Here is a 986,126-nt window from a genome sequence, read left to right on the forward strand (position 1 = left end):
AACAGCATTATGAGCTACAACTGTGAAACGATTCTCACTTTAGGTGTAGTTATGTTATCACCATTTCAGACCAAGTGTCATTCCATAGAGAATCATTTCTTTGTTTAATAGCTATACATCAGAAGACACATGAATATAGACACAACTCAAAGAATTTTATTTTCCAGTGAACAACACATGACCTGAAACTGGACAACATTATGCCAGAGCTAAAAATGTCTCCAGTTAAAACGATTAATAGGATTAATTATGCAGGATACATGCCTTGAAAAAATTATTTTCCAATGCTAGTTTGTTACCAGTTCTTCTTTCTTCATAACTGAGATAAATAAGAGTGCTTGGTCCACTAAGATCACACATGGTCTTTATTAAAGGCTCCAGTGACTGAAGACAAATAAATGGAAAGCCATGAATAAGTATATGGTATTTTCTTTCACCTACTGTAAGCCTCATTCCACTACATTTATCTATATGTAACTAAGTGCCTTATCAGCCATTTGGAAAAAAATAGGGACCCCTGTATGACTAAATATTACTCCAAAACCATCTCTTTTTTTGTCATTTCCTTTCTGGGCTTTCTGTGGTATAGGATGAATAAGGGGGCCAATGATGGAACAGAAAAATAGACAAGAGGTATGCCTGTGAAGGTGGTTATTATCACGAGACTTGGAAGATGAACTTGACATACTTTGGGCATGAATTGTTAAGTTCCTTTCTATAGCTACCCATGTACTCAGCTCCTTCTATAGCTACTCATGTACTCAACTTGGCCATTATCCTAATATTTATGGCCACACACTAGTAACCCAAATCAACTTTTACCTCTTCATAATAAATGCAGTCAGCAATAAATATGTAGTCAAAAGGGGGTAACAGCTGTGATACATCTTCACCCCTGTCAAGGAAAAATGATGATGATGATTAAGATACCAAAACCACTGCACAAATATTAATTCTGGGTTTCCTGTGGATCATCATTATTCCAATAGAGAGCCAATGCAGGATTCCAAGCAGAGAGGAAGGTGCGAAAGTCAGAGAAAGTATGTCGAGAGCAGTGGGGATCCCCTATCTTTTTGGCCGGGTTCTGCCCCTTTGAGAAATGCAGCTACTTGACCATATAATACACAAACTTACCATTTCAGAACAGCAGCAGATAAGGAACCAGTCACTAAGTGTTTGTTTGTGATTATATTCAGTTCTATGAGTGGTATTATATCTTGAAGATCGGTACACACAACATCTGCACTAAAAAAGACCAACAGTTGATAATTAATCAGATTGAGTTCAAATAGTACACCCTAGGGGGAGGGGAAGAGTGGAGTTTTAATCTATGAATTTGGAAATAATGAGCCAAGAAAGCCAAAAATCTTCAATAACAGTCATACCCTAACACAGAAGCCACCAAACCAACAAGTCCAGTCCCAGCACCAAGTTCGATAGCACGCTTCCCTTTCATCTGACGCTTGTTCAAAAATCCCTCAGTTTCCAGATATTTTTCCAATACTATAGCGGCATCCCATACTACACACCCAACGTCGCCTTCCTCTGCCTGCTTGATGACGAGGGTGCCGTAGATCCCTTCAATTTCACGTTCAAAAGTTTTGTCTAATTTTAAAGACGAATGATGCTCTTCGTCCGCCATTTTGATTTGTATAGTGGTTGGGCATTTCCGCTGACCTGTTTTTGAGCCTTTTTGCGCACATTCGTTTTAAAATAAAAATGTAGGAGGAAAAATGTAATTTAATATAGAATTAAAGAGAATAAATTATTATTCAAAATAAATATGTAAATTCCAACTATTCAACCAAAAAATCAAATAAAGAAAAAAATCAAGACTATAGGCGGAAGTCATTTTACCGGAAGTCTAAGGAATCAGTGATCCATACAGGACATGCGCACACGTGGCAGATTCGAACGAATAAACAAGATGGTGGATGTTGTATCGTAAAACAACCGGTGTTCTTTGGAAAAACTGTAAAATATAGTCACAACACGATGATTGCATTCATCAGAAAAAACTGGTTTCTTGTAGGAATCGTCACAGTAATATGTCTTGCAAGATTTGCGCCTCACATTGGAGCAAAAGGAGGGATTTTAAAGCCCGAATACACCGTCAAATATGGCGCCGTTTCAATCATCTTCTTCAACAGTGGTCTTTCTCTACGAACTGAAGATCTAAAGAATGCAATCACTCAAGTCAAGCTCCATGTATTTGTGCAGACATTCACCTTAGTATTTATTCCGCTACTTATTTCTCAACTGATTAAATTGCTCGCGTTATTGTCGTTGAATGAATGGTTACTGAAGGGATTGTTAGTGGTCAGCTGTATGCCCCCTCCTGTCTCTTCAGCTGTCATCCTCACTAAGGCAGTAGGTGGTAACGATGCAGCAGCTATCTTTAATTCGGCATTTGGAAGCTTCCTTGGGATCTTCGTCACGCCATTTTTACTATTGGTTCTTGTAGGCTCGTCATCGTCAGTGCCCTACAGCTCTATTTTTACCACCTTATCGATGACCGTGGTCGTGCCAATCTTAGTTGGTCAAGTATTCAGATACAACGATAAAGTCAGGAACTGGATGGAAGAAACTAAGCCACCGTTTGGTACCATTGGAAGCTGTGTTCTCCTCCTGATTATCTACACGACATTCTGTGATACATTTTCAAGTGATGTTGGAGACATTGATTCCACTAATTTACTTGCTGTTGTGATAATCATATTTTTAATTCAGTGCTTCTTGCTTTTTCTTACTTTTTACCTTACTTCAATGCCTGAGTCTCCATTCAAGCCAGCAGATACTGTGGCAATAATGTTCTGCTCCACACACAAATCTCTCACACTCGGTATTCCAATGTTGAAGATAGTTTTCCAGGGCTACAAGTATCTTTCTCTCATTTCTATTCCACTTCTCATTTATCATCCTACTCAGATTCTCCTTGGTGGGGTATTGGTACCTGTAGTTAGGAACTGGATGTTGGAAAAACAGGCTGCCCATAAAGATAAATCAACTATCAATGGTGTTTAAAGGGTTGGACAGTTGCTAATAATATTTGTAGTAGTGCGCCGGCTAGTTTTTCCGTAATATATACTCTAGCACTTCCAATAGAGTGCTCACACTAAATCCGTGAAATAAATATTAATTTTTAGCACTAAATAGTGATAATTAAACAATAGAAAACAAAGGATTCTGTATGAAATAGTACTAATTTGTACTATTTAATGTTCACGGTTTTAGTGCATGCACTCTATCTGCAAGTGTAATTAATCTTATATTGATGTTTTTTAGTTGGCAGCTAACAGTCATATTTGTCAGAATTTCATTCATTCATAATTAATTTCATATAATTGTCATAATAAAAAAGTAATTTTAAAAACGAGTTTTTGTATTGTTTGCCGGGAAAACCTGAATTTTCAGACTAGATGTTTGATAGCACCTGATCATTTCTTTAAAGAAATAAATACAATTTTGGATTGTTAACCAAATGTTATACAGATACAAAACTCAAAGTCTTAAAGGACTAAGCAGTACGAAATGAAAAAGAAAAAGGATTTGTAAGGGGGCGGTAACTACAAAAATAGTTATTGTTTGGGTTACCTGTGGTTAGATTTCAGACATTGAGGGATGCGCGCCGAAGATGCGCATTCGTCTGGTAGCAAACATGGCTGCCAGAAGGACAAAGGAAGTAGAAAGGTCTAAGATATTCGGCGAATAATTCTTTATTTAACAATATACGACGAATAATTCAGGACTAAAAGGTCTCTGGATAACCAACAAATCGACTAACGATGGCTGTTCCACCGAGATGGCTCAAGTGCCCCAGAAAAAGCCTCGTTATTGCAGGTGGGTTTGAACGACGAAAAACTTCCAACCAGCTATGTTGTTTTATGTTGTTTTTAAATTTACAAAGGATGATTCTGTTATGTTCTCAAAGTTTTCTGTTTTCAAGTCCTGGTTTATTAAGTCGCACGTCTAAGAATTTCCCATGATTTTTCTTGATTGTGAAACCAGTTCGTCGGCAGACTTCGCAAGCATCTTTTTTTGTAGTCGAAATATCATATTTACTTTGACATCGTCAACTTGTTTCAGATCGTTTTATCGCTTTTAAAACCCCTCTTGGTCCAAGATACGATGAGCAAGTACCTGAAGCTTACAGATTTCAAGTCCCAATGTTGATTTCTTATCTTCAGGCACTAAAGGTACGAAAAATGCTGATTTATCTTGAGTTTGTTGAGGACATTATGTTCAAACTTCTTTTCTTGTTGTGTTTGAGACGTTCGAGAAGCCTGGGGCGACCATGACAAATAACTTTTATTTAAATCGATCCCAAAGATTTCTTCTTCCTTTCGTCGTTTTTATAACAAATCTCAATCCAATGATTGGATATTTACAGTACCTACAAAAGTTTCATGTTTCCTTACTCTTTTTATTCCCTAGAAATTATGTTTGTTGAGTGGGGAGGGGGTTGAGGGGAAGCAAGACGTGTTAAAATTTCACATTTTTTTCTCCTTGTTTTCCTTGATTTTCCTTTGAGTGTCTGTTTTGTTCTTTTCAAAACATGTTAATCCAACTTTTAAATTGTTCAAAAACTTTACCAATTTATTTTTCTTTTTCATTTACTTTGTTTCTCTTCCTTTTGGGGATATGTTTTCTCGTTTTTAATCCATAGTTTTGTTTCTTTACTTTTAGGTTAAAGTGGGTTTGATAATTGATCTTACAAACACCAGTCGATTTTATGACAAGACAGAACTGGAACATTATGGAATAAACCATACTAAGCTTCAATGTAGAGGGTATACTTTATCATCATTTTATAATAAATATGAAATTACTAAAGAAATAGAAAACACACGCTCGTGCTGTATGCAGTTATGAAGCATGCAGGAGTTGGCAGAACACGAGAGAAGCATGACATGTAGCAGAGTGCTTCTCAACACTTCTCAAGTGTTGTGCAAATATAACTGCACACAGCAAGGAAGTTTTTTATTTCTTTTATAAAATACAAATTACAATAACCATTATTATGGATAGGAATGACGCAACTGAAAGTGTGCACACATGCTGTGTGCTCTCATAAAGCACACGCTCCCAGCCAATCAGAACGCAAGATTCAAAACAGTTATTTTATAATCAGATTTATTTCGTACCATGACATATAATCTTTTTCCAACACGGATAAAGATAATATGATCATATAGGATAGGAAATGTGTAAGTTATAAATTTATCTCAAGTTTATTAGATCTGGATTTTATGTTGATTATTTTCAGTCACAGTCTACATTTAAAATGAATCGTCTTTTATTTTAGGCATGCTGAAACTCCTACCCAAGATCAAGTACATCTCTTTATGTCAATTTGTGACCGCTACTGGGACAAACACCCTGGAGAACTCATTGGTACGTAAAACAGAGCTGTAAGGGTGTACCAAACCAAAAGTTGGGAAAAGAGAGGCTTAGGTTATCTGGACAATATAGGATAGTTTTAAGAAGGTGTTTTATTGTATGTCTACAGAATGATATAATTATCATATTTCATGAATGACCTTATTTTATTATTTGTTTAATTTAAAGGTGTCCATTGTACTCACGGATTCAACAGGACTGGTTTCCTGATTATATCATATTTAATAGAAAGACTAGATTGGAGGTAAATTAATGGATATTAAATCAGGGATCAAAATAACAGCTGCTTAATGGCCAGATATGATTATAGGCCACACTGGACTGATCATCATGTGAACAGTCCAGGAGGTCTACCAGTCCATGTGACAAGTCAATGTGACCAATCAATGTGACCAATCAATGTGACCAGTCAGTGACCAGACAATGTGACCAGTCAATGTGACCAGTCAATGTGACCAGTCAATGTGACCAGTCAATGTGACCAGTCAATGTGACCAGTCAATGTGACCAGACAATGTGACCAGTCTATGTGACCAGTCAATGTGACCAGTCAATGTGACCAATCAGCGTGACCAGTCAAGAGGATCAATTGAAGAAGTATCTTGCCAGACAAGTGCCAATAAATTTTGACCAGTCATAGTCCTTTGACCTGTTGTTACTTTGAGCTCAGTAAATGATATTTAAATGTTTTTAGATGATTAATGTAACAGCTGTGAGGTTTTACTTTATGATTCTGAGCTTACGAAATATTTCTTTCAGCCTTGAAGCAGCTGTTGAGTGCTTTAGTAAGGTAAAGTATTCTCATTTTTCCTGAATAAAGTACTTTTCCTAGATGCTTGTATTCTGATGAAGAAATAGAAAAAACTAACCGTTTGCTTAGTGTCCTCTGTATACCTCATTTGGACGTTACTGGTCAAAATTATTTAATTGTTTGCACTCTAAGGTTAGGAGGCCATCACTACAGTATCTTGTAATGCTCCAATTTTGAGATCACAATTGCTTAGGGTTGGCCTCGATTTTGTGCAGAATAACTATGTGTTCTAGTGAAGGTCCGTGGAATTTCAAAGTGTTTGTATTGTTGAAGTTGTGCATTCTTTACTTTACCAATGGTGTTTGTGAATATTATGTTAAATTGATTTGGGGCTAACCCTGAGTAAATGAGACTGCAATCTAGGAACACAGCAGTAATTTGGGATGTGAAAATGGTCTTTAAAAGCACACTGAGGTTTTTCTATTTTCCCTAACAGAGCAGAGTACCTGGAATCTACAAGCAAGATTACTTAGGTGAGCTGTGTAGACGGTATGGTGATGATTCTGATGTGATTCCTGCCCCTGAGCGGCCTGAATGGTGCAACGAAGAAGAAGAGTTGAGTGACAGAGATGAGGATGAGGATGATCAAGATGATGTGGGAAATAATAGAGATCCTAGAAGGAAACGAAGACGTATAAATGGAAGAAATACCAAGGTACAAAGTTATATTATGAATGAGGGTTATATATTTCTGATAGTAATAAATTAATTGTACATGACAGGTTTCTTATATGGTGCTAGTAGTATGTTTGCTAAGTAAGGATAGTCTGAACCATGTTTTTCAAATTTCTGCTGTGTTTTCATTTGAAGGACTGTAAGTTTGTTGAAGGTGTTAATGGAGTTGAAGCTGTACAGTCGCCAAGATACGAAGAGGTTCAAAAGATTTGTGCACATATGATTGGATGGGAAATGTGAGTACTCCTAAACTATCAATAAAATAAAGTATAATAATTTGAAGTCAGCCAATATTTACTCTTGGTATATCAATGTGCTTGAAGGCGGGGCTTTCCTGGCTCACAGCCTGTATCTATGGATACAAAGAACCTGAAGTTCTTACAAGAGAAGGATTACAGAATCAGTTGGAAAGCTGATGGTACAAGGTAAACAACTTATTCTTATATATAATTATATTAAGTAGAATATAATTTTAAATTTAATATGCAAGTTTTACAGTCAAACTAAGAAAACCATGAACACCTAAAATATGTCTGGAATGTTAAACATTGTGTTCTGAGCAATCGTATGTGACTTTTAATTAGAAATAAATTCATTCTTGCATGCTATTGGTCAGAACACAAAGTTATTTCCAGGCATGTTTTAGGTGTTTACAGTATTCTTCATTTGCACGTTATGTCATCGCGGCCATGTTGGTACCATTTAAGAAAAGATTTCTCATTAGCATCCTTTGTTAACGGTACCACAATGGCTGCCATGTTTTTGTCTTTTAAATCTCTTGTAATGCTTACAACCCATCAATTCTTAGTTTGACTGTAATCAAGATCTATCACACATGTATTCTAATAGTCTTTTTTGTTATTTTCTTCATTTTTGTGGCACTGCTTCGCACAACCAGTACCATTATAAATATATGTTATCGATCCATGTCCGTGAGTAAGTAAACTTTACACAGGAATCCCAATACCACTTTTCGTAGCAGTATCAGATGATCAGATGCCAAGTGAAACGATCAATACCTTCTCGTATCTTCTCAAAACTTTTTTACCAGAAACTGAACATTTTGCAAATATACCAAAACATATTAAAGATTCAAACATGAATTCTGTCATGCTCATACCTACATGTATATCTTGTAAAATCCTATCGCAAAATGACTGAAGCTTGAAATAGGTATACTATTTCTGTATGCTTCCACAGTTTTTATCTTCGTATTATTATATACTATTTCAACTAATATGAAACATAAAATGACATCATATCACATCAAAAACTTCTATAAATGGATATCTTCAACAAATTTCTATGAAACTATAAATTCGATTACTAGCAGTGCCACATGCGCTTTATAAGCGTGATTTGTCATAATTAGTGCTGTAAAGGAACAGAAACACCAGCTGATGTTTTACCTTGTTAATTCTGCATCTTTAGATATATGCTGATGATCCTCAAGAAAGAAGAAATCTACCTCATAGACAGAAACTTTGATGTCTTTGCTGCTCCGCAGTTTAAATTTCCACAAAGAAAGAATCCAAAGGAACATGTCTATGACACACTTATTGATGGGGTAGGACATTGAATACAATGAACTAGTGAAAAGCTTTTAATATTACATTTAAGAAAAAAATCCTTCTTAGGGACCATTCATTTTTTATACGCATGGGTGGGGGGGGGGGGGGGGGGGGTTGGGATTTAGGGAAATTGATGAGCTAAATAAGAAAATTTATAAAAACATTTATTCGATTTGAATAGTGATCCACGAAAAAAAAATCAGATAGGGAAGGGGTCATACATTTTGCTAATTTAGCCCATTTTGCTATTTTAGCTCATTTAAACTCAAACACATACACAAACACTACCACTACATTCGATATTCTGTGCATTTTTACAGAGGGAGGAAAACTGGAGTACCCAGAGAGAAAACCCGAACCTTGTGGCAAGGGAGAGAACAACACATTAAACAAACTCAACTCACATCTGCAGTTCAGTTGAGGATTAAACCCATGACCCCAAGCTTGAACTGTACAGTAGTGAGAGACCTATAGCTGTGCATGTCACTCATCATATAATCATTCCATAATCTTAAAAATGCATTGCACTAACCTTGTGGCAAGGGAGAGAACAACACATTAAACAAACTCAACTCACATCTGCAGTTCAGTTGAGGATTAAACCCATGACCCCAAGCTTGAACTGTACAGTAGTGAGAGACCTATAGCTGTGCATGTCACTCATCATATAATCATTCCATAATCTTAAAAATGCATTGCACTAACCTTGTGGCAAGGGAGAGAACAACACAACAAACAAACTCAACTCACATCTGCAGTTCAGTTGAGGATTAAACCCATGACCCCAAGCTTGAACTGTACAGTAGTGAGAGACCTATAGCTGTGCATGTCACTCATCATATAATCATTCCATAATCTTAAAAATGCATTGCACTAATTGACCTATAACATTATGACGTCACAGCTTGTTTACATGGGCAAGAATGATAGGAATTTAGGCAAAATTTTCTTTCGTTCGAGATATTTAGTACAAAATTTATCCGTTATCACCTTTTCCCGTCTAATTAACCATTTTTTATTTTGATTTAATTTGTTTTGCTGCTATTTTGCCCCCTCTGGCGCCATGATCCTTAGCGTTAAAACAATAGATTGTTTTGGTGTGACGTCATAGTTTTATAGGGCAATTAATGGTTTATTGAGTCAACCAACAGCATTTAAATTAACTTGTACAGGAAATGGTGATGGACAAAGAAGGCGAGAAGACTCATCCCAGATATTTAGCCTATGATATTATCAAATTCCAGGTAATTTTGTTATCAATTTATTTTGAGAGGCAAAGCCAACTCAACTGACGTCAGAAATACATTATGCATTTTTGATTTAGAAGCTCTTTGTACATCCTTTTGAGGGATCTGTTGTGGTGGATTGAATTGAATTGAATAGCGCAGCGCGCTGATTCTAAAAATAGCTTAAAGATTCGGACAAACATTGCATTCTGTTTAACTTCTACGAGGATTATACGAACCGATTTTTTAATTTTTACTTAAAGTTACAATGATAACCCATGTAAACTAAGATCAACTGTGATCGGCTGTGAAAGTTATCTGCTGAAAGTAAACTTGTAAGTTTGTTTGTCCGAATTTCGCCTTTGTCTTTGTTTTTATGACGTCACGGCTGCGCTGCGCTATTGAATGAACTTTATTTCAAGAGGGTAACACACGACAGTTATAATTAACAAAAAAATCAAACTCATAACCCAGTGGTCCTCAAAAAAGAATATAATAAAAAAATAAATAATATGTAAAAAAATGAATAAATAAAATAAGATAGATAAATAATAATAATAAATAATTATATAAAAGTGGATTTGTTGCAGGGTCAGGATGTTGGGAAAACTTGTCATGATACCAGGATGTTGTGTATTCATAAAGAAATTGAACAACCAAGAAATGATGCAGTAAGTTGATGCTGGTGATATGTGTTGTCAGAGATCAACATCATCATCATCAGTCCACCCATCCATTCATCCATTCACCAATATGTCCACTTATTCATCCATTCATCAACCCATCTACACTTTTGCCACCTCCATCCACCCATTCATGCATCCATCTATGAACCCTCCCATCAGACCAAACATCCATTCACCAATATGTTTACTTATTCATCCATTCATCAACCTATCCATCCATCCATCTACCCATCTACTCTGTCACTTACCTACCCATCCATCGATCCATGCATCCATGCATCCATGCATCCATCTATCAACCCTCCCATCTATCCACTTACCCACCCACCCACCTATCCATCCATTACCCTAGTGGATTTACCAATTGACTAGTTTCCTAACCTAAGGTACAGCAAGGTCTACTGGACAAGACACAAGAACCATTCAGCATACGAGCCAAGCAGTTCTTTCCAGTTGAAAAGGCAAGATGGGTGAGTAAGGTGTACATCTTAAAATATTCCAGTCATCTATTTTCGGCTCATATCACTGATTTCTATTGATCACAGGTCCTTGAACACTGGGTTACCAAATTGTCTCATGAAAACGATGGTCTAATCTTCAATCCAGCCAATGAGGTGTGTAACAAGATGATAAATAGTTTTATACCTAATGTATTGTTTTGCAACGCATACCCAGTACAACATGAGGCATTGCTGGTCTTGTATGAGTGAAAATTACAATATTTTGCTTTTTAACATTTTAACAACGATTTTCAGCAATCAGTGTCTGTTCCATGCTGTGTATCAAAAACATATTTCAGATTGTCCGATGTAGCAACAGTAACTAGGGAGGTAAAACAATGAATGCGGGATCGGTGTATTGCCCCATGTACCACACCATGTACAACCATTTTTGGCTGATGTGTGTGTGTTTTTTCCCAGTCATATATGGGAGGGAACCAATTAGATGTATTGAAATGGAAACCACATACTCTGAACTCTGTGGACTTTATGCTCCAAATTGTCAAAGACAGACGAGAAGGGTAAGTAAGGATGGATTTCTGTATAATCAGTATTTAAGTTTATAAAATGACCAACGTCTTTCAACTGCTGGAACTTTAAAACGTCAAGTCTGACGGAATGTTTTTTGGGCTTACTTTCAAGGTGCTTGATTCAAGACTGCGGTTACTTATATGTCAGTGGGTTTGAAAGACCTTTTGCACAAATAAAGGTAAGAAAAAGCATTGGAAATATTTAAGGTAGGAAATCGTTAGAGTATCAGTATTCGGCCCTATGTAGGTGTGCCCGTCTGAAACTGGATCCCAACATTTTAATTATATAAACACTATTCCAGCGTGCTGTTCCTCGAATGTCATCAATTATGATTGTGACCGTGCTGTGTGAGTTTTTTCATCTTAAACTTGCCAGACATAGACAGCCCATCGTTATTATGGGCGCAGGCACAAACCTATAAATACTTGCTGCAGTCGTCGCTTACCTTTTTCAGTCTTCTGGCGAATTTTCAGCGCGATTTGAAGCCGTAACTTCGCCAGAGGACTGAACAAGATACAAGCAAAGACTGAAGCAAGTTTTAAAGCAATTTGTTGAGTGTATATATTGAGCAGTTTGTCATATCTTCATCATAGCTCCCATACATTCCCATATACACCATACACAGGAACCTTGTATGGGCTGCCTGTGGGTGGCTCGTAATATACGGCGCATTCTTTTCAGTGGTGGCAATGTCTGCCACTTTTTAAAGGTATTTTCAGGTGTACCGGGAATTTTTACTCTCACACTAGAAGCCGACTTCCCCAGGCGCCATAACTGAGTGTGTAAAGTGGATAAAGTGCGTCTGTTTTAAAGCATTCGTGTGTCATTTGTGTAGGTGACAAGGCAGCTGAAAGTCTGGAATAAAAGAATCATTGAATGTACTTGGGATGGCAAACAGTGGGTTTTCTTGCGCGTCAGAGAGGATAAAAACTTTCCTAACGCTTACAAAACTGCAATGAGTAAGTAAAATAATGCGAGTTTTTAGTTTTTGTTTTGCCAGAAGTCCATAGTCCCTTAGTCCGACCAACTGACATTGATAGTCCGATCATTTTTTAACCCTACCAGATGACAGATTGACGCTCAACTTCCGACCATCTTATAGTCCGACCAAGTAAAGATTGGACCATCTGACAGTCAGACAAACAGACAAACCGATTTTCCAACCAGTATAAACCGACCATCAAATAGACAAGTTATTGATAGACTGAACATTCCATCACTAACTCCCAATTTTAGCTAAAGAATACCGAAAACTAGTTATTATTAACAGTCCTATTAATTTTCTTTATAGGTGTTTGTGAGAGTATTCGAGACCCTGTGACGAAAGACATGCTTCTTGAGGTCATTGAAAAACGCCGATACAACCTACACAAGGAAAACAGAAAACATGATCAAAATCATCCACAGCAACAAAAACCACAACAACAGCATTCACAACCACAACAACTACAACTACAACAACAACAACAACAACAACACGAACAAGCGCAACACACAAACCATCCAACGCAAAGCACCTTATAGAAGTACTACGCTGCTATGGTAACTGTTCTAAGGGTGCCCATCCACACAATAATCGACTACATCAAAGTCTACAAGAGCATCTCATAGAAAATAAACTTTTGTCATGGCAACAAGCACAGGAATTCGTGTTGCCATGGCAACAGCTGTCATGGAGATCAGGCAACATCACGAAGAAACATAGGACCTTCCATAGAGCAACGAAAGAACCAAAAGTGGACATGTTGCCATAGTGACCAGCAACGAAACACGTTAGACCGATTGCCATGACAACTACTATGAAAGTCGACAACTGCTATAACAGTCATAGAGATACCTTGTTGTTATGGAAACTTACTGAAACTGAATTGACGTCACCAAAAAATAGCTTGTACGTCACGAATTAGAAAAGGTACACAAACTAATAATTTATCAATTAGACGCGTAAAATACCAAAAAAAACCCACAATTTATTATAATCTTAGATAGGAAAAATGTATAAATTATAAAATGGCAATATATACACCGTTATTCTTATAGTTAAGAATATATTAAGTGGAGTATATATGAGTATATATTTTAGGATGTAATCCACTCTTTTAGCTTAGTGTTTTTGACAATAGTTGTTAGTTGTTTTGACGAACCTTTACTTGATGATGCCTGTGTATGTGGTATGGACACCTCCGTACTTGCTTCCTACAAAAACCACTGCAATACGTTCACCGACTTTAATTCACCTCCATAATACGGTCACTCGTAGTACACTAACCTCTGTAATACGACCAATCATACTAGGCGGCTGCTAACAACTCGTTTGATATTCTTTGAAGAGGTACTAACGGATTTGCAGTACGAAGACGAAGATTGGCTAACCGTGTTTAATACGGTCGCTTGTAGTACACTAACCTTTGTAATACGACCAATCATACTAGGCTGCCAACAACTCGTTTGATATTCTTTGAAAAGGTTCGACTGGACATACAGTGAAAAAGAAGATGGACTAATCGTATTTACTCCGACAATTCGTATTTATATCGTTTCAGTCATGATCCATTTAGCAAGGCTTCGTTCAATCTAAGGGGTGCTAGCGTCCCTTACGTATACAAAATACAAATACAAAAGACATGACGGCCAGATTGGATGATATAGTAGTAGATCATATTCATTTCTCAATAGATTTTTAGGCCACAATGTTTTTCTATTTTAAGTTGAAAGTATAGATATCACATCCAATAAGCGTTTACTGGGCTACCTGTTTCTTAGCCTGCGTAGCGGCTCTTGGGGAGGGAGGGGGTTGGGGCGAGGAGGCGGAGCGAAGGGGAAGGATCTCCTTTCCTTTCCCTTCGCCCCGCCTCCGCGCCCAAACCCCTTGCCCCAACCCCCCCCCCCCCCCCCAAAGAGCCGCTACGCAGGCTACCTGTTTCTCAACCTGCTAAACGATACGAAATCCTAGCGACTTGTTTAAAATTGTATACCTCGTTTGCCTGCTATCTAATTGCTTGTTTTTTTGTTTCCATGCCAATGTGTCTAGGGAAAAAACACTCAAGAGAGTGAAACGTAAAGCATTAGTAAAATTTGATTGGTCAAGGACGAAAGCCATTTCAGTGTCGCTGTACATGTCAAATATTAGCAAAAACAGGGATTTATTGTATATATATGTATCGATATCCTAGTATTTAATATCATGTATTTGGACAGACTGACAAAAACTCAATGTTTCTTCGAGCTTACGAAGGAAAATGCAGCTGCAAACAACCTTAGTGAATATTGATTATATAAAGTCAAAATCTAGTTTATTAAACTAAGCAAATAAAGAGCGAGAAAACGCGTATCAACCAGGCACGTTTCTGCATTCTATATAAATCCAAAATACACGACGAAAATTTTCCTTCTTCACTCGAATAGCGAGTTGTTTTTGTAATACAGACACGGTACAGTTCCAGGTGCTTTTGAATGGCTTCCCGTCAATGTTATTTGTCATTCAGTTTATCCAATCAAAACGCAGCGTTAAAAATTTCATATCTAGACTAGTTTTGGACTTCTGGCAGCGTATAATACTGGCTCTTCACTTAACTAGCTTATTCGAAATCTTCTCGAGTTGCCGCTATGACGACAACCGCTTTTCGTGTCATCTACGCTTATCTGGTATGTGACGGTTTTATCTAAAAGGAAATTTGCGGGACATTTGCGGAGATTGTAAAAAATGCACCTTTTAGATGAAAAATAAAATGAGCTTTTCAATATTGACCAAGTAGGGTCCTATAGATTTGTTTCAAAAATTAGAAGCATTTGAAACACTTCCTTTGCAATCCAGTAAATATTTATTTTTGCTGGTCAAGTTAAAAACTTTGCTATGGAATCGGCCTTTTTTTCTTTATTTCTTTCTTTAATTTTTGTGTCAGAATTAACAATTTTTCACATCTGTCGTATCTTGTTTATCTTTATTATGAATCAGCATTTCTTTTTCTATCTTTTAAACATGCAAACTTAAGATTTGTATAGCAGGACTACCTTTTTACCGAAGGTAAAAGACCTAATTGTTCTTTAGAACTTCTTACCAATACCGCTGGCGGCCATCTTGAATTTTATTGTTTCAATTTTGATTTTTCTCGCTGAAATTTGTGGCATTTCTTTTGTATTTCCAAGTTAGCCTCGCATTCAAGACAATTTTTAGAAGGGTGTATTTGCTTGTAGTTGGAACAATATGTGAAACACCAAGACTTCAAATTATTTGAAAACATAACGCCGCCACTCTGTTAACGTTTGCCCCCTTGGTATCCCATAATTCAAGATGGCCGCCGTATCAGTAAAAGGTTTATTAAAGAAAAATACTTAACCAGTTAAGTAGATGTTTTTTATTTTGCCTTTAGTCGTAGTCAGTCTAGTTGGCACAATTCACACTGTTATAATAACCTCAAGGACTTCTTAGATAGCTATTTGAGCTTGTATTTTATTAAAGTTGTAAATAAAGTCTTTTTTAAACGCAGCCGAAGGACTTTTTACTTTAATCAGGGAACGAGTGGGTGGATTTTCATTAATTATAAATAAAATAAAATATATTGGTGTGACGCACAAAAGTAGCAGGGGCCGCGGAGCAACCTATAAAGTGGGCGGGGTGGGGGGCTAAGATTGACACTATTTTAATACTTGATAGCTGAATAAAGAAATCTGTCTGTGTCTGTCTGTCTGTCTGTCAAGGGTAAAAAGTTTTTTTGGGGGGGGGGGGGGGGGGGGGGGGCTAAGATTGGAAAATTGGAAAATATAAGAGACTAGTAGGGGAGAAGGGAAAAAGTGTGTGTGGAGGAGGGGGGTGGGGGGAGGGGGGCGTGATCCCTTCCCCGGCCCTTCGGTGGCGAGGAGAGAAACCCACGATACCTGAGCTTCTTAGAAAGTGTGACAAGAAGGTCATGGAATTCCCCACCCCCTCCTCTCTCATATTCTCCGCTCTGTCCCTCTTACTCCACCATGCTTCTCCAATGAAATAAGAAACTATTATATGGGTAAAAAAAACCAATTGCCTGCTGGCTTCAGTAGGCTAGAAAACCTGTGGTGTTCCTTCTTTTTGTTCGAATTATAGTAATTTTGATATATATAAAAGTGAGATTCTTGTGAAAACCATTAGGAGCGAATCAAATTCTTTTCAATCCATTAATTATGCTAAATTTTGCGCTCTTTTATTCAACGCCAAAGATTAGTCGAGTGATTTTCCTCAACCGTGTAAATAGTTAGTAGACTATAATAAAGGTTAGTAGATCTTATTTCCATCGTTTTCGTTCGGTGTTTAATTGACTTTTACGGTATACGCTAACTACTAGAAACTTTTTTATGGTCTGAGGGGAATGAACTCTATAAACTGGAGCTAGAATCGACAATCATGATTGGATTGTTGAAACTGAGAAACTGTTCTTAACTGCCCTCTAGAAAATTTGGAATTTAAAATGGCATTATCAGTTAGACGGTGGAGCTAGTGTCTACGCCCACACTATTCACCACAAGCCGTCTTGTTCCTGTTTATGTTCGTGACAGCGGGTGTACTCTTTGCTCTTCCCGTATTAAATACTACCAACCAGCCATCCATAATCATCACGGAAGCCCTTTTAAGGTTTGACGTAATACCATTGTCTTCGCCTAAGTGCTTTTGCGTGCCAGCTGTCCTCTTTCAGACTATAAAGTGAAAAACAGATATTGCACGTCGAATGAAAAGCGATTAATCATTAATCATGCAGTGCTATCATTAATTCATTCGTCGTAATAAGAATGAAGGACGTACAATAGCTGTACGTTCTCTTTGAGCCAGTTTATCCTAAAGCACGAAAATCCATTCCATCCAATCACAATGGTTTACAGTTTTGGAAGCAGGCAGTTTGAGTTATTTCAACACTGAACTTTTGAAGGGAATTTCATAATTTCGTCTGAGTTAATTTTGGAGTGAAAAAAGAAAACAGGAACGAGAAAGCTAATTGACTCAACGTGACATCTGGTAAGTTGTTACACCCTGTGAAAATTTGACAGTTTTAATCGAATCATTGACTTTACAGTCGTTAATGGGGGGAGGGAGGGGAGTGTAGATGCAGTATGACGATACAGCTGTTAAATTGAACTTTTGGGTTGAGCAGGAAATCTAGGAAACTTTAGCTGGGATGGTTGCAACGAAGGGATAGGGAGGGTCAGTATAAACCAACACCAGTAACGACCCTCCCCCACGTTTCCAAGAAAAGCAAAATCTTTCACCCACGCCTCCTTAAAAACCAACAGGTTCTCGTTAGCTTGAATTATCTTTATCATTATTTAATGCTAAGCTTTTGACTCGTGAGGTATTGAGACGGGACTGAAAATTAAAAAAAGAAGACAATATATTGTAGACAGCCTTACCCTCCCCTCCCCCATAGTTCTAAAATGACTCTTGGTTTGCTGCATGAGTTGATCAGCAGTCGTTCCGTATGTCGAGCCAAAACTAATGTTTACTATTAAAAAAACTGACTGCATCGCTAAATATGTAACGCTAAAATTATTACCATTCGGTTTGAAGGTCTCTTTCCACTATGACGGATCGTAGAAGTACAAGAACTGAACTATCTTACCGGCGTATGTCTTCACCGATGCTGGAAGAAGCCTTCCAAGCTCACGGTCAAAGTGGACATCGCTTCACTAAAAAAACATTCACAAGGCCGACTTACTGCCATCACTGTACTGAAATGCTTTGGGGATTCACTAACCAAGGATATACTTGTGAAGGTAAGCTTACAGGGGAGTTTTATAAGGCTTTCTTCACGAAGTTCTTCGCCGAGAAAACACTTGATAAAGTCGAGGAGATGTTTGATTAGCTTAGCAATATCAGATCACGACTCATAAAAGACTTCAATTTGTCTTTAGATAACCAGCAATTCGGAAATATTTCTCTAATCCTCGGTTTAGAAGGACTGTTGTTTGATTAACTTTGTGTATATGGAATGAGGAAACAGCCTTGAAGCACAGTTCTGAGGAGAAAAAATATTCCCTAGTCGCGTCGTTGCTAAAGATTCCTTACAGTAAACTTAACTCATAACTGAAATATTTTTCTTGGAAACGATAAATAAAGTCATATTCAAATAGAATAAAGTTTAACGTGGTTTATTTAGGTACGAGGAAGTGTAGAACTCAGAATAATGATTGCGCTATTTTAGTCAGTGTTCATTTATTTGTCAAATCAACTAAGTTTATATTCTCGTTTCAACGCGTTTTGATCAAACTAAACTTTATGAAATACCATTAAATAATATTTTTTCTTTCAAATTTTAAAGCAATTATTTCTTCTTTTTATTTGCAACCAAATTTATCAATGAAAAGAATTTAATAATCTGCTATATTACTAGTAATTTTCTTAAATTTTTAATATGTAAACCAGTGTTGAAATGTCCCCTAAGAAGATAATATGTAGCCTATACACAGAGAGCTTTTAAATTATTTTCCCCTCTGCAAGTAAATTAAAAACCCATATTTAATCCCCATTGCACAAGACTGTATCAGCAGACTTGTGCTCAATATATTTTAGTGTTTCCTATTTCTACCTTGACCCATATTGGACATTGTTATCCATAAATGGATTAAATAGATGTGTCTATCAATTATTAGTGATAGTTTGATGTTATCTTTTTGATTTTAATTGAATTAAAGCCCTCTTGGAAAATTCAAAAAATACAACAAAATCATTGTAAATATTTCTTTGTAATACGTGACTCACTACAATGCTTCAGCTATATTTTCAGCTTTTTCCTGTTACAAATTTAAAAACATAATCTTATATTCATATTGGCTGTTTGTAATAATTTATTGGTGGCCTTAATTCAATTATGTTTATTTAGTATTATAAGGAATTTATGGACTCATATTTCTACTTTGAGTCTAGATCCTGCATTATTTTTATCATCCTCCTTATAGCTTCAATGATTACTATGCACCAGTGAATAATATTGTTTTATTTAATAATTAATTTTCCTTTTCATTAATCTGTTGCTTGAATTAATCAGCAAAGTGAAATTTATGAAGACTGTCATTCATACATTTTAAACTCCTTACATTTTCTGTATAATATAATATATATGTGATGTGGTAAAAACTCAAGTCAGTTAAATACTTGAACTAAAAGGTATTATGTATGTTTTTTTAATGAATTATTCAATTTCATTCAAAATATATAAAGTTCTACTTAACATACACCTACTTGCAAGAACGTTGACATACGAATATAGAACATTAGTGATTTAGTGGGATAGGAATTACATTAAAAAACAAAAGAAGATCACTGAAGCTGAACTTTTTCTTTTGTCTTTTAATGTATTCCTTTCTCACTAAATTACTAATGTTCTAATATCGTATGACAATGTTCTTGCAAGTAGGTGTACATATGATTTATCTTTTTGTATTTACTAGTTAGACAAGAGACCTAAAAACTGACTCTTTCATACTAACATTTAGTACTCAAATTTTAAAAAGAAACTGTCATATTTGCCTAAAAAATGATTTGCATTTTCCTTCTAATTTTAGTGACAGTTTGTAACTTGAGTTTTTAATTTTGTATCATTCTCTTGTTATTAATTTCTTTACAGTTTGTAATTTTGTAACCCATGAACGGTGTCTCACCAACGTCATAACAGCATGTGTTTCCATAGCAACGACTTTAGTTAAAGTAAGTTTGGGTTATGAGATTATTGAGTGTTTAATATTTTTAAAAATTATTTGAAGGGTTTTGTTTTTCATTTGTTTATAGGAAGGATGTTTGTACTTAATGTTATCAAAATTATTAAGTAATGACGTAATGACATCAAAAATATTTTTTGAAGTAAAAAGGATGTGTGAAGTGTTTTATAATGTTTTTTTATAACAATTATATATTAACTAAATATAGATGAAAATATGTGGTATTTTATGATTACATTAAAATGGTTGAGTTCCCGCAATTATTTCTAAACGCATAGTATACTGTACCAATGAAAGTTCATATAATTGATTTTATTTTTGTTTTTACAGAACCCTGTAGCACACACTTGGGGAGGTAAATCATTTTATAGAAGAAAATTCTGCAATGTTTGTAGAAAGAGACTTGAAGATTGTGAATCATTTAGGTGCCAAGGTAAGCCTTGATTACTGCTTCCTATAAAGGTGGGATTAGTAGGCACAGTTTTCGCCTACAACTATTGTATACAACACCCTCGCGTCTGTTGTGGGCGAGTCGTAGGTTTGATTTACACGCTACGACTCGAGTTGTAGGATGGTGTGAGCATGTTGTACACGATAGTTGTAGGCGAAAATTGTAACGTCTAAACTGGCCTTAAGGAAACCTGTAGTCACACAAGGGGATGCTTAGATAGGGCCATATAATATAGACCATATTACCTTGGGCCTAATGTTCTCCCATTTCAGAACATGTGTCATTCCCTTGAAAATAAGATTCATTTTTTTTTATGTATCCATATTCAAGTGTCTTAAAGAAAAAGAAGATACTCAATAGAATGACACATGGTCTAATATTAGATTGAAAACTTTACTAGGCCCAAGATCAAGATAGATTACTAAGAGAATGATCAAAAGGTTCAACATACCATTTTAGACCGTGTGCCTATTGAGTTATAAAATAATATTATTGATGTACAGTGTTTCTTCTTCCTTAGTTTGTGAATATTTTGTACACGATACATGCAAAGAATTTGGAATCAGTGACTGTAAATACTCTGCGACATTCATCCCTACATCTAATAAAGTAAGTTTCTTAGGCACACATGTTCTTGGTATAGATTAGGCTTTGCATTATCATGTGATGGCAGCCATGACAGGAGGCAGAAACAATTGAATCTGGTCTAATTTGAGGTTTCCCAGGGGAAAAGACTAATGTTATGCCTCCTGTCATGGCTGCCATCATTAGATGGTGCAAAGACTCTATAAAAGCAATAAAAGTGCCATAGTGAGAAAAATTATGCTGTTAGGATTTTATTTAAAAAATATTCTTCAGCAGGAGCAATTTTTTATTATAATATAAAAAAACCCGTCCTTTTTTCACTAGGGTAGCACTTAATAGCCAGTGGCTAACAAACCTGTGGCCCTCATTCTGTGATCGAATTGGAATTTAGGAGTTGACTTTTGGGGAGGGAGGAAAACCGGAGAACCCGGAAAACCGGACAACCCGGAAAACCGGAGAACCCGGAAAACCGGAGAACCCGGAAAACCCTCGAAGCACAGGAGAGAACCAACAAACAACTCTACTAATAATTATTAATTGTGTTAGTCCACACAGATATTAACCCAAACACATGGTCATCACTGGAGAGAAGGAAACATTGGTTTAGGTGCAAAGTGTGTGTATTGCAAAAGATCATGTGGGACCATGGAGTGCTTGGCTAGTTATAGGTGTAGCTGGTGTGCCCAGATGGTATGCTATCTACCACTCATGTTATTATTTGTTACCATAGCATCCCCAGTTTTAGCTGATGCTAATCTTTCTCAATTTATTTATGAATCATTACCAATGACAATGACACCAGACAGTATGCTACCCATGACTCATGAATGATATAATTATCCGTGACCATAGCAACACAAGTTCTCACCATAATCCATGATGCAAATCAAATGCAAATCTTTCTCAATATTTGTTCTTGAATTGTTGCCATGACAATGGCATCATGCATTATGAGCTCATCACTTTATGGAAACAAACAATTTTACTACCATGTGCACATATTATTTAATGTGCAATAATTATTACAACTAGTGATATTTTGAAGACTTCATTCCTGCCAGTATTCTTATGCCATTACAGTCTGATGTTGATTATCCAAGTTTGTCATAACTTCACCCAATCAGATTTTACTATCCCTATGATTGCACCTCAAAGCCTAGTTCTCACTAGCGATGCAAGCAGTTGCAACTTTATGTTCGCACTATAAAAAGAAGTGACCCAAGTGCAAGGGAAATGAAAGATTTCATTGCCTTGCATTGTAAGAGAAAACCGGTCTTTAAACTTCCAACTAAGAAGCTTGTTGTGTGATTAAATGGCAGGCATTTTCTTTTAATTAATTATATATAAGATATGACATTGGTTTATTAATTTTGACAGGCACACAGTGGATGCTTTGAAATGCTTCCAAAAGAATGTAAATTTGGATATCTGTATAGGCTGTCTCTCCCTCCATTCTGTGTATCGTTACCCAATATTGACCTGTGGGGTCCCTGGAGAAAGTCTAATACAGGGAACTTGCAATCATTACAGGGTAAGTTTTTTTAAATAATTAGGAAAGTTCTGTGTATTATAATCATTGATATGTCTTTGGATTGTTCTCTAATGATAGTTAGAATAAAGCATGCATATAGTGATATATAGTGATACGTCTATGTGGAAACTCTTTATTTAAGAGACACTGTGGGACTGAAATCTTTTTCTGATATTAACTGTATAATAAGCCTCTAAACAGGAGACACCTCAATTTTAAAAGTGCCGATGCCAATAGCAAAGTCCCACAGCTCTGTAGCAAGGGAAAGGGATAGGAGGAGGGCAGCAAACATAGTCACACAATTGCAAAATGAAACTAACCCTAGTAAAATAATCAGAGCAAAATACCAGACCTACATAAATAAATACTAAACTATTTATCTATTTGTTTATTATATTATATAATTTTTTTTAGGTAGCTATGTTGATGAAGATGATGGTATTGTACCAGACCACCCAGCTGCTCAATCAACATTTTCAGCCACCTCAAGTCATTCCTTAGAAGCCAAAGGTAAAGCTATTTTCAATTACGGCTTATGCTTCTCTTGACACTAACTTCTATCATATGATGCTTTATTCACTCCCTGCATGCTGTATTAATGAATGGGACACTGAAACAGGGTGGGGTAGGTAGATCCCTCACCCCCCCCCCCCCCCCACACACACACTTTTTCGTGTCTGTCTGTCTGTCTTTTATGAACAGACAGACAGACAGATTCTATCTTGAGAATTGCACTGATCGGTATAAGTCATTCCTTAGAAATGATGTTATGAAGAAAACCCCCAAGCCATCCCTGAGAAAAGGCTGTGACTTATTCTTAAATAAGTTTTCTCTCAGTGTATCAACTGATAATTCAATCCTTAATTAAATTGTAAGCAAGAACGCCACTGATTTGGGATTTATTCTCTCTTTCCACATAACTAGAAGTAGCTCATTTAGATGTTTATGATGGAAATATTCATTCACCAAAAACTCGTAAAACTATACCTGTGCCAAGAAATGTTCAAGTTGATCACCTTTTGGTGAGTATGATTTCAATCTAAACAGAGTTGCCACTCTCTCTCTTTCATGCTTCATTTACTCCAACTTCTTTTCTTGATTGTGTTTTGTTAGTAAGTAAATTTGTTAAGTCTCATTGTCTCAATCTCATTGTCTCCTTTGATTACTTTTTCATGCATTCTCATTTTCCATCTTTTTTCCTTCGTATTCTCCACATTCCTTTATTAGCTCCTTTCCATTTGCTCTACTTGCTCTCTTAATCTTTTTTCCATTCACTTTCCCTACCCTTTTTCATCTTATCTCATTCACTCTCACACTTTTTTTTTCTAGTCTCTCTCCTATTTATTTTATTCATGAGCTCTTTCTTCTCTTTTTCACATTCCATTTTACTTTCACTTTTACTATTTCCCCTTGAATTCCCTTCCCACTAAATCTTCTTCTTTGATTTAAAAGAGGTTTTGCACAATCACATGTCGGCGCCCATAATACAGCTTGGACTGCCTGTGATTAAATGGTGGATAAATAAAATCCCATTTTCGGGAATTGAATTCATTCTTATATGTAAAACAATTGTATTGTTCCTGCCATCTTACATGGCTTCTATCATGTGACAATGCGAAAACCTTAATTTCAATATCCCTTTTTACACTTTCTTTTCATTCCCTCTCCCTTTCACTTCCAGAATTTCAAATAACTTTTATTGAGATTCACTTGCTCTAATTATTTATTTTTTATCAGAATGAAGCACTGAAGAAATTTTGTATAAATGATGATCCCAATAATTATTATCTAGCTAAAGTAGTAGATCAAAGTAAGTTCAATTTTGGCTTAGCCTCCTATGATAATCTTAATATAATCCTAATTATTATCCTATGATGAAACAGGTTGACCAAAGCTGTTTCCTCGTTGACTTAATTGGAGGGCCATGAATTTCTAACTGTGTGCAGGGCTTAAAATAATGGCTGGACATCAGACAATGTCCGTCCAGAACTGGAACTTGTCCAGTCAAATCGTTGCCTAGCCAGTCATTTTGAATAGTAATGTTGAGCCAGAAATGAGGTGTGACTAAGCTAAAACTAATTTGACTTGTCATCATGACTGGTGACTGTACAGCCGTTATTTTAAGCCTTGGAGTGAGTTTAAAAGTTTACTGCAAATCCTGCAGCCCCCCCTCTATAAAACATACCTTCCCTAATAAATATAATAAAAGGAAGACAGCTACAGACTTTACAAGGACCTTCAAGATTTTAAATACCTACCACATTTTGATGAATAAGTTTTCAACCTTAACTGCTTTGCTTGCTGAATTAATTTTTTGAATAATTGACAGATAATGAACGACCATTAGATCTAGAAGAAATGCCTGTCCAGTTCACTGAGATTGAAAAAAGTCCTTTGATATTCCTAAGGATGAAGGTAACTATACACTGCAATCAGCTTTTCCTTCAACGATAAATATTATCTGAATGTGTAGTTACAAAAATTATCCATACCCCCCTCATGGAGGAATTTTCTTAAGACACCCCCCTACCCCCTGGAAATTCCAATTTTCTTCCACACAAACTCTGTAATTTTTGTTCTTTCTCTGACCCCTCTACTCTTCAGAAATTCCAAATTCCTCTTTGGGGTGGATATGGATGATTATTTTCTGGAACTACACAATGACTGTAATTATTCTTCAGCTATTGCTGGTTTTATTTCCTTGATTCAACCCCCATTTTTTCTCATATATTACATATAATAATCATAAAAAAAGTTCTTAATCTTTGGTCTTATACTGTAACAAATCATTTGTCCTAGAGTGCAGACAGAAGAAAAGGCTACATCAGAATATACTCTGGCTTGCAGATAGAGTAAGTTAGTATAATATAAACAGCTATAACTTGACAACAAGACAAATTATGGTTTTTATCTTACAATCAGTTGGGTCTGTTAGTTGTGAGCATTGGTCTTGGCCAGACCAACTCTCACAGTCTTAAAAAATCTATGTCACTGCTGCCATTGCTCTTAAAACATCTGCAAATCGAAATGGTCAGACCTCTGCCATAATATTATGGCTTGGCTTTGTTGCAGCTGCTAATGCTGGTGCTACTAATAAGGATGATGATGTTGGTGTTGATAATGATTATATACCCTATTTATTATTATTATAGTTATCATCATATATCATTATTATTGTAGTTATATTGCTGTTGTCTAACTTTTAAGTACATGGATGTTTAACATGTGGTAGCCATGTTAACTGGAACAATATAGATTTTTTCCATGTGGCCTCACAGTCAAGTGCTCCAGGATGAGGTTACGTGGGTTTTTATTCAAAAGGGTTTTTATACGAAGGTTTTTATTCTCATGGGAACAACATGGAACCATGTGATAAGGATTAATTGAAGCCATTTATGAATTATTTATTAACATTTTGTGTTGTCATGAATAGTGTGCAATCAACATTCAGAACCCTACCGGTTTCAGCAAGTACCACAGTATTAGAGGTGCTGCAGTTAGCATTACAGAAGTTTGGCATCAGGGTAAGTACACACCCACCTATAGATGAGTTGTGTTCATGTTCAGGATTGGTCTGATTCAATCTGGATTCTTGGGCCTGCAATTATGGTCATATAATTGGAGTTGCTTGCATTTCTTTCCTTGTAAGCACAGGTGCATTGTGCCATTGAATATGCGTTTCAATTTTGCATTAAAAAATGCAAGATTTCTGTGTTAAACGAGCATCACCCATGTATGTTATTACTGTCTATATTGCCTTCTGATTGCACCATTAAAAATTCTCTCTTTGATTAAAAAAATCTGTCAACATTGAGGTATTGTGATGCATTGAAACCCTATTGTGATGCATTGACAATCGTAACTTAGTTTCTTGTTTTGCATCTTGTTAATTAACCATGGCTAATCCTTTGTTTCAGGATGCAAAAGTTGATGATTATGTTTTGACTGAAATGCACCTACATCAAGGAGGTAAGATAGTCTAAGTCTATAGATTTTACATCACTGCTCAATGGGAGCAAGCATGGTGATGGCACAAAGTTGACTGACACATTGAGTGGTCTCAATTTTATCGATTACCAAATATTATTATTATTATTATTATTATTATTTTAGTGGAAGAGAGGTTTATGCAAAGTCATGAGAGCCCTTGGAAATGTCTCATGGATATTCGAAAGGTGAGCATAATATATGGCACCACATTGTCATATCAGCACCATTCTCATATGTATATTGCTATTACAACAATATTATATTTTATTAGCATCATTCTAGCTCTTGGAAATGATATTTTTTGTTCACAACAAAGTGCCCCTGTCAGTTCATGTTGCGTTGCATATATATCACTGTTGTTATACTGTCTGTACGTATACTATCCCATTGTCCCTGCTACCTATTCCATTCCTTTTATGATTTCATTTCCCAGCAACTCCATCCCTTTTGCAGTTGAACTCTCTTAGTTTGTCGCCCTGTCCAAGCTTTCGCATGATCAGTTCCTGTCCCAGCCATCATGGTTGGAGCTCTGGCACCTTTTATTCAATGACTTTCTTTTCTTTTTTTCAATTTAACAGAAATCTATAAGGCAGATGAAATTTGCACGGTTCTACCTCCGTCGCAAGCTGGAGCCACGTGTTAGTAGTTGTTTGTGTGTTGGTAACTTACCTACATATTTAGTTGATAAAGCAAGATATGAAGCTGTTTTAGATGACACCTTGAAAGACAGTAAGTTATGTTCAAGCTACAATTAATGCCAACGCATATCCAAACATCAAACAGTAGTCATGGATTTTAATGATTAGGGGAGATTACTTAATCAAATAATTATTAATTAGAATTCCCCTCACATACCAGTTAGCCCCCCCCCCCCCCCCCCCTCTAAATTTGGTTCAGCTGTAAGACAACTTGTTTTGACCTTTTGGCTCAAGAATCCCAATAAAAAGGACTAGAAAATGCTTGATTTAAAACTTATTGAAAATTATATAATTTTAAAATGAAAGTATGCTACTATAAGTACTAGCTGTATGTATTTAATAAAATTGATTTGTTTCATTTTTATTTTCCTAGTTTCAGAGTATTGTGAAGTAGAATCTGTTCATCCTAGTTATGGTAAATATTAAAATGGAATAATTCATTTGTGCTAACAGTCTCAGTAATGTACAAAAACAATATTTAAAACAATATTCTAAAATGTTAAGACATCTTACTATGTGTGGTGCTACTCACATGATCAATTTAGTCTCTCTTCCGTTGTATGAGCCAGTTCATAGTTTAAGAATCGTTTCCAGTGTGCATCAGCGATTTTGTCCCGAATTTCTCACCTTCTTTCGTCTAAATGGAGTTGAGAAATTCGAGATAAAATTACATGCGCAGTGGAATTGATTCTTAAACTATGAAACTGGCTGATTGTTGCAGCCTACATGTAAGCCCTCCACTTTTAATCTTATTCACACAATATTTTCCACTCTAAGACCCACTTTCTATAAGGTGTACCTCAATCCTTGCCTTGACTGAAAGTATTTATTGCAAGTAATAAAAAGTTGTAATGAAGTCATTTTATTTAATGCTTCCATTGTTGTTCTCTTTCTCATTTCAGGTATGGTGTTTGTTAAGCTACCTTCAGCAGATCTAGCGGCAGAGGCCATAGATAAACTCAAAGGATCTGTTGTGGATGGCAAAGATGTGTTTGTTAAGTTACTTCCTACAATACATGTAAGTTTACATGACGCTCCACATTTATTTCATTTCCTATTTCCCATTTTCCATCATCCCATCTTTTGTGATCTTAATTAATAACATGTAATTATCAATTTACTTTTCAACATTCCATTATTTTATTCTCCTTCTTTCCTTCTACTTTCCTATAATTTCGCCCACTTTAACTAATAATACAGATTGTTTTAGATTGTATGTAGTTCCAGAACTTATCCGTACCCACCCCACAGAGGAATTTAATATTTGGAATAGGGTGGGAGAGTCAGAGAAAGAACAAATACTACAGAGTTTGTATGGAAGAAAATTGGAATTACCAGGGGTAGGGGGGGGGATCTCCATGAGGGAGGTATATGCATAGTTTCTGGAAAGACACATTTCTTAAAATTATTGTAGTTTGATTATTCACAGTACTTTTATGTTATTTCTTGCAGCCAGAAACACTTCCAATTGAGTGTCATCCTCTTCTGGTGTTTGTTAATCCAAAGAGTGGTGGTGGTCAAGGAGATGATATAATGTCAGCATTCCAGAGGCTACTCAACCCTAACCAAGTCTACAACCTTCTAGATGGAGGTCCTTTACCTGGGTAAGATGTCAACATAATCTTCCTCAGGATCATAGCCAGTATTTTGTGTTTTATGTTTTAATTTTGCAAAACTTTGCAATGCAAATGAAAATAAATATTTATTACTGTACAGCATAATATTCCAAAAGGCCGCCATTTTGTTGCCACGAAGAGGGGAAGGGAAGGCATGGCCCCTCCAGCCCCCCTGCCTAATCCCTTGCTTTCAAACTTGACTGTATCTAATAACAACAAAAAACAATATAATTATATTTTATAGATACTTTATAGATTGAATTATTAAAAGATATAATTATTTTTACAAATACATGTACTGTGTTATTTTAAGCAAGCCAATACATCTATTTTACTTTTTATTCAATCACTAATTTATTCTCCCTTGTCCACTTTTTAACTCATTTATTCATTCACTCCCTACCTTTTCCATTCTATTCTTCATTTGTTCATTTATTCCCACTGATGGATGGACAGACAGATGGACGGAACTCCTAATCAAAATATTGATTTTTCATTCATCCATGTTTCTGTTCACTTTTATTCACTGCCAAACTAAAGATCCATAGATTTATGGCATCTTTTTAATCTGAATGATATGTAATCTTGATAGTATTGACCAAATATTTTCTACTATTTGTCTTTGTCAGTTTATATACATTCAAGGACATCAAGATGTTTCGTATTCTGATCTGTGGTGGTGATGGTACAGTGGGATGGGTGTTATCATGTCTAGATGATATTAGTTCTCTGTTAAAGTGTAAGAAACCTCCCTCAGCTATTGTGCCTCTTGGTACAGGTTAGTATTCTTTGTTATGTGTAGCTCGAGCTCCTCACATGAATTTTGAGGTGGGGGAAAAATGGAAGAAAAAACAGAGAAAAACCCTCAAATCAAGGGAGAGACCTAACAAATTCTACTCACTTGTGATGACAAGTCTGGGAATCAAACCTAAGACCCCAGAGCTAGAGGTGAGTGCAGTACCATTAAACCACCCTTAATTCTCTTAGAAACAACCACTCTGTGAAACACTTTTCTCAGCTTGCCTCTTTTTAAATGATTTTCAGGTAATGATTTGTCAAGAGTACTGAACTGGGGAGGAGGGTATTCCTCTGGGGAGTCACCATTATCATTGCTTATAGCAGTAGACCATGCTAATGCAGGTCTCCTGGACAGGTAAGTCACACATGCCTGTTATTATAAGTATTCAAGTTTTGTTGGTATTATCATTATTGAGAGCAGAGTGATTAGGACATGGTCAGCCAGCCATATGGATTGAGCTGCATCCTACTCCCTCCCCCCACCCCCAAACCTTCTTTTCTTCTACCAAGGACCAAATCAAGACCATAGGAATCCCAATTCTAATCTAGAGATGTTAAGAGAGACAGGCCAAGTATAAAATAATCAAATGAATATTTATCAAGAAATTGAAATGTCGTTTGAAATGGGAAGACATAAGTTAATGGAAGCTCACTGTTCACCAATGCGACCTGGGTTTGATTCTCAAACTGGGTGTGGTATGTGATTACAGTTGTTTGTTGTTTCTCTCCTGTGCTTCATGTTTTTTTCTCCAGGTTCTCTGGTTTCCCTCCCTCCACAAAGGTCAACTTTTAAATTCAAATTGGAGTTCAGTGGAAGAAGAGTGACTCTTGTTGAACCACTGTTAATCCCAATCCCAATGCCCTATAGAGGCGCCATGACCGGAGGTACAACAATAGTCTTTTTCCCTGGGAAACTAAATTCTTTCTCATGTTAAACAGATAAAACCAGATTCAATTGTTCCTGCCTCCTGTCATGGCTGCCATCAAGTGATGGTGCAAAGCCTCTATAGACCCTTCATTGTTTTGAGTCCTGAAAGGATTATTGTTCTGGGGGACAAAACAATGGATTTGTCTTTAAGAAAAGATGACCTATTATTTTGTACCCCAGAACAATTCCTCTAGAAAATCAATGCAAGATCAATGTCTATTATTAGTACAGCTAACATATAGATGGGTCGACCTAGTTATCAATCATACTGATAAATTTATACAACATCTTGGTCTATTCCCCTACAGATGGTTTATAATATTTGATAATGCAGACACACCCTTGTCTGATACCAAGTCTAATGACAGTGCTATCGGCATGGGTTGTAACCGTGAAGATGAACCCAACATGTTTGTAATGAACAATTATTTTGGAATTGGTATTGATGCTGACCTGTGCTTGGATTTTCATTTGAAACGAGAAGAAGCCCCTCAAAAGTTTACTAGCAGGTTGGTACAAAGAATGATGCAACAAAGTGAATGAAAAGTGGATGACTAAAATGCATAATTAATTATGGATTAATGATTAAATGATTATATGGATGAATGGTTAAATGAATAAATAAATGAACCATGAATGAAAAGATTAATTAATTAATTAATGGATGGATGAAGGAATGAATGAATGAACAAAAAAAGTGAATGAATGAATGAATAAAAGAATGGGTGGATGGATGGACAAAGGGGTGGGTGGGTGGATGCAGGATGGATGGATGGATGGATGGATGGATGGATGGATGGATGGATGGATGGATGGATGGATGGATGGATGGATGGATGAATGGATGGATGGATGGATGGATGGATGGATGGATGGATGAGGATTATTTGATCATCATCATCACCACTATCACCATCACCATCATTGTCCATCATCATCATCATCATTGAAACCTTTGCTTGAAGGATTCAGCTCAATTGAAAATATTAATTAAACAAAAATTATATTAAATTTGTAATTTGGTATTTAAACACAGACTTCATAACAAGGGAGTTTACCTTAGAGCTGGTCTTAGAAAGATGGCAAAGAGGTCTTCCATATGCCTGTCAGATGAAGTTGAAGTTGAGGTTGATGGTGAGCAGATTGCACTGCCAGCAGTTGGTGGACTTGTGTTTCTCAACATTGGCAGGTTTGTATGCATTTATCATTCATACAATTATAGCCATTACATAATATTTACTACTACATACTGATCATACCCATGTTCAGAATATGCCTAGTACATGCCGAATACCTCATAATACATAGTTGGGGGGGTGGGGGTCATTAAAAAATCAGGCTTAAGAGGGGGGCCCGAAAAAGGAACAACTCACAAATCAGTTTTACAATAACATAATGGAAAACAAAGAAAGAGCCATTTTTATACAACAACAAATAGGGGGGGGGGGGTCAGATTTCTTGTATGGGCTTACAAAACAATCAACACATCTATCATTATTTCAAAGAAGATATAACTAGCTAAAAACTAGTGTGAGCTGCGTCGGTGTTTCTAATGAAACAGTAATGATGAAAAGGTAAATTATACACCGTGAAAAGATGAAAAAACTTACTGACGTTTCGGACGCTAGTCCTTCGTCGGAGTAAAAGAGAAAGAAGTGGTAGAAAGGAGTGTATATATGATAGAATAAGACAAAAGAAACCAATGAGAGCAAGGTAGGCAAGGAAACAAAAACAAACAATCATTATTTCACCATAGTTCTATCCATTCAATATTCACACTTATTACATATAGTGGCTTGATGAACCCAAAAAAATTGACCGCTCACCAACAGGATTGGCTTCATAGCTCAGTTGGTAGAGCATCGCACCAGTATCGTGGAGGTTTGATTCCCGTTGAAGCTTGGAATCATTTTTTCTTCGCTTAGATCGCTCATTCACTGTGATGATCAACACATCTATCATTACCAAACAAACCCCACCACCCCCTCCCCACAAAAATGAATGGTCCCTTATAGTTGTTTTAAAGACAGGCAGACATTTATGATTCCGTGTGTGTTCCTAGGTACAGTATCCATTGACCATGAATTTATTAAAACAATGTACACTCATATTTTAGCTGGGGAGCTGGTGCAGATCTGTGGGGACCTCACAGAGAAGAAGATGTAAGTAAAGTATACCATGCCTAGTAATTTAACCAGTAAAAGAACTCAGGACTTCTATTGATCTTTCACTATCAATGATATTTTATTATTACATTTTCAACAGGCTAATAAGATTGTGATCTTTTGTTTGATGACAGGGTTTTAGTGCTGCAGACCATGATGATGGTATGATAGAGGTTGTTGGGTTAACTGGTGTCATGCAAATGGTAAGTCATGCTAAGATATAAATTAGACCAGCGCCCTAGGGTACCTGTTGGGTGCTCGTTTTGTGTCGGTTGGGTGCCTGTTGGGTGCCAGTTTTGTGCCTCTTGGGTACCTTTCGGGTGCCTATCACATCCCCTGTTCTCTCACCCATGAGAAATCCCTGCCACTCCCTTGGAAGTGGCACCATACCCCCACTCCTCCATTTCATCTTTTGGAGGACCAAAAAGGTTTCATCAGGGCTGCTGCTTCCTTACTGTTGCATTAGCATGCAGCAGCTAGGAGTCTCACTACCTCACTCCCCCTGGATTACATATCCAGCAGGCTTCTCCCCAGTATTTTGTCAGGTATTTTCCCAACAATTACATGGTACCCATTTAGACACCTGGGTGGAAAGAGAGAGACAATGTTAGAGTTAAATGTCTTTGCCTAAAAACATACTTAGTGATCTGAATAAATCCCTCATCAGGACTTAGGGTCTTAAGTACAGTATACTTAGCAATTAGGACCCCTCCAACTTAAATAAGAACTGGTCCCTTAGGTCTCCTGTCTCATAAATTAAATTATTTCATATACAGCAATTAATTATTTTGTAAATTAATTTGTAATAATTTATGTTTGCTCTTGTAACAGGGTCAAATCCAGAGTGGCATGAGATATGGATTAAGAATAGCTCAAGGATCACAGGTAACATATAATCCAAGAATAATTTAACAAATCATTACATTAATATTATGACTATGGTCAATTCTGGGTATATTAGCTGGGGTTCACCCAATGAGTTTTGCATATTCAGGGGGAAAAAAAGGTCATATTTAATGTAATATATTTTTAAACCTTTATTCTTTTTGTAAAAAAAAGCAGAGCAGTCAAAGGGAGGCCTAGGTTAAACTCCACCTTCTACTACCCCAGATCTGCCCGAGTACATCAATAATAATTATAAAGAATGCCGGTAAGCTGGAGTAGCTAAAGTTTTCAAGTCAGTTTACCATCTTTCTTTAAAATTATTGATGTAGGCAGATCTGGGGTAGAAGGTGGGGTTTAACCTAGTCCTCTCTTTGACTGCTTCATCTTTTTTGGGCCACCTGTGCTTGTCGCAGAAGCTGGGAAGGAAGGGAGGCGTGTTTGGACTATCTAGACTCACCCATTTCTGCATAATAGCTGAATTTCCATTCTTACTAATGAACTATTTCCAACGCATTCCCGGGTAGGAATGATAATGGCAAGAAGGGATGCATGAACTCCCATATTGAACATCCTCTATGTTATATTCTCATAATAATGCTCAACAATGGAAGATGCTTTAAAAAAATCTTTAATTGCCATTTTTGATAATACATATACAGATCAATATAAGGCTCAAAAGTGAACTTCCAGTTCAGATTGATGGTGAACCATGGATGCAGTCTGCTGGCCAAGTAATTATCCGCCCAGCACTCATGCAGGTAACACAAGTAGTCAGTCAGTAACACTATGTACACCTCTTGCACTGATGCCAATGTACCACCTCTCCCTTTTACTCTACCCCCCCCCCTCCCTCCACACCTTAGACCTGTCCAGACCCCCCTGTCATACCCAAGGCTGGGAATGCACATTGTTGTACTTATCCCTTTTGTCCTGCACCAGGAGCCATTGATAGACCTTTTTTACTTGGGCATAATGTTTTCACATTACAGACCACGTAACATTCTCTTGAGAATAAGATTCTTCTTATGCAAAACCGTTCAACGAAGAAATGATACTCTAGGGAATGACACATTCTGTAATGAGAAAACATTACAAACAAGCTTATAAGGTCTAAGAGTAAATGGTTGGAACCCAGGTGTTGAAGGTTGTTGTGAAACGTGATAGTATTTTACAACAAACTTCAACACCTGGGTTCAAACCATTTACTCGACTTATACGTTCATTTGGATGTCAGAGCAAAAAACTTGCCATGACGATCACATTTCACAACAAACTTAAGAGGTCTATTTATGTAGATGGGGGAGAGAAAACTAGAAATAATAAATAGAGGTGAAAAGGTAAACCATTGGGTATTATTATTCATTTTATCATTGAAGGCTGCAATGCTGTCAAAAAGAAGAGTCAAGGCCAAACAACTTCATCAAAGGGCTGCAATATCCAGACCCACCTCAGCACCTAATATTCCAAATAGTGTCTTTTATAATGAGTAGAGAGAGCACTCGTATAATACTGGTATGCTCTCAAATAATCTTCAAGTGAAAGAATGGAAATGAGAAAATGAATGATTGAAATGGGAGGAACTGAAATCATATCTTCAACGTTTTTTATGAGCACTTGGAAGAAAGAGATTCCAAGTGATTGACTTATTCTAATCTTCAAGAGAAGTCATGTAAATGAGAAAATGTATGATCGAAATGGGAAAAACTGAATACATATCTTCAACATCTCTTACAAGTTAGAAGGAAGAGTTTCCAAATGATTGATATAATACTAATTATCTAAAAGAGAAAAAATGGGAATGAGGGAAAAATGATCGAAATGGGAGGAATGTAAATACAATGATCCTTTACATTTTGATCACTCATACAAACATATTCCTAGTGTACATATACCAATATCATGCAGATATTATTCAATAATCAATACAGTTATAGCACGAGCCATGCCACATACATAGAAAATAGAATCACATATTAAGTATTTCGTACAGAAGATTTGTTTTTTAATGAAAGAATTTTGAAATAAAACTTAAGACAAGATTTGTTGAGAAAACTGTATACAGTACATGGTAATTTGTTAAGAAATTATGTAAGATAATTGTGTTATATATTGAGGTAAAAGCATTCGTTTTCATGGCAAGGTGCTACTTCAGGTAATTAAATTATAGAATGATTCATACCATTCATTTTTGTAACAAATAATTACAATGGTACATATTGAACTGGATTGCTGATATTTTTTGTAAGTTTGTAATTTTTAAAGCAATCCAGAAATTAAAAAGATAGGTAAACATTTTGATAAATGTTCAGAAATAAAAGTTATAATGTGTTTTTAACACTGAGTCAGGTGGGTCATATTTCACTACATCGATTGTGATGGATGTGGAATATGCATTGTAGCAATGGATAATGCTGATTGTGGTCATGATGATGCTGAGGGTGGTCATGATGGTGATGTTGTATTCATGATGATTATAGTGATGATGGTTATGGATGTGGGAATATGCATTGTAGCGATGGATGATGCTGATGGTGGTCATGATGATGATGATGGTTGTGGTAGTGGTGATGGTCCTGTTGATGTTCATGCTGATGAAAGTGATGATGGTGATAAATGTGGGAGCATGCATTGTAGCGATGGGTGATGCTGATGGTGGTCATGATGACAATGATAATGGTTGTGGTAGTGGTGATGGTGGTGGTGGTGATAAGGGATGCAAAATACAGCAATACCTTAAATACTGTATTATGACATTATTTCAATGCAAAGCTGTGATTAATCCATGATTCCCTGCTTGCTGACTGAGTTTTTTTTTCTTTTGCTGGGATTGAAAAAAAGTAGGGGAAAAAAGAAGCCTCTTCCAGCAGGGAAAATTCATGACCTAGAAGAAACCTTAACCTTTTACAATTTTGCTACTGAGACAATTAATTAAAAAATGCTAATGAGTACTACCTAGATGATATTGTACAGTATCAAATTGGCTGGGTTTATTTCCGTTTACTCTTCTTAGCGTGTTCTTTTTTTTCCTTTGCGGCCTTTGGCTTGACTTGATCCTTTGCCTTCTTGTACAAGTAATAGACCAGAATAACAGCCAATGCAGGCCAGGTTATGATTTGCGCAAGGCCTTTGAAATCGAGGAATGGTTTTTGATCAATGTTAATGAGCTCCGTTGTGAATATCAGATATGAATCAGCTATGATACCCATGCCAAGATGAAAAATAAATATAAAACAAAAATAAATTAGAAAAAGTGATGGAAAATACATTCAGGATAAATCACATTAGGTTTATGTATATATGAAGGAGGGACTATGCCGGAGAATTTTTAATTGGTAGTTTATTATTATTATTATTATTATTATTATTATTGTCTTTTTTTTTCACTTATTAATATGGATGGGGGCTTGGTTATAGGTTTTTTTCATTAGGGTTGGGCTTATAGTGATATTTAGGTATTATTAGTCTCTCAGTTTAGTATACAGACGTATAGCTACTCTGTAGAAGAGCTGGAATAAACTACTACTACTATTATTATTATACTTATTATTATTATTATTATTATTATTATTATTATTTATTGATGAGAAACAAGTTTTACATCTTGCCATAAAATAGGTAACTGCAGGGTGCACCAAGTCATTTTATGTTTATAATTTACAACTGTAAAGACGGTACTAGAAGAGAAAAGAATAATACTTACGTGGAATGACATTTGCTGCCCCTTGCTTGCCATAACCTAAATGTGGTGGAATAATCAACTTGCGCTTTTCTCTGAAAAAGAAAACGTATATGATTATGAACAGTCTTACCACAGGAAGCCCAATACCTAATTCTACCACATGATACATTCTAAAGCATTCTTTAGCAAAAAATAAACTTTAATTTTTTACTCACCCGACACACATTCCTTTGATTCCCTCTTCCCAGCCTAATGTAAGATTTTAATCAATAGTTATATAGCATCATTATCATTACTGATGACGTGAATCCCTTTCCATAAGAATGTGTAGTTCCAGGGGAGGGGATCTTAAAAAATTCCTCCATACGGGGTATGAATATGGTGGGGGGAGTCAGAGAAAGAGCAAAATTATAGAGTTTGTATGGAAGAAAACTGGAGTTTGATCCGGGGGTACGTCAGGTCTTAAAAACTTCCTCCGTGGGGGGTTTGGACAATTTTTGGAATTATACAGTAAAAGGACGCAAAACATGGCTGTCATGATGGTTGTGTCTTACAGTGAGGCCACTATAACCTGGGTCACCGAGACGGTGAGAATCAATCAAATTGTAGATGAATTCTAAAACAATGTCAAGCCAATCAGGAACCTAGACTGCAAGAGAATAGTAATTTGTTCCTGATGTTATGTGTAAACAAACTAGATAGCCATTCTTATTTTCTCGTGGGAATAAATGCAACTTAAAAGGATATGTTAAAAGGCTATTGTTTTCTGCTGATTTCTGATTGGCTCCACTTATGAAAGTTGGAATCTATTGTTTTCATTTTACAATTTGATTGGTTCTCACTGTCTAGGTGACCCCAGGTTTAGTGGTCACACTTAAAAGAATACAAAACCCTAGTGCATTGGGCTAGACCAACAATCTAACACACATATAGCACCATGGCTGACTATAGGACGACCTACCTCTAATTACTCTTCCTCTCCCTAATTCAAACTTGATTGGCTCTCTTCCTTCTGTTAATGATGAGTCAAACATCTTGCCATTTTCTAACATTCCCTGAATGACAAACATATGTAATGTTATACAGGGGCATAGCCAAGGGGCCAAGGGCCAAAAACCAACACAAACCCAGAGGAAAACCTAGAGGAAAACCCAGAGGAAAACGCAGAGGAAAACCCTTGAATTGAGGGAAAGATATAGCAAACTGTACTCACTGCTGAGTCCAAGAATAGACCTATCCTGAATTCGCTTGACTGACCACGAAACAATGGTTTGAAGTTGAGATTGAACTTGAATCTTTTACTCATCAAGTTCAACCTCGACTTGAAACCATTGTTTCGTGACCAGCCATTTAAGCGAATCCGGGATAGGTCTATTAAACCAAAGACCCCTGAGGTGAGAGTCATTGAATGCACTTTGCAATAACTGCTACACCACCCTTGATTTCAAAAGTATAAGGAAATCATTATATTAGAGGTGGGGCTATATAAATTTAAAGTTTCCGCTGATTATCTTTTTTTCCTTAACCTAGCTCTTCATAATATACAACAGGTATCCCAATCAAAAATTTTATCAAATACATCCATATTGAAATTCTAACCGTGTAGTGAACAGATACAACATCCCCAGTCCTTGCTTTTCTACTGCAACTTGCTGGTTTGTACTGAACAAAATAATAATAATAATAATAATAATAATGAATAATAATAATTTTATTCTTGCGCTTTACATAAATATCTCAATGCTCTTACAATATATAATTAAATAAATGAATAAAAATATTAAATCTATATACATATTTAAAATATAGCAATAATAGCAGAAGAATAGAACAATGTAAGAAGATGTAAGGAGAACAATGTAATCAAGACAACAATTTCTAGACCATTAATTGGCAACACTGATGAAGTTAATGTCTTTTCCTTTTTACTCATTCAAACACCAAATTATATTTACTTTGTGCTAGGACATGAAGAAGGTTTAAAAAGGGAGGTATAAAATTGGACAGTTTTTCCTGCTCGTTGATGTCCTTTGATATGTTTACACAATCAAGTGTTCTGCATGAGTTATTCATAATATATTTGCTTCCCGACAACTTTGTGTAGATTAATAAAGCCTATCTATACTCCAAGTTGGTAATAAAGTATCTTCGACTCATTCATAGATAAATATATTCAAAAGTAGCCAATAATTTAGAATAAAAATGAAAGAAAAATAAAGTGAAATGTATGAAAATACGGCATAAAAAAATTAGCGAGATCGATTGAATGCAGGTGCATTTCTGCGTTTTCAAAACTTTAAACCAAATTATTAAACGCCTACTTTTTACCCTGTGCTTAAAACCTCTTATACTAGGTTGCTAACTTCAAAGTTAATTCTTTCTAAGATTTTTTATATCAAGCTTAAATCAAATGAGGTCAAATATTGGTTTGTAGCATTATCAGTTAGATACACCAAGCATCAAATATTAATATTGATTTTGCGGGCTTCAATCGGCTTCAAGGTATAAATCGAAACGTTAAAATACTTAAAACACCTTTACCTCAACAACTATCTCCAGATCATCTTTTCTTTTTGCTTCGCTGGAACTTGCCGCTATTAATGAACACCATAAGATTACTAAAAACATCATTTTCTGAGGATAAGCGCGAGATCTCGGGATAAAACGAAAGACCTTAGGGCAGAAGAGAAAAGCCAGCAGAGTGTCCAATTAGTGAAAAACACCAGGCGTTCCTAACTACTTTCAAAGACACAGGAAACCCACTTGTTAAATAAGAGAATCCAAGATGGCGGACGAAGAGGAAGAAATGGAAGCGATGTCTCATCCAGAACTAATGGCCTTGTTTCGTAAGGAGCTGAATAAACTGATGCAGGATCCCCTGCTGGCTGATTTGCCGTCTGAACCGACAGTTGAGGAAGTGAATGCCCAGCTCGCCTTAGAACATGGTCGTGCTATTGTGGTTAATGTGAGACAAATGGATGATGTTGGAACCATTCTGCGTTAGTTTCTTATATATATATCATTATTGATCTATTAGATTGTAGAACGTATGGATCAATGATATTGTTTTGTTTAAGAACCAATTAATATATTTGATAATAATAATAATAATGATGGGATTGAGGGGTTGACACTCATATGATGGTGATAATTATTATGATAGCATTGCTTGGGTTACACTGGGCATTATGCCAGATGCTTAGTAAACAGATGGATGGGGGAATAAACAGTGGGATGGATAGATGAATGATGGATGGGGGAATGGATGGATAGATGGAAAAATGTGAATAAATTCTTTTCTGAAGTCAACAATGTGGTCATGATAATGATGATGATGATTATAATATGATGATGATGAATATGGGGTGGTTGAGAGCAAGAATACTACAGTACTAGTATACTCGTATCTTTACATGTATTTTATAAACACTTTTTATGTCATAATGTGCTCATTTTCCTTTATGTTTTGATATAAAACTGAAGCAATCACAGTATATTGTTCTGATTCTCTCAGCTGTGGTTGTTGTTCAAAATGCTACTGTGGATGATCTTAAAAAAGCTATTAAGAGACACATTACTCTAAAGCAAGAACGAGAAGGAGGGACAATCACTAACATCAACTGGTAAGCAATTCCTTATGAGACAACAAAAAATATGTTATTGATGTCTCTAGACAAAATGAGCAGAAGCTTGCAATTGCTGGTCACCCTCACAACCATTTTAGTCTCTTTCCATTCCCCTATTCAAGGGTGGATCCAGCCAAAATTTTAGGGGGGGGGGGGGGGGGGAGCTAATTGAGTTTCTTCCATCAACACAACAGAAAACAATAAAAAAGCATCTAATTCTTCAGTTTTGTTTTGTTTTGATTTTTTCTGCTGAAGGGGGCTTCAGATCCCCTTTGCCCTCCCTGGATCCACCTTTGCTATGGTTCACTTCTCTCCCCATAAATGTTTGTGGGGAGAGAAGTGGACCATAGGGGAATGGAAAGAGTAAAACAGCTGTGAGGGAGAATATGCATATGCTGATAAGGCATGACTTTGAATTTTCGTATCATATTTTAAGGAAACATGTTTGGAAGACCTATTTGTTGACATATGATGGTCAGAAGCTAACAGAAGATCATAAACCACTTAAAGAGTAAGTATGAAGGTAGATTATCAATGGACTCTTTTAGCTTGGACATAACTTGTCCCATTTCAGACCATGTGTCATCCCCTAGAGTATCATTTCTTTGTTTAGATAAATCATAGCAGAAAAGTTGTATTACAAAATAGATCATTTCACAGATCCCACAGCTCAACCTCAGCCTCATGAGCATGTAATATATTCTTTAGAAATTGCCTACAACCTGTGAAATTTTTAAGTGTTTCAATTGAGTTCGTTGATGTATAAATTCCTTTCATTACTGCGGACTGTAGTCAAATTCTAAAGAATAATTACACGCTGACGAGGCTGAGGTTGAGTAACAGGATCTGTGAAATGGCCTATTATATAGCTAGAAAGGGGATTACAGAATGGAATAAGCTTAGAAACAAGAGAGTTACCAACCCCCTCATAAACTATTGCCAGTGATTATTACTGAATACTAAAACAGATTTTTGATTGTTCAGGTATGGTATAACCAGTAAAGATGTAGTCACCTTCACAAAAAGACTAAGACGAAAATAACGAAAAATGGTGTATTTTCATAACAAAGAGATGAATAGCTGGTTAAATTTCCCAAAAAAATTTTCATTTGTGTACATATGTATATAATGACAATGAATAAAATTATATTATTGCTTTAAAGATAAAATAATATTTTTCAAGTCAATAATCTATCTTTCAAAATAATGTCATTTTGTATTTTATTTCTTGCTTTAAATTTTCTTTTCGACTTTTGTTTTCTTGGTTTCTTCTTTTGTCTTTTTTTTCTTTCTTTTGAACTCCCTTAACTTAAGTTTTTTCCTTTTCCTTATCGTTTGCTTTTTTTTCTTTTATTTCTTTTAATTTTATTTTGCTTTGCTTCATCATTCCCCTTACTGGGCTTCCTGTGACATAGCTTGAATTGACCAATCAAGTCGAAGTACACATTACCTTTTAAAAATGGCGCCACAAAATCTTTTACGAACTTTGCATCGGTCCAGCGGGAACATTAAAGAACTATCCTACCATTAAAACTATTCCAAATTTACTTAGAAATTTATTAAGGTGGATCGATAGGAAGAAAATGAACTTTATTTGCTCCTATCGGGATTGTAGTTTAGGCGAAATTGAAACGGGCAACGGCCGAGTTGAAATACGAGCAAGTCTTCCAAAGAAAAGACCCAAAGATTTCAAGACTTTCAAATTAAAATGGCAAGAAAACGGTGATGCAGTACTTCATCACGACTGTTGGGAAACAATAACCAAAGCCCTTCGTTCAAGAAGCAAGAAAAATGTACCCTCGTTAAGTACGATGGAAAAATCTCTCCTCCGAGAAACGACCAAAACTGCAGAATTCCACGACGCCGATGAGAAGCTCGAAGAAGAAGCGAAGCGAATATCTGAAATGATTCAAAAAGCTGAATATTGTGTAGTGTTTTCAGGTGCTGGGATTTCGACTTCTGCAGGTATTGGTGATTATCGAGGTAAAAGTGGAAAATGGACTGAAGAAGAAAGGTAGGTACACTATATTAAGAGATCTAGATCTGATCTGGGTAGCATAGTGGTCAAGGGAAGAGGGGTACAGAACTGTTTATAGTGGTCACTAAGGCTGCGTTCATAACGTATGGCAGAGGGGGGCAGGTGAAATTGAGGGGGGATCGGGAAAAATTTTGGTAGGAAAAAGGGGGGATGGGCAAATTTTTATCAGAAAAATGGGGGGATGCACAATTTTCGGAAGAAGCTACAAGCCTTGCTTAGGGGGGATCGTTTTTTTTGCATGACTTTAAGGGGGGTGTTAAGAATTATTCTGGACATTTCAAATTTTCACGTGCCCCCCCCCCCCCCCCCTCCTCCTCCATACATTATGAACGCAGCCTAATGCATTTGTTAAGCACTGCTGCTTTTCTTCGTACAGTTAAAGAGGAGCCCAATTTCTTTCTTAGTTTGTCACACCTACAAAAAGTGCACTAGTAATGCCAGTATGTCAATCTTTGGTTTTACTGTCTTTCCTTTAGTCTTTTCATTTCTTTTCCATTTTCCTTCCCTCAGTTCTTTCCCTTCTTTCCTTCCCTTATTCTTCCCATCCTTACCTATACTTTCATTTTTTGTATCAGAATGGTAAGCACTTCAAGTTTGGAAGCTCAAGAAGATGACGATGAAAATCATGACATTGAGCCAAAAAAGAAAAAGTCTTCTGGTACATTTATCCTGATAGTTTCATTCCTAGGTTGTAAATTATTAGGTGGGGGTAGGCATTATTATTTATTTTTTTGTATATTTTTTTATCAAATAAAGATCATGATGATAATGGGAGTGATGATGATGATGACGACGATGATGATGAAATACCCGAAGAAGGAGTTCCATACGAGCAGCTGAGACCAACTTACACCCATGAAGCAATCTACAAACTCTTCCAGATGGGATTCATCAAACATGTCATCAGCCAGAATGGTGATGGTCTCCATGCTTTGTCTGGGTTCTCGTTAGATCATCTCTCAGAACTTCACGGCAATGTGTTTCTTGAGAAATGTGAAAAGTGTGGAACTATTTATGAGAGAGATTACTATGTGCTTGATGATAATGGTAGTTCTTATTTTGAGGAATTAAATGAGTGTGGTGCTTCAGACATCAAAAAACCAAGAAATGCTAGACAGTGTGACATGTGTGGCTTGACTCACAGGACTGGTAAAAAATGCATAAGAGGTAACATCCGTTCTTAATTATTTTATTTAATAAACACTTTAGCTTATGCATTAATTTTAGGGTCTTTTTGCATGTTCTGCAAAAACCTATTGTATTTTTGCTACAGGGGCGGATCCAGGATTTTTTCAAAGGGGGAGTTGTAGCATTGATTGAGGTACTTGTTTGGCGGGAAAGTAGCACAGGGTTCCCAAATGGAAGTAGTCTTATGTTAATGATTATTTGCTGCAGGCGAGCATGGTTGTTTCAGGTCCCACACACGGCGTATAGAAAAAAAAGCGAGCGAAATGTGTTCAGCACCCCTGTTTTAATAAAACTCGCGATGTTGTTGGTATTTTCATAAAAATAAAATAAAATCACGATGGCTCTCATAGGGGGGTTGCAACCCCCAAAACCCACCCCTAGATCCACCACTGTGCTAGCTCCCTTTCCCTCTTCCTTTAGTTATACATTTGCTGACCCTCAAGATTGATCCTGTAGTAAGAATATCTAATCATTCAAAGATCTGTTTGCTTAAATTTGCTTATGCTTTAAATTGTTACTGTCCTATGAATATGGAAGTACTTTGCCTAGTTGAGATCCAGTGGTATCCTTGAAAACAGAATATGATATGGTATTTTTTTAAGTCAATGGTGTTGCAATGGTCCGAGTTAGAACCACAAACAGAACAGAGAGTTATTATATCTAGCACTAATTTTTTTCTGCTGCATTTTACTACCCCCAATGAGTAAAGCTAACGTTTTTACATGCAGTCCTTTCATTACTAATGCTCATCATTTTATTAGGGCTGTAAAGGGTTTTTAATGGACACCATTATTAACTTTGGCGATGATCTTGAAGAAGAGATATTTGGAAGAGCAACAGCTAATGCTAAGAAGAGTGACCTGATGCTTTGCCTGGGAACAACATTGACTGTTACACCTGCTAATGAACTGGTTGAGGTTGGGAAAAAGCCTCTCAGACTTGTAATATGTAACAGGTATTTTGGCCTCCTTGGGCAGCCTTTAGGATTTTAGTGCAACACTCTCCCTTGTTGCATGGAGATCCTATAAAAGACTGCTGCAACGAATAGTATAAAAGGGATCAGAATCATGGGTTGTGCAGGGCACTCATCTCTCATCTCTGGGGTCACAGGGTCACCGGTCTACGCTTGTACGTATAGTCTGTTGTGTCTCTTTCTTGATTAGAGGCTGTTACTGATTTTCCTTCCTCAGAAAAACCCAACACTTTAAATTCCAATTTGGTTTAAGAGATGGTAACATGGACCCTGACTTAGAACAAAACAAAATAATTATAATTTAATAAAAGTTAATGAGACTTTAATAATTTTAGATTTGTTTTGGTTACAGATACTCTCATCAGTTACATTTTCCTGTGACTTGTAGACAGGAGGTGGTTCAATTTTCATCCCATAAGATTAGTATGAAAGGGTCTGAGATTTGAATGTTTTTTTCCCCAGACAAAAGACATCACTAGACAAGGTTTGTCTCAGCATGGATGAGAGTGACAGACCTCTTGGCTCTAGAGTGTTTGGGGACTGTGATTTACTCATGAGAAAGATCATGTCAAACTTGCTCACACCTCAAGAGCTACAAGAATGGGAAAAGAAAAGGGAAGACAGGATGAAAGACTATGACTCCAAAAGAGCAACAAACATTTAAAAAGTTTGAAATAAGGAACAGTGGTCAATGATAATTGCACTAAGGATGTCCTTGCTCAAAAAAAGATGGAGTTATTTTCTGTTCAAGCAGAATTGAGCTAAGAAGCATGATTTATCTCTTCTGAATAGAGCAGTTTTCGTAACAGTAGGAAAGGATGCAGCAAATTTGTGGCTGTGATGCAGCCATACCATATTTTTTCCTTAGCCATGACTACGATTATGGATGAATTACTGATCAGAAAGACGATGCGAAGCCATTTCAAAGTCAAGCCATTCCAATGTCAGTACTGATGTTTCCTCATAAAAAAACACTCTTTATTTATTAAGTAATCATTTTTGGATATTTGTAATTACAATAAATTGACATTAACATAGATCTATAGATGTCAAGATTTACAGCTGAGACGATGCCCGCAGTGGCCCATCTTCCCATAACACCTTGCCATCACATGCACAGTATTTTTTTGTATTTTGAAACAAACCAGCAGATCTTGCAATGATCCCACAACCAACCCTAGAATGGAAGAAGAAAAGCAGATCAACATCGACTAAGCTACACCACTTAGTAGGAAACTAATTGGTAAATGCACAATGTATTGGGATTCCCAATTTTCATTCAATAAAACACACATAATCGACTTTATGGGATTTTGATAGAAAAGTATAATATATCCACCCATTCCCCACCCCCCATCCCCTGAAAGAGAGGGCATCAATCACAGACACATTCAGCTTGAATATAATGTTTTCCCATTTCAGAAGCACATAAGTCAAATGCATTTTCTTAAATTTACTGGTAAGAAGAAAACCAATAATCAAGCTGAGCTACATGTAAAATGGGAAAATATTAAGCAGCCCAAGCTGGTTCTAAGTGGTTCTATTTCTTGCCCTTTTCTTTTCAAAACAGTTGGCACTCCAGTCAGTCTAGTTATAGATTTTATTTGGAAAGACAATTAATAAATTGCATCTGCCACCCCAATGCATACATTGGAGGGGTCAAACCTGCAAGCTTTATATATTGAGAGATCAAACCTGCAAGCTTTATATTATTGAGAGATCAAACCTGCAAGCTTTATATTATTGAGAGATCAAACCTGCAAGCTTTTTTTACCTTGATCCTGAGTTGCCAGTAGACTTGGAGAGCTCATGACCACCTCTTCCTAAGTCATCTTCCCCTTCATGAACAACTACTGCACGACCAATAATATCCCAAACCTGTGTAGCAATGACTATTAATTATAAACATGTAGATAATATGGGATTGAATCTGATATTAAATACTTAGGCTCAGATTTCCAGCCACCAGGGTTTCATATGCGCTTGCTTGCAAAACCAGGGTGGTTGGAAATCTGAGCCTAATAAATACTGGGCTGTTTATATTACTACATAAAGTAAGATGGGGTGTCTTTGAACCCTTGGTGACTGTGACAGTAGGAAAACAGTCTACTGACAATCACAGTAGGACATTCAACTAGCAAAGCTGTTATCCTCATACCCTTGCACAGTTATAATAATAATATCTGGGATGACATGTCATGATTGTATAGCAAGAAGGGATCTAAAATATGTGAAATATTCTTCCCAATTTAAGAAGTTCTATTTTTTTCTAACTAAAATGTTTAAAATCTCTCACCTTGACTTTTCTGTCTTCCATGCGAAATGTTGCTCTTCCTTCAGCATTTGCCACAATGTTACCCAGATCTCCAACATGCTATAATTTATAGCAAAGTGATCCCAAATTAAGAATCAATTTGATTAAATTTTCAGTCAAGAAAGAAAGAGTTGATTATTATCAAAACTAATCATGTCCATATTTAATACATACCCTGTTTTCATCCTCAGGTCCTCCATGCTCATGATTTTCTGGATTGAAATGTTTCCCTGTGCTAATAATGTGTGAAAATGTGAGCTCAAATTTTAGTTTGAGTCCAAGTCAGGCTATTTAAAAAGTTGAATCATTTGCTTTTAACCAAAGCTGAACAAGTACAAATGAGTCAGGGCTGGTGTGAAAAAAACAAGAGAAAAAGGATATTATATTCTCTACATATTTTCATAAAACATTCTATATTTTACCTGTTGCAACCATTTGAAAAGTCTCCATACTCATGAATGTGAAAGCCGTGAAGCCCAGGAGACAATCCATCTATCGTACCATCAATGACACAAGTATTTCTTGAAACCTGCAGCAGGAAAAACAAGAATTAAAATTGCATTGCTTGTCTTTGATGTACCAACTTAGTGTGTTGATTTACCAACTCAGTGTGATTAAAAACCTGCCAATTAAGTGTGATAACATACCTGTACAAACCTGGTCAAACCCTGCACTTTGTTTGTCCCTTCTATCATTGCAACTGCTGCTCCAAGATGTTGAGGTTGTGAATCTGATATACAACAAAAACCTTGATTTCAAACGATTGATGTCCACCCAATGTACAAACCAAGTACTCATGCTCCAACCAGTTGTTGCAATTCATGAGAAACACCAATTAAAACACAAAATTAACGAGATTAACAGAGTGCAAACCATATATTATCTGAAATAGTGCTAACTAATTGGTACAAAATAGCACAAATGAAACAACTGAAAACAAAAGAATTAGATGTGTTTAGTGCTATTTCATGGATATATGGTTTGCACTCTACTAAACAATATTTACCTCCACCAGATCCATGACCCCTTAGAATGGTCTTCAGCCCAGTGCCTTCTAATATCTCTTGAACTCTACCTGATGCTAGAGTAGTGTCAACAACAACACTCTCTTGACTGAGATCCACTGTGTATGAATCGATGCCTATATCAACGGAGGGGCTTTAGTTTATTATATCTGTTAATCAGATTTAGCAGTTCAAGAAAATGTTGGTTTCTGTCCCTAACACTGCACACTTGAAACCCTTCCTCCCCTTTGCAATAAATTGTTTTAAAGTTTCAGAAATTGTGTTTAAAATGTTTATGTTTTTAACTTTGATTTATTAATAAACCTCACGATTAATGCCACCCATCTACCCTAAGTATCACCCACATGCTGTTCAGCAAATCCCTTCAGACACATAATGCCAAATGTCACTGAGTCATGATTGACAGCTAGTGACAACTGATGACTCACCCTTGACACCCTCCAGAGCTTTTGTGATCTTACTGACACACCCTTGACACGTCATTTTCACTGCAAATTCAATCTACCAAATAGAGAATAATTCAACTGCATTGCTTATTCAACCAACAAATCAGTAATCGTGGCTTTTTTTCCTAAATGGAAAAAACTGACGCATTTTAATTTTCTCACCTTCGTTGGTGTTGGACTTTGGCCAGCCATTTTGCACGACGCAAAGTAAGACACCCACTAAAAATCTGTATATCAGCTACCGAAAAGGCAATCTTGCTCCCTTGACAGTCAAATCTGAATATTAAGCTAAAATATGGCGATTTTCCGCAGAAATTTAGGACTTCTCTCTGCAAAACGATTACTCAATTTTCCGAAATAGAGTTTTAACCAGGCGTTCCGCGCATCTGGACGGGTAAGCCTGGTAACATTGACATGCGCAGTAGCAGGCGCACGTGAAAGCCCGGGAAAAAGAAAATGGCGGATCAAAGTGAACAAGAAGAAAATCTCGAGCCTTTGGTTATATTTTACGACAGTGAGGCCTCAAACGGGAACGTTTATTATGGAGATGTCATCGAAATTGCTGCTACTTGTCATCCTGGTGTGGTGGTGGGCTCGTTTGAGAGGCTTATTAACACAAAACAAAACCTTGGCTCCTTCGGTGAGTTGAATGAGTAGCAACACGACGCGACAAAAGGACGAAATATTACTCAGAAATAATCAAAATACTATTATAATATCTTCATTTTAGACACAGTATCCCTCGATGCGCACTCTATTAATACAGTTTTGTGTATTTTAAGCCTCCTTTAGGGTCTATCTTTCAAATATGCGGTTGCTTCGTTGAACACTTTTTTAATTCGTTGACGCATTTTGACATTCCAACTTCAAAAAACTCAAGAATAATCATGACAACATAGATTCTCATGTTATATATTTTATAAATTCAAGCTCTGCAGATATCAAGATAATTTCAAACAGGCCTTCATTTATAAGATTTAAGCAAATATTCATTTTCGCCATTAATCATACATTACTCTAATTCATTTTGGGCGTACGTAAGAGACTTATGCAACACTTATCTCAGGTTTATAAATTTGTGCTATGTTTATTATCTGTTTTTGCCTGTCCGCTATAAATTCTTTCAGTTTTAATGGGCGTTGCTTTATACCTAATAAATCATTCTTTTATTTAAGTCATTTTGTAATAATTTTCATTCATTATTTGTCAAAAATCTATTTCCCCTATCATAATCGAATTATATTATTCTTCTATGGATCAGTAATAACACTAAGCTGAAATCCCCAAATTTTTGGTATCCTAAATTTTTCAAACAAAATATTCAGTTATTTATACCTATGATCTAACCAGACAGCTCAAATTGGTTGCAATTATTTCAAATTAAAAATTCAAACATTAAAACTTTTTCAAGCATGATGATAATCAGTGAAGTGTGAATAAAATACACAGTATAAATCTTTCAATCTTTTTCTTATTTTTAAAAAATATAACATAAAAAAGATAAAACAGAACAATTTATTAGTAGTTTGTTACTTACTACTGACAATAATTATAAAAGATATCAAATGATACATGTGTGGAATTATATTCAAACAAACATGCATATCTTGAGTTGATATTTTGATCTAAAATTACACTCACCAGGCTGACTGCCCTTTGCACTAAAAGTGTTGTTTTTTTAATATTTGATTGTGAGTTATACAACTTCCAGAAGTCTTGATTTTTGACTTATGCCAAGCAAACAAAAAGCTCAGACCATCAAAAAATTAATTGACAAAAGGCAAAACTCTTAGCAACACAAATTTATGCCACAGAGATTCTTCATTTTCAGCTACCAGAAAAAAAGAAATTTTAAGTTTCAAGTGCTATATTCTTTACAGCTTTCATTCCATCCTGACTAAATAATTATATGTTTTGATTTCAGCAATTAATGAATCTGGTATCACAGAAGACTTACTTGAAGGCATGTCATTTATAGATGAAGTGATGTATGAATTCCTGGACTGGATAGATGAAATGGTTGTCTTAGCACAAAAAAAGAACAATACTTGTTATTTTCCAGGTATTTTGAATTGATGATTTTTTTCATTTTAAGTGAAATATTGAGAATAAAATTGAATTCTATGATAAGGCCTACTGAGTCAATATTTTCTCATTACCTATATACCAAACTATCTTAGAGATACTGACTGTATTTTGCACTTTTGGTAATGATGTCTAATGACAAAGAAATCTAGAGGCCTTATCATATTTTCATACTACTTACTGGCCTGTTAGATTGGATTGATCGCATAGTTCCTGTTATGAAACAGACCTCTTTAGCTTGGCCGTAATATTTACAGACCATATTGTCATTCTCTTGAGAATAAGATTCTTTGCGATTAAGTGACATTTAACATCATTGAAATATTTCTGGAGGGAATAGATCCAGTCTTAGTGCAACGTTTTCCCATTACAGACCACATGTCATTCCCAATAGTATCATTTCTTTGTCCCGGTTTTGTATGAGAAGACACATGTATATGGATACAACACAAACAAAGAATCCTACGGTATTTTTTAGGGAATGGCTTGTGGTCTGAAATTGGGGAATTTATGCCCAAGCTAAAGAAACCTTTTGGGTATGACTTAGAGAAACTTTCTTAACCTATGATAACCTTATCTTTTCAGTACTCTGCGCACATGGTGGATATCAATTTGACTTCCTGATATTGTTTGCTAACCTCGAGAGGAAAGGAATGCCATATAGTAAATTTAGTGACTGCAATATACATTTTGCTGATAGTTTCCTATTCTGTCAGAAGGTAAGTAAGCCGGTACTATCAATTAATCTATGCTGTGAGAAATCTATAAAGCTGTTTTTCATTTGCAACAAAAGGTTGAGCAGATGAGCATATTATCTTATAGGATCTCATATTTTCTCATTTTCATGAGAAAAGTTGGACTGAGACTATATAGATTTGCTAGTTATACTTATGTTGCAAGCGTAAACCATGTAGACTGTCCTTGGAATTTAAAAAGTTTAAGGATCCTAGAAGTATTTAAATTGGGCAGCAATAGACGATCTATTTGAATTCATGTAGCTGATAATAATGTAATATAGTATACTTGTATTTACCTTATTGTCATATCATTATTTTTTATCCAGCTTCAACAAGATGGGAATAAGTATTTACAAGACACAAGGCTTTCAATAGATGGACTGTTTCACAAATTTTTCCCCAAACACACAATAAAAGGTATTGGTGTGCTCAGCTGATCAAGTCATGTTATGTCAAATCTCCAGGGGACCAGAGAAGATTATTAAAATAACCAGGATTCTAGATGTCCAGGGTATAATACTCTACAGTCTTATGTGAAACACGCCTTAAGCTCAAGCTAACAGAAAGTTCGAGACAAGGCTGCAAATTATTGACAATCATCGAACGAATGTCCATTAAAAATGGCCATTTGATAAGTAAATGTAGCAACACTTGGATTTTTACAGGCTAAATGGTTCAGCCAAGTGTGTCTTTGGCCTGACAAATGATCTGCATATCAAAAAAATATTTGCAGCCTTGTGAGATCTCGGACTGGGTTTGACATGAAAGGACCCTACTGCATGTATTAATGTGCTTTCAGTTAGCCTGCATAGCCCAGTTCTGGGGGGAGGGGGAGGGGGAGGAGGGGAAGAGGAGAAGAAGGGAGAAGAAGGGAGAGCCTACTAGGCCTTACGGGCAGGCCCTCCCTTTTATCCCTCTCCCCTCCCCTTCCCCCATATCCCCTCCCCCCTCCCCTAGGGCCGAGCTACACAGGCTATGCTATCAGTGTACCAGTGGAACTTTTTCAAGTATATACTCAATTCATTTGATCAATTACATTTTTTATTTTTGATAATGAAAAAAAATGATTTTTTCCTTAGGACGTCATCGAGCTATGGGGGATGTGAAGGCTATGGTGAAGATATTCACACAAACTCCTCTGAAAAATGTTCTAAACCTTATGTCAGTCTCTACTACATTAGAAAGGTATATGATGTACTGTTTTCACAATAGTGACAGATGTCTAACTATCACAACCAGAAAGCTTTGTGTCCCTAATAGAATCGTAAATCTCACAGCCATGCATTAAAAGTGGAGCTCACAGTAAAATGTCAAAACAAGATCACACTTTTTCTAGTTAGAATTTACATCAAGTCTTTTGTATTGTCCTGTTAGCTTGGCGTCACAGATAATTTTAAAAGGGTTCTATGGGATGACTGAAATCCTAGAAGGGGAAATAAAGTGGATTTGAAAATAAAGAATAAAAATCTTTTATGTATTTGATATAGATCAGTGCAATTGTAATCAGTATTGGTTAGGATGAGAGTTGAATTTCTTGTCCTAATAACGTTGTCTTGTCTATTAAACCTATAGCAAGTTTGCTGTTACTGAGACCTTTGGAAAAGCGTTTTAATAATAAATTGATTACATATTTTTTCTTTCAGAATAAAATATTTTGTTTCTCAGTCTAGTTCTAAAGAACAACAACTGATTTTGGAAGGTGAGTGTTGATAACACAGTATAAGTAGGTTAGAGCTAAATAATGAACCTTGCTTGGATCCCAGATTTTAAATTTCAGGCCTCGAAATAGCCATGTGCAAACTTAAAAAATGCCAAAGGCTTACGTGACTTTTTGAGCTGAGGGGGGAAAAAACTTGCAAGATTATGCGTCTTATACTGATATTTTAGTATTCTTTTTTTCATTTTTCGAGTGTTAAACTAGCAAATTACTTACTTGTGATTTTGCCATTTCTTGCCCCACAGAAAAAATGTCCTCTTTGGATGCATGTAGCCGCAACATGTGCAGTAAACGTCTGATCAGAGAGGGGTTGACTTACGACCTTTTAAAAACCGTTTTCCAGAAGTGCTCCTCGTACATGGATTTCTGGCAAACCCTTAAGAATATTGGTATAGATCGTAAAGTAGCTAAGCATTTCACTAGTCAGTTTAGTGCCATGGGACTTGAGAACCAAGGCTCTTTGGGATACACCTTACATGCTGCTATGCAGAACGGCTCATTATCTAATGGATCGTCCCAGAATAGCAATGGACACGCTAATACGGATGTTAACGGCAATTTAGGAACCGACAATAGGAATTCCACAATATCAGGTTCTTCGAAAAGCAGCTTACGAACCTCTAAGAGTAATGAGACATATTCCTCTAAAGCCAAGGTTGTGATAGGGACAACAGGTGCGGAGAGAGCAACCAGTTCATCTAGGGCATTTGAAGAGCGACCTTCAGATTATGCCGTCACATCTTCTGCAGGAGACGAGAGGTTAAAAGCATACTCTTTACTGAGGTCTGCTCTGAAACAACAGGACGACGAGAAGGATACTTCTAATAATGTTTTAGCGGCTAATGGAAGAGAAAGAAAATCTTGCCAAGAAACTAGCACAGGGGTTGAGTTTCTCTCGTCTGAAAATACTAGTAGCTCAGGAGATCCCTCTGTTTGCAATGGGGACGAAAATTGGGACAGCGAAATCGAAAACACAGTCACTCGGGGACATTTTGTTTTACAATTTAATGAAGTGATCCCGACGAGTATTGTATTTGAGGACGTTTCTTCGTCATCAGGAGGACCATCCGCAGAGCAGCATAGAGATTTGAAGGCCAGCAACTCAAAAAGAGCACCCATGCAGCCTGAGGCAAATCAAAAGAAACGAAATATAGGGAATATGAAAGACAGTGAACAGGAGAAAAGGCATGAGCATGGACAAGCTAAGAAAGGCGGTGAATCGTCTGTAGGATTTATTAAAAGTAGGAAAAACACCAAAAACCAGACAACGGAAAATTTAGTACGTAGCAATAAAATGACCAAGAAAGAAATTCCTGTGACTAAGAACGAATCTAAGGGCGATGCAGTTTCTTCTGAGGACGGAAAACGAGGAACTTTAATTTCTTCTGCAGGAACAGAAGGATTGAAGCAAGTGGACCATAACAGAAGTGCTGGAAACTTGCCAAAGGTAACAGATGGAGCAGATGATAAGACCTTGAGTTTCCCTGCAAAACAAATTGGACGAAAAGTAATAGTCGATCAAAAAGGTATCAAGACTAACAGGAGAAGCAAAGTTTCGTCCAAGAAGACGCCAAGTTCTGTGACATTTGTCACACCTGTTGAACGTGCTTCTGTGGACCCTTCTGCTTTACTACAGGGTGATGTAGAGATGACAACGGTGTATGTTGGGGATTTTCCTATATTGGTGCCTGCGCAAAAGCAGCCTGTTCCTTGTGAAGACAGTTTAGGTCAGCCTACTCGTGAAGATCAGGAACTGGAAACAGGAAATAGACACATCTCCACGGACGGAAATGCCATTTCTAGGGAGGAAGGTATCACTCTACAAAATGTCGAAAGCCCTAGAAATCCTACAACTGAGGCAGAAGGAATGGTCTTGTCAAAGGAAATTGAAGGTGGCAATTCTGTCGACCGGAAGTTGGAGGATGGTAGAAAGCAAGACATGGATGGCTTTGAGGAGTTGGCACAATATCTGGAAATGACGCCACTGCAAAACACCACCGTACCAGATAAAGTACCACTGACATCTACAAGTGAATCGGTGTCTTCTTCGTCGTATGAAACTAGTGACACTGGAAGTAATCTTGGCTCTTGGCATCAAACGTCACCACCTTTAACTGAAGAAAACAACGACCAAGGAAAGAGCTCTAGTAACATCTGTCCAACGGATGACAATGCTGACACCTCCGGGGACCAAGCATCATTGGCGATAGAACAAGCTAACCATCAACCTACAGCACCCACAACTGAAGAACATTCACCTTGTGATATGGAAACGGTAGAAACTATTAAAACTGACCGAGACTTAGAGAACGTTTGTGGTGATAATGAAAATCAAGCAGCTACTGATCAAGGTGGCCTAACAGTGGATCCTTCAAGTGAAGCTGACATCAACCCAAATATGGCCACCCAGGAGCAGTTGAATGGTTTTCCCGAATGTCCATGGCCTAGTTCTGATGTCGTTTACCCAAATCCTGCCATGTACCCAGTACCTCAACAATATCCCTTCCAGATGCCTTACCCAACAGCGATGCCGTCTGCTTATGGGTTTTACCCTTCATTGCCTCACATGATGACAATGATTCCTGGACCTCAACATGCCCCTTACCCACCTATGCCTTTTGCTTCTCAAGGAATGATGCCGTTCGGGGGATTTCCACCAAGGTTTCCCATGGCGATGCCGATGTTTCCACCCCCGATGTACCCCACTGGCCAAGAAGATCAACGACTTTACCTTGACATGTCTGAGCAAGAAACAACACAGCAGACACTCAGCAGTTCTCCAGAGGTGCTAGGCATCCCTGATAACAGAATCCAAACCTTAGAACACCAGAATAACAAGACACCAACAGGAATTTCAAATGTATCATATTCTACTTCGTCAGACGATCATTCTGCAAGAAGCTCTCCATTTCCGCTTGATGACAGTTCTGGTATGACAACGCCTCTCACCACCCCCCACAGGTCGCCAATAGATGACAACTCTCCCGGTGCACTATCATCCAGTGACAAAGGAGGAAAAAGCGACCTCACTCAGAACAAACGTAAGGAGTACAGGAAAGACGCAAGACCCGCGAGGTATCACACTGATGAACGAAGTCGTCGCTCAAACAGGAATGGACCTTGGAAAGGAAGCACTTATAGAGATAGAAAAGATCTTTCGGAAAAGGGGCCGCGTGCCGATCTAGGAGAAGCGGCTGGAGATAAGACAAGAGGACGTGATGGTGGGTCAAAGAAACGGACGAAAGTCAAGAAAGAGGATAGTCATTCGAGGCATATGCAAGAACTAAGTGATCAGGATATAAAATTGAATAGCAGTTCTCCTAAAAGGCCGTCAAATTCACCAAAATCTGAACAGTTGACACCAAGAAGAGAGGCAAGAGACGTGAAGTCTGCGCATGGTACGTCAAAAATATCACCCCACAACTCCAGGGATGTTCAATCTGATCATGCTAGCCCACAGGCATCGCCAAAGATATCTAGATCTGAAAAACTAACCCCAACAAGGAAAGTAGAAGAAGATCATTCTTCCAAGACGTCACGTAGTGACACCAGAAGCGAAGAGTCAGGGCCATCACCAAAAGAAAAAAGAAATGCTTCAACTGATCCTGTTATCCAGCAAATGGCATCTACAATCTCCAAATCTAGTCAAGCCTCATCATCAAAGTCAGCTCATGCTGACTCGCAAAAATCACAACGGTCTGTTGAAATCAATAAAAGTTGGCCAAAAGATCGTGTTGAATCCCAGAAATCTTCTCACACTTCGAAACTACATGCACCACCCAGCAAAACTTCAACACAAGTTCGAACACACCCAAGCAAATCTACAAGTCGCGACAGAGCTCTCGAGGTAGGTTCTATCTCTCCCAAAGAAGCTGAAAAACAGTCTCTGCCGGCACAACCCTTAGCGATGTCTGATAAGAAAAACGAGAAGCTTGTGTCCTCAGAAAAAGAACCAAAACCACAGGACCAAAAAGATGAAGCTAACGTAACACCCTCTGGAAGCACAAACAAAGAGGTTGCAAAGCACCGTCCGAATGAGTCTCGTAACGCCGAAACTAGAAACATAAAATGGCCACAGTCTGCTCTAGCAAATAAGAAGCTTAAAGAACTGCCAAAGCCACAACGAGATCCAATTTCAAGGACTAGAAGGGTTAGAGATTCACATAGCAGTGGCAGCGAAAGAGAAAATAGGGCAGTGGGCCACCGCCAAGGTGTGATTTCTCACAGAAATGAAGACGTGAAGGGAACACCAAAATCCACCGATGCTACAGCAGGCGAAAATAAGTTCAAGGATAATAAAACTGCTAGTGAAAAGGAACAATATAAGGAGCCCTTCTCAGCTTTCGCAAAAGATTTAGAGACAAAGGGCGAGGACAGGCTGCATAAGAATTCAACTGGCCATCAAAGGGATTCAAAGAGTAGTAATAACTATAGGGATGTTCTTCTAGGAAAACAGAGCACGAAACCTAGTTCTAGAACTAATGAAACTGCATCAAGTGATAGCGTGAAAGAGGGAAGCTCTAGTGCGATGGAGCCGCGACCCCACCCTCAACCTGCAACTGCTGTGGAAAAAAATCAACCCATGCCAGAAAGTGGAACAATTAAGAATCTCCGTGGTACTCCACAGCCAGGAGATCGAGAGAAACCCTTGAGGAAGGAACATAGACAAGAAAAGGAAACTTTAAAGGAACAATTTTACAAGGAGAGCAGAGAAGTGAATACACCACGTGGTTCGACCATGTCGCGTGAACCTACTCCTAGCACCAATACCAGGAATCCTGGCCGTTATAGACACTGTGACACCAAAAACGATAACAATTTCCAATCTCGAAATACTGTATCGAAAGCAAGCAAGAGTTAACTATTGAAACAAAGTTCACGTTTTGACTGTGACGTTCGCTTAACATAGTTATAAGGAAATAGATATGCCGATCTTCGCGAATTTCAAATTAACATTGGCCTTAGGCTTATTCCGCCGCAAAGATATATAGGCATTAGAAGAGTAACAACGTTATATAAGGCTTGATGAACAAAAGATTTGAACCGAAACCTAGACCACAATGCATCATGTTCAGGTTCAACAATTTTTGTCCCCATTTTTAGTGCCATAAATCGATGCAAGATATTCATGCCTCACTAGTTATTAGAAGAAGCAATCATGATATGATAAATGACAGTTTTGCGACAAATATTTTTATAGCGAAAAAGACGGTTATTTTATTAAATTTGGACAATTCAGTCATTTGTAGATAGAGTATAATTTAAGAAGGACGCTGGATAAAGAACGTTTATCATTTTGTTAATGCTTTATTGTTAAAATGCGCACGTTTTGGTTTTATTGTTTTAGCGTTTGAAGCCTTTGATCTAGGATATTATCGTTTAATTTTCGTTAGGATAAATGATGACAAAACTGGAAAAGCAATGAAAAGCGTTATAGGATGAAAATGCAAATAATGGAACAGTTTTGGATACGAGATTTGACTATTGAACAAATGAAAACGTTTTTGTTAGGCTTTTAGGAAGTTGTAATCAGAATGGTATTTTCAGTTGCAAAAGAAGAAACTTACTTTGTGTCTAAATGCTCAAAATATAAGCTGTTGTAGCTTGCTTATTTATTTATTTGAAAATATGTGACCTTTGTAAAATGTTGCACAGTGTATGAAGATATTTCAAATGATAGTTATTGATATGAACTGTAATGATTTATAGGATTAAAAAAATATTACTGTTGGTTAAAATAAAGGGTTTTACTATAAATTTCCGAAGGGTCAATAGGGACTTTAAGATTTGCAAAATCTACGACGGCGACGTCAACCGGAAGTGTAAGTGATTTCTCTTTGGGGTTCTGTTCATTGGAGATTTCATTCCAAACATTGTCAGTAAAGTCAACTCATCCATAGGGAAGACAGACTTTGAAGGCGCGAAACCCCAAAGTGAAGTTATTTACACTTCCGGTAGACGTCGCCGTCGTAGATTTTTTCAAATCTTGAATTCCCTAATAGCGTTATATCCGACGGATAAATCCTTATCCAGTGGATACGTCGATGCTGTTGTCTGTTACCCACTGGATAAGATTTATCCGTCGGATAGCGCTATACACCCTTCGTGCAAAAGGCCCTGGTGTTAATGTTGATGTCATGCATAATCCTCTCACTTGTACTTGAGTTTTGAGGATTCCAGTTGGCGTCATGCATGAGAATTACGCAGATAGATCTATGACATCTAACCATTATAGAGGGGATTTAGATCTGTAAGAGTGGGAAACGACACTCGGTAAATTCGTAGTCGTAGCTGTAGCCGTTGGATAAATTACTAAAAATCTATGGGAAGCCAAATCAATCTTACGGCATATCTTACTATGTACGTGCTGTAAGTCAGTACCGTATACAAAAAAAATTTTCTCTAGAGTTTTAGGCGTTTTGAATAGCAAAAAGCCGATGGAAATGTTACGGGATCGGCCAGGAGGGGATCGGCCGGGACCACCAGCATCCAAGCCTGAGCCTTTGGGCTCCCTGTGTTATTGAGTCAACGTGTTAGCTACATTCAAGATGGCGGACATTTGGTTTGTTGTTTGGTGTTTTTTGCCTTTCATATCTTATTCCATTCAAGGAGAAGCCCCAACATTAACGGGTATAAACTTTGAACATAAAGTATTTAGAAGTCCTCATTTTGTGATGTTCTACGGGCCATGGTAAGACTTTATGAATATTAATTTTAATTCAAATTTGTTAGTTTGGCCAACACCGTCAAAAACACGAAAGAAAACTTTCAAAAAAGTACAATATAGACATTTTCCTTTCGTATTTGTCTTGCTTATAGGTAGATTTTACCTACCACTTAGTTGCATAAGTCGTATTTTTGTTATTAAGATAGAAAACTTTACTTTTGTTTGTGATGTCCTCTGGATTTTTCAATCTTATCAACTGCGAGATTAATTTTGTAAAATTAAAATTTTAATCAAGCTTAGTTTGTAAAGGTTATTTTTTGACTTAGGTTATTTCAATTATTCTATTAAAGCGTAAGAGTAAAACTAAAATAAATGTTCCATTAAAATGTTTCATATTTTCTTTCTTTTCATAATAATCTCGTTCTGTGTCTTTTCATACACTTTGGAGTCTCAAGTTTGTTTTTGCAAGCTAACTCATTCATTATTTACAATCACTACAGCCAATCAGAGCTTAACATATGGATGAGATGGAGGTCATTTGATACCCAATACTTCTCCTCAGAGGGAAACCCCTTAGCTTGAATCAAGAATCTAAATATAATTGATATTATTATTAAATTTTAGTAAAAATACACAGGTGGGTGATTATTGAAAATCTGGCGCGCTGATTGGTCGAGAAACTCACACTATCACACAATAATCACCTCGAGCGATAATCCAAAATGGCGCCGGCCAGCTGCTTTGTTGCTGTTACTGGGAAAAAATGCCTTTTATCTTCTTTTTTTCTTTTTTTGAAGGAATCACCTGTGTATTTATACTAAAATAATTATTTGCCTAAGTGAATATCGGAAATATTTACCTCGCTGCTCGAAGACCCGCGTCTTAGTAAATATTCCCCGATATTCACTTCACCTTCAGCGAATAATTGTTAAATATTGATATTGTTATTAAGGGTAGCATTAATGGCATATGCTACCAACCCATGGCCTTAAACCACCGTGGTTCCAAAGGTTCGGGTCACTGGTTTGAGCCCTGCAGACACCATATGTGAATTGAGTTTGTTAGATGTATGTTCTCTCCTACTATGCTACACAGGTTTCAGAGTTTTCTGAGTTCTCTTGTTTTCTCCCTCCATAAAAATCTTCATTTGAGTGTAGTGTGCATAGAATATTGAATGAAGTGGTAGTATGTGTGAGTGAAAAAGTGTCCCCAATAGACCATTTTGGTGCATCCAACTTGCCCGGCCACAAAACTGAAAAACACAAATTCATTAAAATTGAGAAGCCAGTTTTATATTCAAGAGAAGAATTATAGATTTAAGGAACCTTTTCCAAAAATAATTAATAGCAATGCATGACAATACTCGTCATAAAGTTCATGTTCTGGTATCAAGGTCTGTCAAGTTCTTTAAATTTGGATGCACACGCAATCTTGAGAAAATGGACTATTGGTGTAAAAGTGCTTGAATGGCTAGACACCTAAATAAGGAATTTTTTTTTACTTTTTTAAATACTGAAATGGAGGTTATTTTGTTAGGTGTGAACACTGTAAGAACATGATGTCGGCATGGAATGATTTATCCGATCAATATGCAAAGCGAGATAAGCTACATGCAATTAACATTGTTAAGGTAAGAATTTCCCTTTCTGGACCTGGTTGTGCAAAGATAATGATGGATAATGATCCATGTTCGGCAGATAAATTGACTTATCCACTGGATAAGACTTTATCCATTGAATAGCACTATATCCACTCTTCGTACAACAGAGCCCTGAAGGATTCAGGTGCTCCATGTTAGTTTACAGTGCACATCACAAGGTAATCACTGTAGAAGTAACTAATGTGGCTTCTTTTAATCTCAGGAAAACAAATCCAGTACAGAAAATGCATTCTTATTTGAAATTCTCATTTGAATAGGGGTATAAAAGGTACACAATTATCAATTTTTTATGGTTTTCATTTTAAAACATTAAATGTTTTGCAGGTTGATTGTACAGCTGATACTCCTTTATGTGCTAAGCAAAACATCAAAGCATATCCAACGTGAGTACTATGTGTAGATGAAGAGCAACTCTCTTGTTAGTTTATGAGTCATTTATGGTTGAATTGTGAGGCAGTCTGTCTGGAATGACCCAGGGACCCCTTGCAGCACATCGAAATGCAGCTCAGTTTGGAGGACATATTAGTAGGTTTCCTATTATTCTGATGAGGAAATTGAAAAAATGAAAGTAAATGCCATTCCTATAAATATTAAAAAGGCAACGAAGTATGGCCTAAACGTTTTGCTAAAAGTTTGCTAAAAGTTTTGCTAAAAGTTGTGCATGAATTTGTCACCCAAACTAAAAGTTTCTGTTTGTTTGTTTTTATTGAATTATTATATATGAAAATAAGTTACTCTGTACACAAGTTGGTATATGCTAAAACAATTATTCGCCTCAGGCTCAGTGAATAATTATGGAGAATATTTACCTCGTCGCTCGAAGACTCGCGTCTTGGTAAATATTCCCTGATATTCACTTTGCCTTCGGCGAATAATTGTTAAGTATCCTCTGATGCATCATATATTTTGTTGTTATTTGCATATGTCATATATTAACCAAATGTAATTTTTCATTCATTGTAATTTATCCATTATTTTGATAGCCTGCGACTGTATCATGAAGGATTCACCAAGAGATATAACGGGAAGAGAAGTGTTGCTGAATTCATGAAATTTGTCAACCAGCTGGTATTTAAAGAGGTACATGAAGTCAGCCTTTGACTTGACTGACACATGTTAGGGGTGTACAGTATCAAATCAGGCATTGGAGCTGCTGGATCTCTTTCTGTTTGGAATGCATTTTTTTACCATTCTTTGTCCAAAAGTTCCCCAGAATGCAGCAAATACCATTTTTGAGAACCATATTAGTTTTTTTTTACTTAATTTCTTTGAGAGCATGCCCCTGGATTGGACCTCCTCTGTTTTCATTTTGCATAGTTCAGTGGTAAGATTTCTCAAATGCCTACTTTTTATCCCACTTCTCAGATTTCTGGGTCCGTCCCTTCCTGTCATTTGGATCTTTCTGTTATAGGACTCATAGTACTGTACTACTCTATCCATGCTTATAAATCAAAACTATACTGTCTGTTAAGGTCAGAGTAGATTTTAAAACTGAATTATTTTTTATTTATTTTCAGGTTGTCAATAAAGATTCAGTCACTGTTGTCAACAATGTCAAAGTTTTGACCAAGAAGAATTTTGATGAGCAAACAGAAATAGGACTACACTTTGTTAAATTCTATGCTCCATGGTATGTTGCCACATAATGTATGTTTTTTATGCCACACCAATGATCTTGAACGTCCTGGGGACAGAAGAAAAGGTTCAAAATAACCAGGTTGAGATATCCAGGAATAATACACCCCCCCTCTCAGTCCTTTAAATCACTGCTGGGATACATGAGCGCTGACAGTCGTTTTCTGTTCTTTATCAATTCAAAATCAGCGTCTCTACAAAAAGCTATATCAGCATACATTCATCAATGTATGCTGATTTGTGAAAACGAAATAAGAAAAGTACCTAATACATAGTATATATATATACCTATAATATATTTGGTACTAAACACCCATGTACTCTTAAGTATAAGGTGCCAAATATATTGTATTGTATTGTATTGTGGTACATGATAACGTGGTTATTTGTTCACCCATGCTTATGCCCTCTCCCCTCCCCCCACACTTTTAAAAATGCTGTGCCTCCCCTGCATTAGTTATCATTTAGTAGAAGATAATGGAAGGTTTGAGATACCTGGGATTTGAGATAATGGACTCGACTTTAAATATAAATAACTTTATTTCTATTTTCCTAAGGTGTATCCACTGCATCAAGCTTGCACCTATCTGGGAGTCCCTGGCAACCAAATACAAAGACTCGCCTGATATATCGATTGCAAAGGTATAACAAACACTGTCACCATGCTCTAATCAATGTCTGGAATGATCTAAATTGGGGTTAAGCTAACTCACAGATCAAACCCTGAACACCCTCTTGGCTGATCAAAGTCAAACAATCAAACCTGAGACCGAATATAATGACCCCACTGAGGCTAATGTGCTATTTTTTTTCACCTTTGACTCCCTAGAAAATTTGGAAAAGAATGCAGCTAGTGGGAAAGGCCTCTTGAAATATTTTTTTATTTTATTTGATACACTTTAGAATGATAATTTGTTAGAATGGTTTAATTTAAAATCAATAATTATAAATATAATTACAGATAGATTGTACAGCAGAAGGAGCAAAGTGCAGTCAGCATAATGTGAAAGCATTCCCAACACTCAAGCTCTTTAAAGATGGAAAAGAGGTAGAATTAATTTGGTAAAAGATAATTATATCTTACATGTCTCACATTTTACTGTAACTATGGGCCATAATAAGCTACCAGCATTACTATTTTAATGATGTATTATTTTTTATAGATAAACCAATACACGGGTGGACGGGCATTAAAAGAGCTGGAGACATTTGTGATGTCACAGATAGCTTTCAATATCAGGCCAGCTACAACTGACAGCACACAGTCGACTATTGAACATGTAGACCACTCAGCCAATGAAGAACCACCACCACCTGCTACGGAAGACAGTGAAGAAGATATGGTATGTAACATACTAGTTAGCAATTAGTCCTCAAGACAAAATGAGCTATAAGTCACAATGTCATGAAGTAATTATCAAATTGTCATTGTCTCTAATCTAAATTTTATTTCTATCACTTTCAAGATTAAACCTTATCAGCTGAATGAAAACAACTTTGACTCCTTGGTTTCCTTTGGTACCACATTTGTCAAGTTCTATGCACCTTGGTGAGTTGAGCTGCAGTCAGACTGTGTAGTTTAGTATCTGTAAGAGTGTATCTTTGGTATATGATTCAAAAGCCTCAATCAATCAAATGTGTCAAGGGGATTGGTGTAATAAGTGCACTGGCCTCTGAGGCCCCTTCTTAACTCTGGGGCCTCCGTTTTGATTTTTTGGAACTGGCAATAAAGGAAAGTGAAGTTTGTTAGGTCTTTCCTTTGAATTAAGGGTTTTTCTCCAGGTTCCCTGATTTCCCTTTTTCTGTAAAACCTAATGATCAATTTATGAGTTAACTAGCAATGCCTTGACTTTGTCCGCCCAAAGGTTATTTCAGGGGTTGGGAAAACTGAAAGTTAAGTTAAGTTTGAATTAATATTACCCTTCCATACTTACTGCTGATAATGGCCTATTCAGACTTTTTTACTTAAGTAACAGCACACACAATATGACCTTTAAAAAGGTTTGTCTTAATTTTCTCATGCAGCTCCCCCACTGTTTCCATGGCAGCTGTGGACAATGACTCTTTTTGATATGGTTAAATTTTTGCAAATATTGTATGGTAAAGTCTGTCTCATAATTACAATAGGTGTAGACATTGTAAGATTCTTGCTCCAACCTGGGAACAACTGGCCAAGAAATGTGCTGAAACAGCTGCAGGACCAAAGATTGCCAGGGTAAGATTTGATTTATTGGTTGTATTTTTTCAATGGTGAATGAGTGTCGAGTGGTCGAGTGTCTGTTTTACTCTGTGGAGGGGGGGGGGGGGGGGGGGGGGGGAGGGTGGTGGTAAGCAGGTGACAGAAGGGTGTTGTCTGGAAATGGCCTCAGGAGTTTCAATTGATAGTATATTATTAGAAATTACAATATCTTGGTTTGCGTGGATGAGAGATTTTTAGGAAGCTCAATTATATGTCTATTTGTATAAATTTCATTTTGTGTTACTTTTTGTTTGATGTTAGGTGGACTGCACTGCTGAAGAAAAACTCTGTCAAACCTTTGGGGTAAGTCAGATTCTGATCATGAGCTAAGGGACATATGGTTATGGTCTAGCTCATAAAATAAAAAATGAAATGGGAATCAACAGTAGCATTTCTACAGATTAGCTCTTCATCCACTAAAATTCAAATTGATTTTTGCAGAGGGAGGAAAACCAGAGTACCCAGAGAAAAAACCTTGAAGCACAGGAGAGAATCCTGACAAGCAATTCTACTCACATATGGCACCAAGTTTGGGAATCCGACCCAGGTTGCCTTGGTGAGAGGCAAGCACACTCTCTCACTCACTCACCATTATGCCACCAGTGCACATTCTGGTTTCTGTGGTATAAAGTGACCAGAAGTATTACTACCCATCTACCCCTAGTATGGGATGTCCAGCCACCCACTTAATCTGGCTGCATTTATCTAGGCTACCAATCAAAGGCAGAACTAGACTTGTTGAGCCAGAGTCCATTTCATTATTGAATCATTTAAACCACATTTTTCATACCCAGACAGGTCTCATATAGCTCTGAAAATTTCATAGTAAGCAAGTGATGAGTAATGATTATGAGAGTGCTACATGTATACCAAAGCATGTTCACTCTGTATGGTCAATATTTCCATTCACTGTGGTTAGCTTAAAGGTTATGTCATTGATTTTAACTGTGATGTTGCCATGTGTCCTAAGATTCCACAGACATAAAAAATCTATAAATTCTTCTAGACATCCTGCCAACATATTTAAATATTATTCCTCTTCAGATTAACGGTTACCCCACCCTCACTCTCTTCAAAGATGGTCAACCAAAACAAGAATACAATGGCAACAGAGACTTGGAAAGTTTGTATAGGTTTGTGATGCAACACCATGACAAAGAAGAATTATAGATATAAAACTTCATACTAATGTTATCTTACTCTCAGCATTCTCTATCTTAAGGAAAATATCCCTTGGGGGAGGGGGAGGGGGTGAAGCCTGATTTTTTTTTCTTTTCTTTTTTTTTTTTGCAAGAGCTAAAGTTAAGTATGGTTAAAACTCTGGTGCTGAGATAAAGGCAGGCACTACCAGCAGCCTTGACTGTAAATAGTTTTATAAATTATAAATATTGTTATTATTGATATGATAAAGATCCCAAATAAAAGGGAATTCGTTGAATAACAAAACTCAAGAGATCACAAGCAGTTTGAATGAGGCAGTGGGAATCTTAAATTTTACTAACATTCACTTGTTTGACCCTTACCTTTTTCTCCCAATTTTTCCCATCCTCTTTTCCTTTCATCTGTTTCCCACTTCTATCTCTTTACTCCTCCATCCACTTTTCCCATTCCTTTTTCTCTTCTTTTCTTTAGACTACTTCTCTACTTTTTTCATCCCATTTCTTCTTCATCTCCCACTCCTCTTTATTTTTCTCTCATTTTAAACATCCCATATATCTGCCATATTCTCTCTTATCAGGCAAATAAAATTTTAATTTTCCCTAATTAGTTCCATAAACTAAATACATCGACATTTAAATGAAAGTTTTAACTTTTATTTAAGTGTCGATGTATTTAGTTTGTGCAACTAATTAGGAACACTGAAATGAAACTGAAATGAACGAATGATAAGAAACAAAGTGCTTTACCGCCATTTGCATTGCTACGCGGCCACCCCAGACAAAAATCGCAACGTGCACTTTGCAATAGACTGCCGTCAATCAAACACGTTGAAGCCATTTACACGCGCGTGTGATTCAAAAGGCGCCAAAACTTTGTTCGATTGTTTACAAGTATTATGAGCCACACTCACCGGGCCTATCCGGGCCGATCCAAACGCGTGTAAATGACGTCAACTTGTTTGATTGACGGCAGTCTATTGCAAAGTGCACGTCGCGATTTTTGTCTGGGGTGGCCGCGTAGCAATGCAAACGCCGGTAAAAATCCCAACTGGCAAGGATGCAAAGCAGTTGGCTATTTACAAGCATGGTCGAGAAACTGAGTTTGAACTAATCAGAAACCAGGACAAATACAGTCTCAGCTAGTGGCCACAGCGGGACTCACCGGGTTGGAAGAGGCTATGACCACACCACCATGTTGCCTCCAAGTTCTTAAGTTTTTGAGCATAAAATACATCATAATTATATATCAGTATACATAAAATCTGTCTGATATTATGTATACTAAAATACCAATAAAACTGTTTTGCATAATTTTATGCTTGCTAGGCAACAGTATTTTTTAGAACTACCCATAAATTAAACCTTTTAAATTGAATGGATTGTAAAGGACAATTATATGAAATTATTCCTCAATAAACCATTAACCATTTTAAAAACCCTAATGAATGATTCTACTGAATCATAAGCAATTAAAACCTGCTTTTCATGGTGGACCCAAAAGTCATCTTTCTATATGATTGACATTACGATAAATCACATGGAAAGGGAGAGAGGATCTAGGATTTTCCTGGGGGGAGGGGGTGGAGGAGGGGTGCGGAGAGGAAGTCTAGATACTGAAATTATATGAGTCACTTGTTGATATGTTCTTTGTAAGTTAAAGCAGATGGTGTTTGTTATTGATTAAAGAAAGAAACTATACCCAAGGGAATGATATGATGGGTTACTAAAACACGGGTTATCATTGTATTTTTTTTTTTTTTCAGTCTTGTTTTTAGTATTATGTAGTTTATTAAACTTCTGAATGCATATTTACATCCAGACCTCATATGGTGCCATGCGTAACCTATGGAACTATCATGAAAACCTAATTTACAAACAATTCTGGAATCCTAAGTTACTAAAACTATTTGCAATATAACAATAAATCAGAAGCTCCTATAATACTGAGCTAAAATGAATAAAAGATAGGGGGAAAACTTGACTTACTATTCCTCTGAATTACCTTAAACATGTCTATGCACCTTTACTAGAAAACCCTAATAGAGTGCTCACACTAAATCCGTGAAACAAATACTAATTTTTAGCACTAAATAGTGATAATTAAACAATAGAAAACAAAGGATTCTGTATGAAATAGTACTAATTAGTACTATTTAATGTTCACGGTTTTAGTGCGTGCACTCTATCTATACTCTTAAAATAATCATGTAATAATCTAAAGTTTTTTGCAATGTTAAAAGAATGACTAAAAACTTGTCTATGTATCGTGACTAGCAGAAACTATCATCATCATCATCATAAGTTATCATTATCATCATCACCTAACATACGGCTCTCGGAAACGAAAGTTTTAAATTAGAATAAAATTCTTCAATTTGGTTAGCAGGTTCAAGTTAATCTATCAAGAAATTACGTAGTTTTAATTTAAGAGCGGTTAATCTAGAGATTGGACGGGCAAGCTGTTGCATGCTTTTTTGTTGTTGGTGTAATCGTTGTTGTTGGTGGTGTTCATGTCATCGTTGTTGTTGTTGCTGTTGTTGGTGTCATCGTTGTGGTTGTCATGGTTGCTGCTGTTGTAGTCGTTATCGTTTTTCGTCATTAGAGAGTTTTAGAATCTCGTATACGACAAATGTGAAACGTGAAAAGTTAACTATCAGTGAAAACTTCTAAAATCGCCAAAATCTTTGTTGAGGAGGTACTGTATGCAAAAGGTAAAGTGAAATGCAGAGAAACGATGAAAACGTGGTCAAATTTAACGTTTGTTGGAAGAAAAAATGTGAATCTAAAACTCTAATATCCAACATGGTTCTCTGCTAGCAGTCCTAATTCTACCTTGATGTGCAGGGGGAGTCTTTCTTTTTATTTGTAAAAAAAGGAATAGGACTGTTCTAGCAGGGAACCAGTTACTTCCATGGCCTTGTTTTCGGAGTGCACAGGGAGCCCACCCCAGAGATCGCTTAGAATATGGCTATTTTCTTTTGGATTTCCTTTTTGCAGATTGCACAAACACTAAGATGTTCAGCGCAGACCTGACATGCGCCATGCCCGCATGAGAAGATGATATTTTTCTTCCTTTCCAGACATACACAGCAAGTTACCATCTCCTCGAGTTTCTTTAGCTTTTTCTCCGTTGATTGCAACTTTTCTTTCGCGTCCATGTCCTCTTTTTCGACTTTAGGAGGTACTTTTTTTCCATCTAGAAGGAAAATATTTGAATCTGGAACTGAAATCCTCGTTGAGATACGAATTTGCGAATGACTTTGGCAAGTAGATATTTTTAGTTTTTTTCTGATTAAATGAAAGGGAATTTTAAATATCCTAAATTGATTGTCTTTGTTGACTTACCTTCAGTTGTCTTGTTCATCACCGGTTGCTTGCATTCTGGACAGCGTTTAGCTCGAACAGAGCACCCTACAATGCGAATAGATGAGATGCACAAGAAAATGGGAAAGCCATTTCAGTGTTAAGGCATGTCTTACAAGTACCTTCCGTAGATGAGATGTGCAATTTGAATGTTACTGGTACCTGAAACCATCTAGCATGCGTCTTTGATGCAGTGCGCAAAAACGAAATCTGAAGCCACTATAATGTTAATGCGTCCCAGGCGCAAAAACATGGAGAGGAGGTTCAAAGTTCAAACAAGCCATGTCATTGCTTATGCATGCATTCCTGACGTAGCTTCTGCGCAATAAAAAGGGTTAAGGCATTCCTAACCCTATAACGATGACGAGATGCATGAAAGCGGCAATCGCGCATAGAGGTATGCGTGCAATGTTCCAGTACCTTTACACAGGACAGTGTGTCCACATGGCTTGAATACAACGTCTGCTTCACCATCGATGCAAATCAAACAAGTCCTCTCAGTTTTCACCTTTTTAGCTTCCAGTGTCTGTGCATTTTTAAACCCATCTATTGAACGAGTGGCCGTTGGTTCGCTGGCCTGCGCAGTGTCTTCTTCCTGAAAATACACAAGAATATTTATTTCAGTTCAAGGTAAGATTGCATGACAAAGTATTTCACATCTATCACTGAATTTTTTTGTTTATCGATTATCTCTCATTTGACTTACTTTTTTGCTTGCAAAGTTATTAACTATATTCATTTTTTCACTTCCAGTTGGTTTTTTCTCTTCCTTTACCCTGGAGAAAGCAGATATAAATACATCTTACAGGTAGTCGGCAAATAGCATTTGCATATAAAGTCTACAAACGAACGTCAACACAAGAGTCTCTTGTAACTCAGTAAACCCAAGACGTTTTTCGCGAGAATATATTACGAAAGAACCTTGATGCAACGTCTAGCAATGTAATCATTGCACATAGATGAGATCTAACATAGATGACAAGTGTTAAGGCATAACGTACACTCTTACCATCGTGTACCATTAGGTAAGATGCATAAGAACATGAGAAGCCATTTCATTATCAACTTTATTTTTTCTTGAATTTTTTCGGATTGAAATCTTTAGTACACCTGACAACTTTTTGCTGGTATGATTTGTTCGACTGCAGATTTCCAGCCATAATTCTTAGCTGTTCTTCTTGAAGTCGCGAAAAATGTTTTGAGATGCACGGAAAAAGCGTGCTGCTAAGCCATCACCACTTGATATGCTCCTGATACTATACTGATCGGTACTTACTTGGTCTCTTCAAAGGCTTTCTTGAGGTCAGGTTCAGCTTTGGTGCCTTCACCGTATTCCATGGGAGTCTTGCCAGCCTGATTAGGTTGACGTACATTAGCACCATGCGATATCAAGTACCGTGATATCTCTGTGTACGAACTAGTGCTCTTACCAAACAGACCAAGCAGCTGTAAAATATGTTGGATAAATGTTGGGTTAATGTTAGGACCATCTCTCAGGGTCGTTAGGAACACGCGGATATCTCTGCGTATAAACTGTCACTGTTTTCATGGTTACCTTAGGCTCGCAATAATCGACCTTCAGAGCACACTAGATTATCAGGGAGCTTTCCAAGTTTCTGCGACCCACACAGCTCTAGATGCGGTATATTTGCTCGTACTTGGGTTTCCATCCACTAGTATCAATTAGACCTCAGTCTTTAACTTAGGTCAGTGCAAGTTTTTCAGACCATGTATTATGAGAATAAGATTCTTTGACGGAGTTGTATCCATATTCATATATCGTCTCATTAGCTATCGTTAAACGAGGAAATGATACTCTAAATAACAAGTGGTCCGAAATGGGAAAACATTACCCCCAAGGTAAAGTTTGGTTTACTATTTTACAACGGTCTTAGATAGTAATCTTTTAATTGACAGAATCCAAAGACACGTCCGTTTGAGAGTTGTCTAGGTCGCAGAAAGATGGCTTATGATTTATGTATGTAATTATTACCGAGCCAATTCTTATTTTCTCGCGCATAAGAGAGACGTGAAGAGGTGTATCACCATCCTCATCAACTGCGTTGACGTCTGCCCCGTGCTGCTCTAAGATCTTGACCATCTTCAGGTATCCTTCATGTACGGCTAACATCAGTGGTGTTTGGTCGTTTTTCGTGCGACAGTCGACCTTACAATCATCCTAGAAAACGTACATTTTTCATTGGTTAAATTGGAACATAGTGGTAATTTGGAACTCAAAAATGGTCTATTGCGAATTACCCATACATACTGATTGCACTTAAATATTTTTCTAGATATAATGGAAAAGGTCAGAACGTCGTACAGGCATACAAGACTTACCTGTGCCAGGATGATTTCAGCAATGTCACAGTGATCATTGACAGCGGCCAAGTGCAAAGACGTGAAACCATCTTCTTTGGGCACGTTCACCAACTCTGGAGACTTGGCAAGTAATTTTCTTGTAGCACTATTGATAAATAAACCCATGGTAGTTTTGTACTTGAGGATTTAACACAACTTTTGAAGATGCTTACGAAATATTCCTTTTTCGAATTCGTATATTATCGCTGTGTTCCTTGACTGCAGATTCATTTTCGCAGGGTTAGCCTCGATTTTGTGCAGAATAGTTGTGTTCCAGTGAAGGTCCTTGGAATTTCAAAGTGTATGTATTTTTGAAGTTGTGCATTCTTTACTTTACCGTTGGTATTAGTGAATATTCTGACGCTGAAATGAGGCTTTTCCCAACTGAGTAAATGAGTCTATTATCTAGGAATAAAGCGGTAATTTACGAATTTGAAAAAAGTCTACTTTGTGTCCATCTGTACTTACTATGAGTTGCCTTTGTACGCTGCCAAGTGCAGGAAGTTGAATCCACTTTTGTTTTTCAGCGTGAGGTTTATTTTCGGCGCGTCCAAGATCAAGTCAAGAATGTTGTTATTTCGTTTTGATATGGCGTGGTGCAGGGGCGTTTCTCCAATTACGTCCTATAATAATCAAGTATTCTTGGGTACTTGTGATGTCATAGCCGCCATGTTGATTGACTTGAACGAAAGATGTGGTCTTGGTGTCTTTTGTCATATCATCAAACATGGCGGCTATGTCTTCATTTCAGTTCATTTCTACAGTGTCATTGGGATTAATGCACACTACAAATATGAAGGCTAGTTAATTGAGAGATTACTTCCACTCATATTTTCAAAGTCAAATTGATTCTTGATTTTAAGAGGAACGATTGGTTTTAATTTGCTTATGACATAAAGGGTCCAGAGTCAAGTCTACTGTGCGCACGAGCCAGAAATTTAAGGCCAAGGCTAACGAGGCCTACCTTCATGTGTTAGCCATTCCGAGGTTGAATAAAAGACTTGCTCAAGTTGTATTTGCAATGTTTTTTGGTATTGTTTTAGGGGACGAAACCTAGACGCCTATTTAAAAATATGCACATTAGAACAGTCCCACAATGCACTGTAATGCGAACTCAACCCAGTCTTTTCCTCAATCTCAGAATGGCTAATACAGCCTCTCACTAGATCATGCTGAAAGATAGGTTGACTATTTGATTTACCTGCAGATTAACATCACAAGTAGCTGTCTGCACCAGTATCCTAACAGCATTGTCATTCGATTCTTTGACAGCCAGATGTAATGGTGTGCATTTGGTATCCTTCTCAGCGATGTTCGGATCCACCCCGTGCGCAATCATTAATTTCATTGCTTCGCCGCTTTTATCTCTAAAAAAAGACAAAAATAAAGTCTCTGATTTTCCGTCAAAAAAATCTCTCAAAAGTAAACATGTTCGGACGCGTTGGAAACCATGGCTTGAACCCCTTAATACGACAATGGTTCAAAGTCAAGGCTAAACTTGACAAATGACATCAAATGTATGAAAATATCAGGTGCTCGACTTGGAAGCATATTGTTTCGTGGTCACAAATTCGAGAAAGGTTCATAGCACAAATACCAACAGAAAGTTTCGCCTCATCGCATACCCATAAGCTGCGTGATGGATGGCTGTGTATCCTTGTCCATCCTAAAAAGAACGATTAAAAAACAGGTTAATTCAATTTATCTCATGTACGCAAAACATCAGCAGTAGAGAAAAAGCCTGAGTGCAGATCTTTGGGGGAGGGGGAGGGGGTGGGCTGGGAGGGGGATGTCACGTGGGTACAGCAATGTAACGGATAATAAATATTTTGGTACAAAGTTTGCATCCTGTTCTACAACATAGCTGCCCTGCTCCCATTCTTCATCCACTTTCAAACATGTTTCTTATGAAGATTTCTTCCTTTCAATGTAGATATATGTCGCAGATCTTTGGTACCTTGATTGAAGTATCAGCGTTCTTCTCCAGCAGTAGCTGGATAATGTCACAGTAACCGCTGTGGCATGCATGGTGCAGACAGGTCTTTTCAATCAGTGACGACTTATAATTTACCTGGAAAATAATCAAAGGTACGCCGAGTAGTTGATTTTATGACTTTACAGTGCTTCTTGATAGCACTTGCGGAATTAGATAGCTCATCTACGGGGGGAGGGGGTGGGGTGCGCTGGTTTGTTTTGAGTCCTCTTTTTACTTTATTAGAGACACGTCATGAAAATATTTATGCAGACCAAAATAGGTTTTGTCTTGATATAAGGTATAATGCCTACCAGTTCAGGGCGTTCATCGAGTGACATGTGACAAGTGACCATGAGCTGCAGCTTGCACGAGAGCCAGTCCTTCATCATCTTCTTTCTGTTTCTTCTCGTTCCCAGTAAACATTCCCGAGAATACATCTGTCAATACTGCATCTGCCAATACTGTAACACGATTAAGCAAGGCAAGTCTGAGTCAAGGTACGCTCTCAAATACACCATGGATAAAAACATTCCCTATTTGCCTCTCTCCAAAATAATTTCGACATTAGTCTACGTAGTTTAGTTTAGAGGGTAAAACGAATCTTATGGTGCATTTGACGTCATAGTCGCCATGTTGCTTCTATAACTCAATATTTTCAGTGATGATTTTGCATGAAGTGAAGAGTTAAATGGTAAAATATTTGTATACAATTTGAATGATGCAACTTGGGGATATCAAGGTATATTCTTCCAATATGTTAATGACTGTGATGTCAAAGAAGGCATTATTAAATATTCAAAACTTTTCTGGGACAGTCAAATATACTGTATAAAACATCATTTTCTTACTCAGGGTTTATAGAAAGGTTATGGCAAATTTGTTTTCTCATAATAATCAATGTCTCAATTTACGAATGATGACAAACGTATATGCCTCCTTTGACGTCACATCATTAACATATTGGAAGTATTTTGTCATGGGCCTTCTTCGTTACAAGCAACATCATATATGGCATGATGAGCAAAATATATTCGTAGCGAAGCTAGACCAGAATGCAGCATGTTCGTTATCTCAGAAAAGGTCTATGACTGCCTACATGTATGGCAGCAATGTTTTTTGGTCTTTTTATTTTCATGAGAAGGGACGCACGCCACCTCTGAAGTATTTTAATACAAGAACAGGATTTACTACTTTTAAAAGACTAATGATCATTAACATTTTTACTTCAAGATACTGACGTTTCTTGAGAGCGTGCTGCTTTAAGAGTGCTTGTAGTGGATCTTCATCATCGTCATCACTATCTTCTTCCACTTCTCCGTCTGCAGCTGCCTCGTGTAGAGTCAAGATGGCGGCGTTTACCATCCAGGTTTTGTCATCCACTTTTATGATCACGTCATTGTCGCTGTCAACTTTCTTCACCGTGCCTATCTTTCCCAACATCTGAAAAAGAGAGAGTAACTTGTTGGTTATATGGGCATTTTAAAAAAAGAATGGTGATTTTGAATTCGTGGTATGTCTTTCATCCATCCATCCATCCATCCATCCATCCATCCATCCATCCATCCATCCATCCATCCATCCATCCATCCATCCATCCATCCATCCATCCATCCATCCATCCATCCATCCATCCATCCATGGACAATCCACCTATCCATCCATCCATCCATCCATCCATCCATCCATCCATGGACAATCCACCTATCCATCCATCCATCCATCCATCCATCCATCCATCCATCCATCCATCCATCCATCCATCCATCCATCCATCCATCCATCCATCCATCCATGGACAATCCACCTATCCATCCATCCATCCATGGACAATCCATCCATCCATCCTGCCATCCATGGGCCATCCATCTATCAGAAAATGTCATTCTATGTTCTCCCATCCCTTGCAGTCATCTATCTATCTATCCATTCATCCCATCCCATCCTATACTGTACCGTTTTCATTCTGTGGTTCCATCCACCGTGTCCATCTTGCAGTTTCTTCACCATATCCATGTCTTCACTAACCAACACTTTATCACCAGCTTTATAATGACGGATCTAAATAAAATAAATAACAAATCATCACAAGATGAAAATATATACTAGCCTCGATATAAAAGAAACGATACAAAAGATATTGTTATTGTCTAATATTTGCTGACACTCGGGCATGTAGAATATCACGGTATCGATTCCTTTACTTTTTTGTCAGACCCTGACGATAGCCAGGATGGCCGTAAACAAGGTCATTAAAAGCTTAAAGACGGAGAGGGATTTTTAATCGTTATATAAAATTTTTTCCTCTCTTTCTCAGGTTACCTTGGCGAGTGCTTGTGGGGCGAACCGAAACTTTGTACCATCGTAATCTACAATGACGTCACCAGACTTGGTAAAGTCATGGACAACACCGATTTTTTGAATATACTGGAAAGATTCAAAAGAAAGTAAGGCATATAAGGTATATATATATATACTTGATTGCAGAAAGGTTGTAGTATACATTTATACATATACCTAATGAGATACAATATATCAAATGAGATGCATAATGTAAAGCACGCCTAAATACGATTGCTTAGCCACCACATTTTGTGGAAAATACTTTAACTTGACTTTGTGCAATACTAATGTGTATGATACAATAGAAGATAAATAAGACCAAATAAGTTACTTTTTTACTTTCTGCATCTCATTTGATATCTTGCATCTCATTAGATATATGTATAAATATCTACTACAACCTTTTTGCAATCAAGTGTGTGTGTATATATATTACTATATTACTATATTACTATATATATATACACCTACTTGCAAGAAGGTTGTCATACAAGAATATAACATTAGTAATTTTGAGAGAAATGAAGACATTAAAAGACAAAAGTAAAAATTCAGCTTCAGTGATCTTCTTTTGTTTTTTTACTAAATCACTAATGTTCTATTTTCGTATGACAACGTTTTTTCTTAAGTACTGCAATCTATACTTTACAATTTATAACCTATTTAGTACAGAATTCTTAGATTCTATTTGTTCTCATTAAAGTCGGGCTGCACGAAGGCTATACCAACAACAAACTAACGTACAAATTGCTTTAGACTATTAAGAAGTAATCAGAGGTGGTTTATATACCTTTTCCATGTCATCATTCCATCCTCCATGGCCTTCAGCTAACTCCATCAGCTCATCCTTTGTGACGTTAACCTTGACTTTGTCTTTGTCTTGACTTTGTCTGGCCGTCTTCTTGGCTCGTACTCGTAGTCCTGGCAGGTGGTCCCTATAGTAAAAGCCTCCGGTTTCTGGTGTAGTTGATAGTATATCGACCTAAACAGATTTATTGAAAAAAGAGTTACTTTAAGGAACGATCGAACGGACGAACGAACATATATGAAAGAATGATCGAACGAACGGAGTAAAGGAGGAACGAACTACGGAACGTATGAAGGAACGATCAAACGAACGGAGTAAAGGAGGAACGAACTACGGAACGTATGAACGAACGAACATATCTAGATGAACCGATCGAACGAACGTATAAACAAACGATCGAACGAATGATCGAACGAACGAACAAACGAAGGAAGGAAATGGAACACGTGAACGGGCAAAAGAAACACAAATATTACCTTTCCTTTAAAACCGAGCCTGTACACATTCTCCTTGTTACTTCTGTCCCATTTGACTGAAACACTATTTTTAGCTCCATTCTTCCAGCTTCTTGTTTCTACCACGGTTCCCTTTCCACCTGGACCACCATCTTGTGCTCCCCAGCGCCAATCAGGTCCTCTTTCTACTCTTGCACCACTAAAAGTACCTCTTGCTTGGATTTTTGTCGCACCTTCGCGTTTGCCAACTGGAACACTAGATTAAACATCGATCCACAGATCAACTTATATCTATTTCACTTTACATCTGTTGAAAACGCTGTCGCACGCAACGTAGAATGAATCCTTAATAGGCCTCTTTACCTTGGGCGTAATTTTTTCCTGTTTCAGACGACGTGTCTTTAATTTCCCAAAAGTATCATTTCCTTGCTTAATAGTTGGGCATGAGAAGATATGAATATGGATACAACTTAAATGCTACAATCTTACAATCTTATTCTCAAGAGAATGACACGTGGTTTGAAATGGGAAAACATTATGTCTATGCTAAAGAAGTCTATTCCACGATTAAGCGAATGTTTGACTCACCGTTGTCCATTTTGGTATTCCATCCGAGAAAACACACACTCCAAGTCATGGGTATCTGCCATGTAACAGCTTGTACAGAGATCATAGTTATCACACGTCATACATTTCCAACGAATACCAAGAACAGGCTGCTGATTGCATCCATCACACATAACCAAGATATGTTTTCCTGCACTAGACGCTGCAAAACGAAAAATACTTAATGGATTAACATGGAAAAGGGAAAACACTATTTTTCACCCATAATAGTCGGTTTCGCGTTTGGCACATACCGCGATTCCTTTAACCCGGTTTAGCCTAGTTTAAGAGCATGATTGTTTGCAAAAGTCAACTACAATGTGAAGAATGTGCAACTTGTTTATTGGCGAGGGCCAAAAGAAAGGCTGGCTGTGTAAACGAGAATGTTACCAAATAATCTAGCGCGTTGTTTTAAATATTGCTTCAAATAATCATTACTACTGTTATCATTGCTACATGCAATTTAAAGGATTAATTTGCATTAGGGTACAAAATGTCAACGAAAAGTTAGTCCTAATTTCGATTCAACAATACATTTCTTTAAAATTATTTATGTATTTACTTGTTTTCTTCAGCCAAGCATGGTGTCGACAAGTGTTGGGTGATTGTTCTTGATTTCCTCGACATGCGCAGTGAGTTGTTCACATTGTTTCTGGAGGTAATCTCCCTTGTAACTTGAGCATTACTTACAGTGCGAATCGGAAAACCGTGGGCACCTAGAAAAATTCCAAGAATGCTTATTAGCCAATCAGAAGCGTTATTGTTATCTTTCCGCATTTTCTTCGTTGTTAGAAAGTCAATTCTGATTGGCCAAAAAAGAATAGAACATTCCTGGAATATTTCTAGGTGCTCACGGTTTTTCGATTCGCACTGTAATATCAATAATATTTGGTTTGTCTCTGATTTTAAGTAATGATAACTAAACGTTTCGACCGTATACCAATGGCCTTCATCAGTAAAATGATGCCTTAAACATTACTTATTTACGATCGAAGCCAAGCATTTCGGTTTACCTGCTCCACTGCTGTCGTAGACTCTTAAATCCATCTTCTCATCTAAGCCTGCTCTATAGTTGGCTCGTGCACCAGTGTCCCATTGTACCCATACTGTACTCTCAACACTATCTTCCTCATTTTGTGCTGCTTCTACTACTGTTCCTACACAGCCCTCTCCGCCATCTTGGTCTTCCCATTCCCAGTCTGGGCCACGTACGACACGACAGCCTAAATACATTCCTTTTGAATGGTTATAGTCCTTCAGTTATTTACTGATACAATCTGTGAAAATAACCAATAGTAGACCAGTACCGCTGTGTTCCTTGATTACAGACTCATTTACTCAGGGATAGCCTTGTATCAGTGTTTAAATATTCACAAATACCAACAGTAAAGTAAAGAATGCACAACTTCAACAATACAAACACTTTGTAATTACATGCACTTCACTGGAACACAAGAATATTCTGCAATATTCGAGGCTAAGTCTGAGCAACAGAGAACTCGAAACTGGAGTATTAAGAGGAAGGGAGTTGGGGCCATAAATACAGACTTCGTAAAAACTAATGGTCATGTGCACTGAAAGTTTAAAGATACGAAAATATATGAGTGCTTTCGATTTTCCTGTCCAGTGGAATTCCATTGCGCAGTTTTTTATATCTTCCTTGGATAATTAACTTTAATCAAAACCATTTCGTATTTAGTTTTGAAAAATCTATTCATCTAGTAGAAAAACTAAGAGTTTCTTAGCTATTTCTTAACCATTTTATTGAATATTGTTTACAGACAAGTTCTTTAGATCATTATTTTAAATTAAGATTCTCGATTCTCAAGCGCACTTAGAAATTAAAATTGCGTCAATCATAAGATTTTGTACTGCGTCAGCACAAATTCAAATAATTCAAATTTTGCTTATTCGACTGAATTTTTAACCAGCAAATAGTTATTACATCTGTAATTCATATATCCTATGACTAAAAGCTCAGATCTTCTAAAAAAAAATACTATAAAATAATCTCGATTCATAATAACTTTCACTTTCACTTTCCCTTTCACTTTCCCTTACTGATGCATACAAACAGGAAAGCAGTGACTAATCTTGGTTACCGTTACTCGATACAACTCCGTTCGATCGCAACAAAATAGTTTAAGGTATATCGTTAATGATTTGGAATGAATTACAGATCGAGTAGACGATTTCATGTCCAAAAATGTTTGCTATTTATTTCCTGTGTCTTCACTCTATTGCTCGAAGTAAGTTAGACTCTTATGATCTATGCGAACACGAAAAATGTAAGTCTTAAAAAGTACTTGGTGCGATGTCTGTCGAAATCTTTGTGCTAGAGTCGTATTGAATTGGAACTGAAATTATGAATTTGATCCTGTTTTCCTCATGGAAAGCGGAAGTAAATATCTTGGTTCGCTATTAATGACGAAGCAGACAGAATTTAAAACCAAAACAAACCGAGAAATATTTGTTTTAAATACGTGTTAGAGATGAAATAAAGTATAATATCTGTTTAATATATATATATATATTGACTTGATACTTACCTCAATTGAATACAGCGATCTGTTAAATTATCACGATCAAACCCCGGCTGGGAAGAAACTGGAGCGTTCTCAGTTTCTGCTTTGTGCGTTATGAAACTGACAAGTTAATTTAGGGGATTTCCCTTACTGTGCAGACACTAACCCGGACTATTTGAATATCGATGTGCTATCTGATTGGCTGTTTAAAAAATATTGAAATAAATGTCGCAATATGATTGGTTAATGATACTAGTTTATCAAAGGTCCCGGTTGGAGTATCCGCACAGTAGACATTAATTACTCAGTGTAAATTCCCAGAATACTTATAGGAGTAAGCGTTGCGTGACGACCCTAATAGTGGCTGCGTAGGACTCTTATTATGTTTCTGAAATCTATCTTAAATCTTCTGAAATGAAATGGCACAAATGGTAAAAATCAAATAAGAAATGAAAGTGAAACGAAGCGAAACGACATGAAGCAAAACGAAACGAAACGCTTACAAAATCAAATAAAAAGAAACTAAATAAAATGGAATAGTGATATGCAAAAGGAAGGGAAGTAAACATATGCTGATTTGCATTTAATAGTTGAGCTATTAAATATTTCCAAGAAATGTCACGGTATTTCATAACATTTATCCACAGGTAACCACAACTCTGTGGCTGCGTTTCTTGAAACCATGAAGGTTTAAAATAAGATGTTAAAATAATAAGATGAAGTAGGTTAAGTTTCGCAGCTAAAATACTCTCATTTTTAAGTAGTGTTCAGGCCATGTGCGACATTAATTTCGATGAAATTCAAAATCCCCTCGTATAAGCAAAGCTAGTTGATCACTATTTTCACTTATCCATTGGTATTTAGGAGCATTTTAAAGTCGAATTTAACCCAACCCTGCGTCAAGTATTCTGTAAACATAGAAAACTTAGTGCCATGTTAAGAAACAGGGTTTCCAAGCTCCATCGCACTTACACTTACCTCAGGTAAAACCTTGTTCTGACTCACTATGAACTGACGCTTTGGGAAAATACATAGATATACAGGTGAACCTGATGAATATTTATTATTTACATTCATATTAATACTACGGGGAATCCTTTAAACATGTCTTTATTCAGCAAAATGTTTTACCAACGTTAGCAAAACCAAAAAAAGTTGTGTATAGAAAAACACGTAATGGAAATGCAATGAGTATTCTTATCCTGAAAATCTAGTTTTTTCCTGATTTGAAATAGGATTCATTCCTGTCATATTGAGGTATGCTTTTCTCCTCTGGACCTGGACCATGATTCCTTGTAGGGCAGGGTAAGAGAGCCATGTGACATTTCCAAGAAACACAGGAACACGACCACTTGTCACTCTTTCCTTGAATTTTTTTATTTATTTGACCTTTTTTAAAATGAACGGTCCCTCAATAATCAGCTATATTTGAGTTCAAAATTTGCAAATATGGAGTGAGAAGAAATCGAACTCGTTTTTCTTATTTTTGAAAATAATTGAAAAAATAAATGTTGTCTGGTGTATTATCGTATTTCGTATTATTTATTTATTTATTTATTCGTATTATTTATTCGCGCTACTGCAAAATCAAGACACGAGAAACATCTAAAGCTAAAATAACCACAATACACAAGTGAAATGGTTTTAAAGCTTTTATTACTTTGCGCTGCTGCAAAATCAAGACACAAGACACAACTAAAGCTAAAATAACCACAATACACAAGTGAAATGGTTTTAAAGCTTTTATTCCTTTGCGCTGCTGCAAAATCAAGACACAAGACACATCTAAAGCTAAAATAACCACAATACGCAAGTGAAATGGTTTGGCACACTAGGAAAATAAGTGTTGCTTACTCTATTGTAGCTTACCATACCTTACTAAATGCACTCTATCGTAAGGAAAATTAAATATTATTAAGTTATCATCATGATGTAACATACGGCTCTCGGAAAGGAAAGTTTTAAATTAGAATAAAATTCTTCAATATGGTTAGCAGGTTCAATTTAATCTATCAAGAAATTACGTAGTTTTAATTTAAGAGCGGTTAATCTAGAGATTGGACGGGCAAGCTGTTGCATGCTTTTTTGTTGTTGTTATGGTTGTTGTTGTTGGTGTGATCGTTGTTGTGATCGTTGTTGTTGGTGGTGTTGATGTCATCGTTGTTGTTGGTGGTGGTGTTGATGTCATCGTTGTTGTTGTTGGTGGTGTTGGTGTCATCGTTGTGGTTGTCATGGTTGCTGTTGTCGTAGTCGTTATCGTCTTTCGTCATTAGAGAGTTTTAGAATCTCGTATACGACAAATGTGAAACGTGAAAAGTTAACTATCAGTGAAAACTTCTTTAAAATTAGTGAAAAGGAATCGCCAAAATCTCCAAGTATTAGATAAACAAAAGAATATTTGTCTTTTGTGAAAAGGTATGCAAAAGGTAAAGCGAAATGCAGGAAAACGATGAAAACGTGGTCAATTTTGCCGTTTGTGGGAAGAAAAAACGTGAATCTAAAACTCTCTAATATCCAACATGGTTCTCTGCTAGCAGTCCTAATTCTACCTTGATGTGCAGAGGGAGTCTTCTTTTGTTGTTGTTAAAAAGGAATAGGACTGTTCTAGCAGGGAATCAGTATGGTACATTTACTTCCATCGTCTTGTTTTCGGAGTGCACAGGGAGCTCACCCCAGAGATCGCTTAGAATATGGCTATTTTCTTTTGGATTTCCTTTTTACAGATAGCACAAACACTAAGATGTTCAGCGCAGACCTGACATGCGCCATGCCCGCATGAGAAGATGATGTTTTTCTTCCTTTCCAGACAAACACAGCAAGTTACCATCTCCTCGAGTTTCTTTAGCTTTTTCTCCGTTGATTGCAACTTTTCTTTCGCGTCCAGGTCCTCTTTTTCGACTTTAGGAGGTACTTTTTTTCCATCTAAAAGAAGGACAATATTTGAATCTAGATTTGAAATCCTCGTTGAGCTACGAATTTGCAAATGACTTTGGCATGTATTTTTATTTTTATTTTTCTGATTAAATGAAAGGGAATTTCAAACATTCTAAATTGATTGTCTTTGTTGACTTACCTTCAGTTGTCTTGTTCATCACCAGTTGCTTGCATTCTGGACAGCGTTTAGCTCGAACAGAACACCCTAAAAGCAGATAAGGTAGTGTGAGAATGTGGAGATGAATGTTGCAGTGAGTAGGGAAAATCATAGCCTAGCAATCTTGCTACAGTCGTATCTTTTCATTACGGTTGGTGTGCTCAGATTGGATTAGGCGTACCACAACAAATAGATCTACTGAGAGGTGAAGCAAGCATGCAGTGCTCATAAAAGGTCTATAGATGAGATGCGCAATGAAATGGGAACGCCATTTCAGTGTTAAGGCATGTCTTACAAGAACCTCCCGTATATGAGATGCGCAAAAACTGCGCACGAGAAGCAACTTGAATGTCACTGATAATTGGAACCACCTAGCATGCGTCTTTGATGCAGTGCGCAAAAACAAAATCTGAAGCCACTAAATTTGCGCACTCTCAGATCTACAACCATGGAGTATCTAGAAGAAAAAAGATCTCGTCTGGTGACCTATGGTGACAGATCTTTTTACGTTGCTGGCCCTAAACTGTGGAATGACCTCCCACTTCCAATTAGGAAAAGTTCTTCAATCCAATTATTTAAAAATGAACTGAAAACTCATTTGTTCAAGAACTTTGTCTCCTCTGATTCAAAGTGAACATCAATGAACTATGACATTTCATTAATATTGTAATATACGTCTGGTATTTATTTTATTTCTTATTGTGAAGCGCCATGAATTTTGATATGTGCGCTATATAAGTTCCATTATTATTATTATTATTATTACTATAATGTCAATGCGTGCTTACCAGGCGCAAAAACATGGAGAAGCCATTTCAAAGTTCAAACAAGCCATGTCAGTTCTTATGCATGCATGCCTGACGTAGCTTCTGCACAATAAAATGGGGGTAAGGTATTCCTAACCCTATAACGATGACAAGATGTATGAAAGCAGCAATCACGCATACAGGTATGCGTGCAATGTTCCAGTACCTTTACACAGGACAGTGTGTCCACATGGCTTGAATACAACGTCTGCTTCACCATCGATGCAAATCAAACAACTCCTCTTAGTTTTCTTCACTGGTGAACTGGTTCCGTTCTGGAATTCTTCTTCCTCTTCCACTTGCTTACCAGACATTTTCTGTTGACTGTCTTCTTTCGAGGTCCCTCCCTCTTCGGTTTTTACGTTTTTAGCTTCCAGTGTCTGTGCATTTTTAAACCCATCTATTGAACGAGTGACCGTTTGGTTTTCGCTGATCTCTTGGTTTACTTCCATTAGTTCTCTGGCCTGCACAGTGTCTTCTTCCTGAAAATGCACAAGAATATTTATTTCAGTTCAAGGTAAGATCGCATGACAAAGTATTTCACATCTATCACTGAATTTTTTCGTTTATCGATCATCTCTCACTTGACTTACTTTTTTGCTTGCAAAGTTATTAACTATATTCATTTTTTCACTTCCAGTTGGTTTTTTCTCTTCCTTTACCCTGGAGAAAGCAGATATAAATAGCATTTGAATACGACTAACACCGTCAAGACAAGAGTTTCTATTAACTCATCAGTAAACCCTAGACGTTTTTCGCGGGAATATACTGCGAAAGAACCTTGATGCAACGTCTAGCAATGTAATCATTGCACATAGATGAGATCTAACATAGATGACAAGTGTTAAGGCATAACGTACACTCTTACCATCGTGTACCATTAGGTAAGATGCAAAAGAACATGGAAACCATTTCATTATCAACTTATTTTTTCGTATTGAAATCTTTAGTATACCTAATAATTTTTTGCTGGTATGATTTGTTCGACTGCAGATTTCCAGCCTTAATTCTTAGCGGTCTTAATTTTTTTGAGATGCACGGAAAAAGCGCGCTGTTAAGGCATCACCATTTGACATGATATGCTCCTGATACTACTGATCGGTACTTACTTGGTCTCTTCAAAGGCTTTCCTGAGGTCTGGTTCAGCTTTGGTGCCTTCACCGTATTCCATGGGAGTCTTGCCAGCCTGATTAGGTTGACGTACATTAGCGCCATGCGATATCAAGTACCGTGATATCTCTGTGTACGAACTAGTGCTCTTACCAAACAGACCAAGCAGCTGTAAAATATGTTAGATAAATGTTGGGTTAATGTTAGGACCAATTGTCAGGGTCGTAAGGAACACGCGATATCTCTGCGTATAAACTGTCACTGTTTTCATGGTTACCCAAGGCTCGCAATAATCGACCTTCAGAGCACACTAGATTATCAGAGAGCTTTCCAAGTTTCTGCGACCCAAACAGCTCTAGATGCGGTATATTTGCTCGTACTTGGGCTTCCATCCCCTAGCATCAATTAGACCTCAGTCTTTATCTTGGATCAATGCAAGTTTTTCCATTTCAGACCATGTATTATGAGAATAGGATTCTTTAACTCAGTTGTATCCATATTCATATATCGTCTCGTGAGCAATCGTTAAACGAGGAAATGATACTCTAAATAACAAGTGGTCTGAAATGGGAAAACATTACCCCCAAGGTAAAGTTTGGTTTATTATTTTACAACGGTCTTAGATAGTAATCTTTTGATTGACAGGATCCAAAGACACATCCGTTTGAGAGTTGTCTAGGTCGCAGAAAGATTGTTTTACGATTTATGTAATTATTACCGAGCCCATTCCTACGGAGAAGAATTTCTCGCGCATAAGAGAGACGTGAAGAGGTGTATCACCATCCTCATCAGCTGCGTTGACGTCTGCCCCGTGCTGCTCAAAGATCTTGACCATTTTCAGGTATCCTTCATGTACGGCTAACATCAGTGGTGTTTGGTTGTTTTTCGTGCGACAGTCGACCTTACAATCATTCTAGAAAACGTACATTTTTCATTGGTTATATATCTTTCTTTCAGTGACTATTCCATGGTCCTTTCATTAATTAGACTAAGGTCCATGTCAAACGTCGACCCTCACATGAGCCGAACATAATGACATCAAACAAGATCGCCTTTTTATCCATTTTTTCAATTAGCTTCGGCTCTAGTATAGTTCAACGTTTGACCTGAGCCTTTGCATCCTATTTTACCATAGGTATTCATAGCAGAACGCGAAATCCGTACTCTCTTATGTTATAGGTAAAACAAATCATTCGCAATACTCCAGTTTCGAGTTCTCAAAGCTACTTTACCGTTGATATTTAGACACTGATGCGAGGCTAACCCTGAGTATTCTGAGACGAAGGAACATAGTGATAACTTGGAACTCGAAAATGGCTCAGACTGATTGTACTTACTGTATATGTTTCTACGTATATCGGAAAAGGTCAGAACGTCGTACAGGCAAACAAGACTTACCTGCGCCAGGATGATTTCAGCAATGTCACAGTGATCATTGACAGCGGCCAAGTGCAAAGACGTGAAACCATCTTCTTTGGGCACGTTCACCAACTCTGGAGACTTGGCAAGTAATTTTCTTGCAGCACTATTGATAGATAAACCCATGGTAGTTTTGTAATTTACGAATTTGAAAAAGGTCTACTTTGTGACCATCTGTACTTACTATGAGTTGCCTTTGTACGCTGCCAAGTGCAGGAAGTTGAATCCACTTTTGTTTTTCAGCGTGAGGTTTATTTTCGGCGCGTCCAAGATCAAGTCAAGGATGTTGTTATTTCGTTTTGATATGGCGTCGTGCAGGGGCGTTTCTCCAACTACGTCCTATAATAATCAAGTATTCTTGGGTACGTGTGATGTCATAGCCGCCATGTTGATTGACGTTAACAAAAGATGTGATTGCACTTGCTTATAACATAGAGGGTCCAAAGTCAAGTCTATTGCGCGCACGAGCCAGAATTTTAAGGCCAAGGTACGAGGTCTACTTTTACGTATTAGCTATACCAATCTTGAGTAAAAGACTGGGTCGAGTTGGATTTGCAGTGCATTTTGGGATTGCTTTAGGGGACGAAATAGACGCCATGTTGAAAATATGTCCCATAATGCACTGCAATGCCAACACGACCCAGTCTTTTCCTCAACCTCGGAATGGCTAATACGGCCTCTCACTAGATCATGCTGAAAGATGGGTTGACTATTTGAATTACCTGCAGATTAACATCACAAGTAGCTGTCTGCACCAGTATTCTAACAGCATTGTCATTCGATTCTTTGACAGCCAGATGTAATGGTGTGCATTTGGTGTCGTTGTCAGCGATGTTCGGATCCACCCCGTGCGCAATCATTAATTTCATTGCTTCGCCGGTTTTATCTCTGAAAAAAAGGTAAAAATGATGTCTGATTTTTCGCCAAGAAAATCTCACAAGTGAACATGTTACGCGTTGGAAACTATGGCTGGAACTTGTCTTACAAAGCCACTTATTACAAACAATGGTTCAAAGTCAAGGCTAAACTTGACAAATGACATCAAATGTATGAAAACATCATGTCCTCGACTTGGAAGCATATTGTTTCGTGGTCACAAATTCGGGAAAGGTTCACAGCACAAGTTCCAACTGAAAGTTTCGCTTCATCGCATACCCATAAGCTGCATGATGGATGGCGGTGTATCCTTGTCCATCCTAAAAAGAACGATTAAAGAACAGGTTAATTCAATTTATCTCATGTATACAAAACATCAGCAGTAGAGAAAAAGCCCGAGTGCAGATTCTGGGGGGTGTGGGTGGAGGGGGGGGGGGGATGTGGTGGTGTGTGTGAAAGGCACATGGGCACTGCATGGTAATGGAAAATAAATCTCTTGGTACAAAGTTTGCATCCTGTCCTACAACGAGGCTGCCGTGTCTCCATTCCAAATCCACTTCAAAACATGTCTCTTATAAAGATTTCTTCCTTTCAATGTAGATATATGTCGCAGATCTTTGGTACCTTGATTGAAATATCAGCGTTCTTCTCCAGCAGTAGCTGGATAATGTCACAGTAACCGCTGTGGCATGCCATGTGCAGACAGGTCTTCTCAAGCAGTGACGACTTATAATTCAACTGGAATATAATCAAAGGTACGCCGATTAGTTGATTTTATAACTTTACAGTGCTTCTTGATAGCACGTGCGGAATTGCGTCATCGCGGACGTCAATTAAGGCGTTTCCGTGACATTGCGTAAAAAACACTGACTTACATCCATCAAAAACCCATTTTGTCGCATTGGCAAATGTTAGGATACCGCGCGTGCTATTGAGAAGCACACCGGTGAATCCTAGACCTAGACCTCGTGTAAATGATGTGTTTTTACGAAGCTTTGATGGAATGAATATATAGAGTCGAACTTCTGCGATCTATAGATTCCTTGCATTGAATACCTAGAGGAATTGTTCTGGGGGACTAAACAATAGAGCGTCCTTACTTATGCAAAAAAAAGCCATTGTTTTGTCCCCGAGAACAATTCCTCTAGGGACTCAGTGCAAGGGGTCTATATATAAATTAAATCTTTGGTGAACAAAAGAATAAAGTTGGGATCGTCTCTATGTGTTCGAATGGTCTGAAGATTTTCAATTTCGCTTCTTTAGCAATTCTTCATACATACAGGGGCAGATTCAGTATTTTTTTAAGTAGAGTAGGTTAACCCTCTATGATCAAGACGTTTACGAACTCAAGTACCAACAACGCAGCAGATAGCTCATCTATGGGGGGAGGGGGCGGGGTGTGCTTCCCCTGCACCTCTCCCCTAGATTCGCCACATAGGTTTGTTTTAGATAGCTTATTTTCGGGGGGAGGGGGTGGGGTGCGCTGGTTTGTTTTGAGTCCATTTTTTGTTTTATTAGAGACGCGTCATAAAAATATTTATGGAGACCAAAATATGTTTTGTCTTGATATAAAGTATAATGCCTACCAGTTCAGGGCGTTCATCGAGTGCTTGCGTGACACGTGACACGTGACCATTAGCCGCAGCTTGCACGAGAGCCAGTCCTTCATCATCTTCTTTCTGTGTCTTTCCTTCCCCAGTAAACATTTCCGAGAATGCATCTGTCAATACTGTAACATGATTAAGCAAGGCAAGTCTAGCTGAGTCAAGGTACACTCTCAAATACACTATCGATAAAAACATTCCCTATTTGCCTCTCTCCAAAATAATTTTAGACATGAATATATGTAGATAAGTGGACTAGAAGTCTAACGAAAAGAAACAACTTTAAGAAAGCTCTTAAAAGTACTAAGAAGCCCTTAGAACAAATTTCTTTCATAAAAGGAACAACAGCAAATACAAATAAGGACATAAGTAGTTATATTTATTGTGGTTTGTAATCAAAATATCTTCTAGTTTTAAAATCAGTATTTTGAAGAAAAGATAACATTAAATGATTCTAACCACAAGTTATGTACGTTAAGTCCTTATGCGGACCTTTGGGCTTAATAGAAATAAAGTAAAGCATGAAGTTATGTACGAAGAAATGTATGGAGCGATGTTTAGTGTTGAGTGTATGACGTCACAGACTCCTATAAAAATTCGTAGAAATACCGAATATCCCGAATATCAGGAAAAAACTTTAACCAGTGATTATTAGACCTTTAAGGGTTATTCCAGTAAAGTTTCAGCTGAATTAAAATTTGGATGATTTTCGTGCTAGTCCCCCTTTAATTTCTCTGGGAGAAATAGAGTGCAATTGATGTGCCTGTTGGGTATTGGCCAGCCAAATAGCTCTTTTTGCCATTGTGCTGTTTGGGGCCAGGTTATTGCCCATTTGTTTTATCTACACTTTATTTCTTATATCAGCGTGAATAGATGAGTGGGAAGATGGAGGGGAAGTAGGGCGGGAAATATCTATTTTATATAACTCTAAATTTTAATGATCATTAACATTTTTATTTCGAGGTACTGACGTTTCTGAAGAGCGTGCTGCTTAAAGAGTGCTTGTAGTGGATGTTCATCATCGTCGTCACTATCTTCTTCCACTTCTCCGTCTGCAGCTGCCTCGTGTAGAGTCAAAATAGCGGCGTTTACCATCCAGATGTCGTTATCCACTTTTATGACCACGTTATTGTCGCTCTCAACTTTCTTCACCGTGCCTATCTTTCCCAACATCTGAAAAAAGACAGCATATGCTGGTGATATGGGCATTTACAAAAGAGAAATGGCTGCTGATTTGGAATTTGCGGTATGTTGTTTCATCTATTTATCGATCCATTACCCCATCCCATTTATCGATTGTATCCATCTATATCCATCCCATCCCATCCCATCCATCCATCCATCCATCCATCTTCTCCCATCCTTTGCTGTCATCTATTTATCTATCCATTCATCCCATCCCATCCTATACTGTACCGCTTTCATTCTGTGGTTCCATCCACCGTGTCCATCTTGCAGTTTCTCCACCAAATTCATGTCTTCACTAACCAACACTTTATCACCTTTTTTATAATGAGGGACCTAAGATATAAAAATTCATCACAAGCTAAAAATACTAGCCTCTGTAAGGAACACAGGAAAAAAAAATCTAATATCATCAGGGTACAAAGTGTACGTATTGTAAGGTCAATAGCAACAATTGTTAACTTTGGACACTGGTGATGGCAAAGATGGCTAAAACCTAGGTCATATTAAAACTTTCGGTTGATCTTAGAAAATATGTTATTCAATCAGAATCAAGAAAATTTGCAAAACTGAGGTATCATTTTTCCTTATGAAATTATGGATTTCCAGGCCACCAAACGAAAACAAACGCGTTGCCGATAAGCACTTGATAATAGTGACGCAATCTTTACACTCATGTGGTGGGCATCTTTATATTTCACGCTGGTCAATTTTCGGGAGCTTCGTCGGACACCTCAGTTTCGCAGTGACTTTATTTCTACGTCATTTCCGATCAGTGGACCAAATCTACTTGAGTGTAATGTTTTGCCCATTTCAGACCACGTGTCACTCTCTCGAGAATAAGATTCTTGTTTTAAATGTATTCATATTTAGGTGACTTCCAATGCGCAACCGTTAAACAAAGAAATAATATTCTGGGGAATGACACGTGGTCTGAAATGGGAAAACAGTGGATTAGGTCTGTTGGTTGACAAAAAAGCAGAGCGGATTTCTTTATCGTTTTATAATATAACCCTCCCCCCTGTCTCTCTATCTCTCTCAGGTTACTATACCTTGGCGAGTGCTTGTGGGGCGAACCGAAACTTTTCACCATCGTAATCTACAATGACGTCACCAGACTTGGTAAAATCATGGACATCACCGATCTTTGGAATACACTGGGAAGATGCAACAGAAAGTAAGCATTACTAGAAGAATCATTTATATCTGCTATATTAGTGCAGTTTTCGTATGACTGTGAAACGTGCACGGCACGAACACGGTCGTAACACGGCAAGGGATACGCCAGACAAATCACATTGCACGAGAATTTACTCTCCATCCAATGAAATACCTGGAACACGGCATAAACACGGCGCGGACACCGTCACGCCAAGATCACGGCACTTTTAGACCAATCATATGGCGCGTGAAAAAAATCAGCCAATTAAAATTCTAGAAAGTTTCACGATCACGGCACGTCACGCTTACGGCACTGAGCTTTTCACAGTCATACGAAAACTGCACTATATTTTTGTTTTGTGATACGTGTCGATAAGATGAGCTATCGCATTCGTACGTGACTAGCTCCCTGAAATTCAAAGTGTGCATAATTGGAAGACTTACTTATCATGCAGAAGTGTAGCGCGGAGAGTCCCAGAGCTGGGAGCACGAGTGCATGCGCAAAACTGCCCGTCTATACCACAGAAACACCTTTACTATAACTTGTGGTAAATCTTTACATTTTTTAGAGTGGCTTTTAAAGTTGGACATTAGCCCTTCTCTCACTGGTTAAATCAATTATCTATCGAGCAATTATCAATTAATTAAACAAGGATTAGTATATAAAAATATCTGCCATTAAGCTTCATTTTCCTACTTCTAAACTGTTTTTTGGAAGCGTTACAATATACTTAACGATTTGCAATCGACTTCATGTATAAAAGTTGCCTGGGAAAGCAGATTCCAATATGGCTGCCAGGACATGACCATTTTTATTGGCTATAAAGACGTTATCAGAGGTGGTTTATATACCTTTTCCATGTCTTCAGTCCATCCTCCATGGCCTTCAGCTAACTCCATCAGCTGTTCCTTTGTGACGTTAACCTTGACTTTGTCTTCAGTGGTAAAGCCGCTGACCGTCTTCTTGGCTCGTATTCGTAGTCCTGGCAGGTGGTCCCTGTAGTAGAAGCCTCCAGTTGCTGGTGTGGTTGATATTATATCGACCTTAAAAGATTTATTAGAAAAGACAGTGTTTTGCACACCTTGAGCATTCCCATTTTCATATTCTTGTATTTGAAAAAAAGTGAAAACGAGCGAACGAACGAATGAACGAACAAACAAATGAACGAACGAATGAAAAAAACAAACAAATGTGCGAACGAACGAGCGAACGAACGAACAAATGAACGAACGAATGAAAAAACAAACAAATGAGCGAATGAACAAACAAATCTAATCTAATCTACGAGCGAACAAATATGAAGCCACAAATGAACGAACAAACGATTAATTGAAATAACGAGTGAACATATCTAACGTAAGAAAGCATGAACGAACGAACAAATGAACGAACGAATGAAAAAACAAACAAATGAACAAACGAACAAACAAATGAACGAACGAACGAACAAACAAATCTAATCTACGAATGAACAAATATGAAGCAACAAATGAAAGAAGGAACAGATGAACGAACAAACGGTTAAATGAAAAAACGAGTGAATATATCTAACGAAAGAAAGCATGAACGAACGAACATATGAACGAACGAATGAACGAAGAGCGAACGAACGAACAAACGAACAAAAGAAAGAACGAACAAACAAACGAATAAACGAACAGATGAAAAACGAAAGAACACAAAACGAACGAAAACATGAACGAACGAGCAAACAAACAAACAAACAAGCAAATGAACGAACAGGCGTAGTTCGAACGACTCAAAAGAAGAAAATAATCACAAATATTACCTTTCCTTTAAAACCGAGCCTGTACACATTCTCCTTGCTACTTCTGTCCCATTTGACTGAAACACTATTTTTAGCTCCATTCTTCCAGCTTCTTGTTTCTACCACCGTTCCCTTTCCACCTGGACCACCATCTTGTGCTCCCCAGCGCCAATCAGGTCCTCTTTCTACTCTTGCTTGACTAAAAGTACCTCTTGCTTGGACTTTCGTTGCTTCTTCGCGTTTGCCAACAAGTACACTAACCGAAAGTATAGACAAACCTCTGTGAGATCGTTATATCGTTTGCAAGCGTCGCTGTCGCTGTTTTAACGTACGACTGCAAGACATTTACATTCTTCTCAGATACTTCTTACAGCACCAAGTGAGCGTCGCAAGCATCTCCTTTTTTGATAGTCTCGTCTGGTATGCCGTTCTATGTTTAGGCAACGACTAGACAAGATCTTCTAATTTTCCTGGAAAAAGTTGCCTCGCATCGATCTTGGCCGCCATAAATATTCAATAAGAGAACAAAATATATGGCCGCGGTGACGAACAAAAACAAAAAGAAAAAAATCATTTTATAAAAGTCATCCAACATGGCGGCTATGACGTCACATGCGCCCTAAAAATGATAATATACGGATTCGGATACGGATAGTTCAACCCGGCAGTTCAACAAGAGCATTTTGTACGGTAGCCATCTTACCTTTCTCCTGTCATGTCAATTCTTTTGAAAGGGCAATCCAAGCTATGGGTATCTCCCATATAACATCTCGTGCATAACCCATAATCATCACAGTTCATGCAGAGCCATAGCAAACCAATAACAGGATTCTTGGCACATCCATCACATGTGGAGGTAAATCCATTGACCTTCACTGCAAAGTAAAGCAAACTATAGCATTACTACAACTACAGACACCCTCGGGACACATCACTTTGTGTTCGTTATAGCGAAAGTCCGAAATACAGGGATCCCGCATTCATTGTTCTACCTCCCTAATTAATGTTTCTACGTCGGACAAGCTAAAATGTGTCCTTGATATACAGCATGGAACAAACACCGATTGCTGAAAATGTCTGTCTTAGCATCAATGTATTCTAAAGGTACATTAAGAAAACAATCGATAATTACTAAAATATCTTATATGAAGTCGAGTTTTGTTGGTCGGACATTTGGTATTTCATCGGGAAAACTACCTATTGTTTGGGTAGACACTCAAAGATAGCCGGATCGGTCTATAACGGGGTGTTCGTATATAGACAAATTATAATTATTGCGCACCTGCGCAGTAGTGCCATTGGGGTTTTAAAAAATGTGTCCTTTTTTGAAAGGAATTCATATAGAGAAGCCGTAATTGACTCTGAGAGGGGGAAGGCAAACGAAAGAGACGGTTTTTATGACCTTTAGCAACAGATTTACTGATAATACTGGTAACCGCTGGGAATCAGGCCAGAAACACACCCCAATCACGGAGAAACACTTAGCGTAAATGAAATTCAATATGGCGGCTTTTCCAGCAACAACTTCGTTATGACGCCTTTGCTAAATGTTGAAAGTTTGACAAAAAACGCCTGACGTCGAACTCCAGTTTGACAACAACGTCGTAGTGCTAATACTTCTTCTTTATTTACCATACAAAGTTCTCGATAAGTATTTAGCATAAACTTTCGACTTTTAAGCTATATTATGTCCTCTAAAGTGCCCGATATAGCGGGAAAGCGTAATTTCGTAAATAGCGAGAGTCTGTAGAAGCGATCATTAGGTAGTTATGCCAATAATTTGCTTCTGTCCGCCGCAATAGCAAAGTGTCTGTGATATTATATTTGACTATAAAAGACTGAGAGTTGACTGCTTTGAGTTCACTGTAATTTAACATGTAGAATGTCCAGATTTAATTTAAAGTTCTTTGAGGTAGGAAGATGAGTTTACTCAATGATTGAAATTTAACTCTATTGAAGTTGCTTGAAATTTCGCTAATTTTCCCGCCGTTTTTTAAGACACACACTTCTGCTAAATAGCTTAAAGGCAATAAAAATCATGTAATCAATCGTCGTGCTTAAACATTTGCTGGCAACATCATTAAGAAGGTCGAAATTTAGTCTTTTTATTATTATTTTGATGCAAGCGGCGCCATGGATAACGAAAGGATCATCTTTCTATTCATACCTGGTTTTTCTGACCCACTACTGTCATAGACTCTTAAATCCATCTTTTCATCTAAGCCTGCTCTATAGTTGGCTCGTGCACCAGTGTCCCATTGCACCCATACTGTACTCTCAGCACTATCTTCCTCATTTTGTGCTGCTCCTACTACTGTGCCTACACAGCCCTCTCCGCCATCTTGGTCTTCCCATTCCCAGTCTGGGCCACGTACGACACGACAGCCTAAATACATTCCTTTTGAATGGTTGTTTTTCAGTTATTTACTAATACGATCTGTAAAAAAATAACAAATTCATTAATTCTAAATGAAAAAGGGACCAAACTCAGCTTCGTTCCTCGATGAGCACAAGCTCTTAAAGTGCTACTACGACGAAAATCGCTCAAACTTGGATTCAGCTGAAACTTCCTAAAAATACTCTTTAAAGGTCCAATAATCACTGTATGAAGTGTTTTCTCGATATTCAGGACAAAAGTATGATATTTTTACGATTATTTTTTGGAGTCTGTGACGTCATACACTCAACATCGAACATCGCTCCATACATTTCTTTGTATATAAATCCTTAATTTATTTTATTCCTATGAAGCCCAAAGGGTGGCTAATGTGCTTATTTCACATTACTTGTGACTATAATTTATATTTTGGGGTGTTTGGGTATTTCTTTCTCCCTTTACTACTGATATTTTGATCATAAACTACAAAGAAATGTATGGAGCGATGTTCGATGTTGAGTGTATGACGTCACAGACTCCAAAAAATAATCGTAAAAATATCATACTTTCGTCCTGAATATCACGCGGGAAGAACCCCGTATGGGGAGCTAGTGATGACTGTAAAATATAAGTTTTTCACTTCATCTAGAATTGGTGTTGTAAATATTGAACTAGCCGTTACGTGCACGTAAAGATACAAAAGATAAGTAAGAATACGAAAGAGCAAATCCATAAACAATGCGTGCTTTCGATTCTTTAGTTGAATTCCATAGCGGGGCTTGTCATTTCAGCGAATAATTTACTAACAAGGGTCAACGATATCAACTTGATAGAACTCGCTTTTTAGGCTCAGATGGCTCTTTTCCCGACTATTGTTTAAATTCAAAAGAAGCCAAATGGCTGCCTTCCAAACACATATCAAAAAATTTTCTTGAAAAACTTTGAAAAACCTATTTCTAACTATTTCATAGCCATTTTATGAAACACATGGTTTACAGACAAGGTTTTAAGACCCTTATTTAAAACTAAGATTTTTCGAATTTTTTAGATCCTAAAGCGCACTTAAGAATCATCAATTTTGTGCTTCGTCAGCACAAATTTCAAATAATTCTATTTTTGCTTTATTCGACTAAATTTTTAACAGCAAAATAGTTATTACATCTGTAATATATATTTCCTAATAGTATGAAGACTCAAAGTTCAGATCTTCAAAAAGTGTAACGATAGTATCGAATCTTCAGTGGCCATGATAACTTTCACTTTCACTTTCAATTCCCTTACCGAAGCCGTACTATATTTCAAAGACCAACAAAATAGTTATCACATCTGTAATATATATTTCTTAATAGTAAGACTCAAAGTTCAGATCTTGAAAAAAATGATATCAATAGTTTCGAATCTTCAATGATTGATCAATGCCATTAGCTTTCAATTTCCCTTACCGAAGCCGTACAAACAGGAAAGCAACAACTAACTTGGTTACTTCATATGAACTCCGTTCAATCGTAGCAAAATAATTTAAGGTCTCTCGTTAATAATTTGGAATGAATTACTGATCTTGTAGACGACTTCGAATGAATGTAACCTTTATTTAAAAATAAATAAAGCCAGGGTAGTTCCTTCAGAACTAATAAAAAGCTCTGCTATCAATGGAAGCCCTGGTTCGTTCGTGTCTACATATATATGTTATATATTTCCTGTGTCTTCACACTATTTCTCGAAGTAAGTTAGATTTTTATAATCTATGCGAACACGAAAAATGTAAGTTTATAAAAAATACTTGGTACGACGTCTGTCGAAATCTTTGTGCTAGAGTCGTTTCGAATTTGAACTGAAATTATGAAAGCGAAAGTATGAAATATCTTGGTTCGCTATTAATGACCAAGCAGACAAAATTTAAAACCAGGACAAACTGGGATGGAAATATTTTTTTAAAATACGTGTTAGAGATGAAATAAAGTATAATTTCTGTTTAAAAAATATATATATATACTTGATACTTACTGCAATTCTGGAGCGTTCTCGGTTTCTGCTTTGTTAGGTGTGAGTAATGAAAATGACACCTTTAGGGGATTCCCCCTTCAAATTTTCATATTGCCTATTATAGGAGTCTAATCTTAAATCTTGCGAAATGAAATAAAACAAATTTTAAAAAATGGTAAAAATGAAATAAGAAATAAAATGAATAAAAAGAATAACATAAATCGAAGCGAAACGAAGCGAAACGACATGAAACAAAACGAAACGCTTACAAAATAGAATAAAAAGAAACTAAATAAAATGAAACAGTGATATGCAAAAGGAAGGGAAGTAAATATGCTGATTTGCATTTTTTTAAATCGTTGAGCTATTAAATATTTACAAGAAATGTCACGGTATTTCATATTTATCCACAAGTAACCACAACTCTGTGGCTGCGTTTCTTGAAACCATGAAGGTTTAAAATAAGATGTTGAAATAATAAGAAAAAGTACGTTAAGTTTCGCAGCTAAAATACTCTCATTTTTAAGTAGTGTTCAGGCCATGTGCGACATTAATGTCGATGAAATTCAAAATCCCCTCGTATAAGCAGGGCTAGTTGATCACTATTTTCACTCTCCATCGCACTTACTTACCTCAGGTAAAACCTTGTTCCGACTCTCTTACAAGTTTGAACTGACGCTTTGGGAAAATACATAGATAAATAGGTGAATCTGATGAGTATTCATTAATACTACGGGGAACCCTTAAAAATGCCTTTATTCAGCATAATTTTCTACCAACGTTAGCAAAACCGGAAAAAAAAATTGTGTAGAAAAACACGTAATGGAAATCCAATGAGTATTTTTTATGCTGAAAATCTAGTTTTTTCCTGATTTGAAATGGGATTCATTCCTGTAATATTGAGGAATGCTTTTCTCCTCTGGACCTGGACCTTGATGCCTTGCAGGGAAGGGTAACAGAGCCATGTGCCATTTCCAAGAAACACAGGATGAAAACGCGAATACCACGTGTCACTCTTTCCTAGAACTTTTATATTTATTTGACCCCATCCCTTACTTCTTAAAGTGTACATGAACCCTTCGACAATACTTTCAGTACTGATTCTACATGAAGTAAATAGCTGAATGGTAAAATACTTCTTGATTTGAGTGACGCGTCTGTATAAGTTATGAAGGTTGTAGAATTATTTACAAGTCGAATCTATAGACTCCTATAGTCTCAAGAGGAAATATTCTGGGAGACAAAACAATCACTAATGTTTTTTGCATAAGAAAAGATGGCCCTTTGTACAATATCTCTAGGAAATTAATGCAAGAGGTGTATCAGTTTAAGGTCAAATCGTATAGCAGCCATTGAACTGTTTATGCATTTTATCATCTTGACTAAGATGGCGATGTTTTTCAGTCGACTATTTTCGTCTTAAAAATCTAGCCAAATAGATTTGTGATTTAGCTCAGTGGAGAACAAACCAACCCCGAACATTAGTAATCAGTGGTTTTCATGAATGTTTCAGTTCATTTGGCTATCAAAGGGGGTTTCCCCGTTCAAACTGTAGACGCTTTATAAGCACTTTTTCCATTCGTATAGTATTAATTATAGTAAGGCTGTAGTTTAGTTCTATTTCCCTGACTGAACTAAGGCCAAATACTAGATGCGTGCGAGTGTCCTTCTTATTCCTCGATAACTCAATATTCTTGTATTCATTCTTGTTCAAATATGATCATTATTCGTGTTCGTCTTGGTGTCTTTCACTTTTCTTGTTATTCGATAGCTCAAGACATTATGCACGATTTGCTGAGGAATCAGTTGTTTACAAAAGTGCTTATGTGCAAAACTTCTCGCTAGAAAACTAACACGACAAACTAACGTATTCTCCCACTTAAACTTCGGAGTATTTACGATACCTTCATTCCAGCATTACGGTGAAAAGCAACAACTGTTTCGTCGTTTCTTCTTCGACACGAGTTCTCGAGTTCTCGTTTCAGGACCGGATATCCGTGTTAGCTACAGGTAACCCAGTCTATCTATTGTGGCTCCTAAATACATTCGCAACAACAAAGGGCTTTTTCTTCCTCGTTCTGCAGGGTTTTTTTCGCATACTCCATGTAAAAAGCGCAAATATTTTGTCTATTAATTGATCTGATTACTAATGAACAGTTTACGATACAGTCGTTTGCAACTAAGCCTGAACACTAGACACTACTAGTAATAAACCATGTTCTAACTGGCCGCCGAAACGTTGAAGTTAGTCAACCGGAACGTGTATGTTTCGTAATGATTCGTTGGACGGTTGGACGGTCACGTGTCTGTACTGGACTGCAAAATTTTTGTTTTTATATTAAATTGGTGATTCTTTTTAGCTACTTGTAAAGAATTGAATGAAAACATGTGTATCCAATGTGTTACGAAATGCAGTTTTATTGCGATCTCTCAAAACAGGTTGTAGAAAGTTTGTTTGCTCACCAGTATATTTCACCCATGGGAATCAAAATGTTCATTCATTTGCTCTCAGTGAATTAATAAGCACGTGATTACTGAGCTGCAAAGGGCCTATTCCTTCAGGTACTTCAATCTCGAAAGAATCAAAATCTTTTTCTCTCCAGTACTTCATGCTTTTGTTCAAAGTAAAGCCTTTATTTCGAAAATGTGAAGAATACTGAAGGAGATCAGAATCGATCTCTTCTAGAAACTCGCTTATGTCTACTCTTTCGAAGGAATCCATGACCAACACCAACAGATCAACGTGCACGCGTATTTGAACAAACGTTGCCATCATGCTGGCACTTTGGCGAGTAGTATAGGGGATGGGGGTTCCAGCGCAACGACCACCGGAGGATTACCCGTCTAAAGTGAATTCCTCGATTCGTACCGCGATTACCCGCATCCCGTGTCTATGTAGTTAAATATGTTAGTCTATATATGGAGTGCGAAGAATGTAAAGAGTTTGCTTATGATTTCTGTGTAAAGTGCTTGAAACCCAAGTTTGTACCTACTAAGCCAAATAAGTATATTTGTTGTGGTAAGAAAATGCAAATAGAAGATGACACGTCAGCACAGTGTTACGAATGTGGTAAGAATATTCGTAATGCCGTACCAAATGCTACCAGAGAGCAATATTACGCTAATGGAGGTCGTAAGAAAACACCTTATAAGAGAATAAAATACTTTAGGGACTGGATGAGTCATATCCAGGGTTTACGACCGGTATATTTAGACAACGAAGTAAAGAAGAAAATCATAGACCACTTAGAAGAGCCAACCCCACAAAGCCTACGGAAGACATTGAAAAAATTAAAACTAGGGAAATATTACAAAGCTATTCCCTATCTTTTGTCTGAAATTACCGGTAAGTCTATTCCCGAGGTTTCTGATATGACAAAAGCCGAGTGGATGTTTTGTCGTCTGGATAAGGATATTCCTTATTACCCTGACGTAATTTACGAAATATTTTACAAAATAGACCCCAACCACCCCCTGTTAGGATGGATTCCGAGAAGATAGTGGACGATTACGTCACATGTTTTCGGCCAATCAAAACCTTCACAATTTTCTTTCACATTTGTGAAAACGTTTCACATTTGTGAAATAGATTTGTGAAACTAATCTGCATGTGAACCAGACAGCCGGCGTTCAATATGCAAATAGAATCCTGTCTTGCTTTTTTCAAAGCAGATGTTTACTGAGCAAGCTTTCTTTGAAGCTCTTCTTTTGCCTCCTGGTAGATCTTTTTGCGAGATTCCTCGGAAAGATCTTTTACGACTGTTTTTTTGTTCCTTATGTCCGACTTTAATTTCTCGTACTTTTCCTCTTCGGCTAAGATAAGCGAGAATTCAACGTCGTCTATCTTTCTGTCACGCAAAGCCTTTGAGACAAGATCGGTAATTGTATTTACTTTAGCCCTTGACAGAGCTATTGTCGTGTCATGCTTGGATATTTTGCTTGACAACTGTTTCATAATGCCCGTAGCAACAGCAGAAATAATACCACAGGCTGCCCCGACGCCGGCCAAAGGAACTCCAACGATTATTCCCGGTCCGGTAAGCGAAGTAGCAACGCCGGAGCCTGTTAACACCACAGATATGGATCCTGAAGTTATCGAAATCTTATGTAGCGTACTCCGGGCTCTGACGTACTTTTTTCGGACTTTTTCGTAGTGTTTTGTCTGCCCTTCCAAGTAAGCCAGGATTAAATTTGCTTTATTCAGACGAAAGTTTTCAGCGTTTAATTCGTTAGGTTCCTTAGGAAGTTCAGGATAAAGTGGAGGTGCTGATGGTATAACATCCATTATATATACTAATGTACGACGCTTTTGGGAATGATATTGAGGAGCAGCCACATCACGACAACAGGGATTACTGGAATTGGAGAGCATTTAGGAAGATGTTTCCGCATGCCGACCCTAGTAAGTTCGAAAGAAGACCCGATGGGATTTACTTTAACGGCTCTAGGATGTACAGCAATGAGGATTTGAAACCTACGCTGGTCGATCAGATAGACTCTCAGCTGAAGCATCCTAAGATCTTACCGCATAAGCCTAAACCCGTGCATGTCGAACCTAAACCTAGTTGGTCAAAGGAATTATTGCTTGGTACCAGGTTTTATCCGATACCCGCAGTTACGTTTAATGAACATCCAAGCTTGGACCTAACGTTGAACATGCGGATCTCTAACAACCATTCCTTTCCGTTAAAGGTGCGAGATATCTTCAAAAACGTTCCCATTGTTCATACCACCGCTAAGGAATCTCATGAATGGTTAAGTGGTCCTAACATGCGTTATTGGCCGCAGCAACTAAACTTTGCGGTTTGGTGTGCCACTAGCGGCTGTGGTGTAAGTGCAAACTTGATGAAGAATTCAATATTTATGTTTCATTTTCACTTCACGGTTAGAAGAATACTGCATGAGATGGGCGTTACTGCATTACCAGGAGATGCTGCGTTCTATCCAAGAGATAACAAATACGACGTTCCAGCCTATAACAGGCTTTGTAAGGAGTTCGGTGTTGTAGGGAAGGATTTTAGATGCACTGCCGGTGCTAACAATGGTTTGGGACATATTTGGGCTTATTGGGGGATTGGTGGACACGAGCTAAGTGATAAGGAAGTTAATGAATTGAATCTACGATGGAACACTGGGTATCACAAAGAAACTCACGACAGTAGCACCTTCTTTGAACCAAATGCTAAGACCACTAAGGAAGTCAGAGACGGACCTCTGTTCAAAGACGAGGGTGGTAAGTATGCAGGGGCCAATCCACTGATTATTAAGATTACCAACGACGAGCAAACGAAGCAATATCTTAATTTCATACCCCCAGAAGGTAAAGGACTAACTAGAGCTGCCCTTGCCCGTTTGAACCGCAGCATAGAAGCTTACGTGTATTCTATCCTTGGAGCTCAGGTAAATACCCGATCAAGTATAATTGGAAATATTGGCGCCGCAGAAGAGACGCGAGCCGAAGCCTTGATCTTATTCGAAAGTTCAATCTTGGAGGGTGACATTAGCAAGGGCGTACAGCGTTACCAACTAGCTATACAAAATTCTAAGGCAAGGTTGGACTATGCAGTAGCCCCGGGTTGTTGGTTAATGCCTAGTAATTTATCTATAAATACTGGCTCTGTAGTAGGATACAACAACAAACTTCAACGAGCAACCGAAGACATGAAGTTTGGGGTGAATGACGTGAACTCTGACATGACCAAGGGCATTCCACACTTCGTAGAGAAGCCAAAAAAGGAACACGTGCCATCAAAAAAAGAATACGTGACACCAAAGAAGGTCCTGCCTACGATACCCGAGGAATATGACCATAACTTATTAAAAGCCGGCCTAGCAGCTGCAAGCATTGGTCTGAGTTATTATATATGGCGATGAACAACCCCTACGTAGCTGGAGTAGATTGTGTTTATACGACTTACGCAGGCGAGAAAAAATACAACCAAGCATCTTGGGTTGATGTCACCGGGATGTCCGTGGATTTGAACTACTCAGGAAAGAAGCTGATAATATGCAGTATTTGCATTGGTACGAGCAGCCATGCCAACGTGGGCTTTAGGTTTTTGGATGAGAATGGTATACTGCAGCCTATGCGTACGAAGACGAACAACAGGGAGCCTACGCATTTTTCCGTAGAGCCCAACCCCCAGAGCGCCGAGAATCTATCGGTTTGGACTTTCCACATGGTGGCCGATTGTCATGGAAAGGTAAAGCTGCAAATACGCGTAGATGATAGTGGGAGCGTTTGCGTAAATAGCATAGAAAATCAAAGGGATACTATTTATAACCACGCAACCATCAGCACTTTTACGGTGCTTAGTCTCTAGAAGCAAACTATGTTTGCTGAAATATATGAACCCACACGCGAAGGAAGATTGGTTTCTACATTTTTTGGAGGAGAAGGACTACTTAGAACAGCATTGGCTTGACACCGGGCTGTGGGTAAAGGTTGGGGGCCTGGGATTGATCATGTGTACTATTAGTATTTCGACGGGGTATTCGTGTAATGTCGGGTTTAGGATCGTTGATGAGAATGACCATCCATTACTACCCTACAGAAAAAAAGATAATAATAGGAACCCAGCCCATTTCTCGTCGGAACCCCCTCCAAGAAGCGGAGAAGACTTAACGCCGGTAACTTTTCACATGATAGCCAATTGCCAATATGCGAAGCTTCAGGTTCTCCCCAACGACGTTGCCTACCTTCGGATAAATGCCGCCCCGTCAAGAGGTCCTCCGACGGATGCTACTTGGAATCATAAGCCCATTAGCACCATGAGTGTGCTGCCGCTAGTTCCGCATTATCAAGGCGGTGCGAATACTATCTTTACTTATCCCCAGCCGAGGATGCCTCGGGCGCCCGACGACGATAAGCCACCAGTAATACACAAGGATAAGAATAAGCCTTCATCTTCTTCAGAAGTACCACTCCAATAGCGACGACCAAGATCCAAATGTTATTCCCCACGAACTTCAACAGTTCGCCGCCGGCCCCAAGTGCCAAGCCAAGAACGCTACCAAGCAGCCCAGGCAAGCCGGCTGCCATCTTTTTTCCTAAGTCCGTCAGCCCATTGCCTAATTTCTTTACGCCTGCGCCCGTAGCCTTAAGCGCGGACAAGATTACTCCTACTACGCTCGAAATAGCGACCGCAAATGCCAGCGGAATACCATACTTCAAAAGAGCTCTTTTTACTTTTTCCTTGGTGGTAAGCCTCAACTCCCGTTCCCGACCTTCTATTTGCGTCTGTAATTCCGCAACTCTTACCTGAAGAGCCTCTAATTCCCTTTGAGCTGCTTCCCTTTCTTCTTCGGGACGAGTTTGGTCATTACTTATTTCCTGCTGCCGCTCTATTTGCCCCTCCAAGTCTTCGACGGCCTGTTGAAGTTGTCGTATTCGTTCCTCCGCCACTGCCTTGTCCGCCATTACTTGCCTTTCTCTGTCAACGGACTCCATTAATTCTTTTCCCAAGCGCTGTAGTTCTGCGTCTTTTCCCGCCGATTCATTCAAAGCAACCCTTAGCTGATTCCTTGCGGCGCTTTTTTCTTCTAGCAGCTTAAAGAGCCTAGCTTTAAAGTCTGCAATTTCGACGGCATGACTTTCAGTAGTTAGCCTGCCTTGTTTCATGAATTCGTCTTCCAATTCTTCTATACGCCCCTGCAATGCTTGGTTTTCCTCCTGGACGGCTTTGAAGTGACTATCGATATTACCCCCTTCCTTGGTTGCTTCGTCGAGTTGTCGCGTAAGGTCGTTAATGGTTACCTTATTTTCCTGTATTTCCTTTTGAAGTGCTTCCTTTTCAGCTTTTGCGTTTCGTAAGTAACTCGCCAAGCCTCCAGTCGCGTCACTATTTGGTGGAAGCTTTTTGAGTTCTTTAATCTTTTCCTCTTCAGTGGTTTCTAATTGTCGGAGTTTTTCTTGTTGTTCATTAAGTAATGCGTTCATAGATTCAAGGCTTGCTTTAGTACGTGGCATTTTGACGCTCTTAAGGAATCCTTTGTGGAGCCTTGTAGTTTCCTTTTTACTCAAGGTAGACAATAGCGTTAGGTTAGGAGTTCCCAACGCTGCCGTTATTTCTTTCGAAAGAGTGTTGTTAAGTAAGGTAGACTCCTTTCTTTGATAAAAGTTGTACCATTTTTCTCTACCTGCGTATCGAATTTGGATTTGGCCTTTATCTCCTACTCCGAACTCTAAGAGAGCCAGATTTGCGCTAGGATATCGCTGCCTTACGTTGTCGATGACTTCTCTTAACATTTCAGTTCTTGCGTCCGTGAGATATAAGTCTTCCATTTGCAGATACTCCGGGACGGGTTCGTGGGGATTCTTAGACTCGAATTTTATTTCTTAAAGAGCGTAGAGCATCGCGGGCCCTGCTGCCATATTTGCGTCTTAGCTTGTCAAAAAGGCCCCGTCCGTCTACGTTGTCATCGGGAAGCAAAGACTCGTATTCTTCGTCGTTAATATCGATTTGGCCTTCTTCGGTAAGGGGGTCAAAATCCGTTCCTTCCATTATATATGATAAGCTCAAAGTTAAACCCCAACGTATTACCTAAGCAGGTTGGCGGACTAAAGGCAGAACGCACCTTTCACCGGGTTACATTCACACCTTCTAGCGCAAAGCCAGGAGAAACCTTGTACGTAGGCGTACCCCGCCTAACGGATAATCTAGTCTTAGTTCCTGGCACCTTAGCTTTAAGGTTTGACCTAACGGTGCAGCTAGATACCGCAGACGCGCGTCATGTCGTTAATAACGCAGGCAGGAACCTCGTCTCTAAGATGAGAATCAAGTTCGCCGGGGAATCCCTTTTGGACTTGAACAGGTACGATCTGTACACCACGTACAAAGACTTATGGTTGACGGCCTTCGACCGCGCGCAAAGGATAGAGCAGGGAATAGCAAGCGCAGCCATACGTAAGGTAAGAAGCGCAGCCTCTGGCGCCTCGGGAGAAGACGAAATAAAGGCGGCCTACGGTACTAAATATGTTATCCCGTTGGACTTCGAAGTTATCACGAACCACGGTGCATACTACCCAAGGCAGCTAAGTGAACTGCAGTTCGAAGTGACCCTAGCAGATACTACGAACATCCTGCAGGGAAAAGACGTAAGTTCAGCAGCCGTCCACCCATACTCCGTTACTAACTTGGAGCTGCAGTACGAAACGGTATACAGCGAAGAGCTGGCTCGTAGCGCTGGCATGGAATACAGTGCAGGGAAGGCTTTTCTTTACGATCACGTAGTAATGTACAAGACGTTCAGCTTTACGAACAACGTCGAAGAGGTTATCAACCAAAGCATTAACCTTCCCAGGCGCAGCCTTACAGGGTTAATGTTGCTGTTCGCAAAGACATACACAGCAGGATTGCGTGACTCTGAGGTATTCTTTAATCCTAACATAACCAACGTAGGTGTTAGTATTAACGGAGTGCCTAACAAGGTCTACTCCCAAGGGATAAAGCCCGCGGATATGTACCGGGAAGTCGCGCGCAAGTTTGGTGACCAAATTGCCCCAAAGGAGTTCTTCACGGATAAGTATGCGTTATGGATTGACATGCGCACTACCAACGATGAATCTATGCACGGTCAGGGTCTGCGGCTGGTAAACACCCAAGACGGCATTACTTTGGAAATTAAACGCACCAAACATGCCAGCGATTCGACTAAGATAAACTGCTACGTCTTCGTGGTGTCTGACGCGCAGCTAAGCGTAGAAATGAATCAGCTAAAGAGCGTTGCTTATTAAAATATTTGTCTAATATACCATGTTACGCAACTTCTGCAAAGAAAACACCAAACTGCAATGCATAGTGCAAGGCGAAACTTTATACTTTAAAGCGAAGGAGGTGGCTTTGGCGTTGGAATACGCAGACCCTAAGGATGCTATTAAGGTGCACGTTCGCGATAAGTACAAGATAAAACTTAGTGAACTTAGAAGGGAGGTGAATCGCCTCCCTTCCAACTTACACCCAGATTCCCTGTACGTAACCGAATCTGGGTTGTATCAATTGATATTTAGCTCTAAGATGCCAACGGCAGAGGCATTCCAGGATTGGGTGCTTGAAGAGGTCTTGCCAGCATTAAGGAAGACAGGTAAGTATGAAATAGAAAAGCGCTTTGACAGCCCAAACAAGTTGGTATTTAAGATCGAAAATGAATTCGACCTGCATAAAAAGGTAGTGGACTACATCCGCAGGTTTTACCCCCAAATGCTCGTGACCCCTTGTCTAGGTGAACTGCAGGATTCGGACGGCAAACGTATAAAGTGCTGGCAGAAAGGATATCAACGCGGTCAACCCGACTTGTTAATTCTTAATGCACACGTGCGATACCGTGGCTTCTGTATAGAGCCGAAGACCCCTAAAGGCAATGGGGTATTATCTGAGGATCAACGCCGCCTGTTACACGAATACGAAAGAAATGGTTATAAAGTAATGATCAGCAACGATTACGACGACATCTGCAGAGCCATCACGGAGTATGCACAAGGAATGCGTCTACCATGTAGGTGGTGCTGCAAGCGCTTTAAAAGCGCGCAGACTCTGGAAACGCATTTAAAGATATTCCATAGGTATAATGGTGAGGCAAATACATTGGCGAGATCTAATAGAAGGTATTGCGTATGAAATAAAAAATTACGTTGTCTTTGAGGATATCAACCGCTTGCGGCTGGTCCTCAAAGACGGTGACGGCATAGAGTATTCCCTGTGGGCGCCTGATAGAGTCAGGTACGTCATACAGGGCGAGGAATTCACCCATCTGCGCTCGCATGGTAAGCAGAACGGGCGGTGGGAGTTTGACATCGAAAGAAGAGTCACTCCATCTCCCCTCTGCAGTTAAGCGCGTCGGCAATGGTCCGTAGCGCCTTAGGGTCTGCGCTGCACCAATGGCCGGTAAAGTCGTCGCCTAAGTAGGTGTGGCGGCAGTAGAAACAGTCATACCTTCGCTCTGCGACGAGGATGACTCTTTTTTTTTAACTTGCTTGGCGCGCTCTTTGACGACCTCCTTAATGACTTCTATGACCTCAGGCCTCAAAATGCAGTCGTTGGGTATCTCGCAGGTAATACAGTCCATATATTGAAAGACTAGGAAGGCGGCTGCGTATGCTATCGTATGTCCATCCCAGAATGTTAAGATGTGGTTAAGACTTTGTTAAGCCACCCACCAAACTCTCCCGAAAGATGCCTCAGAATGTTAAGATATGGTTAAGGCTTTGTTAAGGAAGGTCGGAAACTATCTCAGAAACCATCCCAGAATGTTAAGATGTGGTTAAATTCTTGTTAAGAGACAGTTGAATATGTGTTCCTCCTCTCTTACGCATCCACATCTCTCACATTGCTGCCTCCAATATTCCCTGTTAGTCCATGGGACACCTTCTAAGGTATCAAAGCGGGGTAATGTCCTGCTTATCTTCCTAAAGTAGTCTATTCGATTCCTTAGGTAATCATCTCTATGTTCACAATTCATCAGATCGCCGCATTGGTAACAATCCACTCCTTCCAGATCGTACTTCTCTGAAAGGTATCGGTATGTCCTTTCATGTTTTTTCTTATGCGTTTGTAAACGTTGGCGGCTACTAAGAACCTTAGCACAGTAACTACATTCTGTTGTCCTACGGCAAACGCCCTTCTTAACATGCTGCTGTAGTTTCTGTAAGGTACTGAACTCCCTGTTACAGTCATTGCAGGCCTTACTGATTGGCTCCTTTGTGCAAACTCCATGCCAAACATGGTATTGCAGTCTTTGTTTGGTACTAAATACCTTCTTACATTTCAAGCAGTCCATATATACTTAACAATATTTTAACCTCCATTTAACATTCTGAGGCATCTTTTGAGATAGTTTCTGACCTTCCTTAACAAAGTCTTAACCATATCTTAACATTCTGAGGCATCTTTTGAGATAGTTTCCGACCTTCCTTAACAATATTTTAACCTCCATTTAACATTCTGAGGCATCTTTTGAGATAGTTTCCGACCTTCCTTAACAATATTTTAACCATTTAACATTCTGAGGCATCTTTTGAGATAGTTTCCGACCTTCCTTAACAAAGTCTTAACCCCTACGCAACATTCTGAGGCATCTTTTGAGATAGTTTCCGACCTTCCTTAACAAAGTCTTAACCATATCTTAACATTCTGAGGCATTTCTTACGGGAGTCTTGGACCCAGCTTAACAATATCTTAACCTCCATTTAACATTCTGAGGGGGTTTCTAGGAGCTCTTAACATTAGATTGGGTAGCGCATGAAGTCCACGACTGACTCCTTTGCCCACGTTGCCATCGTTATCAGCGCGCCAAACCGTTCTGCGCGCTTTAGACCACACATTTCCTCATAAAGCTCCTTTACGCGTTCATTCAGCCGGTCTATCTCCTCCCTTTGCATTTCGACCGTCCTCTCCAGGTCTGACTTCCTTTTGGCGATGTTAACCATCTTTTCTACTGCTTCCACTGGCTCCATATATACAATGGATCCAAACCATATTCCTTGTAACGCTCTGATAGTAGGACCCACCGGCTGCGGAAAGACCCAGTTCGTGGTAGAGCAGCTATTAGGACCCTTTAGATACCGCTTCGACTACATAGTGCTGCTCTGCCCCACCTACGTGAATAACCGCACCTGGACGGGCATAGGAGTGAAAGATGACGACTTCTTCGTAGATATCTTAGACCCTAACGAGTTATCTGGACATCTTAAGTTCTGGCACAAACAATTCCCTAAAGATACGCAAACCCTCCTCATACTGGATGACATTGCCTGCGGGGACGACGTAAAAAGACGCACGTCAGAGCTCGTTAAACTCGCCTTTAGCGGCAGACACGACAATATTAGCGTTTGGTTGCTCTCGCAGCAGCTTACCAGCGTCTCTAAGCCCTTCAGGGAAAACATAGGTTCACTTGTCGTATTTTATACACCCAGTAAGAGTGACCTGGAAACCATCTTAAGCGACTACGGCGGTGAGATATCCAAGGAACAGTTACACGAATACATGCGGCATTTAAAAACGCACCAACATTCCAAGATGATCTTCTCTTTGAGGTTTCCGTATGATGTTGAGCTTAGAGCGTAGATATATATGGAGATTGAGCAGTTGATAGAAGTCCCCACACAGCTAGATGAAAGTAACCTCAAGGAACAACTTAACATCCTCGTGTCATCTGGGAAGTGCAAAGAAATGATAGGCAAGGAACTTACCCATGAGCAGGTTAATAAGTTGTCGGAAGAGGAAGTCAAGAAATTCCATAAGAGGTATGAGGCTGCCCTTGCAAGTAAAACCACGGACGCCGTAGCAGACTCCGCTATCCGACTTGCGACTAAGTTGCTTGGACTTGCGCTGCCCATAGACGACGTGGAGCAACTGCGGAAGGACATAAGCGAGGACTATGTCATCGCCCAAGAACTTAAGATAACCTGTGGGTGGTTGTCGTTGAAGTGTGGTAAGTTAATGGCAGTCGCCTCTGCGGCACTTCACGTAGCTCAGCATGTCGACTTGAAGGAACTTACGACGTCTTGGAAGGACTTCAAGAAGGATAGAGACGTTGAAAAGGTCTTCCAGGCGGCACTTGCTGAGGTACCTGATCAAGTCGCCTCAAGTCCTTCTTAAGTACTTACTTAAGTCATTCTCAAGTACTTATCAAGTCCTTCTCAAGTACTTAGTCAAGTACTATTAAGTTACTTATCAAGTCCTTCAAGTCCTTAGATATAAATGAGTGAAGCTGAATCAAAGGTGGAGGAACCCGAGCAAAAGATTACCAAGGCTAAATCTCCAGGCAGAGTCGCTGCCGGAAAGAAGCTCGCAGAGATGAATAAGAAGAACAAAGCAAAGAAAGAGGAAAAGGTGGAAGAGAAAGAATAGGAATCTTCCATCAATCCGGGCTACGTCATTGGCGCGTTAGGAGTTGCTATAGCAGCAGGTAGCCTTTACTTACAATGGAAGGCAGCAAAGCCAAAGGTAGAACCCGTGCATGTGACGAAAAGCAAAATACCCGTAATGGAGTAATAACCTTCTCGCTCTGTAATATAATGTCAACCGCGTTATTGAAAACTGTTGAAGAAGCAGCTATCATTACTTCCATCGTTGCGGGCATTGGTTGGGTAGGTAAGAAAGTGCTCAAAGAAGACTTTACTGAAGACCCAAGCAAGAGCTTTGCAAATTTTGCTAAGATGACCGCTGCCGTTGGCGGGGCTATCATGGTAAAGGATTACCTACGAAATTAAAAGTACCTGCCCAATATATAAATGGCTAATTTAATCGCAGGCGGAGTTATTGCAGCTTTAGCATTCACTGGAGCTAATTATGGTGGTCAGTATTTGGATAGATTAGTCAGAGGCGACAAAAGCGGAGAATTAGCCGCCGAAAGGAAGAGACACGACTTAGCGCTGGAAAAGTATCAAAGGGACGTGGCAGCTTGGAATGAAAAAAGACAAGCTTACAGGGATTGGTTGGACAAGAACTACCAAGACAAAATGCAGGCAGACAAGAACTTTGAAAATACAGACTACGCCTTTAAACTTTATGCGCAAGCACACCCCGCGGCATCGACGGGGTTAAAAAAGCCTCAGTTTAAGAATTACTATCAGCCTTCTAAGAAACAAAAAGACAATGAGTTGGTATTCGTAGGAGTTGCAGGGCTGGCCGGAGGCGTAGCTTTGGCGTATCTAGTCTAAGTCAGCAAGAGAAGGAAACTGTGTTTCCTGAAATATATGATCGTCTTTTTGGAAAGCGACAAGAATGACTTTACCACTTATTTGAATCCCCCCATCAAAGCCCATAAGGTTAGGCTGGTTAGTTGCTCTTTGTACAATTCTTGGTATAATTTAGTCAATGCCTTGGTCACCGTACTTAAGGCGCCCGGCAAATATCAAGGTGAAATGCTACCCGATGGACATTACACGCCAATCACCCTTGCTAAGGAGCTCGCCAAGCGCGGTTATACTCTCACCACAGGATTGCCGCACGAAATGACCCTCAAACATAATATGCCAAACTATTCAGTAACTTTTGGAAAGTTTGACCCATTGGGATCTTTATTATGTGCCTCGGGCAAGACGATTACCGACACAGCCATACCTGTGAAATGGAAAGTTGCATCCTCTTATGAAGTCTATTGCGACTTGGTCCATAGTTACAACAATGGAGAAAAGTCTTCTCTTATGTCCAAGTTTCTGCCCAAAGGTAATCCATTTGACCCAGTAGAATACACTCCCATTTCTTTAAGCTATGACTTGTCTCATTTAGTAGAAAGCATAAACATCACCATTAAGGTGGACGGAAAGACGGTGGATTTTAACGGACGCAAGATCAATCTCGTCCTATCCTTCGCTTGAATCAAGCGAAGCGCGATTCTATTCATATAATGGGTCGAACTGAGGACAAACTTAAAAGGATTTACTATGGGCCTGAAGGCTATTGGAAAGGAGCGTCGGCCATCAAGAAACTCGCGACCGCGGCCAGGGTATCAGAAGAAACGGCTAAGAACTGGCTAAGAAAACAAACCCTCTGGCAGGTTTATCTTCCCGTGCCTAAGTACATTCCCAGGCCCAGCTTCACCGTAAATGCCCCCAATGAAGTTCATCAGGCGGATTTGCTTTTCTTACCGCACGACAAGGTGAGAAGAAAGACCTATAGATACGCTTTGACCGTAGTCGATATCGCAAGCAGATACAAAGACGCCGAACCCATAACCAGCAAGGATTCTGGGGAAGTCGCAGAAGCCCTAGGTAGGATTTATAAGCGCGTTTTGAAATGGCCTAAGCTGCTGCAAGTGGATGCGGGGACGGAGTTCATAGGCGTGGTTACTAAGACCCTGAAAGACCACAGCACCAAGATTAGGAGAGCCGAAGCTGAGTACCACAGGGGTCAGAGCATCGTCGAAAGATTCAATAAGACCTTGGCCGAGCGTCTCTTTGGGTACCAGTATTGGAAAGAACTGGAAGATCCCTCCAAACGCAACAGGGAATGGACTCAGAGGCTCCCCCAGGTCGTCGCGGCTTTGAACAACGAGGCGGCCAGGGCTACGGGAATGAAACCCAAGGATGCCATAAAAAAGAAACACGTGGAACACAAGTCCTACGTCAGGAGTTCGAGGGCGGTCTTCCCCCAGGAAAAGAGATTAGGTGATGTCACGGTTCGATATCTCTATGAGCCGGGTGAATTAGAAGGAGGATCCAAAAGAGCTACGGATCCTAATTGGTCTTTGGAAACTTACCAGATCCGAAGTGCGCTAGCTAAGAAGGGTCAGCCCATCTTGTATTATCTTCATGATGGTCCCACGCGTAGGTTCGTCAAAGAAGAACTGCTTATCGTGTGATGTCCGAATGCTATCGTATGGATACCATCATCACACATCCACCTCTTACCGTCAAATGCAGACAGTGACACCTTCTCCTGTGTAACGTTGTGTATTTGATGTCCGTAGCTGCGTAGGCTGTTCATCTTATGCCGCTGTTCCTTACGCGTACGCAGGACCTTCAAGTAGGACTCGTGCGTAATGTCCTTCTTAACCACGTACTTTTTTACGCCTTTAGCTTTCTTTTCTACACCATCCAGCTTTAGCACGCTGTACATCTTGGGTTTCAGGCCCACGTATTCCACGATGGGTTTTCCTTTCATCTCATCTTTCATTTTACCGATTACTTTCTTGTTTTTAGGGGAGTAAAGAAAGTGGTCGCGTGGGTAATCGCTGGTGTCGTATTCATCGATGTCGGGAACACAGTCTTCGTAAATGTCTTCCGTCTGCACCTCTAGTATCAAGGAATCGGTGTCAGTGTATAAGAGGCGGCACTTATCACCGTATTTCGGTTTTAGCTTGTCGTAGTAAAACTCATACATGAGCAGCTTTGATAGGTCTAACACTGTAAACCCCGTGTATACGGGTTTATTCAGGAATAGATTCACCCTTTTCATGTGAATCACGTAGAAGTTTAACATTTCTACGTATCTAACGAATCCAGGCTGTGACACGTATGCTTCTGCTTCCTCTCTGGTGCTGGCTATCTTTATGCTTACGCGCTTGCGGATGTTCTCCATTGTCTTACCAAATACGCTATTGTTCATTAGTTTAAACAGGTTCTTTTCGAAGTCATTCTTTGCCTGCGTACGCTTTTGTGTGTTAAAGTCAATGTAGGAGCGCATCCATGGTTCCTGCGTGAACTTCAAAACGCGGTGGATCTTCTTCACGCGTAAGCCGTTGCGCACATAGAACTGCAGGTTGCGGTAATGCACCGCGTACTTCTTCTTGTCCATTAGCTTCCTGTACGGTTTGTAGCCAGGGCACATTTCCCTCTGCAGCGGACTCAGCTGCTTAAATGGTATTTCTATTGCTTCTGGTGCTAATGGGAACTCATCGTGCGCGTCGTGCAAGTGCTCTGGGTATTCCAAATCAACCTCCAGCACGTAACCTTTGTCGTCTTCTTTACCTACGTTTAGGTAAAACTCTATGGGCTTTATGTCGTTCCATTCGAAGTCGCGTACAGGTAAGTACTGCGACATTGCCCAACCGTAGAGGTTGTTTGCGTCTAAGTAGAAGATGTATGTGGTTGGCTTCTCCGGGTCGTACTCCACCGTGGGATTGTTCGCTTTTGCGTATCGTCTGCTGGGTCCGCAAACACCGCCGCGGATACCGTCTTCCATAAAGCGGTACATGTCGTATTCCGTTAGGAGATCCAGTTGCGCGTTTGTCTTCTTTAGCAGCGCACTCCAACTAAGCCCAGGAGCCGTGTAGAAGTTCGCTGGATCCAACCCGTAGTATTCCATTGCCATCTTTCGAAAGCTTTGGAAAACATCTGCGAGCAGCACTACGTCTGAACGTAGGTAGATGTCGTGGTATTCTCCCATATTCTCACAGGAGTACTTTTCCCACACATCTAACGCATGCTGGTACTCCTCGTCCTTTATACCGGACTCGTTTAGGGTGCTGTAGAATCTCTCTTTGGGTGGTAGGGGTTCTTTGAATCGATCCCAGGAGTCCATGTATTCGTATGGGTACACTCCTTTCCTTTCCGCGCCGTATTGGCTGGAAATGGGGAACTCCGTGTTGTATTTAACCAAGTTTGCTAAGGAGTCCGCCATGAACTGCTGCGAGTCTAAGAACTTTAGCTTGCCTACGGTTACGGACATGTACCTTTCTTTGTTGTTGGGTATGCACTTTACTTCGGAGCCGTCTGTTCCTTGTAAAAGTAAGTGACTGTCGTAACCCCTTAAATTGTGAAAGAATACGGGTATTTCCATTTCTGGATCTACTTTGAAGTTTATATTGCATTTCCAATGAGCCGCACCTCTGTATTTACCCGTGATGTGGCAGTGATCTCTAACCTTATCCACATAGAAATCCTCAACGAATGCTTTATGACAATGAATGCAGTGGGTGGAAGGCTTGTTGGGCTTTCCCCCCTTCCTTGCATACCTGCCACATTTGAAATGAGCTTCTCCTAGATACTTTCCATCTTCGTCCCACGCTTTCTTGGCCCGTCTTCCAAACTGGAGAAGCGTATGTTGGCAAATGTGGCATTTCTTTGCCTTGGTAAAAGCCTCCTGGTTCTCTTTGGTAAATACCATCTTCTTTGGGCGTCTTAATTGTTCTCTTATCTCTTCCTCCTCTTCTCGCAATGCTTCTAGAAACTCATTAGCTGCGTTCTTACCTCGGTAAATCACAGGAGGGTCGGCCTTACCATCTGATCTGACTACTATGTAACCAAAGGAGCAGATCTCGTGTAATCCCACCTTATTCGTGGCACCACTTTTCTGCTCTTCCTTAGTTATCAACGCTTCAAAGTCTGCATATGTCACGTAAGGCGCCTGCATCTGCTTTTGGTGGTCTAAGTAGGATAGGTTCTTATCTGTGGGCATCTGGATCCGTTGCGCCACTTCTTCGACTCCGCGACATATTTCGTCGTGATCCTTTAGAGCTTTAACGCTGGTAAAGGATAACAAACAACAGTCGCAGAAGTATTTCTTGCCTTTGTGTTTGGTGTGTCTGTAAAATAGTCTGCTAACATGTTTGACCCACGAATAATGCCCGCCGTGGTAGAAGAGGTGTATTCGTTCTCCTTTACTCTTTGACAGCACTAGTGGCACTATCGTTTGGTCTCTGACTCCGTAAACGTTAATGGCTAGGTCATTTTCCTGCTCGAATATCGGTGTGTCTATCAACTGCATTGGGAACTCTACGCCATCCCACTCCAAATCATCTGTTGGGTACTTGCTTGGTCTACATGGATCCTTATCTACTGGATACAGTGCGGATCGTATTGCCCACATAAAGCATCTGTTGTCATCATTTTTTACGTTGACTATGGCTTTCTTCCTTTCTACCCACGTTGGTAGGGGCACGTAACTTCCTCCTCGTATTGGCACGTACCTTGCCATGCTAACCTCCATACCTTCTACCTCCTCCACTGTCCAACCTGATCCTTCTTTCGTGTAGTTAGACAGCGACTCCATTATTGCTTCTAAGGCTTCGCTGAGTGACCTATCCAGATTCGTGGACTCTAATATAACCAGTGACTTTGATCGCAGCATTGCTGTCGTCGTTACCTCATCTTTTGATAAACTTACTTCTACCATTATACTCGCTTTCAGGGCTCCTAATTCTTCTATACCTTTTCGAAGCGTTCTCTTGACCTTCCTTTCTGACTGACGCCAAAACTGTCTAACGTCAATCTCACCGTTACCGGGTATTGACACCGTTTCGAAATTGCTTTGGGATTCCATCTATATAATAGGAAATATCTTATACCTAATTCCAGACCCTTTTCAGATCCTCGTAGTCATACTCACAATCCTGACAATGCCAAAACAATTTAACCTTAGTCTCAAACTTCTTACCACATCCACAATCATAACTGCTCATACATTTCGTCTTCATCTTCAAATGCTTCTTCAAGTCCACTTCTTTCTTAAAAGTTCTCTTACATTCTTCGCACTCCATATATAGACTAACATATTTAACTACATAGACACGGGATGCGGGTAATCGCGGTACGAATCGAGGAATTCACTTTAGACGGGTAATCCTCCGGTGGTCGTTGCGCTGGAACCCCCATCCCCTATGCTACTTTGGCGCCAAACCTCAACGTTCCGGTTGACTAACTTCAACGTTTCGGCCGCCAGTTAGAACATGTTTTAGTGTCTGGTGTTCACCCTTAGTTGCAAACGTCTGTACTTCGTTGGTTTCTTTCTAAAAAATAACTTTTTAACGCGACGAAGTGAATGTAGCCTCGAATTAACGTTATCAAATGATTAACTGAGTAGTCCGGCAGTTGAGCAAACTTTTCGAATATTTCGAACGCGTAGTAGCACTATATCGATTGTTTTAACAGTAAGAACATTTTGTAATCACACCTTTTTACCATACATAAAGTAACATCCGACTAAAAGCGCCGAGCGATTAAGATATGACGTCGTATGGAAAGATGGTTTTGATGCCATAAAGAATGGTTTTACACAAGATAAGTTTTCGCGCAGAATTTTTAGGTTAAAATTTTTTATGGCGCGCGCGGTAACGCAAATTGGTGGCAACAATGTGGTAACAAAATATCGTTACGTAACCGCGCGCCATTCGCCGTTGCAAATCATCTTAATGAAAAAATACAAACACCAGAGCCGTAACCAGGGGGGAGCACAGGGTACACGTGCACCTCCCACAAAAGGTCAAGGTCCGCTCATCTATCTCCTTTTGCTTTAAAATTGCATGTAAATGTTTTTTCATTTAATTAAGACCACTTTCATCTGCATATTGTAGCATCTTTAGAATCACTCACCCATTATCCTTTTTTTTTTTGGTTCTGCTTTATTTTTCTGCTATTTTTTTGGTTACCTTTTATTTTGGTTCTGCAAATCATTGCCTGTGCACCTCCTCTGTAAGATCCCTGGTTACGCCCCTAAACACAGTCAAACAAACACGATAGAATAGAATTCTTCTTGTTATCCTTTATTCCCTTAAATATTTCTTTAAAATTCTCAATCAAACGATATCTTTCTTCGAAACCTTGAAACCATTGAAATCTAAGTAATATGAGTAGTATCTAAGTATTTTGGTTCGCAATGCAATATGGGATTTATATCATTAAAAAACGGCGCGATTATTTTGCCACAAGCACCCATCATGCATTTCACTTCAACGGTTCTAACAACGCTACTAATATTACTAGAACTATTCATTTATAAAGTTAAAAAATTTAAGTTTGGTTAACTTTGTCATGCAGCAGCCATGTTGGCTTGAACAATAGATTTTTGCTCGCCTCTCATTCAAGCACTTCAAAAACAAAGGCTTTAATGGACAACTTCCACGATATGGCAGCCATCTTGGATTGCAAGGCATGGGGGGTCCAGGGGGCAAATCAAGCTTTTCTTACAGTAATGATGTCGATTGATATTAACAGCTCACTACAAGAGAATACAACAAAAGATGAAGTAACACAGCTCATCAATCACCTTTACCCATAAAAGAAAGACAAACACACGAAACTCTATATATTTTCCATCATCTTTGTCTTGTTTTGCCCCCTGGCAAGATGGCCGCCGTATCATCGAAGTAGCTCATTCTCGTTGGAATAAACATGGCTGAGGTCAGAGTGTGAAAAAGGCCTATCTAGACAAACACAACTCAAATACCAAAAACCTTTAACTTTTAAGAACTATATTTAATCTGAAAACTCTAAAAAATGGAACTACATAATAGATTAAATAAAACTTGGAGTGCAGGACTTGAACCCATCATAAAGAACTTATTCGATAGCCTACTTTCTCACGGGTTTACTAAACTAACTGCTCTCAACAGGCTTATTTTAACACATTTTTTAAAATTCCTATTGATTATATTTTAAACAATGTCACCATGAATCCAGGTCAAGATGGGAGTCTTCATAGCTTAAATATAATAGTCAAATTATTTGCGAATTTTATTCGTTTAACGTGATCAATTTTGTTTTATCTTATTTGTATTTTCTTCTTCTCAGTCGTTATTCTCAGCCTTAGGAGACCTTAGGAAGCCTATGTCATTCGCATAACGTGACCTATTTTGTTGTAATAATATATTATTTGTAATCCAATATTTTCTTGTATAAAATCGCTAGCACTGAAATTTAAAAAGTATTAAGGTTCAAGGGATGCGTGCATCCCCTTTTAATTTGGACTATGCATTATAAGGTTGACCCCCAAACTGGCCTTGATACTCCCCTGACTTAATGAGGACATGTGGCATCCTGGCCTATTATCAAACCATTATTTTCCTCCCTGGCTGAGGATTTTATCAGCCCGTTTTGCATGATCTCCTGAGTAGTAGTCGTCGTGTCTGAAGTTTTACTTTTATTGCGGGAACCTTTACCTCGGTGTAGTAATAGAACCATAATGCTTATAATATGTCCAAAGAAATACATGGACCTGAAAATAAAGGGAGAGAGAAAATATATGTGTAATGATAATTATTAAATTAAACCGCAGCCCGGTTAGCTCAGTTGGTAAGCGCGGTCTGTTGTGCGGGAGGTCGTGGTTCAAGCCTCGGCCGGACCTACACTCAGGGTCTTAAGATAACTAAAGAGAAGGTGCTGCCTTTGTAATTACATCTGCAAATGGTTAGACCTTCACATGATTTGAATGCGGGAGGTGCGGCAGGTCGTGGTTCAAGCCTCGGCCGGACGTACACTCAGGGTCTTAAGATAACTAAAGAGAAGGTGCTGCCTTTGTAATTACATCTGCAAATGGTTAGACCTTCACATGATTTGAATGCGGGAGGTGCGGCAGGTCGTGGTTCAAGCCTCGGCCGGACGTACACTCAGGGTCTTAAGATAACTAAAGAGAAGGTGCTGCCTTTGTAATTACATCTGCAAATGGTTAGACCTTCACATGATTTGAATGCGGGAGGTGCGGCAGGTCGTGGTTCAAGCCTCGGCCGGACCTACACTCAGGGACACTTAAGATAACTAAAGAGAAGGTGCTGCCTTTGTAATTACATCTGCAAATGGTTAGACCTTCTCGTGTTTTGGATGACCAAGCTAATGACAGTCCAGTCCCTATTCAACTTGAGACGTTGAAAGAGGAGCACCAGTTTATCAGTTGAATTATTGTCAAGTGTTATCCTTTGTTTATTTTATTCATGGTTCGGTCAGACAAAAATAGCAGTGCTGAGATGTGAATTCATTCCTGTATAGGGTTTTCTTAGTGAGTGAGTGAAAAACATACGGTACTGACAGGGTATATGATATACCGTATCAATGAAAGCTTCCCATTATCTTCCAGTAATTTATCCAATCACTTGTACAACGTGTAGTTACGACCCGCTGTGGTAAGATACGATACTACAATATGGCTACGAATTTTCCGTAGACTCCCTGTTATCCCGCTTGCGACAAAAAGCCCAGAGGACATAAGATACAGAGATACGCGCAGTGAAACAAAACGGCATGCATTCTTTAAAAAAAGGTTCTCATTTACCTCCAAAAGCGAAGCCCTTGCCAGGGGTCCAATAGAACAAATGGTACCGTCAAATAACCAAGAATCATGGCAGTGATCAAACAAGTGATGACGTCATACACACGTGACAAGATGACAGTCTTCTGGAATTTCTCTCTCCAACTGCGTCGAAACTGGATTTTGGGAGAAATTCAAAATGCATGATTACGTTGAGAAATTGGTAAATCTCAGTGTAACTTCCCGATAGTTACGGATGAGTTAGAGGAAGGGGTCAAGAGGTGAAGAAGGACTGTCCTCTCCTCTCAAGGAAGATCCTTAACGAATTCATTGTGCTGAACCTGACGAGAGAATCATTGCCTTACCGCTCTAGCCGCCTCCAGACATAACTGGGCACTAGTAAACGTCAAGTAGTAACCACCATAGAAGCCATGCCATGCAGCAGAGAGCGCGAACACCGCCAAAGTACGATGTTTGGTCACTCGATCGTACACACACCTGTTATCAACGGACAAAAATATGTAAAAAAAAGCTCCCTCTGCTACTTGTTGTATAGGAAACTCTTTTGCGCGAGCACTGGTAATGCTAGTCTTCTACGCAGCCGCGATAAGCGTTGCATGACGGCACTAATAGCAGCTGCGTAGGAAACTATGGTAATGCCAGCTGCATTTGTTATGCATGCAGGCTGCAATGCAACAATACTGCGCAAAACATTGCAGCAATTAGTTGCCCGTAATTGTCGTCGGTTTTATAAAAATTTCCAGACAAGAGACTTCTGATGACAAGTCTTTTATTAAGATTGCAGCTATATGAACCTATAATTACTGCACCTTAAGTTAGTTATGATCGTACCTCCGCAACCATGAGCCGGTTGATATATTCCAGTTATCAAAGATCATTTTCATGTTGAGTGGGAACTCGACTTTAAGAATGTTGGCATGTAGCATGCCGTTCCACAGGGGCTGGCCTTTCTCGTCGTAGCCACTAAAACCAAGCCCAACCAAGTTGTTGACTGCTTCAGCTGAAAAAAGAAAAACCGTTTCGATTAGGCTGAGGAAAGGAAAGGAAAGGTGGCCAAGGCTAACTCACAGATGAAACCCTGAAACAACCTCTGGGCTGATCAAAGTCAGGGCATGGCTAACTCCACAGATCAGACCCTGAAACAACCTCTGGTTGATCTAAGTCAGGGTATGGCTAACTCACAGATCAAACCCTGAAACAACCTCTGGGCTGATCTAAGTCAGGGCATGGCTATGACAACCATTGTTCTACAAGTCAACCCACTCTGTTATCAAGTCTCGGAGTATGTGTTATTAAGTTATAGTTTCTAGTTTGTAATTATAAATAAGTACCTCCTTTAAAAGCAAAGTAGTAGCGCATGCGCAAAGTTACCATGGAGAACCATGCAAACATCAACCTCCATAAGAATGAATGAGTAGCAATGAATTCCTCATCTAAAGTCAGAAAAAAAATCATATAAGAACTCAAACGAGAAGAGAATAAAAACATAATGGAGTAAAAGATGCCAAAGTTTGTCTAAAAGGGTACTGTCATACAGCACATACATGGTACGACATTCCGTAACACTGAAATAGCTTTCCATAAGAATGGTTATCGTATGAGTAGGAAACGTACGCGGGTATTGTCATACAGCACATACATGGTACGACATGCAGTAACACTGAAATGGCTTTCTATAAGAATGGTTATCGTATGAGTAGGAAACGTACGCGGGTACTGTCATACAGCACATACATGGTACGACATGCAGTAACACTGAAATGGCTTTCTATAAGAATGGTTATCGTATGAGCAAGAAACGTACGCGGGTACTGTCATACAGCACGTACATGGTACGACATTCCGTAACACTGAAATGGCTTTCCATTGTCTTCATGTAATTCATCCAATCACAACCCGTAGTTACGGTTACAGAAAGATAAGGTACGGCTACAATACTATATTTGTTGTCAAAGCGAGTGCATTTAAAATGTCGTAAAATGCTTTTGGTTTTTGTACAACCATGATACTTGCCTGTATTCAAGATGGGAGAAAAACTAGGTGCAAATTTGAAATAAATTACCAGACACGCTAAACTGGTTAGAGATTTTTCTATGACAGGTACCTGTTAGATATAACAAAAACTATAAGAAAAACAAGTCAAAACAATACCCGTCCTGATGTTATTGAAAGTACTCACCCCAGAGCCCATATTGGAAGGGGAGGGGTACTTGCCATTAACTAAATCAATGAAATTGGATCCCACCCGAGCCCATTCTCTTGACTTTTTCCCCAAATCAAAACAACATGGTCAAGACAGTTCATAGACTTTTAAAACTGCAATATATCAATATTTTCCATTTTAAGCCTTTTAATAAAAAGATTTTTTCTATTTGAGTTTTATAAATCCATATCTATGCCTCTACTCAAGGATTACCGTTAAACAAAGGAGTAATACTCAAAGGAATAAAACATGGTCTGAAATGGGAAACATTGTGGCTATGAGGAAGAGTTATTTTAAAAAGCACTTACTAGCGATGATGGCTCTTTTCTCTTTGAATCCTGGATATAATGACAAATAATTTTTTACATTAAAAATTATATTTAAGGTGATGGTAATAATAATGATGATGATGCATGATGATGATTATGATGATAAGACTAGATAATGGTCTTTGGGCCGCATTTGTTGGGTATATAACTTACCTTTTCTATAAAGTGTCTACCATCAATGAAGTCTTTATATTTCCTATAAGTACAGGCAGGACCAGCTAGCAGTGTACTGTAATGTAATATGTAGCCAAAATATTCTAGGAGACTTGGTACTTTTCTGTTTTAATGAAAATTTAAATATGAAATATTAAAGTAATGCAAGAACCAACATGAAAAAGCCCTAATACTGTACCAGGGGCCATTTTAGAATCTTGTTAGAATCATTTTAGAATTTATCTCGCCCCCTTTTGGAATTTTATTTATGTTTTATCTATCTATAAGTAAAATTGTAATGGACATTGTAAATATATAAACACCAAAATAAGTTCGGGTATACTACCAGAATATATTTTTCCATTTTGCCAAATATCAGTCCTTTTATGAAAAAAATCTCTTTGTTTAAATCCCACCCATATTTTAATTTATATAGATCTCTTAAATCATTACGAGAAAGCAAAGGTACAATATTCAGAGAATGGCACATGTTCTGAAATGTAAAACTGAAATGTGAAACTGAAATGGAAAACTCAATAGGGAACTGAAGTGGGAACTGAATGGGAAACTGAATGGGAAACTTAAATGGGAAGATTTGTACTTCAGTTGTTCTTTCTTCTGTTCAGCAGATAAGTCTTTTTCATCTCTGCCTTGACCTATAAATGAATTTATATAGTATTTATAAATGAATGACACTGTACTCTATGCTGCTGCACTCCATCAATTCATTTATTACTCCCCCCCCCCCCCCCCCCCACTTAACATTTATTACTCCCCCTCCCCCCCCCCCCCCCCCACTTAATTTCTTTTAAATTGTAATTAATGTGTCTACTCTGGCGTCTACTGATAATCTCAAAATGCAATTTCAGTGGTTTATTTACATTTACAAATATTTAAAATGGGCTTCCTGTCCAATATTAACCACAGGAAGACCAAAGAGTCATATAAAAGAATCATTCATATAAATCAATATCTTTCATAATCTCTCATTTTAGTAACAGGCAGTGTGGATATGTACAACGTAGACTCACCATCATGGACGCTGAGTGAAATGTAAGTTACTCTCTGCACAATTATCATTAGAGGTCTAAAATACAATATTAAATAATAGAGACAGTTATTGATTAAATCATAATATTGACACTTCATGCATGCAATTATTATAGATAGATTCCTGAGTGTGAGTAGTAGGTATATTAGGGCTTTTCTTGTTTTGATAAAACTGATGCATTCTGGGGTAGATTGGGTATAAACAACACTATATAAGGCATCTTGTTCAACGGTATTTACCCAGTAAAATCCATTTTGTAACTTCCATAATCAGTCAATTGACGACATAGGTGTCCAACTGACAGCACCAACAGAGAAAATGCAAATACATATCTGGAATTGAAAATATCAAGGTAGAAAATGTATCATTTCAGGGGAAAGAAAACTAGGTTTTGTATTATTCGACCCACTGCAGTTTCTTCATGCAACCAGGGGAAATAATAATTCTCTCTCTAGCACTTGAGCACTCCCGGCAACCCGCTTGCAATCTGCAAATAATTTAACATCTGGTTCCAAACTGTATCGCAGATCCTCTCTGAGCCTGGTCTTTCAGGAGGTTTGAGGTAACAAGGCAACATGGCCATTTAGATTAAAGGAGTGAGGAATATCAATAAATTATTTTTAGGGAACAAATTTGTGAAAAAAATCATATTTTTTGAAAACAAGTTTATGAATTTCATATTTCGTCTTATAGGGAACAAGGAAACAAACAGAAAATTACTAGGGGAAAGGGAAACTTTTAACCCCCCTCTCCCCTGGGAGAGCCTCCTCTCTATACCCTTTGAAAAAAGCTACATTCCCAAGGCAAGCCTCAACACATAATAAACATAACACTTGGACTTTGCTTTCTATGAATCTTCTGTATCACATAAACTATTAGGTAATCAGTGTGTTACCTGTGAACAAACTTTGGGTTTAAAAATGAGATCAAAACATAACAGGAGAAAGCCATGCCAATAATAATGAAAAATTGCCTGCAGAGGGTAAAAAAGATGACAAATGTTTAAATGAGAAAATTTTGTAATTTTCAGATTTAAACTAATCTCTTAACGAGATACCCAAAGTGTGCATTGAAATATTCAAATTGAATTACATGTAATAAAATATAAAACTCTGTTTTTTTAGCCTTAATAAGTAATAACTTGTTAAAAAATAGGCTTAAACATGTCTCAAACAAAATGTACTTAACAAGTCGTGATTTTGCAATCGAGGGTAGACTATGCAATATCATTCAATAGGTTTAAGTTATATTTTAATTTTTTTGGTTACAATACAAAATAAACTTTTGGAACTTTGAATTTCCCTGACTCAACTATCCGTGCAAAATTTGTGCAAAGTTGGATGAGCAAAACCTATGATTATTCAGTTAATTATTAACGGTGTCGCAACTCTTTTTCTTCAACTAACCATTTGAATGAAATCCAGCCAAACATTATTCCCCAGAATAAGCCAACCACATGCCTGACAGTAGACGAGACACGCTTAGGATTAAGAACATAACGATAAAAAATCCCCAGAGGATAGCACAGTAGAAGACACGATACGAAAATCAGCTGTAAAGAAATAAACAATAAGAATAACTAAGGTTGAAGTACAAAAAATCTGGCTACGGGATGAACGAGGAAATTCTCCAAATCTTTAACAATTTATATTTGTTATTTGCAAACGAATGTTCAAGCTTGGACATTAAAAATTTAAAATCTGTGTCACATTATACGAAATGCTCGAGTTTCAGGGGCAGAAAAACCCTTTTTTAGCTTCAATGTAAATAGACAAGAAAGGAGGTGATATTTACTACTCAATAAACCTGATTTCACAACAAAAGTTAGAAAGATACCTAGTATAGCTACAAATTCTTACCTGATCAGTTGGAAAAGTGGCTAAGACAGAACGTAAAAATGTGGTATTTTCCTTAGCTTCCATCGTGAAATGGCTCGTGATGTTGATCATGTCGATCGTGTTGCCTGTGAATAACAGTGCGTGATATGATGTCACACCGGAAGTCTGTTAACACGACAAGACCCATTCGAGATGACCGAGAGGAACGTGGGCTCTCGGTACGAGCTTGGACCCATTCCAAACTATTGCATGAAATTTATATATATAATTTTTTTACTTTAGTTATCGTCAGAATGAAACAATTGAAAAATATCAAACTCTTGATTGAAATTTACTTTTTCTCCTGAATATTTCAAAAAGATTTGGAAGACTGAAGCTATTTTCATGACCATGGGTGGTGGGGTGGGGGAAGTTTTCCTTCATGTGACGTATGTACTCCAACATGAATTATAATATATGTTTATCTTTTTATTCAATGTAATTCATAAAAGGTATTTACATTATTCAGACTGTACTTTAACTCAGAGATTTAAATTGCCAATGTCACGCCATGGCACATCAACTACAGGTCAAGCACGTTCACTCACACGATAAAAAATGCCGAATTTTCTAATGACTTTGTGTCTGTCCAGACGAATAGATTAATAGTTTCACATTTATGAAGAATAGAGGCACGTGTCGTTATTGTTTTAGATCAGTTTGGACCATGAAACTATGCTGTGATCTGTTAACGAAATTCCCCTACGGGGAGGGTGTGGAGTTAAATTTGTAGTTGTTCGCACCATGACTTCTCGTCTAGTGGGAACTGATACGTTACTCCGTTTCTATGCTGCGTCTTAACATGATCCGACACTAACTCATAAGGGGGTATGAAACGTGTAACAGATGTTTGAGTTAAAGATTCAGTAAATCTCCTCTAAAAGTCAGGAAATTCAGCGAGAAGTTAAGCGGCCATGTTGAAACCAAAATCAGAATTTTCCGTAGCATGGCTATGGCGTCACACGTTTCAACCCTTTCTATTCATTTCTGACGATCTAATCACAGTTACGTGTAGAGTGCGTGGCAGGAAAGGAATCGATGAACTCGGACTAGATAAAGCCTTTAGCGTCCCCCCCCCCCCCCCCTTCCCTCCGCACCCCAAAAAACTTATTTTTGTGTTTGTCTGTTATAATTGAACAGCAAGATGAGTTCCCATCATTCGTATTGTTTATGGAAGTCTGTCATGCTTCCGTGGGATCTCTGTGTCCCGTGGCTAAATCCAGGGATTCTTGTATTATCTTCACGTTCTCGAAACTCTTCCATTATATCAGATATTTCTCTTTTCTTCTTTCCAAAGGGTCCTGTTCCTCCAAATGAGCTGTATATCTTCGTCTCGAGTCTGGCGAATAAAGATGTTTTTTAGTAAACTACATCATTCAACATGGCGGCTATGACGTCACATGTACCCAGGAAAAGGTATTCCTAAATAATTTTTAGAAGTGTTTTAATATGCTGTGAGTAAATTCCCTAGAGTATCATTTCTTTGTTTACTGGTTGTGCAAGATAATCGAATATGGATACAACTCAAACAAATTATTCTCACGAGAATGACAGCTGTTCTGAAATGGAAAAACATTCCGCCCAAGGTAAAGAGGTCTATTAGTAAAAATTCAAGTTTCTTCCTCTCCATAAATAATTCCTGAGTTCTTCAAATAAGGCGTATCATAGCCTACATGCAGTCAAAGGGGCTGCATGCAGGCTAGGCGCATTACTGCTGCTCTGATCATCGCGGGTAGAGACATAATGCAATATTATATAAGCCTTGGTTTAAAAATTATGTTTCTTCCAAAGCCCACAGGCACAGCTATTGTGCCATGTTTTCTACTTCATAAAAGGAATATGAAGGCGCAAACGTATTCGTAGTTTGTCTGTCAAATTCCTCATACTAAAACACTGACGTACGTAAGACGAAAAGCCGAGCGTTTCGGAGACAATATAGCCTCCTTCGCAGCCGTTCTTAGGGGGGAGGGAAACGTTGCGTGACGACCCTAAGAACGGCTGCGAAGGAGGCTAGAGACAATATTGATTCCCGACAAAATCCCCCAGTCCCCCCCTCCCCTCCCTGATGCCCTCGCCGTAACTATAAGGAAGACCCTGTTGCCTCGAAAACTTACCCACAAGCAGAAGGCTGCTTTGATGGAGATACCAAAGGTTTCTTGAGTTTCTTCGCGATGCAGTTTCTTAGCTCCAAGTAGCAGTAGTTCTTGTAAGCGATTCCGTTCGTACCGCAAATAGGAGTATCAAAGAGTCCTTCCTTGTTTGCAGGACATGCTTTACATCCTGGTGGCGCTGAGGACGAAAAACAAGGCGCTTACCTTGTGAAAAGCCTCTTTGGGAGGGGAAAAAGGGGGAAAGAAAGGGAGAACCTGTGAACAGGCTACTTCTTAGACGTTAGTACTGCATAACTATGATTACTGCATTCAGCATCAGTAAAATCCCGCAGCACAAAGATAAATAATGATCGAACAGCAGTGTTTCCACTCATTCTTTGCTCTTTATTCGCGTATTTACTGGTAAGATTGCAAAATGATTAGAAACTCTGATTGGCATGACTGTATAACAGAGTTAGCACATGGAAAATGACATGGAATATAAGCATCCCCATCTTCCGACCACCACCACCACCACTACTCGCGTGATAGTGGGCCACCTTAGGACGTTAGGAGGGGATATTATATAAAACCCTATTGCCTTTAATTTAACCCTCGTCATCCAGCCGAAAATCGTTAAGTACAGAGGTTTAACTTCGTTAATAAAGGATCGAGGGGAAGCGAAACTTAAAATCTGATAAGTCGACACAATTAGGACCTCGTATATTAATTGAATCCTAAATAGTTTTGCAGTCCAATGACCAAGACTGTTATTGAAAATATACAAATGCTTTGCTATTGACGACATGTTTACGAATAACTGTCAACGGAGAAGATAAACAGTTTTCCTGTACGTCTTCTTCTCTACTAACTGAGTAATTCAAATCAAAGTAAATATTTTTTTTTCTTTGAAACGCGTTGAAAATTATTTTGTTTGGCTATAATGAGAACAGAAAGGTGACAATTAAGAGATATTCAATTACATAAAAGAATGGTTATCAAATCCAATACCTTTTTCTCCCCATTTTGTCTGGTGTCCCCAGGATCGAACAGCAGATATAAGAACAAAGAGCCACAGAGCCAAAAACCACGTCCCTCTTGACGTCCACATGGCCTAGTCACTTCTCACCTCTATAACCACTTCTCCTTTCATCAAAAATATAATGAAATTAAAATCAAAAAGAGAACGACAAATCTTAGTAATATTTAGTCTCCGAGCGTAGAATTCCCCCAGTTGTTTCTGTAATGTATGTGAAAAAATTAGACTTGTGCGGCGCATGCGTTGTAGGTAAGCTATGAATTAATTATCGCACGTGTTGATATCAACATCAGTTGTCAAGTATGAACGGGGACCTGCCTTTGTTGTCGAAATTTTCTTTATGTTGACTCTCTAGTTTTTTCGGGTAGGACAGACTTTGAGTCTCCATAGCAATTAATTCTGGCTAACAAACCAGTACGTTTTTCGAAACTACACGTTATCTCGATTATTTCGAACCCGGCTGTTCACACCGCTGCCAGCAAACAAGAGTATATCGTACTTTGGTTAATTAATGACAGCGAAAAAAACACTCGTCTAAGCCCCTGGAATAATGCAGTAAAACCGCATAAAATTGAGTAAAGTTTGTACTGAGATAATTCGAAATGATATCCTAATTATAAATTCAGGTCTCTCTTTTTAAAAACTATCATTTCTAATTTTTCCGCGACGTCTTATTTAGCTATTTTTATGATACCAGTACAAATTCAGACGGAGACAAAGAATATTGGTTCGAGAAGGCCAAGGGTTAAACTAAGAAATGGGTACAATTTGCGAACCCTTCATTTGTGACATTGTTGGACTAAAATTTATCTCGATTTTAAAGGAAAACTAAAATCTATTGGAACTAGACCGTTAGGAACACGTTCAAACACATTGGAACCTGTGGTTAACTTTAGCTTGCGCTTGCAGACAATTACCATGACCAGTTGGTAAAAAAGAGTCACGTCTTAACGATCACTGCGACACGATAAACAATAAAATAAGACTTCATATACATGTATGTGTACATGATAAGGGTGTTGGTCCATGCAGTAACGAATCAAAACATCCATCCAGGTTCTTTAATGTTAAAAGGTATCCCCTTTACTTAAAGGACTGGACCGTTCAGAACTAAATCCAGCTTGCTAACAACAGTAAAACCAATGTTATATCTCGCCCCTGCATGAGTAAAAAGATTGAGGCATGGCGGATCAACGTAAAGACGAATGCTTTATATATAGACAACGAGTATTTGTTGATCAACAAAGTCATGAGTCATTTATCTGAATTCTAAACTGACCACATTTATGGCTTGGTAGGTGTCTACTATTTCTGGGTTCTTCAGTACTCTCATTTATCTATAACGGACTTGTCTCAGTCAAGACTGCTTCGTCTTCTAGACACCGAGCAGACATCCAAGGGCCGAAGAAAACGTGGAGAAGTTCTCGATACGAGGGGAAAATATAAAGAGATTAAAGATGATAATGAAAGCTGAATTCTTTGTGGTTTTTTCGGCGGTGTTGCTGTTTTGTGCAGCAGGTGGAAAAGCAATAGTTACAGGTAACAGTGACTGAATAAGATTAAAAGTACAACTTTTTTTACCATATCGAAAAGAATAAAATGATATCGTGAAGACGAACCAGTACTGATAACAAGATAACTGTGAGCCCTACATTGCATTTCACTAAATGACATTAATATATTGAACCAGAAATTTATTTTATGGAACCCTGCTGAAACAACCTGTGGTCTGATCAACAGGCACGGCTAACTCACAGAACGAATTGGAATTTAGCGTGTTGGGTTTTATGGATGGAGAGAAACCCTCGAATCAAGGGACGGGCCCAAAAAATCTACTCGCATTCTTTATCTAGTTCATAAGTTCACAAAACAAAATTCGCCTTATTTTAACATTCTCGTACTAACAATGGCTTACTAAGGCTTTGGGAGCCCACGATTCATCAGACCTACTTAGTCAGCGGACTGAGGCCATGGCAATGGCCGGGTTCATGGGCTTGCTCTTTACTAAAATGAGGGCTTGTAAGACTTCTTAATTTCTCTCCGTTTTGTCATCCACTTAAAGGTGGGTTTTGTCATAACTGTGCTAATGATCTGGAGCTCAAAGATGATTGGCCTTTGTGCACTGAGAAAGAAAACGCAGGAAATCCTCTGTGTGAGACGCGTGCGAGCAGTGAGCCCGCGATTACACGAAGGGACTCGGTCATATCACTGGATACACTGTACAAAGGAAACTATGGATACGAGAAAAATGTAAGGATTCTTCGCGTCTTATTTTCTCCTACTTACTCTTGTTTTGATCCTATTAGGTTCAGGTCAAACGTTGAACTTGGCATGAGCCGAAACTAATTGAAACAATGGATAACAAGGCGGCGTCTTCTTTAATGTCATTAGGTTCGGCTCATGTGAAGTTGGACGTTTGACATGAGCCTTGGAGTGATTTAACTTAGCCCGTGAATAATATAGGAACTTATAATACATAGAAGTGGACACTCTCTCAATTCTTCTTTTGTTTTACTTCGACTATTAGTCACTACACTTCATTCGGCATTGAAATTTTAAAGCATTGGTTACGTTTTGCTGAGTAAATCCAATTAAAAGTTTATGTACAAATGAACAGAATTTACCGGCGTTTGCATTGCTACGCGGCCACCCCAGACAAAAATCGCGACGTGGACTTTGCAATAGACTGCCGTCAATCAAACACGTTGACGTCATTTACCAGAACTGTTCATGTACGGTTACATTATGATTGACATCGTGTTTCCTTCTTGAATATTTAAAAAGTAGAATGAACAAGAAATTTCATGCGCCAAGGAAAATCACTATTATAAATGACTTTTTTTTCGGCCATTTTTCTTTCTACGTTGCTTACAATCCACATTAATGATTATTATTTTTCAGAACATGGGAAGCAAAAACATTTTTTTCTAACAGTCTTATTCCAACGTACGCTGGTACACTGTCGCACTTCAATGTACTCACTGAAAACGTAAATTCTACCGACGCTTTAAAATATCTGCCCTGGCGTGGCGGATTGATGAGTATTTAAAAGATCGAAAACCCAAGCAAGAGGGAATAATACAACCTCGTTCCCAGGGCCTTCTCTTCTCGTTTTTTTTTTCAAGATGGCGGCGCTCGAAGGGAAAAATCTTCGAGCGCCGCCATCTTGAAAAAAAGCGAGGAAAGAAGACCCTGGTAACGAGGTTGGGAATAGTTAAAGAAACATAATCTTGGATTTTATTAATATGGTATTATCCATTTATTAACAACGGGATTTTTTGATCATTTAATTTACTAAATCAAAAGTGTGGAATCATAAGTGAGTAAGGGGTAGCATTTCTAATAAACATTTTTAGAACGGATGGTTGGCTTTTACTGACGCAAATGAACTTGATCTCAAATATGCGTAGGAACCTGAGGATAGGCGGAAACTACAGGGAGTAACAACTAATTGGAAGAAACGCGCAGGTGGAAAGGATGATATTTCAGTCTTATTTTTTCTCTCTCAAAAGGTTAGGTAAAACAAATTTCATAAAAAAAGGTTTTTTTCTTTGCTGTAATATAGCTACAAAAATAAATAAATAAATAAATAAAATAAAAATGCGAGGGATTAAGGTTATCGTATATAAAAAGAGACTTCTTCCAACAAACTATTATTATTATTCCACTTACAAAGTCTCATTTCATTTGCTGAGAAACTGATCTCACCTTTATGTTAGAGGATCAGCTTACATGATCATAAAACTTGCAGAAGCAGATATCTCGATTCCACTTCAGCAACGTTGCGCAAAGCAACAGAGGTCGCCGCACGAAAATGAAAAGGGCTCAGTGATTATGCATCTCCTGTTTACATCTTTTCAATGCTTTTCATTCCACTGACTTAACAAGTGCATGACATCGTCGAGCGAATCAACCAACCAGCGAGGCTTTAATATTAACTATGATTATTCTAGCACTCGAATGTTTTTTCCCATTGACTTAAAAAGGATTGAAAGTACCAAGTTTTGGTTTCACGAATAATTTAAGAAGCTAAAGTCAGTAAAGACACTCAAGGTTACCTTAAAATAACCAAAAAGTATGCACGGTAAAAGGCACTCAGTGGAGGTTAGTTCAAATTGGTGTTCCAGAAAAATAGCTCTATCATTTATCATTAGGAAGCAGCCAAGTCAAAGAAAAAAAACCGCAAAACCTCTCTTAAATTTATGTTTATCAGTCTTATATATCTTTTTATAACTTTTCCAGTCTGTTTTTGACGTTCAGACCAATACAAAAAAAAATTTATAATGCACAACCAAAATATCAATACATTTGTTAACATAACTACTTTCGATTATTTGGTCCATACAATAAAGTAAATTGGCTACGAATTCTTGAGTGATTAAAAAATATAGGCTATATGAGCCTAATGCATCAATAAGCTTTTATCATATCCAGCTACAATCATAAATACGAGTACTTAGTCAAGATTGGTAAGCCGGAACTGCATTAATATAAATCACGCAATCTGTTAATTGGTATCGAAATTTCATTGGCTGACTTCTTCGACCTGGGCTTTTAAGCTGACAAGACTTATAAAGCCGCTTGTTTTCTTCCTTTGCCGTTAAGTAAACTCTGATGGTTATATAGAGAGAGATCGTGCAGTCATAAAGTGGAAAATCAGCACGCCGCACAAACACAGACTCAAACTCCAAACACCTCTTGAATCTGAGCAACGACATAGATGGTTGAGGTTAACCAGATTCAACTCAAAAAAATCAACTTTGAAATAGGTAAGTTAAATATCTAAGCTATTCAAGAGTTATTTATATGTAATATAGTAGAAAATAAATATGTATGTTGAATTTAAATTTGGTCAGTAAGATGAAACAATCATTTTCTTGGTAATTCAGGCTACATTTCATGGATTTTATGGTGGCCAGTTTATCAAGCTAATTAAATTTTGAAAAATCTAGAGTTGACAAAATCAAGTGTTAAATCAAAGAAAAGAAGAAACGATTCATTATCTTTGACATTCAGGCTGCGTTCTACACCAGTTTCGCTTTCGATGTAAACCTATCTCAAAAAAAACGTCGGTCAGAGATCTGAAATGGGCGACTGTAGGTTCAACGTGGTGGAAATTATTGTACTTGTTGAACAAACCTGAGCCCTTTTCTCCAGGGGCGTAGCCCCCTCCCCCCCTCCCCATAGCATATTTTTAAATATTTTTTCCAAGTTCTGTAGCTACACATTTTGCGACTCTAAACGCTTAGTCATGCTTAGCCGGCAGCCTCCCTCGTGCACGCAAAACGTGATGGAAGCACGCTAATCAATGACCAAATTCTCTATTTGAGTGATTTTCGTCCAAATTCCCTGACAGAAACGTACTTTGGCTTCTTATTTTACTGTAATGAAGTTGAAAAGTTGAAGTAGGATTTTAAGCTTTGTCTCTTAGCAGGAACAATGCACTTGTACAGTTCAAATTAGTATGGAGATCATCGAACCTGTCGTTCAAACCCGACCCCTTTTTTTCGACGACGGAGCCATATCTTGTTTTAAAAACGATAGTATAGGGGTACGAAAAATAGATTTTCTAAATAATATTGCTAAGGAAAGCAATCTACGATAAGCATTTTTCTAGTAGTGGTATTAAGACGTAATAAGAGGAACCCTGTTTAAATGAAGACCACATTAGTCTACTTTCTAGTTAATTCGCTATAAAGTTAGAGATCAAATGTATAAAGTTTCCCCGATATAAGAGAAAACGTCCCGGATGGCTTACAATGAAACCTCGTGAGAATATGCAAGCGCATGTTCAACTGAGAACTATGCACCTTATTTTCATACTATTCTTGGCTTTGAAACACAGGATATCGGATCAGTCGTGAAGAAGAAACAAGCTAAACTTGGAAAATGCAAGGGGAATGAGAACGATCGAGTTCAGATGTTTAAAAACTCAAAGTACAAGATAAAACGTAAAGTAAGTACGTTGAAAGGAGAACTTTTGGAAGCCTGAATTCAAAAAGAAGTATGCTGTATTGACAGAGCGGTCTTTGTATGAATGGGAAACGATACCGAAGCCGTATTCTATATGTAACGTCCTACACCGTTGCCGTAACTACACCTCTTGATTGGATGAATTAATGGGAATCAATAATGAAAAGCCATTTCAATGTTGCATGCCGCATGTCCTTCCGTGTACGTGCTGTAATTCAGTGCCGTATGTTTCCCACTTATACGAAATCCGCTCTACTTTCCGCTCCAAAAAAAAACATTGCTTATCGGTAAACTATATAATTTTTAATCATTTCACATTTTAATTCCTTTTCAGAATTCTTGGCTGATTTGACTTTTCTTGTCGGCTTGGTTAGCCATGAACAATTCTACCTTTGAGCTTCCTACTTGGACCGTAGCACCAACTACTTCATCCCAAGACTATGGCACATGCATTGAGACTCTGCGTTCTGTACCCTTTCTAATCTTAGTCTCTCTAACTGCACTGTCTAGTATTCTAGCTGTTGTTGGCAATGCCTCTATACTCTGGGCAGTCCATAAAAACAAGTCCTTACGAAACGTCTCTAACAACCTTATAGTGTCATTGTGTTTATCCGATTTGATCACAGGGCTTCTGGTCAGCCCACTCTCTATTGCTATGGCAACGCTACTGCGGCATGAAGAAGAGCACGAACGTCTAGAGAGCTTTCTATTTTTCTTCCTTGGAGTCGTATTGATCAACACAACTCTGACCCTATCTACAGTCAGCGTTGACAGATATATTGCAATAGTCTTTCCTTTACGTTACAAAGAACTTGTCACGCAACGCAAGTCCGTCTGTATATTGATTGGCACGTGGACTTTTGCAGTTGTAACGCCATCTCCTCGTTTGGTTTTTCTTCAAGAGCATTTGGAACAAATCATATTTGGAAGTATCGTGATAGCGCTGAGTATTCCACTCGTCATCACAGTTTACTGTTACTTTAAGATCTTGAAAGTAGCTCAGAAACAAGCTGTTTGTCCAGTAACGAGTGGTCTCAACGTTGCTTATTACACACTTAAGAACAAGAAAACTACTATTACTATGGCGATGATACTAGGTCTGTTCACTGTGGTGTACACGCCTTTGTTTGGATTTGCTGCGCTTGCGCTGTCTGGCCACCAAGTGTGTCACGTGCACGAGGCAGGTGATTGGCTGTGGCCAACGTTCGTCGTTTGCGCAAGCGCAGCGCTAAACCCTCTTGTCTACGGGATAAGGAACATGATGATTAGAAACGCTCTCAAGAAAATATTTATAGATATTTTTAAAAGGGAGCAAGTAGATAAAAACAGAGCGCGCAACCTAGTAATGCATCGATAATTGGATTGAAATAAAAACCCGATAGCTGATGTTAAGTAGAAACAAAGAGGAGAGAAACGAGTAGTGAAGAGAGGAGAGCTAGGAGACGAGAGATATCGCGGTGTTCCTATACCATCGGCTCTACAGTGTGCTAGCATCTTAAGTTTCACTGATTTTATTAATTAATATCATAGATAACATTATTTTGAGATCAAAAGGAGTCAATATTAAAAAATAGTCGAAAAACGCCTTCGTGATCTATGTCTGGAGTTATAGAAACGGTTTTAAGGAAATACCTTATTTTGCTAAATACCTTCTACATCAGAAAGACCACACTGACAATGATCAGTTTAGCAGCCCTACGTCATACTGAAGATATCAATAATACTTATAATTAATTAATGATAATGACAACCATTCTCACCGCGCAGAAAACCCAGTATCTCTCTTCCTAGTTTGAAGAAGGATAGCCTGGGTCTAGAGCATGCGCAGTAAGAATGGGCTTAACCTCAGCATCCCGTGGCCATTGGGTCTTCACCAGATCGCTTGGTTATATGTATTTTGACGATTTCTTCAGCACATGTGGGATGTATACCTACAGTTGATAACAGTTGGTCGCCTGTCAACCCGCACCTGAAATCCCAAAACACAAAAAAACATTCATATTGCTTTCAATCTTGAGAGCGTCAAGGGGCTTATCTAATTGCATAGGCTTCTTCGCTTTTTGTAGGACCCCTTTTAATTTGAGTGTTTGTTTTCGGTTTTTTCTTTTTAAATCTTTTATGGCGGGCTTCCTGTGGTGTCCCAGTTTCTTTTCGTTTCTGGCGTTTATGGTGTATTTCTTGGCCGGGGTTCCTGTGGAACGCCGTTCTCACGCGCGGGCATCCTGTGTTGCCTCTGTCTCTTCGTGAGCCTTGCATACCGACTCTTCGTCGAAGTAACGACATAGAAAATATTTCATCACATATAATTAGACTTAACTCACCGCATAGCAGTAGAAAACCCCTGCATGACTTCACCGGCATTTGGACCAAGATAATGAAGCCCCAAGACCTTCTGTTCGCCTTCCCTGAGACAAACAGCCTGAAGCAAAAGTGAAATCATAGTCCTTACCGAGCTCTTTATTCAAAAGGTTTGTAATACTCTCATAAAGCAGCAGCACGCAAACTTCGTTGCGGAGTTAAGTAACGACCTAGTTCATTATTTAGTAAACTCTAACCCTGTTTGCCGACAGCAATACATTCAAATATTAGTGTTCTGAAGTCTAAATATAACTGCAATGAATTCTGCACACATTCTCAAGTCTACTCATGCAACACGAGATATGCTAATTACATAATGAGAGCATTCAAGCTCGTGACATATTTACAAGTCCATTTCTCGAAAAAAAAGTAAGGTGAAAATAAAAACCATTGATATAACCTTCTCAACGTGAAACAATATTTATATTATTTTAAAAAACTGAGTCTGTTGCGCGGAAAAAAGTAAAGAAAATTTTAGAACCACTTTTAATTTAGACCCGGAAGTCGATTTTTCACACAAATGGCGCAACACTTTAAATGCTATGCTTATCTCAAATGTAGTTTATTTACCTTAATGTATCCTACGTCTTCGCTGCGCTCGGCCACAGTAAACTCTAATGGTTTGTAGAACGCATGGTACACCTGTATAGAAAGATCATTAGAGAGGTCATTCATGCTAGTAACTAAAAACGAAGACCCCTCAGCTGAGAAGATAGATCTCTTCATCTTGAGGCGCGATTACGCGGAGCAATTATCTCTGCAATTTTAATTTCTCGCAACGACGTTGCGACACAAGTTGCATGGAGCATTGCAGCGTATAGCCTACAGCAAGACAAGTTGCAGCAATTGTTGCACCAAATAGAACTCGTTTCTATTTTTGGCAACGATTGCTTCGAACCTTGTTGCGAGACAAGTTGCAGAGAAAATTGCTTCGGTTTATCGCGCCTTTAGGCGTTAAGTTTTGCCATTTCAGACCACGTGTGTATCAATTCTTTGTTTAACTGTTGCGCACGAGAAGACACATGAATACTGAAGGATACAACTCAAATAAAGAATCTTATTCTCAAGGAAATGACACGTGATCTGAAATGGAGAAAAAATAACACCCAAGACGACGTCTATGTTATCCACCTAAGAGTGTAATCACATTTGTAATAGAATAGAAAGGTCAAATGAATACCTCCCTTTTTATTCTCGTACTCAGACCTTTCTCAGCTTTCTAAATTCGTTTTTTTGTAAGAAAGCTGGGAAAGTTTGTTGTGAAGGTGAAGCTGGAAAAGGTATGAGTCACGTGATCAGCGTCATGTGAAATGATTCTCACCTCAAGGTTGTCTTCTCCGTGTTCTTTGATAGCTTCTTCCTCCGAAAAACCAACCTTGCTGTACTCCAGTGGAGTAAACACTGTAGTTGCGACCTAATAACACAAACCAAGCACATCAATACCTGGACAGATCAATTTGATGGTTTACAGTAATTGGCCATTGCATACAAAAGGCATTATCGTAGTCCTAAAAATCCTCGGATTGGGTAGAAGAAAAGTGAAAAAATTTAAACTTGGTTACCTAGCAACGTAAAACCGGTTAGGAACTAGGGGATCTCCAATACTTAAACCACTATGTAGACGATGTTTCTCTTTTAAGAAAATTCTTACTGCGATTTTCAATATTCTGTGAACTCGGTAGTTACAAGCTGCACGCCTAAATTTGGTTTTTCGCTGCCGTCAATCAAAAATAATCAGTCGGTACCTTTTATGTTCTTGAATGGCAGCAATAACAAAACAATTTCACAATAAGCCGTTGAAATATCTGAGTTCACAATACATAGAAAACTGCAGTAAGAGGGAAAGTCCTTAGGGCCTCTCACTCAATACCAGCGCAATTTTCCTGAGGCTATAAAGCAAAGTGGGTATCCTTGAGACAGCGAAGGTAAAATGAACTTTTTAGCCACTTTACACTTTTTCCCAACTTAGAAAATGTTTGTCAAAAAAAAATTTTTTTTCCGTTACATTATGGTAGTCCATCGGTATCTGAGATCCACCAAACAATCTCCTTGCCAACAGTTTTCCTGCCATTATAGCAACGGGTGTTAATTCTAGACGGTCCTATAGAAAAAAGAATTACATGAATTACATATGGAACACTTTTAATGGCTCACCATCATGGAAAATATTCTAAAAACATAATTTCCGTTGAGTGGCTCTTCCGTCTTCCGTGATGTTCGCTCAACACACACAACCAACTCAAATGCTGATTCTTACGGGAGAAGAGGAACCAAAGAATCCGAAGTAAAACCAGCGACCCCAAGCTTGATCTACAGTGGTGAGAGACAGCGCCTTGGTAGCACATGCCACTAAGGGCCACCCAATGATGGTTTTCACGGCCCCATGTTCGATGAATTTAACAAAGATTCGTCATTAGTCTCGTCATTGTTATACCATCCAACATGGCCACCGCGTCTTTCTCTTGGGAATGATTAACCAGCAATACCCATACCAGTGGAATATTCTACTAAAGTAGTCTAACCTGCAGAACATCTCCTATTGCATAGATGTTTGGTACAGAGGTTTGTTCATCGTTCTTTCCTATCACGAATCTTGTTGCTGGATTAACTTCTACACCAGCTTTTTCAAGGCAAAGGTTAGATGTCAAGGGATCTCTTCCTGGAAATAACAAAAAGTCAACCCCTTTCATTTGAATTATCCAGATGATGTTGTGGAAGCAAGCAGTCAGAAAAACAGGCAGGCAGACTGGCATTCAGGCAACAAGCAAGCAGGCAAGGAGACAAGCAAGCAGGCAAACGGGCAAGCAGGCAGGTAAGCACACAAGCAAGTAGGCAAGGAGACAAACAGGCAAGGAGGCTAGGAGACAGGCAGGCAGGCAAACAGGAAGCAGGCATGTCAAGCAAACACAGCAAACTCTTCTCCAACACTTTTCAAAAAAGTTACAAGGGTCCTGGCAAGCCTTCAACTCACCAATAGCCACTAAAACAGTATCAAACTCTTCTTCATTCTCCTCTCCAGTTGAAACATTTTTCCAAGTAACATTAAGTTTCCCTTCGCTTGTCTTGTCCACTCGCACTGGTACACACTGTCTAATGAAACGAGTTCCATGTCTTCCCATGTATTCAACTACAAGTTCGGCCATTTGCTGAAAAAAAAAAGATCTTTGAAACACTTGTCTAGGTTTACTCTTCTTGAATGGTTAAAGCCATTAATCAATGGCTGAATGTGTTTCGGATCGGAAAAGAACAGCGTTGAGTTTAAAATTTTACAGAAGACGCCTGCCTACAATGTCACACTTGACAGTTCTGCAATAGAAGGACCATAGATGGTAGGATTGTATAATAGCCATGTATTTAGTACATCTTACATAATACAATAGTTACTAGAACTTTAGCATGCATGCTGTAAGCCTTCACTTCAATTTAGGGTGCTTCTCAATGGGCACGAACATGCACAAGACATCTTTCTTTCTTTTCCTCTTTCTCTTATGTTAGATCCGTCTTTAAATATTAGGGTGTTTTTGTTTAGCAAGATTTGCCAAGGAAAGTATACCATATGTACATATCTGGCAAGGACTTCCCACAGAGTACAAATTAAGGCGTCATTAACTACAACTTCCAGAATCTCTGCACACTCTCTCAAGAGGAAATAAAAATTCGAATAAGAAAGAAAATTCGCGGAGAATTTTGGTAGTGGTAGTTAAATGGCGCCATTATGCAACGACCTATAGATATTGCCTTTTAGATAAAGCTTTTAATTTCGAGACAGAGAGACAAACATATTATTTCATTTTCACGTTTTATTGCTAAATCTCTTTTTCAACAAAACCCATTAGGGCTAACTTTATAAGTACAATACAAAAGAAAGACTATAACTAACTACTCAAATGAAGTTAGGAAACTTGCAAAATACCAATATACCTTGTTTACCTAGTGCATAATGTGTTCTCATTCAAGACCATGTGTCATTCTCTTGAGAAGAGGATTCTTTGTTTGAATCGTATGATTCCATATTCTTGTCTTCTCATGCCCAACCGTTAAACAAAAATGATACTCTAGGAATGACAAATGGTCTGAAATGGGAAAACATTACGTCCAAGCTCATCGTTAACTCGAAGTTGAAACTTCAAGGTGACGATGTAATATGCATAATCATAAATTTGGACTAACTGTTTTAAAACATAATTTATATCATCATAACTACAAAAACTTTTATCGTCTGTACTCTAGAGAAGACTATACAAATCAACACGTTCTAACGATAACTCGTATTATATATTAATTATATAAAGTGACTAAACGAATGCGTCACTATCGATTGATTATTTCCACCATGTTGGTTAGAAAAGATATTCAAATAAAGATAGAAATAAAATACTTTTTTATACTGGAATACAAATTCAGTATGCATACAGCTGGGCGGATAAATCCTTATCCAGTGGATAAGTCAATGCTTTTATCCAATACATTTTTTCACTGGATAAGATTTATCCGTTGGATAGCGCTATCCAGGCTTCGTACAACCGGGCCCTGGTTTCCAATTTGGTCAACTACAATAGTAGTTAACTGATAAATACCTAAAATTAGTAGTTAACAGTTAACGTATATCCATTTTAGTTAATATTATCGCAAGTGCTCCGTAAAACTATTACAGTTTACTGACATTCGGCCACAACATTAGTAGTTACATGTAACTGACAATTGGGTACCCCCATTGGCACCCTCCTTTTGCTTCCAAAGAAGTTTTTCATCTTTTTATGACAAGTTACTGGTACTATCTTTGTCATATTTTTTTGCTACCCAACATGGTGGAAATTGATCTAACGAACTTCTAATTGAAATCTTTTTATCTATCTATTGTCATGATAATATTTGTTCACTACATCCCCTATTTTATTAGCACTACCACAGTACTCTGCAAATTTAATACACTAAGATTTCCGTTGTGAAGCAAATCTGTGTTTCAAAAGCAAAACATTGTAGTAGGCAAAATGACTAGCAAAAGAAAAGAAATTACCTACGTTAGAAGTAGAATGCTAAATAACACTTAACCTGTGAAACAATTCTAGCTATTTGGTGCTAAATAGCTCTTAACTAAACAATAGAAAAGAAAGGGTGTGCTTGCTCTCTATATCAACCCATTGGTAAGACTTTGCACAACATATCCATTTTCTGTCTTCTAAAATGTATGTAAGCCACTTTCTAAACAAATAAGAGACTGCTCCTTCAATACTCCATTTTACAGTTCCATTCAGTGACCACGAATAATAGTTCATAGCCGAGGCTGGGGTTACCATGATAAACTGTAGTTTTGCTATGCACGGAAGCTCCAGCCTCGGCTAGGAACTATTATTCGTGGTTACTGAACAGAACTGTAAAATGGAGTATTGGCTGTTTATATCAATGTTGGTCAAATATACTCCTTACTCTGTCCTATTTGAACCTGGCCAGTCCTTTATTAGCTTTAAATGTGGCAAGCACATGCTACATAGCACTCAGTTCACATATTATTTATCTACATTGCTATATATACGATTCCTATTTATTTTATACTGCCAAGCAAAACGTTCAAAGTTTGAACCTGAATTTTTTCATGACAGTTTAACTGAGCTATGAACACTGAGGTAAGCAAATGACTTTCTACATCAGATTTTTTTGTACTTTTTTAAAATTTTTGTAACACCGATGAGTTGCCATGCCAACCAAACACTACTTCAAAATTTAAAGTAAAGTCTGCAGCACAGATGTTAAAATCAGGGCAATTCTTTTAAAAACAAGGATATACTGCATTGTCAATAAAAGTATACAAAATTATTGGTGGCAAAAGCCATAACTCTTGGCACATTTATGCATGGTACAGAGCTTTGCACCATCACGTGCAGGCACCCATGATACAGCTTGGGCTGCCTGTGGTTAGATGGCAGAACAATAAAATCCCTTTGCTTTAGGGAATTTCATTCTTTCTCATGTAAAATGATTGTATTGTTCCTGCCATCTAACATGGGTGCAGTCACGTGATGATGGAAAGTTTCTATATTTATGTTTTATGTTGAGAGCTAGAGATACATGTATACCAAGTACACTTCTGTACTTAACTATATTAACTTCTACTCTCTACTATTATACACCTGAATACAACATGGTGTTTAATAGCGCAGCGCAACCATGACGTCATAAAAATGAAGACAATAGCGAAATTCGGACAAACAAACTTACAAGTTTACTTTCAGCAGATAATTTTCACAGCTGATCGCCGTTGATCTTAGTTTACATGGGTTATTATTGTAACTTTAAGTAAAAATAATAAAATCGGTTCGTATAATCCTCGTAGCGGTTAAACAGAATGCACATGTTTGTCCGAATCTTTTAGCTATTTTTAGAATCAGTGCGCTGCGCTATTAAGATTCCTTCTCATTCACTTAATGAGATTCAAACAAGGAATCCTATTCACTGATACAAAATATTTTCACATAATAGCACATTCTACATTTGTGCCACCTCATGTCTCAACAACCCTGAGGTTCACATCCCATCATAATTGGAGATATATTTTCTCCATTGTAATGCTCATAATAGCATTGTTGGGCATTCCTAGAAAGTCTTTATCTCAACTCCATCAATCCTATGATCAAAAGGGTTCTACATGTACCAATTACTTATAGAACATTGTTGTAGACTTAAAAAGACTGATAAGATATACACCATTATAAACTAGTGGTCAATTAATACCTTCTATAATTATAAGAGCTATAATAGTTAGACCCACCGTATCCATATGGACGTTCATATCTTGTATTTTGACAGTTACTACACTCTCGTTCATCATGGAAGTACCATGAGGGAACTTCCTTCTCTCTCCATCCTCTATCCCTTGCCGCGCAAGCCAGACACATCCTCTTCCCAGTATTATATGTCCCAAGTAGATGAAGACATATTCTATTGCACTGTCTGCAACGATGGTGCAGGATGGCTCTTCCTCCAGTAATGTGCCCTCTGATAGTTGGATCAAGGTATTTATAACACCACTCAACACCATTGATGTCACCATTCTCATCCTTCTTGCCTCCCTTCATTAGGTGATGGTGTTCAGTGCGAAGCAGATCCTTGATCTCTCCTTTAAGGGCAGAAGAGGTAATGGGCCTTTCTTTTTTTGAACTACTCTTAGACGTCTCACTGGAACTTCTTTCTCCTTCTCGCCTATCCGGTTTCTTGTCTAGTTTATCCCGTAAATCCTCAGCTTTATGCTCTTTCTTAGGAATTTTAAAACGGGGTGTATCTGAAGTTTTCCTTTCTTTTTCTGAAGATGAACTTGGAGAATGACTTCGTTTTCGCGAGCTTGATGAACTATGAGAACTTTCTTTCTTAGAATAACGATATTCGTCGCTTCTCTCGCGTTGTTTCTCTCTCCTTTCATCATCTTTTATTTCAGCTGTCTCAGATGTCTTCCTCATCTTTTCCGGTAAATCATGAGATGATTTTTCAGAATAACTTCGTTTTAGTGAGCTAACTCCACTGGAAATTTGGCTCCTACTTTCGTGCTCTTCCTCGCTTCCCTTACGATGTTTTCTTCTCTTCTCATCACCTTTTACTCCTGACTCTGAAGTTGACTCAGACGTCTTCCTCTTCTTTTCCTGTGAACGTGGAGGTGATCTTTCAGGACGACTTCGTTTTTCTACAATTGAGCTCCCTTTACTAACATGACTACTACCTTTGGACTCATCGTCCTTTCCTTTACGATGCTTTTCAACGTCGGATGGACTCAAACTCGTGTTTTCTGCTGAATTTCCAGAATTTTGCACATCTTGATTTCTTGGAACTGAGCTTCCTCCATCGGAATGGACACTTTCTCTTCTCTCTTCCCCGAGACTCTCACGACTCCCTTCTAACATCTCTTGATATTTTTGATCCCCTTCACGGTCGTTTTCTCTGCGATCGGTACTCATACTCACAGTAGAAGTACAAATACTACAACAATTCGAAAAACGAGGAAGAAGAAACCAACCAAGCTTGCTGGTGTTTGTAGTGTTCAGTCCCCTGCTCGGCTGACCAAAGCAAAGGAAACCCGAAACCAAGAAAACGGAATTTCTTCTATAATTCTAGAGATTGGAAAACGAAAAAGCGAAATAAAGATGCGAAAAAAAGATGTGGGAGAAATATGTCTTACAAGCCGTTGGGATTCCTGTGTTTGCAATACTTTGTATTTTCGTTAATTTGCAAAAAATAGAGAGAAAGAAAAAAGAGACAAATAACAAAGAAAATGAAAAAAGACAAAAGAACTTCTAGAAAATCTTAGTAATTCTAAAGCCATGCATTATTTGCAGACTGAATTTTGTAGACAGTATTTTGCAGATTGGTTTCACATTCCTATTTCTTTTTTAAAGTAAAATTGACCTGCCTATTGCTATGTGCTTATAGAGACAACAGTTGCGACAGGGAAATTAGGCAATACACTGCTGTCAATCAGAGTATGTAAACGTACTGAACAATTTTTTTTAAATTGAAGGCAGTGAATCGCCTGATTTCCCTGTCCTGACTGTTGTCTCGGTCAGTGCATAGCAATGAAAATAGTGGTTAAAAGTTTTGCAGTAAAGCTGCAGGGGTGTGTCCAGTCCGGGGTAACTTTGACCCACCTTCCCATTGCTAACTCACTATCAATCACACGACTTTTTGGAGTTGACTGGGGGGCAAAGAAGCAGTTGAGTGAGGGGCAAATAGTGGATGTTTAAGTCAAAACATGTCAAAATGAGTCCTCAAACTATTGTATTTGACTATTTCTACGACATGAAACTAGAAAACCAGAGATCAAACGTCTACTGATAGCAACCTATAGGCAGTTCAAATATTTTTAGTGAGAGGTACAGTAGAGGTGCTTTTTTTGAGGTTATTGGGAGTGACAAACCCTGATGGGAAATCCTGGATGTACAGCCCTGAAGAAAGTTAACATAAAAATGAGCTACAAATAAGAAAAGGAATGGCTGGCTTTGTTACCTGATCAAATCCTCTTAAGGGTATAGATCTCATCATGACTGATGAATCATACCCCAGTCCAGCAAGGAAACCTGCACACTCTAAAGCCACATCTGAACACAGTCAAGGACCTACTGTACCAGCATCTCACATTACTGGGCTAAGCTTCCTTCAACAAGGTCATATGGCCATGATAGCTAGAACGATATTCTGCATTTTTTGTTACTGAATTAAGACAGTGCTGTACTCTGGATGGCAAAAATACATGCTTCATAGCATTAGTCTCTAATTAGAGACAGTTTAAATGAATTTTTTATTGCTCAAGTCTATAGCTTTATATCTACTCAAGGATACAAGAAGCTCCAATTACTAGCCTGAAAATATAAAACAAAATTCAGGGGTAAAATCAAAAATGTATTGTTTAAATGTAATTCTTGAACAGTGAGAAAGAAAATAATTATATAGTTTTAAATTATATTTTTTGCATCCTATTAGATGATTTCAAACATATTGTTAAAAAGTTTGAATTCATATTAATATATTTTCAATTCCTTACGTTTTTCCAGGTTCTTTTTTTAAAGAGAACAAGTCATCACTTGAAATGAAATGTTCCAGAGCTCCAGGGACCTAAGGAAGTAAGTGTATATAAAAAATGTCATAATAAGGAATGGATTGCTGAATGAATTGATGGATAGATAGATGAAGGAAGGAAGGAATGAATGAATGAATGAATGAACAGATCAAAACATTGCTTAAAACATTAGCTGTACTTTGGATAATATCCAGCCAGAACTAGGACTTGTCTGGTCAAATCTTTGTCTTGCCGATCACCTTGGCCAGTAATGTTTAGCCAGAAATGAGGTATGACTAAGCTAAACTAATTTGGCCTATGATCATGACCAGCAACAGATTGGCCATTATAACAAGCCTTGCAGATGGATAAGTGCATGGTTGGTTGAAAGGTATAATATGGGTTTTTGGGATAATGAATGATTATAAAAGGAATGGAAGATGGATGGAATGGGATAGATGGACAAGAAAAAAGGGAAAAGGGAAAATGAAATCTTGCAGAAAAATTCACATACATCTGATGGAAATCTTGGTCGTCCTCCAACAGCAATGACAATGTTTTCTGCTGTCACAATTTCCTGAAGTATGCAAAAAAAATGTTTACTTTTTTCCTGATAAATAAACAATACTGTATGCTGATATTGGCTGGGTTACACGGTTTTATTAAGTAGAGAACAGAGATATCCTTGCACAAAATTTTCAAAGAAATATAAAACGTGCATTTATGTCTCTATCTGAAAATGACCACAAAGTCTTGAGATATGCCGCAAATTTGGTAGGCATTGTTGATCATTTTCCCAATTTTTGTACTGTGATATGAACAGTTTTAGGCTGAGAGTTGTTAGAGATAAGCAAGCTTAGGAACAATTGACAAGTCACTGTTTCTTTAGCCTTTCGAGTCCTCTACTGCTCCCAGAGTGTTTACATGTGAATCACAGTACAGAGACACAATCAACCATTGTTAAATATTTTTGAAGGACATTGCACAAGTGTGTCCTCCAATATAAACAGGGTGTAACTTCAGCTTAGAGCAAACTCAGAGACTTTTCCATACTGATTAAATTTATTAACCTAAACGTGAAACTAACAGAGAAAATACAAGTTAACAGCAATTCGAAAAGGCAAAAGAAAACAGAAAATAGATATATTAAATTTATATGTTGCTTACCAACTGTCCCGGCTCTAAGAGAGTTAAGAAATATTACAGCTTATCGCAAAATCCAACGCAATACTAACTTGCAACGGTTTCTTCGCAATCATTACTTCGCAATAGTTACTTCGCAATAGTTTCTTCGCAATCGAAAGTTAACTTATAACCAGAGAAAAATTTGCATAAGTACAAAAAACATGAGCCCGGGGAAAACTAAACAAAGGAAAATATGAAACGAACAAAGCCAATGATAACAAAAAAATACATGCACTGAACAATAAAATAAACGGAGCGGAAATCATAAAATAAAATACTTCGGTTGCACTTATATCTCAAAATATTTTATCAAGCCAATCAGTGCAGACAATATATTTCAAATATTATATAACAATTTAATACATAAAAGCTATTTGCACTCTCTATACTGTGACATCAACACTGTAAGCTGTAGAAGAGTCAAAATGCAAATTAAGAAAAGCTTGTCCTCTACTGCTCCACATCTCCACAGCATATTAGACACAATAGACACATTTCTTATCATATAAAGTTTGAAATGGCTGTTATTAAAAATTAGCCTTCAATGAGATATTCTTTTGAATCCTACAAGTGGGGCTATCGGGTAGATACACTATTTGTTTTTCATTTGCATCTTGTTTGCATGCATCCATAATATTTACTATTGGTCAACCCTCTCAAGTCATTATATCTATACAACAGTAATTAGCTTACTACCTCTTTTCCAGATTTGCTGACTGCCTTTATTGTATGTGAATCCAGTAGTGAACCCAAGGCAGGTAAATATTTAATTTTTCTAAAACAAATCATTATAAAACATGGACTTCAAAAAATATTACCAAAGAAGGATAAGCGCTATAAATTATTTGTTTTGTCAAGAAAATAAACTTAGTTAATACAATAACAAAAAAATCAAAATAAGACAAGGATGCTTGTATATTGATAAGTGCCATAAATTATATACTAGAAGATTATAAACAAAAGCAGTAACTTAATAAAAGGGGTTTCATTGACTATATCACTATGTGGTTTGTCACAGCAATACATTCTGGAACAACAAACCATTATGTCTTTTGTTTAGTATAACTTAATTGAGTTAGCACTCCCAGGTTACGTTGCTGTGACAGACTTGCAAATATAGTCTATGGTAGATATGTTGAAGGGCAATGCAATGCGTCCATCCATCCATTTCCCTCATCAATTCATCCAACCAATCATTCCTCCATCCATTCATCCATTCACTCATCAATTCATCCATCCAATCATTCCTCCATCCATTTATCCATTCACTCATCAATTCATCCATCCAATCATTCCTCCATCCATTTATCCATTCACTCATCAATTCATCCATCCAATCATTCCTCCAACCATTCATCCATTCACTCATCAATTCATCCATCCAATCATTCCTCCATCCATTCATCCATTCACTCATCAATTCATCCAACCAATCGTTCCTCCATCCATTCATTCACACATCCATTAATTCTTTCATTCATTAATCTATCCATAAGATACATTCACATACTGTATTAGTAATAAATACATTACAAATTACATACATACTGTATAGTAATTACATGACACTTACTTATCATTAAGTTTAACTCTATGTCCCCAATTTAAAGACTTCACATGGTTTTGCACTCCTGTCACCAGAGTTTCCCTAAACACAAATAATTTATAACTTCAAATTAGCTATTGCTAACTAAGTACTGATTGACACACTATAACCAGTACCATTTAAAGGAAGTAAAACAATCACAATGAAAAGTGAAAATGAAGAGTCAAACTTGAACTACTGTATAATGTAATCAGGAGCAACAACTAATATTATTATGCCTCTAGTAGATTTCTGAGAAAAAATTAGATGTTATAAGCAATCTTGGGAATGAGAGATTGTGATAGCCTGAGGTAAATGTGATACTGATTTTGCTCTCTTCTGGTTGGCTAAAGTTTTTGATCTTAAATTTGTTCATGTGGTCCTGGTCAGTGTTTTCACACCATAACTAGTAGTATCTTAAGTGTCATGACTGGTGTTACTATCAGCTAATGCAGTACAAATAACAGTGAAAATTAATGGTAAAGCTATAGCCATTGTAATGGTTACATACAGTAAGATCATTTTTGAACACAGGATATTGAACACTGGAATTATTCTTATGAAGCTGGTTCCCAGGACTCACCAGTTGAAATTAATGTTGTCAGGTGTTTCCCATCCATACTTTTTAGCATCCTTCAAGAACATGATAATGTTTAGAAATTAAATTCTTTAATTTATCCACAAGTGAACAAAGATATAAAAAAAATAAGTAATATATACAGTATGAGTGGCCTTGTTGTATCAGATATACAACCACGAGGTGTAGCCGAGTGATTGTATATCTGATACAACACTGACACGAATACTGTATATGACTTTATCAAATGTCTAGGTTAGTTCCTTTGTGTTTCACTAAAATTTTCAAAATTAAAGTGAATTTGGCCAAGAAAATCCAACTTAAAGTTTATGCAAATAAACACAGTTTTGTATCAGATTTACAACACTCTTCACGGTCATGATATCTGTCGTGTTTTCTCCATGAATTATTAATTAGTTTGATAAATGAAAAATACAAACATACAAAAAGGAAAACACTACAGACAAGTTTCTTAAAATTTACTAAAATAATTTCAACAATTTTGAAAAAAGATTAAAGACTCACTCTGATTGCTTCCCTTAGCAGAGATGCATGATGCATGAGCTTTTTGGGGATGCAGCCAACATTGACACAAGTTCCTCCAAGACCCCAAGTGGTTCCTATGAATGAAATGATGTGAGTCATCAAAAACATGGCATTAATTTCAAATAGGGATATGAATAATCAAAACAAATGGTACTTACCTTGTGGGGAAGGAGTCACATAATCAAGAACTGCTACCTTCTTCCCAAAACTTGCAGCTTAAAAAAAACAAAACAAAATAGGTAAGATCTCACAAATATACAGCATATACAGTCTCATGAGATGGGTGGTTCCAGAAAATATCCATACCCAACAATGAAGAAAATCAAAAATTCCCAGGGGATATGGGGTCAGAGGAAAAAGAAAATTATAAGGTTTGTATGATAGCAGATTGGAAATATCAAAGGGGTGAGGGGAACTTTTTTAAAATTTCCTCCATGGTATGGTATGGAATTTTTTTTGAAACCACACAATTATCTATTAACACAGTTAAAAACTATAGTCTGGTACTGCATGACATCCATGTGGTGCAGAATTTAAAAGTAACATCAAAAATGTCTTGTTCCTTTGCTTCATTAGGTTTAATATTATATATCTACATGCATTTATGCATATGTATATGTATGTCTACCAAGAGGTTCCATGCATATCAGCATAAATCTGGTTTCACCAAATAAGGCACAAACTGTACCTATTAGTAAATGTTTGTGCTATTCAATGTGCAACCATGTGCATCAATTAGTATAAAAGTAGGCAGAACACATGCATAGTTGCAAAATAAGAGGTGAAGTCAATTGTCGCACGAGTAGTCGTACCAATATCAGGATGGTAATGTCATTGACTTATTTTAAATGAACGAAAAGTTTGAAAAGTTTGAAAAATTACGTAGCCATCTGCTCCCTCTACTGTGGACTTGTATTTTCCCTATTATTCTATTGTGGAGCATTGTTCGTAGTTTGAATGTATTACAACTATAGAAGAAAAAAAAAGAAAAGAAAAAAAACTGCAAATAGATTAAATGCAAATGGCACAGGAATCATGTACATGAAGGCAATATGCAATCATTTTCATGAGCACTAAAAAAATAAATAATGAAGGACAAGGCTGTCATGTTAGGTGATATATACTGTAACGTAAAAATTCAAGTGAAATTCTGTTAAAATCAACCAATATGGCGGCTATCAAGATCGGCTTTCAGCTATAACTCTTACCTTCTTTGGAGCAAGCAAGTCCTCCAGAGCCTCCTCCTATCACCACCAAATCATAATCATATCCTAGAAAGATTAGCAGATTTGATGCTCTTACTGTATCTCAGCTCAACAAAAAAAAACCTTCCGAAATCCGACAGATTCTACATGATATATTTCTAATCTATTGGTACAATGTTGTCTTTTCCTTCTTTCTTACATTATATAGGGTTGAAGGTAAAATAAAACATTTTATCTCACCTCGAAGGCTACTCAAAGACCTAAGAATTGAACGACTTTCACCACTGGGTCGGATCGACGTGAGATGGTTTGAGAAAACCTCCACTCGTCTAAGGTATTTCAAAGAGTTCATGGATGAAAGTATAAGCAATAGTGCTTACTCCTGTCTCACCTATATTCAAAAACACTAAGATTTATATATTTTTGAAAGATCAGAGCTCTTTTTCAGCTTTCATTTCTTTAATAATGAATTCGTAGAATAGCTTCCTCCGTCCGCCATCTTTGTTTGCGGTCTCTGGTCTCAATCAAATGCGGGCGCATACAACAGGAAGCCCAAAGTGTAAACATGAGGTCTTTTGAAAGTTGATGGCGTTTTTGAGAAATTTGCACTTATTACCTAAAAGTTTTGAAATGATAATATTAAAAAAAAACATTTAAGTAACCTTAAGCTTGGGCAAGTACTTAGATCAACCAACAGCAGTTTCATTGTTATTTACATCTCGAGGGATTTTGATTGGTCATGTGGTCAGTGTGCTATAACAGTAATCAGAGGCGGAGCAGACTTTTTTTCACGAAGGGGTGCACGAATACTGAAATGAATCACGTTATTTATAATACAGCGCTTCTCAATCAAATGCGCGAAATCGTACAATTTGCTGTCGCCACGAAATGGATTTAGCTAATGAGGAATGCTTTGTTATCGTCAACCAAGATGGCGGCAATGACATAACATTGCACCTACTCTATTTAGTGTCGAATTTAGTCTGGCGATATCAATGATTAAAACTTGTTTATTTCATTGATTATATTCACTACAATTATTCATCAGTTTCGCCACATTTATTTCATTTTATCCCGATTATCAGTTCTATTTATTTATTTTCCATAGTGGTTTTTTTTTTTTTTTTTTTTAGATCAGCTTTTGCATCATACGGTCATAAATACGGTAGATTGAAAGCTACATGTTTACTTTTGGGATCATTGGTGGTTTGTCCAGTTTGCTTCGGCCCTTCTTGGTTTGCGACTAGCTCATTTCCAAATGTAATACGCCCTCGTTCCACTCTTGCTCAGTTCCGCTCTTGCTTCCGCTCTTGCTTCCGCTCTTGCTTCCGCTCTTGCTTCCGCTCTTGCTTCCGCTCTTGCTTCCGCTCTTGATTGCGCTCTTGCTTCCGCTCTTGATTGCGCTCTTGTGTCCGCTCTCGATTGCGTTCTCGTGTCCGCTCTTGATTGCGCTCTTGTGTCCGCTCTTGATTGCGCTCTTGTGTCCGCTCTTGATTGCGCTCTTTACTCTGTACACATAATTGGTCCACTCCTTTCCAACGCACGGATGTTCTTCGTTGTCCACATCACATGGCGTGGAGTACTGCTGGATGCATGTACTTGCTTCTCCATCTTGAGCATAATTCTCTGACTTAGGGCCGCTCCAACACTCTCCGTAGAATTGCAGTCCAATGAATTTGTAGCCCTTTGCTGCTGCCCTCTTTGCGCATTCACAAACAAGCCTTCAAAGATAGATGATATACGTAGATCAATGTAAAGCATCAAAGCCCCCATTGATCACCTCACCCATTCTTGCCGATATATTTTCGTTTGGCAGGCGCCCCCAACTATAATAATTAACACGTTTGCAGTTTACGGCATGTCGTACTGTGTACTTGCTGCAGGACACAGTAGCGACTTTCTCACTCCGGCACAGGAAAACCGCTGTATAAGGATACTGAATACTCACCCATTGAGGCTTCCTTGCCAATTATTCCAGATTAAATGAAGATCTTTTACGTATGCGGGGTTAGTAGGATCCCGGATGTTGACCAGTTCTTCAGTCAGAGGTCTCGCACTACCACCTCCTCCCCCACCGTCTCTGTAGCAACCAACTTTTTGGACAACGTCTTTCCATACGCAGCCACCAGGAGCATCATTTTCTCTGTACACAATCTTAGCTATATGTATAGAAGGATTAATAGTAGTATTGTAATAAAAAAAAACTATTGCTAGTTAAAGGGTGTCCCTTGGCACCCAGTGAGGGCAATAAACCAGTAGCCCTTGTCTCATGATTGAAAAAAATTCATAACTTTAGTTTTGTTTACGTATAGTGAAGATTGGGGATGGTAATAAAGTAAGTAAAGGACATGAAGCAAACGCATGCGATTGATCACCGGGTAATTCGATTACATGATCATAGACTATGAATATTCTTCCTGTGATCTCCACACAGGGAACCCGGATGCAGAGAGTGAGCATTGACTGAGTAAGAAGTAAATGTAGTTTTTTATATTCTGAGACGGGTTACCTGTGCCTTCATTAGATGGCAAGTGACAGGATAATATGCATGCAAGCGCCGCGTACTGAGGAGTCGTCGTTGCAGTGAAAAGGGAAAAGGACGTGCGCGCGGGATCATTCTCAGGATCCAGTTGACCCTTTTGCCGCTACACCCATTATGACTGAGCTTGATAAGACCTGATAAGGTTGAGAAACGCAACGACAACGGTGCCGTATTGGATAAGCTTTATATACCTTACCTGAGTACGACACTTCCATGAGGGCGACAAGAACGGCACAGAGAAACCACTTCATTATGATTGAAGTTAGCTTTTTCTTAAACTAGAAGAAATGTAAAATTATTTTAACGTCGATCGCAGGGGAAAAATTAAGCAGAGAATTGACACCAGAGTTGTACCTTAGGCTAACGTTTGAAATTGAAGACTGAAAAACGGTGGGGCCCGAAACTTGAATCAAGTGTGAAACTAAACAAACTAAGGTACTTGGTGATATCATTTCCTTTAAGAAAATTACAAATTGTTACAAGTGCCTACCTGTATTGATTCCGACGCTATATAGAAACTCTGCTGTACTCGACGCCGGTCAGAAGAGAATGGCTCAATGGCTATCGATGCTACGAAGAAGTGGCTATTTATGACATTACTTGCTGAGCAGTTAAATAATAATCGACGCTTAATTGCCGATCATTTGGAAGATACTACATCAATACAACATTCATTAATTTTAAGAGCCAGTGATATTGAAAAAAATAATTGAACAAGAGGAAGTCGAAAGTCGGAGATACATTTATCGTTTGTTTTTCTTCCGCAATTCACTTATAACATTCATGTATAGTGCATACCATATATCCATGAAAAACATTTCATTTCAAACATTTTTAAACATTAATAAGCTCAATGGACCTCAGTAGACTTCAGTAGACCGTAGACCTACAAAACTGTGGCCTGATTTGCATAAATTTGTTTGTTAACTTTTTCATGGATATATGGAGGCACTTTTCTATATAGGAATACGTTGCGGTTATTATGGCCGTTGGTATTAGTGTTAGTGTTGGTAGTGTCCCTTAAAATGAATTAAGAAGGCACTGGTATGTGTATTGTATTATTATCTACCAACTAACACAATATACACAAGGGCGGATCCAGCCAAAAGTTTAGGGGGGGGGGGGGGCTAATTGAGTTTCTTCCGTCAACACAACGGAAAACAATAAAAAAAGCATATAATTCTTCAGTTTCGTTTTTTTTCTGTTGAAGGGGGGACTTCAGCTTCCCTTTGCCCCCCCCCCCCCCCCCCCGGATCCGCCCTTGATACATATCCGGATGGTAACCGATGTAGGCAAAAAAAGTAGGAATGAAAGTCAGCGAAAACAAAAAAGCAAGCGGGTTCGTCGTGCTGCAACAGAGCTATTAAATATTTGAAACAATTAAAAACTAATCTACCTCCAGATATAGTTTTTTATTGCAGTTCTTTGATTGACGGTCGTTGAAATGCTTGTCGGCGAACAAGACATCTAACTTTGCGGGTAGCACTTCAATGATAATTGTAGTAAATAGTCATGCTCACATTTAGGAATAGGTTAAGTTTGTCCTGCGCGGAAATGAATTAAAGACTTTGATATGTGAAAACTGGCTCCATTACAAAATATACTGAGTTCCCTATTCAATCTTTGAAAAACATGTTTTGTTTGCTCATCCAAAAAAGAAAAAAGGAAAGAAACTAATCCTAGAATAGCCTTTACGAGAGTGATCAGTCTCCCCGCTAATGGCTCATTCTGGTCCATTCAGACCATTAATATTTCGATAATATTCTCCTAATATATCATTGATGTGGTAATCATCAGTGCCCTAATCATGATTGAAAAGAAAACGAGAGTGCTATAAACGCTTTTCATCTTCAATAAACTTTTTTTTACTATAGAAGATTAGGTTTTAATGCTAAAGGAAATGACATACTCACGTAAGCGCGCTGCATCTTTTGCAGATAGTTCCTGGTTACGTCCCGCGAGGCCGTCTGTAGCAACGTGCACGAAAGCTAAAGGACCTGAAGACCTAAATACAGTAAAAACCCGCGTATAAGAACCTAGGATTTTTCAAGTTAGCCTAAACAGGTTCTTATATAGATGGTATTTAGTGTTAAATTAGGCTAACTAGGTTCTTAATTAGGTTCTTAACTTTTGTTCAAGAAATAAAATAAAGTTTCATTTTAAGTTGGATTTTTTTATTCAATGAGGACATGTTCTTTACAGTAACCATGTACAGTTATAGTGTTTATAGCATTATTGTGTACAGACTGTGTTATAAAGATATTTTTGAAAAGATTGATTCTATTTCTTTCTTCTTTTTTTAAAATAAGAACCTGTTTTAGGATTTTAGCCTAAAATGGTTCTTATGTGAAGGGTGCTTAAAAATGAGATTTTAGCCTAACAGGTTCTTAAATTTTAGGTTCTTATATGCGGGTTTTTACTGTACTTAGTATGAAGAAAATATAACGTAATGGATGCGAATGGATGAATTTGTCAAATATTGATTAGAGTAGACCATATATCCGTGAAAAGTTAACTAACAAAATTGTACAAAGTGCAAAGTTTGGCAGGTCTACGGTCTACTGAGGTCTATTGAACTTACTAAATTGTGTGTAAAAATTTGTGTAATTTCTTACAAAAATGATTGATCATATTTTGTAATGATTTAGCAAATCTTCTATCTAGACTTCTACTTCAACTATTTGTCGTTCAACCACGACCCGCAAAGCTCCCGTACGCTGTGACTTTTGCATTAGTGACTCGTGACTATTGATGAATTACCGAATAAGAGTGTCGATCACTGCAAACAAGACAGACGGAAATTTATTAGAGAAGTTAAGGTCTCAGACATCCTTGAGCTGATACGGCGGCCAACATAAATGTTATTGTTTTAATCAAGACTTATCAACTACTGGAAAATGTATAGACTGCACTGCTGTCAAGATGGCGTTTCTTAAAATACAATTTTTAAAATACAATTTTGTGCTTTTCAATCTGAAGCAAATCTAAAAAAAACTATTTAATTTGCTGGTAGCTGAAACGATATGTGAAACACCAAGACTTCGAATTATTTATTCTATTATTTTCGATTTAAGTCAATATTTATACAGGTCCTAGTCCCGGGGGGGTACTACCACCCCAACTTGGGTAGGGGTGTGCCGCCAGGACCTCAAAACCCTGACCCTATCCCAGACCTAAAATTTTGATTTTACATACCCTACCCCAAACTAAAACTAAGAATTGTACAGACTAAAAGCCGGAAAATACGGTCTTACAAGCGATTGCAATCAATATTTACTAACGTTTTTATTGTTTTTGTGTCGGCAGAAAGCGTAGCCTATTCGCCAGACAAAAACGACCAAATCGTTAACCCTATCCCAGAATAAAATGACACCCTATCCCAGACAAAATGTCAAAAATGATACCCTTCCCCAGACCCAAAAGCAGAAAAAGCATACCCTATAGGGCGGCACATACCCGTATAGCAAATATAGGGGAGTACCCCCCGGGCACCCAGTTTAGCAAGGCTAGTTTAAACGGGAGTCCTGATAGTCATGATTTGAAAACATAACCGGCCCTGCCACTCTATAATGCTTTATAAATATTCATACGTCTGCCCCCGCGGCATCCCATAAATTAAGATGGCCGCCGTATCAGTAAAAAACTCTATCAAGCCGCAAGGTGAGCCTCCGTTCAGCGGTAAAATTTGGCTAGATCATCACACCTTTTCAAGCATGCGCATACATGCTAACAACCCAACTGTAGAATTCAAATCCACGTCAGCACGAGAGGTTTCTGTGGTGCAGTAGTGGCCGGTCAATGACCCGTTTGACTGGGCTGATTAAAGTCAGGGTAGGGCCAACTCACAGATATTAGACTGAAATTTAGCGCGATAGGTTTTGTGGAGGAAGCTAGGAAAGCCGAAGAAAAGCCCAAAGCTTAGACACAAAATTTACTCACACTGACCCCTGATGCGGGAAATGAGCACATGTACACCCGGTACGTCATCCTTGCAATTTAGTGAGTTTCTGATAACAGCTCTTGAGCGCACTTTTCTTCTTTAATCTATCCACTTTATTTTTCATCCCAGTTTAAGTTTACATCGACCTTACTATTTCTCGATTACGTTATTATTAGCTTCCATAACGTATTCGTTTAGGTCAGCTTCTGCATCATACCTTCAGACTGCTGACTTGTTACGGTATAGATTACGTGTTTACTTGGTTTAAGGGCTTACTCTCTTCAAGTAAACGTTCTTTACACTGTACACATAGTTAGTAAATGCTTCGCCAGCGCACGGATGTTCTTCGTTGTACACATCACATGGCGTGAAGTACTGCCGGATGCATGTACTTGCTTCTCCATCTTGAGCATAATCCTCTGAGTTAGGGCCGCTCCAGCACTCTCCGTAGAATTGCAGTCCAATGAATTTGTAGCCCTTTGCTGCTGCCCTCTTTGCGCATTCACAAACAAGCCTTCAAAGATATATTTAGACATGATTAATATGAGAACATTTTTACTCCCCCCCCCCCCCCCCATGTATATTTTAGCATTTTTATATTTTGGCATTCTTTTTATATTGGTTGCTATCACTTTTATATTTTAATATTCACTTATTTGTTATCTATTTTGCATATAGATCTATATTTTAGCTATAGTCTATCAGTGATGGGTACCCCCTTTGATGGACTTTAATAAATGTAGATGTAGATGTATAGATATCGTACAAATTATTGCAAAGCATCAAAGCCCCCACCGATCACCCCTCCCTCCTCCGTAAATGTATATTTTCGATCGTCGTTGCCGCGGAGAATTTAAATTGTGTATGTATAACCCATACCGAGTTCAGTTTATATAAACCTATTTACTTAGCTAAACAAACGGTTCGAACAAACGGTTCTGGGTGAATCCATCAATCATGATCAGCTACGCGCACATTTTCCTACACAGGCACCAGGGTTTGAAATTCATTACCAATCGATATAAGAAGCTCAAGTTCCTTAGCTAGTTTTAAATATAGTTATCGTAAACTTATAGCCTCTAGTTTATAGAGTGCAAATAATATACCCGTGAAATAGATAGCTAGCTAACTAATTACTAACTTTGTGCTATTGGTTGCCTAAGTCTAATTAGTCAAAGAAATAGGCGAGCCGTGACGGGTGAACTAGTGCACGTGTGCTACTCAAGGGCGCGCATTTTTAAATATTTTAAAGCACGCTTGCAAAAACTGAAACAATATTTTATTGTACATGCTTTTCCTTCGTATAATTTGACATGTTCGCATTTTCGAATTCGTATCTGTTAAACAAACAAGTGAACTTGATTCATGTTTTTTGACTTGATATTCAACTGATGACTGTATAATCTTCAATTGTCTAGTGTTTATAAAGTCATTGCTTTTTCGTTCTTAGCGTAAGCTAAATTACAAATGACGATAGTTTTTCTTCGTTAATTGTCCACACTGCGGGCAGAAGCAAAAGTGTCGTTCTACGAAGCTCACACAAGTAGGGCAAATACGGTTCGAAATGGTTTTTGGGCTGGCCAAAGCCAATACGCAGAAGACACCTGGAGTACTGGAACACAACATGCACATTGGAGTAATTTATGCCTTTCTCGCCATTTCCAAGGAACAAGTAAGAAGATTTTATGGAAGATCTTGGCGAATTTATATTTAACTGGCTTTTTAAATTGTCTAATGAATAACGATTTTGATGTTCTACAAAATTTAATGATAAAAAAATAAAAAGATAACAGAAAACACGTAGAAAACACGTTTATTTGCGTACTGGGTCTTTTTTAGCTATAGTTGTTTGAGTGTTGGTTTGTTTTAGTTTATAAATGCGTATTGTCTTGATCTTTAGCGTGATAAAACAAATAAAAATGGTAGAAAACACGTTCATTTGCGTACTGGGTCTTTTTTAGCTATACATGTTTGAGTGTTGATTTGTTTTAGTTTATAAATGCGTATTGTCTTGATCTTTAGGGTGATAAAACAAATAAAAATGGTAGAAAACACGTTCATTTGCGTACTGGGTCTGTTTGTGTCATGATTTACTGCAGAATTAAATGCGCGTCTTGTGTTTTGATTCTTAGCTCAATTCAATAAACTTGTTAGAAAAAACGTTCATTTGCGTAATGAGTTGTTACTCTAGTAAACGCCCGTGCCCTTGTCATGCCTCACTGAATTCCTATGTGTTGTCTAATTAAGCGCTAACTATCTCCTATTTAATCCTAACTATTTCACGGGTATATTATTTGCACTCTATGATAATCCTTTTGCATTAGATACCTAGTATTAGATTTACCCCTATTTATTCTAGTTTCTGTTCCATTATTTTAAGTTTTATATTAAGTTACATTCTATATCGTTTTTTCCCCCCATGAAATCTATTGTATTATTTTATATTATCTAATTTAGCTTCGGTATACTTTGTAATTAGTTTTTATAATTAGAAGGCCAATTAAACATTATCTACGATAAATTGTATACCTTCGTTGAATAACGTCATTATTATTGTTATTAGTATATGTAATAGGACTCCATGCTGTCCAATTAAGAAAAAAATTGGACGAGGAAAATTCCGAGGACTGACAAAATTGGATGAGGCCGTAGGCCGAGTCCAATTTGGCAGTCAGAGGAATTTTTCGAGTCTAATTATTTCTTGATTGGGGAGCATGGAATCCCATTACCTATTAATTATATAGCTGCCTAATTAATCCAATATTAACAAGACCTGTCCAATTAAGAGAATAATAATTGGACAGTTACCTATATGGGGTTAATGAGAAGCTGTATTATTATTATTATTGTTGTTATTATTATGCACCACTAGCTCGTTAAACATTCCACTGGAACCACAAGTAATAGTAATGCTTTCTTTACTTCCAGTGAATAAGTTTTTTTAAAGGTTTTTCTAATCATTTCGTTATTGTTTTATTATATCAAGAGCAGGTCCTACGCAAAGGACTATTTTCAAAATTACTATTAAAATCACGAGGTTACGAAAAGTAAAAACAATTTAGGCCCCGTCCGCACTATGCCGGATAAATTTCAATCCGAATTTTTATTTATTCGGTTAGGTCTACCGTCCACACTAGTCTGGGCGAATCCGGAACAATTCTTCACCGAAAACGAATTTTTGAAATGGAACCAAATAAATAAAAATTCGGATTCAAATTTATCCGGCATAGTGTGGACGGGGCCTTATACAGCAGTGGAGTGAGGTAAAGACAAAATGCTTGTATTGTAGATAACAGTAATCGTAACTAAACGTACTGTGATTGGATGAATATCCGGAAGACAATGTGAAGCCATTTCGATGTTACGGCATGTCGTACCATGTACGTGCTGCAAGTCAGCACCCCATATTTTCCACTCATACGATAACCGCTGTACAGCAAGTCCTACGGTGTACGTGCTGCACGAAAACCGCTGTAAGAAAATACTGAATACTCACCCGTCGAGACTTCCTTGCCAATTATTCCAGTCTAGATGAAGATCTTTTACGTATACGGGGTTAGTAGGATCCCGGATGTTGACCAGTTCTTCAGTCAGAGGTCTCGGTTTACTACCTCCTGCCCCATTGTCTCTGTAGCAACCAACTTTTTCGACGACATCCTTCATCACGCAACCACCATAAGCATCATTTTCTCTGTACACAATCTTAGCTATATATTATATTATTAGATGGATTAATAGTGCAAACACTTGTACTAAGCGTGCAACCTAATAACGTACTAAATAGATCTAAATTAGTACTAGGACTAATAGAGTGCATAGACTACCATATATTCGTGAAAAACCTTCGTAAGAAAAAACTATTAATAAAAAGAAATTTAAAGTGGACTGATATGGTTCAAGAGTTGATAAGAAGCTTTGAAAAGTCCTTTCACTGGATGTGAAAACGTCGCTCCCTCATTGTCATTGTACATGGCGAGAGTTTCTAGTCAACATTAAGAAAACAGGAGTTCTCTCTTCTCTCGACAACTGCATACACCCATTGTCGGGTTCAGCCGCTTGTTAATTAAGACAGCCGACAAATAACGCTTTTTATACCTTACCTGAGTACGACACTTTCATGAGGACGACAAGAACGGCACAGAGAAACCACTTCATTATGACTGCAAGGAACTTTTAAAATTAGCCTTGATGACGGGAACTGAAGTAAATATTATAAATACCTCCCTTGCATGCGATCACTGAGTGTGTGAACGAAGAAAACAACTTAAGGTGTTGACGATATTGCTGGATACGTTTACAAATTCATATTATGAGAGCCCTACCTGTATTGTTTTGGACGCTAGAAAGTCTGCTTTACTCGACGGCCAGAAGAGACTGGCTTAAGACTATTGATGGTACGAAGACCATCATCTATATATGCCATTATTTGTTGAGCAGTAATATATTTAACGTCCGTCTTAATGCTGATTATCAGAGAGATACTTCTAATCACTAAGGTGATTAGAGCGATACCACAGTTTCAGAGTGATACTTCATCACAATGGAAAGTCATTATAACCGAATGGATGAGCAAATCACTGTAATTAGAAAAACCAGTGATGAGTTTGAATAGGATTGTGACCCCCTTGACGATTCTGGTATTATTTATAAAGTTTCTACGCGTTTGCTAGGTCGGCCCATGAGGTAAGGTTAACTTTCAAGAAGATCCAGTTTTTAATCTCTTAGGAATTAGAATTTAGATCTTACACCGGCCAATCAAATTAGCCATGCCAAGGGTGAGAGGAAAAAACTGGGTCAAGTTTCATCGCATTTCAGGGCATTGTGGGAATGTTTTAGGAAAGAAATAGACGCCATCTTGGAATCGTGTCTCCCAGACCCACGATCGACTGTCACTCCTTGGATTAATGGTCAATTACCATAATGACTGTTAGGCCCCGTCCACACGTATCCGGAAATTTCTTGATCCGCCCTGATGCACGCTACTGCCTAGTCCCTTTGACGGATAGTTTTTCTTACTGAGCATGCGCAAAATCGTATTTACGTCAGGGTATTCGAAAATTTACGGATACGACCGTCCACACGTATCCGTATTCGGAGCGTATTCGAAAAATTTCCGGATACGGATACAAAAATTTCCGGACACGTGTGGACGCAACCCGTATCCGCAAAAAAAAAAAAAAAATTGCGGATGCAAAAACTTCCGGATACGTGTGGACGGAGCCTTAGACTGCAACTTATAACGACATTTGCGCTCATTAGTCATGTTAGAGTCTGTTTTTTTTTCCCAATCATTAGTATACCGTTAATTCTAAGGGCCCCTCAGTGATATCCCAAGAGTAACATTAGTCATGTAACAGTCTGGTTTTGTACAACCCGCATTAGTGATTGATTTTAGGGGCCCCTGATATTACCAGAGCAACATTAGTCATGTCAACTATTACGTTAATTCTAAGGGCCCCTGATATTGCAAGAGTAATTATATACGGTCGTTTATCGGTTGTTGCATAGTTATTAACTATGGTTATTGTAATATTCATAACATCAATAGGTTGCAATTTTTAGGAACGTCTGAGAAGTGTTATTGATAACCTTGAAAATAAATTAAAAAGACAGTTGGTAGATCAGTAAACGTTTACGTATGACCGTGAAAAGCTCGCGGCACGAACACGGTCGTGACACGGCAAGGCATACTAGACCAATCACATTGCGCGAGTATTTACTCTCCATCCAATCAAATACCCGAAACACGGCGCAAACACGGTCACGGCAAAGTCACGGCACTGCCTAAGTACCGGATGTGACCCAGGCTCATTACGTTGCGCGAGAAAATAATCAGCCGTTTAATTCTAGAAAACATCATGGTCAGCGTCAAGGCACGCATGCGGTTCCGAGCTTTTCGGCACGGTCATGCGAAAACGGCCCTATGTAAAAGTGGCTCATTTCATCATTCTGTATTTCTTGGAAACCTTCCCCCGTTCAACCAAAAAGAGCAAAAAGGAAATAAAACAAACAAACGAACAAACAAACAAACAAACAACAAACGAACAAGCAAACAAACAAATGAGCAAGTATTACGGGGTGATTTGCTGGTAGGGACTTTTATCGGAAGGCCAAAAGCATATTCTACAACTGAACTCCACTATACTAACTGACTGAATCAACTCAATGCATCCTTTCTATATGGATTTGCACAATAATCAAATTAAATGACAAGCTGTCAACATTATCCTGGAACAAACACCGAAAACAAGATTGGTATAAACACCTTTGATCTTGAATATAAATTACATCTTTTTAACAGCAAATTAGGTTTTGATGTTACAGGAAACGACTTTCACTCACGCTATCTATATCATCCTAGGTTCTTCTGAAATTTTTCGGCGTTCTTAGGTCGTCTGTAGCAACGAAAGCTGAAGATGAGCAAAATATTACTAGAGCCGATGTTCTTGAGCAAATCTCTAATAGAGTCTAACAGTCCAGTCACTGCTTTAATGCCCACAGCGTTAAGTTTTGTATCACTTATTTATAGCCGCGGGAGTTAAAACTTAAAAAAGATATGTTATATAATCGTTTTGTTTTCATCCTCGGGAAACACTAAGGTGTCAAAAAAACGCAGGCAACCCAAGGCTCTTTTTCAATAATTTATTAATTCGCTCTCTTGAGAAAATGCTATAAGAAATATAAAACTTCAGCTATGAAAATAAATTGTATATAGAAAAAAACCTAGGCAGCACGGAGCAAAAATTGTTTTTGGCGGGTCATAACTACCGTGACACGGTTTTCGGTCGTAAAATTTTATCAAAATAGGTCTTTGCTCCGGGCTGCCTAGTATCTTAAGTATCTTAAGGACGCATTTAAAGGAAGAAATTTCACAAAAAAACACATGTAATTCGTGTCGCGTGATCTCCGAAACGCTAGTCGTGTTTGTCAACACTCCGTACCCAGAAAGGTCAAGTCGTATTAATTTCTCTCATATTTCAATCAAAATGGCTTCCATAGATACGAAGTTTTTTGGCTTTTTTATTCTGAAGTATGGACTTTTACAAATCCATAAAAAACGTATTTAACTATTACAGTAGCAGTTAGGGATTGACCAAAAATTGAAGATTTTTTTCCCACTCTGAAACAGTCCAAGTACCTCAAGTCTAGTAGAGCTTGTTCCGGAAGGTGAAACAAGCGACAGAATTTTACCACTGGGTTACCGAGGAATGCCTGGTTTTAGATTAAATACAATAAACCTATCAAAGAGAATTGTATTAAATTAAGATTAAAATTCGGGACACAAAAATTACTTGTAACAACGAAATAGATACGAAAGAAAACAATGGATATGAGATCTACTAAGCTCTAATTAGTTTACTACTTAACTAGAGTGCAAACCAAATATCCGTGAAATAGTACAAAAACCGGGTACAAAAACTAGATAGCACTAAACACATTTATTTCTTTTTTCCCTTTAATTGCCTTCATTGGTGCTATTTTGTACTCGGTTTAGTAAAACCACTGTACGCTTGTTGTTTAGTACATACTTTTCGTAGGTTTGTTGCTTACACTCAAGTGAATTGTTATCATTGTTAACTGTCTTTAACTTTCTTTTTCCCTGATGCAACATATCGAGCTGAGCACCACAACATTTGGTAATAGATAGTAAACCCTAATATACAGAAGGCACTAACTACGAAAATATATTCTGCGTGGTTTGGGTAGGGTAGACCACAGAGGGTGTACCATTTACTGCCAGACACTGGAGGTTGTCCATCAGGTGTGCAGTGCCAGTCAAAGTAGCCTTCATCATATTCACTGGAACACAAGTAGGTTTTCTTGTATAATACCTATAGGTAAATTAAAAAATAAATCAACTTTTTTTAAGCCCCGTTTACACTAGCGATGTTTGCGGCGATGTTTGCGGCGATTTTTGCTGCGAATTTTTTGCGACTTTGTCCATTATAAATAATGGTAAAGAATTTACTTGTAAAGTTTTTCAGGATACCAAGATTTTCCTAGATGAATGTCTCTTTTGAAGGATGAGACAAAAGATTTCATATTTCCGAAAATTGCCACAAAAATCGCAGCAAAAATCGTCGCAAAAATCACCAGTGTAAACGGGGCTTTAGAAAGGGGGATGTGACAAGTTGCAAATTATGAAACTTGAGGACTGCGTGGTCTTCCAAGCCACGGTGAAAGAAAAGGAATGTTGATAGTAGTGCATGGTCATCCGGGGCATGGTGAAAGTAAACCAAAATTTAAGTAAGTTGATCATACTTTTACTGAAATTAGAGTATCTATTACCTGTCCAAGTGGAGTGTGGACTGGAGTCTTCTGGGTACAGTTACCAATCTCTTGGTGCAGTTCTGTGGACTTCATGTTCTCTGGCTTGGCAAATACAACTAATAGTAAGTAGAACAAGAAGTGTAGGATAACATTGAAGCTAATCTCATCAAAAACTCTCTTTTCTTTACTTTGACCTGCAATATAAATAACAGAAAAACTATAGTTAAGATTGATAGGTGCGAGGAAAGTGCAAATGTAATGGTCAAGGCAAAAATGCATGAATATGGTTTATCATGATGAAAAATGACCTGCATCGGTTAAGAAAATGAGAAAGAAAGAAAGAAAGAAAGAGAGAGAGAGAGAGAGAAAGAAAGAAAAGAAGGAAGAAATTTGAAGAAACTCACAGCTAAGAATCTTCCTCTTACCTATTTTCTTCTTTGACACATCATATGCAGACATGCTATCACCCCTGCTATTTAGATCAGGGTTCCTATCAGATCTCCACACAATCAGACCATACACCATTATCATAGCACATACCACCACCTCTGTGTGGATACCATAAACATCATGAGGAATGTGGTAGAAGAATATGAACTGGATCACACCGAGGGGCATCGAGAACAAACCAGTAAGTATCACACACACCACTTCCTTGAACCAGCTGAAAAAAGTTCAGATATTATATTACTTACTTGAACTGTGACCCTTTGTCTTACAGATTTCATTGGGATTTTTTAACCAGATGGGCCTGATTCTCTTCATGGTGTTTGCTATATATCCCCCTCCCCCACCTGAATTTTCAAGTCTTGTAGACTTTAGTGGGATTTTTGGACCATTTGGCCATGTTTCTTCACATATCATTGGGTTTTTGCTATATAGCCCCCTCCCCCACCTTTTGCTAACATCCACTCACAGTATTTTAATGTCTCAGATCCCTATGTAAGATTATGCATATTTTTTGCTATATTTTCTATTTTTAAACGCTGAGCTAGAAACAAGGTATGGCCAAGATAAAACTAATTTGGCTGGTCATCATGAACGGCCAATGACCGCAGTCGTTATTTTAAGCCCTGGGGGAAGTATGTGGCTTTCTTCCTGTCACAAAACCTGTTTGAGGGCTGGTATTTTTCTGCACCAATCAACAGCCTTCTCATCCCATGGAAAATGAATGCAACGCTTGATGCAAATGACATATGAAAGATATAGCTGGTCCAAGGAACCCAGTAATGGCGATCAAAGATGTTTGGATCTGTATCATGCCAAGTCCACCATAACAGCTTGATACCCATGATGTCGAAGGGAAAATCTAACAGAACATCAGCCAACCCAACTGCAAATGGTTCTGCACTGAATGGGAGTTTGAGTTTTGATACAGCAATAGATGCAGTGTAAAGTGTTGCTGGATCTGGAGGACAACGAAGTTATATATAAAAATCAAATGAAAATGAAAAGCAGTTCTGTGAAGATTTTTCACATTATCATGTACTTAAAAAAAAGTACAGCATTGGTGCAGCCCAGCGCGGTCGAACTGAAAGCATGTTAGAGGGAAAGAGGGGGGCATTTGGTCTCACCTTCAAATCATCCCCAAGAACTGTGGAGGAGGTGGGGCTCGTAGGGCGTTATAGCTGTCCACATTTTTACATTTTGAATACTAGTCTATATATCTTCCAATCTTAGCCCTCCCCCCTTCATTTTTTAGGATGCTCCAAGGTCCTTGACCCCTACTAGGAGCAACAGGCCTGTGTTTAAGGAATTCCTCTTTATGTGTTCACCTGTTTCTCTTTCTGATAACACAAATTATACTTACAGAAAAAGAAGATATGTAATGGAAGCCTCTTTTCTACAAGAATCACAGTGGACTGTGCATGCCAAAAGTTGTCGACATCAGGCACGAAGTAGGACACACACTCAGTCGTCAAGCCATGAAGACATATAGCAAGCCACAGAAGGATATTGCACCCACCATGACGTACAGCTGAATATTAAAAACCATATATAGTTGTGAAAGGCAAGTATTCGCAAAATTTCCCTTTATTTAGGGGAGAAATATATATGCAAATGTGATTCAGGGGGAGATCACCTTCACCCAAGCATGAAGGAACATTTTACAGTTTCTTACATGAAATTGAGAAGCACTGTAAAGTTCTTTTTTTTTGAATTCATCGCCTTGAGCATAGCCAAAGTCACACCCATAGGGGTTCAAAAGCTGTGGTCAATGGTGGCCCATTAAAAAATGACCCTGTAGCAATCAAGACTTTCAAAAAAATATCTCACCATGTTTAAGCGTCATAGCCGCCATTAAGAGATAAACAATCTCGCAGAGTAAAAAGGTTGGTTCGTTCTTCCATATTTCGATTGGATTACGAAAACTGATGAACCAAGAAAGAAAACCAGACGCGTCCGCCATCTTGGATTGGAGGTGTGTCGAGAGAGGTTACAAAGTTCTTGATATGATTAGGTGTATGGGACGGGAGGGATAGTATTTAAAAAACAACAACAAATATACATACAATAGATATCAGATTCTTTAAGAGAGTAAAACATTTGCTTTCATAATTCATTGGATATTAAATTATTCGATAAGTTTTTGTTTCTTTTAAAAATAGATTTAAGTTATGTAGCTTTTTCAAAATTATCGTTTACCCCTCCCCTGTTAGGCAGAGTTTGTCAAGTCATGGGACTTTGTTTCACAACTGGATAAAAAAAGCTTTTATAGTTTGTTGTTGTACTCGTTTCAATCCTCCTTGCTTTATTGCTGCATGGAAGTAAAATTCCTGCTATAGTTGTCTCATCCTAAGCCAAGACTACCGCTCTTTTACAAGCTGGTGACCTCCGAAAATTGTCAAGCGTCGTTTGAATCAAAGACCACAGTCTTCTTGTCTTCTTTCCATCTATACTTCGTTGCATAACTTAGTAGTCAAACTTAAGCTTAAGTCAAATTAATTGATAGTAATCATCAATTATGTCGAGCAAAATGCGTGTATTTGGATGGATCCCTAGTTCTGAGATGGTTTCGCAGGCGTTTGTGGATAAATTTTCCATTTTCTGGCGTTACATGCCAGGCACTGTTGGTATTGTCGTTGCTGGTATCATCACAATGATCTTGGGTAGCGCTCTCAGAGGTACTGTACTCTATTGTACTATACAAATATTATTTCACCTTTTTGTACATATATACGTACAAAACATGAGTGTTTATCATAGAGGCCGCTCAACAAAAACGTCCATTGTTCTGACAAGAATAGACCCATTCCGTTTCGGGAGGTGTAAGGGAAGGGTGTAGTGTTTTTTTCCATTTCAGATCATGTGTCTTTAAAACCTTCATCAACCTTTTTCAAAATAACTGTATTCTGTAGTCATGTATTTACTTACATGACCAATTGTTTTAACAGGAGAGTGGACACTAGTTCTTGTTTTGGCCTGCAAACAGCTTGGTATTAAGCTACCAGCTAGCCAGTCGGTAGACGATGATGTACCAGGTCTAATGGAATCAATAGGATTAAAGGATGTTCATTGGCACATACTGACCAACGTACTTAGTTCTACTGTTATCTACTTCACACTTGGTGGCTTCTTACAGTGGTACTTCTACATCAGACAAAGGGGAAGACCAGAAGATTGGAAATGTCAGCCAAAAAGGTAGAATAGAATAAACTTTATTTTCAAAGAACATATGTCGATGATTACAATAGATAATATAATAAAGATAACATAATACTAATAGAAACGAATCAATTACTATTAAGAAGACATCTATTAATAAAACTTCTTTTAAAACGCTCAGTTCTAACATGCGGTAAAATGTACGGATGCCCCCTATCTCTTAAAGCCCTAGTTTTCCTAGGCGGATAATAAACCACTCAAAGGAGTATCTGAAGCAACAGCATATACAAGCAATAGGTATATATAAGAAGTATATCCATCTTACTGAAGATCTACTCTAAGCATGCAAATGATCAAAACAGCAATCTTGAGTAAAAAAAACTACAGCCCTCAAACCTTCAAATTTAATGATGCCTGGCATGGATACAGCTTTTGGGCTTATCTAAGTCAGGGCACGTCAAACTCACAGATCAAATTGGAATGTAGTGTGTTAGGTTTTGAGGAGATGAAAAACTCAGTGAGAGACCTAACTCTATCAAAGAAAAGAATGATCTCATATTAGTAATAAAAAACAATATCTTGAAGATGATTTTAGACTGTATTACATGAAAAGGTTTTAGTTCAGTCCAAGATTTCCCTCCAAATATTGTTTTTTATTCGAGTTCTTTGATTGACAGTCACTGAAATGCTATTTGGTAAATGAGATATCAAATTTCAAGGTTTGCACTTCAACGATAATAGTAGTAATTTCTTTCATTCTAGGTTTCTTTCACGAGAAGAGGAGATTCACGAGATCACCCTGGGTACCATCAACATGATGAGCGGCGCTGCTGTATTTGGGGTTATTTCTTGTTACATTGCCAATGGTGGGTTTACTACTTTATACTATGACCCACTTGAAAGAGGCTGGCTTTATCTGTTCCTGTCCACCATACTTTTGTTCCTGTTTGAAGATGCTTGTGCATATTACTACCATCGCATGCTCCACTGGCCGTTCTTCTACAAGCGATTCCATAAGATACACCATCGCTACAAAGCTCCTACTGCTTTCAGTGCTACAGCAATGCATCCTGTTGAGTTCTTTGGATTCCAGGTGTTCATCATTGCCCCAGGTATTGATAAGTGAACATACAGGGGATAATATTCAAAAACTTTTAAAACCTGAAACTACCTCTGGGCTATTAGATAATTTCACATGACATCACAGCTGCCATATTGGTGTACTATTGGCAATAACTTTGTCATTAGTTTCTTATGTTAGGTACACCAATATGGCTGCCATCTCTATTATCAGACATGACGTCACGGCCGCCATATTGGTGTACTATTGGCAATAACTTTGCCATTAGTTTCTTTTGTAAGGTACACCAATACGGTTGTCATCTCTATTGTCAGACATGACGTCACAGCCACCATATTGGTGTACTATTGGCAATAACTTTGCCATTAGTTTCTTTTGTTAGGTACACCAATACGGTTGCCATTTAAGCCAGGGCATGGCTACATCTCTAGTCTAGTAAATTGAGTGTTATTGCATAGGGAGGAAAACTAGAGAACCCAATAAAAACCCTCAAATCAAGAGATAGAGGTCTAACAAACTCTACTTGCATGTGATGCTAAGTCCAGGATTGATAGTCTAGACCCCAAAGGTGAAATGCAAGTGTACAGGCCCCTATTTCACCCTATGCATCCATGTGTTGCTATTGATTGGGGACCATAAACATGTTTGTATTAGCAGGATTTCCATATTAAGCAAGTATCTAATAAACAGGGTCTCACATCTTGAGAAATATTACTTGAGATATCTATAATAAGGGCACTAGTTACCACCACTAACCTACCAACTGAAGATGTATGATAAATGATTTTACAGCACAAATACCAACTGTCTTCTAATCGTTTTTGCAGTGTTCATAATGCCAATCAATGCAGGAGTATATGTTGGTATCTTAATGTACCTATATTACTTCGGCATGGTGGATCATTCTGGTATTAACATGTATTCTATTGTGCCATGGCAACCACCAGTTATGTTTCATGACGATCATCACAAGTAAGACTTTTCTCTTTTGTTATCTAGTGTCTTTATATCCACCTACCTACCTAAACCACGTCCCCACCCAACTAGCTACTTACCAAGCTTACCCACACATCCACCTATGTACCCACCTACCCTCCCACCTAGCAACTTACCTACCTACCTTGCTCACCCACCTATGTATCTACATCCCCTTCCACCTAGCCACTTACCTACCTACCTTCCACCTATGTATCTACATCCCCTTCCAACTAGCCACTTACCTACCTACCTTCCACCTATGTATCTACATCCCCTTCCACCTAGCCACTTACCTACCTACCTTCCACCTATGTATCTACATCCCCTCCCACCTAGCCACTTACCTACCTACCTACCACTTATGTATCTACCTCCCCTTCCACCTAGCCACTTACATACCTACCTTGCACCTATGTATCTACGTCCCCTCCCACCTTGCCACTTTCCTACCTACCTTGCACCTATGTATCTACATCCTCTTCCACCTAGCCACTTAACAACTTACACACCCATTCACCTATGTACCAACTTACCTTCCTTAAGTACCCAACTTCCCACCCTACCTACACCATCCAACTTGCCACTTTTGTATCTACCTTCCACCTATGTATCTACACCACCTTCCACTTAGTGTCACTTAACAAACTTACCCACCCATCCACCTATGTACTTACCCACCCTCCCACCTAGCTACTTACCTAACTACCTTACTTCCCATCTGCCTACATACCTACTTACCTAACTAGCCTACCTCCCATCTACCTATATACCTGCTTTCCCACCGTACCTTCCACCCTCCCTCCCTCTCTACCTCCCTCCCTCCCTCTCTACCTCCCTCCCTCCCTCCCCAACCACCCTCCTACCTACATAACTTTACTTACTCTCATTCATTTCAAATAAACTGTATCATTTTACGCAAAATGATTCATGTACTTAAAATTTCAGGTACTTTCATTGCAACTTTGGCTTCAATTCCCTGATTTTTGACCAGTTCCATGGAACTCTTCGTAGGACAGACCGCTTCTACTCGGAGGATACGTTTGGTGGCAAAGGAAAGCCTTTAAACAAGGCACAAAAAGCCCAAAAAGAATTACTAGAAACCACAGATTAATGAAATCCTATCTCTATTTTAATAATATTATTGCTGAAATAATTCAATGTTATACAGGATATAGCTTTTGATTATTTAAGATAAGGTAAAATATCCTTGCTGTTTTAGGATTTTATATGCATGTTATTTTAAGGTGAATTATAAATTACTGTAGCAAAAATTGGAGTTGTTTTTAGTAGTTTTATAACTTTTTCATACTTGGTTTTACGTGGGTTGCTATAATCTTTAGTTACCAGTTATCGGGGTTGGGATGTTAGCATATCGAGGGAGAGGGATACTTATCTTATGTTTGAAAAATATGGGGAGTTCTGTTAATTTGTTTTTAGTATTTTTCTCTTCAAAGAAGGTTTATTCTAAAGGCCCGTACGTTCTTGTGTTGTTGTTTTTGTTTTTTTTGTTGTTGTTGTTGTTGTTGTTTTTTGCGGTTATTGTAGTTTCCAAGAACTGATTTCGGCTTTTCGACTGGCGTTTCACTGTTTTACTGGGCTTTATAGCTCTATTTAATAGAGTGCACGCACTAAACCCGTGAAACAAATACTAACTTTTAGTACTAAATGGTGATAAATAAACAATAGAAAACAAAGGATTCTGTATGAAATAGTACTCATTAGTACTGATTAATGTTCACGGATTTAGTGCGTGCACTCTACTTCACTATTTATATAGATGTCTAAATAAGTGCTGTCCACAAATATGTTCCAGTGTTATCTCAGTTTAACATCCTCTTTTTCCGTTTACCGCATTTTGAGCTGCGTTGTAAGGAAATTCCAATCCTTTCTTGAGAAAATCGGTCAAAGATAATGTACAATCGCAGCATACGTTGAGAGGCGAGATAAGGATGAAGAGTATAGCAGCAATAAAACCGATAGGGAAGGCTACTATGAAGAGGATGATTAGCCAGATGATACCCCAGAGCAAACTACAGAATGCGTCAACCATCTTCGACATGGCGATATTGGATCAGAATCTGGAAAGAAAGTCAAGTTAAAAATCACGCGGTAGCCATGTTGACTTGAACAAAGATTTACCCCATGTGGCCTCACATTCAAGTGCTTAAGGATGAGGCTACGCGTGGATCTAGATCCTAGTATATAGTGAGCTAAGGCGCCGATGGTGCGTTGCCTGCGTTGCATGCGACGCCTCAGTATTGGAGAGTTTTAGATTTTTTTCTTCCCGCAAAGGGCAAACGTGACCACGTTTTCATCGTTTCCCTGTATTTTACTTTACCTCTTTCGAATCTTTCATATATCAAAAAAATATTCTTTTGTTTATCTACTACTTGTATTTTTTTGCGATTACTTTTCACCTATTTAAAAGAATTTTTCACTGATCAACTGACGTTACACGTTTGCCGTGAACGTCAATCTAAAACTCTCTATTGACAGTATTCGGGCCTCAGCGCTTGTTGAAACGCGAAGGGTGCTTGCCCCAGCTAAGTTCCTCGGTTGTCCTTCTTTAGCTCCTGTAATGCGTGGTGAGGCAAGCCCCCTAGCTCCCCCTTCGAGGCACTTGGACAACATTTGCTGTGTGGAATTATAGTTGTTGAACTGGAACTGTTTACGTTTACGATGCAGATCTAAAAAGCGCTTTAATCTGACTAGTCTATGAAAGGTCGCTTAAAACAAACCACGTTAAAACTATGCTGTTCTTTTTGTAAGTGTAACACCTTGTATCTCGGAAACCTAACCAAATATTGAATTCCCAAAAAATCCAACTCTAAAATCTAACGAAAGACGGAAATTCTCGCAAAAGTAGACAAACTTACCTGAAACGTCTGGTTACACAATGTGTTATATTTTTCTTGGCAGGAATCCTCTCCGTGTTATTGTTGCAGCGATACGAAAAGCCTCGCGTAGTTTTTCGTTTGTTTTGATCGTGTTTACAGCGAAGAATCATATATTATGCACGACAAAATCGCTAGGTCATTTTTCACCTGCCGTGGTACTTATTTGGTTTGTTTTGATATGTCGCATGACAATAGAATCTATTTACACAGCTATATAGAGTTGCAAAAGATATGTCATGATCTTTTTTTGACGGATCAAATCACAAAGTTATATATTACAGATAACATTTGAAGCTAGTTTATTTTAAAGGGTGCCCCAGAATGCAAGAACGTTATAACACATCGTGCCGTCAGTCTTTGATCAATTGCCTCAGACCCCGGCACCCCTACCTACCCCCCACTGGAACTATTGCACAGCTATCAGCAGTGGAAGATGAAACTCTCCATTTTGTATGATCAAGTCATTATTACTGATGAAGCAAATGCTATCATATTTCCACATAAAGTATCTCTTATATCATTTACGGTGAAACAAAACCGTTCGAGGGGTTTTCGGCCGATAGTCTCTGCAAAACACATCCAGCCAGCTAAATTCAAAAACCATAAAATTAATTGATTTCATGATGTTTGGTTTTGGCAGTGGTGCCCTACACTTTTTATCCCTTCTTTGTCATACAGTCTCATTCAGTCTCATGAAAACAAAAATCAAAAATATTGGTCTTGAAAATTTGCGTGTTTCCATTTTTTTCAATATACGTGGCAACAAAAGAGCAGCTAATATTGATAATGTCAGATTGATTATAAGTGTTCGATCATTAAATGACAGAAGCCAACTCAGATGTGTACTCAGTGTTCGGGTCGTATAATGGGGTGATTGATTTGTTATTTGAATAATTTCTTTCACACAAACTTAAAAATTGAGGGCCACAAGTTTATTAGTGTAGTACACTATTTAGTGCCACCCTCATTAAATAAAGTTATTCTTCTTATTATTATTATTATTATAAAAATGCAGTATAATGTTTATTTTCCATTCGTTTTGTGTTTTGTCAAAATGGTACTCTACGATGTCGCACAGACTCATTCGTCAGGGTGACGATTTTCTTGGTCCATTTTCTCTTGCTTTTACTATTTGCCGGTTCGAGTACGGTTCGAGTACATTATGATTAATACAATGCAAGCAGATAGGGTTCCTGCATTTTTTAATCAACCTTTGGGGTCTTTGATAATATACGTTTGAAATCTGACGCCCCTCTTAGGTCTCACTGTACCCCACCACACCCATCATTAACAATTGGAATGACAAAAACCAGAGTAGATAATCTTTTTATAAAAAGCTACGTTTACTCTAAACTTGTCATTTGTATTGAAACTCTTCGTTTTTTTGCTTCAAAAGGTAACTCGTTTTTGGTGATTTTTATTTGACTCCCAGCTTCGCTTCACAGTTACTATAACGGAAGTACGTCACACGTTACCTTTCATCGCCCAAGCACGTGACACAACATAGAGACTGCCAAGGTTTTGTCCATATTTGAGGAGCGTTAGACACAGCATCTAAGAAGCTTGTTAAACTGAATGACGCCGTAGAACAAAGCTTAAATTCTTCGTATAATCAATGGTACATCTCTAGGACCAGCTTTGATAACTCCGATCTCTTTGGGATCTCGAAATCAAAGCCCTACAGACTATCAATATGGCGTACTGCAGTTTGGCATTTGTCTGGATTGTTTTTGTGGTACCTTGGCTGACTTGTTCTTTGACTTCTGGCGAAAAGGAGCCCAAATGTCTTGGGGAATTTAATATTATCTTTATTCTAGACAAGTAAGTCTTCAATCAAGAATGAATTGATAGTGTATTAAGTATTATAGAGAATAATATTTAGGGAGTTTTAGCAATCAGTATATCAAACTCACTGAAACGTAAGATTAAATTTGCAAAGTTTTGACGATCATTCCCCCTCTCAATACTTCTCTTGTTATCTTTCTCTTATAATCTGTTTGTATTTTGAAGTATTTTTGACACTTAGAAATCGAACTGTATAGATATAATTCCATATAAGTACACGTATAACAATATTATGAACATCTCACGAGCAAGTACGAAGCAGCTCCCTTGTAAATATTATGCTCCTTATGCTTTGAGTGTCTGGAAGATTGTCAAAGCGGAAGTGCACGTGTTTATCACGAAAATGAATAAGGAAGGGCTGTACTTCCGACAGGAATCTTGTACGCTATGTTATAGTTATCGTTTCCATAATTTTTTTGGCAAGTGTATAGAAAATTAAAGTGTAGTAATGGTACTCATATGTGACATAGTGTTCCCCTAGATGGCCAGATGTTCCCTATCAACATTATCAAATAGGTAATATTGATGTGCCACAAAAAGGTTGAAGTATTACACCTGGTTCTTGCACTTAGCTCATATTCATATAACAATATGCGGGCATAGTAATCTGAGCAAGGTTATGAATCTGACCATATGGCACTAGGGCAGACTTGTACTTAACATTTAATTTATTCTTTCTATTCGCAATGAAATGCACGAGGAAATGCATGGGAAGCATGGGTTACCTGCACAGCAGTGAGAGGGCTCACCTATCACCAATCAATACTGGCTGAGAAAGTGTTGAAATCCTGTGAAAAACCTGTGAAAACACCTGGTTTTTGTGACTACGACCTATATGATATACATGTATACTTTCTCCCAACTAGCCACCAATTAAACCTGTATATATGCAGCTCAAAAGTGCAATAACTAGTATTATAAAATAACTGTTATGAATGTCACGTTCTGATTGGTTTGGACCACGTGCTTTATGAGAGCACATTGCACACATGTGCGCTTTCTGTTGCATTGTTCCTATCTATTATTGTAATTTGTATTTTATAAAAGAAAAAAAAAACTTGCTGTGCTGTGTGCAGTCATAAAGCACTTGGGGATTGGCCGAACACTCAAGAAGTGTCCAGAAGCACTCCACTATGCATAGTGCTTCTCCTAACACTTCTCTCGTGTTCTGCCAACCCCTGCGTGCTTTATGACAGTACACAGCACGCGCACGCATTTTCTATTTCTTCAAGAGTTTGTTTCCGTCTTTTCCTTGACTTAAGGGTCTTACTTTGAAGTATTGTATTCCATTCCTATGACTGTCAAAGTCATTATATAGTAAAGGCACAACTGCAAATATGTGCCAAACATTTTCTGACTCATATAATGTTCAATATTTATGTCATTATGTTTTTCTTATTATTATTTTAGATCCTCCAGTGTCCCAACATATAATTTCCAAAAGCAAACTGTAAACTTTGTTGAGAACATTACCAATAGTTTTATAAGGTAAGATTCATGCAGTTAAATTATACGAAGTTGATGCAGTTTACTACAGCAAATTCAGGTTTAGCATTTAATTAATGAAGTGCTGGTTGTTGCCGATGGTTTAGGTTGCACATTATGCAGAATGCCTTCTAGGTGGCTGGGAACATGTTACATGTTTCAGTGTGGAGCAGGAACATGTACATTTTAAGCTGATAGAAGCATTTGGCACTCAGCATGACAACCTATTGTAGCTACATACAAATTAAACTATCACATCAATCGTGGCAAGAGGCACTGTTAAAGGCTCAACCTGAATCTGTTGTGAATAGGGGTTTTCTTATTGATCATGTGCATTTGAATATATTTTATTACATGCAATAATGCTAAATGATACACCTGCAACAAACAGACCTTTCATTGCACAAATTCCCTTGAGTGACCACATAAAGCAATGGTCAATAAGATTCCAAGTCTAGGTTTTACTTGATGTGTTTATACATTTACTGTACTATTTTATCAAGGCCATTCTAGCTCACTGGGAGCTATTGTTTCATGGTCACTCAAGGGAATTTGTGAAATGTTTGTTTGGCTGATCATGAAGAGTAGCCTTGAAGGTACTATGGAAATCACTAGAGTGGTAAAACATCCGTTGGAATGCACGTCTCGTGGCGGTAGATTTATGTACCACGTGATGAGATTTTTGTGTACCACGGGATCATGTTTGAGAGCATGCCATTGTAGTAGCATTCGATAGAAAAATGAGCTTCAAAGCGGATGATTAAGCAGAAACGTTAAAGATAAGTTCACCAATGCAAACTTGAACTATTGCCACGATTATCTGGACTACATGCACCAAGTTTGATCCATTCAAACTGAATATTTTCGACGAAACCAATATTTCTTTTCATGACTGCAACAAGCGCTACGGCTACTCACTCCAGACAGTTTTATCCTCACATGGTACACAAAAATCTCATCACGTGGTACATAAATCTACCGCCGTGAGACATGCATTCCAACAGATGTTTTACCACTCTAGTCCACACTAGTGTTTACTAGCCATCATCTACATCATCTGCGTTTTACCACTCTAGTGATTTCCATAGTACTGTAGATGGGATGAGGTGTGTGTGTTGTTCTGGGTGGGCGGACATTGGAAAGCATACCACACATGTATATTACCCATGCATGAAATTGTGTGCATCTAAAACACCAATTACCTTAAGGAATCAGGAGGCAGGGTATAGTCGAATGATATACTGTATGTACAATTACGTGTGTATAATAACCAAGATTTATTAATATTCTTTCTACAGTCCTGGAATCTCATTTATTACATTTTCTGGTCCTGGTGAAGCTAAAGTTGAAATGGACTTAACAAGAGACAGGTAAACCTTATTTGTTGTGGTACAATGTCTTTTCGGGAAGCATGGGCTGCATCATCAATGCGACCCGTGCTCGAGTCCTGCCGGGTTCAGTGTCATATATGAGTAGAGTTGTTTGTTGGTTCTCTCCTGTGCTTCAAGGGTTTTCCCGGTTCTCCGGTGTTCCTCCTTCCGCAGAAATCAACTTCTTAATTCCAATTTGATCATGGAATGAGGGCCACAGGTTTGTTAGCCACTGGCTATTAAGTGTTACCCTCATGAAAAAAGGTCGTTTTTTTTTTCTTTCCATTTACAGTCTACAGCATGACCTGTTTGATTTGCATTGTATCCATACTCCTGTGTTTTCTTATGTACAACCGTTATGTAAGAAAAGCCAATGGTACTCTTGGCAATGACACATGCCCAGGGGGTGTACTCGGGTGGGTAACATGACGGGGAGGTGCGACGTATTTTTTGGGGTTGACAGTTTTCGTTCCTGGTATTTTTTGGGGTCAAGAGACCAGCCACATATTTTTTAAGGTCTCGAAATGAAACCCGTATTTTTTTGGGTCGTCACATCTCCAAGTTCGATTTTTGTATCAGAAAGTTATTTGTTTCATTTTTTTCAGCAAGGCGTGAGTGAGTTGCGTGAACTGAATTCAATAAATCAGTTTTTAAGTATTTAAGTCTTGTATTTTTTTGGGTCAGAAAATTGGATGCCATGTATTTTTTTGGATGTAAAATTTTAGGTTTGAGTATTTTTTTGGGGTTGTAATATGAAGCTCAGTTGGACCCCCCCCCCCCCCCCCATCATGTTACCTGACCAAGTACACCCCCTGGGGACAAATGGTCTGCAATAGGAAAACATTGCACCAAGACAAATAAGGATTATTCATGAACACAAGATATATAGGAATTAGTGTTTGAGTTACCTGCCTTCTAACATATAATATTTATAAAGAAATCTGTGCATGAGTAGATCTGTACTTTTTCCCTACTGTATACTATAGAAACAAAATAAAGAAGGGACTTGAGGACCTCCGCAAGGTACAACCTAAAGGAACCACGTACTTGGCTGGTGGAATAGCAAAGGTAATGATAAAATAAAACATTGAGTAATCTTTATTTGGAGGCTGAAAGCACCTAAGCGATTTATATATATTGCCATGGGTTCTTAGCCGGGGGGGAATACTCCCATATATGGACTATACGGGGATGATCCGCTGAACAGGGTATGGTTTTTCGAGCTTCTTATCATGGGTATGCAATTTCACTCAAATTCCAAGTTCTCCCTGAGTTTCCTGTCATATTCAAGGTTTCTACTTTCATAATGATCGAAACTGGTTATTATGATTGCCAAAAAATCAATACGCAAGCTGGCATGATAATTTAAACAGGAACTCAGGGTCTACAAATTAGAGGTTTTTTTGTCATAAACAGGGTACCCCTTTCAGAATCCCAGCAGAACACCCCTACCCAAATCCTGGCGGAGTACCCCCACGGGGTTCTTAGACCTGAAATCAAACTACATTGTAAATTTTTTTGGTTTATGCATTTGTTATCTGGTTTGGTTTGATAATGTAAATAATATCATGTTAAAGTTAAGTTTATTTGAATTTAATTTCTGCACCTTTTCTTGGATAAACAGGCAAATGATCAAATAATCAGATTAGGTAAGTGTATTCCATGAAATACCTAAATACCTTCCATGAATTAAGGGAATAAAAGGGAAATTTTATTTTAGATGATCATTGATATAGTGTTATTTAGCAAGGGGTGGGGGGTGACTAGTCATCCCACTCACCCCCTCCCCCACTGGATCTGCCCTTGAGAGGAGGAGGTAAACTTGAATTTAAAGACCCATTGCCACTTACCGTGATGCACCGTGGTCACAGATGAATTTCGTGGTCCATGAAATTCAAAGATTCATATATTGGATAATAACTTCATATTAAATCCTTTTCCGACATAGCACTGAGGCACAAAAATGATTCTTTTACATTCTTTTACGGCTTTAGGGACTATCTAAGAGTTTATTCAAAAGGTTGGAATTGTTTTTTCAGTGATGACACGATTCAAAATGTAAACAAATTGTGATGCATCTCGGTAAGTGGCAATGGGTCTTTAATGGGGGCCTGAAAGAAAATCTAAAACAGTGTGTTTTAGAGCTTCATCATTTACAGCCATTTTATTTTGGGTGTAATGTTTTCCCATGTCAGAACATGTGTCATTCCCTAGAGCATTGTTTTGTTTAATGGTTGTGCATGAGAAAACACATGAATTTATATGAATGCAACACAAACAAAGCATTTTTTATTCTCAAGAGAATGATACATACAGCTGTAGTCTGAAATGGAAAAACAGCATGCAAGCTGAAAAAGACAGTGTAGTTAACTGTTTCTCTTAATTATTTCCTGTTGACAGGTCATCAGACTGCTAGTGTTGTACTTATTGTTACAGATGGCCGGGTTTATGATATTCAGGAATCAGTTCAGCAGGTAAATAATCCTGAAGATATTTTACGTTATCTTGACTTAAATCAATGATATTACTGGTAAATTATAAATATCAAACAACACCTCAATAGACCTCCTCGGCTGTGACGTAATGTTGTCCCATTTCAGACCACATGTCATTCCCTAGAGTATCATTTCTTTGTTTAAGGTTTGCGCTCGGTTGCACATGAGAAGACACATGAATATGGATACGACTCAAACCAAGAATATTATTCTCAAGGGAATGACTGGCGCTCGAGCGCTCCAGAGCCGAGGAGGTCTATTCTTGGGGTGCATGTTACATCATAGCCTCCATATCGGTTGGTGATAACCAAGCATTCCTCATTAGCTTTTCTTGTTAGATCAACCAACATGGCGGCTGTTTGATTTTTGAGCCATTTGATTTTGAGTCATGTGTTTGCACTACAAGAATAACAATCATCTTGCATTGACTCCAAGTCTATAAGGGGTTAATAAAGATGATTGAAAATTTAGAAACCCGGGCACATTCTGTTTGCAGTTATATAGCAAATGAGCCAGAATTGATTCTGTTGCCTTAATTAAGCAACAGATGGTTTACATCTAAAGTTTGGACCCGTCAATAACATATTTTATTTTCAGGGAGACAAAGCAAGATCGTTAGGTGCATCCTTGATAACAGTTGGTGTTGGAGCGTACGTACTGGAACAGGTAAGGGATTTGTGGAGAGATCGGCTTAATGAAGAAAAAAGAGAAGGAAGGAAGGAAGGAAGGAAGGAAGGAAGGAAGGAAGGAAGGAAGGAAGGAAGGAAGGAAGGAAGGAAGGAAGGAAGGAAGGAAGGAAGGAAGGAAGGATGGATGGATGGATGGATGGATGGATGGATGGATGGAAGGAAGGAAGAAAGGAAGGAAGGAAGGAAGGAAAGAAGGAAGAAAGGAAGGAAGAAAGGAAGACAGACAGACAGACAGACAGAAAGAAATAAGTCATCCACACAGACTTCAAGCAGTTTAAATAGGACAGTGGCCAAGATCATGGTGCAATAATAGCAAGATCTAGACTAATATAACTGATATATCTGATATATCACCTTTTTCAGCTTAAAGAAATTGCCAACAAAACATCCGAGCAATTTGTCTTTGTTGGAGACAAGTTTGATTCTTTAAGAGGCCTAATCAAGACGGTGAGTACATTTGAGTATATTTGTTAAAAATCTTTGTAACGATCACTTGGTGGAAATCACGTGGGTAGCGAGACGATTCTGCTCGTCCAATAGGAATACTGGGACACAGTCACTACACGACACGGTGCATGGATTATTTGATTTAACATTGTTTATCTGCTCTCTCATCGTATTCTAATCATTGAATGATTTGCAGATTATTGAAAAGGCGTGTATTGAAATAGTTTCAGCCGACCCTTCTGAAGTCTGCATCGGTGGTACGTATTCAAAGTAGTAAATAGCCCCCTTCCGAGGTATGCTTCGCTTGTCACACACAAAGGTTTCAATGCGAGGCTTCGTGGATAATGCCCAGCGATTCGTGACAGGAGAATTTAATTTAGCACGTAGCCTCGTACTGGAACCTTTGTGCGTGACAAGCGATGGATATCTCGGAAGTGGGTTATTCATAGAATCACATCAGAAACTGCATGTAAGAATAAAATATTTCAAAATTTTAGTGCAAAGATGATATCCCTATAAAGATGTATTGACACTGAAAACAAAAGAACCTTGTCTGGAAATCTGAACCAAAATGCTTCTTAAACTTTTAGTTTTTGTTTTTTACATTCACTTTGCCAAGCTCTCAACCTACAGTCAACTCTCGTTTTGTGGACACCCCGATATTATGGACACCTTGTTATTGCGGACAGGAGAAAAATCCCCGACAAAAATACTGACAAAGATATGATCGTAAATAATTCTCCCTATTGCGGACGCTCGCTATTACGGACACCATGTGATGGTCCCGAGGGTGTCCGCTGCAGCGAGAGTTTAGCGTACACGGTCATCTTAGCCTGCGCGTAGCGGCGCTCTAGGGGATTGGGGAGGGTGAAGGGGGAAGGAGAGAGAGAGAGAGGAAGCTCCCTCCTCCTCCCTCCCTCCCCCCACCTCCCCCTTTCCCCTCCCCCTCCCCATCCCCTACAGCAATGCTACGTTCATCTTCAGGGTAGAGAATAAGAAATACGCAAGAAAACGTGAGCAAACAGTAGAGCGATCAAATGTGCTAATGATGGTGCGTGGGGATTACTTCTTTTGAAAATGATTTTGACAATTATATTGTATTTAGTACCGGCACAGTTACAACACGCCAATTAGCACATAATAGTAATATTAATAATAATTAGTTCATTAATTATTAGTTTACTTTATCTTGTTACTTCACAGTCAATTACACGATAACGTTGTCTGGGAGAGGATTTACTAAGACAAATAACTTAGACAATGTCATCTGTAGCTACAGGTTCAACGACACGTACCGCCAAGGTAGGATTCATTCTTAATCACCCATTATTATAGATTACGTCACTCATACAGACGCCCAGTGCATTATGGGATATTAGGGACATTTAACATTAGGTTCACCGTAAACCGCTGGGAATCAGGCCCAGAAACACGTCCGCAAACACGTAGAAACACTTAGCATTTATGAAATTCAATATGGCTGCTCTTCCAGCAACAACTTCGTTATGACGTCTTGCTAAGTGTAGCAAGGGTAACTACCCTTAGTTACCGTTGCTATGTCCCACGAGCTCAACAAATTACCTAGAATATCTCAGCATTTGAAACTCTGTTCGTGGAAAATTGATTTTAAGTTGTTTCAATAGTTTTTTTATTGTCCTGCGAAAAGAATAGAAAGTTGCTTCGTAATCCTCGTAGTACTCCTTAAAACAGATACTGTGTAGTTGTTTGTGGGACGAGGTTTTAATTCCACAGGTAAAACTGATGCAACAGTGATTGAATCATAATTGTCCGAGTTGGAACCATGAATTGCTTGCAGGTGTTATAACACGCCTTTTTTTGATCATTATTTTACAGTTCAGAAACCCACGATAGTCGAACCAAACCGGTTGGTGTGTCCAGGATTCATAGTAAATGACACTGATAGGTAAATACACCTTATTCATTTGGGCGTAATGTTTTTTCTATTTCAGAACACGTGTCATTCACTTGAGAATAGCTGGTTAGTGTGCGACCTTCGATCCCTTGTGACCTCGTACGCTTGTTTTGACTTATCTCTATCCTTGGTTTTAAATTTGCTTAAAAATTTGCTTAAGGGTCGACCTTAAAGTGCCTATGACACCTAACTCAAAATTTTCGGCATTGATTCTAAATGAAGTGAATAGTTAAATGGTAAGATATTTAAATATGGTTTATCAGTGATACATCTTGGAGATATCAAGGTTTATACTTCCAATATGTTAATGATGTGAAGATGTGAAATGAAAAGATGTTTTTGCTTAGAACCTTTCTATAAACCCTGAGTAAGACAATGTTGTTTTATACAGGATGTTTTAATGCCCTAGGAAAGTTTTGCATATTTAATAATTCCTCCTTTGACTATTTTTCCCGAAATACGCTGTTAAATATCGGCCTTTGCCTTAAGCTAACAGACCTTTTGTTTGAGTGACCTCGAAACAATGGCTCCAAATTGAGGATGAACTTAATAAAATAAAGTAAATATATGAACACATCAAATCTAACCTCGACATGTAGCCATTGTTTTGTGGTCACTCTAGTAAATTCGGGGAAGGTCTTGATTCCTGTAAATCAATGGAAAATCGCAGACGGAAAATCGCAGGCGGGGGAGGTCAAAAATACGACTAAGATTATCAAGAGCATGGAGAGCAAAGCTAATGCTTTTTTTTTACAGAACGATCACTTTACAAGTGTCTGTGAATAAAGGGCTGACATTTGTGTCCAGCAATGTCACCTTGAAATCCTTGTCTTGTACAACACCAATACCTACTTCAATATCAACTTCAAATACAACTGCTGTTGTTGTTAATCGGGTAAGCCATACGTCATGCAACATTCAACAAACTCTTGGGGTGCATGTTACGTCATAGCCGTCATGTTGCTTGACTATACAAAGCATTCCTTATTAAGCTTCTATTGTTAGATCAACCAACATGGCGGCTGTTTCATTGTTATTCATATCTCAAGGGACTTTTCGGTCATGTGCATGGCTGCACTTCAAGAATAGGCTATATCAAGCAGCTTCCGGGTGCGTCCCTTGTTTCTTGCCTCTCTTTGCTAGACCTCCTCGGCTTAGGCATGTTTTCCCATTTCAGACCACTTGTCATTCCCTAGAGTATCATTTCTTTGTTTAACGGTTGCGCTTGGTTGCACATGATTAGACACATGAATATGAATATAACTCAAAGCAAGAATCTCATTCTCAAGGGAATGACACGTGGTCTGAATGTGAAAACATTACGCCTGAGCCACGAAGGTCTATAGCTATAGTTAACACAAGTAACATAACACTGAAGTGGCTTCCATATTCAAGCACTGTGATACGATGTTTGTCGTCGTTTCCATGTGTTTTGATTGGTTCAAAGAGGAAGCCATTTCACAGCCTTCATACCTCACGTGTTCCTGCATGCGTAGCGCCTAGTATGACACCATGTCTAAGTTTTTGTTCAAGCTAATTTTTTGTTTTTCCAGGGACCGCGTAGCAAAAGTAATGTTGGCTTGGCTGTATTCCTTGTGCTGTTATTCCTTTTTCTCATCTTGTTTCTTCTCTGGTGGTTCGCACCTCTTATCTGTAAACCGGTAAGAACCGCTTGACACTTGGAACACAAACATAAGCGTAACTGAGATTAATTTATCGCATATCACTACCGCAAGAACAGCAGTGGCGCGGTTCAACGGGGTCGAACTGAAAGCATGCGAAGGCACTTCTTGCAGCCGCTATACAATCCATGTATAACCCAGGAGCACAGCTCTAACCAGTTTGAATTAGTTAATAGGGTTGGTTCGAGGCGAGGGGAAAAAGACGTAACAATATATGTAGAATATATGTAGACTCGCTTTACTCGTGACTTGAACCAGATCTACTGAAGAGATATTATAGACACATTGAATACATCCCTCCTTGATAGCATTACTTGTTATTTGTTTTAGGTCCCCTAGGACTAGGGTTTTGGCTTTAGTTTATAGGTGTTTCCTGGGGAAAGAAAACAAAAGACTTGCTTTTATCCCAACCAGGGCAACCTAATTTAAAGGCGTGATTACACGGAGCGACATTTTTCTCCAACTTGTCTCGCAACGACGTTGCGACACAAGTTGCATGGAGCATTGCAGCGTGTTACCGTGTTACCAGCGTGTTACCTACCTACCAATTTGAAAAAAGTTGCGAGACAAGTCGTAGCAATTGTTGCAAAAAGTAGAATTCGTTTCTACTTTTGTCAACGATTGCGTCTCCGTTGCAACTTGCAAACACTTTTGCAGCTTGTGTCGCAACAATGTTGCGAGACAACTGAAGTTGCAGAGAAAATTGCACGTGTCTTCATGATATCTGTTCTATTCTTTCCTGAATATGTTTGGTGATTTTAAATGCGTGTTAATAAAATCGTTTGATTTTAGAAACCAAAGCCAGCCAAGTACAAACCGGCACCACCGGCACCACCACGACCACCACCTCCACAAGCCAAAAAAGTAAGCTTGAAACAAAACGTTTTACTTTGCAGAACGTCTGAAGATTGCGCTCGCATGCATTTAGGACTGGATGGCTTGACGGGCCGCAAAGGCAGTACCACTGATTCTTAAACGTGTTAAAACTGTAAAAAAACTTTGCTCAATACGAGTAGTAAGTTCTTGAATCGGAGCATCTTGATCATCTACAACAACAACATCGTTATTACTGTTATCACTGTCACTGACGTCAACACCACCACCATCATCAAAATTACAGAATAATGTTCTTGCTCATCGTTATTATTACCTTCATCATTATTACTAAGCATCATCATCTCCTTCATCTAAATCATTTGCCTCCTCTATTTGTTATAATCCTTACAAGACATTGTTCATCGTCAGCATAATCACAATCATGAGCTTGACAAAGTATTATTTTTCTAAATATTCTATCATCAGCATTTTATTGCACGATTCATCATCATCATCATGATGATGATCATCATCATAGCATTTGTATATACTATACGAGCAGCAGGTAGGGGGACTCGCGATCGATGCCAAAGATATACGGGTTTAACTCGCGGATTTACGAAGACGGGTACAGCAGATTTATCGCAAACGGAGGTAAAAAATATCTTATAAATATACGATGCACGAATGTAAGAAGTTCGCCAATGACTTTTGCATAATTTGTCTAAGACCTAAAGTTATCATACCTAAGCCAGAACCCTTTTGGTGTTGTGGTAAAAAAATGCAAATAGAAGACGACACGTCAGCGCAGTGTTACGAATGTGGTAAGAATATTCGTAATGCCGTACCAAATGCTACCAGAGAGCAATATTACGCCAATGGAGGTCGTAAGAAAACGCCATATAAGAGAATAAAATACTTCAGGGACTGGATGAGTCATATCCAAGGTTTACATCCGATATATTTAAGCGACGAAGTAAAGAAGAAAATCATAGACCATTTAGAAGAGCCAACCCCACAAAGTCTACGGAAAACGTTGAAAAAATTAAAGCTAGGGAAATATTACAAAGCTATTCCCTATCTTTTGTCTGAAATTACCGGTAAGTCTATTCCTGAGGTTTCTGATATGAGCAGAGCCGAGTGGATGTTTTGTCGGCTGGATAAGGATATTCCTTATTACCCTGACGTAATTTACGAAATATTTTACAAAATAGACCCCAACCACCCCCTGTTAGGATGGATTCCGAGAAAATAAAAATGCAAAACTGGCGTTGCCAGAAACCCCACTGGGGAATGCATCGCGCAGAACACCAAGCTATCCCCAGTGGGGTTTTTTGCATTTTGGGCTTACGGGGCTTATTTCATCCCGCGCCAGAGGCCCTCTAGTACATACACATATATCTTTCTTACGACCCACCAGAGGGTGAACTCCGGACAGCGTCCCGAGACACCCCCTGACTTTTCCAATCGCGAAACCCCCCATCGCGGGGTTGAATCGCACTTTCTACCCCTCCCCCCACGGTTGCTGTGAGTGTGGGGAGGCTTTTTTTTTCTCTCACAGCAACCGGTCCAAATGCGTCTACAGCGAGGCTCGAACTCGGGACTTTAGGCCTCCCCAGCTCCAAAGTCCCACGATCACGAGCGAACGCCAGACACATCTGGACGCTTATGTATGTGAAAAATACTATATTTAATCTGCATAATTTCTAGACTGACGTTCGATATGTAAATAGAATCCCGTCACGCTCTTTTCGAAGCAGATGTTTACTGAGCAAGCTTTCTTTGAAGCTCTTCTTTCGCTTCTTGATAGATCTTTTTGCGAGATTCCTCGGAAAGATCTTTTACGACTGTTTTTTTTATTCCTTATGTCCGTCTTTAGTTTCTCGTATTTGTCTTCTTCGGCCAGAATAAGCGAGAATTCTACGTCGTCTATCTTTCTGTCACGCAAAGCCTTTGAGACAAGATCGGTAATAGTATTTACTTTAGCCCTAGATAGAGCTATTGTCGTGTCATGCTTGGATATTTTCGTGGATAGCTTTTTCATAATACCCGTAGCAACAGCAGAAATAATACCACAGGTTGCCCCAACGCCGGCCAAAGGAACTCCAACGATTATTCCCGGCCCAGTAAGCGAAGTAGCAACGCCAGAGCCCGTTAACACAACAGATATGGACCCTGAAGTTATCGCAATCTTATGTAGCGTAGTCCGGGCTCTAACGTATTTCTTCCTAACTTTTTCATAGTGTTTTGTCTGCCCTTCCAAGTAAGCCAGGATTAAGTTCGCTTTATTAAGCCTGAAATTCTCCGCGTTTAATTCGTTAGGACCTGTATCCTTAGTGGTAGCGTGATAATTGGGAACATCTGGGTACAACTGAGGTGCTGATGGTATAACATCCATTATATATACTAATGTACGACGCTTTTGGGAATGATATTGAGGAGCAGCCACATCATGACAACCGGGATTACTGGAATTGGAGAGCATTTAGGAAGATGTTTCCACATGCAGACCCTAGTAAGTTCGAAAGAAGACCCGATGGGATTTACTTTAACGGCTCCAGGATGTACAGCAATGCAGACTTGGAACATTCAAAGCTGGAGCAAGTAGGTGATCAGGTGCAGCGATTGACGATTGTACGCCCCGTTCATAAAGAAAGGCCACCAAAACCCGAGCATAAAGCACCTAATTTTCCTAGAAACTTATTGTTAACCACGGAAGATTACCCATTTTACGATGCTGAAGGTGGTGTAAACAACTTCGAAAAGCTGGTAACGCACCTGAAGATTTCAGTGGGTAAACAATCATTTAACGTAATACTAAGAAATATCTATAAGAATACGATGTTGAAGCATACGTCGGGTAAAGAGGCCAGGGAATGGTTAGCAGGGCCCAATATGCGGTATTGGCCGCAGCAGTTAGACTTTGCTATTTGGGCTGCCACTAAAGGTTGTGGTGTTGCCGCGGACATGTTTCACATTCCAATTATGCAGTTTCACGTTGCCTTTACGGTAAGGAGGTTGTTGAAGGAGCTTAACGCACCCCTACCAGGAGATGGAGCATTTAATCCAATGAATAACCGATATGACGCCGCAGCCCTGGAAAGGTTAATTAATGAGTTCAAACCACAGCAAAAAGACTTTCGTTATAAGGAGGGTAAGACGCATGGGCTGGGTATAGTTTACGTTTGGGGTGCCAATGGTGAGAAGCCGGCTGACTACGGACATCAGGAATACCCAAGTAATGAGTTAGAGTTCAGTGATATGGGTGGTAATAAGGGTAATAATTCATTAATTACTAGAATTCAAACGAACTACCCCGGCACTTGGGATCCATTTGTGTTAATGAAAGGAAAAGGTTTAAGGAACCTAGCCAGGATTAACCGTAGCATTGAAGCATTCGTGTACTGCATCCTGGGAGCGCAGGTAAATACCCGCAACCCCATTGTTGGATCCCAAGGCGCTTCACAGGAAACGCAACAAGAATTCCTAACTTTATTTGAGTCTGCAATAATAGAAAATGACATATCTAAATCGGTGCAGAGATATCAATTAGCGGTGCAGCAGTCTAAAGTGCGACTGGATTACGCTTTGTCGCCTGGTTGTTGGTTAATGCCAAGTAATTTGGTTATTAACACCAATTCCGTTGTGGGTTATAACAACAAGCTGCAGCGAGCTACTAAGGATATGAAGTTTGGGGTGAATGACGTGAACTCTGACATGACCAAGGGCATTACTCACTTCGTAGAGAAACCAAAAAAAGAGGTAGAAAAACCATTAAAAAAGGCGTACGTGCCACCAAAGAAACCAGTAAAGAAGGTTACCGAGGAATATGACCATAACTTACTAAAAGCCGGCTTAGCCGCCGCGGGTGTTGGTCTGAGCTATTATATATGGCGATGAACAACCCCTACGTAGCTGGAGTAGATTGTGTCTATACGACTTACACAGGCGAGAAAAAATACACCCAGGCATCTTGGGTTGATGTCACGGGCATGTCCGTGAATTTGAACTACTCAGGAAAGAAGTTAATCCTTTGTAGTATTTGCATTGGCACGAGCAGCCATGCCAACGTCGGCTTTAGGTTCCTGGATGAGAATGGCGTACTGCAGCCTATGCGCGCGAAGACGAACAACAGGGAGCCTGCGCATTTCTCCGTAGAGCCCAACCCCGGCAGCGCGGAAAATCTATCGGTTTGGACTTTCCACATGGTCGCCGATTGCCATGGGAAGGTAAAGCTGCAAATGCGCGTAGATGACACCGGGAGCGTTTGCATAAATAGCATAGAAAATCAGAGAGATACGGTTTATAATCACAAGACCATTAGCACTCTTACGGTGGTGAGCCTTTAGATATATGAACCCACACGCGAAGGAAGATTGGTTTCTACATTTTTTGGAGGAGAAGGACTACTTAGAACAGCATTGGCATGACACCGGGCTGTGGGTGAAGGTTGGGGGCCTGGGATTGATCATGTGTACCATTAGCATTTCGACGGGGTATTCGTGTAATGTCGGGTTTAGGATCGTTGATGAGAATGACCGCCCATTACTACCCTACAGAAAAAAAGATAATAATAGGAACCCAGCTCATTTCTCGTCGGAACCCCCACCGCCGACTGTAGAAGACTTAACGCCGGTAACTTTTCACATGATAGCCAATTGTCAATATGCGAAGCTTCAGGTTCTTCCCAACGACGTTGCCTACCTTCGGATAAATGCCGCCCCGTCAAAAGATCCTCCAACGAATGCTGTTTGGAATCATAAGCCCATTAGCACCATGAGTGTGCTGCCGCTAGTTCCGCATTATCAAGGCGGCGCGAATACTATCTTTACTTATCCCCAGTCGAGGACGCCTCGGGCGCCCGACGACGATAAGCCACCAGTAATACACAAGGATAAGATCAACCCCTCATCTTCTTCAGAAGTACCACCCCAATAGCTACGACCAAGATCCAAATGTTATTCCCCACGAACTTCAACAGTTCTCCGCCGGTCCTAAGTACCAGGCTAAGGACGCTACCCAGCAGCCCAGGAAGACCGGCTGCCATTTTTTTTCCTAAGTCCGTTAGTCCACTGCCTAATTTCTTTACGCCTGCACCCGTAGCCTTAAGCGTGCTAAGGATAACTCCTACTACGCTCGAAATAGCGACCGCGAATGCCAGCGGAATACCATACTTCAAAAGGGCTCTTTTTATCTTTTCCTTGGTGGTAAGCCCCAGCTCTTTTTCCAGGTTTTCCTTTTGAGCCCGCAATTCCGCAAGGCGTATTTCGAGCGTATCTACTTCCTTTTGAGCTGCTTCCCTTTCTTCCTCGGGGCGAGCTTGGTCCGCAATTACTTCTTGCTGCCGCTCTATTTGCCCCTCCAGGTCTTCGATGGCTTGATCTCTTTGCCGGATTTGTTCTTCCTTAGTATTAATTTCAGCCATTAACCGCCGCCGTTCCACTAAAGAGCCAGCTATGGTAGTTTGTAGGTTATCGGTATCGTCTTTAATTAGATCCAACTCCTGCAGGGCGAGGTTAAGAGCCCTTTGAGTTTGATTCCTTTCACGTCGAATTCGGGTTCTTTGGTCTACCAGCTCCCTTATTTCTTGATTTTTAAATTCGACCTCCCTCCTATGCGCGTCGGCAAGCCGCTGGTTTTGCTTCATGTATTCCTCCTCCCTTTCTTCCAACGTTTCCCGCAGCGCTTCCGCTGAGGCGCCTGAGCCTTTAGCCTCCTCCAAGTCCCTTTGTGCTTTATCCCTTTCGCGCAGGGCCTGATCCACCTGGTTTCTCATTTCTACCATTCTTTCGTTACCGAACGTTTTTTCGGTATCGACGAGTAGTTGAGTTTGCTTTGCGTATTCTACCTCCCTTTCTTTTAACGTTTTTTGCAGCTCCTCAGCGCGTTTTTCTAGCGCAACCTTTTCATTCAGGGTTTGCAACCTTTCTAACATGCTCCTAGTGGCACGCTGGAAGCCTTTTAATCTTGAGACGTCACCCCTAACGTCACCATTCTCATCAAAGAGGGGTTGTGGTTTCGTCCAGCGGTCTTTGTCGGGAAATCTTAAGTCTTGGACGCTTATGAGGACTTTATTTCCCTTTTCCGTGAGCTTTACGTCGTCAGCATCAAAGTTGTCGTAGCGCAGCTCTAGCTCCCGCGCTGCCCACTCTACGGTTTCCCGCGCGGCTGCTTCCGGCTCGCCCATGTTTTGAAGCTCTATGTGCTCACGCGGAAACGTGTACTCGCGTGCTTTGGGATGTCTTAGGGCCTTTGCAATTCTATTCCTTAGGGAATCGTCGACTTGTTGGGTGGGAAGCAGCGGTTCTTCATCGCCGTCGTTAATGTCAGCCTGACCTTCCTCAGTGGTGGGATCGAAGTCGGGGTCTGTTCCTTCTACTTCCATTATATATGATAAGCTCAAAGTTAAATCCCAACGTATTACCTAAGCAGGTTGGCGGACTGAAAGCAGAACGCACCTTTCACCGGGTCACATTCACACCTTCTAGCGCAAAGCCAGGGGAAACCCTGTACGTAGGCGTACCCCGCCTAACGGATAACCTAGTCTTAGTTCCTGGCACCTTGGCTTTGAGGTTTGACCTAGCGGTACAACCAAGCCCCACAGATGAAAGGATTATCGTTAACAACGTGGGTCGCAACATTGTTTCTAAGATGCGCGTAAAGTTCGCCGGGGAATCCTTGCTGGACTTAAATAGGTACGATCTGTATACCACGTACAAAGACTTATGGTTGACAGCCTTTGACCGCGCGCAAAGGATAGAACAAGGAATTGGTAGTGTCATTCTACGTAAGGTTCGCACACCTACGAAAACGCAACCTACTGACGGCAGCGGAGAAACCGCAGTGGCAGACGCAAAGCGAATAAAGACCGCCTATGGTAGTAAGTATGTCATACCACTGGACTTTGAAGTAATCACGAATCACGGTGTGTATTACCCAAGACAGTTATCCGAGCTACAGTTTGAAGTAACTTTAGCAGATGCTAATAACATCATTGGTGGGCTAAGCACTGCACTTACCACAACAACCCCATACTCTATTACCAACTTAGAGCTACAGTACGAAACGGTATACAGCGAAGAGCTGGCCCGTAGTGCTGGCATGGAATACAGCTCCGGCAAGGCATTCCTTTACGACCACGTAGTGATGTATAAGACGTTCAGCTTCCTGGATAAGACGGATGAGGTTATCAACCAAAGCATTAACCTCCCCCGAAGAAGTCTCACGGGGCTGATGTTGGTGTTTGCCAAACCCTACGAAGCCGGTAAGCGCGACTCCGAGGCCTTTCACAACCCCAACATTACTAACGTGGGGGTCAACATAAACGGCGTTCCAAACAAGGTCTACTCCCAGGGGATAAAGCCCGCAGACGTGTACAGAGAGGCCATGCGCAAGTTTGGCGACCAAATTAGCCCTGAGGAATTCTTTAAGGACAAATATGCGCTGTGGATTGACATGCGCACCATTAACGACGAAGACCTACATGGTCAAGGCCTCCGTCTAGTAAATACGCAGGATGGCATAACATTGGAAATCAAACGCACCAAGAATGCCTCCGCGGGCGACGGTGATAAAATAAACTGCTACGTCTTCGTCGTGTCTGACGCGCAACTGAGCGTAGAAATGAATCAGCTAAAGAGCGTTGCCTACTAGGCTCGCGTTCCTTGAGCCAAGCGAAAGGATAAAAAATATCCCTTACGTATAATATGCTTCGCGTATTTGAAAACAACGAAACCAAACTGCAATGCATAGTGCAAGGCGAAACTTTGTACTTCAAAGCAAAGGAGGTGGCTTTGGCGTTGGGCTATGAGCGCCCTAGAGATGCGATTAGAGCACATGTATCTGAGAAATACCAGAAAAAATGGGTTGATCTACAAGGGGCTGCGAATCACCGCTCCTTTACTACGCAACCAAATGCCGTGTTTATATCCGAACCTGGTTTGTACGAACTGATATTTAGCTCCAAACTAACCAAAGCTGTGGAGTTTCGTGATTGGGTCTTTGAGGAAGTCCTACCCGCGCTAAGGAAAACGGGTAAGTATGCGATGGACAAGCGCTTCGACGGTCCAAACAAGTTAGTATTCAAGATCGAAAATGAAGCCGACCTACACGCGAAGGTAGTCGACTACATACGTAGGTTTTACCCCGATTTCATCATAGCGCCGGGTCTTGGCGAGCTTCAAGATTCAGACAGCAAGCGAATAACCTGCTGGCGAAAAGGCTACCAAGCCGGTCAACCCGACCTTTTAATCCTAAATGCGCATAAGAAATACCGCGGGTTGTGTATTGAGTTGAAAACCCCAAAAGGAAACGGCGTCTTATCCGCGAAGCAATCTAAGAAAATCTCACAGCTTGACGTAAATGGTTACCTAACGATGGTTAGCAACGATTACGACATTATCTGCCGTGCCCTGATGGATTACGCGGATGGCATTCGTATTCCCTGTAAGGGCTGTGTAAAGCGGTTTAAGTCCTACGCCACTTTGAAAACTCACCTAAAGATATTCCATAGGTATAATGAAGCTCAGCTTGACTCACTGGCGTGATCTTGTCCATGGTAAAGCATACGAAATAAAAAATTACGTCGTCTTCGAAGACATCGACCGTTTACGGTTAGTCCTCAAAGACTTAGAAGGTAAGGAATATTCCCTTTGGGCGCCGGATTGCGTGCGGTACGTAATTCAGGGCGAGGAATTCACCCACTTACGCAGCTATGGTAAGGTAAATGGCCGATGGAAGTTTGACATTGAAAGAAGAGTCACTCCATCTCCTCTCTGTAGTTAAGCGCGTCTGCTAAAGTCCGCTGCGCTTTAGGATCCGCGGAGCACCAATGCCCCACAAAGGATCCTTCGGAGAATACCCTGTCGCAATGAAGGCAGGTGTATTTTTTACGCGGCTTACGAGGGGTAATGCAGTCGGCAGGTAGTTCGCAAGTAATACAGTCCATATATTGAAAGGGTAATTAGAATGCCTCCCAGAAAGGCGGCTGCGTAGGCTAGCATATACCTTTAAAAGGGGTCCTTATTTTTATTTATTATTATTAGATTATGCAAGCGCCCTTAAAAGGGGTCTTATTATTATTAGATTATGCAAGCGCCCTTAAAAGGGGTCTTTATTTTTATTTATTATTATTAAATATCCTTAATTCATTATTATCGAATATTCTTAATAATAATAAATAAAAATAAGAATGGGATTTGAGACTCTTTGCGCAAACCCTACTTTACTATCTTAGGTCCTTTCTAACTTCTACGGGCTTTCCTTGCCGCCTCATTGCCGGCATGCCAGGCCTCAAAGCGATCTAAGTACTCCTTAAAGCCGCCTTGACCGTCGTAGAGGCACTGCCAAATATGCTGGTCACTTCTTTGACAGCCGCAACGCTCGCAGGTTGCCTCCCAATATTCCCTATCTTCCCACCTTACGCCTTCGACGCAGTCAAACTCCGCAAAGCGCTGGTCAATTTCCTTCTTCCGGCGCGTTAACTTCCTTTGGGTTTCCTTTGGGCAACATCGTGCGGCAACGTCGCCGTGCTCCTCGCAAGCCACGCTCAGCAGGTCGTAATTGCCGCGGCACCGATGTCGATGCCATTCGTCGTTCTTGTCCTCCTCGCAGCGCTCACATACGTTCTTTAGGCAAACGCGGTTATCCACGTGGTAATCCAACATTTGCGCGCTGCTAAAGAGTCGATTACACTCCTTACAACGCCTTTCGCGTGCCTTCTTAGCGCACACCTTTTTTTCAACGTGGTATTTTAACATTTGCTTCGAGCTGAACTCCTTGTTGCAGTGCACGCACTCCATATATAATAAGGATTTAATAACCACTATAAGGGATACCGCATGAAGTCCTTAACAGCCAGAAACTATTTCAAAAGTGTCTCAGAATGTTGACAATAAGGTTAAATCTTTGTTAAGGATGCCTGGAAAGCCCGTAATGGTTAGTAGGCGGCTTAAAATAGTAAAGTAGGGTTTGCGCAAAGAGTCTCAAATCCCATTCTTATTTTTATTTATTATTATTAAATATCCTTAATTATTCTTAATAATAATAAATAAAAATAAGGACCCCCTTTAAAGGGCGCTTGCAGGATTCAAAATAGTAAAGCTAAGACACTCTTTGGAATAGTTTCCAGGCATCCTTAACAAAGATTTAACCTTATTGTCAACATTCTGAGACACTCTTTGAAATAGTTTCCAGGTATCCTTAACAAAGATTTAACCTTATTGTTAACATTCTACGGGGGATATCGCATGAAGTCCTTAACGGACTCCTTAGCCCAACCGGCCATCGTCAAAAGCGCACCAAACCTTTCCGCGCGCTTCAGGCCGCACATTTCATCGTACAATTCCTGCGCGCGCTCTTTTAACCGATCGATCTCCTCCCTTTGCATTTCTATGGTGTCTCTTTTATCCTTTGCGTCGCCGGCAATCCTTCTTACTGCGTCCACTGGGTCCATCGTATATATAATGGATCCGAACCATATTCCCTGCAATGCCCTGATAGTAGGACCCACCGGCTGCGGAAAGACCCAATTCGTAGTGGAGCAGCTATTAGGACCCTTTAGATACCGTTTCGACTACGTCGTGCTATTATGCCCCACCTACGTGAATAACCGCACCTGGACGGGCATAGGAGTGAAAGATGACGACTTCTTTGTAGATATCTTAGATCCTAACGAGTTATCCGGCCATCTTAAGTTTTGGCACAAACAATTCCCCAAGAATACGCAAACCCTCCTTATACTGGATGACATTGCCTGTGGGGACGACGTAAAAAGACGCACTTCCGAGCTCGTTAAACTCGCCTTCAGCGGTAGACACGACAATATCAGCGTTTGGTTGCTCTCGCAGCAGCTTACCAGCGTCTCTAAGCCCTTCAGGGAAAACATAGGTTCACTTGTCGTATTTTATACTCCGAGCAAGTCTGACCTGGAAACCATCTTAAGCGACTACGGCGGTGAGATATCCAAGGAACAGTTACACGAATACATGCGGCACCTAAAAACGCACCAACATTCCAAAATGATCTTCTCTTTGAGGTTTCCGTATTCCATTAACATATATGGACATTGAGCAGCTCTTAGATGAAGTCCCCACACAGTTAGACGAAAGTAACCTCAAGGAACAACTTAACATCCTCGTGTCTTCTGGGAAGTGTAAAGAAATGATAGGCAAGGAACTTACCCATGAACAGGTTAATAAGTTGTCGGAAGAGGAGGTTAAGAAGTTCCATAAGAGGTACGAGGCTGCCCTTGCAAGTAAGACCACGGACGCCGTAGCAGACTCCGCTATCCGACTTGCGACTAAATTGCTTGGACTTGCACTGCCTATAGACGACGTGGAGCAACTGCGGAAGGACATTAGCGAGGACTATGTCATCGCCCAAGAACTTAAGATAACCTGCGGGTGGTTGTCTTTGAAGTGCGGTAAGTTAATGGCAGTCGCCTCTGCGGCACTTCACGTAGCTCAGCATGTCGACTTGAAGGAACTTGCGGGCACCTTTGGTGCCTCTTGGAAGGACTTCAAGAAGGATAGAGAAGTCGAAAAGGTCTTCCAGGCGGCACTTGCTGAGGTACCTGATCAAGTCGCCTCAAGTACTTAGTCAAGTCGTTGTCAAGTCACCTCAAGTACTTAGTCAAGTCGTTGTCAAGTCACCTCAAGTACTTAGTCAAGTCGTTGTCAAGTCACTGCCAAGTCATTGTCAAGTCGTCATCAAGTTACTTGTCAAGTCCTTCAAGTCCCTTAATATAAGATGAGTGGCACCGAAGAACAACCACCCGTAGAAGATACCAAGATTACCAAGGCTAAATCTCCAGGCAGAGTCGCTGCCGGAAAGAAGCTCGCGGAGATGAATAAAAAGAACAAGGCAAAAAAGGAGGAAAAGGTGGAGGAAAAAGAAGAGGAATCCTTTATTAATCCTGGGTACGTCATCGGCGCGTTAGGAGTCATCATAGCTGCAGGCAGCCTTTACTTACAATGGCGGGCTACAAAGCCAAAAGTAAAGTGGGAGGTCGCAACATATCGCGCACCTGCGGAGCCGCCCGTGAGAAAAAGCAAAATCCCTGAAATGGAGTAATAACCTTCTCGCTCTGTAATATAATGTCGACCGCGTTGTTGAAAACTGTTGAAGAAGCAGCTATCATTACTTCTATTGTCGCGGGTATTGGTTGGGTAGGTAAGAAAGTGCTCAAAGAAGACTTTACTGAAGACCCAAGCAAGAGCTTCGCTAATTTTGCTAAAATGACCGCTGCCGTAGGCGGGGCTATCATGGCAAAGAATTACCTACAGAAGGAAAAGTACATTCCTAATGTATAAATGGCTAGCGTGGTCGCAGGTGGAGTTATTGCAGCTTTAGCATTCACTGGAGCTAATTATGGTGGTCAGTATTTGGATAGATTAGTCAGAGGCGACAAAAGCGGAGATTTAGCCGCCGAAAGGAAGAGACACGACTTAGCGCTGGAGAAATATCAGCGGGACGTGGCAGCTTGGAATGAAAAAAGACAAGCTTACAGGGATTGGTTGGACAAGAATTACCAAGACAAAATGCAGGCGGATAAGAACTTTGAAAATACAGACTACGCCTTTAAACTTTATGCGCAAGCACACCCCGCGGCATTGACGGGGTTAAGAAAGCCTCAGTTTAAGAATTACTACCAGCCTTCTAAGAAACAAAAAGATAGTGAGTTGGTATTCGTGGGAGTCGCAGGGCTGGCGGGAGGCGTAGCTTTGGCGTATCTGCTCTGAGCTGCGCTCAGATCACTAGAGGGGAACTGTGTTTCCTGAAATATATGATCGTCTTTTTGGAAAGCGACAAGAATAACTTTACCACTTATCTGAATCCCCCCATCAAAGCCCATAAGGTTCGGCTGGTTAGTTGCTCTTTGTACAATTCTTGGTATAATCTAGTCAATGGTATGGTCACCGTGCATAAAGGCGGCGGCAATTATCAAGGCGTATTGCTGCCCGATGGACATTACACACCAATCACCCTTGCTAAGGAATTAGCAAAACACGGTTATACTCTCACCACGGGATTGCCGCACGAAATGACCTTCAAACATAATCTTCCTAACAATTTCTCGGTAACCCTAGGAAAAACTGATGCATTAGGATCTTTACTAGGTGTCTCAGGCAAGGAAATTACCAACACAGCCATACCTGTGAAATGGAAAGTCGCATCCTCTTACGAAGTCTATTGCGACTTGGTTCATAGTTACAACAATGGAGAAAAGTCTTCTCTTATGTCCAAGTTTCTGCCCAAAGGTAATCCATTTGACTCAGAAGAATACACTCCCATTTCTTTAAGCTATGACTTGTCTAATTTGGTAGAAAGCATAAACATCACCATCAAAGTGGACGGAAAGACGGTGGATTTTAACGGACGTAAGATCAATCTTGTCCTATCCTTCGCTTGAATCAAGCGAAGCGCGATTCTATTCATATAATGGGCCGCGTAGAGGACAAACTCAAGAGGATTTACTATGGGCCTGAAGGCTATTGGAAAGGAGCGTCGGCCATCAAGAAACTCGCGACCGCGGCCAGGGTATCAGATGAAACGGCTAAGAACTGGCTAAGAAAACAAACCCTCTGGCAGGTTTATCTTCCCGTGCCTAAGTACATTCCCAGGCCCAGCTTTACCGTAAATACCCCTAATGAAGTTCATCAGGCAGATTTGCTTTTCTTGCCGCACGATAAGGTGAGAAAAAAGACCTATAGATACGCTTTGACCGTAGTTGATATCGCAAGCAGATACAAGGACGCCGAACCCATAACCAGCAAGGATTCTGGGGAAGTCGCAGAAGCCCTAGGTAGGATTTATAAGCGCGTCTTGAAATGGCCCAAGCTGCTGCAAGTGGATGCGGGGACAGAGTTTATGGGCGTGGTTACTAAGACCCTGAAAGACCACAGCACTAAGATTAGGAGAGCCGAGGCAGAGTACCACAGGGGTCAGAGCATCGTCGAAAGATTCAATAAGACCCTGGCCGAGCGTCTCTTTGGGTACCAGTATTGGAAAGAGCTGGAAGATCCCTCCAAACGCAACAGGGAATGGACTCAGAGGCTCCCCCAGGTCGTCGCGGCTTTGAACAACGAGGCGGCCAGGGCTACGGGAATGAAACCCAGGGATGCCATAAAAAAGAAACACGTGGAACACAAGTCCTACGTCAGAAGTTCGAGGGCGGTCGGACTGAAGGAAAAAAAGCTACCCCGCGACATAGTGGTCAGATACCTCTATCAGCCGGGGGAACTCGAAGGTGGCAGTAAGAGAGCCACGGATCCTAACTGGTCTTTGGAAACGTATGAGATTTCGAAGTCCGTCACCAAGGAAGGGCAACTCGTGTTGTATTACCTAAATGGCCCAAGTCGTGGATTTGTCAAGGAAGAGCTGCTCATAGTCCCCAAAGACTCAGAGTAGTGCAGCTCCACGCGCCCGATTACACTCTAGGCATGTCAGTCTTACGTTGCCTCTGCAATGCCCGCGTTTATTATTTATGCGATCCACGGAGAACTGCTGATCGTCATTTGGGTCAAACCTCCATAGTAGAGGTATGTTACATTTGGCACACCTTGCCCCTTTCTTATAGACGTCGTCCACGCATAGGTCGAACTTTATCCCCGCATAGCGGGGATCTTTGCTCTTTTCTTCGTCGTGCCGCTTGTAGCGAAGGAGTTTCTTAGCAATGTTCTCTTTGGCTACGTCTTCTGGGGTGCGGTCGTAACGCATTTGTGGCCCCCAGGCTCTTTTTAACTGTTTTGCGTACTCCACACGGCTTACAGCGGTGTAGATAAGGTTGCTCCAACACAGCCGCTGGTCTATGATCCATAAGGTTTCTTTTATGGTAAGCCCCTGCGCGCTGTGGACTGTCATGCAGTAACCTAAGCGCCAATCTGGGTGGGAGGTAATTTTTTCCACCTTTTCTATGGGTACCCAGGCTTTATCATGTGTTACAGCATTTTGTAGTTGGATGTCGGTACCAGGTACCCAGACATCTCTTTTTTGCATTCGGGTATCGTGGGGTTTGTAAGAAACAGGTACGGGATGCGTAGGGAAGCGCTCTCGGTGTATATTTAGCAAATCCTTTTGTATGCGAGACTGTGCTGCGCGTTTGCTGCTCAGCACCAGATCCTTTGGATGCCATGCGTAAAGGAAGTCCTCGTAGGACTTCGCTCGTACACGTTTGCGCAGTATCTTGTTTTGTTCCGCGTCACTAAGGCCCCGAAGTTCTGCTTTCAGGTTTCTTATTTGATCCTTACTGCGGTAGTCGGTGTTAATTTCTTCGGAGTGGTCTACCATTTCTTTTAACCATTTATGGGGCATCTCTCCGGTTATTGGAGGAGGCTGGCAAGGATCTCCGGCGAATATCACTTGACACTTTCCACGGAGGAATTCTACGAATTCCTGCAGGATTTCTAAAGGAACGGTGCAAATCTCATCCCAAAGTATCACCGGGGGTATGTCGTGGATGGCTTCTGGTACCCACTTTTGACCATTCCAGCGAAAGAAGCTGTGGTAGGTCTGCGCGTCGTAACCCATCTCCGTTAATTCTCTTTCCAGACGGTGCGTTGGCGTTAACACCTTTATCTTTGGAAAGAGTTCCAAGACCCTGGTAGTTTTACCACTGCCTCCCGTTCCGTAAAGGTAAGAGAAGCGTTGGTAAGAGATTGGGTCCGCAACCGACGGTAGAGGCTCCCCGGTTGGTTCCACGCTACCGTAAAGATGTTCTCCGTGATATTCTACACGGCCTCTCCATGCTTTTATCTCCTCATCTTTGACGCGCCATTGACCACTTTCTGCAAGTTCATCGGCAGTGTAGAACTCCTGCATCTTCTCTAACACTTCTGGCTTTACATACAAGGAATCCGTGGCTACGCGTGGGATGTCCTCTTTGTCAAACCGTAGCAGCATTGCCAAGAGATTGATGTGCGCATATGCTAGCATGCTGGCACGCAGATGGTAATACTGTGGTCGATGGTCTTGGTAATAACACAGCGCATTCCATTTCTGTTCTTTTTGACCTTCTATGAAGTAGTCCCATTTCTCTACGGATACCATTGTTCCTTGGTCATGTGCACGTTTTATGAGGAAGCTTAGCTCACCGGCGTCTGTTATTAAGCGTCGCTGCATGTGTTTTTCGCCTTCTTTTGCGCCCTGTGTGAATTTACCTATGACCACACGCGCTGTGGGGTTGTGCTCTGGAAGCCATTGTGTAAAGGCGCTATGGCAGAGTATGGCTTCATGCGCTGTGTATTTTAAAAGCTTGCGCTCTTCGAGGAACTTCAGTAGGGGTATGGGTATCCATTCTTTCTCCTGCAGGTGCTTCCCATACCACGCGTAAATTATGGGATGTAAGTCTTTTGCTAACTCCCAGGTGGTCAGTCTGATGAACCCCGTTGCTGGGGCGTCGTAGTAACCCGGTAGTGACACCCTAAAGAATTGGGAGTCTGGATGTCCGTAACGGTCATAATACTCCTTACAATCCCCAAGGCCTTTGAAACTGGCGGGGTAACAGTGTTTCATATCCAACGACACGTACTCGTCTTCGTTGTACTCCATATTCCAAAGACCGCCGTGACCGTGTTCTACGCAAGCTTTGGAGATATCTTTGAACTCTTTTGGGGTAGGTTTCCAGCCGTTCCTTTTCTTCGCGGCTAAGAAGTCCAAGCTGCGAGAGCTGAGCACTTCGTCTGAAAAGTCCTCACCAAGGGTTTCGCAGGCGCTTTTAATGCGTTGATGTTCCACTTCTGGTCGGTATAAAGTACCATCTTGCGTCATGAATTGACATCCTTCTGAATCCATTAACCAAATAGAATTCTCATGAACTAATTCTGTCAATGGGGAATTCTTATAGACCTTTGTCTCCTTCTTTCTTGGGAACCTCAACTCCCTCCACGCGTGCGCGTTGTGTTGGTAAATGACTATGGGAGCACCTTTGCCTTCGTATTTATGCGTTCCTGGGTAAATAAAGCCGTCGGTGATATCTTTCACATGGATTCGCCTTCCTAACGTGGTTTCCAACTTCTTGATGTTTTCGATGGTTCCTCCAGTTTTACGAGTAGAATGCTCCCATTTCCTGATGGCTTCTCTTCTTTTTGGCGTAAGCTTACCACCCCGAGAGGAATCCTCGAAAAACTCCCTAACCAGCTTCCCAACGCAGTTACCAGGATGTCGCATTGGTTTAAGCTTCTTAACGTCCGGCTTCTTAATTTCGTATGCACCGTAGATGACCACGGTAACCGGGTAAGCGACCTCGTAGAAGAGCATGTCTATTCCCTCAAGTGCTCCCGGTCGTGTGTGCTTATTCAAAACGAACAGGTTCTGCTTACCAGACGCTCTGATAGGATTACGACCCTTTTCTATTATCCACTCACCGTCTAAGTACTTTACGAATGTCAACTCCAAACGGTAGTCACCGGCCGGCATTCTGTTGATTATCTTTTCAGCCATTTTGTGATTCATAGTTTTGTCTGTCTTTCCCTCCATAAATGTAGCGAAGACAAAGTCAGCGTCTGAGTTATCCATCACCTGATTTCCGAGCCTGCGCACAGTTTTGTTTTGAATGTCGTTGATGGTGGCCATGTATATCTAAGGAATATTTTAACCTCCGTTTGCGATAAATCTGCTGTACCCGTCTTCGTAAATCCGCGAGTTAAACCCGTATATCTTTGGCATCGATCGCGAGTCCCCCTACCTGCTGCTATACGTCATGACCACTGCCATTTCTCTTACTATTTCAATTATAATCGATCTAATTTGACTTTTATTGAATATGTAAGCGGTCTAGATCTAGTCTTCCATCATCCATTATAACTGATTTTGTACAATCTGTTTCAGGATCTTCCAAAAGGCAAATGGCCAACTGTTGATGCTTCGTATTATGGCGGGGGAGGGGTGGGTGGTATTGCTCCTGTCAGGGTAAGTTATGAATCTCGTGTTCTGATTTGTTGGGAGCGTGTGCTTTATGAGAGCACACAGCACGCCGCACATGCACTTTCACTTGCACCAACCATTTTCACTCCCATTCAAAATAACGGTTGTAGTAATTTGTATTTTATAAAGGAAAAAAATTGCTTGCTGTGCTTCTACAGCACTTGGATATTGGCATAACATGCAAGAAGTGTTGGGAAGCACTCCGCTACGTTTTGTGATCATCCTAACACTTCTCGCACGTTTATAGATTCACACAGCAAATATGCACATATTCTATTTCTTCAGTCATGTAACATACCTGCTGTACTGGAGAGCCTGAAAAAAGGATTTTTCTATGACCTTTTTTTGTTATTCAATACCCCCATTTTACAGCTCTGTTCAGTAACCACGAATTATAGTTCCAAGCCGAGGCTGGAATTTCCGCTATGACTATGAAACTATCATTCGTGGTCACTGAACGAAACTATAAAAAGGATTATTTAACATTATATATCACATTAATATTATATTTAATATAGTACTTTTTTAATGCTTTTGTTTGTGCATGAAGTCCAAGAATGTATTCTTAAAGTGTTCGGTTTGGATATTTGACATGCGGTTGCTGTTGTAATTGTCATTGTAGGTTGATTGGGGGGACAAAGGCTCAACAGAAGCAGGATCAAAACTAGCCAAAGCCAAGGTACGAATATATCATGACACAACTATTATATACTTGCTCAATCGGGAGGATTTTGGACTGAATACAGGACTCTCTCTACCCCCCCCCCCCCCCTGTTTATTTTCCACCCCGTTCAGCCCCCCCTTTCCCCCACAGAAATGGTCCACAAACAGGTTAACCTGTGTGCTAACCCATTTGAGACCACATGTCACTCTCTTGAGAATAAGATTCTTTGTTTGAATATTCAAGTATCAATATTCAAGTGTCTTCTCGTGTGCAACCGTTAAACAAAGAAATAATGACACGTGGATTGAAATGGGAAACAGTGGATTTGGTCTATTGATTGTTTTATCCAAGAATTTAGTTTTACCACAGATTTGAAGTAAATATTTTTATGGATTTAAAATATACATAATTCCTTGATATAACAAAAGTTTTCAATAATAAGTCCTCCCCCACCCCCTCCCCCTGGATCCGAACTTGATAACTAATACATGCTGTACTACTAGACTTGAACGCATATTAATATCCTGACTGCTTTTTCAGAATGCCAAAACAAAACAAGCTGAAGACGAAGAAAAACTGACAGGGGGAGGGTCAGGTTCACGGGCTGGTGCAGGAGGAAGATCGCCTGGCTGCCTGGCTCTTGCTAGGGTATGTACGTGTCTAGTGTATAGTGTATTGAGTAGTGAGACAGCTGTAGGTGAGGGACGGGAGGGTCGAGGATCTTTGCGGAATCGTAAAGATCATAGAGATTCTTTTTACTTGGCTTGTGCTTACGCTTATGACAAACAGTTTTCACTTGGAGTAGAGAGTTTTTAAAAAGCATGAAAAAATTCTTCATGATTAGTGAAAAAGAATCGCAAAAATCTCCAAGTGCTAGAGAGATAAAAGAATATTAAAAGAATATAGGTCTTTGGTCAGGAAGTTTGAATAAGGTAAAGAGAAATGCATGGAAGCGATGAAAACGTGATCATGGCCACTTGCGGAAAGAAAAAGCGTGATGCTAATCTCTCAAATGTCGCGCATGAACTCAGTGCTTCCGACTTTGTTGTGTGTGGTGTGGGGGTGGGAAAAGTTGTCTGTAGAGTCTTTACAGGCTGTTTGAATATCTTTCTTTTCTGTTGAAGGCCAAGATGGCTGGATGTATTGCAGCCATGGCTGGATGTAAAGCTGCAATGTCACGAGGATACCACCGATTAGCCTCCTATAGACCTCGTCCTGGTGGAAATGTATGTATTCACGTGAATAGCGCGATTACACGGAGAAATTTTCTCTGCAACTTGTTGCTTTGCTAGTACCCTGCGAGCAGAGACTCCTTATAACTCCTTATGCTCGCAGGGTACGCTGCTAGACAAGTTGCATGGAGCATTGCAGCGTGTAACCTTCAGCGCAATTTGAAAAAAATTTTGCGAGACAAGTTGCAGCAATCCGTTGCGAAAAGTAGAATTTGTTTCTATTTTGGCAACGATTGAGTCTTCGTTGCACCGTGTAAACACTCTTGCAACTCGCCTCTCACTAATGGGTCTCGGGTTACTCGATTCAGCATCTTATGTGAGTAGAGTTTGTTAGGTCTTCGTTCTTGATTCGAGGATTTTTCTCAGGTTTTTCTCCCTCCACGAAAGCTAGCAGGAAGCTTTAGGAGGTTGCTTTAGAGCTCGATATTTCTATCAATCCTTTCTGTTTGCACACTATACGTCCACTCTCTTCTAGTTCACTTTATTTGTGAAGTCCATATTATTACGAACATTTATAAGATTTGTATATGATTTTCTGTTTTTTCCTCCAGATTTTGTATTCTTCACCTGATGCGCATGCCTAACGACAATCACTCTTGTTCTCATGGAAACCAAGAAAAAGATTCACTAATTCTAACCAAAAAAGTCGTATCTTTTCAACTTTGCCAATATTTCCTGTGGTTTTAATGTCAACAAAATGGTTAGCCCAAGTAACCGCGAACTCCTAACTATTAAGATACTATTGCGCCTGTTTCCGGTTAATAATTGTTAGGTAGCTATATTTGGTCATGGTTTCGCGCCAAAAGTGAGTGAAGCGAGAGTGTATGTCGATTTGCGGTTTGAGTTTTTGGCGCAGAAACGGCGCATCAATTCAAAATGTTTCAACTTAAGCAGGTTTTCCGAAAGCTATTATGGTTTCAGGAAAAACGGGGCTGTGAACGCTTAAACGAAAGGAATACTCACGAGAAAAACAAATTGATTTTCGCTATCGAAGATTATTTTTGGACAAATGCACGCATGGGTTTGCAGCAAAAGCCAAAATCGAATTTCAAAGCAATGTATAAAAATAACAAAACATATCTCTGTTGAAAGTTAACGGAGATAAATTTTTCCCTTCTGTAAAGCCGGGTGCATAACAACCCCTGATGGCAGGTAACATGCGCTAAAGATAGCAGGGGAGAGGGGGAGGGGAGGGAAGGGGAGGCTTGTGTAATGGCTCTACCTTAAAAAACAAAATGGCGCACCTGACTTTTTGATAGTCGTCAGCACGTACAAATATGATATAAAAGAAACCTATTTCGCTTCAACTTTAGACATTTTAAGTTTCCATAAGTTATTTTAAGGTATTTTAGAGTTAAATTATTTGTAGTTTAAGGGTGAACAAATATAGAATAGAACCGCTCACTTTTTGATGATCATCAGCACGTACAAATATGTTATAAAGGAAACTCATATATCGCTTCAACTTAAGACATTTTAAGTTTCCATAAGTTCAGATTTTAAGGTATTTTAGAGTTAAATTATTTTTAGTTTAAGGGTGAGCAAATAGAAGGGGTTTTAATAACATATTAGTAATGTAGATAAAGCGATACGCATACTGTAATTAAACTAGAGTTTAACTTTTATATCTGTCATTTTATTTCCCATCCATTTGTTCTTTTTTAGCACTTTCCATCCATTCATTTCAGTCTCCATTCACCCTTATTCCAAAGGCTCTAATAGACCCCTCGTAGCACGTCGAAATGCAGCTCAAACTGGAGGACATAACAATAGGTTTCCAGTTCTCAGGAGATTGAAATTCTTTAGCTTTGTCCTCCAGATTGATCTGCTTCGTGACGACACATGTAAGGGGTCTATTCGGGCGACAAAAATGTCCAACATGTGTCTGTGTTGCGCCTTAAACTCGTATACACCTATTTCAAAAAACGTCGGTCTGAGATCTGAAAAGGGCGGCTTGAGGCTAAACAGAATATTTGTGTTTTTATCAGTGTTTCCTGGTTAAAATGCGAAAAATAACATTTCTAACTCCAAGATTATGCCTCATATTCCAATCTAAAAGAAAAATAACTTTGTTCGGCTGTGATTATAGAATTTTTTTTCACGGGCCATGTAAAATACCTGGAGTATGCTCCGTTACCAAAAGACCTTGTTTTCCTGACAGTTCCGCGCAACAAGAATAAATGCATAAAGGCTGTGTTAACAAATTGCCGCAAATTAAAGTGCAAGAAAAGAGACATTCTTATTGCTTGAATGCCGCGAATTTAACGCTGCTTGGATGATTACGACCTTCTATTCACACTAATTTTTAGCTAGTTATCTTTTCTATTCAAGTAGTGAAGGTCGTAAGCCTTTTGTTTTAGGCATTGTAGCATGACGCCTCACAATGAACGAGTAAAAAGCTCACAATACGCGAGGGAATGGTCATGTGCTCTGAGATGTAAAAACTTTTAGTTTCGACCAACTTCAGCATTTTGATGTTATAAGTGTTGGAAAAGCACTGAAAATTTTTCTACCTTGTCGAACAGCAAGCTAGTTTATTATATTGGCACTACATAAAGTCGTGGAAGCTAGTTCGGACGATTGACTACGTTCTAAAGCCGTAAGCTCAAGCAGTTGTGGTTCTGGGAGTTTTGAAGAGATGTCCGGTCGCCTCGACGTTTGCCTTACATGGTAAGAAACTACTAGATACACGAACGAACTCTTTGCTACAATTGATGCGGTTTTAGACAAGTGGCAGACATTGAAAATAACTTCAAAGTTTGGCACCAAATTTGAATATTTTAAGAAAGCAGCCTAGTCAGTTGTTTTACTTTCGCATAGATAATGACTGAATAGTTGTTTTGAACAATGCGCGCGGTTTTAATAAGCTGTTGTTAACTGTGATCAGATTGACTCGGATGTCGGTAGGGGGTGAGCCCTACATCCTTTGCAGCCTCTTTCCTTCCTTTCCTTTTCTTTCCTTTCCTTTCCTTCTTCAATTGATCTTAAATTGACTCCAGGGTACTCGATTACCCCCGCAAATGCGCCAACATCATAACTTAACTTGTATTTTACAACCACCACTCCCCACATATTTAAAAAAAAGTAATAATGAGAGGTTCTTACATAAAGCATTTCACAATATCTCGGAGGTATGTACGAATTGGTGCTGGCAACCCTATCCCCCCCTCCCCCCCCCCCCCCCCCCCCCCCCCGATCTGCCCTGTAACATCTAAATACATAGTGCATGGTACGAGAGCATAGTCGTAGACAGATGTAATATATTATTTTCATTCTACTGGGATTATAATACTTTGAAATATTGATGTCTGAGGTGACAGGGATGTTTTCAGTAAGCAAATATTTGCCGTCATGACTTATGGTATTGGAATTTAACAATCGCGCCGAAGTTTCCAAAGTTGACAAGAGTTAAGTTTTTAATTAATTACCACAAGATAATATTTATGGTCGTGATCAGGTCTAGAAGTTTCGTTAGTTTCGATTCACTAGCAGGCTTCATGTGTTGTAAGCTATAAAGCAATAAGATGAAAATATCCTAGCTTTTTCCCTTGGTCTCCTTCTATCCCTCCCTCCCTCCCTCCCTCTCCCTCCCTCCCTCCCTCCCTCCCTCTCCCTCCCTCCCTCCCTCCCTCCCTCTCCCTCTCTCTCGCTCTCTCTCGCTCTCTCTCGCTCTCTCTCGCTCTCTCTCGCTCTCTCTCGCTCTCTCTCGCTCTCTCTCGCTCTCTCTCGCTCTCTCTCGCTCTCTCTCTCTCTCTCTCTCGCTCTCTCTCGCTCTCTCTACCTCTGTCCCCGCACCCCATCTCTGACTGTGCTTCACGGTTGTGAGTGCCTCATTAGGAAAATTATTAAATTTTCAACAAATGCAGTATTCGTGTCTCATGTATGTGTCCCACTAGCTGCTTCAGTACCCGCTCTGAAGATCAAATCTGAACAGATCTTTCATCAACTTTACAACATTTACTTTAGAAATACCACTATTGACTAATATCAAGTGCACACGGATGTATTTTAGTTAAATGTACTGTGGTATTTGTACTAATCCTTCCTGAGGACGTGTGCCAACATGTGCGCCAATATGTACAACATATCTTTCTCATCCTTTATATATATATTCTCTCCCTCTTGTTCAAGGCTTTTTACGTGGTTTAGCCTGTTCAAAAAGATCTACAACAGTTTAAAATTTTAACTGGAAAAAGGAAGGAATTAACAATTGAACCCTCGGCATGACTGGAATGCGAATCCATAGGCCAATAAGCGCGAAGGGGACATGTACTATTGCCTTTGAGAGATTAGATTATTTGGAAAGTGAGTTAAACAACTACCGCACCAAAAGCGCGGAAATTTTAACAGGTAGAGCTCTGCAAAACGTGAAGCAAGTATCATGACAAAAGACACTTAAGACCAAATCTAAGTCAACCAAAATGGTGGCTATGACGTCACATGCAGATCATGTGATGCTGATTGAAACGAACATGCCTTGGCTCGCTTCCAGTTTGGATTAGGGGACATTTTTCATTGGTAATAAAATATTTTCATACTCTATCGAAACGGAAGTAAACCGCAGAGAGCATACAGAATCATACTGCTTCAAGTAATCAGCGGGAAAACCCTGCCTGTTGACTTTATAAAGGCACTCAAGAACCCTCCACGTTAATCATACCAAGGTCATTACACCAAAGATGGCTTTCCATCGAGTTAAGATACTGTCTATTTACGTATCTATCTCGTTTCTTCTTCTTTGCTGTTCGTTTGCGACAAGCCAGTCTAATCCAAAATGCCTTGGAGCCTTCGATATATACTTCATTCTAGATAAGTACGTAATCTACTCTTCTCTTTTCGACGTTCACTTTGGTTTTCTTAGTAAGAACAGCTTCGATAGTGAGTGAAGCTGATAAAAAAAGAAAGCAGCAAAAAGAAAATCAAAAAGTGATCAAAACTGGTGCTAAACCTGTTAAGCCGTTCTAAAGTGAAAGTATTTAGAATGCTTAAACGGCCCGGCGCGCCAGCATGAAATATTATTTTCCGAAGGATCGAACGATCTAGCTTCGATAGTGAGTGAAGCTGATAAAAAAAGAAAGCAGCAAAAAGAAAATCAAAAAGTGATCAAAACTGGTGCTAAACCTGTTAAGCCGTTCTAAAGTGAAAGTATTTAGAATGCTTAAACGGCCCGGCGCGCCGGCATGAAACATTATTTTCTGAAGGATCGAATGAATCGAATTCATCAATGCTATTACAAATAACGAATGAAACTTTTATTTAATGGGGTCACATCGATCTTCAAAAATTAATGGTTATTCATTAACCGCAAAGGAATATTCATTGAAACGAAGAAGCATTGTCATTAGGGCGAACAGGCATACAATAAGGCGAACGGAGTCTCAATAGTGCGATGGAACTTTCATTAAGAAATTTAGCATTGAATTTGACGTTCATGAAAATATGTTTGCGTGGGTTCATTACCGTTAGTCAAACTTTCATTAGCGTTTTGGTGCAGACAATAAAATACAACACACATTCAATACAGCGTTTTGGACATTTATTTACGCAATACAATATATTGTTATTCCTAAGACTTTGTAGGCTTTTGAAAAAGTTGACTATCTTGAGCTGGTTTTGCAACTTAACAAATGATCTCATCCTTTCCTTTAGATCAGGAAGTGTCCCCCTTCTTGACTTCCAGGGTGGGACTGTCAGCTTTGTCGAGAACGTTACACAAAGCTTCATAAGGTAATCATGATACAAACGTTTTCAATTGATTTCTCTATTGGTGCTTGATTGTTTACTCATTTACTCATGTCACGCTAGCTATTTTCACAAGGATCGCCCAAGAATCTAGGACAGACTTCATTTTTAACACAAAAAACGGTATTATACGTAGAATGATGTAACGGTAGTGCATTCTCTGGCCGGTTTTCTTCTCTCCATAATACCGACTAACGTGAGTTAGCTGTGCCGTTGTGTCTTAGATTTGCAGCCCATATTTTGTTGTAAAGTTCGATATGAAGAAAGACCAAACCGTATATTTCTAGCCACGCAATCTAAATATCTTCTTTGTGTTTCAGCCCCAATCTCGGCATTTCATTCATCACATTTTCCAATGAAGCGGAAGTCATACTGAAGTTGACTAAAAACAGGTATCATACTTAGCAATTATTCGCCAAAGGCGAAGTGAATATCGGGGAATATTTACCGAGACGCGAGTCTTCGAGCGGCGAGGTAAATATTCTCCATATTCACTGAGGCGAATAATTATTTTAGCATATACCAACTTGTGTACAGAGTAACTTATTTTTATATACAATAATTCAATAAAAAGAAACAAAAAAACAGAAACTTTTAGCAAAACATTTAGAAAAACTTTTAGGGCATACTTCGTTGCCTTCAGTAGTATTGATAGATAGGAATGGTATTTACTTTCATTTTTTCAAATAAATAGACGATAGCAAATAAACGATTGCCGGCAGATGCCATTTTGTTGCCGACTCGATATTCCGAGATTCAGAGGTGAATATCGTACAATATTCACCTCCAATTAACCAATGATCGCGCGCGTTCTTAGGAAGTACACAAGTTGGTATATGCTAATTCATTTTATTCTGGCGAAGTGGGAGTTCGTCAGGATAGTTCTAGTCGCTTTACCTGCCTGCGAATGGTTTGAGAGCTCACACTTTTACCATTTTTTTTTAAGAACAAAAATCGCCAAGGGGCTCGATGATCTTCGTCGTGTGGACCCCGACGGATCGACGTATCTTGCTGGAGCTATCAAAAAGGTAAGGGTTGATATTATGCCGGCTTGACTTCGGTCGCAAGTCACGCCATAGTAACTCCAAAAGCGCTAGTTGCTGTAACGTAAGCTGTGCCAACCTACCATAGATCGATTCGCTCATCAAACAAAGCAGCTTGACAAAAACTAATGTGAATAATGTTGGCAAATTAGCATCACAATGCCAATGATTGTAAACACCAACTAACGCTATAGACCCTGATATATATAGGCCCTAATATACACCCAACATATTCGCCCAATAAAGTCTAACAAACCACATTCCAATAACTCCACTAATGAATAAAACCCCAAATGCATCGATAGACCATGCAATTATACAAACCCCAATATACATGCATCGACAGACCAATTATACCAACCCCAATATACATGCATGGATAGACCATGCAATTATACAAACCCCAATATACATGCATCGATAGACCAATTATACAAACCCCAATATACGTGCATCGATAGACCATGCAATTATACAAACCCCAATATACATGCATCGATAGACCATGCAATTATACAAACCCCAATATACATGCATCGATAGACCATGCAATTATACAAACCCCAATATACATGCATCGATAGACCATACAAACCCCAATATAATGATAATGATAATGTGATGCACCTGAGTGGTTGCACGCCTTTCGAATTGCTCAATTTTATAGTTCATTTTTACAGTATTTTATCGTTTTATTTATGTTTCTTTACTGGCACCTGTACGTTTATTATGTTGTTCATCAAGCCTATGGATTCTTGGAGTCATTTTGGATGTTTTACTACAACTTCTGCTGTGATACCTACATCAGTACTGGATCATCGATACTCCCATTGTTATTCTTCTTCATACATGAAGGCAATCAACAAGTTTATTTCCCAGCACAAGCTGCTACCAAGACTTTCATCTGAGGTTTACACATCTATCAAGAACCTTAGTATTCAACGAAATCGACGTGGTTCTGGAAAAAAGCTGATTTCTTCAGTCTCAGTGATTCCTACGCGGATTTCTAATGATGAATCTAATTATTATTCAAGAACAGACTTGAACTTTCGTTTTGCTAATTTCAACAATTTAACTTTTGTGTCTTGTCATGATGATAAACAGACGATTCCAGTGAGGATTACTATTCATCACCAATACTCTCGGGAGATTACACCTGTTGTTAATGCAAATAGTTTCTCTATGCCTACACGTTCCACAGCTCCTGAATTCAAGCGTAACTCTTTGGAACTTTGCTTACTTAACTCAAGATCTGTCAGAAACAAAGCGTTGCTGATTAATGATTTTGTAAATGACTGTACCATCGATATCATGGCTATAACTGAAACATGGCTCAATTCTGCTGGAGATGAAGCAAGTATTGCTGAGCTTTGCCCTGAAGGATTCCAGTTTATACACTCTCCTAGAGAGAACAATATGCGTGGTGGAGGTGTTGGCCTTCTTTATAGGGACAATCTTCAAATTAAAAAGGAACTTTGTCACTCATTTTCATCATTCGAATGCCTTGAAATTTTATTAACTAATTTAACTAAGGTCAGGATTTTTGTCATCTATCGTCCACCGCCTTCACAAGTTAACGGCTTGTCAGTTTCGGCATTTCTTGAAGAATTTTCTGATTTTTTGGAGCAAGTTGTACTTTTTCCTGAAACCATACTCCTTCTGGGAGACTTCAATTTCCATGTTAATGATGTCAATGATCCTTCAGCAAGGAGGTTTCTGGACCTTCTGGACTCTTTCGACCTTAAACAGCATGTTCTTTGTTCTACTTTCCATAGTGGTCATACTCTTGATCTGATGATTACTCGCTCTGATGATTCTTTACTATCTGACATTCACATGTCCGATATAATCATTTCTGACCATTGTCCTGTTCTTTGTCACTTAGATCTTGTCAAGCCTCTTAACAAAACAAAAGTTATTTCTTTTTGTAATTTGAAATCTATCTGTCTTGAATCATTTAGGTGCGAAATTAGTGGTGCTTTTGCTCATGTTGACAATTCTGATCTGTCTAAGCTGGTATCTCATTATCATGATGCACTTTCCTCTGCGATTGATTCTCATGCTCCGCTTAAGCGTAAGGCCATTACTGTCCGAACTAAAAAAGCGCCCTGGTACAACCATGAAATTGACTCTCAGAAAAAGTTGAGGCGAAGGTATGAACGTCGTTGGAGAGCGACAGGACTTGCTTCAGACAAAGTACTATTTTCTAGGCAATGCGCTGTTGTTAACAAGATGCTGTTTTCTTCTAAACAGCAGTTTTTCAGTAGTGTTATCGCCGATAATGGAAATGACCAACGTGCTCTTTTTAAGATTGTGTCCGGGCTACTCCAGCCTAAACAAAGCTTACAGTATCCTCCTAGTTCTGACGACACCTGTCTGGCAAATTCTTTCATCCAGTTCTTTTCTAATAAGATTGAGCGTATCAGACAGGACATTTTTAAAATTCTTCCTGTTCAGCATCGACTCGAACCAGATCCTGTTAATTGTTCTTCTGTTTTTCAAAATTTCGACACTCTAGGCTATGATGAGGTTTCACATTTAGTTGGGTCCACAGCTAAGTCATGTAGCCTAGACCCTATTCCTGCTTCTCTTCTTATGGAATGTCTTGATCTTTTAATTCCAGTGTTTATAAATATTATTAATCTATCTCTCTCCCAGGGCGTATTTCCTGATTCTCTCAAGATTGCTAAACTGACACCTATTCTTAAAAAACCGAATGCTGACTTTGAAGTTTTTTCTAATTTTCGACCTGTTTCTAATCTACCATTTATCTCTAAACTAATTGAAAAGGCTGTTGCTCATCAGTTGAATGATTATTTAACTAAATATAATCTGCACGATCCACTTCAGTCGGCTTACAAAGCCATGCATAGTACTGAGACAGCTTTGGTTCTAATTCATAACGACATCCTTCAATCTATTGATGCTGGTAACTGTGTCATCCTTATTTTTCTTGATATGTCAGCTGCTTTTGATACTGTCGTTCATGATACTTTACTGGATAGACTTGCTAATCGGTTTGGTATTGGTGATGTTGTTTTAAGCTGGTTTAGATCCTACCTGTCTAATAGGAAGCAATTTGTAGGTATTAATGAATGTTCATCTTCCCTTTGCAATCTTGATGTTGGGGTACCGCAAGGCTCTGTACTAGGCCCGGTTCTTTACTTGCTTTACACATCTCCACTGGCAGATATTCTTAAGCGACACAATCTCAGTTATCATTTTTACGCCGATGATTCTCAGCTTTATTTATCTTTTAAAGGCAATGATCAGTTTGCTCAATCTAGGCAATCTTTAGAAGAGTGTCTATCTGATATTTCTGAATGGATGCTTGTTAATGGACTGAAGTTAAACCACGATAAAACGGAGCTGATGTGTATCCACTCTAGGTTTCAAGACTGTCCTTTGTTGACTGAGATTCAAGTCTGCGGGAACATAATTGTCCCTTGTTTATCAGCTGTTAATCTTGGAGTGGTTTTTGATGACCGTATGACTGGTGAACTCCAAGTTAGCAATATCTGTAAATCCTCCTACTTCCACCTAAGGAATCTGTCTGCTATTCGTAAATATTTAACCGTTGATTCTGCTCAGACAGTTATTCATGCTTTTATTTCTTCTAAACTTGACTATTGCAATGCTCTCTTGTATGGATTACCTAAATATCTTGTTGAGAGGTTGCAAAGAATACAGAACTCTGCAGCTCGTATTGTCACCTTCACTAAGAAATTCGATCATATCACTCCTGTGCTGGTTGATCTTCACTGGTTACCTGTTCACTACCGAGTCATTTTTAAGCTGCTGCTGTTAACTTACAAGGCCTTGAATGGCCTTGCTCCTTCATATTTGTCTGATCTTTTGACCTATCGCTCCTCCAGTTATTCTCTACGCTCTGTCTCTAATAAACTCCTCGTTGAGCCTAAAGCTAGGCTTAATACTTATGGTTTCAGATCCTTCTCCTTTTCTGCTCCAAGACTGTGGAATAGGCTTCCCTTAGAGATTCGTTTAAGTTCAACAGTTGCTAGTTTTAAAAATAGACTTAAGACACATTTATTTTCTCTTTTTCTTAATAATAAGGAGTATATTTAAGACTACGTGACTTAGATTTGTTTTATATATTGCAATTATTAATTAGTTTTATCTTTTAAATATTTACATTTTATTCATAATCAATAGGTAAGCATTTTGTAACTATTGTAAATATTCTATCGTAATTTTTTGTGAAGCGCCTTGGACAATTTTGGAGATGAGCGCTATATAAATAAATTATATTATTAATTATATTATATACATGCATCGATAGACCATACAAACCCCAATAGCTTCAACCAGAGCCCGATAGACGCCGATTGATTTTCTGTGTTTTATTTTCCAGGCAAATGAACAAATTAGGAATCTCGGTACGTAGGTAGACCATAATAATCCACATCGATGAAAGTGTGAGAAAATAATAAAAAAACAGCGCATGCGCAATTTTGATTTCACTTGATTTCCTAAGCCAACAATCTCAATGACATGCGCGGAATCGTAGTAGAGACAAGATCACATTTATTCGTAGACTTCAATCCTCGTACCCAGAGCATGTGTCTTTGGGATGTCATGGAAACACTTTGAACAACGTCCACCAAAAGTTATATTGTTGTGACGCATTTTATTGATAATAATGACGTATTCTTTTGATCAGGTAAACAGACTGCCAGTGTCATACTTATTCTGACTGATGGAGTTCTCGGCGATGGTACAGCGTCATATGACCAGGTTAGTATAACAGATTGATAACGAGAGACTTAAAACCAAGAGGAAATGAAATAAAAGAAAGGATCTCTGGTATTGATGCTTGTAACCATGATAGGCATCGTTTGATGGTATTTTTAGAATCCTATTTGCCATTGTTACTGCTCGCGCTGAACGCTGTTGCTCACTTCTAAAAATAGCATCAAAAGGTGTTCATGCATGATGCGGTGAGCGTTGCGTGACGACACTAATAGCGGCTGCGTAGGAAACTAGGGGCGCTGCATGGGATTCCTTCTCAAAACTCATAAACTTCATTGTTGTGCGTTTAGAACTAAGAGTTTAACGGGGATTTGTAATAACAGTTTATTTCTTCCTCCGAAGCAAAAAAGACCGTTTATTGAGTTTGGGAGAGCGTGCCAAAATTGACCTCATGTTGTTGCACTGCTGTCCTTGTTAATATTGCGCGAATATCCTATCAGAAGCCTATAAATATGACAAGAGAGACCTTTAGCATCAAGGTTACCACTAGGGATCAGGCCCAGAAACACTCCCGCAAACACGGAGAAACACACAGCAGTGACAACTTACGGACTGTCTTTTAGTAATCCTTAGTATTTATGTAAATGATTCATGTAATTTCAGGCGAACATTTCAAGGCAGCTCGGAGCATCAGTTATAGCTGTTGGCGTCGCCAATTATGAAGTAGACCAGGTAAATATGAGTTAAGCCATTTTACTCATTTTAACTGGTTATCCTCACATCTTATCTTGCCTTCCAACCTTTTCTTGCTCGTTGGTTTTCTTAATTTATAGCTGAAAAAGTTGGCAAGCAAGCCATCAGAACAGCACGTCTTTACTGGCCCAAGCTACGAGTCTCTCACGAACATGATTGATTCTGTAAGTTTTTTTGTTCAAAATCTGAAGCAAACTGAGTTCAGTTTATTTTCTGTTGGGCATGACAACGCGCGAAACGATTCAAACATTCATAGATAAGGGCTACTGGGCCTACTAGGGGGCTACTAGGCTCGTAGCAGTTCGGGCTGTTATTGAGGGGGGATTTATTCAACGCGAATCGACCATGTTACTTTAGTTGCTGTTAAACATTATAGGAGGGCAAACAACCCAACGTTTGCAGTGACGGACGGTAACTCCATTCATTCATCTCATGCTACAATACTTTCTCTTCCTCACAGATTATCAACAAATCTTGCATCGAAATTCTGTCTGCCAATCCAACACAAGTCTGTACAAGAGGTATGTGTGCTTTGACTTTATCCCTTTGTCGGAGCAAATTGTTAATATTCTCATGGTTGCTCACTTTTCTATTTCATTTGCGGTTATTTTTCAGCGCCATACGCGGTCACATTGTATGGTAATGGCTTTGATAAAACAGACAATAAAAGCAACGTCATCTGTAGCTACAGTTTCAACGACACGTACCGCAGAGGTAAGAACTAATACTGACCAAATACAAGTCCTTACCTTGCCTAAGGTTTTCCTATTAGACCTTTTGCATATAAGACATGTGTCCCGTGTCCCGAAATGTCTCACTTATACCCGGGCATTGTTATTCAGGCACGCGGAAATGAGTATATTCCTCTTACTAGCGGTTTTCATGTCGGCTTTAATATTCCATTTCTGCCATAATTTTGCTTCAGTTTATACCCACGCTGAAAAATGTGTTTTGTATCAATCATTAAAAACAATATGGACTACTTCGACGATACTGCGGCCATTGTGTTAAGGGGCACTTATAAAAAACTTAGCTTGTTTTACAGTTATGGAGTCGATTAGCATTCAATAGATCTTTAACGAACACGAAATGGTTTCAAGTCGAGGCTGGCCTTGATAAAGAAAAGAATCAAGGACCGCCTCCATTTCAAGCGAATTGGGGAAAGGTTTATTCATCGCGAGAGACGTTTTTGGGATATGAATTTGCAAGATGAATGTGAAATGATACCAAAATACCATTTACAACCTGCACTTTTGCGATAAGGCGATCATCTTCAATCGCAATGCATTATGGGGTGTCCAGGGGCAAAGCAAAACAAAAATGTCGGATGCTTGTTATAAAGAAAGTTTTGTGTATTTTGTAAGTGCTTCCACTTCATTGTTGTTAATTTGTCTCTTCATTTACCATTAATTTGTGTTGAATGGAATGCTAATGGTCGCCAATACTATAAAAAATCATATGGTATTTATATTGTTATTTACATTTTATATCTACCACGAGCTAATTTGTGAAAATCCTTACGAAAAGTTTTACGGATATGATGGAAATACTCTACTAGATCTTTGTTTTAAACATTGATGTCTTCGTAACAAAATATCAAAATTTCTTTTGCTTTTAATTTTTCTTACGCAATACATGCACGATTTCAGCTTCCTTTATGGTCCAGTTTCATTTAAATTATACTAGACTAAGTGTCTTTTATACGCCAACTGTATCTATAAAATATCGTTCGAAAAGAAATCTTAAAAATAGAAAAACGAAAAAACAAATGAAACATGTATAAAGGTATCTGTAGACCTTTATCAATAGACCAGTGGTTTCAATAAAGACTAGTCGTGAAACCAGCCTAAGTATGTAGATGACCAGGAGTTTAAGCTACTAAATGGGATAATATTCCAAAATTTTACCGAGAGGAAATAGAAACTAGTAAGCTAAGGTCTACTGATACCTTATTCAGAATCTGAAAGATTTTGCCACTTGGCGACAGCTTTCTTATGGACGTCGCGGCTGATTTGACGCTGTCCATCATGCCTAGAAGCATGTCCAGGACGCTATCAATCTTCGACTTTTTGGTGTCCTTCTTGTACTGGAAAGTTTGAGTGACCACAGTCACCATTGTTATTTATCTATCAAAGATATGCCACCACCATTTCCTTTTTTTCTTTGGTCAAATTCCAGTGATTGTTCTGACATTATACCAAATTCTGAATTACAAACACTACCCAGTTTTTCCCTTTGAAATTTTTAGCATGGCTTCAGTGTTTCATAACAATGTTAGTCATTCAGGTTTTGGCCGTGATGAATATCCACTTGACGTCCTGGATTGTTTGGGTGTCTTTGGTCCCGAAATGAACGGTGGTAGAGATTATTACAGCGTCCTTATAAACTCGCCACGAATACTGAATGTTGGTATCTAACCGGGGAAACTATAGAAACATTCGAAGAGATTGTGATAAGGACTTGAGAATACCGATACTGAACTTACAACGTCGTAATGCTGCTGCTCGAGTGCGAAATCAACGCCTAACTATACGAAACAGAAGACGAAGATTTCTAATGAATTAACATTATTGAAACTTTCGTTGTGACAAGGAATAAAAACGAATCCAATCAATCAGTCGCCAACTCATCACTATTCTTCCTCCATTCATTCGTTCATTGAAAACAAAACAAAAGAAGAACATTCCCTCCCACCTCACCCAAATAAAAGAACCGTTAATTTGTATAGTAAGACTGCTCATCAACAATGGCATGTATTCATAGGGTGATAATGATGCTTTTAGAACCCTCATTATCTTATCACGGTGCTTGATAAGTGGGACGTCTTGGTACAACGGACACGTGTCTTATATGCAAAAGGTCTATTACAGACCACATGTTATTCCCTAGAGTAGTCTTTCTTTGTTTAACGGTTGTGTATGAGAAGACACTTGAATATGGATACAACTCAAACAAAGAATCTTAAGGGAATGACACGCGGTCTGAAATGGGAAAACATTACGCCCAAATTAAAGAGGTATATCATGCAAGAATAAGAGTAGTAGTACTTAGAGTGAGTACCATATATCGGTTAAGATGAGATGACTAACAAATTTGAACAAATTAATAAGTGCAAAGTTTTGTAGGTCTACTGAGGTCTACGGAACTTACTAATTTGTGCAACTTTGTGCAATTTCTTTCGTGTTTCATTGATATATTATTGTATGTACTTTAGTATACAAGTACATTGTTAACGGGATTGGAATTTTTTTTCTTTATAGTTCAAACTCCAACAGAAGTGCAGCCAAATCGTCTTGAATGTCCAGGGGTAATAGTGAATGAGACGGGCAGGTAGGTATTTCAAACCGCCCTCGAAAATACGCAATCGTTATCGTCGTAAGTAGCGATCGGAAGACCTACAAATGTATATTTCGATGCTTAACCTTTTTTTATCCCTAATAACAGTGTTCTTTGCCTCTAAGACGCCCAGTTTTGATGTGGTTTTTTTCGTAAGGCTGAGTGAGAGTATTTATTGCATCCAGGGAAGCATGATTGGCGTGCGCTGCTAATGCGTCGCCTCTCACCAATGCGACCCGTGTTGGAGTCCTGCCGGTCTCGGTGTCGTATGCGAGTAAAATTGTTTGTTGATTCTCTCCTGTGCTTCGAGGGTTTTTCCTCCGGGTTCTCTAGTTTTTCCTCCCTCCACAAAAATCAACTTCTAAATTCTAATTTGATTTATCGGCTGCCTTATCAGTTGGGTTGCAAAACCTGTTAGGCATTAAGCCGTCCACCCAGGAGTGGTTAACGCATTAGATTTTAGATTTTAAAACACGTTATACTGAATATTGTAGTGTTCTATAGCATTGCACCGCTGAATGGTGCTTTAACCTTGCTCAATATTCTTTCCTTTCAAGCACGATTATCCTCCAAGTTTCTGTGAATAAGGGACTGACCTTCGTGTCAAGCAATGTAACAATCACATCAGAACATTGCGCACCGGCTACTGAAGCGGTATGTGAAATGACAATCCGTTTACTTTAGATAGTGAACCACGTGTTGGGGGTAGGACAACAAGTATTTTGCTTCTTTCTGCCCTAACAGCAGGGAGTCTGCCCTAACAGCAGGGACACCCTTTCTTCGTGCAAACGACCACTTATAAAAATACCACGTAACTGTAACTGTACATGTGTTCGTGTTTTAACAATGTGCGTAAATAAAATACAAAAAAACTGTGCTTAAATTTAGTGGCAGCGAGTGTGGAGTGTGCGGCCTCTGGCTAGAGACTCTGCACGTACTTCTCGTTCGTATCACGACGTTTAAAAAAAACTTGATTTATTTCATTTATTTTTTATGTTTAACTGTTAGTTTTCTCGTGATTTTCAACCTGCATGATTTCTGTCTCTTTGTAAACTACGTTTCGACGAAAACTTTAGGTTTTATCCTGCCTATTCCTTAGATGAGTAACAATCTAAATCATGTGTTTCACCAATTATCTGTTTATATTTCAGTCATTTGGAATAGATACTAGTTTAGCTATATTACTCGCTGTATTGTCCCTGCTTCTCCTCGCAATTCTTCTATGGTGGTTTGCACCTCTCGCATATAAAAAGGTAATAAATTAAAATGCATAGCTTTGAGCTTTGTCATCTTGTTGTGCGGCACAAATTCCATCGGAAAAACGTGTGATTTCTTCATTGTGTTTACATGTTAGCCTCTTGTGAATGATAGCTTTGAAAGGGCCCATTGATGCTGCGCAAATATATATGAAATAATTCAATTTTGCCCGGTTGTGTTTAACTGACAGTAAATTGACTCGCGTCATCATCTTTAAAAACAGAAACCACCAAAGCAGACACCAGCCGCTCCTGTACCGACAACAGCGACTAATGTGGTAAGTTTCGCATTTTTCCATGTCGTTTCTTTATCAATCCTCATCGACATGAACGATCGTCATTGTTATGGTTAGTAGCAGTAGCAGTAGCAGTAGCAGTAGCAGTAGCAGTAGCAGTAGCAGTAGCAGTAGCAGTAGCAGTAGCAGTAGCAGTAGCAGTAGCAGTAGCAGTAGCAGTAGCAGTAGCAGCAGCATTACGAATCATTATTTCTCATTATTTCTTCACACCTTTTTCTTGTCACGTATTATACAGGGTCATGGAAAAGGCAAATGGCCGACAGTAGACGCCTCGTATTATGGAGGGGGTGGTGTAGGGGGCATCGCACCTGTCAAGGTAAGTCACACCAGGAAAGATCGCAAAAAGTTTTTTTTAGCTCTGATGGAAGTCAGGACGCGGCGAACTCACAGATGGAATAGGAATTTAGCTTGTTAGATTGTACGGAGAGGTAACCGTATAAAATATTTCTAATTGAAACGTATAGAAATCAAGACCACATCCTAATGCGCGCCATCAGGCGTCAAGTTCCATTTCAACACTGTTTTTTACTTAAATAGGTCGACTGGGGAGATAAGGGCTCTACTGAAGCAGGATCGAAGCTTGCAAAAGCCAAGGTAGGTATAGTTTACACTATGGGCCTGTTCCAGGGGACACCGTTTGTCTTTTCCCCTTTTACAGTTGGCTAAACTTTCCTCCAAATTGAAAAAATGATGGCGTTCCTTCAAATAGCCCTATGATTCAAATCACGTTCTATACTCGTTACAAATGTCCCGCGCAAAATTGGATAGGCCAATTCCAATAGAGGTTTTGCACCATCACGTGACGGCAGCCATGTTAGATGGCAGGATCAATACAATCGTTTTACGAGAAAGAATTCAATTCCCAAGAGCAAAGGAATTTTATTGTCCTGCCATCTAACCACAGGCAGTACAAGCTGTATTATGGCGCCGGCACGTGATGGTGCAAAACCTATATATAGCAGTGACGGGCATGCGCGCGACAGAAAGAAAAAAAAGAAAGAGATTTATGTGAAAGTGAGAAGTGAATATTGTGACAATAAGGTCGTCAAAAAATGCCATTATTTACACAGGGAGCAAAAACAAGGACTGATGCCGAAGGAGGAAGCGGAGGATCAGGGGGGAGGTCCAGGGGATTTATGGCTACTGTACGAGTAAGTAACACATTTCTATACAAATCTAGTGTTTGCTTTTATACTTTTTGATCCATTCAAGCAGAGAGTTTTAGAGTTTTTGGCTCTCTGTGCAGTGTTAGAAAGGCGTGTTATTTTGATTGGACCTCTTGAGAGGCTAATGTGATTGGTCGAGAAAGCAAGCCATCTTACTGTGATAGAATTAGAACAGCAAGCTATACTGTCATAATATTCAACGCAGAATCTATCAATGCTTTCAGGCTGGGATTGCTGGATTGTTTTCTTGGACATCGCGAGCGTATCAGCGTGTAGCGTCTCACAGACCTCGTCGTGGATGACAAAATGTATGTATTGTGTTTTGATTGCCCATTAATTATAGACTCCTTGCAAGCAGCACGTCGGAATGCAGCTCAATTTGGAGGACATAACAATAGGTTTCCAATTCTCAGGAGATTGAAATTCTTTTGTTTTGTCCTCCAAATTGAGCTGCATTGACGTCACATGCAAGAAGTCTATAGATTAGTTTTAATGTCATTATGATGGTGGAAAGAAGGGCTATAATTACTTGGTGAGTAAAAAAAAGAAGAGATAAAAATAAAAATGAAAGCGAAAACAAACGAAAACAAAGAGAAAAGACGACATTATGAAATTCAATCTCAAAAGCTAAATTTCTTGTATTAACAAAAAAATCATGGATGCCATTCCATGCACAAGCGTTTGTCTCTTGAGATTCTATTTGTCCCATAGTTTGATATATAACATCAAATGCACCATTTAGATACATTTGAAGGATTCTTATGTCAGTCACAACCGATTGAGAAGTTCCAAGCAAACTTCAAAATTCTGTCACAAGAGCTGCCAGGCATCTTTGATTCCTTATCCTTCTCGTGCGCGCAATGCGCACCGCATCAGTACCTACTCACACCTAAAATCTATACATATCCAGTTTCGATAGTCATGCTTTTCAGTACACACCATTTAGTATAGTTCATTGAACTATCTCTAAGAACAAGAAGTCCCAGGTCAGTGATTAACTATCGCCATCCCATCCGTTGATCAAGACTCCAGTCCCTCATGTATATTGGCGTTGGCCAGTATGTATATCTGTTAAGCAGTTCACTATTCAGCACCATCCCTTCGTTGTCGATAGGAAAGTTCGCAACTATGAAAACTTGCGAGTCTTGAGGAATAAGGTCCATGATCTTCGGTGTGATCAATCTACAGTGATGCATTCGAAGATAGAGCAATGCTTCGTGTTCGATAGCAAAGTATCCCAGAGCCGTGTCGGTAACCGAGCCACTGTAACTCATGTCTAAAATCTCAAGGGTTTGGTTTCTTGTTGCGGACATGACATAGAGTAGGTCGTCAGTTACAGCATGACCATAGCCAACACAACAAAGTCTTAAATAGCGTAGCTTTGATAAGTGAGGTAACATTGCTTTAAGCCCCTCGGAACTTAAATGTCGGCACCAAGACAGGTCGACTTCCGTCAGCGCCGAATTCTCCCAATCTACAGCTCTTAGCGCGCTGTCATTCACACAAGTGCCATCAAGAACTAGTGATGTTAGGAGAGGACACGACGCGATCAAAAGTGCAAGAGAAGCGCCCTGAAATGTGTTGCACCTTCTGAGGCAAAGAGAGCGAAGTGATTTGCTGTAAAGTGCTATGTCACTTATCATCGTATCAGTAAGTGCAACACAGTAACTGAATTCGAGGACTCTTACGTTTGACAGTCGTGGAAACACCGCATCTAAATCGTTAGATACGATCAAGCTCGTAATACAATGATCACTCAGTCCAAGATTCTCCACTTGTCGCACGTTTTGTGCGATTACCTGAAACGCGCTCTCATCCCCTGAGCTGTGGCGCAGATCTAAAGTCGATAGTCCATTGGGAAAGCAGTTCTCGGTGGCGTTGAAATTTTCAAGGAACGTCACTGATTCCAAGCAGAGTACCTTGAGCTTCGGACAGTCCTTAGTGAGAATCTGAAAGACTCTAGGTGACAGGCTCAATCCACCGAGGTTCAGTTTCTGTAAGAGCGGGATCATACGCGATCGTATTAGTCGAGTGAGTCGGATCTCGTCTAGTGTAGTATGGAAACGCCGTAGATCTACGCTCTCCCATAACGAGCTGTCATAAGCTACGCGTTTCCAAGCTTCGCACACACTTGCCACCTTGCAAACTTGTTCTTCGGGTAAATAGGAGAAGACTTTGAGTAGAACGGTGTCTGGCAGTGCCTTCATGGGTGGCGATAGATCATCGGGTGGTGAGGTCTTTTTCTTGTCTTGTCTTTCTTTTCGTTCACATATTTCCAATGTGCTATCATCTTTATGCTTAATTTCATTTTCCCCTGTGTTCCTCTCAGTTACCCCAACCTTCTCGTTACCCTGGTCATTCATATCTCTTTCTTCTTAACCATTATCATTCAATTCTCGTCTGAGACTTGAATTCTGTGACTCTATCCATCGATATATTAATTAATGACGTCATAAGACGCACGCGCTTAGCCTTTCTTGGCGCGCGCGCACTTGCAACTTCTTGCATGTCTTATTGGAAGATTCATGGATCTTCTTATGATCTATGGAAGGTTCAAGAACCACCGTCATAATTTTTTGCGATAAAGAGCGGACTTCTTAGAGCCACGTACGTTTTTGAATGCTATTCAATAGAACCTTCCAAAATACCTATAGCAAAATTTTCGCGCACCCATGATATGAAATGCATGGCCGCCGAATAAGTTTGTTTTCTTTTTATTTCAGTACTTGTATTCAAGAGGCTGACTTATCTAATTTCCTACCCGCCAATAACGTGTGAGTAACGTAACTCTGACCTCTTGACGAGCCTGTTGTCATGGAAATCTATTGAGAGTACTCTGATGCTGTGTTCATCTTTAACTTCATACGTATTGCAGCTTTTTATACTTCTTGTAGTACGTGCCAGTGCCTAAGCGTTCTTTACTCGTTTTTGTTGTAGTAGTGAGAATGCATAATTTTTATTCATTTCTTTACGTTGGCGTAAGGATTGAATTGGTCGTTCGACAACGTCAATCCCCACCCTCCACCCCCCAGTATCCCATTATTCTTACTGCGTACATTGGTGAATGCCATTCTGTCGACCACGCCCAGTAAGAATAACAAGGTCTGGGGTAGAGTAGTTACTTCCAGTGGTAGTACGTATTTGGTTGACAGTGCGCATGCGCATTTTACCACTTTGAAGAGTTTTAGTGTTGTAGCGTGTTGTGACAATCAGCTGTCATATTACCCTATAAAACATAGAATATTATTTGCAATAAATCAGACGCTTCAAGTGCTTCCTGGTCACTTAAGACCGAGAAGCACTGGTTCGAGAGAAGCCTCAATGCGCATTTTACCACTTTGAAGAGTTTTAGTGTTGTAGCGTGTTGTGACAATCAGCTGTCATATTACCCTATAAAACATAGAATATTATTTGCAATGAATCAGACGCTTCCAGTGCTTCCTGGTCACTTAAGACTGAGAAGCACTGGTTCAAGAGAAGTCTCGAAGCTTGGTTACCATTCTCGAGTATGTTAAGGCCTTAGTTGAAGCCAGTAATGGCTAGAACCTTTTTATTGTTTTTGTTGGCATGACCACATAACTTTATGATACTAGGATGAAAATGTTTGAGCTAAGGCAGTCACATGACCTTGATCCTCACGTCAAAGCCTTGAATTAAGATGGGGGTGATGGTTATCATCTGTACATAAAATGTAATTGCATATTTTCACTTCTCCTCAGATGTATATGAATCTGCCCTAACTCCTGAACTACCATTGCTCAGTTAGGAGATATTATGCAAAATATGTTATGTGACCTGCTTATTTAATTAAACATAAGCAAATATCCCCTAAATGTGCAATGGTAGTTCAGGTGTTAGGACAGATCCTTATACCCCATAGAGATAAGTGCCCAATCTTGGCAAAGGTTGAGCAAAAGATGACAGCAAAATAGATAAAAAAATGGTTCTAGCCATAAACAGCCTTCAACCCAGGCTTTAACATACTTGAACTAATTTATAGACTTGTAAATAAGCTGCACTCCTGTCATAAGCAAAATGGTTTTATTTCTGTATCTTACGATATATTGCTGGAAATGCTATTAAAACATAGCCAAGTATGGAACAAAAACTTGCAATTATTTGCATTCTAAAACATGTAAATTATTGGTCTGTCCAGCTCCACTCTGCTCGTGTTTACTGTTAGGGAGCTGGATCAGACTGAGCCCATATCTGTATGATCTCGTACCCAGAGCCTACTTGTTAGCCAAATCGTAGGACAATAGCTAGAATAAGAGTGAATTTGCTTTGCCCGCGAAAGAATAGTCAAATCAATACAGGTATTATTAGTAGCAGACACTTATTCCATTATTTTCTTTTGTTTTACTTTGACTGTTAGTCACTTGTTATACAGCTTTGTTTCATGGGCCAAGAAAAATCACAGATATATTAATGTATTTAGTCACCACAGAAAGCCCAAGATATAAATTACTTGACACAGCACTTTCATAAGAAACACCAAGACTTAAAGCAATAAAAAATTGAAATCAAGTGACTGTTCTACTAAAAAAAAGAAGTTTAATCATTTTCTTTGGTTAGCAATTAAATAGGTAAGTATAACTGCTAGAAACTAAATCTTGATCATTAAGAAAATATTTAGCTGGGGGTGCAACTACTGCTGACCCCTCCCCCCATAAGGGGTTGAGATGTTAAGGTAGGGCTATTCTAATGTTACTTCTCCCAAGGGTTCACACAGAACAAATATCATTCCACCACTTTCCATTCAATTAAATAACCTAAAAAAATCAAACTGCAATGCAGTTACAAAGTGTTTCATTGTGCAGTTCCAGAAAATATCCCCACCCCCACCACGGAGGGAATGTGTAAAAGGACCCCTCTAACCCCTGGCATTTCCAATTTTCTTCCATACAAACTCAGTAATGTTGTTCTTTCCCTTAAACCTTTCCCCTCCATAATTTCCAATTTCCTCTGTGGATCAGGTATGGATATTTTCTAGAACTACATATTCTTAAATAATCATCAACTGCCATTTAAAATTAAATTTGGCAAAAATCTTCAACTTCACGGCTTTCCATGACTGGGTGAACCCTGTCAACTCCCAGATGAGGTGGTATAAAGGGTGAGCTACCACTATAATATTGTTCACCCCTCCCCCTTCAGAGAACTGAGGCAATTAAAAGGGTTTGCAGCAATTGCTCAAATTAATGCAATCATGAAATACTTAGCACTAAATATATCTTGTCCCAAATAGTACAAAATAGCGTTCTATCCTATTGTTTCATGAGTGCAAGTTGTTACCATTAAGTGTACTAGTTATATAATGTAGTTCTTTTTGATGGTTATAGTTTTTGCACTTAATAATAGCATAAAATATCAGACTTGTGCTTAGGACTTCCGTGGTTTACTTATTACTTAGACCCAGGATGCTTTTCTTTAACGAAATGGCTCATAAATTATTGTAGTAACTAGTAGTGACAATGAAAAATATAACTATGAAATTAATTTTAATAATAATAATATATTCTCTTTCTGTTTAATGGCATTGTTTTTACAAAGGCTTACAATCACCCAACATCCTTTGCAAGTGCGAATCAGTGGTTGTCAAGACAACATATCCAAAACAAATTTTTGTATCAATTTTTTTATGTTCTTTGGAACTGTTTGAAGTGGTGTTCAGGCTGTTGACCCTTATCTTATCTGAACCCCTTTTGTTGAAAAACAACGAGAGACAGACAGACAGACATGCAACATAAAGACAGACAGACATTGAAGCAGATGAACAAAAAGAGACAGGCATTGATGGATAAACATTTGCAAACATGAAAATAGACCAATACACAGACAAACAGACAGACGGAAAATAATAATGGTAGACAGGCATACAGACATAAACAGACAGACAGACAGACAAACAGACAGGCATACAGACAAGACAGACAGGCATACAGACATAAACAGACAGACGGACAAACAGACAGGCATGCCTGGACATAAACAGACAGACAGACAAACAGACATTGAAATGTCACGAAGCATTTAAAGCTAAGTATGAAGTTCTTTAGTTTTCTACATCCTCCTGCGATAGTTTGGTTTTGAAATTTGGTGAAGCAAACTTAGTGATTGTACTTATTCATGAAATAAAAACTAACTTATTTATAAATCAGTGTGATAGTCAAGCTGACATGGAAATAAGATCCACTAACTTCTATTTAGTCTTACTAACAGTTCAAGGTTTAAGTAAAACCATTCTTACTATCAATGGTTTAAAAAATCACCAACTACAGTAATCAAAGTTGACAGAGTACAGTACGATGAGGAAACTACTAAACAGTGAACCTCTCTTCAAACCAATCAAAACCCATGATTAATGAATCTCATCCAATTTTTACTGAATTGCATCTGCAATATATGATTGGATAAATAGACCCTTTTCTCGTGCATGCACATTCATCCACAAAGAGGTTGTTTCTGCTTTGATAAAATTCAACGTTGTTAGTCATTATTACAGAGTTTTGAAGATTCTTTTCCTCATTCATAAGCATGCACAGTGTTGAGAAAAGAGTCTATTGGGTTAAAAAAAAAACAAACCAGGGCTTAACTAGTTTAATAGTTATGATTAAGTTGATCTGTGTACCTCATCTAGTATTAGTTCTTTATGACAGTCGCCGTTGTACAACTCTCACTCTCTACATTCGACAAGAATACTTAACTCTTAGCTAAGTAGCTTTTCATTCTTTTTATGTATAAAACTATTTCACCTTGCAATATTATTCTTTCTCAATGGTTCCAAACAATCTTCCTAAGATGTTCTTCAAGTTTAAACAGTTCTGAAGTAACGGTGACATATATAGGCATTGATGAAATTGTTGCCAAACCAGTAGAGGATATTCTTGGGTTGGTCTTGTGTTGCGCAGTGTTTAATATTGGATTGAGTCTTCAAGGAGTTACGAATCAATCATCACCCTTGATCATCTGTCTGATTCTGAGAATAAAAATAAAACGTTTTTAGCAAGTGTTGAAACCAAGGTCTTGTACTTGGGTCATTTTTGGGCTATGGATCAAGTTCAAACACCCACTGAAGTGGTCAACACAGGTGTCTGTAAAACCAAGACAACAAACCAATGAAGATCGGAATACATGAACAAAGACTACAATATACTAACAAGGTAGAATAAATTAAACCATTATTATAATTATTATTATGTAGAGTTTAGAATCATCAAACTATAAGACGGCAGATTTCCTTTGACTAAGATGGTACACAACATGCCATAGCCATGACGGTACCATGTCTGAGCCCTATATGGTTGGATAAACAGTAACCTTGCACATTGTGATTGGTTTACTTCTTTGCCATTAGAGTGACCACACCTCAATCACCCCACAGTCATAAGAGATCTACTCAGACAAACTGATAATAGTGACCCAGTGTTGTCATGGGATGTTGCCTCAGTCTGGTATTCTTTTACCATAAATTTTTTTCAAGGTAAACTAAAGTGTCATATGACGACACAAAGAGGGGATAAAGCTGTGGGATATGAGTAAGCTGCTTCCATTATGAGTTATGAAAATCACAGTGCTTATAAACTAATAATGAAGGACTTGTGAGTGATCTTTATTTGTGGATGCATACAGTATGCTGTATGTGTTGTTGGTGTAAGAGCATTCATGTTGAAATTTGTTTTAAGTGCAAGATTGACAAATGCATCATATTTTCTTGACCTTCCCATGTAAGGAAAAACCTTTTCTAAGCTAATCTGCATAAGATTATGGGATGAGATCAGAATTAGCTCCGCCTTCTCAAATTCATTCCCACAATGCTATGCACTAGAGAGCACAGGGTCATCAACAGATTACTTTGAATTTCAAAAAGGGGAAGTTAGTATTTTTTACATGAGACCCATTAGAGCGTAGGTGTTAGTAAATTTAATTTTTCAGCGCATTTCAATCACGTGCAAAATCGTAAAATGATTTTTCGAGACATAATAAAGTTTTGGTGGAGGCCAATCAAAGTGGTTCCAAGCATTGTCGGAAAACACAAAGCTTTTAAGGGCACGTGCCTATGGAATGTCATGGAAATGCATTGATTGACGTCCACCAAAACCTACTGTACTTCGTTACGACGGCAAATTGTACAATTTCATGCAAGTGATTGAGAAGCACTGTAAAATAGGTATCAAGCGCTTGTTTTAAAATTCAACAATAAAGCCTCAAATAGTTTAGCGTATCTGATATAATTAGAAAGTTAGGTAATAAAAATAAAATATGGAAGAGAAGCAAAAAGAAAATAAGTGTGAATAATGTGTCAGGAGGCACATTATGGCATTTAGTTATTTATTGACAAAATAATTTATAGAAAATTTGTGTATCATTTTATAAATTCATTATATAATTTGGCTAGTTTTTGCCACATTCAGTTATTTTTATTGAAGGTAAACGTCAGGGTCTTCTCCAATTTTTTTTCAATGTTGGTGAAAAGCAGATGGTTTATTTCTGATGGTCCCCTGAGAGGACTCACATAATTGAAGGGGATTCACTCTTCCTTGGAGTTTGTTTAAACCTTAGAACAACAAACAAGTTACTATTGTGTCAAGGAGAGGAGGAAAGGGCTTTGAGGAGCTTACATAGTAGTTTCTTTTTCTGCCCCTCCCTAGAGGCTTCTAGAGCTGGGAACATTTTGAAGATAAATAGTATTGGAATATATATTTTAGAAAATTTTAATTTTTTTATTTTTTGACTCCTTGCACAATCATTTAGTAATAGAGTGGAGTACAATAGACATTGTCCATTAAAGTCAAAGAAAGTCTATCAGAACTTTGTACACAGACTCTGTACTAGGTCAATACTGGTAAATGAATCCACAATTATAGACCTTTTCTACATGGGGCATTTGCACATGGCATCATTTTACTACTTCTTCCTTTCTTATTCAAATTTGTATTTCGTCATGAGAATGGCAAGACAATTGGTGCTAATCAACTGAACAAAAGAAAGTGTGCAAGGGAGTCTCTTTTCTATTTGCTTGAGTGACCACAAAACAATTGGCTGCAAGTCCAGGTTGGACTTGAAGTGTTTATCATACATTAACTAACAGTAGTTTAAGTCCAACTTTGGACGACTTGCAACCATTTTTTCATGGTCACTCATTGACAAGCAAATTCAGTAAAGGTCTATTACAAAGAAGAGTGAATATTTGTTAAGTCCTGACAAATTTGAGGGGGGAGGGGAGGGGCTACTAACCTGGCACTAATATTGGAAGTCCCTGGTGTGTCTCTCTTTTTACGTTTACTTTGTTTCTTTATGTTGGCTTCAGACCCTGGGGATTTACACACCAAGTGGCAACAACAACTTAGTTTTAAAATGTCAGTTTACAGTTTTGATTATTATAATCAAAAAAGAACAGAACAAAAAAGATTTCTGGATGGAAATTATCTTAAATACAAAAATTAAGAAAATTTCAAAAAAATGTATATGATAATTTTACAGTTTTAAGAAAATTTAAAGGGTTAATCACAATTTATTTTAAATTCTTATTATGTTATGCTTGCCTCCTGTGTTAAGTTAGTTTAGCACATGTTGTTATAAGGAATCTGTATGGATTTATTGTTTAAAGTGAGAGTTAATTTGAATAAATGCTAAGTTTATTTAGAATAGACCTCCTCGGGACAGGCTTAATGTTTTCCCATTGCAGACCACATGTCATTCTCTTGAGCATCAGATTTTTTGTTTGAGTTGCATCTATATTCATTTTGACTGTCTTCTTATGTGAAACTGAGCAAAACCATTAAACAAAGAAATGATTCTCTAGGGAATGACATGTGGTGTGAAAAGGGAAAACATACGTAACCGAACACGCCTGAGCCAAGGAGACCTATTGTCAGTGCAGCTACTGATTTCGTTTGGAAAATGAGTTTGTTTCCCTTACAAAATTTTTGAAAAGATCTTTTTAGTTTAGTTTTTTAGTATTTCCCATTTCAAAACTCATGTCATTTCCTTGAGTACGAGATCTTTTGAGTTGTGACCGCACATTTATGCGTGCCTCTTCAAGGGAATGACAAGTGATATGAAATGGAAAAACATAAGAATGAATTCTTATTTCATAGAATAACAAAGAGGCTGGAAAGACCATGATAGGAGCTCATTTGCAAGACAAAAAATAGAATACTCTCTTGAGAAATGAAATTTATTGAATAGCAACCTTTTGAGATGCGGTTAGCACGCATTTACATCAGACGAAAGGACTTATTGGATATAAGACAATAGAACCAGTCAGTGACCAGTACATAGATTTGTTCTATTGACACCTAAAGGTCCTTTCAGTCTTTGTGAATGAGTGCTAACCTATTGAGATGCAAAATGTCCTGTCAAGTCTAGGATTCCTGAAAATATGGTATAAAACCAGTGACCTTGCTTACCTGATTTGGATAAAAGTTGTTTTTCTGCTTAGATTTTACATTAATATCGAATTACTACATTTAACAATTATTTGTCAAAGCTGAAGTGCTTATCCCTATTTACCCCTAAAACAAAAACCCTATTTATGTCGGTGTCAAAACAAGACAAAAATAAATGTTAAAAAGATTTCAATCACTACAAGACAAGGGAATTCTTTCGTTTTGATGCCCAGATTAAGAACAATAATTATTCTGAACATTGTTTCAAGGGATCTACTGCAGCATATCTTATTCTAAAGTAGTACACTGATATTCACAGCTGGATAGACAATGATTTTGCTGAAACCTTTACCAAATAATTTTCTGAAATCCAGTGTTTGGACTCAGGATGCTGTATGATAAACAGTGTGACAAAAGGCAACCTGTGACCATATCATACTGAAACACTGAACATGAATGAATCTGGATGACTGGCCAAGTTAGGTAACGCCTCATTTCTGGCTTAGTTAACGTTAATGTCAAAATGACCACCAAGGAAAACATTTGACCAAACCTTAGTTCGGATTCTCGCTGGACATTGTCTGTCTGATGACTGGCGATTACTTCTAGCCCTACTTATTATATTATTTTGTACAGTAGAACTAATATCAGTGTGCCTTCAAGATTACTATTCATCCAACACAGCTGATATGTTTCAGTGTGTAGAGTGATTTTACTCAACCCGTGAAAGAAAAACTGCTAATATTTAGTTATTACTAGTGGATAAAAAAACAAAAGAAAGCAATGGGTTTAGAGTCTACTACTAACTATCATGCATACTATTTTTTTCATGTGTTCAATAAAATCACCCTATCATTAGTTTCTTACTTCTGTAAAAACTATGGTCCATACTATAATGCAGTCTTTGGTATATTTGAACTTTACCTACCACTTGATGATATACTAGAAGTAGAGTTTGACTGAGTCACGTCACCATTGCCCTCCATGGGTATGGTATCATGTTGACTACTGTCATATGATAATACTTGTTGATATATTAATTCTACAGAAGAAATAAGAGAAAAAGTACTGTAATTCAGGGTTTTAATGAAAGATTTGCAAAATAACCTTTGTGAATTAGCCGTTGTTGTGATCAAAATGCACTGTTGGGAAGGTGTTGTTAAGTGACTTGTCAACCACTTACCGACTACTTATATCTTACTGTTAAATTATTGACCACTTACTGACTGACACCTTACCATGTATATGAGAATATATACACCTATTTCAGAAATTGTTGTCACACCAAAAGCCTCAAGCAACAAGCTAAGACTGCAGAGAACACTGGTACTTTTATCTGTGATTAGTTTATTCATGGTGCATTTCATTTATTGACTTCACAAATTGCTCCAAGCAAGGCTGCTTGAGATGATAATTAGTGTAGAGCTATAGCCACTTGCATGAACCATGAATAAATCAATTATAATTAAAAGTACTGACGTTCTCTGGAGCCTTGGCTTGTTACTTGAGGCTCTTGGTGCGACAACGATTTTTGAAATAGGTGTATATAGACTATAAATTTGTACTGCGGTAATAATGTTTGTTTGTACATGTTGTACTCTTTTAATGACAAGACAGTCTTACTTTTCCATTCTTCTACAGTGTGTTCTTGTGCATCTATTGAGTGATCATACTTCTTGGTAACAGGCTGTGGAATTTCAGATTATGACAAAGTGGTCAAAATGGGGAACTGGTTGGTTGGTTTAATGAAGTAGTGGGGTTCTCGGCATTTAAGCCAATCCATCTGGTCAGAAATTCATTTGCTAATGGTAAGGAAAAAATGGGAAATTAACTTTGACTTCCAACAAATGGTACATGGCTCTAAGGAGTTTTTTGAAACTATCGACTTAGCATATTATCATGTGTGGGTCAAATTTGTTACTGCAAATTTTTTCTGGAGAGGGGAAGGTATACATCTGAGAAGTTCATTTGGTATTTTTTATGGACCTTTTGGATAGAATGAATCAAGTTGACCCTTTGTTCATCTAATGATATCAATAATATTGATAAGATACACCTTACTAATGAAACCTGTTAAAAGAACTTACACATTCGACTTCACTTGCATCATACCAGACATTTACATAAGGGTGATTCATTGCATCAACAACATTGATTCTCTTTGCTGGGTCAATAACAAGCATCTTGGATAGTAAATCTCGGCATTGAGCAGCTAAAATAAACAAAAAAAAATTCTTATTTCTCTCTGCAAATGCATTGAGTTTACAACCAATAAGATGTCAGTATCATTTCAATGTAGTAAGAATCTACACGTCAATATTTTTACCTTTAAGTTTATTTCCAGGGGGGAATAGTTCATCAGGGAAGAGAGTTTCACAGGAATAACCAGGCTGTCTAGGTCTTCTGGTGCAATACATTCGAACCTTAATAGGGGAAAATCAAAAGATAATTTATGATTGGTTAAAGAGTGTGCCTTTATCTCCATGAAAAATCACATTGATAGGTAGGGGGTTAATAATTTATCTTTCGTTCATCCAATACTATTACTAACAAATTAAAGATGCATACTAAATGCTTTCCTTACCGATGGTTGTAGCTGATTAAGAAAGGATTCTGATGGAGTCCCTAGCTGTTCTGTAACTTTATTCCATTGATCAATGTCTATAGGTAAATCCAATTAAGGCTTTATACCCAGTATTCTTGAATTCAATTAGCCTTTTCACTTACATCACTTACACTCACTTGATTGATTGATTGATTGTAAAGCACTTAGGACAGCTATGGATAAGCGCTATATTAAAGTCATTATTATTATTATTATTACATGTAGGTCCATGTAATAGCTTAAGTGACTTATAAATTAATAGAATCTAATGTAATATATGTAATACCTGATTTCACCACAGATCTTTATTGTATAACAGAATCATTTGCATAACAGAATCATTTCCAGCAGTACCAGTGAAGACAAAGAATGTACAACTTCAACGATACAAACTCTTTGAAGTTCTACAGAATTTACTAAAATTCTGACATGGACAACAAAATAATGCATGCTAAAATTAAAAGGTACAATAATGAAAATCAAAGGATACGATCACTTCCAGGAAACATGACATGTCCCCGTATCATCTCTGCTAATATACATCCAATAGACCAGACATCCACATTATCACTATATCCCATACCAAGGATAACCTCAGGTGCTCTGTAATACCGTGTTACCACATATGGTGTCATCATGAAGGCAGATCCTGCTGTCCTTGCCAAACCAAAATCTAAAATCTGATAAAAGTTCAATGTCAGTATAAAGTTAATGTTGCTAATGATAAAGGGAGGTACAACACCACATACAGCAGGGCTTAAAATAATGGCCAGTAAGTTGCCGCTCATGATGATAGACAGTTTTAGCTTTGTCATAACTCATTTCTTGCTCAACGTTACTGGTCAAAATAACCAGGAAAACAAAGATTTGACCAGAAAAGTTCCAATTCTGGCTGAACATTGTCCCATGTCTGGCTGTTATTCTAAGCCCTGTACAGTAGAGTCCTGGGCCCGGTTGTTCAAAGCTGGATTAACGCTAATCCAGGATTAATTCTATAGGTCTTATTAAGAGTTAACCCAGGATTAGAACTAATCGGGCTTTGAACAACTGGGCCCTGTGCACCCCCTCACCATGTCCCTACTTGGTAATAAACATATCTAGATCTTTTAATACAAACCTTGAGCGAACAATCAGATTTGACGACTATATTACTGGGTTTGAGATCCTGAAAACACAGGTTAATTAAGCATTAATCATTTGAATTGAGATTGAGTATTCTCGACTATTTTGATCTTTGAATTATTAGGCTATTTTGTTAAGTATAAAACTCCTTACCCTGTGTATAATATCTGCATCATGAAGGTGCTGTAGATCATCAAACAAATATCAAGTATTAACAACATTTCCAACATTACTTCATGAGCAATAAGATAAAGATCAAGTGAATGTATATTCACATATTTATGGGGTACCTGTGGTGGTTCCACAACCTACCACAGGGGGCCCAACACTACACATGAATATTGGCACACGCAGTGCTGAGGGTCTAGGACAGTTTTATAAATAAGCAGATGAAAATGTAAACACAAGTTCAATAGCATTATACCTTAACTCCACAAAGCATCTGGTAGAGAAGGTATGATAGTCTTTCATGATCTAAATCCATCTGAATAACTTGACACAAACTAGCATCCATTAGTTCCATCACTAAATACCTGGACACAGAAAACCTGATGTTAAATTCAAGTTCTTGCAGTGCATGGTGGGTTGCCTGTGGATTCCCATAGACTTTAACAAATCAGATAGAAAGCTCAACATTATTACACTCACAAGTCATTAAATTCTTGTAAGTTCCTGTCTGGTGTGAAGACATTCAAAAGCCCAATAATCTGCGTAAGACAGTAAGAAAGTACACATTAAAAGTGTACTGTAATAATACTCCATTAGGTAAGTTCCCCCCACCCCTCTCTGCCTTGGGACTACAATTATTGCATTAATATTTAAAGATTCTACCAATGTAGTAGTTGGGATACTTGCCAGGTGACATTTTATATATTTAATTTATTAATTTATTATTACTATTACTATTACAGATATTATTCATTTCTACATACATTTTTATGGTTGACCATTTTCATGAGAACCAGTTCTCTGTAAGCTCTTTTAGCATGAGTAACATTCTGGAAAGGACGGCTTAGTTTCTTGATCGCAACCTTTTTACCTGTCAATGTGTCTATAGCAGCACTGAAATGACAATAAATTCACGTAAGAATTAATTGCAAAACATTTATACGAAACCAAGTTTCATGATAGAGGAAAAGTCAGCCAAACACTAGTCATGACAGAAATTTATTGGGAATGTATTATAGTGGCTTATATATTAAGATATTTTGGTGGCAGACTTTCAAGTTCAGTAAAATCTAGCTTTGAAGTCCACCTTCCCATGTCCCCTAAGTACCTGTACCCCAATAATTTTTGACAGAGATTTCAAAAGTCCAATAGACACCAATAATGAAAAGGAAAAATATGACTAAAGATCCTGGAAGTCAGTCTGACAGTGAAATCAAAAGCAATGCCAAGCCAATCAGAAACCTAGACTGCACAAGAATGGTAATTTGACACTGTTATGTGTGAACAACTAGATGATAGCCATCACCATTTTCTCATACACTGTAGGTATAAAAAGATATTTTGAACAGCTATTGTTTTCTGCTGGTTTCTGATTGGCTCTACTAACCAAAGTTGGAATATATTGTTTTCATTCTACAATTTGATTGGTTCTTGCTGTCAAGGTAACTCCATTTATAGAAGTCACACTGTAATGTAAAATCTCCCAAAAGTTGAGGATATGTTACAAATATAAGCATTAAGCATATGGAGCTTTTTGATACAGTGAATTGTCCAGGGTCAAAAGTCAAAAAAAGTCACAAAAAAGTGTTATAAAGAGTGCAATGGAGTGATTTTACTTGACCAGTGAAACAAAGCTGTATAACTTGTGACTAACAGTCCAAGTAAAACGAAAGTAAACAGTTCTGTTTTTCTGCTGACTATTATTTTACAGACCAAGCAAATTCCCTTTATGGATCACTTTCTTTGGGGGAGGGGGGAGGGGAGGGAAGGAGGAAAGTGAGAAAATTTCCACATGATTGCGTCAGTGTGACTGTCAGTATAACATTTTTCACAATTTTCCTCAGGTATGAACAAGTACCATGTGAAATAGTAATGATGAAAAGGTAAATTATACACCGTGAAAAGATGAAAAAACTTACTGACGTTTCGGACGCTAGTCCTTCGTCGGAATAAAAGAGAAAGAAGTCTTTCTCTTTCTCTTTGTTCTTTCTCTTTTACTCTGACGAAGGACTAGCGTCCGAAACGTCAGTAAGTTTTTTCATCTTTTCACGGTGTATAATTTACCTTTTCATCATTACTGTTTCATTAGAAACACCGACGCATCTCACACTAGTTTTTAGCTAGTTATATCTTTTTACTACCATGTGAAATGGTGATAATTACAATAACATATAATTTTGACATATAATAAATAAGCTATTTAAAAATTTTTGAACATCAAGAAATAAATATTTCTTTCTTTAGAAAGATCATTACGATAAGAGTGACTTTATTAAGAAAATACTTCCTTTATTTTTCTTAGCACAAAAGAAATAAAAATCGAAAATATCCAAAAAATTTCAACCATTCTAGTAACATTATTGGCCAAGTTTTTATTTGGGTTAAAAATGTTTTAACATAAATGTCAAGATACTAGTGAAGAACACTCCAATTCCACAAGCAAATGACAATGAAAACCTTTTATAAAAGAATAGACAACCAGCAAAATAATTGTATGTCGGGATAGTATCACATTTGCTATAAATAAAAATGTTGGCGTCTGCAAAATAAAGTCTGCGATCGCGGTAAAAATAAGGCAAAATTTACCGTAAAATAGATGTTATCAGTATCCTACAATATTGAAAACATGATTGTTTGATGGAAGGGAATTATTTTCGAACTGTACGATGTTGTCTGTTTTTTTGGCTCATTTAGGATAAGAAAATAATATTGGACAACGAAATAAAACGATGCAAATTGAATTGAGAGTCATTGAAGTTATAGAAGCTTCATATATACGTTTATTTATATGTATTTTTTAGAGATCGGTGGATTGTGAGTGATCGTCACCTGACGACAACCATTAGTTATGTTAAAATGGAACACTCTTGACCTTGGGTTTTCACAAGCAGAATTTCGTCAAGTCTTATCCCATAAAATATAGAAAATAAAAGAGGGAAATGGTCGTAAAAACTGAATATATCGATGAACTATTATTTTAGGATCCAAATCAATTATTAAGCTAATCAAATCCGTCAAAGTACAATGGTTTTGTAAGTAGTAAACCATTAATTTTTGCGTCTCGCTCGAGAAGTTGATTATCTTGAAGGGCAAAGTCGAAAGATCACGATGAATTTTAGGGACATGTAAAATAGGAATTAAAGAAAAAATCGCTAAAAATAAGAACAAATGGTATTGCGAAAGCTAGATCTTAGCATTAAGTTGATAAACCCGGAATACAGAGATAAAAAAAATTGTTGATGAACCTACCAGACCATTCCTTGCGCTCCCGAACCAATAGGTTGAAGATTTTGGTAGCGTTTCAAGACGACAAAAACCGTATCTCCGACTTGCACCGAGTAAAACATCTCCTCACAGAACAACTCCGCTTCTATCTGTCCATAAGTAGTTTTCTTTTCAAGGAGTACATCATCCAGGGTTTTGAGAAAAAGGGGAAAAAAATCACAGCATTTCAAAAACATCGGCAATGTTTGGCAGCCATAATGGTTATGTGGCAGAATCGATGCTACGCGCATGCGTCACATTGGCTCCTAAAGTTCCTTTGGGACTGGGAACGAGGAAAAAGGAAGACACCGTGGGAAAATTCCCTTGACTACGCCCTTTCGTGGATTGTTTTGTTAGACATAATAATAAAATAATTTGAATGGATGATACTTCATCTTGGAAAGAGCTGGATTAAGGCCAATGGAGCTATGCAAATAGAGCAAGGCTCAGCATTTATATTCTATTTATATAGAAAGGCATGTCAGTGCCCTGTCTTGGAAAGAGCTGGATTAAGGCCAATGGAGCTATGCAAATAGAGCAAGCCTCAGCATTTATATTCTATTTATGTAGAAAGGCATGTCAGTGCCCGGAAAGACACTCTATTCTAAGAAATGCGCTTGCTTTTAATTGGAATTTGCGGACTAGATTAATTCCAGAAAAAACAAGGAAAAGAGCTCAAAAAGAAAAAAAAAGGGAAATTCCATAAAATGTTTTTGAAGTCTCGCTATAGATAGAATGTGGAAGTGATTTAGGGAGAAAGTTTGTCGTATTCTGCGTAGTGTGTTTCTCTTCCTTGTCTTCCTATGTTCCGTACCTTTTTCACTGAATCAAAAGAGGAGTTAGTGAAAAAGCCAATAATAGTCACGAAAGCAGTCCTGGAGTTCCCGGAAGCGTTTTTCCTTTTATCCGCCGACGATAAACGTACTTCAAGAACTTAATCGTTGGTGCCGCTGAACGCAGGTTTTTGTTTGTATTTGCTTGTTTAATTTGTCTGCACCTGTAGTTGACAAATTTTAACTGATACCTTTTTTAAATTATATCCCTCAAGTATATTCTGCGTATTAACCTTCTTGCCGATCGCGATTTGCTGTCACTGTTGCTGCGCACCTCTCATAGAGTCATGCAGTTTTGTGGATATCGTTTCCCCCCTTTTCTCGTCATTGTCAAGGAAATATTTTTGTATGACGGAACAATCATCTTTTTAATTTCAACGATAAGTTCCAAATCTTATAGTAAGATATGTAAATAATATCTCTTGCACCATGCATTTTTTAACTCTGCATTTGTGAAGCTCCGTCAGGATTATGCCTCTGAGCATATAGGAGTACGGGATAATAAATGGATTGCAAATTGCAAAACACCATCAAAAGAGATCGACCAAAGATAATGGGAAAAGTGAAATATTTCAGTTAATTAATAAAAGGTATAGGGCTATGGATATTCAAACCCTAGTCGGAAATGGGATCTCATTTATCGATTGGAAAAAAACAACTGAAGGGACGTCATTTGAAAAGAAAAGTAATATCCGTTTATTATCCTACGGAAGTGCGGATAGGGCTTCCATATTTCGTACGCGATTTAATAAGGTTAGGGTTAGGGTTATAAGCGTCCTATACCCATATCCGCAAGATCTGTTGATTGACACCTAAAAGACATCAAGTGTCGCAATGAAACCTAATTTGATAAATACATGAAGTATCTATCTATTCATTGCCGCTGACCAAATCATTTCATATTCACACTCTCAATTTTCACAAGATTACGGTATTAGCCAACAACAAGGATTTATTCGCGAATGTCTCGTCTCTAAAACCTCTGATTTACGCTCATAAAGTCGCAGAAACTCCACCATGCCGCTTTTTACAAGCTCTTCGTCTTACGATGCCGAAGTTGGTAAGTTTTGAAGGCAAACTGCTTCGTTTTTGCGTCATATTGAACGCTTAAAGATGTCGGACATACTTTGGTTCTTGTAGAAAAGGCGACAAGTGAATTGAATACCACGGAAGACTGGCAGTTGATTATGGAAATATGTGATCGTATTCCCCGAGAAACGACAGGGTAAGGTTAAACCTATAATAGTGAATGTAATTACAAGAAGAAATCCTCAAAATGTCTACAAAAAAGGCTTGAAAACTAGTGAGTATAAAGAAACTCATCCTGCGTTTGTTTACGTGCCATTAGAGAATTTTTTCATCGAATCTCATTAACTTAAAAAGTAGATTTCAAACTTAGACTTAGAAAATATTTAATATTGAGTAGTAGTTTGTGTGTTTCTGAAATTTTATCTTTTGTAGAAAACCTTACTTAATATTTGTAAGCGACGTGCTATCGATAGTGACGTCATTTCCATGTATACAGAGATACGTATTCAATGTCCTGTATACAATATAATGCTTTGTCATGATTTCGTACTGATGTACAGAAACAGCTGGGCTGAGTTTTTCAAAGCCACATTACCACTATGTTCATAACTATGTGTTGGTGCCAGTTCAATTCGCATTGCAAATCTGGCATTTCACTGCTGTCAATCAAACCATTCTGAATTTATTTTTAATCGGAGTGTTTGAAAGGAATATATATATATATAGATATATATATATAAAATATTTTATATTTTAGTACAACCATCACTCCCCATAAGGGGTTCTTCCATGAGGTTCGCTCCACACACACTACCACTACATTCTATATTCATTTGCATGTCATGATAGGTACATTACAGGATACAATTTTGAAATTGACCCAAGAATTAAGTACTGGTACATGTAGGTCATAGATAAAATGTTTGTTTTTTCAGCCCCAAAGATGCACTGAGATCAATCATGAAACGAGTGAATAACAGAAATCCTCACATCGCCATGCAAGCATTAACTGTAAGGAACATACTGATAATATATTCAAATAAAATAATGTAGAGGGTAATTACTAATAGAGATATTGCACATCTGTAATGGCAGCGTGCAGCCATGTTTGATGGTAGAAGCAATACAATAATTTTATATGAGAAATAATACAATTTCTTAGAGTATAGTGATTTTGTTGTTCTGCCATCTAACATGCATGCTGGTACATGATTTATGTGTGAGGCCTTTAAAAAGGTTTCTAAAATGTTTTGAATTGTGACAAATTATTATTTATTTACTTAACTAATTCCTTTCTTTATTTATTTGTTTATTAACAGTTATTATCAGCTTGTGTAAATAATTGTGGTAAAGTTTTTCACTTGGAAATCTGCTCCAGGGAATTTGTCAGTGAAGCTAAAACTATTCTACAGTCAAGGGTAAAGATAGGGTGACTTATTAAAGCAGGACTTAAAATAATGGTCAATCATTTGCTGGTTATAATCACAAGCCAAATTAGTTTTAGCTTAATCATACCTCATTTGTGGCTAAACATTACTGGTCAAGGGGATCAGCAAGGGAAAGATTTGACCAGACAAGTCCTATGTAATTCTGGACGGACACTGTCCAATGTCCGGCCATTATTTCAAGGCCTGCTATGTATAAAGTGTAGTTGCATTTAGAGTTATTTATGGGGAGAACCACTGGAACTCATTAGGGAATCAAGGGTGGTGCTTAAGGGCAATTGCCTCTAGAATCCTGGACTCAGCATGCAACTGGGGGGGGGGGGGGGGGGGACCAAAGAATTCCAATCTCCTGAGAATTAGAACCTATTCTTTTGTCCCCAGATTGAACTGCATTCCAAAGTGCTGCAAGGGATCTATAGGATTTGTTTGCATGGTCTCTACAATGAGTTGAGACTGGTTTTTCTTTGAGTTTTCTCTAGTTTTCCTGCTTTCATGTTTGCAAATTTAAACCCAATGTGCTAATAATTAGTAATTAATTATTGATTAATTGTAATATTCCATGTAAAAATGTGAGTTAAAAGTATGTATATGTAGTACCCTGGTATTGATGATCAAGATATGTTTTGTTATTTTTTTGTTATTTTTTTAATTTAATTTATTTTAATTGAAAAAAAAATTTTTTTAATTTTTTAAAGAATTTTTTAATTTTTTTTTCAAGGTATGTTGTTTCAGAGTTCTTTAAAATTGTGGGTTTTTTTGGGAGGAAGTGAAGATTCCTCCTGATATAGAAAGCACTATCTAGCTCATTCTAGGTTCCCAATATAAAAATAATATTTGAAATTGCATTTCTTTATTTCAGACACATCCAAAAGTACTGGAAAAGTTTAAGGAAATTATTGTGGAAATGATTGGTATCTTTAATGATGACTCACAATTAAGGTAAATTGACATTGGTAATATTTTTAAGATATCCATTGCAGCTGTGGTCTTCCACACAAGAAAGGACAAAACCTGGGATGGCATAAGAAGTGTAAAAGGAGTGAAACATGGAAGCTTTCCTTGCTATAATACGCGTACTTGTACCATACAATTTACATTAGATTATTATTAGAGTTATTACATGTAGTGTATACTAACAGTTGAATTTGGTTTTAGTCTCGTTTCTACTATGCGCGATCAACTAGCAGCAGATGGAGTTGAATTTCCTTCTTCTTCCAAGGTAAGGATGTGTTATATAAAATTTATATTATTTTCTATGCACACTGTCATGTATTAAATTATTTTTCAATATACATGCATTGTGTAGCTCCATGAGAACATCCATTCACCAGTCAAGGGGATTATTTCATAGGTTTTATACCCTCAAGATCGAGACCTGCTTTGACATTTTTCAATTTCCATTGCCCAAAAGTAGGAGAGGTTGTTGGGGTAGGGATAGGGATAAAAGGGGGACACAGACATTTTATGAGATTGAATGGTTTCATAGTAAACATACATGTAAGGTTAATCTTCCATCTGGTCTCAGCTTCCATGTTCTATCTTTTGAACCTGACAATGAATCAATTTAATGTTTTAAAGTCGTCACCCAACACCAGCAGCAAGAGCAGTAAGAGCTCCAGTAGTAGCAGTCCTTCAAGAGGTTCCTCTGCACTCAGTTCCAAGGAAGATGAAGACCTTGCCAAAGGTAAAGATAGGATATAAATGTTTTATCTATTTGGGGAGGGGGGTGGGGGAGGAGGGGAGGGGGAGTTAGTTAGTATTGTATAATGACTTGATGATGAGTTTTTCTGATGTTAACTGGGTTTTCTTTTAGCCATTCAGTTATCTTTAAGAGAAGCTGAAGAAAGCAAGGTACATTGATTATATACGCTATAAAATTATTTTCTTATATGTTTAATGTATTTAGTCCCTAATAACTACTTAAACATTAGACCAGATAAACTGTATGGCATATTTCGTATTGAGTTGGAAAATGAATGGTGCTGTTATACCACTCATGCATGGTATGATATTATTATATTATTATATTATTCCAATGACAATGCATGATAAGTAAGATATAGTATGACCACATTACGATGTTGACTACAAAAATTCTGTTGAAGAAGTCTGTTGAATACTTGTAACTGTGTTATGTACCAGGCTTTTACTTATTTGTCTTTTTGAATGTTTAATAGCCAAAAGTGAGCAGCTTGTATCCATCAGTGATGGATTCATCTTCATCATATTATGCTCCCGTAAGAAAGGTAGGTAACATTGACTAAAAAGGTTCAGTTACTATTGGGTCAGTTTAAATAATGTTGCTTTGGATGGATGCTTTTTCAAAAATCCAAATTTAGAACTTTGCACACAATGCATACAAAGGTTTTTTAGGATCGAGTTTATGTGTTTTCCTCACCAACCCTGCATATGGGTACATGTTAATGAGGTCTGACACAGAGCTTATTATCATTATGTAGCTACTGGTACTGGTATTCTGATGCATGTCTTACAAGTCTCTAAACAACAGAAACCTGTACCCGTAGTTTTTGGTTAATTAACCATCAGGTCAAGCATTACATTTGAATTCCTCTTCCTGCATTTAATAGATGTGGTGAAAAAATATCCAGGACACTGTTTTTATTAATAATGTTTTTTAAATTATTCCTTTCTTATTTTTATTTTGTCTCAATTTTCAGAGCCAAAGTAAGAAGAAAGTCAAAGCACTTTATGATTTTGAAGCTGCTGAAGACAATGAATTGACTTTTAAAGCAGGAGACATCATATCTGTCCTTGATGACAGGTAGGTATATAGTAACCAGTAGCAGATTAAACTAACTTCAATTTTCATTTTCATAATAACGCAACCGACTCAGCCCAAGACATCTCTGGCAGTTTTTGGCTTCTGTCAATCGAAAAATCATTTGTCATGATTGAAATTTAATAAGCCTGAAGCGAGATGACGTTTTACCCCCAACTCTATACCATAATCCTTTTCACACTGCTATTGTTCTTTGATTATGACTTATGATTATGATTGTATTCTCTAAGGAATCAAAAATTTTAATGTGAAAGAATTTTAAAAACTATTATGGTATAGAGTCGGGGGTAAAACGTCACCTTGCTTCAGGCTGATTGATGGAAGCCAAAAAAAACAACAGACAATTGATTATAGATAGGTGTGTAGGCCTCGTAATGATGTAAAAAGGCATTAATAAAGCATTTTGTACTCATTCATTATAGAAGAAATAGAAAACACGCGGGCGTGCTGTGTGCAGTTATATAGCACGTGGGTTTTGGCAGAACACGAGAGAAATGTTCTGCCAAACCCCAAGTGGAGCGGAGTTCTTCTCAACACTTCTCGAGTGTTCTGTCAATCTCCAAGTGCTTTATAACTCCACACAACACAATCAAGCAAGTTTTTCATTCCTCTTATAAAATGCAAAGGGTGAGTGAGTGCTGTGTGCTCTCATAAAGCACACGCTCCCAACCAATCAGAATGCGAGATTTATAACAGTAATTTTATAAGATATTTTATTATTATCTACATTTTTCTCCTTAGTGATGCCAATTGGTGGAAGGGGGAAATGAGGGATGTTACTGGACTTTTCCCTTCAAATTTTGTAACATCTGACCTCTCAGAGCCTAAAGGTATGCTGAATGAATAAAATAGCTTAATGGTTTAGTTGATGTTCAATGTGTTGACAGATATAACAATTAGCAAAAATATTTGAATCATACTTACAGTATTATGAAAGGGGTGGTGGAAGGTTATTTCATTTTTATTTTTCGTTGAAAATTTTCATGTGAAAAGGTTATTTCCTTTATCTCGTTTAAACTTGATTTGACTGTTTTTATTTTTATTTTTTGAAACATGAAATGGCCATTATTTCTTGAAATGATATTTTACCATTTTATCTTTTGTGAAACATGAGTAGTACCTCCCCTTTACTGCCGCATTATAAGACCAATATTCTCTGATTTGAAGATATAAGTTACATAATATATAACATTGAAAAGCTGTATAATTTGTGATGTAATAGCCAAGGTTGAAAAGAAAAAAAGAGTTCGATGGGCTGATACACCTGCTGGTAATCAAGAACTACAAAAACAGCAAGGTAATCATGTATAGTTTAATAAATGATGACAGACCAGAAAAACAGCAAGGCTGCTACTTTCACAATTTTTTCTTTATCTCTCAATCATGCTAAGAAACGTTTGGTGTTTCATTCGTGTCTCTTGTGCTTTAAACTTTTCACGAAATTCTGCTAACCTCGAGCAATTCTACTTCAAGGTATTAGCGAAAATGTTATTTTTTGTGCTGATTAAAATATCATCTCTCCCAACGTTCTTGGCATTATATCTCAAATACTCATTCCTTAAATTTCCCCAAATTTTGGATTTTTTTTAATCAGCCCCAATTAAAAGAGCCTGTTTATGAAATATAAAGCTTATAAACGCATAAACGTCGAATGTAGAACCCGTTTTTCTGCCCTGTCATAAATGATATGATACTGATATGCATGAGAATAAGTTAATATTAATATATCTAAACTATTTTTTGTGTTCTTAGCACCTGCTGTGAAACCAGAAATAAATGAAGTAAGTATAGGTGAATTGTATTAGATTTGAACAAAAATCAGTCATATATTTATTTTATTAGTTTACAGTTCTCTATTCAAAGTAAACTATCCAGTAAAAGCTTAGTCTCCTATGCAGCTACTATTTAATAGTGTTGTCATGCAATGCTCACTAATAAGGAGAGTGAACGTGGCATGACGACACTAACATCAATTGCATAAGAGACTAGTAAAAGCTAATATTTCCAAAACAATTTTCACTGCAGGAAAAAATCGAGCAGTGCATTACAATGTTGAAGGGGGCATGTGTTGAGAATGATGATGAACAAGAAGATACTATCATTGATTTAGAAGGTTGGTGTGATCTCTTGTAATCCAATACTTCCCCTGCCCCCTCCCCCTCTTGCGCCCCACCCCGCTCCCAGTCACAATCCTTTCATTGCCATATCCTCTTCCTCAAACTGTGATAAATATTACAATGTAACTCTTTGATTCCCACCATACATTTACAGGGATGGACCCAGGTTCATTTACTAGTTAGTTTAATCTGATTCTTACAGTACATGTAAGACCCTTATGCCAAGACAAGGTGCAAGCATTTTTTATGTGACTGTCTTAAAAGTTACTAGTTTCTTTTAATGATCTGTGTGTTTTTTTCAGTTGCATGTCAGCAAATGGAAAAAATAGTTGACGAAAAGATTGAAAATAGCAAAACGTATGTACTAGTACTAGTCTAAGTCCTATCATGTTCATTTAATTTTTTGTATATTATCATTGAGATAATAATTATTTATTTAATAATTATACCAGGAAACACCAGGATTTGTCTTCTTTGAATGAGCAGTATCTTCAGGCCCTTGCACTTTATCAGAAGTATGTAATTATTTTTAATAGTAAGACCTTAAATTTTAACTTGGGCATAAAGTTTTCCTATTTCAGACCAGATTCTTTGTTTGAGTTGCATCCATATTCATGTGCCTACTCATGCACAACCAATTAAACAAAGCAATAATACTCTAGGGAATGACATGTGGTCTGAAAGGGAAATCAATATGCCCAAAGCAAATAAGTCTATAATTGATTAAAACCTTGTGGGGGCTGGCTCTAAGATAATCACTCCCCATGAACAATATATTAAATGTTAAATATTTTCTGGATTTATTTCAAGCTCCTAATCAGTAATATTATAATTACTAACTCAACAAAATTAAATGTTCTCATACAATTCAGAATTTATAGATACTCATGATGTTTTGAAAGTTCTCAAATTGGACTCTCCTAAAAGACTCTTCCAATTTTGAAAACTTTCAAAACATCACTCGTACCTATAAATTTCAAATTGTTCCAAGATCGTGCAATTTCCTATGCTCATAATACACTCAATGAAATTACTCCATTCTGATTGGACAAGAGGATTACAATTAAATCCCAAATTCTAGAATCCAAATGAAGTTGCTCAATTTTGTTGAGTGTATTATAAACAAAAAATCTCACAATCTTCTTGTACAAATCAGAATTTGAATTGTACTTGAGATGTGCAATTTCTTAGGCAAATTTTGTTGTTGTAGACTGATGAAAGAACCTATACCAATACCACCAACACCTACACCTACACCTACTATGCCTGCTGGGTATGGTGCTTTGCCACGCAGTGCTGCTGGAGCTGGTTATCAACAACAAACAATGAATGGATATCAACCACCACAGTATCAACAAGTTAGTAAAAGTCCTATACTACACTTTATTGCAATAGACCTTTTCACCTTGCACGTAATGTTTGCTTTGCTTATTTAAGTCTTTTGAAAATTCTTTGATTGAGTCATGTGTTTTCTCATGCACTACTTTTAAACAAAGAAATGACATGTGGGAATGACACATGGTCTGAAGTTGGAAAACATAGCTTCCAGGTTAAAAAGGTCTATTTTATTCTTTATTGCCAAACTGTGTTACACAAGGTCTTGATCTTATTTTTGGTCGTACAAACTTTTCAGAGTAATGATTTTTATGGCAGCATGTTTGAGTGCAAAAAGGCTAGCCACCTTACTATTTTCATTCCATGTTGTATCATTGAATGGTTTTCACTAAATCATTTTTGTTGTGTATTTAGATGTATGCTCCTCAGGTACCTGCAGGCTATTCCCAGATTTCATATCCTATGGCAGCCCAACCATCAATGGTAAATTTATGCCAGAGATTTATATAAGTCCTCTCTTTACTCCGCCCACTCCACCTAAGCACTCATCACCATCACTGGGACCTCCAGGACCACACCCGCACAAGCCCCTTCACTCACCTCCCTCTCCTCCGTTCCCCTCCCTTCCTCTCCTACCTCCCTCCCTTCCTCCCTCCCTTCCTTCCTTCCTCCCTCCCTTGTTCTTTCTTCCTTTTTTCCTTCCTTACTGCCTTCCTTTCTTTCTCAATTTGTTTTTGGATTTATACTGTCATAATTATTTCAGAATGCAGCGTACTCCAGCCAAGGTCCTGGTGTTCCAAGCTACCCAGCTGGTACCATAACAACCACACCCTCAATAACCCAAGGATATCCTCAACCCCCTCAACAGTATGTAACACAGCAACAAATGCACACCCCACAGCATGGGGTACCCCAAGAATATGCACCCCAAGGGCCAATGCAGCAGTATCAACCACAGCCACATCCTGGAGGTTATGGCTCTTTCCAACACCAGCCCCAACATCAAATGGTGTACAGCCAACCACAACTATTATGACATAATGAAATGTGAATTCAGTATTGCATTATTCTGAGGTCTCTTGCCTGCTTCATTGATTATAGAGCATCAGACATGAATTAAAATTATGATTAATTTGTTTTTGTACAGTGTAAAGATAGGGTTTTAATGTTGGGTATAGGCTAGTATAGGATAACAGGAGAATAACTAGATCGAAGCTTTCTGTATGTGCTAGTACCATTGATTATTAGTTCTGATTTTATTATATAGAATATTTGTCATGTCTATCCATTTGCAAGATTTATGGCTGCTTCAAATATCTAAGGCCTAGGCCAAACATCCAACTTTCCATGCACCGAACTCATTAAAAACAATGGATATCAGGTGATAATGAGGCGGCATTCTTTGATGTTATTAAGTTCTTTCAGTGCATGGAAAGTTCAATGTTTGCCCTAGGCCTAATTGTATCACTATATTGATATAATTTTATTTATTAGTTTATAATTCCTGAGAAGAAAGCTTGTATTGTCAATACATTTACTCCAAGCTGTACCATGGAAACTAGTGAATATCCTCATGGTTGGCACTTTAAACATAATTTTGTTAGGAGAATTTACTTACACAATATTGACTTTAAACAATTGATTCAAGTCTAGGCATTTGGGTCTATACAATAGAAGGTATAAAAACTGACCCAAATACAACAATATTGTTTAAAGGCAATAGTATCTCCTACCCCTTGTGGTCTGTCAGAATGCAGCTCAATTTGGAGGACATAACTGCAATAGGTTTCCAATTCTCAGGAGATTGAATTTCTTTTGTATATTGTCCCCCAAATTGAGCTGCTTTGATGTCACATACAAAGAGCCTATTTACATGTTGCAATAGCCTGCAACTCCCATGCTGGAGAGCCACTATGGAGGCTAATCATGCAAATGATATATTGATAAAGTGAATTCATTTAAGATATCCTCTTACCTGTAGGCCAAATTGTTTTGCAAATTAATGCTTAATTAGTAGTTAAGAGTATAATTAAATTGATTCTTTAGGTCTTTTATTTTGAAAATATAACTTTTTACATTTCAATTACTAATGAGTAATTAAGACTGCAGGCATGTTGGAAGACAGAAACAATGCAATCACTTTGCTTGAGAAAGTATTCAATTCCTAAAATAAAGGGGATTCTGGTTTTTTTTTTTCCCTTCAATCTAACAATTGGTAGTAGACGTGAACATGCAAAAAGCACACCTTGCCTTTGCAGTAGGACGAGTGACTTAATTACGACCAGTTTAATCTCTGGCCAGGCCAACAATTTAAAACTACTAGAATTAAATTTAATAATTTTTTTGTCATCTCATTTCTAACTTAAAAGATTTAAGCATGATTTATTTAGTGAGTTGGTGTAAGTATATATTATAGAGTACAAACACTAAAAGTGTGCAACACTTTGTGCTAATTAGTAGTAAATAGTGCTAATTAAACAATAGAAAACAATAGGATTAGTATAATTTAGCAGTATTTAGTGGTATTTAGGTTACACATTTATAGTATTTGTACTCTACTAGATTCAGTGAAGCATTTTATTATTATAATTATAACTTTGTTTAATTACACACTGTCTCTGAAAGCAATAATTGAAAGCTTATTAGTAACAAATATTAATAAGAATATTAAACTACTTCAAACTAAATTTAAAGGTCATCGTTAGTTATTAATGAGAAATACATAAAAAGACTGAGATGACCTACCAATTTTACTTTCACAAAAAAACTTTGTAAATAAATATGTGGTAAATACTATTCCTGCTTATTCATTTACATTTACATTCTGTTTAAAAAAAACTTGAAGAATTTTGGGGACTCCAATATATGAAAGGATTGCAATGATCTTTGGACATTTTGAAAATGACCACACCCCCTACAAGGTACCCTAGTCTTGTCCAGGTGGGTGTGGCAATCAATCATTTTAACAAAATTAATAATTTAGACATAAAATGCATGAATTGTCCAGTGATTGTACTTTCATAATTGTGTAACTCTCGTGTTAAGAAATCCTAATCCTACTACTCTGCCACCAAACTGGCCTAAGTTTATGAACACCTTTTGGGTTACCTGTGTCCTTAGTCGGACCGCTGATCACATTTACCGAATGTCACTTGCTTCGTTTGAGCCTCTGCGGATCAGCAATCATGGTGTATTCTACGGCATTAGAAGTTATTGGAGGTTGTTTCATAGCCTACTATCTTATAAATCTCCTGAGGAGAGCTGTAACTGGCTTGAGAGCGTTTGTTCTTCCTTCGCTAGGGATAAAAAAGAACTTAAAATCCTTTGGTAGCTGGGCAGGTACTGTATGTCAGGAGTTCATTCCAAAGTGTTGCATAAAACGCTCCTCACAACTATGAAGCATTCCATTTGCATGCTGTTTGGCAAATGTATACCAATTTTACGTTTTAAACGATGCCAAATTAAGTCTTCCTTTCCAATTCAATCAGCTGTTTTTACGCAATAGCAACCACAGGGTGACCAACGGAAAAATGCTGTAACCTCACGGGTTTTTGATCCAATGTTTTCTCCCCTTTTTTATACATAGTGGTAACTGGATGCACAGATGGAATAGGAAAATCTTTTGTCTATGAGGTATGTATCCAATGAAAATGAGATTCCACATGATTGAGGGGGCATTGACAGAATTAGGGGGAAGCCACAGTGTGCACCCCCTTCCTAGCTTAGAATTAGTTGTTTGTTGTAAGTTACTAAAAGGGTGCATCTTCTCTATTTTTTAGACCCCTCTCTACATGTACAGCCAAAAACCCAGGGCCTGGTCGTACGAAGGGTGTATAGTGCTAACTGACAGATAAATCTTATCCAATGGATAAATGTATTGGATAACAGCATCAACTTATCCAATTGATAAATCCTTATCTTAGGCTATCCACCCTTCCTTCAACCAGGCTGTGATGCCTAGAATTATAGCTAGCTATCTTGGTCATGTTATCCCCAAATGTAAAGCCAATGAAATCACATGTTATTATATTTATTAAAATGATATTATTGCATCATTGCTTATGATTATTATTGTAGCATAAATTATTTCTAATTGTGATAAATTGATATTTGGTTGCACAGCTTGCAAAAGAAGGAATAAACATTGTACTCATGAGTAGAACACTAGAAAAACTTCAGAACCTTGAAGCTGAAATAAGTAAGTAGTCATAATGCTAGAGCAGTTTTTACACAACTGTGAGAAGTACAGTGCCATAAGCATGCCATGCCGTGATGGTGATGTTTTCTAAAATATTAATTAGCTGTTTTTTTCCCCATGTGATTGGTCTGGCAGTGACGTAACCTTGGCATGACCTTGTCCATGTTCGTGCTGTGTTTCGGGTATTTGATTGGATGAAGAGTAAATACTCACCCAATGTGATTTGGCTGGAGTATGTATTGCCGTGTTGCTACGGTGTTCGTGCCACCAGCTTTTCACAGTTATACCAGCACTATTATCTTAGCTTTTATGTACTAAATCACCACTCTATTTATGTTTTTTTTACAAACAACAGGATCCCAAATCTAAAAAGTCATTTAAATAAAATATGAACACCAATAATATAGGTGCATACTTTCATCTCGGACATCATCCAATCAGCATTGCAGGATTGTCTTATCTCTGATCTAAAGGCTGATTGAAAGATGGTGATACAAAAATGTGTGTGAATACATTATGGGTGGTTACGAGTTTTAGCTTTGAACTGGTTCAGGATGTACATGTAACAGAAAGCCATTTCTTAAAAAATAAATAAAATGATAGTGTTTAATTTGTTCTCCTTGTTGTACAGAATCTGTTTACAAGGTGAAAACCAAAGTTATTGCCATGGATTTCAGTGGTGGAGCGGAGATTTATGATGGACTGGATGAGAAACTTGATGGACTTGACATTGGGATATTGAGTACGTCACTTGATAATAATCAACCTGTTTTGTTATTTATATGGATTTATCAATCAGTCAGTCAGTCAACTAATGGATGGATGGGTGAACAAGTGAATGATTGAATGAACAAACAGACAAACAACAAATGAATAGTGAATGAACGAATTGAAATGAATGAATGAATGAATGAACGTTCAAAGAACAAATGAATAGTAAATAAATGAACAAATGAATGAGCAAACAAACGAAGAACAAATGAATGGTGAATGAAAAAATAAAGGAATGATAGCGAATGATAATGATTGGAATGATGATGATGATAATGAGTAAATGAATAAATGAATGATGATGATAATAAATGAAAGAATGATGGGTAAATTATTGAATGAATGAATGATGAGTGAATTATCAAATTAATTTGGTGAATTAATCAAATAGTTGATCTGCTGATGAACTGATTGATAAAGGGCAGGATGAACAAGTGAATTAATAAACTCTTAATCATTTTTCATCAGTTTTTTTTATTATTTCAGTTAACAATGTTGGAGTTTCCCATTATCCAGAGTTCTTCACCAACATGAAGAGAGAGGTGAGCTTGCTAAAAACTTGCTTTACATCAAGAGACCTTTTTGTATATACATGTAATGTAGTCATAGGTAACATTTCATTTCATATTATTTTCATTTGATATTGGATTTGCTATCATGAGTAAAAGTTGCAGGAAAATGTTTTAAAATTACCAAGTCTACCTTTCCTTTCTAGGATTGCTGGAAGATGATCAATGTCAATGACATGTCTGTAATCATGGTTAGTAAAAAAATGCAACTCCCAAATCAATCTGTTAATAGGGTGTCAGACAATGGTAAGGTGTCAGCCATTGGCCAACAGACATTAACTTACAATCACCCTACTGACAAGCTGCGATACCCACTGTTACTACCTGCCTGTCTTGCATTTTCTGCTTTGCACTTGGTTCTCAGACTTCAAAGAAGCCGAATTTGGTATGTTTGATATTTACAGTGTATGATTGACATAAGACTACTGCCAAATTAGACTTGTCTAAACTTGTGTCTGGTGAGGGCACGTTGCAATAACATTTGTGAAAACTTACCATACAACCCATATTTAAAAAAATAGTTAAACTTTGTTAAACTAAGTATTATGATCATCCGGGTGGATGTAGTCCTGAGAAGGACTGTTTGATGTGACTGATGTTTCGACAACCTGAGCGGAAGTCATCTTCAGAGTCAAGCGAAGAATAAAGTCAGATTGGTCATATTTATACTGCCACGATACCAATAGCCTAATTACCTGGATTAGTGTTGATTGAGTGCAGGTATTAAAACTTTATTCTATCTTTAGATGACACACATCATTCTTCCTGGAATGGTCTCAAGGTTAGTGTTCTTTTAGTTAGACATTACATCTGCAATTTTTATTGTATTTTTAGTCAATTATGTTATAAAATTTCCACCATATAAAATACTAAGAACAGCTGCCTTAGAGTTCTGGGGTGCTCACCATTTAAACCAATCCATCTGGTTGAAAATTAATTTGCTAATGGTAAAGGGAAGAATGGAAAATTAACTTTGACAGCAAATGATACATGGGTCTACCGGAAGAACCGAAAAGAGCAGGAAAAAGGGATTACTGTACCTCGATTGGAAGACCAACTTTTCTGGAACTTTCAATTCAGGATGACACATAAGGCCCTGTTAGGGGTAAACTTCGGCATGCTACATCGCCTTGAAATGAGGACTAGAGAGCCACGAACTACAGTGTAGTGGTGAACGGTACCATGGTGAGCAACTGACTACTCTAATGAATTACCAACAGCGAGGCCCTGTTAGCTGGGGTAAAATTCTGACAGCAAAACAAGAATAATCCGAAATTGTGACTTAGGCATTTGTGAAATTCAGCAATGACATGGGTACCTCCTAATAGGGTCTATTTGTTTTTCCAACCAGAATTTCAGGTTTTTCTGGGTGAATGAATGAATAAAGGAATTAACTTTTATTTATCCATGGTAAACAACTCAGTTACACTGCTTTTCAGGCGTGCAGGTAAATAGTAAGCACCCCTGAAAACATTGAGTGTCTCACCAAAACTTCAATGTTGTATGTTAGGGGTAAAGGAGTGGTGATGAATATCTCATCCAGGGCTGGTGTAGAACCACTGCCGCTGCTGTCAACATACTCATCATCTAAGGTATATGCAAGTGTTATTATATTAATACATAACCAGGCAATTCTTCATATATTATTTTCATATTTTACATCTTGACAATTGCTTTTTCCAGGCTTTTGTGGATTTCTTCAGTGAGGCCATTGCTACTGAATATGCTGGAAAAGGAATCATTGTCCAGGTTTGTTTTCTTCGTGCATTTCTTTGACATGTATTTGGACTCTACATGTACATGAAAGCTCATTCCATTGCACCTTCTTTCTTGATTTGAGAGTTTTTCTCTAGGTTGTGTCATTTACCTCTCTTTGCAAAAATTAGTTGTTCCCTTACTATAATAAATCCTCCAGAAGTTGTTTAAGGCTTCGATCTGTGGGCTATCCATTCCCCATATATGATCAGCCCAGAGGTTATTTGGTTGGATCTCTGAGTTAGTCATGCCCTAACTATGATCATCCAAGAGGTTATTTCAGGATTTCATAAAGTTGATGTTTAGAAAGGGAGAGTGATAGGTGGGCAGTAACTTGAGCCTTTAGACTTTCAGAGCCTACATATGGTTCTGGTAGTAATAGCAACAATGGTGTAACATATTATACAGTTTATCAAAAAAATTTGTTTCATTATCATGTTCAAAACTGTTATTGATCTCCAAGAACCATGCTTGTATAATTTCAGTCTGTCATGCCACTCTATGTCGCCACCAAGATGAGTAAAATCAAGAGGCCCAGTCTCTTTGTTCCAGGCCCAGATGATTATGCCCGTCAGGCACTGGGTACCATTGGGGTAGAACAAAGGACAAATGGGTGCTGGAGCCATTCTTTACAGGTACGAGTGCCTTATTTTGTGGTCATATATCCAGGTTATACAGCTTAGACAACTAGCTGTAAATACAGAAATCATTGTGGCTGCCATCAAAGTTTTAGATCCCTGAGTTGAAATTCTCCATTTCACTCCATTCCATTCGTTCAGTTCAATAACCATGAACACCAGTTATACAGATTAAACAACTAGCTGTAAATACAGAAATCATTGTGGCTCCCATCAAAGTTTTAGATCCTTGAGTTGACAATTATCCATTTCACAATTCCATTCGTTCGGTTCAATAACCACGAACACCAGTCCCAAACCAAGGCTGGAGTTGATGTGCATGATAAACTATAGTTTTGCTATACGCAGAAACTCCAACCTCGACATGAAACTATTATTCATGGTCACTGAACCAAACTTTAAAATGGAGCATTACTATGATTTATCAAACTAAAAGAAACCAGATTAGATAACTTTAGGTTGAGCAATTTTTTTTCCATTTCTGACAATGTGTCATTTTCTTGGAAATAAGATTCTTTGTTTGAGTTGTATCCATACTTATATGTGTTCTGATGTGCAATCATTAAACAAAGAAATGATACTCTAGGGAATAATATAATATAATGGCACTTAGTCTGACAGAAATACATGTATTGCAAAAATTTGAATATCTATCCCAGGGGCGGATCCAGGGGTGGTAATATAGGTGACTAGTCAACCCCCTTTTGCTCAAATTTCTCACTATATCGTTAGTAAAAGTCACCCCCCTTTTCCTTGCTTTCCTGGTAAAACCTTTGTAATAGTCATCCCCTTTTAAAATTCCTGGATCTGCCCCTGTATCAAGGACAAATGTAAAATTCTCCCTGTGGTACTAACTTCCAAAAAGAGATGCCACCTTTTGAATGAGCAAAATTTCTAACTTCGTTTTCTATGCAATTTCAGGAATTTGTGGTTGGGTTGATCCCACGCTGGGTAAGAGAGAAACTGGCTTGGAATATCTTGATGGCAAGTAGGAGAGCAGTTTTAAAGAAGCTAAATCAACAAGGCAAACAGGATTAATATCCATTCACTAATGGTATCATGATAATGATTCTTGTGATTTCTTTAATCAGATATTTTTTACCTCTGATTTTTTTAAGTTGAATAATCAAGGTGCATCCTGGTCTAACTTGGGTACATGTATAAGTAACACTTATAAAACCTAGTTAGATTTCTTGGTGTGCAAGGCAAACAGGATTGATAACCATTCACTAATGGATTCTAAATGAAGTAAATAGTTAAATGGTAAAATATTTCTTGATTTGAGTGATGCGTTTCTAAGTTATGAAGGTTTATACTTCCAATATGCTAATAAGTGTGACGTCTATTAAGGCTTAATTAAATATACAAAATCGAACTGGTTCATAGATACAGTATTTAAAAAGCATCATTATTTTACTCATGGTTTACATGAAAGCTATTTTAAATTTGTATTTTCAAAATGGCCAGCATTTAGTATTACTAGTTACAACAAGAACACTCAAATACCTTGCCGGACGTTACCATCATTAACATATTGGAAGTATAAACCTTCATAACTTATAGACGCATTACTCAAATCAAGAAATATTTTACCATTCAACTATTTACTTTATGCAGAACCAGTACTGAAAGTATTGTTGAAGGGTTCATGTGCACTTTAACCAGATATTTTTTTACTCTGATTTTTTTAAGTTGAATAATCAAGGTGCATCCTGGTCTAACTTGGGTACATGTATAAGTAACACTTATAAAACCTGGTTAGATTTCTTGGTGTGCACAGACCAGTTTATACATTGATCGCTGATAAAGTAAACGCCTGTGACATCATTAGAGGTCTGTAACAAGTAATGAAACTACTCACCACAAGATTACTCTGAGTTTTACGTATGAATGGCAGTAATAATTTTTAAAGTTAGGTTAACATGTTGCATTCTTGTCTAGCTTTGGTACAAAATTGAACTCTGTTGAGTAGCTTATGCAGTAAATGCCTATGACGTCATCAAAAGTCTGTTAAAAATTATTGTCCCCTGACTGACAGTTCTTTTCGGTTTTCTACCTAAAAACAAATTTTATTTGGCTGAGCGAAATAATGGCAAAGTATCAAAATATACAGTCAATGTCATTAACGTTGTCCACCGAAAAAAGACATTTACACATTTACACATTTACACATTTACACTAAAAGATATATCACGTGTTTCCTCGAACGTTCTGGCATAAAACAAACGCTGAAATACCATTCTCCGTCTTAAATCCTCACTAAATGGTCGGGGCATTCTGGATTTTTGATTCACGAGTTGAATTTTACATTTAAAGTTCAGGCTGACGCACACGAGGCAAAGAATACATAATGAAACGCGATATTTCTTTTAGTCTAAAATGTGTAAATGTGTAAATGATTGTGTAAATGTGTAAATGTCTTTTTTCGGTGGACAACGTTAATGACATTGACTGTATGTTCTAACGAAAAATGATGAATATAAAAAGGCACTCGATACTACACGACAAAATCTTGTGTACTTGTGCAATGCCCTTCGGTAACCAACCAACAGTAACGTATTCAATTGTAAAAAAATCCTTCGAGCATACTAAGCGCAAAAACTGTAAACCTCACCACACTTAATCCGTAAAAACAAAAGAACTGCGGTTTGAGTGGCCTCAAATCGCAACGTTTAATATTGAGGTATAAAGAACAGCTGTTCTAACATATATAGGAATACAGTTTGTGTTGTACGCATAACTAAAGTTTGAGTTCTACAGAGAACTACGTGCAGTTTGAATATTTGATAGGTGAAGATGTGTATAAAAAAAATATCGTGCAACGGTATGGTCTGTTAAAAGATTGTATTGCAACTCGTGCCCCCTTCCCCTCCCCCTTCAAAAATCAAATAGTTCGTCCCTAAAAGAAAAGCAGCTCCATGATCGAATTCTGATTAGATGTCCTAAGTTTGGACTCAAGAAACTTGATTGCGTTGGACAAGCAGTCTTTGAAAGCTATAGTCCTTTTCTTCCGCTTCTTAGCGTATGTCACAACGAAAATGAATTAGTTTTTTTGCTTTCCATGACTAATCTTAAGTGCCTATAACCCCTAATTCAATTAGAGCGGTACTTGATTTGAGTGATGCATCTTGGAGATATCAAGGTTTCCACTTCTAATATGTTAAGGGCGTGATATCATATATGCGCATACACTCGAAGCAGATGAATTATTTTTGCTTTAACTTAGTAGTTCTGTTAACTCAGCGATATCCTGACGGTAATTTTTACTCAATTTTGTATAACGTTTGGACGACTTTCGGTTGTCTTCTTTTGCTTTGAATTAGGAAACAAATTATAGCTGTACTGTAGTGTACACTGAGACATATACAAAGTAAGCGAGCGAAAATATCAGTAAAATGAAGGACGATCTCTTCAAAGATACTAGAAAAATAGTCATTTGGTTTGTAGCTTTCATGACTCTGCTCATAGGAGTGAGTGGAAATGTGTTAGTCTTAGTGGCCGTTTGGAAGAAACGCTGGCTACGATCAACAACCAACTACCTTCTCGCCAGCCTCGCTGCCTCGGATTTGACGACATTGGTTTCCATTATATTCATGTTGATTCCTGAGTTGGTTGAGTTGCAAGAAGGACCTCTGGCTGACTTCTTGTGTATGTTCTTGATTTCCTATCACTTGCCTATTACGGGCAGTTTTGTGTCTATTCTGACACTAACTGTACTCTCAGTTGAGAGGTACCACGCTGTTGTCAAGCCGATGAAGACTGGGATAAGACTACGAGATGAAACGGTCAAGTATGCCGTCATTGGTACCTGGACTACAGGGATTGTTCTGACTTGTCCCTTGTATACTTTTAGCGTCTTTAAAGCGTCTTCGCATTCCTGTACTCGTAGCGTCAATAAAACTGGCTTTGCAATTTACTGGGTGTGTTTGGCAATCATTGGCATCGTAGTACCCTTCTTCATCATCAGTTTCTGCTACTAATTCCAGATCGTTCGTGAGCTGTACTTCAAGAACAAAGTTGAGCCACAGAACGTAGCAGCCGAAGAAGATGCTCGTTCAAAGCGTAAACTCGTCAAGCTATCTCTAACCTTAACCGGTGCTTTTGTCTTATTTCTCTTTCCTCTTGCCATCACAGCCGCTATGAGGTTAATCGACGACAAAGCCTATGGCAAACTCTATAAATATGCCGCCATCGTATTTTTCATCGAGGCTGCTATCAATCCAGTTATATATTCCTTCCAGAGCACGAACTTCCTTCAAGCGTTTAAAGAAATCCTTAAATGTTCTTAAAAGTGCTTTCCAAGAATAGTTGTAAATTGAAGGTTATTAGATAATTCAAAGTGTTACTCAATAATTACGTTGTATAGAGTACAAACCATATATCCGTGAAATAACACTAAACAAATCTAATTCTTTTGTTTTCAAGTGTTTAATTGGTGATATTTTGTACTGATTATTAAGTCCTATTCCATAAATTTATGGTATGCACTCTAGTACTCTTTAATAGCTGTTTTTTTTTTTAAAGTTTTATGTTTTGAACTCGAGCTCGAGTTCTTAAACAAAAATCTGATTCTAAATTCCATTTGAATTATATAGCTTACATGATACGGGCGCTCCAATTGGTCGAGAACTGTGCTTTATTGGTGAACGGTGCACGGTTGCTGACACCTTGCGGGCGCAGCAAACTTTACAAAGAATCGTAAGACCACTGCATCGGAAGCTACGAAGGATTATTTTCTACATAATAAGACAATTAAAACAGGTGTTTTCCGTGCTCTGTTCAGTAATAAAGCAAAAGCACTCGAGAAGGGTAAGAAGTCTCTATTTCACTTGCTGCTTGTTATATATTACTAAAAGGAGCTTGGAAAATGCTGTCATATTTGCTAATTGGAGTTCAGTTGAAGCAGAGCCACTGTTAAATTGCATTATTGATCATTACTAATTATGACTATTATTATTCCCATCATTGGATCGCTAGACAAAAACGCAAAAACAAAACAAAAACAAACAAAACAAAAAAATTGTATAAACTGAAAATATCTTTTGCTGTGTCACGTTGCAGGAAATAGTGTTCCAACAAGTGTACCGCGTTATGTCACAATGGCTCTGACCACACGGAAATGTGCTGCTATTTTCACTTTACCAATATTATTGAAAGGTTATGTAAAAATAATGGGGAAAATGCGAAGATAAATCAGTTATATCCAAAAAGTGAGACTGCTGAGCAGCCCCGTCACCCCCAGTTTCCCATTCGTTCCTTGATTGATTGCCTTGGCCAAGCAGCTGTTCGATCTTTGGAAGCTGTAGTCATTTTTTCCGCTTCCTAGCATTTGTCAATAATAAAAAACAGTTTTCCATTTTTAAATTAGTTTCATGTCAAAGTCATCATCTTGTTCAATAAAGTCAATTGGAAATTCTTGCAGTTTTTTTTAGCGCTTCCTTGATCTACCCGAACTATCAAAGATAGCGAAGATGGTGAATTCAGTTTGCAAAATTGTAATATTACCAATATAGTGCAGCAGCTGGTGATTATTTGTCAGTTTAATAGCATTCAGTCATTACTAAATGCGCTTGCACTCCAAACAGTTTAATTTTTGCTTTGAATTAAAAAACAAATTGTACAAAGACGCAGGTGTTGTACTGTCGTGTACACTTGAACATACAAAGTAAAGGGGCAAAAACAGTGAAATGAAGGACGATCTCTTCAAAGACCCTAGAAAAATAGTCATATCGTTTGTAGCTATCATAATTCTGTTCATAGGAGTGACTGGAAATGTGTTAGTCTTAGTGGCCGTTTGGAAGAAACGCTGGCTACGATCAACAACCAACTACCTTCTTGTCAACCTTGCTGCCTCTGATCTGACGACATTGGTTTTCTGTACATTCATGTCCATTCCGGAGTTGGTTGAGTTGCAAGAAGGACCTCTGGCTGACTTCTTGTGTATGTTCTTGATGTCCTATCACTTGCCTATTACGGGCAGTTTTGTGTCTATTCTAACGCTAACTGTACTCTCAGTGGAGAGGTACCACGCTGTCGTCAAGCCGATGAAGACGGGGATAAGGCTACGAGATGAAACGGTCAAGTATGCCGTCATTGGTACCTGGACTACAGGGATTGTTCTGACTTGTCCTTTTTATATTGTTAGTAAAGCGTCTTCGCATTTCTGTCATCATAGCATCGATAACACTGGCTTTACAATTTACTGGGTGTGTTTGGTAATCATTGGCATCATAGCACCCTTCTTCATCATCAGTTTCTGCTACTTCCAGATCGTTCGTGAGCTGTACTTCAAGAACAAAGTTGAGCCACAGAACGTAGCAGCCGAAGAAGATGCTCGTTCAAAGCGTAAACTCGTCAAGCTATCTCTAACCTTAACCGGTGCTTTTGTCTTATTTCTCTTTCCTCTTGCCATCACAACCGCTATGAGGTTAATCGACGACAAAGCATATGGCAAATTCTATAAATATGCCGCCATCGTATTTTTCATCGAGGCTGCTATCAACCCAGTTATATATTCCTTCCAGAGCACAAACTTCCGTCAAGCGTTTAAAGAAATCCTTAAATGTTCTTAAAAGTGCTTTCCAAGAATAGTTGTAAATTGAAGGTTATTAGATAATTCAAAGTGTTACTCGATAATTACGTTGTATAGAGTACAAACCATATATCCGTGAAAGAGCACGAAAGCTAAATAGCACTAAAGATATGTATTTCTTTAGTTTTCATCTTTCATTGGTTCTATTTTGTACTAATTTACAGATATATGGTTTTGCACTCTTGTATATTTAATAGCTGTTTTTTTTTTGTTTTTTTTTTTTTTTTTTTTTTTTTTTTTTTTTGGTTTTTTTTAAAGTTGTATGTTTTGAACTCGAGCTCGAGTTCTTAAGAAGTCTCTATTTCACTTCCTGCTTGTTATATATTACTAAAAGGAGCTTGGAAAATGCTGTCATATATTTGCTAATTGGAGTTCAATTGAAGCAGAGCCACCCTGTGGAGCCACTGTTACATGCCATTATTGATCATTACTAATTATTACTATTATTATTCCCATCATTGAATCCTTAGACAAAAACTCAAAAACAAAACAAAAACAAACAAACAAACAAACAAATAATGCATAAACTGAAAATATCTTTTGCTGTGTCACGTTGCAGGAAATAGTGTTCCAACAAGTGTACCGCGTTATGTCACAATGGCTCTGACCACACGGAAATGTGTTGCGATTTTTACTTTACCAATATTATTGAAAGGTTATGTAAAAATAATGGGGAAAATGCGAAGATAAATCAGTTATATTCAAAAAGTGAGACTGCTGAGCACCCCTGTCACCCCCAGTTTCCCTTTCATTTCTTAATTGATTGCCTTGGCCAAGCAGCTGTTCGATATTTGGAAGCTGTAGTCATTTTTTCCGCTCCCTAGCATTTGTCAATAATAAAGAAAAATAATTTCCCGAATTTTTCTGTCCCTAAAAGAAAAGCAGCTCCATGTTCGAATTCTGATTAGATGTCCTAAGTTTGGGCTCAAGAAGCTTGATTGCGTTGGACAAGCAGTCTTTGAAAGCTATAGTCCTTTTCTTCCGCTTCTTAGCGTATGTCACAACGAAAATGAATTAGTTTTTTTGCTTTCCATGACTAATCTTAAGTGCCTATAACCCCTAATTCAATTAGAGCGGTACTTGATTTGAGTGATGCATCTTGGAGATATCAAGGTTTCCACTTCTAATATGTTAAGGGCGTGATATCATATATGCGCATACACTCGAAGCAGATGAATTATTTTTGCTTTAACTTAGTAGTTCTGTTAACTCAGCGATATCCTGACGGTAATTTTTACTCAATTTTGTATAACGTTTGGACGACTTTCGGTTGTCTTCTTTTGCTTTGAATTAGGAAACAAATTATAGCTGTACTGTAGTGTACACTGAGACATATACAAAGTAAGCGAGCGAAAATATCAGTAAAATGAAGGACGATCTCTTCAAAGATACTAGAAAAATAGTCATTTGGTTTGTAGCTTTCATGACTCTGCTCATAGGAGTGAGTGGAAATGTGTTAGTCTTAGTGGCCGTTTGGAAGAAACGCTGGCTACGATCAACAACCAACTACCTTCTCGCCAGCCTCGCTGCCTCGGATTTGACGACATTGGTTTCCATTATATTCATGTTGATTCCTGAGTTGGTTGAGTTGCAAGAAGGACCTCTGGCTGACTTCTTGTGTATGTTCTTGATTTCCTATCACTTGCCTATTACGGGCAGTTTTGTGTCTATTCTGACACTAACTGTACTCTCAGTTGAGAGGTACCACGCTGTTGTCAAGCCGATGAAGACGGGGATAAGACTACGAGATGAAACGGTCAAGTATGCCGTCATTGGTACCTGGACTACAGGGATTGTTCTGACTTGTCCCTTGTATACTTTTAGCGTCTTTAAAGCGTCTTCGCATTCCTGTACTCGTAGCGTCAATAAAACTGGCTTTGCAATTTACTGGGTGTGTTTGGCAATCATTGGCATCGTAGTACCCTTCTTCATCATCAGTTTCTGCTACTAATTCCAGATCGTTCGTGAGCTGTACTTCAAGAACAAAGTTGAGCCACAGAACGTAGCAGCCGAAGAAGATGCTCGTTCAAAGCGTAAACTCGTCAAGCTATCTCTAACCTTAACCGGTGCTTTTGTCTTATTTCTCTTTCCTCTTGCCATCACAGCCGCTATGAGGTTAATCGACGACAAAGCCTATGGCAAACTCTATAAATATGCCGCCATCGTATTTTTCATCGAGGCTGCTATCAATCCAGTTATATATTCCTTCCAGAGCACGAACTTCCTTCAAGCGTTTAAAGAAATCCTTAAATGTTCTTAAAAGTGCTTTCCAAGAATAGTTGTAAATTGAAGGTTATTAGATAATTCAAAGTGTTACTCAATAATTACGTTGTATAGAGTACAAACCATATATCCGTGAAATAACACTAAACAAATCTAATTCTTTTGTTTTCAAGTGTTTAATTGGTGATATTTTGTACTGATTATTAAGTCCTATTCCATAAATTTATGGTATGCACTCTAGTACTCTTTAATAGCTGTTTTTTTTTTAAAGTTTTATGTTTTGAACTCGAGCTCGAGTTCTTAAACAAAAATCTGATTCTAAATTCCATTTGAATTATATAGCTTACATGATACGGGCGCTCCAATTGGTCGAGAACTGTGCTTTATTGGTGAACGGTGCACGGTTGCTGACACCTTGCGGGCGCAGCAAACTTTACAAAGAATCGTAAGACCACTGCATCGGAAGCTACGAAGGATTATTTTCTACATAATAAGACAATTAAAACAGGTGTTTTCCGTGCTCTGTTCAGTAATAAAGCAAAAGCACTCGAGAAGGGTAAGAAGTCTCTATTTCACTTGCTGCTTGTTATATATTACTAAAAGGAGCTTGGAAAATGCTGTCATATTTGCTAATTGGAGTTCAGTTGAAGCAGAGCCACTGTTAAATTGCATTATTGATCATTACTAATTATGACTATTATTATTCCCATCATTGGATCGCTAGACAAAAACGCAAAAACAAAACAAAAACAAACAAAAAAAAAAATTGTATAAACTGAAAATATCTTTTGCTGTGTCACGTTGCAGGAAATAGTGTTCCAACAAGTGTACCGCGTTATGTCACAATGGCTCTGACCACACGGAAATGTGCTGCTATTTTCACTTTACCAATATTATTGAAAGGTTATGTAAAAATAATGGGGAAAATGCGAAGATAAATCAGTTATATCCAAAAAGTGAGACTGCTGAGCAGCCCCGTCACCCCCAGTTTCCCATTCGTTCCTTGATTGATTGCCTTGGCCAAGCAGCTGTTCGATCTTTGGAAGCTGTAGTCATTTTTTCCGCTTCCTAGCATTTGTCAATAATAAAAAACAGTTTTCCATTTTTAAATTAGTTTCATGTCAAAGTCATCATCTTGTTCAATAAAGTCAATTGGAAATTCTTGCAGTTTTTTTTAGCGCTTCCTTGATCTACCCGAACTATCAAAGATAGCGAAGATGGTGAATTCAGTTTGCAAAATTGTAATATTACCAATATAGTGCAGCAGCTGGTGATTATTTGTCAGTTTAATAGCATTCAGTCATTACTAAATGCGCTTGCACTCCAAACAGTTTAATTTTTGCTTTGAATTAAAAAACAAATTGTACAAAGACGCAGGTGTTGTACTGTCGTGTACACTTGAACATACAAAGTAAAGGGGCAAAAACAGTGAAATGAAGGACGATCTCTTCAAAGACCCTAGAAAAATAGTCATATCGTTTGTAGCTATCATAATTCTGTTCATAGGAGTGACTGGAAATGTGTTAGTCTTAGTGGCCGTTTGGAAGAAACGCTGGCTACGATCAACAACCAACTACCTTCTTGTCAACCTTGCTGCCTCTGATCTGACGACATTGGTTTTCTGTACATTCATGTCCATTCCGGAGTTGGTTGAGTTGCAAGAAGGACCTCTGGCTGACTTCTTGTGTATGTTCTTGATGTCCTATCACTTGCCTATTACGGGCAGTTTTGTGTCTATTCTAACGCTAACTGTACTCTCAGTGGAGAGGTACCACGCTGTCGTCAAGCCGATGAAGACGGGGATAAGGCTACGAGATGAAACGGTCAAGTATGCCGTCATTGGTACCTGGACTACAGGGATTGTTCTGACTTGTCCTTTTTATATTGTTAGTAAAGCGTCTTCGCATTTCTGTCATCATAGCATCGATAACACTGGCTTTACAATTTACTGGGTGTGTTTGGTAATCATTGGCATCATAGCACCCTTCTTCATCATCAGTTTCTGCTACTTCCAGATCGTTCGTGAGCTGTACTTCAAGAACAAAGTTGAGCCACAGAACGTAGCAGCCGAAGAAGATGCTCGTTCAAAGCGTAAACTCGTCAAGCTATCTCTAACCTTAACCGGTGCTTTTGTCTTATTTCTCTTTCCTCTTGCCATCACAACCGCTATGAGGTTAATCGACGACAAAGCATATGGCAAATTCTATAAATATGCCGCCATCGTATTTTTCATCGAGGCTGCTATCAACCCAGTTATATATTCCTTCCAGAGCACAAACTTCCGTCAAGCGTTTAAAGAAATCCTTAAATGTTCTTAAAAGTGCTTTCCAAGAATAGTTGTAAATTGAAGGTTATTAGATAATTCAAAGTGTTACTCGATAATTACGTTGTATAGAGTACAAACCATATATCCGTGAAAGAGCACGAAAGCTAAATAGCACTAAAGATATGTATTTCTTTAGTTTTCATCTTTCATTGGTTCTATTTTGTACTAATTTACAGATATATGGTTTTGCACTCTTGTATATTTAATAGCTGTTTTTTTTTTTGTTTTTTTTTTTTTTTTGTTTCTTTTTTGTTTTTGCTTTTTTTTAAAGTTGTATGTTTTGAACTCGAGCTCGAGTTCTTAAGAAGTCTCTATTTCACTTCCTGCTTGTTATATATTACTAAAAGGAGCTTGGAAAATGCTGTCATATATTTGCTAATTGGAGTTCAATTGAAGCAGAGCCACCCTGTGGAGCCACTGTTACATGCCATTATTGATCATTACTAATTATTACTATTATTATTCCCATCATTGAATCCTTAGACAAAAACTCAAAAACAAAACAAAAACAAACAAACAAACAAACAAATAATGCATAAACTGAAAATATCTTTTGCTGTGTCACGTTGCAGGAAATAGTGTTCCAACAAGTGTACCGCGTTATGTCACAATGGCTCTGACCACACGGAAATGTGTTGCGATTTTTACTTTACCAATATTATTGAAAGGTTATGTAAAAATAATGGGGAAAATGCGAAGATAAATCAGTTATATTCAAAAAGTGAGACTGCTGAGCACCCCTGTCACCCCCAGTTTCCCTTTCATTTCTTAATTGATTGCCTTGGCCAAGCAGCTGTTCGATATTTGGAAGCTGTAGTCATTTTTTCCGCTCCCTAGCATTTGTCAATAATAAAGAAAAATAATTTTCCGAATTTTTCTGTCCCTAAAAGAAAAGCAGCTCCATGTTCGAATTCTGATTAGATGTCCTAAGTTTGGGCTCAAGAAGCTTGATTGCGTTGGACAAGCAGTCTTTGAAAGCTATAGTCCTTTTCTTCCGCTTCTTAGCGTATGTCACAACGAAAATGAATTAGTTTTTTTGCTTTCCATGACTAATCTTAAGTGCCTATAACCCCTAATTCAATTAGAGCGGTACTTGATTTGAGTGATGCATCTTGGAGATATCAAGGTTTCCACTTCTAATATGTTAAGGGCGTGATATCATATATGCGCATACACTCGAAGCAGATGAATTATTTTTGCTTTAACTTAGTAGTTCTGTTAACTCAGCGATATCCTGACGGTAATTTTTACTCAATTTTGTATAACGTTTGGACGACTTTCGGTTGTCTTCTTTTGCTTTGAATTAGGAAACAAATTATAGCTGTACTGTAGTGTACACTGAGACATATACAAAGTAAGCGAGCGAAAATATCAGTAAAATGAAGGACGATCTCTTCAAAGATACTAGAAAAATAGTCATTTGGTTTGTAGCTTTCATGACTCTGCTCATAGGAGTGAGTGGAAATGTGTTAGTCTTAGTGGCCGTTTGGAAGAAACGCTGGCTACGATCAACAACCAACTACCTTCTCGCCAGCCTCGCTGCCTCGGATTTGACGACATTGGTTTCCATTATATTCATGTTGATTCCTGAGTTGGTTGAGTTGCAAGAAGGACCTCTGGCTGACTTCTTGTGTATGTTCTTGATTTCCTATCACTTGCCTATTACGGGCAGTTTTGTGTCTATTCTGACACTAACTGTACTCTCAGTTGAGAGGTACCACGCTGTTGTCAAGCCGATGAAGACGGGGATAAGACTACGAGATGAAACGGTCAAGTATGCCGTCATTGGTACCTGGACTACAGGGATTGTTCTGACTTGTCCCTTGTATACTTTTAGCGTCTTTAAAGCGTCTTCGCATTCCTGTACTCGTAGCGTCAATAAAACTGGCTTTGCAATTTACTGGGTGTGTTTGGCAATCATTGGCATCGTAGTACCCTTCTTCATCATCAGTTTCTGCTACTAATTCCAGATCGTTCGTGAGCTGTACTTCAAGAACAAAGTTGAGCCACAGAACGTAGCAGCCGAAGAAGATGCTCGTTCAAAGCGTAAACTCGTCAAGCTATCTCTAACCTTAACCGGTGCTTTTGTCTTATTTCTCTTTCCTCTTGCCATCACAACCGCTATGAGGTTAATCGACGACAAAGCATATGGCAAATTCTATAAATATGCCGCCATCGTATTTTTCATCGAGGCTGCTATCAACCCAGTTATATATTCCTTCCAGAGCACAAACTTCCGTCAAGCGTTTAAAGAAATCCTTAAATGTTCTTAAAAGTGCTTTCCAAGAATAGTTGTAAATTGAAGGTTATTAGATAATTCAAAGTGTTACTCGATAATTACGTTGTATAGAGTACAAACCATATATCCGTGAAAGAGCACGAAAGCTAAATAGCACTAAAGATATGTATTTCTTTAGTTTTCATCTTTCATTGGTTCTATTTTGTACTAATTTACAGATATATGGTTTTGCACTCTTGTATATTTAATAGCTGTTTTTTTTTTGTTTTTTTTTTGTTTTTGTTTCTTTTTTGTTTTTGCTTTTTTTTAAAGTTGTATGTTTTGAACTCGAGCTCGAGTTCTTAAGAAGTCTCTATTTCACTTCCTGCTTGTTATATATTACTAAAAGGAGCTTGGAAAATGCTGTCATATATTTGCTAATTGGAGTTCAATTGAAGCAGAGCCACCCTGTGGAGCCACTGTTACATGCCATTATTGATCATTACTAATTATTACTATTATTATTCCCATCATTGAATCCTTAGACAAAAACTCAAAAACAAAACAAAAACAAACAAACAAACAAACAAATAATGCATAAACTGAAAATATCTTTTGCTGTGTCACGTTGCAGGAAATAGTGTTCCAACAAGTGTACCGCGTTATGTCACAATGGCTCTGACCACACGGAAATGTGTTGCGATTTTTACTTTACCAATATTATTGAAAGGTTATGTAAAAATAATGGGGAAAATGCGAAGATAAATCAGTTATATTCAAAAAGTGAGACTGCTGAGCACCCCTGTCACCCCCAGTTTCCCTTTCATTTCTTAATTGATTGCCTTGGCCAAGCAGCTGTTCGATATTTGGAAGCTGTAGTCATTTTTTCCGCTCCCTAGCATTTGTCAATAATAAAGAAAAATAATTTTCCGAATTTTTCTGTCCCTAAAAGAAAAGCAGCTCCATGTTCGAATTCTGATTAGATGTCCTAAGTTTGGGCTCAAGAAGCTTGATTGCGTTGGACAAGCAGTCTTTGAAAGCTATAGTCCTTTTCTTCCGCTTCTTAGCGTATGTCACAACGAAAATGAATTAGTTTTTTTGCTTTCCATGACTAATCTTAAGTGCCTATAACCCCTAATTCAATTAGAGCGGTACTTGATTTGAGTGATGCATCTTGGAGATATCAAGGTTTCCACTTCTAATATGTTAAGGGCGTGATATCATAAATCCGCATACACTCAAAGCAGATGAATTATTTTTGCTTTAACTTAGTAGTTCTGTTATCTCAGCGATATCCTGACGGTAATTTTAACTCAATTTTGTATAACGTTTGGACGACTTTCGGTTGTCTTCTTTTGCTTTGAATTAGGAAAAAATTGTACAACAAAGCTGTACTGTAGTGTACACTGAGACATATACAAAGTAAACGAGCGAAAATATCAGTAAAATGAAGGACGATCTCTTCAAAGACACTAGAAAAATAGTCATTTGGTTTGTAGCTTTCATGACTCTGCTCATAGGAGTGAGTGGAAATGTGTTAGTCTTAGTGGCCGTTTGGAAGAAACGCTGGCTACGATCAACAACCAACTACCTTCTCGCCAGCCTCGCTGCCTCGGATTTGACGACATTGGTTTCCATTATATTCATGTTGATTCCTGAGTTGGTTGAGTTGCAAGAAGGACCTCTGGCTGACTTCTTGTATATGTTCTTGATTTCCTATCACTTGCCTATTACGGGCAGTTTTGTGTCTATTCTGACACTAACTGTACTCTCAGTTGAGAGGTACCACGCTGTTGTCAAGCCGATGAAGACGGGAATAAGGCTACGAGATGAAACGGTCAAGTATGCCGTCATTGGTACCTGGGCTACAGGGATTGTTCTGACTTGTCCCTTGTATACTTTTAGCGTCTTTAAAGCGTCTTCGCATTCCTGTACTCGTAGCGTCAATAAAACTGGCTTTACAATTTACTGGGTGTGTTTAGTAATCATTGGCATCGTAGTACCCTTCTTCATCATCAGTTTCTGCTACTAATTCCAGATCGTTCGTGAGCTGTACTTTAAGAACAAAGTTGAGCCACAGAACGTAGCAGCCGAAGAAGATGCTCGTTCAAAGCGTAAACTCGTCAAGCTATCTCTAACCTTAACCGGTGCTTTTGTCTTATTTCTCTTTCCTCTTGCCATCACAACCGCTATGAGGTTAATCGACGACAAAGCCTATGGCAAACTCTATAAATATGCCGCCATCGTATTTTTCATCGAGGCTGCTATCAATCCAGTTATATATTCCTTCCAGAGCACGAACTTCCTTCAAGCGTTTAAAGAAATCCTTAAATGTTCTTAAAAGTGCTTTCCAAGAAAAGTTGTAAATTGAAGGTTATCAGATAATTCAAAGTGTTACTCAATAATTATGTTGTATAGAGTACAAACCATATATCCGTGAAATAACACTAAACAAATCTAATTCTTTTGTTTTCAAGTGTTTAATTGGTGATATTTTGTACTGATTATTAAGTCCTATTCCATAAATTTATGGTATGCACTCTAGTACTCTTTAATAGCTGTTTTTTTTTTTAAGTTTTATGTTTTGAACTCGAGCTCGAGTTCTTAAACAAAAATCTGATTCTAAATTCCATTTGAATTATATAGCTTACATGATACGGGCGCTCCAATTGGTCGAGAACTGTGCTTTATTGGTGAACGGTGCACGGTTGCTGACACCTTGCGGGCGCAGCAAACTTTACAAAGAATCGTAAGACCACTGCATCGGAAGCTACGAAGGATTATTTTCTACATAATAAGACAATTAAAACAGGTGTTTTCCGTGCTCTGTTCAGTAATAAAGCAAAAGCACTCGAGAAGGGTAAGAAGTCTCTATTTCACTTGCTGCTTGTTATATATTACTAAAAGGAGCTTGGAAAATGCTGTCATATTTGCTAATTGGAGTTCAGTTGAAGCAGAGCCACTGTTAAATTGCATTATTGATCATTACTAATTATGACTATTATTATTCCCATCATTGGATCGCTAGACAAAAACGCAAAAACAAAACAAAAACAAACAAAAGAAAAATATTGTATAAACTGAAAATATCTTTTGCTGTGTCACGTTGCAGGAAATAGTGTTCCAACAAGTGTACCGCGTTATGTCACAATGGCTCTGACCACACGGAAATGTGCTGCTATTTTCACTTTACCAATATTATTGAAAGGTTATGTAAAAATAATGGGGAAAATGCGAAGATAAATCAGTTATATCCAAAAAGTGAGACTGCTGAGCAGCCCCGTCACCCCCAGTTTCCCATTCGTTCCTTGATTGATTGCCTTGGCCAAGCAGCTGTTCGATCTTTGGAAGCTGTAGTCATTTTTTCCGCTTCCTAGCATTTGTCAATAATAAAAAACAGTTTTCCATTTTTAAATTAGTTTCATGTCAAAGTCATCATCTTGTTCAATAAAGTCAATTGGAAATTCTTGCAGTTTTTTTGGTGCTTCCTTGGTCTACCCGAACTATCAAAGATAGCGAAGATGGTGAATTCAATTTGCAAAATTGTAATATTACCAATGTAGTGCAGCAGCTGGTGATTATTTGTCAGTTTAATAGCATTCAGTCATTACTAAATGCGCTTGCACCCGAAACAGTTTAACTTTTGCTTTGAATTAAAAAACAAATTGTACAAAGACGCAGGTGTTGTACTGTCGTGTACACTTGAACATACAAAGTAAAGGAGCAAAAACAGTGAAATGAAGGACGATCTCTTCAAAGACCCTAGAAAAATAGTCATATCGTTCGTAGCTATCATAATTCTGTTCATAGGAGTGACTGGGAATGTGTTAGTCTTAGTGGCCGTTTGGAAGAAACGCTGGCTACGATCAACAACCAACTACCTTCTTGTCAACCTTGCTGCCTCTGATCTGACGACATTGGTTTTCTGTACATTCATGTCCATTCCTGAATTGGTTGAGTTGCAAGAAGGACCTCTGGCTGACTTCTTGTGTATGTTCTTGATTTCCTATCACTTGCCTATTACGGGCAGTTTTGTGTCTATTCTGACACTAACTGTACTCTCAGTGGAGAGGTACCACGCTGTCGTCAAGCCGATGAAGACGGGGATAAGGCTACGAGATGAAACGGTCAAGTATGCCGTCATTGGTACCTGGGCTACAGGGATTGTTCTGACTTGTCCCTTTTATATTTTTAGTAAAGCGTCTTCGCATTTCTGTCATCATAGCATCGATAAAACTGGCTTTACAATTTACTGGGTGTGTTTGGCAATCATTGGCATCATAGTACCCTTCTTCATCATCAGTTTCTGCTACTTCCAGATCGTTCGTGAGCTGTACTTCAAGAACAAAGTTGAGCCACAGAACGTAGCAGCCGAAGAAGATGCTCGTTCAAAGCGTAAACTCGTCAAGCTATCTCTAACCTTAACCGGTGTTTTTGTCTTATTTCTCTTTCCTCTTGCCATCACCATCCCCATGAAGCTTATCGACGACAAAGCCTATGGCAAACTCTACAAATATACCATCATCGCATTTTTCGCCGAGGCTGGTGTCAACCCAGTTATATATTCCTTCCAGAGCACAAACTTCCGTCAAGCGTTTAAAGAAATCCTTAAATGTTCTTAAAAATGCTTTTCAAGAATAGTTGTATCGTCGTCTTCAGTAGCTCTTTTTTAACTTGTTTTGTCTTGGACTCGAGCTTGAGTTCTTAAAAGGAAATCAGGTTCTCAGTTCCATAATGTATAGCTTAGAAAGTATTAGTCCTGATTGCTGATTGGTTCGAATTCAGTTTCTCGACCATTCTTGTAAATAGGCAGCTGTTTTGGGACTGACTCTCAAAAACACTTTGTTTCTATTTCTTTATTTCAGTTCACTCATTCTTGTACTTTAAGAACATTTAGACTTTGTAGAATGTTCCTAATAAATATAATAAAATATAATATAATAATAATAAAATATTATTATCATCATCATTATCATCATCATCATTATCATCATCATCATCATAATCATGATCATAATCATGATCATTATCATCATCATCATTATCATCACCATCATTATTGTTACAATATTAGCTTAAGCAGTTGTAATTAGATACTTAGAGAAGTGATTGTTTGATTAAAGGCGCATAACTATTTCCCCACCAACACAAACACGTCTTGAAACATGGTGTCAGAAATAAATTGGAAATAACGCTTAGAAAGTAGCTGAAAAAACCGTCAAGTTCCTACTGCCGAGGCATTGAAGAAGTAATATGTCAAGTAAGGAGGAAGCTTCGACCAGCAGCGGTCCACGAGGACCAATATTCACGTCGCATTTTCCGGTACCAACGCCGATGAATACCAAAGGAGATCAAGTAAACAATTGGGACTTCTTTAAACAACAGTGGGAGGACTACGAAGTCGCAACCGGACTGTACCAGCAAGACCCAAAGATACGACTAGCAACGTTTCGCTCTGTAATGGGGAAGGAATGTCTGCAAATATTCCTTAATCTCAAGTTAAGTGACGAAGAAAAGAACGACGTAAACACATGCTTAAACGCGCTAGAAGCCTACTTCAAACCAAAGCGCAACGTGGTGTACGAACGATATCTGTTCAACAGCTGTACTCAAGGCCCAGAAGAAACCGTAGATGGCTACGTAAATCGCCTTAGAAAATGCGCTTCATCATGTCAGTTTGGTCCGTTAACGGAAGAGCTTATCAGGGATCGACTCGTTCTTGGTATACGAGAACACGCAACAAAACTACGTCTTTTAAAAGAGGACAGTCTAGATCTCAACAAAGCCCTCAACATTTGCCGCTCAAGTGAATTAGCTAGCAGTCAGTTAAAAGCCATGAGTCTAGTGGATAAGACAAATAACGAAGAAATCAATGAAATACGAGAACGGAAGCCTAAATCTCCAAGCAAGCCAAGTGACAAGTACAACAACAGACGTTCCCACAGAACGCCAAGCGAGGACAGTAAACGAACTACAAGTCGACGAACGAGCAGTTACAAGTGCTACCGCTGTGGTGGTTCTCAGAAACACAAGTTAGAAGACTGCCCCGCCTATGGCCGTGAATGCAAAACGTGCAAGAAACAAAACTATTTCGCTGTCGCGTCTGTGTGTAAATCGAGGTCAAGCAATGTCAAAGCGATGACAGCTGAATCAGGAGAATCAGAAGAAGGAGAATACTCATCCGACGAATTCACGTTGAAGATTGAAGAAGTTGGTTCGGTGAAAACGAAGGGCAAGCAGCTTTTTGCAAAGCTTGAGTTTATGAACACCAATTCCAGTTATAAAACGGATTTGGACTGCCAACTAGACACAGGAGCGACCTGTAACGTAATCAGCCACAAGGATGTAGCAATCATCAACCAAGACGGTAATCCGACGCTCAAGCAAAGCAATGTCAAACTACGATTGTTTGATGGATCAGTCATGGGAACATTAGGTGAAGTGACACTTAAGGTCAACGAAAAACATTGCTTCAAATTTCAGGTTGTCAACGGAAACCACAAACCAATTTTATCAGCCGAGACATGCCAACAATTAGATCTAATCAAGTTAAACATCGATCATCAAGTCCACGCGGTTCAAGAAACCGGAACTCTGCCCCTAACTAAAGAAAGTATCTTAATATGGCGTTCCAATCCCGCCAAAATTCAATGTTGACATGAAACATTCAACTTCATGCATCAACATTCAAGTGTATATAATACAACTTCGAAGTTCAGTTTTCAACCTTAAAAAACTTGGGATTGAATATTCAATGCCATACCTCAACATTGGAGTTTACATGCTCCAACATCGAACTTCACAAACAGGAACTTTCAACTTCATTAAACTTGAGATCGAACAGGCTCGAACATCCAACTTCATTTAACAACTTGGAATTTGTAAACTCTAACTAACAACTTTCAGGCTCAAACGTTTGAACCCAAATTTTTGAATTCATTTTTAAAATTCGATAGTGTAGATTGTACGTTTTGGATGGACGTTATATATTGCATGTTGCAATCGGATCAGTTGGAAGTTGAGTACTCAAACACGTACCAACTCCGCCAAAAAGTATCATATGTCAATGTGACGTTATTGACGAAGGCTTGTGGGAACATCGTAATACGAGCGCACACTTCACTGAGGATTGAAACACGATACCTTCCTTCGCTCAGAATATTATCGGGTACATCAAGTGAGACTAGCATTCTATCCCGGTGGGGGGGGGGGAGGGGGTACTCCGCCAGAATTTGGGTATGGGTGTTCCGCTGGGATTCTGAAAGGGGTACCCTGTTTATGACAAAAAAAATCGTATTCGTAGACCCTGTTTATGTCAAAAGATATAATTAATAGGCCCTTTGCAGCTAATCAATCACGTGCTGATTAATTCACTGAGAGCAAATGAATGAACATTTTGATTCCCATGGGTGAAATTTACTGGACTGCAAACAAACTTTCTACAACCTGTTTCGAGAGATCGTAATAAAACTACATTTCGTAACTCACTGGATACACATGTTTTCATTCAGTTCTTTACAAGTAGCTAAAAAGAATCACCAATTTAATATAAAAACAAAAATTTTGCAGTCCAGTACAGACACGTGACCGTTAACTGCAAAGGGCCTATTGCACTGAGTTCCTGTTTCAATTATCATGTCATCTCGCGTATCATTTTTTTACGACCATGGTAACCAGTTTCAGTCAATACGAAAGTAGAAACCCTGAATATGACAGGAAACTTAGGAAGAATTTGGACCTTGAGTGAAATTGCATACCCTGTTTATGACAAGAAGCTCGAAAAACCATACCTTGTTCAGCGGATCATCCCCGTATAGTTCATATATGGGAGTAACCCCCCCCCCCCCCCCCCCCGGGCATTCTATTAATGTAGTCGACTCTTAATCTCAATAAATCAATATCCACTACATCCTGGAGCTCATTGATAGCATCAATTACACTTCGCAGCGAAAGCTGCGTCATTTTGAATTACAAATTCGAATAAAATTTACACAACTACTACCCCCATGGAATAATTTTAGCTGTACAGCCGGGTTACCTGTGGATTGTTACGTCATACTGACACTCGACACTTTTTGGCGGTCGTGGTACGCACAATGATACTCAACTTTCAAGATGACTGAATTTGATTTGAAACAGTGATGTTGAAGGACGAGGCTTTGAAAGTTGTTTGGAAAACTTGAATGTTGATGCATAAAGTTGAGTATTGGAGGACGAAGTTTTAAAAGTTACAGGCAAAACTTGAATGTTGAGGCATGAAGTTGAATGTTTCATGTCAACATTGAATTTTGGCGGGATTGGAACGCCATATCTTAAAAGATTTTCGAGACGTCTTCGAAGGATTGGGAAACATTGGTAACGCTACAATCGCAGTTGACCCAGATGTCACGCCAGTTCAACACGCGCCTAGAAGAATCGCAGTTACGCTTCGCCAGGAAGTCAAAACAAAGTTAGCTGAACTCGAGAAAAGGAAAATCATCGTCAAAGAGACAGAACCCACCGAATGGATCAGCAGCATGGTCGTTGTAGCCAAACCTGGAAAGATACGAATCTGTTTGGATCCCAAAGATCTAAACAAAGCGATCAAACGACCCAAGTACCAAATGCCTACGATGGACGAGATGCTACCCAGACTCGGCAAGGCCAAAGTCTTCACAACGTTAGACGCAAAGGATGGGTTCTACCAAATCGGTTTTGACGAAGCTAGCAGTAAGCTTACAACCTTTTGGACCCCATTTGGCCGTTACAGATATCTACGCATGCCTTTTGGCGTCAGCTCAGCCCCAGAGGAATTCGAAAGCATCCTACACGAGCGACTGGGAGACCTAGAAGGCGTGGAAGTGCTCCGCGACGATATGTTAGTGGTCGGTTACGGTGACACATTAGCAGAAGCCAACAAAAACCATGACGAAAATCTGCTACGTCTGCTCAAGAGAGCAAGACAGATCAACTTAAAGCTGAACAGCAAGAAGCTCATCATGCGGAGAAAAGAAGTGAAGTTCATGGGACACATCTTGTCATCCACCGGACTCAAGCCAGATCCAGATAAGGTCAAAGCAGTGACCGAAATGCCAAAGCCTACCAACAAGCAAGAGACACTCAGCCTACTAGGCTTTGTAAATTATCTCTCCAAGTTTCTCCCTCGACTATCAGAAGTCGCACTGCCTCTTCGTGAACTAACCACAAAGAATGCAAGATTTGTGTGGTCACGCCAGCACGACAAAGCCTTCTCAGAAGTTAAACAACTCGTGATTGCGCATCCAGTACTCAAGTACTATGACATGAGCGAAGAAGTCACTATCCAATGTGATGCTAGTGAGAAAGGCCTCGGAGCAACCTTGCTTCAAAACGGCCAACCAGTAGCGTTTGCATCCCGAACTCTCACACCAGTTGAGCAACGCTACGCACAAATCGAAAAAGAATGTCTTGCAATCGTCTTCGCTTGTGCAAAGTTCAGCCAGTACATCACACGGAGAGAGCTGATAACAGTAGAATCAGACCACAAACCTTTGCAAGCGATCTTCAAGAAATCCTTGTTAGTAGCACCCAGCAGGTTACAGAGGATGATATTACGCCTACAGCGATACAACCTGAACGTAACTTACAAGCCAGGACAACAAATGTACGTGGCAGATCACCTCTCACGAGCCTTCCTCGCAGACCAAGGAGAACCTGGAGACGAGTTCCAAGTGTTTGCGCTAGAACTAGAAGGAATCAACCCCCTCGACAATGTAAAGGTCACAAGTGAAAGGTTAGCGCAACTACAAAAAGCCACAGAGCAAGACCCTACAATGCAGTCACTTAAGAATACTATACTAATAGGATGGCCTGACGTACGTGACAAAGTACCAGTAGCTATCAGAGACTACTGGCATTTCCGAGAGGAACTGACACTCCACAACGGCATCTTATTCAAGAATCAACGCATCATCATACCTCGAGCCCTCAGATCTGAAGTAGTCGCGAGGTTACACTCAAGTCATCAAGGAATCGAGGCGTGTGCAAGGAAAGCACGAGATCGCGTTTACTGGCCAGCAATGACCCACGACATCGAAAATGCAGTAAAGGCTTGTCATGTGTGCTCAGAATATCAACCAAGTAACCCCAGCATGCCAATGCAGTCGCACGAAATACCCGACAGACCTTGGAGCAGACTAGGCACAGATCTTTTCACGCTGCAGAACAGAGACTATATAGTCTTGGTAGATTACTACTCAGACTACATAGAAATAAGTCCTCTGAAAGATACAACCTCAGCATCCATTACCAAGTTTCTGAAGGAACAGTTCAGTCGACATGGGATACCCGATGTGCTGGTATCCGACAACGGGCCTCAATACGTCAGCAACGAGTTTGCTGAATTCGCAAGAGACTGGGAGTTCAAACATGTCACCTCATCGCCATACCACCCAAAGTCAAATGGAAAGGCGGAATCAGCAGTGAAAGTAGCCAAGAGCCTGCTCAAGAAAGCCATGCAAGACCGTAAAGATCCGTGGTTAGCCTTGCTAGATTATCGGAATATCCCCACTCAAGGAATGCAGAGCAGCCCAGTACAGCGCTTGATGTCTAGGAGAACAAAGACACTAGTCCCCATAGCAACTAACCTTCTGTATCCCAAAGTAGCGGAAGGTGTGACAACCAAAATCCACCTTAAGCGCCAGAAAGCCAAAAGTCACTACGACAGACATGTAAAGGTCCTACCAGACCTAGAAATAGGCCAAGAGGTAAGAGTAGCGCCAAACCAGAGAGGCAAGCCCTGGGAAGTAGGGAACTGTAAAGAGAAACTCTCAGACAGGTCATACCTAGTTGAGTCGAACGGAGAGTTACTTCGCCGAAACAGACAGCTTTTAAAGCCCGTCGACGAAGCACCGAAAGAACCAGCTAGTGACACACAAGCATCACCAGAGGCAGACAGTGCAAGGACACCTCAAGTTCTACCTGCGTCAGAACCCGCGGTCAATCCACCTGTACTGCGAAGAAGTCAGAGAGTGGTTAAGAAACCTGATCGGTTTACTTGACTACCGAACATTTATAGGACATTGATTTTGTTACAGTTGAACTTTAATATCCATATAATCATTTCGTAGTTTAGTCAGCCATTTTGTTTGGTCATTTATTTTTTAAATCTTTAAAATCTTTCTATATCATCCCAGCCATGTATTTCAAACATTATAAAAGGGGAGATGTTACAATATTAGCTTACGCAGTTGTAATTAGATACTTAGAGAAGTGATTGTTTGATTAAAGGCGCATAACTATTTCCCCACCAACACGAATACGTCTTGAAACAATTATCATCATCATTATCATCACCATCATCATTATCATCATCATCACCATCATCATCATTATTATCACCATTATCATCATCATTATCATCATCATCACCATCATCATCACCATCATCATTATCATCACCATCATCATCACCATTATCATTATCATTGTCATCATCTTCATCATGATCATCATCATTACCATCTACATCATCATCATCATCACTATCATCATTATCATCATCATTATCATCACCATCATCATCACCATTATCATTATCATTGTCATCATCATCTTCATCATTATCATCATCATTGGTATCATCATCTTCATCATTATCATCATCATCACCATCATCATCACCATTATCATCATTGTCATCATCATCAATATCATCATCATCATCCTCAGTAGTAGTAGTAGTAGTACTAGTATGGTATCTTTATTTTTCAATTTTTTTCTTATGTTACAAAAATGGCTAAGATTTGCTGATTCTTGACTTGGTTTTTGTATATTGCTTTATAGGATTTCTTAACTATTTGTACATTTTATTATCATCATTATTATCATTATTTATTATTATTATTATCATTATTAAAACTATCGTTTGGTTGAGTACTGTGTTTTATTAGTGAACGGAGCACGGTTGCTAACGCCATTCGTGCACATCAAGCTTTACTTAGTTAACAAATATTATTATACAGTTCGAATAATACGTGCGCGCTGATTGGTCGGAAACTGTGCTTTATTAGTGAACGGAGCACAGTGCTGACGCCATTCGCGCGCGCGAATTCTACTATATCCTGCGACCTTCTTTGTTTTTGCGTAAGCAAATTCAATACAGATATAGAATTAGAGATCCAAGTACAGTGTTCTTGTCAGCAAACTTTGGCAGGAGAGATAGGAAAGCATTGCTCTACTTTTCGCGGATCGATATTGGTCACATGACTGATAACGTCTGATCCAACTTATATAGGCTTATAAGCAACCGACTAGGAATCAATATTTTTTTCACTAAAAAGATTAGCTTTTTGTTGAGGATTTATAATTAAATCTAATGAAAGATGGATCAAAAAAGAAAAAAAAAATCTCATGTGGATGAGATGAAATTCGAACCCACCAAAAGAAATTCAAGAAATACGATTCAAATGTGCCATACCCCCGAGACATCCGTAGAGCTGAGGCGGCGTATGGACTTCGGACCTGACGGCGATTAAATCCTTCTGCCCTTGGGTGTACGAATTACACAAGAAAATGTTCTAGCCAAAGCATCAGGGGAGAGACCAGCCGGCCCCCAGACCATATCGGCTAATCCCTTGCATCTCTTCCACGCACGGAATCGGTAGAAAATATAATGTTAAAAAGTCTAGTCTATTCAGTGCATTGTTTTCACGGCTATTGTTATGCTGATTCACCTGGAACCGTGGTCCAGTGGATAAATCGTTGTCGTTCAAGATACTGAGTCAAGCTCGTCTGAGGCCCCGTCCACACGTATCCGCAAATTTTCGTATCCGCAATTTTTTTCAAGATTCAATGTCTAAGTTGTATTCATATTCCTGTGTCTTCTCATGTGCAAACGTGCAAAGAAATTATACTCATGGGAATGAGACGTCGTTAATGGGAAAATATTACGCCCAAGGTAAAGAGTCCAATTGAATTATACTCCTAGATATTTGATACTCATGAATGATCATATACACTCAATTGAAGAATCGTTGCCGGGTTCAGAAACATTCTCTACTTTCACATCCCCATAATACTTTGCGTCTTTGGGGGGTAACCAGACGGTAAAAACCCACTTATTTTGCTGAAGGCTGATCAGACAATGTTGACAATACCTTGTTTGGTATCCAAAAATAAAATGAAGAAGTAAAAAAACAGAAAAAGATAGAAGCTTGAAGACGTTTAAGGTAAATTTTAAACGTTTTTTCGTAAGTCAATACATTTTCTGTAAGACCAAAACTCTTGATGATCTGTACACACAAAAATAACTTGGAATAAACTGATAATCAGTATTGTACAGATAAAAGCAGGTATAGTATAAATTCAATTAAGAAACCTTTCAATTTGGGACAGTTTTTTGATTGGTTACCCTCAAAAGACGCAAGGCATTATGGGGATGTGAAAGTAGAGAATAGAACATAAAAGCTGAAACTGAAATGGCACATGGGAAATGACATTATTGTATTATAATTTATTCATTTGCACCATCCATGCAGTCGGTTTAGAATGCCAAACACCTATTAAAAACAGTGGATGATGCCACGGGTCGCCGGTCACAGCATGCATCTAATTAACGTACTTCCCATGTTTCATTTGGGTCTCAGCTTTTATGTTCTATGTTTCTGAACCCGACAACGATTCTTCAATTGAGCGTACTAATAGTATGCATGATCATGACCGCTCATTCATATGTTGCATATATTGTGCAATGAGTAAAGTCGCAGAAGAAACAAAGGAAGACCAGTAGAACAGACCACGTCACTCGCGGCTTTTCCTATTCTTTAAAAAGTAAAATTTCATTCATTGAACGCCATTAATTTTTTTTTCAGCACCAAAGAAATAATATTCAAGAGCGTGGTATGCGTAGGAAGATGCTTAAAAGTCTATTCTATGTTGTGTATCCATCTGTTTTATTATACCTATTATACCTATATTATACCTATAATCTTTTGTGCCTACTTGTTCTTTTAGTTGTTTAGTCTACATTTGAAACCGAACAGAAATATTCGCTTCGAACTTTTACCCAAATGCTTTTTTTTCCCAGCTGTTTATTTGTACCATCCATTACAATTACAATTACAAATCATATATGATAAAATGAAATAAATTAATATAATATCCATTACAATTACATTTACAATTACAAATTATTCATGATAAGAGAAAATTAACAAATAGACATCAGTTTTTATGTATCCTGTTATTGACGATAAATTGCGTCATCACATTGTCAAAGTAGTGTGGATCCACGAGGCGTAGTTAAGTGGATCCGCATATACTTTGACAAATGCGATGACGAAATTTATCGTCAATAAGAGGAAAGACACATAAAAAACTGGTCTATTTGTTTTTTACAATAACAAAAACGATAAAAACTTCTCATTTTTAGTGATCAAAACAACCAACGGAAAGAGCGCGTGCTCGTTGACGTCAGCTTTATCTGCCTGTCCTCTTATTGATGATAAAAAATAACCAATCACCGCGCGAGGAATTTGTAAGTCATAATGTAAAATAAATGGTTGGAGGTACTAGGTGTCTGGAATAACCATAAGGGCTAAATTCAATCAGACAGCCTCTCTTAGAGCGGCACCTATGCAGTTTCCTATTCGTTTCTGTCGAGGTCAGTTAAACTTTGGCCGGGTTTTTACTCTAGCTCTTAAAAACCATATATAACCGAAAGGTATACTGACTACCAAAACTACCTTAGTTTAGTTTCCCTGAAATGATTTTCGAAGAATAAAACATTCAGTAAATACTGATCTAAGTCGACTTTGAAGCTTGGCGGCAAATGTTTGACGTTTGTTCCCCCGGAGGAACAGAAATGAAATTTTCCTTCTTGAAGCTAAAATGGAAGTGATCTTAGCTATTCCCTCTACACAGTAAGATCTCTTTCAAAGCTGTTCGAAAGTTCGTACTTTGAAAAACGTACAAAATAGGGTTGAAAACCGATTCCATGAAGTAAATAATGCTTGTCCTCTGAACGATCGACATATCAAATCCCCGAACATCATGATTCGATAAAAACAATGTCGAAGCCAACGGAAAATAGCAGACCATGAAGACTACCGTGACTGAGATCGACACCTGCACCAGTTTTCGCTTATTGCGGGTTTCTTCTTGAACGGCAAGGTTTTGTGGTCCCACTTTGTTTTTGAAGTACAACTCACGAACGATTCGAAAGTAACAGAAACTAATGACGAAGAAAGGAATAATGACGACTATGATCATGACCGACATCTTGTAAATAGATTCGGAAGTTTTGGATAAATTTGGAAAAAAGTGGCATCGCTTAACCTTGTAATATCCGTAGATATACAAAGGCAATGTCAGTCCGGCAGCACTTGCCCACACTGCAATATAAGCGTATTTCACGGTGTCTTCTCTTAGTCTGAATCCTATCTTCATCGGCTTCACAATAGCATGGTATCTCTCCACAGACAATACCACGAGCGTAAAAGTCGACACGAAACTTGCAGTGATGGGGATATGATAAGACATGATAAATTTGCACATGTAATCTGCAAGAACTCCTTCCTTGAATCTCACGTATGTCTGAATAGGCATCAGAGGAAGAAATATTAAGCTCAAGACGTCGGAAATGGCACGGTTAACCAGAAGATAATTTGTTGTCGATCGGAGTGATTTTTTTTTCCATACGGCAATCACGACCAGCAAGTTACCCGCGATGCCAAAAAGATCCAGTGGAGCTGCAAACAATTCTAAAGGGAATTTCCCTCCATCCGTTCCTGATGATGTATTATTAGCCATTTCGTTGCCAAAAAAATTATCTACTTTTACTGGTCAGTGCGCTTATTAGCATAAACTAGGGTCCGTTTTTCTACCAAATTTTCTCAACCAAAAGCTAGTCGCCTCATGATATTTGAACAATTATTCAAAACGTTATCCAAGGTCACACTGTGATGCCGTGATGAATAAAGTCTGCTTTCGTGACTGTATATATAGCTTCACTGTGTTAACGGTTTTGAAAGAATATAAGCAATACGTATCCGGAGGTGGGGGCTTTCGAACCAGCCAAACATCCACCATGCAGCTGATCTGAAACGGGGAATTAGAAATGACGTCACTGCAATGAGGTGTCATGAAGTTTCCTCAAATGTTCATTTGGTGGCCTGGTAATCGTGTTTTCACTGAAGAGGAAAAGTGACCTCAGTTTTGCAGATTTTCGCAATTCTGATTGGCTAACATTTTCTCTCAGATCAGCTGGAGTAATCGAACCCCTTAAATGACAACTACGAACCCGAAGTTAGCCTGGAACAAATCTACTTTCATCGCTTGATATCGGCGGTTTAAGCCCCCCCCTTCTCCTAATAGCCAATTACATAATCATGTATCGGCCCTAGGCCTGGTAAGTACAACTGCTTGTGCAGAACAATAATCACTTTGAATGGTTACTACTTATGATGATTGAATGGCTTATCCGGACCAGTTGAAAGGTTTTTTATTATTGTTATTTGGCCTCAGCAGCGCCGTTTGTAAAAACTCACTCCTTCATCCTTTGAATTTCTATAGACACTGATATTGTGCCTTTATTTTTCTTCTGTGATGAATTGCTCCTTGAGGTTGTACTGCGCATGCTCACAGGACAGATGGTCTGTTGACGTCAAATGAATCCTCTTCTTATCAATATCACTAAGGAAGGTACGCAAGTACTTTTAAATAAAATCAAACTGATGACAAGTCGCAAAGATACATAATAAGTGATTTCGAGGCTAAATTTGAATTCGATCTGTGTTTTCGTGCCCAAACTGGGGACCTTTTTTTTTTTTTTTTTTTTTTTTTTTTTTTTTTTTTTTGCGAAATTTAATTTGAATGATTATCAACCACCTATCAATCAATTACGTGGAATATTAAGAATATCTTGGCCTAGGTATTAATTCCCTGCTAGCAGAGTCTCCTTCATTGGCGATTCATGTCAAGGATCGCCAAACAGGAAGACTCTGCTAGCAGGGAAAGGTGGATTTTATTTTTAAACTAAATCATGTGTTTTCGTGTTCGATTCTGGACAAGTTCTTTTGAGGTACACAAGGGGAAACTTGGATTTTTCATTAATCTCCTTGTAGGGCTTCTTATGACCTGGACAGCGACTGGAAATATTCCTGACAAATCACCAGGGTCGACTTTAAAACCTGGCTTAATCTTTTCCATGCCGCTAGACATTACCAAATTATGTATCTGGAATGGCAGATGTTCAAAGGTGAAGAAAGATGTTAATTTGGGGTTGTACCTTATGACTTCCCAGCTTTGGCAAAAATATATACCGAATCCCAAAACCCGCGAAATGCAATTATAAGTTGATGTATAGACAGCACGACAGAATTCTCGCCAACTTTTTCGCGGGCCCATAATATTTCACCGCCTCATCAGTTTCACTGGTGCTTCAACTGTCAATGTTGATATTAGTAGAGAAAAATATAACACTCGTAGGAAATCTGACATGAAGAACGTAGGAAGAGGGAAAAAATTAAAAAAAAAACCGAAACGTTTTAATAATTCTAATGAATCTTTTATTATTATTTTTTCATTGTTTACCCTGTGACTTGAAAAAAAATTCACTAAAGCTTAAAAAAGGTAAATGATTTAAAGTACAGAATAAAAGTAATCATTGTTAACAGCGTGCGTTGAAAATTAACATAACAAGACGAATAACAAAATACAAGTGTTCTTCTAATGGATCTCTTTAGCTCAGGGACGGCGGAGCACTTTTTTAATGTGGAGTACTAGGAGGGGGATTGTTAATCTCTGTTTTTTTATAATAACGGAACTCAACCAAGAGAACTTGAAATATGGTGACGTCATTCTCGTTATAAATGGGGTGAGGGGTGGATAAAATCCTCTAGCCCAACCGGCTCCGCCATCCCTGTAGCTTGGACGGAATTTTTGTAAAATTACTTGTGCATTTCTAGTTACTTAGTAAAGTGTTTATTATAAATTTTGTCACATTCTGAAAGTATCATATGCATTCCCTTTAGGATCATTTCTTTGTTTTTCTAGTAAAGCTAAAGCAGACAACTAAATATAAACCGCGGGAAAGAATCTTGGATCTTGTTTTCAAGGGATTGACATATAACATGAAATAGTAAAGCAAATTGACTCAAATTAATTTAAAGAGGTTTATTAGATTGCGAGCACTTTTCAATGTGTTTCAAACTAGGTTCATTTATTTCACGACAGACAAGAACTTCATTTAGCAACTGGAGTAGCCTCCATAGCTGCTGCAAGTAAACTTGTACCGAAACGGAAACAAACAATATCTCGACCAGAAGTTTTTTCCGCAGCAGTAATCATGCTCAGCACATCCTTGGTGGTAACAGCAGTCACCACACACACTCGACCAACAGTTGCACTTTCTCCCACACATACCGTAACAGTCATCATTGTTTGGGTCACTTCGGAGGTTGGAGCACCTATATAGAATAACGAGAAAGGTTAGTTGATCTATCCGTTTAACGTCACAGCTTGGTTGACATTGAAGACAAATTTATCTTGGTTTCTTTTGTTATCTCAACCTACATGGTGGCCTGGTCGTTTTATTCTCACGAAAAAAGAATGCACGTCTCAGTACAAGGTAGATTGCAGTCACTTTCAAAGGAATGTAAGCTGACCAGGGGTGCTTATCATTTAAACCAATCCATCCGGTTGGAAATTCGTTTGCTAATGGTACGAAAAGAGCGGGAAACTTTGCTTCTGACAAATGATACACGCGTCTACTGGAAGAACCGAAAAGAGCGGGAAAAGTGGATTGCCTAAGATCAAGTTTTCCAGAACCGTTTCGATCGGGATGACATACACTCTTTGTTTTCCTAACCGGAATTTCCGGTTTTTCCGGACAAATGGTAAGCACCCATCCATGATCGCTATGTAACTGGTTAATATTGAAAAAGAGAGGCGACTGTTCGGGCTTCTTGCGAAGAAAAAAAATGAAAACCAGAGGCAGGTTGCTAAGGTATCTATTAGTTTGGAATTTTTTCCAGTTGAGTGGCATGTTTTTTTAGATGGATGATGCATGGATGAACATGAAGGGCGGTGTCTGTCCTTTACTGAAGGCTCGAAATGGTTTCATTTTATTCATTCAGCTAATTGAAGAAGTACAAGACATATTGAATTTTGATTATAGCATTGTAGAAATGATCAACTAAATGGAATATATGTACTCCAGTTTTCTATATATATATCTTTGTTTGCTTCCTAAAGTCAATATGAGGCTTCCATTTCATATATTAATCATTTAGTTTTCATGCAAGCTATTTACTTACCTTTTAGACCTATGTGTAGACTCTTCGTCTTGTGTCCCTGGAGGCTTAATAACATCGACTGGCTTGCCTGCCCTGTCGAGAGCAAGGAGTAGGTTCAGGCTCATCAGGTGGTATGGCTGGGTGATTTCCATTGTCAGCCCCGAGCCTCCAGCTTGAGCAAGGGCTTTAGAGCAGATCTCCAGCAATCGAGTCTCTTCCATTTCACGGATTGTCTCTAGTGCTTGTTTGTGAGCTTCTTTCAGCGTTGTGTCCTCATCAGAGAAGCCATTAGGACTAGTCGAGAACCTTTCCGCTGCAAATCTCATCAATGCTTTGAATGTCCTAGGCACTTCTGCTGGCACGAGGGCTTCCTTGTTCAGATGACTGAAAATGAACAGGAAATGAAAAATATATATTGAGCTAAGCTATCCAATTAAATCAAATGAATAATATGTATCTTCAGTTCAGAGTTTAATGCCAGCTAAAAACAATCAAACTAATGAATAACAGGCGTAATTGAAATTGGGAAGATTATAAGTTGGATCATGGAGTCTGTTACTAGGAGAAAGAAAAGACTTTTTAAAATGTACATTGTAGGTGCTTATGGTCAAATTAAAAACTACTTTTTAAGTACAGCAATTCAACAAATGAAATACCCAAGATTTGTTTTGTTTGTTTTGCCTTTACCTTAAAAAGCCGCTGTTCCCAATCTGAAAGTAGACGGTGTCTCTTGGCAGCTTCATGTACATGGTTATGGTTTCATTACCATTCAAGGTCTTCATCTCCATAAACCCTTGCCGAATGTTGAACTGAAGTCCAAATGATTCAGTGTAGCGATATTCGCCCTGAATGTGGTTTGGACCGAATGAAGACAGCTTTAAACCAATCGGTTCTTCTGCATCAGCTTGTTGTGGGTACACGAGCACGAACACCAGTACAGCTACCAATGAGGATTTTATAAGAAACGCCATGTTGCATCCAATCTTCTTGTTTCTTGGACTACTTTAGTCTGGGTTATGATGATACATCTCTAGTCTCACACATTTATAGACATTTGACGTCTGTGGCATTTCCTGAAGCCATAAGGTAAACTAAGATCTTCCAGTGAGTTCAAGCAAACAAGGAACTAAATTCTTTTAATACATGCAACTATAATAAAGGGCCGTATGTTTCCAATTTCAACTAGAAGGCTGAAATTGGACCCAGCTTACGAGAAAACGCATTAACCATAAGTGATCTAACATACGGCCCTTTATTATAGTTAGTGTTAAAAGAATTTAGTTCCTTGTTTGCTTGATCTCTCTGGAAGATCCTAGCTTACTTACTGTTGGACACGGTCAAGCCCCTCCAGGGGAAGGGGGGGGGGGGGGGGGGTGGGACGGAACTCCTATCGTGAAAAATGGGTCTCCGATCGTAAAAGGACGGGATGCTGTATCCCTTGGTATTCATACTTATGCTTGTAACCATCATAGAAGCCGTTTTATGCTATTTTTAGAATCAAAGATACCGAGTCGGGCTGCCAGTGAAGCAAGCAAACGAGGAAATTAATTCTTTTGTACCAATAAATATCCTTAATGCTGAAGAGACTTCCATAAGTTGGCTTAATTTCGGTCTTCTTCTGATCTTTAATAAGACTGTACCTACAGCGTCGAGGGACCTTGACCTTACTGGGACAGTGTTAAAAACAGGACGTTTAGCCGTAGGTCGTGCCAATTTTACCATGAGACTGAAATGACTCGTCAAGCAAGAGATACTTAAGTAACTACTACTGTATAAAGGTGAAAAATATAGGAGAGGGGAAAATATGATTAGTATAGAGCCGATAATCATATCAAGAATACATAAATGCCGGTAAATTATACACCGTGAAAAGATGAAAAAACTTACTGACGTTTCGAACGCTAGTCCTTCTTTTACTCCGACGAAGAACTAGCGTCCGACGCAGCTCACACTAGTTTTAGCTAGTTATCTGTTCTAAAGAATACAAAAGTCAGTGAAGGAAAACTAAGAAAAACAAGATTTCGCTTCAGCATTTAAAACATAGCGCCAAAAAACGTATTGACTAAATTCAATTCTTACTGTGAGAAAGATTTGGTTATTAAATATCCAAATGTACTAAACGTAAAGGTAAAGATTTTAAAAATAGGGTTTGTAATAAATTTGATCTTCTCGTTCATCATATTCGTTATTGCTAGTGAAGCGGGGTAATTGTAGTGAATAGTTAATTACTCAGTCAAAAAAAACTAGGCTATTGCTAAAGCGAGGAATCTCGTAAATGAGGAAGTATAAGTTTAACCTTTGACCCGGGTGTGTGTGTGGGGTGGGGGGGTTGCAGGGACTTGTGTACATCTTTAAAGTGCACGGCCTAACCCAAGATACAATTCTTTCAGTATTGATTCTATAACTTATAGTTGAGTAAATAGTTGAATGGTGAAATATTTCTTCATTTGAATGTTGCGTCTTTAAGTTAAGATGTTTGATACTCCCAATCATTACTGACTGTGACTGTGACTCGCTCAAATAGCGCGATCAAATATCATCGTCCTTAGAAAACATAGAAATCATCACAGGTATAGCCCAAGCTAGGTTTCTGTGATGTAATATTATAAGAAAATGTATGGCCATAAAGTAAAGAAACCTTAGCTGACCAATCTTTTTATTGACTGTGATTCGTTATTTTCAAAAGCCAGTAATCTATCATCGTTCTCATATTATTAGAAATTGTTTATTGGCTGTAGCTCGATTTATTTATTCTGGGACGCCACGCGATTTGAGAGACGTAAATCAATCAATCAGTCAAGAATCAAAAGTCCTTTAAATAGCTTTAAAATAGCGATTGAGAGACAGGATACTGTGTCTTTTGATTTAGCAAGTCTTTTGAGCCTGAATTGTTCGATTATCTGCGATTGACTCCACAACTGATAAAGACGATGAAGAAATCTGCTTTTCTTGGTATTGGCATTCTTATCGTGATGGTAAGAAAAACTTCATGATCATTACAAGGGATTCATTAAGAATATACAATCAAATGTATTGGCAAAAGATACGTTTGTCATAGATAGCGCATTGCCATTTTTTCAAAGCAAAAGGGCGTATTCTATATTTATACATGACGGTCTTGCTGCAGTACATAAACTGAGTCGTTAAAAGTGTACGACAAGTAAAGTTGTAATCTAGTAGAAAGTATCCCTAAAAGGCATCCTTTGTTTAACTACTGCTACGGCAGCTAGCTTCTGCTTCATAATTTAAAGATATATGGTCGAGAAAGAATTGGTTCATTAGCGCATATAAAGAATATTAAGAACAAATATTGACTACCATGGCCACGTCTCTAAAACGGGCAATTGTTGAATACCCATCACTCCATTCACACCAAAAGTTGTTTACTCTAGATTCTATCTTTTATATGCGAGCCTCTAAATTTCACAAGAGTCAAACCACCTTGAAATTTATGTTGTGCAACATATATATAAAGGACAGATATGAGCAGGTTTGAGTCAAAGGCTGTATTGTGTTTGTTGATAATTTTCAATGAAAACCCGTTTAGTCAAACCACTTAAAAACATGTTTTGCACTTGGTGTGAAAAGGATAAAACATAGATCATTATCAGGGATTGAACCGTTTGTTTAGAGTTTTGAAAATTTCAACAATTTTCAAGACAGAGACGACAAACTTTGAAATATTAAAATAAATGAATCACGACTTCGACTACAAGATCTTTAGAAATATCTATTTAAGAAAAATAATGAATAAGTTGAGTGTCTCGAAATAGTTACTGATCACATGCAAAACGATTCAAAATAAAATATTGAATAATCATGTTGTAAATAAATATCTCAGCCACTCAAAACCCATTAAGTCATCAAGATTTTGACTCGTATTTTCATTAATGATGATTATAAATAAGAATTAATAGGGCCGTGAATGGTCTTATTTTATAAGCACTTCATCACCCAAGCAACCGCTATATTACAAATAAGAAAAATGGCATAGAAATAGGTGAGAAACTATGGCAACAGATTTTACATTAAAGGGTCATTATTTTTAAACATGACGAAAAAAATCTTTTTTGGTGTGTTGGCTAAAGATAATTATATTCTTTTTGAGGATGATAACATGTTGTTGGTAAAGAAAGGAACAATAATCAAGAGAATAACATGTGTTCTAAATAAGGACGAAAGTTAAGTATGTTTATTGTTGTTTTTCGTCGTTCTATAGTTTTTCATCACAACTCAAGCTCATCCAATCCAACCAGGTAAGACATCCAGTATGTCACGTATGATATCTTGAATAAAACAGTCGATAGGCTTCATATGTGGTTGCCGGCCTACCCTGGGGTCCAGAAGTTATTTATGCTCGCTTCGGCGTTTGCTATTTTGAGATGGAACCTCTGGAACCCAGGGTAGTGCTTGCCAAATAAATAGTAATGTTTCGAATTCTTATAAGTCTTGAGAGCAGAAGCGTTATAATAATTCTTCTCAGGAACGAAGCTTATTAATGGATGCTATACGTTCACAGAAATTCGGTAGCTTTAAGAAATGTGTTTTACCACGGGGTTTCAAAGAATTGTTCTTCTTACTTGTTATTCAAAGTTAGCTTAACTTAACTTGTAAAAGAAATCCAATATTCGTTCTGTTTTGCACTGAAGAAACCACAGGATGATGCTGAATCATGTCTACAAAACTGAAATGCGTTGTTTCTTTTCTTAAAATTTAGTAATGTCATTATAAATGTACTGCTGTATCGATAATACATGACGGTTCTACCGTTTAGGATCTATATACCCCATTTCCCCAATACTCAGAATTCGTTATCCTTTTTTTAGACAGGTTTATTGATACTATTTTGAAGAGGAAGCGCACAGGGTCATGCCCAAAACCGGGTATTGGTCTTTGTGCCGAACTTTGTGGCAGTGGGTGTCCTTACGGACAACTGTGCTGTTTTAATGGCTGTGGGCACGAATGCATGGATGCAGGTTTGTGAATTATTGAAAATTTTTGTACGTATCTAGGCAGGCAGGCAGGCAGGCAGGCAGGCAGCAAGCAGATCGATCATCCTTATCTTTACCTATCGTCAAAATTGTTATAAACATTAATGTTTTCATTCTTTCTTTTCCAGTTTGAACTCCAATACTGCTGGAGAAAAGAAGACGGTCAGCAGCATGCAACCTCTAGATAACTACATAATGAAGTGTTAAACATAACTGTACGTAAAACAGAAAGGAAATAAAAAACAAAGAACAAATCTTACTTGTTTTACGAGGGTAAAGCAATAGCTATATGATAATTCAACCGCGACTGAAGTAGCAAATAAATACCGTCTTACACAAGTTGTCTGGTACAAGCCATGATCAACCATGCATGCCAGATTGGTTTGAACTCAGTTTAGTAGGTACGGCTTTATTAAATCACTATCGTTACACTATCTATCAGCTACTACTGCTAATTATTGATGACTAGCTAAAACAACTAGTATGAGAAACTGAATAACTAATGTAACTGAATTTTACGATTGGGTAAGGAGTTAGTACGAGGAAAGAAACTTCTCTTAAGACGTTCTGTTCTACACTTAAAAAGATTCCAGCTTTTCGAATTTCTAATGAAATGCTAATGAAATGGCCATAAGGTTAACAGCGAGAACACCTATCGAAACGATACTTTTGTTCTATTTTAAATCATCATATTCTGGATATTTAGTCCAAGCACTTTATGAGAGCAAACTAACTGTTTCAAGCGCTCAACCATGTGCTGTCTAAATAACTGGAGATAGCAGGGGTTACTCTCTGAAGAAACAGTCTCGAAGCTTCTTACACTTTTTAGCATTAAGTTTCATCCAGTTGCGAGAGGCCCACAAACTGTATGGTTGAAATGCTATCCTTTCCTAAATTCTCTGACATCGAGACATCATCCGCATACTTCCACATCTTGGTATTAGGTGAAGCAGTTCTCGAATCGTTTACCATGATCAGGAACAAGATTGGTCCTAGTTTTGTTCCTTGAGGGACGCCGGCACTGATTGAGCCAATCTCAAATAAAATTAGCAATCCTGACACGTCTATCTGAAAGAAAACTGAAGAAATTCAAGAAATCAAAGAACGCCTGATTCCAAGGTTTTTACCAATCCGATACAAAGCTTTCGAAAAGCCCAAAAAGCAAACACGTAGATATATACTTACATACTTGATACTAAATTATCGAGTGCAGAATTTTCACAAGGAATTAAAGACGTTCAAGCTGTTTTTATTAAATTGTTAAATTGGTTGATCCACATAAGGCATTGAAGGTCGTTGCATATTATATTGAATGACGGTTAAATGCAATCACATATCATTGTCTTATTAATATTAATATATCATTTCAATCTTTTTATTGGCTGCGATTCGTTATTTTCAAAAGCCAGCCTATCATCGTCCTTAGAATATTATTGAATATCAATTTAACATTTTATTGGCTGTCGTTCGATTTATTCTGGGAAGCCATCCAGAACACGATCAGTTGAGAGACGTAAATCAATCAAGCATCAAAAGCCTTTTAAAGCTTTAAATAGCGATTGAGAGACAGGATACTGCGTCTTTTGATTTAGCCAGTCTTTTGAGCCTGAATTGTTCGATTGTCTGCGATTGACTCCACAACTGATAAAGACGATGAAGAAATCTGCTTTTCTTGGTATTGGCATCCTTATCGTGACGGTAAGAAAAACTTCATGATCATTACAAGGGATTCATTAAGAAGAATATACAATCAAATGTATTGGCAAAAGATATGTTTGTCATAGTTTGGAAGTAAAGGTGTTGCAATTTGAATACTGAGTGCATAGCCATTTAAAGCAAAAGGGCGTATTCTATATTTATAAATGACGGTCTTGCTGCAGTAAATAAACTGATTCGTTAAAAGTGTGCGACAAATTAAGATGAAATCTAGTCTCCAGAAACGTACTCCTAAAATATCCTTTGCTTAAATACTGCTACAACAGCTAGTTTCTGTTTTTTAATTTAACTGAAGCATTTTGATGAAGACGTCGATGTTTATAATATAAAGAATTCGGTTCATCAGTGCGTAAATTAAGAAATTTGGTCACGTCCCTTATACGCCACTTATACTCCATTAACATTAAATTGTTGTTTAGTTAAACCGGGTTTCCATAAGATACGAGCGTTTATTTTTTACAAGAACCAAACTACTTAAACTTATGTCGTTTAACATGAAGGACAGTTAGTAGCAGTTTTGCAGTAAGGCGCACTTATTCGATTCGTTATCAGGGATTGAACCGTTATATATACGCCTCACTAGCTTTAAACCCACAAGCTTCTAGCTTTAAAACCTAACGTGTGTAAATAAAAATAGATTTAAAAAAATATTTTTTAAGGCAGAGACACTGACAAAATGTTTAAATATTTAAATAAACGAATCATGACTTCAGATCATTTAGAAATCCACTTTTCAAGATAGTTAATGTGATTGATAGTTACTGATCAGAGCAAAACGTTCAAAATATAATATTGAATAATCATTATGTAAAGCCAGTGACTTAAGCCTCGGCCACTAAAAACCATTAGGGTCATATCATTAGATTTTTTAGGGGGGAGGGGGGGGGGTTGGTCAATTTATTTTGTGCAGGATTTTTTTTACGCCTCATGGCTGTGCAGGAAATGTTATTATTATTACTATTATTATTTTATTTTATTATTATTTTTATTATTATTATTATTTTTTGAATTTGTTTTTTCTGGCACGTTTCTTATGCATGATATTTTTTCTAGCTATGCTAGAAATTTTTGGGGGTTTTTGCCCAACCCCCCTCCCAGTGGGATACAGTTTTAACAAGGATCGTCATTTTTGGTGACAAAATCAGCAACAGAATCAGGCGATTGCTGAAAAAAAATGGTTTCCTGTTTTTGTTTTCGAGATATTCCATAAAAACTGTCTTTGCGTGACTTGGAGTAAGTGACGAATTAACTGATGACAGGGAGCAGTCCAAATCGCTGTCATGTGGAACCAAAGAGCTCCACGCCAGCCATGTCAAGTATTCTTATTACTGAAGATTATTAATAAATAGTCCTATTTTATAAGCACTTCAAGTCAACACCCAAGCAACACTGCTATATTACAAATATGAAAAATGTCATAAAAGTCATTAAGAAACTATGACAACTGATTTTGTACATTAGGGGGTCAATTTTAAACGCGAAAAAATCTGTCTTTGTCTGTTTTATTGTTCTATTGTTTTTCGTCGTTCTATAGTTTTTCATCGCAAATCAAGCTCATCCAATCCAACCAGGTAAGGCATCAAGTATGCCACGTATGATATCTTGAATAAAACAGTCGATAGGCTTTTAGTGGCATGCATACACATATACTTCACTCATATGTGGTTGCCGGCCTACCCTGGGGTCAAGAAGTTATTTATGCTCGCTTCGGCGTTTGCTATTTTGAGATGGAACCTCTGGAGCCCATAGAAAATTCTTCTCATACTTTTCTCTTACTTGTTATTCAAATTTGGATTAACTTAACGTAAAAGAAATTCAATATTCATTATGCCTTGCACTGAAGAAACCACAGGATCGGATGATGAATCATGTCTACAAAACTGAAATGCGTTGTTTATTTTCTTAAAATATAGTACTGTCATTATAAATGTACTGCTGTATCAATCATAATATTGAGTATTTTTAGTCTCTTAGTGTGGTACTATATGTGGCTTTTTGTAGTTATTCTCAAAGTCATATTCTATAATATCTAATACTACTAATCATTTATATAATTGTATTTATTTCAGTTTCCTAGTGATGTAAATATTTATTATATAATTACCAATGAAATATCTATTTTTCTCTATTTCGAAGAATTGATATCTTCACACGTGAAAATAACATGTTATTTTCACGTGTGAAGATAACACCATTGCGATGGCTATTCGGCAAAAATACACGGAAAGAATTGCCTGAAAAAGCCAAAACATACTTCATTGATAATTATATAATAAACAGAATATTACATGGCCGCTTGGAGATACGAATTTTATCTTCTCGTGTTGAAAATCTCTCACTCGTTCGCTACGCTCACTCGTAGTGAGAGATCGTTTTCAACACTCGAAGATAAATTTCGTATCTCCGCGCGCCCATGTAATATCCTCTATATCTACGGCCTACCTGAAAACAATTCTAATTCTTCTATTACTCAATGAGTGTGGCGGCTATCGTATTCGAATAAAGATCGATTGATTGATCATACATAACAGTTCTACCGTTTAGGACCTCTGTCGAGTAGGCAATCGCTCTGTACCCCATTGTTCCCAATACTCATTATAACTTCTGCTTCCAGACAGGTTTTTTGATACTGTTGTGAAGCGCGTCGGAGTATGCCCAAAACCGACGGGTTTTGGTGTTTGTGCCGAACTTTGTGGCGGCGCGTGTCCTTACGGACAACTCTGCTGTTCCAATGGCTGCGGACACCAATGTATGAATCCAGGTTAGTGAACCCATTGAACATGAAAACGTTTTTAGCTAGTTGTCCAAAGATATAGACAGACAAATAAGAAGACGTCACGTACAGACAGACGGGCAAGACAGAGAGAAAGAAAAACTGATTTCAATTTTGCCATTTTATTTTTCTTCTTTTTTTATTTTAGTGACAGCAAAGCCACGAGGTAAATGTCCAAACATACAGTGTTTAGTGTCTGACTGCACTGTTGACAAGGACTGTAATAATGGCATGAAGTGCTGTAGTGGCTGCTGTGCTCAGCCAAGTAAGTAGAATGGAGAAAGACTGTAAATGAAGACAAGCAGGCAGGCAGGCAGGCAGGCAGGCACGCAGCAAGCTGGCCATCATATCATAATCATCATTGCCATCTTTACCTATCGTTAAAATTGTTATAAACAGTAATGTTTTCATTCTTTCTTTTCCAGTTTGAATCCCAATACTTCTGGAGAAAAGAAGACGGTCAGCAGCATGCACCCTCTAGATAACTACATAATGAAGTAAAGATGGTAATGAAGTGTTAAACATAACTGTACGTAAAACAGAAAGGAAAAAATAAAAAGCAAAAACACACAAAAAAATTGTTTGTCTTACGGGGGTAAAGGTATAATAGCTATAATGTAATAATTTAACGAGCAGCAAATTAAGGCGAGAAAATATATACAAGTTGTCTGGCATAAGGGATGGTCAATTTTCTGAATTTTAAGTTTAAACATTTATTTAATCAGTATCGTTGCACTAGAGCGCATGCAGTAGAACCATGGAATAAAAACAAAGTTGATACTGACAAATAGTTGCTATTTAGTGAGTAATAGTTGCTAGCACTCAACCACAACATTTAGGGAAATGGTCTCTTGTTTGTTTGTCTTTGTATGCTTAACTAGTATGAGAAACTGAATAACTAATTAATGTGATATCTTACAATAGTCCCCTTTACAGTTCCCTGCGCCATCTTGAAAGGTAGCCGGGCCTTTGCATCGAAGCGAGACAAACGGTGAGCTTGCAATGATAGGGATCTATGAATAATTGTCCAAGGTGTTAAAAAAGGTCTCTATCATCGTATCATTGCAAGCTCACTGTTCATCTCGCTTCGATGCAAAGGCACAGCTACCTTTCAAGATGGCGCAGGGAACAGTGTAGGGACTATTCGGTAAGGCGTTGTTACTAGAGGGAAGAAACTTCTTCTGTTCTACACTTAAAAAGATTCCACCCTTTTGAATTTCTTATGAAATAGTGTGTGCGCTTGCCCTAGTTTGCGTGAGATCATGCTGAGAGAGTGGTTCACCTTTAATGATTTTCTCCAAAGTCTTAATGCAGAGATTTTAGCATCTCTTATCTAATCTTGGGCAGCTATCTCTTTATAATAATAATAATAATAATAATAATAATAATAATAATAATAATAATAATAAATATTTATTTAGGAATGCCTAAGTCACAAGCGTGTTTCACATTAGGGTCTTGTAAAAATCTCTTTGAAGTGGCATCTAGGATTGTCCATGCAGGGTAGAACAGAAACAAAAATGGTCCTAATGTTGTTCTCTGAGGGAAGCCAGCACTGATTGGAATCCAATCTGAAACTAAATTACCTATCTCAAGACCTCTCAACGTTCTCGTCTATCTGAGAGAAAGCTTATGCTCCAAGAAATCAAAGAACGCCTGATACCAAGGTCTATTTGTTTTTGAGGGCAAGCACATTATGAACAATCCGATCAAAAGCTTTGGAAAACGTTCACCATGGCAGGATTTTCTATATACGAACGCCAGCTAGGCGTGGACCATATGCAAACAAAACAAGGTACTTGATATCACGCATGACATCACCGGCAAAAGAGAGTATCTGGAAAGGATACCAGAGGTTCAAACTTTTCATTTTACGATCGTAGCTAATGTACAGCGAGAGAAATTCGAGATTTCGTTCAGGGGGTCCTTCTCATTCCTTTGAAGGAGATTTATAGGAGAATGGATGGCAGCGGAACAGTATTTTTGACCTTTTTGGGCCCAAAAACTAGATTTTTGTGACCGTTTTCAAGAGCGATTGCTTTTCAAACAAATATTGAGATGCAAATCAGGGGACTTGGATTTTCACATTTGATTAACAACATTCAATGGTTTCTCTTTTTTAAATTCACGATATTATTTACAATGCACGCTTTTGATTCTTTCAATCCTCTTGGGGATATTCATTCGCATTTTTAAAACACTCCGAGTTGGCAGCCCTTACCGCCTTGATTTATAGTATCAGCTCTACGACCCTGTTTCTTGGACGCCATAAAACGTAAGCAGAGTCATAATTTTCAGTGTTTGATATAAAAGTTTATGTTTTGGATATGCATATGTAATGGGGCTTCATGCTGTCCAATTAAGAAATAATTGGACGAGGAAAATTCCGAGGACTGACAAAATTGGATGAGGCCGTAGGCTGAGTCCAATTTGGCAGTCAGAGGAATTATTTCTTGATTGGGGAGCATGAAGTCCCATTACCTATTAATTATATAGCTGCCTAATTAATCCCATATCAACAGGACCTGTCCAATTAAGAAAATAATTGGACAGTTACCTATATGGGATTAATTAAAAGCTGTATAATTTTAACTAATACAGTAGTATAGGGGATGGGGGTTCCAGCGCAACGACCACCGGAGGATTACCCGTCTAAAGTACCCCCCTCGATTCGTACCGCGATTACCCGCATCCCGTGTTTATGTAAAATATGTTAGTCTATATATGGAGTGCGAAGATTGTAAGAGAATTTTTAAGAAAGAAGTGGACTTGAAGAAGCATTTAAAGATGAAGACGAAATGTATGAGTAGCTATGATTGTGGATGTGGTAAGAAGTTTGAGACTAAGGTTAAATTGTTTTGGCATTGTCAGGATTGTGAGTATGACTACGACGATCTGAAAAGGGTCTGGAATTAGGTATAAGATATTTCCTATTATATAGATGGAATCCCAAAGCAATTTCGAAACGGTGTCAATACCCGGTAACGGTGAGATTGACGTTAGACAGTTTTGGCGGCAGTCAGAAAGGAAGGTCAAGAGAACGCTTCGAAAAGGCATAGAAGAATTAGGAGCCCTGAAAGCAAGCATAATGGTAGAAGTAAGTTTATCAAAAGATGAGGTAACGACGACAGCAATGTTGCGATCGAAGTCGTTAGTGATATTAGAGTCCACGAATCTGGATAGGTCACTCAGCGAAGCCTTAGAAGCAATAATGGAGTCGCTGTCTAACTACACGAAAGAAGGATCAGGTTGGACAGTGGAGGAGGTAGAAGGTATGGAGGTTAGCATGGCAAGGTACGTGCCAATACGAGGAGGAAGTTACGTGCCCCTGCCGGTGTGGGTAGAAAGGAAGAAGGCAATCGTTAACGTAAAGAATGACGACAACCGCTGCTTTATGTGGGCAATACGATCCGCACTGTATCCAGCAGAGAAGGATCCATGTAGGACAAGTAAGTATCCCACAGACGATTTAGAGTGGGATGGTGTGGAATTTCCCATGCAGTTGATAGACATCCCCATATTTGAGGAAATAAACGATTTAGCAATTAACGTTTACGGAGTCAGAGACCAAACGATAGTGCCACTAGCGCTGTCAAAGAGTAAAGGAGAACGAATACACCTCTTCTACCACGGCGGACATTATTCGTGGGTCAAACATGTTAGCAGACTATTTTACAGACACACCAAACACAAAGGCAAGAAATACTTCTGCGATTGCTGCTTATTATCCTTTACCAGCGTTAAAGCTCTAAAGGATCACGACGAAATGTGTCGCGGAGTCGAAGAAGTGGCGCAACGGATCCAGATGCCCACAGATAAGAACCTATCCTACTCAGACCATCAAAAGCAGATGCAGGTGCCTTACGTGATATATGCAGACTTTGAAGCGTTGATAACTAAGGAAGAGCAGAAAAGTGGTGCCACGAATAAGGTGGGATTACATGAGATTTGCTCCTTTGGTTACATAGTAGTCAGATCAGACGGTAAGGCCGACCCTCCTGTAATTTACCGAGGTAAGAACGCAGCTAATGAGTTTCTAGAAGCATTGCGAGAAGAGGAGGAAGAGATAAGAGAACAATTAAGACACCCAAAGAAGATGGTATTTACCAAAGAGAACCAGGAGGCTTTTACCAAGGCAAAGAAATGCCACATTTGCCAACATACGCTTCTCCAGTTTGGAAGACGGGTCAAGAAAGCGTGGGACGAAGATGGAAAGTATCTAGGAGAAGCTCATTTCAAATGTGGCAGGTATGCTAAGAAGGGTGAGAAGCCGGGAAAGCCTTCCACCCACTGCATTCATTGTCATAAAGCATTCGTTGAGGATTTCTATGTGGATAAGGTTAGAGATCACTGCCACATCACGGGTAACATTGGAAATGCAATATAAACTTCAAAGTAGATCCAGAAATGGAAATACCCGTATTCTTTCATAATTTAAGGGGTTACGACAGTCACTTACTCTTACAAGGAACGGACGGCTCCGAAGTAAAGTGCATACCCAACAACAAAGAAAGGTACATGTCCGTAACCGTAGGCAAGCTGAAGTTCTTAGACTCGCAGCAGTTCATGGCGGACTCCTTGGCAAACCTCGTAAAGTATAACACCAACTTTCCCATTTCCAGTCAATACGGCGCGGAAAGGAAAGGAGTCTACCCATACGAATACATGGACTCCTGGGAGCGATTCGAAGAGCCCCTACCACCCAAAGAGAGATTCTACAGCACCCTAAACGAGTCCGGTATAAAGGACGAGGAGTACCAGCATGCGTTAGATGTGTGGGAAAAGTACTCCTGTGAGAATATGGGAGAATACCACGACATCTACCTACGTTCAGACGTAGTGCTGCTCGCAGATGTTTTCCAAAGCTTTCGAAAGATGGCAATGGAATACTACGGGTTGGATCCAGCGAACTTCTACACGGCTCCTGGGCTTAGTTGGAGTGCGCTGCTAAAGACGACAAACGCGCAACTGGATTTCCTAACGGAATACGACATGTACCGCTTTATGGAAGACGGTATCCGCGGCGGTGTTTGCGGGCCCAGCAGACGATACGCCCGCGCAAACAATCCCACGGTGGAGTACGACCCGGAGAAGCCAACCACATACATCTTCTACTTAGACGCAAACAACCTCTACGGTTGGGCAATGTCACAGTACTTACCTGTACGCGACTTCGAATGGGACAACATAAAGCCCATAGAGTTTTACCTAAACGTAGGTAAAGAAGACGACAAAGGTTACGTGCTGGAGGTGGACCTGGAATACCCAGAGCACTTGCACGACGCACACAATGAGTTCCCATTAGCACCAGAAGCAATAGAAATACCATTTAAGCAGCTGAGTCCGCTGCAGAGGGAAATGTGTCCTGGCTACAAACCCTACAGGAAGCTAACGATGAACCTGATGGATAAGAAGAAGTATGTGGTGCATTACCGCAACCTGCAGTTCTATGTGCGCCACGGCTTACGCGTGAAGAAGATTCACCGCGTTTTGAAGTTCACGCAGGAACCATGGATGCGCTCCTACATTGACTTTAACACACAAAAGCGCACGCAGGCAAAGAATGACTTCGAAAAGAACCTGTTTAAACTAATGAACAATAGCGTATTTGGTAAGACAATGGAGAACATCCGCAAGCGCGTAAGCATAAAGATAGCCAGCACCAGAGAGGAAGCAGAAGCATACGTATCACAGCCTGGATTCGTTAGATACGTAGAAATGTTAAACTTCTACGTGATTCACATGAAGAAAGCGAATCTATTCCTGAATAAACCCGTATACACGGGGTTTACAGTGTTAGACCTATCAAAGCTGCTCATGTATGAGTTTTACTACGACAAGCTAAAACCGAAATACGGTGATAAGTGCCGCCTCTTATACACCGACACCGATTCCTTGATACTAGAGGTGCAGACGGAAGACATTTACGAAGACTGTGTTCCCGACATCGATGAATACGACACCAGTGATTACCCACGCGACCACTTCCTTTACTCCCCTAAAAACAAGAAAGTAATCGGGAAAATGAAGGATGAGATGAAAGGAAAACCCATCGTGGAATACGTGGGCCTGAAACCCAAGATGTACAGCGTGCTAAAGCTGGACGGTGTAGAAAAGAAAGCCAAAGGCGTAAAAAAGTACGTGGTTAAGAAGGACATTACGCACGAGTCCTACCTCAACGTATTACGAACACGCAAGGAACAGCGACATAAGATGAACAGCCTGCGCAGCTATGGTCATCAGATACATAACGTCACGCAGGAGAAGGTGTCACTGTCTGCATTTGACGGTAAGAGGTGGATGTGTGATGATGGTATCCATACGATAGCATTCGGACATCACACGATAAGCAGTTCTTCTTTGACGAACCCACGAGTGGGACCATCATGAAGATAATACAAGATGGGCTGACCCTTCTTAGCTATCGCACTTCGGATCTGGTAAGTTTCAAAAGACCAATTAGGATCCGTAGCTCTTTTGGATCCTCCTTCTAATTCACCCGGCTCATAGAGATATCGAACCGTGACATCACCTAATTTCTTTTCCTGGGGGAAGACCGCCCTCGAACTTCTGACGAAGGACTTGTGTTCCACGTGTTTCTTTTTTATGGCATCCTTGGGTTTCATTCCCGTAGCCCTGGCCGCCTCGTTGTTCAAAGCCACGATGACCTGGGGGAGCCTCTGAGTCCATTCCCTGTTGCGCTTGGAGGGATCTTCCAGCTCTTTCCAATACTGGTATCCAAAGAGACGCTCGGCCAGGGTCTTATTGAATCTTTCAACGATGCTCTGACCCCTGTGGTACTCAGCTTCGGCTCTCTTAATCTTAGTGCTGTGGTCTTTCAGGGTCTTAGTAACCACGCCCATGAACTCCGTCCCCGCATCCACTTGCAGCAGCTTAGGCCATTTCAAAACGCGTTTATAAATCCTACCTAGGGCTTCTGCGACTTCTCCAGAATCCTTGCTGGTTATGGGTTCGGCGTCCTTATATCTTCTTGCGATATCAACTACGGTCAAAGCGTACCTATAGGTCTTTCTTCTCACCTTGTCGTGCGGTAAGAAAAGCAAGTCCGCCTGATGAACTTCATTGGGGGCATTTACGGTAAAGCTGGGCCTGGGAATGTACTTAGGCACGGGAAGATAAACCTGCCAGAGGGTTTGTTTTTTTAACCAATTCTTAGCCGTCTCTTCTGATACCCTGGCCGCGGCTGCAAGTTTCTTGATGGCCGACGCTCCTCTCCAATAGCCTTCGGGTCCATAGTAAATCCTTTTGAGTTTGTCCTCTACGCGGCCCATTATATGAATTCCAAAACAAGATTGATCTTACGTCCGTTAAAATCCACCGTCTTTCCGTCCACTTTGATGGTGATGTTTATGCTTTCTACCAAATGAGACAAATCATATTCCAAAGAAATGGGAGTGTATTCTTCTGAGTCAAATGGATTACCTTTGGGTAGAAACTTGGACATAAGAGAAGACGTTTCTCCATTGTTGTAACTATGGACCAAGTCGCAATAGACTTCGTAAGAGGATGCAACTTTCCATTTCACGTCATATGTACTGCCGCTATTTATCGTGGTACTAGCAAGGCCCAGGAGTTCTACCAATGAACTGTCCTTTAAATTAGCGCTCCCACTATTTTTTTTGAATTTCATTTCATGGGGTAATCCTGTGGTAAGAGTATATCCATGCTTTGCTAGCTCCTTGGCCAGTGTTATAGGTGTGTATTGGGAATCTGGTATTTTTGGTTTGGCGGCATTGTCAACGACAAAGCCATCAATTAAATTATACCAAGAATTGTACAAAGAGCAACTAACCAACCGAACCCTTTCCGCGCGGATGGGAGGATTCAGATAAGTGGTAAAGTTATTCTTGTCGCTTTCCAAAAAGACGATCATTATATTAGATACGCCAAGGCCACGCCTCCTGCCAGCCCTGCGACTCCTACGAAGACCAACTCACTATTTTTTTGTTTCTTAGAAGGCTGGTAGTAATTCTTAAAGTCAGGCTTCTTTAACACCACTGTGGGGTGCGCCTGCGAATAAAGTTTAAAGGCGTAGTCTGTGTTTTCGAAGTTCTTATCCGCCTGCATTTTGTCTTGGTAATTCTTATCCAACCAATCCCTGTAAGCTTGTCTTTTTTTATTCCAAGCCGCCACGTCCCTTTGATATTTCTCCAGCGCTAAGTCGTGCCTTTTTCTTTCGGCGTTAGATTCTGCGTTTTTATCACCGCTAACTAATTTATCCAGATATCTACCGCCATAATTAGCTCCTGTAAATGCTAAAGCTGCAATAACTCCACCTGCGACTAAGCTAACCATTATATGTTAGGCAGGTACTTTTCCTTTCGTAGGTAATCCTTTAGCAAGATAGCCCCGCCAACGGCAGCGGTCATTTTAGTGAAATTAGCGAAGCTCTTGCTTGGGTCTTCAGTAAAGTCTTCTTTGAGCACTTTCTTACCTACCCAACCAATGCCCGCAACAATAGAGGTAATGATAGCTGCTTCTTCAACAGTTTTCAACAATGCAGTCGACATTATATTACAAAGCGAGAAGGTCATTCCATTTCAGGGATTTTGTTTTTTCTGACCTCCACAGGTGCGTGATATGTTGGGGCCTCCCACTTTACTTCTGGCTTCATATTCCGCCATTGTAAATAAAAGCTGCCTGCTGCTATAGCAATTCCTAACGCGCCGATGACGTAGCCGGGATTCCAAAAGGATTCGCTTTCGTCCTCCACCTTTTCTTCTTTTTTGGCTTTATTCTTTCTGTTCATCTCCGCGAGCTTCTTTCCCGCGGCAACTCTGCCTGCAGATTTAGGCTTGGTAATCTTCTGCTCCTCCTGAGGTTGTTCTTCGGTGCCACTCATCTTATATCTAAGGACTTGAAGGACTTGATAATAACTTGACGGCGACTTGACAATGACTTAAGGATGACTTGATTAAGTACTTAAGGACGACTTGACAATGACTTGACTAAGTACTTGAGAATGACTTAAGACGACTTGACTAAGTACTTGACAATGACTTGACTAAGTACTTGAGAATGACTTAAGACGACTTGACTAAGTACTTGACAATGACTTGACTAAGTACTTAAGACGACTTGACTAAGTACTTAAGGATGACTTGACTAAGTACTTAAGGATGACTTGACAATGACTTGACTAAGTACTTAAGACGACTTAAGGACGACTTGACTAAGTACTTGAGAATGACTTGACTAAGTACTTGAGGTGACTTGATTATCAGCAAGTGCTGCCTGAAAGACCTTTTCAACTTCTCTATCCTTCTTGAAGTCCTTCCAAGATGTTCCAAAGGAACCTAGTACCTCCTTCAAGTCAACGTGCTGAGCTACGTGCAAAGCCGCAGAGGCTACTGCCATTAACTTGCCGCACTTCAAAGACAACCACCCGCAGGTTATCTTAAGTTCTTGGGCGATAACATAGTCATCTCTTATGTCCTTCCGCAGTTGCTCCACATCGTCTATGGGCAGTGCAAGTCCAAGCAATTTAGTCGCAAGTCGGATAGCGGAGTCTGCGACGGCGTCCGTGGTCTTACTTGCAAGGGCAGCCTCGTACCTCTTATGGAACTTTTTGACTTCCTCTTCTGACAACTTGTTAACTTGCTCATGGGTAAGTTCCTTGCCTATCATTTCTTTACACTTTCCCGAAGACACAAGGATGTTAAGTTGTTCCTTGAGGTTACTTTCGTCTAACTGTGTGGGGACTTCATCTAAGAGCTGCTCAATCTCCATATACATTAGGAGTTAAAGGTCTTTATTGAATACGGAAACCTTAAAGTGAATATCATCTTGGAATGTCGATGCGTCTTTAAATCCCGCATGTATCCGCGTAACTGTTCCTTGCTTATCTCACCGCCGTAGTCGCTTAAGATGGTTTCCAGGTCAGACTTACTGGGTGTATAAAATACGACCAGGGAGCCTATGTTTTCCCTGAAGGGTTTAGAGACACTGGTAAGCTGCTGCGAGAGCAACCAAACGCTAATGTTGTCATGTCTGCCGCTGAAGGCGAGCTTCACTAATTCGGAAGTGCGTCTTTTTACGTCGTCCCCACAGGCAATGTCATCCAGTATGAGTAAAGTCTGTGTATCTTTAGGGAATTGTTTGTGCCAAAACTTCAAATGGCTGGATAACTCGTTAGGGTCCAATATGTCCACAAAGAAGTCGTCATCTTTCACTCCTATGCCTTCCCAGGTGCGGTTATTTACGTAGGTGGGGCATAATAACACTATGTAGTCGAAGCGGTATCTAAAGGGTCCTAATAGCTGCTCCACGATGAACTGGGTCTTTCCACAGCCGGTGGGTCCTACTATCAGAGCATTACAAGGTATGTGATCTGGGTTCATATATAGATGGAACCAGTGGAAGCAGTAAGAATGATTACCGCCGACGCAAAGGATAAAAAAGACACCATAGAAATACAAAGGGAAGAAATAGATCGGTTAAAAGAGCGCGTGCAGGAATTGTATGCTGAAATGTGTAGTCTGAAGCGTGCAGAACGGTTTGGTGCGGTTTTAACGATAGTGTGTTGGGCTGCGGAGTCCGTTAAGGACTTCATGAGATATCCCCTCTAGAACCTCATCGTCGTTGCTGGCGTAGCAGCGCATCTTTCATACGCATTTCAGCATAGCGACTGAAAGTACGTGCTTGTGATGGATCGTATAAGCACTGCCACAAGTGTTGTTCCTTCCTGACGCAGCCACACTTATCGCAAGTGTCGTTCCAGTAGTCTACGTTCTCCCAGGCGACCTTTTCAAATGTGACGTCGAAGTTCACAAAGAGGTTGTCTATTTCTTTTTTCTGGTTGTTTAATTGCCTTACCGTGTCGACTGGACAACAACGTTCTGCTACGTCGCCATGCTCTTCGCAGGCGACTTCTGAAAGGTCGTATCGTTTACATCTGTATTTGTGCCAGGCATCTTCAAAGGATGCGTTGCAGCTTTTGCAAAGAGATTTGAGGCAGACTCTGTGTTCCATGTGGTATGCTAGTGCTTGAGGAGAGCTTAGTACCTTGTTGCATTCTTCGCAAGTAAGGTTGTGTGCGTTGTTTCGGCGACAGACTTTGTTTTTGACGTGGTAGAAACAAGCTTGCGCGGTAGCAAAGGTCTTATTGCAATGTTCGCATGTCGTTTCTGTCGCGCGTTGCTTAAAGCAGACCTTGTTTTTGACGTGGTAGGAACGAGCTTGGCTGGTCGTAAAGGTCTTATTGCAATGTTCGCATGTCGTTGCTGCGCGTTGCTTAAAGCAGACCTTGTTTTCGGTGTGATAGTTAAGTCGCTGTAAGGAACTGAATCGTTTGTTGCAATCGTTGCACGTCATTATAGTAGGGTGTTCTTTATGCCTTATTAATAATCCTACTTCGTTGTTGCTGATAGGGTAGGGTCTCTTAAGACCTTTAGTTTTAATGATTGGTTATTATTCTTTAATGTTTTAAATGTTATTAGGCTGATATTCTTAGGACCTTTAGTTTTAATGATTGATTATTATTCTTTAATGTTACTTAAATATGATGGATGAAAAGAGGATAATATTAAGGACCCCTAAGTTAAGTCTTTACGTAACGTATTCTAAGAAATAATAATAATAATGAAATAAGATATCCTTACGTCAAAGTTAAGTCTTTACGTAACGTATTCTAAGAAATAATAATAATAATGAAATAATATTAAGGACCCCTAAGTTAAGTCTTTACGTAACGTATTCTAAGAAATAATAATAATAATGAAATAAGATATCCTTACGTCAAAGTTAAGGCGCAGGAGGAATCCTAGTAACCCTTTCAATATATGGACTGCATTACGTGTGAACTACCTGCCGACTGCATAATTCGTGAGGAGAAAAGATACGCCTGTCCTCATTGTAATAAGGTATTCCCCGAAGGATCCTTTGTTGGGCATTGGTGTCCCACAGATCCTAAAACACAAAGAGAATCTGTAAGTATATGGAGCGACTGCGATACCGTCCCATAAGCACCCTTTGCGGTGACTGCGGTCAAAAGCTGTCCACCCTCCAAGCCTTACAATATCACCGCGACAACAAAGTCTGTCTAAATAACTACTGCCGCCGCTGTGATGAGCCCTTCTTTGAAGAGAACTGGCATAAGTACCGCTGCCGCCGCTACCACCTAGAAGGTATTGCCTGCGAAACCCACGGTGACATAGCCGAACGCTGTTGTCCCCTTGAAACCTCCCGGGCGCTGACAAAACGTAAGAAGGAAATTGACCAAACCTTTGTAGGCTTTGACGACGTTGAGGGCGTTAAATGGGAGGACAGGGAACACTGGGAGGCTATTTGCGATCGCTGCGGTTGTCAACGGAGCGGACAACATATTTGGTGCTGTCTATACGACGGACCACGTCCTTTAGACCATTACCTGGCGGTACGAAAGGCTTGGAAAAATGATAAAGATATATGATTCCTCAAATCGCAGCATTCGTAGGAGGCGTCTTAATTACCGTATCCGCTTACCAGATAACAGAAAAAATGAGGTCCGCCGTAGCAGACCAATACTTAACCGCCCATGAGGATGACTTCTAATCGCACAGAGGATTAGCATCTACCTTCCTTTCAACGTCGAACTTCCATCGACCGCTGACCTTACCATAGCTGCGTATGTGTGTGAATTCCTCACCTTGAAGGACATACCGCACGCAGTCCGGTGCCCACAGTGTGCACTCTTTACCGTCGTGTTCCAAGACCAACCTTAAACGGCTAACGTCTTCGAACACAACATAATTTTTTATTCTGTATGAAATGCCTTGGACTAATTCACGCCAGTGTGTCTGTTCAACTATCATTATATCTATGAAATATTCTTTGGTGAGTCCTTAACGCATCCTGCGTCTTAAAAGCCTTAATGCACCAAGGACAAGGTATGCGAATGCCTTCCGCGTAATGGTCGATCTCCCTGCATATAAGGTCGTAATCATTGCACACCATAGTTAGGTAACCATTTGCTTTGTATTGTGCGAGTAATGCCTTTTGTTTTGAGGATAATACGCCGTTACCCTTAGGTGTCTTCAACTCCAAGCATAACCCATTATGTTTTTTATGTGCATTGAAAACTAAGATGTCAGGCTGACCTGCCTGGTAACCTTTCTGCCAACATACTATTCTTTTTCTAGCTGAGTCCTGTAGTTCTCCAAGACCTGGTGCCAGCAGTAGGATAGGGTGGAATCGACGTATGTAGTTTACGACCTTCTTATGCAGGTCAAATTCATTTTCTATTTTGAATATTAACTTATTAGGACTGTCAAAGCGCCGCTCTATTTCATACTTACCTGTTTTCCTGAGGGTAGGGAGAACATCGCCTAACACCCAGTTTCTGAACTCCTTAGCTACGGACTTTTCAGATCCGAATATTAACTCATAAAGACCCATTTCAGTGATGTAAACGGTATGTGGTTGCGCATTAGGGGTGTCAGTCAGATTGACACCCTTTATAGACCCCAAAGTTACCTTGTTTTCCTCTGAGACGTGTGCTCTAGCTGCGTCCCTAGAGTTAACGTAACCCAACGCCAAAGCCACCTCCTTCGCTTTGAAATAAAGTTTATCGCCTTGCACTATGCATTGCAGTTTGGTGTTGTTGTTTTTGAATACGCGAAGCATTATATACGTAAGGGATATTTTTATCCTTTCTTGGATGAGGGAGCGCAGCGCGCGAATCAATACGTAACGCTCTTTAGCTGATTCATTTCTACGCTCAGTTGCGCGTCAGAGACCACAAAGACGTATGCGTTGATCTTGTCTGAGTCGCCTGCACTAGTGTTTGGATCTCGCTTGATTTCCAGGGTAATGCCGTCCTGGGTATTTACCAGACGCAATCCCTGTCCATGTAAATCCTCGTCGTCGGTGGTTCGCATGTCAATCCACAATGCATACTTATCGGTAAAGAACTCGCCGGGTGCAACTTGATCCCCAAACTTTCTTTTTATTTCCCTGTAGATGTCTGAGGGCTTCATTCCCTGCGAATACACCTTATTTGGAACTCCATTGATGCTAATCCCGACATTGGTGATGTTGGGGTTATGAAAGGCTTCAGAGTCGCGCTTACCGGCTTCATAAGGTTTGATAAATACCAACATCAGCCCTGTAAGACTACGACGTGGTAAATTAATGCTCTGAGTAATTACCGCGTCTGTCTTATCCAGGAAACTAAAGGTTTTATACATTACCGCGTGGTCATACAAGAAAGCCTTTCCGGAGCTGTATTCCATGCCAGCGCTGCGTGCTAGATCTTCGGAATGTATGGTTTCATACTGCAATTCCAGGTTGGTAATGGCGTATGGATGAATACTTCCCGACAACGCAGTGCTTAACCCACCAATAATGTTAGTTATGTTGGCTAAGGTCACTTCAAACTGCAACTCACTCAACTGTCTAGGATAATAAACTCCGTGGCTGGTAATAGCCTCAAAGTCCAATGGTATTACGTATTTAGTACCATAGGCTGTTTTAATGGCCTTTGCATCTGCCACTGCGGTTTCTCCGCTGCCGTCAGTAGGTTGTGTCTTGGTAGGAGTCCTAACCTTACGTAAGATTGTGCTACCAATACCCTGCTCTATCTTTTGTGCCCTTTCGAATGCAGTCAACCACAGATCTTTGTAAGTGGTGTATAGGTCATAGTTGTTTAAGTCTAAGAGGGATTCCCCGGCAAACTTTACTCGCATCTTTGAGACGATGTTGCGACCAAGGTTGTTAACGATAATCCTTTCATCTGCGACGGTAGGTTGCACCGTCAAATCAAACCTTAACGCCAAGGTACCAGGAACTAATACTAGGTTATCTGTTAGTCGGGGAACACCTACGTACAAGGTTTCTCCAGGCTTTGCGCTGCTTGGGGTAAAGGTGACCCGATGAAAGGTGCGTTCTGCTTTCAGTCCGCCAACCTGCTTAGGTAATATATTGGGGTTTAACTTTGAGCTTATCATATATAATGGAAGTAGAAGGAACAGATTTTGATCCCACCACTGAAGAAGGTCAAGTCGATATTAACGACGAAGAATACGACGCATGGACTAAAGGCCTGGAAACCGACCCCTTAATCTACGACGCAGCCTTACACGATAAATATGGTAGTAGATGGAAAAGCGCCAAGGCCACCTTAAATCGCATGTGGAAATCAAGACACCACGGCAAACCCATCCCTGAGTACTTGGAGCTTCAAAACATGGGTGAAGCAACCGCGCGGGAAACTGTAGAGTGGGCAATGCAAGAGCTAAATGAGCGTTATTCCCGTTTCGATGCTGACGACGTAAGGCTCACAGAACGCGGAAACAAAGTCCTCATAAGCGTCCAGGACCTGAGATATCCTGACAAAGACCGCTGGACGAAACCACAACCCCTCTTTGATAAAGATGGTGAAGTTAGGGGTGACGTCTCAAGATTAAAAGGCTTCCAGCGTGCCACTATACTAGAAGCATGTTAGAAAGGTTGGAAACCCTGAATGAAAAGGTCGCGCTAGAAAAGCGCGTTGAGGGACTACAAGAAACGTTGGAAGAAAGGGAAGCAGATTATATGCGACAAAACCGACTACTCCTTGATGCTCAAAAGAGAGAAGTTGACGACAAAAATCAAAGAATAATGGAAATGAGAGAACAAAGAAACAAAGCCCTACGCGATAGGGACCAAGCTCAAAAGGCCTTTGAACTTGCCTTGCAAGACCTAGACATAAACAAGGAAGAAGCTAGGAACTTACGTACCACCATAGCTACCTCTTTAGAGGAACGGCGGCAGTTGGTTGCTGAAATCAATGCTAAAGAAGAACAAATCCGACAAAGAGATCAGGCTATTGAAGACCTGGAGGGACAAATAGAGCGGCAGCAGGAAATAGTTGCAGATCAAACTCGCCCCGAAGAGGAAAGGGAAGCAGCTCAAAGGGAAGTAGAGACTCTTCAGGAGCGCCTTGCAGAATTACATACGCAAAAGGAAAACCTGGAAAGAGAATTGGGGCTTACCACCAAGGAAAAGGTAAAAAGAGCCCTTTTGAAGTATGGTATTCCACTGGCATTCGCGGTCGCTATTTCAAGCGTAGTAGGCGTGATCTTGTCCGCGCTTAAGGCTACAGGCGCAGGCGTAAAAAAATTAGGTAATGGGCTGACGGCCTTGGGAAAAAAGATGGCAGCCGGTTTGCCTGGGCTGCTGGGTTCGGTCGTTTCCTTGGCACTTAGGGCCGGCGGAGAACTATTGAAGTTCGTGGGGAATAACGTTTGGATCTTGGTAGTAGCTATTGGCGTGGTACTCTTGAAGAAGATGAAGGGTTAATCTTATCTGGGTACGTTACTGGTGGCTTATCGTTGTCGGGTGTCCGAAGCGTCCTCAACGGGGGATAAGTAAAGATAGTATTCGCGCCGCCTTGATAATTTGGTATCAAGGGTATGGCAGTCATAGTAGAAATAGTCTTATGACTCCAAGTAGCACTTTTGTCATGAGTTCGATTGATCATGGCGATACCAGGGTGCCCCGGACGTATCATGTCGTCTGGACAAAATTGAAGCTTTGCATATTGACAATTAACTATCATGTGAAACGTTACTGGCGCCATATTTTCTAAACTTCTGGGGGCTTCATACGTAAAATGAGCTAAGTTCCTATTATTATCTTTTTTTCTGTAAGGTAATAATGGTTGGTTATTCTCGTCAATAATCCTAAACCTAACGTTAGCGTCATTAAATGCGCTAACGTTAGTGGTGCATATGATTAACCCCAACCCTCCAACTCTAACCCACGTGCAAATGTCTATCCATTCGTCACCCTGATGCCAATATTCCTCCAGGTAATGAAAAAACCAATCTTCTTTTACGTGTGGGTTCATATATTTAAAGGCTAAGCACCGTAAGAGTGCTAATGGTCTTGTGATTATAAGCCGTATCTCTTTGATCTTCTATGCTATTTACACAAACGCTCCCAGTATCATCTACACGCATTTGCAGCTTTACCTTCCCATGGCAATCAGTAACCATATGAAAAGTCCAAACCGATAAATTCTCGGTGCTATGCGCCGGCGGCTCTACGGAGAAATGCGTAGGCTCCCTGTTGTTTGTCTTCGCGCGCATGGGCTGCAGTATTCCATTGTCATCCAGGAACCTAAAGCCGACGTTGGCGTGGCTGGCAGATCCAATGCAAATACTACAAAGAATTAACTTCTTTCCTGAGTAGTTCAAATTCACTGACATACCCGTAACATCAACCCAAGAGCTCTGGGTGTATTTTTTCTCGCCTGTGTAAGTCGTATAAACGCAATCTACTCCAGCCATGTAGGGGTTATTCATCGCCATATATAATAACTAAGACCAACACCCGCGGCGGCTAAGCCGGCTTTTAGCAAGTTATGGTCGTATTCCTCAGGTATCGTAGGCATAACATGGACCTTCTTAACTACGGGTAGCTTCGCTTCGTGTGACTTTTTTGGTTTCTCTACGAAGTGAGGAATGCTCTTGGTCATGTCAGAGTTCACGTCATTCACCCCAAACTTCATATCCTTAGTAGCTCGCTGCAGCTTATTGTTATAACCCACAACGGAATTGGTGTTAATAACCAAATTACTCGGCATTAACCAACAACCAGGCGACAAAGCGTAATCCAGTCGCACTTTAGACTGCTGCACCGCCAATTGATATCTCTGCACTGACTTGGATATGTCATTTTCTGTTATTGCAGACTCAAATAAAGTTAGGAATTCTTCTTGCGTTTCCCGCGAAGCACCTTGGGATCCAATGATGGGGCTGCGGGTATTTACCTGCGCTCCTAAGATACAATACACGAATGCTTCAATGCTACGGTTGATCCTGGCTAGGTTCCTTAAACCTTTTCCTTTCATCAACACGAATGGATCCCAAGTGTCGAGGTAGTTCGATTGAATTCTGGTAATTAATGAATTATTACTCTTATCGCCACCCATATCACCAAACTCTAACTCATTACTTGGGTATTTTTGATGTCCGTAGTCGGCTGGCTTCTCACCGTTGGCACCCCAAACGTAAACTATACCCAGCCCATGCGTCTTACCCTCTTTGTAACGAAAATCTTTTTGCTGTGGTTTGAACTCATTAATTAACCTTTCCAGGGCTGCGGCGTCATATCGATTATTCATTGGATTAAATGCCTTATCTCCCGGTAAAGGTACATTAAGTTCCTTCAACAGCCTCCTAACCGTAAAGGCAACGTGAAACCGCATAAATGAAATGTGGAACATGTCCGCGGCAACGCCACAACCTTTAGTGGCGGCCCAGACAGCAAAGTTTAACTGCTGTGGCCAATATCGCATATTGGGTCCTGCTAACCATTCCCTGGCCTCTTTACCTGACGTATGCTTTAACATCGTATCCCCATAGATATTCCTTACTACTATGTCAAATGATTGCTTACCCACTGAAATCTTCAGGAACGTTACCATCGTTTCAAATTCGTTTACACCACCTTCAGCATCGTAAAATGGGTAATCTTCCTTGTTCATTAATAAATCCCTTGGGAAATTAGGCTGTACAACCGGTAAATGCTTCACCTGATCGACCAGCGTAGGTTTTAAATCCTCATTGCTGTACATTCTTTCACCGTTATAGTAAATCCCATCGGGTCTTCTTTCGAACTTACTAGCACCCGCATGTGGAAACCTTTTCCTAAATTCTCTCCAATTCCAGTATTTTTGGTTGTCCTGTATATCATTCCCAAAAGCGTCGTACATTATATATATAATGGATGTTATAGCATCAGCACCTCCTCTCTATCCTGATTTACCTAATGAATTGAATGCCGAGAACTTCCGTTTGAATAAGGTAAATCTAATCCTGGCTTACTTGGAAGGGCAAACGAAACACTACGAAAAAGTCCGAAAAAAGTACGTCAGAGCCAGGAGTACGCTACATAAGATTGCGATAACTTCAGGATCCATATCTGTTGTGTTAACGGGCTCCGGCGTTGCTACTTCGCTTACTGGACCGGGAATAATCGTTGGAGTTCCTTTGGCCGGCGTTGGGGCAGCCTGTGGTATTATTTCGGCTGTTGCTACGGGCATTATGAAACAGTTGTCAAGCAAAATATCAAAACACGACACGACAATAGCTCTGTCAAGGGCTAAAGTAAATACGATCACTGACCTTGTCTCAAAGGCTTTGCGTGATAGAAAGATAGACGACGTAGAATTCTCGCTTATTCTGGCCGAAGAGGAAAAGTACGAGAAATTAAAGTCGGACATAAGAAATAAAAAAACAGTCGTAAAAGATCTTTCCGAGGAATCTCGCAAAAAGATCTACCAAGAAGCGAAAGAAGAGCTTCAAAGAAAGCTTGCTCAGTAAACATCTGCTTCGAAAAGAGCGTGACGGGATTCTATTTACATATCGAACGTCAGTCTAGAAAATATGCAAATTAGAGTGTAAGACATAAATATAATAATTTTCACATACATAAGCGTCCAGATGTGTCTGGCGTTCGCTTGTGATCGTGGACTTTGGGGCTGGGGAGGCCTAAAGTCCCGAGTTCGAGCCTCGCTGTAGACGCATTTGGACCGGTTGCTGTGAGTGAAAAAAAGCCTCCCCCACTCACAGCAACCGTGGGGGGAGGGGTAGAAAGTGCGATTCAACCCCGCGATGGGGGGTTTCGCGATTGGAAAAGTTGGAAAAGTCAGGGGGTGTCTCGGGACGCTGTCCGGAGTTCACCCTCTGGTGGGTCGTAAGAAAGATATATGTGTATGTACTAGAGGGCCTCTGGCGCGGGATGAAATAAGCCCCGTAAGCCCAAAATGCAAAAAACCCCACTGGGGATAGCTTGGCGTTCTGCGCGATGCATTCCCCAGTGGGGTTTCTGGCAAAATAAACGCCAGTTTTGCATTTTTATTTTCTCGGAATCCATCCTAACAGGGGGTGGTTGGGGTCAATTTTGTAAAATATTTCATAGATTACATCAGGGTAATAAGGAATATCCTTATTCAGCTGACAAAACATCCACTCGGCTCTGCTCATATCAGAAACCTCAGGAATAGACTTACCGGTAATTTCAGATAAAAGATAGGGAATAGCTTTGTAATACTTCCCTAGCTTTAATTTTTCTAGCGTTTTCCGCAGGCTTTGTGGCGTTGGCTCTTCTAAGTGGTCTATAATTCTTTCCATTACTTCGTTATCTAAATATACCGACTGATGACCTTGTATGTGACTCATCCAGTCTCTGAAGTATTTTATTCTTTTGTATGGAGTCTTCTTACGACCTCCATTGGCGTAATATTGCTCTCTGGTGGCATTTGGTACAGCATTACGAATATTCTTACCACACTCGTAACATTGTGCTGACGTGTCGTCTTCTATTTGCATTTTCTTACCACAACAAATATACTTATTTGGCTTAGTAGGTACAAACTTGGGTTTTAAGCACTTTATACAGAAGTCAAAAACAAACTCTTTACAATCTTCGCACTCCATATATAGACTAACATATCTTACATAGACGCGGGATGCGGGTAATCGCGGTACGAATCGAGGTGGGTACTTTAGACGGGTAATCCTCCGGTTGTCGTTGCGCTGGAACCCTCAGCACGGGATGCGGGTAAAACTGGTGTAAATCTCAGGAGGTACTTTAGGCGGGTAATCCTCCGGTGGTCGTTGCGCTAGAACCCCCATCCCCTATACTACTAATACAAGTTAATACTTTTCGTTGGTAAGGATGTCTCTGCCCTGTGAAGTTTGATCGAGTACGAGAAAATAATGTCACACTCATTTGCTATGAATTTTATGCATTTGAATTTGATTTTATTAAGCCATAGCTGATACAAGTCGAGTTTTTTAAAAGCTAGGTTTGCTTGTATTACGTTTTCAATTTTTTGTCTGATCTTTAGTCTGCCACAGTACATTTGATTTTTTATTATCATTTATAAACACTTGTCATAGGGTTAAGGAGTTTTCTTCTTCTCTAAACAATGAAATATTAACATCAGAACAGGCTTCATTAGTTTCATCTCAATGTTGCAACATCCTCATCTTGTCCTTGCATTAATCACGTGTCTTTCGGTCTTTAGACTGAGAAAAAAGATCCATCGAATAAAGTCAGTATTAATTAACGTTGGTTATTTATTTTATGCTCGCTTTTCGATAATAGGAAGTCTGTCTGCATTTTTCACTGCATGCCATGCCTCTTTATGTATATTAATAGCGCAGCGCACTGATTCTAAAAATAGCTTAAAGATTCGGACAAACATTGCATTCTGTTTAACCGCTACAAGGATTATACGAGCCGATTCTATTATTTTTACTTAAAGTTACAATAATAGTCCATGTAAACTAAGATCAACTGCGATCGGCTGTGAAAATTATCTGCTGAAAGTTAACTTGTAATTTGTTTGTCCGAATTTCGCCTTTGTCTTCGTTTTTATGACGTCATGGTTGCGCTGCGCTATTGCTCTTCATTCTACTTACTTGGCTGAGCACAGCAGCCACTACAGCACTTCATGCCATTGTTACAGTCCTTGTCAACAGTGCAGTCAAACACTAAACACTGTATGTTTGGACATTTACCTTGTGGCTTTGGTTTCACTAAAATAAAAAAAGAAGAAGATAAAATGGCAAAATTGAAATCAGTTTTTCTTTCTCTCTGTCTAGCCCGTCTGTCTGTACGTGACGTCTTCTTATTTGTCTGTCTATATCTTTGGACAACTAGCTAATAACTCTCTGGTTTCTCTATAAAAGGAGGCCGGGAAAAGTGAATTAAAAATTAAATCCATGGTATCGTTACTAAGATCCAAAACATTGATGCTGTTTTTCCTAGTTTTTCTGAGGTCGCAAAGCGTGGAATAAAATACCCTATTTGTCTGCATGTCCGATCCGCATCCGAACAGCATTCGGCTTTGTCTTTGTCAACCCAGCCTCTTGTGGCAATTTTAGTTTTTTTTTCTGTTGAGTTTGCGTTTACGTTGCTCGTGTGAACCAGGCTTTACACTCTATATTTTTTGTACCATACTTTGCTTGATGGTACGAATGCGTATTGTATATTGTGTATTACTTACCCGGCACTGCACAGCAACCACTGCAGCACTTCATACCACTCCTACAGTCACTGTCAACGTTGCAGTCAGACACTAAACACTGTATGTTTGGACACACATATGATTTCTTGAAGACTGTAACAAAAAAGGAATCAAAATTGTGAATAGAACATAGCAAGTGATTAGTGCAAAAGTAACCTTCGATTCATTGTCTGCTTAGCGTCCAACTATTAAAAATTTTAGAAAATGGAAAGAATTTGAATAATCAATTAAAATAAAGAAGGGCTTTATGTAATTATTTTTGGCCTTAGGCGATAAGCATGACAGTGTATATTCTATAATGGATAAACAGGTTTCATGGTGTGTGGTTTGGCTTACCTGGGTCTGTCATGCCGATAGCAGCCATCGACTGTAAAATAATAAACGCGATATCAGAATAAGTTACAAACTTCAGCTAGTTTTTTAAATAACCTGTAGATTTATAGCCCTGAATGAATGCGTACATTAATCCCTCGAAAACCCTTGAATAAGCTCAAAAGTTCCAATCCATACAGAAGGAATTAATTCCCATTGTCGCTAAAACGATTCGTTTGAAACTGCATAGTTTTTGATGCGTTTGGTCTTGCGTCCCCACTAACGCATACATTTAAGAAAGCTTTCCAGGGTGGAGACATTTGAAGACGAAGGCCTAGCTGTCGAAAATGGGACTTTTGAAAACGCGGACGACGTCATTCACACGTTTATTTTTGGCATGTGCAGGTGACGATAGTGCTTTATTCCCAATCGTATCTGAGTGTTTTGATTGTTTTAGTGTGGACAGGCAAAAATGCAATGAAAACGTTAGTGTGCACGGGAAGCTCTCGTTGCATTTTTGGTGAGACGAAAACGTAGCGTTTCGAAAACGCATTAACGTGGAACTGACCTAACAGTCAAAGTGAAACAAAACAAAAACAAAAAAAAAACGGAGTTTAGTAGTGTTTACTACCTTGTTATTATGCTTGCTATTTCACCCTGGCCAAGTAAAATCACCCTAGTAAATCCCTTTTTGGCAGCGTTTAGTTTACCGACGGTTTTCATTGGTTTATCGTGGGCACTTTACTATCAGTAAAGTAAGATCAAAGTATAACGTAGAAAAGTTGACATAGCTTGTCTTAGCAAAACACAGTTCTTCTAACAGATTTGAATACTATTATTCTAAATACATGTATCTCATTATAAAATAAATTCAAAAATTTGGATGAATTTATAGATGTATTTTTCTTACTGACCATCAGAACCACAAGTATAGCAGAGAGTGCAGTGTACGTCTTCATTTCTTCTATTTTATACTGTGAGCTTGGGCAATTCGTGAGGTCAACTTCGAACACTTTTAAGGTATGAATGATATCTTTTAAAGTTCTAACCGTGTTCTTATATATCCGGTCAAAAACCTAGTGGGTGGTGGTGTACGGATCACGTTTGCATGGTGTAGTTTTTACGTATGGTTGCATCCGGTTGCCTTGAACAACAAGTGAAACTAGTCAGATATGGTTTAGTCACGTCTTCAGTCCATGTCAGATATAGATCCAGGGGAAGTTGAGGTTGCGTTTCTTTGCCGCAATTCCGCTTTGAATTTCGAATTCGTGCTCTAGTTTCTCGGATAATTAGCGCGCAGTGTATGCTAGAGGCCTAACGAGCTTCATGTAAAACCGAGGGTAATAAAGTTTATCTATGCATTTTGATATTTTCAATCTTGACTAGAAGTCATCTGCTTCTTCAATTTTTTTAAAGTCTGTTGAACCATAGTCATGCATTACGTCCTTTTTAGGTCTTATCTTATCCTTTATTCTTATTATTTTTCAACTCCAAAGGGGGGTCACTAGTCACCCAATCCAACCCCTCCCCTCCCCTCCCCCACTGGATCCGCCCTTGCATGGTAGCTTTAATCAAGAATCATTCATAACTATGGTCAACGTCTCTGATAGCAGGCAATCCTTTCTTCTTCTTTCTTTCTTACTTTGGCTATCAAAGTCTTTCACTTTGCATGGCTTTCGTCTTTTGTGGTCGTTTAATGAATTGTATCATCCGAAAATTTTAATTTTCTCTTGGTATTTCGTTTGCTGTGGATTATCGTTACATTGCGCAAGCAAAGAAAGGTTCCAAAAATAACCGTTACAACAGGGATAAAGAGGGGAGGGGGAGGGTGGGGAGTAAAAATTAATTAAAAAAGCAAAAACATATTGCGTCATTACTTTATATTGCACAAAGTTCTTCATTTCTTGAATTTTGGTCAAATTTTCTTTTCCATTTGTTTTACAATTGTACACCTTTTGCTGTTCATTAACAGAAAATGTACATTCATTTATGCCAATAGTTGTATCAATAACGTGTAATGTACTTTCATCAACACCACAAGTAACATCATTAGCGCGGATCAACTTTCAATAACGATATTTGAATATGCGTGTACATTCATAGGCACCAATGGACAATCAATAGCGCGTTCGTACATTCATATGCGCGGAATGTATTTTCTTGTGCGCGAAATTCAACTTCAATAACACCAAATGACAAACAATTGCATTTATGGACAATCATTTACCCAAAAGTGGAAATTCATTAGTGCTATTAGCATAATCATTGACAATCTATAACGCGCTTGGACAATCATGAGGGTCAACGTTATATTCTATAGCGTGGTTCGACAAACATTTGCATGATTCGAATAAACAATAAGAGAAATAAAACAATCATTAGCGTTTTTTTATCACTTTAATACATATTAAAAACTCAGGAAACTGCCTCCATAATAGCGGCTGCGTAGGAGAATAGCAATTAGCTCACTTAAAGCAGCAATTAAAGCCGACATCAGTCGTCCAGTGATCCAACAACATACGAACTATTGGGCTGAGGCAAGACGACAAGGGATTGCTCTAGGTCTCTACAGAAAGCAGTTGCTAATGGAAGGGTTCCAGAGAAATGTGGCAACCATCACTATCGCTAAATGTGATCAGTGGTTCAGATATATGCAAACGTATTTGCCACGATGTATAAATGGCGAAGAAATTGAAGGCTAAAATAGTTTTTTAGAAAATCGCTAATGATTGTTTTATTTCTCTTATTGTTTATTCGAATCACGCAAATGTTTGTCGAACCACGCTATAGAAAATAACGTTGACCCTCATGATTGTCCAAGCGCGTTATAGATTGTCAATGATTATGCTAATAGCACTAATGAATTTCCACTTTTGGGTAAATGATTGTCCATAAATGCAATTGTCTGTCATTTGGTGTTATTGAAGTTGAATTTCGCGCACAAGAAAATACATTCCGCGCATATGAATGTACGAACGCGCTATTGATTGTCCATTGATGCCTATGAATGTACACGCATATTCAATCGTCGTTATTGAAAGCTGATTCGCGCTAATGATGTTACTTGTGGTGTTGATGAAAGTACATTATACACGTTATTGTTACAACTATTGGCACAAATGAATGTACATTTTCTGTTAATGAACGGCAAAAGGTGTAATTTATTCAAATTTCCAGTAATATGATGTAATTTTTGTACTTTTAATTTCTTATATTTTTGAATTGTTTCATTAGTGTGAGGGCCACGTTTTAGATAACTCTCTGGGTTAATTGTGTCACCCTCTTTAAATAAAGTTTATTGTATTGTATTGTAATTTTGATGAGCACAAGTATTATTTGAAGATAATATAGGTAAGTTGTAGTGCTTGGGAACGAGGTTATTCCGGGCGAAAGCCCTTGGAATTAATTCGGAAAAATTAATTTCCGACCTCGCTGGCATCCCAGCGAGGTCGGAAATTAATTTTTCCGAATTTAATTCCAAGGGCTTTCGCCCGGAATAACCTCGTTCCCAAGCACTACAACTTACCTATATTATCTTCTACGTACTATTTCATTAGTGCCACGCGGTCCACATACTCTCATCATCTTTACAAGTATTATTTACTGATCACAACTGGTTATAAAATTCATTTTATTTTAATTTATTTAAAAAATTTTTTTACTTGGCAAAACCTCAAGTCATGTGTCTTCTCATGCGCAACCGTTAAACAAAGAAATGATATTCTAGGGAATGACACGTTTATAATGTCAAAACATTGCATCACTTCGAATGAATAAATTCTATCACGATCGACTTTGACCAGTTGATGTCTGCAATGATGTCATTGAAACACCCTTGACAAAATGTTGACTGATAGGTTTTCTGAATGAGTCATCAATGATGATTTCTTTTAACTTCTTTAATATACACTATTATTTGCATGACCTCAAAGACCCATTGCCACTTACCGTGACGCACCGCGGTCAGAGATAAATTTCGTGGTCCATGAAATTCAAAGATTGATATATTGAATAATAACTTCATATTAAATCCTTTTCCGACATAGCACTAAGGCACAAAAATGATTCTTTTACATTATTTTGAGAGTTTATTCAAAAGGTTGGAATTGTTTTTTCAGTGGTGACACGATTCAAAATGTAAACAAATTGTGATGTATCACGATAAGTGGCAATGGGTCTTTAAGTAATTGTACGTGCACAAATGATCAGCACGTAGTTAATGAGAATACTAAATTTTCAGCTTCTGCCACTTACTTGTCTGTCTGCCTGTCTCTTTTTCTTGGCCACGATATCAAGAAATTTTTTTCACATTTCTTAACGATTTGAGTATTCACTGCATAGTCAACGGCATTTACAGTTTACTAAACGTAACACGCGATAGTTTAAACATTGTATCAGTTTAAGCTGTTAGCTTCACTGATGCAAGACTTCAAATCGGAGAAGCTTGTTGTCATTGTAATCGCTATCGAACTGAATGAACTTTTGTATTGCACCTCTAGGCCATCGTAAGTAATAGAGTACAGAGTACGTACTTGAGGTCCATTAAAAGCTATTACTCATGGCTAATATCGACCGCTTTTGAACAGAGTTAGTTTGAATGAGGGTGATTGGGGTTAGTACTTAACTGACATTTCATTATTTGACCAGCTCTCGGCCGAAAAATTAGTAGTTAACTGACAATTGGGTATACCCCCCATTGGCACCCTCTTTATTGACTGACACGTAATACCGTTGGTATTTGTGTTCAAGTCAACGAGGCTAATTAAATTAGGCTAATCCTGACATTGATTATACCTCACGATATGATATCCTCACGATAAGATTTGCTAGAGTTACCGTATCCGTGCCGCGTCATGAAATCTCGTCCCCATGCGTACGAACCGCATCACATCCATTAGTTGCAGCACGTCGGATTGCATTCTCGTACCCAAAGTCTTCTCAGCTATCTTACGAAAAATTCGATTGTTTTGTTTTGGTGACTAAGACGGACTAAGAGAATGGTCGGAGTGCAGCTCAATTTGGGGGCCATATAAATTGGTTTTGAATTCTAAGGAGATTGAAATTCTTTTGTGTCCTCCAAACTGAGCTGCTTTGACCTCACATGCAAGAGGTCTATATCGTATCCGTAATGGGAGAACCTTGAGCACTCAGTTGTTGAATGTATCCAAAAAATCTATTGTATTCTTTTATCGTTCTATCTATTGCATTAGTAGTGAATCATTGTATTTTTATGAATGCATTACATCATTTACTTTCTAAGTAGGTCTCCCTGTCCGTAGTCTCCCTCGCATCCGTTTTTAGTGTCGTCGTCACGTCACGCACGTTGCGTGACTACCGACACTAAAAACGGATGCGAGGGAGACTACCCTGTCCGTGATCGGCTTGTGCTGTACCGATGGCGTTACTAGTCAGTACCACAGTAGCGGACGTACTTGTTAAGACTTTTCAACTGGTAGACATTGAAATTGCCACAGTTGGTTGCAAGTACCTTTTGCGGGAAATTATAACAGTTAGAAGGAGTTTGTTTTTGTACTCCTCTTTGGACGCGCACTTCGCCAGGATTTGGTTGACTGTCGATCCATCCATTAAAGTCCGCATTGCATGAGCCAGATGTGGGGCATGAATCTAACATACGAGATCCCGCGGGACCAGTAATTCTGTACCACTGTCCTGTTGTGATCACAGCAGTGCCATCCCATGTTTTGTTGATTTTGCCGTATTTGATATTACGATCAGCTTCGGTCAGGTTATGATAGTGGACGCACTCTGGAACTACAAGAATACACGTATTTTAGATCTCAAATTTTGCTCGTATTGATTGCTCAGAGGTAGATCTAGGACTTGAAGAAGAGTCTTTTAAGTATACCCCTTACATCAAATGTCAAATGTGCTCAAAATGTTGAGCTAGCGGCGCTATTTTTTCATCAGATTCTTCAATGGTGTATTGAAAGGATGATAAGAGACAGCGACACATTTTCCGCGCATTTTTGTAATATTTAGACCATACACATAGAAACTTCACAGCAAAAGAGACGTGAGTTTTTCCGCTAACCAATTGCTTAAGAATAATTCCATATTCAGAAATGTTTCAACTTTATCAAGCACATTACAAAGTAAAATCATTCGTGTAAAAAAGATAGAATTTTGAGGTTATGGTCAATTTTTTCACACCTCTCAAAATGTTTGACTATTTCTTAACCCATTCTACGTTTTTGATATGTTCTGTTAAGAAAATAGTAAGGCCCTAAATACGAATAAGACCAGCCAGGATGAAGAAAGATTTGAATAAAATATCACGAATAATGCTATAATAAATGCTCAAAGCTTACCGTGTTTCTCACATTGCGCTCCTCTGTATTCATTTTTACAAAGACAGTAGAAAGTCGAAGATGACCCGACACACGACCCATTATTTTCACAAGAACTGTCTTTGCAGCGTTCCTAAAGAAGAGGAGAATTTCATTTGTAAATAGGTTAATAAATATAGGTTAATAAATATAGTAAATATAGATAAATATTTTGATAATAATAATAATAATAATGATAATAAAGTAATAATAATTATTATTAAACAGCTTCTCATTAATCCCATATAGGTAACTGTCCAATTGTTTTCTTCATTGGACAGGTCTTGTTGAAATGGGATTAATTAGGCAGCTATATAATTAATAGGTAATGTGATTCCATGCTCCCCAATCAAGAAATAATTAGACTCGAAAAATTCCTCTGACTGCCAAATTGGACTCAGCCTACGGCCTCATCCAATTTTGTCAGTCCTCGGAATTTTCCTCGTCCAATTATATCTTAATTGGACAGCATGGAGTCCTATTACATATACTAATAATAATACTAATAATAATAATAATAATAATAATAATAATAATGATAATAAGTCGCTGTAAATTTCTATGTCCATCAGTAAAAGCTACACTGATAACGGGGATGACTGTAGTCAGATTCAAATGGCAATCATGAACCAATATGTTCTGACCAATAGGACGTTTGCATGATGGCGTTATTGACCTCTACTACCAGACTCCCTTTGCAAACCTTCTTTTGTTCAGTTAATTAGCACCAATTGTCTTGCTATTCTCATGAGGGAATACAAAATTAAATAAGAAAGAAAATTCGATCGCGAAGCATTATGGTAGTGGGAGTCAAATGACACCATCATGCAACGTCCTAGCATTCTGAATTATGGTTTTGTTGAAGCGGGGTGACTAAGCAACTTAGTTCCCAGGAAGCGCATAGAAAGGTACAAACAATTTTGAAGCTAGCTAATTACACATCAAAAAGTTGTAAAATTGGTGATTACAAGAGGCAGAACATTTTGCTTGGGAACAGACTGCTCAATATCAAAATCTATAGGAGAAAAAAACAAAAACTGTTCTCGGTGTTGTTTCGTTGTAGTTGGCCAAAAAATAAAAAAAATATGCGACGTTGTTCAAATATATCCATTAAAAGTAAAACCAGATTTAAAGTAATAGAAAAAAAATCCCAAATTGAAAAAATGTAACTTACTTCTGGCGAGGTATAGAAATCAAAGTCAATATCTTCTTGTGAAAGCTCTGGTCGTAGTTGTATCTCAACCAGCGAAAGTAATTCGCATGTTCTATTTTTCTTATTTTGATCAGATTCTTTTTCTAAATTAAACGAAGAGCAAGATGGAGTTCGAAGACACCATTGAGCACACATTAGCTGGTTGACAACACTTCTTTTTTTCAGAAGAACATCTTTTTTCAGGTCTGGTTGAACAAGTCTTCTGTTCGAAATGAGGATAAAGCTTCGCGATTCGTTCGCTTTGGAAATACCACAGAAGGAAGAAAACATCGACGCACAAAAAATACCTTGAAAAATGTACGCATTCATAATTGTGTACAGAGAAATTCTGAAGATTCAAATAGTACTTCTTTCCTCTATGTTATAAACCTGATTGATGTCGCTAGCTTATTCATTATCAGGCGCACGAGATCCAATTTGCCTCGTACGTCATCGATCAATCCTCAATGACTCAACACAAGTAATTTGAATTCATATTTTTAAGAGCTTTTGTAAGCAAGATATTGAGTGCACTCTCAGTGTAATAAATGGAAGTATCGCTACAGGCCTATGGGTGTACAGTCCATACAATATTCATCTGCTTAATAGGAATGTTACTAATTACTCCTTATCAGCACCAATTAATTGAGCACAACGTTTTGAAAGTTTGATCGGTTGAATTTATTCTAGTAAAGGTTTTTTTTCAGTTTATACAGGGTTTTTGCTCTGTGAGTTTAGCCGTGCCCTGACTGAGATCAGCCCAGAGGTTGTTTCGGGGTTCTATCTGTGAGTTAGCAATGCCCTGACTTTGATCACCCCAGAGATTGTTTCAGGGTTCGAAGTACGTGCTGTTTCTTCAGCCCTGAGGGTGTTCCAGTGTCCAATAAATATGATACTTTGTTTGTAGCTTTGAAGTTTTGAAGTAGTAGGTAGAACAAGCACTCTGCTGTTTTTCGTCGGCTATTCTATTAGCAACTTCCATTATATAGAAACAGGCGAAACAGTCTTAAGCAAAATGATAGAGTTGACTATATTGAGATCGATATTTGAACATTTTGCCGCCTTTAAGCTATAAGAAACATAAAGAGCTAGCGTGATAATACAAGATACAGATGCCCTGTGGCGGTCTTTCTAGAGCAATTGAAAGCATTATGGTACTTATTTCCCGGAATATAAAAGCTCTGCAGTCGTACAATACTTTGATGGGCGGGTCATAAGGAGATAAGGACGCAGATGGGGTTTCATAAGAGGGTTTTGATTCACATGGTAATCGAATCAGTACTAGACTCCAGTTTTGGTATTCTTTTTTGTATGAATAGTAGTGGTTAAGAGGATCATGGATGGAAAAACAACTGGCTGGGCGGAAAATGCATCCTTAATTATACTTTGAGCTGAGTATCTTTGTTAAAGCACTTTTTCATACCACTCTTAACGTATAACACACCTTTGTTTTTTTCATTTCTAAATCCCAAAAAAAGGTGCCAAATCCCTCATTGTGACTTCCACAACTGGTCAACAACTACTGACCTATTTCAAAAAAAAAACGTTGTGAAATCTAAAATTTGAGACCGAGCTGAGTAGCATACTGAAAAATGTAATGTGTTCAATGTCTAACAACGTGATTTCCTTTTAGAATGGAATATGAAGCATAATTTTTGAGTTAGAAACGTGATTTTTCGTATTTTAGCCTGATAAAATAAAAGCACAAAAATTCCAATTCATATCCCCTACCGACAACAAGCGTTGGCAAGTTGGCAAAACAGTAGGCATTAGATCCTAAGATCAAAAAAAAGGTATAAAGCGATGACCAGTAGTATCAAGCGCATTTGAGTACTTTTCTAGATATTTGCGCTATATAAACAAGCAATTATTTTATTATTATTATATTATTTATCAAGCCAAGTCCAAAAAGGGGTGTGGTTTGGGACAACCCGAATTTAAGTTAACTATACTAATTTTTAGATCAATTGTCAGTTAACTGTTAATCCATCCACCCTGGCCCCTCTTAAAATCCACAATAGCGAAGGTGACAACCACTAACTGGCTTCAGTTCATACACAATGAAAGATATACAATGTGTAACCCTGATTGTCGAAGGCCAGTTGCAGCAGATGTTGTTTCCTTGCCAACACAACGCACGAGACACCTTAACTTGACCGTAACCAGGTTGTCCTCCTGATAGCCAGCCTTGGAAGGCAGTGTCACATTTAGTCGTGGGACACCTATCGAGCATGCGCGATCCCGCAGAACCCGTGAATCTGTACCAGTCTCCTGCTCTTAGGATTCCCGTGTCGTCACATTTACTTCCGACCAAGCCGTAGTTGATATTACGGCTACGTTCTGTGAGTGTATTGTAGTGGACGCATTCCCTAACTTAAAGAAAAAATTAAAAAAGAAAAGAATATGCTTTACCTTTATTATAGAAAGCGAGATAGTGGGGTAAAGCCTTGTTCCAGTCCAATAGTCCCCTTTACAGTTTCCTACGCCATCTTGAAAGGTAGCCGTGCCTTTGCATCAAAGCAAGAAGAACGGTGAACTTGCAATGATAGACGTGAATGATCAGTTGTCCAAGGTGTTATAAAAAGGTGTCTATCATGGCAAGCTCACCGTTCGTTTTGCTTCGATTCAAAGGCAAGGCAAATTATTATCATATTTTTATTTTCACATTATTAGATGCCGAGAAGATCTTTGCTTAACCCATCACGTTGTTGTCTTGCATCCTCCATATTTCATTTCGGTTATTAATGTCATGTAAATCTTTTTTTCTTTGCCGTAAATAAATGGTGAACCTCGCGGCTCAGTAAATATTCCTCGATAATCACTTTGCCTTCTGCGAATAGTTATCAATTATTTCTCTTACCAGTGCATGATCTTCCATCTCCCACATAACCACTTCTGCAGTAACAGTTGTACGATCCTACAGTATTAACGCAATATCCGTGAGTTGGATGGCAACCATGAGAGCCAGTACACTCGTTGATATCTAAATAGTGAGAAAATCAAGCAGGAGAGATCATACTACTGGCCGTTCTAAAGTCATTAATAGTTCATGAGTTCAACCATGTGATCAGAACGGACCAAGGAAATGAACTTGTATATAAAATCAAGAAAGGGTTTTTCCCATGAACTTTGAAAATTTATGTCAAAAGTGAAACGTAAATCCTCAGTACATACATGAGAAATTATGCGCATGATGATCAGAAGGGCCTAAGGCAGTTTTTATAACTTTTAATTTGGTCTTTCTCTCACTAAAGTGACCTCTTATTGCTGATATGTACTAAAGAGAACATATATTCTCATTATCAGCCTTCATTATGACAGGCAAACACTGCATGCCCGTCATGTGCTACCCGGAGGGTGTTCTATTACTTTCTATATAACAGTCAAAATAAAAATTAATCAATCTTTTGACTTTCAAAAACCGATATGTAATTAAAAAACTCTCCGTTTTCTAGAATGTTAATTTGCTCATTTTATTTCACGCGCAATGTGATAGGTCTGGTATTGCCGTGACCTTGGCGTGACCGTGTCCGCGCCGTGTTTATCTCGCGGTCTGGGTATTTGATTCGATGGACGGTAAATAGTCACGCAACGTGATTAGTCTGACGTATGCCTTGTCACGATCGTATTCGTGCCGCCAGCTTTTCACACTCGAACGAAAACTGCTCCATCAATAACCAATTTTATGGTTTAGTGTCAATCTCGTAAACATACTACTATACGATAATAATAAAAATGTTTATTCTAATGTCTCTAGATATAAGGAAATATCTTTCATCTGGCTAAAATTTCACTCGAAGTGTGGCTCACACAAAAATGTCTTCCAACATGAAACGTTTTGGGTCCGCCCATTTATTGAAGGTCATCAAAAAAAACCCCGAATGTTTATATCTCACCTCTCTGGCAATCTTTCCCAGTATATCCTGGTTTACATGTGCATTTATAGTCTTGTAAACTGTAATCTGGCACACAGACTCCTTCATGTTGACAGGGATTCTCCTTACATGGATTCTGTAAAAAGAGTTTGAAAGATAATCCATCAGGACCCCGCGTTAGTACTAAGCCTGGATAGCGCTATTCGACGGATAAATCTAATCCAGTAGATAAACTAACAGCATCGATTTAGTCCACTGGATAGGGATTTATCCGTTGGACAGCGCTATATATCCAGGCTTCGTACTAACGGGCCCAGCAGATTTTGCCATAGCTGAACAGCTGTACAAACGAGAATATTAATTAGTTTTTCTGGCCGGTAAATGTCCTTTATCTAAATGAAACCAAGAAATAGAAAATTTAAGTTTACCTATGTCCTTAGGCGTGTTTATTGTGGGCTTAAATCGTTTGTCTTTACCCAAAAACGGTTATCGGGAAACGTACCAAAACAAACAAAAAAGATGGAAACTAAACAAAAGACCATAGTAAAACAGTAAATGTAACATTCTGTTCAAGAGCAGAAAATAATAAAGAGTTCTTTTGAATCGAACGATTTTTTCACTTTATTTCATTTTTAAAGACCTACAATTTTTTAATTTTTTAAAACGGCCAAGCACGAATTGTGAACTCAAGAACGAAAGATGTTGCTGAACTGAAAACTCTTCGAATTTCTTTCTTTTCAAAATGGCTATGCTTTTTTTCTTGTTTTCTTTTTCATTTCTTAATGGAATCATTGCCATATTTGAAAAAGAATTTGTGTTTTTCTTATTTGGTAATATAATGCATAGCTACTTACACCAAATAAACTATAATGATCAAAATCGATGTCCTCTTCGAGAAGATCTGGTCGCTGTATCTTGTTGCTCGCGAGTATTTCACACCTTCGTTTTCCTTTATTTAACTGGGACGAGTCTTTTTCTAAATTGAACGACAAGCAAAGTGAAGTTCGAATGCACCAATGAGCACACATCAGTTGGTTTGCAACCAAACGCTCCTCTAAAAGAACGAGTGAATGATTTGCGGACGAATCGAGTCTCTGGTTTGAAGATACCATGCAGTTTGTCTCGTAATTAACAGGCACAGTTATAGCAGCAAGAGGAGAAAAAAGCAGAAGAAACAGGTGCAGAGAGATGCCAGTCTTCATAGTTGGTCAATAATAATCCGATTTTGCGGGAAATCTTTTGACACATCAAAATTTAAAGCTCTCAATTCTTTATGCCAACGCTGTAAAGATGTTACTGAGTTTTAGTGAAAGTTTAGGATCGAACCCACATCTGCCTACAGTAATATTGACCTGGCGAATCCCGAATGGCGAGTCCAGCGGCGTACGAATTTTATTATAGTTGGATTAAAAATACTTGTCAAACGGTATTAGAAAATGACAGAGAGAAACAGAATTTCGAATAAATTGGATTTTATTGTTCCTGTATTCGATGAATAATATATTTATAATATTTTTGTATTAAATTCCGTAAAAAGTCTAAGAAGTTGTGCTGTCGTTTTCTCTAGATCTAATAGGAGCTTCTAATCAAAAAGCATGCATGATTCTTGCATCTTGCAGGGGGGGGGGGGGGGGGGTGGGGAGCACAGGCAATGATTTGCAGAACCAAAAAAAAAAAAAAGAGGGAATGATGGGTGGTTTATGACACTTACAAATGCTACAATATGCGTATGGAACGTGCTCTTGATTTAATCAAAAAAAAAAAGAAAAGAAAAGAAAAGAAAAGAAAAAATCATGCCATTTTAAAGCAAATGGAGATAGATAAGCGGACGGTGAGATTTTATGGGGGGTTCACGTCCTGTGCTCCTCTCTGGTTACGACACTAGCTGTGATTTGAATAAGATTCCCTTGACCTGATAATCAGCTGAAGTTGGGGGCTACAGTATTATAAAGAGGGGAGAGAGGAGGAGAGGAGTGGTGCATTTAACTAAAATAAATATGTTTTTAATGCGTCTTTCCACATTCAATGATTCATATTACTTAACGGAGCACGAAAAGAGCTGTTTTATTCGTTCTATTACAAAACTACCTTTTTTTCAGTATTGAATTTATTTACGCAAAAAGAAAGACGGTCGCAGGATCTAACTATAAAACAAACTGCAATACAAAAGACGAAGGACAAAGAGGAGGGGTGGTGCATTTTACTAAAATATGTTTATCATGCGTCTTTTCACAAATATCGGAGAAATAAGTATTTAAGGCTTAATAAAGTAATAGAAAGAAGAACTAATAAATATCAAATATCATTAAAACTGCAATAAAAAAGACGAAGGACTAAGAAATTAGATTGCAAATGAATTTGAACATGAAAAATGAGATAAATGAAAATTATGCAAATAAGGAAAGCACGCGCGGTTATCCCTGACCACTAGTTCTCAGTCTCTTCGTCAGGAAGATTTTTCCCAAAATGGCGGCCGGAACGAAAGTTGACTTCACAGGATTCAACGACACTCAAGATGGAATATCAGACCAAATGACCATGCCAAAAACAATCACTGTAGACGAACAAGACCCTGAAGAATCTATGAATCAATCCCAGTCAAGATCTGGGTCGGGTGGAGGGATTTTAGACCCGATGACAGTTCCAGATCGAATCGTTATTAATGGCGAGCAAGGCGGGTACTTGGCATCGAAGAATGATATTCCCAGAGAATTAAAGGAAGATTTTTTACCGAATTCTTTCATGGGAGGCATGAGCACACCACCGAGGACTCTAACAGTAGATGATACGACGTCTGCGTATTACCCACATACAAAATCCACGACAAAACCAAGTATTAATACCAAAGATAGAAGGAAACACGAAGGGAATAAGTTTGCTGAACATGTTGACGATGAAAGGTAGAAATACTTAAAATGATATGATTACGATTTAGAATAATATTGTTCTTTATTTACCATGTATTTAAATTTGAAATTATGTTTAGTAAAAAAAAGAAAATCTGACATTCCTTTGGTTATTAGTAAGCTTATAAGCTTATGTGACAATCGTGATATCATATCATTCCGAAGAAAAATTAACTTACAGTGTACATCAATAATTAAACCTTTATAAGCATTTATAAGTTTTATATCATTACAAACAGTGAAGTTTTCTTTTTCAGAAAGCGTTTTGAGCCCTGTTTTCAATCTCCCTGTTCAAAAAGCCTTCGCCTTAATTAAGGAGGATTAGGTTCATTCACTGAGGGCAAGAAAGAAGAGGATGAAGACATTTTTATTATGGCATTTACTACAACTACCAGGATCCCTTGCACACTTTCTTTCATTTAACTGATTAGCACCAGTTGTCTTACACTATTCTTGTGAGGAAATTCAATTTGAATAAAAAAAGAAAATTTGCAAAGCATCTTGGTAGTGGTAATAAAATGATGCCATCATGCAAACAGCATATTCACCTTTAAAAAATATTATATATTTTCAGTATACAATCTGGTTTGGAGATAATTGAGGAGGTCAACCCAAGTGCAATTGACAGTGATGAGGAGATCTTTGCACATGAGTATGAAGTAGTAGACCTTCGCAAGAGTGTCATTAGACTGAACAGAAAAGTTGCTATTATTGAGAGGGAAATGGAAAGAAATGGAACTTTTGGCTTCTGGTCCAAAATGTTGTTTTTCACATTAACCATCGTCAATCCCCTAATCTTGACTTGGATGTTTGGTCGTAGAAGATAAGTCCGTAGATTTAAGTCATTATACATGTGAAGGTACTGTACAGAGTAGAGTTGTGATGGTGGGAAGAGATTTATTTTCTTGATTGGAGAGCATGAAATCCCATTACCTATTAATTATATAGATGCCTAATTAATCCCATATTAACAAGACCTGTCCAATTAAGAAAATAATTGGACAGTTACCTATATGGGATTAATGAGAAGCTGTAAAATTATATTAAATATTGTTGAATATTAATTTAACATATTCATGTACAAAATATGGAATCATCAAGGGTATGGAACATATACTTCAAGTCCTATTTTTTTTTCTTCGAACACTTTAAATACAATGACAGCAAACACTAAGCAACAAAGACCTTGAAACTACAGTATATATATATGTGTTTTGGTTTGATTCATTTTGATAATTGTTATTTTAAAACCAAATGAGTCTGTAATCAAGGAATGCAGTATCGTACAAGTTTGAAAATATTCTATGTTTTATATATGTTTTCAAGCTGACAGAAAAAAAGAGAATAACTTACGACTAAAACAGGATGGCATGTTTCCAAAAAATTAATGTAAAATAGACATATGATAGGTTTTGTCTAAACGTATTCAAGGATAGGAATAATTCTTTAATCCGAAACATTCCTAATTCTTTCTCAAAGTGTAAACACTACATGGTAACTTGATCCATGGGTTACCCATGCAATAACATAGTGTATAATAAATCAGCCAGAGGAGTCGACAAAAATATATTTAATTCCTTTGATGCTCCATACCACAAGTTTATAATAGGTATAAGCTATATCTGAGTGTACATGTTAGATCACAATATGAACCAAGGAAATGACGTTTTTTTCATACAGTTTCTCTTTGTTAATAATATGGCCATCAAATATTTTTGATTGTGATTGGTCTGCTACTAGTTGTTTTTTTTTACATCACTATGCAAAAAAGTGAAATCACTGTGCAAAAAAAAAAAACAACAAAAAAACAGAAAATGTTTGATCAAAAAAATTTTGTTGGTCATATTATTAAAAGAAAATCAAATGGGTTCTTGTGCATTTTGAAAACAATATCACTAGTGCAGGTTAAAATCAAGATTTTGAACTGCATCTGTGATATTTTTTTCAAACTGCACTCAAACCCATTCGATTTCCTAAACAAAATATTACGGGTTGGGCTACCTGTGTTTTAAGAATTTCCTTTTTCAGCCACAGGGTGCCCAAGACTGGAATGTAATATTTTATTTTGCTCATATTCCTTTACCTGACTTTCTGCTTGTGTATTTAGCTTAACTCTTAATATCAAAGTATAGATACAAATTCTACAAGTGTAATCATTGTTTACAGTTGTTATGCATGTAAACAGAATCTCTTAAACTTGGCCACTTCATAGGCAACCCTTGCATAATCCATGGATGGGGTTCCTGTGGAAATTTGGAACTCCTTTTCCACTCTTGACTCCATAACCCTGTTATTCTTACTGCAAAAATCTTATTAATTTGAATGCCTTAGTTTTTCACCATATAAAAAGCTATGCCCAAAAACAAAGTTCTTTCTTGGTTTACTGCAAAAAAATCTTATAAAGTTGGGTGCCTTAGATTTTCACCATATAAAAAGCTACCCTCGAAAACAAATCTTCCTCACTCCTCTCCCTTTCCTTTCCATTTTTCATTCTTTTAATCAATGAGATTTTCCCCACTTGATTACCATTTCCATCTAGTTTTTCCCTTCAGAGTAACAGTACATTTCCCATTAAAGAATGAATTAATCACATAGACATTTCAGAAGACAAACGTTTATTAATCAATTAAAAGCAAATTATTGATCATCTTGTCTTGCCTTACTCAAATTGCACCAATAAAACAAAAATAAAATAAAACAGGGAGAAAAATTATGAACAGTAAGGAAATGGCTGAAGACTTATTGTAATTAAAAACCCATAAGAATAGCTATTAATTTAAGCCTTGAGGCCGGTTGGGTGACACTGATTACTTGAAACATCTGCAAAGGAAAAAATATATATTGATAATCATTACAATTTGATCTTATGGTAATCTTTTAAATACCCCCTACCCCAGGAAATTCCAATTTTCTTCCATACAAACTATGTAACTTTTGTTCTTTCTCTGACTCGCCCACCCCCCGGAAAAAACAAATTCCTATGTGAGGTATGGATAATACAACTGGAACTACACAATCATCAAAAGGGAAATGTAGCATGTATTATTTTACTTCTTTTTTCGTTTCTGTTGTTCTCTTCTCTTTCACTCTCCTTTTGTCTCTCCATATTTTTCTGTTTCATAGTTATTTCTATACATACATTTTCATTATTACTCACCTTAATTAACTTAAAGCTTTTTATAGTTTTCCAAGGAGGTCATCAATTTTTTCTTCTTCAGAAGAAGCTTCTTTTTTTGCTTCCTCTTGTTCAGGAGCTTCCTCCTTTTGAGTCTCCTCAGGTACATCTTGTTTAGGGGCATCTTCCTTTGGAGTCTCCTCAGGTTCATCTTCCTTAGGGGCCTCCTCTTCCTTTGGAGTCTCCTCAGGTTCATCTTCCTTAGGGGCCTCCTCTTCATTAGGGGTCTCCTCAGGTTCATCTTCCTTAGGGTCCTCTTCATTAGGGGTCTCCTCAGGTTCATCTTCCTTAGGGTCCTCTTCATTAGGGGTCTCCTCAGGTTCATCTTCCTTAGGGTCCTCTTCATTAGGAGTCTCCTCAGGTACATCTTCTTTAGGGTCCTCTTCATCAGGGGTCTCCTCAGGTTCATCTTCCTTAGGGGCCTCCTCTTCATTAGGGTTCTCCTCAGGTTCATCTTCCTTAGGGTCCTCTTCATTAGGGGTCTCCTCAGGTTCATCTTCCTTAGGGGCCTCCTCTTCATTAGGGGTCTCCTCAGGTTCATCTTCCTTAGGGTCCTCTTCATTAGGGGTCTCCTCAGGTTCATCTTCCTTAGGGGCCTCTTCTTCATTAGGGGTCTCCTCAGGTTCATCTTTGGCATTCTCTTCATTTTCATCCTCGGAGGCTTCTTCAGGCAAGTCTTCGTTCTCCTCGTCTTCCTCGCTGTCCTCCAACTCTGGGATCTCATCCTCGTCCTCTTCAGGAGTAGCCGGTGCTTCATCTTCACTGGTCTCTTCTGTCAAGGGGGCATCTTCGCTTTGCTCTGGGGCATCTTCTTCTTCGTTGTTGGCTTTAGAAAAAAGGGAAAAATTATGTTGAGCTAGCATACAAACATTTCTGCTTGTCAAGAGCCAGTCAGAAATTCCGCATTTTTGTGAACTATTTTGGATGACCCTGGCGCCCAGACGTAAAAATACTTTTACGTAAGTATAGGTTAAAAAATATATCAATTTCTAAACAGTCAAACGATGAAAGGGAAATCCATTTTAATCTTTTTACTTGTTTGGGAAAATGTCAAGTGAAGCACATTTCAAGCTTTTCCAAAATATTTTTTTAATTCTAATTTGATACCAAACCTGTTCATACAGGAAAACAAATCAGCATTCCGTTAAGTACGTTACGTTCACTATCCATATTGTTTAATCAACTAATGGAAGGTAAATGAAGTGAAGAGAATTTAAAAAATGCGATAGGGTGGGGATGACTTTCAATTGGCTTCGGCTCTAAACTAATCACACAACGAAAAAGTGGATTTCATCCAATCAGAGTGCCCTCATTATATATTTTCTTCCAACGCCGTCAGTATGTATTTCGTGGTATTGTCTCAAAATCGTAATTAGTTTTGTATCGCGATTCTAAATAATTTAAAACATAAAAAGATTTTGGTTGATTAAAAGCAAAATTCTCCTTACGAGCGCGCACTATGGCGCAAGCAACAAGCGTAAAAATTTGACGTGCGCGCGCTCAAGCTTTCCTTTTCGTCGCGCGTTAGCCAATCAGAAACCTTAATATTGAAACGATAATACCACGAAATATTGTCTCGAAAATATAAGAAACTATTAAGGGCATCGCGATACTTTAATGAATCGTGATTCCATGAGAAACGATTGACAATAGCTTTGTATAAGTAGCCATAATAATCCTGTTACTACTGCGGTGCCTTGCATAGTTTTTTATTGTGAATTATTGAAATACGTGGATAAAACAAAAAACTTTCAATCACGATTGCCTTGGCCTCCACAAGTAATGACACGTCCAATTTATTCTATCAAAGAGTTAATATTTATCACTGCATATCTAAATAGGAGTTTGAGTTTATTTTTTTCCTTTTGAATTTCTGATTTTTCAACCCTGCAGTCGAAACGTTGCGGTCCTTCTACAAATGCCCTTCGATCGTAAGAGAAACGAATGAAATTATATATTATTAACTTAAATTCAACCCAGTTTTCAAATCTCTTCGACCGGCTTATACTTAGTGAGTCTTTTAAAGAATAAAAAGGAATGCTGCACTCGAATGCTTCGCCTTTTTCCTCTTTCGTGCATAAACCCTCTAAAGTTGTTTTTAAAGGACTTGAGTGCCCATTAAGCGTGTCCTTTTAAATGATTTAAGCCCGAATGTGGCAATATTATAATGCTCAATCTTATTACCCTCCGATGCACATGATTTGGTTCACTAACGTGATTAAATTACTGCAAGAACTAATTACAAATGGCTCCGTTCCTTCAAATGCTCTCCCAAACCTTTCTTCCAAAATGGTAATTTTTCAAAAAAAAAAAAAAAAAAAAAAAAAAAAAACTCTCTAATTCACGAGACTAGACTTTCTGCCTTTCTAACTTATTCCTAAGAACTTTATGTTGGTATTTGAAACTTGTTTCTGGTCACGTGACGACCATTGAAGAAATAGACTAAATAGTATTCAAAGGAGTTCCCGTTATCCGCTTTCTTGTTGAAACATGTTCCTAGAAGGAACTTCATCAAAGCACTTTAGGGGTTTTTTTTATGAATTTACTGGGCTTTTCTGCTGATTTGTATGAAAGGATTTTTAATTCCTACTATCGTCGTTGCTATGTGATGAACTATTCATTTAGAAATATTTTTTTTCTTTCGTGGGAAAGTTTCTAAGACTTTTTACCTTCATTATCTTCAGGCTTGTCATCCTCCTCTACCTCAGGAGCTGGTTCATCTTTTTCTTGATCTGTAAAACAATATAAAGAAGACAGAACTATGAATACATAGAAGGAAAGTAAACTAGTCCAAATTGTGTGTTCGACTTACCTTCCTCCTGTTGTGGCTGTTCGACCTCCTTAGCTGGTTCCTCTGGCTTAGCGTCTTCCACGACAATCTTATTTAGGGGCAAGCCATGGGTGAGCATTACCATGCACATAAGCAAAGCAATCGTGAACTTAAACATTTTGATTGTGAATCAGATCGAAGACAATTTCCAAAAAAGTCGATATAACCTTGAGAATGATCACACCTATGTTCGCAGCTCGACTAAGATCTTCTGTATGACGTGTTGGTTTCCCAAAGCAGCCTATAACTGCGAAGAATCGATTTGAATAACAATACAAGCACACAAGCGAAACAGTCCTTTTAAAATCACACACGTAATTTCCCATAAATATTATTTATTGACCTGTCACTTAAACAATAGAGTGGGGGCTTAGGTGGTCCTTAACAGCTCCGGGCATAAGTTCCCGTTTGAAATTAAAAGAGAGATTTTGAGCATTTATTAACACGGTCTAGTACGTAACTAATATCAACGAAAATACAACTGAAATACGAAAATACAACTAGAATCTGCAATAAGACTACATTTTTGGGAATATTTTGAATACATAGCGAATTCTTAAGTCAATAGAATTAAAAGGGTTAGGAAAATGTTTAAACAAATATATCGAAAACAAGAATATTCTTGTGTAGATGAGAGTTATTTGCATTTTCATAATATTTTCAATTAGAAGAGGCTATAGGAGGCTTGACTAATTATTAATTATTAAATTTCTCTTAGTTACAGCACAACTATGCAGAGCAGTTTTCTACAAAAGGATTCGAAAAGATTCGAATGTGCATGAATTTCAAGGTTCTGTATTTGACTGAAGCAGAGTTAATTGCAATACCGACTATACCATATTATCATAGTTTGAATTAAACCAATTCGTGTATATTGATATGTAGGTCTATGGTCAAACGAAAAGAAGTATTCAAGTCTTCTAGATTTGATCATCGATCTGGCCTTTCATTTTTTAGTTGGAAAATAAATAAATAAGTCAAATAAACTATATTCATTTCAAACCACAACAACCAAAATTGCTATACAATTTTTGTTGTTGATTCTTTTAAAGTGCCTATCACCCTTTTTTTTTTACTTTTTTATATCCAAATATAAGCTATTCTAAGAAACGTGTCGAAAGAATTCTTTGATTCTGACCCTTCTTTCTATTTTTTTCGAGCGGTCAAAAGTGCGAAAATAGGCATTTCTTTGACTCTGGCCGCGTAAAATGATAACCTAGAGGACTGGGCTGTGACGTAAGAGGAGTAAGTTGGGTTTAGATGTTTCCTCATTCTCTCTAGATTTCACTGGTATTTATGACCAATTTGCCGTTTATACGCTTTCAAAAGACCTCATTTTTCTGGTTAGAGGATGTTAATTACTTCAGACTTCAAGAATGATATTATTTTTGAATTATTTTAAGAAAAAGGAAAGCAGCGAGAAGTTAAACGCAACCTAGGGAAAACCTCATATTAGGCTGTCACGCTCAGAATCAAGTGTAATAAATTAGCTTCAAAAACTTATAGATTTCACATACAGTAACTCTGAGCACTATATGTACCTACACCCTTTAAGTCATAAATTTTTTAGCATTATTCTTATTAATATCTGATGTATTTATGGATGAATATGTGAGTCCGTGCCGCGCAAAATTCTTCCAGAGGTCGTTTCCAAATCAGAAACATAAAATGTAAATAACAGAAACAATGAAATAACTCCAGGTAGTTCACAAAATATTTTTCAATGTAGATGGCTTAACAGTTTTCAAAATATCTAAACATGAATTGCATTATATATTTATACTGTAGTAGTTCAGACGAGGAACTACATGTAAGGGTGCGTGACACTTCGCATCATCAGTCTACTGTTACTCTGCAGGTCAACATGGTTTCACTTCATAGTCGAATATAATATTTTCTATTCTATCAGTTTTCTATCCTGTCTCACAGTATCTAGCCATACCTATCTTTAAAGATAAGACGATCGTCTATTGAGGGAAATTCGATAAAGGTAAAAAATCTGAAGAGCATTCTACGGCAGCAAATAATTAAAATATTGTGAATAGTAGTATTATTGTGTCAATCGTACGGGAATTTTGTCTCAACCATTCATTACAGCCCTTTTAGCATTGCACCAAATACTTCTTAAGAGTTTAATAACCACTGAAATGTTACCACAATCACCAAAACTGTTTTATTCTTTAATAAACCGGGAATAAATTCCCGATCCGGTGCGAAGACGACTCAGTTCGAGCAATGGCAAGTAAAATGCTACCTGTTATCAACTTCGGTTCCCTATAACGACTCTAGGAATTTCCAGGTAGGAATTTCTATCTATGCTGCTGTACTTTTGGTGTATTTACTAAGGTTTTGACAAGCTTTATTCCCAGCCAATGAGATAATATTTGTGATCGGGTCGGAACCACTTCACTTCAGTCACCTCGCTTGCTTTGCTAGGTTGTGTTCGCTTCACTAATATACCAGTAAATTAGGCTACGAATCCTGATGAGAACTGGAAATGGAATCTTTAGATAATTAACTTCCTCATAGAAGCCCAAGAAAGTAGTTAAAAGTCCAAGGACTTCTAAAAAACCCCAAGAAACGCAAGGACGTCTTCAGTATCCCCCCTAGTATCCCATACATTTCTTTGTAAATCAAGAACAGCGTGTTGCTCCTTCTACGTCACTAGCCCAGTCTCCCCTCTCGCTCGGCCATATTTTGAAATCTTCCTATTTTCGCACTTTTGACCGCTCGAAAAAAATAGAAAGAAGCGTCAGAATCAAAAAATTCTTTCGACAGGTTTCTTAGAATAGCTTATATTTCGATATAAAAAAGTAAAAAAAAAAGGGTGATAGGCACTTTAAAAAGGTCGTACAATGAACGAGACTTGCTTGATAATCAACAAAAAGTTTGAATAAAATCAAACCAAAAAAATTCAACTTCTGAAATCGTTTTTCTAAAAAAACAAATGTTGAGACCATATCTTATGTGTTCCTAGGGTAGAGACTAAACAATTTATATATAATGAATTACTTAGCAGAACTTATGAGTATCAGTGGGGTTTTGAGTGTCAATGTCCGGCACGATAAGTCCGCGGGCAACGTTCACTCTAAAATAAATAACTGCAATACACTTATAATGAGTCATTAACTGACTGATGATGGACGATGGATATCGTCCGAAATATCTTACTCAAAAATCTTCTAGTCATTCTTTTCGTATATAAACTTTTGGCCCAAAGAAACATATTCACATAAAATGAATAAACACGCGAATCCGACGATGTAAGAAATATAAGATATAAAAACACTAAACACATTATATATTCATCCCTCACTAAGGCTTTATGACGGACGGATAAATAATGTGTTCATTGACATAATACTGAGCTATTCATCATCATGGATTGAGGATATTAAAGCAAAGCAAAGTTGCTTTTTTCAATTCAGCTCCTTGAGCGTAGGGAAAAGAGAGGGGTAGAGGGGATAAAGAACAAACTGTCCGGCAGATGTTAATAATTAAGCATTATTTTGCGCAACGTTGCTGACTGAGATGCTCACACATATACAGATGCACCCAAAAGAAACCACATTGATTAAGAAGCAGTCTTCATATAGTTTCGGGCTTTAGAGCCTATAGAACTAGGACCCTTTTTGCCATTAAAAAATTATAATCTCAAGTTTTCCGTGGTCAATCTTTTCTAGATTGTTTAATATGAAAGTTTGTTTTGTTACCTATTATACGACAGCGTTTTATTAAAATCGTGACTACAGAAACCAAAATGTTAAAGAAATATCGATTTTTCAAGATAAAAAGTTTTCTGTAGTCCAAATATTTTTTATATTGCGTCAGTTGCCTTATCATTCTACGAAGACAATACTATTGAAATTTAAAGATATTTGGCCACGTAGTTTTCGAGTTTTTTAAACGTAACGCATGCCACCGTTTTTTCGTGACGTCATCAAAATAAAAATTCTTCAAGTTCTGGTACTGCGCATGCTCGTGCACAACCAAGCGGGCGCGCAAACAAAAACTATATGGAGCCACCTTAATTCAATATTTGCTGACTATATTGTCACGAAACCTGTACAAGTTTTGTGAAATTTTCATTTCTACTTCTAAACATTCTGTAAATTCTAACTCGGGTTTTTTATTCGATGAAGGCGGTGGGGCAAGGGGTAAAGGGGGGCTCAGCAAAAATTTGAAACCGGATTTTTTTTTACGAAAGCTGTTTCCTCGTTGACATAATAGCCCACCTCCGTGATATGCTTCGATTGTCACGCACAAAGGTTTCAGTATGGGGCTACGTGCTATGATTAAATTTATTCTTACCTCCTGTTACGAATGACTGAGCGTTTAGCCTCGTACTGAAACCTTTGTGCGTGACAAGCGAAACATATCTCGGAAGTGGGCTATTCAATTGGTTCGAGGGAGCACATTAAAATTTTTTTGTGTAAAGAAAGTTATTGCTCTTGGTTAATCTATCTAGCGCACGCAATCCATCATGTGACAGGCGTTCCTCGTAGTGTTTTGGTTTCGACCGATCCGAATGGCTTACGATCGTGTAAGGAATGGAATGACGAGTCAAGAAACGCCTGTCATATCTTAGATTACGTGCGATAAATTCGAAGATAAACCAACACAATCAAAATTTTAACGTACATTCCCTTAGTATCCGCAGTTATTAAACTCATTTATTCACGAATAAAAAAATTTCTTTTTCGCTTTCCTCGGTCCACCAACCTTCTATTCCCCTTATATTTCTGTTTCTTGAATTATGGATTGATTGAAGGTCTGAGCCGCGTCGATGTCAGTCTAGGATTTACGAATAAACACTTCCTCACTTCATCTCATCATAAATTCAAATGTATCAAGTCTAGTAGGTATGAAGTGCCGGTTCCGTGCACCAGGTGGATCGTGGATCAGGGTGGATCGTGGATCAGGGTGGATCGTGGATCAGGGTGGATCGTGGATCAGGGTGGATCGTGGATCAACCCCCCCCGCCGTGTTTCTAGCCATGTCTATTCTTAGTTTGCGGGTTGTATTATAGTTCTCGCGGCACCTGCTTGGATATTGTCCTTTTTATTGTTGAATAAAACAACAACATCTTTTCCAAACAATCGATGCTATAGCGCAGGCGGTAAATCGCGAAAATTCAGTCTAAAGATAATAAGTTCAAATCCTAATGTTAGGTAATTATCCAAGCTCAAGACTTAGGTGAATATTACATAGTTTAGAATAAGATAAATTAGATAAGCGCATACCGTCCTACGCTTCAAGCAGTCCCTTTTGCGAAATAATTAGTTTTATATCTCCGTACTTGGATAAAGAAAACGCAAAGATTGTTTTTTGAACTTTTTATTATCATAACTAAACGAATCTTATGTACCATGATGTTCAATACCTGCGGCTTCGAACAAAAGAAATGGTTTCTGTATAATTAAGAAAACAACTCCTCCGATTTTTAGAATCTTGATAACATAGACTCTTGCACTGTTGGCGGTTAAATAAAGTTATCAGCATTCACGTCACTGCAGTCTGTTACTCCATATTGACTATGCCTCGAGGGGCTATGACATCGCGAGCGCACGCGATGAGCTACACTCAGGCTGAACCATAACCAGAAAACTAAGTTACACTCCATGCATGCAGTTAGAACTTTCTTTTGAATGATACTTATATTATATACTACTTGCTCTAACGTTATGTAATCCCTCTTCAAAGACTCTGAAAAAATGTACCTAGAGTTTATCAGTGTAAAGCTTTAAAACAAGCTAACTGCTTCGAATTCGTATCTGGTGAAAAAATATTTTTAGTAAAACCATACTTAAGAGAGCATACATGATAGAGGGGAACTTCTTTATATCGCGCGTGGCCTGTAAACGAAAAGAGCGTGCGCGCTAGTTAACGTACGGAGCCCAACCAGCAATAGGCCCTTTGCCGCTAAGCAATCACATGCTGCCTTAATTCACTGAGAGCAAATGAATGAACATTTTGATTCCCATGGGTGAAATTTACTGGAGAGCAAACAAGCTTCCTACAACCTGTTTTGAGAGATCGTAATAAAACTGCATTTCGTAACACACTGGATACACATGTTTTCATTCAGTTCTTTACAAGTAGCTAAAAAGAATCACCAATTCAATATAAAAACATAAATTTTGCCCTCCAGTACAGACACGTGACCGTTAACTGCAAAAGGCCTATTTACATGGCGCGCGCGATATTAAGAAGTCTCCCTCCCTCTTATCATGCCCTCTTGGTAAAACTCAGAAGTTCTCGTCCCAAAATTATTTAATATTTCTCTGAAATATAAATATATATATCTAAATCAAATAACTATTAAGTCTTCTTCTTTATAGTCAAATTCACGATGACTCATGGAAAAGAGTCTTCGAGTCTTGCGACAACAAACCGCACACAGAATCAAAGCTATAGAGCAGCAAGGCACTATGGATACAAGTGCTGGATAGGGGCGATTTGAATCAATACGGCTCAACAGACCAATCGCCAACCCAAAGCTGGAAACTGTCGACAGCAAACACTTGGAGGATTTGAAAAACGAGAAAGAAAAATTTGAAATGATAGCACCAATTACTATATCACCTGTGCCAAGAAACACATGTGTTGTGCTTTCTCCAAAACGAACTGTGAATACTGCTGGAAGTTGCCAAGCGTCATTCACCTCAAACAGCTTACATAAAAGGCTGCCACACTCGCCAACACTAAACAGTTGAGGCACGTCATTTATTTTGGCAAGCAGGCACACGTCGTAAACAAAGGCAGTCCATAAAAATATCTGAAGAAATGCGAAATTTCTAAATTGTACATGACTGGCGAGCAGCGCAAACATTGCTATAATAGCATTATTTATAAGCCATCTGTAAGACGTCCCAACTGATGAGATCCAAATTACAGCAAAGATAATGCCGGTCAAGTAGCCCAGTTTCCCAGTTATCCATTGTGTAAACGCGAAAATCAGGAAGGTTATCACTGACAAATGTTGTAAAGCAACCATAATATTGGGATAGAATTGAAGAAACAGTACTGTAAATGCCATAGTAGCAAAATAAGAGACGTTTAAAAGCAAATACCATAGTAGACTTGGCTTGGAAATTTCCAGTTCTTTCATCTCCCTATTGGGAGAAGTCCTTGAAGTCACTAACTCTTTAGCCGTCATTATTGCCTCTACGTTTGATTCTGATGTTGAGGAGTCTCGTCCGCGTCGATTCCTCTCTCCGTAAAAAGCACTAACAAGAGTTAAAGCACACACTGAAGCATCCATAATCCAAAAATTATAAAGACTCATCTTTATCTCTTTCAGTCCAATAACACGAGTTTCTATACTAGCTATCCTTTCAGTTTCCTATAGTGACTTCTAACTTTTTCGAGCTCATGTTTTATAATGGTGACGTCGCATCGCCAAGGCCAAGTCTACGTATAACGTATATTATTAATAATTAAAGAATATACACAATAGAAGACACAAGAATTGTATTTTCAACTTGCTTCACTGTAAGAGGTTTTGCACATTTTCCTTTAAAAATTTCTAAAGAAAAAAAAGAATAAGTTACCATTTCAAAGTTTTTCTATTGAATTTTCGATGACACTTTAGGAAAAATTAGTTTCTAGGAAAATGATGAATATTCATTGTTGTCCCTTCAGGTATTTTACTTACCAGGGAATCAAACAATGAAATGTCTTGACCTGCTGGGCTATGTATTCTTTATGGTCGACCTGCATAACTTGTTTGTCAGTCGAATGATAATAATTATATATTATATATGAAAAACACTCCAAGTTAGAGTCGTGTCCAGTCAACCTGGGCATTAGAATTTTTGCTATTTAACAAAATAATAATCTGCTATACGATTTTTTTAAAATTTATTTATTTATTTTTGGTTTAATCAAATACTAATCTGCTGTAATATTAGTTTTGGAATCGTATAGCAGTAAAGGCCCTATTTGGTAAATATTATCCATAATCAAATACGGACTAGATAAACTTTTCAACTATTAGACGATAACCTTTTTGTCTCCTGTTTTTTTGCATCAAATCTCACTAATAATTCGAATGCATACCTTTACCCTGTGAAGAAAACAAAAAGGTTCGAAACTTTTAACAAACTTTTACTGTTGCCTATTTATATTTACAAAAATTCTACAAGTTAGAGCAAAGCCGTACTGTGAGGTCTATACGGCCTACTACCCTGCGTGCGTGCATTCGATCGGTCTTTTCTCTATCGGGCTACGGTCTAGAGGTCTTCTCGAACTTACCAATTTGTCATAGCCATTCTTACAAACCTTTTCACGGATATATGGTACGCTCTCTATATAGTTCAGTAAACCCTAGACCTACAAAACTTTGCTCTAATTTTTAGAATTTTGTTAGCTAACTTTTTTAATGTATATATGGCATGCGCTCTAGTAGTGCCCAAGTTTATTGAAATGACTCATTCTTTTGGCTCAAATAAGTGCCATTATGTTTCATTTAAGGCTTATATATAATTCTCTATTTTTTTGGACATAATGCTGGAGTATCCAATTAATCCTCCCTCGTCAATCACCAGGCCGGACAATCACAAAACAATGAACCGTGGATGACAGGAATTTCTACGCCTTTATTATATATTCACAACACTTCAACTCGGCTATAAGAGTTGCTTAAGGCCCTGCCGGAAAACGGTCCCAACATTTGACCCAACATAAACTGACAACATTTGTTTGGTGAAGTTGGGAACGTTCGAAGGAAGGCTAAATTCACAATAAAGGCTAAAGTCTTTAATTTGTTTATGTTGTGAGCTAGTAAGTTTAAGAGTTGTTTCGTTTTTACTTTCAAAAAACGTACCACTTGAGTGGCTTGAAAATCAGGTAACGGTTCTCAGCATTGGGTCTGCACTTCCCTGCTAGCATAAAAAGATCCCAAAGAGGATGACTCTGCTCGTCAAGGAATGCAAATCAAACTGCTTCATTGAACTGAAGTACTGTCAGAGAGCTTAATTGTAGAAAATTGATAAATGACAGCTGTTTAACCAAGATACGATAGCCATTAATCACGGGACCTAACAGGTTTACAAACGGGTACCGAAATGGCACCAGCACGACACGGCTAAAAAACCGCTGATTGGCTAATTTAAATCTCAACTGAGAGTGCGCAATATGGTTTACCGCTGAATTTATCGCAGGCGCTCTGACAAAATGGCGAACGGGGAAAGGATTCCTGTCGAGTATTTTTCTTTCCGAAAATCGCAGTTTTTATCTCAAACACCTTGATCATATGCCGTAGTTTATCAATAAAACGATACAGACGAGTAACACGATGCCCGGTAGATGGTAACTTGTCAAGTTTTCAGTCTGATTCGGACAAAAACAAGTCATCGAGTAAGCTTACTTTGATAAAAAGACAGAGAAGGAATATAATTATTGTTTTCTTGTTCCAAGTCTATTTCAAGATTCTGAACTTGAAAAGCTCATCGATTGTCAAGATAATCAAGTAAATATAGTCATAGATACTGTAAATTTTGAAATTCTTAATAAAAGTTATAGGTGAACATGCTTTTACCCCGATTATGATGTAAAATACCTTACTTATAAATTCTGGTACTCGCAAATTTTCGACAAATTTCAATGACGTGAGGTAAAATCATAGATATGCTCTTGCTTGGGGATTTCCCAAACAAAAAACACAACGAAAAGCAAAAAAAAAAAAAAGCAACAACAACAATAACAATAAATTATTCAAACAGTTTCATAAGTTTCAAGACGATTTTGAATACAGACTGAAGTTGCTGTTAAAAGGCTAGTTTAATCACCTCCTGGTTTACAATTAAATATTTTCTTCACTATTTAAAGGAATTAAATGCAAATTAGAGTCTATATTAGGATCTCTCCCGTCATATTACTTTCATTTCAGTTCAATAAGTTCATATATTATAAATGAAAAGAAAAAAACAACCCCATAATATTATAATATACTGATTATGTCTAGTGTGGAGGTAAACTCCTTTGATTAAAAAGGGAAAATATTTTGTTTAGTGCTATAGCTGTAAAGTGGGAGTAAGGTTGTGTATAACTGTGAGCTGTTGTATAGTTTGGTTCAGGTATTGTTTTCTTTAAAAATCTTTTTACAGGTGAATACCAAAACCAAAACAATGTCAAACAATGTTAAACAATGTCAAAAAATGACTTTTTTCTCAATTTCTAACTTTTCAAGGTTTTTTCAGTTGTATCCCAAACCTGCTATTTACATAGTAATGTATTTCTCTATATAAGCACTTTGCAGCATTGAAAATAGAAAAGTCTTTCTGAAATTTTTGTGTTAAGTCATGATGTGTAAAGGCCTTCACTATTTTGACTGCAGAGGCCTTGCCATGTGAATTGTCCTCAGTGTTTATTTCACAAATGTAAAGAACCAAAGAAGATAGATTTTCCATCTACCATGCATTTGCAAATGTATATATATATAGTTTAAAAGGTATACTGTTGAGAAGACCATATAGAAAATAGAAAAAATATATATATAGAAAAATTCCTGAACTCAGTTGGGCAATTCTGAGGTTTTTCATGAAAATGTTCACTTGCAAAAAACCAATTATATATATTCATGGTATCAGCTAGATATTTATTTTTTACAATGCTTCATAAGTATACCTTATGTATTAATCTTAAAATTCCATTGTTTTGGTTATATCCTAGTCAAATTTAAAATTTAAAACTTAAAAAATTTAAAACTTTAAAATGGAAGTATACATTTTGTGTGACTCTAAGTCAATGTTATTTCTTTTCAGTTCCAGGTTTTATTTCTTGAAACAGCTCATATATTGACTATATATTAAGCTCTTTTGGAATAGATCATTGGTTAACTACAGAAGTGAGATATAATTGTGTTTCATTTATTATATTTGTCAGAATGATGATATCATTTGGAATAAATAAGCCTTTTCATAGTTTAAGAACCGATTCCACTGCGCATGCGATTTTATCCCGAATTTCTCACCTTCTTTTGTTTAATTAAGAACAAAAGAAGGTTTAGACAAAAGAAGGTAGAAATTCGGGATAAAATCGCATGCGCAGTGGAATCGATTCTTAAACTGTGAAAAGGCTTATAGAAAAAAGAGTTACAGTCACCTTTCACAATACATTAATCAGTTTTGATTGCATAAAGTATTAAAGTTTACAAGAGGCTAAAAAAGGAGACTTTCTTTTTTTAAAAAAGGTTTACTTTCAAAACAAAACAAACAAAAATGAATAAAATGAAATAAAACTTTAACTAGTCCTAGACCTAAATCTGAAATGCTCCTAATGAGTGATAAGAGTGTGAGCATCAGTCCTCTTTGTACTAACTGAAATTTTTTTTGAAATATTTTAAAAATATAAAAAGGAATTTAGAGGTTTATCCCATTGTATGTGTATAAATTATTGACAAACTTTAATTTTATGCTTGTTCTGATTCCATAGCATCATCTTCTGTCTTACCAATAATGCAGAATAGATTAATGCTAATATTAGAAAAATCCAGTAACCACCTTTGTGGCATCATCAATTTATTAATAATATTTAAGATAATTTTATATAAAAAAAGGCTAAACTAATTAAGTGATCGACTTGTTTTGTATTCATGTTATGAAAATAAGTAAACTCGAAAATATATATTTATTGAATAGGTCATTTTGGAAGCACCAAGACATTTTTTATTTATTTACCTTCTGAAGTGAAACCTAGCTGTGTTCTATTATTTTATATATGAAAAATTAAAACACTCGAAACTTAGAAATTAAAAAGTTATCTCAACAAAAAGCAATTGTCAGTTTCGATATTTAGTAGAAGAAACAATAACAAACATTTTCACAAAGCTAGAAGTTTAAGTTTGTTGATCTATAATTAGCATAAGGAAATATTGTGGCGGAAAATATTCGGAGGCAATAAGATTACAACTTATTACTTGGAAACATCTTTATTGAAATAATTCCATTTGTATCATAAATTTGATTTAAAGTATAGCAAATCTTGTCATATTTGAAAGGTTAGAATGGCAATGATGGACTATTGATCGTACGAAGAATTTTCCCTCGAATGCCCCAGGTATCTCGTTGAAGGCTTCGTGCACAAGAAAGGAAAAAATGCAAATTGTCTCGGTGTTCATCCTTGGATTCAGGAGCTCATTTGATATGTTGTAGAATGACAAATAGCGAACAAAATATCACAGTCTTGAGCTTAAGTATGTTGTTCTGACCTTAAGTCAGCTCAAAATACAAAGGTGGTTTGCAACGATTTTTGCAATGACTATAAATATTGTTGCCCCAAAACAGCATCGTTTACCATGATGATCAATAAGTCAATATTCTTTCAAAGACCATGGACATGTTCAATAGGGTCTACAGATTTATCTGCTTGCTCTCGATCTCCAATCAAAGTCAAACTGAAACGCTGGGAGTCATTGGAAATATAAGCATTTTGAACACGGGAAACACTCACGCGTCCGCCATCTTGTTTTCAGGAATTTTGGCGCATGCGCAGCGATTTTTTAGCCGTGTCCACCAGCACAGAGTAGCATTAGAAATGAAAGGAACGAATGAAAAACAAACAAACGAACGAAAAAAAGATGAATAAATAAAAGAATGAATGAAAACGAACCAAAGAAGGCAAGAGACCGGACATTGCTTATCGCCTGGGAATGGGGTCTGAGTATTTAGCGGAGGAGAGGGAGGAGCGAGAAGTTCACATGAACTGATGAATATCTTATTTAGGATTAGATTAGATTTTATTAGGATTGTGCAGGATTGGCGATTGTGTATGTATTCTGGCAGAGAAATTTCAAGCAATTCTCCTCTACTTACTAGTAATAGTTTTTCAATTAAGTGTTTGTCTTTCCTTGGCATAGAATACAAACGACTCTCTAGGCTTCACGTCACCATAGCAACAGATGTTTACCCAAGCCGAGTAGTCCTGGATCCTTATCCCAAAACAACATGGCGGTCAACCGGTGTTGTTGGGACTTGAACACTTCTCGAACTTTAAACATGAAAAGCAACTAGTTTTCTTGTTTAGAAAACAAACTTGTTTAGTCCAAAAAGTATGAGGTTTCCAATTTTCCCATAACGAGCTTATTTTTATGATTTAACACAATAGAATGTAAGAAAAAAGCAGTTTTTTATCGACATCTTGGTGACAAAATTTATGCCCAGAACAGAAGGAGTCTTAGTTTTAAAAACCCTTTAGTTTTAAAAAGATGGATAAAAAGAGAAGTCGAAAATCCATAAGGATTAAGATAATAAGCATGGGCAACGCTGAAACTGGAAAGGTAAGTGAATAATGGATGATAACTATCAAAAAACCATGCAACTTCGAAATTATATTTGAAGCGCTCTAAACTTTATATTTAAATTTATTGAAATTGTGGAAAGAAGTAAGTTAACAGTTTTAAGCTTATATCATCATATAGTACGGGAAATTTTATTCTGAACTTCATTATGGCATGTTTGTACAATGCAGTCAATGCCATGTACATCAGTAAACCAGAAGCCTCAGGCTTTTGTATGTATTTTCAATGTTCTAAATTTTCTAATTCAAATATAACTTCCCAATCCTGAGCCGACATAGGGGAAGGAGGGGTGGTAAAAAATTTTCCCACCCATTGCAACTACACAAGGGCCTGTCAATGGTGTAATATAATTTGTACAGCAGAGCTGGCATCACAGTACCAAAATGACAATACCAGCTTTACAATCTATAGAACAAGTCATTATACTAGATAACAAAAGAGCAGCATAAATTATGTTACACTGGAGATAACCTTGTTGATCAGAGTATCATACAACAACCATACACCTTATCGTTTTATGAGGGATATAATAGATAAAGATTTTCGATCAGGTCCTTGATTCCTGATCAAAATGAAGTTTGAAAGTTTTCATTTGTGGAGGAAAGAGAAATGGAAGACCTTGAGAAAAACCCTGGAAGCACAGAAGATAACCAACAAACAATTCCACTCACACGAGACACTGAACCCTGGCAGGAATCAAACTAGGGCAGCATAGGTCAGAAGTGACCTGTTAGCAGCACACACCACCGGTGCTTCCTTAACAGTTGTGATCACGCATTAATCATTATTTTTCTTCTAATCAATTTTAGAGTTGTTTAATCAAGCGATATTGTGAAAAGAGATTTGTGAGCAAATACATGACTACGATAGGAATAGACTATGGAGTTACTAAGTAAGCATGTTCACTTGACCAACTTTCATGAATTTTATGATAATTTTTTTAGACGTTTATGTGAAATATATAGAGACGTTTGTGAAATATTTACAGAGATTATCACATGTTAGAAGCTTGATTTATTTGGAAGTTTCCATATATTTCAGGTTTTTTTTCCATTTATCAACAATTAATGTTAAAAGCTTGAAATGAAATGAAATATTCATTTGTAGGGTGGTTGTTAATGATAAGGACATCAAAGTTAATATATTTGACATGGCTGGTCACCCAGTTTTCTATGAGGTGAGTTATGCATGTAATTACATGCCTGCATGACTAACTTTGCAATAATTTAGTGGATTTTCCACAATCCTAATAACATATATTCAATTTTAAGAGTAAATGGTTTGAACCCAGGTGTTGAAGTTTGGCGTGAAATGTGAATATCCAGGTGAGTGTAGTTTCGTGAAAGACTGTTGTAACAGTTGGTCTTAAGATGACTTCTGCTCAGGTTGTTAAAACATCAGTCACCACCAACAACAGTCTTTCTCAAGACTACACTCACCCAAATGATCACATTTCACACTAAATATTCAACTACATATTTATAGCAGTTTTCATTCTTGGGTAAACTCGTACATGTAACTGTAAGCTGCATACTAAAATTTGTTTTGTTGTTGCTGTCAATCGAAAATAATCATTCAGCACCTTGTACATTTTGAGTGGCAGGAATTAAAACCCAAATTCCAATGGGTAGATGACAACATTTGAGTTAGGTTGTAAAATGAAAAATTCAGTAATTTCATTCTCATATATTTTATACAATAATTATGAGCTTAAACTTATTAGTAGGGGTCCCCATATATTCATTATTTAAATGATATCTTGTTATTGCAGGTGCGCAATGAATTTTACAAAGATACCCAGGGTGCTTTGCTGGTCTATGATGTGACAAATAGAGAAAGTTTTGAGTCACTTGAGATATGGTTGGATGAAATAAAGAAAGAGATTGGTGACCCTAGTGAAGTGAATAGAATTGTCTTCGTTGTTTGTGCTAACAAGGTATGAAAAATCTTTAACGCACATATACACTTATTTCAATAAAGTTAGTCACCTGAAAAGCTACAAACTGAGACCGGCAAGGATTATATTTTACATGTTTCAACCGCTTGATAATTAACTGTTGATGGACTTGAGATCTTCTACCAGTTATGAGTTAACCTCCTCTGAGCATCCTCAACTGCTGCAGTTTGTGTCAAAAGCTTACTTGTTGAATATGAAATATTCAACAATGATTCTCAGCGATCACAGCTTTCTTGGTGACTGACGTTTTTGGTAACTAACTTTATTGAAATAAGTATATATATTCAAATTTTTTCAAAGAAACTGCACTCAAGTTTCAAGTTCTCAGTGTTAGTCTCAACTTTGCATCTAGAATATTCTTATGTTCCAGTGAGGGTTTGTGGAATTTCAAAGTGTTTGTAATGTAGTTGTTGTGCATTCTTTACACCTTTACTGTCTGCATTTGTAAAATATTCTGAATAATGCTGAAATGAGGCTAACAATGAGTAAATGAGTCTGTGACCAAGAAACATAGTCAGTTGTAATAGGCCCTTTGCAGCTCAGTAATCATGTGCTGATGAATTCACTGAGAGCAAATGAATGAACATCTCTATTCCCATGGGTGAAATATACTGGTGAGCAAACAAACTTTCTACAACCTGTTTTGAGAGATTGTAATAAAACTACATTTCGTAACACACTGGTTACACATCGTTTCATTTAGTTCTTTTCTCTAAAAAGAATCACCAATTTAAAATGAATCAAAAGTTGTGCTCACCAGTACAGATATGTGACCGTTAACTGCAAAGGGCCTATTGGACAGATAGCCTGTCATGGGAAAATGATAGAGTTATTTTCTTAAATTTGATTGGTTGACCTCGGCTGAACGCATGCATGCTTTCCCTTCTACCAATTTAAAATCTCGTATTCTTACCCCTTCACTCTGATTCCTGGCTCAAATTGCTAATTGTAATCCTTAGGTTGACAGTAGAAATAGAGAAGTAGACGAGGCTGAAGGGCGCCTATGGGCAGATGCTCATGGATTCTTTTATTTTGAGACATCAGCACAAACAGGAGAGGGGACATCAGAAATGTTCCAGGTACTTATATTTAAACTAATTACGACTTTGAGACGACAATACCACGAAATATTGACGGCTAGTTGGGAGAAAATATATTCGGTATTGTGCGGAGTTTTGTATCGCGATTCTAAAGAATTTAACACACAAAAAAGGAAAAAAAATTGACCGATTTTCGTTGATTAAAAGCGAAATTCTCCTTACGAGCGCGCGCTATGGCGCAAGCAACAAGCGTAAAAATTTGACGCGCGCGCGCTCAAACTTTCCTTTTCGTCGCGCGTTAGCCAATCAGAAACCTTAATTTTGGAACGACTATACCACAAAGTATTGTCGTCTCAAAAATATAAGAAACTATTTAGTGGATCGCGATACTAGAGTGCAAACAGTATAACCGTGAAACTTTAGTAATATTAAATAGCACAATTTCATGCGAATTCCATTGTTTTCTATTGTTTAATTAGCACTATTTTGTACTATTAATGTTTCACGGATTAATTGTTTGAACTCTACCAATATATTTGATCCATTTGATCACAGCTAAATATTCAAATGTTTTCAATCTGATATAAAATTTTGTTTGTTTTCTGTTCAGACGTTATTTTCTGGAGTAGTCAAAGCACTAGAGAATGGTGGTAGACCAGTGAAGCTCGATATGACCACAAACCTGGGATATACCAAAGAGCAGGCGGAGGCAATACAAAGGCTTAGGAATGCTAAAGGAGATTATGAACGCCTTGGCATCCCAGTCGGAGCATCAAGGCAAGTCACTACTTTATGGAATCGCTCGGTTTCAATCAGCAAATCAAAATCTTTGAATCTCATTTTCTGTTCCAAATGTTGGTCAAAGACTGACCACCATGTGCTTTCAGCCAGAAAGAATTCTATTGAAAACTTGTGATTCAAAGATCCCGCACGAAACAGGAAATGACGTCATAGGGAACCCAGCAATAGAGCGTTTTCACTTCACGTCAAAGCCGATATATTTGTGTACCTTTGACACTAACTTTGTCGTTAGTTTGTTTCGTCAGGTACACCATAGTTACAACAATATGGCTGCCATTTCTATTGTTACTGAACTTTCTAGGGACTGAGTTAAAACGCTCTTTAGCTCTTTATCATGCGCCATGTTTATAAATAATACGGAATAAATACGTTTGTTTAACCTCTTGCAAACTCATCTGGAGGCGTTTTAAAGTGAGACTACACGGGAAAAAATCTATTCAATCCAACATGGCTGCCGAGTGAGAGTGGTCATGCTGGCGATGATCGTTAAAAATGGATGGAATGGCTAAATGAATGAAGTAATGCATGATTGAAATAATGAAATAACGGATGAGTGAGTGGCTGGTTTAGGTTAGTGAGGATTGGAGGAAGGATGAATGGGCAGATAGGTTCGTGAAGGGAGTAAGTAATTTAATAAATGAGAGAAATAAGTGAATGAGGGAGGGAGGGAGGAAGGAAGGAAAAAAGGATGGGGGGGGGGGGGGGGAGTGAAAAAAATCTTCATTCCTCGTAAAATAAAATATAGTCTCCTAACTTTTGATTCTCTGACCAATGTAACTAAAACGTGGACTGTTTTCCCCTGTTATTCCAACAGAGATGAAATAAATCGCGCGTACAAGAAACTAGCGGTTCTTCTTCACCCAGATAAAAGTGTTGCTCCTGGAACAGAGGAAGCCTTCAAAGAGCTAGTGGCGGCGAGAGCTTCTTTACTACAGAAACACAGATACAGTAGCTAGGTATCTATCCATACACTATAGATTCTTTGCACTATAACACCGCGATGGCAGCCATGACAGGAGGCAGGGACAATTAAATCTGGTCTAATCTGATTTACGTGGGAAAAAATTTAGTTTCGTACGGGAAAAACACTATGGTTGTACTTCATGTCACAACTGCCATCACGTGATGATGCAAATACTCAACTACATATATAGCTTAAATCCAAATCATTTATTCCTTCATACATATATTTATATTAATATCATAACTAACTTATATGGAACGTCATTCCCGCTATTGACCAAACGATAATTTGGCCACCATGTCTTTCGTCACTTCCGGCGTTCCCTTGGAGGAACGATATTTTAGCATTTCAAAGATCCGACATTTTCTAAATTCCGAGTCGTCGTATTATCAAAACATTAGGGCAACCCTCAACTTGAAACAAGTATTTCAGGTTTTTTTCAGGGAAGGGAAGGGGAATTTTAAGCACGACCAGAAAGGTCACGTGACCGGGTATCGTATTTCGGCTTATCACGTGGGTGCGCGTGAGAGGGACCATTTTGTAAATTGCGGTCAACATAAAGTGCTTTTTATCTTCAAATCATTCTCCTTCGGATCGGCTTTTTCGATATAGCTGATATCTTGAAGGAGAAATTGTAACTTATATATATTTTATATTATAAAATATTATTTTATAGTATATTTCATACTAGTTTTATTGCGTATTTTATGTGCAAGAGTATTCAGAAGATCCGCTTGGTGTAGATTTATATTGGCAAAGAGAAAAAGCATATGCAAACGACCCACAGCCCTCTGGGTAAAGTCCTTACATCTATCAGTATATTTTAAACTAGTTTTATTGCTGTATTATGTGCAAAAGTATTCAGTCAGTCCGTCTGGAGTACATTTATATTGCATATTACATATTTACATATTGCATATGCGAACCAGCAAACGGCCAACTGGGCAAATTACTTATATAGTGTGACATGCATGCATATCGCTAGATGGACATTAAAACTAAGTATTGCAATGAGCCTGTACCTGGGTTTTTATAATAAACAAAGATATTTCGTTAAAAAAAACGCAACTTTTTTGTATTTAATATAATTCTAACTCAAAAATGCATTATGATATTTTGATTGCCGGGTTTTCCGATTCTTTCAAAAGTGACATTTCATAACATACTTAGCGGCTGCTTTCATTGCTCTTAAAGCATGATCGAAACCGATGGAATGGATTATACGGCATGCGTGGATCGAATAGGCAAGTCCTCTGTCGCGATCCCAGATGCCTTTGCGCCATCCAACTCTTCCCAGTCTCCCGCTATTTTCGAAGGTCGTTTTGTTTGCGTCATCTTGGATAAACGTTATAGTGTCGTGATTCTGTAGGAATTTTTTTTTTGGAATACAAACATCACCATCTTTCCACTTCCGCCTCTCTTTCTTTTATTCCTTTTCCCACTTGCTTTCCCTTTCATTTTCTCCATTCCCTCTTGTCCTTCCTCCCATTTTTCCATTGTACGTTTAGGAGTTATTAGTACACAGGTGTTACCCATCAATGCAATCTTGTGTATTTTATCAGTATTCACATACGCATTAGCCTTCTCTGCAGCCGTTCTTAGGGTCGTCACGCAACGTTTCCCTCCCCACAAACGTTGCGTGACGACCCTAAGAACGGCTGCAAAGGAGGCTACATACGCATATAATTATAAGAGTTTTTCTGATCACTCTAAATAAGAGGAACCAGAGCCCTTATTTCTTACTGCGCATGCTCGACGAAATAATTGGGCTCTGGAAAACTCCAAACCGGAAGACCCAGATTCTGGGTTTCTCGCACATGGATGTTATGACAGACTAGGTAAATTCAAAATGGGGGACGATGTTTAACGAGCATGTGAATTTGCGCTTGAAAAATTAGGTTTTGAAGATGGTTTTCAGTTAAATTAACTTCGAAAATATCTATTGGATGGACATCAATACAATTTCCATTACAAAACCGGCAAAACTTTGAAAAATCCGGCCCTACAGGCTATTTTGGTGTACTTAATTCGAGACGCCATCTTGTTTATTTTCCCTAGTACTGTAATATTTACTTCCGGTATCTTCCTTTGTTCTCGAGAACCAATCACAGCACAGGAAATATTGGAGTTTTCCAGAGCCCAATTATTTCGTCGAGCATGCGCAGTAAGAAATAAGGGCTCTGGGTACGAGATTGAAGAGGAACACAATCGAAATCGAACTCTAAGCGAACCTTAATTTGCCGCGAACTATTTTGAGTTAAATCTATAATAAGCTAAGCATAGTGGGAAGGTAGAGACGGTTGAAGAATACAAAAGAGGTGCTGAATTCTCTCATAAGTGTTAGATCAAAGATTTATTAATTTCTGAATAGTGAATGATTTTTTAATATAGACCCATCCTAAACCCATGAAGTGCAAATTAAATAAGTTTATCTCGAGTACGACGTGGACAACGTCACTGAGAAGCCTTTAGATTTTACGGATTTTATTTAGATTACTATTTCATGTCATGCCGTGTTTTAAAAGTGCTGTCAATCATGGACTTCTATTTATTTTTTCGTCCGTCAGCTTTAAACAACGATTTAACAATGTTTAACTGAAAACTGAAACAATGTTTTAACTAGTATCTTCTCACTAACTAGCTACACCGCCAAAATTATTTTAATCAAATCAATACGTAAATAATTTGATATCCCGATATAGAATCACAATTTTAATAAATTGGTTCCGTTTCCAATAAAGTGACAATGAAAATCAAAAAGTTTTAGTTTGAAGACATTAGGTATATTATGCCCAACACCCTACATGCCCGTAGTATTTTATTTTGCTATTGATGATGATGTTGGAGTTCCTTGAATTAAGTGCTTTCCATGTAATCCCAATGAGAACCTGAAGCAAATGACAAAAAAGAACATTTTCAGGGATAAGCTGCTTTATAAAGGATACATGATTTTCATTATTAGGTTAAAAGAGGATTAAACAAAATAAATTTGGTGGTTGAATGATTTTTCCTTCCCTGAAATCTATCAAATAATTGGCCATTCATTCATTTTCCTTGCTAGATCACAAAAGGAACAATTGTAAATCAGTTCGTGATATGGCTACCCTGGTATCTTTGATGGAATGAAACTCCAAACAAAGACCGCAAAAAAAAAAAAAGCTAACATTGCTGTTTTTTTTCCCGAGAAAAATTATCTCGATGAAACATAATTTATATCTCTAAGGTATATCGTATACCTTAGATGAGGTAAATATCATTGGCCCAGTCACTGCCTTTGCCATCTTTACACGTTGTGGCCTTTCCTCGCTCGTTGTAAAGGGTTTCTATGTCAGGGCTGGACCAGCACTCTCCGCCATACTGAAGCCCAAAGCCCTTGTAGCCTTTGGCTCTAAGAACGAAAACAGCAATTACAATGAGAAGATTTATATTAAGTCATGAGTCATATAGAGTCATGAAGTCATATTTTTTCCGAGAAAAATTCGCTTGGAGAAACGTGAATAAAATCTTTAATATATATCTAAGCACAAAAAACTCCTCAATAGTCTCAACGTTGTTGAAGAAAGATTCGACAATCTTTTCATAACCATTACGGTTGCCTGCAACAAACTATTCTTTAGTTTATTGTACTAGGCAACTTGACTCAAAAAACTCCTCAATAGTCTCAACGTTGTTGAAGAAGGATCCGACAATCTTTTCATAACCATTACGACAGCCTGCAACAAACTATTTTTTGGTTCATTGTCGGCTAGGCAACTTGTATTGGAGCAAACATCTAGACAAGCTGCAGGGATATTGCTGAGTTGTAAGTGCCTCCACACGTTTGTTGTGCTTCTGCTATATTTTTTTGTTTTGCGCAGCCGCATTAGCTGGATGCCAGGTTGGTAAAATAAGCACTACGTCACAAGATTTTAATGATGGAAATAAGAGCATTGCTTCTCCGCTCGTAGGAAAATCGGCTGATAAAATTAATTGGGAAACCTTGATGATGTTATACTAGAAGATAACGAAAAATTAATTTTTATGGTATAATTACGTGACAGCCTCAAAGCACTTCAGATAGCTGTCCTCTCGCCACGTGCCAAGCAGCTCGAATCTTCGCCACGCTTCGTCTTTCCAACAGCCTAGTGTCGTGTACTGTGACGTAGAATTGACGTAATACACGTCATTAACCCAGCTGGCTCCGACACCGTTCACACATCCACTTCCTGGTCCATACTTCTTGTATACGGAAAGACCGTTCGGGCTGTTGATAACCATGAAATTCATTAAAACCAATTTCTATTTTCCTTGGAACAGCTAAAATATTTCTTGGAACACATCTTCTTTGCTTTAATCTCCGTTAACATGCTTTAAAGTATAAAGTATAACCCTGTCAAACCTCTTTTCTACTATCTTTTTAAAACTCCCTCCCCCTTTCAAGCCGTATACCCACTCAATTTGAAGGGTGCCCCTTGGTTCTGGTCATACGATGCATAGAGACCAAAAGAAAACAAAGAAAGATATTCCCCACTAAATTCATATTAAACTGAAAACATTTATTGTCGAGTTCAAGATTCTTCTTTGACTTCGATGCAGTTTTTACCAAAACTGCGGCCTCGTTCAGTTATTATTATTTTCACTTCCAAGTTACAATATTGAAAGAAATCTCGATTGGATTTTTGGTTGAGAGTAAACATACCTAGAATAGCACTCGCCATCGTATTGTATTCCAAACACTTTGAGGTTCTTGGCCTTAGCTGCAGCAAAGCAGTTTGCTAATGCCACACTTGGTAGTACTTTAGGCCAGATTCCAAGAACGTCGGGTAGAGCACGGAGGGGATCGTCATTGTAACAACCCTTGTGCAACAAGGCTAGTGTAAAAATATTGATAAGTAAAATGATCGTTATTGTTGTTTACTGGCGGCATTGTAATGCGAATTGACCTTACAATACATCCTGAGAAGAGAATATGAAGAGAATGATTTCCGCCTCACCTACTCTGTAGACATCGTTGTTCCATGATCCCCCAAGACCATTGTAACATCCCGTACCAACGCCATGTTTATCGTAGGTCGCCGCTGAGTTCGGTCCTGACCAGCACTCACCGCCATGCTGAATACCAAAATACCTCCAATTTTTTGCCAATACTAGCTTGAAGCACCTTTTGAAACAGAACAACAAGAAATGAGAAAATAGACTCCGAAACGAAAAGCAGTTCTGTGAAGATTTTTTTCTTCCTTTCTTTATGAAAGAATTTGTGGACCAAAGTCATAATCGTTTTTCAGCGTTATTTTTATTTATATATTTTTTTGTGAGCAGTTAGACACGGAAATACGCCACGAATTAATCAAAGGTTGTTCCCTTTGGGCTCCTTTACCTATTGATAGCATCCCTGCCGAAATAGCCAAGGTATTTCGGTAGAGCACGGTCACCCGTGTCCTTGAAACATCCTTCTCTTGGGTACAACTTCTTGTAAGGATCAAAATCAGTCACGAAGTAAACATCATTCGAGGAAGACGAACCCGTGCCATCCTTGCAGCCCGAACCAGCTCCATATTTATCGTATGTTTTGGGTGCGTCGATGCTGGTGTAGCAGTCCCCGCCGTTCTGGACGCCAAATGCCTGATAGCTCTTTTGTTTTACCTGCCAGTAGCACTGCATTACCGCATCTGGACCAGTGAAACGTCCCAGGAACTCCGTCATTGCTTTAGGTGTGCTATCCAAGTAGCATCCCTTGTGATAGTAATCTATAGTGTAGAGAGAAATGGAAGAGAGATTTGGGCAGACTTGCCAATTGAATACCAGACTATTCATTGGTAATAATGTATGTATATATACACCTTATTCACCGCTAAAATAGTTCCTAAGGAATGCTTTCATGGGTGAACAAATAAGCGAGGAGTGCGAAGGATTCAGTAGGGATATTGAATTGTTTGTGGGACAACAAGAATGGAGAGAGGTGTTGCATGTTAATTTATTAGGAGAAAAATCTATCGAAAAGCCCGCCTCCACTCTTTTAAACGGTACTTTGCCAAACATTTTGTAAAAATATTTTACTACTTTGGCGCATTCAACTTTCTTTCTTCTATCAATAAAAGAGTGCATAGCTTTCCTTGGATCCGCTATTGCACGGAAGAGCTGAGAAATACGTAATCAACTCTGACTTTTACGACGGTCTTTGACTGACTTAGTAAACCTTTTCGATAACAAAGGCGTTTGAACTAGGTGTATACCAATGAGTAATCTAGTGGTTCAACGGAAGTCTGCCCAAAATCAGGCCGTAAAGAAGAGAAGGAGCCATAATACCTTACTACTTTACTACTGCGACATAAAAATTGAATCGCACAAATACTAAGAAAGAATCAGGCATAAATTGGATGCATAAATACCTTTATTTGGTTGACTTTTTGTACATACATATTAACTAGGACCTACCTTTAATTGACGAATATTTTTTAAAATTTCCTTGTCATGTTAATATAATTTTTGATCGTGAATAGCTGAGTGTTTGAACATTTTTAATTATTCGTCCTGTTTATTTATCTATTTCTCGGTTGACGTGCGCTGTGCTGTTGAAGAATACTTTGACAAATATATCTCACCGACTGTCCCATTATAATAGTGATCGCTTGTAGATGATTTGCAGTTCAAAGATCTTTTGAGGTGACTCCATCACTCTTGTTCAGTCAGTACCTCACCTTTACTTAGCCACTGATGTTGCATAGTCATATCATACATAAACTTTTTATGCAGCTACTTTTAAAAAAACGTGAAATAATGAATACTGCATACACTAAATAGTGTATTCCAAGACCGAAATGCATGTTTTGGTCTTCTGTAATATTGCCTAAGGTAAAATAAATAAAAATCGTTTACCGTGTCTTTAGTGCATTTCATCCGATACGATATACTATAGTTATATATAGGGAGCACATCATTTCAAATTAACGAGACTCGCACTAAACTCCCTTTAGTCTTGAAATACGCTGTTCATTTTGCAGTATTTTTGAAATATTGGTAGGCTAAATGTAAATATATAGTACTTAGCAATAATTTTGCATATAGTTTGAGTCCTATAAATAGCAACCAGTAATAGATTCATGTTGTAACCAGTAAGTTGCCAAAACTGTTCACAATCTCAGTTCGTCCTTTAGATGCCTACTATATGGTAAATATTTGGAGAGAACCCTTTACCTTCTTTTAACTTACGCTCTTTTCAAAAGTTTTCGGAGAGCATTTCAGCTGTTATTATAGCCCTTTTATTAGCCTGGCCTCAAATCTTTTATCAAAACGTTTACCTGAATTACATGCAGCTTACGTTTTCGCTCCAATTTGTGAGAGTATAAACTGAAACTGCAGTTCATCATCAATAAGTGGTTAGCTTTATTCATAGGTACATAAAATTATGCTTCTCATGTTCCACGCTTAGTACTTCATTCTTGATAAAGCAAATTTCTCATGACAACGAAACACCTTTACGAAAAAGTACCTTGAGCATATCCATAATGAAGGGCAGCGTTCCTATTGGATAAGCACTAATTTTATACTCATCGTTCACCGTGACTGTGCAGCGTGACGTTCTTGTTCTGATAGCCATATCATATCTATCGTGTCTTTCAATTATCATTTGCGATACTTACCTTCTCGAAATGGTTGTATATACAAAAAAATAAGTTTGAAAACTCTGTCGATGATGTTTGAGCTGTCGGAAGTTCGATCCTCAGCGCGCGTCTTGATATATGCGAGTAAATATAACTTAATAGGTATCCCTTCATGCCTGTTTTAAGGAGTTTGTTTGGTTTGCATGGTCGATGGTGGGCTACCTACTATAAGCAAGAGGTCCGTGTAGTTCCAGCCTCAGTAATTTCTCAAGTTTGTTCAGTACTAGAGCGCGGCAACGTCATAGCCAGGTGCCCCATTCCGTACTGCCCCAAAAGTAAGCGATAAGTCTAGTCATTAGATCACAGCATTTTTATACCTTCTCAGAAATCCCTCCAACTTATCTATGGTCTTTAAACTGGAATACGTATAAAGCGAAGGAAGTCCTTTCCTTGGAATTCTTATCGGAACTTACCATTTACTAGCAAGACGAAATACGTTTACGCCCACTTTTTTTCTTCCTCTGCTACTGAATACTTATGATTTGCAACTAAAACTGGTAAATAGATAGACTTCACTGAAACAGGAAAAACCATCACCAAACGAGTAGAGGATTCAAAAGGATTGTCTAAAGTGCGGTGCGACTTACAATATACGTCTAGATGCATGGTTGAGTCATCTCGATGTCCTTACCTCTTTTCCTGTGACAAGTTTCAATAAACTTCCTAGTTTCCTTGCAATCGGGAACATCAGTCGTAAACTACTTTTGTTGGAAACTTACCTTTCTATAAGATCGACAAAGAGTAGAGTGTTTTTGCAGTGAGTTGTTTTGGGCGGGAGTATGGATAAATACGAATATGGTAAAAAAATATGTTGCCAAGCTCTAATTCCTTTGATCCCAAATTAATTGTTAGCGTGAGTAAGACATAACTGAAATGTTTTACTCACTAATCGAATAGACATCGTTAGCCCATCCTCCACCAAGACCATCTTTACAGTTCCCAGCCTCGCCATACTTGCTGTAAGTGAGTTCAATATCCTTTCCGCTCCAACATTCACCGCCATGTTGAAGGCCAAACATGTTGTAGCCATTCCGAATGGCGTCCTTGTAACACATTTCGATAGAGTCGTTCCGATCTCGTCTGGTTCCTTGGTGGGAGCCCATTGCCCTTATTCGGTCGTCTTTGTAGCAGCCATGAGACTTGTACAGTGGAGAGTAGTTGTGAAGGAAGTAAATGTCATTGGCCCACGGACCACCTTGAAAGAATGATAACAATACGAAATGAATAATCTTTTTTTTTGATTTTAAGTAGGTTTCAAATACAGCGTTGGTTTAAATTTGGCCCATTTTCATTCGCACGCACTACCAATAGTTTCTCAACTCAATTCAAATTTTGATTTTTTTGGAGGGAGAAAACCGGAGAACCTGGAGAAAACTCACGTAGCATAGGAAAGAACGACACATCAAACAAACTCAATTCACATATGATGTCTGCAGGCTCGAACCATTGACCCGAACCTTTGGAACCACAGTGGTGAAAGACGACGATAATGGATCCCGCCTACAAAAGCTTTATCGAGCTAAAAATATGTCTGCATTAGTTCTTAGGGCACTTCCCATCTTAAGTTAATATGACTACTACTATTACCTTTGCCATTGCTGCATTTGTCGGAAGGTCCGTACATGTTGAATTTTATATCTGCTGCCTCGCTGGACCAGCACTCTCCGCCGTTCTGTAGACCAAAGGCCTGATAACCAAGAGATACGACCTTCTCGTAACATTTCTGGGCGGCGTCTGCTCCAGAAAATGTCCCATGATATTGTCTCATGGCACGATATGTGTTGTCATTGAAGCAGCCAACATGGTAGTAAGCTAGAAATAGAATTGGCCAGAAACTAGTACCAGCTAGTAAGCTACAAATAGATTTGGCCAGAAACTAGAAACTAGTAGTATAGCAGTAAATCCGTGACTATAGCCTACCTATGCTATAACCTAACGTAAACTAACCAGACTAACTAACCCTGCCATACCCTACTCCAGCCCTTCCCTATCCTACCTTTCTTACCCTACCTTGCCCTATCTACCCTTTCCTACCCTAACTAACCTTACCTCACCCTACCCTAACTTTCTCTTCCTACCCTACCAACTAACCCTGCCATACCCTACTCCGGCCCTTCCCTATCCTACCTTCCTTACCCTACCCTGCCCTACCTACCCCTTCCTACCCTAGCTAACCTTACCTCACCCTACCCTAACCTTCTCTATTTACCGTACCCGCCCTACCCTACCCTACCCTACCTACCCTACCCTACCCTACCCTACCCTACCCTACCCTACCCTACCCTACCCTACCCTACCCTACCCTACCCTACCCTACCCTACCCTACCCTACCCTACCCTACCCTGCAATAACCTACCTAACCTCCCCGCCACATACCATCCTACCAACCTTTGATAAAGACATCGTTAGCCCATCCTCCTCCAAGGTTATTACGGCATCCCCCCGACTGTCCATGAGTACCATAGGTAGTATGAGCATTGGCACCAGTCCAGCACTCGCCACCATTCTGTAAAGCAAAGGCCGTATAGCCCTTTGCTTTGGCCAGGTCGTAGCAGGCTTGCTGTGGATCAGCTTTACCTCCAACGTGTTTGAGATATTCTGGCAGGGCTCGGGGACTTCTTGCATCTGCGAAACATCCTATTCGGCGAAATTCTGTTGGAAAGATTTTTAGTAAGGTTCTCAGTAATCAGATTACAAGGAAGATACTTGCTGGAATAGGAGATCCTCATTATTCGTCTTTTTCAACAGCTAAAATTTGATGCAATTTAAAGGTGGATGCAAAATCAAAATTTTTATCACAAATGTAAATTTTCTCGCTTTTATGATTGGTCGAGAGCCAAGGTAATAAGAGGACATACCAACAAATTACATCAACAAATTACGAATTGCTCGCGCACGAAGCCAGCACCCCTATAAACCATTTTTCTTTCAAACTTTTTTTGTGTTTTTTTCTTCTGTAGTAAAAAAAAAAAAAGATTTCAGATGCTTTTTTGTGGTGTGTCACCTTAATTACCACGATATGACTTCAGTAGTTGGTCAAAATTAGTTGTGCACCAACTTGGCTACGACTCGTGAGTCCATAACATTTTGACCAACTGTTGACGGCGTCACGAAAATTCGTTAAATTTCCAGTGAGATATAAAGGTTTCTTTTGCCTTCAACGCAATAAGCCAACACGCACACACACATATAAAACAAATTTTAGGTTTTTTTGCATATATAAATTTTGTTACTAACACAACTGAGTAATTCTCATAAGAATTCCCATTAGATAATGGACATCATGGAAACAATAATGCAGCGCGCGGATCAAAAAAATTAGACCCTGGGGAGTACACGTGGTTTTAAAATGGGGCCAAATTGCGTTTTAGGTTAAAGGGTCTATTCAGTTGTTGGCAGTTTAATAGAAAGGAACTGCGGAATTAAAATCATTACTTACACGCGTGATAACTTTGAAAACTTTCATGGGCGCAAAGTGACGCCTATCAGTATCTCGTACAAGTTAAACAGTTATGACACAAGGTAACTTATTTATATTTCAGTTTTGTTTGTTCAAAAGCTTTTTAAGTGCACTTAGCACAAGTTTCTTAAACAAACTAAGAAGATCATCAAACAAGCACTTTACAGACTTCTAAATTTTCTAACTCAACAATCGGTTATTAGTTTTATGGAGTTAAGTCCTTGACTGATATAGCGTTGTTCCATTCATACTGACATTGACGTTAGCATAGTTTTTTTTGGAGATAAAGTGGATCTCTTCATTAGGTTTTTGAAATCCGTGACGTAACGGTGACTGCTTCGTTCTGCTACGAGCGTGACCAATCAAAACGAAACAAAGAGTACAGCCATCCAATCACATTGCTCTAATACGAAAGTATTAGATAATGATTTCAATTGAGGAGGTTTGTTTTTCGAGATGCGCAAAGAATTTCTTTTTTAAATGAGTATTTATTTTTTTGTATCTCTAGAACAGCAATATTTCAATAATTCGTGTAATTCAGCGCAACTCATTTTTTACCTCGAGCTGAAAAAACTTCCCAACTCACCTGGTAGTGCTGAGACAAGAGAGGCTGTAGCGAGGAATAGGGCGAGTGATGAGATTAGGTAGAGACCCATAGTGCTGCGGTGTATATGTTAGCCGGGAAAGACAGTCAGTGTTGGGCGGCCTATCTAAAACATAAAAAAAACTCATCAGATCTTTTTTAAACCCTATCATAAGTAAAAATTGCTTTAATTAGACTTCCGACACACGATATCACACTTGCGTAGAGTTGGTTGTTGCATGGCTCTTTCCTGTGCTTCAAGTATTTTTCTATGGGTTTCCCAATTTTTCTGCCTCTGCAAAGACCAACTTTAAATTTTAATTCAGTTTCATTATGGAACGAGGGCTACAGGTTTGTGATCCTCGCAAAACAAGGAAGATTTTCTACTGAGGAATCATTAGGGTTGGCGGCATAGTGGTATAGTGAACTTGCCTCTCACCAATAGGGTCTCGGGTTCGATTCCAAGACTCGCAATCACATGTGAGTAGATTTTGTTAGGTCTTTCCTTTGATTCGAGGGTTTTTTACGGGTTCTCCGTTTTTTTATTAACCAAAAGGCTGTTTCAGCTAATTAACCGATAAAATTTAATAATTCGGCTTTGGTCGGTCTTCAAAACTTTCAGTACTACTAATTAAATACGCCTTTTTTGTAATCTGAAATCGTTTTATGCCCCCTTTAATTCTATCATCATGAAAGAGAGCGGAGCTTACACGAACACCCAAAACGCGTGGCTAAACTAGGCAAGAGAATACTTCATATTCTCGCTATTGACTAGGTTAACTGTATCCAATTGTAAGAACGGTAATTACACTGAAATGAAGTTTGAAAAACCAAAGGATGACGATACAAGGTAATTGGAAGGGAAGATAATACTTCATATTCTCACTCTTGACTAAGTTAAATGTATCCAATTGTAAGAACGGTAATTACACTGAAATAAAGTTTGAAAAAACAAAGGATGACGATACAAGATAATTGGAAGGGAAGATAATGCTTTTGGCTCGAGTTGATTGTCGTTAAAAACCATAACGATAACCTTTTTTAAAATTGTCTCAAATAAAATACATTCCACTTCTCACTTAATCTCAACTTTTTCCCAAAAACTTAGTTTTCCTCATCCTACATGTTCAAGTTAAATTCCAAATTCTGTTTACGAGATTACTTGCTTTTTTGTCTAACTCTTTAGATAGCGAAACTTGAAAAGGCCCTCAAGTCGAGCAGAAACTTTGTCATTTTAAAAATATCGGACCTTTCTTATTGTCTTACCTTGCAAAATTCACCTGGCCGCGTTCAGTAAGATCGGACGTCGGTCGTTATGCAAGGAAGTCAGTTGCAGCTGAGAGTTTTACAGTGCTCCCTTAATAATCGATTCGTAAAACCAAACAAGTAAGATGATAAATTCTTCTGCATCCATCACCGAACTCCATAGGAACGAACCTATTAGTTTCTCGATTGGACAAATAATTTAGATATTGCATTAAAAGTGTCAGCTCTTGGTTATGAGGGATTTTGCAAATGTTTGTTTTGTAAGAATTAAGTTTTGTAAAAGGGATTTAAAAAATATATGATAGTCAAATACTACTAAAGCTTTGGTATTTTTTGATACAGATTTAATGCTTTTTATTCATCGTTTTATCTTATTTTTATAAGAATCAAAACATAGGTTCATAATCGAATATCTATCTTAGATTCTATTTAATTTCTTTAATAAAACATTTTTAAAACTCGGTATTATCCAACGAGCAAGCAACACTAGAATTGTTTTTTTTAGGCTCTCGGTAAAACTTTATAATCAATCACATCCCTGCAAAACTAATGAGTTATACTTTAACAAAAATGCCTTCCATCAAAATCCGGCGCACTAGATACACACAGATAGCGATGAAAAATAGTATTCCTCGTGGAGTCGTAATAAATGATATTTATTTTTCTCATTATTGAGGATCAAATATAGAATTCTATAAGGACCCGTACATAGTGTTTTGTGCGTTTTTTTTTTTAGAGGCGCGATGTCCAATCTTTGTTTGTGTCCAAAGTGAAAGACAAATTTCTCTGCCTGAAACACCAGGAAAAGCTATAACTCATTAGGATAAGAAATGAATTGTTATAGCAAGAAATAGATAATAGTATACTCTTCACTCTACTGCCATAGATAGAAAATAAACTTGTTTTACCCTAAGGGGGTATTCCTTCATCTAAACCATATATAGTAGCACCCCTCCCCTTTCTCGTGGGCGTGGTCTAAGGGGTAATTTGTACCTTTATTGTTGCTAATCCCTTGTAATTCTACCAATATGTCGGAGAATCGAACATTCTAGATAGGTGGATTTAATCTTTTGGGTATAGAATAATTTAGACTTTGGTACTTGACTATTACTCGACAACTGATGAAACAAATGCGATTGACATAAATAAATAGATGGAAAAAGATATTGTAGGTTATCAAAGCTAACAATGACAATAATTCCTCAAAAAATGTCTAGAGATATTTATTCACATGAGCTAGGCTGGGGTCGGAAATTAATTTTTCCGAATTTAATTCCAAGGGTCTTTCGCCCGGAATAACCTCGTTCCCAAGCACTATAACTTGTCTGTATTTTCTATATCTTGTATTTCATAAGTGCTACGCGGTCCACATATTCTCATGAGCTAGTATAGTAGGGAGTATGTTTTAGTGCATGTTTTGCCACTAGTGTGGTTCAAAAAAGATAAAACAATTTTAAAGCAATTTTACTAAGGGAACAATCTTCTTTTCCGTGTCAAACTCTGCTATTTATTCGAACTAGATGTATCTTATTGCATGTACTATGAAACCTTGTTTTTACTGGTCTTGTTGGTTTTTTGGGAATACTCTGAAATCTTCAGTTTTGATCGACCCTACTTCGTCGCATCCGGCTCTTCAGGATCTGGTGTTGTTATAGATTTATCTTTATTTATTATTTTATTTTTTTCTAAAAATATCTTGCTACTCAGTGATAAATAGTAAATGAAAGTTCATGTTTATCAACACTGTTTAATCTAGCGTCCAATTGGTTTGCAAACCAATGCCCATCGGTGCATTTGAAAAGTAAAGTCAATATCTGACTAAGGTTTAAGTAGTTCCGTCGAATTCAATAAGCTTAATCCATCTGTTGATTAAACATCGTTCGGACCTAAGAATAAAAATGTTTGTTTCAGTTGAGACGTGACTACGACTCCGGCTTGCCGTTATGTTCTTGACATATTGGAACAGTGACTTCCAATAAAGGGTTTCCACATAACATCACAGCTTTCATTAGTTTCTTTTCGGTTAGGTACACCAATATGGCTGCCATCTCTGTTGTCAGACATGACATCACAGCCACCATATTGGTGTACCTTTGACAATAACTTTGTCATTAGTTTCTTTTGTTAGGTACACCAATACGGCTACCATCTCTATTGTCAGTTCTTTCTCTAGGGAGTGAGTGAAAACGCTCTATAGGGTGTACAGACCCGGGGAATTTCGGCAATTATCTTTTAAGGTATCGAAAATGAAAAGCCCATCGCTCTTTCTATTTATTATTTTTGTGTGTCATCTTTTGGGGATTAAAAATCTTCCAGCAACTTTTATGAGTATTTTCGAAACGTTCCGACGAGCATACCCTTTCACCCCAAAGTACCCCCCACTCCTCCCCTAGTTACTTACTGTCCTTATCTCCTTTAATAAATTCGTTATTCTATTTATATTTGTTTTGTACATATTCGATTATTGGTGGAAGCTGGATAAATAGATAAAAATAGTAAACCGGTGTACCAGCTTTATCGATTCTTTCTTCTTCTTTCGATTTTCTTGTGAGTTGAAAAAAAAAAAGGTTTTAGTTCGTTTTTTTAGCATTAACATATTCGGTCATTGTTTATTACTATTTCAATAATCGAAGAGTAAATAAGCTTTATATTTGTCAAACAGTCTAGTTTCACTAGTAAAGTTTTGATATTGAATGTTTACTTTGTTAAAATCCTTACTTAAAGACGTCTTTCTTAAGGAGTTAATATGTCAATATTTGAGTGAACGCTGAGGTGAGAGAAACGCTCACTTTGACAGTATCACCATAGAATTTATTAAAAAAAATAGCATTCAGCTTCAGGCTTCCAGCTTCCGCTTCCAACTTCATGCCTTAGAGAAACATTCAAACTTTAATGTTTAAGAGCGACTTTCTGTAAGAGTCGACCAAACATCGGCACAAGTCAAAAAATCGATTTCGCTCATATTTTGTTTTTAGATAGCCCTTAGTGTAAAATAAATCGAGGTGTTGTTAGTTTTGAAAAAAAAAATTTTTCCCCACGAAATTTACGAAAATAGATTTCGCCCAAATGCATGGGGAAAATGACCGACGAGGTCAAGGAATTTAGTACAAAAATAAGCGCATCCTACAGCTAAACTACTTAACAATTTTTTCGGTTGGTACTTTTTATCGAAGGAATAGTTATTCCTCTTGCTTTTCGTTGTATTTATTCTAGAATATTTGGCGATTTAAGATTCGAAATAATTTTTCTACCGTGTACACTTTTTCCAAAGTTTAAAAATGCAAATTAAGGCCTTAAAATACTGCTTATAAAAACTATGTGCGGAGATACCAAATTATTCAAAACCTACACCCAGAGGATTATCTAATGTATTTCTATCAGATTCAAAAGAAAAATCTCTGGGCAAATCATTTTTAGCTTTCCGTTGAGGTCTTTTTACGATCTCTATTTCGCGATATTTCAACCGTAAACAGCTTGTTGCGTTACCTTCACCGACATGACTATAATTTCAATTACAATCATTCCATCGTTGAATTTTGTTAAAACTAGGGGATCAAACCAAGAAAAAGACATCATAGTAATATCCAACACATTTCAATTGCGAAATATTGACATATTTTATCACATACTTTTTAAACTCATTCTATTGCGTGACACAAAGCATGCTTTGTCGGTAAAAAGTATGTGAACTAAACCGGCTCCAATCTCACATTTTTGCGATTGATATATGCTTTCGCAAGATCTTCAGCGTGACTTTGAAACAGCTGAACTGTCCTCATTTAGATGCAGAACATTTCCAAACATTTAACATATATTAACATCATAAAAATAGTGCAAGTTGCCAACCAGTGAAATTCACTCGTGTAAACAACTTAAATTAGGCTGCTTTCATAATGTATGAAAGGGGGGAGGGGCAGGTGAAATTGAGGAGGGATCGGGAAAATTTTGGTAGGAAAAAGGGGGGATGCACGATTTTTGAAAGAAGCTACAAGCCTTGCTTAGGGGGGATCGTATTTTTTTGCATAACTTTAAGGGGGATGTTGAGAATTATTCTGGACATTTCAAACTTCTACCTGCCCCCCCCCCCCCCCCCCCCGCCATGCATTATGAACGCAGCCTTATATAACAACAACAACAAAACAAGTAAAAATCAATACTTTTATAATATTGCATAAAGATGATTAGGATTAGTAACGCATTTTATCGAATCCATTATATGAACATTTATAAATACAGAATATATATGTACGTATGACGTGTATGTGTGGAATATGTGAATATAGATATTATGCGCATACATAAACATACGTCTATACTCGTAGAGTGCACGCACTAAAACCGTGAACATTAAATAGTACTAATTAGTACTATTTCATACAGAATCCTTTGTTTTCTATTGTTTAATTATCACTATTTAGTGCTAAAAATTAGTATTTGTTTCACGGATTTAGTGTGAGCACTCTAACTTATTTGGAACTAAGTTGATGTGCAACTATGTACAAAATGCAAAATAAAATATGTTTGTCTGTCTATAAAAAGTTTATGCACTTATTTCAAGAAAGTTAGTCACCCGAAAAGCTATAAAGCTGAGGCCGACAAGGATTATGGGTAGAGTCATTTGCTTGATAACTGTTCATGGACTTGCGAATCTTTTACCGGTTATAGTCTCTCCTCTTGTGAGCATCATCGAGCTGCAGTTTGTATTAAAAAAGCTTTGTATATATATGCTTTTTTGATATGAAAAGTTTCCCATGATGCTCATATCAGTGATCTCAGCTTTCTAGGTTTTTGGTGACTAACTTTATTGAAATAAGTGTATACATTTATCTCTGAAACGATAATTAATATAGATCTTAGACTTGCTCCAGTACTTCTCGGTCGAAGTTACCGGGAAGTACTCCAGCGAGAGAGATGGATGATTGGGTTGGTGTGAAAGATTACTTTAATTCTTCAACACGATGACACAACAAGGAAAAAGATTTAAAAAATAATAATCAATGTCAAACCCTCCTTTGGGGTATTGGTATTTGTTATTGAATATAGGATACTTTTATCAAGTTAGCGTTATTTACCAAATGTCAAAAGTAGTACGTAGGAGGACTATTAGTCCTCCTACGTACTACTTTTGACATTTGGTAAACTACCACAATGTGCGTATTTTCGTCAGAATGCAATTTTCATATATCTTCTTCACTAGAAGCCGAGAAGCAATTTCATTTATACCAGCTTTATCTCAAGAGCAGGAACAGGACTTGCCTAGTTGTTCGAGCTTGTCTGATATAGCTTCTTGCGTTTGAAGGGTAACGACTCGACTGACTTATTTCTGTCTCTTCGATCGTAGTTCCACGGACCTCCAACTATAGAACTATTAAAACGAACAAACCACTTCCGTGTTGATACAGTGCTTGCTGAACTTTGCCATGGAAAGATGGCACGTGATTTTAATCATTGCGGCAGTCAACTCAATGTTAGTTTCATGCATTATCAAAACAATGTTCATTGAAGGAAATTGCTATTATTAAATGCTACTGGATTAGTAAAACCATATTTTGAAACTCCAATGAAAGAGCTGCTAAATAAAATAAAGTTAGTTCACTGATATATTTAGTTTGAAAGTTATTGTTCGATTTTCATCTGCGTGTTCCGTTTACTGAAAAAGCATGCTTTGTGTCACGCAATAGAATGAGTTTAAAAAGTATGTGATAAAATATGTCAATATTTCGCAATTGAAATGTGTTGGATATTACTATGATGTCTTTTTCTTGGTTTGATCCCCTAGTTCTAGCAAAATTCAGCGATGGAATGATTGCAATTGAAATTATAGTCACGTCGTTGGAGGTAACGCAACAAGCTGTTTACGGTTGAAATATCGCGAAATAGAGATCGTAAAAAGACCTCAACGGAAAGCTAAAAATGATTTGCCCAGAGATTTTTCTTTTGAATCTGATAGAAATACATTAGATAATCCTCTGGGTGTAGGTTTTGAATAATTTGGTATCTCCGCACATAGTTTTTATAAGCAGTATTTTAAGGCCTTAATTTGCATTTTTAAACTTTGGAAAAAGTGTACGCGGTAGAAAAATTATTTCGAATCTTAAATCGCCAAATATTCTAGAATAAATACAACGAAAAGCAAGAGGAATAACTATTCCTTCGATAAAAAGTACCAACCGAAAAAATTGTTAAGTAGTTTAGCTGTAGGATGCGCTTATTTTTGTACTAAATTCCTTGACCTCGTCGGTCATTTTCCCCATGCATTTGGGCGAAATCTATTTTCGTAAATTTCGTGGGGAAAAAATTTTTTTTTTCAAAACTAACAACACCTCGATTTATTTTACACTAAGGGCTATCTAAAAACAACATATGAGCGAAATCGATTTTTTGACTTGTGCCATGAAAATTCGATTTTGGTCGATCCTTACAGACAGTCGCTCTTAAACGAAGTCGGAAACGAAGTTCGGGCGCGCGGCCTGATCATATGGCGTTCCATCTCCGCCAAAATTGATGGTTTGTATTTGAAGTTCATCACATGAATTTTGCATTCGAGTAAATTTTTTTATGTTATCATCTTGTATTTCATATGCTTCATCAAGGGTTCAACATACGTGTTTTATATTTGTCGTTCATGTTTTATATTCTTGATTGTCGCTGATTCATTCTAAACTCCACGCCACGTATTTGTCCTTTGAGTTTCACATTACAAACTCGACGACTTTTATTTTCAACTCAACTTCACGCTCCGGTGAACTCGGTTGACCTTGGTAGCCGCTGACCTAAAACAACGCAGTCGTAGGTATGAAAAGAAAAGAAAATGGCGGCAGAGTTTGCCCTCTGTTGTTGAAGAGACAATTCGGCAGCTTGATACAAACCGCCAACAGGAGGATGACTGTAGTAGCTTATTGCTTCGTTTAGAGTATCCTAAACCCTACAATTATTAATAAAGGTTAACTACCGGCCTCAATCGTGGCTGGCATTGGATTAGCGATAAAATGCTTAAGGAACGAAAAACAATAGTTTATATCTCATGAATCTAGGGCAGAAAAAGTGTTAACTGGCCACCCAGGTCGCCCTTCTTTCAAGGTTTCTGAAGATCAACGTCTCTCACCTTGTAGAAAGTGGGTTTTCTGTGCCGCAAATAAAGTCTTTTGCTAGGAGTGTCCATAACCATCGAAAGGAGAATGTCTCATTTTGGCATTAGGATATCAGGATAAAAAAAATCTAAGAATTGTATATTCCACGTAGAAAGATTAGTTTTTAAATTTTATTGCGTTTATACACCTATTCCAATAAACGTTGTCTGGGCCTAAAGCAAGAAGCTGACGGCCGCAGTGAATGCTAGATAGTCCCAGTGTAATCATAGTACTTATTTATACGAAACAAATTAAAGACATGAACATTTCCACATGCGGTTTAGATACGGTTTAGGATACTCTAAACGAAGCAATAAGCTACTACAGTCATCCTCCTGTTGGCGGTTTGTATCAAGCTGCCGAATTGTCTCTTCAACAACAGAGGGCAAACTCTGCCGCCATTTTCTTTTCTTTTCATACCTACGACTGCGTTGTTTTAGGTCAGCGGCTACCAAGGTCAACCGAGTTCACCGGAGCGTGAAGTTGAGTTGAAAATAAAAGTCGTCGAGTTTGTAATGTGAAACTCAAAGGACAAATACGTGGCGTGGAGTTTAGAATGAATCAGCGACAATCAAGAATATAAAACATGAACGACAAATATAAAACACGTATGTTGAACCCTTGATGAAGCATATGAAATACAAGATGATAACATAAAAAAATTTACTCGAATGCAAAATTCATGTGATGAACTTCAAATACAAACCATCAATTTTGGCGGGGATGGAACGCCATATGATCATGCTAAGTCATAGCACGGGCGCTATCTTGAAAGGTAGCAGTGCCTTTGCATCGAAGCGAGACGAACGGTTAACTTACAATAATAGAGTCGTGAATACTGACCAGGGTGTCAAAGAAGGTCTCGAATTATCATTGCAAGCTCACCATTTGTCTAGTTTTAACGCAAAGGCACGGCTTTCTTTCGAGATGGCGCAGGCCGAAACTAGTTTAGTTTACTAGGTTTTGCGGAGCGAGGAAAACTGTGTGTACTACTGGTCATTGAATCGATGCCTGTCTGGCCCCGCCTTCATATATGAGTACAGTTACTTGGTTCTCTCCTATGCATTATAGAAGATCCTATTTCGCGTTTCTGGTCTTTCAGTTGATATAACCATGATCTATGGGATTTCATTGAGATTTCAACCTGGCTCTCTTCGATTGGTCCGCGCTGTGATCGGAACAACAGCAAAAACATTAGATTTTTTGAAATATCTGGTTATCAAAACGTAGGAAATAGTCTAAAAATAGTCTACGAAAATTCCGAAAATTTCGTGCGCGATAAGCGGACGGGCCAAGTAGGATAACGTGACCACCATGGCCAATCAAAAATGAGTATTCAGCTTATTAAAGCCTGATTGATCCAGACTTTCAAAATCGTTGCTATGGAAAAGTGAAATGTTTAGCGGAGTCAGTCGGCATACGTATACACCTTTAATCAAAGATTAAATGGATTAGATTAAAACGTTTTTGAAGATATTGGTTCGTAATAAAAGACACGTATTATCGTAACAAGTTGATGTAAATTGGCTTTTAAGGAAAGTGTAGGAAGCTTGTTTGTTTAAAGTAGGATAAAAATATAGTAATAATTCGTTTTCATAGGAATTAGAGAAGTTTTGCCAAGAATGCAATTTGGCTCTAACAGCTTTCGGCGTGATATCGTCTTGGTGGACAATGTCATATGTCTGTTTGACTCGAATCGCGGCACTGTCATCATGTACAACTTATCAGTGGCACTGAAAATGAAAATGTGTTGAGACAATCTTGATCATGTTTGCACAGATTGAGTGGGAATAAAAAGTGCATCTTATCTTTTACCTCTACATCACTCGAGTCATCACGTTATCGCGCAATTGCTTCGTGCGCGCGCGACTACCTTACGGGACAACCTATTTCTCTAACGGGAGAGCATACGTAGCAAGCAGATGATGTAATGTATACATAAAAATACAATGAATCACACCTAATACAATAGATAGAACGACAATAGAATACAATAGATAGAACGACAATCATGAATATGACAGATAGAACGACAATAGAATACAATAAATTTTCTGAATGCATTGCATCAACCGAGGGATTTTAGTACAGTCTAGCCATTATTAAGAAATAAATAGAGTGAAAGAGAAACTATTCGAAAATGGGGAGAGGAATGTTGCATAGATAAGACAACTTGCAAATGAATGGGTAAGATGAGATGAATGATGGAATGTTGGGCGAGAAACAAACTCTGTACACATGCGGGATTCCATATCCGCGATCCTACAGGTGCTACTCTTCCCTTACCACTCCAAGACAAATTAATGGAATAGAATACTTGGGATGTATCAGATGAACGAGATACCAGAAAAATGAATAAGGTGGAAAAGACGAAGACATAAATACAAGTTTACTAAGGTAAGACTTTGTGACTCATTCACGCTTCTTGATAAGTCTTCGATGTTTTAAAGACCTCTTTAGCTTGGGCGTACTGTTTGCCCATTTCAGACCACGTGTTATTCTCTTCAGGTTCTTTGAGTCGTACCGCATCCATACGGCATGTGTCTTCTCATGCGCAACTGTTAAACAAAGAAATGATACGCTAGAGAATGACACGTAGTCTGAAAAACCTTTTTTTTTTTTTGTATACCTGCATAAGTGGGGATGACATACTTTTTAATCCCGTATTACGGCTAGGAAAAAACGGTTACAGTTTAGATATTAATGAAAATTTTGTAAAGTTATTGCTGCAAAATCTGTGATTCTTTTATTCATTCGGTTAACATTCTAGTAGACCCTAATTCCATTGTTTTCTGTGTGTATTTAAATGAATATTGATTACCATGCTACCATTAGTTTTCATTGCAAAAGTATGTGAAAACTACTCTATTATTTAAAAGAAAACCTGTTTAAAAAACACTCAATAGTGCGCAAGGTAAATTTCTGAATTTATACCAATAATTTAGCTTATAAAATATTCATTGCTATTTATTTAGCTTTCCCTTATTAACTTCACAAGTGCTTCGAGTCTCTGCAACAGCAAATGTAAGGTTCCCTTATGTACTGGGGCATAGGGATGGGGGTTGTTAGCAAAATCACTAGCTATAGGTAAGTTTTATCTCACTGGCCCACACCCGGTATATTGGTAGCCCATAACTTTCCTATGTATTTGATATCCTCTCCCAAATTATCTGCAAAGAACTTATCCTCCAAAATAAATCTTGCTGAGCCCTCACACCATGTCTTGATATTATGATAGAAAATCCCCTAAAGATAAAAGTATAGTATTTACTTTATTATAATTAACTTGGATTTGACATTATTCACAGTGCATTTCTTTGAATTTGATATATGTTGTTTAGTTGTCTCTTCGTGTGGTTTTCTTGGCATGCTCGCATTTCCTGGAAATACCATGTACTGTACTTGGGCCCTGGATCTTATTGATGAACTAAAAGACCTCAGGTGACTTCCAAGTGACGAGCATATGTAATTGAAGGTGTACTGTAATTTGGCTCCATTTTACTGCAGATCATTTCTTTGGTAAAAGGTAATACACGACATTTTCATACACTACAAAAGTTATTGCACAAGCTGGGACTACTCTGCAAAGAACATAAAACACATAAATATAAGTAAATAAGTACACAGGTTAATATAATATGGTTTACCAATGGTGAACTGAAGGCTGGGTACCATGAATTGCTGTTTATTTTATAATGTATTAGAACAGAAGTGAGTGTTGCTAAGTTGTTATGTGCACTGTCAGCACAACACTAGCATAGGGAAGGTGGCATGGGGGGAGATTGGGGTACCTTCCCCCAAAAACAAAATTAATTAATTCATGTGGGATTCCTGCGGATTTGGCACTAAAATGGTTACTGTACATTGCCCCCCCCCCCCCCCCCTCCATGATAGAGACCTCACTATGTCCCTGCAGCACAGAAAGAGAAGGGAATATGGGATGCACCATCAGCTTCCCGGTTCACCAATAGCTTGATGCTATACTGCAGGATGACATCCTTGCAGGTATCACTGCCAGGGTTCATTACATCCTCAGTGGTTCTTTTACAGTATATTGTTGTAGATGGGGCTGCCATTTAAAGTTGTCATCCAAGCAACAAGGGATTCACAGTCCCCAATATAGAGAGACATGACTTTTTCATCTTCCAATTTTTCACCCTCAGCCAGGGGTCAAACCTGATTTTTTACAGATTAAAAGCTGGAAGCACTAGCCACTGCATCATCAAGCTATTATGTATCAGAGGTAAGACCTGACCTTTATTTAAGTGAATAGAGTACAGTTGCTAATGCCATCCATGAGCACAACAAACGTTGCAAAGAATTGAAAGGAAACAGCACTGGAAACTACTACTGTCAGTGTCAATGTTTACTTCCTGTATGCTTTATTAATGAACGCCGAGCACAGAAAAAGCTGTATTATTTGTTAATCACCAAAATACAAACCTGATTATACTTGGCACCATGCCTTTATAAAACCCAGTAATTCCTTCATATCTATCACAAAGAAAATGCCATGCATCAATATTCCATAATCAATCATTGAAATGCCCTGGATTTCAGAGGTTCCCAGTTGCGAAGTGCTTCTTTTTCTGACCTCAAGCGTTTTTCAGGTCCACCGGTTTTTCCTCCCTCTTCTCAAATCAATCCTAACTTATTCAAACTGGTTAGAGCTGTGCTCCGGGGTCATTTATGGACTGTATAGCAGCTGCCAGAGGTACCTTCACATGCTTTCAGTTCGACCTCATTGAGCTGCGCCACTGCTGACTTGCGGACAAGTTTTTTTTCTTAAAGTCCTTAACCTCTTACCAAACAACGTCTGAAGTGAGAGAGCTTCTTATTTCCAGGGTGAAAATTCAAATAAAATGAAATATAAGGCTGAATGGTCTTACCTGAATACTTTCCTTATGATATCAATTGCTCCATTATATTGCCCTATTGTGTTATGATTCTAGGGAGAAAAGACAAAGTTCATGGAAAAGAAAGCATCATATCAATGTAAATTCATAAACTCATATGGAAAAAGGTTGTAGGAACCAAAGAAGATCAGAAATAGGTGATAGCTGATTGGAGATAGGTCATTCCAATGGATCGAAGAATAGCTGGAATATTATTCTCTATTCTAAATTAATATTATATTATTTTGCTCTAACAACTTATTTTGAAATAGGTACTGTATATATAGAAAGAAAGTAAAAGTTTAGAATATATTAAAATTATTACTGAGTTAATTGCAGTATATGCTAATACATACTTGTAATCTTGATCTAATGACTTGGTAAGGGTAGGTGACACTAGCGGCAAATATCTTAGACAAGGAAGCCATAATCAAGTAATCAAAAGAATTCTGGGGAAAAAAGAAGAAAAGTATTTATTGAGAGATTGCTCGATCGCCTCAATGTGACCAGGGTTCAATTTCTAGACCTGGTGCCATATGCAAGTAGAGTTTTCTAGTTGGTTTTCTTCTGTGCTTTGAGGGTTTTTAACCTGGTTTTACCGGCTTACCTACTGTACCTGCCGCAAAAACCACCTTTTCTAAATTCCTATTCCATCAGGGAAAGAGGGACAAGTGTTACCCTTGTAAACCAGAACAATATTATTATAAATATGCATGCAAATCTACTACAGTACCTACCAGTTTCTGGTTGATTGGTGGATTAAAATAATGACTATGAGCTTTCTTTAATTCTTCGTAGGCCATAAATTGAAGTGCTCCATGGGTTACACCAAATATTCCTGGTAGATATCCCTGATGGAAAATAATCAAGCCTATCATAATTAATACATGTAACATATGCTGTAAACCTGGAACTGGTGCAGAGCACCCTAGATAGTGGTAGAACGGAAGCAAGATAAATTTTCATTCACCCACCATGACCATATTCTAATGATGGAATGGCAATAATGAAATTAACAAACCTTGTACAGCCCCCTCAAGCCTTCATATCTCCACACTTTTACCAAAGTATCTAGTTTTGCAAAGGACAATTGTTAAATTCATATAACCTTTGCACTAAGGCCATAGTTGCTTGGAAAGCTATTTTTCAGCAGTTCATAAAACAAGCCATAAAAAATGGTGATCCAAAAAGAAAAGTTGTCTTGTTTGAACATCATTGGTGGTAATAGCCCTGTATGTTTTATGCAGACGACACTTTTGATATTTGGTGGTTTTAAATCATACATGTTTCGGCAGGTTCGACTGCCATCATCGGTGATGGTATAAGTAAAGTAAGATTACAAAATATATAGCAGAAGAAAACAATGGGTGATAGTACAATGGAAATAAAACTAATGTAAGCCCTGTATGTACCCCTACATTAATTGGCATTATAGAGGCCATGTTGCAGGAGTAATAACTACATGTAAAGACAAAGTTTGCAATAAAGCAAAAATAATATATTAATCTATTTAAAAAATATAACATTAGATAGCACTGTGCTTCAATGAATTTGTTGTACATAAGGGGTAATCTTATACTTTACATGTATGAACAGCTGACACTGGTCAGTCGACTGTCCCCTGATAGCAGTGGCCGATAGTCGGGGTCGAATGTTGGCCAACTATCGGCCATGCATTGACCAAGTGTTAGCCAACAGTAAGGTATAAGGTACAGTATATATTGTAAAGTATAGCTTACCCAGCATGCTTTTATATCGTTGCTGCTGAACACTGTATTCTCCACTGTATTGTAGACACATTCTTGTCTTAACCACCCAGATAGGGTTGGTGAGAGTCAATGTAACAAGCCCTGCAAAAAATAAAATTTATAAAAACCAAACTTGGACTTTTTATTGGCTCTGTCATCTGTCCTACTCTGTCCTACTGATTAACGATAAGTATGAACATGAACAAGAAAAAAAAACTAGAGGGAAGTAAAATATGTACCATTGAAATTTGGAGGATTATTAGGGGTTCATCAGGATCACAGTGCTTTAACCGTGACTGTCTATTGCAATAGTCCATGACAATAGCAGCAATTATTGGTACATGCAATTGAGACAACAAGCATTGTATCGACCCGATAGCCTCACTTGTATGATTCTTATAACAAAAGAATTTCTCATTTCAGGCTCAGCTGTGATAACAGCAATTCAAACACCTTGTCCAGAGAGTTTCCTGATTAATGAGGCCAAGCCGTTAGGGGTAATTTAAGACATGGTCTTGAAACGGCAGTTGACACAAAATTGCCACAAACAATAGATTGCTTTAATGAATTACCAACACCGAGACCTGTTAGGGGTAAACTTTCAACAGCAACACCTGAACATTCCAAAATTGCAACATAGGCAGTTGAGAAATTCAGATGGAGGACATGGTTTTCCCCCCCACCCCCCGCCTTCATAGGGCCTCAATAATGTCATATGTCAAAGGTACATATATATGGACACAATTTCATTGCTGCCCTTACCAGTTACTGCACCAGCTAGAAGGTGCTTTTCTGCTCCTAGTGGCTTCTCACTATCATCATGCATCCAGGCTTTAATAATATTATAACTGTTTTAAAACATGAAGAGCACTGTCAATAAAATAACCAATGATCTGAAGAAACTAAGAGAATTCAAATGGAAAAAGGTAACTTTATAAGACAGCACTGTAAAAATACAGGTAGAACTTATGATATACAATGTAAAATGTGTGTTCCTAAATTAATAGACCCTTTGATCTTCTAAAGACATTAGCATTTCCCCATTTCAGATCACTTGTCATTCCCTTGAGTACTGTTTCTCTGTTTACCAGTAATGCTCAAGGGAATAATATATCGTCTGAAATAAGAAAATATTGTTGTGAGCTGAATGGATGCAATTACATGTACATGTAAATAGGTCCTACATAATACAGGGTGGCACAGGGGGAGACGGCATCATGCATATACGCGTCATGTGTATAACTACTGTATAAACAGCAAACCCAAACCTCATGAATCAAGCTCTACATTTTACTATTTTCATGCATCAGGTAATTATTTTGGACTGAATCCTGTGTCATAGGTATAATGTTCAGTGTCACCCTCTGAATATAGTAACCTACAATGTATACATACCCAAAAAAGTAAAGTCCCCATGCAGAACCATTTCCGAGTACATTAGGCGCTGCACCCTAAACAAAATATAAATATCATAACAAAACAAAAAATGATGAATCATGAGTAAATAATAAAATATTATGGTTATAATAATAATATATAGTTTATTTCCAGCCTCCACAGTGATGTCCGTAGTGGGGAAATAAAGAGGGATTTCCCTTGTGTTTTTCATTTCTCCAGGCCTTGACCATGGACCTTTACTGAGACAGCGAACATGGTGCATTTTGTTCAAGTTTTGGTACGAACGTCTTTTGTTCATCATTTCACAATATACAGTAGTGTTGTTTGTATCAAAACTAGACCAGAATGCATTCTGCTTATCAAACTTAGAAAAGGCCTATGCATAGATATGGGCACTGTATTATACAAGCTTGATGCATGTCTTTCTTAAGCTTAGTTTTCACTTGCATCGGAAGATCAGAAGGTGTCCATTTTCTTCCGATTCTGATTCTGACTCAGATCCTTTTAACAACAAATGAAAACTAAATATTGGTATCAGAAGCATAAGCAGAAAACCAATCATAGTACTCTTCTCCAGGCTCTCTTCAATGTTAGGAAAGCACATATACATCAAATCGAGGCTTCTGCTTCTGATTCTGTTTCTGCTTACGGTGATCGATTACTGCTTACTCAGATTCTGACTCCGATTCTAAAGCAAGTGAAAACCAAGCTTTAATAATTTGTATAAGCATCCAATGCACTACTCCATTAGCTAGTGTAACTACAAACCTGATACAATCCTCGCCATCCATCATTCCTTATTATGGATCTTGTTGCGTCTAAAAATCCCTTGTATTTAGGCCCACGTCCAAGACCATCATTCACTTTAAAGCAAATGTCATTACTAGTTTTCAGAGAATAGCAAACTGTCTTGTTATTATATATTTTACAACTTCACAACTTCTAAGATCAAGAAAACAATTGGGTTTCAGAAATTGAAGGAGGCAACGTCGAGACGATTTTCACAAAGATTTCTTTCAACTTCGCGATCAAAATAAAAATCAAGGCTTCCTAGTATTTAGATATAGGGCGTAAGACATTGGTTATTGGACAGGAATCAATGATCTCACCTTGCAGACGTACTTTCATCAAGTCAAGAGGATGCAAACACATGGTTGCAGAAACACCTCCACAGACTCCAGCAATCAAATGTTCGTAGCGAACATGTCGAAGTAGTGACTTGTCAGGCATATTTACAGCAGATTTCGAGACACTATGACCCCCACTCATATCTTATGAAAAATACGAGTAACAAAAACTTAACGAATTATATAATAAAATAGTGGAAAAGATGTCGTAACTTGGCAGCCATTTTAGCTGAGATTTGTTTCCAGTCTCTTGGCCGTTAGGTATTACGCAATATGTTGATCAGGAAAGGATTACAATTTATTAAAAATTACAAAAACGTTTTAGGAATTAAATATAGAAATAGTTATAAATTATTTATCTTTCTTATTTATATAGCTTATTTATTTTTTTGTCATTTTAATTTTTTTATAATGAGTGGGAAATCGCATTTTTAAGTTTTTTTGCTCCTGTTTTAAAATAAAAGGACGGAAAAAATATGAGAAGCCGATAGCTGTGAATTATTTAGATATTTCAAACTCTAAAATAAAATTATTAAAATAAATTAAAAATAATGAAAAAAAGATTTATTTTTAAAGACAGGACCAGAATGCACTAAGGTCGTGTATAGCAACATGATTACGAGGCACGTCAAAATGGCGGACGAATTCAGTGTTTGACAACAACTAAACTCCAAAGAATCGACTTAATTTATACTTTAAAACCACTCAAAATAATCGTAGATTCAACTGAATTGGTCAAAATGTTTATTTATCTAAGCAAAAAGGTGAGAAAATATTGAATATATTGAGTAATTTTATTTTTCTTGTGGATGTTTACGTTGGTTGTTTCGAGGCTTTTCGTCGTCAAGGACAAGTTTTATTATATATTTTTTCAGTGAAATTTGTTTATTATATTAAATGAAAAGTAAATGCATGGTTTCTTTCATAAATTTGATGTTTTAGATTGCTATCCCTAATAATACGAAGCTGAGATGTCTAGCTTGGAACAGAGAGCAAGGTTACATCGCTTGTGGTGGTGATGATGGCTTGTTGAAGGTCTTGAAGTTGGAGATGCAACAAGGTGAAGAATAACGTCTTATCATAATATATATACATATATATATATGTATATATAATAACAGTCATTATGGAAGGCAAAACTCTATGAAGAGAAGTTAAACAACCGAGAAACTGTAGATACTGTTCATGATCAAGTTTGGATACGAGAAGGGGATTTCCTGATAAAGCATTACTTGCAAATTCTATCGTATAATTTTCTAAAACCTCTAACATTGAATATCCTTCCTTTTTTATAAAGAAATAGAGTTTTAAAATGACATATTTTTGATAGACCAATCTTTACAAGCCTATTTTTTGTTTGTTCACACACACATATTAACAGAACATCAATTATAAATATGAAATACAGTGTCTCCCTCATTTGATACTCCCCTAAGTGTTGATTGAAGAAATGCTGCCCCTACCCCCCACCCCCCCCCCCCCCAAAATACAGCTCCCCTCCAACACATAAATTATAAATGGTCCAGACTCGCTAAGAATCATTAATTCAAAGGAAATTAAATTTAGTTATAAAATAAACTTAATATTCAGGGTTTTTTTGTACAATTAATTGTAGGCAAAGATAACAAAGTAAAGGGGCTAGCAGCACCCAGCAATCTGTCCATGAACCAGACACTGGAGGGACATACTGGTAAGTACTGTACTGCATGCCCTATGTACATATATCTTTATCACATGACAACCATGTTGACTGGAACAACAGGTTACCCCACATGGCCTCACATTCAAGTACTTCAGGAGGAGGTTACCTGTGGTATAGTTTTTATTATCATGGCAATTAACAAGATGCTGTGTGATAAAGGTTCATAGTTACCAAGGGTATCACTTAACAACCTAATCATACTGTGCTGGCTTGAAGCCTGGGGTTACTGGTTTGATGCACAACTCATTCCTATGTGTGAGTTAGGTTTGCTTGAAGTGTTGTCTTCTCTCTCTCCTTCCCATAATAATTGTTTTTTTAGGGTTCTACTGTTTTGCCTCCTCAATGTGTGAGTTTATGTGTGAGGGGGCTTTTGAACTAGGATTTTACAGTATCATTAACTAGTATGAGTGTATGGAGTATGGTGAAGAAGAGTCCACCATAAAAAAAGAAATAACATGGCTCTCAGGTAAAGGATATCTTACTCAATTCAAGACTATAATAATTGGAAACATTGATTCCAACAGGATCTGTTCAGGTTGTGACTTGGAATGAACAGTTTCAAAAGCTAACCACAAGTGATCAATATGGTTTGATAATCGTATGGATTTTGTACAAAGGTATGGCAGCATATAACACTGTACATATTATTGTTTTAAATGGTGAAGTGTGACTGCAGAGTTTTCATTAAGAATGAGGGATTGGAGAATGGTCCAGTAACTGAGCCAAATTCTCCATCCTTAAACTACGTGTACCATTACTAACTTAGTAATTTCAATTGAAAATGTTCATTTGGTGCCGGAGGGCTCTCTAGCAGTTAATGATATCATATCATTTCAAAACTTAATGTAAACCCTGGAATTGTACTGTATACAATGTACATGTAATTCACTTAAACAATGATGTTTTGGAAGGCTATACTACGCACCTGAATGATCACATAACACTGTAAATCATGGGATAAACATTGGATTCCACAGAGTGGGTCTTCTTCCACTGGATTCCAATTGGAATTTAGAAGTTGATTTTTGTTGATTTTTGTTAATTTTTGACATACAAGCCAATACTGTAATACTTCCTGATACTGTACTGTATATATACATGTACGTACACTTTTTATTTCAAAAGGCTCATGGTATGAAGAAATGATCAACAACAGAAACAGAAGTGTAGTTAGTGACATGAAGTGGAATGCTGATGGACAGAAGATCTGCATTGTCTATGAAGATGGTAACAGTTACTCATCTTAGTACTTACACACTGTTTATTGGTCTATTCTGTCAGTACTAATTATCGTGGAACAATCATCAAGATTTAACCTTTAGCCTAATAAGCCCCTATTAACTCTAGCTGGTTGGTCTTGTTTGTGGCTGCAGTGACTGATGCAAGCCTTCCATCCTTTAATCAGAGATATTTCAGAGTAGAAGTTGTACAGTAGCTTGAATTATTAAAGAAATAGATAAGTGTATTCATAAAGCACACAGGGATTGGCAGAACACAAAAGAAAGGTTAGGAAAAGCACGATGCATAGCAGAGTTCTTCTCGACACTCCTTGAGTTTTCTGCAATTCCCAAGTGCCTTATAACCGTGCACAGCACAGCAAGCAAGTTTTTTATTTCTTTTATAAAATACTAATTAGAATAACCATTATTTTGGATACAAATGACAAACAACAGTTAGAAAGTGCATGCACATGCTGAGTTCTCTCATAATGTACATGGTTCCAACCAATCAGGACATGAGATTCATAGCAGGTATTTTATAATCTCTATGATAGGTGCTGTTATTGTTGGTTCAGTTGATGGTAACAGGATATGGGGTAAAGAACTAAAGGGAGTCCAACTGACAAATGTTGAGTGGTCTCCTGATGGCAAGAATATCATCTTTGGTATGGCAAATGGAGAGGTGCAAATATTTGACAACCAAGGGAACTTCTGTGTAAGTATAGCTATTACTGTGTGTGTCGATTGACTTGCTGTCTAGCTCCAATAGCTCATAAAAGTTAACCAATCATTAATAGCCTCTGATGATGCCAGTGACTGATCAAGGCTCAGGCACAAAAGATAAAAAATCTACAGTAGTTTAAGGCCTCAAATAATTCTGTTTAACTCTACATCACTACCATTATAATTGTTCAATTTGAAGTTGATTGACGGTCGTTGAAATGCTAGTACAACCAACAACCGACAACCAGTTGGTTCAATTGCATGGTTGAGCTTTGGACTGTAGAGAAGGAGGTTACGGGTTTGAACCCCAGCTGGACCAACACTCAGGATCTATACTTATGGTAGCATGCATGCACTTGAGAAAAGAATATTGTCCCCAACAAGGTTCTAATTTAAAAATTACATCTTTAGTTATTATTATTTTGGTCTTTTGTCACTCTTTACAGACCAAGATGACAATCTTCTGCTTAACCAATGTCACTGGTGCTGTAAGGATTACAGGAATTGATTGGTAATTATTGATTTTTTCCTGGAATACCCTGATACATGTAGCTGAGTGAGATCTCAAAAATCACAACTAGCTTTGGCTTTGACCCTAGACTTGCTAGGAGCTAGTCATTTTACTCTTTTCTTCTCCCTACTCATGGAGTCGCAAGTTGACACCTCAGTCACTTTTGGACCAGTCAAAAATAGGGGGCAAATGACTTTTATCTAAAGTCTATTTTGACTCTTGCCTTGGCTGGATTTTGGAATCAAAGTTGTACAGTAATTCATGGTTATTTTTTTTGATTGTTTTATTCTAGGTACTCTGGTGCAGACAACTTGGTTGATTCCAATACCCCCTGTCTGGCCATATGTTTTGATAATGGAAGGATGCAGATCATGAGGCATGAGTTAGATGAAAGTAAGCAATATTTACAGTACAATAATAATTGCATTTTCCATTTGACAGTGCAAAAGTGTTTTAGCCTGCCAGTACATAGTAAAATTTTACCTGCATTTTGGCCATTGGCACGCTGCTATTTCGAGCCCTAACGACATGTTTTATATCTCAACCAAGTTAGTTCACCAATAACTTCAATTTTCAATGACACATCTCGCTAAATACATGCAAAGCTCTAAATGAATATGCATCATGTACATGTATGCTAGCATGTTGAAATTGGCTTTATGTAACATTTTCATTATATTTGGCTTTTCTTACAAGGTCCTGTGTTGATTGACACTTCCATGGCTGTTGCTAAGATACAGTGGAATGGTAATGGTTCAGTACTTGCTGTTGCTGGTTCACAGAGGGCTGTCACGCAGGTCGGTTATTCAAAAAATTAATATTATATAATAGTGGAACCCCGCTCTACGGCCACCCTCTTAATACAGCCACCCAGTTATTATGGACAGTTTTGTAAGTCACGACCAAATACCCATACATTGTCACACAGGGTAGTTATTCAAAAAATCAATGATACAACAGTAAGACCATTGATTTTTTGTTGTTAATGTGCTATTGTTATCATGTGTTTTTTCCTCATCCACCATCACACATGCATAGAGTTCCTTACAGGGGCGGGGGGCCAGGGGCCCCCCCATGAATTTTTTTTGGGGGGCCCACATGAAATATAAATGCATAGATTCGATTTTTAATACTGTTATTAAGTTATTGTTGTGATTTTTTCCAGTGTCCTCCCAAAGATATTTTGCAGTGCCCCCCCCTCCCCAAAGATTTTAAGCTTCCACTGCCCCTGCCTTATTATTTACTTTACTGTGCTTACTGTACATGTAAAGGGTTGTTCTCTAGCTGGGTGATACATACTTACTTAAATACATTCAAATTTAATTAATATATTATGCAACATATATTCAAAGTGATTGGAAAAGATCATAAACTGGCTGAAGAGTCATGGTTTTTATTATTTTTTGAAATACAGTAAATAGAGTCCAAAAGATCATCATCATGGTAGTTTAAACCAGAGAATTTTGCTCAGAGCATTGTCTCACTCTGACCCTTAATAAAAACCTTGTGAGTTGTACATTTATTATCATGTCATTGAATGATTGCGATATTCTGGTTTACAGGACAAGGATGTTAATGTTGTACAGTTCTACACACCTGAGGGTGAAGTAAGTAAATGTTTTAATTTGTTCATTTTCATTAAGTTGCAGACACAAGCCTAAGCTGAGATTTAAATTTCAATGTACTTAATACACTGTAGCATGTTTTGTTAGTAATAAATGCAGTAAACTCTTGTTGCTGCAGACAACCATGGAGACTGTCGCATGATGTCTGTAATTAGCGAGCATCGACCCCAATAGCAAGAATTAATTAACTGGCCGTTTCTTTGATCATCAGTATTTTTCACTAGGGATTTTGCTCCTGTCCGCAATATTGAGGTATCCATAGTATCAGGGTGTCTGCAAGGCAAGAGTTGACTGTAATCTGTGAGGTTAATTAACTAATACAAGGATATCCTTTCATACAAATTGTTTTGTTAAAACACAGCATCTACGCACACTAAAAGTACCAGGGAAGCAGATCACTTCAGCCTGTTGGGAAGGTGGCAGTCTCAGAATTGCACTGGCAGTAGATTCCTTTATTTACTTTGCTAACATTAGACCCAACTACAAGGTACTGTATGTAAAATAATCAGACACATACTATTAAAAAGAGTAGTTTTTGTGTGTAAGACAATAGAGGCAATACCGATAAGCTACTGAACTATCCAGGCATCCAAATCATCCAATCCTGTGTGCCGTATTTGTTTGCTTATCGCATGATATAATGACAACAAATCTTGGGTGTTTTTCATTTCTAGTGGGGATTCTTTTCAAACACTGTGGTGTATGCCTTCAAAAAACCTGAAAGGACTGAACACTGTGTAATATTCTGGGACACTAAGAATGGAGAGGTTAGTAATATTACTCAATCTTTTAACTCATAATGATCTTTCTGTGATAGCAAACATGGTGCATAATGTGGTCAGTACAAACACCTTTAAGTCCTTCAGAACTTATTTGGTGTTGTTTGTACCCAAGCTAGACCACAATGCATCCTGTTTAACAAACTCAGAATAGTCTGTTCATTTTGACACTCTCATGCTATAGATTTATTTGGTTTGAACTGTCTAATGTTGTTTTTTACCACAGAAATTTGTGAAGTATGTCCGTAACCTCATGTCAGTCTCGGCATTTGGTGATCATTGTGTCTTGGCAACCAAGGCAGATGATTCGTCTGGCCAGGTATGTACATTGTACACATATCCTTTTATTTTACAGTATTATTAATTTAATCGTTAAAAAATTATAGACTATTTGTTGTATGTCTGAATACTTCATTAGTGACTTGGACTGTGCATTTTGTTTGGCAGTATGTTTTGGTTCTTTGTAATGCTATTGGCACACCACTGGACTCCAAGTACATTGAAATAGGTAAGCTTTATTTTACTGTATATACTGTATAATTAAATGCTATCTTTATTGAGCAGACACCCCTTATTAAATGGACAGCTGCACGAGTACCAAATTTTTCAGACAAAAATTTACTAACAGTAAATTGAACCTCAGTCTATAAAACATTGTATTAAGTGGAAACTGGACAAGGACCCAACTTTAGGTGTCTTAACACAGATACTACCCTTGAGATATATTATTATTATTATTGTTATTATTATTATTATTATTTGATTAGTTTATTGATTCACAATCCCATGCAGCCTTCATTCAAGTCTTATATTTTATTTGTTGTTATCATATAGAGCCACAGTTCATTGCCATGACTCGCAGTTATGTAGTTGCATCATCAAAAGAAGCATTTTACACCTGGCAGTATCGCAGTCCAAAGAAACTTACGTCACATGAAATTCAGGCATCATCACGCAGAAAGGATGTCAGAGAAAGGTAGTTTTGCTAATATACATTTGTATAAAGCTAAGCAGTAGCCCTAATTTATTATACTAACATGGCCCATCCATCCATCCATCCTAATATATCCTTTCCATCCATCTACATGTATCTTATCTCATCAAAATGCTCCCAATCCTGTCCATCCATCCTATTTCATTCATTCATCTATCCAACCCATCCACCCATACATACAGTACCAACCCATCCACCCATACATACAGTACCAACCCATCCACCCATACATACAGTACCAACCCATCCACCCATGCATACAGTACCAACCCATCCACCCATACATACAGTACCAACCCATCCACCCATACATACAGTACCAACCCATCCACCCATACATACAGTACCAACCCATCCACCCATACATACAGTACCAACCCATCCACCCATGCATACAGTACCAACCCATCCACCCATACATACAGTACCAACCCATCCACCCATGCATACAGTACCAACCCATCCACCCATACATACAGTACCAACCCATCCACCCATACATACAGTACCAACCCATCCACCCATACATACAGTACCAACCCATCCACCCATACATACAGTACCAACCCATCCACCCATACAATTGCCAACCAATATTATTCTACATGTAATCTTTAAAATGTAATTATAAATACAATCGTCAAAATTTAATAAATGGTTAAAGATGAATAATAACAATAATTTTAAATTAAAAAAATATATAAGAATTTAGCTAATATTATAAATTTACTATAAAGTTCTTATTATTCAGAGTAACAATCGCTTACATGTGATTCAGACCACCTAGTAACACTGAAAAGTATCTTCAACAATAATATATTACTGGTGCATCATATGCATAATCCTTTACATTGTCTTGCTTTTCTACATCATTTTTCACTAATTTCAATATTAAATGAATGTGAAATAACACCATTGTTATTCTAATGTTGCTGTCAGCTCTTGATATTTTACACTCTGATCTTTTTCTTTTTGTTTTTCAACTCTGTCTCTTGTTTCAAAAATGCAAATGTGTGCATCTAATAAACAACATGATCTGAAATCCTGTACAACTACTTAAATTTTTTTCTCATTCTTCATAATTTCACTTAACCTCACTCATTACTCTGAAAGTTTTATTTTTCAAATAAATATCTACAATTGTTATAACTTTTATACATCTACTTACTCTTTTAATATATTCTTTTTACTTCTCTAAAACATCTTGTATTTCCCAACTCTTTTCCTTACACATTACTATCATCTTTAACCCATTACTGGTTAATTTGTTTTTCTTGGTAATAAAGTGGCGATTCTGGTGGCCAATCCTCTGGCTACTCAAACCTGAGGTAAGAACAATGCCTAACTAGGCCTAACTGTCTCACTTTTTTCTTCATTGAAGCATAGATGGTGTACGCTGCTAATGCATCACCTCTCACCAATGTGACCTGGGTTTGAGTCCTGTTGGGCTTGGTGTCATACATGAGTAGAGTTGTTTGTTGATTCTCTCCTGTACTCTCCTGTGCTTTGAGGGGTTTTCTCTGGATTCTCGTTTTCTTTTCTCCACAAAAATCAACTCTAGAAGATATTCTTAATGGGGTTGACCTCTTATATTTCCTTTCATACTATGATGCAAATATGAGAAGCACAGGTGGCGTGCGCTGTTAATGCCCGGCCTCTCACCAATGCGACCCGGTTTTGAGCCTTGCTTGTTGGTTGTTTGTTGTTTGTTGGTTCTCTCCTTCTCTCCTCCTCTATAAACATCTCTTAAAGCTATCATACATAATCAAGAAATAAATGAATAAATCTAATCCTTAATTGCACTTAAAATTAATAAATTATAATATTTCTGTAAAAGTCCCAGAATAGAAACATAACTTGCTATCATGCGATCTATCCAATCAGATTGCTCGATTTGCTAGTGTCCAGGCTCTAAGATTCACGGTCATATAATAATTACTCTTTGGATCTGATGTATGGATTGTGGAGTTATGGATGGTATGGTATGTGCTACGTGTTTATGCACCACCCCTCAATACTGTGGCTTGGGGGGTTTAATTGGTACTTGGACCTGCTATCGTGCGTGAGTAGAGTTGCTTATAGAGCGTTTTCACTCACGTGAGAAGGCAGCCATAAACAATAGAAACTTTCTGCACAGTATTTGCATAAAAATAGAGTTCAATTCCCGGAGGATAGAAAATGTATTGTTTTGGTACCCCTGATAATGGCCGCTGTGACGTCACGTGAAAACGCTCTAATCGGTATCTTCTGGTTTTGAAGATTTACTCCCTCCGAGTTGCTTAATGATAAAACATTCGACTAGAATACAGAAAGCCATGGGTTTATTTCCCGTCAGGAACTCGTACTTTTTTCCTGAGTTTGCTTATTTTCGCTGGGACACGCTAATAATTTTCATTTACTTCATGCACTTTTTAATTCAGGATGTTTCACATCGATGATGTACCATCTGGTGCAGGGGAAGGCATAAAGGACATCAAAAAGGCTTTAGCTGTAAGTTTTCTTTCATCTAATTGTTACCACACAACCATCATAGGCATGACTCAGCACGTTTGTGCACTGATACGCTTTTCATATGTTTTTTGGCTACTGAATGATTTTTTTCCTTATCTAATAATATTATTTGTATTTGATAGCCAACACGTGATCCAATATGCTGTGTTTGCGCATCTGATAAAATGCTCATTGTGGTGAGTAATACAAGATATGGATGGATTTTTGGGTAAAATGTCTTTCTTTCTCGTCCAATCTATTCCACTTCCGCATTCATTTACTTCTCTTTCCTTATTTTTTCCTTCTCTCTCCATTCATTTCCTAATCAATTCCTTTCCAAGTATTCCCTTTCTTTCCTTTCCCTTCCCTTTGCTTTCCTCCCCTTCCCTTCAAATTCCTCGACTTCCCTTTGCCTTACTACCTCTTCTCTCTTTTTTCCTATCCATTCCTTCCCATTCCTTCCATTTCCTTTCTTTCCCTTTACAGTGCTACAGACCACCCTCCACGCTACGTTTTTATTGTTTTACACAGCTGCACTTACTTTGAATCAAAACATAATAATACGAATACGATTGAACCCATATTGTCTTTTTATGTTCCAGGGTCGTGAGTCAGGCACCATTCATCGTTATTCTTTACCTAAACTGGCCCTAGAGATGAAACACGTCTTGAACTGTCGTCCACATCATCTGTCACTCAACTGCACGTCAACGTAGGTCACACAATTGGGGAAACTGAAAATGGTTGGGTGGTAGACCTAATCTCCTACACGGATGTCCTTAGAGTCACGCAACGCTTAAAGCAAAAGAAAAGCGTTGCGTGACGACCTAATGACGTCCGTGTAGGATATTAGAACTAACAAAGGTGGTTTTTTTTGTCATACCTCACTCTCTGTGTCATCATATTAAGTATTTGTTTTCTTTTCTTTGTACCAGCCGTGTTGCTATCATAGATATCTCAGGTGTCTTAACGTTTTTTGACTTGGTAAGTGGCGATAACTTTTGTATATACTCCTTGTGGTAACGAAACGAGAGTACCTCTTGGACCCAGAGCCAGAGACATTTTAAGAAACTTAAAAGTTGAGATGGGAGATGTTCATTGACATAACCGTTGATTGCTCTGTAACACAGGAAGCCCGACGAATCGACCCGACAAGAAATGAGACTGTTGTTGGTGAACACTTGAAGTTTGAACGTAAAGATGTATGGGACATGAAATGGGCTGATGTAAGTGTATTGGAACGCTAAGTGCAAGCATTAAACACTCAATATATGTGCTGTATTTGTTCCCGTTGTTGTTAACGTTGTCGCCGATGTTGTTGTTGCTGTTATTGCTGTTACTGTTATTGTACTGTTTAATCGTAGTTGCTGTTGCTTTTGGTGTTTGGGGGGGGGGGGGGGGGGGGAGGGTGTTGTCGTCGTTGTTGTCGTTTGTCTAATTGTATTGCCAATAAATTTGATTTTTCCCTCCTAGGATAACAGTGAGCTGTTTGCTATGATGGAAAAGACACGTATGTACATATTCAGGAACCTTGATCCAGAGGTAAACACTAAAGCTACAGATTTGCATCAACAAATACTAAAGGAACATAGGACCTAAGTCTATGTTGTTGTATTTCAGGAACCAATCCTTAGTTCAGGATATATTTGTCAATTCAACGATCTTGAAGTCAAGGCTGTACTTCTGGATGAAGTCATGAAGGTAAGAAACCTGTGAATAAAGTCTTACTCCAGAAACATGGGGCACGATATGACACATTGCTTTTACCCTTTTAATTGTTTTTCTTTTTTTATCCTTCCTACTAATGCTGCTTCAGTTTGCTAGCTGTTGCTCTCCGATTTTGTTGCACAGCGCGGGAATTAAAACAAAACAAAATTGCTTCGTAATTCTAGTTGTACTCTACTTTAAGACAGATACTGTATAATTGTTTGTGGGACAAGATTTTCACTGGGAATACTGCTGCAACCATGATAGGATCGTTATTGTCTGAGAATTTTGATCAACTTCGTTCACTGTGGTCTATTCTCGCTCATACTTCCTCAACATGGCCTACTGTATACTAATGTTATTCTTATCTTAGGATCCTGATCACCCAACCAAGGAAAACATGATCGATTTAGAGGTCAAGGTAAGATGCTATACCAGTGTTTGTATTCATGGACCACGCACAGTTTCGTCAATAGATTAGCTTAAGGTTTGTTATCGTGCTGGCACGCCAGCTACAAGAACCTGCTTAGAGTAATATACCAAAAACTTAAAGTAGTGTTCGTATGATATTCAAAAATTTACAACCAAGCCATGGGGTACCGTAACCGTGACGGTGTCGAGTTCAAGCATTTTGATTGGATAAGCAATGATCTCGCGCGCTATGATTGGTTTAAAGGATGTATTCAATACCGTTATGGGATGGCGCCGTGTACCGTGGCGTGTATTTTCACTGTAATACGAAATTCGTAGACTTACCCAAACTGACCATGCCCAAGATAAATTTCGCATTTGAGAAGTGCTTATCAAGTTTTATTAATCTTTTGTTGTACTTTTCAGTCTCTACGCGATGCTCGCGATCTGCTTGAGAAAGTTGGAATCGCTGATGCCTATCAGTTTATCGAGGACAACCCACATCCTAGACTATGGTAAGTTAACAACTATGGTAAGCTGAAAAACGAAATTTAAAAACTCTCCTTTCTTCATTTCTCGTTTTTTCCCTTTCCTTTCCTGTCCTTTCCTTTCCTATCCTTTCCAACCCTTTCCTTTTCTTCCCTATCCTATTCTATTCTATTATATCCTATCCTATCCCATCCTATCCCATCCTATCCCATCCTATCCCATCCTATCCCATCCTATCCCATCCCATCCCATCCCATTCCATTCCATCCCATTCCATCCCATTCCATTCCATCCCATTCCATCCCATTCCATCCCATTCCATCCCATTCCATCCAATGTTATCCTACCTTATTCCATCCCATCCCATGTCATCCTATCTTATCCCATCCCAAGTCATCCTATCTTATCCCATCCCATCCTATCTTATTCCACCCCATCCCATCCCTTCCTATACTATCCAATCCTTTTTCTTTCCTTTCCATATCTTCTTGCCCTTTTCAACGACAACACTACACCCCAGAAAAAATAACCAATTATTTAACAAACGCAGGCGTCTCCTAGCTGAGTCATCACTTGAGAGGCTGGACCTTGAGGTTGCTGATAAGGCCTTTGTCAGATGTCAGGATTACCAAGGCATACGATTCGTTAAGAGATTGGTCAAGCTCGATGTAAGTATAGTTGTTGAAAATATTTCTCAATAAAGGCTTTGCATAATCACATGATGGCAGCCATGACAGGAGGCAGGAAAAATTGAATCTGCTCTAGTCTGATTTTCATGAGAAAGAATTTAGTTTCCAATGAGAAAAAGACTCCATTGTCGTGCCTTTTGTCATGGCTGCCATCACGTGATGGTGCAAATCCTCTATAGACTAATTTAGCTTGGGTGTAACGTTTTCCTATTTCAGACCACATGTCATTCTCTTGAGAATAAGATTCTTCATTTGAGTTGTATCCATATTCATTTGTCTTCTCGTGGGCAACCGTTAAACAAAGAAATAATACTCTAGGGAATGACACATGGTCTGAAATGGGAAAACACATTAATCATTTCTAATCTTGAATTAGGACGAAAGCAAGAAGAAAGCAGAGGTAGCAGCATATTTCAAACGATTTGAAGAAGCTGAACGTCTTTACTTGGAAATGGACCGAAGGTTAGTGATGATCATCATCATCACCCTTTTCATCACGACAATCATCATCATCATGATTCTCATCCTCTTAATCATCATTATGAACACCACCGCACAACCACCATCATCACCACCACCACCATCATCATCATCATCATCACCATCAATATCATTATCACCATCAATATCATTATCGTCATCACCACCATCATCATTATCATCATCACCATCATCATCACCATCATCATCACCATCACCATTATCATAAATATCAGCATTGTCACCCTAACGTCTTCATCACCATCGTCGTCTTCATAGTTGTCTCCATTTCATTGATTGTAAAACACTTGTGTTTCGAAGGGACCTGGCAGTTGAGTTACGTGTTAAGCTGGGTGACTGGTTTCGTGTGGTTCAACTTCTCAAGACAGGCGGCGGTGGAGGTAAGACATGAATACTGATTCTTTGACTCGGATTACTTCACTTCAAACAAGTCTTACTGCTTGAAAAAAAGCACATCTGCGCATTGATTTGAAGAGGTGCATGGAAATAAATTAGTGCCATATGTTACAGCACATTAAAAAATAAACAAAATGAAATAAATTAATGGGATTTAACAGTGGGTTCCACAGAGTGGCTCTTCTTTCACTGGATTCCAATTGCAATTTAGAAATAGATTTATACGGAGTGAGGAAAACCAGAGAACCCGGAGAAATACCCTCGAAGCACAGGAGAGAACCAACAAACAACTCTACTCACATACGACATCGAGCCCGACTTGACTACGGCGGGACTACTACTACCGTACAGTGTGTGTGCGCAGTAAGTTAGTGCCTTGAGTTTCCCACTCATACCAAAGCCTTTTCTAATTTAACCTTCGCCAGGCGATGATCAGCTTCTCGAACAAGCATGGAACGCTATTGGTGATTATTATGCTGATCGTCAAAAGTGGCAGAACGCTGTCACGTATTACGTCCAGGGACGAAACCAAGAGAGACTGGCTGAATGTTATTACATGCTAGAGGACTATAACGGGCTAGAATCGATGGTTAACAGCTTGCCAGAAAACCACAAGCTACTAGCTGTACGTATGAAATAGCAGATATAAGAGTTAAAATATTGCCTTCAAGCAATTGTTTCAAGTCGAGTTATTTGGGTCAATAGTAAATGTATATAAACTGAACTACATCAACAATCGATTAAAGAAAATAGAGTGTAACACTGATATTTGCTATCGACTCATGTGCACAAAGTTACATCGGCTGCTTATAGACTTTGAATTTTTCCATTTCTTATTTTCTATTAATGAGAAAAAACACTTTATGACATGCGGCACGCTGTCACGCTGGTATCCAATGAACCAGTCAATCACAGATTGCGCGCTTCCTGCTCATCCAGTCAAATTGCAGGAGCGGGTTGCGGTGCTGTTATACTGAGCAACAGTACGTCACGCTTATGCTTGAGAGTTTTTTAATCCAATACAAAGATTGCTCCGGTCGTAATGTTATGATATATTCATAGGATAATGAAGTAAAAAGGATACTCATTTCTTCTGTAGGAGATAGCTGCGATGTTCAGGTCTGTAGGGATGTGTGAACAAGCTGTAGTTGCATTCTCAAAGGTACGTAATACTTATGGTAGATGCATGAAATTTCTATTACCTATTCAATCTAACCTTGGAATCACTATTTGTGAACAATGAGAACGACTTTGCAGGAATGGAGAAACCAGACCACACGGTAAACGGCAGTACCCCAGTACATAACAAGGAACATGATATTAGTATTACCTATTAAATTCAGCATTGATAGGAATCACTATTTGTGAACGGTATGGACGGTTTTCTAGGGATGGGAAATACCAGGCCACATGGTAAAATGCAATATCCCAGTACACAACAATAGACCTTTGTTACGTGGCAGCCATGTTGATTTTCCCTGCGTGGCCTCGCATTCAAGCTCTTCAGGATGAGGCTAAGCGTGGTTAAACAAAAGTGAGAATAAACAAAGGCCTTTTCTGAGTTTGATAAACAGGATGCATTGTGGTCTAGCTTAGGTATAAGCAACACCATATAAGGCGTGATGCACGAACAAAAAATATTTGTACCGAAGCTAGACCACAGTACACCATAATAGCTATCTCAGAAAAGGTCTATGGTCAAGGTCTCGAGAAATGAGAAACACAAGGGGAATCCCCCTTCATTCTCAGAAAAGGTCTATGGTCAATGCCTCGAGAAATTAGAAACACAAAGGGAATCCCCCTTCATTCTCAGAAAAGGTCTATGGTCAATGCTTCGAGAAATTAGAAACACAAAGGGAATCCCCCTTCATTCTCAGTAAAGGTCTATGGCACCGTGAGTCTAGCATTACGGCTGGTTGGTTGATTCAAGAAACTAGAAAATTAATTCTCTTTTAGACCAATAAGATTAAAGAGGCCATCGATTGCTGTGTACATTTGAACCAATGGGATCAGGCGATACAGTTAGCTAAAGAACACAACGTGAAGGAGATCGATACTCTACTGGCCAAATATGCTTCACATCTGCTGGAGAAAAACAAGATACTAAATGCTATTGAACTGTATCCTTTCAAACTGACGAAAATGAATACAGGATGGAAGAAAGGGAAGGAGGGAGGGAGGGAGGAAGATAAGGGACCGTTCATTATTTAACTGGGGGGAGGGGCGGGGTGAGAAGTTGGACAAGGCGCCCTTTTTAGGGACCCCCCAACAAAGAAAGTGATCTTTTTCAAGACCCCCCTTCACTGTCTTTAGACCTTCACCTGAAATTTCAAGTCCCCTCCCTTAAACCCATAAAAAAATTCCAGGACCCCATTTTTTGTACATGAAACATTTTCGAGGCCCCTCCTTTTCTTACCCAGCCCCCTCCCCCAGTTACATAATGAACGGTCCCTAAGGAAGAGAGAATGAATTGATAGACAGATGAATGTGAGTATAATTGCTTTTTATTTTATTTTTTTAATGCTTCGAGGGTTTTTCTCCTATTTTCTCTTTTCTTCTTTCTTTCATGGGTTCTCACACTAAAATATCACCCATTTTCCCTCCCGAACGAACGAAACAAAATCTTTGAGGTTTTTGGTATTAGTACGAGTTTTAGAAATGTTGAGCCTTGACCTTTCCTAGCTATCGCAAAGCCAATCATTTTATTGATGCTGCTAAACTACTCTTCAAGGTAAGCTATAGTCCATTATTAGAAGCACGCCATATACTGTACTTCATACTGGATACTTTGAGCTAATATTGAGGAATGTGTAATTAACGAACCCAGCGACTCGGCTCCTAATTTTGTGGTTTGATCCTGTTGTCCATAGATTAGTATTAGAACTATCCATGGTACTCTACTAGTTACTGGGCGTAATTAACGAACCCAGCGACTCGACTCCTAATTTTGTGGTTTGATCCTGTTGTCCATAGTATTAGAAGTATCCATGGTACTCTACTAGGTACTGGATACTTTGAGCTAATATTGAGCAATGTGTAATTAACGAACCCAGCGACTTTGCTCCAAATTTTGTGGTTTGATCCTGTTGTCCATAGTATTAGACGTATCCATGGTACTCTACTAGTTACTGGATACTTTGAGCAAAGATTGAGGAATGTGTAGTTAACCAACCCAGCGTATTTGCTCCTATTTTATAGGTCATGAAATATGTACCTTGAAGTCATGAGTTCTAGACTTCTCATGCGCGGACCCACGATAATACTAGAATTTTTCAATTCCCGAACAATTTTTGTGGATCTAAGTATTTTCTTGACAAACCTTCGTCACTCAGCACAAGCATAGCTGTGAGTCCTTAAACGATTTATAATTTAGAAACGAATGAATCATCGGCAAATTTTGGGTAGAAATGCAGGGTGATGCAATCACCGAGAATTGTTTTTAGTATTTTTTTCTAACCCTTTTGTTCATTCTTTCTTTCTTCCATTCATTCATTTTTTCATGTATAGTTGGCACAAGAAACCGCAAATCCAAGAACTAATCCAGTTAGAGGAAAGAAACTATACGTCTTAGCGGCTTTACTTGTAAGTAAAATCTTAGAATTAATTGTTACTAAGTTGAGCTATATCTGATATATCGTGTTATTGGGCTATATATCGTGTTATTGGGCTATATCATGTTATTGGGCTATGTATCATGTTATTGGGCTATATCATCTTATTGGGCTATATATCGTCTTATTGGGCTATGTATCATGTTATTGGGCTATGTATCGTCTTATTGGGCTATATCTCGTCTTATTGGGCTATGTATCATCTTATTGGGCTATATATCATCTTATTGGGCTAAGTATCGTGTTATCGGGCTATGTATCGTCTTATTGGGCTATGTATCATGTTATTGGGCTATGTATCATCTTATTGGGCTATATCATCTTATTGGGCTATATCATCTTATTGGGCTATATATCGTCTTATTGGGCTATGTATCGTCTTATTGGGCTATATATCGTGTTATTGGGCTATATCATCTTATTGGTCTATATATCGTCTTATTGGGCTATATATCGTGTTATTGGGCTATATATCGTGTTATTGGGCTATATATCGTGTTATTGGGCTATATCATCTTATTGGGCTATATATCGTCTTATTGGGCTATATATCGTCTTATTGGGCTATATCATCTTATTGGGCTATATATCATCTTATTGGGCTATATATCGTGTTATTGGGCTATATCATCTTATTGGGCTATATATCGTGTTATTGGGCTATATCGTCTTATTGGGCTATATATCGTCTTATTGGGCTATATATCGTGTTATTGGGCTATATATCGTGTTATTGGGCTATATCATCTTATTGGGCTATATATCGTGTTATTGGGCTATATATCGTCTTATTGGGCTATATCGTCTTATTGGGCTATATCGTCTTATTGGGCTATATCATCTTATTGGGCTATATATCGTCTTATTGGGCTATATATCGTCTTATTGGGCTATATCGTCTTATTGGGCTATATCATCTTATTGGGCTATGCATCAGTAGCCAAAGGGCTAAAGGTTTGATTTGTTTATTGGTATTAGATTGAAGAGTATCACGAACATATCAAGATGAGCAGCAGAAAGACAGCAGGAGGAAAAGAAAAACGAAACAAGAGAGAGGTACATTGATTCATTTTGTACGACTCTAAAAATAAACCATTTCATTATTGAAGGCTTTTTTACTAACGACGTAGTTGGAAGCGCGCAAGAATCGAGATCGAAAGATCGAAAGTTTTCTTTTTCTTGGAGTGTGCTTACTCTTATGATGAGTGGTTTTCACTTCAGTGCGACTTCCGATTCCGACGCAAATCAAAACTATCCTGGAATAAAAACCTTCCAGTGGTAGTCTATAGTGCAGTTAGTTGGTTGGTTAATTTAGATTGGCGGGCCAGTTAATCGCTCTAAACACCTGGGACAGATCTAGTAGAGTCTCATGGTGTGCCTGTGCACATCACTTCCTGCCAATGTTAGGGGGCTTTCATTTATTTGCGCATGGGGGGGGGGGGGGGGGGGGGAAGCAAAATTGTAGCGCGGTTTACGTTATTTTGAGTGTGGTTAAAGGGGGTCATCATATATTGAGAAACTTGGAATTGTTGTCTCTACCACGGAGGGGGGTTGGGTTATGTTTGTAATGCTTTCCAAGTGATTTTTCCGACCCCTCACCTCCCCCCATGCGCTAATAAATGAAAGCTCCCTTATGTTGCTGAGAACGTAAGTTTGACAGTGGTTTCTGGGGTCAACCCTAAACTAGAATCTCAGAACCGCCCTTAAGACATTGTGTGATACTTTCCTTTAATCCTAATCAATCTCGACAATAAAATGTCACTGATGTATTTACCTCATTTTTTCTTCTTAGTTTCTGGACATCTATAGCGAGGTACAGTAGTAATAGTCAAGTATTGACTGGTAGTGAAGGTAGTGAAGGTAGTATGGATATCAGTGGTAGTGTAAATATAGAGCTGGACATCTATAGCGAGGTACAGTAGTAATAGTCAAGTACTAACTGATAGTGAAGGTAGTATGGATATCAGTGGTAGTGGTAGTGTAAATATAGAGAACAAGGGTCTAGTGAAATAACATATTCACCGTCCTGCCACATCGGCCCCCTTACTGACTTCTCTCTGTTAGGCATCAGACTCTCTTGTACCAGTATAAATAAGCTTTCGAACATTGAAATCATTGTTTTTCCTTATCTTATATGAAGAAACAAAAGATTAGATAAAACTGTCTTCTTACCTTTCTTCAGGCATCATCAGCTTTGGATGGTCTTCTGGAAGAAGACGCCATTGCCACTGAAGAAAGTAAACTTATCGATAATGCTTGGAGAGGTGCTGAGGTAAGAATACAAACCCCCTTCTTAGCGATTTCTATTTTGCACAAATAAGATGGATGAGGGGAACGCATCAAACTATTCCAGTTCTGAAATCAGGAACCGATAATGGATGTTAGTGCATAATGTTTATCTTCTTCAATGATGGTTTCCTGATGTAAAACCTACTTGTTTTTCAGGCATATCACTTCTTTTTGTTAGCACAGCGACAGCTTTATGAAGGATACATCGAAGCTAGCATGAAAACGGTAAAATGTTTCTTTCAATTTTCCTTTTTGAAGGGGGGGGGGGGGGGGTAGTGAGGAGGTCAATTTTCTCCCATCCTCTGTTTATATATCCACTCGCTGCATCCATCCATCCACTTTCATTTGTTTTAATGATCTGCTCTTCGTTGTTTTTAGGCAATGCATTTGCGTGAATATGAAGACGTACTGGACGCTTCAGTCATTTTCTCTCTCTTGGCTCTAGCGAGTTGCGCTAACAGATCCTTTGGAACTTGTTCTAAGGTAAACTCTCTTGGTAAATATGCCCACCGTATAACTCCTGTTTACTCCTAATGACACTAAGCACAAAGCGACGCAAGAAGACGCAACTCCAAGCTAGTCCATGCTCTCACTATGTAAGCGACGCAAGCGCAAAAGAACGAAAGATTTTGTTTTCCTTGGGGTGGCTTGCGCTTGTGCTTATCTTTGCATCGGCTTGCGTCGTGATAGAGATAACCCAGTCTTTAACCCTAAAGTGGATCCTTAAAGGCAGCTTTTGAGGATAATTGTCGTGGTCAAGCGCAATTTGTCATTTACTCTACTATTTTAAAGGTTACTTTAACCCTAAGTTTGACTTTAACTCATTCTTAAGTTTTTTTATTATATATCTACATACTGAATATGTCCTTTGATATTAGGCATTCATCAAGCTGGAGTTATTGGATAACATCACTGATGAACAACGGAAGGCCTACGAGGAGCTTGCTCTGGAAATATTCACGAAGTAAATAATTTTATTAGCCCTTTCAAGTACTAATTCCCATGTTAAAGTATGAGCCATAGATAAAAATGGTTTACTTGTGTCGGTGTATTGATAATAAAAAAGAGCGGGAACTGAGAGTTGACTGTCGTACGCGCGTCAAAAACTGAAAAATGGCGGGAAACGTGAACGCCTGATAATAGGTACGCGCGTAAACCAAATATTAAAAAGGGCGGGAAACGAGTAGGGAAGGAAAGCGGGACATCGGAAAAAATGTTTAGTTACCTGGCATAGAAATACGGAATACTCCTGTTTTTCTCCTTGGTTAAGGTTAAAGTCAATAATTGTTTTTTTTTTCCCAGACACTCTCCTAAGGACTCTAGAGGCAACAAGGTAGAATGCACCAACTGTGAAACACTGATTCCAGATTGGTAAGTAAGATTCCCATGTCATCTTCTATTTTATTTATTTCCACTTGGTTTTATTATGCGGTGTCGCTAAACAACACTTCTAAAGGCTTATCAAACGACAATCAGTAACGGTAATCACATATTGCAAACCTTCGTGTAAACATTCCACCAAATAATTCGATAAAAATCCCACAACAGACTCTCGCCATAAAGTTGTCACAACAAGCAACATTACATACTTAAAATCCTATAACATCTCATCATCTCATCGATTTATCTCATCATATTCAGCTTTTCATTCCATATTCTCAACAACAAAAAACAACAAAACAAAAAATAAAATAAAAAAGCATACGTGTGTCCCCAGAAAATGGTCAAGTGTTTTCATGGTTTAGTTAACCATTTCACCACATTGAACTGTTTTCCGGCCGCAATTCCGTGGGTGTTGCCGGTGAGATATTGCTGTGAGTTTCAAATAAAAAATAAAAGATGCAGAAGTAGATGTTAACCTCTCGGATAATTAGCAGTATATGCTAGAGGCCTGACAAGCTTCGTGTAAAGCCGAGGGTAAATAAAGTTCATCTCTCTCTATCTATCTAGCCTCCCTATTTTATACGATGACTCATGTATAGGACCTTGCTCGTGAACGTCCTTGTACGCACGGCCTGAGACACCCTTCTGTGTAGAAGTGCTCTTGTTCTTATAATACTTTCCCACACCTTACCAATACAGGAGTCAAGTATGCCCCAACTGTGACACTAAATTCCCCACATGTGTGGTGACGGGGCGCCCATTGATGGACTATCAGTTCTGGATGTGCAGCACGTGTAAGCACCGAGCCTACGAACAGGAAATCGCTTCTTTAAACTTTTGCCCACTTTGTCATTCGGCTATTTAGGCAGTGGTTATCCAAACAACTGGTCTATGAGACCGCATCAGTTTTCGTCTTTTATCTATCACGATAATTAGAACAGGGTGAAAGATAGGGAGATATATTATAGTGTAAGCCTTTTCAGGTTACGGAAGCAATTCAGCTGTCACACATTAGAAAGCAGTTAGGCCGACTTCTTTTTAACTTCGAAAAAATCATTTATTGGAGCTGTTGGAAAACATTGTAAAAAATTAGAGGCGTTTGAAGCCATTGGTAGTGTAAGTAGGTCACTTTTCAGTTGAGAAACCATGTAAATAGCAAGCATGCGCTAAAAACATGAATGCAGTGTATGATAATATATTCTTTTGTAAGCCATTGCAATGTAATGGCTAAGACCTTTACAGATGGAGAAGAAAAAAAAGCTGAGAAGGCGTGGTATCAGTAGCTAAGAAAATAGATAGTTATACTAAATACTTTCTAATCGTTTAACAAAGATAAACTGAAGCTTTTTTACTGGAAGATTCTAACGAAAACTAATCAAAACCGGCATTTTCATTGTAAAAACTTATTTATCTGTTGCGGTATCACACCGTTAGCAGGTTCGCATCAACGCGCTTCAGCTACAGTAATTTGAAACTTTTATTCTACTTGAAGTCAGCAATTCTGTAATCAATTCTTTTTCTAGAGCATTCCAAAGCCTTTTTATTGCTAAACCCATTTGAGTGCTAAAGCCATTTTGCGGTTGCTAAACTCGAAACTGAAAATTAGAACTCGAAACCCTTTTCGATGTTAAAGCCATTTAAAAGACTTACTGTAATACCATTTAAGTGTCTTGTTAACGTCGAAAAATGTATGTTGTAGATATAAATGAATATATTTATATGATATTATGTTTATTATCTGAGATCGCTGTCAAGTTGTGAGATGTTAAAATATAATTTAAAAAATGAATTATTTGCACATGTTTTAAATCTTCTTTGTTGTCAGCATCATTCTAAGGTCATTTAGCAAAACTTTGTTGTTTTTTGGTATTAAATTGAAATACTTTGGAAAAGCGATGAGGTTTGAAGTTAAACTATTTTAGTTCGCGATAAACCAGGATGAAAAAGAATCGATAGAAATAAAAACTGAGCCACGAAAATGTTAATAAGAATTTATGAAAGAAAAGGTATAAATGTCAAGACTGAATTGTGTGGATTGCATAAACTAAAAAGTAAATACAGACAGTGGAAGGAAGGAAGGAAAGAAGGAAGGAAGGAAGGGAGAGAGGGAGGGAGGGAGAGAGAAAGGAAAGGAAGGAAGGAAGGAAGGATGGAATTGTAAATAAAGAAAGAAGAAAGGAAGGAAGGAGGGAGCGAGGGAGGGAGGGAGGGCGAAAGGAAAGGAAGGAAAGAAGGAAGGAAGTAAATAAAGAAAAGAAAGAAGGAAGAAAGAAATGAAGGAAGGAAGGGAGGAAAAAAGGAAGGACGGAGTAAGGAAAGCTAATTATAAATGCAATGCAAATAACTTCAGTTTATAATGTAAAAGAGCTTTCCTCAGTTCTTGGACATCTTTCAAGTTCATTAATATTTCAGAGTCATCTGGAATAAATTCAGAATAGCTGAGACAAAAACACGAAATAATCAAATAAAAGGAAGGAAAGCTAAATACAAATGTCATGCAAATAATGTTTATGTTCTAAAATAGCTTTTCCTAGTTCTTGAATAGGCTTCGAAGCCCATTAATATTTCAAGGAGTAATCTGAAATAAAAACAGAATTGAGACACAAAAACATGAAAAGATAATGTGTTATATGTATAAAAACAAAACTACTTAAGCAGCGTCTTCAGGGATTAAATGATAGGTATTTATAAACCGATAGCACGAAGCTAATTGAGTCCCTGTCAAGCTAAAGCCATACGACCACCAGCTAGAAAATGTTACCAGAAAATGTTACCAGCTAGAAAATGTTATCTTTCGGCTCGTGAAAAATATAGAAAATAAATTAATGTAAAAAGGATACAAAAACCTTTCAGAAAATTAAGTCGAGTATTCATAAAAATGAGAATTTTCAAAATTTCTTAATAGTAAAAATTATACAAAAAAGGATTGGAGTTTGAGTGGGTTTTTTAAGCAAAATACAATCAACACGCCTAATTGTGACTGTTTGCTCAACGAGTCGACCCCGTTGCCAATTTTGCTAATTAGTTAAACTGAAACACAAGAATATTATTCATACCAAACAACACACTTAAACAAGAAAACGCTCCCATTTTTCACTATTTTCTTTTACTAATAAGAGACTAACACTACCGAAGTTGGTTTTGCAAACTCATCGATATTAGAAGCTGCAAGAATTCGTCTTCCTGCATTGGGAAATAATCTGAAATCTCCATTATTATAATCTTGGGAGTCTAAAAAGAGATGAAAGAGGCTGCGAAAAGAACGAAAGGCTTGAAGGATAAGAAAGAGCACAACGAAGAAGATGAAGAAGAAGAGGTACTTCGAACCAGACGAGGGGAAATTTCGTTTTATTTTTTAAGCTGTTTTTTCTTCTGTTGCTCGTGTGTTTGGTGGGTTTAGAGCAGAACAGTGACGAGAAGTGATTTCTAAACAGCGAGAGGAGATTTGGTTTCATCTCCTATTGCTATTCTATTCTATGCTCTCCTATTTTAGTGGGTTTAAAGGAGAAAGACATGGACCTCAAACTACACGCAAGAACGTTTCATTCTATGATTCTTCTAATTTTTCTGTTTTTGTTTTTCGGTTATTCTTGTGTGTGATGGGTTTGAATGCGAGATAACTAACGTATCTGCACTTATTCTACTCTTAAAAACGTAACTTAAAACGGATTCGTTTGGACGGGCGAAGGACACGCTACGAGGTGGACGACACTTTTTTTGAAAACGGAATAAAAAGATCCGTTTTAAAAATACTTCCAGATACGTGTGGACGAGGCCTAACTGTAAAACCTCGATTTGTTCAATATTCATTCGAGCGAATTCGGGAAACCTTTAGAGTGCGGCGTCACGCTATCAAAAAGTTTTTGTTTTGTTTTGCCTTATTATACAAAAAAGTTTGCGTATAGATATTAGTAAAATCGTAAAGTCTCGTAAGATTGTCCATTAATGTCCAGAGACTGTATAAATTTTTGAACTTTACAACTTTTACAAAGAAATGTATGCTGACAGACATATTTTGCCTGGTAACAAACATTTCTTTGTAAAATTTTATGTTAAAAAACAACAACATGTCTTCGACAGTTTTACTGTATATCTAAATGGCTCAGGTCAAAAGACTTCAAACTTCACATGAGCCGAACCTAATTGAAACAATGGATAACAAGGCGATCTTCTTTAATGTCATTAGATTCGGCCCATGTGGAATTTGACAATTGACGTCAGCCTATGACAACTTTGAATATCAATGTGAGGCTTAAGTTGTGAACAAAGGGATCTGTCCGCGTGATTCAAAGCAATCTGGCGTGATTCAAAAGTCACGAATCATGCCAGATCCCTTTGTTCACAACTTAAGCCTCACATCGGTGCGAGTTTTGAATTTGGTCTATCACGTTACATGAAAAATCCCAATAGTGTCTTAGTTGATTCCTTTGTAGGGATAAAAACGAAACAAATCATCCAAGGTTAACTTTATTGTTTCTATTAGTCTAATAATGTGCTTATGCATGTCATTTAGCCTTTTTTGTTTTACAAAAATTATCGTTTTCAGTGTTTCTATAGCATTACATGCCGTACATATTTTTATGAGCAGGCTTTTCAAAAATAATGTAATAAAAATGTTAACTTTTAGTAGATTTACGAATCTTACTAGTATTTTCGCTCGCAAATAAAACGTTCTTAAAATTTATGCGTATGAAATCAATTAATCTCTAGCGAATATTTTTTTTGCAGCTAAAAGAATCTTTGATTTGATCTAAGTAACTAATTATGGAGTTTCGTTTCACTCTTTGAAAATAGCTATACCGCTGTACATTTTAATGTTATTAAAACAGGCTCACTCCATTGGCGAAAGGATGAGAAGCAATGTAGTGGGTTTTCAGTTTCTTTACTCTTTTCTGAATGTAGTTCTACCGCTGTACAGTGTATTGTTATTAAAGCAGGCTCACTCCATTGGCGAAAGGATGAGAAGCAATGTAGTGGGTTTTCAACGCGTTTTTCTGGTAAAAAGACTTTCCACAGAATTGGCACTCAAATGGCTTTTTCTGGGCATGTGTGCGCTTGTGGGTGTTGAGCGTGGAGGCCAGCGTGAAACCCTTATCGCAGATGTCGCACTTGAATGGCCTTTCTCCGGTATGCCCGTAAATGTGGGCCTGGAGATTTCCCTTCTGGTTGAATCCTTTGCCGCAGAATTCACACTTGTAAAGACGCTCCTCGGAATGTGTTCTCATATGGTACGTCAGGTGTGTCAGCTGTTTGAATCCTCGTCCACATTTCGCACACTTGTGAGGTTTTTCACCAGTGTGCGTGTAACGGTGGATCTTCATGTCGATCTTCTGGTGAAATCCCTTACCACAGAAGTCACAAACGAATGGCTTGTAGTTGGTATGCGTGCGCATATGAGTATGGAGGTTGGACGCACGGTTGAATGCCTTGTTGCATTGCGGGCACACGTAGGGTTTGACGGCTGTGTGAGTCAGCCGATGTCTTGTCAGGTTGCCAGGCTGTCTGAAGGCTCTTCCGCACTGCTCACAGTGAAATGGTTTATCACCTGTATGGATGCGTTTGTGAGTGGTCAAGGTATTGGAACGACTGAACGATTTCCCGCACACATCACAAGTATATCGATACTTTTTTGCATTTGAAGGTGCTTGGGCCTTTGTACCACTGTCTTCACTACCAACAGTTGCCTTGGAAACTGTAACATCATTGCTTATTGGAGCTCCTGATTGGTTGAATAGAGCTCCCTGGGGCTTGACGTCATCGTTGGAACATGTCGTAGATGTTGGCTTGATCTCTTCTTTAGAGAATGTAGTCTTCGGATCTCGTGCCGACTTGATTTTTCCATAACTAGTAGTTTTCCTGGGATCTTTACTCTGATCTTGATCATAGAAGCTGGCATAAAAATCTGGCAAGTAGTATCTTGGTATTGGTCTTGCTTGGCCAGCAGTATCGTTCTCTTTAGATCCATAATGTACTGAGCTACTGTAAAGTGGAGGGTTAGAATAGATTGCACCCTTCGGTCCGACCATCGTGCCATGGACTCCATAGTAACCACCCTCACTCGTTTTCCCTGACAACGAAGGAAACGGTTTTCCCGCCATTTCTATGCGGTTTGGGTTTTGCTGATTCGAGTAGAAGGCCTCTAGTTCCCTTGGAAAGGAGTTAGAAGTTTCAAAAAACTCCCTGGCGTCATAGCCTACGTTCTTATAACGCATTTGTCTTCTGAAGTCATCTACACAATTGGGATGCAAAAAGGTTCTAAACTGATCACCATGATCTTGGCTCGTCCACAGTTCCTTAGGCGAGAGTGTTGGCATAGGAAGATGGCGTCTCATTCGTAAATCACGTGTAGAATTAAGGCTGTCACTAATGTTTCTCTTTTCTAGCTCAATACTCGTTTGATAGTCTTCTGTCAGTGATTTGGTAGTTGGCAGTGTGTCGCCGATCTTCACGAGTTTAGGAATGGGTCTGGTGTTATCTGTGGCAACCGCTGTCCACTGTGACGACGGAGAGCTGCGACGTGGGCTCATTTTTAACAATGGAGGAGGTGAACCCAAGGAATGCTGACTGATTGGCTTCGGATCTATTAAGAAAAAAAGACATGCTGTTAGACTAAGAATTATTTTACAAACAGACTGCGCATGTCCGTAAATTGGCGGGAAAATGGCGAACCCGTATAAAAGGTAAATAAGAAAACAAGTGTCAGATTTGCAAAATAATTAAGTGCTAATCGAAAAGACAGTTTGAAATTGTCGAGTTCAAGTTATATTAAAAAACCTCGTAAATGGATTCTTGACACCCAGCATCTAGATGTTGTAAATTTGTTTGACATCACTGTGGTAACTAAAATGAACGTAATTTTTTCGCACCGAGTGTTAGAAACGCTGAGATCCCGTTAAATTTGCGGGATTTGGTAGACGAAAACCATTCAAAGCAAGTTCAAAAATATTTTATAAAAGCAATATAAAACGGCTGCTTGTGTCTCTTTACTGTGATATAAACTATCTGGGAGCTGTAGAGCACTCGAGAAGCAAAAGAAGCTTGCTTCTCTCGTGCTCTACAGCTCCCAGCGTGTTTATATCACAGTACAGAGACCTGCGCTTGTGTTTTATATTCCATAAATATAGACTGGGTATTATATATAAAAATTGTACGCAACAAGGACAAACTCTTACTCTTATTTCAAAAATTTAAAACACAAAATTTCAGAAAATTTGCTGAATGGTTCGCGAAGTTGTTTGCACTGCATTAAGGCAAACGTCAACGGTGGAAAAACAGAGTAAGGAATTGTTTGACCAAAAAGCCAAATCTTTTGTATATTTTATGGGGATTTATCATTCATCAGTGGCTTTTCAAGGAGCACGGAACCCTCGTGGGGTAACTTAGCAACAGCAAGCCAACTACAAGGCTCCAAAGTTAAACAAATCGTCCATGTATTTTTACTGATACAAGTATCTAGCTCATGTGTTTACTTTTATAAATAGTTCGGTTGTTAAGATTAATCAACACACTGTTTGGAAGACAGTGGAGACTGAGCTTATTGAATGAAGCTGGTAATAATGGAAGGTCTTGATTGATCTGCGCCTGATTGTCGTAACCAGGGGTAATCTTGGACCCTGTCGATACAATTCACCGGTGGTACCAATCAAAATGGCTATCACGATTCCTCTAGAAAAATCTAAGGAAAAGCATGAACAGCCTTTTATCATCCGACCATCCTTTGTCTTCAGGAATACTTCTCCTTTTTTATTTTAAACCTTATTTGTTCCGACCGTCGTTGTTTTCAAAACATATTTCTTCTTATAGTTAAGCATGATCATTCCGAGCATTGTTTTAAAAAAATGATTCAGTCTTTTGAAGCTTATTATTCCTGCCATAGTTGTCTTCAGAATGATTTTTTCTTTTCCTTTGGACCTTATTATTCTGAACATTGTTAAAAAGAATGTTTTAGCCTATTCTTTTGAACCTCATTATTCCTGCCATCGTTGTCTTTAGAATGATTTTTCCTTTTCCTTTTAGCTGTATTAGTTCGAACAGTGCCAAAACGTATATTTTTTGAAACCAATTATTCCAACCATCGTTGTGTTTTAGAATACTTTTCCTTTTATTTTAAACCTTATTATCCCGAACATTGCTAAAATGAATGTTTGTCTCTTATACTTACATCGTTATCTTCAGAAATTGTTTGCATTTTATCTAAAGCCTTAGTCTGGCTATCGTTATATTCAGATTTTCTTGTGGACCTCATTAATACGACTATTTCAGTAACAAAAGATTCATCCTAGCTTGGCTGGACCTCGCGGAACACATTTAGTGAAGTAGCTAAGCTATAGCTGGTCGTATTGTCATAGGCCATCGGTTGAAAGGATTAGAATCCTTAGAATAATGCATTGTTTTGCTAAGTCATTTGCACAAATAGTCTCGACTGTTAAAAAGAAAGGAAAATATATTGTGAAAGGTAATTTTGTTCTTAAAATTGCACTGATCAAGTTAGATTGAAAAAAATGCGGAAGTGAATAGACTTCATTGGAAATTCTTTTTACGGGTTTCATAAAAAAATTAATGTTAGGGTAATTATGTAGGTGAAGATTAACGTAAAGCTTTCATTTGACGAAGCAGACTACGACTTATTCATTGATATCTTTGTCTTTTAAGCTGTACTTTATTCAAGTTACCATAGCCATTGCTTCTAGACAGTACAATACAATTCGATTTCTTCTTTCTTAGCTTTTGCTTTTACTTTTAAAATTGTCTCTCAAATCACGGAACATGTCCTATTAAACCCGATAAACCTATTATTTTTGTTTCAATGAACGCTACATATTAAAACTCCCCTTGTAAAGTTGGGGCATTACTTTAAGTTTTATAGCAAATGTGATGAAATATTCAATGTTTGGTTTGTGAAGAGCGATTGTATCGTTACTAAAAGCAAAACTTTCCATAGAATTCAAAGAACTCCAGATAGATATCACCGTTTCTAATTTGGACAGAAAGTAAATAAGATAAAAGTTGTTTAAAAAACATGGGAGCTTCTAATTCCACTCGTGAAACCAAAACTCTTAAAAACACTAAACAAGGGCAGTTTTGAAAGTCATGTCGTTTTGAAAGTGAAGCAAGATCAACGATACGAAAGTGGAAAACCTTTTGTTTTTAATACCTTATGGTTCTTCATCATGGAGAAATCGTTTTGCAACGTTTTTTTTTTGTGTGTGTGTGTGTTAAAAATGTTTAAATTTTTGATGGCGTTTTAGTCTACCTTATAATTTACGAGTAAATAGTTATATTTTGAAACTGCTTAGCCTTAAAAATCAGGAATTTTACCGGACATTCCGAGATAGGTAGATATGCTACAGATTATTTATTTATTTTTTTTTTTAATCTTTTTTTTTTTTTTTTTTTTGCGAATCACCATCGTTTAGAATTTAGAAGTATTTTCTTTTTTTTAAAGTTAGTAAGGTACCTGTATTCCTCTTAAAGGGGAGGATATTCTTTTGTATTTCTTCCTCCCCCTGTACGATACAAATATTTACCTTTCAAGTAAAAACCCTTTTAGATAATAGTTATTAGCACGTTTCTCTGAGACTAATCAAACAAAACAGCCCAAGTCCAACCCATTTTCTTGATTATTGCCAATTACTTTGTCGAAAAGGTAGAGTTTTAGCCAAAACGATGCATTAAAGTCTAGACAATAACTACTGTCGTGCTATCATAGCCGCTCTCTCTTTCTGTCATGCTTTTATCCTTGGTTTTGTTACGTTAGTGATGATGTATTGAATAGGATTTCTCATTCTATATTTGCTCTCATTATGCAGTTATTAAAAAGGTCTTCCAACACGCCAAAATATTGCCTTTCAAGAAGTAGAATTTTAGAAACGAGTAATCAATTTGAATCGCATTAGAAGTGTTTTTTTGGTTTGTAAGGATATAGAAGACGGATCCTTCGAGCATTTTCAAACATGAATCATGAGTGGTATTTCTACATTAAGTATTTACTTAGCTATATAGGTAATGACAGGAATCGTCGCTCTGACTGTGAATAAAAATCCAATCAAGTCAAGCAGTCTTATACACTTTCTAATTCCCTTTTCGCACCCATTTTGTTTGCACCGATTTTCTTTTCTAATTATGGCCGTTCAATGAAAAGTTTATTCAACTGAGAAAATATATCATATATTTATATATGTATATATATAATATTCATTAATGCTCGACGTTAAAACCAGTAATTCCTTTTTTCTTTGTCATTTTCCTCTGTTAGCACAAGCCCAGTGAGTCTCTAACATTTTCTAAAATACTTTTTTAAGACTCTTCCTCATTTTCGTTTAAAGACGCCTTTTCAAATCTGCGATACTTTTTTCATCGCTATAATCAAACCGAGACCATTACTAATGCTCTGGTTGAAGCGACTCAGTTGAGAGCAGATTCATTAAAAATCACGTATATGGCTGTTGTTCCCACAAAACGAATCTAGTCAATGCACTACTAACAATTTCAAGTAACAAACAAAATCAATAAAAATTTCATTAGCCATTTACAGGACTACTATAATAAAGGCCAATATAACCTGTTTCGTAAATTAGATTAGTTTAAAAAGGCAATAGCACTTCCATAGTAGAGATATAAATACTACTCCTAAAACGCCAGTCATTCGGATTCGCGCGTAAGGATATACTGACAATCTTAGCACAAAACAAACAAATAAATGATATTATCGTGCAGAGAAAATTGGTGAGAGAAGCTAGCTATTTTTGCTTTACCTTGCTCCAACCTCGCTGGCTCTCTCTCGGCGTCTTGAGGCTTTTCGTGTTGTTTAACAAGGAATGATCTGGGCATCATGAAGTTGGATGTAGTCGAAATCCTAGAAGCAAAAACAAGAACTGGAATCAGAAACGCGTGGTATCTCATATATGAGTTGAGAATTTGCTAACATATTGATGGCTTCTGGCATTGAGTATAAAAGGGAAAAAGAAGTAGCTGATTTTAAGACGTAAATTTGCAGATTAATAGGAATTAGTTAAGAACAGTGATATTTAACGAGTAGTAAGATATACCTGAGTTACAATGTATCTGTTAGGAACACTGATCTGTCCCGTCTATATCACCTAGAATAGGTTACGAGTTGTCTTTTGGACAGTGTGCTTATTGTTCATTGATCGATGAGCGGCTCCTATTGGGCCCTTGATTCAAATCCTTTTATTCAGCTTGATCAAAAAATGAAGCGAACCTGTCATTTGTTCAAGTGATTGTTCATTTATCAAACGTATCACTCTAGCCATTCCATAATTAACGATTACTGAGATTTTTCCTTTCATTATTCTCCTATCCAAGGCATGAAAGTGATCAACGGACTAATTAAAAGTGAAAGAAACGTTGTTTTAACCAGCATGGCGGTATCCTAGCAACGGTCTTTCGCTACTAGAAAGCCGGCTTGTTTCCTAAGCGCTTTGAAAACCTAGCTTTCTGATTGCTTTTCGTTTGTTGTCGAATTCTCGAACCCTAGTATATTTTGTATTTATATTTAATTCTAAAAAGATTTTACTTAAGAAACTTTTTTTTCCGTTTTAAGTTTTTAATAACCTCACGTGTCAAAAAACATGAAATAAAATCAATTATATTTAAATCCTAATAAACCATGTTTATTTTCGGCGCTTTACAAATGATACTGTAAAACTAGCGAATAGATTCTACTACTTCTAAATACTCCAAGTCTTCCATAAAATAGTATAGTTTTAATTCAATAAGCAACTAATTAATCTTAGTCTTTTCGAGTCTTTTCGACCTGTTAACAATAGAATATTTTTTTCAAAAACTAAGTGTATCAAAAACAATTTCAATGCTAATAGTTTTTTGAGTTTTCTATGTTGGAGACTGATAAATAATCGTAGTGTGGTGGAAAGATATTCGTTATTCTATGGCCCAATTAGATATTACGTATTGTACGATTTTAGGAGAGCATAAGCCTATGAGACTTGTTAATCTAAACTGTCATAAAATTCTGTACGCCAAGTAAATTTTTATCTGATAAATGAGTTATCAAAGACGCGATTGGAAATAAAAAAAATGTTTGAGCCAGTAATTGAAATTCACTCTAAAAATTAGCAACACAGGTCTTTGACGATTTTCTTTTGTTGTAAAAAATTTCATTAAAGAAATGATAAAAGTTGTGGAACAATAATTTGATCTGCTTTCGTTGTCTCCTGGGGTAAGAACACGAGGGGGGAGAAAAAATATAGAAATCTTATAACGAAAAATAGAAATTGAAATCAAATGTTTGTTGCTTTTGAGAAAGATTAATTTTACGTATACCTTGTAGTTTCATCTTGTGTCTTTGTGCGTTGATTAAGATTGTTTTTCGAATGCATAGGTTTTTGATTAAGCTAGAAAATATTAATAACAGTACCAATTGGATCAGTTGTAGAAGTGTGGAATTGATTGGTCGGTTAACCAGGTGATCTAACATCCAAGTACCGTCGTTTCTTCATCGTACTATCAGCTGTTACGTGCCATTTAATACACAATACATGATTACAAACATTGCTTCGTGCATAGTCAGTTCTTGTTTTTCTGTTTCGTATTTAAGTCACAATAACGAAAACCTAAACCCATTAAACACTGCTGAAAAACACTGAAAGAAATCTATAGACGCAAGAGTAAGGTCAGTGCTGCAAAATAACGCCAAAAACAATTTCACAATGCAAGAATCGAGTTGTCCTGAAGGAGTCGAATCAAGCTCTCTTGGCTAACATACTCTATAGGAGACGATTCATATTAGCAACGGCTTTATTCTTAATTCATTCAAGAATTCACAAATGAGATCCGCATACTGACGACTTCTTGTTTTTCTAGCTAAAGGCCGGACCAAAAAAATTTTTTTTTTTTTTTTTTTCCTTGGGAGCTGTATATATATATGTACTTTCATTCCGGATGGTGTAAGATGGTGTAAGCTACTTCCGAAAAAAGATTCCCTTGCGATATATGTTTTGAACTTCCTATTGAAACCCAATTCATCGGTAAATTTGTTTTCATTGTCTTTGTTTGAATATTTGGTGTAAAAGTTTTTTTAAAAAAGGGCTCGGAATACCAATCACACTCTCTTTTTCAAATGTGAAATAATCAGTGACCCAGAAACATCCTTTCTCTACACGTATTTTAACACGTATTTTGATATAGTTTAAAAACTATATTTTAACCAGTAAAGATAAATTGTCTGGAAAATAAAACAATGAAACAAAGACTGCTTTCAAAATCATTTGACTTCGCTTCTTTTTTACTTCTAGAAAAGTAAACTTAGAAGACAGGTGTTGATAAATCCGCATTTAAACAAACCGTAATATTAGAAAGTGTTGAACAGAAGAGAGCAGCTAACAAAGCACTTAAAGGTTGCCGAACCGACGTGACTGTGTACATGAAGATTAACGGTGTTAAGTTTTAATACAAGGGCTTAGCCATGCAAACTTTTTAACTTTGATGTAAGTTGTTTAATTGTTCGCTAAGGATTGACCACCTAACCATGGTTTTTAAAAAAACACTGTAAAAATCAGTAAATTTGCTACAACTGATCTTTCATTCGTTCAGTAACAAACTGAATTGTTTGCAGACATTTATTGTTCAATCGTAATACAGAATAGACCATACTCCAATACAGAATAGACCATACTCCAATACAGAATAAGCGATACAGAATAGGCGATGACCAATACAGAATAGACCATACAGAATAGACCATACTCCAATACAGAATAGGCGATACAGAATAGGCGATACCCAATACAGAATAGACCATACAGAATAGACCATACTCCAATACAGAATAGGCGATGCAGAATAGACCATACTCCAATACAGAATAGGCGATACAGAATAGGCGATGCCCAATACAGAATAGACCATACAGAATAGACCATACTCCAATACAGAATAGGCGATACAGATTAGGCGATGCCCAATACAGAATAGACGATACAGTATAGACGATATCCAATACAGAATAGGCGATACCCAATACAGAATAGACGATACCCAATACAGAATAGACGATACCCAATACAGAATAGACGATACCCAATACAGAATAGACGATACCCAATACAGAATAGACGATACCCAATACAGAATAGACGATACCCAATACAGAATAGACGATACCCAATACAGAATAGACGATACCCAATACAGAATAGACGATACCCAATACAGAATAGACCATACAGAATAGACGATACCCAATACAGAATAGACGATACCCAATACAGAATAGACGATACCCAATACAGAATAGACGATACCCAATACAGAATAGACCATACAGAATAGACGATACCCAATACAGAATAGACCATACAGAATAGACGATACCCAATACAGAATAGACGATACCCAATACAGAATAGACGATACCCAATACAGAATAGACGTTTTTATGATGACAGTTGATCATAAAATAAAAATAAACAAGTTGATGAAAAGTAAAAATAAAAATAAAAATTGTTCTATACAATAAAATAAAAACAATCGGGGAAAAACAGCAGAACTACTAGTTTTTAAATGGTTGACTGAGATTAAAGAAAAAGATTTAAGACTTATTTATAAGCTCTTTATGCTAATCTTTAAACTAATTATACAGTTTGATAGGGTAACTAGATTTGCACAGGGTGACTTTCTTCCAGGCCCTTCTATATCGAATTTAGAAGTTAGAATTTAGCGCTCGCCTCTCACTAATACGACCCTGGTTCGAGTCCCGCTGAGCTCGGTGTCGTATGTGAGTAGAGTTGTTTGTTGGTTCTCTCCTGTGCTTCGAGGGTTTTCTGGGTTCCCCGGCTTTCCTCCCTCCGCAAAAATCAACTCCTAAATTCCATTTGGAATGACAGTGGATGAATAGCTACTCTGTAGAAATGCCACTGCTAAATCCCATTTATTTATTTATTTATATTAAGTTGGGAAGAAAGGAAAACAGGAACACCTCTGTCTGTCTGTCTGTCTGTCTGTCTATCTTGTCTGTCTGTCTCTGTCTGTCTGTCTTTTGAATGATATTTACATTTTATATTATTTGTTCCCCTAACGATCTGACAGGTGAGGTCAAATACGATAAAAGCTCTTTCCATTTTACGCTAGTCTGCTATATTCATGCTGTACCCCTAAATTCTTGGATTGCAACTACATGTCTCAAAATCAATTGAGATATAAATAAATGACAATGAAACAGCCACCATATTGGTTGATCTAGCAAGAGAAGCTAATGAGGAATGCTTTGTTATCGTTAACTAACATGATGGCTATGACGTAACATGCACCCCAAGAATAGGAGGATAACATTGAAACTGCCCCCATGTTGGTGGATCTAGCAAGAAAGCTAATGAGGAATGCTTTGTTATCGTTAATTAACATGATGGCTATGACGTAACATGCACCCCAAGAATAGGAGGATAACATTGAAACTGCCCCCATGTTGGTTGATCTAGCAAGAAAGCTAATGAGGAATGCTTTGTTATCGTTAACTAACATGATGGCTATGACGTAACATGCACCCCAAGAATAGGAGGATAACATTAAAACTGCCCCCATGTTGGTTGATCTAGCAAGAGAAGCTAATGAGGAATACTTTGTTATCGTTACATACACCCCAAGAATAAATCCTTCGTCATCCAAACTAAAATTCTATTAGATTTATCAAAGTTTTACTTGTATTCGATCTAGCTTGTTGCTTTTTTTTAAAGTAAAATTAATACATAGATTTACGTTAACAAAAGGTTTTTAAAAATTCAACAAAATCGCTTTTTGCAATTTTTTGTGGTTTCGAAAAAATCAAGAAATTCATTACGTATACTTGCTAAGAAACACCTTGTACGAATAATAGCGAGATTCAATGATTCAAAGATTCAACTAAGTCAAATAAGTAACGGAAAACTGAAATTTTGAGTTGCGAAGCGATGAACGTGCTAGATATACTATTTGTTATAAGGAATGTTAGTTTTTTTAGGTATTTTTCTGGTTCTAGTAGTTAGTAATCTTTTCTTAATGTGTCCGGCAATCTTAGTTTCGGGTCTTGCACCACACATCTTAAAATATTTTCTTTAGTAATACTTACGGGATTTTTTCTTCGAATAGCATGTGTATGTTTCCGTATTACAAAAAAGGGGGAAAGAAATATAAAGGCTAGGAAGGAAGGAAGGAAGGGCGGAAGGAAGGGTGGAAGGAAGGGCGGAAGCAAGGAAGCAAGGAAGGATGCAAGGAAGGAAGCAAGGAAGGGCGGAGGCAAGGAAGCAAGGAAGGAAAGAAGGAAGCAAGGAAGCAAGCAAGCAAGCAAGGAAGAAAGAAAGAGAAAGAAAGAAAGATAAGGAAAGAAAGAAAGATAGGGAAAAAGCAAATTTCCATTATTTTCTTTCCTTTTGAAAACGTGTGTGCAGTTCGTCTCCTCATAAAACAATATTTGCCTCTCTTATCACCCAGTCTTTCTTTTTTATACTATGGTCTATTAAAGTACACGTCTATCAATCGTCCCTCTTTATATTTTCTGTGTCTTTTGTCATTTAGTTTCTGACCATGTATGAAACTCAAAAAACAAGATTTCTACTGATGGTCATCACTAGCTATCCTCTCATAGCCCACGCATTTGGTATCATTCTCCACAGGCTCTTTCTATACGTCGTTCACTGAAACCCCATGCTACAGGATAAAGGGCAAAACGGCAAAGCTTTCTCAGCACTTTTTCTCGTATTAAGCTCTACAGATCGCGTGTGAGAGGTGAAATTTTTGTGTCTCTGTAATCATAACTTTTCTGCTTTATATAAGTAACTATGTATCAGTATTCTTCGATGACAACTTACTAAAATTCTTTCTTTTTAATTTGTAATGACACTAGAAATATAAGCGCTTTTTTAAATAGAAGTGCGTTTTGATTAAGTCTTGGCTAAGCTTGGGTAAAAGAGCTCAAAAGAAACAAATCAATAGAGTGATAATCAAAAAATAAATCAGTAAAAACATTAATAAACTTTTTAGAAATTTACCTTTCTAGGTCTCTGTGGATGTCACCCCTTTAGAGTTCGTCTTGTGTAAATTTGACAAAACTGTTTGTTCGACCTGAAAACGTTATGACGTTAAATAATAAGCGAACGTGTGTGTCAAGTAAGATAGGGGAGTGTCTAAGGTATACTATGAGGTGGGTTGCTGGCAATACCATTATTAAGAACTATTGTCCTAAAATATTTTGAACGTAATCCCTAAAAAAATACAACTTAAATCATCCCCCTCATTTTGAAGAATGTGAAGTAATCCTGTATATTTTCGAGGTAGGAATATCCTTCTAATATCTGATTGAAAAGATAGTCTAGCTTGATCAAAACTTTAGTACTAAGGGCGACAGAGAGAAATTCGTACCGTTACTTACAGACACGCGCATTAACCTAATGCCCAGTGCTAACTTTAATGTTACGTTTAGTTGGGGAAATTCAGCCGGGAGTGAAGATGATGATTTCAGAGGCTTATATTGACAATGCCCGTCCCAGCACAATAACAGCAGTATTTACTTCTGAAGTGCTTTATTGTGGGATCCTTTGACAGCCATCGAAACACTAGATGACTAAGTGAAATTTTACAAAGCAATAGGCAGAGCTTTAAACTGGATTTCAAATACACTGACTAGTACAGAATTCCGACAAAAGTATATGTATATGCTTTTCGAGTTCTTGTGAGTTGAGTTCTTAACGTTGATGAGTCAACTGGGATTTTTGAGTCAACAAGACGAATGCCAAATTCCGATACTCTTTGAAATATTCAGAGGTATAATAAGGATAATTCTTCGAGACGATATAAAATAATTACCTTTAGTTGGTAATGAGCCAATGTTCTTGTAAGATGAAGGGGGAAATCAAGTTATAGTTGAGCGTAACGTTTTTAAAGTATCCAATACTATCACAAAGAAAATACATATCTTTCGCTTTCCTTAACGAACTCTTTATTAAATCAAGAAAAAATGTTGAGAGTATCGAGTATAAACAATTCAAAGGTGGTCTTAACTTACGTAGCGCCTCTCAAGGGGGAGTCTGATATGCTTTAGTGAGAGCATAAAAGACATGCTTGATCCTGTTTCATTCTGATCCAAAACAATCATCCACCAATCAAATTGCCGTTTTCCGACCACGTGGGGTTTCAACAATCAACCGCTGGACAGCTGTGTCTAAGTTAGCAACCCACGTGTTCGGCAAATGAATATATGCACTGATTTTTCATAAGTTTAATAAAAGTATGATCCAGCTTCACCAGTTTTTGGGTTTGGAGGGGATTCACCCAACCAAAAATTCAAATTTGCTCAAGCAAAGTCATTTGATCATGTTTTCGTGAGAGGACGACCCCAATAATTTGTATGGATAACTAATTAATTGGTTGTGTCTGTCGTACTGTTAAACACTCAGAACATTCAAATGTTAAAATATTTAGTCTATGAAATCATATCATTAGTGTTGGTTGCTTTATGCAACACATTATGCACTCGGGCCTCAAATGATAGCTCGTTCGCGACGCTATTAGAATCACGAATAATTGCAAGACTCCGGGATTTTCCCTATGACTTTCCCTCCCCTTTACCCCATAGGGTCTATTCACAGTAGCCAGGTGACTCATGCTATCCCTTTTATGACAACATTGATACTCTATTATTTGTTTTACGTTGAGTGAAAGTCTCTACTTATCTCAGCTCTGCATGGGGTTGAGATCTCTCCCTCCCATGAAGCTCTCTCTTAAGACAACCACGGGGCTTGGCCAATCAATAATTGGCCAGTCACTTAAAAACATTGATTTAATTGTACTTGCGAACAACTCTCTCATAGAATCAAAACCTTTGGCATATTTTTTTCCTTTTTAAAAAAAAATTTTGGGGTTGCAATTTTCAAAAAGTCATTGCTTTTTTAAATCTTAGAGTAACCTTGAGTAGCCTTTCCCTCTTAGCGAGTTCCTGTATTTCGTGTCAAATTTTTTATTATCAGTGTTCAGTATTGAGATGCATTAATCATTAATAAGTTAGTAGCCTAAAATATAGAATAGGAAGAATACTTGTTTACTAGCTTGGAAAAATACCACTGAACTGATTTCTGCTGAACTATGCATGTTATTCCACCTGACTATCTCTCCCACTTCAAACTATCTGAACTAAGAACTATTGCGCTTAACAAGCCGTATCTAACTCCCACACTCAATAAAAGAAATGATTTTTTTAAAGGAATTATCAAGCTCGAAAAATGTAATAGTTTGAACCGGATAGATTAATGTTTTTGAGAGCTGTTCTGAAGATAGCGCTGTTTAGTATCATGTTTCCTTGATTCTATATCTTAGCATTACAAAAGACATAGAGTATAGTTTGAAAAAAGCCGTCGTTGAAAATCTTCAAAGTTAAAAACTTTCTGTGATTCAAGGAAATGGAATTTCTATTCTCGACATGTGGTCTTACGCCTACGGTTGTAGAACTTCGAAAAAAACAGTAAAATTCTATAGGAATTTTTTCAAATTCCATCGCATTTTGAGCAAAAAATTTTTGTATCATTTGAGCAACGATTTCGGTGTTTTTAAACATGGTGCTTGTTTTGGACACATGAAAAAAGGATTCTTCAGTATTTTGTTTACCTTGCACTGAAAAGAAGTTAAAATTCGCACTAGAAATTTCTATTTTCAGTTACAGACTACTACAGTAAGCTAAATGGACAGAGAAAAAGAAAAGCGAACCGTTATTCATTAGGTTTTGCTGAACTTTCTATTTGTACTTGACATTTTCAACCGCGTGTATCTTTTGAGCTTTATTAACTATTTAACTATTAATGAAGAACGATGACAAATAGATTTTTTTAGCGATTAAACTCTTTGTGTGTGTACCTTAACTTTAGAAAACCCTTTGATTTGAAGTTCGATAAACAATATTCTTAGTTATTGTCTGTTGAAAGGTATATCAGTTGGCTTAGTTAAGTCGTTCGATAAGTTACAGAAACCACTGACATTTCTTTAGCATTCTTTAGGTGGCTTTAAAGACTAACATACTTTAGAGTAAAACAAGCTGTATTTTAGAAAAAAAGACTCGAAATAAGGGCATAGTTTGCCGTTCATAGGCTTAGAGTGTTTAGAATAGCGGCATTATTAGCATCTGGAAATTCACCTTCAGTTCCGCGTTTTAGGTATAAATCCTTTAATATCACTACAAGATAGAGTATAGATTAGATTTATTAGATTTCTTACAACAATTCTTGAGATGCTGCATTATCACGGCACAGAACAGAACAAACAACATCCGCTGAAAAAGACCACAGGCACAAGGCCAAGGCGACTATCATCCAATTACAATGCTCGAACTCGTCACTTCACGGTAACGCGCATTCGTCCCATGAATTGTTTTTACAATCAATTGCTATATGTTGTGTTCTATGTTTTTGCGTATGCGTGTGTTGTGTAGGTAGTATGGCAAGGGGGGAGAGAGAAAGAGGGTAGGAGGGAGGGGGAGGGGGGGGGGGTAAAGACCCTGGGCAATCAGAATGACACGCAGTCCAACGCAGTCTTAGTCACGTTTGATTTTAATCATAGTATTTCTAATGCGAAATAACTTATGTAGACCCGTGCGGCTGCCAGTCAACGTTCCGTGGGCGAATGTCTAATCTCTCATTACCTGCAGCCCCTAAAGACCTCCTCTGGTCATAATAGCGCAGCGCAACCGTGACGTCATAAAAACGAAGACAAAGGCGAAATTCGGACAAACAAACTTACAATTAAGTTTACTTTCAGCAGATAATTTTCACAGCCGATCGCAGTTGATCTTAGTTTACATGGGTTATTATTGTAACTTTAAGTAAAAATAATAAAATCGGTTCGTATAATCCTCGTAGCGGTTAAACAGAATGCAATGTTTGTCCGAATCTTTAAGCTATTTTTAGAATCAGTGCGCTGCGCTATTGTAAAGAGCATTGAGCCCATGTGAAATACGCTATATAAGAACCCCATTATTATTATTATTATTATTATTATTATTATTATTATTATTATTATTATTATTATTACGTGTTTGCCCGATGGCTGCTTCATGTTATTATCAAGACCTGTTTATGATCCGTACTGTCAGTGTAAATCAACAACAGAAAACCTTCATATTTTTATATCTCTGGGTGTTCAATTCTATATTATTAATCTTGATCTATTTTTCTCTTGTTTTCCGTAAAGTTTCAACGAGTTTGTTCTATTTGTTTATAGCGAGCAGAATGAATTAATACGTTAATTAACTAGATTATAAGAAAGAAGAAAAATAGACTAGGTTAAAGATAAAACGGAAAACGGAAAAAAAAAAAATTAAACTTGAAAATCTAGGAAAGAACACTAGCGATTTTACTTTTACCGCGCGCCAAGTGCTGGCGTTTTAGTTTGTTAACTCCCACACAGGCTACGTCCCTCATGATCCAAAAGAGAAAAGAAGGTAACTGTGAAATACATAATGCGCTTGTTCGAAAGATCACATGTGGCTGATTTTTCCTTTCAACTAAGCTATCGAGTTGTTTAGAAAAGAGTAAAACACCCGGCTTTTTATGCAGTGTGTTTGGCGTAAATATTGCCGATGTCTTGACTTTTCATTAAGCGTGTTTAATTTGAAGCTTTTCCACCTGGGAGTTGTAACTCAATTTCGAAACTTTTCGAAAACATTCATTCCAAACGGCGGGGCAGGTTTGTTGAGAAATTAAATGATTGGGGCATTTGTACTTATATTCTATTATACTAGCATAAAAATAGAAAAGGAAGGCTTGAATAAAGGAGGGAAAGAAAGAAGAAACGAAGTAGAGAAATGAAGGTAGGGGAAAACGAGCGCAGAAGAAAAAGGAAGAATAGAACGAAGGTTGTTGTGTGATAGAAGATTCTTAGCAAAATTTTAGGCCAGTAAGTTGAAGAAGAGGGATTCGATAGCAAATATATACGACCAGCAGTATAGATGAGCTGTTTATAAGGCTATCACATTCTTGTCTTAGTTCTTATAGGTGAAGTTGGGTTATTAGAGAAGATAGAGGAGCGGAGGGATTCGTAGTAAAGTTGTTTGAAATGGTCGTAGGCCTCCCTCTTTCACTCAGTTAGAAATCCATGACCCCCTTATTAAATCAACAAAGAAAACCTTTTGTCAAAATAAAAAGGTTTTTTGTTTGTTTGTTTGTTTGTTTGTTTGTTTTTGTTTTGTTTTTTTTTTTGTTTGACCTGTAAAAAAGTTATATTTTGTACTGTTCAGGGATCCTTTCCTCTCAAGCCCCACCCCCTAGCCCTCCCTCAATCAAAAACACACGTCCCCTTATTACTATCATTATTAAACATATACATTACTACTATTGCTTCATCAGCCATTCAGAAATAGCCATGGTGGGGTAGATTTTTAAAATTCTTTGTTGGTTGGCGTGGTCAGATGAAAAACCACTTGAATGTGTTTTTGCACATGCGCATCAAGTAGGGTTACCAAAAGACTGATCAGCAGACTTCGCAGGAGAAACCTCAATAGAGAGTTTTAGATTGACTTTTTTTTCTCCCCACAAACGGCAAACGTGACCACGTTTTCATAGTTTTCGTGTATTTTACTTTACCTTTTACAAACCTTCTCACCAAGCGCAAATACTATTTTGTTTTTCTACTACTTGGACTTTTTTGCGATTCTTTTTCAGTAATTTAAAAGAATTTTTTACTGGTCAACTGACGTTTCACGTTTGCCGTGAACGTAAATCTAAAACTCTCTATTATGAGGAAAGGGGCCGGCGATTGGGTAAAATATTTCTAGCGTCGATATTGGAGAGATTCTTAAAGAATCAGGAGTGGAATGAGAAAGGAAAGGATAAAAGGAAAAGAAAATAAAGGAAAGGAAAAAACGAAAGGAAATGAAAAAGAAAAAAAACGAAAGGAAATGAAAAAGTAAAGAAGGGAACTGAATGTTAAAAGATAAAAATGGAAAAAGAGGAAAGGAAATGTAATGTAAACTAGGAATGATAAATGATATGACTAGATGAAATAAAATTCCAACTATGTCACTGAATCGGAAACGGACGAAGCAAAAACGTGGGACGGAAAAAAATTCAAATCGAAAAGTTTATAATAAAAATATGAAAGAAAACATAACAAAAATGAATTTAATCAGCAACCTCAAGTACCAACAGAAACTTACTTAAAATAATTTTCGAAACTAAAAGATAAAAATCTTCCTCGTGTGATATTCAAACAATTGCTCTAAAAACTGATAACCTATTAGTCATGTAAACCCTGCCTGAAAGAATTAGTTCCAGACAGGGTTTTTGTCTCAGAGAGTTTCAGTCATTATCACTATTAATAAATTTCCCTCGTCTTCTTATGTCAGAGAAGTCATGACGTTTCAAATGAAACACTTTTTGTGACAACAATGATATAATTAATTATACAGTGTAAGGTGCGGCTCGAACGATTTGACTTGACTTCGGTAGCAAGGACAGCTGTTTGAGCTAGGAGTATCAAACAAATACAATTATAAAATAACTGTCGTGTTTGATCGTCTCCCTCGACAATGGTACCAGCTAACGGTACTACTTGAACTGACACCTGGGTTTTCCACCCTAAACAAATTTTGAGCTGTTTTATTTGATATTTCATTCACTTATCGTGACAATCTGTCGTTCAAGATTGCTCGCATAATGGTTTTTCACCTGAGAAAATCTTTTCACCTTAAAGAAAACATTGTTGAGTTATTCGAGTTATTCTAACTGATCTAACAGTTGAAAGGTTTTTTGATTTAACACTTTGGGCACTTGAATGGTTTCTTCGGAAACTCATTTGATTACCTTCTCATTTCGTTATTGGTCAGACGCAATTAAAATTAGCTCTTATTGTTGGCTCAAGTTCGAACACTTGTCACGCTTCTTCTCTGACTCTAAATCGTTTAAAAACTACGCAGAATACCATCTTATTACCAAAAACGTTTTACCCTTTGATATAAGAATTTTATCTCAGTTCTTACAATTCAAAATAATTGAAGATAGTGGTAAAAAATGTAAAAGATATTTCTTTCAAAAGCTCACACGCTATGAACAATTATAAAGATAGCGAAACCTTGCGTGTTTTGATTCTGATAATTGAAATTTCGACTCAGAAAAAAGCAGAAAAAATTCCAAGTTTGTGGACGTTATACACACAAAGTAACGAAAAAAAGATCCATGCACAAATCTACTTGGATAGTTAGAAGATCAAAAGCTGGTTTTAAAACCGGTGAAAAAATAAAAGACACAGAAAATCGTGTTTAATTTGAGTTGAATTTTTCTGGAATATATCCTATTGACAATCTTTTTTCTACGAAAAAAGTTTTATAAACGGTCTTAAAAGTTTTTTTTCAAAATTATATATATAACAAATAGCACAAAATCTATGTCCTCGGTTAGCCCGCCCGCTTGTTATATTTTCTGGAAGTAAACTTCCGTGTGGGGCCTTTGTATACGTGCATGTGTATAACAATAGATTGGTGTATTTTGGGCGAAAATCGACGACTAGAACACTAACACTTGAATTAATCTGGTAATTTGAGATTAAAATATCATCCTATAAAATTTGGTAGTATAGGCAGGAACATTTTGAAATTGAAATGGTATTTTGAAATGATTCGTGAGCTTCTTTGCTAGCTAATATTCTTACAAATAAGATATTTTTGTGTCCCAGCTATTCTCGTCTATCGTTGAGCTATTTTCCAGAATCATTCTTTATAAAAAAACTGTCACATATATCTACAAGCTTTGCTTTCTCTCTCTCCATACTTAGCGTCTCTATAACACATATATATCTCCTTAGGAGATGTACAGGTGTACGGTGTAAGAGGAATATAAGAACTGAAACTTTGAAGACGGTCGAAAATTCTAGATTCAACTGCGTGCCTTAATTACAGTACCTCTGGACAAAATATTTTTTCAACGCGGGAAAAATCGCACCTCAAAAGTCTGAAACTATTTCGAATTCATTTCCTATACTTTTAATTAAAAATCCCTATAATTTTTGCTATAGAAATGTTTTTTTGGGGGTTTCTTAGGTACGTATCCTTAATGTAAGGAACTACCGCCCTTCTAGCTGGTCGATCCTTGCGCCTCATGTTCACCCACCCATCTACACATTGCACTTTTATTGGCTGTCTTGCATGTGTTTATGTTTTCAATTTCTTATCAATCTCACTGAAAAATGTATTGCATCCATCGTGATTCACGGAAATGTTTTATTTGTACTCTTTCGACCCGAGTCTTTCCTAGTGATTTTCTCACTTTCTCTCGCGAGGTAACTCGGTGAACGTTTGTTTGTTTAGCTTTTATTTTAAGCGAATGACGGGGATGGTTTCTAATTACAATCCGTAAAAGAAAAGCTAGAAATAAAATGAAAAAGTTGAAAGACTTTTGCTTTTGAACGCCAAGCGTTTAAGTTGTTGTTATTGCTTGCTGTCAAGTTGAAAAGTTTGAAACTTTTTTCCTCCTCTATAAAGTTAGTTATAAAGTCTTTTTCTGGCTTCACATGAGCGAAAAGTGCGAATGAATTGTACATGTATTTACTAAAAGATGCTTCGCGTGTTTTTATCCTTTTGAAAAGGCAAGACGTTCAAAAACTGAAATGCTGAAAGACTTTATGAGCTCCATCCGTCAATCACTGATCTTGTTTCTATTTTTTTCTTATGATTTCGATCATCTCACTGCTCGGTAAATATCACCACAAATGCCTAAAAACACTAATAGCAATCTCATTCTCTCTTCATCTCTTTCCTTCGCAATTTCTACCCATCTAACACTCTACTGCAGTCAACAACGAAGCCATTTTTAAAGCAATTAAGATCGCATACATCCGCGATAAACCTCTCTCGACTTATTCTAGTTTTTTTCACGACAATTAACTAAATTGCGAGCTACGTTTGTTCCAAATGAAATAACTTACTTTCCAATAGTTATGACTTGCGGAAGAAAACTTATTTTGACTTACATTAATATTTTGACTGTACTTAGTATACGTACCCCTCCTTTGGGCTCCGTCACCTTTCTCAGTTCCAAGTTGAACAGCTCACTGACTGCCTCGCCCAAAAAATGTATCCCCGCTATATGATTGCTCGAAATTAAATACGATAGTCAGGTATTGTCTACCGGTTTCAGCTGTATTTAATCAAGTTGTTTAAGTTTCTGTAAATAGTGAATAGATTATAGCATCTGTTGTTATTTCGGTTTTCAAACTGCCATCTAGGATATCATTTCATTTTTGAAAGCGAAGCTGAAATATTGTTAGGAACTATCTTCAAATAAAATTCGTGACCGAAACTACAACTGATCGGCTCCACTTTTGGAGGAGCTTTTATTTGAATTTAATGAGCTAAAAAGACGGAAATCCAAAGAAGAAGAGAAAAAATGTAGTAAACAACTGTTTATTTTGTTGTTAGTAGAGGCGCGTTATTCCTTTTTTTGATTTTGAATTTGTCGAGTGAAATGTTTTCGAACTGCCATTAAGGTAAGAAGTCTTGCTTGAGTTTCAAACTGCAAGAGTAAAATAGTAAATTTATTACTGACAAAGAAAATAATAAAAAAATTTGGGCTGCATAAAGGGTACAGAATGCAAATATTTTTAAAAGTTAAGACTTATTAAAGAAATGTATTCCTGAGTAGCGCGAATCGCAATCAAGTGAATCTGGCCCGACAATTGGTTTGCGTAACTGAGTCTCGAACCTAGGAATACCTATAAAAAGATTATTCAACACAATTGCAAGGGCACTGAACTTTTATTTCAATCGAATAGAAGTCATTAACGAAAGATCGATACTTACTGCACTTTTCTAATCTGAAAATGAAATTCGAGGGCCGGTGAAATCGTGGTCTGTGTGCAACACGAGGAAAGGATAATGCGTTGCTGTATATCAGTGAAACTCTAGAACAGTCTTGTTTTGCTGATATGAAGAACAACAATGCATAGAAATTGGAAATTATTTTCACACAGAATGTGTAATTGGATTTGAAAATGAAAGAAAAGCATACAGGATTGAATAGAGAATGAATGCTGCATGTTAAATGAAACTAAATATTTTTTTGTCACTTCAAAGGCTTTAATTACGAAAATAAGTAAACGACAGGTACATGCAATGTTTGCAAACCTTGAATGAAGAAAGAATTATTTAAGACTATATTATGACTTCGAGAGAGAAAAAAACATCATCCGAAATCCGTGTTTATCTTTCTTCATAGATAGAACTTGCACATGGTTCACACATTGACAGTACACGTATGTTTGTAGTTTAGCCGTATAATTCGAAGATTGTACAAGATTACGAACCGTACTTTGATATTAAAACTATTGGTGAAAAGCTAAAAATGCGTATAGGGTGGAAGGTGGTAATTCCGTTGTAACAGCTTTTCCTTTGGGTGGGATGATCGTGCTACAAGAATGTCTGAAAATGTAATTCGGCTAACTACGATAAAACTCGACTCGCTCAGTATCATTTTGCACCATTCTAAAAGTGACTTTAACAAACTCCTTTCCCTAGATTCCCGTAAATTAACATGAAGGTAGAGTGACCTTATAGGTATACAACTGTTTTAACTATAACTAAGGAAATAAAATATACCACCATATGCAGGGTTACCCCGGCTCTCTCATGTCATCGAAACGGATCCTATTGCGATAGAATTTTGCCTAATTTCAAACAAATAAGATTTAAAACACATTTTTGAGCTATCGGACAAAATCTGCTAAAAAATACTAAAATTTCAACGATAATAAGCAAAGTGCAATCTTAAATATGCTAAAAATTATAATAAAATCAGAATACCGATTGATAGTGACTTGAGATTTCAGTTAAAACAAACATTACTTCGTACCTGCCAAAAGGTGATTTTCAAAAGCGTTTTATTAACTTAACTGGTTAAATTACTGATTAGTAGGAGTGAAGGCATAGCAACACTCCGCAACTGTTTTTACTGTAATTATAACAATTATAACAGAGGATCAATTTAAACAGTTGTAATATTATAACTCACGACAATTTGGGGCAAAATTGGAGTGGGAAACGCTGTGCTGTGATTACTAAATAGCTTCTGATCTTGCGCATTGTGATTGGGTGGTTTGCGTTTCTGTGTTTTCCGATTGGTTGAGAGAGGAAACCATTTGAGAGTCGAGGCAAGGTGCATTTCCACTCATTATAAATTGGCTTTCCTATTTTGTATGGATTGCTTAAAGTACACTCTATTAAATGAAAAAAGGAGAAGGATTGGCGTGACATTTCTTTATTAGTTCCTGCGGCCAGTTTATTGACAACAAAACTTACCAAAACAGTTTAAACTGAGTCGAATTCACGAAATCCTCGTAACCCTAAATAGCATTCAACTCTCAATGACAAAGAATCGTATCTCTTTGTTTACTGTACGGTTTTAGCATGATTGACAAGATTCGAAAAATACCAAGATTATCAATTTTTTCTGGGGCTATAAAGGGACCTGAAAATATTAAGTGTTCGTAACAGCGCGCAAAATTTCAGCTTCAATTCAAATTCAATTTGATCCTACAATAAGGTGTGCGATCGACTCCCAAAAGATTTTGTTGTTGTTGTTGTTCATGGTTGTTTGTTTTGTTTTTTTCTTGTTAGGCGAAACTTATTCCACCACGTTTTATCATTGAGTTCATAAGGCATGACACCTTCTCAATTTCCCCGTTGCTTTCCGTGATCTGACACATTTAAGGAGTAATTATCTGGTTTTATCCGCTCGTCTTTGCTTTGTTTTGACTATTATCAAAACGCTAATTTCCTTAAGACTGGAAAGAGTGCTTATTGATTAATTATTTACAAGAAAATGAAAGACTGTATTGTGTTACAACAACTGATACGCAGCAGAATACTTGCAAACCTTTGATCAGCAAGCAATTAGCGGTAGATAAAACCCTTTAGAATTTAAAATTAAAGTATTAGAGTCAAATATATTGTGTGGGCGGGAAACATATTTCTTCTCGCGCGGCTTTCAAATGGTCTTTGATATTCAAGCGTTTTGATTGGATGACATGTCTTCAGTTGTAGCGTAACCATTTCATGGCCCGCCTGTAACTACTTCAGCTTTTAATTTACACATACAGTTTGATTTAATCCGAAAAGACAAAAAATCACGGAATGCACTGCACGATTGTTGTATTTACCATGAGCTAGCATATATTTGTCTCTTAAACTGGATTTATATTTCAGAGGGAAGGATTTAGATAGTCCCTTTATCGATCAATCCCCCTCCCCCCCCCCCCCCCAATCAATTAAGGTCCATTCTGATCTTCCTTCTCCTTTATTGATAATATTCCCCCACCCCTCCCCCCGAAATAGTATATACGTTTCTACTGAGTTTGTTGGGTCTTTCCCTTGATTAGGGGGATTTTCTTCCGGTTTTTCTTTCTCTACAAAACCCAACATACACAATCAATTTTCAATTCAATCTGTTAGTTAGCCGCGCCCTTTATTTGATCAGCCAGAGGTTGTTTCAGGGTTTGATACATTCATTGTCTACGTTAGGGAAGCTACGTTTTTTATTAGGGGAGGGGAGGGGAGGGGCAGACCTGGGGGATTTGCAGTAAACTTTGAAAAATATATATTGTAGCCCTCATTCTTTTCTCAGGAAGAAGTACATGACCCTCCTATTACGTCAACAAGACAACATAACAGTTTTGAACATATGATAGGCTTGACCCTCCAAAAAATGTAGCATTTTTAATGATAAATCCCTCCCCCAGTACGAATCCACAGGAAGCCCAAAGTGGGAAGACGACTCTATCGGTCAGCGGTTTATGCCATGAGTCACATGTTGAAGCCCGCCAAAGTTGTTTCTTGCGAAGTTGACAGATTTTTGATTCAAAATATTTGCTTTTTGAACCCAAATTATTCTGTGAAAGAATAGCTAGGCATCAAACACGAGGTATCAGCTTCAAACTGCACATATCAGGGCGTGCAGATCGAGGTTGTTTGACGATAATTGATGGCTATTACGTAGTTTGTATTTGAAAACAACAACAACAGCTGCAGTACAACAAGTCCCAGTTATTACCATGGCTGGCAATACGGCTTCCACGAGCTTGATGAGCCAGAAACTGGCTCAGATATTTGCAAAACTGCAAGACAATAAAGATCTTGAAAGGTGAGAGTCGCTTCTGATTGTAAAAGCAAAGTTTAAGATCATGGGAAGAGTGATTTCCGGAAAAATACTGATATGTAAATTTCAGCATAATAATTTAAAGGTGTAATGCTATCGCATGGCCCTATATATTGTTGTTGTTTAATTTTCTATTGATGATTCGTAGTTTAAACACACAAGAGCATGCAATGTCAGCCAAAGAGATGGGAGCCATTCTTGGTACTCTGATTGAGAATACTGTGACTGACCTGGACTTATGTAAGTGTACATTTTTAGGTACATACTGTACTAGTAATTTTACAATGGTTTTGAGTGGCCTTTAGGCAAGTGACTTTACCCGGGGGGGGGGGGGTGGGTACTCTTGTCCATTAAGGGTATGGATGTGCCGCTGAGCCCTCTGAACCCTCACCCTGTTTCAGAGTAAAAATCGCTGAAATTCATGCCCTGTTCCAGAGCAAGATCGCTGAAAACCCTGTTCCAGAGAGGAGAGAGCGTGATTTCATATACCCTGTTCCAGAGTGAGCTCGATTTTATATACACTGTTCCAGAGTAGAAATGCTGAAAACCATAACCTGTTTGGTGGCAAGTACATGTACCACCGTAGGGGGTACCTCCCCGTGTGACTTTACAAGAAAATATAAGAGACAAGTGGGATATTCTATTATATTTTTACTCCCACTATTGAAAATTCACCCTGCAATGCCTCATGGGAAGGAACAATAGTATAAGCAAAATATAGATTGACACCTTTATTTTACCCTGTGAGAAGAGTACCTAAAAATCAACTTCTAAATTCCAACTTCATCTTTGTGCTCTCACCTAGTTTAAATTTGGAGCCTAGCTGTGTTGGGATAATTTGTCCCATCCTCTGTTACAAGAGTCGAAGCATAATGGATAGATTTTGTGAATAGAGAAGTAGGGTTGCACTGATTGACTTACTGTTTGTTTTCTATTTCTTTTCTAGTATCAGCTCATCTCTCTAGAAAGACCACAGGAACCCCATCCCATTCAGAATCATTTTGGCCTTTACTGCAGATTTGTATTGATAACTTCCCACAGTCCTTTGTGGGTGTAGTCCACAGGGTACCCACAGAGAACTTCCCTCAGATTGGAGATAATGTTAAAAGTATCCCATATACTTCTGAAACATCCAAGGGTAAGAAGGCAGGAGTACAACACTGTATATTGATTTTAAATTCTGCGGCATTGCTGCATGGCAAGCAAGTGCATTGCTAAATCTCACGACTGTGTAGTTCAGGCCTGGGTTAGTGGTTTGATGCTCAACTGAACTGTATACACCTATTTCAAAAAACGTTTTTGGGTGGAGATCTGAAATCTAAGACCAAGTAGCACGCTGCAAATTGTATTATATTCACAGCCAAACAACATAGTTTCCTTTTAGATTGGAATATGAGAAGTGACCTATGAGTTGGAAATGTGGTTTTTCGTATTTTATCCTGAAAACATTAAAGCATTCGTGTTGACAATGTTTTTTTTTGAGTTACTGCACATTAAATCCTTATTTCAAAACAGACATACTGTATCATAGAAGCATGATTTTCAGTAAAGTGGTTAGGGGGTGGGGGGAGGACTAAAATGCAAGCTATGTTGCATAAAGAATGCCAGACTGCAGTGTTTAGTGTATACATGTAGTTAATGTTATTTTTTGCAAGAGTATGCAAACATTTGGTCTGATATATTACGAGTATATCTGCACCCTGTAGTCCACTAGTCCTCCAGGCTTTGAAATGTCCATGCCATTATCAGGCTTCCTTTCCTTGACCTAATGCAATATACTGTTAGGTGAATGTTGTGTGGTTTAATATTGTACTTAGATTTAAGTAGCGGTAGTGGTGTGAACCTAGAAAAAGCCCATCACTTGGAATGATGGTTGTGAAATATTATCTTATTAAATTTTCAGTTAAGGCCGGTTTAGACAGTACGATTTTCGCCTACAACTATCGTATACAACAGGCTCGCGCCATCCTACAACTTGAGTCGTAGCGTGTAAATCAAGCCTAAGACTCGCCTACGACAGATGCGAGTGTGTTGTATACAATAGTTGTAGGAAAATTGTACCGTCTAAACCGGCCTTTAGATTGTTGTCATGTTTGATATATATGTGTTAAGTCATTTAGTTGCATTTTTTTCTTCACTTTTTCAGCCTTCACAGTCTGGGTTCTTTCGAGGATTCTTAGGGTTCTAGCAGAACCAGGATGTAGTTCACTGCATAATAAATCTATTGCATCTTTTCTTTCAATATGTCAAGTAAGATCTTATTTAATAATGTCTTGATGATGGCAATGGCATTGATTTTGACAGTGGTTATTAATATACCCTAATCAATCCTCATTTTATTTTCAGCTTGTCAAAATCAAAGATCTTGTATTCTATCGCAGGATACTTTCAGAGATAGTAATACTACTGAGAGGTTAGAAACAAAATATTACTAGAGATTTACAACCTGTTCCTACAGGTTCGTGAGCAGGCGTAGCTCAGTTGGTTAGTGCGCGACCTTCTGAGCTTGAGGTCCACGGTTCGATCCTTAGGATCTCCACGTCTGTTTCGACTGCTCTCTAATCCGTGTAGCTTCAGCTTTAAATACTCTTAAAACAGAGCACTGATGGAGAGAGGGGGTAAAGTGTGCACCGTCGGCTTCCATTGATAGCAGTTGAATTTCAACTGAAGGAACTACCGACGTTAAATATAGGTACTTTACTTTTTTACTTAACATTCAGTATATCAATACCTTGCTCCTTGTTGCTGTACTTCTCTTGATTATAAAACTTTTCATTGTAGTCCCTTCTATTGATATTTTCCTTTCCTATTAATTGCATTGCATTTCTTTTCTTTGGATTCCTTTTCCTTTTCCATTCTCTTTCTTTCCTTTTTTCTTTCCTTTTTTCTGGTCTTTAATTTCCTTTCCTTTTATTTTCCTTAGCCTTTCTCATTCCACTCATGATTCTTTTAGAATCTCTCCATTGCAATAAATCTATTCATATCTGTATTCTAGAGCTGGTAGTGCAAGCCCTGAATAAGTTATCCACCAAATAAGTGATATCCTGCTGATAAAAGCATAATCCAGCAAATAGTTTTTATTCATAGAATAGGATCCAGTGGCTAGGAATAATTCCCTCCAAGCTTCCAAATCTTGCCATCTGATTCTAGTTTATCCACTGGATAAAGCAAGCATCTGGTGGATAGTGCTTTTTCAGGATTCATACAACCAACTCCTGAACATTAGCTACAGTATGCAGTGTATTAGTTGCTCTGTTCTTGTCATTAAATTGTCTCCACACTATCCATGGTTCTGTCTTTGCATTTGTCTTATTATTCACTGCCTCAGTCCCAGTGATTGTACATTACTGTGATTTATAGGTTTGTGTTTCTCTGGATTAATTTTAGTAATTTTTGGATAGAATCATTCACATTGTTTTGTTCTTTATCAGATCTTGTGGTGATAGAGGATGCATATTTTGGAAACACAGAAATGGATGACAGTGATCTTCCTCTTTTTCTTGATCATTTCCAGTTTTTTGACATCAATGATGTGTTACCAAGGGTTAGTTTAAAGCTCTTGTAATGAACACATGTACATGATGGATTGTAGTGAACACATGAGGATAGCCTGACTGGCTGACTGTCTAAAGGGATGGATGGGAGGGAGGGAGGGAGGGGGGGGGGGGGAGGGACGGAAGGAAGGAAGGATGCAAGGGTGCAAGGCCGGATGTGGATAAATGAATGAAGGGTTGATTAATGGATGGATGATGACTGACTGACTGAATAAATAAAGTAAATGAACTGATAAATAAATTAATGATTTAAGGATCAAAAGGATGACTTGCTGACTGACTGATTTTAATAAGTATTTGCTTTGATTTTAGACTGGCCTTGAAAACCAAGAACAAGTTACATTTACAAAAAGACAGATTTGCATCAGAAATGAAGAGGATTTCTCATTTATCCATGAAGGCATAAGGTGACTGCCATATGCACTTCTTTGCTGAATGGCTTAAATGTATACTTATTTTAATAAAGGTCATCGGAGTCCAGAATAATAGGCTTTAGGCAATGAGCAATAGGAGTTAAGGCATTTAAAGTTTCAGGAATATCAGGAATGACTGATATTTCTTATTTTTATTCTTGTGAAGAAAATACAGAGCTTAATGTTGAGATATTCAGTGTTGCTTGCAGTTGACAAAGCCATTTTAAGCACCTTGATTGATTAGTATTTAATATACTGTATTTATGCATATGACTCCTTCCATTATTGGAATGACCTACTGCTGTACTGTATCACTTATCTCCTTTGGCTCTGACAACCTGTTTTGAAGTAGGTGAATACTTACAACCTCACCCTGCATCAGAGGGACGTACAAGAACCACTGAAGACATACCCTGGCAGTGACCACCATCAGTGTCTGGCCTTTACTAATGATTTCTTAATGGGTTGATTGTGGTATGGGGATGGGGATTTTAAAGGGGTTGGAAATTGAAGAAATGTACCTAGAAGAGGACCTTGTGTCCTATTGTGCAACACCAGCCTGCAGGCAATCCCAAATAAATGCTGACACACCTTGTCAAGGGATACTGATGACTGTTTTTATGTTTAGTCAAATAGTATGCCAAGTGGTTGGTGATGTCTGTCATTACGCAAACATGCATGTCAATCTTCTGTGGAGAATATGCAGCACAATGCTGAGAACAGGAATCTGCATCATTAAACAGGTAGATGTAGAATAGATAAATGAATGTATATGTAACGGCAATCAGCAATCAGTAAAATGCTGGATGGTTCTTCTCTCTTCATTTTTCCTTTTTTTCTTTCTTCCTCTGTCTATGTCTTCCTGGCTTCTCTCAATTCACTCATCCCTTTGCCTCTGTCCTTCCATCCTCTCTGTTCATCTATTGCATCAATACATCCCGTCCTATTCACCCATTTATCCATCTATGCGTCCATACATCCATCCATCCATCCATTCATCCACCCATCCATCCATACACCCATCCATCCATCCACCCACCCTTAACCCATCCATCCAATTCCATGCCCTCATCTATACCATCCAACTATCCATTTATCCCATCATATTCATTCATCCATTCTTCCATCCATCCCTCCATCCATCCCTCCATTCTTCCATCCATCCTATTCCATTCATGCTAAATTGATTTATTTCTCATTGTGTTTTTGTTATTCAGTTTTCCCTGCAGATAATCACAGATCTTCTCACTCACACTGGTCTACCACAGCAACCTGTTCTAGATCAGTTTATCAAGAGTTTGTGTGTAATTGTTGGGATGGTTGGTTCTGGAGATTGTAAAGAACTTCCAAGGTAAGGCCACAATATTCTACTATCGCATGTCCTGTAGTCTACCCCTGTGGCATACATGGCTTAGGTGGTTTGAGCGTTGCACCGTTATCACAAAGGTCATGAGTTCAAATCCAGTTCTAAGCCTGTAAATGTTTTTCCAGGCTCCAGCACTTACTTATTTTCTATCTATTTCTACTGCTGATACAACATGTATTCTCATACAACATTCTACTGTTAAACACATAGAATGTGTTAAACAACAATGTGTAGAAAAAAAGCTAAAGTGAGAGGAATGCTGGGGCACCTAGAAATCTCACAGGACCTGATTTAGAGGGGAAGGGTGGGGAATTAATTTGTGTTCATAAGGCACAGGGGTATTAATAAATAATGTCATTATTTATTCTTCGGCTTGGAGCTAATGTTTTCCCATATCGGACCAAGATTCATTCTCTTGGGGAGAAATTTCCCTTTTTGAGTTGTATCGATATTCATGTGTCTTCTCATATGCAGCCCCTAAACAAAGAAATGATACTCTAGGGAATGACACATGGTCTGAAATTTGAAAACATTGCACTCAAAGTTAAAAAGGAATATCCTAATGTTTGTGTATCCCACAGCTATAAGGTATGCCCCATGGAGGATGCACTTGCAACATGTCTAGATAACCTCTTTCAGAGGACACTTGTTGGTAAAGCAAGATATGCTCCCCCATCTGACTCAACATGGTGTGAACCATTGCCACGAATACCAGTGTTTGTACTACCTTCCTGGCACATGAACCATTTCTTTGTACTTCTTTGTGAAATACTGACTTCAGGAGGGCTTGGAAATTTAAGGACTTTGAAACTTAAGGTATTACATGCATGACTTATAATCAATGAGTTTTTGAAACTGGGGTAAATGGTGAGGTAAGGACCCAAATAACAGTCTCATCAATTCCCCAACACTCAGCCGACTTTTATTCTCAGAGTCTTGGCATGTTTTTGTGTCATGAAATATTGGCATGACAAATGAACCCAACATTTTACCTGGTTTTTCAAATAGTTTGACTTGTTTTTTTTTTTGCTGGGTTGAGAATGAATAACATTTGGACCCAAGGGTAAGATATCTTGCATTTCAAGTGAAAACTAAGGTCTTAATCATGGTTAATTTATTATAGTTGTCAGTTTGTGAAGTCATCAAGTTCATTTACATCCATGTTCCTGATAACTACTTCTGTTCAGCTGATAAGAGCCATCAACTTAGAGATAACATCAACAAAGCATTGTTGAATCATATTGGTCAAGAACAAGATCAGCAGGTATATTGTTCCCTTGAGTATCATTTCTTTGTCTACTATTGACACTCATCAACTGGTACACATACGTTAATTGGATGAAACTCGATCAAAAGATCTTAATACTCGTAAAAGAGAATACCACATAGTTTGAAATGAGAAATCGAGATTATTTGTTTGAATTTATTTAATTCAATAACATATTGATGTACCTTGTCAAGCATTAAATGGAGATACATTAACTGGTCAACTCATCAACTGCAGGTGAAGATACATTAATTGGATGAAACTCGATCAAAAGAACTTAATATCCTTGAAATGAGAATTTGAGATCATTTAATTGAAATTTATTTAATTCATATTGATGTACCTTTTCAAGCATTAAATGGAGAACAAAAGGAAATAATTTGGTATATTACTTAAAGGAGTAACGTGGTAAGAAATATTAAAACAGTAAATTGTGTCAAATGTCATGTACTAGAATAATATAGTAAATATTATTGTTCAGTGGTTGCCTTTTAATTTGTAGTATATGGTTGGATGCCTTTGCCAAGCAGCCAAGGAAGAGTTAAAACGAGCAAGCAAAGACAAGGTACTGTAGTTAAAATATGCAACATAGCAAGTTGGTAGGTTGTAGGTAGGGTGTTGGTACTCACCTTCCTTGCAGTAAACCTGGGTTTATTGCACCAATAGATCCTTTTATGGAATACTATTCATGGCTTGCAACCATCCCTAAGACTGTTAAATAAATCACAAAGACATAGCAGTCACGTTGGTGGTATGACAAAGTGATGCTAATGAGGAATCTTTATCAGCCAACATGCCCATGCTTGTCTTTTGGTTAATTATTTTCAGTTGGTAATGATTGAAATCCAGCAATCAATAGCAGATGCAATGTAATACTTTTTATCATGCTTTTCATAGAATCCAATGACTGAGATGGCTCAAGATTTTAGTACAACATCAACACAGATATCTAGGTAAGCCTTTCTTTCTTCCCTGTTGGCCTGCTTTTTAAGATTATAGGTTAATGGTGTTGGCTATATTAGTCATTCCGAGTTAGAGGAAAAGAGTGGGTTGAGTCAGCATTGCAGTGCATTGTGGGACTGTTTTAGTTGATGAAATAGATGCCATCTTGCAAGTCCCCTAAAACAGTCAAACAATGCACTGCAATGCCAATTTGACCCACTTCGTTTTTACAACACGTGCTGTACTTACAGTACATGTGATGTCAGAGCTTTGGAATTATTTAACTAATGCTAATTAGTACAGGGTTGGCTGTTATTCATGATCAGTATTTGCTTCCTGCTGTCATTCTTCCGAGAATTATTTAATCAGTCTATGATCATAGACCAATGTTGGTAAAGTGCTTGTGATGTGTCAGCCAAGTGTTGGTGATTGTTTTTCATATTTTTCTCAAGTCCTGTAGTTCCTCACAAGAAGGCAAGAACAAGCCTCTCTATTCAACACAGAAAGAAGGAAGCTTCCAAAACAGAAATGAGAACCAAGGGACAAGACATTGTAAAATCTCAAGAGTCCTTTGTGCTGTCATCTCTTAGCCATAAGATAGACAGTCTGGCAAAAGACATCACAGAAAAAGTGCTCAATAATCCTGATGTGTTGGTGAGAAAAACATTAATGTCAGAATTTAAAAACTTATTGTACAGTAGGAGTCTCCAGAGCAACTCAAATTGAAGGCAGAAAAATGATGTAATTTTATAGACTACTTTGACGATGCGGCGGCCATCTTGCCAGGGGGCAAAATAAAACAAAGATGACTGAAAATATATAGAGTTTCGTGTGTTTGATCAATGTGTTGTCTAAGTTCATCGTTTTTGTTTTCTCTTGTGGTGAGCTGTTGATATCAATCAACTTGATATCAATCAACATCATTACTGTAACAAAGCCCTATTTGCCCCCTGGATGACCCATGATGCCTTGCGATACAAGATGGCCACTGTACAGTATCATTGAAGTAGTCCATTGCTGGGGAGGGTAATTCTTTTTGTCCTCTAATCTGTGCTCCATTGGGAATTCTAGGTAATGGTGTTTTATAGATGGTCAATCTTAAGAGCTAGAATGTCAGAAAATTGTAATGAAAGCTTCAAACATACAAAAAACCAAGAATGTTCAGCATGGGTTGTGCCTCTTGGATGACCCATTGAGGGCATGATTGATTAGAAAGTTTATTGCCAACATTACCCTGATTCAACTGTGTAAACTAAATATCTTGTTTTCCAAGGATTACACTTGCACGAGCTTGGAAGGAATAAGAATAGCTATGGAGGTGGTGGCAAGATGCAACGAATCCTTGAGAGGTTGGATTAAACATTTTGATGACTGACCTTTATTTTTGCTGTTACCGGAAGACTACATATGTACTTGCAATCATTGTCAAACGTCTCACCAATAGAGTTAATTATAGTTTTGGTACAATAATTACCCATTTTAGCTCATGTGTCATTCCCTAGAGATGAAGACCCTTTGTTTGAGTTGTATCCAAGGATTTCTTGTGTCTTCTCATGTGCAGTGGTTACCAATAAAAGAAATTATATGCTTAGGAAAAACACATGGTCTGTAATGGGAAAACCTTGCACCAAGACAAATTAGGTATATTACTGGATTTTGATCATCTGATAGAAACCAGCTGATAAACTTCTTTGAAACTCATCTGCTTCAAATGGTTGCCAAACACTGAGTAAGACCACCAATGTGCTGTAAACCAGAAAGATTCCCACTATTGACAAATTATTTTCCCCCGCAGGTCACATGACAAATATTCGCATCAAGAGTCTTCTCTCTCTCTTGAAATCCATGCTACAATATCTTAGCAACATTGCCAATAAGAAAAGTCAAGACCAGGTCATCATGGCAACTATTACACAGACATTCAAGAAGCTTGTTCACTTGGCGATGTTAGTGTTTTATATATCAGAGGCAATAACCCTGCCTTCTGAGCTGCAACAAGTTCTCGTTTTTGTTGCTTCAGTTCCCTGGCTTTGTAACGTAAGTACTTCCAAATTTCATTCAGATATTTTGCATTCTTTGGATGGTATGAATGAGCTGTTTGCATGATAACATTATTTTACTAGCACTACAAGTCATGCTTAGCAAAATTTCATATTTAAACATGATAACAGTTCAACTCGTTGTTGCTACATAACTGAACAAAATAATCAAAGTGTGCAAGGGATTCTGGTAGTGGAAGTATGTGATGCTAGAATGCAAACTTCTCATACATGTTTAGATACATTATACTAAAATAGTGAGTAGAGTTTGTAAGGTCTCTGTAGGTCTCTTGTTATAAACCAGTCCTGATGCGGATATGGATTTTGGTATTATGTTATATTCTTCACCAGGTAGAACAGCAATGGACAGATCTTCCTCATTCATTTGGTCTGTCTGTCCAAGACATGGCTCACATTACCAATGCACTTGAACCCTATGTTGATGTTGAATGTAAAGGATATTGTCTACACCTACTGGCCATGTTCATGTCAGATGTTGCACCAACCTGGAGGAGTCAAGTTTTTATGCTTTCTCTAGTAAGTGTTAAGTTCTGATGATAGTTAAATTAGAATGAATAACATTACATGGTATATAGATCAATATGCCTCTTTAGCTTTGACATAATGTTTTCCCATTTCAGACCATGTGTCATTCTCTTTAGATTACGATTCTTTGAGTTGTGTCATTTTTCATGTGTCTTTTTATGCAAAACTGTTAAACAAAGAAATAATACTCTAGGGATTGACACATGGTCTGAAATGGGCAAAACATACTCAAGCTAAAGTGGTCTATTCAATTTGGGCATGGGTTTCCATTTCAAACCATGTGTCAATCCGTTGAGTATTATTTCTTTGTTGACTGCTAACACTCAAGGAGATAATTTGATACCAATGTAACTCAACTATATAATTCCTGAGGAATATCCATGTGATCTAAATCAGGAAAACACCCCACCTTTTAACTTATTAACTTCCCAAATTCAGAGCTACATAGACACACTTTTATTAATGTGTGTGCAGTGAATATGGGCTGAGTAACAGAAATGGACTTTTTCTACATGTTGTGCACATGCTGTTTCCTTTCATAATTTCCTAAACATAAATTAGTTAAACAAGTGTGCCTACTAATTATTTTGCTATGCTATGGTATGCTATGCTTTGGTAAATAGTTAGGTAACGTTGCAGTAACATAGCCTCTTCATTTTCTTTAGCAAGATGCATCGGATGAAGTTACAGTCCTTGCAGTTAAATGCCTTCCCACGCTACTGTCTTCACTTGGCTCCTTCTCCTATTCTTTAGTCCCTGATAATCTACAGAAGCTTCTCTCTACTGGTCCTTTGATACAGGAACAAATTGGCAGGGCGTTGGGTCCACTGGCTTGTGTGCTGACAGAGCACAGTATTATTAGGCGATGGGTGTGTCCTGGTGATGATATTCCTCTGGGGAGATGCATTGGCTTGTATTGTCCCATTTGTGATAAGGGTGGTAAGTAAAATTACCAGGAATACGTTAGTAGGGTTTTGAGGCCACTGGCGATGGGTGTGTCATCAGGTGATTATGATCCTCTGGGTAAATCAATTAACCAAAATTGTCAGTTATGAGGGAGGAGGAGGAGTTGTACAATTGGAAAACACAGTATTATCAAACAATGAATGTGTCAAAGTGGCAATACCATAGTAGGACAGACTAGCATCCCAGGAAGGGGGGTAGTGATACTCTTTATATCTTTATGTTAAGTAATCCTAAGATAAGCACCTTTTTTGAAGTCCCAGATGCAAACCCAATTTCAAAGACTGCTTTGGTAAACCTTTTGTCTATTCATGTCTTGTCTATTCTGTCAGATTTTGACCCACATCACCAGTCTCATGCAGTAGTTGATGCAGCAGTCTTCACTCCATACCTTCATCTCCTGTCTCCTAACGTTAGCTCCTCTGTCAAGCTTGCCTTTATCAGTAGTATTCAGAGAATGTGCACCCATCTGGCTGTGACTCCGGATACCTCAGCACACAGCTGTATTGTGACTGCTACCTGTTGTGATCTGATTGAGGATCCTGATTATCGTGTCAGACTTGCTTTTAGGTTGGTTAAATGTTTTTAAGTTAGTAGCGGACAGAAATAATTCATACATGATTTTTAAAAAAAAATCTAGTCATTTAAAGTTGGTGTCTGTTGAGTGAACGAACGAATGAACAAAGAACGAACCGACGGACGGACGGATGAATGAGGGAAAGAAAGGAATAATGGACAGTGACCTTTCCACTTGGCATTAAGACTAATGAATTAGCGTAGTTAAATCTTAATCAATTTACTGATTACATCTTTACCGTCGCAGCAAAGTCATTTCCTACGTCACCAAGCCTGGCTCATCCTCCAGCACAGGAAGCCCACCTCTTAGTATCATGGCAAAGCTAAAGAAAGCCTTCAATGATGCATCGACTCACAGAGCCAGAGGTCGCGAGGGAAGGGTTAATATAAGACTGCAGGAGACAGTAGTGATGACCATAGGGCAGCTGGGTAGAACTGCTGAAGGAGAGCTCTTATTAGTGGTTATTATCAGTCTGTTGAAGAGTCTTACTGCTGAGTCAAAGCTTATCAAGGCTAAAGCTTTTGAACAGGTACGATTATTAGTCACAAAGTCACGGAGGGACCACGTGGCAGAGTGGATTGGAGTGGGGTGTGTTGGGGGTTATCCATAATGACTAGGGGGAGATCAAAGCTTATCAAGGCTTATTAAAGTTTATCAAGGCTAAAGCTGTTATTTGCCTGTTGAAATTGAGAAGTGTTGTCAGAAAAAAAATCAAATTATAACAATAGCGCAGCGCACTGATTCTAAAAATAGCTTAAAGATTCGGACAAACATTGCATTCTGTTTAACCGCTACGAGGATTATACGAACCGATTTTATTATTTTTACTTAAAGTTATAATAATAACCCATGTAAACTAAGATCAACTGCGATCGGCTGTCAAAATTATCTGCTGAAAGTAAACTTGTAATTTGTTTGTCCGAATTTCGCCTTTGTCTTCGTTTTTATGACGTCACGGTTGCGCTGCGCTATTATTCATGAATCATAATTTATTCAAAATATATCCTTTTGAACCCACTTTTGTCAGATTCAAGAAATCGCTCAGTGTCGTGGTAAACCGATGAAAGAGGTGTTCTGTGACTTCAAGCAAGATATCTGTAAGTTTGTAGTTAATACAATACACGATATCCAGTCAAGCAACCCTTCTGCCAAGAAGTCAATGGATATCATCACTGAAGTGGCTAACGTGTTTGACTACAGGGACATACAGACCTTCTTAATGGTACGAGAGATGAATGGAAAACAATATTTGGATTACTACTTTGTTTACCAGTTTGGCCTTACATCTGTCTGTCTTTCAACTTTGTCTGTTCTGTCTGTCTTGTCTGTCTTGTCTGTCTTGTCTGTCTGTCTGTTCTGTCTGTCTGTCTTGTCTGTCTGTCTTGTCTGTCTGTCTTGTCTGTCTGTCTTGTCTGTCTGTCAATATACCATTTCGTCCTTGGGTTATTCATTTACTCCTCATTGCCTTGTTATTATTTTGTCAGCCTACTCTTCGGTTCATCATCCCACACCTGGTCAAGAAAGCAACTCCATCCTCATCTACTGTTCTTCGTCTGCTCGCCAAAGAACTGAACGTGAGCCGACGAGAGATGCTGTTAGAAAACTTCAAGTACGTCTTCTCCTTCCTGGTCAGGACGTGTTCACCAAGTGAACTGGAAAAGGCATTAGGCTATGTACAGGTTAGAAACAACAGGATCAAAAAAGCAATAGCCCATAACCGAGATGTCGTAACCAATGTCGTAAATATAAAAGCTTTCTTGAAAATCTTTAGCTTTGGTTTAAAAAAATTATATAGTGTTCAGTCGCCTGTCAAATACTAAACTTCTCAACAACGCAGCTCTTTAGTTATACTTCGTTCCCCCAAGTGTATCTCTCTCGTATGCTCGCTGTATGATGCACTTGGTCACGACATCTCGGAAATGCGCTATTCATCTTACCTTAGTGATCATTGTTCCTTTTCCCAGGACTCGCTCTACTTGTATTGATGGAGGGCTTCAAAACTTTGGGACCCACTACAAACTATTGGGATTCCCGGGATCAAGTCTTATTCCTAACACATTCTCTAGCGTAAATGTCTAGATTTTCTACGCATTTGTTTTCACTTTTCAATGTTGAATGATAGTCGGTTCCACTGGTCGGAACTCAACGTTTTCGACACTTGTGTGTTAGAATTTCAATACAAAGTAGTACATGGAGTTCAATACAATTTGTCTCTCTTTAATTCCAGAAAGAAACAGATGTAGAGCTAGGCAGCCTGTTACGTTCAGAGGCACAGAGTGTGTACAACCAACTGTTGCTCTATCTGAGTGTTAGTTATGACAAAGTGTTTAGTGGCCTGTCAATGTTGGCCAGCAAAGATACTTCATTCAGTGGGCTTAAAGATTTGAAGACTGCAGAAGACATGGTAATTATTCTTATCGATGCTTCTAGTCCGCTATTCTCAGCGGTCTTACCATACTCATATATGAGAATGGAAACAAAAAGACCAAAATAGCTCAAGGGAGGGAAGGGTTAGAAATAAAAAAATAAGGAGAGCAACCGCAGGTCGGGCGTGGTGGTGGTGTGGTGTGTGTGTGTGTGTGTGTGGGGGGGGGGGGGGGGGGTGGGGTGGTGGTACAGCGAGGCCAATTAAATACTTGAAGTGCGCTGGATACCGTACGACCATAGCAGCTTTGAACTGAAGAACATATGGTAAGAAATCATCATTACATCTAGTCCGCTATTCTCATCAGTCTCACTGTACTCTTATTTAAGCAATGGGAACAGACCTGATGGAGTTCTTGCAAGGGAGGGAAATAAGAAAATAAGCAGGTTTGAACTGGAGGGATCCATATGCTAATCATTTTCTCATATATGTATTTGCACCAGTAAGACTCTGAGAATAGTTGTCATATACTTTAGTTTAGGATGTCAATATTTATCTTGAGGCCTTTTTTTGTCAGGCTGATTTTCTTCAACATCGATTGCTTGGTATATTAGCCTTCTACAACACTGTACTCGTTACTAATAGTGACTTGGAAGAAAAGATGCTGGCTTTGAAAAGCCTTGTCAAACTCATGGAAATGATGGGACCGAAACACATCACCGCCGTGCGAGTCAAGGTACGAAAAAGATTCGTTATTGTAAATTTCATTTTCGAAAAAGAATGTGTACTGTCAGCCAAGCCAATGGTATGTCGTTAAATCCTCGAGATTGACATAGCAGGCCTAGGAGATCAGAGCTGGGAGTGAAGGCAAGCACGTTTCGAGCTTCTTCTAGCGCTTTTCTTGCGTCTGCCGTTCTGCCGATCCCCGCGTGCTTTATAACTGCACAAAACATGCGCGCGCATTTTCTATTCCTTCATAAGTCATCCTGAGAACCATTGAGTCGCGCAGTGTTTGTGTTTGCGCATCAGGGTAAAAGGCGCATTTTACAGATCACTTTTAAGAGTAGCATCAGCTGAAAGCAAAAGATTTGGTGTCAGAAATGAAAATCTTAGTAAAGGTTTTGCACCATCACGTGACGGCAGCCATGTTAGATGGCAGGAACAATACAATCATTTTACATAAAAAAGAATTCAATTCCCAAGAGCAAAGGGATTTTATTGTTCTGCCATCTAAACACAGGCAGTCCAAGCTATATTACAGGCGTCGGCACGTGATGGTGCAAAACCTCTATTGTTTTTTCTTCTTTTCAGGTTATGGGTATCCTGAGGCTTGGTCTTAGATTCAAGGACACAGGGTTCCCAGAGCTATCCTGTGATGCCTGGGAGTGCTTCGTACGTAACATCGAACTGACAAGCCTTGGACCAATGTTAAGTGAACTTATTGTCACCTTGCTTCCATACCTCACTAAACTCCCCGCCCGCGTAGCACAGATCTATTATTTCCTTATCGTTGAGAATAAAGCCGCGTTGAGTCAGTATTTTCATGAGATATATTTTCTACCTGACACGCCGGAGCTTAAGAAAGTGAATGCTGTGTTGAGGACTGCTAGTGGTTTGGCATCGAGAAGGCTAGACTTGAAGACACAGCTGAAGAGAGCTCTCAAGGGTGTGGTACATGAGAATATTGATGTGCGGAGACATGCGTTGTCTAAACTGAAACAGCTTCTACGCGACAATCAGGTAACTAAAATATCGCCTTATTATTTAAAACCTTGTTCATGTTTTTTAAAGTCGGAAAAACGTACGGCCCGCGAATCGTCACATTATCTTGTGTTCTGGCCTCGAACTCAGACTCAGACATCTAGAATTGTTTGCGTCTTATCGCTCTAATCTATGTAGCTAAAAAAGTTCTGGTTGCCGCAGTTCTGTTGCGAAATTTCAGTGAACTACAAACAATCTAAAACGTATGGAACGCGAAAAAAAATTTCTTCCGACCTTACACGTCTACATTCAATGTGGTAATCAATCGCGTACCCAGAGTCTGCGGCGAAGAACGAGGTCTCTGGCATAATCCATTTTTTGAGACCAGGATTTCTTGGACTTCCGGTATAAGAGCGCATGCGTTCAAAGCCTTGCCAACAATGAAAAAATGAGTTACCATTTCTAATTTTGATTTTGATCGAAAGTAAACACGGAACTCCATTTAAAAGCATAATATTCATTGATTATATTTCACTTCCGGAAAATTGCGCATGCGCCAAAAATGGATTATGCCAGAGCCCTTGTTCTTCGCCGCAGTCCAGAAGAAATGCAGACTCTGAGTACGAGATGGAGTAGTAATTCACATGTATACAGCGTGCGCGCTGGTTGCATGTCTTAAAATGGAACAGCGATATGTAAAATAATGTGGTGTTCGACGTTTGACTAGAGCCTGAATGATGTCAACTTTCTACTTTTATTCAAAGGCCTCGCTCCATGAATACGTGTTGAGTAACGAGACAGTCGATCCTATTATACCAGAGATCGTTAGTGTGGTAAGTAAACCTCTCACACATCAGAATTCCTTCGAGTGTGAAAAACAGACGGTACTTGAGCAAATTGGCAGGTAAACGAGTGCAATTCACTCCTAATAACCTCAGCATAACCTTCTTCCCTCCACTCCCCCCAAAAAAGATTAGATGAGGGGGTCAAATCCTAGTAGTCTAAACCATTTCTCACCTTTCACTTGTCTTGTATGTGTTAGTTGATATCTAGTTGCCGTGAGACAGATTCTGAATCTAAGATTCTTGTGGCTGAGTGTCTGGGTGAACTCGGAGCAGTGGATGCTGGAAGGTGCGTGGGACGTCTTGATGTAGCATGTTTTGGTCAATACACCAGTTTCGCATTCTATGAATACCGCTGTTTTTGAAGACCCTAGGCTCATTTGTAAGGCTTAGCCTCGTTTATAAGTCAGCTACTCACAGATACCATTAAAAGTCCGTGGGATTTCAACATTGATATTGTTCAACTTGCATATTCTTTACATTACAGTTGACTTTTACAAATGATATGCTCTTAAGCGAGGCTAAGCCTGTAGTCATAAAACACAGCGGTATTTACCGAATGAGAAAAGGGACTATTGCCATGGCTCTCTTACCTTGTCATCTTTTAGACGTTTGCATTATTTGCTTCTGTGAATACTGTCCGCGTATACTAATTTTATAAAACCGTTGTGCATTGGAAAAAACTTAGACTGAGTCCAAGATACTGACTTAGACCTTGACTCGCCTTGATAGTCAAAATATTTGTAATAATAACAACGTGACAGTAGCTAACTCGACACTGATAAATTTGTGGCCTCTTTGTGAGATGGGACCGCCAATTTACGTGGTCATTCGAGCCAATTCTCCAGACAATTCCCAATTGCCAAATAAGACAATAACGTGAAGGCCATGTCTGTGTTGTCTATTGATTTTCTTGCTTCTATTTTGTAGACTGGAAGAGCTATCACAAGTGCCGGTTGATGAAAAACCAGTGTACGAGGTAAAAAAGAAACCAGGCAGTGCGCATGCGCTAACAACCGACTTAAATGGGCGTGGCACTCCACCCTAAAGCATATGTAGATAGTGAATGTAGTCACTAGTAGTGTGAAGGGAACCTCACGAAAGAGCACCTTTGAAGTTTATCTAATGCGTTCTGAATATCATGTAGAATGGCTGTGATGACATGGAGTTTGCAGAAGGATTGATTAACGAGCTGGCGAGAGCGTTCCTTGCTGCACACGACACGAGAGCACAGGTAAATCAGTAATCTTAACAAGGAATACATGAATGATAAATAAATAAATAAATAAATAAATAAATAATAAGAGTAACCTGCATATTTTATTGATACCCTGAAACGACATCTGGACTTATTAAATTAAGGGCATGGCTAACTAACAGATCGAATTGGGATTTAGCTTGTTTGGTGTTGAGGAGGGAGGAAAACCGGAGAACTCATAGAAAAACCCTCAAGTCAGGGTAGAGAACAAACACTTCAAACGCTTCAGACTCAATTCACATATCATACTGAGCCCATACCAGTAACTCTCACCTTCCTTCTCTGTATTTTGACTATGCAAGCAACCAATGTTTTGAAGAAATTCACCACACATTTTCTCGAATCAGTTTTACCAGGGTTTGTTTCATTGACAGGATTGCTCAGCTTATGCCATACAAGAAGTCCTACAAGTATTCGATTGCACAGAAACAAAGAAAGATGGGTAAGATCATCCATCTATACATCTATCTATACATCCCTTCTGTGCCGTTGTTAGAAACTGTGTAGAACTGAAGGTTTTTTATTTGTATGAGTGGGAAACATGGTATTAACTTACAGCAAGTACAAGACACGACATGCTTCCCATTGTATTTCCTTAATTCATCCAATCACATCGCGTAGTTACGGCTAGGGTAAGATACGGTACCATTAAGTTCCGCTATGAAATTGCCATATCGTTTTCCCACTTATACGAAAAAAACCGCTCTAAACTTACGTGACATGACGTGACATGACGTCAATGTGTCATATCGCAGCATTCTGATTGGATAACCATTATCGAGATCGTACTGAGCAGACTTCGTGACTGCAAAAAAAATATAGGTGACAAGACCTTCTATAACGCAGCATTCTGATTGAATACCTATTAGTTAATGTCATACTTCTGATTGGTTCAATGGGGACCGATACCGTCACTTCTGAATGGCTTCCTGCGCGAACCAATTAAAAAGCACAGCAATATGCATTCATTCTCAATCTTTTTTCTCCAGGGCTGGTTACAAATTATGGCGTAAGTTTCCAGAACACATCCAAGAAATCCTACGACCTCACCTTTACTCAAAGTAAGCTTACAAACGATATTTCCCGTCTTCATATGCACTGTTTTCCTTTTTTAGACCACGTGTCATTCCCTTTATTATCTTTTTTATTCACTGGTCGCCTTTGAATGACATGTTGGACATGGTTGGGCATTACTAATCTATTCCTTAACACAGGAAACGTATCATATGTTTACACCCAATGTTTTCCTATATTTCAGACCACGTTTCATTCCCTTGAATATTTTTTATTCCTCACCGCTTAACGCTTATAAAATATATAATGGCAAACTTTGAGGTATTCGTTATCTATCGCCTTACCAGAGGAAACCCGCTTGCTTAAGCCTTTTTCTTGTGTTGCTAAAAACAAGAAAAAAATCTTGGTCTCTTCAAAGTATATTCACAAGAGCTTTTGTACATTCGAAGAGACTCGCCAATGAGCAGGGGTTTTTGTCTAGTGTTGGCGCTACATGCTTTTGCAACACTGGGATGTACATGTCCTGCTTTGTTTTTGCGTGGTTAGCGAATGCCAGACCACAACATTTATTCAAATCAAGCCTACTTCTTTGTCCAGGTATTTGAGCTCTGCGAATCCCAATTGGTCTCGCTTACCCAAACCCATATACCGTAGCGCTAAAGGGAAAACGTTTAGTGAATGGGCCAGTACGTGGACATCTTACATCATTATAAAGGTTAGTAAGCGGGGAAATAAACTTTGTACTGACCAGACGCAGATAGTTTTATAGTTGTATAACACTCACCTCATTCCCTCTACTGGGGTCTCGCGCAGTTCCTGGAATTTCCTGGAAATTCAATTCCATCAAATGTCAGCAGAATTCGTTGGGTCTCATCCTTGAATTTGGGGTTTTCAGCCCAGGGTTTAAAAAAATCATAAATTTCTTGTGTTTTTCAGGTCAAACAAGAAAAGGCTTCTCGTATCTTTCAAGCCTGTAGTAAAATATTCAAGGTACCGATAAAATAACAAGGTTAATCTTCATCTTTCGTATGAACATTACCATAAAGAGCAAATTCTGTGAGCGAAAAACTTACGATATAGACGTACCGTTACCGTGACGGCGAAGCGCCTGGGCAATGTGACAAGATAGCAATAAGTTAGCGCGTCATAACGGGTTAAGTGAATGGTCGTGATCTCGAACCTTTGCCGTAACACTAACTGTGACTTTTGCCATGAGTTTTGAAAGACATGCGAAATTTGCTCCAATGGTAGACATTCCAATAACGTTTGTAGTGATACCTACATCAAAAATAGCCTACCTTAGTCTTTAGGGGTCTTTTTGAAGTAGTATTCAACCTCGAAAACCAATGATAATATGAAATTATAATGATAAAATGTTTTTTTTACTTCAGCATGATATCCACACTGCTTTGTTCCTCTTGCCCCACGTCATGTTGTATGCTCTACTCGATGGAACCCAGGAGGACATAGATGAGGTAGTATTGTATTGGATGTAAGAAATATCTATGTAAACTACTACTCGTAGCACAACCAGACACAATAGCAAGAACACATCAGTTACAACAACAACAACCTCTATACTATAACAACTAGTATTACTACTAGAACTACTATCACTATCGCTGACTAATACATTAATACAGGCATACTACAACAAAATAACTTCAACATCACTAAGAACAACAACTATAACAACATCACTACCACTCAGGGCATGAAATTAACGCTCGCAAACTCGCAAAATGTGGGTGGAATTTTGTATTTAGCTAGTGACAAAAAATTTAACTAGCTACGTTTTGCGAGTATGACCACAGTCCAGTAATTGTAGGACTGAAAAGTTTAGAGCCTGCAACAAGTAAAGCTTGTTATTCACTGCGTCCGATTTCTAGTGACTTTGAAATTTTTGCTAATGAGAACAAAACTCACTAGCAAGGTTTTGCTAGTGTGTTTAAAACTTAATTTCGTGCCCTGCCACTAGCTGCTTCTCTGATACTTTCTGCAGGGAAGCAATAGCAAACGCAACAACAACTGCTGGTTGCTGTAAAATTCGTAGTATGGATGACCAAACGTTCTACAAATTCTGTTTAAAATTGATTATTTCTTTCATTATTATCATTATTATTACTATTTTTTAGGGCCACTATGATTAACGTCTCATGCTATATAGGTGCTTTCCGCCTTAAATTAAAGTTATTATTATTAAACATTTCGTTATTTCCCCTTTAGATCCATGCTGAGATCATGGCTGTTCTGACTCACGTGCAGAAAAGTGAGGATCTTCCTGTTGGAGCCTCAGGTTAGATGTTCTGTTGATTATAAGATGGCTTGATATTCATAAATGACACAAGCAAACATCTTAATCCAACTGTTTTTTCCTTTGTTTGAATCCGAAAGGACTTTGTGCTCAAGGCAAAAACGCCATTGTACTAACAACTCTCCTGACCCTACCCTTGTACGCCATATTTCCCCAACAAACACTATTACCCATTCAAATCCTCATAAAAGTTTCTCAATCTTCTATGTCCCATGTTAATAGATTAAAACTCTACCTTCTTACTTATAGACCCCTTGCACTGAGTTCCAAGAGGAATTGTTCTGGGGGACAAAACATTGGATTGTTTTTAGCATAAGAAAAGATGCCCTATTGTTTTGTCCTCCAGAACAATTCCTCTAGGAATTCAGTGCAAGGGGTCTATTGTCGAGGTGCTCTTCATATTTGCTGGTTATTTTGACACAAATGCTCGCGAATTACGGAGTACAGTCACGTGACCAGATAGAGGAAGTTGTATCATCAGCAAGATTTAATTTCTTAGACTTGAAGCAGGGATTAAAGTGTGGGAAGTTAGAAGTCTGTAATACCTTTGACTCTTGTCTTTCATTCTAGACTTTGGTCACATGAGTGCACAAACAGTTTTCTCGGCTTTGGACTATCTAAACCGCTGGACAAGGAAAAAGGCTCATTCCTTTGCTGTTAAGACTCAGATGGTTAACAGTAAGGGTGGTCGGCAAAGCGCGATGAAGGGTAAGAAAACCAGGGCTGTTCTGTGCTTTTAATGAGCATGAATGTGTCTGTATCACATCAGTCAGTCTAGAAGACTCCTCCATTGGATTGAGTTTTAAAGTAAAAACATTTAAATGAGCAAAATTTGTCTGTACCACATCAGTTAGTCTAAGACTCCTTCGTTGGATTGAGTTTTCAACTAAAATCTTGACCTAATTCTTTGTATATATGCTGACAGGTCCTCAGAACGAACACGAGACAATACAAGGCTTCTTACAGAAAATCCCTCAGGTAGGTGTACTCTGTAGTAACCGGGGAAATATCCTCATGGCAATGGAGAGAACAACACATTAAACAAACTCAACTCACATTATGATACAGTCTGAGCCAGGGCTTGAGCCCGGACCACAGTGGTGAGAGGCGAGCGGTAAACCACAATGCCACCCATGCCAATCTTTTAAATTTCATTCCGTCAACATCGAAATGTCATCATGAGATGCAAGAATAATGACAAATATTCTGGTCTTTAAGGATGTCCTGGCTTCAGCGTCGTTCCACTGTAAGGCCTACACACGTGCCTTGATGCATTTCGAAGCATTCATCACCAACGAGAAGCAAGACAAACAGCAGCACCTTGGATTCCTGCAGAAAATCTACGTGGCCTTGGGTGAACCCGATGGGGTAGTGGGTGTGGCTGCGATAAGAAATCACCAGGTAACGCTACACCAACAGATACTCGAGCATGAAATATCAGGTAAGATACGTAGGGTAAAAAGAGGAGGCTAGCTAGGGGCTAAGAAGCGATATGTGTACTTAGGTTTTAGTTATTTTAAGGGGTTTTTGGATTTTGTTTCAGGAAAGCTTCGTGATGCGTCAGCGTGTTATGAAAAAGCCATCCAAGAGGAACCCAATGAAGTCGATCATCACAAGGTAGTTTGATGTTTTAGGCTGTGAAGAAAGCCAGTGTTTGTGGTGACGATGGTGATGATGACGATAGTGGTGGTGAAGATGATGAAGATGGTGGTGATGAAGATGGTGGTGATGAAGATGGTAGTGATAGAAGTAGTGGTGAAGATAATGGAATAAAGTCGATCATCACAAGATACCTTGATGTTTTAGGCTGCAAATAAAACTAGTGCTTGTAATAGTTAATGTACATGCATGGTGACGATGGTGACTGCGACGTTGGTGAAAATGATGGTGGCGATGATAATGATAGTTAAGGATGACTATAATGATGATGATTATGGCGTTAATGATGACGATGCACATGTTGTTGATCTGATGATGATGAGAGTGCTGATGGTATTTTCGTGTCAGGGATTACTGAACTGTATGATGGGTCTTGGTCAAGAAACCACTGCACTGATGCATGCCAATGGTGTCATTTCTCAACGGTGAGTGTCTGTTAAAACCATATCTAATTATCAACCTTGTCCAACGTCTGTCACACCAAAAACGATTAAACCAAAAAACTTAGTGTTGACCTTTTAACGTGTGTAATAATAATATAATGTGTACTACGTTTTTGGACTTGCCACCTTATGGGAGAGAAAATAGATGGGAAGCGAAGGAATGGCAAGCTAAGGGAAGGGAAAATAATGGAAATGAAGGAAGAGGACTGCAAGAAAATTGGAGAGAAATAAAAGGAATCAAAGTCATATTGTCACAAATAAAGTCATATATATTGTGTTAAAGACCCGTCCCTTTCTTTCCTTTCCCAAACCCTTGCCTCTAGAGAGCGTAACTACTTAGTTATTACATATAGTTCTTACATGTGAAATGTGATCGTCAACTTCAACACCTGGGTTCAAACAATTTACCCTTATTCAGTTCTTGTTTGAACATTTTAAAGTAAATTTTTGTCTTCTTAGGCAAGAATGGAAGAGCTCGTTAAACACATTTCGTGTTGAAGCAGCGTGGAAACTTGGACAATGGGATTCCTTGGAAGGTTTATTGAAACTGGTTAGTATCTTATGATAATGGGAGGATTCCGAAAGGAACCCTAGGATTTCCCAATCTGTACCGAGACCCGCATATCTGGGAAGATTTTAGTCCCAAGCATTTTTTGGATCATGACACTTACCAGAAGAATTAGTCCTGGGACGCATTCAAAGTTTGAAAAAGCAACTGTTTGGTCTTTTTTCTCTTGTCTCGGCTCCAGTTTTGTTTTATTTCTGTTTTGCAGGAACGAGGAAGAGGAGACTGGAACATCGGGCTGGGCCGTATTTTGCTGGCAGCCAAACAAAAGGTAAAAAAGCTAAATTATAGTTGAAGGGAATGTACTTTTTTATTGAGAGGGGGGCTTCAGAGGAGAGGATTATTACAATCTCTACAAGGTAAAAAAAGTAAATTATAGTTGAAGGGAAGGTACGATTTTTTCATAGGGAGGGGGAGGGAGGGGGGCTTCAGAAGAGAGGATTATTACAATCTCTACAAGGTAAAAAAAGTAAATTATAGTTGAAGGGAAGGTACGATTTTTTTTATAGGGAGGGGGAGGGAGGGGGGCTTCAGAGGAGAGGATTATTACAATCTCTACAAGGTAAAAAAGTAAATTATAGTTGAAGGGAAGGTACGATTTTTTTATAGGGAGGGGGAGGGAGGGGGCTTCAGAGAAGAGGATTATTACAATCTCTTACCCAGAGCCCACGTTCCTGTAAGGATTACCTAAGGATTGATGCACAAGTGTTTACTGCAAGCTGTTTAGAACTCTTATCACCTCTAAAAACAAGCTCTAAACTAGCTAAAGCACTTTTTAAAGATAATATTATAATAACGTATTATTTCAGGATGAAGACTCGTTCAATCGTCATTTGCGCGTCGTTCGCAGTCAACAAATGGGTCCATTATCAGCAGCTAGTATGGAGTCTGGTGCCTACCAGCGAGGATACGAGTACATAGCAAGGTAAATACGTCCACGAGGAGGGAGGGGAATGTCTCTGTGTGTTGCAATGTAAGCGAACATGACGTGCCCTGAGTAAAAAGGACTTAAAAACGTTTCCGGCTGGAAGAGCAGTCCACAGACATTGTTTTTATGGGAAGCACAGGTGGCGCACGCAGCTAATGTGCGGCCTCTCACCAATGTGACCCGGGCTCGAGTCCCGCCAGGCTCGTGCCCCGATCATTGGAAATACTTCTCGATAGTGTTAATCTCCTATATTTCCTTTCGCACTATAATGCTAGTAATTTGTTTGATTGTTGGTTAGTTCATCGGGTCGTTAAGTCGTTACCCTGGCCATGTCTTTCACACTACAGGGGTACCTAAGTGGACACCTTCGAGACCTTGCCTGGTGCACGCTTAATAAAGATTTAGTTTAAAGCAAATATAAGAAGAAAATCTTGAGACGTGCAACTAGGTGTCCATTTATTGTGAAAGGCTTCCGCTTAATAAAGGGTGTTTTCTGAATAAAGATATCACTGTAATTGTTTTTTTTATCTCTAGGCTTCATATGTTGAGAGAACTAGAAAGCTGTGTAGGTGTCGTCTTCCAAGGCTCTTCAGACCACGTGACCGATGATAAGCCGCACATGGTGGAAGGATGGAAATCACGTCTGCAAATTACACAGGTAGACCACGCGAAACGATACGACACAAAATGCTAACGTTATTGAACCTACACTACCCCTCCCCTCAGGAAACAACTAATATGATCGATAATTTTGCCTGTTTTTCTTTCAGAAATCGTTTCGTACGAGAGAAACCATTTTGAATCTGAGGAGGGCAGTTTTGAATCTGTTCCCAAGGTATGATGTACTGTAATGATGCTCGTCAAATAGCGCACCCTAAAACAACCTCTGGGCTGATCTAAGTCAGGGCACGGCAAACTCACAGATTGTACCCTGAAACAACCTCTGGGCTGATCTAAGTCAGGGCACGGCTAACTCACAGATTGTACCCTAAAACAACCTCTGGGCTGATCTAAGTCAGGGCACGGCTAACTCACAGACTGTACCCTAAAACAACCTCTGGGCTGATCTAAGTCAGGGCACGGCTAACTCACAGATTGTACCCTGAAACAACCTCTGGGCTGATCAAAGTCAGGGCACGGCTAACTCACAGATTGAACCCTGAAACAACCTCTGGGCTGATCTAAGTCAGGGCACGGCTAACTCACAGATTGAACCCTGAATCAACCTCTGGGCTGATCAAAGTCAGGGCATGGCTGACTCACAGATTGATCCCTGAATCAACCTCTGGGCTGATCTAAGTCAGGGCACGGCTAACTCTCAGATAGAACCCTGAATAAACCTCTGGGCTGATCAAAGTCAGGACATGGCTAACTCACAGATAGGACCCTGAAACAACCTCTGGGCTGATCAAAGTCAGGGCACGGCTAACTCACAGATAGAACCCTGAATAAACCTCTGGGCTGATCAAAGTCAGGGCACGGCTAACTCACATATCGAAATGGAATTTTGCGGAGGGAGAAAAACCGGAAAACCCGGAGAAAACCCTAAAATAAAGAGAGTCCCAACTAACACAATTAAACGTTGATATCGAGTCTAGGAATCAAATCCTAGAGGCGAAAGGCGAGATCCTCGATGACCCATACGATATCTGTTACTAATGCACGAGTCTAACAGCTCTACTTTGTCTACAGTACTGATAAGCTGAAAAACGTACAAGGTGAAAGCTGGCTACAGAGCGCTAAAGTTGCCAGAAAGTATGTATAAATAGACTGTATTGGAATAGACCTAATCCACTGTTTTCCCAATAAAGATAACATGTCATTCCCTATAGTATCATTATTTTTTGTTTTACGCTTGGGCATGAGAAGACACTTAAATATGGATACAACGCAAACGAAGAATCGTATTCTCAAGGGAATGGCACGTTGTCTAAAATGGGCAAAACGTTGCGCCCAAGTGGATTTGGTCCATGGTGTTTTAATATGTACTGATGATGTAAGGGATGGGGGTTGGATTCAGGTGTTAACGTCTGTTTTGCTGTGTATGTTTTAGAGAAGGTCACGTCCAAGCGGCCTTCAGTTCACTTCTTACCGCCAGTACGTTCTCCTTGCCAAGCCTGTGTATTGAACAAGCAAAGTGGTTATGGAGTAAGGTACGCATTCAGTGCTATGCAGTTTTATGATTATGAATTACTCAACCCATGATACAGACGTGCCGTGCCGTGCCGTGCCGTGCCGTGCCGTGCCGTGATAATCGATTTTATTGGAGAAGCACTCATCTGTTTGTGCGATTAGCTTACTGGTTGTCGTCAAATCCTCGCTCTGACTTTCACATTCATATGAAATCTCAAGCAAGAGGTCTATATATACAAATGTATTCTTATGAGTGATCAAAGGTATTTGTGTCTGGAATTCCTCAGGGTTGGTATAGACTGTACTGTGAGATCATGAGCTCTTTCTCTTATTGATTTTTAGGGTGAACTCCATCAGGCTCTCTTGTCTCTACAAAATGAAGTTAGGTAGGTATTCCTGTAAATGATATGCGTGTCAATCAAGATATCTATAATCAAGAGCCTTACTTTTACAGAATAGCCTTTAACTAGTACAGTATAACTAGTTTATTATAATCATTTTGCCTGTATTCTTCTTGTAAATAGCGCAGATGAACATTTTATGCCAATTTGCGCTTTAAAAGTATGATGTTGGTGATAATAATAATAATAAAAATTATTATTATTTTGTTTTGTTTTTATTATTTTTCATGTGACGTATTGACTTTTTATCTCTCTGGTTGTACTGTTTAGTGCACAGTGGGGTAGTTCTTCATCTGGACGCTCAACGAAGATGGAAACTGAAGCCGAGAGATTAATTCACGCTAAGGTACAATAGCCAGTATCGTCCTTCTTTTGTTTAGGGGTCTTCAAGGATTTCTTTGACCTACAGTACACTTTGTCACAGCTAATAAGAGACTAATAATAGTGCTAAGATGGCTGAGGACTAAAATAAAACGCAAAGTAAATCGACAAGAAAAATATAGGAAAAGAAAATGAAGGAATGATGATTAGAAATAAGAACGAAGAAAAAAGAGATTAATAAGCGAACAATAAAGCAAACAAACAAAGAACGAAAGAACAAAAGAAGGAAGAGGAAGGAAACGAGAAAGAGCGAGGGACGAGAAACAACAAGTAAGAAAAAAATAATAAGAGTGAAAGATAAAAATTTAGAGAAAGCGCGCGCGATAAAATTAGAATTACTGCTCTTATGTGCTAATATTGACACTATACTTATGTGTGTAGGCATTGCTGCTGGAAGGACGGTGGATGGAAGAGACGGCACACTACGAGCCAAATCCTATTCTTAAAAAACTGAAGGTATAGCACCGACATGGCGACCATGACGTAACTTGGAAACGAAGAATTTGCGCATACTGAACAGACGTTTTTATTTTGATAGGAAGTGATAGACCTTCACACCGACTGGGAGAACGGTCACTTTTACATCGGAAAGTACTACGATCGACTGATGCTGGCTTGTCTTGATGGAGAGGAAAAGACCAACAAGCTATCTGGAACGTAAGATCTGCTCAGGAAATCCTCCCTTTGAGGGACACGTGTTACTCGCTTTTAACTGGTTCCGGGTCATGATTGGCTCCTTTTAGATTGATTAACATCATCATCATCGTCATCTTTGCCGTCGTCATCATTATCGTCATCATAATCATCACCATTGTCATCATCATCTATGCTGTTCTTCGTTATCGTCATCATCTTTGCCGTCGTCATCATCTTCATTAACGTCATTATAATCATCATCGTCATCATCATCGTCATCCTGATTTTTGTTGACTTGTGTAACGGGGTGTAACAGTAGCGCACCCTCCTCTACCGCATGTGATCACTGGACTCAGCATCAAATGCGAGTAGAGTTTGTTTCGTCTCTCATTTGATTCCAGGGTTCGGTTCTCCAGTTTAATTTTCCTCCCTCCACAAAACCTTACACGCTAAATTCAAATTCGATCTGTGAGTTAGTCGTGCCCTGACTTAGATCATCCCAGAGGTCGTTTCATGGTTCGATAACTGAATTGTTGTTTGGTAACACATTAACTGTAACCTTGGGGTTTGAAGAGAGAGTTTCATGACCAAAGTATCTAGAAAAAGGGTTCATCCATTCAGGGCCTGGTTGTTCAAAGCTGGATTAGCGTTAATCCAGGATTAACTCTATAGGTCTTATTAAGAGTTAACCCAGGATTAGCACTAATCGGGCTTTGAACAACTGGGCCCTGTCTATCACACATATCACACATCTAACTCTGATATATTGTGAATTGTTTTTGTATTATTCTAGTGAGTTCATACCATTTGTAGTAAAGCACTACGGTACGTCTCTTCAGTATGGCAACAAGTTTATCTACCAGTCCATGCCACGTCTTCTCACAATATGGCTGGACTTCGGTGCTAAAGTACCAGACCAAGGTAACACTTGTTTTTTTTTATATCATTCTCACTTTTCATTATCTTTCTTTTTTAACATGTTTAAAGTGCTAGAAGGCACCTGTAAACGACCCGAGGACTATAAGGAAATTATATAAGAAAACAAAGGCGCGCGAAGAAAAGAATGTTGCAGTACTTTTTTGCTCGGTTTTCGATGTCTTATCAGCCATTCCGAGGTTGAGAAAAAACTGGGTCGAGTTGGTATTGCAGTGCATTGTGGGATTGTTTTAGGGAACGATATATACGCCATCTTGGAAAAACAGACCCACAATGCACTGCAATACCAACTCGACCCAGTTTCCCCCCTCAACTTCGGAATGGCTAATAGACACTATCTTGACCTCTTTTTAGTCTTGCATGGGCTTTTAGGAAAAGGGGAGGGGGGGGGGGGGGGGAGAGAAAAAAAGAACGCTTTCCTCTAAGGCTATTTTTTTCAACACGGCGTTGGAAACGAGAAGCTGTGATGACTAGTGACCTGACACTTATGTGCATATCATGGCGCCAATATTGAAATGAGGTTCAAATCCTTTTCTTTTTAGCTTCTTTAGTTTTTGATGCAAATATTAATGCCTAACATTACTGTTGTTATCATTATTTATGACAGGCAGAGGAAGCAAGGCAGACAGGGGTGGAAAGCGACAAAAATTGACAGAAGTGAATAAAGTAAGTCCCGTCCTATAGTGTGTTTAACCATTATATTATTTACGATTAAAAAAATATAAATTTTTAAAAAATTATTTTGATATTAAAATTCATTTTCTTAGTCATACTAATGGGATGGAATAAAGTATTTGTTATTCATATTTTCCAATTTTTTTTTTCAGACCATGGCTGAATTAACCGTCAAACTGCCTGCCTATCAGTTCTTGACGGCATTCTCGCTTCTCATCTCAAGGATTTGCCATCCAAACCAGAAGGTCGTTGAACAGCTACAGGTAAACGTTATCACCTTCGTTATCCGTTTGTAATCTTTGCCCACGTTGATGCTACTGGAAGGTCTCAATCGTTCTTTATTGTATAATATTCCTGAAGCCTGGTTTGCACTTGCAATGGAAACAAAGTCCGAAACGGATTCGGAATCAGCTTATGACGAAGTAAAAAGAAGAAAACGGTGTAGGAATTGGAATCAGAAGGATCGGCCGAGGTCTTCTTTTTTTGGCTTGTGAATGCGCTTATGAACTGCTTTCCGACTCAAGTTAGAACTGATTCCACCGCAAGTTAAAACCAGGTTTAAAGGATGAGTAGTACGGAACAGAACTCGAAGAGAGACCCTGCCCTTGGCCAGATCCTACTAAATTCGATCTCTCAAAACCACTCAAAATACCAAATATAAAATCTGTCTGTCTGTCTTTCTGTCTGCCCTTTTTAAACTCTGTCCTTTGGTATTATTGTATAGGAAATCTTAGCCAAGCTGTTGGTCACTTACCCTCAACAAGCCATGTGGATGATGATGGCAGTATCCAAGGTATGGAACTGACACAGGGAACCCAAGAACTCAACGCTACTTTCAACAGGATTGAGAATTATAACAAGCTATCGCAGCCATATTTGATGACTTTCTATACGCAAAATCTGTGCTTCGCTAAATTATCAGACATTGAAACTTAACTCGCACCTTCAAAATTCCTTTAAAATTTTTGTAATAAAGAAATTTAAAAATGGCGCGCGCGTGCTGTGTGTAGTTATGAAGCACAGGCTCCCAACCAATCAAAACGCGATATCAGCCCAGCAGTTATGGTTTTGATTGTTTGACCTCTTGTGATTCTATTGGCTGGAGATCTGGATTGCTCTAGTAATTTCACTTCTGTTTTCATACTTTTGTTTTTAGTCTTCGTTTGCGACAAGGGTGAAGAGGTGTCATGACATCTTCCAAAAAGCCAAGTAAGGATATTTACATTTTTACGCCATTGCTTCGCGCCACAGATAGCGAACAAGGTGCATTATGGTCTAGCTTGGGTACATACTGAATTATCAAATTTTCACGCGTCTCTTGTAGGAAACAGATGTCTAGCCTCGCAAAGTTTATTGATGTAAGTAAATTTCTTGTCACTGGTATTCCCGATTAGTACGGCATTAGTTTTACCTTTAAACAGAGTTCATGCTACTCCTTAAACTTCTTGAAAACTCCTTGAATTTAATTCACGTTTTCAAGGGCACTTGGAAAACTCTTGAATTTTAAGATTTTAGCGAAACTCCTTGAAAACTCCTTGAATTTTGCTTTGATCATTATTTGCATGGTTCTGAAATAGATCTAGTCAGAAAGATTGGAAAATATGAAAGTCGGCCATGTGCAACCACCGTGTAAAACCTTGGCATAGTTAGCTGAACATACTCCTTGAAAATTCATTTTTGGGTCCTTGTATGCTACTTGAATAGTCCTTGAATTATAAGTGGTTACCTCAGCACGAACCCTGTTCAAAGGCATTCAAATTTTATCGAACCTCTGGGGTAATATTCAGGGCACGGCTAACTCACAGATAGAAACCTGAAACAACCTCTGGGCTGATCAGTTTTTTTAGGTTTTGCGAAGGGAGGAAAACTGGAGAACCGGTAGAAAACGGGAGAGACCTGCTGCAGTTTCTACATCTCACGTAAATGAGGTTATTCATGAAATAAAGGTGCCTATTATACTATACTATAGCCAGTTATGGATGCCATTGATCTCTTTCTTGCAGGATGCTACCCGATTGGCTGATCGATTATTGGAAGTCTGCAACAAAGAATTCAATAAGAATCTCGTCAAAGATAACAAGATGAGCATGAGTCAGGACTTCACTGTCCTCAAGAGACTCATCAATGACAGGTAAGGACAGAGCCTGTTGTCCGTGCTAGCAGCAAGTAGAACCTTTGAGTTCGACGTCAATCGTGTAGAAAAACGTCTTCCGGGTCCAAAACGAAATGAGTTCTATAAAGATTTTTCTTACTTTTTCTTCATAACAGTTTTTTTTTTCCAAGGTGGAAATTAAATCATTGATTCAACATTTTTTTAGCGTTTTTGTGAGCCGAGTTGAACCCGGAAAAACGTCACAGCTTAAAATCTTTATTTCGATTCTTGTTTGATTTTACCCTTTTGTTTCCATAGCAACTTTAGTCCCATCCTAGTCCCTCTACAGTCAGCCATGACCGTGACATTACCATCAGGGGCTGGTAGCCATCTAGACCATAAACCCTTCCCGGATACTCTGGCCTGTATTACTGGTTTTGATGATACAGTAAGTATTCTACCAGTTTTGGCTGTAATCACAGACTGGGACAATCACGAACGGAACCCTCAAATCCATGCTAGGTGAAAGCCCAAGATCGAATTGGAATTTAGAAGTTGGTTTTTGTGGAGGGAGGAAAACCGGAGAACCTGGAAAACCCTCGAAGCACAGGAGAGAACCAACAAACAACTCTACTCACATACGAAACCGAGATCAGCAGGACTCGGGTCGTATTGGTGAGAGGCGGCGCATTAGCAGCGCACGCCACCCGTGCTTCCCTTGATACGATATCGTGACGTGTGTTGGGGTGACGGTTCAGTAAGTACTGACAAAGTGTAGGATGGGTAACTGTAGAAGAGAGGGGCAAGTAATCATTAGGCGGGGGGAGGGGTTTGTTAGGCAGGGGGGGGAGGGTTAGTATGTGTGCTGTAGGGGCAGTATGACGTGAAGTTTGAGTGTATAAGAAGAAGGGTAGTTAATTCGTTATACAGAGAATATAAAGCACTTGATCAAGCCAGATCGTTGATTAACTGTTTGATACCAGGTCGAAGTGCTGGCCTCTCTTCAGCGACCCAAGAAGATCACCATCAAAGGCAGCGATGGCAAGTCGTACATCATGATGTGTAAACCTAAGGTAAACTAATAGATGTATAACATCTACATGGACCACCCTAGAATCCCTTCCCCCCACCCTCCCCCCCCCTACTTCCCTACCCCTCCCCATTACTGCTATCTCTTATATCTACTCATTGATCTATTCATTGAGGAAATACATTATATTAACATATGAAGCTAATAGACCCTTACCGAATTCGCTTGATTGAACACGAAGCAATGGCTTCAAGTCGACGTTTAACATGATATCTTCATTCATTTGCTGCATCTTATCGAGTCCAAAATTGACTTGGGACCATTTATTCGTGGATACTCAAGTGAACTCTAGAAAGGTCCATTATGTAGCCGAGTATCTGATAAAGAATTTGTTACCCTGTGAATGTTGTTATTCAGGACGATCTGAGAAAGGACAGCAGGACTATGGAGTTCAATGCGCTCATCAACAAAGTAAGAACAACATATATCAGGTCAAGAATAAATTTTCTTGATCTTGATCGTAGCTACTATTAGTGTTGCTGTTGTTGTTACTGTTGCTGTTGTTGGAGTTGTTGCTATTGTTGAAATTGTTGCTTTTGCTGTTGTTTTTGTTGTTGTTTATTTTGGAGTATATGATAGTATGCGTGTTTCTGAGGATCGTTTTTCTCAGATATTATCGCCTCCTTGTTTTGTAGTGTCTCAGGAAAGATCCCGAGTCGAGAAGACGACAATTGCACATACGGACATACGTAAGTTCTTGGCGGAAATATTTGTTTACTTTACTTTTTTTCACTCACCTAACTTTCACTTCACTACATTTAATTTCACGTCACTTCACGTATCTTCACGTATTTGAAATGAATTCAAATTAAAAACCAATACCAGTACTAGAAATAGCACCTTTACTTACCCCTTTGTAACCCTACAAAGATTCATTATGCCAGGTTTGATTTCGGCCGAGACAAAAAATAGTTCGAAATTGACAAATTTACAGACTTTTTTGTCTGGGGGTATAGGGCCGAATTTGAGGCCGTCGTTTTGGCAAAGGGTCTATTGCGCTCTGCATTAAAAAGATATAATACTATTTAGTCCCATGAATACTATTTCGTGATGTTGAATACTTTACACAGGCAGTAATACCTTTGAACGAAGAGTGTGGACTCATCGAATGGGTGCAAAATACCCAGGGACTGAGGAACATACTGACTAAGATATACAAGTAGGTAGACTAAACGACGTGGGGAATAAGAAATAACGTGTGAACCAAAGGATAATGAATTAGGAGAAAATGATGTGCTACTGAGCCCAAGGTCCCTCTGCCCCAGCACGTGACCATTTTTTTTTTTTTTTTTTTTTTTTTTTGTCGCGTATTTGGAGTAGATTTGGAATGATCATAATGAAATGGCACGGCACACGATGATGAATTTGGAGAAAATCATGTGCTAGCTCAAGGTCCCTCTCTCCCATCACGTGACCACTGTGTGTGTGTGTGTTTTTTTGTCGCGTATTTGGAGTAGATTTCGAATGATGATGAAATGGCACGGCACACAACACCGTCCAATGAGGATATCCTTTAAACCATTTCACAACATTTCACATTTCAAGAAACAGACTAACGTAAAAACAAGGACGTAAATGTAGAATCTTGGAAATGATTTTTGATCGAGTGCTTTTCGTTTTGTTTGCTAAGAGAGAAGAACATGTACACTAAAGGGACGGAGCTGAAGAGAATCATGGAGAGAGCGGGCAACTCCACCGAGTAAGTACCGATTGATTTAGTCTGTATCCATTTGAAAGTTATAACAACTTGACATTATGTCACTTTTTTGGTCATTCCAGTGCCAAAGTAAGGGTATTTACGAATGAACTGTTACCAAGGTAATCTATCTATCTTTGTGTTTGATCGTTGTTCTTAGCGTAAGATGATATTATTAACACCGTCTCCTTTATAGACACCCTCCCGTCTTCCATGAGTGGTTCCTGAAGGCCTTTCCAAACCCCACATCATGGTAAGCTCAATGCAATGCGCCATTTGAATGTTGTATGCGACCATTCATTTTAAATGCAGGGGTGGGGGGGATTTAGCCTCTTCGCAGGCTACCCCATTTATTCTATGTTGGGATCCCTGTGTTAAATCTTATAGAAGAACTAGGAACAAGAGGGGAGGAGTGGGGACGAGGGAGTGAGAGAAAAAGCGAGAGTAGCATCTTCTCTTCTTCTTTCTTCCTCCCCTCCCCCTCCCCCTTTGTCTTTTTTGTCCTTGCTACAGGAAGCCCAAGGAGCAAAAAGAGCCAGGGAGATGCCTGCGGAGGAGGCTAAGGGGGATTGTATTGCGACCGAATTCCCTCCACAGGGCATAACTGAATATTCTTTGTTTGAGTTGTATCCATATTCAAGTATCTTCTTTTGCGCAACTGTTAAACAAAGAAATAATAGTCTAGAGAATGACAAGTGGTCTTAAATGGGGTAACGTTACGCCCAAGCTAATGAGATATATTGGTACATTGTTTTTAAGGTATCAGAGCCGCCTATCGTACTGTCATACCACAGCAGTCATGTCTATGGTGGGGTATATCCTTGGACTGGGGGACCGACACGGGGAGAACATCCTGTTTGACTCTACTAACGGAGACTGTGTACATGTGGACCTTAACTGCCTCTTTAACAAGGTGAGTGGGTAACAAATACATTACTTTTTCATTACGTTTTCATACAATGACGTCATGCTTTGATTTCTAGCTGACGTCATTTCTTGTCTCGTGTCGAAATTTGATCAGCTAAATTACAAGTTTTTAAAAGAATTCTTTCTGGCTGACAACACATGGTAGTCAGTGTTTGACCTCCATTTGGAGCAGATAATGAGTTTCAAAGACTTTTATCAGCTGATTGTAACCCAGAAGTACTTGCTTTTAAAATTCTTTTTCGGGATAAAGTCTATAAAAGACAAGAAGGGAGCCAGAGGTCTCATAGTAACAATATCTCCCCCACCAACCCCCCACTACTGTCAAAACCCGACGCCTGGTTTGTTCGATTAAGACAGTGATCTCACAGCATTCGACTCGTATGTTGATTACTGACGTGGGAAAAGAACTGGATAACCTAGGGACAAACTGACGCATCGTACAAGAGAGAGAACAACACGAGCAAGAAGGAAAAACCTGACAATCGACGTATTAGTATGGAGTGTAAATCACGCTTTTTGGGGTATGACACATCAGCGAGAAACACCTCAAATGCCCACGGGTCGTTACTTTCCTATAAAAGGGAGTGAATCAAGGTTTTGGACCTCATTTTAGAAGTTATGCTGTTCAGTTTATTCAGGGTTAGCTTCAGTTTCTCTTGAACGTCTTCGAGCGTACTAATGGCGCTGTTGTGCACCCTTAAGCACTTAAACCGTCCGACTAAGCTCTTTCGCCAAGACGGCAGTCGACAGTTTTTATTCAGTCGCCGGCATCAGCTCAAGTAGTCGAGGTATCCATCTTGCTGATGTGTTTTGTTGTAGTCGCTATGGTTCACACCGGTTTTTCAGTCCTCGAATTGGATGGAATGGCTTACCTGTTTTCTATGTATTTAAAGGACTTTAAAACAGCTCTGCGTTTAGAAGAATATTACTTTCACTCACCCACGAGTATTTGGAGATAAACCCGTGGGTGTGGGGCTGGGGTGACCGTAGTGCTAGGGAATGAACAGCGCCAAAACTAGACCACATGGCTCCCTTAAATTTCAGTTTACTCTCTGGAATTTTATTTTTACTTCTTACAAACTAACAAAGTAACTTGAAATTAAAGTTTCAACCGATATCCAGTTGATCTGAAATGGTGACTTACAAATAACGTCACTGCAAAACCGAGTTGTCATGAAGACTGCGAAAGTTGGCCAATGGAAAATTAAAAAAATGCCCGCCATCGTAATAAAAATATATAACTTATTAAATATTGTGGCACTATTATCAAACGCGTATTAGCAACGTTTTTGTTATTTGGTGGCCTGGAAATTTATAATTTTAAGAGGAAAAGTGACACCTCCTTTTTGCAAATGTTCTTGATTCTGATTTACTAACATTTTCTTAGGTCAGCTGGATAGCATGACGAATTTATCGAGAACTTTTGATCAACTGTTTAGGTAGTGTTAACACTGGCCATCCATAAAAATGTATGTTACAAAGAGCTAGTAGTCATGGTGATTTTGTTATTTGTATCTTAGGGAGAGACCTTTGACTGTCCTGAGAGAGTTCCATTCAGACTGACTCACAATCTTGTCAATGCTATGGTAAGCTGTGGTTGCATCCAAGTCTCGTTATAGACATAAAGTGCTTTTATTTGCTAAAATAGGAGTGAAGAATTTCAAGTGCAAAATTCTATACATTTAATGAAAAGCAATCGCAACGGTAGTAAATAGTTAAAAGATCATCGGGCCATGTTGGTGCCATTTCACAAGTGTTTTTATTAGCATCCATTGTTAACGGCACTAAAATGGCCGCCATGTTTTTGTCTTTTGACTCTCTAGGGAATGCTTGCGACCCATCAATACTTGTCTTTAGTGATTGATTCTCGGGGGTGTCGTTGATACCGTGTAGCGTGAACTTGCCGTTGACAGTCGTTTTACGAGGTTTTCAAGATCGAATAAATATATGATGCACTGTGTCTTCCGTGGCTGATAAAAGCGGGGAAAATATACCTTAACGGCAAATGGTGTGTATTGTTTATTCCGGCAGGGTCTCCTTGGTTACGAGGGTGTGTACCGACGTTCTTGTGAAGTCGCCCTAAGACTAATGAGAGAACAATGCGACTCGCTACTAACGTAAGTAACTCCGTTTTATCAAATTCTCTTTTTTTCTAATTTCCACCCTCCCCTCCCCCTCTCCCTGAAAACAAGAGTGTTGGATCTTGAACCAGTTTTCCAGCGCATTCGTCTACTGATTAGATAGATATTTCTATAGTGTCTTAGGGACGTTCATATACGACCCACTGGTCGAGTGGCAGAAAATACGAGGACGAGACTTGCATGCTGAGGCCAAGAACAAGGAGACTGGTGAAGTAACAAATGAAGAGGTGAAATATTGATTGTTCATAAAGATTTGAAATATTACGCGCGCACTGATTGGCTGGCTACCGTGTTCATTAGGCATTCCGAGGTAGAGGAAAAAACTGGGTCGAGTTGTCATTGCAATGTATTTTGGGATTTGTTTAATGGACCAAATAGACGCCATCTTTGAAATATGTCCAGTTGGGTTGTTCAGTCAATCATCATTACTTGCATTCAGTTTGTATGCTTTACACTTTACCAATGTTATCCTCCAGGCTGTTAAAATCCTCAAAGACATCGAGCAGCGCCTGAAGGGATTTCACAGCAAGAACCGAATCATGATTCCCTTGTCGATAGAAGGACAAGTTCACAAACTCATCACTGTAAGTAAAGTCCTCCTTAGTTGCGGTTTTCTTCATGCATACCGCAGCACTTTTAATGTATATACTTCATTCAGCTATGAATTAAATCCTGATCTCATTACGAATTGCTGGTTTTCAATCATTCCCAAGAGAACAAATAAGAAAGGACACGGCGGCCATATTGGATGATATATCAAGAGACTAATGAAGAATCTTTTGTTTAATTCATCCAACATGGCGGCTCTGAAAATCAAAAATTGAATGACAATATATACTTATTTCAATAAAGTTAGTCACCAAAAACCTGATAACAGAAAAACTGATAACACCGAGAATCATGGGAAACTTATTTTTAATAAAAAAAACAAGTAAAGCTTTTGATAAAAACTAAAGCTTGAGGATGGTCAGAAAAGGTGAGACTGTAACTGGTAAAAGATTCGCAAGTAGCAGCAGTAAGGGGGACTCGCGGTCAATGTCAAAGATTTACGGGTTTTACAGGCGGTTTAAGGAAGGCGCCGGCAGCGGGAATAAGCCGCGCGATAAGTCCTTACTGCTGCTGTGTTGGGAATCAAAGATAAGTGTTTATAAAAATGTACGATATATATACGATGCATGAATGTAAAAAGTTCACCAATGACTTCTGTATAATTTGTCTAAGATCCAAAGTTAACATACCTAAGCCCAAGGGTTTCTGGTGTTGTGGTAAGAAAATGCAAATAGAAGACGACACGTCAGCGCAGTGTTACGAATGTGGTAAGAATATTCGTAATGCCGTACCAAATGCTACCAGAGAGCAGTATTACGCCAATGGAGGTCGTAAGAAGACCCCATACAAAAGAATAAAATACTTCAGGGACTGGATGAGTCATGTCCAAGGTTTACATCCGATATATTTAAGCGACGAAGTAAAGAAGAAAATCATAGACCATTTAGAAGAGCCAACCCCACAAAGTCTACGAAAAACGTTGAAAAAATTAAAGCTAGGGAAATATTACAAAGCTATTCCCTATCTTTTGTCTGAAATTACCGGTAAGTCTATTCCTGAGGTTTCTGATATGACAAAAGCCGAGTGGATGTTTTGTCGGCTGAATAAGGATATTCCTTATTATCCTGACGTAATTTACGAAATATTTTACAAAATAGACCCCAACCACCCCCTGTTAGGATGGATTCCGAGAAAATAAAAATGCAAAACTGGCGTTTATTTTGCCAGAAACCCCACTGGGGAATGCATCGCGCAGAACACCAAGCTATCCCCAGTGGGGTTTTTTGCATTTTGGGCTTACGGGGCTTATTTCATCCCGCGCCAGAGGCCCTCTAGTACATACACATATATCTTTCTTACGACCCACCAGAGGGTGAACTCCGGACAGCTTCCCGAGACACCCCCTGACTTTTCCAACTTTTCCTAACGAAACCCCCCATCGCGGGGTTGAATCGCACTTTCTACCCCTCCCCCCACGGTTGCTGTGAGTGAAAAAAAAGCCTCCCCCACTCACAGCAACCGGTCCAAATGCATCTACAGCGAGGCTCGAACTCGGGACTTTAGGCCTCCCCAGCCCCAAAGTCCACGATCACAAGCGAACGCCAGACACATCTGGACGCTTATGTATGTGAAAATTATTATATTTAATCTGCATATTTTCTAGACTGACGTTCGATATGTAAGTAGAATCCCGTCACGCTCTTTTCGAAGCAGATGTTTACTGAGCAAGCTTTCTTTGAAGCTCTTCTTTTGCCTCCTGGTAGATCTTTTTGCGAGATTCCTCGGAAAGATCTTTTACGATTGTTTTTTTATTCCTTATGTCCGTCTTTAATTTCTCGTATTTGTCTTCTTCGGCCAGAATAAGCGAGAATTCTACGTCGTCTATCTTTCTGTCACGCAAAGCCTTTGAGACAAGATCGGTAATAGTATTTACTTTAGCCCTAGATAGAGCTATTGTCGTGTCATGCTTGGATATTTTCGTGGATAGCTTTTTCATAATGCCCGTAGCAACAGCCGAAATGATACCACAAGCTGCCCCAACGCCGGCCAAAGGAACTCCAACGATTATTCCCGGCCCAGTAAGCGAAGTAGCAACGCCAGAGCCCGTTAACACAACAGATATGGATCCTGAAGTTATCGCAATCTTATGTAGCGTACTCCGGGCTCTAACGTACTTTTTTCTAACTTTTTCATAGTGTTTTGCCTGCCCTTCCAAGTAAGCCAGGATTAAGTTCGCTTTATTCAGACGAAAGTTTTCGGCGTTTAGTTCGTTAGGTGTAGTATAGGGAACATCTGGGTACAACTTAGGTGCTGATGGTATAACATCCATTATATATACTAATGTACGACGCTTTTGGGAATAACATAGAGGAGCAGCCACATCACGACAACCGGGATTACTGGAACTGGAGGGCCTTTAGGAAGATGTTTCCGCATGCAGACCCTAGTAAGTTCGAAAGGAGACCCGATGGGATTTACTATAACGGCTCTAGGATGTACAGCAACGAGGATTTGAAACCTACGCTGGTCGATCAGATAGACAATCAACTGAAGAATTCTGGTTATATCGAACATAAGCCCGTGCAAGGTTGGTCAAAGGAATTATTGCTTGGTACCGGTACTTATCCGATACCCGCGGTTTCATTTGATGAACATCCAAGTTTGGATTTGACATTGAACATGCGGATCTCTAACAACCATTCCTTTCCGTTAAAGGTGCGAGATATCTTCAAAGAAGTTCCCATTGTTCATACCACCGCTAAGGAATCTCATGAATGGTTAAGTGGTCCTAACATGCGTTATTGGCCGCAGCAACTAAACTTTGCGGTTTGGTGTGCCACCAGCGGCTGCGGTGTAAGTGCGAAGTTGATGAAGAATTCGATATTTATGTTTCACTTCCACTTCACGGTTAGAAGAATACTACATGAAATGGGTGTTATTGCGCTGCCGGGAGATGCTGCGTTTTATCCTAGAGATAACAAATACAGCGTGCCGGCTTATGATAGACTTTGTAAGGAGTTTGGTGTTGTAGGGAAGGATTTCCGATGCACTACGGGCGCTAACAATGGTTTGGGACATATTTGGGCTTATTGGGGGATTGGTGGGCACGAGCTAAGCAACAGGGAAGTTCATGCGCTGCAGTTGCGATGGGACACGGGATATCACAAAGAAACTCACGACAGTAGCACCTTCTTTGAACCAAATGCTAAGACCACTAAGGAAGTCAGAGACGGACCTCTGTTCAAAGACGAGGGTGGTAAGTATGCAGGGGCCAATCCACTGATTATCAAGATTACCAACGAAGAGCAAACAAAGCAATATTTTAATTTCATACCCCCGGAAGGTAAAGGACTAACTAGAGCCGGCCTTGCCCGTTTGAACCGCAGCATAGAAGCTTACGTGTATTCTATCCTTGGAGCTCAGGTAAATACCCGATCGAGTATAATTGGAAATACGGGCGCCGCGGAAGAAACGCGAGCCGAAGCCTTGATCTTATTCGAAAGTTCAATCTTTGAGGGCGACATTAGCAAGGGCGTACAGCGTTACCAACTAGCTATACAAAATTCTAAGGCGAGGTTGGACTATGCAGTAGCCCCGGGTTGTTGGTTAATGCCTAGTAATTTATCTATTAATACTGGTTCTGTAGTAGGATACAACAACAAACTTCAACGAGCTACTAAGGATATGAAGTTTGGGGTGAACGACGTGAACTCTGACACTCTTAGAAGGCACTTTGTTGAACAGCCTAAAAAAGTGCACCATACGCAACCACCTAAGGAAGCGCACCATACGCAACCGCCTAAGAAAGTGCGCCCGCCTAAAAAAGAAGAGGAATATGACCATGACTTACTAAAGGCCGGCTTAGCCACCGCAGGCGTTGGTCTGAGCTATTATATATGGCGGTGAGTAACCCCTACATGGCTGGAGTAGATTGCGTTTATACGACTTACACAGGTGAGAAAAAATACACCCAGGCATCTTGGGTTGATGTCACGGGCATGTCCGTGAATTTGAACTACTCAGGAAAGAAATTGATCCTTTGTAGTATTTGCATGGGCGCGAGCAGTCACGCCAACGTCGGCTTTAGGTTCCTGGATGACAACGGCGTACTGCAGCCTATGCGTGTGAAGACAAACAACAGGGAGCCTGTGCATTTCTCCGTAGAGCCGAACACCGACAGCGCTGAGAATTTATCGGTTTGGACTTTTCATATGGTCGCCGATTGCCATGGGAAGGTAAAGCTGCAAATGCGCGTAGATGACACCGGGAGCGTTTGCATAAATAGCATAGAAAATCAGAGAGATGAAAAATATAACCACGCAACCATTTGCACTCTTACGGTAATGAGTCTCTAGAAGCAAATTTATTTGCTGGTATATATGAACCCACATACTAAGGAGGATTCATTCCTTTATTTTCTGGAGGAAGATAGATACTTGCGTAATGCTAATTGGGTTGACACGGAATTGTGGGTGAAGGTTGGTGGGTTGGGATTGATTATGTGCACAATTTGTATTAGCGTAAGGGAGGAATATGGTATTGGATTTAGAGTAGTAGATGAGAATAACGATCCATTGTTACCATACAGAACACTGAAAAATACTAGACGGTCAGCTCATTTTTCATATGAACCGCCAAATAGTCTAGACGATATAGTACCAATAACCTTTCACATGGTAGCTAATTGTCAATACGCAAAGCTTCAGATCAATACTGACGCAACATCTAACGTTAATGTCGAAGTTAAGATAAACGCTGTTATTTCACAATCAGCTGCGCCAAGCGATTCTACTTTTAATCATAAGACCATTTCTACTATGACTGCCATACCGCTAGTTCCGCATTATCAAGGCGGTGCGAATACTATCTTTACTTATCCGCAGTCGAGGATGCCTCGGGCGCCCGACGACGATTATAAGCCGCCAGTAATACACAAGGATAAGATCAACCCCGCATCTTCTTCAAAAGGACCACGCCGATAGCGACGACCAAGATCCAAATGTTATTCCCCACGAACTTCAACAGTTCGCCGCCGGTCTTCAGTGTCAGGCTTAAAACGCTACCCAGCAGCCCAGGAAGACCGGCTGCCATCTTTTTTCCCAAGTCCGTCAGCCCATTGCCTAATTTCTTTACGCCCGCGCCTGTAGCCTTAAGCGTGGATAGGATGACTCCTACTACGCTCGAAATAGCGACCGCGAATGCCAGCGGCACGCCATATTTCAAAAGGGCTCTTTTTACCTTTTCCTTGGTGGTAAGCCCGAGCTCTTTTTCCAGGTTGTCCTTTTGCGCCCGTAATTCCGCAAGGCGTATTTCAAGCGTATCTACTTCCTTTTGGGCTGCCTCCCTTTCCTCTTCGGGACGAGTTTGGTCCTCGATTACTTCTTGCTGCCGCTCTATTTGCCCCTCCAGGTCTTCGATAGCCTGATCTCTTTGCCGGATTTGCTCCTCCTTAGTATTGATTTCAGCCATTAACCGTCGCCGTTCCACTAAAGAGCCGGCTATGGTGGTTTGTAGGTTATCGGTATCGTCTTTAATTAGATCCAACTCCTGCAGGGCGAGGTTAAGAGCCCTTTGAGTTTGATTTCTTTCGCGTCGAATTTGGGTTCTTTGGTCTACCAGCTCCCTTATTTCTTGATTTTTAAATTCGACTTCCCTCCTATGCGCGTCGGCAAGCCGCTGGTTTTGCTTCATGTATTCCTCCTCCCTTTCTTCCAACGTTTCCCGCAGTGCTTCCACTGAGGCGCCAGAGCTTTGGGCTTCTCCTAAGTCCTCCCGTGCTTTGTCTAATTCGCGCAGGGCCTGATCCACCTGATTTCCTATTTCTTTTATTCTTTCATCTTGATGGGCGGACTTCTTTTCAGCATCGGCAAGTAGCTGACCTTGCTTTGCATATTCTACATCTTTTTCTCTTAACTCCCTTTGCAGATCCGCGGCACGTTTTTCCGCGTTGGTCCTTTCGGTTAAGTTGTGCAGCCTTTCTAACAGGCTTCTAGTAGCACGCTGAAAGCCTCTTAATCTCAAGACGTCACCCCTAACGTTGCCCTCCTCATCAAAGAGGTTTTGCGGTTTTGTCCAGCGGTCTTTGTCGGGAAATCTTAAGTCTTGGACGCTTATGAGGACTTTGTTTCCCTTTTCCGTGAGCTTTACGTCGTCAGCATCAAAGTTGTCGTAGCGCAGCTCTAGCTCCTGCTTTGCCCACTCTACGGTTTCCCGCGCGGCTGCTTCCGGCTCGCCCATGTTTTGAAGCTCTATGTGCTCACGCGGAAACGTGTACTCGCGTGCTTTGGGATGTCTTAGGGCCTTTGCAATCCTATCCCTTAGGGAATCGTCGACTTGTTGGGTGGGAAGCAGCGGTTCTTCATCACCGTCGTTAATGTCGGCCTGACCTTCCTCAGTGGTGGGATCGAAGTCGGGGTCTGTTCCTTCTACTTCCATTATATATGATAAGCTCAAAGTTAAATCCCAACGTATTACCTAAGCAGGTTGGCGGACTAAAGGCAGAACGCACCTTTCATCGGGTCACCTTTACCCCCAGCAGCGCAAAGCCAGGGGAAACCTTGTACGTAGGCGTACCCCGCCTAACAGATAACCTAGTCTTAGTACCCGGCACCTTGGCTTTAAGGTTCGACTTAGCGGTGCAGTCAAGCCCCACAGATGAAAGGATTATCGTTAACAACGTGGGTCGCAACATCGTTTCTAAGATGCGCGTAAAGTTCGCCGGGGAATCCTTGCTGGACTTAAATAGGTACGATCTGTATACCACGTACAAAGACTTATGGTTGACAGCCTTTGACCGCGCGCAAAGGATAGAACAAGGAATTGGTAGTGTCATTCTACGTAAGGTCCGCACACCTACGAAAACGCAACCTACTGACGGCAGCGGAGAAACCGCAGTGGCAGACGCAAAGCGAATAAAGACCGCCTATGGTAGCAAGTATGTCATACCACTGGACTTTGAAGTGATTACGAATCACGGTGTGTATTACCCAAGACAGCTTGCCGAACTGCAGTTTGAAGTAACTTTAGCAGATGCTAATAACATCATTGGTGGGCTAAGCAGTGCACTTACCACGACAACCCCATACTCTATCACTAATCTAGAATTACAGTACGAAACGGTGTACAGCGAAGAGCTGGCCCGTAGCGCTGGCATGGAATATAGCGCCGGAAAGGCATTCTTATACGACCACGTAGTGATGTATAAGACGTTCAGCTTCCTGGATAAGACGGATGAGGTTATCAACCAAAGCATTAACCTCCCCCGAAGAAGTCTCACGGGGTTAATGTTGGTGTTTGCCAAACCCTACGAGGCCGGTAAGCGCGACTCCGAAGCCTTTCACAACCCCAACATTACTAACGTCGGCGTGAATATCAACGGAGTCCCAAACAAGGTCTACTCCCAGGGGATAAAGCCCGCAGACGTGTACAGAGAGGCCATGCGCAAGTTTGGCGACCAAATTAGCCCTGAGGAATTCTTTAAGGATAAGTATGCGCTGTGGATTGACATGCGCACCATTAACGACGAAGACCTACATGGCCAGGGTTTACGTCTAGTAAATATGCAGGATGGCATAACATTGGAGATCAAGCGCACCAAGAATGCCTCCGCGGGCGACGGTGATAAAATAAACTGCTACGTCTTCGTCGTCTCTGACGCGCAACTGAGCGTAGAAATGAATCAGCTAAAGAGCGTTGCGTATTAGTGTTAAAATATTTCTTAGATATACGATGCTTCGCGTATTTGAAAACAACGACACCAAACTGCAATGCATAATGCAAGGCGAAACTTTGTACTTCAAAGCAAAGGAGGTGGCCTTGGCGTTGGGTTATGAGCGCCCTAGAGATGCAATTAGAGCACACGTATCTGAGAAATACCAGAAAAAATGGGTTGATCTACAAGGGGCTGCGAATCACCGCTCCTTTACTACGCAACCAAACGCCGTGTTTACATCCGAACCTGGTTTGTACGAACTGATATTTAGCTCCAAACTACCCAAAGCTGTGGAGTTTCGTGATTGGGTCTTTGAGGAAGTCCTACCCGCGCTAAGGAAAACGGGTAAATATGCAATAGAAAGGCGGTTTGGCGGCCCAAACAAGTTAGTATTCAAGATCGAAAATGAAGCCGACCTACACGCGAAGGTCGTCGACTACACACGTAGGTTTTACCCCGATTTCATCATAGCGCCGGGTCTTGGCGAACTTCAAGATTCAGACAGCAAGCGAATAACCTGCTGGCGAAAAGGCTACCAAGCCGGTCAACCCGACCTTTTAATCCTAAATGCGCATAAGAAATACCGCGGGTTGTGTATTGAGTTGAAAACCCCAAAAGGAAACGGCGTCTTATCCGCGAAGCAATCTAAGAAAATCTCACAGCTTGACGTAAATGGTTACCTAACGATGGTTAGCAACGATTACGACATTATCTGCCGTGCCCTGATGGATTACGCGGATGGTATTCGTATTCCCTGTAAGGGCTGTGTAAAGCGGTTTAAGTCCTACGCCACTTTGAAAACGCACCTAAAGATATTCCATAGGTATAATGAAGCTCAGCTTGACTCACTGGCGTGATCTTGTCCACGGTAAAGCATACGAAATAAAAAATTACGTCGTCTTCGAAGACATCGACCGTTTACGGTTAGTCCTCAAAGACTTAGAAGGTAAGGAATATTCCCTTTGGGCGCCGGATTGCGTGCGGTACGTAATTCAGGGCGAGGAATTCACCCACTTACGCAGCTATGGTAAGGTAAATGGCCGATGGAAGTTTGACATTGAAAGAAGAGTTACTCCATCTCCTCTTTGTAGTTAAGCGCGTCTGCTAAAGTCCGCTGCGCTTTAGGATCCGCGGAGCACCAATGCCCCACAAAGGATCCTTCGGAGAATACCCTGTCGCAATGAAGGCAGGTGTATTTTTTACGCGGTTTGGGTATCGGTGGCTTACGAGGGGTAATGCAGTCGGCAGGTAGTTCGCAAGTAATACAGTCCATATATTGAAAGGGTGATTAGGGCGCCCCCAAAGAATGCCGTGAAGTAGGCTACCATATACTTAGGGGACTCTGCAAGGCCCCTTTAAAGGGGTCTTTATTTTTATTTATTATTATTCATTATCCTTAATAATAATAAATAAAAATAAGGATGGGATTTGAGACTCTTTGCGCAAACCCTACCTTACTATTAAAGGCCCCAAGAAATGCTATTTCAAAAGTGTCTCAGAATGTTAACAATAAGGTTAAATCTTTGTTAAGTATGTGTGGAAACTATTTCAAAGAGTGTCTCAGAATGTTAACAATAAGGTTAAATCTTTGTTAAGACACCCCGGAAACTATTTCAAAAGTGTCTTAGAATGTTGACGTTTAGGTTAAATCTTTGTTAAGACACCCCGGAAACTATTTCAAAGAGTGTCTCAGAATGTTGACGTTTAGGTTAAATCTTTGTTAAGACAGTTGAAGATATGTTCCTCTTCTCTAACACAACCACAACGATCGCACTCCTGCCTCCAATACTCCCTTTTAGTCCACGGAACGCCTTCGGCGCGTTCAAAAGAGGGGAAAGTACGGACTATCTTCTTATGGTAATCTATGCGATTCCTTAAGTAATCCTCTTTATGCGGGCAGCGACACATCAAATCCGCACATTGGTAGCAATCCACGCCTTCCAAGTCGTAAGCGCGGGAGAGAAACCTATAATTCACTTCATGCGTTCTCCGGTGCGTCTGTAAACGTTGACGACTACTAAGTATCTTATTACAGAAACTACACTGTCTGGTTCGATTACAGACGCCCCTTTTCAGATGCTGCTGCATTTCGAAGGGGTTGTGGAATTCCTTATTCCCACAAATGCGTTTATCCTGATGTTGTTGCATCTTTTGAACGGTGCTGAATTCCTTACCGCAATCCTTACAAGCGCGGCTAAGGGGTTTCTTTGTACAAACGCCGCGACGAACGTGGTATTGAAGTCTTTGTTTGGTGCTGAACACCTTCTTACACAACAAGCAGTCCATATATACTTAACAATATCTTAGCCTCCATTTAACATCCTTAACAAAGATTTAACCTAAACGTCAACATTCTAAGACACTTTTTAAATAGTATATATACTTAACAAAGATTTAACCTTATTGTCAACATTCTGAAGCATTTTTTGGAATAGCTTATGGGCGACTTAACAAAGATTTAACCTAAACGTCAACATTCTAAGACACTTTTTAAATAGTTTCCAGGCATCCTTAACAAAGATTTAACCTTATTGTTAACATTCTACAGGGGATATCGCATGAAGTCCTTAACGGACTCTTTTGCCCAACCGGCCATCGTCAAAAGCGCACCAAACCTTTCTGCACGCTTCAGACCGCACATTTCATCGTACAATTCCTGCACGCGCTCTTTTAACCGATCGATCTCCTCCCTTTGCATTTCTATGGTGTCTCTTTTATCTTTTGCGTCGCCGGCAATTCTTCTTACTGCGTCCACTGGGTCCATCGTATATATAATGGATCCGAACCATATTCCTTGTAACGCTCTGATAGTAGGACCCACCGGCTGCGGAAAGACCCAATTCGTCGTGGAGCAGCTATTAGGACCCTTTAGATACCGATTCGACTACATAGTGCTGCTTTGCCCCACCTACGTGAATAACCGCACCTGGACGGGCATAGGAGTGAAAGACGACGACTTCTTCGTAGATATCTTAGACCCTAACGAGTTATCCAGCCATTTGAAGTTCTGGCACAAGCAATTCCCTAAGGATACGCAGACACTCCTCATACTGGATGACATCGCCTGCGGGGACGACGTAAAAAGGCGCACCTCCGAATTAGTGAAGCTCGCCTTTAGCGGCAGACATGACAATATTAGCGTTTGGTTGCTCTCGCAGCAGCTTACCAGCGTCTCTAAACCCTTCAGGGAAAACATAGGCTCTCTCGTAGTATTTTATACTCCGAGCAAGTCAGACCTGGAAACCATCTTAAGCGACTACGGCGGTGAGATAAGCAAGGAACAGTTACACGAATACATGCGGCAATTAAAGACGCACCAACATTCCAAGATGATCTTCTCTTTAAGGTTTCCGTATTCCATAAAGATCTGCGATCTTTAAAGTCTTTGATTCCTAATGTATATGGACATTGAGCAGCTCTTAGATGAAGTCCCCACACAGTTAGATGAAAGTAACCTCAAGGAACAACTTAACATCCTTGTGTCATCTGGAAAGTGTAAAGAAATGATAGGCAAGGAACTTACCCATGAGCAGGTTAATAAGCTGTCGGAAGAGGAAGTCAAGAAGTTCCATAAGAGGTACGAGGCCGCCCTTGCAAGTAAGACCACGGACGCCGTAGCAGACTCCGCTATCCGACTCGCGACTAAATTGCTTGGACTTGCGCTGCCTATAGACGACGTGGAGCAACTGCGGAAGGACATCAGCGAGGACTATGTCATCGCCCAAGAACTTAAGATAACCTGTGGGTGGTTGTCTTTGAAGTGCGGTAAGTTAATGGCAGTCGCCTCTGCGGCTTTGCACGTAGCTCAGCACGTCGACTTGAAGGAGGTACTAGGTTCCTTCGGAACATCTTGGAAGGACTTCAAAAAGGACAGAGAAGTCGAAAAGGTCTTCCAGGCAGCACTTGCTGAGGTACCTGATCAAGTCGCCTCAAGTACTTAGTTAAGTCATCCCTAAGTACTTGGTCAGGTCGCGCCCAGGTTATTTCCAAGTCGTCCTTAAGTACTTAGTCAAGTACTTATCAAGTCCTTCAAGTCCTTAGATATAAATGAGTGAACCAGAGTCGAAGGTAGAGCAGCCCGAGCAAAAGATTACCAAGGTTAAATCTCCAGGCAGAGTCGCGGCGGGGAAGAAGCTCGCAGAGATGAACAGGAAGAACAAAGCCAAAAAAGAAGAAAAGGTGGAGGAAAAAGAAGAGGAATCCTTCATTAATCCTGGGTACGTCATCGGCGCGTTAGGAGTTGCTATAGCAGCAGGTAGCCTTTACTTACAATGGCGGGCTACGAAGCCAAAAGTAGAACCACCAACATATCACGCGCCCGTGCACGCACCCGTGGAACCGGCTGTTAGAAAAAGTAAGATCCCTGAAATGGAGTAATAACCTTCTCGCTCTGTAATATAATGTCAACCGCGTTATTGAAAACTGTTGAAGAAGCAGCTATTATTACTTCCATCGTTGCGGGTATTGGTTGGGTAGGTAAGAAAGTGCTCAAAGAAGACTTTACTGAAGACCCAAGCAAGAGCTTCGCTAATTTTGCTAAGATGACCGCTGCCGTAGGCGGGGCTATTATGGTAAAGGATTACCTACGGAAGGAAAAGTACCTGCCAACGACATAACTCGTGAAAATCCCTGTGACTTTCTAATATATAATGGCTAGCGCGGTCGTAGGTGGAGTCATTGCAGCTTTAGCATTCACTGGAGCTAATTATGGTGGTCAGTATTTGGATAGATTAGTTAGAGGTGATCGCAGCGGAGATTTGGCCGCCGAAAGGAAGAGACACGACTTAGCGCTGGAGAAATATCAAAGGGACGTGGCAGCTTGGAATGAAAAAAGACAAGCTTACAGGGATTGGTTGGACAAGAACTACCAAGACAAAATGCAGGCGGATAAGAACTTTGAAAACACAGACTACGCCTTTAAACTTTATGCGCAAGCACACCCCGCGGCATCGATGGGATTGAGAAAGCCTCAGTTTAAGAATTACTATCAGCCTTCTAAGAAACAAAAAGACAATGAGTTGGTCTTCGTAGGAGTCGCAGGGCTGGCAGGAGGCGTAGCTTTGGCGTATCTAGTCTAAGTCAGCAAGCGTAGCTTGCTTCTAGAAGGAAACTGTGTTTCCTGAAATATATGATCGTCTTTTTGGAAAGCGACAAGAATAACTTTACCACTTATCTGAATCCCCCCATCAAAGCCCATAAGGTTAGGCTGGTTAGTTGTTCTTTGTACAATTCTTGGTATAATTTAGTCAATGCCTTGATCACTGAGCATAAAGGCGGCGGCAATTATCAAGGCGTATTGCTGCCCGATGGACATTACACACCAATCACCCTTGCTAAGGAATTAGCAAAACACGGTTATACGCTCACCATGGGATTGCCGCACGAAATGACCCTCAAACATAATATGCCAAACTATTCAGTAACTTTTGGAAAGTCTGACCCATTGGGATCTTTATTATGTGCCTCAGGCAAGACAATTACCGACACAGCCATACCTGTGAAATGGAAAGTCGCATCCTCTTACGAAGTCTATTGCGACTTGGTCCATAGTTACAACGATGGAGAAAAGTCTTCTCTTATGTCCAAGTTTCTGCCCAAAGGTAATCCATTTGACCCAGTAGAATACACTCCCATTTCTTTGGAATATGATTTGTCTCATTTGGTAGAAAGCATAAACATCACCATTAAGGTGGACGGAAAGACGGTGGATTTTAACGGACGTAAGATCAATCTTGTCCTATCCTTCGCTTGAATCAAGCGAAGCGCGATTCTATTCATATAATGGGCCGCGTAGAGGACAAACTTAAAAGGATTTACTATGGACCTGAAGGTTATTGGAAAGGAGCGTCAGCTATCAAGAAACTCGCGACCGCGGCCAGGGTATCAGAAGAAACGGCTAAGAACTGGCTAAGAAAACAAACCCTCTGGCAGGTCTATCTTCCCGTGCCGAAGTACATTCCCAGGCCCAGCTTCACCGTAAATACCCCCAATGAAGTTCATCAGGCGGATTTGCTTTTCTTACCGCACGACAAGGTGAGAAAGAAGACCTATAGATACGCTTTGACCGTAGTCGATATCGCAAGCAGATATAAGGACGCCGAACCCATAACCAGCAAGGATTCTGGGGAAGTCGCAGAAGCCCTAGGTAGGATTTATAAGCGCGTCTTGAAATGGCCTAAGCTGCTGCAAGTGGATGCGGGGACAGAGTTCATGGGCGTGGTTACTAAGACCCTGAAGGACCACGACACTAAGATTAGGAGAGCCGAAGCTGAGTACCACAGGGGTCAGAGCATTGTCGAAAGATTCAATAAGACCTTGGCCGAGCGTCTCTTTGGGTACCAGTATTGGAAAGAGCTGGAAGATCCCTCCAAACGCAACAGGGAATGGACTCAGAGGCTTCCCCAGGTCGTCGCGGCTTTAAATAACGAGGCGGCCAGGGCTACGGGAATGAAACCCAAGGATGCCATAAAAAAGAAACACGTGGAACACAAGTCCTACGTCAGAAGTTCGAGGGCGGTCGGACTGAAGGAAAAAAAGCTCCCCCGCAACATAGTGGTCAGATACCTCTATCAGCCGGGGGAACTCGAAGGTGGCAGTAAGAGAGCCACGGATCCTAACTGGTCTTTGGAAACGTATGAGATCTCGAAGTCCGTCACCAAGGAAGGGCAACCCGTGTTGTATTACCTAGATGGCCCAAGTCGCGGATTCGTCAAGGAAGAGCTGCTCATAGTCCCCAAAGACTCAGAGTAGTGCTGCTCCACGCGCCCGATTACACTCTAGGCATGTCAGTCTTACGTTGCCTCTGCAATGGCCGCGCTTGTTGTTGATACGATCCACGGAGAACTGTTGATCGTCATTCGGGTCAAACCTCCATAGTAGAGGTATGTTACATTTGGCACACCTTGCCCCTTTCTTATAGACGTCGTCCACGCATAGGTCGAACGTCATATTTTTTTCTTCGTCGTGGCGCTTGTAGCGAAGGAGTTTCTTAGCAATGTTCTCTTTGGCTACGTCCTCTGGCGTCTTATCGTAACGCAGTTGCGGCCCCCAGCTTCTCTTCAACTGTTTGGCATACTCCACACGACTTACGGCGGTGTAGATAAGGTTGCTCCAACACAGCCGCTGGTCTATGATCCATAAGGTTTCTTTTATGGTAAGCCCTTGCGCGCTGTGGACTGTCATGCAATAACCCAAGCGCCAGTCTGGATGGGAGGTTATTTTTTCCACCTTTTCTATGGGTACCCAGGCTTTATCATGCGTTACTGCGTTCTGCAGTTGGATGTCGGTACCAGGTACCCAGACGTCTCTTTTTTGCATGCGGGTGTCGTGGGGTTTATAACAAACAGGTACGGGATGCGTAGGGAAGCGCTCTTGGTGTATTTTGAGTAAGTCTTTCTGTATGCGAGACTGTGCTGCGCGTTTGCTGCTCAGCACCAGATCCCTTGGATGCCACGTGTAAAGGAAGTCTTCGTATTTCTTCGCTCGTACGCGTTTGCGCAGCGTCTTGCATTGGTCGGCGTCACTAAGGCCCCTTAATTCCGCTTTCAGGTTTCTTACTTGATCCTTGCTGCGGTAGTCGGTGTTAATTTCCTCCGCATGGTCTACGAACCCCTTTAGCCATTCGTGGGGCATCTCTCCGGCTATTGGAGGAGGCTGGCAGGGATCTCCGGCGAATATTACTTGACACTTTCCACGGAGGAACTCTACGAATTCTTTGAGGATTTCCAAAGGTACGGTGCAAATCTCATCCCAAAGTATCACCGGAGGTATGTCGTGGATGGCTTCTGGTACCCACTTTTGGCCATTCCAACGAAAGAAGCTGTGGTAGGTCTGCGCGTCGTGGCCCATTTCGCAGAGTTCTCTTTCCAAACGATGCGTTGGCGTTAGCACCTTTAAGGCCGGAAAGAGTTCTAACACACGCGTAGTCTTACCGCTGCCTCCCGTACCGTAAAGGTAAGAGAAGCGTTGGTAGGAAATGGGGTCCTTTACGGTTGGCATGGGCCTCATTGTGGGCATTACGACGCCCCAAGTATTTTCTCCGTGATATTCTACGCGTTCTCTCCAGGCTTTTATTTCTTCGTCTTTGACGCGCCATTGGCCACTTTCTGCTAATTCATCGTCGGTGTAGAATTCTTGCATCTTTTCTAAGACGTGCGGTTTCACGTATAGGGAATCCGTGGCTACGCGCGGGATGTCCTCTTTGTCGAACCGCAGCAGCATCGCGAGAAGGTTAATATGCGCATATGCTAACATACTCGCACGCAGGTGGTAATATTGCGGTCGATGGTCTTGGTAGTAACACAATGCATTCCATTTCTGTTCTTTCTGACCTTCTATGAAGTAGTCCCATTTCTCCACAGACACCATTGTTCCTTGTTCATGGGCGCGCTTAATAAGGAAGCTTAACTCTCCTTCGTCTGTTATCAGGCGTCGCTGCATATGTTTTTCTCCTTCTTTAGCGCCCTGTGTGAATTTACCTATAACAATTCGCGCTGTGGGGTTGTGCTCTGGGAGCCATTGTGTAAAGGCGCTATGACAAAGTATGGCTTCATGCGCCGCGTAGGTAAGCAGCTTACGCTCTTCGAAGAACTTTAACAGCGGTATGGGTATCCATTCCTTCTCCTGCAAGTGCTTTCCATACCACGCGTAGATTATTGGATGCAAGTTCTTTGCGAATTTCCAACTGGTCAATCTAACGAATCCTGTAGCTGGCGCATCGTACTTACCATCTAAAGCCACGCGGAAGAACTGGGAGTCCGGATGTCCGTAACGGTCGTAATATTCCTTACAATCGCCGAGGCCTTTGAAACTGGCAGGATAGCAATGTTTCATATCCAGCGACACGTATTCGTCTTCGTCGTACTCCATGTTCCATAGGCCTCCGTGGCCGTGTTCTACGCATGCTTTGGCTACGTCTTTGAACTCTGCCGGCGTGGGTTTCCAGCCGTTTCTTTTCTTGGCAGCCAGAAAGTCCAAACTACGGGAGCTAAGCACTTCGTCTGAGAAGTCTTCTCCTAAGGTCTCGCACGCGCTTTGGATGCGCTGGTGTTCAACTTCGGGGCGGTAAAGAGTACCGTCTTGCGTCATAAACTGACTTCCTTCTGAATCCATTAGCCAAACGGAGTTCTCGTGGATTAAATCTGCAAGTGGCGACTCCTTGTAGACCTTGGTTTCTTTTTTTCGTGGGAATCTAAGTTCTCGCCACGCATGCCCGTTGTGTTGGTAAATTACGATAGGCGCACCACGGCCGCCGTACTTATGCGTCCCGGAGTAAATGAAGCCGTCGGTAATATCTTTCACATGGATTCGCCTCTCCAGCGCCGTTTCTAACTTCTTGATGTTGTCTATCGACCCTCCGGTCCTATTAGTATCTTTTTCCCATTTCCTGATGGCTTCTCTTCTCTTTAAAGTCAGTTTACCGCCCCGAGAGGAGTCTTCAAAGAACTCTCTTACTAACTTCCCTACGCAGTTACCGGGATGTCGCATCGGTTTCAACTTCTTAACGTCTGGCGTCTTTATCTCGTACGCACCGTAAATGACTACGGTAACCGGGTAAGCAACCTCGTAGAACAACATGTCTATTCCTACCAATGCTCCCGGGCGTGTGTTTTCGTTTAAGACAAACAGGTCCTTCTTACCAGACGCCCTGATAGGATTGCGCCCCTTTTCTATCATCCACTCGCCGTCTAAATACTTTATGAACGTTAGCTCCAACCGGTAGTTACCTTCGGGTATTAAGTTAATTATTCTTTCAGCCCTTTCTTCTGTCATCGTCTCGTCCGTATCTCCCTCCATAAATGTTGTGAAGGCAAAGTCAGCATCCAGACGATCCAACACCTGAGTTCGCAGTCGGCGCACAGTTTTATTTCGAATGCTTGTGATGGTGTCCATCTATATGTAAAGGATATTTTAACCTCCGTTTGCGGTTCGACAACTAGCAGCAGTAAGGACTTATCGCGCGGCTTATTCCCGCTGCCGGCGCCTTCCTTAAACCGCCTGTAAAACCCGTAAATCTTTGACATTGACCGCGAGTCCCCCTTACTGCTGCTCAAGTCCATCAACAGTTATCAAGCGGGTGAAACATGTAAAATATATCTACCCATAATCCTTGTCGGTCTCAGCTTTGTAGCTTTTCAGGTGACTAACTTTATTGAAATAAGTATATATCTCGGTTGAGTTGAGAAGAATAACGCCAGTATTTTACCATATAATCTTGCCTTTGTTTCCAGGAAGCCACCGACATAAATAATCTGGCCCAAATGTACATTGGATGGGCAGCATTCCTGTAGAATAGCGCGTTCAGAGTAATTCAAAAGTATTTTTCAAAATGGCTGCATATTTGTTCATATTTGTTACGGTTCAAACACTCAAGGTAAAAAAATTATAATTGTCACAAAAAATGGTATATTTGTTTTTGATATGGAAGTAAATGCATGTTTATATTTTTATAAATAATAAGCTGATTTGTTAATTCAAAAGGTTAAATTTATTCAAGATGTCTTGTAGTTTTTATGCGCCGTGCTAAATGGCAAATGTACTTATTCTCATTATCCATTGCGCTTGAGAATAAAAAGGTGAAATTACAAATTTTAGTCAGAATTAAGTTCCTTAACGGGAAGATTTAACTACATGCTATTTTAACCCATCCCTGCTGGATACGATCAGGGCCGGAGAGATACCATACTCCTTAGAGCGCGCAATGCTTTTACTTCGTGGCCAACCCATACGAAGCGTACGGTAGCATTGCTACTGAAATATAGTTTAGGCGTTAAGCAGTTTGTTCGCTGGAAACAACTTTGAAAGACCAAAGAGAGTGTAGCATCAGCATCCGCAGAAAACAAGATGGCGGATGTGTGGACAGGGAGCCAAACGATAAAGCTGAGAGGGGTTGATAAACAATGAATCAGGATCCAAGATGGCACATTCATGGTAAGGAATCTATTTATTTACGTGATTTTTTTGACGTTAACGTTATCTTCTCCTGCGGTTTTTGCTAGACGGGCTACAGTCGCGCAAACTCAAGAAGGATTATCTTGGGGGTTCTCATTCAATTTTATGTTTCACTGTATACTATTATATCCCTTAATCCAGTGTTTTCCGTCTTTTTGTGTTCAAAAAATAAATCATATGAGCCGCCATAACGATACACTGCAGTTGTTTCGAAGGTTGTCACAGTAAAAAGACAGTGAATGGAAAGCCATATAAATACTATGGCATGTCGTACAGTGTACGCGTAGTAACTCGTTACATTCACGCCCCGTCCACATGTAAACGAATTTCAAAAAAAATCGCTTCTTTTGAAAAAATTCGGATGCGTATGGACGGGACCTCGGATGATAACCGCCATGTGTGCCCGGTCGCACTTAGACTAAATTTCAATAATCAGTTCTAAACTATAAATTGTATAGTTTATAACTTGGCCTAGTTCTTTTTTGCAGAATAGCTAATGCTCTGGTTGTGACGGTGGCGCATTTGGACGTTTGCTAAGCATTCTGGTCTGGTAGACGATGATTGCCAGCATGACAACGATGACAATAGCCATGACAGCGACCACAGCTGTCAGAGCCTTGGTGGTTTTTTCTGGGAAAAGATGAATGAGAACATATAGGTAAAGCTTAGCTCTGAGTTTATGATAAAAACATTGTTAGAAAATTTTAGTATGGAAGCTTTTGCGTGTGACACGATAAAAAAGGAAAAAAAACTACGATCCCAACTTCCAAATCCTACTATTCTCTACTTTCACATCCCCATAATGCCTTGCGTCTTTGGGGGTAACCAATCAAAAACTGTCCCAAATTGAAAGGTTTCTTAATTGAATTTATACTATACCTGCTTTTATCTGTACAATACTGATTATCAGTTTATTCCAAGTTATTTTTCCGTGTACAGATCATCAAGAGTTTTGGTCTTACAAAAAATGTATTGACTTACGAAAAAATGTTTAAAATTTACCATAACCGTCTTCAAGCTTCTATCTTTTTCTGTTTTTTACTTCTTAATTTTATTTTTGGATACCAAACAATTGTCAACATTGTCTGATCAGCCTTCAGCATAATAAGTGGGTTTTTACCCTCTGGTTACCCCCCCCAAAGACGCAAAGTATTATGGGGATGTGAAAGTAGAGAAAAGCAAGTTCTTCTTCAAACAAAGGCGCGTAATACTCCAAGCAAGGTTCCTGAAGTAGGATCGTTTTCTAGTGGATATTGGCTAACCAATTAGGCTACACTAGGTAACTAATCTATATTTCTTTAACAATTTCAGTTTACCTTTCTTGGGGACGCAGTCATCTCCATTGTCAGGTCTACTCGTGGTTGTAGACAAAGGTGGCTTGGGAGTGTTTGTTAATGACTGTGACATCATGGAAGGCAACAGTTCATTCCAGAATGCAATGCGATCGGAAAGAAACTTTGATTGTACCGAGATATTTGACTTCCCAATGGAGAGATACTGGTCATTAGTTGCGTACGTCGGCCATTTGAGTGGTGAATGACTACTTGGGGGCGTTGGATTACTACAGTACAACGACAACACAACAAGTTTATAAACGGTAAGTTGTAAACTCTAGTACATGGTTTTATTCAATTCCCCATGACAGACCATCACGTAACATCCTTGAGAATCACATTGCTGCGGATTGCGTGACATACCTGAGTAGCACGAGACCTCATTTTTAGAATCACGCAACTCTGCCTTGAGAATTATGTGGCAATCCACCCTTCTTAAAATAGTTTTGAATGCGAGGCTAACATGGAAATATAAAAAAGAAGTCACATTTTCTCTATGGAATTTGAGGCATTTCTTTTCTATTTCCATCTGACGTGACTTTCTTTTGAATATTGTGTGACTTTTCCTTGGAAATCACGTTGAATTCCCTGCAGAATCGCGTAATACTACTACATTTGATTTGATTTCTGAGTCTGCCAAGGTATAAATATCAGTTAATAAAGTAATACTACTCAAAAGATAGTACATTCTTACCCCTTCTTTGCAAACTCCATCAACATCCTAAATGCTTGACCCACAATTCCCCCTGCTCCACCACTGCGTATGCTCTCATCAGTAAACTCGCTGTCAAACAGCAGGCGCACATCGTTACCATAAGCAAAGCCCTTCTCCATTGGAATGCTGGGTAGCAAAGTGGTATTCAGTGCACTCTTCTGGATGTGATAGAAATATGTTGGAATCCCTTGACGTGAGACAAGCTGTGCAAGTCGTAACGCTGGCGCACTGAACGAAGCGTCCGTATATACGTTAATAAGTTGTTGTTTATTTGCCATTTGGTCTTCAGGGTTTTTCCAGTTGTTGTACTTGTGGCTAATGAGTCTTGCTGCTGGTGGTGGTGTGTTTGTCAGTATGTTGGACTTGATGAAGTAATGTAATACAGATTGGTTGATGCCTTGGCTTACTGATCCTATGTTGTTAGCCAAACCTGCAGATAAGAGACAATCCAGTATCAATAGCAACGACCAGCTAAGGTAATTCAGTTGAGATTCTTATGGAAATAGGACTGACAATGGGCCTTTTTTATGGATAAAGAAACCTAAATATAATAAACCCTGAGATACCTAGCTAAACGATACTTCAGAGTCATATGGCAGAAGACATGGGAAAGGACCCTTTTGCCTTGGGCGTAATGTTGTCCAACTTCAGACTTCGAATCAACCACTTCAGAATAAGATTCATTGTTTGGAGAATGTGGAATGTTATTCCATACCTGGTAAAGAAGGTGATAAGAATATTGCTCCGTCATCTTCAACAATCCCTACCATGACACTCTTCACTTTGATTTGATTGCTTTTCTTGAACAGCACATCGGGGGAGTCTTGCGACGAAATAAAGTGAATGAATGAATTCTCTAGTAACCTCTTTTTCAAAGTTTCTGTTATACTTATCGTTATTGGCTTCCATCAATCACAAAAAATACAGCCCAACATCTCTAATACGGACATTGAAGGGAGAAAACTGAGCACCCGATTTAGAGGTGTTCTTAGTTTAAACATCTTTTTTTTAAGGAAATTGTGGATAAATGTGTAATACGTAGACAATAGACTTTTTCGTCTTTGTCGTAATGTTTCCCCATTTCTTTGCACATGAATATTGACACAATTCAAACAAAGAAAATTATTTCCAAGAGAGTGACACGTGGTCTGAAATGGGAAAACATTACACCTTTTAGCTCACTTCAGACGAGGCGAACCTAATGACATCTCCGCCTTGTTTTCCATTGTTTCATTTAGGCTCAGCTAATGTGAAGTTCGACGTTTGACCTGAGCATTATAACTTTTATTAACGGAAGCCAAACACCATAGAGTGATCTTCATAAACCTGTGAAGTACATTTTAGCGTATTTAGTACTATTACGCTCTAACTCCTTTGTTTTCTATTTGAATCTGGCTATTACCATCTAATAAGTAAATTTTGCTTCACGGGTTAATGAAAACCACTATCTCTTTTAGCAGTGCATACCTGTCAAGATTTCTCCATCCACCACTGGGGCAAATGGTGACAAGATTGGGACGTTTTGAATCTTTGCTTGAGCCAAGATGATGTCAGCGACAGACTTTGATTGCAAACATGCTTTCAGATTGGAACGGTTCGTACATTTGAGTTCCTCACTTATTTTCCTGAAATAAAAGAATTATAATATAAACCCGATTCCGAGGATGACGAAAAAACTGGGTCGATTTGGTATTGCAGTGCATTGTGGGACTGTTTAAGGGGATGAAATAGACGCCTTTTTTGGAAATTTGTCCTCTAAAACGACATCAGTGCGCTGCAATGCCAGTTCTAATCAGTTTTGTCCTCTAGCTCGGAATAGCCAATAATAGTTAAGGTGTGATGTGGCGGTATTAGGGCCAAGTGATTTCTAGTTCACTGGACTTCCCTCTTCTTCTTTAGTGTCATTTAGTGCCGTGCCGTGTCCTGGTGCAATACGAGGTCGAGAATGAGGTCGTCAATTGTCATGCAGGGTTTTTTTGGATCGACCGCAACATCTGCGCACCTATTTTTTGGGACATTCCGCTAGACAATGTGACTGAAATTTGCAGCATGAAGGATGAAAAACGACTACAGCATACACTGGAAGTTTTTGTTTTTTTCCCCTGGATTTTTTTCCTTTCTTATCACAGATAAAATACTGTTTTAGTTAACTTTCTCGCTCAATCGGTGATACCCGAACACGAGGAAGTTATGTCATTTGCGCTTGCACAACATATTCCCTCAATTAGAAATACATAGAATAATAAATAAATTCATAGAAAATACAGCTTGGACTTCCTGTGGTTTGATGGCAGATAAATAAAATCCCATTTTCGTGAATTGAATTTTTTCTCCTGTAAAACGATTGTATATTGTTCCTGTCATCTAACATGGCTGCCCGCAAGGTGATATTTGCCAATAGTTAACCTAAATTACTGGCCAGCTCCTAAACACGTTATTGTTTTATCAATAGTAGTACCAATATCCCGATTTACCTGGCGCGCTCTACAGCTGTCACGTGGTCTAAAGTGGCTGTCAAAGACAATGGAGAACCACTCATCAGTATCACGTGATTGAACAAACCGTGAGCCTTGGGAGAGACAAGTAACAGACCAACACTCATGGCTCCCGACCAATGACCGACCACTGTGACGTCATCAGGATTACCGCCGAACCTGTAAGCACAAGATGTTGTTATATAACACTATGATAAAGAGTTATTTTCGTATGAGTGGGAAACGATACGGTAAATTCGTAATCGTACTGTAGCCGTACCTTATCTTACCGTAGCCGTAACTATGTGTTGTGATTGGCTGAATTACTGGAAGACAATGGAAAGCCATTTCAATGTGGTACCGTGTTCGTGTTGTAAAGTACCGTATGTTTTCCACTCGTACGAAAACCACTCTATTGTTTTTATGCATATCAAAATTTACAGCTGCGTTACGACGCATACTGCCCCCATAAGAAGCGAAGGTTTCAAAATATCTGGTGCTTTAGCCTAGGGGATTTCCATATTTAGATATTTATTCCCGATCGTCTGAGATACTAAGACGCCGCTACCACGATGCGGTTAAAAATATACCGCTCTCTGTGTTTGATTGACAGCTGTCAGTTATAGATAGCATCTGACACGAACAGAAGTTTCTTATCGATTGATATTCATCTTGTCTGCCTTTCGTAAGAGTATTATGACCTTGTAATTTATATTGATCAAAATAACTGAAAGATATGAATCATGATAAACTTATTCACAAACTGGTTTGACAAGTTAAGAACCTCAGTTTACCGACCTCCAAAATCTAAACTTAGTCATTTAAAGCGATTAGAAACCTCCGTAAGCCGACCTCAAAAATCTACAGATAGACATTCAAAAACCTCTTTAGACCGTCCGTCCAACTACAATAAGAAAATATTGTTTTTTTTACGGAGCTTAAAAAACTCTCTTGTAAGATTACCGATAAACTAGTAGGATCATATTTAAGAAATAAAACACGCGCGCGCATGTCTCTGTACCGTACAGTGACTGTGATATAAACACGCTGGAAGCTGTAGAAAAAGAGAGAAGCATGCTTAGAAACACGAACCGTACAAAAGACACAAGCAGCCGTTTAATATTGCTTTCATAAAATATTTTGGATGATTTTGCGCGAACGTGCCTGTGTCTTCTGATATAAACTCGGTAGCCTACCATGTAGCGCGCATTTCATGTCTCAAATATTTTATAAAGGAGAATATAGGAATTACGAGGTTTCCATAAACCTCTGATGAGATACACAGAAGATCCATTGAACTCGTAGATGATTGGTGTTAACACGAGCGATCGATTTATCAGGTTTTCATCTCTTGTAAGATCGACCGTCTCTTTGTCCTAATCCCCCAATAATTCGGTCATACTCAGAACTCTCTTTACACCGACCAAAAACAGACGGCAATGTCGTGCCCATTTACAAGGCAGAGCCAATAAATCACATTAAGAGAGAGTTTGTGCTTATGAGGATTTGAATAAGCGATTGAGATTGAAAACATACCAAACTATCATCAAGTTACGAGATAATGATGCCTAATGGATTATTATTTCCCAGCAAATGTCGTTGTATAAATCTTGTCTTAATGGCTTCCAGCTCAGACTAATGTATTTTGAGAATTACCAAAAGATTTTATAGGATAAAAGTCCCTGAAGCCGTTAATACAGGAAGCGAGGCTTTTTTAAGCGTCTAATCTAAAATGTATTGAGTGTTGGCTAAATGGATCAATCTGAATATCCACATATATAGCTCAGAATAACCAAACAAACAGTGGAATATCCTCGTGTAATGGTCTTAATTATCCGTATTATTTTGATAAAGAAATGAGTTGTTTTCGTCCATTCACAGTATTTCAAAACAATTTAATGGCAATGTTTTTGTTATGAAAATGGGAAATAAGAGGAATCCCGGTACGAAACGTGCGTTGGTCTTTCACTTGACTACCAAATGGCTTCCGTAATCACATGCTGTGCTGTGATTATTTTAGTACATTCTGATTGGTCCAGAGTGGTGGAAGCCATTTAATGATTGCATTCTGTCACGAGAGTCTGCGCATGCCGACGTGAACACGCCTCCTCCGAGAAAACCGATCCATATTTTAAAAAAATCAGATTTGTCTTTCATATTTCTGCTGTTTTTCATTTTTCTGAGATTAAATTCTTGGTTCATTCTTTTCTTTTCCCTTTTTCTTTTTCTTCTATCTATTCAAATATTTTTGAAATTATTTATAATAAATGTTTTATAATTATTTTGCTATTTTTTGAAATTCTATTCCATTCTGACACCAAGCCGCTTGATTTCAGTTCATAATATGTACTTGTTATGTACTTACTTTTTTACTTTTCTCTTTGTTTAATTCAAATTAAATTCGTTGAAAAAATGAATGAATTTCTTTGTAATTTAGAATTTATTATTCTTTTATCCGTGATTTTTTAGTTCAGCGTTTCACTGAATCCCTTTGTGTAACGTAATCTACGTTTAACATCTTCTAATCATGTTAAGAAGACGCACAATTATCTCTCATGCCTATAAAATACTTATAAAAAATTGACATTACAAAATAACTGATGTTTAAATGTCTTTCTTTTTTCTGCCCGTTGTTTCATCAAAACGCTTGTCTCTAAGTATACCGCAAAATACAAGCGTTATACGGTAGAACAATTGTCAAAATTTGTGTGAAATGAAAGGGAAAAAACCAGCAAACGTCTAGAACTGTATAACACAAGTATATAACACGTGACGGATGTTTGTTCTTAAGTGACGCTGTTTTCGTGTTATGTAAATTACTGACAAAAGACACAGACACTCTTTTCATTTTTGATCTTTTCTTAGTAATTCCAATTAAAAAAAAGACCAAGAATGCGATATTTTTTCTTTAGTTTTCTTTATTACCGGCCTTACATTTGTCCTTGTACCTTCTCGATAATTATATTCCTTAACCGTTCTCTCCTTTGTTCGTCTATTTATACTAGTTTCCATTCTTTCATCTATCCCAACCATTTCATCTATCCATGTTATTCCATCCATCCATCCATCCATCCATCCATCCATCCATCCATCCATCCATCCATCCATCCATCCATCCATCCACCCATCCACCCGTCCACCCGTCCACCCGTCCACCCGTCCACCCGTCCACCCGTCCATTCATCCATCCATGCATCCGTCCGTCCACCCGTCCACCCGTCCATTCATCCATCCATGCATTCGTCCGTCCACCCGTCCACCCGGCGTTCATTCATTCCGTTTATTTATTCGTTTCATTCATACATTCATTCGTTCTTTCTTTCTTTCATTCACCTTCCCATTAACTCATTTATTCTTTCATCGTCTGCTCTTTTATTCATAAGAATGCAAGCCACTCTTAATCATTTAGACGTTCGTTTAATCAACAAGCCAAACATTCCATTCGTTTCCACTATTTATTCATTCATTCATTCATTCATTCATATTTTTTGTACTCAACCTTCCACTTTTTATAATTCCACTCTTTAACGCCTTTATTTCCCGATTATCTAAATATATCCCCACACACTTCAATTAATCTTACCTTTGAATATTTCTTTGTAACCAGTTCAAAGCTTCAATTTGATCTGCAAGTCCATAATTGCCCTTAATAACTTCAACCCCTGCGCTAAAAAAACCCAAGATTCCAAGACGATAATTCAGAGATACAACAATCACCTCTCCCTTCGAGGCAACGGCCAAAGGATCAAAACTCGTTCCATTTGCTTTCCCAAAACTGTACAACAGCCCTCCAATATACACTATTACAGTCAAGTTTTTTCCCTTAGAATCAGGGACAAAAATATTTAGGTTAAGACAGTCTTCGCTCGCTTCTTCAAGACGTTGTATTCCATAAGGAGAACTCGCCTGTGGGCAAGGCTTTCCATACTGATTGGCGTTTAAGATTTCAGTCCAGTTTTCCTGTGTTGGGTATTCAAAACGACGAGGTTTGGCATAAGGGATTCCTAGATACTGATAAACAGTCTTATTCTTAGGAATTGAGACGCCGTGTCCACGTACAGGGCCGCTTGTAGTCTCCACCACTTTCGACAATTTTTCTTGCTTTGAAAAGGAAATTATAATAAAAAGCAACGTGAATGATAGGAACATTGCAGCTTCGAAAAAAAGTTAAACTACTCGAGCTTTTTCGGCGAAACGTGTGCGGTTCAAGATGTGGCTGTTCCCGTCTACAAGAAGACAAAAGCAACGACGATTTAGTGGGTTTTTTAGAGAGAGAGAAAAAAAACTCGGCTTCTATAAAACAATAGACCAATATTTGTAGCGCGTAGATCCTATTCCTCCCTTCCTTGGGTCGCTCCTGATTGCTTTACGTCAAAAGATAGTAATGTTAGTTAGTCCCTCTCTCATTTATCTTGCTATCAGATACTAATTTCCATTCAAAGGACCGACAAGGAAAAAGAGGATCTGATCAGATTCGAAACGAGATATCGCTCTTAATTCATTGGTCGTACTCTACGGCCGACTAACAGCTTTCTATATATATATATATATATATATATGCTCCATTGAGAGGAACGCTCATTTCCGCGACGATTACGAGCAAGGCTCATTGGATGAAATTTTGAAGTTTACACATTAAATAGCCCTTATTATTCCCTTTGAATTACAATAGACTACACCGTCTCAATATTCTGTCGAATTCAATAGAATTTGATTCCCGCAATGTGAGTGTAGCTGTAAAAGGCCGAAAGATGGTAGATTGAATGTCTCTCTTTTATTAGAATAAGTAAGTCATTTAAACCTCGTAAAAAGCTGGCAGAAAAACCTCGTTTCTCATTTCAAAGCGAAGCGTAGGAGGAAAAGACGACAGCAAAGAATCGTTATTTTCGTCCCACAAGAGCCAAAAGGTTTTTTTCCCTTGAATAAACAATAAAAATAAGAAGGTTTATTCAAATAGAAAATTTATGTGGATTACCACAAAATGAGAAGACAAACAGTAATTTGGTTGTGTTAATCAAAGAAAAAACAAAAAATGAAACTGAAGACATATTAAAAATTTTCTCACTATTTTCCTTTTTTAAATTTGTAATATTTTTTGAAAAAAAAATTAGGGTCGAACCTTTTGAGAAAATGAGAATATAAACAATAATTTGGTTGCGTCAATTAAGGGGAAAAAAACAAAAAATGATAGTTGAAACTAAAATCTATTTAAAATTTTCTTCCAGTATTTTCCTTTTTTGAATTTGTATTTTTCGAGAAAAAAAAATTTAAGTTCGACCCTTTCGACATAGTTAGCCCTACTCTTCAAATTCAAGCTTATTTTTTGTGCAATTCCAGTCATTAGACATCAGTTAAGTGTAATAACCTGCTTTGTCTGAAGTCGAGAGCAAGCAATTGATCTTGTTTGAGCCATTTTTATTGCAATTCGTAAATGACTTCATAAATATTGTCTTATGTAAATATTTGTCGTGTTTTTCAATCACATTTTTGTTTTAAAAGACTACAATGAGCATGGAGAACCCCATGGCTATAATAAACTTGTCTAGATTTAAACTCGGAAGAAACTTTATTAGTATTCTATTTTATGTAATTTGAATTTTGCAGGCTGATAGGAAGATTTTAGTCCAGAAGTAAACAATTTTAGCACACAAGAAAAAAAAAATGTATCGAATTCTTTCTTTGTTTATTTATTTTTTCTCTCTCATTCTTTCTTTCTGCGTCTTTGACTGTCTGTCTGTCTGTCTCCTTCTTTCTCTCTCTCTCTCTCTGTCTCCTCTCTCTCTCTCTCTTTTTCCTAATTTTTCTCTCTTTCTTCTCCTTTAATATCAATTTTTGATCAATACTAACGAGTTCTCCATTAGCTGTTTAATTAAAGGCAGAAACCAACTTCACTCATTCAAAAGAAACGATATCCAGCTTAAGTTCTTCACTGAGTTCGTTAGCTGTACCCGAGTCAGTATTAATAACTGATAAATGTAAATTATGATGTTTCCACAAGGTGTCGTTCAAATGTAGTCGAAAGACGCAAGAGCAGGCTAGTCAGGTGTGTTTGACCAACGGATGTTGTCTAAAATCAGAACTGCTTCTCGGTCAAAGTCGATAAGGAAAAGAAAATATTGCCTTCTCGATAAAATATATATTTAAAGGATATTAATAGAGTATAACCAGAAAATTGTACTTAAGTAGTCAGTCTTCTCTTTCTAATTATTATATAATATTGGAAGATATGTTTTCCTATTTTCTGATTGTTATATATTTTAATCTTTTTATTTCTCTATTTTCCTTTCTTTCCCTTTTCCGTAGATTTTTCGGAATTTTTTCCCTTCTATTTTTCAAGTTATTTTTTTCCTTCTATTTTTCAAGTTTATTTTTTCCTTCTATTTTTTTCCTTTTATTTTTTCCATCTACTATTTCTTTCTACTTTTCCATTCACAATATGTGCGATGGATGTTATATATCTTATCTTATTAATAATACATGTCTTTTTTCCATTTAAGCACATGTCTCACTAATTCCTTTGAGAATAAGATTTTTCGTTTGAGTTGTATCCATATTCATGTGTCTTCTCATGTACAACCTCATCGGCAGGCCTCTTTACCTTGGGTGTAATGTTATCCCATTTGAAAGCACGTGTCCTTCTCCTGAGTATCATTTCTTTTTTTGAGTCGTATCCACATTCGTGTGCCTTCTCATAAGCAACTGTTAAACAAAGAAATGATACTCCAGAGAAGAGAATGATGAGCCTAAGCTCAGTTTTTGAGCAGTTTATCGCGATAAAAAAAAAAAAGACAATGAAATCTTGAACTGTGAAAATTCGTGTCCGCCGATTGGTTAGGTCCTCTGGCTGATATATAGTTTCTTTATTTTGCAAAATAACATTTCTGTAAACTTTATTTGACACTAAACATCCTTCTTTCATGTCAAACATGTCATCCAAAGTTGGACAAATTACAAGTTCATTACCTGGATGATCTATATGTTCCAAAGATTGTATTGAGATACGCATATATGAGTTTTAGTGGCCCTTGACCACACTCGAAGATGTCATGTTCATCATTTTACCTTATCTCCTCAGTTCTTGATATATCTTGTTTTTTACATTTTCCTTAGCTCGTTTAGTTGTCGGCATGGTATTTCAATTCTACTTTTTTTGCACATTTATATTAAATGCGTCTACGTGCTCTTGACTACACTCGAAGATGTCATGTTTATCCTTCATTACCATATTGTTGAATCTCTTGTTTATTTTGAATTTTACATGTTTTTTGGATCGTATTTGTGGATCTAAAGGCGTATCAGCCCCGGAAACGGGCTATTCCTTTATTCCCATCCCCACCCAGTACCCAGAGCCATCGATTCAGTACCCTTCAAAGAAATACCTTACTATAGGCGGGGCGTTTCAATTCCAGTTTTATCTTTTTTCAGATGCTCATGAAGAACTTGTCCGAACGTTCGGCGAACTGCTTCTTTATCCAAGTGTTTGATATGGAAAATTATTGGCTATTATAATCAAGAAGAGAACTGGAAAACCATTTATGAAGGTAATCAAAATCAGTAAAAACATTTATTGTAAACACGTTCCTTTTGATGAGAGGGTTCCCAAGTTACTTCATAGGTTTCAAAAATCTTCTCCAACTGTTGGGTAAACAGATAAAGCAAGGCTTTTTTTCCAGTCTGGCCCACTCGGAACTAGAAATGGAACATGGATGGCAAATCTTCAATCTTTTTTTCCGCCCAAATTTGGAAAATCGTCGCAATTCTTTTAACATTGAATTCTCCCCTAGACCAGGTCTTTGCAAAGAAAACCCAATTACGCATCGCAGATAAATTAGAGCTACCAAATTTAGACAGAAGAACTTAAAAGGTAGAAAAAAACCAAAGTGAAAAAAAAAAAAAAAAAAAAAAGGGGGGGAAAAAAACTGTTCACAAACTTCACTCCGCTGTTTTTTTTCCGTAGCTTATTCAGTGAGTCTGTGAAGTCGTTAACCTTTTGTCATGTCTCGATTTGTTTGCCCACAAGTGGTAGTCACCATAGCAACCAAAGATACACCAAAGAATCTGACAAATTTTCGATTTCTTGATTTCACTTTATCTTCCAACTATCTTAATAATTTGAGCGTAACTACGTATCAGTCTAACAATTTCCAGCCGAACAAAACTAACCGGATAACTTCTGCATTAGACAAAATATGCGGCCCGTTGGTGTAGAAAAAGACGTTAGATATAGATGCGCGTTTCGTATAACTGAACAAATACTGACGTCACCGGGCACTAATCTATGAGTATGAGATGACTCATGTCACATTCATAACATTCAAAAACACTAAACCGACGCAGTTTTAATACCACCGCGGTCTCTCGAGTAGAGCTGTTAAACAACCAGTAAAATCTGGGCTCAACTTCCTGGTTCTCGTGTTTACGAGTATTTCTGGCAAAAAATACGGATTTTGCGAAGCCTTGGCCGAAAAAAACACAAAAAAGTTTAGTTTGTTTGCTGTGGTTAACTTTTAAAAATATTTATTTAAATTCTTTTGTTCGTATTCATTGGCGCATAAAAACGCTTGGGAACGACTCTTTGTACTAGGGCTTCCAGTGAACTATTTTTATCGGAATAAACAGGCGATTTGCTTTTGCAAGAAAAGGCGGAAACTATATCGCCGTAGGACACTATACGAACGTTCGATTTGAGGTCTCGGGGAATCGAGAAAACACTATTGTTAAATCTACTACAAAAACGTCTGGAAAACATTGATGTGAGGTCAAAAACATGTACTATTCGATTTTAAGGTCTACATTGATGTCGTATGTGTTGGTTAGTGTTCTGTTTTCGATAATGAAGTCAAGCATTCACTCTGAAGCGACCAACCTTAGACAAGGTGAAGTGAACACAACTTGTGGAGTGGTGAGAGGTAAAACTATCAATCTACCTACTGGAAAACCAGTCGTTCAGTTCCTAGGAATACCTTACGCGAATGCTGGTAGGTTTGAGCGGCCAAAACCACCAAATATTTGGAACGTGACCCTTGAAGCTACAAAATACGGCAAATCTTGTCCGCAGCTGGAGAATGTTCCACCTTACAAGGTATCGCCAAAAGACACGAGTGAAGACTGCTTGAACTTGAATGTTTTCGCGCCAAACACGACAGCCTTTCAAGAAAAGTCTGCTACGAACCCTGTGTTGGTTTGGCTACACGGAGGAGGGTTTATTTTTGGTACGAGCGCCATTACGGACCCCAGTACGATAGCGACTCGGGGAAACATTATAGTAGTTACTGTCAACTATCGACTAGGTGCACTGGGTTTTCTTAGTCTTAAAGAAGAAGGTCTTTCTGGAAACTATGCTCTCCTAGACGTAATTGAAGCGCTCCGATGGGTTCAAAGTAACATTAAAAGGTTAGTTTGTATATTTGAAGTATATCTTGGTTGTAGTATTAACCTTGTTTATATCTTATACGTTGCGCGTTGTGGCGGGAATCGGGCAGGTATTTTTCGGTCACTTCATGTATGCCTTATTCAAAGTTTCATTTACCAATATAAATAATACAGTCGGTATTTCTTTAACACTGTAAAATAGTCTTCATTTGGCGTTTAACGGCTAGGTATTTTTCGCAATTCGAGCACAATCATTGTAAATATAACCATGTTTTGCATATTTTTCATAATCTCAGTTCCTCAAGTGAGAACACAAGAGATTTTCCATCATCTTGTCGCGCGTTCGGTTAAGCGATTTTCACAACAATAACAATAACTGTATACTATTAAAGTGAATACTACAAGCTGGTATTCATATAGTCACTTTATTCGGATTCTAACAATTCCACATTAAAGATATATTCGATAAAAAGAGAATTTCAATGAAATAAAATAAAAATAAAATAAATATAATTTTTCTTGGACTAAATGAGAATGTTCTAAAAATACACAATTTTACCCATTCATCGGAAAAAACGCATAATGAAGTCATCTTCATAAAATATTAAAATTAGTCACTCTTTGTCAATTCTGGGTTTGATTTTGAATCTTAATCAATCAGTATAAGAAACGACGCCTAAGATTTGATTTTTTTTGTGCTCCAAGTTTTCTTTTTCCAGAACATGTACAATTCGGGGAAAAATACCACTTAATTGGAAAGAGAGAATGGCTTATTGGAAAGACGGTGTACCTATGTATATGTTTACACACTTGAAATTCTACGCGAGCTTAAAGTGTACTTGATATCTTTTATCTGGTATAAAGCTGATTTTCGACTAAAATAAACCAGAACATCTGTTTTCTATATTATTCATAAGGTGGCAATGTTTGCCATTGGTACGTTGTAGTGTCGTAGTTATCCCCAGGGTTAATTAGTTTTTCTTAAGAGAACTAGTGGCGAGTTCGCCTGAGGAAGGAAATTTAACAGAATAATAAAGCACTGTCGCTTTTATATTTAAATCCATCTATATTTTTCTATTTTATTCAACTCAAATGTGTTTTTTACATCATTTTTTAAACCTGTAAGTAAACATGTTATGGTTAGTTGTTCTATTCAGCGACCCCTAACTAATTTTTTTATAACGGTTTTCCGAATATTTTAATTTTTTCATTGTCGCGGAAATTCAATATCTTAATTGTATTCACAAAATGAAATTAGATATGATAACTTGGCGAGGGATTTTATGATTCTTTTTTTCAAAGGCTGTCTAGTCTAGTGTACCGTGTGTTGTGGTGTGTTGTGCCGTGCCGTGGTGTGTTGTGCCGTGCCTTGTGGACCGTGCATTGTCGCTTGTTATGCTGTGCCTTGATGATATGCCGTACTATGCTGTGTTGTGTTATGACCACGTATATGCTATGCTGTGGTTTGTTCTATTGTGCTGCGTTGTACTTTGCTGTACCGTAGTGTGTTGTTGTGTGCTTTGCTGTACCGTAATGTGCTGTATCGTAATTTGCTGTGCCATTTTGTGCTGTACCGTAATGTGCTGTGCCGTAATGTGCTGTACCGCAATGTGCTGTACCGTACGTATTGTGCTGTACCGTGATTTTGTCGTCGTGTACTTCCCTGTGCTGTGAGTTTATGGTGTGATGTAAGGGTGTAATACAGTCTTTAATTAATGCATACCGTTAAGTAATGTTGCAACGGGAGTCACGACACCTAATCCCTAATCCAAGGTATATTTTTTGAATAAACATCATATCAAGAATCAACAATCATATCGAACCTTTCTCTTCTCCTGGTTCTGTTTTGGCTTTCAGCCGCATTTTTTTTTTCCACCCACACGTTTTGTTTATAGACAATACTACTAATGGCTACAACAACATCATGTACAAAGTGCACTGCACAAGTTCGAGAGCAATTTGCGTACAGGCATCTAGAGATTGACGCGCTCGGCAAATCCAGACCCTCGCTTCCTCCCAAAAAAGTATAAATCAGTGAAGCCAATTAACTTGTGTCTTTAATATCTGAAAATTTCCAAACATTAGTTCTTATTTTTGAACCAAAAATTCTTTCTTCTTAATAACTATTTTCCATAGAACATATGCTCTTTTCGACCTTTTTAATATTTGTTTGGTTTTCTCAGTTATTGTTACCGCACAGATGTTCATGTATGCGTAATAAAAACCGCTATATTATTATTATCAGTTTAAACGCTGAAGAACTGTAAATTTTATTTATTGGACTTAGATCACTTGCCAACCAAAAGAAAAGCTTTATTTGACAATTGGATGACATATCGAGAACTGATGGACTCATTATGCAAACTCTAACAAGAAATGTCAATATTTAATAGACGTGACGCTCTGGTAGCTGCCAAAGTACACAGTATAAGTTCGAGTAAAGCTGAGCAAAAACAAATTCACCGGCCAAATTCCATTTACGGGCTAGATGTGCTGAGTTAGTCAAAATTTATCAACTAAGGAGGGGGGGAGGACCACTCACAGAGTGGAGGCATTTAACCCGTCAAATAAAAATACTAGTCAACGTTTAATAGTCAAATAGACACAAAAGAAAACAATGAAATTAGGGCCTACTAATGTGTATTAGTCTAATATATATTGCACTGGTTTAGTGACTTCGTTTTAAAAATCTAAATAATACAGCAATAAATAATGATCGCTCGCTCCCTTAGATCAAACCAAGTCTGTTTCATCGTTTGATAAAATGTTTCGTTTTAGCTTATGCGGTTCGTACGTGCTAAGGCTTGATTGCCTGTTTTATTCATTGGATATAGTCCACATTCTTTGTCAAAAGCGTTGTACATGCATCGAGAGTTTGGCGCTACTGCTCTAAGCGCATGCTCAAGGGGTCAAAAAGATCATGGGTTGTAAACATTGCTATATTTTAATCGCATTTTTCTTATCAAGCACAATTTTCATTGAATATTCAAGAGTAAGTAGCGTTAAGCTAATAGTCGAGACGAACGGTGAGCTTGCAATGATAGGGACTTGTGAATAATTGTCCAAGGTGTTAAAAAAGGTCTCTATCATTGCAAGCTCACCGTTCGTCTCCTTCGATGCAAAGGCATGCACGGCTACCTTTCAAGATGGCGCAGGAAACTGTGACTGTCAAATATAACTTTTTGCAACCCATGATCCCACTTTTTGACCCCTTGAGCATGCGCTTGAAGCAGTAGCGCAGAACTCTCGATGCATGTATAGATGGCATACTGGCATACTGGCATAGATTAACACTGTTAAAAACTGTTACGTATTTTTTCTCCAGTTTTGGTGGCGACCCAAAGAACGTGACCCTAGGAGGATGGTCAGCGGGTGCACGTCTTGTAGGAGTACTGATGATGTCACCATATGCTAATGAACTGTATGAAAGAGTATTGATGATGAGTGGCTCTGCTGGGGGTCTGTATTCATACTTGGAGCAAGAAGAGGCTGATCTTAGGGCTCGGTAAGAAATGAGTATTGAACTTGTTCAGCGTTAGGAATAGACCTCCTCGGCTCGGGCGTAATGTTTTCCCATTTCAGACCACGTGTCATTCCATAGAGTATCATTTCTTTGTGTAACGGTTGCGCTCGGTTGCACATGAGAAGACACATGAATATGGATACCACCATCAACCATTAGTGCCGTCACGCAACGCTTACTCTCCTAAATACTTAATAGCTGCGTAGGAGACTGCGTCAGAAATGGTATTATAATTCTAGTATTCCTATTGGGCAATGGATTGTTTCAACATAGACGTTGGGCGGCTCTCCCAGGAAGACGATAGTGCGCCTTTTACTCTCCCCCCCCCCCACTTCCCAAAACTACCATTTCTTTTTCCTCTCTCTTCCTTCCCTAAGTCTCGACGCCATTATTGCCTGCGTGATTCTGTTATACCTGTCTTTGGATTGTATTTTGTTGTGCGGAGAAGGAAAGGCATTTAACCATGCATATTTTTTCAAACTTTGCATATACGGCCATATTTAGACTATTATGAAGACTACGATATGACTTTGAGTTTAGTCGACTGACCGTAGAATAATTTTTTAAAGCGAAATTGGGATAGAAGAAGGCCAAGAAAAAAGGAGAGAGAAAGCAAAGCAAAGCAAAGTTTTTCAGTTATTCATCACTGCTTTCTCTATTCACCGCAATGCGCTTGTCTTCACAGTTTTACCTCTGATATCATGATTCCCAATTGCTGCTTTTTTGTCAGGTATTTTGGAGGCCTTCTCCGCTGCCCTCACCCAAGCAGCGACTTCAAGGACTGCTTGAAAAGGAAATCCCCAGCACAGTTTATCGAAGCGCAAAACAAGACGCATCCATCTGCTCTACTCGCACAGTGGGCACCTGTTGTGGATGGAGATGTCTTACCAGGTAAGCAGAACTAATGGCATTATATTAACTACTCTTGAAACTCCAGTGTATGCGGGCTTAGACTCACTTCTGAGGTCGGTAAACAAAAGCAGAAATTAGAATAACGAAACAAGCAACTTCTGGAGTTTTTTAAAAGTGTCGTCGATAACAGTCGTTCTTGGTATCCCGCGCGGACGGAAGCGTACGATTTGCCGTGGAAGCACGGGTGGTGGCGTAGTGGTGAGAGCGATTGTGAGACCCGAGTTCGATTCCTAGACTCGGAGTCGTTTATGAGTAGAGCTGCCTGTTTCTTCCCCTCTGTGCTTTTCCGAGTTCCAGCTTTGCTTCCTGCGACTCTTACACTTCCTTCGTGCTTAGCAACATCTCGCGTACACCCAAAAACTAACGGAAGCACGCTAATCATTGACTGTCCTATATTCTGCTAACGAGATAACAAATTCCGGCTCCAATACCTCATTCACACCAAGGCTTAAACATGTTTTAAAGTGGTTTAACTAAACAGGTTTGGAAAACTATCTACGAACACTGCACAATCTTTGGTAAAATAATGCATGTAAACTATCCTTCGTCTTTCTCTGACAATATTTTAGAAAGTTTCATTATATTGTAGGTTTCTAGTTTCTCAATTTTTTTCCTAATGAAAACATAGTTTAACTAAACACGTTTAGGTGTGAATGGGGTATCAAGATTCTCCCTAGCTTGATTATACTCATAGTCCATTGAGATTCATTCCTTTACCTCGAATACTTGTTCATTGATAACTGTGTGGTCTTCTTTTCAGATTCCCCGCCAATACTTTTAGACCAAGGAAAGTTTAACGGGTCCAGTGTTCTTACTGGTGTTGCTAACGATGATGGAAGTGACTTTCTTTACGATATTCCCGGTGAGACTAATATTCTCCCATAGAGGTTTTCCACCATCACGTGACGGCAGCCATGTTAGATGGCAGGAATAATACAATCGTTTTACACGAGAAAGAATTCAATTCCCAAGAGCAAAGGAATTTTATTGTTTTGCCATTTAACCACAGTCAGTCCAAGCAAGTAATGGTGCCAAACCTCTATTACTATTCAAAATGCCAAGAACTCAGTGGTTTTCTGATGGGCTTTGGTTTGCATAGTTATAGTGTGCTACCACTACCAGAATCCTTTCTTTTATTCCGTTTATTAGAACCAAGGAATCTTTTAAAAATAGAGAGATAGACCTTACTGAAAGAGCGAACATGATGCATTATGGTACAAAAATCATTATTTCATCATGCCTTATATGCTGTTGTTTATATCCATGCTAGACCACAATACATCATGTTTATCAAACTTAGAAAAGGGCTATGGCGAAAACATCCGATATAACATGCACTACTTAAAGATGTTTTGGGCAGCATTTTTTTTGTAACATGGTGGTTCTTATGGGTTATCCCAACATATAGGCTAAGTTTTTGGATTTTCACAAACGTGCATCTTCTTGTATGTCAGAATTTGCTATTGATCAAGGCGGCAGATATTTTAAAATTATTATTCGTTTCGTTTTGAAATCTAGGTGTGAATAGCGGGGTCGATGTTACCAAAGGTTTAACAAGAGAAGTATTTGAACAAGTCATTGGCAACAAAACATGGATCCGTAACCAAGATAACAAAGTCCCGCCAATCATAGCCTTCCAATACACCGATTGGTCAAAACCTAATGACGTCAATATGACGAGAAGGCAGTATCTCGATTTGCTGACTGACTCTATATACAGAGCTCCTGCTATACATTCTGCTAATGCTTTTGCAAAGAAGATCCCTGTGTTTTTCTATGAGGTATGGTATAAGGGATAAACGCCTCTTACCCACTCTCTCCATTCTCTCTACAAACCACGGACCCTGGGGCAGAGATTAGTTCTCAGGCTCTGCGCAAACAATTATGTTGGAAAAAACGGTCGCACATCTCAGGTATTTTCTGAGTTCCATAAACAAGATGCGTTGTGGTCTAGCTTGAGTGCACCATGTTCGCTAACGTTCGCTTAAAGTTGAGTGATTTTAATCAGACCGTGAAACACTTATACTAGTAGTTAGTATTTAATAGTCAAATACGTCGCGTGGCGCTCTTTCCGTTTCGTTTTTAGTGTTAAAAACACAATCAAAACGATAGACGGAAATAGCGTGCGCGCGCAAGGTTGATGACGCACGGGAGTAGGGCAAGAAAAAATTTCAAATGCATCCGGTTTCTAAAAATAGCCCATCTCTAGACAGAGTATCGAGAGGATAATGACGTCAATGGTAAACCCAATCCCACATGGATGAACGTCGCCCACAGGGCTGATCTGAGGCACATTTTCCCAAAACCCACGTCAGTTGTATCAGGATTTACTGTAACGATGATGGAACCTTGGATGAACTTTATCAAATCTGGGTATGTTGTCTATAACGCTAATGTTTGCAAAATCTCTATATAGTGGTAACTATGGTTACTATTTCGCGTCATAATCGCTAACAGATGACATTAATGTTTTCTAAAGGACACCCAACTTCCCCACCCAGCAAGCATGGCCACGCTACACTATCGCAGACCAACAGTATCAGGTGTTAAAGGGCTTTCCCGCACCTGCTTCAAAGTTACGGGTGCAAAAAATGAATTTCTGGAATGAGTTCATGCCGAAGAATGGAATGGCCGAGGCAACAACACCAGCTCCAACGACAAGTCCTAATGATGACTACGGTATGTGGGTTGTTTTTTTAGAAGCTCCATGGATCCCTTGCAACAAGACGTCTTTACATGTGGGCTGGTTTTTTTAGAAGCTCTATAGACCCCTTGTAACAAGACGTCTTTACATGTGGGCTGTATTTTAGAAGCTCTATAGACCCCTTGTAACAAGACGTCTTTACATGTGGGCTGTTTTTTAGAAGCTCTATAGACCCCTTGTAACAAGACGTCTTTACATGTGGGCTGGTTTTTTTTAGAAGCTCTATTAGACCCCTTGCAACAAGACGTCTTTACATGTGGGCTGGTTTTTTTAGAAGCTCTATAGACCCCTTGTAACAAGACGTCTTTACATGTGGGCTGGTTTTTTTAGAAGCTCTATAGACCCCTTGCAACAACACGTCTTTATGTGGGCTGGGTTTTCTGGTCAAGTTGAGCCGCATTGCGATTATGCTGCAATAAGTCTTTGGTAGCTTAGGACTCCAGTAACAGCATGTAACGTCATAGCCGCCATCTTGATTGACACCAGTACCAAATACAAATTCAAACAAAATGGAGGCTGTGACGTCGCACCAAGATGTCTTCTCTCTAGTTGGTTTTGACTAAACAATTAGTCCTCTCGCCCTCATGGTCTATGAGTCAATAGACAATAAGGCCTTGAGTGACTCAACCCATTCAGACTCGAGGACTATTTGCTAAATATTTAATTCATTGCGTTTATGTTTTTTCTCCAGATGATTTGACCATCGCACTGATAGTAGTATCCTTCTTCCTTGGGTTATTCTTCATCCTCGTTATTATTTTCATAATCGTTTTATATGCACGAAGTTACGAAAACACACCAACATCGACCTCGGCAAGCTACCGCAAGCCTCAACCCAAGGAGTCTACTACTACATCCAAAGAAGAAGCCAAATACCACAGCACCCCTTATGCCCAATCACCTCCATACGAGAGCCCCGGACCATACCGGTACGGGAACTCGTCCACGTTTGCCGAGAAGAAGGACCTTCCACCTCCCTCATCTCCCGTATACAATGGCGATTATTACGATGGAAAAATTCGTATTGTTGAAGAGCGCGATTCGCCCTCTAAGGTCTACATGGATTCTGATATGTTGTGAGATAGAGAATCAATAGAGCAATCGTTGTGCACTCGGTAATACTTAGTTTAATCGATGAACACTCGGAAGTGGCAATGAAGATGAGAATCAATAGAGCAATTGTTGTCCACTCGGTAATACTTAGTTCAATCGATGAACACTCGGAAGTGGCAACGAAGATGAGAATCAGTAGAGCAATTGTTGTCCACTCGGTAATACTTCGTCCAATCGATAAACACTCGGAAGTTTCAACGAAGATGTTGGCTGAAGTTTATATAACAAGAATAGAACTGAACTGAATAGTACGGGAAAAGGAATATTGGAAAAAGAGAGTAATAAAATAAGATATGGAACAAATAACGATAGCTATCATCAGGATCAATGGCTAATTCCACGAGTCGCGTTTGAAATCGTGCGCAATTCCATATTGATCTGTGACTTTGATCAGCTCAGAGGTTGTTTCAGGGTTCGATCTGTGACATAGCCGTGCCTTGACGTTTAACAGCCCAGGGACTGTTTCAGGGCGTGATCTGTGAGCCATCCCCGACTTAGATAAGATAAGATAAGATAAGATAAGATAAGATAAGATAAGATAAGATAAGATAAGATAAGATAGAATTGATGTTAGGTTGACATTGCATGTGGTTAACCAAAGCCTTAGTAATTTTAGATCACATCTTTAACACAGTATGAAGGATACTCAAAATGATTATCTAAATTGTTAACTCGTAAAATGATCTAGACTCACTACGAAAATTTATATTTTATAGATATTTTTGATCACCAAAAAATCACGATGATAATAAAGTTGCAAGACAATGAAAAAAAAAGGAACGGTTTCATTTCCTGTCGCAGAAATGTTTCATTTAACTTGAGACTACTATATCATATTGTTACTGTAGAAATTGTTATTCCTGGTGTAGATAATGCCACCATATAGATTTTAAGAGCTTGTTTTAAAGAGAGAGAGAAGGAAGAAACAGGAAAAGAAAAGAGGTTGGCCGCGACAAACAGGGTGAAAGCTGAAAACAGGACGGTGTTGTGCAAGAGAACGTGTGGTAGGATCTAAAGAAAAGGTAGGTAGATAAAGAGTTTAGTGACACTACCACATGCGCAAACTGATCTATAACGGATGGCATCAGTGGGGAGCTAGCAATCTCCTCGTACCTAGAGCCATTATTTTTTACTGCGCATGCTCGACAGTAAGATATAAGAGCTCTGGGTACGAGATTGTGGAGGTAGATAAAGAGGTTAGTATCACCACAACATGCGTAAACTAGTCTATAATGAATGACATCAGTGCGAGATTTAATACGCCAAAAGTTATTTTTATTTAGTCTAATCTATTTTTGTGATAAGTTTGAACTTCATTGGGTAACGTGCGTCTCTTGTCTCATCTCTTGTTATTGCAGTCTCCATTATTCTTTCTAATTTTTTAAAAATGAGTTTGAACTTCATTGGGTATTGTGCGTCTCTTGTCTAACCTCTAATTCTTCCACATCAAGAACCATTTATTGTACTCTGATTACTTCTCGAGTGACTTGAATCAGGGATGTTATTCTTACGCCAAGCACACGTGGTCAATTCTCGTGTTTTTTTAATCAAAAAGTACTTTAACATTACAAAGTTAAAATTCCTGTCCAGTTTCTCGTGATGCAGTTTAAATGGATGAATAAACCAGTTATCTTTCTTAGTCAGGTAGATAAACCAGAAAAACCTGCTATCTGTAACCCGTTTGTCGGCTTTTCTGACGTCACCAGGTATGTAATAACCCGGCAGATATTTGATATTCGTTGCTTTTTCCAATACTCGTAACATGGTTGGTACTGCGATCTCTAAAAACACTTTATGTGTATAGAAGATAAAAGATAAGACTGAAAATGCCTGCGCATGTCTTTTTGGGATATACAAGACATCTGACCGACCGCTGTAGCATCGCAGGCTCCCATTGCTGTTTTCTCTCAGTAGACTAAAGTCTTGGTGTCCGAGGCTAATGTTCGTTAAGTGTTCGTAGGCCTGTCGGCAGTTGGACACCCCATAAGGTGATCGCCACCAATACCATGGATCTTCAATTTCCCCATACATTGGAGTGGAGCTAAAAACATTTGGCGACTGCCAGATTTGATTCCGGTCGAAATCATAAAAATTCCAGTAATTTAAAATGACGTCATCGTTGATGTAAAAATAGCCTTGGAATCCCGGATGTTGACGAATTGCCTGCCCCAAACACTCATAACCCAGTACTCCGCGGTAGATGTTGACCGACATGACCGAGATTCCTGCAGTTTTGTCTGGTGGACCACAGAATACAATGGAAGGAAAGACTGGCTTGTAAAGGTCTTTAAAGTGCTTGATACTCTTGTAGTAAGGGTAGTTGTACACTATGACAAGAAGTACGTCCTTGAATGCGTTACGCAGGCATGGCAACGCTTTCTGACGAACTGTTGCGTGACTTATGTTTGTCTTACTAGAATAGCTAGCAGCTATTGGATGTGAATATGGTCCCCATGTCACGCAAGAGAAGTCTGAAAAATAATGTAACACAAGGATCAATAGGCCATTTCACGGATCCCGTTACTCAACCTCAGCCTCGTCAGCGTGTAATTATTCTTTAGAATTTGACTACAGTCCGCAGTAATGAAAGGAATTTACACATCAACGAACAATCGAAACACTTAAAAATTTCACAGGTTGTAGGCAATTTCTAAAGAATATATTACACACTGACGAGGCTGAGGTTGAGTAACGGGATCCGTGAAATGGTCTATAGACCCCTGGCAGCAACGTGGGAATGCAGCTCAATTTGGAAGGCAAAGCAAAGGTTTCCGATTCTCAGGAGAACGAAATTATTTTGTTTGTTCTTCAAATTGAGCTCCTTTGACGTCACTTTAGGGGTCTATAGAGGAATGTAAGGCTGAAATTATTTGGTCAGGACAACATAACATACAACATAATTTACAAATTCTTAAAAAATGCATTTTCTAAACTTTCAACCGCCTTAGGCTCATTTCAAACGTCGAGCTTCACATGAGCCGAACCTAATAACATCAATAAAAAAACCGCCTACTATCCATTGTTTCAATTAGGTTTGGCTCAGGTGAATTTCGACGTTTGACCTGAGCCTTAGATTAATTCTGTAAATGCTAAACTCTATCGATGACTTACTTGCATAATAAAATATAGACAGGCCAAAGAGAGCTATGAACAGGAATGGTCCATAGGTTCGTCTGCTGATGGTTCGGGCTGTAGGGGATGACAGGGGTCTAGGAGGACGCATGATAAATGATGTTTCTGAAGCAAAAAAAAAAAAGATGAAGGTCAGTAGGGACTCATTTACGATACCCCTCGTATCCGCACCGAATCAAAATATGGTGGCCAATTTGAATAACTATTGTTCTGGACTGACTACCGACTGACTACCCTCTCATACATGTGAAAACGCTTTTATGTTTCCACGTGAACACGAGGCTAGTCAGTGCAACAGTCGTGCCAGTGCAACATAATTTTTGTTGCTATTTTGTTATCTATTGTGATATTTTGTGACTCGTTCAATAGATCGTAAAGCTGGCATCGTTTTTTTGGTATTGTGATGTCAGCTGTGCTGTATAAATTACATTACACTGGAATTTTAACTGAAGTGTTTGAATTATTGACGTTGTTGCATCCTTTACAGTTGAAGGTTGTTGTTGAAACTAGATCTGATACTGAAATTAGGCTAACCCTGATTAAACGAGTCTGCAATCAAGGAACACAGCGGTATTGTACGAATTCGAAAACGGTGCGTTGAGACAACAATGGAAGTCACTTTCCCCTCCCATGATTCCGCTTTGTACAGCTTTATTTAATTGAAGAGTAAACTTCAAAGTAGAAAATTAACTAGAAAAAAAAGTATCTTCAATATTTGAGCCCGTTTTTCTAACATTCTTTATGAGAAGGAATTGAAATTAGTACATCTTTATTTGAATATGTCTGTTGTTGCTTAAATGATTCAATTTGATTCCTCACATACCTTTATCTGAAAGTCATTTTAGCTTACATTGTCTACTCTGTCCCACAGATACTTGTATCTTCTTTTTGTGGCTGATTAGTTCATCGCTAGTTAATTTTCCAAATTCTATATATATTTTCGATACGTTTGACTGGTAACCTTGGTAGATCCTTTCAAGCTGATTCAAGACAACCTGTCATGCTAGCAATGCATTATGGGGGTTATTTTACGGGTGATCCTGTTCGGTACCCGTTAACTTTTAGTAACCAGTTACGTTAATATCAGCACTATATCTGTTTTGTTAACAACATTCAGTGGAGTATAAAGAGAAAGTCGGATTTCTGTTACAGTTAGAACACTCGAACCGTGAACAACAACTATTTATTTGCACCATCCATTACATTTAACAGTTACAAATCATATATATGATAAGAGAATATAAAGGGTTGAGGCACTAGCTGTCTGAAATAACCATAAGGGCTAAATTCAATCAGACAGCCGAACACTTCGAGGGTTTTCCAGGATATTGTTTCCTGAACACTTCTCCTGTTTAAATCCCTCGAAATGAAATATTGAGTTAAAACACACCGAGCGAGTGATACAAACTGAATATAATTTCCAATCGACTGGCTCAAGAGATGATTTACAGTGTGCATTTTACAATAGTTACGAAAAACGTAAAGTTTTCATGGTTCAAATGTCTTCACTGTAATAATTTAAAAGATTAAAAGTAGAATAATATACTTCAATCTTCAAATACTTAAGAATTCCTGTTGATTTTTCTTGAAAATACCTTGAGAAATTCGTGAAACAGCAATCATTGAGAACCATTCATCTTAAGAGGATTAATTACAAAAGGGTAGCCGAAATTTTCGGTGCCACCCATCACGACTCAGAATCGTTGCACTAAAATGGCTTCCTATGCGCGTGCTATTTTGTCTATTCAAGTTTTAGAAGCTACAGCAAGTTGGGCGTGACTTTTTTTACGCAATGCAAAACTTTCTCCTTTAAAAAATGTGACAGACCTGCCGTACCGTGCCGTGCCCATCGTACTCCAGCTAGGATTCTAATTGGATAAAACGTAATATCAAGTTTCCATTTGGTTCGCGGAATGTTGAGTTTTCTAACTTATGTTAGAAAACTCATTCATAATTCATGAAGAAAACACAATAGAAATCATGACCATGAAGGTGATTTTATATCGGATAAAGATTCTCGGCTACGCCTCGTGTTTTATACCCGATAAAACACTCCTGCTCGTTTATTAAACAGTACTTAGACATGTACAATATTCTTTGTATCTTAGCTTAACGCATTTTTATTAAAAATATTTATCCTTTATTAATTTTCTCTAAGAACACTGAACGGTTTTTCACATAACATTGTTCACAATTACCGTGAAAATTCACCATAAGATGGACTCTCAGTTTCAGGATCATTCTTATCCATTTGCACATATCTATCTTATTTCAACTAAGCAGTCAGTTTGAATATGGATTCTCACTTTACCAATTAAACTTTACTTATTTTAACTTCCCGATCGTTTCCTTTGTATTATAACTAACTCGCAATTATAAGTCAGCAATTCATGACGTCTGAGTTAACGAAATCACAAATGCCAAGTCTGCAAAACTGGTCTGGCGTTTTTTTTTAATCATTTAATCTTGTTTCTTTGCTGGAGTGGAAAGCACCTTTTTCCTCTGAGCAATCATGTGACAATATAACTGTGGAAAAACTGAGAGATATTTCTATTAGTAAAATCATACAGATCTAGATTCCACTTGTAAATTGTTACACTGAAGTGGCTTCTATTTGCACTGGTATGGCTTCCGTGGCTTTTTTACACTGTATCGACTTCCCATGGTCTTAAATGGTTTCGTACGCTATTACCTTCTATTGCACTTGTAACAGGGCTCCCGGGAAAAGAAAATGAAAAGGTTTCTATTAGAGTGAAATGGTTTCTATTACAGTGAAATCGTTTCTATTACAGTGAAATGGTTTCTATTGCACTGAAAAGGTTTTCATTACAATGAAATGGGTTCCATTGCACCAAAATGGTTTTCTTGGTCTATGAAATGGGTTCCTGCATTGAAATCGCTTCCCAATACTACTAAACAAAGGCTTCCCATACAAGACTTACCCAATTATTTTACCTATTATTAACTGAACTTTATTTGACCAACTTACTAGGTATATAGGAAAGCATCACCAGGATCAAGAAAGTGTAGTAGCTGAATGCAAGATTTGCTGGATTGGGCAAGGGTATGGAGTAGATGCCTGACTTGTGGACATGAGGAAGAGCAGTGTAGATAGTGAACAGCTCACCCTGATAAAAAGATTAAAGAAATCCTGGTGAGTGACAAGAATTGACCTCTTTAACTTGGCTGTAATGTTTTGCTCATTTCAAAGCATGTATTATTCCCAAGAGTATTATTTCTTTGTTTAACAGTTGCACATGAGAAGACACATGAATTTGGAAACAACTCAAATGAAGAATCATATTCAAGGGAAAGACATGGTCTGAAATGGGAGAACAATACACCCAAGCTTCTATTGAACATACAAATAAATTATCAATAATGGCATCATCACCACTACCACACTTATAATTATATTGGTCATCATTATGACAACTATACATGTATATTATTATTATCATTATCACATCAAACGCCCAAACCCATCATCACCACCATCACCATCACCACCACCACCATCATCATCATCATTATACCATCACTCTAAATAAAACTAATCAGACCTGCTAATAACATTTAAAAAATAACGTACCGAAACACCAATTGGATAAAGGACAAAAAAGAATGTGTATCTGCACCACTGTAAGGCATATGGCAAAACGCTGACCAGAGAGCAGACGTAGAACAAATATCTTATGACCTCAGTGATGGACCAAGCCATAACAAATGCTGCCACTCCCATGCAGTCTTGTACCTGTAGATACAGTAAGGGATAAGTACATATAGCTATAAAGTATATACACCTATTTCAAAAAACGTTGTCATCGCCAAAGGCAATAGGCGATATGTCATTCCAACATGGAAATGGTTTCTTTGAATACAAAGACATCGAATCAGTCTCAGCACAAAGGTCCATACTCTTGATGAGAAGAAGAAGAAGAAGCACAAGTCATTCCAGCTATTCTTGGATCTTGGAATGACATTTATCTTATAGATTTTCGCCTATCACGTATGGCCTATTGCCTTTGGTGATGACAACGTTTTTTGAAATAGGTGTATATTAGCCATTTCAAGTTTGAGGAAAAAAACTGGTTATTTACCTGTGGGATAGTGAACACCACAGCCCAGGTAAGGAAGAGTCTGGATGCAACCTGGAACCCAGTGAGGAAGACAGAAGAACGCACATAACCTGATATAAAAACAAAACAAGGTATTCTCATGACATTTTTGAAAAACCAACTACAACAAGAAACCAGCGATTTCTGACGCATTTCAATAAGTGTGCCATCCACTTCAGTATTATTTCTTTCATGATTTACCACTACAGTATGCTTAAAGAGCATTAATATGGACCTTTATCACAGAGTGCCATGTCTGTTCCCATGGGGAAACCCCCATGAAAATAAAAGCCTTCGTTTAACCACATGTTAACCTCATCCTGCAGCACTTGAATGTGAGGCCAGTGGTGTGAAATCTATTGTTCTAGTCATCATTGCTGTGCATGATAGAGGTTCATGGGTGAGACTAAAACAAAGAATCTTATTCTCAAGGAATTGATAAGTGGTCTGGAATGTAAAACAGTGACTGGGTCTAATCTGATGAACTCTAATTATTGTACAGACGATGAGATCTAATACTGCTACACTTACCCACAGCACAGTGGACAACCTGGAGAAGAAATAACAATAAAAAAGGCTGTTAAGAAAGGTTAGTGCTAGTACTTCTATAGCAGTATGTGAGTAGCAGTGTTTAGCCATCATTGTAGGCTTATCAATGGATCCATGAGATTTGTTCAGCTGATTTATATCAAGCAGTAAAATACTCGCTGCAGGTTGACAGTTCATGATGTTTAGTGTTTGGCCATCATTGTGAACACATCTCAGGGGGCGAATCTAGGATTTTTTTCAGGCGGGGGTGGGTATCATGAGTAATGCATTTCACATACATTTAATCAAAAACAAAGCTAGCGAGTGTTGGCATCAAGAAATTAGCTGATTAGAAAATTGTCGGCTCATCTAAGAGGTGGAGGGGTGCACACCCTCTGCACCAATCCCTAGATCTGCCCCTGCATCTGATAATGAGATTATTCAGGTGATTGACACCAAGCAAAACAACACTCTCTGGAATTCATAGCACATTGCTTGCCAGCCATTCCAGTGATGAAAAATAGCATATATATAGAAGACATACTAACCTCAAGTATTGCAGCTGTCTGGAATATAGACAGTGGTATTTTGATAGCTGCATACAGTCCTGTATGACTTCTATTCTTGATCAGATGCCATACACTAAGAACAAGTATTAATGTCCACCTGCACAAAAAAATTGGAACCAAGATTAATTAATATTATATAGACTAAAGATTACAATTCTTTCATTTGGTGTGCACAGATTTTCTGGTTTAAAAAATATCCATTTCTTTCAGACTGGTAATGAACAATTAATAACATGCATGCTTCCCTACTGTACTTCAACTGCAACCAATAATCATTGCGAGTTTTAAATTCTAATTTCTGTGAATGATTCTTTAATACATAAATTTTAAAATATTGTTTTCAGAGATGATGCATCTATCATGGTGTCAATGTCAGGATAATAGCAAAAAATCAGGATTGATGGCATAACATATGTATACATATATACGCTTACAAGTATAAACTCATCTAAAGCCTACATGTCATTGATATCGTACGTATCATCTATGTTAGATTGTCTTCATTGCTCTCCCAAATCATGCCAAGACTCGAACTGAGTTCAAATATTTGCCTGACAAAATAGATTGCAAGAGCAAAAACTATAAAAAGCGTTGTACTAAAGTTTCGAACATCGAATTAATAGACCAGGCAAATATTTGATTCTACGAAGTGATTTTTATAAGTGCTGGAAATGCAATGCTCTTCTCATAGTCTCTATAGAAACCTAAAAATCATACCCCAAATTTTATAACAAAAAAAAACAACACTTAGCATGTTCACTAACAAACCAGCTTAGTAGGTATTACTTGATCTTAGTTTTCTTGCTGGATAAATATTATCTTAGACCAATTTAAATATATTCAGGTTTAAATAAATTACGTATTTTTAGAATCGAAATCTTTTGGTAAAGAGTTTGCAAGGCTTTCTGGTGATCAACACATGGCTCGTCAAACCAAGTGTGAAAACCCTTCAAAACAACACCGATTGCCATGTTTTTGTCCCTAACCTAAAGTACAGAGTGTAAGCTTACCCAAGGGTTTGTAAAGCATTGTAAAGCACGAGGTATAAGGTGACTGTTTGTGGCAGACGTCGATTCTTTTTCTTCTCCGATGTTTCAGCCATTTCGTCTGAGCAGAATGAACACAGGAAGACCAACCAGGAAAATAATTTTGTCTGAAAAATATTTGGGCTACCTGTGGATTTTTAAAAGCGCTCTCACGTTTCGAATCTACCAGCCAGGCAACCCAGTATGCGCTCTTAGAGCGTCTTGTTAAAAACCTAAAATGAGACGAATTTTATATCTTCATCACCTAAGCCTTTTTCAGTGCCTTGGTCCATTGAGAATTATCTCAAATAGGCAAATATACGAGTTAAGGGCCCATTAAGAACATAGATTTGTACATGCAGCCGTAGGTACATATCGTACCGTATCGTACGTATCTGTCCTACGCTTTGTGGTTGGATGAAATTACTGGAAGTACCAAATTTCTACTCATACGAAAATTCTCTAAAGTAGACTGAAGAGGTGCGTAGCCCTTCGGCCTAGTGTAGTCAGACTTCACCCAGGATCGATCAAATTCAATCTAAAAATATTTTAACTAGTTTTGACTTAGCGTGGTACGGGGCCTAAAGGGCAAGAAGTGGAAGTTTCTAGTATATTAATCTACGGCAGGAGTCGATCAGTTTCCTTTACAGCAAAAAAAGGACCTGAGGAGGTGCTGAAAATGTGTACTATGACAAGACAAGACGACTTTCATTGTTCTAAAAGAAAGGCACAGAAAAGAGTTTATCTTTTTGTAGACAATGCATGTAAGGAGAGAGAGAAAATTGAAGATCGAGTAGCATAGAGTGTGCGTGGTGGGGTTGAAAGATAAAAAGGGAATGCTGTGTACTGTCTCTTAAAGGATAACTAAGCTCGGTAAAGGAAAGCCGTTAAGAAATTATTACAGCACAAAGCTTCTCAGTTTAGTCTAGGAGTGTGGCCATTTCTAACTATTAGTTCGACAATCTAGATCTCCACTCGTACGGTCCTTAGTTATTTATATCAAGCTATTCTTAGAAAGGTTAAAATATATCTTGTAGTTACTTACGACTCTTTTAACACTTTGACGCTCAGTTGAAATCCAATTTCAAACTGTTAGAGACGTACAAAAGAAAAATCTAGAAGAGTCATGGCTCCCACAGAAGCCCGCAGAAGACCGGTCCCCAACCAGTACCGTCGAATCTTACGATAATTCGATCGTACAACATTTTCTTAATGCTGATTTTATTTTTTTAGGAGGTTCAGTTCTCAGTCCTGGTTTCCAGAGACTCTGTCGCTTCAGTGTTTCACAGTTATCAGTTATAGTGAGAATTCATGCTTGCATGACATGTCATGAGAATTTGAGCTAAGTTAGAATTAAGTAAATCTGAAAATTTAAGAAGGTCTATAAAGAATAGTTTCACAATTAAATCGCTTTATTTTTCGTATATGTTTCATATCTAACGGATAACAAAACCAAGGATAATAAACCTCCCAATCCCACGAAAAATTATCAAAGGAAAAAAAATACTTGGATGCGCAAAGCATTTAGGGTACGCAGGATAAAAGTGGTCCCCCCAAAACACGACAATCATTTACTGCAGTATCTCAAATTTTCGAGTTTGGCTACATAAAGCCGTTTTTTATTTGTGTAAATCTATTATGTTCTGTGTCATACACAAAGACAAACAATCCTGAAGACAATTCTTTTCCAAAGTTATAAAATATTAATATGTAAACAAATGATTCTATAAAAAGCTGTTCACCGAAACTGTCCCAACACGGAGCGAACCTCTTACCTTTCGGCAGCAAAACAATATTGATAGTACATATTTAGTAATTTCTTTAAATTATAATTTATAAAAGTCAGAATTTAGGAATAATCCAGCACCAGATTTTGGTGTTATTGTTAAACGGATCAGTCACAGTTCGATGAATAGTCCGCCACAAAGAAGCTAAAACTTAGATCCCATGATTTCTCTCTTGCTTTTGTGAAAGTCACTTATCCTCCTCTCATAATTATCGAGGGCTTTATCCATCACTGCTATTCTTTTTTCTAAGTTTCCAGCGATATCTTCAGCGTTTCTCCTCCTGATCGCAGCGATTCTGATTTTCTCTCTTGCATTGTTCATCCTGCTAATATACTCTTCTTGCTTCATTGGCTTGTAATTGGAAGTAACCTCTGGGTTGCCCAGAAGATGTCTGTGTGTTGCGAGCTTCTGAAGAATCGTATAAGACATATCCTCGGCTTTCTCTCTGCGACGTTCGGCTCTTTGGATTTTATCCTCTAAACTCTCAATTTTACTTTGAACCGCAGCTTTTTTCTGTCTCATGAGTCCTGCATATTGACTTGCAGTTTGGATTTCCTTTGCCAGTTCTCCCATATCTGGCATTGGTGCTTGTAGTTTTTCTATCATGTTTAAATTCTCTTGCCTCCTTCGGTTAGTTTGATATATCTTCTCTTTGTTTATTTTTAAATCTCGTTCGATTTTCTCCATTCGTTCGTCGATCTCCTGCATCCGAAGCCTAATTCCAGGGGCTTCTTGTTTATACTTGTGAAATCGAATCTTGGCCTTTTTGGAGTCCTCTAAAAACTGCTTTCGTTTTTCCTCGCATTCTTTCAGTTCTTGCTGTAGGACGACCGCTCTTTCCCTGAACGATTCAACTCCTGTCTGGATAACTTTTTTATGATCTCCCCTCGCTACATAAGCCATTTCTAACGAACAGAATTCCTTCACTGAACCACTGACACTACTGTAATGGAAACTGAATAGTGCCCTAACCTGACCGGATGTGTACCTCTTTAGAGAGGCTTGATCACACGATTGGTGAACACGATTGGTCGGATTAACACGATGATGATAGACGTAGTGAACAATAGGACTGGTTTAATTAAAATTCTTAATTGCCCAAGCATTTATTTGGAATATTTTAACACTAGAAGCACAATTATTTCTAGCTGTGTTTATATTTGATAACTAATGGCCAAATCAATTCAGCAGTTTGGAAAACAGATTTTTGCGGAATCTGTTTATCACCTCGATGTAGGGCTCTGATTGGCTGTTCTTGCGAATCATTCTCCCTACGTACAGAACATCTCCGAAAACGTGCCTTTGATTCATTATGATACGAATTTAGGATATAAGACGTGATTTAAAAAGATGAAAAATTGATTCAACGAATGCAAATTTTCCTGACCCTTTACGCGCAAATCTCCAGATTCAGTCTTATGTGACGTTATGTGACGCCTTACCTGACACGTAATCCACTAATCTTGTGTTCTTTGACATCAATCGTCATAGGGCCACTCAACTGCCCGCTCAACTGAGGTGGTTTGATCTCTTCCTTACTTTCTGTAGGTACGGGGGCTACGCGCTTCTTTGAAGTAACTTCATTCTGCACGCAAAACAGATCCAAGAGGTAAAAAAGTTTTTTTGCTTAGTTGTTTTATTTGCCAGAATCTCTTGATTTGTTTGCTGTTTTTCTCATTCTGGCTATGGTATATATACCAGGGGTGTTCCGCTGGGATTCTGAAAGGGGTACCCTGTTTACGATAAAAAAACCCTCAAATTTGTGGACCCTGTTTATGACAAAATACATACTTTATTGCACTGAGTTCCTGTTTCAATTATCATGTCAGCTAGCGTATCGTTTTTTTACGACCGTAATAACCAGTTTCGGTCAATACGAAAGTAGAAACCCTGAATATGACAGGAAACTCAGAAAAAACTTGGAACTTGAGTGAAATTGCATACCCTGTTTATGACAAGAAGCTCGAAAAACCATATCCTGTTCAGCGGATCATCCCCGTATATAGTCCATATATGGGAGTACCCCCCCTCCCCCCGGGATCACTTTCAGTACATAAAATTTACCCTGCGTGTTATACACTAGTTTACTGATCAAGCCCACACAATTATACAGCCACTAACGAAGAGACAATAAACAGTATATAAAAGTTTTGTCAAGATTTATTAAAACCAAACCTTACCTTTGTACTGATTTGTACCTTTACCTTTGTACACAAGAACATTGCTTGGGCTGCCTGTGGAGGAAAAAGTGAGCCCACGTTCCTCTTGGTCAGCACGTAGAGCAACACGGTTGCAATCAGTTCTGCAGGTGCACGTGCCATCATAGGCTGCCATCAGCTGCCATCAGCCATTAATTGGAAAAAAATTGTTGGATATTTAAACGTAAAAGTGCTGTTGAAAATACTTAAGAAGACCAGCTGAACACGCGACATTTTCAAACATATATTTCTAAAGTAACTGCTCAAGTAAGTTGAGAATGCTTCAGCGAAAAACAGCGACTAAGGATTTTTCAAGAACGTCAGTCTCTACTGGCTACATGCTTCTTTACATGGCTGTTCGTGGAAAGTGTTATGCTTTTAATATTACCGAGAAACTTATGGGAATAATGGTCACTAAAAGAAGTTCCCTTTAAGGAAAAAAGTAAAATTTGAATGAAAACGTTTTGGACAGGGTTTTTTAAAAGAAAAATGTAAGTAAAATCCATAAGCTTGATATTGATTTTAGCTTTATAATTCATATTTAAACAAAGTCCTAATCATATTTAAATCAATCAATCAAATAATTGGAAAGGTTTAAATCTAGCTTTCAATCACATACTGTTCTGTTTGAACCCGTTCTTTATGTGCAACCTCCACCAACACATCTCTGGTAGCTTTTGAAGTATTTTGCATGAAAAGCTATGTAGTAATAGACCTCCTTGGCTTGGGCATGATGTTATTCCATTTCAGACCACATCTTATTCCCTTGAGAATAGGATTATTCGTTTGAGTTGTATCTATATCTATGGGTCTAATCATGTACAACCAAGCGCAATTGTTCAACAAAGAAATGATACTCTAGGGAATGACATGTGGTCTGAAATGCCGAGGAGGTCTATTCTGCCCATTCATCAAACTTTTCAACTCCCATTTGATTTGACCCCTTTAAATGCTGTATTTATCAATTCTTTCTCCTCACAAGAAACATAATTTAATCTAAATAAAACATTATAAAGACTCAAATGATTCTAAAAGCATATTCTTTGACACAGCCTTTTTCCCATACAGGGCCACTACAACAACAACCTTACACTGTTTGTATGGAAAGTACTGAACTTGTTGAAATCCGTTTACATGGATCCTTGCTACAGACTTACATTCTGCAAACCGAAAGTTGTCCCTAAAGCAAGGTAGAGAGAACTCTTTTTTTTGAGTCAACTTGGTGTGTACTCCTCCCCTCATTAATAATTAATAGCGCAGCGCAGCCGTGACGTCATCAATACGAAGACAAAGGCGAAATTCGGACAAACAAACTTACAAGTTTACTTTCAGCAGATGATTTTCACAGCCTATCGCAGTTGATCTTAGTTTACATGGGTTGTTATTGTAACTTTAAGTAAAAATAATAAAATCGGTTCGTATAATCCTCATAGCTGTTAAACAGAATGCAATGTTTGTCTGAATCTTTAAGCTATTTTTAGAATCAGTTGGCTGCGCTATTATAATAATAATATAAACTTTATTTAATCGGTATAAAAATGGATCAGGCAGAACCATGAGGTACTACTATATATACATTAATTTAAATATATACCTATATACATAAATAAAATAAAATAAATAAATAAATATATTTACATATATCTACTACGTATCTTGCAATTTTTATTGTTAACAATTTTAAAAATTAAAACAAATCGTAAAAAACATCTGCAATAATTGTATAAAGTCAAGATTCCCAGTTTATTTAGCAAAGTTTGTGAACAGGATTTTCTATATTTTCTAAGTATAATTTTCGAAGCTTGATTCTGTAGTCATGTTTTCTGATTAAGTGCTGTTCTTCCAGTTCCCACTCAGATTGTGATGTGTGAATTTCAGTATCATCAGGAAGTAAGGTCATAGATCCATTATTACTTGATTTTAATATATCATTGTAGTGCATGGAGAACAAGGTTGGGCCTAATACGGAACCTGTGGAACTCCATAAAAAATTTGCAAGGTCTCAGATTGAATGCCATTTACCATGAGGTATTGCTTCCAATTATTTGATAAGTAACTTTCCAACTGCAAACCTCATGCCTATTATTCATGCATCATAATTATGTGATTTACACCGGGTACTCCTCCATCACTGGGTACTGGTCTGGTACTTCCAATACTAGATGTGTCACCTTTGTCACCGGATACTGGTCTCGTACTCACAACACTAGGTACTTTCAACACTAGGTGGGTCTCCTTTATCACCGGGTACTGGTCTCGTACTCACAACACTAGGTACTTCCAACACTAGGTGGGTCACCTTCATCATCGGGTACTGGTCTGATACTTCCAACACTAGGTGGGTTACCTCCATCACCACGTACTGGTCTGGTACTTCCAACACTAGGTGGGTCACCTTTATCACCGGGTACTGGTCTGGTACTTCCAACACTAGGTGGGTCACCTCCATCATTCGGTGTGTCATTTCCTTTTCTCCCTAGTTTGCCTTCATGGGATTTCTTTACAGAAGAATACGTTTTCTTCTCATTAAACAAGTGCATTTCTCAAACATTAGCAAAGAGAGACTTTCTTACAGGAAAAAAGTTTCTCTTTCCTAGTTGAATCAACTCTTCTCAGTTTCATAGTGCGAAATGGAACAACTCACTTCTCTTTCTTACCACGACACCACCTTTCTTTTTTTACAAACATTGACAAACTTTCGATTCTCGTCAGATGAGTGCAGCCACCCCAGAAAGATGCGTTTAGTCTTTTCATTGACTTGTAGTTGTTTGTGCACACTAGACTGACAGCTAGTTTTTATGGTATTTATCAAGTACAGCCTAGAAATACTTTTCCTGATTCTCATCTTGATATACGGTTGTTACGCTTGGCTTCATCCAGCGAGAAGGAATTTTAAAATGATTTAATTCGTGCCATTACGTCAAAGATGTTATAAATGACTTGTCTGATTCACTTGTTCAACCAATCAAAACCAACTCATTGAGAATATTGGCTCTTGGAAGAGACCAGAAAAATATTATCTTCGCTTTGTTGTGAGAAAATTACTAATAACTCACTAATAACTCCTTTAAAAGATACTCTCGTAGTTCACGAGAAATACAGTCAGTTAGGACTGGTTTTAGGCGATAGTTTACAGTCAAGAAGCAACAGGAACAACCTATTCAACATGGCTAGATTTCGCTATTCCTTTAACACTCCTGCGAAGGTAATGGGGTGTATTCATGCAGCTCTTGGAGGCTTGTTGATCGTAATGGGTATCGTTGCACGAATTCAAGTTTACCATTGGACAAGTGAGATGCTCCTTGGAATATGGACTGGTGTCGTGGTGAGTTTTAAAGAATATAAGTTCAAAAGTATCGCTTTAAATCTTCATGATAGGCTTAAAACTTAAATGCAAAGAACCCGAACTGCCTTGCGTTGGAATGCAAACGTCACCCTCTTTTAAAAGTCCTGACTTTTTCGTATACCTTTTTCTTTTTCTATAAAACTTTTCCTCGTCAACATTGAAACTCCAGCACTTTCAATTAAATACTGAAAAAGAAGAAATTGTCATCAATTTGGAGACAATGTTTTGATCTTTTTAGAAACGGGTTTAAATTCATTTGAAAATGATAAGCAACAGTTTAGGAATAGGTACCGCTCTTATTTAAATCCTTGCTGGGGATACGATTCTTTAGGAGCGTAAATCTACCTTTTAATTGCTGCAGTTATCGAAATTATCCCTGCAGTTCTTTTTAAAATACACTTTTTAATTGAATTTTCTGAGTGAACTTCTTTGCAAAGGTTTTCATTTATTTAATTACTTTTTAATTAATTTTTATTTGAGGCAGTTAATAAACTAGTCGTTCATGTTTGTATTAAATATAGAAATTTATTTCAATTCTACGTGAGAATTTAATCATCCAGCTCAGTATAGAAGATGCTACAACATTCGTGTGACGTATTTAGGGGTTATCTGTTGTCGTAATGAGTTAGACGTTATTATAGAGCACTTAGTACAATACAAAAGATAGAACTAAGACCATTAATCATTTTACTTATTGTCAATTATGCCTGTGTACTCGATAATCCGTGTATTATTAGGAGAATTTACGCTTGGTGAAACATTAAGAAAAAAGTACCCGACAGTCTTTGCGCTGTTCTCTCTTACACTTCGAAAACGTTTTTTCTCTCATCCCTCTTTCTTTCTTTCTTTCTTTCTTCCTTCCTTCCTTCCTTTCTTCCTTTCTTTTTTATTTGATATTTTCTTATTTATCGATTTATTTCTTATTTATTTCTCTTACACTTCGAAAACGTTTTTTCTCTCATCCTCTTTCTTTCTTTCTTTCTTCCTTCCTTCCATTTGTTCATCAATGCTATGACTATCAATGACCAACATGTTTCTTGTGTATTTGATGTCTCGTGTGTATTCATATGTAGATTGATTCACTTGGGTGATATCAACTAAATATCCACTAAATTGCGACTATTAGTCTAGTTAATAACTATTTTGTTTTTATTTCACGGATTAAGTACCATCGCTCTAACAGGAGTCAACAATAACAATCAGGGCGCTAATTAGGTAATTAGCGCCCTGATAACAATGCTGCAAACTGTTAATGCGTTTTTTCCTTTACCTTTTACAGTTCCTGTCCACTGGTGCAGTTGCAGTGGTTGGTGCTTACCGCAGGATGGCGATGAAGCAGAAGAGAAGCTACGTAAGAAAAATATGGTTAATCTAGTAACAATTAGTAATGTATTTATTCTTGGGGTGCATATTACGTCATAGCCACCATCTTGGTTGACGATAACAAAGCATTCCTCATTAGCTTCTCTTTTTAGATCAACCAACATGGCGGCTGTTTCATTGTTATTTATATCTCAAGGGATTTCGAATCACGTGGTTGCACCCCAAGAATATCACTGAACAAGCCCGATTGGCTGTTAAAAAATGATTGTTTGACTTGCAAGCATGCTGGATGAAAAAAATGCTCGTTAACTCTATTCACCACCACAAGTACAGATGTCTCGCAACTCAATGTGGTCGAAATGAAAGCAATGAGAAGGCGCTGATGACCTCCACTGACTGTGCCTCTGTGACCCATGGTCGCTAAGGCTTACCCTATTTTTATCTTAGGGATAAATAGTTAGACTTATTGGTGTATGTATGTTTCTACAGATCATCACGTTTGTCATCATGTCCGTCATTTCCCTAATCCTTGCCATCTTTGTCGTTATTTGCTATGCTATGGCAGTCATTGCATTCTTTGGTGGAGAAAAGATGGGTAATTTCTCCTGGTACAATTGGGATGATCGTGCCTACACCTCGCAGAACGTTAAAAAAGCCAGGGGAATCACAGCAACCATTCTTGCTCTTGGTTTGAATGAGCTTCTCATTTCGATCGTCTCTTTGATTCATGGTTTGATGTGCTGTTGTCTCAGGAAGTGGCATCAGGTACGTGACCATGCTCCTCCCCTCCTCTTCTTCCCTCACCTCCCTATCCTTACTAGTTCTCGCTCTCTCACCCTCCCAACATCAGAAAACGATAGAGAATCGCAACACATGAGCACGCTCCTCTCCTCCCCTACTAGTTCTCGCTCTCTCACCCTCCCAACATCAGAAAACGATAGAGAATCGCAATACATGACCACGCTCCTTCCCTCCCCTACTAGCTCTCGCTCTCTCACCCTCCCAACATCAGAAAACGATAGAAAATCGCAATACATGAGCACGCTCCTCCCCTCCCCTACTAGTTCTCGCTTTCTTACCCTCGTGACCACCAAAGCAATGAAAAATCACAATACATGGCTAACATGGCTATACTATCCTGGAATAGGTATTGCGTGCATGGACAGGGTGCTCTAGGAAAGAGCGCGAAAAAGTACAGTCCAACATCATGCATATGGCACTGATTTTCAGTTTTGGATAAGTGTCGTCTTTGAGATTGCGCAAAAACGGGGACGGAGCAAAATAAAAGCAACGCAAATGTTATTATAAATAACTTTGCTATTTTTTTTGGAAATAACTATTTTGTTTACAGCTTGTATTATATCCTACGACGTTCTAGTAACACTTCTCCGTCGATATTGAATTCAAACGAATGCGCGAGCCCCCTTCGAATAAATCCGATCCATATTTGTCGTGTTGTATCGGGGTCAATTTTTAGTTCTCGAGGTTCTTAGTAACGCCTATTTTTCTTCCAATTCCACTGAGTTGCTTGATTTCAAGATGAACTGTCTAATGATACTTTATCTTTCAACAGCTCAAGCATCAAGAGCTAAACCACAGGAATAGTACCTATTCTGATCACTATAGACATAACGCAGAACGCGAGTAACAAGACACTGATACAACAAGGTACTGCGCATGCTCGGAATATGGCCGACACATTGAAACAGTGGACTGCATCGGACTGCATGAGAGAACTTTAGGGAGTAAATGGTGAGGGCTGGTGGGGGGAGGGGTAGGGATAGGTTAAAGGGGAAACAAACAGCGGGGGTGAGCGCCTTTAAGATCATCTTACTCTATTTAGTATTAAATTTGTATTTCAACCTTTTAACCAATGCATACTGTTTCTATTGTTTGTGGAAAACCTTCTAATGTTTGTGCTAAAATACTTTTCCCTTGAAAGCCTCGACTTATTGACGCTGTTATATGCAGTATTTTCCAGCGGCGATGTTTATTTTCTCGGACAATTAGGCGCATGCGCGGCGTACAGTTATTGGGAACGAAACCGAGTAGTTCTGGGTACGAGATTAGTGTCCACTGCAGTAATACCAGTTTCGAGCATGTGCAGTACATTTAATTTCTATCAGTGTGTTTTTAGAATATTAATCTCGTCTACAAATTATTTTTGTAAATCATATAGTTCGCCTTACATGTTAAACAATTTAGACCAGAACTTGCTTTGTTTCTACTTGACCTTTTCTATTTTAATGCAAGCATTGAAAAACGCGCTAAAATGGAAAGATATCCAACCGTTATGACACTGAATCAACCAAAATTATCCATCCTTAATCTTGCGTAAATCCTACAAACTGTATCAGATATCATTAATCGTATTTCGTAACACGTACAAATAGGCTAACAAGATATTTTAGAGGGTCAAATTATACCGATAAAAATATTTTAACAAGAGAAAAATAACTAGTTAATTTTTAAAATAACATTGGTAACAAACGTTTGGTGCATAGGATTGTGGGACTGTATGAAATTAAGACGAGGTCACAAAGCTCTGCTAGAAAACGTTGTTGACCCACAATCCTATGCACGACGTAATCCTTACCAGTCTTTCCTTTGAAATAAGTCAGCCAGTTAAATTAAGAAACATAAAATTTTGTTTTATCACAGGCGAACATGTATTATATATTTTTTCTTGAAATGCACTTAAAAAATATTTGTAAATTTGTCACTTTTGTATTGATAAATGTAATATCTTATTGAACAGACCTCTTTAGCTTGGGCGTAATGTTTTCCCATTTCATACCATGTGTCATTCCCTAGAGTATCATTTCTTTGTTTAACAGTAGTGCGTGAAAAGACACATGAATATCGATACAACTCCACAAAGAATCTTATTCTCAAGAATATAAATTTACTTCCTCCTAACGATTCCATACCGCCATCTTTTCTTTCTCTTTCTAACGGTTAAAACCCACCAAAACCATGAGATACAAACAACAAAAATCGGTAAACTTAAAACTAAAATAAACTCTTAGCAGCTTTCGTCAGTCGGAGGCCATTTCAAAAGGTGACGACGCCCCGAATCCGGCCATCGAAGCATTTGGATAACATTTTTCCAAAATGAACCACACTTTGCAGGAGAACAGAAAAAGGTTGCTGTTTAAAGGTATATGTATCATAATTCAATAAATCTTGACAACAAATAAGACTTCTTGCTCTTTTTATTCATTGACAATATTAGTTAGTAGAAATATGGTTTCCAATGTTAAACTTGAAGTATAATTATTTATTGAAGCATGCCATGGTCTCTTGTAAAAGAATCCACTGAAGTCAAAAGGCCGAGTGACTTTGCAACAATAACAACAGGTTAGTCAAATAAAAAGACGGAGCAATTTTCGTAGGACTGTAAAAGCTCGGTGCCGCATGTGTGACTTGCCGCGACCGTGATGTTTTCTAGAATTTTGATTGGCTGATTTTTTTTCTCGGTAATGTGATTGGTCTGGCAGAGCCATGACCTTGGCGTGACAGTGTCCGCGCCATGTTCATGCCGTGTTTCGGATATTTGATTGGATGGAGAGTAAATCCTCACGCAATGTGATTGGTCTGGCGTAGGCCTTACCGTATTACGACTGTGTTCGTGCCGCGAGCTTTTCAGTCTTACGAAAACTACTCTTAAAGAAAAACATGAAATCATATGAGCTTATCAACCAAGTCGGTTTGTTTTAATTTTTTTTTTTTTACTTCAAATATTTTATAGAAAAACTCATTTGCTTTAACTTGGTTCAATCTTACCAAGATACTTTTTTAAGCCATACAGTACATTATTGATTGAGACTAAAATCGAACCAAACCAAATTGTTAAAAATATTTCAAACTAAAAATAAATATTTCCGGTGGTTTCGTATAAATATTTAAAATGATACAAAAATACTTTTTCGTCAAACATACAACTGAAAAACCAAAAACGAGTTGGGTTGAACATGCAAGAAACATCCTTTTCAAACAACAACATATTTGGCTTCAACTAGTTTTAAGTATCAAAAAAAGTAAGTCCAAAACGTAATACTTCATTTAAAATTACAACAAGCTATAAGAAATCTCACTGCACTCTTATATACACAAGGCATTTGAATGACAAAATAAATAGATAATAAATAGTGGTCAAAAAGTAAGAGACCTTCGTGAAAATTATAATTCGGTTTGGTTTGACGAGCAGATTTTGCAATAAAGTAGATCTAAAACTACTTTTAAAAATATTTCCAGTTTTACAAAGAACCTTTTAGCATTATTAATAATAAATATCATTTTTACTTTATAGAAACTTGTTTAACAAGCAATAGTAATAGTTTAAATTACAATGACTCTTTCTTGGAATGGAAAACTAGAAAATGAAATAGAAATTGTGAATGGATTTGTAGAAATTTTGTTGGCTTCTTCCTCCAGAGGAATGAGAAATAAATACTTGGATAAAAAATATAAATACCTTGAAAAATAATTTAAAGTCATCAAAAACTTGAGATTTTCATAAGAGATAAAAATACAGTAAAATAAGAAACAGGTCATAAATTAGACATTATGCTGGGCAGGGCTGGTGCATAATTAAGGGGTAGGGTGGCAAATATCATGCAAGGGGAGAAAGGTTGACCATTAAAGTAAGAGAGTTCAGGGATCAATGTACTACAGATGTGGGGGTGGGGTGGGGAAAAACTAACTAAAGATCTTTCCAATTTTGCACCAGCCCTCCCCTCCCCTATATCTAATTAATATCCAGCCCTAATTTTTTCTCATGTTTATATGTGGGACTAAGCACACACTATAATTCACACATTACTTGGTAACACTATTTGATAGGAGGTAAAAACTGTCCCTCTTTTTCTCCATCATTGGAGGGTTTCTCTGGCGCTGATAGCTCTATATCTTTGTCTTTATTTTTTGCTGAATGTGCATCACCGGAAGTAATCCTCTTCGATAACAAGCCAATCCCTATACTCTCCTTACCAGTCCCTGACGTTGTCTTGTGTAGATTGTTATTGTTATCGTGTATTGGATTATGACTAGAGTCGGCTCCGATTGGTTGAAGTCGTTCACGTGTTCTCGCGCTTCGCTTGATCCAACCTTGGGTTTCTCCACTAGGTTTAGGTTGGTCATTGGCTGTTGTCGTGTCTGTTGTCGAGCTAACATCGTGGTTGCTACGTTGGCTGGTTAATGGGTGGTACCGTGAACTAATGCGCGATATACCACGAAGTTTCTGACGCCCCTGGAGAAGTAATAACACATTCAAGTAAGTACCAAAATATATCAAGAATATGAAAAGTCTTTACTTAATTTTGAATTATTTACATCATCGTACGACAGCGCGATAAAAAATCGATCTCAACTAATTGAAACCGGTCGTTAGATGAGCACGCAAGATCCGATATTGGTATTGAAAATGCTTTTATAGTATCCAGGTGTCGTAGATAATGTTGATTAAAATGTATCTCTAGATAGAAATAATATAAAACAAAAATTGTCCCGACTTCTTGATCAAAACTTTATCCTCTTCAGGGTAAGTTGTGAAGGATATGATGGAGTCAAGATGCGGTTTAGCTTATGACACGATCATTTGCGTAAGAATTTTTCCCCAGCTCATAACAGAATGATTTGCATAGCTTATAACAGAATGATTTTCATAAGAAATCGTTTTCCAGCTTAAAACAATGATTTGCATAAGAAATCTTTTTGTCCTGAACAAAGATGATAATGTACTCCTCGGGTAGAACCCACCATCTTGATCGTGTTTCGTTCTAGTTGACTTCCCAAGCTTATGGTAAGTTTACCTCATTCCTTTACCTTTAGTCATATTCATACCAAAAAGACATTGGCTAAATTATCTCAGAATCGTAAGAACATATACCTCTAATATCCAGTCATTCTGTAGAGCTTCGTCTGGAGTGATACGTTTATCAGGATCCCATCTGAAAGAAAGGCAGGATTCATTACCTAAATAAATAATTAACTATAATATATAATATAACAGTGCCAAGTGCCTGGTTGTACGAAGATTGGATAGCGCTGATAAATCTTATCCAGTGGACAAATTTATTGGATAACAGCATCGACTTATTATCCACTGGATAAGGATTTATCCGTCGGACAGCGCTATCCTTTGTCTCATCTTCCGCCATATTCTTCGATTGCACGTTACGTCATCGCGGCCATGTTGGTACCATTTAACAAAAGATTTCTCATTAGCGTCCATTGTTAACGGTACCACAATGGCCGCCATGTTTTGTCTCTTAACTCTATTGGGAATGCTTGCATATACAGTATTCTCTACGGGTAACTGTGACATAGGAATAGCTTACTTACTCTAAACATTGCCTTAAGAATCCAAGAAACAAAGCATCGTTATTTCTTATTGCTGTACTTAGATCTTTAGTGCTAGGCCTTCGTTTTTTGCCTTTGGAGTTTGTGATACATCGTGGGATTCCTTTGGAATCTGCAAATAAGAGTGTATACAGAATTAACCAATGTCCCTGGTTATCTGATCCAGGACTTTGATTGTGACCTATGATTAGTTTTTCATAGCCAAGGCAAATTTCATGACTGTAAAAGCGTATACTATACTGACGTGCCGTACCGTGACCGTGTCAAATCATTTTGATTGGATAAGAAATAAACTCGCGCGCCGTGATTGGTTCAGCACATGTCCTCAAGCCGTACCGTGACCGTGTCATGTCGAGACGTGTTAAATCACTTTCATTGGAAGTAAGAGCAGTAAACTCATACGCCATGATTGGTTCAACGCGTGTCGTCAAGCTGTACGTGACCGTGTCATGTCGAGACGCGTTAAATCACTTTCATTGGAAGTAAGAGCAGTAAACTCATACGCCGTGATTGGTTCAGCGCGTGTCGTCAAGCTGTACGTGACCGTGTCATCGAGACGGGTAAATCATTTTGATTGGATGCTCCGTGATTGGTTGGACGCATGACGTCAATCCATAACGTGACCGTGTCATGATTAGGTCATGCAAAATGTAAAACACAACATGACAGTAGAGTGCTCACACTAAATCCGTAAAACAAATACTAATTTTTAGCACTAAATAGTGATAATTAAACAATAGAAAACAAAGGATTCTGTATGAAATAGTACTAATTAGTGCTATTTAATGTTCACGGTTTTAGTGCGTGCACTCTACCAGAAATTACAGTTCACACAGTTTGAAACTGTGGCACATAAAGAAATGCCAGGAAAGACTTCATCTCAAGGTAAAGACGTGCCCACTTACCAAAGAATAATCTCCTTCGTGATGCTGATTCTATTATTTTTGGAGAAGGTAGACCTAAGACCTATAACAAAAAGCAAGTCAGTCAATCATTTAGCGTTGGGTCTGCCAATCATATCAGTCATTCTCAACCAAGGGCAGACAACATTCACTGATAGGATAATTACCTCCATAATACAAGCGAGTTGTTCTACTTCATTTTCACCGGGAAAGAGAGGATATCCAGTATATAGTTCAGCTAGGATACAACCTAAACTCCACATATCGATAGCCATACTGTAAGGCAATCCTGCAAGGACATCAGCATAACGTTACTGAGAACTAATGACGAGACAAGTTAGCCCAGATGGTACAAGAATTATCACACATAATGAATTTAATAAGACACGTTCCTAAGAGCAACTACGACGTGTTAATTTTTTTTTCTGAAGCGCTCGCAGTTATCTTCACTATTAATGTCTACTACTCTAAGACAGCCCAGGTGGAGTAGACTTTAGCCAATCACAAAGTTGGACAGGAAATATCACACATAAGGATGCGCCCCAAAGAGGAATGCTAGAATTTATTTATTCATGTTTCCTTTTGCGCGCGCACAATTGAAATCTTTCTGAAATGTTGCTTATTACGCATTCAAGGTACAGTAGACTTTAGCCAATCAGAAAATGAGACAGGAATTATCGCAAATAATACACAGATGCAACAAAGAGGAATGGGCGAAAACACTCTTTTTCGCGCCCGCGTCGTCTTATTCATGGTTGAAGTCCTTTTTAGGACTAATGATTTCCTAATAAGATGGCGCGCGCATGAAAAAGAGTGCTACCACTTCTTGAGGCTACGTTGACCATGCTACGGCGTAGTCTTCTTAACGAGCAACACGCTTACCTAAAATAACTTCAGGTGAACGATAAAATCTACTCTGAATATATGTATAAACTGAAAAAAGAAGAAAAAGAACAGAGATTAATTAAATGTATTTTTTCAAATCAGGAACGGAAGAAGGTAGAAGCAATATGCGCGTTAAAACACGATTAGAAGACACTTGGAAAGACGACGATCGTTATGGCAGACGAAGGTAGAGAAAAGGTGGGAATAAAATTACAGGAAAGAAATGAGAAGAAAAAATTATATGTTTTCAAGAATTATATTACAGTCAAATTAAAAAAGAGTGGCAGCCATGCTTGAGGTAGTAACTAATCAAGCTAATGATATTCTTTTGTTAAATACCACCAACATGGCGGCGATGAAGTAAGTTATGTGGGTGTTTGATATTTGCCTACCTCTTTGGTGCTCATAGCAACTGGAGCCAAAGTCAATCACTTTGATTGATGTCTGTCCCTTTTGTCGAAGTAAAATATTTTCCTGTTAAAAACATAATATTAGGTTAACAAATATTAGGGATTTGGACCGTGCCTAATCTTATTCAATGTGTTAACGCGGATTGCTATTGTTAATCAGTCTGGTGCTATACGATTAAACTGTGCATACAATGATTCGTCTTATAGACCATCATACCGATACGGCGGCCATCTTGAATTCTATTGTTCTAATTAATTAATTAATTAATCAATTAATTAATTACAATCAATTATGAAATGCTGAGATCTACTGAGCTGCATATCTCAGTTAGGCTTGAGACCAAATTTTCTTGATGAATTTTAAGCCAACTATTTATTGAATGGATCTTCTCAGATGACGTTTTATAGGACCTACCGGTTTCAGGTCACAATGGATGATCTTCTCTTTGTGGATGACTTTTAAGCATTGTAGAAGTGCAATAGCAAACCTGAAACACACACAAAAAAAATGTTTCTTAAGTTTAAAAACGAGTTATTTGTTTGAGTATCCTTTTGCTTCGTTTAGATTTAAATACTAGAACGCTTTCACTAAAAGAACCTTGTTTCTTAGTGTCCAGTATGTAGCAATTTTATAAAAATACATTGTGTCTGTGCATGCGTGCTTGTGTTCAAAACTGTATGACGGGCTGTAGAATCGAGAAGCATATTGATAAAAACCATTTTTACTATTAACTCAATACCAAAACTTACTTTCTAATCAGCGCCAAGCTAAATCCTTGAAAATTATTTTTCTTTATCAGTTCGTATAAATTTATCCTGCAAAGCAAAAATATTGAATGATTAACCTTCCGTCCGTCCGTTCACTCTTTCAACCAGCCATTAATCAAACAATACCATTATTAATCTATCCATCATTTCCAACCCATCTCATCCCATTTTATCTCCCTCACCTCTCTCATCTATGGTATTACTTACCCCATTAATTCAAAGACTATACAAAGGTGATTCCTGCAAACCAAGAAAAAAAATCTATCAAATTGTGTTAGGATGATTGGCAAGAACGTCACCGTAGACTAGCATAGGAAAGGCTGTTAAAGCCGTAGAGAATGATAAAGAAAGCATGATGAATAAAGTCAGAGAATGCCAACTTGGAGACAAAGTTTCTAGTTTCCCTCAACAATTTGTTTTAACAACCTGTTGGAATTTGTGCTTCGGGTTGCATAGCCTCCTTCGCAGCCGTTCTTAGGGTCGTCACGCAACGTTTGCGTGACGACCCTAAGAACGGCTGCAAAGGAGGCTACGGGTTGCAGTGATATGAATGATTTAGATTTTACTAAAGGCATGCAATAGGAAAATGGACTATTGGTTGTTTTCAACCATTCCCAAGAGGAGCAAAAGACAAAGACATGGCGGCCATGCTGGTGGACAGATACAAAAGGACCTATTGAGAAGTCTTTTGTTAAAGTCCACCAGATGACGTAACGTGAAAACGAAGGACTTCAAGACTTACCTAAAGTAGAAATGATCAATCATGTGTATGACATTATGGGTATTGTCTTTATCCTGCACAAAATGACACAAATCATAGCTAAAGTTCAATTCTATGTGTTATTTTAATATACAAAGTAGGACTGAAATGCTCAACAAACGACAAATGGCACAATATCAGCAACAGTAGTAGTGATAACCAAAATCATACAATATTATGTGAAAGATGCTCACCTTTTTTCTTAAGTTTTCTAAGATTTTCACCTCTACTAAAGCTTGCTGATGAAATCTAAGGCAGAAAAAATGGAGATAAAACGTTGCTTTTCTTGGCCATTGTTACCAGTATCATCACCACCACCATCGTCATCCTCATCATCAGCACCATAATCATCAACATCATCACATCATCATCTTCGTCGTCGTCATCGTAACCAGCATCAACACTATCATCATCTTCTCTATGCTGCATTGAAGTATTTCTTAGTGTCCTTTCTTGGAGTTCTTCTTGTTTTCTTTTCTTTTTTCTCGTTTCTTTTTGTAAGTAGCTTGGAGTTATCCCATCTGACAGGCACCACAACACCACCAGCGCCCATCATGCCATCCTTTCATTTAACAACTCACCGTTTTTTATTCCTAATGATCTTGACAGCGACATTTTGTCCAGTTTTATAATCTATTGCTTTAACTACTTGTCCAAACGAGCCTTTACCAAGCACCTCTAGTACTTCGTATCTGTACATCAAGTGATCGTGCAGGCTTTTTAGGTAGCTACCATTCTCGTCATCATAGTCTGCAAATCCATAAAAAATAGGCATTAAGAAAATATGTTGCTCAAAGGATCTGAAATACAGAAACATGATGTCTAAGATGGTTATTGATACCGCCGGTCTATCTATGCTATTGTGATTGTATCGCATATCGCCTCGCCGGTGTTACAGATGAAGAAAAGATGATACTCAAGGGAATGACACGTGGTTTGAAATAGAAAAACATGGCGCACAAGAAGTCTCTTAAACATGGTCTCTAAGCAGAATCTATGCTAATGTGATTGTATCGCATATCGCCTGAATATATGTGTTGCAGATGAAGAAAAGATGATACTCAAGGGAATGACACGTAGTCTGAAATAGAAAAACATGGCGCACAAGAGAACTTCTGGACCTGTATTTCAAGCAGAGTATGCCAACACCTATCAAAATTAACAAGCCGTTCTAAAACATCAAAAGTTTGACAATGACTTACGATTATTCTGCGGTCCACCAGGCATTCCTTCGATCTTCTTCGCATCCAACCCAAGGAACCAGATCTCTGGGTAATCAAGGATTTCTGATTGCTCGAATGTAGTGAGTCGATCACTATACGCTTTGACAGCAGCTGATTGAAGGAGAAGAAAAAAGAACAACAATAGCAATAATATTAGACAGACTGCCAGCTGAGATACCTTCATAAGAGAAACAAGATTAAACAACCATCTTTAAGGATCTATTAAATAGATAAGCAAAGTGGAAAATGCGAAACATGAAAAAAACATTTTTTTCTGGGGCCGAGTGGAGTGAGTGTTTCTTTATTTTCTTAACACTTCAAGATAATGTTTAATTGTCTGCTGTGATAGAGAGAAAGAAACTGGAATTTTTTGCCTAGGAAATTAAAACAAATGCATCGTAAAAATGTTAGGGGTGAATTTAGTCTAAACTCGAGGATAATATAGCTGGAAAGGCCTTACTTGCATCACATCAAAACGAGCGCGAAATAAAAAGAATGATATGATAAGATGAAAAATAGATAGGTAAGGAAAACTAATAAACGCAAAATGCAGAAATGGAAAATAGGAAGATGGGGGAAAATCTTAGAATGCCTCCAATTAACGATAACAGATGATGAAGGCCAAACATGACCAGGAAATGTGGGACTCACACATGACCAGGAAAGGTGTGGTATGATAGCACTGAGAAAATGTGTAGAATAATACAAGGAAATGCGTGTTGTATATAAACCAGGTAATGCGTGGTGTATATAGAACTAGGTAATGCGTGGTAAATATGACCAGGAAATGCGTGGTAAATATATGACCAGGAAATGCGTGGTGAAGATATGACCAGGAAATGCGTGAAGATAGGATCAGGGAATGTGTGGTAAATATACGACCAGGAAATGTGTGGTAAATATATGACCAGGAAATGCGTGGTGAAGACATGACCAGGAAATGCGTGGTAAAGATAGAACCAGAAAATGCTTGGTATATTAAAATCTTCTTGAGGGGTACTTACTTGCTGGTGACATGGGCAGTTTATATCCATTAGGATCACGACGAACTTTAGTGATGTGTTCTTCACTCGTAAGTCTAGGAGAAATATAATAGTACAATTAGTACCACGTAAAATGGCGGTTCCGTCTCTCCACACTACCTCACCCTACGTTAGAGCAACGTTAAAGAACCACTGAAGAAGTAAATAAATCCCGAGAGTGACCACACGCACTGTCTGGCCTTTACTAATGATTTCTTGATGGGTTGATTGTGGGATGGATATGAGGATTTTAAGAAGGTTGGAGTGGTGCAAAAAAAATCTTAAGCAAGGAAAGGCTGAGAAAAGAGTGGGTGGACTGCATGAAGAACGGATGAAAGGAAGGATGGAAGCCTAGATGGAACAACGGAAGGTTAGCGAGATGGAGGATAAAATATTAAAGGAAGAGCTAGTTTAAGAATTATAAACAGGACGCACACATTAGATTCAGATTCATTCTAATTTCAGCTGTGACATTTCTATGGGATTTAACCAAAATTCCACCTTCCAATGACATTAAACATTTTGTAGCCTAAAAAAAACAAAGCGAAAAAAGTAGAGCACTTTTCCTCTCCGAATACTAATATTTAGTTTTAAGATTATTTTAGAATGCATAGCAATTATTTGCTCTAGAAAACGAAAATTAGCTGAAACTATTGTAGGTCATTAAATATAAACGCAATAGCTGTCCCTGTTACAACGCAATACATTAATCTACACATATCTGCTATGTCAGCGTTACAAATAGGACTTATAGACTGCATCATTTCACCTACATTACGCCGTAATACATAAATAATCGATACATATCTGTTATGTTACAGTAACAAATAGGCCTTATAGACTGCATCATTTCACCTGCATTACGCCGTAATACACAAATAATCGACACATATCAGCTATATGTCCCTGCGTGCTACATGGTAATTATAGAAGCAAAAAACAAAAGGCGGGAAAAGTAAGATTGCTATTTTAGCAAACCGCATGGTAGATAAGGATTCTTACGTCAGCTAAGAGATATAGAGATATCGATCTCATGTTCTAATAACTTTCTTGGCACGTACACTCATGTAAATAAGTTTAGCTGATTGGAACTTCTGACTGTTCCTTCAATGCCGTCACGAAACATTCTATGTTTGCCCTTTTAATATTCTGGGCTCGCTATTCTACAAGAAAACTTGTGAATTATGGTTAATCGGCAATATTACGAATAGCTAATCGTAACTATGTGACTTTTAATCAAGAATTAAATAAAATAATTAAATTTAAGATTATTGAAAGAATAAGTATGATTTTAACGACCTGTCGCGATGATAACCATTTTAGCTCTTATATACGAAAAATGTTATTGATATATCTTTAAAAAATTGTAAATAATGACTCTAGATATCTTTTTTCAAGAAATTCTCAAGAAATTGAATGGAATTCTACACTTTGCCTCGAGTGCGTTTTTACTGATAATTAACGGTAAGTTTTTTTTAAAAGTAGACTTAACACTAATTGCGCATACGTGAAAAACAAAGCTAGAGGGACGTGTTAAAAAAAGGAGGAGAAAAATAAGAATTTGAAATGTTTCGCAGGATGCTCTTTGGGCACTATGAATACTATTCACTGAAGCTGGGGCCAACAAGAATTCTTGGGGTGCATGTTACGTTATTACCACCATTAGCTTCTCTGTTTAGATCAACCAACATGGCGGCTGTTTCGTTGTTATTTTTCGAAGGATTTTGAGAATGAAGGGTAGAAAATGCTTTTCCACTTAAGGCAAGATAACTTGAAAAGGAGTATCGTTCAAAAATTCCAAATGTGTGACTTTTCAACAAATAAAAACAATTTCACTCACCGTAAGCTCAAGCAACGAAATATCATAATTTAGTTGTTTGTAACTGATTCGGCATCTAAACCAGAAGCAAGTGATTTGGAATGGTAACAGTCAATAACAGATATCATCTAATTTAGTGGGTTTATTTTTGTAGCAAAGCCTTTTGTGAACCAATGATAGATTAAGGAAATCCATTGACATGGGCCTCGCGGTCTTGAGATACTTCAAAAAGTTGCTAGAAAAATAAGCCGAAGGGTGAAAGGAAATGGCTTTGTTCTGATAGCATAAGGAGCTACTTGTGTTTGGTCTTCCTGTCAAGCCACGTCGCATGCAAGTACATCGCTTTCTTTAGGTAGTAGACAGAGAAGAGAGGAAGGGATTCGAGCCTACATTCGAATCTGACGGACCACACTTGAGAATTTTTGGTAAAAACATTGTAAAACGTAGCCGGACAGTTGTCTTTAACCGTAAAAACATATCATTAACAAAGAAGTTAGTTCTCTTTTAATAATACTTTAAATTTTTTCAGAGTTTCAAAAATTGGGCGAGTCCTTATATTCATTCATTAGAGAAGCAAACCATTTCCTATCTTCCTTTCCATTTCTGTTCAATTTCCTTTTTATTCTTCTCGCTCCTTTCCTTTCCCATTATTAACTTTTCATTTGTTTCTGTTATTTTTCCATTAATTTCTATCTCTTGTTCTCATTCATCTTTTTCCTATTCTATCTCTTTCTTTCTTTCCATTTCTTTCCTTACGTTTATCGTTGCTTTGCCTTTTTTCCTTCGCTCTTAAAGCTTTTTTCACTCGGGTGGCGAAACAACAGAGCTTTGCATACACGTTTTGCACCAAAGTTTCGAAGTGCTATGATGTTAGAATGTCGGCTTCTATTTTTAGCAGCTGAAGGCACTATCGACATTAAATATAATAACGGCTCGTTTTTGGAATTAAAATTTCACAACTGAATCACCGGTAATGACGTAGACGTGAGCTAAAAAACCGAAAAAATAAATACAAATAAAGTGAAGAAATTCTTATTGGAAGAGGAAATGAAGGACGACGCGATCGAATAGAAAAATTCATTAAGTAACATTGTTTTAGAAAACGAAAAACAGGAAAACTTTTGAATGGAAGATTTTGTATTATTGAAAAAAAGCGTCGATAGCACTCAAATGGTTTCCGTTTTGCAGCAGGTTCACGTCCTGTGCTTTTTGATTGGTTTAGAGATGAAGCCCATTGAGAGTCAAGGAACCGTACGGTTTTTTAAACTTTTCCTGGTCTAGTGCAGTAAGTAGAACGAAAAAACTTAAGTACCATTAAGGAAAAATAACTGGAAGAGTAAGATAAAAGTACTTACGCAATGGCAGACTGTCCTTTTCGGATAGTAGGTTTTGCATAATCTGTTAGATTAAGGTTTTGAGCCTGGAAAAATAAAGTGAAGGATTAGTAGATCCTTTGCAAAGGAAGAGAAATAATTGAGGTTCAGGGCTCAGGAATCGAGCAATCGACCATTAATGGAAAACATTAAAATATCAATGAAAGAGGGATTCCAATAATTATGAAAGAGACTAAGATTTTAATGCAAAGATGAGAAGAAAATAGGAAAAATACTCTTTAACGATAAACTTATTACAGCTAAACATTAATGAATCCAATTTTCTTTCCCTAGAGTTGTGAAAACACTGAACGACTAATCCAAGAACTTAGTTTAAAAAACTTGAAGTCCGGAAAAGGATTTAGAAGCACGGTCTTTGAAAAAAATCATGTAGGTCAATGTCTTCGTAGCCTAATATATCGTGTTCGCAAAAAGCGCGTAGCAAGAAGCGCGCATTACCCAATGCAGGATTCAAATTATTCAAAATAGAAATATCTTTTTTCGTCATTCACACATTCATTATTTATGAGCAAGTATTCTTGAAATTTAGTCGATTTTACGTGGTATGTACTTAAAAATAATGAAGTTGACAGAATTGAAGACAATTTGCAAATCTTGGGAAATTAAAACCAGTCAAATATTGAGAAAACGAAGAATATTAATAATTTGTACACAGTTTTTACCCTATTTCTTTGCTCAAAAATTAAAATTGTGAAGTATTTTGGAATCCTTTTTTTCATTTGAAAAAGATAATCTTTTATCGTTTCTTGTAAAATTTGTTCTTAGCCACGAAGAAATAATCCGAAGACTTTGAGTATTATAATATATATTATAGAGGATTTTGTTCGTTTAAATTTTAGAGAAAGTGCTAACGATTAAGATAATTAAATGGACTAGAATCGTTCTGAATGATGCATGGCTACAGAAGAGTGGATTGTAGTGGTTCAACTGTTGACATGAATGACCTAACGGATAGAAAACGAATCGATTCGAGTACTCATACTAACCCAATACAACCTAACTACATATTCTGATTTTAGAGTATATTTTGACTGGCTATGAAAACAAAACGAAGGTGTACATACATACTCAAACATTTACATGAAAGACTGGTGGGAGACTACTAAGCATGATGAACATTGTGTCACACCGTAAATAAACGGTTTCTGTTCGGTAAATACTTATTTTTCTCTCAATAAACAATCTTTTGACAGACTGACTGAGGTTCATGAGAAACTTAATCATACAGAAATACACCAGAAGATTTCGTTTCTGACCTTTTTCGTAAGCGGAGAAGCAAGGCCTTTAAGGATTCGTATTCTCGTCTGTCCCTTAGTCAACGAAGCTGTGTCTTGTACTGAAAGTCCGCTTTTAGCAGAACTCTTCGATGAAAGACCTTGTTTGACCATCTTGAAGAGAATCCCGAAACTACTAAGTGAAGTACCCGGCTACATAGTCGATAGAAAAACGCACTGGAATTTTGACTAAATAGTGATTCACGGGGAATACGTCAGATCTTTCGTCCATAACACGTCTTCTTGGGTTGGCCAAAATAGTTTCGTGGGGGTAAGACTATAGATCTACAGGGGGGCGAAATAATCCACCTAGTTTCTACGCGCGCATCACGACAAAACAAAACCAGTAGAACGAAAAGCAAATATCTTGTTGCTACAGCGTTAACAGGTGTGAATTTCGTTTTCCTTTAAGTTAGTCCTCGATGAATTATTCAATACACTAAAACCGGATAGCATGCCTCTAATAGTTCATTTTCACCTGTCTGGGCAAAATAACGTAGTGGGAAATGAAGCTGATTGGTAGAAAAGCCATCAACGTATTATCAAACCCATTGAAGTGCTATTTCAAGGTGGTAATCAGGAAAACCATTAGAGTGCTTCATGTAGATAATTGATAGATATTTAAAGTTGTTAGAAAATCGAACATTTTGAAAATGAAAAAAGTGGGGCATATAATCTCTCATTCGTTTTAGTTTACGTAGCATTAATGAAAAAAGTAACGTCCACACATTGACATAAAACTAATGAGGGTTTTTTTTGACGAGTAATGAAATTTGGCAACCAATTTGGCAAGCATTTCATGTTATAGTTTAAGAGTTTTTTTCAATGTCTGGAGCTCGATAATTACTGAACATTTGGCGAGAAGAGACAATCAACAAAATAACGTTAAACCACTTGACCAAATGAACACTCGCATCGCTCAACATGTCTGTTCATTACGGGGAACGAAACATAAAACACACCAAATAAAAACTAAAATCGACTTCAACGCGCGAATTTCAACCTCAAAAAATTCATAACATTAGCAAGAAAAATTGATTGAGAGAATTCCTAAGTTTGGTTTTCACCATGCATTCGAGTATAATATAAATGCCAGGTGGTTCTCCCTATGACACAAGCGCAGAGACACTGTCAAGCAGGCTTAAAGCCTTCAATTGTCAAAATAGTGTAGTGCTCTTACAGACCAAATTTATTCCTAACAGCAAAATTTATCACAACAGAAGCGAAAGCGGATTCAAATCAGCCACATTAAATAGTCTTTAAAAACCCTTGATTATTATAAGTTTTTCACCTTCTTTCTCAAGAAAACGCAAAATTCTTGCCTAGTGTTTTTTTTCTACACACAGTAAAGAGCACGGACCATATTTATTAATCGTGAACACAACTACAAGCAATAATCCAAAACGCCAAATAGTCATAATAAGCTTAAACGCCAATATATACTATGTGGCTGTCAGCGGGTTATGTTGCTTCATTGTGGATGGAGTTTGGAAGGCCGGCATACGAATTTTCTAAAACCATTTGAGAGAACAACTCTTCCTAAACACTATATTCTTCCGCCTTGAAACTAATAAGAAAGATAACAAAAGAAATCCAGTTTTGTGTGATTTGATTAAGGTATTCTTCTGTACTTCCGTACTCTATATTACGCGTACAAATAACATAATGAATTGAAGTGCTAATGAACTGATACAGGTAACTGTGTTACTCGTGACGTATGTAGCACTTATAATGTTGAGCAGTAGGAATAGAGAACCGGCGAAGTGACAAAATCATGGCTGTTTTCCTCCTCACACCGGACAATGCACCCTTCTTAAAATCGCGAGGCTAACATTGGAATACAAAAGAAATGCCACAAATTCCATCAAAAAAGTAATGATAAAAGGGTAAATTTTACACTGTGAAAAGATGAAAAAACTTACTGACGTTTCGGACGCTGGTCCTTCGTCGTCGTAGTCTTTTACTCCGACGAAGGACTAGCGTCCGAAAGGTCAGTAAGTTTTTTCATCTTTTCACGGTGTAAAATTTACCCTTTTATCATTACTTTTTTAATGGAATTTGTGACAATTTTGTATTTTCATGTTACATCCACGATACTTTCGAGAGGGGTCCATAAGATAAAATCAGATCATGTAACTGGTTTATTCACCTTGGGGTCTATTTTAATTTTCCTACGACTTGATGGTAGTACAAACATTGGTTCCCACTAGTCCCCATGGCAACCACATGCGCAACATCTGATGCCTTATCTAATAGGTTAACTCTTTCTTCCGATCAATGGACAGAAACAATACGATTAAAGGATACGAAAGGGTTAGTATTCACTTGTTGTTATCTACAATAGGTTTTACTATCAAATCGTCTTCTTGCTTAACTTCAAATTCTGGAACACTGTAGATAGACCTTATCATCCGGGGCGCATTATAGTATATGTTAATTCTAGTTGTTTGCGATAAAAACTCTTCTAGCCGACTGAAGACTAACAAATAAGGGAATTGAGAAATAAGAGATTTTTGAAGATTCTGACGACATCTACGTCATTCCAAATTAGTAATTCATAAAAAGACATATTCATCGATGGAAATTTTTTCCAAAAGTATTAGATATAGTGTCAGCATATGTATGAACCATAGATCGTTAAAGGTAAACACAGATATTAGGACACTTTTGTCTAAACGTTATATGCCCCCCCCCCTCACCACGCCTAGGGGAAGGGTGGCCCGTAGAGGAAAATAATGACAACTCCGCCTTAGTTCTAACACTAAATCGTACCTGTTTGTTGCCGGTGGTCGAGCTCTTAAGAAGGTTTTGCTGATTCAGCAGATGAGGTAACTGTTCTGAATGTTTAGTCTAAACAAACAAACAAACAAACGACAACCAAGATTAACCAACTTGATTGTTGAACATAGCACCAAGTATAACTTTATTTACTTGCAAGGATTGTAAGGATTTATCACAGAATGTGCAAAGACACGTACACCTACTTGGATATCATGATGGATTACAAGATCACAATTGTCAGGATTTTTCACGCACATTTATGTTGCACTATTAGCCATTCCGAGGTTGAGGGAAAACTGGGTCGAGTTGACATTGTAGTACATTTTGGTGCTCTTTAAAGGAAAAGAAAAGAAATAGACACCATCTTGGAAATATTTCTCCTTAAACAATCCCACAATTCACTGCAATGCCAATCGACCCAGTTTTTTCCTCAACTTTGAAATGGCTAATATGGTAATGTTGGACTGGATAACACTATTTTAGAGTCTATGTCCTATGACTATGATAGGGCGCACGACACGGATGTCACCGTTACGCGAAGGGGCAGCCAAAGCATTGGGCACGATTACAGTATGGCACGTATGCATCGTGTATTCCACAGTCAAATTGACAGTGGGCCAATTAAAAAGGGATCTTCAATTAGTATGGGACTTCATAGTGTGCCATAGTGTGTCATAGTGTGTTGTTAACGCAATAAGAATGCATGCCGTCTTCACAGTCAGTAACCTGCTATATGAGCAAAGCATCTCCTGTCGCTTCCTAGTACTTACCTTAGCATCCTTGCTACTGTGATCGTCAATCTAAGGATAAAACATAACAGCATGATTATGCAGTCTTACTGGAAAGCCTTAGGAAGGGAAATAGGATGGTGCAAAAACCGCCACCTAGTTAGCTAAGTTAGTAAGGGCATCGGTATGTTGTGCGGGGAGATCGTGGTTCAAGCCTCGGCCGGACCAACACTCAGGGTCTTGAAATAGCTGAGGAGAAGGTGCTGCCTCTGTATTTTCATCTGCAAATGGTTAGACCTTCATGTGGTTCTGATGACCATGTTAATGGCGGTCCCGTCCCTCAACAAGCTAAGAGACGTTAAAAGAGGACCACAAGTTTATCAGTTTAATTACTGTCAAGTGTCATCTTCTAAAAACAATGCTGATTTATTTTATTTGTTTTCTGGTTACCATAGTTACCGTCACCAATGATCAATGTATACTAACCTGGGTGTGATGCTTGTCTGGTCCTATGGCAAGATGTGGCAATGTTCCTGGTAAAGTCGTTGACAGTTTCTACAACGTTTTTAAAACGCGAAAATTTAATGGCATAAGGAACCTAAACAAATAACATGAATCCACTGCAACACCACAAACTAGATGATTTGGGCTCACTTTTTATTGCAACAACGGGTCTTTCTTTCTTTCCACTCAAAAGTGCAGTATTAGAAAAACACGACAACAACAAAAATTACGTGTCTCTTTAATAGTACCTGAAAACTTCTTGTCATATGTTTTCCCTCCGTGTATTTTACAATCAAATCATTTTTGCTTCTGAAAACGGAAAGCAACACGTTCAAACATTTAATAGTGTTCCTGTAACAGGCCTTCTCAACACAACTGCAATAACGTGCACAGGTCACAACCAGTCCCATCAAGAGAAGTCAGAAACAACCAAACCTAGAACTCTGAACCAAACTGAATTATTTATGGCAGCAGAAACAGCAGTAAAAATCACTACCAACAGCAGCAGCAACATTACTACTAACAGCAGCAGCAATACCTGCATAAGCAACATCCCCATAACAAGCAAAACAGCAGGGGCAACAAGAGAAACAGCTTCAAGTAACACCTCCATAAGAAACAGCAACAACAAGATAATCAGCAGCAGCAACACCACTTCCATTAGCAGCATGCAACGTCATCAACAACACCTCCAAAAGAAAATGCAACTAGAGAAACAACAGCTGAAGTATCATCATCACTGTCAACAACAGCCCAGGTAACATTGGCAATAGTCACAGCAACACCAAATACAAATCCAAAAGAAACAGCAGCAGCATCACCACTTCCATCAGAATGCAACATCATGCAGCAGCTACCACAACACCAAGGACAGATGTAGTAGCAACAATAACTATAATAAGAGAATATGCAGCACTACTACCAGAAAGAGGTAACATCATCACAAGCAACAGCAACAGCAATAACATCTTCAAAAGCAACAGCATCTGAATACCCCATTATGTCACGTTGAGCTCAAACTTACGCAATATAACTGCTAGTAAAACTGCCCCCTGGTTGTAGGTCACTCGGGCTCTTAAAAGTAAAGTTAACAAGAAATTATTAATGACTTGTCAAAACCTGCCATACTCAAATATTACCATGAAGGCTACCAGAGACTTCCTTACAATATTATCCTGCTAGAAATGAGAATGACAAAAATATGAACTGATTTTAACAAGCTTTTTGTGGCAACCCTTTTTAATCACATAGGTTTGGTCTTATTATCTCAATTTTCATATTTATACATTATGATCCTTTGGTTGAAGGTTTTTGGGCAAATTAATATCAATATTTTGATTTGAAATCGAAACTATTTTCTGGGTGGAAAAAAAAAAATTATTGGAAAGTATTTTTTAAATAGTTTTGCAGTGTTAAAAAAATAGTAATCAAGCTCAGTATAAGTTTATAAGTTTAAGATGCAATCAATCAAGAAAACATTTAAATATTGAACAAATAAACACTACAAAATTAAAAAGAAATGATCTGAAAAGTAGCAAACATTTAAACCTACATTTTTGCAACAGCTTTGGCTAAATATAGAAATATATATTTTAAAAAATCAAAAATATATAAAAGGAAATATCACAACTTATGCTTCTCTTGAACTTACCATGTTGTGATTACAAACACTTCTAGAACTAGCAGCATTTTTAGAATTATGGAAGGGGACCTTTCCCACAGCTATTGACCCCATTATGATGTCCCACAAAAATTATATCTTTGTCTTTTCAAAAGACCTGAACTGACTACTATTCCTTTACAAATCAAGTGGTATTTGGTAATATATATACTCTTAAAAGATGAACCACTTGATCAAGTTTGAAGCTGCTGTTTCAGGCTTAGCGTGAGAACAAAGGGAAGCCAATATATGAATGGTGTATCCATGTCATTCTCATGCAACTCAAGTGGTATTTGGTAATATATACTCTTGAAAGATGGAACACTCCAAGTTTGAAGCTGTTGTTTCAGGTTGAGCGTAAGAACAAAGGGAAAGCCAAATGTTAATATATGAATGGTATATCCATGACTTTAGTAGCCAATCAACAAACATTGTGGTTTGTGGGGTAGATATTCAACCCATTACACCGTCTGGACATTCAGAATATATAATTAATGAATGTAAGATAGAAGCTTTTCAGCCATAATTAAAATTTCTATGCATCCAAAAATACATGCAAGTTCAAAAAAGAATAAGCTTATGAAAAAGTATGACATTGATATCACAAATTTGGCAGTGTGCACTAAAGAAATCTGCTAAAACAAAGCATTTTTTGTGCTTCACTAAAAACAATAATTTAAGCAATAATGAAATATTCTAAAATTTAGAATTAAATAAAACAGGTCTTGGAAAGTAGTATGTCATAGTTTTACAGCGATGATTATTTCAACTTTTTTATATGTCGTCCATCACCAAGGCCGGGAAGTACAAAATATAAATTGAAAGCTCTGTAAAATATAAATCATTAATGAAAAGTATTTGATACAATTATCTCTGTAGAAATTTGAAAATATGAATTGATTCAGAAATTCTATTTCATAATTAAAGGAAAATTCAGGCTTCATTTTCTATCATTGAAAATTATGCAAAACAAATTGTACAAAATGTCTAAGATACTTTCTCAAAAATTCATCAGAACTCTTTTTCTTCTTAAAATGAATTTTGGATAGTACACAATTCTAGTTAATTAGAATATTTAGTTTTGTTTATTTTAATAAATATCATTTGAATATTACCACCATTTTTGTTCACTTCTTATTGAAATTTAGCCCAATTATTCTTGTCCAAAGACTCCCTTAATCATACCCCAATCTACCTGCTACCAATTTTCAAGTACTTTCTTTTTAAATCTTGCCAAAAGATATGCCATATGCAAATCACACCATTATACCTTGATAAGTGCACTTAATAAGTTTTAAGAATAGATAGCATGGTTGTTATGGCAACCACCTATACAATGTATATGACATGGAACTGGAGAGAACTTAAAAAAGTTAAAATGTTGATTAGTTTTTCTAGTAATCTTAATCTAGCTTTGTTTTTGTACATAGTGTCTTTTGCTCAGTGGTGTTAATCGTAAGGTAGTGTGAAAGAATATTGCGAGCCATCCCTTTATAAGAGCATCTAAATATAGAGACTATTGAAAAAGGTTTTTAAGTGCTTTGTTTGAAGAACAATATCAAAAGAAAATAGACCCTTTCTAAACCCAGCCAGCGTTATAGCATAAGCTTTAGTCAACTAAAAAGCCAAGCTGATGTTTTGACCAAACAAAATAAGATATTGGACTTTTCCTACACACTTTAATAAATGCCTTTTCTATAGTATTGTTACGTCTGTCTTTTTTAATCATATTGAAGTATCTACATATATATATCCTGTGTAAAATTAATTATTTGAAGATGTGAGAATTAAAGAGCATATAAGTTTAACACAGTTGCATGGATTATTGTTAAAAAGATCGAGAAAGGGATACAAAAGAGTAGATGGTCTTTCATGATATTGGAAGCCAAAAAAGTTTTTATAAATGATTCATGAAGTACTGTACTGTAGTTTATCTATTTTAGATAAAACGTTTGATTATAAGGAATACAAATCCTTACCACAAAACAGACAATTTATTAAGACATAAGCTTTATTTAATTCGAAATTTAATACTGTCGCTAGATTTTCAAAATTACCGACACTTGAAAAAAAAAGCTTATATGTCATATACAAAATAAAAATTTCACTTTAAAGTTAAAAACTAAACTTTAAGAATGTCGGAAATCTAATAGTTAAATCTAATAGTCTGGAGTTGGCTTAAAAATACGCTAGGGGGAAATTAGATCAACAGTGAGGTGCTATGAAAACGAAGATCGTGATTTTCCTTTTTTGGAAAAATGCAGCTTAGGAAGAAGAAAAGAACGATGCACCAAAAAAACCGAAAAACTCTCATTTTTATAAAAACTTTCTTCAAATAAATTCAATGAGCAAATAGGATAAGAGACGAGCTTTAACGACAAAATTAGTAAACAAAACGGAGTTGATGACCTTTCGCCACGGGAAACATTCGCTCGGTAATTATAAATACCTCATGTTAAAAATAGAACTTTTACCGTAATGTATTTTTCTTACCTGAGATTGTTTGAATTGCTGCTTGGATCTAATGGGTTTGAGGAACGGTAAAGCGTTTTTCTTGTCTTTTATTTTGCCATGCGAGTTCCTACAAATTAAAATTACAAAATCAAGAAAGAAACCAAAGATAAATAAGATCAATCCATACGTAAACTTCAATGTTATTTAGCAAGTTGTAATTTGTTATTATTCTTAGACAATATTTAACTTACTTCCTATCAGACGAAGGGCCACTCATTTTTCTTCTAGTCATGTCATAGCGGGAAAGGACAATTTTACTAGTACGAGAAGTATCAGAAAGCTTCAAGACGAGTCCACACAAAACTCGAACTCCGTGTTTATTTTATCCCAGAAGTTCTTTAAATTTTTCCAGGTTAAAGAGAACATCCAGTTCTATATATTTGAAATATTTTTCTGAATTCCGACGTGAAAAAAGTGATGAAAAATCCTCTAAAAGTTGTGTGAACATTTGCGTACAAAAAATGTCCGCGAAAACCCGTGCAGTGTCGCCTTGGAAGTTGCTTGGTTGTCAAGCAAAGTGCCCAGCAACCAATCAGATTGCAGCATTGAACAATAGTCGATCGAGTTAATTAGTTTGTCGATTTCACTACTCAATATCTTTAATTTGTCAAGTACTTTCAAGTCACTTATTAACTCATTCAAGCTTGGTTAACTTAACAAGACGGAATAGTTTTTCGGTGATACTACAATAATATATGCTTTACAAGCTAGAGAAATGCTTTTTATGACAATTTTTTTTTCAAAGCTGTCAAAATATCGAATTATCGTTTTTGCAAGTAATTTTGAAAGGTCTTTTAAGATTCAAATGTCTCGTTTTTTTAACATATGAAATCAAAGATTTCTATCTTCTGGAGATTTGTATTCCATTCCAATGATGTCAAAGATGTCTTTTTCACTTGAAACTGGCAAAGGTTCACCTGGTACACCTGCAATACATATACAATCCTTTATTTATTATTTATCAACTTTAATTAAGAAGTATGTTTTGCAACCTTGTGTTTGTATTCATTCTTGAAACTAAATGAAGTATTTATGAGTACACAGGATTCATTCAAGGAGTTGATACTTTTTTCTGTTTCTTTTGCATTATTAATTTATTATATATGTTGACTAATTGTTAAAACATTAATCAGGATAGTGATTAAGAATGGAAAGTGTGTCTTTTGCATAATGGACCAACATAAATTTGTTGCATTAAAAAAACATCTTAATTTGTATTTTCCAATCAGAATTTTTATTTCAATAGTTGATAAGAAAAAAAGGCACGCACATATAGGTAAGACAAAAACAACGTTGCTCCAAACATTGTACCCTAGCATGAAAGATTGGTTATTAAATTTGTAATCTAAGGTTGTTGAAACAGTTCATCTATAATAATGATACCAGCCTACAAAGAAACCCTTAAAAACAACTTCATCAACTATTTTATATAGAAGTATATAGAGTGCAAATAATTAATCCGTGAAACACTAATTACTAAATAGTACAAGATAGTGCTAATTAAACAATAGAAAACAACGGAATTTGCATGACATTGTACTATTTAGTATTACTAAAGTTTCGCGATTGTATTGTTTGCACTCTAATAATAAATAATAATATTAATTTAATATTTATAATGTGCATATGCACAGAAATTAACTAAGTCATTAAATTAAATAAATTGCATAAATAGAAATTACAATGATAAAATTACATGAATAATTATATCATCGTAATATGCCATACCTGTGCTTCCAACAGGTCTGAAAGTTTAGAAAAGTATAAAATTATTAGTTGGTGTGCATTTTACATTTTACATTTCGTGTGTTGCAAGGAGTATAGAGAACATTACGTTACTGGTCTGGAAAGGCGAAGATTTCCAAAACTGGGCAAGTTTCAATTCTGGCTGGGAATTGTCCCAATGACCAGCGATTATTTTAAGCACAGCTGGCATGGTAGTTAAAGTCATGCAGTTACAATGGTGGATCCAGGGTTTTTTTTGAAGGGGGGTCTCAGGGGTAAATTTTGTGGGCAAAGGAATCCCAGTCGCATTTTTACCACAAGAAGCCCATTTGACCTCAGGAATGACAGGGGGGTCGCGACCCCCCGACCCTCCCCTGGATCCGCCCTTGAGTTAGTACCTGATAGAGTACTCATTCAGTGTAAATCCTTTTTCCAAGGCTTCATGCCTCATATTTTTATTGAACACATCACTTCCAGTGAAATACAGGATACCACAGTAGTACTGATCATGAGGAATCAATCTTAAACAAAATAGGAAAAAAACTAATACATGTTATGTAGGTTATTTATTATTCTGCACATAAGGAATAGCGCATTCTATTCATTACTGGCATGGTATTCCATTGGCATACCACTAGTGAGCTCCTTAACCTGAGGATTACTGAATGAAATCATCATTAAATAATGGCCTGTGTGACATTCACTTCTAGAACTTCCTCCTCCTTTCCCTGTAGGGGGGAGGTGTGGGTAAAGCAGCTCTGATAATAATTACCTGATATCAATACGCCTGTGGAGATTGGCTTTTTCTTTAGGACCAGCTGGGAGGATACAAACCCCCTAAGAAAAAATTATTGGAAAATCTAAGATGCTTCATTCACAAATGGACAAACACAAGCAACCCTGTGCTTGGAAGCATAGTGGCATGTGCTGATAATGCGCTGCCTATATCACCAAGGCAGGCTTGCATGTTGTATGTGAGTAGAGTTGTTGGTTGGTTCTCTCCTGTGCTTCAAGGGTTTTTCTCCTGGTTCTCCGATTTTTCCTCCCTCCACAAAAATCCACTTCTAAATTCTAATTTGGTCTATGGACTGAGCCATCCACCCAGGAGTTAATAGCCACATGCAAACACACAAAGCTCTAAAAGTTCTAACTCACCATGAATTTTGTCTCACCCATTGAAATTGTATCAGTTACAAACTTGGCCTTTTCCAATTGTTTGATCAAGTTTTGTAGTAAGCTTTTCTAAAACCAAACATGAAATTGAATAAGTTTTGACTTAACTAAACTCTACTTCCTAAACATTAAAGATGGTAAATACTTGGTTGAAGTCAATCAAAAGTTTCCAAGTGACAATCATTAGACGATAAACTTGAAACATTGTGCTTATTGATAATGCCAAGGAAACACTTTACTTAGTTTCAGATTGACATCCCTTGGTGATACGACTAACTTTATTTAGGAATCTGCTTATAGCAGTGTCCTTTTCAGAAATTTGTCCTTTTTTACCTTATCAAAAGTTTTTGAGGTGGATGTGAATGAGGGATGAGTAAGAAGAATATCAATGTCACCACTTGATGCAGCTCCTAAAAGACAATGATACATTCAGAATGAATCAACATCAATAATTGATATTCATACTTATTATTTTGATTTAAATGACAGGTCTGTCAAACAAAACCTATTTATCAGCAAATATACAACATTGTATGTAATTAATATTGCATTTACAAAACAATGAATGTTTATTTTGTTAACATGGATTATAATAGAAACTATAATAAATCATGATTATATCGATTGGTAGGATACCTCTGCGAAAGCTTCCACATACAGTTGCATTGAGCTTTTTATCATACTTTTCAATGTGACCCATAACTACATCCTACGTGTTAAAAAGATTTACTCAATCAGTTTGTTAATGGATAGATGGAATGACAGATATGGCATGCATAATTATTTGAAAAATAAATTAAAAAATTAAATTATTGACCAAAAATAGGATTTTACCTTTAATTTTACCATTTCATCTCTGGGAATTCGTTTTTCAAACTCTTCAACATATCTTTAATGAAATACAAAATTTAATGTATCCCTCAGGTAAGTGACCACTTAAAAAGATTATTTTAAATGTTTAACAAAGTAACTATTAAAACACCCTCTGTGATTGGTCAATTAGCAGGGCCTGAAGATGGCATGGGTGTTGAGTGGTTTATCGCTTGCCTCTCACCACTGTGGTATGAGTTTGAACCCTGGCTCAGACTGGATCATAAGTGAGTTAATAATAACAATAATAATAATAATGGAACTCATATAGCGCACATATCAAAATTCATGGTGCTTAACTGTAAAATAAATAATAAATATTAGAGGCATGTTAGAAACAATATTTAATGAAATGTCATATGTATCTCAATGCAACTGCACATGGTATTACAACCAATATGCTATACTAACTTTAAGCCTATTTGCTGGTGATGATTCAACATTCCTTTTATTTTCTTCAAGTCTAAAAAAAGGAAGGCAATTTAATAGTGTTTTAATTATAATGTGAATGCTCGAGCTATAAACCCATGAACTATAAACCCATGAATCATTTTTGCATTAACCTACTAAACCGTCAAATAAATGCATGGTCATGCAAACAATATTTTGAAATTAGGTTGAAAATGCAAGTTAGCTGCCATTGTTTTGGTTTTTAAACCGACACTTCTCGCTACTAGTGGTCTTTCACTAATAGATTTGTCATAGGTTTGACTGACTATATGATACAGATTGAAGTAGGTTTAGACAAATATTAGATCAATGAATAAATTATATATTTTTCCCAATGCAACTGAACCTCATTCAAATGTATTTTTTGACAGATCAAAAACAATTTTCTGTGTTTGACACTCTAATCAAAACACTCAAGATTTTGAAAAAACACGAGAGGAGCGTAGGAAACCATGACACGTAGCGGAATGGTTTCCAGCTTTTCTAGGGTGTCCTCTTGACATATCCCAAGTGTTTTGTTCAGAGTATCAAACACAGAAAACTGTTTTTGATCTGTTTTATAAAATAACAAACACGTCAAAAAACGAAAAAAATCGTATTATTCTGATGTATTTGTAAAGGATGACGTGAGCATGTTTTGGTACGCTAATCAAACATGGTTTTTGACCAATCGCAGCGTGTGTACTATCCCAATTATTTCATAAACTACCTTCAACACTCTTAATTCCATCATCAATGAATTTTTTGGCTGCAGCAGGCCTACAAAATTATTCAAAAAAAAAAAAATTGATGAATATCATTTCTTTTTACTATAAGGATTATCAGCACAAATAAATAGATTACCCTATTCCAGACACACGGGTTAGTTCTTTTGTGACACTTGTACTTTCTTCTGCTCTTATCTGAAAGTTAAAAAATGAAAAATTAAATTAATATATTTTGGGGGGGGAGGGGAGGGGAGGTGAGAGGGGCTTAGTCAAATTTAACACAGGAAGCCCGTTATATAGTTTTTTCAAATGTAACCAAGATCAATATAAAATGAGCAGTTTTACCTTTTCTAACTTGGCTAGTTTTCCAGTTGTAATAAATTCATCAATCTTCTTGGCTATTTGTGCTCCAATTCCTGGCTGTCATATGAAAAAAATAAAGGTAAATAATTTGATTGGATGTGGGAGATAGCTTATGCATAATTTAATGTTATCCAATTAGTTATTGTCAAGGATACAAATTATGTTTATGGGGAAAAAAGACATAATTATGATGTTATAAGAAATAATAATTCTTAATTTCCAGATTTCAGGCACTTAATTCTCATTTCAAACCATGTGTCATTCCCTTGAGTATTATTTCTTTGTCTATGTAAATGAATATGGATACAACTCAGACAAAAAAAATCACATTATCAAAGGAAAAAACCTTATTTGGAATAAACTCTTTACTTATCTATAAATACTATAATGTCAAAAGTCATAATAAGCTTCAGTGAAGCTTCCTGTGGTATTCCACCTATGTTAATTGTGAAGTACATTCAAAATATAAATGATAATCATTAATCATTAATCCTACCAGTTTTTTCGCTTCTTCTCCATTTTTTATTCTTGTTGGGTGTTTTGAAAGAACTGTGGCTGCTTTTCTGGATAACATATTTTCAAATATAGTTTCTCTCTCTTAAAAAGTTTAATATCACTTCGAAATATTTTAAATAAGAATGCATGCTTTAAAAGTACCGAAGTGTGACTTCACGGAAAACAAAATTTTGCTTTTGACAATTTTCGATCTGCAATTTCAATAGAACATCAAGGAAGACGCTAAAAAGCCAAATTTTAAGAATATTGGTTAAAAAGCAACAGAGATATGGCAATTTTAAAATTATGATACTGTGAAAATAATATTTTGTGACGTCATCACTTCGGTACTCGATTATTATATTAACCAGTCGATCAATATCTTATCTGACCAACATACAGTTGTATAATAAGCCCTTTACAAGCTAGGACAGGAAGTCTCTGGAGATATATTATCTGGAGACTAGCAATAGCTTTCCAACTAATTGAAATCCACTGGGAATTGATAAAAGCTTTGCAAGAGCAACGAAAGCAGTATTATATTATCAATTGTTTACAAAACATGTGGTTTAATACCTGTAAGCATTGTATTTGTGTATCTGTCTTGTGACATTCTTTTCATATTCAGAAAGCTCTAAAAATAGACACACGTTATTTTAATATGGCATAACAAAATCGCATAACAATCATTTTCAACTTTTCAACAAATCAGCAGAAAACTACTTTAAAAACTCTGTAAATTTTACCTGTTAGAAAATCGCAAAAGTCCGAGTTGGGATTTTGATCTGGGGCTTTTCTTTTGCTCATGTTCAAATACTTAGCACCAGCTGTGGAAACTGGAGGATTTTATCGGCTTTATTTTAAAAGAAAACTAGAACTTTCCCAAAATAAGAAGAACCGCCATTTTGTAAAGCACCCCGATGAGAGACTGGGAAGAACTTCAGTTTATATTCAATCGATATATGTCCGTAAACCAATCAATAATATGTCGTAAAATTCAGTAATTTAGCGTCGTAAGATCCCTAAAACTTTAAATCATAAAACCAGTCCTCTAAATAAATACTTTATTTGCTCCTTTTTCGTGTGTGTAAAGGCTAGATAACTGTTTTTTAATTTGTATGAAAAATATTTAAAGCTAAATTCCTGGAAAAGCGGAACTCGATCTCGAGTGTCACGTACGAGCATGACGTATGTCTTTATTGTCTTTATTACGTCATTAACGGCATCCTATAATAATCTATACGTTTCTTTCCTAAGCATTCGTTCGATCAAGACTGTGGTGTATAGATTACAGATGCAATAATACAATACATTAACTTCGTATTGGATGTACTCCTGGACTGTTTATCAACAAGGATTCAATTTCATTATCACTGGTGTCTGAAGAAGAGGGATTCATTGGAAATCATTGCATTTGTAAATCACCCTGGAGGGCTGCCAGATTCTACTTCCCAAATTGTTTCCCGGCAATTTTATGCAGGCCACGATTCTCAAACCTTTATTTTTGGAACTCAGGACTTATTTGTGGATTATTGAACAAATCTTACAGAGGACTAAACACTGATAGATACTCAAAATGTATGCGATAAGGACGTATAGAAATATTCTAAAAGGATGTTTGAGATCTACATGGGGCAAAGGATTGATGGCCATTAGGCCTCAACAAACGGCAGCAGTTGTGGCCAAAGAACCGTTTTTGAATGGAAACAGCAGCAATTACGTGGAGGATATGTACGCATCTTGGCTTGAAAATCCAAAGAGTGTTCATAAAGTAAGCTTCTGGTGTGATTCTTTGAGCAAAATACTTATTTTCCGGTCCTTTTTTCCACACTTTTATTTGCAGATTCCATTCCTTTGTTGACATTAAACTTCGTTGCGTACATCCTTCTATTAGACGTTTTCTGTTCTAAAAAAATCGACATTACCTCAAATATTATCGACATTACCTCAAATATTATCGAGATTCACTGAAATTCTAGATATTCTTAGCCATGGAGAAATATCGAGGTGTTAACAGCAAATTTTTCAGATATTTTTAACGTAGATGTTTGGTCAACGTCACGCCCCCGGTCACACCATGCTTTGGTATATTCAAAGGCTGCAAACATACTCTTGTTGCAAATTTACATTTTTAATTAGACTTTCAGGAAATCCATTCCTAGATTTGAAAGAAAAAAGTCTGATACTACGATTGCGGCTGCTATGGTTGAACAAGCATTTATTTTGGCGATTTTTTGGCATTTCCACGCAGTTTTATAGGTCAAAGTCCAATCACCGCTTTCGCTTTGTCCAACGTGAAATTTATGTAAACACTTCGAAAATACTCAAGTCCGTTCACTGATCGATACAGAAACTATGTGTTCATTTGTGAACTATCTATATACATTACCTTAGTACAAAAAAACTTGCCCTATCGAAGAAAAATATAAAAAGATGGTTTTTTTTCTGAACGGTGGTTTCGACAGGACAACCAAAGGCTCACCACTCTAATAAAAGGAACTTAAGATTCCACTTAGATACCTATTGATTAGCTCAGCATGATAGCAGATAGAAAAAATTGTCGTGCACAATAATGTTGTGACTTGGTATGTTTGAAGATATATAGCAAAAAAAAAAACAAAGCACAAAAAGAAAACTGAAAAAATAATTTGAATGATAAAACAATTTTTGAACTTAGTTATCACAAAATAGTTTTCAAAATTTTCATATTGTTCACTCGTACCTAGATCAATTCCAAATTGTACTCAAGATTGTGTAATTTTCTATGCTCTTTTTTTTTTTTTTTTTTTTTTTGATTTCTAATATTATTTCTGATTATTTCCATCTTTTAGTCTTGGGATGCATACTTCAGAAATGTCAAAGGAGGTATGCCACCGGGTCAAGCCTATCAACCCCCTCCTGTATTGGGACAACAGACTGGTGCTTTGGCCTCGACTGTATCAGTACCATCTGCCGTGGATCAATCAAAAATTAATTCCCTTGTAAACGATCACCTTGCAGTGTATTCATTAATCAGGTCATATCAGGTTTGTATTTACATTCTTATTACCAGGTTTAATAGAGTGAAAAAGTGATGACTTCACAAAATTATTTTTTAAGAATTTTAGGTTTTCAGTGACAGTATCAGAACCTGCATGTAAAGATATGATATAGAGTGGAATTCTTAATTCTATATGTTGATAAATGCAATAGGTTAATGTGCATTAGACTATCCATGACAATGCATAGCAAAATGGTAGGAATGTGAGTTGTACTAATGTGAGAAGCAATTCAACTGGCTTTAGAAAATCAAAGGGCAATAATGTTCAATTCAAGGAATTTTGCATTAAAAACTCTCTTCTCATCTGTTGTTTAGACTCGAGGTCACAGAAAGGCAAAGCTTGATCCTCTAGGTATTCTACAGGCTGGCTTGAGTGAAGATGTCCCAGTAGATTTACAAATGGAATACTGGGGCTTGGGTAAGATTCTATGTTTTCACCATTTTCCTGCCTTTTATGGGTTTTCTGTGATATTGGCATGTTTCTTTTGGCATGTTGAGTTATGATGACCATAAGATTAATGATTGGCCTTTGTGTTTAGGATCACAAGATCTGAATAAGGTTTTCCAACTGCCAAACACAACATTCATTGGAGGGGAAAACATACAAGCCATGACATTGGGAGAAATTGTTAACAAACTTGAGGTACAGTATGTACATATATGGCAATATAAATATATGGATATTAGCATAATATTTTAGACTAATATAGAGTTTCACATGCTGTGATTGGTCAAGCGACCAGTATTCTTAGAAGACAACAGTCCCTTCCCTCATTCCATAAATACCGCTGTGTTTTATGACTACAGACTCATTTGTGCAGGCTTAGCCTCGCTTAAGAGCAAATCATTAGCAAAAGTCAACTGTAATGTAAAGAATGTGCAAGTTCTACGATACCAATGTTTTGAAATCCCATGGCCTTTTGATGGAATCTGTGAATAGCTGACTTATAGACAAGGCTAAGCGTGACCAATCACAGCATGCTAAACTCTATATTTTTTTTAATATTATGCTAATAATCCATATATTTATATTGATGTTAATTAAAATGGATGTTTTTTTCTCTGATATTTTTCATTATTTTTACATTTTCATTCTTTTCTAATCTGATCTTCATTGACAGGATACCTACTGTAACCACATTGGTTTGGACTTCATGTTTATCCCTGAGAAATACAAATGTGAGTGAATAGAGATTAATGACTAAATTAAAATGTTATATTGGCTGTTCAGTGGACAGATCAGACATGATGACTAGCCACATTGGACAGATCAAGAAATGAACAGTCAATATTTGTCTGGTGATGAGAACCAGCCCAAGGAGACCATGCGACAAGTATATATTTTGTCCACTGGCAGACATTGTCCATTGTCCATTGACAAGCCATTATTTGTTTAGCACTAATTGGTAAATGAATGAGTTAGTCAGTGAGTAAATAAAATGATGAGTAAGAAAATGAACTTAAACATAGCCATCTTAGTTGTTGACACAAACTAGCCAGTAAGGAGCCTACAGGTTTCTTGTTTTGCTAGGTTAAGATAAGCATAGTTGGATGGATATGATGCAATTATAATAAATTATCAACTACCTACAAACAATACTCTGCTCCTGTGCGGCCACAATGCATTTGTCAACAAGGTTCGCTGTCCTGTGACTTTGTATGCTTGATAGACAATAAAAAAAGCCACGGCGCAAAAAGAAAATGGAAAAAAATAATTTGAATAATAAAACAATTATCAAACTCAGTTATCACAAAAATATCCTGATTTGTTAGTGTCTTCACAAGCAATAATTATTTGCTCTCCACTAACAAATCATAATATTTTACTCATCCTCCTCCAATATTTGACTCATATTTTTTCCTAGGTGACTGGATCAGGAAAAAATTTGAAACTCCTGGTATGAATGCCTTGTCAAAAGAAGAGAAGAGAACTCTATTGGCCAGGATTGTTAGGTCAACTGGGTAAGACTTTGGTGTTTACTTTAATTCAACATTACATTAAACCCCTTTCCCATCTAAATGTCTGGTGTCGGTGGTGGAAGACTTACTCTAAGATAGTCACTCTCTGAAGGTTTGCTTAATTTTACTGTGCTATGTGTTTGATCTATATGTAAATTACCCCGCCCCCAGATTCTATTAATAGTTATATTATTCTTTCTTAGAATAGAATGTTCAGGATTCAGGATTCAAAATAATAACCTTTTCAACACTCGAATTCTGCTTGCAACAGCTTTACAGTATTTTGCAACAGCTCATCTCTTAACTTTTACAAAGAACTTATTTTTATTTTCAAAACATATTTTCATCAATAAGAGTTGTCACCAGATTATTTATTTTAATTTGCTAAACGCAGTTAGCCTTATGTCAATTAATCTTATACTAACTGCGTCCTGGTTATATAAGCTCATTTGGTTGGGCACTGGTCTGTTGTGCGGGAGATCGTGGGTTCAAGCCTCCATGGCCTGACTCACACTCAGGGTCTTAAAATATCTGAGTAGAAGGTGCTGCCTTTGCTCTAAAGATTGCTGCAAATGGTTCGAGACGTTAAACATAGAGGGCCACAAATTTATCAGTGCTCAGTTGGCTACTGTCACATGTCACCCTCTCTAAAACAAAGAAGTTATTATTATAATGATAATCATACTAACTTGTGAAAAAGAAGTCAAAAAGACACTAAAACTTTTACACAATATTACCATATGACATGTATCGGGATGCAACACCTTTCCTTTCAAAGTTAATTATTTCATTTTATTCAACTTATTTCATTCATAAGTTGAGATGTTTTATTCATTTTAGATTTGAAGCCTTTCTGGCCAGAAAGTGGTCGTCAGAGAAGCGCTTTGGACTTGAAGGATGTGAAGTTTTGGTGCCTGCCATGAAAACAATCATTGATTTATCCAGTGAACTTGGTGTAGAAAGTGTAGTCATGGGAATGCCACATAGAGGAAGACTTGATGTTCTTGCTAATGTCTGCCGCAAACCCCTTGAACAGATTTTTACTCAGTTTGATCCTACCTTGGAGGCCTCAGATGAGGTAAAACTCCTCTTTCAATGTCCTCTTTTTGATGCGAATGTAGTGCCTGTTAAAATGAATTAGATAAGCAGTACAGTAAGCTGGGCCTTAATTTCAATTGGAGTTGAATTTCAATTGGGGCTATCGCCCTGTTTTCTTCTCCGGCCGCCCTTAGCTTTGTATGTTGTGCATTTAATTGGTATTATGTTCGTGGCAAATTCCAATAAACTAAACTAAACTAAAATACAGTCAAGATAAGATAAGATAGGTCAGACGAGGCCACCTGACTGCCTGCAGCATCCTGGGCACATTGTGTGAGGTCGCTGCTGAAGTGACCTTTGTCCAGGTCTCATTAGTCAGTCACAAAAACAGTACCTTAAAATATTGTACATTGCCAGAACAAAAACAAGTGTCCAAAGTATATAACAGGATGAAGGAATCGGAACTTGAAAAAATTAATGAAAAAAAAAAGAGGCAGTGATAATCATTGCTTTTATTATAATCAGTCCCAGTTTTATTTTCACCAGCTTTTTACAGTTTGATTGATGTTTTGACACAGGGCTCAGGTGATGTGAAATACCATCTCGGCATGTCGCATGAACGACTAAACAGAGCTACCAACAAAATCATTAGAATGGCAGTTGTTGCTAATCCATCTCATCTTGAAGGTAGAGTTAATAATGTCATTACTTTGGGGCTTGTAAGATTTTCTCGAGACCGTGAGAATAAAACCCCTCATTTTTTTAGTACACAGTACTGTGCCATATGAAAAATGGTTATAAATCAGGAGCAAATCCAGAAAAAATTCTGAAATGGGGGCCAATAATTTAGGCTTGCTTGACAAAGCAACAACCTTTATAGTCTTACCAGGTAATAGGGCAGAGCAAAGGCAACATTTTTCGAAAAAAATGTCTCACAAAAAAGGAGGGAGGGCCACATGGACCTCACCTTAATCTTCTCCCATATGTGTATGTGAAGACACTTTGAGACAAGTTCTTGTATCTTGTTGTGATAGCTGTTGACCCTGTGGTGCAAGGAAAGACAAGAGCTGAGCAATTCTACAGAGGTGATGCTCAAGGAAAAAAGGTATTACATAGTCTGGGGATATTAGTATCATTATTTTTGATAGACATAAATTATACAACTTTGATAATATACAGTAGAATCTTTAGCAGCCATGTCCCCAAAGTGGGCTTTCCCTGAGGAAGGCAGCTGTAGATGTTTGTCTGTAATTACAGATATGGGAATAGTCATCATGCAGTCCATTGCATTATAATGCATATCTTATTCTTTAAGTATTACTTTGTTCTTAGGTCAGGTAATACTCATGGTCCCCCAGGTTACCCTAGCATTGGTATTTTAATCCCATTGTTTGGCCAAATACAGTACCATGATAATAAGTAGCAACATGGAAATGGACCTCTTGCATCAAAGCAGCTGCATTCATGCATACTGCAAAGGCTCTTACAAAACAAAGGGTACTGAACAGAGCTAGAAACTACCACTGCAACCATCCCTTGCAATATGCTGTATTGTAGCTTAAAGCAGTAATGTTTTGTTATTATTTGAAGGTGATGAGCATATTGCTGCATGGGGATGCTGCCTTCTCTGGTCAGGGTGTTGTATACGAGACATTCCATCTCAGTGCCTTACCACATTATACTACCAATGGTACTATACACATTGTGGTCAATAACCAGGTATGTAGTGTAATAGACCTCTTTACTTTGGGCATTTAATGTTTCCCCATTTCAGACCATGTGTCTTTCCTTAGAGTATTATTTCTTTGTTTAACAGTTCTGCATGAGAAGGCACAAGAACATGGATGCAGCGTTCTCAGACCAAGAATCTTATTCTCAATAGAACAATACTTGATCTGAAATATAACTATTCTCACTCAAAAATTAATTAGCACGGAGCACACATGCCTCAGAAGCTGAATTTTGCTTCACTCCCCTCCCCAAGGCCTGGTGGGTGGTAGTGTTCTCGTTCCTATAGTTTCCTTGCTCATTATCACAATATTCGCTGATCTGGCCCCATAGCTTAATATTACTGTGATAATGAGTATTCAGTGAGAATATATTACTGTGCTGCAAAAAAGAGATATATAGCCATGTAATGTTGCAGTCTGCATTATAATAGGATACCATATATTCCTTTGTTTACACTATTAGTTGTTTCATCTTAGATTGGCTTCACAACTGACCCAAGATATGCTCGCTCATCACCTTACTGTACTGATGTTGCAAAGGTTAGTCACATAAAAACAAGTTCATTAGCTCAAAATAATGAGTATTTAGGACTGTCATTGGCAAAAGGTCCCTTGTGAGATAAAAAAAAAATATTGTACATGATGAAACTTCATCATACTAGAATATTAGAATAAGCAAACAATGATAATTGCTGACTTTGTTTTAGTCTAACCTATAAGTTTATGAAAAAGTAGAAAACTTGTTTTCTTGATATTTTATGTCCATCAAAATATTTGACATCATCACGATGTACAGTACATTTCATCATTAACCTTTATGCCTGTGTGGCACGTAGGGCTGACACCTGGGACTTCTATGTAATAACAAGGTGTATGTGCAGTAAACTTGTATGCAGAAGGATGCATGCAAGGAATGCTTATGTACATGCTAAATGAATGAATAAATGAATCTCTTCGTTGTAGAAGTTAACTTAGATCTTTTTATTTTTAATGAAAGCATGTGGTAATTATTGTTATAGATTTTATTACTGACATTGTTTATAGATTACAGTCAAACTGGATGTTGCTTTCCTAATGCTGTTGCAACATTGCATTAAATTACTGGAATGTCAATTGCTCAGTTCCTCTGAGCAAGTTGCCACAAGCATGAGCAAGTTGCTTGTTGAATTGTACCATTGTTGATAATCAAAGTTGCACAAGAAAAATAATAATAAGGAACATACCATTTCACTGTAAGCATGGTGCAAAACATTTTACAATAGTTTGAATAAGTGCGAGCAAGTTGCCACAAGCGCAAGCAAGTTGCAACAAGCACGAGCAAGTTGCTTGTTGAATCATACCATTGTTAATAATCAAAGTTGCACAAGAAAAATAATAATAATGTGGAACATCCCATTTCACTGTAAGCCATGATGCAAAACATTTTACATTTCTCTTGATTATATCCTGGCCAACATTTAAAGAAACCCTTCAATTATCATTTTCAGGTGGTAGATGCTCCTATTTTCCATGTCAATGCTGATGACCCAGAGGCTGTTGTTCATGTCTGTAAAGTGGCTGCAGAATGGAGGGCAGAATTCAACAAAGATGTGGTTATTGACTTGGTAATTAATTATGATATATATTTACTAAAAATTAAATTAAATAGAGCTTTTTTCCTGAATGAAAACCATGGCTCCAAGTTTTTACTCATGAGGCACACTCAAGTGAATTCCAGAAAGGTATAATTTCTTGACATCAAAGCCAAAATTTTGGTTGACTTTGACAAAAAATTTGGTCTTGCTGTCTTTTGTCATGCCAACCAATGTGGCAGACACTTCTTCTGTCCTTTTATTGCCACCAATAAATTCAGACTGCATGTCATTCTCAAGACTATCTGCCTGACTTAGTGTCAACTTTTGGTTGAAAGAAAAAGCTGAATGTTTTGATGCTTGTATGTTTATTTTTTGTCTGTCTGTGCAATATAGGTATGTTACAGAAGGAACGGTCATAATGAAGGTGACAACCCCATGTTCACTCAGCCACTAATGTACCATCGTATTGCAAAGCAAGAGCAAGTACTAAACTTGTACTCCAAAAAACTCATTGAAGAAGGAGTAGTTACTAAAGAAGAAGTTCAGGTTATTTGCTGGTTTGAAAAATATTTTTTTCTTTATTAACTTTGCTCAGTTCACTCACTAATTATAATGTTCATAATATGAATGCAGGAAGAAATTGCAAAATATGAAAAGATCTGTGAAGAGGCTTACTTTGAGGCCAAGTCTGATAGAAAGCAACTGAGAAACAAGGACTGGTTGGACTCGCCTTGGAAGGGTTAGTAAACCAGATCATTCATCTGATAGACATTATAATTATAATTAATTATACACACTGTATTGCAAAAACAGTAGCAATACAAGCACTGTCTTTCAACAATGACAAAAAATGCATATTATTATAACAAAATTTCAAATATTCCAATTTTTTTTCTGCAAAATTTTGGGAATTGCACTCAATGTATCATCGTTATAAATTTTATAAGTGAAATTTGCATTTTCCACATAGAATGGGACCGGTGTAAAAATTGTGTTTCTTTAATTGTACTTACGAATAAATTTTGTCGGTAAGGATTCTTTCCCAAGAACTACGAGATGACACCAATCAAGCCAACAGGAATCAGTCTTGATAAGCTCAAACACATTGGTAAGGTAATGAGTACTCCACCTGAGGGAGACTTCAAGACCCATGGAGGTATGTGAGCTTTTTTCTTTGATTTTTGGTCATTCTGTATTCTATGAAAGCACAGTTGTCACCTTTGTCATTCATGCTAGGTGCTGCTTTTAATGACAACAGACACTTAAAAAGGTTTTATATCATCACCTAACTCCCAGGCTGGGGATTTGATAAAGGGCTAAATGACTAGTGTTACAGAATTGGAAGCATTGCATTATTACGTAAATTCACAGGTTTAGCCTCATTCATAAGGTAGCTATTCACAGATTCCATTAAAAATCTGTAGTATTATCAAACATCGCTTTTGTCCAAGCTACTCATTCTCTGCATTATTGTGGATAGTTTGGTCAGCTATATATATATATATGTAGGTGAGGCTAAACTTGTGCCAAGGAATTTGGAATGTGGCAGCAGTATACATCAAACGAGAAACATTTTCATAACTAGATAGAGAATGATTAAGGAAATAAGAGGGAGACCAAATGTACAGCTTGGATCATGGCTCTTTGAGAAAACTTGACAATTACTGATGCGTTTTAGGTCTGAAGCGTATTTTGAGAGGCCGTGCTGAGCTCCTTGAGAAGGGTTATGTTGACTGGGCTATGGGAGAGGCTTTAGCATTTGGATCATTGCTGCTGGATGGCATACATGTCAGGCTCAGTGGACAGGATGTGGAGAGAGGAACATTCAGGTATCAAGTCAGTCATTCAACCATAACTCAAACAATTATAAACATCTGACCATGATAGTCCATAAGCTGAATCCTGAAAAGTCCCTAAAAATCAGTTTTCGTAGCACCCCCCTGGAGACATAGTGAAACTGGTATCAAATGAAAGCTTATTATCTATATTTTCATGAATCACTTGTTACTTTTTATGTAACCTGTGCTTAAGTGAGATATACGACCGAATCTGAGGGGGGTGGGGTGCGAATATATATAATTTGAAGTAATAGCCTCTCCACAGAGAAAAAATATATCTTTGAAAATATAGCTCCATAATCAATAAAACTTTCCAGAAATGATCCTCTGATTACATGGTGTCGAAAAATGTATGTGTAGGGAATCTAGATGTTTCCATGGCAACCGTTGCTAGGAAGAAAATAAAAGTTACAGAAACATACACGATTTTCACTGTTTTTATCGTAAAATATTCTTTCAGTTTTATTATTGTGAAACGTAGTTTTGCTCGAATAATGAAACTATGATAAATGATTATTTGGCCTTCATTTTACTTGTTTTCTCTTGTTAACTTGACCTTTAATTACTTTTGAGGGTTGATCTTTTAAGAGATCCTTAATTGGTGCAAACGTGCACGTATACGTTTGTAGTGTTTTTGCAAAATGTTTACAATTTTTTGAATCCCTAAACATGACACAGTTACACTACATTGACCACTTCTAGCTAGAAAAGGTGCCATAACAACACCATAGGTGGTGTACAACCCATAATGCAGTGCAACCTAATATGACATGTGATAAAACAGTGACCGTCATGTTGGAAAGGAAGGGTTGATGTAGCTGTCTTGTCTGTAAGTACCTCACTATTTGATGCAATACTGGATATTTAAATCTTTATTTGTGACTTTTTGTATTTAGGTAAGATATTTTTTTGATTAATTCTAGAAAGAAAAAAAGAAATAAGATGTGAAAATACTTATTTCTAGGTGAATTGTGAGGCTTGTTTTCCAGAGAAATTCAGTCGTTATGACTGAAATAACTTCTAGAAAACGTTCAGCAGTACAGCAACCGAACTGGAATAAATGCCTATGTCATGTTATTGAGAATGCTGATGGCAAGTTGACAGCTTTCACGGAGAAAAGTTGGGAAACGTTTCACAAATGTGCTCATCAAAGGAGGGATTTCATATGGATGAAGATGGAAAATTCTTGGGATCAGGGACCAAGAGGCAACTACCATCGGCGCTGTTATCAAGAATATACCGATAAAAACAAAGTAGTCAAAGCACAACAAAATCACCATTTCTCTAAAGAATATCTCAGTCAAGAATCCGTTATGTCTTCACCTCCTAAAAGAATTCGCAGGTCGCAGAATTCTAGTTTTGATTTGAAAAAATGTGCAATTTGCCAAAGAGATAAGATAACAACATCCAAAGGAACAAGAACAAGAGAGTCCCTTACCTTAAACGTCAGCGAGTTTGGTAGCACTTCTTTGACCAAGGCAGCTCAAATACGCAATGATAATCACCTGCTCTTGAATATTCAAGATCAAGATACAATAGCAATGGAAATCAAGTACCATCGTTCCTGCTACAAAGACTATGTACGTCAAAGGGAACTTGATAAGTTAGAGGAGAACAACTGTAGAGAAGAAGATATTGGAACAGAAGGCTACAATAAAGCATTTGACAAATTAAAGGAGATTATAGAAGAGGAGATTTTGAAAGAAGCAAAAGCAATTCCCATGTCCGACCTTGTGGGAAAGTACACAACTTTTCTATTTGACGAAGGAATCAGTGCTACCTCATATAGGTCATCCAAGCTCAAGAACCGCCTAATTCGATGTTTTGGTGAAAAACTGTCTTTTCGCCAACCAGTAAACAGAAACCAATCTGATATTGTGTATAGCTCACTAGTCAACGTTGGAGAAATTGTAGAGACTATCCTTAAAAACAGTGCTCAGTATGAAGAGTATGAAGCAGAGGAGTTAAAAGCGAATGACTGTACAACCGATACGGTTCTGGATGAGAGCTATCACATTTTCCATACAGCTAAAGTGATAAGGAGCTTACTTGTAGACGTGAAACCTACTATGACTTGGCCACCATCACCAGACGATTTAGACAGTGGCAGTGCTATGGTACCTGATTTGGTGTACAATATGATGGCGTGGATCTTAGTGCCCCAGTCAGAGTATTCCAAAGAGAGAGTTGGGAAGCTTTCACCAAATGTTCACCGCCTAGTAGTTTCTCTTTGCCAGGACTTAATACATTGTGTCAGTCGTGGTCGAGTAAAAACCCCAAAACATGTTGTTCTGCCTATGACAGTAAAAAGTCTTACTGGGAATGTTGAATTAATAACCATCCTCAACAGATTTGGTCATAGCTTATCATACTCTCAAATAGAAGAATTGGAAACAGCTCTAGCCGAGAATCAGATTGCAAAGCAGCAAAATTGTGTCCTAATCCCAAATGCTTGTTCTCCTGGCGTGCCTGGTGTGTTTTGCTGGGATAACAATGATCTTCTTGAAGAAACTCTTTCTGGTAGGTGTCAACGTAAGTTCAATTGAAACCACGCGTCCATTTAAAATGCTAGATTGTTTTTCATTACGCAGGAAAAGAGACCACCCATTGCACAAATGGCATCATTGTTCAACGCAAACCTCATACCTGTGAATTACCTCCTGTCAATTCAGCTAGTCCAGCATTATCAAAGAAACGCTCTATTGATTATGTTCCCTCAGATGTTCTTCATTTTAGCTCAAGCTCTCGCAAAGGGCCCAGTCCAGTCAGCATGGATATTAACAAAATGTCAAACAGTAACCAACAAGTCAGCGTTTATGCTCAACTCATCAACTTTGGCTGGAGACTCTGTCGGCGACCATATCAAGATAACATCTTTGATGTGCAGGAGAATCAACCACAAGTAATACCAGCATGGACTGGTTTCAACACGATGCTACAAGACAACAACCCTCTCAGAGAATGCTCCATTGGCTATTGCGAGGTTATTGATGCAAGTCCAACAGAGCTTCCAACTGTTTACACGGTTCTCCAAAGGTCACTCAAAATGGCAGACCAGCTCGGACAACAAGATGTCATCGTTGTATTTGATCAAGCCATCTATGCAAAGTGTCTTGAAATAATATGGCAAAATCAGGAGGAGTTCAAACGACTGGTTGTTAGAATGGGAACATTCCACACCATATGTGCTTACCTAGCTGCTATCGGCAAACGATTTGGAGATGGTGGCCTAGCAGATATTCTTATAGAAAGTGAAGTTGTTGGTTCTGGATCTATTGCTGCAGTTCTTGAAGGGCGCCATTATAATCGTGCAATTCGTATCCACAAGGTGATAATTTATAATACATAATTTAATATGTATTAATAATACACTAAAACAATTTCTTATTTTCAGATTGTTTATGAATCATTGCATCGATTGCAATGGAAGGGCTTTAGGTCTTGGCTACTAGCACATGATCACCCAGTTAATTACGTCATGATAGTCAACCAAGTAATGGACATCCGAAAAAAGTTCAGCAAAGAAAAGTTTGATGGCCTACTGTCCATGGAAGATTTTACCAAGTTAATGAAGCTCTACAAAGAATACTCCACCTTCGATAACGGTCCTATGAAAGCCTTTTGGAATAGTTATCTAGAGATGGTTGAAGTGTTGTTGAATGTTGTACGAGCAACGAGGGAAGGCAACTGGAATATGCACTTAGAAAGTACCAAAGAGATGCTACCCTGGTTCTTTGCATATGATCACATTAATTATGCAAGATACCTACCAGTCTACTTGGCAGAAATGATGACACTGGAAGAAAGCCATCCAGAAGCACACAACATGCTTGCCAATGGTGATTTTGGAGTCCAAAGAACGATCCATCATGGGTTTTCCCAGGTGCCAGTCGACCAAACGATTGAGCAAACACTCAATCGAAGTACTAAGACAAAAGGAGGTATAGTGGGCTTCAGCTTGAGGAAAGCTGCTGTGCAGCGGTGGATGATTACTGCCCATTCTCGAGCAGCTTTTGTTGACAGATGTAGGATCATGACAGACGGTTGCCAAGAGATAAGCCAATTTCCCAAAGAGAATGGATCACTACGTATCAAAAAAGATGAAGAAGATGTAGAGAAGATAGTAGAGGTCATAGAGAGCTGGCGTAATCCATTTGATCCTTCGGAAGAGCTTTCTGTCATCAGTTCCGGGCGTGTTGCTGATGAAAATGTGAAGCAAGATTTGCTGATGGCCAAACAGAAAGGAAAGCAGGCGCTTGAGTCATTCGTAAATGAGAGATTGGTGACAAACAGCAAAGGATTCTTTCAACCCCTAACCAAGCTCAAGCTTGGGTCTTTTCGTGAAGCCCAAAAGAAGACATCATTAAAAGCAGGAGGAAGAAACATCATCATCAGAGCTGACAGAAACCTCTTTGCACGCCTACTAATCATTGGTCAGAGCCGGAAGGTAGACCTCAGGGACCTTTTGACGTTTGAGCTTGGTCCTCTCCCCTGGTCACTGGCCTCGTTTGATGGGTCCATAGCCAAGACCAACAAAGCTGCTCTACCAAAACTACTTGAAAATGGAGTTGAGTGCCTAGACAGTCTTCCTGATCAGACAACGGCTTTCATCATAGACGCCATGGCACTACTTCAATCGTTGGTGAAAGTACCTGACAGATTTGAATCTCTTGCAGAAATGGTGATGAAACGAGTCATGGCAGTGGCTGGGCAAGCAACAAGAATAGATTTTGTAGCAGACCAGTATCCTGAAATCTCAATAAAAAACACTGAGAGAGACAGACGAAGCAGTAATGGCCAATTGGTGGTTGCAATCTCCAGCCCTCAGCAAATGTGCCCACGTCAATGGAAGAAGTTTATGGCAAATGGTTCAAACAAAACTGCTCTGTTGAACTTCCTCGTGGTCGAATGGACATCTAACCATATGTATGCCCGCATGATTGGAAACCGCACCCTTTTTGTTACACATGGACAAAAGTGCACCAAAATATGTACTCAAGACGGCAATATTATATCGGAGATCAGTGAAGATCTATGTAGTAATCAAGAGGAAGCGGATACAAGAATGTTGCTACATGCTTCTCATGCCTCACAACGTGGCCATCAACGCATCGCAATCAAGTCTTCAGATACAGATGTCGAAGTACTGGCTTGTTATTACCAGATAACCATTCCATCTGAGTTGATCCTGGTAAGCGGAACCCAGACTAGAATTCGACTAATCTGTGTGCCTAAACTTCGTGATAAACTCGGATTAGACACATGCCGGGTGCTGCCAAGCCTTCATGCATTGACTGGCTGTGATGCAGTTAGCTCTTTTGCAACAAAAGGAAAAACGAAAGCTCTTACTATCGTTCAAGAAAATGAAATTTTGAGAAAAGCTGTTGAGACCTTGGGTGAACGAATTCCAATTGTAGATCTTGATCAGTTGGAAACCTTTGTTTGTACCCTCTACAACGATCCAAAGTGCAAGAGTGTCAACGAATTAAGATACAAGATGTTTTGCAAGGGCAAAAACTTACAGTCACACCAACTTCCACCATCAAGAGCAGCGTTAGTAAATCATCTCAAGCGTGCCAACTTCCAAGCTTACATTTGGAAGCATGCCTTAGATGCAAACATCATCCAAACACCTAATGGTCAAGGCTGGCAAGTGAAACACGACTGCCTGGAGATCGACTGGACAGACCAGCCCCCTGCTCCTGAAGCAGTGATGGCCCTGGTATGCTGTGGATGCAAAGGACAATGCAAAACACGACGTTGTTCTTGCGTTCGTAACGCCCTTTCGTGCACAGAAGCATGTGCATGTGAAAAATGCGAGAACAAAGTGGGAGAAGAAGACACCTATGAAGATGATGAAGATGAAAGTGACGACGAGTAATTGTTTGACTATTTTTTGTCATTGGAGATTATTTTTCTTTTTGAAGAAGTTGTAAAAACAAGTTTTGATCTCACAGTTTGGATTAGATGTTTTTGTAAAAAACATTAGGGGACGACCCCTCCCCCTTGCTTTCAAATGTACATATACACCACCTATGGTGTTGTTATGGCACCTTTTCTAGCTAGAAGTGGTCAATGTAGTGTAACTGTGTCATGTTTAGGGATTCAAAAAATTGTAAACATTTTGCAAAAACACTACAAACGTATACGTGCACGTTTGCACCAATTAAGGATCTCTTAAAAGATCAACCCTCAAAAGTAATTAAAGGTCAAGTTAACAAGAGAAAACAAGTAAAATGAAGGCCAAATAATCATTTATCATAGTTTCATTATTCGAGCAAAACTACGTTTCACAATAATAAAACTGAAAGAATATTTTACGATAAAAACAGTGAAAATCGTGTATGTTTCTGTAACTTTTATTTTCTTCCTAGCAACGGTTGCCATGGAAACATCTAGATTCCCTACACATACATTTTTCGACACCATGTAATCAGAGGATCATTTCTGGAAAGTTTTATTGATTATGGAGCTATATTTTCAAAGATATATTTTTTCTCTGTGGAGAGGCTATTACTTCAAATTATATATATTCGCACCCCACCCCCCTCAGATTCGGTCGTATATCTCACTTAAGCACAGGTTACATAAAAAGTAACAAGTGATTCATGAAAATATAGATAATAAGCTTTCATTTGATACCAGTTTCACTATGTCTCCAGGGGGGTGCTACGAAAACTGATTTTTCAGGTCTCAGCTCATGGACTATGAGAAATATTTAAAGATAACTAGCTAAAAACTAGTGTGAGCTGCGTTGGTGTTCCTAATGAAACAGTAATGATAAAAGGGTATAAAATTATACACCGTGAAAAAATGAAAAAACTTGTGTGACGTGACGGAAGTGACGTTTCGGACGCTAGTCCTTCGTCAGAGTAAAAGAGGAAATATTTGTTAAGCAGCAATGGTAAGATATTACAAATTTGCACGGGTGGTACGCGCTGCTAATGGTCTGCCTCCCACTAATGCAACACAGGTTTGATTCCCGCGTTTGGTTTCTCCCTATGGTTTTTCTTTAGTTTCTTTTTTCTTTTTTTTTCTTCACTCTTTTCTTTTTTTCCTCTTACTATATTTATATAAATTCCATTTATACCTATATGTAAATGTTAAATGTATAGCTGTCTAACTAGATTAACTTTTTAGTTATTTTAGATAGCTTGTACCTTGTACCAATCTCTCTTTAATATTTTTGATTAATGTAAACATCGAGGTACTAAATAACTATGTCTGTGTCTTATGTGAGTAGAGATGCTTCTTGGTTCACTCCTGCGTTTCAAGGTTTTTTTCTCGAGAAAAATTCTCTGGTTTTTCCTCCCTCTGAAAAAAACAAAACTTCTAATTTGATTATCGATTTATCAGCCTTATCGGGTGATTATTAATTTAAACCTGTTATGCCAAGTTCTGTCCACCATGGAGTGGTAAATCCAATCAGATGTGTATATATTATATATTATTATATTTATATTAATATTTTTTATATTATTAACTAATGTTAGTGTATCCTGACCAGAGTGAATTTGATGTTTACCAGTCATGGAGATGAAGGCAGGGGTCAGGTTGCACAAACTTAACATACAAGTGCAATCAATATTCTATGACACTAATGTCAGGGTTGCATTGTATGACTGATGAGTCTTCTTATTAACAGAATAAATGATTTCTTTTTGCAGTCATCGTCACCACATTCTTCACTGCCAATTAAAGGATAAACTGCTGTACTGTCCTTTGAATGACTTGAGTGAAGAGCAAGCTATTTATACTGTATGCAACAGCTCACTGTCAGAGTATGCAGTACTCGGTAAGTCTTACTAACAGTAAGAGACAAATTTAGATGTTCTTACTTTAGGGAAGTGCAAGGGGCGCTTGCTGTAAGAATGCACCCTTTCTCAAAGCTGTGGTCATGGTTCACTGCATTTTAATCAAGTGTCATAATCAAGTGCTTAGCCTGAATCCAATATTCTTGTATGAATCTTGTTTCTGTTTTGAATCTTTTTAGGCTTTGAGCTTGGATTCAGCATGACAAATCCTTATGCCTTGATCTGTTGGGAAGCCCAGTTTGGTGACTTCATGAACACTGCACAGGTAATAAGTGAATCTGTGAATCCTGGACCCTAGGGAAATTATATAGGAAAAGATTTTTCTATTTTGCCTTGCACTTTACTTCTTTACTTTGACAAAAGGCTTATGGCCCAGACAGTCAGCCCAACATTTGACCCAACATTTACCCTACATTTCTTTGCACATTGCTGTGTCATGAAAAACTGGCATACCAGCCCAGGTTTCATCTAAGTTTATCAAAAATCACATTCCAACATTGTTGACAGACCATAACAGACGGTCACAACATTTGACCCAACAAATAATGGATTATAAACTGTAGGGCATTTGTCAGGGCTCTTACTTCCAAAATGTTGGTTAAGTATATCTTTTTTAGTACACAATGATCAGGTTACTTATATCATTCCCCAAAATGTATTCTTCTTTTTCAGTGCATTATTGACCAGTTCATCAGTAGCGGCCAAGACAAGTGGGTCAGACAGACAGGATTGGTTTTACTGTTACCGCATGGCTATGAAGGAATGGTAAGATGGGTACTTATAAATAATCATGCTTAGAACCAGAGCAATTGTTTTTAAAAAGTGTTCTCTAATTTTGTGGTCAATGTTAGGGACCTGAACACTCTAGTGCAAGGCCAGAAAGATTCCTGCAAATGAGTAATGATGATCCAGATTACTTCCCAGTAAGTATAGTCCAATAAAATCTACATACTTATCTCAAAGTAGATCTTAACTTAACTAGATCTAAACTTAATATTCTGGCCACACTTGGCATGCAGCTGTTGTGCACACGTTTCAAAATTGACACATCTTTTTTAAATCTTTTAGCCTGAAGGAGAATTGTTCGAAGTGAACCAGCTCCACAGTGCAAATTGGCAGGTAATATTATATTGTTACTCATATACTCATATTTATACTTTACATATTTAACTGTAGCTTTCTCCAAAAAAGCTTGGTTAAGGTTTTGTTGCATGCTGCATTTTGCTTGTCACTTACTAAGCTTGTAACGTATTGTAATTCATATGTAAATAATCATTGTCAGCACAGGGTGACAGAGCCTCTCCTGCTCCGGTGATTCTAGGTTGTAGGTTTTGTTTCGTTATCGACGATAACAAAAAGAAACCAACCTAGAAGCAATGAAGAGAGTCTCCGAAACCTGGTGCAAGTCAACAGAGTTCAAAATAAGTTCAAAACCCTGTAAGCAGGGTTTGTTAGCAAGAGTTCATTCAAATGAATAGAGTGTGGGTTAACTTGTTTTTCTTTTATAATGATCCAGGTGGTGAATTGCAGTACTCCTGCAAACTATTACCATGTGCTTAGAAGACAAATGGCTATGGATGTGCGCAAGCCAGTAAGTAGATTTTTTCAGTTCTTTCCAGGTTTTTCAGTTTGTGCTTAGGTAAAGTACATCATGCTTTCCAGCTAGTTTCTAGTTTTAAAACTAACAATGCAATTCCAAATGTTCAATCAGAAATAAAAGCTTTTGAATTAGCTGTTGTGGACTGAGCGTGATGATTAGCTCTATTGCTGATGTTCCTTCCTAATCATTAAATATTTCTATTCACAGCTGATAATTTTTACTCCTAAAAGCTTACTTCGTTTGGAAGCCGCAAGATCTCACATTGACGAAATGATTGGAGGTAAATTATTGACTATATGCATCCCATCAAGCCCTTATTGTTCCATTGGGAAAGAGTAGATTATTCAATTTTTTCATGCAAAACGTTTGTTAGGGATTTTTTACTTAAACCTTTGTGTGTGACAAGTGAAGCATATCTTTAAAGTGGACTATTTAGTATGTTTTTTTTTTACTTAATAGTGTTCCAAAAATAGGGAAACGACGATTAATGTGTTACTCCAAACTATCTAGTTGTCTGAGGCCCAGAGTGGACTAACCATTTCATGTTACATTGAAAATACCTATTTTGTGTTAGAAATGGTTTTGCCTACTTTCCGAGTATTTTTCTCTTCCACCCCGGCCCCTCTATTATATTGTTTTAATAACTGCATTTTCCTCTGTTTGTTATTATTGTTATTATTTTTGTTATTTAAGTCAAGCTTTCTACAAGAAGGTAAACAACTTTTTAGATAGTAATACATCAGATCATGTGTCATTCTTCTGAGTAATATTCCTTTTTCAACATGCTTGATATGATTCAAACAGAATTACATGTCGTCTGAAATAGGAGCACATTACATGCATATTTTACAGTTTTTCAAATCATTTGATCTTGAATTGAATTGGTTTTTATGTCATGAACAAAGAAAATGGCTGGAAGCTAAAAGTGAGAATGAAAAAGATGATTTATTGATTTATATAATTTAATAATACTATGTGCATTTGGATTTCTTTATTTACAGATAAATCATTCCAAAGAATTATTCCAGATAATGGTCCAGCTTCAAGTAACCCAGAGAAAGTACGAAAACTGCTCCTCTGCACAGGAAAAATCTACTACGAGTTACTGAAGGTAACTTCTGTTGTTAGTTTGGTCAATGAAAGGCAAATTGCTTAGTGTCCAGGGGCTTAATAAATCTAGTTACTTAACTTTGAACAACATTGTTGTTATTGGAAAATTTAAGACAACTTGCACATTTAATTTCAGGAGCGCAACAAGAGAGGCTTGGATGAAGACATTGCCATAACTCGTGTGGAACAGGTAATCAAACAAGATGAAATCCTGAAAAATCATACTTATTTAGCTTTTCCTGTAAAATCAGGGACACCACAACAGTTTTCACCTATAACTCGTAGTCCTTGTCTGAGAAGACTTGAAGGTCTACCTGTAATTCCCAGATGTTTTTATAAAGGCAGCACCTTCTCACTTATTTTTGAGTGGTTTTTAAGCCTGAGACAATACTTTTGGTATTGATTCTACATGATTGGAGTGAATAAATGAATGGAGAAATAGTTTCTTTTTCTAATTGAGCTTTAATTTCCATTTTCAGATCAGCCCATTCCCTTTAGATTTGATCAAGGCTGAACATATCAAGTATGACAATGCCAAGATTGTGTGGGCTCAAGAGGAGCCAAAGAATATGGGATACTGGGCATATGTCAAACCCCGTATTGAAACAGCAGTCAATAAACAGGTGGAAGTAAGGTATGAACGAATACATGGAGTATTTGAATTATAAGAATCAGTATAAAACAGACTTTGCATTATTTAAAAAAGTGCTCAGTTGGGATGTGCTTTATGCTGTGACAGTGACTAAGCACTGTATAAGCATTCTTGTCAAACTCATTAATAATTCTTGAGGAAAACACATCAGCCATACAACACAGCCGCTCATACTGTATATATCACTTATAAGATGGATACTTTTATTAATGCTGTTTCCATACTATGAAGCCATTTTCTGCACAATGTTGAGGCTAAAACTTAACGACAGAGAACTGGCAACTGGAGTATTAGCGATCTTTGTTTAACAAACTTCAGTATTTTGATATGGAAGTGGGAGTATTAATTTTGTAGCTGTCATTATTTTATGAAAGTGGTTTGTTCTTTTCCTCAGTTATGCTGGTCGTTCAACTGCTGCTTCAACAGCTACTGGAAACAAGCACCAACACATCTCTGAACAAGAAAATTTGATTGATGAAGCTCTGGCTTAAACCCTTTACTATGTCTCCCTTTTTTCTCTTTCTCTGCCTTATTTTCTGATGACCGAAATACAGTATATCAGTTCTTAAATGGAGTAACATAAATTTAAATATAGGAGTTTGTTGTTCCTCTAGATTTTATTTTACTGTAGATATGTAATGCAGCATGATTTTGATCATTTTATGGAGAAATACAAAACTCAGTATATAGGGATTGAGAGCAAAAGCATTACTTAGTAATGCAAGACGAATAAGTAAACATAAATTGCAATATAGATGGTGAATTAATTGTATTAAGAAAATAGCAAAAATGAGATACTCCAACGATATCACTTTGAAAATGTGTATGTGTTTGCTTAAACATGATTATCAGAAACACAAGAAAGCACAGCAATTTACTATGAATATGCAGCTTCTAGCAATGCTTACCAATGCCAAGTGCTATAGACACCTTGCATATGATGTCAAAGCAGCTCAATCTGGGGGTCAAAATAAAAGAAGTCCCTTATCTTGAGGATTGAAATCTTTTATGAATTTTAATGTTTAATTGTTTTGACCCCCATGTAGGGAATTAGTGCAAGGGGTCTCTAATCAGTGCCACCCCCCACAGCTGCATAAGAATGAGTGCCGCCCCTCACAGCCACATAAGAATGAGTGCCGCCTCTCACAGCTGCATAAGAATGAGTGCCGCCCCTCACAGCCACATAAGAATGAGTGCAGCTCCTCACAGCTTAGTCTCTTCTGCAGCTTTCATTAGTTTCAGTCTTAGATCCTCAATCCCCTTTCCACTAACTCCACTGCTCACTTAGTACTTCATTCCTTTCCATTGGGTTGGTTTCATCGGGTTGAGTGGGGAGGGCCTGTGAGGATCTGGGACTGAAACTAATGACTGCGGAGAAGACTACTCACAGCACATACAGTACTACTTTTAATGACAACCACAGGTATATGAAAATAAATCATTAGTTAAATACTCTATATTTTACAAACCATCATACCAATGTGATATTTACAAATGGTTGAGTAACTTAGAAGATGTAAAATTTTTGTAGTTTATAAAAACCTTAATATTCTTATTATTAATATGCTTTATTAACAGCTTCTAATGCTTCATGACATACTGGGTCCAGCTTTCCATCGCCTCCTATAAAAGTATAAAAATGTTACTATTACCGGTGATGATGCAGGGACTGCAGAGCGTAATTTTGATTGGGCAGCTAATGACTGCCAAAGGTGGGGTAAGCATCTGTGGGGTATGCCCCCTGAAAAACTCTGAAATTGAGACTCCCAGTAATGCTATTTCCAGTGTAATTCAACATCGCAGCAAAATTATTGGGGGGAGGGGGGCTATAGCCCCCCAGACCCCCTAGCTCTGCAGTCCCTGCTATTGTTACTAGTGGAGAAAGAGTGACTGCGCATGCAATGGGCTAGGCCCACCTCATTTAGGGACATTTCATAAAGAAAATCTGGCCATTACAGAATATACCACCCCCATCCTAGATAAAAGCTTTGTAAATGAATGCCTTATCTGCATCAAGTAAATTTTTGGTTTTGCAAGGATTGTAGAAGCCTTTCAGCAAATCAATGACAGACAGATGATAACCAAAAAGCAAAAAGCTCGGACGTTTAGGTAAACAAACAAACAGGTGTAACAGACAGACACAAGTACCAGACATATTGAACACTGGGTAGAGACAACTGAAAAAAAGGCAGATCTAGAAGGACAACCCAAATATCTTAATCATCTACGTACGTACCATATCGTAGATCTTGTATTTTACACTGGTAGATAACTTCTCCATGAACGACTAACTCAACTACATCTCGATCTGGTATTTTAACGAATTCTACTGTGTGATCATTACTACGTAAGAGTTCTGCAATTAAACATATATAAATATTTCTTTAAATAACAAACATTAAGCTTCATTTGAGCTTATTTTTTATTGGCGAAACTGACTGCGCTACTAGCTTACCTTGTAATCCTTCCAGTCTTGCTGTCCTGTGCTCCAACAAACCACAAGAAACATAGGGTCCAAACTTCACTGTAACTTTATGTTTCATCACAAGAAAGATCTATTGCGTATTTCCTTCAATGTTTTGATGTTATTGCCACGAAAATGCATTAAAATGGCTCAGAAAAATATCAAAATATAATTTAAAGTTCTTGTTAGCAACAATCACTAAGACGCCATTTTATTTTCCCATCATACAACACTCCAAGTTTCTAAGAAGATGTTTGATTGGTCGCAATTGACCAATCAAAATCGGTCTTATATTTGTTACGGAAGTGTCCACACTGCTGCGGATCACCGTCCAGAGGACGCAACTTACCCTTAATGATCGTAAATAATTCATGTTTTTTGCGTCTCAAACTGTTTGGAAAGCTGAGGAGGTAAGTCTGTTGAGTTAATTAGATAAAGATTTATTAATTCAGCACAAGATAGGAGTCAAAGAGAGGGGAATCTGAAAGTACGAAGCCAAGTAAGATTTCCCGCCGTTTGCCTTACTGAGGGCTGACATCGATGTCCTTTAAATTCAGACAAATAATACATTTCGTCTTTCTATTAAAACCATCAACTAAAAACCTTTGAGCGAAATAAAGGGCAGGTTTAGAAAAAGAGGTCGCAAATGAGCTCACATGAGTGATATTGTTCTTTGGTCTGTGAAATTGACACTATGATGACACATGTGGAGGTATGAATAATTTCTGGAGTACACAATCTTAAGTACTTTTCAAGTTGTTAATGCACCTATCAGCGGCTTCCCCGTGGGGTCGACCCCCGGGCTGACCAGGGAGATTGTAAAAATTCATAAACAATGTTGATCATTTTTCCCAGGGGTAGGGAAGTTGTTCTTTTCAATGTCCCCTGGTCAAGGCATTCAAATCTACAATCTCCCTCATTTTGGTTGAAATTATTGTTATTGTATTTTGAAAACTGAACTCAACACATAACCATGCGGTTTGCTCGATATTTCAGGTAGTTTTTCATTGAAAAGATTGGAAAAAAACTCTCATGAATTGAAGAATTCACATTTCAAAGTAAAAAAAATCGAGGTGCCTTCACATTCGTATCTATGAAACAACAAAGAATGTCAAAAAACATACTTCACAGTGGAACTCTCTCACCTCGTCAGCCATCTTGACGAACAGAAATGCATCTGGGTATTGGCAAATAACACAGGTTACCCAGCCCGACCAAAAACGTCTGTGGTCTAAATATTTTTAAAATCAGGAGCTATTTCTTTAACTAGAGAGTAAAATCAATCCCCCTGGTAACCTCTGCAATGAAAATAATTTCATTACAATCCCCCACCTCAGTTTTTAGCCAAGAAACCAATGTCGCAAATTTTCCCAACCCCAGGGGGAATAACTGGATCCAATCCTCCTATATTCTCCCACCCATCTCCCTGGTCAGCCCGGGGGTCAACCCCACGGGGAAGCCGCTGATAGGTGCATAAGCCAAAGGTAGATTAATTAAGGTCATTTCAATACCATTACAAAAATTTGTTTAAAATTTTCTTGTTTGAAAATATTGCAGAGTGTTCACAAGTGGGGATTGAGAGTATTTTTAGGAAATATTGTGAACACAGATAATTTTAAATATCCATGCCAAAATCCAGGAAGGGATAGTGTGCTAAAGTACATTGCGACCTTGCACTTTGGCAGAAAATGTCTGAATGATAAATATGAGTGTGGACATGATGTATGAAACTTTGCAAAACAGTAAAATGTCACTGAAATGGCTTCCGATATGCTCTTGGCATGCATAAATTATCTGGTTAATGTATGGTCATGGTTGAGGGTAATATGGTGTTGAGTCTGTATAACCAGGGATTTAGACATTTTTAGCCATGCAATAAATATTTAACAAAAATTATTAATATCTGGTCTTATTTATCTTTATTTCAGTGATGGACAACTTTGTAATATATGGGTATGATAAATGAATTGTTTTCTATGAAACAGCACATTTAATTTATTGCTCTTAGAAAAAAAAGAATATTATTCAGAAACTGCAGCAAGGAAAATGCCCACAGCAAAGAAGCCAAAGATTGAAAGTGAAGAATCTTTTCATCCTGCAGAAAATGACAGTGATGATGATGATGATTTGTTCATATCAGTCTGGGATGGTAAATCAACAAAAAAGACTTCATCAGAGACAAGTACTAAATCCAAACCTGAGTCGTTACCAAATACAAAGTCCTTTTCATCAGGATACAGACAAAGTAAATCAAATAATAGTATCAACATCAAAAATGTTGTTGTTATGAGTATAAATAATCCATCATATTCAGGAATTAGTCCCACGAAGCTTCAAAACCAGAATTCCAGTAATAACAATGACCTCAATTCCAACACAAATGATTATGGACAAACTTCAACAGGGTTGGATTCTGATATGCATATTGAAAGTAGTCGCAGCAAAAATGGTTCATGTAGTTCTAGTACAAAAAATGATTCTGACAAACCATTGTGTTCAGGATATAGTACCAGTGATCTACAAAACCAGGGTTCCAATCTTGATTCCAGCACAAATAGTGGGGAACATGCTTCAACCTCAGGAGTAGATTCCAATGTACATATAGAAAGGAGTGACAGCAAGAATGATCTATGTAGTAGCCCAAGTGACTGGGACAAGCCATCATGTTCAGGAATAAACATCAGAGACTTTGATTTGGTGAATTTATCTCTCGAGACAGATTTATTTCAACTCAAAACCATGTTTCCTTCATTGGACGAAGAGGTGCTAAAAAGCTACCTAGAAATTTATGAAGACATTGAGGAATGTGTGCGTGTTGTTTCCAACTTGATATATGGTGGTGATGATGATGATGATATTCATATTAATGAGGATATTAAGCATACATGGTCTACAAGCATTAGTGCATCTGAAACCATAGGGAGTACTGAACCAACTGTTAACAGTTCTAGCACTATCAATAAACATGAAAACAAATCACCATTAAGTACTCAATCTATTTCATCAACAAAAAAAGATAAGAGTGTTGATGATTGCCCAGGAGGGAAAAGGCTTAAGGACCAAAATGGTAGAAGCAAGGGTGTACATGAAGCTGTAAAATCAGAAATGGATTTAGACGAGCATGACACTATGGAAAATAAAGTTCCTCTCAGTAATAATAGTAGAGAAATAGCTTCAAATTTATCATCAAGCAGTTCTTTGCATACAATGACAAGATCACCAAGAAGTGCTAGTAAAAAGCAAAAGCCAAGTTCTAAAGAAGCTTCAATAGACATTACTAATGGAGACATAAAAGTTAATCAAAGGGACACCAAGCCTAAAGCTAGCGACTCTCTGCCATCAACTAATATGACACAAGTTGGTATAGACATTCGTTATGGGAATAAAAAGGTGCACCCTTCAATGAAGAGATGCGTAGATAGGTCTGTTGCAAGTAGGGACATAGCAAAGCCATATACAGGGGGAAAAGATGTGAAAGCTGCACCAAATTCTATTAATCCTAGAAGTGAAACTTCAGCTGATGTAAAATGTACATTGGACAACTCAAATGGTTCATCCCCTTCGAAAAGAGTATGCAAGGATAGTATATCACATACGATGTCTTCTAATAGCCATACAATATCTTATAATTCAAGAGGTGCAGGTAAACCCTCAAGAACTAGTTCCACCTACTCAATATCTAACTCGAGCCCTTCAAATTCACCATCAGTAGAGATACATGACCAATGTTCAACGCACAACTCTCCAAGTACCAGTACGTATATTCCTGTAAGATCCAGTGATGCAAAGGGATCCCCTTCAGCCTCAAGGAATTCCTCTGACTACCTCATTACCAGTTCACCATCGAAAAAGACACCTGGCAAAAGCTCAACACATGGATCTCCCAATTACAGTTCAAGCACCGATGATTTTAGGGCCCCTTCAACATCAACAAGTACATCTGATTACTCCTCAACGAATTCTTCAAACAGGTGTCAGTCAAGTGCTTTAGTCGGCATTGATTTTAGCTCTTTTATCAATAGTGTAAGCAGAAAGATGTTAGAATCACAGGGAAGCCTTTCAAATTATTCAACAGCAGGGATGCCTTCCAAAAAAGGCAAAAGTCCATCATTTCCTCCTTTGATGGATACTGATCAAGGCATACATATTGGTTGGGGAAATATTGTGAGAAATATGAATGAGACCCATTCTTCAAGTACTACAAATACACAACCACAAACTATCACTCCCATTCCAACTACGAGTCCTCAATCTACTGGTGTCAGTCTAGACACAAAAACAAATAACGAAAATCAAAACAGGCCAACAACTGCTGTTGGGCAAGAAGACCAAAATCAAAGTAGTTCTGCAGCCAATGCTACTCAGAATAGATTTTCAACTGGATATCTCAACCCAGAGCAAATTGTGTTAGTGGTGGAGAAAAAGAAACCAGATACTAGTAAATGTGTTGATTTGCCATCTGAGCCCCAAAGCCTGGCTCATTCATCACAGCCTTTAGAACTTTCAGAGGAAGAGGACGTAGCCAGAAAAGAGATGTTAGACTTACAGATGGACACTGAGATGTTAGCTAAAGTATGTCCAGAGAGTGACCCTAATTACATCTTCTCAAGACTTGAAGAATTGAAGGACAAACCTAATCGAGTAGCAATAGTTAATAAAGAATTAATAGAAAATGCATCGACTATGACTTCAGGTGTAGAAAACGTCATCAAGAAGCAAAAGAAGGTGGCTTGGTTTTGGGAAGATAAAAAAATGAGGAGCATTCCTTTTAGTAGAGCTGAATCAAATATCATTGAATCAGAATACACCAAGCATGGTAATGGAAGTTTTGTGAACGTCAAGTTCTCACCTGAAACTCTTCTGTTATGGTTTGATTTCAATGCAATGACCGTAAAAGAGACACTGAGAAATAAAGTCAGAAATGTATACAGGACTGAAACCTTGGAAGAGATTGTGCCTGGCAAGAATGATAAAAGGTAAAATGAATTATATTACATGGCTGTACAGAGATAAGGCTTTTATCTTTGATTGCTGGGGTCATATCTTACAAGTGAGCACAGCGAACGAGTAAGATATTCTCATCACAAGAAGATAAAATCTGTATCTTTTATTTATTAATATAATTAGGGGATTACTATATGCAATTCCTAGAATTTTTACCCTATTATTGTGTAATCTTCACATTTGAAGATATCATGGTTATTCACATGCAATTTCTTCTTGATATGATTTCTTCCCTGAAACGCCCAACCTGACTGCATGTGAGATACCGCTCACAAAGCCTCGGGCCCCTTTTCTCCCCATATATTATTCCTCCTGTACTTGGGGCTTTCCGTCGGTGTGAATATATTGCTAATAATCTTCATGTTAGTTAGTCGGTTAAAATATGGGACCACACCATATATACTTGCTTTCTTTTAGTCTAGTATAATTCAGTTTCACAAATAGTTTGAATTAAATGTAAATACGTTTTATTTTGTATACTCTGATCTAAAAAAAACCTTGGTGTAAAGATCAGGGCCTGGTTGTACAAAACCTGGATAGCGCTATCCGACGGATAAATCTTATCCAGTAGATAAACTTAAGAGCAAAAATGAAAGATAACTTTTTTTCCCATCAGAAAGCAAATTTATAGCGCGCATGCTGAGCAAGCATTTACGAAATGGCATTTCGACCAATGAGAGCGCACGTTAAACCTCAGTTATTTCATAAGTATATTCTAGATATTTGTTTAGAGTCTGGTTGACTTTCCTTTCTTTATGAAGTCATGATCTTTTGTTTTATCACCAGAGAAGAGACAGGTCTTTCCCTTCTACCACTGTCTAACCCAGAAACATGGCACGGCCATGACAGTACTAGTACTAATAACGCCAGTACAGCCACGACCCGAGAGCTATTCGAGGTCTTGCCTGGCACCTCAGAATTTGCACATGTGGATGGTCTTCTTAAAAAAAGTCTTGCAAAAGCTGTCATCAAGAAGATCAAAAGAGTAAAAAATGACTGGTTGGAGAGAAAATATGGAATTCAACGTGCATTACTCAGAGAAAAAAATGGTAAATTATCATTGATTGTAATGTAGTACGCATCGTACGTTTTGACCAAGAAATTCTTTTTCGCCAAAATCATACGAACTCCTAAGCCATAAAGAGAGGCATTTAATCCCAAGAGGTTTTTTTTGTCTCAAATGTTTTCTATACGATTGACGTCACACTTAAAAGCTCTATAAGGAGCACGTTCAGAAGCAAACCCCGACCGAGGTTGGCGGGTAAATGGCACCATGTAGATAGTTTATGACCCCATATTATTTCTTGCAGGACCAGCTGGGATCAATGAAATGGAGCTGTTCCATGGTACTAGGCAAACACCACCATCAGTAGTATGGAACAGTGAAGAAGGCTTCGATATGCGATACTCAGCAGACGGCATGTGGGGACGTGGTTGCTACTTTGCGGTGCATGCGGCTTACAGCCATCATCAGTTCACCTACCAGTATATACATAAGGAGAAACGTTACTATCAGATCTTCCTTGCTCATGTTTTAACGGGTGAATCCATCAACATGAACCCCGATCGAAGCATCAGAAAGCCGCCACTTAATGCTGCCACGAGCCGTCATTATGACAGCGTGACGGGAATCACTAAACGTCATCGAATTTATGTCTTGTACAAGAACGAGGCAAGCTTTCCTGCCTACTTGATTACATATAGTATGTAGTCAAGGAAACTCTAAATTTATGTGTTAGTCGTTTGATTCAGTTCGGTTTAGATACGAAACTTTTTGATGATGATGGTGCTGATCATGATCTCAGTGATGATAATGATTGAAGATGATTATGAGGATGATGACGATGCTGGTGATAATGATGGTTAAGATTATGATGTATATGATGATGATTGATGGTTATTATGATGGTGATCATGACGATGATGCTGATGGATACTGATAGATACTATGATGGATATGGTGATAATGATGATTGATGATTATTATGATGGTCATGATGATGATGATGTTGATGATGATTGATGATTATGATGGTGATCATGACGATGATGCTGATGGATACTGATAGATACTATGATGGATATGGTGATAATGATGATTGATTATTATTATGATGGTCATGATGATGATGATGATTGATTATTATTATGATGGTCATGATGATGATGATGATTGATGATTATTATGATGGTGATCATGACGATGATGCTGATGGATACTATGATAGATACTATGGATATGGTGATGATGATGATTGATGATTATTATGATGGTCATGATGATGTTGATGATGATTGATGATTATTATGATGGTGATCATGACGATGATGCTGATGGATACTATGATGGATATGGTGATGATAATGATTGATGATTATTATGATGGTCATGATGATGATGACGATGTTGATGTACGATTTTTTTGGTATACAGTAATAAAATAGGATGACTGAATAGTTGATGATAACGGTGTTATCTAGTCGTGATTTTATTAAGATCTGAGGGTTTGTCGTTGTCACAGCAATAGTAATTCGTAATTTGTTTGTCAAAAATACAGTACAAAAACAGTATAAAAAACAGTACTTGTATCGTGCTTGTACGCGGATTAGTATAAAAGGGCTGGTAACGACAAGAGACTTTAGCTCAAATCCAAATTATTATGTTTCAGTTTAGACAGCCAATCAGGACAGTCCTGATTACGGGCTCTTTTGTCGCAATACCCCAGTCCAAAATGTCGTTTCCTTTCTCCGTATTTTTGAATCACATTTTTTAGGAATTCGTTGTACGTCGTGTCATGTTCTGTAAATAATTGACTCTTCTACACCGGTATCTATGAGATAAATGTTATTATCATCCACTTAAAGAGGGCTTTCGGGTCATTCACACATGCATCAGGGCCTAAAAGAATTTGGAAGAACTTTCGTTTCATGTTTTTTAAATTCTTTTCACATTCCCTTGATGATTGGTCTGTGATCAACCGAAAGCCCTTCTTTGGAAATAAAAAAAATCATATATTTATATACGTAGAAGATGCAATATCGTTACCTGAAAGTAATATTTTGTTAAATTCTAGTTTTAATAAGAAGTTAGTTTGGTTACCGACAAAAATTGAACGAAAGATAATGTCGGAGTAATAGATAAATTTTATTATAGATATAATATAAATATAGTTTTTACATTTTATATCATTCAAAACTTGTTCCAGTTAGCCTAATAAATGCTGCAAAAAATACACAAACAGCATAACAAACGTTATCAGTCGTGTTTATCTAAATATTTGTGTTATCTTTAGATTCAGCTTTAAAAAACTTTGTCTTTGAGTTCAAAGTTTAACTTGAAGAAAGGCTTGTAAAGGCGGGGTTGTGCATAGAATCTGGGACGTACCGTATCACGCCTCTAAATTCAAACCTTAAATCTTTCACGTGCAGTCGATACCACGAAGTAATGAGACCTCCTTCACAAGAAACACATTGTGACGTGCCCAATATATCTATTTGCCCTCCTTGACGCCCCCATGTTGCCTTACGTTCCAAGATGGCCGCCGTATTGCTAAATAAGATCTAGATTAAAATTTTATGAAAATATCTCGTCAAAAATATTCCCATTTTTGTAAAACCTTGCAGCAGCATTTTCTAGAGTCCGGTATCGTGTGGGATTGTGGGTCAAACCGGAAAGGTTCGGTCGGCCATCTTGTTCCCGCCCAAGACAAATAGATGAATTCAGTCTGCATGTCGAAAGACTTCGGTTTGTGTTAGGTTTTGAAATACTTTTATGCATTATTTAGCAAACTCGCTGATAGGCCTACCATGACAATACCTGGACTCGGTATCACATTTGAATGGAGTTTTTTAAGTTTCTGGCATTGATTCGAGGGTTTTACTCCGGGTTCTCCAGATTTCCGTCCTCCAATTCGATCTGTGAGTTATAGCTCCTGACTTTGATCAGCCCATGCAGTGGTTGCTTCCGGGTATCGATAAGATTTGAAGTATATTTGTTTCTTTTCTTCAAAAATATCGAAAATCAGTCCACTATATACCGGTTTTTCGGTTTCCTTCTGCTGCAAAGCGGTTATTTTTGTTCCCGTGCGGATCATAGTCAATTAACTATGTGCGGATGTATTGCTTTAATCAGAGCTGAAATATGATTTTTTTCACGGCATTTACCGCATATAAGACAATTTATGTTGCCAACCGCGTGGAGGTCTTAAGAGGCATTGAAAATTAATTTGGCCGATTTTTCAAAGCAAAGAAGAACCGGAACAATTGCCCAACATTACTGGCAAAGTCAAATTAATTCTGATCATCGTTTTCGTCCAAATGGTCCAATTGAAACCCGAGGTAGGTTGGTTGCCTTATGCCTGCCAGTTCTTTTGATAGTACATTGTTCTCTCCTCGCAGGCGTTGCAGTTCGGCCTTCAGGAGCGCTTCAGTAAAGATCACTACCGATCCACGACGCTTTATATTCAACTCTATTGAAATGAACAGTTGATAGAAATATGTCATATTCATGTCACACTATTCAAGATGATACAGCCAATCGGAGTGCAGGACTGAGCCGGGGATATTCCATGATGTTAGCATAGGAAATCGCACGATTTCGACTCTACAAATCGGAATTTATAGGTGCGAGTGACGTTTCGAAAGTTTTCAAAATTGACTAGCATTTATAAATTTCGAATTGTACGAGAAGATTGTGCGATGTTTCGTATGATACCGGGGTATGATTATACATGGTCATAAAAATTAAGCGACTCAATTGGGACTCTTCATGAGTACAATTTGGGATTTAATTATACTCTTGTCCAATCAGAATCGCCTAATTTTGTCGAGTGCATCATAATAGTAATAATTTATCGTAAGACCCAAGTTGCTATCATTTTCTCAATGCTTAATTTTCTTGTATTTGGATAATCGCGACTTTGATCGCCTTTTTCACAACCAAATCAACGTACTGTCACAAATTTGGTGTAAGAAGTCACCCTTCACTGAAACATTGTCGCTTTTTACAACCTTCCTACCCACTGTACTCTTTATGAATATCAGACCCTTAGTTTTTGCCTGTTCATATGGATTAAGCCGTTGCCGATCGCACTGAACAGAAAAGGCGACTACTCCGGTTTTAAACGAGAATAGGTCAGTATACCTGACTATTTCACTCTAACCAGATGGACTCTAGTACTTTTCGTCCTGATATATATTTGTATTTTTTAGCACAAACCACCTACCTGAATGAGGCTCACATATTGAATACCCCTCGCTCTCATTGCTTCTTGCTGTTGTAGAAGGACAGGTACGGGCACTATTACTCTTATGGTAGCTCTCGATTTCTGAGCGCATTTTCATTACTTCGCTTTCTAGTCGTTCAACCTTTTCTTCTAAACGGAAAGTCTTGATTTCGCAAACATCTTGTCGACTCACAATCTTTCCAGGTAAACTGCCCATTTTTTCCCCTCAATCTTTAAAATGGCTTTTTCGTTTGTTGCTTGCGTATAGGAAGGATTTAAAACATTAAAATGTTGACTACGTGATTTTTTTAACGCTGTCCCTAGCAACCAAAATGAAGCACCATGGTAACAATGCAAATAGCTTTGCTATTGACGTCAAGACGGTAACGATCAAAGAATTTGGAGTTGAAAGAAAAGGGAGTTAGAAGAGAATGCAACCCTACGGTTTTATTTGCTTGTTATGCTGTATTTTGCATGGCTGCAGAGCTTTCATGCGCAAAGCTAGTAGTTATTCATTTGTGCCAAATCTTGAGAATAGATATCTCTCATTTCATTATGTAGAAATCTCTCAAACATGGATACCGACAATCAAAAATAACTCTGATTAGACGCAACATGACAACGAAACAGCAAACCACAGCACAATCCAATCACAACGACGACGAGCACTATGAAGATGATGAAGACAAATGACCCTCAATCGTTACACGAAGTAAATAGATGGGAAGTAACGGAGGCATTTCAACAGAGTAGCTCTTCATCCCCCCGTGGGGTGGGGAGGGGGGGGTTCCTTTTTTATAGGGGTGATTGACAGTCCTTTTAGGGTCGAAAGTGCTTCCCGAGTGAACTTCTTAATTTATGGCTAAAAATTCAGCATTCTTTATTGAACAAGCATGAAAGAACAAAATAAAGATGTTGTCCACCACAATCACTTTGAATTATATATGGTCGTACTTAGGGGTCAAAATCAACATGGCTTCAACATCTCTTTTAATTTATGACTACCAAATAAAAATGACTAAAAGCATTTATATTAATAAGATATTTTTATTAAAATATCACTACTAAGTTCACAGTAAGAAGTGTTTGAGTCGTTTTTACTAAACACTATAGACCAAATTCAAAACTCGCAAGGGATCTGGCGTGACTCAAAGTAATCTGGCGTGATTCAAAAGTCACGAATCACGCCAGATTCCTTTGTTCACAACTTAAGCCTCACATCAGTGCGAGTTTTGAATTTGGTCTATAAAATAAAATTGCTAGTAAATTTGCGGCCATCTGTATGGGATATACAATAGGGATTACAAGGTGATACATATTAGATCCCATTGAATTAAAATAATTATAAGAGTATGGCTAAATGAGGAGAATTATTTGCAAAACATTTTTTCATTTCTTTGGAATTTAGAGTGACACCAAGCACACTATAAGATACAGTTTTTGGGTGCATCCATGGAACATTAAAATCTGGCTGTGATTGTTAAGAAAAGCACTATATAGTCCTGGTGGAAGCCATTTCACGGAAATAGTGAAGCACAAAAACATATATGTTACTTCTCAATTGCAAGAGTTCTGATTAAATCAGATCTTGGCATAAAACTGCAGGACCATAGGCTGAGGGCATAGGGTGTGAATGCAATCCCTACTCCCCTCCTCCCCCCACCCCCAATGTTTTGACAAGCCTCTTCATTTTGCATCAACCTCACCACCCCATTCCAAAATCAGTCCAACAGGCTTGAAGTGATACAGAACACTTTTGTCATGTTATACTAATGAGATGTACATAAATATATGTCTGGCCAACCATACAACTATTTTCATTGCTACACACTGATGGAGACACCAGTCGCAAAGGGAAATCAGGCATTAGACTACTATACATCAAACTAGCCTGTGTGGTCAGGCTCTTCGCTCACTTTTCTGGGAAAAGCAAGTGAAGAGCCTGACCACACAGGCTAACATCAAACAAGTCATTTGGTACCTTTAAACACTCTGATTAACAGCAGTATATTGCCCAACTTACCTTTTGCAGCTGTTGTTTTTAATCAGTGCTAGCAATGAAAACATGACTTAATTATCTGATTTTCCTTCAGAAGAACTTTCTAGTTTAAGTTCTGACTTCTGTTTTCGTTTTTTAACTCTTGCTATTCTGCCCCTAAACCTTTTCAGTTCCTTTTTCTCCTTTTCCTCCCATTTTGCTTTTTCTTCTTCATCCAGATTCTCCCATCGTCGTTTCAGTTTCTTTGCTAGTTTTTTCTCAGATATATCAGGTCTTTCTTCTTTTATCTTCTTTTCCTCTTCTTCAGCCCACAGCTCGAACTTCATCTTTGGAGGGCTAATTTCTGGGTTATGGCTTTTCAGGTGGTCAACGAGTTGAAGTGTATAACTCTCCATTTCTTCGTGATATTTGTCTAAGTATTTCTTCTTCTTTTCTTCAGACAGATTGTTCCACTTGGTTCCAAGTTTTCGCGTTATGTCAAGGTGCTTCATTTCAGGATGCCTCTCTTGTGTCCCATGTATCTTTGCCATAACAAACTTGATATATGGCGTATTAGGCTTCTTGGGTAATTCTGGATCGACATCCTTCTTCTTCGCGGACGTAACTGTTGTCTTCTTATGAACTTGTTTCATATCTATTAAGACCTCGCTTGCTGTTCGCATCTTTCGAACACGATTTGAAATGGTCAAGAACCTATGTTGTGCTTCTTCAGAAGTATGATCGCCACAATCAATTTTACTCCAATCTATATGTTTGATAAATATAGGTTTTTTAGTTCCCTCAGCCTCCTCCCTGGTCATCAGATATTCTTCAACTTTATCAAAAAGGTCTTCTTCTTCTTGAAGGGTCCATTTTGAGTTAGAAGAGGAAGCATCAAGTTGGCCATTAGTGACTTTGGAAGCGACATTTTTAGGCTTTTTGGCCGCGTCTTCATCGTCGGACGAACTTTGAGACTTCCGCTTTAAACCTGGGGATTTCTCTTTTGGGTGCTTTTGTATAGATTCTGACAGATTCTCGCTCTCTTCCTTCGTTTTCTTTGGTGTTTTCTTCTTCTTTGGGCTTTCGAATTCCGCCATTTTTGAACCTCGTGCAGCGTCTCAATACCAGCTTCGCGGTATCCATATGACACAGGAAACCCACAAGAGTAAACTCTAAACCTTTGAGTCAGTATACCTTATAAAAAGGGACAAATTAAAACCCTGTAACATTTATTTTTAACAAACAATAACATTTATATTTAATCGTATCTCATTCTTAACTATGTAATATAATAACTTTTTATAAATAGATTCTGTTTTAAATTCAATTTGAGGCCGATATTCAAAAAAAACTGTAGAAACATAACCTCCCCTAGTGTACTTTGAAAGAATTGGCTTATCATTTATTCCATCTACTTAATTAAAAGAAATCCTGTTTGAAAATGAAAGGACGTATGACGAAATTATGACTACGTAAAGCCCCGTTTACACTGGCGATTTTTGCGGCGATTTTTCTGCGATTTTTTTTGGTCATTTTTGGAAATATAAAATCTTTTGTCTCATCCTTCAAAAGAGACATTCGTCTAGGAAAATATTGGTATCGTGAAAAAGACTTTACAAGTAAATTCTTTACCATTATTTATTATAGACAAAATCGCAAAAAAAAAAAAAAAACCGCAGCAAAAATCGCCGCAAAGATCGATAGTTGAGGGGGGTTAGATGGGTTGCCTGTGTGAAATCGAAACGAGGCATTGTTGCTAAGCAACATTCAACAAAGGCAAAGTAGAAGATCAAGCAGTTGCATCTGTTTTGGCCGTGTTTTCAAGCGGCGTGAAAGTTGCTCCAAATTCAATCCTAAATTATTATTTTAACAACTATTACAGTCGTCAGGTAATAGATGAAGCACAGCTAAACACTCTAAGCCATCTAGAAAGCTTGTTTTCAGTCTAACTTATTTTCTATTTCAAGCATTTGCCCGAAGGTTTGAAACCCTGGTTACATCATTAACCATGTTTATAAAATGTACTTTTTACCATTTTCTTCAGGAAAAAAGAAAAATTCAAGTTAAGAATGGTTTCCGTTCTTCCAAATACAACTAAGAACCTGGTAAGTAGTTTTTAAGTGGCATAAAAGAAATATCTTTTTGAAATCCTAAATATTTTCACAAGAGATAACAATTAAATTGATAGCCTACCGGACATGACGCGTTTGAACTGAGAAGTTGTTTTATAAATTCCGTCTCTTACAGTGTCTTTGAATAATTATTTCATTTTGTTTTTATTCTACAGAGTTCTCCTTTTGATGTTCATGTCTTAGAGGACCAAGTTCGGCTTGTAGTGAAGGCTAGGAACGTGAGGTTGACCGAGTATTTTAAGGACTTTGATCGTCTACGAACAGGATTCATTACCAGTGAGTCTAGTTCACTAGAATTAATCATTCAGGATCAATAAGGAAGAAAGAAATTTTTCTATTAACTTGCAGGGAGTCAGGAGATTCAGAATGGTTATGAATATTCTCATGTCCTATTATCTTTTATTCTCGCTATATTTATTTACCTATCTCGTCGCAAAGCTTCATTGGAGATTTATTCAAAATGGTTTATTTGTATCTTACTGTTGTGGTTTGTGGCAGAGTACTGGGGGAAACTAGGAAGGGAGGGGGGTGACCATACCCCCATTTTCTACCCCTCCCCCCAACCACCCAAAGCCGTCAACAGGCTAACATTGACAAAATTATTCACAAATGATGCATACTCAGATATTTAATTCAGAATCGTTCCTTTATTTAAGAGCCCCAGTTTGACAGATGTCTAGACCAATTGTTTGGTATTGTGTTAAGCCCAGAGCAGGACATGCTTCTGATGGAAAAATATGGTAGTGATCCTAAACAGAAGAACATGGTCAACTATAGAAAGTTTTGTGAGGTTATTGGAGCAGGTATGATATACTTGATATGATATTACAATCATTAGGGATGCCATGGATGGACGGATCCAGAATTGTGAGGAAATTTGGGGGGGGGGGGGGGGGGGGGGTAAGTTTATATTCATGGTAAAACTAGGCATCATACATATGATCATACGACATCATACGACTTAAGAGAGTTCATAGAAAAAAACACCAGCATTAATTTCAACAATATGAGCGCTGACAGTCGTTTTATGTTCTTAATCAATTCAAAATCAGCGTCTCTACAAAGAGCCATATCAGCATACATTCATCAATGTATGCTGATACGTGAAAATGAATTAAGAAAATTACCTAATACATAGTATATATATATACCTATAATATATTTGGAATCAAACACTCATGTACTATTAGTATAAGGTGCCAAATAAAATCGTATCGTATTGTATTGTATATATGAATTCTGTCAAAGGTGGGAGTCCCGGGAACCGTGTGACCACCCTTGGATCTGCCAATGATCATTAGTCAGCGTAAAACAGTGGCAGATTTAGAGTTGGGTTCACTGAGTGAAATGTTTTGAAAGTGTTTCAAATAACTTCACTGAAAGTATCAAATTGACAGTAGCAGAAAAGCTTGCCTATGGGATATTTCATATTTCCAGTTTGAATTTTAGAAAAAAGTCCTATGTCTTCCAATGAAGCTATACTATAGCTATCGTGGTACCATCTTAAGACCCTTTATGCTGCTTTAAAAATTCATTTCCCTTTCATGGAATGAACCATAGGCAAGTTTAGGAGGGGCTATGTGGCTGCAGCTATGTCCCCCTTATTTTTGAGATCCCTAGATCTGCCCCTGATTTAAACTTTCGATTGTTCTTGATATATTGTTTCCATTTATTTATTATCAATTAACTTAGAACTAAATTCCTTTTTCAAAAGTGTTTGATCCAAATTATCTTCAAGAGGATCCTTCCACACAAAAGATTGGTCCTGATGCAAGGTAATAAAAGTTAATTTAGTGGGAAATGGGAAATTTTTGTTCTTCCACTAACTTGTTCTTTGAGTGGGTTAGGAACATGGATGCACACCATAGCAGACCATATTTATATTACTCTTATAAATTTATAACTTAAGTGGTTTTTTCCCCTTGTCACAGTGAAACTATTGACAGAAGACCACTGAGTCCTGCTTCTCTGGCCAAGTGTGATGAATTGTTGATGAAAATGGCAGTACACTATAAATACCATGGAATTAACATCAAGACCTGCTATGCTGACTTTGATAAACACCATATTGGGGTAGTCACTGAACCGCAGGTAAACAGACATTAGTTATATTACCATCCATATATGCATTTTACATCTCTTCTATAAACAAATATGTCATAATTATTTTAAGGTATGCTGGCTAGTTATTCATAAATCATAGGATGGAAGACACTGTCATTTTCAAAATGGGGTGAAAATAAATACCCTCTGCATCAGCAAGTGCTTCTGGGACTTTTCCTGTACTATTTATTTTGCCTCTTCAACTATTTTTCTCCACAACATTATTATCTCATATGGTGTATAGAAAATGTTGCTACACTAGATTAGCTACAAATAAAACCACTCCTTTTCTACCCCCCTAGAGCATGTGTGACAACATGGCTATGTATTAAAGGATACAACAATATTCTCTATTTCTTATCAGTTTACTCGCAGCTTCCCTGGTCCTCCAGACATCACAGAAGGAGAAGTCATGTTACTCGTCAGGAAGTACAGAGATATCGCAAGGCCAGGTCTTTGTAATTATTATAACTTCCATTTTGACATCGAAGAAAAACAGCAAAGTAAGTTAATGGTTATAATAAGGCAAAGGCAATTAATGCAACTCACCAACCAGTTGGCTGAAAGGGGGATAAGATAGACAACAAAGGAGCACAAGAACGTGTCTTTCATATGCTACGAAGCTCAGGAATCGAATTCTAGAGATCACTTTGATATCGTGAAGTAGCATGTTAACAGTGCATGTCACCCAATGACTTAGCACACTGTACTATATGTTATTTTTTTGTGCGTAGGGTTGTCGTCGGAGGAAGGTAGACTAAATTAGGGATTTTGTTTGTTTGCAGGGCTTAGAGATGATGCTGATTTCACTAGGTTTGCACCGGACCAGGGCTGGGCCAACTTAGGATACAGGGTAAGAAAGGGACTGAAGATATGCTTCGCTTGACACGCGCACAAAGGTTGCAGTGTGTGGCTTTGTGGATAATGCTTAGTGATTCGCGATAGGAAAAAGAATCAATTTAATTTAGCAAGTAGCCTCGTACTGACACCTTTGTGTCTAACAAGCAAAAGAGATTTCGTATAGTTGTGAAAAACTCGTAGCAGACGGCACGGTAACGGTGCATGGTTCGCACCAAATGAGGTTTCCTCAATGTTACACAACTAACAAATGTTCAAACTAAAAAGTGTTTTTTATTCATTTAAAAATTATTAGTTCATCTGCTACTCTTAAGGCCGTTACAAAAAAAAATTAACGTTTCGGGCTTAGTGGTCCGACAGCCTAACCTTGAAGGACAACTTAAAACCAAACTATTATTATAATTATAAATCTATACAGCATTAATTCATATTTTGATTTATATTTCAGGGGCCAGGTACTCCTACTATTCAAGATATCTTTGAGAAAATCCGCGTTGCTGTCTTTAAAAACGGTATAAGAACAACAGAGTTTTTCCGTGATCACGACAAGCTGAGAAGTGGCATCATAACAGAAAACCAGGTAAACATTTTTCATCCTTTGACAACACTTACAGCAATAACTGTAAGAGTAGATGCGTACATGCAATATCGCATACATAGACAAATTGCTGTTCGTTTTTGATCCGCCTTTGCGCAAGATAGTAACATTTTTCTAGGTTTTGTGGAGAGAGAAAAAAACTTCGACATTATCCGATGGAAAACCTCAAAGGGAGAGAACTTATAAACTCTGCTTACATGTGACGCCGAGTCAAGGAATCGAACCGCTACGCCACATTTGATTGATGATGACTTAGCCAAGAAAATGAAGATACGCTTTTTTTTTTTTTTTTTTTTTTTTTTTTTTTTTTTTCGGCCGTATGTTTTTGTAAAGTTGCAATTGCAGCACGTTCTAATATGCAGTATCTTTCTTAAACTTTGTAATGTGATTTCTTTCTGAATTTGAATGCATTACTTTACCCGATTTTCTTTGCAGTTCGTTTGTGGATTGAGTCTCTGCTGTGGTTCACAAGCTAATCTGAGCCGAAACGAGATTCAAAAAGTAATCGATCATTACAAAACTGATGATGGTCGCGTTCACTATCAAGGTTTCTGTGACATGATGGAAAATGGTAAAGATATAAATTGTAACTTATGTTTTCCGTCATACGCATGATTTTTCATCCTTCTATAGGCTAATCATATGTATATGAATTGATTTATTTCAGCTTTTACCTTGCGGGACCTCGAGAAAATGCCAACAGCCGAGCCTTACAGGCCCCCAGTGGGTGCCCTCGCCAAGGTAACCCGCAAAATAAAAACCCTAGCAAACTCTCTATATATATATGCATTACATACAAGGACCGTAACCAAAGAAGGTTCTTGGGTTCACGTGCAGCTCCCCGCAAATCCTTTGAATGGTATATCAATTTCAAAGATGGCTATTTAGACATAAATTCTTTTCCTTGGATTCCTGTCCATAAATTCCACTAATTTCCATTTCCTGCGCACCCCCCCCCCCCCCCCCCCTGCGAGACCCCTGGTTACGGCCCTGGGTACCGATGTACTATCGTGAATATTACCCTAGGGAGTGCACGTGGTCTGCGTGGGCAAAACATTACGCCCGTGCTCAAGAGATCTATTGTCTGACAAGATGTTTTATCATTTTTTTGCTTGACAATCACAATGGACCCTCCTTAAAACGGTCTTGAGCGTGAGACTAACTTGAAAATGCAAAAAAAATGTCACAAATTCCATCGAGAAAAATTGTGATTTCTTTTGTGTTTCCATGTTAGCCTCGCATCCACGATACTTTTGAGAAGGCTCCACATGACTATAGGCCTTGAAATTTTGTTTAGTTTTAACAAAAAATATTTTTTGTATCATAAGATTTTGAACTCTTACGAGAGTCTGTTAGAATAGATAATAGGAAATCAGTAAAAATGATAATGATATGTTCAAATAATTCCAGGCGCCTAACATATTGAGTCCAGAAGAAGAAGCCCGTGTTGAAGAAATTTTGACAGGACTGATTTCTAAAGTGCGTAAGAGAAGAATAATGGTCTATCCTTACTTCAAGGACTTTGATAGGGTAAGAATTCGTTATTCATTATTTAAATATATGCATTGATATCTCTGATAAAGCGGACCCCTTAGAGCAGTTTTCACATAACTGTGAAAAGCTAACGGCACGAACACGGTAGTTACACTGCAAGGCATACGCCAGACCAATCACATATCGCGAGAATTTACTCTCCATCCAATCAAAACACGGCACGAACACGGCACTGACACGGTCAGGCATGCAATTCGCGAGAAAAAAATCAGCCAACTAAAATCCTATAAAAACATCACGGTCACGGTACGCTTACTGCACTGAGCTTTTCACAGCCATACGAAAACTGCTCTATATACCTTTCATTAAACGGACAGCGAGTTGCACGCTTTCAATATTTTCTTCCCAATTTACTGAAAAACAAACCTTTACTCAGAGAACTCCTTTCATAGTGAGCGAGACCAGCTAAGGTCCCAAAACTGACTTATAAGTTTAGTTTTTGGCATTTTGTATTGTCACTTTATAAGGCAAGTTTAAAAGTATTTGGACAATTACGAACAGACCGTTTACGAAAGAATGCATATGCCTAATTTGCATACACACTAGGTTTTTCTCTTGTAGATGTTGGGGTTAATATCGTTCTTGCTGTGCTGTTCTTGTTTTGACTGTGTTTATCGGTCCATTTTACTCATACGTTTCCTTGATATTAACAGAGTAAGGGATACACGAGAGGAGTAACCAAGTCGCAGTTTGCTAGAATGCTGCATTTCTTATCGTTGGATTTACAACCACTTGACCTCGAGGTGAGACTAAATTCTTTAGGTTTTTAAGGAAGCAGTCACCTTTGGTTCAGTTTTTTTTTTTTTTTTTTTTTTTTTTTTTTTTTTTGCATCAATAAAACCATAGCAACCCTTAGTTTAGTTTATCCAGCCCTCATGTCCAAACTACTCGGCTGTACTGGACAGACGGTCAGGGATCTAGTTAAAATGGTAATCAAATTACTTATATGCGCAAACCTGGTCGTCGGACGGAAAATCAACTGGATCTTGGATGGGCTGCAATTTTATTAGATACATTGCGTTTTTTTTCTTTTTTTCTTTTTTTGTTGGTGTATTTGTTGACTTTCTGAATGGGTTTCTTTACCAGTTGATCTGTAAGAAGTACGAGTATCCTGTCGGTGGAGATATCAACTACCCAGCATTCATCCAGGCTATTGACTCAGGTAACGCTATTACCTACAGATTGATCTACATTATTATTTTTTTTTAGTATTATTATTATTATTATTATTATTATTATTATTATCATCATCATCATTATTATTATCATCATTATTATCATCATCATTATTATGATCATCATCATCGTCATCATTATTATCATCATCATTATCATTATTATCATCATCATTATCACCATCATCATTATCATCATCATCATCGTCATCATTATTATCATCATCATCATCATTATCATCATCATCATTATTATCATCATCATCATCACCATCATTATTATCATCTTCATTATTATCATCATCATCATTATCATCATCATTATTATCATCATCATCATCATCATCATTATTATCATCTTCATTATTATCATCATCATTATCATTATTATTACTTTTCATCTTAATTCAAATAATCCTAAGAGATGAATCCTAATAGATGTTCTTGTTATTTAGAATATACTGGTACTTCTATGACACTGTCCGATAAATCAGAGCACAATAGGTAAGGTATACCTCACTACAAACCACCACACCCATTTCTGTTCAGATTAATGTATTTATTATGGGTTACGTATCAAGCGCATGGAGTGCGGTGGTATGTGTTTGGTGTATCATGGAGGTACAGTTCATTAGCGGGATATTGTTGGTCACTCGTGTCCTACGCTCTACGCTGCTAGTTTCAAAGAAAAGATAAATGTTTGATATTCGGTTGAGTGGGGGAACGAATTAGAATATATTAGGTCTTACGTCTGTGAAACGGCGCGGATACGGTACGGACCTGATGACTGGTTTTGGGCCAATCACAGCACACGATATTGTGACCCAACCATAATACATTATAAATACTTTTCTATTTGCAAAGGAGTTTCTTTGATACTCTGAACAACCTCTAGGCTGATGAAAGTCAGGCACTGAAACAGACACACAGTTTGTCATCCCCAATCTTCCTCCCCTTGCTTCACACCCAGTCCCCCCTCACAAGAGCCGCTATGCAGCATATGCATATGCATATATATATATATATATATATGCATATGCATATGCTATGCCCTTATCCTTTACAACTGCACTTTTTAACCTATCGTTGAAATCAATTTTTCCACCAGCGAAAGTACGGGTGCACCAAAGGAACCTATAGTGGACTTGAACAGCGTTGATCCCCAGGATCTGATTGGTCGAATAAGACATCACGTGCTTGTTAACAGGCTAAGGGTAAGTGAGGATGGTTTCAGTCACTGGTCTTTCATTCTGGTCTAACTGATTTTTGTGTTGTCAATAATTCATAAGAGAATGAAGTAACAAAACACATGCGTGGATGGTCATGTTGCTAATGTTTCGTTAAGTTCAAACAAGATGGCGGTTATGAAAACCAGCAATTCAGTCATCTTATGTGAATAATGCCTTAGTCTTGAGGTGCAACCACATGACTCAAAATCCCTTGAAATATAAATAACAATGAAACAGCCGCAATGTTGGTTGATCTAACAAGACGGCTATGACGTAACATACACCCAAAGAATGTGGTTTTGTTCTTACCAAAGTTTAGGCCATTGGTATTGAATAGGACCTGTGTTGCCTCTACCGAGAATGATTTTTACAAGGGCACACTCGTAATATTTCATTCCAACTGGCCTTCTAGATGGGATATAAATAATACAATTGGATTTTTTGGCCTGCAGATATTCCTCAAAACATTTCGGGCCTTTGATTATAAACAACTGTATGGCCTGGATTCGAACTCGACACTCACATGTCATTTTTTAATTCATTTGATTATTCTTAGGTGGAAGAATTTTTCCAGGACTTTGATCCCCTTCGTCATGGCTCTATCAGTGTTACTCAGTTTAGACAGTGTCTAAACTCACTTGGCCAGACTAACCTAACTGAAGCTCAGTTCCAAGTTTTAGCACGGCAATATGCCGACGTAAAAAGACCAGGAAATGTTATGTGGACTAAGTTTCTCACAGACGTTGAGATCGGTAAGAAATCAAGCCAACGCGCTGGCAGATTCATTCAGTTTTATATTGTTTGACATAGCATGACATAAAACCACGACATGATATGTCTTGACATGATACAAAACGACGCGACATGAAAGGCCACGACCAATATGACATGACACGATACCACGTTATTATTATTACATTACACCACACCGCACAGCACCGCACCATATAATACCATACGACGCCACGCCACACCACACCACACCACACCACACCCCACCACACCACACCACAGTCCCATCCCGTCCCGTCCCATCCCATCCCATCCCATCCCATCCCATCCCATCCCATCCCATCCCATCCTATCCCATTGCTTTACTGATAATTTAATGACCTGATTTGACCCGACTAAATAACGATGTGTGCAACAACCAAAAAAAGATTCCAAAAACCCTTTTCTATCGGATAATTCTCCTTAATATTTTTAAGTAAACTACCTTTTCAAGTAAAAAAAAAACCTTTTTAAGTAAAAAAACTTCTATTTCAAGACTGAGTACTATAACGTTTATTCTGTTTGTGAATTTCGAAAATTAAAATTGTAACATATATTTAATTTAGTGTTTACAAGACGTGGCCTCGAAAAAGTACCAGCCTATGAAGTATCTCCCATGGAAACCTTTCAAATGCCAAGGCCTGGAGCTCGAACCAACCTAGCAACCATTGAACAGGATCAGGTCCTAGATAGCATTATGCTGCGCATGCGCAGTAAGATACAAGAACGCCGTATCTTATGCAAGCCCATTTTCCAAGATTTTGACAAGTGAGTATAAAGGTTGACCATTTGATCTTTTAGTGTATAGTTTTATTAGTCTTCTCTTTTATTAATACGACGAGTGTTCTTTTTTAGGCACAATAATGGTCACGTGACTAAGTCTCAAGCCCGCCAGTGCATGCTCAATCTGGGTCTCACCAACGATGAACATGAAATGAAGGTAATAAGACCAATTCATAGTTTACATTGAACTTGAATCTAGAATTAGTTGTTCCATCGGGTCTTTCAGCTCAGTCTTTGCGTTCGAAGAAAGTTTCACACAAAAATTCGTGAATATCTGATTATTTGCATTGGTTTTGAGGAATGTTTGGAATTCGGACAATAACTTTATTTTGTCACAAATTGAAAAAGATGCTTTTTTGCTTTTTTTTCCAAATTGACGCAAAGCACAATACCAACGTTAAGTATTCTTATACTGAACGCATGATTTACAATAGTTTGCGCCTCCAATCCAAATGATCAATATATTTACCAGCTAGTTTTGCTGTGATTTTTATTCTCCACACATTTCCACTGAACTGCGTTCGAATATTTGTACAAACATAAAACAGTCAATCGACTAGTTGATTATATTTGGATGACAACCAATTCAGATAAACACTCTTCTGGCAAGGGAGAAAACCTCTGGCATAAACCTCTCACATATGCATTCAATTGAGGAACCATCCGCTTAAAACAAGCAAACATACAAGAACAAAACAGTCAAATGATTGGTTGAATTGATATGGATAAAAAACACAAAGACCCAGAGAAAAACCCTCTGGAAGGGATAGACGAAGCTCTGGCGTTGTTCAACTTACATATGGTACCCATGCATGCAATCGCGGGACCATCGCTTGAAACCATCAAACATACAGGAACAAAACAGTCAGATGACTGGTTGATTTTACATGGATAAAAAAACACAAAGACCCAGAGAAAAAACCCTTTTGAAGAGATAAAAGAAGTTCTGGCTTCATTCAACTCACATATGGTACCCATGCATTGAATCGTGGGACCATCGCAACGTACAAGAACATAGCAATCAAGCAACTGATTGATTTTACGTGAATAAATCTCAATAACCAGTTGATAAAAACTCTGTATGAATGTAGAGAAGACAGTATATTCACCATCACATTTTTTTGCTACAAATTAAAATATGTAGCACTATGAGTTGATCATATCACGACTACAATATATATGCCAATCATGTTGCGTCTAATAATGAGTAATAAAAAACTTACTGTTATCATTGATACTGATGTCACATATAGCTAATAGAGGGAAGATATGCCAACGACATTGGCTTTAACTACACGGAATTCCTTGAAAGGCTTCAGCCCTCACACAAACCCCAACACATGTACGTGAAACGACTGGAAGAGATAGAGAGGGTTAACAACAAGACCATGCCCGACCTGGGTGAAGACAACTTGAACTTCATCATGCACAAGATCAAGTGTAAAGTCATGAAAGAAAGGATAAGAGTATGTGAATGGATGAAAGATTACGATAAACTGAGAACTGGAAGAATGAGCAGGGTGAACTTTGCTCGAGCTATGGATGTCAGTTCGCTCGGACTGACCAAGATGGAAGTGGAAAAGATAATGGATGCGTAAGTTGAACATAAATAGTATCAGTCATTTTGTTTTAGTAAAGCTCATGATGGTTGTCTACGGTTCTTTCTTTCTTTTCTTTTTTTGCTTGCTTGCTTGCTTGCTTGCTTGCTTGCTTGCTTGCTTGCTTGCTTGCTTGCTTGCTTGCTTGCTTGCTTGCTTGCTTGCTTGCTTGCTTGCTTGCTTGCTTGCTTGCTTGCTTGCTTGCTTGCTTGCTTGCTTGCTTGCTTGCATGCTTCCTTAATATATTTTCTTACCCACCTTCCTTCCTTCTATTCTTTCTTATTTATTTCTTCGTTTCTTCCTTCCTTCCATCCATCCTTTTTTCAGTTTTCGTTTATTAATTTGTCATTGATCATCTTTCCAACTTTTCAATATAAAGATGTTTTGTCTTAATCCTGTTTATTTTTTCAAATGATACACAGATATGCTTCTTATGGTTATCCAGACTTTGTGGACTATCTTCAGTTCTCTGACGATATTGAAGAAATCTTCACTATCAAAAGTAAGTATAAAGAATCAAATAACTTTAGAATGAACTTTAAATTTCAAATGTTCCTGTAAAAACCTTTCACCTTAACTGTTAATACTGACTTATAGACTTAGAAAAGATGCCACTGGTTGTCCCAGAGCAGTTCAAACCCCACGTAGAGAGTGAAAACACTAAACTGTCACCAGAAGCGGAAGCTATGCTTGAACGCGTTATGCACCGTTTGGCAGACCGCGTTCGAATCAGACGCATTCAGATTTTCCCGCTCTTCGAAGACTATGACAAGGTGCATAATGGGACCGTGTCACGTGGTCAGTTCCACCGCGTACTCAGTGAGCTTGATCTTGGCGGGCTTGTGAGTAGAAGGGAATTCGAAGTTCTATACCAGAAATTTGACGTCATTATCGGTCTCAAGCACGACTTCAATTACATCTCGTTTTGTGATATGATAAATGATTATGCAAACTTTGAATATGGAATGCCCTAAGAAACGTACTCGCTTTGTAATATTTTGTCAACTGTGTCATAAATTTTTATGTATGCGTAAAAAACTACATTTAATTCAAATTGTATAAAGGATACTGGGAGAATAAAAATTCATCTTATTTAATCAAGACTCCCTTTCAACTTAAGTGTACCACTATTTGATAACTGAGTACCTGATGTGTTTAATGTACATAGATTTTTGCATCTACTTAGAGTGCTGACTTATATTTCCTTGGATTTGTAATATTTTTCTTAGATTTGACGTATAATCAACGCAGTTCAAAAATATTTCTTTGAAAAATCAACTGAAAAAAACTTTGATCACAAAGGAAGTCAAGATTAATACTGATATGTTAGCTTAAGCTAACTTAACTTAAACCCTTGAATTAATCAAATAATGAGGAGATCGGTAATATGTTAAGAGGATGTGAGATTTCCGCCTGGTTAAATGTAATTAGTCTAGCAACACTTTGATGCCCGCTTTAAACGTCCCTACTGAGTCTCTTATGTAAACAATGATAATTACTTTTGGATTGATTGAAATACAGTTTGCATTAGTTGTCGGATGTGTCAGCAACAGCTTTAAGGAGACTAGAGACAAAGGGTTTTAAGTTCTTTGAGAGGAAATAAAATAGCAAACATTGCCGCCATGAATGTTGATTTGACGAAAGGAACAGCGCCGATCTTTGTCCTACAAATGAAATGAGTCTGCCAGTTTTGATGAAAGGAAGAGTCCTCCAGTACTGATGAAAGGAAGAGTCCTCCAGTACTGATGAACGGAAGAGTCCTCCAGTACTGATGAAAGGAAGGGTCCCTCAGTACTGATGAACGGAAGAGTCCTCCAGTACTGATGAAAGGAAGAGTCCTCCAGTACTGATGAAAGGAAGGGTCCTCCAGTACTGATGAAAGGAAGGGTCCCTCAGTACTGATGAAAGGAAGGGTCCCCCAGTACTGATGAAAGGAAGGGTCCCCCAGTACTGATGAAAGGAAGAGTCCTTCAGTACTGATGAAAGGAAGAGTCTCTCAGTACTGATGAAATGAAGAGTCCCTCAGTATTGATGAAAGGAAGAGTCCCCCAGTACTGATGAAAGAAAGAGTCCTTCAGTACTGATGAAAGAAAGAGTCCCTCAGTACTAATGAAAGGAAGAGTCCTTCAGTATTGATGAAAGGAAGAGTCCCCCAGTACTGATGAAAGAAAGATACCTTCAGTACTGATGAAAGAAAGAGTCCCTCAGTACTGATGAAAGAAAGAGTCCCTCAGTACTGATGAAAGAAAGAGTCCCTCAGTACTGATGAAATGAAGAGTCCCTCAGTACTGATGAAAGGAAGGGTCCCTCAGTACTGATGAAAGAAAGAGTCCCTCAGTACTGATGAAAGGAAGAGTCCCTCAGTACTGATGAAAGAAAGAGTCCCTCAGTACTGATGAAAGGAAGAGTCCCTCAGTACTGATGAAAGGAAGAGTCCCTCAGTACTGATGAAAGGAAGAGTCCTTCAGTACTGATGAAAGGAAGAGTCCCTCAGTACTGATGAAAGAAAGAGTCCCTCAGTACTGATGAAAGAAAGAGTCCCCCAGTACTGATGAAAGAAAGAGTCCCCCAGTACTGATGAAAGAAAGAGTCCCTCAGTACTGATGAAAGAAAGAGTCCCCCAGTACTGATGAAATGAAGAGTCCCTCAGTACTGATGAAAGAAAGAGTCCCTCAGTACTGATGAAAGAAAGAGTCCTTCAGTACTGATGAAAGAAAGAGTCCCTCAGTACTGATGAAAGAAAGAGTCCCTCAGTACTGATGAAATGAAGAGTCCATCAGTACTGATGAAAGGAAGGGTCCCTCAGTACTGATGAAAGAAAGAGTCCTTCAGTACTGATGAAAGGAAGAGTCCCTCAGTACTGATGAAAGAAAGAGTCCCTCATTACTGATGAAAGAAAGAGTCCTCCAGTACTGATGAAAGAAAGAGTCCTCCAGTACTGATGAAATGAAGAGTCCCTCAGTACTGATGAAAGAAAGAGTCCTCCTGTACTGATGAAATGAAGAGTCCCTCCAGTACTGATGAAAGAAAGAGTCCTCCAGTACTGATGAAATGAAGAGTCCCTCAGTACTGATGAAAGGAAGGGTCCCTCAGTACTAATGAAAGAAAGAGTCCTTCAGTACTGATGAAAGAAAGAGTCCTTCAGTACTGATGAAAGAAAGAGTCCCCCAGTACTGATGAAAGGAAGAGTCCCTCAGTACTGATGAAAGGAAGAGTCCTCCAGTACTGATGAAAGAAAGAGTCCCTCAGTACTGATGAAAGGAAGAGTCCTCCAGTACTGATGAAAGGAAGAGTCCCTCAGTACTGATGAAAGGAAGAGTCCTTCAGTACTGATGAAAGGAAGAGTCCTTCAGTACTGATGAGAGGAAGAGTCTCTCAGTACTGATGAAAGGAAGAGTCCCTCAGTACTGATGAACGGAAGAGTCCTTCAGTACTGATGAAAGGATGAGTCTCTCAGTACTGATGAGAGGAAGAGTCCCTCAGTATTGATGAAATGAAGAGTCCCTCAGTACTGATGAAAGGAAGGGTCCCTCAGTATTGATGAAAGGAAGAGTCCCTCAGTACTGATGAAAGGAAGAGTCCCTCAGTACCGATGAAAGGAAGAGTCCCTCAGTACTGATGAAAGGAAGAGTCCCTCAGTACCGATGAAAGGAGTTCCTCACTACTGATGAAAGAAAGAGTCCCTCAGTATTGATGAAAGGAAGAGTCCCTCAGTACTGATGAAAGAAAGGGTCCTTCAGTACTGATGAAAGAAAGGGTCCTTCAGTACTGATGAAAGGAAGAGTGCTTTTTTACAGAACGGAGCACGGAAGAAGCTGTTTTATATGTTAACTATACCATACCACCCTTAAAACTACGTTTTTTACGGGGTAAAAGCAAAACGGTTAAACTGACAAATGATCCTTGTACTGATGTTATGGACTACTCTAAAGGGCAACCCATTGGGGGACAAAAAAAGAGAGTGTACTGAATAACATTTTCTGTGAAATTCTCTCCATGAAACGCTTAGAAGTCGACGAAAACAAAATTAAACTTCATAGCGAATGAAATCAAATGGAAATGTTTGATTAAAAAAGGATAAGTTTAGTAAAAAGACTTTAATTGAATGTGCAGTATAATTCAAGCCAATGTCTTTCATCTTTCGAGCAGAACAAAAGAAAAAGACGATATAACATTATTGAAACACCACTGGACTAATATAATATTACTTAGATGCCGATGGAACACTGAATAGTGCATTCCAAGACCGAAGTGCATTGTGGGTCATAGTGACATTGTCTAAAGTAGGATTAATAATAATTATTTATTCTATTTTTAGTGTATTACATCTAAAACAATATAGTAACTACACGTAGAGAGGTAATTGCTGTAATGCCCTTTGGTCTTGGTATGCACTATTCATTATGCAGTATTCAGTATTCGACCTTTTTCGGAATAGCTGTAGTCAAAAGCTACGAATATGATGAATCGTTTACAAAGATTTCGATGGAGTTAACTAATTTTGTTCCATGTATGGCCAACCTGGCTGCATAGATTGTTTACAAGTTTATTTACGTCATTGTCGTCATAATTGTTTGTTGTGCAAACAAATACTTTTGTTATAAGTTAGCTACGTTCAGTTGGTTTTAAAATACCAGTAAAATAGCCGCCTTGTATGTGTCGTTTGACATGCATGGGTTACAAATCAACTATGCTACCAGAAATGTCAAGCCCGGAGTCGACAGTGAGTTATTCAAACAATCCATACGTGTACACATCAGTGCATTAAGTTCCTCCATTGTCGGTATGGAGGACTTTCTTAAGGTCTTGTCCATACCAGATGCGATACTCTTGACCAGCGGTAACATTCATGGGCATGGTGAAGTTCTTGAAAATAAGCTCGGGAGACTTTGAAGTAAAACCAGAAATTTTGTAACTGAAATCGATAGTCTTGAGCTCGTCTTGAGGGAGAATCTTTTGGTCTTTGTTGTCTGTTATGATAGTCATCATCCGATCTTGATTTGATTTGTATGGTGCGCATCCCCAGTTACTTCGACCGGAATGTTGATGGATATTACATACGACATATCCAGATTGATGGATTAGCTTAACTGTGGTAACTGCTCCATTATATGGAATTTTGAAAATCCCATATTCCGAGTTTTTAGCTCCGAAGCAGACAGGGCTGGAGTTGATCTTCAACCATTTGTCTGTATTCAACAGGAATTATTAAGATTAAATGAAATATTAAGATAAGAAGCAGGGTAAAATAGCTAAAATAACAGGATTGAATGCTCAATATAATCTCATGCACAATTGTTTTTCGTTTCATCACCTCCACCACCACCCCCAACCCCACCACCACCACCCCCACCATCATTAACTCATCATCACCACCACCATCACCACCAGCACCCCCAACCCCAACCCCACCACCACCACCACCATTACTCATTACCACCTCCGGCATCACCACCAGCACCATTACTCATTACCACCATCATTACCATCACCAGCACCATGATCAGCACCAGCACCACCACCAGCACCATTACTCATTACCACCACCGGCATCACCACCACCACCACCACCAGCACCAGCACCACCACAATTACTCATTACTACCACCGGCATCACCAGCACCAGCACCACCAGCACCAACACAATTACTCATTACCACCACCGGCATCACCACCACCACCACAATTACTCATTACCACCACCGGCATCACCAGCACCAGCACCACTACTCATTACCACCACCATTACCATCACCAGCACCATGATCAGCACCAGCACCACCACCAGCACCATTACTCATTACCACCACCGGCATCACCAGCACCACCACCACTACTCATTACCACCACCATTACCATCACCAGCACCATGATCAGCACCAGCACCACCACCAGCACCATTACTCATTACCACCACCGGCATCGCAAGCAGCACCACCACCACCACAATTACTCATTACTACCACCGGCATCACCAGCACCAGCACCACCAGCACCACAATTACTCATTACCACCACCGGCATCACCAGCACCAGCACCACCACAATTACTCATTACCTCCACCGGCATCACCAGCACCACCAGCACCACAATTACTCATTACCACCACCGGCATTACCAGCACCACCACCACCACAATTACTCATTACCACCACTATGATCATCACCACCACCACCACCATAGTCATTACCTCATTTTTCTTATATATCAATATATTGTGGATCTTACACAATTTGGCGGGAATGTTGCACAGATCACCCTTGAATCCTTGCGGGCAGTTGCACCAGAAGTCATTCATCCCAAGGCTTTCACACGTAGCTCCATTAAGACATCTCGAAATAACACAGGGATCCTGAAAAAGAAGATAAAATCAACAATATTTCAGTGATAAAATAGCTTTTGATCTCGAGTTGATTTTGATCCTAGTATAGAGATAAAGCAACAAGTATCGGCAAACCCAGCACAAAGCGGTTAAACATGCTTTTGGCATGTATGGATCGTAGTAATTGAATATTATATTGAAAGAAGAGATTTCTAACACCTGTACAATAGAAAGATAAGATAAAGAGAGAAGTCTGCCTTTTCCGATTCAATAGACCAGTTTCGAATTCCAAATTACCGCTGATTACAGACTCATTTGCACAGGGTTAGCCTGGTATCAGTGCTTAAATGTTCACAAATACCAACAGAAAAGTAAAGAATGCACAACTTTAACAATACAAACATTTTGAAACTCGACGGACCTTGACCGGAACACGTGAATATTCTGCACAAACTCGAGGCTAACCCTGTGCAAATGGGTCTGTAATCAAGGAACACAGCGGTAATTTGGAATTCGAAAGGGGTCTATTCGCAGCTAAAGAGCTAACCGAAATACACTAAGTTATTATTATATGGTAGAGCACTGATAGAAATGACTTGCACGCTTACCGTGAACCGAGTATAGTGGTGGTAGTGTTGGGATGGTTTTAATAGTCCAGAATATTTGTTGGTCTCAGTTCGAAGCATCTGACATTCGTACAAACCATCTTTGTCAGGCACATCAGCCACGTTTAGCGAGAAACACTCTGGTGAACGATCACATTTCCAACAACACTGAAGAATGTTTGGCACTGCAATGGCTTGAATGATGTTCCCATCGAGTTTGAAGAACGACATTTTACTGAAAGAAGATCCTTCGGATTGAGCATGTGAATTGGGAGCTTTGGTAATGACTAGTAGGAATAGAAGACCGAACATTGGTAGTATTTTTTCGATGTTTCGCACTACTTTCAAGTTCAAGTCTTCAAGTTACAAATGAATAGAACCTCCCTCTATAAACTAGAAACTTACTGAAAGAAGATCCTTCCGAAAAATCACAAAACGAAACGAGTAAAATGATGAAAACTTGAGAACTGCAAAAACTCATTGTAGAGTACTTCAAGTAAATTCACAGCTTGCTTCAACAATACAACACTTTTTCTTTAAAGAAATAGTCCTAATTGTCCTTAGACCCAACGTAATCTGAAGATCAGGGACTCTAGGAAAAAGCTATGATATATAAATATAAAAAACGCAAGGAATACAAAAGAAATTGCGGAAATCGGGTTATTACTGAGACTCAGGTCAGTTCAATGGATCCACTTCAATATAATATTGTAACCGTCGGTTACTTAAGTTAACAAATAAGGCAACTGATACAGGACAATAACTGCAGAAGAAAAATGAAAGTAATTAATATGTTAGCAGAGGGAATCAAATTTTCTCCTGTGTGCATACATAAGTAATTAATACGTACATCACAGGTCTCTTATGTAAACAATGATAATTACATTTGGATTGAATGAAATGCACAACTGTTACTGATACGTACGGTTGTATCCTGGGTCTCTTATGTAAACAATGTTGAAAATTACCTTTGGATTGGCTAAAATACACACAGGTACATGTAGCCCAAGCTTGGTTTCTGTGGTGTCCTGCTATAAGGAAATGTATGGAGATTCATCAAAAATTTAAATAAAATCATTGAAACGTGAAATAAAGCCTCGAAATTTTACCCGATCATTGAGAAATAGCACTTCTTTCGCTCTGCGTGGTTATTTTTTGAATTTAGCCCGTTTTAAGATTCTTTTCCCCACCAGTAAGAAATAAGAGAAGGTTGGAAACTTATTTCTTACTGGTGGGGAAAAGAATCTTAAAACGGGCTAAATTCAAAAAATAACCACGCAGAGCGAAAGAAGTGCTATTTCTCAATGATCGGGTAAAATTTCGAGGCTTTATTTTACGTTGGTTTCAATGATTTTATTGAAATGTTTGATGAATCTCCATACATTTCCCTATAACAGGACACCACAGAAACCAAGCTTGGGCTACCTGTGGATGATGATGATGATCTAGTGATGATTATATCAAAGATGATGGTGATCTGATGATGATTATACTGATGTTAATGATGATCTGATGATGATTATACCAAAGATGATGGTGATCTGATGATGATTATACTGATGTTAATGATGATCTGATGATGTTTATACTGATGATGATGAAGATCTGATGATGATTATACTGATGATGATGATGATTACGATGATCTGATGATGATCTGATGATGATCCTGATACAACGGCCATTTTGAATTATAGCCCAAAGCTGATAATTTGAAGTCTTGGTGTTTCGTATATTGTTACTACTACAGCAAATTCAATTGTTTTTTAGGTGTATTTATCATTAAAAGCGTAAAGATATATAAAAAGACACCCTGACAGCCGTGCAGGGAATATATTTTGCAATAGAGAGTTTTAGATTGACTTTTTTTCTCCCCGCAAACGGCAAACGCGACCACGTTTTCATCGTTTTCCTGTATTTTACTTTACCTTTTACAAACCTTCTCACCAAAGACAAATATTCTTTTGTTTTTCTACTACTTGGACTTTTTTGCGATTCTTTTTAAGCTATTTGGAATAATTTTTAAATGGTCAACTGACGTTTCACATTTGCCGTGAACGTAAATCTAAAACTCTCTAATAATTATCCCTCAGCATCCTATAATGTCTTTAGTTAAAACAATCGAATTCAAAATGGCCGCCGTATCGGTATGATGGTCTATTCCGATAGACAAGATAAACAGTTAATAATAGATTAAAGGAAAACGAGCGAACCATGTTATTTCAGTTTTAACTTACACAAGTAACTATCCTTTGTAAATACGCTGAAATTCTGTCAGAAGATGATGATATCGATTAGATAATAATCACGGATTAACGAAAACAAGCGAAGCATAACTATATTTTTTTTCTTCTTTCTAGAAGGATCTAAAATTATGATCTCATTACATTGGCGGTCAACTTATTGGGTCAGCATTGAAAGGAATCTAAAACCATTTCAAGTCTTTAAAAAAAGCATAAATATAAATCTTTCCAAATTACATTAGCTTAATGTTTGATATACGGTAGTATATATTCTAGGCGCAGACGTCAATGGTTTTATATTTTTTAGCCAAACAATCCAAACACATAAACATCAGCACAACTTGTTCCACCATTATCACTCTCGGAATCGTTTCTAAGGTCTTCTGTGTACCAGATGCGATATTCCTGACCAGTGGTTATCACCATGGGACTGGTAAAGTTTTCAAAAATGAGCTCTTGAGAACTGGAGGTGAAGCCAGGAATACTGTAGCGTGAATATTGAGGAGCGCCATCTTGCGGCAGGATTCTTTGATTTGTGCTGTCGGTGATGATGGTCCAAAGTTTGTCACTATTCTTTCGACAACCCCAGTTACTCTTTCTTTCATCCTTCTCCTTATGACACGTCACATATCCAGAGAGATGGATCAGCTTGAGTTTATGGACTGCGGTTCCATTTATTTTCATGTAAAAACTTCCATAAGAATCGTTGCGAGCTCCAAAGCACACAGGACTGGCGTTGATCTTCAGCCATTCGTCTAAGAATATCAGAATAAGAAGCGGTTTCAGTTTTTGTGTGAAGAAATTTAAAAAAATCATGGACATTTGCGACATCTTAATTAGAAACAAATTTTTGGGCACTCTGCAGAAATGCTATCCTGCGTACAAGGTGACGACACTCGGCACATTTTCAAAATGGAAAAGTACCGAATCTGTGCAGAGGTTGTTTTCGTAAGTGACGGACCATTAAATTTTTAATCTGGAGAAGCACGATTTTCGAAGTGCTCGAATTCCCCCAAACTACACAAGTTGCAAGATATTTTCTTAACATTTTATGTCCTTGCATGATATTTTTTATACGCATCTTCACCTTTCAAATATTCAAACTGCAAGTAGTTCTTTGCAGAACTCAAATTTTAGTTATGCATGCGTACAACTCAAACTGTGTTCCTATGTCTGTTAACACCACGTATTGAGGAAACAACAGCGGTTATATTAAACGTTACGTTTTGAGGCAACTCAAAACGCGGTTCTGTACACAAATCAAGCTTCTGTACTTCACTGTCATGCAATGTTCACTATGCTAAAAATACTGTTATCTAATACTATACTTTCACGCACCACTATAGTTAGATAACAGCCTTATTATATGACCACTTTTCCTTGAAAAGGACAAAATGTTTTCGCCGTAAGATTAATATGCGATCGGACCGGTTGATACCGGAGAATCTAGACCAGTCCGCGATGCGGTCTATCCAATCAGATTGCTCGATTTGCTAGTGTCCAGGCTCTAAGATTCACGGTCATATAATAGATATTAATATAAATCAAGAGAAAATGAACTACTTCATATTCTTTTGCATTAATATAATAATATGAATCACAGTTAATGATTTGACTAACATGTTTTGGGCTGTGTCACATGTACATCACACACGTGACCCGTGAATTCCTGCTGGCAGAGACACCGGAAGTCATCGTAGCCTTCGTTTTGGCAAGTACCTCCATTCAAACATCTCGTTGTCTCGCACTTGTTCTAAAATTGTCATTTTCAAACAAAGTGAAAAACAGAACTGAAGATTATTTTTGTTGTCTTTCGTGAACAAGTTTGCAAAAAAAGTCTCAGAATTAACTGTGCTTAGTTTTAGTAAGAATATAACGAGAGCAAAATTGCTTTTTTAAATCTTATTGGGTATGAAATAACAAGTTGTACGATTTACGGCAAATTTGTTGGTTTGTCCTTCTAAGTGGTACGGTCTGTAAAATAGTACCCTTTAGAAAGAAGGCGGTACATTTCACCAAAAATACTATAATTACAAAAGGGTAAGTCGTAAACTCCTTTCAACTTTGAGATCTTTGAGACATAATTTAATGCTTATAACATATATGATAAAGTGTGATTACTCACCTTGAACCGAGTATAGTGATGGTAGTGTTTGGATGGTTTTAATAGTCCAGAATATTTGTTGGTCTCAGTTCGGAGCATCTGACATTCGTACAAACCATCTTTGTCAGGCACATCAGCCACGTTCAGCGAGAAACACTCTGGTAAACGATCACATTTCCAACAACACTGAAGAATGTTTGGCACTGCAATGGCTTGAATGATGTTCCCATCGAGCTTGTGGAACGGCATTTTGCTGAAAGAAGATCCTTCCGAAAAATCACAAAACGAAACGAGTAAAATGATGAAAACTTGAGAACTGCAAAAACGCATTGTAGAGTACTTCAAGTAAATTCACAGCTTGCTTCAACAATACAACACTTTTTCTTTAAAGAAATAGTCCTAATTGTCCTTAGACCCAACGTAATCTGAAGATCAGGGACTCTAGGAAAAAGCTATGATATATAAATATAAAAAACGCAAGGAATACAAAAGAAATTGCGGAAATCGGGTTATTACTGAGACTCAGGTCAGTTCAATGGATCCACTTCAATATAATATTGTAACCGTCGGTTACTCAAGTTAACAAATAAGGCAACTGATAAAGGACAATAACTGAAGAAGAAAAATGAAAGTAATTAATATATCAGCAGGGAATCTAATTTTCTCCTGTGTGCATATTAGTAATTAATACGTACATCCTGGGTCTGTTATGTAAATAAGGATGATGCACAACTGCTTCTGATACGGTTGTCTTTGACTTAAAATATGATAGCTTCTAAGATTTTTCGAATCTCGAATCTTCTTTATTCTACATCGAATTATATAATAGATTTTCACGAATGCGCGCTCTGATTGGCTGAAGAGCTATGTTTTATCAGAGCATAGAAACATAGATATGACGTCAAAACCATGTTTTCTATACAAAATTAAGAGGCTGTCTCTGTAAGAACCTCATAACCATTTTGGGTGAAAGAAAAAAACAGATTTCTTTCAAACTTTGTGTGTGAGTGTGCCCTTCAAAGGTTATTTCCAAAACATATTTTGTTTTGTGTCTCGGCGCTTTTTTGCAAAGTTTCAGGTGGGGTCCACTTGGGGGCCAAATTAGTGATTTTGACTACTTCTCATTCATGAAATTTGGGCGATGTTTAAAAATTCGTAATTCCATAGCAAATCATCACAACACTAAATCCTTCCATCTTATAGTAGATATATATCTTATGCAAAGATAAGTAGCCTTAAAGTTAAATATGAACTTATTTATATCTAGATATTTTAATTTTACCGACCATCGATAATCGACTTTGGCCAGTTGGCTAAAATATGGCTTAGGAAAAAAAAATCAAAACTCAAAAGTTAGACTTCGTAGGACTATAATATTTGAGTACTGCAGAGATAAAAGGTAGTTCTTACAGAAATTAAAATAATATTTTGCGGCCAGCAGGTTTTGAGAAGTGAACAGGTCGACAAACGTTCAGTATTTTTGAGATTTAATATGTTACGTCAAAAAGGTGCAAATAGTTTTGAAAGCGATTTATCTTTAAATGTATATAAATTCACTGTTTAAACTTATCTAATATATTTTAAAAACATTTTAACCACACAAATTGTAAAAAACGGTTTTAGAAAATGTTACACACGGTACTTTTGATCCCGTTCGAACCAATAGTTGACACGTTTTTGCTGGAACTTATATTTACTGCTTCTTTCTTTGAGATCTATGCTCAGTACATGTGTGTAAGAATATATCCCTATCTATATCTCTGGTTACAAAACTACTATCTGGTTACATGAACATTTCGTCACACACTCTAATATTTACATAAAGACTTAGTCACGAAATGCCGTACTAGTTTTGTGTCTCACATACTCCCCCACTTGAAATGATGTCCTCCTGGACATGACAAAACACTAAACATAAATCAGACGTGTACACTATTCAAAGACTATCTACAGATTATAGAGTTCAAGTGAATTGGGTTGATCAGGCCCAATCAGTTCATTGCTGTCTCGTTTTCTATAGTCCATATGACTTCTCTTGTCCGCCGGCGCTGGGCACGTCGTCTCTCTAATGTTTCGTGTAGTAGGACGTGTGTAGTCCCTGACTAATCATTGTGTATTTGACACAGTCCCGTTCCAGTTTTTTTTATTTTTTTGATAAACTATAAGAATAATATGCTAAAAATATATCTGTTAGTACTGCGGGTTGTAAGTGTTGTAGCCATTAAACTGTTGGCGATACACTGTCCATGGGTATACAGGTTGGTTGTAAGGTTGTTGAACTTGTCCTTGTCTAGACAAGACTGGTGGGTTGATGAAGGTCCCTCCGTGTGCAGGAGCGGGGTAGTGATACGTCCCTCCGTAATAAGGGTAAGCTGCGATACCATTTGCATGGTACCAGTTAGTCATTGGTGTCCCAAGAGTGTTGTAGGTTAGCGTCTGTGGAGGGCGTCTCTCGCGGACTGGTCTGCCTTCCGGTTCTGTAGGAGGAACTGCTTCTAATTCTGTGTCAGGTTCGCCTACAGTGATGAGCTGAGGTTGAGCGTCCTCAAGGTTCTGAGCTTGGTCATGGCTTGCGTAGTCTTCCTGAGGTAGATTGTCTTGCTGGGATACCTGGTCTTCTTGCGGGGGGTCTGTTTCCGCTGACTCATTATGTTCACGTTCATTAGTTGCTGGATTCAGTTCGTTTGGTAAAAACCCTCTAAACTGTTCTTCTGACTCGTCATCAGATGGACTGTCATTAGTTAGAAACTGAGGTTGTGTCAAGGCCGGTCTATCTTGATTCTGGTTTGCTTGCCTTTGTTCCATTTGTAGCTGGGTGTGGCCCAGTGGAAGTGAGTCACATGGTAGGAGTAGATTCCTGTGGAGTATTCTTCTTTTACCGTCGATTGGGCGTCCTTCCGGTCTCACAACGTATACCGGGATTCCCTCTCTCTTTTGTACTACCACATGAACCTTGTCCTCCCAATGTGATCTAAGCTTTCCTGGCCCTCCACGTTCAGAGAGGTTCCTGACCAAAACGCGGTCACCTGGCTGCAACTGTGTGTAGTGAACCTTCTGGTCATAGTTCTTCTTTCCTCTAGAGGTAGAGATATCAGCATTTTTCGCTGCCTTCAGGTATGCTTCCTGCATTGCTGTGTGCCATTTCTTAGCGAACTCGGTGTAGCTGGATGTTCCCTTTCTGTTTGATGTTCCGAGAATTATGTCGATCGGTAGTCTTGGAGTCCGGCCAAACATCAAATAAAATGGCGAGTAACCAGTTGAGCTGCTTTTAGTACAATTGTACGCGTGCACTACTTTATTTAGCGAGTCTTTCCATCTACTTTTCGCGGTTTCAGGCAAAGTTCTTAACATCGACAGCAGTGTCCGATTGAAGCGCTCTGCTTTCCCATTGCACTGTGGGTGATATGGAGTCGTCCGCACTCGAGATGTTCCTGATAGACGCTGGAGTTGTTGAAAGAGTTTGTTCTCAAATTCCTTTCCTTGATCGTGTACGATTGCACCAGGAAATCCGAATCGGAGAAAGAAGTCGTTGTACAGTCGTTCAGCTGCAGTTGCTGCTGATTTGTTTCTAGTTGCATATGCCTGCGCAAAGCGAGTGAAGTGATCGACTACTACCAGTATGTACTCATAACCACCCACGCTGCGCTCTAGATGAAGGTAGTCCACAGAGATTAGTTCAAAAGGCGCGGATGTGCTGATGGGTTGCAGAGGAGCACGAGTCTCTCGATTCGGTTTGCGTTGCTTGATACATTCGCATACGTGAGATACAAAATGAGTGATGTCTCTCTCCATGTTTGGCCAGAAGACTCGTTCACGTGCGAGGTGTACAACCCTCTCTGCCCCTAAATGTCCCATATCCTTGTGGAGTTCCTTGAACACTAAGTTGTGGTATTGTGGAGGAAGTACAAGCTGTTTATACTCTCCAATATGTCGGCGTAGTAGTCCATAGTCGTCTATATGTAGTTTATTCCAGTGTCGAACCAGAGATTTTGTCTGTGGTTGCTCCCTCCTCATCTCTCTGACTGTGGGGCAGCGTCCTTCAGTCTTCATGGCTAGTACGCGTCCTATTGCTGGGTCTTGTCGTTGAGCTTCCAAAATGGTATCTGTTGGGAGGCCGTTAATTGTCACTCCACTCAACATTTCTTCATCTGGAGTTATTAGAGTACCACCCACTGCTGCTATCCAGACGGCTTCACCTTTCTCTTGAGCATGGAGTCCATTGAAGGCCGCTGAGACGTCTTCTCTCGTTGTCGTGGTTGTGCAGGATTCCATGTAGGTGTTGATGTCAAGAGGCATTCTCGAGAGAGCATCGGCGTCACCATTTACGCTACCTGGGCGATACTTGATTGAAAACCTGAAATCAGCAAGTTCTGCTACCCAACGTTGGCCGGTCGCGTTCAATTTAGCTGTCGACAGTACATACGTAAGGGGATTGTTGTCTGTGTAGACGGTAAACTGCGGTGCGTAATAGAGATATTCGCGGAAATGGTTACAAATAGCCCATTTTAATGCTAGGAATTCTAGTTTGCCTGAATGTAAATTGTAATTCTTCTCAGCCTTCGTGAGTGCCCGCGAACCATACCCTATCACTCGCATAATACCGTTCTGCCTTTGATAGAGCACGGCTCCTAATCCCTCCTTTGATGCATCTGTGTGCAGTACAAACGACGTGTTGTAGTCTGGATAACCAAGTATGGGTGGTGTAGCCAAACAATTCAGCAGCTTCTCTAAGGCTTCCTGATGCTTGGCTGCCCAGGTTACTGGTTGCGAGGACGAAACGGCAGGCTGACTCCGTTTTCCACGGCGGAACGTTTTCTTGCACTGTTCTGGTGTGCTAGTTTCGTTTCGTCCTTGTAGGAGTTCAAACAGAGGAAACGCAATCCTTGAGAAGTCCTGAATATATCGCCGATAATATCCGACCAGCCCGAGAAGTTTTCTTACATCCCCGACTGTTTTGGGTTGCGAGTTTTTCAGTACTAGTACTGCGGCAACGTTCGATGGGTCGGGTTTATATCCTTCTGCGGATACGATTTGTCCCAGGTAACGGACTTCTCTTTGAAACAGCTTACACTTAGCAGGTTTTAACTTAATACCATGGGATCGTAAACGACGTAGAACCTGTCGGATGTGCTCGACATGGTCCTCAAAAGTCCTACTGTACACGATGACGTCATCGATGTAGGGGACGCAACAGTCATCTCGCATGTCGTGGAGACAGCCTTCCATGAATCGTTGGAACTCAGCAGGCGCTGTCATTAAACCAAAAGGAATTCTAACCCATTCATAGAGGCCCCATGGAGTCACGAATGCTGTAAGGTTTCGACAAGATGGATGGATGAATCCTTGGTGATAGGCTTTTCCTTGGTCCAACAACGAGAACCAGCTGTTCCCTCCAAGGTTCTCTAGAGTTGTCTGCACACGCGGCAGTGGGTGTCGGTCTGGAACTGTGCGCTCGTTCAGCTGACGATAGTCGACACACAGACGTAGGCTGCCATCCTTCTTACGAACGCACACTACTGGTGAAGAGTAAGAGGATCTCGAGTGTCGTATCCAGCCACGGTTTAGAAGGTCCTCCACGTACTGTTTTACCTCAGGATACAGAGGTCTCGGGATTGCTGTGTACGTTTTCTGGACTGGTCTGGTGTCTGATAGGTTGATAGACATTTGCAGCTCTTCAGCACAGCCGATGTCGTTGTCGTCTTGGGAGAAACTGTGGGCCTCTTCTTTGAGCATGCTCAGAGCGATGTTCTTTTGCTCGTCTGTCAGGCCGTCTACGCTAGGTAGGTGGGAGATTTCCTCGGCGCTAAAATCCGTTTCGCTGGGTGGTGTCGCTTGTTGACATGGTAGATCTCTCCGTGTTACCTCGACAGGTGTCACCGACCGTACTTGGTAGAGGCTACCGAGAACAGTGTGGCCCTTAATACGTACGTCATGGTCAGAGTGGTTTTCGACACTGATTTTCACGCGACTGGATGAGCCTCCCGAGATAGTCACTACAGATTCTGGTACATTTATTTCACTCGGCCACGAGGCTTGGGGGTCTGGTTCAAACAAAACTGGAATCTTACCCTCAGTCGGACCAACCTTTGCTGAGCACTTTATAATTGTTGCTTGCTTTTTGGGTATTACAATGTCTCGCTTGCAAGTTTTAATTTCGGCAAGTTCGCAGTATGGATCAACCGCGCGCAGCGTACTCACTAGCCCTTCTACGTCGCTTCTTTTCAGATGAGTCATTGTCGCCGCCATACTGTCTACTATTCCGTCCTTTGTTTCCCCTTCACGTTTAACAAGTTCTGCGATAACATTGTACCCAATAATAGGTGTGTCTAATTGGTCTCGTGAAACCAAGAAAGGAACTTTGACTTTAGCTCCCTCTCCTCCTGACAAAAGCTCAAAGTCTATTTCGACCCAACCCTCAAATGGGAAAGGGGTACCGTTGGCCGCTGTCAGGTTTAGATTTTGCCCATCTAAAAGTTCCCCTATTTTACGCACGGTAGTCCCATCCATTTGTTTGTCAATCCAGTCTTTGGGGAGGATAGAAACCTGAGCCCCAGTATCCCATAATGCATCAGTTTTGCGACCATTTAACAAACAAGTTATCATGCATTTCTTCCCCACCAAATTAACAACTTTGGTGAGTTGTCCTGGCGTGAGGTGTGTGCGGTAAAATCCTTGTTCTCTCATCTCTTCATTCTCTTGCTGGGTGAGATAGCCTATTGCATTGCAAAGTGTTTTGTGCTCATTCCAATGTGCAAACTTACACGCACTTGAACAGTAATTAACACTTTCGCATCCCGAACAAAGTATGACTGCTTCTTGTTTCCCTTGTACTCCGCACGACACGCACACATGGGACTCTTTGTTTTCCCGGACTACTCCCTGTCCCCCGGGCGTAGCCGTCGGGAGTTTCCCGACTTTGTTTTGCAACCCCGCGCGAAGTGTTCACCCGATCCACATTTAAAACAATGACTACAACTTTCAGCGTTGTTTTCTTCACATTTAGTGCAACGGCGAACATTCCTCTCTTCCTTCCTTCTTTCGCGCGGTTTATTTAAATCCGATCGAATTGCAGCCATTTCAGCCTGAAGAGCCTTGAGCGTTGCCATGTAGCTATCTTCACTCTGTGCTTTCCCACTGCCATAGTTCTTTGGCGCTGGTATTTTTCTATCGTTTTGTTCGACAGGAGCGTGAATTTGATTAACGAGCGCTTTGCGTGACCCAGGACTCAGCTTACTCATGCGCTCAGACTCTTCCGACGCCGCAGCATTTAATTTCTCCATTAGCTCTTCGTCACTAGCGTCAGCGTTTAACAGATGTGGCCGAAGCTTTGTGCGTATGGATTCCGACTGCAGGCCGGTCTCGATCACGTGGCGAAATAAACCATTTACTAACGCAGAGTCATACTTAACAGTTCCTTCGTTCGTTTGTGATGCAAAGAGAACTTGTTGGCGCAAATCCATGACTCTAATTAGAAAATCTTGCGGAGACTCCTTCGCAGCCTGACATGCCGTTGTCAATTCTTGGTAAAGCTCTGTACTAGGTTTCTGTTTATAATGTGCTTTTAGAATCTGCTCAAGTTTTCCTATCGTTAGCGCTGGCATCATTTCTAAATAAGATCTTAATTTAAGTGATGGACTAATCGCTCTGATCACGCCTTCGATTACTTCTGTCTCGCTGTATTTGTTCTTAAGACCAACCTCGATTTGCCTCAAGAGACTTACGAGAGACAAGCGGTCTTTGTGCGTATCTCCTCCAATCATACCAATGATACGAAAATCGCGCCTGAGTGCATTTCGTACATCTACGACGCCTACGTCACTAAGAGTACATACCGGTTCGATTGCTTCCTGTTTTGATGATTTGTTACCTGGTTGTAGAGATACCAACTTTTCGTTTGCTTCGTTGATTTGCTTCTGGTAATCCTCCATCATCTTCTTGAAGTTCTCTTGCATCTTCTCTAGTTCTTTCTTCGCTTTGTCGTATTCAGCATCCTTCTGCGCTGTGTTGCTCTCCTTGGTGAATTTGCCGATGTCTTCAATGACTAACTGTTTGTCCTCTGAGCTCTCTATTACTTCTTCGACTGTCCTCCGTATTTTCCTCGATAACTTTAGTTTTCCTTCATCTTCACAAGGCACCTTGAGGTGCTCTGCTAACTCCTGCAAGCGTTCTAGCGACAAATTTAAAATTTCTTGCTCCAATCTCAACTGCTGAGCCTCTAAATCAAAATCCATCGTAGCCGGCTTGGTCTGTTATTACACCACACCCCCAAATCTTGCAAAACCACGTTCTCTAAAGTTTTCAGGCGTCCAAACGGACATTAATTCCTCTTAGGCCACGTACATCAAGTCTTCAGTACCATACGAAGGGAATGCTTGACTTATTTGCGATGAAAGCATTCAAAGGAACGCTAATTTCGTATCCATGTGCGTCCAACACAACATCAACTTCTTCGACCACGAGGTCAATCGTCTTCCAGGTCTCGAGAACCGCCTTTTTACGAGAAATTCCTCGATTAGCGGTCCTGGCAGGGTCGCCAAAATGTTACACACGGTACTTTTGATCCCGTTCGAACCAATAGTTGACACGTTTTTGCTGGAACTTATATTTACTGCTTCTTTCTTTGAGATCTATGCTCAGTACATGTGTGTAAGAATATATCCCTATCTATATCTCTGGTTACAAAACTACTATCTGGTTACATGAACATTTCGTCACACACTCTAATATTTACATAAAGACTTAGTCACGAAATGCCGTACTAGTTTTGTGTCTCACAAAAACAGTATTAGAATCGAAAGACTGATATCACAACATGCCTTAACTGTAAGGTAAAATGCTGTATACTGTCATAAAATACAACGATAAGTTCACTCGAAATAAATAACTGCAAATTATTTGCACGATGCACAAACATCAATCGATGAACAAATCACAAGATTATTTGTTCATATTTTGCCTACAACCAAAACGAAATCCAAATAATCTAAATAAACATGCCTTTGAAAACGAGTCATCATCTGCAGTTCGATACAACTGTCATGTTGATACATTTAGGCCCAGAAGTATCCATTTTTAGTCTTCAATTTTGTCCTCAATGAAGTCTTTGAATATAGTAACATACTAAAAGATTATTCTTGTAACTTTATCGAGGATATTAGTTTAAAAAAACTGCCTTGTTATTTTCCTGAGTTCATCTTGTAGTTACTCTTTTCAAGTAGTCTAGTAGTAAAAGCCGCTGACCAGCAAAATAGATTCAGCTGTCACACGTGGACCACAGGAAGCCCATTCTTTGTTTATTTATTTTTATCTCGAAGCCAGAACTGCCCAATACCATGTCTATGTTTTGGACAGATCCACCAACCAGTGACATCATTGTCATTAACTTAAAATTTTCCTGACCTGGCCAAGATAAGTTGATACTATGTCAAGTCTTCTCGTGAAAGATGGTACTTTAGAAGATGACCTTGAATATCATCTGTACATTCCCGTAGTTTTACAAGATTTACCTTCCCTCTAGACTCTCCAAAATTTTTATCCGCATGAAAACAAACACTCAACATATTCAAACTTTTACTCTTCCGTACTGGTCCACGTGTGACAGCTGAATCTATTTTGCTGGTCAGAACAAAAGGTCAGAACAAAAGGTCTAATCTGGACCAATCAGATAGCCATATATGTCGCGTTTTTAGCAATTTTTTAGACAGACGCGCGCTCTTTTTGTAAACAAACCTCTTTTTTTTGTAATTTTACGCTATTTTTCTCGTAAAAATCTATTATATAAAGCGAATAGATCTATTTGTTAAATAAAGTTCTAGATTGAAGTTATGATGATCGTTATAGTAATCTGATAATGGTAAAAATGATCTGAAGATGATGATGAGGACTATGATGATGAAAGATGATGATGAATATACCGATAATGATGATGATCTCAGTGATGATGATTATACCGATGATGATGATGATCTGATGATGATTATACCGATGATGATCTGATGATGATTATACTGATGATGATGATGATCATCTGATGATGATCTATAATTATAATAAACATACTGGGAATAACGAGATCTGGTGTTTTTTGTAATGTTTATAGTAACTTCTACATCATTACATACATATACAGTCAAATTATTAGTTTTCTCTAAGATATCACAGTCACTAAACGATGAAATACTAATGGTGAACATTGTGAACATAAACGTCAATGCATGCTGAAGTTAATAATTACATAAGTTAGTAAAATAATAGCAGTTATTATCATCAAGAACAAAAAGGAATTTTCAGTAAAAAAACATCGTAATAAGAACCAATAAGATAATCCATATATTTTCGAAACGATTAGAAAACATTACAGCACATTGTGAATCACATACCGGTGTGTTTACGCCTTCGCTTACGTATACAGTAGTTCTTTTTCTTTGTTTATCAGCAAAGCCGTGTGGAAATTAAGCAGTTGAGTCCTTTGTAAGGTCAAAGTCTGGATAAGATTTATAAGTTGTTTCGCTATTTGTATAGATAGATAGATTTTTCTCGATAAATGATTCACGATAATTGGTTCTCGATAAATTGTTCACGATAAATTGGTCACTCTTCAATGTTCGCTCGTAAGGTGTTCTCTTATCATGTTCGCGGTCCAACCCGTTCCGAAAACGCTCGACATCTTTTAGTGTGGGTCTACCGCGAACGATGTGGGCGTTTGGTAGTGGTTGGAGCGCACAGAAGACAGCAAAGTTAGAGGCATTACTTGCAAATTTCAGTACTCATTGGTTCTGCAAACGCACGTGCACACAGTGCCATACGTCAGACCTAGACCCTAAGCACATGCTCAGTTGATATAAGTGAAGTACGCATGCGTGTTTGACGACCCAGGCGTCCCTAACTAGCATTAAGTGCGCATGCCTGCTTTTTGTAGACGAACATGGAAAATACGACGAATAACAACGGGCGATTTATAACTCGTGCCTTCCTTCGGAAAGAAGCCCGAGTAATAATAGATTAACGAAAAGCGAGCGAGGCATAACTATCTTTTTTCCCCTTATTTCTAAAAGGATCTAAAATTATGATCTCATTACATTGGCGATCAGCTTATTGGGTCAAAATTGAAAGGAATCTAAAACCATTTCAAGTCTTAAACAAAAGCATAAATATGAGTCTTTCCAAATTACATTAGCTTAATGTTTGATATACGGTAGTATATATTCTAGGCGCAGACGTCAATGGTTATATATTTTTTAGCCAAACAATCCAAACACATAAACATCAGCACAACTTGTTCCACCATTATCACTCTCGGAATCGTTTCTAAGGTCTTCTGTGTACCAGATGCGATATTCCTGACCAGTGGTTATCACCATGGGACTAGTGAAGTTTTCAAAAATGAGCTCATGAGAACTGGAGGTGAAGCCAGGAATACTGTAGCGTGAATATTGAGGAGCGCCATCTTGCGGCAGGATTCTTTGATTTGTGCTGTCGGTGATGATGGTCCAAAGTTTGTCACTATTCTTTCGACAACCCCAGTTACTCTTTCTTTCATCCTTCTCCTTATGACACGTCACATATCCAGAGAGATGGATCAGCTTGAGTTTATGGACTGCGGTTCCATTTATTTTCATGTAAAAACTTCCATAAGAATCGTTGCGAGCTCCAAAGCACACAGGACTGGCGTTGATCTTCAGCCATTCGTCTAAGAATATCAGAATAAGAAGCGGTTTCAGTTTTTGTGTGAAGAAATTTAAAAAAATCATGGACATTTGCGACATCTTAATTAGAAACAAATTTTTGGGCACTCTGCAGAAATGCTATCCTGCGTACAAGGTGACGACACTCGGCACATTTTCAAAATGAAAAGGTACCGAATCCGTGCAGAGGTTGTTTTGGTAAGGGACGGAGCATTTAATTCTTAATCTTGACGGGCACGAATTTTTGAAGAGATCGAATTTTCCCCCAACTACACAAGTTAAGAGATATTTTCTTAACAGATCATGTCCTTGCTCTATATCTTTTTATGCGCATCTTCACCTATTAAATATTCAAACTGCAAGTAGTTCGACTCAAATTGTGTTCCTATATTTGTTAACACCATGTTTTGAGGAAAGAACATTGGTTCTTTATGCCTCAGTGTCAAACGTTACGTTTTGAGGCAACTGTCATGCAATGTTCACTATGCTAAAAATACTGTTATCCAATACTACATTTACACGCACCACTATAGATAATAATATTAATATAATAATATGAATCACAGTTAATGATTTGACTAACATGTTTTGGGCTGTGTCACATGTACATCACACATGTGACCCGTGAATTCCTGCTGGCAGAGACACCGGAAGTCATCGTAGCCTTCGTTTTGGCAAGTACCTCCATTCAAACATCTCGTTGTCTCGCACTTGTTCTAAAATTGTCAATTTCAAACAAAGTGAAAAACAGAACTGAAGATTATTTTTGTTGTCTTTCGTGAACAAGTTTGCAAAAAAAAGTCTCAGAATTAAATGTGCTTAGTTTTAATAAAAATATAACGAGAGCAAAATGGCTTTTCTAAATCTTACTGGGATGAAAGAAAAAGCTACACAATTTAAAATTTGTTGTTGTACAGTCCGTAAAATGGTACCTTTTTAGAGGGACGGCGGTACATTTCACTAAAAATACTGCTTTACAGTACACTCCTTTCAACTTTGAGATCATTGAGACATAATTTAATGCTTATAACATAAAGTGTGATTTCCTTTTTTTGAAACGATTTCTTTATGAAATACTCACCGTGAATCGTGTATAGTGGTGGTAGTGTTGGGATGGTTTTAATAGTGCAGAATATTTGTTGGTCTCAGTTCGGAGCATCTGACATTCGTACAAACCATTTTTGTCAGGCACATCAGCCACGTTTAGCGAGAAACACTCTGGTAAACGATCACATTTCCAACAACACTGAAGAATGTTTAGCACTGCAATGGCTTGAATGATGTTTCCATCGAGCGTGAAGAACGGCATTTTACTGAAAGATGATCCTTTAGATTGAGCATGTGAATTGGAAACTTTGGTAGTGATTAGAATAATAATTGCGGCTTGAAGAAGGAAAACATATTTGATTTGCGAAATTTTCCGAATCATATTTGTCATATTGTAGAGTATTCGTTTTCCCCTGGTCTTTCTAAATCTTTCCTTCCTTTCACAGTTGTTCCATTCCTTTTTAAACTCACAATAAAAAGCTTCACAAACCTCTAGCGGTTACAGGACCCTTCCATGCATGGAGCAAAACTTCTTCTGGACGACGAAATACAAATGGGTAAGTTTAATACTTCGATAACTAAAGATATATTAGATATTGAATAAACTAGACGGCAAAATATCGATCAAATTAATATCAATAAAGTATGAAATTTATGTGAATTTAATCAATAACTGCCGCAGTTATAAACAAATTCGACTTTAATTTAAAACTGTCTTATGGTTTCATATGCAGTTGATTTGTCTGTCATCTAGTTAAGGGCAGTCAGAAAAATTAATAAACAAAAAAGATAAATATTTTGGTTGATCAATGTTGAGTAACAGTATGAGACTCCTGAATGTTATAAAGTATGCGTGTGTGTCTTCAGTAGGATTGATTGATTGAGTAAAGTGTTCTCAGTTAGAAATGAAATTCTAATTTATATATAGCAAATATTGACATTTTCCAATAAACAATTTTATTATTTACATGAACCAGAAATAACAATGAAATGAACCAAGAAAACTAACACCAATGACAGCCGAACCTTAGTTTTGGATTTTCAATATGCCGGTCTTCTTATATAAACTAACAAAACTTTTATCACGTCAGTGATATATCAGTTAAAAACGTATTACTGAAACTAACTACAAATCTATCTAGTTAGCTTACATCAATCACAGCGCCGAAACTTAGTTTCTTATTTACAGCATATCAACTTTTGGATTTTGAAAAAAAGAACTTTTTTCTTTTATCAAGTCAACATACAACTTAAATAAGTAACGTCAATAATTACTGATGTAGTAGTTAAAAACTGATTACTGAAGTAAGACGAATAAATTTAGACACCTGCACTTCTGATCGATAATCCTTGTCTCATGAAGTTCTTCTCGGGTTACCTGTGTTATTTAAGTCGAGCCATGTGTTCAAGTTTGTTTCTAGTCTCTACTCCTCTACATGATGATAAAGGAAGCCCATGTCATGTATTATTATCTTTATCCCTAATACATCACATTCACACAACGACATTACATGTACACATACATGTATACGTCGGTACATGACGTTCCTTCGTTGTTGTCGTCGCTAGACTCCTTGAGATCCTGCCCAAACCAGATGCGATACTCTTGACCAGCGATAACTTCCATCGGTGTTTTGAAATTTTTAAAGATAAGCTCAGAAGACTTCGGATGTAAGCCAGGAATGCGATATCTCAATTCTTCAACATTCACAATGAATTTATCTTGCGGAAGAATCTTTTGATCTTCGTTGTTGGTCATGATAGTATTCAGGAATTCTTGCACTTCATCGCTTCGTCCACATCCCCAGTTACTTCGTCTTGAATAATCATCGTTAATGCATGACACATATCCAGATCGATGGACCAGCTTCACTGTGGGGACTGTGCCATTTTCTTTGATGTAGAAACTACCATATTCTGAGTTTTGAGCTCCAAAGCAGACGGGGCTGGTGTTGATCTTCAGCCATTTGTCTGTCAAAGGAAACACACAGTAAAGCTCGAGTGCCTTTCATGATATGCAAGATTAACATAAAAGTGACACATTTTGATGCAAATGTGCATGTCTGGTAAAAACATTTACACATTCTTTACTTGTACATATTTTGATGCGAATGTCGCACAGATTACCCGTAAATCCTTTTGGGCAGTTGCACCGGAAGTCATTGAGCCCAAGGCTTTCACACGTACCTCCATTGAGACATCTCGATAGAACACATTGGTGCTGGAATAGAAAAAAAATGTTGTGGAGGTTATAGATCCTTACAGTTATTACAGGTTATACTATTTGTAACTTTCATGATCAAAGGCATAAGGTCGTCGTTTAACACCAAGTTTTCGCAAGTATTTCCATTCAAACATGTCGTTGTCTCGCATTTGTTCTAAAATTGTCAATTAAACAAAGTGAAAAACAGAACTGAAGATTATTTTTGTTGTCTTTCGGGAACAAAGAAAAAAACATAACTAAATGTGCTTAGTTTAAGTAAAAATATAACGAGAGCAAAATGGCTTTTTTAAATGTTACTGGGGATAAAATAACAAGTTGTACTATTAACAGCAAATTTGTTGGTTTGTCCTTCTAAGTGGTACAGTCGGTAAAATAGTACCGGACTCTAGAAGGAAGGCGGTACATTTCACCAAAAATACTACAATTACAAAAGGGTAAGTCGTAGACTTCTTTCAACATTGTGATCATTGAGACATAATTTTTAAAATGCTTATAACATAAATAAAGTGTGATATCCTTTTTTTGAAACGATTTCTTCAGGACATACTCACCTTGAATCGTGTATAGTGATGGTAGTGCTGGGATGGTTTCAATAGTCCAGAACATTTGTTGGTCTCAGTTCGGAGCATCTGGCATTCGTACAAATCATTTTTGTGAGGCACATCAGCCACGTTGAGCGAGAAACACTCTGGTAAACGATCACATTTCCAACTACACTGAAGAATGTTTGGCACTGCAATGGCTTGAATGATATTCCCATCGAGCTTGAAGAACGGGATTTTACTGAAAGATGATCCTTCGGATTGAGCATGTGTATTGGAAGCTTTGGTAATGATTAGTAGGAATAGAAGACCGAACATTGGGAGAACATTTTTCGATGTTTCGGCTTAGAACCGCTCACACTACTTTCAAGTTCAAGTCTTCAAGTTACAAATGAATAGAACCTCCCTCTATAAACTAGAAAACTGAAAATAACAGTCGGCATCTTTGTGTTTGCTTATCGTTAATTGAAAATCAAGTGCAGAAGATGAAAAAAGCGATAACATGAATCACACAGCATCTCGCGTCTTGTAATGAATAGACAGTGCAGTCAACTTGTCTAGCTCATATCATCAATCTAATATATCTTTTACAAGTGAGAGGTTTTCAGTGTCCCATGTTGTTAGTCAGTCTCAGCGTGTGTTTCAGTATTTATTATATTAATTTTTTTCTTTTTTCTTTTTTGCCGTGTGACCATTTTATAAGATTTCCTTCATTCTGTTATGCAGTCTCAGAGCTATTGTATTCTTTTCAACAGGGTTTTTCTTTTGCAGTGTACAATTTTATTATTGAGTCTTAATTTATATTTGAGAATCTATTGTAATCTTGGTAAGAGATATCTTTCTGTAGAGGTTTGATGATAGATTTGTCTCATTTGTTATTTCCAAAATATACTCTAATCTAACTGGTAACCTTTGTTATTCAGGGATTGTTTAACTTGAGTAACTGTTTATTGCTAAATTTAGCCAACCCAAAATTATATTTGATTCTACCCAGCTGAGGTGACCTTCGGAACAAATTCAAGGTCAACCAATCAGAATCACTAAAAACGACATCAAAACAACAAACAGAAAGAGCACTGGCGCGCTAGATGACGCCCTGCAGTAGGGTAAGGTAAATTTAAACTGCATACGGTTTCTAAAAATAGCCCAACCGGGAATTTACATGGCGTGCGCCTTGTTAAGAAGTTTCCCTCTCTTATTTATGCTTTCTTAGTTGTAGTCAAAAATATTTGACCCATAATCCCTTTCGGGGAACGCAGTCAACCCAGGACGGGAACTCTGATAGGAATTTCCCTTTGCCAGATTAGCAGAATGAAAAAAGAAATCAAAGGCTGATATCGACTTTGATAAACACTAATCAAACTAACAGTGAAAAAATTTAGGAGACTTCGTAACACCGGTATTTTTGTTTGCACTATAATGCATGTTCGAGCCGATGTTCTGATAAATAAGATTGTATAGTTCCAGGTGATGCTAAGTGAAAGATATATGACATAGAAGGGTAGTTTTGTATGGAGGTTATGGAAGAGTAGCTTCATAGGATAACAAATAGCTTGTAGACTGAATGTCTCCCAAAATACAGCACAATATTTGAAGACATCACTTTTGGGGCTTCTCATGTAAATCATGAATATACTTTTATTAAGACAGAAGGGCTTTGCATGTCAGGCCCTCGCCTTTTAGGATTATTAGGGATTTTTTATAATAAATAATTGACAAATTAGTGACCAAAAATTTTCCTTTTGCTTAGTTGTGAATCTTCGTATACACCGGCGCTTGTGATCAAACGCGCGCATGCACAGTGACTCGTATCATCAGAACTTGCGTTCCTTTTGGTCAGCTGATTATCCATAAGAAACGAATCACACTGGGGACAAGATTGGTATGCATATAACTGTTGATGTAATTCAAACAATGACAAACTGGAACAAATGTAAATCACTGATTATTTATTATATATAGAGATTATCACATGTTAAGAGCTTTTTTTTTCACGAGTTTTTCTCATCATATCGCGAACGAGCGAGTCCTCGAGCGTTGTCGACCCTAAATGTTTAATAATTAGCTTTATGTCAAATAAATGTGCAGCCAAAAGTAGAAAACAACAAAATATCATGAAGGAAAGATCACGGGAAATTTCTTTAGATACTTGAAATGTTTATGGAGTACGTTTCGATCCGTTACCGTACCACGGATCTCAGTTCTAAAGTGATCTGAAGAATATGGCCGCACTGATAGAAAAGTCTGAGTTAAACAATATTATCAAATACTCTAAGTCGGAGACAAACATTTCAAGTATTATTATGAATCCTAATATCAATAATAGTATTTTTACTGAATTTTGTTTTGCTTTCTCCTTTCCTCAGTTTATGCGTATACCTCTTCTTCAGATTCATCTAGTTCTCTTTGAAAGCCTCTAACAGTTTTGCATATCTTTCTTTGTATACACCTACTTGCAAGAATGTTGTCATACGAAAATAGAACATTAGTGATTTAGTGGAATAGGAATTATATTAAAAAACAAAAGAAGATCACTGAAGCTGAACTTTTTCTTTTGTCTTTTAATCTATTCCTTTCTCACTAAATTACTAATGTTCTAAAATAAAGATCAGTTCAGGAGCCTCGGAAGCCGTACCTGGTATAACATATGACATATCCATATCACTTATGTTAGATTCGTCTCGAGGAAGAATCTTTTTGTCTTGGTCGTTGGTAATGATAGTCAATAAGCGGTCCAGTCTACCATTGTATGGTGCACATCCCCAGTTACTTCGGGCTGAAGTCGAGTCTGTAGTACATGCTACATATCCAGATCGATGGACCAGCTTGACGGTGATGACTGTTCCATTTTTTGTGATGTTAAAGCGACCAAACGCCGAGTCTTTAGCTCCAAAACAGACAGGATCGGTGTTGATCTTCAGCCATTTGTCTGTGAATGATAACGAAACCGCACATCTAAGTCATGAGTGCTTAAACTCAACCGCATATTGTAATTAACAGGTGTAATAAACTTACACATTTTGATGCGAATGTTGCACAAATTACCCGTAAATCCTTGCGGGCAAAGGCACTGGAAGTCAATAAGCCCAAGGCTTTTACACGTTGCACCATTGAGATATCTCGAAATAACACAGAAATCCTGAAATAGAAGAACTCTTCTGAAAGGTTTTGATATTTAAACAAGTTATTCCAAGTTAAGTGCCCGCCATATAACTGTCAGCTAGATATCTTTCTCTTTCAGTCACGGCAGATGTGCCCGTAAGTTTTGCAGTGCTCGCTCTCACTCTCACTTTCAAATCTGCCATCATATTTGAGCAGAATTGATTCTTGGTTTTGATTTACCATCAGAGTGGTAAACTAAATTATTTATAAAAAATCTATCCCTTCCAGAATGGTCAAAAGCTACTGAACTATTCGAGACACCCTAATGTGAAATTCAGTCAACACTTTGAGTAATACTATCAGTACGGGTGTTATTTGTTCTCTTACCGTGAATCGTGTATAGTTGTGATAGTTTTGGGATGGCTTTAATAGTCCAGAATATTTCTTGGTCTCAGTTCGGAGCATCTGACATTCGTACAAACCATCTTTGTCAGGCACAACAGCCACGTTCAGCGAGAAACACTCTGGTAAACGATCACATTTCCAACAACACTGAAGAATGTTTGGCACTGCAATGGCTTGAATGATATTCCCATCAAGCTTGTGGAACGGCATTTTGCTGAAGGATGATCCTTCCGATTGAGCACGTGAATTGGAAGCTTTGGTAATGACTAGTAAGAATAGTAGACCGAACATTGGTGGAATATTACTGCTCAGAGCCATTTGCACTACTCTCCAGTTCAAGACTTTCAACACATGATGAGAGCCTTCCACCATAAACTAGAAAAAATAATAACAGTCGGCATCTTTGCGTTCGCTCATTGTTGATTGAAAACCAACTGCAGAAGCCGAAAAAAGCGATAACATGAAGCACACAGCATCTCGCTGCTCATAATGAGCGTTGTTTGACTTGAGCCCACTGCTTATTACAGATATACATCTTTTGTGAAATTCTCTACACTAACTGCTCAGCAGTCGACGAGAACTAAAATAAACTTAGTTGTGGATAAAAGGAAAAGGGATTGTTACTTAGATTACTAAACTAAACAAATGAGGTAATTCAGTTCCTGTTCCCAACTTTTGATAAAAAATTAATTAAATTTGTAGTAGGGTACATGTCAAGCACATTTCTTTCAATTGATATTTCAAATACAGAGAAAGAAGAAGGCAAGGCGATGGAATACAAACAACTCTTTTTCTTGAATGCAAATCATTTATTACAGGTGCATCTTGAGTTTTTTATTCACATTCGTGACTTACAATTAAGCTGTTTTCAAAAAAGGTAGGTGAAGGTTTTTTTGCACAATGGGCAATGTGTATACCAACAGCGTGAGCCGAAAGGTCACAACAATATAGAATTTTCTCAGACTTTCTCTATCTGTTTTTCTTCCCGGCATAGTCTTCTTCTGTGCTGACATTATTTACGTATGAATATAATACAATCCAACATAAAACAAAACCTTCGAAACCTTTTTTAAAAATAGCCGTATACCACTCCGTACCTTGGATTTTACTGTCTACCTTTTATCATCAATCAGTTTTTAGAGAAAGTACAAGTCGTCGTTTGTTGCTATCTTCGCGTGTGGTCACTGAAATTTGCAGCTGTGTCATATTTTAGAATAAACTCATACTAGACTACGGCATGTTATAGCTTACTGGTCGTCAAGACACTACAGCTGCAATCAACAATGACATGCATGATTCCGTGATTATTTGATCTAAGGCAAATTAATAAAGTCGAAAATTAATTAAAAGTCGTTAAACTGGTCGCCAAGATGCTACAGTATTCGGCAATAACGCTGATATTTGTTTAGAACAATCCGTACATGTAAACATCTGTACATGACGTTCCTTCGTTGTCGTACGTTATCAAACTTCTTAAGGTCTCAGTCCAAACCAGATGCGATACTCTTGACCAGCGGAAGCTTTTGCAATGATTATGACGAAAATTAGACCTAACATTGTTGGTATTAGATCCTTCCGCAATACTCTCAAGTTCAACGCTTTACACATGATCAATAGAAACTTCCACCATCAACTAGAAAACCGAATACCAGTCACTGCTTTATGTTTGCTTATTGTTAATTGAAAACCAACTGCAGAAGATGAAAAAGGCGATAACATCGGATAACATGAGTCACACGGCACCTCGCTGCTTGTGATGAATATAGACAGTACAGTCACCTTGTGTAACTTATATAATGAATAGTGCCGTATGCGTGCGCTTGCCAATCCGTGACCATAATGTTTTCTATAATTTTGGTTGGGCTTTTTTTTCTTGCGCAATGTGTTGGTCTCTGACAGTGCCGTAGCCTGGGTCTTACTGTGTCCGTGCCGTGTTAATGCCTTGTTTCGGGTATATGTGATTGAATGGAGAGTAAATTCTTCGATGCACTTTTTTTTTTTACATGTACACCTTGAAATTTTTATTATTGACTTTTCAGTTACGATTAGCTGGTGTTGAAACCTTTGAAGAATATACAGCTATTTCATAAAAAGGTTGAATACTGGATACTGAATAGTGCATTCCAAGACCAAAGTGCATTGGAGGTCATAGTGACATTGTCTAAAGTAGGATTATTAATAATAATTATTTATTCTATTTTTAGTGTATTCCATCTGAAACAATATAGTAACTACACGTAGAGAGGTAATTGCTGTAATGTCCTTTGGTCTTGGAATGCACTATTCAGTATGCAGTATTCGACCCTTTTTCGGAATAGCTGTAGTCAAAAGCTACGAATATGATGAATCGTTTACAAAGATTTCGATGGAGTTAACTAATTTTGTTCCATGTATGGCCAACCTGGCTGCATAGATTGTTTACAAGTTTATTTACGTCATTGTCGTCATAATTGTTTGTTGTACAAACAAATACTTTTGTTATAAGTTAGCTACGTTCAGTTGATTTTAAAATACCAGTTAAACTCATCACTGGTAGATGAGCTTGGCGTTAGGTGCTTGTTCGGTGGGATGAGAGGGGCCTGGCGTATAAATTGCGGTAACCATGGCAACCCTGTCACAACTTATCGTGCACCTGTCACACTGACGGTCTGGTCAGTGGAATACTTACCTATAAATACCTACCATAGGGAGGGAGGGAGGGAAAAAAGCAAATAGCGTTTAGCGTGTGGTTGCCAGAGGCTAGCGATAGCGAATATCGTAATGCAAACGATTCTTGGCGAATCTAAGGTCAAGCTAGCGTGATCACATGGATAGCGTGCGATCGAGTTGACCCATTAGCAATAAGTAGCGTTAATCGATATCGCGGTAATTACCGATCAAATAGCTCGGCGCTGCTGATGACCAAAGATAATGCTAGCGTAATCACCAGTATAGCGTGTGATTGTAATAGCGTGTGTTTAGCGTATATAGGCGGCTAGCATGTAGTCAACAAACAGCGGTTATCGTAGACTATTCACTGCTACACAGATCAAGTCTAACTTTGCCTAAATTTCATTTAACCACATTTTAAAATAGCCGCCATGTATGTGTCCTTTGACATGCATGGGTTACAAATCAACTATGCTAACAGAAATTTCAAGCCCGGAGTGGAAGCAGTGAGTTATTCAAACAATCCATACATGTACACATCAGTGCATGAAGTTCCTCCATTGTTGGTTTCTCTGAAGTTCTTAAGGTCTTGTCCATACCAGATGCGATACTCTTGACCAGCGGTAACAATCATGGGCATGGTGAAGTTCTTAAAAATAAGCTCGGCAGACTTTGAAGTAAAACCAGAAATTTTGTAACTGAAATCGATAGTCACGAGCTCGTCTTGAGGGAGAATCTTTTGGTCTTTGTTGTCCGTTATGATAGTCATCATCCTGTCTTGGAATAAACTGTATGGTGCACATCCCCAGTTACTTCGACCGGAATGTTGATTGATATCACATACGACATATCCAGATTGATGGATTAGCTTAACTGTGGTAACTGCTCCATTATATGGAATTTTGAAAATCCCATATTCCGAGTTTTTAGCTCCGAAGCTGACAGGGCTGGAGTTGATCTTCAACCATTTGTCTGTATTCAACAGGAATTATTAAGATTAAACGAAAGATTGAGATAAGAAACAGGATGAAGTACCTAAATATCAGGATTGAATGCTCAATATACTCTCATGCACAATTGTTTTTCGTTTCATCACCTCCACCCCCACCCACCCCCCCTCCACCCCCTCCACCCCACCAGCACAATTACTCAGCACCAGCACCAGCACCAGCACCAGCACCAGCACCAGCACCAGCACCAGCACCGCACCAGCACCAGCACCAGCACCAGCACCAGCACCAGCACCAGCACCAGCACCAGCACCAGCACCAGCACCAGCACCAGCACCAGCACCAGCACCAGCACCAGCACCAGCACCAGCACCAGCACCAGCACCAGCACCAGCACCAGCACCAGCAACACCACCACCACCACAATTACTCATCTCATTTTTCTTATATATTATAAAAATAAGTTACGTGAATCTTACACAATTTGACGGGAACGTTGCACAGATCACCCTTGAATCCTTGCGGGCAGTTGCACCAGAAGTCATTCATCCCAAGGCTTTCACACGTAGCTCCATTAAGACATCTCGAAATAACACAGGGATCCTGAAAAAGAAGATAAAATCAACAATATTTCAGTGATAAAATAGCTTTTGATCTCGAGTTGATTTTGATCCTAGTATAGAGATAAAGCCACAAGCATCGGCAAACCCAGCACAAAGCGGTTAAACATGCTTTTGGTATGTATGGATCATAGTAATTGAATATTATATTGAAAGAAGAGATTTCTAACACTTGTACAATAGAAAGATAAAATAAAGAGAGAAGCCTGCCTTTTTCGTTTCAATTCGCAGCTAAAGAGCTAACCAAAATACCCTGAATTATTATTATATGGTAGATTTCTTCTCAGGGACAACACTGATAGAAATGACTGGCACGCTTACCGTGAACCGAGTATAGTGATGGTAGTGTTGGGATGGTTTTAATAGTGCAGAATATTTGTTGGTCTCAGTTCGAAGCATCTGACATTCGTATAAACCATTTTTGTGAGGCACATCAGCCACGTTTAGCGAGAAACACTCTGGTAAACGATCACATTTCCAACAACACTGAAGAATGTTTGGCACTGCAATGGCTTGAATGATGTTCCCATCCATCTTGTGGAACGGCATCTTACTGAAGGATGACCCTTCCGATTGAGCCTGCGAGAATGTTATCATGTGTAAACTCGGAAGAAAAATCAGAGATATTATATTCAGGAGCATTTTGGAAAATGAAACGAAGGCAAGATGAATGCGAATGGATGCAAAAGATGCAATATTTTTGACAGAAACCCTCGCCTTTTTAGACCAGGTCCATATGACGTGAACTGGAAGTTCATAGACGGTCGTATATTTGGCAATGGTCTATCGTAAAGTAAAGTCGACAACATTAACAACCCCAAATCAAAAAGAGAAGTCTGTTATGTTTTGGGTTCTATTTTCTAAGTGTCTCATGATAAGTGTCTCGTGAATTAAATCGGAAAGTTGAATAATTTTAATTTTCGCAATGTTAACATCATTTTCCTTTCAAGCTTTTGTGGACCTGTTCATTATTTTATACTTGATTAAAAAACCTGTCATCCAGTAAATGAGTGCCGGGAAGTCATCTCAATTAAGGTTCAGGCGTATAAACATTAATCAATAGATGTCAACTAACTTTGAAATTAAAAAAAAAAACTAATATGAGACTAATATTTTATCAATATTGCCGTTAGTGTCGAAATTAGTGCTGATTTTTCTCACCACATCTGTGTACTCGAAACAAACAATGGTTTTAAATCCGTTTTATTTGTAGATTTTTTCCCACGGGGTCTTTGCTCTCTTCTTTTCCTTGAAATCGTTAGTCTTTGCTTTTTACCAAAATTTAACCGAAAAAAATGCATTTGACAAGGCGGAAATATTTTAGATTAATAGTATATAGTTATAATTTAATTGTTTATTTATTCATTGATAAAATTAATGTCCAACTGCATATTTTTCATCGTTGGCTCATTTCAACCAAGTTACGTTAGTCACCTGAAAAGCTATAAAGCTAAGACCAGCAAGGATTATTGATAGATACATCTTTTATATTTCAACTGTTTGATAACTAATGATGGAACACTCTAGTTTCGAGTTGTCTGTTGCACAATATTAGCCTCGATTTTGTTTAGAATATTCATTTGTTCCAGTGATTTGCAACGTTATTTTTTTCATTTGGTGGCCTGGAAATCTATAATTTCAAGAGGAACTAGTGACACTTTAGTTTTGCAAATTTTCTCGATTCTGATTGGCCAACATTTTCTCTCAGATCAGCTAGATACTTCATACTTACTACTTGATGCAATTTCTAAATTTAAGAAGACAAAAATGAAGAAATATCCACGATTCTTTTAGTCTGCTTTGCAGGATATGGATGTGGACCTGTTTAATGATATGGGATATGAAAGGTCCGCTCTTATTGGCTGGTTCAGACAATAGCTCGTGCATAATGGCAACTAATTAGCAGCTCGGTTCAGCAGACTCTATTTTTTCGCGAGATCACCAAGATCACTATAATTCATTAATTTTTTAAGTTCGCCTGTGCACTTTAGTATATGCATATTTGTTTTGTATTCGATAGTTTTAAAATAATTTCCAGTCATACCTCCCGTCTGTCGTTATTATTACCCTATCCTAAATAATACTTGCAATACACACATAAACGTCAACATCAACCGTCCCTCCGCTGTTTTCTTCTCCGTTGTCTTGGAGATCAGGCCCATACCAAATGCGAAACTCCTGACCAGCGGTGACAATCATTGGAATAGCAAAGTTCTGGTACGAGAGTTCTGAAGACAAAGATGTGACCTGAGGAAGAGTGTACTCCAGGTCAAGCAAGTTAATTGGTAATAAAATCATTCTGGGGAAGGATCCTTTGGTTAAGGTTGTTGGTGATGATAGTTAAGAGTTTGTCCGAATGGGATTGGTATGCAGCGCATCCCCAGAAGCTTCTTGATGATTGGTCGTTTACATCACACGTGACAAATCCTGATAGGTGCACCAGCTTGACTGACGTCACTGCTGCAGGCTGTTTGACGTAGAATCGACCGAATGACGAGTTTCTGGTTCCAAAGCAGACAGGAGTTGGGTTTATTTTCGCCCATTTGCACGACGAAGATTTTGAAGAACCGGCAATCGCTATGTTTGATAAACAGAGATTAAAGAAAATATATATCAAGATACCTCAGTTTCGAATTATTTGCATGTTTCAAAATGAAAAAAATATTGCGAAAACACTGATTTATTTTTAGACTAGGACCCGATGCGCAAACACAATTTTTGCTAATAGTAAAAACTTACAGGTTTTTTCCTCGCACAGATGTCCCGTGAATCCTTGCGGGCATATGCACCGGAAGTCAAAACATCCATTGGATTCACACGTTCCTCCATTAAGACAGCTTACTCTTGTGCATTTGTCCTGTAATCAAAAGATCGTCATTTGAGCCACTTTTTAGGGAGCTGTATTAAGCATATACACCACAAGTACGCAATGTTTTCATTGACATTGCATGTATTAATAGGCCTCTTTACCTTGGGCGTAATGTTTTCCTATTTCAGACCACGTATTATTCCCTAGAGTATCATCTCTTCGTTTAGCGGTTGCGAATGAGAAGTCACATGAATATGGATACTAAAACCAAAGGTCGTATTGTCGAGAGATTGACACGTGGTCTGAAATAGGAAAACGAGCCTCAAAACTTCGACCTAAAGTATAATTTACACATAATATAATAATAGAAAATTGCAAGAGTGTAAAATATAATTTATATTAGCATAAACCTACTAGCATACTATCACAAATCCTGCGATCTGATTGGCTAATGTACTTGCTATCTATCCTGTGATAGACAGCAAAAAACAAAGAAATTTCTAAAAAATATATTTAAAAATCGATCGTAAAAAAGACAGGACTGTATGTGTAGGAAAAAATTTAGGTCTTGGACGGCAGAGATAAATTAAAAACTGACAGAAGAATTATGTCAATTTTAAAACGAAAAAGCGGGCGTCAGATTCCATTGAGATTTTCATGTGCAAACTAACGACATTGACATTGTCGTTCTCGTGACACACCACGGAATATCGCACTTGTCACTCGGTATTTAACACCGTCAAATGAAGATGAATGATGTGAAAGTCAAACTCGATATCACCTGTTTCAAAAAACTTTGTCGGGTTAAAGATCTTTGATTTTTGAAAATGGGACTTCACGTTAAGACAATAGAGAGTTTAAGATTTTCGTTTACGGCAAACGTGAAACGTCAGTTGACCATTAAAAAATTCTTTAAAATTAGTGAAAAGGAATCGCAAAAATCTCCAAGTGGTAGGTGAGCGAAAGAATACTTGTCTTTGTCGAGAAGGTTCGCAAAAGGTAAAGTGAAATGTAGGGAAACGATGAAAACGTGGTCACATTTGCCGTTTGCGGGAAGGAAAAACGGGATTCTTAATCTGCCTAATGTTTCTCTCCGAACGTTTTACAGAAGACATTTCCTCGGGCTTATTTCATTAGAAAAATAATTCAGTTTCAGTTTCGCAGTTTTATTGTATTCATTTTCAAACTGCCGTTTTTTTGGATTACTTTACAAATCCTTTTCTTTGAAGCGGAATTTTAAAGCGTAGAAAACGTATAATACTCAAATGGCTTCTTTATACGAAGGTACGAAGGTTGTGATTGGTTGATTTAACGTCGCCTGATTGACTCGTTAGGGCAAGAACAATTTAAAAGTTATGATTACGTACGTGTCTCATTTATGTCGACGATAAATTTTTGCACATCGGACATTCGCTATTTTTCGTTTATAACGTCTGAGGGTCTGACTTGGATTTCATCTTGATACCACATATATATGCATTATATTATATGTATACGCACTGTCTATGTAATACTTACGACTAATCGAGTATAGTGGTGGTAGTGTTGGGATGGTTTTAATAGTCCAGAATATTTGTTGGTCTCAGTTCGGAGCATCTGACATTCGTACAAACCATCTTTGTCAGGCACATCAGCCACGTTCAGCGAGAAACACTCTGGTAAACGATCACATTTCCAACAACACTGAAGAATGTTTGGCACTGCAATGGCTTGAATGATGTTCCCATCGAGCTTGTAGAACGGCATTTTGCTGAAAGATGATCCTTCCGATTTCGCGTTCATTGAAGAAGTCAATAGAATAAAAAAAAGTTGAAGCAGAAACTTGATGAGATATTTTGATAAACCAGTCATGTTCTCTTCTGTTCTTCAAAAGCCTTATTTGATCGCTGTATATCTGTATATCTGATTTGTTCAAGTGAAGATAAAATGAGTTAAACATAACCTTTCATATCCAGTGGGGGGGGGGGGGGGGGGTACTCTTGCCCGTTTAGGGTAGGGATGTGCCGCTGAGCCCTCTGCACCCTGACCCTGATCCAGAGTAAAAATCGCTGAAATTCATACCCTGTTCCAGAGCAAGATTGCTGGAAACCCTGTTCCAGAGAGGAGAGAGCGTGATTTCATATACCCTGTTCCAGAGCGAGCGCGATTTTATATACACTGTTCCAGAGTAGAATCGCTGAAAACCATACCCTGTTTGGCGGCACGTACCTGTATAGCGAATACAGGGGAGTACCCCCCCCCCCGGGTTTCATATATGGCACTTAATCAATTCTAAAAATCTCTTGTAGTTTAATTGAAGTATAATAACAAGTGAGCACTTGTTCTCTATATTCTAAGTTAAGGGTCCTCATATAGGCATCAATATGTCATTAATCAATAGGTCTCTTTAGCTTGGACGTAATGGTTTTCCTATGTCAGAACATTTTTATCCTTAATTACGAAATACAGACAATGATATATAATCCATAGCATGTTATAATATGAAAGTATCAAATGACAGCCCCAGGTTTTTGAACGTACATCTCTTCGTGTTGTAATTTGAAATGAATCGTGTGATGTGATGTGATGTGATGTGCAATGTGATGTGATGTGATTCGACTGTAAGGAAAAAAATAAGTGTTACAATATGAACGATGGTAAAGAAAAAAGCAGAAATGCAAAAACCTAGACTAAATGTTACTTACGAATTATCTCCTGCTTCCACAGATATCTTTATAGATAACTGAAAATGATTACAAAACGTGACCTACTAGGGGTCTCCCCCCAATCTCTCACGGGTGCGTAACAATAGCAATACCGTGTTTACTTATATTAGATTGCATCTATCTTAATTTACACTATAAAATCTATACATTAATACATTTATAAAAGTTAACTTCGATAATGTTCTCGTGCATGTGGTGCTATCAAAATGTGTTTAAGCATAGCTTTTTTCTTCCCCTCCCCCCTAGGGATTGCTTGATGGTCCACTTGGTTTTTGTTCAGTTGCGCCATAACTTGAAGGGATTGCTGCGTAATCTTCTTGTCTGGATCGTCTCCAGTGCATCCAGGCTGCATTGATTGAGACAAGGCAAATCAAGACCACGCACCACTGTCAGTATAAGAGAAGAGGTTAGTCTCTGGCTTTTTTTCGAAGTCGAATTGGATTAACTTAAAATTCACACCAATTTCAATTTCACCAAACATTAGTCTTAGATTGAAGTTTATGACGATGTACATTTCCGAGGAATTGCTGCAAGGTGCTGCAAATAAGAAACGAGTTGCTGCAAATAAGAATAAAGTTGCTACAAATGAGAAACGAGTTGCTGCAAATAAGAATAAAGTTGCTACAAATGAGAAACGAGTTGCTGCAAATAAGAATAAAGTTGCTGCAAATGAGAAACGAGTTGCTGCAAATAAGAATAAAGTTGCTACAAATGAGAAACGAGTTGCTGCAAATAAGAATAACGTTGCTACAAATAAGAAACGAGTTGCTGCAAACAAGAATAGAGTTGCTGCAAATAAGAAACGAGTTGCTGCAAATAAGAAACGAGTTGCTGCAAATAAGAAACGAGTTGCTGCAAATAAGAAACGAGTTGCTGCAAATGAGAAACGAGTTGCTGCAAATTAGAAACGAATTGCTGCAAAAAACAAAACAAAACAAAACAAAACGAGTTGCTGCAAGTTAGACGAGTTGTTTCATGTTAAACGATAAGCCATGCAATAACGATTCTCAACAATCGTTTCGTATATATTCCGTGGCTAGGAAAGACAATCACGTCGAACTAAAGTCAGGCAGAGCAGAATATACTTAAATCGATTAGAATTAATTTTAGTTCCAGTTCTAGATTTCATCTGAATTGGAAATATACGATCGAGTGTCAAATTGCTCCCAAACGTAATCTACTATAGTTCTGATGATTAATACCTGCAATATAGCCATCATGAAGCTTTCTTTGTCAAGCTCATACCAGTGGAGGCCATCTTTGTCCTTCTCGCTGTTTACTGTATCGATGATCCACCAAATGATCAAACCCAGTGCTTCTAGTGGGGCGATATATCTACACGAAATAAACATGTATAGTAGATGAAATATGTAAGCGAGCAAGTATGTATGTAGGTAGGTATAGGTAGGTAGGTATGTAGGTATAGGTAGGCATAGGTAGGTAAGTAGGCAGAGGTAGGTAGGTAGGTAGGTAGGCATATGTAGGTAGGAAGGCAAGTAGGTGGGACACAGGTACATGCTCTATTGCTGTTCTCCCTCTTGTTTTCCTACGTACTTTACAATAATTTGCCAGAGGAAAGGTAGACTCCAGTCATCATATCCAAACTACAAAGTAACAAGACATTTTCTTCAAGTTATTTAAATGTTCCAAACTGGTTTATAACAAATTTCTACACTATGAATACAATGCCATTACGTCGTGTTATGAAAAGATAATAACAAAGAAGAATTTTCTACTACTTAAAGAAAGACTAACACACCTTATTGACGACGGTATCTCTGAAACGAGAAGCACCGTATCGTATTGGTATAGAAAGCGTCATCGAGCCCGCGATGATAAGAGCAAAACTCCATACAAAATCCTGGAACGACAAAAAACACCAAATCATCAGGTGTGGCACCAACATGGCGGAGCTGGAACCTATTGAAACTTCTAAGCAGACCTGACCTGATTGACGAGAATGTCCAGATCCAAGGCTGACGCCAGACCACCACAAAACATAACAGTAACGGAAATTGGAATGGCATATCTACGAGGAACTGCAGATAAAAGTAATGAGAGAGAAAAAATATACACAATTGGTGATGCTAAAATTCGTTTTCAATAGAACACGTTTTCAATAGGAATCGTTGTCGAGATGAAGTAGTTTTTGGTGGACGTCAATCAAGGCGTTTTTATGACATTCCGATGGCATGTGCTCTTGAAAACTTTACGTTTACCGACAATGTCATGGAAACACTTTGATTGACGTCCTCCAAAATATCATATTTTTGGGACGGATAATTGTACAATTCCGCGATGAACAATTAATTACCATTCGTAAAGTCTTTCCCTAGATCTGCTGCACTTTCGCTTCAGAAAGATTTATTTTTACCATTTATTATTATTTTTTGTACAATCCATGCATGCTTTGCGTAACTCATCCTTACCTTCCATATCTTGTAAAGTGTGTACAGCAAGTTCTACAATAGAAATCAGAGAACTGAAACCAGCCAATGCCAGACAGATAAAAAACAAGGCACATAAAAATGGTCCGGCAGCTCCAATACTGTTGTACAAAAGCGGCATCCTGTTAACATATCCAAGGTAAAAAGTGTAGTTATGTGCTACCTATGTCATATTATGGGAAAACAGATATAACAGAAATAGTTCCTGCACTCCTTCACCTTAAACAAGGCATAAACAAAGAAGGGCAGATAAAATAAGAAGTAAAAGCAAAAACTCGATGAGGAACAAAAACAAACAAACAAAAATATGGCAGCCATATTTGCGGTACCCAAAAAGAAAGCTAAAAATGAGAATCTTTTTAAACATGGCAGCGCAATGTAACGCGCAAATGAATAAAGCCAGAAGTAAAAGCAAAAAAATCGATGATGAGAAACCAAAGATATATAGCAGTCTCACCGATGGTATTCAATAAGGAAGCCAATGAAAATATTTGTCGCCAACATGGAAGCGCAAGAATATGGTATAATAAACAACATAATAATGTTTCGAACTCAAAGGATTTTAATTTCTTCCAAGTTAATATTTTTTGCATTGATTACAGTGATAGCTCAGTGTCATAATAGTCGTTAATCATTTTCTTGGCTTATTGCTATCTTCACTTTTTGCTAAAGAGGTTTGACCTGAGTATTTTGAAGATAAATAGGTTATCAGCTACTTAATCTTTGCTGCTTTCAAAGCTAATTTTGCTCCAATTTTATTTATCTTACCAAATGAATGTAAGGCCAGTGTTTGCCTTTCCATTATCTTTGAGTAGTTTTACGATCTCTTCTTTACTTTTTGGTGAGTCTCGGTTCATCTCCACCGAGAAAACGGTGGAAAATGTCGTGATACAACACAACAAACTAAAAAAAGAAGGGGAAAAAACCAGTAAAGGCTGCTTGTCGTCGTTCATATCAATCTGGTTCTCTTGTTCCGCAGACATGGCCCGTAGAGAAGATAAAAAATAATAATATCAAGTGCAACGACGTTAGTATCAAGAGGATGGCGCTCGCACGCGCATCTTAATTTGACGGGCCACAAAACTGACTAAAAAAACATTTTCCAGAACGTTTTCAGCAACATTTATGTTCACAGAAACAGAGAGTATCACCGCAGAGGAGCAAGCGCGCACGGTAGGTTTGGCGCCAACAGCAAGAGAAACTTCAGTCATCAATATCATTGTCATCGGCTTAAGCCTTTAGTCGCATAGGCAGAGATCATGATTATCGCTGTGCCAACTTCCTTGTTGACCATTCCATCTTCCATACCTGATGAGTAACCTAAATGCTAGACCAATACTAGCTGAATCAGGATGTAGTTTTTCTGGCCATATCAATCTACTCACCTTATCAGGTTATTACAGGCAGGCAGTAGGGTTCCTATTTTGACGACACCGTTTTTCTTGGTCATGAATGTAGCATACGTTAGAAATAGACCAACGCCAGCTCCTACAGGACAAAAAGGATAGTGAAATATTTGACTTCTAGATATTGTAACCTCCGCATTTTCTCTCACTTTTCTTCAGCTCTATGGTTTCTGTCAAATGCTTTCCCTCTATTGAGTCACAAATCTCGACTTCGAGCGGTCCCACTTTCCCTCCAGACTCAGTAAAGTCAAGTGTTTTTGGATTCCTGTGGACGCGCGCGGAGATTTATATTACTCGGCTTCTCACTCGGCTCCAATCTCCGCGCGCGTCCACAGGAATTCAAAAACACTTGTCTTCAATGAGTCTGAAGGGAAAAGTAGGACCGCTCGCAGTCTATCCCTAATCTCAATCAATTTTGTCAAGCACGATATATAACCATGATGGGAGTCTTCAAGTACCTGTATCCCATGCGTTTTGTGAGGCTGCATCAACCCAAAGTCTTGGTTCTTTGAATTCCTCTGCCAGGACCAAAATACAAAAATAAGGAATACAATTGAAACCCTAATGAACGAATATAGGTTTTATAAATTGATTTGTGACTTATTTGTGCGCGTGTTATCACTAACTGCCATTGATTCAATGCATGCGCTTACAGCTAAATACTATTCATATACTATTAAACGAATACGTTATATATATACTAATGAATTTCACAGGAATTTTGTCTTCAATTACTAGATTAGTCTCCCCCACAGCCGCTTTCAGTGTCGTCACGCAACGTTTTCTCCCCTGAGTACTCAGGGGAGAAAACGTTGCGTGACGACACTGAAAGGAGCTGTGGGGGAGACAATTACTAGATGGGCTGGGATCTGATATTATGTAACATGAAACATCGGCCCACAAAGAACAATCTGTTATCAACTACTGGAGTTTGCGCAATACTTTATTTTTATCGTGCGTGCAATAGGAAACATTTTAACGTTACACGTTATGTTGTATTTTATTGCGTAAAATAGAAAGTGATATCAATGCTCACCCCAGTCTGGAGTAAATAGATATTTAATGCCATGTTCCGCATATTTCAAAGACAAAGCCCAGTAGAATGAAAACACAAGAATCGCCAGAAGAATAGGGATAATTATCTTGTTCACAAGTTCAATTGAAGACACTTCTCTGGAGATGCACAGACCAGCAAGCAAAATGCTCAGAAAATGACAAAATATCGGCAAACTGGAATCCTGTATTCAAGTACAAAGGAAATAAATTAAAAATAAATGCGATCGCTAATCACCACTGCAAATACAGCAGTGGCGCAGTTCAACCGGGTCGAACTGAAAGCAGGTACTGAAGTTTGACGATCTTCACCCAAATGATTGCAGCATTTATGTAATGTAGAACAATAGATATACTGACTCATTTTATATGTTTTTTTTACTGTGCAGATACTCCAACCGGGACCACTTTGATAAATTAGTATCATTAACCAATCATATTGTGACATTTAGTTCAATATTTCCAACCAGCCATTCAGATAGCGCATCGATATTATAAGGGCGTGAGAACGTGATAATCTGATTGGCTAACAATATTATCAGTCCAATCTTTGTCTAGTTTGCCGTTATCTGATTGGTCAGTTTTATTCAAGAGGTCCCGGTTAGTGTGTTCGCACAGTAAGGTCATGGAAGACAGTAGCATGAGGACTTTTTAGTGAATGTAAAGAAATGCTGGTTCAGTAAGCTATAAAATATTCTATATTCTGTCTGGATTTGTGACCTTCCTATTGGGAAAGGTTGAATTCTGGATTTTTTTTGATTTTCCAATTGCGGACGAGACCTAGTTTTTTCAATAGGGAGTTGAATGGTTACGAGGCCAAAAGCAGCGGTGCTATGCTCTCTCTCAACGTATTTGATGTATGTCTATGTTACCTACCTGCATGGCATCCCACGTCTTTAGGCTTTCTTCGATCGTTTCAGGCAGTTTGTAAAATATGGAGCGAAACAAGAAATAAAAACACCATCCAAGAACTACAGAATAATAGCACCTGAAATAAGGAAGGTTGGTATTACTCGTTAAAGAAAATTTTGATGATAGCTTAATTTTTCATACATCCGAGCTGTATAGACAACACTTTGGAATGCAGCTCAATCTGGGGGACAAAACAATAGGTTCCAATTCTCACGAGATTAGAATTATTTTGTTTTGTCCCCCAGATCAAGCTGCTGTGATGTCACATGCAAGGGGTCTATACCCTTCCTACCATACGCTATGCACCACTGACTCACCCAATGATAGTATTGACCACTGACATCCATGCTCCGCACCATGACGACCATGGACCAATCAATATCCTGAATGAACGAACCGTACTTTTCCTGGTATATCTGCCCACTGCGTACTCGATGAGAATAATTGGTATGGACCAAATGAAGAGAAACAATATCCAGGCGATCAGGAACTGCAAACATCCTGAACAGATTTTGTTTACAACTCAGAACTAAATTGAAAGAAGGGATAACTAGCTAAAAACTAGTGTGAGCTGCGTCGGTGTTTCTTGGAAACAGTAATGATAAAAAGGTAAATTATCAACACCGTGAAAAGATGAAAAAGCTTATTGACGTTTCGGACGCTAGTCCTTTTTCGGAGTAAAAGAGAAAGAGGTGGTAGAAAGGAGTGTTTATATAATGAAAAACCAATGAGAACAAGGTCGGCAAGGAAACGAAAAAAAAAAAAAAACAACAACAAAACAATCAAAAGACAAAAGAATGGGTTATTTGAAAGCAAAGCATTGACTTCTTTTCTATTAACCACTGCCATCCAAAGTTGGGTGCAAGTAATTTTTGAAAATTATTAAATAATTTTCTTTTTCGTTTTCTTTATGGGAAAACGGATCGCGGAGACTCGAGTATGAGTTCCAAATTCAATGCTGCAGTCCCGGGGTCGCCAGGAATTCGGAAAGGGGGTTGATATTTGCCATTTTAAGGTTGAAGTAACGTTAGCAGAGAGGCAGGGAGATGCCGTTCGCATCTTCGAACAACTCTTGTTCCAGATGGTAAAATCCAGATATTAGTACTAAATTTCAGCGTTCGGTAATTCGGATTCATTGCTACCAAGTAATCATGATGGCTTCCATTCTTACCTTCCCCGCCACTGTTGTTAGCAACAATTCTCGGAAATCTCCAAATGTTTCCAGTTCCCACAACGCATCCCAGACAAGATAAGACGAGACCGAGTTTGCTCTTGAAATGACCTTGGTCCTGTGGGTCAAGGGGGCATTTACTGTGAGTAAAATGTCATGCTAAAGGTTATTTGGAGCTTGTCACGCAATTTTTCTGTGACAAAAGTGACTTAAAATTAATTCCTTCGTACTTCCGGCTTGGCGGTTCGCAAACAACATAATTAGAACAACATTAGTTAACTCACAGGAACAAAAACAGGTTCAATTAATTTTTTGACAAACAACATCATTAGTGATCATCTACTAAAATGGTTAATAAATAATACTTATGAAGAATAATGATGTAAATGATTATATATATATGTATATAGTTGTGAAATTTTACAGACGTTTGTATGGTTTGTGCCCCCACCATACAAACGTCTGTAAAATTTCGTGACATTGCATGGCCATATCTTCGATCGCCTGTTTCCAATTTCGTAAATTAACTAATTTTGAGGTCCTTTTTCCAGCATTATCGATGGATTTTTGTCATGTAAAAAAATTGAAAAAACCGTGGAAGGACCATCTATTATTTGGAATATTGATATGATATCTTTAGGCGACTGGGGTACTAATTCGATTTTTCATCGATCGAGCAAGATAATAGTTATGATATTTATCTCAAACTTTACCTCGTTTGATTCATCATTCACGTCTTCATCGTCTGCACTAGCAACGATTGGAGTCCCTTCTGATGGTAGCTTTTCTTCCATCAAGATAAATGTACGGCCTGCTAACAGTTTTCCATGGAGTTCGTGACCAAACAGACACGTGATGATCACTGCAAGGATATGTAAACATACCCTGATACAAAATTTTCCCCCCTCTGGGAGTGGGGTAATTCCGTAATATGGCTTGACACTAGGTAGGTATAAGCCTTTTCATAGTTTAAGAATCGACTCCACTGCGCATGCGATTTTATCCCGAATTTCTCACCTTCTTTTGTCTAAACCTTCTTTTGTTCTTAATTAAACAAAAGAAGGTGAGAAATTCGAGATAAAATCGCATGCGCAGTGGAGTCGATTCTTAAACTATGAAAAGGCTTATTGACCAATATCGTACCCAGAGCCCACGTTCCTCATGGTCAGCACCGACCATGAGGAATGTGGGCTCTGAAGTTGTCGAAGTATGCTTTTTTTAATAAGTTTTAATATCCAATTTTATCATGTGGTTAAGATAGTACGCGCGCGCTGATTGATCAAAAACTGTGCTTTATTAGTGTACGGAGCACAGTGCTGACGCCATAGACCTAATCGGCTAACGTTTTGCTATCTACGTTACCACCCAATTCAAACCTTCTGGGAATAGAAGCGTTTGTCTCTACGAATTCTCTCTACAATGAAACTTAGTCCCATGTGGTTTGAATTGGATGGAAACGTTTATAGCAACACGTTAGCCGATTAGGTCTATCCGCGCTCGCGAAGTGCTGCTATACACTGCGACCGACTTTCTTTTTGCGTAAATAAATTTAATACCGAAATAAAATTAGTAATTATATAGTAAAACGAATAAAACAGCTTTAATAATATATGATATAAAATGTGGCATTTAATATATTTAATATATTTATATTATTACGCCTGCTTTGCTTTATCCCTTCCCTTCCCTCCCCAAGTACGAAATTATTATATTTTCTACTGCTTACCGGTCAGTAAGTCGGCTCAATTCAAGATGGTGGAAGAACTACAAGCGTGACTCCAAAATAACTACGAAGGCCAAATATCACAATGACAGGCTGGTTTTCTGGTCTAAGAGGAGCTAAAAGGCTCCCTGACTGCACAGGCCCTTTTGCTGTTGGCTGTACAGACTATATGTGTGCAAAAACGGATGGACTTCACACAGTTGACAACCAAAATGGCAGCTTCCTTCGTTTGTTTTATCCCACCAACAACCTCGTCTTGGACGAGAAAGAGCTCCTCAGGAGACAGACTACTTGGTTTCCAAGGAGTGAATATTCCAAGGGAGTAGCTGACTTTGTTAATTTGCCTGGAAGATTCTTTGGAGCAATAGTTCACTGGACAATAAGTTAGTAAACTTCAATACATATGACTGAAATAATTTTCATGTTATGCAATCGATTTTTAGGCATTCAGAGTTTCTAAAGAAGGTCATAAGCATAGTATTTGTGCCTCTCCATATAGAAAGAGATTTTCCTTTTATGGCCACAGGTTTAAGTTATTTGCTGAATTAAGTTGAGTTCAAAGTTTTTAAATAGGCTGATTATTGATTTTGGGTTTTTGAGAAGAAATTTGCATACGTAGGGAGACCCCTATTTGAAGAAGAAATTCAAATTAAGTCGAACCGATCAGTCTTAGCAGTCAGTTCTCAAATGGTATGCTCAGTTCTTAGAAATGGTATGCTCAGTTCTTAGAAATGGTATGCTCAGTTCTTAGAAATGGTTTGGCTACATTGGTCCAGTTCTAAGAACTAACACATACACAGAATCAAAATATGGCAAGCAATTTCAATATTGTCCTGGACTGACTAGTGACTGACTAGCCTCTGATACATGTGAAAACGCTTGTGTACACCATTGAAAACTGGCTGCTCTTGCTGACTGATTGGTTGGACTTAATGGAAAATGCCCTAAGTATGTGCAGTTAAATATTGGGGTTCTATTTTTTCATGCTCAGATCATGTGCGTATTCCAGCCATCCAGAATGCACTGCTTCTCCCAAGTACCATTGAAGGCAAAGGATTTCCTTGCATTGTGTTCTCTCATGGTCTTGGTGCAAATAGACTTATGTATTCAACTTACTGCTGTGAGCTGGCATCTCATGGATGTGTGGTAGCAATAGTAGAACACAGGTTGGCAAAGCATTAGGTTCTCTATTATATTCACAGAAGTTCTTTAATTGTTTGGTAATATATTTTTGTCAAAAATGTTATAGGAGCCATATGTAATAGGTGTTATAAAAAAATTTTCTAAATCTCATGTTCTGATTGGTTGGGAGAGTGTGCTTTATGAGAGTACACAGCATGCATGTGCACTTTCAGTTTTGTCATTCCTGTAATTTGTATTTTATAAAAGAAAAAAAAACTTGCTTGCTGTGCTGTGTGGAGTTATAAAGTTCTTGGGGATTGGCAGAACACTCGAGAAGTGTCGAGAAGCACTCCACTATGCATCATGCTTCTTCTAACACTTCCCTGGTGTTCTACCAACCCCTGCGTGCTTCATAACTGCACACAGCACATGCTTGTATTTTCTATTTCTTCAATAAATAATAGGTGTAAAGAGATAGGTCATTCCAAGATCCAAGAAAAAACTGGAACGACTTGTGTTTCTTGTTATTATTTATTTTTCTTGATGTGTTTTCAATATTCTGCAGACTTGGTAGTTACAAACTGCATCTCCTATCTCCTATTTTTCAAATTAAAATTTTATGTTAAGGGATTTATATCCTTTCTTTACAGAGATAAGTCAGCATCTGCAACATATGTGCTCAAAGAAACTGAAGGAAAAGAAAAAGTAGAAGAATGGATACCATTTTATAAGAGAGGTCCAAGAGATGATGAGTTTCAACTCAGAAATACGCAGGTTAGAAAATAAAACACACACACATCACTGAAAATCCTGTGTGTATTCTGAAAGGGCTTTAGACACAAGAAGGGATTTCGGGTCCAAAATAAAACCTTGGAAGGAACAGTGTACAATGTAACCATTCAGTTTTAATTCCTAGTTTTTTAATTGCAGGTGAAACAACGTCAAGATGAATGTATATCAGCATTGAATATCCTGGAACAATTAAACAAAGGAACCGTACCAGAAAACCTCCTTGAGGATCAAGATTTTGACCTTGGACAATTAAAGGTACAGTATACAGGAGTAATGATAAAATGTCATCAGACTGCATACCATTGGACCATGATATATGACTAAAATAAATCATTGCCTTAATTCATTGAAATAACATAAGAATTAATCATGTTAAGCAATCTACAACTTATTTTTGGGAGTGTGGATTAGATGGGGTGGTGTGGTTAGTAGGTGGTCAAGCAGGGATTTAGATAATATTGGCAAAGAAAATCAGAAATAATCCTTTTTGGTTCATGGTGCCATAAATTCATTCTCTTTTTTCTTCATCTTATTGCTTTTGAAAAGTAGCAGTAATTCCTTGGGGTGTATGTTACGTTGTAAGTGCCGTGTTGGTTGACAATAATAAAGCATTCCCCATTACATGTAGCTTCTCTTGTTAGATCAACCAACATGGTTTCATTGTTATTTATATCTGGTGGGATTTTGAGTCATGTGGTTGCACCTCAAGAATAGGTGCCCTAGCTCCAGTTCCCAAGTAGTGTGAGGTCCAGGACCAAAACTTGTGACCACTGAGCAAGAATTAAGCTTCTGTAAATGAGGGCAACTCTTTTTTTGCGCCTTTGATAACCGGTTTCAAGCGCAATCCGATTAATTTTTACAAGTTTTTAAATTTGTGAAAAATGTCTGTTTATAACACCAGGGCCGACTTGATCTGCAGAAAACTGCTATTGTAGGCCATTCATTTGGAGGTGCAACAGTAGTTGGTACAATAGCCAAGGAAAAGCGGTTTAGGTATGTCTTTTAGGTTATCTGTGTGCGTACTTCATGACCAGCCTACAGTGTAAGTCGACTATCGCCCTACCGTAAAAAAAAAAAAAAAAAAAAAAAAAATAGAGCAAAAGACATGTATATTTATAAATAATATCCTGACGTGGGAAGGATTAGTGATTAAATGCCCTTTTCCCGTCTACCTAAGTTTACCTTCACATGATAATAATTGTTTATTTTGGTCAAAATAATAGCTTTAGGCCCCGTCCACACGTATTCGCAAATTTTTGTATCCGCAATTTTTTTTTTTTTTTGCGGATACGGGTTGCGTCCACACGTGTCCGAAAATGTTTGTGTCCGTATCCGCAAATTTTACGAAAACGGATACGTGTTGACGGTAAAAACGATTCGAATACGCTGCGTGTGGACGCAAACATTTTCGTATCCGCAAAAAAATAATTCGCGGATACAATGTATGCTCACATGCGCGCAAAACAGTTAGAAACCAAGACATCAGTATCGTATAATGTATTGTATCGTAGGTGTGGTGTAGCACTCGATGTATGGATGATGCCCCTTGGCAGCGAGATACATGATCGGGAGATCAATCAACCTCTGTTCTTCATTAATACTTATCAATTCCATAAATGGAAAGAAAATGTCAACGAGCTGAAGAAACTTGTGCAAGGAAAGCCAGGTGAGATTATTTTATCTTTTAATCAGAGTTTACTCTGTTTTAATTAAACACGAGCGTCTTTTTAAAATATGCCTAGTTGGGCGTAAATTCCCTAGAGTATCATTTCTTTGTTTCACGATTGTGCATGAGAAGACACATGAATTTGAATACAACTCAAACAAAGAATTATATTCTCAGGAGAATGACACAATGGGATTTTAATTCTCGTGCAATGTTAAAGCTCTCCACCTACTCAAATGCCCGAAACACGGCATAAACACGGCATGGACACGGTTACGCCAAGATCACGCCAATGTCACTGCACTGCCAGACCAATCACATTGCGCGAGAAAAAAAATCCGTTATCACGGTCACGGCACGGTACGCATACGGCACCAATTTTTTCACAGTCAAACGCAAACTGGTCTATGACCAAACTGTACACCTGTAGCAGTTAAAAATAGGTCGTACAAACCAATAATGGTGATTGTTATTTTACTTTTTTTTTTCAGAAACAAGACCAGTCGTCGCTGTCAGGTATTAGGCCCGTTAAAAAAATGGAACCAGCGCACCTGCTATAATGAGTGTGCGTTAATATGAGAAATCTCTCCATACAGTGGTTTATCCCTGGTTTGCATCATTACTAAAAGATACGACTTCAATGCTTGTTGGTGAAACAACAAAATGAAAGCAAAAACCACAAAAAAAAAAAAAAAAAAAAAAAAAAAAAAAATTAAAGCAATCACATAAGAGAAATTTTAATTCAGCTTATAACATGGTGAGTTCCAATCACTTGAAAGTACCGGCGCTATAGACCCCTTGCATTGATTTCCCAGAGGAATTGTTCTAGGGGACAAAACAGTAGACCGTCTTTCCTTAAGCAAAAAAACATCCCTTGTTTTTGTCCCCCAGTATAATTCCTCTCGGGACTTACTGTAAGGTGTCTATAATGACATAAATATTCTAGGCATGTCGAAACCGCTGTCTAAGGGATTTTCATCCCCTGCCCTATACCCCTCCCCTATAATTTGCTCACTCCTCCGTGAAGGGGGTGGTACAGGAGCTCTAGGATGTTTTCCCCTTATGCACCCGAAATTGCGGTATTAATCCATGACGTGTGGCTATCTTTGGTCGTAGGAGTACATCCTACATGAGTCAATCTGGTATTGTCTTCGTATTAAGTCAATATTCATCGTATTGTCTTCGTAATAATTAAGTCAATATTTATCGTGTGGTTATCTTTGGTTGTAGGAGTACATCCCACATGAGTCAATGTGATATTGTCTTCGTATTAAGTAAATACTTATCGTGGTTTACCACTTGGAGATCACACCAACTGGATTCCGAGACTTCAGATAGTCTATATAAAAAAGCCATGTGGGCATTCCTATGTAGACATCTTGGTGAGTAACAGATAGTGTGACAGTTTTACATGACTATTTCAATGTTTCTCGTGGTTTGAAATTTGGGCATTCCTATGTAGACATCTTGGTGAGTAACAGATAGTGTGACAGTGTTACATGACTATTTCAATGTTTCTCGTGGTTTAAAATGTGGGAAGCACTACACCCAAGCTAAAGAGGTTTCAGTATTGCTTCAATAGACGGCTTTACATTGGGCATATATATATATATAAATATAATGCATATGGTGGATGTGCTTAAAATTATGTCTAAAAAAAGACGTTTTGAGACGTGTGTCTATTCATCAGTATGGAAGCCCTATATTGCCTTGAGCAGAAGGTTTTTCCCATTTCAAAACACGTGTCATTCCCTGGAGTTTAATTTCTTTATTTAGTGAATGCGCATGAAAAGGCACATAGTTATTGATAACAATAAAGCAAATAACCTTATTCTCAAGAGTGGTGATAACTAGTAGAGTACTAGTGTGGACTGCGTCGGTGTTTCTGAATAAAACAGTAGGAACTTGTGGATAAATTGAATCACCATAACAGGCTTTGTTAAACTGACGTTTCGGACGTTAGTCCTTCATTCTCAAGAGAATGACGCGTGGTTTGATATGGGAAAACATTAAGCCCAAGCCGAGGTCTATTTTGATTATCAGATTCGATATGCCCCGAGGCCCAGAAATGTATTCGAACACCTTTTCCTTTCTCTTCGTTTTGCAAGCGAGCGTACATTATGGTTCATTTGGACAAAAATAAATACCGGCGATTCACGTTTTTTATTTTACTAGATATTGGAAATTCCCCCGAACACCATGTTCTACTTGACGGCGGTGATGATGTACCCGAACACGTGATAATGGGATTTGAAGAGAAAACAGACAGTTTGCAACTATGATAAAGTCATAAATGAAAAGAAAGGAAATACTGGCGCGTTGGTTGATATGATAACACTATTTTCATTAAAAACACTTTTAACTCATTTAGTAAAAATGAAGGAAGATAGAAAGAATGAATTAATGAATGAAAAAATGGAGAATGAAGAGAAAATGGAAAGCAAGGAAGGTGTTAATGAATGAATGTATGATGAATGAATGATTGAGTGAGTAGTAATCGAAATGAGTAAGTGAAATTAGAAAAATAAAAGAAAGGAAGAAAGATAGCCAAAATTATATTTTAAAATAATTTAACAAATATTTTTGGTAGACTTTAACAAAGAATAGGCTAATTCATCCTTTTTTCTTGATCCGCGCCTTTAATAACATTCTCTTTGTCGTGGATCACCCGCCTTCGATTAATATTTTATATTAATCATCTTGTTGTTAAGTCAATTCCTTTTTAATACTAGTAAGAATATTTCCTAAACATTAATTCCGCAAAACAAGATTATCTTTGAAATCGAATATATATTTTATATTTTTATCATAAACATTGGATGGTTTAATTTGAGTTTTATTAGTGAATCGGTGATTATGATTATGAAATCGCAACCTGAAAGACGGAATTGTTCTCTGATTTACACCTTTACGGGTATTATATGTTAGAGGTTATGCTTTGTCTCGAGCGGTTTCCTCCGCAAAGGGTTTTAAGTGTTCAACCGAAACAATGTGTCTTGGAGTTAAAGGGACATTTTGCATTCATTTTTTGCTTTATTTGTTTATCTGTCCGTCCTTCCGTCCTTCTGTCAGTCCACCAACATGTTCACAAACTTACCCTTCTGCTCATCCTTCCATCTGTTCGTACGTCCGTTCAACCTTTATCCACCCACCAAACAACACATATATCCATCCGTTCATACGTCCGCGGTTCAAGCGTCGCATCTACCCACCAAACAACACATCATTCCATCCATTCGTACGTCCGTTCAACCTTTATCCACCCACCAAACAACACATCATTCCATCCATTTGTACGTCCGTTCAACCTTTATCCACCCACCAAACAACACATATATCCATCCGTTCATACGTCCGTTCAACCTTTATCCACCCACCAAACAACACATCTATCCATCCGTTCATACGTCCGTTCAACCTTTATCCACCCACTAAACAACACATATATCCATCCGTTCATACGTCCGCGGTTCAACCGTCGCATCTACCCACCAAACAACACATCCTTCTATCCGCTCGATCGTCGATCTATTCCCTTTTCCTTCCCTCCAGGATGCTAAGTTTAAAAAACTGAATATTGTGATTGCCTTTCCCTTTGTTTTCAAAACGATATTTTTTACTTCTAATCCACAAATTCTAATCCTAAAAATTTAAAATATTCTTTTTAATTTTGAAAAATAAAAATTGGTTGCCATAAGCCTTTGCTTTCAAAACGATTTTTTCACTCAGAATTTACTCTATATCTCTAAAATGAATCCATTTTTACAACTAAATACCGTATTTTAATTTCATATTCTATTCTAAAACAACACCGCACTATACACATTAATAAATATGTTTACACAACCAAGATCCACTTTGTGTACAAACCTAGTCTAAATATCTATATAACGATTATTTTCTTTCAAAACAAAACGATATTCAACAAATATTGACTTTTAGAGACTGTAGGAAAAACGGATAGTCTTAATGTGATTCAAAATGCGTTTTCCTTGGTCGGTATAGTTTTTTGATCGGTAATGAGAGAGAGTCCGTTTCCGGGGTTCATTTTATTAGCTCCTGGAAGCTTTAGTTTCTTTGTTTTGTATAGAAATGAAACTGCTTTGCTCTTACACTTTTGGGGTCTAGCGTGTTATTATTACAACACAATGGCTGAAGGACTTCAGAATACTTATTGAATTTGAATTGATAATAATAGGTGAATGATGAAGAAATCTAGAATGTTTTGTAAAAACTGAAAAATTATTCTTCGGTGATATGCTTTTTCATTTTTCTTCTGATTCTTATCGTAGAATAAGTTTGCGATTTAGGTTTTTCTATTCTATCTGTAAAACTGTGCAATACTCTTATCGCTTTTGTTCGTATCATTGATGGGATATTTACATTTGCGTCATACTTCATTTTCACTTTTAATTCATTTTGGGATTGTAAAGTGCTGAATTTCTCATTAATAGTACATTCTAATGTAATTCTAAATCGTTCGTTCGTTCGTTCGTTTGTTTGTTTGTTTGTTTTGTTTTTGGTTTTGTTCATTCTTTCTTTCTTTCTTTTTTTCTTCGTCAAGTTTCATCTGCCTTTTCTAATTAAAACGTTTGTGCAACAGGGATATTTCAGGGCTAATGTGACCTGAAGCTGATTTATCACCTGATTTATCACTTTCTTCACGCGGTAGGTATTTACCAAAGTTCACTTTTGTAACAGTTGGGATTTTACAGGAAAAATAAATTAGCCAGTTTTATGATGACAGGTGTTCAACTTCCCTTCATCAGATATTTCAGTGCAATATTTCAAAGAAAATTAAATACATATTACGGATGTTCTTTATTTTTTTCGACAAATACTCTAATTGATTGAAGAAAAATGTTGGTTTATAGATATTCGCAGGTATTTTTTTATTCTTCCCGAACTAATACTTGGATTGTCGTTGAGAGCCAAAAAGATGAGTTCGATTCCCCCCCCCCCCCCCCCCCAGATATTCACTTGTTTGACGATTACTTGTACTTCATTTATCAAAAAGACTAAAGAACTAATGATCAATTCAAGGTAACTCGCCCAATTGATTTCAGGAATTCACTGAAGAGCCAAGAGCCTACTTGTCTGCTTTCTCAATAGGACGTGCGGTCGCATAAAAAGGATTTTGCTAGAAAATTTTTTTCTTTTCAAAGAAACAACGGTATAGCGGCATCATTGACACGATAGATCATAATATTACAGTGCTCGAATTACATTACATGTTTCCCTTAAGTGGATATTTTTTGTACATTTAGATTAAACTTTTTGAGTATTCAAAAGCTATGTATATCATTTACGGAAGACCTCTGTTGCATCGCATGAATATTTGTCCCCAAACCCGCCAATCACTCTTACCAAGTCTGCTTTATTTTACATCTTTTTGACTTGCCTAACGAGAAGTACTTAAAGTTCTTCGTACACTCAAGGACTTTTTAAAATGCCCTCCAGTTTGGAGTTACAAAGCTTACTAAAGGAAGTTCTAATTTTAGCCCGTTATATCAGATTCAACACAATTTTTTTCCATTCAATCAACTTAATTGAAGTCTCTTTTTAGGAATGGACCAATCTTCTTGCACCCCTAAAACTGTGAAGTCTTATAAAATATATAGCTTAAATTCATTTCTATTCCTCCTGTTATCTATTCCGCATCAAAACTAGACATGTTTTATATATCATGGTATGAATTTTTAGTTGCTGATTAAACGCGGACTGCTATTTGGATTGTGACCTGTGTCATTCCCGGGGTTAGTTCCCGACGTCTCTCCACTGTTGATTTGCCGTTTTTTATCATTTGTCTTCTCATTTGGTGATGATACAAAATCGCTTACAACGCTGGGTGGTACTGATGGACAACACACCCAAAGCCTACAGCACAACACTTCTCGTAGCATCTTCTTATACTCGTATAGAAATGTTCTGTTAAAAATCCCGTAAATGAAAGGGTTTACCAAACTTGAAGTGAATATCAAAGCTGTGTATGTGAGATAGATCTCACGTTTGAGGTATGGTTGGCCTTTGACAGCATCAATAATGTCAACTATACTAATAGGAACCCAACACGTCCCAAATGCAAGGATTACAGCAGCTAAGGTCTTGGTTACTTTCGCTTCTTGGACATTTGCTCTGACTCGGTTGGCATTTCCTGGTGTTTGAATAAAAACCTTGTTGGTTCGATAAACCTCTTTGAATACTGCCGAGTAGCACCTCGTGATGATTGTCAAAGGAAGAGCAATGTAAACTGCCTCTAAAAAGATAGTATAGGGTATGTTGGCCTCAAAAGTGTACAAACAGATCGATTTGCCTGGCTGGAATGCGTAACCCCCAACGCCGAAAAAAAATGGTGGCACCGATGCGATCAAAGCGTTGAGCCAAAGACTCATTATATACGAGCGCGTACGTCGCTTCTTGAACATCAGTAGGTACTTGGCACGCTTTACGATGCAGTAGTATCTGTTGATGGAGATGAGTGTCATGGTTTGAAGTGAAACCATTGCTAGAGTGAGAATCAAAAAACCTTGGATCTGGCAGAAAGCTGCACCGAGGGACCATCTTCCAGTGATGAGCGTTACGATGGAAGAAGGCATGCAGAGAGCCATGAAGATGTCACTTAAGGCTAACGCAAAGATGAACATGTTAGAAACGTTTTGCCGCAGACGATGGTTTCTCCATATGGCGCAGCACACGAAGATGTTGCCAACCAACGTGACTGAATTAATGATGCAGAAAAATGATGATTCTAAACCTACACTCCAGTCACTCCTAGACTTCAGAACGTTTGCGAGCCTTGTGGTTTGATCTGAAGACATTATTTCTACAGGATTGGACTCTCTCTCACGAACCAAATAACTCAGTACGTATGAATTAATAAAAGTATAGATCTGGCGGACTTCACTCCAGGCCGGATCAATTCTCTTGGATGCTATAGGATGGAAATTCTGTGTGTCTATCGATAAAGTTCAAATGTCTAGAATTATTTCCGCGTTATCAAATAGAAAAGTACGATTTTGATCTACGTAGACGTGAATCCTCTTCACAGGTCTGACCTCTTATTTTCGCTCCTACACTTCAAGCTCTCTAGAATTAGACGACTCGAATCATCGATAGTGGGTTCCAACTAAGTTTTATTACCAGAATCAGCCAGTGATCAAGATCCATGAAGTCGAGTGATTCAGATGAATAATCATTTCATCCCCTGCAGCAGCACATGTGTGAGTCAGAGAAAAAACAAATTGTATTAAATTCGATTTTGACCTGCAGCCAGCGTGAGCATTTTCCAAACACCTGCTATGCGGCAAGTTGTCTTTATTTGATTTCTAATGTCGCAAAGCTGTGTACTTAATTTTAATGATGTGTGAGGCATTCTTTTATCCTTTTGATAGTTTGTATTGACAGTTTGTACTTTTATTTGCCAAGTGTATAAAGCTGGCAGCAGCACTCGTTGCAATGTCCAAACAATCTTTTCAAACTCTCGCTATTAATGGATTTGAAAAAGAGTATGTTTTTGTAAGGAAAAAAATGTTTACAAAGAGGACATTATCTTGAGAGTATATGTTACTGGAAACAAAAGAATTCTTGTTCTCACCATGAGTGTATTGAAATAATCTGAAAATGCCAATCGATGTTTATCTTTGAATATTTAAATTCATTGATGCTTTTATGAGGGTTTGAGGATTGCCGCGGAAATAGGGAACATTGTCAATAAATAGCAATTAAAGTCTTATTTAGCTGCCACGTTTTCGCGATGGCTCATAGTGAGATATTCTCAGCGTTCAGTAGGCTAAGATTATTTTTCAAGAAATGGTCCGGTCACGTCCGTCCATTGCGCTTTAACCCCTACTAAGAGCTAGACGAGGAAAAGAAGGATAATTCTAATAAAGAATGTTTAAATTCCAGGAATAAAAATAAAAGGGTTATTGCAGGTGACATTTGTGAGCGGTGTTTGATGTTGAGACATTATACTTGTCACAGTTGTCAAATCTGACGCTATTCTTATGTCAGAATATTACTATTATTGTAAAGAATTACACAAATCATTTGAAAGGCTTAATCGGCTTGCTTTTTTTATATCTTTTTCCTTCTCTTCTTTTTTCTTTTCTTTTTTTCCTTTTCTTTTCCATTTTCTTCCTTTCTTTCTTTTCATTAATTCTATTTTTCTTTTTTCTTTCTTTTCTTTTTCCTTTCTTTTTCTTTTTTCTTTCTTTCTTTCTTCCTTCATCCCTCCCTCCCTCCCTAGATATATATAGATATATTCTAGGATATTTAATGTACACACTTCATTACAAAATCATAATCGGGTTTAAAACATTGGAAGCACGTTAATTAGATGTATCTATGTGCGAGGAATGTTCATAAATTGCTCCACTAATAGACATCATGGAGGCTTTTGTCGTATCGAAGTCCTGTGTTTCTCAAATGAATACGTTAGCGGATAATTATCTCATTTTCCAGAAGACCTTTCGGTCTTAGCTTTTATGTTCTATGTTTTGAACCCGACAGTGATTTTGGAATTGACTGTGCATAATAACAAAGATATATCGAGTCTCGTTTCTCTTTTACGACCGCGAATGAGTATTACTATTATTTTTGAGGACTAAAGGCGAAACCTGACCAAGAATACGATACATCCTGCAACACCAAGAAACCTGACCAAGAATACAATACATCCTGCAACACCAAGAAACCTGACCAAGAATACAATACATCCTACAACACCAAGAAACCTGACCAAGAATACAATACATCCTACAACAACAAGAAACCTGACCAAGAATACAATACATCCTGCAACACCAAGAAACCTGACCAAGAATACAATACATCCTGCAACACCAAGAAACCTGACCAAGAATACAATACATCCTGCAACACCAAGAAACCTGACCAAGAAAAATATATTAAAAAACCCTGGTGTACTGAGAACTGAGAATGTCTTTCAGGCATGCATTGGAAGGCGGTGTAATAAAGGTCTTATGAGTCTCAGAAACTCAGACAAAAATATCTTTGCACATGGTAATCAGCTGTTAATATAAGAGACGAACTACGTCAGATAATATGACATCCTATCTCTATTGCAAGGCGCGTGCCAAAGAGTAACAGCAGTTATTGTACTTAAAACTCAATTATCGTTCCCCTAAACAACAGATGTTTAAAGCATTAATTTTCAATTACCCGATAATTCTCAAGTTCTGTCTACATTCGTGCACGTTTTGTATAAAAGCGAAATACTAAGGACTGACTATTTTCTTGAATTAAAATAACCATCTTTCTATAAAAAACTCGTTTTCTCAAACGTTGATCCAGTTGTAGAAATGCAAATGTTTTACTTGGTAATCTAACGGTTTTTGAACTGCGCGTATACAGCGGCAAACAAACCAATCGTAACTATAGAGAAATATGATTAACATTACAATAGTACTTGGGTATGTTGTTACTGTCTTGTAAAACGTGAAGGATATCACGAGTGCTGAGAATAGTCGTTCTATTTTTATGTACATGCGTAATAGGTAAATTACGAGCCTTAGATAAAATAATTGTTAGGTTAATGAGTGAAGAAGCTCCCTGTTAAAATATGAATGTAAATGAATAAATATATAAATAAATGAATGAATGAATGAATGAGTGAGTGAGTGAGTGAGTGAGTGAGTGAGTGAGTGAGTGAGTGAGTGAGTGAGTGAGTGAGTGAGTGAGTGAGTGAGAGTGAGTGAGTGAGTGAATGAATGAATGAATAATTGTTCAAGATTTTAAAAAGGTCTCTCATTGGAAGCACGCTACCACGGCTACTTTCAAGATTGGGGCAGGGAAATGTGAAAGGGACTATTGCATCCATATATGGCCATAGTCTTCTCAAGCATTCCATTGAACACAAAAATAAAAAGTTAATGGAGAACAGCACCTTGTCCGAAAGGAAAAACATACGACTAGGTATATCTACCCTCGATAGTTGGGCCTTGCGCTTCTCTTTGTTTCACAGATAATGCCCTGCATAGAGTGAATGCAACCATGCGACTCAAAATCCCTTGACATATAAATAACAATGAAACAGCCGCCATCTTGGTTGATCTAACAATAGATGTTAATGAGGAATGCTTTGTTGTCGCCAACCAAGATGGCGGCTATGACGGCAATATGGCAATGGCGGCAATAACATGCACCTGCACGACAAACGAGACCATTCTTCTAGAAAGTTCATTTCTGTGGGTTTTCTGACATTGTCAGTCAATTCATTTAAAGTGCAGTACCTTGAAATGATTTAGGACTTAGAATAAACTATAGCACGATTCAGCCCCGGATTCTGTCGTACCCTTTCGGAAGAGATTCGGGTAAATTTGGCATAAGTTCAAGATCATTGATCGGAGCAAAAAAAGGACCAGCAATTAAAAAGCCGTGTGAAAATTGAATCGAAATAAGGACGATTCTGAATGCGATTTTAAAAACGTTTTCGCGGTCTACGCATAAATTCTGATTAATTATTTTTCCTTAAATTTTTGATTGCTTATTTATGACTTTATTGATTACATCATTTGATTAATGTATTACATGTATTTACATATGCACGTATGCCTATTCTATTATCAGTGTAGTATCTCTTCTTAGGTTAGGAAGAATTTTCAGAAAGGGATTGATCCCTGTTCTTTGTAACTGATCTATTTTACCTGTATATTTTGGATGGCTGTGTGAAAAGTGTTATTTTATCGGTGCTGCTGAAAATGGCCTTGTGAGTGAGTCATAGTCTCGATGGACTATAAACTTCCTTTTTTTGTTAGAATACTAGTGTTACACTCGAAATAATCAATTTTAGTTTTATTTTACACCTGTATATAGAGTTTCACGCCATGTGATTGGTCGAGCAACCAGTGATTCTTAGACGATAATCACTTTGCCTCGAGCCTATAACGTTTAAATGCTTTTACGTTTAAGTGCATATGATAAACGAGAATATGATGGTCTACTGCTCTTTGCAAATAGGAATGAAGGCAAATTTACAGCTATTTCAAAAAATGTTGAATGCTAGACTGAATACTGCATGCTGAATAGCACAACGCAGGTTTAGAATTAAGCTAAAATGTAAATAAAACCATTCTGTAATTTAATAAAATAGAATATCTTGTATGGATACATTATTTAAATCATGTACGTTTAACCTGAAATTGGCTTAGGCTCAGTTCAGACGTCGAACTTTTCATGAACCGAACGCATTTAAAACAATGGATAATAAGGTGGTCTTTGATGTTATTGGGTTCGGCTCATGAAAAGTTCGACGTCTGAACCGGGCATTAACTGCCCCAATGTCATTAATTGCTATGATTCAATATACGCTATCAAGTCATTCAGAAGTCAACATTTTTTGAAATAGCTGTATGCATTGATTAGTGTGTCCTGGTGATGTGAAAATAACCACATAAACCACATAAACCATTGAATTTTTTCATGTTGAATGATTATATCGTTCTTGTCATCTTATAACCAGACCGCATTCACCTAATGATGGTGCCAAACCTACAGTAGACGTTTTACAAAGTCCATATCATAAGCTCCAAGCACTCTGGTCCATCTTTGGTACAAACATCATATAGAGGACATACAGTCAATGTCATTAACGTTGTCCACCGAGAACACATTTACACATTTACACATTTACACATTTACACATTTACACATTTACACATTTACACATTCACACATTTACACATTTACACATTTACACATTTACACATTTACACATTTACACATTTACACATTTACACATTTACACATTTACACATTTACACATTTACACATTTACACATTTACACATTTACACATTTACACATTTACACATTTACACAAAAAGAAATATCACATGTTTCCTCAAACGTTCTGGCATAAAACAAACGCTGAAATACCATTCTCCATCTTAAATCCTCACTAAATGGTCGGGGCATTCTGGATTTTCAATTCACGAGTTTAATTTTACATTTAAAGTTCAGGCTGACGTCACGAGGCAAAGAATACAAAATGAAACACGTGATATTTCTTTTAGTCTAAATGTGTAAATGTGTAAATGTGTAAATGTGTAAATGTGTAAATGTGTAAATGTGTAAATGTGTAAATGTGTAAATGTGTAAATGTGTAAATGTGTAAATGTGTAAATGTCTTTTTTCGGTGGACAATGACATTGACTGTATATGATAAGCAAAGATGTTCGTACCGGAGCTAGACCAAAATACACAACATGTTCAATAAACGTTGCCATATGGTTCTTATTTTTCAGATTTGATTTCCACGATCATGCTGCAATATTCCGAAGATGGCCAATGCGCTTCGCCTACTGGGGTATGTTATTACATATGTGCTTAGGAAACGGGAACCGCAGAGGATATCGTATCTGTCGCTTTGTGTCCATCCATTCCACCCCAATAAAATTTTTAATTTTAAGAAATAGAGGCTTCGTACCATCACGTGATGGCAGCCATGACAGGAGGTACAACAAGTCTTTTCCCCTGGGAAACTGAATAATTTCTAATGTAAATCAGATAAGACTAGATTCGATTGATCATTCCTCTTGTCATGGCTGGCATCACCTGATGGTGCAAAGCCTCTATACCCTGTATACAGCCATTAAGGCATGGCGTGATGGGTCTTTGGTACCCCATTGAAATTCTACTCTGCTCTGAGTACCTGTTTAAAAGTCTTGATAAAGTTTCTAACAACTAAAGCCTACACACACACGGTGTAAACCTCAAATTCTCTGTCTGTCAAGCAATTCATACCAACTGTGGAACTGCAAGTGGAAAGGAGGTACTGGGAGCAATCTTTACAGTTCTCAAAAGCGAACGAGTTAACAGTTGTGGCTCGCCAAAATCCTGCTTGAAGCGCTATTTGACTCACCCCGCTTGGAATATTCGATGGCAGTTCAGCGTTGACGAGCATAAAGGAATTGTAAAGCTTGGAACAAAGGCTAACACCATAAGTCTCGGATAAATAAGCACGACCAACGGGACGGCGGCCGAATGATTCACAGAGCATTTGATAATCTTTACACCAATCCACTTGTTTCGATTTGCCGACAAATCTGGGGAGTCGAGCTTGAATCACAAGGAATTCTTTGTTCTCGAAACGGGTAATTCGTGTCTCTACAACTTCGAAATTGCTACTTTGATCTCTTGTGCAGAGGGTATATACTACTCCACCATGAAGATCCTTCGATAGGGGATACACACCTTTGTTGAGCGAGCTGTTCAAAAATCTTGTACACTCAGTACATCTGTGAAGAGCAAATGAGTTTTCTAAAATAGCGTTTCCAAATCCTGCTTTTTGAGCAAGTAGTTTAACTCGTTGTCTCACGGGACACTCGAGGGATGTGTCAAGTGGCATCACGGCACCATACCTTGCCAAACATAAAGCCATCTCATGATCACTTTGGTATCTATCACGGCCGCAGCCTAATGGACGCAGAGCGTAGTTCTCGCATAGTTTTTGATAGTCTCGGCACCAATTTTCGTACTTCGATTTTCCGTCGGAAGGAAGTCGAGCTTCAATGACCAAGTACATATCTTGATTATACTTCACTTGCTTAGTGCTCAAGACTTCAAAATTGCTTACAGGCAACTCCTTGATGCAGGCAAGATGAAAATATTCTGCGGTAGACGCGTTGTTATTGTTAACGCAATCAAAAGTTGATCCACATGTTTCATTGATAAGTGAAGCACTGCAAAACGCGGTTGAACAGCGTGAAAATGCGAACGAATTGAGACGCGTAGCATTGTTGAATCCAGCTACAGTTGCCAATACTGAGACATGGGTTTCATTGGTGGCGTTGATTGAAATGGAATTATACTGGTCGCGACACGTTAAAGCACCCTGAGTCCTGTATGCATCTTCTATACGAAGCACAGGGCGCTGTCCATACGACTCACAAACGTGTTGATACTCCAAGCACCAGTTGACCTTCTTCTTATTTTGAGGAAGATGTGCTCGAATTATCTTGTATGTAACACCATCATGGGCAATATTCCTTGTTTCTTGTACTTGCAAGGTATAGTTCGCTTTGACGCATATTGCGTAGCCAAAACTCTGTGAAGTGTTGCGAAGATTGCAGAATGGGTTGGCTCTTTCGGCGCAGTCTGGACTATCTAGTCTTGTTGGACACTTGCTAGGACTACAGTCATCAAATGCTATTGTGTTGGTTAAATTGGCTCGAGAAAATCCTGCAGCATTTGCGATAACCTTAGCGAATCCTGTCGCCAAGCAAGGTTCGTTCTTTTGAATGATCAAGGAATTGTATCTTTCACATCTACCGGGAAAACCAGAGCTACTTGTTTGGCAACCAGTTGGTCTCATTCCAAATGACTCGCAAAGACTCTGATAATCACGGCACCAATCTTCACATTTTGATCTGCCATTCTCTGGTATCCTAACTTCAATCACCCGATACTCTATTCCATTGTAAGACGTCGAGTTGGAATTCACGACCTCAAAATTGTGTCGCTGGTTCTTATCGAGGCATAGTGTGTAAACCTCTCCAGCCAAAACATTTTTGCTAATGCAATTCAGCGAGTTGCTGCATTCACGATGTGGTAGCTCTTTGGTGCAACTAGAGTTATCGCATTGATGAAAAATAAAAGTGTTTTCCAGAGCAGCGCCTTTAAGTCCTGACTTAGTGATAATTGCTGCAGCATTATTCGTCAAATTGCATCCCAGAAAATCACTCGAAGGCATGAAAGAATCGTACATTGTGCTACAAAGCGAGCAGTTGCTGTTTGTTTTGCTAGCTTCTCCACAGCCCGTGGGACGTCCTCCGTACTGATCACACAGTCTTTGGTAGTCCCGGCACCAGTTTTCGTTGAGTGAGATACCATTTTGAGGAATGCGGGTTTTTAGAGCCGTGTAACGCATTCCATTGTGCTCCACTTGTCTGCTGTCCATAACTTCAAAGTTACTATGAGAAGAGTTGGTACATAGGGTATAGACTTCGAGATGCCTTGCTGCTTGAGCATTAGCGCACGAAAGAGATGGCGAACAGCCGGTTGTCGGAATTGAAGAGGAGCAGTACCCGGTACAGCGGTGGAACGCAAAGGAATTCTCATAGGAGGCATTATAGAACCCTGCTGCTTTTGCAACTATGGACACCATAACTCGAGGGTCGCAGTCAAGATTATTGCCAGGTAACATGACAGATCCATATTGAGATGCACAGCTTGAATAGACCGAATCTCCAGAGTGCTTTTCGCCGCAGCCAGTTGGACTTTGACCGTACGAGTTGCATAAGATTTTGTAATCTAGACACCAGTCACTACTGCGAGAAGACCTACTTGAGGGAAGCCTAGCTTTTATAGCTTTGTATGCAACTCCTTGGTAAACTGTATCTTTTACTTGCAGCACCTTGAAGTTTGACTCGTAGAGTCTACGACACACGGTAAAGACTTCCTGATTAAGAAGGCTTGCATTGAGGCAATGCAATGATCCATGACAATCCGAAATAAGCAAATCGCGATTACATGCTGCATCAGAGCAGTTTTGAAAAGCAAATGAATTTGTTTCGGTTGCTTCGGCGAAGCCTGCCGAGTTAGCAATTACTTTGATATTTGTGGTCGAAGTACATGCAAAATAGTTATTTCCAGGCATATTGCTGTGGTACTTCGACGCACACCGGCCATAATCAGGGTGGTTTATGTTGGCTTCTCCGCATCCAGTTGGTCGTGCATCGTAGGACTCGCAAAGTACTTGATAATCCTTGCACCAATTCTCATGCATTGGCTTTCCGTGGCTTGGAAGGCGTGCCTTGATCGCGACGTAGTTAATGCTGCTATGAACAACTGATCTAGCATCGATAACTTCAAAGCTGGAATCACTGTTGGCACATACGGTATAAACCTCTCGATTGGGTACTCTCCTGCTGATGCAGTAGAGGGAGTTGTCGCAACCGGAATCATTTAAGTGTTTTACACAAGCACTTTCGTTGCAGCTACGAAAGGCAAAGGAATTACTTGGAGTTGCATGAGTAAACCCAGCAGAATTGGCAATATCTGATACGAAGCTGTTAAGAGGACACTCACTTGATTCCATCAACACAGCGTTGAATTCTTCTTGACAGCGGTAATACTGATGACCAGATGCGTACGAGTTTGGGCAGGCCAATGGCCTTTTTCCGTACGACTCGCAAAGTATTTTGTAATCTAAGCACCAGTTGGCGTTTTTTGATGTAGCATTTGTGTTTTTTATCGTTGCTTTTATGGCTAGGAAACTTCGGCTCAAGTATCTGACTTCTCTGTGATCCAGTACCTTGAAATTTGTTAGTGGCTCAACGCACATAGTGTGAGCGTACTTTTTAGGTACCGTCTGATAAATACAGCGCAAAGAAGAACTACATGTGGATTGCGGCAGCGTTTTTGTGCAATCTTCATCACGACATATATCAAATGCAAATGAATTAGACGCAGCGGCTGTATCAGTACGATAAGACGTGATTGTGTCTGCCTGGGTATTTGGAGGACTGGCAATCAAACTTGTGGTTAACATGACAGACCGATATTTGTCTCTGCAAAGTGTATTTGCTGACTTTGCCAAGTAACGCATGTCAGCTCCTGTCGGTCGCATTCCATATGAATCACACAGCCTTTCGTAGTCACGACACCAGTTTTCGTACTTTGATTGACCATTACCAGGTAATCTGGCCTTAATGACCAGAAAATCTTCACTTGAATAGATTTGGGGCTTTGCAAATATGATGTCTAAATTGCTGTCTGCGTTGACACACACCGTATACACCTGTCGATCATTTGGGTTCTCTCCGGCAGAATAGAACGACGGGGTAAATCTCTGTCCAAATGACTGCGGGCAATCGCTTTGTTCACACGCATGAAACGCAAATGAATTGTTTTCGTTTGCATTGGTAAATCCAGCATGCCTGGCAATTGTCATGACTCTTTCGTTTTGATTGCAGAGTGAAATATCGTCGTGAAACATCAGTCCATTGTATTCATCTCGACATCTTGTGTATTGGCTGTCATGTCGATAACTGTTTCCACAAGCCAGCGGTCTTCTCCCATAGGTCTGACATAATTTCTGGTAGTCTCGGCACCAGTTCTCGTATCGAGATCGACCATAAAGTGGTACGTTTGCCCCAATTACCAAATATTCTGTCCCATTCATAATCGTTGTTTTGTTGAAAACAACTTCAAATCCACTGTCTGGATCTGCACAAAGTGTGTAGGCTTCTTTATTTATCAAATGGTTGCGTGCTAGGCATCGAATTGAACTCTGACATCCACTTGTACTCATTGTTTTAGAGCAGTAAGAGGTACAGGCATAAAATGAGAATGCCTGGTATGAAATTGTGCTGCCAAATTTTGCCTTCAAGTTCATTTCATAGACGTAAGGGTAAGTGTCAGAACTCCAGGCTTGGGTGGAATCGGGTTGATAAGCATTATAAGACAGTCTACAATCAAGTCTGGCTTCCGTCTTTTCGTCTACAGAATAAGAAGCCACAGGTCGTTTACCAAAGGATTCGCACATGCGCTGATAATCCCGGCACCAAGTTTCGTGCTGAGATCTTGAATTTGAAGGAATTTTAACTTTAACAGCCAAGTACCTCCAAGACCGGAACACTACCGACTTTGTCTTCAATACCTGGAAATTACTGTCTGAGTGAACACAGAAGGCATATACTTCTCGGTTTTGTACTTGCATGTTGATGCTATGAAGATGTTCGTTTGCCCCTGACGCAGGAATGCTATCACCACAGGAGTCACAAGATCTCATTGCAAACACGTTTGTAGTGATTGCATCTGTATATCCTGCAGTCACGGCCATTTGCGCCAGAAGAGTAACATTTGGACCACACCCAGTGTAGCCATCAGACGGCATGACAGCGTTGTAGCGGGTCCTACATGAACGATGTTTGTGTTCTAGTAATTTTTCAGTTCCACAGGCAAGCGGCCTTCGAGAAAACATTGCACATAGTTTCTCGTAGTCACGACACCAATTCTCATACTGAGATTTCCCCGTAGAAGGTAATACCGCCTTAACAATAAGATAGTTGGTATCTTCTCGAATATATATTTTTTGGCTAATGTAATGGAAGCCCGGTTTTCTATCTACGCAGAGCGAATGTTTAAGGTACGCCGAGTCACTTTTTCGAGCCCCGTAAATACCGTTAATTGTACCCGAGCTTGGAAACAGGTTTGGGCATCCAGCTCCGTCACAGTAATAAAATCCAAACGTGTTTGTCGTGCTGGCTGATTTGAAAACCTTATAAATAGCTTTCTGCATATTGGAGTTTGGCATGCAACCAAAATGGTTATTCCAAGGCATGGAGGAATTGTAAATAGTGCCGCATTCACCATAGCCGCTTTGCGTTTTGTATGTCTCGCCGCAACCGGTAGGCTGCTGTCCAAATGTAGCACACAAGCGTTCATAGTCCCTGCACCAATTCTCATGCCTTGATAATCCATTTACTGGGGTTCTTAGCTGCAAAGCTGTATAAGGAACTCCGTTATATTCAGTCGCACTTGATTTAAGGACTTCAAAATTGCTGTTTGAATCTGTACACAGTGCGTAGATTTCCTTAATTCCTTTACGCAGTGGATAAACAGCTTCATCGGGTTTCTCGCTGAGGTATTTAGAACACAAACTGCAGTTGTGGAACGTTATAGTGTTAAAGTTCGTTGCTTCAGTAAAACCAGCACCTCTTGCAATGCTAACTGCGTCATCATTTGAATCACATCTAACAGGATTTTCTTCAAAGATTGCAGCGCCATATTCATCTCTGCATTGATAAAAGTCTCTCTTTTTCCATGAGTCAGAACCGCACGTTAGAGGAAGCTTCACGAACGACTCACAAAGACGCTGGTAGTCATGACACCACGTGTCATGTTTTGAAGTACCGTCATCTAGCACCGAGGCGTGAATCACTGTGTAGTTGCGACCTAAATATTTGTACTCTCTATCATCGATGAGTCGAAAATTACTATCAGGATCTGTGCACAAAGCATGTGTCATTCTCTTAGTGTTTGTTACAAAGCAATATAAGTCATTGAAACAGGAAGACGTTATTGTGCTTGGACAAGTTGTTGGGCTTGGACATTGACCAAAACCAAAACTCCTGCTGGAAGTAGTGTATGTGCGAATCTTTGATTTAAGGATGATGCTATTTATTTGTGAGGCCGGGGTCCAAGGAATGTTCGAGCTTTCTTCGAGCATAACTGATCCATAATAGCTTTTACAACCTGTCGCCTCTGGATTGTGATTGTGTTCCCCAGATATTCCTGTTGGTAATCGACCGTATGAACGGCAAAGCTTCTGATAGTCCAGACACCAGTTGGAAGCTTGAGAAGTGAGCGCAGCCGGCACCTCCGCTTTGACTACAAGGAAGTTGGTCCCCTGTGAGACATGCTCTTTGGTATCATGAACAATAAAATTACTATCTGAATCTGTGCATACGGTATAGACTGTCCCTCCTGCAATGTTACGGTTCAGGCAGTACACACCTCCTGTGCATCCAGAAGAAGGTAATATCCTAGGGCAATCAGAACAATTATAAAAGGCAAAAGAGTTTTGAATCGTGGCATCCGTTAAACCGGCATGAACTGCTATCCGAGAAACGACATCCCGCGGGTCGCAGCCAAGCTGGTCATCAGTCATCACTGAGTCGTACTGATCACGGCAAGCTCGCAGACCCGCGTCCTTCAGTCGGCTTCTTCCACACCCTGTCGGCCTCAGTCCATAACTTTTACATACCATTTGGTACTCCTTACACCAGTTTTTGTGCTTTGACTTGCCGTCTTGAGGAAGTTTCAACTGAATTACATGATATTGTTGTCCATTGTAAGTCGTTTTAACTATCCGAGTAATGCCCCCGAACACTTGTCTTGGACCTCGACACACGGTGTATGCCTCTTTCTTGACATGATTATTTCGAAGACAGTACAAGGGTGTAGAACAAGACGACGACAGAGTGTTTGTACAATATGACGAACACCGGTAAAAGCCAAATGAGTACGAAGTACTTGCTTGATGATAACCAGCGTCATAGACTATCTGTTGTACCATTGATGATGGATCGCACGAGAGATCATTATTGCTTGGACGAGAGGACGAGTAAGTTGTTTCGCAATCAATGTATTCTGCTGACGTATAGGCAGTACCACAACCAGTAGGCTTTAACCCATAAAGGCCACACAACTCTTTATACTCCGTACACCAGTTGTTGAACTTAGAACGCCCGTCTTTGGGAACTCTTACATGTAACGCAAGGTAAGGCAGGTTCTGGAAAGTAGTCCAAGTCTTACTCAAGACAGAAAAAGCGCCCTCTGGTTCAGCACATAACGTGTATGCTATACTGTCCGACAAATTCCTATCCAAGCAAGCAACGTCAGCAAAATCAGAGCTGCACACTGGATCCTTTGAAATACACTGATCACACTCATGAAACACAAATGTATTCTTAACGTCGGCTTCGGAGAACCCAGCCATGTTCACCACGGCTGCTGCTTTAGCATGTGAAGGGCAACCGAGAATATCTGCTCGTGGTGTCATTGCACGGTACTCATCTCGACAAAGACTATTTTCTTCGAACTGATACGTCACACTACATCCAATTGGCTGCTTGTTGAAGGATTCACAGAGGCTTTGATATTCTCTACACCAGTCTTTCTTAACTTGTCGAGGTATCTTAACCTGCAGGGCCAAAAAGTCAATACCCTGATGAGTTATCTCGCGTGTCTCAAGGACTTTGAATGCGCTTGTAGAAGCACCATCAGTACAAGCCGTGTACATTTGTGAACGACGCGAGTCGTAAAATAAGTATAAATTATTATTAATCGAGCCCGAACTAGGTACATAATTAGCGCACGAGTAACTGTCCTCGGTTCGATAAATTGCAAAGGTGTTTGAGGAAATTGCCTCCGGAAAACCTACTACCTTTGCAAGCTTATAAAGAATGTTTGATGCTGTATTTGAAAAGTAAAGGTTCTTCTGTACGACGGCGTGATAGGTCTTTCCGGGAGTACCATAATGGGTTTGGTACTCATAATATTGGTTGAATGCTACAGGACGCAGTCCATAAGATTCACACAGTTTCTGATAATCCCGACACCAGTTTTTGTGATACGAATATCGAGTGGCAACAATATCCAATTTCAAGATCTTGTAAGTCGTGTTTTCGTGGAATATATCCCTGTGTTCGTGGACAACAAAACTGCTGTCGCTTTTCTTCGAGCACACGGTAAAAACGTTTTGATCCGCATTTAATTTTAGGCAAGGCAACGATTCTGGACAAGAATTTTCGTCTAACTGGTATGGACATACACCATCGCATGAACCAAAAGCGAACGAATTGTTTGAGAAGGCTGAATTGAATCCGGCTTGCCGTGACACTGTGGCTACCGTGTCACTTGACTGACAGCCAATAGGGTCGCCGGTAATCATGAGAGCATCAAAGTCGTCGCGGCACTTTGTGATTCTTGTATCGTTCCTGAAAGATCGTCCACAACCTGAAATAGAAACGGTTGGAATTTGGAATTTATTAACTGGAGATATATCCAAGTGAATCACGCGACTGACCAGAAAAATTCCTTTCCAATGTTCTAATATTCACTTCAATTCGTCTCGCGTTGATTTAGTTATCGCAGTGATATTTCAAAATTCTTTCTTCTCGCTTTCCCATCACTAGACGTTTATAAGAAGAAGTAAAACCAATAGAGGCTTGCTTTGCACCATCACATGTTGGCAGCCATGACAGGAGGCATAACAATGAGTCTCTCGATCCTGGGAAACTGAATTATTTTTCATGTAAATCAGATTAGAGCAGATTCGACCTTTTTTTCATGGTTGGCCGCTCATCCAAATTTGAGAAACTTGACGCGCCACGATACCAGAACAGGAGCTTTATAATGAGAATTATCATACATCTCTATGAGATTTTTTGAAAAGAATTCATAAAATCGTTTGTTAATTCTCCTCTTTAAATATCAAACCGTCTTCAATAGACCTATTATATCCCGAATTCGCTTGACTGACCAAGAAACAATGGTTTGAAGTTGAGACTGAACTTGATTCTTTTATTCATCAAGTTCAACCTCGACTTGAAACCATTGTTTCGTCACCAGTCAAGCGAATTCGGGATAGTTCTATTTTACTGAATTTGCGTTTTTAAAATTTTTTGGCCCATCAAGTTGGATGCGCACGCAATCTTGAGAAAATGGTCTATTGTTCCTGCCTCCTGTCATGGCTGTCATCACGTGATTTGTGGAACTGACCTACGGGTCTAGCTGTGTAGGCCTTGCACAGCATCTTGTAGTCTTCACACCAACTACTGTTAAAAGACCTTCCACTCGATTCGATGGTTGCATGGATGACTAGGAATTCGACATTTTTGTACGTTGTTGTTGCTGTTGTAATCACTTTAAATCCTCTACCTTTCTCTGTGGAGAACATTGTTTTAACATCATCATTATCATCATCATCATCAGCATCATCATCATCATATCATCATCATCATCATCATCACCATCATATCATCATCATTATCATCATCATTATCATCATCATCATCATCACCATCATCATATCATCATCATTATCATCATCATATATCAGCATCATCATATCATCATCATCGTCATCAACTTTATCGTCATCATGTATATGATCACCGTCATAATCATCATCATCGTCATTATTATCATCACTATCGTCGTCATCAACATTATCATCATCATGTATGTGATCATCATCGTCATCAGGTATCATCGTCGTCGTCATCATCATCATCTTAACTAAGAAATTACCAGCGAATTTACAAGAGTACTAAAATATGCAATGTTTTATGATAGTATAATAGCTTTTCAAACATAAAACCAAATCTGTTAGTACAGTCCTGTAATCAGGCACGACTTTTTCTATCCATTAGAAATATTCGTGGTGGATAAGGATTAACACATGAACAAAACACAAGTCTTTCAGAACCTTTGCAGGAAGCTTTGTACTCACCGCAATTTTTTCCATCGAAGCCGTCTGGGCATGCGCAGAAGTAGTCATTATTGCCATCAACACACTGCCCTCCGTTCAAACAAGGCTGACTATAACAGTCGTCAAAATCTGGGGGAAAAACAAAAACCAAGTCGAGATCAACATTACTGAGGTAATTCATAGATCAATACTCTTGTGGAATCAATGGTGGTGTTGTGGTAGTACTCTCGCCTTTCACCTCTTGGGTCTAGGGTTTCATTCCTGAACTCAGCATCTTATGTGAGTAGAGTTTTTTGGGTGTGTTCCTTGACTCAAAGGGCTTTCTTCGGGTTCTCTGGTTTTCCTCTCTCCACAAAAACACCAAATTCTAATACGATTTGTGAAAAGACCTTTTTAGCTTGGGCGTATTAGTGTTTTCCCATTTCAGACCACGTGTCATTCTCAAGAGTATCATTTCTTTGTTTCACGGTTGCACACGAGAAGACACATGAGTGTGTATACAACTCAAACGAAGAATCTCATTCTCAAAGGAATGCCACATGGTCTGAATGTGAAAATATTACGCCCAAGGTAAAAAGGTAAAAAGAGTCCTTGGAAAACCCCAGATGTTGTTGCAACGAATCGAGCAATTTAAAGGATTTTTTCTGTTCTTATTTTGATTCGCACGTGATCTGCTACTTTAATTAGAATTCTTATTTGCTTACTGATTTCGCACGTGTAGCCCAGCATTCCTGTCGGGCAGTCACAGGTGTAGTTCCCAAGCCCATCAATGCACGTCCCATTATTTTTGCAGGGTTCCTCGTCCGAGCATATCGATATTACTGTTGAATGTATACAGAAACGGTGGTTAAACATTGAACATTATTATACAACTGTGACATCATGCACTGCACTGCAATGATATGATATGATCCAATCTTATCTCTTATATTTTAGCTAAGAAAGCACTTGCCTTCTTCACAATATCGTCCATAAATGCCTTGCATACACAAGCAAGTAAAGTTATTAACGCCATCGATACAAGTTCCTCCATTTTCACAAGAATCGGGTAGGCAGTCATCCATGTCTGGTGTAAACAATCATTAGTAAAAGTTAATTTGGGATCGTAATTGTTGGTAACCAATGGCTGAACCTAACCGGAAGTGGACTTTGCCTCGAGGTGTGTTCATGGGTTTGTGTCCGAGCGGAGGCTTGGTAAGTACTATCAACAGTACGTTTTTGAATAAGTTTGATTCTAGGCCTGATAATATTGCTTGTTATTATATAGTCATCTCACTACGCGCGCTCTAATTGGTCGAGAATTGTACATGTGCTGTATATAGGAACGGAGCTCGGTGCTTACGTCATCCACACGCTCATCAACCTTGTATAGAAGTGTAAGAATACAGCACTGGAAACAAAAAAATTGCCCTATTTCACTTTTACATCAAACGGCTCTATTACGCTTTTGCGACTTACAGCTCCGCTCCCAGCGTGTTTATATCGCAGTAAAGAGACACGTGCGCGCGTTTTGTAAAATATGATTTAATGTACGTGTTCTAACTTACTGTTTTCGCAATGAGTCCCATTGAATCCAACTAGACATTCGCACTTGTACGAAGAACTTTGTTCAATACATTCACCGTTGAGACAAGGAGATGATCCACACTCGTTGATGTCTGCAAAACAAAAAACAAAACAAAAAAACAACAACATAAATTCCAAGATTAATTCCACAATGGAAAAGTGACTGATTCTATATATTACTCCTTACTTTAATACTATGATCACTGATAATTTCAGCCTCGGTGGATTGGTGATCTACTATGTAGTTTTATTTGCCCGAGGCAGTAATGCTTTTTCGTGTAAGAGTAGGGGATTGTCTCCCGGTTCAACAGGCTATCCCAGTTTGGAGGCATAACACTAATGTACTAACAAATCACTCACGGATTGTAAGCTGGCTGCTAATAGCGCTTTAATATGGAGCCCGTAAAGTCCTCCGCTGATCACAGATGTAAAGCCCATTTAGACAATATGGAATATGTTATATAAGAACCTCCCATTATATAAATACCTTCCATTACTGATTACATGAGGGAAGATTCTCAGTCATTTTCGATAGAAATCATAAAGGAGATTCGTTCACTATGAGTGTGTGTTGTCAAGAGCTTCAAAGAGTGTGTGTTGTCAAGAGCTTCAAAGAGTGTGTGTTGTCAAGAGCTTCAAAGAGTGTGTGTTGTCAAGAGCTTCAAAGAACTCGACATTATATGGTATTTTGCTTACCTATCCTGTGCCACACCGCGACAGGCTTCCAGCTTCCACTTGGTATTTTATGATAAATGCCGTCTGAAGATGCTGTAAATCACATAAAACCAAACCTTGGATTAGTGTTTGTTTGAGAGAATATACCTTTTTACTCAGAGCTATGGAGCTGGGGTTGACTTTTTTTCAAAGTGGGATGTCCCGCACTCCTCTCTAATTAGGATAATGCATTACATGGACAAAATACGCAGTGAATTAGGCCATCAAATTGAATGATCTATGCAGGTTCTATATTCGTTCTTTTGACTGAAACTGAAAGTAAGTACGCATTTGATCATTAGAGTTTATTATAAGGAAGGAGAATGTTTTCGTTGAAACCCAGACCATCCCGATCGGGCACCCCCTCCCCCCTCCTTTTCAAACCACTCCGCGCCCTATGCTCTTCAACCTCCTTTATCTGTAATTTAAATATTTCAATGGTAGAAAATTATATACACCTACTTGCAAGAAGGTTGTGATACAAGAATAGAACATTAGTAATTTAATGATAAAGGTACACATTAAAAGACGATAGAAAAAGTTCAGCTTCAGTGATCTTCTTTTGTTTTTTAATATAATTCCTATCCCACTAAATCACTAATGTTCTATTTTCGTATAACAACGTTCTTGCAAGTAGGTGTATCTTTATATGAGGGATTATCAAGAAATGCCGTGAAATGGCTAGTTTAGTTCTAAATAAACCTTTCCCGAATGAACTCGAGTGTGTGAACTCAAAACAATGGCTCTAAGTCGAGGTCGGACTGTATTAGTAAATGTATTAGCAAATCAAATCCAACCTCGACTTGAAGCCATTGTTACGCTTGGTTTGGTGGTCACTCGGCCAAGCAAATTTGGGAAAAGTCTGTCTGACACTACTATGGGTGTTGCTGTCTGTCTGTCTTTTTATCTGTGTACCTATCTACCTTTCTGTCTGTCTATCCTGTCTGTCTGACTGTCGTGTGCCTGACTGTTGGCTTTTTTACCTCCCCAAAAGTTTCCATTACTGTCTGCCCACGTCAGTTCTGCTATTGGTTCATCTTTATTGTCTGTGACAGGCAATACTGGCAGTTCATTGGGTAAAATCACTGAAAGATTATCCCTCGCTTCCATCCAATCCTCTTCTCTTATCTGGATCCATCTTTCAAGCAGCGAATCAGTGGTTTTAAAGAAATAGTTGTGATTATGAGACACTCCATACAGGGTCTGGTTTAAGTCATCGTACCCAACCAATGATAGCACTTTAAAATTTATAGCTAGAAAAAAGAGGAATTGATATTTATATCGATGACATCATCTAGATACCCAACCAATGATAACACTTTAAAATTTATAGCTAGAAAAAAGAGGAATTGATATTCATATCGATGACGTCATCTAGATACCCAACCAATGATAGCACTTTAAAATTTATAGCTAGAAAAAAGAGGAATTGATATTCATATCGATGACGTCATCTAGATACCCAACCAATGATAACACTTTAAAATTTATAGCTAGAAAAAAGAGGAATTGATATTTATATCGATGACGTCATCTAGATACCCAACCAATGATAACACTTTAAAATTTATAGCTAGAAAAAAGAGGAATTGATATTTATATCGATGACATCATCTAGATACCCAACCAATGATAGCACTTTAAAATTTATAGCTAGAAAAAAGAGGAATTGATATTCATATCGATGACGTCATCTAGATACCCAACCAATGATAGCACTTTAAAATTTATAGCTAGAAAAAAGAGGAATTGATATTTATATCGATGACATCATCTAGATACCCAACCAATGATAACACTTTAAAATTTATAGCTAGAAAAAAGAGGAATTGATATTCATATCGATGACGTCATCTAGATACCCAACCAATGATAACACTTTAAAATTTATAGCTAGAAAAAAGAGGAATTGATATTTATATCGATGACATCATCTAGATACCCAACCAATGATAGCACTTTAAAATTTATGGCTAGAAAAAGAGGAATTGATATTCATATCGATGACGTCATCTAGATACCCAACCAATGATAGCACTTTAAAATTTATAGCTAGAAAAAAGAGGAATTGATATTCATATCGATGGCGTCATCTAGATACGTTTACCCAACCAATGATAGCACTTTAAAATTTATAGCTAGAAAAAAGAGGAATTGATATGTATATCGATGACGTCATCTAGATTATCACCTGAGCATCCCATGTCATGTTGGGTGGTACAGTGTGAACCACAGTTTTTTTAAGAAAATGTTTCTACCTTTTTTACGTTAATCTTCATTGCCCTGATTTGATCAGCCCAGAGATTGTTTCGGGTATTGATCTGTGAGTTATAGACTGACTTAGATCAGCCCAGAGGTTGTTTCAGGGTAAGATAGACTGTGAGTTAGCCATGCCCTGACTTAGATCAGCCTAGAGGTCGTTTCAGGATAAGATAGACTGTGAGTTAGCCATGCACTGACTTAGATCAGCCCAGAGGTTGTTTCAGGGTTTGATCTGTGAGTTAGCCTTGCCCTGACTTAGATCAGACCAGAGGTTGTTTTAAGGTTTGATGTGTGAGTTAGCCTTACCCTGACTTAGATCAGACCAGAGGTTGTTTCACTAAAAGGTGAAAGTTTTTTGGTTGTTGAAGGAAATAAAGAAAGATGAGGTTATCATACTTGCTCATCCTATGTCCTATGTTCTATATCCTTACTCTTACCTGCCCAGCTAAGTCCTGAATTCGACATCACAAAACAGTTTGGCTTATCGCTAAGAAGATAATAGTAATTTAATGAAGTAAGATTAATGTCTGTTTACAGATAAAAGTATCACTTGTGCCATTTGACAGAGCTGACTAGCAGTTGCGGATCTAGGGATCTCAGGAAAGCAGAGGGGAGGGGGGAAATAATTGGCGTTAGAAAAATGTCACTGCTGAGTACGTAAATGAAACCACAGGATTGAAGGTTTGGGAGTATACAGTCACAATAAAATTCTTAGTTTCCAGAAATGCTATTTCCTGCATTTTGGGGATATTTGGGAACAAAAAAAGGTAAATATAGGAATTTCAAACTAAAAGAGAGGACTGCGGCGAAATTGCCCCCCCCCCCCTTAATCCACACACTAAATCTGCCCCCAAAATCCGTCTACAAGTCCACCTCCCTAAATCCACCTCCTTAAATCCACCTCCCTAAATCCACCCCCTTAATCCACCTCCCTAAATCCACCCCCTAAATCCACCCCCTAAATCCACCTCCCTAAATCCACCTCCCTAAATCCACCTCCCTAAATCCACCTCCCTAAATCCACCTCCCTAAATCCACCTGCCTAATCCACCTGCCTAAATCCACCCCCATAAACCCACCTCCCTAAATCTACCCCCTAAATCCATCCCCCCCCCCCCCCATACCCCAAAAATCCACCCCCGACAAGAAAAATCAATGCAGCCTCAGATTAATGCGACGTTGCGAGCACTTTCTAAATGCCTACTCACCGTTTGTGATGTACGTTACACAAGGAAACCATTCCACTTGTTTTAGCCAATAGCAAACTACGCATAAAAGGAGGAGCTAAGATTGAAACGGCAAAGGAATTAGTAGTGTAGACCTCACTTTTAATAGTCTTTTCTTTTACATATGTGGGTTTGCTGTAATGCATTTATTAACAGAACAGGAACGGGATATGAATTCCGCGATCTGGATTCTGGATCATTTTAGCTAAATCGTAACATCCAGATTCCCTTACACCAGGCAAAGCCCTGTTAGGTATTTTCTTAAATCATCGAGCGTTACCTTGAGCAGGGCTGTTAGTTTTCTGTCCATATACTTCAACCCGCATACACATCTTGCCGACGAAAGTCTTTGGTTTGAACCGAAGATAGCGAGCTGTGACGGGTTGGTTTAGTGTTTGTCGTAATGCAAAGTGTTCTACTGAGCTTCCGATAAAAACCTGTAATCAAATACAATTTTTTACAATAGCTTGCAAATTTCTCACGCGCTGATTGTTTATTTTTTATCATCATTAAGAGGACATTCGAATCTCACCTTATTGACTCCATTGATTTGATAGGTGATCCATGTTGATCTGTCACTACTGTAGTCGAGGAGAAATGACGTCACTGAGCTCAAAGGACCACCATAACGAGGTTGTGTGGCAACCTGTAATAGTCAACAATTGAAAAGAAAGTAAGTCCACCACCCTTGCTTCTAGCACCCCCCTTACCTGTGTAATATTGTAAGTGTGGCCTAGATCTATTTCTAGGTACTGGTGAGCACCCCCCTTACCTGTGTAATGTTGTGGGTGTGGCCTATATCTATTTCAAGGTACTGGTGAGCACCCCCCTTACCTGTGTAATGTTGTAGGTTTGGCCTAGATCTATTTCTAGGTACTGGTTGGTGTCTTCTGTTCCAGCACACCACCCTCCACCTTCCAACTGTGCGTCCAACCGGGCATAGTGGGGTGCATGTGTGGTATTCAGTGTAGATGAAGAGGTCATCTGATTATCAGCAATTGTTTTAGAGCCTACTCCAACATCTGGGTGAAAAAAGGATTTTCGCATTTCAATTTTAGTAATTATTTTCTATTGGGGTATTTCTGTTCCTTTAAAATTACCCAGCAACCTAAAAATCTACTATCCAGCCCTTCTAAAGCAATTACCATTGTATGTGAGTAGAGTTGCTTGTTGGTTCTCTCCTGTGCTTTGAGGGTTTTTCTTTGGGTTCTCAGGTTTTTCTCCCTCCGCAAAAATCAACTTCTAAATTCTACCAGTTTCTACCAGCTCACTAGATGACGAGGCCCAATACTGGGCCGAAATAGCTGTCCACGGTTTCTAGTTGAGCTGGCTCATTTTTTACGCGACTTGAAGTTGTGAAAGGCCCATTGGCACTCTTGTTCAGTCGTTTTATACAAGGCTCGTAATTTACTTATTACGCAAGTTCTTATATGATTTCCGAGCCAATCCCACACGGCTTAACGCCTCATCTCTCATCTAAATTCTAATTTGATCATGGAACAGGGGATTGTTTTAAGTGTTACATTTGTAGTACAAAGATAGTTTCTTCATTAAATTAATTGACTAAATTTATTTATTTAACAGAATGTCACAAATTACAACAAATGTTTAAAAAAATACCTTTGTTCAGTGACTCGTGACTGCACCCACGATATGTCACGCGTAACGCCATCTCTCGGTGCCATTTGATTGGCTGAAGACGAACAAATCTCATTGCTATTCTCCGTTGTATGATGTTTCTTTTGATGTTTGTTGCGTCCGAGTTGGCCTTGAATTCCTATGAAGGTAGGTAATCTTTATTTAAACACAGTTAAAAAACATCAGTTACACATGAATATAAATATTAAAAGAAACAAATACAGCAATACATGGACAAAGTCATTAAATCTTCTATAAAAATTAAGCTCATTGTTCATTGTGTATTATCGCTCATCATGTGTATATCGTTTTTGTGTGCGTACAGGATTAGATGACAAGTCATCATGCATCATTCATTGTCATCATTGCTGCTTCTACAGTCATCAGTGATCATGTTGCATACAGCATGTATCATCATCATTATCATCACAGGCATCATCGTATATCATTCATCATTGTCAACATGTTTCTATATGGGTCAATTATTAATACACAATGATGCACTATCATCATCACATCAGGCATCATCGTCGATCATTCATCATTAGCATCATGCTTCTATATGCATGGCCCAATCTTCAAAAACATCATCCTTCTATCATAATCATGTGTCATGGTTTTGTTTAAAACATCTGCCTGGGTGTGTATGTATTAAATGTTGTAATGAATGAATACAGTTAACCCGGAAGGCATCAACATGGATTTGATGTAGATATTGGTGCCATTTATTTACCCTAATATAGCCATTTTCTTTGTAGTAATCCCATTTCATCCCATCCATGCTGTACTGTAGAACAAAGGTCTTGATAAATGCAGCCTGACCATCGATTGTACCACCTTGGGTTAATACCTGCAATAATAGTAAGGTTAGTTTATGTGATTCAAATTGTTTGAGAATACGGCTAACTCACAGGGGGAGCCCTGAAACACCCTCTGGGCTGATCTAAGTCACGGCATGGCTAACTCACAGATCGAACCTTGAGACTAAACCTCTGGGCTGATCTAAGTCAGGTCACGGCTAACTCAAAGATCAAACCCTAAAACAACCTCTGGGCTAATCTAAGTCAGGACATGGCTAACTCACAGATCGAACCTTGAGACTAAACCTCTGGGCTGATTTAAGTCGGGGCACGCGTGACTTACAGATCAAACCCTGAAACAACTTTTGCACTGATCTAAGTCGGGGCACGCGTGACTCACAGATCAAATTGTAATTTTAAAAGCGTTTTAGGTCTTGGTAAGGAGAAAAATACTCGATTCAAAGAAGGGACCTAACAAGCTCTTCTAACATGCGATAGCAACAATGCTTCATTTCGGTACTCCCATTTCACATTCATACGTAGCCCACTCTATCTCTTTACTTACCACTGTTAAATTGGTCCGCGCAAGAAAATCTACTTCATAGTACTGCCTGCGGTCCAAGCTAAACCTTTCCAGCGGCACCCAGGAGCTGTTGCTATGGATACGAGCTCTGTGAGGTGCGTGTTGCTGGGTGTCATTTATTCTGCGCCAAGACGATGCATAGGCTTGACTTTCTTTCAGAACAAACTCTTTTTCGCAAGCTAAAGTAAAGAAATATTACGAGAGGATTTGTTGGTTCGTAAATTGTTTTCTGATAGTGTCGTCATCATAATAACTCATTGCGACGTCACATCATTTCTGATAGTGTCGTCATCAAAGTGCCTCATTGTGACGTCACATCATTTCTGATAGTGTCGTCATCAAAGTGCCTCATTGTGACGTCACATCATTTCTGATAGTGTCGTCATCAAAGTGCCTCAATGTGACGTCACATCATTTCTGATAGTGTCGTCATCAAAGTGCCTCATTGTGACGTCACATCATTTCTGATAGTGTCGTCATCACAGTACCTCATTGTGACGTCACATTTCTGATAGTGTCGTCATCATAATAACTCATTGCGAACACATCATTTCTGATAGTGTCGTCATCAAAGTGCCTCATCGTGGCGTCACATCATTTCTGATAGTGTCGTCATCAAAGTGCCTCATCGTGGCGTCACATCATTTCTGATAGTGTCGTCATCACAGTACCTCATTGTGACGTGACATCATTTCTCATAGTGTCGTCATCATAATAACTCATTGCGACGTCACATCATTTCTGATAGTGTCGTCATCAAAGTACTTCATTGCGACGTCACATCATTTCTGATAGTGTCGTCATCAAAGTACTTCATTGTGACGTCACATCATTTCTGATAGTGTCGTAATCAAAGTACTTCATTGCGACGTCACATCATTTCTGATAGTGTCGTCATCAAAGTACTTCATTGTGACGTCACATCATTTCTGATAGTGTCGTTATCACAGTACCTTATTGTGACGTGACATCATTTCTCATAGTGTCGTCATCATAATAACTCATTGCGACGTCACATCATTTCTGATAGTGTCGTCATCAAAGTACTTCATTGCGACGTCACATCATTTCTGATAGTGTCGTCATCAAAGTACTTCATTGTGACGTCACATCATTTCTGATAGTGTCGTTATCACAGTACCTTATTGTGACGTCACATCATTTCTGAGTGTCGTCATCACAGTACTTCATTGTGACGTCACATCATTTCTGATAGTGTCGTAATCACAGTACCTTATTGTGACGTCACATCATTCTGGTATTCATATTATTACTGTACTTCGTCTTGAAATATTCATTGCAAATAATCATAAGTTGTGCACCAAAAACAAACATCATACGATATACTTGTTGGCTTTATACCGCGTCATCAGGCGCGTCATTGCAGTGACGTCATTACTATTGTGACGACATGGTTCATTTTTCATACTATTACTATACGTTACTTCTAAAGCCTTGCATTGTAATAAATCATTTAGTGTTACAATATAGAAACTTGATTTTAATTTTTTTTCAAACACACATCATATACTTCTTTAACACACGTTTATCAGCCAATCATCACGCGTGCAGTATTTCAAATATTTTGTATTGCGTCATATAAATTGTTATTTGTCATCAGTTACGTCATCTCCCAGTAAGCATATATCAGTTTCTTTTCTCGTCAGAGACTGTTTGAATGTATCATCATTACAAGATCAGCTGTTTCAGTCTCATATTAAGGGTTTTGTTGTTCAATACCCTTCAAGATGGCGGAAGAAACGCGGGAGTCCCAGCACACGTCAGGTAACAAATTCTTTTCCAACTTACCTAACGGCGAGTAAAATGTATACTGAACAAAGCTAGTTGCTGTAGTCCCTGGGAAAGACACCCCTGACTGCAAGCAGATGTCAAATTCTCCTGCGTAGATCAGCGACACGTGAGCTGATACCACGTGACTTCTCCCTTGACTGAGCTTGCGCAGATGGTCGACTCGAGTCTTCAGGAGAAATCTTATTGCTTTTGTTTGACTTATCCTATTAAACTGTAAGAAAGAGACATGAAAAAAATATTAAAACTTTAGACATTTAGGAATTGGGATTCCTGAAGCTACGAAGTCGATCTTAGGTGGTCTGCAACCCAATCCTTTACCGCCTAAGTTTAGTTTACATTCTCCAGGTATAACGAAGCTTCAAATCTTATCGCTACTAACCTGAACAGCGTTTGGGATTATCAAAGACAGGGCAGGGCTCCCTCAGAAATTCAATTGTAATTTAGCATGTTTGGTTTTGCGGGGAGAGGATAATAACTGCCTTACCTTGATGTTAACAGCGCTCCCATTGGTTATGCTAGATGGCAGGCCATTGATAGTCTCCAATTTTTCAAACACCACAAATGGAGGTAAAATATACTTGATTTGGACGTCAACAGCACTAGCTTTTGAGAGGTCATTGATATGGGATACCTGTGTCGTATACGTTACGAGGTCCCTAGAATACGAAAGAACAACAATTTACAGATACACTCAATAGGGGTTTTGTACCATGATAGATGGCAGGAACATCAGAATCGTTGTACGTAAGAAAAAAATATAATTCCCGAGAGCAAAGGGATTCTTTGTTCTGGGCCGGGTTGTTCAAAGCTAGATTAGCGCTAATCCAGGATTAACTCTATAGGTCTTATTGAGAGTTAACCCAGGATTAGCACTAATCGGGCTTTGAACAACTGGGCCCTACCATCTAATTAACCACAGGCAGCACAAGTATTACGGACGTGGGGCACGTGATGGCACAAGGCCTCTATAGCAAAAATCATTGTCGGGATTTTGCGCACTGTGATTGGTTCAAAGGGTATTGTCAATGCCGTAGCGTGACGTTTTCCAGGCATGGGCCATTTTTACGGGGCAGCTATGAACATGGCCGCCGTGTGGTAAAGGTCCATATATGGTCATACGAAATTTTTTACCCAGCACGCGCGCTTCAATTCTTTGTTTACACATTACGTCACTGTGGCCATGTTGGTTCTCTTAATATTCAACAAAAGTTTCCTCATTAGCATCTTTTAGCAAAACCACCAATGTGGCTGCCATGTCTTCTTGGGAATGCTTGCAAACCATCAATAACCGTATCTTAACATTTTTTCTGTCTTACTTACCCAGATATTGTTTCCTCGTTAGCATCAGACGTGACGTGAAGATTCAATAAAGGCCTAGCACGGCTTCCTTTAACTGAACTAAGCTAAAGAACATAAATCACGTGTAAAATGTTGGTGAGTCAATAAGGTATCTAATCCACAGGAAGCCCACTGCTCAGAAGTGACTAAGACTAAAGTAACACACTCCTCAGAAAACAGCAGACTTCTAAATTACTATGGAGTGCGTTACCAGAATTTCGGATTTGATATAGGTTTCTTGTTACATGAAATTTTCGCTACACCTTAATTTTTTGATTTCGAAAAAAAGGTGCTGCTAAAAAGAAAATGTCGGAAAATTATGCTTTGGCTAAAGAAATTTGTGCCTAGAAGTGACTTAGAAAAATTATTATTTTTTATCCAAAATTGCGAAATTGAAGTGCGACGAAATATGCCACATCTGAAATTGTGAACCAATTTAGGTTTCAGCGAAAATTTTATAACATTTCTTAGCCGGGCTTCCTGTGCCCAAGCTTTATAGAAAAAGATACATTTATAATTAACTTCGATTCAGTAGGGTTCCAAATTACCTAAAGTTCGACGTTACTATGCAGAATGAATACTTTAATTTATTATGGAATAGTTTAGTAATGCTAAAAATACTTGGCGCTTCTTGGAATAGCCCAGAAGTAAGCAATAATAACCTTCTAAATAAAGGCTTGAAAAGGCCTCCTGTTGGACGATCTGTCTTGATAAGTCTACATGACAACTTTTCTTTTTTGCCTAGTTTTCCTACCTTTCTTCCTTCCTTCCTTTCTTCCTTCCTTCCTTCCTTCCTTCCTTCCTTCCTTCCTTCCTTCCTGTCTTCTTGTCTTCCTTTCTTCCTTCCTTCCTGTCTTCTTGTCTTCTTGTCTTCCTTTCTTCCTTTCTTCCTTTCTTCCTTTCTTCCTTTCTTCCTTTCTTCCTTTCTTCCTTTCTTTCTTTCTTATGTCTTCGTTTTTCCCTTAGATTTAGCCATGAGGGATGAAAAGAGACAGAAATAAAAGGGTTACAGTCAAACCACCTCAAGCGTGAACACGTAGAGGTCATTAATGACTTTATTTTTGGATTCTTGATTTCATTATTCGATTCGAACATTCATTATTGAAAGCGAATCTTCAATATTCAAAAAATAATAATAGTTTGAAAAATTCGATTAACTTGGCTTGTAGGCTCTTGTTTATAGCGCAAACAGAAGGTAAGTCATTAATATTACATATTCCTTGCACAAAAAGTTGTTCTTGCATTAGAAGGTTCGTTTTCAATAATGAATGTTCAAATCGAATAATGAAATCAAGAATCCAAAAATAAAGTCATTAATGACCTCTACGTATTCACGCTTGCCGGTGGTTTGACTGTAAAATAAAAGAAAGAACAACAAAATAAAAATAAATAAATAAAAAAAACAAAACGCGTGCAAAGAGAAAGGAATATTTGTCGATGATCAATATGTTCCAAAAATCTTGATTAAACAAGACAAGACTTACTAAATACAAACTTTATTTTGAAGTAAATAATTCTAAATTTAGTCGGCACTGTCAAAGCCGAGCCTCAATTCAAGACTCCAGCAGCGAAATCTTTGGGACAAAGCCATCGACATTAGACAGCAAACGTAAAACTTCAGTTGAAAAGCAAAACATTCTTCAGAATTAGTATAAAAGGACCTCGGAAATAATATTTGTTGGTGAGAAGGATTGCAAACGGTTCAGGAAAACGAAGAAAATGTGGCTGTGTCTTCTTTGGCGGATAGGAAAAACGTTCCTTGCTAGCACAGCCTATTTTCCCGTTTTGTTTTGGAGGGAGAGAAATGTCCCCCCCCCCCCCCCCCTCCAAAACAATAGGAAAATAGGCTCTGCTAGCAGGGAAGGAAAACCGTTATTATGCTTAACATTTGTCAACTAGGCTTTCCCTATTTTCCCTAAATAAACTTTTCAGCTCGGTTTTCGTGAGTGTAGGAGAAATCCATTATATATAACAGTATTCATTTTATATTCCACTGAACGAAAAGTAGTTGCAATAGTTGCTAAATTTATGAACATTTTTCAGTTTAAATTTAAACTTGGTATGAAAAAAACGACGTCTAAAATGAAAAGTTCAGCTGTTGATCGTTACAAATATAGAATGATTTACGTGCGAATCTGCTGGTTTACTATCATACTAGTTTGCCATTCTCTAATTACTCAATTGCCATTAATTAGTCGCCCGATCTACCCACACTCACACAATAACGTTCACGTTCTATATAAAGATTTCATCTTTCATTTTTTTATCAGACTTCCATGAATAGCCAATCAATTCTATTCACAATGCATGGTTGGAACCAAAAATTTAAAAAATCATGGTAACTGTATTTATAGATTTCATGATTTATTGTATTATCAGATTTCCATGAATAGCCAAATCAATTCTGTTGAAGCGTCGTTGGGACCAAGGCGGAATTAAAGAAATGTTGTAACTTACCTTGGTCAGGGTGACTGTCAGAAACAAAGATATCGCCACTGATACTTTCATGGCTGAAATAGCCCCCTAACAACGACATAAATAGGAAATTATTCGTTCTGTTAACTTGAATAATTTTCAATCCACCAATAAAGGATGTCAAGAAGACTTAACAAATTAGCCGCAGTTAAAAGAGTTTGAGTTGGCAGATTAAGATTCCCGTCTTTCCTCACCGCAAACGGCAAACGTGACCAAGTTTTCATCGTTTCCCTACATTTCACTTTGCCTTTTGCAAACCTTCTCGACAAAAACACGTATTCTTATCTTTATCTACTACTTGGAGATTTTTGCGATTCTTTTTCACTAATTTTAAAGAATTTTTTAATGGTCAACTGACGTTTCACGTTTGCCGTAAACGAGAGTCTTAAAATCTCTAGTGTATCTCATTTAGGACAAACGTGAAACGCCGTCAGTTGACAAACAAAAAATTATTAAAGAGAATTTTTAAAAATTCCAAGTAGTAGAGAATAAGGGTTTTTTGGTGAGAAGGTTTGTAAAAAAGGTAACAAAGTGAAATGACAAATGCAGGGAAATGATGAAAACTTGATCATGTACGTTTGCCGCTTGCGGGTAAAAAAAAAAAAAAAACCTGAAAAATACGCAAAGCCTCTATTGGCTAAAGTTTTAATGCATAATATATAGTAATTTTTATTGAATAAGTTTAGAAAAGTCCGTCTAAATCTATGTATTTCTCGTTTTTCGATGATGTCTCAGCTATGTTTTAGTTGTTTTGCTAATATAAAAGTTTTATATGAAAGTTCTAATTCACAAGTGAAAAAAATTCTTCGTTGAACACTTTTATTTGTCTCGTAAACGCTTGTTTTTAGAATAATAAAAATGCAGAAGAAATTAGCTTAAATTCCAAAGGAAAAAAATGTAGAAACTGATATGGATTCATTCTTTAAGAATTGAATGGCCAATGTTTCTTGGTTTAATGTTTAGTGCTTTCGTTGAATCGATGGAAGAAGAAAAATAAGAGTTGAAAATAAACTCAGTATTATTCAACTGCACAGACACATGATACCAATTGTGAAATAAATATATAATTTTTGAATAGGATTAGAATATTAGCTGGTTAATAATCGTGCTTAGCAACTCTCTCAGCCAACAGAAGGAAAACTTTATAATAATTTTGACCAGAGTGAATAGAGGGGATATTATATTAACTCTGTTTTGACAAAATGTAAATTGCACCACTTAAGCAAACTTAATACGGTCAACAATTCTTAGTTGCATTTATTTATATCCTTTTTAGGATCCAACGGTAAAAAAATGTTAGAACCTTAAAGGAATAACGTGAACAAAGTTGGCGAAACTTTTCCAAGAATGTTGACTATAGATTCTGTATTAAGGTTTGTTTTTATTCCTATAACTATTCTTAAGATGTATCTTATGTTTTACCTTTTTTAAATTTGAATCCTTCGTAAATCCTCTTGTTTTGGGTTCTCGGACGATTGGAAAGGTATTCCTTCTGTGTTGTCTATCCCCTGCTCAGGAGCACATCTTAAACGTTGACTCCAGTATTTTACCTTCAGTTCTGTCAACACCTTTCACAGAATATTGAAACACAGGTAAAATACACCTGTATTGCAGGAGGACAAAGCTAATCTTAATGCCTCCCAACATCAATTATTAACAACTGTTGCGTCAAACACTAATGAATTTTACTGGAGGATGGATATCCTTATGAAAAACTAACAACGATAATTGTACTACACTATTGCCTTTGTAGTACAATAATCAAACCTGTTTAACGTTTTGTGTTGGTAAAAAATCCTTCTTTTTCTAGCAAGAAAAATTCAAGTTCTGAATTGCATGTGAATTAGCCGCAGCGGTTTCTGACCCAACTTTGATCAGTCTAGAAGTTGTTTTAGGGTTCGTTAACATTTGAAGGTTTTTTTCAACAGTGTTTTTCCATGACAACCAGAATAATACCTTACATAACAGGATATTATCATAAACAAGACGGACATTATTGAGCGAATTGATCAAGGCGATGAATAAAAAAAAAAAATCATGTTATAAAATTTTCAAAGTTGAAAGACAGTTTTCAAGATATCGTTTTTATCGTAAAAAAAAAAGAAACAAAAACAAAAACAAAAACAAAAAAACAGAAAAAAACAAAAAAAAAATTTTGCATTGAAATATTTCTCCCGTTATGATGAAATTTGTTTAAGCTATGTTGTAGCCCTACACTACAGATTCAGGGTATGCTATATTGTTTTCAAAGTTTTAGATCAATATTCTCCGAAAACTAAATGCGCGATATGCAAATCATCGAAATCATAGAAACATAACCGATTTCCACCAAAGTTCTTTTTTTAGAAAGTTTATTCTATACCAAGACGAGTGTAGAAAAATCTAGCCAAATAAAGATCTGGGACGGGAGCTACAGCCGATAAACGTCACTAGGTGAACGACAACAAATCTGAGCTACAGCCGATAAACATCACTAGGTGAACGACAACAAATCTAAGCGAGCACTTAAGCACACTTCGGCTTCACACTTTGCCGTCCCTACTTTCCTGAGCTTGAACTACGAATATTTGAACAAGAGGTTGTCACCACTTCATTAACACTGTTTTAAGGGAAGGTACGTTTTTCATTGGGGAGGGGGGGAGGTCTGGGGCTTCAGAGGGGCGGGTCGTCAGAACTTTTTGAAAGGTCAAACCTTTTTTATTTTGAGGAAAGCTGTTTCGTTGCAAGGCCGCAAGAAGGCAAGCGAGACAGTTGCCTTGGTCAAATGTCACAAATGCGCCCCTCAAAACTCTGAAAATTGCATTTCCGAGGGTATCAATTTCAAAATTTTCCCCGAACCCCACTATTCGCTTCTACCTTTGCCACTCGGTAAACAATTTTGGCTAAGGTCCTGCCTTTTTGACTCGCTGCAGACTAAGTCTCACTGTAATCTCGCATACGATCTTGATAAGGTATTCTTAATCTAAGGCCCTGTTAGAAAAATGAGTAGTTGTACGCTTGAGTATCAATAACACTGTTTTCTATTTTTGATCGTCATTTTTGTTTTGTTCGATTTTTGTTGTTGTTGTTTTGTTAGATGTTTGACCTCATTCGTATTCGTATTTTGATTTTCTCATTTTTAATGAACCCGGTCAACTATACAATATGTAATCACATTTTTGACCTCCTTTTTATCTGGATATTCATTCATTCATTTCCATTTCCAACCTTGTTTTCAATTTCTCTTTCATATTAATCTTAATATTGCATTTTGTCCACCTGTACTACGAAAAGAATAATCATGATCATGCCATATGCAATGATAAGTTCTAATTTCTATGAATTGGGTTTTTACCATAGTGTTACCATAGTCGCCTTTTATCTAATTAACCAATATCTGCAGCTTTCATGGATTTTTTTGTCTATTATTTTAGTTTTCCCTCACCGGGACCTTTTTAAAATTCATAATTTTAGTTTGTCATATTTCAATAATTGTTTCCAAATTTCAAACCTTTCAAAACTCAGTAGTGGGAGCACGTACAGAATGAAACTTGAATTAGCTGTAAAAACATCTGTAACTACACTGACGCTTCCATTATTCGTTTTTCTATAACATACATCGATAATTGTTTCCAAATTTCAAACTTTTTTGGCATTAGTGGCAGCACGTACAGAATGAAACTTGAACAGCTGTAATAACGATTGTAACTGTACTGTCAGAAACTCTATACTATTATTATTATCATCATCATTATTATTATCATTATTATTATTATCATTATTGACGTTTGGAACATTTTCAAAAATGTTTTCGGTGTTAGTGTAACTGTCATAACAGCAGGAACTTGTACTAACATCCGAAACGTCAGTTTAACAAAGCTTTTTATGGTGATTCAATTTATCCACAAGTTCCTGCTGTTTTATTCAGAAACACCGACGCAGTCCACGCTAGTACTCTACTAGTTATCACCACTAACTAATAACGTTTGGAACTGCATGCACTGACGAGTTTCGAACATTTCAAACTTTTTAGAACATTTTTCGGCTTAAGGGAACAAATATTAAGAAACTTTAACAGCATTGTAACCCTACTTACGGCGAAGTACTCAAACGGTTTGTCCCGATTTGTCGATACAATGCATGTTGTCTCATTTGCATGCATCCATAATAACATTAACTACTATTGTGTCTATACGTATCTCTAGTCACGCTTGTAAGTTATATTGGTAAAATTTCCTTTAAATAGTTCTGCGGTAAATAATGACTAGCTTGATTCCTTGGCCAATATTCCTACCTATTTTTTACTTCACGGAAGACGGCCCAGTGGATTGATGCATTTGTGAAATACAAGTCGTGCTGCTCACCGGTGAGGGACCATCCGAACTAATGCATTTAGAATCTCTTGGTTTATTTAAAAAAAAAAAACCCTAAATAAATAATTTAACACACACACACACACACACACACACACACACACACACACACACACACACACACACACACACACACACACACACACACACACACACACACACACACACACACACACACGCACACGCACGCACGCACGCACGCACGCACACACACACACACACACACACACACAAAACCTAAAATGTTTCTACAAAGTGCCTATATTTCAGAAAACGTTTCTTTCCAATATTTAGAACACAAGCAGCCTCTGATATTTCCTATCAAATTTACCCTAAAAGTGCCTCGGGATGCTGAACTATTTACGCGCTGGTGTCGCCACCGTAGATTTTGCAAATCTTACCGATAAGGTTGTTTCGGTCCTAATCTTAGTCTTATTAGCAATTTTCGATATTATGCAACTCGGTAACGTACCGTATTTACTCCTCTAGACGCCATCCCCCAAATAGACGCCGCCCCCGAATACACGCCGCACCTGGGACTAAAAATAGTAACATACGCCGCCCCCGAATACACGCCGCATCTACGGTGTGGCGTTTATTTGAGGAAATAATATTTTATGATAAATGATAAATAAAAAGTATATTTCAAGTTTAAACCAGCAACGGAAATTTCTTTTCTTTTAGAACAACATTTTAAAGTTCAAAGTGAATGTACTATTTTTCTCTTGCGTGAAGTTCTCTTTCAAGAATTCTTATTGAATAAAGTAATTTTTGAATAAACGGTGCCCCCAAATAAACGGCGCAGCTGGACCACGAGAAATCAAATAAGCGCCGCGAGGTCTAAACGAGTAAATACGTGTCGAAATCAATCAAAAACAACCCGTACCTTTGCATTTTATGAATGTTACTCCTTACGTAACTTTACGTTTTTGACAAGAGATTTTATTAGACAAAGGAGAAGATTTCTATTGATTTGCTTAAGAAAACTGAAAAAAATTTGTGTGCTGTGAGGAATAACATGAATTTTCTCACTTTCTTATCTTAGTTCGCTTTTATTTTCTGTGCCATCCGAGATCCCTTCTACTCCAGCCGCCGAGAAAAGCACTTCTACGGCACAATTTTTTATGGAAGAAGCTACTGGAATTTCAATCTTCAAACGAATAAACAAGCGAAGTACGTATTTTTTATTACGTATTTTCATTGGTTACGGTATTGCGCCACATAATTGGTTAAAACAGTTCAGCCACTTGAAACCCCTTTGGGCTGCAGTGTAAGGAAATAGTGAAAACGACATTTTAGATACGTCTCCAGGCTTTTCATTTAAAATTTCAGTTATAGAGGTTTTACACCATCACGTGATGGCGCCCATGACAGGAGGCACAACAATAGAGTGTTTTCCCCCTGGGAAACTTAATTCTTTCTAAAGTAAATCATGTTAGACCAGGGGTGCTTACCATTTATACCAATCCATCCGGTTGGATATTCGTTTGCTAATGGTACGAAAAGAGCGGGAAACTTTGATTTTCGAAAAATGGTACACGCGTCTACCGAAGAACCGAAAAGAGCGAAAAAAAAAAAAAACCCGAAAAAAGTTCCTATAGATACAACTTCTATAGACCGTTTCCTCAAGGTTGTGTGCGCATTCAAATTTAAAGAAGTTGACGGGTCCACGATACCAGAACACGAACCCGTCAAGTTGGATGCGAACGCAACCTTGAGAAAACTTACATACGGTGCGAATGCTTTGTAACACTTTCGACAGTTAAAGCGCTTGGGCCAAGTAGATACAACTTCTATAGACCGTTTCCTCAAGGTTGTGTGCGCATTCAAATTTAAAGAAGTTGACGGGTCCACGATACCAGAACACGAACCCGTCAAGTTGGATGCGAACGCAACCTTGAGAAAACTTACATACGGTGCGAATGCTTTGTAACACTTTCGACAGTTAAAGCGCTTGGGCTTCCTGTGTACAGACAGATAGGAGATCCTGGAAAAAAGTGTCGATGTTCTATAAAATTAAGCAGAACGTTTGCATCTTGTAACTCAAAATTGCCTTCTATTATTTTTATGGAGTTCAAATGCTTCACTGTTTAATCAATGGCCAATACACGTTTCACGAATTCGCTTGAGTAATCAAGGAACAATAGCTCCAAGTCGAGGGGGGAGAATGATCGACGAACAGTAGCTCCAAGTCGAGGGGGGAGAATGATCGATGAACAATAGCTCCAAGTCGAGGGGGAGAATGACCGATGAACAGTAGCTCCAAGTCGAGGGGGGAGAATGATCGATGAACAATAGCTCCAAGTCGAGGGAGGAGAATGACCGATGAACAGTAGCTCCAAGTCGAGGGGGGAGAATGATCACTGAACAGTAGCTCCAAGTCGAGGGGGGAGAATGATCGATGAACAATAGCTCCAAGTCGAGGGGGGAGAATGATCGATGAACAGTAGCTCCAAGTCGAGGGGGGAGAATGATCGATGAGCAATAGCTCCAAGTCGAGGGGGGAGAATGATCGATGAACAGTAGCTCCAAGTCGAGGGGGGAGAATGATCGATGAACAATAGCTTCAAGTCGAGGGGGGAGAGAGTGATCACTCAACAATAGGTCAAAGTCGATGTATTATTATAGATATTGTATTTTATCGCGTCTCTCCTTGACTTGGAGCCATTGTTTCGTGGTCAATATAAGCAAATTCGGTAAAGATACCATGAAAGGACAAAACAAAAAAAAAAAGCAACAGAAAAAATTAATACCAATAGTTTATTAGTATAATGGCATGTACCTCCCCATTTTGTTTGTGCCCATAAATTAAGTGTCTCGATTATATTCTATCATTTATGAATTCTTATTTCCAGAGCCCGCGTTCATTTATCTTGGTGTCCGTCAAGAAAGAGCCTTCGACAAATCCAGATCCTTTGGTTTTATTGGCTCCTTTGAATATCTTTCTATTAGCCAATAGGAAAACAGACCTTGGCAGTTGGAATTGGCCTTGGGCGCTTCGTTTCTGCTGGCCAATAGGAACGCGGACTCAGAGGAGTATGTTATGAATCACGTTATGTACAAATAAGTGTAAAACCAACCAAACATCAACATTATGTAGCCAGCGGTATATATCAGAGAGGTCGCGTTTCATTGGCTTAGAACCGTTGCGTCATATTATACACAACAACGTTGCCTCCGAAATGTTACCACACTAGCTGTGCTTGTACTTGACCTCCATGTTGGGACAGGACTTCAAAACTACACAAGATCTTTCCGTAAAACACTATTTCATTTTATTTTAACACGCAAGGAGCTGTAAAGCAGGTAGGTTAGAAACACAAGGCGTAATCGATATTTCTCTTCCTTCCTCTTTGGGAGCTCCAGAGTGTTTATATACTTCAGCACAAAGGCACAAATAGACGTAATATATTGATTTGATAGAAGATTTTTCGATGATTTTGCGCGAGCTTGTATCTTGCCAGCAAGCCAATCAGCGGGCGCGTTGTATCTTAGATATTTTATAAATTAATAAATAGTAAGAGTTTCGGATTGGCGTCTCTTCAAAGATCGAAGATAAGAATCCACTCCAACAGAGCAAAATTTCATTGCGTTTGAATTTCCTTCGAGTATGTGCTGAAGTTTCCACAAAACGCGGGCTTGAGCTTAGGATCGTTGATAATAACTTAGATTCAATTACTGCAGTACTCGAATACATGTTGCAAAAACTATTCCAGTGACTTGTTAAAGAATAGAGTCCTATCTGACCGGAGAAGCGTACAATAAAAAGTGCGCTCGCCGTGGCTTTTAAGATACGCGCACACTCAGCAGAAAAACCACGGCTGCAGCGCTAAACCGCGCTGTTTTTGTATTAGCGACAGAGGTCCATTTATTCTTCACCTCGTTGTAACATTCAACAGTGTTCACAATCGACATGTATTCATTCATCCCATTCACAACATAAATCTTGCCGCAGTGAACAGCAACGGAGACTCCCCCGCGACACTGCTTGAGAGACGCCACTTGCGACCATTGTTTATTGAGTGGATCGTAACGTTCAACAGTATTTAGAGATCCCTTGCGGCCATTCGCGCCACCGACAGCGTACAGGAACCCGCTTAGCGCGACTGCGCCAAAGTCATATCTACAACTCAACATTTCAGTATCTTCATACCAGGAATTGGTGTCTGGTTTATAATGTTCCACGTGACTCAAGTCCCCAGTTGTGTCATCGAAGCCTCCTACAGCGTACATACAAGAGTTGAGGACTGCTAGAGCGAACCGACGACGCTGGCGATGCATCGTAGATACAGTTTCCCATTTACCGGTGGCGGGTGAGTAACGTTCAACATAACTAAAAAAATAAATGTCACAAAATATCAAACAGTTTTCCTGGCAAACAAACAAACTTGTTTGTTTAATTAACTGGAATGAAATTTTGTCATTCTCCATTATTTTCCCGAAGAAGAGGGAAAGGCTCTAAAGTTGGATGAATTAATGCCAAAAAACGTAGATGAAACACAAGTTCTTGTTAGATATGAAGCTAGTCCCCCACGCAACCGTTCATCATGTCATCACGCAACGCTTCCTCCCCAATGTGGGAGCGTCGCGTGAGGACTAAGAACGGCTGCGCGGGAGACTCTAATATTAACCCTACGTACAATATATTAGGCTTAAGTTTGATTTTATTGATTAATGGAGTTGCGGTTCAACTAAGATCGATGATGACATGTACACCTTTGACATCCCAACAACGAAAACTACTGACTGACATAATGTACTGACGCTCATCACTACAGATAAAATTTAGTCCACCTTCATTAATAAACAAGTACTAGTCGGCGCATATCATTGCTTCCTTTCCATTTCAATAATACACGAATAAAACTGTGATAAATTATCTTCCATTGAATCATAGGAGAATCAAGGCTGGAATCAAGGGTAGTGTAGCGGTAGTACACTCAACTCTCGCCTCTGGGGTCTCGGGTTTGATTCCTGGACTCGACAGAACATATGAGTAGAGTTTGTTAGGGCTACCTTGTTTCGGTGGTTTTTCTTCGCATTCCCCAATTTTTATCCCTCCGCAAAACCTTATAAGCTAAATTCCAATTCGATCTATGAGTTAGTCATGCCCTGACTTTGATCAGTCCAGAGGTTGTTTCAGGGTAGCGATAAATTTGTATGGCTGTGAAAGGGCACGGCACGGCATCGCCACGGTACTGAATTAACAACATCTCTGCTAGTGAACCAATCACGGCGCGCAAGATTATTGCTTAGCCAGTGAAAATGCTTAAACACAGTGCCATCTCGGCACGTGCGCACCGTACGTTTTTCACTCAATACTCACTTGCACGTTAGAAGTCTGTCACTGGAACCCCCTGCCACATAGATGTAGTCTCCCAGAACAGCAGCTCGCATATCACCTTGACATTTTGTGGTGGACGCTAGCTGCGTCCATGAATTGTCCACAGGATCGAAGCATTCCATTAATTTCAACTTCCGTCCGCGGCGATACCCACCAATAACGTACAACTTGTTCTGGAAGGCCACAACAGCAAACGATGCCCTGGCCTCTGACATGGCTTTACATGTCTCCCATTCGCTTTTCTCTGTGTTGAACCGTTCGACTGATTTCTCCTCTTTCATAAATGCCGTTTCTCCTCCCAGAACGTAAAGCGCTTCGGCGTACGAGTTCCTCATTCGGATTCCCGCGCGTTCACAATGGTGCGTCTCCGCTTCTTCCACGATATCTTGACTGTAAACATTTGTAGAAACCAACGGATGCTCGGCAATTTCTTCATGAAGATATTTCAAAGGCACAAACGCTAAACGCACCGCTTTCAACAGCTCCGGCATGTGCTGCCTTCTAGACTCAATATTATAATGCACCCACGTGACACATGCATTGAATACCTGCTTCTCATTGGTTACTTGGATGTCATCTCTGGACAGCAGATCCACTACCTGAGACGGGCTGAGATTCTTGAAGTCTTCCGTCTCGACAACCTCAATGAAGTGATTCGTAATGCAGTAGTTGGCAGCTTCTTTGAGTACTTTCAGTCCATGACGCTCAGCCAGCGCGAGAATTCGAAGACAATTCGATACCTCGATCTGCCGCATAATAAAATCAATACATGCATCTTTGGCTGACTTGAATTCCAGTCTATCGGATGCTATGAATAAGTTCTGCACATTGGCATCGGTTATGGTAAGCTTTGAAGTGTAAGCAAAGTTGATTAGGATTTCTGTGGCGTCTGGATCAACTTCTTTGATTTCGACCTACAACGATCAGAGATACAAAATCAATCATACAAAATTTATTCTATTTTCGGGTTCTCGACCGGCTGAGGACCTCTCCTTCCCCTTTTCCCTTTCTATCCCCCCTCGGTCGAGCTTTGGTTTCGATATACGCATAAAAGCTACTAAGTTAGTAATCCTACTTTTGATTGATAACATCGAAAAATAAATACAACTAGGGACTTAGAAGCCAGAGGGCGCATCTAACTTACTATGCGCACTGCATAGGAACTTAGTTCTAGGAAAATCTTAACATAAATTTAAAAATACTTTTTCCTATTACAAATCATCCTTTTTCCTAAAACTCAGCAATGCGCAAAATGTCCTACGGCTTTTTCGCTTTTTTGGGACATAAAAGAATTAAAACTGACGTCAAAAATGGTATAATTAACTGCGAATAAGATAAAAACAACAACAACATTGACGAACAAGGGTCTTGATTCAAAACATAATGAAATCCGTGTGCGCAAATGAAATCCTTAAAAATAAAACAATCGCTAAACAAGGTTATAAAAGCTTCAACGATCTAAGTACTTTTTAAAAAACGTTTATAGATCACGTTACTTACATTTTTCTTGGATTAATCATCTTAATAAATCATTTTGTAATGTTCGTGTACATGTTTGCTTGAGCATTAAAGACGAAACATTGATGTCTGTTTAGATTCATTCATTATTGATTATCAACTCCTGAACTCTGTGGGCTTACGAAATAAAGACCATTCGTGTTTTCAGCGGTGGATAAGAATGAGAGAGAGACAAAATTCGACACCTTAAAGGCTTAAATATATTGGGGGAAAATTGGTGCAAATTTCTTCTCGGTTTTCACAATAGGTCGAAAATAGACATGACAACTATAGAAAATTCTACGACTTTACAGTCCAATATACATAAAACTTACACACTAAAATTAATTAAGTTATATTCAAAATATAGATTGAATTGCTTCAGTCGGAGAGATGGATTATACCAATATGCTAATTTAAAAAAAATTTCCTAAGCGCAGGCTGTACAATAAATGATGAGACAGACATTTCGTTTTTCTTTATTTTCGAATAAAAGAAAAAATGCCAAAAACGGCTATAGAGAGAAGTTGCCTTACATATCTTTGTATAACTAAATTACTGGGGGGGGGGGGGGGGGGGGGGGGAACGGTCATTTAAATGTTAAAAAAACAGTTATGTTCTGCTGCATGCAGGCTACCAAATTCAGAAACATCTATATTGCCAAATGCAACAATGGCTGCCAGTTCATTATCATTAATTTTTGAATTAATATTTTAATTAAGCACTACATTAAAGTTATAGAAAGTTTGAGGTAGAAATTTCAAATTCTTTAGAAGTTATGAGAAATGTAAATTTTAGAATACAAATTTCTTGTGCGCTGATTGGTTATTTTTCATCATCAATAACAGGACTGACAGATAAAGCTGACGTCAACAAGCACGCATTTACAGACTCATTTACTCAGGGTTAGCCTCATTTCAGTGTCTAAATATTCCCAAATACCAACAGTGAAGTAAAGAATTCATATTTCTGCTTGCTATTTCTGATAATGTGGTGCTTATTTTTAAACATTAGTTTATTTTTATTTCTGGAAGAAATAATTCGTCTATACTGAATAAGGTAATTTATATGGTTTTACTAGTATAGAAGCCCTATTAGGCGGTACCAATGTCCTCTGTAGCCTGAATTTCACAACTGCCTATGTCACAATTTTTGAACGTCCTCAGGGCCTCACTTTCAGTAATTTATTCTGTCTGTTGTTTGTTAGCTTGTGGCTCTCATGTTGCTATTTCACGCCATGCCTTGTGTCGGAATTACCCCCCGGGGTACTCCACCAGAATTTGGGTAGGGGTGTTCCGCTGGGATTCTGAAAGGGGTACCCAGCTGTTTATGATAAAAAAACCTCAAATTTGTGGACCCTGTTTATATGACAAAAGATATAATTTATTGCACTGAGTTCCTGTTTCAATTATCATGTCATCTCGCGTATCGTTTTTTTACGACCATAATAACCAGTTTCGGTCAATACGAAAGTAGAATCCCTGAATATGACAGGAAACTCAGGAAGAACTTGGAACTTGAGTGAAATCGCATACCCTGTTTATCATTGATAAGAAGCTCAAAAAACCATACCCTGTTCAGCGGATCATCCCCGTATAGTCCATATATGGGAGTACCCCCCCCCCCCCCAGAATTACCTCTAACAGGGCCTAATTATTTATTCATCTATTTAGTTTTTCCCATAAGGGCAGGGACACCTCAATAACATAGCCACTTACTGTGGACCCAGTAGTGTTAGCACAGGCACTAAACATGGTTATCACCAGCATCTTCAGTGGGTCTTTTATGTCACCATTATACAGGGTTACAGTGAAGACAGAGGATAACTATGGAATTAGGTCCTTATCCAAGAAGCTATAAATAGTTATATAGCTAGCTAGGGGGTCCATATTTAGAAACCTTTGCCCGAGGAAAGGCAAAGAGGGCAAAGATTTTTTCAGTACATACCAATCAAAGCCAGTACATAAATGTAAGATTTGTTTCCAATTATAAAATGGGGGATATTAAATATCCCTCATAATATTCCTACCAAAGACTTAAGAGTGGAAGGGTGGAATATTCGACTGCATTCAATTACTTTTGACCCTAAATGATCATTACCAAAATTATAGTGTTTACGATTAGAAAAATAAGACGAAAACTAAAAACCTTTAAAAAATGCCTTAAATGTTTTAATGAATGTTGTGTCTAGATAAAGAAATTAATCAAGTTCGTATTTTGTTGAGTTTTCCTGTATAAATAGAAATCTACGATGAGTAAATATGTATACTCATTGGTAAGATAAACTAAGATTTTTTCTTCGATTTCTAATATTTCTTTTTTAAGAAATGCCCGTAAAATCTTAGCGGGCATAGAATAAAGATTAATGGCTTCTATCTGACGGTAACTTTACAGTCCTCATGTTAAGTTATGTTATGTATCGACATGTTTAAACATTTTTCCAAAATGTTAAATTGCAGCACGATCGATATTTAGGTTAAAAATGTAAAACATTTTTGCATTTTATCGCTTTCAGTGTGAAGCCAAAGAATAATGTTAAGAACTGGCTCAAATCTTAATCAGAAGTGATCATCTTGTCTAGTTGCCTACTTACAGTTTTCATATTTTTTTCGCTCATCGGGCTGGTAAACAAAGCATTGAAGTACCGACTTGTAGCTGCTAAAACAGCGCGATGGACGACGATATCTCTTCCCTCCACCACAAGAGTAACATCACATAACTCTTTGCGGTCTCTAAGCTCTTGCAGTCTCGACAGAAGGCTTCGAGCGTGAAGGTTGTCCACAAAATATTGCAAGACACCATCGTCGGTATACTCCATGTTTACAAGCAAGTTATCACCTGTGCTGGTCAGTTGACAGCATCGCGGGCCATTTCTCCCCTTGTCATAAAACTCTTTATACGGGAGGGGTGGGTAGTGAAGCTGTGTTTGAAGCCCTTTTATATTTAGATTTCCTACACACAAAAATTTCGAAGAGCAAAAATGAGAATTATAAAAATAAAAGTAACTATGTAACAGAGACGAAACAGAATACATAAAAATTTTTAAAAAATAATATCAGCTATAAAGTTTTATAGAAATCGTTATATTTAAAAAAAAGTATGACAACAAGAGAAAATGAGAAAATTAAACTCCGTGTAGGGATTTTAAATGAGTACAGTATATTCAATATTAACAAAATTTTAATTTTGAAACAGCCTTTCTTATCGTTATTCAGCTCATTAGGCTTTTTTGGTACGTTAACTAGACCTTTACATTAAATCATATCATTCGCTTTTTATAAGCTGTTGTGTATTTATTATAGATATTAGGGTGATGTATAGTAAAATTATATTTCATAGACCCCACCCTCCCCACCCTTGTGATAAGGTTAATTAGTAGCTCCCACAAGTCTCTGTGGTCACAGTATGAATGACGTCACATCTTAAACGAAAGCGTCAAAAACGCAGAGAACATTCGCTATTAAACCATCGATTTTTCGCCGTATATTTATTGATTTTTGCTCTTAATTTAAAATAGTAGTGTTGTTGATGTATTAGAGACCATGGGAGCAGCATTAGGAGCCTTAGGAGGACTTGCAAGTTGTGCTTCTTGTGCTTCTTGTTTGAGCAGCCTCGCTCCAGTTGTGAGTATCTTCGCCATGATTTTTCAATCAACTTTATTTTCAATCTGTCTTATTTTGCGACTTCCTTAAAGCTAAAAAACAAATTTTTAACATTCTATTGATCACTTTTTATTCCTGTATTATGAGATATAGATTTTGTACCTACGATTATTTAAAATACGATATCATTGGCGCTTCACACGGAAGAAAGCATGAGAGCTAGATATTTAAATTTACTTATACATGGGATTTTTCAAGTTTTTTTTCCACAAATACTGTAGATCTACCTATTATATAATTCATTATTGTTAATTCAAAAATTTTGACTTCTTATTATGCTTTTCTTTTACTTTAAAGCTAAAGATAAACGATAAAAAGGAGCTTGTGTAATTTTAAACATCAAGCTTTTGAGAAATTATGAAATAAAATATTTTTGTATAAAAAAAGTGAAAATTCGAATTAAACAGTTTTCATTTCTCTTTATGCCTTAAGCTTTTTATTTTATTTTGCTTTAAAAATCGATAAATTCCATGCCTTGTTTATTGTTGCCTAATAGTCACTATTACTCAACCAGAACATTTATTAAACAAAAGATTTTGTCTTTGTATGATGAATGTTCTGGTTGACTGATAGCAACTATTAGTCACTAAATAGATACTATTAGGCCTAGGGCAAACGTCGAACTTTCCATGCACCGAACTCATTAAAAACAATGGATATCAGGTGATAATGAGGCGGCATTCTTTGATGTAATTAAGTTCGGTGCATGGAAAGTTCAACGTTTGCCCTAGGCCTTAGTTTTTATTTAGTTTGATTTTATTTCCCGGTTTAATTGCATCCACTCTATGACCATAAAAAAGTTTATGATATATTATTTTGGTTTTATTTTCAGGCTGCATGTTGCTGTGGTTCCTCGGCATGCTTCTGCTGTTGTGCCCGTTGCCCGTCTTGCAGGAATTCTACAGCCAGCAGGATTGTTTACACCATTTTTCTCTTCCTTGGCACTTTGGTATCAGCCATTATGTTGGCTCCAGGGATAAGGGACAAGCTTGACAAAATACCACATTTTTGTAATAACAAATACCTCCACACCAATGAAGATGTGTGTAACAGCATGGTGGGGTATTTGGCTGTGTATAGGGTGTGCTTTGGGATGGCTGCCTTCTTCTTCCTTATGGCTGTTATCATGTTCAAAGTGTCATCTAGCAGGGATCCCAGAGCAAAATTCCAGAATGGGTAAGAGACACCATACTATTAAATGTACAGTAACTCTGTGGGCATCACAAGTCTGTATACACCTATGTGGTCTGGTGTCAAACTGTATGAACAGTACAATGCATCATTGACAAAATATATAAGTAAATTTACCCAAGAAAATGACATGCTGCCTAAAATGGAAAAACAGCAACAAGCTCTACTAATGAATGCATTATCAATAAAATGTGACAAAATATTTTTTATTTTATTTTAGATTCTGGTTTGTAAAGTTGGCACTTCTCATTGGGCTCATGGTTGCTGCATTTTTCATTCCAAGGGGTGACTTTGGACAATGTAAGAATATTCCCTATTCTACCATAAAATTACTGTACTCATATACAACACTGAACCTAGTTCGAGTCCCGCCGGGTTCAGTGTTGTATATGAGTAGAGTTGTTTGTTGGTTCTCTCCTGTGCTTCGAGGGTTTTCCGGGTTCTCTGGTTTTCCTCCCTCTGCAAAAATCAACTCCTAAATTCCAATTTGATCACAGAATGAGGGCCACAGGTTTGTTAGCCACTGGCTATTAAGTGCTACCCTCGTGAAAAAAGGACAATTTAAAAAAATGATATCTATGCTTTATTTCCTTGTTTGTTTGTTTGTTTTGATCCTTTTCCCCCCCAATGTTTCAGACTGGATGTATTTTGGTATGATTGGTGGATACCTTTTCATCATTCTACAACTGATTCTGCTGATTGACTTTGCCTATAGTTGGAGTGAGTCTTGGTAAGTTAATGGCATCCTTCAGGTTATCATATTCATTATTATAAACAACTCACTCATTCGAATATGATGTAATTTTTGTTTTCTCCTCCAAGGGTTGAAAGATATGAAACAACAGGAAACAAGAGGTGGTACTGGGGTATGTTACTACCTAATTTAAAAAAGTTTCCATCTTTTAGGGCTTAAAACAACTGCAGGTCATCAGACATTGTCTGGCCAGATTTGGAACTTGTCCGGTCAAATCTTTGCCTTACGGTCATCATGAACAATAATAATGAGCCCTAAACAAAGGTATGACTGAGGTAATTGGCCAGTCATCAAGACCAGCAACCAATGGGCCATTATTTTAAGCCCTGTCTTTGAAATTTGAAGTGACATTTACGTTATATGTTAACTATAACTTTGGTTACAAGATCTTAATGGCCCAGGGAGTGTTTAGACATAAGAATTTACTGAATGAAAAAATTGGAGTCTTGGAAATTAAGCAGTTTATTCCTAGTTGTTGTTTCTAGTATGGACATGTGATGCAGCTGATGCTGAAGTATTAATACTCTTTGTTAATATTGAATTTTAGGTCTGGTGATAGTAACAAGTGGAATGTACATTATCTCTGTTGGTGCTATTGTTTGTTACTTCTACTTCTACACCACGGTACAGTAAAAACACATACTGCAGTTTACAATATTCTGCAAATTCAGTAGTTGCAAGCTGCCAATGGAATTTGGTTTTTCGCTGCTGCAATTAAAAATCATCAGTCTGTACCTTTTATATTCTTGACTGGCGGCAGTGAAAAACCAATTTCACAACAAGCCATTGAAATGTTTGAGTTTGCTGAATATCAATACCTGCAGTAAACACTTATTTAAAAAATCTTTTGTGACAGTATACTTGTTTCATGACACTGTTGAGTTAGTCATTTAATGATCACTGCAGACTGTGTGCAATATGTCCAAACATCCACAGGAAAAAAAACCGGATTCCAAAATTGGGAATTTCCTTGAATTCCCAAGTAATTCCCATCCAATTCGCAGAGAGAACGAAATTGGGAGTGTGGCACTGATTCCCAATGTTAGTTTGTTGGGAATTTTGTTTTTCTATTGGGTATTAGAAGGAAATTCCCAACAATAAATCCCAATGTTGGTGTTCAAATCCAGGTTTTTTCCTGTGACAATTATTATTCTGATTAAAGCTTCATATTTCTGTTGTTTTCCCCCTGGCCACAACACAAAACTATTTATATTTTTTCTCAGTCTGACCTCTCAGTCTGACCTCTAGCTCAGCTGGTAGAGCATCAGTAGTACAATTCCGAAGGTCGTGGGTTCGATTCCCAGCAAGGTCGGAAATTAATTTTTCCGAATTCAATTCCAAGGGCTTTCGCCCGGAATAACCTCGTTTCCAAGCACTATAACTTATCTATATTTCTATATCTTCATGTATTTCATAAGTGCTACCTGGTCCATATATTCTCAACAAAACTATTTATATTTTTTCTATTTCTCTCTTACTACTCAACCCACCTATGCTTAGGATTTCTGGTGAAGAAAATATTCCAGATAGCAGCTGTCTGGTGACATTTTTCATGTTCACATACTACATACATGTAACTTCATTTAACCCTATCACCTACACTGTAATATTCTTCACAGATTCATCTTAGGGGAGCACTATCCAAACTAGGAGCTTTAGTAATAAGTTTTTTTTTTTTCCAGACTGACGGCTGCAAGAACAACAAATTTTTCATCAGTTTCAACCTATGCCTGTGTCTTGTTGTATCCGTCATTGCTGTTATACCAAAAGTACAGGAAGGTACATAAAACTATTACATAATAATAATGATGGTGATGACACTGATGATGATGATGATGAGGGTGATAGTGATAGTGATGAGGATGATGAAAGTGAGGGTGATGGCAGGTGATGATTTGGGTAAGGTTGATGGTGATGGTCATGGTGATGTAAAAGAAATAAGCTAAATCTCATAACATACAAAATACAGAATTAAATAAGCTAAACATTTTGTTAAAATATTACACTTTGAACCCCCTCTAGACACTTAAACTGTACGTTGATTACACTCTTTACACTGTACTTTCTGTGGCAAAATCTTCTAATTATCTGTACATATATTATTTGTGTTACCAGCCCAACCATCCTCTGGATTACTTCAGGCAGGATTGATAACCTTGTATACTATGTATCTGACATGGTCTGCTATGTCTAATGAGCCAGGTGAGTGAACATTCATTGCTCAACTTAACAGCGTAAATCCATGGTTCTGGTCTGCGAATCAAACGTCATTAGCAACATTTCAAGATTCTTTCCAGTTTTCATCAATTGATTAAAAATTAGCTGGTTTTGAGGGAGCTACTGTACAGGGATTTTTTCTTGGCATTTTCAAGTAACTAAAAGCTTGAGTAAAATGAACCATATGCTCTAAATAGACCTCTCTACTGTACCTTGGGCATAATGTTTTCCCAGATCATACCCAATTCATTCTCTTGAGAATAAATTTCTTTGTTAAAGTTGTATCCATATCCATGTTTCTTCTAAACCGTTAAACAAAGAAATGATACTCTAGAGAATATGGTCTGAAATGGGAAAACATTATGCCCAAGGTACAGTAAAGAGGTCTACTGTGAGAGTGAACACGGTATGGTTCATTTTATTCAAGCTTTTAGTCATAAACAAAACAAAAAAGACTCACAACTTCCATGTCAGCTTCTACGTTTTGTTGCAATGAAAGGTACATCTGATCTTTTTTATTACCCTAGATGAATTGTGCAATCCAAGTGGGCATCTTTTCACAGAAGAAGGAGAGCATCCTATTCCAACAATGAGTGGACACACAGTTATTGCTGCTCTCTTGATGTTTGTGATGGTTGTGTACTCTTGGTTAGTTCAATACTTTTATCACCTAATAACTATCTAGTTATTTAATATAATTATCTATATCTAGTGAAAGCATAACGCTGGTGCACTATAATTTATAATGGTAATTGAACTGAGTGGAGTGCAATTTGGTTTGAAATCAAACGCGCGATTACAAAATCGCACGACCGCGTAGCGGGAGTGCGATTTGTAATTGCAAGTTTGATTTCAGACCAAAATTGCACGACACGAAGTTCAATTACCACTTTATCATATCCATTTTGAAATCTTTTTTGAAAAAGACGTTTTTTCCAGTTAAGCCGACATGACTTACAATCTAAAAGCAGTCGATTCAAACATGCTGTCAAGAGAACTTGTTTATACTGATCGAGCAATGATTCTCATTTTGAAAACCAACACTTTCAATCCAAAACTAAAATGAATTTATATCGGACCAAACGGTTTACAAATTAAGAAACATTTACTTACTTTAAATAGCAAGACAATCCTGCCCAAAAGGGTTGTAATGAACTGGCTGTTGTCCATACAGCCAATGCTCACTGCTTGTATTTTTACGATTTCTGTTCAACATGTTTAGATCACACTTGTGCCGACAAAACAGCAAAAATCAAAGGTTGTTTAGTCCTTCGGTTGTCCTTAAGAAGTCACGTAGCTCAGCAAAAATCTTCTTCTTAAGAAAAACTTCTTTTAATGACTGTATTTTCGATGTGTTGTTATGCTTTAAAGATTGAAAAGGAAACCACAATCAATCGCCAAGAAGTCACATTCAAAAGATGCCGATTGCATTTTCTCCCACTGCTTTTCGCTGTAATATCTTCAACTTACTTAAGCAGTTACTTTACAAAGATGCTTTTGATGATTTTAAGTGATCAGTTGGTCTTTTTAAGTCCTTTTTACGGCTTTTTAAGTCTTTTTTAAAGACTTTTGACGGTAAAATTGTTCTTCAGAAGATTTTTTTTTGAGCCGTGGCTCTTTTTTTTCGCAAGAAGCGGTGAGCTCAACACTCAGATGGATTCCTTGATATAATTGGCTAGAAAATGACAGGCCTCTCTTGTGATTGGTTCATATCAGTTGATGTGCAAAATCGTGCAATTTAGAGCTCAAAATCGTGCAATTTATGCTGAAATCACTGCTGCAGGGAACCAATCAGATTGCAGGATTTGCTTGTGATTTCAAAATGGATGTAATAAAGTGTGTAACAAATCAAATCAATGTTGTGTTGACACTCTTAAGATAAACGAGTTCCCAGCAACTACCAACTTGCATTAACCACACCAACAACATGCAGTATACTGATACTTATTTTAGGGTTCTAATGAATTGTTTACTGTTACCTATCAGAAGATTGCTCTCTCCTTTGTACAGTAGAGCCATTTTAAGATCATCTTGGGTGATAGGCTAACATGAAAATACGAAAGGAAATTGCACAAAATTCATTGAGAAAAGAGTGATTTCTTTCATCTCCCTGTTAGCCTCCATCGTTATTCTTGATAGGGGTTTATCATCTCGTGCTGTGCATATATTAATCATTTTTTGTTTTTGTTTTGTTTATTAGTGTAAGGACAAGCAGTTCTTCTCAAATTGGAAGTATTGGCCTTCGCTCAAGCAGCCACATGGAGGTAAAGATCTTTAAGAACCAATAAACTAAATCTATATGACTTTAAATACTGTGAGTGTTGAATGCTGATGTTGCTTTACTGTTAGACACACCGTTAGACCTTCCGAGAATTAGGTTGCAATTTGCAGAAGCACATAAAAATTAGAATTCTAACAGTTATTTTGGATATAATTGACAAAATAGAAAGTGTGTCTGCATGCTGTGTGCTTCATAAAGCAAGTGCTCCCATCCAAGCAGAATGCGAGATTCATAACTGGTATTTTATAAAATAATACTAATAATCCTCTTCTGTACATTTAAGGAGACTCTTCTTCCTGACTGCAATCAAGGTAAGTCAGACAATAAGCCCTGAATGAAGAGAACGTCTTTTTTATGCTGCAGGTTTAGATGACAAAAGGGATTCTTGGTAGCAATGTTGTAGAGCAGAAATGGTGCAGTGTTAATGGATTAAGAAGACTGGAAAGTGTTTCCTGCCTTCACATACACTCACAATAATGACCAAAAAATTAATCATATGGCTATAATATGACAACAAATAAACCTGGAAAGCCAAAGACCATTAACCTAAGGTCACGATGAACATGAAAAAATGACATAAGACATTACTATGATAAGATCAGAACCCTTCTTATGCCATCAAAAATGTTTAATAAAAAAAAAAAAATTGGGAACAAAAAAGTGATTTTTTTTAGAACTTTATTCGAACTTTGTAGCATAATTTTTGATGGAAAAGAATCTTGTAAGAGGGAAGTTTTAAAAATCAATCAAATTTGTTTTGAATAGTTTCCTCTTACAGAATTTTTTAAATTTTTCCTTAACTTTTCAGAACCATAAACCAAAGCCATATGCAAAATTTGACCAAGCTTAGGATAAAAAAAATATTTCAAGCTGCTTAAATAAAAAGTACCTTATGATTATTTCATTCAATGATAGATGCTGAAACAGGTGAGAGTGAAGAAGACAAGCCAAAGCACCAGAAAGTGTATGATGATGAAGCTATTACTGTTACATATAACTACTCCTTCTTCCACTTCACCTTCTTCTTGGCATCTCTGTACATTATGATGACACTCACCAACTGGTACAGGTAAGATTGACGTACATGTATGCATACTTTGGACTTGCTGTGACTTTGATGTTGCCATGTTCTAGTGTTACGATTGGATGGATATTGATCACATGTTAAGGCTGGTACTCACTGGCAATATGAGCAGGATCAAAACATTCTGTTCTTCTTATGCTTGTGCTTGTGCTTATGCTGCTGAATTTCCCAGTGAGATCATTAAGGTCTTATGCCTATGCTTTTGCTTATGTGCTAGTGAGAACCACACTTTATAATTTGTATGATATCCACTGCATGTCTATTCCATGGACTTAAGAAGGGAGGGTTAGGAGGATTTTAGTCCTCATAGTACTTTGGCATTACAACAGTAATTGTCAAAATCAGGGCTGTAGGCCCTTCGATCAGAATCAGGGCAATAGCTCCCCTCCTCCACCCCCCTGCTCAGTGGTCTCATTACTTTTTGCGTGAAGCATGGAGATGTGTTCAACCTTTGGGTGTGAGCCAGGGGAGCTCTAAAGAAAATCCCTTAAACAGTATTATTAAAGTATTTTTTCTGTTCACAGTCCCCAGGGCACAGACTTCAACAAATTGACGAGCAGCTGGGCCACTGTGTGGGTCAAGATGAGTTCCAGTTGGGTGTGTCTTGGACTGTATGCATGGACCCTGCTTGCTCCTGTCATGTTCCCTGATCGAGATTTTGGGCACTAAATATTACTGGGGATGAGAAGCATGCCTGTCTCACTTCTTTTGAATATGCACATGCTACCAGGGCACTCTTAGCTTCATTAGATATTATGTCAGCTTAATATGCCATAATATTTAAAGTTAACTCACTGTATATAGAAGTAGTAATCTAAAAGGTAAAAACTGTGTATGTAGTAATGGATCAATGTCGGTTTTATATTTTATTTGTTTCGTTTTGTTTTATTAATTTTGTTGTTGTTTTGTTTTGTTTGGTATTGTTTTGTGTGACTGTTTTGTTGTTGTATATATAATAGACGTAGCAATAAATTAAAATAAAGATTCTCCACAATTTTAATTACATCCTACAGTGTTTCTTTCTTTCTTGTTTACTCATTGGATACAACACCTTGATGCAGTCCAAACTAGTTCACCTGCCTCTCACCTCTGGGTTCGGTTCCCAGGGTCGACATTGTATATTATGTGTAGTACAGTTTATTAGGTCTTCTCTTGATTCAAGGATTTCTCTCTGAGTTCTCTGGCTTTTCTCCCCCCCACAAAACCTAACCAGCTAAATCCCAATTTGATCTGTTAGCCATGACCTGGTCTAAATCAGCCTAGAGGCTGTTTGAGGCCTCTATAAAATTTGAAGGTTTTTATCTTAAAAGGTTGAAACCCATTTTTTTAACTCAGTTTTCAAAAAACCATGCAAGGCCACTGCAATTTAGATTGTTTAATAGAGTGTAAACAATATATCCTTGAAATATTAGTAATACTGACTTACACTATTTTATGCTGAATTTCTTTTTCATGTTTTTTTTTTCAATTTCTCTCTATGTCTGTTTTTTTTTCTTTCTTTCTTTCTTTCTTAGTCAATTCTTTCTTTCTTTTTTTTTTTTTTTTCATTCGTTTGTTACTTTTTTCCTTCCTTCTCACCCCCCATCTTGTTTTTCTTTCTGCCTTCGTTCTCCTCCCTTTCTTCCTTTTTTTCTTCCTTGCTTCCTTATTTCCTTCCTTGCTTTCTATCCGTCTGTCTGTCTTACACGTCCTTGATTTGTGTGACCAGCGGTATGTGCTGGTTGAGCAGGTGCATTTACTACCTCTGTTATTCCAAGATGGCGTCCAAGAGAAGACTAGATGGTGGAGATGCTTCTATGGCAATAGTACCTCATACTAAAAAACAGAAACAAAACCAGATAGCTTTATCTGATAAAGGAAATGCTCTTCAAGCGGTAAGCCAAATTTCATGCCTAACCATTTTTAGTTTTAGAAGTTTTGACTTATCAAAGTTTATCGTCTTCATCACGTGTAGTCGTTTGACGCTGTCTTACAAAATGTATTTTTTCCGTAAAGCAGCTGCGGAATTACGCATAGCTAAACTCTTCTAATTTATGAAATGTTTATTTAGTTACCACAGAGAACATCTGCACTGCAGGCCCCAATAATGCTCCTAACGGGACAAGAGGTATGTATTCATTCTCTTCATTTCAGCTGAAATTAAGGCACTGCTGTAGAGTTTTAAAAATATATGATATTTATTGACATTTATTCTTGGGAATAAACTGACTCACAGACAAAATAAACTTATATTTGAACAGATTTATAAATGTTCTTGCCTCATTTAAAGCTTTTGAGAACTCATGATCTTTGTATGTTATATATGAATACCAAATATTGAAATGCTTGTATATAATAATAATAATAATAATAATAATATTTATTTATAAAGCGCAAATACAAATCTGTTCTAAGCGCTAGTAAACAAACGACAAAGACAACGACAAAATAAAATAATTTACAAAGAATATGCTAATTTGAAGAGATAAGTTTTAAGTTCAGTTTTGAATGAGGCAAGACTTGATGCATTTCGGAGAGATATTGGAAGTGAGTTCCAGAGTTCAGGAGCAGCCACAGAGAAGGAGCGATGACCATAAGATTTAAGATTATAAGAATGTGCTGATAGAAGAACTTGTGATGCAGAACGAAGATTACGGTTCGGTTTATACACTGAAATGAGTTCCCGGATATAGATAGGAGATTGGCCATGAAGAGCTTTAAAAGTAAGTAATAGGATTTTATATTTGATTCTAGATTCAATTGGTAGCCAATGCAGATTAACGAGGATAGGTGTAATGTGGTCATGTTTATGGGAAAGAGTGATTATTCTGGCAGCAGCATTCTGTACAGATTGTAGTTTATCTAAGAGTTTGTTTGGTAAGCCAAAGAGCAGAGAGTTACAGTTGTCGAGTTTGGAGGATATGAACGCGTGGACGAGAGTTTCAGTTGTTTTCAAAGAGATGTATTTTCTTATTTTAGCAATGTTTCTGAGATGATAAAAAGAAGACTTGCAAATATTATTCACATGACGAACCAAAGTAAGATGCGTATCAAATATGACACCAATGTTCCGAGCATGCATTGAGGGCATTATCACATCAGAACCAAATTGAAGAGAAGGAAGAGTTAACTGTGGGCTGTGCTTTGAAGAAAATAACAGGAATTCAGTTTTGCCTTTATTTAGTTTCAATTTATTTGTAGTCATCCAAGCATCAATATCAGATAGACAGTTTTCAATCAGATTCATGGAATCATTAAGGGACAAATCATCATTACAGGAGAAAGGAATATATAATTGAGTGTCATCAGCATAAAGGTGGAAAGACATTCTGTGTATTCGGAGGATATCAGCTACTGGAGAAGTATAAAGGAGATACAACAAAGGACCAAGTACAGAACCTTGAGGTACGCCACAATCAAGTTGAAGGGCTTCAGAAGAAAAATCATCAATGGAAACAAATTGAAAACGATCAGTGAGGTAGGACTTAAACCATTGAAGAGCTATGCCAGAAATGCCAAATTTTGTATGGAGACGATCTAGAAGAATTTGATGATCAACTGTGTCAAATGCAGCAGATAGGTCCAAGAGTAGCATGGCAACACAAGAACGATTGTCAATGGAGTGGAGGATATCATTTTGTACTCGAAGAAGAGCAGTTTCACAGCTATGAAATGTTTTGTATGCAGACTGCAATGGTTCATGGAGATTGTTCAGAGACAGATAATCATTTAGCTGAAGGGAAACGACTTTTCCAATAATCTTGGAGATATTCTTTAAATTAGAGATAGGGCGATAATTTCCAAAAATTTCATGATCAAGAGATGGTTTTTTCAGTAACGGTTTTAAAACAGCAACTTTAAGAGAAGATGGAACAACACCAGTTTGAAGTGACAGGTTAACGATTTCACATATAGTAGGCAGTAATGCACCAAAATGTCCAAGTAGGAGACTTGCAGGAAAAGGATCAAGACTACAGGATTTAGATGACATCTTTTTCGCAATGGCTGATAATTCATCAATAGAGATAGGCGAAAATGAATCAATTTTACAATCCAGTTTAGGTGAATCCAGATAAGAGAAATCATTTGAAAGATGTGACGTAGGAACGAAGCCATTTCTGATGTTAACGATTTTGTTTTTAAAGAAGTAAACAAAATTGTTAGCTAGATCTGTGGATGAAGTTGAGGTTGGTAGTTTTTTCTCAGGTATACGGTGTAGCAATCGATCAATAGAACGGAATAGATCATTACTGTTAGAACCAGCATCAGTAATCAAATTAGAATAAAAATTCATTTTTGCATCAAAAATCAGTTTTTTAACAACATTACATTGATCAACATATAATTCACGGTCAACCTCTAATTTGGAACGTCGCCAACGTCTTTCTAGATTACGACGCTTTGTTTTATTAATTTGAATTTCGTCAGTATACCATGGAGCTCTTGGGCGAAGGGAGATGGATCGAGAACGTAAAGGAGCATGTTTATTTAAAATAGACGATAAAACAGAGTCATATTGAGTACACAAATCAGATAGTTGAGTAGCAGGACATTGATATAGTGCAGAGTTCATAATATCTTGTTGGAGACAATCAGCATCTATTGCACGAAGCTTGCGATAAGAAATGCTTTTTGATTGAAGTAGAGGCTTGTTTACAGATAACATACAATGAACAGCATAATGATCAGATAAAACAGGATCGTGTACAGTAAGGTTGGTCACAGATTTTTCATCAGATCTTGTAATGATTAGATCCAAAACGTGATTACTTTTATGTGTAGGTGAAACAGGATCAAGGACAGTCAGATTAAAACAATCGAGTAAATCCATAAAGCGATTAGCATTATTATCTTTAGTGTCATTGATGTGAAAGTTAAAATCTCCAGAAATTACCAGTTTGCCAGAAGATGTAACCAGTCGTTCCAAGAGAGTAGTGAAATCATCATTAAATAGCAAGCTATTTGAAGAGGGTGGACGATAAACAATAACAATACGATAAGTAGACGATTGATGATGAAGTAGCATTTCCATAAATTCAAAAGACGTGTGAGACATTGTTACATGATGATTGATTTTCAGGCTATTTTTATACATTATGCCAACACCTCCACCAGTACGATTTTGACGAGGAACATGACAAAACGAATAACCAGTAGGACAAATATCACGCACAATAAAATCAGAATTAGTATTTTTTAGCCAGGTTTCAGTTATAGCGAGAATATCGATGTCTCTTTCAACAACATAATCCTTAATTAAAAGAGATTTATTGTTTATTGAACGAGCATTTAAGAGACAAAATTTCATGTAGTTTGCAGTTGAGGTAGAAATTGAAGCAGGTTCAAGTGATGCAGGAATTTTAATGTTTGTTGTTGAAGCAGGTGATGATGAAATTGTAGAACGATCTGTACGATGACCACCTCGCTTGCCACGAAATCGAAAAAGCTTTAATTCCTTAAGAGCAGAGGAGCAGCAAGATGAAGGAGCTTTTGTATTACGGCGAAGTTCGAAAAGATTTGCTCTTGAGTATGTTATTAACGGCAGTTGACGGTTAAGATTTGAATTTCCAGCTGTGGAATCCAGGATTTCTTTATTGTAATTAAGGACCGATGTTCTGTTATGGCCATAAAAGACATGGGATAACACAGGTGTAGATGTTAAATGTTGTAAAGAAAGACGAGGCATATCCAATGAACGATGATAATTATTTGTGTGATGAACCATATGAAGTCGTTGAACCGTAGTCTTGAGGTCAGAGTTAAACGAAGAAGGGCCAGGATTACGATGAATATCCATAGAAATAGTAATATCAGTTGGAGGATCATGACCAGGAATAGATAATGAAGTATAACCATGCTTAGATATTTTTCCAACGGCAATACGAGACTTGTAGAAACCAGACTTGAGACGAAACGAAGTTAACTGACAAACATTCCAGGGAGATGAACTTGAAACCACTGAATTAATCACTAAACCAAAGTGCAGAGATTTACTTCTTTCAAGATCCAAATGACGATTAATGTTATAATTATCAATATAAGAAAAAGGGACTACATAACAGCGACAAACCATAAAAAACAATAACGTATATACAGACAAAGAATATGTGGCTGCCATGTTAGGCGCCGGAAGTAATAATTGTAATAATAATAATAATAATAATAATAATAATAATAATTGTAATAATTGTATAGTACCATTTCCTGAAAGAAGCACTGTATTTTGAAAGATAATTAACAATTCAAAAGGATTTTTATATGGTTTGTCAACTTCTATTTGATAAAATAGCATAAAATTATATTGCTGCATTTCCAAGAGAGTCAAAAGATAAAAACATGGTGGCCATGCATCTTGGTGTGCTTAACCATATGGTATAAGGTCGTTCAATACTCAAGTTTTGAATACTGTTGCTCAGCTGTTTCAACAATTTCGTGTAGAATATTTAGATGTTCCAGTGAAGACCCGTGAAATTTCAGTGTTTTTATGTACCTTATCATATGGAAGTTTTTATCATATGGAAGTTTTGCATTGTTTACCTTCATGATTATGTATTTCGAGAAGCTGATTTCATTAATGTGTCTTGTATCGTACAGGGAGAAATATGTTCAGCAAGATTTCATCCTTCAGGAGAAACTTTAGCTTCTGTTGGCTTTGATAGACTAGTTTGTAAGTATGGTAGAATTAAGATGGTTTTTTTTGTTTGCAGTTAAATTCTTTCTCCTTCAAACCTAGTGGGGAGGATGAATAATTGCTGGATTTTGATAAGCTACCTGTATGAAAATTCTTTACTGCTCCAAATGGAACTGAACCCCTGTAAGGTTAATTTCTTTTACAAGCAAATGAGAAGATTAACTCCAATAAAGTGATACCTTCTCAAGTAGAATGAGTAGGTAAAAATGGTTTACCTCCTCCCCATGCATTTATACTAAAATAATAACTATTTTATTGTTTTGCCAACACAGATTTATGGAATGTTTATGATGAATGTGACAACTTTGCTGTTCTCAAAGGACACTCTGGTGCCATCATGGATGTACATTTTTCTACTGATGGAGAGTATGTGTACAGTATATACTTAATGATAAATACTCCAAAACAAAAAAGAAAGTATTGTGGTCTAGATTGGGTACAAATATCTTCTGTTCATCATGCCTTATGTGGTGTCTTTTGTACTAGAGATTTCCGATTTAGCGGATTATAGGCGGAATAGGCATATACTAACGGAATAGGTACATCGTGTAGCTGATGCGTTGTGAATTCAGTCAAACCGTTAAATAGGTGCCGTAAACTAAATCAAACTAACTTCTGAATCGTCTTTGTATTTATATAGGGTATTTTTTTTCCCGATTTCTCGTCAACGAGCATCCCTATCCTCTTTATCCTGAAGGACCTCTCAATCTCTGGGCCCCGAGCTTCACTGCATGTTAATCGTAGCTACCAAGAAATGAGTCTGACTTTCCACTTAATGACAAGAAAACTATTTTAATAATTTGTAGTCAGCTACAAGACAATAATACTGAATATTCCATTCTTCATCAGACAGATACAAAACGTAATTGCTACAATTAAGACAAATAAATATTCTAGTCTTCATCAGACAGATATCATGTTAGCATGTCATATATACGTACAAAACGTAACTGCCACAAAAGACAAATAAATATTCTAGTCTTCGTCAGAAGACACCAAACCATGAATAGTCCTCCAGCTTGCCAAAGCTTTCTTATGCTCTCGAGCAGCAGTTTGAGCTGACTCGAGAACACCAGGGATTGCATCCAGCAAGCGGTCAAGTCTATCCTCTCTCGTCACTTTTTGTCTTTTGCTAGACTTGTTCTCCGGCTTCACTGAAGTTCTTTTCCTAAGATAAAAACAACACATGAAAACCACGTTTTACAAGCCATATCTAAGAATTTGAGCACAAATTATTACAAAATATTAAATTATTATCAAATTACCTATCTTCCTCTTTCTCAAGTTCCCTTCTATTGTTGATCTTCTTGAGAATTTCTGTCGAGTCGTCATGCTGTAGGTTTTTGTCATCCACGTCAACCACATACTTCGTTTCCCTAGTATTAATAGCCTTACAAATTTCTGCAATTTCTTGTTTAGCACTTTCCTCGCTGCTAGATTGAGAAGACTCGTATTCATCATCAATTATTTTTGATGTTGATGGTGTTTCCCGCTGCGTTTTGTCTGTTGACGTGGTATCGTCATTCCTATAAGAATAATTTCATATTATTATCCTTTTAACTTACGGAAAGCACTTTGCACCTGTTTAATAATTGATTGTACCTTGTAAGTAGAGCGTTGTTGAGCAGTTTAGAAGCTCGTTTTCTTAGGCGCTCTTGTAAAGCCTTGCAAGCGGACTTATCCTCGACCAAATACTGGTCTCCTGCTTCTCCCATCACTTCTGCGTGTCGTCTCATGTAGCTCAACACGCTTTTCCACTCTCTCCCACATGTATTTACAGCCTGAAGAATGAGAATATCCTCCAGTTCTGTATAATTTCTTCTTGCTTTTCTTTGTTTTTTCACGTTTTCCATCGTGTTCAATGTTCTTGTACGAATGATGAAAAGAGTGCCTTGCTAGCAAACGTGCCCACGTGCGCTAAGTGTGAATGTTATCAACCTTCTTGTGTTTCCTAATTGTGTTTGTGTTTTGTTTCCTAATTATGTTAATAATAATGCATACATTCTAAGTGCACGCACGCTTTGACAAGTTGTAGCAAATTATTTGCATATCTTCGCCTTTGTAAAAGTTTATAGGTATTTATTAAGTTCAAAACAAGTAATGGATGTTCCTCCTTTCCCAACCTTTGTTGTGATGACGCTGTTGTCTGTGGTTACAGTTGTAAAACTTGTGCTCCAAAGATCACCACGCCTAGTTCCTCTATTTCCTACCCATGTTATAGGGAATCTGCTCATAGCACTTCTTATGCTGGTCTCTATAGTACCAACAGGGAGATTTAACCTCTTAGCCCGACTTCTTGGTAATCAGCTTCTTCACCGCCAAAACAATGGCATCGATATTTATCGTTTAGTACGGAGCTACCCACGCGTTTTTTGGTACATGACCGGGGAAACACCTGAATCCTTTGATGCTATTATACGAAGAATAGCCGTAGACGTTACTCTTCCAAGACATACACCTCGAGTACCAGCAACTAATAGACGAAGAGCTTGCAAACTTGACGTCACAAACAGAGTCCTCATGGTTGTTATGTGGCTAAGGCAATACCCGAAACTGTACGTCCTCGCATTCATCTTTAGAATAAGCAAAAGTACCGTTGCTGAAGAAATCTATCATATCGTTCCAATTCTGTTTGTCCGCTATCAAAATTTTATCACATGGCACTCTCTAAGGGTTTGGAGTAACTTTCTGGACACTCTGCCACATTTTTCAAACGCTGTAGGTATGATAGACGCCACGACACACAGAATTCAAAGACCATCTGGCCCAAGACAAGCAGAGTTTTATAGAGGCGACAAGAAATACCACTTTATAAGTACGCAAATAGTAATCGATGCAGACGGATTGATAGTACTACTTGTAGCTGGGTAAGTTTGTAGACTTGTCTAGGTTTAAGATAGTAATGAATGGATGGATGGATGGATGGATGGATGGATGGGTGGGTGGATGGATGGATGGGTGGATGGATGGATGGATGGATGGATGAGTGAATGAATGAATGATTATGATGGTCATAACGATATGATTTACCCTGACACATTTGTTTACTACTGAAAGATAAATGCATACATTTTTCAGTTTTCCGGGGCGTATGAACGATGCAGAAACATTCAGACGACTTCCTGCTATAGGACACAGGAGAATAAGAAATCTTCCACAACGAGCAAGGCTGCTTGCTGATGGGGGATATGCTAACCGCCCTCCTCTCATTACACCAAGACGTATTGCCCACAACAGAAGACAGCGAGATGCTAACAGGGCCCTGAGATCACTTCGTATCCGAGTGGAGCACACTATTGGTTCTCTTAAAGTATATTCGGCTTCCTCAGACATCTTTCGTCACATGAGACCGTTCCAACCCATCGTAGTAGCAACCTGTGGATTTCTTGCAAATCGAAGGAGACTAATTCTTAGAGGACTGTAGGAAAGAGAATATCAACTCGTTTCTTTACAGACTGATTTCCCCCTAACGATACAATTTGTGGAATATTCGAGAAACTTTGATAACGTTTCGTCAACCTCTTTCTTTCCAAAGACTTTGCTTACAAGTGTAACTTGGATTTTTCATTGTAGATTTGAGAACACTGAAGTATGAAGGCCGATTTACACGGTACAACGTTTGCTTACGAGTGTCGCATGCAATCTGCAAACGTTGTACCGTGTAAATCGGCCTTAACAATTTTAGTTGATATAATACATGTTCGTCAGCAAAAATAATTTGTTTATTTGTTTGTTGAGTATAGACTGATTGTGTACTCATATCAACAAACCATATTTTAGTTCAAAAAGGTCATATAAAACAGTACCAGTTCAGAATATTAAGTAAAAAAATAGTGCTCGTTAAGCAATAGAAAACAAAACATTTACTGAGTTAACCTATATTCTGAGTAGCATGAGTATCAGGCTCTCCGGGAGAGGGGAAAGAGAGAGCCGGCTTCCTTCCCTTCTCTCCCCCTCCCCCTCGGAAGACCTGATACTCAGGCTATATTCCGGGTGGATTAATGAGCGTGGAATATACTGTCGCTAATCCGCTAAATCGGAAATCTCTACTGAAATTAGACCAGAATGCATCTGAATATTCAAGAGAGGCATATGTCACTGTAAAGAAATAATATGTTAGATGCTAGTACCCCCTAGATAAGTTGACAATCTACCGTGTTATTGGCGTTGAGTTTGTGAACTTCCTGATTATAAATATTGCACAACTTCCTCAAAAATCATCATGATATCAGTTTTTGCTATATTGCACTTTCACTGCTGCCCATTCTTGGGGCACATGTGACATCGCAGCCACCATTTTGGTTGACTTTGACAAAATATTTGGTCTTAGTGGGTTTTTTTTCATGTCAACCAACATGGTTGCCCTATCTTTTGTTCTTTTATTCCCATGGGAAAGGGTGCATGCTGCCAATATCACAAAATATTGTTGCAATAGAACTGCCTACCATTTTATAAACACTTCTTTATATTCTTACTTGTTATTTTGTACAGCACAATCTTCACAGCTTCTACAGACAAAACTCTTGCCATGTGGGACTATGAAACAGGTTCAAGAATCAAAAAGCTAAAAGGACACACATCATTTGTAAACTCCTGTTGCCCTTCTCGTCGTGGAATGCAGTATATTGTTAGTGGCTCAGATGACTGTACCATTAAAGTAAGTTTATCATGTTATCATTTTGAGTTTATAAATCGTGATATCCCCAAGGGTATGGATGGTTTCTAGAAATCCACATTTTGATATTATAAACTAATTACGATTTTGAGACGACAATACCACGAAATATTGACGACTAGTTGGGAGAAAATATATTCGGTACTGGGCGGAGTCGCCAATACAGAATATATTTTCTTCCAACGCCGTCAATATTTCGTGGTATTGTCGTCTCAAAATCGTAATTAGTTTTGTATCACAATTCTAACAAATTTAACACACAAAAAAGGAAAAAGCCTGACCAATTTTTGTTGATTAAAAATGAAATTCTCCTTACGAGCGCGCACTATGGCACAAATAACAAGCGTAAAAATTTGACGCATGTGCGCTCAAGCTTTCCTTTTCATCCAATCGGAAACCTTAATTTTGAAACGACAATACCACAAAATATTGTCGTCCCAAAAATATAAGAAACTATTTAGTGAATCGCGATACTATATTAAAGTATTTGTTGTGTTACTGACAGCTGACGATGATAATTATTATTATTGTTGTGTTTGTTATGATCGTCATCAGCAACAACACAGCAATATTGCTGAATGATTTTACGTTTCTTTTTGAGAACCACAGTTACTTGTTTGAACAAGAATAATGTAATAATAGAATAATCTTATTTCAGCTGTGGGACACAAGAAAAAGAGGCTGTGTGCAAACCTTTCAAAACGCTTACCAGGTACAGTATTCTTGATCTTATAAATTGTACAGCACACATTAATACAGCAAATGACAGCATTTAAGGACTGTAGTCATATACTTCTTCTTTTGGCTACCAAACAAGCTTTTACCCACCTTTTTATCCAGCTTTGCATTGAAAAATTTTGGTTAAGGTATGATATCCAGTGCTTAAAGGTATGCGAATAGTTAATGTGGTCATAGAGTACTTTTGCGCATTGAGCTGTAATATTCCCATTTTAAATTTTATAGCATTATTTTCTTTAGGTAACTGCAGTGGCTTTCAGTGATACAAGTGACCAGATATTTTCAGGTGGAATTGATGATCAAATTAAGGTAATGATTGTAATATTCCTAATTAATAATAATCATCAGCAATTACAGCAGCAGGAACAACAGCAAGTGCAGCTACAACAACAGCAGCAATAGCAGTGGAAACAGCGGCAGCAATCACAGCAACAATAGCAGCAGGAACAGCAGCGGGAACAACCACAGCCACAGCTATAGCAGCAGAAACAGCAGCAGCAGCAAAAACAACAACTGCAACAACAAACAAAAATAGCAGCAACAATAACAAAAACAACAACAATAACAGAGCATAGCAGTATTATTTATTGAGATAAACAAGGCATAGTGTAGCAACAGTACCTAAGTGTATTTTTCATTGTACTCTAGGTTTGGGACTTGAGAAAGAATGATATCTTGTATACAATGTCAGGACACACGGACACAGTATCTGGTCTAAGGTTGAGTCCTGATGGCTCATTCCTTCTGTCAAACTCTATGGACAACACAGGTATATATCAAGCTGTAGAGTGTAGGCACAGATTACATTAACTTTACTGGGCTAATTTAAAATAAACCACAGGAAACCCAGTGAATGTCCTTTGTATGTCAATGTCTTATGTAAGTTCATTTTTTGAAAATTAGCCTTCCAAAAAGCAATACTTTTTTGGCTAATTTTGAAAAACCATAGAATATTTTTTACTTTTTGTCATCAACAGTTCGCATGTGGGATGTTCGAGCATTTGCTCCAATGGAAAGGTGTCTCAAGGTGTTTCTAGGTGCTCAACATAGTTTTGAAAAGGTCAGTAATACTTATATTTATGATTAATTTTGATGTATGTAATAAAGTAATTCACAGATTTCTTATGAGTTTAAAAAGCCTGTGGTACATTGCCTATTTCCAGCCGTCATGCTTATTGTATCAAGAAGAGTGTTTCAGTCATAGGAAATCTAATCTCTGTACCTCTCAACTTCTTTTGAATGCAAGGATTTTAATTTTATTTTATTTCAAATGGTATAATTATGTAACATGTACCTGGAGCATAAATAGAACTTGCAGTGCCTGCCTAACTTATTCAAACTAAATATGTTTGAATTTTCACCTTGGTATTGAGATATTGTCATTTATAATGCTGCACGCAACAAAATTACTTGATTGTGATTGGACAAGGAGAGCTTCAACTGTATAGACAAAAAATCGTACCATCTTCACGTACAATTCAGAATTGCGTAGACACTCCTGATGTTTTGAAAGTTCTCAAATTGGACGTTTGCATAAGGCTCATCCAATCTTGAAAACTTTCAAAACCTGACTTGTACTTATCAATTCTGAATTGTACTCAAAATGGTGCGATTTCCTATAAGTGAAAGGTTTCTAGCGACAACTTTAACTTTGACTATCTGTACCCCTCTTAGAACTTGATCAAATGTGGCTGGTCACCTGATGGACTAATGATAGCATCAGGATCTGCAGACAGGTAAACCATTTATTTAATACTTTTAAAAACGTATTTTATACCTGAGCCTCCAAACTCAATTCACATATGATCCAGTCTGAGCCATGGCTTGAACCCAGCGGTTAATTACTATGACACCCTTGCCACTCATACACTACCTTTATATGACCAAACTAACCTGGGCTATAGTTCATTCAGGTAAGATGGTAGAGCCCTGTGCAACGTAAAGGGATAAAATGATAAAGGCTAGAACACACCAAAGCAGTCTCAACTAGTAAAAATTTTACTAGTTGAGACTGCTTTGGTGTGTTGAATACTACAAGTGAATAAGAAAAATGTTGACCCTATCAAGGCTTTTTGATTGGTTGATTGCCGTGGTAGAGATGGCAGTGAGAGGGGGAGGCTTGTTAAAGGCTGGAGGCTTTTGTAAATTTAGGGAGCTCAGACTAAAGAATTATTATAATTCTATCTTGGTATTTTGTGGTTGATATGTTTCGTTGTGGTATTTCAGGTGTGTTTATGTATGGGATACAAACTCCAGAAGAATCCTTTATAAGCTTCCAGGACACAATGGATCTGTCAATGATGTGGATTTTCACCCTACTGAACCGATCTGTAAGTTACAATGATCACATTGCTTGATATTTCTAAGCCTCCTATGCAGACATCCTTAAAGTTGTTATGTCAACACTCAATGATATTGAGTAACGACTCTAAGAACATTTGCATAGAATGGCTAGATGTTTGTGTTTAGCATACAATTTACTTAAATCTATTAGGGCAGTTCTGGGAGAGGGGGAGAGTTGGGTGGTTTGTCCATTATCAAAACAGCTTTAAAGCAACATAAATGTAATGGTCTAAATTTTCTTATCATTGCCGAAAGGTAGGAACATCATACTGTATATAGTATTCCTACCAATATATGTATTTTGTGATCCAGTCATTTATACCATACAATATGAAGTTTCATACAACCAAAGGCCTTGCAATCAATTTATTGTGAATTTAAAGATATTGAACATGGCCTGTTTATAGTAGTTGAACTATCATATTTCTTGTAAAAAAACAACAAACAGACTAGCAAGTAATCAGTTTGAGCTGTATGAATTAAGCATAAATGATGGGAATGAAGTCAGGGCTAGATATAATGGCCAGTCAACAGACAACTGTCCAGCCAAAATTGACACTTGTCCAGTGAAATATCTCTTAGTGACTGACGCCAATCCCCTTGATTGGCCATTTGTCACGTCTGGCCATCAAGCAAATATATGTTTTCTAGCACTGTAATATAAACAGGTACACTTAACTGAAGTCAGTGTATCTTACAACATGGGTTGTGTTGTTCCATTGCAGTGTTGTCTTGTGGAAGTGATAAGAAGATATACCTCGGTGAACTACAAGGATAACACTGACAGCCTGTCTATTGGATGACGCAAGTCTTTTGGTAACATGGAACGTTCCTAGATACTCGTAAAATAACTTACTACTTGCCTTCCTGTCCCCCTATCCTACCCCTCCCCCCCAAAAAACACTACTAAACAAAATGGTACATACATTTCAAGGATATACATACTTGTCTTATGTGCATCCAAGATCAGACTCTAAATATATCCTTAACACTTACCATCCTGTCCCACCCCTCCCACTCCCCTCCCCCAAAAAAACACACACAACTAAACATACACATATCCTTATGAACAAAAAAGCATTTCACTTTCAAAGTGGGTTCACTCCAAAAAACATCTTTAGGGGATCAATACTTTTTCTCTTTGAGACTACGGATCACTGGATAGATACTCTTGACTTCTTAGTATGAGAATATGAGCTCTCAAAGTGAAGCCTACACTGTACCTGCATGCTCAATTTTTGAACAAGAAATGGGCTTACTTCCAGGAACTTCAGCCATCATAGTACTTTTATCTTTTTGTAAATAAACTAAGACTTTTTAATAGTCAAAGATGATTTTTGTATAGCTTTAGTCAAGAATACAAGCTATCTTGGTAAATGAAATTTGAACACCTCTTACAAATTCTTTTTTCCTCTAGCTCAAATCAGGAACACATAATATACTAGGTACCCAGACAACTGAAACCAATTTAGCAATTATTGTCTTGTTTCAAACAGAGGTACACCAGGATACAATGAAACTCTGAAGAGCCTTTGCTGGCACTCACACAAAATTTTGTATGTACTTGTCTCTCTTGATGACATCAATACACTTACAGTTTTTTAGCTGCTTCAACCTCTCAAAGCAGCATGAGTTGCCTAAACCCTGAAGTTATTCTTTTGCTTATTGCAAACGACTTTTCCTATGGGAACATGGATAATAATTGTTTTATAAAACTTTTGTTTCCAGTCACATAGCTTTGCATTTTCATATCAAAGCATTGTCTTTGACTCTTGCATTTGAAACATTTCATATCTCAGTGAGTTTTATTTTTCCATGCATCGAAAGATTTAGTAAGTGTACTTCAAAAAACAATTTACTTTGATGGCCCTTTGCAAAGAAAGGCAATATTTATTACTTTTTTTTCTACCAACATCTGCTTCATATACATGGCTTGGTACACCTTGCATCGAAATCTGACATATTGCGTCATCTCTTTGCATCTAATGGCAAACCTTTTTCGTCATATTCTTTTTTATCGACATCTGCTACTCATACATTTCTTGGTATGCCTTGCAATTCGCAGTTAACATATATACAGTAACAACATATTACAGATACTTGCCCGTACACATCAATTGACAGCTTGTTTTTAAAAGCCCTATTTTTTATTTGCTCTTGTTTTCTTATTGGTGCACATTATGTTTATAAACATTGTCACTGTGGTGTTAGTGTGCCAACCATCTTAACAATAGGTTTTGTCAATTTGCTTTGTTGGATTGTCCAATATATTTCTGGATGGCAATTGAACAATCAATCTAAACAAATTTCTTCATAATTGTGTGTCCACCAATTATGACACATAATTTTTTACTTCACTACAGTGTATAAAGATTTAGAAACATCTGATGTAGCATACATTAGATTTTCAAGTTCCTTTATAGCACATTAAAAGAACCACAAAATTGAAGACAAAATTTTCTTTATTCATTTTATTTCAATGCTCATAATATTTTCAAGCCTCCCATTGTGACATGATTACTTACTAAGTGCTAAACTAATGAAAAGGCAGCATTGTGCTTTAATTAATACGTTTAGTTATATTTAAATAAGTCAAACTGGAAATCCATGCTAAAATTGTGTCGATATTATGGACCTATCATGATTTTTTAATTCTTTAATTTTTTCGAAAGGATACAAAGTTACAAAATACAGCTCAATAGTTTAGCCTACACCGTTACATAAATACTATACACCTTGTCTGTTTATTGATGGATAAGTAAGGGTGGTTAGGAGAACTACAACTTTTCTCATATGGCAGCCATGTTGGATGGAGAATGTTTTCCCCAGGCAGTCTTGTAATCAAGTGCTCAAGGATGATTAACTCAAACTATGCAATCAGTAAACTGTAGCACCTGGTTGTTTTCATCTCGGTCCAAAATCATCAAAATCATGTGATAGCTTTTTTTTGTACCACATAAACAAAATTTTTCTAGCTCCTCAGAGCATGAGTATAATCGCTTCTGATTGTCTTCCCATTTTAGAATTTTTAAATGTGTGGACGTGTATGGTCAGGGCTTGAACCTCCTGGCCCAAAATAGAAAAGCATTGCACTCAAGCTGAAAAAGTCTTTTCAAACTTATGCCTGAAATATCCACCCTATCCCCTGCTAATTTTAAACTGGACTTGGCTGATGTCAGCTGTCCATGACGCTGAACCAATAATACACTTGTTTAGACTTGAACCAGCTGTAGGAATTATCAAACACTAGATGATATCGACCTTCAAAAAGATTAACCTAAAAAAATTAAGGAAAACAGTAGTTAATGTTTAAGTAAGTAAAGGATTGTTTATATTTAGATTCATGGTGAGGTGGGCAGATAACATAAAAGCATTTCGTTCTCACTGCTAAAGGGGTGGGTTAGGGCTAGTCATGACAAGTACATGGAACCCAAAAAGGAAAGCACTGAAAGGATGGGCCAGCATCTAGATGAGATCAGGGTTAGATACCTGCAGACTGGGGCATCAAATGCATTATCTTAAGTTTGTTAGATTTGTTTCCTTCTCTGTTGTTAAGGTTTTTTGCACCTGCTCAGTACCCCTTGCCTCACTGCACATTTTAACCTTTTCTAGCTCACACCATTTCATTTCATCTTATCCAATCCATGAGTACCATCATGATAATCATATAATCATGAAATCTCTCCTTGTGGTAGACCACCCAACATAGATCTCGCAATTCAATGCCCATGGTATAGTGATGTTTCTTGTTGCATAATAATTTGAAAGAGTTCTGCATAAGGTTAATATTAGATAGATGGACGACTTCATTTAACAAGTACCTGTCCTGATATGGGTGACTGATCAGCTTGGTATCTGGTGTTTTCACTCCAGGACACATCTCCGGTCAATCCACGTATATAAAACCTGTCATAACATTCTAATGTTAGGCTTGTTTATTTCTTTACTTATTGCAAATCTGCAGTTGCAAGACAATAAATGTTGAAGGGACCCAAAACAGTTCTCTGGAGCACTCCTTGTACCTTCCCCTGTATCTATTGAATAATTTTCGATGAAGAAATCTATTTTTAGTGGCATATTCTCCACACTTGAAATAGTGCAGACCTGCATATACAAGATCAAATTTTGAAGGGACCAAAAAAGGTTCCTTGCAGGACTCCAAAGAATTTTCAGCAGGAATATGATGACGACTTACCCAATGTCATGTTGTAAGGTGCTGAAGCCAAACGAAAGCACTGACATGTGGCCAGTGACTTTGATATCAATGTCATATTGTTTACCATGTGGGATGAGGACACCTTGGACAGCAGCTTAAAAACAAAATGGAAAGTTTTTATTTCATGGAAAGAGATAAGAACCTTCATCCCTGTTGATGAAGATGTTTATTGGCTGAGGGTGGATGATGATCTCAGCTGCTCCGTATAATATTCTAAAAGACAATTAAAAAATTTAAAGACTGCTACATGCTGAACCACTGCAACAAGTATAGCCTGCAAGACCAACCTTTATCCGATTAGAATGATGGGTCCCTCGTATATCATCAATCATATAATTAATCTTCGCTGGAAATCAATACCAATGATAGCAAGGATACCCAGCTGGGTGAACGTGGCACACAAAGCATGAGTGGGCAAAATGACTAGCCCGAAGCATTTTTGGAGCTTGAAAATTTAAAGCAAACATGGTAAAGTGAAATTGTTTATATTCTTCCTTTCCATATTTTTGCTTCTTGTAGGCACATATTATTATTATGTTTTTTATTAAAAGAAAACAGAAAAAAATTAATACACAGTTGGGTTACACTAGCCTGGGAATGAGGGCCAGCAGCAAAACACCTAAACATGCTGTGATTGGCTGAAACAAAATTCACCAGTCAGCTGCATGCTGGATAGATTACATAATTACCTCCATTTCTGTTGTGGTCCGACATCTTTTCTTTGGCTTGGTGAATCCCCTTCAGACAAATAAAACGATTGTGGTGACTGAGACTGTGTTGTAAACGTTAGTGCTAACATCAATAAACATAGTTTTTTTACTCACCTCTGCATTATTACGTATCCTTGCCAAGTTCAAGGCTTCTTGCCAGGCAAACATGTTGACAGCCCATTTGGGTAACCAGCCCTTTGGATCAGCTTGTACAATGTATGTTACCTTAAGCACCAAAATTCATCAATTAGTATTATTACATGATAAATGCTACTAACATATAACTATCACAGCTGTTCAGGGACCCGTGGAACAGTGCTAGCTAGCTAGTACCAGAATAAATAATGAGTTAAGATGCCAACTGTCCCCACCCCATCCTATAGCAGATGCAGTAAAATCAAGATATTAGAGACCTTTAGCATCAGGTTTACTGTTAACTGCTAGGGATCAGGTGCAGAAGCAGCCCCGCGATATGGCAGCTCTTCCAGCAACAACTTCATTATGTTGCCTTGCTAAATGTCGAAAGTTTGACGTCAAACTGCAGTTTGAGGTTTGCGATGCCTAGCAAGAATGTCATGCTAAAGGTCTCTGTTGAAGCCCCTAGTTATAGGCCAACCCACCTGCTAACAGTTACAAGCCGGTAGGAACGTAGTACACTATAGCGAGCCATCCAGGACTCTGTTTCAAGTTCCCCTATATTTTTACATTCCCCTAAAAGTATAGAGTACAAACAAAATGTGTGCAATAGTTATCACTATTTAGCAGTAAATAGCACTAATTAAACTAAAGAAAACAATAGAATTAGCATAAAATAACACTATTTGGTGATATTATTTATGTTGCACACTTAGTGTTTGTACTCTACTGGCCAGGCTAATATTATAAACTGTTCCAATAAGAACCTTGCTGAGATTCAAATAAGTAAATTACACCCACCTGCATACAGTCTGGTTCATCTGGTACCTTTCTAAACACATAACCACTGCACATCATATCCGCCCTAACTAATTTGTAATTCTCCATTGTCGGACACTCTGGCCTCTTAATTGAAGAAGCCTTTATAAAAGAAGACGTAAATAAGTTAATAATATCAATATAGTAAACCTAATTTTATTAGCTTGCATTTATTGATCATCATCTTTACCTCTTCTAGCACCATTAAATTTTCTAAAGACAAACATTTAAAAAAAATTAATTGGCTCTCTTCATATTTTGGAATATGATCATAAAACGTCCTTTTTCACGAGAGTAGCACTTAATAGCCAGTGGCTAACAAACCTATGGCCCTCATTCCGTGATCAAATTGGAATTTTAGGGATTGATTTTTGCGGAGGGAGGAAAACCGGAGAACCCAGAAAACCCTCGAAGCACAGGAGAGAACAAACAAACAACTCTACTTATATACAACACCAAACCCGGCGGGACTCGAATTCAGGTTGCATTGATGAGAGGCAAGCACTCACACCGCTACACCACCTGTGCTTCTCATTTTGAGAAAAGCCCTATTAAGTTATACAGGACTGGTATTTCAAAAGCATTTGGTAAAGGTTTTGTTGCATCTTGCAAACCAAGTCCAAAATGTACTATGGGCGATGTGAATTCAATCAGCGAAAGGTCACAAAGGTATAAAATTTTCCTAAACTTTGTCTGCACATTTTTCTGGTATGATGTTCTAGTGCTGACATTATTTACATTTGAAGCTTAGTAATTAGCAAGATGCAACAAAACCTTTACCAACTTTTCTTGAAATAGTTGTTAACCCAATTTCATGGGAAATTCATGGCCATGAAGTTGGGCCATGAATTTCAGAAATGCAATATTCACGGCCATAATAAAATACAGTTTAATGGGATTTTCATGGATTTGTTATGGGATTTTCATGCGGGTGTGGGTTGGTAGTGAATATATTTGTTGGTTACATTATTACCAGCACTGAGGCAAATTGATACAGATTGTATTTAATCAAGGGATATCATGGTGGATCACCTACCACACCAAACCCCATCTGAACACCATTCTCATCATTCATCATATCACCATACTCCAGCCAGCATACATCTCGTAACCACAGTGGACTAGACTGTATTCCCATTATACCCCATTTGATGGAATAAAAGGGAACGTCTGGATGCTTGTAGTTGGTTGGAAATCTGTGGAGCACCAAGCCATCTTGGAAGTGAACATCTGAAAACGTAATGTCAAATATAAATATTGGTGATTAATTTGTCTAACACACAGTTATCTTTTATACAAAGCCCATACACTCTTAAAGTGCATAACATGTTTAAGCTATAATTTTCTTATTCATAAGTGGGAAACATGGTACTGACTTTGAGATTGGTTTTCACTTGAGACAGTGTCAGAATCAGATACAGTTGTCTTTATGCAAAGCCCATTCACTTTTAAAGTGCGTAAGAAGTTAGAGCCATAATTGTCATATTCATGAGTGGGAAACATGGTACTGACTTTGAGAATGGTTTTCACTTGAGAAGCCAGTAAATACTACATCATGCCATAATGTTAATGCTGAAATGGCTTACATTCTTAACAATTTTTTGTTATATTGTTTCCCACTCAAAACTTTTAAAATTAATCGTCTAATCAGCTGCATCATTATAACATTATTACTAATAGTAATAATATTATAGAAAACTGACCAATCATGTGAAAGAGTCGTCTGAATGAATCCGTTGTAGGAGCAATCATAAATGCTCTCATTTCGTCCACAGAACATTTGATCTTTGTTTGACCACGAACTAGCTGAATCTAGCATTAAATGACAGAGAGGATCTTGGTCAGTGTGGGGAGAATATATATTGCCATATTGTGTACATAATGTGATCAAGTACCAGCTTCAGGGACCAATTAGAATCCAAAAAGTGTGTGTGTGTTGGGGGGAGGGGGATGGGGGCCAAGTGGTTGGGATGTGATATTTCATAGGGTATAACCAACTATCAATAGCAAGCATCAAGGCCTTATTTTAGGAGGGGGTGTAACATTTATGATCACGATGTTCAAAAACTCAAGCATCATATATAACACAGTAGATATCATCTCATCTAGGGGGGTTGCCTGCACCCATCCTTTAGATCTTACCCTGACGAAGCACCCCCCAGCATCCCTCGCTGCAGTCCCTTTGCAACTGCTATATTCTAGGTTCTGTTACCTTTTTATCAGGGTCATGTCCTTGGTATATATCAACATTTTCCTTAGTACAAATGTAGTTGAAGCCCTACAAAATATTTCACATTAATTCTAACATTAAATTGTAACAGTACTACAAATATATTGCAACTATTGATAGGACTGGGAAGGGAAAGGGGAGGTGATAAATTTTGATGACCCCCAAGATATCCCATGATGCATTGCAATGGGTAGTTGTATGGATTTGCTTGCCAGTCATGTTACAGATTGAATTGATACATACTTTATCTGAAGTTGAGGCATCCAGAAGACCTTGCACCCATGTCTTGGCTAGTTTCGTATATTCCTGAATTTCTTCCTCTGTCAGGGCTGGAATTTCTCCCAAGAAGTCATCAGGTAATGGAAGCTAAAAGTAGAGTTCAAATAATTTTCATACTAAAATTCATTACTCTAGCCAGGGTTAATGCTTCATGCTATGGCTTAAACTACCATTCATCATAGCTAATTAATTTGTAGAATGTTCATTTAGACTCTCCAGCTAGCAGTGGCGGATCCAGGATTTTTCAAAGGGGGGTTCCGTTTCTTAAACCGTGTATAATTCTCTTTTGTTTAGTCAATGTTTGACAAAAAAACTGGCTCTAATCACCATCAATTTACTATCTAGTAATGGACCAAGCTATAATAGCACAACCCAACACAAAACTACTAATATTTTTTTATTAAAATTTATATAAGACATATTTCTATTACCTAAAAGATCAAACCTTCAAGGGGGGTTCCGTGGACCCCTTCGACCCCCCCTGGATCCGCCACTGGCTAGCTCATAACCTTCTCCAATCGTTTCAAAATTTAATGTAACCTTAGTTGTTGAGTTTTTTTGTGGTAAAAAAATGAATATTTTCACATTTATGCAATTAAGACTACATTAATTTAATTTGCCATTGTTCAGTTTATCATAATTGCCTAGTCTTTAGTTTACTTAATTAGTTCAGTTTCTTACAGTCAACTTCTTTTTTAATTTCTTGTCAGGCTCACTCTTGAATATCAGTGTCAATGGATAGCTTTCCTCTGAGTCAATAGTGTGATTAACGTCATTCAATAGTGTAGCTGCTGAGCCATGGAGTGGATGGTTATTTATGGAATACAAATAACTTCCGCCTAATAGAGAAAAGAAGGTATTTTGAGCATTACTTACACCCTACTTACTAAGAATATTATCCAACAATATAAATATAAGCCCCAAGCAGATATATAGATCTGTTATCTCGCACCTGAGGCCATGCCCTCTTGACTTGCATCACTACAATTTTACCCTCAATACAGGGCCGTAACCAGAACTTTTACAGGGAGGGTGCACATCGAATAAAATCGGACCATTGATCGTTTTTTTATTACCAACTCGGTGGTGTAACTAGGGATCTTGCAGGGAGGTGCACAGGTAATAATTTGCAGAACCAAAAAGAAAAAAAAGGTAACCGAAAGTAAGCAGAACCAAAAAGAAAAAGGAGATGGATGAGCTGAAATTTAGCTTTTAAGGAGGGGCGGGGGGTGCACGTGCAAAAAGAAAAAAAAAAGGAGATGGAAGAGTGGACCTTAATATTTTATGGGGGGGTGCACTTGCACCCTTTGCTCCCCCCTGGTTACGGCCCTGCAATATCTGGAAATCAGTCCGTTATTTCAAACTTTTTCCAAGTGATCCCCTGGATGTTTGAGATAATGCGACTCCACTATACCCGAAGTCATACGAGGTATGCACACTTGTGTTGAAACTGCTATACATCCAAATTTAGGCATAACCCAGAACTATATGTATCATAAATCTGTTTAAAAGATAATATTATATAACTAGAAATAACCAATCAACTGAAAACCCCATAATATTAATGCAGCCAGCAGCTAAGCAGCATGTACATTGTCATTTATGTTACATATAAGGTTATGTCAACGTCAGGGCAGTTAACATATTGAAGACAGGCCCTTTACTTTTTTACGACACCCCAACCATTCCCAGTTGAAGTGTACACCCCCAGGAACCAAACACAGGATTTTGTACCTGTTTGCGAGGGTACTAAAGGGGGAGGGGGGGAGAAGTAATATTGTCCTTTGCTTTTCTTAACACCTGAACCTCATTTGAAGTGTATGTACACCAACCCCCCCAGGGACAAAACCTGGGAATCTGGACCTCATTGAGGGTACTTAATTTGTCAAACACATTCGACTGAGGGGGAGAGGCTAGGGGTAGTCTCTACTCAAAACACCCATCACTCGGCTGAATCTTGCTCTTAAATCAAAGTTTATCTGATATCAATCAAATGTAAACAAAGATCGCAATCTCAGCTACCTGGAATCTTCGATTTCTCTTCTGAGAAATAGGATGCAATGATATGACCGTCTTGATCAGAAAGGGTGAAGTCAACGTCCGCCTTTGATCTCAAAATTAGAACGACCTCGACATCCCTTGAAGACATATCGATCGAAAAAGATGTTTTGCTTTGATCAAATGCAGAATAAAATTGCCTTTGGAGTACTACTCATCCCTGCTTAATCCACGAAGATTGCTTTAGGGACACGATCTTGTCTGTTAGAGCACCGCTAATATGTTTTAAAATGTGGTCTACTTAAGGTCAACAAGACGAAAGATCTTATACGTGTGTTATGGTCTGTTGGAGACTGGAACTAGCTACTACGGGATCCCTGTGTTGCGCCAAATTATGGGCCGATTGAAAGTGAAATTTAAGAGACCATTGCTATCAGAATTGAAATGTTTACCGTAAGTCTGAAATAGTGTGGTACTTCATATTTCACACTCATAAGTCTACAACTGCTTTTTGAAGACAAAATTTATCGCGATCGCCTCTGTAGCTCAGCGGTTAGGTTAGAGCACTGCATGGTCTTGTAAACCAGGGGACGAAAGTTTGAATCTCTTGGGGGATTTTTGTGTTTTCCTATGGCGTTATAAAAACATCTATTTTTTTGTTTTTCCTTCATATTTTTAAATCGATTTCTGGTACAAATAAAATGTTTGTTAATGATGATGGACAATCGGATAATGATGTAAAAATAATAATAGTAAAACAATGATAATTAAGATGATAACAATGGTGATGATGACGATGAGGAGAAGGAGGATCTGGGACTCGGGTTTAGATTGTACGTTATTCTTTATGTTTCATTATTTAAACTCCAAAATGACTTCTAATAACTGATTACATTGGGTACAGATAGCTATTTCATACTAGTTGTTTATACAAGATTGTATAGAATCGTTAAGCTATGTTTCGCTAATCAAATGAGTGCATTTCTAGGTTTAATATTCAGATGGAAAATATTCGAGTATATATCTAAGGATTACACATAACTAGAACTAAATATATAATGTATAAAAGTAACACTAATATATAGTAAAAATTGCATGAAGGTATGTTCATATCATAAGTCTTTAGAGGATAGTCATTAAATAGTTGAACTAAATAGACGAAAATACTAAAGGGTGTGACCAAGGGGTACAAGTACATATATTGTGGAAGGAACTTCTAGTATTGTTGTTTCGAGTGAAGCTAGCGAGGCGCCCTAACTAGCTGACAGAAACAGACCAGGTGTAATACAGAAAAGAATCGACTACGCAAACTGGTTTATGAGCCATAGTGTTGTGTACACAACTGTGTCGTCTTTTAGACGAGAGCAGTATAATTGTTACAGCCCAATACGTTACGAAAGGAGGACGAGTGGTACGAAGCCCCAAGAGACTAGGATATTAGTACCCTCCCCGGGTGGGGAATAAATTGTAACCCCTTAAACAGGAAGTTCCGGTATAAAAGGCGCGTGGCCAGGCCAAACTCGAGTCAGTTATCTGTCAATCACCGTGGAGTGCAGATCTCCGCTTATAATTTTGCTTAGAAACGTGAGACGGCTAGGTCGGCAAAAAAACAAAATAAAAAAACAAACAAAAGCAAGCAACCAAACCGCATTTCACAGAAAAGAAAGCCTTTATTAGGACTCCACATGCACAGAACGGTAAGTGTGACGTCGATAAAAAAGTTTTCAGCATTTAGTTTTTACTGTATATCCGTCAAAATGAAAATATTTTGTGTGTTATCTGAATTTTTTTTTTTGTTTCTTAGAAGAAAAACCAAATCAAATAAAGAAAACAAAGAAAATGAAGATGAAATAAACAAACAAACAACAGAAAGAGGTGAGCTGTAAATTGTAACAGGTAAAGCCGCTAAATTTAGTCAGTAATAATGCGATGCGCCGGCGCAAAAGAAACAAAGCAAGCCCGCGAAACTGACAACTCTCGTTTGGTGAAGGCACAGTATATTTCTGGATTTGCAAAGTTATTCTGCCGTCATTCCAAGCAAAATACATATTTCAAAGTTTTTCTTTATTTTCTTTATCGTTTTAGGTCAATAAGGGAATTCAGAGAAGCTCCAAAATAAAAATAATGGGTAAGTCAAATCGTCTTGTTCGTTGTTGTTCTTGTTGTCCTTGAATCAAGATGGCGGTTCTGTCAAGGTTATCGCTGTTTGTTTACACAGGGAATGATACTCAAACAGGCTTTTATAAATAATTACATTGTTATAATTTGTTTTGCAAGAAAAGATATGAATGACCGGCAATTATCAGAAAAATACCAAACGAAGCTACTGATCTCACATTTTCTACTGATCGTACTGAGGTTTTTTAGCCATAAAGTAGTACACAAATTACGCGTATACGATGATACAAGGCTTCTAACTGTGACTATGCAGTTTTGTCAAAAACCATTTTTTTCTTATCAAAGTTATCAATAGCAAAACCACATTAAAAAATGGTGAGAAAACCTAATATCATTTTGTTGTTTCAGGTGACAAAAGAATACATACCTCGTTGACAAGGTACAATTATTGCGAAAATAGACATTTGAAATATATATTTATATATATTATTTAGCAAAAATAGGGTCAACAATTAGCGTATATATATTTATATTCACCTCAGTCTGTAATTTATACAAAGTGGAAAAATATTATGACATTGCTTTTCAGGGCCGTAACCAGAATTTTTACAAGGAGGGTGCACATCGAATAAACATAATCGAGAAAAAAAAAGGTAACCAAAAGAAAGCAGAACCAAAAAAAAAGGGGAAAGGTAACTAAAAGAAAGCAGAACCAAAAAAAGGTGATAGATGGGGGGGGGGGGGAAGGGGGTGAACGTGCACCCAGTGCTCCCCCCGGTTACGGCCCTGCTTTCATAGCACCAACAAAATAAGTATCATCTTATCATTTGTTTTCCAACTGATGTTTTGTTTTGTTCTTCCTTCTCTCTAGAGATACTGGAAAATGCCCCTACTGCCTTCAGATGCCTTGTGTGGTTTTAGGACAAGCAAGGCCTAGAGGACGACCTTTGTCAACTAACCATGCAAGGCGTCTGAAAGAGTACAGACTCTTTTATAGAAAATTGAAAAAGGAGGGCTTATGGTCCAACCAGACATACCTTGAGAGAAAACAGGAACTGGGGTGTCACATTGGTGATGTAAGAGAAGTAATGCCCCTATGTGTTGTTGAAGATGTGAGGAAAAGATGGCCAAATCCTCCTCATATTCCATATATGGGTCATAGACGTGCATAATTTTTCATAACAATCACGGCTATCGTGAACAATCTGCACCGTACAATAAAGTGTTGGTAAGGTGCTGGCTGACCACTTACCGACCACTTACCAACCACTTATAAACCATTTACCGACTACTTACCGACCATTTACCAACCACTTATTGACCACTTTACCATATGATGCGGATTGTTCACAATACCCAACGTGCACTATCTATTATAATTGGAAATAATAATATGGGTAAAATGCTAGAAAATGATATCAGGAATCCTTTCACTTGTTAAATGATAATAAATTAGTATTTTTTCTTTTATATTCAATTACTGTATACTGTTGTAAACCCATATATTGGACGTCTTGTCTTGTCTTTCTTGCTTGCTGATTGGCTATTTTCATCATCAATAATAGGACAGAGAAGTAAAAGATCTGATGTCAATTTGTTAACTCAGCTTCAGAATTTGGATTATTACTTCTTTGAAGTGTTTGTAGGGGCTTACTTCTTTTCATCACCATCTTGTGACTCCACAGCTCCTGCATAGTGTGTATTGGTTGTGAATGTTCATAGCCTTTATTTTATATAGCTTTCATAGAACTTCATAAGATGCTGATTGTTTTGAAAATTACAAATACAGTTATTGAACAATAGCAAAAACACAAAGTTTATTGACATTTTTTATTTGTAAAAGGAGAAAATGTACAAAATATGCAAACAAGAAACACTCTGAATTGTAAAAATCTGTAAAAGAAATACACAAGAATCAAACACCCATATGAGCAACATTTCATATGCATTAGTACTTACCTGTACCCTATAGTTTATAAAAAAAAACTATTTGAATGTCTATTTAGTGCATTGTACCATTCACTTTTTTTAAATTGGGCGGCTCTGAAAAGAGCCATTTTATATGCATAGATCACACCAAAGAAAACATGTATGTGGTGACAACACAAACAAACATGCGAACAACACCAACAAAACACAGACAAGTGCAAATACACTACAAACAAGCAGAAAAGAATGTGTGCCAAATAGAGTTTCTAAAATTAAAAGTTTTGGGTTTTCTCACTCTTGTAGGGGCCTTTCTATCTGGGTTTCTGGCATACTGGTAGTTCTGGACTGAGAAAACATCTCTGTTGACATTTTCATTCTGAGAAAGTTATAAAAAAATGTTAATTACATGAAAAATGTATTTTTATATCAAAAAGTTTAATATAGTCAATGTATAGTTCTATATAAAACATACCCAGTCGAGAACTGCAAGTTGGATTCTTGTTGTGTAGCTATCATCCCCGAAGTTGATTCGTTTGGGAGCATAAATCAAAAGAGTGGAATGGAAGGACTCTATCCAATAAGTATCACGGCACTGCAAGAAATAATTGAAACAGTAATTAGTTAGAAATAATCAGCTTAATCAAAATAGCTGCAGCCTGTAGAAAAAAAATATTCAAAGTACATTTATGTTTCTAAACTTTTAGCTCACAAAACCAGAGGACGTGAATACTTCAAAATTATTAATAAACTTACTCTCATATAGTCTTCAGGATTTCTGTAGATCAGGCTGTCAGTGATGGCCTTTCTGTATGCCTCAATTGCCTTTGGATTTTCCAAAGACTTTTTGCTGAATACATAGTCAGCCATCCAACACCTGCTCTCCTTTGGGCATTTGGAATGTTTACCCTGGAAACAAAATAAATCACAACAATAATATATGGGTCATAAATATAATTATGTTGAAAGTTACACTGTCATTGTTTGTTGAGGAGTTTACACACCTGATAATGTTCAGTTACATTCAATAGTGCTGCTCTGAACTCTTCAGCTGTCTTGTTTATAGTAGAAAAGTCTTTCATTGTGTAATAGCAATGTGTTTTTGTTGCTTTAGCTAACATTGAAAATGAAAAATCTAATATCTTAAACTGCTTTGATAAGGTAAAGCATCTAGAATTACTGTAATTTGATAAATAAATGTACACATTTAAATGCAGATCCTACCTTTATCAGATAGCTCAGAAAACCAAGTGGTTCCTTCGCTCTTTTTTGTTCCTGTGGTAATATTTTTCATCAGCTTTTTCATGTTTTTTCCACCTACAGATCAAAAATTGAATCATTTGAATATTTCCTTAAAAACTATTGAATTTGAATAAATATATAATTTTTATTTTTGTTCCAAATTTATCCTCATTTATGATTGGCTGAGGGGTGAGGGCAGAGACAGGATAAAATTACAGAGTTTGTTTGTAAAAAAGTTGGAATTTGAAGGGTGGGGGTCTTAAAAAAATCCTCTGTGGGGTTATAAGGACAATTTATTTCTGCAATTACACATTTTTTTATATTTTATTACATTACCATGCCATGTGTCATACGAATTTAATATTCGTTTTTCTTTTACTGCCCAGTTTTGTATGGCTGCAACATTGTCATGGCAAATTTCAGCAATCTCATGTCCTGTGGTAAAAGAACACTAGCTAATAGGGGCAAGTTCACACCAGCTACACAAGCACATAAGAGCATATGCAAATGAAACTCAGAGTGTTTTCCAAGTGACTGAAAGTTTTTGTTATTCCTACTCTTTGAGGTTCTTATGCTTATATACCTAGTGTGAACCAGCCCTAAAGGTACAAAATCATGTACAATGTACTTTTGAAATTGAGACAGAATAGGAATTTTCATACCAATTTCTTCAAATCTGTCAAATAACACCTTTGTCATGGGTATTTCTCTCGAAGCTGCAGAGGCCAAGGTAGCTTTTGACCAGTTCACCGTCATAAGTATTTTCTTGTTGCTAATAATTGAATAAAAGAATGAATTGTTGTCTTAGAGCTAGATCAATCAATTCACCCCAGAACATAATAGTAAAAATAGAGTTTCTTTTTATACACAATAATTAGTCAGGACTAGTTACTAGTACTTACTAGTATGACATAGCTGTTACTGTTGTATGTTGGGCATTACGAGAAGAATCATGTCTGGCATCAGTTATAACAATCTGTATTCAAAACAACATATCATATAAATTTCTTTTTTTCTCTATATCTTACTGAAATACAATTGAGTTAGAGTAGATGAATGAATAAATTAGCAAAATTCTACCTAAAAGCATCCTAGTTGAAAAACTAGTTGATGAACTGTAAAATGAACTATTGGCAGATATAAGCACTTACATCACCATCATTATCTATATAGTCTTGCTCCTTCTGGGTCTCTTCCATAACTGATCGAGTGCTGTCCTCATACACTGATTGGATTGCAGCAACGTAGCCCATTTTATTGAAAACTAAAAACATTACGGATGAATTATAAGTTCATAAACAGGGTTGGGAAATGAATCAAATTCTCTTGTGAACTGCATGCATGTTGATTCAGAATGTGTATAATCAAATAATCAAAACAATCAAACAAAAAAAAAAGAAAAAAACAATACAAAACAAAATCAAACAGAAATGAAATTGAATTATCTTGTTGTAGCTAAAGTGTAGTGTCAGTGAAATCTTCATAGGGGTCAAAATAAGTAGGCTGAAAGATAAAGTACATAAAGGTTATAAATATGATATCAATTACAGTGCAATAGAAGTATATGCTATCACTATTACACATGCACAAATCAAAACACTAGTAATAAAATGAAATTGCACATGAAATCATCTAATATCGCAATATCCGATGGCAATATCTAAACCTACCTGTATCGAGATATGTGTGCTCAACTGAACCAAGAAATGCTGCTTCGGTGAAGCTTCTGTATTGGGTTTCTGTCAACCCAGAGCTCATGAATCCATGGATTACTCTAAGACAGTCCCGGGAACAGTAAACAAACATTTGTAAGAAACTTGTTACTGACTATTGCAAGAAAGATAATGATTTATAAGCTAAAAAAAATGACAAGAATGAAGTGCTCACCTGAGGTTAGCGACGTATTTTGATTTCAGTACTGCCGAACTAAACCAGACAGTTTCATGGTTGTTTTCGCATCTGAAACTTATACGTCCACAGTGCCCTCTTCTTTCCATCTGGAAGCTGCCAAGAAGCAAAAACCCACCGCAAACAGAACAGCATCCTTTGGACTCCGTCAAGCCCTTCACCAGGCTACGAATCGTAGCTGTACAAGCGATAAAGTACTTTCCGTCGTCGTCCTCCAGAGCTGTGTGGATTTCTGCCCTTGACGGCTGACCAGAGGAAGAAGAAGGCGGAGCTAAAACGTGAAGTTTAGCTTTCGCTTCAAGTTTTTCCGGAACGGCATATGAACTCTGAGACTGACTTTTATGATGAGAGTCGTAAAAGTCTATTACTTTCAAAAGCCACGAATAATTATTGAAATCTTTCAATAGCTTTTTAGACTCCGCTATTCTCTCGCGAAGTAATGAGAGTTTCTCCTCACTATCTTCAAATTGAAGGGTAAATCGACTTCTCTTTCGGCATTCTTTTGCTGCCATTTTTAACAAAAATAGCAAAGAAAACACGAAAATGTGGAAAGTGTCAAAGCTGCTAGTATTTTCCCGCGCAAAAACGTACAAAAACATTGAGCAAAAGCGGAAACAATAGGTTGCTTTTGGGGGGTTTCATATCGCATACACCGTACGCTTTTGTTTACATTCTTCGGTATTTGTATTTTTCCACTTTTTCGTTTATAACTTAAATACACTAAGCTGATGTCAATTCCTCGTTGATTTCTAAATGTTTTTATTATAAAATTATAACATTTATCGTCATATTTCAACAATGATAAGGTTTTTCAAGTTCTCAACTTCTCCCCGTCCACTTCCACCATTTTGAATTCACCCATTTTAAAAATTTAAATCTCGGATCTGACGCGTAAGGGGGCGGAGCCCCCCTTTTTATAGTGGAACTTCCTGTTTAAGGAATCGAATTTCGTGCTGACATGTTTGTAATGAAGTCAACGTCTCAAGTAAAGTTGTTGAGTTGTAAAAGGCGTTTTCTGTCGTCAGTTCCACAACATTTGGTCCTTCGAGCCGGATTTTGCATCGTAAAACTAAAAGGAAGTAATTTGTAAAGCGATTGAAAGCTGTGGGTTGACTAAAGTTCGAAATTCCAAGGTCAACATTCATCAGTCGTCACACGTGTTCGCCGCCATGATGGCCGATCAAGAAGAAGATTATTTTAGTCGCATGTCTGTTGAAAAACTCCGTGCCATTTTGCAATCAAAGGGTTTGTCGACGAGTGGAAAGAAGAAAACTTTAATCCAAAGGTTAGAAACACATGAATTTTCTCTGAAATCGTATCAACACAAAACACTCGACATTAATGATGCAGACTCTTTGCCGACACATAAAGAAAATAAACAAAACGCCGCTCTAACGAAAGTTGAGCCACATTTAGAAGAAATCGAGCAACTTAAACGTAAATTGAAGATATTGCAAGGAGATGTCGAATCTCTAACCCTTGCTGTCACCGAATTAAGTAAAAGTTCAACAAATAAGATCAAAATGCAAATGAGATTGCAAAGATTGAATGAGTGTCGTATTTCATGTCTCGATTTAAGAGAGCAGTTCGTATCCCTCACTGCTGAAGATGATGTTGAACTTCGTAATTGCAACGAAATTTTGAATGCAATAGACAGAGCTATCGATATCGCTCAAGAGTATATCGAAACAGCAATTTGTAAATCAGCTGAAAGTGTATCGTCTAAAGAAACCCGCCAAAACCTAAAATTACCCAAATTAGAATTACCTACGTACGGTGGTGATTTGTTGAAATTCCAGAACTTCTGGGATCAGTTTGAAGCCGCTGTACATAACAACGACGACTTACCGGACATACAGAAATTCACTTATCTACGCTCAGTACTGAAAGCTAATGCATTGCAAACCGTTGATGGATTCGAAGTCACTGGAGCGAATTATGTGCCCGCAGTAGAAGCATTAAAGCACAGGTATGGTAGAAAACGAATTGTAATTTCATCGCTTATAAAGTCAGTTATCAACTTGGAATCAACGACGAGTATGTCTGCACGCGCCTTACGTGACCTGCATGACACATTAAAGAACAGGACTAGGGCCCTAGAGGCTCTAGGTGAACAACCAATGGCACATGCTTGTATCTTGTTACCAATGTTTGAGTGTAAACTTCCGCATCAGCTTCTAGAAAAATGGGAGTTAGAGCTCGCAGACATTAAAGATGAAGAGATTGATCTCGAATTATTCTTCAAGTTCCTAAACCGACAACTTGTCTCAAAGGAAGCTGGTGAAAGAAACCAGCAAGCAACTTCTACTTCAGGTATCCACGGTCAAGGTAAAGTTAAAGTTGAACGAAAACCTGCTGCAAACGTCAAACAAGACAGATTAACCACAGCATCTACCCTGTTTAGTGACGCAACCAGTGTAACACCTTGCTGCGTATTCTGCAAATCTAATCATGAGTCAGGGGACTGTCCAGAGTTTAAGAAAAAATCGGTCGAGGAAAGATGGAAGCTAGTCAAGTCAAGCAAGCTGTGCTATAACTGTTTGAAGCCTTCTCATGCTAAACATTTCTCCAAGGTGTGTCGTCAGCCTAAATGTTCTGTAGCTGATTGTGGTCGACGTCATCATAACTTACTTCACGAGCAACGTACTTCAACACAGACACCTACAGGTGCTACATTAAATGGATTTGCTACAACTGACTTCAAGAAGCCAACAGAAACTTTGTTACCTACAGCGATTGCCAAGTTGTATGCAAATGATCAAAGTTTAGTAGCACGTGTACTCCTAGATTCTGGAAGTCAGCGATCATACGTTCGTAAGACCATTGCAGAAGCAGTCGGCCTTAAAGGTCCAACAGAGTCAGTAAGTGTCACAACGTTGGGTGGTGAGACAAGTGAAGCAAAGAGACTACAACGAGTAAAGTTTTCTCTCTCTGCGGTCAACGGAAATTCGTCGGAAGCTGTTACGATGGAGGCTCTTACGATCCCAAAGATCTGCAATCCACTGGGTCCTGTAAACTTGAATCTTCATGAGAACGTTCATCTGAAAAACTTGAACTTTGCAGATTCTTGTCCACGTGATTCTGTGGAGATAGATGTGCTGATTGGTGCCGACTTCTACTATAGCTTTGTAACTGGAAATTGTGAAAGAGGAAATTCACTAAACTCGCCAACAGCTGTGGAGTCAGTTTTCGGTTGGGTGCTTACAGGCCCAATAGAGGGGACAAGCAAAAATACTACTTCTATGATAGCAGTCTTAGAGAACAATGAAATTACTCAGACTTTGAAAAGATTCTGGGAGCTGGAAGCAATTGGAATTTCTAAGGAGGAGAGTGCCGTTCGTTCCAAGGAAGAAGAATGTGCAGTTGAAGACTTTAATTGCGAATTAAAGTTTGATGGATCCAACTACGAAGTGCGGCTACCATGGAAACCGAGCCATGCAAATCTGACTGACAACTACAAACAAGCTCTGCAGCGATTGGAAGGAGTTGAAAGAAGACTGAAACGTGACCCAGTAAAGGCAAAGGCTTACATTGATGCGATCGACCAATATACGGAGAAAGGATTCGCAGAGGAAGTTCCCGTCGAAGAGAAACAGTCCACGAACGTTAGATACTTACCGCATCACGCTGTATTTCGTAATGATAAAACAACAACCAAATGTAGAATCGTGTTCGACGCCTCGGCGAAGGACGAACAAGGCGTATCTCTGAACGACTGTATACTTCCTGGTCCTGCCTTACAACCAAATCTAGCATCAGTTCTTACCCGCTTTCGTACTCACAAGATTGGTCTGCTCGCAGATGTAGAAAAGATGTTTCTGCAGATCAAACTTGCAAAACCAGATCAAGACGTGCATCGTTACTTGTGGAGAGAGCTTAACTCCGATGAATTACCACGTGTCTATAGAATGAATAGACTTACGTTCGGCGTGAACTGTAGTCCGTTCCTTGCTATCGCAACAATTCATGCGCACGTTACGGGCTATCTCGAAACTGTTCCAAGAGCTGCCAAGGAACTTTTAGAAAACATGTACGTAGATGATTGCTTGACAGGTGCAGAAACAGATGATGCTGCACTAACATTGACTCAAGAACTAACTGAAATCATGAAGAGTGGTGGTTTTAATCTCACAAAGTGGGCAAGCAATTCTCAACAAGTGATGGACAACATTCAGCCTGAACACAGAGCACCGTTGCCAATGGTAGACCTTGCATCAGAAGAGTCCCTCAAAGCACTTGGCGTGTCATGGGACTTAAAGTCAGATTGCTTCAGATTCATTCCCCCAAAGGAAGTAGCCACATCTCGCACCCCCGCTACGAAAAGAACTTTGCTTAGCCATGCTTCAAGGATTTTCGATCCTCTTGGATTGATATCACCGTTCACAGTGAGAGTTAAGATCCTCTTCCAGGAACTGTGGAGAAAAGGATTAGAATGGGATGAATCTCTAGACTCAGACACTGAAAGCCAGTGGTCCTCATGGAAAACCGAGCTACAGCAAGTTACGAACATCGCCATACCTCGATGTTTCGGCGAAGGCCTTAACTCGAGATCAACTGTCGAATTGCATGGATTTGGGGATGCTTCCCCAAAGGCATATGGAGCTGCTGTGTACATGGTAGTAAAGGATGAGTCTGAGCAGGCAACAGCACATCTTGTTATGTCAAGGACAAGAGTCGCACCTATTAAAACAGTTTCACTACCAAGACTCGAACTCTTAGCTGCAGTAGTTAACGCTAGACTGTTGAAGTTTGTTGTAGAATCACTTGATGTGAAGACCAACCGTGTTGTATGTTGGACTGATAGCATGGTAACACTACATTGGATAAGAGGACCGAGTTCTAGCTGGAAGCCTTTCGTTGCCAATCGTGTCTTAGAGATACAGTCAACATGGGACCCCGAGAACTGGAAGTACTGTCCCAGTAAGGAGAACCCGGCAGACTTGTTGACACGTGGTTTATCGTGCGGCGACCTTGAATCTAGTGAACTGTGGTGGAACGGGCCCAAGTGGTTAACCTCGCCTGTAGAGGAGCATCCAGCTCAGAGTTTTTCCAAAGAGGAACCCGATGACTGCAAGAAAGAGAGAAAAGCGACACATTCGTGTACATCTGTCCTAACAAAACCTGTACTGATAGTGGATCCAAACCTTTATAGTACGTGGTTGAAGTTGATTCGTGTTACAGCCTACGTTCTTAAGGCTGTAAGATTGTTCAAAGCAAAAACTGTTTCTACTGTGACTGAACTGTCTAGCGAGGAGTTGAAACAAGCAGAGATGTATTGCTATAGAACTGTTCAAAGGGAAGTGTATTCAGAAGACTACAAGACACTGAAAGAAGGCAAACAGCTGACAAGTAGCAGCCCTCTCCTTCGACTTGACCCATACTACGACGAAAAGAATCAAGTCTTACGAGTAGGAGGACGACTGCAGTTTGCGGACCTTCCTGAAGAGAACAAGCATCAGATTATCTTACCTCATGGACATATCGTTGTACAAAGACTAGTAAGAGATTTACACGTCCAGCTGTTGCATGCTGGGCCCGAGACTGTTCTGTCGACTTTACGAAACAAAGTTTGGATCACTCAAGGGAGAAGAGAGGTGAAAGGTATCATTAGAAAGTGTGTTGCTTGTCAGAAACTTAGAGTGGGACCTTGTGGACAGAAGATGGGGCCACTACCCAAAGAGAGAGTTCAATGCTCGCCCTCGTTCACAAATGTCGGCATTGACTTCGCAGGCCCATTGTATGTGAAGGAAGGTACAAGCACCAAGAAAGCCTACGTGTGCGTGTTTACATGTGCGTCTTCGCGTATGGTCCATTTGGAATTGACGAACAGTCTCACAACAGACGAGTTTCTACAAGCGCTGAGCCGTATGACAAGCCGACGAGGTTTATGCAGTACGATATGGTCGGATAATGCAAAGACATTTAAGGCTGCAAGCAAGGAGATCCAAAAGTTCTATGGTAATCCTGCAAAGAAGAGTAACGCTATGTGGAGCAAGCTCGACCAAGACCGTATTCAGTCAGAATTGTCGTCCAAAGGAATAACATGGAAATATATCACTGAACGTTCGCCATGGAGAGGTGGTTGGTGGGAAAGGATGTGCAGAGCTGTTAAGGAGCCACTTCGCAAGGTTTTGGGTAAAGCACTTCTTAGCTTCAGTGAACTTAACACCCTGCTTATAAAAGTAGAGGCAGTTATCAATTCCAGGCCAATGACAGCAGTAAGTGATGACCATAGAGATCTATCGCCAATCACTCCCGCTCATCTAACCATTGGAAGAGCACTTGAAAGTTTGCCAAGCCCTACGAAAGACGACCTCGAGAGTTCAACAAAAGGAACAGTCACAAGATATTTGTACTTATAGAGATTGCTTAATCATTACTGGAAGCGTTGGGAGAAGGAGTATCTGCATAATTTAACGACAAGAGTCAAGTGGAAGACTACAGAGCCCCCCGTGCAAGTGGGAGACATAGTGCTAGTGTCTGAAGATAACGTTAGTCGTCTAAAGTGGCCATTAGGAAGAGTGGAAAAAGTACATCCCGGACGAGATGGTCTCGTTAGAACTGCGACAGTGCGAACAGAGAAGAATATTATACACAGACCAGTACAGCGTTTACACAAGCTAGAAGTTGAATCAAGTCTTCAACAGGAGTACAAGGAAAGGGACTTTTCTCCGAATGGTGGGGAAACGGCTTGCGAACAATCTCGTAATTCAAGTGAGAGTGAATCTGATATTGTCCCCCAGAGTGGACAAGGTGGGGAAGATGTTACAGCCCAATACGTTACGAAAGGAGGACGAGTGGTACGAAGCCCCAAGAGACTAGGATATTAGTACCCTCCCCGGGTGGGGAATAAATTGTAACCCCTTAAGGAATCGAATTTCGTGCTGACATGTTTGTAATGAAGTCAACGTCTCAAGTAAAGTTGTTGAGTTGTAAAAGGCGTTTTCTGTCGTCAGTTCCACAACAATAATAATTCATTTAGACTGAAAAATATTGTCGGCAGTGGATTAGACGATTTCTATTATTGAAATTGATTAGTGTACAAAAGAAGTACATCCTTAGCTGATGAATGGCTAAAGGTGTAAATGATCGATTCCCTTTTTAATGTAATGGCACATCAATCACCTTTACCAAGAGTAGAATATGACGTAAGTAATTAAATAATAATAATAATAATAATAATTACATGTTTTACCAGGGTAAGCTCGTCAGCAAACAGCTGTTATCAAGGAGCGCCCTGGGGGCAACAAAAATTATCAACAAAATAATAAGATAATTAAATATATATATACTGTAAAATACTAAAATGTTAGTAAAATCAATACAATTCATTAAAACATTTAAAAAATATCTTTGAGATTAGACTTAAATAATAATAAAGAATTAATCTCTTTAAGAGAGCTAGGTAGACTATTGTAAATGATAGCTCCAGAATAATAAAACGTTTTCTTGGCTGATTCAGTCCTAACTTTTGGTATGATAATATTTAAACCATTTTGTCTAGTATTATAGCCATGTGAGACATAATTAAAGTAACCATTAAAAATCTCAGGTGCAATGCCATTTAAGCACTTAAAAATAAAAATAAGCTTATGAATTGAACATCTATTTCGAAGACTCTTCCAGCCCAATAAATAATAGTTCATTGTCTTTGAAATTTAACGTCAAACGTCATACATTTGATCGTTTGACTTTCTGCGCGCCCTCTACCATGTTTGCTCATGTTTTCTTTACTTTTTCTAAACAAAACATAAGAAAACAATGTAGAGTATGCGCAGTATGCTCTTGCAGAAAAACAAACGTGAATTAACAAGTATATCAAGAGACCAAGAAGTTCATGGTCTCTTGCAAGCATGAATAACAGCAAGAGAGCATATCTAAGAGAGGGAAACTTCTTAATATCGCGAGCGCCATGCTAAGAAGTTTCACTCTCTTATTTATGCTCTCTTGAAACCTGAAATTCCTTCTCTTAGTTTATTATCTCTTGCCTTTAGCCATAAAAGAAAACAAACACACGATAAACTTTATATATTTTCGATTCCGTCAAAAATAATATTGTATTCTTTTGTCGTTCTATCTATTGTATTAGGTGTGATTCATAGTTTCAAGTTGCTGCTTATAGTCTAATGCAAAAATATATTGAATGAAATTTGGCGCTTTTTAATAATTGAATATGTAGTTGAAAGCATTTTCCCCGCGTAGGCGTATAGATTTCGCAAATGAACAGGAACAGGTGTAAAATTTTTAATTAAAATCAATAATAGTTGGCTTAATTTATGTTCTTTAGACTGCATAGCTCATTTATATACATTTATTTCAATAAAGTTAGTCACCTGAAAAGCTATAAAGCTGAGGCCGACAAGGATCATGGGTAGATTCATTTTACACGCTCAACCGCTTGATAACTGTTCATGGACTTGCGAATCTTTTACCGGTTACAGTCTCACCTCTTCTTAGCATCATCGAGCTGCAGGTTGTATTAAAAAAGCTTTGTATATATATGCTTTTTTGATATAAAAAGTTTCCCATGATGCTCAGTGATCTTAGCTTCTAGGTTTTTGGTGACTAACTTTATTGAAATAAGTGTATACGATTTAACATCGCATGAGAAAACATATACCATTATTCATTTCAGCAGGTCTTTCTCTGGGGTACGCAAAGATTGGAGAGTAAGATTCTCGTTTACGGCAACATGAAACGTAAGTTGACCCAGTGAAGAAGCAGCAGTAAGGGGGACTCGCGAAGTCCCCAGGAACCTATGTCATTTTCACGGGAATTACTCGCGTTAGCGCCTATGGGAAACTTTTTGGCGGCATGGAAATAACCCGTGTGAAGTAGGTGCGTTACACTGTTTGCTTTCTGGGTACCGCAAACGGAGGTTAAGATATTTCATAGATATACGATGCATGAATGTAAAAAGTTCACCAATGACTTCTGTATAATTTGTCTAAGACCCAAAGTTAACATACCCAAGCCCAAGGGTTTCTGGTGTTGTGGTAAGAAAATGCAAATAGAAGACGACACGTCAGCACAGTGTTACGAGTGTGGTAAGAATATTCGTAATGCCGTACCAAATGCTACCAGAGAGCAATATTACGCTAATGGAGGTCGTAAGAAAACACCTTATAAGAGAATAAAATACTTTAGGGACTGGATGAGTCATATCCAAGGTTATCGACCGGTATATTTAAACAACGAAGTAAGGAAGAAAATCATAGACCATTTAGAAGAGCCAACCCCGCAAAGTCTACGGAAGACATTGAAAAAATTAAAACTAGGGAAATATTACAAAGCTATTCCCTATCTTTTATCTGAAATTACCGGTAAGTCTATTCCCGAGGTTTCTGATATGAGCAGAGCCGAGTGGATGTTTTGTCGGCTGAATAAGGATATTCCTTATTACCCTGACGTAATTTACGAAATATTTCACGAAATAGACCCCAACCACCCCCTGTTAGGATGGATTCCGAGAAAATAAAAATGCAAAACTGGCGTTTATTTTGCCAGAAACCCCACTGGGGAATGCATCGCGCAGAACACCAAGCTATCCCCAGTGGGGTTTTTTGCATTTTTGGCTTACGGGGCTTATTTCATCCCGCGCCAGAGGCCCTCTAGTACATACACATATATCTTTCTTACGACCCACCAGAGGGTGAACTCCGGACAGCGTCCCGAGACACCCCCTGACTTTTCCAATCGCGAAACCCCCCATCGCGGGGTTGAATCGCACTTTCTATCTTTTCCACCCCTCCCCCCACGGTTGCTGTGAGTGGGGGAGGCTTTTTTTTTCACTCACAGCAACCGGTCCAAATGCGTCTACAGCGAGGCTCGAACTCGGGACTTTAGGCCTCCCCAGCTCCAAAGTCCACGATCACAAGCGAACGCCAGACACATCTGGACGCTTATGTATGTGAAAATTATTATATTTAATTTGCATATTTTCTAGACTGACGTTCGATATGTAAATAGAATCCTGTCACGCTCTTTTCAAAGCAGATGTTTACTGAGCAAGCTTTCTTTGAAGCTCTTCTTTCGCTTCTTGGTAGATCTTTTTGCGAGATTCCTCGGAAAGATCTTTTACGACTGTTTTTTTGTTCCTTATGTCCGACTTTAATTTCTCGTATTTGTCTTCTTCGGCCAGAATAAGCGAGAATTCTACGTCGTCTATCTTTCTGTCACGCAAAGCCTTTGAGACAAGATCGGTAATTGTATTTACTTTAGCCCTTGACAGAGCTATTGTCGTGTCATGCTTGGATATTTTGCTTGACAACTGTTTCATAATACCCGTAGCAACAGCCGAGATAATACCACAGGCTGCCCCAACGCCGGCCAAAGGAACTCCAACGATTATTCCCGGCCCAGTAAGCGAAGTAGCAACGCCGGAGCCCGTTAACACAACAGATATGGACCCTGAAGTTATCGCAATCTTATGTAGCGTACTCCGGGCTCTGACGTATTTCTTCCTAACTTTTTCGTAGTGTTTTGCTTGTCCTTTCAAGTAAGCCAGGATTAAATTTGCTTTATTCAGACGAAAGTTTTCGGCGTTTAGTTCGTTAGGTGTAGTATAGGGAACATCTGGGTACAACTGAGGTGCTGATGGTATAACATCCATTATATATACTAATGTACGACGCTTTTGGGAATAATATTGAGGAGCAGCCACATCACGACAACAGGGATTACTGGAATTGGAGAGCATTTAGGAAGGTGTTTCCGCATGCAGACCCTAGTAAGTTCGAAAGAAGGCCCGATGGTATTTACTATAACGGCTCTAGGATGTACAGCAATGAGGATTTGAAACCTACGCCTCAGCTGAAGCATCCTAAGCCTAAACCCGTACAAGGTTGGTCAAAGGAATTATTGCTTGGTACCAGTACTTATCCGATACCCGCAGTTACGTTTAATGAACATCCAAGCTTGGACCTAACGTTGAACATGCGGATCTCTAACAACCATTCCTTTCTGTTAAAGGTGCGAGATATCTTCAAAAACGTGCCCATTGTTCATACCACCGCTAAGGAATCTCATGAATGGTTAAGCGGTCCTAACATGCGTTATTGGCCGCAGCAGTTGAACTTTGCAGTTTGGTGCGCCACCAGCGGTTGTGGGGTAAGCGCCAAACTGATGAAGGAGTCGATATTTATGTTTCACTTTCACTTCACGGTTAGAAGAATACTACATGAAATGGGTGTTATTGCGCTGCCGGGAGATGCCACGTTTTATCCAAGAGATAATAAATACAACGTTCCTGCTTACGACCGACTTTGTAAGGAGTTTGGTGTTGTAGGGAAGGATTTCAGGTGTACCGCGGGTGCTAACAATGGTTTGGGGCACATTTGGGCTTATTGGGGGATTGGCGGACACGAGCTAAGTGATAAGGAAGTCCACGCGTTGAATTTACAATGGACCATGGCTTCCCACCCAGAAACCCATTATCATTTGAAGAATGAGTGGTGGTGGTTGGAGGGTCCAGTTAAGGATACCAAGCAGGTCCGCGATGGACCTTTGTTCAAAGACGAGGGTGGTAAGTATGGTGGAGCTAACCCGCTGATTATCAAAATGGTCAACGACGAGCAAACGAAGCAATACTTTAATTTCATACCCCCAGAAGGTAAAGGACTAACCAAAGCCGGCCTTGCCCGTTTGAATCGCAGCATAGAAGCTTACGTGTATTCTATTCTTGGAGCTCAGGTAAATACCCGATCGAGTATAATTGGAAATACCGGCGCCGCAGAAGAGACGCGAGCCGAAGCCTTGATTCTATTCGAAAGTTCAATTTTGGAGGGTGACATTAGCAAGGGCGTACAGCGTTACCAACTAGCTATACAAAATTCTAAGGCGAGGTTGGACTATGCAGTAGCCCCGGGTTGTTGGTTAATGCCCAGTAATTTATCTATTAATACTGGCTCTGTAGTAGGATACAACAACAAACTTCAACGAGCTACTAAGGATATGAAGTTTGGGGTGAATGACGTGAACTCTGATACTACCAAGGGCATTCCTCACTTCGTAGAGAAGCCAAAAAAATCACACGAAACGAAGCTACCCGTAGTTAAGAAACCATCAAAGCACATTCCCGCAACCATACCTGAGGAATATGACCATAACTTACTAAAGGCCGGCTTAGCCGCCGCAGGCGTTGGTCTGAGCTATTATATATGGCGATGAACAACCCCTACGTAGCTGGAGTAGATTGTGTCTATACGACTTACACAGGCGAGAAAAAATACACCCAGAGCTCTTGGGTTGATGTCACGGGCATGTCCGTGAATTTGAACTACTCAGGAAAGAAGTTAATCCTTTGTAGTATTTGCATTGGCACGAGCAGCCATGCCAACGTCGGCTTTAGGTTCCTGGATGAGAATGGCGTACTGCAGCCTATGAGAAATAAGACAAACAACAGGGAGCCTGCGCATTTCTCTGTAGAGCCGCCAACGAATAGCGCTGAGAATCTTACGACTTGGACTTTTCACATGGTTGCTGATTGCCATGGGAAGGTAAAGCTGCAAATACGCGTAGACGATACGGGAAAGGTTACGGTAAATAGCATAGAAAATCAAAGGGATACTATTTATAATCATAAGACCATTAGCACTCTTACGGTGATTAGTCTTTAAATATATGAACCCACACGCGAAGGAAGATTGGTTTCTACATTTTTTGGAGGAGAAGGACTACTTAGAACAGCATTGGCATGACACCGGGCTGTGGGTGAAGGTTGGGGGCCTGGGATTGATCATGTGTACCATTAGCATTTCGACGGGGTATTCGTGTAATGTCGGGTTTAGGATTGTCGATGAGGATAACCACCCATTACTACCCTACAGAAAAAAAGATAATAATAGGAACCCAGCTCATTTCTCGTCGGAGCCCCCACCGTTAAGCACAGAAGACTTAACGCCGGTAACTTTTCACATGATAGCCAATTGTCAATATGCGAAGCTTCAGGTTCTTCCCAACGACGTTGCCTACCTTCGGATAAATGCCGCCCCGTCAAAAGATCCTCCAACGAATGCTGTTTGGAATCATAAGCCCATTAGCACCATGAGTGTGCTGCCGCTAGTTCCGCATTATCAGGGCGGCGCGAATACTATCTTTACTTATCCCCAGTCGAGGACGCCTCGGATGCCCGACGACGATAAGCCACCAGTAATACACAAGGATAAGATCAACCCTTCATCTTCTTCAGGAGTACCACTCCAATAGCTACGACTAATATCCAAATGTTATTCCCCACAAACTTTAGCAGTTCTCCGCCGGCCCTAAGTGCCAGGCCAAGAACGCTACCCAGCAGCCCAGGAAGACCGGCTGCCATCTTTTTTCCCAAGTCCGTCAGCCCATTGCCTAATTTCTTTACGCCCGCGCCTGTAGCCTTAAGCGCATTAAGGATAACTCCTACTACGCTCGAAATAGCAACCGCAAATGCCAGCGGAATACCATACTTCACCAGAGCTCTTTTTACCTTTTCCTTGGTGGTAAGCCCCAGCTCTTTTTCCAGGTTTTCCTTTTGAGCCCGCAATTCCGCAAGGCGTATTTCGAGCGTATCTACTTCCTTTTGAGCGGCTTCCCTTTCTTCCTCGGTACGAGTTTGGTCCTCGATTACTTCTTGCTGCCGCTCTATTTGCCCCTCCAGGTCTTCGATGGCCTGATCTCTTTGCCGAAGTTGCTCTTCCATGGTGTTAATTTCGGCAACCAACCGCCGCCGTTCCACTAAAGAGCCGGCTATGGTAGTTTGTAAGTCATTAGCATCTTCGCTTCTTAAGTCCAACTCTTGCAGGGCGAGGTTAAGAGCCCTTTGAGCCTGATTTCTTTCACGTCGAATTCGGGTTCTTTGGTCTACCAACTCAGCTATTTCTTGATTTTTAAATTCGACCTCCCTTCTATGTGCGTCGGCGAGCCGTTGGTTTTGCTTCATGTATTCTTCCTCCCTTTCTTCCAACGTTTCCCGCAGCGCTTCCACTGAGGCGCCAGAGCTTTTGGCCTCCTCCAGGTCCCTTTGCGCTTTATCCCTATCGCGCAGGGCTTTATCCAACTGGTTTCTCATTTCCATCATTCTTTCGTTACCGAACTTTTTTTCAGCATCGACGATTAGCTGAGTTTGCTTTGCGTATTCTTCCTCCCTTTCTTTTAACGTTTTTTGCAGTTCGATAGCGCGTTTTTCTAGCGCGACCTTTTCGTTCAGGGTTTCCAGCCGGTCTAACATGCTTCTAGTGGCACGCTGGAAGCCTTTTAATCTTGAGACGTCACCCCTAACGTCACCATTCTCATCAAAGAGGGGTTGTGGTTTCGTCCAGCGGTCTTTGTCAGGAAATCTCAGGTCTTGAACGCTTATGAGGACTTTGTTTCCGCGTTCTGTGAGCCTTACGTCGTCAGCATCGAAACGGGAATAACGCTGCGTTAGCTCTTGCATTGCCCACTCTACGGTTTCCCGCGCGGCTGCTTCCGGCTCGCCCATGTTTTGAAGCTCTATGTGCTCACGCGGAAACGTGTACTCGCGTGCTTTGGAATGTCTTAGGGCCTTTGCAATCCTATCCCTTAGGGAATCGTCGACTTGTTGGGTGGGAAGCAGCGGTTCTTCATCACCGTCGTTAATGTCAGCCTGACCTTCCTCAGTGGTGGGATCGAAGTCGGGGTCTGTTCCTTCTACTTCCATTATATATGATAAGCTCAAAGTTAAATCCCAACGTATTGCCTAAGCAGGTTGGCGGGCTGAAAGCAGAACGCACCTTTCACCGGGTTACATTCACACCTTCTAGCGCAAAGCCAGGAGAAACCTTGTACGTAGGCGTACCCCGCCTAACGGATAACCTAGTCCTAGTACCCGGTACCTTGGCGCTAAGGTTTGACCTAGCAATACAACCAAACACTGCGGACGTGCGTTACGTCGTCAATAACGTGGGTAGAAACCTCGTTTCCAAAATACGCGTAAAGTTCGCCGGGGAATCCTTGCTGGACTTAAACAGGTATGATTTGTATACCACGTACAAAGACTTATGGTTGACTGCATTTGACCGCGCGCAAAGGATAGAGCAGGGAATCGCCAGTGATGCCATACGCAAGGTAAGGAGCGCAGCCTCTGGCGCCTCAGGAGAAGACGAAATAAAGACGGCTTATGGTACTAAATATGTCGTTCCATTAGATTTCGAAGTTATCACGAACCACGGTGCATACTACCCAAGGCAGCTAAGCGAACTGCAGTTCGAAGTAACCCTAGCAGACACTACAAACATCCTGCAGGGAAAGGACGTAAGTTCCTCAGCCGTCCACCCATACTCCGTTACTAACTTAGAGCTGCAGTACGAAACGGTATACAGCGAAGATTTAGCACGTAGCGCCGGTATGGAATACAGCGCCGGGAAGGCTTTCCTTTACGATCACGTCGTGATGTACAAGACGTTCAGCTTTACAAACAACGTCGAAGAGGTCATCAACCAAAGCATTAACCTTCCCAGGCGCAGCCTCACAGGGATAATGTTGCTGTTCGCAAAGACATACACGGCAGGATTGCGTGACTCTGAGGCGTTCTTTAATCCTAACATCACTAACGTAGGCGTTAGCATTAACGGAGTGCCTAATAAGGTTTACTCACAAGGGATAAAGCCCGAGGACATGTACCGGGAAGTCGCGCGTAAGTTTGGCGACCAAATTGGCCCAAAGGAATTCTTTAAGGATAAGTATGCGCTGTGGATCGACATGCGCACAACGAACGACGAAGACCTACATGGTCGGGGTTTACGCCTGGTAAATACCCAGGACGGCATTACGTTGGAGATCAAGCGCACCAAACATGCCAGCGACACTACTAAGATAAACGCGTACATTTTCGTAGTCTCAGACGCGCAGCTAAGCGTGGAAATGAATCAGCTAAAGAGCGTTGCTTATTAAAATATTTGTCTAATATACCATGTTGCGCGTATTTGAAAATAACGACACCAAACTGCAATGCATAGTGCAAGGCGACAAACTGTACTTCAAAGCAAAGGAGGTGGCTTTGGCGTTGGGCTATGAGCGCCCTAGAGATGCAATTAGAGCACACGTATCTGAGAAATACCAGAAAAGATGGGTTGATCTACAAGGGGCTTCAAATCACCGCTCCCCTACTACGCAACCACATTCCGTGTTTATATCCGAACCTGGTTTGTACGAACTGATATTTAGCTCCAAACTACCCAAAGCTGTGGAGTTTCGTGATTGGGTCTTTGAGGAAGTCCTACCCGCGCTGCGTAAGACGGGTAAATATGCAATAGACAAGCGCTTCGACGGTCCAAACAAGTTGGTATTTAAGATCGAAAATGAATTCGACCTGCATAAAAAGGTGGTGGATTACATCCGCAGGTTTTACCCCAAAATGCTCGTGACCCCTGGTCTAGGCGAACTGCAGGACGGCGACGGTAAACGCATAAAGTGCTGGCAGAAAGGATATCAGCGAGGGCAACCCGACCTGCTCATCCTGAATGCGCACACCCATTACCGTGGCTTCTGCATCGAGCTGAAGACTCCAAAAGGCAACGGGGTATTATCCGAGGATCAACGCCGCCTCTTACAGAGGTATGAAGAAAACGGTTATAAGGTAATGATTAGCAGCGACTACGATGTCATTTGCAGGGAGATCACGGAGTATGCACAAGGAATTCGCCTGCCATGTAGGTGGTGCTGCAAGCGCTTTAAAAGCGCGCAGACTCTGGCAACGCATTTGAGAATATTCCATAGGTATAATGGATAAGGATAAATTTAACGAGTTAAAGTTCATACAAACACACTGGAGGGATTTAACCGTGGGGGAGATTTACGAGATAAAGAATTACGTGGTCTTTGAAGACTTGGACCGCCTGCGTTTGGTCTTAAAGAATAAAAAAAGAACATACACCCTTTGGGCGCCCGATAGGATAAGGTACGCCATCGAAGGGCAGGACGTTACCCATGTCATGAGTCATGGTAAAAAGGATGGCAGGTGGGTATTTGACGTAGTCAAGTATGAGCCTGAGAGTCCTCTGCATTCGTAAGGACGTCTAATAGGGTCCGCTGCGCCTTTGGGTCAGCCGAGCACCAATGCCCCACAAAGGATTCTTCGAGAAATGCACTGCCACAATGAAGGCAGGTGTATTTTTTACGCGGTTTAGGTTTGGGTGTCGCAATGCAATCTGCAGGTGCTTCGCACGTAATACAGTCCATATATTGAAAGGGCGATCAGGAATCTTCCCAGAAATGCCACGAAGTAGGCCAGCATATACTTAGGGCTCTGCAGGACGCTTTAAAAGGGGTCCTTATTTTTCTTGTTGTTTTGTTGAGGTATTGTTGATCCCTAACAAACAACAAGAAAAATAAAGTCGTATCTTGAGACTCTTTTCGCAAGTCGTACTTTACTACCTTTCTGCAAACCTTCTTCTAAAGGGGTCCTTATTTTTATTGTTGATTTGTTGAGGTATTGTTGATCCCTAACAAACAACAAGAAAAATAAGATCAGGATTTGAGACTCTTTGCACAAACCCTGCTTTACTATTAAAGGCCCCAAGAAATGCTATTGCGTATCATATATTTCAAAGAGTGTCTCAGAATGTTGACAATAAGGTTAAATCTTTGTTAAGGATGCCTGGAAACTATTTCAAAGAGTGTCTCAGAATGTTGACGTTTAGGTTAAATCTTTGTTAAGACAGTTGAAGATATGTTCCTCTTCTCTAACACAACCACAACGATCGCACTCCTGCCTCCAATACTCCCTTTTAGTCCACGGAACGCCTTCGGCGCGTTCAAAAGAGGGGAAAGTACGGACTATCTTCTTATGGTAATCTATGCGATTCCTTAAGTAATCCTCTTTATGCGGGCAGCGACACATCAAATCCGCACATTGGTAGCAATCCACGCCTTCCAAGTCGTAAGCGCGGGAGAGAAACCTATAATTCACTTCATGCGTTCTCCGGTGCGTCTGTAAACGTTGACGACTACTAAGTATCTTATTACAGAAACTACACTGTCTGGTCTGATTACAGACGCCCCTTTTCAGATGCTGCTGCATTTCGAAGGGGTTGTGGAATTCCTTATTACAGTCCTTACAAAGCCCACAAATGCGTTTATCCTGATGTTGTTGCATCTTTTGAACGGTGCTGAATTCCTTACCGCAATCCTTACAAGCGCGGCTAAGGGGTTTCTTTGTACAAACGCCGCGACGAACATGGTATTGCAGTCTTTGTTTGGTGCTGAACACCTTTTTACACATCAAACAGTCCATATATACTTAACAGTATCTTAGCCTCCATTTAACATCCTTAACAAAGATTTAACCTTATTGTCAACATTCTGAGACACTTTTTAAATAGTTTCCACATATACTTAACAAAGATTTAACCTTATTGTCAACATTCTGAGACACTTTTTAAATAGTTTCCACATATACTTAACAAAGATTTAACCTTATTGTCAACATTCTGAGGCATTTTTTGGAATAGCTTATGGGCGACTTAACAAAGATTTAACCTAAACGTCAACATTCTGAGACACTCTTTGAAATAGTTTCCAGGCATCCTTAACAAAGATTTAACCTTATTGTCAACATTCTACAGGGGATATCGCATGAAGTCCTTAACGGACTCCTTCGCCCACGTTGCCATCGTCAGCAGGGCACCAAACCTTTCCGCGCGCTTCAAACCGCACATTTCATCGTACAACTCCTGCACGCGCTCTTTTAACCGGTCTATCTCCTCCCTTTGCATTTCTATGGTGTCTCTTTTATCTTTTGCGTCGGCGACAATTCTTTGCACTGCTTCCACTGGCTCCATATATTTTAGCGAATAAGTTTAAATATAAATGAACCCAGATCACATGCCTTGTAACGCTCTGATAGTAGGACCCACCGGCTGCGGAAAGACCCAGTTCGTGGTAGAGCAGCTATTAGGACCCTTTAGATACCGCTTCGACTACATCGTGCTGCTCTGCCCCACCTACGTGAATAACCGCACCTGGACGGGCATAGGAGTGAAAGACGACGACTTCTTCGTAGATATCTTAGACCCTAACGAGTTATCCAGCCATCTTAAGTTCTGGCACAAGCAATTCCCTAAAGATACACAGACTTTACTCATACTGGATGACATTGCCTGCAGGGACGACGTAAAAAAGCGCACCTCCGAGCTCGTTAAGCTCGCCTTCAGCGGTAGACACGACAATATTAGCGTTTGGTTGCTCTCGCAGCAGCTTACCAGCGTCTCTAAGCCCTTCAGGGAAAACATAGGCTCTCTCGTAGTATTTTATACTCCAAGTAAGTCTGACCTGGAAACCATCTTAAGCGACTACGGCGGTGAGATAAGCAAGGAACAGTTACACGAATACATGCGGCATTTAAAGACGCACCAACATTCCAAGATGATCTTCTCTTTGAGGTTTCCGTATTCCATAAAGATCTGCGATCTTTAAAGTCTTTGATTCCTAATGTATATGGATATTGAGCAGCTCTTAGATGAAGTCCCCGCGCAGTTAGACGAAAGTAACCTTAAGGAACAACTCAACATCCTTGTGTCATCTGGGAAGTGCAAAGAAATGATAGGCAAGGAACTTACCCATGAGCAGGTTAATAAGTTGTCAGAAGAGGAAGTTAAAAAGTTCCATAAGAGGTATGAGGCTGCCCTTGCAAGTAAGACCACGGACGCCGTAGCAGACTCCGCTATCCGACTTGCGACTAAATTGCTTGGACTTGCACTGCCCATAGACGACGTGGAGCAACTGCGGAAGGACATAAGAGATGACTATGTCATCGCCCAAGAACTTAAGATAACCTGCGGGTGGTTGTCTTTGAAGTGCGGTAAGTTAATGGCAGTCGCCTCTGCGGTACTTCACGTAGCTCAGCACGTCGACTTGAAGGAACTTGCGGGCACCTTTGGTGCCTCTTGGAAGGACTTCAAGAAGGACAGAGACGTTGAAAAGGTCTTCCAGGCGGCACTTGCTGAGGTACCTGATCAAGTCGCCTCAAGTACTTAGTCAAGTCGTCCTTAAGTACTTACTTAAGTCATTCTCAAGTACTTAGTCAAGTCGTCGTCAAGTACTTAGTCAAGTCGCCGTTAAGTCATTGCCAAGTCATTATTAAGTTACTTGTCAAGTTCTTCAAGTCCTTAGATATAAGATGAGTGGCACCGAAGAACAACCAGGAAAGGCTCCCGTAGAAGATACCAAGATTACCAAGGCTAAATCTCCAGGCAGAGTTGCCGCGGGGAAGAAGCTCGCGGAGATGAACAGGAAGAACAAAGCCAAAAAGGAAGAAAAGGTGGAGGAAGAGGAATCCTTTATTAATCCTGGGTACGTCATCGGCGCGTTAGGAGTTGCTATAGCTGCAGGCAGCCTTTACTTACAATGGCGGGCAACGAAAAAGGTAGAACCGCCAACATATCCCGTGCACGCACATGTGGAACCGGCTGTTAGAAAAAGTAAGATCCCTGAAATGGAGTAATAACCTTCTCGCTTTGTAATATAATGTCAACCGCGTTATTGAAAACTGTTGAAGAAGCAGCTATTATTACTTCCATCGTTGCGGGTATTGGTTGGGTAGGTAAGAAAGTGCTCAAAGAAGACTTTACTGAAGACCCAAGCAAGAGCTTCGTTAATTTTGCTAAGATGACCGCTGCCGTAGGCGGGGCTATCATGCTAAAGGATTACCTACGGAAGGAAAAGTACCTGCCAACGACGTAACTCGTGAAAATCTCTGTGATTTTCTAATATATAATGGCTAGCGTGGTCGCAGGTGGAGTTATTGCAGCCTTAGCATTCACTGGAGCTAATTATGGTGGTCAATATTTGGATAGATTAGTTAGAGGTGATCGCAGCGGAGATTTAGCCGCCGAAAGAAAGAGACACGACTTAGCGCTGGAGAAATATCAGCGAGACGTGGCAGCTTGGAATGAAAAAAGACAAGCTTACAGGGATTGGTTGGACAAGAACTACCAAGACAAAATGCAGACAGACAAGAACTTCGAAAATACAGACTACGCCTTTAAGCTCTATGCGCAAGCACACCCCGCGGCATCGACGGGGTTGAAAAGGCCTCAGTTCAAGAATTACTACCAGCCTTCTAAGAAACAAAAAGATAGTGAGTTGGTCTTCGTAGGAATCGCAGGGCTGGCCGGAGGCGTAGCTTTGGCGTATTTAGTCTAAGCTACGCTTAGCCTCTAGTGACGCGAAGCATGAGCGTCTAATATATAATGATCGTCTTTTTGGAAAGCGATAAGAATAACTTTACCACTTATCTGAACCCCCCCCATCAAAGCCCATAAGGTTAGGCTGGTTAGTTGCTCTTTGTACAATTCTTGGTATAATTTAATCAATGGTATGGTCACCGTGCATAAGGGGTCTAACAATTACCAAGGCGTAATGCTACCCGATGGACATTACACGCCAATCACCCTTGCTAAGGAGCTCGCCAAGCGCGGTTATACTCTCACCACAGGGCTGCCGCACGAAATGACCTTCAAACATAATCTTCCTAACAATTTCTCGGTAACCCTAGGAAAAGCTGATGCATTAGGATCTTTACTGGGCGTTTCAGGCAAGGAAATTACCGACACAGCCATACCTGTGAAATGGAAAGTCGCATCCTCTTACGAAGTCTATTGCGATTTAGTCCATAGTTACAACAATGGAGAAAAGTCTTCTCTTATGTCCAAGTTTCTGCCCAAAGGTAATCCATTTGACCCAGTAGAATACACTCCCATTTCTTTGAGCTATGACTTGTCTCATTTGGTAGAAAGCATAAACATCACCATTAAAGTGGACGGAGAGACGGTGGATTTCAACGGACGCAAGATCAATCTTGTTTTGGAATTCATATAATGGGCCGAACTGAGGACAAACTCAAAAGGATTTACTATGGGCCTGAAGGCTATTGGAAAGGAGCGTCGGCTATCAAGAAACTCGCGACCGCGGCCAGGGTATCAGAAGAAACGGCTAAGAACTGGTTAAAAAAACAAACCCTCTGGCAGGTTTATCTTCCCGTGCCTAAGTACATTCCCAGGCCCAGCTTCACCGTAAATACCCCTAATGAAGTTCATCAGGCGGATTTGCTTTTCTTACCACACGACAAGGTGAGAAGAAAGACCTATAGATACGCTTTGACCGTAGTCGATATCGCAAGCAGATATAAGGACGCCGAACCCATAACCAGCAAGGATTCTGGGGAAGTCGCAGAAGCCCTAGGTAGGATTTATAAGCGCGTCTTGAAATGGCCTAAGCTGCTGCAAGTGGATGCGGGGACAGAGTTCATGGGCGTGGTTACTAAGACCCTGAAAGACCACAGCACTAAGATTAGGAGAGCCGAAGCTGAGTACCACAGGGGTCAGAGCATTGTCGAAAGATTCAATAAGACCTTGGCCGAGCGTCTCTTTGGGTACCAGTATTGGAAAGAGCTGGAAGATCCCTCCAAACGCAACAGGGAATGGACTCAGAGGCTCCCCCAGGTCGTCGCGGCTTTGAACAACGAGGCGGCCAGGGCTACGGGAATGAAACCCAAGGATGCCATAAAAAAGAAACACGTGGAGCACAAGTCCTACGTCAGAAGTTCGAGGGCGGTCGGACTGAAGGAAAAAAAGCTCCCCCGCGACATAGTGGTCAGATACCTCTATCAGCCGGGGGAACTCGAAGGTGGCAGTAAGAGAGCCACGGATCCTAACTGGTCCCTGGAAACGTATGAGATCTCGAAGTCCGTCACCAAGGAAGGGCAACCCGTGTTGTATTACCTAGATGGCCCAAGTCGCGGATTTGTTAAGGAAGAGCTGCTCATAGTCCCCAAAGACTCAGAGTAGCGCAGCACCACGCGCCCGATTACACTCTAGGCATGTCAGTCTTACATTGCCTCTGCAATGGCCGCGCTTGTTGTTGATACGATCCACGGAGAACTGCTGATCGTCATTTGGGTCAAACCTCCATAGTAGAGGTATGTTACATTTGGCACACCTTGCCCCTTTCTTATAGACGTCGTCCACGCATAGGTCGAACGTCATATTTTTTTCTTCGTCGTGCCGCTTGTAGCGAAGGAGTTTCTTAGCAATGTTCTCTTTGGCTACGTCCTCTGGGGTGCGGTCGTAACGCAGTTGCGGCCCCCAGGCTCTTTTTAACTGTTTGGCATATTCTACACGACTTACGGCGGTGTAGATAAGGTTGCTCCAACACAGCCGCTGGTCTATGATCCATAAGGTTTCTTTTATGGTAAGCCCTTGCGCGCTGTGGACTGTCATGCAATAGCCCAAGCGCCAATCTGGATGGGAGGTTATTTTTTCCACCTTTTCTATGGGCACCCAGGCTTTATCGTGCGTTACCGCATTTTGCAGTTGGATGTCGGTACCGGGTACGCAGACGTCTCTTTTTTGCATGCGGGTGTCGTGGGGTTTATAACAAACGGGTACGGGATGCGTAGGAAAGCGCTCTTGGTGTATTTTGAGTAAGTCTTTCTGTATGCGAGATTGTGCCGCGCGCTTACTACTTAGCACCAGATCCTTAGGGTGCCAGGCGTATAGAAAGTCCTCGTACTTTTTCGCTCGTACGCGTTTGCGCAGTGTCTTGCATTGCTCGGCATCACTGAGCCCCCTTAATTCCGCTTTCAGGTTTCTTACTTGATCCTTGCTGCGGTAGTCGGTGTTAATTTCCTCCGCATGGTCTACGAAATCTTTCAGCCATTCGTGGGGCATCTCTCCGGCTATTGGAGGAGGCTGGCAGGGATCTCCGGCGAATATTACTTGACACTTTCCACGGAGGAATTCTACGAATTCTTGTAAGATTTCCAAAGGCACGGTGCAAATCTCATCCCAAAGTATCACCGGAGGTATGTCATGGATGGCCTCTGGTACCCATTTTTGGCCATTCCAACGAAAGAAGCTGTGGTAGGTTTGCGCGTCGTGGCCCATTTCGCGGAGTTCTCTTTCCAAACGGTGCGTTGGCGTTAGCACCTTTATCTTAGGAAAGAGTTCTAACACACGCGTCGTCTTACCGCTGCCTCCCGTACCGTAGAGGTAAGAGAAGCGTTGGTAGGAAATAGGGTCCGCAACTGAGGGCAGTGGCCCTTCCGTCGGCGCTACGGTGCCCTGGGTGTGCTCGCCGTGATATTCTACGCGTGCCCTCCAGGCTCTTATCTCCTCATCTTTAACGCGCCATTGGCCACTTTCTGCAAGTTCATCGGCAGTGTAGAATTCCTTCATCTTTTCCAACACGTGCGGTTTCACGTATAGGGAATCCGTGGCTACGCGGGGGATATCTTCTTTGTCAAACCGCAGGAGCATCGCTAATAGGTTAATGTGCGCATATGCTAACATGCTGGCACGCAGATGGTAATATTGCGGTCGATGATCTTGGTAGTAGCATAAAGCATTCCATTTACGTTCTTTCTGCTCGGCTTCTATGAAATAATCCCATTTCTCTACAGACACCACCGTTCCTTTGTCATGCGCGCGCTTGACGAGGAAGCTTAGCTCGCCTTCGTCTGTTATTAGGCGCCTTTGCATATGTTTTTCACCTTCTTTTGCGCCCTGGGTGAACTTTCCTATGACAATTCGGGCGGTGGGGTTGTGTTCTGGTAACCATTTAGTGAAGGCGCTATGGCAGAGTATGGCTTCATGCGCTGTGTATTTTAAAAGTTTGCGCTCTTCAAAGAACTTCAATAGGGGCACCGGTATCCATTCTTTCTCCTGCAGGTGCTTCCCATACCACGCATAGATTATGGGGTGCAGACCCGCTGCTAATTTCCAGGTGGTCAACCGTACAAACCCCGTTGCTGGGGCGTCGTAGTGACCATCCAACGCAACACGAAAGAACTGTGAATCTGGATGTCCGTAACGGTCGTAATATTCCTTACAATCTCCTAGGCCTTTGAAGCTTGCGGGGTAACAATGTTTCATATCCAGCGACACGTATTCGTCTTCATCGTACTCCATGTTCCACAGACCACCGTGACCGTGTTCTACACAAGCTTTAGCTATATCTTTGAACTCCTCCGGTGTGGATTTCCACCCGTTTCTTTTCTTTGCGGCTAAGAAGTCCAAACTGCGACTGCTAAGCACTTCGTCAGAGAAGTCTTCTCCTAAAGTCTCGCAGGCGCTTCGAATGCGCAGCTGTTCCACTTCAGGACGATACAAGGTGCCGTCTTGGGTCATAAATTGACTTCCCTCCGCATCCATTAACCAAATAGAATTCTCGTGCATTAGTTCTGCAAGCGGCGACTCCTTGTAAACGCGCGTCTCCTTCTTCTTTGGGAACCTTGACTCCCTCCACGCATGTGCGTTATGCTGGTAAATTACGATAGGCGCACCCCGGCCCCCATACTTGTGCGTCCCGGAGTAGATGAAGCCGTCGGTGATGTCTTTCACGTGTATGCGCCTTTCTAAAGCAACCTCTAACTTCTTGATGTTGTCTATCGTTCCTCCAGTCTTGTAAGTGGCGTTTTCCCATTTCCTGATGGCTTCTCTTCTCTTTAAAGTTAACTTACCACCCCTAGAGGAATCCTCAAAGAACTCTCTAACCAGCTTTCCTACGCAGTTACCAGGATGGCGCATTGGTTTAAGCTTTTTAACATCCGGTTTTTTAATCTCGTACGCGCCGTATATAACTACGGTAACCGGGTAAGCAACCTCGTAGAACAGCATGTCCACACCTACTAACGCTCCCGGTCTGGTGTCTTTATTCAGCACGAACAAGCTTTGCTTACCCGACGCCCGTATTGGATTACGCCCCTTTTCTATTATCCACTCACCGTCCAAATACTTTATAAACGTCAACTCCAGACGGTAATTACCTTCGGGCATTAAGTCAATTATCCTTTCTGCTCTTTCCTCGCTCATCGTCTCATCTGTATCTCCCTCCATAAACGTTGTGAAGGCAAAGTCCACATCCAGGCGATCCAACACCTGAGTTCGCAGTCGGCGCACAGTTTTGTTACGAATGCTCGTGATGGTGTCCATCTATATCTATGAAATATCTTAACCTCCGTTTGCGGTACCCAGAAAGCAAACAGTGTAACGCACCTACTTCACACGGGTTATTTCCATGCCGCCAAAAAGTTTCCTATAGGCGCTAACACGGGTAATCCCTGTGAAAATGACATAGGTTCCTGGGGACTTCGCGAGTCCCCCTTACTGCTGCTGAAGATTCTTTAAATTTAGTGAAAAGGAATCGAAAAAAATACCCAAATCGTAGATAAAAATAAGAATATTTGTCTTTGGTGAGAAGGTTTGTAAAAGGTTAAGTGAAATGCCAGGGAAACGATAAAAACGTGGTGACGTTCGCCGTAATTCGAGGAAAGGAAAAACTGGAATCCTAATCTGTCTGTACTTACTAAGGTACGTACTATAGAAAATTATGGAATCACTGTAGTTTCGGCAAATAATTTACAAGGTGATAACAATAATAAAGTTTAAGAAATAACAAAGTCTTAGTAATGAATACACGCAGAGAAAAAACTGAATATGAAATAAGTAAAAAGTAAAGAAAAAATAATTAATGAATAAGCAGATATTGCAGTTGAATATACAGAGATGATTATCAGATGTTAAGATCTTGATGATTGTTTTTATCCACGAGTTAACTATTAACAACTGTAAAGAATTGGGGAAAAGTTTGATAAGTGTTTCTTCATTCAATAATGCCAAGACGTAAAAGGTGTTGCTAAATCACTTTGGAGTACTGGGGGGAAAAATGAAAGAAATCGCAGTCGGATTTGATATTCAAAAATACTGGGTCAACTAAAATTTGATGTGAGCCATATTTTTGGGCTATTTTTCACTTTCTTTTTTTCAAACTTTCTATTTTTATTTTATTTAAACAATTTGCGAAAAGCAGGTGATAATTGAATAGAACATGAAGTCGCCTATAGGGCGTATCAATCTAAGCCCCTAGAAAAAATGTAAATAATCAAATTGGGAAATATAATGAAAGCAAAACTTAAATTTCTGTTAATGGCATTACTGAATGTCGCGACTGAGAGGGAAGAAATATTAAGGCAAGGGAGGTTGGATTAAGCAAATTTCAAAGGGCTGTTTCCAAGCTAGTTACATTACTGTTGATTTTGCGGCATTTATAACAAACAAGTGTCGTTAGGGATACCCTGGGTGCCAGACGTTTTTTGTTATTTCTCTTTCTTTAGTTGTTTTTATTACAAGAGGCAATCTGTCCCGTTAGGTATTCAAATATTTATGAGGAGATGTCAATGTTATGGAATATGAGCCTGCTTAGCAATATTTGGTCCATAACTTTTTACGGCGATCCAATTTATCTAAAAACTTTATTAGCTTAATCGTACCTCCTTGTCTTAATCAATAGCTATAGTTCTTCCCATAGAAGATCACTACTTGTCTTAAAGTTCGTTTTTACTTCATAGTGAATGCAAGATAAACCGCTTCACTCCGCTGCGGATTCCATCAGTCTTGGTTCTTCTGTTGGAGCTTCTTTGGATATCCAGGTCTGTTTTTCGGTTTTACAGGTAAGATTAGGATAATGAAACCGTATTGGTCTTGATCATATCTGACTCTGTCGTACGCACAGGTATTTGTACTACACATTGTAGTCTTCACTTATCAAACGACTTCCAAGGTCTCAATCGTGTTCAGTTGTTATGAATGTAAACTAGAACGATTTAGTAATTTTTTTATTGAAAACGAAAACATATATTTTTTCCTTTTCTTTGCTCTTTTACACCGACGTAGGACTAGCGTCCGAAACGTCAGTAAGTTTTTTTCATCTTTTCAAGGTGTATAATTTACCTTTTTATCATTACTATTTCATTAGAAACACCGACGCAGCTCACACTAGTTTTTACCTAGTTATCTCTTCTATATTTTCCTTGTCTTTAACAGGGATAAGGAAAGATTTGTCGTGTTAATGACCTCGCTCGGAAATGCTTATTTTATTAAATCGCTCAAACTTTTCAATATCAATTCTCCTTAAATATAGCGTTCAAATATCCTTTTATCATGTCTCAAAAAGGTGGGGAAATCGGGAGCAGTTTCCTCGGTAAAAGTCGTAATTAGATTTGTAGTTTTGTTAGTGTGAAATAGGCGCGAGCCACCTTAAATGAATTTACATGATTCACATTTTAATTCTATAGGCAAAGCGTTCCATAATTTGTATATTCTTTCAAAAAAACCAATTCCTGAAAAGAGATTTCTTTGCCTTCATAATATTAGAAAAGCTTACTACATACATCATTTATGAAGGATGTAAAACACGAATAGACCGTTTTCTCAAGGTTGCGTGCGCATCGATATTTAAGGCACCTGACGGGCCACGATACCAGAACAGGAGCTTCATAATGAGAACTATCATACATTTCTATAAGATTTTTCGACAAGGATTCATACAATTGATTACCTCTTTAAATATGAAACTGACTTCTCAATTTTACTAAATTTGCGTTTTTCAATTTTTTGGTCCGTCAAGTTGGATGCACACGCAACCTTGAGATAACGGTCTTATTAGTAGGCTATTTTCAGGCAAAAGCTTTTGATCGATTTTCTCACCTTTTGAAACTACGTACATTATTTATGAAGGATGCAAAATAGGTTGTTTAGGCCACTTTCAGGCAAAGATCATGGACTGTAATTTTCTGTTTCGGCCTCCAATCCGCAAATCTAGAGCGTAAGCGTAATTAAGTTTCTGTCTGTTGAAAAGTAACACGTAAATCTAATTCCGCGCTGGAGCCCCAAAACCCTGCTTTATTTAGTAAAAACAGGGATTTATTGAAAATTCATAACGTATTCAAGACAATTTAATTGAGATGAAATGCTTATCTAAAAAGACCCAAGAAGCTCATAAACCATCCCCTATCCAGCGGCGCACATGACCGTATAGAAAATATATGAGATTTTGCAACATATATTTAGCAATTACCCCATGAGCCCGAGTGGACTATTATGAGTCAATAGCCCATCTGGCCAAAGACAAACAAGTTTTGGATTGAAGTTAAATTTAATGTTTTGGTTTTCAGAGTCCGTACTTTTCGCTACTAGTAGGATAAAACGTATAGCCAAGTAGTAGCTCATCCAATCAGAACGCAGCATTTTTTGACTCGAAAATATTTATAGTTATTATGGTAACATTATCTTATCGGCTGCCTTATTAATTGTTGGAAAAATACTAATGGAGCCACTGCATAAACTGGAGCAACTGCATACACAGATTCATGTGGCTTTAAAAATAAATTGGTCTCCCTGTGGTACACGGCACCTTTTTTGATCTCAGTCTTTATTGTTTTGCTTTCCTATAGATTCGAAGGGATAAAAGCAAACTTTTAAGAATGGAGATACTCGTACCAGTCATTCTCCTCTCGCTATGGAAACATGGACACGCACAGTCTTGTAAGGCAACAGCATACTCTCAGTTCTATCACAAAATCCAGGGTCACGTGATCAAAACCTATTCTGCGGTGACAACAAGCCTCCAGTGTACAGAAAAGTGTGGACTGCATGCAGATCGCTACAGCATTAACTACTGCTTCAGTCAAGGGATCTGTGAGCTGAATAACGCTAATCACTTGACTAACCCCGAAAGTCTGGTCTACTCGGCTGGCTGTCATTACTTGAATCACATTTTACGGGCTGTGCCGATATGCAGTAACAAACTGTGCTCCTATCCTCTCGTGTGTAAGGTCGACAATAACGAGCAAAGCCACAAGTGTGTTCTATGTGAAGGTAAACGTAATAGATGCTTGTGTTCTTCAAAAATACTGCTCGCTGTGTTTCTTTTCCCGGATCACAAATAATGACTTTTTATGAAGTAATTCTCTTTCTTTCTTGACGCTGTCATTATTTAATATTTGAAATGGTGAATACGATAACTTTCAAATTTCTCGCGCGCTGATTGGTGATTTTTTATCACCAATAAGAGGGCAGACAGATAAGCGGACCTCAACGAGCGTGCGCTTTTTCCTTTGATTGTTTTGATCACTAAAGACAAGAAGTTTTATCGTTTTTGTTATTGTAAAAAACAAATTGACATCAGTTTTTTATGTGTATTTTCTCTTATTGACGATAAATTTCGTCATCACATTATCAAAGTAGTACACTACTTAGACATCGCGTTTATCCCTAGCCACTAACCGCTAACTGCTCGGGATTAGGTGCAGAAGTAGCCCCGCAAACACGGAGAAACACTCGGCATCAATGAAATTCAATATAACCACTCTTCCAGCAACAACTTCGTAATGGCGCCTTGCTAAATGTCGAAAGTTTAGCGAAAAACGCCTGACGTCGAACTGTAGTTTGAGGTTTGCGGGGCCAGCAGGAACATCGTGATAACGGTCTCTAATGGACCGTCAGAGGCTGCGCCAGGATTTCCCGACGGTAGGGGAGTACACTCCCCATGCAATCCGGCTCAAAAAAAACACCTCTCTCTTCCTCCAAAATACTTTCACGTAACAATCACCTGGATAGGATACGCCCATGAATATAGAAACTGAACGGCAAGACCCAAGGCACCTTTTTTTTGTAAATCATGACCGGCGCATACGTGCCCAAACATCGTGCTCAACATATCACTTTTGTCTTTAAATCTATTCAGATGTAAAGGAAGTCTTGTTATTCCCGAGGAAAAGTGTCGAGGATAAAGTTGAGCATGAGCTTCAGGCTGACGTCCAACTTACAGCATTTACGATCAGCATGTGGGTACAAGCAGATCCAAACACAGATAACCTTACACCGTTCGGTTATGCCACAGTCAGTCAACCAAACGAAATCAGTGTTTATTTAACCAAGGGGTACACAGAACTGGGTATTACCAACACCTTTGAGTAAGTAGACAAGGAGGAGGGCTTGTCTCACAGTACATAATTTCACTTTGTGTGTAATGCTTTCCCATTATTTCATAATCTTTCTTGGGATAGTTGCTTGATTCACATGTGTCTATATATCAGTTTTACCATTTTTCATTGCTATTCGCTGATCGAGACAACAATGACGACAAGGAAATCAGTCGCCCATTGTAAGGGAATCCGGACTTATGGTGGATTCCAGATTCCAAGCGCTAGATTCTGGATCCCGAGACTCTGGATTACGGGTTCCAAGGATCTGGATTCCGGATTCCAAAACTTTTGTATTGCGGATCCCGGATTCCATATCGTTAATTTTCAGATACTTTCTCTGAAAATAATATTTGATATACTTGCCAGTATAACTAGGGAGGTGTCCCTGGTTCAGTCTAGGTCGAGGCGATAGCATTTGAGTGTAGACTTTGAATTTCAAAGTAGAGGATTCCGGATTCCAAAAGGGTGGATTCCGGATTACATTATAAACTGGATTCCGAATTCCAAGGCCTGGATTCTGGATTCCAGAGTGCTGGATTCCGGATTCCAAAGCCTAAAATTTGGATTCCGGATTCCCTTACATGAGGCGAAATCAGGCCAAGTACACTTGGTGCCGTCAATCAAAGAAGTTTTAAGACACTTTTACAGACTCTGATCAGCGCATAGCTAATGTCGAAAACAGTGGGTATTAATCATCTTTTCAAGTCTGAATGGTACAGACAAAGAATAAGATATTACTCCTCGAAAAAGTTACACGTTGTTTGCAGTGGACTCTAAAACAAAAGGGTCAAGTAAAGATGAAAGATTTTACCCATTGAACTCACGAATGGCGTATCACTAGCTATAGTTCTTTCCCTTAATTCTTTTGAAAGATAAAATGATACATAAAGATATATATATATATATATATATATATATATGTACGTACCGTATATATATATAATGATACATTAACTTTATATAAGTAAACTGTATTTTTATCTAGAACGGGTTACCCTTCAGCGATTGATGGCAAATGGCATCACCTCTGTGCAACATGGCAAAACCTTGACGGTACGTACAAATTCTACATCGATGGAGTAAAGAAATTGGGTGTCAAGACGTCCATGCACCAAGGCCACGTTATTCAAAAGGGAGCGCTGTTGCTTGGACAAGAGCAGGATAGCTACAAAGGAGGATTTCAGGCGAGCCAAAGTTTCCAAGGCAACCTTTCAAGTGTCAACATGTGGGACAGGGTACTAAATGCCCAGGAAGTTTCAGCCCTTGCCAAAAAATGTCCCAACGAATTCGAAGAAGGCAATTTCATAGGTTGGTCAACCTTGAAGACCAAGAAGTCGAGTGGTGTGAAGTTGTGGACTTGTTCAAATCAGTGTTCTTAGGTCGATATTACATGTAATATTAGGTTGTTGGGATCGGCAGCATCCAGCAAGCACTCTGACCTCTCACTTGGCTCACTCTTCATGACTTCAGTTCCAGGTTTTCTCCTTCAATTATATTAAGAATCAGTCGATACCACGACCTTGTTCAACACTCAAAGTATACGACAATGCTGTCTGTTATTTAATTACATTCTGTACTGAATTTTATTATATCAAAATCGATTTTGCACGCTCATGCAATACTTCAAAAGAACGACTGACTGCACCACTTAATTTGATCACTTACTCAATTGATTCTGCACTGAATTTTGTCATATCAATATTTTGGCATATCATGCAATAACAGAACGACACTTATGGAAGGTTTTATGTTCATGCATGTGACTCAAAACCCGACCGCTCAAGTTAAATCATTTATCAAATTATCGATATGAAACTACATTGAATGGCTTTGTTGCTCCTGACCGTCCAGATTTGAATAACTTCTACTCTGCGTAAGAATAAGATGTAAGCATATGATTAATGTTTACAACTAGGAATGCGATTGATGGCAGGGATGTTGCGACCCTCTTCTCTCTGGCATTAACCCCTACCCCTACCCCTACTGGACTCGTTCTGCACATACATATGTAAAATATTATGGGACTTGGAAAACACTCATTTCAACATTACCACAGAAGTGGGGAAAAAATCAGTATATATTATCAGTAAATACTGATTGTTGTCAAAATCGATTAAAATTGTCGGTTAAGTTCGTGCAAAAGCACCTTATTGTGGCAAATACCATGCAGTGCCGCAGGAGTGAGGCAAGGCGGGTAACTGGACTCGGAAATTCGTTTGCTTATGGTAAGAAAAGAGCGGGAAACTTTCATTTCCGACAACTGATACAAGTCAGACGAACCTAAAAGAGCGGGAAAAGTGGATTACTTCAATGGTAAGCACCCATGTTCTCAATTAATTACCTTTACCCCTCCCTCTCCCCTGCCACTCCCCTCCACCCCCCCCCCCTTCCATTCCTCTTTCCTCTCCTTCCCTACCGCCAAAGATGGGTGGCTAGTCACCCAATTCCAATCCACCCACCTCCTTTTCCCTTGGATCCGCAATTGGGATATGTTTTCGATATGTTTCTAGCCTGGTACAAATGAAATGAAATTGTTGTTGATACGATGGTGTTGGTGATGATGAAGATTAGGAGGATATGATGATACCGTTGACGATGAGGTGACGATGGAAAGGATGATGATTCAGTGATGATAATGATGATGATGATGATAATGAAAATGATAACAATGATGGATGATGTAAAAGAAGATGATAGTGATGACAAGGGACAAGGCCAAAACAATGGACCAAAATGGGTAACTGATTTTCTTGATTCAGTAGGTGGGTACTGAGCAATTAAATACAACCTCCCTCTCAGAGTTGAAATGCTCGATACCGCTAGTAATAATACATGCCAAAATTTATTTCTATAATTTGAAGTTTTTAGATATTTAATAAGGTTTAGTCATAGGAATTTTTTTGAATTCAATTATTTAATTTTTTTCTCTTAATGTTTATTTGAATCATGCAAATGGTTGTCGAACCACGTTAAAGAATGCTACATTGATGCTTATGATTGTCCAAACGCGTTGTAGATTGTCAATGTTATGCTTAAATGCAATTGTTTGTCAATTGGTGTTATTGAAGTTGAATTTCGCGCCCAAGAAAATACATTCCGCGCATATGAATGTACGAACGCGCTATTGATTGTCCATTGATGCCTATGAATGTACACGCATATTCAATTATCGTTATTGAAAGTTGATCCGCGCTAATGATGTTACTTGTGGCGTTGATGAAGGGTCGCGGTGAAATTATCGATGGCGACAATTTGGAAGATTCTTTTTCAGTCTTCGGTACACTAAGTATCACGATTTTAGTAGTTTCTTTGTAGAAAAAAAACCAAAACAATAAAAACAAAGACAAAACTAAAAAAAGTAAAACAAAACAAAACACACGACCACATCAACAATGCTGTAAATATAATATCGTCTCTAAATAAATATCATCATCATCATCATCATCATTATTATTATTATTATTATTATTATTATTATTATTATTTCGTTCCCGAGAAGGGTCTGACATTCTAAACAAAGATTTAGCGGTTGATTCGGCTTTTTCATAAAAATTGGCCAAAGTTTGGATAGCCAAAGATTTTGCCTATTTGAGACCGCGACCAGCTGCCTGCATGGCCGTATGATGACGGTTCATACCTATAGTACCACAATCCTTTTCAAATTATCTTTTTATATACAAATGTCAAACCTCCTTTCTTTGAGAATTTGAAGACAAAAATAAAAGTAAAGCTAGAGAATAAACGAAGCTATTGAAAGGGACTGTGGCATTTGAGGTGCCTAACTTCATCATGCAAAGGGTTTTGTACGTCAACTAAAATACTTACGACATGTACACATGTCAAAATACCTTCCATTTAAATAAGCAACCAGTTTTTTTGAAAACGGCGAATGTAGAAGGTGAAGGCAGTGCCATTTTATGTAAAAAATATGTTCCGTGAAAGAGTCCAGTATAATGACATGGCTTTAAACTGTCTTCGCAGTAGGCGAGCGACGTTATGTTGACCAATGGGCAGTCCGTTGCTAAGAAAAGGTGCTTGGTCTTCCAGAAAAAGTAACTTGATCAACATCACAATATAAAATTGGACTTCTTAGTGGCTGTTCAGTATCAAAGAAATATTTTCAAAGCTGACCATTCACCAAGCGGTCCGGCACTGAAGCTCTTCTACCCAGGATCAAAATCTGAGCAGCACGATAGAAGGCTTAATAAGAAATCTCTGTGCATGGGCTTTATTTAATTTTATTCATATTCTAATACTATGTAGAAATTTTATTTTTTGGTAAAGAGAATGCGTGACATTGACCTTGCTGGTCGGTCCATTGGCTGGTATCTCTGCAGTTAAAATTTTTTTCATTTTTGTTTAGTTTGACATTATTTATATTATATCATCTTTCATAATATTTGTCCACTGATTATTATCTATGATAATAAGAAGTTCTGCGCTTTTCTGCACTTTTCAGCTCTTTCAGCTGTTTCCGTTTCAGCTTTTTACCGCGACCCTGTTGATGAAAGTACATTATACACGTTATTGATACAACTATTGGCACAAATGAATGTAAATTTTCTGTTAATGAACAGCAAAAGGTGTAGTTGCGCGTTAACGTTGGCAGAGAAAATAAAACCCATATATACAGACCAAGTACTAGTCATTTCATCAGCAGGTCTTTCTCTGGAGTACGAGAAGATTACTCACTAAGGTACGTAGGACTGAAAAAGTCATTTATGTTGCAAGGATTTTTGATATAAATGCAAATTTCTTTCTTTGTTTTAATTTTTTCCTTGAATCTTAATGATACTGGGTTAGAAAGCGAAGAAATTTCTGTCTGTGTTTTTGCTTGTTTTTTTGTTTTTTTGTTTTTTTTTCTTCAGTTTCTGCGAGTTAAGATTGATTGTGTTTTAAAAACTAAAACGGCATCACAGTAAAAAAAATTGTTAAATATTAACTGAGGAAATACACTGAGACAGGAACTGAGCTAGTAAAGAGAAGCCGGGGAAAGAGTACCAAGCAATTTAACTAAAGCCAGAGAGCAATAAGAAAAGAAGCAACGCGTTGAAACCACGGTTACATAATGGTAGCTCGATTGTTTTTTTCTTCAAATCGCTATTGCGCCGCGCGGACGCGATCAATTAATTTGTATTGGATCTCGAGTACAATTTGGAATTTATGGGTAATTTTTGAAATTTTGAGCCTTTAGCTGAGTTCAATTTGAGAACTTTCGAAACATCACGAGTATCTACACAATTCCGAATTGTACGAGAAGATTGTGCGACTTTTTGTTTATGATACACTGAACAGTTGAGCAAACTTATTTGGGACTCTATACAGAGTACAATTTGGGATTTAATTGTACTCCTCTTGTCCAATCAGAATCGACTGTAATTTTGTTGAGTGTATATATTGGAAATTTGCGAAAGAGCATGTTTTTACTGAAATCGGAATTAATATAAAAACTGCTTCTGGCTTTGCCTTAAAAATCTTGGAGGATGAGTACTTTGCTCAAAATTCAGAAAATTCTGAAGAAAATGAGAGAGCATTTTCGGTTTTGAACAATAATAATAATAATGTCTTAACCGTATTTGTATTTAATCGCAAAAACAAAACATTTCAGTCTTGGAAAAGTTTCGAGTTTCTATTAAATTTCATCTAAAGCTGCTGGTAAATCACTTTGGAGCAATGGAAATAGCATTGGAAAGAAATCGTACCAATTGATTTGTGAGCCATGTTTTGCAGATAAGCAAAATCTCATAAAAACGTCACTAATTTCTTATAGCTCTAAAACGAAGTCGGGCACCGCATTTTTTATTTCGTTTTTTTTAAGAACTCGGTTATACCTATTTTTTTTATTTTTTTATTTTTTTATTATTTTTTAGAATCTGACGATGGGATCAAATCGAAGTTGCATATTTTGTGCAAAATTGTAATGAGATTTCACGTAACGCGAAGGCTTCAAGTCCACACTTATATGACGTCCACCAAAACCTCCTTCGTCGCAACAGAAACGATCGCTTGAGGGAGCGTGTGATTGAGAATAGCTGTAATATTCTGGGGGGAAAAAATTTAGCGAGACCCTCTGGTGGATACGGTAAAGTATTCCAATTTCAACCGTCAACTATAAAAATAGCTAACCAGAAACAGGTGATTATGCAAAAGATTTAAACCAATCAAATTAACGGTCGATTTGTATGTTACCAGAGCCTTCGACTTTTCGTTAGAAAGCTGAGAAGGCTTTTGGGTACGAGAATGGGTCTTTTAGTTATTTTGCTGATTTTATATATTTCAGTGACAACGTTATTGCAATTAGGGGTATTTTTCGGTTTAAGAGAAGTCACCCTTTTATAACTGCTGCATACACAGATTCATGTGGCTTTAACACAGGGAGCCCGGCTTTGGAATCTGTACATGAATAAATAAATCAATAAAGTGCTTTGGGTTTCCTGTGTTGAGATTTGGTAACTTGATAGCAGATTAATGTAAGTAATTCGAGAGCAGCTTATAATTCAAATTTAACGTATTGCTGGTTTTCACATGACGTCATCAAAACATCAAAATCTAAACTATAGCTCGTATAAAGGCATTTCTCAAATATGTTTTAGAAATCAGTGTTATAAGTCACAAGAAAAAATCTCGAGTCATTTCGATGTTTGGTTCCCGAGTTATGAAGGTTGAGTTTGTGTCACGCAATACCGTCACGTCTATCTAAATAGCGATGAAAATATTAAAATAATTTACTCTAGTTGAAAGATTTTCCCTTAGACACGTTTTAAATATCTATATAAAGTATATTTAATTGAAATATAGCCAAACATATGAAATATTCCATCATTTTAAGCCTTTGGAATTTCGTCCGCCATGATGGTGTACCAACTTGGAACACCAAGATGGCCGCTCCATACATTTTAACCAAAAATTGCGTCATGTTTACTTGCCTATAGTTCCGCAACGAAATGCTTTACAGCCTTCAAATTTGGCCAGTATATGTAGTTTGGACCGCTTTGCAAGAATATATAACTTTTATTTCATTATAATGCGAATTTACGCTTTTGAAATTCATGATGACGTAGGTGAAAAGCAAGAATTAGTGTAACGCACGCTCCAGTAAATGGTAAGAAAGAGAGAAGCTCTTTCTTACCATTTACTAGGGCGTGCGTTATACTGATACGTTACGTTAATCTGCTATCAAGTTACTGGTAGTACGATTACCGGAAATTCAACGTATCAGCGCCTTGTTTCAAATCTCAACACAGGAAACCCAAAGCACTTTATTGATTCATTTATTCATGTACAAATCCCAAAGCCGGGCTCCCTGTGGATTTAAGTGGTACTGCACCTTTCTTTCATCTTAGTCTTCATTGCCTTTTCTTGCTGTAGATTCGAAGGAAAAAAGCAAACTTTTAAGAATGGAGATCCTCGTACCAGTCATTCTCCTCTCGCTATGGAAACATGGACACGCACAGTCTTGTAAGGCAACAGCATACTCTCAGTTCAATCAAAAAATACAGGGTCACGTGATCAAAACCTATTCTGCGGTGACATCAAGCCTCCAGTGTACAGAAAAGTGTGAACTGCATGCAGATTGCTACAGCATTAACTACTGCTTCAGTCAAGGGATCTGTGAGCTGAATAACGCTAATCACTTGACTAACCCCGAAAGTCTGGTCTACTCGGCTGGCTGTCATTACTTGAACCACATTTTACGAGCTGTGCCGATATGCAGTAACAAACTGTGCTCCTATCCTCTAGTGTGTAATGTCGACAATAACGAGCATAGCCACAAGTGTGTTCCATGTGAAGGTAAACGTAATAGATGCTTGTGTTCTGCAAAAATACTGCTCGATGAGTTTCTTGGAAATGACTTTTAATGGGGTCAAAAATCAAAAGGCTTGTTGGGGTCTTTCTCTTTTTGAAAACCCTCTCCGGCAAAAATAGTTTCACTTTTTCGATAAAGACGTTTTTAATATTTTTTAATATTTGAAATAACAAAACTTATTTTCAATGTCAGAATATCAGATCTAGACAAGAGCCAACTGAAGTTTGCATGGACCTACAGAGGGGGGCACACTCCCTATGCACTCAGCTCAACAAATCATCTCTCTCTTTCTTCCCCAAAAATACATTTACGTAACAATCAAAATGGAGGATACGCCCCAAGGCACCTGTTTGTTAATTTTGCCGTACGTTCGAGTGATAATTGCGTCATCATGACCTGCGCATGCGTGCCCAAACATCGTGCTCATCATGTATCGCTTTTGTCTTTAAATCTATTCAGCCATGTCGTTCCCGAGGAAAAGTGTCGAGGATAAAGTTGAGCATGAGCTTCAGGCTGACGTCCAACTTACAGCATTTACTATCAGCATGTGGGTACAAGCAGACCCAAGTACAGATAAACATTCGCCATTCAGTTATGCCACAGTCAGCCAACCAAACGAAATAACTGTTTATTTAGACAAGAGCTACACAGGATTGTATATTGCCGGCAGTGCAGAGTAAGTTGACAAAGAGGAGGGCTCGTCTCACAGTACATAATTTCACTTTGGGTGTAATGCTTACTTTCCCATCAGTTCCTGATCTCTTGAGATTACCATTCTTTAGTAAACAGTTCCTTTATAAAGGTAATGATGCAATGACCTCATGGAGTTTTTTTTCTAGGCGGGGTTACCCTTCAGTGATTGACGGCAAATGGCATCACCTCTGTGCAACATGGCAAAACCTTGACGGTACGTACAAATTCTACATCGATGGAGCAGCAGTAAGGGGGACTCGCGAAGCGCCGGCATTGCCAAAAATCACAAATTGAAAAACACCAGGGGGGGTGGGGTTTTTGGAGCAGTGACGAGGCCCTACAGGGGGTCTTGCGCGATCGGGTGGCAGCGCGAAAAGTCCCTTACTGCTGCTCTGTTGGGTACCGCAAACGGAGGTTAAAATATTCCTTAGATATAGATGGACGCCATCAAGAGCATACGAAACAAAACTGTGCGTAAGCTGAGAACTCAGGTGTTGGATCGCCTGGACGCCGACTTTGCCTTCACAACATTCATGGAGGGAGATACAGATGAGACGATGACAGAAGAAAGAGCAGAAAGAATAATTAACTTAATGCCCGAAGGTGAATACCGTTTGGAGTTAACATTTATAAAGTATTTAGACGGTGAGTGGATGATAGAAAAGGGGCGCAATCCAATACGGGCGTCTGGTAAGAAGGACCTGTTTGTCTTAAGTGAAAATACGCGCCCGGGAGCATTGGTAGGCATTGACATGATGTTTTACGAGGTCGCTTACCCAGTTACTGTGGTCATTTACGGTGCGTACGAGATTAAGAAGCCCGACGTTAAGAAGCTCAAACCAATGCGACATCCAGGTAACTGTGTTGCGAAGTTAGTAAGAGAGTTCTTTGAGGACTCCACCCGCGGTGGGAAGTTAACTTTAAAGAGAAGAGAAGCCATCAGGAAATGGGAAAAAGACACACATAAGGCCGGAGCCACCATAGACAACATCAAGAAGTTAGAGACTGCCTTAGAACGCCGCATACACGTAAAAGATATCACTGACGGGTTCATTTACCCAGGTACGCACAAATACGGAGGTAGAGGTGCCCCCATAATCATTTACCAACACAATGGACACGCTTGGCGAGAACTTAGGTTCCCCAAAAAGAAGGAAACTAAGGTCTATAAAGCTTCACCATTGACAGAATTAGTTCATGAAAACTCCGTTTGGTTGATGGACGCGGAGGGAAGTCAGTTTATGACGCAGGATGGTACTCTTTACCGCCCCGAAATTGAACACCAACGCATTCAAAGTGCCTGTGAAACCTTAGGGGAAGACTTCTCAGACGAGGTCCTTAGCTCTCGTAGTTTGGACTTCTTAGCCGCAAAGAAGAGGAACGGATGGAAGTCCACGCCTAAGGAATTCGCCGACATAGCCAAAGCCTGTGTAGAGCATGGTCATGGAGGTCTGTGGAACATGGAGTATGACGAAAACGAATACGTCTCCTTAGACATGAAACACTGTTACCCCGCAAGTTTTAAAGGATTGGGGGATTGTAAGGAGTATTATGACCGCTACGGACATCCAGACTCACAGTTCTTTCGCGTGTCCTTAGACGGCAGCTATGACGCTCCAGCTACGGGGTTCGTAAGATTAACCTCATGGAAGTTAGCAAAGGGCTTACACCCCATAATTTACGCGTGGTATGGTAAACATTTACAGGAGAAGGAATGGATTCCCGTGCCGTTGTTAAAGTTCTTTGAAGAGCATAAACTTATGACGTACACCGCCCACGAAGCCATATTGTGTCACTCCTCCTTCACAAAATGGTTACCTGAGCATAACCCCACCGCGCGGGTTGTCATAGGAAAGTTCACTCAGGGCGCAAAAGAAGGCGAAAAACATATGCAGCGACGCTTAATAACGGACGAAGGAGAGTTAAGCTTCCTCGTAAAGCGCGCACATGATGATGGATCGATGGTATCTGTGGAAAAGTGGAACTACTTCGTAGAAGGTCAAAAAGAACATAAGTGGAATGCACTGTGTTACTACCAAGATCACAGACCGCAATATTACCATTTACGCGCCAGTATGTTAGCATATGCGCACATTAACCTTCTTGCGATGCTGCTACGGTTCGACAAAGAGGACATACCACGTGTAGCCACGGATTCCCTGTACGTAAAGCCCGAAGTGTTAGAAAAGATGCAGGAGTTCTACACCGAAGACGAGTTAGCGGAAAGTGGTCAATGGCGCGTTAAAGACGAAGAGATAAAAGCCTGGAGAGAACGTGTGGAATATCATGGTGGACACACAAAAGGCGCCATTACCCCCACAGAAGAGCCATTACCGTTAGTTACGGACCCCATTTCCTACCAACGCTTCTCTTACCTTTACGGAACGGGTGGTAGTGGTAAGACCACCAGGGTTTTGGAACTCTTTCCAAAGATAAAGGTGTTAACTCCTACGCATCGTTTGGAAAGGGAATTAACGGAGATGGGTTACAACGCGCAAACCTACCACAGCTTCTTTCGCTGGAATGGCCAAAAGTGGGTACCGGAGGCAGTACGCGACATACCTCCGGTAATACTTTGGGACGAGATTTGCACCGTTCCCTTGGAAATACTGCGGGAGTTCGTAGACTTCCTAAAAGGGAAATGCCAGGTGATATTTGCTGGGGATCCATGCCAACCTCCTCCAATAGCCGGAGAAATGCCTCACGAATGGTTAAAAGGAATGGTAGACCATGCAGAGGAAATCAACACCGACTACCGCAGCAAAGACCAAGTACGTAAATTAAAGGCGGAATTGAGGGGGCTCAGTGATGCCGAGCAATGCAAGACGCTGCGCAAACGCGTACGAGCGAAGAAATACGAGGACTTCCTTTACGCATGGCACCCTAAAGATCTGGTGCTGAGCAGCAAACGCGCAGCACAGTCTCGCATACAAAAGGATTTGCTAAATATACACCGAGAGCGCTTTCCTACGCATCCCGTACCTGTTTGCTACAAACCCCACGACACCCGCATGCAAAAAAGAGACGTCTGGGTACCTGGTACCGACATCCAACTGCAAAACGCGGTAACGCATGACAAAGCCTGGGTACCCATAGAAAAGGTGGAAAAAATAACCTCCCATCCAGATTGGCGCTTAGGCTATTGCATGACAGTCCACAGCGCGCAAGGGCTTACCATAAAAGAAACTTTATGGATCATAGACCAGCGGCTGTGTTGGAGCAACCTTATCTACACCGCCGTAAGCCGCGTAGAATACGCCAAGCAATTGAAAAGAGCTTGGGGTCCGCAACTGCGTTACGATAAGACGCCAGAAGACGTAGCTAAGGAGAACATTGCTAAGAAACTCCTTCGCTACAAGCGGCACGACGAAGAAAAAAATATGACGTTCGACCTATGCGTAGACGACGTCTATAAGAAAGGGGCAAGGTGTGCCAAATGTAACATACCTCTACTATGGAGCTTCGATCCGAATGACGATCAGCAGTTCTCCGTGGATCGTATAAATAATAAACGCGGGCATTGCAGAGGCAATGTAAGACTGACATGCCTAGAGTGTAATCGGGCGCGTGGAGCAGCATTACTCTGAGTCTTTAGGAACTATGAGCAGCTCTTCCATGACAAATCCACGACTTGGGCCATTTAGGTAATACAACACGGGTTGCCCTTCCTTGGTGACGGACTTTGAAATCTCATACGTTTCCAAAGACCAGTTAGGATCCGTGGCTCTCTTACTGCCACCTTCGAGTTCCCCCGGCTGATAGAGGTATCTAACCACTATGTCGCGGGGTAGCTTTTTTTCCTTCAGTCCGACCGCCCTTGAACTTCTGACGTAGGACTTGTGTTCCACGTGTTTCTTCTTCCTAGCATCCTTGGGTTTTATTCCCGTAGCCCTGGCCGCCTCGTTATTCAAAGCCGCGATGACCTGGGGGAGCCTCTGAGTCCATTCCCTGTTGCGTTTGGAGGGATCTTCCAGCTCTTTCCAATACTGGTACCCAAAGAGACGCTCGGCCAAGGTCTTATTGAATCTTTCGACGATGCTCTGACCCCTGTGGTACTCAGCTTCAGCTCTCCTAATCTTAGTGTCGTGGTCTTTCAGGGTCTTAGTAACCACGCCCATGAACTCTGTCCCCGCATCCACTTGCAGCAGCTTAGGCCATTTCAAAACGCGCTTATAAATCCTACCTAGGGCTTCTGCGACTTCTCCAGAATCCTTGCTGGTTATGGGTTCGGCGTCCTTGTATCTGCTTGCGATATCAACTACGGTCAAAGCGTACCTATAGGTCTTTTTTCTTATCTTGTCGTGCGGTAAGAAGAGCAAATCCGCCTGATGAACTTCATTAGGGGTATTTACGGTAAAGCTGGGCCTGGGAATGTACTTAGGCACGGGAAGATAAACCTGCCAGAGGGTTTGTTTTCTTAGCCAGTTCTTAGCCGTTTCATCTGATACCCTGGCCGCGGTCGCGAGTTTCTTAATAGCCGACGCTCCTTTCCAATAGCCTTCGGGTCCATAGTAAATCCTTTTAAGTTTGTCCTCCAGGCGGCCCATTATATGAATTCCAGGACGAGATTGATCTTACGTCCGTTGAAATCCACCGTCTTTCCGTCCACTTTAATGGTGATGTTTATGCTTTCTACCAAATTAGACAAGTCATAGCTCAAAGAAATGGGAGTGTATTCTACCAGGTCAAATGGATTACCTTTGGGCAGAAACTTGGACATAAGAGAAGACTTTTCTCCATTGTTGTAACTATGGACCAAGTCGCAATAGACTTCATAAGAGGATGCGACTTTCCATTTTACATCAAGTTGACCATTTATCGTGGTACTAGTAAGGCCCAGGAGTTCTACCAATGGACTGCCCTTTAAATTAGCGCTTCCACTATTTTTCTTGAATTTCATTTCATGGGGTAATCCTGTGGTAAGAGTATATCCATGCTTTGCTAGCTCCTTAGCCAGTGTTATAGGGGTGTAATGGGAATCTGGCAACTTTGGTTTGGTGGAAGTCACGACGACAAAGCCGCCAATCAAATTATACCAAGAATTGTACAAAGAGCAACTAACCAACCGAACCCTTTCCGCGCGGATGGGAGGATTCAGATAAGTAGTAAAGTTATTCTTGTCGCTTTCCAAAAAGACGATCATTATATTAGATACGCCAAGGCCACGCCTCCTGCCAGCCCTGCCAGTCCTACGAAGACCAACTCATTGTCTTTTTGTTTCTTAGAAGGCTGGTAGTAATCCTTAAACTGAGGCTTTTTCAACCCCGTTAATGCCGCGGGGTGTGCTTGCGCATAAAGTTTAAAGGCGTAGTCTGTGTTTTCAAAGTTCTTATCCGCCTGCATTTTGTCTTGGTAGTTCTTGTCCAACCAATCCCTGTAAGCTTGTCTTTTTTCGTTCCAAGCTGCCACGTCCCGCTGATATTTCTCCAGCGCTAAGTCGTGTCTCTTCCTTTCGGCGGCCAAATCTCCGCTTTTGTCGCCTCTAACTAATCTATCCAAATACTGACCACCATAATTAGCTCCAGTGAATGCTAAAGCTGCAATAACTCCGCCTACGACCACGCTAGCCATTATATATTAGAAAATCACACCGTAGGTAGGTACTTTTCCTTTCGTAGGTAATCCTTTAGCATGATAGCCCCGCCTACGGCAGCGGTCATCTTAGCAAAATTAGCGAAGCTCTTGCTTGGGTCTTCAGTAAAGTCTTCTTTGAGCACTTTCTTACCAACCCAACCAATACCCGCAACGATGGAAGTAATAATAGCTGCTTCTTCAACAGTTTTCAACAACGCGGTCGACATTATATTACAAAGCGAGAAGGTTATTACTCCATTTCAGGGATCTTACTTTTTCTAACCTCCACAGGTGCGTGCACGGGCGCGTGATATGTTGGTGGTTCTACTTTTGGCTTCGTAGCCCGCCATTGTAAGTAAAGGCTGCCTGCTGCTATAGCAACTCCTAACGCGCCGATGACGTACCCAGGATTAATAAAGGATTCCTCTTCCTCCACCTTTTCTTCTTTCTTTGCTTTGTTCTTTTTATTCATCTCCGCGAGCTTCTTCCCCGCGGCAACTCTGCCCGGAGATTTAGCCTTGGTAATCTTGGTATCTTCTACGGGTGGTTGTTCTTCGGTGCCACTCATCTTATATTAAGGGACTTGAAGGACTTGACAAGTAACTTGGTTACGACTTGAGAACGACTTGGTAATGACTTGACTAAGTACTTACGAATGACTTGACTAAGTACTTACGAATGACTTGACTAAGTACTTACGAATGACTTGACTAAGTACTTACGAATGACTTGACTAAGTACTTACGGTGACTTGACTAAGTACTTACGGTGACTTGATCATCAGCAAGTGCTGCCTGGAAGACCTTTTCGACTTCTCTATCCTTCTTGAAGTCCTTCCAAGACACCAGTACCTCCTTCAAGTCGACGTGCTGAGCTACGTGAAGTGCCGCAGAGGCGACTGCCATTAACTTACCGCACTTCAAAGACAACCAGCCGCAGGTTATCTTAAGTTCTTGGGAGATGACATAGTCCTCGCTTATGTCCTTCCGCAGTTGCTCCACGTCGTCTATGGGCAGTGCAAGTCCAAGCAATTTAGTCGCAAGTCGGATGGCGGAATCTGCTACGGCGTCCGTGGTCTTACTTGCAAGGGCGGCCTCGTACCTCTTATGGAACTTCTTAACCTCCTCTTCTGACAACTTATTAACCTGCTCATGGGTAAGTTCCTTGCCTATCATTTCTTTACACTTCCCAGATGACACCAGGATGTTAAGTTGTTCCTTAAGGTTACTTTCATCTAACTGTGTGGGGACTTCATCTAAGAGCTGCTCAATGTCCATATATGTTAATGGAATACGGAAACCTCAAAGAGAAGATCATCTTGGAATGTTGGTGCGTTTTTAGGTGCCGCATGTGTTCGTGTAACTGTTCCTTGGATATCTCACCGCCGTAGTCGCTTAAGATGGTTTCCAGGTCAGACTTGCTCGGAGTATAAAATACTACGAGAGAGCCTATGTTTTCCCTAAAAGGCTTAGAGACACTGGTAAGCTGCTGGGAAAGCAGCCAAACGCTAATGTTGTCATGTCTGCCGCTGAAAGCGAGCTTCACTAATTCGGAGGTGCGCTTTTTTACGTCGTCCCCACAGGCAATGTCATCCAATATGAGTAAAGTTTGCGTATCCTTAGGGAATTGCTTATGCCAGAACTTCAAATGGCTGGATAACTCATTAGGATCCAGTATGTCCACAAAGAAGTCGTCATCTTTCACTCCTATGCCTTCCCAGGTACGGTTATTCACGTATGTGGGGCATAATAGCACGATGTAGTCGAAGCGGTATCTAAAGGGCCCTAATAGCTGCTCCACTACGAATTGGGTCTTTCCGCAGCCGGTGGGTCCTACTATCAGAGCATTGCAGGGAATATGGTTCGGATCCATTATATATACGATGGACCCAGTGGACGCAGTAAGGAGAATTGCCGGCGACGCAAAAGATAAAAGAGACACCATAGAAATGCAAAGGGAGGAGATAGACCGGCTGAAAGAGCGCGTGCAGGAATTGTACGATGAAATGTGCGGTCTGAAGCGCGCGGAAAGGTTTGGTGCGCTTTTGACGATGGCCGGTTGGGCGAAGGAAAGCGTGCAGGACTTTATTAAGTATCCCTTATAAGGCTTAAATAACACTTAGTTATAATGAAGTGCAAGCAATGTGAAAGGGAGTTCAGCAGCAAGCAAAGATTGCAATATCACGTCGAAAGACGGGTATGCAGTAAGGAAGTAAACAACGTTACCGTTTGTGAGGACTGTGATAAGCAGTTTAGCAGCGCGCAGGCGTTGGAGTACCATCGTAGCAGAAGGGTTTGTTTAAAGAACGTATGCGTGCGCTGCGAGGAGGACGTTACCGACGCCTGGCACCGACATAGATGCCTTGGTAATTACGATCTGCTGGGCGTAGCATGTGAGGAGCACGGTGACGTTGCCGCCCGATGTTGTCCGGTTGACACCACGAAAGAGTTAACGCAAAGGAAGAAAGAAATAGACGAAACGTTTGCGGAGTTTGACCTCGTAGAAGGTGTAAGGTGGGAAAATAGAGAGTACTGGGAGGCCAACTGTGAGCGCTGCGGCTGTCAAAGGAGCGGTCAACATATTTGGCAGTGTTTGTATGAGGGTCAAGGCGGCTTTAAAGAGTACTTAGATCGCTTCGAAGCTTGGCATGCCAGTAACGAGGTGGCAAGGAAAGCCCGTAGAAGTTAGGAAGGGAACTAAAATAGTAAGATAGGGTTTGTGCAAAGAGTCTCAAATCCCATTCTTATTTTTATTGTTGTTTGTTAAGTATCATCAACATTTAACAAAACAACAATAAAAATAAGGACCCCCTTTAAAGGTATATGCTAGCCTACGCAGCTGCCTTTCTGGGAGGATTCCTAATCGCCCTTTCAATATATGGACTGTATTACTTGCGAACTACCTGCCGACTGCATACCGATACCCAAACCGCGTAAAAAATACACCTGCCTTCATTGCGACAGGGTATTCTCCGAAGGATCCTTTGTGGGGCATTGGTGCTTCGCGGATCCTAAAGCGCAGCGGACTTTAGCAGACGCGCTTAACTACAAAGAGGAGATGGAGTGACTCTTCTTTCAATGTCAAACTTCCATCGGCCATTTACCTTACCATAGCTGCGTAAGTGGGTGAATTCCTCGCCCTGAATTACGTACCGCACGCAATCCGGCGCCCAAAGGGAATATTCCTTGCCTTCTAAGTCTTTGAGGACTAACCGTAAACGGTCGATGTCTTCGAAGACGACGTAATTTTTTATTTCGTATGCTTTACCGTGGGCAAGATCACGCCAGTGAGTCAAGCTGAGCTTCATTATACCTATGGAATATCTTTAGGTGCGTTTTCAAAGTGGCGTAGGACTTAAACCGCTTTACACAGCCCTTACAGGGAATACGAATACCATCCGCGTAATCCATCAGGGCACGGCAGATAATGTCGTAATCGTTGCTAACCATCGTTAGGTAACCATTTACGTCAAGCTGTGAGATTTTCTTAGATTGCTTCGCGGATAAGACGCCGTTTCCTTTTGGGGTTTTCAACTCAATACACAACCCGCGGTATTTCTTATGCGCATTTAGGATTAAAAGGTCGGGTTGACCGGCTTGGTAGCCTTTTCGCCAGCAGGTTATTCGCTTGCTGTCTGAATCTTGAAGTTCGCCAAGACCCGGCGCTATGATGAAATCGGGGTAAAACCTACGTGTGTAGTCGACGACCTTCGCGTGTAGGTCGGCTTCATTTTCGATCTTGAATACTAACTTGTTCGCGGTGTTGAAGCGCCGTTCAATTTCATACTTACCAGTCTTTCTTAATGTCGGAAGAACTTCCTCGAGCACCCAATCCTGGAATGCCTCTGCCTTTGGCATTTTAGAGCTAAATATCAGCTGATACAACCCAGATTCGGTTACGTACAGGGAATGTGGGTGTGAACTGGAAGGGAGGCGATTCACCTCCATTCTAAGTTCGCTAAGCCTTTTCTTATACTTTTCACGAACATGCACCTTAATTGCATCTTTTGGGCGCTCATAGCCCAACGCCAGCGCCACTTCCTTTGCTTTGAAGTACAGTTCGTTGCCTTGCACTATGCATTGCAGTTTGGTGTCGTTGTTTTCAAATACGCGAAGCATATTATACGTAAGGGATATTTTTTTATCCTTTCGCTTGGCTCAAGGAACGCGAGCCTAGTAGGCAACGCTCTTTAGCTGATTCATTTCTACGCTCAGTTGCGCGTCAGACACGACGAAGACGTAGCAGTTTATCTTGTCACTGTCGCCCGCAGCGGCATTCTTGGTGCGTTTGATCTCCAATGTTATGCCATCCTGCGTATTTACTAGACGTAAACCCTGACCATGTAGGTCTTCGTCGTTAATGGTGCGCATGTCAATCCATAACGCGTACTTATCCTTAAAGAATTCCTCGGGGCTAATTTGGTCGCCAAACTTGCGCATTGCCTCCCTGTACACGTCTGCGGGCTTTATCCCCTGCGAGTAGACCTTGTTTGGAACGCCGTTGACATTTACCCCCACGTTAGTAATGTTGGGGTTGTGGAACGCTTCGGAGTCGCGCTTACCGGCTTCGTAGGGTTTGGCAAACACCAACATCAACCCCGTGAGACTTCTTCGGGGGATGTTAATACTTTGGTTAATAACCTCATCCGTCTTATCTAGGAAGCTAAATGTCTTATACATTACTACGTGGTCGTATAAGAATGCCTTTCCGGCGCTATATTCCATGCCAGCGCTACGTGCCAGATCTTCGCTGTACACGGTCTCGTACTGCAGTTCTAAGTTGGTGATAGAATAAGGATCCACGGCTCCGCTAATTGCGCTGTCCATTCCTCCTATGACGTTCGTAGTGTCCGCCAAGGTTACTTCAAACTGTAACTCGGATAACTGCCTGGGGTAGTACACACCATGACTCGTAATTACTTCGAAATCCAAGGGGATAACGTACTTGCTACCATAGGCGGTCTTTACCCTTGTTGCGTCTGCTACTGCGGTTGCTCCACTGGAGTCCGTAGGCGCGGGGTTAGTATCGCTGCGAAGCTTACGAAGAATAACGCTTCCAATTCCCTGCTCTATCTTTTGTGCACGGTCAAAGGCTGTTAGCCACAGATCCTTATACGTGGTGTACAAATCGTACCTATTCAAATCCAAGAGGGATTCCCCTGCGAACTTGATTCTCATCTTAGAGACGAGGTTCCTACCCACATTATTGACGGTATAGCGCTTGTCCTTGGTGCTTGGTTGTATTGCTAGGTCAAACCTTAAAGCCAAGGTACCAGGAACCAATACTAGGTTATCCGTTAGGCGGGGCACGCCTACGTACAGGGTTTCCCCTGGCTTTGCGCTGCTGGGGGTGAATGTGACCCGGTGAAAGGTGCGTTCTGCTTTCAGCCCGCCAACCTGCTTAGGTAATACGTTGGGATTTAACTTTGAGCTTATCATATATAATGGAAGTAGAAGGAACGGATTTTGACCCCCTTACCGAAGAAGGCCAAGTTGATATTAACGATGAAGAATACGAGTCTTTACTTCCTAATGACAACGTAGACGGACGAAGTCTCTTTGAGAAATTAAGTAGTAAGTATGGTAGGAGGGCCCGCGATGCTATGCGTTCCTTGAGAGATAAATTTAGGTCTAAGAACCCCCACACGCCCATTCCAGAATACTTACAAATGGAATCCCTTGGCGTGCGGTCGGACTTAATGGCGGACCTCATCGAGGACCTAAGGGAGCGATACCCAAGCCTAAACCTGGCTCTCTTAGACATCCAAATAGGAGATAAAGGGCAGGTTCAAGTTAGAGAATCGGGTAGGGAAAAATGGCACAACCTGTATCAAAGGAAGAATTCCCACCTGCTTAACAACCAACTTCCAAAAGGAGTCACAAATGCGCTGGGAACGCCCAACTTGACCATGCAGCGAGGCTCGACTAGGGAGGAAATGCGACTGGATTTCAATAAGATCTTTAAGGCGGCAGCTAGATTACCGGCCTTTGCAGGCGGCCATGGAACATACGAAGAATTAAGGGCGCAAGTAGGAACGCTAAGTGAGTCACTCCAAACCAAGACAGAGGAAGTTGCTACGCTGAACTCTCAAAAACGGGAATTGGAGGCCAAGATAAATAAAATACGGACCTTACCAGCACGCCTTGCCGAGCAAGCCTCTTCTGCATATGATTTAGCGGAAGCGCAACGAGAATTGGCCGAGATTACTAGCCGAACGGAGGCAGTTAATAACGACTTAGAACGAATCACCAGGGAGCGCGAGGACCTCTTAAGGGCAAGTGAGGATTTGGCGGCTCTTAAGGTGTCTTTCCATAATCTAAAGCTGGAAAACGACGTCCTCGAAGAAAGATTTAAGGAAATGGAAGACGAATTCATGAGGGGAAACCAAGCTACTGTTGAAAGTCATGCCGCCGAAGTTGCCGACTTTCGGCAGCGGATATCTAAGTTGTTAGATGAAAAGACCACTGCCGTGAAGGACTTTCAGAATGCCTTTAGCCGCTTGGCTGGTAAGGATGAGCAGCTAGTACGCATAGGAAATGAATTAGTGGAGAGTCACGACAGGGAAAGGCGTATTATAGCACAAATGGCTGAAAAGGATCTGGAAATAAGACAACTTCAGGAGACCATCGAAGACCTGCAGGGTCGAATAGAGCGGCAGCAGGAAGTAGCTGTGGACCAAACTCGCTCCGAAGAGGAAAGGGAGGCTGCTAGGAAGGAAGTAGATACGCTTGAAATACGCCTTGCGGAATTACGGGCGCAAAAGGAGAAGTTGGAAAAAGAGCTGGGGCTTACCACCAAGGAAAAGGTAAAAAGAGCTCTGGTGAAGTATGGTATTCCGCTGGCATTTGCGGTTGCTATTTCGAGCGTAGTAGGAGTTATCCTTAGCACGCTTAAGGCTACGGGCGCGGGCGTAAAGAAATTAGGCAGTGGGCTGACGGACTTGGGAAAAAAGATGGCAGCCGGTCTTCCTGGGCTGCTGGGTTCGGTTGTTTCCTTGGCGCTTAGGGCCGGCGGAGAACTGCTAAAGTTTGTGGGGAATAACATTTGGATCCTCGTAGTAGCTATTGGAGTGGTACTCCTGAAGAAGATGAAGGCTTAATCTTATCCTCGTGTATTACTGGTGGCTTATCGTCGTCAGACGCCCGAGGTGTTCTCGAATGGGGATAAGTAAAGATGGTATTCGCACCGCCTTGGTAATGCGGTATCAGGGGTATGGCAGTCATGGTACTAATGGTCTTATGATTCCAAACATTATTCTTATGAGATTCTGTCCCTGCATAAACACTATTTATCCAAACTTCGATAGAATACTTAGTACTAGTATTAACATTAATTTGAAGCTTTGCATATTGACAATTAACTATCATATGAAAAGTAATCGGTAAAAGATCTTCGTTACTCCTGTGCGGCTCAAACGAGAAATGAGCTGGTTCCCTATTATTATCCTTATTCCTTAAGGGTAGTAATGGGATATTATCCTCATCGACGATCCTAAAAGCGATACCATACTCATGAAGCGTCCCAACGCTAAGAGTGCATATCAATAGCCCTAAGCCTCCAACCTTCACCCATAACCCAGTGTCCTTCCAACTAAAATCATCATCGAACTTTTTTTCCTCTAAGTAATGCAAGAACCAATCTTCCTTTACATGTGGGTTCATATATATTAGGATTTCGTGAGAAATCCACTATAAACTCATTACCGTAAGAGTGCTAATGGTTGCATTGTTATAGACTTCGTCCCTTTGATTCTCTATGCTATTTATACAAACACTTCCGGTGTCATCTACGCGTATCTGCAGCTTTACCTCCCCATGGCAATCGGTAACCATGTGGAAAGTCCAAACCGAGAGATTTTCGGCGCTGGCTGGGTTGGGCTCTACGGAGAAATGCGCAGGCTCCCTGTTGTTTGTCTTCACACGCATAGGCTGCAGTACGCCGTTGTCATCCAGGAACCTAAAGCCGACGTTGGCGTGACTGCTCGCGCCCATGCAAATACTACAAAGGATCAATTTCTTTCCTGAGTAGTTCAAATTCACGGACATGTCCGTGACATCAACCCAAGATGCCTGGTTGTATTTTTTCTCACCTGTGTAAGTCGTATAGACACAATCTACTCCAGCTACGTAGGGGTTGTTCATCGCCATATATAATAGCTCAGACCAACACCCGCGACTGTTAAGCCGGCTTTTAGTAAGTCATGGTCATATTCCTCGGTAACCTTCTTTACTGATTTCTTTGGCGGCACGTACGCCTTTTTTAATGGTTTTTCTACCTCTTTTTTTGGTTTCTCTACGAAGTGAGTAATGCCCTTGGTCATGTCAGAGTTCACGTCATTCAACCCAAACTTCATATCCTTAGTAGCTCGCTGCAGCTTGTTGTTATAACCCACAACGGAATTGGCGTTGATAACCAAATTACTTGGCATTAACCAACAACCAGGCGACAAAGCGTAATCCAGTCGCACTTTAGACTGCTGCACCGCTAATTGATATCTCTGCACCGATTTAGATATGTCATTTTCTATTATTGCAGACTCAAATAAAGTTAGGAATTCTTGTTGCGTTTCCTGTGAAGCGCCTTGGGATCCAACAATGGGGTTGCGGGTATTTACCTGCGCTCCCAGGATGCAGTACACGAATGCTTCAATGCTACGGTTAATCCTGGCTAGGTTCCTTAAACCTTTTCCTTTCATTAACACGAACGGATCCCAAGTGCCGGGGTAGTTCGTTTGAATTCTAGTAATTAATGAATTATTACCCTTATCACCACCCATATCACTGAACTCTAACTCATTACTTGGATATTCCTGATGTCCGTAGTCAGCCGGCTTCTCACCATTGGCACCCCAAACGTAAACTATACCCAGCCCATGCGTCTTACCCTCCTTATAACGAAAGTCTTTTTGCTGTGGTTTGAACTCATTAATTAACCTTTCCAGGGCTGCGGAGTCGTAGCGGTTATTCATTGGATCAAATGCCTTATCTCCCGGTAGGGGTACGTTAAGCTCCTTCAACAACCTCCTTACCGTAAAGGCAACGTGAAACTGCATAATTGGAATGTGAAACATGTCCGCGGCAACACCACAACCTTTAGTGGCAGCCCAAATAGCAAAGTCTAACTGCTGCGGCCAATACCGCATATTGGACCCTGCTAACCATTCCCTGGCCTCTTTACCCGACGTATGCTTCAACATCGTATTCTTATAGATATTTCTTAGTATTACGTTAAATGATTGTTTACCCACTGAAATCTTCAGGTGCGTTACCAATTTTTCGAAGTTGTTTACACCACCTTCAGCGTTGTAAAATGGATAATCTTCCTTGGTCATTAATAGATTCCTTGGAAAATTAGGTGGAGCTTCCTTATGCGTAGGCTTGGGTGCTGGCTTGGCGGTCGCCTTTGGCTCCAAGTCCTCATTGCTGTACATTCGGGAGCCTTGGTAATAAATACCATCAGGTCTTCTCTCAAACTTACTAGGGTCTGCATGTGGGAACATCTTCCTAAATGCTTTCCAGTTGTCATAGTTACGTTTGTCGCCATGAGGCCACTCCTCAATTTCATTCCCAAAAGCGTCGTACATTAGTATATAATGGATGTTATACCTTCAGCACCTAAGTTGTACCCAGATGTTCCCACTAAGGACATAGGTCCTACAGAATTAAACGCCGAGAACTTCCGCTTGAATAAGGCAAATCTAATCCTCGCTTACTTAGAGGGTCAAACGAAGCACTATGAGGAGGTCAGGAAAAAGTATGCTAGAGCCCGAAGCATATTACATAAAATCGCGATAACTTCGGGCTCCATGTCCGTGGCGTTAACAGGCACTGGCGTTGCTACCTCACTCACCGGACCAGGAATAGTCGTTGGCGTTCCTTTGGCCAGCGTTGGTGCCATTTGCGGCATCGTTTCCGCTGTTACGACAGGTATTATGAAGCAATTGTCCTGTAAGATATCCAAGCACGACACTCACATAGCCCTAGCAAAAGCAAAGGCTAACACCATCGCCGACTTGGTGTCTCAGGCTTTGCGGGACCGTAAAATTGACGACGTGGAGTTTTCTTTGATCCTCGCGGAGGAAAAGAAATACGGGGAGCTAAAGTCGGGCAATAAAAAAACCATTGTAAAAGATCTTTCCGAGGACTCTCGCAAAAAAATCTACCAGGAGGCAAAGGAGGAGCTCCAAAGAAAACTCGCTCAGTAGACATCTGCTTTGAAAAGAACGTAGGGGGATTTCGACTGCACATTTCATCTTCTCGGAATCCATTCTAACAGCGGGTGGTTGGGGTCTATTTTGTAAAATATTTCGTAGATTACGTCAGGGTAATAGGGAATATCCTTATCCAGCCGACAGAATAACCACTCGGCCCTTTGCATATCTGGGACATGAGGAATACGCCTACCGGTAATTTCAGACAAAAGATAGGGAATAGCTTTGTAATATTTCCCTAGCTTTAATTTTTTCAATGTCTTCCGTAGACTTTGCGGGGTTGACTCTTCTAAATGGTCTATGATTTTCTTCTTTACTTCGTCGCTTAAATATACCGGATGTAAACCTTGGATATGACTCATCCAGTCCCTGAAGTATTTTATTCTTTTGTATGGGGTCTTCGTACGACCTCCATTGGCATAATATTGCTCTTTGGTAGCATTCGGTACGGCATTACGAATATTCTTACCACACTCGTAACACTGTGCTGACGTGTCATCTTCTATTTGCATTTTTTTACCACAACACCAAAAGGGTTCTGGCTTAGGTACGATAACTTTAGGTCTTAGGCAAATCACACAGAAGTCATTGGTGAACTTTTTACATTCATGCATCGTATATCCGACAAATATTTTAACCTCCGTTTGCGGTACCCAACAGAGCAGCAGTAAGGGACTTTTCGCGCTGCCACCCGATCGCGCAAGACCCCCTGTAGGGCCTCGTCACTGCTCCAAAAACCCCACCCCCCCTGGTGTTTTTCAATTTGTGATTTTTGGCAATGCCGGCGCTTCGCAAGTCCCCCTTACTGCTGCTGATGGAGTAAAGAAATTGGGTGTCAAGACGTCCATGCACCAAGGCCACGTTATTCAAAAGGGAGCGCTGTTGCTTGGACAAGAGCAGGATAGCTACAAAGGAGGATTTCAGGCGAGCCAAAGTTTCCAAGGCAACCTTTCAAGTGTCAACATGTGGGACAGGGTACTAAATGCCCAGGAAGTTTCAGCCCTTGCCAAAAAATGTCCCAACGAATTCGAAGAAGGCAATTTCATAGGTTGGTCAACCTTGAAGACCAAGAAGTCGAGTGGTGTGAAGTTGTGGACTTGTTCAAATCAGTGTTCTTAGGTCGATATTACATGTAATATTAGGTTGTTGGGATCGGCAGCATCCAGCAAGCACTCTGACCTCTCACTTGGCTCACTCTTCATGACTTCAGTTCCAGGTTTTCTCCTTCAATTATATTAAGAATCAGTCGATACCACGACCTTGTTCAACACTCAAAGTATACGACAATGCTGTCTGTTATTTAATTACATTCTGTACTGAATTTTATTATATCAAAATCGATTTTGCACGCTCATGCAATACTTCAAAAGAACGACTGACTGCACCACTTAATTTGATCACTTACTCAATTGATTCTGCACTGAATTTTGTCATATCAATATTTTGGCATATCATGCAATAACAGAACGACACTTATGGAAGGTTTTATGTTCATGCATGTGACTCAAAACCCGACCGCTCAAGTTAAATCATTTATCAAATTATCGATATGAAACTACATTAAACGGCTTTGTTGCTCCTGACCGTCCAGATTTGAATAACTTCTACTCTGCGTAAGAATAAGATGTAAGCATATGATTAATGTTTACAACTAGGAATGTGATTGATGGCAGGAATGTTGCGACCCTCTTCTCTCTGGCATTAACCCCTACCCCTACCCCTACTGGACTCGTTCTGCACATACATATGTAAAATATTATGGGACTTGGAAAACACTCATTTCAACATTACCACAGAAGTGGGGGGAAAAATCAGTATATATTATCAGTAAATACTGATTGTTGTCAAAATCGATTAAAATTGTCGGTTAAGTTCATGCAAAAGCACCTTATTGTGGCAAATACCATGCCGTGCCGCAGGAGTGAGGCAAGGCGGGTAACTGGACTCGGAAATTCGTTTGCTTATGGTAAGAAAAGAGCGGGAAACTTTCATTTCCGACAACTGATACAAGTTAGACGAACCTAAAAGAGCGGGAAAAGTGGATTACTTCAATGGTAAGCACCCATGTTCTCAATTAATTACCTTTACCCCTCCCTCTCCCCTGCCACTCCCTTCCACCCCCCTTCCATTCCTCTTTCCTCTCCTTCCCTACCGCCAAAGATGGGTGGCTAGTCACCCAATTCCAATCCACCCACCTCCTTTTCCCTTGGATCCGCAATTGGGATATGTTTTCGATATGTTTCTAGCCTGGTACAAATGAAATGAAATTGTTGTTGATACGATGGTGTTGGTGATGATGAAGATTAGGAGGATATGATGATACCGTTGACGATGAGGTGACGATGGAAATGATGATGATTCAGTGATGATAATGTTGGCGATGATGATAATGATAATGATAACAATGAAGGATGATGTAAAAGAAAATGATAGTGATGACAAGGGACAAGGCCAAAACAATGGACTAAAATGGGTAACTGATTTTTTTGATTCAGTAGGTGGGTACTAAGAAATTAAATACAACCTCCCTCTCAGAGTTGAAATGCTCGATACCGCTAGTAATAATACATGCCAAAAATTTATTTCTATAATTTGAAGTTTTTAGATATTTAATAAGTTTTAGTCAGAGGAATTTTTTGAATTCAATTATTTCCAAATTGGACAGACATGTAGTCCTGTTGCAGATTAATTATATCATCCCAAACTATACTAGACTGTTTCCATAAGTCATAATAGTTTTCCCTCGAAAGAATGCGAATGGAAACGATCCAAATTAATCTTTAATTTTGGACAGGAAAGAGAATTTGAAAATAATACGATAGTTCGTTATATCGGAGATTATCGAGTGATGGTACAATTATATTGTTAAAAATCGTAAACGAAATTTATTTAGACTGAAAAGGATTGTGCAGTGGATTAGACGATTTCTGTTATTGAAATTGATTAGTGCGCAAAATAAGTGTAAATTCTTTGCTGATGAATGGCAAACGGTGTAAATGATCGATTCCCTTTTTGCTGGGATACCTGTGGTATACCAGCTGTAAAATGCCTTTTTTTCTTTTTCTTTTTTTTTTGTATTTTTCTCCTCGACAAAATGGCAAAGTTGCGCAATAGTTACCCAGGGGTCTTCAGGAACTTACCCAAGAGACCTTTGCGGGCATCTGCTATGGGGTTCCCGTCATAGTCCAATCAATTATCATGTACCAGATGTCAATCAATGTCACTATGTTGTCAAGTGATTATGAGAGGGCGGAGCTAGGAGATCATGTGACACAGGTTTATGTCTACGCATGCTCTACTTCGTTGATCGCTGTAATTCAAGACAGCCGAACTAGAAATATTAATTTTTCAAATTTCAACGCGAGAAGATAGCAGGATGATTTCGAAGCGATTATTTCTAAGAATTTTCAATGAACTTCAAGGGCAAAAGCTTGTTTCGGTTTATCTATCCATGATTCATCTACTCGAACAGTATTTTCTGCACGAACAAACGAAGACCGATGAGGAGAACAGGGTTTCAAGAGTCAGAATTACGATAAGCGATAGTAAACAAGTATTTCATTCAGTATGACTCGTTATTCTCTTGAACTTTACAATATAGTCTTAAAACCTATATTTATGTATTTATATTAACTGTTTTGGCTTCAAAGTCTACTCACAAAGGAACATGAGGAACATAGCAATATTTATTTTAAGATTCTATTTGATTTAAGAAGCAAAATAAATAATTTTCTACGCAAATTCTAGCCTCCTCCGCAGGCTTCTCTGTAGCTTTCTCTGGTTTTTCTAGCTAAATAATGAGCCGGAGCCTGGGAACGAAGAAACAAAAATCCCAGCACTCTCGGTTTTCGCTGGAAAAGGAAGCCCGCTCTCTAGAGAGATATAGTATGTGAGAGTTTATAGAGTTGCCTGCGGAGGAGGCTACGCACATTCCAGGGTTTGATCTTTGCCGTTTGAAGCGTATATGATCTCCTTTAATTTTTCTTCAAAAAAATGGAGATTTATTAAAAAATATCGATAAATTATAAAATCATGAAATGTAAAGCAATTATGAGAGAGGTCTTGATCAAATATTAGCCTGTATTTACGTTTTACATGAAGCATTTTGATTTTAAAGCGAGCCGTGCGAATGTGCATGCTTTTGAGACGTTGCATATCAACAAGCTAATTACGTATGTCAAAATCCGGATCCCGCAACTGGAATTGGAGTTCCAGATTGAGTTTTTTGATGAGTATGGCATAAACGCTCTGCCTGCAAACGGCTTTTAACACTGTCGTTCGAACTTTTGCAACTTATTTTTACTTCTGCTTTAGATTCTTCGAGACCCTGATACTAGTAAACCATCCCAACCAGGGTCTGGTTTACCATTACTTTGAGACGTGACGAAATACTTTATCAGTATTTTTGAAAGCTCAACCAACTAAATCCTCCATGCATGTTGAAACTAGGTCCTCCAGGTATCCAGGTATCCCAGCTTACCCTGCCAGCATGGTCTTGTTAATCTAATGGCACATCAATCACCTTTACCAAGAATAGAATATGACGTAAGTAATTAGAATATAAGTAATTAAATAATAGTTCATTGTCTTAAAATTTAACGTCAAGTTCAAGCAAAAATGTTTTTAAAACCTTTTTACAAGAGTCTAATGATTTCGCGTACTGAATGTTCTATCATGAGAACTAGACTCTTTGATGCTATTTATAGACTCTTTGATGCTATTTATAGAATCTTTGATGCTATTTTTAGAATCATACATTTGATCGTTTGATTTTCTGCGCGCCCTCTACCATGTTTGCTCATGTTTTCTTTACTTTTTCTAAACAAAACATAAGAAAACAATGTAGAGTATGCGCAGTATGCTCTTGCAGAAAAACAAACGTGAATTAACAAGTATCAAGAGATCAAGAAGTTCATGGTCTCTTGCAAGCATGAATAACAGCAAGAGAGCATATCTAAGAGAGGGAAACTTCTTAATATCACGAGCGCCATGCTAAGAAGTTTCACTCTCTTATTTATGCTCTCTTGAAACCTGAAATTCCTTCTCTTAGTTTATTATCTCTTGCTCATAAAAGAAAACAAACACACGATAAACTTTTATTTTTATATATTTCTATATATTTTCGATTCCGTCCTAAAAAAAATTATAATCTTTTGTCGTTCTATCTATTGTATTAGGTGTGATTCATAGTTTCAAGTTACTGCTTATAGTCTATATATTGAGTGAAATTTGGCGCTTATTAATTAATATTACATAGATGTAGTTGAAAGAATTTCGTGTATGGATTTCGCTATTGAACAGGAACAGGTGTAAAAATTTTAATTAAAATCAATAATAGTTGGCTTAATTTTTGTTCTTTGTTAAAGATGCATAGCTTATTTATATACACTTATTTCAATAAAGTTAGTCACCAAAAACCTAGACAGCTGAGATCACTGAGCATCATGGGAAAATTTTTAAATCAAAAAAGCATATATATGCAAAGCCTTTTTAATACAAACTGCAGCTCGATGATGCTCAGAAGAGGTGAGACTGTAACCGGTAAAAGATTCGCAAGTCCATGAACAGTTTTCAAGCGGTTGAACGTGTAAAATGAATCTACCCATAATCCTTGTAGGCCTCAGCTTTATACCTTTTCAGGTGACTAACTTTATTGAAATAAGTGTATGCGATTTAACATCGCATGAGAAAACATATACCAATATTCATTTCAGCAGGTCTTTCTCTGATAATAACAAAGTCTTAGTAATGAATACACGAAGAGAAAATACTGAATATGAAATAAGTAAAAAGTAAAAAAAAATTAATTAATGAATAAGCAGATATTGCAGTTGGATATACAGAAATGAATATCAGATGTTAAGAGCTTGATGATTGTTTTTATCCACGAGTTAACTATTAACAACTGTAAAGGATTGGGGAAAAGTTTGATAAGTGTTTCCGCATTCAATAATGCCAAGACGTAAAAGGCGTTGTTAAATCACTTTGGAGTACTGGAAAAAAAATTAAAGAAATCGCAGTCGGATTTGATATTCAAAAATACTGGGTCAACTAAAGTTTGTTGTGAGCCATATTTTTGGACTATTTTTCACTTTCCTTTTTTCACACTTTCTATTTTTATTTTATTTAAACAATTTGCGAAAAGCAGGTGATAACAAAATAGAACATGAAGTCGCCTATAGAGTATGTCAATCTAAGCCCCTAGAAAAAATATGAATAATCAAATTGGGAAATATAATGAAAGCAAAACTTAAATTTCTGTTAATGGCATTACTGAATGTCGTGACTGAGAGTGAAGAAATATTAAGGCAAGGGAGGTTGGATTAAGCAAATTTCAAAGGGCTGTTTCCAAGCTAGTTACATTACAAGCATCTGTTAATTTTACGGCATTTATAACAGACGAGTGTCGTTAGGGACACCCTGGGTGTCAGACGTTTTTTGTTATTTCTCTTTCTTTAGTTGTTTTTTATACAAGAGGCAATCTGTCCCGTTAGGTATTCAAATATTTATGCGGAGATGTCAATGTTATGGAACACGAGCCTTAAATATTGCTTAACAATATTTGGTCGATAACTTCTCAAACTGTATTCCAGGTATTCGCTGAATTCTGTAACATACTTTTTGACACGTTTTGCCGTACAATCAACCAAGCAGTTTAACTAGATGTTCTTGTCAATGTATCTACTTACTCTTACTCCGATGAAGGACTAACGTCAGAAACGTCAGTTTCACAAAGCTTTTTACCGCGATCCAATTTATATAAAAACTTTATTAGCTTAATCGTACCTCCTTGTTTTAATCAATAGCTATAGTTCTTCCCATAGAAAGTCACTAATTGTCTTAAAGTTTGTATTTTTACTTCATAGTGAACGCAGGATAAACCGCTTCACTCCGCTGCGGATTCCATCAGTCTTGGTTCTATTGCTGAAGGTTCTTTGGATATCCAGGTCTGTTTTTCGGTTTTACAGGTAAGATTAGGATACGAATGAAACCGTATTGGTCTTGATCATATCTGACTCTGTCGTACGTACAGGTATTTGTACTACACATTGTAGTCTTCACTTATCAAACGACTTCCAAGGTCTCAACCGTGATCAGTTGTTATGGATGTAAACTAGAACGATTTAGTAATTTTTTTATTGAAAACGAAAACATATATATTTTCCTTTCCTTTGCTCTTTTACACCGACGAAGGACTAGCGTCCGAAACGTCAGTAGGTTTTTTCATCTTTTCAAGGTGTATAATTTACCTTTTTATCATTACTGTTTCATTAGAAACACCGACGCAGCTCACACTAGTTTTTACCTAGCTATCTCTTCTATATTTTCCTTGTCTTTGTCAGGGATAAGGAAGGATTTGTCGTGTTAATGACCTCGTTTGGAAATGCTTATTTTATTAAATCGCTCAAACTTTTCAATATCAATTCTCCTTAAATATAGCGTTCAAATATCCTTTTATCATGTCTCAAAAAGGTGGGGAAATCGGGAGCAGTTTCCTCGGTAAAAGTCGTAATTAGATTTGTAGTTTTGTTAGTGTGAAATAGGCGCGAGCCACCTTAAATGAATTTACATGATTCACAATTTAAATCAATAGGCAAAGCGTTTAATAATTTTGATATTCTTTCAAAAAAACCAATTCCTGAAAAGAGATTTCTTTGCCTTCATAATATTCAAAAAGCTTACTACATGCATCATTTATGAAGGTGTAAAACACGTATAGACCGTTTTGTCAAGGTTGCGTGCGCATCCATATTTAAGGCACCTGACGGGCCACGATACCAGGGGGAGCTTCATAATGAGAACTATCATACATTTCTATAAGATTTTTCGACATAAAATTGATTACCTCTTTGAATATCAAACTGGCTTCTCAATTTAACTAAATTTGCGTTTTTCAATTTTTTGGCCCGTCAAGTTGGATGCGCACGTAACCTTGCGAAAACGGTCTAATTAGTAGGCTATTTTCAGCGAAAAGCTTTTGATCGATTTTCTCACCATTTGAAATGACATACATTTTTTATGAAGGATGCAAAATAGGTTATTTTTGGCCACTTTCAGGCAAAAAGCATGGACTGTAGCCAATGGTTTTGACCAATTTTGGACCATTTTCAGATCTTTTAAAACTACATGCATTATTTGTGAAGAATACCGCCGGTATCTTAGAGAGGTGACTTGGAACGAGTCAACTCCTTGTCGCTAGCAGGGCATCTACCTCATTCTCACTGTCAAGACGTAGTCACCGTATAAACTCACTCTACAGAGTACTTGAATTGATGGTCAGAAAATCAGAACTTGAAATAAAAACAAAAACAAAAAAACAGGAGTAATCAACCAAATTCTCTTTCTGATGCGAGAGGACGAGTTCGTCTCCCTTAACAAGCAAAAACCCTAGCTCGTAACAATATGAATGCAGAAAAATAGTCAGAGACGTTTTATTTTTATTGACTTGAACTTGATGAATAAAAGAATCAAGTTCAATCTCGACTTCAAACCATTGTTTCGTAGTCAGTCAAGCGAATTCGGGATAGGTCTATTATTGTCGTATTTCTTCACATTTTTGTGAATTTCAGTGTGTTGTGTGAACCAGTCAATTGATGGGTTGCAAGCATTCCCAAAAGAGTCAAAACACAAAAACATGGCGGCCATCTTGTTGCCGTTAACAATGGATCTAATAAGAAATATTTTGTTAAATGGCACAAAAGCTCCCTTCGAGAGGCCGCGATGACGTAACGTTCAATCGAAGAATGCTTTAAAGGTGCTTTCCAAAGATTTTCCGAACTATGTTAATAAACCAACCAAAATTTTAAAAAATCAATTCAGGACGGGGAACCTTGTATTAAGATCTGATTTCGCATTAAATTTTCTAGAGAGCGTAAGCGTAATTAAGCTTCTGTCTGTTGAAAAGTAACACGTAAATCTAATTCCGCGCTGGAGCCCCAAAACCCTGCCCTATTTAGTAAAAACAGGTGTATATTGAATATTCATAACGTATTCAAGACAATTTAATTGAGCAGAAATGCTTATCTAAGACCCAAGAAGCTCATAAACCATCCCCTATCCAACGGCGCACATGCTCGTATAGAAAATATATGAGATTTTGCAACATATATTTAGCAATTACCCCATGAGCCCGAGTGGACTTTTATGAGTCAATAGCCCATCTGGCCAAATACAAACAAGCTTTGGATTGAAGTTATATTTAATGTTTTGGTTTTCAGAGTCCGTACTTTTCGCTACTATAGTAGGATAAAACGTATAGTCAAGTAGTAGCTCATCCAATCAGAACGCAGCATTTTTTGACTCTACAATATTTATTGTTATTATGGTAACATTATCTCATCGGCTGCCTTGTTAACTGTTGGCAAAACCTGTTGGGCATATTGCGCAGTCCACCCAGGAGTAGTAAACTGCAATAGAATTAGGTGTATTTACCGACTTTTAAAAAGGATGGTTTGAAAAAAAACCCTAATGGATTCACTGCATAAACTGGAGGAACTAGCAGCACACTACCTGAACAGACCTACGTTTCCTTAGTCTGTGCGTATTTCCAGTTCCTACCAGGATTCGTCGCGTTACGTGTGCTGCTGTACTTGGGTCGTAGAATCCGAGCAGGGAACTATAGATGTAGCCGAGACTTGCGTTGGTAGCCGAAACAGTCTGTTGACCTATTAGGTTTAATATTTTGTATAGTATAATGGGCGCTACGCTACATATTAACGACCCCGATATCCGACGTTTGTGGAGAAGCCTTAAGCGAGGCATGGAATATAGCTTCACTACCTTCACCGATCCAGACAACAACAACGAGATGACACTAGAACGCGCTGAACATATAATCGACAACTTGCCTGAGGGAGACTTTCATTTGCAAGTAACATTCATCAAATAGTGGCCAGATACCGAAGAGTGGTACGCTGAACGTGGATACAAGCTTGTTCAACATAGGAAAAATACTTATGTATTGAACCGCAATAGTAGGCTTGGAGATTTAGTGGATATTGACTTTAAGTACTACAACATTGCCTATCCCTACACCGTCTTGATATACGAACTACTAAGGATAGCAGAGCCGAACATGGAAGAGCTACTGCCCTTGCGTACCCCGGGAAATCGCGTTGCTAACTTAGTGCGTGAATTCTTTAAAGATTCTACCCGGGGCGACAAGCTAACCGAGAAGCGGGAACGTACCATATCTATTTGGGAAGCCCAAGTACCCGATGGAGCTACAAAAAGGGATATAGCTCGACTGGAGTCAATGCTAAAGAAATCTATCGTAGTTCGTTCTATAGACGGGTCTTATCTACTAAACACAGGACTGTACCAAAGCCGAGGGTCTAGCATCGTAATCTACTGACATAACGGTCACGCTTGGACTGACGTACGGTTTCCTAAGGTCCAAAAGATAGTTACCTACGAAGGTAATCCTTGGGACATCGTTTAGTATAGTAAATAGAGCACCAGTTTTTCGGCGAGCGTTTTCTGCGAGCGTTTTCTGCGAGTTTTCGAGACCCTGTATTCGTCGAGGCAATCGGGTATAGAAAGCCGGGGTAACGAATCGTTCCCCCCCTTTGCTGCTTGGGTAGCGATACACGACTCCCTTTGCTGCCTGTACCACTATAGAGCACGAGAGGCAATCTCTTGCATATCGTCCAAGCGTTCCGATGCCCTGTAGAAGCCTTCTAGAATTTGTAGGAGTATCTCAATCGTTCTTTTCTTTCCTAGCATGTAGGCAGCTATACCTGTAGCTATGTAGAAATACATCTATATCTATGTACAAACATATATGGGCAAACATAGGACAAGCGCGGGTAGACATAGGGTACATATAGGGCAAAAAATATATCCACCTATATATGGCTACGCCCAATACGCTATCCAAGGACGAAATAGAAGAGCTGTTGGAAGATCGAAGGAATGGAGTAGGCCTGCAAAAGGTTGCAAGGAAGTATGGAGTGGGTATTCCAAAGATACGTAGGATAGAAAGGGAGAATGGCATGGAAATCGCAGTACCAACGAAGCAGCTTTCCATAGACGATATGCAAAAGCATTTCCTAGAGGTGCAGGATTCCTTTGCTATCGTACTCGAAGATCTCCAAGAAGCCAGAGAAGAGCTACGGAATACTCGTGTGGATTTGCTTGCTAGGTTCGACAAGCCACAGAAGGTTGGGCAAATCCCAGAAGATGTAGAAGATTTCTTCGAAGATACGGAAGATGCACTCGAAGACCTAGAAGAGAAGGCGGATTGGCAGATAGCAGGATCTACCATTGCTACTGCTGTTTCTATAGGACTATCGCTCTATGCTATCCTACGACAGCCCCAACAATCGACAACGTACGTTCCGTACACACCAGCCAAGCCTGCTTCCAACTCTAGGATTCCGGAGATGGAGTACAGATATGTACCATCCTATCCCTGTGCCTTGTCTTGGTAGTCTTCTCTCGACCAATCCTGCAATACAAAGGCGGCTTGGTCCAATCTATTTTTTCCAACGCCTCCTCCAGGAAGTGTCCCCAAACTGGGGTCTTGGGGTGTTCTTTTTCGCAGCCCTCGTAGGCGCATTTCTCTCATTTCTCCTTTAGGAAGAGTATGGTCCTATCTACCTTTCTGTATGTTGCTCGTGCATGCGACCAACATTGGTATTCGCCTTCGGGCATCTGTAGGGTCTGTACGCACTCCTTCCATAGGGGTGCCGGTACGTATGCAAAGGTTTGCTTGCGTTCCTTTTCTTCTAGCAATGCTCGTAGGGCTTTGCATCTATCCGGGTTGTGCTTTCCTGGAGGGAGACGTACATCTTCCACCCTACCTAGTCGTATGTCTACTTCATTCGTTGCCCTCCAATGCATCTTCGATGTCTTCTAGTCTCTTCTTCCTTTTCCTTTTGGATAGGAAGCTAGCCTCTCGTTTGGAGGGTACCTCGAATATCTTGTATTCGCTTTTGGCACCTCCAATGGTTTGGCATTTCTTTTTCCTCCAGACCCATTCCATGTGTTCGCTTGGTGGCAGGTAGTTGTATATCTCCGGGGCAATTGCGTGCACTCGCGTAGGCATGGTAGACTCTGCCAATACCGTGGGACCATCCTTGGTGTAGCATCGTAGCGCGGAAATCTCCAAATCTGCCGATACGTCTATTCGAAAGATGGGGCAGTTCCGAAACCCAAACTCTGCAATGGTCCAAAGTATGGATTCTTCCCAATTCTTGCCGCCCTGCACATGCACGCCTGCAATGCGACGGATCTCCGTGTGGCAATACCAAGCTAGGAATATTCTCTTGTTGTCTTCGCAAGCCACCACCAAGCAACGATCCAGTAACCTAGAGAGATTCTCCCATAGTTTCCGCGGTGGTTGTACCACGAATACTTCTCCTAGAGATTGTACTGTCTTGGTTATGGCTTCCTTGCCATTCGTATTAGAGAAATCCCTCCCGTAGACCGATAGTTCTACCCGCGTGCAACCACGAGCTTGGACATCTGAATGTTGGAATGTACGACGAAGATGTTCGTTGGGGCAATCTACATACTCCGCTAGCTTTGCACCCATTGGATTTTTCACCTCCCTGCTTCGAAGTTCGACACTATCTTGTTGTACACCTTCGTACGAACTCTATCGACAACCCACGTACACACATGGTTGCCAACACTATAGGTGTTGTCCAATATCGTACCCACTCTTGTTCCTGTGGTATGCTCGGGTCCAAATCCTATCGAAAGTAGATGTTCCACGAGCTCTTTCCTATCCAACGTACCCGAGAAGTCTTGGGTGTAGTCTATGGAGTATATCCCATAGCCATGCGCACGCAACAGTCTAGAGAATTTGCTATGTTCTCTTCCACTTGCTCCATGGATAGCTCGGAGGTATCTACCTTGGCCACGAAGATGCCTTCGGGGTTGTCTTCGTAGAGCTCTATCCATTTCTCTCTAGCTTGTTGGTCCATGCGCTCCTCTATGTGGATACCGTACTACTAATGTTGGTGTGCCCCCTTCCTACCGTATGTTCGATGCACGTAGGTAGGAATCTATCGTAGGATTTCCTAGCAGCTGCAGATATATATCTGCTACGATCGCCTTCGCATTCTTGCACAAAGCTTTGCCACCCTCCCGGAATAGGTCCTGCCCACAAACGTAGCCATATACAAACACATCGTCTACGAAGGGAGGCAATTCATAGAGTGGTTCTAGTTTGGTACGCCATAGATGTCCATCGAGATAGTCGCATTTGGAAATGTCCACGAGAAGATTGTCTTCGTAGGCATTCTCCAATAGTATGTGGGCTAGCACTCCTTTCTTGCTTCGTATTCCCATCTCTCGCAAAGTCGCCGAAACGCTCTTGCACTTTTCCATCTATATGTAGGGGACGAAAGTTTTTTCGGCAACAACGTACACACTTCTGCGAGCTACAAGGTCGGTTTGCAAGAACAATAGAGATACTCCTACAAATTCTAGAAGGCTTCTACAGGGCATCGGAACGCATGGACGATATGCAACAGATTCTCAGCATCATTAAGGCATGGCTCTCAGATGAAAAACTGATTAGCTATATCATAGCCAGTTTTCTACGAATCTTCCCCAAACTTGGCAAGTTAATGTCTTTTGTGAAAAGAAGGAACCTTAGAGCCTTGGTTACCATGGAAACTAAGTCACGTGACCACAAGGCCGCCATCTTGGATTTTTAAACAAGCCGTTTGTAAACGTACCGAAACATCTTTAAAAGTCATGAAAATGCAGATTACTATTCACATTTACAATACCTATATGGATCTAATTAGATATCTTGGAAATTATTTTAAGTTTAATTTTTAGAATATTTTCTATTTTTTCCAAAAAATTAAAAATATTCTAAAAATTAAACTTAATATAATTTCCAAGATATCAAATTAGATCCATATAGGTATTGCAAATATCAAAAGGAATATGGATTTTCAGGACTTTTGAAGTAGTTTCAATACGATTACAAACGATTTTTTTAAAATCCAAGATGGCGGCCTTGTGGTCACGTGACCTGGTTTCCATGGTAACAGATATGCGGTAATTGCTTGCCTTGAAGAATTACTACTACGAGCCAAATTTGGGAAAGATTCATAGTAAACTGTCAAAGATATGAATAAATAACTGATTTTCCATCACTTCCTCAAAAGAGCCATGCCTTAATGGTGCTGAGTTGCCACTCGTGCTCTATAGTGGTACACGCAGCAAAGGGAGTCGCGTATCGCTACCCCAGCAGCAAAGGGGGAAACGATTCGTTACCCCGGCTTTCTATACCTGATAGCAAAATATTGGTCTATAGTCGCACGTGGTACGGCGTTGAATATTATCTTTCCGCAGGAGTCGCAAAAAGCAGAAGTATCTTCTTGTATTCTCATCGTTCTATTACAGCATTGCAATGGGGGTATCCTAAGTACTTGGATAGGTCCTTGCATAAGTAGCTCTAAGTCGTCCATCTATATATTATCAAGAACTTTCCTCAAATCGGCAGCCATGCGGACTAGGGTATGATATTCACAGATAACCGAATACTCTTCAATGACATGGCTAAACCAAAAGTCGTGATATCGAACAACTTCAAAACAACCACAAGACGACTCGCTAACTTGGCTATCCCGATCATCCTTGGCTCTTTCCAATAACCTTTTACTCTTTTCCGCGCTAATGCACATTATATCCTTAGCACATTACGTACACAAATAGTTCCCTGCTCGGATTCTACGACCCAGCACAGCAGCACACAAAACGCGACGAATCCTGTGGGAACTGGAAATACGCACAGACTAAGAAAACGTAGGTCTGTTCAGGTAGTGTGCTGCTGAACTGCATACATACATATTCATGTGGTTTTAAAAGAAATCTCCCTGTGGTACACGGCACCTTTCTTTGATCTCAGTCTTTATTGTTTTGCTTTCCTATAGATTCGAAGGGATAAAAGCAAACTTTTAAGAATGGAGATACTCGTACCAGTCATTCTCCTTTCGCTATGGAAACATGGACACGCACAGTCTTGTCAGGCAACAGCATACTCTCAGTTCAATCACAAAATCCAGGGTCACGTGATCAAAACCCATTCTGCGGTGACAACAAGCCTCCAGTGTACAGAAAAGTGTGGACTGCATGCAGATTGCTACAGCGTTAACTACTGCTTCAGTCAAGGGATCTGTGAGCTGAATAACGCTAATCACTTGACTAACCCCGAAAGTCTGGTCTACTCGGCTGGCTGTCATTACTTGAATTACATTTCACGAGCTGTGCCGATATGCAGTAACAAACTGTGCTCCTATCCTCTAGTGTGTAATGTCGACAATAACGAGCAAGGCCACAATTGTGTTCCATGTGAAGGTAAACTTAATAGATGCTTTTAAACTGAGTTTACTAAAATACTCTAGCATGTTAAAGTGCTTATAAGCCTTTGCACAATATTTTCAGAATTGATCCTTTAGATAGTGAATAGTTGATTGTGAAAATAATTCGTCATTTGAATGGTCTTTGAGATACGAAGGTTTATATTTCCAATATGTTAATGACTATGACGTAACATAAGGGATCATTTAATATACAACACTGCACTCGTTCTGGAAAAAAGTATTTTAAAAGCATCACCCTTTTGCTCGTGACTCACGTAAAGGTTCTTACAAATTTGTTTTCAAAAAATATCCAGCGTTCAATATTAAAAGTTGCCACAAAATAACTCAAATCCCTTATGTAACGTCATAGTCATTAACATATTGGAAATATAAACCTTTGTATCTCAAAGACCCGATATTCAAATGACGAATTATTTTCACAATCAACTATTCACTATTTAAAGAATCAAATACTGAAAATATTGTGTAAAGGCTTATAAGCACTTTAAGGCCTGGGATGTTGTTCAAAAGGGCAAAAATTACTTTTCACCGTGGATTACTCATTTTTAAATGTAAAAATGAATGCGATTGCAACAGTTATCCTTATTTGGGGTGCTTAACTTTTTGGATGGATAAATTTGCATAAAAGGTGGTCACGTGACCTTAAAAGAGGGAAAATTCTAAATTAAAAACTAGATGATGGTTTTAGATTATTTGTGAGATTGTTTTGGCTTGTTTGAACGTAGCGACAAAGATACAGATATTCACGTTTGGAATGGTCGACCAAAATGTTGACGAAAGGAGAAAAATGGGCATAAAGGATATTTTTGATAGGTCACGTGACCTGTTTTATCAAATATCTCCTTAACACAAAACTTTAGCCAACCATTTTCAACGTCAATTGAACGACTTTAGGGAAGGAAATAATTAAGGTTGAAAACGTTCAGCAAAGACTTAAAGTGAGTACCTACCATTAAAATGAAATTTTAAGTATATTATATGTAAATTTTATGGTCACGTGACCTAAATTTTCCCCGTTTATTGAAACCAACTTGTAAAGATCCACGACCTAAGAAAGTTTGAGAAAGCTGGTTATACTTTAAGCAGAAACACCAGAGAAATTATTTTTTAATGGTCTGATAGAGAATAGGCCCTTTGCAGCTAAGCAATCACGTGCTGATTAATTCACTGAGAGCAAATGAATGAACATCTTGATTCCCATGGGTGAAATTTACTGGACTGCAAACAAACTTTCTACAACCTGTTTCGAGAGATCGTAATAAAACTACATTTCGTATCACACTGGATACACGTTTTCATTCAGTTCTTTACAAGTAGCTAAAAAGAATCACCAATTTAATATAAAAACAAAAATTTTGCAGTCCAGTACAGACACGTGACCGTTAACTGCAAAGGGCCTATTGGTGCATAACATGACTTGTTGTGGTCATTCTCTTTTTAATCTTTTTTTAAAGTTCTCTCGAGAATAGTATCACTTTTTCCATAGAAGCTGCCATTTTTCGATATTTGAAATAATAAAACTTACTTTGAATGTCAGAACATCAGCAGGTTAATTTTGACGCGGTTAATGTGCACCACCTTAATGGCATGGACTTTTAGAAAGTGCACCAGGCCTAGGATTTCCCGACATGGGGGGGGGGGGGGGGGGGTGGGGGGTACATGTCAACCTCCAATGCACTTATTTTCTAAAAAATACTCTCCTGTTCCTCCCCAAAAATACATTTATGTAACAATCAAAATGGAGGATACGTCCCAAGGCACCTGTTTGTTAATTTTGCCGTACGTTCGAGTGATAATTGCGTCATCATGACCTGCGCATGCGTGCCCAAACATCGTGCTCAACATATCACTTTTGTCTTTAAATCTATTCAGATGTAAAGGAAGTCTTGTTATTCCCGAGGAAAAGTGTCGAGGATAAAGTTGAGCATGAGCTTCAGGCTGACGTCCGACTGACAGCATTTACTATCAGCATGTGGGTACAAGCAGACCCAAGTACAGATGAACATTCACCGTTCAGTTATGCCACAGTCAGTGAAGCAGATGAAATCAGTGTTTATTTAACCAAGGTGGACACAGTACTGTGTATTGCCAATACTCTTAAGTAAGTAGATAAGGAGGAGGGCTTGTCACAGTACATAATTTCACTTTGGGTGAAATGCTTTCCCAATTGTGCTTTCCCATCAGTTCATGATCTCTTGGGATTCAGAATTCGGCTCTGCTTCGGTCACATACATCTATAGCAGAAGTGAAGGCCCTGAACGATAAAAACAAACAAAATGTGTCATGAGTTGAAAAATACTTTTCTTGTCCTAATTCTTTATTAGAATATTTTTATTCCTTTCTTTAAAGCCCTAACTACTTTTCAAGAAGCTTGAAAACTTAAGTTTACTAGATTTTGAGATTCGATTTTACCAGTTTTCATCTGTTTTCAAGTGTGAGAAAGTTTTCCAAAAACAAAGTTTACATTCAGTAAAACTTGACAAGAACAACTGAGACAAAAAAGAAAATAATGCAAAATGCAATGCAAAATACAAATAACAGTTTTCTTTGCCAGTAAATTGGTAAATGTTTTTGAATATTTTTTAGCTTTTTAAAGAGAAAGGCAAGGTCTTTATACAATAACATATCTCTCAACAACACAAATTTAAGCTCATTTGTATGATCATACTAGCTCGATAAACAGTTGAATATTTGGTGTAATTTTATATTTCATTGAATATTTAAATAAATTATCTATAGAAAGACATAGAATTATTGAACGAAAGTCTTCTTTGGTTTGCGGATGGTCCCCGCGATGTGCGATAGGAGGCGAACAAAGCTGTATTTATCTTGAACGCGGAAAAACATACAATACTTGGTTAAAAACAACCGAATTGTTAAAGATTTATAAAGTCTAATAAAGGACGAATATTTGTTGAAATATGCACTCCGTTTTATATTTTATCCAGCATCAAAATGAATTAAGCTCATCAATGGAAATATTAAAAGTTTTGAGAGAAAGTCTTTGATTTGTCGATTCGTCGAAATATATATTTTTTGTAATAAAAAGTAATAATATACGATTGTTTGCCAAAATACACACACCTGAATTCTTGAAGAGCACTTCTTGATCCATTTTTGACTATATGGAAAAAAAATTTATTTGTTGTTGGTCTGCGTACTACTATTTCAAATCAAAAAACGATTTACAGCTTAGTCCCACATTTCGGTCTCAGGTTTCAGATCTACGACCGACAACGTTTTTTGAAATAGTTTCCACATCATATCCATCGTAGTCAAGGATGTGGTATCACTAGCTATTTCTCGTCCCATTAATTCTAGCTTTTGAAAGATAAAAGAGTAAATCATGAGTACATACAATGATGGGTATTCCTATAGTAGACAGTTCCCTTATAAAGGTAATGATGCAATGACCTCATGGAGTTTTTTTTTTTCTAGGCAGGGTTACCCTTCAGTGATTGACGGCAAATGGCATCACCTCTGTGCAACATGGCAAAACCTTGACGGTACGTACAAATTCTACATCGATGGAGTAAAGAAATTGGGTGTCAAGACGTCCATGTACCGAGGCCGCGTTATTCAAAAGGGAGCGCTGTTGCTTGGACAAGATCAGGATAGCTACAAAGGAGGATTTCAGTCAATTCAAAGTTTCCAAGGCAACCTTTCAAGCGTCAACATGTGGGACAGGGTACTAAACGCCCAGGAGGTTTCACCCCTTGCCAAAAAATGTCCCACCGAAGAAGGCAATTTCATAAGATGGTCAACCTTGAAGACCAAGAAGTCGAGTGGTGTGAAGTTGACTTGTTCAAATCAGTGTGCTTAGGTCGACTTTACATGTAATATTAGGTGTTTGTTGGGATCGGCAGCATCCAGCAAGCATCCCTGACCTCTCACTTGTGTCAGTCTTCATGACTTCAGTTCCAGGTTTTTGTCTGTCAGCTATCATTAAGAATCAGTCGATAATTCACACCACGCACCCGCGGATAACCACGAGCTCGCTCAACATTCATTCTTACGATAATGATATTCACTTAACAACAACAATAACTTTATTGTGCTCAAAGAAAGGAAATTAAGTACGAAAATTTTCTTATTTGGTATATCAGTTGATGAGAGCACAGACATTTAGAAATAGTTTTAGAAACTAATCGAGCAATAGTTTGAGCACTTGTGATTATATTCTGCACTGAATTTCGTTTTATGAAAATTTTGCACGCCCAAACAATAAAAGAACGACACTTATGGAAAGTGTTATGGAAATTAAAGCTCATGCATCTGACCTCAAAACCTGACGCAAGTCAAATTGTCGATATGAAAATACATAGGTTTCATTAATTTCTACATAAGAGTTAGATGTAAGCATTTAATTAATGCTGGCAAGGAAAATGATTGATGGGGATATTCCTCAAGGCCTTATCTCTTCGCCTCGACCCCTACTTTGAGTGACGTTACTCCTGAGCCATCGTCCATACGTTTTTTGTGATATATTCTATACTGATGATGTCGGATGTACACCTGATAGCTTGCTTAAAATTCAGTATTTTGATTTTGTTCTGTTCCGATAAACTTATTTCCATTATAAGTGCTGTATTCCTGTATATTGGACAATCATGTGCAAACAGATATTGATCAACATGCATGTTAAAATAATTTTTCAATTCATGATTGTATAACATCGATATAGCTCGAAAATGGACTCGTTCTACGCAGGCATAAAACTATTATGGGACTCAGAACACTATTTCGAAATCTGAAGTTTACGTGAATAACATTGCGCATTCGTGAAGTTATTTCCGCATTATCACACAATTCGAAAAAATCAGTATATACTATCTGTTAATATTCGTTGTAAGGCCATCCAGTACGTGTCCAATAGAAAGGCAAGGGCTTTTAAACCAATTCATCCGGTTAAAAATTCGTTTGCTTATGGTAAGAAAAGAGCGGGAAACTTTGATTTCCAACAAATGCTACACAAGTCTACCGGAAGAACCGAAAAGAGCGGGAAAAGTGGAGTATCATAAATCGATACTAGACCGAGTTTCCGGAACTTTTGATCGGAATGACACATACCATTTGTTTTCCCAACCGGAATTTCCGGTTTTTCCGGGTAAACGGTAAGCACCCCTATTCTCAGTTAATCGCCCCTCCCCCTCTCATTTCTCCTTTCCCTCCTTCTCTTTCCAATTCCCTCTCCCCTTGCCTCCCCTCCCTTGCCCCCAAAATAACCCCTTTGTCAAAATACACTATATTATAAAAGGAGGATCCAGGATCCAGGATCCAGGTTAAGATTTTACGTTATTTTTTCAGTTCATCTTTTTTAACCTCCAAATATATGGGTGTCTAATCACCCTATCCCAATCCACCCGCCCTGGATCAGCCCTTGGGATACTGTTGCCAATATGTCTTTGGTACAAATGAAATTGTCTTTGATGGTGATGATGAGGATAATAATGAAGGATGATGCGGACGGTGATGATACTGATGATGAGGGACGAGGTCAAAACAATGAACCAAAATAGAAAATCGATTTTGTTGATGCAGTAGATGGGTACCAGTAAAAACATCCTCCCCCTCGGACCTGTTGCAATGCTCGATACTGCCGTTACTAATTAACTGACAACAAACAAATGCTTTTTCCCCTATAATTTGACTTTTTAAAATAATTTGATTAAATACTGCATGAGTGAATAAGGAAACTACACAAAGAACGTTTTCAAAAGAGACTGAATAATTCATGCTTCCACTCCCCGTAGTTACCGTTGCTATGTCCCCCAACCTCAGCTAATTAGCTAGATACCTCAGGATTTAAAACTCTGATCTGATAGCAGAAGTTTGATTATACATTGTTTGTATTGTTTCCTGTCCTTTAAAAATATAGAAAATTGCCTTGCAATTCTTGCAGAATTTATTGAAACAGATACTGGTAAATGTATACGTAATTGTGGGACAATATTTTAATTCTACTGGGAAACTACTGCAGATGCCAGTTGTTTTAAACATGTGATCATGGACCTTTTAATGGTTTATGATTTATATAGCGCCCTTTCTATACAATATAATCAGAGGGGCTTTACTTTGAGTTGTGAATGACAGTTTGCTTTTATACAATTTACAAGCATGAGAGATGGTTAGTATGAAGTGTAGGCACTGAGGGTGGTCACTGCCAGGGTTTCTTTACGTCCTCATTGGTTCTTTTACTTCCCTCCGATGTTGGTTAGTAATGATGTCCCGCACGAAAGTCCGTGGCTCAACGAACTGAGCTAACCGGTTTCAATTTTTCTTCACGTCTTTCATAACTGATTCTCTTCTACTACTAATAACTGATTACATTGGGCACAGAAAACAATATTTATAATGGTTCCGTAATATACTATTCTAGTGTAAATCTTAGGATTACACATAACTAGATCAGCTAAATATACTTATATAGAAAAAACACAAATATATGGTAAAGATTGTAAGGTATGTTCTCATACTCATTAATAATTCATGAGTAAACCAGCCAATCAATGGGCTATTTTTGGGTCACATGATGTTACTTGAAACCTGGTAAAGTGCTGTGAAAGGAATGCATTCAGTCTGGAGTAACTGAAACAAAATTAATTCAGTCCAAGTACCTGGAACAAAATTAATTCAGTCCAGGGACTGAATTAATTTTGTTCCAGTTACTCCAAGTCGAATAATTAATGAGATGAGAAGTCATTTCAAAGCCTCCAATATCGGACTGGACGGGATTTCACTTGAAATCCCCTCCAGTCCTCATTGTCGGCTTTGAAATATTACTTCGTATCATACTGAGATGTTTTAGCAAGGAGAGTCCTTAAATAGCTGAACTAAGGGATGGAAATACTAAAGGGTCTGATTAAGGGGTACGAGTACTGGAGGAGGAGCTTCTAGTCTTTAAGCATACCAACTACACTCTATTGAAGAATCGTCGGGTTCAAAAACCTTGAACCTAAAAGCTGAGGCCGAAATAACACATGGAAAATGACATAATTATATTATAATTTATTCATTTGCGCCATTTATGCAGTCGGTTTAGGCCCCGTCCACACTATGCCGGATAAATTTGAATCCGAATTTTTATTTATTTGGTTAGGCATACCGTGCACACTAGTCCGGGCGAATCCGAAACAATTCTTCACCGAAAACGAATTTTTTCGAATACGGTCTCCAGAGTGGAACAATTTGAAAACGCCGGCTAGCCGTATTAGTGTAGACGGAGAACATTTCGTATCCGAATTTTTTCGAACACGATGACGTCATGATTGTCATGGGAACATTTTTGCCGCCTCTAATCAGACTAGTGTGGACGCGAAACATTTTATTCGTTTTCATGTGTGGACGGAAAACTTTTTGTTCGGTTTTGGTGTGAAAGTTGCGGATTCAAATTTATTCGGCATAGTGTGGACGTGGCCTTAGAATGCCAAACGCGTATTAAAAACAGTGGATGATGGCACGGGTCGCCGGTCACCGCATGCATCTAATTGCATACTTCCCATGTGCCATTTCCGTCTCACCTTCTATGTTCTAATTATAGGTTTCTGAACCCGACAACGATTCTTCAATTGAGTGTATACGCTTAGAATGTGTTCCAATAAGATAGAGTGCTCACACTAAATCCGTGAAACAAGTACCAATTTTTAGCAGCTAAATAGTGATAATTTAACAATAGAAAACAAAGGATTCTGTATGAAATAGTACTAATTAGTACTATTCAACCTTATTAATGAGTTTTTTGAGACGATAACAGCTGTACCTTTTTTCGTCCACTAGAAATTGAAATTCCTTCAGCAATTATAATATATACATATATATATATATATATATATATATATATATATATATATATATTGAACAATGGATTTTGAAACTTTTCAGAAAAATCGATCGAATAAAGATCAAGCTATTTTGAATGAACGAGAAATAGGTATATTTGAAATTTATGATATAGCTGACCAAACAAGCAAATAAAATCAAAATTTAGCGGACCAGCCTTTGAGTACACAGCAGGTTATTCGATATGTATGAAAGAATCAAAATGAACTGTCAGTATTAGCCAAACATGCCTTTTTTTTCTATATTTTCAAAAACAAACAGTGCTAAGGCACATCTGACACAAAAAAAAACTTCGCGTTGCGCAAAAAGAGTATATAAATTTTAAATAACGAATGCTTTCTTTGTATCGCTTCACCTTAGTTTAGTTGTTCAACTTCCGCGGACTTGATCCCATAGGTGCGTGGTTCAAATCCTGGACAAGCTATGTAATGTATTATTGTGTCCTTTTTAAATTAAAATACTACTTTAATTGATTTTATATCATATCAAACTTACATAAGATGATAATCAATTCTTATCTATCAGAATTCGGAATTTTAGGTGAAAATTCCGCTAAATCGGAAAACCCTATTTGATGTTTACGGTTTTAGTGCGTGCACTCCAAAGGATACATTTCCGTTTCAATTGTTTAACTAATTAAGAAAACATGTTTTTCTTAGAGTGCTCACACTAAATCCGTGAAACAAATACTAATTTTTAGCACTAAATAGTGATAATTAAACAATAGAAAACAAAGGATTCTGCATGAAATAGTACTAATTAGTACTATTTAATGTTCACGGTTCATCAAACTTTACTCTATATGTGAGTGTCGAAGTTGGAGTAGAGAAAGCTCACTCCATATATGGTATGATCAATTCCATATTTGGATTGTGCGGAAAAGCGGCAAACAAAAGGCCGTCGTTTTATAACGAATTCGACGTGAACATTTTTGAAGAAGAAAAGAAAAGAAAAAAAAGACAAGTAAAAAGAGATAAACTTTGGAAAATCGAGGAAGGATACGGGGACGATGCTAACCGTTTCGTGACAACAGACACGGGGAAATACGTCACTCATTGTTTGATGTGTTTATAGTGCGTGCACTCAAATCAAATTAGTCATGTTAGTTATATTGTTAATTATACAGCTTCTCATTAATCCCATATAGGTAACTGTCCAATTATTTTCTTAATTGGACAGGTCTTGTTGATATGAGATTAATTAGGCAGCTATATAATTAATAGGTAATGGGATTTCATGCTCCCCAATCAAAAAATAGTTAGCGACTCGAAAAATTCCTCTGTCTGCCAAATTGGACTTGGCCTACGGCCTCATCCAATTTTGTCAGTCCTCGGAATTTTCCTTGGACAGCATGGAGTCCTATTACATATACTAAAAATTAATCATAACCATAACTTTAGACAGTATCTTATTAAGGCTACTGAGCTCTTACATTATTTCTCTTTCTACACTCCAATAAAAGATGCAGCTGCTAGCTCATTAGTTATATAGCTGCGCGTTAACGTCGAGAAAATAAAACCCGTGACAGACCAAGTACTAGTCATTTCATCAGCAGGTATTTTTCTGGTGTACGAGAAGATTACTTACTAAGGTACGTAAGAAAAAGCCCTTCATGTTGCACGGATTTTTGCTTTACACGCAAATTTGTTTGTTTGTTCGTTTTAATTTTTTCCTTGAATCTTAATGATACTGGGTTAGAAAGCGAAGAAATTTCCGTCTGTGTTTTTACCTGTTTTTTCAGTTTCTATGAGTTAAGATCGATTTTATTTTAAAAACTAAAACGGCATCACAGTAAAAATCTTGTTACGTTAATTGAGGAAATACAGAGAGGGACAGCTGGTAAAACGATGCCAGGGATAGAGTACCAAGCAATTTAACTATAAGGCCTAAGAGAAATAAAAAAAGTAACGCCCTAAAAAAACGGTATCCGAAAATATAGGGTTTGTTTTGAAATCGTAAATACGAGCGGAATTTAAAAAATGAAATGTGCGAACGAACATGTTTTTACTGAAATCACAATTAATATAAAAACCGTTGTTAAGTATTGGTGTGGTTACTTTATTGCCAATTTTCTCTACTTTCTAACCTTAATTCTTAAATCACGCTTTTGAGATCTTAAAAGATCCTGAAGGATCTGTACTTCAAGATTCAGAAAATTCTGAAGAAAATCTGAGAGAGTCTTTTCGGTTTTGAACATAGACATTTTGCAAAGACAAAACATTTTAGTAACGTCATGGAAAATGTTTGAGTTTCTAATATCTAAAGCTGCTGGTAAATCACTTTGGAGCAATGGAAAAAATTGGGGAATTCGTACCATTTGATTTGTAAGCCATATTATTAGACTATTTATACCTAACATGTTCGCAATTTTTGTTTATAAAGTTTCTCTATGACGTTTACTGCAAAGCTTCAATTTGATCGGAAATATTTTAAGGCCTTCAAACTTGAGCCTTAAATGAGGACAGGTCGGGACACTGGTAATTTTGCTTATCCCTTGTTTATTTGGTTTTGCATCGCTATTAATGACTGTCGTCGTATTTCATTACCTGTTTGTCGTTACTATGGTAACACAGCTTCATTTAATTGCAAACAATAATCCTCATCCATTGTTTGGTGTTAAAATCATTGACGAAAACTGTTCAAATGTAATCACACTTAAATTACTAGAAAGTTATGTACAAAGGGATTGATTAGCAATGTAAACTGTTTCTTGCAGCGGTTTATATTTTAATTTCTTCCAGTAATCAGCTGCTTTAAATAAAAGCTCCTCTAAGCAATCTGTGATGCAAGGCCGTATGACATTAATATTTCTAACTGTAAACATTTTCCGATTCTTTCTAATTATATTGCTGATTTTCAGTGACAACGTTCTTGCAATTAGGTGTATTGCTGCAGCTGCTGCATACACAGATTAATGTGGCTTTAAGTGGTACTGCACCTTTCTTTCATCTTAGTCTTCATTGCTTTTCCTTCCTATAGATTCGAAGGAAAGAAGCAAACTTTTAAGAATGGAGATACTCGTACCAGTCATTCTCCTGTCGCTATGGAAACATGGGCAAGCACAGTCTTGTCAGGCAACAGCATACTCTCAGTTCAATCACAAAATCCAGGGTCACGTGATCAAAACCCATTCTGCAGTGAAATCAAGCCTCCAGTGTACAGAAAAGTGTGAACTGCATGCAGATTGCTACAGCATTAACTACTGCTTCAGTCAAGGGGTCTGTGAGCTGAATAACGCTAATCACTTGACTAACCCCGAAAGTCTGGTCTACTCGGCTGGCTGTCATTACTTGAATTACATTTTACGAGCTGTGCCGATATGCAGTAACAAACTGTGCTCCTATCCTCTCGTGTGTAAGGTCGACAATAACGAGCAAGGCCACAAGTGTGTTCCGTGTGAAGGTAAACTTGATAGATGCTTTTAAACTGAGATTGCTAAAATACTCAAGCATGTTAAGGCAAAAATTACTTTTCACCGTAGATTACTTATTTCTGGATGTAAAATGAATGCGATTGCAACAGTTATCCTTATTTGGGGTGCTTAACTTTTTGGATGGATAAATTTGCATAAAAGGTGGTCACGTGACCTTAAAAGAGGGAAAATTCTAAATTAAAAACTAGATGATGGGTTTAGATTATTTGTGAGATTGTTTTGGCTTGTTTCAACGTAGCGACAAAGATACAGATATTCACGTTTGGAATGGTCGACCAAAATGTTGACGAAAGGAGAAAAATGGGCATAAAGGATATTTTTGATAGGTCACGTGACCTGTTTTGTAAAATATCGCCTTAACACAAAACGTTAGCCAACCATTCTCAACGTCAATTGAACGACTTTAGGGAAGGAAATAATTAAGGTTGAAAACGTTCAGCAAAGACTTAAAGTGAGTACCTACCATTAAAATGAAATTTTATGTAAATGTTATGGTCACGTGACCTAAATTTTCCCCATTTATTGCAACAAACTTGTAAAGATCCACGACCTAAGAAAGTTTGAGAAAGCTGGTTATACTTATATACAGAAACACCAGAGAAATTATTTTTTGATGGTCTGATAGAGAATTGGTGCATAACATGACTTGTTGTGGTCGTTCTCTTTTTAATCTTTTTTTAAAGTTCTCTCAAGAATAGTATCACTTTCTCGATAGAAGCTGCCATTTTTCGATATTTGAAATAATAAAACTTACTTTGAATGTCAGGACATCAGGTTAATTTTGACGCGGTTAATGTGCACCACCTTAATGGCATGGACTTTTAGAAAGTGCACCAGGCCTAGGATTTCCCGACATGAAGGGGGTACATGTACACTTCCAATGCACTTATTTTCTAAAAAATACTCTCCCGTTCGTCCCCAAAAATACATTTACGTAACAATCAAAATGGAGGATACGCCCCAAGGTACCTGTTTGTTAATTTTGCCGTACGTTCGAGTGATAATTGCGTCATCATGACCGGGCATGCGTGCCCAAAGTACATCGTGCTCATCATGTATCGCTTTTGTCTTTAAATCTATTCAGATGTAAAGGAAGTCATGTCGTTCCCGAGGAAAAGTGTCCAGGATAAAGTTGAGCTTGAGCTTCAGGCTGACGTCCAACTTACAGCATTTACGATCAGCATGTGGGTACAAGCAGATCCAAACACAGATGAACATTCACTGTTCTGTTATGGCACAGTCAGTGATGCAGATGAAATCAGTGTTTATTTAACCAAGGTGTACACAGTACTGGAAATTGCCGATACTATGGAGTAAGTAGATAAGGAGGAGGGCTTGTCACAGAACATAAATTCACTTTGGGTGAAATGCTTTCCCAATTGCGCTTTCCCATCAGTTCATGATCTCTTGGGATTCAGGATTCGGCTCTGCTTCGGTCACATACATCTATAGCAGAAGTGAAGGCCCTGAACGATAAAAACAAACAAAATGTGTCATGAGTTGAAAAATACTTTTCTTGTCCTAATTCTTTATTAGAATATTTTTATTCCTTTCTTTAAAGCCCTAACTACTTTTCAAGAAGCTTGAAAACTTAAGTTTGCTAGATTTTGAGATTCGATTTTACCAATTTTCATCTGTTTTCAAGTGTGAGAAAGTTTTCCAAAAACAAAGTTTACATTCAGTAAAACTTGACAAGAACAACTGAGACAAAATAGAAAATAATGCAAAATGCAATGCAAAATACAAATAACAGTTTTCTTTGCCAGTAAATTGGTAAATGTTTTTGAATATTTTTTAGCTCTTTAAAGAGAAAGGCAAGGTCTTTATACAATAACATATCTCTCAACAACACAAATTTAAGCTCATTTGTATGATCATACTAGCTCGATAAACAGTTGAATATTTGGTGTAATTTTATATTTCATTGAATATTTAAATAAATCATCTGTAGAAAGACATAGAATTATTGAACGAAAGTCTTCTTTGGTTTGCGGATGGTCCCCGCGATGTGCGATATAGGACGCGAACGAAGCCGCATTTATCTTGAACGCGGAATTGAAAAACATACAATACTTGGTTAAAAACAACCAAATTGTTAAAGATTTATAAAGTCTAATAAAGGAAGAATATTCAAGTTGAAATATGCTCTGCGTTTTATATTTTATCCAGCATTAAAATGAATTAAGCTCATCAATAGAAATATTAAGAGTTTTGAGAGAAAGTCTTTGATTTATCGATTCGTCGAAATATATATTTTTTGTAATAAAAAGTAATAATATACGATTGTTTGCTAAAATACGCACACCTGAATTCTTGAAGAACACTTCTTGATTCATTTTTGACTATATGGAAAAAAAAAATTATTTGTTGTTGGTCTGCGAATTACTAATTCAAATCAAAAAACGATTTACAGCTTAGTCCCACATTTCGGTCTCAGGTTTCAGATCTACGACCTACAACGTTTTTTGACATAGTTTCCACATCATATCCATCGTAGTCAAGGATGTGGTATCACTAGCTACTTCTCGTCCCATTAATTCTAGCTTTTGAAAGATAAAAGAGTAAATCATGAGTACATACAATGATGGGTATTCCTATAGTAGACAGTTCCCTTATAAAGGTAATGATGCAATGACCTCATAGTGTTTTTTTTTTCTTTTCTAGAACGGGTTACCCTTCAGTGATTGACGGCAAATGGCATCACCTCTGTGCAACATGGCAAAACCTTGACGGTACGTACAAATTCTACATCGATGGAGTAAAGAAATTGGGTGTCAAGACGTCCATGCGCCAAGGCCACGTTATTCAAAAGGGAGCGCTGTTGCTTGGACAAGATCAAGATGAATACGAAGGAGAATTTGATTCCAGCCAAAGTTTCCAAGGCAACCTTTCAAGTGTCAACATGTGGGACAAGGTGCTAAATGCCCAGGAGGTTTCAGCCCTTGCCAAAAAATGTCCCACCGAAGAAGGGAATTTCATAAGTTGGTCAACCTTGAAGACCAAGAAGTCGAGTGGCGTGAAGTTAACTTGTTCAAATCAGTGTGCTTAGGTCGACTTTACATGTAATATTAGGTGCTGAGTGAGATCGTGATCATCCAGCAAGCATCCCTGATCTCTCACTTGGCTCTTCATGACTTCAGTGAGGCTTTCTCTCTGAATTGTATTAAGAATTCGATAATTCACACCACTGACTCACTCGCGAATAACCACGAGCTCGCTCAACGATAAAAAATACGATAATACTATACACTTTTGATCACTTATGTTTATATTTCCTCACTGCATTTTGTTATTTCAAAAATTTTAAACGCTGAAGCAATAAAAGAATGCATTGAATTCCTAACACTTAATGGAAGGACAAATGATAAAGAATGTATCTTGTATGACTGCGTTAAATACTCAATGAACAGACTAATCCAGATTTTTCTTTTTTCCTAGCGCGACTTTTCAGCTTGTCTTAAGGGATAGAAAGTAATTCTGGAATATTACCCTAGTTACGCACGTACCGTGCAGTTATCTTAAAGGTGTAAGGACAATAGCCTGGCTAAATGGAATATCGTGTGATTGTGATAGCCAGCAACGAGTAACAAAATATTACGACTTATCCATATACCACATAATAGAAACCGTGTTTGGATAATTCTTAGCATTTTATCGATACTCCTGCAAATCAAAGTCAAAGCGCGGCTAAAACAGAGATCGCATTGGATTTTAGTATGTTTGGTCTGGTTAATTTTGCGGAAGGAGGACACCCTTTGAATCTGCACAGTAGTGCTAATACTCAGCACCATTAAGGCATGGCTCTTTTGAGGAAGTGATGGAAAATCAGTTATTTATTCATATCTTTGACAGCTTACTATGAATCTTTCCCAAATTTGGCTCGTAGCAGTAATTCTTCAAGGCAAGCAATTACCGCATATCTGTTACCATGGAAACCAGGTCACGTGACCACAAGGCCGCCATCTTGGATTTTTTAAACAAATCGTTTGTAGTCGTATTGAAACTACTTCAAAAGTCCTGAAAATCCATATTCCTTTTTACATTTGCAATACCTATATGGATCTAATTGGATATCTTGGAAATTATATTAAGTTTAATTTTTAGAATATTTTTAATTTTTTGGAAAATACAGAAAATATTCTAAAAATTAAACTTAATATAATTTCCAAGATATCCAATTAGATCCATATAGGTATTGCAAATATAAAAAGGAATATGGATTTTCAGGACTTTTGAAGTAGTTTCAATACGACTACAAACGATTTGTTTAAAAATCCAAGATGGCGGCCTTGTGGTCACGTGACTTAGTTTCCATGGTAACCAAGGCTCTAAGGTTCCTTCTTTTCACAAAAGACATTAACTTGCCAAGTTTGGGGAAGATTCGTAGAAAACTGGCTATGATATAGCCAAACAGTTTTTCATCTGAGAGCCATGCCTTAATGATGCTGAGTAAGCGCCAGATTTTAGCGGCAGAAAGGGCAATAGTAGTACCTAGTACCTTGCGGAGGTAGGTGTGTTATATAGGCCGTCAAGTGGCTTCCGGATCGATACTGTTAATACTATTAAATTCATTTCCTGTACGACCAAAACAAAACAAATTACACAATTGATCCCCATTTCTCTTGCTCTTTTAAAATTTGTTATTTTTTGCCTCAAAATCCAAAATTGTGTGGACGGAGAGCATTTCGTATCCGAATTTTTTCGAACACGATGACGTCATGATTGTCATGGGAACATTTTTGCCGCCTCTAATCAGACTAGTGTGGACGCGAAACATTTTATCCGTTTTCATGTGTGGACGGAAAACTTTTTGTTCGGTTTCGGTGTGAAAGTTGCGGATTCAAATTTATTCGGCATAGTGTGGACGTGGCCTTAGAATGCCAAACGCGTATTAAAAACAGTGGATGATGGCACGGGTCGCCGGTCACCGCATGCATCTAATTAACGTACTTCCCATGTGCCATTTCCGTCTCAGCTTCTATGTTCTAACTATCGGTTTCTGAACCCGACAACGATCGATTCCTCAATTGAGTGTATACGCTTAGAATGTGTTCCAATAAGATAAAGGATACATTTCCGTTTCAATTGTTTAACTAATTAAGAAAACATTTTTTTCTTAATCAAATTAGTCATGTTAGTTATATTGTTAATAATTAATCATAACCATAACTTTAAACAGTATCTTATTAAGGCTACTGAGATGTTATATTATTTCTCTTTCTACATTCCAGTAAAAGATGCAGCTGCTAGCTCATTAGTTATATAGCTGTGCGTTGACGTCGAGAAAATAAAACCCATATAAGTATACTAGTCATTTCATCAGCAGGTCTTTCTCTGGTGTACGAAAAGATTACTTACTAAGGTGCGTAAGAAAAAGCCCTTCATGTTGCACGGATTTTTGCTTTACACGCAAATTTGTTTGTTTGTTCGTTTTAATTTTTTTCTTGAACCTTTATGATACTGGGTTAGAAAGCGAAGAAATTTCCGTCTGTGTTTTTACCTGTTTTTTTATAGTTTCTACGAGTTAAGATCGATTTTATTTTAAAAACTAAAACGGCATCACAGTAGAAATCTTGTTACGTTAATTGAGGAAACACAGAGAGGGACAGCTAGTAAAACGATGCCAGGGAAAGAGTACCTAGCAATTTAATGAACTATAAAGCCTAATAGCAATAAAAAAAGTAACTCGTTGAAAAACATGATGGTATCAGAAAACATTTCATTTAAGGTTCGAAGGTTTTTTGAAATCGCAAATACGAGCAGAATTTAGAAAATGAAATGTGCGAACGAACATCACAATTAATATATAAACTGCTGTTAAGTATTGGTGTGGTTGCTTTATTGCCAATTTTCTCTACTTTCTAACCTTAATTTCTAACCTTAATTTCTAAATCATCTTTAATTCAAGATTCAGAAAATTCTTTTCGGTTTTGAACATAGAAATTTTGCAAAGACAAAACATTTTAGTAACGTGGTGGAAAAAGTTTTGAGTTCTAATATCTAAAGCTGCTGGTAAATCACTTTGGAGCAATGGAAAAAATTGGGGAATTCGTACCATTTGATTTGTAAGCCATATTATTAGACTATTTATACCTAACATGTTCGCAATTTTTGTTTATAAAGTTTCTCTATGACGTTTACTGCAAAGCTTCAATTTGATCGGAAATATTTTAAGGCCTTCAAACTTGAGCCTTAAATGAGGACAGGTCGGGACACTGGTAATTTTGCTTATCCCTTGTTTATTTGGTTTTGCATCGCTATTAATGACTGTCGTCGTATTTCATTACCTGTTTGTCGTTACTATGGTAACACAGCTTCATTTAATTGCAAACATTAATCCTCATCCATTGTTTGGTGTTAAAATCATTGACGAAAACTGTTCAAATGTAATCACACTTAAATTACAAGAAATTAGCAATGTAAACTGTTTCTTGCAGCGGTTTATATTTTAATTCCTTCCAATGATAATCAGCTTTAAATAAAAGCTCCTCTAAACAATCTGCGATGCAAGTACGTATGAAATTAATATTTCTAACTGAAAACATCTCCCGATTCTTTCGATCACTAATTATTTTAATTATTTTGCTGATTTTCAGTGACAACGTTCTTGCAATTAGGTGTATTTACCCAGCGCGGTTTTAAGGAAGTGACCTTTTAAAACTGCTGCATACACAGATTCATGTGGCTTTAAGTGGTACTGCACCTTTCTTTCATCTTAGTCTTCATTGCTTTTCCTTCCTATAGATTCGAAGGAAAAAAGCAAACTTTTAAGAATGGAGATACTGGTACCAGTCATTCTCCTGTCGCTATGGAAACATGGACACGCACAGTCTTGTCAGGCAACAGCATACTCTCAGTTCAATCACAAAATCCAGGGTCACGTGATCAAAACCTATTCTGCGGTGACATCAAGCCTCCAGTGTACAGAAAAGTGTGAACTGCATGCAGATTGCTACAGCATTAACTACTGCTTCAGTCAAGGGATCTGTGAGCTGAATAACGCTAATCACTTGACTAACCCCGAAAGTCTGGTCTACTCGGCTGGCTGTCATTACTTGAATTACATTTTACGAGCTGTGCCGAGATGCAGTAACAAACTGTGCTCCTATCCTCTCGTGTGTAAGGTCGACAATAACGGGCATAGCCACAATTGTGTTCCATGTGAAGGTAAAATTAATAGATGCTTATGTTCTGCAAAAATACTGCTCGCTGTGTTTCTTTTCCCGGACTTTCCTGAACATGACTTGTTGGGGTCATTCTCTTTTTAATCTTTTTTTAAAGTTTTTTCAAGAGTAGTATCACTTTCTCGATAGAAGCTGCCATTTTTCGATATTTGAAATAATAAAACTTAAACTTTGAATTCCAGAACATCAGGTTAATTTTGACGCGGTTAATGTGCACCACCTTAATGGCATGGACTTTTAGAAGCTGCACCAGGCCTAGGATTTCCCGACATGAAGGGGGTACATGTACAATCCCAATGCACTTATTCTTAAAAAATACTCTCTCGTTCCTCCCCAAAAGTACATTTACGTAACAATCAAAATGGAGGATACGCCCATTAATATAAAAATTGAAGGGCACGCCCCAAGGCACCTGTTTGTTAATTTTGCGCGTACGTTCGAGTGATAATTTCGTTATCATGACCGGCGCATGCGTGCCCAAGCATCGTGTTCAACATGTATCGCTTTTGTTTTTAAGTCTATTCAGATGCAAAGGAAGTCATGTCGTTCCCGAGGAAAAGTGTCGAGGATAAAGTTGAGCATGAGCTTCAGGCTGACGTTCGACTGACAGCATTTACGATCAGCATGTGGGTACAAGCAGACCCAAGTACAGATAAACTTTCACCGTTCTGTTATGCCACAGTCGGTCAACCAAATGAAATCAGTGTTTATTTAACCAAGGGGTACACGGAACTGAGTATTGCCAGCACTCTTGAGTAAGTAGACAAGGAGGGCTTGTGACAGAACATAAATTCACTTTGGGTGAAATGCTTTCCCAATTGTGCTTTCCCATCAGTTCATGATCTCTTGGGATTCAGTATTCGGCTCTACTTCGGTCACATACATCTATAGCAGAAGTGAAGGCCCTGAACGATTTAAAAAAAAGCTCTTTTCAAGTATATGGTACAGAAAAAGAAAAAAACATTGCTGCTCGCAATGACACGTGGTTTGAAATGGCATTCGACAACCAAAAGAAAAGGGTCTAGTTTCCACATTATATCCATCGTAGTCAAGAATGGGATATCACTAGCTACTTCTCGTCCCATTAATTCTAGCTTTTGAAAGATAAAAGAGTAAATCATGAGTACATACAATGATGGGTATTCCTATAGTAGACAGTTCCCTTATAAAGGTAACTGCAATGACTTCAATAGCCTCATGGAGCTTTTTTTTCTAGGCAGGGTTACCCTTCAGTGATTGACGGCAAGTGGCATCACCTTTGCGCAACATGGCAAAACTTTGACGGTACGTACAAATTCTACATCGATGGAGTAAAGAAATTGGGTGTCAAGACGTCCATGCGCCAAGGCCGCGTTATTCAAAAGGGAGCGCTGTTGCTTGGACAAGAGCAGGATAGCTACAAAGGAGGATTTCAGGCGAGCCAAAGTTTCCAAGGCAACCTTTCAAGTGTCAACATGTGGAACAAGGTACTAAATGCCCAGGAGGTTTCAGCCCTTGCCAAAAAATGTCCCACCGAAGAAGGGAATTTCATAAGTTGGTCAACCTTGAAGACCAAGAAGTCGAGTGGTGTGAAGTTGACTTGTTCAAATCAGTGTGCTTAGGTCGACTTTACATGTAATATTAGGTGCTGAGTGAGATCGTGATCATCCAGCAAGCATCCCTGATCTCTCACTTGGCTCTTCATGACTTCAGTTAGGCTTTCTCTCTGAATTATATTAAGAATTCGATAATTCACACCACTGAATCACTCGCGAATAACCACGAGCTCGCTCAACGATAAAAAATACGATAATACTATACACTTTTGATCACTTATGTTTATATTTCCTCACTGCATTTTGTTATTTCAAAAATTTTGAATGCTGAAGTAATAAAAGAATGCATTGAATTCCTAACACTTAATGGAAGGACAAATGATAAAGAATGTATCTTGTATGACTGCGTTAAATACTCAATGAACAGACTAATCCAGGTTTTTCTTTTTTCCTAGCGCGACTTTTCAGCTTGTCTTAAGGGATAGAAAGTAATTCTGGAATATTACCCTAGTTACACACGTACCGTGCAGTTATCTTAAAGGTGTGTAAGGACAATAGCCTGGCTAAATGGGATATCGTGTGATTGTGATAGCCAGTAACAAGTAACAAAATATTACGACTTATCCATATACCACATAATAGAAACCGTGTTTGGATAATTCTTAGCAATTTATCGATACTCCTGCAAATCAAAGTCAAAGCGCGGCTAAAACAGAGATCGCATTGGATTTTAGTATGTTTGGTCTGTCTGGTTAATTTTGCGGAAGGAGGACACCCTTTGAATCTGCACAGTAGTGCTAAGAAGCGCCAGATTTTAGCGGCAGAAAGGGCAATTGTAGTACCTAGAACCTGGCGGAGGTAGGTGTGTTATATAGGCCGTCAAGTGGCTTCCGGATCGATACTGTTGACACTATTAAATTCATTTCCTGTACGACCAAAACAAAACAAATTACACAATAGACCTTTTTTGAGAAACAAACATCATGCCGTATATGGTGTTGTTTGTACCGAATCTAGACCACAATGCATCCTGTTTATTGAACTCAGAAAAGGCCTATTGATCCCCATTTCTCTTGCTCTTTTAGAATTTACTTTTTGCCTCAAAATCCAAAATTGTGGAAAATCCAAATCTGGAATCACTCCTTGGATCTAAAACAGAAAATAAGTCGGCGTACAGTTACCATAGATACAGCAAAGGGTAAATAGATAGTCTTTACCAAACGAATGGAGATTATGTATCGTATCCCCAAATCGATCATTGCTATTCAAGTGAAAACAGAAAACGTGAGTAGTGATTTTTATATGTGTTCAAAAATATATATTTATGGTATGCATTTATCGTTTTGCTTTACCAACATTTCGAAATTGACTAGAAATTCTGAAATATTCAATAATTCGTAAATTTTTAAACCTCGAGTCTAGTCCCTCAGCATTAGTCCTCAGTAGATCATGAAATGCTGAATATTGGCGCGAAAATGCAGTGAATTCGCGCGCGCGCCGCGTCGTTACATCACGTGACTGGAAGCCTTTCGGCGGGAATTTGCTCAACCGTTCGAATAAATGACTGCCATTTTGAATAATAACAAGATAGACACAAACGAGCTTGATTTTCACCACTTTTTCATAGATATTTTATTTCTTTTTATCAACCAAAAGGTAAGTAATTGATTTATGAATGTCATGTTCTTCGTAATTTTGTATTATGGAAGTGAAAAACATTTGAATGTCCCTCCATTGCCTCAATAAAGCACTACACGAGTAACACAATACTTTGTCAACCGAGTTAGCGTCGGTCTGTATCTGAGCAAAATGCTGCGTCTAAAGCGTTAGAACTTACTTTAAAAGCTAAATTTTTGTAGTCTAAGCGTTTTAATACACGTTGTTGTAATTAAATTGCATTTAGGGCCGAAAAAATATGACAAAACTAGTGCTGTTTTGTGCACAAAGTCACATGATGGCTACATCAGAAGGACAACTTGTTTTCGTTGCCTTGTCTAAACATGTCTCGAAATAATAAAAGGGGGTCTTGGATCCTCTATTTTTATCAACAGTAATCTCAATTTGATCGCTTAAAAAAGGATTCAATCGAAAAATACAAGAACTTTGACCAAAAAAGTATAAAAAGGACCTGTTTCGACCTAGCGTCGGACTAATCGATTCAGGCAAGTGTCGAAGCATGTATGCTATAATATTGATTTAAAAACCGAAACTAGAAATAAATATAACAATTTTTACGTTTTTCGGATTGGATTTTGAATTGCAAGAACGTTTTTCCCCTTACCAGATATTGTGTTGTTTAAAAAAAACTCCATTTGAAAAGAAGTTTAGTCAATATAGAGTTTCCATGCTTGAATTTGGAGTTGCTATGAATGTGTTGTATTGTATGCTATATAAAGAAAAACTATTGTACATTACTTTTTGATCATTTTTAATTTTGGGAGACCAAAATCATCTCTCTTTTAACCATCTGTTTATATCTTTTAGACAATATCTAAATAATAAATGTCTTTTTTTAATAAGAAATGTTGTTAGAAGTACAGAATTTCTTCATCAATTAATTGATTCAGGGAAATAGGCCCTTTGCAGCTAGTGGTCACGTGCTTGGATACCGCTTAGCAACACAAAACTGGAGAGCAAGCCTTCCAGTAAACAAAAGTTGTAATAGGTCAAGCACGCGTGGTTTTATACGATAGTTTCATCGTTCAAAACGCTTAATCCTTTTGCCCTATCTACAAACACAGTAAGATAATCTTAAATTCTCTCCTTTGGACTCGATTTTTGGTTCGAAGTAACGATATTCTTCGCGTTATCGCGAAAAAATTGTCACCGCCGGCCCGCTCGACGGCTGAAAAACATGGCGACTTCGCAAGGTATGTACTTCAAAACTCTCCTTTTTTTTGGTTTCTTTTCAATTATTGGACTTCTAAAATCTCTAAAATAACAGTTTAGATTGTGAATGGTGATCGATTGTAATTGGACGGCATTTTAATGGACGATTTGTTTATTTTTTGTGAGAGTGATTCCACGTCTAAAGTCAAGACTAACCCATGTTTACATATATTCGCTGTAGATGTTAGAACTCCCGACGAGCCATCACATACCAAGAAAAATTCTTCGTACCATTGTTGTGTTCCCTTGTGTAACGGAGAATCTCGATATCATCCTGATTTAAAGTTTCACCGCTTACCAGGCCGTGCAAGGGATGAGCAATTGAAAAAGGAATGGCTGGTGAAGATACGAAGAGATGTGGGCCCACACTTCAAGGTATATAGGAATCTAACAATATCAATGCACAATACGAATTGCCTGTGGATCTTTAAAAAACTGTAATGAAGATAAAAATAGTTGAATACAGTTACATTGTTATTAAAAGGACATTTGATTTATAATAGGTTAACAAAAGTACCAGAGTGTGCTCAAAACACTTCACTGAGGAAGATTACAATCCTCCCACTGATTCTGGACGTCAGTTGCTAAAAAGAGAAGCTGTACCATCAATCTTTGACTGGTCAACCAAATCCAAAGCAAGAAGAAAGATAATTCGACAAGTAGATAGGTAATGAATATCACATATTTCTACTTCAATACATTTCATTTAGACTTGACTGATGGAATTGTACTTGATGTTTATTTTGGTTTAAACCAAAATAATTTTATAATTTTAATAATTTAGTCTTTTATAATTTTTTATTTAGTGTGAACTGAGTGTGAACTGAGTGTCATCATAATTTCAAAACCTTTTTACAGAGACACTCAGACAGATGAAAGTGATGACAATGAAGATAATAGTCCCAGCACTTCTACAACCTTCAGCATGGATGACCTACAAGCACAAGTCCAGTCACTCAGAGCACAGTTCCAAGATGCACAAAAGCAACTTGAACAAAGTAGAAATGAAACTGCAGCTGCCCTCACTGAAATAAAAAGGGTTAAAGTTGAAGCTGCAAAAGAAATTGAGGACATTAAGAGGCAAGCTGCAGAACAATTAGCACTTAATAAATTTGGGCTTGAGAGATTTGGCACAGACAATGAGATCATAAGATTTTATACAGGTTTCCCATCCTATTTACATATTCAGTTCTTTTTTAAGTTTTTGCAGCCATGTGCTGCACAAATGACATATTGTTATGCCTCTGGAGAAAGAGAAAGTAGACCAGACTCAAGAAATATGCTTCTCGTGGATGAATTGTTTATGTTTTGTGTACGCCTCAAACTAGGTCTATTCGGACAGGATTTAGCTCATAGGTTCCGAATACATAAATCGTCAGTTTGCAGGAAATTGATCACATGGACTAATTTTTTGTATTTTCTTCTTGGTAGTCAAGTGATCTGGCCTTCAAGGCAAGATGTTGATAGGTTTATGCCAGAAGGTTTTAAAAAGCTTTATGCAAGCACACGTGTCATTTTAGATTGTACAGAGATTTTTGTTCAAACACCTACCTCCCTACTACTTCAGTCGCAGCTTTATTCTAGTTATAAGAGTAATACTACACTCAAGGGTTTGATAGGCATTACCCCTAATGGAGCTATTAGCTTCGTTTCTAGCCTTTACACAGGGGGGATTAGTGATAAGGAAATCACAAGGTGCAGCGGCATTCTAGATTTGTTAGAACCTGGTGATTCAGTCATGGCAGACAAAGGGTTTGACATTGAAGATTTACTTAGGGAGAAGCGGGTAGAGTTAAATATTCCTCCGTTTCTTGAAAGTCAGGAACAATTCTCTGCCGCAGATGTTCAAAAAACAAAGACACTAGCAAGTCTTAGAATTCATGTCGAGAGGGCAATAAGAAGAGTCAAAGAGTACCACTTTTTTGATTCAGATGTGCCATTGTCCACTTTAGGTTCAGTCAATCAGTTATATACTGTAGCCTGCCTCCTTACAAATTTTCAAGGCCCACTTATTTTATCCAATGGTAATAATGAGGCATAGTGTCTGTAAGAAGTTGGTGAATGTATGATTAATGTGGCTTACATAACCCATTAGATAATCTTTAATGCAGGTTGGTTTATCATGTGTCTTGGATTGCTTTTTGTAACTATTTCAATTTGTTTGTAAATGAAAACTCAAAAAAAAAAACTAATGAACAAACACAAAATCTAAATAGCACAAATAAATATAATACTAATATGATATAAATATAATAAAAAATAAATTAAGATTATGAATTGATTTGTCATTAATAAAAATAATATAATATTTGTTATCATAAGAAATCTGGCCATGGTTTGAGAACAACAACAAAAATCTTAGTGTATTAATGTAAATAGTAATTGAAGAAAAAACTATCAACTTTGTCCTTTGCTTGCTGGAAAAACACTGAATCAAAATTAATTCTAGAGCAAACAAACAAATTTTCGTCAATGTAACTGAAAAAATCACACCATTCTAATCCTGTGAGTCCAAGCTGGCACTGGATCTGGTAATAATAAATGTCTGTTGTTTTCAGTTTGTACTGGTTAGTGTTCTGGTCCTTGGTGAGATACCTCACATTGTCAAATGATGTTTCCCCCTCTTTAACGACCTTTATTTCTAACAAGCCAAAGGGATTCTGACCATTATTTACGGCATCAAGGTCATAAACTTTCCTGTCTGGGCTACAACCTAGCCATGGGCACTTTGGGTGGACAATCAGCCCAGATGGGAAGAGGTTTACTCTTCCACCCTTTGCATTGCTAGCATAGACCATGGCAGCATGTGGTTCAAGTTCAATGCCTCTTCTCATTGCTGCAGTTTGTACAAATCTGGTGGGGTTTAGCTGATTGACAAGGGTGTCAAAATGTGACACCCGGCGAGCGACAATGCCAAATTTGCTTGCTGTTACCCTTTTTTTTCTGAGCAGGTGCCATACATCACTCTGACTTTGAGTGACTGTTTGCTGCTGCACTCTCAGTGATGACTCTGTTGTCACAGACAATGTTCCAAATATAGATTGTTGACGACTGTCAAGACAGATTGACACATTGTTATTAAATCTGTCCTCTGCACTTGAGAGGGGAAGCTCTGGGAAAGAAGTGCAAGTAAAATCATTTATGATGTAGTCAGTTGACATCTTTTGTTGATATGACAGGACACAGCCTTTTGGGACATTTCCAAACTTGCTCTGTACAAATGGGATATTGCCAAGTTGATCTTGATTGGGCAGAATGGTTGTAAAGAGAGGATAAGGTGGTTGGAAGCCGTTAAAGTGCTCTTTTGTGAGGGTAGGATACTGGGTAGATGGGGAATACAAATTACTCTTGATATATCTACTGTACGAAGCGCCAAGTTGGGGTTTTTTCACTAGCACGTCTTGTATTTCTTTTTGTGCGATTTTGGATCCTCTAGGTATGCTCCAACGCTGCTTCATGCTGGTACATGTTAGCTCATCAGGCAATGTCCGATGTCCCAGTTGCTTAAGAAGGGCTAAATAGTAAAGAAGCCCGATCACATGATGGCAGTATCCACCTGCCCCGGCTACACATGAGCACAGCCCAGACAGCAATGTCAAATTGTTGTTCTGGACTGACACCTCTAAAATGTGCGGTGGTTCAGACTTCCTCATTGAGCGGTAACACTTGCATTTAACTCTCACGCACTGGTCGGTATATATCACTAAAAAATTGGAAAAATTAGTGTGAATTGTCTGCCATTCATATCATAATGAAATAGAAAAAACATTTTGGCTATCAAGTACCTTTAACGTCATGTAAATAGCCTGGTTCCGCCATAAATTTGTACGCTTTCGAAGTGCTTGTGCAGCCAGACTTCTCTATAGCGTAGCTCCCTACATCATCGAAGGTGAGGGAAGGAAAGATAGAGATGTCTTGAGTTTCTACTTCATCTAAAACAAAAATAAATATAAAAATATCAGTACGAAGAATTTTTCTTGGTATGTGATGGCTCGTCGGGAGTTCTAACATCTACAGTGAATATATGTAAACATGGGTTAGTCTTGACTTTAGACGTGGAATCACTCTCACAAAAAATAAACAAATCGTCCATTAAAATGCCGTCCAATTACAATCGATCACCATTCACAATCTAAACTGTTATTTTAGAGATTTTAGAAGTCCAATAATTGAAAAGAAACCAAAAAAAAGGAGAGTTTTGAAGTACATACCTTGCGAAGTCGCCATGTTTTTCAGCCGTCGAGCGGGCCGGCGGTGACAATTTTTTCGCGATAACGCGAAGAATATCGTTACTTCGAACCAAAAATCGAGTCCAAAGGAGAGAATTTAAGATTATCTTACTGTGTTTGTAGATAGGGCAAAAGGATTAAGCGTTTTGAACAATGAAACTATCGTATAAAACCACGCGTGCTTGACCTATTACAACTTTTGTTTACTGGAAGGCTTGCTCTCCAGTTTTGTGTTGCTAAGCGGTATCCAAGCACGTGACCACTAGCTGCAAAGGGCCTATTGACAGCCTGGTATCTTGTTTTCTTGTTTTTATTTATTTCACTAATGAGTAACATTGTATGATTCACATGTATGCATGCAAATGTACAAAGTTTAAATAATATAACCGTGAAACTTTGGTAATGCTAAATAGCACAATTTCATGCAAATTCCATTGTTTTCATTTGTTTAATTAGCACTATTTAACAATTATTCGCCGAAGACAAAGTGATTATCGGGGAATATTTACCGAGGCGCGAGTTTTCGATAAAAGGCATTTTGTTCCAGTAACAGCAACAAAGCGGCTGGCCGCCATTTTGGATTTTTGCTCAAGGTGATTATCGTGTGATAGTGTAAGTTTCTTGACCAATCAGCACGAGCGATTTTCTATAATCACCTGCGTATTTTTACTAATTTGTACTATTTAGTAATTAGTGTTTCACAGATTAATTTTTTGCACTCTATGAAACCCATGTATTTTTTAATAACAAATATCAAAAGAGCTACTTATTTGAAACTTTAGCACCTGTATGTTCCTAGCAAGTGATCCATAAATAATCTATTAAATTTGTATTTTTATTGTTATCAAATTTATATTAAAGCTCTGTTGCATTTCTACCCCTAACCAATGTGTATGTGTTGTCTTTGTAGTTTTGGACCAAAATGCTTATATTATTTTTTCATACGATTTATATTACTCCTATTTCTCACAGAATTCATTTTAGATTGTAGACGACATTTCTGTACAGGCATCATGTTTTATCACACTTTCATTTTGGCCAAGAAAGGCCCTATGGCAAGAGTTTGGCTTGCTGCTCACTGGGAGAAAAAGCTTAGTAAAGCAGTGGTTTTTGAGACAGATATCAAGTCCTCTGTGGAAAGCATAGTTTCTCCTAAAATAAAGATGGCACTCAGAACGTCTGGGCATTTACTACTTGGAGTTGTCAGGATATACTCAAGAAAAGCTAAATACCTGCTTGCTGATTGCAGTGAAGCTTTCGTTAAAATAAAAATGGCTTTCAGGCCTGGTGTAGTTGATCTACCTGAGGAAGGTCGTGAACTGGCCTTTTCTGCTATAACCTTACCAGAAGTTTTTACTGATTTGGACATGACATTACCAGAACTAAAGTAAGTGACTACTTATTTTCTATGAATCATTGTGTGAATGGCCTTGCATCACCTATTGAATAACATTATTTTTTAATATTGACTTCCTGCTTTCAGAAATGCAATATTTAAAGAGATCATGCCAAAATTATGAAATCAGAGAAGTTTGAAGCGATTTCGATAAAAATAGCACTGCAGTTACAGGCAATCAAATTTGGCAAAAAACAAAAAACTTAAAAAATCATTTGCTGTGTATTAGTTTTAATATGAGTTCTTTATTTCTAATAGGGGAATAATGTCTTTACTCTTTCAGTGATATAGAACTACAAGCACAGTTTACATTAAACCAAAGCAGAATAGAAGAAATTACAATGAAAGAAGATGTTGTTGTTAACAACCTGCTGGGAGATGAAGGTTTTGGAGACATTCCATTTGACAGTGATGGGGAAAAAGAAATAATGAGAGCAGGAACAGGAATGGAAGAATCTCTTTATCAGTCAAAAGATTTGTCAAAAATCACTTTGAATGAAACAGATGTTGGTAAAGGGATTGCTGATTCTACATTTGAAAGAAGCAAGATAGGTTTGTATATTTCTTTAACAATAGACCATTTTTGAATCCAAACATTATTGCTGTTTCTTGATTACAGACCCGTTTACTCAGAGTTAGCCTCATATAAGTAATCAGAATATTCACAAATACCAACGGTAAAGTAAAGAATGTACAGTGAAATTTAACAGATCCTCATTGGAACATGTGAATATTCTTAACAAAATTTAGGCTTACCTGAGCAACAGCAAATTAGAAACTGGGAGTATCTTAGGTGGAATGCATGCACATTTTTATAGGTGTCATACTTACAGAATACGAAAAATGTATTTTTGTTGAATCAAGATGTATCAAAGACAAAGTCAGTAATTTATGGAGTCTTTTGCTTGAAGTTCAATTAACAGGGTTCCCAGGGGTCAAGGAAAAGTCAGGGAAAAACACAGTCAGGGAAAATCCAGGGAAAAGTCAGGGAATTTTTTATTTAGTCAGGGAAATTGCGATTTTCATCTAAAGTCAGGGAAAAGTCAGGGAATTTTGTTCAAAGTTAACCATGAATATCCGTGTGATACTCATACTGTTTGCAATTTTCGAATAGACTGATAAATCTTTTCAAATAATGAAAAATCATTTATGCTGGACAGCTTAATTACATTGGGTATCCTGTGTAATATGATAAGAGCAGGGCCTAGGTAAAAGTTAGGCATGTGGCCCATACTTGCCCATGCGGCTCAACAAGGTCAGTGAAAACTGTTATTTAGTCAGGGAAACGTCAGGGAATTTTTATTTTCAAAATGGCTGGGAACCCTGATTAATGTTAAATGAAGCAACACCAGCAAAGCTTGTTTGAAACAAAATATCAAGGTGACTGGCTACTTTTTGAAAAGAATTTAAACTATTTTTGAGACTACGATTTTTAAATTGAAATTTAATGGTGATTCCAAATAGGAAAAGAAAAATTGGGTGTCTTAAGGTTATTTTTAGAGATAATCAGAATTAATGGATTTAATGGATGCCTATGAGCAAGTTATTGAAGCAAAAATTCATTCACTGCAAGTGATCAGAAAAATAAAATAGAAATCATAAAATCATAGCTCTTTGCAAACTATATGATTGCACAAATGTGGGTTTGACCAAACAAGTTCCAATCTTGGATAAACATTGTCCTTTTCATTAATTTTATTCTTGCAAACTTAAAATCAAGAAATATTATGTCTGTGTTGTTTTGCATTCAGGGATTTGATATATTGTTTTGTTGTCTTCATCAGATCTAGCACTAGATGAGCCTATAAAAGATGATGGTTTTGGTGGTGATGGGGTAGACTTTCTTGCTGATGGTTTTGGAGATGGCCTAGGTGATGCTTTAGTCCCTGGTATTGATGACCTGCCCCCAGTAGCAGCTGATGAATTACCTTTGGAGCCTATTGACACGAACATTGAGGGAGAGGAGCTCAAAAAGGATGACACTTCCCCTCTGGATAACCATAATGAAACTGGTGAGAAATTTTATCACTCTATGTTTAAAGGCAAGGATCTTGTTTTTAGACATTACTTGGCATCTGCATATGTGTTTCTTAGTAGATTCACTATATATTTTTTGTGCAAAATAATAGATTTTATGAAGATAAATTTGCAGCTTTCTTGACAACTTTACCTAAAAATGATTTTTTTACTTTTATACAGGTGCTAATACTACTAATGAGCTGACAATCTTACAAAATGAGGCGGAAGCGTTTGTACTTGAGCCTGTTGAAGTGGTCCAGAAAGGAAAGAGAAGTCGAAGGAAACGAAAGCTCATAGTAGATGAAGATAAAATCCTATCTACTGATGCCATTAAAGCACAGCTCTCAGATACAACAGATGTTGTTAAACATGCAACCCTCGCACCACCAACAAAGAGGCGAATGAAGCTGAAAACAAAGTCGACAGTTGAACAACTATTTGCACTTCCTGCTCTGGAGCTGTTAGCCTCTCCCTTGGTAGAAGTATTTGTTATCAATTTGACTCACAAGGCAGCAAATGAGCTTAAAACAGTTAATCATGAGGCTGAAGAAAAGATGGACACAGATGAAATGGATCAAGAAGTACCACAAGAATCAACAAGCAGTGGTGATAAGACACAAAAACGTACCTCTGTGTCTTTTGAAGAACCATTACCTTCAATGGATGAGCCCTTGCAAGATATGGTACAAGCAGAGATGCCCTTCCCAGAACAATTAGAACCAGAACAAGAAGAAAAGGAATCAGAAAAGGAAGATGTTGCTGAGCTTCCTTCATCACAAATGGATGAAGAACAAAAAATGAACACAGAAACAGAAGAACAGTTTGAAAATCGTAGGTGGACCAAGAGAACAAGTCAACTGATACACACTCTAAAGAGAGAATTCAATAAAAAAGACACTGTTAACTTCAATAACCTGGTCCAAAAGAACACAAGGAAACAAGCTGCATACAAATTTTATAGCTGTCTTTTACTAAGCAAAGACAACACTCTCAACATGAAACAGAAGGATTTATTTGGAGATATCATGCTTAACAAAGGAGCTCATTTTGCAGCAGCCTGTTAGCAGTGGACGCTCATAATCACTATGCAGATAAAAAAGAACGAAAACAGAACATGTACAAATGCATACAGCTTTTTACAGTAAGGCATAGAATTTTCAAAATGTTAAGAAATATCCAAACACTATGCAATTTTATCATCTTATGTATAAATTTTGATTCATATACTATATTTCATGCCTTTTTATTTTCCAGTTGTATTTTTAACTGTTTTAGGGCTATGAGAGATCATAGCTTGTTAATTAAAGTTTTTTTAACACAATTAAGACTATTGTTCGTTATATCCAATATCTAGTTGCACTAACATGACTGACAATATTTACGTGACAATAATACATTTCAAGCTTGTTGAATGACATGCAACAATGATTCAACAAAATCTTCACCAAACTTTTTTGAAATCAGTATATTTAGGTTTGCAGAGTAAAAAGAAAAAATGTTAGATTCACTCATTAAATTTTTACAACCCATAATCCCACTATTTGACAGCTTGAGCAGTAGTGCAGAACTCTTGATTTATGTATTCAAGTCATTTGTTCGTGTATTCAAGGGTCCATTGTGCTATTTTACTAGGAATTTCAACCTTTTTCGTTATAATAATTTGAAAATAGAGTCTTGCAGTCAATATTATTAATGATGTTTAGTAACCAACTTTATTCCATAGTAAACATGTAATATTTAACAGGTGATGAATTTGTGGCTTTTTCCACATGAATAGATTCCTTTTTTCCATTTCATTTTGTTTCTTTTTGTATCAAAAAGTTAACTAAAATATATTTGTCACAAAACTGACACATTGGAGCAATACTATATCCAGGGTCAGAATTTGAAATACTCCAGTTTCGAGTTCTCTTTGCTCAGTCTTAGTCTCGGTTGTGCATTATAATATTCGACCAAAACCAGTGGCATTTTAATCAACTCATATTGTTCTGCAGTACTTACATTCCTTACTATACAATTGATTTTAAAAAAGAACACATTTGTACACAATCAAGGCAAAGACTGAGCCAAGACGAACTCGAAATGAGGGTATTTACAACCAATAAATCGTTGGTTGTCAACATGCAGCTTTCATAATGATGTGATGCAAACAACTACATGTAGCTAAACTCATTGGCAATGAGGGGGTTTGTCGCACTAGGTGCTCTAATGCCAACATAATCACTGCAATTTTCAATTTTATGTCTCCCATCAATAAAAGTTACCAGTCAAAATGACAAGCTTACCCTTTAAGTTCCATTAATGGTTTCATTGACTTTATTGATGGAAAATTGAAATGATTATTCCTTTTGAGGAAAGACTCTGGATTCATAGCAGTTTTCCCATGAGGATTTTCCATATTTTGGACACCAATTGTTGAATAATCCAATCAGAAATCGAGTTTTCAATTTGTAATCATTTTGGATTCTGAGTCTTCATTGATCCTTGTTTTTTTCAGATGTATCCTTGGAAGGAAAAATAAATTGAATATTCAAATAATGTAACTTCGGGGGTATATTGTTCTGTTTTGACTATAAAAACATAAAAATGACTGATTTTATTGACAACAGCCAAACATTTTTAACATGAAGAGTCTGTAATAACACTTAAACTAAAAGTAACTATCAGAACCACAGCCCAAATGGTCATGAGTTTAGCCTGGAAGGCACAGAACATGGACTATTTGTGATATATTAGAGCAGCCTAAAGGTATGTCTGTTGAATTATGTGGTACCAATATTTTTGAAATTTACAAAAGTAGATTCGAACATGCTTGTGACAGGAAAGTTGGCAAAGTATGGCTAAAGTTGCACATGCTGCAATATTTCTATTTCTAATAGTTCTATTTACAAATAAAATGTCCATTCAAATTCAATATCCAAAACGATCCTGACAAATGCATATAATCAATAATAATTTGTTAAAAATTCTCTTAATTACGGCCAAGTTTGATTTAAAGTCTGAACTTGTATCCATAAAAATATAGAAAATCATCCCTACAAGGGACAGTCTATAGCTCTTTCTGAATCCTGGTCATTGATTTGTTGAGGCAAGACCTGTTTGGAACATAGTTTAGGATTATCATCTTGTGAATCACAGTTTCTCACGTCATTTGATATGTACTCCACATTGTTTTGATCGCTTTTGTTGATTTCCAAACTTTTCTTGAGTTTCGTTGTGTTATTGTCATTGATTAAATTGTAATCATTGTTTAAATGGTTTTCTTTGAAACTTTCATCTTTGTCATCTTGTATATTATTAATTTCTGGTGTGTGTTGTACACCATTATCTGTTCCATTATTCAATTCTGAATCTAATTCTTCTCGTACATCATGGGAATCACTCTGCTCTTCATTTTCAAGAGCGCTCTCTTGATTCCCATTTAAATGAGATTTCAAATCCTCTTCAGTTTCAATTACTTCCTGGTTTTCAGCCTTGTTTTCTAAAACTTTGTCAGAACCATCATTTTCCTGTTCTTCTAAATCACCCACTACAACATTTTCAGGTTTCAAACCTGCTGCTGTCTTAGCCTCCTCATCATTAACAATGCTGTCATCCATTGAAGAGATGGTTGAAAGTGCCTCTTGTTCTAATGAATTCTGTGATGGAAGAGAAGGGAATTCCTCTGTAGCAGACGTTACTGATGACTCAGAATCTCTAGAGACCATTTCTGGATTTTCCAACACTGCAGAAAGAACTGCCTGTTAAAGAGCAATGATAAAATAAATTGGTCAATGCAAAAGCTTATGAGAAATGTCCTATCACATGCAAACATTCTATTAGGGAGCTATGAATCAAGTTGATGAGATGTTCATAAAACTAAGGTGTCCCTTATATCTCCAGTTGCATGGTTAGGTGTTTAAATTGGAAACCCAGTGCCAGAAGTTATCAATAAAGTATCGGCAGCGTAAACCCTGGGGCACCAGAAACTATCCTCTTCCATTCATGATTCACATTTCCCATTTAGGTTTCACATTTCCCATTTTTTGAATAACAATATTATGTTCTTGTCATATTTCTCTAATGACATCACTCTTTTTAATTTAGGAAAGATTCTGCATGTGTGTAGAGGGAAAGTCCTGCTAATATTGAGAACCAAATATGTTCCAGGACATGCCTTTTGATTCAGTACCTTTTTCTCATGCAGTAGTCCCAAAGTCTTGGGGATATCAGAGGCAGTAATTGGTGGGGTGATATATAGAGACAGGCACTGTTCTAGCACTAAAGGATGGAGGACAAGCTTTTTGGGACCATTCTAAAGAAAAGAAAAAAAGAAACCAATGGTCACAAAAATTAGATACTCTTGTAAGATAGGTTGTTGTCCTTACCTCTTTTTGTGTTGATTTTCTCCCCTTTTTGCTATTCCTTCTACTCTGCCTCTTGCTGCTACCTCCATACATCTCTTCTAAATCATCATTCTTCTTCTTCAAGAATGCTCCTCCTTTAAAGCTTGCAATAGCTCCTAAGAAAAGGGAGATAATTGAAAGAAATGTTCAAATACAGTGCCCATGAAACACCTTTGAAATTAAAAGTGGGGGCCATTCCCATTGCCATGTCAGTAGAGTGCTCAAGGAAAGAAAACAAAACAGTTCAAAGGGATTTACCTTGAAATTCTTGACTTTGTTCCTGTAAGGTTGGTGAGTCATCACAGTCAGGCTTTGTAGAGGTGTCAATATTGATTTTTTCAAAGTAGTTGACCAATGATTCACACAGAACTTGCATCCTCTCATGCGTAGAGATAACTGTACTTTGCTCACTTCTATGAAACAAAGAAAAAAGTTTGAGCATAGGATATGCCATAGTAATTAGATTAGTACTAGTCCCCCTTTACTAACTATAGTAATTATAGTACAAAATGGGTTTGTGTTATAGTTTAATCATACTCACTTGTCTTTATACTGTTTTGATTTTTGTGGGTGTCCATCCTCTGATCTTGTCACAACCTCCATTTCTCTTCTTATTTGTCTTTCTTGTAACTTAATGTCCCTTAGTATATTGTGATATTCATCTTTCTCTTTGTTAAACGCTGCAACCAAGGCTCTCTTTTTGTCATAAAGTTCATCAATTTCTGAGCAGATAAATATTTTAAAGATAAGTATAAGTTAAAATAAAATTTAGACAAAACCGTTGAACCCATGAACATCAAAACGTTTTTTAAATCTTTCATCATAGTTCATATAATTTCAATTGCATTTATTTTAACATTAATGGTTCCTTAAAATTAAAACTTTTAAAGTGAATAATTTATTTTTTAAATATAAATAGCTATTAATGATATAATGCAAAAAAGTGGAATATCAGTGGACCTTTTTTGATAATATTTTTTTCTGTGATGTATTCTTTTTGTTGATTCCTAGCTTCATCAGCCTTATGCCGCTGCTCATCAAGAGCAGTCTTAATTTGTTCTTCCTTGGATTTAAGTCCTGCGATTGTTCTCATGCAACCCTAAAATGAAACACACTGGATAAGTTAAATGAATTAAATTTGAACAGTCTAAGAGTATGTTTTGCCAGTGATGTTGGATAGCTACCTTATATGAAGTCCTCCCCTCTCATACACACCCCTCCTTTTCAATCAACAATTAGGGAAAGCTCATTTAATATGCCGAGTGGGGGGATGAAGATTTTTCCTCAAAACCTTATTTTTTACAGGACCCCCTTTAGGACAATTCAATTCTTAAAGCCTCCCCCCCCCCCCCCCACCCCCCAAAAAAGAAATGTTTCAGTGAAGATTTTTCTAATCTCTTTAGAGCCCCCCTTGTGTGCAAGACAAATTTTTAAAGCCCTCCCCCCTCTCCTTTAGTGCCCCAAAAAAATTGGTACTCCCCCCAACCCCTGGCATATTAAAAGAACCTTCCCTTATGGATATGATGTATAAGTTACCATGTTATTCTTATATGTATAGCTTTTTCAAAAAAAAAAAAGGTTAGATAATGAATATTGCATACTGAATAGTGCATTCCAAGACTGAAGTGCATTGTCGGTCATAGTGACATTGTCTAAAGTGGGATGAATAACAATTATTTATTCTATTTTTAGTGTATTCCATCTGAAAAAAATTAACTAACTACATGTAGAAAGTTAATTGCTGCATAATTACTTTTTATTTCAAATAATGAGACCCACAATGCCCTTCGGTCTTGGAATGCACTATTCAGTCTGCAGCATTCAGTATTCAACCTTTTTTGAAAATATAGCTGTATACAGTACTGTACTTACATCTCTCTTCATTCGAAGCAAATGTTGCTTGTCTCTGAGTTGACCAATTTCATTTTTCAAAAAATCAAAATCACTGAAAAGAAAAAGAAACCGATGGGAGCTGCATCAGGAACTAGGACGAGAATTTTCTTCCCTCTATATCCACACTAGATGTTTTTCAGGCTAAAATGTGAGTAATTTATCTTATTTCCTAAAATCAATAATAATACTCAAAAGAGTGAAGTCATTAAACCTGTGAAACAGATATTAGACTAACACTTTAGTACTTAATTCAATTGTTTTCTTTTGTGTCTATTTGACTATTACAAGTTGACTAATAATTTTTATTCACAGGTTGAATGCCTTCACTCTAATGTGAGTGCTATACACATACTGGATCAATTTCTTGGATCGTTTTAATGCATCTATTTCTGTTACGATCCTTTTTTCTTCTCTGAGCTTAAGCTGTTGTACTCTCATTTGGTGTTCGAGCCTCCTGAAATAACCAAGAAGCCAGAGAATAGAATAAAATTAATTTTAAAAATAGCAGGCATCACACATTACAGTACAGGTGCATGTCAGAGGTATTTCATGTTTTGGTATCCAAGGTGCATATGGTTGTGTGCATATCAGGCCCAATATACTACAAATTAGTTCTCTCTAATGAAGAAACTTTGAACCAAGAGATTCAGGAATATTTATAGAGAACCAATAAAGGCTTTGAACCGTCAGGTGATGGCGGTCATGACAAGAGGCAGGAACAATTCAATCTGGTCTAATCTGATTTACATGAGAAAAAATTCAGTTTCCCAGGGGGAAAAGATTCTATTGCCATGCCTCCTGTCAAGGCTGCCATCACGTGATGGTGCAAAACCTCTATACTGAAAGAATGAAAGGTATACTTTTCAACTAGGCACTTTTCATTTTTCAAAAAAGCTATCTTGTCTTGGATTTCATTTCCTTGAGTATAAGGAGGATTTGAGGTATATTTCTGTTTTTGGTTTGGACAACATACCTGATAGCTTCCTCCACCTTGGACTCCTTCTTGTACTTGAGACCTGCTTGTAACTTTCCACATGCTTCAGTCTGATAAAAATATATAAACACACTCTCGTTAATGCAGCTTCTCGAAAATGGGTTCCAAAATGTGAAATCAACATCTGCGATATTATTGAAATCAATTTGTTGACTCCAATGATCTAGCTTAGCTGTGAAGTTTAATTTAATGTATTTTTCCTGAATATGATACAAGTTACCCTATGTCCTAAAGCTCTGGGACACACTAGAGGTAATAAGTTAGGGGGACAACACACAAAGTAAGAAAGCAAAGACCATTTAAAGTGATGGCAATTTTTTGAAATTTTGTTTGTGGGTAAAAAAAACTTTTTAGGTTGGTTGGTATACTTTGAGAGAACTTTGGAGATGCACAAGCACTTTCATAACAATATTGCAGGCACAGACATCAAAACAAGGCATTTACAGGTAGGAAACCATTGAAAACCATAGAGTTAAAGGCTGGTTCACACTAGCATCATAAGCCTCAGAGTGGGAAATGGAATTGGAAGCACAAGAAGATTATATGATCCAAATTTGTGAATCAAACAACAAAAGTGGAATCATAAGCCTCACTTCGGCTCTCACTTCTTTGTTTTTCCCATAGTTACCACGGAGGCTGCCATGTTTTCTGCTCTGAATGGCCTGGGCATAAGCTGTCATTGGTCAAAGCTTACGATCCTGATTCTTTGGTTCATATTTTGATTTATATATGTATCAAAATCAGAATCAGAGTTGGAAGAAAAGACTGATGATTGGTTCACACTAGATCGTAAGGTTTCGTAAGCTCCTCTTATGACTCCGATTCAGTTGCTAGACAGTGTGAACAAGCCTTAAAGGTGTTTTCTAAAACCCTTAAAGAAAAGATTGTGGCTGAAGTGAGCAATTTTTCTTTTCAAAAATTTATTATCCTGCTCTTCATCTAAAAGAAACGTCAAAGTTTTTTTTTTGTTTACATAACTTTCAAAGTTTTGTATATGTTTCCATAGTGCATGTAACAGTCTTACCTGAAAATAACTTGTTTTTGAATGTGATCACACAATATTTTTGACAGCGCTTGCACGTCTTGAAAATAATCTATTTATAACTCTATGTATCTTTAGTGGAATATTATGGTATTATGGGTTTCCTGTGTTCCTCTGACACCAAATGACAACACTGATTACAAATAGACAACATCTCATACTATGGGAAATACCCTAATTTTGATAAAGAATAAAAACTTTATAATAGTAAAATGAGAAAATGAAACAGTGAAATAAACCCCCTTTTGAACCGATCATAACAAGAACATTGTAAACACATTTCATAAATAATATATGAAAAAATCTATCATCTTAATGCGATAAATAAACCCATAATTACTGTTAAGGGGAATCTCTAACGACACCTTTGACTGGACGAGAGCACTAGCTGCTTTTAGTTCCTGATCGATCTTTTTTCTCGTCTCGATCTCTTTTTCTCTCTCTGCTTTGCACCCTCGAAGTTCAGCCATAAGTGTATCGCGATCTTGAAAAGCATGTTGACTAGACGAGGTGCTTTCTACTTGTGACCGCGATGATTTGGGATAAGACCGCTTTATCGTAATTAAGAATAATATGAATGAAGCAATATATATAATTAACAAATACCAAAGGTTCTGTAGGTAATAAGATAAACTTGGTTCCAAAGAGGGATACCGATGAAACCAGGGCAATGAAAAACGGGATACTCGTCGTATTTACGTTGTTCGAAAACACATAAACCTCTGATGAATTAATCTCGAAAGATGTTTACGATAGAGTATTTAGATCTGGTTATAAATACGAGGCTTTATCCAAAAGGCATATCTTATATAAACAAATATCAATAAAGTTATGAATTGTATTACAAAAGGTTTAGAATGAGAATCGAGGTTGGTTCAATCGTCTTCTTCAAGGATACAAACTTGGCTTCTTTCTGTCGAATCGCCGAGTTCAACTTCTCCAACTCTCGCTCGAATTTCTTATTATCTGGTGCTTTAAGCTTTTTCCTAAGCTCCTCGATGTCTGTTTGAGCTGAAGATGTCAATAAAAAGGGGCCAGATTATTGAGAATTTGAAAATCATAGTCTGATATCTCCAAACATTTTAGGGGTAATTTAGATCACTCACTTGGACTTGCAGGAGCACTACGATCATTGCTCGCGCTGATCTCGTCCTCACAGTCTTCCTTATCACTCATTGTCTTTGTCAGTTTTAGTACTTAGACAGCAGTCAAAGCAAACCTTTTTCAACCTAGCGATTCGTCACATTTTATCTCGACATTTTAACAAAATTTACAAACAAACTTCTCTAAAAAAACTAAATCTAATCAAGCAACAAACCGCGCATGGTATGATGGGTAATAGTCGCTTAAAGGGATTGGATCTAGTTGGACGAGGGACTTTCCCTTCTGTATGTCTACACTTGGTTATGCCTTATTGGTTTGATGGCGAGTATATTTACGTAATTTTACAATCACAATGTAAAGGTCACTCTTATACACGTGGTAAATAAATCAAAGATGAAGAAAGAGCGAAGATTCTGAGGTCCAATTTGAGATGAGGTAGAGTATTTCAATCAGTCTTACCCCGCTGACGATAGGAAGGTGCTGGAAGACTGGGTACGAGATAGATTTCAGTATCAAAGAAATTTACTGAATTTTTAGTCTAAAAACTAAAAATCTTGATCCACTGTCGGGAAAAAGGAAAAGGGAGATCAGAGCCGTTGCATTTTTCTTAATCTAGTGTATGTTAGTAACTATGTATTAATATTATAGCTAATCCATATTGATGATATAGGATGGGACGCAAAACCACGTTTCTAAGTGGCCCTTAATAACGGTACCCGATTTAGGGGGGAGGGGTGGTGTTACCCGGTACCCACCACCTCTGAGAGGGAAATCTTAGATTTTGTCCCCAAATATCTCGAAAACCAAAAGCCAAATCACAGAAATGAATGGACTGTCTGTCTGCATGTATGCCAAAAAAAACATACTTGTGTATAGAAATTGCCACTACAGACCCTCCTATCGAAGAGGTCTCTGATGGGGGAGGGGGTATGTACCGGTACCTACCACCTTAATTCATATAATAGGGTCCCTATTTTGGACCATTGTTTTGACCCCACCCTCAAACAGGCTAACGTCATTGCTTATTTTTTGCCTCATCAGCATATACACCAAACATCAAGCAAACAAACCGACCGCATAAACTGGAAGAACTTTATGGAGAATATAAGACTCGCCCATTCGATGACACTCATTGACCTCATTTTTGCAAGTGAGAGGATGTTAAACGTAACATTTTTACCTAAGGGGGAGGGGGTGGGTTAGGCAAGTGTCTAGTATATTTATACTGCATCAGATGATGGCGACAATTTCTTCATTTTAAAACATTACATAGACCTTAACGTTTATTAGTGCATTAACCACATTAAACAACGAACACCAGAGTTGGACAAAAACCATCAAGTTTTCTTTTAAACATAACGTAAAAATGTAATCAAGTTGCGCTGACTTTTAGATATGCAACCATAATTCGGATCCCATAATTCAACTCAATTCCAGTACAAAAAAACTCATTCATTGGAAAAGCAGTTCGGATAACCTTTATTTTTATTTCTGACGGACGGACAGACCTGCTACATCTACATGAATGGCAAATCCTGCTATAGAGTCGAGAAACCAAAAAAGTTTATAGTTCAGTTTCTGATATTATGTTCTCAACTATATAAAAACAATGATAAAAAGTGTGAGACAAATACATATCAAACAAAGAATGCAGGTGGAAGGACTAGACTTAGCAAGGTCAGGCATGACCAAGACATGACCTTCAATCCTGTAGCCTTAGGACCTTCCTCTCCTACCAGCATCATCTTCATGTTGTCTAGAGATCCATTGTTCGGACGTGGTTCTATCCCAAGGATTTTGCACATCATTGGGTAGACATCGATGGACCTGAGACCATGATCTATTTTGTATCCTTTCTTGAAGGCAGGTCCACGCGCGTAGAATATTGCAGCCAACTTTTCACTCGCGGGATACCCGTGCGCGCCGTATACCCAGTCACTTGATCTGTTGGTGCGAGTTGGTTCGACCATCCAACCATATCCTGGGTCCAAGAAAATGGGTGGAGTACGGCGATTATTTTTAAGGTGGTATTCTTCGGGTATGTTGTCTTTCTTGTATAGTTTGGCTTGTGGGTATTCGGTGACTAATTTGGTCAGATTTACATAGATTTCTTCCATCTTTCCCTCGTGTGGCCACAAATGAATTAGTGTTCCAGACTCTGTCAACATAAACGTTGATGGATCGAGATAATCATCCAAGTAAATCAACCTGCTCAGATTGACTTGCACAAAGCTGTGGTCAGCTACGAATATCAAGTTGACTTTATCTAAAAGGTCAACCTCTCTGAGCTTGTTGACTAAATATCCAACTGCGTCTCGATCTACTTTCTCGATCTCGTCTTTGAATTTCTGTGACTTAGGTCCGTCAGAATGTCCAACCCAGTCTGGCTGGTCAACATAAACTGCAACGAACTTAGGCGGTTTGTCTGATTTCAACCAGCTTACAATGGCATCCATTCTGTGAGGAAACGGTATCGAGTAATTAGGATAACAATGATCGTATGGCGGGAACGTTGAACGTACTGGTTTACGAGATGCAGGAAGATCGCGAATAGCGCTACAGTTCACTTTACAGAGAGCTTTCTCGTAGTAAGTTGGTTTAGTTTTGTAGCTTGAAAATCCCGGCCAAAAATACATTCCACTGTAGAAACCTTGCTTTTGTAGTGTAAGCCAAATGGGCTCTGACTCTTGCCAGAACTTGGGATCAAAGTTCGAGCAGTCATACTCAAATATGAATTTCTCTTTGAAGATGGGGTACCAGAACTTGTTTGATACCAATCCATGACTTTCTGGGTACAACCCGGTGAGATAGGTTTGATGATTGGGCCAAGTCTTAGTTGGAGTAACCGTCTTCATGTACTTTGCCTTCACGCCTGTTGAAGCGATGTAATCAAGGTTTGTCGTGTTTGCAAATTTGCCTCCGGTGAACTGCCATCCAAGGCCGTCTATAGAAACGAGAATTATCGGCGAAGACTTGTCTTTGGTTGTAGTATTTGAATGAGAGCTAACCAACAAAAAGCTTAGTTGGAGAATCAAACACACGCAGATAAATTGCAACCACACGTGCAAAGCAACCATTGTTCCTTGCCAATATGTGTATCAAATACAAGTAAGCTATTGTTTTCACACTTTCTTTGATATTGACTGCGCATGTACAAGAATATGGCCAAGATGCTTCAACGTCAGATTTCTACGTAATACTATGCTGAATGTTTATAGAGAAATACTATACCTCCTACGATAATAGCTGTAAACAATACATCTATTTTGTTTCCTCCATAAACTTGTAAGTCACAAATAATGTGAAACAAACAATGTGAAATAACAAATGTAAAGAATTTTGTTTATGACACTGGCACCAAAGTGAAGCTAGCGTCGGATTGGCAGCGTCGGATTGATATTCATTGAGATTCAGAATCATTTCCGGGGGAGGTCAAACAGGTCATTCTACTAAAATCCTCTTTGTCCCCTAATAATAATGTAATACGAGTCCAATCCGAGGCTGAGATGTAATACGATCCCAATCCGAGGCTGAGATGTAATAGAAGTCCAATCCGAGGCTGAGATGTAATACGAGTCCAATCCGAGGCTGAGAGCAAAATCAGTATCATGAAATGTAGATTCCGATACGAAGGTTAAAAGTAAAATCGAGTTCACTATATGAAGGTTAGAAGTGAATAAATTGAATGTTTGATAAAAATTAAATCGTCAGTCTGTTGTTGTCAGTTGAATGTTTTGAACGTGACTTGTAATACGAGTCCAATCCGAGGCTGAGATCAAAATCCGTAAATTCGTCGAGAATAGGCAGTGTATTCTACTAAGAGCGTAGAATATCATGAATAGAAATCAGAGAAGAAAGTTTAATCGGAATTCGTTTGTGATTTTGCCACCGTTAGAGGATTTTAGAAGAATGACCTGTTTGACCTCCCCCGGAAATGATTCTGAATCTCAATGAATATCAATCCGACGCTGCCAATCCGACGCTAGCTTCACTTTGGTGGCTAGTGAAGCCACGGAACTAGGTAACTGCAGTCTAGCAGGGATGTCGGTTATACGATGTACGATAAAGATGTACGATAGAGATAATTCATTTATTTTTCGTTTTCAGAGTAATAGTTCTCTTTAATATGTCCTTGACCTGGGGGAGAGAATCGTGTCAAAAGATGTTTCATAGGGAGGGGAGGGGGGAACATAAAACACTAGCGCCCAGTGTTCGGGGCAACACATAACTCGGGGGAACACAAATCCCTGTGACAGCGCCCCTTCTGTAATCACAATAACAGCTTTGAGTTGTCATTCATTCTCCGTTGAGTGTCAGAAATCTAAGCCGTTTCATGGGCATAGCATTTTCCCTTATGTGTACCTTTCAATAAGCCAATAATATAACATACTGTCAGGTCGTCAGGCGTCGTACCATATTTTGTTTCGCAATTCTCAGCTCCTACATAAAGTGATTTAAAGTGCAAATGAACCCTTCGACAATACTTTCAGTACCGATTCTACATGAAGTAAATAGTTGAATGGTTTTGAGTGATGCGTTCCTAAGTTATGAAGGTTTATACTTATATAAAGAGTCAGAGATTGACTTGCCAGAAGGAGATGACATGACTGAACCAGCTAAAAGATCAGTATGATGTAAATCATAGGAGACCACAGGCAGGTGCGTTCACTCGGCTGTGCTAGCCAGGCCCCCAGCTACATGTACGTAATTATCTGGCATGTGAGGCTGACCCAGGTAACCCAAAGAGTCTTTGCGCGAGTAAGCCGGATTTTAAATACTTTCATGGCCATGGCGCCATTTATTTCACGTCTGTGTTCCTGCCAATATACTTGTCATGAGTAAGGTCTTTTACTTAATGATTTTTTTGATGCGAAGACAATAAGTGCAACAGTGACAGACAAGCTAGCCAAATGGCGATGACTGCAAAACTGACGTCTATAACATATATCTGATTGACTGCATTGCAGGCGCATTCACTTTCTACAATCTGGGCTCGCCAGATAGGCCATGATATCAGATCCAAAAATCACCAATAAAATAGCCATCCATAGCTGGATTCCCAAGAATACTGTCATCGTTTATTCCTCAAGTTAAAGTGCACAGGCAAATTGCTGTTACGAAATAATGAAGAAGTAGAGAGATCAGTGGGTATTGCTACGCCACCACATGTAGCCCGAGTAAAACTGAGCAGCCGAATGATATTTTAGACCAGCGGTCATGATCAGTGGCCAGCTGCCGTCCATAGTCGTACACCCAGTGAGTGGGGGGGAGGGGTACTCCCCTATATTTGCTATACGGGTAGGCGCCTCCAAACAGGGTATGGTTTTCAGCGATTCTACTCTGAAACAGGGTATATAAAATCGCGCTCGCTCTGGGACAGGGTATATGAAATCACGCTCTCTCCTCTCTTGAACAGGGTATCTATTTTCGCACTACCGGAAAAGGTTATGGTTTTCAGCGATCTTGCTCTGAAACAGGGTATGAATTTCAACGATTTTACTCTGGAACAGGGTCAGGGTTCAGAGGGCTCAGCGGCACATCCCTACCTTAAACGGGCAAGAGTACCCCCGGGGGGTCGTACAGGTCAGTAGAAAACGACTCACACCGCGCTTACATATAAACTTGGATAAACGGTCAACACATGACCATGATGTTTCTTTCAAGTATCATTATACATCTCAGCTTTGCGTTGTTGTGTTCTTCAAATACTGCAACCAAAGACAAGTCTTCTCCGATAATTCTAGTTTCTATAGACGGTCTTGGATGGCAGTTCACCGGAGGCAAATTTGCAAACACGACAAACCTTGATTACATCGCTTCAACAGGCGTGAAGGCAAAGTACATGAAGACGGTTACTCCAACTAAGACTTGGCCCAATCATCAAACCTATCTCACCGGGTTGTACCCAGAGAGTCATGGATTGGTATCAAACAAGTTCTGGGACCCCATCTATGAAGAGAAATTCATCTTCGATTACGACTGCACAAATAATGACCCCAAGTTCTGGCAAGAGTCAGAGCCCATTTGGCTTACACTACAAAAGCAAAGTTTCTACAGTGGAATGTATTTTTGGCCGGGATTTTCAAGCTACAAAACTACACCGACTTATTACGAGAAAGCCTTCTGTAAGGTGAACTGTAGCGCTATTCCACCAAAAGATCTTCCATTGTACCGGAACCAATCGAGGTCTTCATGGCCGCCCTACATACACTGCCTTCCAAATTATAGTATACCATACCGCCAGCGAATAGACTCTATTGTCAGCTGGTTGAAATCAGACAAACCGCCTAAGTTCGTTGCAGTTTATGTTGACCAGCCAGACTGGGTTGGACATTCTGACGGACCTAAGTCACAGAAATTCAAAGACGAGATCGAGAAAGTAGATCGAGACGCAGTTGGATATTTAGTCAACAAGCTCAGAGAGGTTGACCTTTTAGATAAAGTCAACTTGATATTCGTAGCTGACCACAGCTTTGTGCAAGTCAATCTGAGCAGGTTGATTTACTTGGATGATTATCTCGATCCATCAACGTTTATGTTGACAGAGTCTGGAACACTAATTCATTTGTGGCCACACGAGGGAAAGATGGAAGAAATCTATGTAAATCTGACCAAATTAGTCACCGAATACCCACAAGCCAAACTATACAAGAAAGACAACATACCTGAAGAATACCACCTTAAAAATAATCGCCGTACCCCACCCATTTTCTTGGACCCAGGATATGGTTGGATGGTCGAACCAACTCGCACCAACAGATCAAGTGACTGGGTATACGGCGCGCACGGGTATCCCGCGAGTGAAAAGTTGGCTGCAATATTCTACGCGCGTGGACCTGCCTTCAAGAAAGGATACAAAATAGATCATGGTCTCAGGTCCATCGATGTCTACCCAATGATGTGCAAAATCCTTGGGATAGAACCACGTCCGAACAATGGATCTCTAGACAACATGAAGATGATGCTGGTAGGAGAGGAAGGTCCTAAGGCTACAGGATTGAAGATCATGTCTTGGTCATACCTGACCTTGATAAGTCTAGTTATAGTGATGATCCCTATATTTTAGTTAAATACATCGGATAACTTATTTCAGTATTCTTGTTTCTCTTTTGGATGGATAGCAACTTTTTAAAGTAATCTGTAGCAGGCTAGTGACATAGTACCGGTGTGGACGCAATTTATATTTAGCTCGCTTCACGGTTGGAATTTCTGACCGGAAGCTTGCGAAACTCAATCGATGTAATAAAGCGACCTTCAACTCGATAACAATGTGTGCGTTCTTGTCAATCATTTCGACACTCATTTGAAATTTGAACATAGATTTAGAGTTTCCTTGTGTTCGAATTTTCGGCGCGATTTGTCTATAGTATTCCACCAAAACTGCCAAATAGAAAAATATGGATCGAGAAAAGGAAAGGTTTGATGCGATATTAAAATCTTGACGATCATAAAATTTTGTAGTTTTTAGTACAAAAGAATTTTGTCACAATTGAGTGCTTGTGGTTCCCGTGCTTAGTCTATGTAGGGCTGGATATATCGGATTTGTTTTTGTGCTAAATTTGTTTCATATTACTGGAAGACTTCAGGCAAAGAAAATTGCGGAATACAGTGAAAAGATTAGAAAAATACTGAATTGAATCGTCCATTTTGTCCCCCACGCTTTTTAATTTGTTGGACCCAGGATATGGTTGTATGGTCGAACCAATATTTTACGCGCGTGGACCTGCCTTCAAGAAAGGATACAAAATAGACCATACTCTCAGGTTTATCGAAGTACACCCGATGATGGTGTCCTTTCCTTTCTCTTTTCTCTTCTCTTCTCTTCTCTACTTTTGTAAATATGAAATAATCGATACCTCACTCTTCCTATTAAACATAGTACGTGACCTTCCCTCCCCCCCCCCCCCACTCACTTCCCTCCCCCCCCCCCCCCCCCACTCACTTCACTAAGGGGATCAATTCCATAAGATTCCACATTTATTTATGTAAATATCAAATAATCCATATCTCTCTCTTCCTATTAAACATAGTGGTTTTTTTCTTCACTACACTGAGAGGATCAATTCTATAAATAGAAAGTTTCAAACTCTTCAAATTTTTACAGTATTTTTCTTCTTCCTGGTTACGAATAAAAGTACTTTCGGTCGGTCGGGCGCACCATGCGTGACGGGTGTGTTGTCTATAACATGATGTGACATCATATGCCAGAAATAGCAAAGTGTCACAACGTCACAGTTTCAGTTTCGTTTGTTAGAAAACTCGGAAATTGAGTCAAGTACCATAAAAATTTGTAAAAGAGAATTTCTTCTAAGACGTTCAAAAATTATATAGTCTTTATAAAAAATTGATAGTGATTGTTGGAGCACTCGTATTCAAATAATCTAGCGAAGCAATTTTTTTCTTTGAATGTTGATGCGTTATGTCCGTAATTAATTAGTTTCGGCTTAAAAGAGTGCAAGTCATCTTTCGTATTTAGCTTTGCATGGGTTTTCCCCAAATGTGTTAGCTCAGTAATACACTTTACCGAGGAAATTTAGAAATCAATTTATTTTTGGATAACTTACGATTTAATACGCCCCGCTAGTAGAGTTACGAGACAATATTAAACTGACTTAAAAAGCTTTACCTATTATTCTTATTTAGGAAGCTTTGATTTACATTGAAAATTGTGAGTTTTTTTCGAGGAAACCAAGCCGGTTTCCGTTGCAAATGAGATTTGATGAAGTAAATCTAAAAAATATGAAAAGTTTAAAATGATATTATTTGTTGAAAAAGTTTTTTTTGTTTACTTCCTTTTTTAACTTCTTTTTGTTCAGATTTGAAAACTGGCGAACGCTTGCGTTTTTGTAATCATTTCGGAAGTTGAATCTGCTTCGGGATTGTTTCGCTAGACGGGAGGATCCCGATTACGTCACGAAGAATGTTCGAGTGTTAGTTACAGCGTTGAGCAAGCGGATTAAAGCTAAGGAATTCGATATAAGATATTGCAAAATCAACGAAAAATATATATAAGTTAAGATTCGTTCGGAAAGAGAAGATGAAAATAAGTTAAAAGATCAAAGGAACTTCGGTTTAAGTGAAATTGTTTTGCCAAAGAAGGCATTTGTTGATCGGATGCGGTTGAATAGTCGGAAATAGAACAAATACCATGGGAATTTCCATGCAGCATTTGATTGGCTTCCTGAATGGTGTAATCTACCCATATGACGTCGAAAGTATGATTGACATGAATTAACAATCCCTCGTTCACTGCGTTTCTATCTACTGGCTTTGTTTAGAGAAGAACGTTACCGATCCAGTAGGAACACGCCGATATTCTGTCAAGCTAATTTTATAAGAAATACTTTTCGTGGACTTGAAATTTAGTATCGAGAAGACTCTCATAAGGATCAAGGCAAACAGAGAAAGCGAAGAGTTGGGAATATGAGGTTATTCATCGTTATTTTGACTGCTTTTTTGTGCGGTCTTGTGGCGGCGGCCGATTCTAACAGTAAAGATGGTACGATGTTTATAGACTCGAACATCGATGTAACAACTATTAAACCAAACCAGAAGATAAGTTCTAAAGATTCTGAGTCTTCTGGTGATGATGATGATGGTTCTGGTGATGTACAAGGAGACTCCAGTGGCAGTGGAAGTGGCGTAGTTGTTACGCCGATAACAACCGCCAGTCAAAAAACTGTACGTCCAACAACACGAGAAGAAAACGTGGTTCCAAAAGTCACTGTCAAAAAGATTCCTTCGACTAAGCCTACTACAGAGCCAGAAGCTGTTACTTCTTCTAAAAAACCTGATATCCTAACAGAAGAGGTTGGAAAAATAACAACCACAACTGGCGATGCAGTTAGCAAAACTGTAAGGCCGACAACAGAAGAAGACATGTATGGAGGAGGAGTTGGGAACGATGGAAATGTCGCGGCTAGGAAACAAGAGAAAGCAGGTCTACGGGTTCTGACCAAAGAAGTGATCGCTGCAGTTATTGTTGGAGGTATCTGTGCTATAATACTGATAGCCTTCCTCGTATATCGCTTAAGAAAGAGAGACGAAGGAAGCTATGTGCTCACTGATTCAGCATACAAGGACACAAACAAATTAAGGGGTGACCCGGGCAAGGAGGCCTTCGTTTGAGAAGCAATTTTTCCCTTATAAGACTTTTACTCTATGAAACAAAATCTGTACACATTATAGTGGATAGAATCTGAAATATGATTCCACAACAAAAACCACCAATTTATAAGAGAAGTATTGGTCCATTTTAGAAATGGTGTGCCGTACATCTCTTTTATCTCAACAAGCGTAACTGTTTTATGGTTAAATCCATAGTAATTTAATTTTGTTTCAACCGTATTTAGAAAAAATTTCTTTTCAGTAGCATGAATAGTGTTTATATATATATATATGCATATATCTTAATATTTTCAACACCATTTCATCGATTGATTACGGTAGGAACACAAATATGTCCTATGTCTTTTGATAGGTTAATTCTAACGATTTTTTTATCCCGAATATTGTCTTCGGTCGATTTAAATTATGGAAGGTATGGCTATCAGTCTTTTGAGAATAAAAAAATATGTCCGGCAGAAATCTTGAATAACTAGATAGGGAATAGAATTGATAATTGGATTCGAGTTTAAGCATTCTTGCGGAAGGCCAGTGAGAACAATTTACTGCTTTCAGTGCTTGATTGTCGCTCTAAGAATTGCCTAATGGTGGTCATTTAGCTTCATTCTTACATAAATCATTAGAATCGAAGTTTTTTGATCACAAAGGCTGCCAAATTAGACATTTTTTTTATATGCGCGTAAATTAATTTTAAGAAATTTGGACATTTTCCAAAATCAGTGAATAAGCTCAATGTGTTAATATGCCCTTAGCAAACAATATGTATCACTTTGAAGGCAATATTCCCAGATGTTATTGTAATATATGTGCATAAACCGAAGATTTGTTTGTATTTTCTTAAAAATTTTGGTCATTTGAGGGGTAAAGTAGATTAAACTCCAAAGGGATCGTTTTTGTTGGACCCAATTTTTTTATTCGTATGATTTTTCAGCATAAAACAATGAAGTCAGCGCTGTCGAAGCGATGTGCTCAATGAGGCATAAATAATTTAACGAAAAATATTTTACTTTATCAATCTAGCCTAAATTAACCAAAAAAACCTGTAATCTCTAAAAATTTTGTATTTGAATAAACACGTTAGCTTTTACGTCGTCTGTGCTTCTAGTCTACAACTATCTTAACAGTTTAACTTAATACTTTCATCGTTTTCTTATACAAGTACAGTTTTCTAATAAGCGGATTTTGAAGACGCCAATAAATCGCGTTCATCAAGTATGAACTATATCTACAGTCCAGTTTCGATATCTCCGGTTTTTATATCCTTATTTTCTGGGCAAGTTTTAAAGAATATTTTTTGTTTGTGAAGCATTTTAGCTTAACCTCTCGAACCGCGAAACCCCGCTGTAAGCAAGATTTTTATGGGCGCAGTTTTGAAAGCACTTGAAGAGACCGTGCTGTGCCGCCGTAAGAATTCAAGAAGAATTAAAAACCAACGCGAAGTGTTCAAAACTAGTCGTTAAACCTGAAAATTCAGCTTATTTTTTTCGGAACTGTAAGTGCGGTTGGTGCAAGACGATTTTTGAAGTATAAGAAATTCAGTCTTAACCTTTTTGGGTCAAACCTCGAAAGGTTTAGCATTTTTCGCTAACCTCACGGCAAGGCTTATATATTACAAGAGCGATTTATACATTACAGTTTATTTGCATGTGAAAATGCCGAACGAACAAAGCTCACAACCACACTTAAATTTACAATAAATTTTCTTTAGGTATTACCCCAACAATATATAATAATGGCACTCTATGGTCGCCACATTTCATAATTGATGAGGAGAAGTGGTGTTTTATGTTAAAAACCTAGTTGTTTTCGTAAACTGAACAAGACAGTCACCAGTAATTATCAAGTACGGTTCATTTTGTGTCATGAGATACATGTGACAGGAAATATTATGAAACACGTGTTTAATAATTGACGAAATTAGGTGCAACTTGATGAGTCAGTATGTACTTTGGTCGACCACTTTGGTCGGTTTGTACAGGTTTAGTTAATCTGAGCCCCCGCCTTGATTTTATTGCATGGCGACCCATTCATAACCGACCAACACTCAAGGTTTCTTTTGCCCGATAAAGAGGGAAAATTTTGGAAAAATTGCTTGTATAATGCAGTGGACGTCCTGTAAGAAGAAATCGCTCCGAATAGAGACGTTCTCATTTAAAGTAGACGAAAAAATGTGCAGCCTATTTTCATTTTTTCAATAATTTATTCCTTCCTTTCCATTCACATTAGGAGACTGATTAAATAGATTATTTCGTAGACGCAATACGAAATGAAATATTTGATAAAATGGGATCCATTGATAATGGGAATGTGAGGAAAGGATAAAGTATTATTACTGAAATACTCTTGCGATCTGCATAAAGCAAAAACAACCTTGATCTCGATATAAAACAAAACAAAACACTCTTATTATCTGGTTTCGTCTGACATATTACCTACTTATACAATGATAAATGGATCAATACTATTAGAAACCATTCTGTTTACCCACGCTGAACTCGTATATAGTAAACACTTCCGTTTTTTTATCTGATGGAAACCAACGTCTGCCGATAGCATTTATAACGGTTACTTAGCACGTACTTTATCTTAGTTCATGTTGTTATAGCATGATTTATGTCTTGTAATTGTATTGCTTTGATTTATTTATTTTTCAGACTGTAAAAGTAGCTTTATAATTTAGGGCGAAACGAACTGATAAGATCTGGACCTGTCCGAACTATAGTGTTGTAGATTTTTTTCCTTCTATTTTTCATTTCTTTTTCTTTTTCATAAATTTATAATCAAAATTTTCTTCAGCTTCAAAACTTCAAAAACCAATATACATTGCCCATTGAAATAAAGCGATTTTCCTCAAATTTTGTTGCTAGTAACATAATATTGTGGATCATAGATATTTTATTTTGCTTATTCTTTTTCGATTTTGATTATTTATTTCCGTCAATGAATTATTATGAAACGTTTCATTTAATCGCACTTAACGCGTACCAACTTTGCAACTGTATTCATATATCACATGTATATCTTACAAAAAGCAACTAGCTTTAAAATACAGAAAAATTTGCTCTAATATCCAGTTAGCATATGCTGGAGCACCGGTGCAATACCGCCCTGTAAGCTGTGCATGCCTCGGCTAACATTCAGAGCGGCAAAAAACTTAAAAAACAAATTTGCATAGGAAATCGCACGATTTTAAATACAATTCGGAATTTATAGAAAATCATGTGCCAATATATGCTGTTTTATGCGGAGACAGTTTTATTAGACTTTAAACCCCACTTCCATCCCACAAGAGGTAACAGAAAACGAAATGCCACTTCCTGGGCTGCGCATGCGCCGTTTTCCCCATTACTTGTATATTTTTCGTGAATTCTTGGTTCATTGAATTCTAAAATCTGATTATGCTCGCGTGTGGAGCTGTCAACAACTCATTTATGTGAGCAGATTTGATTGCACGTACATGGATGAGATGAGGAAACTAAGTACGGAAACCCGACCTTCAGATAGTGCTGGAGCATTGTGATTGGACCGCTGGGGTGAGTTCAAGATTCTTGATTGTGTTGGTTTGAGCTACGTCGTTAAATGTGCGGCAACACTCACGGTACTAGCTCACTGCTATTTCCAGAACGTTCTCTGCCATTCTCCATTCTTGTTCATCCGGAGCATGATGACAGTTTGATAACCGCTGAAGGTGAAAAGGACACTACTATATCATCAATGATTGCATACCAGTTGATTGTTAGTTTTGATCAAAGACAATGCAATATGAAAGGGGTTGAGAGTCATAACCTAACCACAACAACCACGGTTAATATATACCAATACCACCACCATCAACAACAAAACACGTAGTCTTTGTTTGGCTGTTTTTATTAGAATTCTCATTTTGTTGTTGTTGTTTTGATTGTTTTGCTGTTTATTTTTGTGTGCGTAATTTCGAGTTTTCGAATTTCGAATTTCGATGTTAAGTGTTGAGTGTAAAAATTCGTTAAAATATAATACTCCTCATCCGAATATCAGGAAAAAGCTTTATAAACCAGTGATTATTAGACCTTTAAGGGTTACACGTTCCAGTAAAGTTTCAGATGAATTAAAATGCGGATGATTTTCATGCTAGTCCCCTTTTAAGTCGATTAATTCAGTGTTGTTATGGGTGCGGTTTGACTCGATCACACTAATAATGTCTACAATGTAACGGCTTCCATTATTGCTGGCATTATATTACAACATTACATGCATTCATCCCATGTATTTTCCACTGATGAGTGCTACGTAGCACTCATCAGTGGAAATGCGCTATAGCGTCCTCTAAGAAATGCTTTAGTCATAGCCTAATTGTCCGAATAATGTTACCAATGTGAACGCACATCAGGGGATTTTTTTCCTGAAGACCAAATAATAACTAATAGAGATTGATTTCAAGTTCAGTACATATTAGATCAGTCAGCGGGTCCATGTAATTAATATTTGTTACTGTATTCATTTAACTACCCTGCGAACAGAGGCTGTTTTTCTCCTCGAGGCAACCTACAGTCAGAACGAAGGGCAGAAACTCTGTAAGAAGGGTCATTTGAACAATAATCTGTCCTGAGTGTTGATATTGTTGATCAGTCAAGAGACAGTCAAAACAGGAAGCCCGATAAAGCCCAGTAGGTCCGGCACGTACTCGTATATCATGTTACTGTAATTGATTGAGAGCAGTTATCTTTGAATTGCAAATATATTGAAAAATGTGGCATTTTCATACGGAAAATCCAGGGATATTCATTTATTCATTCACCCGTCCATTTTATTCACCCCATTCACTGATATCCATTAATTTATCCAATTTATTCATTCTATTCGGGTTTTTTTCGTTCATTCTATTCACAAACATTCATTTATTCATCCATCCTTCCTTACATTCATCATGGAATTTCATTTGATACTATTTCATGTCTTTTGTGAGGATCGAACGTGAGAGAAACACTTTGAATAATGGAGGCAGTTGGTGGTTTGAATAACATAGTTATAAAAGGGGATTCCTCAGTGCTGCGCTCACGAAGCTTTCATTTCATCTGGATTGCTTTGACAGGCTCTGAGGCCTTTCAGTACGTTTAAGGTTCCTTCATTTTGATAGCGGATTAACGGAACGTATATCAAGCGCTCGCTCCAGCAAGGTTAAAAGAGTTCTGATCAAACAACAAATAATATTTTCAAGGAGGTAAAGAGTACGTATGAAGACCAAACGACGAATAAAATTTCAAGGAGGTAAAGGTTATGAATAAATGGAAGCGGATGCAGCGACAAAATAACGAACCGCGTTATCAAATCAACGCAAATTCACCGAAAATTATTCTTAAACCCTTATCAATCCACGAAGAGAAGTAGAATAGTCAGCAAACGCTCAGAATATCTTTTTAGTACACATTAACACATATTATATCTGAAAACCAGGCCATTTTAGATTAGACTGTTTCGCTAGTAGCAAATTTTGTTGAATTTTCTATTGTATTTGGCGATTCTATCCCCCACATAAACAATCAGTGACGTCATAGTGAAATAGGGCAATTGAAACAAATAATCTTATTCTCAAGAGAATGACACGTGGTCTGAAATGGGAAAACATTACGCCAAAGATAAAGACGTCTATTTGGTTATCTAAATCACCAAAGTTCATTTACATTTAGTGGGTAGGTAGGTGTGGCCGTGGGTTAGACCAATATGTCTCAAGAGCTTTTGGACAATGAAAGGCCAAAATCCGCTTGAAATTAGCTTCAGGACGTGGGATGTTAAGAGGTGAGTCAGTTTAATGAAAGTTACTGACATCCATTGTTGTGTGGGTGGATGTTTACAGTTAATCTCAAAGTTACATCTTAGACTTGTTGTATTGAATAAACCATTACATTGGTGCAATATATGTTTGGCTTTGGTGAAAATGGAATTTGGATCTTTTCCCCCCAACATATCTGCGAATTAATTATTTAAATAAGAGATGTTTTGTTAATGGGAAATCTTATCAAGGAAAAAATGAAATTTGAATCTGGTATAGACTGTGATATATTTATTGCGTTTATTCACTCTTAAAATTGGGGACAAGTTGATATATGAATGAAATTTGCTGGTTGATCCTGTTTCTCACAGGACTGACCGTTTGAATGGAATGGAACCCTCCTCAAAGTACATCTCGGTAGCTTAAAAGAGCTACAAAGTGACGCAACAAGTGTGTCAAGTGACCAACACGAGCGCATTCGTTTATTTATTCATTCGTTTATTCGTTTATTCGTGAGGAATAATAAATAAGAGTCGCACCTCTTTCATATAAATGAGGTTCCAAAGTGACGCGGTCAGTATTGCGCAAAAACATCTTCCCCTTTTAAACAGAAGATATGCTGATTCAAAGGAGTTTGTTCACTAGCAGAATAATAAGCAATGATATGGAACTTTCTTTTGTAGAACGTCGTTGAGTGATGGCATCTCTGAGGTAAAAAGGAAGTTCAAAAGTGAAGTCGCGATGTGGCAAGCAGAGATTCTCCCGCGGTTTAAACGGCAGAAGACATAACAAGCATAATAAAATAGCAATATTTTGAAAATACGACCTCCCATATAATACACATTTCCGCACCGCATGGAGTTTTCAGAAGTCAAGCAGATATCTGCTCTTTGAAAACAATGGATTCAAAAACATGTTGTACGAGCTGCACGCATGTCGTAGGCTATACAACGACTTGTAGCCTTACAGTGTAGGCGTAGCTTGTAAGTTTAATTGTGTACTTAAATTAATTTGGCAGAATAATATGAACAAAGCCGATTTAGTGCATGGTTCCCCGGCAGAGCAATGACGGATTTCTAACACACTCTAATTGCCTACTGACACAGGTTTCACGTGAAGTCAGCTGCTGTGAAAAATCAGGGTTGCGCTCTGGTCACGGTAGGGACGGAAGTGACGACATCCGTTGAAGCAGAGTCACGGCGTGAAAGTTCCTCGATAGCGGTCAATCAAGAAGTACTATGTTCCCTCTTCATGCCTCATGCATGTCCAACTAGAAAAACTTAGCAAAACATCCACTCCTTCCCCAAGATACAATAAAAACAAAACTGAATCTATAACGCTCGCTTCGAATCTGACTAATTCAAAATTGTTCAACCTGATCGAGTACTACTTTCGTGCGTAACACCGCAGACCGGGCTCATAGCCCGATATCGTCTTATTGGGCTATATCGTCTTATTGGGCTATATCGTCTTATTGGGCTATGTCGTCTTATTGGGCTATGTCGTCTTATTGGGCTATATATCGCCTTATTGGGCTATATCATCTTATTGGGCTATACATCGTCTTATTGGGCTATATATCGTGTTATTGGGCTATATCATCTTATTGGGCTATATATCGTCTTATTGGGCTATATCGTCTTATTGGGCTATATCGTCTTATTGGGCTATATCATCTTATTGGGCTATATATCGTCTTATTGGGCTATATCTTCTTATTGGGCTATATACCGTCTTATTGGGCTATATATCGTCTTATTGGGCTATGTCAACTTATTGGGCTATGTCTCGTCTTATTGGGCTATATGTCGTCTTATTGGGCTATATCGTCTTATTGGGCTATATATCATCTTATTGGGCTATATGTCGTCTTATTGGGCTATATATCATCTTGTCGGGCTATGTGTCGTCTTATTGGGCTATATCGTCTTATTGGGCTATATATCGTGTTATTGGGCTAGGTCATCTTATTGGGCTATATATCGTCTTATTGGGCTAGGTCATCTTATTGGGCTATATATATATCGTCTTATTGGGCTATATATCGTGTTATTGGGCAATATATCGTGTTATTGGGCTATATATCGTCTTATTGGGTTATATCGTGTTATTGGGCTATGTGTTGTCTTATTGGGCTATATATCGTGTTATTGGGCTATATCATCTTATTGGGCTATATATCGTCTTATTGGGCTATATATCATCTTATTGGGCTGTATATCGTGTTATTGGGCTATATATCGTGTTATTGGGCTATATATCGTCGTGTTATTGGGCTATATCGTCTTATTGGGCTATATATCGTCTTATTGGGCTATATATCGTCTTATTGGGCTATATATCATCTTATTGGGCTATATATCGTGTTATTGGGCTAGACTCGTACCAATCATCACTTGCGTTTTTCCAATGGGCGCGAAGGTGGAGTCATTAAATCCTTCCATCAATCATATCGTGAGATCCTGATAAGAGAAGAGAAGCGATTGGGTACGAGTCTAGGCTTTAGCGCAATCAAATCTTACGCAATCAGTGATATACGTACCGTTTAGTTTGTTCCATAATGTTGTGAAGATAAATTTGCAGTATTAAGTTTAGGCTTGAGTGTCAGTATAGTGGTATTTGATTTAAGCTTGCCAGCAGGCAGTACCATCATCAGATATTGGATGAATGAGCCATGGCGCTTACTGATCAGCCGTTTGTTTATTTGTCAATGGAAAAATAAACTTTATTTGCTCATGAGCTTCACTACGAAAAGCAATTTCAGCCCTGTTGGAGACTGATCAATGACGTTTGTGGTTTTCTGATGGTCACTGAGATCGGATGTTCTTCTTACGTCATTGACCTAAAACATAACAAAGCCGGTATCTTGCTGTTAATCCAGCCAGGGAATAGACAAGTAGTGACAACAAAGGACATTATTGATTTTCAGCAACAAGTCAAAATTATAAATATTCATAAATAAATGAATGAACGGACGGACGGACGGACGGACGGACGGACGGACGGACGGACGGACGGACATTGACAGTCTTGGAATGTTGGAGGGAAACTGGGGCTAGGGTTATGTTACACATCGAGTCTGTGGGATCCCTGTGGTGTAGCCTCCAATTCAAAATGGTGGACGGCACGTCAGAACAGTAACTTTTTTGTTTTTTTTCCCTTTCTTGTTTCTTCCGCATTCTCATCATGTCTCTCCTTGAAATCCTGGTATTTGGTTTTGTCTCTGTTCTTTGTATTGTTTTAATAGCTTTTTTGGCCTTTACTACCTATTTATTGCACATTCGTCGTAAGTATAGCCATATTCCTGGCCCAAAGTTGGACAACTTTTATCTTGGAAATGTACCACACATAAGAAGAGAACGACGTAAAGGGAAGGCTTTTTATGAAATTGTTAAAGACTGGTCCCATGCTCATGGTTCTGTCTTCGTTATCTGGGCTTTCCACCTTCCTTTCATGACAGCGGTTGATCCAGAAGTCGCTAAAAAAGCTCTCATAACTCTCAATTTACCCAAATCTCAAAACGCGTACAAGAACCTTCACAATGTGTTCGGAGAGAGAGCAGCTGGTCGAGGGATCCTCACCGAATGTGACCATGAGATCTGGCAGCGCAAAAGAATGAAGCTGAACCCAGCATTTCATCGCAAATACCTGATGAATTTGATGCCTGCCTTTAATTCTGTGTGTGATCAATTCATCGAAAGAATAGGGAAGTTTGCAGATGATGATTGTGAGGTGGACCTTGCTGAGGAGTTTTCAAGAGTAACTTTAGATGTGATTGGCAAGGTAAATAATATTTAGAGCAATTTTCATGTGAGTGCCAAAAAAATCATATGGACTGTCAAAGATGTGGGCGGGGGTGCAGCTGTGGGGGGGGATGAGGGGGTTAGTGACCCAAGTCATCTACCTACACAGGCTATCAAAAATGCAGTCTGCATGTTTATCACCGTGCTCCATTCACTAATATAGCACAGTTCTCAACCAATCAAAGTGTGCAGTGAAAAGTTTAGTCAAAATGTGTTTTCCTATAGTTTTTTCTGATTGCATATTTTCTGCTTTAGGTAGCATTTAATATTGATTTAAATGCAGTCCAAGATAAAAACTGTCCATTTCTACTGGCCAACTATTTGGTGCTCAAAGGTATGCAAGAGTCTTTTAAGGACAGATTCTGGAGATTCAACATATTCATGTATCCCTTCCAATGGAAGGCCATCAAGGCTGCAAGGTTCCTCAGAGATTACAGCAGAAAGGTTATTGAACAAAGGATCAAAGACATCCAGGAGGGGAAGAATACACCAAATGATATTTTGCAACACATAGTATTGATGATCAAAAGTAATGCTGGTGTTACAATGGAAGAACTGATCGATGATTTTATCACCTTTTTTATCGCAGGTATTTGTGCTCATATTATAAGAATACTTGGAAGATATTTGTGTTAAAGTTGTTTGACTTGAAGTAGTATGCATATATTTTTAGTACATTACATTATGCTGGCATTGGCATACTGCATTTTGAGTTACCTTGCAACAGCTTGTATTGGTATTCTACATTTTCGAGTACCTTGCAATATCTGGCATTCGTTGCAGCACCTTGCATTACTTTGCAGCATCCTGCATTGACTAGCAGCACCTTGCATTGCTTTGCAGTACCCTGGATTGACTAGAAGCACCTTGCAGCACCTTGCAGCACCCTGCATTGACTAGCAGCACCTTGTATTGCCTTGCAGCTCCCTGCCTTAACTAGCAGCACCTCGCATTACTTTGCAGCACCCTGCATTGACTAGCAGCACCGTACATTACTTTGCAGCACCCTGCATTGACTAGAAGCACCTTGCATCACTTTGCAGCACCCTGCATTGACTACCAGTACCTTGCATTGCCTTGCAGTACCCTGCATTGACTAGCAGTACCTTGCATTGCCTTGCAGTACCCTGCATTGACTAGCAGTACCTTGCATTGCCTTGCAGTACCCTGCATTGACTAGCAGCACAGACGTCTGGAAGTTGTACTTGTTTAAAGTTCCAATCAGGCATTTATTTCTTTATGTTCATTTTTACAGGTCAAGAAACTACATCAAACCAGTTAGCTTTCACTGTTTATGAAGTGGGAAAGAAAAAAGAAATTGAAAAAAGGTACATTATTTCATTTTTCTCTTTGAATGCATATTACACATTAATTGCATAAATATGTTCATTAAATTTGCAGAATAATAGTTATGTTATCATGTTGTCAGCATCATCATCAACATTGTCATTATCATCTTCATCACAATTACCATTGACATTTAAGTTTAGTAACGCTGCATCATTTTCATCATCATCACCATGATCATTGTTATCATCATTACCATGGTCATTTTCATCATCATCATCATGGTCATCATCATAATCATGGCCTCCTTTTACGCCACACCCCCACACACGTGTTATTAGTACACCCTGTTACTCTTCTATACACAACACTGTTCAAAGTAAGATTGTTAAGGAGAAAGCAATATATGCCAGGGCACCTACAGAAAATCCTTGTGGCAAGGAAAAAAAGAATATATCAAACAAACATGGTATCTGCCGAGGTCAAACCAGGAAGCCAGTTCATGGGACTCAAGCTTTTATTTTTTCAGATGCAGCACCACCAAATAAATTACTTTCTACTTTCAGACAGTTCTTTTTTTTCAAACTCAACCACATCAACCTTTCTGAAATGCATGCAGTCAGCCTGCCATTTCCAAATTTTGATGTAGATGTAATTACTTTTACCTGCTAGGATTGTTGATGAAGTTCATCAAGTGCTAGGTAAACAACATTTTGTGGACTATGAAGATTTGGGGAAACTCCAATATATCGGACAAACACTCAAAGAAAGCCTGCGCCTCCACCCACCTATCCCTGGACTGTCACGCTTTACGCACAACGACATAGAACTAGGTGGATACAAGATTCCTGCAGGGACAGGAGTGGTCATAAGTGAATACATCATCCAAAGATCTGGCGATGTCTGGGAAAATCCAGATCACTTTGATCCTGATCGGTTTTCACCATCCGAGACTAACATTCCTGGTGAAACTTACTTTCCTTTCTCTATCGGTCCAAGGACCTGTATTGGTAAAACACTGGCACAGTTTGAATCTAAGGTCATCATGGCCAGACTTTACCAAAAGTTTGAGGTGATGCTGTCTTCACCTGATCGAAAAATGGAGTATGAAGAAACATTAACTATGAGGCCAAAGAATGGGGTGTGGTGCAAAGTTAAGAGAAGGAAGGAAGAAAATATCAACGTTTTACTTTAATTTTCTTAAACATGCAAACTGTGTCACCAAGTTGCATGCTGAAATTTGTTTTCTCGCTGCCATTAATCAAACCTAATCAGTTGGTACCTTTCATATTTTTGATTGGCAGCAGCGAAAAACAAAATTTCAGCATGCATCTCAGAGACACAGTTCGCATGTTTATGAAAATTGCAGTAATCAAAGTAATTTTATTTGCTAATTTCAATGTCTTGCACAATATTTATTTTAAAATCTATAATATAATCTTAATTTATCATAATTTCTAACTTTTGCATATACAATCAAGTCTTGTGGCATGAAAACCGATTGCCATAATTTCACACTATTTAGCTATTAAGTACATACTGTATTCATATCTCTAAAAGAGTGCATGGCAGACTGGTGGTGACAAGAATGAAAATGAGGCTAGTTGACCTAAAGTATGAAAGATTAGGAATGTGTTTTCCAGAGAGAATTTTCTAGTCAATGTTTGCATCTTTTTGCTTTGAATTAGATTTATAAAGATTAAAATGAAAGAATAAGCTATGTATTTAGGTTTTGCAGCAACAGTACCAGCTGAGCAGTGAATTTGTTTCAGCCAATCACAATGTTTTTAGCTGTTTTGTGGCCAACTCTCATTCCCATTACTGTAACCCAACTTTTGCATACTGCTTGTTTTCTTTTGACTAGTTCCTGGCTTCTTTTAAGCTCCAAAAATGCTTAGCAATGGTTATTTTGTCCACTCCTGTGCACGCCACATTCACTGGTCAGCCAGTAAGTATTCTACTTCCAGAGATATGAAATTATGTAGTGTTGTTTATCAGTTTCAAGAGTGCATGACCCTTTCAAATATGAAAGACATCTTGCAAATACTATTGTTGACTTAATGGTAGATTTTATAAATAAATAATCTCAGGCAAAATAGGCACATGGATTATGCCCTTTTAGTATAAATACACAGGGGATTATTGAAAATCTCACGTGCTGATTTTGGTCAAGAAACTTACACTATCACACGATAATCACCTCCAGCGATAATCCAAAATGAAGTTCAGCCGCTTTGTCGCTGTTACCGGGAAAAAAATGTCTTTTGTCTTCTTTTTTTTGAAAGAATCACCTGTGTATTTATACTAAAACAATTATTTGCCTTGGCTCAGTGAATATCGGAGAATATTTACCTTGCTGCTTGAAGACTCACTGATATTCACTTCGCCTTCTGCGAATAATTTGTTAATCAAAGCAACACTTTGGTAATAGTGAAGCATTAGAAGGGTATGAAAATAACAATTGAATAATTAAATACATCCTAGTGAATATAAATTCTAGTAAATAAAATTTGAAAAAATAAACCTTGTCATTTGAGGAAGACTTTTCAGGATAACATTCTATAATATTTTATAGTAATTATTATATCTATCTATCTCTGTTAGACAATAGTTTTTGAGAAGATGCACTAAATATGGATGTGACTCAAATCTTCCCAAGGGAATAACACATGGTCTGAAATTGCAGGGATGACATCACATCATTCATTTTCAAACATAACACATTTTCAAATTCTTAGCCAAACCATGACGCAAGCTAGAAGACAACCCTTTCAGTAACCTATGTAAGTTTTTCACAATTTTGAAAATGTACATTGAAAAACATTTTCCATAAACTTCAGTAAAAAATTGTGCTTTCTGAAAAGCATGTAGCCCTTTTTACCTTGGGCATAATGTTTACCCATTTCAGACTTGTGTTATTCCATTGAGAATAGAGGCTTTGCACCATCACATGATGGCATCTTTATCTTTTTGTTATAGTACAGACCACTCCTTCTCTTGGTTTAATGGTAAGTTGTTCTATAATTGACAGACTCTGATCAGCAACAAGCTCTAGCTTGAATTCTTGCAACAAACGAGCCATAATGACCTTTGCTTCAAATTCTGCAAGGGTCTTGCCAATACATGTGCGCGGCCCAGCGGAAAAAGGTAGAAACTGACAACTTGATTGACTGCCCCTCTTTTCAGCCGAGAATCTCTCAGGGTCAAAGACTTCAGGGTTTTCCCAGAATTTTGGGCTTTTGTGGGTGATGTAATAGGATATATTAATAGGTGTATTTGCAGGTATGGTATAACCACCCAGTGATTCTTGCTGTAGAAGAATACGCTGTGTACCCGTGATTGGTGGGTGCATGCGGAGACTCTCCTTAAGGGTCATACCAAGGTACTGTAGCTTACCCAGGTCTTCGTACTCCACAAAGTGCCTTGAATCAAGCACTTCATCAAGTTCTTCGAAGATCCTACAATATGGAATATATATGAGTAAGGTCAGTAAGCAGCACTGTTACCTAAGTAAAACACTGAAGTTTATTACTTGGTTAATAACATAAAAAATAAGGTCTCCAAAAAACGTAACACCAACATTTTTTATCTCCGAAAGCAAACGATTTGTTCTCCAGCTGCAATCAACATGATAATCTCATTTATTAGAAATTTTACCTATTTTCCATATTTGGGTGTGTTAGAATTTCAAACAGTGTAAATGACAGCTGATTGGATGTCGTCTCCTGCCCAGCAATGAAGAATGTCCCAAAGTCATCTACTAATTTATCCATAGAGTAATCAGAGTTTTTCTCAGCCATGGCCAGAATGTGTGCTAGTACATCATTACGCTGGTCTCGTTCATGCATTAAAGCTTCCAACCTTTTGCTGATTACCCCCTCAGCAAACTGACGGAGGTAACGGATAGACTTCTTTATCCTCTCTTGGTATGGAAATGTCCAAAACTTTACCATCCAGAAAGGATTTCTCATTGCACTTTGAACTCCTTCAAGACATTGAGCCACAGCTGTTGGAAATGGGCTGTCTGGATCTTGTATAGAGTTGGTATTGATGTCAAACCCAACCTAGAAAAAGAATAAATCTTAAATAAATGAAACATCATCAGGAGTCCCACTAAATGTCATGATTGTTTTTCCAGTTGTGAGATCTCCTTTGGGTAACACACTCAAATTACCTATGGATGAAGTTCTAGAAGATCCAGCAAGGCAGTCTTGGCAAAATTACAGTAATAGTATCAGATTACGACTTAAAAGTAAGAGATAGCATGTGTGCAGCCATAATGTTACCTTTGGTTATGCATTATGCAAGCTAAGTAAAGCAATAGAAGATCCCTCACAGAAGGTGGTGGTGGTGGGGTGGGAGGTTGGGGCTTTTAAAAACTCATAACTACCCTGCCTGTGGATTCTTCTGCATACCCTGCGCAAACAGAGGTCATTCTTCTTCCCTTCCATAGGGCTGATTGCCAGGCTGGTTAGCTGCGCATGCCCCCACTTTAATACCCAAAGCCGAAACGCTTGAGTGCAGAAAAAGACCTGCAGGCAGGGTACCTCCTACTAGATCCACCATTTGCTTACCTTTCCAATCACATCCAGAGTAACCCTTGCAAACTCATCGGTCATCCTGACTTTGGTCTTGCCATCTGCGAGCTTCTCAATCTTTCTCAAAAACACATCACAACTTTCATTGAAAGCGTTCATCAAGTTCATCAGGTAAGTCCTATGGAAAGCTTGATTAAGCATCGCTCTTTTTCGTTTCCAGACTTCGTGGTTTATTTCGGTGAGAATCCCTTGACCTGCTAATCGTTCTCCATAGCAATATGATATCAAGTTATAAACACGAGGTGCCTTAGGAAGGTTGAGTGTAACAAGTAATTTCTTGACCAATTCAGGGTCTGTAACAATAACGATGGCCGTATGATAAACCCAAAATACAAAGACCGAGCCGTACTGTAAATGCCAGTCAAACCAAACCTCGCATACACCTTTCTTATTCTCGACAACTTCTTTCTGAATGGTAGGAACGTTACCAGAGAAGAAGCTGTCTCGTGGAGGTCCAGGGATGTGCTTGTAAAGACAGTGTTGATAATGAATATATCCAACGAAGATGACAAAAAGTATTGTCAGAAGTGACGCTAGGATAATGGTCAAGACCAAGAGAAGTTCAAGGGAGAGATACTCCCATAGTAAAGTTATAGGCATCTTAGAAGAGAATTATTATTACCGTGAACGACCAGGAAGATATCTGAAGGTGTTATCATTGTGCAACAGTCCAGTCATGTGATTATGGCCTGGCGCGGTACATAGGTCAAATCAAATCTGTTAATGAAGTGAGATGATCTGAAACGAGGTGCTCCAACTTAGAATTTATTGAGTACACTTATAAAGCGAGGAAAGTATGAACCTTTGAATGTTCCTAAAACTTTGAAGTGACAATCACGTTTGATACACGCAGGCAGCCCAAGCAATGTTCTTGTATTAATAGGGAGAAAGAAATGTTAAAAAATCTCGGCGAATAAGCTTCGGATCGAGCGCAAACTTCATACAGTCACTAACTAAATTACATTAAACAACATAACAAAGTTTTGTCAAGACTTATTGTAAAACAAACCTTATATTTGTATCTAATACAGCTAGATTGACTGACCAGACAAGAACATTGCTTGGGCTTCCTGTGTTTTGGTCAGCGGAATTTTATCCACGCTGAATCAATCGAAAGACAAAATGGCTGAACAGGTAAGGATTTGCATCCTACTAGTAATACAGTTTATCTTATCTAATACATTATTATTATTTGCTTCTACAGTAAATAAGGTAGAGGCTATTGTTAAATGTCAACATAGGACAAAAAAAAAAAAAAAAATGCCATTAAATTACCGCATTTTACAAAATTATTATTAGCAGTATTTATTTACGCTTAATTAACACAGGTAGCCAAAGGCATGTGTGTCACATAACAATGTATGGAGATTTTTTAAACACCGTGATTCAATGGAAATATTTCAATAAAATTTACCTTTCTTCCATAGCGTGCTTGTTTGTACATTGACAATGTTTGAGACGTATTTCGGGAGAATTTGAGTTATTTTAAACCCCCTTCCAAAATAAATGGGAAGGTTAGACAATGGGTTTGAGCATACTGGAGAGCAGCATTGGTATGTGTTGTTTGATTCTGCAGTGAAATCGTGGCTGTAGCTTTATCTTTCTTGGATTTATTGAGGTTCGATTGGAGGTTGGTGTTGCCGTGAGTGTTTTTTCTTCAGTAGGGGGACAAAAACATGATATCTTATAAAAAATTCACCAAACTGGCTTCAAAATCCGCAAAACATCAAAAGATACCACAAGCAATCAAGGAAAGTCATTTTTATTCTTAAAAGTAATATTGTTACATGCTACGAAATATTACCATTAACATTCGAATACCACAACACCACAGAACAAGAGATTGAGCTGCCTGTTGTTTATACTAAAGCAATTACACCTCACCCTCATGGTCTGAAACAAAATAGCTTGTTAGGCCTTTTGACTCATGACCATTTGGGCTGCAGGCTTATTGTTAAATATCATCTTGGTCACCATGCATAAAGGTGTCACACCTTCGAATCAACCTTATTCCAATTCAAACAATTGATTTTCTTGAGTCAGTTATTTGATTTGATTCCCTGAAATGCAAGTGAGGTTTCATGCATCTGTCATTTGATTCACTCCAGTCTCCCCCTCCCCCTTGTGCACATTAGAGGGGAAATTAACTTTTGATACCAGTAAAATCCAGTAAAGGGCTTGATCTTCTCGGACAAGGACGTAAAATTGTAGGCCCATCTGTCTTCAACCCTGTATAAGGCGGGCGTAAAAGATCCACTGACGATGCTGGTGACGACCATCTTCAGTGCCCCTGCTAACCGGCTGCCTTATCAATTGGGTTGCAAGGGCTGTTAGGCACCAAGCTGTCCTACCATGAGTGGTAAACGCATTAGATGAGATTAGATTAGATCTCAGGAAAGAAAGTAAAAGGTGGACTCACTCGTCCCAGAAGAGAGTGGATCCTCTGCTATCATTTCCCACCAAGTAAGACAAAGCTATGAAAAGAAGTGCATCTCTCACCTTCCTTGACACTTAAAGAACATCATGAAAATAAAATCATATACTGATTCATGTATTAATTTTTTGTGCCATCTTTGCCGAGTTGAAGTTAATTATTTTCATACCCTCCTAATTAAACTGAAAAAAGAGTAAAATGATCTAGCCGCTAGCGTAGGGAGGGGAAGGGGGCACTTTCTCCCCCCTAAAAGTTTGCTTTTGGCAAGAAATTCATGGAGAATTTCTGTGGATTTAATGGGAAAATGGTACAATGCCCCACTGTAATCAAGACCTTCCTACACCCCTGGATCTAGCTATTGTATAATCTTTGTATTTGAATCCTTTGAAAATGTGAAAAGCTATTATATATATGAAGGTTATTCAGATCCTCAGATTGAAACTGAAAGCAAATGCACATGTAAAAAATATATTTCATAAACATGCAAACTCTGTTGTTGCAATTTACCTGTTGAAATTTTTTTTGCACTGCTGCCAGTCAAAAATATGAAGGGTAACGACTGATTTGTCTGATTGACGGCAGCAAAAAGACAAATTTCTGCATGCAGGGTGAGATCACAGCTACCAAGTTTGCATGTTGAAGTGGTGAATCACTGGTAAAACATTGGTACCGATATATCCATTTTACACTATAGTATATCACAGATACATTATTGGTAAAATGGTTACACATAAACTAAAAGTACTAATTTTAACATTCCAATAGAGTGATTTTCATATGACCGTGAAAGAAAATAGACCATTTAGTTTGTAATAGTTGATAAAGAACAAAAGAAAATCATTGGTTTAGAGTCTACTACTATTAGTTTGCCTATTCTTTCACGGTCATATGTCACTATGTACTATGATTAACTAATGGTCAACCAGCTTAGGGGCGGATCCAGAAATTTTTAAAAGGGGGGTGACTTTTGCGAAGATATCTCATACCAGGAATTTTAGGAAAAGGGGATTGACTGTTTATATACTAACGATATTGTGTAAAATTTGAGCAAAACGGAGGTGACTAATCACCCCTTTTAGACCACCCCCCCCCCCTGGATCCGCCCCTGTAGCTATTATGTTGCGATTATACAAAATGGATAGACTAATTTTAATCGATTTTGGTCGATTTATTTATTTGTTTTCGACGATCGATCGCCCTCGATTAAGTACTCCGGGTTTCTAATCGAGCGCGAGTAGCGCCAAAAATAGATGATGATCACGAGACCAACGACGAGAAGAACAGCAATAATAGTAATTAAAGCAATAAGCCAACCAGGTAAAGGAATGCCGTGACAACCTTGTTTTATACATTCGCCACCTGAACTACAGCATTCGTTTGGCGCACCACAATCACTGTTAATGTTACACGATTTGCCAACACAGCTCGAAGCACACACGCTTGGCTCAAAATACACTCCTTTGCAACAGTATGAGTGTGCCCTACAATCTGAGTTAGAATAACACTTCTTCAAGCAACTTTTCTTTGAAGTGCAGTTGCCGTTGACTGTATTACAGCATTCACCACCTGTTCCTCCACAATCGCTGTCCGAATCACAAGCTTTCCCGACGCAGCTAGAAAAACAAGCGTGCGGTGCCCATGAGTGAAAGGAAGTCTTGCAACAGTACGGCGAATCTTTACTTTGCTTACTACAATCCAGGTCCGTACGACACTCACCCGCAGCTAGTCTCTTTTCGGTTAAGGAGACGACAATAGTTAGTGAAACAATTAGAGAATAACGGAACATAATGAACCGTAACTTACTGAACTTCTTTTCTTGGAATATTATAATAACTATAACGGAAGTAAGACCCTCTGATTCTCATACTCAGACCTTTTTCAGCTTTCTAATAAGAAATCAAAAACGGCACAGGCAGCCCAATCAATGTACCTGTACTGGTAGGATCGTGAAATTGAAAAAAATGAACCTACCTTGATCTTATGTTGTTATGTAACAAGATGTATGCAGTGTTTACATGTGTATTTAGGCTGTCATTTATGTAAGGTGCATTGAGGCTAGAAATGCACCATACAAGCATCTACATATTATTTTGTCCCTAGTGTTTTTTAACTTATATTTTTTGGGTAGTTTTGTAAATTTGTAATTAACATTCCCTGTAACGCGAATTGTTATTTAATCTTCTCATTACGTTTTGGCATACATTTGATAACAGACCTTTTTGCCTTGAGTATAATGCTTTTTTCTGCTTCAGATTTTTAGTTTTTTTTTGTACATGCTTAAGAAGATACATTAATTATTCTCATACCCAAAACCTTCTCAACAAATCAAAGGCTTGGAAGAAGGAAAAAGAATGGAAAAAAATGTAAATAACAACAAAAACAAAGAATAAGCCAAAGCGTTTTTTATTCTGAAAAAATCTTAATTTCAATTTATACAAAATCAAATAAGTATTGTATGATATCAAATTCCAGCTGCCTTGCTATCCCTTTGATAAAGTCAAAACTAACCAGGCATTTGTACTTAGCAGAATCGATCTGGTCATCTGCCGAGACTTGTGACAGGAGATTTAGGGACACAAGTGAGGAGATTTGGGACAGTATACTAGCTGATGGTGCTACTTTGTCTTCCACTATGGTATAGAATATAGCCATTAATCTGTCTAATGGAAATGCCTTTGGACCTAGGAAAACCACACAACATTCATTGTTAGATGATAAAATTGCTTAGTTGGTTATTTAGCCTATGCTATTCCACAATAGTCACCTTCACAGTTCCCTGAACCATCTTTCAAAATGGTGCAGGGAACTGTGAAAGGGACTATTCTCTTAATCTCTATGGTGTGATTTAATCAAAAACATAATAATTTGTTTTTGTGCAATCGTTTACCCATTTTCAAGAGAAGACCTGAGAAGACACATGACTATAGGAACAACTGTGATACAGCAACTAGGTTATTTCATCTCTTGCAATGTCTTAAAGACTAACTGAAGAGACTAAATTCTCCACACCAAAGAACTACCTGTAAAACAGATACACAAGAGTGGGAATAACACAGTGAAACATGGGGCGCTGACAAACCTGTTAGCTGACTGCTTATCTTTCCCTTGTTGGCTTTTTTTGCTGCTGCTTTGCATCTGTTTGACATCCTTTGGGCTTGTTTAGAGAAAAATCGCTTGTCTGTATGGGCAGGGTTGTAAGATGCCATGTATGCAGCCAATAGCAGGTACTTGGAGTAAAACGGGAGTTCTATGTGCGACCTCTGTGGATTACCTATATAAGGGTCAAATATTCAATTTATTTACCCATCCTTTATAAGACTGAATTTAAAAAAATCAAGATCAGAGAGAGAGAGAACTTAGGTTTATATCAAAGATACTAGCATGTATTTTCTGATATCCCCCGAAACAACGAGGCAGAATAGTTCACCATATATCTTACCAGCAGCTGGAGCAGATCCATTCAAGTGTTCTTCATTTGACTCTTGAGTCAACATGTTTTCCCACTGCTTGCTGGATACCTCTCTCAAGTAGACAGTATTGAGCGCTCGCTTCAGGTGTGGACCAATGTGACGCCATAGTTTATGACTGTCTGAGTAGGTAGCCTCCCCCTTGGTGATGGGCTCACAGTACTTGGGGAAATGGAGGGCAGCCTATGGAAGAAGAAATGTCCTTATAGTTTCCCATCTTAACTTCCAGGGCCATAGGGCCCATAGGAAAAGAAACAGAAAAGTAACAATAAGGAAAGGTTTTTTTTTTGGCTGGGGCTTCAGAGAGGGGTCGTCAGTGAAAATGTTAACTTTTCTAGAGGTTTCAACCTTTCAATTTATTTTTACAAAAGCTATTTCCTTGTTGACTTAATAAGAAGGTCATGTATGTCTTACTTAGTGAAAGGGGGTAGGCTACAACCATTTTTTAAAGTTTACCTTGTGAATCCCCCAACCTTCCCTGAGTAATTTCTATAGAATTAAATATTCATTTTTTCGTGATCACTTGTTGCAAGTGCTTTTGTGTTTCCTGAGGTGTAAGGTTTGTTACAGCCTCGACTTTATGCTGTTATACCATAAACTCATAAATTAAGCCCCTTTGAAAATAAGCCCCTTGTCATGTGATTCTATTGTTCAAAGATCAAAGAGGTACTTTAGCAAATAAAGAAATAAAAACCCAGGGCTTATTTTCAGAGGTTTACGGTACTAATAATTACCAAATGGCGTAGTTCATTTAGATCCCGGCAAACAGTATAGAACACACTCAACAGAAGCTGACTGAATGCACTGAAGAGGTCTACTGGATAATCACTAGGACAATCTAAACACATTATCTGCTGTAACTCGGCTTTGGAGTAATCTGTAAAATGTATCAACACAGGATCATTGAATCCAGTCCCAGAAAAGAACTTCTCCCAAATTATTTCTGACAACAGAATAACACATATATTCATCTCAGTAAGTTCTTGGAGTCTTAGAAATGCTGGCAAGATGTTTATTTCCATTTCCCGTAGTCTTTCTGCTTTGTCCAGTATAATGTAGAATGTTTGATCCTGTAGGTTTTGTTCAGTTATGTTCTGTTTTAACAGACGCAGGAAATCTACCATGTTATCACACCGTTTTGTCAAAGAAATTTCTTCTTCGTCATCTTCTTGTTTAAAGCTGTTTAAGATGTGTTCGTACATTAGTTTAGAGGTGAAATTCTCCACACAGTTTACCATTACATGAGGAAGCTGTTGAGAAAAGAAATCAATTCAAGAGAACATTTATTCACCAATAGTATGTTGTATAGTTTGAGAGATAATTCAACCACTCCCCCCCATCCTTCCCCTACCACCATAATAGGGGTGGGATTTCGAAAGGGCCGGGTGTCCAGGGTATGAAAAGTACTGTTAGTTAAACCTGGTAATAGGGTAAATGAGTAATTAGAGATTTCTTTAAGTCTCAGACAGAAGCTATGATTAAGTAATGTTAACTAGCTTTACCTTCAAAGTGTTCATCAGCATTTTCACAACAAACGATTTCCCTGTAGCCGTATTTCCATACACGAAGATACTTGGACAAGAAAGATCACCAATACTTCCAAACAATGACAGCAGCGTTGAAATCTGATTTTCTCTGTACGGTGCCATGCAAAATACATCTTGAATATCTTCCTCGCTGTACCCAAAATGAGCAACAGAGGACGCCATTTTGGAGAAACGTTTCTAAAATAAACTCCAAATCAAAAGGTTCGTAAAATTTCGATTTTTGAAATTTAGTAACTCAAGATTATCATGAAGCATAATCCAATGTCTTACAGTGTACACGTTCAAAAATCCTGAATATTTTTTCAGGTGGAATTTTGGAAGAAGTCTGGATAATTTTTGACTTTCGCCGCGCGCATGTTCCTGATGGCAACTTTTTTTTACCACGGGAGGGGTACCTTATCTCCATACTTTTTAACAATGACATTTATTTAAATGATTTTTAAAGAAAAAATATATTTTTCATTTTCAAACATATTAATTAATAATAGCATTTTGAATATTTAAATGAAAACTATGAAGAAATATTATTCTACTTTAGGAAAACATCATAAACAACTTTTTTCTTACCCCTCCCAAGTAAGAAATTATTTGTAAGCCTAGTAGTTTCCAGGCCTTCACGTCAATCCAAAACTACCAAACAAAGATGGCGGACGACAGAGAAGTTCAAGAACAACTGACTAAACTTCGCCTTAAAGTCTTAAAAGAGGTAGTAAAACCAAATAGATATATATTTTTAGCTCAATGAATACTTATTTATTTTGTCTTTTTTTAAATTAGAAAATAGCAGCTGAAAAGCAGAGAGGTCCTGCGAGCTTCAAAGGCTCTCTTTTTCCAGGCAAGTGTGAGGTCTTTGAGTTTGTTGACAAATTATTTTTGTTTTCTTGGCGAGCTTTTTTGTTCTCATTCCTCGTTTGTTTAAAAAAATTAATATTCTGTTTACAGCAGCGTCGACTGACCCTCATATTATGCTACAAACAGAGATTCTAAGGAGTGAACAACTTCTTCAGAATGTAAAGGTACAATGATTGCTAAGCTCGAGTTAATGATTACATAATTACAAAGTTATAATGGAAAGAAAATTTAGAAAGATATTGCCCATTCCGAAGTTGAGTAAAAGACTGGGTTCAGATAGTTTTACAGTGCATTTTTAAATCTATCCCACATTGCACTATTGCACTGCAATGCCAATTCCATCCAAGTTTTTCCTCAATCTCAGAACTGCTAAAGGTACATGTAGCAAGTGGTATCTGTTATCTGGGAGGAGGAGGTGTAGCATCAATGAGTTGCACTTTGTCTTAAAGTGGGTATAATGAGAACGTAGTAGAAGGAACATGATTAGCTAAATAGTGCAAAACCTTTTGTGAAATTCTAAAATGAAATGTCCCCATTATCATGAACTTGAGGCTGACAATCGATGGACTTACATCAGTAGTGGATATATTGAAGCACCTAACCTTTTCCCTGGTTCCAGGACTGGATCAAGGTTTGAGATCAATATGGGACTCTACTGTTAGTAGCACTATTTACTGGATTGCCTGTGGCAGCTTAGTCGTAAAATGCCTTTGGTTGTTTTTTTTTTTTTTTTGTAGTCTCCTCGTGAAATGTGCATTCTTGCACAAGAGTACACATATATGGATTTGAATGACATGTTCATAGATAAATGGCTTATAGATTGGCTTAGCAGCTGAGGATGTAATTCCGGTCTTTAGAAGTAACATAATCGAGCAGTAAAAGAAGACTTTCTAGGATTGTAATTCAGATATTTATTAGTATTAGTACAGCTACCCAGTAGGCAATATTCTGGCTTCAATCGCGTGGGTTAGTAGAGCCTAAAGGAAAATAATCTTGAAGGCATATACATAAATATATTGTTAAATACAGCTTCACAGGACTTCAACCAGTGCTGCAATCCAAAATATTTTTAAAAAATTGCATTTATTTTTTTTCAAAATTTCGAAATAGAATCACTAGCTATTTATAATAGAATTAAAATAATAGGATAAAAGCTGCAAATTCGACGTAAAAAAACGTTTACGTTCCGCATGATCCAGCCAACCGAAGTCCAGTCCATTACATCTATGTACGGTTCCTGATTTTCCAAAATTAAAAAACACTCCAAGTTCGGGCATTTAAAGGGGCACTTGGATGAAAACAAAAGAAAATTGGAAATGACTTTAAACTTGTTTAAACTTATCTATATGACCCAGATAGAAGCCAAGCAACATGTTTCCTTCACAGTCAAAAGTGGCAGGGAAAATTTATTAATTTTATTCAGCATCTAAATTGTGAGTAAATGATGCCATTTACTCAACCCACAGGTAGCCCAAGCTTGGTTTCTGTGGTGTGCTGTTACAAGGAAATGTATGGAGATTCATCAAAAATTTCAATAAAATCATTGAAACAGGAAATAAAGCCTCGAAATTTTACCCGATCATTGAGAAATAGCACTTCTTTTTTTTTTTCTTTCTTTCTTTTTCTTACTGGTGGGGGAAAAAATCTTAAAATGGGCTAAATTCAAAAAATAACCACGCAGAGCGAAAGAAGTGCTATTTCTCAATGATCGGGTAAAATTTCGAGGCTTTATTTCACGTTTCAATGATTTTATTGAAATTTTTGATGAATCTCCATACATTTCCTTATAACAGGACACCACAGAAACCAAGCTTTCGCTTCCAACCCAAAATATCTCAACAGCAAGTGGCTCCCAGGCTAAAATTTCACTAATCTGATTTTTATAATTATAATTGAGTCATTATATCCTCAAATACTTCAATTATTCGGACTTTCAAAAATTGGGGCGTTTTCATCCAAGTGCCCCTTTAAAAGAGGAAAACAATTTTTAGAAGTTGAGCATGTTTATACTATACATTAAGATTATCCATGGCATTTCAAAAGGTTAAAATTCAACACTTTTTTGCAATTTAAGATTCAGTCACTGACTGAGGCCCAGTCACTTGCAATCCATTTCAGTCACATCCAATTCATTCCAGTCACATCCAGATAACATCCAATTTATCTCAATAGCATCTTAATTGAGGAAAACTAGTCGTAAAAATCTGTTATGATCCTCAGAGTCACCTATAGACACATGATGTATAAAGTCCTTTGAAAAACATTTGCTGCTGACAACTTCACAGGACTTCAACCAGTTCCACACGATCCAAAGCATAAAATTTTTTTGCATTTATTTTAGCAAAATTTCGGAATAGAATCAATAGTTATTTATAATAAAATAAAAATCATAGAATAAAAATTGCCAATTCGGCGTAAAAAAAACGTGTTCGTTCTATGCGATTCAGCCAACTGAAGTCCAGTCCATTCCATCTATGTACGGTTCCGGATTTTCCAAAATTAAGAAACACTCAAAATTCGGGCAATAAAAGAAGAAAACAAGTCTTAGAAGTTGGGCATGTTTATACTATACATCAAGATTATCCATTGCCTTTCAAAAGGTGACAATTCAAAACGTTTAACTGGGTTGCTATGGTCTCTTGTAATGTGCGAAATGTGCATTCTTTGCACAGGAGTACCCAATTGGATTTTAATGACGTGTTTGTAGATTCTGAGCTCAAATATTTGCCCACATTTTTCACTCCCGTACGAATTATTTGCGATTGTTATTCGTACGGGAGTCGGTTCAGCGAATATTTACCAACATTTTTCACTCCCGTACGAATTATTCGCAATTGTTATATATTTTCACTATGAGAATTCGCTAGGCACGAAGGGAATAAGATATGTGACTATGATCATTCATCGCTGCGGGGAGGGGGGAAGGGGGGGGGGGGGGGGGGGAGTTTTTCCCCTTATTTCTCGTTTCCCGCAAACGTGCTAAAATGTGCAAGTCCAGAGAGAACGGAAACGTTTATATAAGAAGCAGGGTGAGAAAATGCATGCCACGAGAACCCAAGACTCATGCAAATAAGCGTCGATGTGAAAAATCTCATTTTTTGGGCTTTTCGTGCTTAAATTCCATAGTGAGAATAGTATTAGATAACCTCATCGAGGCGGCTTAGCAGGGGGAAGTGGGAGGGGACCCCAACCATGACAACACACGCGATCGCCGAATTTTGCCGAATAATAACGAGTATTTCGAGCGACCGCACTCGCCGCTGATCTTTGACCAAATAATTAACGAGTATTTCGAGCGACCGCACACGCCGCTGAATTTTTCCAAATACCTAACTAACATTTTGAGCGACCTCACACGCTGCTGAACTTGGCCAAATAAATAACGAGTATTCTGAGCGACCGCACACGCCGCTGAATTTTGCCAGATACCTAACTAGCATTTTGAGCAACTTCACGTCTTTTAGCCTTTGCGAAATAATTAACGAGTGCTTTGAGCGACATAATACATCGCTAAACTTTACCAGACACCTAACTAGTATTTTGGGCGACCAACTTCACACGTGGCTGAACTTTGCCAAATCAATGACCAACGTTTAAGCTTCTACTCACGGTTGTGAATAATGGCAAAAGCAACAACATTTAAAACGAAACCGTGAGCGACTATAACCAATAAAGTAAAAATACCATAGCTGCACGTTGAAGAAGCAACATAGACGAAAAGTATTATACCTACTACTTCGGCGTGACCACCAAAAGCGTCCTGAACGGCCTGTTGCGGAGGAACGGGATTCTGTGCTTCTTGGTTATGTCCAATTTGTAGTAGTTGATTCTATGGTTGCGGTTTTGGCTGAGGTTGTTGACTCAGAGGCGGCGGGTCGGCCTGAAGAACAGCTTGTATGGTAGCCTGAACTAGCTGAGCTGGTACTTGGGACATAGTTTTCTTCTTTCTCTGTACCTTTCATTAATGCGTCTTAGCTCCCACGGCCCAGCGACGAATGATGTGAAGAATTAAGAAATTTTTTCTTTACTTCTCGTAGAACGCAAACGAGCTTAAATGTGCGAGTCCAGAGAGAACGGGAACGTATATAGGTTGCTATCAATAGACGTCACTTCCGGTAATAGCTCTTTTTTGATGGCTTGTAGAATCCTGGAGGTTGTTTTGATCTCGTGTTTTCTGGTTTGATGTCGTGGAAATAGTCAAATACAATAGTTTTAGGACTTATTTTGATATGTTTTGACTTAGCATCCACTAGTTGCCCCCCAGTCAACCGCTTGTTTGCCAGTCAACTGCAAAAAGTCACGTGATTGATAGTAAGCAATGTAAGAAGCAGGGTGAGACAATGCATGCCACGAGAACCCGAGACTCATGCAAATAAGCGTTGATGTGAAAAATCTCGTTTTTTGGGTTTTTCTTGCTCGAATTCCATACATATAGTGAGAATAGTTATTTGTTATTCGTACGGGAGTCGGTTCAGCGTATATTTACCAACATTTTTCACTCCCGTACGAATTATTCGCGATTGTTATTCGTACGGAAGTCGGTTCAGCAAATATTTACCAAATGTTTTCACTCCCGTACGAATTATTCGCAATTGTTATTCGTACAGGAATCGTTTCCGTCCACAATATGCCGGATAAATTTGAATCCGAATTTTTATTTATTCGGTTAGGCCTACCGTCCACACTAGTCCGGGCGAATCCGGAACAATTCTTCACCGAAAACGAATTTTTTCGAATACAGTCTACAGAGTGGAATAATTTGCCAGCCAACCGAAGTCCAGTCCATTCCATCTATGTACGGTTCCGGATTTTCCATAATTAAAAAAACACTCAAAATTCGGGCATTTAAAAGAGGAAAACAAGTTTTAGAAGTTGAGCATGTTTATGCTATACATCAAGATTATCCATGGCCTTTCAAAAGGTGAAAATTCAAACCTTTTTTTGCGATTTAAGATTCAGTCACTGACTGAAGCCCAGTCACTTGCAATCCATTTCAGTCACAACCTATCCATTCCAGTCACATCCAAATAACATCCAATTTATCTCAATAGCATCTTAATGGGAGGAAAATTAGTCGTAAAAATCTGTTACGATCCTCAGAGTCACCTATAGACACATGATGTATAAAGTCCTTTGAATCATTTAAAAAAAAAAACATAATAAAAAACAATTTTTGCATTTACTTTTGCTAAATTTCGGAATAGAATCACTAGTTATTTTCTAATTTAAAAAATCATAAAAGCTGCAAATTAGGCGTAAAAAACGTTCACATTCCGTACGATCCAGCCAACTGAAGTCCACTCCATTCCATCTATGTACGGTTCCTGATTTTCCAAAATTAAAAAACACTCAAAATTCGGGCATTTAAAAGAGGAAAACAAGTTTTAGAAATTGAGCATGTTTATGCTATACATCAAGATTATCCATGGCCTTTCAAAAGGTGGTAATTCAAAACTGGTTTAACTGGGTTGCCTGCGGCAGCCCGGTAGTAAAATGAGTTGGTTTTTTATTTTTACTGGGTTGCCTGTGACAGCCCAGTCATGAAATATACCTTTGTTTTTTTTTTTTTGATTTTTTTGGTGTTGACATCAACAGCAATAATTTGTCACTGAAATCCTTGCTTTGATACACAAGATGTATATGTACTATTAGTTTGTGCTTTTGGTGGTTTCTTGCACACACTGAAGTTGTTTTCTGTCACTATTTGAAATGGAAGCTGTTGACTCAATAACTACATCATTTACAATTCCTGCATTAGTAGGTCTTAAGTCTTGGGTTTCCTCTGGGGGCAAGATGCCTGTATTCTGGAATTAGATAGTCTGAAAAAATGAGTAATTTGAACTCTTTGAATCTTAGGAAGAAAGGCTTTTTCATCAAAGTAGAACAAAAAAATATATGAACACAGAAGACAGGACAGGTTCAAGTATGAACAGCAATAAAAATGACTTGAATGCAGGTAAAGGTTGATTGCTTAATTTAGCAACCCTCCCTCCCCCACTAATCTATGCATTCGTGAACATTTAATTGATGTCAAAGAAAAAAATGGCTTCTTCTTCTTCACGTTTCCTTTCTTCTTGTCTCTTACTGCATTTTGTATTACCAAACAGAGCATGGAAAAAAGCTTTTTTTCATTTAATCAAAACTTCAAAACGCTGGTTCTATGTGGATACTTTCAAAACTCACCTCACTTATTATTATCTGAAAGAAATGGTATCAATGATGTTAGCACAAAGTGTCCAGTTACAGAAAATGATGATGAACCAGATGACCTCAAATCCTCCGTTTAGAAGCACTGAATCCATGAAAACTGAACCAAGGTAATACTTACAAGACTTCATGTATTTAATACAAGAAGATTGTTGGGCTGTTGGACAGGAAAAGGAAAACAGAGGGGTGGGAAATGGAAATTGGAGGAATGAAAATTAATAAATATTTGAATTCTAAGAGACTTACCATGTCATTGACCCACCAAACTCACCCCAAATTTTTCTTGTAAAAAGAATTTCTCAAAGTGCTTTTACACAGTAAGTTATTTTTTCTGCATCAAACTGAGTAATGGAGCCTATATTTAATTAACTATATTGATGCCTTCATGTACTTATCAAATGGCTCCATGTATTTACAGGTTTGCGTTGCAGTTAAAAATGTAGGTACACTTTTCTAATAAAAAATATATTTCTCTTTTAGACAACGCCAAGTTGAAATTGAACCAGTGGGTTACAGGGAAATGGATCCCTTTACTGAGCTCCCACAGACCAAATTAACCCAAAAAGGTATACTGTACCCATCACATTTTTCTTGGGAATAATGTTACATCATAGATACCATGTTGGTTGATAGAAACAAAGCAATCCTCATTAGGGGCTGTTCAACAGTCATGATAGCAATCAAGTTTTCTCATGTTTCCTGTAATAGCAAAATGCCATCATCATCTTTGGTTGTTGATGGTGAGATGTTGGTAAATTGGATTGATGATAGTCTGTTGGCAAAAAACAACTTTTGACAATAAATATAGTTATTATTATGAAATCATATCTTATCCTAAACTAGTCCCTAAGCTATATTTCAAGAAAGCTAACGCGAAATAATGTTATATCATAAATGGACAAATGTATGGACAATATAAACCTATTGAATATGTGTGACAATCTAACTTGCCAAATCTTTTCTAATTTTTATTTATCAATTAGTTAAACCCATACTGAAGGAAAGAAAGAGATCTCCACCTCCCCAACCAATTCCAAAGGTAAGCACTTAACACTTTACATCCCACTGAAATTAAATTAAATGTCTTGTTAAATCCTGCTTGTCTATCAAAAACAGATGCGTGCATCATCGTCAAGGATTGTAGCCATGCCAGTGCGTTCAACAGAACTATTAAGAGAGCCAAAGCCAAGACCAAAGACTTCATCATTTGCCATCACTGGATTTCTTGACGAGCCTTCATCCCATGACCCAGTCAATGATGACTATCCATTCCCAGGTACGAAGAAAATCAGGAAACTACGACATATATTTTATGCAGCCTGGTTTTGTGTTATGTTATTATCATTGTTAAAGAAAGTTGTCAAAAGACGATATGAGAATGTTCAAAAACTTGATGATTACATTCAGTCTGGGATCTTTGAACTACATGAAAAGTTTTACCTGAATCAAGAAAGTTCGATCTGGATGGCTCTGAATGATATAATAAAGGATGGGTACTTTGATGTGCATGTCAAATCACCTGGGATATTCCAAAAACTCTCTCAAGAGCAGCAAGCAGCTCTAACAGAGTTGTCGACAATAGTAGAGACTGTGATCTATACTATAACCCAAATAAGACCCATGTCAGGTCTATTGAGTCCATCACGAGAAGGAGTTCTGTGGTATGTGTTACAGACTGGGGTTCATTTACCAGCTTCATATTTATGGCAAGTTGAAAAGGTATATGATTACCATATCATTAAATCTTTGTACCTATTTTAAAAAAACGTTGTGTATTTAGGGCATGCAGTTCAATCTGATCTTTTGGCCTTTGGATAAATCATAAAGGAGGCAGGGGTGGGGTGGAGAGAACATTAACCCAATTTTATTGCAGTTTTTGATATTCTGCGACCTCGGTAGTTACAAGCTGCATGCTGAAATTTGTTTTTTTGCTGCCGTCAATCAAAAATAATCAGTCGGTACCTTTTATATTCTTGACTTGCGGCAGTGAAAACCCCATTTCACAGCTAGCCATTGAAATGTGGAGTTTGCAGAATATCGAAAACTGCAGTAAGAGGAGGTGAAACATAATCATTCAACTTTACATTGTTATTTGTACATTGTATTCTCACTGACTGTGTGATGGCATGATGTGTTCATACAGTCAATTCAAAAAATTTTGTCGTCAAGCAACTCTAGCCTACGCGACTGGACCGAAAAGAACTCTGGGTAGTAATTATTGAAGCCGAGTTGACTGCATAATTTTATCTGACTAGTTATGCCTGGTTTACAGCACGAACGTTCGTAGGCGAGCGGGAAGTGTTAAAGGAGACGTTTTTTAAATGCCTTCATATATTCTAAATTGTGAACTGAATCATAAGTACTTTGTTTTTGTTTCCTTAAACCCGAAGACATGCATTCGATGGATTGTTTCTCGCCATTATTATCTTATTACTAGCGGGAACAATTTATTCAGAACGAATATTTAAACCGCTTCAGTGATTTTTACCCATATTTCTTTCGGTCCAGTCGCGTAGGCTTGAGCCGGTCGACTACAACGTTTTTTGAATTGACTGTATGTCAAAACCCACAAATAACCCATGCTTACCATAGAATCTGCAGTAGCTCAGTGTTTAGAGCTTCTGAATAATCCAGAGGGTCACACAGGGTTTGATTCTCATTTGAGACTCAAAATTTTTTCTGAGTTTTATATGTTTATTTCATTATTTCATTAAATAACATTGTTTACATTTTAAAGTTGTTATCAATAGTACATATATTCCTACGATTTGCTGTCGGGACAAAGTAGATTTTCTTGAATGTCACTCAAAGTGTATCCATAACATTCCATAGATGCTTGTCCTTAAAAACTTTGTGTTTCCCAACAATAGTTGTTTTTTTCCTCAGGACAAAATTCAATTTTCTGAAAATGGTGCAATAGAATATCTAGACAAACAGACTAGTATTATGCTTGTTCTTGGATTGTTCATATCAAGAGGACTAGTATCATCCAAACTGTTAAAGCCAGTAGAGTCAGGCTTATCACCTGAGAAACCAAGCAACATAGCACAAAGCAATCTTAAGGTGAACATGCATGCATCATTGAATGAAAACGTTCATGACCTTAGTATTTATTCAGTCAGTCAACATTCAGTCAATGTTTCCTTCCTTCCTTCCTTCCTTCCTTCCTTCCTTCCTTCCATCCTTCCTTCCTTCCTTCCTTCCATCCTTCCTTCCTTCCTTCCTTCCTTCCTTCCTTCCTTCCTTCCATCCTTCCTTCCTTCCATCCTTCCTTCCTTCCTTCCATCCTTCCATCCTTCCATCCTTCCTTCCTTCCTTCCTTCCTTCCTTCATTCATTCAAACAACCAGTTTTAGAAGTGAGAAAATAACAAGACAGTGTGTTGTCTAACAGGTGCTTGGATCAGTTCTGATGAAGATAGTCAGAGAAGTATCTGTATCACCAAAGACAAAGGCAATGGTAAGTTGGTAAAATACAATTTACATGTGGCCTGTCATTAGCAAAAATTTATGAAGTCATCATTAGGTAACATAATATTTACTTCATTAAGCAAAGCGGCACTCTTCAATTTTTTTTAGGCTGTCAATTGTGGCCCTTTTTTAGGGGTGTGCTCTTTAAAAACCATAACTTTTGTAAATGATAACAAGCAAATGTTAACAAATAAACAATGTGGGGCCTATTCAAGGGTGGTGCTCTTTATATTTTGGCTGTCATATATGGCACTCAAACTGAGATGGCATTTAATCAAGAGCAGCACTCAATCCTATAAATGTGATATTAATATTTATTAATAAAAGCATCAATCAGGGGAAGACTTTTTTACAACAGGTGTTCCATTACAGCAGATTTGTGATGCCCTGTTTTTAATCTTTAGGCCCTTGCTTCAGAGATAAGTTCTCAATTATACAGTGATGACCAGATGAAGTATATCTATAAGAGACTTGATGGAACTATAATATGGAGTAAGGTAGGATACATGTAGCTTTCTCACAACTTTAAGATGTCTGTTATTTTCTTAAAAATCAAAAATCTAAAATCTGAGTGAAGAACACGCTGCAAATCAGAATACATTCACAGCCAAACGACCGTCCTTTTTTTTTTCACGAGGGTAGCACTTAATAGCCAGTGGCTAACAAACCTGTGGCCCTCATTCCGTGATTGAATTGGAATTTTAGGAATTGATTTTTGCGGAGGGAGGAAAACCAGAGAACCTGGAAAACCCTCGAAGCACAGGAGAGAACCAACAAACAACTCTACTCATATACAACACTGAGCCCGGAAAGACTCGAACTCAGGTTGCATTGATGAGAGGCAAGTGCTCACACAGCACTTGCATCAATTCAATTTAGTCTCAGATTACCCATTTTTAGCTCTTGGACCCCTCAACATTTCTTGAAATAGGTGTATACAAGCACTACATATCCTTGCTATCATTAAAAAAAACTCATATGCTATTTTACACACAACACACTATACACTGTAACAAACTAGAGTGAAGTCACTAACCTGTGCCTAAACCCCTAATACACTTTAGTAGCCCCCTAATTCCATTGTTTTCTTTTGTTTCTATCTGACTATTACACGTTGACTAGAATTTTATATTTCATGGGTTAAATGCCTTCGCTCTAATAAAAGATAATAAGATGGTAAAAGGTTGGTAACATAAATTATTTATAATATTTGTTTGTTTTCATATTTTGTTCCTCAGGCAAACTTGAATAAATTTGCAAGTGGGTTTGTCAATATGGTAAATAAAAGTTGAAAAAACAAACTATAGATCATAAAGCAAACATTTTATATTAATAGCATTTTATATGTTATAGCAATAATATTAAAGCTATGCACTACTGATATTAAAGCTATGCACTACTGATATTAAAATATAATATTTATCGAGTATTAATTTAATTTTTCATTATTTTTTTATTTCTTTTGTGACATGTGGTAAATAGTGTTTATTACAAAAACTATTGCTGATAGATTTTTAATTTAATTCACAATTTAAAGTGCTAAATTGTATTTGCTCACAAGCAAAGACTACAAGAAGTCACGTACAGGTATTGGTGTTGTGCACCAACCATTAATGTTAAAGAACGTAGTTAGTAAAAGATAAATGTATGTTACCATCTGTGCCCTATTATGAAAATGTTCAATAATGACCATTATAGTCGTTTGCAACTAAGCGTGAACACCAGATACTAAAACATGTTCTAACTGGCGGCCGAAACATTGAAGTTAGTTAACAGGAACGTTGAGGTTTGGAGCCAAAGTGCCAGCCTGATGGCAACGTTTGTTCAAATACAATGAATACATGTGCATGTTGATCTGTTGGTGTTGGTCATGGATTCCTTCGAAAGAGTAGACATAAGTGAGTTTCTAAAAGAGATCGATCCTGATCTCCTTCAGTATTCTTCACATTTTCGAAAAAAAGGCTTTACTTCAAATGAAAGCATGAAGTACTGGAGAGAAAAAGATTTTGATTCTTTCGAGATTGAAGTACCTGAAGGAATTTGCACGCCCAACCATCCAAAGAATCATTACAAAGCATACACGTTCCGGTTGACTAACTTCAACGTTTCGGCTGGCAGCTAGAACATGTTTTAGTGTCTGGTGTTCACGCTTAGTTGCAAACGACTGTATTTAAAAAAGAAGGGAAAGAAAAAGAGAGAAAACCAAGATGAAAAACTAGCAATAAAAAAACAATTTTTCTAAATATTAGTTTAGATCATCCTCTGTAAGCTCTTGGTGTGACGATTAATGAGTCTGCATCTGAAAGATAGAGGTTAAAGCCATAAGAACCTTATATAGCAGACAGAGCAACAGGGGTGGATCTAGGGCAGGGGGTTCATCCCAACCAATAAAAACTATAAATCTTAATGTCATTGAACCCCCATTTCCTAGAAGTTCCCAGGAAGCCCTATGAAGATATTCCTTCATAGGAAGTCCTATAATTCCCTAGGAAATCCTAAATCATTTCTCAAAGGGACGAGTATGCCAAATAACAGTTTTTTTTGGGGGGGTTCAGTTCACCAGTTCAAGCCACCTAGTGAAAATCCTGCATCTGCCCATGGAGCAATCATTTCTATGTTTTTTCTTTCAATAACTTACAGTTTTCCTTAATGAGATTTGGGAATATTAGTCCTACAAATGAGTATGGCGTTTTAGTCTTTTTCTGTCCATTTGCTTGCTTTGATTTTTCATCTTTATGCTTATGATTTGGATCCTCAAAACTCCTACAAAATGTACCAAACAATCAGTTAATTATTAATGGCAACGAAAACAATGGTACTTTCTAAGGACAACTTCGACTATATAAAGGCTAGATTCCTCTATTCATAGTTCTACATGTAAGCTACCAATGGTACTTTGAGATCTTAGCCTAAACTAAATCACATGTACCTACCATCCTAAATGACTGCCACATTGTGGACAAACTGCAACCCTCCAGGCAAACTCTGGAAACCAGGAATGCTCTAAAAATGCCTAGTATAAGTCAAAAAGAGGAAAGACTATTAGCATTTGGTAAAATAATGATAACCTATTGAAATCCTCATTTGATCATACTGACTTTGTTCTCATGATTTGTAAAATATTTATGACAAAGAGTGACAAGAAAAACACTCTTAGGCACCTCAGTTATTATTTGAACAAATTAAGATAAAGAGAAAAATCTTTAATAAAAACTGCCCTTGTTAGCCTTCCCCCCCTACCCCAAGACACACACCCAATGGTATACATGTGTCATTCTATAGTTTCAAGCCAAGTGATAGTCTTACATTTCCTAGTGGTTGGATGGATGCTTTCTTGGTTGTTATCAATTCAAAATGGTGACCTGCAAATTATTATGACAAAATTAACAACTAGTACTTTATTAAAAAAGATGATTTGACAACCCCTGGGAAACTTTAAATTTCCTTTGAGCAATTTTCTCTGCAACTTGTTTCACAACAGCATTGCGACACAAGTTTACGCAGGGTTTATGCAGTGCAACGGAGTCACAATCTTTGTCAAAAGTAGAAACAAATTCTACTTTTCGCAACAATTGCTGCCACTTGTCCCGCACCATATTTTCCAAATTGCACTGTAGGTTACACGCTACAATGCTCCATCTAACTGTTGCAATGCTGTTGTGAGACAAGTTGAAGAGAAAATTGCTCTGTGTAATATTGCACTTTACAAATGATATGAATCATTGGATTACACAATCTTGAACTGGGTGTTGGAAAAATAAAAAATAAAATGGTCAATGCTTTTCTGCCACTTCAAAGGATCATCTACAGAATGGGAATGTAATCATTTAGCGCAAGCAATTTCAAAAAAGAAAAATTTGGATAATAATTATCTCTGAATGTGACTATTACCATTTGGGTTTTTAAACATTTGTATAAGGCATTGTCTATTGCCAATTATAGTGTCATTTCTCTGAGCCAGGGCAAGTTTACTTCCAATGTTATATAAGTGTTCACTTGATGTTACTTCATGGCCACATTGTCTGCACAATAGAGTATCTGCAAGAAAATGAATTTCATAATTCTAAAGCTGTTGTTTCTTACTGTTTCTCCTTCTATACCTCCTTTCAAGTGACTTTCATTATCATCATCTTCATCATCATCTTCATCATTATAATCTTCATCATCATCAACATTACCATCACCATCATCATCACCACCCATCATCATCATCATCATCATTATTCATGATGTAATATTCACGTGGATCTAACAATCTAACAGTCATGTCTAACAATGTGCAAACTAGAAAGAGTTCTTACTTTGTGTAGAGGACACAGTCTAAGTAATTCTATAACCACGACAAGACTCCAAGTTAACAAACAATACAACGAAGCTAACAAACAATACAATAGGTTTTTATAATATTGCATTACATACACCATTACATACATATTGTGTCACCTATACAAAGATATATCCAAAGAAAAAGTATTAAGACTTCATTTTTCCATCAATTTATCACTGAAAGTCAAATGACAAAAAAATGTAATAAATAATTTAATAAATGTGACCAGTTAAATGGCTCAGGAAAAACTTGCATTTTGGACTTCCTGACTTTATTACACAATGAAAATCCAGTAGATTCCTTAACTCCCACAAAGGAGTTACACATCAGAAAATAAAACCAACTCTACCAGAAATGACAAAATAAAAAGACAGAGTTTCTGTTTGTCTTCAAAATACAATGATCTTTCTTGTGTGTCTGCTCACAATACAATCACGTTATTTTTAAAACTTTGTACTAGCATGCGCTAAACTATAAAATAAGACTGAAAAACGTTGGTTCAAGTTCACTTTGCTACATAAAGATGTTCTTCTATAGCACATTCCCAAAAATTGTATCTTTATTTTATCAATCATCATTTCCACAATACAGTTAGCTGCTTTATATCGAATAAAATCTGGGAAATATAAAAGATCTAGAATTTAAAACATCAAGATAATTTATGTAAGTGAAAAAATGAAAACAATTATAGTCTATATCCCTTCCAGAATGAAAAATTATAATATAAATTCGTATGGATCCTGATAAATTTGATATAAATTATTTGTAATTCAGTTTTCTATAATAATTATATAAAGCTGACTGATTCATAATACTGTTTGAATAAGTTTAAATACATCCAATTTCTTGCTTCGTTAAACCAGTGACGACAGCTAGTAAGAGTAAAATTCCACAGATCATCAGTAGTTTCAATCATTTCTATAGTTGATTAAAATGCATGAAAAATGAAACTTTTTACAAAACTGTAGAAACTCTGGATAGATGAACAATATAAAAGCACACGTACCATTTAAAAAAATAAAAGAATTATTACCAATGAAAAATGAAGTTTATGAGCCCTTATTTTTCATTGTTTGTAATTCAATCTTATTGAAATCAAATATAATTTAAACAAAACTCTTGATGCCACGAAAAACGACTCTTTAAAAATTTCTGACCCATTAGAGACCTGGACTAATGACAGAATGACAGATCAAGCTTGGTACTGAACCATGACGAGACAATTGACATTGAAGCAGAATAATTTGCTTTGGGACTACAGTAGGGGGGTGGGGTGGGGGCTAGCTGCTGAATATTTTGCAATGATAGCAACAGTTATTAATGTACAGTCAAATAACATACATGGTCAAAACAAGTTATATCAGTTTTTCTAAAGTCCTTGTATGTTGATCAAAACTTTTTTTCGCATTGTTTGTTCATATCCACAAAATGGAATTTATTTATACAACACTATTATTTGAGACGATATACTTTGATCCACAGTTTTTACATTTACCCCGGGTCAAAGATGCTATTATATGAATTTCATGAGCTGAAATCAATAATCCTGGATTCCAGGATATCTCATGTCCAAATAATGTTATTGTTAAAAAAAAGAGTAAAGATTTCTTTGGTTAATTTTCAGCCACTTTTGAATTAAATCAAAGATGATAATATTTGAAAATTAAAATAACTTGGTCATTTTAATATGGATGGATTGCAAAAGTCATCTCATTATTCTGTCAGTCATTCTTCTGAGCATTCACTAGCTTTCCCTCATCATGACAATAATGGATCAAGTGGCACCAAAACTAATAATTGAGGAACTACTGTTCCATAGAGTTCACCAACATGGGTGAAATATCATCTAGAACCTTATCTTAAATAATTTACCAAATAGAAAAAAAGTTCATTTGTGCTTTGATGGTTGACTGCACTAAGGAATTGGTGAAGTGTAATAACTCCATAAACAAACCAATCCTAAAGGTGACCTTTATTTGAATTATTTAATGTCTCATATCCATTAGTCAACACTTGGATTTGAGTTACATAAACACTGCCAGTCCACAGGTCTGACAAGAGGGGAAAACACTAAAACGTCCAAGTCTAAGTTTGAAGACCTTCAATTTCCTCTTCAGCCTTGTTATGATATGATTGATGTTTGAGAGCCAAAACTGACAAAATGGTTCTGCTAACTATCCCACTACAAGGAGAAAGTGCTACGGCCAAGAAAGTCAAGGCAAAAAAGGTAAACAACATCTGAAAAAGGCATATTCTCTAAACTTTAACAATTTTAATTCAAGATATTATTATAGGACTTTGATCAATGATGTCGAAAATTAAATGACAATTTTTCAATGAATGTATTAAAAAATATATAGGAATATGAGATTTGACGGTGTATATATATGTTCTGACCTGCTTTGATATTTGACATTAGGGCAAACAAAAACATAAACGAATGACACGCGCTTGTTAAAACAGTTATACCATATCTAATTATTTCGTCTAATTACTAGTATATTTCATAAAATCGGATAGTCCTGAAAAATGATACAAAAACTAAAAAGATGTTCGTTAATATTTTGGAAACATTTTTTCTCAAAAAGATCATTTTACAAGGTATTCATAGGACCGTGTTGTTTCGACTCAATGGGCTGTACTTCAGGCGTTTGAAAACACATGCTTAACAGATAATGACAGAAAATTAGTCATACATTAATCATGATTAAAATTCATTTAAAACATAAAAGAATGATAACAAACTTTACATGCAATAGGACTGTAGACGATCGCGAGATTTTAACGTAAATTCACGTAACTCCAACCAACCTGAAATTATTGGAACATCAACATCAGCAGATCTGATCACCGAAACGAAGAAAATATTCCCTAGAACAGCCCAAAGGGTGCTTAATTCATAAAGATGGCGCATCTTTAGAAAAAAGCGGGATATTTAAAATCCCATTTAGAAAATGATCACGATAGTGTTGTAGATTTCATCCATGCTGCGCATGTGCGAGTTAGTACTGGGACTAAGTACATTTCAACCGGAAGTAAAATTTCATTAAGTGTTATATAAATAAAACAACTTGTCCAAGCTGCATCAGTATTCACCTTACCGGGCACCTTGGAGCTATCCAGGATATCGATGTGATGGAATTATGTACAAGGGTCCAAAGCAAATCAAAAACTTCTTCTGGCTATGGCTATCGATGTAGATATTCACGTTTCCATGGTGAAAGACGTGTCCTTGACTTTCCAAAATCTAAGCCCCACTTGAAACAAGTGAGTTTCTTAATTATTTTATGATCAGTATTCCGTTGAATACTTTCTAGAACAATGGTTTCTTATTTAATTTTATTTAGAAATAAATTCTAAATTTTCTATTCTAAGGTTTTAAATATTTTGACAATGAATCTTTCTTTATTACGAGATAGCGTTAGCTCTTTATACAAATTGGAAGGCGCTATATATTTCTTATTTTAAATTTAGCTACTATGTAGTAAAAAAATCAGAAAATGTCTAGCTAAAATATAATTGAAAATCATGAAAAAATTTATACAAGTATACGAGAATCACTATTTCTAGAATCATTTTATAAAGACATGAAAATGAACAATCAAAATAAACACACGCGTTGAATAATTTATGTCACATGTCTTGATAAATGGTCATCATCTATATATAGTCTCCAAGCTATATGAATTTCATTTGATTTCTCTTAAGTAGGATTATGTGAATCTATGAGGAGCTCGCTTCATAGAACTCATAGAGAGAGCCAATTGTACTGGAGATTAGAAATACAACGAAATCAAAATCGATTAATTCGATTACTTTTTTGAGCACACGTGCTGGAAGTGGTTCGATTAACAACGGACCACGTGTTTACATACGCGCCCGCTATGCACACTGGGATACCTTACTTCACGACAAGGTGGCCGCGGCCATGCAAAGTATGGCGCTCGACTGACATAAACTTCCATCTGGTTAGTTTCCGAACCATCTCGCATTTTTCTGATCTTCTTTTGCTTTTTTTCGAATATCCAAGGATTCATCTGTTATTCAGGAATATCATTTTGTGTATCTTTTGTTGTAAAAGTTTGTTATTTCTGCAAACGCAGCACAAAGTCACACCCCCGTTTCAGCTCACTTTCTCTCTTGCGAACGAAGCGTCGTAGCAAAGGCACTAAGAGTATACTTTGTTCTTGCTGACGGTAGGTCTATTTTGTCCATGTCTAGATCCGTCCAATGAGTTTTCCATGTGTTATTGGTATGCACGAAGTTGGTTGGGAAGATGGGACGTACCAAAACGGTACAGCCCCAAAACATGGAACTAGTGGTCGTTCGAATAATGGCGGACCAAAGAGCTCTGGCTTCGACATTGTAGGTGGAAAATCCAATGGAGAGGTGGCGAGCTACTTATTTCAGCGGCAGGGAGTCGCATCAAGTTTTCCTAAGACTGTTGGAGAGAAAGAAGAGGGATATGGAGGACGTCAGTGGTCCTCGAACGAGAGAATAGATCAGGTTAGTTCACACATTGAACTGCTTTCTTGTTCCAATGTTGGTTTGATGTGATGATTTTCTGAAGATGTGGAGCCAATTCTTAGCTTTATTTCATTGATTTAGCAAATTTGCTCCACATTTACGGGCTTTTTACCTTTTGTGATATGATTTTTAGCTGCTCAAATGAAAAATACTTTAACTATTTTTTGGTTGTCGAAGAAACGGAACTTGATGTAGAGCTCGTGATATTTTGTTCTTGCTTTCGTTCTGCAACAATTTTAAAGTTTTTGAGCTAGACATTTCATCAGTACGACAACATAAAACCCCTAAAATCATTCCCAACTTCCTAGTGAGGAAAAACAAGAGAGATATTGAGATGTAAAACGCCAAAGTAAAACATTCTAAAACTGGTTAAGCAGGAATTATATTATTTTGTTCCTCGATCGATCTTAAAACTGAAAGTATTATATATAGCTTAACTTAGGAATTCCTCAAATAATTATAAAGTAGAAAATCGCATGTTTCTAGTCATGATTCGAAATTTGAAATGCTAAATTTCTATTGTTTCTGGTAGTGTATTTCAAGTCTTTATTCATATACAAGTTGCGAGGCCTTTGTAATTACGTAAGTTTTCTATGTTATAATGAAGAAGATTTCTTTCCTTTTACCTTATTTCTACTTTCCTTTCAATACTCAAGGATTAAGTCACGAAATATTTCCTTTTTAAGATTATATAGATTATTTTCCTTGCCTTCTCCGCATTGTTTTTACCAGTGTCTTGCAAGTCCAGTAGGCAAGTGATATTTACAAATTGGCTGTGTGACATTTTTCCTTGTGTACTAATAATTAAAGTGAAAGACAAAAAAACCCTTTGATAGCCAAGTTGGTATTATCACTTGGTTAATTGTAGTTATTTTGTGTCTACTTTTCCCTCATGCATGCTAGAACTGTATCAGCTGACTTTCAATTTGAACCATAAAAATTAATATAAAATAGAGATATTTAATACCATTTTTTTCAATGAAATTTTCTCTGTTTTCATGCTAAATTTATTTACATCACGTTTTGAATGAAGAAGTCTAACTGGCTGTAATGCTTTATTTCCTATTATAATGTGCTAACTCAACTTATCATTGGTTTACAAAAACTTACAATGTATGAAATCATTTGTTATGAGAATTACGAAGATTTTAAAGATATCAATTTCTTTGATGTAAATTGAACTTGTTATAACGTGCAAGAACCTAAAAAAAGAAAAATTATTATTTCAGCTGTAGAGTAAGTCTCTCTGCTGAATACAATATGATTTGCAATGGACAGTATAAAAAGCCTTTGGCAAACAGGAGAATAGAATAATGGTTATCTTCTAGGCCAGTATAGAATGTCTAAGTATTTAAAAATTAACACAGAGAGGTTAACCTACATGCCTTATCTTTAATTCTTTTGAAATTGAAAGTTAAAATTATCATACCATGTTGAACATACAGCGAAACCAATGGAATTTGGTAGAATTGAGCATGATATTTTATTGATAAATTTCATTATTGATAATATTGTGGTTCAACCATTTTTGGGTAAAGGGTTTTTTAGGTGATATCTCATTTTATCACGTCTCTTCTTTTTTTTAAATTCTCTGAAGACACATTTGTTTAAGTTAGCTTTTAATTTATAATTTTACAATTAGTACAGTTTTTATCGTTTTGTTTCACATATTTTTATATCTTAATTTTTATTTAGCTTAGTTAATTATGTATTATTTTTTATTAGTGAGCGCTCTGAGCAATTAGTGGATTTAGCGCTATATAAATAAATATTATTATTATTATGTGAGGGGCAGTGCTATGCAGCTCTAAACACTCCAGACAATTTATATGATAAATATTTATAATATTTATGATAACTCATAAATGGCCTATTCGCTACCTTTTACTCCTTAGTTTTATCATTTGTTTTCAACTTGCCGTTAGTCCAGTTTCCATTTTTATCAACTTTAATGACTATGAATATATTAACTAGTATCTTAGCAGTTATAATTAGATCCAATGTGACATCCAGTAGGTTGGCCCTTATTGGCTCTGTCTTAATGGTGTATGGGAGCTGAGTGTCTAGTACACATCTTACTGATGTCTATTCCCTTACCATGGCATTGGAAATTAAAACCACCCCCAGTTAATTCTGGTTTGGTGTGGTGCACTGCATATTCCTTGTGCTTCCTAGAGTCACTCTGTGACCTTTACTAGGGAGATAAACCATGCAGTGAACAAATTTCACAAAATTTTTGAATACAAATATATATTATATCAAATAAACTAGGTTTGATGGTTTCACCTAAAAAAGCTTCGAAGGCAACTGGATTTTAATGTATTCAGCTAAAGAAGTTCCCAATTTAAAAAAAATTGAAATCACAAAAATATTTCTTCAAAACTGCCTGCTTGCCAGTGAAGATCCAGACATATTTCCCTGTTAGCAGAGCTTATTTTCCTTTTTATCAGATGAGATAAAAATAAATCATTAGAATATGTTAAGGTACATTGGAAGATAAAGGAGAAAGACTTACTTGATTAATGTAGTTTATTTCACTGTAAAAACTTTTGTCTCAATCAGTGCGTAGCAATTACAACAGTGGTTAATGATTTTTAGGTGGATGTTGCCATTGTCATCCATATTTAACTTCTATATTTTGCATTAAGAGGACCCTTATTTAATCAACACTTGTGTTCTGACACCTCGTTTGCCTATTAGGATGATGAGCAGAATGAAGAACTGGAAGGAAAGTTCCAGAGCATGGCTTTGAACAACAATGAAAAGAAGGCTGACACACCTATTGAGGAGGTAAGGTGACTTCAGTTTTCACAGGACTGAGATTGTATCATCGTCATTTTGTTATGCCTAAATGTATTGTTGGATTGCAAGCATTCCCTAGAGAGTCAAAAGACAAAAACATGGTGGCCATTTTGGTGTGTTAACAATTGATGCTATTTAAAAAACTTGTGAAATGGCAGCAATGCTCCACCAAGACGCCGCAATAACATAACCTGTAATTGAAGAAAAGGGCTAAGATCAGAGCCACTGAGTTTGTATGGCCATGACTAAATGCATAGCATGAATCTTTCCAGAACTTATGTTCATGTTATCAAGAACTCACATCTTAAATCGCGGAGTGTCTCCATATCCCTTTGTACATGTATTAATGCTTAAACATAACTGAGCAATAAACTCCTTGAGTATTATGTGTGAAAAACGCATGTGAATTGATGCTGATGAAGTCCTTAGTTTGAGGATGAAAGCTCCGTTAAGCTTTCTATTTCACTACTTGTACAGAGTTAAAGTAAATATTTTTTAAGACATACAGTGTATGCAAACTACATTGAGCAGTGTTCGTATAACTGAAAATGTCACGGCACAAAGACAGTCCTGACATGGTAAGGGATATACCAGACCAATCACATTGCTCGAGAATTTACTCTCTATCCAATGAAAAATACCATGGTAACGGCAATGTTAGACCAATCACATTGCATGAGAAAAGATCAGCCAATTACATTTCTATAGAATATCACGGTCACAGCACGGCATACTCAAGGCACTGAGCTTTTCACAGTCATGTGAAAACTGCTCTCCCAGTTGACCACTTTTCTTAAGGCAAACATCTCACATCTTGAAAAACAACAGTGCTCTCTTACTGTTTCGGAGTTTTAGGTTCTGTGCTTCTTTGAGATCAGCATTTATGTGGGCAGTCAATAATTTCACCCTTCACAAGTACTTGCATAAAATATTTGGCTAAACTAGTGCTAATTTTAGTTGAACATTGTCTACTGACTGGGTGCCCATACTATTTGGGTTCCTCTGTACCAGTAAATGCAGAATGACTCTTGAAAAACCAAAACTTGAAAACCTTTATATCTCATTTCCCCCTAGATTGCATCTACAGCTAAAAAGCTCTGGGATGTTGAAGACTCAGGAGAAGAAAAAACAGGCATGTCAACAGGAATATTGCATGGTGACCAATGGAGAGAGAATACCTGGGGCCCTTCTGTACCCCACATGAACCAATCAGAGCATGCTGTCTCTCAACCAATTATGGTTCAGCGTTCTGTGAAGCCTGGTGCTTATAATAGTAATAACTCTGACTTGCATGGAGTGTTGTCCCCTCGTTCAGCTGATGGTGTTGGTCTCAGTATGGTGGAATATGTCCTTGCTTCATCACCTGGTGGTCAGGAGCTTGATTCACCAATCATTAAATCAGGATTTGTGAGTATTTCAGTTAGTTGAATCAGTAAACCAAAGTTTGAAATACTTCTAATTAGATCTAATTCTAATGGGAAGGACGGGTGGTGTAGCAGTGAGAGCGCTCGCCTCTCACCAATGGGACCCAGGTTCGAGTCCCGCTGAGCTTGGCGTCGTATGTGAGTAGAGTTGTTTGTTGGTTCTCTCCTGTGCTTCGAGGGTTTTCCGGGTTCTCCGGCTTTCCTCCCTACGCAAAAATCAACTCCTAAATTCCAATTGGAATTACAGTGGATGAATAGCTACTCTCTAGAAATGCCACTACTAAATCCCATTTATTTATTTAATCCTATTTATTTATTTAATTCTTCTTGGTGCAGTGTTTAACCATAGTAAATGGAGCAGAATGGTTTGGAAACTCCATAGAACAAAGCTATTGTTTTGCGTTTGAGGTTGAACCATAAAAACATGTGATTCTGACCGTGCACAATGAACCAAAGCAAGTATGGCTAAAAATACTCATTCCCTAATTATTTTCATGTATGAACACTTTGAAAGTGAAAACTTTCATTCGATGACCACAAACTATGCGGATAAGTATTTCTGCGCAGATACAGTTATGTTACTAGATGATAAATAAGAAAGCATGAAAAAGGGAATTTCCTTTTCAGTAAACAAATAATTTAAAACGATTTTTTAGGGGGGAAAACTTCTATATTCCCTAATGTTGTGGACCAATGGAGCAACTTTTCCTTCTCTGTGCATGGCCATCGTCATATAACAATGGATAACGTCGAACAAAAAAATAGAACAATAGGTTTACCAATTATTCCGCTCCATTAATTATGGTTTAACCATTTCAGACTAGGTTTCATTCCCAAGGGTGTAATTTCTTCGTTTAATGGTTGATGTTTAATGATTTCTGGAATTTTTTCCAAGGCTCTACAAAGCAAAAATAATGGCAAATCATCAAACAATGTTAGGCTAGATTTGAATTTTGTCTGCTCGGATCTTTGCCTTGCCAATCATTTTGACAAATAATGTTGAGACACAAACAAGGTAAAACTAACCATCCTGCTGGCAACTGACTAACAACTATATTCAAAATCTGGAAAAATAGAATATTATAATTCAAAAGAAGTGCCTTAATTTCTATTCAGAAAAAATTGTGTGATTTCTTAAGTATTTTTCTGTCGGCCTTGCATTCAAAATAATTTTGAAAGGAATCTATATCAGTTTTTAGAACTATATATTACAACTGGTATATGCTAAAGTCTTTTATTTTCCCCCCAGGGTTCTCCCCCCAGGAATGATGAGGCCAAGCCCAGTAATTTAGCAAAAAATGCCAGAGTATCTCCCTTTGAAGAAGAGACACCTGAAGATCTACAACATAAGAGAGAGCAAGAACACACCTCCCCTCAGCCCAAACAGAACCAGAAAGCAGAAGGTGAAAGCAGTGGAAACAATACTTTCAGGTATTTGAGGTTATATTGGGGGAGGGGAGGGAAGAGTATTGAATACTAAGTAAAATATAACCCTGGATAACACAGTTCCGAAAAAAAGGTCTTACATTTTCCCTTCTTAGTGATATCTAGCATAGTAAACTTTATTTCTGGGCTCAAACTTTACATTGTTCAATTAGTAAATTTCTAGTAATTTTCTTGTTTATGCAAAATAAAAAGGAATTTCGAATATGTTTGCCATCCATTAAGAGTCAAGAGGTTGTATCTTGGTAAAGGTCTTTTACCCATGTTATTACAGTGTTTCATATGTCCAACAGTAAAACAGCTGGCTGTCTGGTACATTTTATAGATCATTGGTAAATTGAGGAAAATATGCCTAGAATGTGTTTATTTTGATCTTAACAATGTATGTCACATAGTAATGCCCCACGTCTCCAGAATGCTCGTACATTCATCCCCTTATTCATTCTTCCCGTACCCAACGGCCTTTTTTGCATATTCACCGGTTTGCATCAATTATTAACGAGTGTGAGCCAAACAGTAACTTTCGATTTGTTTGGAAGCCACTTGAGTTCTAGTAGGAAAAAACACTTCACTATTGAACGCTTATGTTATTTGACTTAATTGATATAATAGAACAATATGAAAATTCATAGTTTTTACTTCTATAAACGCTACAAAATTATAATCGTCAAGTTATTTTTTCATTTCTTCTGTCTTTACTTCCGACTTCGTCATATTTCGCAAAAAAACCTGTTTAATTCAAAGTGATTTTTTTAAAAATATAAACATAATGAATGTTCCAGAACAGTCTGCTGGATCGTCTTTTCGATATTTTGATAGATATTTTTTCTAAAAGTTTTTTGACTGTTCTCTCGTATTTTCATTACCCTTCCATGCTGAAAAGTTTCGTTGTATGTCTAGTTAATATGGTTACCTGTTTTGTTTGCGTTCACATCTTTCATCGAGCAATTTTTCCTGCAAATTTTTCAATTGGTTTAGCGTCAATACATGCGAGAAGCCTTTGCTGTGTATTATTTTTTTGTGTCCAAATTTACATGAAAAGAGGAAAAAACCTATACAATTATCTTTCAGTAAGGATCAAAAAACTATCCTCGTTCTTCAGTCCTTACAGCGCTAAATTTAATATTCTATTTTTCTCTGAATTTTTTTGGTAACTAGTTTGCTTTTTTCATTCGTGTATTCATGGTTTATCGAATCCAAAACAATCTGTAAGCGAATAAAAAACTGACCCGTTTTTAGATAGTTATAGTATAAATGTATTCTTTGAACTCATCAGTCGACACCAGCTGCAGCCCTTTATTAATGAATTTTGTCTATCTCCGGTAAAAGCTCGGTATTTCGCTAGCACCAGTTATAATACTGCAGCGAGAACGGCGCTCGCTATTTCGATCGTCGCTCACGTCGATCAAGACGGGATAGGTGTCTGTATTGTCTGTGGTTTGATGTTTGGTGCATCCTGGTTGAAAGACTGGATTTGTCGTCTCGCCGTGATGCTTTATGAAGCCATGAGGAGAACTCAATAATCGTAGTCATTCGTTTGTTGCTAGCAACCAGTGATGAAAAACCAATAGAGCTTGCATGTGTGCCTTTACAAGGTAAGAGAAAAAAGGCACGATTTTCGATATTGCAAAAGAGATATTTTCCAAGTCCTTTTTAATACAGAAAAACTTGCTTGTACACTTGTTCCATATGGCGTTTCCCGATCATTTGCTGTAGTTAGTGATGGCCCTTGTTTTTTTCTTGTAAGCATGCTGATTCATAATAAAAACTGTCTTTCCAAATCTTACTCAAAGCTATCGTAAGACTTAGAGTGAGACTACCTACGCGGAATACCTTGTAGATAGGTGAGATCCAGCTAGCGTTGCCTCGAGCATTGATACAGAATTATCGATAGTTCGGAGGATCGACGGCACTCGTGAATCGGCATCAATCCGGTTTGAGATTCTGGACCTTTGGTTAGCAAATGACCATCACACGAATATTACGTACTAGGATCTCGACTCGCTAAACCATTAGTTCTTTTTGACGTTCAATAAACCGAGACAAAACTAATGTATATTATTTTTTAAAGAATTGCTTCCAATTGAAAAAACTGGAATTCAAATTGAAATTTCTGGTCGTATGTTAAGAAATAAACGAGTCGAGAAAAGTCGGTAATTATGCAAAGAAGATGTTACCGGTCTCTGCAATGCGGGGAATAATCTTTTGATTTCAAAGAATTATGTTCTGTTTTAGAGTTTCCTGATCGCTTTGCGGGCGTGTAAACTAAAACAATTCCAGCTGCCAAAAAAGCGCCAGCGAAATAGAACTCATCTTAGGGTGATATTGCCCGGTTTACACGTTAATTTTTGTTTAAGCGTTTACATAAATTCGCGTATTTTAAGATTTGAATATCATCTGTGATTCTATATTAGTTAAGCTAGCTGTCAACAGTAATCTCCTACGGTAAATATAATAACCCGTGCAAGAATTGGAGCTGATTGACTTTGACGAGACTTGTAGCGTCTGAAGGTTTCATACTTTGCAATCTGGACTTCTAGACAAGTGCCGGAGATGAGATGCGATTCTAAAGCTGCATTATGCGTAAAACTAGAATATATTTGCGACGCTTTAACATATTAACTATGGTTCAAAGTTATATAAATGCTTGCGGGAAAAAAACAACTTTTTATTAGAATTTTTAACCAAAATCCAGCTGTGTCTTCGCGTCTCTTCCACGTTAAAGTGCGGGAAGCTTTGCAAACCCAACCGGCCTTTGTTCTCATGTGACAAAATCAACCAATATTGTATAAACAATCTTAATATTTAATGTTAATTTTTTTCGGTAAAAAAAACTTATTAAGGATTTAATTTTGAAGGAATATGGACAGTTTGACTTTATTTGATTATTTTGGGAGTAGAAGATGAGAAAAATAAACAATAATTAAACGAATAGAAACAGCGAAAGGCTACTCATTTATTTTAGCATTTCCAAACTTTCCGTTTTGGAATCTTTTAAGTCTTCTTTGCTGATGGATCTATACTTGGCAATGCTTAATTAAATGAAGAGAAAGCTTTTTCATTATTTCCTTTTTATGGAGAATGTCCCTTATCAAAAGATTCTAGTATTAACAGGATAAGAAATTTAAGACTGAGTGATACAGAGGTTCGACTTCAGTCAATTTGCCGTATCTAATGAGATCTGAGAAGTAGAGCTTCGATAAGTCTTGTCCCATTATCGATGGGGGAGAAAAAACGAGAAAAACCGACCATTGCTAGACCATAGATATATTTTCATTACCTACATATCATAATCAACACTTGTTATTCTAATGGATGACGATCGTCGCACCTTATTGCTAGTAAAACACTACCTTATTATAGGAAAACTAACGCGAATTTTTAAAATGGTAAAATTTACATATTTACAAGCATTTCGCGTTAATTAGACGCTGCGTTTATAGCCTACTTCCGAGATATGCTTCGCTTGTCACGCACAAAAGTTTCAGTATGAGGCTACGTGCTAAATGCTCAGTCATTCGTAACAGGCGGTAAGAATAAATTTAATTTAGCACGTAGCCTCATACTAAAACATTTGTGTTACAAGCGAAGCATATTTTGGAAGTGGGCTATTGAAGTCGCGATAAGCCTTATCTGAATTCGATAAACAGGATGCATTATGGTCTAGCTTAGGTAGATACACCACTATATAAGACATGATAAGCTATTGATGTTTGTACCTAAGCTAGACCACAATGCACCATCAGAGCCTTCCACAATGTTACTTGTATATCTCAAACTTGAGGCCATATCCCGTGGACTTACGTCTCGACAATTTTACCCTGAGTACCTCGAAACCCCATTATTTAAAACGGCTACTAGTCTCCAGGAGGTTAGAGATGACAGGACTCCACTGTTTTTCGTGTTCTTACCAACCCCCCACCCCCGGGGAGTGATGGTTATAAAATGTGTTTTTTAACAAGATAAGCAACGACTGAATCTATTTGATAAAAATAGATAATGATTTTGTTTTATATTTTTGTAGTCGTACTCCAGGTAGTCGAGATCCGTCGCCAACCTCCGGCGCAGCCCAGCAGTCCCAAGATGTCTCCCATGTCAGCCAGCCAGTCATGTCTCATTCCAACCTTATACACGAGAAAACCAGACCTCATATGGTTGGTATTAGAGAACCACACCCTTCGTCCATCGCTCTGGACCCGGTAAACTTTGAGCAGTTTAACATAGAACAGCAACACTTCCCTGGCACTCCTATGAGTCCTTCTGAGCTTGTCATGGTTTCTGGTGTGTCGCACACAGGGTCACACTCCTTCTCAGGTTCATCGTTACAACACCTATCGCCTCAGCAACAGTTAGCTTTAGCTGTTGCAGCACAACAGCAGCAGCAGCAGCAATTACAGACAGCAATGCCGCCACAGAACCCTTATTATATCACCACACCGCAAGGACAGGAGATGTTTGGTAATGCTTCTCTACCACAGGTCAATCCAGGTGCCCAGATGGTCCATCCTCAGTATGCAGCCACAGCTTACAGTATCCAACCTTGGGGAGTCTATCCAGGGGCTGCTAATGTGTCCGGTAATGGCAATTACATCCAGCAGCACCAACAACAGACACAACAGCAGCAGCAGCAACAACAGCAGCAACAACAACCAAATCAGTTAATGAGGACGACAAGTAACCCTGGTGTGAGCGGACGGCCAATGCAGGGTCCCAATCAGATGGATATGCTTGGAAACCCCCAACAACCTTCTATGGCTGCAAATACCAACTATCAGATAATTGGTCCGCCCGGAGCACAGCAGATGGGACTTGGGACTACAGCTTACTATGACCAGTCAGGTAACTTAGTCTTAGGGAATGCACAGGGCATGAATGGTGTCTCGCCCCAGCAGCTTGCAGCAAACCAGATGGGTGGAACCTTGAGTATGATGTCACCTATGATGCTCAACGCCGCAAATAATCCAGGAAATACCGCTAACGCAGCAAGACTGAGTAACAATAACGGCGCTTCTAATATGCGCATGTACGGCCAGCAAGCACAGCAACAAATGTCAGGTAGTGGACCAAACTCTTTGAATTCATATCAGAATCAAGTTCCAATTAACGGCAATACTGTTGGAGTCCTTGGCAATAGTCTTGGGATTCTAGGTACGTCAGCTAATGTCGGGGCTGTTGGCTCTATGGCTAGTAGTACAGCGAGAAGGGAAGTCTTGAATAACAATGAATATAATGGGTTCAACAAGAGACCGAGTATACAAGGATATTATCCGAATCTAGGAGCCTTGAGTGTATCTGCTCAGCCCTCTTACAACGCCCCACAGGAGCTCCAGACACCTCCATTGCTGTCCCAAGCTAGTCAGTCAGGATTCTCTGTCGGCAGTCCAATATCAAGCGGTTTATCGCGCTACATGCAACTCGCAGCCGCACCAGAAAAGAAATACCCAAGCCCTCTAAACAACTTGAACAGCTCACCTTTTGGCAACTCCGTGCTAACCCAGGGCAATTACCGCGGCAGCAGAATGAAAGAAACTGGGCGAAGCAGGCTGCTTGAAGACTTCCGCAACAACAGGTACCCGAACATCCAGCTACGAGACTTAGCCAACCACATCGTGGAGTTTTCTCAGGACCAGCATGGGTCTAGGTTTATCCAGCAGAAATTGGAACGCGCAACCCCAAGCGAGAAGAACATGGTCTTCCATGAGATATTACCAGCCGCGTACAGCCTGATGACGGACGTGTTCGGCAACTATGTTATCCAGAAGTTCTTTGAGTTTGGCAGCGACGAACAGAAACATCATCTTGCCAACTGTATCCGTGGAAATGTGTTGCCCCTGGCGCTGCAGATGTATGGGTGTCGAGTTATCCAGAAAGCGCTAGAATGTATTCCACCAAACATACAGGTAAAGATATGTTACTAAGAGAAGGTTCTTTGTGAGGGTGGAAAACGTACAGTGCAGGACGTATCTTAACTTGATGGTACTGTGTGTTAGCATTTCAGTTGGGATGAACATCGCGTGCGCTGTAATAGATTTTGTGTATGTCGATTCCGTGTCGTGTCCGTGTTCATTTTATTTTTATTTTTACTTAAAATAGAGGAATTCGGACGCCTATTTTAAAAGAAATAGGACGAGGGTATAATTTTGAGATCTCGCTTGACAAATTGGCACTTAATAAAGGGAAAGTTTAGCTATTAAAAAATTTCGATTATCATGCAATTACATGCTTTTCTCTTATTCACGTTAACTTGGACATATTTATGGATGTACTTGCTCACCTTGCAATTAAAACAATCGAAAGTTCTTTCTTTTATTTCTTTGACTAATCCTTACAAGAAAATAATAATTTTGATGACACTTTTTTCTTTCTCTTTATGTAGCATGAACTCGTAATGGAACTAGACGGCCACGTGCTCAAATGCGTCAAGGACCAGAACGGTAATCACGTGGTACAGAAATGTATCGAGTGTGTTGACCCGCACGCTCTTCAGTTTATCATAGATGCATTTCAAGGCCAGGTAAGTGACCACTGTACACTTTGATTTTCGTATCAGGTGATTGACGCTGCTAGTTAGTCAGCTCTTGTTGGTCTCTCTGTGGGAATCCATTCTGGAATCTAAATCCTGGTTCTCACAAGCGGCGCAAGAAGCCGCAACTCCATGCGCAAGAGAACGGACGATTTTTCTTCTTGCGTTGACTCGTGCCTGTCTTATGCTTGCTTTGGCTCACGTCGCTAGTCAGAAGCAGACTGTGAAATTCAGAGTTCACACGACTATTTTAGATACATATTGTGGAGACCAAATTTGAATTCAAAGTCTAACTAACGATGTTATTGATATATTTTAGGTGTATGCTCTCTCTACTCATCCCTACGGTTGTCGAGTTATCCAGCGTATTCTAGAACACTGCTTGCTAGAACAAACCACGCCAATACTGAAAGAAATGCACGATCAGACAGAACGACTCGTACAGGATCAATATGGCAACTATGTGATACAGCATGTCCTGGAACACGGGACTCCGGACGATCGAAACAAGATTGTCATGGAGTTGCGAGGCCATATTTTACCTCTCAGTCAGCACAAGTTTGCTAGGTTCGTAGTCATCTAAGTTTCTTTGTGTCGATAAATGATCCTTGAACTTTCGTTTTGCGGCAATGACTGTATCAGGTGAACGATACTGCGCGTCTATAAAACAACGCGACCTCGAAGTGACGAGCGCCAGTATCTTCTTACTCGAGAAGCAAGATAAACACTCGGCTATGACTCGTGTTCCTAAGTTTGCTTCTCTCGTGCTCTAAGCTCCCAGCTTGTTTATATCACAGTACAGGGACATGCGAGCGCGTTTTAAGTTCTTTAAACAGCAGATAATTTTCGTAACAGACATGTTATACAGCGGAGAATACACAGTATGCTTGTGATGTGTTGTAAGTGTCAACAAGTCAGCTTAAGCGAGCACTTCATTGATGATCTTTTTTCTTTTTTCTTCAGTAATGTAGTTGAGAAGTGTGTTAGTTTTGCTTCACGTGCTGAACGAGCAATGCTTATCGATGAAGTATGCAACACCTCAGATGGGTAAGTGATTCAACTCTGCAAATGGCTAGACCTTCAAGTCTTCTCGGGTAACGAATAACGCCTCGTACACATGTATCCGGATTTTCTTTCTTCTTTTTTTTTTTTTTTTTTTTTTTTTTTTTTTTTTAATATATATATTTTTATTTTCAAAACAATTCTCGTCCACACGCAGCGTATTCGAATCGTTTGGCCGTCCACGCTTATCCGTTTTTGAAAAGTTGCGTTTTTAAGTGGTGTATTCACTGGATACGTGTGGACAGAAGGGGTATAATATTCTGCAAACTGAGTCGTTCTGGGGAATACTAGGGTTTCTTACAAAGTTTCTTTGATTTTCATCAAAGCTTAACAATTTTACTTTTCATTTTTCTAGTCAACACTCTGCACTGTACACAATGATGAAGGACCAGTATGCAAATTATGTGGTACAAAAAATGATTGACGTAGCAGAACCTGTCCAGCGCAAGCTCCTGGTCCATCGCATCCGCCCACATGTGGCTACTCTACGGAAATATACCTATGGCAAGCACATCCTGGCCAAACTGGACAAGTACTACGTGACTATCAAGCCAACACCTGATTACATGCCTCTGAGCAATGGACAGCTGCTCTAGGCCGGCTATCATGGTTAGCTTCCCATTTTTTCTACATTTATCCATTGATCTTAATGGACTGGTAACAGCAGGGGAGGGGTGGAGATTGAGGGATGAAAATCACGTAACTCTCCTATACAAATGCTATCTGTTCTACCTTGACTCTTGGTCTTCATCCAGTCAAATTATTTTCACCTTAACTTTCAAATCAGTGTTGATTCAGTTTTCTCCAGTCGCCACCCTTTAGGTTAATGCCCTAATTCTTGCACCTGTCTGCTCTTCCTCCCTGTCTTCCTCCCCCTCTTCCTGCTACTATATGTGACCAGTTGCTTATTCAATAACTTTTAAGCGGGAGTTATAATGAGCGTGCACTCGTTAAATATTTTAGTAGTGCAGTCGATGCAGCTTTAGATATTATTTCTTAAAGTACACTTATTGTAGAAAAACGACTTCACGTGATCAAAAGTGCGCCTTTTTTCATAGCCCATACCACAGGGATCCCAACAGTGCTCCTAGAATATTGATTGTAGATTTCGTCGGATTGAATATATTTACATAGGAAGAAGAATCAGAATTAATTGCAACCCAGTATCTAGGAATATAATCTAATATGATTTTTAAGAAGTAATATATATTTTACTTTTCTAACAAAAGTATTGTCCTAACTTGTATTTACTGTAATATTACTGTAAGTTGAGCACATGTATAACTGTAAAATCGATTTTTCCGTACAAATTATTTACAGCTTTTTCAGTATTGTAAGTAAGAATTTTCCCTGCCATGCCATGGCTTTTTTGAATCAGCGTCATACGCCACAAATACTTATATTTTTATTGTATTCCAAGTCAACCCAGCAGAGGCTGCTTTTCGACTTAGTTCTAGTTCTAGTTCTTGTAGGATTAACCTTACCTTTTACATTTTAGCCTTAGTATTTTAGGGCTAGATAATAAGCTTTTAGGGGGAAAGAAAAGAAGGTTGGATTGTTTTATGGGATCTTTTAACCTAACATAGTTAGTCAATACATTAGGTAGACACTTAAAGTTCATTTACACAATGACCTTTGTAGCTTACAAACATGACATTCCTGTACTATTCTCCTTTGCAGCCGTTCTGAGTGTCGTTCAGAACCTCCCTCCCTACTAAGTTAGTGTGGAGGAAGTTTAGGACAGACACTAAGAACGGCTGCAAAGGAGACTATTCCCGTACCCCATCTTCAAATGAGTCTTTCTCCTCCAAGGGGCTTTAATTATTAGTACATTGGGGGCTGCAAACCATTTGATTTCTACTTTAATTAAAACCTGCCCTTCATGTTGGGCAAGCATTTTACTTTCAAGCCTATCAAAAGTCCCTGACATTTTTGTGCAAAATTTAAAGCTTCTCTCAAGAATGTAAGCCCCTCCACTCCATGCACTAATATATAAAGCACCCTAGCCCTTGTAGTTGCTGTTAATGACAACTTAAGGATAGTTACCTCAGAGAGTGTAGGGAGATTGCCTTAAATGTCTCGATATTCAAAACACTTGGCATTGCATAGAAACAATGAAATAATAATGATGATTGATTCCTGTGATAATAGAAAAATGAATAGTCTGCTAAGTTGACTTGGACCAAAATAATTCTAGGTGTGTTTTCCATTTGAAATATACAGCTACGAAGTACAGAAATCTAAAATTAGAAGTGATGTATCAAAGTATAAATAAGAGATAAGCCCAAGAGTGCGTCGCATGAGCCGGCCTGTAAATGTGTACATTATGTAAATGAAGGGAGTCGGTTGGGAAGTTTTGTAACGATGTTATAGAATATTCACTATCTGTACAAAACATGGTGCAAATATCGAACTTTACAGGAATTTCTTTGTCTTAGACGGTTTTTCGTGTATTAAATTTAGGCAAGGAAGTATAACCTGAGAGAATCAAATTATTCTTTACCTCCATTCTATAGTCTAACAAACCTTGTAATCAGCAACAATTCCTAGTACGCACGTGACTCGACAAACCAATTAGATTTTAGTATATGTATTACGTCATTAAATATGGCGCATTTTGGGGTTATAAAATCGAATTTATTCAGATAAAGTTTTATAGCATTGTTGAGTGCGTTGTTATGGTTTCAAAGATTCCAAGGTTTTTTACGAGTTTTAGATTTTTTTAGATTCACTAGGGTTATTTTCCCTTCTTTTGGACCAATTTATTATGATTAAATTTTGTGCACATTGTAAAGTATAAAAAAAATTGAATAAGGCATGTTTTTGTGGGTGCTTTAATTCTTATAAATCATGTTAATAATATGTACTCTATACATGAATTACTGTGAAATGAACTCAAGGATCAATTAATAATTTGTTGATAATAAATAAAGAACTTTGTATAGTTTAAATAAGGAAACCGTTTTGGTTCACGAAGCGAACCGTTTGTAATTTTAATTCTAAATATGAATTGCTCTGTAAAGTGAGCACGTGACCAAACTCGTACGACTGACGTAATCAGTTAGAAATTGAGTGAGTTGAATCGTACTCAATTTTGTAGCTAATATCCTATCAGCATTGTTTATTAAGATATATATTATATGTATCATGAAATTGTCTTGTAAAATTGTAAGCAGTTAATGTAGAATAACTAAAGTGTGTATATCATGGAAAGTTCTAGGTCATTTTCAAATATTAAAATTTAAAGGTGGTTTAACATGGTGTGGTGTTGTGTTCAAAGTTTGTTAAAAACCAGGAGAAAATTCTGTTGGTGTTCACGGCCGCCGTGTTGAACTTGACAGCACTTTTCATTCGTTTCTCTTGCTGATGTCAACCAAAATGGCGGTTGTTGCTTTTGTCATTATATTCTCTTTAGAGTGACCACAGTAAATCCGTGAAACCATAATTACTAAATAGTACAAAATAGTGCTAGTTAAACAATAGAAAACAATGGAATTTGCATGAAATTGTGCTATTTAGTATTACTAAAGTTTCACGGATTTACTGTGGTCACTCTAGGATGATCGCTAGTTCCAGATGACGTCATATCCGCCATTTTGGTGGTTCGTTTTTCTTGCTGATATCAACCAACACGGTGGTCATTCTAAGAAGGTACGATTTTCGCCTACAACTATCGTATACAACACGCTCGCGCCATCCTACAACTCGAGTCGTAGCGTGTAAATCACTACAACTCCCCTACGATAGACGCGAGCGTGTTGCAGGCTAAAATCGTGCCGTCTAAACCGGCCTTAAAGAAAATATAACAAGAGCAACGATCGCTAGCTTCAGATGACGTCATACCCTCCATGGTGGTTGTTTTTTTTAGTTGGTATTAACCAACATGGAGGTCGTGGCTGTAGTCGTTTCATTCTCTTTGGAATGATCGCTAGTTTTAGACTTGCCGCTATTTGAGGACTCGCTAAGATCAGGAATGAGGTACGTACAACCATTCCGTGTAAGTTGCAAGGAACAACTATGAGTTCGCCTGTAATTAGCTTGTTAGCGCGTATTTACAGAATAAACGAGCACGTCTTCTAACCTTTGAGGCTTTCGCATTAATATCACTTGCATACAAACAATTCCGCTAATTATGCTAAAAAAAAAACTGTCTAAAACCAGAGTCTTAAACAATGCTCTCTCTTGCGTGGTCCAGCTTCGTGCTTGCTGTCCAATCTAAACGACACGGGTTGGTTTTCTTGTCTGTATTGAAACAAGTCAATCGATCAGCGCTATGGTATTGGGTAATCTTAAGGATCGGCTTTGGCAGCAACTGCTGACGACCAACGTCTTGGATATCGAAAGGGCTGTTGAAGCTGGTTGCCCTTCGTCGACGCTTGGACTGCTTCGGATCATCAAACTCGAACCGTACAGCTTTCTTTGTGGGAGATACGGCTGCTGACAAATCCGGACAAGATTCGTTCATCATATTCGAAGAAAATAATGCCAGGCAATATTTCGGCACTGGTGATCCAGACCGCGTGATAGATATTGAAGACCCAAAAATGCCATCATCCAAGCGCATGACAGAGGACGATTGACACTGCTGACTCTTCTTTCTAGATAGTTGCGGCGCGATAGGGATATGATCGTTTGCATGGAATATCTTTATGGATGGCATATTGGGTCTTTGATCCAGGGATTTACCCTCTCGCGGAGCTTGCACAGGTTCTAATTCTTTGGAATGTCGTAGACTTTGAGAACGAGTTCTCCCGGAACGCGTTTGGGTAGGTACAGAATGAATATCTTTCCAATCGTTCAGACTTTGGCTTCGAATTCGGTTAGTATGACTAGGATGCCTTTGGTCACGACGTTTATCTTCAAAAAACTGATTTTCTGAAGCATGTCTTGTGCCATTTGCTTCAACACGTAAACGCTGGGGAGCTGTAACACTGGACGAACTGGAATGTACGGATCCAAAATTGTCTTTGGAAGAGCGCAGGATTTGGGCGCGACTAGGACCAGAATGCTCCTGTGGATGGTGGCCTTCATAAGACCGCAAGCTTTGAGAACGAGGTCTCCCTGAACCAGAATGCTCCTGTGGATGGTGGCCTTCATAAGCCAACAGGCTTTGAGAACGAGGTCTCCCTGAACCAGAATGCTCCTGTGGATGGTGGCCTTCATAAGACCGCAAGCTTTGAGAACGAGGTCTCCCTGAACCAGAATGCTCCTGTGGATGGTGGCCTTCATAAGCCAACAGGCTTTGAGAACGAGGTCTCCCTGAACCAGAATGCTCCTGTGGATGGTGGCCTTCATAAGCCAACAGGCTTTGAGAACGAGGTCTCCCTGAACCAGAATGCTCCTGTGGATGGTGGCCTTCATAAGCCAACAGGCTTTGAGAACGAGGTCTCCCTGAACCAGAATGCTCCTGTGGATGGTGGCCTTCATAAGCCAACAGGCTTTGAGAACGAGGTCTCCCTGAACCAGAATGCTCCTGTGGATGGTGGCCTTCATAAGCCAACAGGCTTTGAGAACGAGGTCTCCCTGAACCAGAATGCTCCTGTGGATGGTGGCCTTCATAAGACCGTAGACTCTGAGAACGAGGTCTCCCTGAATGTGTTTGCACGATAGGTTCGTCTGTGACAAGTTTCACTGTAATGTTTGGAATGCACGTACCATGAATTAAATGTAGACTTTGAGAATTAGATTTAGCAGGAAATTGCTCAGGGATTTTGTGAGTAGCAGTTCGACTAGATGGTTGTCGCACAAGACCAGACTGAAGATATTCAGATGCGAAATTCACTGCAAGGTTTTGCAAACGCATGCCTTCAGTAAGCAGACTTGGATGACTAGTTTCATTTGGGGAATTTACAGCTGCAGAGTGTATTTCTTCATGCACGTTTTCAAAAGAGGAGACGTTTTGGCGAGGAGCCGGAGATTTGGTAGAGCGGCATACTTGCAGATCATACCCTGGGGAAAAGCATTCAGAAAGCATCTGTATTCTTGGCAGGCGATCTGGCGAAGGTTTTTTCCAATGTGAACGAACAGGATCTATCATTTCAAGACTACGTAGAATGCGAGAACAAGGCCGCGTAGAACCTGATTCTGAATTATGACACGTCTTTCCATCTTGCCTCCTGTGTAGAATTTGCAGGTTCTCGACTGATTTTTTTCGTCTTCGTCCAAGAAAAAACCAAAGGATGACGACTCCAATTAGGAGCAATCCCCCGATGACGAATAAGACGCTTTTGATCATGACCGATAACTAAAAAGGAAAAAAAAAATCAGTGCTTAAGACCTACTTTAGCGCGAGCACCCAGCCCTGGCGAACACTATGTACGTATACGAATATGCATGGTGTTATATTGAAAAGTACGAAAAGATCGAGAAATGGTGAAGAATTGACTATTCAACAAAATGATCGATATACTTATCATCTTCCTCCCAATTCGCGCTTTTTTTCTTTTATGATCCGTCATTCTCACTTGTCTTCTATCCTTCCTTTATTTTTCACCCGCTCGTTCGTTTGGCGCTTGTTCGATTTTTACTACTACAATCCATACAATCATATGCCACTATTTCCCACTATTCCCCAAATCTGAACCTTAGAAACGGATATTTTTTAGATAGATACTTAGCGAGTGAGGCGTGACATAATGAGTTTTTGCTGTGTTATGAAACAGCTACCATCCCTCAGTTTCGAGTCGATAAAATTCTAAAACTCTGTTGCATAACAATATAAGGTTTACTGTCGTTTATGTTTGTTTGTCTTAGGTTTTTTAAACGTTTTACGTTGGGTTACCTACATAGAAGAACAATATCTAGCCGACTGAAGGATCGCAGAATAAGGGTAGTAGTTGAAATCTGAACCTTACTGAACGGAAATAGCCTCGTTTATCGATCGGTCCGGCCCAGGGAACAAATTCTAAGTCAGTTGGTTGAGTAGCAGAACAATGAAATTAGTGCATGTCTACAATAATTGTCTGTTAAGAAGAAGACGAAAAATCTTTTGATTCTTATGAATTACTATTTTCGCTATACTCACCGCTTCTATACTGTTTCTTAGTTAGCTTTCACCTTACGAAAATTCTCTCGTTTGCGAACGGATCAATTGGTACGCTTTTCCTTTCGATTCCTTCCGCCTAACTTTTAGGTCCAACTTTTAGGTTTTGATCAGAAACTGACTGTATGTAGTTTTCGTGGCATATACTTTGATCTACAACCGACAAGTGGAAATAAAAATATGAAGCAAAGTACAACGAGAAAGACTATATATAATGAAAAGGCCCTTGTCGTTCTTCTCACCGGTGTTCACTCAAAGGAAAATGTTAATTGATTTTTACGGTTTGTTCTTAACGTATCGTAGGATGAAGAACTAATTAATCTATGTCAGACAACTCCCTGGACTTAATTATAACGAGCTTTGCTTTGCTTTTATTCGAAGCCTTTTGACGTCAGTAATCGGGGTAAACTGAGGAGGTTTTCTAGTTATGTAACTCGTAAAAAGCATATACCAAATTTTCAGAGCGAGTGTTGCTTTTACTCTGTGCGTTTCAATGTGCTGTCATTAAAAAGGACATTTTTTTGTAACGCACTCACAAACGGTACATGGCAAATTTTCAGAACGAGCTCTGCTTTCTTGTAGTCGTTCATTTAATCATAGTTACTCTGAGTTACTGAACGCGAAAAAATGTGACATTTTGATGGTGCGTTCATTACTAAATCCATATTTTATTTCGTAAACTTCAATGATGTTCCTTAATTATTTTGAAGTATTTTCCATAAAAGAATTAAGAAAAATCTTAAAACAGTCTTGACTGTGTCTATAAAATGTGGGTGTGATACTGACAAATGTATTACGTGTCATTACGCGCGCTGTTTTTTTACCCTCTGTACTAATGACAATGATAATAGCTAGATGGTAATGGCACTAGTGGTTAACTGCATGGGAAGGTAGTGGTAGAACTTGGTTAGAAGTGGTAGTGTTAAAGGTGTGGGTATTTGTAATAGTTGCATTGGTTTACTGCATAGTTATAGTACTACATGGTATAGTGGTAGGTTGGAATAGCGCAGCGCACTGATTCTAAAAATAGCTTAAAGATTCGGACAAGCATTGCATTCTGTTTAACGGCTACGAGGATTATACGAACCGATTTTACTATTTTTACTTAAAGCTACAATAATAACCCATGTAAACTAAGATCAACTGCGATCGGCTGTGAAAATTATCTGCTGAAAGTAAACTTGTAAGTTTGTTTGTCCGAATTTCGCCTTTGTCTTCGTTTTTATGACGTCACGGTTGCGCTGCGCTATTGGAGAAGTGTTAATAAGGTAATAGCTATTGATGGGTTGCAAGCCGTTCCCAATAGAGTTAAAAGACAAAAGCATGGCGGCCATTGTGGTGCCGTTAACAATGGATGCTAATGAGAAATCTTTTGTTAAATGGTACAAACATGGCCGCGATGACATAACGTGCAAACGAAGAATAGGTGGTAATAGCACTAGTGATGGTTGACTGGGGAAGTGTGGTTGTTAAAGGAGTTATTGGTTGTGGGAGAACTTGTTTGGAAGTGGGAGCGTGCATTGCTAGTGCTAGTGCTAGTGCTAAATCTAGGAATTGGTTGGAAGGTGGAAGTACTTAGGAGAGTGATAACAAGGTTATGGTGTTGGTACTAGTAGAACGACGACGATGGCAGTGATTGATGGTGTTAGTATATATGATCCGCCTATAGCCAGATAGGGCGGAGAGTGGAAGGGTTGAAGGAGTGGTATAGATATAGGTTGGCAGTAATGGAACCGGATGCAGAAGTAAGCGTATAGAGCTAACAGTATAGAGCTAGCAGTAGTTATAGGTAAGAGTTAATTACCGAGAACGGAGGCAATAAGCCATATACGTCCCGAGGGGTGTATAGGCCTTATTGCCGACGTTCGAGCTAATTAAGTATTTTATTTATCAATTGAGAAGGTTTTCTATCAAATGTTGCTCATTATGAATGCAAAGTCTATATATATATAGTTATTAACCGGGTTAATAACTAACTATATATTGACATCGCATTTATAATGAGGGTTATAACAAAAATAAAGCCTTGTGAGTAACAAAGAAAACCGTGTCAATTGAGAAATAACCGGTGATACCGCACTGGCCAGCTAGTAGCGCGCAGATGTCGGGGGTTTCTCGTAACAACAGCAAAAAAAAAAAAGAGTCGTTGCAATCAAATTGGACTGCACCAGACGCTATATTTAGCATCAAAAAGATAAGCATTGTTGGGGTCTGTGCGAGCCAGTAAATAAAACGCAAGCAACCTTCACTATATCCGCATCAATGGACTCGAGACGCCGAGCTGAACAAAACACTCGCATGGACGTCATAACGTCTGAACCACTACATCAACATCTTCAGTTGCTATTCAAAACAGAATCTCAGTATCAGCTACATTAGCAGTGGAAAGTGGTCCTCATTTAATCCAAAAACATTTACATGCAATTCTAAAGCAAAAGGAGATAGATGAGCGGACCTTAAGCTTTTATGGCGGAGGTGGGGGGGGGGGGGGGGGGGGGGGGGAGGGGAGGGGTGCACGTGCACCCTGTGCTCCCCCCTGGCCACGACCTTGACTAGGGTTTCTATGGCCAGTTGACGTGCAGTTTCATCTTTCATATAACTCTAGGTCCAGGGACCCAAAATTTCATAGGTGGCCTACGGACGGACTAACCATGGTCTTGAAACAGGCTTTACTAAGGGAGTACCTGGTACCTCGGCAAAACAATTCGATTTGTTAATATACAATTTCATAGTACTATTACAGTGGTAGCCTCTATCAAGCGGGCACCCTTGCGACTTTGTCTGGCGTACGCTTAATAGATGCGTCCTTTGAATAAAGAGTTTGTTTCAACATTAGATATAAGAAGAAAAGTTTTGGAACAAAAGCCTAGTGTCCGCGCTTAATAATAAAGGGTGCCGCTTTGATGATGAGTACGATGAGTGAACATTAAGTCATGCAAATCAAACTGTGGCTGATTTTTCTTGCTAGAATATATTTGAAATAATAATTATAATAATTATGTATACTTTAAGGTCTTAATATGGCGTATAAAAAGTTAATCAAAGTCTTTTCTAAAGAAGTCAAAAAACTAAACAAATATACCCATTGTTTGTCTAAGCTTCGTACAAGTGAATTCAATTACAACTCGAAGCTCACATTTCAGAATATATTTTTTTAAACTTTACTACAAAAATCATGATCATAACTATTATTTTACGCAGACCCTGTACTCCATAAGTGAATCAACTTTATGCTGTAGAAATTTGGCGGTTGCGTAACGATTGAAATTTAAAAAACTACCTAATTATTGAGGCTTAGATTCAGCACTGTAATTCATAATATAATGTATGTTAAAAATCCATATTGAATCCATATCTTTTTGCCAGCGTAATTTTGTATATCAGCTGAGCTGGTCTTCATGTTATTGCTATACGAATACGGTAAAGTATGCAAACCATTGTCAGAATTCAACGGACTAAGTAGAATAAACTTTGTAAAACTTTGAGGAATTTGTTCGGTAATAACCATGAATATAATGAAGGAAGAAAGACAAGTTCAAAAATCACTGTCGAGCTCTGCCAACGATTGCCTCATTTCTTCTTCAATATCTCGCTTCTTCTGGTTATACTGTAGTATTTCGGTCTGTATTTGGTCAGAGATTCGCTCTAGTTTGACACATTCTCGTTCAGCAGTGTCGGAACGTTGTTGATACTGCTTTACTTGCTCATCCAAAAATTTAATTTTTTCCTCGGTTTCTTCTTCACGCTCGTACGTAATCTCTTCGTTTTCTTCCAGCGATTTGACCCTTTGTACAGCGTCTTCTACCTTCTCTTGCAGTTCTTCTGCTCTCGACTCCAACACGTCTCCTTTGCTTAAGGCTCTGTCGAGATCTCTTTTCAAAACTACGCATCTACGCTCTGCCTCGGTAAGTTTGTCGCTTGATTCCTTCTCGGTGTGCTCCATCTCCTTCACCCTGGCTTCCCACTCTTGTATTTTCTCATCGCCTTCCATTTCAAAGTCCTCTAACCCTCTCCTTGCTTCTTCATGACTATTGGTCTTATTCAATTCTTCATCTAACTTTTCTTCGACCTCGGCAAGCCTGTCTTCAGTTTTGTTCAAGTCTTCAGTCAACAATTTAATTCTCCTCCTGAGCGAGTCTGCTTCGTTTAATTGAACTTCTTCGCGAGATAGAGCTTCTTTAAGCAGACCTTTGGCTTCGCTTTCTCTTTCTTCCGCATCATCGATGTTATCTTTGATCTTCTGCATCTTTTCCTTGATAATTGCGAGAGACATTTTGATGTTTTTTGCGCTCGATTCTGAGAGTTTATTCGTATGCACGGAGAGTCGAATCGATGCTAAGCTTCAGTGAGGGGAGTGACAGGTCTAGGAGCCGAATCAGCAGGGCTCAGGATGCAATGCAAATAAAACTTGCTTAATTATAAACCACAGCGAACCTAATGTAAGCTTTGGCAAACAGACACCTCACCGTATCTGTCAGTTATAATAAAACCCCTCAATTTCATTGGTTAAATTTATTTACCCTTGGGAGCAACTATCTCTGACATAATCACCTAAAAACAATAGCACTCCAAAAACGGTGCCTTCAAAATTAATACAACTAAAGCGTTCTGTATGACATTCAATTTTTGGAATATCTCGAAATCGCTGCCCATGACTCGAAAGTCGTTCAAGCTTATGATGAGTTGCCATAAAAAGACAAAACAATTCTTATGTATGGATTTTTTGCAAGTGATTTAATTCCGTTGTTTTGGAGAGTTCTAGATACCGCATGCCACAGTAGGAAGCGATATTTCCACATTCTTTGGATGGCAATACATATTCATGCTAAAGAGTTGTTCGTGTTTAATACCACGAGGTCTAGTTCGCCATAAATCCATGACGTCATAATCCCTCCATCACATCGCTCACAGCTGGATCACAATTTTTTGAAACACTATGCCAAAATTAAGAACACCCACCGTCAAAGTACAGATTTTCTTTCTTCTTTTCTTTTGATTTTTGACTGATTTTGGCGAAAAATTTGAAGATTTTTGAAAGTATTTATAAAATTTCCTATTGTTATCGAATACTGTAGTTGTGGAGTAGAACTTTGCATGGACTTGTGCCTCTCATATCGTGGGCATAATGACTGGAAGTGCCAAGTTCGTGACAGCTACACCTATCACATTTCTTTCCTTCCTTTCCAACATTTATATCGCGTATCGTCAGCCACGAAATTATTGATGATTTCAAACACCGATAAGGCTCTATGACAGCAGTTGAGTAATCTCCAGCAAGATCTTATCCTGCCAGACAAACATAAGTTGTATTTTCTTCCTTTAATTAATTATAATTTTGGGTCTTAAATATGGCATATTCACCGCTGGCAGCTTGACCTGACCATATTGACGTGTCCTCTGAATGACATCCAATAATGCACACAGTTTATCTTTCACAAAGGATCGATTATTATTTTCTTAATCATCTTATAATTTTTGCTAAATATTTTCTTCACTCGACAGGAGTGTAAATCCAGAGGTCCCCCACAACGACAAAAACCAATTTTTAAAGTATCACAAAATGTGTCCACTAATTGATTCATTAACAGATAAAACTACGACACCTCTTCACCCAACCCAGATTGATCTAAATTGATGGTTTTCACGTCGGCCATGTTGGAGGAATTTAAAAAAAGAATGTCAATGAATTCTTTTGTTATATCCTCCAACATGGCCGCCGTGTCATTTGTTATTTAATTCTATTGGGAATGGTTGAAAACCATCAATAGATGAACTGGTGGAGAGAACTGGGCTGAGTGTTATTATTTTTAGTGGAGAGCAAGGTTTGCCTGCTTGGCCAATTATAAATGAGGGCTCGAGCGGAGAAACAAGGAATTCCTGTACACGTTCTCAATACACACCTCAGCGGTGCAACTCCAAAACAAGGATAATCTAACACGTGGGTAGCCTGCGGTAATGCGATATTCTATGTCTCTGTTGGGCAGGAGGATATAATAAGACCTTCATGAGAAAGCATTGAATTCCTCTGAGTCATGTTTTTTGTTTTTTCAGATTACCTCTCCCTTCCATTTTGTTTTTTATTTCTTTCAATTTAACAATAAACAAAAACAAAAACAAAACAAAGTGCTGACTCACCATGAACAGCGGTATCCCATATTCGTCATGCGTCATGATGTAAGCATGATCATTTATTACGCAGCTTCAAAATAGAAAAAAAAAAATTCAAATGAGAAAAAGTTTTCAACCTTTCTAAATTAACTGGCTATTTTTACACGAATATAACAATGTACAGTGCTCGTATAATAGCTAACCGATGTACATCCAACTTATGGCGAAGTCTTGGGCAAAAATCGTCGAGGAATACAAGTATTTTGAACCAGGTGGGAAGAAGATCCTTTCAAACTGAAGCACGAAGTGGTTGGAGGACATGGGATGCTGTGCAGAAGGCACCTGGTATAACAGGTAAGGAGAAGAAGATGCCTTACTTTCTTGTAACTGTTTGTCTTGATGTACTTTCTGTGTTAGATTTGTAGAGATTTTATTGTAGATATGTGTTTGATGTGTTGTTATTGGATGTGTTAGGATTATGTAACACTGGGGGAAAAAGCTATTAATAAAACATCCATGTGATTTAGAAAACTACCTTGGTTTTTAACACTTTTTATCTTGAAACCAATCTTGAAAGCAATAATGTTAAGAGTATTACTTTTACACTAATAATAATATTTGTAATAGTGGGAAATATATAATTTGGAGTGATCTTGATACAATTAAGGAACAAAAAACCTGCATGCATGTCTCTGTTCTGTAATAAAAACATGATGGGAACCGTATTAAAAGCATGAGAGAAGCAATGTGTTGCCAAATGGTTCTTCTACTTATTGACTAGGAGAAACAGCTCCCAGAGTTGGGTAAAGGATCACACGCGGATTTGATTAAAATATAGATCTGACACGACCTTCTCCTGTAAAGCCTCAGTGGCCGAGCGGTTGAGAGCTCGTCTAGCAAATGAGAGGTCAGTGGTTTGAGTCCCACGAGAACCCAAATGAGGCAGATTTTTTAGTCTGCTTATACACTCGATGTAGCATACACTTAACATATAGCTCCAAGAGTGTTTACATGTATATCACAATACAGATACATAAGCAGCTGTTTTATATTGCTTTTACTACCAAAATCACTCAACTGTTAGTACTGCCAAAATATGTAGATCCAGAAATTATCATTTCAATTCCGCTGAGTTAAGTTGTTTCAAAATCAGTTAAGTTGGTTTAAAAATCTAACCTGTAGCAATTAATACTATATTGTCTTACTGGTATTATTGGAAAGCTCCGGTGTTGTGCACTGCTTATTTGCCACCTCTCACCAATGCATTTTGGATCGAGTCCTGCAAAGCTTGGTGTCCTATGTGAATAGAATGTTTGTTGGTTCTCTTCTGTGCTTCAATCTCTGAGCTTTCACTTAGTTTGGATCCCAACCCTGTTGTGATTTACCCACGCTGTGATACAACAGTTAAAGCTTAATAGATTGTCTTAAAATATAATCCTATTTATTATCAGCTGAAACAGTAGGCCGTGCAGTTGTTGGTGGAGCAGCCCTAGCAGGAGTGGGTGCACTCTGTTTCTATGGCCTGGGATTATCAAGCAATATTGGTGCTATAGATCGTTCACTAATGTGGCCGCAAGTAGTCCGGGATCGTATTCGATCCACTTATGGTTACTTCGCAGGAAGCTTGGCTTTGACAGCTGGTGCTGCTTATGCCATTAGTCGGAGTAGAGCTGTGCATACATTAATGAGAACAAGCCCTCTTCTGGTGAGTATACATTGATGTTCAACATTCTTCAACAACTGGGTTCAAACCATTTACTCTTATTCTTGAATCACTGTTCATGGTCTTTAATAGTTGGCTAAAGAAATGGCCCTTTCTTGGCTAACATGTAAATTACAAAAGAAATCACACTTTTTCTCGGTGGAATTTGTGACATTTCTTTTGTAATTCCATGTTAGCCTCACATTCCAGACAAATGACATTTCATACCTAAACTACTACAGTCCTTTTCCTTTGAGAATACCAAAACAATAGTGAATAATAGCACAACAAAAGAAGCTACTAAAAAGTAACTCTGGAAATGTAGGTATAAAGTGTGGTCATGCTTGAGGTCTAGTGTTAATCCATGTTTGATCAAGGCAGCCAAAAGGATTCATTCAGAATTATAATCCATAATATTGTAGTGCACTTGTTAAAATTACTGATTGATTGAGAGCAGTGCTTCTCTCGTGTGCTGCCAATTCCCAGTGCTTTATGACTGCAAACAGCATATGTAAAAGTTTTCTATTTTTATATTACATAGCTATAGTCAAAGAGATTTTTAAATGGTATTTAAGCCTTTCCACTTAGGTTATCGAGTCCTAAGTGACCAGGGTGAAATACCATCTAAACCAACATGAGTCCCAATAGCTCATGGTTAGAGCATCTGACCTGACTAGCATACCTAAGAAGATAGTTAAAAGTCATTTTCTTGTTTTTGTTTGTAGTTTGTTGGTGGAGGAATGGTTGCAACAATAGCATCATCTATCTTATGTATGAGTCTCCCTTATGCACCAGGACTGAATGGAAAACACTTAGCATGGGCAGGTCAGTATCTAGGGGGTTTGAAAAAAAGGAGTAATAAGATATAGATATTGTACAGGGCTAAGACATGATGACCCACTACATTTAGACTGATCTACATGTGACTAGTCAAATGTGATTGGTCAATAGGAAAGACCTGAGAGGTGTTTGGTCAGACATGACTATTTGACACATCAGATTGATCTACATGTGGCCAGTCAATGTGATTGGTCAAGAGGAATGACCTGAGAGGTGTTTGGTCAGACATGACTATTTGACACATCGGACTGATCAGCATGTGGCCAGTCAATGTGATTGGTCAAGAGGAATGACCTGAGAAGTGTTGTGCACTTGTCAGCCATCATAAGAACTGCATTTGTGGGTAGATATGTAGGTCTTGACCAAACTTTTTTTTTTTTTTTTTTCCCTCTACAGGTCACAGTGCACTGGTAGGGTTGATTATAGCACCCATGGTACTGGTTGGTGGTCCATTAGTGCTCCGTGCTGCTGTTGTCACTGGTGGTGTGGTGGGTGCCTTATCACTTACTGCAGCTTGTGCACCAGACGGCAAGTTCTTGACCTGGGGTGGTCCCTTGGCTCTTGCTCTTGGTGGAGTGTTCATGGCATCTCTTGGTAAGCTGCCCTTTCTTCTTCTATTTTCTACTTCAACATCTTCTTCCTCTTTTTTTTGTTCTCCTGCTTTTCCTCTTCATACCTCCTCATCTTTATCATCATCACATCATCATCATCATCATCTTTATTGTCATCAGCCACCATCATCATCATCATCATCTTTATCACCATCATGACCATCATCATCATCTTTATCATCATCAGTCACCATCATCATCATCATTTTTATTGCATCATCATTATCATCATCATCATCATTATATATCATCATCATCATCTTTATCATCATCATCATAATCATCATTATCATCATCATCACCACTATCATCATCTTTATCTTTGTAAAAGAGTAGATAAATGAGGGCAGATGTTTTATATTACATTAATGAAATGAACAAAACATTTGAGCTGGGCATGTATTCTATCTGATGTAAACAGGATTTTTCAACCTTTTCCTCCAATCAGAGCATGCATAGAAGTATCTCAAATGCTTAATAAAAATATATATTACATGTATATATTATATTTCCTTATTATTATCCAGGTACATTGTTCCTCCCAGCCACGTCAGCTGTTGGTGCAGGTCTTCATGCCGTCACTACATATGGAGGGCTGGTTGTGTTTGGTGGCTTCCTGTTGTATGATACCCAAAAGATCATTAGAGTAGCTGAAACACACCCGACCTATGGTGCAAGACCTTATGATCCTATCAATGCGTTAGTGTCAGAATTTCTATCTTATTTACTTATCCTGTTTTTCTTTCATTCTTTCCCAAAACTGCTCACAAATTTGTTATGCAACGTTTTTAGTATCTCTTGTATCTATCACTCATTGGACAATTGTCCAGTAAAATTGGATTCTTGACCTTTACATTATTTGGCTTGGCTCAGCACATTTCACCACAATACTAATCCTTTAGGAAATACTGCGTACTTTTTGATCAAACGTCTGATATTACAATGACAGAAAAGGGTTTGTACCTCTAGACTTGCATTTTGACAAGTGAAATGTGCTTCTGTCCTGACAAATGACCTGCTTATCAAAAACATAATTTGCAGTCTACTGTATGTTATCAGAATAAAATATTTCCAGGGACAATTTTTTATCTAAAAAAGATAAGGAATATGGCTTAGTGCACTGCCAGTAAAACAGTAGTTTTTTCTTTCTGAAACAGAGGATTTCTGGTCTAAATTGGGTATAAATGACACCATGAAACCTTACTAGTGAAGCTTGGGTGGCGTAGTGGTGAGAGCCCTCAACCTGAGTGTGATTCCCGTACTCTGAACTCTGTGTACTCTGCATCATATGAATAGAGTTGTTAGTTAGTGTTTCCCGTGCTTTGAGAGTTTTTCTGCTACTTCTCCATTTTTCTTCCCTCCGAAAAAATCCAATTAAAATCGGAATCCACTTGAAGAAAGGCCATTCATTCGTTTGTTTGTTTGTTTGTTTGTCCGTTCCTCTGTACGTCTGTCTGTCTGTCATAATACACCAAAGTATTCCAGTTTTTAATAAAGGTTCCTTTTTATTTCTTTCAGATCCATTGGTATCTACATGGATACAATCAATATCTTCATTAGAATCATGATAATCATGATGTCATCTAATTCAAGAAGAAAATAGACCCATTAATCTAACCTGGAGTAAGAAGTATGCAGATAACAGAGATGGAGTGTTCTGGAATTAGTTCCAGTTTACAAAACTAACAATTGAACTTGTATTTATGAAGTAATGTTAAGAGATTTAAGAGAGCTGTTGTAAATTCGTTTGTTGCTTAGACTTACTTGATACGTTTATTCACTTGATTAATTTCAAGCAGCATCTTGATTTGCTATAACGTTACTGCTTTCTGGTGTTCAACATGGCAACCAACGTTTCGTAGCAAGTAAATAACCTATAGCCCACGCATTTTGCCCGAAAATGGCCAGAAAAAGACCTATTTTCCATCCTTCATGAATAATGGATATATCTAGAAAAGGTGTGAAAATGGTCCAAAATTGGTCAAGACCATTTTTTGGCTAGAAATGTATTTGGAAAAGGTGTTAAAATGGCTAACAATTTAAATTGTGAATTAAGCTTATGTAGTGAATAGAATTTTAAACAATGCAGGATTTTTTTCAAGCTAATTAAACCACGATTTTAAAACGCGTTTCACGCAAATAAAATATGATCAAACTTTTTACTACAAGTTTATGCTGATAAAAATTCTGGAAATAATTGACGAAAAACGAAATTCAATCTTACTAGAAATAAACATTATTTTCTTCAAAAATTTAATGTGTTTTTCATGTGTAGCGTGCGCATGATCATTGGCTATAGCCCATACTAAACGTTTTGCATAAAATGGCCAAAAATGACGTATTTTGCATCCGCCATGAATAATGCATATATATGAATGAGGTGTGAAAATGGTCCAAAATCGATCAAAACCATGGGCTATACCCTTGCTTTTTGCCCAAAAATGGCCAAAAATGGCCTATTTTGCATCCACCATGAATAATGCATATATTTCGATGGGGTGTGAAAATGTTCCAAAATCGATCACAACCATGGGCTATAGCCCATGCTTTTTGCCCAAAAATGAGCTATTTTGCATCCTTCATAGATAATGCATATATTTGGATGAGGTGTGAAAATGGTCCAAAATCGATCAAAACCATGGGCTATAGCCCATGCTTTTTGTCTAAAAATGTCCAAAAATGACCCATTTTGCATCGTTCAGAAATAATGCATATCTTTGGATGAGGTGTAAAAATGGTCCAAAATCGAACAAAACCATGGGCTATAGCCCATGCTTCTTGCCCAAAAGTGGCCAAAAATGACCTATTTTGCATCCTTCATAAATAATGCATATATTTGGATGAGGTGTGAAAATGGTCCAAAATCGATCAAAACTATGGGCTATAGCGCATGCTTTTTGGCTAAAAATGGCCAAAAATGACCTATTTTAGCATCCGCCATAAATAATGCATATATTTGGATGAGGTGTGAAAATGGTCATAAATCGATCGAAACCATGGGCTATAGCCCAAGGTTTTTTTCCCAAAAATGAGCTATTTTGCATCCTTCATAGATAATGCATATATTTTGATGAGGTGTGAAAATGGTCCAAAATCGATCAAAACCATGGCCTATAGCCCATGCTTCTTGCCCAAAAATGAGCTATTTTGCATTGGTCATAAATAATGCATATATTTGGATGAGGTGTGAAAATGGTCATAAATCGATCAAAATCATGTGCTATAGCCCATGCTTTTTGTCTAAAAATGGCCAAAAATGACCCATTTTGCATCGTTCATAAATAATGCATATATTTAAATGAGGTGTGAAAATGGTCATAAATCGATCAAAACCATGTGCTATAACCCATGCTTCTTGCCCAAAAATGGCCAAAAATGACCTATTTTGCATCCTTCATAAATAATGCATATATTTGGATGAGGTGTGAAAATGGTCCAAAATCGATCAAAACCATGGGCTATAGCGCATGCTTTTTAGCTAAAAATGGCCAAAAATGACCTATTCTGCATTGTTCATAATAAATGCATATATTTGGATAAGTTGTGAAAGTGGTCCAAAATCGATCAAAACCATGGACAATAGCCCATGCTTTTTGCCCAAAAATGACCTATTTTCAATCTTTCATAAATAATGCATATATTTTGATGAGGTGTGAAAATTTTCCAAAATCGATCAAAATCATGGGCTATAGCCCATGCTTTTTGCCTAAAAATGGCCAAAAATGACCTATTTTGCATTGTTCATAAATAATGCATATATTATGATGAGGTGTGAAAATGGTCATAAATCGATCAAAATCATGGGCTATAGCCCATGCTTTTTGCCTAAAAATGGCCAAAAATGACCTATTTTAGCATCCGCCATAAATAATACATATATTTGGATGAGGTGTGAAAATGGTCCAAAATCGATCAAAACCATGGGCTATAGCCCATGCTTTTTGCCCAAAAATGAGCTATTTTGCATCCTTCATAGATAATGCATATATTTTGATGAGGTGTGAAAATGGTCCAAAATCGATCAAAACCATGGCCTATAGCCCATGCTTTTTGCCCAAAAATGAGCTATTTTGCATCGTTCATAAATAATGCATATATTTTGATGAGGTGTGAAAATTTTCCAAAATCGATCAAAATCATGTGCTATAGCCCATGCTTTTTGTCTAAAAATGGCCAAAAATGACCCATTTTGCATCGTTCATAAATAATGCATATATTTGGATGAGGTTTAAAAATGGTCAAAAATCGATCAAAACCATGTGCTATAGCCCATGCTTCTTGCCCAAAAATGACCAAAAATGACCTATTTTGCATCCTTCATAAATAATGCATATATTTGGATGAGGTGTGAAAATGGTCCAAAATCGATCAAAACCATGGGCTATAGCGCATGCTTTTTAGCTAAAAATGGCCAAAAATGACCTATTCTGCATTGTTCATAATAAATGCATATATTTGGATAAGGTCTGAAAGTGGTCCAAAATCGATCAAAACCATGGACTATAGCTCATGCTTTTTGCCCAAAAATGACCTATTTTGCATCTTTCATAAATAATGCATATATTTGGATGAGGTGTGAAAATGGTCCAAAATCGATCAAAATCATGGGCTATAGCCCATGCCCAAAAATGTCAAAAAATGAGCTATTTTGCATCCTTCATAAATAATGCATATATTTGGATGAGGTGTGAAAATGGTCCAAAATTGATCAAAACCATGGGCTATAGCCCATGCTTTTTGCCCAAAAATGGCCAAAAATGACCTATCTTGCATCTTTCATAAATAATGCATATATTTGGATGAGGTGTGAAAACGGTCATAAATCGATCAAAATCATGTGCTATAGCTAATGCTTTTTGTCTAAAAATGGCCAAAAATGACCCATTTTGCATCGTTCATAAATAATGCATATATTTGGATGAGGTGTGAAAGTGGTCAGAAATTGATCAAAACCATGGGCTATAGCCCATGCTTTTTGCCCAAAAATGGCCAAAAATGACCTATTTTGCATCCTTCATAAATAATGCATATATTTGGATGAGGTGTGAAAATGGTCCAAAATCGATCAAAACCATGGGCTATAGCGCATGCTTTTTAGCTAAAAATGGCCAAAAATGACCTATTCTGCATTGTTCATATTAAATGCATATATTTGGATAACGTGTGAAAGTGGTCCAAAATCGATCAAAACCATGAACTATAGCTCATGCTTTTTGCCCAAATATGACCTATTTTGCATCTTTCATAAATAATGCATATATTTGGATGAGGTGTGAAAATGGTCCAAAATCGATCAAAATCATGGGCTATAGCCCATGCTTTTTGCCTAAAGAAGGCCAAAAATGACCTATTCTGCATCGTTCATAAATAATGCATATATTTGAATGAGGTGTGAAAATGGTCATAAATCGATCAAAATCATGTCCTATAGCCCATGCTTTTTGCCTAAAGAAGGCCAAAAATGACCTATTCTGCATCTTTCATAAATAATGCATATATTTGGATGAGGTGTGAAAATGGTCATAAATCGATTAACATCATGGCCTATAGCCCATGCTTTTTGCCTAAAGAAGGCCAAAAATGACCTATTCTGCATCGTTCATAAATAATGCATATATCTGGATGAGGTGTGAAAATGGTCCAAAATTGATCAAAACCATGGGCTATAGCCCATGCTTTTTGCCCAAAAATGGCCAAAAATGACCTATTTTGCATCCTTCATAAATAATGCATATATTTGGATGAGGTGTGAAAATGGTCATAAATCGATCAAAACCATGGGCTATAGACCATGCTTTTTAGCTAAAAATGGCCAAAAATGACCTATTCTGCATTGTTCATAATAAATGCATATATTTGGATAAGGTGTGAAAGTGGTCCAAAATCGATCAAAACCATGGACTATAGCTCATGCTTTTTGCCCAAAAATGACCTATTTTGCATCGTTCATAAATAATGCATATATTTGGATGAGGTGTGAAAATGGTCCAAAATCGATCAAAACCATGGGCTATAGCCTATGCTTTTTGCCTAAAAATGGCCAAAAATGACCTATTTTGCATTGTTCATAAATAATGCACATATTTGGATAAGGTGTGAAAGGGGGCCAAAATCAATCAAAACCATGGACTATAGCTTATGCTTTTTGCCCAAAAATGACCTATTTTAGCATCCGTCATGAATAATGCATATATTTGGATGAGGTGTGAAAATGGTCCAAAATGGATCAAAACCATGGGCTATAGCGCATGCTTTTTGGCTAAAAATGGCCTTAAATGACCTATTTTAGCATTCGCCATAAATAATGCATATATTTGAATGAGGTGTGAAAATGGTCCAAAATCGATCGAAACCATGGGCTATAGCCCATGCTTTTTGCCCAAAAATGACCTATTTTGCATCGTTCATAAATAATGCATATAATTGGATGAGGTGTGAAAATTTTCCAAAATCGATCAAAATCATGTGCTATAGCCCATGCTTTTTGTCTAAAAATGGCCAAAAATGACCTATTTTGCATCGTTCATAAATAATGCATATATTTGGATGAGGTGTGAAAATGGTCCAAAATCGATCAAAACCATGGGCTATAGCCTATGCTTTTTGCCTAAAAATGGCCAAAAATGACCTATTTTGCATTGTTCATAAATAATGCACATATTTGGATGAGGTGTGAAAATGGTCATAAATCGATCAAAATCATGGGCTATAGCCCATGCTTTTTGCCTAAAAATGGCCAAAAATGACCTATTTTAGCATCCGTCATGAATAATGCATATATTTGGATGAGGTGTGAAAATGGTCCAAAATGGATCAAAACCATGGGCTATAGCGCATGCTTTTTGGCTAAAAATGGCCTTAAATGACCTATTTTAGCATTCGCCATAAATAATGCATATATTTGAATGAGGTGTGAAAATGGTCATAAATCGTTCGAAACCATGGGCTATAGCCCATGCTTTTTGCCCAAAAATGAGCTATTTTGCATCCTTCATATATAATGCATATATTTTGATGAGGTGTGAAAATGGTCCAAAATCGATCAAAACCATGGCCTATAGCCCATGCTTTTTGCCCAAAAATGAGCTATTTTGCATCGTTCATATATAATGCATATATTTGGATGAGGTGTGAAAATGGTCCAAAATCGAACAAAGTCATGTGCTATAGCCCATGCTTTTTGTCTAAAAATGGCCAAAAATGACCCATTTTGCATCGTTCATAAATAATGCATATATTTGGATGAGGTTTAAAAATGGTCATAAATCGATCAAAATCATGGGCTATAGCCCATGCTTTTTGCCTAAAAATGGCCAAAAATGACCTATTTTAGCATCCGTCATGAATAATGCATATATTTGGATGAGGTGTGAAAATGGTCCAAAATGGATCAAAACCATGGGCTATAGCGCATGCTTTTTGGCTAAAAATTGCCAAAAATGACCTATTTTAGCATTCGCCATAAATAATGCATATATTTGGATGAGGTGTGAAAATGGTCCAAAATCGATCGAAACCATGGGCTATAGCCCATGCTTTTTGCCCAAAAATGAGCTATTTTGCATCCTTCATAGAAAATGCATATATTTTGATGAGGTGTGAAAATGGTCCAAAATCGATCAAAACCATGGCCTATAGCCCATGCCTTTTGCCCAAAAATGAGCTATTTTGCATCGTTCATAAATAATGCATATATTTGGATGAGGTGTGAAAATGGTCCAAAATCGATCAAAACCATGGGCTATAGACCATGCTTTTTAGCTAAAAATGGCCAAAAATGACCTATTCAGCATTGTTCATAATAAATGCATATATTTGGATAAGGTGTGAAAGTGGTCCAAAATCGATCAAAACCATGGACTATAGCTCATGCTTTTTGCCCAAAAATGACCTATTTTGCATCTTTCATAAATAATGCATATATTTGGATGAGGTGTGAAAATGGTCCAAAATCGATCAAAATCATGGGCTATAGCCCATGCCTAAAAATGGCCAAAAATGACCTATTTTGCATTGTTCATAAATAATGCATATATTTGGATGAGGTGTGAAAATGGTCATAAATCGATCAAAATCATGGGCTATAGCCCATGCTTCTTGCCAAAAATGGCCAAAAATGACCTATTTTGCATCGTTCATAAATAATGCATATATTTGGATGAGGTGTAAAAATGGTCCAAAATCGATCAAAACCATGGGCTATAGCCCATGCTTCTTGCCCAAAAATGGCCAAAAATGAGCTATTTTGCATCGGTCATAAATAATGCATATATTTGGATGAGGTGTGAAAATGGTCCAAAATCGATCAAAACCATGGGCTATAGACCATGCTTTTTAGCTAAAAATGGCCAAAAATGACCTATTCTGCATTGTTCATAATAAATGCATATATTTGGATAAGGTGTGAAAGTGGTCCAAAATCGATCAAAACCATGGACTATAGCTCATGCTTTTTGCCCAAAAATGACCTATTTTGCATCTTTCATAAATAATGCATATATTTGGATGAGGTGTGAAAATGGTCCAAAATCGATCAAAATCATGGGCTATAGCCCATGCCTAAAAATGGCCAAAAATGACCTATTTTGCATTGTTCATAAATAATGCATATATTTGGATGAGGTGTGAAAATGGTCATAAATCGATCAAAATCATGGGCTATAGCCCATGCTTTTTGCCTAAAAATGGCCAAAAATGACCTATTTTAGCATCCGTCATGAATAATGCATATATTTGGATGAGGTGTGAAAATGGTCCAAAATGGATCAAAACCATGGGCTATAGTGCATGCTTTTTGGCTAAAAATGGCCTTAAATGACCTATTTTAGCATTCGCCATAAATAATGCATATATTTGAATGAGGTGTGAAAATGGTCCAAAATCGATCGAAACCATGGGCTATAGCCCATGCTTTTTGCCCAAAAATGAGCTATTTTGCATCCTTCATAGATAATGCATATATTTTGATGAGGTGTGAAAATGGTCCAAAATCGATCAAAACCATGGCCTATAGCCCATGCTTTTTGCCCAAAAATGAGCTATTTTGCATCGTTCATATATAATGCATATATTTGGATGAGGTGTGAAAATTTTCCAAAATCGATCAAAATCATGTGCTATAGCCCATGCTTTTTGTCTAAAAATGGCCAAAAATGACACATTTTGCATCGTTCATAAATAATGCATATATTTGGATGAGGTGTGAAAATGGTCATAAATCGATCAAAATCATGTGCTATAGCCCATGCTTTTTGCCTAAAAATGGCCAAAAATGACCTATTTTGCATCGTTTATAAATAATGCATATATTTGGATGAGGTGTAAAAATGGTCCAAAATCGATCAAAACCATGTGCTATAGCCCATGCTTCTTGCCCAAAAATGAGCTATTTTGCATCGTTCATAAATAATGCATATATTTGGATGAGGTGTGAAAATGGTCCAAAATCGAACAAAATCATGTGCTATAGCCCATGCTTTTTGTCTAAAAATGGCCAAAAATGACCCATTTGGCATCGTTCATAAATAATGCATATATTTGGATGAGGTTTAAAAATGGTCATAAATCGATCAAAATCATGGGCTATAGCCCATGCTTTTTGCCTAAAAATGGCCAAAAATGACCTATTTTAGCATCCGTCATGAATAATGCATATATTTGGATGAGGTGTGAAAATGGTCCAAAATGGATCAAAACCATGGGCTATAGCGCATGCTTTTTCGCTAAAAATGGCCAAAAATGACCTATTTTAGCATTCGCCATAAATAATACATATATTTGGATGAGGTGTGAAAATGGTCCAAAATCGATCGAAACCATGGGCTATAGCCCATGCTTTTTGCCCAAAAATGAGCTATTTTGCATCCTTCATAGAAAATGCATATATTTTGATGAGGTGTGAAAATGGTCCAAAATCGATCAAAACCATGGCCTATAGCCCATGCCTTTTGCCCAAAAATGAGCTATTTTGCATCGTTCATAAATAATGCATATATTTGGATGAGGTGTGAAAATTTTCCAAAATCGATCAAAATCATGTGCTATAGCCCATGCTTTTTGTCTAAAAATGGCCAAAAATGACCTATTTTGCATCGTTCATAAATAATGCATATATTTGGATGAGGTGTAAAAATGGTCCAAAATCGATCAAAACCATGTGCTATAGCCCATGCTTCTTGCCCAAAAATGGCCAAAAATGACCTATTTATCATCCTTCATAAATAATGCATATATTTGGATGAGGTGTGAAAATGGTCCAAAATCGATCAAAACCATGGGCTATAACGCATGCTTTTTAGCTAAAAATGGCCAAAAATGACCTATTCTGCATTGTTCATATTAAATGCATATATTTGGATAAGGTGTGAAAGTGGTCGAAAATCGATCAAAACCATGGACTATAGCTCATGCTTTTTGCCCAAAAATGACCTATTTTGCATCTTTCATAAATAATGCATATATTTGGATGAGGTGTGAAAATGGTCCAAAATCGATCAAAACCATGTGCTATAACCCATGCTTCTTGCCCAAAAATGGCCAAAAATGACCTATTTTGCATCCTTCATAAATAATGCATATATTTGGATGAGGTGTGAAAATGGTCCAAAATCGATCAAAACCATGGGCTATAGCGCATGCTTTTTAGCTAAAAATGGCCAAAAATGACCTATTCTGCATTGTTCATAATAAATGCATATATTTGGATAAGTTGTGAAAGTGGTCCAAAATCGATCAAAACCATGGACAATATCCCATGCTTTTTGCCCAAAAATGACCTATTTTGCATTGTTCATAAATAATGCATATATTTGGATGAGGTGTGAAAATGGTCCAAAATCGATCAAAACCATGGGCTATAGCCCATGCTTTTTGCCTAAAAATGGCCAAAAATGACCTATTTTGCATCGTTCATAAATAATGCATATATTTGGATGAGGTGTAAAAATGGTCCAAAATCGATCAAAACCATGGGCTATAGCCCATGCTTCTTGCCCAAAAATGGCCAAAAATGACCTATTTTGCATCCTTCATAAATAATGCATATATTTGGATGAGGTGTGAAAATGGTCCAAAATCGATCAAAACCATGGGCTATAACGCATGCTTTTTAGCTAAAAATGGCCAAAAATGACCTATTCTGCATTGTTCATATTAAATGCATATATTTGGATAAGGTGTGAAAGTGGTCGAAAATCGATCAAAACCATGGACTATAGCTCATGCTTTTTGCCCAAAAATGACCTATTTTGCATCTTTCATAAATAATGCATATATTTGGATGATGTGTGAAAATGGTCCAAAATCGATCAAAACCATGTGCTATAACCCATGCTTCTTGCCCAAAAATGGCCAAAAATGACCTATTTTGCATCCTTCATAAATAATGCATATATTTGGATGAGGTGTGAAAATGGTCCAAAATCGATCAAAACCATGGGCTATAGCCCATGCTTTTTGCCCAAAAATGAGCTATTTTGCATCCTTCATAGATAATGCATATATTTTGATGAGGTGTGAAAATGGTCCAAAATCGATCAAAACCATGGCCTATAGCCCATGCTTTTTGCCCAAAAATGAGCTATTTTGCATCGTTCATATATAATGCATATATTTGGATGAGGTGTGAAAATGGTCCAAAATCGAACAAAATCATGTGCTATAGCCCATGCTTTTTGTCTAAAAATGGCCAAAAATGACCCATTTGTCATCGTTCATAAATAATGAATATATTTGGATGAGGTTTAAAAATGGTCATAAATCGATCAAAATCATGGGCTATAGCCCATGCTTTTTGCCTAAAAATGGCCAAAAATGACCTATTTTAGCATCCGTCATGAATAATGCATATATTTGGATGAGGTGTGAAAATGGTCCAAAATGGATCAAAACCATGGGCTATAGCGCATGCTTTTTCGCTAAAAATGGCCAAAAATGACCTATTTTAGCATTCGCCATAAATAATGCATATATTTGGATGAGGTGTGAAAATGGTCCAAAATCGATCGAAACCATGGGCTATAGCCCATGCTTTTTGCCCAAAAATGAGCTATTTTGCATCCTTCATAGAAAATGCATATATTTTGATGAGGTGTGAAAATGGTCCAAAATCGATCAAAACCATGGCCTATAGCCCATGCCTTTTGCCCAAAAATGAGCTATTTTGCATCGTTCATAAATAATGCATATATTTGGATGAGGTGTGAAAATTTTCCAAAATCGATCAAAATCATGTGCTATAGCCCATGCTTTTTGTCTAAAAATGGCCAAAAATGACCTATTTTGCATCGTTTATAAATAATGCATATATTTGGATGAGGTGTAAAAATGGTCCAAAATCGATCAAAACCATGTGCTATAGCCCATGCTTCTTGCCCAAAAATGAGCTATTTTGCATCGTTCATAAATAATGCATATATTTGGATGAGGTGTGAAAATGGTCCAAAATCGAACAAAATCATGTGCTATAGCCCATGCTTTTTGTCTAAAAATGGCCAAAAATGACCCATTTGGCATCGTTCATAAATAATGCATATATTTGGATGAGGTTTAAAAATGGTCATAAATCGATCAAAATCATGGGCTATAGCCCATGCTTTTTGCCTAAAAATGGCCAAAAGTGACCTATTTTAGCATCCGTCATGAATAATGCATATATTTGGATGAGGTGTGAAAATGGTCCAAAATGGATCAAAACCATGGGCTATAGCGCATGCTTTTTCGCTAAAAATGGCCAAAAATGACCTTTTTTAGCATTCGCAATAAATAATGCATATATTTGGATGAGGTGTGAAAATGGTCCAAAATCGATCGAAACCATGGGCTATAGCCCATGCTTTTTGCCCAAAAGTGAGCTATTTTGCATCCTTCATAGAAAATGCATATATTTTGATGAGGTGTGAAAATGGTCCAAAATCGATCAAAACCATGGCCTATAGCCCATGCCTTTTGCCCAAAAATGAGCTATTTTGCATCGTTCATAAATAATGCATATATTTGGATGAGGTGTGAAAATTTTCCAAAATCGATCAAAATCATGTGCTATAGCCCATGCTTTTTGTCTAAAAATGGCCAAAAATGACCTATTTTGCATCGTTCATAAATAATGCATATATTTGGATGAGGTGTAAAAATGGTCCAAAATCGATCAAAACCATGTGCTATAGCCCATGCTTCTTGCCCAAAAATGGCCAAAAATGACCTATTTATCATCCTTCATAAATAATGCATATATTTGGATGAGGTGTGAAAATGGTCCAAAATCGATCAAAACCATGGGCTATAACGCATGCTTTTTAGCTAAAAATGGCCAAAAATGACCTATTCTGCATTGTTCATATTAAATGCATATATTTGGATAAGGTGTGAAAGTGGTCGAAAATCGATCAAAACCATGGACTATAGCTCATGCTTTTTGCCCAAAAATGACCTATTTTGCATCTTTCATAAATAATGCATATATTTGGATGAGGTGTGAAAATGGTCCAAAATCGATCAAAACCATGTGCTATAACCCATGCTTCTTGCCCAAAAATGGCCAAAAATGACCTATTTTGCATCCTTCATAAATAATGCATATATTTGGATGAGGTGTGAAAATGGTCCAAAATCGATCAAAACCATGGGCTATAGCGCATGCTTTTTAGCTAAAAATGGCCAAAAATGACCTATTCTGCATTGTTCATAATAAATGCATATATTTGGATAAGTTGTGAAAGTGGTCCAAAATCGATCAAAACCATGGACAATATCCCATGCTTTTTGCCCAAAAATGACCTATTTTGCATTGTTCATAAATAATGCATATATTTGGATGAGGTGTGAAAATGGTCCAAAATCGATCAAAACCATGGGCTATAGCCCATGCTTTTTGCCTAAAAATGGCCAAAAATGACCTATTTTGCATCGTTCATAAATAATGCATATATTTGGATGAGGTGTAAAAATGGTCCAAAATCGATCAAAACCATGGGCTATAGCCCATGCTTCTTGCCCAAAAATGGCCAAAAATGACCTATTTTGCATCCTTCATAAATAATGCATATATTTGGATGAGGTGTGAAAATGGTCCAAAATCGATCAAAACCATGGGCTATAACGCATGCTTTTTAGCTAAAAATGGCCAAAAATGACCTATTCTGCATTGTTCATATTAAATGCATATATTTGGATAAGGTGTGAAAGTGGTCGAAAATCGATCAAAACCATGGACTATAGCTCATGCTTTTTGCCCAAAAATGACCTATTTTGCATCTTTCATAAATAATGCATATATTTGGATGAGGTGTGAAAATGGTCCAAAATAGATCAAAACCATGTGCTATAACCCATGCTTCTTGCCCAAAAATGGCCAAAAATGACCTATTTTGCATCCTTCATAAATAATGCATATATTTGGATGAGGTGTGAAAATGGTCCAAAATCGATCAAAACCATGGGCTATAGCGCATGCTTTTTAGCTAAAAATGGCCAAAAATGACCTATTCTGCATTGTTCATAATAAATGCATATATTTGGATAAGTTGTGAAAGTGGTCCAAAATCGATCAAAACCATGGACAATATCCCATGCTTTTTGCCCAAAAATGACCTATTTTGCATTGTTCATAAATAATGCATATATTTTGATGAGGTGTGAAAATGGTCCAAAATCGATCAAAACCATGGGCTATAGCCCATGCTTTTTGCCTAAAAATGGCCAAAAATGGCCTATTTTGCATTGTTCATAAATAATGCATATATTATGATGAGGTGTGAAAATGGTCATAAATCGATCAAAATCATGGGCTATAGCCCATGCTTTTTGCCTAAAAATGGCCAAAAATGACCTATTTTAGCATCCGCCATAAATAATACATATATTTGGATGAGGTGTGAAAATGGTCCAAAATCGATCAAAACCATGGGCTATAGCCCATGCTTTTTGCCCAAAAATGAGCTATTTTGCATCCTTCATAGATAATGCATATATTTTGATGAGGTGTGAAAATGGTCCAAAATCGATCAAAACCATGGCCTATAGCCCATGCTTTTTGCCCAAAAATGAGCTATTTTGCATCGTTCATAAATAATGCATATATTTGGATGAGGTGTGAAAATTTTCCAAAATCGAACAAAATCATGTGCTATAGCCCATGCTTTTTGTCTAAAAATGGCCAAAAATGACCCATTTAGCATCGTTCATAAATAATGCATATATTTGGATGAGGTTTAAAAATGGTCATAAATCGATCAAAATCATGGGCTATAGCCCATGCTTTTTGCCTAAAAATGGCCAAAAATGACCTATTTTAGCATCCGTCATGAATAATGCATATATTTGGATGAGGTGTGAAAATGGTCCAAAATGGATCAAAACCATGGGCTATAGCGCATGCTTTTTGGCTAAAAATGGCCAAAAATGACCTATTTTAGCATGCGCCATAAATAATGCATATATTTGGATGAGGTGTGAAAATGGTCCAAAATCGATCGAAACCATGGGCTATAGCCCATGCTTTTTGCCCAAAAATGAGCTATTTTGCATCCTTCATAGAAAATGCATATATTTTGATGAGGTGTGAAAATGGTCCAAAATCGATCAAAACCATGTGCTATAGCCCATGCTTCTTGCCCAAAAATGACCAAAAATGACCTATTTTGCATCCTTCATAAATAATGCATATATTTGGATGAGGTGTGAAAATGGTCCAAAATCGATCAAAACCATGGGCTATAGCGCATGCTTTTTAGCTAAAAATGGCCAAAAATGACCTATTCTGCATTGTTCATAATAAATGCATATATTTGGATAAGGTGTGAAAGTGGTCCAAAATCGATCAAAACCATGGACTATAGCTCATGCTTTTTGCCCAAAAATGACCTATTTTGCATCTTTCATAAATAATGCATATATTTGGATGAGGTGTGAAAATGGTCCAAAATCGATCAAAATCATGGGCTATAGCCCATGCCCAAAAATGTCAAAAAATGAGCTATTTTGCATCCTTCATAAATAATGCATATATTTGGATGAGGTGTGAAAATGGTCCAAAATTGATCAAAACCATGGGCTATAGCCCATGCTTTTTGCCCAAAAATGGCCAAAAATGACCCATTTTGCATCGTTCATAAATAATGCATATATTTGGATGAGGTGTGAAAGTGGTCAGAAATTGATCAAAACCATGGGCTATAGCCCATGCTTTTTGCCCAAAAATGGCCAAAAATGACCTATTTTGCATCCTTCATAAATAATGCATATATTTGGATGAGGTGTGAAAATGGTCCAAAATCGATCAAAACCATGGGCTATAGCGCATGCTTTTTAGCTAAAAATGGCCAAAAATGACCTATTCTGCATTGTTCATATTAAATGCATATATTTGGATAACGTGTGAAAGTGGTCCAAAATCGATCAAAACCATGAACTATAGCTCATGCTTTTTGCCCAAATGTGACCTATTTTGCATCTTTCATAAATAATGCATATATTTGGATGAGGTGTGAAAATGGTCCAAAATCGATCAAAATCATGGGCTATAGCCCATGCTTTTTGCCTAAAGAAGGCCAAAAATGACCTATTCTGCATCGTTCATAAATAATGCATATATTTGAATGAGGTGTGAAAATGGTCATAAATCGATCAAAATCATGGCCTATAGCCCATGCTTTTTGCCTAAAGAAGGCCAAAAATGACCTATTCTGCATCTTTCATAAATAATGCATATATTTGGATGAGGTGTGAAAATGGTCATAAATCGATCAACATCATGGCCTATAGCCCATGCTTTTTGCCTAAAGAAGGCCAAAAATGACCTATTCTGCATCGTTCATAAATAATGCATATATCTGGATGAGGTGTGAAAATGGTCCAAAATTGATCAAAACCATGGGCTATAGCCCATGCTTTTTGCCCAAAAATGGCCAAAAATGACCTATTTTGCATCCTTCATAAATAATGCATATATTTGGATGAGGTGTGAAAATGGTCATAAATCGATCAAAACCATGGGCTATACACCATGCTTTTTAGCAAAAAATGGCCAAAAATGACCTATTCTGCATTGTTCATAATAAATGCATATATTTGGATAAGGTGTGAAAGTGGTCCAAAATCGATCAAAACCATGGACTATAGCTCATGCTTTTTGCCCAAAAATGACCTATTTTGCATCGTTCATAAATAATGCATATATTTGGATGAGGTGTGAAAATGGTCCAAAATCGATCAAAACCATGGGCTATAGCCTATGCTTTTTGCCTAAAAATGGCCAAAAATGACCTATTTTGCATTGTTCATAAATAATGCACATATTTGGATGAGGTGTGAAAATGGTCATAAATCGATCAAAATCATGGGCTATAGCCCATGCTTGTTGCCTAAAAATGGCCAAAAATGACCTATTTTAGCATCCGTCATGAATAATGCATATATTTGGATGAGGTGTGAAAATGGTCCAAAATGGATCAAAACCATGGGCTATAGCGCATGCTTTTTGGCTAAAAATGGCCTTAAATGACCTATTTTAGCATTCCCCATAAATAATGCATATATTTGAATGAGGTGTGAAAATGGTCCAAAATCGATCGAAACCATGGGCTATAGCCCATGCTTTTTGCCCAAAAATGAGCTATTTTGCATCCTTCATAGAAAATGCATATATTTTGATGAGGTGTGAAAATGGTCCTAAATCGATCAAAACCATGGCCTATAGCCCATGCCTTTTGCCCAAAAATGAGCTATTTTGCATCGTTCATAAATAATGCATATATTTGGATGAGGTGTGAAAATGGTCCAAAATCGATCAAAACCATGGGCTATAGACCATGCTTTTTAGCTAAAAATGGCCAAAAATGACCTATTCTGCATTGTTCATAATAAATGCATATATTTGGATAAGGTGTGAAAGTGGTCCAAAATCGATCAAAACCATGGACTATAGCTCATGCTTTTTGCCCAAAAATGACCTATTTTGCATCTTTCATAAATAATGCATATATTTGGATGAGGTGTGAAAATGGTCCAAAATCGATCAAAATCATGGGCTATAGCCCATGCCTAAAAATGGCCAAAAATGACCTATTTTGCATTGTTCATAAATAATGCATATATTTGGATGAGGTGTGAAAATGGTCATAAATCGATCAAAATCATGGGCTATAGCCCATGCTTTTTGCCTAAAAATGGCCAAAAATGACCTATTTTAGCATCCGTCATGAATAATGCATATATTTGGATGAGGTGTGAAAATGGTCCAAAATGGATCAAAACCATGGGCTATAGCGCATGCTTTTTGGCTAAAAATGGCCTTAAATGACCTATTTTAGCATTCGCCATAAATAATGCATATATTTGAATGAGGTGTGAAAATGGTCCAAAATCGATCGAAACCATGGGCTATAGCCCATGCTTTTTGCCCAAAAATGAGCTATTTTGCATCCTTCATAGATAATGCATATATTTTGATGAGGTGTGAAAATGGTCCAAAATCGATCAAAATCATGGCCTATAGCCCATGCTTTTTGCCCAAAAATGAGCTATTTTGCATCGTTCATATATAATGCATATATTTGGATGAGGTGTGAAAATTTTCCAAAATCGATCAAAATCATGTGCTATAGCCCATGCTTTTTGTCTAAAAATGGCCAAAAATGACCCATTTTGCATCGTTCATAAATAATGCATATATTTGGATGAGGTGTGAAAATGGTCATAAATCGATCAAAATCATGGGCTATAGCCCATGCTTTTTGCCTAAAAATGGCCAAAAATGACCTATTTTAGCATCCGTCATGAATAATGCATATATTTGGATGAGGTGTGAAAATGGTCCAAAATGGATCAAAACCATGGGCTATAGCGCATGCTTTTTGGCTAAAAATGGCCTTAAATGACCTATTTTAGCATTCGCAATAAATAATGCATATATTTGAATGAGGTGTGAAAATGGTCCAAAATCGATCGAAACCATGGGCTATAGCCCATGCTTTTTGCCCAAAAATGAGCTATTTTGCATCCTTCATAGATAATGCATATATTTTGATGAGGTGTGAAAATGGTCCAAAATCGATCAAAACCATGGCCTATAGCCCATGCTTTTTGCCCAAAAATGAGCTATTTTTCATCGTTCATATATAATGCATATATTTGGATGAGGTGTGAAAATTTTCCAAAATCGATCAAAATCATGTGCTATAGCCCATGCTTTTTGTCTAAAAATGGCCAAAAATGACCTATTTTGCATCGTTCATAAATAATGCATATATTTGGATGAGGTGTAAAAATGGTCCAAAATCGATCAAAACCATGTGCTATAGCCCATGCTTCTTGCCCAAAAATGGCCAAAAATGACCTATTTTGCATCCTTCATAAATAATGCATATATTTGGATGAGGTGTGAAAATGGTCCAAAATCGATCAAAACCATGGGCTATAACGCATGCTTTTTAGCTAAAAATGGCCAAAAATGACCTATTCTGCATTGTTCATATTAAATGCATATATTTGGATAAGGTGTGAAAGTGGTCGAAAATCGATCAAAACCATGGACTATAGCTCATGCTTTTTGCCCAAAAATGACCTATTTTGCATCTTTCATAAATAATGCATATATTTGGATGAGGTGTGAAAATGGTCCAAAATCGATCAAAACCATGTGCTATAACCCATGCTTCTTGCCCAAAAATGGCCAAAAATGACCTATTTTGCATCCTTCATAAATAATGCATATATTTGGATGAGGTGTGAAAATGGTCCAAAATCGATCAAAACCATGGGCTATAGCGCATGCTTTTTAGCTAAAAATGGCCAAAAATGACCTATTCTGCATTGTTCATAATAAATGCATATATTTGGATAAGTTGTGAAAGTGGTCCAAAATCGATCAAAACCATGGACAATATCCCATGCTTTTTGCCCAAAAATGACCTATTTTGCATTGTTCATAAATAATGCATATATTTGGATGAGGTGTAAAAATGGTCCAAAATCGATCAAAACCATGGGCTATAGCCCATGCTTCTTGCCCAAAAATGGCCAAAAATGACCTATTTTGCATCGTTCATAAATAATGCATATATTTGGATGAGGTGTGAAAATGGTCCAAAATCGATCAAAACCATGGGCTATAACGCATGCTTTTTAGCTAAAAATGGCCAAAAATGACCTATTCTGCATTGTTCATATTAAATGCATATATTTGGATAAGGTGTGAAAGTGGTCGAAAATCGATCAAAACCATGGACTATAGCTCATGCTTTTTGCCCAAAAATGACCTATTTTGCATCTTTCATAAATAATGCATATATTTGGATGAGGTGTGAAAATGGTCCAAAATCGATCAAAACCATGTGCTATAACCCATGCTTCTTGCCCAAAAATGGCCAAAAATGACCTATTTTGCATCCTTCATAAATAATGCATATATTTGGATGAGGTGTGAAAATGGTCCAAAATCGATCAAAACCATGGGCTATAGCGCATGCTTTTTAGCTAAAAATGGCCAAAAATGACCTATTCTGCATTGTTCATAATAAATGCATATATTTGGATAAGTTGTGAAAGTGGTCCAAAATCGATCAAAACCATGGACAATATCCCATGCTTTTTGCCCAAAAATGACCTATTTTGCATTGTTCATAAATAATGCATATATTTGGATAAGGTGTGAAAATGGTCCAAAATCGATCAAAACCATGGGCTATAGCGCATGCTTTTTGCCTAAAAATGGCCAAAAATGACCTATTTTGCATTGTTCATAAATAATGCATATATTTGGATGAGGTGTGAAAATGGTCCAAAATCGATCGAAACCATGGGCTATAGCCCATGCTTTTTGCCCAAAAATGAGCTATTTTGCATCCTTCATAGAAAATGCATATATTTTGATGAGGTGTGAAAATGGTCCAAAATCGATCAAAACCATGGCCTATAGCCCATGCCTTTTGCCCAAAAATGAGCTATTTTGCATCGTTCATAAATAATGCATATATTTGGATGAGGTGTGAAAATTTTCCAAAATCGATCAAAATCATGTGCTATAGCCCATGCTTTTTGTCTAAAAATGGCCAAAAATGACCTATTTTGCATCGTTCATAAATAATGCATATATTTGGATGAGGTGTGAAAATGGTCCAAAATCGATCAAAACCATGTGCTATAGCCCATGCTTATTGCCCAAAAATGGCCAAAAATGACCTATTTTGCATCCTTCATAAATAATGCATATATTTGGATGAGGTGTGAAAATGGTCCAAAATCGATCAAAACCATGGGCTATAACGCATGCTTTTTAGCTAAAAATGGCCAAAAATGACCTATTCTGCATTGTTCATATTAAATGCATATATTTGGATAAGGTGTGAAAGTGGTCGAAAATCGATCAAAACCATGGACTATAGCTCATGCTTTTTGACCAAAAATGAGCTATTTTGCATCTTTCATAAATAATGCGTATATTTGGATGAGGTGTGAAAATGGTCCAAAATCGATCAAAACCATGGGCTATAGCCCATGCTTTTTGCCTAAAAATGGCCAAAAATGACCTATTTTGCATTGTTCATAAATAATGCATATATTTGGATGAGGTGTGAAAATGGTCCAAAATCGATCGAAACCATGGGCTATAGCCCATGCTTTTTGCCCAAAAATGAGCTATTTTGCATCCTTCATAGAAAATGCATATATTTTGATGAGGTGTGAAAATGGTCCAAAATCGATCAAAACCATGGACTATAGCTCATGCTTTTTGCCCAAAAATGACCTATTTTGCATCTTTCATAAATAATGCATATATTTGGATGAGGTGTGAAAATGGTCCAAAATCGATCAAAATCATGGGCTATAGCCCATGAGAGACAATGGCAAAAAATGAGCTATTTTGCATTCTTCATAAATAATGCATATATTTAGATGAGGTGTGAAAGTGGTCAAAAATTGATCAAAACCATGGGCTATAGCCCATGCTTTTTGCCCAGAAATGGCCAAAAATGACCTATTTTGCATCCTTCATAAATAATGCATATATTTGGATGAGGTGTGAAAATGGTCATAAATCGATCAAAATCATGGGCTATAGCCCATGTTTTTTGCCTAAAAATGGCCAAAAATGACCTATTCTGCATCGTTCATAAATAATGCATATATTTGGATGAGGTGTGAAAATGGTCAAAAATCGATCAAAACCATGGGCTATAGCCTATGGTTTTTGCCCAAAAATGGGGGAAAAATAGCTATTTTGCATCCTTCATAAATAATATATATATTTTGATGAGGTGTGAAAATGGTCCAAAATCGATCAAAATCATGGGCAATAGCCCATGCTTCTTGCCCAAAAATGGCCAAAAATGACCTATTTTGCATCCTTCATAAGTAATGCATATATTTGGATGAGGTGAGAAAATGGTCCAAAATCGATTAAAATCATGGGATTTAGCCCATGCTTTTTACCTAAAAATGGCCAAAAATGACCTATTCTGCATCGTTCATAAATAACGCACATATTTGGATGAGGTGTGAAAATGGTCCAAAATCGATCAAAACCATGGGCTATAGCCCATGCTTTTTGCCCAAAAATGAGCTATTTTGCATCCTTCATAAATAATGCATATATTTGGATGAGGTATGAAAATGGTCCAAAATTGATCAAAACCATGGGCTATAGCCCATGCTTTTTGCCCAAAATTGGCCAAAAATGACCTATTTTGCATCCTTCATAAATAATATATACATTTGGATGAGGTGTGAAAATGGTCAAAAATCGATCAAAATCATGGGCAATAGCCCATGCTTTTTGTCTAAAAATGGCCAAAAATGACCTATTTTGCATTGTTCATAAATAATGCACATATTTGAAAGAGGTGTGAACATGGTCCAAAATCGATCAAAATCATTGGCTATAGCACATTGTTTTTACCTAAAAATGGCCAAAAATGACCTATTTTGCTGCCTTGAATAATGCATATATTTGGATGAGGTGTGAAAATGGTCCAAAATCGATCAAAACCATGGGCTATAGCGCATGCTTTTTGGCTAAAAATGGCCAAAAATGACCTATTCTGCATTGTTCATAATAAATGCATATATTAGGATAAGGTGTGAAAGGGGGCCAAAATCAATCAAAACCATGGACTATAGCTCATGCTTTTTTCCCAAAAATGACCTATTTTGCATCTTTCATAAATAATGCATATATTTGGATAAGGTGTGAAAATGGTCCAAAATCGATCAAAATCATGGGCTATAGCCCATGCCCAAAAATGGCAAAAAATGAGCTATTTTGCATCCTTCATAAATAATGCATATATTTGGATGAGGTGTGAAAATGGTCAAAAATTGATCAAAACCATGGGCTATAGCCCATGCTTTTTGCCCAAAAATGGCCAAAAATGACCTATTTTGCATCCTTCATAAATAATGCATATATTTGGATGAGGTGTGAAAATGGTCATAAATCGATCAAAATCATGGGCAATAGCACATGCTTTTTGCCTAAAAAAGGCCAAAAATGACCTATTCTGCATCGTTCATAAATAATGCACATATTTGGATGAGGTGTGAAAATGGTCCAAAATCGATCGAAACCATGGGCTATAGCCCATGCTTTTTGCCCAAAAATGAGCTATTTAGCATCGTTCATAAATAATGCATATATTTGGATGAGGTGTGAAAATGGTCCAAAATCGATCAAAACCATGGGCTATAGCCCATGCTTTTTTCCTAAAAATGGCCAAAAATGACCTATTTTGCATCCTTCATAAATAATGCATATATTTGGATGAGGTGTGAAAATGGTCATAAATCGATCAAAATCATGGGCAATAGCACATGCTTTTTGCCTAAAAAAGGCCAAAAATGACCTATTCTGCATCGTTCATAAATAATGCACATATTTGGATGAGGTGTGAAAATGGTCCAAAATCGATCAAAACCATGGGCTATAGCCCATGCTTTTTGCCCAAAAATGAGCTATTTAGCATCGTTCATAAATAATGCATATATTTGGATGAGGTGTGAAAATGGTCCAAAATCGATCAAAACCATGGGCTATAGCCCATGCCCAAAAATGGCAAAAAATGAGCTATTTTGCATCCTTCATAAATAATGCATATATTTGGATGAGGTGTGAAAATGGTCCAAAATTGATCAAAACCATGGGCTATAGCCCATGCTTTTTGCCCAAAAATGGCCAAAAATGACCTATTTTGCATCTTTCATAAATAATGCATATATTTATATGAGGTGTGAAAATGGTAATAAATCGATCAAAATCATGGGCTATAGCCCATGCTTTTTGCCTAAAAAAGGCCAAAAATGACCTATTCTGCATCGTTCATAAATAATGCACATATTTGGATGAGGTGTGAAAATGTTCCAAAATCGATCAAAACCATGGGCTATAGCCCATTGTTTTTGCCTAAAAATGGCCAAAAATGACCTATTTTGCAGCCATGAATAATGCATATATTTGGATGAGGTGTGAAAATGGTCCAAAATCGATCAAAACCATGGGCTATAGCGCATGCTTTTTGGCTAAAAATGGCCAAAAATGACCTATTCTGCATTGTCCATAATAAATGCATATATTTGGATAAGGTGTGAAAGGGGGCAAAAATCAATCAAAACCATGGACTATAGCTTATGCTTTTTGCCCAAAAATGACCTATTTTGCATCTTTCATAAATAATGCATATATTATGATGAGGTGTGAAAATGGTCCAAAATCGATCAAAATCATGGGCTATAGCCCATGCTTTTTGCCCAAAAATGACCTATTTTGCATCTTTCATAAATAATGCATATATTTGGATGAGGTGTGAAAATGGTCCAAAATCGATCAAAATCATGGGCTATAGCCCATGCCCAAAAATGGCAAAAAATGAGCTATTTTGCATCCTTCATAAATAATGCATATATTTGGATGAGGTGTGAAAATGGTCCAAAATTGATCAAAACCATGGGCTATAGCCCATGCTTTTTGCCCAAAAATGGCCAAAAATGACCTATTTTGCATCCTTCATAAATAATGCATATATTTGGATGAGGTGTGAAAATGGTCCAAAATCGATCAAAATCATGGGCAATAGCACATGCTTTTTGCCTAAAAAAGGCCAAAAATGACCTATTCTGCATCGTTCA

At 38.3% G+C, this 986,126-nt stretch overlaps 96 protein-coding genes, 10 long non-coding RNA genes, 1 other non-coding gene and 1 pseudogene across 131 annotated transcripts in view; 56 read left to right on the top strand and 52 right to left on the bottom strand.

The window, feature by feature from the left end:
- The window catches only part of LOC116300712 (protein N-lysine methyltransferase METTL21D-like), a 3,250-nt gene extending 1,307 nt beyond the window's left edge, over window positions 1-1,943 (bottom strand). The window contains exons 1-5 of the mRNA XM_031709628.2: window positions 1,858-1,943; window positions 1,386-1,689; window positions 1,135-1,245; window positions 823-895; window positions 265-384 (exon numbers count right to left, since the gene is read on the bottom strand). Coding sequence (XP_031565488.1) covers window positions 265-384; window positions 823-895; window positions 1,135-1,245; window positions 1,386-1,642 — 561 coding nt within the window. The 5' untranslated portion in view covers window positions 1,643-1,689; window positions 1,858-1,943. The remainder of the gene's footprint in view (window positions 1-264; window positions 385-822; window positions 896-1,134; window positions 1,246-1,385; window positions 1,690-1,857) is intronic.
- Window positions 1,944-1,995: 52 nt separating this feature from the next.
- LOC116300711 (sodium/bile acid cotransporter 7-A pseudogene) lies at window positions 1,996-3,376 on the top strand (annotated as a pseudogene).
- A 269-nt stretch (window positions 3,377-3,645) lies between these two features.
- LOC116300710 (mRNA-capping enzyme) lies at window positions 3,646-13,940 on the top strand. The gene is made up of 18 exons (XM_031709626.2): window positions 3,646-3,840; window positions 4,087-4,196; window positions 4,687-4,790; window positions 5,306-5,394; window positions 5,569-5,644; window positions 6,160-6,190; window positions 6,648-6,866; window positions 7,022-7,122; window positions 7,210-7,311; window positions 8,318-8,453; window positions 9,630-9,701; window positions 10,274-10,354; window positions 10,756-10,839; window positions 10,915-10,983; window positions 11,290-11,390; window positions 11,512-11,578; window positions 12,236-12,359; window positions 12,692-13,940. The coding sequence occupies exons 1-18, from the start codon at window positions 3,786-3,788 to the stop codon at window positions 12,922-12,924; spliced, it is 1,854 nt and encodes a 617-aa protein (XP_031565486.2). The 5' UTR covers window positions 3,646-3,785; the 3' UTR covers window positions 12,925-13,940.
- Window positions 13,941-17,115: 3,175 nt separating this feature from the next.
- LOC116300719 (diacylglycerol kinase theta) lies at window positions 17,116-36,058 on the top strand. Of its 2 annotated transcripts, XM_089036160.1 has the most exons (28): window positions 17,116-17,380; window positions 17,930-18,135; window positions 19,986-20,065; window positions 20,407-20,509; window positions 21,048-21,136; window positions 21,659-21,802; window positions 22,490-22,643; window positions 23,058-23,153; window positions 23,568-23,665; window positions 24,381-24,453; window positions 24,973-25,058; window positions 25,443-25,495; window positions 26,077-26,167; window positions 26,561-26,612; window positions 26,757-26,818; window positions 27,212-27,362; window positions 27,705-27,746; window positions 28,234-28,349; window positions 28,784-28,935; window positions 29,577-29,725; window positions 29,992-30,100; window positions 30,982-31,182; window positions 31,710-31,862; window positions 32,790-32,835; window positions 32,973-33,041; window positions 33,670-33,723; window positions 34,383-34,481; window positions 35,100-36,058. In XM_089036160.1, the coding sequence occupies exons 2-28, from the start codon at window positions 17,943-17,945 to the stop codon at window positions 35,211-35,213; spliced, it is 2,829 nt and encodes a 942-aa protein (XP_088892286.1). In that variant the 5' UTR covers window positions 17,116-17,380; window positions 17,930-17,942; the 3' UTR covers window positions 35,214-36,058. The 2 variants fall into 2 exon arrangements, with proteins under 2 accessions (XP_088892286.1, XP_088892285.1); XM_089036159.1 differs by lacking the exon at window positions 17,116-17,380 and having other exon boundaries at window positions 17,815-18,135.
- Window positions 35,697-40,098, bottom strand: LOC116300721 (uncharacterized). The gene is made up of 6 exons (XM_031709637.2): window positions 39,944-40,098; window positions 39,002-39,064; window positions 38,364-38,457; window positions 37,618-37,651; window positions 37,424-37,494; window positions 35,697-36,916 (listed from the first exon to the last, which is right to left on the bottom strand). The coding sequence occupies exons 1-6, from the start codon at window positions 40,031-40,033 to the stop codon at window positions 36,711-36,713; spliced, it is 558 nt and encodes a 185-aa protein (XP_031565497.2). The 5' UTR covers window positions 40,034-40,098; the 3' UTR covers window positions 35,697-36,710.
- An 83-nt stretch (window positions 40,099-40,181) lies between these two features.
- On the top strand, window positions 40,182-42,173 carry LOC116300723 (U11/U12 small nuclear ribonucleoprotein 25 kDa protein). Its single transcript, XM_031709639.2, has 4 exons — window positions 40,182-40,401; window positions 40,917-41,025; window positions 41,465-41,539; window positions 42,013-42,173. The coding sequence occupies exons 1-4, from the start codon at window positions 40,188-40,190 to the stop codon at window positions 42,068-42,070; spliced, it is 456 nt and encodes a 151-aa protein (XP_031565499.1). The 5' UTR covers window positions 40,182-40,187; the 3' UTR covers window positions 42,071-42,173.
- Window positions 42,174-42,562: 389 nt separating this feature from the next.
- LOC116300717 (NAD-dependent protein deacylase sirtuin-6) lies at window positions 42,563-46,055 on the top strand. Its single transcript, XM_089024804.1, has 6 exons — window positions 42,563-43,042; window positions 43,642-43,724; window positions 43,823-44,233; window positions 44,675-44,709; window positions 45,016-45,209; window positions 45,690-46,055. Exons 1-6 carry the CDS (start codon window positions 42,612-42,614, stop codon window positions 45,889-45,891), a joined length of 1,356 nt encoding a protein of 451 aa, XP_088880930.1. The 5' UTR covers window positions 42,563-42,611; the 3' UTR covers window positions 45,892-46,055.
- Window positions 46,056-46,183: 128 nt separating this feature from the next.
- Window positions 46,184-49,381, bottom strand: LOC116300718 (copper chaperone for superoxide dismutase). The gene is made up of 9 exons (XM_031709635.2): window positions 49,175-49,381; window positions 48,995-49,067; window positions 48,548-48,682; window positions 48,189-48,271; window positions 47,964-48,070; window positions 47,716-47,776; window positions 47,524-47,601; window positions 47,002-47,105; window positions 46,184-46,404 (listed from the first exon to the last, which is right to left on the bottom strand). The coding sequence occupies exons 1-9, from the start codon at window positions 49,202-49,204 to the stop codon at window positions 46,284-46,286; spliced, it is 792 nt and encodes a 263-aa protein (XP_031565495.1). The 5' UTR covers window positions 49,205-49,381; the 3' UTR covers window positions 46,184-46,283.
- Window positions 49,382-49,438: 57 nt separating this feature from the next.
- On the top strand, window positions 49,439-59,293 carry LOC116300716 (uncharacterized). Its single transcript, XM_031709633.2, has 7 exons — window positions 49,439-49,652; window positions 50,937-51,074; window positions 51,683-51,816; window positions 52,161-52,251; window positions 52,914-53,019; window positions 53,478-53,533; window positions 53,797-59,293. Exons 1-7 carry the CDS (start codon window positions 49,469-49,471, stop codon window positions 58,410-58,412), a joined length of 5,325 nt encoding a protein of 1,774 aa, XP_031565493.2. The 5' UTR covers window positions 49,439-49,468; the 3' UTR covers window positions 58,413-59,293.
- A 772-nt stretch (window positions 59,294-60,065) lies between these two features.
- Window positions 60,066-68,816, top strand: LOC116300722 (thioredoxin domain-containing protein 5). Of its 2 annotated transcripts, none has more exons than XR_004197649.2 (12): window positions 60,066-60,242; window positions 61,755-61,848; window positions 62,203-62,261; window positions 62,862-62,958; window positions 63,396-63,508; window positions 64,071-64,155; window positions 64,475-64,561; window positions 64,677-64,856; window positions 64,980-65,062; window positions 65,641-65,728; window positions 66,014-66,308; window positions 66,797-66,918. XR_004197649.2 is itself a non-coding variant. In XM_031709638.2 (12 exons), the coding sequence occupies exons 1-12, from the start codon at window positions 60,100-60,102 to the stop codon at window positions 66,920-66,922; spliced, it is 1,197 nt and encodes a 398-aa protein (XP_031565498.2). In that variant the 5' UTR covers window positions 60,067-60,099; the 3' UTR covers window positions 66,923-68,816. The 2 variants fall into 2 exon arrangements, 1 of the variants encoding a protein (XP_031565498.2); XM_031709638.2 differs by having other exon boundaries at window positions 60,067-60,242; window positions 66,014-66,055; window positions 66,797-68,816.
- LOC116300724 (uncharacterized) lies at window positions 68,654-100,921 on the bottom strand. Its single transcript, XM_031709641.2, has 40 exons — window positions 100,631-100,921; window positions 96,534-96,803; window positions 95,070-95,241; window positions 94,388-94,622; window positions 93,450-93,641; window positions 92,489-92,593; window positions 91,668-91,772; window positions 91,223-91,424; window positions 90,234-90,376; window positions 89,272-89,385; window positions 88,927-88,967; window positions 88,494-88,659; window positions 87,956-88,110; window positions 87,751-87,877; window positions 87,071-87,265; window positions 86,352-86,521; window positions 85,836-85,905; window positions 85,409-85,724; window positions 84,419-84,484; window positions 84,032-84,267; window positions 82,324-82,362; window positions 79,834-80,080; window positions 78,803-78,983; window positions 78,236-78,470; window positions 77,742-77,933; window positions 76,931-77,035; window positions 76,565-76,669; window positions 75,850-76,051; window positions 74,939-75,072; window positions 74,594-74,707; window positions 74,262-74,302; window positions 73,838-74,003; window positions 73,105-73,259; window positions 72,616-72,742; window positions 72,269-72,454; window positions 71,552-71,721; window positions 70,982-71,051; window positions 70,696-70,870; window positions 70,258-70,323; window positions 68,654-70,108 (listed from the first exon to the last, which is right to left on the bottom strand). Exons 2-40 carry the CDS (start codon window positions 96,760-96,762, stop codon window positions 69,870-69,872), a joined length of 5,988 nt encoding a protein of 1,995 aa, XP_031565501.1. The 5' UTR covers window positions 96,763-96,803; window positions 100,631-100,921; the 3' UTR covers window positions 68,654-69,869.
- An 18,706-nt stretch (window positions 100,922-119,627) lies between these two features.
- LOC116308310 (membrane-bound glycerophospholipid O-acyltransferase 2) lies at window positions 119,628-127,876 on the bottom strand. 2 transcript variants are annotated; one of them, XM_031718702.1, is made up of 14 exons: window positions 127,742-127,870; window positions 127,289-127,434; window positions 126,778-126,855; window positions 126,122-126,214; window positions 125,863-125,918; window positions 125,433-125,487; window positions 124,832-124,955; window positions 124,658-124,687; window positions 124,160-124,250; window positions 123,478-123,579; window positions 122,978-123,146; window positions 122,491-122,623; window positions 122,150-122,301; window positions 119,628-121,099 (listed from the first exon to the last, which is right to left on the bottom strand). In XM_031718702.1, exons 1-14 carry the CDS (start codon window positions 127,829-127,831, stop codon window positions 120,901-120,903), a joined length of 1,518 nt encoding a protein of 505 aa, XP_031574562.1. In that variant the 5' UTR covers window positions 127,832-127,870; the 3' UTR covers window positions 119,628-120,900. The 2 variants fall into 2 exon arrangements, with proteins under 2 accessions (XP_031574562.1, XP_031574563.1); XM_031718703.1 differs by lacking the exon at window positions 126,778-126,855 and having other exon boundaries at window positions 127,742-127,876.
- Window positions 127,877-128,854: 978 nt separating this feature from the next.
- Window positions 128,855-132,232, bottom strand: LOC116308313 (uncharacterized). Its single transcript, XM_031718705.2, has 4 exons — window positions 132,168-132,232; window positions 130,861-130,995; window positions 129,874-130,048; window positions 128,855-129,098 (listed from the first exon to the last, which is right to left on the bottom strand). Exons 2-4 carry the CDS (start codon window positions 130,958-130,960, stop codon window positions 128,915-128,917), a joined length of 459 nt encoding a protein of 152 aa, XP_031574565.1. The 5' UTR covers window positions 130,961-130,995; window positions 132,168-132,232; the 3' UTR covers window positions 128,855-128,914.
- Window positions 132,233-132,308: 76 nt separating this feature from the next.
- Window positions 132,309-134,491, top strand: LOC116308314 (uncharacterized). Its single transcript, XR_004198497.2, has 3 exons — window positions 132,309-132,427; window positions 132,951-133,138; window positions 133,790-134,491. It is a non-coding gene; the product is annotated as an uncharacterized LOC116308314 (long non-coding RNA).
- Window positions 134,492-137,142: 2,651 nt separating this feature from the next.
- On the bottom strand, window positions 137,143-154,358 carry LOC116308308 (thioredoxin reductase 2, mitochondrial). Of its 2 annotated transcripts, XM_031718698.2 has the most exons (18): window positions 154,096-154,358; window positions 153,859-153,921; window positions 152,809-152,865; window positions 152,630-152,724; window positions 152,111-152,160; window positions 151,516-151,590; window positions 150,639-150,717; window positions 149,272-149,334; window positions 148,743-148,813; window positions 148,541-148,560; window positions 148,208-148,299; window positions 142,191-142,365; window positions 141,742-141,878; window positions 141,225-141,320; window positions 140,541-140,633; window positions 139,790-139,861; window positions 139,183-139,280; window positions 137,143-138,830 (listed from the first exon to the last, which is right to left on the bottom strand). In XM_031718698.2, exons 1-18 carry the CDS (start codon window positions 154,205-154,207, stop codon window positions 138,701-138,703), a joined length of 1,578 nt encoding a protein of 525 aa, XP_031574558.2. In that variant the 5' UTR covers window positions 154,208-154,358; the 3' UTR covers window positions 137,143-138,700. The 2 variants fall into 2 exon arrangements, with proteins under 2 accessions (XP_031574558.2, XP_031574557.1); XM_031718697.2 differs by lacking the exons at window positions 137,143-138,830; window positions 139,183-139,280; window positions 139,790-139,861; ... (2 more) ...; window positions 141,742-141,878; window positions 142,191-142,365 and adding an exon at window positions 143,002-147,315.
- On the top strand, window positions 137,238-138,218 carry LOC116308309 (histamine H2 receptor). Its single transcript, XM_031718700.2, has one exon. It carries the CDS (start codon window positions 137,238-137,240, stop codon window positions 138,216-138,218), a length of 981 nt encoding a protein of 326 aa, XP_031574560.1.
- Window positions 154,359-154,849: 491 nt separating the features above from the next.
- Window positions 154,850-157,468, bottom strand: LOC116308307 (uncharacterized). The gene is made up of 4 exons (XM_031718696.2): window positions 156,888-157,468; window positions 156,594-156,675; window positions 155,804-156,014; window positions 154,850-155,576 (listed from the first exon to the last, which is right to left on the bottom strand). The coding sequence occupies exons 2-4, from the start codon at window positions 156,646-156,648 to the stop codon at window positions 155,099-155,101; spliced, it is 744 nt and encodes a 247-aa protein (XP_031574556.2). The 5' UTR covers window positions 156,649-156,675; window positions 156,888-157,468; the 3' UTR covers window positions 154,850-155,098.
- Window positions 157,469-158,566: 1,098 nt separating this feature from the next.
- On the bottom strand, window positions 158,567-164,807 carry LOC116308316 (uncharacterized). 2 transcript variants are annotated; one of them, XM_031718707.2, is made up of 5 exons: window positions 164,660-164,807; window positions 164,438-164,497; window positions 163,834-164,044; window positions 160,555-160,851; window positions 158,567-159,176 (listed from the first exon to the last, which is right to left on the bottom strand). In XM_031718707.2, the coding sequence occupies exons 2-4, from the start codon at window positions 164,490-164,492 to the stop codon at window positions 160,602-160,604; spliced, it is 516 nt and encodes a 171-aa protein (XP_031574567.1). In that variant the 5' UTR covers window positions 164,493-164,497; window positions 164,660-164,807; the 3' UTR covers window positions 158,567-159,176; window positions 160,555-160,601. The 2 variants fall into 2 exon arrangements, with proteins under 2 accessions (XP_031574567.1, XP_031574566.1); XM_031718706.2 differs by lacking the exon at window positions 158,567-159,176 and having other exon boundaries at window positions 160,418-160,851.
- A 2,158-nt stretch (window positions 164,808-166,965) lies between these two features.
- Window positions 166,966-171,024, bottom strand: LOC116308317 (uncharacterized). Its single transcript, XM_031718708.2, has 6 exons — window positions 170,886-171,024; window positions 170,419-170,586; window positions 169,719-170,016; window positions 169,034-169,272; window positions 168,627-168,802; window positions 166,966-168,169 (listed from the first exon to the last, which is right to left on the bottom strand). Exons 1-6 carry the CDS (start codon window positions 171,016-171,018, stop codon window positions 167,912-167,914), a joined length of 1,272 nt encoding a protein of 423 aa, XP_031574568.2. The 5' UTR covers window positions 171,019-171,024; the 3' UTR covers window positions 166,966-167,911.
- A 261-nt stretch (window positions 171,025-171,285) lies between these two features.
- Window positions 171,286-175,544, top strand: LOC116308311 (uncharacterized). The gene is made up of 5 exons (XM_031718704.2): window positions 171,286-171,733; window positions 172,004-172,250; window positions 172,977-173,326; window positions 174,123-174,267; window positions 175,219-175,544. The coding sequence occupies exons 1-5, from the start codon at window positions 171,574-171,576 to the stop codon at window positions 175,382-175,384; spliced, it is 1,068 nt and encodes a 355-aa protein (XP_031574564.1). The 5' UTR covers window positions 171,286-171,573; the 3' UTR covers window positions 175,385-175,544.
- Window positions 175,381-177,375, bottom strand: LOC116308312 (uncharacterized). The gene is made up of 2 exons (XR_004198494.2): window positions 177,150-177,375; window positions 175,381-176,351 (listed from the first exon to the last, which is right to left on the bottom strand). It is a non-coding gene; the product is annotated as an uncharacterized LOC116308312 (long non-coding RNA).
- Window positions 177,376-178,679: 1,304 nt separating this feature from the next.
- Window positions 178,680-211,375, top strand: LOC116308319 (anthrax toxin receptor 2). The gene is made up of 19 exons (XM_089036163.1): window positions 178,680-178,991; window positions 180,426-180,503; window positions 181,799-181,870; window positions 182,857-182,938; window positions 183,495-183,519; window positions 184,271-184,344; window positions 184,963-185,031; window positions 185,418-185,501; window positions 185,698-185,758; window positions 186,705-186,803; window positions 187,356-187,425; window positions 188,191-188,329; window positions 188,988-189,095; window positions 189,909-189,980; window positions 207,759-207,839; window positions 208,477-208,533; window positions 209,059-209,166; window positions 209,643-209,744; window positions 210,302-211,375. The coding sequence occupies exons 1-19, from the start codon at window positions 178,864-178,866 to the stop codon at window positions 210,332-210,334; spliced, it is 1,542 nt and encodes a 513-aa protein (XP_088892289.1). The 5' UTR covers window positions 178,680-178,863; the 3' UTR covers window positions 210,335-211,375.
- Window positions 211,376-214,330: 2,955 nt separating this feature from the next.
- LOC116298837 (anthrax toxin receptor 2) lies at window positions 214,331-232,924 on the top strand. Of its 2 annotated transcripts, XM_031707410.2 has the most exons (19): window positions 214,331-214,563; window positions 215,400-215,477; window positions 215,813-215,884; window positions 216,439-216,520; window positions 220,908-220,932; window positions 221,217-221,290; window positions 221,909-221,977; window positions 222,079-222,162; window positions 222,459-222,519; window positions 222,614-222,712; window positions 225,259-225,328; window positions 225,892-225,988; window positions 226,486-226,587; window positions 226,815-226,868; window positions 227,122-227,202; window positions 227,424-227,480; window positions 227,957-228,037; window positions 228,277-228,360; window positions 230,776-232,924. In XM_031707410.2, the coding sequence occupies exons 1-18, from the start codon at window positions 214,430-214,432 to the stop codon at window positions 228,352-228,354; spliced, it is 1,398 nt and encodes a 465-aa protein (XP_031563270.1). In that variant the 5' UTR covers window positions 214,331-214,429; the 3' UTR covers window positions 228,355-228,360; window positions 230,776-232,924. The 2 variants fall into 2 exon arrangements, with proteins under 2 accessions (XP_031563270.1, XP_088892288.1); XM_089036162.1 differs by lacking the exons at window positions 220,908-220,932; window positions 221,217-221,290; window positions 221,909-221,977; ... (10 more) ...; window positions 228,277-228,360; window positions 230,776-232,924 and adding an exon at window positions 217,280-220,775.
- Window positions 229,051-230,415, bottom strand: LOC116298863 (F-box/LRR-repeat protein 12-like). The gene has a single exon (XM_031707441.1). The coding sequence runs from the start codon at window positions 230,413-230,415 to the stop codon at window positions 229,051-229,053; it is 1,365 nt and encodes a 454-aa protein (XP_031563301.1).
- On the bottom strand, window positions 232,585-245,840 carry LOC116298847 (stress-activated protein kinase JNK). Of its 2 annotated transcripts, XM_031707421.2 has the most exons (14): window positions 245,588-245,840; window positions 243,103-243,232; window positions 242,819-242,877; window positions 242,595-242,703; window positions 242,324-242,353; window positions 242,166-242,213; window positions 241,539-241,728; window positions 241,028-241,104; window positions 240,770-240,866; window positions 240,531-240,655; window positions 240,067-240,130; window positions 239,372-239,485; window positions 237,290-237,365; window positions 232,585-235,031 (listed from the first exon to the last, which is right to left on the bottom strand). In XM_031707421.2, the coding sequence occupies exons 1-14, from the start codon at window positions 245,797-245,799 to the stop codon at window positions 235,001-235,003; spliced, it is 1,362 nt and encodes a 453-aa protein (XP_031563281.1). In that variant the 5' UTR covers window positions 245,800-245,840; the 3' UTR covers window positions 232,585-235,000. The 2 variants fall into 2 exon arrangements, with proteins under 2 accessions (XP_031563281.1, XP_031563290.1); XM_031707430.2 differs by lacking the exon at window positions 237,290-237,365 and having other exon boundaries at window positions 245,588-245,839.
- A 1,483-nt stretch (window positions 245,841-247,323) lies between these two features.
- On the top strand, window positions 247,324-257,957 carry LOC116298874 (signal transducing adapter molecule 2). The gene is made up of 19 exons (XM_031707452.2): window positions 247,324-247,495; window positions 247,576-247,660; window positions 248,400-248,475; window positions 248,784-248,882; window positions 249,769-249,848; window positions 250,065-250,128; window positions 250,488-250,593; window positions 250,723-250,760; window positions 251,087-251,155; window positions 251,588-251,691; window positions 252,451-252,539; window positions 252,932-253,006; window positions 253,462-253,490; window positions 253,735-253,822; window positions 254,129-254,183; window positions 254,279-254,341; window positions 255,037-255,184; window positions 255,576-255,644; window positions 255,925-257,957. The coding sequence occupies exons 1-19, from the start codon at window positions 247,453-247,455 to the stop codon at window positions 256,195-256,197; spliced, it is 1,653 nt and encodes a 550-aa protein (XP_031563312.1). The 5' UTR covers window positions 247,324-247,452; the 3' UTR covers window positions 256,198-257,957.
- Window positions 257,958-258,307: 350 nt separating this feature from the next.
- Window positions 258,308-265,097, top strand: LOC116298883 (very-long-chain 3-oxoacyl-CoA reductase-B). Its single transcript, XM_031707463.2, has 11 exons — window positions 258,308-258,500; window positions 258,748-258,794; window positions 259,284-259,359; window positions 259,991-260,101; window positions 260,617-260,672; window positions 260,846-260,890; window positions 261,446-261,480; window positions 262,210-262,291; window positions 262,383-262,448; window positions 262,940-263,089; window positions 264,014-265,097. The coding sequence occupies exons 1-11, from the start codon at window positions 258,347-258,349 to the stop codon at window positions 264,128-264,130; spliced, it is 939 nt and encodes a 312-aa protein (XP_031563323.1). The 5' UTR covers window positions 258,308-258,346; the 3' UTR covers window positions 264,131-265,097.
- A 128-nt stretch (window positions 265,098-265,225) lies between these two features.
- LOC148913883 (somatostatin receptor type 2-like) lies at window positions 265,226-267,475 on the top strand. Its single transcript, XM_089036263.1, has one exon. The coding sequence runs from the start codon at window positions 266,488-266,490 to the stop codon at window positions 267,070-267,072; it is 585 nt and encodes a 194-aa protein (XP_088892389.1). The 5' UTR covers window positions 265,226-266,487; the 3' UTR covers window positions 267,073-267,475.
- Window positions 267,476-268,771: 1,296 nt separating this feature from the next.
- LOC148913884 (somatostatin receptor type 5-like) lies at window positions 268,772-269,846 on the top strand. The gene has a single exon (XM_089036201.1). The coding sequence runs from the start codon at window positions 268,780-268,782 to the stop codon at window positions 269,662-269,664; it is 885 nt and encodes a 294-aa protein (XP_088892327.1). The 5' UTR covers window positions 268,772-268,779; the 3' UTR covers window positions 269,665-269,846.
- A 1,204-nt stretch (window positions 269,847-271,050) lies between these two features.
- On the top strand, window positions 271,051-271,944 carry LOC148913885 (somatostatin receptor type 1-like). Its single transcript, XM_089024986.1, has 2 exons — window positions 271,051-271,575; window positions 271,642-271,944. Exons 1-2 carry the CDS (start codon window positions 271,051-271,053, stop codon window positions 271,942-271,944), a joined length of 828 nt encoding a protein of 275 aa, XP_088881112.1.
- Window positions 271,945-273,340: 1,396 nt separating this feature from the next.
- LOC148913886 (somatostatin receptor type 5-like) lies at window positions 273,341-274,225 on the top strand. Its single transcript, XM_089025051.1, has one exon. The coding sequence runs from the start codon at window positions 273,341-273,343 to the stop codon at window positions 274,223-274,225; it is 885 nt and encodes a 294-aa protein (XP_088881177.1).
- Window positions 274,226-275,612: 1,387 nt separating this feature from the next.
- Window positions 275,613-276,506, top strand: LOC148913887 (somatostatin receptor type 1-like). Its single transcript, XM_089025099.1, has 2 exons — window positions 275,613-276,137; window positions 276,204-276,506. The coding sequence occupies exons 1-2, from the start codon at window positions 275,613-275,615 to the stop codon at window positions 276,504-276,506; spliced, it is 828 nt and encodes a 275-aa protein (XP_088881225.1).
- A 1,392-nt stretch (window positions 276,507-277,898) lies between these two features.
- LOC148913888 (somatostatin receptor type 1-like) lies at window positions 277,899-278,792 on the top strand. The gene is made up of 2 exons (XM_089025157.1): window positions 277,899-278,423; window positions 278,490-278,792. Exons 1-2 carry the CDS (start codon window positions 277,899-277,901, stop codon window positions 278,790-278,792), a joined length of 828 nt encoding a protein of 275 aa, XP_088881283.1.
- A 1,396-nt stretch (window positions 278,793-280,188) lies between these two features.
- Window positions 280,189-281,073, top strand: LOC148913889 (somatostatin receptor type 5-like). The gene has a single exon (XM_089025218.1). It carries the CDS (start codon window positions 280,189-280,191, stop codon window positions 281,071-281,073), a length of 885 nt encoding a protein of 294 aa, XP_088881344.1.
- A 10,237-nt stretch (window positions 281,074-291,310) lies between these two features.
- Window positions 291,311-292,219, bottom strand: LOC116302547 (allatostatin-A receptor-like). The gene has a single exon (XM_089025330.1). The coding sequence runs from the start codon at window positions 292,217-292,219 to the stop codon at window positions 291,311-291,313; it is 909 nt and encodes a 302-aa protein (XP_088881456.1).
- Window positions 292,220-294,568: 2,349 nt separating this feature from the next.
- LOC116302592 (uncharacterized) lies at window positions 294,569-296,730 on the bottom strand. Its single transcript, XM_031711925.1, has 3 exons — window positions 296,392-296,730; window positions 295,726-296,088; window positions 294,569-294,876 (listed from the first exon to the last, which is right to left on the bottom strand). The coding sequence occupies exons 1-3, from the start codon at window positions 296,673-296,675 to the stop codon at window positions 294,657-294,659; spliced, it is 867 nt and encodes a 288-aa protein (XP_031567785.1). The 5' UTR covers window positions 296,676-296,730; the 3' UTR covers window positions 294,569-294,656.
- Window positions 296,731-298,534: 1,804 nt separating this feature from the next.
- LOC116302579 (WAP four-disulfide core domain protein 18) lies at window positions 298,535-305,750 on the top strand. 3 transcript variants are annotated; one of them, XM_089036289.1, is made up of 5 exons: window positions 298,535-298,679; window positions 299,924-299,960; window positions 305,026-305,172; window positions 305,333-305,449; window positions 305,610-305,750. In XM_089036289.1, exons 1-5 carry the CDS (start codon window positions 298,635-298,637, stop codon window positions 305,612-305,614), a joined length of 351 nt encoding a protein of 116 aa, XP_088892415.1. In that variant the 5' UTR covers window positions 298,535-298,634; the 3' UTR covers window positions 305,615-305,750. The 3 variants fall into 3 exon arrangements, with proteins under 3 accessions (XP_088892415.1, XP_031567773.1, XP_088892413.1); XM_089036287.1 differs by lacking the exons at window positions 298,535-298,679; window positions 299,924-299,960 and adding exons at window positions 302,188-302,393; window positions 303,946-303,982; XM_031711913.2 differs by lacking the exons at window positions 305,026-305,172; window positions 305,333-305,449; window positions 305,610-305,750 and adding exons at window positions 300,531-300,680; window positions 300,824-300,949.
- LOC148913890 (uncharacterized) lies at window positions 300,519-301,986 on the bottom strand. The gene is made up of 2 exons (XR_016121066.1): window positions 301,881-301,986; window positions 300,519-301,774 (listed from the first exon to the last, which is right to left on the bottom strand). It is a non-coding gene; the product is annotated as an uncharacterized LOC148913890 (long non-coding RNA).
- An 11,170-nt stretch (window positions 305,751-316,920) lies between the features above and the next one.
- Window positions 316,921-324,006, bottom strand: LOC148913891 (uncharacterized). Its single transcript, XM_089036281.1, has 2 exons — window positions 323,566-324,006; window positions 316,921-317,112 (listed from the first exon to the last, which is right to left on the bottom strand). The coding sequence occupies exons 1-2, from the start codon at window positions 323,879-323,881 to the stop codon at window positions 317,054-317,056; spliced, it is 375 nt and encodes a 124-aa protein (XP_088892407.1). The 5' UTR covers window positions 323,882-324,006; the 3' UTR covers window positions 316,921-317,053.
- A 1,906-nt stretch (window positions 324,007-325,912) lies between these two features.
- Window positions 325,913-328,591, bottom strand: LOC116302581 (uncharacterized). The gene is made up of 5 exons (XM_031711915.2): window positions 328,432-328,591; window positions 327,542-327,572; window positions 327,185-327,298; window positions 326,598-326,714; window positions 325,913-326,201 (listed from the first exon to the last, which is right to left on the bottom strand). Exons 1-5 carry the CDS (start codon window positions 328,474-328,476, stop codon window positions 326,197-326,199), a joined length of 312 nt encoding a protein of 103 aa, XP_031567775.2. The 5' UTR covers window positions 328,477-328,591; the 3' UTR covers window positions 325,913-326,196.
- Window positions 328,592-331,771: 3,180 nt separating this feature from the next.
- On the bottom strand, window positions 331,772-335,513 carry LOC116302582 (uncharacterized). The gene is made up of 3 exons (XM_031711916.2): window positions 335,039-335,513; window positions 333,847-333,958; window positions 331,772-333,289 (listed from the first exon to the last, which is right to left on the bottom strand). The coding sequence occupies exons 1-3, from the start codon at window positions 335,384-335,386 to the stop codon at window positions 332,922-332,924; spliced, it is 828 nt and encodes a 275-aa protein (XP_031567776.1). The 5' UTR covers window positions 335,387-335,513; the 3' UTR covers window positions 331,772-332,921.
- Window positions 335,514-336,005: 492 nt separating this feature from the next.
- On the bottom strand, window positions 336,006-340,278 carry LOC116302543 (uromodulin-like). The gene is made up of 4 exons (XM_031711868.2): window positions 339,786-340,278; window positions 338,953-339,067; window positions 337,917-338,039; window positions 336,006-337,429 (listed from the first exon to the last, which is right to left on the bottom strand). The coding sequence occupies exons 1-4, from the start codon at window positions 340,131-340,133 to the stop codon at window positions 337,062-337,064; spliced, it is 954 nt and encodes a 317-aa protein (XP_031567728.1). The 5' UTR covers window positions 340,134-340,278; the 3' UTR covers window positions 336,006-337,061.
- Window positions 340,279-341,381: 1,103 nt separating this feature from the next.
- On the top strand, window positions 341,382-356,606 carry LOC116302546 (uncharacterized). Of its 2 annotated transcripts, XM_031711874.2 has the most exons (3): window positions 341,382-341,831; window positions 342,412-342,696; window positions 354,184-356,606. In XM_031711874.2, the coding sequence occupies exons 1-2, from the start codon at window positions 341,398-341,400 to the stop codon at window positions 342,662-342,664; spliced, it is 687 nt and encodes a 228-aa protein (XP_031567734.1). In that variant the 5' UTR covers window positions 341,382-341,397; the 3' UTR covers window positions 342,665-342,696; window positions 354,184-356,606. The 2 variants fall into 2 exon arrangements, with proteins under 2 accessions (XP_031567734.1, XP_031567733.1); XM_031711873.2 differs by lacking the exon at window positions 354,184-356,606 and having other exon boundaries at window positions 342,412-345,250.
- On the bottom strand, window positions 344,436-348,070 carry LOC116302545 (uncharacterized). Its single transcript, XM_089036180.1, has 4 exons — window positions 347,825-348,070; window positions 347,682-347,744; window positions 344,995-345,838; window positions 344,436-344,657 (listed from the first exon to the last, which is right to left on the bottom strand). Exons 1-3 carry the CDS (start codon window positions 347,958-347,960, stop codon window positions 345,015-345,017), a joined length of 1,023 nt encoding a protein of 340 aa, XP_088892306.1. The 5' UTR covers window positions 347,961-348,070; the 3' UTR covers window positions 344,436-344,657; window positions 344,995-345,014.
- On the bottom strand, window positions 353,090-355,130 carry LOC116302544 (uncharacterized). Its single transcript, XM_031711870.2, has one exon. It carries the CDS (start codon window positions 355,128-355,130, stop codon window positions 354,153-354,155), a length of 978 nt encoding a protein of 325 aa, XP_031567730.2. The 3' UTR covers window positions 353,090-354,152.
- A 4,165-nt stretch (window positions 356,607-360,771) lies between the features above and the next one.
- On the top strand, window positions 360,772-366,987 carry LOC116302593 (dnaJ homolog subfamily C member 27). The gene is made up of 7 exons (XM_031711926.2): window positions 360,772-361,121; window positions 361,952-362,034; window positions 362,250-362,319; window positions 362,914-363,078; window positions 364,059-364,178; window positions 364,750-364,916; window positions 365,755-366,987. The coding sequence occupies exons 1-7, from the start codon at window positions 361,050-361,052 to the stop codon at window positions 365,894-365,896; spliced, it is 819 nt and encodes a 272-aa protein (XP_031567786.1). The 5' UTR covers window positions 360,772-361,049; the 3' UTR covers window positions 365,897-366,987.
- Window positions 366,988-368,238: 1,251 nt separating this feature from the next.
- On the bottom strand, window positions 368,239-378,977 carry LOC116302554 (uncharacterized). Its single transcript, XM_031711885.2, has 11 exons — window positions 378,855-378,977; window positions 377,592-377,715; window positions 375,934-376,197; window positions 375,132-375,356; window positions 374,431-374,739; window positions 371,261-371,630; window positions 370,878-371,044; window positions 370,583-370,754; window positions 369,938-370,147; window positions 369,141-369,292; window positions 368,239-368,792 (listed from the first exon to the last, which is right to left on the bottom strand). The coding sequence occupies exons 2-10, from the start codon at window positions 377,659-377,661 to the stop codon at window positions 369,142-369,144; spliced, it is 1,938 nt and encodes a 645-aa protein (XP_031567745.2). The 5' UTR covers window positions 377,662-377,715; window positions 378,855-378,977; the 3' UTR covers window positions 368,239-368,792; window position 369,141.
- A 10,260-nt stretch (window positions 378,978-389,237) lies between these two features.
- Window positions 389,238-395,380, bottom strand: LOC116302584 (solute carrier family 25 member 32). Its single transcript, XM_031711918.2, has 11 exons — window positions 395,135-395,380; window positions 394,794-394,888; window positions 394,023-394,078; window positions 393,390-393,475; window positions 392,619-392,729; window positions 391,901-391,950; window positions 391,617-391,730; window positions 391,236-391,328; window positions 390,874-390,932; window positions 390,428-390,478; window positions 389,238-389,565 (listed from the first exon to the last, which is right to left on the bottom strand). The coding sequence occupies exons 1-11, from the start codon at window positions 395,292-395,294 to the stop codon at window positions 389,493-389,495; spliced, it is 948 nt and encodes a 315-aa protein (XP_031567778.1). The 5' UTR covers window positions 395,295-395,380; the 3' UTR covers window positions 389,238-389,492.
- On the top strand, window positions 389,888-391,969 carry LOC116302585 (uncharacterized). The gene is made up of 2 exons (XR_004197869.2): window positions 389,888-390,227; window positions 390,937-391,969. It is a non-coding gene; the product is annotated as an uncharacterized LOC116302585 (long non-coding RNA).
- Window positions 395,381-395,780: 400 nt separating the features above from the next.
- On the top strand, window positions 395,781-418,771 carry LOC116302564 (WD repeat-containing protein 35). 2 transcript variants are annotated; one of them, XM_031711896.2, is made up of 40 exons: window positions 395,781-395,916; window positions 396,095-396,212; window positions 396,768-396,842; window positions 397,379-397,471; window positions 397,980-398,081; window positions 398,629-398,789; window positions 399,244-399,308; window positions 399,601-399,701; window positions 400,005-400,105; window positions 400,871-400,915; window positions 401,295-401,420; window positions 401,608-401,700; window positions 401,939-402,031; window positions 402,160-402,220; window positions 402,547-402,688; window positions 403,993-404,034; window positions 405,127-405,196; window positions 405,340-405,393; window positions 405,799-405,908; window positions 406,132-406,180; window positions 406,327-406,422; window positions 406,670-406,738; window positions 406,817-406,897; window positions 407,277-407,324; window positions 407,741-407,829; window positions 408,354-408,471; window positions 408,869-408,954; window positions 409,294-409,373; window positions 409,815-410,014; window positions 410,489-410,551; window positions 411,346-411,509; window positions 412,072-412,120; window positions 412,897-412,971; window positions 413,979-414,056; window positions 415,183-415,272; window positions 415,446-415,514; window positions 415,668-415,772; window positions 416,168-416,253; window positions 416,592-416,660; window positions 417,372-418,771. In XM_031711896.2, the coding sequence occupies exons 1-40, from the start codon at window positions 395,893-395,895 to the stop codon at window positions 417,535-417,537; spliced, it is 3,606 nt and encodes a 1,201-aa protein (XP_031567756.1). In that variant the 5' UTR covers window positions 395,781-395,892; the 3' UTR covers window positions 417,538-418,771. The 2 variants fall into 2 exon arrangements, with proteins under 2 accessions (XP_031567756.1, XP_031567757.1); XM_031711897.2 differs by lacking the exon at window positions 403,993-404,034.
- A 2,352-nt stretch (window positions 418,772-421,123) lies between these two features.
- Window positions 421,124-442,748, bottom strand: LOC116302552 (uncharacterized). Of its 3 annotated transcripts, XM_031711882.2 has the most exons (4): window positions 442,658-442,748; window positions 433,673-433,745; window positions 427,427-427,527; window positions 421,124-423,252 (listed from the first exon to the last, which is right to left on the bottom strand). In XM_031711882.2, exons 3-4 carry the CDS (start codon window positions 427,503-427,505, stop codon window positions 421,601-421,603), a joined length of 1,731 nt encoding a protein of 576 aa, XP_031567742.1. In that variant the 5' UTR covers window positions 427,506-427,527; window positions 433,673-433,745; window positions 442,658-442,748; the 3' UTR covers window positions 421,124-421,600. The 3 variants fall into 3 exon arrangements, with proteins under 3 accessions (XP_031567742.1, XP_031567743.1, XP_031567744.1); XM_031711883.2 differs by lacking the exon at window positions 433,673-433,745 and having other exon boundaries at window positions 442,658-442,742; XM_031711884.2 differs by lacking the exons at window positions 433,673-433,745; window positions 442,658-442,748 and adding an exon at window positions 427,721-427,868.
- A 296-nt stretch (window positions 442,749-443,044) lies between these two features.
- On the bottom strand, window positions 443,045-444,831 carry LOC116302553 (uncharacterized). Its single transcript, XR_004197865.2, has 2 exons — window positions 444,662-444,831; window positions 443,045-443,167 (listed from the first exon to the last, which is right to left on the bottom strand). It is a non-coding gene; the product is annotated as an uncharacterized LOC116302553 (long non-coding RNA).
- Window positions 444,832-446,463: 1,632 nt separating this feature from the next.
- On the top strand, window positions 446,464-503,514 carry LOC116302561 (serine/threonine-protein kinase ATR). The gene is made up of 72 exons (XM_089036332.1): window positions 446,464-446,788; window positions 446,952-447,043; window positions 447,750-447,941; window positions 448,950-449,053; window positions 449,150-449,216; window positions 450,235-450,347; window positions 450,670-450,764; window positions 451,399-451,513; window positions 451,988-452,121; window positions 452,718-452,952; window positions 453,260-453,400; window positions 453,906-453,968; window positions 454,301-454,356; window positions 454,798-454,999; window positions 455,619-455,694; window positions 456,141-456,382; window positions 456,736-456,921; window positions 457,596-457,869; window positions 458,226-458,463; window positions 458,717-458,999; window positions 459,498-459,692; window positions 459,955-460,149; window positions 460,698-460,874; window positions 461,413-461,571; window positions 462,147-462,575; window positions 463,301-463,369; window positions 463,579-463,667; window positions 464,309-464,357; window positions 464,526-464,612; window positions 465,011-465,078; window positions 465,626-465,697; window positions 466,248-466,365; window positions 466,587-466,640; window positions 467,042-467,125; window positions 467,877-467,946; window positions 468,535-468,672; window positions 468,890-468,942; window positions 469,183-469,405; window positions 469,508-469,581; window positions 469,972-470,048; window positions 470,526-470,616; window positions 470,840-470,902; window positions 471,441-471,556; window positions 472,094-472,217; window positions 472,330-472,394; window positions 473,252-473,314; window positions 473,613-473,712; window positions 474,035-474,078; window positions 474,364-474,439; window positions 474,856-474,930; window positions 475,013-475,131; window positions 475,904-476,031; window positions 476,654-476,712; window positions 476,874-476,984; window positions 477,446-477,514; window positions 477,878-477,930; window positions 478,046-478,079; window positions 478,725-478,852; window positions 479,132-479,261; window positions 479,797-479,886; window positions 480,261-480,314; window positions 480,539-480,592; window positions 480,974-481,062; window positions 481,534-481,602; window positions 481,683-481,721; window positions 481,796-481,852; window positions 482,359-482,512; window positions 484,047-484,112; window positions 484,558-484,643; window positions 484,783-484,894; window positions 485,144-485,251; window positions 503,157-503,514. Exons 1-72 carry the CDS (start codon window positions 446,700-446,702, stop codon window positions 503,214-503,216), a joined length of 8,163 nt encoding a protein of 2,720 aa, XP_088892458.1. The 5' UTR covers window positions 446,464-446,699; the 3' UTR covers window positions 503,217-503,514.
- Window positions 503,515-503,850: 336 nt separating this feature from the next.
- Window positions 503,851-512,924, bottom strand: LOC116302557 (acetylcholinesterase). The gene is made up of 7 exons (XM_031711887.2): window positions 511,984-512,924; window positions 508,401-508,580; window positions 507,394-507,551; window positions 506,642-506,749; window positions 505,906-506,356; window positions 505,194-505,438; window positions 503,851-504,507 (listed from the first exon to the last, which is right to left on the bottom strand). The coding sequence occupies exons 1-7, from the start codon at window positions 512,547-512,549 to the stop codon at window positions 504,371-504,373; spliced, it is 1,845 nt and encodes a 614-aa protein (XP_031567747.2). The 5' UTR covers window positions 512,550-512,924; the 3' UTR covers window positions 503,851-504,370.
- Window positions 508,461-526,298, top strand: LOC116302555 (cholinesterase). Of its 2 annotated transcripts, XM_089036341.1 has the most exons (10): window positions 508,461-508,582; window positions 515,826-515,941; window positions 517,188-517,793; window positions 521,098-521,277; window positions 522,026-522,186; window positions 522,968-523,069; window positions 523,726-523,988; window positions 524,417-524,580; window positions 524,687-524,886; window positions 525,603-526,298. In XM_089036341.1, exons 3-10 carry the CDS (start codon window positions 517,198-517,200, stop codon window positions 525,989-525,991), a joined length of 2,055 nt encoding a protein of 684 aa, XP_088892467.1. In that variant the 5' UTR covers window positions 508,461-508,582; window positions 515,826-515,941; window positions 517,188-517,197; the 3' UTR covers window positions 525,992-526,298. The 2 variants fall into 2 exon arrangements, with proteins under 2 accessions (XP_088892467.1, XP_088892464.1); XM_089036338.1 differs by lacking the exons at window positions 508,461-508,582; window positions 515,826-515,941 and having other exon boundaries at window positions 516,375-517,793.
- A 979-nt stretch (window positions 526,299-527,277) lies between these two features.
- LOC116302558 (uncharacterized) lies at window positions 527,278-530,130 on the bottom strand. The gene is made up of 3 exons (XM_031711888.2): window positions 529,980-530,130; window positions 529,136-529,261; window positions 527,278-528,495 (listed from the first exon to the last, which is right to left on the bottom strand). The coding sequence occupies exons 2-3, from the start codon at window positions 529,245-529,247 to the stop codon at window positions 527,471-527,473; spliced, it is 1,137 nt and encodes a 378-aa protein (XP_031567748.2). The 5' UTR covers window positions 529,248-529,261; window positions 529,980-530,130; the 3' UTR covers window positions 527,278-527,470.
- A 195-nt stretch (window positions 530,131-530,325) lies between these two features.
- On the bottom strand, window positions 530,326-535,492 carry LOC116302559 (very-long-chain (3R)-3-hydroxyacyl-CoA dehydratase 2). The gene is made up of 7 exons (XM_031711892.2): window positions 535,382-535,492; window positions 534,351-534,468; window positions 533,806-533,824; window positions 533,257-533,345; window positions 532,749-532,910; window positions 532,146-532,284; window positions 530,326-531,693 (listed from the first exon to the last, which is right to left on the bottom strand). Exons 1-7 carry the CDS (start codon window positions 535,471-535,473, stop codon window positions 531,617-531,619), a joined length of 696 nt encoding a protein of 231 aa, XP_031567752.2. The 5' UTR covers window positions 535,474-535,492; the 3' UTR covers window positions 530,326-531,616.
- Window positions 532,169-534,829, top strand: LOC116302560 (uncharacterized). The gene is made up of 3 exons (XR_016121072.1): window positions 532,169-532,310; window positions 532,408-533,863; window positions 534,716-534,829. It is a non-coding gene; the product is annotated as an uncharacterized LOC116302560 (long non-coding RNA).
- A 1,488-nt stretch (window positions 535,493-536,980) lies between the features above and the next one.
- LOC116302587 (uncharacterized) lies at window positions 536,981-538,283 on the bottom strand. The gene has a single exon (XM_031711919.2). It carries the CDS (start codon window positions 538,084-538,086, stop codon window positions 537,328-537,330), a length of 759 nt encoding a protein of 252 aa, XP_031567779.2. The 5' UTR covers window positions 538,087-538,283; the 3' UTR covers window positions 536,981-537,327.
- Window positions 538,284-542,368: 4,085 nt separating this feature from the next.
- LOC116302551 (uncharacterized) lies at window positions 542,369-546,805 on the top strand. The gene is made up of 4 exons (XM_031711881.2): window positions 542,369-542,706; window positions 544,007-544,078; window positions 544,540-544,815; window positions 545,624-546,805. The coding sequence occupies exons 1-4, from the start codon at window positions 542,548-542,550 to the stop codon at window positions 545,696-545,698; spliced, it is 582 nt and encodes a 193-aa protein (XP_031567741.1). The 5' UTR covers window positions 542,369-542,547; the 3' UTR covers window positions 545,699-546,805.
- A 442-nt stretch (window positions 546,806-547,247) lies between these two features.
- On the bottom strand, window positions 547,248-569,490 carry LOC116302549 (dual specificity tyrosine-phosphorylation-regulated kinase 4). 2 transcript variants are annotated; one of them, XM_031711876.2, is made up of 23 exons: window positions 569,249-569,490; window positions 569,037-569,124; window positions 565,908-565,957; window positions 565,132-565,192; window positions 564,866-564,934; window positions 564,422-564,451; window positions 563,643-563,720; window positions 559,558-559,622; window positions 556,366-556,439; window positions 555,341-555,472; window positions 554,720-554,888; window positions 554,333-554,387; window positions 554,121-554,173; window positions 553,586-553,618; window positions 553,361-553,426; window positions 553,026-553,098; window positions 552,593-552,674; window positions 552,198-552,248; window positions 551,483-551,604; window positions 551,319-551,379; window positions 550,396-550,525; window positions 549,941-550,001; window positions 547,248-549,301 (listed from the first exon to the last, which is right to left on the bottom strand). In XM_031711876.2, the coding sequence occupies exons 1-23, from the start codon at window positions 569,287-569,289 to the stop codon at window positions 548,885-548,887; spliced, it is 2,061 nt and encodes a 686-aa protein (XP_031567736.1). In that variant the 5' UTR covers window positions 569,290-569,490; the 3' UTR covers window positions 547,248-548,884. The 2 variants fall into 2 exon arrangements, with proteins under 2 accessions (XP_031567736.1, XP_031567737.1); XM_031711877.2 differs by lacking the exons at window positions 563,643-563,720; window positions 564,422-564,451; window positions 564,866-564,934; ... (2 more) ...; window positions 569,037-569,124; window positions 569,249-569,490 and adding an exon at window positions 560,853-561,249.
- Window positions 569,491-569,638: 148 nt separating this feature from the next.
- LOC116302550 (DNA polymerase beta) lies at window positions 569,639-575,757 on the bottom strand. Of its 2 annotated transcripts, none has more exons than XM_031711880.2 (15): window positions 575,587-575,757; window positions 575,417-575,474; window positions 574,842-574,908; window positions 574,328-574,402; window positions 574,119-574,177; window positions 573,985-574,034; window positions 573,237-573,288; window positions 572,790-572,844; window positions 572,592-572,664; window positions 572,289-572,365; window positions 571,938-572,024; window positions 571,555-571,619; window positions 571,181-571,303; window positions 570,786-570,802; window positions 569,639-569,974 (listed from the first exon to the last, which is right to left on the bottom strand). In XM_031711880.2, the coding sequence occupies exons 1-15, from the start codon at window positions 575,645-575,647 to the stop codon at window positions 569,889-569,891; spliced, it is 1,005 nt and encodes a 334-aa protein (XP_031567740.2). In that variant the 5' UTR covers window positions 575,648-575,757; the 3' UTR covers window positions 569,639-569,888. The 2 variants fall into 2 exon arrangements, with proteins under 2 accessions (XP_031567740.2, XP_031567738.2); XM_031711878.2 differs by having other exon boundaries at window positions 569,639-569,983.
- Window positions 575,758-576,081: 324 nt separating this feature from the next.
- On the top strand, window positions 576,082-598,750 carry LOC116302567 (2-oxoglutarate dehydrogenase complex component E1). The gene is made up of 27 exons (XM_031711899.2): window positions 576,082-576,611; window positions 577,672-577,866; window positions 578,196-578,298; window positions 578,420-578,523; window positions 579,002-579,059; window positions 579,746-579,842; window positions 580,680-580,917; window positions 581,456-581,564; window positions 581,912-581,982; window positions 582,468-582,596; window positions 583,085-583,147; window positions 584,095-584,211; window positions 584,575-584,727; window positions 584,815-584,920; window positions 585,215-585,337; window positions 585,860-586,010; window positions 593,687-593,814; window positions 594,013-594,098; window positions 594,506-594,598; window positions 594,685-594,756; window positions 594,902-594,952; window positions 595,350-595,424; window positions 595,641-595,713; window positions 596,435-596,544; window positions 596,680-596,733; window positions 597,023-597,177; window positions 597,590-598,750. The coding sequence occupies exons 1-27, from the start codon at window positions 576,417-576,419 to the stop codon at window positions 597,684-597,686; spliced, it is 3,006 nt and encodes a 1,001-aa protein (XP_031567759.1). The 5' UTR covers window positions 576,082-576,416; the 3' UTR covers window positions 597,687-598,750.
- On the top strand, window positions 588,785-592,167 carry LOC148913892 (uncharacterized). Its single transcript, XM_089036390.1, has 2 exons — window positions 588,785-589,347; window positions 589,414-592,167. The coding sequence occupies exons 1-2, from the start codon at window positions 588,790-588,792 to the stop codon at window positions 591,898-591,900; spliced, it is 3,045 nt and encodes a 1,014-aa protein (XP_088892516.1). The 5' UTR covers window positions 588,785-588,789; the 3' UTR covers window positions 591,901-592,167.
- LOC116302568 (UPF0728 protein v1g117062) lies at window positions 598,636-599,988 on the bottom strand. Its single transcript, XM_031711900.2, has 3 exons — window positions 599,651-599,988; window positions 599,432-599,551; window positions 598,636-598,818 (listed from the first exon to the last, which is right to left on the bottom strand). The coding sequence occupies exons 1-3, from the start codon at window positions 599,736-599,738 to the stop codon at window positions 598,754-598,756; spliced, it is 273 nt and encodes a 90-aa protein (XP_031567760.1). The 5' UTR covers window positions 599,739-599,988; the 3' UTR covers window positions 598,636-598,753.
- Window positions 599,976-607,914, top strand: LOC116302566 (uncharacterized). Its single transcript, XM_031711898.2, has 4 exons — window positions 599,976-600,069; window positions 601,588-604,635; window positions 605,450-605,712; window positions 605,974-607,914. Exons 2-4 carry the CDS (start codon window positions 601,706-601,708, stop codon window positions 606,372-606,374), a joined length of 3,594 nt encoding a protein of 1,197 aa, XP_031567758.1. The 5' UTR covers window positions 599,976-600,069; window positions 601,588-601,705; the 3' UTR covers window positions 606,375-607,914.
- Window positions 607,915-610,915: 3,001 nt separating this feature from the next.
- LOC116302591 (nucleolar transcription factor 1-A) lies at window positions 610,916-612,987 on the bottom strand. Its single transcript, XM_031711924.2, has one exon. It carries the CDS (start codon window positions 612,961-612,963, stop codon window positions 611,959-611,961), a length of 1,005 nt encoding a protein of 334 aa, XP_031567784.2. The 5' UTR covers window positions 612,964-612,987; the 3' UTR covers window positions 610,916-611,958.
- Window positions 612,988-613,649: 662 nt separating this feature from the next.
- Window positions 613,650-631,854, top strand: LOC116302578 (uncharacterized). 2 transcript variants are annotated; one of them, XM_031711909.2, is made up of 22 exons: window positions 613,650-613,755; window positions 613,911-613,971; window positions 614,154-614,274; window positions 614,655-614,801; window positions 615,713-615,773; window positions 615,930-616,089; window positions 616,466-616,604; window positions 616,887-616,954; window positions 617,408-617,539; window positions 617,993-618,128; window positions 618,225-618,298; window positions 618,968-619,087; window positions 619,765-619,854; window positions 620,198-620,273; window positions 620,742-620,790; window positions 621,395-621,500; window positions 622,072-622,267; window positions 622,853-623,054; window positions 623,142-623,226; window positions 624,323-624,663; window positions 625,090-625,169; window positions 625,265-625,755. In XM_031711909.2, exons 2-22 carry the CDS (start codon window positions 613,936-613,938, stop codon window positions 625,639-625,641), a joined length of 2,796 nt encoding a protein of 931 aa, XP_031567769.2. In that variant the 5' UTR covers window positions 613,650-613,755; window positions 613,911-613,935; the 3' UTR covers window positions 625,642-625,755. The 2 variants fall into 2 exon arrangements, with proteins under 2 accessions (XP_031567769.2, XP_031567770.2); XM_031711910.2 differs by lacking the exons at window positions 625,090-625,169; window positions 625,265-625,755 and adding an exon at window positions 631,707-631,854.
- A 1,496-nt stretch (window positions 631,855-633,350) lies between these two features.
- On the bottom strand, window positions 633,351-636,405 carry LOC148913893 (uncharacterized). Its single transcript, XM_089036420.1, has 3 exons — window positions 635,965-636,405; window positions 635,460-635,592; window positions 633,351-634,594 (listed from the first exon to the last, which is right to left on the bottom strand). Exons 1-3 carry the CDS (start codon window positions 636,271-636,273, stop codon window positions 634,143-634,145), a joined length of 894 nt encoding a protein of 297 aa, XP_088892546.1. The 5' UTR covers window positions 636,274-636,405; the 3' UTR covers window positions 633,351-634,142.
- A 9,760-nt stretch (window positions 636,406-646,165) lies between these two features.
- LOC116302562 (uncharacterized) lies at window positions 646,166-648,936 on the bottom strand. Its single transcript, XM_089025427.1, has 3 exons — window positions 648,709-648,936; window positions 648,211-648,343; window positions 646,166-647,632 (listed from the first exon to the last, which is right to left on the bottom strand). Exons 1-3 carry the CDS (start codon window positions 648,934-648,936, stop codon window positions 647,181-647,183), a joined length of 813 nt encoding a protein of 270 aa, XP_088881553.1. The 3' UTR covers window positions 646,166-647,180.
- A 964-nt stretch (window positions 648,937-649,900) lies between these two features.
- LOC116302583 (uncharacterized) lies at window positions 649,901-655,501 on the bottom strand. Its single transcript, XM_089025494.1, has 7 exons — window positions 654,930-655,501; window positions 654,456-654,579; window positions 654,030-654,369; window positions 653,241-653,362; window positions 651,450-651,784; window positions 650,772-650,895; window positions 649,901-650,645 (listed from the first exon to the last, which is right to left on the bottom strand). Exons 1-7 carry the CDS (start codon window positions 655,317-655,319, stop codon window positions 650,182-650,184), a joined length of 1,899 nt encoding a protein of 632 aa, XP_088881620.1. The 5' UTR covers window positions 655,320-655,501; the 3' UTR covers window positions 649,901-650,181.
- A 1,542-nt stretch (window positions 655,502-657,043) lies between these two features.
- On the bottom strand, window positions 657,044-672,523 carry LOC116302572 (uncharacterized). Its single transcript, XM_089025546.1, has 19 exons — window positions 672,383-672,523; window positions 671,670-671,787; window positions 670,816-670,999; window positions 670,463-670,574; window positions 669,570-669,771; window positions 668,992-669,051; window positions 668,513-668,615; window positions 667,896-668,030; window positions 667,110-667,249; window positions 666,628-666,719; window positions 666,440-666,541; window positions 666,235-666,284; window positions 665,883-666,015; window positions 661,906-662,023; window positions 661,457-661,743; window positions 661,264-661,413; window positions 659,488-659,949; window positions 659,026-659,149; window positions 657,044-658,568 (listed from the first exon to the last, which is right to left on the bottom strand). The coding sequence occupies exons 1-19, from the start codon at window positions 672,461-672,463 to the stop codon at window positions 658,108-658,110; spliced, it is 3,114 nt and encodes a 1,037-aa protein (XP_088881672.1). The 5' UTR covers window positions 672,464-672,523; the 3' UTR covers window positions 657,044-658,107.
- On the top strand, window positions 670,476-689,371 carry LOC116302573 (platelet-activating factor acetylhydrolase 2, cytoplasmic). Of its 2 annotated transcripts, none has more exons than XM_031711906.2 (11): window positions 670,476-670,588; window positions 672,468-672,615; window positions 673,403-673,775; window positions 674,384-674,558; window positions 675,165-675,288; window positions 675,445-675,561; window positions 676,208-676,299; window positions 676,818-676,972; window positions 677,464-677,488; window positions 678,203-678,354; window positions 689,235-689,371. In XM_031711906.2, the coding sequence occupies exons 3-11, from the start codon at window positions 673,478-673,480 to the stop codon at window positions 689,318-689,320; spliced, it is 1,224 nt and encodes a 407-aa protein (XP_031567766.2). In that variant the 5' UTR covers window positions 670,476-670,588; window positions 672,468-672,615; window positions 673,403-673,477; the 3' UTR covers window positions 689,321-689,371. The 2 variants fall into 2 exon arrangements, with proteins under 2 accessions (XP_031567766.2, XP_031567765.2); XM_031711905.2 differs by lacking the exon at window positions 689,235-689,371 and adding an exon at window positions 679,148-680,703.
- On the bottom strand, window positions 682,190-684,217 carry LOC116302574 (melatonin receptor type 1B-B). Its single transcript, XM_031711907.2, has one exon. It carries the CDS (start codon window positions 683,788-683,790, stop codon window positions 682,672-682,674), a length of 1,119 nt encoding a protein of 372 aa, XP_031567767.1. The 5' UTR covers window positions 683,791-684,217; the 3' UTR covers window positions 682,190-682,671.
- Window positions 689,355-715,907, bottom strand: LOC116302570 (uncharacterized). Its single transcript, XM_031711902.2, has 21 exons — window positions 715,768-715,907; window positions 714,328-714,393; window positions 711,853-711,935; window positions 711,017-711,188; window positions 710,530-710,743; window positions 708,703-708,899; window positions 708,071-708,187; window positions 707,320-707,476; window positions 706,534-706,721; window positions 706,232-706,345; window positions 705,980-706,136; window positions 705,682-705,757; window positions 704,911-704,960; window positions 703,195-703,464; window positions 702,194-702,265; window positions 701,479-701,589; window positions 700,884-700,997; window positions 700,636-700,752; window positions 699,953-700,060; window positions 699,220-699,384; window positions 689,355-698,454 (listed from the first exon to the last, which is right to left on the bottom strand). Exons 2-21 carry the CDS (start codon window positions 714,376-714,378, stop codon window positions 689,681-689,683), a joined length of 11,307 nt encoding a protein of 3,768 aa, XP_031567762.2. The 5' UTR covers window positions 714,379-714,393; window positions 715,768-715,907; the 3' UTR covers window positions 689,355-689,680.
- A 966-nt stretch (window positions 715,908-716,873) lies between these two features.
- On the top strand, window positions 716,874-721,688 carry LOC116302577 (uncharacterized). The gene is made up of 3 exons (XR_004197867.2): window positions 716,874-716,959; window positions 719,743-719,870; window positions 721,553-721,688. It is a non-coding gene; the product is annotated as an uncharacterized LOC116302577 (long non-coding RNA).
- Window positions 721,442-728,400, bottom strand: LOC116302571 (kelch-like protein 12). Its single transcript, XM_031711903.2, has 3 exons — window positions 728,132-728,400; window positions 724,024-724,955; window positions 721,442-723,030 (listed from the first exon to the last, which is right to left on the bottom strand). Exons 1-3 carry the CDS (start codon window positions 728,354-728,356, stop codon window positions 722,484-722,486), a joined length of 1,704 nt encoding a protein of 567 aa, XP_031567763.1. The 5' UTR covers window positions 728,357-728,400; the 3' UTR covers window positions 721,442-722,483.
- Window positions 728,401-728,941: 541 nt separating this feature from the next.
- On the top strand, window positions 728,942-737,732 carry LOC116302588 (putative serine incorporator). Its single transcript, XM_031711920.1, has 13 exons — window positions 728,942-729,161; window positions 730,033-730,376; window positions 730,612-730,691; window positions 731,028-731,121; window positions 731,214-731,257; window positions 731,693-731,769; window positions 732,828-732,924; window positions 733,261-733,347; window positions 733,890-734,010; window positions 735,563-735,626; window positions 735,927-735,954; window positions 736,559-736,712; window positions 737,252-737,732. The coding sequence occupies exons 1-13, from the start codon at window positions 729,081-729,083 to the stop codon at window positions 737,394-737,396; spliced, it is 1,416 nt and encodes a 471-aa protein (XP_031567780.1). The 5' UTR covers window positions 728,942-729,080; the 3' UTR covers window positions 737,397-737,732.
- Window positions 737,733-738,453: 721 nt separating this feature from the next.
- LOC116302590 (U5 small nuclear ribonucleoprotein 40 kDa protein) lies at window positions 738,454-752,482 on the top strand. Its single transcript, XM_031711923.1, has 12 exons — window positions 738,454-738,601; window positions 738,778-738,834; window positions 743,301-743,373; window positions 743,670-743,763; window positions 747,889-748,054; window positions 748,731-748,784; window positions 749,051-749,119; window positions 749,459-749,579; window positions 749,788-749,870; window positions 750,485-750,546; window positions 751,037-751,140; window positions 751,879-752,482. The coding sequence occupies exons 1-12, from the start codon at window positions 738,485-738,487 to the stop codon at window positions 751,929-751,931; spliced, it is 1,053 nt and encodes a 350-aa protein (XP_031567783.1). The 5' UTR covers window positions 738,454-738,484; the 3' UTR covers window positions 751,932-752,482.
- Window positions 744,373-745,250, bottom strand: LOC148913894 (uncharacterized). The gene is made up of 3 exons (XM_089036488.1): window positions 745,000-745,250; window positions 744,663-744,923; window positions 744,373-744,565 (listed from the first exon to the last, which is right to left on the bottom strand). Exons 1-3 carry the CDS (start codon window positions 745,248-745,250, stop codon window positions 744,373-744,375), a joined length of 705 nt encoding a protein of 234 aa, XP_088892614.1.
- Window positions 752,483-753,597: 1,115 nt separating the features above from the next.
- On the bottom strand, window positions 753,598-761,885 carry LOC116302589 (uncharacterized). Its single transcript, XM_031711921.2, has 12 exons — window positions 761,565-761,885; window positions 760,224-760,381; window positions 759,507-759,629; window positions 759,246-759,311; window positions 758,737-758,845; window positions 758,070-758,263; window positions 757,016-757,135; window positions 756,194-756,304; window positions 756,059-756,107; window positions 755,349-755,463; window positions 754,975-755,059; window positions 753,598-754,430 (listed from the first exon to the last, which is right to left on the bottom strand). The coding sequence occupies exons 1-12, from the start codon at window positions 761,689-761,691 to the stop codon at window positions 754,329-754,331; spliced, it is 1,359 nt and encodes a 452-aa protein (XP_031567781.2). The 5' UTR covers window positions 761,692-761,885; the 3' UTR covers window positions 753,598-754,328.
- On the top strand, window positions 760,262-801,618 carry LOC116291771 (C-reactive protein). Of its 3 annotated transcripts, XM_089036461.1 has the most exons (7): window positions 760,262-760,398; window positions 777,370-777,433; window positions 794,925-795,034; window positions 796,072-796,173; window positions 797,956-798,379; window positions 799,248-799,476; window positions 800,474-801,618. In XM_089036461.1, the coding sequence occupies exons 4-7, from the start codon at window positions 796,075-796,077 to the stop codon at window positions 800,865-800,867; spliced, it is 1,146 nt and encodes a 381-aa protein (XP_088892587.1). In that variant the 5' UTR covers window positions 760,262-760,398; window positions 777,370-777,433; window positions 794,925-795,034; window positions 796,072-796,074; the 3' UTR covers window positions 800,868-801,618. The 3 variants fall into 3 exon arrangements, with proteins under 3 accessions (XP_088892587.1, XP_088892581.1, XP_088892593.1); XM_089036455.1 differs by lacking the exon at window positions 794,925-795,034; XM_089036467.1 differs by lacking the exon at window positions 794,925-795,034 and having other exon boundaries at window positions 796,072-796,152.
- LOC148913895 (uncharacterized) lies at window positions 762,907-765,659 on the top strand. Of its 2 annotated transcripts, XM_089036499.1 has the most exons (5): window positions 762,907-763,237; window positions 763,345-763,415; window positions 763,626-763,668; window positions 764,067-764,097; window positions 764,530-765,659. In XM_089036499.1, exons 3-5 carry the CDS (start codon window positions 763,665-763,667, stop codon window positions 764,828-764,830), a joined length of 336 nt encoding a protein of 111 aa, XP_088892625.1. In that variant the 5' UTR covers window positions 762,907-763,237; window positions 763,345-763,415; window positions 763,626-763,664; the 3' UTR covers window positions 764,831-765,659. The 2 variants fall into 2 exon arrangements, with proteins under 2 accessions (XP_088892625.1, XP_088892622.1); XM_089036496.1 differs by lacking the exons at window positions 762,907-763,237; window positions 763,345-763,415 and adding an exon at window positions 763,440-763,530.
- Window positions 765,470-769,469, bottom strand: LOC148913896 (uncharacterized). The gene is made up of 11 exons (XM_089036445.1): window positions 768,714-769,469; window positions 768,497-768,600; window positions 767,978-768,090; window positions 767,729-767,802; window positions 767,489-767,598; window positions 767,163-767,261; window positions 766,809-766,901; window positions 766,589-766,698; window positions 766,341-766,493; window positions 766,060-766,179; window positions 765,470-765,963 (listed from the first exon to the last, which is right to left on the bottom strand). Exons 1-11 carry the CDS (start codon window positions 769,331-769,333, stop codon window positions 765,814-765,816), a joined length of 1,746 nt encoding a protein of 581 aa, XP_088892571.1. The 5' UTR covers window positions 769,334-769,469; the 3' UTR covers window positions 765,470-765,813.
- LOC148913897 (uncharacterized) lies at window positions 769,907-775,564 on the top strand. The gene is made up of 2 exons (XM_089025564.1): window positions 769,907-774,952; window positions 775,097-775,564. The coding sequence occupies exons 1-2, from the start codon at window positions 769,907-769,909 to the stop codon at window positions 775,562-775,564; spliced, it is 5,514 nt and encodes a 1,837-aa protein (XP_088881690.1).
- A 3,880-nt stretch (window positions 801,619-805,498) lies between the features above and the next one.
- On the top strand, window positions 805,499-807,975 carry LOC148913898 (uncharacterized). The gene is made up of 3 exons (XM_089025566.1): window positions 805,499-805,570; window positions 806,857-807,279; window positions 807,755-807,975. Exons 2-3 carry the CDS (start codon window positions 806,886-806,888, stop codon window positions 807,973-807,975), a joined length of 615 nt encoding a protein of 204 aa, XP_088881692.1. The 5' UTR covers window positions 805,499-805,570; window positions 806,857-806,885.
- Window positions 807,976-827,618: 19,643 nt separating this feature from the next.
- Window positions 827,619-843,384, top strand: LOC148913899 (C-reactive protein-like). Its single transcript, XM_089026041.1, has 5 exons — window positions 827,619-828,317; window positions 830,639-830,740; window positions 838,673-839,096; window positions 840,995-841,223; window positions 842,561-843,384. The coding sequence occupies exons 3-5, from the start codon at window positions 838,703-838,705 to the stop codon at window positions 842,943-842,945; spliced, it is 1,008 nt and encodes a 335-aa protein (XP_088882167.1). The 5' UTR covers window positions 827,619-828,317; window positions 830,639-830,740; window positions 838,673-838,702; the 3' UTR covers window positions 842,946-843,384.
- Window positions 843,385-847,977: 4,593 nt separating this feature from the next.
- LOC116301531 (C-reactive protein-like) lies at window positions 847,978-853,730 on the top strand. The gene is made up of 4 exons (XM_089036506.1): window positions 847,978-848,552; window positions 849,941-850,363; window positions 851,479-851,707; window positions 853,059-853,730. Exons 2-4 carry the CDS (start codon window positions 849,970-849,972, stop codon window positions 853,441-853,443), a joined length of 1,008 nt encoding a protein of 335 aa, XP_088892632.1. The 5' UTR covers window positions 847,978-848,552; window positions 849,941-849,969; the 3' UTR covers window positions 853,444-853,730.
- A 1,897-nt stretch (window positions 853,731-855,627) lies between these two features.
- LOC116301541 (C-reactive protein-like) lies at window positions 855,628-859,400 on the top strand. The gene is made up of 4 exons (XM_031710617.2): window positions 855,628-855,756; window positions 857,139-857,561; window positions 858,096-858,333; window positions 858,795-859,400. Exons 2-4 carry the CDS (start codon window positions 857,168-857,170, stop codon window positions 859,177-859,179), a joined length of 1,017 nt encoding a protein of 338 aa, XP_031566477.1. The 5' UTR covers window positions 855,628-855,756; window positions 857,139-857,167; the 3' UTR covers window positions 859,180-859,400.
- Window positions 859,401-860,283: 883 nt separating this feature from the next.
- LOC116301533 (double-strand-break repair protein rad21 homolog) lies at window positions 860,284-871,442 on the top strand. Of its 2 annotated transcripts, none has more exons than XM_031710609.2 (5): window positions 860,284-860,397; window positions 867,204-867,618; window positions 867,911-868,179; window positions 869,412-869,639; window positions 869,827-871,442. In XM_031710609.2, exons 2-5 carry the CDS (start codon window positions 867,245-867,247, stop codon window positions 870,708-870,710), a joined length of 1,755 nt encoding a protein of 584 aa, XP_031566469.1. In that variant the 5' UTR covers window positions 860,284-860,397; window positions 867,204-867,244; the 3' UTR covers window positions 870,711-871,442. The 2 variants fall into 2 exon arrangements, with proteins under 2 accessions (XP_031566469.1, XP_031566468.1); XM_031710608.2 differs by lacking the exon at window positions 860,284-860,397 and adding an exon at window positions 860,658-860,769.
- LOC148913900 (uncharacterized) lies at window positions 861,668-864,559 on the top strand. 2 transcript variants are annotated; one of them, XM_089036517.1, is made up of 4 exons: window positions 861,668-861,983; window positions 862,184-862,377; window positions 862,506-862,669; window positions 862,861-864,559. In XM_089036517.1, exons 1-4 carry the CDS (start codon window positions 861,968-861,970, stop codon window positions 864,041-864,043), a joined length of 1,557 nt encoding a protein of 518 aa, XP_088892643.1. In that variant the 5' UTR covers window positions 861,668-861,967; the 3' UTR covers window positions 864,044-864,559. The 2 variants fall into 2 exon arrangements, with proteins under 2 accessions (XP_088892643.1, XP_088892639.1); XM_089036513.1 differs by lacking the exon at window positions 861,668-861,983 and having other exon boundaries at window positions 862,102-862,377.
- LOC148913901 (uncharacterized) lies at window positions 864,369-866,483 on the bottom strand. Of its 2 annotated transcripts, none has more exons than XM_089036525.1 (3): window positions 866,214-866,483; window positions 865,788-866,013; window positions 864,369-865,705 (listed from the first exon to the last, which is right to left on the bottom strand). In XM_089036525.1, the coding sequence occupies exons 2-3, from the start codon at window positions 866,011-866,013 to the stop codon at window positions 864,369-864,371; spliced, it is 1,563 nt and encodes a 520-aa protein (XP_088892651.1). In that variant the 5' UTR covers window positions 866,214-866,483. The 2 variants fall into 2 exon arrangements, with proteins under 2 accessions (XP_088892651.1, XP_088892653.1); XM_089036527.1 differs by having other exon boundaries at window positions 865,788-865,934; window positions 866,214-866,482.
- Window positions 871,443-872,221: 779 nt separating the features above from the next.
- Window positions 872,222-879,281, bottom strand: LOC116301532 (uncharacterized). The gene is made up of 12 exons (XM_031710607.1): window positions 879,067-879,281; window positions 878,859-878,971; window positions 878,326-878,511; window positions 876,898-876,968; window positions 876,277-876,378; window positions 875,904-875,976; window positions 874,992-875,130; window positions 874,573-874,753; window positions 874,290-874,444; window positions 874,014-874,147; window positions 873,818-873,940; window positions 872,222-873,386 (listed from the first exon to the last, which is right to left on the bottom strand). The coding sequence occupies exons 1-12, from the start codon at window positions 879,134-879,136 to the stop codon at window positions 872,682-872,684; spliced, it is 2,052 nt and encodes a 683-aa protein (XP_031566467.1). The 5' UTR covers window positions 879,137-879,281; the 3' UTR covers window positions 872,222-872,681.
- Window positions 879,282-880,519: 1,238 nt separating this feature from the next.
- LOC116301539 (ectonucleotide pyrophosphatase/phosphodiesterase family member 5) lies at window positions 880,520-882,312 on the bottom strand. Its single transcript, XM_031710615.2, has one exon. The coding sequence runs from the start codon at window positions 882,139-882,141 to the stop codon at window positions 880,702-880,704; it is 1,440 nt and encodes a 479-aa protein (XP_031566475.2). The 5' UTR covers window positions 882,142-882,312; the 3' UTR covers window positions 880,520-880,701.
- A 2,379-nt stretch (window positions 882,313-884,691) lies between these two features.
- Window positions 884,692-886,461, top strand: LOC116301529 (ectonucleotide pyrophosphatase/phosphodiesterase family member 5-like). The gene has a single exon (XM_031710604.2). The coding sequence runs from the start codon at window positions 884,706-884,708 to the stop codon at window positions 886,128-886,130; it is 1,425 nt and encodes a 474-aa protein (XP_031566464.1). The 5' UTR covers window positions 884,692-884,705; the 3' UTR covers window positions 886,131-886,461.
- A 1,844-nt stretch (window positions 886,462-888,305) lies between these two features.
- LOC116301542 (uncharacterized) lies at window positions 888,306-890,276 on the top strand. Its single transcript, XM_031710618.2, has one exon. The coding sequence runs from the start codon at window positions 888,488-888,490 to the stop codon at window positions 889,190-889,192; it is 705 nt and encodes a 234-aa protein (XP_031566478.1). The 5' UTR covers window positions 888,306-888,487; the 3' UTR covers window positions 889,193-890,276.
- A 3,813-nt stretch (window positions 890,277-894,089) lies between these two features.
- On the top strand, window positions 894,090-896,501 carry LOC116301546 (uncharacterized). Its single transcript, XR_004197746.2, has 3 exons — window positions 894,090-894,964; window positions 895,622-895,921; window positions 896,045-896,501. It is a non-coding gene; the product is annotated as an uncharacterized LOC116301546 (long non-coding RNA).
- LOC148913902 (uncharacterized) lies at window positions 896,491-897,808 on the bottom strand. The gene is made up of 2 exons (XR_016121092.1): window positions 897,481-897,808; window positions 896,491-897,400 (listed from the first exon to the last, which is right to left on the bottom strand). It is a non-coding gene; the product is annotated as an uncharacterized LOC148913902 (long non-coding RNA).
- Window positions 897,809-897,928: 120 nt separating this feature from the next.
- On the top strand, window positions 897,929-902,568 carry LOC116301543 (cholesterol 24-hydroxylase). The gene is made up of 4 exons (XM_031710619.2): window positions 897,929-898,721; window positions 898,997-899,330; window positions 899,997-900,069; window positions 900,701-902,568. Exons 1-4 carry the CDS (start codon window positions 898,125-898,127, stop codon window positions 901,221-901,223), a joined length of 1,527 nt encoding a protein of 508 aa, XP_031566479.2. The 5' UTR covers window positions 897,929-898,124; the 3' UTR covers window positions 901,224-902,568.
- LOC116301544 (cholesterol 24-hydroxylase) lies at window positions 901,423-905,226 on the bottom strand. The gene is made up of 3 exons (XM_031710620.2): window positions 904,603-905,226; window positions 903,686-904,092; window positions 901,423-903,486 (listed from the first exon to the last, which is right to left on the bottom strand). The coding sequence occupies exons 1-3, from the start codon at window positions 905,224-905,226 to the stop codon at window positions 902,991-902,993; spliced, it is 1,527 nt and encodes a 508-aa protein (XP_031566480.2). The 3' UTR covers window positions 901,423-902,990.
- LOC116301547 (uncharacterized) lies at window positions 903,392-906,050 on the top strand. Its single transcript, XR_004197747.2, has 3 exons — window positions 903,392-903,513; window positions 904,167-904,280; window positions 904,787-906,050. It is a non-coding gene; the product is annotated as an uncharacterized LOC116301547 (long non-coding RNA).
- A 3,397-nt stretch (window positions 906,051-909,447) lies between these two features.
- LOC116301540 (origin recognition complex subunit 5) lies at window positions 909,448-912,417 on the bottom strand. The gene is made up of 5 exons (XM_031710616.2): window positions 912,030-912,417; window positions 911,262-911,777; window positions 910,500-910,710; window positions 910,140-910,331; window positions 909,448-909,741 (listed from the first exon to the last, which is right to left on the bottom strand). Exons 1-5 carry the CDS (start codon window positions 912,234-912,236, stop codon window positions 909,491-909,493), a joined length of 1,377 nt encoding a protein of 458 aa, XP_031566476.1. The 5' UTR covers window positions 912,237-912,417; the 3' UTR covers window positions 909,448-909,490.
- Window positions 912,418-912,716: 299 nt separating this feature from the next.
- LOC116301535 (uncharacterized) lies at window positions 912,717-924,845 on the top strand. The gene is made up of 12 exons (XM_031710610.2): window positions 912,717-912,780; window positions 912,852-912,909; window positions 913,017-913,090; window positions 918,783-918,882; window positions 919,132-919,243; window positions 919,614-919,699; window positions 920,117-920,172; window positions 920,250-920,852; window positions 922,020-922,196; window positions 922,526-922,591; window positions 923,007-923,099; window positions 923,841-924,845. Exons 1-12 carry the CDS (start codon window positions 912,718-912,720, stop codon window positions 923,892-923,894), a joined length of 1,542 nt encoding a protein of 513 aa, XP_031566470.1. The 5' UTR covers window position 912,717; the 3' UTR covers window positions 923,895-924,845.
- LOC116301536 (uncharacterized) lies at window positions 924,760-929,931 on the bottom strand. Its single transcript, XM_031710611.2, has 6 exons — window positions 929,741-929,931; window positions 926,494-926,640; window positions 925,909-925,964; window positions 925,536-925,615; window positions 925,241-925,365; window positions 924,760-924,901 (listed from the first exon to the last, which is right to left on the bottom strand). The coding sequence occupies exons 1-6, from the start codon at window positions 929,841-929,843 to the stop codon at window positions 924,858-924,860; spliced, it is 555 nt and encodes a 184-aa protein (XP_031566471.1). The 5' UTR covers window positions 929,844-929,931; the 3' UTR covers window positions 924,760-924,857.
- An 893-nt stretch (window positions 929,932-930,824) lies between these two features.
- Window positions 930,825-947,966, top strand: LOC116301530 (pumilio homolog 1). Its single transcript, XM_089036590.1, has 10 exons — window positions 930,825-930,897; window positions 931,151-931,435; window positions 934,157-934,246; window positions 935,333-935,665; window positions 936,932-937,113; window positions 941,150-943,025; window positions 943,502-943,639; window positions 943,968-944,215; window positions 944,612-944,695; window positions 945,066-947,966. The coding sequence occupies exons 2-10, from the start codon at window positions 931,160-931,162 to the stop codon at window positions 945,304-945,306; spliced, it is 3,468 nt and encodes a 1,155-aa protein (XP_088892716.1). The 5' UTR covers window positions 930,825-930,897; window positions 931,151-931,159; the 3' UTR covers window positions 945,307-947,966.
- Window positions 933,454-933,680, top strand: LOC116301548 (small nucleolar RNA SNORA73 family). Its single transcript, XR_004197749.1, has one exon. It is a non-coding gene; the product is annotated as a small nucleolar RNA SNORA73 family (small nucleolar RNA).
- Window positions 947,967-954,404: 6,438 nt separating the features above from the next.
- Window positions 954,405-956,183, bottom strand: LOC116301538 (uncharacterized). Its single transcript, XM_031710614.2, has one exon. The coding sequence runs from the start codon at window positions 956,023-956,025 to the stop codon at window positions 955,288-955,290; it is 738 nt and encodes a 245-aa protein (XP_031566474.1). The 5' UTR covers window positions 956,026-956,183; the 3' UTR covers window positions 954,405-955,287.
- Window positions 956,184-957,935: 1,752 nt separating this feature from the next.
- On the top strand, window positions 957,936-963,265 carry LOC116301537 (growth hormone-inducible transmembrane protein). The gene is made up of 6 exons (XM_031710612.2): window positions 957,936-958,214; window positions 959,312-959,565; window positions 960,288-960,387; window positions 960,799-960,996; window positions 961,541-961,712; window positions 962,532-963,265. The coding sequence occupies exons 1-6, from the start codon at window positions 958,037-958,039 to the stop codon at window positions 962,614-962,616; spliced, it is 987 nt and encodes a 328-aa protein (XP_031566472.2). The 5' UTR covers window positions 957,936-958,036; the 3' UTR covers window positions 962,617-963,265.
- Window positions 963,266-986,126: the final 22,861 nt, after the last annotated feature.

Source organism: Actinia tenebrosa, unplaced genomic scaffold (assembly GCF_029948245.1).
Source record: "Actinia tenebrosa isolate PJP-AT-01 unplaced genomic scaffold, QUT_ActTen_1.0 PGA_scaffold0__85_contigs__length_37466705, whole genome shotgun sequence".
Classification (NCBI taxonomy): domain Eukaryota; kingdom Metazoa; phylum Cnidaria; class Anthozoa; order Actiniaria; family Actiniidae; genus Actinia; species Actinia tenebrosa.

Bases quoted from the DNA above. Each gene is read 5' to 3' on its own strand.
- LOC148913887 (XM_089025099.1), top strand. From the start codon at position 275,613: ATGAAGGACGATCTCTTCAAAGATACTAGAAAAATAGTCATTTGGTTT. The intron at 276,138-276,203 runs GTGTGTTTGGCA...TACTAATTCCAG, and splicing joins CTGGCTTTGCAATTTACTGG to ATCGTTCGTGAGCTGTACTT.
- LOC116298883 (XM_031707463.2), top strand. From the start codon at position 258,347: ATGGTGTATTCTACGGCATTAGAAGTTATTGGAGGTTGTTTCATAGCC. The intron at 259,360-259,990 runs GTAAGTAGTCAT...CTTGTTGTACAG, and splicing joins GAACCTTGAAGCTGAAATAA to AATCTGTTTACAAGGTGAAA. The intron at 260,102-260,616 runs GTACGTCACTTG...TTATTATTTCAG, and splicing joins ACTTGACATTGGGATATTGA to TTAACAATGTTGGAGTTTCC.
- LOC116301537 (XM_031710612.2), top strand. From the start codon at position 958,037: ATGTACAGTGCTCGTATAATAGCTAACCGATGTACATCCAACTTATGG. The intron at 959,566-960,287 runs GTGAGTATACAT...TTTTGTTTGTAG, and splicing joins TGAGAACAAGCCCTCTTCTG to TTTGTTGGTGGAGGAATGGT. The intron at 960,997-961,540 runs GTAAGCTGCCCT...ATTATTATCCAG, and splicing joins AGTGTTCATGGCATCTCTTG to GTACATTGTTCCTCCCAGCC.
- LOC116301535 (XM_031710610.2), top strand. From the start codon at position 912,718: ATGGCGGACGACAGAGAAGTTCAAGAACAACTGACTAAACTTCGCCTT. The intron at 919,700-920,116 runs GTATACTGTACC...TTTATCAATTAG, and splicing joins GACCAAATTAACCCAAAAAG to TTAAACCCATACTGAAGGAA. The intron at 920,853-922,019 runs GTATATGATTAC...TTTTTTCCTCAG, and splicing joins ATTTATGGCAAGTTGAAAAG to GACAAAATTCAATTTTCTGA.
- LOC116302549 (XM_031711876.2), bottom strand. From the start codon at position 569,289: ATGACTAGAAGAAAAATGAGTGGCCCTTCGTCTGATAGGAA. The intron at 555,473-556,365 runs GTAAGTACCCCT...TCCTTCAATCAG, and splicing joins ACTGCCCATGTCACCAGCAA to CTGCTGTCAAAGCGTATAGT. The intron at 552,675-553,025 runs GTAGGTCCTATA...TGTTTTTAACAG, and splicing joins TCCATTGTGACCTGAAACCG to GAAAATATTTTACTTCGACA.
- LOC116308319 (XM_089036163.1), top strand. From the start codon at position 178,864: ATGGCGTACTGCAGTTTGGCATTTGTCTGGATTGTTTTTGTGGTACCT. The intron at 182,939-183,494 runs GTAATGATAAAA...TTGGATAAACAG, and splicing joins TGGCTGGTGGAATAGCAAAG to GCAAATGATCAAATAATCAG. The intron at 187,426-188,190 runs GTAAATACACCT...TTTTTTTTACAG, and splicing joins ATAGTAAATGACACTGATAG to AACGATCACTTTACAAGTGT.
- LOC116301538 (XM_031710614.2), bottom strand. From the start codon at position 956,025: ATGTCTCTCGCAATTATCAAGGAAAAGATGCAGAAGATCAAAGATAAC.
- LOC116302579 (XM_089036289.1), top strand. From the start codon at position 298,635: ATGAAGAAATCTGCTTTTCTTGGTATTGGCATTCTTATCGTGATG. The intron at 299,961-305,025 runs GTAAGACATCCA...TTCTGCTTCCAG, and splicing joins AGCTCATCCAATCCAACCAG to ACAGGTTTTTTGATACTGTT. The intron at 305,173-305,332 runs GTTAGTGAACCC...TTTTTATTTTAG, and splicing joins ACACCAATGTATGAATCCAG to TGACAGCAAAGCCACGAGGT.
- LOC148913897 (XM_089025564.1), top strand. From the start codon at position 769,907: ATGGCCGATCAAGAAGAAGATTATTTTAGTCGCATGTCTGTTGAAAAA. The intron at 774,953-775,096 runs GTAAGTGATGAC...TTGTACTTATAG, and splicing joins ATTCCAGGCCAATGACAGCA to AGATTGCTTAATCATTACTG.
- LOC116301532 (XM_031710607.1), bottom strand. From the start codon at position 879,136: ATGAGTGATAAGGAAGACTGTGAGGACGAGATCAGCGCGAGCAATGAT. The intron at 876,379-876,897 runs GTATGTTGTCCA...TGGTTATTTCAG, and splicing joins AAGGTGGAGGAAGCTATCAG to GAGGCTCGAACACCAAATGA. The intron at 873,941-874,013 runs GTAAGGACAACA...TCTTTTCTTTAG, and splicing joins GAAAATCAACACAAAAAGAG to AATGGTCCCAAAAAGCTTGT.
- LOC148913894 (XM_089036488.1), bottom strand. From the start codon at position 745,250: ATGGAAAACGTGAAAAAACAAAGAAAAGCAAGAAGAAATTATACAGAA. The intron at 744,924-744,999 runs GTACAATCAATT...TTATTCTTATAG, and splicing joins AACAACGCTCTACTTACAAG to GAATGACGATACCACGTCAA. The intron at 744,566-744,662 runs GTAATTTGATAA...TTTTTATCTTAG, and splicing joins CTTGAGAAAGAGGAAGATAG to GAAAAGAACTTCAGTGAAGC.
- LOC116308317 (XM_031718708.2), bottom strand. From the start codon at position 171,018: ATGGCGGACGCGTCTGGTTTTCTTTCTTGGTTCATCAGTTTTCGTAAT. The intron at 168,803-169,033 runs GTAAGAGGAAGA...TTTATATTGCAG, and splicing joins TGTGTCAAAGAAGAAAATAG to GTCAAAGTAAAGAAAAGAGA. The intron at 168,170-168,626 runs GTAATAGATACT...ATTTACCTATAG, and splicing joins TCCACACTCCACTTGGACAG to GTATTATACAAGAAAACCTA.
- LOC148913888 (XM_089025157.1), top strand. From the start codon at position 277,899: ATGAAGGACGATCTCTTCAAAGACACTAGAAAAATAGTCATTTGGTTT. The intron at 278,424-278,489 runs GTGTGTTTAGTA...TACTAATTCCAG, and splicing joins CTGGCTTTACAATTTACTGG to ATCGTTCGTGAGCTGTACTT.
- LOC116302554 (XM_031711885.2), bottom strand. From the start codon at position 377,661: ATGGGTCTCTACCTAATCTCATCACTCGCCCTATTCCTCGCTACAGCC. The intron at 371,631-374,430 runs GTGAGTAAAACA...TCTACACTATAG, and splicing joins TAACGATGTCTATTCGATTA to ATTACTATCACAAGGGATGC. The intron at 371,045-371,260 runs GTAAAGGAGCCC...CTGTTTCAAAAG, and splicing joins GGCAGGGATGCTATCAATAG to GTGCTTCAAGCTAGTATTGG.
- LOC116291771 (XM_089036461.1), top strand. From the start codon at position 796,075: ATGCAAGATAAACCGCTTCACTCCGCTGCGGATTCCATCAGTCTTGGT. The intron at 796,174-797,955 runs GTAAGATTAGGA...GCTTTCCTATAG, and splicing joins TCTGTTTTTCGGTTTTACAG to ATTCGAAGGGATAAAAGCAA. The intron at 799,477-800,473 runs GTAAGTAGACAA...ATTTTTATCTAG, and splicing joins GGTATTACCAACACCTTTGA to AACGGGTTACCCTTCAGCGA.
- LOC116298863 (XM_031707441.1), bottom strand. From the start codon at position 230,415: ATGAATGACCAGGGTAACGAGAAGGTTGGGGTAACTGAGAGGAACACA.
- LOC116301541 (XM_031710617.2), top strand. From the start codon at position 857,168: ATGGAGATACTGGTACCAGTCATTCTCCTGTCGCTATGGAAACATGGA. The intron at 857,562-858,095 runs GTAAAATTAATA...TTTGTTTTTAAG, and splicing joins CAATTGTGTTCCATGTGAAG to TCTATTCAGATGCAAAGGAA. The intron at 858,334-858,794 runs GTAAGTAGACAA...TTTTTTTTCTAG, and splicing joins AGTATTGCCAGCACTCTTGA to GCAGGGTTACCCTTCAGTGA.
- LOC116302567 (XM_031711899.2), top strand. From the start codon at position 576,417: ATGTATGCGATAAGGACGTATAGAAATATTCTAAAAGGATGTTTGAGA. The intron at 579,843-580,679 runs GTAAGACTTTGG...TATTCATTTTAG, and splicing joins AGGATTGTTAGGTCAACTGG to ATTTGAAGCCTTTCTGGCCA. The intron at 596,545-596,679 runs GTAACTTCTGTT...ATTTAATTTCAG, and splicing joins TCTACTACGAGTTACTGAAG to GAGCGCAACAAGAGAGGCTT.
- LOC116300716 (XM_031709633.2), top strand. From the start codon at position 49,469: ATGGCGGATCAAAGTGAACAAGAAGAAAATCTCGAGCCTTTGGTTATA. The intron at 51,817-52,160 runs GTAAGTAAGCCG...TTTTTTATCCAG, and splicing joins GTTTCCTATTCTGTCAGAAG to CTTCAACAAGATGGGAATAA. The intron at 53,020-53,477 runs GTATATGATGTA...TTTTTCTTTCAG, and splicing joins GTCTCTACTACATTAGAAAG to AATAAAATATTTTGTTTCTC.
- LOC116302547 (XM_089025330.1), bottom strand. From the start codon at position 292,219: ATGGCTAATAATACATCATCAGGAACGGATGGAGGGAAATTCCCTTTA.
- LOC116302572 (XM_089025546.1), bottom strand. From the start codon at position 672,463: ATGGAAGAAAAGCTACCATCAGAAGGGACTCCAATCGTTGCTAGTGCA. The intron at 667,250-667,895 runs GTAAGATAAATA...ATATGTTAACAG, and splicing joins ACTGGCCTTACATTCATTTG to GATGCCGCTTTTGTACAACA. The intron at 659,150-659,487 runs GTAAGCGTGCCA...CTTCTTTTTCAG, and splicing joins ATCACTATACTCGGTTCACG to GATCCCTGTGTTATTTCGAG.
- LOC116302584 (XM_031711918.2), bottom strand. From the start codon at position 395,294: ATGAGTGGGGGTCATAGTGTCTCGAAATCTGCTGTAAATATGCCTGAC. The intron at 391,951-392,618 runs GTAAGCTATACT...TTGCAAAACTAG, and splicing joins ACGATATAAAAGCATGCTGG to ATACTTTGGTAAAAGTGTGG. The intron at 390,479-390,873 runs GTAAGACCATTC...TCTTTGTGATAG, and splicing joins ATCATAAGGAAAGTATTCAG to ATATGAAGGAATTACTGGGT.
- LOC116302561 (XM_089036332.1), top strand. From the start codon at position 446,700: ATGGCTGGCAATACGGCTTCCACGAGCTTGATGAGCCAGAAACTGGCT. The intron at 456,922-457,595 runs GTAAGTGTTAAG...CATTTTCTTTAG, and splicing joins AAGTTTTTATGCTTTCTCTA to CAAGATGCATCGGATGAAGT. The intron at 481,853-482,358 runs GTAAGCTCAATG...ATTGTTTTTAAG, and splicing joins TTTCCAAACCCCACATCATG to GTATCAGAGCCGCCTATCGT.
- LOC116302544 (XM_031711870.2), bottom strand. From the start codon at position 355,130: ATGAGTCTTTATAATTTTTGGATTATGGATGCTTCAGTGTGTGCTTTA.
- LOC116302592 (XM_031711925.1), bottom strand. From the start codon at position 296,675: ATGGCGTTTCTTATAAAATCCTCATTGGTAGCTGTACTGGTGTTCGTG. The intron at 296,089-296,391 runs GTAAAGGCAAAA...GTTCATTTTCAG, and splicing joins GGGAACAGCGGCTTTTTAAG to TCATCTGAACAAGGAAGCCC. The intron at 294,877-295,725 runs GTAAGTAAATAG...TATTCTATATAG, and splicing joins TCTACACATAGGTCTAAAAG to GTGCTCCAACCTCCGAAGTG.
- LOC116300717 (XM_089024804.1), top strand. From the start codon at position 42,612: ATGAACTTTATTTGCTCCTATCGGGATTGTAGTTTAGGCGAAATTGAA. The intron at 44,710-45,015 runs GTAAGAATATCT...TCATTTTATTAG, and splicing joins CCCTCAAGATTGATCCTGTA to GGCTGTAAAGGGTTTTTAAT. The intron at 45,210-45,689 runs GTATTTTGGCCT...TTTTTTCCCCAG, and splicing joins AGACTTGTAATATGTAACAG to ACAAAAGACATCACTAGACA.
- LOC148913892 (XM_089036390.1), top strand. From the start codon at position 588,790: ATGGATATTAACAAAATGTCAAACAGTAACCAACAAGTCAGCGTTTAT. The intron at 589,348-589,413 runs GTGATAATTTAT...TCTTATTTTCAG, and splicing joins GTGCAATTCGTATCCACAAG to ATTGTTTATGAATCATTGCA.
- LOC116302564 (XM_031711896.2), top strand. From the start codon at position 395,893: ATGTTTATTTATCTAAGCAAAAAG. The intron at 395,917-396,094 runs GTGAGAAAATAT...TTGATGTTTTAG, and splicing joins TTATTTATCTAAGCAAAAAG to ATTGCTATCCCTAATAATAC. The intron at 398,790-399,243 runs GTAAGTATAGCT...CACTCTTTACAG, and splicing joins ACAACCAAGGGAACTTCTGT to ACCAAGATGACAATCTTCTG.
- LOC116301543 (XM_031710619.2), top strand. From the start codon at position 898,125: ATGTCTCTCCTTGAAATCCTGGTATTTGGTTTTGTCTCTGTTCTTTGT. The intron at 899,331-899,996 runs GTATTTGTGCTC...TCATTTTTACAG, and splicing joins TATCACCTTTTTTATCGCAG to GTCAAGAAACTACATCAAAC. The intron at 900,070-900,700 runs GTACATTATTTC...TTTACCTGCTAG, and splicing joins AAAAAAGAAATTGAAAAAAG to GATTGTTGATGAAGTTCATC.
- LOC148913900 (XM_089036513.1), top strand. From the start codon at position 862,102: ATGGACGATTTGTTTATTTTTTGTGAGAGTGATTCCACGTCTAAAGTC. The intron at 862,378-862,505 runs GTATATAGGAAT...GATTTATAATAG, and splicing joins ATGTGGGCCCACACTTCAAG to GTTAACAAAAGTACCAGAGT. The intron at 862,670-862,860 runs GTAATGAATATC...ACCTTTTTACAG, and splicing joins ATAATTCGACAAGTAGATAG to AGACACTCAGACAGATGAAA.
- LOC116302546 (XM_031711874.2), top strand. From the start codon at position 341,398: ATGGCGGCCGGAACGAAAGTTGACTTCACAGGATTCAACGACACTCAA. The intron at 341,832-342,411 runs GTAGAAATACTT...ATATATTTTCAG, and splicing joins GAACATGTTGACGATGAAAG to TATACAATCTGGTTTGGAGA.
- LOC116302568 (XM_031711900.2), bottom strand. From the start codon at position 599,738: ATGAAACATAAAGTTACAGTGAAGTTTGGACCCTATGTTTCTTGTGGT. The intron at 599,552-599,650 runs GTAAGCTAGTAG...GTTTAATTGCAG, and splicing joins AAGACTGGAAGGATTACAAG to AACTCTTACGTAGTAATGAT. The intron at 598,819-599,431 runs GTACGTACGTAG...ATACTTTTATAG, and splicing joins AATACAAGATCTACGATATG to GAGGCGATGGAAAGCTGGAC.
- LOC116301536 (XM_031710611.2), bottom strand. From the start codon at position 929,843: ATGCGCCATCTTTATGAATTAAGCACCCTTTGGGCTGTTCTAGGGAAT. The intron at 926,641-929,740 runs GTTGGTTGGAGT...ATTTTCTTGCAG, and splicing joins TGATGTTCCAATAATTTCAG to ATACTCTATTGTGCAGACAA. The intron at 924,902-925,240 runs GTAAGTTATTGA...TCTATCTTTCAG, and splicing joins AAATCTCATTAAGGAAAACT to ATGCAGACTCATTAATCGTC.
- LOC116302558 (XM_031711888.2), bottom strand. From the start codon at position 529,247: ATGCGTCCTCCTAGACCCCTGTCATCCCCTACAGCCCGAACCATCAGC. The intron at 528,496-529,135 runs GTAAGTCATCGA...ATTATTTTTCAG, and splicing joins GTCTATATTTTATTATGCAA to ACTTCTCTTGCGTGACATGG.
- LOC116302571 (XM_031711903.2), bottom strand. From the start codon at position 728,356: ATGGAGTATACCGACGATGGTGTCTTGCAATATTTTGTGGACAACCTT. The intron at 724,956-728,131 runs GTAAGTAGGCAA...TGATCGTTGTAG, and splicing joins GCGAAAAAAATATGAAAACT to GTCGAAATCAAAGAAGTTGA. The intron at 723,031-724,023 runs GTGAGTATTGAG...TTATTTTTTTAG, and splicing joins GACAGACTTCTAACGTGCAA to TTATGTTGAACGTTACTCAC.
- LOC116302555 (XM_089036338.1), top strand. From the start codon at position 517,168: ATGTACTATTCGATTTTAAGGTCTACATTGATGTCGTATGTGTTGGTT. The intron at 517,794-521,097 runs GTTAGTTTGTAT...TTTTTTCTCCAG, and splicing joins GTTCAAAGTAACATTAAAAG to TTTTGGTGGCGACCCAAAGA. The intron at 523,989-524,416 runs GTATGGTATAAG...GCCCATCTCTAG, and splicing joins TCCCTGTGTTTTTCTATGAG to ACAGAGTATCGAGAGGATAA.
- LOC148913893 (XM_089036420.1), bottom strand. From the start codon at position 636,273: ATGCGTTTTTGCAGTTCTCAAGTTTTCATCATTTTACTCGTTTCGTTT. The intron at 635,593-635,964 runs GTGAGTAATCAC...TGACAATTTTAG, and splicing joins ATCACTATACTCGGTTCAAG to AACAAGTGCGAGACAACGAG. The intron at 634,595-635,459 runs GTTAGTCAAATC...TGATATTCTTAG, and splicing joins TGTGACACAGCCCAAAACAT to ACGAATGGCTGAAGATCAAC.
- LOC116302557 (XM_031711887.2), bottom strand. From the start codon at position 512,549: ATGTTCCTATCATTCACGTTGCTTTTTATTATAATTTCCTTTTCAAAG. The intron at 507,552-508,400 runs GTAAATCGGGAT...CTTTTATTTCAG, and splicing joins ACAGCTGTAGAGCGCGCCAG to GAAAATAAGTGAGGAACTCA. The intron at 505,439-505,905 runs GTAAGAATGTAC...GTTGTACTGTAG, and splicing joins ATGGAGTTTGCAAAGAAGGG to TAATCCAACGCCCCCAAGTA.
- LOC116298837 (XM_089036162.1), top strand. From the start codon at position 214,430: ATGGCTTTCCATCGAGTTAAGATACTGTCTATTTACGTATCTATCTCG. The intron at 214,564-215,399 runs GTACGTAATCTA...CCTTTCCTTTAG, and splicing joins ATATACTTCATTCTAGATAA to ATCAGGAAGTGTCCCCCTTC. The intron at 216,521-217,279 runs GTAAGGGTTGAT...TTGTTCATCAAG, and splicing joins TTGCTGGAGCTATCAAAAAG to CCTATGGATTCTTGGAGTCA.
- LOC116302573 (XM_031711905.2), top strand. From the start codon at position 673,478: ATGACAGGCTGGTTTTCTGGTCTAAGAGGAGCTAAAAGGCTCCCTGAC. The intron at 673,776-674,383 runs GTTAGTAAACTT...TTTCATGCTCAG, and splicing joins AATAGTTCACTGGACAATAA to ATCATGTGCGTATTCCAGCC. The intron at 676,300-676,817 runs GTATGTCTTTTA...ATTGTATCGTAG, and splicing joins GCCAAGGAAAAGCGGTTTAG to GTGTGGTGTAGCACTCGATG.
- LOC116302581 (XM_031711915.2), bottom strand. From the start codon at position 328,476: ATGAAGACGTACACTGCACTCTCTGCTATACTTGTGGTTCTGATG. The intron at 327,573-328,431 runs GTCAGTAAGAAA...ATTATTTTACAG, and splicing joins CTATACTTGTGGTTCTGATG to TCGATGGCTGCTATCGGCAT. The intron at 326,715-327,184 runs GTAAGTAATACA...TTTTTATTTTAG, and splicing joins TGGTTGCTGTGCAGTGCCGG to TGAAACCAAAGCCACAAGGT.
- LOC116302588 (XM_031711920.1), top strand. From the start codon at position 729,081: ATGGGAGCAGCATTAGGAGCCTTAGGAGGACTTGCAAGTTGTGCTTCT. The intron at 731,258-731,692 runs GTATGTTACTAC...ATTGAATTTTAG, and splicing joins AAACAAGAGGTGGTACTGGG to GTCTGGTGATAGTAACAAGT. The intron at 734,011-735,562 runs GTTAGTTCAATA...TTTGTTTATTAG, and splicing joins GTGATGGTTGTGTACTCTTG to TGTAAGGACAAGCAGTTCTT.
- LOC116308309 (XM_031718700.2), top strand. From the start codon at position 137,238: ATGAACAATTCTACCTTTGAGCTTCCTACTTGGACCGTAGCACCAACT.
- LOC116302578 (XM_031711909.2), top strand. From the start codon at position 613,936: ATGGTTTCCGTTCTTCCAAATACAACTAAGAACCTG. The intron at 618,299-618,967 runs GTAACCCGCAAA...AAATAATTCCAG, and splicing joins CAGTGGGTGCCCTCGCCAAG to GCGCCTAACATATTGAGTCC. The intron at 619,088-619,764 runs GTAAGAATTCGT...TGATATTAACAG, and splicing joins ACTTCAAGGACTTTGATAGG to AGTAAGGGATACACGAGAGG.
- LOC148913898 (XM_089025566.1), top strand. From the start codon at position 806,886: ATGGAGATCCTCGTACCAGTCATTCTCCTCTCGCTATGGAAACATGGA. The intron at 807,280-807,754 runs GTAAACGTAATA...AAATCTATTCAG, and splicing joins CAAGTGTGTTCCATGTGAAG to CCATGTCGTTCCCGAGGAAA.
- LOC116302587 (XM_031711919.2), bottom strand. From the start codon at position 538,086: ATGGCTTATGTAGCGAGGGGAGATCATAAAAAAGTTATCCAGACAGGA.
- LOC116300722 (XM_031709638.2), top strand. From the start codon at position 60,100: ATGGCGGACATTTGGTTTGTTGTTTGGTGTTTTTTGCCTTTCATATCT. The intron at 64,156-64,474 runs GTATAACAAACA...ATATAATTACAG, and splicing joins CTGATATATCGATTGCAAAG to ATAGATTGTACAGCAGAAGG. The intron at 64,562-64,676 runs GTAGAATTAATT...TATTTTTTATAG, and splicing joins TCTTTAAAGATGGAAAAGAG to ATAAACCAATACACGGGTGG.
- LOC148913896 (XM_089036445.1), bottom strand. From the start codon at position 769,333: ATGTTTTTGTACGTTTTTGCGCGGGAAAATACTAGCAGCTTTGACACT. The intron at 767,803-767,977 runs GTAAGTGCTTAT...TTTTGAATACAG, and splicing joins ATATAGATAATGATGGTGAT to ATTGTTATAACTGATGCCAG. The intron at 766,494-766,588 runs GTGTGTAAACTC...TTTTGTTTCCAG, and splicing joins ATGTAACTGAACATTATCAG to GGTAAACATTCCAAATGCCC.
- LOC116302551 (XM_031711881.2), top strand. From the start codon at position 542,548: ATGGCTAGATTTCGCTATTCCTTTAACACTCCTGCGAAGGTAATGGGG. The intron at 542,707-544,006 runs GTGAGTTTTAAA...TACCTTTTACAG, and splicing joins GAATATGGACTGGTGTCGTG to TTCCTGTCCACTGGTGCAGT. The intron at 544,079-544,539 runs GTAAGAAAAATA...ATGTTTCTACAG, and splicing joins TGAAGCAGAAGAGAAGCTAC to ATCATCACGTTTGTCATCAT.
- LOC116301539 (XM_031710615.2), bottom strand. From the start codon at position 882,141: ATGGTTGCTTTGCACGTGTGGTTGCAATTTATCTGCGTGTGTTTGATT.
- LOC116302559 (XM_031711892.2), bottom strand. From the start codon at position 535,473: ATGGCTGAAACATCGGAGAAGAAAAAGAATCGACGTCTGCCACAAACA. The intron at 534,469-535,381 runs GTAAGCTTACAC...TTTTTTGTGCAG, and splicing joins AATGCTTTACAAACCCTTGG to GTGGACATTAATACTTGTTC. The intron at 531,694-532,145 runs GTAAGTTGGTCA...AATATCTCTCAG, and splicing joins GATGCTTTCCTATATACCTA to TTTTTCCACAGTTATATTGT.
- LOC116301530 (XM_089036590.1), top strand. From the start codon at position 931,160: ATGAGTTTTCCATGTGTTATTGGTATGCACGAAGTTGGTTGGGAAGAT. The intron at 943,640-943,967 runs GTAAGTGACCAC...GATATATTTTAG, and splicing joins TAGATGCATTTCAAGGCCAG to GTGTATGCTCTCTCTACTCA. The intron at 944,216-944,611 runs GTTCGTAGTCAT...TTTTTTCTTCAG, and splicing joins AGTCAGCACAAGTTTGCTAG to TAATGTAGTTGAGAAGTGTG.
- LOC116302552 (XM_031711882.2), bottom strand. From the start codon at position 427,505: ATGATGCCCAGATCATTCCTTGTTAAACAACACGAAAAGCCTCAAGAC. The intron at 423,253-427,426 runs GTAAAGCAAAAA...TTTTCTTAATAG, and splicing joins GCCAGCGAGGTTGGAGCAAG to ATCCGAAGCCAATCAGTCAG.
- LOC148913895 (XM_089036496.1), top strand. From the start codon at position 763,465: ATGCGATGCGCCGGCGCAAAAGAAACAAAGCAAGCCCGCGAAACTGAC. The intron at 763,531-763,625 runs GCACAGTATATT...TTATCGTTTTAG, and splicing joins ACAACTCTCGTTTGGTGAAG to GTCAATAAGGGAATTCAGAG. The intron at 764,098-764,529 runs GTACAATTATTG...CCTTCTCTCTAG, and splicing joins ATACATACCTCGTTGACAAG to AGATACTGGAAAATGCCCCT.
- LOC116300724 (XM_031709641.2), bottom strand. From the start codon at position 96,762: ATGTATTTAGGCTGTCGTGTCGTACGTGGCCCAGACTGGGAATGGGAA. The intron at 90,377-91,222 runs GTCAGTACCTCG...ATCATGTTACAG, and splicing joins GCAGCACGCTCTTCAGAAAC to TATTGACAGATGCATTCTCG. The intron at 89,386-90,233 runs GTAGGCATTATA...ATTATATTCCAG, and splicing joins TCGATGAACGCCCTGAACTG to TTGAATTATAAGTCGTCACT.
- LOC116301542 (XM_031710618.2), top strand. From the start codon at position 888,488: ATGAGGTTATTCATCGTTATTTTGACTGCTTTTTTGTGCGGTCTTGTG.
- LOC116301531 (XM_089036506.1), top strand. From the start codon at position 849,970: ATGGAGATACTCGTACCAGTCATTCTCCTGTCGCTATGGAAACATGGG. The intron at 850,364-851,478 runs GTAAACTTGATA...AAATCTATTCAG, and splicing joins CAAGTGTGTTCCGTGTGAAG to ATGTAAAGGAAGTCATGTCG. The intron at 851,708-853,058 runs GTAAGTAGATAA...TTTCTTTTCTAG, and splicing joins GAAATTGCCGATACTATGGA to AACGGGTTACCCTTCAGTGA.
- LOC116302550 (XM_031711878.2), bottom strand. From the start codon at position 575,647: ATGAGCAAAAGAAAAGCCCCAGATCAAAATCCCAACTCGGACTTTTGC. The intron at 574,909-575,416 runs GTATTAAACCAC...TATGTTATCCAG, and splicing joins CACAAATACAATGCTTACAG to AAAAGCAGCCACAGTTCTTT. The intron at 574,035-574,118 runs GTAATCTATTTA...ATAATTTTGTAG, and splicing joins ACCCGTGTGTCTGGAATAGG to GCCTGCTGCAGCCAAAAAAT.
- LOC116302566 (XM_031711898.2), top strand. From the start codon at position 601,706: ATGCCCACAGCAAAGAAGCCAAAGATTGAAAGTGAAGAATCTTTTCAT. The intron at 604,636-605,449 runs GTAAAATGAATT...TTTTATCACCAG, and splicing joins CCTGGCAAGAATGATAAAAG to AGAAGAGACAGGTCTTTCCC. The intron at 605,713-605,973 runs GTAAATTATCAT...TATTTCTTGCAG, and splicing joins ATTACTCAGAGAAAAAAATG to GACCAGCTGGGATCAATGAA.
- LOC116301544 (XM_031710620.2), bottom strand. From the start codon at position 905,226: ATGCCTATAACTTTACTATGGGAGTATCTCTCCCTTGAACTTCTCTTG. The intron at 904,093-904,602 runs GTAAGCAAATGG...TTCTTTTTCTAG, and splicing joins CTCTGGATGTGATTGGAAAG to GTTGGGTTTGACATCAATAC. The intron at 903,487-903,685 runs GTAAAATTTCTA...TCCATATTGTAG, and splicing joins CACCCAAATATGGAAAATAG to GATCTTCGAAGAACTTGATG.
- LOC116298874 (XM_031707452.2), top strand. From the start codon at position 247,453: ATGCCGCTTTTTACAAGCTCTTCGTCTTACGATGCCGAAGTTG. The intron at 251,692-252,450 runs GTAGGTATATAG...TTTTCTCCTTAG, and splicing joins ATATCTGTCCTTGATGACAG to TGATGCCAATTGGTGGAAGG. The intron at 255,645-255,924 runs GTAAATTTATGC...TAATTATTTCAG, and splicing joins TGGCAGCCCAACCATCAATG to AATGCAGCGTACTCCAGCCA.
- LOC116302593 (XM_031711926.2), top strand. From the start codon at position 361,050: ATGGATAAAAAGAGAAGTCGAAAATCCATAAGGATTAAGATAATAAGC. The intron at 362,320-362,913 runs GTGAGTTATGCA...TTGTTATTGCAG, and splicing joins GTCACCCAGTTTTCTATGAG to GTGCGCAATGAATTTTACAA. The intron at 363,079-364,058 runs GTATGAAAAATC...TGTAATCCTTAG, and splicing joins TCGTTGTTTGTGCTAACAAG to GTTGACAGTAGAAATAGAGA.
- LOC116300723 (XM_031709639.2), top strand. From the start codon at position 40,188: ATGGCGGACGAAGAGGAAGAAATGGAAGCGATGTCTCATCCAGAACTA. The intron at 40,402-40,916 runs GTTAGTTTCTTA...TGATTCTCTCAG, and splicing joins TGATGTTGGAACCATTCTGC to CTGTGGTTGTTGTTCAAAAT. The intron at 41,540-42,012 runs GTAAGTATGAAG...TTGATTGTTCAG, and splicing joins GATCATAAACCACTTAAAGA to GTATGGTATAACCAGTAAAG.
- LOC116300718 (XM_031709635.2), bottom strand. From the start codon at position 49,204: ATGGCTGGCCAAAGTCCAACACCAACGAAG. The intron at 49,068-49,174 runs GTGAGAAAATTA...TCTATTTGGTAG, and splicing joins AAAGTCCAACACCAACGAAG to ATTGAATTTGCAGTGAAAAT. The intron at 48,071-48,188 runs GTATGTTATCAC...TTCCTGCTGCAG, and splicing joins GTTTGACCAGGTTTGTACAG to GTTTCAAGAAATACTTGTGT.
- LOC116300719 (XM_089036160.1), top strand. From the start codon at position 17,943: ATGACGGATCGTAGAAGTACAAGAACTGAACTATCTTACCGGCGTATG. The intron at 21,803-22,489 runs GTATGCTATCTA...TAATTTTGACAG, and splicing joins GTAGCTGGTGTGCCCAGATG to GCACACAGTGGATGCTTTGA. The intron at 31,183-31,709 runs GTTGGTACAAAG...ATTTAAACACAG, and splicing joins CCTCAAAAGTTTACTAGCAG to ACTTCATAACAAGGGAGTTT.
- LOC116301540 (XM_031710616.2), bottom strand. From the start codon at position 912,236: ATGGCGTCCTCTGTTGCTCATTTTGGGTACAGCGAGGAAGATATTCAA. The intron at 911,778-912,029 runs GTAAAGCTAGTT...TTTTCTCAACAG, and splicing joins TGCTGATGAACACTTTGAAG to CTTCCTCATGTAATGGTAAA. The intron at 910,711-911,261 runs GTAATTATTAGT...CTTCTTCCATAG, and splicing joins TAAATGAACTACGCCATTTG to GCTGCCCTCCATTTCCCCAA.
- LOC116308313 (XM_031718705.2), bottom strand. From the start codon at position 130,960: ATGTGGACGTCAAGAGGGACGTGGTTTTTGGCTCTGTGGCTCTTTGTT. The intron at 130,049-130,860 runs GTATTGGATTTG...TTTCGTCCTCAG, and splicing joins GACAAAATGGGGAGAAAAAG to CGCCACCAGGATGTAAAGCA. The intron at 129,099-129,873 runs GTAAGTTTTCGA...TTTATTCGCCAG, and splicing joins AAGCAGCCTTCTGCTTGTGG to ACTCGAGACGAAGATATACA.
- LOC116302574 (XM_031711907.2), bottom strand. From the start codon at position 683,790: ATGTCTTCAGATCAAACCACAAGGCTCGCAAACGTTCTGAAGTCTAGG.
- LOC116298847 (XM_031707421.2), bottom strand. From the start codon at position 245,799: ATGTTTTTGAAATGCTGTGATTTTTTTCCCCTTTTTCTCAAAACCCTG. The intron at 241,729-242,165 runs GTTTGTATTAAA...AACTTTTATCAG, and splicing joins AATCTGATTGTTCGCTCAAG to ATTTTAGATTTTGGTTTGGC. The intron at 241,105-241,538 runs GTATCCTTTGAT...ATTTACCTATAG, and splicing joins CATGTTTCCTGGAAGTGATC to ACATTGATCAATGGAATAAA.
- LOC148913889 (XM_089025218.1), top strand. From the start codon at position 280,189: ATGAAGGACGATCTCTTCAAAGACCCTAGAAAAATAGTCATATCGTTC.
- LOC148913891 (XM_089036281.1), bottom strand. From the start codon at position 323,881: ATGTACGACGCTTTTGGGAATGATATACAGGACAACCAAAAATACTGG. The intron at 317,113-323,565 runs GTAAGCAATCAT...TTTGTGTTTTAG, and splicing joins GTTCCTGAAGATTTCAGTGG to GATCTGTGGGACACCAATGC.
- LOC116302562 (XM_089025427.1), bottom strand. From the start codon at position 648,936: ATGCCGTTCTTCACGCTCGATGGAAACATCATTCAAGCCATTGCAGTG. The intron at 648,344-648,708 runs GTGAGTATTTCA...TGACAATTTTAG, and splicing joins ACCACTATACACGATTCACG to AACAAGTGCGAGACAACGAG. The intron at 647,633-648,210 runs GTTAGTCAAATC...TGATATTCTTAG, and splicing joins TGTGACACAGCCCAAAACAT to ACGAATGGCTGAAGATCAAC.
- LOC116300721 (XM_031709637.2), bottom strand. From the start codon at position 40,033: ATGATGTTTTTAGTAATCTTATGGTGTTCATTAATAGCGGCAAGTTCC. The intron at 38,458-39,001 runs GTTAGAATTTCA...TTTGTCATTCAG, and splicing joins TTGTATCTGTTCACTACACG to GGAATGTTAGAAAATGGCAA. The intron at 36,917-37,423 runs GTAAGTATTATT...TGGGTATCATAG, and splicing joins GGCAGCAAATGTCATTCCAC to CTGATTCATATCTGATATTC.
- LOC116302589 (XM_031711921.2), bottom strand. From the start codon at position 761,691: ATGTCTTCAAGGGATGTCGAGGTCGTTCTAATTTTGAGATCAAAGGCG. The intron at 759,630-760,223 runs GTAAGAAACTGA...CTCTACTTTTAG, and splicing joins AATTAAAAAAGAAGTTGACT to CTTCCATTACCTGATGACTT. The intron at 756,108-756,193 runs GTGAGTAAAAAA...ATTTGTCTGAAG, and splicing joins GGATACGTAATAATGCAGAG to GGGATTCACCAAGCCAAAGA.
- LOC148913886 (XM_089025051.1), top strand. From the start codon at position 273,341: ATGAAGGACGATCTCTTCAAAGACCCTAGAAAAATAGTCATATCGTTT.
- LOC116302545 (XM_089036180.1), bottom strand. From the start codon at position 347,960: ATGTTTAAGTTCACGATTGCTTTGCTTATGTGCATGGTAATGCTCACC. The intron at 347,745-347,824 runs GTAAGTCGAACA...ATTGTTTTACAG, and splicing joins ACAGCCACAACAGGAGGAAG to ATCAAGAAAAAGATGAACCA. The intron at 345,839-347,681 runs GTAAAAAGTCTT...TTTTTTCTAAAG, and splicing joins CAAGCCTGAAGATAATGAAG to CCAACAACGAAGAAGAAGAT.
- LOC116302570 (XM_031711902.2), bottom strand. From the start codon at position 714,378: ATGAAAGTATCAGTGGCGATATCTTTGTTTCTGACAGTCACCCTGACC. The intron at 710,744-711,016 runs GTAAGGCAGTTA...TCTTTCTTACAG, and splicing joins GGAGCGCTGTTAACATCAAG to TTTAATAGGATAAGTCAAAC. The intron at 706,346-706,533 runs GTAAGGGGGGTG...TGACTATTACAG, and splicing joins AAACCTACAACATTACACAG to GTTGCCACACAACCTCGTTA.
- LOC148913885 (XM_089024986.1), top strand. From the start codon at position 271,051: ATGAAGGACGATCTCTTCAAAGATACTAGAAAAATAGTCATTTGGTTT. The intron at 271,576-271,641 runs GTGTGTTTGGCA...TACTAATTCCAG, and splicing joins CTGGCTTTGCAATTTACTGG to ATCGTTCGTGAGCTGTACTT.
- LOC116308307 (XM_031718696.2), bottom strand. From the start codon at position 156,648: ATGAAGTGGTTTCTCTGTGCCGTTCTTGTCGCCCTCATGGAAGTGTCG. The intron at 156,015-156,593 runs GTAAGGTATATA...CTATACATATAG, and splicing joins CATGGAAGTGTCGTACTCAG to CTAAGATTGTGTACAGAGAA. The intron at 155,577-155,803 runs GTGAGTATTCAG...CTATCTTTGAAG, and splicing joins TGGCAAGGAAGCCTCAATGG to GCTTGTTTGTGAATGCGCAA.
- LOC116302591 (XM_031711924.2), bottom strand. From the start codon at position 612,963: ATGGCGGAATTCGAAAGCCCAAAGAAGAAGAAAACACCAAAGAAAACG.
- LOC116302590 (XM_031711923.1), top strand. From the start codon at position 738,485: ATGGCGTCCAAGAGAAGACTAGATGGTGGAGATGCTTCTATGGCAATA. The intron at 738,602-738,777 runs GTAAGCCAAATT...ATGTTTATTTAG, and splicing joins AAGGAAATGCTCTTCAAGCG to TTACCACAGAGAACATCTGC. The intron at 749,580-749,787 runs GTATATATCAAG...TGTCATCAACAG, and splicing joins AAACTCTATGGACAACACAG to TTCGCATGTGGGATGTTCGA.
- LOC116308308 (XM_031718697.2), bottom strand. From the start codon at position 154,207: ATGAACTCTTTGAAATACCTTAGACGAGTGGAGGTTTTCTCAAACCAT. The intron at 151,591-152,110 runs GTGAGTCCTGGG...ATTTGTGTTTAG, and splicing joins GACAACATTAATTTCAACTG to GGAAACTCTGGTGACAGGAG. The intron at 148,561-148,742 runs GTAAGGAATTGA...TTATATTTTCAG, and splicing joins AAAAAAGAACCTGGAAAAAC to GCTAGTAATTGGAGCTTCTT.
- LOC116302582 (XM_031711916.2), bottom strand. From the start codon at position 335,386: ATGAATGCGTACATTTTTCAAGGTATTTTTTGTGCGTCGATGTTTTCT. The intron at 333,959-335,038 runs GTAAGTTACATT...CCTCTTCTTTAG, and splicing joins ATTTCTATACCTCGCCAGAA to GAACGCTGCAAAGACAGTTC. The intron at 333,290-333,846 runs GTAAGCTTTGAG...GTATTCTTGTAG, and splicing joins AGCGCAATGTGAGAAACACG to TTCCAGAGTGCGTCCACTAT.
- LOC148913901 (XM_089036525.1), bottom strand. From the start codon at position 866,013: ATGTTAGAACTCCCGACGAGCCATCACATACCAAGAAAAATTCTTCGT. The intron at 865,706-865,787 runs GTACTTGATAGC...CCAATTTTTTAG, and splicing joins CTATTTACATGACGTTAAAG to TGATATATACCGACCAGTGC.
- LOC116300710 (XM_031709626.2), top strand. From the start codon at position 3,786: ATGGCTGTTCCACCGAGATGGCTCAAGTGCCCCAGAAAAAGCCTCGTT. The intron at 4,791-5,305 runs GTATACTTTATC...CTTTTATTTTAG, and splicing joins ACTAAGCTTCAATGTAGAGG to GCATGCTGAAACTCCTACCC. The intron at 5,645-6,159 runs GTAAATTAATGG...TATTTCTTTCAG, and splicing joins ATAGAAAGACTAGATTGGAG to CCTTGAAGCAGCTGTTGAGT.
- LOC148913884 (XM_089036201.1), top strand. From the start codon at position 268,780: ATGAAGGACGATCTCTTCAAAGACCCTAGAAAAATAGTCATATCGTTT.
- LOC116308316 (XM_031718707.2), bottom strand. From the start codon at position 164,492: ATGAAGTGGTTTCTCTGTGCCGTTCTTGTCGTCCTCATGAAAGTGTCG. The intron at 164,045-164,437 runs GTAAGGTATAAA...TATAATATATAG, and splicing joins CATGAAAGTGTCGTACTCAG to CTAAGATTGTGTACAGAGAA. The intron at 160,852-163,833 runs GTGAGTATTCAG...ATATCTTTGAAG, and splicing joins TGGCAAGGAAGTCTCGACGG to GCTTGTTTGTGAATGCGCAA.
- LOC116308310 (XM_031718702.1), bottom strand. From the start codon at position 127,831: ATGATCAACATCACGAGCCATTTCACGATGGAAGCTAAGGAAAATACC. The intron at 126,856-127,288 runs GTTAGTTGAAGA...TACCCTCTGCAG, and splicing joins GGCTGGATTTCATTCAAATG to GCAATTTTTCATTATTATTG. The intron at 125,488-125,862 runs GTGAGTCTACGT...ATTCATTTATAG, and splicing joins TTCACTCAGCGTCCATGATG to GTCAAGGCAGAGATGAAAAA.
- LOC116302543 (XM_031711868.2), bottom strand. From the start codon at position 340,133: ATGAAGACTGGCATCTCTCTGCACCTGTTTCTTCTGCTTTTTTCTCCT. The intron at 339,068-339,785 runs GTAAGTAGCTAT...CTCTTTTTACAG, and splicing joins ATCATTATAGTTTATTTGGT to AATCCATGTAAGGAGAATCC. The intron at 337,430-337,916 runs GTAAGAGAAATA...TTTTTCTTTAAG, and splicing joins AGATGGAAGATCATGCACTG to TTAGGGAATGCGTCCACTAC.
- LOC116302583 (XM_089025494.1), bottom strand. From the start codon at position 655,319: ATGGTGGAAGGCTCTCATCATGTGTTGAAAGTCTTGAACTGGAGAGTA. The intron at 654,580-654,929 runs GTAAGAGAACAA...CTTCTATTTCAG, and splicing joins ACAACTATACACGATTCACG to GATTTCTGTGTTATTTCGAG. The intron at 650,896-651,449 runs GTGAGTATGTCC...TTTCTATTCCAG, and splicing joins ATCACTATACACGATTCAAG to CACCAATGTGTTCTATCGAG.
- LOC148913883 (XM_089036263.1), top strand. From the start codon at position 266,488: ATGAAGGACGATCTCTTCAAAGATACTAGAAAAATAGTCATTTGGTTT.
- LOC116308311 (XM_031718704.2), top strand. From the start codon at position 171,574: ATGTCGAGCAAAATGCGTGTATTTGGATGGATCCCTAGTTCTGAGATG. The intron at 172,251-172,976 runs GTAGAATAGAAT...CTTTCATTCTAG, and splicing joins TGGAAATGTCAGCCAAAAAG to GTTTCTTTCACGAGAAGAGG. The intron at 174,268-175,218 runs GTAAGACTTTTC...TTAAAATTTCAG, and splicing joins TTTCATGACGATCATCACAA to GTACTTTCATTGCAACTTTG.
- LOC116301533 (XM_031710609.2), top strand. From the start codon at position 867,245: ATGTTTTATCACACTTTCATTTTGGCCAAGAAAGGCCCTATGGCAAGA. The intron at 867,619-867,910 runs GTAAGTGACTAC...TTACTCTTTCAG, and splicing joins ATGACATTACCAGAACTAAA to TGATATAGAACTACAAGCAC. The intron at 869,640-869,826 runs GTGAGAAATTTT...ACTTTTATACAG, and splicing joins GGATAACCATAATGAAACTG to GTGCTAATACTACTAATGAG.
- LOC148913899 (XM_089026041.1), top strand. From the start codon at position 838,703: ATGGAGATACTCGTACCAGTCATTCTCCTTTCGCTATGGAAACATGGA. The intron at 839,097-840,994 runs GTAAACTTAATA...AAATCTATTCAG, and splicing joins CAATTGTGTTCCATGTGAAG to ATGTAAAGGAAGTCTTGTTA. The intron at 841,224-842,560 runs GTAAGTAGATAA...TTTTTTTTCTAG, and splicing joins TGTATTGCCAATACTCTTAA to GCAGGGTTACCCTTCAGTGA.
- LOC116301529 (XM_031710604.2), top strand. From the start codon at position 884,706: ATGACCATGATGTTTCTTTCAAGTATCATTATACATCTCAGCTTTGCG.